At 43.1% G+C, this 1,037,324-nt stretch overlaps 2 protein-coding genes across 12 annotated transcripts; one reads left to right on the top strand and one right to left on the bottom strand.

Moving 5' to 3' along the window:
* The first annotated feature begins 53,673 nt into the window (after positions 1-53,673).
* CBR4 (carbonyl reductase 4) lies at positions 53,674-141,319 on the top strand. 5 transcript variants are annotated; one of them, XM_029573474.1, is made up of 7 exons: positions 53,674-53,692; positions 69,545-69,659; positions 70,724-70,889; positions 75,768-75,888; positions 105,747-105,883; positions 125,285-125,419; positions 140,529-141,319. In XM_029573474.1, exons 3-7 carry the CDS (start codon positions 70,748-70,750, stop codon positions 140,705-140,707), a joined length of 714 nt encoding a protein of 237 aa, XP_029429334.1. In that variant the 5' UTR covers positions 53,674-53,692; positions 69,545-69,659; positions 70,724-70,747; the 3' UTR covers positions 140,708-141,319. The 5 variants fall into 5 exon arrangements, with proteins under 5 accessions (XP_029429334.1, XP_029429417.1, XP_029429086.1 ...); XM_029573226.1 differs by lacking the exon at positions 53,674-53,692 and adding an exon at positions 54,181-54,333; XM_029573397.1 differs by lacking the exon at positions 53,674-53,692 and adding an exon at positions 54,533-54,620.
* A 19,597-nt stretch (positions 141,320-160,916) lies between these two features.
* On the bottom strand, positions 160,917-966,754 carry PALLD (palladin, cytoskeletal associated protein). Of its 7 annotated transcripts, XM_029572641.1 has the most exons (23): positions 966,612-966,753; positions 927,642-927,786; positions 926,436-927,524; positions 584,040-584,218; positions 560,424-560,490; positions 553,421-553,526; positions 530,074-530,151; positions 527,883-528,024; positions 522,677-522,700; positions 498,988-499,107; positions 489,558-489,891; positions 280,809-281,507; positions 247,490-247,625; positions 238,296-238,397; positions 235,992-236,042; positions 233,333-233,554; positions 206,848-206,997; positions 193,886-193,980; positions 181,988-182,120; positions 174,837-175,044; positions 170,698-170,863; positions 168,959-169,092; positions 160,917-163,028 (listed from the first exon to the last, which is right to left on the bottom strand). In XM_029572641.1, exons 3-23 carry the CDS (start codon positions 927,521-927,523, stop codon positions 162,862-162,864), a joined length of 4,401 nt encoding a protein of 1,466 aa, XP_029428501.1. In that variant the 5' UTR covers position 927,524; positions 927,642-927,786; positions 966,612-966,753; the 3' UTR covers positions 160,917-162,861. The 7 variants fall into 7 exon arrangements, 6 of the variants coding, with proteins under 6 accessions (XP_029428501.1, XP_029428572.1, XP_029428662.1 ...); XM_029572712.1 differs by lacking the exon at positions 927,642-927,786 and having other exon boundaries at positions 966,612-966,754; XM_029572802.1 differs by lacking the exon at positions 235,992-236,042.
* Positions 966,755-1,037,324: the final 70,570 nt, after the last annotated feature.

Here is a 1,037,324-nt window from a genome sequence, read left to right as displayed (position 1 = left end):
TTTCCCACCACAGAAGTACAAATTGGACAATAAGATGTGGTTGTTTTACCTTTTCTAGCATAAAAATCCCAACTATGTGGGATAGGCATGCCGGTCTAGATGTACATATATTTATACATATGTACTACTATTACTTGAGAATCAATATTTCTCTGAATCATTTGGGTGATATATGATAGCAGAGTGTAAATGAGAAGATAACTAGTCACATCTGTATCTCTGTGTTCAGCTCTCCCAGGGGTCTAATATATATGATTCAATAGGGTTGAACAGTGGTAATCAAACTGTTCTCAGCTGATGTTCCTCCCTCACACTGGTCAGGATTTCATGATATCCCTAATGAATATGCATGGAAATTCATGCATTGCCTGTATTGTATACAGATATATCTCATGCATATTCATTAGGGATATCCTGAAAACTTGACTAGCTTTGGAGGGTATGTATGGGGGGGTGAATGTTACCCTAGGACCAGTTTGAGCACCATTCGATTATAACTGAATAATATCTCTCTACAACTTTGGTTAATTCTTTAGTATCACCAATTTCAGTTACTGCTACTTAGAACAGGGTCAATTAGACATTTTTACAAATCTGAGAATGACTAAGATTTAAAACAAATGATTTGTATGCCCAGGAGTAATTTAAAAGAAAAGTAGATGAACAAGAGTGATTGGTAGGCAATGCACTTGTGTTTAACTGGAATATAAAAGACACTAAACAGACACTGTGAATACCTTACTAACTTGTTAACCATTGTTATGTTGTTATGTTGTGATTCTTTCATCGTGCATGTGTCCTGATCCCTCAGTCATTGAAACTGTGCCTGGAATGTGTTTTCAGTTCCAATATGCCATTGTGATTACTTTGCACTTAAAATTGGCCACTACAGATGACATGAACTAAATAGTATTCTAGCTTACTCTCAAAGCCAGTGACAAGCACAACTGCAGATACAGTATTGTATTTGGTCTCTTATTTTCATATAAAAATATTTAAATATCTGAAAGATGTAAAAATGTAACCATTGGTATAAATCTTACACTATTAATGTAAACTTTAAATTTGAGAGGTTCCTATTTTTAAAGCAGCAACTATCTTAGCAAATTCTCCCTTGATTATCAGTTAGCACTGTACACTTTGTAACTCTATTATGCATCATACAGTTCTCAATCACTTATTTTAATTGAAAGCTTGCTTTCTTATCCATTCTCTGAGAAATCCAATCAGGAAGCTATTTTGCCTGCAGTTTACTGGCTGGACCCCACAGCAGCTAGGGGCAGTGTCTGGAGGACATCTGGGGAAGAAAGAAAGAGCGGATATGTCTTACCAAGTTCAGCAAAAAGTATATAAAACTTAGGCAAGGCAACATTCTGTTTAAATTTTCAATAAAGCTGCATTCTTAATGAGATAGTATCACAGTATGTGCTCAAATGCAGGGTTAGCAGCAGTGTGGTTGTGCGGTATATATAACATGAAAACATATTTTAGTTTAATTGCAAGACACTTATTTCCTGCAGTTAAGGCAGGACCAAGCTGAATTTGTTTATAATGATCTCATTGTGACACTAGATAGCAGTATGACATCACACTGCTGTTTAAGAAATAACATGCATGCTGGTTCTGCTGTACACAGATTTAAATGGTCATTTAATCTCTGAAGAAAGCAATTTCATTTATGATCCAAAGTATTACAAAAAATCAATGAAATGTAAGCATTAAATAAAATGATCTATTGTGCTATTGAAAAATTAGGGTCATTAAAAATAGTGAGTTATTTGAGTGAAGTCATATTTGCATTACGCATTTGTATGAAACACTGTATGCTATTAAATTCCTGTCTTTAATCTTTTTTAAATGGTGTACTTGAAAATTCATATAAAATATGAAAGCTTTGTTAAATGAACTTGGCTAGAAAGAAGCTGGCTTCAGCTTTCAGCATTGACACTAATGTGTCTATATTTTTATTTTGAGAAAAAGTAGCACATTTTATATAAGACTACTAAAGGTTACACAAGATCAGAAAACACAATTTTGTACTTATTAAACTATGTGAGTAAAGTACCTCTTTTAATAGTCTAATGGTGTTAGTCTGTTAAATATTCAATTGTTACTAGTTCTGCTAGAAGCTACACAATATAATGTATGAATTTTCTATCTTTTTTGAGACACTAGATCAATTTTTTTGTAACAAGGGCTTGTTACATAGAAGTACAATATGTATAAAATTCAGTTTATCATGCCTTTCATGTGATTATTTCATTCAGGTTTAAAATGTAGATGTTAAATATTTGTTGTAAAATTTTATTAATAGAAATAAAATGTCTTTGGGGTAAAGTGCTTGTACTGCAATGTTTTTTTTACAAAGTGAAATGCTTGTCATTAAGAAACAGCTCATATCTGAAGGGTATTCACAATTGGTCTATAGATATAGAAATATAGAATATAGAAATATAAGGTGAGACTGACAGCTAAACAAGCTATTTTGACATGCTGGATGGGACCGAATCCCCCTTCTCACAATGTTTGGGAACGCAAAATGATTAAACTCTTAATTATGGAGTTTGTCTGTGGCACTGGCCACCGCCAAACAAAAAGAGATGACCCTCGAATTTGGCAGCCTTTTAAAAAATTCTTTACCTCTTGTTTCCATGCAGAATCTCCCCCAACTTTAATATCTGAGTCACTGGGGGACATAAATAACAGATACATTTAGTGTATTTTCCCACAGGTTGTACAAACAAGCTACTTAGTGCTTTAATTGATCACAATATCCATGACAGCTACATCAAGGTAAAACACAGAGCTCATCTTGATGAAGTCTTTATACTATACTCTCATCCATCTTGGTCATACAAAGTCCTACCAAGATTAATACCTTATTTGGCCTTAGTCGAAAGCAAAAGAGCCTTACATATAACAAACTAGCACTCCATATACACACTGCACTCTTCCAAAGTATCCAACCATAATAATAATTAAGATCAGTAAGGTCTCATAATCTAACTGTACGGAACTTGGTATAGTAGAGGTTCAAGGTTTATTTATCAATACGATTCAATAGTGAGCTTAATCACAAGCAATATTGGACGGCTAAAGTAAGAAAAGAGGGTTGGGGAGAGGGAAGGGGAGTAGTAGTTAGAGTTTATAGATCTAAAGGCATGTCAAAGACAGTTGTACTAAATGTGGGGCAAGTTTTTCTGTTCAGCTTTCTTTGTTAGACCTCTATTACGTACTATTACATATATGCCTGGCTTCTCATAATGTTTCTGTTTATGTATTTCACTATGAATATCGAATGTATTATGGTTAAAAACATAAAAATTTATCAAGAAAAAAAAGAAAAAAAAAAGAAAAAGAAACAGCTCATGAAGCATACATGGAAGATCCCAGTTACTAATGGTTAGTAACCCCAGTAACTGTTTGATAATCTTTACAGAGGGCTATATTTTTTAAATCAAGGTTTAGTGCTTGATATACACTTTATCCTCTGTGTCTGTCCCACTTACCCTTAATGATGATGTTTTGGGCAAACTGCAATCATTAACTAATTGAAAACTTGGAAGACGGTGTCTTTGGCACCGAATAGTTTGTTCTCTGTTTTCCACCAGTAGTGAACCATCCATGCTATCCACCATATGCTCCCCTGAGGAGTGTGTACACTTTGAATCTTCAAGCCCATTGGCTTTTTATAAGCACTTGATATTCTGCCTTTTCCTAAAAGTAGGCCCAAGGCAGATTACATAAAGTAACAAGGCCTTGACTAGATAATTACCAGATACATATGTAGTAGATAGCAAGTAAATAGGTAAGATGTAGGGTACATTAGGTAGGAATACAGAAGTGGGTGCATTGGGTATACATTGCATATATTGTTAAGTAAGTTAAATACCAGTGGTATAAAAGAGATTAAGAACAGATAGAGGTAGCCCAGAAGTAGGTGAACCTTGTGGAATTCGCAGTCAGGGAAACTTCTGATAGGCAAGTATTGGAAAATGAGTCTTTGCTGTTGAGTCTAGGGGAAGGCCTGGCTAAACAGCCAAACATTGACTTTTTTCCAGAAGGTATGGTAGCAAGTTTCCAAGTGCAGCATTAGAGGTAACATGTTCCATATTTTAGGGGAAAAGTAGCTGAATGCACAAAGTCTTGTACATGTTAACCTAGCTCAGGGGTGGCCAATTCCGGTCCTCAAGCCAAAAACAAGTCTAATTTTCAGCATATATGCAATGATTATGTGTGAGAGAGATAAATTTGCATACCATGGAAGCAGTGCATGCAAATATGTCATGCATATTCATTGTGGATATCCTGAAAACCAGGCCTGTTTGTGGCTCCTGAGGACCAGAGTTGGCTACCCTTGGTCTAGTTGAACCCAGTGGAGGCATGGTTTACAAGAGACTTGAACCCAGTTCTCCTATAAAATAATACTGATCTTTGACATTGGTTAAAAGGAAAGTACTGTATATACAGATTTCTCATACTGTGTTCTAAAAGTACCTCCCTGCAACTCCCTAACTGGAATGGACAGCTCTCCATAGAGCAGTCAAAGGTCTAATCAGTATGGTCTCTCTCTCTCTCTCTCTCAAAGGATCCTCTGGTGTGATGAGCTCAGCTCTTCCAGCTTCAGACAAATGCTAGTAAGGCAGAAATAGACACCAAGGAGTCTTTAAGTGAAAGGAATTTTGCCAGACCATATTACATCATGGCACTGACTATCTCAGAATGGTTCCTTAGGAAAGAGGAAGCCTGGGGAGCCAATTTCTGGATCCAGCCATGTACGAAAAGGGAGGGAAGAGCAGATCCATGCAAGGTTTGTGGTTGTCCTGTGCTGCTTCAAAATTTGGTGGCTCACCCTTCCTGCTCACCTCAACCCCTGGTCAGCACCAGTCCTGATGATACCTCCTTCCCCCTCATCCTTTTGCTGATGGTGTTTATTACACTCATCCTTCAAAAGGCTACTGAGGTCTCCACCACTGCCAATACACCTGCTTGGCTCCTCAAATGTAAAATGGGGGCAGTTGTGCAGGTGCCTGAATCTGGGGACTCTGAGCTGCCATGAATTCATACCTCCTGTGACGACAGTGGCCATGTCTCTTCCACTTGCTTTGGAAGCATGTCCAGGGTGGGTATATAAATTGGGAGCATGCCGCAGCCCCCATGCCCTGATACCTGGCTGTGCCACAGAAGGGGGGTGGGGGAGTCAGAAGTGAGGATAAAGGGGCAGAATGTTACCGCCCCTTGCAGCTTGCCACCTAGGTCATACCAATCCTGAGGGGGGGAAAACCCAAACTCTATAATCCACATTCAGACAGCCCAGGTTGCATTATGATCTTCAGGGAGATGCAGGAGAGACAAGCAAACTATAGTGTGCATGTCAATGCCCCCTCCCCCCCCATACCCCCTAAAAAATGACAAGATAAAGAGCCAACAAGTGTAGAACAGGTGTCAGGTATTTAGCTAGAACTATAAAAACAAATTAAACATTTTACTTTTGTTTAGATTTAGCTCATCTTTTTTCTTAGTGCAAGGAAAGATACAGTTGTGTGCAAAAGTTTAGGCACCCCACTGGTCAGATTAATTTTCAATGAATCTCTAAAGTGAACAGAAGCAGACAGCCTTTCCATGGTAAAAAGTTACTGTAAACATATCTTTCTGCAGTTTTTAATGCAAAATTATTTGCTGATTTTTAACAGACAAAAGTTCGGACGCCCTTTGAGTCAGTATTTTCTAACACCTCCTTTGGCAGAAATAGATTTCCAAACATTTCCTATAGCCAGCTAAGAGTCTTCCTATTCTTGCTTTTGGACGTTTTCCCCACTCTTCCATACAGAACTCTTCTAGCTCAGAAATATCCTTTAGTCTCCTTGCATGTACAACATGTTTGAGATCTCCCCATAGATTTTCGATATTGCTGGGACTCTGAAGGCCATTCCAAAATCTCCATCTTTCTTTCCTGTAAATTCATCATGGCTGATTATGAGGTATGTTATGGATTGTTGTCTTGTTGAAATATCCACCTTCTTTTCAGTTTCAATTTCTTAACTGACTGCGGGACATTAGCTTCCAGGATATGTTGATATATAGTTGAATTCATTCTTCCTTCCATCTGCATAATATTTCCTGTGCCACTGACTGCCACACAACCCCAGAGCATAAGAGATCCATCCTCGTGCTTTACTGTTAGCAATGTGTTCTTCAAACACTTCACTCTTTTTTTTTTCTGCTAATGTATTTTATTTATTGATGCAACGACTTATATCCTGTGTTATACAAAAATATGCATTTTGTGTGATTGTGACCGAACAGTTCAATTTTCATTTCATCAGCCCAAAGTACTTTGTTCCCAAAAGTTTTGTGCTTAAAAGGTTTTGTTTTGCATATTTTAAATGATGACTTTTGTGATGTCATAGAAAAGATTTCCTTCTGGCAATTTTCCTATGCAGATCATTTATGTGTGAACAACACTACTGTGGACAACTGCTCCATAGTAAGTTAAACTTTTCAGCAGGTCGTTTGTAGTGATCTATGGATTCTGTTTTGCAGTTCTGGGCAGGTCTATCAGATTTTTCTTGATCTTCCAGATCTTGCCTTGAGTTCTACAATTACATGTAACTTCCATTTCTTAATGTCTCTGACAATTGAAATTGCTACCCGGGAAGTATTTGGAGAATTTTTTTTAATAGCCTTCCCCCTGCTTTGTAAGAGTGAATTATCTTCATTTTCAAATGCTCAGACAGCTGCTTTGAGGAGCCCATGTTGTTGAAAGTAGACACAACAATCACAACCTGAGAAGTTAGAAACTCAAAATATTTGTTCAATTATGAAATTGTCTTCACCTGACTAATTGAAGACTTAATGAGTTGGCTAACTTAAAAAGGACTAATAAATGAACTGGAAGAGTGTCCAAACGTTTGCCCATGTCATGTTCACTATTTCATTATTTTCAGTCTGTTAAACTCAGCATATAGTAATTATTACAGAAAATTATAGTAAATAATACAGAAAGCTGATATATTTAATTTTGTACTATGTAGAGGATGTGTCAACTTCTATTCACTGAAATGTACAATCTGACCATGGGTGGATAAGCGTTGCACACAACTGTACATTCAGGTACAGTACATATATCCCTGTCCCTAGAGGGTTTACAATCTGAACTTGTACAGAAAGCAATGGAGGGGGAAATGACTTGTCCAGGGTCACAAGAAATAGCATCAGGCTTTGAACCCTGGCTTCCCTGATTCTCAGCGAGCCTCTGCAATCACTGGGCTACTTCTCAACTCTACATAATTAGATATTTAAATTGAAAATAAAGCATTTTTGCCTTTTTCTCCAGCTCATGATGTTCTCTTTCCTCTACTTTTATCTCTTGACTCCTTTACATGTTTTTCTTTTCATTATTCTTCTTTCTCCAGCTCCCCTATGTCACTTCTCCCCATTTCTCCTCGACTTCTTTTATCCATCAGCATTTTATACTTTATTTTGCATATCATCCCTAAGTTATTCTGCCATCATGCCATACCAACTCTCTATTTCAGGTATCTTACTCCTAAACAGCTTTCTTTCTCTTACCCTCAACCAGTTGTTCTCCCTTTTCTTTACCCCCTCCTAGCCTTCTATTTCTTTCCCCTTCCTCATTCACTGTATCCCTCTCCCTTTGTACTCCATTTGTCATCCCCACTCACAGACCTTTTAAATCAGTATTTCCCTCTGCTTCTTCCCTTACTCCATCACATTTGCCTATTCTCTGTCCTTCCCTTGCATCTTCCTTATAACCCCCCCCCCCTCCCCTCTGTCTTTCTCCCTTTCTCTTAAGGTTGCCAAATTTTAGAAAGGTACTGTAATTTAAAAAAAAAAAAAAAAAAAAAAAAGCAGCATCCGGGCACACTAACGTCAAGACGGCTCATGCAAGGCACACTCACCTCCACTCACCCTCCCAACCAGAACCTGCTAAGTCTTAACTAGAAATACGAGGTTCAGGCTTTGTGGTTGAAGAGGCTGCAGCTTTATTGTGGTATTAACAATTCAAAACGGGAACTAATAAAATGAGATGCACGAGTCCCTAATCATATCTGTATCTATCTAATAGTCCCGGGAGCCTCCCGCCGTGTCTCCTAGCAAGGCGGCCCCTTCGTCCGGGCCCCCCTGCCGTGCTCTTACTAGCAAGGGGGCCCCGGTCCAGGCCTACCTACTCGTGCACCCGCCTAAAACTGCGACATGTGGTGTCACAATTGTACACTCCAACAATTAACAAACACAAAAAAATGAGAGAGTGAGCAATTATAAATGCTGAAGCGACATAACAATGCAATTTGATACAACAAGTGGAACAAGTTAACAATTATTGCTATTCTTCATACATGTATATCTTTGGTTGGTGGGGGTGGGGGGTCACTTGCCGTCGCCGCCAAGTGAAAAGGGGGGGATGGTGGCGACGGCGCTCACTTTTATCGGCGCTGTGACAAGGAGCCCGCGCCCGGCCTGCCCCAGAAGACCTGAACGTGAGGGAGCTGGTGAGTGCGCCCGACCGCCCAGCGGTGTGCACGAGGTGCGAGCCCTTGTATTTATATGCACCGGTAATGAGCTTAGCAAAAGAAAAGGTCACAAGAATATTAATATAAGAAGGAGAGACTTAATAGAAGAAACATTACAAAACTGTTTGTTTAAACCCTTCCTTCTGTGACTGGCCGGCAGCACAAACAGAATAGATAGCAGCTATTACTCTTCTTCACTTTCCATTTCCAGGAGAAACTTCGCCTCCTTAAGCTCTTGGTATCGGTACTGAACTGAAAGTTAGGATCTCAAGGTCCTGTCAGAGGCATCAATGCAAGGAGTCAAACGACCTGAGACACAAAAGTAAAGTTATGCTAAATACCAGTACTTGGTGCAGCTATTGATTGTGTACACAGCAGATGTGAAGAAATAGTGATTAAAAGTGCTGATAGCTCTGATTTTTTTACGGTTGTCCGGATCTGCTTTACTGTGATTGCAGCTGCCGCCACTGTTCCTCCTCCCCAACACCACCCCCCACACACCAGTAGCTTTTCTGTGTTGATGCACAGTTTGCATATCCAGTAGCATCAGCCCTGGAGAAGAAAGAAGCATGATAATGAAGGAGGCAGAAGCAGGGATATTGCTATTGGGAGAAAGCTAACCTTTTTTTGCAGACCTGTGGCCTCAAACAACATCAGACTTATGGCGTCGAGCTATGAAATACTGACCACACGAGAGCAAGCTAGTAAACAAATAAAAGGGCAGACTGCAGGTAAGCCAACGAGATACTTAAATTTTTTTAACACATTTTTTATTCTCCTGGTAGCAATATGTTTCAATACCAGTTACATTAGTAAGCATCTTAACATCTACAAAATGTAGCATTTAAATGCGGAAGTAAGATAAAGGACGGTAATATGATTTTTTTTCCATTCTACACTGCAAAGTCATTTAGAGGTAATCTCCTTAAAGTATTCCACTGAGAGTTGCATATAAAATTCCATTAGCAAGTTAGTATGCCACTTTCTCGCTTTTGCCTTGAAAATTTATTTGTATTTAGAAAAAAAAACAAAACTGTCTACACAGCATTGCACAAAAGGACTTAATATTTAATCGTAAAAGCATCTAGGATTCAGATACTGATCACAGCATTAAAGAAAGTGAGGACATTTATTACTAGCAAGGTCTTTTCATATGCTTGTATTTCTTAAATTTTCTCTACCACATAAGAGCTTTCTCTCTTTAATGATGCAGTTTATTATTCTGTAACCAGAACCAAGGGATCTGAGCTGCCACCGTGCCCGGAAATATAGTAGCATGGTCTGGCAACACTCCTTTTCAATTATTAAGAGGACCATGCCAAACCTCCCATATTTCCTTTCAAATTCATCAACTTCTGTTAGTAATAACTGTAAATTTGTATAGGTAGCAACCTAGGTGTGAATGGCTGAGGGATACCCAGGATTGAGGATACCCGAGCTCCACTTCCCCAGCACGTTCTCCTCCCCCACTACTAGTGCTGCTTCTGCCTTTTATTCTCGATTTTCCCCTCCCCCTCAGCTTTCTTTTTGCTCTCCATCTATGCAGCCATCTGCCTACCTCAGAGTATCCTTAGCCTAGAAACAGCCACAGTACATTGGCCAATAGGGGTATGCAGAGGAAAAATCATTCATTTTTGTTTTTGGTTCACTCTGGGAGGTTAATTCCTGCAAATTCAGGTTCGTGCAATGTTTGATTTGTTTCATCATGCGAAAAAAAAACCCAAAAAATTAAACTGGGGCCTCTCACCTTCCTGGAAAAATGCCGGAGCCAAGATCCCCCACCAGCCTCCAGTTACCCAGTCTGGTGGGGGATCCACCATCAGCGAGGCCTAGGCCCAGACTGAGACTAGGTCCAGGCTAAAGTCACTGTAGACCACCATGACCTTGGCCTCAGATGGATCCTGGGCCCAGGCTCAACACCAGGGCCTCTACCAGGGCAAAGGTCTAACGTTGGGACTTGCCTCGGGGAAACTGGGTCCTGATCGGTGAGCCTCAGCCCCATGGTGTGGCCTGCCCTGGAGGCCAGGGCCAGGGCCTCGACCTACACCCAGGCCCAATGCTGGGGCATGACCTGGGCCCAAGCTAGGACCCAGGCCCAAACCTGACACTATGGCCTAGCCTGGAGGCTGGGTCCAGACACTGGGGCCTTGATCTGGACCTAAGCCCAATGCCAGGACCGTGGCATAAACCAGGGCCCGGGCCCGGGCCCAACGCTATAGCTTGGTGGCTGGGGCCTTGACCCCAACCGAGGCCCGACACCAAGGCAGTGTCAGTTTACAAAGAAAGAAGACAGAAGAGGACTGCTTAATGGCATTGGGCCCCGGCGATGGGTCTGGGTTGAGACCACGGTATTGGGACCAGGCCTCCGGGCCAAGGCCCAGGTATCAGGACCTGGCTGGCCATTGGATACCAGATGGATTAGGTAGGTGATTGTTCCCAGATTGGGGGAGGGGGGGGGGGGTCTCGGCCAAGGCCCCAGCTGAGACACCGGCATTGCCCTCAGACCTAGGCCATGGCCCCTGCTTTGGGTCACAGCCATTGCCCTAGGCGAGGCCATGGCCAAGCATTCCTTTCAAACGAATACAATGAATAAGGTGTGTTTCATTCACGGGAGCCCCAAATTGAAAATAATTGCTCTTATTTGTCGCAACTTTCTGGATTTGGAAACTTTCTAGATTTGGCCAGCAGATACTGAAATTCTACAGGAATTGTTTGGTCTCCTGGCCAACATCTGAAAGCAGTGATGTGCTGCAAAAGCAGGGCCCAGAAAAAACAGAAGCAGGAGGAGATCCCTGGACCAGGGCAACTGAAGGAAGAGGAGAAAATACAGCAGGCCTTAAGGAGACTATAGTTGCTGGTGGGTTAAGAACATAAGAAATTGCCATATTGGGTGAGACCAAGGGTCCATCAAGCCCAGTATCCTGTTTCCAATCCAGGCTACAAGTACCTGGCAGGTACCCAAACACAAGTAGATTCCATGCTACTGATGCCAGTAATAGCAGTGGCTATTCTCTAAGACAACTTGATTAATAGCAGGTAATGGACATCTCTATGAACTTATCCAAACTTTTTTTAAACCCAGCTACACTAACTGCACTAACCACAACCTCTGACAACAAATTCCAGAGCTTAATTGTGCGTTGAGTGAAAACAAATTTTCTCCCATTAGTTTTAAATGTGCTACTTGCTAACTTCATGGGGGAAAGAGAGAGAATAAGTGAGCAAGTGTCTGAATAAGAGAGAAAAAGAGATGTAGGAGTGTGAGTGAGCATGGGAGTGAAATGAAGAAAAGTGTGTGTGGGTGAGAAATGTGTATATGTGGCCATGTGTGTGTGTGTGAGAAAGTGTATGTGTGGAAGAATGAGAGGAGTGAGCGTGTGATGACCCCAGTTTCCTCTCTGCCTCTTCCACCAAGCTCAGATCCACGGCGCTTTCTCTCTCTGCTTCTCCCCATGTTTGAATCCCTTCCTTTCAGTTCTTTTTCTCTCCCAATGCCTCCAGCAAGATGTCCAGCTTTATCTCTCTGCCCCTCCCCCCTAGGCTGAAGCTATCCTCCAGTTCTCTCTGCTCCATCTTCCTCATCCCCGAATAAGATCCTCTGCTCACTCACTCTGTCCTGACCCGACCCCCCCCCCCCTCAGCAAGATTTCTCTCTATCTCCACCCCGTCCCCAATTTTCTCTGTCTGCTCCCCCCTGCCCAGCTTTCTCTTTCTCTCTTCACACCCTCCTCCCACTGGCTGGCCGGCCAGTTCTCCATCAGGCTTCACCACCACTGCTCCCTCTCCATCCCAGCGTGCCAGCAGGTCATCATGCAGTCCTCATCCTTCTCATTTCTTATTTATTTATGAAATTTTATACGCCGCTCTCTACATAGTTTGCCTGATGCAGTTTACAAATTAAAAAACATGTGCAGTTAAAATGAATGGACATACAATCACTTAATAAACCATATAATACAATCAGACTTTGCAACTGATCAGAAGGAACTCATGTATGCCAATATTTATTACTAATACCACCGGGCATTGAATAAGAAATCAATAATGAATCACCTTGCTCCACATGAGCTCCAAATTTTCAGACGAGCTAAACGTTCGGCTATTAGATCAAGCAATAGAGCAAGTTACACAGTCACAAGAAGGGAACTGATTCTGTTTGAGATACTTCCTCATTCCAAAACATCAGCGCTTTGCCCCATATTAGATAGAAACATAGAAACATAGAAATGACGGCAGAAGAAGACCGAATGGCCCATCCAGTCTGCCCAGCAAGCCTCACACATTTTTTCTCTCTTTCTTATCTGTTACTCTTAGCTCCTTGTTCTATTCCCCTTCCACCCCCACCATTAATGTAGAGAGCAGTGATGGAGCTGCATGCAAGTGAAATATCTAGCTTGATTAGTTAGGGGTAGTAGGGGCAGTAACTGCCGCGATAAGCAAGCTACACCCATGCTTATTTGTTTTACCTAGACTATGTTGTACAGCTCTTGTTGGTTTTTTTTTTTTTTTTTACTTCTCCCCTGCTGTAGAAGCAGAGAGCCATGCTGGATATGCATTGAAAGTGAAGTATCAGGCACATTTGGTTTGGGGTAGTAACCGCCGTAACAAGCCAGCTACTCCTCGCTTTGTGATTGCGAATCCTTTTTTTCTTCACCCCTGTTGTTGAAGCTATGCAGGATATGCGTGAAGCATCAGTTTTTTGTTTTTGTTTTATTTTTCCCCCTGCCGTTGTTTGTTGTTTGTTTGTTTGTTAATTTTTTTTTTTCCCCTGCCGTTGAAGCAGAGAGCTATGCTGGAAATGCGTGATGTATCAGTCTTTCTCCCATGCCGATGCAGCAGAGAACCATGCTGGATATGCATGGAAAGTGAAGTATCAGGCACATTTGGTTTGGGGTAGTAACCGCCGTAACAAGCCAGCTACTCCCCGCGTTTTGAGTGCGAACCCTTTTCTTCTCCCTTGCCGTTGTAGCAGAGAGCTCTGCTGGATGTGTGAAGTATCAGTTATTCTTCTCCCCTGTCATTGAAGCAGAGAGCTATGCTGTATATGCATTGAAAGTGAAGTATCAGGCATATTTGGTTTGGGGTAGTAACCGCCGTAACAAGCCAGCTACTCCCCTCTTTGTGAGTGCAAATCCTTTTTTCCATTACCTCTTGCTGTTGAAGCTTAGAGCGATGTAGGAGTCACAGTAAGCATGTGTATGTTTATTTAATAAGGGTATTGTGTCAATAGCCATCATTCTGGCGAGTCACCCACTCTTCATTGGCGGCCTCTTGACTTTATGGATCCGCAGTGTTTATCCCACGCCCCTTTGAAGTCTTTCACAGTTCTGGTCTTCACCACTTCCTCCGGAAGGGCATTCCAGGCATCCACCACCCTCTCCGTGAAGAAATACTTCCTGACATTGGTTCTGAATCTTCCTCCCTGGAGCCTCAAATCATGACCCCTGGTTCTGCTGATTATTTTCCTACGGAAGAGGTTTGTCGTTGTTTTTGGATCATTAAAACCTTTCAAGTATCTGAAAGTCTGTATCATATCACCTCTGCTCCTCCTCTCCTCCAGGGTGTACATATTTAGATTCTTCAATCTCTCCTCGTACGTCATCCTATGAAGATCCTCCACCTTCCTGGTCGCCCTTCTCTGTACCGCTTCCATCTTGTCTTTGTCTTTTTGTAGATACGGTCTCCAGAACTGAACACAGTACTCCAGGTGAGGCCTCACCAAGGACCTGTACAAAGGGATAATCACTTCCCTTTTCTTACTCAATATTCCTCTCTCTATGCAGCCCAACATTCTTCTGGCTTTTGCTATCGCCTTGTCGCATTGTTTCGCAGACTTCATGTCATTAGACACTATCACCCCAAGGTCCCTCTCCTGCTCCGTGCACATCAGCCTTTCCCCCCCCATCGAGTACAGTTCATTCGGATTTCCACTCCCCATATGCATGACTTTGCACTTCTTGGCATTGAATCTCAGCTGCCATATCTTCGACCACTCTTCCAGTTTCCTTAGATCCCGTCTCATTCTCTCCACTCCTTCCGGCGTGTCCACTCTGTTGCAGATCTTAGTGTCATCCGCAAAAAGACAAACCTTACCTTCTATCCCGTCCGCAATGTCGCTCACAAAGATATTGAACAGGACCGGTCCCAACACCGATCCTTGCGGCACACCACTTAAAACCGCTCTCTCTTCAGAGAAGGCTCCATTTACCATCACACATTGTTTTCTGTCCGTCAACCAATTTGCAATCCAGGTCACCACCTCGGCACTCACTCCCAAGCTTCTCGTTTTATTCACCAGTCTCCTGTGCGGAACCGTATCAAAAGCTTTGCTGAAATCCAAGTATATGACATCTAGTGCTCTTCCTTGATCCAATTCCTTGGTTACCCAGTCAAAAAAGTCAATCAAATTTGTCTGACAGGATCTTCCCCTGGTGAATCCATGCTGCCTCTGGTCCATCAATTCTCCAGACTGTAGATAGTTCACTATTCTCTCTTTCAGAAACTTAAATTCCTTAATTTCTCTTCTCAGAAACTTAAATTCCTAAAGGAAGAAGAATTCTCTATTTTCTTCCTTTCCTCAAGGTTGACAACTGGCTGACAACTCTGGGACTGAAATGCCAATCATTAAAAAAAAAAAAAAAAAAAAATCAGGTCTAAGGTGTGATCCACGAGGCACAGGACTGTCAACTAAAGTGAAATCCATGGTCTCCGTGCCATCAATGAGAAATTGCATTAATTCACAACTAATTTGATCAGCATGAATATAAGTAAATCAGAACATTTTAAAGCAGCACATTCCAAACTTTTAGCCAATGTAACTCCATTTTAGCACTTGTAGATTCACATGACCCCAGAGGATGATCTAAACAAATTAGCAGGGTGCGGCCCCCTCTAACAATTGCTCTACTCTCACCCTCCCTGCACTCCAGCTGGTCTTCACTCTCTCTCTCTCTCCTCACACTCGTCGATCCTCTCTCAATCTCCAGCACTTCTAGCAGACCATCCCCCCACCTCCGCTCCTCTGACTGATCCCCTTTTACATCCCCCAGCTCCTCTCACCTCCTCCAGCCATTCTCATGTCTCCCCAGCTGATCCACCCCCTCATCCCCCAGCCCTTCTTATTACCCCCACCCGATCATCTATGATTCCCATCTCCCTGCCTCACCTCCTCCTTTCTAGCCCTTCTCTCACACCCCTCCCACCCACACACACATGGCCGATGCCCTCTCATGCCAAGCTCCTCTTATACATTGCCTAGTGGATCTTTTGTCATTCTCCTTCTCTCACCTTCCACAACCAAACCCTCCGCAGCTGATACAGACCTCAAACCCTTCCTGCATCCGATCCCGTCCTCCAAACCTTTCCCTTGCCAAGGTCAGCGGCCCAAATCTAGATGAGAAATGGTGGGAAGAGAAGACAGATTGATGACAGGGGCAACGTTTTTCTTTTACGTAGGTATAGTGGTGGATAAGGGGAGAGGAAGAGTGACAATCTCCACTGCACACTCGGCCTTCCCCCTGCTAGCTAGTTCCGAATCTGGCAGCGATCTGCAAGTGGCGGCAGCATTAGTAATGAAAGCCAGCGCAAGCTCACGGGACCGGCGGAGGCCCTGATCCTTCCTCACTCAGAGCTTCCTGTGACTCCAGAATCTCATGTAATGGCAGGGCTGCAGGTTTACAGGCCCGGTGCCGACTTCCATGGCTAATGCTGGTGCGTGAAGAGTGCTGCCATATGAAGCACTTGTGACCCGAGCTGAAGGCTTTGCGACCCCCATCTGGGGTGCTGACTCACAGTTTGGGCAGCCCTGTTTTAAAGAAATGTCATCAATGAATGCTAATAGTATGTTAATCCAGGGTTTGTACAGATTAAACATGATTTATGCATATTCTGTACATTTTCTAGTTTACGTGCTTGCTTTTTTTTTAACCCCTGATGTATTTGTACACTTAATTTACTGTATTTGGAGTAAACCTTTTTTTTTTAAGTGAGCATATTAAGAAATACAATGCACATTTTTACTCGTCGTATTGCATCGGGTGCAATTTATGCTTAGCAAACATGATTTATGCACAGAAACCAGGATTTAGGGGCAGAAAACACTGTTTCGGGCCACAAGCCTTGCTTTGCATACATAAATCATCATTGACGTGCAGCCTTATCCCGATCTTCCCTGCACAGACTCTGCATAACTCTGAGAAAATTACCCCCACAAAACGTGTGTCCTCCTCCCTATCAACAGGGACCCTGGCTGGGCCAGGCTCTCCCACTGCTCTAACCGCCACCTTGAAGGCTGCACGGCACCGTGTAATCCCGTGTTGGAGTAGCAGGGTAGCTTCCGATGGGCCATTAAAAAAAAATGTTGTAGCTCCTGGGTCTGGATCCACACACGCTAGCTCTCACACGAGTCTTTTCTTCCCCCAGGGCATAGGACCATTGCTGGTAGGAGAAAGGAAATCCTCCTTCCATGTCCAGAGTGACAACTTTGTAACTCTTTTCCCTGGGAAAGGTGTAAATCTTCAGTGCCGTAGACGCTATCCATGTCCGAAAGTAAAACTTTACTGAAGGTGAATCAGATGAAGTAATGGTACAGTTAAAAAAAACAAACAAAAAACAGTTCTTAACCCTATGGCAGGTCTTTTCCCTTTTACAGTCCTTCCTCTATCTGTGCAAGGGTCTCTTTACTACCAGGACCAGGGAAAACACTCACCCTCCAGGGAATGGACAAAATAAGGGTCCTAAGGGGGCAGGGTGTCCTTGTTTGGACTGGTAAAAAAAAATATAATGGCAAAAATAGTCTGCACAGAGAGTCCCAAATTAATCTCTCCCCAGAGGTGAAGACTCCAAGTAGGGGGTCTTCAACAGATCTCAATTTGGCCTTACTCATAGTTCTCCAGATGTCTCAGTCTCTCCCTCTGTTCGTATCCCTGGCTGGGAGGGATCCACACAGGATCACACAGCTCTCAATTTTCCTTCTGTAAGGGCAGGAAGGAGGTAGCAAAATTCTTCCTCCCCAGTTCTTCTAACCAAAACTCTCTTCCCAAAGTAGAGTCCAAAATTCATTAGAAGATCTCTGCAGTGGGTCACCACCCGCTGCAGAGATCTGTCCTCCAGAAGGTTGCAGAGGGGCAGGCCTTCCTTATCCTGGGCCCACCAGGGAGCAGTTTCCCCGTGACGTCTCTCCAGACAACACCCAGGAGTTTTGCAGGCTTCTTAGCTTCTTATAAAAAGTTCAGCAAAAGCTCAAAACATCTCAAAAGCCTACCCAGTAGCCAAAAAGTGGACTGCAAAGGCAACTTCCTCGACCAGGAACTGCAGGCAGGTGGTGCCTGAGTCCAAGGGTAGGCCCAAAATCCAACAAAGGCAAAACTCCACACACCATTTCTAATTTCAAAACCAAAACTGTATTGCACCCAAAGCTCTCAGGAGAAAGTTGCTTTTATTTCATAACAAGGGGATGGCCATCCATGCACCCTCAATGAGAGGAGCTGTAATCTAACTTCTCTGTTACTAGCTAAAGGAGTAACACTAAGGGCACTATTAGTAATGAACCCCAGTGGGTCATTACAGCAGCAAGGCCAGTCCTATAAGAAACTCCCTCCCAGATTCCTCAAAGCCTCATCATCAAGTTACCTCTGCTCCTTGCTCTGGCCAACCTTGCCTTGTTACTGTGTGGCTTCCATGGCTGCCTTGCCTTGCCTTGTTCCCAGTGTAGCCTGTTTAGGCCTTCTTCTCCCTGCTCGTTTGTTCATTTCCCTAGTTGCTATCTGGGCCTCCCAGTGGGCTTTCTTGTCTTGCCTTTGGTTCCTGTTTACCTGTATCTCTGTATACCTTGCCCTGTCCTTGTCTTGTCCTGTCTGGGCCTCCCTGTGGCCCTTCTGCTTCCTTTGGATCTCCCAATGGTCCTTCTTGCCAATGGTCTCCTAGTTGCCTGGCCTGTCTGTCTGTCTATCTCTTGCCTTGCCTTGTCCAATTTCCCCGTAAGGCCTGTTTAGGCCTTCTTGTCTTGTACTGTTCTGCCTGTTTGTCTGGTTCCCTGTGGGCCTCCCAGAGGCTCTCTTGTGTCCTGTCTAGGTCTCCTGGTGTTCTAGCCTTTCCATGCCATGTTCCTGTGCCTTGCTTAGGCCTCTCAGTGGCTTATCTAGCCTATCTGTATCCTGCTTTTGCATCCCTGTTTCAGTTTAGCGCTCGTGTCCCTTTCCTGCTTTACCTTGCCTCCCAGCAAGCCTCCCTTGGACTGATCTCTTGTTGCTGATTCGGACTAACTTCAGCCCTTGTTTTGCTGATCTCTGCCTGCCCTGACCACAGCCTGCCATGCACCCTGCCAGAGAAGTCCTGCCGGCCGCCAAAACCTGCTGGCTTAATCTAAGGGGGAGATGGCCAGCCAGGCAGAAGAGTCTGCCCTGCACTTCTGTAGAGCCCTGAACCGCTCCTGCTGCGGGAGTGCCTGCCTGACTGTGGCAATGAGCTAGGAGCATAATTATGCAGAAAACATGAGTAAAGGAAACAAGCTATGCTCCTAAAAGTGTGCATAAAACATCTGTTTAAAGCATAAAATTAGTTCTCATAGGTTGTGTGCAGAAAAACCCCACATCATACATGAACTCCAGGTTCAGCCCCATAGACTGACACTGGTCCCAGAAAATTACCCCACCTCTGTCCAGAAGTTAAATTTCCAGCATTAAGAAAACAAGAGTTAAGTCTACGCACCTCTCTGCACTGAGGCGTAATAGCTAATGCTTGATTAACATGGGATTTGCATGGAGGAGTGCTAAGCTGTGCACACGTTATTCCCAAAACCCCTTGCTACATCCGAAGCAAAGTTATGTGCACAAAATGGGCCAGATTTTAAAACTTATACGCGGGCAGAGATTTGTTCGTGCAACCCGGCATGAAAAAAAATCTACGCCCGATTTTATAACATGCGCGAGCTGCTGCACGCGTGTTATAAAATCCAGGGTCAGCGCGCGCAAGGGGGTGCACACATGTGCACCTTGCGCGTTCCGAGCCCAAGGGGAGCCCCGATGGCTTTCCCCGTTCCCTCCAAGGCCGCTCTGAAATCGGAGCGGCCTTGGAGGGAACTTTTTCTCCGGTCCCTCTTCCCCTATGTAACCCATCCCCCAGCCCTAACTAAATCCCCCCCCCCCCCCCACCTTTGTTGAAAAAGTTATGCCTGCCGGCTGCCGGCGCACCATGCCCCGGCACAGGCCGCTGTGCCAGGGCACTCGACCCCGCCCCCGGGCCACCCCTTTTTGCAAGCCCCGGGACATAGGTGCGTCCCGGGGCTTGCATGCGCCGCTGAGCCTATGCAAAATGGGTTCAGCGCGCGCAGGGGCAGATTTTTTCAGGTTACACGCATAGCCTTTGAAAATCTGCCCAATATGTGTAGAGTCCCATGCTGAGAGCCTAGCGCACTGTTTTACATTTGGGTCTTGAAGAGCAGTTTGCTCAGTATACTGCTGCTTATGCAACTTCCCATTGCTAGAGACGTGGTGGTGTTTATTATTACGTTTCCATTTTTTTTTTTTTTAAATGTTAGAACCCTCGTTTGAATTTCCAGAAAAAAAAATGGTTGGACAAAAAAAAAATCTGTGAATTGTTTTTGTCAGATCTATAAAATATTCAACAAATGATCACGGGGTGTGAATACAGTAACATTTTCTTTGCTCAACGTGACAGACGAGCAATATTTCTGTTGGCACAAAATGTAGTGATAAACAGAGGTCTTTCAGTTTTCTCCCAAATATGTGAATAAGAATTGTCTGGGTTTAATTAACACATTTTATACATATGCATGCAAACGCTTACTTATCATAAAAGACTGAGCATTATAATTAGATTAACCAGTTTGAGTTTTTCTGGGGAACAAATTTATGATACCTGCTTTCATAAAATATTTGAATTACGATGAGCTATTATTCTGTAAACCAATCAATGAAAACTGAAATAGCTGACAAAATTTGTAAAGATAGAGATTGTTACAGCTTCACACTGTTGGTGGCTCTTGAGGATCGGAGCTGGCACCCCTCCCCCTGATTTAGGTATAATCTATAGAGTTATATCTAAGTATATATCAAAGAATATAATGCCCATACAGAGAAGCCTCCTCGCAAGGCTGATCCCTACCCCGGTTACCCCTTCGTAGCATACGTGCCATGGTTAGCCCTGCCTCTTACCCAAAGTAGTAACACTGCCTTCCTGCTGGGGCACCCCATGCCCACCCAGCGTCCCCCTCCATTACCAAAAGTGAAGCCTGTGGGGGTCAGCTGCTTCCATTTTGAATTACAGTGCCAGAGGTGCAGGGAGCAGCCCAGCTTTGGAGAATTGAGGTGGCAGGGTTAAATCAAGGGGGTGAGGCATAATGACCTCAGTCTTATGTTGGGAAGAGGTTTGCCAGGTAAGGGAGGGAATTTTCCTGTGGGGGAACTTTGAAATCAGGGGACTCTGGAGAAGGAGGTGAGTTTACTGCCCCTTTACAAGCCCAGCGGCAGATGCAGGGGTGCCCCCAGAGAGCACTGATAAGCACGTTAGGTGTATAGGGGGTAGTCAGAAGCATGATGGCAGAAAAAGACCAGATGACTTATCTAGTCTGCCCATCCTCCCAATTAATTTAGCTTTACAATTCCCATCACTCCCTCAGAGCTTTAAATCATAGAAGAGATATAGAAACATAGTTATATCTAGACAACTTCTAGAGATATACAGAGCCAAGATATCCATTTTGGTTTGCTTTTTTTTTTTTTTATTTCAGAGGGTGTTGTTTTTTTTTCAGAATTTGGTTCATTTAGAGGTGAAGTTCAAAAAGTTCTGTACCTAAAATTATAATATATATGTGCATAAGTAGCCTCTACTCCTGTATTCCATATTTAATAAAAGTAAAAAAAATATGTATTCACTTCTGCCTGCACATAAATGTGCATAAAAAAGAGGCCACCGCTAGAGCTGCTTGTGGACATACACACACATATATATGCTGCCGCGTGCATTTCTTTGAAAGTTATCCTCGTAATGTTTTTCAATTTGGTTTGCTTTCTGAACTGAAATAAACTTTAAATGAAAAAAAAAAAAACCCACAACAAAAAATAAGTAACAAACAGCCTTCTGCTGCAAGCTTTACAGCTGTAATACTTAGCAGCCATAAAACAATAGGGCGCTAACCAGCATCTTTCTAAATAAGAGCCGACGGGGCAGGAGCGAGCGAGGATCACTGCTGCCCCGATAGCACCACTACGGAAGGGGTAATGGAGTGGCAGGAGGCACCAGGGTTTGACGTAGACTGTGGTGGGTTTTTTTTGTTTTTTTTTTAATTTCTTGATAAACAGTGCATGTTATTTGCCAAAACAAAAGTGGCTGAACATTTTCAGGGTTTTTCAGACCCGGAAAGGCTGCAGTTCTTTTGAAAGCAAATGAATGGGAAATAGCCATTTTCAGTTTGGATTCCTTATTTGTTTCAAGCTAATGCACATCCCTAACCAAATACATTATAATGAGCGGTGCGCAATGCTTCATCGCCCAGGATCCCTTTTTTATGCCCTGTCTTAGGATGAGGTATCTGACAATTGCATTATTGTGTTCATGTATTAAGGCACGAGACTTCAGTAGCCTAGAAAGCCTTTACCTTTCAATACTCTGAAACCGCCTTGCTTTGGAGTGGATGGCTTGCTGCCACGTCTTCTGTTCAGGCTACATAAAATCTTCCTGGGGTGGGAGAAGGAGAAGGCGAAAGAATAGCCTCGCTAATTTTGGTGGCCGTTTAGATGATTATAGAAGTTGGTGGCAAAACATGGGGGGTGGGAGGCCTGGGTATTGTATTAAGCATGAGAACCTGTATGCTCAACTAACAAGGATGGGGGAAAAGCAGAGAGGAAGACTCCATAAAGGCAGGGCGTGCACATTTCCAAAGGCATCCTTTGTACTGAGCAAACATTTTCAAAGTGCGTTTCTGTGAGTGATTTATGCGTACTCCAATAACGAGTGCATGGGCCTTCCCAGGAGAGGAACTGAAGAAGTAACTGCACAGCTCTCCCAGCCTGTGTTTCACAGAGGCTTCACTCCTGGTCAGCGGTGGCCCACAGCTTCCTTTCAAGATCCTCCAGGGGCTATGGATGGTTGTTTTTTTTTTTGCAGAGACAAACTGTAAGGGGAAGAAAAATGATTTCAGGTTCTTGAGCACAGAGAAAACACCCAGTGAGCCTGGCTAGCAGCTCGAACACCTCCTTCTTCTTCCCTTGCTCACACGGCCTGCTCTGTGCTTTGCTCCGCGAATGCATCCGCAGCACCTCCAGCCTCTGTCCTGCCCCTGCTCGCTTGCCACTGCCACTACACACACAGCCAGGTGCGGGAGCCCAGCAGCTGGTGCCAGCTGGACCGGGAAGATGCCACCTCATATAGGGGAGCCATGGGTCTGGCAGCCATTGTGGCCTTTACCTCCCTAAGCTAAAAACGGGTAACCTCACTCCTCCCCTGATGTGGAACTCTTGTGTGTCGGAAAGTGGTGTCTATGGCAGGTGGCCCTGCTTGTTTAAAAAAAAAGGTGCTTCTTGGAGAGCTACTCGTCTCTACTGACTCTTTGCTGTCCCGTGATGGATGCGATGTTTTCTGAGGCTATGCTGTAGCTTGGAGCAAAAGTGCTTGCCAGGCAAAGCCTGGTTAACAGGAATGAGTTAGGAAGATCTCCTCTTGGAGGAAATATTCAGGGTGTAATAACAGATTCAAACATGAGGTGGCGCTCTTATGTTACAAATAGCTGGGGAAAGGTTCTAGAATTCAGTTTGGGTAGAGGAGATGCATGCATGCATAAGAAGAAATTCTCTTTTATTAGCTATGTTAAAAAAAACAAAACAAAAAACTCCACGTTCCCAAAGCTGACAAAGAAAATGAAAGACGTCACCCAAAAGAATGAGCAGGAAAAACTTGGTGAATTGTTCAGGGAACCAGGAGAAAACAGCAGCTGTAGCAGCAAATAAATTGTATCCTGCCAGCAGGCCAGAGTCGTAATCAACAATACTGCAACTAGAAATAATCCTGACCACCACAGGAACCCTGGACTTGTCTTTGTTAATGTCCTTTCTGTAAGTCTTTCCTTTTTTTTTCCTTTTTTTACCACACATGTACAAATGATCATACCAATAAAGATTCCTGAATCTTAATCTGAAAGGCAGAAAAAGTAGTAGCCGATTGGGAGGGCCGCTGCCAGCTTTTATGCTGCTTTGTGCGAACAATTATTGTGCTCCCCCTCCCCCCCCCCAATTCATTCAGTCTCTGTCCTGGCCCATCAAATAAAGCCCAGTTCCCTCCTGCAATCTATATTTTTTAAAACTGCCCTCCCCCTTCCCAGGAACTCATGGACAGGGAAGGGTATTAGGTACTCTAGGCAAACCTTACAGCCTTGCATACAACCCCCCCCCCCCCACACACACACCCTTTACAGACACACACAATTAACTTGTGAATTTATAACACATTTTACATGAAAATGTAAAATGCTTCTGAGGTAAAATATCACAACATGCATACTATATTTACATGCACTGCCAATCAGAAAACTCTGTAAAAAAAAAAGACACTTGGACTTCCTATTGAATTAGACTTTTGTAATGTGTGTTGTGTGTGGGCTTGGCCCTCAGAATGACACGAATAAACAGAATTACCATTGCAATATAGTAAATCTCCCATACCAAACAACCGGCCAAAGAGAAGAAGGGCCCGAAAAGAAACTTGCGGGGCCAGGATAGAGGCTTGCAAGGCTGCGGCAGAGCCCATCCTGCCACAGCCGGGAGGCAGCCATTCTGGGGCTGGGAGAGATCCCTGCAAGGTTGCGTGACCCTCCCTTCCCCCTCCCTCTCCACCCCCAACTTTGCAGGAGCCGGCCGTCAGATACCCTGTGGGCCAGTTTTAAAAAAAATCCCCCGGGCCAATATTTCCCTTCTATCTGCCCCTGGCTGCTACTACCTTTAACAGAAGGGTTGGGGTAGCCTGCATGAAGCGGCAGGCTTGCTGAGCAGCTAGATGGACCATTTTGGTCTTTATCTGCTGTCATTCACTATCGGGCCGATACAGTAAATCCCGTGGGAGAGCCGGCGCTCCGAGGCGAGCGCCCGCTCTCCCAACGTGCACCCAGGCCACTCTCCTGGGCGCGCGATCAAGTATTTAAATGAGGGCCCGTGGTAAAAAAGAGGCGCTAGGGACACTAGCGCGTCCCTAGCGCCTCCTTTTTTGACAGGAGCAGCGTCTGTCAGCAGATTTGACAGCCGATGCTCAATTTTTCCAGCGTCGGTTCCTCGAGCCTGCCTGACAGCCACGGGTTCTGAAAATGGACACCGGCATAATTGAGCGTCCATCTTCCAAACCGTGGGCACATTTTAAATTTTATATTTTATTTTATTTTTGGGGCTTCCGACTTAATATTGCTATGATATTACGTCGGAGAGTGTACAGAAAAGCAGTTTTTTCTGCTTTTCTGTACACCCTCCCGGTGCCGGCAGAAATTAAAATGTGCGGCTTGGCTGCACATTTTATTTTCTGTATCGCGCGGGAATAACTAATAGGGCCATCAACATGCATTTGCATGTTGCGGGCGCTTTTAGTTTCGGGGGGGGGGGGGGGGGGGGTTGGCCGCACGTTTTCGCGGGCTAACAGTGCAATGTACTGTATCGGCCTGTATGCTGCTATGTTAAAACAATATATTGTCTTATTTTGTTTTTATAGTTTTTATCCTAAGTTCCTACAAGAATACTACCTTATGAGATCATTGTGTCTGTGTGTGAGTGCCTGCCACTCCCAATTATTTATTATTTATTTATTTATTTAAAGTTTTTTTTATACCAGTATTCGTCGAAACATCATATCGGTTTACATGTAACGTGTGACAGAAGGGAAATACATTAAACAGGGTGAATGCTGAACTTGGATGGGTATAAAGATGATAGTTAACAAACTTTGGGCCTCATTTTCTAAAGTATCGCAGGCCTGCGGTACTTTAGAAAAATGCGGTAATGAGGGGCGGGGGGCCGAAAAGGGGGGCGGTCCTGTGCTAGCTGGCAGCGATCGCACCTCCGCGATGCGATCGCTGCCGGTATCGCGCCCAATAACTACACCATAGAAGGTGTAGTTATTGGGCGCGAAATAGGCAACGAAAAGGCCCTTACCTTTTCGCTGTCCGTGACGTCCTCGCAGAGTCGGCCCCCAGTGACGCCCCGACTCCTCCTCTTCCGGGTCCGACTCCGCCCTGATGTAGGTGGTGCAGGCGTGTGCTACCTTCACTAGCTATCGCAGGCTTGCGCTGTTAGCACAAGCCTGCGATAGCCTTGGAAAATAAGGCCCTTTGTTAGAGTCAAACGTTGCAAATCATAAATAAGGAAAAAGCCATAACATTGCAGTTAGTATTTACAATTAGATAGTTAACAAATAATTAACTAAACTTGGTTAGTCAAACATTGCATATCATAAATAAGTTGCATATCATAAATAAGGAAATAAGCCATAACATTGCAGATAGTATTTACCATTAGATTGGGCAGATAAGATTGATGGGAAAGGAGGGGAGGGAGGGGTGAGGGGGTTGAAATGAAAATAGGGGTTAATCCAGGAAGGCTTTTTTAAAAAGCCAAGTTTTAAGCTTTTTTTTTTTTTAATTTTTGTGTGCTTGCTTCCAGTCAAAGGTCTGATGGCATAGAGTTCCAAAGTATGGGACCTGCTATAGAGAAGGCACACATTTTAGTGGAAGTTAGACGATACGTCTTGTGAGGTGGGATGCAGAGGGTGCCTTTGTGGATTGCTCTGGTGGGGCGTTCAGAGGCATATAGGTGAATGTGGTTGCTAGTGCAGTTAATGTTGTTGTTGTGAATAGATTTGTGTATAATGAGTAAGTTCTTGTAGAGGATGCGGGCGGAAACTGGCAGCCAATGCAGATCCTTAAGGATTGGAGTTATGTGGTCAGTTCTACATGTGTTAGTTAGTATTCTGCCTGCAACATTCTGGAGTATTTGTAGGGGTTTAATGTAAGAAGCAGGGAGTCCTAGGAGGATTGCATTGCAGTAGACAATTTTTGTAAGTATGGTAGCTTGTAGGACGGTACGAAAGTCGTTAAAGTGTAGGAGGGGTTTAAGTTTCTTGAGGGTGTGGAGTTTGAAGCATGAGTCTTTTATCGTGGTGTTGATTAATTTTTTGAAATTGAGTTGGCTGTCAATGGTGACTCCAAGGCTATGAGCTTGTGGTTGGAGGGAACTTGCGGGTGCGTGCTGATTCCTGTCTGTTAAGTACTTGGTGGTGTTATGTTGCGAGATGAGGATGAGTTCTGTTTTTGCAGTGTTCAGAGCAAGGTGTAGGCTGGTAAGGAGGTGGTTTATTGCACTGAGGCAGTTCTCCCACGTTTTGATGGCTTTGTCTAGTGATTCCTGGACAGGAATGAGGATTTGGACATCGTCCGCGTAGAGGAAATGTGGGAGCCCTAGGTCAGTAAGGAGTTGGCAGAGGGGGAGGAGGTAGATGTTAAACAGTATTGATGAGAGTGCGGAGCCCTGAGGGACCCCTTGTGTAAGTAAGGTGGGTGTGGATTCAGAGTTTTCAATTTTGACCACGTAGCGCCTATTCTTAAGGTAGGAGGTAAACCAGAGGAGGGCTGAGCTAGTGATACCGATTTCAGAGAGGCATCTGATTAGGGTGTCATGGTTGACGGTATCAAAGGCAGCTGAGATGTCAAGTAGGGTTAGGTTATAGGATTGACCTCGGTCCATTCCTTTTAGCAAGGTGTTGGTAAGAGAAAGCTGTAGGGTTTCAGTGCTCAGGAATTTTCGGAATCTGAATTGACTGGGTGCAAGTATGTTGTGGGTTTCGAGGTAAGTTGAGAGTTTGGCGTTGACCACTTTTTCTATGACTTTAGTGAGGAGGGGAAGGTTGGATATCGGTCGGTAGTTGGCAAGGGCTGAGGTGTCAAGGTTAGTTTTTTTTAGGATGGGTTTGACTACTGCAAGTTTTAGGAAGTCAGGAACTATGCCTGAGGAGAGTGAGCAGTTGATTATTTGCACTAAGGGCTTGGCAATAATGTTGGGGATGTCTAACAGTGCTTTGGAGGGTAATGTGTTACCCAGTTTGATTAGACATTTTTGCTATATAATCAGGAGAGCTCCCTGTGACCCCCAGCTGACAATTATCATGTGCCCTTGATTCCCAAGACACTTAGGATCTCTTTCCTATGCAGAAACAGGCCAGCTCAGTTCAGTTGAAATCTCAGGTACCACAGAACACACCAGAGCCGATGCACTAAACTAGAGGGAACTCGCAGAAATGAGCTGGCACCGCTTGAAGTTTTTTTTCATAGTGCCAGCTCATTATAATAATATGGAAATGAGAATCGTGGCATTTTTCTTGTGATAAACTCCACAAATTCATGCAAATTTATCACAAAGACTAATCAACCTAATAAATGAAGGTTGACCGACGTGCTGCAAATGCGCAGTAGAGAGCAGCTCTACTGCGCATGTGCGGGCGAGCACGTCGGTCTTAGCCAGCGTCAGAAAAAAAAAAAACATGGCGGCGGCGGGTGGCAGCGGCGGCAGTGGGCGGCGGTGGTGGCAGCGAGCGGCGGCAGCGGCGGCCAGTAGCGAGGGAGGGAGGAGAGAGAGAGAGGGAGGGACGGACTGAGTGAGAGGGAGGGAGTGGGAGGGAGTGACTGAGTGAGAGGGAGGGACTGAGTGGGAGGGAGGGATCGAGTGAGGGGGAGGGACTGAGTGGGAGGGAGGGACTGAGGGAGGGGGAGGGTGGGACTGAGTGAGAGTGAGGGAGGGGGAGGGACTGAGTGAGAGGGAGGGAGGAGTGGGTGAGTGTGTGGGAGGGAGGTAGGGGGTGGGGAAGAGTGAGGGGAGAGGGAGAGGTGAGAGACAGGGATGTGAGTAAGTGGAAGGGGGAGAGGGAGAGGGAGAATGAGGGAGAGGTGAGAGACAGGGATGTGAGTAAGTGGAAGGGTAAGAAGTGGAACAGAGAAAAAGGGAGTGGAGGAGGGCTGAGGGGGAGGGGATGGGATTGAGAGAGGGTGGGGAGTGACTGAGGGAAGGGGAGAGAGGTGGGAGTGACTGAGGGAAGGGGAGGGAGGTGAGAGTGAGGGGAAGAAGGCAGTGGGAGACAGAGGGTGAGTAAGACTGAGTGGAGGAAAGGGGAGGAGTGAACGAGGGGAAGAGGGAGAGAGGGAGAAAAAGTGTAGAAGGGTGCTGTGTTAGAAAATGGACTGAAAAAAAAATGTAATGTAGCCCGTTTTAACGGGCTTAACGGCTTGTAAAAAACATAACTAACCCTTCCTGAAGTATCTTTGTAGGAACACTTTGGACTGTTTCAATAAAATATATTAATATACGAATGTTAGTTATGCCTTCCAGCATATGGCATGTTAGAAAGAATTATGTAAAAGGGAGTGATGTCCATCCATCTGTTTGCTTGTAGGCAGAATAACTCTCCAAAAAAGGGATGGAAATTCACCAAATTTGGCATGGACCACGTTGGTCTTTATCTGCCATCATTCACTGTGTTACTATGTTAAAACAGAGCTCTTTTTCACATCCCTGAATGCTTGTCTTTTGCACTGCAGAGCCACTGAAAAATCCTGCCACCATTCCCAATATTTCAGGCAGCCATTTTACAGTTCTACCCTGTAATCCCCTTTTTAAATTAGAAACTTGGTCCTCATGTCTAAGGAAGTTACTAAATGTGCACTGCCTTATATATGGCAGAACAGACGAGCAAGCCAAACAAAGGAAGTAAGAGAGGCACTCTGGACAAGAAGGCCACAAGGGAAGATGAGACCTTGGAGGAGAAATATGGAGGCCTGGAATCAATTATTTCCCTGGACCTGACTGATATCATCTGAGGTGTAATGGATAAGCTTTCTGCCAAAATACATATCTTAGTTGATACACAGTAGGAGATCGATGAGGAAAAGGTGGCCCAACTGGTTTTTTTTCGGCCAGCGAAACATCAGCAAATGTCAACACAGTGGAAGAGTGCATAGAAGACCTGGAGCTATTGCTAAGATACATCGAAAAATTGTCTGGAACAGAATAATAAATTATTACTTGACAAAAGCCACAATTTAGAAAACAGCAGCAACAGAAATAGCCTTTGGGTCAAAGGCCTCCCAGATAAAATAGAGTGTCTGGACCCAATTTTTTTCAAAATGGCTGCCTGATACATTGGGAATGGCAGCAGGGCTATCAGGGATTAAAACTGACTGCACACACAGAGTGCCTGACCCCTGACAAGAAGGAGCTATAAGACCGAGAGCAATTGTCCTACACATTCATAATTTCTCAAAGTAAAAATTTTGGAAGCAGTAAGAGAGGTTGGAGAACTCAAGGCCCAGAATGCTAAAATATTTATCTTCTAGAATTTTTCAGCGGATCTGCAGTGCAAAAGACAAGCATTCATGGTTGTGAAAAAAGCTCTGTGCACTCAAAATACCATATGCCCTCCTTTATCCTGGTGGCCACTGTTGCGCTGGAGGTGGACACTTGGCCTGGTGCAGGATTGCTATGGCTCTCTGGTCGGACCCAGAGAGCACCTGCCACCAGGAGGCGGAGCACATGAGGAGACAGAGGCTAGCTGGAGCTTCGCCAATAAAAGTCCGGGGTTTCCGCAGGTTGAGCCCTTGGGTACCCGGACCGCCTGGACTTTAGGTGGGCCAGAGGGTCTCCCGGAGAGGGTAGCGGAGAGGTGTGCCTACCATGAGCAAGGGTGTGCGGCTGTTGCAGAGAGGATGGACCAGACGAACTGGAGACAGTTCAAAAAGGTTCTCTGGGCAGAACAGGCAGCGCCTGTGGGTCTGGTCAGAGGAAGGCCGCGGTCAGAGTCCAAGCAGGTTGGTCTGGTGGTCACAGAAGGCAAGAAGAGGGTGTCCGAGTGAAGCGCAAGGGTCAAAGCCAGGGTAACTGTCCAGAAGTGGTCATTCAAAGTGAGGGTCAAATCCAAGGTTACAAGGCAAGCGAGGGTCAGTTCCAGGTGGTCAACATGGTCAGGCAGGCAGAGGTCAGGTCCAGGCAGTGGTCAGTCATAGTCAGGCAAGCAGGGCTCAGTACCAAGTGTCAGTCCTAAGGGTACTACCAGAGAACGTGGAGCAGGAACAGGACAGATGCTGAAGACACAGGACCATGGGAGCACTGGGACACGGAGACGCTGGAACAAGGAGACACTGGAACAAGGAGACATTGGAACACAGGATCAAGGAACAGGCAAACTAGAAACACCAAGGTGTGGACCCGATTGCCAAGGCGACGTTCTGGGGACAGAGCCTCGCCTTATATACTGGGTCTGCATGATGTCATCAGGACGCGTCCGAACTGGGTTTCCCACGCTTGGCCTTTAAAGTCAGTGATGTCGGCTGCGCGTATGCCTAGGGGCGGGGCAGAGGAGACTGAGGACGCGGAGCCCCTATGCGAGCTCCGCTGAGAGGCCTGTGGCGTGGAAGGCAGAGGACACCTGGGGAGAGCGTCAGGGATGTCGGGAGCTGGCGGCTGCGGCAAGGTCAGAACTGGTGGAGGGCAGCACGAGGTGAGCAGGCCCGACGCGCAATATTTTCGTTTAGTTTGTTTAATTTATTAAATTGTCTTGATTGCCTTCCTTGACATAAATCAAGCTGATTTACAAATAAATAAGATTAGCTACATATAAAAATATTCATAAAAATAAAACATAAAATAATAAAACAATGAGACTGAGATATAATAAATCAAACCCACTAATCACAGGGTAAACTAATCTGAAAATCCTACGATATAATAAAAAACAAGGTGGAAAATCATAAAAAATTAAAGGAATAAATATGAATTAAGATAAACTTAACTAAAAACACGAAAAATCAGCATATAGGTGCTAAATAAACCTATCACAAAAGATTTTTAAATAAATCTTTGAAAACAACACACTTTCATGTATTTTCTAAATCTAAGATAATCATTCTTAAGTTGTAAATTTAAAGGTAAAGAACTCCAAAGCAAAAGCGTTAGAAATGCAAAACTAATTTCTCAAATTATTTCAAAAACAATTTCCCTTGGAGATGTAAGTCTTAGAAATTTGTGTTGTGAAGAGTGGAACGTGTTTCAAACTGAGCAAGAAGTGCAGAAGTTTGTGACCTTGCTCTGCCCGCCTGGCTGACTGTAAAAGAGCAATATTCAGCACTATTAGTTAGATAAGTATGAATTTATCCGGCTAAGTGTCGGCAGCTGAATATCTGGTCCCGTTCAGTGGCCATCACTCAGATAATAACTTATCCATCTATGTAGTTAGCTGGATAAGTTGTGGGTGGGTGTTTTGGAGTGCCCCTAGTTTCTCCCTTAAACTTAATTCCCCTTGTGAGAGAAAGCTCTCAGAGCAGGGCCCAGCAGGGGAGGAATAAGAACAGGGATCCAACTGCTAATCTGAGAAATGCAACTGCTCCTACTAACAAGATTTTTATTAAGTGTGCAAGGTAAAGAAATAGCAGTGAGAGCAATAAGATTTAATACAGCACTGAGCAGGCCAGCGACTACGAAAAACAACGCTGGCACCCCCAGCATCGAATAATCTTGATGGAGATACTCTGAGTGAGACAGATGTCTGGATTCAGATGCTCCAAGCAAATGAGTAGCAGAGGTACAAAGACACCCCCTCATTCCCTCCAACCCTCTTGTGACCCCCCGGTTAACCTAACCCCCCCTACCCCATCTCACATATCCAACCCCTGCCCTCTCGAACCTCCTTCCCCTCATTTATCAAATATCTTGCTACATAATGATGGATAACTGCGAAGAACTGCCAAAGTCTACCTGACCTTATCCAACTTTTCGAATTCTGGTTTGTTGTTGTATATATTTGAACCTCGTATAAATTTCCTCCACTTAATTAGTATCACCTTACTTTGTGTAAATATCTCCCCTTTCCCCCCCCCCCCCTCAAAACTCTCTGATTACAATGAACATGGACCCTAAAGTTGTACATAGTCTCTTCTGTTCTTAACTTTTATTTAAACCCCCGTACCCAGTTAAGCTGCACCCTCGTTTAATTTTTAACTGTTCTCATGTATTCCTTGTTCTTTGTAAAGGCCATGCCTAAATGATACCCAAGCTATCATAGTTCTAAGTTATATGTAAACCGATACGATGTGCAAACGGTTGTCGGTATATAAAATCTTTAATTAATTAATTAATGAATTAAATAAATTTAAGACACAACACAAATACAAAAAGAAGACATGATTAAGAGATGCATGGATATTCACTGAAAAAAAACCAAACAGTTGGATTAACAATCACTGAGATGAGCACTCTGTGATGAAGAAGGCCTAGCAGGCCTTTGATGGCTCAGTTCTTCCACATCCTCAGCTGCTGAAGATGGAAAAATATCCAACCAGCTCATGACTCACTGCTATTGAGCAGGTCTAACTCAACCGGATGAGTCTGAATATTGCTGTTTAAAGTGGATAAATTGGCCGGTTAAGTACCTGAGCGGCGATCCCTCAGGCCTGCAGGCACAAACTTAGTCTGATTCCAGCCTATTAAAAGCCCCTCTGGTAATTACATCAAACAAACCTTAGTAGACTGTCTTAACTTCAGAACAGTGTACTCTCAGTACTCACAGCTTCATTATAGCTCAGTGTTCGGACAGCATTATTCCACAGAAGCTGCTTTCCTCCTGGAGACCTGGGCCTGGTCAACTATCCCCACCTGGATCCCTGTTCTTATTCCTCCCCTGCTGGGCCCTGCTCTGAGAGCTTTCTCTCTCAAGGGGAATTAAGGTGGACCAGGCATCTAGCCTGGCCCTGCACAAATTTAAGAGAGAAAATAGGGGCACTCCAAAACACCTTAATATCACTGATTTGGGGTTCTCTTCCATTACTCCTTTGGCTAAAAATCCAGATCTCTCCTATTAATTTTATTCCGCCTCTCTACAACAAAACACAAGCCTTGAAGCGTTTGAGCCCACCTCATCCCTTGAGATAGAAATCTTACTCAAGAAGCACAAACTGCATCTCACCCATCTTTCAAAAAAGATCTAAAGACTTTTCTTTTTCATAAAGTCTACGTTAATGATTATTTATTTCAACAATCTAATTTTAACCAAGACTACCAACCATACTCATGCAAAAGAGATAATGAAATATCGTCTGGCAATGACCATCATAATAGCAATATGAACTTATAATTAACAACACTAGAAGACCATCCTGAATATGTTTAAATACCAATACTGTTATCACTTCCTTTTCCCTTCTTTTCCTTATGCTCCCTTTTTCACCACCAACCTCTCCCCGATCCCTTCTTCTTTTCCCCTATTAATTTATGCATCAATGTTTTTAATGGTTTATTCTCTGTTTGATTTTTTGTAAACCATTATGATGGCTGAACCGAATGACGGTATATAAACTAAACAAATAAATAAATAAATGAAATCTGACTTGATTCCCTCAAATCTACTCATCTCCATCCCTAAAACCATTGCCAAGCCTATTGCAGAAATCATTAACTGCTCCTTAACACAAGGCCTAGTTCCAGATGCCCTAAAACTTGCCATTCTCAAACCTCTATTGAAAAAACCTAATCTGTCCCCTGCCGATTCGGCTAACTTCCGCCCTATAGCTAACCTTCCATTCATCTCTAAACTCTTGGAAAAAATCGTCAATAAGCAACTTCGGAATATCTGGACGAAAACAACATCTTAGCCCATGCTCAGTTCGGCTTCCACAAGTCTCTAAACACAGAAGCCCTCTTAATTTCACTCTCAGACACCATACTCCTGAGTCTGGAAAAAAACAACAACCTTGTCTTCTCGTTCTCCTTGACTTATCAGCCGCCTTCGACACGGTGAACCACTCAATTCTCGTGGATCAGCTATCTGACATCGGCATCAAGGGCACCGCACTGGGTTGGTTCAAATATTTCCTTAGCAACAGATTCTATAAGGTCAAAATCAACAACAAAGAATCCCACCCTGTTAGCTCAACCTTGGGAGTCCCTCAAGGTTCCTCTCTATCCCCCACCCTCTTCAACATTTACCTTCTCCCTCTTTGCCAACTCCTTTCTAATCTAAAGCTAACTCACTACATATATGCCGATGATGTGCAAATACTCATCCCGATTACGGAATCACTACCCAAAACCCTCTGCTTCTGGAACAACTGCCTTCAATCTATCAACCACCTTCTCTCAAGCCTCAACTTAATCCTTAACACCAATAAGACAGAACTCCTCCTCATTTCCCAGGACGACAACAACGTAGTATCCAACAATCATCTCTCTGTTCGGCCAACCCTCTCCTCCCATGTGAGAAACCTCGGAGTCATAATGGACAATCAACTGAACCTAAAAAAATTTGTCAATAACACCACAAAGGATTGCTTTTTCAAATTACAAGTCCTAAAATGGTTAAGACCCCTCCTACACTTCCAAGACTACCGCACAGTTCTTCAATCCATCATCTTTTCTAAAATAGACTACTGCAACTTGCTTCTTCTCGGTCTCCCAGCAAACACCATCAAACTCTTGCAGATGTTGCAGAACGCTATGGCCAGGATTTTGACCAAAACCAACAAAAGAGAGCACATTACAACCTATCCTGCGGAACCTTCATTGGCTTCCAATCAAATTTAGAATTCTGTACAAAGTCCTAATGGTCTTACACAATCTCACTCCACTTGATCTAAATATCCCACTTCGTCTCCACAAACCCTCTAGACCGATTAGATCTGCTTATAGAGACACTCTCTACGCCCCCCTCCCCCCTGCCAAATCCTCTTTAAGGAAACAAGCTCTTTCCACAGCTGGCCCTCCGCAATGGAACGCTCTCCCGCCAGATCTCCGGCTAGAACGATGCCCGATAACCTTCAAAACAAAAAGACTCAAAACGGCTGTTCTGTCAAGCCTTTCCTTAATTTCAGATGATACATCCATCCAGCTATCTCTTTAATATCTGGACCAGCTCTCAGTTAAGCATCTTTTTCTCTGAACCAGGCATAGCCTTATAGGCAGGTTATGCTTTAATTTGTCCTCCTCCATTGGTTTATAGTCTCCACTATGGATCCCTTCCCCGTGTAATTTGCGCATTGGTCCATTTCACCCAGTTTCATAAGTTCTGCTCCTTCCCGATATCATTTTCTAACAAAAAGTGACACTGTGTGTTTTTAGTTTCTTGCTCTCAGGAAGAGCTTAGTATTTATTTGTACCTTTGATCCTAGTTTCCTGTATCCCTTGTTTGATGTAATGCATTTGTTTTATGCTGTTCTTGTTTCGCTGTAAACCGATGTGATATGTTATTTTGCACATGAATGTCTGTATATAAAAGTTCCAAATAAATAAATAAATAAATGTGTATTCAGAATGAACTAGTGTTGTCCGATGTTTTTGTCCTACCTCGGCACACAGCTGTGCTTTTGGTAGGCGAGCGCGTGTGTCCATAACGAAAAGCATATGGCAGCTCCAGAAGAAAGTATTTCATGTGATAATCAAGAGATCCAGACGACCCAATGTGCTGGACTTTCCGGTGTTGTAGGCCTTTCACAGCATCCCTTGGCTTGGGCTGTTAGTATTTATATATTATATACCCTATAATCTCTTAAAAATGAAATAAAAACCTCTCTAAACTCATCTTTTGTTCCCTTCTTCTGTATTTCCTTATCAGCACAATAAGCCTGCACTTATGTATCAACTATTTAAAACCGTATGTGACGAGTTAAAAAAAAAATAAAAGAAAGAAATGATCTACCTTTACCTAGTCTTGTTTTCATTCAGATAATAATCATAAGGCATTCACTCAGGTTGCGAAGAAATTTGCAGTCATGTTCACAGATTCACACATTTCTTATTACTGTTTTTTTTTTTTTTACCTTGCATCACTTTAGAGCTTTGTTTTCTGTCCTGCCTCAATACACAGCCACTCTTCTGAAGAAACATTGAGCAACTAAAGCAGGTGTCGGCTACATTTATAGCCCAAAGTCACTTCATGACAAGCCAATTTTTACAAATGGAAAACAATCACATTTTTATCAATACATGAATTCAACCTTGGCAAGGCATGCTATGGCTACTAACACATGGAGAAACAATGGTAGCTCAAAGAAAACCTGTTTTGAATACAAACCAGTAAAATAATAAAATCAAAATGTTGGGAAGCTGGAAATGTGGAACACCTAACTAATAAAACGTGTTTCAAACTCAGGGCTAGTCAGGTCTTAGTTTGTGCTGGAATGCTCCAGAATACTATTCCAGTTCCTTTAGTTTAAATCCTCACAAATTGCTCCACTGCTTTGCAATCTCTCTTCACATCACTCTTGGATCAGAGGATCCCTAATGGCTAAAGGATAGAAATTAAGAAAAGCACTAACCTGGGTTAACTGGGGTAATCTACGCGGAGTGGCGGTTACTACCCTACAAAAAAAAAGCTTGCTGGGCAGACTGGATAGACTGTTGGGTCTTATTCTGCCGTCATTTACTATGCAACCGTTGATGCCTTGAGCTGGGCAGCGCCTGTGCTCTTCCTGTTTGTCTCACAATCATGCAAGATGAGCCCAAGAGTACAGGCAACAGGGGCGGATTAAGGGAAAATAGTGGCCCGGGGGAATTTTCTCCATACTGGCCCATGGGTACCCAATTACATATACAATATAATTTACATATATAATTTACATATATATGTACACACCCCTATATTTCGGCATGGTCCTCCCGTATCAACACAGTACTATTTGTCAAAACTCAAAGAATAACAACCCCACCTATGAAAAAAAATACCACAAATATTACACCAGAATCTAAAATATCAATACACCTCCTATCAGGAAAACAGAACAGGCCAAGCTACTACAGATCCCTACAGAGAAACCACATGCTAAAAGAATGCTTCATCTCAGTCTTTGCATGCAGAACACAAACCCTCACCAAATACAGAATAAAGCCACATAACGTATAAATAGAAATGCGCAGACAAAAACTAAACTGTAAAATGTATCACGCCAGACTCTATACAGTGCAACAATGGAAAAACAAAATGTCACCATTCTTCATGAAACAATCAATAAAATCAAGATATATAAATCATGAATCATAATTATAAAATCATACTAATAAAATAATTTCAAAACAGCTGATGAATAGAATATCCAATAATTAAAGACTCAAGCAAATTTTGAAACCTTTACCAAACACCAATAAAATATTTCAAAGAGCAGACACATCACATACTACCCAATAATTAAAATGGTAGTCAGTCAAGAAAAATGAACTTAAAAAGCCACTTTTACTTACCCTCTCCAGCAGTTCTCCTACTTCTTTCCCTTGCAGGCCACACCAGAAGCAGCAGTAGCTGCTGAAGCTGTCCTCATGGTCCTCTTCCTTAAAGACCACAACCAGTCTCTTCTCTCCCTCTCTCTCTCTCTCTCACACACACACCAGTCACACCCTCAAGACCAGTTTCTGTCTCTCACACACCAATCATCTCCCCAACCAGTATCTCTCTCTCACATACACAAGCACACACATACCACCAGTCATCTCCCTGATCAGTCTCACACATACACACGTCGCCTCTCTGGCCAGTCTCTCTCAATCACACAATGCTCTTGCTCCCCTTACTTACACACAGGATTTCAATCACACACAGGCTCTCTCTATTTCACTTACACCCAAGCTCCCACACACATGTTCTATCTCACTTACATACAGGCTCAATCACACACATGCCCTCTCTCTCACAGCCACAAGCCAGCCAAAAACATGCTCCATCTCTCTCTCGCACACACGCATTGACTCACACAAGCACCCTCCCTGACTCACATATACACCACACACACAGAAGCACCCTCCCTTTCTCACACACATAGAAGCACCATTCCTTTCTCACACACACAAACACACACAGAAGCACCATTCCTTTCTCACACACACAGAAGCACTCTGCCGATCTAAGGCCCCCAGCTGAACAGCTGGTCTCTGGCGGCGGCTAGCAGCACCGGTGTTCACTTCTTTGGTCCCCGCTGGTGCCCATCCTCATTTTTATTTCTTCGGCCTCCGCCACTTGGTCTCCAGCGGGGGCTGCCTGGGCGGCGCCTTCCAGCATATGGCATGTTAGAAAGAATTATATAAAAGGGAGTGATGTCCATCCATCTGACTGTCTGCTTGTAGGCAGAATAACTCTCCAAAAAAGGGATGAAATTCACCAAATTTGGCATGGACCACGTTGGTCTTTATCTGCCATCATTCACTATGTTACTATGTTAAAACAGAGCTCTTTTTCACATCCCTGAATGCTTGTCTTTTGCACTGCAGAGCCACTGAAAAATCCTGCCACCATTCCCAATATTTCAGGCAGCCATTTTACAGTTCTACCCTGTAATCCCCTTTTTAAATTAGAAACTTGGTCCTCGTGTCTAAATGTGCACTGCCTTATATATGGGCAGAACAGACGAGCAAGCCAAACAAAGGAAGTAAGAGAGGCACTCTGGACAAGAAGGCCACAAGGGAAGATGAGACCTTGGAGGAGAAATATGGTGGCCTGGAAGCAATTATTTCCCTGGACCTGACTGATATCATCTGAGGTGTAATGGATAAGCTTTCTGCCAAAATACATATCTTACTTGATACACAGTAGGAGATCGATGAGGAAAAGGTGGCCCAACTGTTTTTTTTTTGGCCAGCGAAACATCAGCAAATGTCAACTCAGTGGAAGAGTGCATAGAAGACCTGGAGCTATTGCTAAGGTACATCGAAAAATTGTCTGGAACAGAATAATAAATTATTACTTGACAAAAGCCACAATTTAGAAAACAGCAGCAACAGAAATAGCCTTTGGGTCAAAGGCCTCCCAGATAAAATAGAGTGTCTGGACCCAATTTTTTTCAAAATGGCTGCCTGATACATTGAGAATGGCAGCAGGGCTCTCAGGGATTAAAACTGACTGCACACACAGAGTGCCTGACCCCTGACAAGAAGGAGCTATAAGACCGAGAGCAATTGTCCTACACATTCATAATTTCTCAAAGTAAAGATTTTGGAAGCAGTAAGAGAGGTTGGAGAACTCAAGGCCCAGAATGCTATAATATTTATCTTCTAGAATTTTTCAGCGGATCTGCAGTGCAAAAGACAAGCATTCATGGTTGTGAAAAAAGCTCTGTGCACTCAAAATACCATATGCCCTCCTTTATCCTGGTGGCCACTGTTGCGCTGGAGGTGGACACTTGGCCTGGTGCAGGATTGCTATGGCCCTCTGGTCGGACCCAGAGAGCACCTGCCACCAGGAGGCGGAGCACATGGGGAGACAGAAGCTAGCTGGAGCTTCGCCAATAAAAGTCCGGGGTTTCCGCAGGTTGATCCCTTGGGTACCCGAACCGCCTGCACTTTAGGTGGGCCAGAGGGTCTCCCGGAGAGGTAGCGGAGAGGTGTGCCTACCATGAGCAAGGATGCGCAGCTGATGCAGAGAGGATGGACCAGACTTGAACTGGAGACAGTTCAAGAAGGTTCTCCGGGCAGAACAGGCAGCGCCTGTGGGTCTGGTCAGAGGAAGGCCGCGGTCATAGTCCAAGCAGGTTGGTCTGGTGGTCACAGAAGGCAAGAAGAGGGTGTCCGAGTGAAGCGCAAGGGTCAAAGCCAGGGTATCTGTCCAGAAGTGGTCATTCAAAGTGAGGGTCAAATCCAATGTCACAAGGCAAGCGAGGGTCAGTTCCAGGCGGTCAACATGGTCAGGCAGGCAGAGGTCAGGTCCAGGCAGTGGTCAGTCATAGTCAGGCAAGCAGGGCTCAGTACCAAGTGTCAGTCCTAAGGGTACTACCAGAGAACGTGGAGCAGGAACAAGACAGATGCTGAAGACACAGGACCATGGGAGCACTGGGACACGGAGACGCTGGAACAAGGAGACACTGGAACAAGGAGACGCTGGAACAAGGAGACATTGGAACAAGGAGACGCTGGAACAAGGAGACGCTGGAACAAGGAGACGCTGGAACAAGGAGACATTGGAACACAGGATCAAGGAACAGGCAAACTAGAAACACCAAGGTGTGGACCCGATTGCCAAGGCGAAGTTCTGGGGACAGGGCCTCGCCTTATATACTGGGTCTGCATGATGTCATCAGGACATGTCCGAACTGGGTTTCCCACGCTTGGCCTTTAAAGTCAGTGATGTCGGCTGCGCGCGTGCCTAGTGGCGGGGCAGAGGAGATTGAGGACGCGGAGCCCCTATGCGAGCTCCACTGAGAGACCTGTGGCGTGGAAGAGGCAGAGGACACCTGGGGAGAGCGTCGGGGATGCCGGGAGCTAGCGGCTGTGGCAAGGCCGGAACTGGTGGAGGGCAGCGCGAGGTGAGCAGGCTCGACCGCGGCACCAATGCGGCCGGGACGCACAATATTTTCGTTTAATTTATTAAATTGTCTTGATTGCCTTCCTTGACATAAATCAAGCTGATTTACAAATAAATAAGATTAGCTACATATAAAAATATTCATAAAAATAAAACAAAATAATAAAACAATGAGACTGAGATATAATAAATCAAACCCACTAATCACAGGGTAAACTAATCTGAAAATCCTACGATATAATAAAAAACAAGGTGGAAAATCATAAAAAATTAAAGGAATAAATATGAATTAAGATAAACTTAACTAAAAACACGAAAAATTAGCATTTTAAATAAATCTTTGAAAACAACACACTTTCATGTATTTTCTAAATCTAAGATAATCCTTCTTAAGTTGTAAATTTAAAGGTAAAGGTAAAGAACTCCAAAGCAAAAGTGCTAGAAATGCAAAACTAATTTCTCAAATTATTTCAAAAACAATTTCCCTTGGAGATGTAAGTCTTAGAAATTTGTGTTGTGAAGAGTGGAACGTGTTTCAAACTGAGCAAGAAGTGTAGAAGTTTGTGACCTTGCTCTGCCCGCCTGGCTGACTGTAAAAGAGCAATATTCAGCACTATTAGTTAGATAAGTATGAATTTATCCGGCTAAGTGTCGGCAGCTGAATATCTGGTCCCGTTCAGTGGCCATCACTCAGATAATAACTTATCCAGCTATGTAGTTAGCTGGATAAGTTGTGGGTGGGTGTTTTGGAGTGCCCCTAGTTTCTCCCTTAAACTTGTGCAGGACCAGGCTAGATGCCTGGTCCACCTTAATTCCCCTTGTGAGAGAAAGCTCTCAGAGCAGGGCCCAGCAGGGGAGGAATAAGAATAGGGATCCAACTGCTAATCTGAGAAATGCAACTGCTCCTACTAACAAGATTTTTATTAAGTGTGCAAGGTAAAGAAATAGCAGTGAGAGCAATAAGATTTAATACAGCACTGAGCAGGCCAGCGACTACGAAAAACAACGCTGGCACCCCCAGCATCGAATAATCTTGATGGAGATACTCTGAGTGAGACAGATGTCTGGATTCAGATGCTCCAAGCAAATGAGTAGCAGAGGTACAAAGACACCCCCTCATTCCCTCCAACCCTCTTGTGACCCCCCGGTTAACCTAACCCCCCCTACCCCATCTCACATATCCAACCCCTGCCCTCTCGAACCTCCTTCCCCTCATTTATCAAATATCTTGCTACATAATGATGGATAACTGCGAAGAACTGCCAAAGTCTACCTGACCTTATCCAACTTTTCGAATTCTGGTTTGTTGTTGTATATATTTGAACCTCGTATAAATTTCCTCCACTTAATTAGTATCACCTTACTTTGTGTAAATATCTCCCCTTTCCCCCCACCCCCTCAAAACTCTCTGATTACAATGAACATGGACCCTAAAGTTGTACATAGTCTCTTCTGTTCTTAACTTTTATTTAAACCCCCGTACCCAGTTAAGCTGCACCCTCGTTTAATTTTTAACTGTTCTCATGTATTCCTTGTTCTTTGTAAAGGCCATGCCTAAATGATACCCAAGCTATCATAGTTCTAAGTTATATGTAAACCGATACGATGTGCAAACGGTTGTCGGTATATAAAATCTTTAATTAATTAATTAATTAAATAAATAAATTTAAGACACAACACAAATACAAAAAGAAGACATGATTAAGAGATGCATGGATATTCACTGAAAAAAAACCAAACAGTTGGATTAACAATCACTGAGATGAGCACTCTGTGATGAAGAAGGCCTAGCAGGCCTTTGATGGCTCAGTTCTTCCACATCCTCAGCTGCTGAAGATGGAAAAATATCCAACCAGCTCATGACTCACTGCTATTGAGCAGGTCTAACTCAACCGGATGAGTCTGAATATTGCTGTTTAAACTGGATAAATTGGCCGGTTAAGTAACTCCTCCCCAGAATGCCCATAATCCCACTGTGGAACCTGAGCGGCGATCCCTCAGGCCTGGAGGCACAAACTTAGTCTGACTCCAGCCTATTAAAAGCCCCTCTGGTAATTACATCAAACAAACCTTAGTAGACTGTCTTAACTTCAGAACAGTGTACTCTCATTACTCACAGTTTTGTACTGCTTCCCTCAGTACTCACAGCTTCATTATAGCTCAGTGTTCGGACAGCATTATTCCACAGAAGCTGCTTTCCTCCTGGAGACCTGGGCCTGGTCAACTATCCCCACCTGGATCCCTGTTCTTATTCCTCCCCTGCTGGGCCCTGCTCTGAGAGCTTTCTCTCTCAAGGGGAATTAAGGTAGACCAGGCATCTAGCCTGGCCCTGCACAAATTTAAGAGATAAAATAGGGGCACTCCAAAACACCTTAATATCACTGATTTGGGGTTCTCTTCCATTACTCCTTTGGCTAAAAATCCAGATCTCTCCTATTAATTTTATTCCGCCTCTCTACAACAAAACACAAGCCTTGAAGCGTTTGAGCCCACCTCATCCCTTGAGATAGAAATCTTACTCAAGAAGCACAAACTGCATCTCACCCATCTTTCAAAAAAGATCTAAAGACTTTTCTTTTTCATAAAGTCTACGTTAATGATTATTTATTTCAACAATCTAATTTTAACCAAGACTACCAACCATACTCATGCAAAAGAGATAATGAAATATCGTCTGGCAATGACCATCATAATAGCAATATGAACTTATAATTAACACTAGAAGACCATCCTGAATATGTTTAAATACCAATACTGTTATCACTTCCTTTTCCCTTCTTTTCCTTATGCTCCCTTTTTCACCACCAACCTCTCCCCGATCCCTTCTTCTTTTCCCCTATTAATTTATGCATCAATGTTTTTAATGGTTTATTCTCTGTTTGATTTTTGTAAACCATTATGATGGCTGAACCGAATGACGGTATATAAAACTAAACAAATAAATAAATAAATGAAATCTGACTTGATTCCCTCAAATCTACTCATCTCCATCCCTAAAACCATTGCCAAGCCTATTGCAGAAATCATTAACTGCTCCTTAACACAAGGCCTAGTTCCAGATGCCCTAAAACTTGCCATTCTCAAACCTCTATTGAAAAAACCTAATCTGTCCCCTGCCGATTCGGCTAACTTCCGCCCTATAGCTAACCTTCCATTCATCTCTAAACTCTTGGAAAAAATCGTCAATAAGCAACTTTCGGAATATCTGGACGAAAACAAAATCTTAGCCCATGCTCAGTTCGGCTTCCACAAGTCTCTAAACACAGAAGCCCTCTTAATTTCACTCTCAGACACCATACTCCTGAGTCTGGAAAAAACAACAACCTTGTCTTCTCGTTCTCCTTGACTTATCAGCCGCCTTCGACACGGTGAACCACTCAATTCTCGTGGATCAGCTATCTGACATCGGCATCAAGGGCACCGCACTGGGTTGGTTCAAATATTTCCTTAGCAACAGATTCTATAAGGTCAAAATCAACAACAAAGAATCCCACCCTGTTAGCTCAACCTTGGGAGTCCCTCAAGGTTCCTCTCTATCCCCCACCCTCTTCAACATTTACCTTCTCCCTCTTTGCCAGCTCCTTTCTAATCTAAAGCTAACTCACTACATATATGCCGATGATGTGCAAATACTCATCCCGATTACGGAATCACTACCCAAAACCCTCTGCTTCTGGAACAACTGCCTTCAATCTATCAACCACCTTCTCTCAAGCCTCAACTTAATCCTTAATACCAATAAGACAGAACTCCTCCTCATTTCCCAGGACGACAACAACGTAGTATCCAACAATCATCTCTCTGTTCGGCCAACCCTCTCCTCCCATGTGAGAAACCTCGGAGTCATAATGGACAATCAACTGAACCTAAAAAAATTTGTCAATAACACCACAAAGGATTGCTTTTTCAAATTACAAGTCCTAAAACGGTTAAGACCCCTCCTACACTTCCAAGACTACCGCACAGTTCTTCAATCCATCATCTTTTCTAAAATAGACTACTGCAACTTGCTTCTTCTCGGTCTCCCAGCAAACACCATCAAACTCTTGCAGATGTTGCAGAACGCTATGGCCAGGATTTTGACCAAAACCAACAAAAGAGAGCACATTACACCTATCCTGCGGAACCTTCATTGGCTTCCAATCAAATTTAGAATTCTGTACAAAGTCCTAATGGTCTTACACAATCTCACTCCACTTGATCTAAATATCCCACTTCGTCTCCACAAACCCTCTAGACCGATTAGATCTGCTTATAGAGACACTCTCTACGCCCCCCTCCCCCCTGCCAAATCCTCTTTAAGGAAACAAGCTCTTTCCACAGCTGGCCCTCCGCAATGGAACGCTCTCCCGCCAGATCTCCGGCTAGAACGATGCCCGATAACCTTCAAAAAAAAAAGACTCAAAACGGCTGTTCTGTCAAGCCTTTCCTTAATTTCAGATGATACATCCATCCAGCTATCTCTTTAATATCTGGACCAGCTCTCAGTTAAGCATCTTTTTCTCTGAACCAGGCATAGCCTTATAGGCAGGTTATGCTTTAATTTGTCCTCCTCCATTGGTTTATAGTCTCCACTATGGATCCCTTCCCCGTGTAATTTGCGCATTGGTCCATTTCACCCAGTTTCATAAGTTCTGCTCCTTCCCGATATCATTTTCTAACAAAAAGTGACACTGTGTGTTTTTAGTTTCTTGCTCTCAGGAAGAGCTTAGTATTTATTTGTACCTTTGATCCTAGTTTCCTGTATCCCTTGTTTGATGTAATGCATTTGTTTTATGCTGTTCTTGTTTCGCTGTAAACCGATGTGATATGTTATTTTGCACATGAATGTCTGTATATAAAAGTTCCAAATAAATAAATAAATAAATGTGTATTCAGAATGAACTAGTGTTGTCCGATGTTTTTGTCCTACCTCGGCACACAGCTGTGCTTTTGGTAGGCGAGCGCGTGTGTCCATAACGAAAAGCATATGGCAGCTCCAGAAGAAAGTATTTCATGTGATAATCAAGAGATCCAGATGACCCAATGTGCTGGACTTTCCGGTGTTGTAGGCCTTTCACAGCATCCCTTGGCTTGGGCTGTTAGTATTTATATATTATATACCCTATAATCTCTTAAAAATGAAATAAAAACCTCTCTAAACTCATCTTTTGTTCCCTTCTTCTGTATTTCCTTATCAGCACAATAAGCCTGCACTTATGTATCAACTATTTAAAACCGTATGTGACGAGTTAAAAAAAAAATAAAAGAAAGAAATGATCTACCTTTACCTAGTCTTGTTTTCATTCAGATAATAATCATAAGGCATTCACTCAGGTTGCGAAGAAATTTGCAGTCATGTTCACAGATTCACACATTTCTTATTACTGTTTTGTTTTTTTTTTACCTTGCATCACTTTAGAGCTTTGTTTTCTGTCCTGCCTCAATACACAGCCACTCTTCTGAAGAAACATTGAGCAACTAAAGCAGGTGTCGGCTACATTTATAGCCCAAAGTCACTTCATGACAAGCCAATTTTTACAAATGGAAAACAATCACATTTTTATCAATACATGAATTCACCCTTGGCAAGGCATGCTATGGCTACTAACACATGGAGAAACAATGGTAGCTCAAAGAAAACCTGTTTTGAATACAAACCAGTAAAATAATAAAATCAAAATGTTGGGAAGCTGGAAATGTGGAACACCTAACTAATAAAACGTGTTTCAAACTCAGGGCTAGTCAGGTCTTAGTTTGTGCTGGAATGCTCCAGAATACTATTCCAGTTCCTTTAGTTTAAATCCTCACAAATTGCTCCACTGCTTTGCAATCTCTCTTCACATCACTCTTGGATCAGAGGATCCCTAATGGCTAAAGGATAGAAATTAAGAAAAGCACTAACCTGGGTTAACTGGGGTAATCTACGCGGAGTGGCGGTTACTACCCTACAAAAAAAAAGCTTGCTGGGCAGACTGGATAGACTGTTGGGTCTTATTCTGCCGTCATTTACTATGCAACCGTTGATGCCTTGAGCTGGGCAGCGCCTGTGCTCTTCCTGTTTGTCTCACAATCATGCAAGATGAGCCCAAGAGTACAGGCAACAGGGGCGGATTAAGGGAAAATAGTGGCCCGGGGGAATTTTCTCCATACTGGCCCATGGGTACCCAATTACATATACAATATAATTTACATATATAATTTACATATATATGTACACACCCCTATATTTCGGCATGGTCCTCCCATATCAACACAGTACTATTTGTCAAAACTCAAAGAATAACAACCCCACCTGTGAAAAAAAATACCACAAATATTACACCAGAATCTAAAATATCAATACACCTCCTATCAGGAAAACAGAACAGGCCAAGCTACTACAGATCCCTACAGAGAAACCACATGCTAAAAGAATGCTTCATCTCAGTCTTTGCATGCAGAACACAAACCCTCACCAAATACAGAATAAAGCCACATAAAGTATAAATAGAAATGCGCAGACAAAAACTAAACTGTAAAATGTATCACGCCAGACTCTATACAGTGCAACAATGGAAAAACAAAATGTCACCATTCTTCATGAAACAATCAATAAAATCAAGATATATAAATCATGAATCATAATTATAAAATCATACTAATAAAATAATTTCAAAACAGCTGATGAATAGAATATCCAATAATTAAAGACTCAAGCAAATTTTGAAACCTTTACCAAACACCAATAAAATATTTCAAAGAGCAGACACATCACATACTACCCAATAATTAAAATGGTAGTCAGTCAAGAAAAATGAACTTAAAAAGCCACTTTTACTTACCCTCTCCAGCAGTTCTCCTACTTCTTTCCCTTGCAGGCCACACCAGAAGCAGCAGTAGCTGCTGAAGCTGTCCTCATGGTCCTCTTCCTTAAAGACCACAACCAGTCTCTTCCCTCTCTCTCTCTCTCACACACACACCAGTCACACCCTCAAGACCAGTTTCTGTCTCTCACACACCAATCATCTCCCCAACCAGTATCTCTCTCACACATACACAAGCACACACATACCACCAGTCATCTCCCTGATCAGTCTCACACATACACACGTCGCCTCTCTCAATCACACAATGCTCTTGCTCCCCTTACTTACACACAGGATTTCAATCACACACAGGCTCTCTCTATTTCACTTACACCCAAGCTCCCACACACATGTTCTATCTCACTTACATACAGGCTCAATCACACACATGCCCTCTCTCTCACAGCCACAAGCCAGCCAAAAACATGCTCCATCTCTCTCTCGCACACACGCATTGACTCACACAAGCACCCTCCCTGACTCACATATACACCACACACACAGAAGCACCATTCCTTTCTCACACACACACACAAACACACACAGAAGCACCATTCCTTTCTCACACACACACACAAACACACACAGAAGCACCATTCCTTTCTCACACACACAGAAGCACCATTCCTTTCTCACACACACACACAAACACACACAGAAGCACCATTCCTTTCTCACACACACAGAAGCACTCTGCCGATCTAAGGCCCCCAGCTGAACAGCTGGTCTCTGGCGGCGGCTAGCAGCACCGGTGTTCACTTCTTTGGTCCCCGCTGGTGCCCATCCTCATTTTTATTTCTTCGGCCCCGCCACTTGGTCTCCAGCGGGGGCTGCCTGGGCGGCGCCCATCTTCATTTTTCGGCCCTCACGGGCTTGGTCTCCCGCAGGGGCTGTCTGGGAGGCGCCGGGCCGGCCCATCTTCTTTTCTTCGGCCTCCGCCGGCCACGATTTTTATTTCTTCGGCCCCCGCCGCTTGGTCTCCAGCGGGGGCTGCCTGGGCGGCACCCATCTTCATTTTTTCGGCCCTCGCAGGCTTGGTCTCCCGCGAGGGCTGTCTGGGAGGTGCCGGCCCATCTTTTCTTCAGCCTCCGCCGGCCACGATTTTTATTTCTTCGGCCCCCGCCGCTTGGTCTCCCGCGGGGGCTGTCTGGGAGGTGCCGGGCCGACCCATCTTCTTTTCTTCAGCCTCCGCCGGCCACGATTTTTATTTCTTCGGCCCCCGCCACTTGGTCTCCCGCGGGGGCTGTCTGGGAGGCGCCGGGCCGACCCATCTTCTTTTCTTCAGCCTCCGCCGGCCACGATTTTTATTTCTTCGGCCCCCGCCGCTTGGTCTCCAGCGAGGGCTGCCTGGGCGGTGCCCATCTTCATTTTTTCAGCCCTCGCGGGCTTGGTCTCCCGCGGGGGCTGTCTGGGAGGCGCCGGCCAATCTTCTTTTCTTCGGCCTCCGCCAGCCTCGATTTTAATTTCTCCGGCGGGGGCTGGCTGGATACAAGAGACGATTAGCCATGTGGTTGAGACCACGTGATCAGTTAGACCGGCTCACCGGGGGTAGCCCGATCCCCCGATAGGTCAATCCGCCCCTGACAGGCAATGCACACAGAGCCATGCACAGAATCAGAAGGCATTGGTTATTCCAGGGGCAGTGTGGAGAAGGACTACAGAGTGGCAAGGCATGGTGGGAGGGAACTGTCTTTCTTGGTGGGGTCGCTGGCTGGTTGGGGAGGAATGGCTGACTGTCTGGAGAGGGGATGCTGGCTAGAAGGCTGAGGCTAACTCACCAATCGGGGAGCACAGTGGGATGATGGTTGGCCAGGTGGTGGAGGACAGCATTGCCGGATACAAGGGGCAGGCTACCAGACATGAGGACAGGCTGGCAAGCTGGGGTGGGAGGTACGCTGGCAGATAGGCTGCCCTCATCTAGCCAGCTTAACTGCAAGGGGCCTGGCTTGCAGACTGAGGGGAGGGATAGCCTGTTTGGGAGTGAGGTAAGGGCCATGGGCTGGCTGGGGAGAGTGTACGGGGAGACAGTGATGGGGTCAGCCCCCCTTCTTTATCATAAGTTTGTTTGTTTCATAGTTCTACTTCAGTTTTATGTACAAATTAAGCCCTGGGAATAGAGGATGTGTGAGGACTTCAACCTGCCTGGTATGCCATTAGAGGAAATGGATGTTGCGATGTCAAGTGTGGTGGTAAGCACAGTAGACGGCAGAGTTTGTGATGTTTTTACTCCTTGATGCCATATAACCTCAGACACAGAATAGAACAGTATATTTCCTATATAGGCAAGCACATCTCAGTTCTCAAACCTCTTCACTTTTCTCACAGGGATTCAGTCTGCGAGTTGGCACAGAGGAAGGTAGATTTTGCGTCTTTACTCCTTGATCTATTAGTCAAAGAAAAAAGATACAATAGGGTGCAAGGTAGAAGGCGGAGATCAGGGGCCTGGTGAACTGCAAGCTACTTGCCTAACTAAACTCTTTGAGGATTGCAGGACTTAAGTTTTCAATACTTTCATTCCAGATGGAAACAGCAGGTCGGACAGAAGACAATGCAGACGAGGACATGACACGGATTCAGACGAAGACTCAGAGGTTGAGGTAAACTTGAAAGGAGTGCTGCGACACCACGCGCCCTACACACCCCAGCCGGGATGGTCGCAGACCACGTTGGAGGCGAAGCAGCAAAGCTGGCATCGACTCAATTACATTAGAGTTCAAGATGGCAATAGGTACTGAAGAGAAGGACTGGAATCCAAGGAGAACATCAGGACAGACAAATGAAGGTAACCGGCCAAAACTCCAGGTGGCCCCGTCCTGAACTGAGCCTCGGGAACCTGGCAATCGAAGTTGGACCATAGGAGGGAAGCTCCGGAACCCTGAAGATGAAGAAGTTCAGACGAGAGTGAAGATCCGAGACGGTACTCGGATGGACAAGGAAGATCTTCGATCCGAGATGAAGGAGACTAACAACCACAGCCGGGGAGGAGGCTGGGGTGGCCAGACTGGCCCTCAGGCTATCCACCAGAGCACTGCCAGCCGGGGATTAGGCAAGCTGGAGTCCAGAGCATGGAAGGAAGAAGACGAGTCTCCAAGGCAAGGATTCAGGGCATCCGGAACAGACTCCCCGGACACTCGATGAGGAGCAGCTGGGACAGATGAACCAGACGTCCAGAAGACTCCAAACCCAGAAGGGACAGACAGGAACATGGGTACCCTCGGCTCCGGAGATGGAGGAATCCCACCAGTGCCCTACACACCCCAGCCAGGGTGGTCACGGACCACCACACGCCCTACCAGCCCAGCCGGACTGGTCGCGGACCACGAGGGATGGGAATACAGAACCTCAGGAACCTCTGGACTGGAACGGAACATCAGGATACTGCAGACATCAAGGCTGGAACGGAGATATCAGGATACTGAAGACATCACGAAGACAAGAGACTAGGAACATAGAACATCAAAGAAGTCAGGAACAGGGAATGGGATCCCAAGACAAGGATGCCAGGTAGGAGCTGGAAACAGAGATCCTCAGGAGACCAGCTCCAGGAAGGAAGTTGCTCCTTGCGAAGGCGAGGAAGGAATGACAATGGAAGCCTTTTGTAGGCTGAAACAGGAAACACCCTGGGAGGAGTCAGGAAGGGCCCACACCTGCACTTTAAGAAGGGCAGAGAGGCGCGGCTTCGCCCCTTAGGAGGACACAGAAAGCAGTGCAGGACCCTGGACAGTGGCCCTGCTACAACATGGATGGCTGCAGAGAATAAACAGGCCTCAGGGCAAGCCCTGGCATCAGGGACGACTCCCTGCCGCTGAAGGAGGATCACAGGCAGCTCCAGCTGCCAGGCGAGTCGGGGATGCAGGCCCTCTCCCCACGGAGGGCCCAAGGTAGGTTGGTGGCCTCCGGGCCACATGGGAATGCTGTAGGCATCTCCAAGCCGCAAGGGAGGTGGAGGTGCGGCTCCTGCCGTGTGAGAATGGCGATGGCGGTCTCCGGACCGCTTGAGAAGTGAAAACATGGCTCCTGCCACTAGAGAAGCATGTTGGCGGTCTCCAGGCCACTTGAGGAGCAGTAGCGCGGCTTCTGCCGCACGGGAGGGCTAATGGCGGTCTCCAGACCGCATTACCAACAGCAGCGCGGCCAAACGTCGGTGGCCTCCTGGCCACAGGGAACAGAGTAGCGCAGCTCCTGCCGCGAGGGAAACTAGTCGGCTGCCTCCGGGCTGCAAGAGAATGGGAGAATCGTAACATGTTTGAATTGGTTTGCAGTTTAAATATTTGTCCCGTTTTTGGCCTTCCAGTGACATTACGCTTTTGGTTTTGAGCAAGTTGCCTAACCATTTTTGGCTTTTTATTATATTTAAAATTATGTATTGTGGTGTCATATTTATACAAAAAAATTGTTTGAATGCCTTTTTTAGATTTACTTTTGTTCTGCTTGATGGTAAGCCTTGCTGGGCGAAACATAAGGCCTTTGTCGGGGTTTCTTTGTCAGAGCTTTCATATTCGAGTGCTTTCAGCTTCTATCAACATGTGAGCCGCTCAAGTCTATTGGATTATAAAGGATATTTCTGCAGCATTTTTATAGCAATATTCCTTACATTGTATGATACCTTTGCATTATCTTATATTTACTTTGCCGTGTGTCACTAATTTGAATTTTCTTTGAATTTTTGTATAATATTTAATGCTTATGTTAAATTTTTGGTTTTTTGATATAAATAAATCTTTTTTTTTTTAATAAATATTCTCATTAGTGTTCTGCATAATATATACATATTTTGGTATAACCAGTTTGGAACACTTTATTTTGTTTTTGGTTACCTGTGTTTTTACACTCATATGTGTAGAATATGAGTGAAAAGGCTGAATTAGTTAGAAGAGTGGCTGTTCTGCTCCTGTCCCCTCCCCAGAAAGCCTACAGAGAAGAAGAGAAGAGGGGGTGAGCCTGGAGTAGAGAATACCCCTCATGCTCTTTCTCTTATGTCTGAAAAGAGGTAATGGAATGTTCTATGCCATCCCCTAAAAATTTAGCTCTGTTGATAACACATAATACAGGATAAGGAACCACAAATTGGAAATGTGCAAACAAAAACTACACTGGAATGTCCATGAAGCCAAACTCTGCAGTGCAACAATGGAAAAATAAAATCAACACCACTCTACAGTACTGCTGTCCTTTGCCCCTCATATTATTTATGTATTTATTTTGACATATTTATATGCTGCCTGTACACAGCTCTAGGCGGCTTACAATTAAAACATTCATAAAATAGCATATCATAACACTCTGTATAAAACAAATAACAGACTAAAAATAATACATAAAATAAATAAAACAAATCATGATTGTTGATATGCTGAGATATGGTGTATGGGTAATTGCTAGGTTCTTGTGGCCTGGTTTGGCCTCTGTTGGAAATAGGATGCTGGGCTTGATGGACCCTTGGTCTGACCCAGCAAGGCAATTTCTTATGTTCTTACTAGGCTTGGGCTAGTGACAAAGGTGACTCCTCACCCTAGATGGCCTCTCACCCTCTGAATACTATCTCGCTGATGTTCCCTCCACTACCTCCCCTGCACACCATTTCACTGACCCTCCTCCCTCTTCTCCATAACTCTGATCTCCCTCTATCCACTAATTCCCTTGTTTTCTGTCTCCTCCCTCCCCACTCTCTGTCCACCTCCCTCTTCCCATTCCCCTGAGCTCACCTCTCCCAGGGGCTTCTTACCCTCTGCCCACCATTCCCCCATCCATCTTCCCAGCAGGACTACGCCCTCTTTCTTCCCATCTTCTGCTTGCCGTTCCCTTTCTCCAGTTCCAACAGCATGAGCATCCCTAGTTCACCTTTCTCCTGGCTTCCAGACAACAATCAGAGGAGGAGGTGATGGCAGCCATTTCAAGTAGGGTTGCCAACTGGCTCCAGATTTTCAGGACAGGTTGATTCAGTCCTGATTTTACCCCAATGCATGCTGGACTTATTCTGATTTCCCAATTGCATTCCCTAAGAAAAGCAAGACTATAAGTATCTGCATGCAGGTAAGTAAATCCAGAACTGGCTCAGCCAGTTGGCAACCTTAATTCCAAGCAAACTAAGCTGCAGCTGCATGCGGGGCTCCCACATTCGCTTTCTGCGTGGGAGCTCTGATGGCAAGTCGGAGGCACCCATGCAGGCTCCGCCTTCGAACCCCTTCTCTGCCGGTTGGACTTCACATTACAGTGTCCAATTACAGTTCTAGCTGAATTGTTCGGTTCAAACGTGGACAGTAGGTCACCTACTTGCAAAAAAAAAAAAAAATCAACTTTTAAATTCTGTTTAATTTCCCATTCAAAATAATGGAGAATTTATAACTGAAGTTCTAATTTGAAAACTAAAGCTCTCTGTTTTATCTAAAAGGAAACGAACCCTTGCACAAGGCTTTAACTCTCTCTTTGCCTGAGTGGAGACCATCTAAAGTTTTAACTTAAATAACTTAAAAGGAGCTACTGATGATTGCCTCCGCATAAACACCAACTATGCCGGGAACGTTTTTCCCTGCAGAACCCTTAGACTCAGTTCCCCTCAGGACCCTTAGCGACGCAACACCAGTTCCCCTCCGTTGTGTCTTCAGACAGCTGTGCAGCTCTGTATTTCACCGCTTTCAATATTTCCGGGTTCATTGGACCTGGTGCTTCCTCAGGTACAGCAATGCATTTGTGTGTGTGTGTAGCTCTCATCAGCTGCTTGAGCGGTGACCAGATTGCTGCTTTTCTCCCTTTTGGCTGCGGTTGCTAACAGCTGCTCTCTTCCCCGGCTTCCACCCCTTTTCCGACGAGTGGCTGATCTCGGAGGCGGTGCCTCCCTGCACAGCAACAAAAATCAAAACAAAATAAACATGGAGCCGGCCAGGAGAGAGACCTCGGAGGTGGATCATGTCTGATAGTCTCAAGTTGGAAAACCGTGAGATAGGAGGGTGCCAGAGCAGGGGTATGCAAGAATGCATAGGGAGAGACAGAGAAAAGGAGACAATATTTCTGTAAAGAAGTCTTTAGTGACATGACATGGCAAGGCAAATCAAATTGGTGGAGGAGTGATGCCTCATGTTAAAGATAGCATAGAATAAAGCGGTATAAAAGTTCTACAGGAAACAAATTGCATTCTGAAATTCTTATGAATAAAAATTCCAGTTGTGACAGGGAACAATAAAGTGATGGGAGTATACTACTGCTTTCTTAACTAGGATGAACAAACAGACTGTAACATGCTAACAGATATTAGACAGGCTAATAAAATTGACAACACAATAATAATGTGAGGTTTTAATTATCCTAATGATTGGGTAATGTCAGATCAGGACATGCTAGGGAGGTAAAGTTCCTAGATATTATAAATGACTGCTTCATGCAGTAGCTGGTAATGTAATCAAGGAAGTGGGGAATTATTTTAGATCTGTTTCTCAGTGGAACAAGGACCTGTTGCCAGGGCTAAAGGTGGTGGATCTGGTTAGCAATAGTGATTGTAATGCAATTAAATTTGACATAATCACTGGAGGTGGATACTAAGTAAAAATAGTGCGGTAGCATTTACCTTTAAAAAGGGAGACTGAGAAAATGAGAAAATTATTTGAAAAAAAATGAAAAGGGTCAATTGCCAAGGTTAAAAGTTGCTTGAGGCATAGACATTGTTCAAAAATAAACATACACGACAAGATTCCACCCGCTCACTTTCTTTATTTTCTTAGAACTAAACATCCAGTGTATTTACTATTCAAAATGTGTGCACCCCATATATGAAAATATTTTGATACATTGCAAAGCTCATTGAGCAACTAAATCATTGCCACACCCACTTTATTCATAATCATAGGTCCTGTCTGACATACAACACTTCATTTTTTTAGCAAAATTTTATTTAAGGCAATTTAAAAATTACCGCTTTCTTGTTAGTGGTTGTTGATGTTGCTTTCAGTGTATAAATGAGGATTACGTTGACTTCATACATATGGCTCAATGAAACACCCAAATCAGAAATATTTCTATTTCTCAGAGTTGGTATGAAAGGGTAATAGCCATATATACTGATCAACATATAAAAAAGCTAAAGTCCCAGAAATATCCACAGAAATATACATCGTGAATCACGATTTTTTTGTTTCATTAGAAAGACCTCATAGATAGGCACACTTGTCAATGCTAGTTAACAATGGTTATGTATACCACTAGTATAATCATAGGTCTTTTTTTAATGAAATTTTGTATGCTCAGTGTCATAGAGAGAGGAGCGATCTTGAAGGATGTGCATGATGGAAAGATTGAGGCTATTCTTAAGCAAGCCTTTGAGGCGGTGGTGATGACTTTACAGACTGCTACCTGTTGTGCCCTAGTGGTGCGATCTTGTCTGCTTCTCTCTCAGGAGGTTGATGAGTCTGGAGGGAATTCCAGAGTGGTTATGGAACCTGCTGCCACTTTTTTAGCAGACACAGACTGTGATTTCGTTTGTACCTTGGCCAGAAGAGTGGCTTTGGTAATAGTGGCCAGGCGTCAACTCTGGTTGCAAAATTGGTTAGCTGACGCGAGAGTGATATGCACTGGAATTTTGCAGTATTCCTCCAGACGTGTTCATGGTGTCCCTTTGCTACTCCCTGCAGAAGAAGCAGGCAGTGAAATTCACACTTCAAAAGCTCCGCAGGCTAAGGGATGGGGTTCCAGTGCCCACGGCTCAAGAAAATATGGGGCGATATTCCATTTATTTTGTTGTGCCCAAGAAGGCGGGCTCCTTTTGTCCCATTCTGGATCTCAAGAGGGTCAACTGTCTTTTAAAGGTGACTCATTTTCAAATGGAAACCTTATGCTCCGTAATAATGGCGGTGCAGTTGGAATTTCTGACCTCCTGGGATCTGTCAGAGGCTTACCTTCATATTCCCATCCGATTGGAACACTAACGCTTTCTACGCTTTGCGGTGTTGGGGCACCATTGTCAGTTTCAGGTGCTGCCCTTTGGCCTAGCCACCATTCCCAGAACATTTTCCAAGGTTTAGATGGTAGTAGCGGTGGCCTTGCGAAAAGAAGGGGTTCTGGTGCACCCATATTTGGACGAATGGCTGATTCAAGGCAAGTTTCAGGAAGAGAGCCGCTTGGTGACACACAAGGTGATCTCATTATTGCAGGAGTTCAGTTGCATGGTGAACTTGACCAAGAACATTCTTCAGCCATCCCAGTCGTTGGAGTATCTGGGGTCCGGTTCGACAAGGGGAAGTACAGAATTTTCCTACCGGAAGTTCGGATCCAGAAATTGATGTCTCAAGTACGTCAATTGGTGAACACCATACGCCTGATGGTGTGGTCCTACCTATAGGTGCTGAGCTTGATGGGGACTACCCTGGAAGTGGTGCCATGGGCAAGGGCACATATGCATCCTCTTCAGTGCTGTCTACTATCTTGTTGGAACCTGCAGTCTCAGGACTATACGGTTTGGCTCTACTTGCTGGTGGAAATCCTCTCTGACCTGGTTGGTAATCATGACAGATGCGAGTCTCCAAGGTTGGGGAGGCTCACTGGCTGGAGTTAACAGCCCAAGGGTGCTGGAATGCCGAAGAGTCCCGCTGGAACTTCAATTACGTGGAAGCTTGGGCAGTATGGCTGGCATGCTTGCAGTTCAGCCTCAGGCTGCGGGATCAAGCAGTTCGCGTGATGTCGGACATTGTGATGACGGTGGCCTATATCAATCGCCAGGGAGGAACCAAGAGCCAGCAAGGGTTGCAGGAAATAGACCAGCTTATGGAATGGGCAGAAGGTCATCTGCAGATGATCTCAGCCTCTCACATTGCAGGAAAAGAGAATGTAAGAGTGGACTTTCTCAACAAGGAGAGTCTGGACCCAGGAGAGTGGGCGTTGTCAGCCGAGGCTTTTCAGCTGATTGTGGATCACTGGAGCCTTCCATTCCTAGACCTTCACAATGTGAAGGTTCCCCGATTCCTGAGTCACAGGAGAGTTCCGTGGTCCCTGGGAATAGACACTTTTGTACAGGTCTGGCCAGAAGACAGGTTGCTGTATGCCTTTCCTCCGTGGTCCTTGCTGGGCTGGATAATTTGCAAGATTGAAGGCCACAGGGGGCTAGTACTCCTGGTGGTGCCAGACTGGCCCAGGCATCCATGGTATGCAGATTTGCAAAGACTCCTGGTGGAAAGCCCCCTTCGCCTTCCACCGCACATGGATCTGTTATAGGAGGGACCAATTCTTTGCGAGAATCCAACTCAGTTCTGTCTTACAGTTTGGCCCTTGAAAGGGCTCGCCTGTTAAAACGTGGTTATTCCTCTGCAATGATTGCCATCTTACCCCGTGCTCACAGTTCTCCACTTCCTTGGCTTATGTGTGGGTTTGGAGAGTTTTTGAGGCCTGATGTGAGGAGTGGGATGTTTTTCCTCGTTTTTTCAGAATGGGTTGAATAAAGGATTGGCCCTTAATTCCTTGAAGGTGCAGGTTGCGGTTCTTGCCTATTTCAGAGGCCCGGTGAATGGTGTTTCCTTGTTGTCTCATCCTGATGTGGCTCGTTTTTTGAAGAGTGTGAAGCATCTTGGGCCTCCCTTGAGGTTACCGGTTCCATTGTGGAGTCTTAACTTGGTGCTGGATTTTTGGTGGGCCCTACGTGCTGACCACTGCTTAGCCTTTCCTTACGGTTGTTGACTTTGAAGACTGTGTTCCTTTTGCCTATATGTTCTGCGCATCGAATATCTGAGCTGCAGACCTTGACTTGCCAGGAATCGTTCTTTCGGGTGACTCCGGGGGCATTACAGCTGCGTACTGTTCCATCCTTCTTGCCCAAGGTAGTCTCAGACTTTCATTTGAATCAGTCCGTCTCCTTGCCATTCCTGGATAAGGTCAGGGATGCAGAGAAGTGTCGCCTCTTGTGCTTCTTGGATGTCAAGCGACTTGTGGCGTATTTGGAAGTTACTGAACCTTTTCGAAAGATGGATCGCTGTTTGTTCTCCTTGGAGGGAGTAAGCAGGGCACTCCAGCTTCGCAGGTTACCATAACTCATTGGATTAAGGAGGTAGTCGCAGCTGCATATGCGGATGCTGAAAAACCGTTGCCTACTTAGGTTAAGGCTCATTCCACTAGGGCACAGGTAATGTCATGGGCAGAGTTTATTTATTTAAAGGTTTTTTTTATACTGACATTCATAGGGGTACATCAAATTGGTTTCCATGAAACATGAAACACAGCAAACATTGCTTTACAGAAAACTGAAAATTAATGGAACTGGTAACGCTAATGGAAATAACAAAATTACCCAACAATAATTCAATAGTGATACAAATGCATATGTGCAAAATGGGAGGGTGGGTTAGCATGAAATGAAGAGGGGCAGAGGTGAGACGAGGGAAGGGCGGAACTATAAATGAAATTCAAAGAAGAAATTCTATAAAACAGGTATTGTAATGAAGAGATAAAGAGGTGTATATGAATATCAGGAACAAAAAATTGCGAGAATATAGAAAGAGCGGCAAAAATAAAGATGGGGCGAGAAAAACAGGAAAATTAGAGTATATTTAATACAGGTACTATTAAAAGATACTAAGTAGAAGCAAGTATGGGAGAGGGTCAGGAGAAGTCTTGTCTGAAAAGCCAAGTTTTAAGTTTTTGTTTGAATTTTTTTGGGCAGGACTCTTGATGAAGGGCAGGGGTATAGCGTTCCAGATTGTAGGCCCTGCAATGGAAAGGGCATGCTCTTTAGTTGTAGTGAGGTGTGTAGACTTAGTGGGTGGTGTACGTAAGGTAGTGGAGTATTGAGATCTAGTTGGTCTGTTGGGATTGTGAAAGTATAGGGAGTCGTTGAGCCAGTGCATGTTGTGTGTATGTAGGGTTTTGTGTATAATAGATTATGTTTTGTAACAAATTTGTGCGGCAATGGGGAGCCAGTGTAATTCTTTGAGAATGGGGGTGTTATGTTCATTTCTTCGCGTGTTAGTGAGAATGCGTGCTGCAGCATTTTGAAGCATTTGGAGAGGGAGGATGGTGTTTTTGGGGAGGCCCAGGAGGAGGGCGTTGCAGTAGTCGATTTTTGTGAGGATTAATGATTGCAGTACAGTGCGAAAGTCACTAAAATGTAGAAGGGGTTTTAATTTTTTTTTAGAGTGTGTAATTTGAAATAGCAATCTTTTATCGTGGTGTTGATGAACTTTTTTAGTTCAGTTGATTATCAATGATGACTCCAAGATCTCTTACATATTGTGACAATGTGATTGTAGGGTGAGGGGTTGGGAGGTGGAGTTATGATTACAGGGGGGGGGGAGGGAAATGATCATGATTTCGGTTTTATCTGTGTTGAGGGCCAAGTTAATGCTAGTGAGAAGGGTGTTGATGGCTGCGAGGGCGGATTCCCAGGTTTTGAGGGCTTTGTGTAGTGAGTCTGTAATGGGGATGACTATTTGAACGTCATCCACATAAATGTAGTGCTTAAGACCCAGTTCGGAGAGGAGGTGGCATAGAGGTAATATGTAAATGTTAAAGAGGGTGGAGGATAGTGCGGAGCCTTGGGGAACACCGTGGGCTAGGTGGTGTGCTTGGGATTCCATGTTGCCAATATTGACTTTGTATTGCCTATTTTTGAGGTAGGATTCGAACCAGCAGAGAGGAGTATCAGAGATGCCAGTTTCCCTAGGCGAGTGAGGAGAATGTTATGGCTTATAGTGTTGAATGCAGAGGAGATATCGAGCATAGCAAGTATGTATGAGTATCCTTTATCCAACCCTGTGAGGAGGGAGTCAGTGAGCGAAATTAGGAGGTTTTCAGTACTGAGGTGCCTATGGAAGCCGAATTGAGATGGTGATAGTATATTATGTTTTTCCAGGTATTAAGTAAATTGAGTGTTTTCTGCTTTTTCCAGGATTTTTGCTAGGAAAGGTAGATTGGAGATTGGGCGATAGTTGGATAGCTCTTTGGGGTTGTTTAGGTTTCTTAAGGATTGGTTTAATAATGGCTTGTTTAAAAAGTGTGGGGACTTCACCAAGTGTAATGGAGAAGTTGAAAATGTTGGCAAGGGGTTGTGCTATTATATTGGGGATGGTTAAGAGGGCTTTGGAGGGAATGGTGTTAGATGGGTGTGAGGCGGGTTTTATTTTCTTGAGGATGGATTCAATTTCTGTGGAAGCGATGGTCTCAAAGGCGTTGAATGTGTCATTAGAGGAATGAGGGAGGGCTATAGTGCAGTGGGGGGTAGTGGGGAAACGTGTCATAATTTTGGAAATTTTGTCATGGAAAAATTGTGCCAAATCATCACATTTAACTTTGGTGTCTTCATCATGAAGGGGCATGGGGGAGGTTTTGGTTAAATCAGAGATGTAAGAAAAAAGGGCATTAGAATTGAATTTGAGGTTGTGGATTTGCTTGGTTTTAGGAATCTTCTCACGGTAATTATTAGTTTGTTGTTTCCTGTCAATATCTGCCAAGCTGCAACGTGTTTCTCCTTACACACTTTTTCCAGGTTTTATCATCTGGATGTGCAGGCCCGGGATGATGCAGCCTTTGCATGTGCGGTGTTGACTGGACCACAGACTGCCTCCCACCCTGTTCAGGAATAGCTTTGGTATATCCCACTGGCCCTAAGTCCATCTGTCTATACGCTAGGAAATGGAGAAATTATTTACCTGATAATTTTGTTTTCTTTAATGTAGACAAATGGACTCAGCTTCCTGCCCTCAGCTGCTGCATGATTGTGTCAATAGTCCTCCTGTGGGACTCTTGGTCCCAAGGGATTACTGGTAAGCGTTCATCCAGTCCCTAGCTTGGGGTATTTAGAATCTTTTGTGAGTTCAGTGTTTATGGTTGGTTGAGTACAGTTCTGGTTACCTGTTTCTAATCAAGTTTTAGTCTATCCACAGTTGCTTTTGAAGAGAATACTGGCAGGCTGGAGTCCCTGCAGGGCTATATATACTTTGACGTCAGCTTGCTCCGTCTCCATCTGCTGGCAGGGTAGCATAAACCCACTGGTCCTGAGTCCATCTGTCTACACTAAGGAAAATGAAAGTGTCAGGTAATTAATTTCTCCATTAATGGGGAGGAAAAAGAAGCAATTAAAGGTAATCTTTCAAAAATTGTGAAGCAAAACTAAATAAGGAAAATAGGGCAGAGCATATGCACTGGCAAGATGGATGTAAAACAATAATGAGGCAGGCCAAGAAAGAATTTGAAACAAAGCTTGCCATAGAGGTAAAAACCAATAATAAAAACCTTTTCAAGTAAATTTGAGGCAAAAAGCGTAAAAGGGAATCAGTTGGACCTCTAGATAACCAAGGGATAAAAGGAATGCTTAAGGAGGACAATGAAATAGCAGAAAGACTAAATTTATTCTTTGCTTCAGTCTTTACTGAGGAAGATTTTGGGGACATACCCACACCAGAAACATTATTTGTTGGAGATGATTCTGAGTAATTAAAGTAAATCAGTCACAATCACAACTGCATGATGTAATAGGTCAAATTGACTAACTCAAGGGTAACAAATCATCAGGACCGGATGGTATTCATCCCAGCATTTTGAAAGAACTCATATATGAAATTGTAGATGTGTTACTTATAATCTGCAACTTATCATTTAAAAAGCCACAGTACCTGAAGACTGGAGAGAAACCAATGTAACGCTGCTTTTTAGAAAAGACCCCAAGAGTTATACGGGAAACTATAGACCAGTGATCTTGATGTTAGTGGCAGGCAAAAGCATAATTACTGGCCACAGTGTTTTTGAAAGGTTTTTGATACCCTTGCATATTTTTCATATTCTGGTTTCTATAAACATTACAAATCAAAATGCATAAAAGTAGGCATTTGTTTCCCTGATCATATGTTAAACTTTCACCAGGGACGGACAAACTAAGGCCTGTGATCCAAAACTGATCCGTTTGGGCTTTTTTTGGGCTTATTTCTAACCTTAGTCGCATGATCTATGGCCTGCTGCCACTCTGCCCAACATCATCATCAAAGACCTCACCTGACAGCGCATCTTCAGGCCTTCTTGATGATGCTGGCAAAATGCTGTAGCGAGGCCATGGCATGTCATCACAACCAAGCTAGAGTCCGTTGATCTGACATCGTGAAGGTCTGCGAGATGGGAGAAGAAGATGATAGTGGCGGCCAGTGTTTCTTCTCAGCTCCAGCAGCCTCCTGTGCAGTTCGACACCTCTGTAACGAAGGGACCTGTCGGGCAGGGATGGCCATTTGAGTAGATTTACTATCTTCTTATTGAGCCACTGCATTGTTGCTTTTGCCTTGTACTTAGGATCATTGTGCTGCTGAAAAGTGAATCTTTTTCTTAGTCCCAGCTCAGTGGCAGACTGGAACAGGTTTTCCTGCAGGATCCGCTTGTACTTTGCACCATCCATGTTTCCCTTGATCTTCACAAGCTTCCCTGTCCCCGTTGCTGCAAAGCATCCCCAACAACATAATGCTGCCACCACCACCATGCTTTACTGTAGGGATGGTATTAAGCAGGAAGATATCTGCGCTTGTTTTATGCCTCACATATCGCTTTACTACTTTGAGCAAAAAGTTCCACTTCGGTCTCAGACCACCAAATCTTTCACCACATGTGTGCAGTGTCCTCTAAAAGGGTAATTTTAAAAGGAGTTACATGTGTAAATGTAAGATACTATCATAGCAATTTAAAAAAACCATTTATGCATGTAAAATGCACTTACATGTGAATAAGCTATGGACAATTCAATGGCATATATTGCAGCAATTTTCAAAAGCCCACGTACATAGGCAAAGTGCATTTACATGTGTATAACCCAATTTTTGGAAACTTTATTTATTGCATTTTTCATCGTTTCAAACATCACAAACATTGAACATTAGACTTCCAAAAACTTTCCTTCCCCCCTCCTTCCCCCCTAAAAAACCCTCCCCTCCCCCCAACCTATAAAAATAGAACCCCAAAAGCCAAAACCCACCCATAAATCCTGATAACTGTTAAATCCCAACAGTATAGCAGTGCTGGTGAAACATCCTAGCAGCTCGCCTGTAACATTCATAGCCTCCCATAGTGAACCTTAGTCATGCGTTTGGGGGTTGACCCTATGCCATGGGTCTCTGTAGATGCCCACACGAGGGGCTAGATAACTTGTAAAAGCCGCCCATATTTGCTTTGTCTGTACAGACCTCTTTGGTGTCTCCGGTGTAAGGATAGCATGCTCCAAAGAGCATAACCGTACCAGTTTTTGAAACCAATGCTCGTAACTAGGGGGTCCATTTGCTAGCTAATTAGCTAGTATAATTTGTTTCCCCACTGTGCCCGCCTTCAATAGAAATAAGCGCTCAGGTGTAGATAGTTCAAGGTGTGGTGAGTCTTCCACCCCAAAAAACCATAAATTTGGGTTCAGTGTTAAAGTCTTTTTCAAAAAGACCGAACTTGCTTGACACACCTGTCTCCAGAATTGGGATATTATTGTGCACTCCCAAAAACAGTGGAAAAAATTACTGTCCTGGCTTGCACATTTCGGGCAGGAAGGTGTTTGCATAATTTGCATTTGATAAGCCCGTTTCGGGGTAATGTAGCTCAACCTGAGAAATCTGTACTGTGTTTCTTGTAATAGCACATGTTCTGATATCCCCGGCACATCACCAAAACATTTTACAAATTCCGCCAATGTTAAGGAAAAAAGGGGCCAAGTTTGCCATTTCGCGTAAAGTGGAGCTAAAGACGTTTCCTCTGAGTACCCCGTTATCTCCTTATAAAAATAAGAAACTGTAACTTTGCTGCCTTTCCCCACTTGGATAACTTCCCTTAATTTCTGTGCGGCTGGAGTATCTGCTAACAGATGTTTCTCGGACCTGATGAAGTGTGTAATTTGACCATAGGCCTAGAGGTCCTCGTCTGGTAGGGCATATTGCTGTTTAAGGGTCTGGAAGGGGAGTACCGCCCCAGTCAGGCTGTCATACAGATCGAAAATATATATCAGCCCTGTTTTGTTCCATCGTTTAAACACCCCCTCACCCCTCCCCGGGGGGAAAAGGTCGTGCCCAGTTATGGTTATAAGTGAATTGAGGTGGTTTGGTATACATCCCAGCCTACACAGCAATTGCCAAGCTTTCCGACAAGTACCCAGAAGAAGATGTGTTTTAATATGCTGGGGAATCCTCGAGTGTGAGATATATAATAAAGGGTTAAGTGACTGCACTCCGTACCACTCTAACAGTAACGCATAGGGGGAAGTTGAAGATAACCCAAAAAGCCAATCCCTGATATGTCTTAAACTACAAGCTAAATTATAGAGTTCTAAATTCGGGCAACCTAGCCCCCCTCGGTCCCTGGAACTCATAAGGACTGGTAATGTTATTCTAGCTCGCTTACCCTTCCATAAAAAAAGACGTAAAGCTTGCTGGATACTATGTTGGTCTCTTTTGGAGATCCAAATCGGAGCTAGTTGTAGGATATACAACCACTTGGGCAGTAGGATCATCTTGAAAAGATGTATGCGACACCGTCAGTGATAGGGGGAGGGGTGTCCACCTTATCAAGGTGGCCTTAGTCAACTCGAGTAGGGGCTGCACATTCACTGAGTAGAAATGTGATATCTTTTGGGGAATACGTAGACCCAGGTATGTCAAGCTATCCGTGGCCCATTGAAGAGGGAAAACCGATTGCCACTCGGGGCAAAGTGCTCCCGTAACATCTATGGCCTCCGATTTTATATAATTTATTTTAAGACCTGCAAAATCACTATATTGATCCATGAGTGTAAGCACCATTGGGAGAGATATTGAGGGCTGCGTGAGAAAGACTAGTAAATCGTCCGCGAAAGCTGCTATTTTAAATATGTGGTTTGGTCCCCCAAAACCCTTCACTCTCCTGCTTTCATCTATTTTCCGCAAAAGAGGGTCAAGTGATAAGATGTATAACAAAGGGGATAGGGGCATCCCTGGCGTACTCCCCGCTGGATGGTTATTTCATCCGATAGACAACCGTTCGCCAGAATACGTGATGTTGGGTTGGCATATAGCAAGGATATATACCGCAGGAAATCGCCCTGAATGCCAAATCTTTGTAATACAGAGAAGAGATAGGGCCATGCTACCCGGTCGAAGGCCTTCTCCGAGTCAAATCCAATCATAAGTGCTGGAATATCCTGATTCTGGCAGATTGTCATGGCTGTAAGGAGTTTAATGATGTTCGTGTTCGGCTTTCGGCCTCTGACAAATCCAGCCTGGTGCGATGATATCAAATTAGGGAGAATCACTTTTAATCTCTCGGCCAGTACTTTGGCTAAGATTTTTAAATCGCAATTAAGTAGCGATATAGGCCTGTACGATGATGGGCACGTTAGATCTTTCCCCGGTTTAGGGAGAACAGTAATGTGGGCTTCATTAAAGGATGGGGGGAAATTTGCTTGTATAAGTCCCTCTGTGAAATAGTTCGTCAGAGGTGTACTGATATATGATGATAGAATTTTGTAGAAGTCGAAGGAAAAGCCATCTGGACCCGGGGATTTTCCTGACTGGGCGGCTGAGATAATCTGTGTAATTTCAAAGGTTTGAAGCGGGCGGTTCAGGAATGTATAACCCAATTTTAAGCATGTGAATGTTTATAAAAATTACCCCATGTGGTTTTTTTTTTTGGAAATGGTATGCGGCACATCAGATGGCTTTTCCTCAGCAATGGCTTTTTTCTTTCCGCCTCCCCATTCAGACTATATTTGTGGAGCAATCTTGAAATTGCTGAACAGTCAACATTTTCCCCAGTCTCAGCCAGAGACCTCTGTAGTTCTTTTGAAGTAATCTTAGGTATCACAGTGATGTTCCGCAGCAGTTTCTTTAACCCACTGTCTTTGGAGGGATGGTCACGGCGGTGGTGCCAAACTGTTTCCACTTTACAATGATAGACCTGACAGTGATCCAAGGAAACTGACATTTTCTTACAACCTTTCCCAGTCTGTACCTTTGAATAATGTTTCCCAGAGTTCTTTTAGCAGCTCCAGGTACAGCATGACCTTGCTTCAAATTCACTTCATACAACAGAAACCTCTTGATTTTCATCCAGAAGCATTGAATCAGCTCAGCAGCTGTGTTTGGACACAGAAGGGTTCTGTTTACTTTTATTATGGGCCTGGTTATGGCAGTTTTTTGAATCGGAGCTAATTTGGGTTTGTGAAGACATGAAATTTTGGGGTTTTATTCTGTATTTGTTCTTTCAAGATGCAGGTGTAGAGTGTTAATAATTTTGTGTCATCTGTAAATTTGATCATTTCACTTGTTGCTCCCTTTTTCAGGTTAGTATTAATGAATATGGTAAACAGCACTGATCCCAGTATGGATCCATGGGGCACTCCATTATTGATCTTGGAAAATTGACAGTTTAGTCCTACTCTCTGTTTCCTGTCTTTTATCCAGTTACCGATCCACAATAGGACACTGCCTGCTATCCCATGCCTTTTGAAAATCCAAACATACTATATCAAATGGCTCACATTTATCCATGTGTTTATTTACAGCTTCATAATAGATTGGTAAAGCAAGACTTCTCTTTAATAAAACCATGTTTATTCTTCTTCATAAAGCTATGTTTAATTATCTACAGTGCCTTCTAAAAGCCTTTACATCCTTATACATTGTTCACATTCTGCTGTCTAAAAAATACAAATCAAAATGTATTAAAGAAGGAGTTGGTTCACTGATCTACAGGACATAATTATTAAAACAGCAGCAGATTGTGAAGAGCAAGCACCTTGCAAGACTCGGAGGCTGGGCATCTAATGGCAGATGAAATTGAATGTGGACGAGTGCAAATTGATGCACAGGGAAAAAAAATCCAAACTACAGATACTCGGTGCTGGGAGTCACCACCTAGGAAAGGATCTTGGAGTCCTTGTGGACAGTACTTTGAAATCCTCAGCACATTGTAAGGCAGCAGTTCAAAAGCAAATAGAATGTTAGGAAATGGACAGGGATGGAGTAGAGAATATAAAATATCATAATATCTTCGTAGTGATCACTGGTGTGACCACATCTTGAGTTCTCTGTGCAATTCTGGTCTCCCAATTTAAAAAAATAGACAGTGGAACTAGAGAAAGGTGACCAAAATGATAAAAAACAATGGAATGGCTCCATTATGAAGAAAGGCTAAATAGGTTAAGTGCTCTTTAACTTGGAAAAGAGAAGACTGAGGGGATATGATGGAAGTTTATAAAATCATGAGTGGGGTGGAATGAGTAAATAAAGAATGGCTATTTACCCTTTCCAATAATACTAAAACAAGGGAACACTCCACGTAGCTAACAACCAGCAGACTTAAATCGTAGAAAGTATTTTTTCACCCAACGCACAATCAAGCTCTGGAATTGGTTTCTAGAGGACTTGTTCAAGGTGACTAGCATAGTGGTGTTTAAAAGAGATTTGGACAAATTCCATAAACAATTGTTATCCAGATAGACTTGGGAAAGCCATTGTTTACCCATGGAAGTGAGCAACAAGAATCAGATCTACTTTCTGGGACCTTCTGGGTACTTTTGACCTGAATGGGCCACTGTAGGAGATAGGATCCTGGGCTTGATGGACCTTGATCTGACCCATCATTGCATATTTTATGTTTTAATGTTACTATGTAGCTCCCGGCTGCCATCTATGTATTTGAAACATACAAATCTATATGCCAAAGTGGATAAGGCAGGTTGAGGGAGAATCTTGTATTTTCAAATCTACATATTCATTCATCTATCTATCAATATAGAGCCCTGCCAATGGAGTCCATCTGCTGGTGACCGCTGCATTGTGGTGCCGTTGTTCTGCAAGCAGTTATGGGGCACAGTAAGCACTCATTTTGATCAAGCGCGCTACGATCCTGTTTAGCAACCAGGACTGTGAGCCACCCATCTGGAAAGCAGTAAAGCCTGTGCAGAGCGGATCACCAGTTCACTGCAGACCCCTCATCCAGCTTGTAAAGAAGACTGCTCAGAGCCACTGTAGTGCTGCATGCACTGAGGAGCACAGGGGGTGTGCAGCAAGTGCCGGACATTTCACCCTCCTTGCAAACATGACTGCTGACAGTTGTTGAAAAACCACAAGTTAAACAATGTGACCCGAAACTAACTAAATATAAATACCAATCTAAGGTGAAGTCTAAAAGGGTATCTAATTTAATTAAATTTCTGATTTATATTCTGTCTTTTAGTGACTGTTCAGCCACTTCAAAGCAGGTTATGTTCAGGTACAGTAGGTATTTCCCTGTTTCCCATGGACTCATAAAGGGATAAAGCCTTAGTAAAAGAGACCATTAGGGCCGGATTTACTAAGCATTTTTCCCATAGACCCAGTATGGGAGAAAAGCCTTAATAAATTTGTACCTTAGGCAATGGAGGATGAAGTGACTTACCCAAGGTCTCAAGGTGTGGTAGCTGGATTTGAACTCTGATTTCCCTGGTTTGCTACTCCTCCACTCAGCGAGTGAATAGGTAATAATGCATGACTTGATGGAGTGTCAGTTTAGTCAGGCCTTTTAGTCACAGGCCTGGGATGGATTGTGAAGTTCAAGGTCAACAGCCAAACTCCTTCAGCACCCAGAATGTATCTTAAAATTCTTTTAATGTACACCCTGTCAGGTTATTCCCTGTTTAGTCACAAAGAGATTTAAACACACAGAGTTCCCTCTAGCTATTTTATTACACGTACCAAATATTTAGGAGTTTGCAAAGAACTTTATAAACTGTGTTTTAAAATAAGCTTGGCGTCCTTTCTATGACACTTAATGATGTTGGTCAATGCAGTAGAATCCCGCTGAAGAACCAGTGGCTACATGCAGGCTGTAAACATATACTGTAGTGCAGGGACAGGCATACCGCACATCCCTACCCACACATACTTTAAATAAATAAATGAATGATGTATTACCTTAATACTCCATTTCTGTCTCTTTCTCATGACCCAGGATTTTCAAGCGCAAATCCACATTTTTGGCACTGCTCGCCAGCAAGAAGGATGTGGCAGAGGTTTGAATTCAGATTTGAACGCCTTGGATAATGGTTATACTGGTTCAATAAAAGGTACGGCAACATGCAAAGAATCCAGTTTTCACTAAGACCAACACAGCTAAAACAATTAAGGGAATATTTTAAAAAGGCCGCGTGCATAAAATCCGGCCTTTATGCGCGTGGCCGGGCCTTGTGCGTGCCGAGCCTATTTTAAAATGGCCTGGCCAAGCGCGGAAAGGCCGGTGTGCGCATAAGGGCAGGCTGGGGGTCGTGTTCTGGGCAGGATGGGACAGCGCCATTGTTCGCTGTCCCGAAGACCTGGCTCCTGGCGTGCGCAACTTACTTCAGCTCGGGAGCTGCTGAAACAAGGTAAAAAAAAAAAATCTTGCAGTTAGGGGGTGGGGAGGAGAGGGGAAGAGTAGGGAAGGTGAGGTAGGGGGGTAGGGAAGGCCGTAATGGGTCGCCGCGCAAGGTTTGCAAAAATCTAGCCCCCCTCTTGTGCGCACCGCGTGCACATGCATGTGCACCAATGATTTTATAACATGCGTGAGCTGGCACGCGAATCTTCTAAAATCAGCATGTCCATGTGTGCGCGCCGGGAAGCGTGCACACATGGATGTGCGTGTGCAGCTTTTAAAATCTACCCCTTATTGAATTAAATGGGAAGAAACAATGGAAAGAGAACAAAATTTGGAAACATGCATTAGTTCGGAAACTGATTTTACTTTTTTTTTTTTTTTGTTGTTTTTAAAGGAAAATGTTTAATCATTGAGTTTCAGTAAACATGACTTTGTTAATACAACTGCATGCAAATGTGCTGCAGAATTGCCACAGAATCTCCAAAATTGTGCCAGGGAATCTTCAAATCTTTGCTGCAGAATCTACCCTTTAGGTTCTGTAGGAAGTCGGGACCTTGATATTGTTAGATTTTATTCTAGTAATAGTATACAGTTGCATATAGTTACAGATGTCCTTTCTCCAAACTCTTTCCTATATATTTTTAGTCATTTGTGTGTGTGCTTGTGTTTGAATAGATGGAAAAAGAATGATCATGAATGAATGAAAATTAGACCACATTGCTTTAATACACAGCACATTTTGATGATACTTATTGTATTTATTTGTTCGTTTTAAAGACATATGCTGTTTGTTCTGTGAAGATGAACAAAGTATGTGCCATTTTCGGAGGATCCAGAGGAATTGGAAAGGCTGTTGCCCAGTTACTTGCACAAAAAGGTTACCATCTGGCTATTATTGCTAGGAACCTGGATGCTGCCAAAGCTACAGCGAGTCAGCTCGGGGGTGAGTACATTAAATTGAATTTACTATAGGGTTTATAGTCTGCCTTTTTACAGCAGGCTACTTCAAAGCAGAGCACAAACATAAGATAAATATGTACAGTCTTACACGCTAAAGTGTCACAATACATCATTGTGAACTCCATAACCCTCTGTTCTTAGCACTACTTCATGCTGTTCACGTTTACATCATGCATAAAATATATACAATTACATCAACTCAAAATACCATATTTCAGTAAATCATTATGAAGTCTCTGACTCTTCCTTAACTCCTTTACATGAACCCTATTGAGGATGCATGGGACATGTCATTGATATTATCTGTTTCTGATACAGAACCATGTATTTGGAAAGAGTATATGTTCCCCAGTTACACAAGGCTTCTGTTTCCATGCCTGGGTGAAGAATATCCCTTTAGATGCATCCCTTTTATCTATCATCCTTGATTGTCTACATCCTCTGCCCTACCTAAATTTGGAGGAGTTGGCAATGATGTTTCCTCCAACCTTTTAGTCATGGCTAAATTGAACTGGTACAACTGACCAACAAAATGTAATGAGCTGAATTCACAAAAATATAAGAAGGGGAGACCCCATAAATTGTGGAATTCTACCTTCACCTTGCAGGTATGGGGGGGGCCACGTTCACCTCTCAGTGGATGTTCTCATTGATCCCCTCCTCCATAATAATATTTTAAATATTTTGATGCTCGTGTCAACCACATGTGGAGAAAATAGATTTTGTGCAATATTCAATTATTATGTTGTAAACTGCCTTCTGCAAACCTTGGTTTGGAATGGCGGTCTAGAAGCTGAACTACCTAACTAAATATTAGTGCATAAAGAAGAAAGTCATTAAGGCAACCAGTTGAAAAAAAAACAGTTCATGTCATACGATTCCCTCTTTGGGAAAACCAGAAGATAATGAAACAGCTTTGGAAGTTCACAAGTGACTGCATCCAAGAGTTGTGAAAGAAGTCAGAAGAAATGTAGATCTGATGTGGCCAGCATTTCGTACCTGAGTCGCATCAGGGATATTCTTCTAAGATTGCAAAAAGAAAAATAACATGGTCTTTTATGTGACGAAGCATCTATAAAACAAAACAAAATTAAATGTCACAGGTTACAACATCAGAGAAAATATGTTCATAGATGGAAACCCTGAAAGAAGGATTGTACAGACAACGTGAGACTATGGTACTGCAATTTGGTTAAATAACTGCCTAACTGCCGTTGCATCATAGCTATTAACAAACTAGCCTTGAATAGTGAAAACAATACATTTTGAACATAGGCTGTTGAGAATCTGTTTGCAGGTATCAGTAAACAAAAAGATAAATATCTAGCCCAAAATGGGTAGATCAAGAATTTGGGAGTGATCTTGGATGCTTCTTTTGGCCTGGAGATCCACATATCTAGAGTGGTGAACAGAGCGTACTTGGTGTTGCACTCTGTTGAACATTTACATCTTCTGTTGACCTCTCAGGCATTAAATTTGTCATGTATTCATTTGTTACATCATAGATTGACTGTTGTAATGCCCTTTATGTGAGTCTTCAGGCCAGGAATATTCATAGTCTCCAGATGCTGCAAAATATCGCAGCCAGGTTGTTGACTGGTACCCTCTGTTATACTAATATAACTCCTCAGTTTACCTAGCTACATTGGCTGCCAGTTAAGGAAAGGACACATTTTTAGCTTCAGATTCTAGCTTTTCATGTTTTAGCAGAAAAATTGGAGTGGCACATGCCTGTCCACAAACTATACTCCAGCCAGAGTACTCGTTTAATATTTCCTCTTCAACGGAAGATGTCTGGTACATTGCAGACCCTGGGCTGTTTTGATAATGGCTCCATATCTATAGAACAACATGCCACTAGATATTCGGACAGAAAAATTATCTTGCCTTCTGAAAGAAGATTAAGATGTGGCTCTTCCCAGACTGAGGGACAGTAGAGGTTCTCCTGAAAGGGAACAGGAGTTAACTGCCCCCAGGGGGAGAGCATTGGAGGAGACAGAGGCAGAGTTAAGTTTCACCACTGGAAGCCCGAGGTCCCCCCGGGAGGAGCCCGTAGGGACCCGGGCTGCTTGGACTTAAGTGGGCCTCGCAGGGTCTCCTGAAAGATGAAAGTCCGGCGTGCCCACGGGGACGGGGGGAGCGCGATAGAGTTCAAAGTTGGAGACTGGTTGGAGCAAGGAGAACCAGAACAGAGTTGGTGATGACAAGGCAAGGAACAGAGCCAGAATCTGGAGACAAGGTCAGGCAGGCAAAGGTCAAGATCCAGAGGTCAGTCCGAGGAATGGTCAACGAAACAGGGGTCAGATACCAGAGGTCAGACGAGGTCGAAGGCAGGCTGAAGTCTTGAGGCAGGTCAGGAACAAGCTGAGGTCACTGAGGCAGGCGGCAGACAGGCAGGTCAGGAGCAAGCTGAGGTCGTTGAGGCAGGCAGGCAGGCAAGTCAGGAGCAAGCTGAGGTCAGTACCAGTAAGACAGTCCGAGGGTACTACCTGGGTGACAGACAGACGAATACAGAAATGGCAGGACACAGGAACTAGGATGCAGGAACGAATCAGGAACAGGACTGGAACAGAAGGATCCTGGAATGAGACTAGGAACAGGCAGAGCAGGAACAAATGCAGAGGAAATCTTGGAACAAACCGACCCGATTGCCAAGGCAAGGAAGCATAGGCAGGAACTTCCTTATATTAAGGGATCAATCAGGGCGTGCCACGGAGCTAAGACCCACCTTTGGTCCTACATGAGTCCAGGTGGTCCACGCACGCGTAGGGGCGTGGCTAACATGGCAGAGGATGCCGAGCCTCGGCGTGAGGCATGGCACGCAGTGGAAGGCCCAGCGACCACCGCCGCGGGACGCCGGGGCCTGGCAGAGCTGGCAACTACCGCGAGGGATGTCGTCCCGGGACCCGTTGTGGTACCATGAAGGTGAGCAGGCCCGTGCGCGGGACGGCCGTGGGCGAGGTGCGTAACAATTTGATGTAATCATTAACTAGTCTTGCCAGGACTCTATACCGTGGTATCATTCCCACCCCCACCGCACATTAAAATTTGGAGAACTTCTCTTTTAACAAAATTAAAATTCGAAACTCTGGGTAATCAAACATTTTCAAAATAATTTCTAATAATATTTAATACAAACATGAGTCCTTATATGGAATAGGTAAATGGTTTTGTTAACAATTAAGCTTCAGATACCTCTGTTAAACAAGCACAGAGTCCTGATAATCAGAATCTAGATGTAATTCAAGATTGTGTATATTTCCTTAAAATAATTCAATTGTTTCTTTAAATGTCACAGCAGGATCTTCCAGAATCAGAAAGAAATTGGTCTTAACTTTTTTCTTTTGTGCCTCTGTTCTGCTGTTTGAAGCCATCATTTATGCTGTCTGTACCAACCACTTCAGGAGATGAATAGGGCTCTCCTGAGGGCGAGTCATAGGTGACAACATGCTTTAGAGTAGTAGAGCCTCACCAGATATAGATCATTTCCATTCTCATTCATGCTTTTGACAGAGCTAAGTGTTACTGTAAGACTTACTTCATATGATAACATGAACCTTCATTGAGGATGACAGGTGAGGTACCCTGAGATTGCCTGATGTTTGACAAAGGATGTGACAAGTACATCTGTGAATAACAAGAAGTCAAGAATTAAAATGGTGGAATTTGGGACATTGTGCATATAACCCTGGAAGAAGTGATAAGAGAATTAATTAAAACTATGAAACAGAGAAATAGCTTGAATAAGAAAGCAGGTGCGGACCTTGTGACTGTCTGTACCATTGCTTTGCCACAGCTGTGCTAATGCCTGGCCAGCTCAGTATACTCTGAATAAACACGGTTATATTCTGAAGAAGCAGAAAGTATTTCTTTACCTTATTGGGAAGTTTCTGGCTAAACAGTGAGCCATGTGTTGTCACTATATTCTTCGCAATGCAGAAGAGTTCCAGAGGTGTTGCAGGGATGTCCTAGTGGTGTTTGATATTATACCCAAAGATATTACTACAGACACCCTGCTGGAATATCACAATAGTGTACAGAGAGCAGACCCTCATGCCAAGAGATTTGCCCTAAAACAAGTAAAAGCTATCAACAGCTGGAATGTAATAATCTGAAAACTGGGATAAGAAGGTTGAATAGCATAAGCCTCAGAGTTCATTAAAAATACAGATATGTTATTTAAAAAGAAAAAACAATTTTCCTTGAGAAAATTGTACCAAGTTGTCACATAATCTGACTAATATTATGAACTGGATATTTATCTAAAAAATGTATAGCCCTCCCTAATTACAGTGTTCCAGGCAGGAAACAAAATTACTTGCATAAAATAGTGGGAGGTTCTGCCAGTAGAGTTTAGCTGTGATAGGAGAATTTGATCCCACATATTGTGAAACTGCTGCTAGAGGCCTCTTCCTTGCTGATTTCTCCAAATTTAGATGATGGTCATCCAAGGAGGTAGATAATCTATGCATGTAAGGAAATAATCTTCACTTAGGCATGGAACCAGAAGACTCAGGTCTCTGGGGTACCCAGGGAAGATGTGTTGTGGTAAGATGACCAGGGCATTACCAGTAGGATCATACAGATTTAGAAATTGGTTAAGGGTAGAGGGATAATTTCACAAGTCTGTTAGAGTTGCCAGCAAATACAGTCCTAAACTGTATCCCCTACCTACATGTTGCAGGATGAGGGAAGGTTTGTGGTTGCTTTTAAGTGATTCAAGAACCTGTTTTGCATTATTTAATGTTGACTTTATAATTGTAATATATTGTTGTAAAGCCAATCTGAGCTTAGACTTAGCAGCTAACATAAACATGATAAATTGAATTTTGGCATTATTTGGCTTTTAATTTTAATACAGCAGGCCACCTAGCCCTTAGCTGCGATGTTGCTAAAGAGCAGGATGTGCAAGATACATTTGAAGAGATTGAGAAGAATTTAGGTCATGTTAACTGCTTGGTAAATGCAGCTGGAATCAACAGGTTAGTTTATTTATTAATTACTTGTATTTATCGTCTACCAATTAAAATGGCTGTGGGCAAAGAAATCATAAATGTACATAACAACCCAAGAACAATACAAATGAAAACCAAACAGATGCTGATGTGCAAACCTGTACTACTGTTTAGAGGCCTGTTTTGTGCAATTTTCCTACAGATACCCAGAGCTCATTAGCATTGCTAGCAACATTGCATATGAAATTTTTCATGGGTTGCCATAAAGAGGTTTACATGTTCCCAACCCAGGATCTACATGGATTTAAAGGGGTTTCATGGCCCATATGAGCCAATCCTGGCCCCCAAGTGTAAATGAAATTGCCTGTTGGTCATAGTGGACCCTCACCCTGGCTCCCATGTTCCTTGCGAGCCATGAATGTAAAATGCAAACCCCTCTGAGAAGCCCCCTTGTCCATCAGATCCCTCATTAGGAGTTGTCCTCCCATCCCACCCCTCTTGTGAAATGGTGATCTTTTAGGGGCAGGAGGGATCTACATTGCCGGTGCCTGTTTTCAAATGGGCGCTGTCTGACCGCATGAGCTTGGTGCCATTTTGAAACCAGGCACGAGTGGGGTAAGAGTGGAGATCACTTTAGAAGCATAACCTAGGGGGTGAGATTATTTAAATAACCAGTCAAGATTGGGATGTGGGGGTGATTGTATTTGTTGATCTTAAGGTGGCCAACCAAGTGGATAAGGAGACAACAAAATTCAGAAAGATGCTTGGGTGCAAATGGAGAGGAATGATCAGTCATAAAAGGAGGTGATATTGCCCCCATAGAAGTCCCTGGTGAGATCTCATTTGGAATAGTGTGTACTGCTCAGGAGTTCACACCTTCAAAAGGATATAAATAGGATGGAGTCAAACCAGAGGGTGGCTACTAAAATGGTCAGTGATCTTTGTTATAAGCATTAGGGGACAGACTTTTAAAGATCTAAACATGTATACTCTAGAGGAAAAGCAAGAGAAGGGAGTTATGATAGAGACAATTAAATACCTCAAGAGGCATCAATGCACAGGAGGTGGGTCTCCTTCAATGGAAAGAAGATTCTGGAATGATTGGTCATGGGATGAGATTGAGAGGGTATAGACTGAGGAGTAATCTAAGGAAATATTTCTTTACAGAGAGGGTGGTGGATGTATGGAACAGTCTCATTGGAAGTGGTGAAGACAGGGACAGTATGTGAATTCAAGAAAGCATGGAACAAACTCAAGGGATCTCTTAGGGAGTGATAGGCATTCTAGAGCTGAGCAAATGAGTGGATAAGCAGACTAGGTAGGCTATATGGTCTTTTTCTGCTGACATGTTTTATGCTTTGCATAATTTTACTAAAGAATTTCAATAAACTTTCACGCGTAGCAAACCATGCATGAAAGTTTACTACTGTGAAGTTGACATTTGTGAAATATTTCTCAAATCTTTTGCGCAAAATGCCCGCACTTTAGTGTTTTAGTATATTTGTGGGCAGGATGTGCTATTTTTTGCAGAAAACCCTTTTTGAAAAATATTTTTTGCTTTACTACATTAGCTTGTTAATATTTATTGAGATTCAGAAGCAAGCAAAAAAAAAAGATGAATATTCACAGTATCTATTTTGTAATCATCATAAAACATGTTATGAAATAAAATAAAAAAGTTAGTTGGATTATTTAGATATGTAATTCTTTACCCTCTAGAAAGGTTCTCAATATAGAGGTACAGTATTTACGCACATAAGTGGACATGCATAGAGTAATGCTAGTATTTTATAAACAGTGTGGTGGGAGCATATTTCTGCTCTAAATGTATATGTGTATATTTCCAATGCAAGAAAACACACCTTCTCTACCCATTTTATAAACATGTATATTTTATATGCAATATAATTGTAACATTGCATGAATAAACATACAGAATTAAACATGAAGACAAGTATTTTATAAAGTATGCATGAGTGCCCGGAATTACCAGTTTGCTGATACCTCTGCCATTTCACCCAGTTCTTCTCGACCGTCCAGTACTTGATGCTGAATCGCTACCAGTTCTTCCAGACCTCCCACTCAAAACAGCAGACAACAGTAATTTAGCAGGTATAAAGTGTAACGGAGGGTGGACGCTTAATGCTGAGGAGTGGTTGACACTACCTAATAGCAAGCCCTCTAGGTCCACTCCAACAGATGGCGACGCCCTGTTTCTGGATGACTGGGGCTTTGCCTATACCAGCAGCCTTCCCCGCAGGTTGAGCCCTTGGGTTCTGGTGGGTCTTAGGTGGATCCCTAGGGTGGTGGCTAGAACAAGAGCCCAAGACCAGGTGGAGGTCAGGACAGGCAGTAGACCAGGAAAACCAGAGATGGGCCAGAGGTTAGGGCAGGCTGCAGGCAAGGCAAGATCAGGTCCAAAGCAAGAATCAGGGTTCAGAGCTAAGGTCATAATCTAGGACAGCGGTTCTCAACCGGTGCGTCGCGACACACTAGTGTGTCGCCAAGCACCGGCAGGTGTGTTGCGTGGCTCCCGGTCCCTCCCGCTGCTCGTTCTTCCCTGCTGCCGTTGCCGCCGGGCTATCAGCACGTTCAAGCCCAGCGGGAACGGCAGCGGTGCAAAAAAAAAAGCTGTGGCATCCGCGGCTGGCCTTTTCTTCTTCCCGCGCCTGCATTCCCCCCCCCCCCGACCCGGAACAGGAAGTGGTGCGCGGGAAGAAGAAAGGCCGTGCCGCAAGAGAACCCACGCCTCGCGCGCCATCACGGCACACATGGGGAAGCGCTGCTGCGGCCGTATGGCCAACCGGTCTTCCTGTTCGGGGGGGGAGCGGAAGCGTCGCGCACAGCTTCCGCTTTCTCCCCCAAAGCAGGAAGATCAGCTGCCTCTCCTGCTGCCACCGGCCTCCTGCTATCTTCGGGCGTCGGGCCGTATGGTCCGCCGATCTTCCTGTTTGGGGGGGGGGGGGGAGGGAGGAAGCGGACGTTGTGCGCTGCGCTTCCGCTCCCCCCCCCCCCCCCGACAGGAAGTTCGGACGCCCGAAGATAGCAGGAGTCCGGTGGCAGCAGGAGAGGCCAGCTGATCTTCCTGCTCTGGGGGAGAAAGCGGAAGGGAAAGGAGAGAGCAGCATGAGCCTCCCGCGATCGATGGAATTCTTCCTTCTTGGCCTGCGGGGGCTGGAGGAGGAGGAGCAGCTACCGTTTGTGCTCGGGGGGGGGGGGGGGGGAGAGGAAGTGAGTGATAGAAAGAGAGAGAAACAGCCAGCCAGCCTGTGTGTAAGTGAGAGAATGTGTGTGATTGAGAGCCTGTGTGTAAGTGAGAGAATGTATTTGATCGAGAGTATGTGTGTGATTGAGAGAAACTGGTCAGAGAGCTGATGTATGTGTATATGTGAGAGACAATGAAAGTGACTGCTCAAGGAGATGACTGATGTGTATGTGAGAGTGTGAGACAGTCAGGGATGTGTGTGTGTGTGTGTGTGTGAGAGAGAGAGAGAGAGAGAGAAAGCATGGAAGTGAGAAATCTGGGTATGTGAGAAAGCATGGGAGTAAGAAGCCTGGTGTTGTGGGGGTGTATGTGAAAGAAAGCATGGGAGTGAGAAGCCTGATTATGTGAGAGAGAGCATGGGAGTGGGAAGCCTGTGTGTGTGCATGTATATATGAGAGACTGGTTGGTAAGGTGACGGTGTGACTGGTGTGTATGTGAATGTGAGAGAGAGAATGTGATTCAGGGAATGAGAAGCCTGTGCACGTGGAGAGCGAGCATGGAAATGAGAGAGAGACTGGGTGTGTGTGTGTGTAAAACAGAGAAAGTGATTATGGGAATGAGAAGCCTGTGCATGTGAAGAGAGTGAGCATGGGAGTGAGAACCTGGGTGTGTGTGAGACACAGCATGGGAGGGAGAAGCCTGTGTATGTAAGACAGAACATGGAAGTGGGAAGCCTGTGTGTGTGTGTATGCATGAGAGAGATCAGGTGACGGGTGTGTGTGAGAGAGAGAGAGAGAAAGTGATTATGGGAATGAGAAGCCTGTGCAGGTGAAGAGTGGGCATGGGAGTGAGAAACCTGTGTGTGTGTGAGACACAGCATGGGAGTGAGAAGCCTGTATATCTGAAAGAGAACATGAGAGTGGGAAGCCTATGTGTGTGTGTATATGCATGAGAGAGATCAGGTGACTGGTGTGTGTTTGTGTGTATGTGAGAGAGAGAAAGAAAGTGATTATGGGAATAAGAAGCCTGTACATGTGAAGAGTGAACATGGGAGTGAGAAAGCTGGGAGTGTGTGAGAAACAGCATGGGAGTGAGAAGCCTGTATATCTGAAAGAGAACATGGGAGTGGGAAGCCTGTGTGTGTGTGTGTATGCATGAGAGAGATCAGGTGACTGGTGTGTGTGTATGTGGGAGAGAAAGAAAGTGATTATGGGAATGAGAAGCCTGTGCATGTGGAGAGAACAAGCATGGGAGTGAGAGACTGGTGAGTGTATGTGAGAAAGAGAAAGTGATTATGAGAGTGAGAAGCCCATATATGTAAGTGGAACACGGGAGTGGGAAGCCTGTGTGTGTGTGTATGGCATGAGAGAAACTGTTCAGGAAGGTGACTGGTGTGTTTGTCAAAGACTGGGAGATGATTGGTGTGTGAGAGACAGAAACTGGTCATGGAGGCATGACTGGTATGGTGTGTGTGTGTGTGAGAGAGACATGGGCCCTAAGGAAGAGGACCATGAGTATAGAGCTTAGCCACTACTGCTGCTTCTGGTGTGTGCTACAGCCTGCATGGAAGAGGAGTAGGAGAGCTGCTGGAGGGGGTAAGTAAAGGTGGCTTTTTAAGTTTATTTTTCTTGATTGACTGCTATTTTAATTATTTAATATTATGTGATGTGTCTGCTTTTTTTGAAATATTTTATTGGTGTTTGGAGAATTTTTAATAGTTTTTATGAGTTTTTAATTGTTGGATGTTATTCTGTTCATAGTTGTTGTGAAACATTTATTCTGCTTATTAGTATAGTTTTACAATTATTTCTGTGTGGGGATCTATAGCTGCTTGCTAGTTCTGTTTTCCTAATAAGAGGTGTATTGGTTTTTAGGGCCTGATTTAATATTTGTAGTGTTGCCTTTTCATAGATAGGGTTGCTCCTGTTTGAGTGTATTCCATAATACAGGTGTAACTGTGTGTGGATTAGTTTATGTGCATTACTACAGATCCTGGGAGTATGTTAGGTCGGTTCTGTGTCTGTTACAGAGATATTTTGCTAGCATGTAAGTGTTTCATCAGTCTTATTTGTTGCGTTTTCTCAAGAGGACATGCATTGGTGGTAAATTGCTGTCTTTTCATAAGTAGGGCTATTGAGCCTGAAAGTAGAAGGAGTTTGAGTTGCTGTTACTGAGATGACACCAGAACCAGAATATCTTTTTTGTAGAGTGAGTTGAATGGGGAATGTCATAATTCTGCTTTACATCCATTATTGTGGATCAGGGGGGTTCCCGTGGATGCAAACTGTACATTTACATCTAGCCCTGTGACGATCATGGGTCAGTGTGTCACGCATGTGAGAACCATCTGTCAGGTGTGTCCCGACAGAAAAAAGGTTGAGAACCACCGATCTAGGAAATCAGGCCAAGGGGGGACAGACAAGACAATAAGGAACAAAGGCAAAGAGAGGACAATGCAGGGACACAGGAACAAGGAGCAAGACAAGGAGAAATATGTACTGATGAAAGCACGACAGGAGACCTGTTGTTGAGGTGAGGAACTGCTCTGGGGCCTAGGCTTAAATAGGGCAGGAAGCTGATGACATCAGGAAGTGCCACTCATAGTCTTCCTGCCCCTGTGTTTATATTATGGGATAGGCCAAGTACAGCGACATGGCAGTGTACATGGTGGATTCGGTGGCGTTCATGCCATGTTTGAGACCCAGCAGTCTTGGGGGTGAGTGTTGCAGCTTGCGGGGCTACCTGCAGGTCGTGGATCTTAACATAAAAGTGTACAAACAAGTTCAGTAATGTAATCATGTTTATCTTTTACAAAAAAGCAACTATTGTGCATCGTCTGAACCCAGCCTTAGAACACCCCGAGACTGCATCTTTTTATCCTCTGGTAAAATGTATGTGCGAAACCGAAAATTCCTGCATACTCTCAACATTTATAAAATAGCTTTTATGTGCTTACATAAATAGCAAATAGGAAAAAGCATAAGCATTGTCAAGTTAAGGGTAAAACATTGATTAGGTAGGCTAAGAGAATTTGAAATGAAGTTGGCCATAGAGGCAAGAACTCATAATAAAAACTTTGTAAAATATATGTGAAGCAAGAAATCTGTGAGAGTCGGTTGGAATGAGGGGTTAAAGGGGCACTTAGGGAAGATAAGGCCATTGCAGAAAGACTAAATGAATTATTTTCTTCTGTGTTTACTAATGAGGATGTTGGGGAGATACTAGTTCCGAAGATGGTTTTCAAGGGTGATGAGTCAGATGAATTGAACCAAATCACTATAAATCTAGAAGATGGTAGTAGACCAGATTGACAAACTAAAGCGTATCAAATCACCTGGACCGGATGGTATGCACCCCATGGTTCTGAAGGAACTAAAAAATGAAATTTCAGATCTATTAGTTAAAATTTATAATCTATCATTAAAATCATCCATTGTACCTGAAGACTGGAGGGTGGCCAATGTAACCCCAATATTTAAAAAGGGCTCCAGGAGCAAACCAGGAAACTATAGATCAGTGAGCCTGACTTCACTGCTGGGAAAAATAATGGAAACTATTCTAAATATCAAAATCAAAGAGCATATAGAAAGACATGTTTTAATGGAACACAGTCAACATGGATTTACCCAAGGGAAGACTTGCCTAACAAATCTGCTTCATTTTTTTGAAGGGGTTAATAAACATGTGGATAAAGGTGAACCAGTAGATGTAGTATATTTGGATTTTCAGAAGTTGTTTGACAAAGTCCCTCATGAGATGCTTCTAAGAAAACTAAAATGTCAGGGGATAGGAAGCGATGTCCTTTTGTGGATTACAAACTGTTTAAAAGACAGGAAACAGAGCGTAGGATTAAGTGGTCAATTTTCTCATTGGAAAACGATGAACAGTGGAGGACCTCAGGGATATGTACCTGGACTGGTGCTTTTCAATATATTTATAAATGATCTGGAAAGGAATACGACGAGTGAGATAATCAAATTTGCAGATACAAAATTTTTCAGAGTAGTTAAATCATAAGAGGATTGTGATAAATTGTAGGAGGATCTTGCAAGACTGGAAGATTGGGCACCAAAATGGCAGATGAAATAATGTAGACAAGTGAAAGGTGATGTATGTAGTGAAAAATAACCCATGCTGTAGTTACACAATGTTAGGTTCCATATTAGGAGCTACCACCCAGGAAAAAGATCTAGGTGTCATAGTGGATAATACATTGAAATCGTCAGCGCAGTGTGCTGCAGCAGTCAAAAAAGCATGTAGAATGTTAGGAATTATTAGGAAGGAAATGGTGAATAAAACATAAAATGTCATAATGCCTCTGTATCGCTCCATGGTGAGACCGCACTTCGAGTACTGTATTTAATTGTGGTTGCTACATCTCAAAAAAGATATAGTTGCACTGGAGGAAGGTACTGAGAAAGGCAACCAAAATGATAAAGGGGATGGAACAACTCCCCTATGAGGAAAGGCTAAAAAGGTTAGGGCTGTTCAGCTTGGAGAAGAGAAGGATGAGGGGGATGTGATAGAGGTCTTTATAATCATGAGAGGTTTAGAACAGGTAAATGTGAATCAGTTATTTACTCTTTCGGATAATGTTATGCATGTATATGCTATTTTTACGTGTAGAACCCCTTTGAAAAATTCATTTTGCATATCTGAGCTCTTGCAAGAAGAAAAACTTATAAACCTTAAAACCAATGTGTATAGTTACATTCACTACATAAATGCTACTTGTGGTTTTGAAAACAAAGATCTCTCAGTTCTTAAGATATAACTGCATTGCAACATGACCATATTCTGAGAAAGATGGCTTTATATTTAGAGGGAAGTTTCTTTTCTGTTGGAAGAACAATTGGCTTAAGTCAGCTGAGTAGAAATATCCTTTCCCTCCCTGTACATATACAGTTCTAAAATGCAGCATTATATAACCACAAATGAAGAAAATAACTTTTAAATAACAAGATATTTTCTTCAAAATGTGTTTCTCATATGGAAGCATTTTACTCTTTTCTAAAAACACAGGGTGAATGAAATTGGTCAAATCTTGTCTGTGGTCGTTTGGTAGGGTCATTTCGGAGGCAACAGTGCAATTACATCCAAGCATCTTGAAACTGTTAAGAAGTTGGATCATTCTTGTAACTCAGGGAAGGGCATGCAGGACCAATATTTGTTGGTATATTTTTTCTCCAAAAATTTAAGTTTAAATCTGAGCAGTTTGGAGAATATAAATTATGGTTGAGTATGTTTCTGCCAGAGTGTCTTATTGTTTCATTCCATTTCTATGTGCGGGTTCTATTCTGATGATCTTAAACAATAAGACAATTAGGCAGCAATACATATGAGCTGCCCATGAATTTTATTTTTGTAGGTGGAATAAATTAATACAATGTTTCCCAGATTAAATAGTGCTGCTGTGATAAATTTTGCAGCAGTCTGCTGTGAAATGATCCAACTGCGTAGATTGACTATGTACCAGCAAAATAGGTATGGTTTGTGTAAGCCAATCAAGCAGTCTGTTTAACTGATGACACGCTGGTGATTTATAATATAGAAATCATTTACAAAACCTCATTAAGGCTTTAACAATGCAGTAAACAATGTTATAACATAGTAAAAGCCTTAATGTGGCGATAACCTGTGATATTTCAAATACAGCACATTTCTTAGTATTCAGACAGGTGAATCCAAAACCAGTGGGTTATATACCTCTACCAGCAGATGGAGACGGCGCAAAGCTGACATCACGGTGTATATATACTCCTGCAGTGACATCAGCCTACCAGGATTCTCCGTCTCCAGCAGATGGTAGTCATGCATCTCCCTAGTGGGGATTGCTTTAAGTTTTATAAGGAGAAAAGAAAAAGGAAATTTAATTTGCCTCGCTCTCCTGAGGTGTTATCCTTGGATCCCTCCCTCAGATGAATGCCTTAGTCCAGTAGCTGGTTTTTAGCTGATGTGGACATAGCTGTTTAAAAACAACCAAAAAAAATAAAACAGCTGAAAGTCAGCAGGTGTAGGAAACCGAGCATGGTGATGAATGTATATGCCCTCTCTCCCCGCAGTCAGAGACTGATTCTATACTCAGGATGGGCTGAGGTCAAGTAAAGAGTAAAAAAAAATATATATATAATCGGAGAGGGAGATGAGTTTTTGTAGGGGTTCCTCTCTCCTTTGGTCTCTGTGCTCGCTGCACCGATCTGATTTTTCCTCCCGCCTCCAGGCGAGTTTGGGGGACATGGGCAGCCTGGCAGGTTGAGCAGCCCTTTGACTAGGCCCCGCTCTCAGGCTTTTCTTGTTCGCTGCGTGGTAGGCCGCAGTGGCGTTTCATGCGCTTTTTCCTGTGCTTTAGGCTGCCCTCTTCAATTCTGTCAGTTTGTGCAAGTTCGTCTGGCTGTAAGTCCGGGTGTGCACCTAGTTGGATGCTTGGTTGGATGTCCAGTTTTTTTTTTTCCCTAAAGCAAACTTTGTGTCCAACAGTGTCCTGAGTCACAAATCACTTTCAAATTCATTTTAAATTGGGTAAGTATGTTGTTCTGCTTTTGTCCCAGTGGTAATAACAACTGAACGTCATCAGCACACATAAATCCTTTGAAACCTAGTGAATGGATTACAAAACCCAGTGAGTGGAGAAAGAAGTTGAATAGGATTGGAGATAGGCATGATCCTTGTGGAACACCACAAACCAAGCCTGTAGGAGCTGAAATGATGTTCCCAGCTTTTATACATGCTCTTTGATCTGTTATCCACTAAAGAAAACATATCTTTAGACCCAAGAGCTTAAATCTCTTCACCAAGATTGCTTGGTCCACCAAGTCAAAAGTAGATGAGAGCTTTGATAGTATCCCAAGCATTTGCTGACCTTTATTTACCAGCATGCAAGGCATCATCTTGCATGAAACCAAAATGCTTTCAATGTTGTGACCCTTATGAATACCAGCTTGCAATTAAGATAAAGCTTCACTCGCCTCTAAGAAGGTTATAATTGAACTGTCACCAGTTTTTCAATGTATTGGCAGCTGGATGATAGTTCAGCAGCTTCAAACTTAGATTTTAGCTTTTAAATAGAAAGGAAATGGAAGAGGGTATAGTAAGTGGACCATGGCAATAGGGTTAGCCTTAAAAAGGGAGCCCTAGGTGCTACCTTTTCGTTTGTTCCAACATGTAAGCTAGATCTGAGCAGAGCAAACCTGTGGGAGAAAAGGTAAAAGACTCAGAGGCATTCCTGCCAAATGCCAGTACAGGATGGGTTCCTCTAAGCTATCATCTTTTTCCTTGGTTCCTGAACTCTCTTCTCCTATGCCCCATCCCCTTTTCCTTCCTGGTTCTCTTGCCTCCCCTGGCAATCCTCTTCCCATCCCAGTTCTCTCAACTCCCTCAAGAAACACCTACTTCTTGGTGCTCTGTCTTTCATATCTTCCCATTGGTCTCTCTCATTCTCTCTTTTCTGCCCAATAGCACCTCTCCCCCAGCTTCCAGGTGCCCCTTGTGCTGTGTCCTAACAGCCACCACTGCTCTGAATGGCTCCTGGAGTCACATAGTGCTGGGGGAGCTTAGCTGGCCCCAAGGGAACAGCACAGACTGCTGGAGAGGGGTGGGAATAAACAAGGAAAGAGAATAGGAACTGGAGCAAAGAGAGGGGAGAGGAGGGGATAGATTGGAAGCAAAAAGCTGGAGAGTGGGAGGGAAAGGAGAAGACAAGCTGAAGAAGGAGAGAAGCAGGTGACAAGAAGGAAGCAGGCCGGGCAGTGAGAGGGAGGGAAAATGAAAGAGATGTCAAAGAGAAGATTGAATGAGTAGAGGGATGATGAAGACCAAGAAAAGAAGGAATAAGCAAAGAGGATAAATCAATTTGGAGAGGAAAAACGTTAATGAGCAAGGAGGATTAGAAGGGGGATGGAGGTGGAGAGATTTAATGACAGTACTGCCAGTTGCACAATTTGCTTTTTGACCCATTAGCCACCACTGAAGAGTTTATAAGGTCAATTTCCGTCTAGGAAAATAGTTAATAAAATCCATTTTAAAATATTGAATACAGTAAGATAAGATTAACTTTCAGCTGAGTTGCTTAGTATGAGCTAGCCTTTTGTTGAAATATGGAACTAATTTCCTTGATTATAGTGATATTGCTGACTTAGTGGTTCTCTGAATATCCACAGGATGGCTCTGTTGATTTAGTTTTAAGTCTAGATGAGTGTTCACAACCTTTCCTGGAGGCATAGCTAACCAGTCAGGTTTTCGGTCAGGCCCAGCGTGACAGGTTGTGCATACCATGCATTTACACGTGGTGGCACACCTGGGGAGGGCAGCAATAGGAGAAGCCACCAGTGGAGCCTGAACGGCTTGCAGCCGAAGGAGAGAGGTCACCGGCTGAAAATGAGAGGCCTGCTGTAACGCTGGCGGTGCCCCCTTTTATTTGTGCACACGCCCATGCACAACTTTTCCAGCCAGTACAGTTTCCAATACTCCTTCCCCCCCCCCAAGCAGGAAGAGCAGTGGACTGTGGTGGAGTTCCTCCCACCACAGCCCGAAGACAACAGGAGGCTCGTGGGGGCTGGATTGGCCTATCAGGGCTTTGGGATTGCCCCAGTGGGCCAATCTGACCAATCATGTGGTTGGTATTGGTTGCAGCAGCCCCATGCCTGCAATCAATGGCAGACCACAGGAACATTTTTTTCATTTCCCCAAGGCTCTCCTTATGTTTTGATTGCACACATTAGCAGTAAGGAGACTCCACAGACCTACTCTCCTTCTCTTCCCCCACCACCATCTCAGCGGGAGCCTCTCCCTACTTTCTAGGCATCACGCGGCAACAGGAGAGGTAATGTGGCTCCTTGGCTCTGCCATTGCTCCTCCTTCCTTCCCTCACCACCACCGTAGTGACGGAAAATATTCCCACTGCTTCCCTCACACGTGCCCTGCCCTGCTTCGCCTGGTCTTCTGCCGGCTTCAAGAACAAGGTCCGAGCACTTCCCGCTGCTCTCAGGCACGACTGCCCTCATGTTGGCCCGCTACAGGAAAAAAAAAAATTATCACCTCCCCCCCAGCACCCGGGCCTTCTAGCCTGTCTCTACTCATGAGGATCATTACATGGTAGAACAGCAACAGGAAGCCTATTAAAACCCTATTATTTTGGAGCCATTCCTGAATACTCCTGGCCACCAATGTGAGTATATTTTGTTTTCTTCTCTGAGACAGAGAGGGGAGAAGCATGGGAGTGAGCCACTGAGTATGTATGAGAGCATGAGCATGAGCCCTTGTGAATCTATGTGAGAGCAGGTATGTATATGTGAGAGTGCATGTTAGTGCGCATGTGAGTCAATGAGCATGTATGAAAGTGCATGCTAGTATGCGTGTGTCAGTGAGCATGTGTGTGAGTGCATGTTAGTATGCGTGTGAGTCAGTGAGCATGTGTGAGAGTGCATGTTAGTGTGTGTCAGTGACCATGTATGTCAGAGCATGTGTAAATGCATGTGAGTGAGCATGTGTGAGAGTGCATGTTAGTATGCGTGAGTCAGCATGTGTGAGTGCATGTTAGTATGATTGTGTCAGTGAGCATGTGTGAGAGTGCATGTTAGCATGTGTGTGTCAGTGACCATGTATGTCAGAGCATGTTTGTGAGGGCGCATATATGAATAAACATGTGTATAGGAGAGAGATAGAGTTTGAGTGCATCTCTACGCCTGACTGATCCATGACAATCTCAGGGTGATAGGAATCAAAAGTTCCCAGGTATAAAGAGCGTGTGATTTTTTATCCTTATTAGTTTAAATTATTAGGTGTTATTAGATGTCTGCTGTTTTAAAATATTTTCTTGGTACATGGGAAATTTTTACAAATTGTTTTTAATTATTGGATGTTTCATTTATCAGCTGTTCTGAAATAACACATTTTATGTTATGTTATGATTGAAGTTATTTTTTTTTTTTAATTTCATGGTGAATGATGGTGATTCTGTTTTTCCATTGTTGCTCTGCATATAGTGTTATGAACGCACTGCCCGCGGGTCCCCCCGCAAGCAGGCTCACTCACCCTTGCTGTTTTCTCCAGCTGACGCGGCAGGACGCCGCCGGCGGCCTGCCTACGCAGCCAGAGCCGCGGACTGTGATCGCCCACGCGGCCCGGATGTCGCCCCAGATGTCCTTCTTCGCCACGTCAGGAGCCGCGGACTTCGCTTCACCATCTTCGCGGCTGAAAGCCGCCGCAGACTTCCACCTTCCCCGTGGCGTAGGCCGCAAGCCCCGGGACTCTTCTGGTGGCTGGAGCCGCCCTCGGGGCGCCCTGCAGTGGCCAGGAAGTTGTGCAGGACCGCTGTCCGCGGTCCTGCACAACTTCCTGCTTGCTTCTTAGGCGCCGGCGCGCGTCTCTCTGCTGGATTTAAAGGGCCAGTCACAGGAAGTGTGGCTGACCCCACCTATGGACTGATTTCCTGCCTAGCCCTATTTAAGGGCTGTCTTCACAGTACATCTTTGCCTTGCATCGGAGTGACTTCTCTCTGGAGGCTCCTGCCTGCCAGAGCCTTGTAAGGTCTCCTGTTCTTCGTGGAGCTCCTCGTCTCGTTTGCCTTCGTACCACATCTTCATGTCTTGATGTCTTGCCTGAGGTCCCTGTCCATGTCCTGATGTTCCATCATGATCTTCCATGTCCTGATGTCCCGTCATGATCTTTCACGTCCTGATGTGCCTGCCTGTCTGGATGTTCTTCCCTGCGTCTTCGTCTGGTGCTCCTGAGCCTTCTGTTCCTGTAGAGCTGTGGTTCTCGGATGATGTTGTGCCCGAGAATGGAGTGGCCTGCAGGAGGGATTTGTCCCTGTGCTCCTGAGCTTCTGTTCCTGCCAGCCATAGGTGGAGCTTCAGATGACATCGGCTCCGTCATTGGAGTTCCTCCTCGCCTGGGTCTTCCCTGCTCTTGTCCCGCTATCCTCGTGGTCCATGACCAGCCTCTTAGGGCTGTGTAGGGCGTATAGTGGGACAGGGTGGTCCGCGACTCAGTCCTGCGGGTGGACTGAGTAGGGTGCCCTGAGAGACAGTGCCAGTGTCCTTCCTCCCAGCTGTTATCAAGTTCCAAGTCTCGTCTGTGATGCTGTTGCATCAAACTAAGTGTCGTCTGTGCATCAACCCAGTCTCGTCCGTGATGCCGTCGCATCAATCATAGTCCTGTCTACGTGTCAAGGCCTCCGTCTGCCCTCAACCTCAGGCCAGGCCTGCTGCTCCATGCTGTTCCAAGCAGCAGGTCCGAAAGGGCTCGGAATGGTCGGAGGACTATTCAACTTCCAACATCCTCGGTTGTTGGCCATGGGAGCTTGCAGGCCTGATGGAGGGTCAGAATGTCAGCCATACTGGAACACGCCGTCAACCCTCGGGTCGGTCCTGGACGCGTCTGGGGCCGGGCTGAGGCCCAAGGGCACACTAAAACACCCCGAGCGCGGCTCGCCGAAGTGCCCCATTCACAACATATAGAGGCTGGCTAGTTGTGGGTTCCAGTTCAAGCATGTTTCTGTTGATACTTTCTGATCTCTTTATTCTGTACTTGGTCAAGGTTTCTCTGTGTTCTGCATATGTGACCGAGGTGAGGTATTTTGCTGGAATGTAATTTCTGTGTAGGGATCTATAGCAGCCTGGTTTCCTAATAAGAGCTTTTATTGGTGTTCTAGGGCCTGGTGTAATATGTGCAGTGTTGCCTTTTCATAGATAAGGTTCTTAGGGCTGTTTTGGTATGGGAGGGTTACTATATTGTAATGTAATTCTGTTTATTCATCTCTTTCTGAGGGCCAAGCCCACACCCAACATAATTACAAAAATTCTAATTCCATAGGAGTTCCAAGTGTCTTTTTTGCAGAGTTTTCTGCTTGGCACCACATCAGTGCATATAAATATAATATGCGTGTTGTAAGTGATATTTTGCCTCAGAAGTCTACTTTTTAATGTTCTTTTTTATGCAAAAAAGAAAATTAGGTCTTACCTTAGTTAATTTTCGTTCCTGTAGTACCACGGATCAGTCCAGACTCCTGGGTTATGCCCCCCCTCTAGCAGATGGAGACAGAAGTTTACAAACAAAACTCCGCCTATATCTAGGCTGGTGCCACCTACAGTCTGGCAGTCTTACTTAATGTCAAAGCAGATAAAGCCCCCAAAATCACTACAAACGAACTATATACAGGAACCTACCAACCAAACTAACGGCTCCACTATCCCCCAAATGGGACCAGAACCAGAGCCATCGATAACGGAGAAAAAGAAAACAGAGATAGAAAGGACAGAAAGAAAGCATCGTCTCCCCCAGACTCTCCGTCAGAACAGCAGACTCGACGGGCGGGACTCTGGACTGATCCGTGGTACTACAGGAACGAAAATTAACTAAGGTAAGACCTAATTTTCTTTTCCCTGTACGTACCCGGATCAGTCCAGACTCCTGGGATGTACCAGAGCTACCTTAACTAGGGTGGGATCCGGAGAGTCCCGCTCTGAGCACCCCTGCCCCGAAACCGCCACTACCTGGTGCATGAACATCCAGGCGATAATGACGCGCAAAGGTATGCAACGACTTCCAGGTCGCTGCCTTACAAATATCCTCCGCAGAAACCTGACTGCACTCCGCCCAGGAAGCCGCTTGAGAACGCGTAGAATGGGCTTTGAGCCCCACCGGGACCGATTTGCCGTGCAACAAATATGCGGAACCAATGGCTTCCTTCAACCAACGGGCAATAGTAGTCTTGGAAGCCGCCTGCCCGCGCCGAGGACCGCCCCACAAGACAAAGAGATGATCCGACTTCCGAAAAGGGTTCGTCACCTCCAGATAACCTAAAAGGGCTCTCCTTACGTCCAGGCGCCGCAAGTCTCGATAATTCGGAAGCGACCTATCAGCCTCAGAAAACGAAGGCAAATCTACCGTCTGGTTGAGATGAAACGCAGAAACCACCTTAGACAAGAAGGAAGGCACTGTACGAAGCGACACTCCCGAATCCGTAATTCTCAAAAAAGGCTCCCGACAAGACAAGGCTTGGAGCTCCGACACCCTCCTCGCTGACGCGACTGCCACCAGGAAAACTACCTTGAGCGTCAAGTCCTTCACCGTAGCTCTGCGGATGGGCTCGAAGGGAACGGAGCATAAGCGAACTGGCAGACAAGCCCTTCGCCAAGCCATCTTGGAGGAAATGCAACACCTCCGGCACAGAAGCCTGCGTGGGCCGAATATCCTGTGCCAGGCACCAAGTCTCAAAGACCGTCCACACCCGCACGTACGCCAGGGAAGTGGAAGGCTTGCGTGACCTTAGCAAAGTCGTAACCACCGCATCAGTGTAACCCCGCTTTTTCAACCTACGCCTCTCAAAAGCCATGCCGCTAGACAAAAGCATTCGACCTGGTCGAAACAAACGGGACCCTGATGTAGCAGGTCCGGCACATAAGGAAACCGAAGGGGAGGCTCCAGCGCCAAGTTCTGAAGATCCGCGAACCAGGGTCGCCGCGGCCATTCGGGAGCGACCAGAATCACGGGCGACGGATGAAGTTCTATGCGCCTCAGCGTCCGACCGATGAGGGGCCACGGAGGGAAAACATAGAGAAGCACCCCTGTCGGCCAAGGCAACGCGAGGGCATCGACCCCTTCCGCCCCCGTTTCCCGGCGGCGAGCAAAAAACCGCGGAGCTTTGGCATTTTTGTACGTCGCCATCAGATCCAGAACAGGTGTTCCCCACCTGGCGCAAATTTTCCGAAACGCTACGTCCGCAAGTTCCCATTCGCCGGGATCTAGCCGATTGCGACTCAGGAAATCCGCCTGAACGTTTTCCACGCCCGCAATGTGCGACGCCGCTATGCATTGCAGGTGTCGTTCGGCCCATGCCATCAACTGTCGTGCCTCGGCGGCCACTGGTAGACTTCTGGTGCCGCCTTGCCGGTTGATGTACGCCACCGTGGTCGCATTGTCCGATAGAATCCTGACCGCCCGGCCTCGAACCAACGACAAGAACTCCCGCAGGGCTAACCTCACTGCCCTGGTCTCCAACCGATTGATGGACCACGTCGCCTCCGTCGGGGACCAGGTGCCCTGCACCGAACTCCGGAGACACACCGCTCCCCAGCCGTACAGACTGGCATCCGTGGTGACCACCGTCCACGAGGGCACATTCAGCGATATGCCCTTGGTCAAGTTTCCGGTACAGAGCCACCAGGCCATGCTGGAACGAGCCGAATGCAGCAGCGGCAACGGAAGACGGAACTGCTCCGACACCGGATTCCAGCGGGAGAGTAAGGCCAAATGCAAAGGCCGCATATGCGCGAACGCCCAAGGAACCAATTCCCGCGTGGACGTCATGGACCCTACCATTTGTAGGTAGTCCCAGACGACCGGCATGGGCTTGGCCAACAACTGCCTGGCTTGGCACTGCAATTTGACTCTGCGCTCCTGCGTCAGATATACCATGCCCCGCCGGGTGTCGAACAACGCTCCCAAAAACTCCAGGGATTGCGACGGTTCCAGCCGACTCTTGGCCCGATTGATTACCCAGCCAAGGTTCTGCAACAAATCGACCACTCGCTGTACCGCCAACCGACAGAGACGCTCGGACTTCGCTCGAATCAGCCAATCGTCCAGATACGGATGCACCAGACACCCTTCCTTGCGAAGATGAGCCGCTACCACCACCATGATCTTTGTAAAGGTTCGCGGGGCTGTCGCCAGACCAAATGGCAGCGCTTGGAATTGAAAATGCTGCCCCAACACTGCGAACCGAAGGTAGCGTTGGTGGTCCGCGCGGATTCCGACGTGCAGATACGCCTCCGTGAGATCCAGAGTCGCGAGAAACTCTCCTTGTCTCACGGACGCGATGACCGATCTTAGCGTCTCCATGCGAAACCTTGGGACCCGCAAGCACCTGTTGACACCCTTGAGGTCGAGGATCGGACGAAACGTGCCCTCTTTCTTTGGCACCAGGAAGTAAATGGAATACCTGCCGCCGCGCAGCTCGCGGAACGGCACCGGCACGATCGCGCCTAGGGCTAACAGATGCCGGATTGTGTCCCGGAACGCCTGACGCTTCTCTGAAAACCCGCATGGCGACACCATGAAACCGGGACGGGGCCGCTGTGCAAAATCTAACGCGTAGCCGCGACTTATCACATCCAGCACCCACTGATCCGACGTGATCTTGGCCCACTCCCTGGCAAACTGCATTAACCTGCCGCCGATCACCGGTACCGGAGAGTGGGCCGGCCGCCCATCATTGTGGCAGCTTTCCGCCCGGGGTTCCGGACCCGGTCCCGGGTCTGCCAAACCGGCGGCCACGAAAGGACTGCGAGTACGACTGCTGCCTAGCCGCATTGTGGCGAAAAGAGGAGACCGCCCCTCGCGCATTACGGGGCCGACGACCCCCACGGAACCTACCTCGCGTGGACGGCGCCCCCCTTGATCGAGGCCTGTCCTCCGGCAGCCGATGTATTTTGTTCTCGCCCAAGGACTCAATCAAATCCTCCAGTTCCTTACCAAAAAGTAACTTCCCCTTAAACGGCAATGAACCTAACCGAGCCTTCGACGAGACGTCCGCCGCCCAATGGCGGAGCCACAACAAACGACGAGCCGACACCGCGGAGACCATTGCCCGTGCCGACGAACGGAGCAAGTCATGAAAGGCATCCGCGCTATAGGCAATCACCGCCTCCAGACGAGTCGCCTGCAGCGCTTCCTCCTGTGACAGACCTTCGTTAGCCGAAAGCTGCTGGGCCCACCTGAGCCCTGCCCGAAGAGAGAAACCGCTACAGATCGCCGCCCTTACACTGAGCGCGGAGACTTCAAAAATTTTCTTAAGCTGCACCTCCAGCTTACGATCCTGCAAATCCTTAAGAGCTGTCCCCCCTGTTACCGGGATGGTGGTCCTTTTGGTGACCGCCGCCACCGCCGAATCTAGTTTTGGAATCTTAAACAGCTCAAGCGCGTCCTCTGTCAGGGGATAAAGCTTATCCATGGCCTTGGAAACCTTCAACCCCAGATCAGGAGTGTCCCACTCCTTAAAAAGTAAGTCGGACACCGAAAAATGCAACGGAAACGCCGTCGGAGGTCCCCTCAGCCCCAACACCACGGGGTCTGTACGCCCTAAGCGAGATTCCGGTCGCGGCAAATCTATCGCCAATTCCTCGAGGATCGCCGGAATCAATGGCGCCAACTCATCGCGCCGAAATAGACGCACCACCTTGGGGTCATCCCCCTCGGTGGCGTGGAGTCCAGTCGCCCCACTGGCTCCCTGATCCCCTTCTCCGTCAATGCCTCGCGGCTGTGACTGCGGATCCGGATCCAGTTCCTCCGGATCCCCGGATTCGGACTCCGTCTCGGCATCCCCCCGCGGAGCCCCCAAACGGAGCGGGCGTGCTCCCCCCGGGGGATCCGAGACCGAGAGGGACCGGGCGCGTCTCTTAGGGTCCGGTCCCCGAACCAAATCCGGCGCTCCCCGCGATCTCTTCCTGGCCTGCCTGCTAGCCTTAAAGGCCTTATGCATTACCAGCACAAAATCCGACGAAAAAGAGTCAGAGGAGCTGCGATCCGGATCCTCCTCCGGATCGCTAAGAGCAGGAGTCTGGTCACCCTCGGGGACCCGCCTCTGTGGGGACAGAGCGGGAGGAACGTCCTCCGGTCTCCCCTGCGACGGGGGCGCCTCGCAAACTGGCTCTGCTGAGCCCAAAATGGCGGGTTTTCCCGCCGCTGAAATTGCCGCTGCCAAAATGGCGTCTGTTCCCGCGCTTCGCGGGAACGGACCTACGGCCCCCGATTTACGTCCCGAAGCCTTCGGCAGTCGCTGCCCCTCTGCGCTAGCGCCCGAAGAACCGCCCTCGCCGCCCGAGACGCAGCCTGAACAAAGGCTGTCCCGGGAGAGGCGACGGGCCGCCCCGCAGGCCTTGCAGACCGGCCGCCGCGGCATGCTCTCCCAACCAGAGCAGAAAAAAAAAACAAAACTGACAATAGCAGCTACCCGCGGCGCCGATCCCGTTCCCTCTCGCGAACCCAACGAGCAGGAGAGAAAGAGAAGAGAAAGCAAGAGAGACAGAAAAAACAAACCAAGTAAATAATTTTTTTTTTTTTTTTTTTTTTTTTGTACCGTTCGCCACCGGCTCCGGGACCACCTGGGGGGAGTGACCCGAGCTCCCCGGTATCACCCCCAGGCTAGGAACGCTGGCAAGGGCCCTCAGCCCACCCTCAGCGAGCTCAACTCCCAGGAGGGAAGGCCCCCCGCGGGACCTCACCCCACCTCGGGAGGAGACGAGTTCGGACCTGCAGGCAATCAACTGCGGTCCGAGCCTCACAATTTTCTACCAGTCAAAAACCAAAACAACTTAAGAAACTAAAGTCAAACCTTTCTCTTTTTTTTTTTTTTTTTTTAAACTAGGCCTCAGCTCAGACTGCAGGTTTTGCACCCTCTCCACCTGCTAGGAGACAGAAGAAGACTGCCAGACTGTAGGTGGCACCAGCCTAGATATAGGCGGAGTTTTGTTTGTAAACTTCTGTCTCCATCTGCTAGAGGGGGGGGCATAACCCAGGAGTCTGGACTGATCCGGGTACGTACAGGGAATGTGTTATAAATTGATAATTTAATTGTGTGTGTCTGTAAAGGGTGTGTGTGTGTGTGTGTGTGGGGGGGGGGGTGTATGCAAGGCTGTAAGGTTTGCCTAAGGTACCTAATACCCTTCCCTATCCGTGAGTTCTGGGGGGGTTGGGGGGGCAGTTTTAAAAAATATAGGGCCAGATTTTCAAAGCGTAAATCCAGTGCATAAATCCATTTGCTGCTGTGCTGGGGGATCGTGCGCTGGCAGTTGGCCGGCGTGTGCAACTTGCAGCTGCCTGAGGCAGGCGCAACAGGGTAGGACAATTTTTTTGGGGGGGTTTAGCTTAGGGCTGGGGAGCGGGGGTGTTAGGGGAAGGGAAGGTGGGGGGCGGGGTGTTAGGGGAAGGGAAGGTGGGGTGTGGGGGGGGGGGGGGTAGGGAAGTTCCATCCGAGGCCGTTCCGATTTCAGAGCGTCCTGGGAGGGAACGGGGGAAGGCAGCGTGGTCTCAGTGTGCGCCCTTGTGTGTGCTGACCCCCGATTTTACAACATCGCGCATGTTATAAGATCACGTCTATGTGTGCGTGCCGGGTAGTGCGTGCAGGTCTTAAAATCTACCCCATAGATTGTAGGAGGGAGCTGGGCTTTATTTAATGGGCCAGGGCAGAGACTGAATGAATTTGGGGGGGGGGGGGGGGGGGGGCAGCACAGTAATTGTTCGCACAGGGCAGCATAAAAGCTGGCACCGGCCCTGTTTTCAGTGTATCCACAATGAATAAGCATGAGATAGGTTTGCATACATTGGAGCCCAGAATATGTAAATCTATCTAATGTATACTTAATTTGACAATCTTGAAAACTCGACTGGATAGGTGGGCCTCCAGGAGAGAGCTGGGAAACACTGGTCTAGAAGCAGTAGCCAACTGCAGAATATAAACCCTTCTTAGAATTGCAGACTACTACTAGTCATCAAGATTTTATAAGCTTAAAACGAATTCAAAGTATTTGTTACATACAATAGAAAATTTCAATGTAGTTTAAACTAATTCTATAACAATTACTGTATCATTCATATACCTTCTATTCTGTGTACAGATGATGTGTCATATAGCTTTTAGCCAGTTTCAATGTTCATTGTGGTGCTGGTTCTGCAAAATTCCTGAACTATAAATCAGGGGTCCCAAACTTTTCAAGAGAAGGGCCACATAGGACATTCCAAATCGTGGAGAGGCAGGGGAGGATATGTCTCCTTTGGAGACTTATTGAGTGATGTGGCCCCCTTGGACTTTGGCCCCAAAATTCTCCTTTGTGGATGGAGTTCACCCAAATGCAAAGCAAAATACAGTTTAGAGACAAAACTCAGTCGCACTCTAGCAGCACCCATTGGACCCTTCAAACAATGTGTGTGGCACTGGTGATGGGCATGCTGTATTCTCTAGTGATTCTATACTGCAGCCTTGAGTGTTTTGGGGAAGGGGAATCCTATACATGCATCCTTTAATACCTCTAGAAGCAAAACTTAGAGGGCCCAGTATTGTTTAGACTTCGCTAGCCAAATGGCAGGATCTAAAGATTCTGCTGCGACCGGTGACTGCTACTTAGCCAGCTAACTTTTTATCTGGCTGCAAATTTTTTAAAGGGGAGGGATTGGGGAGGAGTCAAGGGCGGGATTTCCATAACAGTGGGTTGGCTTCACAACACACAATATCGCACAGTTTTAATGCCGAAAATAACTACACCTTTTTCAGTTGCGTTAAGCTGTGCAATATCATGCGTTATGCCCATATCGCAATTTGCGATTTTTTTTTGCAAATTCCGTTTTGGGCATTTTTAGGCTAGGGAAGGGCCTGAGAGAGGGGAAGGGAGAGAGAGACTGATAGAGAGAGAGACAGCCTCTGGGGGTGGCACCATAGTAAGCAGTTATTTATGCTACTATAGGAGGCCCACAGTAACTCAAGGTGAGGTTTAGGTAGTAGTAAGGGTTAGGGTCTCACTCTCTCTCCCCACAGTGATGAAATGAGCACTTTGCAGGTAGCCAAATGCAATTATGTAGGTATTACCGCAAAGTGGAAGGTGAGGGGAGGGCGAAAGAAAGTTCCCTCCGAGGCCGCTACGATTTCGGAGCGGCCTCGGAGGGAACGGAGGCAGGCTGCGCGGCTCGGCGCACGCAGGCTGCCCAAAATCGACAGCCTTGCGCGCGCCGATCCAGGATTTTATAAGATACGCACGGCTATGCGCGTATCTTATAAAATCCAGTGTACGTTTGTTTGCGCCTGCTGCGCGAACAAAAGTACGTGATCGCGCTCTTTTTTTAAAATCTACCCCAAATAGCATTTTTACTATTATAAGGAGAGAGAGAGAGAGAAAAAAAGAGCGCGCCTAGCTATAAGGCCCTTATAGTAATTAGGTATTAATACCTCTACATGAGCCCACCTAGTTACTCGAGGTGAGGTTTAGGTATTAGTGTAGGGGTTAGGGGCCACTTTGACATTCAGAGTGAGACGTACGAATAGAACAGAACACGCTTGTCAAGATTTGATGTCCTTCGGAGTGAGGAAACTCACCCAAAGATGAGATTTGTACAATGTTCTCTCAACCTAGCTTGATGGACTCTCTACCTGGGTAACATCAAGCTAGGTTGAGAGAACATTGTACAAATCTCATCTTTGGGTGTTTTCTCACTCCGAAGGACATAAAATCTTCACAAGAGTGAACTGTTCTGTTCGTAGTCTCACTCTGAATGTCAAAGTAGCCCCTAAGCATTACACTCCTACCTAAACCTCACCCTCGAGTACCTAGGTGGGGCTCATATAGAGGTATTAATACCTAACTACTATGAGGGCTTTATAGCTAGGCACTCTCTCTCTCTCTCTCTTCCCCCCCCCCCCCCCTCTCTCTCTCTCAGTGGTTGTAGGTAGGAATTGCAATTGTGGTACTTATTGCAAAGTGCGAAAAAGTTATCGCACTCTGCAGTAATACCTATTCGAAGCGCTAAGATAGTGCACTTTGTGATAAATAAGCTATTACCATAAAACACACCCCTTTTCCTATCGCATGCGATATTTAGTGCAGTTTGACAATTGAAATAACAACTTAAGGGAGGGCACCCATGGACATTTATGTGTTAGCATGTATAGGGAATTAATTAGGTGCTCGTAAGTGTAAGTGTCGGGCACAAGCTGCACTAGCAAAACAAGGAGATCATGACCCAGAGACTGTTTTAAGGACAACAATGCTCTGGAATGTTATGGCTGGGATAGCTGACATTCGCACAGATGGCTCGAGGTATGCAGAGTCATTTCAGGATGTGACATCTACTGTGGATGAACGGAGAGAGATTGCAAGTGGTCCTATATTATATCTTGGTCTTCAGGAGCTCCTCGTAGGTAGTCTGCACTATTGGAGCAGGTGAACGATGTTAAATACATAAACTCAAAGTGCAAAAGGGTGAATTCTATGCCTAAGTCTGTGATTTTGCTCTGTCATAGACCCTTCCTAATGAGAGACAGCGAGGTACCATGCAGGGTTCCACTGAGAAACGGGTAGAGCACGAGACTGTGAAGGCTTCCTTGCATGTTTTGTGTGATGCTGTAGAGGATTTGACATATTGGAATAACAAACCTCCCTGCTTGGATTGTAGGGCGGGTGCTTCAAATTCTAAAAGGAGGATGTAATCAAAGGGAAAAAATGAAAGAATCATGTTTCTTGCTGTTAAAAATCTTGCTGCAACACTAAGGGCTGGATTTTAAAAGGGTTACACGCAAAAGGTACGCGCGTAACCCTTCTAAAACGGCCCTGCGCGTGCCGAGCCTATATTGTATAGGCTTCCGGCGCGCGCAAAGCCCCGGGACACGCGTAAGTCCCGGGGCTTTCTTGGGGTGGCGTGTCGGGGGGCGTGACGCGATCGGCGTGTCATCCGGGGGCGTGTCGGGTGTGGCACGGTCGGCGCGTCATCCGGGGGCGGTGCCGCGGGCGTGGTTACGGCCCGGGTGCGTGGCCGCAGCCTCCGGACCAGCCCCCGGACCGGAACATGGCCTGCGGCAGCCGGCCCGGCGTGCGCAAAGTTACGCCTGCTTCGAGCAGGCATAACTTGTGAAACAGAGGTAGGGGGGGTTTAGATAGGGAGGGGAAGGTGGGGGGAGCCTGATGCGCGAACAAAAGTACGCACGCACGGTCTTTTAAAATGTACCCCTAAGTGAGGAATTTGCCTAACTTGATTGTAAATTGACCCCATTATTAAGAAACTGTCCTTATCTGTCTAAGCTTCACACTTAACTGGCCAGAATGCCAGCCTGAAGGAGAAACTCCCTTGTATGATTGAAAAAAAATATTGCAGTCAATATGGGTACAACCTTTACATGCATACTGCTGGTTTGGGTTTTGTTTCTTAAGTTACCTGTGTAAATGGAACATGTGTTGGAATTTGTATAATTCATTCTTGGCTCCTAAGAACATTTGTGCATGTTGCACGGTTTAACTGCTGAATTCCCAGATTACAGATAGCCAGCAAAACTTAAAAGGAATATGTGAATTATTTAGTAGGTCATAGTTTAGAAACCAAAAGAACTGATGAGCACTCTTGCGAGCACTATTCTGACACATGGCCAATTAATTAACTTTTGTTCAGATTAGAGGGAAGAGTTCCCCCTTAAGAGAAGTAAGGAAAAAAGGTTTAATACACTGTCCTCTCTTGCCTTCTACTAACCTGAATGTGAAATGAAGATGACTTCATGCATGAATACGGTGTGTGTTTGGGTGTGTGTGGACATGTCCAAAAGAAGAGTGGGTTTGTGTAGAAAATGTATCTGAATGTGAATATAGTGTGTAACTTGTAATTTTAACTAACCTGTCATGTCAAACTTTCATTTTTTCCTGAAACTAAAAATGAGTCTCTCCTTTCACCCTTCTTCTCCTTACATGGAACTTGGACACGAAATGAATCAGGTCCTTATTTTGGAAAACTGAACAGATCTGTCTTAAAAATTCTTAGGGTTTTTTTTTTAACCTTATTTTTGGATACAAATAATCTTTGTTTCTAATTTTTGTTTTAAGGCTTCCTTTTGAGCGCTAATGTTTGATAAATGTTCACATTTTGTGGTTCTCTGTCATTATATATTGTGTTTGTGTGTCATTATATGTTGTGTATGTTTATGAGCTGTTTAGTTATCTTCTGAAGTTTAAAAAAAGGAATGAGAGTATGGCTACAGCAGGGTTTGAAAAACATTCTGAGTAAGGCATGAAATAGACACTGTGCTGAAGTTTTATGGGCAAAGCACACTAAAGATGATCTCCTGGGCTAAGATTTGCCAAAACATGATTAAGTCAGGTCGGAGAAGTCATTTTATTGGTCATAGGACATAGCAATGTTAATAGTTTATCTAAATTCACTCACAGTCCATGAAGAACTGATGCATTTTATTTGAATCCATTCCTTTTTTGTGCAAATGTAACTTTTCTAGCTAAGTGAAGTACTCACTTTGAAGAGGGTAAAGGACATGAGTAGAATTTGTTTATTTCATTTAATTTGCTTTCCTAGGTCTTTTTAGATTCCTTTGAGTCTGTGACAGAAACATTAACTTCAATATCAGTGAGCTTGCAATAGAGATCTATTTAACTTTGTCCTGATAATTTAACATGTTCTCAATAATGTTTATTTCTTGATTTTAATACCCACTTTATCTCTGAAACATCTGAAGTGTGGAAAATAAAATAAATGTAGCCATAGAATACTGTCTGGTAGGGAATCACATTGCTAAGTCCCTAGACCTTGCTTTATTGAGATTTTCTATATGTTTACATAAGAACATGTTGAAATACCATATTTTGTGGTTTAAGAAATGTTAATTGATTTTCATATCATATTTTTATGATCTGGTTCCTCTAGTATACATCATTCAATGGAAGAATCCAAGCTAGTTTTGATTGTTTTATTTGACATGTCATGAAAAAAGTACCTTTCCTAGTTTGTAGGCAGATGGACTCAGGACCAGTGGGCTTATGCTCCTCTGCCAGCAGATGGAGATGGAGCAAGCTGATGTCACAAGCCCTGCAGTGACCCCAGCGTGCCAGTATTCTCCGTCTCCAGCAGATGGTGGAAGGGCATCTCCCTTTGGGGATTGCTTCGAGCTTTTTGGAAGGGGAAATTTGAAATTCTGAATTTCAAGAAACAAAGCCCCACTCTCCTGCAGTGATACCTAAAGGTCCCACCCCCAGTTGAGAATTCCTGAGGTGATTTCCTTGGTCCCTCAGAGGTGTGCCTTGGTCTAGTGGTTTCCCAGCATGGACTTAGCTGCTAGTTCAGCTGAAAAGCAATGGGCGCAGGAGGTTAAGCACGGCAGTGAAGGCAGATGCCCTCTCCCCCCACAGCCAGAGACCGTCTCTGTACTTAGCTAGTAAGCACTGAGCTCAGGTAAGGTTTAAAAAAAAAACCTCATCCTGATGTGGCCCGGTTTTTTGAAGGCCTCCTTTGAGGTTACCGTTTCCCTTGTGGAGTCTTAACTTGGTGCTGGATTTTTTTGGCGGGCCCTACATACCGACTGCTGCGTAGCCTTTCCTTGTGGTTGTTGACCTTGAAGACTGTGTTTCTGGTGGCTATATGTTCAGTGCGTTGCTTTTCTGAGCTTCTGGCCTTGTCTTGTTGGGAGCCGTTCCTTCGGGTGACTCCGGGGGCATTACAGCTGCTGAGACCAAGGTAGTCTCATATTTTCATTTGAATCATGGGCAGTCTGAGGTGGGGCCAACAGGCTCTGCTCCTGCTGAGGTGCCAGTCTTTATAAACCTCTGTTTAGGCCTAAATTGACTGGGTGAAGGGTCTGGGTCAACTGGGGGGCATGCAGGCTGAAGAACCAGACTGGGCAAACTAGTGGACCAATGGGTAAAACTAGAAATGTCCTTCGAGCGTGTTTTAAAATCCGCTTCCCTACACGGATTAAAGCCAACAATTCCTAAAGAAGATATGAAAACTATGTTTGCTCGAGTAACCGCTTAAAATTAGGTGCACACTTAATTTAAATTAGTATTTAAAATCATATGTGCGTAAATATGTGCATGATTTAAAATTCCAACATATATTTGTTCTCGCCCCCATATGAGTGTGTATGGGTGCCCGCATGCTTGTTTTAAAGTTACAGGTAGATTTTAAAAGTGTTACTTGTGCAAAAATGGCCCCATATGTGCGTATGCGGGCTGTGGGTGAGCAGTGCAAATTTTAAGAAGCTGGGAGGTATGTGAGTACATACGTGTGCGCATGTCAAGAATAAGGAGGTGGAAAGAGGCAGGGAATGGGCATTTCAGGGTGGGGCGTAATCCCGAATTTTGAAAAGGCCGATCATGGCACATGTTGGCATATTACCTGTGTAACTTTATTGCTGGTCCTGATGAGGAGAAAGTCTGGAGATTTTGAGTTTTAAGTTTTTGAGCTCAAGTGTGGGGCTTACAGACATGGGGGAGGGGGAGGAAGGTATTGAGAGAGAAAGCAAGAGAGAGAGAGCCTCTGTAAGAGACACAATATGACACTATCTCTCAACACTATCTCTCAACTCAGGGTGGGTTTTGGGGGGGGGAGGTGTTACGTTGGTCTGCCTAGGGCACAAGGGTCTGTAGACCCTTGTAACACCGCCCCCCCCCCCAAAACCCACCCTGACAACAGATGCGAGTCTCCTTGGTTGGGGAGCTCACTGTCAGGATCTGACATCACAAAGGTGCTAAAGTGCAAAAGAGTCTCTCTGGAACTTCAATTGACTGGAAGCCAGGGCGGTCTGGTTGACATGTTTATAGTTCGGCAACAGGCTGCAGGGTCGATCGGTCCGAATAATGTCGGACAATGCAATGACTGGCTTACATCAATCGGCAGGGAGGTACCAAGAGCCAATAAATGTTGCAGGAAATAGATCAACTTATGGAATAGGTAGAAGTGCACCTAGAAGCCTCATGAGAGGCTTCTAGGAAAAGTAAAAAGTCATGGGATAGGTGGCGATGTCCTTTCATGGATTGCAAACTGGCTAAAAGACAGGAAACAGAGAGTAGGATTAAATGGACAATTTTCTCAGTGGAAGGGAGTGGACAGTGGAGTGCCTCAGGGATCTGTATTGGGACCCTTACTTTTCAATATATTTATAAATGATCTGGAAAGAAATACGACGAGTGAGATACTCAAATTTGCAGATGACACAAAATTGTTCAGAGTAGTTAAATCACAAGCAGATTGTGATAAATTTCAGGAAGACCTTGTGAGACTGGAAAATTGGGCATCCAAATGGCAGATGAAATTTAATGTGGATAAGTACAAGATGATGCGTATAGGGAAAAATAACCCATGCTATAGTTACACAATGTTAGGTTCCATATTAGGTGCTACCACCCAAGAAAGAGATTTAGGCGTCATAGTGGATAACACATTGAAATCGTCGGTTCAGTGTGCTGCGGCAGTCAAAAAAGCAAACAGAATGTTGGGAATTATTAGAAAGTGAATGGTGAATAAAACAGGAAATCCTGAACTCGGGGGCTGAGAGAAACCTATCCCCCCGGAGAGGCCACCCCTCCTCTGCTGGCACCCTCAATGGTGAACTGGCAACCTGGTATGTCAGGGGAAAGAGACACAAAGGAAGATATCAAAGGCTGACATTGCAGTTACACAGATTCAGGGGGGTGAATTTGGACCTTTCCCTTCCTTTTAGGCATCATTGAAAAGGTAATTCAATAGAGGAAACCAGAGTTGTGGCAGCAGCTTCAGCATCTCAGGTTACACAGCCACCTTGCTTCTGGTTATCTGTTTTTAATCAAGGTTTTTGCTACTCTGCCCACAATTGCTTTTGAAGAAAATACTGGCAGACAGATGTCACTGCAGGGGTATATATATACTGTAATGTCAGTTTGCTCTGTCTCCATCTGCTGGTAGAGGTGCATAACCCACTTATTCTGGATTCATCCTAAATAAACGGTAATTTTCAGGTAAGTAGTAATTTCTCATTACAGGTGAGCAACTTTATTTGCCTGCTTTCCTGGTTTGTCTTTGTCTTGTTTCTGGCTTCAAAATAGTTGAATTGACTACTTGAAAAATCTTTTTCCTTGTTAAATTAATGCAAACTTTTAAAGTTGTCCTGTATTTTGTAGATTGGAATGAAGACTAACAGCCTTAATACGTTGTTTTGCTTATTTTGTAGAGATGGACTGTTATTGCGAACCAAAACAGAGGATATGATATCCCAACTTAATATAAACCTCTTGGGGTCAATGTTGACATGTAAAGCTGGTATAAAGAGTATGATTCAGCATCAAGGGGGAGCTATTGTTAACATAGGTACGTTTTCTTGTCAAATGTAAGCACAATTAAGAATAAGTGAACTGTATTTCTAGATGTAGTTTTAATATCTGATCATATGACACAAAAAAAGCTAATTTATAAAAACTGTTGGACCTGTTCATTGGTGGCCCCGTGTCAACAGAAATCTCATGCTGTATAAGCAGGTTAAATTGCACAGACCTGGAACTGAGTACTTCAAATAACTTATTTTAGTTTACATAGTTTGTATGTGGACCAGTGCCCTAGAATATCAAGATTTATGTCTAGATTGTGTTCCCTGGATTTTTATCTTAAATTCAAACTGTCAAAAAAGTCTAAGTGAGGACAGTTTCTGAAATGAAATATGGAGTTCCTTGTAACAGTGATCGGGAAACTTTTGAACTCAAGTTTCATAAAATGATAGATAATTTAAAATTGGCAAAGCAATAACATTGCCATAGTCTGTTCTCAAGCTGTCCTCAAAATATTAAAATTTATCAATACACATATAAAATGTCTTATCCAAAGACCATAATTATCACTGATAGTCATATCCAGTCATAACAGGCATTACTATGGCCACATAGTCTGTAGGAATGGAATTGTTGATATCCTCAATACCGAAGATACCAACATAGCACTCAAATTTCTACCACGTAAAAATGAAAAACGAGGAGAGTCATGAAAAACACAACGTGGAGATAGAACCAACCACAGGTGCCTAATAATAGAACAAACTTTGCCCCATTCTTCCCAAAAAAAGATAAAACACATGTCAATCGATCAGATGGTTCAGGGAAAGAGGAAATAAACAGCAAATCCCAATATGCATTTTCAGTATTGCTTACATTGCTCTCCAATTGCATTTTTAGTTGTTTTGATTTCTACCAATGAAGGCATGGTTTCTATTACTTTTTTCAGGAAACCGACCGATCGTAATACTTTGCTTTTCTATGACAGTCACCATCCTCATGTTTTATTCAGTTCTTCTCTGAATTTATTCTTTTAAATTCTCTAGGCATTTTTTTTCCAAACTTGTTTATTAGTTTTTGAAACAATGAGTCACAATAGTCAGAAGTTGTAACACAATATGACACATTAACCACATCCACTATACAGAATGTAAAACCAAGAAGAAAGAAATTTGTTAAACTCAGAATTCTCTTTTCCTCCCCTCTTCCCTCCTTACACCTTCCTTTTCCCTCCTTATTTGCAATTCCCATTTCGTTTCCCATGAAGTATTTGTTATCTCTCAGAATATACCTCTTTTTTCAAAATGCCTAGTAAAAGACTAAAGGTACTAGAGTGAGAAAGTTACACCTTGGAATTCTCCCAATTTCATACACTTTTATGGTATCCTCCTGTTCTTCTCTGCAGAAGAAAGTAGTGGTTCAGTCTATTCTGGATCATCTTCAAAAGATAATAAAGTGGTTTCATTTCTGTCAATGAAGTGGGGACAAGGAAAGGTATTCCATAAAATTCATGATTCCCAAGAAGAGCATGCACATTTTGCCCTATTTTGGTTCTGAAGCAAGTCAATAAGGCACTCATGTGCCTTGTTTTCATATACCCTGAGGTCTGCCATGATGTCAGTAAGATAGGGGTTTTTCTAAATTATCTGGATCTTATGGAGGCGTACCTGCTTATTCCAGTCAGGGTGGATCATCAGATGTACCTTCGCTTTGTGATACTAGGAGATCATTACCAGTTCCATGCATTACCATTTGGCTTAGCTACAGTTCCGAGAGCTTTCTCAAAGATAATGATTGAGGTAGCAATGGCCAAGAAGGTATTTTGGGGGCATCCTTATCTGAATGAATGGCTCATCAGGGCAGGATGGTAGTGGAGAGTCACAGCTCCATGACTAGACTGTTAGCAGGATTTGGGCTGGGAAGTGAAATTTTCCAAAAGCTAATTAGAACCTACAGTATCTGGGAGCGCAATTCAACACCAAGGTAGGTCGGATAATCATGATAGCAAAATGGATCAAGAAGATGCAAATTCAAATGTGGACTCTGCAGGTATCGCAGTGGGCTATGAACCAAGAGACCAGGGTTCGAGTCCTGCTGTCGCTCCTTATGACCTTGGGCAAGTCACTTTACCCTCCATTGCCTCAGGTACAAACTTAGATTGTAAGCCCTGTGGGGATAGGGAAATACCTACAGTACCTGAATGTAATCCACTTTGAAGCGCTGAAAAAGTGCAAAAAGCGGAATATAAAAAATAAAAATAAAAAAATCTAAATAAGGTGGTGCAGCATCCCACAGCATGGGATTATGGCAGGTTCTAAGTTCCATTGCAGCTGCATTTGATCTGGTACCTTGTGCAGGACCACACATGTGACCCTTACAGAAGTTGCCTCTACCAAAGTAGTCTCAGGCTTCCTTGGTGAAGCTTTCATTTCCACTGGTGGTCAGGTTGAGCCTAAGCTGATAATTGGTTGTGAAGAATCTGGAGTTGGGGGTTCTCCTGGAATCTCCTTCATGGTTGACAGTAATGATCGATTCCAGTCTTCTTGGCTGGGAAACTCACTGTCAGGGTAGAGTTGTTCAGGTAACTTGGTTTTCTGTGGAGGTCTATCAATTGTTTGGAAATCAGAGCAATAAGGTTGGCCTTGTTGGAGTTTGTGCCAATACTGTAAGGGCAGGACATTCATATTCTATCAGTAATGCAACAGAGTGGCAAATGTGAATCACCAAAAGGGTAACGAGTCCTTAAATGGCCGAAGAAGTGAGTCTTTTGTCAAGTTGGGCAGAGAGACACCTTTGGGTGTTTTTGGAGGGATAAATAGGATGCAGAATGTGCAAGATTTTCTGAGCAGGCACACTCTCAATCCAGGAGAGTGGGAACGGTCTAAAGTGGCCATCATGCTTCATCCTGATTGTAAACAGATGGGAAAATGTGATCATGGATCGTATGATCACCAGGAAGAATGCCAAGGCAGAAAGATTTTTCAGTTGCTGTAGCAAAAAGGACTTGGAAGGCATAGATGCCTTAACACAATCATGCTAAGTTGGGGGCTTCTGTATGTTTTTCCTCCATGGCCGTTGATGGGTCAAGTTGTTTAGAAAATAGCCAGTCATAAGAACCTAGTTCTGGTGGCTCCAGAATGGCCTAGGTGCCTGTGGTGCAGATCTCACGAGACTAAAGACAGGGAAATCCCCTGAGCTTCCGTAGTGCAAAGATCTTTTGTCTCAGGGGCCAGTGATACTTAATGATCTGTTTCCATTCTGTAGTACAGTCTTGCTTTTGAGAAGGCTTGTTTGAGTAGAAAGGGCTATTTGGATATGGTGATGTCTATACTGTTGCAAGTCTGAAAGAAGTCCACTTTCTTAGCTTATTTATTTATGCAATTTTTATATACCGTTACCCAGGACACAAGGTTCTATCTTAATGGTTTACATAATATAACTAATATAAAAACAGTTTAGAAACAGAAATAAATACAATAAAATCATCAATAAAATACAGACTAAAAGCATTAATAAAGATAAGATAGGGTTCAGAAAAAAAAGACAGCTATAGTCTTATAAAACCTCTCAAGTATAGTATCTGTATGCTTATAAAAAACATCATGTTTTAAGATCTTTCTTAAATTTCTTCAAATTATCCTGCATTCTCAAATTTAGTGGTAAACTGTTCCATAGTTTCGGTCCTGCAACTGAAATGGCCCTCTCTCTGACTTCACTTAGATGTGCCGATCTAACAGTGGGTACTGATAGCAAGCCTTTATTAGATGATCTCAGGTCTCGTTGGGGCAAATGCAATTTAATAGTTGTATTCAGCCAATCTGTTTTGTCACCGTAAATGATCTTATGAATCATACAAAGAGTCTTGTGTTTTATTCGAAATGCCATGGGTAGCCAGTGCAATGATTTCAATACTGGCGTAATATGATCACTTTTCTTCGTATTTGTTAGTATCCTCGCCGCCACATTCTGGATTATTTGAAGGGGTCGTATAGTGGATTTAGGAAGTCCCAACATTGTTGAATTACAATAATCAAGCCCTGAAAACACTAACATCTGTAAAACATATCAAATTATATGGAGAAAGTATGGGTTATGTTAGATTGTGGAGAGAATTTCAAGTGTGGTATGCAGATAAGAGCATGCCTCCCTACAAGTTTTTGGTTCATTTAATATAATCAATTCAGCAATGTCTAGAGAAATGGTTGCTCTTGGTTCTCTTACAGTGCAGATGGCGGCCTTAGCCTGTTACAGGGACATATTCAGGGTTCCCTTCTTTCAGCCCATCTGGATATATTTTGTTTTCTAAAATTAGTTCAGCATATCTGGCCACTCTTAAGGGTCTAGTGCCCTCTTTGGGCTTGAATGTGGTCTAAAAATCCCTGATCTCTTTGCTTAGGTTAGAGACCTGGATCTTAAGTCAGTTTTCCTGCTAGCTATTTGTTCTGTGAGGCAATTTTCAGAATTGCAGGCTCTCTCTAGCTGGGAAATATTCCTAAAGATTTTGGATGAGGGAGTTTTGATCTGTATGGTAACATCCTTTCTCCCTTTCGCAGTTTCATCGCAATCAGGTGTTGGTTCTTCCCTCCTTCAAGAAGGAATCTTTTTCAAAGAATTAGAGGGAACATCTCTTGGATGTTTGTAGAGTCTTTCTGAGACATTTGAAAGCGATGAATTCCTTTAGGAAGTTGGATTATTTAATTGTCCTTTTCATTGTTGAACGGCATCCATCATTCATTGGATTAAAAAATTATTGGTTCAGCATACATTGCTGAATATATCTTACCCTAGAGGTCTGAGGGCAAATTCAACTAGAGCTGAAGCTTCATCATGGGTAGAGTTCTGCTTGGTGTCTCCTTGGGAGATTTGCAGGCGGCCACATGAGCTTCCTTACATTCCATTACAAAGTACCAATGCCTTGATGTGAGTGACATGGAAGATGTCACATTTGGAACAATTGTTTTAAGAGCAGGATTAGCAGTTTCCCACCCAGTTTAGGGATGGATTAGGTACATCCCATAATCCTGGGGGAATACTGCACTCTGCGGAGCACAGAATTTGTGCAGAATTCCCTGCCTGCTCAGAATTTCAAATTTTCTGTGAACAATTTGGAGCAGGCCCTGGTGTGCCGTGAGCAGACCCTATCACACTGCGGCAAGATGGAGTAGGCTTTGGCATGCCACAAGCGGAGCCCATCCCGCTCAAGGTGAATATGGAGCAGGCCCCGGCATGCCACATTGTGGCAAAGAGGGTTGCAGGTCCTAGCATGCCACAAGCGGAGCCCATCACGCTCACGGTGAAAATGGTGAAAGCCCCGCTCATGGCAAAGGTGGCATAGGCCCCAGTGAGATCAAGTCTGTTTGTAGAGGTTGTATGTGTGAGAAACTGTGAGGCTGTATGTATGGGATGTGTGTAAGACTGCGAGCCTTTGTGTAGGGGTGTGTGTATATGAGAGAGAACATAGGTGAGGTTGGGGTTGTGTGCCAGAGAGAGGGAATCTAGGTGAGGAAATTGAGAAGGATTGTGTTTATGTGTGAGAAATTGGGAGCTGGTGTGCATGAAAAAGAGATTATGTGTATGTGAGGTGCTTTTTTGTTTGTGAGAGAGGGAGCCTGTGTGAAGGGGATGTGTATGTGTGTGAGAAAGAAAGAGAAGGGGGGAGCCTGTGTGTAGGAGTGTGTATGTGTGAGAGAGGGAGCCAGTGTGCTGGGGTGTGTGTGAGAGAGAGATATAGGTAGCCTTTGTGAGGGTAAATGTATGAGAGAGAAAGGGAGCCTGGGTGTGTGTATGTGAAAGAGAGAGAGGGAGCTTGTGTGAGGGGATGTGTGTGTGAGTGAGAAAGAGGGAGCTTGTATGAGGGGATGTATGTGTGTGAGAGAGAGGCAGCCTGTATGAGGCGGTGTATATGTGCATGGAAGAGAAGGAGCCTGTGTGTATTAGAGATGAGCTTAGTTTTCCCGTGTCGGGTCAGATTTCAGTTTGGGCGCTTCGTTGAAAAATTGTTTTCCCGTGGATCGTTTTTTGGCGGCACGGATTGGGATAAACAAGTCGGAAAACAAATCGAAAAAAAAAACCCGAATAGGAAAAAAACCACCCCAACCCTTCAATTTTACTTTAGTACGAGAGGACAATACATCACCTGGAGAGCAGATCCGTGCTACAACCCCCCACCATCCCGATCCCTCCCCAAGACTTACTAAAAGTCCTGGTGGTCCAGTGGAGTCCCGCGAGCGATGTCTCCCCGTCAGGCCTACTACGAATCAAAATGGCGCCGGTGCCCTTTGCCCTTACGATGTGACAGGGGCTACCAGTCTCCCAGGACTACTGCCCAGGAGGGAAGGGTTAGGCTGGCCATCATAGTAGGTGATTCAATTATTAGGGTGGCTGGTAGACATGTGGACCGCTTGGTAACTTGCCTGCCTGGTGTGAAGGTGGCAGACCTCACGCGTCACCTAGATAGAATTATAGACAGTGCTGGGAAGGAGCCGGCTGTCATTGTACATGTGGGCACCAATGACATTGGAAAATACGGGAGAGAGGTTCTGGAAGTCAAATTTAGGATTTTAGGTAGAAAGCTGAAATCCAGAACCTCCAGGGTGGCATTCTCTGAAATGCTTCCTGTTCCACGTGCAGGTCTCCAGAGGCAGGAAGAGCTCCAGAGTGGATGAGACGATGGAGCATAGAAGAGGGATTTCAGTTTTGTAAGGAACTGGGGAAACTTTTGGGGAAGGGGGAGACTTTTCCGAAAGGATGGGCTCCACCTTAACCAGAGTGGAACCAAGCTGCTGGCACCTACTTTTAAAAAGGAAATAGAGCAGCTTTTAAACTAGAACAAGGGGGAAAGCCAACAGTCACTCAGCAGTGCATGGTTTGGAGGAATGTATCCTTGAAAGATACTAATGAAACAGGAGAGTTAGGGCATCCGAACAGAGAGGTTCCAATAAAAGAAAACATAGTCAATGTGCCTATATGTAAAAAATCACCTGAGCTAAAGATTTCCAAATTATCCCTAACAACTGAAAAGCAGGTTGTTAATACAAACAAAAAAATACACTTTGAAATGTCTGAATGCCAATGCTACAAGTCTAAGAAGTAACATGGGAGAGTTCGCGTATATAGCAGTAAATGATGAGATTGACATAATTGGCATCATAGAGACCTGGTGGAAGGAGGATAACCAATGGGACAGTGCTCTATCAGGGTACAATTTATATTGTAATGATAGGGAGCATTAACTTGGTGGGGGTGTGGTACTTTATGTCTGAGAGGGTATAAAGTCAAATAGGAAAAAGATCATACAAGAGACTAAATGCTCAGTAGAATCTATATGGGTAGAAATCCTATGTGTGTTGGATAAGTATATAGTGATATGAGTATACTACCGTCCACCTGGACAAAATGGTCAGACAGATGATGAAATGCTAAGAGAAATCAGGGAAGCTAACCAATTTGGCAGTGCAATAATAATGAGAGATTTCAATTACCCCAGTATTGAATGGGTAAATGTAACATCAGGACTTGCTAGAGACATAAAGTTACTGGATGTAATAAACGACAGTTTCATGGAGCAATTGGATCAGGAACCAACGAGAGAGGGAGTTATTTTAGATTTAATTCTTAGTGAAACACAGGATTTGGTAAATGAGCTATCTGTGGTGGGGCCACTTGGCAATAGTGATCATAACATTATCAAATTTAAAATAATTACTGGAAGGGAGACAATAAGTAAATCTACAGCTCTAACACTAAGGGCCGGATTTTAAAAGCCCTGCGCCGGCGCGCCTATTTTGCATAGGCTGCCGGCACGAGCATAGCCCCAGGACGCGGGTAAGTCCCGGGGCTTCGTAAAAGGGGCGGGGGGCGTGTCAGGGGCGTGTCAGGGGCAGTTTGGGCGGGTCCAGGGGCGTGGCGCCGGCCCGGGGGTATGGCTGAGGCCTCCAGACCAGCCCCCAGGTCGGGTGATGGCGCGCGCAGATTTACGCCTGCCAGAGGCAGGCGTAAATCTGCTGACAAAGGTAGGGGGGGTTTAGATAGGGCCGGGGGGGTGGGTTAGGTAGGGGAAGGTGAGGGGAAGCGGAAGGAAAGTTCCCTCCGAGGCCGCTCCGATTTTGGAGCGGCCTCGGAGGGAACAGGCAGCGTGCGCCGGGCTCAGCGCACGCAGGTTGCACAAATGTGCACCCCCTTGCGCGCGCCAACCCCGGATTTTATAAGATACGCGCGTACTTTTGTTCACGTGCGCACTGTTTTTGAAAATGTACCCCTACATTTTCAAAAGGGAAACTTTGATAAAATGAGGAAAATAAAAAAAAACAAAGATGCAGCGGCAAAGGTTAAAAGTGTTCAACAAGCATGGACATTGTTTAAAAATACAATCCTAGATGCGCAGTCCAGATGTATTCCACGTATTAAAAAAGGTGGAAGCAAGGCAAAATGATTAGCGGAATGGTTAAAAGGTGAGGTGAAAGGCTATTTTAGCCCAAAAAAATCCTTTAAAAATTGGTTGAAGGATCCATCTGAAGAAAATAGGATAAAACATAAGCATTGTCAAGTTAAGTGTAAAACATTGATAAGACAGGCAAAGAGAGAATTTGAAATGAAGATGGCAGTAGAGGAAAAACTCATAAGAAAAACTTTTAAAAATATATCCGAAGGAAAAAACCTGTGAAGGAGTTGGTTGGACCATTAGATGACAGAGGGGGTTAAAGGGTCTCTTAGGGAAGATAAGGCCATTGCAGAAAAACGAAATGATTTCTTTGCCTCTGAGTTTACTAATGAAGATGTTAGGGAAATACCAGTTCCGGAGATGGTTTTCAAGGGTGATGAGTCAGACAAACTAAACCAAATCACTGTGAACCTGGAAGATGTAGTAGGCCAGATTGACAAACTAAAGAGTAATAAATCACCTGGACCAGATGGTATGCATCCCAGGGTACTGAAGGAACTCAAACATGAAATTTCTGATATATTAGTTCAAATTTGTAACCTATCATTAAAATCATTCATTGTACCAGAAGACTGGAACATAAGAAATTGCCATGCTGGGTCCATCAAACCCAGCATGGAGGGTGGCCAATGTAACTCTGATATTTAAAAAGGGCTCCAGGGGTGATCCGGGAAACTATAGACCAGTGAGCCTGACTTCAGTGCTGGGAAAAATAGTGGAAACTATTCTAAAGATCAAAATCATAGCGCATATAGAAAGACATGGTTTAATTGAACACAGTCAACATGGAAGTCTTGTCTAACAAATCTGCCTCATTTTTTTGAAAGGGTTAATAAATATGTGGATAAAGGTGAACCAGTAGATGTAGTGTATTTGGATTTTTAGAAGGCGTTTGACAAAGTCCCTCATTAGAGGCTTCTAAGAAAACTAAAAAGTCATGGGATAGGAGGCGATATACTTTCTTGAATAACAAACTGGTTAAAAGACAGGAAACAGAGAGTAGATTAAATGGTCAATTTTCTCAGTGGAAAATGGTAAATGGTGGAGTGCCTCAGTGATCTGTACTTGGACCGATGCTTTTCAATATATTTATAAATGATCTGGAAAGGAATATGATGAGTGAGGTTATCAAATTTGCAGATTATACAAAATTATTCAGAGTAGTTAAATCACAAGCGGATTGTGATACATTACAGAGGACCTTGCGAGACTGGAAGATTGAGCATCCAAATGGCAGATGAAATTTAATGTGGACAAGTGCAAGGGGTTGCATATAGGGAAAAATAACCCTTGTTGTAGTTACACGATGTTAGGTTCCATATTAGAAGCTACCACCCAGGAAAAAGATCTAGGTATCATAGAAGATAATACTTTGAAATTGTCAGCTCAGTGTGCTGCAACAGTCAAAAAGCAAACAGAATGTTAGAAATTATTAGGAAGGGAATAGTTAATAAAATGGAAAATGTCATAATGCCTCTATATCACTCCATGGTGAGACCACACCTTGAATACTGTGTACAATTCTGGTTGCCGCATCTCAAAAAAGACATAGTTGTGATGGAGAAGGTACAGGGAAGGGCAACCAAGATGATAAAGGGGATGTAACAGCTCCCCTATGAGGAAAGGCTGAAGAGGTTAGGGCTGTTCAGCTTGGAGAAGAGATGGCTGAGGGGGGGATATGATAGAGGTCTTTAAAATCATGAGAGGTCTTGAACGAGTAGATGTAAATCGGTTATTTACACTTTCTGACAATAGAAGACCTAGGGGACACTCCATGAACATAGCAAGTAGCACATCTAAGACTAATCAGAGAAAATTGTTTTCACTTAACACACAATTGAGCTCTGGAATTTGTTGCCAGAGGATGTGGTTAGTGCAGTTAGTATAGCTGGGTTCAAAAAAGGTTTGGATAAGTTCTTGGAAGAGAAGTCCATTAACTGCTATTAATCAAGTTGACTTAGGGAGTGGTCTCTTCTATTACTGACATCAGTAGCATAGGATCTTCTTGGTGTTTGGGTACTTGCCAGGCTCTTGTGGCCTTGTTTGGCCTCTGTTGGAAACAGGATGCTGGGCTTGATGGACCCTGGTCTGACCCTTGGTCTGACCCAGGATGGCATGTTCTTATGCCTCTTTCATGGGCCACTACCCTGGCATCCATAGTGGCAAAGATCTAGAGGAAACAGCAGGCATCAGCGAGGCACATGTTGAGGTTGTTGGGCCACATGGCCTCAACCGTCCATGTCACTCCCTTAGCCCATTTACACATACACAGAGCCCAGTGGACCCTGAGGTTGCAGTGGCACCAGGCCACACAGAGCCTCCAGGCTTTCATCCAAGTCACCCCGTCTCTCCAGGACTCTTCTGGTGGTGGATACTCTCCAATCTGGAATGGGGGATCTCTTTCCAGAGTCCCCCTACACAAATTATCCTAACCACAGATACATCTACCCTGGGCTGGGGAGCTCATGTAGAGGGGCTTCACCCTCTGGACCTCTGGTCTGCTCAGGAAAGCTGTTGCCAGATCAACTTTTTGGAGCTCTGAGCGATGAGGTGTGCGCTATGGGCTTTCAGAGATCAGTTGTCCAACAAAATTGTTCTGATCCAAACAGACAACCAGATAGCGATGTGATATGTCAACAAGCATGGAGGTATGGGATCATACCTCCTGTATCAGGAAGCGGTCCGAATTTGGTCATGAGCCCTATCTCACAGGATGGGGCTCAAGGCAATGTATCTGGCAGGTATGGAGAACAAGGTGGCGGACAGACTGAGTGGTGCCTTCAGACCCCACGATTGGTCCCTAAATCAGGAGGCAGTGAATGTACAGGACAAACGGCAAACCAGCCTCAGACGCCCTTGCCTGTCATTGGGGCAAGGGTCTTCTGTATGTGTATCCTCCGATTCCCTTGTGCTGGCAAAGACTCTCTTGAAGCTTTGCGAGAACAGAGAGACTATGATCTTCATAGCCCCTCATTGGCTGAGACAGGTCTGGTTTCCACTCCTACAGTTGTCTATCCAGAAACCAATCAGTCTGGGGTCTTCCCCAGATCTCATCACGCAGGATTGAGGGAGGTTGCGACATTTCAACCTCCAGGCCCTGTCGCTAACAACCTGGATGTTGAGAGGTTAATTCTGCAACCACATGATCTTTCAGAGCATGTGTCTTGGGTCCTGGTGGCTTCTAGAAAGCTTCCATGAGGAAATCCTATGGCTGACAAAAGGCCCTCGATCCGTTCTCCTGCCCCACACAAAAACTGCTTGATTACCTTCTACTCCTTTCGGAGCGTGGATTAAAAAACAGATGTGTGCCTGAACAGAATACCAACATGGAGAAAGGAAAATATGTCCCAGAGTCCTCGGTTTTCTTAGCCTGCCTGGGCTAAATGAACTCTAAGTGACTTATTGAGAATGACTTGCAGGTTTCTCAGGACATCTGGACAGGCTGGCTCCTAGATGATGCTTATTCATAAGGTCATACAAAGAAGAAACCAACGGCTGGAGCTTCAGGCACTATTCTCAGGAGTATCTCTAAACACAGCCAAAGATGTGTTAATTACCTTGACCAGTAAGATTTTAACAGAAAAAAGGACAATCTCGAGAGTCATGGTAAATGGGCCCCACCTCCTGGGAAAACTAATCAGGGCAGTTCAGAGATAGTCACATCATGCTGTTGACATGACAACCTATGTAAATTATGCTTTGGGCAGTCATGCATCTCTCTGGAATCTTCTACCCTTGTTCAATATTGAATGCTATCTATAAAAGAAGGATCACTTCCTGTATACGATGAGATGCTGGTGGACAGTTTGTAAGAGAAATGGCATCAGCATATCCCAAGAATACTTATACTGAACAATAAAAAATTATGCTTTCAATAAAAATCTAAGTGTTCTTGTATCCCTGGACATAAGCAATCAATAAAAAAATGGCAAGGTGTTTAACACAACTCCATCACAGTTCATCTTAGTGCAGTTGGGCATACACCACGGTGTAGATTTTTATTTATTTTATTTATTTATTTATTTATTTATTTATTTATTTAAGGTTTTTATATACTGGCAATCATGAGGACATATCTTGCTGGTTTACATGAAACGGGGTGCATTAAATACATCAAACTAAAACTGTGGTGATCGAAGGAAACAGTTACAATTAACAAGGGTCACAGAACTTGGAGAAGAAGGAAGAGATAGGAAAGAATAACTGGTTAGACAAAATACAAATTAAATTAATTAAATACTATGTACAAATGGTATTGTTAATGGTTGAATGTTTTGGGGAGTCCTTGGATTGAGTCCTTGGATTGTGTCATTAGATTGTGTCTGGGAAAGCTTGCTTGAATAACCAAGTCTTAAGTCCTTTCCTAAAAGTTAGGAGGCAGGGTTCTAGTCTGAGATCTGTAGGAATGGAATTCCATAGAGAAGGGCCAGCTGTGGAGGTGGCCCGATCTCTGAGGGTAATGTGTCTGGTTCACATCTCTGTTCAGCCTATAGTTGTACATTTCTTGTGGGCCTGCTTCGATTGAAGCCTCCCATAAGCTCGCCCCCCCCCCCCCCCCCACTGTGTCTTGGGACCTCAGCGTGGTGCTAGCTCAGCTGATGAAAGCTCCATATGAGCCGCTGTGCATCTGTGACCTGAAGTACCTGACCTGGAAGGTACTTCAGGTCTGAGACTTTCAGGTTAAAGCACCGTTCTTAAGTTTTAACTTGTACACTCTATGGTAAAAATACTTTTACCGGCCTTTCTTCTTTCCAGCTTGTTGCAAGCCTCCAAGTTCTCTCCCCCTGTTGATTGTAACTTTGACTTATCCCTACTTACTATTATCTTTCGTTTTTTACTTGAATTTGTTACTCTAGTTTTTCCCTTTGTTAAACTGTAAACCGATCCGATATGGTAATTTACTATGAAGGTCGGTATAAAAAACTGTTAAATAAATAAATAAATAAATAAATAAATAAATAAAATATTTTTGGTGGCGGTCACTTCAGCACACAGGGTCATTGAGCTCCAGGCCTTAGTGACTTATCCACCTTATACTAAATTTTATCATGACAGGGTGGTCTTGTGCAAGCACCTTAAATTCCTGCCTAAGGTGGAGACAGACTTCCATCTTAGCAAGTGTGAAACCAGTCACTAATACTGTTCCATGTGGAATAAGGTGACAGTACTTCAAGGGATTTCCCAAGAAACAGCTTTATGAAAGCAGCTTCAATGAAGTATAAAGGTACAGTCCCCCAACACGGCTATGTTTCACCGTAGGGGCTGCATCAGGAGGGACTCATAAGAAACAGTTTCCAAATGGTTATCCAAAAGAGTAAGGACTGAATATCTAAATATTTAGGGGACGATTTTAATTCCTACGCGCGCGTGGTACATTTGTGCGTGCTACCTGGCGCGCACAAATGTACACCCAATTTTATAACATGCACGTGCTGCCGCAAGCATGTTATAAAATCTGGGGTCTGTGCGCGCATCGGGGTGCACACGTGCACCTTGCGTGCGCTGAGCCCGAGGGGAGCCCCGATGGCTTTCCCCATTCCCTCCAAGGCTGCTCTGAAATCGAGTGGCCTTGGAGGGAACTTTTTATTAGCTCTCCCCCACTTTCCCTCCCTTCCCCTATCTAACCCACCCCCCAGCCTTACCTAAATTTCCACCTTATTTCTTCGAGTTATGCCTGCCGGCTGCCAGCGCACCAACCCCCGGCACAGGCCGCTGTGCTGGAGGACTTGGGACCGCTGCCGCCACGCCCTCGGACCACCCCCGAACTGCCGCCCGCCCTCGGACCGCCCATTTTTGAAAGCCCCGGGACATACGCGCGTCCCAGGGCTTGCGCGTGCCGCCAAGCCTATTCAAAATAGGCTTGGCGCGTGCAGGGGTAGGTTTTCCGGGGTTACACACATATCTGACGTTCGTAACCCTTTGAAAATCTACCCCTTAGATTTTTAGATAGGAGGCATCCACATGTAGTTTATGAATTCTCATATCCACATGTTTAATAACATACAGTGATGAGTAAAGAAATTAACAGACGTGGAATTGGCTCACCATCTTAACCAGTCTTTCATCCTGACCACATTCTTTCCCAGGCCCCATTCGCACCAAGGTAAACAAGCACTGCACAGTTTGGATTGCAAGTGAGCCTTCTATCTGGAATGGACAGAAGCCTATAGACCAGGGGTGGCGAACTTCAGTCCTCGAGGGCCACAAACAGGCCAGGTTTTCAGGATAACCTCAATGAATATGCATGAGAGAGTTTTGCATATATTGGAGGCAGAGCATGCAAATCTATCTCATGTATATTCATTGTGGATATGCTGAAAACCTGACCTGTTTGTGGCCCTTGAGGACCAGAGTTTGCCACCTGTGCTATAGACAGTCCACCCAATTTTTTATTTCTTTTGATAGCAATAGGTTGGGAGCTGCTGTTGTCCAACAGGCACTATCCAGTTGGCTAAGATATTGCATCTCCTTCTGTTATACCCAGGAGAGACTGCATCTTGGGGGTCATGTCAAGCTTCATTCTGTCAGAGCCATGACAAATTTGGTGGCCCACGTACAAGCAGTTCCTGTGGAGGAGATCTGCAAGGCTGTGACGTGGCATCGTCTTCACACATTCACATCTCCCTATTGTCTGGATAGGGATGGCCAACGAGACAGTAAGTTCAGCTAGTCTGTCCTTCGGAATCTCTTTGAGGTTTAGAATCCAACTCTCCCAGGCTGTCTCCCCCTCTGTTACCAACAGCACTGTTGTTGTACCCATGGGCACCTGGTTGGTATCTGTTGGTCCTCTTTTGCATTTGGGAGCAGCTTGTAGCTAGGGGTTCACCCATGTGTGAGGTAACATCCTGCTTGCCTCGGAGAAAGCAGAGTTGCTTACCTGTAACAGATGTTCTCCGAGGACAGCAGGATGTTAGTCCTCACAAAACCCACCCGCCACCCCGCGGAGTTGGGTTTTTCCTTTTTGTTATTTTAAATCTAATTCTGTGTTATAGACTGAAGAGGGACCCTACATGAACACAGAGCAGGTTCAGTATGCCAAGTCAAAGTTCTGGAAACTTTGATAGAAGTTCTCTGTGCTGGGCTCCATCTGATGATGTCACCCATGTGTGAGGACTAACATACTACTATCCTTGGAGAACACCTGTTACAGGTAAGCAACTCTGCTTTCTAGCAAAGCTTTTGTTCTTTGTCTCCATATGCTAGTAGGGGAGAAAAACTCATGCATCTGGATTGGTCTGGAAGGAGTTCAGGAAAGAAAATTAGCAGGTAAGAAACCTACTTTTACCTTTTTAAATAAAAACTATAAAGCAAAAGATTTTCATTAAATATGGTCTTTTATGTGCACATCAAGGAATGTACAATTGTATACAAATTTATAGAAATATTTTGCAGAATTTGAAACTGTGCCATAAAATTGATACTTAAGTTCTCACAAAAACCTGGCAGTCGTATATATTTTTAAAGAAATAAATTGCAGTTCAATGTTTATATCAAAATAAGGTTTTCCCCCCTTAAAATAGCAAGATTCTATGATGGATTTCTTCCTCTCTTTGCAGTGGCTGAATCCATGGCAGTGCATAATGTGTTTATTGCCTAGTTTTGAGACTTAACTTTAAATCATGAATTCAGGAGCATGTGAGTATAAGATACTCACAAATGTGTGCTTTCCTAGCAACGCCTAGTTAGCGTGGCTTTTATGTGCAACAGGGTGAGCCTGCTCTCATCTGGCCATCCTGTTCTTAGCACCTTCATTTGCAAGAAAATCCTTCATAAACAGCGTGCACACTGTTTTGTGAACTCTTATATGTAAGTTCTCTCCCCTAATGCTGGAGAATGCATTTAGTTTTCATCTCACCTTTTGTTGATGAGTAAGTGGCTTATTCTTCAATGGAGAGTAACCTGGCACATTTAAAACTAATTGGAAAAAGTTCTTTTTCACTCAACGCACAATTAAACTATGTAATTTGTTGCCAGAGGATGTGGTTAGTGCAGTTAGTTTAGCTCTGTTTAAAAAAGGATTGGATAAGTTCTTGGAGGAGAAGTCCATTACCTGCTATTAATTAAGTTGGCTTAGAAAAGAGCCACTGCTATTACTAGCAACAGTAACATGGGATAGATTTAGTTTTTGGGTACTTGCCAGGTGCTTATGGCCTGGATTGGCCACTGTTGGAAACAGGATGCTGGGCTTGATGGATCCTTGGTCTGACCCAGTATGGCACGTTCTTATGTTCTAGTATGATTCAAGCCTCTCAGTTTGCAGGGAGTGCAGATTCTACTCTCTCTCATTACAATGAATAGAGTGTGTGCTTGAGCATGTCTGAATTGGAGCTTCTGTGATCCAGCCTTACAGCCAGCTGAAAACTGAACCTGCTCATTTATGCAAATGGCACGTTGAATTATTAGCCCAAAGTTCCAGTTCTTTCATAATGCTTTACTAGTTGCTAATATGGGAGCCACTCCTGAATATAACTGTTGTAGATATGTCTCTTTGTTTAGCTTTTATTGTTTTTTTCTTCAAGGAACAGTCTAGAATTGATGATAGGCCGGTACACACGTACTTCAAATATATAAATAAGGAATATGAACTGTGATTTTGTCTTAATCTGTGTTTTAAGAAACTACTGAGGTTGGAAATTTTTGTCTGTTAACTAATTTTCTAGTTACTTTTCAGATAGGTGATGGTCTTGTTTCTGTAGCTAAGTAAGGCCTGGATTTATCAAAATGCACTAAATATCGCATGCAATAGGAAAAAGGGTGTGTTTTATGGCAATAGGTAGTTTATCACAATTTGTGTTAATACCTGTGTGAAGCGCTATCTTACTGCAAATTGTGATCTTTTTTGCACTTTGAGTGAGTGAGAGAGAGAGAGAGACTAGCCATAATGCCCTAACACTAGATAGGTATTTATATCTCTATGGGATGCCCACCTAGTAACTCGAGGTGAGGTTTAGGTATTAGTGTAGGGGTTAGGAGCCACTTTGACATTCAAAGTGAGACGTACGAACAGAACAGTGCTCTCTTGTGAAGATTTGATGACCTTCGGAGTGAGGAAACTCACCCAAAGATGAGATTTGTGCAATGTTCTCTCAACGTAGCTTGATGGACTCTCTACCTCGGTAACATCAAGCTAGGTTGAGAGAACATTGCACAAATCTCATCTTTTGGGAGAGTGTCCTCACTCCAAAGGTTATCAAATCTTCACAAGAGAGCACTGTTCTGTTCGTACTTCTCACTTAGAATGTCAAAGTGGCCCCTAACCCCTACACTAATACCTAAACCTCACCTCGAGTTACTAGGTGGGCCTCCCATAGAGATATAAATTCCTATCTAGTGTCAGGGCATTATGGCTAGTCTCTCTCTCTCTCATATCCCCCCCCCCCCCCCCAAGCTCTGTCATATGGCTTTTCAGCCCACTTGGCCAAAAATCCCACCCCAATATCCTCCCCTTTTTCTCATTTGCATCGCACCATGCTTTCGCACACGTTAATGGCATTTTCGTATACGTTAAAGGCATTTTTGGCATGCGAAAACACCATATAGCATTTTGATAAATGTCCCCCTTAATTTGCATTGTACCTCATTTGCAAACTTCTCGGTACAATGCCAAACTCCCATAAACCCACACAGGTACCTTCCCCATCATCATGCCAGGATCCCTAGAGTCAGATCAGTGTAGACAGTGTGAATCTATAGTTTCTCGCAATTCCATCCTCGTTACAAAAAAAAGGTGGAGGACTCTTTTTGAGCATGTTATTTCTAGGATCTGGTTTGTCGTAGTGAGATCTGTGATGAATTAATTTAGAAACTGACATTTACGTCTTCGGCACTGTTTCCTTAAGGAGAGTGGGCTGTGTTCTCCCCCAAAATGGAAAAATAAGTGCAAATATGCCTGCGGTGGCCCCCCAGTCCCCCCAAAATGTCTAACCCCATGGCCCATCCAAACACCCGCGACCCCCTTTCCTGGAGAGTCTAACCCCCTCCTCGCTCCAGAGCTTCCTCTTACCTTAATCTGGATCCTGCGTCGGGGACGGGTACACCCTCACACCCATCCTGGTCGTCGTAATTTTCCAAAATGGCACAGACCTGACCTTGCCCCAGCCACTTCAGGGGTGGGGGGACAGGAGTTTGGGGGTTGAATGGAGCCTTTGGGGGGGGGCCAGGGGTAGGGGGTGAGAGTTAGATACTTCGGGGGCAGGGTGGGGAGTTTGGATGGAGCCTTCGGGGTGCCGGGGTAGGTGGATTGAGACTTTAGGGGGCTGCTTCCGGCATGCACATATTTGCACATATTTGCACTTATTTTTCATTTTTGGGGAGTCGGGGCTGCCTCGATCGGCATCCCCAGTTGAAAGGGGGCCAGCACTGATCCTCGCTCAACCTCCCAGTTTGGCCACAGTTGTTTTTTTTTTTTTTTTTTTTTAATGGCAGCTTTAAATATGTGGCAGCAACCTCACAACCTGTGTTAGGGTCCCAGGCTTCCTGCCACATATCTAACGCTTCCCTAGAAGGTGTTGTTATTTTAGCACAGCTGACCATCTTCTTGGTTGACTGCAATAAAATATTAGCATCAGATTGCTTATTAATGAACTTCTTTGCATACATTTACATTATCCATGCATGGAGATTCCATGTAAATAAATTCATTCTAATAGGGAAGGGTATCTTGGCAGGGAGATGCAAAATATTGCGAATATTGCCGCCATAGTGCTCGATATACACAATATAATGCACACTAGAGCCTTAAAGCTGCTTGCTGAATGACTCAGTAAGTTTGTACCTGAGGCAACAGGGAGTGGCAAAGGGATTTGAACCCCGGGCTTCTCTGGTTAAATGAGTTCCTACAGAAAACATGCCTGTTTCAGGGTTGATCCTAGACTCTTGGACACTGTGCATCTGCTGTTATAGATGGGTGTAATATGAAAAAGAGCATGATCATGCCGTACATCTGTGTGTATAAAAGACGAGTGCTAGAATCTAACTGGGCTCCCCCCTTTGTTAATTGTGTTGTAGGAAGTATTGTTGGACATAAAGGTAATTCAGGTCAGAGTGTATACAGTGCCAGTAAGGAAGGACTAGTCGGATTCTCACGCTCTCTTGCTAAAGAAGTGGGTCGAAAGAAAATCCGCATCAATGTGATTGCTCCAGGTCAGTAGGTGATAAAGAAATTGAATAGAGGTTTTGAAGCAAAGTACATTTAGTAAAGCTAATTAGAAAATTGGAAGAGAGTCCACTATGACTTGACAATTTGGACAATTGTTAGCCCTTTTCGGTGCAGTGTGCAGAAGTGCTATTCTCTTCTTCACTCTCTCGGGAGGTGCAGTAACTTCTTCTAAACTGCACTATGGAAAATGACCGGAACCTGATAATGTTCTGTAGTTAGAAGATCCATGCACATAATCTGTTCATGGTTTTCACTTTTCCCTTGTTTTTAATTTTCTGAAGGTGTCCCTTCAAAAGAAAACCTAGAGTCACTGTATACTATTCTGTATTTATAAATAATATGTGGCAAATAGTAATATTCCACCTTCATTACTTGAAATATTAACTTTTTAAGTGTGAATTTCTTTGAACTGCTTCCCTGCATTTTCACTGCATCCTTGAGGGCAACCAGACATGGAAAAGTGTCAAACTGCATACAAACACTTAGAATGCGCATGGGAAAAATTGTGTTTGTTTTGTTTTTCTTTTTTTTCATATAGATTTTTAAATTTTGTTTTCTTATGTGTGTAAAATGATTTTTTGCATGCAAATCCATTTGCATACGCACATAAAATTGAATTTATGCTGATAAACTAAATGCCTATAAAGGAACAAAAGAAAACAAATACATATCCCTGAGAAATGTACTGGTATCTGATTCTGTATGAATGCACAAAAGACCTCACACAGTTTATGGGAACTAATAAATTATCATCATTTGACAAGGATGTCATTAGTGGCTCTTATTAACAGAGAAACTTAAAAAAAGGCTCTCTCACAGGACAAGCAGGATGGTTGTCCTCACAAATGGGTGACATTGAGGATGGAGCCCAACCACGGAAAACTTCTGTCAAAGTTTCAGGAACTTTGACTGGCCCCTACTGGGCATGCCCAGCACGGCACTAACCCTGCAGCCAGCAGGGGTCTCCCTTCAGTCTTCTTTTTTCCACGTAGCAGTTGCCACGCGGTTAAGGAGCTCTTACCACATTCCTGACGGGAATTCTTTAAACTAATTCTTGAAGAAAAATTTGCCCCTCAGGGGTCTCCCTTCTTCAAATTTTCCTCCGCGGGACTTCGGTAAGTTTTTGCCATAGTTTTGGTCGGCTACCGTCGAGTTCGGCCCTCGAGGCCTGTTGGCAGTCGACCATCCCGCGGCTAAATTTTTGGCATACGGCCATGGCGTCGGGGTTCCGTCGGTGGCCGGACTGTACACGTACTATGTCCATCACAGACCCACATAGAGTCTGTGTTTTGTATTTAGGGAGTGAGCATGATGTCCTGACTTGCACCAAATGTGCCCTAATGACACCAAAAGGTCGCAAAGCCAGAATGGAGAAGATGGGACTCCTTTTCCATGCTCACACTCCGACGCCATCGATTGCATCGACGTCATCGGAACCGGCACCGTCGAAGTCTCATCATCATCGACAGCCTCTCGGTGACCGTCCGCCATCGACAACTTCACGGCCATCGACTCCTGTCCCTTCCCCCGAAGATCGAGGGGATCGGAAAGAGAAACATCGCCATCGACGTCATAAGTCTCGGACCGTCGAGGAATCAAAGTCATCGACCTCAGTACTGTCTGAGCCTCCTCCGAAGAAGTCTCGACCAGAAGTGGCACCGTCCACTTCTGTCTCGCAGACACTGAGGCAACCCTCACCCCTTCGGGGTTTGGGAGCCGCGATTCCACCGGCGACGGTGGTCCCTCCGGCTCAGCCTCAGCCTCCCTCTCCCGTTGAGCCGGGTCTTGTTACCCCAGGTCTCCGGGTAGAACTGGACCGGCTGGTCCAGGAGGCCATCGACAAAGCGATGCTACGGTTCCAGACTCCTCCGGCACCGAGAGTGGAACCGGTCACCGACCCGATTCCAGCGGCACTGGCACCGCTGCTTGCCCAGATGGAAGCGCTCATGACTGCCCTTCCACCGGCAAGACCCGGGTCACCGACAGCTTTCTCATCAGGTGGAGAAACACCGTACCGAATTCCCCCTTTGGGGGTAGTTCCATCGGTGCCATGTCGTCCCTCGCCACCGATACATTCCTCGGGGGCGATACGCACATCAGCTCCACCGATGACGGCACCGATTCCTTCGATGCCGGCACGGGCACCGATGCCGATTCCATCGAGGACATTCTCGATGCCCCCGGTAATTCCTTCGAGTTTCTCGGAGCCTCAACCGGGGCCTTCAGGTATTCAGCCCCCTCATGGTCCTACAGGTCAGCAACCTGATCCCTATGACACCTGGGGTGATGATACCTCTACGGACACGATGATTTGCCTTCACCACCCTCTCCTGCGGAAAGTAGAAAGCGTTCTCCCCCTGAGGACCTCTCTTTCATAAATTTTGTGAAGGAAATGTCGAGTTGGTCCCTTTTCAGCTTCAATCGGAGCAAGATGACAGGCACCAGATGATGGAGTTGCTCCAATTCTTGGATGCCCCTAAAGTCATCACCTCTATTCCAATTCATCAGGTTTTTCTGGACCTTCTAAAAAAGAATTGGGAATCTCCTGGATCTGTTGCTCCAGTAAACAAAAAAGCTGACTCTACCTATCTTGTACAGTCAGCACCTGGCTTTCAAAAACCACAGCTAGACCACCACTCTGTTGTGGTAGAATCAGCTCAAAAGAAAGCTAAAAGAATAAAGCCACATTCTTCCATACCTCCTACTAAGGAAAATAAATTCCTAGATAGTATAGGTAGGAAAGTATACCAAGGAGCCATGCTGATTTCCAGAATAGCCTCTTATCAGCTATATATGACCCAATACAATAGGGTCATCCTTAAACAGATACAGGAGTACTCAGATGCCTTACCAGAACAGTTCCAGCCACAACTTCAATCCCTACTAAATAAAGGGTTTGAAGCTGGGAAGCATGAGATAAGAACAGCTTATGATGTTTTTGATGCTTCCACTAGACTTTCTGCTACGGCCATCTCCGCCAGACGCTGGGCTTGGCTTAAGTCGTCTGACCTTCGCCCGGAAGTTCAGGACAGGCTCTCTGACTTGCCCTGTCTCGGGGACAATTTGTTTGGGGAGCAAATTCAGCAAATTGTTGCTGAATTGAAGGATCATCATGAGACACTTAAACAGCTCTCATCCATTCCTTCTGACTTACCTTCTAAACAGCCGTTTAAGAAGGACCCAAAAAAGTCATTCTTCCGTCCACGGAAGTATTATCCCCCACTAGCCAAGTCTAGGTCTGCGAGGCCTTATCATAAATCTCAGCCTCGCCAGTCTCGTAAACAAAAGCCCGCAGCAGCTCCACAACCTGGCCCTGCATCCGGTTTTTGACTTTCAATTAGAGAGCAGATGCCACATCCCTCTTCCTACCATACCAGTAGGAGGTCGGTTAAGCCACTTTCTAGAAAAATGGCATCACATCACCACAGATCAATGGGTGATAGCGATAATTGCACAGGGTTACCACCTCAACTTCCTGACTCTCCCTTCGGACTCCCCACCCCTGCGGACGTGGAGACTCACCGATCACTCCGTTCTTCTAGAGCAGGAAGTTTCCCTTCTCCTCCAGTCAAACGCTATTGAACCCGTTCCTCCCTCACAACAAGGACTAGGGTTCTATTCCAGGTACTTTCTGATCCCAAAAAAGTCAGGAGGTCTTCGACCAATCCTGGACCTTCGGGCTCTCAACAAATACCTTTACAGAGAGAAGTTCAAGATGGTAACCCTGGGATCGCTTCTCCCTCTGCTGCAAAGAGGGGACTGGCTATGCTCTCTAGACCTAAAAGACGCCTATACTCACATTGCGATAACTCAATCTCATCGCAAATACCTCCGTTTTTTAGTAGGCCGAAATCACTACCAATACCGAGTGCTCCCTTTTGGCCTGGCATCCGCACCACGAGTTTTTACCAAATGCCTCGTGGTGGTTGCAGCTTTTCTCAGGAAGGAAGGTATCCACGTCTACCCCTACCTGGACGATTGGTTAATCAGGGCCCCAACCCAGCAATTCGCTCGGTCCTCCCTGACCCTGACAATTCGAACTCTGCTTTCTCTAGGGTTTCTTGTCAATTACAAGAAATCCTGCTTGGTCCCATCTCAGACCTTATCCTTCATTGGGGCAGACTTGGACAACTTACAGGCAAAAGCCTTCCTTCCTTATCAACGAGTCCAAATCCTTGTGTCCCTAGCTTGCCAGTTGCAGTCTCAAAGCACAGCAACAGCTCGCCAATTCCTCATTCTGCTGGGACACATGGCCTCCTCAGTTCATGTGCCTCCCATGGCCCGCCTGGTCATGAGAGTCATGCAATGGACTCTGAGATCACAATGGATCCAAGCTGTTCAGCCTCTGTCCTCCATTGTTCGCATCACCGATGCACTCCGTCTATCTCTTGCCTGGTGGACAAATCAATCCAACCTCCTACGGGGCTTGCCTTTTCACCTTCCAGATCCTCAAATAATTCTCACAACCGATGCTTCCAACGTCGATTGGGGAGCCCATGTAAACAATTTACAAACCCAAGGATTCTGGTCTCCAGAGGAAGCCAAACACCAGATAAACTTCCTGGAACTTCGAGCAATACGATATGCTCTCAGGACTTTTCAAGATTGCCTATCGACCCATGTCATCTTGATTCAGACGGACAACCAGGTGGCCATGTGGTACATAAACAAGCAGGGGGGCACAGGTTCCTTTCTTTTGTGTCAGGAAGCTGTGCAGATTTGGGCAGAAGCCCTCTCCCGCTCCATGTACCTCAGGGCCACCTACTTGCCGGGAGCAGACAATGTATTGGCAGACCAGCTAAGCCGTGTCTTCCAACCACACGAGTGGTCACTCAATCCCTTGGTAGCGACCTCTCTTTTCCAGAAATGGGGTTATCCCCACATAGACCTCTTTGTGTCCCCTCAGAACCACAAAGTGGACAATTACTGCTCTCTCATTCGGAGCCAGCACTCTCGACCCAGGGATGCATTCTCCCTCACGTGGACAACCGGTCTGCTTTATGCATTCCCTCCACTTCCTCTTCTGTCGAAGACTCTCGTGAAGCTACGTCAGGACAGGGGAACCATGATCCTGATAGCACCGCACTGGCCACACCAAGTGTGGTTTCCCATACTTCAGGATCTCTCCATCCACAGGCAAATTCCTCTGGGAAAGGACCCGCATCTGATCACTCAAAACGATGGATGCCTCCTCCATCCCAACCTCCAAGCCTTGTCCCTATCGGCATGGATGTTGAAAGGTTAGTCCTTCAGCCATTTAACCTTTCGGATTCAGTTTCTCGTGTCCTGATCGCTTCACGAAAGCCTTCCACAAGAAAATCTTATTCCTACAAATGGAAAAGGTATACATCATGGTGCACTTCTCAGTCCCTTGATCCCCTTTCCTGTCCAATTTCTAAATTCTTGGACTATCTCTGGCATCTATCAGAATCAGGTCTAAAGACCTCTTCCATTAGAATGCATGTCAGTGCAGTAGCCGCCTTCCATAAAGGTATCGGGGGTGTCCCTATTTCAGTACAACCCCTTGTATCACGCTTTCTTAAAGGCTTGCTCCATTTGAAGCCACCTTTACACCCTCCGGCCCCATCTTGGGACCTTAATCTGGTTCTTGGTCGCCTTATGAAACCTCCTTTCGAACCTCTTCACTCCTGTGACCTAAAATATCTCACATGGAAAGTGTTATTCCTTTTGGCTATCACTTCAGCTCGCAGGGTTAGTGAATTACAGGCCCTAGTTACCTATCCGCCTTACACTAAACTCCTGCAGGACCGGGCGGTACTCCACACTCACCCTAAATTCTTACCTAAGGTAGTTTCAGAGTTTCATATAAATCAATCCATCTTACTACCTATCTTCTTTCCCAGGCCCCACTCCAACTCCGGGGAACAGACTCTGCATACCCTTGACTGTAAACGTGCTCTAGCTTTCTATCTAGACCGTACAGTTGCCCACAGGAAGAGCACTCAATTATTCGTCTCTTTCCATCCTAACAAGTTAGGTCAACCTGTGGGTAAGCAGGCTCTTTCCTCCTGGTTGGCGGACTGCATCTCCTTTTGCTATCAGCAAGCTGGCATTCCTTTCCAAGACCGTGTCAAAGCACACTCTGTGAGGGCCATGGCGACTTCAGTAGCACACCTTCGATCGGTGCCACTTCCTGACATCTGCAAGGCTGCCACCTGGAGTTCCCTCCATTCATTTGCAGCTCATTATTGCTTGGACAAAGCTGGAAGACAGGATTCCATCTTCGGCCAGTCTGTCTTGCGTAACCTTTTTCCAGCATGATGTACCAATACCCTTCCACCTCCCGGTAGGGTGCGGATGTCCTCTACCAAATTTCACCCCAGTTGTTGTGCCTGTTGCACGCCGTTGGGTACATTTGGTGCATGTCCGGACATCCTCAGCTTGGTACTCACCCATTTGTGAGGACAACCATCCTGCTTGTCCTGTGAGAAAGCAAATGTTGCTTACCTGATGTAACAGGTGTTCTCACAAGACAGCAGGATGTTAGTCCTCACGAAACCCGCCCGCCACCCCGTGGTGTTGGGTTCGTTTTTATTTTATTTTTCGGCACTGCCTGTAGCTTTGAAACAAGACTGAAGGGAGACCCCTGCTGGCTGCAGGGTTAGTGCCGTGCTGGGCATGCCCAGTAGGGGCCAGTCAAAGTTCCTGAAACTTTGCCAGAAGTTTTCCGTGGTTGGGCTCCATCCTCGATGTCACCCATTTGTGAGGACTAACATCCTGCTGTCCTGTGAGAACACCTGTTACATCAGGTAAGCAACATTTGCTATTTCCAAATTCTCTTCCCATTACATAGTAACATAAGAAATGCTGACAGATAAGAATCATTTAGCCCGCTCACCTGCCCAGTTGTTTCCTTCTATATTGCTCTAAAGATATCTCCTAGTTTTCAATCATAAAAGTTTGATCACTTGGCAGGCTATTGTATATTTTCCAAGTCAGTTTTGTTGTTTGCCCTCTTAGGTCTTCTGCCATTTTGGGTAATGAATATCCAATTTATCATACTTAAACTTACTTCCAGATCCCCCTAATTCTTTTACCCACCCTCTCAATACTATTAGCACTGCCCTCTGTATCTGTTCCAAGCAGGCATACGTTTTTCAGTTTTGCTTTTCACCACCTGTTTACCATTTATTCACTGTGGTGTGGTGATCAGAAAAGCAAGCAGAATGTTAGGAATTATTAGGAAGGGAATGACAAATAAAACAGGATGTCATAATGCCTCTGTATCCTTCCAAGGTGAGACCGTACCTTGAATACTGTGTGCAGTTCTGGTCACCACATTTCAAAAAGGATATAGCTGCACTGGAGAAAGTGCAGAGAAGGGTGACCAAAATGATAAGGAGCATGGAACGGCTGCCCTATGAAGAAAGGCTAAAAAAGTTAGGGTAGTTCAGTTTTTAGAAGAGACAACTGAGGGGGGATATGATAGAAGTCTACAAAATCATGAAAAGACTTGGACAAGTTAATGTAATTCGGTTATTTACTCTCTCAAGTAATAGAAGGATCAGGGGGTCTCCATGAAGTTAGCAAGTAGCTCGTTTAATACAAATTGAAGAAAATTATTTTTCACTCAGCGCATAATTAAGCTCTGGAATTCATTGCCAGAGGATGTGGTTACAGCAGTTAGTGTAACTGGGTTTAAGAAAGGTTTGGATAAATTCCTAGAGGATAAATCCATAAACTGCTATGATGGTAATACATAAGCAATAGTAGCTTATGATCTGTCTAATATTTGGGTACTTGCCAGGTACTTATGACTTGGATTGGCCACTGTTGGAAACAGGATACTGGGCTTGATTGGACCCTTGGTCTAACCCAGTATGGCATATCTTATGTTCTTATGTTATGAAGCATTTCTTTATTTTCCCTCTGAGCTGCCTCCTCTCCAGCGTCAGTATGTTCTTGAATTTCTTATCTATGGAAAATTACACCACCTTGTACTTTGTTAAAGCCTATTAAATATTTGAATGTTTCTATTATATCTCCTTGACCACTTTCTTGGACATTAAAAACACTTTCCTTATTTATAAGAATCAGGTTGAGTATTGCTCCCTCATTTATGGATTCTCTTACCATTTGCCTGAGAGATTCCCTTGAAGGGAGCCCCGGATCTCTCTACTGTTTGTGCAGATGAAATGCTCCAGTCCACATCTGGCACTTTAAAATATCCCATTACCAATACTTCCCCCTTCATTGGACTCTTATATATGTCTTTGACTAAATTTCCATTCAACTTTTCTATCTGTGCTGGAGATCTGCAGGTTTCACCAATGCAAGTAGAAATGCTGCCTTCCCTTTCCAAGATAACCCACTGTTTCATCCCCTTCCCCATACCCACTACATTTCAGTTGCTTCAATATTTTGCTTTACATAAGGTTCTGCTCCTCCCTTCTTCTTTTTGCCTACCCTGTCTTTCCCAAAAATTCTAAAGCCCGGTATGTATGTATCTCATTCATTGGACTTATTTAACAAGAAGTCTTTGAAAACAACAATATGTAAATCTGGCTTTGCCAATAGGGCTTACAATGAGACTGTATTACCTAAGCTACATCGCTTTGATGATCTAGCATGATATTGCAAGCAATCAATTAAATACATTAAGAAGAAGAACAACAACAACACCTGGCCAAGATGGTGAGACAAATGCTAAGAGAAATTAGGGAAGCTAACCAAATTGGTAGTGCAGTAAGAATGGGAGATTTCAATTACCCCAGTATTGACTGGGTAAATGTATCATCGGGACCTGCTAGAGAGATAAAGTTCCTGGATGGAATAAATGATAGCTTTATGGAGCAATTGGTTCAGGAACCGACGAGAGAGGGAGCAATTTTTTTTATGCTCAGGCTTGTGAACCCTTGGGCCGACGGGAGGATGGTATACCTTAGGAGGAAGATCCGTAGGTTCTGCCATCGGGTGGCGAGGGAGAAACAGAAGACATGACCAGCTGACCCTCGGCACTGGAGATAGAGGTGACTGGAGGCAGACGAAGAGTCGTGACGTCGAGGAAGGAAGTGTGTCTTCGCCACTGGAAGTCCGCGGTCCCCCCAGGAGGAGCCCATAGGGACCCGGACCGCTGGGACTTAGGTGGACCTTTGAGAGGTCAAGAAGTTTGGTGCAAGGGCTGACTGGAGCTTCACCCTTGGAAGCCCGCGGTCCCCCCTGGAGGAGCCCGTAGGGACCCGGGCCGCTGGGACATAGGTAGGCCCTTGGAGACGATGGTCAAGAGGAAGTCCAGGGTCAAGTGCCAGAGGGTCGTTGCTTACCAGTCCGAGGTCACACACCGAGGGATCACCACTTGCCAGTCCAAAGTCACACACCAGAGAATCACCGCTTGCCAATCCGAAGTCAAACACCAGGAATCACCGCTAGCCGATCCAAAGTCAGGAACCAGGAACACCAAGATGGAACAGGAACAAGGATTCAAGACACAAGAACTCATCGAAGCAAGTAGACCTGACCAACCACGGAAGTTGCCAAGTCAAGGAATGGTCAGAGGAAGTCTCCTTTTATACTTCCTCTGGTCCAATGGATTGGAATCAGCTGTAGAGAATTAAAGGGGCGAGGTCCCTCTAATTCTGGTGAGGAGGCGCGGCCTCGCGCCTAAGATGGCGGCGGCCATCTTGGATCTCGGGCCGCGGAGGAAAGCTGCTAACTGCCACGAGGGAGGAGCAGGAACGGCTCCTAACCCGGCGGCTAGCCCGGAGGCCTGCGCCGATGCGCGGGGGCACCAGGCACATGAGGTAGGGCAATCTGCCCCGACATTGCTGCAGCGGCTGCCACGGAGCTCAGGTAAGGGGGCGCGCCCTCAGACGGCTGCGGGCGCGGAACACAACAATTTTAGATCTAATTCTCAGTGGAGCACAGGATTTGGTGAGAGAGGTATTGGTGGTGGGGCCCCTTGGCAATAGTGATCATAATATGATCAAATTTGAATTAATAACTGGAAGGGGGACAGTAAGCAAATCCACGGCTCTAGCGCTAAACTTTCAAAAGGGAAACTTTGATAAAATGAGAAAAATAGTTAGAAAAACATTGAAAGGAGCAGCTACAAAAGTAAATGGTGTGCAAGAGGCTTGGACATTGTTAAAAAAATACCATCCTAGAAGCACATTCCACATTAAGAAAGGTGGAAGGAAACGATTACTGGCATGGTTAAAAGGTGAGGTGAAATAGGGTATTTTAGCCAAAAGATCTTCATGCAAAAATTGGAAAAAGGATTCATCAGAAGAAATTAGGATAAAGCATAAGCATTGGCAAGTTAAATGTAAGACACTGATAAGACAGGCTAAGAGAGAATTTGAAAAGAAGTTGCTGTGGAGGCAAAAACTCACAGTAAAAACTTTTAAAAATATATCCGAAGCAGAAAGCCTGTGAGGATGCCAGTTAGATGATTGAAGGGTTAAAGGGGTACTTAGAGAAGGCTATCGCGGAAAGATTAAACAATTTCTTTGCTTCAGTGTTTACTGAAGAGTATGTTGGGGAGATACCTGTTCCGGAGAAGGTTTTAATATGTAATGATTCAGAAGGACTAAACCAAATCACGGTGAACCTAGAAGATGTGGTAAGCCTGATTGACAAACTGAAGAGTAGTAAATCACCTGGACCGGATGGTATACACCCCAGGGTTCTGAAGAAACTCAAAAATGAAATTTCAGATCTATTAGTAAAAATTTGTATCCTATCATTAAAATCATCCATTACCTGAAGACTGGAGGGTGGCTAATGTAACCCCAATATTTAAAAAGGGCTCCAGGGGCGATCGAGGAAACTACAGACCAGTTAGCCTGACTTTAGTGCTAGGAAAAATAGTGGAAAGTGTTCTAAATATCTAAATCACAGAAAGACATGGTTTAATGGAACAAAGTCAGCACGGCTTTACCCAAGGCAAGTCTTGCCTCACAAATCATCACTTTTTTGAAGGGGTTAATAAACATGTAGATAAAGGTGAACCGGTAGATGTAGTATATTTGGATTTTCAGAAGGCATTTGACAAAGTTCCTCATGAGAGGCTTTTAGGAAAAGTAAAAAGTCATGGGATAGGTGGCGATGTCCTTTCGTGGATTACAAACTGGGTAAAAGACAGGAAACAGAGAGTAGGGTTAAATGGACAATTTTCTCGGTGGAGGGGAGTGGGCAGTGGAGTGCCTCAGGGATCTGTACTGGGACCCGTGCTTTTCAATATATTTATAAATGATCTGGAAAGGAATATGACGAGTGAGGTAATCAAATTTGCAGGTGATACAAAATTATTCAGAGTAGTTAAATCTCAAGCGAATTGTGATAAATTGCAGGAAGACCTTGTGAGACTGGAAAATTGGGCATCCAAATGGCAGATGAAATTTAATGTGGATAAGTGCAAGGTGATGCATATAGGGAAAAATAACCCATGCTACTGTTACACAATGTTAGGTTCCATATTAGGAGCTACCACCCAAGAAAGAGATCTAGGCGTTATAGTGGATAACACATTGAAATCCTTGGTTCAGTGTGCTGCGGCAGTCAAAAAAGCAAACAGAATGTTGGGAATGATTAGAAAGAGAATGATGAATAAAACAGAAAATGTCATAATGCCTCTGTATTGCTCCATGCTGAGACTGCACCTTGAATACTGTGTACAATTCTGGTCGCTGCATCTCAAAAAAGATATAGTTGCAGTGGAGAAGGTACAGAGAAGGGCGACCAAAATGATAAATGGGATGGAACAGCTCCCCTATGAGGAAAGACTAAAGAGGTTAGGACTGTTCAGCTTGGAGACGAGATGGCTAAGGGGGGATATGATAGAGGTGTTTAAAATCATGAGAGGTCTAAAACGGGTAAATGTGAATCGGTTATTTACTCTTTCAGATAATAGAAGGACTAGGGGGCATTCCATGAAGTTAGCATGTAGCACATTTAAAACTAATCAGAGAAAGTTCTTTTTCACTCAGTGCACAATTAAACTCTGGAATTTGTTGCCAGGAGATATGGTTAGTGCAGTTAGTATAGCTGGACTTAAAAAAGGTTTGGATAAGTTCTTGGAGGAGAAGACCATTACCTGCAATTAGTCAAGTTGACTTAGAAAATAGCCACTGCTATTGCATACATCAGTAGCATGGGATAGCTTAGTTTTTGGATACTTGCCAGGTACTTATAGCCTGGATTGGCCACTGTTGGAAACAGGATGCCTGGCTTGATGAACCCTTGTTTTGACCCAGCATGTTCTTATGTTCTTAGTACAAAATGCATGAAAATATATGATCCATTCTCACACAAATCTGAGCTGACAGGCAATATAATAAATCTGATATCCAGAAGATTGAGTCCTCTAAATTATATTTCCCCTAAAAGTTTTAATTATCCCTCTCAAGCTTGTTTACATCACCATAGAAAACTAATCAATGATGACTTTAAAGAAGCCAAATCTTTGTTTGGGATCCAACATGGCACCATTTACAAACAGTATAACAATTTAGGAAAAAAAGATAATCTTCTAGAGGGCACATCTGCCAAATAATGTCAAAGGTAAATCCATCCAAGATTGAATTTGAAATTCCAACAATAAAGTTCATATTTTCAACTGGAAGCAGAGGTGTTGCAGTTCCTTGACTCTTTGCAGCAGTAGGTGCAAGAGAGATACTGAAACGGCTCGCCCAAAACAGTGCATGCATGCTTGCTACGCTTTGTATAGCATGAGCAACATCCTAACAGCTACCACTTCCTCCCCCATCCCAATATGCCAGAATCACGTTGCCCACAAAAAACATCTTTCCTGATGCAAGCTACAGCTAAAGCAGCTATCAAAAGAGACCCTCGTCCCTACCCCAGCAGAAGAGACTCCAGTACAAATTTCTGTAACATGCTAACTTGCAAAGCACATTGAGGACATGGACACAGATGTGCTGGCATATTGAACACATAAATCCATAGTCTGACTTGACCTGGCCAAGGCAGCTCAGCAATATCTTTTATACCCACCAATCAGCATGCCCAGTGAATGTGTCGTCTTAATGACAGGGGACATCATGAGCCCTCATCGCTCAAGGATGGCCTTAGCATTGATGGAAAAGCTAGTCTTTATGAAAATCAATTTGACATTACTTGGGTTTCCAGAATTTCCAAGTGAGTGGCAAGATGACTGAAAGCACATTGAAGGCCTTGCTACCTCTCTGCACATCTGCCATACCGCAGGTGTACCACCTTGAGGGTCTTAGTGATACTGCTTTGCCTACCTGCCTTGCCCCGATATACCACCTTGGTGATACTTCTGTTAATATGTCTACCTGTGATGCCTATTATGTACCAACACAGGATTTTTTTGTTGCATCCATGTTGTTTGCTGTTTGGATCTCAGCCTAGTTCTCCCACCCTGTTTGTTTGTTTGCTGTCCCCATAAAAAAAATTTGAGAAAAAAAAAAGTTTCTCCTTCCACCCCAACTCTTTTCTGGAACTTTACTTTATTATTTCATTGTACATGTCTTGGATCCCAGCCTAGTTTTCCCATCCTTCTTCTTTCTTGGTTACACTGAGGAGTGTTGTCCCTGAAAACCTTCAGTAAGAAGAAAGAAATGTAGCTACAAGAGAAAAGAATCACATGAGAGATCTTTACATGTTCTGAATGTGATAAAGGTTTTAGTAGGAAAAGAGAACTAATGCTTTATTAGTAGGGCAAACCTCACAAATGACCAGAAAAGCCACACTAATGAGAAACCATTTACATGTTCTGATTATGACAAAAGTTTAATCCACAAAGCAAATTTCACGAGAAACCCAAATTTCCACCCAGCAGCAAGATCAATTTCAAGTAGAGAATGTAATAAAAGCTTGTGTCACAAAAATGATGCTATTGACAGATCATACTCTTGTACTAAATCTGACAAGTATTGAGTGCTTCAGTAGGAAGACAGATATCTCCTATGCCACTTTGCCTTGCTATTATACCCCTTATCCTTCACCTTGGGGGTCTTTCTTCCATTCCACATTGCTGCCATACCCAGGCTTTGAACCTTGAGGGTCTTGCTGTCACTCTGCCTTGCTGTCGTACTTTAGACTCTACACCTTGGGATATTCTTGCCACTGTAGGGGGATGCTTTTCACCTGTCATCGTGCCTTGGTGTGTGGATGCCACTTTTTGTGCTGCTTTGTTCCTTTATAAGTTCCTTGGGGTTTTTCCCACTACCTTTTCTGCTTCATTCCCTCTTCAGGGTGCCATTTTGCCTCTTGTGCTGCCTTTGATGGTTTATGCCACTGATGTTGGTGCCCTCTTTTGAAGTCTTGGGGTGTTCTTCCCACTCTTACTTCTTCTTTGCTCCTCTCACGGTGCTTTGGAGAACTCCTGCCACTGTAGGTACCCCTTTGCAATGCTTTAGACTATTCCTGCCACTTTTGGTCCCTTGGTGACATAGTCTTGATTTGTTGGCATGCCTTCAGCCTTCGGATAATGTCTATCCACCAGTTTCATTAGAAATTATTAGACAATCCCAGTTTAGAAGCCCAAAATAGACTGTGTTGCTTCCCCCATTGACTTTAATGGAAAACGAAAAACAAATGAAACACATTTTTTTCTAGGTGTCCTATTAAATGAATGAACGAACTGAAGAAAAATGTTTCCTCTGCAGGCTGACGTGGAAGGCCAAACAACAATGGATGCCTTTGCTGATTAATATCTTGGTTACAGCAGTAGATTTTGCTATCCTTCTGTTTTCATCCTATGAAAAATAATAGGCAATTTTTAAAAAATGTTTGAAACTTCAGTCTTGTTAGGACCTATGCTTTCATAAGATGACTGTTGTTAATAAACTATAGCTGGAATTTAAAAATGATGTATGGCAGTGGATAAAGGTAATTAGTACTTTGGTCTTTTGCTATGTAGCAGATCTTTTTTCCCCATTAAAAATACATAAAATTAAAGGACTCTGTCTATATATCTTTTATCGTTTAGTATTGTAACAAATGAAGAAGGAAAACTCTGTTAAATATAAATTGCATTGGTAAGCATATCTTCCAGGCAAGGAGCTATTGATTTCAGTTAGTGTGATGTGTCAAACATGAGTATCACTCACTTATTCTTAATTTTTTTATTTTTTATATTTTTAGGTTTTATTCGGACTGATATGACTTCAGGCTTAAAAGAGGATCAGCTGAAGACAATGATTCCACTTGGCCGGTTTGGAGAGCCTCACGAAGTTGCACAGGCTGTTCTCTTCCTCCTGGAGTCGCCTTATATTACTGGGCATGTTTTAGTGCTGGATGGGGGCGTACAACTTTTAATTTGATTGCCTAACTTACCAGGAAACATAATCAAATTGAACAACATAAAGCACGTTGGTCCCTCTGTCAAACTGCTTCTTCTATCTAGCAGCTCACTGGAAACAAACTACGGTGCCTTCTACGACGTTTCTTCACAGGAAGTGGACTCTGCACTATCTCTCTTCATTGGGAAGGATAAGGTGTCTATGCATGTCTTGATTTGGGAACCTTTTCTCCAGTGGGCCCAGCGGCTCCCTTAATATAGTCCTTTTGCTATCTTTTTTTTTGGGGGGGAGCAGTGCCAATTTTATTTATGTATTCTTAGTTTTTAGTCCACCTTTCATTTTGTGGTGCCTGTTTCTGTCTTGGCCGGAGCACTCGAATGATTTCTATTTTTCTTATTTATTCATATTTGTGCCAGTCTTGCTCGTTTACTTCGGATTGGTTGTTAACCTTGCTTTCTCTAGGGAGGCAGAGTATGGGGGATTTCATTTTATAAACATTGTTTTTGGTACTAGTTTCTTATTGTTTTGTATTTTCATACATCTGTTCCTTGTTTTTGGTGACCATAACCATGTGAAATGTTTGAAGATTTTTGTATATCATTACTGCTAAACTTAATTAAACTTAAATATAAAGAAAACCTGCTTCTTCTAAAATTATCTGAGAACTACAGACAGTACCAAGCTATTGCCACATCTCTACACCCTGTTATATATGACATGCTGAAGTTTTATTGTCAAGTGAATATCTAATTTTTATTCACATCCTAGAGTAATATGTACAAAGGGTTTTTCATAATATATTGCAAATATTTGTGCCCGTTATCCTTGGCTATCTACAGATGGCCAATTACATTTTCAGTTATAGCTGTGATCAGGAAACATGCTGACAGGAAGTAGCATCAATACAGTAAATTATTTCATAGAATCCACCAAAGCCCCCTGGGTTATAATCACTTTTAGTTGTGTCTAATATGGGCTGACTTCACCCATGCAGTCTTGGGGTTCACCCTTGTACCTAACTACAATATTAGGAAATATTTCTTTACAGAGAGGGTGATAGATGCATGGAACAGCCCTCCCAGTAGAAGTGGTGGAGACAAGCACAGTATCTGAATTCAAGAAAGTGTGGGATTACAGGGGATCTCAAAGGAAGTGATGAGAATTATAATACTAATTTAATTGGATGGATGGGCAGACTGGATGAGCCATACATTCTTTTTCTGCCATCATGTTTCATGTTTCTATGTATTAGGCTGTTTTGCTATGCAGTTGGGCTTGGTTTTCACAAAAACTCTCTCATAAATACAGAATTGGAGAAGTCCTTTTGAAAATGCCATTTTTTAAATTTAAAATACTTCTTTATTGCCATTGTGGGTGGTCAGAAGTTCAGGTTTGGTAATTGAGCTTTGTTATCCCAACCTACAGAGTCTGAAATTGATGAGAACAGAGTTTTCCCCACTTTGGAAGAAAGATTCTTTCCTGTCCTTGAGTGGTCAGAATGTCCCATTTCCATGGGACGGATCCTTCCCATTAGTGCTCTGTTCTAGCAGTTCCTCTGGGTAATGTGAACTACTTTCAGCTGATGAGTAAGGAATCTTAGCTGAATTAAGTGAGGTGTAGTACCAGAGTAATAAAAATGACATTCAAATTACTAGAAGTAAAAAAAAAAAAAAAAGGATACCATTAGAACGCTCTCATTTGAAAGTAAAAGAAGTTTCCTCTGTTTTAAGGTAATTAACAGAAGAGTAACATCTAAAATAAAATGTGAACATCGTAATAATTGATTTATAGGACTTGCTTTGGAATATAATTCAATGAATAAAGTAAAGTTAGAAAGTGCATGCTGTGTATCCTTACTCCTTTTCTTTTGCCTTTATCTCATGCAGAAAGTATCCAAATTAGTCACTTGGACAGCATACAACTCTTAAATGTTTTATCAATTTTTGAATGACTACTGCTCTTATATGCTTTGAATTTGAGGATGGTAAAACTTGGAAATCCTTGCCTGCCCAGGTAACTTGTAACAGCGGGGAGCTGTTATTCTTAAGCGTCACTGATTTAGGTATCGTTATGCTAGAACTTTGCTACTAGATCCACAACTGAACAGCACCCAGAAATATGACACAAGATAGAAGCTAACGTAAGCCCTTTATTCAAGCCCATATCCATCCTCTACCTCAGAAAGTTCAAACTGGCCAGGTCAACTGACAGATACAGGTATGTCTGCAGTAAAACTTCAAGTCATGCAAGGGATACCCAAATAAAATGGTTGAATTAGGCTCAAAATGTTCTATAACTAATGATCTAAAATGAATCCATATTCTGTGTTAGACATAGAAACAAACAAACAAAAAATATTTATTAAGGCATAATAGACCCCCTTAAGTGGAGTGCAACTTACATAAGAATTGCCATGCTGGGTCAGACCAAAGTCCATCAAGCTCAATGTCTTGACTTTGACAGTGGCCAATCCAGGATGTACTTGGGAGATCCCATATAGTAATGTAATTCTTCTTATTCACCCCCAGGGATAGCAGTAGTTTTCTTTAGTCTACCTGGTTAATAATGTGTTATGGTCTTTTCTTCCAGGAACTTGTCCAAGCCTCTTAACTCCGCTATGCTAGTCACCTCGATCATGTCTTCTGGCAACAGATTCCAAAGCTTGACTGCACTGAGTGACAGTACTTTCTGTTTTGAATCTGCTGGTTGTTAGTTTCATGTGTGGCCTCTTGTTTTAGTTCTCATTTCACCCCTCTGTCAGGGTCTAAAAGAAAACACAATAACTGTACTTATAATGGATACTTCTTAATGCAGAAGCCAAAATGTAGAAACAAAACATCCGTTTCCTGATTTACAGCTTGCAGGGAAAACAACCACTCAAAAAAGATGCAGTCTCTTACTGGGTAATCTGGGGAAAGAGCCCCAGTAGTTCTCACTATACTTCAGTGCAGCCTTGTTCAGACACAGTGTCATGCTTCAGAGAGGTAAACTCGTGGGCCACTGCATGAACCAGGCTCCAATAGGCAGCAGCTGAGGTTGTGGTTGGGGTAGATGGAGACTAGGCAGAGCCAAGGAACGGGCCGAGGTCAGAACTGGCAGAGACAAAGGAAGGCTATGGTCAGGGGTGGCAGAGTTCAGGAAAGCAATGTTGAAGGTCAGGCAGGTTCAGCAACAACAGGACAAGGTAGGAACCAAGGCAGGCAAGGAGACAGGACAAGGCTAAGGCGAGAAGCAAGCAAGGTACTGGAATGGAAGCAGGAACACAGAAATGGGCAAGAAGAGCAGCAGGGACAGAAGTCAGAATCAGGAACAAAGACAACACCTAGGCAGAGATATCCAGAAAGATTTGTAGCTGAGACACAGGCTCACTGGACTGAAGTCAGCCAGCACCCACAGGAAGTCCTGAATGCAGAGCCTATATAAAGGTTCAGGAGTTGCAGTCTACTTCCTTGTCAGAGCCACTGGACAGCACAGTGCCAGGAGCTATGTAGGAGGGTCCTGCGGTCAACTGCACCACTAGAGAGGTAAGGGGTGTTACAGTACCCCCCCCCCCAAAAAAAAGTAGCTGATTCCAGATGCCCCTCAGAATGCCTCCTGGGTACCAACTACAAGAGAGGTTTAGGGTGTCAGGAGCAAGGCCTGGAACCAAGTTAGAATTCAGCTGAAGCAGAATGCTTGGTTCGGAGATCGCCTACAGTGGAATGCCTGGATCAGAGTCCGCCTAGATCGGAGTTGTAGCAGTAACTGGCTTAGCTTGGCATCGCAAAGATGCAACAGTTTGGGCTTGGCCAGGCTTGGAGCAAAGTCATGGAAGGAACTGTCTCAGTCTGCTGTGAAGCCATAGCAGGAAAAGCTGGCTCCATCAACGGCCTTGCAGGCTTCTTTGTTAGCTGGGCAGAGGCTGTTGGAGTCAAGGTGGATGAAAACTTTGAATCTGCAGGCACCGCAGCCTGTAGCAAGGTTTCTGGTACTGCTGAGAAAAAAGCAGCCTGGAGCAAAGTCTTTGGTGGTGCTCCTACAGGAAAAGGAGCCTGTGACAAGTTTTCTGTTGCTGTTGTGAAAGAAGCAGCCTGGAGCAAAGTCTTTGATGGGTACTGCTATGGGAGACGAGCCTGAAGAAAAGTCCTTGGAGCTGAGACAGGCACAGCCTGGTATGAAGACTTGGATGGTGAAGATGCAGCCTGCAGGAGAGCTCTTGGTGCTGCACTGGACACCTAGGGGAGCAAACTCCTGAGTGCTGTGATAAGCACAGCCTGGAGTAGCGTCATCGTGGGCACTACAACAGGCGAAGATTGAAGCAGGGTCTCTGATATTGTTATGGGAGAAGCAGTCTGGAGCAAGGTCTTGGGTACTACTACTGAAAAAACCTGGAAAAAGGTCTTGGTGGTGCTACTGGAACAGTAGCCTGGAGTAGAACCTGTGAGGTTGTGGATGCAAACTGAGATGAAGTCTTGGATGCTGCGGGTGCATCCTGAGATTCAGGAAGTGCTGTGAGAGCAGCCTGGACTGGATTCTTGGAAGGTACTGCAGAAGCAGCCTGGGCTGGAGTCTTTGAAAGTGATTCAGGAGCAGCCTGGAGTAGAGTCTCTGGAAGGATTGCTGGCACAGCCTGGACTGGAGTCTATAGGCGTGTTGTGGTAGCAGTCTGGACCGGATTCTTTTAGAGTGCTGTGGAAGTAGCCAACCAATCTTTGAAGCTGAGCCTGAGTTAAGATATATGACCAGGAGCAACTTTTGACTTCCTTTCGGGAGACAGCTGCAAGTCTTGGAATTTGGATACCAGGGCCTCCACAGGAGCAGATTCCTCTGTAGCAAAGTGTGAAGCAGGACTTGGCCTGGAATATGGCAGTGGATTCAGTTTGGCTGGTACAGAGACAGGTCTGACATGAAATAAAGTTCAGGTGTTGGAACAGCTTTTGCTGGCCTAAAGATAGGAACCAAAGCAGGACTGGAGCTGACTGGCTGGAACACCAGCAAGGAAGCAGGACTGGAGCTGGCTGAGTGAAACAGGAACAGGCTCTAGGTGGGCAAGTGTTGACATCTTGAAGACTGAGGCAGATATCACTGGAGCTGGAACTGAGGCAGGAGAAGTTGAGGTTGAGATAGGTTTAGTCAAGTTGGAGTGAAACAAAATATGGCTGTGGAAAAGGCACAAGATACCTTTCCTGGTGCTACAGTAGATCTCATTAAAGCATGACTTAAAACAGCTGGCCAGACAAGAGTCTGAATTTATGAGCCAGGAATCAACTGGCTGAATAGGAGTCACAGTAGGTGAAGGTACAGCTCATCTGGCTATTGGCTGGAACTGATTTTCCCAGGGAAGAGAGAGGCTAGGGGCTGCTTTCTTTGATTCTTGGACACTGCACACAAACCTCAGAGAAACTTGAGCCATCACACCCAGCAAAACTAAATTCCAGGGATTATACTAGGCAAACAGTTTTTAAAAGAATGGGAAGCAGGGGCTTACAGGAGTCTAGTATTGTATTACTGTGGTTAGACTGTTGGTGTCAGAAAACTGCAAAACCTCAGGTGACAGCACCTCAGCAGAGCTTATAGCCTCAGCAATCTGTCATGCTTAAGAGAGTTGAAACCTTGGGCTACTATTGGATTAGTGTAGCCTAGTTCATGCAAGTACAAGCCAGGCTCTGTCAGGCAGAGCCAAGGAGTAGGCTGAGGTCCATGCTGGCAGAGTTTGGACAGAGGCAGGCCATGTTTAGGGCTGGCAGAATTCAGGCAGAGAGAAAGGTATGCTATGGTCAGAGATGGCAGAGAGAAAGGCAGGCCATGGTTAGGGCTGGCAGAGTTCAGGCAGAGATGAAGTCAGGCTATGGTTAGGGCTGGCAGAGTTCAGGTAGAGATGAAGGTAGACCATGGGTAGGGCTGGAAGAGTTCAGGCAGAGATGAAGGTAGACCATGGTTAGGGCTAGAAGAGTTCAGGCAGACATGAAGGCAGGCTATGGTTAGGGCTGGCAGAGTTCAGATAGAGATGAAGGTAGACCATGGTTAGGGCTGGAAGAGTTCAGGCAGAGATGAAGGTAGGCCATGGTCAGGGCTGGCAAAGGTCAGGCAGAGATTAAGTCAGGCTATGGGCAGGGCTGGAAGAGGTCAGGCAGAGATGAAGGTAAACCATGGATAGGGCTGGAAGAGTTCAGGCAGAGATGAAGGTAGACCATGGTTAGGGCTGGCAGAGTTCAGGTAGAGATGAAGGTAGACCATGGTTAGAACTGGAAGAGTTCAGGCAGAGATGAAGGTAGACCATGGTTAGGGCTGGAAGAGTTCATGCTGAGATGAAGGTAGACCATGGCTAGGGCTGGAAGAGTTCAGGCTAAGATGAAGGTAGACCATGGTTAGGGCTGGAAGAGTTCAGGCTAAGATGAAGGTAGACCATGGTTAGGGCTGGAAGATTTCATGCTGAGATGAAGGTAGACCATGGTTAGGGCTGGAAGAGTTCAGGCTGAGATGTAGGTAGACCATGGTCAGGGCTGGCAAAGGTCAGGCAGAGATGAAGGTAGACCATGGTTAGGGCTGGAAGAGTTCAGGCTGAGATGAAGGCAGGCTATGGTTAGGGCTGGAAGAGTACATGCTGAGATGAAGGTAGACCATGGTTAGGGCTGGAAAAGTTCAGGCAGAGATGAAGGCAGGCTATGGTTAGGGCTAGAAGAGTTCAAGATGAGATGAAGGTAGACCATGGTTAGGGCTGGAAGAGTTCAGGCTGAGATGAAGGTAGGCTATGGTTAGGGCTGGCAGAGTTCAAGTAGATATGAAGTCAGGCTATGGTCAGGGCTGGAAGAGTTCAGGTAGAGATGAAGGTAGGCCATGGTTAGGGCTGGCAGAGTTCAGGCAGAGATGAAGTCAGGCTAAGGTCAGGGCTGGCAGTGTTCAGGTAGAAATGAAGTCAGGCTATGGTCAGGGCTGGAAGAGTTCAGGCAGAGATGAAGTCAGGCTAAGGTCAGGTCTGGGCTGGCAGAGTTCACGTAGAGATGAAAGTAGACCATGCTTAAGGCTGGCAGAGATGAAGGCAGGCTATGGTCAGGGCTGGAAGAATTCAGGTAGAGCAATGTCAAAGGTCAAGCTGGTTCAACAACAAGAGAACAATCTAAAGGCATGGAGAAGCAGAGATGGCAGGAGCAGAGCAGGATAAGGCAAGAAGCAGGCAAGGTACTGGAATGGAGGCAGGAAAACAGCAACCAGGCAAGAAAACCAGCAGGGAGAGGCATCAGGATCAGGACTAAAAAGAACCACTAGGCAGCGGTATCCAGAAAGACCTGTTGCTATGGCACTAGCTCATTTCATTGAACTCCCTTATATCCAGGGAGACTAGTGATGTCATTAGCTGGCATCCACAGGAAGTCCTGAATGCAGGGCCTATATTAAGGTTCAGTTGCTACAGTCTGCTTCCTAGTCATAGCCACTGGATGCAATACAGTGCCAGGAGCTATGTTGGAGGAGCCTGCGATCAGAGGGCACCACTGGAGAGGTAAGGGCCATTACACCCAGCAATGGAAGTTCAGGAGACATTTGCCAGCAGAGAACTCTCTGCTGGCTAGCACTTAAGAACATTAGGGTAAACAGAGTGGATTTACCTATAGCCAATGTGAGCCTGGATGGGCAACGCCCAGCCCACAGTACCTGGAAAAGTAACAACAGTACAGCTTCCCCAATCCCCCTGCAAAACTCCAGTCCACCACCTTCAGGGCCAGCGGTTCAAAACCCCAACCACCTTAACATCATTCCTCCCCCACCCCAAGGGGGAAATCTAGGCCCCCACAAACCATTCCAAAGCTCCCATAGCACCTCTACTCTTTACCAAGCCAGCCTGTTACTTTTCCCCCCAGTCTTCCCACGCTAATAGGCATGCATTATTTGCAAATTTTGGTGGGAAAGAGGAAAGAAAAAGGAAAATCAAAGTAAAGAGGTTTTTTCCTTTTTTTTTTTTTACAGGACTCTTCATCAGTTATTACTCTACAGGGGTGCGAAGGTGTTCCTGCTGTCCATATAGCACGGTTGACATGTGGTAGAATGTACTCTGGTAATGCTTCTTCTGATCGTGTCTCTCTATACCTAAATTCCTTTTCATTGAAGGAATCTTGTAGCGACTCCATACTTGGGGCCCACTTCTTTGGTGCTGAAATCTTCCCTCCAGCATGGCTTGCCCTTTGCCAGTGAACTTTCTTTTTCATCCTTGTTAAGGCCCCTCCTATGAACACTGGGCTTTGACAATTACCTGTGAGGGCCTTCGCCTCTACGAAGGTCTCTTCTTCCTCTGATAGTAGCCTCCTTTGAAGTCCCTGGGTCATCAGCAACAAGTCTCTTTGATTATATCAGACCTTCTCGTCTAAATTATGTATAGCGGTGTCAAACGTATCCAGTTTATCTAATCATGAGATCAGAGAACATAAGAAATTGCCATGCTGGGTCAGACCAAGGGTCCATCAAGCCCAGCATCCTGTTTCCAACAGAGGCCAAACCAGGCCACAAGAACCCAAACACTAAGAAGATCCCATGCTACTGATGCAGATAATAGCAGTGGCTATTTCCCAAGTAAACTTGATTAATAGCAGTTAATGGACTTCTCCTCCAAGAACTTATCCAAACCTTTTTTGAACCCAGCTACACAAACTGCACTAACCACATCCCCTGGCAACAAATTCCAGAGCTTAGTTGTGCATTGAGTGAAAAAGAATTTTCCCCGATTAATCTTAAATGTGCTACTTGCTAACTTCATGGAATGCCCCCTAGACCTTCTATTATCTGAAAATGTAAATAACCGATTCACATCTACTTAATCAAGACCTCTCATGATCTTAAAAACCTCTATCATATCCCCCCTCAGCCATCTCTTCTCCAAGCTGAACAGCTCTAATCTCTTCAGCCTTTCCTCATAGGGGAGCTGTTCCATCCCCTTTATCATTTTGGTCGCCCTTCTCTGTACCTTCTCCATCGCAATTATATCTTTTTTGAGATGTGGCGACCAGAATTGTACACAGTATTCAAGGTGTGGTCTCACCATGGAGCGATATAGAGGCATTATGACATTTTCTGTTTTATTAACCATTCCCTTCCTAATAATTCCTAACATTCTGTTTGCTTTTTTGACTGCTGCAGCACACTGAGCTGACGATTTCAAAGTATTATCCACTATGATGCCTAGATCTTTTTCCTGGGTGGTAGCTCCTAATATGGAACCTAACATCATGTAACTACAGCAAGGGTTATTTTTTCCAATATGCAACACTATGTACTTATCCACATTAAATTGCATCTGACATTTGGATGCCCAACTTTCCAGTCTTGTAAGGTGCTCTTGTAATGTATCACAATCCGCTTGTGATTTAACTACTCTGAATAATTTTGAATCATTCACAAATTCGATAACCTCACTCGTCGTATTCTTTTCTAGATCATTTATAAATATATTGAAAAGCATCGGTCCAAGTACAGATCCCTGAGGCACTCCACTGTAATCCATGAAAGGACATCGCCTCCTATCCCATGACTTTTTAGTTTTCTTAGAAGCCTCTCATGAGGGACTTTGTCAAATGCCTTTTGAAAATCCAAATACACTACATCCTCCGGTCACCTTTATCCACAAGTTTATTAACCCCTTCAAAAAGCTTTATGCCTTTACATAAATATTATGTCAACAGCCATCTACCCTCTACTTTTAATGAGATATAACACACTACAAGCATACCTTGTTACCAAATGTTTAACCAAACATTGTATATAGTATCCAATAGATATATGCTTAAATCAACAGTTATGTTCACTCCTCATATAATGTTATGCACCTTTCTCTATTTACCATGTAACCAAATTGTTCAATGTATTCTTCTCTATCATTGTTACACGTTCTGTGTAAACCGATACGATGTGCATACAGTTATCAGTATATAAAAACACTTAAATAATAATAAATAATAAAACAATGAAGCAGATTTGTTAGGCAAGACTTCCCTTGGGTAAATCCATGTTGACTGCATTCCATTAAGGACATAAGAACATGCCATACTGGGTCAGACCAAAGGTCAATCAAGCCCAGTATCCTGTTTCCAACAGTGGCCAATCCAGGCCATAAGAACCTGGCAAGTACCCAAAAACTAAGTCTATTCTATGTTACTGTTGCTAGTAATAGCAGTGGCTATTTTCTAAGTCAACTTAATTAATAGCAGGTAATGGACTTCTCCTCCAAGAACTTATCCAATCTTTTTTTAAACACAGCTATACTAACTGCACTAACCACATCCCCTGGCAACAAATTCCAGAGTAATTGTGCATTGAGTGAAAAAGAACTTTCTCCGATTAGTTTTAAATGTGCCACATGCTAACTTCATGGAGTGCCCCCTAGTCTTTCTATTATCTGAAAGAGTAAATAACCGATTCACATCTACCAGACCTCTCATGATTTTAAACACCTCTATCATATCCCCCCTCAGCCGTCTCTTCTCCAAGCTGAAAAGTCCTAACCTCTTTAGTCTTTCCTCATAAGGGAGCTGTTCCATTCTCCTTATCATTTTGGTTGCCCTTCTCTGTACCTTCTCCATCGCAATTATATCTTTATTGAGATGCAGCGACCAGAATTGTACACAGTATTCAAGGTGCGGTCTCACCATGGAGCGATACAGAGGCATTATGACATTTACCGTTTTATTCACCATTCCCTTTCTAATAATACAATACAAACAGTCTAACTTCAGTTAGTCAGCCAGAGTAACTCACTGCTCTCTTGATTAACAAATGTTGGTACCTATTCAAACCAAATCACACTACCTCAACACCTTTCCAAGGTGAGTAACTGAACTGAATCTTTCAACCTTTTTACTTAGGTATACACTGCTCCTAGCTTATTTCTAGCTTCTGGCTACTTTTTTCTTTTTTTTTCTTTTTGTTTTTGTTTTTAATATACAAACACTCTAACTTCTGCTTACTAGCTACCTTACAGACTATTAAAAATAAACACACTAACTACTGCTTACTAGCTGCCTTACTGACTGACTATTTAAATATACAGTCTAACTTTTGTTTATTCACTGTCTTACTGACTATTAAAAGCAGAAACACACTAAATAATATTCCCAAATAGTTAACTTTGCCCCAATACTTTTAAAAAAGACAATGTTCCAAGCAAAAACTTACTGATTCCTTTCAGCCACCAGCGAGGTGATCCTCTCCTCTCAGTACTCCCACTGGATTGTGGGTTACTGAGCTCTTCCTTTGCAATATATAATGTGCTTCTAAGGTAAATTAGTGCAAAACAATCCCTTTGGAGATTTACACTACAGTTAGGTGTCCTGAGTGACTCACTGCTGTTCTGATTAACAAATAATGGTACCTAATCAAATCAAACACACAACCTTAACCCTTCAGTTAGTCAGCCAGAGTGACTCACTGCTCTCTTAATTAACAAATGTTGGTACCTAATCAAACCAAATCACACTACCTCAATACCTTTCCAAGGTGAGTAACTGAACTGAACTTTTCAACCTTTTTACTCAGTGATACACTGCTCCTAGCTTATTTCTAGCTTCTGGCTACTTTTTTTTTGTTTTTGTTTTTAAAATACAAACACTCTGCTTACTTCTGCTTAAACCATGTTGTTCTATATGCTCTATGATTTTGATTTTTAGAATAATTTCCACTATTTTTCCCGGCACTGAAGTCAGGCTCACTGGTCTATAGTTTCCCGGATCAGCCCTGGAGCCCTTTTTAAATATTGGGGTTACATTGACCACGCTCCAGTCCTCAGGTACAATGGATGATTTTTATGACCACTGCAGCACACTATGTCGATGATTTCAAATATCAACTATGACCCCCATATCTTTTTCTTGGGTGGTAACTCCTAAAATGTAACCTACATTGTATAACTACAGCATGGGTTATTTTTCCCTTTATGCATCTCCTTGTACTTGCCCACATTATATTTCATCCCCCATATGGATACCCAATCTTCCAATCTGCAATTTATTACACTCTGCCTATGATTTAACTACTCTGAATAATTTTATGTTGTCTGCAAATTTGATCTCCTCCCTCGTTGTACCCCTTTCCAGATCATTTATAAATATATTAAAAAGCATTTGTCCAAGTACAGATTCCTGAGGCACTATACTGTTTATCTTTTTCCACTGTGAAAACTAACCATTTAATCCTACTCTCTCTTTCCTGCCATTTAACAAGTTTGCAATACACAAAAGGGCATCGCCTCCTATACCATGATTTTTTAATTTTCTTAGAAGCCTCTCATGAGGGACTTTGAAAAATGCCTTCTGAAAATCCAAATACACCACATCTACCAGTTCACCTTTATCCATATGTTTATTCACCCCTTCAAAAAAAAGTAGGAGATTTGTGAGGCAAGACTTCCCTTGGGTAAATCCATACTGGCTGCATCCCATTAAATCATGTCTATCTGTATGTTCTGTGATTTTATTCTTTATAATAGTTTCCATGATTTTTCCCGGCACTGAAATTAGGCTCACTGGTCTATAGTTTCCTGGATAACCTCTGAACCCTTTCTATATATCGGGGATACATTGGCCACCTTCCAGTCATCAAGTTCAATGGATGATTTTAATGATAGGTTACAAATTACTTGTAATAGGTCTGAAATTTCATTTTTTAATTCTTTCAGAACCCTGGGGTGTATATCATCCACTCCAAGTGATTTGCTACTCATCAGTTTGTCAATCTGGCCTACTACTTCTTCCAGGCTCAATGGAATTTTGGTTAGTTCATCTGAATCGTCACCCTTGGAAACTGACTCTGGAATGGGTATCTCCCCAATATCCTCAGTAAACACCAAAACAAAGAATTCATTTGATTTTCCTGCAATGATCTTATCTTCTCTAAGTGCCCCTTTAACCCCTCAATCATCCAGTGGTACAACTGACTCCCTTGCTGTTGCAACCATCCCTTCCCGACGGCTTCACTCCGCCTATCTTTCTTTTTTTGCACCTCCTCTTGCTGTGGATGGACGCCTGGCTGCCGTGGCGTCTGCCTGCCGTCCTCTTTGGCGTCCCCAGACTGGCTTGGGCACTGCCTCCCGCCATGCTTCACTGATACCTTAGGGCGCGCGCGCGCGCCGCGTGGCCCTCACTCTTATTTCCTACTTGACGCGAACCTCAGGGGCATCCCCCTGTGATGATGTCATGCTGCCCAGATATTTAAAGCCTACAATGTTTGCTAGCCTTTGAATTAGCAAGGGATCTCTTACGGATGGGATTTGCTCTCCGAACCCAGCTACTCTGCCTCCAATTCCTTTGGACTCTTAACGCTAATGGGGTACCCACTCCTCGGGGGCATCACTTGCTTTTCAGGTCGCTATCAGGAAACCGGTACTCGCTCCTCGAGGGCCCATGTTCCCTGACTCGCTGCCTGCTCCTACCTTCTCTTCTGCCCGGAAGGATTCGCTATCTTCAACACCAGTGAGGACTACCATCTTCACCTCAGAGCTGTTCCCTGGAACCAGGTACTCGCTCCTCGAGGGCCTGCCTCCGTTACAGCCCTGGTGCCATCTCCTACGTGGAACCGCTGCGTGAGTACATCACTTTCAAGCCTCTCAGCTCTCAGGGATCAGATACTCGCTCCTCGAGGGCCTGCTCTCGCTATCCTGGGGTTCTCCATACTGGGGCTTTGTGCATATTCCACTGTACTCATTATTCTCAGTTCTTTCCACTACAGCACTGCTACCGGAGGAGTCGCTGTTCCAGCGCCTGAGGGATACCAGCCCAGCCGGGCTACTTCTACTGCTCACCACTGCCACCTCTGGTGGCTTCATCACATTGTTTAATAAAAGATCAATCTCTGTTTTTGTGTGTCCTCAGCTGAGCTTGACCTGTGGCTCCTCATGGGACCTCCCCCCGTGGTCATGGTCAGCTGCCACAGAGTCCAAGGGTCCACCCAAACCTCACTAATTATAACACTCGCAGGCTTCCTGCTTTGAATATATTTTAAAAAGTTTTTATTATGAATTTTTGCCTTCATGGCCAACTTCTTTTCAAATTCTCTTTTAGCTTGTCTTATCAATGTTTTACATTTAACTTATCAATGTATATGCATTTTCATGTTTTCTTCAAATGGATCCTTCTTCCAATTTTTGAAGGAAGATCTATTGGCTAAAATAGCCTCTTTCATCTCACCTTTTAACCATACCTGCAATTGTTTGGCCTTTCTTTCACCTTTCTTAATGCTTGGAATGCATCTGGACTGTGTTTCCAAGATGGTATTTTTTAACAATATCCATGCCTGTTGAACACTCTTAATTTTTGTAGCTGCACCTTTCAGTTTTTTTCTAACTATTTTTCTCATTTTATCAAAGTTTTCCTTTTGAAAGTTTAGTGCTAGAGCTGTGGATTTACTTATTGTCCCCCTTCCAGCCATTAATTCAAATTTGATCATATTATGATCACTATTGACAGGCAGCCCCACCACCATTACTTCTCTTACCAAATCCTGTGCTCCTCTAATAATTAGATCTAAAAGAGCTCCCTCTCTCGTCGATTCCTGAACAATTGCTTCATAAAGCTGCCATTTATTTCATCCAGGAACCTTATCTCTCCAGCATGTCCTGATGTTACATTTACCCAGTTAATATTGGGGTAATTAAAATATCTTCTAAAAAATAACGTTGTGTCACAAATAATTTTTTCTTTATGTTGTTGGTGCTATAAGCATTTCAGAATAGTATTTCATCACAATTTATATGTAAATTTGGGAACTTCATAACACCCATGGTTTAACAAGCATAGACTCGTGTTTGCATCGCTACGGGTCCTTTTTAATCATCGGTCCACTAGTTCAGTTTTACAAACTTTTTTAGAGTTTAAACCTTCCTGGAATGCATGCATTAAAAAATAATACCCCATCAGGATACCCTTGGTCTCCCTGACCACTACTGAAAATCTGATGGAAACACACCCATTTACTCCCAATTCATTAGTGGACTGAGTCCAATAAGTATAAAACAAAGCACACGTATAGAGAAAAGGCTCACATTCTTAACAACACACACTGGATCCTCTCGTTCTAACAGAAAAAGACAGGAGATCAGACATTCCAGACTTACTAGAACTGGGAGGAGACTCACTGGAGCAATCCTTCTCATCTCAGTACTGTTCCTGAAGCCCCAGATACAGAAAAGCAGATGAACTGTGACTGGGGTGCACAGTGGAAGTGCTGGCTCTGACTGCCATCCTCTTGTTTTTGGCAGGCAATGAACATGAATACATAATGCCTGCATTTTTATACTGTGTCAAGTACTGCTAGGAGCAATGTTGGTGTTTGCTGCCTACACTTAGCTGAGACACATCCTTTGCTCTTTGGGGATTCTAAATGGCAGGATTTTGAGAAGGGGCAATAAGCGTGAGTGGCAAAAATCTCTCTTTAGCCTCCAGTTGTGTGCATTTTTTTTTGTACTTAATATTTCTATACCACTATGGGGGGTGCATGAAAGAGAAAATAGCAGCTCTGTGGAGATTACAGTCCAGCTGAGACAGATAATTTCTTCTAGTAGCAGCTCAAGTATTACAGTAAAACATGTTTAATGTCACAGGGTGAAGGTCAGGAAGAGTCAGGGTATTTGGATTTAAAAGCAATCTCAAAGCAGGACTTGAAGACAGGCAGAGACAGATCAAGACACAATTCAGGAAGGGTGCTCCAGGCGCATGGTGGCACAAGACAGCAAGCATGGAGTCTGGAATTAGGCATGGAGAAGAAGGGCACAGATTGGAGGTCACGAGGAGATGAGAGCAGAGGCAGTGTGAGACTGCAGAGGGAATACCCTTGTAGTTGGAAATAGTAATTTGAACTGAATGCAGAAGCAGAAAGGGAGGTGTGAAAAGAGGGGTAACATATTTGTAATAATGCTGGGGCAAAATACATTATGAATGCTGGATAGACTGCAGCAGAGGAAGATGATTCAGGAGCAGGCATGTGAAAAGGAGGTTGCAGTAGTCCAAATGTGAGGTGACAAGGATTTATTTAGTGTGATCAGAAAGGAAATGGTACATTTGGCGATGTTCAGAAAGAAGGGGCATGTTTTAGCAATGCTTTTAATGTGAGCAGAGAAGTAAAGAGAGAACCATCAAAGACAACCCCACAGATTTGGGCCAAGTAAACAGGAAGGATCCACCAAGACAGAAAACTGTGGAAGGGGGAACACGAGTTTGGGAGGAAATATAAGCAGTTCGCTCTTGGCCATGCTAAGGATAAGATGGCAGTGGGACATCCAGGCAACAATGTCAGATAAAGGAGCCGAGATGCGAGAGTAGATTCCAGATAAAAGACCCAGCACAGAGAGAGATTTGGGAGTGATTGGCACGGCGATGGTATTGAAAGCCCATGGCATGGGATCAGATCACCAAGGGAATGAGTGGAACAAGAAGATGGCCCAGAACTGAGCCTTGGAACACACGAACCATGCCCGTGAGGAGGGCGGGCAATTTTCAGAATGCTCTTTTACTCAGATGAATGGCTTTTGAACATTTCCCTGATCAAAATTAAGATTATGCTCATGTCATTGCATAAGACATGTTTTCCAGCAGAAATATCATTTATAGGTGCTTGGCCATTCCAAATGCTTGTGGTATTATAGTTGTTACAAGTTTGACGGTTAAGAGTTCATACTAATTTAATGTTATGGATTTTTGATCCAGCTGCTTCCTCCTGTTCCTTTGGGCTTTCAGGTCAGCCAGGGCTGACCCCTACTGGGGTTACTGTACCACGAGCTGTCATATGGAGATTTTACTTCTAGTGCTACCAGTAAGCATTTATATAGCAGTACAAGATGTATACAACACTATACAGACACAGTCTCTGCTCTACAGACCTTACAAACTAGTCAAGTCACACAGAGGTGAAAAAAGGGAGCAGTGATCTTCAAGTGTAGAGGAGTAGCCTAGTGGTTAGAGCAGTGGGTGCTGAACCAGGAGACCAGGGTTTGGGTCCTGCTGTTGCTCCTTGTGACCTTGGGCAAGGCACTTTGCCCTAGGTACAAAATTATAGGGTCATTTATCAAAATACTATAAGGTGTTTTTGCATGTGTTAAGGGCTTATTGCATGCGAAAAGTGCTGTTAATGCATGCAATAGCACCATAATGTATGGAGTGATGCAAATCTGAAAAGGGGTGGGCTTCCCATTTTGTGGGGTCCTATTGCACAGCTTTGATGCTGATTTTAGCTACACCTTTTTCAGTAGCAGTAAGCTGTGTGATAGCTTTATCACATTTTGTGATGTGTTCTCAAATGCTGGTTTTGGGGAGAAAAAAAGAGAGAGAGAGAGAGAGAACCTAGCCATGATGCCCTCACCCTAGATAGGTATTTATATCTCCATGGGAGGCCCACCTAGTAACTTGAGGTGAGGTTTAGTTTTTGTGTAGGAGGTTAGGGGCCACTTTGATATTCAAAGTGAGACGTACAAACAGAACAGTGGTCTCTTGTGAAGATTTGATGACCTTCAGAGTGAGGAAACTCTCTCAAAGATGAGATTTGTGCAATGTTCTCTCAAACTAGCTTAATGTTACCCAGGCTTTTGGTGCAGACTCTGTACCATTTTGGCAACCCTTCCTTCTTTGGACTGCCTTTATTTTGTTTATATCCTATTGCAGATACAGTGTCCAGAATTGGACAAAATACTCTAGATGAGATCTCATCAATAGTTTGCACAGAGATATTATCAGCTCCTTATTTTCTACTGGTAATACATCTCCCTATGTATCTTAAAATTCCTCTGGCTCTTGCCATGACCTTGACCCACTGTTTTGCAGCCTTGAGGTTTCCGGTTTAGTGCACCCTATCACGTACCAATCTATTAAATTTACTGTGTTCCAGATGCACAACTTTATACTTTTTTTTGGATTAAATCCTAGTTGTCATAAGCACTCCTAAAGCTTCCTTTCATCATGCCTCATTTTCTCATCTCCATCTGGCAAGACGATCCTGATGCAGATTTGAGTATCTTTCTAATATCTCTGCATTATAAATGGACCCAGGACTGATCACTGGGGCACTCCACTGATCTCCTCCTACCTTTCTATGGAGTTAACTTTATTACCTTTATCTTCTATTGCCCATCTCTCAATCAGTTTCTAAACCCATTTCCCATCCTTGGACCACCTCCAGGCTTCTTAGTAATTTTATCAGCCTCCTATGTCAGACAGTGTCAAAGGTTTTACTGAAATGTAAGAACATCCACTCACCCCTAATCTGAATCTTTGAGCACCCTGTTAAAGAAATTGATCAGATTTGTTTGACAAGATTTTCCTCTGATTAAAAAAAAAGAAAAACAACCCCCCCCCTTACTTCTTGGTAACTGGCTGGATTTGAGATATTCCACTATTTATTTTGTAAGTAGTGACTCCCTGAAGCCCAAATTTTAAAAGTACGGCGCACACAAAAACTGGGGGATACGCATGTGGCTGGGCCGTGCGTGCACCGAGCGCATTTTAAAAACAGCCCGGTCATGCACGTATCCCCCGGTACGTGCAGAAGAGGTGGGCAGGGCGGGGGCCAACTGGGACAGCGGCCATTAGGCCCTGTTCTGGGGAAGCACGTGCCAGCAGCCGGCCGTCACGCGGAACTTACTTCATCTATTGCAAGTAAGTTCCTTAATTGGAGCGGACTGGGAGGAAACTGGTGTAGGCCCGATTGCGTCACCACACGTATTTTTTTTTAAATCCCCCCTCCCCCTGCACGCGATGATATAAAAATCAGGCACGCATGTGCATGCGGGAATCGTATTTTATAACATGCATTATGCTGACTCACGCGTGGTATAAAATTGCCACGTCCTTGTGCATGCGCCAGGAACCACGATCACATGGACGTGCGTGGCAAGGTTTTAAAATTTGCCCCTTAATATATCTACATCTAAGGTCAGAGTAATTGGTCTCTAACTACCAGTATCCTTCCTACTTTCCTTTTTATGAAGAGGAACCATGTCTAGTTGTATCAGTCCTTTGGAGTCACTCCTGTTTCTAAAGAACAACATCACAGAACCATCAGTGGAGCTACCAGAATCTCTCTGAGCTTCCTTAATACCCAGGATGTATCCTATCTGGCCCCAAAGCGTGCGAGGATCGTATTTTATTGAATATTGAACAAAAATGTTTGTTCACTATTTCTGCTTTTTGTTTCTCATCCTACATGCATTTTCATCTTTAACTAACAGATGTAAAATATGTCATCACCTGGCTTTACTATCTTAGCTATTTCTCCCTCTATTTGTGTCTTTGATATTCTGTTTGTTTCCCTCAGTCTTTCCAAATATTTCTTTCCCATTCACCTGTTTTGCACAGTTGAATGCTGATCTTTGTGCTCTTACCTGTTCAGCCAGTTTCTAACCTCATTTCCCATCCTTGGACCACCTCCAGGCTTCTTAGTATTTTTATGAGCCTGCAGTTTCCAGTTTGGAAAAGCATATCGGTCTCTTTTCTTCTCTTACTTTTCTTTACTTTTTAATACAAACATGAGTTACCCTAAAATGTTTCCTTCAAGATTAGCTCACTAGTCTTCTACTTCACTTCGATCCTCCCACCCTACCAGGGCCTCCCTAAGGTACTCTTCCATCTGTACAGATGCCACCCCTAACCCGTGTGTGGCCTGTCACTGCCTTTGCTCTTATATTAGATCACACTGGTGGTCACTTGAGTTCAGGTGCTCACCTACCATGACTTTAGAACCACGTTTCCCATTTGTAAGTGCCAGTTCTACTGCTTTCTCCTCTTTTATGGGTTCTCATATCATTTGCCTGGGAGGTGTCCCCTTAAGGGAGTCTAGGACCTTCTTCTGTTTCGTCAGCAGAGGTATTGCAGTCAAAATCTGGCAAATTAAGATCTCCCAGCAGCAACACCTCTCTTCATTGTAATCTTGTAGATGTCTTTGACTACATTCCAGCCCATTTCCACTGTTTGTGCTGGAGTTCTTTAGATCACACGAATTTCCATTTTCCGGTTTAAATTCTATTCTCATTAAACCCAGATGTAATTATTTACTGGAAATAAACTTGCCAGAAAAAAAGATTATTTGACAAATGTAGCAAAAGTCCTTTTTACAACACAAAAAGGCAGTTTTATAGTGTTTTCTTTTAAGAATTCTGCTATTTCTTTTGTCCAGCATTGGAAGAGATGTTTTCAGTTGTAGAGCACTGAAACATGCATTTGTGATGAACTAATTTTGAATCCTGTACACATTTTTATCAGTGGTAAACCTTTCTCTAGAAAATGACAGCCACTCATTTATTTTACATTTATTGATCTTAAACTTGCATAGTATCAGCACAACAAACCAAAGAAGTGTATGACCATACTTATTTTTTTTTACTTTTATAAATACAAATGCAGGTGGCAGTAGAATGCAAGCGAAGCTAAGCAAAGAGCAAATTAGTAAGTTTACATTCAAGAAATTACTGGCAAATATGACGTACTTTTCTTTAAACTATAGGTAGACTAGTTCTACATGGCATAGATTGTGTAAAGGATACTAAAGTCATATAAGCAATACTTATAACTGTTATCAAAACCAGCACCAAACTATAAAGAACAGTATTACTTTATTACTGTGCTAAAGTAAAACATTAATTAAAAACCCAGTTCGTGTAAGTACAAAGAGCTATAAAGCAGGTAAGGCCTAGCTGTAGCGCAATATAATATGATGCGGGATATAATTACAAAAACAAAATAGAAAACGTTAAGTACTTGATTGATAACTGAGAAGAGCTAAAACATTTTGACACTTATTATAAATAATGAATAATAAATGTGCTTCATATAAGGAATACAGTGTTTTCCTTTCATAACAAAGGGACTCTCGTACCAGCAAAACCTTATACTTTTTCATGGCAATTCCGATTTGTTAGTCATGGGTTCAGACCTCCTGATGCGGTTGGTCCTTTCCCCTTGCATTCTGAAAGCAGTCTTGTTCACTTGTTTTTAGCTACTGTGGTTCAGCATGGCAGGGGGTGGTGGTGGTGTTGGGGGAACAGGGTAGGAAAGAAATACAGAAACCAAGCTTTCTAGTTACCACACGTACACATGCTGTGGTTAAAACAAAAAAAGATATATCTGCATGACACATCAGGTTTGGTCTACCTTTAATTTCTACATCCATCAAAGCGTCTAGTAAATTGCATCACGTGGCATAAACTCATCGCAGGCCTTTCATACTCAGTCCACGTTCAACTTGCTTTACATCCCTCCCCCCAAGTATTCACACAAAAATATTACACGGATTCTAAGCCATCTCCATGAACAGGCTTCTTTTCTTTTCTTCCCAAACTCTTCCGTCTGTCTTCAGCATTTCACACTTGTGAGTGGCAGTGTTCAGTGTGACTGGATTTTAGAGACTGCTCCCAGAGTAACTTTATAAGGTCCAGCCTTTCCCCACTCTTCTTCATATGGCTTTTGTTTTCTTTCGGTTTTGTTATATTTTCATGTGGGTTCAGAGACTCATTACTATGTTAAACCTCCATTCCTCCTAGTTCAATTGTATTTTAATTAGCCTTGAAATGTCCTTTAAATGACAATGGACCACATCCTAAGTGGCAGGAAGATAAATATTACAAGCTAAGGTGTCAGCCTCGATGCATGAGTGTCAATGCTCTAAGTATTAAGGCATACAATTGCTTTCTTATTGCAGAATGCAAAAGAATTTACAGAGATAAGGCATTTGCACAGATTACGGTTTTCCTTTCTTGTTCTTCCATATTGCACTTGTTCACTGTCACCGTCAGAATGCACTCAAACTCAGGAGAGCGGTGACCATACACCACTTTAACGTCCGTGACATTCCAGCTGTCTCGCATGACACATCTCATTACTTTAGGCGCTGCGGGATTTAAAGGCACCTGGTGGTACATAGCTGCATTTAATCGGCGTGAGCCTCTTTTCAGTAATATTTTGGCATGTATTTAATAAGGCATTTGTAACAGCTCCATCAGTGTAGGTATAGGAAACTGGATGGTGAATGTGACACTTTGTGCAGTGTGTACATGGCTGGTCATACATAGCAGCTGTTCATATTCCTAAACTTGCTATAAATAATAAGAATGAAAAGCTTAAGGTGTTCTGTATCTTTGTAACTGATGGTGCCTGCCTTTGTACATAAAGTGACATAGAAGTGTTGTCGGTCAAGGTGATGGCTTTCAGTGTAATCCGCTTGGATGGATCAATACGGCAGATCTACAGGTCATCGCTTTCCACTAACTCTGCCTGCATGTGGACAGGGTTTGCTTCAGGCTGAAAGGCTGCTTTGATGTCCAGACCTTGGTCAGAAAGTGCTGCATAGCGACTGGCAGAAGGCCGCACTTTTTTTGGCTTGGTGATGTGTGGCTGTTGCTGCCACTGAGCTGTTGAGAAAAAAAAAGTAAAATGTTAATCGTTTGGTCTCTCATTCACAAATCTGGACCTCTATTCTTACGGATCTCAAGTCATTATTTTTCCACCACAGTTGCAAGGTCTGACCTCTCCGTCACAAAAAAAAAAACCCCTCATCTGTGTCAGTTCTTTGCTTTTTTTGGAAACTGGTTTCAGTTAAATTTAAGTTTTGGAATTTAAGAAATGTTATGTTTCTAACAATGGAAGGTTGCTGATGTTCATGAAAATAATAATAAAAAAAAACGATGAAAATTCAATGTTCATAGAATGAACTACTATTAGAAGTCAGTTTCTTTCATCCATACATTTGGCAATTTATATACATAAAAAAATATCAAACTGACTAACTAAAACTGTGATTCCGTTCATCCATCACAAAATCTCCACATATTCTTAGTTCAGCTTGCTCTGATTTTCTGGGGAGTAAAAAGGGAAAAAAGAAAGCCAGAACCGATGTCTCTATTCCTTTTGATTGACAAGCTTTGGGCACCCTGCACCTTCTAATTGGATAATCATCCCTCTATGTACTTGCACAGGTAGAGATCCCATGGGATCTCCGCTAGTAATTCTGGCCTAGAGTTAGCACCAAGCCATGTAGGTTGGAGGAATGTACCACCCTGCCATAGCACTTCCCCCGGAGGTTGCTGCCATGGTACTTTCCTGCCTTCATAGGAGCAGCTGACTCTCAGGTTTAGTAGGGCATTTTTAGTTTGGAATAGGATGATTTGTTTTTTCGAATTCCCCTATGCTTAGCTGATATTGGTTACAACCTATGTTGGGTAGGTTAGGAAGTAAGAAAAACACACCTTCTGACCCTCATGAGAGGCTTCTAAGAAAACTAAAAAGTCATGGGATAGGAGGTGATGTCCTTTCGTGGATTACAAACTGGTTAAAAGACAGGAAATAGAGAGTAGGATTAAATGGAAAAAGGTAAACAGTGGAGTGCCTCAGGGATCTGTACTTGGAAGGGTGCTTTATAATATATTTATAAATAGAGTACAACAAGTGAGGGGATCAGATTTGCGGATGACACAAAATTATGCAGAGTAGTTAAATATCAAGCGGATTGTAATTAATTAAAGGAGGAGCTTGTGAGACTGGAAGATTGGGTGTCCAAATGGCAAATAAAATTTAATGTGGACAAGTGCAAGGTGATGCATATAGGGAAAAATAACCCTTGCTGTTGTTACACAATGTTAGGGTCTATCTTAGGTGTTACCACCCAGGAAAAAGATCTAGACATCATAGTAGATAATATATTGAAATCATTGGCTCAGTGTGATGTGACGATCAAAAAAGCAAACAGAATGTTAGGGATTATTAGGAAGGGAATGGCAAATAAAACAGTGGATGTCATAATGCCTATGTATCGCTCCATGGTGAAACTGCACCTTGAGTACTGTGTGCGTCACTTCTCATAAAAGATATGAGAAAGGGCAGAGAAGGGTGACCAAAATCATAAGAGGCATGGAATGGATCCCTAATGAGGAAAGGCTAAAGAAGGGGCGATATGATAGTCTACAAAATCATGAAAGAACTTGAACAGGTTAATGTAAATTAGTTATTTACTCTCTCAGATAATAGAAGGACCAGGGGGCACTCCATGAAGTTAGCAAGTAGCTCATTTAAAACTAATCAAAGAAAATTATTTTTCACACAGCGCATAGTTAAGCTGTGGAATTCATTGCCAGAGGATGTGGTTACAGCAATTAGTGTAACTGGGTTTGAAAAAGGTTTGGATAAGTTCTTAGAGGATAAATCCATAAACTGCTGTGACGGTAATAAATAAGCAATAGTAGCTTGTGATTTATCTTATGTTTGGATACTTGTGATCTGGCATGTCAACTGTTGGAAACAGGATGCTGGCCTTGATAGACCCTTGGTCTGACCCAGTCTGGCAATTTCTTATGTTCTTACACAGTGATTGGTAGGAAGAAGTTAGGAGAGTGGAAGGATACTATTTGGAGGAGAGAGGAGAAACCTGAAGCTCCCCACAGGAGTGTTTGCCAAGGAGAAACAGGAAAGAAGAGATTTCAGAATCAAACTGTGGAGCACAGGAAGAGGAGCCTTATATTCTATACAGGAAGAAAGGGCACACGTCGCAAGAGACTAAGTGGCCAAAGACATAGATCACATTGGCTTTTATTTATTGAAGAGAGTATGGATGTGACAAGAAGAAAAATGTACCTGGTTCCATTTAATTACTCTTGATCAAGTTGAACAGTAAACTTTTTATTTTGGAACTCTCCACTCATGTGCCTGGCCTGATTATTGAGTGGAGGAGTAGCCTAGTGGTTAGAGCAGTGGGCTATAAACCAGGAAACCAGGGTTTGAGTCCTGCTGTTGCTCCTTGTGACCTTGGGCAAGTCACTTTACCCTCTATTGCCACAGGTAACATCAGGCTAGGTTGAGAGAGCATTGCACAAATCTCATCTTTGTATGAGTTTCCTTACTCCAAGGGTCATAAAATCTTCACAAGACAGCACTGTTCTGTTCATACAACTTACTTTGAATGTCAAAGTGGCATGTGAAAATGCCTTATAGCATTTTGATAAATGACCCTATTAGATTGTAAGCCTTCTGGGGATAGGGAAATATCTACAGTACCTGAATGTAATCCACTTTGAAGCGCTGAAAAAAGTGTGAAAAGCAGAATATAAATAAATTATTGGCAATCTCCAGTACAGAGGCTGAGGATACAGAAAGAGGCATTTACACTATGCCTTGGGTCCTGGAGGGCAGCCGACAGCCCGAGTGCAGGAGATCGCTCCCAGACCCCCGCTGGACCACCAGGGACTTTTGGCAAGTCTTGGGGGACCCTCCTGTCCCCCACAGCCCCTGTCACATGGTAGGAGCAATGGATGGCTGGTGCCATCCCCACGGCGGCATCCCCATGGGGGGATGCCGCCGAGAAACCCTTCCTGGACGCCATCTCCTTAGGTGCGCACGCAGGAGCCGCACTTATTGAAGGCCTTTTCCCGCCACTGAAGGCTCCGCCTTACTCCTGACGTCAGACTCTGTGGCCTATGTAAGGCCGCCACGGAGCCCAGAACTTTGCCTTGCAACGGGGTTCCTTGCGGTTCCCAGTTGCTCCAAGCCCTGGAGTGTGCTATTGCGTTAGCAGCTCCGTTCCTGCCTAAGACTTGCTACGCTTCTGTGTCCAAGTCCTGTCTTTGCTCCAGCTTGGTCCCAGTAACCTGTCTTGCTTCAGTTCCAGCTTGGATCCAGTTCCTGTCCTGCTTCAGTTCCTGCCTGATTCCAGATCCCTGCCCGTCTACTTCAGCTCCAGCCTCCGTGATCTCCTAAGTCCCAGTGGCCGGGCTCCTACGGGGGGATTGGCCACGCATTTTCCTCATGCTATTACCCCTTACTGTATAAGAGGTAAAAACAGCGTGTCGAAAACGCGCGGCCAAACGCATCGGCCTGTAAGGAAGGGGAGTGACTGCAGATGTATACAGAGGGCAAGATCTTAAAATCTACGCGCGGGCATAGATTTGTTTGCACAACCCGGCGCGAACAAATCTACGCCTGATTTTATAACATGTGCGCGCTGCCGCGAGCATGTTATAAAATCCAGGCTTGGCGCGCACTGAGCAGGAGGGGAGCCCCGATGGCTTTCCCCGTTCCCTCCGAGGCCGCTCCGAAATTGGAGCGGCCTCGGAGTGAACTTTATTTCGGCTACCCCCCACCTTCCCCTCCCTTCCCCTATCTTAACTCACCCACCAGCCCTAACTAAATCGTACCCCCTACCTGCCCGAGGCAGGCGTAACTTGCGTGCGCCGGTTTGCCATCCCCCAGCACAGGCTGCTGTGCCGGGGGATTCGGCCCCGCCCCTGGACCGCCCCCGAACTGCCGCCACGCCCCGGGACCCACCCGCAGACCGCCTCCACGCCCCGGGACCCGCCCCCTTCCCGTCCCTTTCATAGGCTTGCACGCACCGCCAAGCCTATGCAAAATAGGCTCGGCGCGCGAGGGGCAGATTCTCTCAGGTTACGCGCGTAGCCTTTGAAAATCTGCCCCAGAGTGTCCCTGAGCTTTTTAGTATTTCCCCTGAGACCCTGCAATTGATGCAAACTACCTGAGTCTCGGAGTGAAATCCTCAGAGTTCCCAGGTATGTTGCTCATTTCTAGGCTTTCTCTCTTTGTTCCACCATATGGAATAGACGTCCCTCAGAGGGCCAAGATATCTCTTCTCTCTCTGCCTTCCTATCTAAATTCTAATCCTATTGTGTAGGGCCATGGCATAGTTCAGAGATCTGCAGAGGGGTCTCTTCTGGGCCTTTGGTCAACAGGTATTCTTGTCATTATTTTCTTGCAGTGGATTTTACTTTGCCACAGTTTCGCCAAGGAAGAATGTTATTAATTTCTTAAGACCTGATGGTATCTGTTTTCGTTATGGCACCACAAAGCTCTCTTTGTGCTTCAGAACAGGCTTCTCAAAACTCCGTATAGGTTGGTCCATCTGTGCTTGCAGAAGGGAGGCTGTTTTACTGGGTTTCAAAACTTAAGGGTTACATTTTCAAAACCATAGGGGATAATTTTCAAAGGAGCTACATGCAGAAATGTAACGTACTGTCGTAGCAATTTTTCAACAGCCATTTACTCGAGTAAAGTGCATTTATATGCATAAATCCCTGTTATATCCATGTAAATAATTTTGAAAATTACCCCTTACTGAGGACTCGGGCATGTTAAATAAGGACTTACATGTGTAGCTCATTTCTATGTGCTCGGTGTAGATTATTGGCCACCTATAAAGAAGCCCGGAATTTCATTATGTGCATAAATATATCTGAGCTAAAAAGAAAAGGGCATTTCGGGGGGCAGGCTGATAAGGCATGCACGTAAACTGAATTTTCAAAACGTTAGGTGGGAAAACAGCAGGCTATTTGGGGTAGATTTTCAAAGGGTTGCATGCGTAAGATACGCGCGCAACCCCCAAAAACCTACCCCTGCCTCCCCCTGCGCACGCCGAGCCTATCTTGCAAGATAGGCTCAGCGAGGCGCGCAAGCCCCGGGACGCGCGTATTTCCTGGGGCTTGCAAAAAGGGGTGGGGCGTGGGCGGTCCGGGGGGGGGGTTAGGGGCGTGGCCTGAGCCTCCAGGCACAGCGGCCATTTGCCGCTGTGCCTGGGATCGCGGGCCGGCTGTTGGCGCGCATAAGTTACGCCTGCCGGGAGTCAGGCGTAACTTCTTCAACAAAGGTAAGGGGGGGTTCTAGGTAGGGCTGGGGGGCAGGTTGGGGAGGGGAAGGTGCGGGGGGGGGGGAGGCGGAGGGAACGGAGGCAGGCTGCGCGGCTCGGCGCACGCAAGTTGCACAATTGTGCACCCCCTTGCGCGCGCCGACCCTGGATTTTATAACATGCGCACAGCTGCATGCGCATGTTATGAAATTGGGCGTAGATTTGTTCGCGCCAGGTTGCACGAACACATCTGCACCCGCGCGCAGGTTTTAAAATCTGCCCCTTTATGTATATAGCTTTACGCATCATTTTACACTGCTTATGGCTAGACACACATATATTTAACGGCATAGCAGTGCGATCTTCAAAGCCAACTTCTGCGTGTACCTGAGGTTTGAAAATCAGGTTGGTTTTGTGCATGTTTGAAATCGTATGTGACTCCCTTGCAATTAGTCTCGCTACTGAATTTACCCCACCACTTAATGTGTAGGGTGATGCACTAAAACCCAAGAGGAAATGGAAAATGGTTGTGATGGCCCCTGCAGGCCACAGAGCGGCAGTGAGGAATAATCTTGGGGGAGACTTTCCTCTAGCGCTCGAGGGCTGACAAGTTGACCTGATTCAACTGGACATGCTAGTGGGATGGCAGGTTGAAAACGGAGGTAAAGATGAGAAGGGAAGAAGCATGCAGCAATTTAGTGTGTAAGAACAGCGACTTACGATAAACATCCAGCCTGGCAGTGCAGGCCACAATCCCAGCTTCGTTCTTAGCTGACACGGTGTACCAACCAGCATCTTCTTTTGTTGTCCCTTGTATCAGCAGGCAAATATAGCCATAGTTATCCTGGTGCATGCTGAGGAAAAATAAAGAAAATGAACAACTCAAAACCTAATGAAACCGAAGCTTTGCACACAAAAGGAATCTGGTTTGAAAGCGGCAGAAAGCTTTCCATCCGCTCTGTTTTGATCAAAAACAGGGTGAGGCATGCGGTGATCGTGTACACAATCCAGTTGTTTCTTTTACACACATATTCCTCAGAATTAGGAAACAAATGCTTTCTAGAATTATTTCGGAGAGCCCAGTATTTTTTTAAGAATAGTTTCGGAGGGCCTAGTTTAAATGTAGCCACCAGTGCACTCTCTCTATGGGTTTCTTCAAATGCCATTAGGAGATATCGGTTCTGCAAAAATGAGGGGAAAGCTCGAGAACAGTTGAATCCCAAAACTGTACTAGGGGAACCCGAGCCAGTTTGGTGTTCAGGATATCATCAATGAACTTGCATAAGATAAATTTACAATATAAAACACTCTATATAAAACACTGTGCTCTGTGCACGGTTGTGTGTTGCCATGTCCACTGAGCCAACGTTGCACGGTGCTTCATGGATAGGGTCTTTCTTTTCACAAGCATTGATGGCTGTACTCAGTGCTTTTCCTACAGACCAAGGGTGTGAATATTCCCATTGGCTTCTCCAAAATAGCTTTTCTTCATTTGTTGTTTTCCAGTGGGGTTTTTTTTTTTTTCTTATCTCCGTCAATGCCACTATGTTCTGGCACTGCCATATATTTTAATTCTTAGATCCAATCCCCTACAATTCCCCCAAATCCCAGGAGAAGCCAGATATTTGATCATCCCCACACTAGCTGCCAGTGATCTGCGATGGCTGTGTTAAAAATGTCATTGCAACCGTGGCATGAACCAGCCCCATGCGTCTACTGACACTTTTCTGAACAGTGCTGTTCGTAATGGCTTGAGAAAATTACCAGACACCTGGTTGAAGAATCTCATTCACGAGATGCTCAATGTTAACATTTCTGGATTCGTTTCAGGCTGTGAAACCTTCTCTTGAATTGGCATAAAAATTACCCATAGATAAATTGCTTCAGCTTTCAGACAGGTTCTTTCTTCAGATGGAACGTTTGTAACGGCCTGGCTGTCTCACCAGGACAAAGTTTGCGGGGACTTTTTATCTGCGGACCTTTTGCCGGTTTTCAAAGCAGAAACTTGCCATAGGTACGTGATCATTTGCCTCTGCTTTTTGTCTGGGTACTTTTTTTTTTTTTTTTTTTAATGGCAAATAATGCACGGAGATTTGAAAATACAGTCTGTGTGTCCCCTTTTCTTCCCCCGACCTAAGCCCGCTCCCGGGAACGACCTCCTCTGAACACAGCTAAACGTGTGTGTGTTGGAGAGCGCCGAATTTAATTACAGCAGCATTGAGGAAAGGCCATTTTCAGGCTGCAGCTTTACCCGTCTATGTATGTGGCTTTGAAAATTGTCCTCCACAGGCCTGATTCACTAAGCTTCTCCCCCACAGACACAGAAAAGGAGAACCAGGCCCTTTCAGTGTATGTGCTCTATGGATCTCCACAACGTTACATGGTATTTAATGGGTCTGGGTTTCTTTCAACACACTGAACCACATTTCTGCTCTTCATAATGTTTTAATTGGTCCAACCTCACTCTGTCTGTGTTGTAAGTGAGCGACTCATTTTCCTTCTTCCAGAATATTTGGGGGGGCGGTGCCCCTGAGACACGGCACTCCAGTCGCACGGGGTACCCCTCAGCCACACCCGTGTTTTGCAGCTTCTCCACGAACACAGGGGGCTTGTGTGCATCTTTAGCTGTAAACAGGGGGGGGAAAAAAGAGTGTAATTAATGATTTTTAAAATACGTTTTGTGCATTTTCTACATATTTAGTTGAGAGATACAGCTGATGGTAATCAGCACTTTTTTTCTGTTTAAATCCTGCCCTCAATTTGTTTTGCTTGATTTGGACAAACCTGCAAAGCTCCAGAAATATTCTACAGGCAGAACTGTTGCTATTGTAGGAAGGATTCTGCTGGAGTGAAAGAGTAACTATCTGAGTCGCTTTTTCCGAAGTGTGAAGTCAGCCGGTCAGCTCTTTGCGGGCAGTGTCATATGGGGCTTGGAACCAATTTGCACTAGAACTGGAGTTCAGAACAAATATTTGAGGGGTCAGCAGGGCGAGGAGCACTAGCGACACACTGGTCATGGAGAAACTGCAGACTGTGGTTTTCAGATGTGTAATGATGCGACACTCAACTATGGGGGCAAACCACAGGGATGGGGTAGGAACCAGCGCATAATGCTACTCACTAGCATCCTAGAGGTTTTTTGGAAAAGAAAAATATATTCTTTTTTTGGTCCTGATTTCATCTCTGCTTTCTTCTGATTTGCAACAGGGTGAATGTTTTTCTATTGAGCTCTACGGTCTGTGCATGTAAAACTGGCCCCGAAACCCTAGACCACCACCAAAACCTCACCATGAGTTACTAGCTGGCCCTCCTGTAGTGGTATAAAGAGTTGACTACAATGTGTTCCACCCCAGAGGCTCTCTCTCTCTCTCTACCCAAAGCAGAATTCACAGTCAATATCACAAATTCAGTTTCAGACATATTGCACAGTTTAACACTAGAAAAAAAAGGTGTAGTTATTTCTGGCAATAATGTGCACTACACTATCACACATTGTATTAATGCCCCTCATTTTCATAGGTCCCACCTAACTCCTCCCCTTTGAATAAAATTTTCAAAATTTGCATTCACGTCGCACGATACCCTATCTTTGATGAATGACCCTGTTGGTTTGCTGCTCTTCCTAGTTTCCATTTCTGCTGTTTTGAGCTGATTCATTTTGTTGTTTTCATCTCCCACCTTTGCTATGCTTGGGGATGGCAATTTCAGTGGCCACCTCCTGCCATTCCCACCCTCTAGTTTAAATGCCTGATAATGTATGCTATGAATTTCTTGCTTAGCATCTTCTTTCTAGTGTCTGGTTTAAGAGTGTCTGCCACTTCTGAGGCCATTATACCCCTAATATAGTCAAGTAATTTGTGTGACCTTAATTTTACCACAGATTTGTTTTTTTCTGTGAATATTTATTTTAAAAAATGTTCTTTACCACTTCATCGGCCCCACTGGGTCATCCAAAGCCTTGTTTAATAAAAATTGCAACATAAAAAAATTACTTCCATAGCACTCTATCCACTCCTCCCAACCTTTTCAACATCCACTCTCTACCCCCTTTCTCATCAGAATGAAACAATATATCGCCGTTTCCAGTTGTGCATCAAGGTTGATGGTTTTATCTGGTGCCAAGCTCAAGCAATTCAACCTATGGCTGACTTTATAGTAAATCTTGCATAGAAATAATTGATGAAATGCTCTTGATCACAGAAACTTCCTATAAAGTCTTTCCTACAGTGGGGTCTAAGATTTGCCATTACCCCTTGATCCCTGGGATGGAGAAGGGCAGTAGGATTAGGAGGCAGATAGGCAGCAAAACAAATATTTCCACTTACACATCTGGGTGGGCCTGGCTGCTATTCACAAGTAAAACCACTTAGCTGTTTTCTGGCAAGTCAATTTTCTTTTAGCGCACCTTCACCTCACGGACAGAATGGTGAAAACGTAATCCTGGAAAAGGACTTTATTCATCCAAGCACCTCTCTGAACACCATAGCTGACAGCGAGAGATCCGACTCCTTTGAACGATATTGCATAGAGGCTTGTCCCAATCAAATACAACTTGTATTCCAGAAACATCCATACAGCACGGTCTAGTCGTCTTTTCTTTCGTTTGGATCTAGCAGAAGTATCACTTTTGTCGCCATGGGCCAACACTGATGTGGGCAATATCCACCAGAACAAAGGTCTCATCAGCGCATTCATCAACTGTTAATTTATATTCTGCCATGTTTTAGAAATGTTTCTACATAATTCTCTACACCTCCTGTGTCAGGAGGCAGCAACAAGAAAGGCAACCATAGATCCGAGGCCCTGACTGGCACAAAGATGGCATGCAGGGGAGATGCTATACAAGAGAGGTGTGTGGGCAAGAGAGGCTGAGGCGAGGTGCAGGATAGTGGTCTCCAAGTTCCCAATAAGATAGCTGTCAGGTCTGAGCGCAAGGTCACCAATCTGGACTTTTTAGGTATTAGCCCACCTTGGCATATCCATTACTGAAATGATTACTTGGGCTTGCTGGTTCCTTGGATAATAGGTGAATGAATGTATAGATACTGCATAGATGCATTAAACATCTTGGCTCCAGACTCTTGTTCCAGTTCAGGGATCCCCAACACTGAAATTTGCCCTGACACATCAAGGGTTGTTCTCATTAAGGCTATGAGAATTGCCGGAAAAGAGAGATTTGCTGAGATCAGCTCAGTTCCTCGTACAGGATGCTGCTCTTCATTACCCAAACCATTACACATATGGAAATCTCAGCAGCAGTAATTTCATTCCAAACAGGCAAAAGAGATGAATGACTGAAATACTTTTTCTACTCCCTCGAGCAGACAGCAGTGGGGAAGAGTGTTTCTTCTGCGTCTTGCAGAGGCCACATGAACAGGAGACGTACATCAGGGACACATCAGTAGTTAGTGTTCTCCAACTAACCCTTACTACTAATAGGTGAGCTGAGTCAACAAGATGATGGGTTTGCTCAGGGGCCAAGCAGTAAATTCACAAATTGTCCACATTCATTCCAAATAGTACCTCCCTTATCTTCCCCTCCTCACTAAACATGTGCACACAGTCACCTCCACATGCTAAAACAGTGTTAAAATGGTATTTGCTGGCTAGTTGATATATTAAATTCAACTGTAGTTTTTTGCAGTAAAATATCAAGCTGTAATTCAGTCAATGAATGGCAGCGTAGTGTAGTGGCTAAGTCTAGAGGAGGGTTACCATGAGGCGGAGTCAATAAATAAGATGAATTTAAACAGTTTTGATGCCATGCATAAATTCACCTTATTTATTGACCCCCATGTCATGCAATAGTTCATAGTCTGCATCATGAGCCTAGGACCAGTAGTTTTCACTTCTGGTTCTTGAAGCCACAGACAGGTCTGGTTGCCACAGTAACCAAACTATGCAAATGAACCCATTCTTGCACCAAGTGGAAAGAAATATGTCTGATTCTTCAGAGCAGATATCCTGACTAGCAGGCCTGATTGTGGCTTTTGAGAACCCAGCCCTAGGTTAGACTTAAAAGCCTAAATATGTAGACCATGAAGGAGAGGAGGAAGGGATCTGGCAAGAGACAGTGAAATGTCTCACAGTTATAAATCAGGAAGTAGAAAATATTTAGAAAACTTGGGCAGCAGTCAAATATTTTTAGGTGACAGGAAAATTATTTTCCTTAAAACACTTTTTTTTCATGTTTTGGCCCTGTGTTATCTATTTTTTGGGGGCAGTGGTTTGCATATTTTGCTCATTTTTTCCTTCAGTCTCTTTTCCTCTTCTTCCCTCAATGCAGCCATTATCTTCCCAAACCTTCCTCCAGTCTCTCTTTGCCTCACCTCCACTCCAGCTACTTTCCTCACTCCCTCTCTCCCTCTCTCCCTCTCTCCCTCTCTCCCTTCATCCACCATCTCTCCCTCTGCACTTCTTTTTCCTATAGCTTCTCCATCCAGCCTTTCTCCTTCACCCCTCCTTTCCTCCCTTCAGCTCTCAACTGGAATTTTAATTGTTTGATTTAAGCTTGCAGCGCTTTACTGTGCAAGGCATGCATACAACATGACGAATATGGAATCTCAGCAGCGGTGAGCGATGACACACAGTCATGTACCTGCAACGATGAGCTCCAGGCTGAAGGAGTTCTGACCAGCACGGTTGGTGGCAACACAGGAGTAGATTCCTGCGTCCCTGGCTGTGACGGGCTCTATGATCAGGGAGTGGACGCCATTCTCACGCACCAGCATTTTGTGAGAGCTGTCTGGGCGAACTGGTCTGCCGTTCAGTTGCCAGCTCAGATCGGGAGTTGGTAGTCCACTGACCTTAAGGGTAAAAGAAAAACACATAGCACCAGTTCTATTAATACAAACCCGAACAAAGAATGATGCTCTGTGTGTTCTTGCAAAGAGGAGATCCAGTTGGTCAAAACTATGTGGGTAGTTGCAAAGTCCTCAGGTACTTTTCCCCGTGGACTCTGCACCAGCTCTCAAAGGGAAAGGTAGGTATGTACTTACTCTATGAAACTGCCTAGAGGAAAACTATCTACAGAGATTTTCACCGGCTTTTTTTGTCGCTGCTTTTTCCCTGAATTCATATCTAGTTTTGAAAATGCAAAACTGTCATTTTTGCCTCTCCCAAGCTAACTCCACCTCTGATCCTACCTACTTTTTCTGTGGGGAAAAGAGTGCATTATTGATCCCTGCGTGTACATTTACCTCACATACAGGGTGGGCAATTTTAAGACATCCCTTTTATCCGGGTAAGCAGCTTTTGAACATTTCCCTCACAATAAATACTTAAAGGTTAATATCCAGAGGGTTGCATGCGTGAAAATAGCATATACATGCATATGTAGCATGTACATATATGCTATTTTATAAATGAGAAAATGCATTTCATGCACACATTTTACTGGGGGGAAAAGGGCAGACTAGAGGGATTCTGAGCTGGGGTTCAGAAGGATGAATGTAGTTGCTATTTTGTAAAAGATATGGGGTGAATTTTAAAAGAGTTGCTCACGTTAAAAGGCCCATATACGCAGGAATCTAGGCCGAGCACGAGCAACTCGATTTTAAAATGGCCCAATTCTGCACGTATATGTGCGAACGCAAGCAACCCGACATGCAGATAAAAGGGGCGGAGAGAGGACATGCCAGGGACATTCCAGGGAGGGGCCAACATTTACGCGTGTAAATCTGGATTTTAAATCCCAAGCCCGCTGCGTGCATCAGGCTATCTGCACTTATTTTACTTCTGCTCTTAATGAGGTCTGAAGAGAACTTCTTTTAGACCAAAAACCACTGGGTGAGAGGTCTGGGAAAACAGGGGGAGGGTGCAGGCTGAAGAACCAGAGGGATCTGGATGATCTAGAGAGGCTAGGCAAACTGGTGTACTAATAGGGCAAACTGGCTATTTCCTTTGGGGCAGAATTTAAAACCTATGCACGCGGCCTACATTTGTGAGCGCTACCCAGAGCGCACAAATGTACGCCGCCGCGCGCATGTTATAAAATCCGGGGTCGGCGCACGCAAGGGGGGTGCACACTAGTGCACACTAGTGCACCCCCTTGCGTGCGCCGAGCCCTAGGGGAGCCCAGATGGCTTTCCCCGTTCTCTCTGAGGCCGCTCCGAAATCAGAGCGGCCTCAGAGGCTCAGAGGGAACTTTCCTTCGGCCCCCACCCCCACTTCCCCTCCCTTCCCCTATCTAACCTGCCCCCCAGCCCTACCTAAATCCCCCGGAGGCCTCGGTCCCGCCCCCGCCCCGCCCATTTTTCAAGCCCTGGGACATACGCGCGTCCCGGGGCTTTATGCGCGCCACCGGGCCTTTTGAAAATAGGCCCGACGCATGTAAATCCTCCTGGATTTACGCATGTAGGGCTTTGAAAATCTGCCCCTTTATGTGTGCATGTTTTAAAATCTGCTTTGCTACATGCGTTAAAGCCGACAAATACCTAAAGAAGATATATGAATAATGTTTGCTCACGTAACCGCTTAAAATTAAGAGCTCACATATGCGCATTAGATGTATTTTAAATAGTACGCGGACACTTGCTCGGATGATTTAAAACTCCAGTATATGTGGGTGCATGCGCACTCGATTTAAAGTTACTGTCTGCATGGAAATACATTATCACACTTATTCATACACTTTCACATCTGCTAATTGACTTGCACAAGTGAAATTGGACATGTCTGTCCGCAGTTTTTGGTGGGAGGTCAGGATGAACTGGTGGGGGTTCAGGGTGACGTGCTAGAGGGTCTAGGTGAACTGGCAAAGAACTGGGTGAACTGTGGAGGTCTTGGCGAACTGGTGATTCTAGACACATGTAGAAGTAAATATTTTCAAAACATGAAGCGCACATAGGGGTAGATTTTCAAATAGCGCGAATTGGCCTACTTTTGCTGGCGCATCAGGCGCCAGCAAAAGTAAGCTGGATTTTAGTAGATACGCGCAGAGCTGCGCGTATCTACTAAACACCTGGATCGGCGCGCGCAAGGCTATTGATTTTGTATAGCCGGCGCGTGCCGAGCCGCGCAGCCTACCCCCGTTCCCTCCGAGGCCGCTCCGAAATCGGAGCGGCCTCGGAGGGAACTTCCTTTTGCCCTCCTCTCACCTTCCCCTCCTTTCCCCTACCTAACCCACCCGCCCGGCCCTGTCTAAGCCCCCCCCCTTACCTTTGTCGGGGGATTTACGCCTCCCTCTGGGAGGCGTAAATCCCCGCGCGCTAGCGGGCCTCTTGCGCGCCGGGACGCGACCTGGGGGCGGGTACAGAGGGTGCGGCCACGCCCCCGTACCCGCCCCCAAAACGCTGCCGACACGCCCCCTAAACGTCGCGACGACCGGGCCCGCCCCCGACACGCCCCCGACACGCCCCCCTCGGAGAACCCCGGGACTTATGCAAGTCCCGGGGCTCTGCGCGCGCCGGTAGGCCTATGTAAAATAGGCTCACCGGCGCGCAGGGCCCTGCTCGCCTAAATCCACCCGGATTTGGGCGGATTTAGGCGAGCAGGGCTCTGAAAATCTGCCCCATAGATAGTAACTTTCAAAGGGGCGCACGAGTGCACGTTGATGCAGGTACATTGGCACATGCCCAGGGACATGGCAATTTTATAGCATATGCGCCCGTTCACGCATATGTTAGAAAGTAGCCTGGATGTGCGTATGTGTGTGCCCTATTTTGCAACTGGGTGCATACAGCCATGGACATCTGGGTATGATGTGTGCAAATTTGAGAATTTTATAACCGGTCCACGCCATGTCTAGTTTCACCAGTTCGTCCACCAGTTTCCCAGTGTAGAGCTAGGTCCTACAAGCTCCTCTGGTTTAATAGCCTGCACTCCCTCCAGTTACCCCACAGGGATGTCTGCTGTTTTTTGTTTTTTAAACTTGCACCTCCTCTATGCGGCCCTGGACCTGGGCACACGCCCAGGTGTGTGTAAGGTTTTACACACTTCATCTCTTGGCTTCGCCCTGCAGTGCCCCACCTCGCCCCTTTTTTGAATCGGGGGTGAAATATCTGCGCATAAGGAGATGCGCACGCATGAGGGTGGCTTTTAAAATCCGCTGGGCGCGCGCATGTCCACATCTGCGCACATCTCCCAGTTTTGGCATGCGCCGAGCTTTTAAAATTTACCTTATACTTTATAAAAAAAATATACCTGTCTCTGTATATAATTCTGGGCGTTTATTCGCACAGTGTCATGGTTATTTTGCAGATAACATTTATGCACATGTAGTCTATACAATAGATAGAAAAGGTATGCACTTTCTTTCATTGGAAATATACGTGCAGACTTTCAGAGCAGAAATATAGGGTATTTTATAAAGTGCAGCACCCATAACTCAGTTTATAAAATGCTAGGATTAATCTCTGCATGTCCACTTACACATGCAAATGCTGAGTGAATTGCTTTCTTCTACAATATGGGCTTGAAATATAATCGGAAATTTTAAAGTGAATTGCTTGTGTGAGAATAATATGAAGATCACATAGAATCAGTCTATTTTACGGCTATTTTTTTTTTTTTTTTCATTTCGTACCTCTCCTCTAACTCCACACCTCTCCTGAAAGATGTACTGAGTAAATCAAATCCATATGAGGGATAAAATATAGGTTGAACCCTTTGTCTTGTCATTAAGCTCTTCCCTTACCATGTGCAGCTGTTCTGCCTCCTCGAAGCCAGCGAGCATCACTTTCATGGCCCGGCTGAATTCCACGGACCCCCCGACAGCCAGGTGACTCATGTTTCTACTGCTAAGTAATACTGCCACGTCTAAACACAACGGTTCCCTTGGGTACTATGTGATTTTAACAAGCTTTTCTCCAACACAAAGGTTATCAGTGGGATTTGGAAAATGTGTTCTCATAAAGCAGAATGTTGGTATGACAGGATTTTGTAGGGATTAAGGGAATCCATCATACAACATCAAGAAAGGCTTGAACTGTGCACTAGCAAGGCGCAAATAACCCTTTAAAGGGAACACAAGTACAATGTTTTGGTCTATGTAGCTTCATGTTGTCCAAGTGTTATTTAATGGTTAAGAATACTAATGCTGGCTGGCAGTGAGTGATGTGGGAATGCTACTACAATAGGGAGGCCTTACAGAACAATTGTGTATGGGAAAGAGAACTGGAAGGAGAGGAGTTGCTGAATTACAAAAGGGTTTTGTTGGGCCTGTCTGGTGGCTTGTGGCAGTGCTGTGTACTGGCATGCAGAAGGACCTGGGTTTGATTCCTCAGTCAGGTCTTGGTTGGCTGAGGGGAGGGAGCTCTAATCATTGTGCTTCAGCAACTCCCAGTGGCTAGCCTTAGGGCTCTTGATTGCACAGTTTAGGAAGAAGCTCTGGTGCATGGCCATCAGCTGCTGCAGTGACTGGGTTAAGTAAATTAGGAGAGCAAACGGGGGAGGGGGGAGTTCCTGAGTCCTTGCAAATGAAGACTCATGGTGCAGGTTCTCAGCTGAGCTGAAAGTGCAAAGGAGCAGAAAGAAACCAATAGTCCCACCAAAAAGAGAGGACTTCGCCTGCTCAGTTTTTACTTAGTGTCCTCATTCTTCATGTGAGCTTTTCTTCTCCAAAACTGATCCTCAAATGAAATGTTGTTGTAGTGGAATGAAAAGTCTGGGATGATTTCTTGTAACAGTGATGTGTCAGCAGAAGTGGGTTGCCAGACAGTTCCAGATCATCAGAGGCAGGCTAAACCAATTGTTTTCATCTCATTTAGGAAGATATTCACATGATCTAGGGGCCACCATTTTAAAATTAAAAAATGTGCTCTGATAACCTAAAGTTTGGACCCTAAAATCACAAGGCTCCTAACTTTGAGTGTCTTAAATGTGGGTGGGGCTAGACAAAGGTTGGGAAAACCAAGTTAACTGCTCGGCAGTGATTTCCAGCTCCTAAAGTTAGGAGAATCCATAGTAAGCCTGACATTAGGGGCCTCAGTTTAGGCTCCTAACATTAAAGTTAGGCACCTATTTTCAGCCTGAAATTTAGAGGCCTAAAATCAGCAGAAAATAGACGCCTAACATTGACATCTAAATTTGAGCACTCAGCGCTCCTTCAATATCGGATTCATTGTATGCATGGTTAGTAAGTCTGATTCACCCAAGTTTTGAGAACCTCTTTGCATCTCCGTTAGTTGGTTCTTAGTCAAACACCTGGGGTAAAGAGTGTAGGAGTGGAGCACCCCTGTGTGGTGGCTGCATTGGTATACTCCTATCTGCCACATGTAGGCTGAGTGATAGATCAGTGTGTGGTATGTTTGGTTGGAAGATGGAGAAGGGTCTATATTTTGTATTGGTTCTCTTATTTCTTGTGGGCCGCAACGGTTATCCCTGTCTGCACAGGATAAGAAGGATACCTGGTTGGTGAGAGTACTTTTTTGGTTTTTTTTATTGTTTACGGAATTTTGGATTTTAGGTTTTGGACTTTTTCTGGGTTCTCTAGTTCTGGATCTGCTTAATGCACCTCACAAACTGTGGTTTGGCAGCGAATCTGAGTATTTTTGTTTTTAGAGTTTTTGCTGCCACCCTTCCTATCCAGATGTGGGTAGAGAGGTTTTCCCTGCTGGTTGAGTATTGGAGCTTTTCCAAATGGAAAGGAGAATTGAAAGAAAGTGGATTTTCATCTGGAGACGCCCTCTTGAGTCTCTCTTCCAGGAAAAGAAAAGAAGATTGGGACACTGAAGAATATCTGAACCCCAGATATTTTGGGGAGGAGAATTCCACCCATATTTTGGAGAACCATGCCTATCTGGGATTCTTACTTTTCCATGCTCTGGAAGCTGAAACATCTTAGGACCCCAAATACTGAGGGACACTTGCACAGTTAGAGAGAAGCTATTGGAAATCTGAGACTGGACATGAATGTATCAATGAGTTTGGTGTGAGTTAATTTCCATTGAAGATCTGCTACAATAAAGTTACATTTGGAACACCCATCCAGGGTGTCCAGCCTATTTAGCTGGTACCTACTCTCATCCTATTTGCCTCTATTGAGATAGCTCCCATTTGCAAGGATTTGCCCTCCTGCTCCTTGGATCCTGGAGGTCCAGCCTCCTCCCTTTTCAGAGAATCCACGCCCTGGGGCTGGTGAGTCTCTTCCAGCACTTATCCCCAGGACCGAGTGTGATCCCTACCTTCTCAGGAGATTCTAGAAGCGGTGCTACCCAAGGAAAGCAGGACTTACATATCTCTTCGTACAATACGGTAAACTATGAAAGAACCATCCTAAATCTTTTTAGTTTGCATTTAAATTTTTCACACCAAGAAGATCTTGGTAAGAAATAAAGAAACATATTGCATTCAATAACAAACATGAGCTAAGAAACCTGAACACATAATCATATACTGTTGGTCCTTGCCTAGAAAACACTGATAGGCAGGTTAAAAAACAATAAATACATAAATAAAATATATTATTCCAAATCCACCAATGATGGATCCAAGAAAGAAAATTCCTGAGGTAGGGATAAATATAGGAAACCAGTAAAAAGAAATAACAAAGTTACGCAGGCAAACCCATTTCAATATAGACCACCATATTTATGCCGCAGTGGAGATGCCAACAGTGCATAATGCAAACTAAAAACAGAATAGAATAAAATAGAACTCTAAAGTGAAAAGATTAGTTTAATAGCCAAAAAATGCAAGTCATTCACCTTGCTTGCTTTTATTTGTCCGGAACTCATCAATTGCTAGCAGTAGTTTCAGGCCAGCCTTTTTCCTTTGAAAACCTGAGCCCAGAAGAAATGGTGTTCTTACCTTGCAGTCCATTCTACAAAGCTTTCCTTCTTGAACAATTAGGTCTCCAGGAGCCTGCAAGAAATGAGGTCGGAAGAACCGTTCTTGGATTGGTTCATTTTCATCTCCACTGTCTCTTGATCGAGACCGAGGTCTAAAAAAAAAAAGTTACATTTACACCTGATCACATTTTCTTCTCCTCACCTTTTCCAGATAATCTTGCTGGGTGATTGGCATTTTCTGTGGTTAAATTATTCAAGGCCACTCCTTATTCAGCACAGTTTACTCTCCCTCCCACTGGGATCTAAGCATGCTATCCTAATCATGTAGGCAGAACCTTCTGGCTAATGAACTAGGACACCCCAATCTGGGACTCCTGTTTCTCAGTTGCAAAGTCACAGGTTTAGTCTAATACTTTTATTAAAATCCATTGTTCATAGGGGTATGCATTTGTTCCCTTCAATTTCAGGGATTTGCATGCATAAATTGGATTTTATGCATTTAAAATGGACTTTATGGGATAGATTTTAAAAGCTTGTGTGCGCACACATGGACATGCAATTTTATAACATGTGTGCGCAGGCGCGCGCATGTTATAAAATAGGGGATCAGTGCACGCAAGGGGGTGCACAATTGTGCACCTTGCATGCACTGAGCCACGCTGCCTTCCTCCGTTCCCTCCTCCCTAACCTAACCTTCCCACCCCTTCCCCTAACCTCTCCCCCCCCAGCCCTACTCTACCCCCCAAAATGTTTATCCCACCTTTTGCGCCTGCCTCTGGGCAGGCACAAGCTGCGAGCGCCGGCCTCCAACAGAGCAATGGCCACTCTGTTGGAGGCTTCTGGCCCGCCCCCGGACTGCCCCTTTAGTAAAGCCCCGGGACTTACATGTGTCCCTGGGCTTTATGCGCGTCACTGGGCCTTTTTAAAAAAGACCCAGCGAGCATAAACCCGGTTACGCGCGTAAATACTCCGGATTTACACACGTAACCCTTTGAAAATCTGGCCCTAGGTGCATAAGCTTCAGAAAATGATCACAATGAATGGGTATTTTGGAATGAAAATGGGAAATTTTTCATTTGATTCAAAAATAAATAAAATGAACATTTCTCCTATATACATTCCTAATTATTCAGAAAAATACTGGACCTGATGGTGTCATAAATTCCATAGACAACAGTAGACAAACCTTTGAGAAAGGTACTATGGTATCATTTTGATTTTGGAAGCTAAGTAAAATTAACCAAGATTCAAGAATTCTGGTCCAAGGTCCCTATGGTCACTTACTAAAACCTATAAAGAAATCCAACTCTAGATCAGTTAAGGTATTGTTTAGCTCTATGTACCCCAAGTAAATGTGCATTACTGGAATATGCAAATTGGGGGGGGGGGGGCGGGAATAGAGACTTCTAGAGGGAATCGAGTTTCTTTGTGGGGGTGAGACAATGAAAAGATTAATCATCTGGTGTCAGAAGTGGTTTTAGGATGAACCAGCTCAAGAAGTGCTGGGAGATCACTGCCATTTTAAGACTTAGGTTCCATCTACTACTACTGCCTGGGGCCTTCAGCTCTCATTAGTCCAATATGAACAGAAACAATTGTATATCTATATATTATGCTTCCTCTATTGTGCATCTAAAAATGTCAGCATGCAAATGCTGGGAAAAGAAAAAGAAAAAAAAAATAGAAGTGTGAAAACATGTTGGCTAAGTTGAGCCTTCATGAAGCATGGACAAGCCCAAATGTCAAACAAATAGGACATATCTAAATGTCACAGGTAAACAAAGTGCTCTTTTATCTCTTACACCCGCACAAACAGACAGAAACAGATCCAGGATTCCATTTGTGTAGGAGGACATTTTACTTTATCACCCTGTCCTCATTGTTTTCCATGCCTTCCCTAAGTAATTGGTTCCGTGGTTAAATCCCCAGGGCGACACTATCTAATGCAATTTTGGGGCTGCAAGCACTTAAAAGTTATTTAAATGACACACAAAACAGAAAGGAATTGCAGAGCAATTGGCATGAGCACTATTTTTTTTTGTTTGGTTTAATGGGAAGCCCTCAGTTTTTTCAAGTTTGGGCTAGATTCATAAGTTTTCTGGAAAAACATTTGTAACTGCTCCTCATCCAGGGGTCATCTTGCCAGCCCTGGAGAGCACTGGTTTTGCTCAGCCAGGGTGAGGGAAAGTTCAGTTTCTTGGGGTACAATGTGTTGAGGAGCAGGGCCGGTGCCAGCTTTTTTGCTGCCCTGTGCGAACAATTACTGTGCTGCCCCCCCCCCCCCCCCCCACACTGTTTATTCATTCTCTGTCCCGGGCCCACAAAAAAAAACACCCAGCTCCCTTCAGTGATACAGACTTTAAAAACGGACACCATCCCCCTCCCCTCCCCCCCTGAACTCATGGCTGGTTCAAGGTGAAGTAAAAATGTCACTTACATTATACAGGGTGGCCCATGGAAAAGTAGCCTGCTTCCAATGTACTGGTATTGGAGGAGGGCTACTTTTCCATGACCACCCTGTATTTACATGCACTGCTGTGATGCCAACTAGAAATCCCTGCAAAAAAGATATTTGGAACGCATATGGTATTAGGCCTATTGTGATGTCTGTTGGGTGTGGGCTTGACTCTCTGAAAGCCCGAATACACTAATACACCTCTTATTAGAAAAATGCCCCATCTCAGTCACACATGCAGAACATAAACAGACCCTCACCAAATACAGAATAGAGCAACCATACAGGAGAAATACAAACATGTAGATAAAAACTGAACTGGAAACTGCAAGAAGCCACTCTATGCAGTGCAACAATGAAAATTCAGAACTATCACCATTCCTCAAACATCAAACAATAAAATCAAGAAATAAAATAAGTTCATAATCATAATACTAAAACATACTAATAATAATATTTAAAAATTGATAAATAAAAGATCAAATAATTAAAGTCAAATACAAGTTTTTTTTTAATGTCTCAAACACCAATAAAATATTTAAAAACCAGACTCGACAAATAACACCTGAAAAATAAAACTAAAAAGGATTTTAAAAATCTGCGCTCTCCATACCTGGGAACTTTTGGTTTCCAGATACCCTGAAATTGTCATGGATTATCAGGCAGAGAGTAACTGGGGTAGTTGGGTACACACATGCTCCTTCTCATACATACACATGCTCTCTCTCACTCCTCCACACTCAAGCACACATGCTCTCTCACTTTCCCAAACACAAGCACATGTTCTCTCACTCTCTCACACACAGGCACACGTTTTCTCACTCTCCCACACACAAGCACACATTCTCTCATTCTCCCACACACAAGCACACATACTCTCTCTCACTCACTTCCCTTCACTTAGCAGACAGCAGCAGAATCTCCTTCTTCAGCCCCTGTGGCCATGGGAATGACTTCCGGCCACAGGGCATCAAATTACTTCCTGAGGGGCGCAGTCCTTTTCCTCCTCAGCAATGCGGCCCCGCCAAAATCAACGGCGTGGTCAGCGTTGCCTTAATTATTGGAAAAGCAATAGGGCCCTGTTGGCAACGCTGCTGATTCTAGCGGAGCTGCGCTGGTTCTCCGCTTACTAAGGCAGTGCTTACCATGCCGTTGATTTCGGTGAGGCCGTGCTGCTTTTTCTTGGCAGCACAGACCTTTCTTCCACCACCGGTGGGATCAGGTCGACCGGCGGCTAAATGGGCTTCTTCTTCCGCTGCCAAGTGGGATCATGTCTACCAACGGCATCACGGACGCTCTTCTTCCACTGCTGGTGGGATTGGGTCCACCAGTAGTACCACGGGCCTCTTCTTCTTCTGCTATCAGTGGGATCGGGTCCACCGGCGGCACTACGGATGCTCTTCTTCCACTGCCGGTGGGATCGGGACCACCAGCATCACCATGGGCCTCCTCGTCTGCCGCAGGAGGGATAGGGTTCATCAGTGGCACCACAGATCTCCTCTCCCTGCTCCCGATGCTGCCCCACTGGGTGTGCCGCCCAGTGCAATTGCATGGTTTGCACACCTGGTGGCGCCAGACCTGTTGTGGAGCAGAATGACCTGCAAGGCCCAAACTGGGCAGAGGACATTTCCCCAGAAAAAAAACCCAATGTCCATACCAAAGTTGTGCTCCAAACAAAAAGTTGTTTACTGAAAAAAATAACCAGTTTAGTAATTAAAAAAAAAAGGTTTCACAGTCCACAGGCTAGTACAGCAAAAAAAAAAAAAAAAATTCCCACAGGAAAAACAATTCAAAAATCACAAAAATCACAGTTCTCAGCCCAGTGCATCAGAAATAAAAATCAGAAAACAGTACAAAACTCAAAAATCACAGTCCTCAATCTCCCAACTCAGATATCCTCTTCTTCATCCTCCCAGATCGTTTGTGGACCCAAGAATAGCTCAAAGTCTGTCTTCAATATTCCCTACAGTCTCTCAAAATCTCAGTTACTCACAAACACCAAGGATAACTCATCCTCTGTCCCATAGGCAGATACAGCTTCCTCAGCCCTGCACTGAAGTTCCAGACCATTCTTCCTTTGGTCCTGTAGGTCTCCAACACAATTCATTTTCTCTCTCATAACTTAAGCTTTTTACTTCTCTCAGACTCCTCAACTCTTTGAGGGCTCATGGAAGCACCTCTGCTTAAGTGGCATCTCAGTGGGTGGTACCTTAGCCTCTTTCCATCTCCAGAACTCCCAGATCCATGAGGAAAGCATATTTAATACTTCCTTTTAGAACATACCTCTTACTGGGCTCACACGCCTCATCCTTTGAGTGAACTTAATTAGCTCGAAAAACTGCATTATAAAATAAATAGCACAACTCCCACTGACCTCCTGCAGCAGTAAGTCTTCAATGGTTAGACATAGGACCCATTATTTTCTATTACTTGAAAGCCATCTAGTGGTCCGTAGAGCCACTTAATATTTTGTTTTCTAGTTTTTATAGACAGGTACCTATTCTGAAAATTTGGTTGCTGTAGAATAAATGGTTCAGGAGATAATTTGTACACAGAGAGATAGCTAAAAAACATAAGCAATATTTTAAAGAAAAAAAAAGCACAAAACAATAAACTGCAACTCTATTAAAAGAACATGAGATGTTGAGATACAAATATTTGTAGCCATTGTGGAACTGCATTGGGTATCCTTTTGCATGCTTTTTGGTTTTGTTCTACAATCCAGTTATTGTGGACTAGAGTAACTAGTTATATTTCGAATATTATAGGCTACTATACCCTCTTTATCTCCTGAAGTAGCTTAATATCCTCCTATGTTTAAATCAAGGGGGGACAAACCTTTTGCTCTGAAGGCCTGTGTTGTTGGCAAAAGAACCATCCTGACGTGTTGGAGAAGTGAACATACGCCAACCTATTGGCAATGAAGAAATCTGCTACATGACGATGCAAATGGAATTAAATGGTTCAAAATATGCTTTTCACAGTTGGACTCGGGTTTTTGTCAGTCTGGGAAAATACATACAAATGCCATCTTCTAAAACAAGAAGTCTAATTCTAAACAAAGGACCACAATATTTCAGGAACAGACTTTATTGATCAAGTACCAAACAGCTGGAAGGACTTGGGGATTGTAAGGCGGGAAGTAAATATGTGTGATGTGGGGTTTGGTTTGGTAATGCGGGGGGAGGGGGGGGGGTGTTGTGCTAATTTGCATTGAAGGCAATACTAAATAGCAGTAGGAAGGGGGATGGGAGGGTGGGGGAAATTTGCATGAAAAATTGTATCTTCATTTTTGCTTTCCTTCTAGGTGCACCAGACACAAGGTACCTGAAGGATGTTTTGTCTTATTGTTGTTTTTTTTAATAAAGATATTGAACATAAAAACATAGGAGTTGCCATGCTGAGGTCCACCAAGGCCCTCTACTCGGCTAATAATGTTACATGGACTTTTCCCTCCAGGAACTGTCTAATCCTCTTTTAAACCCAGCTATGCTAGTCACCCTGGCCACAATCCTCCAGTAAGTGATTTTACAGCTTGATTGTGAAATAAGTTAAATACTTTTTCCAATTTGTTTGAAATCTGCTGGTTGGTACTTTCATGGAGTGTCCCCTTGTTTTAGTATTATATGAAAGGGTAAATAACTGTCCCTTATTTACCTGTTTTATCCCATTCATGATTTTATTTATTTTTAATTTTTATATACCGAAGTTCTTGTATCAGATACAAATCACTCCGGTTTACATAAAACCGTGTGATGCCCAAAACGGAAGGGGCTTTACATATAACTATAAGACAACGGGCTTTACATATAACTATAAAACTAAAACTATAAAAAACATTTTATAAACTTCTATCATGCTCCCTCTGTCATCTTTCTCAAGCTAAAGAGACTTAACCTGCATAGCTTCTCATCATATGAGAGCCGTTCCATCCCCTTTATCATTTTTGTTCCCATTCTCTGTATCTTTTCTAGCTCCACTATATCTTTTTTGAGATGGGGGACTCAGAACTGCACACAGTACTCAAGGTGTGGTCGTGCCATGGTTAGAGCAGTGGACTACGACCCAAGAAATCAGGGTTCAAGTCCTGCTGTTGCTCCTTGTGACCTTGGGCAAGTCACTTTACGCTCCATTGCCTCAGGTACAAACTTAGGCCTGGATTTATCAAAATGTGGTAAGTATCGGAGGCGAAGAGCTAAGGTAGCACAAATTGCAATAACATTTTCAGACTTTGCAATAAATGCCAGACCTGTTGTATTTCCTGCATTCAACCACTGGGGGACCATGTTAAATGAGAGAGAGAGAGAGAGATAGAGAGAGAGAGATATGATATGATATGCTCCATGAATGTCGGTATGAAAAAGAGTTAAATAAATAAAATAAATGTATGTGCTGATGTTTCTCTAGCTCTGTAAGTTATTTTGTTCAGATATCCACAATCCATGTAGCCTTATACACATGTTTGAGTCTGTGTTACACTGTCCTGCTGCTTTGCTTTTATCAATAGCAATCCATTTTTTGCACTTAGAGCAGTGAATCCTGGCACATTTTGGTGGGTTTTGGCACATTCCTACCTAGTACTAAACTGATGTGTTATTACAGATGTGTTATTACAGTATTTAATGAGTGTCTCTACTCCAAGTAATATCCATTTTGGGCACAATGATGGGACAGATAATAAAAAGCACCAGAAACTGAAATGGTTCATCATGCTATTAGCTGTAACATCACTTTAGGACATGATGGTTAATTGGAAAGCGAAACTTCATTTCCCTCTTCTATTTCCAAGAACACCATTGGTATGGGACTCATTCTCCCCAATCAGAAGACAATCTCATCAGTCATTTGATCTCCCTACACCCTTGTACCCTTGACTCTTGCCCATCCAAGTTAGTGAAGCTGTCAAGTGGGGGGTTCATAACTTGGCATCTAAAACTGTAAACTCCTCCCTATATGAGGGACTGTTACCTACAGATGTGAAAAAAAGGTGCTATGGCTCCCACTATAAAAGGCCACTCTGGACCCAGACAAACCTGAAAACTATCACCCAGTCGGCATAATTTTCAAAGGAAAATCTAAATGTAACAGAATTTCATAGCAATTTTGAAAAGCCCGTTTACCTGTTTAATGTGCACGTAATGTGGGTAAAACCTATTGACAATTCAATAGTATATATTGTAGCAATTTTCAAAAGTCTTTTAATTACATTGATTGCAAAGACTCCATCTTCTCATCGAAAAAAAGAATCTAGTCACATTTGTTCATGGCATGGTAACCACATGGTTGGATTACTGCAACACACTGTATAAAGGATTAACAGACAAGACCCTTCACAAACTCCAGCTAATACAAAATTTCACTGCATGACTGATAGAGGGATACAAGCCACATGACCATATCACACCTGTCCTACAAAATTTATACTGGCTAGGGGTGTGCATTCATTTGCAATGTATTGGCAATCCGCAACGTATAGGGCCATATTCATTGTATTCATGGGGAAGCGAAATGTAACGCGATTCCCATGAATACAACAAATCTCCGAATTATTCGGCCGTCTAAAGGAGTGAATTTAAACAAAACCCCCACCCTCCTGACCCCCCCAAGACTTGCCAAAATTCCCTGGTGGTCCAGTGGGGGTCCTGGAGCCATCTCCTGCATTCGGGCCGTCGGCTGCCAGTATTCAAAATGGCGCCGATAGCCTTTGACCTAACTATGTCACAGGGGCTACCGATGCCATTGGTTGGCCCCTGTGACATAGTAAGGGCAAAGGCTATCGGCGCCATTTTGAATACCAGCAGCCGACGGCGGGTTGTAGTTAATTAAATTTTAGCCAGGAAACGAAAAAGAATGGAACACATGAACGGATCGGGGCCCCCCTTGCTGAATGTAAAGTATTTGAGTCTTTGACTGCCACAAGTACTCCTTCTTCACCCGCCAGGAGGTTTCTCCTAAACCCCAGTGGCTCGGGTCCTCACGGGCTCCTCCTGGGGGGACTGCAGGCTTCCAAGCGTGAAGTCTCTCCTGACCTCCTGGGCGCCATCTCATCGTCAGATACCTCGGCAGGTTGCTCTTCTGATCCTTGGTCGCATAGGATCCGCCAAAGACTGAGAGGCCCGGGTCCCTACGGGCTCCTCCTGGGGGGACCTCGGGCTTCCAGTGGTGAAGCCCTCTTCGAAGTCTCTCCTCAGCGCCGCCTCCCAGCTGCGACACTCATTGTGGGGTTCCGCAGCACTATACCTGCCATCTCAGCCGGCCCAAGGGTCCATGATCCTAATCCTACCAGTCCCCTAAAGAACCAAAATCAAAACCCTGACACTGATCTATAAGAGAAAATGAACCTAGTTACTTGAAAGATAAGCTAACTTTCTACAAACCCTCTAGACCAGGGGTCAGGAACCTTTTTGGCTGAGAGAGCCATAAACGCCACATATTTTAAAATGTAATTCCATGAGAGCCATACAATATGTTTAAAACTAAATACAAGTAAATGTGTGCATTTTATGTAAGATCACACTTTTAAAGTACAATAAGTCTCTGAAAATATTACACCAGGCCTTAAGACACCAATACATCTCCTATTAGGAAAACGGACCAAGTCAGGCTGCTATAGAGTCCTACACAGAAACTACACGCCAGCAGAAAACCTCACCTGAATCACGTGCTGTCCCTCACCTAACATAGAATAAAGAGACCAAAACGCATAACAAGAAGCATGCAGACAAAAACTGAATTGGAAACTGCAACAAGCCAGAGTCTCTGTATGCAGTGTAACAAAGGAAAAAAGAAACATCACACATCCTTATAAAACAAATCAAGAAATATAAAATCATCAGCAGTAAAACTGTACTAACAAAAAGAACATATTTCGAAACAGCTGATGAGTGGAATATCCAATAATTAAAAACTCATATAAAACATTTCCAGATACCAACAAAATATTTCAAAATAGCAGACACAAAGATCCAGTAATGAAAAATAATAAGGATACAAAAATTTTTTTGCTCTGCATACCTGGGAACGTTTGATATCCAGGTGTCCTGAGATTGTTCTGAATTAGCAGGAGGTGGGGTGGTTTGCTTGGAACTTTCTCCTCTCTCAGTCACTCACATATACAAATGTTTTTTCTCTCTCACTTATATAGGCTCTTAATTACACATTTACACACATGCTGTCTATCTTTTCACGCTTACACACACACAGGCTTTCAATCACATAAATACATGCTGTCTTTTTCTCTCACACACAGACTCTCATTCACATGCTTACAAACATGTCCTCTCTTTCTCTCATTTACACACAGGCTCTCAATCACATACTCACATGCTCCCTCACCTAAATCAGCTCTCAATCACACACAGACACACATGGTCTCTCTCTCTCATTTAAACACAGGCTCTCAATCACATACTCACATGCTCCCTCACCTAAATCAGCTCTCAATCACACAGACACACATGGTCTCTCTCTCTCATTTAAACACAGGCTCTCAATCACATACTCACATGCTCCATCACCTAAACCAGCTGTCAATCAGACACAGACACACATGATCTCTCTCTTACTTATACACACAGGCTCTTAATCATACATACACATGATCTCTCTCACACACAAAGGATCTCAATCATACACACATACTCTTTCAAACAAACAGGTTTTCAATTACAAACTTACACATACAGGTTCCCAATGGTAAACTTACATTCATGCTCTCTATCACAGGCAGGATCTCAATCACAGACATACTCTCTTTCACATATACAGGCTCTCAATCATTCACATACATGCAATCTCTCACTCACACACACAGGATCTCAAACACACATGCTTGCTCGCTCATTCACTCTCTCTCTCCCCCCCCCCCCCCCCCTGGGAACTCGCGGCAGCAGCAGCCACCTCCCAACGCTAACCTCCTTCATTTTCAGCCCTCGCGGAGGCGAAGGCGGAGTCCCATCGGCCGCGGTTGAAGATTTTCATTTTCCTCCGAGCCGCGCTGCAGTCTTCTTCCCGCGCAGGCACCCGATGCTCTCCACTTCCTCTTCCGGGCCGCGGGAAGAAGAGAGCACCGGCGTGCTCTCTTCTTCCCGCGGCCCGGAAAAGGAAGTGGAGAGCATCGGGTGCCTGCGCGGGAAGACCCGCGCAGGCACCCGATGACTCCAGCGCTGGCACCCGGCTGACACCCGATGACTCCCGCGCAGGCACCCGGATGACTCCAGTCGGCGTGCTCTCTTCTCCTCCCCCCCGCGGCCCGGAAGAGGAAGTGGTGAGCATCGGGTGCCTGCGCGGAAGAAGAGACCACGCTAGTGTGGTCTCTTCTTCCCGCGCAGGCACCCGATGCTCTCCACTTCCTCTTCCGGGCCGCGGGGGGGGGGGGGGGCGGGGAGGAGAAGAGAGCACGCCGGTGCCGCTGACTCCAGCTGTCCTGCCGCGTTCCGCCCGGGCTGACAGCATTTTAAGCCCAGGCGGCGGAGGACCGGGGAGCAGCTGGGTCAGCGGGGAACCGCGAAGTATGGCGACACGTGTCTGCGAGCCAGATGCAGCCCTCAAAAGAGCCATATCTGGCTCGTGAGCCATGGGTTCCCGACCCCTGCTCTAGACTCCTAAGAAACTCACTTGTTGCCTCCATATTACCAGTGACAAAAGAAATCAAAAGAGCAGATACCCATTGACCAACTTTCTTGTCAGCAGCACCTGCCCTATGGAACTGTCTCCAAGAAGAACTCTGCCAAATGCATGACTCCTCCCACTAGTGGAAGCAAGTGAAAGCCTGGCTCTTCCACCAGGCCTTTAATGCCAATCCTATAACTACCTCCACTTTGCAAAGCAGTCTCCTACATGCATTAGAACTATAAATTGCCGAGCACCACATATTAGCGCCTGAATGTTCTGCTGCATCCTATTGTTTTGCTGAAAGGCTGTGCATATTACTGGGATGTTGCATAAGATGTGTATTTTACTGAGATGGTGCAGGAGATACTGTGCATTTTAAAGTTTAGCCCTATTATTTGATATGTTTTCAAGTTTAGTTCTCCACCTCTTCTTCAGATTAAAATTGTTAAACTGTTGCATCTACAGGTTTTTGACTGTATATTACCACTCTAATATGCTGTACCCAGCCCTGTGTGGATTTCTTACTCAAACAGATAGCGAATAAATTTAAATAAATAAAATTATACCAAATGAAGAAAAACATATTCATTAGTTTTCCAAAGAAGACTGTTATGTTAGTGAAAAATTGAGTAAAAAAAAGAGGATAAGAGGTAACAGGAAGCAGATTCTCCCCCACCTTTCAACTAGAGTTTATGCTGCCATTTCACAATATTCTAGCTTTCTATCCCATAGTACATTGAATCAGATTTCTGTGTATGTTAGTACTTAGAAGTGACTCATTCTGAATTTTTCTGCACAGAAATTGTAGTTTATTGGTGACAGCTGCATGCAAGTGAACGTGCAACATACCTTCTGATGTGAGCCTGGCCTGGGGGTGTGCGTGGGCTGCGCCCTCTCTGGTTAACTGCTTGCACCATCAGCCTTCCAGTACAGCTTACTCTGCCCTGTTATCATCAAGCAAAGATGTACAAGAAGTTATTTTTATGGGGAAAAAAAGACGACTAACCACTACGACTGTTAAAAGCAAAGAAGCCAAAATTCAGTAATCAGGGATGAGTGGGACGATTGTCCAGGTAAAGTTATCCAGATAACGTAAACCAGATATTCAATGGAACTTACCCAGATAGGTGGTCTGCTGAAAATACCCAGATAAAGCCATCCTGACAAAGGTATCAGGATAACTTTCTGACAGGTGTTCATCTGACCATCCGTATCTGGCTAACTTCATTCAGCTGGTCCTGGATATCAGCGCTCGCCGGCCCCTGGAACACCTCCATCACCATCTCTTCTACACTGCTACATTTTGTGCAGATAATGAATGACTTGGATGAAATTTAGGAGGTCAGTGGGGCTAAATATTAAAATACTGGGTTTTGTCTCATTATTGATCCCTCTCTATTTCTAATCTTACTCCCCTCCCCCGTTGATATCTCTGCTCCTGTCACTAAATTCTTTCCTGTGACCTTTGCATCGAGCAGGTTGCTTTTTGGTTTTGGACTTCTCTGTCCTTGCATCTCATATATAGAACAAGCTTCCTGCTCACATCCAGGAGTCCTCCGTGCTGGGTTTAAATCCAGATTAAGGACTCTCACTTTTTCGAGGTTTGCTATTGGTCAATTAATTAATTGATTAATTTAAAATGTCTAGACCACACATTCCTATGATCACAGTGGATAACAACGTTTTTTATATACATAGTTATTACAAACAAACAAACACAAAGCTAAAAAATATCAGCAAAATTGCTGACTAACTAATAGAATGGAATAAAATTTACAACATAACAGACCGGCTAACATTGTTAGTAGTTGTAATGCTCCCTGCTTAAGTGCTTGCATGCAAATGTAATATGTATGACCTGTAGACCTCGATGTCTTGTAAGGTGCCCTGTTTAAGGGCATCTGCTAGAAATGCAAATATTCAGGGCCAGTGCTAGCTTTTTTGTTGCCCTGATTAGATTTTTTATAATGCATGTTGGATATGGGCTTGGCCTTTAGAAAACCATGAATAAACGGAATTACCATTACAATATAGTAACCCCCACATACCAAAACAATCTTACTGCCTGCATGCAAACAATAACAACCTTATGTATGAAAAAGTAACACTGCACATATTACACCAGGCCCTAGAACACCAATACACCTCCTGTTAGGAAAAACAGAAAAACCAAGCTGCTATAGATCCTTACACAGAAATTATATGCCAGCAAAATACCTCACCTCAGTCACACATGCAGAACACAGACAGACCCTGACCAAATACAAAATAAAGAGAACAGAAAGTATAAACAGAAAAGTGCAGAGAAGAACTTAACTGGAATCCACAACAAGCCAGCCTCTATATGCAGAGCAACAATGGAAAAACAGAAACAGTATCATTCTTCATAAAAGAATTAAACAGTAAAATCAAAAACTATAAAACAATCATAATAGTAAACCTATATTCATAAAAAGAATAAATATTTCAAACCAATTAATAAAGAGAATATTCAAAATTTCCCAAATACCAATAAAATATTTCAAAATAAGAGACACATCAAACACTAAGCAATAATTAAAACAAATAAGGACAAAAAAAAGTCTTTCTCTCCAAACCTAGGGACTTTTATTTCCAGATGCCTTGAGATTGTCATGGATTAATAGAGGAGAGAGGGGGGAAGGCACACACACACACACACACACACACACACCCACACCCACACACATGCATATACACATCAGCATGTGCACACTCAGCCCTTCTAGGTGGTCCCAAGCCCAATGGTAATCTGTGAACGGCAGTAGCATTAGTAATGAAAATCAGCATGGGGGTCTATGAACCAGTGCAAACTCACAGGCCCTGCAGTACCCAGTCCCTCCTCACACACGGCTTCCTATTTCCACAGAAATTCAAGCGAGAATGGGTCCACCGCAAGGCCTGGAAGTGCGTACTGGCCCACTACTGATGGCACCTGAGGAACGCTCGCTGCCATTTGAGGCATTTGTGATGTCAGCTGAAGGTTTTGTGACCCCCCATTTGGGGTTGTGACCTCAGTTTGGAAAACTCTGTGCTAGAATCTCTCTAATCTCCCCTAATATTGTAGGATGCATCTTGTCCAGCCCAATGGCTTTGTCTGTTTACAGAGTTCCCAGTTCCTGATGAACACTCTTCGGTAAATGGCATGTCATTTCTCTCACTGCCACACATATCCTTGCCAACAATCAGGGATTTTTCTCCCCATCCCTTCTTCAGTGAATTCTGAGCAGAAATATTTGTTTAACATTTCTGCTTTTTCATTGTCTCTTCTCAATCTTACAATCCCATTGCTGATATTCCTCTTTCAATGACATATTTGAAAAAAAGTCATTACTTTATTTATTTATTTATTTATTTATTTATTTATTTATTTATTTATAACTTTTTTTATACCGAAGTTCAGGTAACAGAATTACTTATCACTCCGGTTTACATTATAACAAGTAGAAAACAATGACAACAAATGTCTTACAATGAACAAGGGAGTGAACAACTTGGATAATATAACATAACATAACTAGGAACAGTAGCAGTATGCACTATTAGAGCGAGACTAGCACATGGGGAGGGAGGTTTGCTAATGGGGGGGAGGGGGAAGGAAGGTTGTTCGTGGAGGGGGAGAGGAGGGAGAAATTTCTTATTGATGAGTAAAAACAGGAGCATAGGTTCTGGACGTCAACAGTATGAAAACAGTCTATGGGAGCTGTGGAAGACTAAGTTAAGGGAATGCTTGACCGAATAGCCATGTCTTGAGTCTTTTTTTGAACGTGTTGGGGCAATGTATCAGCCTTAGCTCCGGAGGAAGCAGATTCCACTGTTTGGGGCCTGCTGTGGATAGAGCTCTTTTACTTAAAGATGTTTTCATGGGAGGTGCATGTAGAGTTCCTCTTTGTGCTAATCTTAGCGGTCGGGAAGAGGTGTGAATCTGAAGAGGGATTCTGAGGTCCAGTGGAGTACTTTGCTTTACTTCTTCAGCCATCTTTTCTTCTACTCCTGTCTTTGTTATCTTGATTGCTTTGCCTGCCTCTTTCAGCTTTCTAGTCCTCTCTTGTAGGTTTTGTATTCTAATCTTTAGCCTTCACGTTTTCAGCCACCACTTTTGAAAAACATATTGGTCTCTTTATCCTTACTTGTATTTCTTTTCTTTTCTTTCTATTGTTCCTTTTAGTTTTGCTCACTCCTCTTCCACTTTGCCTACATTCCCCCACTTTGCCAGCACCCCCTTAAGGTAAGTCTCCATTTTAACAGAGCTGGTACTTTTGAAATCCAGGACTTTGTGTGACTTCGCTCTGCCTTGGCTGTTATATCAAACCATACCATCCGATGGTCACTGGTCTTCAGGTGGGCTCCTACCTGATTATTAAAAAGGTTTTTCTCCATTCATATATATCAGTTCCAGTATGACACCTTTCCTCATATTTATTTATGCATTTGGTTTATATTCTGCCTTTAAAGCCCTTAAAATGGATTTTATTCAGGTATGTAGTTATTTCTCTGTCCCCAGAGGACTTGCAATCTGAGGGCCTGATTTTAAAAAGCATTTACATGCTTAAAATTGGGTTTTACACGTGGAAATGCAATTTACTCGAATGAGTTTGAAAATTGCTACGATATTATGTAGTTGCATTTATGTGCTTAACTCCTTTGAAAATCACCTCCTAAGTTTTGTACCTGAGGCAATGTAGGGTGAAGTGACTTGCCCATGGTCACAAGAGCAAGTTCCACTACCATTTGTTTAAGGAGTCTGTTAAAGGAGTCTACTACTAACCAATACTGCTGATGGGATACATCTGTCAGGTTAAAATCTCCCAAAACTTTCCTCTCTATTCCTATTTTGTAGATGTCTTTAACCAGGGCACAGTTCAATTATTATATCTGATTCATAGGTCTATAGACCACATTGGTATAGATGAAAGTGCTGTCTTCCCTGAACAAGATGGCCAACAATATCTCCTCTGCCTTTCCTCATGCTCTCTGCAATTTAATTGCTTTATTTTTGTTTTGTTTTTATTTATATAAAGAGCTCACATACATAAGAACATAAGATAAACCATACTGGGTCAGACCAAGGATCCATCAGGCCCAGTATCCTGTTTCCGACAATGGCCAATCCAAGTCACAAGTACCTGGCAAGTACCAAAACATTAGATAAATCACAAGCTACTAATGCTTATTAATTACTGTAAAAGCAGTTTATGGATTTTTCAGCTAGGAACTTATCCAACCCTTTTTGAAATCCAGTTACACTAACTGCTGTAATCATATCCTCTGGCAATGAATTCCAGAGCTTAACTATGTGCTAAGTGAAAAACAATTTACTTTGATTTGTTTTAATTGAGCTACTTGCTAACTTCATGGAGTGCCCCCTGGTTCTTCTATTATATGAGAGAGTAAATAACTGACTTACATTAACTTGCTCAAGTCCTTTCATGATTTTGTAGACTTCTATCATATCCCCCCTCAGTCGTCTCTTCTCCAAACTGAACAGCCCTAACTTCTTTAGCCTTTCCTCATAGGGCAGGCATTCCATGCCCCATATTATTTTGGTTGTCCTTCTCTGCACTTTCTCCATTGCACTTATATCCTTTTTGAGATGCGGTGACCACAATTGCACATAGTATTCAAGGTGCGATCTCACCATGAAGCGATACAGAGGCATTATGACACCTTCTGTTTTATCTTCCATTCCCTTCCTAATAATTCCTAAAATTCTGCTTGCTTTTCTGATCGCCACAGCATACTGAGCCGACGATTTCAATGCAATATCCACTATGACGCCTAGATCTCTTTCCTGGGTGGTAATTCCTAAGATAGAAGCTAACATTGTGTAACAATAGCAAGGGCTATTTTTCCCTATATGCATCATTTTGTACTTGTCCATGTTACATTTCTTCTGCCATTTGGAAGCCCAATCTTCCAGTCTCGCATGGTCCTCCTGCAATTTATCACAAATCTGCTTGATACTTAACTACTTGGCATAATTTTGAGTCACTCGTCATACCCCTTTCCAGATCATTTATAAATATATTAAAAAGCACTGGTCCAAGTACAGATCCCTGAGGCACTCCACTGTAAACCTTTTTCCACTGTGAAAACTGACCATTAATCCTATTCTGTTTCCTGTCTTTTAACCAACTTGTGTCCAAAAAGGATATCACCTCCTAACCCATGACTTTTTATTCTTAAAAGCCTCTCATGTGAGACTTTGTCGAACTCGTTCTGAAAATCCAAATACACCTCATCCACATGTTTATTCACCCCTTTAAAAAAAATGTAGGAAATTTGTGAGGCAAGACTTCCCTTGGGTAAATCCATGTTGGCAGTGTCCCATCAAACCATGTCTATTTAAATATTTTGTGATTTTATTCTTTATAACAGTTTCCATGATTTTTCCCAGCACTGAAGTCAGTCTCACCAGCCTATAGTTTCCTGGGTCACCTCTGGATCCCTTTTTAAATATAGGGGTTACACTGGCCATCTTCCAGTCTTCAGGTACATCAGTTGATTTTAATTATAGGTTAAAAATTAATTGAAATAGGTCTGAAATTTCATATTTTAGTTCTTTCAGATCCCTGCGGTGTATACCATTTAGTCCAGGTGATTTACTATTCAGTTTGTCAATCAGGCCTACCACATCTTCCAGGTTCACAATGAATTGGTTCAGTTGATCTGAATCATCACCCATGAAAACCTTCTCCGGAACGGGTATCTCTCCAGCATCCTCCGAGACAAAGAAATTATTTAATATCTCTGCGATGGCCTTATCTTATCTAAGTGCCCCTTTAACTTCTTGATCATCCACAGTCCAACCGACTCCCTCGCAGGTTTTCTGCTTTGGATATATTTTAAACATTTTTTTATTGTGAGTTTAATGCTTCTATGGCCAACTTCTTTTCAAATACTATTTTAGCCTGTCTTATCAGTGTCTTACTTTTAACTTGCCAATGCTTATGCTTTATCCTATTTTCTTCTGATGGATCCTTTTTCCAATTTTTGCATGAAGATCTTTTGGTTAAAATAGCCTCTTTCACCTCATCTTTTAACCATGCTGGTAATCGTTTTGCCTTCCTTCCACCTTTCTTAATGCATGGAATACATCTGGCCTGTGCTTCTAGGATGGAATTTTTTAACAATGTCCACACCTGTTGCACATTTTTCCTTTGTAGTTTCCCTTTTGAAAGTTTAGTGCTAGAGCCATGGATTTACTTACTGTCTTTCTTCCAGTCATTAATTCAAATTTGATCATATTATGATCACTATTGCCAAGCGGCTCCACCACCGTTACCTCTCTCACCAAATCCTGCGCTCCACTGAGAATTAGATCTAAAATTGTTCGTTCTTGTGTTTGGTTCCTGAACCAATTGCTCCACAGTCTTGCTTGGTGCTCTCTTACATATGTGCTTATTTGTTCTCTTTGTTCTGCTTATAAAAGACTTGTTTATAAAGCCAGGTTTTTAGACTTACTTTAAAGAGTTTAAAGCTTCTCTGCAGTCTAATTTCGAGTGGCATTGAGTTCCACAGTACGGGTCCTGCCAGTGACAGCGATCACTCTCTTACCTGTGTGAGTCTTGCTGATTTAATGGATGGGACAGTTAACGGATGGGACAGCTAGATGATTTAAGATTTCTGTGAGGCACATGTACACGGAGTGCTGAATTTAGCCACTACACTTTTTCATCAAGGATTAATTTATGTATTATACACAGTGCTTTATATTGTATTCTTTGTTCAATAGGTAGCCAGGGTAGTTCTGCTAGTGTTCCTGTAATGTGGTCTCTTTTCTTTTTTCCTGTCAATATTCTAGCAGCTGAATTTTGCAGTATTTGGAGCGGTCTTATGGTCATTTGAGGTACACCTAGTAACAGGGCATTACAGTAGTCAGTGCTTGCGAATACCATTGACTGTAGAACTGTTCGGAAATTTGCCATGGTTAGTAGAGGTTTCAACTTTCTGAGAACCATTAGTTTCGCGTAACCTTCTTTTATTTTTAGTGATATGTGTTGTTTCAGGTTTAGTTCAGGGTCTATTATTACACCTAGATTGCATACTTTCATCGCTAATTTCACAGTTTGATTATTTTTTATTGCTATTGGTGTTTGAATTGGGTTTATATTTTTTCATTCGAGGTGTAGGAATTCTGTTTTTTCAATGTTTATTACTAACTCCATCTGGTTTAGTAGCTTGGCCAGTTTTATTGTTTCTTCAATTGTGTTGTCAATTGGTAACAATAGTTGAATGTCGTCTGCATAAATATAATGTATGATTCCCAGTCCTGAGAGCAGATGGCAAACCGGCAGGAGGTAAATATTAAAAAGTGTTGCAGACAGGGCTGATCCCTGTGGCACTCCTGTTTTTAACTCTACTTTTTCAGATATTGAGTTATTGATTTGTACTTGGAAAAATCTGTTACTTAAATATGACTTAAACCAGGTTATTGTGTTGTGCTGGAGTTCTATTTCCATTAGTCTATTGATAAGTATTTCGTGGTTCACAGTGTTGAAAGCAGCGGACAGGTCTAATAGAACCAGAATGTAGTGTGTTCCTGTGTCGAAGCCTCTTAAGATATTGTCAGATAGTGATAAGAGGTATGTTTCAGTGCTGTAGTGTTTGTGGAATCCATGTTGTGCCGGATCAGTTGTTTTTGGACTGTTTTTTCTATTAATTTTCCTATTAGAGGCAAGTTTGAGACCGGTCTATAGTTATTCAGGTTTAGGGGGTCAAGGTTCTTTTTCTTAATGATTGGTTTAACAATGGCCCCTTTCAGGATTTCGGGTATTGAGCCTTCTTATAGGGAAAGGTTAATGATTTTTGTTAGTGTTGGTGCTGATATTTTGGCTAACTTTTTAAATTCCATTATGGGTATGGTGTCGATTGGATGAGGAGCAGGATTTAATTTTTTTAACATGTTTTCGACTTTGATCTTTGATATCTCATCAAATGCAGTCCATTGTTTAACGTCCCTTGTATGCATCTTAATCTCTTTTTGGTTCTTTTAGGGATTTTTGTTCCTTTTTTTTTTCTACTCAATGTATTCAAGCACGATGAACTTTCCTTAATCAAAATATATTTATTTGAAAATGCTAAAATAAATTTACAAAGAAAATTGGTTTCATTAGCTTTTGCATTGAAATTATTTGTTTCTGTCAGCTTCCTGCTGCTTCTTTGGGCTTCAAGCACAACTAGAACTGACATCTACTAGGCTTATAGCACCAGGAGCCTTCACTCACGATTTTATCCCTTCTTCCTGCCCAACCTAGCCATTGCAGTGATAGTCCAGAGTCAGGGTCGCAAAGTGTGGCTTTTTTCCAGAACCCAGCACTCGTGCATCCCGAGTCTGGCCAGCAGGTATCGCTGTGCTGCAATGGCTGCGACTCCTCTAAGAGGATGTGTAGGACACTGGTGGTTTAATTGACCTTTATCACAACCATTGATAAACAAAGAGTTTTTGATGAATATCTGCCATTAAGGTCTGCATTCATCAAGGGACCAATTCAATGTTTTTTCTATCTGCTGAGTGGACACATGAATTAAAAAATGCTTTTAATGTACCAATACTATTTGAGTCACTAAACCAGCCCCCCAAAAAAAATTGCAATTCTCTTAGCTCTGTTCTTCCCTCTTTTAGTTTTATTCCTTAATCTCCTTTCATGCTTGTCCAAAGCTTATTTTATTTTCTGTGAAGTCATTTAATTGCCCCCATTGCCCCTTAAGAGTATTACATCTGCCCTCAATCACTGTTTGGTATGACTATGGTGAACGATACGCTATTCTGAGGAATAAACACATTTGTTAAACAAATCAAGATGAAATGAGTCTGAAAATCCCACCTAATGCATAGCTGAAGACAAACATTCTACTTTTAGGGGAGTGATGTCACTTGAATATTGTAAACAAACCCGCTGTGTGCTTACATTGTTTATCCTGCATGAGTTTAGGTGTACAACCTCTTATGCAGGGTTTTCTGCATTCATCAAACTTCTAGCTGGAAATGATGCAATACCCTATGGGGAAGGACTGTGTTATTTACACAGCGTGGAAATAACATTTATATTTTGTCGTCTAATAAATCCAAGTTGCGGTTTGGCCTATCTGTGTGAAAGCTGCCATCAGGAACAAGAGCAAGTATTGACAGCGAAGGGACAATTCCAAAGAGGAAGTGTCATGCAAAGTAGCTTAGCAACGAGCATAACAGTACATAGCTTTCATGTTTGGATGATGCTCTGTGTCTTAATCATAGACTTTGTTATTTTAGAATGGAATCCTATTTGTACTTTTTTTTAGCCCAGCTTGGTCTATTGGGTCATCATCTTGTCTGCCCGGCATTCGCTGCACTGATCCTGCAGAAGGCAGCATTGCCCATTTTGGTTTCTGCTGGCTTTTTCCGTGCACAGACTATTCTGCTAAATTTAAGAACAGTGGCCCAGCAGATATGTTTCTCTTTGTCCTTTCCAGGGATTTTTGATGCCATAAAATTGCAGCACAGAATTCAAATCATGCACGCATCAAAAATGTCCCTTGTTTGCAGAGTTATAAAAAGTATTCCATGTGCTTCGATGCTGGTTCTGAGTGAGCTAGCCCCTTTTTGATTTTTGTTAGTTTTCCCCTCTGGATCTAACTCAATATGAACTGGAAGCTAAAGGTTCTGGGATTTGTGAAATCTGCTACATTTCAGAATTTTTTTAAGGGAGCAGATTTCAAACTGCATTGGGATAAAGCCCATGAGTACTCTTTACTTGTGGACTTTGCACAAATTTTTAAAAAGACAGTGCTCGGGCACTTTCACTCTGAAATTTACCATGGGTCTGCGGACATTTACACCTGCTTTTCCTGGGGGTGGTTTTCCACAGAAAACATATGTAGAGATGAAAATGTATTTGAACATGATGGCAGGTAAAAACCATGCGGGTAATATTCATTAGCCAGATAACTTGTCCTATATATTTGGCAGAATATACCAGCATAAAATTATCTGGCTGCATATACACTGATAACAAAAAACCTAACTGGCTATGTTTGATTATAACCGGTTAGGTTTTTATTTATCTGGCCTTGTGTGGCCGGATAATGTGCTTCTTAACTGGATATTTTATAAGATATCTGGCTAAGTAGGGCTCCCTTCCCAAAGCATGATATTAAGGTTTTGTTAGGTCATATTCTCCTACCCCTCAAACCTTTTTAAAGATTGACAATGTTCCCGGCATTGTATGCCAGGCCTCAGTCCCAGGTCCTGCTTGTCAAACACGCAATCGGGCTGCCTGTCCGCCTTCCCCCACCCACCCACGAAGAAGAATCCTGGTGCCTGTCTCCCCATCCCCTGGACACCCCGATTCCTTTTTTATCTGAGCCGCAGGCGAGGGACCTCCAGTGCTGGAAGTGCAAGCTTACCTTGAAGTTTCTGCTTCCAGCACTGCCTCTGTCAGAGCAGCGCTGGAGGCGCCAGGAGCAGAGCAGAGAGTCCCTTGCTCCTGGCTCAGATGTAAAAGGTATCAGGCAGGATGGGGAGGGTCCGGGAGATGGGGATGTGTGGACTTCCGCTGTGTGTGAGGTAGGGCAATTTTCAGAAAGCCAATTTATGCACATAAATGACTTTGAAAATTGTCCTCTCTGAGAGCTGTTTTGAATTTTAGTATGAGCTGGCTTCGTGTTAGCTGACTTTCCTGGTGAAGGGTAGGCAGGAAGACTTCTTTGGATCTTAGTATCCCTATTACTAAATTATTGGTAGCAATTTTTCTGCAGTTAGATGTGACATGAATACCCTGCACCATTCTTGTCTTGGTTTGTTGAGCTAAGTCAAAAATGGGAATCAGAGAAGAATCGGGGTTGATGTGGAGTTTGATGAGTTAAATTGGATTTGACTTGAAATGCACTGATGTACATTTGGTTCCGGCTCGGGACGCCTTAAGCACACTGACTTATACTCATTTCTGAAGGAGACTCAATTTAAATATTAACCAGGCCACTTATTTTTCATCACAGCTATTCTATCAAAAATATAGGAAGGCAACACTGGGATGTGATGATGATGAAATAATATATTCAAATGCATTTAGTTGGATAACTAAGAAATTATCTAGCTAAATAAAAAGTTTGGCCACTTATTCAGCTAAATTCTAGCTGGATAACTATTTAGCCAGCTAGAATTTAGCCTGATAAGTAAGGGGCATTCCATGGGGTGGTGCAGAGGCATTTTGGGGAGGAGCTGAGCTAGAAAACGTATCCAGCTAATTCTGGTTGTGCTGCAGACCTGTCCTAAAGTTAACTGGATACATTTATCTGACTAACTTTAGGATATCCAGGTATATGCCATAATACATTCAAAAAGAAACTAAAGACTTGGTTTTTCTCACAAGCATTCCCGGAGAACTAAGAGCAGGAAGATCTACTATATCAGTTTAGCCTCTGACAGTTTTTGACCCCCCCCCCCCCTGTTCATAAGTTCCTGAAGAGTTCGTATTTAAACTTAATTAGTCATAATTGTTTTTACTGTAAACTCCTCTAAGTTCATTTATGCTCCATTAAGCTCCTTTATGTTTCTCTGTTAATTGTTTCAATGTAAGCCGCCCCCGAGGCGACAGTTTTACTTCCGTGTACACCGGTGTGATATGTATATTATACATGAACGTCGGTTTATAAAAACAATAAATAAATAAATAAATAAATAAATATATTCAGTGGCATGGCTGTGCCGTTGAGCATACAGCACTAGTTAGCTGGATAAGTTTATCCGGCTAACTAGCAGAACTGCACAGCAGCTGAATATGTACCTCAATATGACCAGGTCTATGTCAATGAAATTATAAGAGCGATCCAACGGAACCCAGACAGATCTATAGATAATCTCAGCAGCAGCAAAATGATGCGAGTGCAAATTGATCAGCCACCATTAACAGGGAAACAGAACACAGTATGCAGAATATACTGTAGTTTATAGGGCAGGTACACTGCTCATTTGCTACAAAAAGCTTAGAGGATTTGCTGGTAAAAAAAAGTACCCACACAAAAAGCAGGTGTCAAAGTATCCTCACAAATTTGCTTTGATTATTGGTGCAAATCCAAAGTACCCATGGAGTTTGCACTAGCGCACCCAATTTTGATTATTTATCCCTTAATGCTGAGATTTACTATAGCTGAAAGCTGGGATACTACTGCTGCATGCTTCTGTATTGTTTCTAGACATTGCATCCCAGAAAGTCAAGCATGGTGATATCACACAGATTTAGCACATGGGAGCAATTAGTTGCACCGATGTGCTAAACACACTAGCAGCTAGTGATGTGCTTTCCACTGATTTGCAACTGATGCTTCCCTAAGTTTTTTATTTAAACATTCTGAGGACTATTCAGCGGGTTAAGTGCTCTTGCTTTTATGAGGTCTCATCTCAGCTTTTATTGTTTGCTAAGCTACTTTGGATGATAATGTTTTTAAAAATTAATTATTAGCTATTTCTACCAGAAAACTCACATAGCTACCCTGCACTTTTTTTTTAGAGCTCTAAAAATACATTTCCAAGAAAGGTTAAGAGAACAAAACTATGAGTGAGCATGGTCTGAAGGTCAAGAAACACAGGTGACAAGCCAAAAAAAAGCGATAGTACAGCAACATTTTGATTTAACAAAAGCCATCTGTAGTTTGGGAGGAACATACCGGTCCCTACCTGTGAAACAATAAGCACTTCTATGTTGTCTGTAAAATATATATGATATGAGGTATTTTAGGATGACTTCATCCTTTAATAAAAGAACAAAGAATATTGGCCAGGTGCATGCATAGCTGGGAGCCACACCTTGATTTACCTGTGGGTTGGCAGCCATAATGGTGTAATTCCCATCATCATCCAGGGCTGAGGCCGTAGTATGCAGGGAGCAAGTCCCGTCAGGCTCTCTCTGAATCTTATAGTGATCACTTCTTACAGAGATTTGCTTCCCATCTTTGAACCAATATATCTGCAGTGAAAAAAAAAAAAAGAAGATGGATCAGCAGTGACAGTGAGATTCGTCAATCTCACCATTGGTGGGCTATGAACATTACAAAAATGTCAACCTCATTCAGACAGTAATTGAGCAGCTGCAGGTCATAGCTGCTGTGGAAAGATTCCCTGCCACAGCAACAGAAAATACTCCAAACAAACAATGGCATACTGGCCTAGACAGCATCAGCTATTTTTGTAAAACAAAGCCTTGCTAATCCTACCTTCTACAGAGCACTAAACTTTGAAAGCACTGCAAGAAAAATGTTAACACAGGAGCTACCTTCACACTAACCTATGAAAGTAGAGCAAAACTGTAAAGAAAATTGACAATTTTATGTTTTTTTTTAATATATTATTGTTTATCTTATTTGGATTTTATTATGTATGTTTTATTGAGCGCTGCTTGTTAGAGCAGGGGAAATGGTTAATAAGAAAATTTAAATAAATAAATGTATTTATTTATTTAAATTCTTTTAATATACCGACGCTCAAGACCAGGTCTTATCGTACCGGTTTACAATAAACTAGGGGGTGAACCAGTTAACAATGAAAGCAAAAAAGTTTAAAAAATTTAAAGCAACATTTTGAATGGAGATTACTATAAAGCTGCATATTTGTTTGGCAGTCTGTTGGCGACTCGTTGGCAGCTATACCTTGCTTGTGTGAGAACTGTACAGTTTTAGAAATTAAGTTTAATATCAATAATTTAGCGAATTAATTTACAAATGAACAAAGGACCAGATTTAAGGATCAGTCAAGAGTGTGAAAAGCACGTTAGTTTGCTTGCACAATCATGAGACAGCACTGCTTTTGTTCAAGGATTTAATTTCCGGAAAGGAGAAACATTCCACCGAAACAATCGAGCAATTAACAACCCGAGCAAAAAATGCTATGGGATTTTTGCCTGAAAGCATTAAATTTAAGAATCAGGCTACCCATTTTAATCTCCGTATTCTCATGGGCTATCTCTTTAATCTGTGGACAAATTCTTTGCTTCAACTCAATTTATGCACAGAGATGCATGAAAATGGCGCAAGACCCCATACACAGCAAATAAGAATCTTTTTAACAAGCCTCACATAGAATATAGAACTTTTTTTTTTTTTTTTTAAGATCCATGTCTTTAAACTTTTTGAGTTGTTTGTGATGATTAACTGAATAGTAGAAGCATCTAATAGAGCACCTAGATAGGATTTTAGATAGTGATGGGGAGGAGCCAGCTGTTGTGGTACATGTAGGCACCAACAACATAGGAAAATGACGGAGGGAGGTTCTGGAAGCCAAATTTAGGCTCTTAGGTAGAAAGCTTAAATCCAGAACCTCCAGGGTAGCATTCTCTGAAATGCTCCCTGTTCCACGCACAGGCCACCAGAGGCAGGGAGAGCTCTGGAGTCTCAATGTGTGGATGAGACGATGGTGCACGGAAGAGGGATTCAGTTTTGTTAGGAACTGGGGAACCTTTTGGGGAAGGGGGAGTCTCTTCCGAAGGGATGGGCTCCACCTTAACCAGGGTGGAACCAGACTGCTGGCACTAACCTTTAAAAAGGAGATAGAGCAGCTTTTAAACTAGAAAAAATGGGAAAGCCGACAGTCGCTCAGCAGAGCATGGTTCGGAGAGAGGTATCTTCAAAGGATACTAATGATGCATTAGAATTAGGGTATCCCGACAGTGAGGTTCCAATAATAAGAAAAGTAGTCCAAGTGCCTGTAACTAAAAACTCACCTGAGCTAAAAAATTCTAACTTATCCCTAACAATTAAAAAGCAGAATGAAAATACAAACAAAAAACAAACTTTGAAATGTATGTATGCGAATGTCAGGAGTCTAAGAAGTAAGATGGGAGAATTAGAATGTATAGCAGTGAATGATGACAAAGAATTAATTGGCATCTCAGAGACATGGTGGAAGGAGGACAACCAATGGGACAGCACTATACCGGGGTACAAATTATATCGAAATGACAGAGAGCAGCACCCGGGAGGTGGTGTGGCACTTTATGTCCGGGATGGCATAGAGTCCAACAGGATAAATATCCTGCATGAGACTAAATACAAATTTGAATCTTTATGGGTAGAAATCCCTTGTGTATCAGGGAAGACTACAGTGATAGGGGTATACTACCATCCACCTGGTCAAGATGGTGAGATGGACAGTGAAATGCTAAGAGAAATTAGGGAAGCTAACCAAATTGGTAGTGCAGTAATAATGGGAGACTTCAATTACCCCAATATAGACTGGGTAAAAGTATCATCGGGTCACGCTAGAGAGATAACGTTCCTGGATGGAATAAATGATAGCTTTATGGAGCAATTGGTTCAGGAACCGACGAGAGAGGGAGTAATTTTAGATCTAATTCTCAGTGGAGCACAGGATTTGGTGAGAGAGGTAACTGTGGTGTGGCCGCTTGGCAAGAATGATCATAATGTGATCAAATTTGAATTAATGACTGGAAGGGGGACAGTAAGCAAATCCACGGCTCTCGTGCTAAACTTTCAAAAGGGAAATTTTGATAAAATGAGAAAAATTGTTTGAAAAAAACTAAAAGGAGCAGCTACAAAGGTAAAAGGTGTGCAAGACGCATGATCATTGTTAAAAAATACCATCCTAGAAGCATAGTCCAGATGTATTCCACACATTAAGAAAGTTGGAAAGAAGGCAAAACGATTACTGGCATGGTTAAAAGGGGAGGTGAAAGAAGCTATTTTAGCCAAAAGATCTTCATTCAAAAATTGGAAGAAGGATCCAACAGAAGAAAATAGGATAATGCATAAGTGTTGGCAAGTTAAATGCAAGATATTGATAAGACAGGCTAAGAGAGAATTTGAAAAGAAGTTGGCTGTAGAGGCAAAAACTCACAGTTAAAAAAAACTCACAATAAAAACTTTTAAAAATATATCCGAAGCAGAAAGTCTGTGAGGGAGTCAGTTGGACCGTTAGATGATCGAGGGGTTAAAGGGGCACTTAGAGAAGATAAGGCCATCGTGGAAAGATTAAATGATTTCTTTGCTTCGCTGTTTATTGAAGAGGATATTGGGGAGGTACCCATACTGGAGAAGGTTTTCATGGGTAATGATTCAGATGGACTGAACTAAATCATGGTGAACCTAGAAGATGTGGTAGGCCTGATTGACAAACTGAAGAGTAGTAAATCACCTGGACCAGATGGTATACACCCCAGAGTTCTGAAGGAACTAAAAAATGAAATTTCAGACCTATTAGTAAAAATTTGTAACCTATCATTAAAATCATCCACTGTACCTGAAGACTGGAAGATAGCTAATGTAACCCCAATATTTAAAAAGTGTTCTAAACATCAAAATCACAGAACATATAGAAAGACATGGTTTAATGGAACAAAGTCAGCATGGCTTTACCCAAGGCAAGTCATGCCTCACAAATCTGCTTCACTTTTTTGAAGGAAATAAACATATGGATAAAGGTGAACCGGTAGATGTAGTATACTTGGATTTTCAGAAGGCGTTTGACAAAGTTCCTCATGAGAGGCTTCTAGGAAAAGTAAAAAGTCATGGGATAGGTGGCGATGTCCTTTTGTGGATTGCAAACTGGCTAAAAGACAGGAAACAGAGAGTAGGATTAAATGGACAATTTTCTCAGTGGAAGGGAGTGGGCAGTGGAGTGCCTCAGGGAGGGGAGGAGTTAGCACTCTGTTATAATCTCCGTGCTGAGTTGCAATCTGTTATGGTTCTGATGTCTGATGGGCGGAGACATTAGATGAGAGCTAACACTCTGTTATGCTCAGCTCCTGAAGTGGGAGGAGTGAGCACACTGTGGTAAATAGGTGAATCCTTGGGCCGATGGCAGATGACAGTGCCCTCAGGAGGATATCCTGAGAGGGACCACTGGCTAGGCTTGAGTAGTGAGCTGGTATGCCCGGCAGGGCTGAAGTTCCTCAGATACTGGAACTGCAATCTCAGGGTTGCTGAGCTGTAGGGAGACTATAGATAGTGAGTAGACAGGGTATGCTGTGTACATAGCCAGTAGTAGATGACAATCTCACATAGAATCTTAAAGAGGATCAGTAGCTGGAAAGAGTTAGGCCCTCAAGGAGCGAGTACCTGGTTTCAGGGACAGCTCTTAGAGAGCGGTGGCAACTCACGATTGTCTGTATCTGTAATAGCTTCTAGGCAATAGAGAATCTTCAGAGTCTTCAGGAACATAGGCCCTCGAGAAGCGAGTACCGGTTCCTATCTGCAATCTGAAATAGAGAAAAGAGAGCGAGGCCCCCAAGGAGCAGGTGCCCCTGGTAAGTCCGAGGAGGCAGAGCAGCGTAGAGAGAAGCAGATCCAGATGAATCCCGCAACCAATCCTTGACCGAGTTCGATTCGTTGTCCTTCGTAGTCCTTGCTAACTTGAATCGTAAGCGCAAGTGAAGACCTTTTATGCTGGAAGCGGATGACGTCAATACAGGGAGATGCCCTGAGGTTCACGCCCTTGCTGGTACATACTTCGGAGCGTGCGCGCGCGCGCACCCTACGTCATTAGGAACATGGCGGATCCGCAGCGTTGAGCCGGTCCGGGGATGCCGGGGAGAAGTGGCATGGAGACACCACGGCAGCAAGTCATCCATCAGTCCCGGAGGGAGTCACCATAGAGGTAGAGAGGGTGGAGCGAGGGTGAAGAGCAGGCCCGAATGCAACAGTTGCTGGGCTTGATGGACCGTTGGTCTGACCCAGCATGGCATGTTCTTATGTTCTTATGTACTATGGCGGTAACTTTCAAACCGACATGCAGGTACACTTTGGAGCATGTGCATCGGTGTGTGCCTAGATACACAGCCATTGTATAACTTGCGCGCACAAATGCGCACATTATAAAGTATCTTGGCTGCATGCACATGTGCGTTCAATTTTAAGTGAGTGCCGGCCTAGGCATGCAAATCCCAATTCTACTGAGTAAGTTGGGGTATTTTATAACAGACGCGCATTCACGCCATTGCCAGTTTCACCAGTTTATCCACCAGTTCGCCCAGTTAAGAGCTATGTCCTCCAATAACCCTGATTTGATAGCTTGCACTCCCCCCAGACCCTTTACATCCAGCAGAAATGGCTAATTTCTTTTAATTTTAAAGTTATTCCTCCTCCATAGCAGAATTAAATATTTATGCGCAAATTCTTGGCCACGCACTGAAATGCCCAAGCCCCACCCAGACCCCGCCCTTTTTTGAAACTGAGTGAGAAGTGTGTGCAGCAGGAGATACGTGTGCATCTGGGCCCTTTTTAAAATTTGGCGGGCTTGCACAAGTCAGTCTTGTGTGCGCAATTCCCGATTTTGGTGTGTGCTGGGTTTATAAAATTCACCTTCATCTGAGCAGGTAGTTGATCCACAGGAATTTGCAGATTGTTGGATTGGCCTAGGCAGCTGGGCAACAGTTGGCTAAATCATCTTGTGTTGATAAAAGGTGTCTATGTGCAATACATCTTCTGGGGTGCTTTGGGAGATGTTTCAGTGTGTCCAAAACAGAAATTGAGTCCATTATATCCACTTTAAAAAATTCCTTTTGCCTGCCTGATCCATGCCCTTTCTCTGTTTTATATGCTTTGAGAGCGTTACTTATGGAATCTTTGTCCAAACTGATGAACACCAATATAACAAAGTATTATTACAAAAACATTGAAGAACATAAGAACATGCCATACTGGGTCAGACCAAGGGTCCATCAAGCCCAGCATCCTGTTTCCAACAGTGGCCAATCCACGCCATAAGAACCTGGCAAGTACCCAAAAACATTCTATTCCATGTTACTGTTTCTAGTAATAGCAGTGGCTGTTTTCTAAGTCAACTTAATTAATAGCAGGTAATGGACTTCTCCAAGAACTTATCCAATCCTATTTTAAACACAGCTACACTAACTGCACTAACCACATCCTCTGGCAAAAATTCCAAAGTTTAATTGTGCGTTGAGTAAAAAAGAACTTTCTCCGATTAGTTTTAAATATGCCACATGCTAACTTCATGGAGTGCCCCCTAGTCTTTCTATTATCCGAAAGAGTAAATAACTGATTCACATCTACCCTTTCTAGACCTCTCATGATTTTAAACACCTCTATCATATCCCCCCTCAGCCGACTCTTCTCCAAGCTGAAAAGTCCTAACCTCTTTAGTCTTTCCTCATAGGGGAGCTGTTCCATTCCCCTTATCATTTTGGCCGCCCTTCTCTGTACCTTCTCCATCACAATTATATCTTTTTTGAGATGCGGCGACCAGAATTGTATACAGTATTCAAGGTGCGGTCTCACCATGGAGCAATACAGAGGCATTATGACATTTTCCGTTTTATTCACCATTCCCTTTCTAATAATTCCCAACATTCCGTTTGCTTTTTTGACTGCCGCAGCACACTGTACCGACGATTTCAATGTGTTATCCACTATGACGACTAGATCTCTTTCTTGGATTGTAGCACCTAATATGGAACCTAACATTGTGTAACTATAGCATGGGTTATTTTTCCCAATATGCATCACCTTGCACTTATCCACATTAAATTTCATCTGCCATTTTGCTCAATTTTCCAGTCTCACAATGTCTCCCTGCAATTTATCACAATCTGCTTGTGATTTAACTACTCTGAACAATTTTGTAGCATCTGCAAATTTGATTATCTCACTTGTCGTATTTCTTTCCAGATCCAGAGCCATAGGGGTAGATTTTCAAAGGGTTACATGTGTAAGATACATGCGTAACCCCCGAAAACCTACCCCTGCGTGTGATGAGCCTATTTTGCATAGGCTCGGCAGCACGTGCAAGCCCCGGGATGGGCGTATGTCCCGGGGCTTTCCAAAATGGGCGGTCTGGGGGCAGGGCTGGGGGCGTGGTGGAGGTCCGGGGGTGGTCCCGAGTGCTCCAGCACAGTGGCCTGTGCCGGGGCATGGTGCGCCGGCATCCGGCTGGTGTATGCCAGTTACGCCTGCCTTGGGCAGGCATAACTTTGACAACAAAAGGTAGGGGGGAATTTAGGTAGGGCTGGGAGGAGGGTTAGATAGGGGAAGGGAGAAGAAGGTGGGGGGGGGGAGCCAAAAAATAGTTCCCTCGGAGGCCACTCCAATTTCGGAGCAGCCTTGGAGGGAACGGGGAAAGCCGTCGGGCCTCCCCTAGGGCTTGGCGCACGCAAGGTGCACAAGTGCGCACCCCCTTGCATGCGCCGATCCTGGATTTTATAACATGCGATCGGCAGCACACGCATGCTATAAAATCGGGTGCACATTTGTGAACGCATAAGAATAAAAATCTGCCCCGTAGTCTGTCCAGTTATGACGAAGATTAATTTAGCAATACAAGTTCCCTCTAATTAAAGACAAATATCAAAATTATCAACTAGAGAGAAGTTGTTAGAAAAAGTGGTTTTTGTGTAATTCACTAGGGCCTGATTTTAAAAAGTATTTATATGTGTAAAAAATGGGTTTTACGCATGTAAATTGTATTTTACTTGAGTAAGTGGGCTTTTGAAAATCGCTACAATATATGCCATTGATCTGTCCCTAGGATTTACTCGTGTAAGTGCACTTTACATAAGTAAAGGCTTTTGAAAATTGCTACGATAGTATGTTACATGCATAAATGTAACTCCTTTGAAAATTTAGTGGTTTGAGTCATATTCATCTGACAGAGAACAGGTGATGGTTGGCGTTCTCAGGGCTCTGTCATCCACTTCATTTAATATTTATTGTCCCCTTTATGCTCTATTATAGAATCATATATTTGTTTTAAAATGTATATGGAGGATATCCAAATATTTTTCCCAGTTCAGAATATTTTGATTTATACTTGGATTTGGCCTTACGCTGTATAACTGATGCTTACAAAAATGGTAAACAAAGGGATAATTAGCAATAATTTGCTGTTAAATCTTGCTAAGTCAGAGGCTGTGTGATTTACCAGGTCTGGCTCACCACCTTCTTTTCATGGCTCTAGTTTGTGAACTGATGGCATTCCAATAACATTTTCTGATTGTATTAGAAACCTGGGAATTCAATTTGACTCGTGTCTCTGTTTTAAATGACAGACTAGTTCAATACCACAATATCGAATTTTTAAAACTGAGAATGTTATGACATGTCAAATATATTTTGAGGCATAATAATGCTTGACTACTGCAACTCCCTTCATGTGGGGCTACCCAAGTCCTGAATAAGGGCATTGCAGGTGTGCCAGACGTATTTTGGGAGGAATCAAAATGGGAATGTGTAATCCCCTTTGCTTCAGCAGTTGCCTTGGTTACCATTAGTACAATGGATATCATTTAAAATGTGGGTTTTGGTGTAGAAATCTAGGGGTGTTAATGCCCCTTTATATTTGGCTAATTTGTTTACGAAATATGTTGCAGTATGAAGCTTGCGTTCTGCAGATATGAGTTCCTTGCTGCACCATTTCACTCACTGCAGAGCCTTCCGAGTAGCAGGATCGATATTATGGAATGCCTTACCGCGGAATCTGTGCTCTATTTCAGGTTTTGTTTTACTTCGTTAATCAGTTAAAGGCTTTTCTATACCAGAAGGCTCTTAGCCTGACGGAAGTGTAGGAGGTCAGGCATAAATACAAAGCAGCAAATATTTATTTATTTTCCTGGATCTGTTTATTTGTGTTTTGTTGTTTTTATTATGTTGTTGTCTTTCTTGATTTTATTACGAAAGTTTCACTGTAATCCGCCCAGCATGGTTGATCTATTATGGGCGGAATGGAAGTGTTTTAAGCAAATAAATAAAAAGATATGGTAGATCCTGTATTAGCTTGCATAAGGCATTCTCAAGTGATTAAGATATGATACGTACATTAAATGCTACACTGGAGTATTTAGGTTATAAAAGCAATTTCTAAAAGAGCTTTTATAAGATCTACAGAAAGCCCTCCATTCCCTCCCTTAACCCCAGGGCAGCAGCAGTAGTGGGGGAGGGGGTTATAGGGATGCTGAGCGAGCGCTGCATTCCCTCTCTTCACAATTGCTCTTCCTCCTTTCTAGGGGTGGCTTGAGGCAATCTGCTGCCTGAGATAAGGATAAGATGGTGCTCACCGCCCCACCCCCCCGCCTCAAAGCAAGGCACAGCTCAGATTATCCAGAGGGCCAAGGATGGAGGGGGGATCTCTTTGGAGTTTGACCCTTTCAGTGATTTGAAATGCTGCAGAAAGGGGAAAGCAGAGGTCAGAGTCCCCAGTGCAGTGGTAGATAGGGTGTCAGTGAGAATATTTCTAGGAAGCTGCCAACCCTGCCACAATCCCAGGAGCCCTGCGGCCTGCCTCCCACATTTCCCCAGCATTTGCACCCTGGAGAAGTAAGAGATGGGTGAATGGTGATGGTAGTGGTAGTGGGGGGGTCTATGTGTGGCGGACTCTCTCCAGGCTGGTGCAAGGGTATTAGGTTCCCTAGTGAACACCTCCTTTCCAGCCCTCATCCCACACAATTAAAAATTGTGCATTTATAACAGATTTTACATGAAAAAGAACATTCATAGTCTTCTAAGGTAAAAATATCACAACAAATATATACTGGGGTAGATTTTAAAAGGTTGTGCGCAGGCGCACATGTACGCCCGATTTTATAACATGCGTGCACAGGTGTGCACAGGCAAGTCACGCGCAGCGATCCCCGGCACAGCGGCAAATATGGCCACTGTGCTGGTAGCCTGACCCCGCCCCACCCCACCCCCAGACCGCCCCGCCCCTTCAGTAAAGCATCGGGACTTACATGCATCCCGGGGCTTTATGCGCGTCGCCGGACCTTTTGAAAATAGGCCCGGCACGCGTAACCTTTTTAAAATCCGGCTCATTATTTTTACATCACTCCTGGGGGAATTCTGCGCAAAAAAAATTGAAAATTCTGCCCCCAAAAATTACAAATTCTGCGCACAGATGTCCTACATTCTGCAAAATTCTGCACATGTATTTGTTAAGATAACAGAATATTTTTTTCAAATTATCATTCTGCATTTCAGTGCGATCCAGTAATTCCATTTAAATAATAGTACAGAAAACAGCCTCACATTTTTCTCAGTTAGGCCTAGATTCATCATTTTGCGATATTTATAGCAAAAAAAGCCCCTACGTTAAAAAAGGGGCATGGCTAAGCTATTTTTTCAGGTACTGCATCACACAGATATTTTACCTCAATGCCAGTTAAATTGATCACACCCACAATTTGGGCGCTTGTGAGGAGAGAGCGAGGGGGAGAGAGAGAGAGAGACTCTGTAGAGGTTCACCTATAAGTTAACTATTTATAGCACTGAAAGAGGGGCTACTAGTAATCTGGGGGGAGGTTTTGCTGGTGGGGTAGGTTTTGGGGGGTAGTTTTACAAACACAGAGGTATGAACTGCACAGTTGCCATCAGTAAAGATTTGATATGATTTGGAGTGATGAAAGATGAAATTTGTACAATGTATTCTCCACCTAGCGGGTGCTAGGGCTCTAATGCATTTTGATGAATGACCCCCTTAGTGATTTCCTTCTGGCAGAAAGTATCAAACTGTACAGAGAATATTTACCTTCTTCATTTGAGAATCTGAATGATTTTTAAAGTTTCAATAGAAATGAGAACACAAGACACTTTCTTTCAGGTAATATGCTTAACTGGGGAGGTGGCTTGGAGTTTAAATCTTTCAACAATCTGCAACAAGTATTTGACCTGCCGTCTGAACCTAAGGAGGATTTTCACCGCTGCCACGGGAGGCCAAGAAGAGGTGCAGCTCAGCTAACAGGGACAACAGTGACCTGCCAGAGAAGAATAGGGCAGTATTTTTTGGAATTAGTTTTGTTCTGTTTTTTTTTTTTTTTAAATTCTTTTGCCACCAGTTCTTGTCCAACTCAGAAAGATGAGAGATTTTTGGATTTTGGACCCTTCTTGGGACTTTTTACCACCAGGAGTGCAAACTTTTGTTTACTATCAGAGAGAAGGAGAGAGATAGGGAGATCCGAGCCCCCTGAGGAGCCTGCCTTCTAACATCTGGAGGGCTGGATCTTGCCAGTGCGTTGCACAGAGCCGGTGCAAGGGTCTGTAGCTCCATAGGCAGACCCAATATAACACCGCCAAATGCTCCACGACGGCCAGACTGGCAGAGCTAGGATGCAAGCGCTGCCTCCTGCGAGCCTGACCTGTGCCGTGCTTCCAGGGATCCTGCCCTTCCTCTTTCGGCAGGCTCGCAGAGCCATTACTAATTATTGCCACGATCCTGCCTGCGATGGCGTTCAGAGCGGCGGTGTGGCACGGATTCTGCAAGGTGAAGGGAGGGAAATCTGCGGGAAGGGGGATATCTGCATTCCGCAGTAGCGCCCGAGTTCCCCCAGGATGATTACATGCATTGCTGTGGTGCCAACCAGAAAACCCTTGAAAACAGGCACTTGTTACCCGTATGCTCCTGTCTTGCCCAGTGACTTTGTGTTCACCATCAAAAGAACTGAAACTGTATTTTACTGATACTATTTTAAAAAAATGGGCAGCTCACCTATCTAAAATTCTAAGCAGATAACAATGCTAACACGCTCTCACGACCATTTTATTGTTCTAACCTCCATCTTTCTCATTGGTCTGTTATGAATCTCTAAGGCTTCCGGAGCTTCACGCAAAGAAAGAATAAGCGTGACTATTTACATGTTAAAAATAGAGTCCTGGAAAAATAAACAGACGGGATACCTCTTGCAGTAATTTTGCGTAAGAACATAAAACATTTACAAAGGAAAAATGCCAGAACATTTTCCAGCAGTAACAGAAGTGGCATATATGGCAACGAATCCAATCAAAATATAATTAAACTTGAAGGAATTTCGGTTGACAAATCCTGCACCATTCATGCCTGAGTTTTACGGTATTTCCCCGATACCTACTTTAGTTTTACTTGTTTCCGTGTTCTGCCTGCCAACGCCTGGGCAGAATAAGAGGGTTTGTTTTTTTTTTTTTACATCATCTGTATCAAGACTTCCCAAATCTGTCTGGGGGACTCCACAGCCTATCTCGTTTTCAGGATATCCTCAGTGAATATGTATGAGATTTATTTCAATACACTGGAGATTCAGTATCTGCAAATTTACCTCATGAATAGTCCTGAAAAGCCAATTAGCTGGGGGAGTGGGGGGTGTCCCAGAACAGGTTTGGGATGCCTTGAACTGTATCCACAAATATGCGTATGGTTAGAGATTTTTTCTATGAGTAGTCAACTGTTGAATTTGCCAGTCTATTCAGTGCAGTGCATCAGCAGTGAGCTGGTTGAGGATGGTTCATGGGATACTCCTCAACCCCGTGATCAGTCATTTGTACTCCTTTACATTCTCAAGCTGTAGAAGTGTAAAAATTCCACTTGCACATACAGGAGTTAAAACATGCAATGTCTGCTCACAAATGATTTAAATGGCACCACTCCTTACATGGTAGTCTGCAACCTGCAGGGGTAAAGGAGACGGACAACAACTGCTGCCATCATACACAGGGTTGTTCTTTCTTCCATTCACTCATGGTTCATGCACTCGTTGCCTAGCAGTCCTCTGACTGAATGAAAGCCTCAGCATACTCTGATGAAGGACTCGCGGCTCTTAAGAGGGTGAACTGGAATATTAGCAGGGGATGAACTGGAATATTAGCAGCATTAAATGCTGCCGCTCTGGTTGCAGCTAGCTATCTTAGGATCCCTGACAAAATGGGCAAATCGTAAACTGGTGCTGGATATAGGCAGCTGCATATAACACAAGGGCAGAATTTAGAGGCGTATCCACCTTTGATGCATGTGCACTCCTGCTCCAGGCAGATATGCAGTACGCAGCTAGAAAGTGCACACATTTCAGGACAGAGGAGCATACAGCAGAAAAGTTCACTTTCCAATTATGACCGCACAGCAATCTGATCCGGGCTACTCATTTTTCAGCCACACCATCAATGTGATTGCATAAGTACGGAAGATAGTTCTGTCTAATTTTATCCTCAAAATGACACTGGAAAATGGCAGGGGAATTCTCTACATTTGATGCTGATTACTTTGTTTGCTTCCTTGTTGGCGTGGAAGACTGGTCTTCTGAATGTTAAGGCAGAGCTGCCTGGAATGGTAAGAGGTATGCACATCCCTACATCTCTCTCTAGAGCATGGGTGGGCAATTCCAGTCCTCGAGGGCCACAAACCTGTCGAGGTTTTAGGATATCCTAATGAATATGCATGGCATAGATTTGCATACAACTGAGGCAGAGTGTATGCAAATCTCTCTCATGCATATTCATTAGGGATATCCTGAAAACCAGACTGGTTTGTGGCCCTCGAGGACCGGAATTGCCCACCCCTGCTCTAGAGACTGTTGCAAATTCTCAAAGGACTGCTTGGCGTGAAGGAGAGCCATGCCATGCCTACAGGTTATAGAAGATCCGCAGTACAATGGTTAAAGAATGCAGAGGCCAGCACCAATGCTTGTAGGACATCTTTATTAAGGCTCTTAATCTGAATGGTTTTGTCATTAACTAAAATAACAGAAGCAACTATTAGTCATGATTTCTCCTCATAAGCCGAGGAAAGATCAATAAATGCAGAGCTGCACTTTAGATTGGATTCCCAAACCGTTTCAAAGTAATCTGTTGCTGTTAGGATCTGATCACCTGTGCTCCTCTGCTTTCAGAGGTCAGCACCTGCTCATGAGAAAGTGTCTGCTCAATCTGTGGCTCTATCCTCTTTAGTATTAGAATTTGAAAGGAAGTGACAGGAAGGGATGGATTTAGGATTTTGCCGCCCTAGGCACTTTTGGTGCTTTCACCCCACCCCAACACCCCACTTCCTATAGGGGGCTGTTACAGGGTAGCAGAAGGTTGTTTTCTGCTGAATGAAATTCAGAAGAGCTGGAAGGCAGCAAATCTTAGCCAGCCTGCCGCCCCCTAAATGTTTGCCACCTCAGGCACAGATAATAATGGGTACCTACTGACAAATCCAGGGCTGGTGACAGGAGGGAAATGGGATGACAGCTCTTTGGATCATTGCTTGGTTTCAGAATGGCAACAATATTATGTCTCTTGCATGGACAAGAGAATCTTGCTGTAGGAAAACAGAATGACATAAAAGTCCTCAGCCAGTCAGTGAGTTCACTGACTTGGCTGAGGACTTTTGGATGAGCTTCACAGAGAATATACTGTTGAGGACTGGTGTCTTACCAGGCTTTAGTGTATCCAATGCAACTTTAAATTCAAAGGAAGATAATTTTGGGGGCAAGCCAGAGTCAGCAGATGATGAATGTCTTGCCTCCTCAAGCTTGGCATTAAGCAAGTGTGAAAAGGCTCTATCTGGATGTATATATAGTTCCCATTTTGGTGAGGATACGAGTGATGTTTTTGGTGAGATAGGATGGAATTCTTGCTTTGTCAACTTCCCAATAAGATGAATAATTTTCAACTTGGGTGGCTTGCCACTTTGCTTTTCATGTCTCTTCCAATCTAGAGGCTTCCTCCTTGTTTGGAACTTTTGTAAAATATTAATACAAATGTTCACATTCTGGGTGCCAGCCTGGGACAAAGATCTTGCATCTACCATGCAGAAAGCATGACATGTATGTAACATTAATTCCACTGAAGAACGTGGAGCAGGTATTATTAATATCTAGAGAATAGAGAGAAGGTAAAGTAGAGAGAACATCATCTGTTAAGTCACTGAAGACATCTCAGTTGGCCTTATAGAAATTCCCTCTTTTGGCTGGAAGCGAGAGGGTTGAAGAAAAAGGTAGAGCACCTTTGAAAAGAACCAGTATGTGATGGGAATGAGGGAAGCAACCAAGGACAGTCCTGGCTGGTGTGTCATATATATTCTGCCGCTCCAACAAGTCACATCTGGATTGGTGGGAATGTTCCAATGGCTAGCTATTGATTGTTGTAAAAGCGAATCAAATCTAATTGTGAGGCGCAGTTGCAGAGTGCTCCCTTGTTTGGTATAGACTAGTTATTACCTCAGTCAGTGTACAGGCAATTGAAATTGCCCTTGTATACAATGATGATAACTTTCAAACAGGCAGAAGGGCACACATTTGCGCGCGTGCATCAGCCCGGGCCCAAGGATGCGGCCATTTTATAACATCCATGTGCGTATGTGTGCATATTATAAAATATTCTGGCTGCGTGTATTTGTGCACTAAATTCTACATGGGTACATGCATGTGTGTGCAAATCCCACTTCTCCTACAAAAGTTGGGGGATTTAAAAGGGGCGTGCACAGATGCCATTGCCATTTAAACCAGTTTATCCTCAGTTCGCCCAGTTAAGGGATAGGTCCTCCAGCCCTCCTTGGTTTGATAGCAGATCTGCTATTTTTCTTTATTTTATAACTTACACCTTCTCCACAGCAGAAGTAAACTTACGTGGCAGGGGATCTGGGTGCATGCTCAGTCATGTAAGTATTTACGTGCACATCTCTGGTTCATATCCTGAAATGGCCATGTCCCACTCAGATCACGCCCCGGCCCCTTTTTTGAAAACTTTGGAGATGTACGTGCTGTGGGAGGTACATGGGTTTCCGGGTGCTTTTAAAATCCACCATGACCTTTTTGGATGTCTCATTATCATGTCAGGAGGACACAATGATAATCACCGTATTTAGAAAACCTACAGACCGGAATAACCTTCTTAGGTTCCACAGTTACCATGCTTACTCATTTAAATGTGGTTTACCCACAAGTCAATTCTTCTGGATCAGAAGGATCTGTTCCACTTTGCCAGAATATGAAGTACAAGCGGTGAAACTTAAGGAATGTTTTTTACAATGTGGTTATCCGAAGAGAGTTATCAAGCAAGCCTACAAATGGGCTAAATATTCTGACAGGCAGGCCCTCCTCACATATAAGCCGAAAAAACAAGAACCTAATTTGGTTTGTGTATTAAAACAAACTACAGCATTTTTTGCTATATCAGCAGTGATCAGAAGACATTGGCATATGTTGGGGATCCACAATATATTTCAGGAACAACCACTGATAGTGACATCCAGGGGCAGTAACATCAGGGATCGTCTCGTATATGCGCAAGCCCAACAACAGATGGTTCAGGACAACAGTGGACATTTTAAATGCGGTCAAAGTACTTATTGCATAAACTGCATTGAGGGGCACATATGGGTCGACCCAGTATCCGGATATAAGATCACTCGCAAGTCACGTACTACTTGCAATTCAGATCATGTGGTATACGCCTTAATCTGTGATTGTCCTAAGGTTTATATTGAGAGAACTACTCGCAATATGAGAACGAGATTAAACCAACACAAGTCTCGCTTACATACCCAGACTCTAACTGCCCCCATAGTGACCCACTGTATACAATGTCAACATTCTTTCACACAAATAAAGTGGACTATTATTGATCATGTACGAGTAACCCCACGTGGAGGTAAATTTGAGGGAAGCCTACTGGATTTTCACGTTGGGCACACAATCCCCGCGGGGATTATTTGAAGAACTTGAATGGAATACTCTCATTAGTGATGTCACTTAAAGAATTTTACAGCTCTCTTGTAACGATGTTATTCAATGTAGACCGCGCGGTAAATAGATTTTGGGTGGAATATATAAATCAGATGAAATACGGTGTGTCGTGTTCTAAACAACTGCATAGTTGTATTTTTAAGCACAGCAGTTATCGTACACCAGTATCATTTCTACAGCTCGCGTGGACTATATCAAGATAGATGAAATATGGAGTGACGCACTTCAGTTTGACAGTCAGAGTGTGAACACGCCATCTGACGTCTATCGGGATTAGTTACATTTCAAGGCAGGCTTAGTAGATATAAGGCAACTTCCACCTGGGTATTTAAATCAACATGGCGACCGTACATACGGCCAGCAGAATTTAGTAAAACGCCGAACAAAACCAACTACTTGGATATAACAGCATGTCCCCTGATGAAGAATAGTTGATTCGAAACAAGGCCCTGTTGGGATATGGACACGGCAGACGGATATAATAACAGATAAGTTCAAGGGAAGTTGAATCATGTTTTAAATTCCCGGCTTATTATTTAAAAAAAGTGTTGGCGTTTTCGGGAAAGGTTCTGCGTTGTTTTAAGAACTTTTTCAAAAATCTCTTGTCAAAAAATCTTTTGTCAAAACAGTGAGTGACTCGTGTCACGAATTTATAAAACAATTTTTTATTTTATATAGTGTCTTACTTTCAAACGCACATTTGTGCACACTAAGCAATCACAGAAATACCCACTATGAGTGGGAGGAGGCTGGTTAGTGATTAAAACCACAATACACTGCTGGATGCAGTGATACGATGAATTTATATGAAACCTTCCTCTTCTCTCCTTAAAAATTATTTTGTGTTAATTCTTTCTTGCTTAACTCACATAAAATTAGTATAAAAAATTGGACAGATATTCTTGTCATATGAAATTATTTAGAAACAATAAATAGTCAAATTTCAATACCTGAGGCAATATCGTGTTGTAGTGATTTAAAATCCACTCGGCATGCGCACACCCGACATATTCGCACAGCCCCTAATTAATGCAAATGCTGGGCTTTTAAAATTCACCTTAATGTTGGGGGAGGAAGGGAGAGGAAGATGGCGCTGAAGGAGCAATTGTATAAGTGGAGGTTTGTATACATTTACTATGTGCACACCTTGTACATTAATGATGAGTCACTGTAGACCATTATCTGGCGGAGATACAGCTATTATAATACAGTCATGTATGGTAGACTTCACATAGGCGGGATTGCTATGTTGAATCTTGTAAAGACATGAAGTTTAAAGCCTGGGATGTTAGCTTTACTCTCATCGCACAAGTGCAGCTCCTGCAACAATGCTTCCGTGTATACTTGCCACTTTTGAGCTTACATTAATGGCATGGTGTTTTTAAACTGCAATCCTGTCATTATGAAAGTTAGAAGAAAGCCAACAAGATTAACTGTACACATTCTAGGTGTAATCCCCTCCTATTGTGAAAAGGGGCACCAGGTCTGGTTTGAGCAAGGGGGGAGCTTTATTTCTAGGCCCTTGATATTAACTTACTTGGACTCAAAAGAAGTCTCCACACTCTCCAATGAGGTGGGCGCATTTGTGGCTGTACATGATGCACCTCAAGCCACACTGACCTGGACCAGCAGGAGAGTGGGATGAGCAATAGGAGCCTGTGCTACTGCTACTGCCTCTCCTCTCCATCTATGCCGGCCCTGCGTGAATGTTGAAAACTTGAGGATGTCACGTCCTGAATGCTGATATTGTGATATATGAGATCAGCATAAAGGAAGATTCGACCCAAGAAGTTTTAAAAATGTATTTACAGTTTCTTTTGGATTGCTTTTCTGACCTGTTAAGTGGTGTACTAAAGAAACATAATATAATATTTTAAAAATGCTTCTTGTTAAATAACATAAAATAAATTAAAAATAGAATAAAATCAATAAAACAAAAATTAGCCAAGGGAAGTTTTATCTTTCTAATCAATTAGATTTTGAAGGTGCAAATAAACATGTGGGTAAGGGCAAGCTAGTGGATATTAGAAATGTGCAGCCCTAAAATTTAATTTAGTTTTTTTTTTTTTTTTTGAGGGGGAGGGTGGAGTTCTGGGTTTTATTTCATTTAATGAACCAAAATAAACATAAAATACATCCAAAACCAAAATTAAAAAACACAACAGGGCTTCCCCAGGCCACACTCAGCCTTTCCATGGGGATCCTGCATCATGAAAGAGGTAGGAGAGGTGTACACTTACTTCCTGCCCCACTGATGCCTCTTGAAAATGGTGCCAGCCAGCCCTGAGACCGGCAACTACTTGACTCTAGTATGTTTTCATGCCATTTGGTAATGCTAATTTGGCAAAATGTTGGAGAGATTGAGGTGATGTGGGACATCTTACACATATTTTGTATTGGTGTCCAGCCACAGCAAATTATTGTAGGGAGGTAAAAAATTCTAGCAAAGTGATGACCAGAACATAAATTCCCGATGACCCAAGAGTTTACCTATTTTTCTTTGTACCTGAAGCTTTACAAGGGGAGAAAGTGAAATGTTTAATCAAGAAATTATGTTTGATGGGAAGAAAAACTATTTTAAGTAATTGGAAATCTAAGTCTCCCCCTACATCGAAGGAGTGATATACAGGTGAGAGTTTGATGATGGAAATGGAGACACTGAAAAGTCAAGGATGAGTCAGATAAGGGGCAGAAATTATAAGAATCTGTTGTCAGGTGTTTAAATGACCAGAAAAATTCCATGGTCTGAATCCTGATGATATAGTCTAGGGGCATAGGGTGGAAGGGAGAGGGATCTTAGGAGGGCAGGGTTCCAGAAAACGCCGGGGAGGGGGAGGATTAGTTGGAGGTTGGTTGGTTGTTGGTGATGGTTGATATCAAGATCTGGTTCATTTGATAGTGTCTGAATTCTTGCTGTATTAATATCAATAAAATTAAAGATGCAAATAAATGGTGCTGGTTTCAATGCCGACTGTTCATTTTGTTGAACTGCTGTACAAACATATGACCATACAAAAATGGTGCTGGCTGGCCCTGAGTGCAGTGCCATTTTGACTTCACTGTGGGGCTTGTTTCTGTGATGACTGAGCCATTTTTAAAAGCACCTGGAGTACTGTGTGTAATTATGGTCATTGCATCTCAAAAAGATCTTCGGTAGTTGCATTGCAAAAGGTACAGAGAAGGGTGATTAAAATGATAAAGGGGATGGAACGGCTCCTCTCTGAGGAAAAGCTAAAGAGGTTGGGGCTGTTCAGCTTGGAGAAGAGATAGCTGAGGGTAGATATGATAAAGGTCTATAAAATCATGAGTGAAATACAAAGACTAGGTTCACTCTATGAAGTTAATGAGTACAAAAGAAATCAGAGAATATTCTTTTCACTCAATGCACAATTAAGCTCTGGATTTCTTTGCTGGAGGATGTGGTTAAGGCAGTTAGCATAGCTGGTCTTAAAACAAATGTTTGGACAAGTTCCTGGAGGAAAAGTCCATAAACTGTTATTAACTAAGTAGTTTTTCTGGTTGATTTTAAATCCCCTATATGCACCAAAGCCAGGAGATATGCGTGTGACTTGACCTGGCGCGCAACACATGGATTTTAAAAGCCATGTGAGTACACATGTATCTCCCAGTACGCACATAGATTTTTTTTTCACAAAAAGGGGCAGGGTGTAGACATTGTCTGGGTGGGGCATGGGTGGGCCGGAACTGCATTATGAAGTCTGCACCATGAAGTATGTATGTGCACAAGCATGCGCTATGGTCCCCTACCGCTAACTTTACTTCTGTTATGGACGCGTGTAAGTCATGTAAGAAAAAAACTAGATTAGTCAGCGGGTTTTAAGGGTCGGGGCTAATAAGGCAAATGGGAGGCAAGTTAGCTAAGGGGTTTAGGAAGTCCTCTCCTTTACTGGGGCGAATTGGGAACAAACTGAGGAAACAGGTAATTTCGTCGGTGCGTTTTCACTAAAATTCCTCCCACTTATATGCTCGAGTCGCCATTTGCGCACAGATGCGCGCGTCAATATAAAATCGTGCTCACGTGTACGTGCGTATAGCCGATTTTATAACATGTGGGTATGTTATAAAATCGCCATATCCCCGTGCAAGCACCGACAAACACATGAACGGATCTTAAAACGTACTTCTTAGGGAATAGCCATTACTTATCACAAAGCAGTTGCCTTGTGAAAGTTACATGCATAGTTTATATTTGCTTGTTTCTTCTCAAGGGTGTTTGTGTCTTGAAACTTTGCAGTTACCTACACTTAAAAAAGCCCCTGTGTCAGGTTTGCAGATTGAAGTTCCAAAATGATCGCCTGAACAACTACAGGGAAAAACTTTGCCTCATGCAATTGAGATTGATATTTTATTTGCAATATAAAATTTAAAAAATATGATATTAGTTGACTGTTGTAGTATTGCACAAGTGTGAATCTATGATTATGCATCATCTGAATGGTGGAAGCTGAGGAGTAAAAATATTTTCTCCGCACTTTCAGGGCAGTATGATGTTTCGCATCACACAAGTTTTATAAGAAATTTGTTTACTTTCTGAGTGCTGTCTTGGCTCCATATTGTACATTCAGTGCACTCTATTTTTTTACTTTTGCTGTTGGCTGCCTATCTATAAAAATTATTAGCCAGATAGACTTGGATGTCTCCACATCGTACATCTAGGAGTGAGCAATAGAGAATGGACTTTCTTATTAGAATCTGATGGGTTCTTCCAAGTGACCTGGACTTACCACTGTCAGGATGCTAGGCTCCATGGACCATTGGTCTATCTCAGTATGGCAATTTTTATGTTCTTAAGAGGGCAGGTGGAGGGAGGAGAAAGTTGGTGTATGAACAAGCCTAAGGGCTCCAGGAGTGTTATTTTCCCCCATGCATGTTATATGTACAGTATTTTGCACTTTTTTTATGATGTGTCTACAAATTATTTCAATACCTTGTGGATCTCTTAATCTTCTTGTTCTCAGGCTGAGCAAAAATGTGTGAAAATTTTAGCCCTAACCTCATAAGAAGATAAGAAATTGCCATGCTGGGTCAGACCAAGGATCCATCAAGCCCAGCATCCTGTTTCCAACAGAGGACAAACCAGGTCACAAGAACCTGGCAATTACCCAAACACCAAGAAGATCCCATGATACTGATGCAATTAATAGCAGTGGCTATTCCCTATATAATCTTGATTAATAGCAGTTAATGGACTTCTCCTCCAAGAACTTATCCAAACCTTTTTTGAACCCAGCTACACTAACTGCACTAACCACATCCTCTGGCAACAAATTCAAGAGCTTAATTGTGTATTGAGTGAAAAATAATTTTCTCCGATTAGTCTTAAATGTGCTACTTGCTAACTTCATGGAATGCTCCCTAGGCCTTCTATTATCCAAAAGTGTAAATAACTGATTCACATCTACTCGCTCAAGACCTCTCATGATCTTAAAGACCTCTATCATATCCCCCCTCAGCTGTCTCTTCTCCAAGCTGAACAGCCCTAACCTCTTCAGCCTTTCCTCATAGGGGAGCTGTTCCATCTGCTTTATCATTTTGGTTGCCCTTCTCTGTACCTTCTCCATAGCAACTATATCTTTTTTGAGATGCTGCGACCAGAATTGTACACAGTATTCAAGCTGTGGCCTCACCATGGAGCGATACAGAGGCATTATGACATTTTCTGTTTTATTAACCATTCCCTTCCTAATAATTCCTAACATTCTGTTTGCTTTTTTGACTGCTGCAGCACACTTAGGGGTAGATTTTCAAATACCGCGAATAGGCGTACTTTTGTTGGCGCTCCAGGCGTCAACAAAAGTACACTGGATTTTAGTAGATACGCGCGGAGCCCCGCGTATCCGCTAAAATCCGGGATCGGCGCGCGCAAGGCTATCGATTTTGTATAGCCGGCGCGCGCCGAGCCGCACAGCCTACCCCCGTTCCCCGTTAGAGGCCGGAATCCTCTAACGCCCTCCCCTCATCTTCCACTCCCTTCCTCTACCTAACCCACCCACCCGGCCCTGTCTACACCCCCCCCTTACCTTTCTCCGGGGATTTACGCCTCCCGGAAGGAGAAGTAAATCCCCGCGCGCCAGCGGGCCTGTTGTGCGCCGGGACGCGACCTGGGGGCGGGTCCGGAGGGCGCGGCCACTCCCCGGACCGCCGTAGCCATGCCCCCGAGCCCGCCCCCGGAACGCTCCCGACACGCCCCGAAAACGCCGCTGCGCTCGGTCCCGCCCCGACACGCCCCCCTCCGAAAACCCCGGGACTTACGCGAGTCCCGGGGCTCTGCGCACGCCAGTAGGCCTATGTAAAATAGGCTCACTGGCGCGCAGGGCCCTGCTCGCCTAAATCCGCCCGGTTTTGGGCGGATTTAGACGAGCAGGGCTCTGAAAATCCGCCCCTTAGCCAACAATTTTAAAGTATTATCCACTATGATGCCTAGATCTTTTTCCTGAGTGGTAGTTCCTAATATGGAACATAACATTGTGTAACTACAGCAAGGGTTATTTTTCCCTATGTGCAACACCTTGCACTTGTCCACATTAAATTTCATCTGCCATTTCGATGCCCAATCTTCCAATCTTGCAAGGTCCTCCTGTAATGTATCACAATCCGCTTGTGATTTAACTACTCTGAATAATTTTGTATCATGCGCAAATTTGTTAACCTCACTCGTCGTATTCCTTTCCAGATCATTTATATATATATTGAAAAGCACCGGTCCCAATACAGATCCCTGAGGCACTCCACTGTTTACCCTTTTCCACTGAGAAAATTGACCATTTAATCCCATTCTCTAATTCCTGTCTTTTAACCAGCCTGTAGTCCACGGAAGGACATCGCCTCCTATCCCATGAATTTTTAGTTTTCTTAGAAGCCTCTCATGAGGGACTTTGTCAAATACCTTCTGAAAATCCAAATACACTACATCTACCGGTTCACCTTTATCCACATGTTTATTAACCCCTTCAAAAAAATGAAGCAGATTTGTTAGGCAAGATTTCCCTTGGGTAAATCCATGTTGACTGTGCTCCATTTAACCCTGTCTTTCTATATGCTGTACGATTTTGATCTTTAGAATAGTTTCCACTATTTTTACTGGCACTGAGGTCAGGCTCACTGGTCTATAGTTACCCGGATCACCCCTGGAGCCTTTTTTAAATATTGGGGTTACATTGGCCACCCTCCAGTCTTCAGGTACAATGGATGATTTTAATGATAGGTTAATAGATCACTGAAGGGGTACACAAATCAGTTTTAGGGCTGTACCTTTAAATGGTCCTATCCAAAAACAGCAGGAAATTCAGTGGATAACTTAACCCAAGAACTGGGAGGTCATTTCCTTCAAAAATTGCAGAAATTATCTAGGGCCCAGGGGTAATGAACAAAATTCATTTTCTAAATAAACTTTGCATTAAAATAATGATTGTCTCTGCACAGATCCAATCTGGCTCAAACTCTCTTGCTGCTTGCCATTTCAGAGACCAGCAAATTATGGCAGAGACTGGACTGGGGCGGGTAAGGGAATTTTACTTGCCTTCAGTTTATGTTTGAATATTGTAATATGCAATACTTGTGTGTGTTGTTGTGGGTTCCCCAGACCCTGTTAGCCGAAGACCAAAGGAAGGAGCTGGCAGCATGATCATTGGGACTGGTGGTGATCCCCAGGCCCCACCAGCCAAAGACTAAATGAAGGTGATGAGTACAGCTGCCTTCTTCCACTATCCTCTGAAGCAGCCACAGGGGTCAAAGATGGTCACTGTCTGGCAGAAGGAAACATTGGTGCCATAAGGAGAGAGATCACGTTATCAGGAGTGGAGGTGAGTAGAGGAGGAGACTGAAAGCGCTAGAGGGGACAGAGGGGAGGAAGGGAGCAAGGGTGATGGGAGAGATGGCTGCACAGAGATAGGGAGATGGTGAAAAGTGAAAGAGAGCTGTATTAGGGCAGGATTGGTGGGTAGCACTTACCAAGGAAGAAATGCATCACCTTGTATTGTTCTCCTGTCACCCTCCCCTCAAGACAAATTATTGTGATGGTGGCAACAGAGGGAGGGACGATGACCGGGGGAAATGCATGGCGACTGCATTTCAGCTTGTGAGTAAGTGTTAAGGTAACAAGCGCATTAGAAAATTTTGTGTTTCAGGGAGTACACTTTTCTAACTTTATTAGTACTTTCTTCACAATGCTTTTTTGACTATTATGCTTAAGGGAAACTGTTCTTCATGTTCGCCATACCCTGCCTCCATTGTATGCAAATCTATCTGATCCATATTCATTGTGGATATCCTGAAATCCTGACTGGCTAGGTGTGTCCCCAGGACTGGGCTGAGAACCTCTGATAAACAATACAAGACAGATAAATTAATGACTTAGTCTGATATTTCAGTATACAGAAAGACCTCAAGAGAACGATGAAATATCATATAGTGCTGACAAAACTTTAGTTGTGGTGGTAACTCAAGGGCCAGCTGAGTAAATGTTCTTAATTTTGTTTTACTTTTTCTGACTTCTTTCACTGACGGCACTACCAGCCTGATATCCTGACATAAGTGAAGGTTCCTAGAGGGCAAGTAATGGGTTATTTTTCTCTTTCATAAACTTTGGCACAGTACCAGCCAGAGCTAAAAAAACCCATAAAAATACAAACTTTGAATTTTATTCGCAGACTAATGGGAGAGAGATCAGCACAGGAGTAATATGATCCCAGTGCCATTTTGTACAATCTGAAGCCTACCTGAGATAGTTTTGGCAATCCAATATAAATAGTATTTCAGTAGTTCAAATGACTGAGTACTGCCATTTGAATTACAGATGTCAAATCATCTAACCACAAAAATGGCTGCAAATGCCTTAGTAGTCAGAGTTGAGAAAAGGCTTTTGAGGTATCAGCTCTAATTTAGCATTCCATTGTCATCGAAAGTTTGGAGTCTAGAATCACTCCTAAGTTCCTAACCTGTGACAAAACAGGTGACAACATACCTTTTAATAGAATCTGTGGACAGATTTCCTTTCAAACCCCCCAAATTTCTGTCTTATTGAACTGAATCTTAACTTATTAGCAGACGTCCAATCTGTTATACTAATCAATAATTGTGACAATTTTCTTTGAGATCCCATGGCATTAAAATCTGAACATCATCCGCATAAATATCCACCTTCCCTCCCAAGTTTCTTCCCACCGCCCCAAGGGAGTTAAGGCGTACATTAAAAAGGACCAAGGATAAAGGCGATCCCTGTGAGCTCCAAAGCCAATTCCTGCTTTGCCTTAAGAACTTAAGAAGATGCCATACTGGGTCAGACCAAGGGTCCATCAAGCCCACCTGTTTCTAACAATGGCCAATCAAGGCCATAAGAACCTGGCAAGTACCCAAAAACGAAGTCTATTCCATGTTACTGTTGCTAGTAATAGCAGAGGCTATTTTCTAAGTCAACTTCATTAATAGTAGGTAATGGACTTCTCCAAGAACTTATCCAATCCTTTTTTAAACACAGCTATACTGACTGCACTAACCACATCCTCTGGCAACAAATTCCAGAGTTTAATTGTGCGTTGAGTAAAAAAGAACTTTCTCTGATTAGTTTTAAATGTGCCACATGCTAACTTCATGGAGTGCCTCCTAGTCCTTCTATTATTCGAAAGAGTAAATAATCGATTCACATCTACCCATTCTAGACCTCTAGAACTGTTTTTTTCCCTTAGATTTAAAAAAACCCCAAAAAACAAAAAAAACAGTTCTATAACTTATAACATTTATTTAAATAAAGAATCTTGAAACTCCGGCCTGAACAGTTATAGTGATATTATTAATGAGGGACTGGAGATTTTACATTTAGCAAAGTATAGCAGTTTGGAAGATGTTTCCTTCTTACCTTTGGCTTTGGATCTCCAGTGACTTTGCATGTAAATGTAACTGGCATCCCTTCAAAGATTTTGTAATGTTTCAGCTTCATCTGAAACTGAGGAGCCACACCGCTGTCAGTTGCTTTGTCCAGATGTTGTACCTCATCATCCGACTCCTCTACGGGGGAGCGTTCCAGCCGGTACTCAATCTCACTGATCAATCTCTGCTCAAAGCTCGATACTTTATATTCCTGTCAAACAAGGAAGACTTCTTTTAGTATCTGTCACATTTCACATCAGACTTTGGGCCTTACTCAATAAAGATTATTTTCATAGATAAAGAATGGGAAGAGGTCCTTCCCATGTTTCCTACTCCTTCTGCCCTGAAAAATTTTTGCAAGAAAGGCTGTGACAGCTTTCATTGGATAAGCATAAGAATAATTTAAAGATAACCCTGAGACATATATCCTAGGCCTTTCAGACTCTGGAGTTAGCCTGCGTTTAGGTAAATTAACTTCCCATTTGTTAACGGCGGCACAGTGATGTATTGCTTGTAAGTGGAAGCAGAGTGTCCAACATTTAATGACTGTCTGATTTGGGTTTGGGAGGGGTATACAATGGAAAAGATGATGAATGAAATTAGGGGTACCTCAATAAATAAGAGTTGAAAACTTTCTTAGAAATATTAGATGGACGAATACCTGGTTCATAACAACTGGGAAATACAAATATATGAATATGGAAGAGAAAGGAACAAATGTACACTTCCATGTTGTTATTAATGGTACAGGAGTATGCAACTGAAGCATTTGTTTGGTTCACACTTTGAAAGGTCAAAATCTATGGACAATACACTGTGGGAGTAATAAACAAACCGCTTGCCTTGGTGCTAGCTACGCAGGCACTATTTATCTGTGAAGTTTGCACCAAACATCGAAGCAAAACTATAAGGGAGATACCAAATGTTCTACTATTTTATGCAATATATACCCTTTTGTATGAATATCGACCTCAGAGGGACACAGACTTTAAAAGATGGAAGCTGACGTGTATGTCTCAGCAGAGAAAAACAAGATAAGGAATTTTGACCAGGACAACAATGCTACCCAGCTTATCTGATCTGCTGGTTTGATTTAGTGATTATAAATTTCTTTCTAAAAAAAAGTAAGCTGCCCCAAGACACAAACAAGTCTATCTGGAAATTCAGAAAAACAACCTATCCAAGGACAGTTCATCAGACAGGAGCAGTGAGCCCCCCCCCCCCCCCCCGATGGGAAAAAGGAGGCAATGAATCACTGACACGGCAAAGCAGCACTGGTTAAAGACATGACCAGACCCTGTTCAGCGTTGCACACATGAGGAACAATGGCTTCCCCCAATGGAGAAAGGGGAACCAGCACTCTGAGGTGAAGAAATTACCCCCATCTATCCTGCTCTTGACTGTGCATAAACGGTTTATGTATCCATGTCTGGGCTGTTAAAAGAGCAAGGGAGAGAGGGCTGAGGAAAGAAGAGCAAACAAAAAAAAGACAAGTAACACCTGACGGCACTGAGACCTCAACCCTTCCCCTTCCTAAGCCAAAGAGGTAGATGATCGGGGGTGTCCGGTGAGATTGGAGAGAGGAAAGCCCTGCCTGATATCTGGCCACCTGTTACAAAGCCAGAGATGCTTCCTCAGCTCAGCCAGTACCAGGACCAAGGAAGCAAGCTCTTTTCCTCGAGATGGTCCCCGCAATCTCCAGCTGGAGACTGCTCCAGAGGTAAATGGAAGGTACTCTCCCAAAGTGGGGCAGGTCTAGCCAGCTAGTTACCTTTATTAATATTCTAAGCAGGCTAAGGTTTCTGGCATGTTTCGATCCATTAATGTTGCAGAGCTTCATTTAGTATAGACCGATGTTAAATAGCAATGACTTTAGAGACATGTACTCTATTTTCTTCTAAATGCTAACCTGAAAAGTCTGACAAATAAAACACATGGTCTTTTCTGAGCTGTTTGGATTGTCTGTAACACTGTCAGGCCCAATAGGTATGGGGAAAGTGGAAGTGAGGTGTGCTGTATCAGACAGGTTATAGAACTCCTAATACCACTTACAAAACTGTGTGAGAAGTTTTGCTTGAATGACTGTCACTAGATAAAGTACCCACAGAAATTAGAACCTGTTTCTCTGCTGCTAATTATCTGGCCAAATCAATGCATTTAGTTCTGAAAATCTGAAGCTATGCATTTGGTAGTTTTCCCCAAAAATGCTTAGGACCACCACTGTGAACAAAAACTAGGAAATCCGAGCAAGAGCCTATGAGTTAATTTTAGAAGCCCACTAAAGGTCTGACTTACTAGGCAGGGCTTTTCTCCCAGGCTTATGGGAAAAAGTGAACCAATGCCTAAAATTATTACGTTTATAGAAACTGAAGTATGAGTACAATGCTAATAACTCCAGCAATACGTTTATCTATTAAGATTCAAATTTAACGCCCTTGCCGATAAGGATACCAAGGAATGGCAGTGTTTTTGTGTTGCACAAGAATGGCAAATAACTGTCTTTGTTGTATTTTTAGTACCACACACAAGTGAAAAGAAGTGTAAGCTGTCTATGTATCAAGTGACAAGGGAAAAGGTTAGCAAGCGGGAGAAAACAAAAAACTCAGACGTGAGGGGCAAGACAGAAAAGGAAAGGAGAAAATTGTAACCTTTTGAGTGTCAATAGGACTCACTACAGGAACATCATGAGACCCAACATCCTGCAAGATCAGAGAGACAGATAAAGGCAAATAGAAGAGATAACATTTTTGGCAATGTTTTCGAAAACACACTGTTGCACTCTATAGGCCTTATTAAAGGCTTCTTTTCTATAAGCAGAGAATTGGAAAAAGCCCTTTCTGAATAAGACCCTAAATCTTAAAAATGCAAAATAATCTCTCTCTCTCTCTCTCTCTCGTGATGTACAGAGAGCAATTTCCAAAGTTCCCAAGGAGTTTGCAGAAAGTTCTCGTGGGCCTACAAGCTCAATTTCAAAGGGAAACTCCCCATGGAACTTCCCTTTCAGAATTCAGGGCTGGTGGGGAACACAGATGCTCTGAACAAGTGCAAAATACGCATGGAAACGCAAATGACATTTCTGTGTATACTTTATAGTCCAAGACTCAACCCCGCCCCTTTTCACCACGGTACAAGTTCAAGCACTGTCACAGAGTGCGCGCATTTTCAGCCACGTGCACGGGGCAATTTTCAAAAGTCTACTTTCATGTGTTTATCTATGTAAAAACCTTTCAAAAAACTGCCTTCGTGATATCTGGATAGATTAGATTAAGGAAACTAAAATAGAACAGAGAGAGAGAGAGAGATACGATATTCATTACAATCTTCAGCGTTTCAATACCAATTAAATGTAGCAACTTTGGCTGCATAATATCAGGCAATTACTTTCCAGCCTTGCTCGCAAACGATATTAATGCAGAAATACCTGTGTTATTTTGTACTGAAAACTCATGGTCGGCAGTAAAGCCCTTTGACTTTAAACTGATTTGATACTTTCTGTAAAAACATTTTGCTTTATGTTGCCCAGTAATGGCATGCAAACAGTAGGGCTCTCTGGCAAAAATGTATAAGCACAATTCTTGAACAGATAGGCAAAAAAAAAAAAAAAAAAAAAAAAAAATTTAAACCGCATATTTTCTTGATACTGTTTCCAGAAAATGATTTCATTCTAAACCAGGAATTATAAATACATCGTAACGCATCCCACTAAAACATCTGTACCTGCTTATCACATTTGCAAATATTTTGACACTATGATGGAAATGCACTGAACACATAGCCTTCATGCACAGAAATATATTATTTCTATAGCTTTAACACATGTTTGCTCTGGAAGCTTCAGTGCTGCAGAAAACAAACAGCTTCAGGTTTGGAAATTAGGGACCGTTTTCAACAGAACATTCTCTCTGCAGGGCAACTCTTTTAGTGCGCTTGCTGTATTGATATTCTGCGATAGAAAAACATTAATTTTTTTAACAGACATTTTGTTACCAGCAGGGCTTGAACGTAGTTCAACCAAGGATAGGAGGAGAAGGAATGCCTGCTTCTTCCCTGTCCTCAGCCCCCTCCGCTCCATTCTTGCTCCTCTCCCCTCCACCCCCTCACCCAGATCCCTTGGCTCAGGGAGCAGAAAGGCAGTAATGCACGGACACAGCGAGAGGGCACTTTAGACCTGCTCCTCGCCCTAGGCATCTCCTGTTTAGAAAGCAGGCATGCGGAGACAAAGCCAGTGGTGCTGGAGAGTTTATTTGTAACTTCCTGCACAAAATTCCTCGTGGGGACGCTGCACTTGCAAACTCTGCAGTTTCCCCACCCGGCAAAGCCTTTTTGAAAGGACCTGCAACTTCCTCTTGGGCCTTGAAAATCCGACCCGTGCTGATTTACTGTGGTGAACGTTTTAAAAAACGATTAATGCAGAAACTTTTGTGTGGGTCCTTCCTATTGATGGCTTCTCTCTCTCTCTCTCTCTATACATATACGCGCGCACACACTGCACTATTAACCATTAAGTACTAAAGAATAGTTTATTTGACTTTTGAAGATATCTCTGTCATCAGTATTTATAATAGAACTCCGCGCTGCCAGCCATCTAGATTTTCTTTCTCTGCATAATACAAATTATATCCATTTACAAGAAAAAAAGAAAGATGGTCTGGAGATAGCAATGGAAATATTTGCAGCTGAAGGCCCTTGATCTGATCAGTGCCACTTGATCTGAAACAGAACTTTTCTGTTTACAGTGCTGTCTCCTTATTCAGCCTAGAATAACTCGGCTGCAAGGAGAGCATTCTCCACCCGATTGCTTTTATAAATGAACCAACATTTCTTTGGGCAAATTCTTTTTTGGCCTTGCAATTATAAACCCCCTTTGTGTAGAATTCTCTTGGGAGAATATTGCCTGGAGGGAACAATCACAGGGCGGCATTAGGGCGAGCAAATCAAGAACAACAAAACACCTGTGTGGAAAGCTCCTCTTCTGGCTCCTGAAGTTGAAACACAGTTGCCGCGCTGTCGGCTCCTAACAATCTACGGGCCATCTTCTCCTCGTAGGTTAATCGCTGGAACAGGGTAGGGGGTAGAGTGAGGAGACAAAAAGAGAAAAGAGAGTTTAACTTCATTTGCGCAATAAAGACGTCCGGGCAATCTAATCTTAGCCTGGTTTACAAGTCTCGGCAATTCTAACTTGCAAAAGTTGAGTGGCAGATCTGCAGAGGCGCACCTTCGGAACCTCCTTGAACGCAACACTATGTTCTTAACGTAAATTAAAGCAAGATTTCAATAATATTCAAGAGTCAAGTGTCTGGGAAATGCAAGTTTACAACCTGTGGAGGAAGAAATAGTTTTTATTGTACACGTCACGGCACGGCCCCTCTAAATTCAGAGTGCAGACCCTCCGGATTTACGCGCGTATCCGTTTGAAAATCCGGCCCTCAGTCCACCATCAAGATAGGGAGAGGGAAGCGTGTTTGGTTTTCCGCTTCCCCATGTGTGCTGCTGGCTTGGTTGCTGCCTTCTGCTATAAAAAGTAGAGCCCCCCTGTAGTAGCTGTGGATTTTAGTTAGAGGAGGCAGGAGAATTTTAGTTCGTGTTTCTTTTTCCTCTTCTTTTTTGTTTTTTTTAATTTTGGAAAGAGCAACTATCTTTCAGGGAGATAGTGTTCCTCTTCCCTTTTGGTGGAGTATCTGTTCTATTTTTGAAGTTCTTTAGAAGGAAGATTTTTGTTTTTTTAATCTACCCTTCCTTGTTTTGGATTTTTTGAGACCTGGGTCTATTTTTGTAGCCATCTGAATTTCCCTTGCCAGAGGAATTCAGTCCCCTCATATACTGAAGTTCTGAGGGGACGTGGAGATCCATTAATGTCCCTGAGCAGGAAGGAAGAAGGGTAGGAGAGGGATAGAGACACCCAGGGGGGTGAATAACCACTTGAAAATGTCACAGATATTCCAGAGGTGCCAGCCAAGTACCAAGAGGGAATGGAAGAGGTTGGAGAAGCTGAAAGAAGTCTAACCAGTACACTTTGATTAAGATATGTCATCTAACCCACCCCAGTATTAGGTCCACATACTGGGAGGAAGCTTTAAAACTGCCCCTGAAGGTGGGAAGGGATCTGGATGGGAAGATCATTTATTACCAGTGAGACAGAATCACAGATTTACCCAAATAAAATAATGTTGTTAAAGACTGGACTTGCAACATTGATTTTATGATTCATTTTCATTGAACTATTAGTAAAGTTGTATAGGAACCTCTTCATGGCCTCCAGCATGATTTTTTTTTTTTTACCAAAGAATATTAATAATCTGTAAACAATCCCCAGGCCTTTGGAAAGAAATCTCACCCCCTTTAGGGAATCCTGGAAGGAGTTATGGTTTATTGAAAATATGGAAGATGGATGAAATGCTAGTATGTAGCGTGTGAGGAGGATACCAGTCCAGGAGTTACACACACAAAGAAATGCTTAGTGCACATAGAACCTGCTTTGTGTATAAATTGGGTTTTATGCACATAAATCCCGAATATCCGACCGCTACACCATGAACTTCAGGTTCAGCCCCATAGCCTTAGAACATTGTCTCCTCCTCTGACATTTCTGGCATTAAGTCTATGTACTGGGGAGCAATAGCTAATGCCTTGATTAACATGGGATTAGCAGGGAAGAGCGCCTCCTTGTGTGCACAGTTTTACTTGTGTTTGTGAGCACACGTTTTGTGCACTAAAGGCCTTGTTAAATAGGGACTCAAACTGTATGCACAAAAATGCCCTCTCAGCCTCGTGTTAACTTGTGCGTGCAGCTGAGAGGACCTTATTACATCTGCCTTTCAAATAGCTGTCCTGGTTCTAAAATCAATAAGGATTTCACTCTGGTGGCTACCACTAAGAATCATTATGCTTATATTATTTTATATTTGGACAGTTTTTCCTTCCTAGAAAGCTGGCTGAAGGATTTTTATTTTTGTGTGAGCTCCCTTGTGGCTCTCACAGTGAACACTCGGCCCAACTCCTTATTATACTGATGGACTACTTTCTCCCCACCCACACCTGTTCATTTCTCCTTCTCTTTCCTACTAAAACCAATCGCTAATATCTTCTTTTTGTGCTACTTCTGCGTCACATCTTGAAGAAATGATGCAGGCCATCACAGACAGTAGAGACTGGGGGAAGGAGTTTAGTGTGAAGGAAAAAAAATCAACAATCAGCCTCCTGGGTTGAATCAATTAATCTTTTAAATGAAACCCAGTCATGGAACAAAAAGTAAGCTTATAGGGCTGAACGTTCAAAGTGATTTACATGCTGAGAACTCTAAAACTATGTTTTATGTGCATACATGACAGCTATCAAATTGGGGCTCAGTGCACGTAAAATTACATCTGTAAACGTACTTTTACACAAACTGGGGAGCGGAATTCTTGCAGGGGATGGGAAAGGGTGCCAGATGGAACTTTTCGATTTTAAAAACGTACATGCGTTACCGAAGAACAGGTGTGCATAACTTTGCGTGAGTTATTCAGCACGTACACCAGGCCAGTTTCCCACAAATGTTCAAAATAAACGTATATGCATAAGTTTGCATTGAACGTTTGGAGAAAATCTGTGCACCAAGGATACATGCAGACTCTATCCAACAGCGCACAGTTCTGAAACTACCTTCATAACGCTAGAGGAAAGAGGACTACACTACAATAGGAAAAAAAAGCAGCTCCCATTTCAAAATGATAAAAGCAGTCACCCAATTTTTCATGCTTTTCTTTAAGTAAAAACTGAAAAGAGCACTGCAGAAGAGGACTTATTTTAACCATTTACACTCATATTCATTAGTGATCAGTTTCATAAAGGGCTAATCCTGTGGATCAGGAGCTAGCTCTGCTTGCCGTGGTACAGTAGACACTTTAAGATTGCTGTCTCCAGGGTCGGCAAGGTCTATGGGTGCTATGGAGGCAACATGTACCGGCCCAGGGAGAGAAGTTGGCTGCTGCCACTGCAGCCCTTGAGCCAGTGAGGGTTCCTGTTTAGGGTGGGCAGTATCGAAATTAAGGAGGAGTAAAAGATGAATAGGTCTGCACGTGGTTGACGTAACTGATCAGCTCAATCAATTCCTTGGTTTTGCTCACTCTTGACCCTACAATCCCGCATGTTTTGAGTTCTTTTCTGTCTGGAACCTTAGTAGGTTGCAATGTCTTTTAAACGACCCACATAAAAGATGTTATAATACATAAACTTTCAAAAACCACATGAATGCCTTCATATTTATTGGTTCTTTAGAAGGCATCACAATCTCCTAAGACTCTTGTTTACTCCAGATTCAATATGGCTGTTGAATTAAATTTCTTTTATTTCTCCATTGGTGGAAAAGAGCTAAGGTAAGTAAAGGAATTAAAAATAGTTAATACAGTATAAGAGGGCGATAAGAAGGTTTTTTTTTTTTTTAAAGGATATGTTAGTGATAGAAGGACATGCAAAAATGGGATTGTAAAACTCAAAGGTGAAGGGTGGGAATGTGTAGAAGCCGACAAAGAGAAGTGGAATTGCTTAACAAATATTCCTATTCAGTATTCACTAAGGAAAGTCTTGAACTAGGACCAAAAAAAACCCCTGCCACAAATAAGAATGAAAGTCCGTGAAGAGCTGGCAAAACTAGATAAAGAAATAGGATCACATAGAACACATCTGAGGGTATTGAGGGAACTTAGAGAGGTTTTGGCAGCTCTGCTGTCTGACCTTACTAATGTTTCTTTAGTGTCAGTAGTGGGATTAGAGATAGGCTGATGTGGTTCCTCTTCACCAAAGTGAAAGTAAGGAAGAGTCCTCCAGGCCGGTTAGTTTGACCTCAGTGATGAGTTAATTAAGGGAAACACTGCTTAAGCAGAGGAAAGTGCACTTTCTGGAATCCAGTGGATTACAGGATCCTTGGCACCATGGGATAAGTCTTGTCAGATGAATCTGACCAGTTTCTTTGATTGAGTGACCAGGAATTGGATCAGGGCAGAGTGGTAGATGCAGTGAACTTGGATTTCAGCAAGGCCCTTGACATAGCGACCATTGATGCATTTAGGGACCTTCATTTTCAGTTTTTATATTATTTTCCCTGGGAATTTCAACGTTAGAGCTCAAAAACATTAGTGGAAATATAAAGTATGTTATATAACAGTCATTTTTTTCACTGACTTTTTTTTTTTTTTTACCAAACATTGAAAATCCTAGGAAAAATAAAATAAAAAAACTGAAAACGAAGGTCTCTGGTGATATTGCAGAAGGATTGTCGGGAAAGATTTGTCTTTTTGTGAATGATACCAAAATCTGCAACAGAGTAGATAGCCAGTAAGGTGTGGAAAGTATGAGGAGGACTCTACTGAAGCTCGAGGAATGGTCTAGGGTCTGGCAGCTAAGATTTAATGCTAAAAAATGTAGGGTCATGCATTTGGGTCGCAAAAACCAAAGGAGGTAATTTTCAAAGGAGTTCCATGTTTAAATGTACAATAGTATCATAGCAATTTTCAAAGGCCCATTTACGTGCATATGGGTAGATTTTCAAAAAGTTGCGCACATTAAAAACGGGGTTACATATGTGGCCGGGCCTTGCACACACTGCGTGCATTTTCAAAGGACCCGGTCACGTGCGAAACCCCTGTTACGCACAGAACTGCCAGGCCTCTTTCAGCAGGCGGGCCTGGGGGCGGGGAGGGGCAGGGAGGGGGGTGGGCTGGCACAGCTCCATTCATCGCTGTCTCGGAGCCTTGCGTGCCGGCCAGCTGCCGGCGCACGCAACTTACTTCAGATCGGGCCCTGACGTAAGATGGAAGACAAAAACAAAAAAGGAAAAAGGTACGATTTAGGGGTTGGAGAGGGGCAGGGGGAGGGGGAGGGGAACGGGAAGGGAGGCTAGGGTAGGGGATAGGGAAGTTCCCTCCACTCCTTAATTGGAGCGGACTGGGAGGGAACTAGGGAAGGCCGGGATGTGGCACATGTTATAAAATCGCCACGTCCATGTGCGCGCGCCGGGAAGCAAGCGAACATGGGCGTGCGTGCGCTTCCTTAAAAATCTACCCCTTAAAGTGCACTTATGCATGTAAAAAGGCACATATTGTAGCAATTTTCAAACGCTCACTTACATAGATAAAGTGCATTTGCGTGTGTGTTAAGCGTGCCAATCCTTTTGAAAATTACCCCCAAAGGAAGCAGTCGGAAGCATTGCTAGGCACTTAAAGACTTGGGGCACAGGCCCGTGGCTCTTAGGCCCATAAAGGTTCCCTCTAAAATTCTGATCATTAAATTCAACAATTAAGATCTGCATCCCCTATCACCCCAAGAACAATCCTGTAAAAACACAGGACCCTGGCCCTTATGGGAACAATTAAAGAAATTAGCATCAACTCCACTGGAACTACAGGGCAGTACTGGCTGAGTTTTACCTGCTGCCAGGAGCTCTCGCCGGTTCTGTTCTACTTGGTAAGGGAGGAGAGGGGTGGAGGAGAAGCCTAGTGGTGAGAGCAGCGGGCCCCAAACCCTTTTTTGCTTCAGGCACAAACTTGCTGCCTGATTCACTGAGGCTTTTCTCCCCTTCTGTGTCTGTGGGAAAACACCTTGATGAGTCAGGCCCTTAGAACGTAAGCCCCTCTGGCAAGAGGGACATCAACACGGTACCGACATGTAATCCACTTTGAAGTGCCAAAAAGCAGATTAAAAGTTAGGCACTCCTTGTTTTCACAAAATTATTTAGCCTACCACCCTCTCTGTCCATACATCAGAACTTATATTTATCGTGGAGCACTGAAAATTAGGTTCCAGTCATGTGATTCTGAGCCGTCCTGAGACGTTTTACTGAATCATCATGCCAATTATCTAAAAACATCAGAGCCATTATTCACACCAGGAGAAGGGACCTATGTGGCCTTGAAAGCTCCTGGATAACATTTCTGGATAATCCTTAGATTGATCCAGGAAAAGCCCCCATCATCACGGCCTGCAGAGATTTCAGTTTGCTCTGTTACATAATCCAGCCACTAGACTGAAAAGAAAATGCCTTTTTCTACCTTTGTTTTCTGGGTCGCATTGCTTGCTCTTTTTTTCCCCGATGTCTAACTCTTTTTCCAAGCTCTCCTTTCCCTTTAACTTCTTTTTTTCTCTCTTCTCTTCATCACTCCCTTCTTCCCCCCATCTCTCTTTCCTTCATTTCTTTCTTCTCTGCTCTGAATATCTCCCTTACATCAGCATCACGTCACGTTCTCCTTCCTCTCGCTCCTACCCTTCGTTTCTCACTTTCCAGTTCTCCCTGCCCCAACCCTTTTTTCTTTCCCACTTTCCCTCACATTGCTCCTCTCGCCCTCCTTCTCCCCCTCCCCTCACTGGGTTGCTCTTCCCCCATCAATCTTCTTTTGCCTCCATTCTCCCCTACCAGCCAACCCCCTCTTGCCACTGCCCCTCGTCCTGCCTTTTCTCACCCATTTCATTTTATTCACCTCCTCTCTCATTCTCCCATCCCCCCACTGGTTTGTCTCCCTCGCCCCCATCACCCCGGATCTGACTCCCTTACCCTTCTCATACGTCTCCCCCTCAACCCCTCTGATTCACTCTCACTCCCGGTCATCCTTTTACATATTCTCTCTCCTCCCCCCCAGTAAGAATAGAGGAGTAGTCCAGTGTTTATGACAACGGGCTACAAACCAGGGAAGCTGAGGCTCATATCCTGCTGCTGTTCCTTGTGACCTGGGGCAAGTCACTTCCAAGGGACTAACTCGGGGGCCTGTTTACTAAAGGGCTTCTCCCATTCTGTGACCCTTAGTAAAGCAGGCCATCTGGGGAGAAGGAGAGACCTACAGTACTGGAATGAAATCTCTTCTGCAGTGTCTGATAGGCAGAATATAAAACTAAATAAAGACATAAATAAAATATATGATCTTTGGCTCTCTATCATGCATGCCCCCCCATAGCTCTAATGTACCAAACCACCCCCATCACTCCTCTTCCTCTCTCCTAAATCCTTCCTCCTCATAATCTCTGAATCTGGTCCTTTCTCACCCTCTCCATGTCCATCACACTTCTGGCTCTCTCTAACCTCCGCCTGCCCCATCAAATCTCTGCTTATCTCACAACCCCCCCCCCCCCCCCCCCCCCCCCCCCCCCCCCCCCCCCCCCCCCACCATTGCCACCTCAGCCTCATCTCTGGCTCTCTTCACCCCCATTGCCACCTCTAGCTTTCATTCACTCTGACACCGCGACACCAGTTCTCCCTTCCACTTTATTACCACCAGCTTGTTTGCACTCTGTCCCCATGTTTTGTATTCTTGCACTCCCCACACACATCCTCTCCTCCCACGAGATTCTCATGCACCCCTATACACCCCTATACACCCCTATACCCTGGTTCTCTTTCATCGCTTCGGACAGCCCAAATTTGCATCCAACCTCATCCTCAACTTCCCCAACATTTATCCACTCCCTGCAGCTCACTCTCACACTTCCCCCTTTTCACCTCATCCCCTTTCAAAATGTACCGCCTCTCGCTCCCCAACAAACATTTACAACTCCCTGAAAGTGCTCTTTCCTCACCCTCCACACTGCCCTCAACTGAAACCCGAGTCCTGGGATCACAGGCTGTGTCTGTGTCTGATTCATTCCCCTCCCCTCTTGTTGAAGCATGAGGACAGCACGAGAGAACGAGAGCACAAAACACAGCAGAACAGAAAACAAATTGCTCTGTTTCTTTATCCAGCCCCTCTGCTTCTGTTTCTCCCCATATACTGCCTGCAATGCCTGCTCACTTTAATTCCCTCCCATTTTGATGGGGACAGGAGAGAGAGGGAGGGAGGGAGGGAGTTTGAAGCAGACACTGCAGAGAAGAAAAACGATTTTACTCTGCTCTTTTCTCCAGCTGCTGCTTTCTTGTTCCCGGCATAGAAGTAAACAGAACAGCTGTTTGAGATTCAAGGTTCTGGCCACCAGATTCGTGCCATGAGTCCCATTTACCCATGGCTAGCAACACCCCTGGGAGCAGTGCAGCGTAGGGGGTAATGCTCCTCTGTGCACAAAACAAGTGCAGGATCTGGGGGTGATCATATCTGATGATCTCAAGGTGGTTGAACAGGCAGATAAGGTAACAGCAAAAGCCAGAAGGATTTTTGGGTGCATAGGAAAAGGAATAGCCAGCAGGAAAAGGGAGGTGATATTGCACCCGTATAACTCCCTGGTGAGACCTCATTTGGAGTAAGGTGTAGAGTTCTGGACACCGCACCTTCAAACGGCTATAAACTGAACAGTGTCAGTCCAGAGGGTGGCTACTAAAATGATCAGAGGATAGGGAGTGAGACTTAAAGATCTGATCATATATTCTCTGGGGGAAAGGGGGAGATATGATAAGAGACATTTAAATGCATCCAAGGAATACATGCGGAGGAATTGGGTCTCTTTCAATGGAAAGGAGGCTCTGGAAAAAGCGTTCATGGGATTGAGGATGAAAGAAGGTAGGCTCTGGTGTAATCAAAGAAAACAAGCTCTTTACAGAAAAGATGGTGGACACATGGAAGAGCCTCCCTGTGGAGGTGGTGGAGACAAGGGCAGTGTCAGAATTCAAGAACATTTGAGACAAGCACGGAGGATCTCTGAGGGATAGGAAGGGAGTATAAAGCTGAGCAGAAGACATGGATGGGCAGACTGGATGGGGCATGCCGGGAAATTAAGCAAATTCTGACTTCTCTTGCTTGCATCCTGGAATGGGATGGTCTTGGGCTTTCTTTCCCAATCGGTTCTGAGGATTACAAATGCTCATTGTTGCTCACCATCCTCCTCTGAAGCACTTTGCTGTCTATAGAAAGCAACTGAACCACATCTGAAAGTAGCACCAATTTCAGCAGAGGAGTCCGTCGTCAGCCCTTCTGGCTCGGCAGCACCCAATCCTCGGCAGTCGTTACAGAAGGCGACCACAGAATGTTTGTGGTGCCACAGAATTGTTTTGCTGCGTGCAGCAGTGAAGTAAAGAAGAGCCAGTGTGGAAAACGGAAATGCCCTGGAGGCCCTGAAGACGCTGCTAAAAATAAGTCAAAATCCCTCCGAAGATGCAGAAACATGATCCTGCCTTACAAACTGAGGGAATATACTCTACCACAAGGAAAGGGAAGTGCTTCTCAAGACACCCATCAAGTGCTTTTAGGCTCCATACCGGCTGTCCATTGTTCAGAAGCTCTTCTTTGAAGCGAAGCTTTCTTTCCAAGTCTTGTATGACGGCATCTTTTGTCCCTTGAATCTCTTCGTCTGAGGCTATCCTAGCAGTTCTACCACTTTTCTTTGGAAATCCCCTAGGGCGAAAAAAAAAACAAAACATCTAATTAGTCCTCCATACAAGAGCCTCAGCTGCACACAAATCTTTTTTGAATAAGGCTTATGATCTTCCTTTTCTAGCTTCAAAATAGGCTCTGCCTGTTTCTGTCCTATTGCTCAGCCTGGGCTGCCGCAATCATTTATGAAAGCAACGGAGACCTTTACGAACCTGAGCAACTCAATCCAGAGCAGCCTGCACCTCTGACCTGTGCTTTCAGCTGGGTCAGAATGTTTCATCCTTGACTGGGAGGGCCATTTTGGAAAACCATTTACCCGGTTATCTGAAACAGGTTATCGGAAAACCGCCCACCCTGTACGTGGGGATCAACAACGTGCACACTTTAAACCCCGGGAAATTAGGCGGGCTCAGGGATGGGTAAGGTCTCATGATGAAACAACACGTGTAGCTTTGCGTGTTCAAAAATGCAGAAGTTGCTTTTTAGGGGAAAAACTATCCACAGAAAAAGGAGGTACAAATCTCTGTGGATACCTTTTCCTTGGCAATTTTCAAAGGGAGCACATGTGCGCATTTTCCCTTTGAGAATTGGTGCAAGGTTTGCTGGTAAAAGTAGCTGCAGACTTTGCAACTATATGCATTGTTTTGAAAATTGCCCCCACTTCAGGATTTGAACTCACCATCAGCTAATTTGTTTTAATTATGTAATTAACCATATTTTAATCTTTTTTTTTTTTTTTTTTTTTAGCAAACCTACCCTTTTTCATTTTATATCCTAGGATGTACACAACATCTGGTTTCAGAACAGGCAATTAATCACCAAGAGCTCAGTATTCAGGTGGTATGTCCAGCTATTTTAGGAACTTAATGGATAAACTGCGGGTTTTAAATCACCCACCACAAGTTATCTTTTGTTTAGCCACATAAAAGTTAGCCAGGTAAGCTGGAGGCATTCCGGGGTCATTCTGGGGTGGAGATAAATTAGTCACATAACTTTGGCGATATCGGACAGCAGCCCTAAAGTTAGCAGGATAAATCTATCCAGCTAGCTAGGACTTTATCTCGTTATATTCAGCAGAGGGCCCAATTGGCTGTGCCCTGCTGAATATCTGTAACAATTTATCCAACTATCTTTAGGTGGATAATTTGTCTGCTCACCATGCTGCTGAATACTGATCTGCTAGTTTTCTAGTTACCTCTACAACAGGGATAGGCAACTCTAGTCCTCGAGTGTCACAAAAATGAGATACATTGGCATGCATTGCTTCCATTGTATGCAAATATATCATACATACTCACTATGGATATCCTGAAAATCAGACTTGTTTGTGGCCTGCTCTACAGGCTTGTTCACAAAAACTGAGTACTATTCACTCAATAAAATCAGGAAAGTTAACAAAACAGTGTGAAGATAAACCATTAACAATGAAGATGGGCTGATACAGCTCTGTCACCTGTGATCTAAGAACCCAGGTGGTCACTAGTGAAAGCAGTTTGTTCGGCTAAATCCCGGACCCTAGCTCGATAAACTGCAGGATTTAAAATTCTGCTGGTCTGACTGCAATGGACTTAGCCAGCTAACTTTTACATAGCTGGGTATATTCAGCGGCATGCTTGCACTCCTGAATATCACAGTTAAGCTGGCCAGTTAAGTTAAAGATATAATTGAATCAAGCCTCATAGACTTGAAAGAACAGATTGATGTTCTTTCAAGTCTATGAAAGAACATTAAAAAAATGGAATCTCAAACACCCTTTAAAGTCCCAAGACAAAAACAAAATAAAACTGAGCAGAAAACCGATGATTTAATAATTTGGCACTGGTGTTTCATAAGCACTGGTGGTTTTTCCCCTCCTCCCCCCTCAGATTGGCTTCCTTCACACAATGGATTTAATTTATTAAGGGTTCTTTTTTTCCATTGAATATTAAAAAAAAAAAAACAACCAGGCCCTTTCCCTAAAAAAGGTCAGTTTGCCTTAAATGACTGGACTGTAAAAGCAGACTAGGAACAAAGAACACAGTTTTTCTCAGCACTGGAGCCTTGACATGATATTGGCCACAACATTACCCTAGGACTGGAAGAATAATAATCATCAAAGTTATTAACTGAGCAATAACAATACCATATCAGGAGCAAAAATGTTAGCAGTATTATCAGCTGTCTTGAAAATCATCAGCATACTATAGTGGTTGGTCATTCACTACAGGGTCCCATGATTAGTGGAAGAATCCTAATTGCCTTTCGGAAGCAAACGGCTCCATAGGGCGGCAAAACTGAGTAGCAGCTCTTTTCCTGGCCTATGACACCTTCCAGAGGGGAGTTTGTGTCATGGTGAGCTGGCAATGCTAAATTCTTCCTGCTTTGATCTGCTGCTTCAGACCCTATCACAGAAGTAGCCTGCAGCTGGATAAGAGTCCTGGGGTAAGGATAGAAAACCTCAGAAGATAGCTTTCTTCTTCTATCTCTCGCTCTCTCTTTTTTTTTAACCTGACATTACTGGTATATTTTCCTTTTGTTCTGTGCCCTCTGTCTCATTACTAGACTGGGTATCCTTTTCACTAAGATTGTCACGGTTTCGCCTGTTTCACAGGCTCTCTGTGCCCTGGTTCAGTCTGCTGTGCAGCCTCCCCTCCACTAGGGTTCCTCAGCGAGCCTCGCCTCCAGCCTTGCCAAGCTTCTCCTCGCTGCTTGCACCACACCAAGCTCCAGCCCCATTTAACCCTGCCTCGCCAGAGTCTCCTTGGCTCCCTGACCTGGCCACTTTGTTCTTTTTGGCCTGTTTTGCCTAGCAGCCTACCCAGGCTTCTTGTCTTGCCTTGCAGCCTACCCAGGCTTTCTGCCTTATCCTATAGCCTCTCTTGGCCTTCTGCTTCACTCTGTGGTCTCCCAGGCCTCCTTGCCTTGCTCTCTGGCTTCTCTGGCCAACTTGCCTTGCTCTCTGACTCTTTGGGCCTCTCTGCCTTATTTTATGGCCTTTAGGCCTCTTAAGTTTGTCACACACAGCCTGCTGCCCAGTGGGGCTTCTCTGTTCATTGTTGCCTGTCCTATCTAGTTCAGTCCTGTCCTTGTCTAGTCTAGTTCGGGCCTGTCCTTGTCTAGCCCAGACCTGTCCAGTCCCTGTTCTATCCTGTGTGCTCTGTCCAGTTCCTTGTCTGTTTTCCTGATCTTTCCCTCGTCGCTGGCCCATCTTGGACCCTTAATCTCCAGTCTGAGTCTTAATCCAGCCCCAAACTCTGTTTGGTATCCTGCACAGCCTGTGTCTACAACCATCCCCAGCCTGTGCCCAGTATCTGGTCTTCAGTCCATCCCTTCCAGTCTGCTCCAGTATCCAGGCCTCAGCCTCCAGGCTATCCTGCCTCTCCAGCCCTTCCAGCATGCTCCAGCATACCAGTCTCCACCTCCAGCTTGTCCTGCCTGTCCAGCTCTTCCAGCCTGCTCCGGTGTCCAGTCCTCAGCTTCCTGCCAGTCCTGTCTCATCCATCCAGCCATACCCATACCATGATGTTCTGCTGGAGAAACCAAGCTCTGCCAGCCCCCAGAACCCAAAGGCTTATTCTGCGGAGGAAGGGGGCTGGCTAAGCAGAAAACACATCCAAGCCTTTCCCTGCAGTCCTGCACCACATCTGAGGGGAGGTCTCCTGATCCTAACCCTCATCAGCATGACACAGAGCAGGATTAAGGCCAGCTGATGCCCTAAGCACAGCCCAACAATGGTGCCCCTTCGGCCCTTCCATTGCTTAACTGACAAGACATTAAGACTCAATGGGTGCTGAAGGTGAAATAAGAGATTAAAAATTTAGTTTTCTTAGAGGCCATTCCCCCCAGGCCAGATCCCACAACGATATTAAATATAAACTTTTTTCTTAAATTTTATTTAACACTACATAGCAGTAAGCAATATAAGCAAATTATTTACTTGTAACCTTTCAACACTCTGTGCTGCCCTCCTTCCCTTGCTGTCTTATGAACGTGCTTATTTTGATTAATGGTTAATCCAGGGCTGCATTATTATTATCATGTGCAACAAAGGAATCATCAATGTCGTGCTCACTGATTTGCTATGTTCCCTTTCTCCTGTTATTTTTCTCCTAATTAATACGACCTCCCAATAACTTGACCTGCTTTGCCTATAATATGATCATGGTTTTCCTGGTTCTCAGCCATGCTCTGACAGCAATTACGTCTCAACACTGTGATAACTAATATTTATGATTAGTGCCCCCTAGACTTTTTGGGAGAAGGTTTAGACAAAGGAGAAGCTATCCTTTCCGAATTAGGTAGTAATGATGCTCTTCAAAACAGAGATGTGCATTCATTTAAAATGAAATAGGCAATGCCAACGACATTGTCTATTTTGCTTCTTTTCGTTGGAACCACAAAATGAAAGAAAAAATGCTGAAATTTCTTTTTTTTAGTTCTGTGTTAGTATGCACTAAGTTCCATTAGTGAGCGCGAACTGGATTTCATGCTCACTAACTGAAAATGTTACAAATAGGTTTAAAAGTATCAAATGGAGGAGCAGCAGTTCATTAGCTAAAGCTATGGTTCTGCATTCTCACTGGTTGTCTCTTTAGTTACTTGTTTGGTAAGACTGAGAGAAACTGGTGTGAGGGGTGACTGGTAAGAATGAGAGAGATTGGTTGGGGGTTTGACTAAGAGAGAGACTGGAGTGAGGAGAGACTGGTGAGGTAGAGGGACTGATATAGGGGTGACTGGTGAGAGAGTGAGAAAATGGTTTGAGGGGTGCTGGTGATAGTGAGTGAGACTGGTTGGGGTGACTGGTGAGAGATAGAGAGAGAGAGACTGGAGTGGGGGTGACTGATGAGAGAAAAGGTTTGGTGTGGGGGGACTGAGAGAGTGAGAGACTGGTGTGTGGGGTGACTGGGGAAAGACAGAGACTGATTTGAGGGGTGACTAAAACAATTTTCTCAATTTAAAAAAAATGCTGAAGGGAGGTATCAATGTATATGATCATAATTAGTGCCACTAAGCTCCGCACTAATGGAACTTAGATGGTAACTTTAAAACGAGCATGTCGGCGCCCATAGATGTGCGTATGGATACACGACTGAACATGCGCTAGAATTTTAAATCATATGCGTGTTTACGCGCATATGTTTTAAAATACTCCTATTTTGTGCGTATGTGTGCCTAATTTTAAGTGATTACTTGAACAAAAGTATTTCGTAAATCTTCCTTAGGATTTTATTGGCTTTAATGCGTACATGATTTAAAAGATGCTTGTGTGAAGAACATTCCCAGTTTTTGCAGTTTGCCCAGTCTGACTCAAAACATCCAGACCCCTCTGGTAATTCAGCCTGCATTCCCCTCAGTTGACTCAGATCCCTCACCCAGTCGATTTAGGCCTAAATAGAGGTTTATGAAGACTTACACTTCATCAGAAGCAGAAGTAAACATATGTGGCTAACAGCCTGCTGTGCACTGTAGCTACCGGTTTTAAAATACGTATTTGCACGCGGAACTCTTGGCTCTGCCCTGGAACTCCCATGCTCCATCCCAACTCTGCCCCTTTTCCAGCCCCCTTTTTTTTGCTCTAGCACACGCATATAAACACTTAGGGCCGGATTTTAAAAGCCCTGCGTGCGTAAATCCGGCATAGGCCGCCGGCGCGCGCATAGCCCCAGGACGCACGTAAGTCCCGGGGCTTCGTAAAAGGGGTGGGAGGGGGCGTGTCTGGGGGGCATGTCCGGGGTCAGGGGGCGGTTCGGGGAGGGTCCGGGGGCGTTGCGCCGGCCCGGGGGCATAGTCGAAGCCTCCGGACCAGCCCCCGGGCCGGGTGATGGCACGCCAGCAGCCCGCTGGTGCGCGCAGATTTACGCCTGCTTTTGGCAGGCGTAAATCTGCCAACAAAGGTAGGGGGGGGGGTTTAGATAGGGCCGGGGGGGGGGTGTGGGTTAGGTAGGGGAAGGGAGGGGAAGGTGGGGGGAGGCGGAAGGAAGGTTCCCTCCGAGGCTGCTCCGATTTCGGAGCGGCCTTGGAGGGAACAGGCAGCGCGCACCGGGCTCGGCGTGCATAGGTTGCACAAATGTGCACCCCCTTGCGCGCGCTGACCCCAGATTTTATAAGATACGAGCGGTTACGCGCGTATCATAAAATCCAGCGTACTTTTGTTCGCGCCTGGTGCACGAACAAAAGTACGCGTGCACGTAAATTTATAAAATCTACCCCTTAATTTGCAGCTTTTATAATACTCAAGCATGGCCCAGATACTCGCATATGTGGGCCTTTTAGCGCGAGCAACACTTTTAAAATTCACCCCTTAGTGAGCAGTAACCACGAAATTAGGGAAAAAGCGGAAAAAATAAACCCTAACAAATCATTAAAAAAATTAAATTGAGCAAAAAATGACATGAAATGAAAACAGCTTGAAAAAAACCCCCACTGAACACCCCTATTACAAAGTATCTGGGAATTCTCTCATTTTCCTTAGGCTGTGGGACTGGACAGTTAGACTTGGATATTGATTATTTTGTAATGGGTGCAGTCAATACTTGTATAATTTCCTTTCTTTCTCTTGTTCATTGGTGTTTTTGGTTTTGGTAGGAAAGACAGGTTTGTTACTCGTACCAAGCTGAGGAGGTTATTTTCAAAAGGATTTATGCGTGTACAACTGGGTTATACGCATGTATATGCACTTTATGCATGTAAATGGACTCTCGAAAGCTGTTACTACTGGGGGTAATTTTCAAAAGGATTTACACACTTAAAACTGGGTTTTACATATGTAAGTGCCCTTTACCCATTTAAGTGGGCTTTTGAAAATTGCTACAATATATGTCATTGAATTGTAAATAGGTTTTACCCGTGTTAAGTATACTTTACGCGGATAAATGGGTTTTGAAAATTGTTGCGATAGTGTGCTACAGTTACATGTGCAACTCTACTGAAAAACACCTCCTTTATGCAGATATCTCCTTTGAAAATTCACTCCATAGGCTGAATTGTCAAAAGGTTTTATGCTTTATGTGCCTAAATGGGCTTCTGAAAATTGCTATGCTATGATATATATAGCGTGGCAGCAGAAAAGGACCAGTCTGCCCAGCAAGCTTCTTATGGTAGTATCTGCTGTGCCATGCAGGATACCCCTATGTTTCTCTGTGCAGTTCTCCCCAAGCCTTAGGATAAAGATAGTAGTATTTATGTACAATCAAAACCAAGCAACTGTCAAACCCACCAAAAAAATGACTGCTAGCAACATTTTTACTGGGTGAGGAGCCTTCTTGAAAATTCAGACAATGCGGCTTGACATGCTTTGCTACTTTAACACACATAACTCCTTTGAAAATTCATTCCTGAGATTCTTATTGATGGTAATGATGACAATTTTAGGGACTGTGATCAGTTGTGATTCTTATTTATTTGCCACTAGAGCTTTTTCCAAAAACAAAATAAAAAAAACAAACAACATTTTTCCTACTTTGTACAATAATCATTTTGATCAAATGAATAAGTATATATCACTACTGCATTGCTGTGCAGGTAACAAATTAAATAATATGGCTATCAGAGCATCAATGTCTGCCTGCTTCAATATCTTAAAACATTCAGGAGTGCTATGATTGTGCCTGAGAGAGGCCCCTCTCACTTAACCCAAAAGACAGGCCAGAGGGAGGAGAAGGAAGAAGGGATGATCCTCATGGCTCTCCATGCCCCTTGTCCTGGCAGTCCTCTATTTTTACTCCCTTCACCTAGGGATCTCGGCATTTTTTCTCTCTACTGCTTCCTCAGGCATTCTTCAATGTTTTGCCCCGCTGCTGGGTGACCTTCCACCCAAATCCTGTCATCCTACACTTTTTACCCCCTACCCCCACCCCCGCCCCTTTCCTGGTGATTCCCCACCCTGTGCAGGAGACAGCTTTAATTTTTTACTACAATCCCAAGGGTGACTTTATTTCACATTTTCATTGATTTGCACCTTCTTGTGCGACATGCCCAAGGCCGGCATCCCATCCTTGTCCCAGCTCTGCCTGAGAGTCCCACTTTTCACTACAGCACCAGGCCCTGCTTCAGCCTAAAGACGGCTCTATTCACCCTCATCAGCTAAAATCATAAAAAAAGAAAACCAAGAAAGATTGCCATGTGCGATTGGGACATTCTTCCTGTGGGAAAGCTGGCAGCATCCGCCCACTAGCACACACTGTATTGGTTGCCGTAGCAGTCTTTATGTCTTGCTGTTGTGATCAGCGCCGTCAGTCTGCTTAAGTTAATTTGAAAAAGAATTACTTTTAATCATTCTGGGAGTCAGATGCACTGCTGGCAGTGGCACCACCTCTCTGGATAACTTAAGCATTCATTCTCTAAGTGGAGTTACACACAGTCAACCCTTAGCACCCCTCTGAACACAAATGAATCCTAACAAAAACTAAACTCACACTAGCTGGCTTGGAGAAGGACAAGCAGCCGCATTAGCAATATAAATTGCTACGAATAACACTATAAGAAGAACGGGGTGTGGTCTTTTACCTTGATGACAGGAAAATAAAACGGGCCACGTGTTGCTAGGATGGAGAGCAGTAACATTACACATACAACTCGCCTCCTGATTTTCCTGTGGCTGCACTGAATGCTTGTGCAAACCTGTGCAATGGCTTTTGTGTATCATTAGCTCACATTGGATATTCAGACTTGGGCTAAACATGCGCAGCTGTGCAATTCTGATATTTTTTATTTATTTTAGATTTAGTTCATGCCTTTTCATTGCTAATGTAGATAGTAGATATCTCCCTGTCCCCAGGGCACTTGCAAACTAAGGGCCTCATTTACTAAGCTTTTTTCTCATAGCCACAGAATGGTTCCAGGGGTGATCCGGGAAACTATAGACTGGTTATCCTGACTTTTGTGCCTGGAAAAATCGTGGAGACTGTTATAAAGAATAAAATCACAAAACATTTAGATAGACATGGTTTAATGGGACACAGCCAACGTGGATTTACCCAAGGGAAGTCTTGCCTCACAAATCTCCTACATTTTTTGAAGGGGTGAATAAACATGGACAAAGGTGAACCGGTAGATGTGGTGTATTTAGATTTTCAGAAGGCGTCCGACAAAGTTCCTCACGAGAGGCTTCTAAGAAAATTAAAACGTCATGGGATAGGAGGCGACATCCTTTTGTGGATTGCAAACTGGTTAAAAGACTGGAAACAGAGAGTAGGATTAAATGGTCTGTTTTCACAGTGGAAAAGGGTAAACAGTGGAGTGCCTCAGGGATCTGTACTTGGACCGATGCATTTTAATATATTTATAAATGATCTGGAAAGGGGTATGACGAGTGAGGTGATCAAATTTGCGGATGACACAAAATTATGCAGAGTAGTTAAAACTCAAGCAGATTATGATAAGCTGCAGGAGGACCTTGTTAAGCTAGAAGATTGAGCAACCAAATGGCAGATGACATTTAATATAGAGAAGTGCAAAGTAATGCATATAGCGCAAATAGCCCTTGTTATAGCAACATGATGTTAGGTTCCATATTAGGGGTTACCACCCAGGAAAAAGATCAAGGCATCAAAGTGGATAATACATTGAAATTGTCGGCTCAGAGTGCTGTGGTGGTTAAAAAAAAAGCAAACAGAATGTTGAGAATTATTAGAAAGGGAATAGTGAATAAAACGGAAAATGTCATAATGCCTCTGTATCGCTCCATGGTGAGACCTCACCTTGATCACACTCTGTGTGATTCTGGTCATCTCATCTCAAAAAATATATACAAAAATATATAGTTGTGCTAGAGAAAGCACAGAGAAGGGCGACCAAAATGATGAAGGCCATGGAACGGCTCCCCTTTGAAGAAAGGCTGAAGAGGTTAGGTCAGCTTGGAGAAGAGACGGCTGAGGGGGGATATGATAGAGGTATACAAAATCATGAATGGACTTGAAAAGATAAATGTAAATCAGTTATTTACTTTCTCAGACAACAGAAGGACTAAGAGGCACTCCATGAAGTTAGTAGCTCATTTAAAAAAAACTGGAGAAGATTCTTTTTCACTCAATGCATAATTATGCTCTGGAATTCATTGCCAGAAGATATGGTTATGGCAGTTAGTGTAACCTGGTTTAAAAAAGATTTGGATAAGTTCCTAAAGAAGAAGCTCATAAACTGCTACTAAGTAATAAGGAATAGTAACTTGGGATCTATTTAATGTTTGGGTACTTGTCAGGTACTTGTGACTTGGATTGGCCACTGTTGGACACAGGATGCTGGGCTTGATAAACCTTTGGTCTGACTTATGGTATGTCTTATGTTCTTATGTTCTAATGTGTACTCAAGTTGAGGCAATGATGGATGATGTGACTTTCCAAAGTCACATGGATAATAGCGGGGTTAGAACAGAGCACGTGCATACTTTAAGCTGTTTTAAATGAAGGCGTAAATTACCTGGGCCTAGAATGACCTGGACTCTACCTGGTAAACTCTGAAGCAACAAGAAATCAGAGAAGACATCCTCCCCCATCCAAATTCCTTAGGTCCTATGGAAAACTAGCAACATTGCTCCCAAAAAGATGTGTTTCTATAGATTCAAAGTTAGCATTGTTTTATTATAAGGGCTTACATTTTCTGCAAGAGTAATAATCAATGAGGTAGCAATTATGCACGATTTTGAATCTTTTCCGTGTGGTATTCAGCATCATTAAGCCTGGCATCAAGGTTAAAAGTTCTTAGATTGTCCTAGCCACTCAAAATATTGACAATCTATGAAGAAGGATGGTCAGTCCTTAATATAGAAGGCAAGTTTTATTGGGCTTGTGCTTTTGCACCAGCGTAGTTGGACTTGAACCTTCAGAGGGAGACTATCTGGGTCGTTTCCCTTTGAAAATTCACTGCAATCCTGTGGGTATGAACTTTAGAGATGTGAATCGGAACCGGAATCGGTTCGGATTCCGGTTCCGATTCACATGTGGGTTTTTTTTCATCGGGCCCGATTGCGGTTTTGTTTATCGGCTGCGCCCGAGCCGATAAACAAAAAACCCACCCGACCCTTTAAAACTAATCCCTTTGCTTCCCCCACCCTCCTGACCCCCCCCAAAATATTTTACAGGTACCTGGTGGTCCAGTGGGGGTCCCGGGAGCGATCTCCCGCTCCCGGGCCATCGGCTGCCACTAATCAAAATGGCGCCGATGACCCTTTGCCCTTACCATGTGACAGGGTATCCGTGCCATTGGCCGGCCCCTATCACATGGAGGGAGCACTGGATGGCCGGCGCCATCTTTAAAAATGGCACGGGCCATCCAGTGCTCCTATGATTTCTGACGATTTTGAAAATATCGACGATATTTTCAATCGTCCGAAGCCCGATTCACATCCCTAATAAACTTAGTTGCGCCCTTTGCCCCCTGCATAATCTGCAAATGGGGTTAGGCTGGTGGGTGTGGGTACTCATTTATTTATTTATTTATTTATTGATCATTTTTGTATACCGACCTTCCTCACAAGATATCAAGTCGATACATGTGCAGTTGTACTCCCCTGGCCCAAGTCCATCTCCTGAAACACCTATTTCTTGGAGCAGCTAAATAATAAATATACCCATGTAGTGACAGTGGACTGGAATATCTGGCAGCTCAGCAGCAGCAGCAGCAGCACCAGCAGCAAATTCTTAAACAGGACAACTAGACGTCTAATGACATGGTTTGGTGCCTAGATTCCTTTGGCGGTTCTCTTCCAATGACTTCCTCCCCATTGTAATCCATTCCAGTTGCAGTTTTTACTTTATTTTATTTGTTTGCTAAGCTTAGAATCCAAAAATTAGTATTCAGGCAAAGATAAATCAGAATGGATACAGAATGTCCTCACAGACATTGTCAATGATTTCTTAACATTAAGATCAAGAATTAAATGATGAATAACCTGCACTAAGCTCTGGGGGCAGATTAAACAGGCATATTCTGATCTTGTGAGTACAACACAGCCCTGGCACACTAAACTGTACCGACAGATAAATTCTATAACGGCTGAGAGAAGCAGCACATTCTTGATCTTTGTCGATAGGGGGAGATACAAGGTTAGTTTGCAAACTCTCCAGTGTGTGTTAGAGAAAGTGAGCTAGACAAATGGATGACTTCCTGACAAACTCTTTTAAACCAGATGAGAGCAAATGAGATGACAGCGATCCAGCATGTAGCTGCAAGTGGGAAAAAAATGTTTGATGAGCAGACTGGAGTCACAGCAGGCTATAGCTGTCTGTCTTCTTCCATACAACTTTGGGTCTTCTAGGTTGAAAAGCTTTGCTAATGGATTTGCCCTCCCTGCAGTAACTGTTCCCCAGCACTACTAATATTGTACATGTGGCTGACAGATCAACGAGACAGACCACACACTCATTGTTGGGGTGAACAGCTGCTCCCCAGAATGTGCTCCAGAGTCAGAAACTGCATCTTTGGGGGATTTATAAGACATTCCTCATAGAAATGATTGCATGCTGCATGGGTGGAGCATGCATCTCTCGTGCTTACAGCATGCATATTGCTGGCTTTATGCAGTATACATTGCATTTCTTTAGGGGAGCTTCCCACATGGTCCTTTTTTTTAATAAATAAAGCAGATGGCAATTTTGCATTTGTTGGTGGACAAAATGCACTGGCACAATTATTAATATCAGAGGGAGAGAGCTGAGCTATTATTATTTCTGCTGCGGCATGCACAGCAGAGAACATCACTCACATGTTACATGAACCTCAGTTTGGAGTCCCCTTCTACAGTGGTTTTTAACAATTGTAACGATTTCACTTCATAACTCCAAGTGGCTGTAAATAAGCAGGAGAAGTTTTCCGCAGTTCTGTTTTCTTTGAGTCACAAACCAGTGCACTCTAGTTCTCCTCTTCTTGACAGATAACAGCAGAAATACAAGGACAGCGAGAGGCGTTAGGAAAACATCGGGCTGGTTATTATCTCCCAACTCTTTCAGAAACGGCTGCAAGCTCTAAGTTTGGCAGTGGTAACATTTCAAGACAGCTAGGCCAACATTTTCTGTCAGCTATCCCAAAAAAGGAAGAAAAAGATGGTAAGAACAATCCTGGAACAATTAGGGGCCTTAAAGAGGAAAAACTGTAGCAGAGATCAGTTAACAAAGACCCAGAAATGACACAGTCTCCTTTTCTTTTTGCAAGCGTTTTTGAAATGACAAATCTGGCCCAGCACTGAGGAGCAGTTAGCCCCCTGGATAGAAAACGACTGTCATCATTACACTTACTGCCACTGTTAATCATTAAGATGTACACAGCACTGTACCGAAACATAGAAATGACAGCAGAAAAGGACCAAATGGTCCATCTGGTCTGCCCAGCAAACGTATGGTAGTGTCTGCCGTGCCGTGGAAGGTCACCTCCATGCTTTTCAGTTTCCCAGACCGTTAAAATGAGGTCCCTCATCGGTTGCTGTCTGAATCCGATTCCCCGTCACCTCTTGCCATTGAAGCAGACAGCAATGATGGAGTTGCATCAACATTATGAATGCTTAATAGTTAAGAGTAGTAACCGCCGCACCATCAGGTTACCCCCACGCGCATGCCTAGGAGACAATCCTTGCTTCATGGAGCTTATAATTGAGTCAAGACACACAGACAACACAAATAAGAAGCGGAGAATGCAGCTGTCTATTGGTCTTATTCAAAAAGGCTCTTCCCCTCTATTTTGTTCCTAAGGAAAAATAAAATCTCTATTTAATAAGGAGCTAACTGGGTCATTCATCAAGCTGTGTTAGGGCTCTAATATGCATTATATTATGTATATCGTATGATATATATGATATTTTGCATTTTCCTGCCCAGGTAGGCTCCCCTATTACACTGATGTTCTTTGAATGCAATCTGCAGACATTAATAATGCAAATAAATGCAAAGGTCATTAATAATCAATGTAATTCAAATATTTTATCGCAGCCCACCAAGAAGGTCATCAGATGTGACAAAATAACACCTCCTAGGGAAGCGTGAGATGTACATTGGGAAGCCTGGGACCCTAGTGCAGGGGCTGAGGCTCCCGCTGCACATATAAAGTGGCCGAATGGGGAGGTTGAGCAGGGGTCAGTGCTGATTCCCGTTTCAACCTGGGGCCACTGATCAAGGCAGGCCTGACTCTCCCAAAAATGAAAAAATAGTGTTACTAATACGAAGGCGGTGGCTGCTCCCCAAAGTCCAAACCCTGGCCCCCGAGGTCACTCCAAGCCCCACCCCCATCCCCGCTCCCTCGATGCTCAAACCCATACACTTCAAGGGGGGGGGCAAGGGTTGGGCGGATTTGAGCATTGGTAGGGTCAGGGGTCGGGGGGTGGGACTTGCAGTGACTTCGGGGGGCACAGGGGGTAGAGGTTTGACACTTTGGGGAGGCTGGGGGTGGGGGTCTTGGACTTTGGGGGAGGGGCATTGCATTCATTATTGACACTTTTTAAAATTTTTGGGGGAGTTGAAGCTGCCTCAATCAGTGGCCCCAGGTTGAAAAGGGGATGGGGGTCAGGATTGACCCCTGCTCAACCTCTCTGTTTGGTCACAGTTTTTTTTTTGGGGGGGGGGGGCAGAGTCCTGTAAGATGATAGTGGCCCTATGAGCTTGGGGACGCCATCGCTTTAAAGGGCCACTCACTGCATTCTTTTGTGTCATGATGTTTGGCCGCAACACGAAAGAACGCCCCATACAGCCATGATGTGTTTTCGGAGGAAGGGTCCCACTATTGCAGCAAAACCCCCTGTGATAGCGGGACTCTTCCTGTGAAAAGACTTCATGGCTTGATAAACCTAGGTGTAAGTCTGCTGTTTTAGGAGAACAGACAGATGGAAATGGGAAGAGGATACACTGTAAACCACATACTGTATTTCAATTAACTTTAATACCTCACAGAGTGCATCAAGAATACTCGTGAAAAAATGCGAGTGTATGTGTGTATAAATCAGTGGCGTAGCCAGAATTGATTTTTTGGGTGGGCACAAGGTTAACATGGGTGGGCTGTAGGCATGCACGTCTACTAGTTGTTTACTGATAAATAATGCCAAATTATGCAGCATAGCATTCACATCTACGCCTAAGTATGAGGTTTACTTAATGATACAAACATAATTCACGGTGATTTGTGGTACTTTAGCCTTCTTATTATTACGATTTTATAATTTATACACGGCTCCTACCTGTCCATAAATTTTGAGAGAGCGGTTGTGTTGCTTATATTTAAATTGCTAACATCTCAAAATATAGATATATATTTTTACCTTTGTTGTCTGATCTTTGTATTTTTCTAATCAGTTGGTCCTGGTCTCTTTTTCCCATTTTTTCCCTTATAGCTCATTTCCTAATTCCTTTTCAGTGTCTTTCTTCTATTATTGTCTTCTTCTTCCCTTCCACACACACACACACACACACACACATACACGCTTTCTCTCACAGACTCCCTCTCACACACTCAAGCTCTCACTCTCATATGCTCTCCCCCCCCCCAAGCTCACATTCTCTGCAGTCACACATACAAGTTCTCACTTTCTCACCCCTCCCCAGGCTTATATTCTTATGCACACACAGACGCACATCCAGGCACCCATTCTCACCCACACACATAAACCCAGACTCCCATTCTCACCCACAAACCCATGCTCCCAGTCTCACCCACACATATTCAAGCTCCCATTCTCATCCATACATACACACATTCAAGCTCCCATTCTCACCCACACACAAACCAAGGCTCCCATTCTCAACCACACATACACACATTCGAGCTCCCATTCACCCACATATTCAAGTTTCCATTCTCACCCACATACACACCCAGGCTCCAGTTTTCACCCACACACACTCCCATTCTCATCCACACATACACATTCAAGCACGTGCACAGCTTCCGCTTCCTCCCCCCAAAGCAGGAAGATCAGCTGCCTCTCCTGCTGCCACCGGACTCCTGCTATCTTCGGGCGTCGGGCGGTATGGCCCGCCGAACTTCCTGTCGGGGGGGGGGGGGGAGCGGAAGCGCAGCGCACAACGTCCGCTTCCTCCCTCCCCCCCCAAGCAGGAAGATCGGCGGGCCATACCGCCCGACGCCCGAAGATAGCAGGAGGCCGGTGGCAGCAGGAGAGGCAGCTGATCTTCCTGCTTTGGGGGAGAAAGCGGAAGCTGTGCGCGGCGCTTCCGCTCCCCCACCCCCAAACAGGAAGTTCGGCGGCCGTTTGGCCCGAAGATAGCAGGAGAACCGCTGGCAGCAGGAGAGGCCAGCTGATCTTCCTGCATTGGAGGGGAGGAAGCGGAAGCTGCGCGCGGCGCTTCCGCTCCCCCCCCCTGACCAGGAAGACCGGTTGGCCATACGGCCGCAGCAGCGCTTCCCCATGTGTGCCGTGATGGCGCGCGAGGCGTGGGTTCTCTTGTTCGCTGTCGCGGGGATGGGATCCCGCGACAGCCTTGCAGTTCCGGTGCCAGTTGGGTGGGCCTGGGTCTAAGTTGGGTGGGCACCTGCCCACCCAGGCCCACCCGTGGCTACGCCACTGGTATAAATATATAAATAAATGCACACACACACACACACACACACACACACACACACACACACACACTCACACACACACATACACGTACACACACTCACACACTCACACACACACTCACACTCACACACAAACACAGAGACAAAGAGAGAGAGGGCATCAGTGAGTAGAGCCCTGCTCAGTTTTGGAATTCATTTTGCTCCATTCTTGCCTCTTAACTGAGTTAAATGCTGGCTCAAATGAAGCATCTGCTGAGCAGTCACTTTTAACTATACATTTATATTTTTATAAGCAGACTGCTTTGAATTTTACACCAACAAGCATTATTCTCTGTCAAATAAATGCAGCTCAGACTCACCACTGGGTCACTGAAATCAAAAATAGGTCTCTGCCACTAAGCAAGTCGGAACAGTAATTTGATTCTCACTTTTGTGCTTTAGAAACTTTAGAAACCAGTTTCTAGTCTGCCCAGACCTATCTGGTGCATTCAGAAAGTCCCATCTATTTCATGGATTTTCAATTACTATAAGTGAAGGCTGACTGTATGTGTACTTCACTTTGAAGTCCAGCTGCTCATTGAGAACAAATGTTTGTGCTCTGATCCTGTCATACAAAAAGTCCTTACAGGCACCAGAGCTCACTGGCAGCTAATTAGGTGCACTCTGTTTAATGAAGGACTGTTAGGGGGCTCAGGTTTAACCATAAGTGTTTATGGAAAAAGAGCAAGGCAAACATGGCAGCAAAATTTCCTTTGCAGTACAAATTAAGAATGATTTTTGTGCACAAAAGTGCATTTGAGTGCAGGTACAGTGTTTGACTAAGATTAGGTCAGAAAGCAAGGCAACCTAAGTATCCTGGAGCGTCTGGGAAACTCCCCGGCTGACCCAGAGTTTCCCGCCTGAAATGCTGGAGCTGCAGGCAAGAGTCGAGCCTGCCACCATCCTCTTCCATTTTGTCCTCTACACTAGCAGGAGGCGGCATCCGCAATGTGTTGGAGGCCAGGAATTGGGGGTGGTAGAATGGAAGATGGAGGACTGGGAAAAGGTGGCAAGGCAGAGACAGGGGAGATGAAGAACTGGGAGCATAAAACGAAGTTGAGAGAAAGACAAAGAAAGGTCATGAACAGAGGTGATATATGGAAGAGAAAGACATAGAAAGAGAAGATGAAGGAGATACAAGCAGTGGCATCCCTGTCTGCAATTCTGGTCACAGCATCTTATAAAAGACAAGGCTGAACTGGAAAGGGTACAGAAAAAGGCCACCAAAATGATAAAGGGGATGGATGAATTACCCCTATGAGGAAAGGCTAAAGAAGAGACAGCGGAGGGGGCTTATGATAGAGGTCTATAAAATCATGAGTGGAATGGAACAGGTAAATGTGAATCAGTTATTTACTCTTTCAAAAAACACCAAAGCTAGGGGACAGTCCATGAAGTTAGTAAGTAGCATATTTAACACAAACTGGAGAAAATTCTTTTTCACTCAATGTGCAATAAAGCTCTGGAATTCATTGCCAGAGGATGTGGAAAAGGCATTTAATATAGCTGGGTATAAAAAAAGTTTGGACAAGTTCCTGGAGGAGAAATCCAAAACTGCTATTAACCAGACAGACTTGGGAAAAGCCACCACTTATCCTTGGGCATTGTACAGAAAGCTTTTTTAAAACTACATAGGTCCCTTCTTCAGATGTCAGATCAGAGACATTCACAGCTAAAGTTGGATCCTGCTATGTCTCACTAGTTCACATACAGTATTTTTAGATAATACTTACACAGTCCATCTATTTATTTATTTATTGATTGATTGATTGATTTATTGATTTATTTATTGATTTTATATACTGTCATTCGGTGATGCCATCACAACAGTTTACAACAGTAAAAAATACAATAAAGTAAAATCGCAATAAAAGAAAATGGTTTACAGCAGTAATAAACATACAATAAAGTAAAATCGCAATCAAACAAATTACATAAAAAATTATCTTAGCATACAAAAACCACACAGAAAGATCGTCATTACATTAAAGTAATATAAAATAAAATAAAACTGCAATGTCATTTTTTGTGCCTAAAAATAAAACAACTTATAAACTACTGCAGCCTGCCAAGAATACAGTTTACCAAAAGACAAATCTGCTGTATCAAAACAACACTAACTCCCAGGACTCAAACTACAGCAACTCTACCCAGGAAAGAGCAGGGCTACAAAGATTAGAACAAGAATTAAAAGACCTTTAAACATCTATCGAAAGCAGAACAAGGCAGACTGCTGCAGACCCCCACAAAGAAACTATACACTAAGGGGTAGATTTTCAAACTATGCGAATAGGCCTACTTTTGCTGGCGCATCAGGCGCAAGCAAAAGTACGCTGGATTTTAGTAGATACGTGCGGAGCCGCGCGTATCCACTAAAATCCTGGATCGGCGCGCGCAAGGCTATCAATTCTGTATAGCCGGCGTGCGCCGAGCTGTGCAGCCTACCCCCATTCCCTCCAAGGCCGCTCCGAAATCGGAGCGGCCTCGGAGGGAACTTCCTTTTGCCCTCCCCTCACCTTCCCCTCCCTTCCCCTACCTAACCCACCCACCCGGCCCTGTCTAAGCCCCCCCCTTACCTTTGTCGGGGGATTTACGCCTCCCTCTGGGAGGCGTAAATCCCCGCGCGTCAGCGGGCCTCCTGCGCGCCGGGACGCGACCTGGGGCGGGTCCGGAGGGCGCGGCCACGCCCCCGGGCCGCCCCGAGCCGTAACCACGCCTCCGGGTCCGCCCCCGAAACGCTCCCGGCACGCCCCCCAAACGCCGCGCGGTTCGGGCCCGCCCCCGACACGCCCCCGACACGCCCCCCTCGGAGAACCCCGGGACTTACGCGAGTCCCGGGGTCTGCGCGCTCCGGTGAGCCTATGTAAAATAGGCTCACCGGCGCGCAGGGCCCTGCTCGCCTAAATCCGCCCAGATTTGGGCGGATTTAGGCGAGCAGGGCTCTTAAAATCCGCCCCTAATAGAATTCTTCACCTTGGTCACAAATACAGAACACAAAAAGACCAACAAACAAGAAAATCAAGAAAAATAAAACATTAATCATAATAGTGTAACTATACTAATACAAATAATAAATATTTCAAAACAACTGATGACTAGAATACCCAATAATTAAAACCTCTTAAAAATGTTTATATATTTCCCAAAACACTAATATTTCAAAACAGCAGACACATCAAAAAGCATCCAGTAATGAAACTAATAAGGATCAAATAACCTCCCACTCTCCATAACTGAGATTATTTTATTTCCAGTCACCTTTTTCCATTTCATTTTTCAGTTTTGTTTGAAATGAAAAACAAAAACACCCCCCAAAATTTAAAGAACCCCCTGAAAAAATTAAAATGGAGAAAGAAAAAACACCTACCTGGCCTCTCCCTGATACCCCTAGCATCTTCTAGACCCTCTTACCCCATGATGTCTTTAAAATCCATTTAAATTGATCCCCAATTGCTCCTGCCCACTGCTGCTGCTATTTCAAATAGTGCCAGCAGATGGACGTTAGCACCATTATTACTTTCTTCCATACAAAATGGCACCTACCAGATTTAATCCTGCGGCAGGAATGCCTCCACTCAGTCTAGGTAAGCTTGTGTGTGAACATGACGTACATGCACACGTTTACCTGCATAGCAGGCAAGCAATTTTGTAAAGGCTTTTTCTGCATATATAATACTTTTACCTGCAGAAGTCCTTTAGAAAATGGGTTCTCAAATTTCCCTCTCTATAACTGTTGAGTCCAATTTACTTTTTTCATTCATATTTAACTGAGATCGTTTCAATGTATTAAGAATATAAGAATTGCCATATTGGATCAGACTGAAGATCCATCCCACCCAATATCCTGTTTCCAACAGTGGCCAGTCCATGTCACAAGTACCTGGCAGTATTCCAAATAGGGTTGCCAACTGGCTTCAGATTTTCAGGAGAGACTGATCCAGTCCCCTGCATGCAGACACTTACGGACGAATTTTAGAACACGCACGTGTGTAAAATCTGGCAGACATGTGTGCGGCAGGGCCGTGTGTATGCCGAGCGCATTTTAGACATGGCCTGGCTACGCGTGTATCTGCCGGTATGTGTAGAAGTGCCGGTAGATCGAAAAGGGGTGGGCCGGATGGCAGGGTCTGGGCAGGGAGAAGCGGGAAGGGGGCCGGCCAAGACAGCGGCCATTATTCAGATGAAGTAAGTTCTGAAAAAAAGAAAAAACATAGACACATAGAAACATAGAAATGATGGCAGAAAAAGACCAATCGGCCCATCTAGTCTGCCCAGCAAGCTCCCACCCTTATTTTCCCATACTTATCTGTTTCATCAACCACCAAGTACAGGGCCCTTGTTGGTAACTGTTTGTTTCAAATTTCCTGCCCTCCCCTGCCATTCATGCAGAGAGTAATGTTGGAGTTGCATTAAAGGTGAGCATAAGGCTTAATGGTTGAGGGTAGTAACCTCCGCATCAAGCAAGTTACCCCGATGCTTGTTTACCCAGACTGCACATATCCATGCCTTGATGGATGTTGTCTGAATGTAAATCCTGTTTTCCACATTTCCCCCTGCCGTTGAAGCAGAGAGCAACGCTGTATATGCATTCAAAGTGAAGTATCAGGCTTAATTGGTTTAGGGTAGTAACTGCCATAATAAGCAAGCTACCCCCACGCTTATTTGTTTACCCAGATTGTGAAGTTCTGTCCTTGTTGGTTGTGGTCTGAATGCAAAATCCTCTTTTCCACATTTCCCCCTGCCGTTGAAGCAGAGAGCAGCGCTATATATGCACTCAAAGTGATGTATCAGGCTTAATTGGTTTAGGGTAGTAACCGCGTAATAAGCAAGCTACACCCACGCTTATTTGTTTACCTAGATTGTGAAGTTCAGTCCTTGTTGGTTATCTAAATGCAAATCCTCTTTTCTACATTTCACCTTGCCGTTGAAGCAGAAAGCAATGTTGGAGTTGTATTAACCGTGCGAAGGCTTATTGAGTAAGGGTAGTAATTACCAGGTAGTAGCCTCCTCTCCAGTAATCCACCCCCATGGCTCTTCTCTTCATTCCCATCCTCTAGCCTTTATGGATCCACGGTGTTTATCCCATGCCCCTTTGAAATCCTTCACAGTTTTAGTCTTCACCACTTCCTCCGGAAGGGCATTCCAGGCATCTACCACCCTCTCCGTGAAGATTGTAAAAAGGTAGGGAAAGGAGTTTTAGGGGTCAGGGAGGAGAGGGGAAAGGGAGGCAGAGTAGGAAAGGGTATAGGGAAGTTCCCTGGGAGGGAACTGGGAACCGGCTGATTGTGTCGCCGTGCATAATTTATAAAGTCCCCTCCCCGCGCAAGTCCCGACCCACCGACACATGCGCGCATGGATTTTAAAATCCAACGCGCATGTGTGCATGGGGGTCATATTTTATAACATGCGTCGACACACGCATGTTATAAAATAGCCGTATCCATGTGCACGCACCAGGAACCGTGCTCACATGGACACCCGCGTGGTTCTTTTAAAATCAACCTCTTATAGTCTTGGTTTTCTTAGGGAATGCAATAGGGAAATCAGAATAAGTCCCAGCATGCAGTGGGGTAAAACCAGGACTGGATCAACCTGTTTTGAAACTCTGTAGCCAGTTGGCAACCCTAATTCTAAACAGTGGATAGATTCCATGTTGCTAACGCTGCTAGCTTTCCTCAAGTCTACCTTGTTATTAACAATTTATGGACTTCTCCTTTAGGAACTTGTCCAAATCTTTTTCTAAATCCAGCTTCGCTAACTGCCTTTATTGCATCCTCCAGTAATGAATTCTAGATCTCAACTGTGTGTTGAGTGAAAAATAATTTTCTCCAATCTGTTTTAAATATGCTACTTAGTAACTTCATGGAGTATCCCCTATGTTTTGAATTTTTTGAAAGAGTAAATAACTGCTTCATATTTACTTGTTCTATTCCACTAATTATTTTATAGACTATCATATCCCACCTCAGTCATCTTTTCTCCAAGCTGAACAACCCTAAACTTGTTAGCCTTTCCTCATAAGTCAGCTATTCCAACTCCTTTATCATTTTGCTCACCCTTCTCTGGACCTTTTCCAGTTCAATTATACATTTTTTTGAGATGAAGTGACCAGAACAGCACACAGTATTCAAGGTGCGGTCTCACCATGGAGTGATACAGAAGTATTTTGACATTCTTCTTTATATTCTCCATTCCCTGAGGCACTCCACTGTTTACCTTTTCCCACTGTGAAAACAGACCATTTAATCCTATTCTCTGTTTCCTGTCTTTTAACCCATTTTGCAATCCACAAAAGGACATTGCCTTCTATCCCATGACTTTTTAGCTTTCTTAAAAGCGTCTCAAGCTGGACTTTGTCGAATGCCTTATGAAAATCCAAATATACCACATCTACCGGTTCACCTTTGTCCACATGTTTATTCACCCCTTCAAAAAAATGTAGGAGATTTGTGAGGCAAAACTTCCCATGGGTAAATTCAAGCTGGCTGTGTCCCTTCTACCACAACAGGGACCTCGCCAAAGCCCCCGGTAGCCTATAGAGCACCAGCATCACTTCTTCAGATAAAATCCAATGATTTTCAATGAAATTCAATGATTTTCGGATGGTTCTACAAGCCATTATACTATCAAAAATCGACTATTGCAATTCGCTCCTTTTTGGCCTCCCAACCTCATCCATCAAACCCCTCCAAATGGTTCAAAACTCTGCAGCCAGAATCCTTACCAATACGAATAAAAGAGATCACATAACCCCCATACTCAAACTCCTCCACTGGCTGCCAATTAAGCAAAGGATTCTCTATAAAGTGCACATAGCAATTCATAAATCCATTCACAATATATCCCCACTCCACCTAAGCACCCAACTGCGTCTTCACTCTTCATCTAGACCTATCAGAGGAGCATATAAAGGCACACTCTATGTACCTTCAACAAAATCCTCTCTTCAGAAACGTGCCATATCTTTAGCAGGCCCTGTTCAATGGAACGCGCTCCCGCCAGACATCCGTTTAGAGCTCTGCCACTCCTCATTCAAAAAGAAACTTAAATCCTTGCTCTTCAGCCAAGCTTTTCCAGAACCATGAGCACATTTTTCACCTCCAGCTAGTAAGAGTTCCTCTCCATCGCAATCCCCATGTTCTATACTACTACTTGACACTGTATCTAATCCATTCTGCAGAACACATGTGACTTATACAGTTATTTTAAGATTTTGATGCTCAAAGAGACTTGTTAGCTAAGTTGTTTTCTTTATGTTCTTAAATTTTACAATGTTAATTTTTGAATCTAGTTTACTCTGTTTCCAAGTTCCGTAACCTTGTTCCATGTACCGCCTCTAGGCGAAATTTATGTTCTGTTTCAATGTAAACCGATGTGATCTGTATTTCATACAGGAACACCGGTATATAAAAATCTAAAAATAAATAAATAAATAAAATCCATTATGTATACATGGACGCAATTTGCCCCTCCCATCTGCATCTGGATATCCCAGGAGTTGCAGCAACAGAAATTGGTACCACCATCAGACATGTTGGGGTAGGAAGAGTTTTGTCATAGGTGCTAAATGAGATATCAAAGTTGACTTCAAGCCAGTACTCTGCTCCCTCAGCGACACCAGCAGTGAAAGCAAGCCGCGAGGAAGAGGACGTAAGGAGATGTTCTTGGATCATCATTTGGCACACAGAGAGACTCTGAGGCTGAGTATGGTATAAACCCTATAGTCTGCCCTGAGTTTACCCATTGAGAACAGCAGGAGCAATCTCAATCAGCATCCTTACTTGCTGCCATATTGGGTCCCTTGTGAGTTTATGTTTTAATTAGTGTGATTTTCTTTATATTATACTAGCATAAAATGTTGGAAATTAATAAACTTTCAATAAAAAAATAGAATAGGTTTCATTTATCATTACACGCTGTCTTCTGTCAGTTAACCAATTTGTAATCCATACCATTATTTTGGTGCCCATTCCCAAGCTTCTCATTTTATTCATAAGCCTCCTTTGCAGGACTATATCAAAAGCTTTGCTGAAATCCAAGTAAATCACATCGAGTGTTCTTCCTTGATCCAACTCTCTAGTCACCCAACCAAAAAAAAGTATCAGATTTGTCTGACAGGACCTTCCCCTGGTGAATTCATGCTGCTTCGGATCCAGCAACCCACTGGATTATAGCTAGTTCACTATTCTTTCCTTCAGCAGAGTCTCCATTAATTTTCCAATTATCGAGGTTAGGTTAACCAGCCTGTACTTTCCAGCCTCCTCTCTGCTACCGGTACCACCCTTGTAAAGTGGGACCACAACAACTCTTCTCCAATCTCCGGCATCTCTCCTGTTTCCAGGGATCTAGTGGACAGCTCTTTCAGTAGACCTGCCAGCATATTTCTGAGCTTCCTTAATATCCTGGGATGTACCACATCTGGCCCCATGGCCTTGTCTACTTTCAGTTTTCCTAGCTCTTCCCATACATTCCATCCATGGTCATGTCAACCACCAACAGTCCATCTTTTGGTCCACCTCACCTCACCTTTAACCAAGCCAGGAGTCGTTTGACTTTTCTTCCATCATTTCTAATACATGGAATACATATAATCTGGGCTTTTAAGATTGCATTATTAAAGATTTTGAGAAACTTTGTCTCCATGTGGAAGCTTCAGCATGAATCTTGGAGGAGAAAAATAAGGATTGCCTGAAGCAGCTGCCCTGTGAAATGATGGCTACTGTTGGCTTTGAAATAAAACCATCTCTGCAATCATAAAAACAAGTGGATATAAAAAGGACACCTATATAAAAGATATTTGATGAGTATTAAATGAAAGTTGGTGAAAGCTGTGCGTTCCAACGATCGCATTATTAAACAATATCCATGACTAATGCATTAATATCTTCAATATAGTTTCTGATTGATACAGATTGGAATAGTACTCTATTAATTATTGGCCAATAATTTTATAAATGAAAAACTTTATAAATGAAATAATCATTTAATGATTATACAGTGAGTTCTCTCCCTATTCTTTTTTTGCTTTTAAATATTGTATTAATTTAAAATCTTATTTTTAATAGGGAGATTCATCCCAGTCACATTAACAGATACCACTTTTGACTTAGATAAAGAAGCCTTCCAACATAAAAAGTTCTTGATTTCTATGTCTCCTTATTTAAATCAGATATTATGTCAGTCAATTGAAATGGAAGTCTATACAACACTGAGGCTAATGTATTAAGCCACATGTATCTATGTGTACTATAATATTTTTATATGCTGTTTTTCTACATACAGTATAAAAATGAACCTGTAGAAAAATAGCATGCAAAACTTTACTAGGAAAAATTTAGCAAAAGATATTAAATACATCTCACTGAGATTGAAATATGTTTTTTTTTTTTTTTTTTTTTAAATAACTGTGTGACAATATTGACTCCTATTCAGTTTGTGGGTTTGGTTTTTTTTAAATATAAACCTGAGATCTTTTCCTAAACATTTGCTTCCTGGGCAGTCATTCCCCAATTTATATTTGTGCTTTGGAATTTCTTTCCTAAGCATAGTACTTTGCATTTGTCTCTATCGCACGCATTTGTCTCTATCGCACGCGAAAAGGCCCTCTGTATCGCTCCATGGTGAGACCGCACCTTGAATACTGTGTACAATTCTGGTCGCCACATCTCAAAAAAGATATAATTGCAATGGAGAAGGTACAGAGAAGGGCAACCAAAATGATAAGGGGAATGGAACAACTCCCCTATGAGGAAAGACTAAAGAGGTTAGGACTTTTCAGCTTGGAGAAGAGACGACTGAGGGGGGATATGATAGAGCTGTTTAAAATCATGAGAGGTCTAGAACGGGTAGATGTGAATCGGTTATTTAATCTTTCGGATAGTAGAAAGACTAGGGGGCACTCCATGAAGTTAGCATGGGGCACATTTAAAACTAATCGGAGAAAGTTCTTTTTTACTCAACGCACAATTAAACTCTGGAATTTATTGCCAGAAGATGTGGTTAGTGCAGTTAGTATAGCTGTGTTAAAAAAGGATTGGATAAGTTCTTGGAGGAGAAGTCCATTACCTGCTATTAAGTTCACTTAGAGAATAGCCACTGCCATTAGCAATGGTTACATGGAATAGACTTAGTTTTTGGGTACTTGCCAGGTTCTTATGGCCTGGATTGGCCACTGTTGGAAACAGGATGCTGGGCTTGATGGACCCTTGGTCTGACCCAGTATGGCATGTCCTTATGTTCTTAGGTATTTTATTATATTTATTTCAGACCATTTCTTCAATATGTTGTGATAATTTGGAATTGTAGTCTTGTCCTCCAAGGTGTTTGGAACTCCTCCCAACTTGATGTATGTGTACTCTCAATCCCTTATCTAATGATGAATGGTACCGGATCCAGGACCTCAGGTTGACATTCAGCCATTAATAATAACCTCTTTCTGCAACATTGCTGTTAGCTGTTGTCTTAACTGTTCACTGTGCTCTATTAGCTCCAGGATTCTAAAGTGCAGCCATCATGATTCTCAAGCAGGGTACCATGTTGATTCTGGATAGCCACCTAAATGGCATAAAAAAGTGGAACCAGGCTCTATATCATTGCCTTTTCAGTGTTAAAACCATCTCTTGCTTATATTTTGAATTTCTAGCTGTGGGATATGGAATTGACCGCCCCCCCCCCCCCAACTCATCCAGAGATAGAATGAGGAGTTAAATCTTACAGGGTTATTTTCTAAAGGCTTATCGCATGCGATATCGCCATATCGCATGCAATAAGCCTCTATCGCATGCGAAAAGGCCCTTTTCGCTTGCGATAGCATGCAAATTCGAGTCAGGGCGGAGTTGGGGCAGCCAGGGGAGGAGTCGAGGCGGTGAGTGGGTGGACTCGGCGGTGTCTTCGCTGCCGGCGATAAGGTTAGTAACGTTATCGTCGGCAGTAGCCCGCCGAATAGCACCACCTTTCACGGTGGCGTTATTCGGTGCAAAAGCTGGCAACCGGCGCACCGCCATGGTGCAAAGGCTGTGGGCTTTCGCAGGCTCTCCCCCCTTCCCCCCCCCCCGCCCCCTGTTTTCGCAGGATTCATCATTCTGCGAAAACATGATGAATCCAGGCCTTAGTTTGGGCCTTGAGGACTGGCAACTTGAAGCACCTACAATATTGATCTGCTGTGAAATATAGATACCCATTTTTTTTTTACAATTTCTGCACTGTCTTGTCTCTTGTGTTGGAGGGGCTGTGGATAGCAGATAGTCACATAATTGTATTAAACAATTCTGGCTTTCTTTGCAGGCTGAGGTTTTATCTATTATAGAGTCTGCTTTTTCTTGGATTCCAGAATTCCTGTCTGCAAACTTGAAGAAACTCACTTCTCAGTTGTCACACATGGCAAGTGTCATGATTGCTTTCTTGTGGACAGAGCATACTAATACTTGATTTCTGGTGATGTCAAGTATTTGAGATTGCTATCATTGATACACTCACCTATTTTCTCAAGGTTAAACTGGATAATTACCACTAGATTTTGGACCCAAATTGGACTTTCTTTGGATTCCTACACTCTTCCTTGTTCTGCTCTGTCTACTCTAACCTCATTCCCCTTCCATCTTATTCTCTGCACACTGCAAGAGAAAGGAGGGCCTGCAGCAGGACTCAGAGGACTGCTGCCTGATATATGGGACACTGGCTAATAGGGTCATCAAGCGGAATGTGTGTCGACCCCAAAATTGCTGTATTCTAGGTGACTGAAATTTAAAAACTTGTGAATTAACAGCTGTTTACTGAGATGTTTGATTATTGTTGGTTTCTGATTCTTGCACAGTGGTTGTTTTATAATGTGATTTTATATGAGAGCTGGCGCTGCCTAGTGCTGTGCTAAATCTCCATCCCTTTCTGTAAGTTTAGTTAGCAAAGGAGCCAATTGTTTCAACAATTAAAAGAGAATTTGTTAACATATATCAGACGATGTCTCAGTCTGTATAATTTAAGAAAACTCAAACAATATGAAGGCCAGCAAGGAGGTGAGACCTGCAAGAGCTGTTTCTAGGACACTGATGCCTCAGCCCTTGAATTTATGGTATGTTTTCCAGCTAATAATGCCTCTCTGCTGTGCAGTGCCTGGGCCTCACCTTCTCCCATCGACATCATCACTGGCTGCCAGGGAAGAAGCCAGCAAGGAAGTGAGACCTGCAGGAATTATTTCTGAGACATTGCTGCCTAGGAGCTTGAATTTGTAGCCTTTCTTCTAGCTGCTGATACCCCTCTACTGTGTCTGGGCCTTGCCATTTCCAATCAACATCATCATTGAACCTGATAAGACCTAGCCCTCTATAGGGGTGGGTCACTTTTGAAGGGCCGTTCCCAAAGAGCCCCTTTGGGAACTCCTTTGGGACCAATCTTTTAACATCACTAAAATCAATCACCTCCTTTATGAAAACACACTAACAGAACACTTATCCGCTCTCTCATTTCCTCCCACTTAGACTACTGCAACCTGCTCCTCACAAGTCTCCCAGTGAACCATCTCTCTTCACTACAATGTATCTAAAATTCAGCTGCGTGACTTATCTTTCACCAAAGACGCTCTACCCATATAACACCTCATCACAAATCAATACACTGGCTTCCTATCTATTTCCGCATTCAGTTTGAGCTCCTCTTACTCATCTACAAGAGCCTTCACTCTGCAACTCCTCACTACCTCTCCTCTCTTATCTCAACCTACATTCCTCCTCATGAACTCCACTCATCAGGCAAGTCATTCCAATCTATGCCTTTCTCCTCTACCGCCAATTCCCGACTTGTGCTTTCCACCTTGTTGTACCGTATGCTTGGAGTAGTCTTTCTGAGTTGGAGCATCATGCTTTCTTTCTGACCTTCTTCAAATCCAGTCCAAAAACTCACCTTTTTGAGGCTGCTTTTAAAACTTAACCTTTGATTATCCCATACACAGCCTTATCAAGTTTAACAATTTTCTTAATAAATGAAATTCCAAAAATTTATTTTGCTTTGTATGTTTGTCTTGATTAGATTGTAAGCTCTATGAGCAGGGACTGCATCATATGCTTTTGGACAGTGCTGCATACATTGAGTAGCTCCCTAGAACTGATGGGTAGTAGTAGTAGTGGTAATAGCAATCTGAGAAGTGGTAGAGGAGGTAGGTTTGCTGTGGAGGCTATTGGACATGATAGGATTGTACTGAGTGGGAAAGTATGAGCCACATGAGACTGATGCTAAAGTGTTGATTTAGATGCTTAGTTGTTGGGTTTTATTTATGGTGCATTTTTTGATGGGACTGTGATGGGAGGGAGAATATTGATATTTTAAATTGTACGGATTACCCCAGGCTCCCCAGGGAGAATGGGGTTGGAACCTTGCTGCTGGCCATGGATTTAATTAATATTGTTTTTTTGAAACTTTTTATTTAACAAGTGGCATAGTGCAAAACAGGTAACAAAACTTCCTCAATAAGAAAAACAGTATAGGCAATCAAGTAATATCAGCAATACATAGCTCATAGGGCAGACAGTTCAGATACATGAATCAGGAGCAGGACTGGTATATATGCCAATGGCCAATGTCAAGAAAGCTAAAAAGATCATCTAATATTATTAATGTTTTTATTATGCATTAACTATTTTACGTACATTTTAGATTGTATTAATTTGTATTTGGTTATATAATTATCATGTATTTAATATGTATGTGATTTTGAAGGAGATATTCAAAGGTGTTTGTCTGGGTAACTCCAGATAAACCCCAAGATTTTAAATTCACTATCCACTGGCCAGCTAAATTTTAAGAATGTAAGTTATTTCTTGGGTAAAATTTACCAGGATAAAAAAGGCAGGGCAGTGGGAGTTCCAGGGATATGCTTAACTTTTATGCGGGTAGTGCTGATCATCATTACTACTTTGGTAAAGATAGCTGTGTAATTCCGGTCATGCAGATCACTCTCCTAAAGTTACCTGGGTAACTTTAGCCAGATATATTCAGCAGGAGACTTATCCAGGTAATTTGCAGCTTTATATTGCTCTCTATACATTCATTTACAAAAGATTAGATACCTCTGGTCAAATTGTATGTTTCAGTGAACCTCTAAGTGAACAGAAACTGCTACAATTTCTACATGATACAAGGTTTAAAAAAATCTGTCTGCAATTTTAATGCAAAATTACTATTTATTTGCTGACTAACAGATTGAAAATAATATAAAGAATGAATAAGGCATGTGCAAAAATTTGGACATCTTTGATTTCTACATTTTTTTTAAGTTGTTAGTAAGGCTCAAAAAGGTTGTGTAATTGTTCTATCTACTTTCAACAACTATGGGTTCTGCAAAGCAGCTCTATGAGCATTTGAAAAAGAAGATATTTCACTCTTATAAAGCAAGGAAAAGCTTTAAAAACATCTCTAAATGCTTCCAGTTAGCAATTTCAACTGTTAGAAACATTATTAAGAAATGGAAATTGAATGGAACTGTTGAGGAAATGGAAAGATCCCGAAGACCAAGAAAAATCTCTGAAAGAACTGCTTGAAAAGTGGTCAGATCTGAAAGAGAGTGCCATGCACTATTCTGAGGAAGGACCACTTTTGATCCCCGAGTTGGATCTTCTGGTTGTCTTGGTCTGGGGATGCTACAGAGGCTTGGGGGAGGGGAGGGGATTCATGGTCATTGTTAAGGGTGACACCTGGTGGCCGGACTTAAAGCCTATGATACAGGGTGCTGGAAGGAGCCTTGGTGCATAGCGCTCAGCCTTGGGACCGTTTCTGCAATGACCAGGCTAGGAATAGCGGGATGGTCTATTAAAATAGGGGCAGAATCCCCAAGTAGTTGTGGATGAAGGCTCATGGCGCCAGAATCCCAGCATTGGTTCCAACTGAGTCGGAAGAAAAAGGAGAAAGGAGGAAACCCCCCCCCCCCCAGCACATTACCAGCACTGTCTCTGTGATGAGAATGCCACTTACATATCCTGTTTTTGATTCTGTTGTAATTGCTTTAAAAAATGAAAGTTACAGTTGGGATCTAGGCTATTTTCCATTTCCATTGTTTTAGCATGCTTTCCCTGTTCTTTAAAGGCGGAATGACAATCCAGTGCCAATAGAAAGACAAAATAACCTATGTTTGGCTTTTGGCACACTCTGGAGTGACATTTCAGTTTTCAGAAGAGAGAGAGAGAGAGAAAATATGGGAACCTCACGTTGTTAATTTGCTTCATTCCTGCACTTTTAACTCCCCCTCCCCATCCTTCTCCTTTCACACATTAATAGTTGCATGTAACTTCTAAGCAGTATCTGCCATATTGATCCTCCAGTGCCCAAAAAAACCCCAGAAGGTCAGTAAGCGAGTACAGTACAGCTACAAATGAAACAGTATCTGCATGTAAATTGGACAACTGGAAGGCAAATAGTACAAAAAATTGGTAATTACATTTTTAAATACTGTAGCACACTTTTTGCCTACTTTCCTGTAACATATTAAAGGATCACAATACGACAAAAATTGTAGAAGCAGAAACGTATACATTGAGCACTGCAGGACTTTGGTTTAATCTTTAAATTTAGCCTTTCTAGGGAAAAGGTCATAGGTCAAACTCTCAAAGGGTATAGCTTCCTAACTTTGGGAATTAAGTGGCTAAATTGGCTCCTTTGAAAATTAACAGGGATTCAATGTCTATATTTAGCTGCCTAGATTCATTAAGGGGCCTGGAGGCAGGGTTCGGTTGTGGGAAAAAGTTAACTAGTTCAGTTAGGCTCCCAAATTTAGATGCAGAGATAGCTGGCCTAAATCTATTCATCTATATCTGCACGGACAGTTGGTGATCAGCTCCCACCCTCTCACCAGCCCATCTGGTCTTCAAAGACAATTGCCTGCCCCCCCCCCCCAACATCCCCTCCTTCCCAAGCTGCAAAAAACTATCCCTCCAACATCTTCTTCCATCCATCCGATATGCAAATACGAAAACTCCCTGATTCCTCCTTCTACCTATCAGATCTTCAAATAGAAATCCCCCGTAAAACCCACTTCCTAGCCCCAAAGAGTCCATCAGATTCCAGAGGGTTCCTAGCTACACCAGTAGGAGGGTTATGAAACCCTCCTGCTAGCATATTGCTCATTGATAAATGATGCCACCTAATAGGTGCTTCGGTATGACACGTGCTGAAGTGCAAGTAGGCGGTGCCATTCAGCATTGAGTCATGATGCCAGCAGGAGGGCTCACGCCTCTCTCTTGCTGGCGATGACAGGGAATCTCTGCAATCATCAGTACTGATCCCAAAGGGTTAGTGGGAGGAGAGGGGGATTATGGATGGCATGGATGGTGTTTGTGTGTGTGTGTGGGGGGGAGGGGGGGAGTGTTCTATTGGAAGACCCCGCAGTCATGAGAGGGATCAGGACAGGCATTCTTAATTGTAGAACAAGTAATGGGAAGGGTCAGCTGTCTCTGAAGATTAAATGAAAGAGGAAACTTTTGCTCAAAGGGTTTAATTGCTTTGGGCAAAAGATTTAGTATTTCAAATCTTAGCAAGCACACCAATTTGTAGGGTTTATTTTGTACATTCTCTTACTTTTGTCCAAACCTTAAATATAATCCTAGGTATGTCAATGGAATAGGTTGGCATATACTAGCATTTACATGGAGATGAGAAAGTTATCCATGAGGCGCAAATTCAAAGTAATATCTAAAAAACAATTGTACTTACATAGGCATAACACCTTTTGGAAGTCCTAGTACATTGAGAGAGGTTGGAGATTGCTGAGATGGTAACATGGAGCTGAGGAAGGCTGCTGGTGATTGACTGGAATTAGAAAACCTACTGGTTGGGGAAGGAGAAGGACTGTAGTTAGGTGAAGGAGCTGCCCCTGGAAGAGGTGGGGGAGGAGGAGGCAGTGGGAAGGAATCAGAGCCTGCATAAGTAGCAGTTGGACTAATGACTGGTGGAGGAGGAGGAGGAGGAGAAGGTGAGGATGGAGACCAGAATGGATCACCTTCATGTGCAAATGGTTGGGAGAATGGGGGAACTGACGCTCTACCAAACTGCTTTTGAGTGGCGGGTGGAGACATAGGAGATGGAAGGCTGGAGGTGGAGGACCCAGAAGAAGGAGTCACATAACCTGAGGCTGGACTCATGCTCTGAGCAGCAATGAACTGTTTTGGCCGGGCATAGTTGAAGGAGCTGGCTGGCTGCATTGTTGGAGAATTATGGGAACTGAGCACATTCATTTGCACCGGGGAAGTGATGAACTGGCTAGATTCGAGCTCCTGAAAGGAGGGTGGAGGAGGAAAAGATGGCGAAGAAGGTGGGTTCTGTTGGGGACTTGTTTGCTGCTGGAGGTTCCACCAATCCACTTCTTGTTCTAGTCGAATTTGGTTTTGTAGCTGCTGTATTTGTAGAGGATCCCTGCATGATAAGACAAAAAAAAAATAATACAAACATAAACCATCAGAAAATGAAAGAAACCAGTCTAAAACTAAACTTCTTGCTAATAACAATTGTAAAGATCAAATTCTAAGCTTGATAAAGAAACTGCAGTTTGTTAGATACTGCACTAATATTTTATTTATAATGCATTATTTATGCCATTGCTTTTAGACTTAAATATAACATTGGATGTGAGATACTTTAAACAAAGAGCCAATATAAACACTTTGAGTTGTGGTCTGACTACTTTTAGCTCTGACACAATATCTAGGTCAAAAGCAGAGAATAATCCAGTTTTGTTTTACTACGCAGCATATAGAGTTTCCACAGGTTGTGTACCCACTAATCAGGCCATCAAACGAAAACTATCTCATCAGTTCAGTGCTGATAACCTGCTGCAACCTGATAGCATGGACTAGGAAATTTCAGTCCAGTCCTGGTTTTCTCTCTATTTATTGTTTTAGAATCAAGAGTTATTGTAACACAGACACTGAGCTCAACTAACAAGCAAAACAACAATCACTAATCCCCGCCTCCCATGCAAGGCAAATAGTGCAGTGCCCCAAGGAGCTATGCCGATGTCGTTTAACTTATTCATTAATAATCTGGAAAAGAGAGCAAATGAGGAAAGTGATCAAATCTGCCAAAAATATTCACAATGGTTAAAACATAAGCAGACTGTGAGGAACCCTGTAGGACCAGGGAACTGTGTATCTGAATGGCAAATGAAATTTAACGTGGACACGTTCAAAGTGATGCACTTAGGGAAAAATAACCATAACTACAGGCACACAATACTGGGTTCTCAATTAGAAGTCACCACCCAGGAAAAGGATCTCGGAGCCAAACAGAATGTTAGGGATTAATCAGAGATGCATGGAGAATAAAACTTTGAATATCATAATTACTCTGTATAGATCCGTATTACAACTGCATCTTGAGTATTGTGCGCAGCTCTGGTTGCCTCCATCTCAAAAAAGATAGCAGAACTAGAGAAGGGCAACCACAATGATGAAGAGAATGGAAAGACTCCCTTATGAAGAAAGGATTAACATTAGGTAAAATGTATTGCATAGCACCTTAATTCCCATTTTAGCATGCATATAAAAAGTTTACCAAGTCACATGCTAAAACCTTTTAGCATGAGTATAATTGCAGAGGACCAATATTGTAGCTTTGTGATTATTATCTTTTTCAAGGGCATAATCTGTCCCTTTTCAAAATACCAGTATGAAATACTATGGCACTATTCTATGTCTAATTAGATGTAATGGATAATACTGTAGCCCAAAAAAGAAAATGTGAGACACTGCTTGGTGAGGATGGAAGGTGGGGGCACAGATCATAATGCTGAATACTAGCTCTATGCTGATGAAATTCAGTATCATCACTGATTCAGTGAAGATCTGCATTTCAGCCATCAAGCAATGGATGGCTGAAACTAGATTGATGTTAAATATAGAAAAGTCAGAGGTGATTATAGTAACATAGTAATGACAGCAGAAAAGGACCAAATGGTCCACCCAGTCAGCCCAGCAAGCTTCTTCTGGTAGTATCAGCCGCTTCGTGCAGGTTACTCCCATGTTTCTCTTAAGGCTAGCAACTGCCGCTCCATGCTGTTATTCCCAAACCTTACAACAACACATAAAAATGTATTGCTATCAACAGTTTTACTGAGCCTTCTTGAAAATTTAGACAGTGCTGATCCGTTTTGCTTATGGACTTGAACCTCAGAAGCAGTCCTGTGCCTTTTCACTTATTTATGCCTGCTTATCAGTACCCCAGGCTGTAAAAGTCAGGGTCCGTGTTGGTTGTCATCTGAATTCAATTCCTCTCCCCCACCTACCACCCCCAGATCTGCTGACACTGATAGGCCAGCTTCATTTTGTGTTGGCCATTGGACTATTCCAATCTGGAAACAGGACAGAAAAATAGGTATTATTTTTGACACCTCTTTGTCTTTCCTGCTTCAAATAAAAGCATTATCCAAAAGCTCCTTTATAAACGACAATTGTTATGAAGTTTAAAACCAATTCTATACCAAGATGATTTTTAGTACAGTTCTTCAAGTTATTATACCAACTGGCCTAGATTACTGTAATGCTGTATATAAAACCAATCATAAAATCATTAACATACAGACACACAAAATAGGTTCATCTACTTGCGATGGTCAGGCCTGATTGGAAAAAGCCTAGATCTTCCTATGAGCTGCAACCTTAAATCTAGTAACAAAACTACTGTCTAGTTCCACGTCCAACAAGATCTTACTAAAGACTCAAATTCAGATGAAACAGATCAACGGATATTTACTGTAGATATTCTTGAAATGCCTGAAAGAACATCCAAGTCTTAAGACATTTTCTAAACTGGTTGGAATCGATTTTATATTCTCAGGTAATATGTTCCATAACTGGGGCTATTGACACAAAATAGTCACTCCCTAGACTCAGCAAGCCTCCCCAATTTCAAAGAAGGCACATCAAATAAATTACGTTGAGAGCAGTGATTCAATAGGAAGATGCATTTTAAGAATCAAATTTAGACAAGGCAGAGCAAGGTTATTGATAGCTTTGCATCTTATAGTGAGAATTTTGAATTTGTCTTTCTATAAAATGGGGAGCCAATGCAGTTTAAACAATATTGGCACAAAGTGATCATGGAAAGGGGAACAATAAATCAGCCAAAGAGTGGCTTTCTGGAAAAGCTGCAAGTCACGGATTGAGGAATAAGGGAGACAGACATATATATTGGGCTTCCAGCATCCACTTTATCAGTATGAGAAAGGGTACAAAATGGTGCAACTAGGTTTTTGACTGGTGCCCGGCATTTTGACCACATTATACCTGTGTTGACATCGTTTCATTGACTTCCTATTTCTTGGCATGTTAAATTAAAAATTTTCACATTGGTTCATAAAACACTAAATAACAAAAGCCCACATTGTATTGCCTCAATGTTAAAAATATATTTTCCCAAGAAAAAAAGTGAAAAAATTGTCCCACAATTTTTGGTACTATACATTGCTGGGATCTTCTTCATTTATTTATTTATTATTTTTATTTGTTTATTTACTTATTTAGATTATATTGTGCTCATCTAGCAATTATTCTAGGTGGGTTACAATGCTGATGGAGTTTTTTTTTTTTACTTGTTTTGAACAAACAATTGCATAACAGGAATTGATACAGCTGCAAGGGCTTTTATTTCCATTCAACAAAAATTATTTAAAAAAAAATTAACTATTTGTACCAAGACTTTCTAGTTTTTGCTCACGAGCATCACAGCATATGTATATTGAAAATTTTGAAATAAGGTGGATGATAGAGAGGACCGGGTGACCAAGAATATTTGGTTACCACCTGGCTTGCTGACACCGTTTTACATTCTTTCTCCTCATAACATCCTGCCTGACTAGTTACAATTTATGTTCCTTAAATTCATACACCTTAAATTCATCAGAGAAGAATGTTTTGGAGATTCCTGCAGTTCGCACATCTGATCTTTGTGAAACTAGAGAAAGAACTATTATGGTTGCAGGTCCAATTCTATGAAATGAGTTACCATTTGCTTTAAGGATTGATCCATGTCTGAAGTTGTTCAGGAAAAATCTTAACACATTGTTATTTTCTCAGGTTTTTGGGAATATGGATCATAGGCCAAATAGCAGAATGTATTATGGATCAGATATTAATATAAGCAGCTTCAACATCAGATGATTTACAAGAACTTGTCAGTTGAAATTCCAAGGAGTTTTATTTTTATTTTATACTAGTTTATATTTATTTACATTCATTTTATTAGTTATACTTATCTCAGTGAGAGTGGTGGTAAGGCAGGCTTTACATTCCAAAAAGGATGGTCCACTGCAGTGCATTTATTGCTGTTTGTTATTTTGTTTGTTTGATGTAATTTAATGATTGTTATGATTGTAACTCCCCTAGAATAGTATCAAGTTTCTAAATTTTATCCAAAAGTAATCTGGTCATTGTAATTCTGTTTTTATAGAAAATCAAACGAATTTGGAATAATGTTAAGGATAACATCCAGGATGAAATCTTATGATGAAAATAGTCAGTACCCTGCCCATCCCTAGATAGGGTAAGATTCATTTTCTATATGATTGATTCAACAGGATGTATAAGATGGTATGTAAGAAACAACAATAACAGCATCAAACAACCAGGAGGAGCAGAACCCCAGGGAAACCCAGGGACAAACAGGCAGAATTAAAATAGGGTTCCTGCTGAATGCTGCTGTGAAACCCTTGACCTCGCATTCAAGGACAAGGAAGAAAAACTTTATAAGAGAGAAGTGATTATTTTTTATTTTCCTGGTGCTTTATGTGCAGAAGAAAAAAATCATACATAAAAAATATGTTCCAAGCTGCTGTGGTCTAAGACCTATGGTTATTAATGACCCTGTAAGCTTTTTGACAAATATTGATCAATGTGCTGTCAGGTGTTATGATGGTCTTTTTAAGCTTATGTTGATGCCTACAGTCTATACTTAAGGTCAAGTGATTGAGTGAATGGCATTTTATTGACTGGATTTATTTTGAGCATTTCACATTGGACTCTTCTTAATGGTTATTAGGAATGATATTGGGTCAGGAGAAAAAAAATAATTCTGATATGAAAAGGAAACAGTGTCCCTGGGCAGAGTTCTAGTGTAGAGAGGCAACTAACTCTACCTTAATAGGCCACATCCGAAAGACAGAGAGTTACAAAGCATGGGAGGTAGCCAATGGTGAAAAATCAAGGTGCCATCTGCAGATGGGAGATGGAAGCAGCCTGGAGAAAAGTACTCCCCAGTGGAGCAGGAAGGAGTAGAGGGAACATAATATGATCACTTGAAACTGTAAGTACTAAAGGGGGAAGCGAGATTAACGTTGCAAGCTGGGGCCAGCTCCAAGACATGAGTCTATGAAGAATGGTGGAGTTTATAGTAAGCTTTGGTGCTGATTATCCACACAGCAGGGGATTCATGGAACACTGCTGGGGGATCCAAGAGTATTGTGAGGGTGTGAGAGCATGATGGTAGCTCTTGATCTAGTGGAACTTTTGAATGAAAACAAATGAAAAGAAAAGATGCACATTTCATGCAACTTCGGTACATGAATGATATTTTAGGGGCTAATTAAAGGTGCATTACTTCCTCACTGCGCTTAAAGATCTTGAAATAGAATGACACTTTATTAGGATAATATATCTTCTTAGATAAAGACTGAAGTTTCAGATATTCAAGACTTACTGACTGGAAGGATAACCTGGCTTTCTAAGGATCTGTTTTCCTAACTGCATTTCCTTCGAATCATGGCACAGAAAGAAGGGTTGTTTTCAAAGGCATTTACCCATGAAAATGTCCCCTTATAAAACTGCCTACCCGATAGGTGAGTAAACTTAATCCCACATGTCCTGAATACTTGTGTTTCCCCAGACTGAGTGGAAGTATTTCCTGGGTCAGAGTTAGGGAGGGATTTCTACTTACGTGCTTACGGAAACATTACTATACATCATTCACCATGGCTTTATTCTACTTCATACAAGTTGATTCTCTTGGATTCTGCAGCTGTGTTTGATGCCATAAATCATGACATCATTCTTACTTGCCTAACCAAAATTGGGATCACTGGTACAGTCAATCATGGTTCAAATCATATCTCAGTAATCGGACATTAAATCCGAATTGCCTCCTCTACCTCTTCTTCTTGACACCCTATTTCAACTGGAGTCCTTTGAAGCTTAGCCATGTCTTCTGCCCTGTTAAATGTTTATCTTACATTGCTATGTTTGCTTTCTACATTAGGTCTTTCATATAGACTATACACTGATGATGTCCAGTTTTACTTCTTGTTAAAATCATCATGGTCAGTTACTTTTCATTTTCTCTCTTTATGTACCTCCACCTTTAGAATCTGGTTATCCAACAACAGATTTTCTTTAAACCTGAACAAAACTGAAATAAACGTTTTAGTCCTTCCCTCTACATTTCATATTCCTTTAACACATTTCACATTGCACAAAAAGTATGCAACTTAGACATCATCTTCGACCTTTTATTGTTGATGAAGCCCCAGATCAAACCAATAGTCTAAGCTTCGTTTGACAAACTAAGGGGGTCAGTTTCAAAAGCGATCGCATGCGAAAAGTCCCTTTTCTCGTGCGATCACTAAATGGGGGCGGATTCGGCCCCGGAAGAGGAGGAGTTGGGGCAGCACTGGGGCCGACTCTGCGGATACATCACTGGCGGCGAAAGGTAAGGACCCTTATCGCCGCCAGTTTCGCGCTGAATAACTACACTTTGGTGCAAAAGCCGGAAGCCGGCACGCTGCGGTGGTGTGATGGCTGCCGGCTTTCGCAGGCCCGCCCTCCGCTTCGCCTCCCGCCCTCGTTACCGCCGGATTTTCTAAGGTCTGCGACCTTAGAAAATCCAGGCCTAAGACTTCTTCGTCACATCAAACCATTTCTAGTTCTAGATCCTGTAAATTTCTGTACAGTTCTCTAGTCATTGGTCAGTTATTGCAATTCTTTATACATTGGCCTCCCACAGATTTCGGACGTTACAGTGCATTCAAAATGCAGCCGCTTGAGCGCTTACAGGTTTAAACATTCATGACCATATCTCAGTGGTTCTTCGGTCACTTCACTGGTTACTAGTACCCTGGTGTATCCAATATAAACTAGCTGTTATAATTATAGCCTCCCTAATAAAAACACCTCCCCATGGACCAGCTCAGTTTTACACATATATACTTGAATCAATTAGATGTTCCAGCCCCCAGAGTTACATGCCTAGCAGTTACACACATAAGGGCTTTTCCCATAGCAGAACCAGTTCTATGGAATTCAATCCCACTGACAAGCTGCACCATCACAGACACTAAAAATTCTAAAGCAGCCCTAAAAAACTATGTATTCCAATATACATTTCAAATAACACCTTTAATGCCTTAACAAGTTTTGAGCTGTCCATTTAATTGAAATGTTCTTGTACAGAATATTGACTTGCTTGCTGACAAACTCATTGTAGCAGTATTTTATGTTTTGTATTTGTCTCCTTGGTGGTCTGTTATTTTAAATTACTTGCTTTTTTATATACACCATTCTGAACATTAGAGGATGTGGGAAGCAAAGTATTTAAAAAAAAAAAAAAAAAAGTAAATAAAATAAGTATGTGCATAAATGTTTCCAAAAATGTTCTGTAAATATAACAGCAGGTGTAAGCAAATTTAGTGGGATCATTTCCAATGCAGATTTATGTGCATAAGTCCACTTTGAAAATTGGATTTTCGGCAGGCTTTTATAAAATTACCCCCTCCCTAAATGAGTGCCATGTCCAATGAAGTACTATTAGCTGCTTAGGCCATTTGCAGAGCTTTTTTAGGACAGAAATAGCAAACAGAAACCCCCAGGGGCATAGAGTGACTACTGAAGTTGGCTGTGCACCAGAAAATTTGCTGTTGCCATGTGACTGAAAAACAAAAATTTTGAGAATGCCAACGGTATTATATCCCACCTTCTCTCAGGCTTGCTGGCAGGGAGGTGTAGGGGAGAGAGGGGGGTCAGACAGAAGGATGCTGGGGAGAGGAGGGGGGAAGAGAGGAGAACTAGGACTGTTGGGAAGGGTGTGGTAGGCAACTGACTGGGGTGCAAAACCTGGGGGGAGGGGGGAGCATCATTGTTCCTCTTCAGGAGGCAGGGTACTTGTGCTCTATGGCACCGCTCTACTAGCACAAGCACTCCTTAGCGCCTACGCAATTGCCGGCTGGGCTGGTCATTTATCCAAGGAGGAGCTGAACCCCCCAGGGTCAGCTTCTTTCCCCCGTAACAGCAAAAAAATTCACAAAATGGGGGTAAATCAACCTAATAACACTACACAACCCACATTAAATGTTTTCTTATTTTCTTTTTCTTTTTTTTTCTTTTAGGCCATTAAAAAATGTCAAAAGCTCGGTCACCACTATTAATTCAAAATGAGACTCACTTTTCACAACAAAAAATTGTTAGAGAGGAAAGTGTTGTTTCATAAAATTTGTTCAAGGAACCATCCAGGATTTCCTCGTTATTTTTTAATCATGAACACCAGCGTCCACCCTATATAGAATTTATTCGAAACTTGGCCTTCTTGGGCAAAAACGCTTTTGTTGAATTGATGTCGCAGCGTCTACGTTAAGGCTAAGTACTGTTTATTAAGATATTGAATTTCTAAGCAACTAGTTGGTGGACTGTTCCCATTTGTGCGGTGGATGAACTTTTCACAATATTTTATATAAAACATAAATATTTACATACAAATTTTTTTTGGTAAAAAACAATAAATTCTATATAGGGTGGACGGTGGTGTTCATGATTAAAAAATAACGAGGAAAACCTGGATGGTTCCTTGAACAAATTTTATGAAACACTTTCCTCTCTAACAATTTTTTGTTATGAAAAGTGTGTCTCCTTTCACCCAGCAACAGGCCTGAGGGGAGCAGGGTGGGGGGGGGGGGGGGGTCAGGAGTTGGAAGGGGGTCGTGGGGCAGAGTGTGGGCCACTTCAGTACATTACCTGTTTGTTTATCACCATCCATTCTTGCCAAAGTAATTTTAAATGTTTTTTTTAATTTCAAAATATTCTTTACCTGCCTCTGGTCTGCCTCTAGCATCCAGTAATTAAAAAAGATGAAATGTCGGGTGCTGAAGGCTCCAGCCTGGGGTCGGGCAGAGTGATGAGGCAGGATTGAGGCCTGAAGGAGGAAGGCATGGCAATAGGGGTGCAATACAGAGCTGCAGGGATGGGAATGAGACAAGAATGTTACTGCCAACGGCCCTTAGTGTCCAGATGGAAAAAGTCAAGTGGGACCGCAGGAGTCACCGCACTGGATGAAGGGAAAGATACAGTAGCAGCTGCAGCCAGCAATGAGGAACGAGCACCCACTGAATTGAAAGGGAGGGAGGCAAGCAGTGGCAGGAAGATGAGCAGAGTTCCTGGGATGCTATTTGTTGCAGCTTGAGCACGATCTCTTTCCTCTCACTTCTGCGGCTGAATTGGCGGCCTAAAGGAAAAAGTAGGAAGCTATGATTGGTGCAGTGCAGTGGGGGAATAATTGTGCTTTGTGGAGGGAGCCAGGAGCAGGAACGAGGCCTGCAGAGGAGTGCTGAGAGAGTGGCAAATTGCCCAGACCCTGGCAATGGCATCTCAGGTTGGTGGTGCATGGCACACCGCTCTTGTAAGTTGGTGGTGCCTCTACACCACTATGCACTATAGCGTGTATCCATATGGACTGGGCTCAGATGAAGTCTTATCTGACCTAAACAAAAGGATTCCCCTGTGGCCTTGAAGGCTCAGTTCAGAATTCTCAATAAGAGACCTTAGTTCTGAGTTGCTGCAAGAGAGGAGATGTCTATTAAGAACATATGAACATAAGAAAGGACACAAACGTTCAGCAAAAACAGAAAAACTATATGGACTGTATGTTTCTTTTTGCTGGAAATATTTGCAGCTGTCCTACCTTAACAAATTGAAACCACTTGAGAACACCAGCCTGGTGGGTGGAGTGGAGTGCCTTTTTATAGCAACTCTGTTCCTTGCCACCGAGGGACCATTTCAACACCTACAAACCCCTTAAACAGGAGTAATGCCCCCTCCGCCTCTAAGAGCATGGCTTCCACCAGAAGGCATGTCAGATGAAACTGATCAATTTCTTCAGTTGGGCGACCAGAGAATCAGATGGAGAGCAGGTATTGGATGTGGTGTTCCTGGATTTCACAGGAGGCTCATAAATAAACTGAGCAGTCTAGGAGTGGGGACTAAGCTGATGGATTAGATTAGAAACTGGTAGAGAGCTAGATGAAAGAGCATGGTGACAAATGGAGTTCCCGCTGAAGAAAGAAAGGCATTAAATGGAGTGCATCAGGGATGGGCCCTGGGGGCCGGCTTTGCTTGATATTTTGTAAGCAGTATTGAAGAGGGATTAGGAGAAAACATTTATCTTTTTGCAGATGACACTAAGATCTGCTAGAGAGCAGATACACCTGAGGAATGTGAAGTGATCTGAGAAAGCTTGAGGAGTGGCAGCTAAGTTTCAATAGTAAAAAAAATGCAGGGTTGTGCATTTGGATTGCAGAAATCTGAGGAAGTGGAACACTATTAGGCGTAAAATATTAATGTCCACGAGATAGGAGAGAGACCTTTGGGTAACTAGATCCGATGGGGTAGATATTGAAAAGAGAGGTGAGCTTAATCAAAACATGAATTCATCTGCAGACAAAAGTGCTGTAGTGAAAAATGTATTTATTATTGTTCATTAGACTAGGCAGGCAGTCATAACCATTCAGAAAAAGGGAGATTACAATCTGTTTATAATAGGAGCAGAGTTGGTCTCCCGACACTGGCCGTGTTTCGCAGAAGAATATACTTGCTTAAAGTTATTTGGCTACATATAGCTGGATAACTTTAATGCTAACCGGCCACTGGTTGAATAAGGCCGGCTAGACCTAAGGTTCTCCATTCTCGTGTGGCGGGATAACTAGCTACTTACCCAGAAAAAACATAAGGCACCAAGTCGTGGGCCTCCGGGTCCGATTCTGCCCGCCCACCCCACCACCTGTCTCAACCTCCCCTTTCCCCCGCTCACCAAAATAAATGGGCCCCATTCTTTAAAAAGCTCACCAAAGTGCAAGAAGATGAGCACTGCAAGCCCAGCCCCCCTCCTCCAATAAAAAATATTAACTTTATCCCTTCTGCCCCCCAAACATCCACTCACCCCCTCTTTTCCAGCTGGGCACCCTCACATTCACCCAGTTACTCTATTGAAAAGGGACTGTCTTTTTGTAGGTTCGTACAGCGCTGCGTATGTCATGTAGCGCTATAGAAATGTTAAGAGGTTGTAGTAGTACTGGTAGTAAATTGCCCCTCTTGATTTGCTGGGATCTCTGTGCTAAGTGATTCCGGGGTACGCTTCCAGCGTTAGTTAGATAATAACACTGGAAGCATGCTTCTACAGTACACACAGTACATTTCCAGCTAGATATAGCCGGATAATTTTAAACACGTATAATCAGCCAGACGTTTATCCCACTGAATATACTGAACACTATATAGCCTACTGAATATTGGCCTTGATGATTTCAGGGTAGTGAAACTGTGCTGTAAGACATTAGCAGGTGCCAGAGAGATGCTAAGGGAGAGGCATAATTAGTAGAACAAAGGGTGTGATTATGTTCTTGTACAGATCACTAGTGAGACTTAGCCTGGAGTATTGTGTCCTTCCATATCTCAGGAAGGATATAGATAGGCTGGAGGGAATCCAGAGATGGATGTGGGGTCTGCATCTAAAGCCCTTTGACTTAAAGATCAAAATATGTATACTTGAGAGGACAGGAGAGACAGGGAAGATATGATAGAGACTACAGATGTGCATTTGTTTAAAACAAACACATTAAATGGGAGAATGAGGCCAATATTTGGTTTGTTCTAAAAAAAAACAAACAAACAAAAATGACCTCTCATGAAAGCACAGAAAATCCTCTAATCCCCATCTCCTGTCCTACAAAATCTAACCTGGGGCTCAGGATCTAGCTGGGCTTAGCCAGGGCCCTTCTAACTCTCCTCCTGGCTGGTAAAATTTAGCCCAGGGCCCTGTCTTCTACAGCTGGCCTGAGATGGACCCAGCCAGCGCTCCCCTGACCTTTCCTGCACCCCCAAAACATATGCTAAGGACCTCCTTACTCTCCCAGCCTTCTCTCCCTTCCTGTTATGTTTCAAATGAAAGCACATCCATAGAAGTAACCTAGCAGCTGGATCTAACTGGCAGGCTACAATAGTAACTAGACATTTTAGTGGAAATGCAGATACTCATGTAGGCGGGTCTGTTTCGCAGGAAATGCAAGGTATCTAGGAGGCAATGGCCACGCTAGTATTGGTAGCTATTAAAGTTATTACACAGCGTGCTAGGTGTGAACTAAGTGGGGGAGTCTGACCAAGATGGTAAAGTATACATGAGGAAGGGCAAAAACTGCCCTGGTTAAGAAGAGATATCTTATAAGCAGTCTCACTCTGCATTTGGTGGCTGCAGTATATCCATGCTGTGTTGGTAGGAATATGTAGGCAGTCTTTGATGGATCAGCTGGTCTTTTCTGCCTTCATCTATCATTTTACTATGCATGTTTCAAAAACATACAACCCCAGTAGACTTTCAGAAAGCCACGAAGAAATCCAGCAGTCCTTTCTTGCATAAATACAACTATTTCAAGATTTTGTTTTTCCACAGGTGGTAGAGTTGATGGGGAAGGCAAGGGAAAGGCCGAAGCTGAAGGAAGGAAGGGCTGAGTGCACTTAGGAGAGCACTAAGACTCTACTCAATGAAGCTCTGAGTGCAAATATGAGTGGTATTCTATCTCTATCTAAATCCCGCCTTCTTACGCACCTGAAATACCGGATGCCTGGTAATGTTGATATCTGTTGCTGCTAAACTGGGTATAAAAACAATTTATCATCTACACCACTTTTTTTTTGCACTTTGGAATGTGGCTGCACACGCTTCCACCTTGAAAGACAGGTGGAAAGCCGACTTGAGCTTTTACCATATGTAGACTTTTCATTCAGCAGCAGCTGCTTTGTAATGGTAGATTTATCATCCTCAACCTCCTCCTGCAGATTGGAATGTACGTGTTTCAGTGGGCTCGGTATGAATCTGTGACCACCTTTCTCCAGTTCCCATACAAGGGCAGAGCTTCTCTTTCTCAGCCTTCTGTATTGTACATTGAAAAATTAGTCTACTTTTTTTTTTTTTTTTTTGGGGGGGGGGGGGGGGGTTATGCCATTTCTAAGTTCAGGGATCCTTTATTTCAATGAGATTGGTAGAATAGGCCATCCAGACATTACTTTAGGCTTTTGATTCTAAAATCTGTAGGCTTTTTACCTTCTGAGAACTGAAACTGCAGAATAGTATCTCATACTTGGACTAATCATCTTCTCTGATACAAAGCCCCACAATACAAAAGAACTAATAAACTGACAGGATTTGCATTCTGAAAAGCAGAGCTGGTGTGCATGAAGGTTGCCTAAATTGGCTGCACAAATAATAGGTGTAAATCCTCATTGCGGAATTATTTATTAGCGGACTCCATGGCAAACCTGTTTGGGCAGTGGACTTTTACACGCTTTTATTGTGCTGGTTAGCTTGGGATTCATTTTCATTGTGAAAGGGTTAATGCCCTATACATCCCTATTACTTCAGCATTCCAAGCTGCTCAGGCTGTTTCAGCTGTGTCTGCTCATAAACCCTTTATGTGGATTTTAAAGAATAGTTTATCAATTTAAAAAAAACCCTAGTTATACATATCAGAGGATCTGGTAATGTGCAGTTGTGTTTTAGATCCTTTTGCCCATTTTCAGCCCCTGAAAAAATGTGATGCCAGCTTTGATTTTGGAAGACACCACGTTTAACAAACAATCAAAAATTAAACATTATGCAACTTAAATATATCAGACTGATTAGGGAGATTTCTGGCTAAATACTCCAGGAATGATATTGGTTCAAGCACAGCACAAACACAGTTTACTTCCCCTCTCTCTGCTTTAAGTCAAATCAAACCTGAATTCGCTGTATAACAGTTCAACCCTTTTAGTCTGCATGCTGCCGTGCATCCGATATATTTCCACATTTCTAAGAGCAAAATCCTCAATAAATACTTTATGATTTCTTCTAGGGCTGACTCTCTCAAAATGGTTCAATTCTATTATAGGACCATAGGGGAAATTTACAGGGATGGAGGAAGGAGAGAGAGAAAAAATGAAACAAAATAATTCTGCAGTAAGTTATTATCCAGCTGTAGAACACCTCTGCCAGCTTACAGAAATTTCAGATGACATGGAACTCGATGAGATGAAATTCTTGTGCTTGGAAAATGCTGAATAATGTTTCGACTATCCCATAGATGACTACATGGAAACAGCTTTTTAGTCTCTAGGTAACATGCTCTCCTCCAAGGGTTTTAATAACTCTGCAGGAAATGTTTCAGGAATGTTGCTGGAGACTTTCAGATAAATAATATTAACTGTTAGGTGCCAAAACATCCTGGAGACTCCAGCAAAATTCAGAATAGATTGACCAGAATTGCAAACTGTAGGACATATAAAAGGTGTAAGCTTGCAGTCTGATTCTTTCCTGCAGTGTAATAGCCATTACATCAGATGGCTTTTCAGGGGCCTTTTCTATATGTAATGCAATAGTTGCTTCAGTCCAATGCCTACTAGACACATGCTTACAACATACCTAGCACGTGAGGCCATAGATGAGGTGCCTCCTTAACCTATCCTGAAGACCAGGAACTGAGATTTTGATGGGTCCTTTCCAATGCCAATGTGATCGGGAGGAAGGAGGGGGATCCTCCTCCAACACCAACAAGATCAAAGAGTGGAGGGAAGAGAGAGCATGCAAAATGTCTCCTCCTCTGACTCAGATTGGAAACGTTCCACCCACCTGCCACCCAGCATCAGAAGATCTCTCCCTTGGAATTAAAGCATACTATTTCCCGCTTTCAGAAAGTACTTGAGAAAAATCATCACTGACTGACCGAAAACAACATTACAGCTAAAAAAAAGGTTGTAAAGCAACTGATGCCACCAACAAAGAGCGCTTCTCATGACCTAGAATAAAAAGATCTTCAGAATTTGGGCATTCCACAAGATATACGCAATGATAAACATAAAGGTACCAGCACGTTAATAAGCGGGAGCACCAAGAAGGGCAGAGTTGCTGCTTCTTGGCAGCCTTTCAGAGCCTGAACCTGGGTCTCATCTACCGCTGTCCTCTAGCAGCAAAGGGAGATAGGAGGGTCTCCTTCCACAACTGCCCCAAAGAAGTGTGATTCCAAGAAAGGTTTATGAGGAGAGATAAGGTGCACCGAGAGAGAGAAGCAGAGAGCCAGGGAGAACCAAGAGCTTTAATGACGGACACACATGGGCTGCCGAGAAAGAGACCGGCGCAGGGGTCACACTCACTGAGGGCCACTGAATGATGCTTGACCAGCAGTGGCTCTTCTCTAACCTGCTCTTCCTTCCACTAGTGCCTCTTCGGCTCGTGCAATTAACAGCTCAGATCGACTGACTGAACCACATGGGCAGGAAGGCACCAACTGCAGGAAGGATGGGTTAGAGAAGTGCTAAGCTCCAATGTGCTCTCTTTCTTTCTGTTAGATGGGATCAGGTAGCAGTACAGAGTAGTTAGGATGGAAATGGGAAGGTGGAAGAGAAGTGCCACAGGTCAGCACTTATATCCCCCATGATAATGCTTTTGAGTGGCAGGGATTATTGGTGGTAAGTGATGACCCCAGGCCTGCACTGCTATGAACCTGCCCCATCAGTATGCCACTGCAATCAGCTATTCTGTACTTGGTCCTGAAACATGCAACAGCAGAAAGTTGAGGACAGAGGAAAGAAATTTCAATGGGAGCCGTAAAGTTTTGGGTCTCTGAGCCCAGGCCACTATGGCTTATGCCTAGAGATGGCCCTATATAGATAGATAGTAATGCTCAGAAAACAATGCTGAAAACTGAAAAATGACCACATGTGCTCTTATTTTGAAATCTTTCATAAAGTATGATAATGTACAAATATTCCAGAATCCTTCATAATATGTCTATATCTATTATATATAGACATTCATACACAAACATGTCCATATACATAATATGGGGCCAGCGCACTAAAAATTAGTTTACACACTAAAGCCATTTAGCTTGTATTAAAATTAGCATGCTATGCACTAAAGATCTACCAGGCATGCTTAGCCAGGGTCAGAAGCAGTTAGCGAGTACGCACTAAAATTAACTACCACCTGCATATAAATGAAGGAACATGATATGCAAATTAAGCTTTAGAGAGCACATGCAAGCTTTCATAATATGCATGCCACCCACTATTTAGCATGCATTTGTTAGGGTCTAATATTTAACAACTTTTAACTTTTCAGCAGGTATCCTGTTGAAAGGGCTTAGCTACCAACAAACATGGTGGGTGAAAGATGACGTACAAGAAACTAAACTGTAAAAGTTTACTCACAGACCCTTGAGACATAACACATCTTCCCACACTTCTCTTTGAAAAAGGTAACACATGACAACTGATATTCAAGCATTGTTGGACACTTCACAATGTATAAAACACAGTTGTTTTACAGTATTTCATAAAGAGCCAATCCCAAAGTTAATGACATGACTGTCCTTACTGGGTTACCTCAGTTAATGACTATTGCCAATGTCCTGAGTCTTGCATTATCTGGGTGTTGAACTATTCTTTGAGGTAAAAAATGTTTTGTTTGACTACAAACCTCTTTTTGGGAGAGCTTAAAGACTCTCCTGGACTTTGTTATCCTGCTATTCTGCCTCCTAGCAGAGTTGGCACAATTTTGGGGGTCTTCACCTGATTTTCTATTGTCATGAGGGCCCACCCATTTTTTCATATTATCCAACCAGGACACCACTGGGGACAAGGCCAGATCTGACCAATACTATGGGGTGCTCATAGAAGGGAATGGATTAATGTTGGTGCCCTCCAGAGTTAGTGCTTTCAAGTTTCCCGTTCTGTGATCAATGGAAAGGATGTAGCAGGGCTGGAAAGCTTTGAGAGATGACAGATGGAGATGTGGTTGCTGCAACAGGGGGAATTATGGGAATTATGGAGTACAAAAGGAAGAGACAGCAGAGAGGAAGAGGGCAACTGAAAGAGAATAAGGTGACAGATGACAGACATCAACACACTTCAGCACAAATGTACACAACACAAATGTACGTCCAAGCAATAAATTAACACTAGCAAAAGAAGAGTAATCTGATTCTCAAAATCTTGAGTTCACTAGTTTCTTTGATTTGAGTACAGAGTACTTTTCTACCATCTTTGAGGCCCTTATAGACTGTGCCATTGTGCCATTCAAATCCCATGGCCCAACACTGCACAGTGTTCACAGAAAAAAGATGGTCAGATTGAAGGTGCACTTCTGAGTCATAGTAGGCAAATTCTTCCTTGGTTCACTCCCTTCCAGGCTCCATTATCTCTCCAATCCTCTCACTCTGGTCTTTTAAAACCCTTATAGACACAGAAGACAGATGGAAGAAACATACACTCACATCTGATTTGTCCTCTTCTGGAATGCCTCTCTCATTTAAGCTCTTATCCTGGGTTCCTATAGCTCTACTGCTTCTACCCACAGCACTGCCAAGCAAACTTTGTTTAACATGTACATGATATGTTGGGTTATTTCATAATCAAGTGGCAAAAGTGTGGAATTGTATTTTTTTGGGTTAAAGTGCATGCTACTTCCATGTATACTATTGAGGCTGCCATTTTGCATAATCATGCTAAAATTTAGTGCACAGCTCATTATGTGGCATTTTAACATACATGCTAAATTTTTTATATGTAATCTCAATTCAAGGTGTTTGCTGAACTTTGGTAGAGCCTCAATCAAACCCAGGGCTGGATAGGTAAGTGTCCCAGGTTGGCTGGGAAATCCTATATGTGGAGGTATTCCTTTTCCCAAAAGTACCTGAGGTCCAGATGAAATCCAGATCTTCAAAGACAGTCAATGTCCCATGTCCTGTGGTGAAGACTCCAGTGGGGCCTCCAGATTGTCTGTCTCTCCTCCCCAAATCTCTTTCATTGGATCTTGTGAGAATAAAGGCCTGTAGCCTGGGAATAATCTGATGTTCCCTTCCCAGCACTAGGGTTGGGAAGAGTATCTAAAACACTTCCTGCCACAAAACAAGGTAGCAACAAACCTTCTGAAAAAAAATGACACATCTCTCTCAAAATTTCAGATCACTGTCCTCCCCTCCTGAACTGGGCGAAAAGGATTCACAGAATCCTCCTGGTCTTCTAAGGCAGGGGAAACAGCCTCCCAGGGCAGGCACAGGTCTTAACAGAAAAATTCACAAAAACCTCAGGGGACAAGAAATAAATAAAAAGGACCACTCTTCTCTCAAAGCTCTTTTTTCCTCTTCCAAACACTGCCCTGTATGTTATATGTTAGTTTCGATCACAGATCTATCCTGTTATAAATGTTGAATTTTTTTTTCCTGTTATATGTAAGTATCTTTCTGTTTTACTTTTTTAAAGTTTAATGTAACAGGTTGTTATAATTGTAAACCGGAGTGAAGGCTGATAGCTATACCTCGGTATAACAAAAAAAATGTTTAAATAAATAAATAAATAAATAGATAAATAAATAAAGACCTATGAGGGAGATGACAAGGGCAGTGTCACTCCTTGGTTCTAGGTTGAAGGCCCAAAAATGGGAAGGACACAATAAACCACTCCTGAATATCCCAACTGTAACTCAAGACCTCCACACTATGCTCTAGACTCCTCCCCACTCCAGCAAGCCTAGGGGAGGTGCTGAATTGAATGGTGCATCCCCTCTGCTAAATCACTAATGCCAGGATTGAGCTGGGGCCAACTAGTGGAGACCTAGATGGTTTCTACAGAAAGATGCACACATTAATATTTTTATAGTACCACTTGTAGTGCACAGACAATTAATACAGATATAGATATATATGGATATGCTGTCTTTGCACAGATAAGAATTATAGAAAAAAACATATTTAGAGTATTTTTTGGCTTAAGTAATGTATTTAGCATTGTCATAGGAAGACTTCTCTGTCCTCTGATGTTAACCCAGTCAATCTGAGTTCACTCATTTCTGGGAAAGAGCATCAGATTGTCTAAAATTAGGTCATATGGATACAGCACGTGAAATATGAATGCCTTTACATTTCTAAAACACTCCAGTGCATGCATAAAATGGCTTAACTGCTTGAAAGCAGACGAAGAGGAGAAATGGAAATTCTGAACTCATAGTGGTAATGTGGTACAACACATTTTGAAACAAAGCTTACACAGCCTTCTGGCTTCAGTAATATAAACAGTCTCTTACTGAAACATCAAACTGTTCCATGCAGGGCGCTAACAGCTCTGTATGTAGCATTCCAAGAAGCAATCAAGGCCTGCCTCCCTGCTCACGGAAACCCTCGTGAGCATGATGTGACAATAATTAAAATAACCATGTTAGAAACCAGGGAATGATAAGCAATAACCCACAGGACTCCAGGCACATGTGAATGTGAGATAGACAAAGACGTATAGTATAAATTAATCTTTTGCTTACACAACACAAACTTCCAAGGAGCTTCACTTAATAGCTCAGTGCAAGGAAAATGAATAGCTATAGATCAAAACCAGACAGTAGCACAATAACAATGTGAATTTAGCTGCAAGCTGTTAGTGTCCCAGGATACATTTACACATTTACATTTTTAATTTAAAGATCTCCTTTAACTTCGCTGGACATTTCAGCAGCAGCATGGCATTATGGGGTACATATATTAAAACGCGTCGCATGCTATTCTTAAACAGGCCTCACTGGGAGCCGAGGTAAAATAAGCATGCGGTTATTAATATACTCCTTTTCTCAAACCTTTACATTGTTTGAGGTTGAGAAACGCGAGCATGCTAATCTCACTGCATACCGCATTCCAAGAAAGAACCAAGGCCTGGTGCCCTCTCTGCAAAATGAGAGATTACTTCATCTGGACGGAGCTGCCAAGGGATAGCACCCAACAAAACTTCAAGCAGGTGAATATGCCTCAGTAAAAATCGTAGCCTTCATCTACTTTCAAATTTGTGCAAGAGAAAGGTCAGCAATTTTACCAGATAGACACTGCTTTTGCCTCAGACTCTGATACATTAAAGACCATAAATTTCCAGGTTCTAATCATACTGGAAAAGGTTCATGGTATAAAAACGCTGGATATTTCAGTGAAATACTTGCGACCCGGAGATTAGTATAAAATGAGACGACTCTAACCTGGGCAATCAATCATAAATGAATAAGGAGATATGTGAAGATTTCATGATACCCTGTTTCCTTCTTTGGTACACAAATTTACATATCGTTATGACTGCTAACCAATGGCAGGGCATTCCTTGATGACATCACAATGAGCTCCAACCTTCCTGAGATTATAACTAAACTGAACTAGTTTGTTTCCCTATAGGAAACTAAGGTAAAAAAATCCCCCAACCAACCAACCAACCAGTGATTGTAAGTGTACATATGGGGATGGGGGAAGGACTGGGTCGGCGGGAGGCACATGAAAAGCACAAACTGGGGATCACTGGGTGCTCTACTGTCTGTGACAGAAAATTGACTGAAGTTGGATGAACCATTTAAAGGTTGTTATGGGGCACATGGGGGAGACAGACAGACATGATGATTTTAGAAGGTCAGATTCCTCAGAGGAAACTAGGCTACAAAGGTTTGATGACGATTTTTATTTAGTATATTAAAGTGAAAAAGTGTAATTTCATAGAGATGAGTAGAAAGTTATCTCTATGACACAATGGTAAACCTTGGAATTACCAGATAGGATGGATTTTTGTGATCATGATCGGAAATTGCAAACATATAATCTGGAAAACTGTTAAAAATGTTGCAACTTTCTAGATCCTTTTGGGGACTTATAAAATTCTTAGTGATTTTCCCCATATTATATTACTGTCATTTTAAATTGCAATCACAAAAATCCTTACTGTCAGTATCAGTGAAAGAAGCAAGATATATGATAGCAGTCTGACAACTTAATTTTTGGACCCATTGCTACAAATTACAAGTCTGCACAATTATCTAGAGCTGAGTTTCTAACACTGTGGGTTGAGACCCCAAATGGGGGGTCACAAAACCTTCAGATGGACTCACAAGTGCCTCAAATGGCAGCACTCTTCAGGCGCTAGCAGCAGGATCAGTATTAGGAGTGGAAGTCAGTTTGGGGAGCCAGTAAACCAGCATGCGTGCATAGGCCCTGTAGTGGCACTGCCCTTGCGTGAGTTTCTGTGGTAATAGAAAGCCCTGGATGAAAAGAGATCAGGGCTGCTGCAGGGTCCGTGAGCTTGCACCAACCCACAGGCCCGTGTTAACTTTCATTAGAAATACTGCTGCCAGTTGCAGATCACGGTCAGAGAGGGGAGAAGAGGGCTAAGTGTGTTTGCTCTTCTCTTCTCACCACTAAACCTACCCAAGGGAATTATGTTGCCCCTAAAATCAGCCTGCCTTGTCTTCCCACCAGGTGTCAACCAGGTGATGGAGCAAACACTGGGTGGCACCATTTTGGAAAATGGCTGCTGTCAGGCCAGGAGGCTATGGGGCGCTCCGAATTGTGGTGGAAGCAAGTGTTAGATGACTTTTCAAATGGAATAGTTTCTAAATAAATCTGTAACCTGGGTAATCTGTAGACACCTGGGACCTGTTAAGTCTTGAATCATTTGGGGCACTGAGATTATCCAAGGAAGGAATGGATTGATTTACTCTGAGAGTGATGACACCATGGCTGTCCAGCAATTGCCTGGGATTGGATGTCATTGCCAATCTGATGGATTCTTTTGTTGGAAAAGCACTAGTGGCGGGAAAGTTCTGTTTCTGCGGGAAAGTGCCAGCAGGTTGTAGTTAAGATACTACTTAGCTTGATTTTGGAGCAACGACATTTCTGAAGAAAAACTCTTCAGAAAACTGTAAATTCAGTTCATGAACTGTATTTAAGAAATATGTGGAACCTTGTGATGTTTTGTAAATAAATTCAGTCAGGTTGGAAAGGGATTTTGTGTGGAATTATTTATCTAAAGAAGTGTAATTATCTTTAAGAACTGTTGAAGTTGAATCATTCTTCCACCTGTGGTCCACTACCCCAGCTGAATCCACACAGCCTTCACCTAAGAACTGGGGAAGAAGGCTGCACAAGGTGAGGCTCAGCCACAGCTTCCTCTAACTTTAGTTTCAATCTATGTGGCTCTCATTCTGTAGAGTCTCACTGCTTCTGTATGGTTTTCATTTTTTTTTTTTTTTGGTTTAGGAGTTTCCTTCTGCTCCATAGGCTTGCAGATTAGTTGGAGCTGGCCTCTGTTGGGTTATGGCTCCATGAGACTTCATTCATAACTGCCCAGAGATTTTGCCCTATTTTATATTTCCTCTCCAAATCCAGCCCCATCAATTGTAGGAAAAATCCTTGCCTAGGCACCCTCTGAACCAAGAACTGGCCTCCAGGTCTATCACCTCCTACCCTGTCCCAGAACAAAGAATGTGCTTCCACTTCTCCACCAAAGAAACAAGTGGTGGTGGTGGCAGGGGTCTCTTTCCCAGGCTCTTCTAGCCTCCAGTTCACACCCCTGTTACAGATCCATGAAGTCCTAGGGGCACATTGCAGGTCATGTTCATAGCCTCTGGAAGAAAGTCCCAGCAAGGGCTCAATGGAGATTCCGACTGGTAGGTCTAAGAGGGCATTCATAGAGGGACGAAGGACTAAAAATAGCAAAATCACCCTGGGTAGCTGTGACTGAAAGCCTGTGGCACCACTGCCTCAGTCAGAACAGGTTGCAATAGGGCTGGAAACTCAAAAGATACCAGGTAAAACCAACCAAAGATTTCTAAACCCTCGGTCTTCCTTTTGGATAGAACATTCAGAATACCTGTGGCTGTAATTGTAATTCAACTGTAATATCACAATTTATTTTCTGACATATTTATTATGAGCTACTGAAAAAAGTTGCTTAGTTCACCTTCCCATGTATGGCCCGGACTCAGGGGTGGGTTCCCGATGACGACCGGCCTGAGGATTTGCCACCCAGGCTGGCCCAGGAGATACCACGTGGTCTGCCAAGCGCGGCTCTGTCACAGACATGCTCGGCAGACCACGTGACTACAGGGACCGGCCCTGCCCAGACTGTATGATTTTACCACAAACATTTGCACAAACCTCAACATCACGGACATGCCCTCCCATATTCGAAAAGTCACGATCAAATCATAGAGTCAAACAAGTCTTAAAATATCACGTGCCAAAACAAATGGGCTGCTTGTAATACTGTTTGATTCTTGTTTCTTAGTGCACAACCAATAGCTTAATAACCTAGAACAATAAGGAAAAAAGACAGACACTAATAATAGCTTGTAATTCTAAATGTGTGCCATGTGGGATCGCTGAGTATAGCATGCATAGATAATACTCTCACTATTCTGTGTGCATGTATGGACAAACAGTATATTCTTATCTTCTATTTATAGCCTAACAGCTCGCTTACGCAGCACATTTAACCAAACCACAACTAACAACCAAAACATTTTTCAAAAGCTCAATTGAAAAATCCAGGAATAATTGGAATGACTAAAAGTACATATTTCGAGAGGATCAAAGGTGCTAGTTAGGCAATGCTAGATGGAATATGTGTTCCAGAGACAGGAGTTTGAATTTAGAGCTGGGTGAAGTAGATTCAATAGGGATAGGACTGTAGCTCTTAGCAGAGCTGTAGCTGGGCAATTTGGCCACCTATGGCTAAGTGAAAATCTGTGCCCTTTACACAAGACATGAACCCACGAGTTGGGGGATTCTGTTAAATGTTTGTACAGCAATGCCCATGATCAGTGCAAGGGTATTAGAGGTCCTAGGAAAACTTTATAGCCTTGCACCCCCCCCCCCAATATACCCGCCTCACACTCAATTAAAAATTATGCATTTATAATACGGATTTTATGTGAAAAAGAATATTCAAAGCACAGTCTTCTGAGGTAAAAATATCACTTACAATATGTAAATTACATTTACATGCACTGCTGAGGTGCCAACCAGAAAATCCTGCAAAAAAGCAAGAGACGCTTGGAATCTCTATGGTATTAGGCCTACTGTAATGTGTCTTGGGCATTGGCATGACCCTCAGAAAGCCATGAAAAAAAATAATTTCTATATATAAAAATAGCACTCAATCAGCAACAATCCTACATATGAAAGTTAATACTACAAATATTATTCCAGGCCTAAAACTGTAATACACCCTTATTATGAAAACAGAACAAGCCAAACTGCTATAGAAACTAAACACTAATGGAATAACTCACTTTAGTCACACATGCAAAACACAGACAGAGCCTCAAATACAGAATAAAGAAATTATACAGTATAAATAGAAATGTACAGACAAAATCTGAACTGCAAGCTGCAACAAGCCAAATTCTGTATGCACTGCAACAATGTACAAAACAGAAACATTACCATTCCTCATAAAACAAAATTAGTAAAACCATACCTATAAAAATATAATTCAAAACAATTAACAGACATATCGAACAACAACCAACAATTAAAATAAGGATTTAAAAACATTCCCTGTTATCCATACCTTGGAACTTTTGATTTCCAGATGCCCTAAAATTGTCAAAGAGTAACTGTTTACACATGCTCCCTCTCATACACACACATGCTCTCTGTCACTCCCCCACATACATACACATCTGCTGCCTCTCTCTCCCACACACAAGCACACATGCTGTCTCTCACTCTCCCGCATACATGCTCTTTCTCTCCCGCACACATGATCTCTCTCATTCTCCCACATACATGCTCTCTCTCATTCTCCCACACATGCACACATGCTCTCTCACTTTCCCACACATACTCTCCCATACAAATGCACACATGTTCTCTCACTCTCCCACACACTTGCACACATGCTCTCTCACTTTCCCACACACACACTCTCCCATACAAATGCACACATGTTCTCTCACTCTCCCACACACATGCACACATGCTCTCACTGTCCTATACACAAGCACACATGCTCTCTCTCACTTTCCGACACACAAACACCCATGCTCACTATCAATCTCCCACACACATGCACACATGTTCTCTCACTCTCCCACACACATGCACACATGCTCTCACTGTCCTATACACAAGCACACATGCTCTCTCTCACTTTCCGACACACAAACACCCATGCTCACTATCAATCTCCCACACACATGCACACATGTTCTCTCACTCTCCCACACACATGCACACATGCTCTCACTGTCCTATACACAAGCACACATGCTCTCTCTCACTTTCCGACACACAAACACACATGCTCACTCTCATATAGTCCCACACACATGCTCTCTCTCTCTCTCACTTCCTCCTTGACATAGCAGGGAGCAGCAATCACCTTCTTCAGCCACCATGGCCAAGGGAACGACTTCCGGCCACGGGGCATTGGACTATTTCTGGCAGGACACGCTCCTCCTCCTTCTTCTCAGCAGCACGGCTCTGTCAAAATAGTTGGCATGGTAAGTGCTGCCTTAGTAAGGGGAAAAGCAGCGCAGCCATGCTGCTTTTCCACTTTCTAAGGCTGCACCGACCATGCTGTCAATTTCATTGGGACCAGCATAACCTTTCTTTTGCTGAGGACCCACCAGCAGCCGGCCGCACTGCTCTTGTTGGCATCTTTTAGTAGCGGTGCCTATGGCAAGCTACGGCTCTGAGCTCTAGTGACAGGGGCAAGAAGAGATAAATAATACAAACAGGAGAGAGCACAGAGAGAGAGAGGAACAGGGAGGAAGAAAGCGATTTTGAACAAAGAATGAGAGAGAACAGAAGATTCCATAGGTAGATAGAGCAAAAAGCTGATAAACCACAAAAGGTAACAGGAAGAGTTTCTATTAAACATTAAACTCAGTAGGAAGTCAATGCAGAAATACAATAAGGAAGGAAGAATAGTGAAGATGGTAGTTTTAAAATGAGCGTGTGTGCACCCATACACATGCATATTGGCGCAAGAGCGAAGATCCGCTGGAATTTTTAGATCATGCATGCACTTGCATACGTATGTTGGAAAGCTTGCTGTTTATGCAAGCTTTCCCGGACTTAATTAATGCATCTCGCCATCAACATATCCAACACAGCAGCTGTACCTCATCTTCTTGTATATAATTTAGTCTCTGCTAAACTATCTTTATTTCCTCTGATCCCTGTTCAATAGTCCTTGTTAATTGTAACTGCTTTCTTCAACAAGTTATTTCTGTTTTGATGTATTTATTGCACCCCTGTTTATTTGTAAACCAGCATGATGTGATCGTTTCATGAATGCTGGTATATAAAAACCTTAAATAAATAAATAAATAAAATGTTTTAAAATACACCAACCGCACATAAGTATGCTCTTAATTTTAAGAGATTACTCGAGCACAGCTAGCGCGTGTCTTCCATAAGACTTTGTCAGCTTTTACGCGCGTATATAAGCGGATTTTAAAACTTGCTCATGTGCGCCACTTTCCCACTTTCCTAATTAGTCCACCACCAGTTTCTCCGGTTCAGACCCCTCTGGTTCTTCATCTTGCACACCATCCAATTGACCTGGACCCTCTCACCCTGTCCTAGAAGCTCTAAAACTAGAGATCAGCAGACTTGTTTCTCATCAGCAGCAACAGTAAAGTTATGTGGTTATCTCGCGCACATGCTCCGGTTTTCGGTTTTAAAATACTGAGCCACGTGAGAAAGCGTTGGCCCCATCCCGGATTGCCTAGGCCCCACCCCTTTCTGCTCCTTTATTCCTCACGCTTTTTAAAATCTGCTTTGCTCATGTGCGGCCCACCTACGAGCATACGTGGGCATTTGTGTGTGAGCAGCGCTTTTAAATTGACCTCAAAGTTAGTAGAAAAGAAAAGGAGAGGGGAGGTGGAGTTAAGACTGATTGGTAAAGAAAGGTGTTAGAGCAGAAGGCTGGTAAGGAGAGTTACAAGAGGCCCAGAGAAGGAAGACGGTGAGAGAAAAGGGTTAATACTCAGAAGCAGCAACGAGACAATGGCACCAGAGATATAAAAAGGGACGAAAAGATAGCGGCCAAAGATATTAAACATTTTGGGCCTGGGGAAAAACAGATTCCAGAAGAGGTAAATAAGGTGGCATGAGAAGGAAGAGCATTAAAAGACAGAGGAGATGGAAATGAAAGAAAGAAGAAGACTTCAATCTTGTTGAGGGTAAATATTTTTTCTTGTCTTGTTCTAAACTATATTACCTTCATTCCTAAGAGGAAAGTAATAAGACAGAAGTCGCATATCTCTTCCAAGTTAAACGAAATGATTATTTCCGCTGCGATAGGAGATCCATTCTGAGCCCTGCTGAAAATGGTTATTTTGGGAAACAGCATCAGTCTTCAGTGTTTTTTTTTTTTGAATAGCAATGTTCATGGAATAAATAGTGCTCACAATTTCAGACTGGAAATCTGAAAATATACAAATGCGCTAAAAAAAGGGTCAAAGTTCTCCGAGCGCCAAGTTCTGCCTCTCGATTTAACACGACGTCTTGTATGAAATGATACCAGCAAAGGTAAATACACTAAGGGACCTTGCTCTTGGAGTTGAGTATTTAAAATTATTTAATTTCCCCTTAGATGTCTGCCACACAGAAAGCTTGTTTACTCTGGCAATAATAATTGCAGTTACAGCCTTTTTCTGATAAGTGACTGTGACTAAATTACACTTCTGTTTACGTTCAAGTTTCCATTATTGCTTTATTGAAGAAAAAGCCCTTAAACTTATAAAGACAGCAGGGTACAAGTTATAAAGTGATATTTTTGTAGTAGACGTAGCTTGACAAAAAGGCTTTTTATGTGTTTGACCTTTTTAAGCACTTGACTGGCTGACCTTTTGGTGTAAAAAATACATTCCTCAGAGGCCATATGATGCAATTCAACAATGAGTGACCTTTCACCTGGGGGATGTGAACTGAATTCTGTGTATTAGTTATATAGAAAATAAATCCAACCTTTGGCAATGCATGCAGACAGCTAAGGGAAAAGATACAAACCTGCAAAACTCTAAGGAAAAGTTGTGCAGCATTTAGGCAGTTGTTATACCATCATTTTTCTAAAATCGTTCCCAAGCTTTATGGTTTTAAAGTAAATTATATATCTAAATTCTTCAGTCCAGTAAGATTGGGATTTGGCTGCATTCATTTCTGAGATGTATTCGTGCTTTACCTCAGACTTTAATAAAGGCAACGGGGCCAGTTCATGTCCCTCTGCGTGCCTCGCTTCTCCCAACCGCCCCCTCCCCTCCGCCGAAACAAGGAGGTCTGTTAAACTTGTGACATAAACCAGGCTGAGGCTTAATTAAGCGTTGCAAACACTTGCACTGCCACCATCACCATACCTCCTTTCAGATGGAGGCCACTGGCCTTTGACAACAAGACCCACTCAGAAACTTGTGAAGGCAGACAACCAGCTATCACCTTCCCCCAATCTGCTACCTAACTGCTGCTCCATGCAGGCAGGCGCTATCACTACACTTCCACCTACACCAAGGCCATGGCCATCATAATTTAGGGGGTAGCCTGTGAAGAGCCACTCCCATATGTCTGAGTTAAAACATCCAGCACACGTTCACTGAACAAGTCTTCAACCTTTTGAGTGGGTGCTTTTGTGCGCTTCTGCTCCCCGGCCATCTCTGAAAGCAAGCACCTGCAGTGGCACCTGGCTCCTGCTTTTATAGCCTTCACCCTTTTGGTTTTTCTTCTGCTCTACAATGAGTTTAACTGAAAACCACAGACCCCCTTTCCCTCCCAGTTTCAACCTCCTTCCCATCAAAATTTTTCCCTCCGAAATGAAACTGCCGTGATGCTCCCAACTAGTCCTGCCTAATTCCACTCACCACCTTAACTTTAAAAATCTGCACGCTACCTTTTGCCCAGCTCCTTCTATTTCCTATCTCCTTCTTCGACAGCCTTATTTTCTAGCTTGACCCAGTTCGTTGGCAGGTGAGCTTGGTTAAGTATAGTAATGACAGCAGAAAAGGACCAGGCCGAGGTTCCATCCAGTCTGCCCAGCAAGCTTCTTAAGGTAGTATCTGCCGCTCCATGTAGGATACACCGATCCAATTATTTTAAGCCGTAATTACTGACATTTTAATACTTGGGAACCCATGAAATAAAATGCTCACAAAACCAATTTAAGCCCTGGTTTGAAAAAAAACAAAAACTTAATGGGCACCTTAAAAAATCCACTTAATGAGTGCTGCAGAAAGACAGCAGGCTTGCAGTAACAAATGTCAGAAATAACATGATCACATTATTCTTATGTACAGAAACCCAAAAATGTTTTTGTTAGACAGCATAAGCATGTTACCTGCTGAGAGTATGCTAAATAGCACAGACACACAGACACACACACACACATCCACAGGCATATGTACAGGCAGACACAGAGGCAGGCACAGGCACACACACACACACACACACACACACATACACGCAGGCAGACACACCCAAACACATACAGGCACATGCCCGCACACCCACAGGCAAAGGCTCCTCCACCCACAGACACCCACAGGCACACACACACACAGGCTGTTATAGATCAGACAACCCAAGCAACACTGGACATTTTCGTTAGTAATGGAATAAAACTTGACATAATCACTGGAGGGTGAATATTAAGGAAAACTACTGCAGTGACATTTAACAATAAAAAGAGAGACTAGGATAAAATGAGAAAACTTGATAGAAAAAACTGAAAGGAGCAATCCACAAGGTTAAAAACTTGCAGGAAGCATGGACACTGCTTAAAATGCCATCCCTGAGGCCCAGACAAAATGTATTCCGTGCATTAAAAAAAGGTTGAAGGAAAACCAAATGACTATCGGCGTAGTTTAATAGTGAGTTGAAAGAGGCAATTAAAGCCAAAAGGGCATCAAGGGCAAACAATAGGGATGACTATACAAACTGGCAAGTTAGATATAAAAAAGTAATAAAGCAGGCTAAGAAAGAAATTGAAAGGAAACTTTCCATAGAGGTAAAAACAAGTCATTAAACCTTTTTCCAAGTACATTTAAAGCAAAAAGCCCATGAGAGAGTCAGTTGGGCTGCTAAATGACCAAAGGGAGGACCAAAGGGAGGACAAGGAAATAGCAGAAAAGCTAAATTAATTCTTTTCCTCTATCTTTATTGAGGACACCCGTACCAGAATCATTTTTTTGATGGTGACTCTGAGCATTTAGATGGAATCACTGTGAAACAGGAGGATGTTATAGCTCAGATTGACAGACTAAAAAATAACAAATCATTTGGCCCGGATGGTATTCACCCCAGAATACTGAAGGAACTTAAAAATGAAATTGCAGACCAGTCTCTGGTGATTTGCAACCCATTATTTAAAACAGCCATGGTACCAGAAGACTGGAGGTGGCTATTGTGACGCCAAGTTCTAGGAAAAAACTATACACTGGTGAGCCTGATGTTGGTGCTAGGCAAAATGGTCAAAACTATGATCAACAAAATTACTGACCATATAAACAAACATGGTTTAATGGGGGAGAGACAACATGCTTTTTGCTAAAGGAAGTCTCACCTTACCAATTTATTAGATTTTTTTGAGAGTGTAAATAAATAAATAGATGGACAAAGGTGAACTGGTTGATGCAATATAATTGGATTTTCAGAAGGCATTCTCTCATGAAAGAATCCTTAGGAAATTGGGAAGTCAAAGGATCAGAGGCAGTATCCTACTGTGGATTGGTATCTAGATAAAAGACAAGAAACAGAGAGTAGGGGTAAATAGTCAGATTTTCGAATGGAGAAAATTTGTTAGTGGAGTGCCCCAAGGGTCTGTATTGGAACCTATTCTATTTACATAGCAAATGATCTGGAGAAAGAAATGATGGGTGTTGGGTGACCAAATTTACAGATGACACAAAATTGTTTTGAGTTGTTAAAATTGCAGTGGATTGTGAAGAATTGCAGAAGGACCTTGTCAAACTAGGAGACTGGGCTTGAAAACGGCAGATGCAATTTAATATGGAGAAGTATAAAGTATTGCACAAGGGGAAAATAATCCCAGCTACATGTTAGGAGTCACTGTCAAGAATAAGGAGCTCAGAATACTGGAAATCTTTGGCTTAGTGTGCGGCGGCAGTCAAAAAGGCAAATAGAATGTTAGGAATTATTTGTAAAGGAAGAGAGGACTAAACTGAAAATTTATAATGTCCTTGTATAGATCATGTGATGGGGCTTTCGCCTGGGCCTGGAGCCTAGGGGGCACTCCAGGCTCCCACTGGACCACCAGAGTACTTTTTTAAGGGTAGGAAGGGTCCAGGGGTGGGGGTCAGTGTCCACTGGATCACCAGGGATCTTTTTCTGTTTAGGGGAGGATCTGGGGGGTGAGGCTGTCCACTGGACCACCAGGGCCATTTCTGTAAAAGAGGGGTCGGGGGTTGGGGTCCTGGCCTCTCGGCATCTGGGGAATGGGTTTTCTGAGTGAAGGTGTGGGGCTGGCTGTGGGTATAAAATGTTATATTTTCTAAAACAACAAGTTGCCTCCAAGGACGGCTGGGGGGAAGGGGAAGGGACCAGGTTCTATGCAGACCTTACTACTCAGGGGGCCGGGGGGGGGGGGGGGGGGGGGATGACATTCGTGGGTCTGAGTGGCCCTTTTAAGGTTAGGCCACGGGGGCATTGGGATGTGCATTAATGACCTGATGCACCCACAGTAAATTTGCTATAATTCCTGAATTGTAGCTAATTTGAATTTGAATTTTTTGGCTAGCGCCTATTTGTTTTGCATTGATTAGGGTAGTCATGTGCGCATTAGCATGCATTTGCTCAGTACCAGGCCTAAAATATTGAGAGATATTTCAAATATTTACTGTGTGAAAATCAGCATTTTTTGTAGTAAATGGCCTAACACGGTGAATGAGGCTCTAATACGTAGTGGAGTTCAAAAGAGGATTGGAGAAGTTTCTGAAAAAAAAAAAGCTCATAAACAGTTACTAGATAGGAAAGCCAGCGCTTATCCCTGGGAGTGAGATATAAGAAATAGAACAACTATTCGGAATCTGATGAGTACTTGTGACCCGGACTGAGAGAGAATGCTGAGTTCTTTGAAACTTGGTCTGACCCAGTCTGGCTCTTTTTTTATTCGCTTGAGACAACTTTGAGTCCTGATGGAGGAGGAGCTCCCTCAGCCCCAGGGAATGCAAGGCCAGTGTACGAGCCAGAATCTTTGCAGGGGCACATAATATTGCAGTCATGGACGTGCACTGATGGAGATGCATCTGTTTCCGGGGTGAGCTTTCTCCTTTCCTTGTCTCCCACTGTGGAACCAGTGCTAGCATTTTCTCTGGGAAATGGAGATAACAACGATGTGGCTGGGCTTGCAGTAATAACAACCAGCATACCCACGAAGAAAGGCCAGGGACTGTTCCAGGAGACAGAAGTTCTGCCACAGGCTGGAAACAAGTAGAGGAATGCTTTGGTGAAGCTGTCTGAGATTACACTGGACTCTATTTGGTCAGATTTAACCATTCTTGAGTGGTCTTTCTTCATTTTGTATCAAGATGTTATTGCCTCTATGAACCCTTGACAAAAGAAATTGGAATAATGGGAGAAGAAATTGGCTTTACATACAGACCAATTAATGGCTTAGAATGTAAAGGGGAGGAATTACAGCAAACTAATATTGCTCTGATACAAGATAAGGAGGCTGGACGTTTTTGAAAATCAAGCTAAGAGCCTTATGAGAGTTCTGAATTTTCCTTTTGTACCTGAAAAAACAAATGTATAAGAAATACCTAAGTATTCCTGCTCAGGGGGTCTCATTGGTGAATAACATACTATTTCCTTAAGGAAGGAACATTTCTCAAGGTACAGCAGAGGGAGAGGTTAGGCCCATGCAGGCCTTCATGGACATACTGGACAACAGGTAGTTTGGAAAGATCGAATATACAGACTGTCAGTTTGGTCTTCCTACAAGATACAAACTTAATATTATGTTTATTTTTTTTTTACCATGAATAAAAGTCTGTTATGGTCTCAATATATATATATATATATATATATTTCGTGATGTGTCTAGAAGTACATAGCAAGTATAGAGTCTATTGCGTTGCACCTGGGGATCTTGGCCCTGGGTAATCAAATGTATCTTAGTTACATTGAAATTTAATTAAACATTCATAAGGATAATATATATATATATATATTTAATGTATACATTTGTCGATGTTTATAGAATCTAATCTGGCCCTTTGGGATAGTAAGGTCAGATGAGCCCAAAATCAATTCTGAGGTATGCTTCTTGTATGGCTAAAGGGGGGAGGGGTCCGTTCACATCACAATTAATTAGTTGATGCCATGTACTAATTGCTGAACATGCCAATGCAGTAGATTTCTGACTTACAGAGATTCTGGGCTAAACTCCAAATACAGAGACAAGGTTCAAACTGACCTTTATTTTTCCAATGCTAATACCAATTCTGTTGTTCTCATTACCTTACAACATAAAATAAACTGTTGTTTTATGCCAACATATTTCAGGATAATATTTATTACTGTGGTGGTTTCAGGGCATAAAGGCACTCATTATCCCAGATGCTGAAGATAATCAAAAGTCTACTTTCTTCTGTTAAGCCTTCCAAGAATAAGAAATGATATCAAGCAGAAGGGAAGAACAAATCCATCAGCCATATAAAACATGCAAACGGAAAGAAAAGCCTATGGGAACAAATATGGGTTGAAAATATGCCAAAACCCATCTACCCACAATTCCAATAGGGTCTGTTTTATGGGTTAATGGTTACCTACACTTTTCAGAAATCATATGCAGTGCGGATATGCATGCTGAAGATTAACCATAATGTGAATACCAGACAAAACCTTTAACTTCATTTTTGGTAGGCACATTAAAAGCAGAATATTGGCACGTAAAATGTAGAATTGTAACATGCCTTTATTTTTTTAAAATACGGATCGCCAGTTAGAGCATTTGCATCAGAGAATGTAAAACATGCCAAACTATAAAGAATGATGCTCTATGATCATGTTTCTCTGTGTTCCTTTCAGTCTGCACTTCCTATTGAAGCAACGTCTGCTGTATTAGAGAAGTAGCAGATTTGGGCATCTGGGGACTAGTACCAGAAATATCGTCCGAGAAACATGGAACTTCTTGTTTTCATTTAGTTTTATGACTTATTTTTTTTGCACTTGAACTCAACAAATTGTCAGGCTAAGGAAAATGAGGACTGATTAACAAACCTCATCATTAAAGGAAATGTTCCTGACCCAACGTTGATCTATAGTTCATATTTTTGTTGTTATGATACAGCAGTTAAATTCCCTAACGAATCACTTGGAGCTGCTCTAACCAAGTAGGAAAACATCTTTAGCAATTCTTGCAAATATCTATAATGAAAAGCAACTTCTCCCGCATGTATGGAACAAGGTTTAAAATGTTTGCCATAGGTTCCAGCTGTGACAAAAATGTAGAATTGAAGACCAATACCCATAGCCAAGCAGATGATGGTGCACTTCGTTATTTCATGAGTTCAGAATTCTAGTGGCCACAATGGTTGTGGAGAAAAGCAGAATCACGGTAGGCTGCAATATATTTCATTGGACCACTGGAAACATTGTAATTCCTGAGTTGTTTGGATCACATGTGCCCTTTTTTCATTTGCCATACCTAAATGGTTTCTAAAACTCATGTGCTCCATCTTTAGATGGTGGTCTAACATAAGGTATTATAACCAACTATGAGTCTTGCATTTCCAGGACTCGAAGATGGTTCAAATAAGTCCTTAAGGCCCTTCTACTAAAACACTTAGACCCGGATTTTAAAAAGGTTACATGCGCCGGGCCTATTTTAAAAGGCCCGGAAACGCGCGTAAATCCACAGGATGCGCGTATGTCCCGGGGCAACGGGGAGTGGGTGGGCAGGGGGTGGGGAGTGGGTGGGGTGGGGCGGTGCTAGAGGCTCTCAGCACAGCGGCAATTTGCTGCTGTGCTGGGGGATTGCGTGCCGGCAGGGTGCCAGTGTGCGCTACTTGCGCCTGCCTCCAGGCAGGCGCAACAGGTAAAATAAAAATTTTGGGGGTGCTAGGTTAAGTTTAGGGGGTGGGAGGGCTAGGGGAATGGGAAGGAAGGTAAGGCTAGGGGGTAGGGAATGGAGGAAGTCTGCGGGCATCGGCGCACTCAAGTTGCACAATTGTGCACCCCCTTGCGCGCACCGACCCCTGATTTTATGACATGTGCGCACCTGTGCGCGTATGTTATAAAATCACGTGTCCATGTGTGCGTGCCGGGTAGCGCGCACATGGATGCGTGTGCACAACTGTATAAAATCTACTCTTAAGGCACGGATTTTAAAAGGCCTTTGCGTGTAAATTCCAAATAAAACATCCAGGACATTATAAATGAAGCCTGCCTTGAGAGAGTTAATTAGATGGAGGGTTACATATTATTAAATAATGAGTTATGCACATTTATCTCCTGCTAACTGGGTTACCAAACAGGGCTATAGCATTTGAGCCTGAAGATAGAGGATCATGAGATCATTAGCTGTTTTTACATTAAAAAGTTACTAAGTCAATCCTAGTGTTTAAGCCATTTCATTGATAACACCCATTCTATAATATGCTACTAACACAGTGTAATGAACATGTTAACATGGTATTTAGGACTTGCTTTTCTTTCCATGGATACTGGTATCTTTGTAAGCTTTAAAAGACTAAATAAAATGTTAAAATGTATATGGCAGGAATTTGTTTCACACAATAATGTAGCAATGCATGTCCCAGTGGGTTAACATGGCAAACACACTTCTTTACCCATAATAATAATGAAAACTCAAGTTGCTAAGATTTTTGTCAAAGTTTTAGACTAGTTGAAACCTGTCTCACTAATTCTACATTTCCAAAATTTCGTTCATAGACATTTCCATTTCGTAAAGTAAAACCTTCTGTTTCTCCGAAGCTGGAGCTGCTAAACATAGCTCGTGCTCAGGTTCTGTGGGGCATGTTCTCTGGTATGCAGTTTATGTAAATAACAGGAGTTGGGAGAAGCTGACAGAGTTCCATTGGCATTGCATCATTCTTCCATATTAGGACAACTTTTTTCAACCTGACATCTTGTTTTAAGCAATCAAAGATGCTCATTTAGTTCTCACAGAAAAACGTTTTAAGGACTTTGCTGCAGTAAGAAAAGGGTTATGCTAAACGGCTAACGAGTTACATTCTGTTCTCTGCCAAAACAATTAATCAATCGAAAAAGAGGTTGGCTGCTAGTCCTATGTGGAAATTTCAAACCACCCACAGCGTATATAGACTAAGGTGTTGCATGAACTTCCCCAAAACACATTTTTTCGACTGCCATGGACTGCATGGAAGGTATCCAGGAGAAAGAGAGGAGGGGGCTTCCTCATTGGAATAATCTGCCTCTGTAAGCTTTATGACTCCTCACTGCTGTTTTACAAGTCTACAGGAATGCTGGGTATGTAGTGCAAACAGGCACAGTGCAGAAACGATTCAGGCAAGTTTTAATCAGCGCAGGACAGAGTGGGGAAAGCTTACAAGAAAAAGAAATGAAAAATTGCTACAACTGATAATTTCACAATTTCTTGCATTTGGAGTCCTTCTTATGTTTAAAAACTGTACAACACGTGTATTTTCTCTTGAGGTTTGATTATGAATTCTCCTCCCCGGAAACAAGATATTTTTCAGCTCCGTCCCTTCCTTTTTTTTTTTTTTTTTACTATTATGTAAATAAATAATGGGATATATTTGTTCTACGACAAGTGTGATGGACCATCCCAGGCACCAAAGATGAAAGCTTCTACAGAGCATAGGGTTTTGTGCATGTCACTTATTTAAAACAATTCACAGTGCAAACATTTTCATATAAACAAAGTTCCATGCTGTCCTTACTGGCATGGCAATTTGAGAGGCTTTTAAGAAAACTAAAAAGTCATGGGTTAGAAGGTGATGTCCTTTCATGGATTACAATCTGGTTAAAAGACAGGAAACAGAGAGTAGGATTAAATGGTCAATTTTCTTAGTAGAAAAGGGTAAACAGTGGAGTGCCTCAGGGATCTGTACTTGGACCAGTGCTAAGTTTTCAATATATATATAAATGATCTGAAAAGGAATACTATGAGTGAGGTCATCAAATTTGCGGATGATACAAAATTATTCAGAGTAGTTAAATCACAAGTGGATTGTGATACATTACAGGAGGACCTTGCAAGACTGGAAGATTGGGCATCCAAATGGCAGATGAAATTTAATGTGGACAAGGTGTTGCACATAGGGAAAAATAACCCTTGCTGTAGTTACATGATGTTAGGTTCCATATTAAGAGCTACCACCCAGGAAAAAGATCTAGGCATCATAGTGGATAATACTTTAAAATCGTCGGCTCAGTGTGCTGTAGCAGTCAAAAAAGCAAACAGAATGTTAGGAATTATTAGGAAGGGAATAGTTAATAAAACAGAAAATGTCATAATGCCTCTATATCGCTCCATGGTGAGACCGCACCTTGAATTCTGTGTACAATTCTGGTCGCCACATCTCAAAAAAGATATAGTTGTGATGGAGAAAGTACAGAGAAGGGCAACCAAAATGATAAAGGGGATGGAACAGCTCCCCTATGAGGAAAGGCTGAAGAGGTTAGGGCTGTTCAGCTTGGAGAAGAGACAGCTGAGGGGGGATATGATAGAGGTCTTTACGATCATGAGAGGTCTTGAATGAGTAGATGTGAATCAGTTATTTACACTTTCGAATAATAGATGGACTAGGGTACATTCCATGAAGTTAGCAAGTAGCACATTTAAGACTAATCGGAGAAAATTCTTTTTCACTCAACGCACAATAAAGCTCTGGAATTTGTTGCCAGAGGATGTGGTTTGTGCAGATAGTGTAGCTGGGTTCAAAAAAGGTTTGGATAAGTTCTTGGAGAAGTCCATTAACTGCTATTAATCAAGTTTACTTAGGGAATAGCCACTGCTATTAATTGTATCAGTAGCATGGGATCTTCTTAGTGTCTGGGTAATTGCCAGGTTCTTGTGGCCTGGTTTGGTCTCTGTTGGAAACAGGATGCTGGGCTTGATGGACCCTTGGTCTGACCCAGCATGGCAATTTCTTATGTTTCTTAAATGACTTTCTAAGCTATCAGCACAGTGCTAATGCACACAATACAAATATTTGAGCAAGACTGCAGGGTCTCAGCATCCTTGGAACCTCCACCAGTGGTTTATCAGCTTCTCAACAGCAGTCCTGAAGCCCTCTTCTTCTCTCTCTGCCGCTTCCAGCCAGTTTCTCCCACTTAGAGCCTCACTCTCTGAGCCCACATCTTCTCTGAATCAAGCTGCCTGCAGTCTATCTTTATAAATTCCTTTAATTAGGTATTCTGGCTCTGATTCTGGCTCTGGATTTGCTCTCTTTCTCTGAACCCAACAATATACACAAACTGGATCTTGCCAGCAAATATTCAGTTGTTAAATGGGGGGAAAATGTGATGCTGTGAATGATCAAAAGTCACTATTTTAACTAATGCATTATTCTATAGAAGGGCTTTCACAGAAGTAAATTTTGTTCCAGATAGTATTAGTGCAAACATAATAACATATGAAATTGCCATACTAAGTCTGACCAAAGGTCCATCAAGTCCAGCATTCTATTTCCAACAGTTGCCAATCCAGGTTCCAACAGTTGCCAAGTCCTTGGCAAGTATCCAAACAGTAAATAAGTACCATGCTACTAATGCCAATAATAAATAGTGGCTATTCCCTAAGTCAACCTGGTTAATAGCAGATTATGAACATCTACTCCAGGAACTTGTCCAAACCTTTTTTAAACCCAGCTACAGGAACTGCCTTAACCACATCTTCCAGCAATGAATTCCAGAGTTTAATTGTGCATTGAGTGAAACAGAATTTTCTCTGATTTGTTTTAAATGTGCCACTTGCTAACTTCATGAAGTGTCCCTAGTCTTTGTATTATCTGAAAGAATAAATAACTGATCCACATTTACCTATTCTAGTCTACTCAAGATTTTATAGTCCTATATCATATTCCCCCTCAGCCATTTTTTTCTCCGCTAAACAGCGCTAACCTCCTCATAATGGAGTCTCTTCATCTCCTTTATCATTTTAGTTGCCATTTTCTGTATCTTTTCTAGTACAACTATATCTTTTTTGAGATGCAGAGACCAGAATTGCATACAATACTCACCATGGAGCAATATAAAGGTATTTTGACATTTTCTATTTTATTCACCATTACTTTCCTAATAATTCCTATTATTGTTTGCTTTTTTGACTGCCACCACACACTGAACTGAGGACTTCAATGTATTTTCCACTAAGATGTCCTAACCTATTTGCGCGTGGTATCTCCTAATATGGTATCTAATATTGTATAACTACGTGCATCATCTTGGACTTGTCTACATTAAATTTAATCTAATTGGATGCCCAATCTTCCAGTCTTGCAAGGTCCTCCTGCAATTTACCATAATCCGCTTGTGATTTAACAACGCTGAATAATTTTGTGTCACCTGCAAATTTGATCACCTCACTTGTTGTTCCCTTTTCTAGTTCATTTATAAATATATTAAAAAGCACCGGTCCTAGTACAGATCCTTGAGACCTCCACTGTATACCCGTCTTTATTGAGAAAAATGACTATTTAGTTCAACTTTCTGTTTCCTATCTTTTAACCAGCTTGAAATCCACCAAAGGAAATTGCCTCCTATTCCATGACTTTTTAATTTTCTTAGGAGTTTCTCATGGGGGACTCTATCAAATGTCTTTGGAAAATTCAAATACACTATATCTACTGGCTCACCTTTATGTAGCAGATTTGTGAGGCAAGACTTCCCTTGTGTATATCCATGCTGACTGTGCTCCATTAAGCCAAGCCTATCTATATGCTTTGTGACTTTGTTCTTTAGAATAGTTTCCACTATTTTTCCAAAACTGAAGTCAGGCTCACTGGTTTATAGTTTCCTGGGTGACCCCTGGAGTCCTTTTTAAATATCGGGGTTACATTGGCCATCCTGCAATCTTCAGATACAATGGCCCATTTTAATGATAGATTACAAATTACTAGTAATAAGATCTGAAATTTCATTTTTGTGTTCTTTCAAAACCCTGAGGTGTATATCATCTGGTCTGAGTGATCTGCTACTCTTCAGTTTGTCAATCCGCTCTACTACATGTTCCAGGTTAACCTATGTGAACCTGGTCAACATTAAATGACTATGCAAGGTCACAACAATTAAGTAACCAATTCTCTCTTTTTAATAGGGAGACTCCCTAATTTTTTGTATAAAAATATTATCTTTCTCCACATTCTCCCTAAAAAGTACCTTTCCCCAATATATTTATATATAAAACATAGGAACTGTATCTCCCTCCTCTCTCCAAAGCTGAAAACCTTCAAATATTGGCAAACATTCAGCAGCAGTTCACACAAATGATCGATAATAAATATGATCTAATGGTATTATACCCCTTCATGCCAACTGCAATATATCAGGACATTTAATAATAATAATAATAATAATAATAATAATTAATATTTGTAAAATTAATATTCATTATTATTATCGTTCATGCAGTGCCTTTCATCTAAATTGGGTCGCAACATATTTTATGATCCTAATTGTTTATAAATATGAATGCAATCATCTTTGGGCGAAAAGTCTGTGTATCATTATTGATAACTAACGTATAATAATGTCAGAAGGGGCAAGGAAAGAAGAAACAATTTTTTTTGAGTATCCAATTACAGTTGGGTAAAGTCATTCACAGGGATATAAAGTGACTTGCCTAAGATCACACAGAGAGTCACTGGGAGAGCAGGATTTGACCTTATGAGTCTCGGGAGCTCTCCTAACAGCTCATGGCTCCAACCTCTAGACCACCTCTTTGTAGACTAAAACAGCAGCACTAACTAGGAATTTTCAAAATGAAACCAGGAAAGGAACAAGATTAAAAGAAACAGCTTGCCTTCTGATTTTGATCACTTTTGCCAAAAAAAAAAAAAATCCACTGGAAATTTCTTGCAAAATCAAGACCAATATTCAAAGGCTTGTTATCCAGCTAAATTCAGAGTTTTCAATATTACCAGTAATTATTAATCTTGTTTCTGGTATCTAGTATTCTTGTCTGTCTATGGCCTAGATTCATCATTCTGCTATATTTATTAGAGATGTGAATCGGAACCGGAATCGGTTCAGATTCCGGTTCCGATTCACATGTGGTTTTTTTTTTCATCGGGCCCGATCGCGGTTTTGTTTATCGGCTGCGCCCGAGCCGATAAACAAAACACCCACCCTGACCCTTTAAAACTAATACCTTAGTTTCCCCCACCCTCCCGACCCCCAAAAAACTTTTTACAGGTACCTGGTGGTCCAGTGGGGGTCCAGGACCGATCTCCTGCACTCGGGCCATTGGCTGCCACTAATCAAAATGGCGCCGATGGCCCTTTGCCCTTACCATATGACAGGGTATCCGTGCCATTGGCCGGACCCTGTCACATGGTAGGAGCACTGGATGGCCCGTGCCATCTTGTGCTCCTACCATGTGACAGGGGCTGACCAATGGCACCGGTAGCCCCTGTGACATAGTAAGGGCAAAGGCTATTGGCGCCATTTTGATTACTGGCAGCCGATGGCCCGAGTGCAGGAGATCGCTCCTGGACCTCCGCTGGACCACCAGGGGCTTTTGGCAAGTCTTGGGGGACCCTCCTGACCCCCGCAAGACTTGCCAAAAGTCCAGCGGGGGTCCGGGAGCTGCAGGGGATAAAACTAAGAGAAGTGGAATTCAAGCCCCGTCCTGGGGGGGGTGGTCTCTGAGACAGAAAGGGACAGGAGCAAGCCCCAGAGGCTCCTCTGCCCCCAGTTTCTGGCTGAAATGGCACAAGCCAGCCCTAAGACCAGAGACATTTTAGCTGTACAGCCGTGCAATCAAGGGGCACTGGCCCTAGGGCCAGCTAGTGGCATTTCCAAACCAGGAATCGGTGGGGTAGGAGAGACTGGGGACGGATACACCAGCCGAAAGGGGTAAGTGAGGCCTGGGGGGGGGGGGGGGGATGTGTGCAACATTTTTTTTTTGTTTTTTCTTTTACTTTTTTAAATTTAATATTTATTTTGGTTCAGTCAATGAAACAAACTTGACATAAATTTAAAATCCCCTCGCCCCTGCAAACACAAAAAACGAAAACCACGTTGTTTTTTTTTCCCATGCGCATCCCTACGCCACAGGAAGTTTCCCTTTGAAAATCATCTTGCAGGTCAGCTGGTGCTATGAAAATCGACCTTTTACTGTGAAATATTAGCTTATAAATGGAATATTTAGTTCTAGCGCCACTGCTTTTATGATTTATTACCTTACTATGCCAGGAGAAAAAGAACATAAAAATGAAAGGAAAGACCGGTTTGCATGTGACGTCTGGCTTGAGTTTTCTTTTTTGCACGTGTTATGGTGGCCTTTGCGGATGCTGTGCGAAGGATGGTGATCGCCATGCTGGCAAACGTTGCACCAGAGAATCCTGTGGATGAGGTGGAAGGCCATGAACTCACATGGAAGGGTGCATGAGATGATGGGAGGCAGAAGAACCCTGGCAGGAAAACCTGCGGCAAGGAAAATGATTTGCTGGTGGCAAATTAGCGAATTTAGTACCAGAGGGAATAAGAGGGCAAAACAGTTAAAGGAAACCAGACAGCGTCTGGGGAGAAAACATTAAAGCAAACATCATGATCTGGAAACATGGGCAAATCAAAGAAAGCTTAGCACAGGGAGGTGGAAACTGACACCTGATGATGATGATGGTTTGCAGGACCTTTCAGAGAGGGGCAGAAAGCAAGAGCAATGGATCTGGACAAGGGACCAGGGAACGAGGGCATCAAATTTGCAGATCACCAAATTCCTCCAAGTAGTTAAAACAAAAGCAGACTGCAAAGAACTCTGGGAGGCCCTGGTGAGACTGGAGTACTCGGCATTTAAATGGCTGACTACATTTAATGTGAACAAGAAGAAAGTGATACACACACAGGGGAAACATAATTCCAGCCTATGTGCGGGACGCTGGGCTTCACCTCAGGAGTTATCACTCAGGGAAAGGACCCTGGAGTCATTGTGGACAATAATCTGAAATCTTCAGCTCAGTTTGCAGCAGCAGCTAACAAAGCAAAAGGAATGTCAGGAGCCTTTTTGGAAAGCAATCGGGAGCCTACATTACATTCTGCTCAGGCAGCCCCCTCCACTGAGGAGGAACCCAAGTAAGAAAGGGGCTCACTTGCATCTGCTTCAAGATCTTCCGAGGGTGGACAACGCGCCCCCCCCCCCCCAACCTCTGGCAGGCCTTTATAAAATTGTCACGTGGAGGGACTTAATTTGAACGTATGCCACTGAAAAGAGAGGAAATCTGAAGATATCGGAATTCATCTGTATAAATCCATGGAGCTACCACAGTAATGTGTGCAATTCCAAACATGCCATCTCAAAAAAGATAGAGCAGAACTGGAAAAAGTGCAGAGAAGGTCAACCGAAATGATCTAGGAGATGGAAGTGCTCTCTTCAGCCTGCAGAAGAACTGAGAAGGGATATGACAGAGATTTATAAAAGCACGAGAGGTATGGAACATGTTAATAGAGAAGAGAATGGTTAATTACCTCTTCAAACAGGACTAGGAAACACTCCATGAAAGTAACTGATAGCAGATTTATGAAAGTATTTTTTTTTAGTCAACACACAATTAAGCTGTGCAATTTCTTTCTTTCTTCTTCGAACCATTTTACAATTGGCAGACCGTGGGCTAGCCCCATTGACCACCGCTGTCACTTCTACCCTGGTCCGGTAGATGAGGCTACCATTCGGCATGGTCGCACTCCGCTACCCGACGCGGCTGAGACGCTGCCGAGACCTCGCGCTCTGGCATGTCCCCTTTAGTTGCGCGCACGCTCCCTTGCTAAATTTAAAGGGACAGCAGTGGAAAAGGCCCTGTGGCCCCTCTTGATGACTTCACAGACTTTGTTCTTAAAAGGCCCCTCCCTGTAATCTGGGCCTCGGCAATAGGTTGACTACCTGCGATATAGCGAATTGCCTCAGTGTGTTCCTGGTCCTTGTCCTGGAAGTCTCTGGTCTTCATCCCTGAGTTCTTCATCTTCATCCTGTGGTCAGTTTTCAGTTCTTCGTATTCGTCCTGTGGTCAAGACTTCAGTTCATCAGTGTCTTCTCCTGGCCGCCTGTGCTGTTCCTTGCCTCCCTGCCTGCCTATCCTTCCTGTCTCCCTCTCATGGATCTCTGGTTCAGACCGGCTTGCCACTTGACTACGACTGAATGCTGCCTTCAACTGACCACTGCCTGATTTTTGTCCACGCTTGAACTATGCCTGCTTTTGACCACTGCCTGACTCCTGACCACGCCTAAATGCCGCCTGCCCCTGACTGCTGCTTGTCTCGGACTATGCCCGTACTCAGCCTGCCCCAGACCCTGGCCTGTGACCCTACCACCCCCATGGGTGGTAGGGTCAACGCAATAGAGGCCTGCGCCTAAGTCCTGCCAGCCCTGGCACCCGAGGGCTCAACCTAAGGGGAAAGAAGGCTGGTATAGGTGAAGCTCCAGTTGGGCCTATGCCACAGCCAGTCCTGCCTGCGAAGGTTCAACCGTAGAGCCATCAACAATAAAACATATTATAATTTAAAAAACTACCCTCAAAAGCTACAATAGTTAACAAAATAAAGTAAAATCATATATGAGAAATAATGGCTCATAAAACAGATTAAAACATTTAACCAGTAAGGATAATTCCACTAATAAATAGCATTAAAGTTACAATAAAAACCTAGAAAGAATAGGAAAATGTGAAGTACAATTGTTCAGCTGGGTTTAAAAAAGATTTGGTCAAGTTTTCAGAGGACAGGTTCATTAACAATTATTAGCCAGGTAAAGCTGAAATTTTCTACCTTTTACTGCTGGGAACAAGCAACATAAAATGGTTCTCCCCACTTGGATGTACCAGGCACTTCCAAGGGACCCAGACTGGCCACTGTCGGAGTCAGGATGCTGGGCTCCAACAAACAGTTTACATGTTCTTAAGTTATATTCTTAAAGCATGGGAAGATATTTTATTTTCCATCCACATTTAGTCTCTGTTGAAACGCTCAACCAGAGCCAACATTAAAAATGATAATTTTTGTTATGTGGACACTTGCCCCACTGAAAAGCAGATGAAGATCACTAGTGCGAACCTTCAAACCAGGGAGCATCCATCAGATGATTATGACTCAATAATTATTGACCTGGAGGCCAATGTACTAGGCAGAGAAGTTCTTTGCTAAAATGGGCCTTATTTAAATAATATTCAAATTACTTTTGCACTATTTTTCTTCTGTTAACGTTTGCACCAAATAATGGACTTTAATGCATAAAGGTGAAAGTGCTTTTACGTACTGTACTGCAGAAAAGTTAACTGCAAAACTCACCAGTGAGCTGATTTGCATGAATCTTCAACTCATTAGTGATTTTGCATAAGCTTGCATTGGCATGCACAAAATAATGCACATAAAGCAAATAGTGTATGTTAGAGTTTGCCAATGCGGATCCGCGAGTTATTTGCTGATTTTTTGAGCACATTATTATTTTTGTCATGGCAAACTTGCTGTAGCAGATCGTCCTTTGGGGATTTTATTTGACCTATTGCAGCAAATAGAGAAGCTCTAGCCTTTGTTGTCAACCGTGTCGTGCAGTCCTATTTCTTTTTTAAAATTATATTGCAAGTTAATAATATTGTGCAATTAAAGCTACTAAAATAGGACTTTGATATCTTCTAAAATTCTTATTGCAGAGTTCTTAGGTTTGATATGTATAGTTTTGCTTTAGAGTTTATGTAGGGTAAGTGCAATTCTTAAATTTGAAATAAAAGCTGCCGCATAATTTACGCCCCAAATGTGCATAAGTTACACCTGTTTTCCAAACAGTTGGGCGCAAATAAATCTGCCTTGAAAATTATCCTGTTAAAATTATCCCCCCACAAGTTATACCTACTATAGGGTACGCACATTTTCCTGATATTTTATGTGTAGAAATCCAATCCCCACCCCCAACTCGGCTCTCAGGAATGCCTCTGCTTAGTCTGCATGAAGTGACGTGCAGATGTCACATACACACTTACGTTTACTTGCACTGTGGGTGGGCAATTGCGTAACAGGCCATTTCTGCACGTAGAAAAACGTTTCATGTGCAGAAGTCTCTCAAAATTACCCTCTAAATGCAGCACTTACTGATGCATTTCCCAGTTTTTCCAGCCTGAGGAATCTGGCCAACTGTTACTCAAGCAGTAAATGTAAATAGTGTTCTTGAAAAGCTGAAATGTGCAGTCAGAGAAAGAAATGGATGGCTTATTTTATGCTTGTTTACTTTTCGAAGATTTTTTCAAGGAGACTTTTGAGACACGTTGCATACATTTGGTGTGCAGGCACAAGGCTGTTGGCTTAGCATAATCTACATCTCTTTGTGCTTGTTTCAAAATAATCCTTGGTAGTAGGTAAATGAACCATTGCAGGCAGGAAAATGGTGAATTTTTAAAATTATTATTGAACCAGCAGTTTTCTATTGCTCCCTTGTACCTCCAGCCCAGCTGGAACCAGGGCTGGAATCTGGCACCATGAGCCCCCATTCACAATCACCTGGGGATTTTTTTCTCTATTTTGTATCCCTTCCCCCATCCCCAGTGAACCTAGTCTGACCATTGCCATGAGAGTCCTGGGTCAGGGACCATGCACCAGGGATCTGTCTGGAATCCTACCATCAAAGGCCATGCATCTGGTCATCGAGCGCTTTTTAAAAGGCAAGTGTCATGATTCCCATCTGAAAAACGCTGTGCTGACTTTTTAAAAGCAACTTTTGCATGGGGTACTTTAGCTCATTTTTAGAAATAGTGTGTGTGTGTGTGGGGGGGGTGTTATAGGAGCGTAAAAGAAGAGCGTTTCTTTGTGCTACATTTCTTCTTATTTCTGTTTGAGCACAATCAAATTTTAAACAAGTTACAATTGATCTGTTGGGAACTGATGGGAGCTGTGCATCTGTTGCTGGGTTCCAGCCTGGATTCATAAATGATCCCTCTTAAATCATAGAAGGTAACCTCTCATCAGTCTCATTGATACATGTCATAGAGAAGCTGATGCAAAAACATCTTTACACTTCCAAAAATTAAAGAATTTTTTGTATTCTCATCTTCTCCCATAGCAGTCTATTTATGGTACCGTTCTAGTTTTAACTGTTGGCAACCGTGAGAACTGTAATGTTTTGCTAAGCAACATGAAATTCACAGTTGCAATATGATGCCGGACTGTGAAATGTAGGGGTTTGAAACTGATAGCGTTGTTGTAGCTAAGACTTTCCTCTTTTACAGTACACTTTATAGTCCTACTGCAGTCTCTGTCCCACTGCACTACATCAACTTTTATTGGAACTTAACCACAAGCTGTGAGGAAACTGAAGATCTGCATTTATTCTACATTTACAAAGTTCAGTATTCGCTAGAAGAATGCCATTTAACATAACATATATATATCTTTCAGAAAAGCCAGTAACTACACAAAAAGTACAAATGTAAATACCAAATCGTATTTAGCAAACACTTTAGACAGCAATAAAACATAGTCCTAAAGGCTGAGGAGCAGGGAACGATGTATCAGTTGTTGTATTTTTAAGGGTGAGCAGTGTCCCATGACAGACTGTCAACATGGAAACCGAGAGTATGCATCCACTAAAATGAGCTTTAATGGAAAAAATTCAGTGGGCCTGCACTCTCATCCATCTTAGCAGTGCTGTGAGGCAAGTATAGGTTCTGTAAATAGCAACTGGAATAGGAACTCTTCTTTGACCTGGCAGTGTCACACAGGGCTCTGTTCAACTAAACTTCCTGGGCAGCACACCTAGAAATATTCTGTGCCTGGCATATTTTTTTTCTCATGCCAAAAAATATCAATCAGGAATAGGCCTTCAAATCACAAGCTGCATAAGCCACTCCCCAGAAAAGATCTTTTGATAATGCCGAATGGTAGATCCAGCCAGGTGGTTGCCATGCAGAAGGTCCCCAGGTCAATCCCTGGTTGGGTCTTCTGCTTCCTGACTTAACTGGAGGTGGGAGTGCAATGGAAACAGTGTTTATAATCCTTGGAGAAGGAATCATGGTCATCCTAGTGGCCGGATTCAGGGCTCAAATTTGCAGGGGGCTGGAAAGAACCCTGATGCTTGCTTGCCTCTCCCGTCCCCGTGCCCCCTGTCCCTAGGCCTTCACAGCAATGACCAGAATAGATTCATTGGGGTAGGGGAAGATCTAAAATGGTGGAAAAATCCCCAGGTAGTTGCACAGGAAGGCTCATGGCCCCAGGTTCCCAGCCCTGATTCCGACTGAGCTGGAGGCCCATAGGAGCAGGAGGAAACTGGTTAAAAAAATTGCCAGTGTCACAATTTTTGGCAACCTGATCCATCTCAACTACCTTTGCCTAACTCCTTTCCCACTAAACCTTAATGCCATTCCCCCCACCCCCCCGTCCTGATCCCTAATTGCTGCACCCCAGAGTAATCACACATATAACTGTACACACAGGGTTAAAGTAGGGAAGTAAAAAGTACTTCAGGTGATAGCATGAATTTTCAAAGCGGACTTACGGAGGTAGGTCTGCTGTGAAAATTAGGGCAGGCTTATGCACATGATATCCATTTTCAGACGTACGTGCATAAGCCTGCTAGAACAGGTGCATGTACATCTACATTACACATGGAAATTATTTCCTTGCCTCCAACTACGCCCCCTTAGAACACCTCTTTTTTTGTGTGCGCAAAAATACACACATGAGTTATGTGCACGTAAAAATACACACATGAGTTATGTGTGTACTTTTATGCAATTTTCAAAAGCCCATTTACTGTATGCTCGTAAAACCAAGTTTGACATGTGTAAATCCTTTTGAAAGTTCAGCCCAATAATTTTTGGAAATTATAACATTTATATGAGAAAATGCATAACCACAGAATAAAACAAAAGAATTCCATAACTATCAGTATGACAGCTTATCAATAGCAAAACTGATCAAACCACATCAAATCATTGTGGTATGCGCAACGATTTGGTAATATGGCCCCCATAATCTAATCCTGCGATGACATCTGCAGGGAAATTAGCCTCACTTGTCCATTGTAGGGGGAGGATATAGAAACCAAACCCTTCTCACGTCTGGATGGGATTGGCCGTTTAAAGTCACTTGCCTTCCCTTGCCATTCTGTTACCCTCATGAATCATTAGGTGGAGGCCCCAATCCATCCACTGAAGAGTAGGATGGCCTGACTTCCCCACAATTCTGCTTTCAGTCTATTGGTAGGGTTGGGGGTGAAGAATTGACCCCTTCCTAGCCATAGAAATTGAAGTTTGATAACAAGAAAGCATCTTTTTTTTTTTGGGGGGGGGGGGGGGGGGCAGGAGGAATGAATGGGTTGGAGTATTTGATACTGAATTTTTCACTTTCAGGTTGCCAGTTCATAATCCAGCTCAGGTTGGTAGAGGCCCCGAATCAACATTATCCAAAAGTCATTCAGAGGTCCACACGGAATAAGCTTGTGGTTTCAGTCCAGTTACCAGTGGTCAGGCCTTGCTTTCACAATTAGTGGAGAGGCTTGCTTGTGCGGTGTCCTGTGCATAGATGATCTTGGTTCCCAAAAATGCTTTACAAATTTGACTTTCTTTCCTAGCAGCTTTCAATAAAAACATGACTCCAAACCCTGAATATCTACGGCTGTAATAAATCACTGATTCTATTATTTCTAGAACGTTCAAATCTCTGAGTATGCAGTAGGCTTGTCTACTGCTTATAGTCAGTATCCAATGAAGTTGGAGGGAGTTTAGAAAATCGCAGGGTGGTGTGGGTGTGTGTGTGTGTGCAGGATTCCCATCTCAGTGTGGATTTTTTTTTTGCCATATCTCCCCATGTTTATAATATTGATTACTATTCTATCTCAACTTCTCAGTTTTGGATGGAAACTTTGAATTTTTGCCGTCTGCAAGTGACATGCTACAGGCCAAATGTAATGAAACAAGATTACAGAAAAGCATCAGACAGTGAGGCACCAGTGGGAATTAGCTGTTCCTGAAGCTTGAGCAATGTCTATACAGCATCTCTGTGTGCTGCGGCCATTTTCTAGCACGCTATGAGACATGTAGCTACGTTTCTACCCCAGAATATCTGCCTGAGGTACAATTTGAAAAGGACAAGGGAACTCACACTAATCCCCAAGGGGCGGCCAAATTAAGTAGCGGGTCCAGTTCCAGAGCAACAGAACCAGCTGATTTGTTTATTATGTGATTTATTGATGTAACAATCATACGTCCCACCCATCATTTCAATTGCTGTAAAATTCCTCGCCCGATACGTGGGTAGGTGAACTTGCACACCTATGTCCTGTGTGCACATAAATTTACCCGGATTTAGCGGAGACATTCCAGGGTGGTGGGTGTGTGTGTGTGTGCCTCGGTGTGTGTGTGTGTGTGTGTGTGTGCAGAGTCAGGGAAGGGGTTTGGACTTGCGTACATACTGTCGTATTTTCAAAAGTCTGCATGTAAATTTCCTGTGCACAGATTAGCAGGTGCAATCACGTGCAGCTAATTTTCACAGTTGACATTCGCTTGAGAATTTGCTTTAAAATCGGGTGTAACTTATGCCTGAATTTGCTAGCTTACTCAATCAGGCAGTTAAAGAAAAATCAGGGACTTAGTTACTTATGCCCCAAGATTTTCAATCTCTTTTTTAAGAAATAGTCTGCTTTCTACATACATAAACAGCTGACGTGAAGAGCTACCGTAAGTACTGTGCATCATTTATTAGCATCCTACCAATGGAGTAACAGAGGAACAGCATTTCCAGCTTTGTGCAAGCCAAAAACAAACTTGGTATTTTTTTTGTTGTTATTCCAAACACTGGCATGTGTCAAAGGCCACTGCAAAAAGCACAGCAATATTCAGTGCTGGATTTAGGGACTAGCTACAGCTTCAGGCCTCAGGTGATGAGGTGCCTAGAAATACAAAAAATGATGAAATTTAAAGTTTTAAATATTTTTGGGTAATGCTATACGGCCTCTTAAACTTGACCTATCTTAGGGCCTCTCGGCATGTCTTCATCCGGCCCTGGCAGGACCCCAAGCATTAAACATTTTCCACATTTTTCAAATCTCTTTCAACTGTTTTTGGACTGTGATATACCAAAGCCCTGCTCTTTGTAAAAAAAGGGAGCTGTTGGGAGGGGATTTTAGTTCAAGATGAGAATTTTTTGTCTAGTCTAGGTTTCTACAGAGCACACATATAATTTACTTGCATATTCAGGCAGCAAAATTCATAGCTCATTCTGCACTGACCGGATGAAAGGAGCATAGCTCTTCAAAGCCAGTCACTTCACCAAGTTCCCCCCTCCCCTCGGTTATTTACTCTTTTGGATAGTAGAAAGACTAGGGGGCACTCCATGAAGTTAGCATGGGGCACATTTAAAACTAATCGGAGAAAGTTCTTTTTTACTAAATGCACAATTAAACTCTGGAATTTGTTACCAGAGGATGTGGTTAGTGCAGTTAGTATAGCTGTGTTTAAAAAAGGATTGGATAAGTTCTTGGAGGAGAAGTCCATCACCTGCTATTAAGTTCACTTGGAGAATAGCCACTGCCATTAGCAATGGTAACATGGAATAGACTTAGTTTTTGGGTACTTGCCAGATTCTTATGGCCTGGATTGGCCACTGTTGGAAACAGGATGCTGGGCTTGATGGACCCTCGGTCTGACCCAGTATGGCATGTTCTTATGTTCTTATGCTCCCGAGAGCTTCCTCTACCAGTGCTCAGGCCATGCAACATTCAGTAATGCCACTGTGCACATTGCATCTCAGTGTCTACGCTACAACTGTACGATGAATGCTGAATTTTCTGAAGTCAAATTTTCCCACATCAGAAAATCTAGGTTTAAATCATCAAAAAAACCTCAGGTATATTTATTATGGATGCACTTTGATTTGTCATTTCGATTAGTGCACACTATATTTTTTAGTGCATGCTCAGTTTTAGTGTGTATTAAATTGAATTAGCATGCACTAAAAATTTTGTGTGCACTTGATGAAATTTTAGTGTTCGCTACAATGCAACGACAGAAAACAAACCTCAAAAAACCAAAAATGAAACAAAATGACAAAAGGAACATTTTTTGGGCTGCCCACCCCTAATAATGATCAGTTTGGTGCATGCTTTAATGGAAAGAGTCTGCATATTATACGGGTACATCTGAAAATACCTTGGCCAGTCAGAGATTGCACAACTACCTGTCCTCCCGGTTCTTTGGTTTCAGATTTGTGTGAGTTGTTTGCAATGTATTTCCAGCCTATTACTTAAGAACATAAGAACATAAGAAAATGCCATACTGGGTCAGACCAAGGGTCCATCAAGCCCAGCATCCTGTTTCCAACAGTGGCCAATCCAGGGCATAAGAACCTGGCAAGTACCCAAAAACTAAGTCTATTCCATGTAACCATGTAACCATGTAACCATTGCTAATGGCAGTGGCTAAAGCAGTAGAGAAAGCACTCATAATTAGACAGGTTAGAGGGAAAAATATTGTGTCAAAATATTAGGCAGGCACTGTCTCAGTTGTTCGAAATTTCAGGTTAAGATCATGTTGACAATTGTCTAATCTGACATGAAAATACTGTGAATTTCTGAACTTTTAGTGTTAGTATTTATATTTTTTTATAAACTACCTGACGTGGCACAAAAGTGAGATCTCTCTGTGTCTCTTCACCCTTGAAAAAAGTTACCAGTCTTTACTTGGTAAAGCTCTGAAAGGTATTGAGGCAATGGTACAGCTCCTACATATCAAGAAACTATGGAACACAGTTTTTACGATGGGCAATGAAGGATCTTGATTTGTGTCGCATCATTACTTTCTGAAAAACTGTTTATTCATGCCTTTCCAGCTTTTTCCTTTAAAGGGGTAAATATTGCTCAGCTGCTTTTATGGCACTCTGCATGGAACGACAACTTCATTAGATGAGTAAATTAAGACTTAAGTCCTCCAGGAAATCTTTTCAGTGACTGGGTCTCCTCCCGCAGTTAGTGAGGCACAGGCTGAGAAATCACTCGCAATCTCGTTATGCCAAAGAACTTTTCACTAATAAGAGTTACTGCTCACAGGAAAACCTTCCATGCATAGGCAACACTTCGGGTTAATGGATTGTGTCACTTCTAAATCCTTGCATTTAAATCTAGTTTGCGTCACATGTGAAATTAGTCAGTGATCTCTCATATTTGCTATTAATTCAGAGTGATTTGCAGACTCAACTAAGGGAAAGAGAGTCCTCGCCCTGAACTAGCTAGGACAAGAACTGAAGGACTTTGTTGTGACAGAGCCATGTGGGTGGGCATTGAGACTGCCCACACTATACCAGGTTTTAGCCAACACCGTCATTCCCTCACACTGAAGCACCATAACATTTACTGAGTTTATGCAAATAAGAAACAAACAAACCACTCTCTTGTGAGTGAAGGACATGCGGAGCTCTGCAGCCAATTAAAGCTCTACATCTTATCTCTTCCTCCAGTGCAATGCACAAAGAAAATCACTATCCCCCCTCCCCCCCCCCCAAAAAAAAGACTTAATGGAAACCAACCAGAGGAGGGCTAACAGATTGGGGTAGGGTCTGCATCTTAACCCTAAACATGCATTCCTTGGATAAGAGAGGAGATTTGACACAGGTATTGTAATACCTTAAAGAGTATAAGTGATGCACAAAAGGCAAGCATTTTTCAATAGAAAATGTTCCAGTTGAACAAAGAGTCATGATATGAGGATGGACGGAAATAGATTCAGGAGTAGCATAAGAAGTATTTTTTCAAAGAAAGGTTGGTGGGTACATGGCAGTAGGGAGGTGCTTTCATTTCAAATGAAACAGGAAATGTGATTTCCTTTTTTTGGTTAGCCGGCACCATTTTGGAATATGGTATCAGCAGGGCAGGAGTGATTGGTAATTGCTCCTGCCTCCTTTGGACTCCAAGGATAGTAGTTAAGCTGGGGAAAGGGTCCAGGGTTGAGGGGAGCAAGACTGGAAGGCTTTAAAACATATTTAGCAGCTCGTTTAGTCAGCATGGGGTGGGGCTGGCAGGCCTGTTTTTTGTATGTGCTGTCGATAGCGTGCATTAAAAATACCCAATGAAATGAAAAAGGTAAGAAACAAAATGAAAACAAAATCTGCCAAGGAAACAAATTAAACAAAATAAAAAAAATCCCAGAACCCTCACCCTACACACTCCTGCACACATATCCTCTCTGTAAGTGTGGCAGGACAAAAATGGAATCAGAATTTATGAAACAAGGATGGAGGATCCTTAGACGTGAGATATTGAAGCAAAAGTTAGAGAATAGGATTGGCTGTGTTACTCCAGTAGGAAAGGAAAATAAAAGACTAGTTGGCCATAGTGGTTATCTGCTTTCAATTTCTACATTTCCATGTGTATTGTTGTTGCAAATATATCTTATAAATTTATTTTGAGATTGGTGGAATGGATTTCAAATTGGCTGACTGACAGGCAGCAGCGAATTGTGGTAAATGGACTGTACCTGAATGTAACTTGCCTTGAGCTATCAATGACAAGGCATGAGCTAAATGCACAATAAACAAATACATGCAATAACCTACTCTGTGGAGAGATGGGTAATAAGTGGAATGCCTTATGCATTGGTTCTGTGGCCAATTCTGTTCAATATCTTTGTTAGCAGTAATGCAGAAGACACTAAGATCTGCAACAGAGTGGTAACACATGAAGGAGTAGAAAGAATGAGAAGCGAACTGAGAAAGCATGAAGAGTGTTCATAGGATTGCCAGCTGGGATTCAATGCAAAAGAAGTACAGAGTCATGCATTTGGGATGCAGCAATACAAATGGGTTGTACATGATGGGGCGAGAAAATAGTGAGGTAGATATTAAAAACATACGCGCGCGTGTACTTCTGTTCGCGCCACTGGCGCGAACAAAATTACACTGGATTTTATAAGATACACGCGTAGCCGCGCGTATCTTATAAAATCCGGGGTCGGCGCACGCAAGGCTGCACAAAATCCAGGGTCAGCGCACGCAAGGCTGCGCAAAATCGGCAGCCTGCCTCTGTTCCCTCCGAGGCCGCTCCAAAATCGGGGCACTCAGCCACGCCCCCTGACCGCCCACACGCCCCCGAACATGCCCCCGATCGAAAACCGCGCCCCCTGGCCACGCCCACGACTGCCCCTTTTTGCAAGCCCCGGGACTTACGCGCGTCCCGGGGCTTGTGCGCGCCGCTGAGCCTATGCAAAATAGGCTCGGCGCACGCAGGGGGGTTTTAAAAGTGTTACACATGTACCTTATGCATGTAACCCTTTAAAAATCCACCCCAGAGACCTTGGGATGATAGTGTCTGACGAGGTAGCAAAAAAATCTGACAAGGTGGTAAATAAGGTTAGAGGGATGCAGGGATGCATAGAGAGAAGGATAATCATCAGGAAAAAAGAGGTGACAGTGCCCCTGTCCAGGTCGTTGGTGAGGCCTCACTTGGAGAACTATATTCAGTTCTAGAGATTGTATCTCAAAAGGATAGAGACAGGATAGAAGCGGTCCAGAATAAGGCACTGAAAGACTTTTGAGCTGAGACTGCAGGAGCTAAGTATATATATACCCTGGAGGAGAGGAGAGATGGGGAAATATGAAATGTATTAATAGTGCACAGGAATCAAACCTCTTCCAATGGAAGAAGCTGTAGAACTAGGGGTCATGATATGAAACTCCAAGGGGATACTCAAGAGCAATATCTTGAGAATTTCTTCAGGGAAAGGTTGGTGGATGCAAAGGAATGCTCATCTGAAAGAGGCGGTGAAGATAAGAATGGAAACGGAGTTCAAAAGGGCACAGGATAAGCACAGAGGATCCCTAACGGCTAAAGAATACAAATGAAAAAAACGGGGTACCCTACATTTCTGCACGGGGGCAACCTGTACAGAGCAGCAGCAACAAGTCTAAACATTTAGTTGAGCAGATCGGTTGGACCGTTTGGATCTTCATCTGCTCTCATTTTCTATGTTACTATGCTTGCATAGCGAAACCCTTGAACTTGGTGTTACCTGGAAGCAAGCTTCAAATCAGAGGAATAACTTTTAGGGTTTGATTCATTAATGCTTTTCTCCCACTCTGTGTCTAGAGGAAAAGATCTTGATTAATCAGCTTCATTGCATACTATACAACGAGGTCCATATTCAAAAGCTATTTAGACAGATAATTTTAAAGTTATCCGTCTTGATGGAAAAAATGGCATATTCAGCAACTTATCCAGCTGGATTTTAGCCAGATAAGTCGGGGATAGGTGGGAAACGTATCGGGGAGGAGCAGAGTTGACATATCGGGGAGGAGCAGAGTTAATTGGATAATATTCTTGTTGTGCCATTGACTGGTCCTAAACTTAGCCGGATAAACTTATCCAGCTAACTTTAAGGTAGCCGGTTATATTCAGTGGTGCAACTGCGCCATTAAATACACTTTACTAGTTATCCAGATAAGTTTATCTGACTAACTAGCCGAGCTGCACAGTGGCTGAAAATGGACCTTAGCATTTTCTCTGTGAGCATATAGCTCTATATTTAGTGTAGGATACCTTTAGGGAGCATTTGAATCTCATGGCCTATGAGTCAGGGAAGGAGAAATGCCTATCTGAGCCAGTATTTCATATCACGCTGAAAAACTGTTTGTCATTAGGTCATGGAAAATTGTACTATCACAGCCCTTAAAATTGGCAGAGCAACATTCCTTCTTTTTCTTAAATAGTGATGCTTGCAGATAATTGCCTGAAATCTGAGTTGAGCATCTTGAGCTGAAGAGCAATTACCTGTCTGTATCGCATGAAACTGACTGCGGCTACTGCTTGGTAAACAGTACACCTACCTCCACTCCCTCCCAACCATTTTGCTTTAAATGAACATAAAAATGTACTGGGTCAGACCGAGGGTCCATTAAGCCCAGTATCCTGTTTCCCACAGTGGTCAATCCAGCTCACAAGTACCTGGCAAGGTCCCAAGCAGTAAACAGATCCCATGCTACTTTCGCACAGTGCTAAATGTATCATAATCTGTTTTTATTCCCCCCATGAGCCTTGTTTGCATGATTTGATGTTGCAGCTTAATGGAGTATATGTACATGAAAATAACCGGAGGTTCGAAGCATCAGTCCTACATCAGTGCAACCTTTCGCAGTTGGCATTGATCGAGGAATGCAGTCGCTGCCCATTGTAACTACATAATCATAACTGGCTGCTTCACCGTGCACAATTTTTAAACTGTGTGTCATGGCATAATAAGCAGTGGTAACATGGAGAGTTTACTCTGCATTTTTATACCAAATCTAATGAAACTATTGGGTGATATTTCCTTTCTACGGGTATAAAAATAGTTACCCATTGAGCCCTAAAATTCCATAATGCAGGTGAACTACCTTTAAGCATGAGGGGAGAGAACGAAAGAATGCAACAGGTTACAGCAGCTGGAGGAAAATGTGGCCAGAATGGCAACGACAGATAAGAGGAGAACAGATCGTATGCTCTACAGAGCAGAGGCTGTTGAGTGTAAATTCCCTGGAGCAGACACAATCTCTCTTAGGTGTTTCTGTACAGTGCTGCATCTATCCTGTAGCACCATATACATAAATAGCTGTAGTTCTTGACAACAGACATAGAGGTTCAAACTAACACATCATACCCTGGTTGTTCTATTAAAAGTTCTTAAAACATTATTAGCCAGGGGGAATAAAGAAAGTTATTGGTATAACAGGGAGTGACAAGAATTAAATCTACTTTTTGTAATCTGCTGGTTACTTGTGACCCAGACTGGCTACATCAGAGACAGGATGCTGGGCTCACTGAATTTTGGTCTGACCCTGCATGGCCTTTCTTATGCTCATTCTGAAATGGTTTTTATATTAGAGCTATAACTTTACTTTTTTTTTTTTAAACTTTCAGGGGGAGATTTATTATAGCATTTATTTATGTCCTGCTGATTACATACAGGTAATCAGCAGAACCTGTACCTGAGGCAAAAGAGAGAGAAGTGACTTGGCCAAGGTCACAAGGAACAGCAGCAGGATTTGAACACTTGCTTCCCTGCCTTCTAACTCACAGCTCTAACCACCAGGCCATGCCTCCACTCCAACCAATGCCTTCCAAGTTTCACCATGAACTGCCAATCATTATTATCAGGCCGATACAGTACAGTGAGCTCCGGTGGAGCGCACTAATAACCGGCATTTGGACGCGCGTTTTCGACGCGCTAGCTTTACCCCTTATTCAGTAACGGGTAATAGCGCGTCGAAAACGCGTGTCCAACCTCCCCGAGACTAATAGCGCCCACAACATGCAAATGCATGTTGATGGCCCTATTAGTCATTCTCGCGCGATACAGTAAGTAAAATGTGCAGCCAAGCCAAAGGACGGCCGGCAAAATTGAGCGTCGGCTGTCAAACTCGCTGACAGTCGCCGCTTCCGTCAAAAAAGAGGCGCTAGGGACGCGCTAGTGTCCCTAGCGCCTCTTTTTACCGCGGGCCCTAATTTAAATAAATTAACTTTCTGAATCGCGCGCACAGGAGAGTGGCCTGTGCGCGCGCAGGGAGACCGGGCGCTCGCCTGCTCTCCCGCGTGGTTTACTGTCTTGGCCCGTATGTTAGGATGACTAGATTCAGGATGAAAAAGATTTCAATGTTTTCTGACACCTAAAGAAGGAGTTTTAAAATAAAATGCCTCTGCTTTTATTGAAGAGATTGACTTAACTGTACCATAAACAGTAAAAAAAATAAAAAGATTAAAAAGTAAACTCAGAAGAAAAAATGTATACATTGCAAAATAACAGTGAGGAATGAACAAACAAATGGGCAGATAATATGGGTCTCTGTAGATAGTAATCATAAGTGGAATGCAAACACGGTACACTAAAAAAAAACTATATAGAGATTACTAGGGATGTGAATCGTGTGCCCAATCGTTTTAACGATCAATTTCGGCTGGGGGGGGGAGGGGGGAAGAAATCTGATCGGCATGGGTTTTTTTGTAAAAAAATCGGTTTTTTGGTTAGTGCGCACTGATACCGGGAGTGTTGTGATCTTCCTGCACACAGTGCCCTATCCCTGATACTGGGAGTGTTGTGATCTTCCTGCACGCAGTGCCCTATTCCTGATACCGGGAGTGTTGTGATCTTCCTGCACGCAGTGCCCTATTCCTGATACCGGGGGTGTTGTGATCTTCCTGCACTCAGTGCCCTATCCCTGATACCGGGAGTGTTGTGATCTTCCTGCACACAGTGCCCTATCCCAGTTACTGGGGGTGTTGTGATCTTACTGCACACATCCCAGTATCATGGATAGGGCACTGTGTGCAGGAAGATCACAACACGCCCGGTATCAGGGATAGGGCACTGCGTGCAGGAGGATAACAACACTCCCGGTATCAGGGATAGGGCACTGCATGCAGGAGGATAACAACACTCCCGGTATCAGGGATAGGGCACTGTGTGCAGGAAGATCACAACACTCCCGGTATCAGGGATAGGGCACTGCATGCAGGAAGATCACAACACCCCTGGTATCAGGGATAGGGCACTGCATGCAGGAAGATCACAACACCCCTGGTATCAGGGATAGGGCACTGCGTGCAGGAAGATCACAACACCCCTGGTATCAGGGATAGGGCACTGCGTGCAGGAAGATCACAACACTCCCGGTATCAGGGATAGGGCACTGCGTGCAGGAAGATCACAACACGCCCGGTATCAGGGATAGGGCACTGCGTGCAGGAGGATAACAACACTCCCGGTATCAGGGATAGGGCACTGCATACAGGAGGATAACAACACTCCCGGTATCAGGGTTAGGGCACTGTGTGCAGGAAGATCACAACACCCCCGGTATCAGGGATAGGGCACTGCGTGCAGGAAGATCACAACACTCCCGGTATCAGGGATAGGGCACTGCGTGCAGGAAGATCACAAAACCACCGGTATCAGGGACAGGGCACTGCGTGCAGGAAGATCACAACACCCCCGGTATCAGGGATAGGGCACTGCGTGCAGGAAGATCACAACACCCCCGGTATCAGGGTTAGGGCACTGTGTGCAGGAGGATAACAACACTCCTGGTATTAGGGATAGGGCACTGCGTGCAGGAAGATCACAACACTCCCGGTATCAGGGATAGGGCACTGCGTGCAGCAAGATCACAACACTCCCGGTATCAGGGATAGGGCACTGCGTGCAGGAAGATCACAAAACCACCGGTATCAGGGACAGGGCACTGCATGCAGGAAGATCACAACACCCCCGGTATCAGGGATAGGGCACTGCGTGCAGGAAGATCACAACACCCCCGGTATCAGGGTTAGGGCACTGTGTGCAGGAGGATAACAACACTCCTGGTATTAGGGATAGGGCACTGGGTGCAGGAAGATCACAACACTCCCGGTATCAGGGATAGGGCACTGCATGCAGGAAGATCACAACACTCCCGGTATCAGGGATAGGGCACTGCATGCAGGAAGATCACAACACCCCCGGTATCAGGGATAGGGCACTGCATGCAGGAAGATCACAACACCCCCGGTATCAGGGATAGGGCACTGCGTGCAGGAAGATCACAACACTCCCGGTATCAGGGATAGGGCACTGCGTGCAGGAAGATCACAACACTCCCGGTATCAGGGATAGGGCACTGAGTGCAGGAAGATCACAACACGCCCGGTATCAGAGATAGGGCACTGCGTGCAGGAAGATCACAAAACCACCGGTATCAGGGACAGGGCACTGCATGCAGGAAGATCACAACACTCCCTGTATCAGGGATAGGGCACTGTGTGCCGAAGATCACAACACTCCTGGTATCAGGGATAGGGCACTGCATGCAGGAAGATCACAACACCCCCTGGTATCAGGGATAGGGCACTGGGTGCAGGAAGATCACAACACTCCCGGTATCAGGGATAGGGCACTGCATGCAGGAAGATCACAACACCCCCGGTAACCAGGATAGGGCACTGTGTGCAGGAAGATCACAACACTCCTGGTATCAGGGATAGGGCACTGCGTGCAGGAAGATCACAACACCCCTGGTACCAGGGATAGGGCACTGGGTGCAGGAAGATCACAACACTCCCGGTATCAGGGATAGGGCACTGCGTGCAGGAAGATCACAACACCCCCGGTAACCAGGATAGGGTACTGTGGGCAGGAAGATCACAACACTCCCTGTATCAGGGATAGGGCACAAGTTCTAGTCACATTGATTGATCAGTGATCACATTACTTTTTTTGTCAAGCTACCAACAGTTTCCACCCATCCCGCATATATTAAACCATCACCTCTGTGGGAACCTTGGTAACATCAATAAATAAGAGGGCAGCCAGCCAATAGGAATACATATTCATTCCTAACTGACTTAACTGACCTTAACTTGACCTGAAAAGTGTCAAATTGTATCATTTTCTGTTAGTGCGCACTAACTTCCTGTTAGTGCGCACTAACAAAAAACCCAATTTTTCACGATAAATCAGTGGAATTCCTATTGTATTGAGTCCCTTACCGATTAATGACGATTTTAAAATTATCGGATGATTATTTTAAATCGTTAAAAAACGATTCACATCCCTAGAGATTACTACTCTTGTTTCTAATGGAACTGGCCAGGAAATGTTTATGTAGAAAGTCAGTTCCTTCCTGCCACTGTGGCGGATGGTGCACCTTTCTAAGCTAAGCATGTTATCAATGGTTGCCCATTCACATGAAATTGGAGGTTTTCAAATTGATTGCTCCAGTGAACCATGTTGGGCCTGCCCCCAAGCCAGCTGAATAACCTTTTCACCGGATAGCACATTATCTGGCCATTATCCGGCTATCCCTTTGTTTGGCTAAGTCCAATATTGGTCTGAATATTGGTCTCTAACGTCTCAGGAGCACTATCAGTTTTAATACAAGCAGGGCTGCATTTAATCATTAGAACTGAGTTCACTAGTTGAAGCCACAATTAATTAACTGCACAGCTGAACTAAAATTGTTTTTTAGCAGTTTACCAGCTCGAACTTCTTCTGGGAAAATAGAAAAAATAATCTATTTAAGCAGAAAAAGATGTGCTCTTCAACATCTTAATAAAGCAAGTCCACAGGGTGTGGTTATCATGAAACAACAGCCCAGAGGGACAGGATGACATCAGCTGAGCCTTGATCCTCATAATGCTAAAAGAATCACATTTGTGATGGGCACCACACCCTATGCTAGGATTTATTCTTCTAATATGTACAAAGAGGTAAACGGACAGGTTCTGTATACATCTATAAAATGCTTCTTTAGACTTTTTTTTAAATTTGTAAAAATGTTTTCATACTTTCAGTCTTCACTTTCTTCTCACCAAATGTAAAGTCTGGGAGATTCGGGGTTTGCCCGAGGATCGGCAACGATGCTCCACTGGAAAGGGATCACCTTTCTCTCTATGCACTTATATGGTACATCCAGCCCAGTTGGCCCGTATGGATGGGGCATTCAAACCATTGCGCAGGACTGTGGCCCCCTTCTTTATATCTTTTTTTTTTTAATTTAGAAGGCGTGACTTTAAGAAAACTCCAGACTTGCTAGTTTAACATCAATGGTGGGCAAGGTAATGGAAGACAGAACAGTACAATACCTTGAAGCCAGTGGGTTACAGGATCACAGGCAACATGGTTTTACCAGGAGAAAATTTTGCCAAACGTGATTGCTTTCTTTGATAAAGTGATCAGAATAGCGTGTGTGCATGTGTGCGTGTGGTGTGTGTGTGTGTGTTGAGGGGGGGTGGGGGCAGAAGCAGCAGATGTGGCCTATCTGGATTTCTAGAAAACTCTTTGACCCTGTTCCATATAGAAGAATAATGAGCTAACTACTCAGGGAAATACTGGAAGCTGTGGGTGTCAGTCAGCTTGTTTGGGCCAACAGTAGAAGGAGGCACGTCATTGGCCCATGTGGAACCGAAGGAGGAAGAGACTCATGGGCATAGTTAATTTGGGCGGGCAAGGGGTACGGAGGGAGCAAAGGGGGCCTGATGCAGTGCTAGCACCTGGAGCATTTTGGGGGCACCATCCCCCATGCCTTAGTATGATCCATCTGGCAGCCTGGCAAGACAGATTCACATTGTCTTAAATTAAAAAATGGCTTGAGTAACTTGTCCCTCTTACAGAAGTGTGACAAGCATACAACAACACAAAGACTGTGTCATTGGTGTGCGTGGGTTGGATGAAGGCAGCAGTGGAGAAGTAATTGAATAGGTAGGAAATTTGGGCCAGGAATGAGGAAGAGGGATAGAACTGGGGTGGAGGGAGAGTATATGAGAGAGAAAGTGTGTGTGTGTGAGAGAGAGAGTTTGTGAGCGAGAGTCTGGGACAGAAAGAGAATGTTCATATGCCAGCCCCACCCCTCTGGCTAATCCATGTCAATGTGAGTTGGGAGGATGGGAAGGAAAGAGAGTTTGCATACACACGCCCCTTCCTCTAACCATTTACAATCTGAGTCGGGGGGAGGGGGGAGGAGATATTACTTGCATCCTCCCTCTGCCCTACCAGCCAACATCAATCAGTCCCTTCCACCGAGTAATACCAAGCTGGGGGAGAAAATGTGTATTCTTCTTTACCCTGCTAATCCACACTGATCACAGGGTGACCAGAATGCAAAAGGTCCCAGGTATGCTGGTCAACATGCAGGAGATGAAAGTTTCAGAGGGATTTGGAAATATGGAATTTGTTTTCTGGCTGTCTGTGAATGCACTGAAAAGTGCAATCGCCTCTGTGTTGCAGGTTGCAGCTGTCATCATTATCCTTATCACAACAATATGCTAGTTCAGGGGTGCTCAAACTGCTTCTTGGAGCCTGCACACCCCCCCCCCCCCCCAGCCAGTTGGGTTTTCACGATATCCCTAATGAACATGCATGAGAAATATTTATATACATAGGAGGTGGTGCATGCAAATAAATCTCATGCATGTTCATTAGAGAGATCGTGAAAACCTGACCGGTTTGAGCACCCCTGTGCTAGTTTACTCACTTCTAAACATCAGAGTCTTGCTAGAATGCTGCTCCTAATATCCAAAATATACCTAATTTAGCATACCTCAGATATAATCATTTAGATTACAGTCAGGAATATTCTCCATCTTACGTTACAAATCAGTTTATTTTCATAGCTAAATATACACATACACACACACACAAACATTTATATATTTAAATGTAACCCATGGGGATCCCACTGGAGTATATTGACAGTATACAGTTGTCCATTATTGTTATGTCATTTTATCTCTATGATGTGAAGATTAAATCAAACTGTGGATACAGGACCACATTTCCAGCAGATGATGGCAGTACACTCTTCTTAAAATGAGAGCATTCCCCCTATCCCACATCCTATGCCTCCTCCAGGTCTATGAAGCCATTAAGGAACAACCTAGTGGTTAGAGCCAGGGGCTAAGAAACAGGTAAACCATGAGTCAAATCCAACGCCCCCACTGACACTCGTTGTGACCTTGGGCAGGTTGTTTTTCTCTCCTTACTCACTTAGAGTGAATGCTGTTTGGGACTGTACCTTAATTCTAAAAAATATATAAGCTACCTTGATATTCATTAGGAAAAGAGGGTTAAAAATCCCCAAACTGATAACCCTCTTGAGAAAAAAATGTGTCTCTGTAAAGATTTAATTTAACCACTAGGACCACAGCAAACAAGACTCTTAGGAGGTCAGTTTTCAAAAGGATTTGTTTGGCTTAGTTCAGGACTTGCCCTTACAAATCTGGGGGTTTAAATATTCCCTGCCACTGACCAGCAAAATTTGAGCCATGAAAGTCATTGCCAGATGAAAGAGAGGTGTGCGGGGGACACTCTGGGGATGGGGCTTAAACTTATCTGGCTAAGTCCAGTCATGGTGGAGAGCGGGCCTCAGTTACCCGGGCACGAGTTTACCTGGATAGCTGAGAACTGAACCAGCTGTAATGAGTGTACGCCAGTCAGGGGAGACACCCACGCAGAAACCTCAGCCAGCACCGCCTCGCCACCCTGAAAAAGAATGAGGCACAGTGCCCGATCCCAGCTTCTCCCCCACACCAAAAGAGCTCAACACTATGGGCCACAGCTCCCTGAAGCCCCCTCCATCCTCACAGGCAATTTAAATTGAAAAAAATGGCTCTGGGGAACCCCCCCCCCCCTTATCCCCATCCTCTCGCTTCATTGTCTACACTGCCAACCGCCCACCCCATTCGTAACACCTCCCCAAGCCCCTGAGGCCATGTCGGGCGATGGTAGCGTCTGCACCGTGCCCCCCCCTGACAGCGTCCTCCATGGGAGCATTGTGGCTCGGGAGGGCGGCAGGGTAGGTAGGTGGGGGGGGGGAGAGGGGAGTGAGGAGCCCGGATCCGCAGGACAAAGAAACAGCTGAAATTTCAAGCAACCTCTTTTATGGGTTTCGACTGGGAAGTTCAGCAGATCTCTTTTTAGGTGTGCACTGCGGTAATAAATCAGTGCTCCCTTCTCGAGCTCTCAGGCACTGAAAACAAAAGCTTTATATTTCAAAGCCAAAATAAGTATGGGGAGCTGTGCTGGAAGGAGCAGAGCTGCACTGGATAACCCGCGCTCCCTCCCTCTCTCTTTGTCAGGAAACACTCCCTTCACTTTGTTTAAAACTTTCTGGGTTGCCTTGGTGACTCTCTCTCTACCCTCTTCACCAAAGATGGAATCATTATAATGTTTTGTATGTAAATAACAGTGAGAGATGGCTAGATACCCCCCCAGCTCCCCAAAGGAAAGGCATTTTCGAGCACACAAAAATGTCGAGTACTTGCAGTTACTGAACTTAGCTTCGTTTCAGCAAATGCAAGCATACAAAAAGCGAGAATGTGAAAGCGAAGCACAGTTTGCACTTACGAATAGTTGTTTGTCTCTGAAAGTTCATATTCATGGCCTAGGTTCTGAAGGGCATTACCTATTTTTATTTATTAACTGAGTTAGTGGTCTTAACCATTTGCCCACATCACAAAACCACCACATCCTTTTTAGTGTTGGGCACGACTCATATTCTGTCTTAATCCTAGGTCTTGAATATCACTGCCTATGTGGCTGTGGACTAAATAACCCTGCAGCTGGGACTGACCTGCGCTTCTCCTACAGTCACCCCCGCCTTACAGCAACCTCAACTGACACATCACGATAAGAAAGATAAATACCTCACTGAGATAACAGGAGCCACAACTTTATGAATATAAACCGACCCATGACAAAAAAAACTGAGCCAGCCAAATAACATATGTGAAACCCTGCATGCCTGATGCCTGGGCCGCCCATCTGCCCACGTCCTAATGCAATGGGCCACTTTTAACCATCATTAGGTAAAGTGCCACCATAATCTTGACTTCTGCCATGTCCTAGATAGCCCCCCTCCCTGCAGGGCCAGCGCGTCCATTAGGCGAACTTCGGCAGTCGCCTAGGGCGCCGAGCCATAGGGGGCGCCAAAGAGCAGCCACGTGGTGCCACAAGCGGGGCCTATCCCGCTCGCGGCCCTGAGAAGCACACAGTCGGGGAGGGGGGCGGCAGCGCAAGGGCGCCCAATCCCCTTGCACCGCCCCTGCCCCCCCCCGGCAGATGAGATGACGCCCATCACACCCACACTGCCGTCATCTGATGCACTGGCTCCCAAATTGCACCAAGAGCTTACCGGGGTCTCTTGGTATGAGACATCTGCCAACTGGGCAAGGCAGATTCGCATTGTCTTAAATTAAGAAATGGCTCGAGTAACCTGCCACTCTTACAAAAGTGTGACAAGCACAACAACAACAACAACAACAACAACAACAACTACACAAAGTGAATCATAACAATCCAAGATGGAGTGGTGGGAGGATTGCCTGTGATTGCAGAGTGCTCCCTCTATTCCCTGCGAGTGACCATTTTCCACCTGAGCGACTGTGCAGTCCCCCTCCTGATTTACTGCTGGGGAGTCTCTAGCAAGAGGACAAGAAAGTGTGTGTTGCACATTGAAAACCCCTTCCCCCCAGATTCTGGGGTAGCAAGGCAGAGAGTGGCCGGGCCAGGTGCCATGTTATTTATTGGCAGCTGCCGACCAGGCCAGCCTGCCCCACTGGTCAGGGCCGGTGTTAACTTTTTTGCTGCCCCCCCCCACCCCCACCCCCTAACACTTCATTCATTCTCTGTCTCGGGCCTGCCAAAAAAAAGCCCAGCTCCTTCCAGCGACCTAAACTTTAAAAACTGTCACCCTCTACCCTCCGGGTCTTCACCTCCTCCCGTGGAACCCATTGCTGTACAAGAGTATTAGGTGCCCTAAGCAAATCGTATACCCTTGCACCTCTACCTCCTGCTCTCTCCACGTATACAGTTATAAATTATGCATTTATAATAGGATTTTACTTGAAAAAGAATATTCAAAGTACTGTCTTCTGAGGTAAAAAAAATATCATAAGTATTTGCATGCAATTCCTTGCTGCCAATCAGAAAATCCTACAAAAGAAAAGACACTTGGAACACTATGGCATTAGGGCTACTGTAATACGTGTTGGGTGTGGGCTTGACCCTCAGAATGCCATGAGTAAATTACAATTAAAATATAATAAACCTCCCGCACCAAAACAGCACTAACTGCCAGCACTTTAAAAAGTAACAGCCCTTCACCAGGCCCTAAAACACCAATACACCTCCTATTAGGAAAATAGAAGAAACCAAACTGCTATAGATTCCTACATGCTAGAATACCCCTCCTCGATTACACATGCAGACAACAGGCAGACCCTCAGCAAATACAGGAAAAAGAAATCATAAAGCATAAATAGAAACATGCAGGCAAAAACTGAATAGGAAAACCACGACAATTCAGACCCTTTGCACTGCAACAATGGAAAAACAGAAATCACCAATCCTCAGATATTAAACAAAATCAAGAAATACGATAAATACATTAATCATAATAGCATAACATACTAATAAAAAGAATATTCCAAAACAGCTGATGAACCAGTAATTAAAAACTGATAAACAATTTGTTTTAAATTTCTCAAACACCAATAAAATATTTCAAAACAGCAGACATCAAAGAGCATCCAAAAATTAAAACTAATAAGGATAAAATAATTCACCCTCTCCATCCCTGGGAACTTTTGATTTCTAGTCACTCTGAGATTGTCATGGATTTGTGAGAGAGGGATGTATAAACTTCGTCCTCTCTTTCTCTCATATACATACATACACATACATACATATGCACTCTCCCTCATACATGTTCCCTCTTACATAAACATACACACACACACGCAAGATTCCTCTCTTTCTCACATATATATGCTCAGACACATACACACACACACACAGACACAAGATCCCTTTCTTTCTCACATATACATGCTCAGACACACACATGCTCACAAACGCACACATGCTCAGACAAACACACAAAGAGAACACCCTATGCTTCAATACCTCAAACTTTCCTGATATAAACTAAATAATTTACTACTATTTAGACCTCTTAGTCCATCATCCCTAGAGCTTGCATCTGTCTCAGTGCTCTCTCTCTCACACACACACATGCCTCTCTTTCATACGCCTCCTCTCACATGCACAAGCTCAGATGCCTACACACACTCTGCTTCTGCTCAAACATATACACACGCACACACACACATATATACACACACTCAGACACCCACACCCACACAAACATGCTCAGACACACACGCACACACACACACACACACACACTCACACACACACACACACATACATGCTCAGACATACACAAGCTTAGACACACACAGGTTTCCTCCTGCTCATACATACACTAAGGGCTTCTCCCAGCAGCCCTGGCCCTCTACTTCTTCCGCGGGGCAGGTTGGGAGCTGCCTGGTGGCTTGTTTTTTTCTTGTGGCCATCCTGCAGCTCCTCATTTTGCCCTCGCATCTCTGCGTCTCATCTTTGCTGCGCGGCAGGCATGGCTCCTCCTTTTCCTCGCTGTGCAGCCCTGCAAATCGATCATCTTTGCCGCCTGGCAGCTTGCGAACCACCACACGGCACTAGGGCTCCTCTCTTCATCGCGTGGCGCTATGGCTCCTCCTCCTCCTCTTCGCTGTGCGGCCCTGCGGCTTCTTTTTTTCTTTGCGGTGCAGCAGCACCAACAACTCTCTTAACTCGGTCGCGGCTCTGAGGCTGCTGTCCCCTCCGGCCGCCGCCCTGTGCAAGTGCACGGCTTGCACAGTGGATTACGCCGGCCCTGCCACTGGTACATTTATGGAAGCAGAATGGATGCTTGCAGCTCATATGGCTTAAGAAAGTCAACACTTTACTCTTTCTTTTGTTATCGCCCCAAGCATTCTCCTCTTTCAGTTTTTCCCTTTAAATATAGCTTGCCTACTATCCTGGTACTGGACGGGAAGATTGCGCTCTATTTTTAGCTAGGGATTAAGAACATAAGAACATAAGAAAATGCCATACTGGGTCAGGGGTCAGAAAATGCCATACTGGGTCAGGGGATCTGTATATTTTATGAGAGATCATATGACTTTACAGACAGATCTTCTCTCTTATCGATATATTTTGGAGCAACTGTGTGAATCCTTGAGGTCACATTTCCACTTAAGAAGCATGAGCTAGAATTCATTATTTTGAATCCACCAGTTCTCTACCGCATGTATCCCAACATTCTGAAGCACCTGGAAGGGAGATCTGGCGTAAAGGAATGGGAGACGCCTTAATTCCCCACCAAATCCATTGCCAGCAAACATGTAGGAGAAAAAAAACAACATAATAATGACATTGCACAGTGGATTACGCCGGCCCTGCCACTGGTACATTTATGGAAGCAGAATGGATGCTTGCAGCTCATATGGCTTAAGAAAGTCAACACTTTACTCTTTCTTTTGTTATCGCCCCAAGCATTCTCCCCTTTCAGTTTTCCCTTTAAATATAGCTTGCCTACTATCCTGGTACTGGACGGGAAGATTGCGCTCTATTTTTAGCTAGGGATTAAGAACATAAGAACATAAGAAAATGCCATACTGGGTCAGGGGTCAGAAAATGCCATACTGGGTCAGGGGATCTGTATATTTTATGAGAGATCATATGACTTTACAGACAGATCTTCTCTCTTATCGATATATTTTGGAGCAACTGTGTGAATCCTTGAGGTCACATTTCCACTTAAGAAGCATGAGCTAGAATTCATTATTTTGAATCCACCAGTTCTCTACCGCATGTATCCCAACATTCTGAAGCACCTGGAAGGGAGATCTGGCGTAAAGGAATGGGAGACGCCTTAATTCCCCACCAAATCCATTGCCAGCAAACATGTAGGAGAAAAAAAACAACATAATAATGACATTGCACAGTGGATTACGCCGGCCCTGCCACTGGTACATTTATGGAAGCAGAATGGATGCTTGCAGCTCATATGGCTTAAGAAAGTCAACACTTTACTCTTTCTTTTGTTATCGCCCCAAGCATTCTCCCCTTTCAGTTTTCCCTTTAAATATAGCTTGCCTACTATCCTGGTACTGGACGGGAAGATTGCGCTCTATTTTTAGCTAGGGATTAAGAACATAAGAACATAAGAAAATGCCATACTGGGTCAGGGGTCAGAAAATGCCATACTGGGTCAGGGGATCTGTATATTTTATGAGAGATCATATGACTTTACAGACAGATCTTCTCTCTTATCGATATATTTTGGAGCAACTGTGTGAATCCTTGAGGTCACATTTCCACTTAAGAAGCATGAGCTAGAATTCATTATTTTGAATCCACCAGTTCTCTACCGCATGTATCCCAACATTCTGAAGCACCTGGAAGGGAGATCTGGCGTAAAGGAATGGGAGACGCCTTAATTCCCCACCAAATCCATTGCCAGCAAACATGTAGGAGAAAAAAAACAACATAATAATGACAGCAGAAAAGGACCAAATGGTCCATGCAGTCCACACAGCAGGAGATCGAGTGCAGGAGGTCGTTCAGCGGCGGTCCGGAACCCCCGCTGAATGACCTTCTGCAGTCGATCTCCTGCCGGCGCCATTTTCCGTACGAAAACGATTCGCGGCAAGAAATCGCTCCCGGAACCCCGCTGGACTCCCAGGAAACTTTTGGCCAGCTTGGGGGGGCCTCCTGACCCCCACAAGACTTGCCAAAAGTCCAGCGGGGGTCCGGAACGACCTCCTCCGTCGAATCGTTTTTGTCTATGGCCGCCGCCATTTTGCGGCAGCCATTTTGAAAAATGGCGCCGGCTGAAGACAACACGATTCTATTGAGGGGACCATTCCGGACCGCTGCCGTTCTGGACCACCGCCGGATCCCCAGGTAATTTAAAGCATTGGGGGGGGGGGTTCGGGAGGGTGGGGGATTTAATTTAAAGGGTCAGGGTGGGTTTTAGGGGGGTTTAGTGTGCCGGCTCACGATTTTAACGATTTTTCACGATAGTTTACACACCCAAACGGCAACAATACGATTCCCTCCCCCTCCCAGCCGAAATCGATCGTTAAGACGATCGAGGACACGATTCACATCTCTATTATCCAATCCTTTTTTAAACACAGCTATATTAACTGCACTAACCATATCCTCCGGCAACAAATTCCAGAGTCTAATTGTGCGTTGAGTAAAAAAGAACTTTCTCCGATTAGTTTTAAATGTGCCCCATGCTAACTTCATGGAGTGCCCCCTAGTCTTTCTACTATCCGAAAGAGTAAATAACCGATTCACATCTACCCGTTCTAGACCTCTCATGATTTTAAACACCTCTATCATATCCCCCCTCAGTCGTCTCTTCTCCAAGCTGAAAAGTCCTAACCTCTTTAGTCTTTCCTCATAGGAGAGTTGTTCCATTCCCCTTATCATTTTGGTAGCCCTTCTCTGTACCTTCTCCATCGCAATTATATCTTTTTTGAGATGCGGTGACCAGAATTGTACACAGTATTCAAGGTGCGGTCTCACCATGGAGCGATACAGAGGCATTATGACATTTTCTGTTTTATTCACCATTCCCTTTCTAATAATTCCCAACATTCTGTTTGCTTTTTTGACTGCCGCAGCACACTGTACTGACGATTTCAATGTGTTATCCACTATGACACCTAGATCTCTTTCTTGGGTTGTAGCACCTAATATGGAATCCAACATTGTGTAATTATAGCATGGGTTATTTTTCCCTATATGCATCACCTTGCACTTATCCACATTAAATTTCATCTGCCATTTGGATGCCCAATTTTCCAGTCTCACAAGGTCTTCCTGCAATTTATCACAATCTGCTTGTGATTTAACTACTCTGAACAATTTTGTGTCATCTGCAAATTTGATTATCTCATTCGTCGTATTTCTTTCCAGATCATTTATAAATATATTGAAAAGTAAGGGTCCCAATACAGATCCCTGAGGCACTCCACTGTCCACTCCCTTCCACTGAGAAAATTGCCCATTTAATACTACTCTCTGTTTCCTGTCTTTTAGCCAGTTTGCAATCCACGAAAGGACATCACCACCTATCCCATGACTTTTTACTTTTCCTAGAAGCCTCTCATGAGGAACTTTGTCAAACGCCTTCTGAAAATCCAAGTATACTATATTTACCGGTTCACCTTTCTCCACATGTTTATTAACTCCTTCAAAAAAGTGAAGCAGATTTGTGAGGCAAGACTTGCCCTGGGTAAAGCCGTTATCAGTCATATCCCCGCGGGATCTGAACCATCACCTCCTCATGCAATTAAATGTCACTTGCCCAAAATATCCAAGATAAAGCAGTTGGTTATGGTGTTAGGCCCCTTGAATGAACAGAAATAAAAATGAATAAACTGAAACAAGAAAAGAATGTGATATCTCTTTATTGGACTAACGATGCATTTCTTGACTAGCTTTTGGAAACTGATACTCCCTTTCTCAAGTCAGAACACAGTGAGCAAAAAATGACATTACCAGAAAATATGAGCCATATAATTATACTTCCCGTCACCTTCTGATCTATCATCAGCCTTTTCAACACCTTTTCTCTTCAGAATATCATTTAAACGCTTTTTATGATTTTTCTGGTAAATGTCATTGTTTGCTCATTGTATTCTGGCCTGAGGAGGGGAATATTTTCTCCTGAAAGCTAGCCTGAAAGCTAGCCAAGAAAGTATTAAGTTATTCAAATAAAAAGATATCACTGTATTTAGTTTTTCTTTTTTTGCTTCTGTTTGTTAAACTTTCTTTCTAAACATCCAGGATTCGCAAACCCAGGTATAAATAAATGCAGGTTTTTTCATTTTTTGAAATGGAACAATTCCCCTAGATTTACAAAGAGCAAAGGGAGTTGTTCATAATTATTGTTGTCTGGACATAACTCAGTATGTAAAAATTAGGTCCTACTGAGGCATTTCAAGCAAAGTACCATGAGGGGGTCTGAGTCTGTACAGATTAGACTTTGCAGTGATAGAAGATTTAATCTTCTCTCATTATTCACCCTTCATATTCACCGTCACCCTACCAATTTACATTTTAAAATAAGCAAACAACTATATTTAATTGTGGCATGCCGAAATATCATTACTCCATGAAACAAAAGTCTTCTTGCATACCATATATACTCGTGTATAAGTCAAGAAATTTATGCCAGAAAAAAAGCCCAAAAAAGCTGGCTCCACTTATACACACGTATTATAGTTGTGCACAGTTTTTTTTGTGGTCAAAATTCGGTTTAAATAAAAAACCACCTCAAAACCCGCCCCAACCCTTCAAGCTTCATTAAATATAAAGCGCCCCCACCCCCAAGACCCCTCCCAAGACTCACCCAGGTGGTCCAGTGGGGGGGCCCTGGAGTGATCTCCTGCTCCTGGGCCGTCGGCTGCCAGTAATCAAAATGGCGCCAGCAGCCCTTACCATGTGACTGGGGCTACCAGTGCCATTGGCAGCTGACAGCCTGGAAGCGGGCCCCTCACTGGACCGCCAGGGACTTTGGGTGAGTCTTCGGGGGGGTCACGAGGGTGGGGGTTTCATATTTAATGAAGTTTGAAGGGTTGGGATGGGTTTTGAGTGTTTTATCTTTTAACAAAATTTTGATGAAAAACAATTCTGATCACTCCTGCCCTCCCCCACCTCCGCTACACCACCAGGGTCAGAAGGGGCAGCCATGGGAGAGGGAGGGAAGTATTCAAACAGGGAAGGCAGCCATGGGGGAGGGAGGGAAGGATTCAAACAGGGAAGGCAGCCATGGGAGAGGTTTTACCCTTGACTTATCCACGGGTGACAGATACATCTTGATTTTGGTGCCCAAAAAATACCCTCAATTTATACATGAGATCAACTTATACACGAGTATATAGGTAATATTTTTTATTAACTTTAATGGAAACCATGAAAACAATTGAGCAAGTTGTCACCCACAGTCAGTCCCTATCGCAGTTAAGAGAAAATGAAGGAACTTCAGGCTCACCTGGCAGTATGCCTTGGCAAGAAACTGGCAATGATCTGGCAGTTTGTCAACAAGATGAGTCTTTGCGTAGAGCCTGCAGCACAGTGGCTATCTAATCCTGGCTTCAGCTATCACTGCCAATTAGGGGAGGCTACTTGCTGGAGATTTTGTTTCGTGATAACCCATTGCATTGCTAATCCTATATTCCTAGAAACTGTTTAATCGCCTGAGAAATCAATCCCTTATTTCCAGACATGAGTCAGAAGCAAATGCATGGCAGCATGGTTGGCAGCCTTGTCATCGGGTATGCACACTACCTGAAAGACAACTGAGAAGCGAGGACTATGCCTGAAATTTAATACAGCCTTGGAACTGTAATATTTTTTCATAGAAAAGGAATATATTCAGTGTGGCATACTTTGAGAATCTCAATTCATTTGTTTTTTTAGGATTCTTTCTATAATGAGTCCTTGCTGTTATATATTAGTGTATGTCATGCAGTGCTAGTTTAGCTTCGTTTTATCCGATGACAAAATAGTTTTGCTAGCTAAGGATTGTGTGTGTATTATCTCCATACAACCTGAAGCTCACAAGTTCATATTATATCCCCATGTGATTATGTATACAGTGATAACCAGTTGCAAGCAGGATTATTATGCCTACTCTCTCTGCCAAGGACTTGGATGTTATAAGATATGAGGTATAAAGATCAATTATTAGTAAAATATTTAATGTATACATTATAGCCTACAGTCTAGTTGACAAATGAATTTCATTTAATATCTAAAATAAAGGAACAGTTTTGAGAATCCCTTTCAATGTCCATTCTTCATTAATGTGAAAATCTATGTTGACACTTTTAGTTTGGATAAAAAATGTGCTAGTTTTGCCAAAAACAACCTTCCCTTGTACAGTATTTCTGCTGGCAGACACGCTATGTCTGAAAATGAATGGCTTTCTCAGTCTAGAAGTCCTTTATTAAAGATTCAGCTGCCTTCTACCACAGATGAAGTCTATGCTGAAGTGTGCAAAACATACGATATGTGTGTCCTTAGGATTGCGGTGGCAGAGCTGCTAGCCTTACATTTTTAGAAAGGACATTTCTTTTCATCTCAAAAACTGTTTTCTACTGTATTCTACTGAATAATTCTGTATAGCGTGGATTCACCAGGTTCAAAGAATAGGATCAAGTAAGAGCGCTCGATGTGATTTACTTGCATTTCAGCAAAGCTTTTGATACAGTCCTGCACAGAAGGCTTGCGAATAAAAAGAAAAGCTTGGGAGTCAGAAGGCGTTTGACAAAGTTTCTCATGAGAGGCTTCTAGGAAAAGTAAAAAGTCATGGGATTGGTGTCCTTTCGTGGATTACAAACTGGCTAAAAGACAGGAAACAGTGGAAGGGAGTGGACAGTGGAGTGCCTCAGGGATCTGTATTGGGACCCTTACTTTTCAATATATTTATAAATGATCTGGAAAGAAATACAACGAGTGAGGTAATCAAATTTGCAGATGATACAAAATTGTTCAGAGTAGTTAAATCACAAGCAGATTGTGATAAATTGCAGGAAGACCTTGTGAGACTGGAAAATTGGGCATCAAACTGGCAGATGAAATTTAATGTGGATAAGTGCAAGGTGATGCATATAGGGAAAAATAACCCATGCCATAGTTACACAATGTTGGGTTCCATATTATTATTATTATTTAGAGTTTTTATATACCGGCAATCATGAAAACATATCTTGCTGGTTTACATAGAATGGGGGTGCAATAAAATACTTAGAACTTAAGAACATAGAACTAGAACTGTGGTGACAGAAGGTACAGTTACATTTAACAAAGGTGGCCAAACTTGGAGTAGGAAAAATAGAAAAGAGGATAGAAATGGTTAAACAATATACAATTTAAATGTAGTATACAAAATAAATGTTATAAACAAACGGCAAGGTGATTTAGGAGCTATTGGATTGTGTCATTGAGTTGTGTCCGGAAAGGCTTGCTTGAATAACCAAGTCTTAAGTTTTTTCCTAAAATTTGGGAGGCAGGGCTCCTGTCTGAGGTCTGTAGGAATGGAATTCCACAGTAGAGGGCCAGCTGTGGAGGTGGCACGATCTCTTACGGTGATGTGTTTGGTCATTTTCGCTGGGGGAACCAGGAGGGAACCTCTATATGCATCTCTGGTAGGTCTAGTGGAATTATGTACTTGGAGAGGGAATTGGAGATCGAGAGTGGTGAGTTGATGTATCGTTTTATAGGTGATAGTTAAGGCTTTATACATGATGCGGAAGTATACGGGTAACCAATGAAGCTCTTTCAGGATGGGTGAAATGTGGTCTCTTTTCCTTGCGCCTGTCAGAATACGGGCAGCTGAATTTTGAACCATCTGTAGTGGTTTGGAGTATGATGAAGGTAGACCTAGCAATAGGGAGTTGCAGTAGTCCAGTTTCGAAAATATGACTGCTTGGATGATCGTTCTGAAGTCTTGAGCGTGGAAAACTACCACGTTAGGTGCTACTACCCAAGAAAGAGATCTAGGCGTCATCGGTTCAGTGTGCTGCGGCAGTCAAAAAAGCAAACAGAATGTTGGGAATTATTAGAAAGGGAATGGTGAATAAAATGGAAAATGTCATAATGCCTCTGTATCGTTCCATGGTGAGACCGCACCTTGAATACTGTGTACAATTCTGGTCGCCGCATCTCAGAAAAGATAGAATTGAGATGGAGAAGGTAGAGAGAAGAGCTACCAAGAGGAATGGAACAGCTCCCCTATGAGGAAAGACTAAAGAGGTTAGGACTTTTCAGCTTGGAGAAGAGACGGCTGAGGGGTGATATGATAGAGATGTTTAAAATCATGAGAGATCTAGAACGGGTAGATGTGAATCGGTTATTTATGCTTTCGGATAATAGAAAGACTAGGGGGCACTCCATGAAGTTAGCATGTGGCACATTTAAAACTAATCGGAGAAAGTTCTTTTTCACTCAACGCACAATTAAACTCTGGAATTTGTTGCGAGAGGATGTGGTTAGTGCAATTAGTATAGCTGTGTTTAAAAAAGGATTGGATAAGTTCTTGTAGGAGAAGTCCATTACCTGCTATAAATTAAGTTGACTTAGAAATTAGCCACTGCTATTACTAGCAACGGTAACATGGAATAGACTTAGTTTTTGGGTACTTGCCAGGTTTTTATGGCCTGGATTGGCCACTGTTGGAAACAGGATGCTGGGCTTGATGGACCCTTGGTCTGACCCAGTATGGCATGTTCTTATGTTCTTAAGGTGGTGGAGGGGATTACAAACTGGTTGAATGACAGGAGACAGCGGGTTATTTTACAAATATTGTTAAGTGGAGTGCAACAAGGACTGGTATTGGGACTGGCTCTGTTAAATATATTTGTGAGTGACATTACAGAAGGGATAGAAGGAAAGATTTCTCTATTTGTGGATGAAACTAAGATCTGCAACAGAGTGGACATGCCAGAAGGAGTAGAGAGAACAAAAAGAGATTTAAGAAAGCTTGAAGAGTGTTTGCAGATTTGACTGCTGGGATTCAATTCATGAATCTGGGATGGGGTAATCCAAAAGAGCTGTATGGGTTGGGGGAAGGGGGGGGGGTTGAAAGACTGATGTGCACGGACTGAGAGAGGGATCTTAGGGTGATTGTGTCTGGAGATCTGAAGGCTGCCAAGCAATGTGACAAGATGATAGCTAAAGCCAGAATCATATTGGCTTGCATAGAGAGAGGAATAACCAGTAAGAAAAAGGAGGTGATAATGCCCTTGTAAAGGCCCTTGGAGAGGCCTCACCTGGAGTACAATGTTCAGTTCTGGAGCCCATATCTCAAAAAGGATAGAGACAGGATAGAGATGGTCCAGAGAAAGGTGACCAAAATGGTGTGGTGTTAGTAGTGGAAAACTTATGAGGAGAGGCTGAAAGATCTACCCTAGCAGAGAGGAGGTGCTGGGAAGATATGATACATACCTTCAGATACATGAAAGGTTTAAATGATGCATGAGCTTCCAATCTTTTCCGCTGGAAAGAAATCAGAAGAATAGAAATCACAAAATGAAACTCCAGTGAGATGACTGAAAACCAACACCAGAAAATATTTCTTCACAGAGAGGGTGGTAAGATGCCTGGAATGCCCTTCCAGAGTAGGTGGTGAAGACAAAAACAGTCAAAGTATTAAAAGGGGCATGGGATAAACACTGTAGATCCCTAAAGGCTAGAGAATGGAAATGAAGAAAAGGATGCATGGGGTAACTTGCTGGTGTGGCAGTTACTACCCTTAACCAATAAGCCTTGATGCTTTCAATGCAACTGCAAGATTGCTCTCCGCTTCAATGGCAGAGGAAAAGTTCCCCTGACTTCTACTGTCTGGGGAACTGATACGCATGGGGGTAACCTGCATGGAGCAGCAATTACTACCCTTAACCAATAAGCCTTGATGCTTTTGACGCAACTACAACATCACTCTCCGCTTTGACCGCGATAGGTGGGGGTAGGGGTGGTGGAAGACAAATTGGATTCAGACAACAACCAACATGTGCCCTGACTTTTATGGTCTGGGGTACTGATGTGCAGACATAAGGGAAAAGCACAGGACTTCTTCTAAAGTCAATTCCATAAGCAAAACACGTCAGCACTGTCTGAATCATCCAGTATAAATGTGGCTAGCAGTAAATCTTTTGTGGGTTATCATAAGGCTTGGGAATAATTGCAAGGGGTGGCAGCTGCCAACCTTAAGAGAAACATGGGGGTAACCTGCATGGAGTGGCAGATACTACCAGAAGAAGCTTGCTGTGTGGACTGCATGGACCATTTGGTCCTTTTCTGCTGTCATTATTATGTTGTTTTTTTTCTCCTACATGTTTGCTGGCAATGGATTTGGTGGGGAATTAAGGCGTCTCCCATTCCTTTACGCCAGATCTCCCTTCCAGGTGCTTCAGAATGTTGGGATACATGCGGTAGAGAACTGGTGGATTCAAAATAATGAATTCTAGCTCATGCTTCTTAAGTGGAAATGTGACCTCAAGGATTCACACAGTTGCTCCAAAATATATCGATAAGAGAGAAGATCTGTCTGTAAAGTCATATGATCTCTCATAAAATATACAGATCCCTTTATGTTTAAAACAAACATGATGTAAACTGAGTGCCTGATGTGTGAAATGACAGTTTTTTGCACTGTTCAGGCCTAATTAAAGATGTACTGTACTTTTCCCCCTTAGTTAGCTACTCCAGTCATCCAGGACTCATTTTGTAGTTTTCTATATCTTGCCATGATTTTGTCATGCTGGAGTAGTTTCATTAACACTAATTCTTAATGCAGGTTGTTCTTAGGATATAAGCACCTGCTGGTGCGATGTTTTGGAGAACAAAGCATCTTTACAGAGAAGAAAATTTAAGCTGAGTAGATACAAATCGGTAAGCCAACACTGATTTCATGTCCTGCATTTCCTTAGATGTAGAAATAAAAAGGAAAGCTTGATGTTTCGGGATGGATCCTTTACATTGTACCTATTCCTGTCATCTTGAGCCCCCTCCTTTCTCTTAGCATCGACACCAACACCAGGAAAAATAGTCTCCTTTCAGCGGTGCTTTTCAGAATGCTTCAGTCATGCACAGGTGCATATTGGAGAAGTAACATACAGATCAATATTCGGTAGCACGGTGAGCAGACAATTTCTCTGGCTACAGTTAGTTGGATAAATTGTCAAGGATATCCAGTGGTGTGCTGCTGATTAGCAGCACCATTGAATATAGCTGGATAAAGTCCTAGCTATTTGGATAAACCTACCTGGCAAACTTTAGGACTACTCTTCAGCATGACTGGACTGAGCCTGATAAGTTATCCAGCCAACTCTGCATATCGGAGTCAGTCGTATGAGTTATCCAGCTAACTTTCCACCCTGGAATGCCACTAGAATACTTCTAGCTTATCCAGTTAAACTTTACCCAGCTAAACAGTAAGCCAAATAAATTGGAGTCATTCAGAGTGGCAGAAAATGTAAAACTCGCAGTTTGTCTGGCTAAGACCCAGACTCAGCTGGACAAACCATCTGAATATCAACTTCATAGTTATTTATTTATTTATATTTATTGATAGCTTTTTCTACAATTATAATAAAATCAATTTAAAAATACAATACGAAACATATAGAAAAACTATAATAAGCACCATGCCAAACACACAGTATTAAATAACACTGGTCTGCAGCCAAAATGTTTCCAATATGAATGTGGTCAAACTTTACTAAATCCGAGAATGGAAAATGATGCTTAAAATTGTTGATTGGCTTTAGTTTTCATGATATGCTATTGGGTCAGTATATACGACCTTTGACTTGGGAATTGCAGAGGATTAGTGAGTTAAAAAGGGAAAGGATCTCAGATGAAACCATAAATGATTGACATACATCTTTGACTAAATCTATGAATTCTATCTGACTGGATTTGTATAGTACTTGCTTTTTGGGCACAAGGCCTTAGACAAAACTACAGCAGCCTTCAAGTACATTCAGTGGTAAATTTCCAAGGTTAAGTGAAGCTAAGATAAAGGAAGGTGTCACTAAAGTAACATTTTTTGCACTCTCATCTCGATTTTTTAGCACCAAACTGCAGAGCAGGGAGTGATGTGCATGGCGAGTGATTTCACCAGGACATTGCAGCAATGGAAAAATGATAGGGCAAAAGGAGCCCATCAATGCTTGCAGCTATTGCTAGAAGTGACAAGAGATGTTCCATTTAATGAATATAAGAGACAAGCCAAGAAGAGCCACTGAATAAGGACTAAACTATGTACATACAGATACATAATAAGTTTTGGCCTTTTGATTTATCACAAATTTTATTTCTATAATCCTTTTCCTGATTTAATTTTTAAAGGCAGGTGAAATATTATGCAACCATAAATACACAAAAATTTATGATTAAAACTCTACTATCTATGCATGATCTACACAAAAACTTGCATATCATGGAAACAGTACTCAATCAGCTGGTTTAATTGTCATATCTGAATGCAGCATATTCACATCAATAATAAATGCCATATTTTATCGCTGAAGCAGATATCTTCTAAAAATGTGTTTACCAGTGTAATCTCATACATGAATTAGTGTTTTGGTTAGAGTGCCCCATGCAAACAATCATGCTATTTATACCTTTAACCTAAATATTAACCCTGCAACTATTCCACATATTGATACAACACCATCCCTAAAATGAGGTCCATTAATCAATCCATAACGCAGTAAAATTTCCCACTTAATATCTTAGGTGGCAATACTTTCATACGGAAAAAGACTCATGGACCACCCAGTCTGACTAGTGCTCTTGCTTACTGTGTCATTACGGACTCTGCTCAGTCTCGGGTCATCTCCCTCTTTTGTCAGTGTACCAAAGCTTTTTGTAACTGCTCTACCCGTGCTTGAATTCTGTCACCATTTTGGTTATCACATCTGCTCATAATAGGATATTCATAGAAAAAGAATAATGCTCATAGGGGGTCATTTTCAAAGGAGTTACGCATGTAAATGTGACATACTATCGTAGCAATTTTCAAAAGCTATTTACTCGAGTAAAGTGCACTTACTTGAGTAAATCCTATGGACAATTCAATGGCATATATTGTAGCAATTTTGAAAAGCCCACTTACTTGAGTAAAGTGTATTTACTCGAGCAAAAACCAGTTTTGCTCGAGTAAATGCTTTTTAAAATCTACCCCATAGCATGTTTCTTCCCTGAAGGGCTTATCATTTGTAGCAAACCTGAGATTTAAATTGCATTTCGGTAGAGCCGACCAAACACTATGGTCTACAGTGCTTCTGTTTGGTGACTGAGGTAGGAGCCGAGCTCCGGGCTCAGCTTATAGGTTTCCCCTCAGGAGAGGAAAAGAACAGCAACCTTTGTTCACTTTTGCCAACAGAGTTTAAAGTTGCCTTTAGTGAGTTGGGTTTTTTTTTTTTTTTACAAATTCACAGGACTTCTTCAAACATTGTGTGCGCCTCAGATCTCAGATTGTGAAGAGTTAATGGCAGCAGATGCGATATGGGAAGCAATGGCAATAGATGATTTTATTAATAACATGATCAGGTGGCTTTAAGCCACTTTGGCATAAAGCTAAGAGTCTGGTTTCCATTGCACTGGAGTCTATTGAAATCGAGTGCTCCTTCCTCTAGTAATGCTTGCCCTGGGACGGGGGTGTATGCCACATGTTTATGTCATCTCTTGTTTTACTTCTTTTAAAACAAATTAATCTCATCTCTAAAATCTTTTTAATAAAGTGCCACATGCTCCTAATTGCATTTTAAGACAAATGAATCTCCTCTCTAAAATCTTTTTAATAAAGTGCCACATGCTCCTAATTGCATTTTAAGACAAATGAATAAAATCTTTCTAATAAAGCATCACATGCTCCTAATTGCATTAATACATTGCTGCATGACAGGTCCTAGCTTACTTTTCAGTTCTGAAAGACAGAGCTACTATTAGTGTAGTGCCAGGCACAGAAGCTGTTACAGAGTGGCAAGTGTTACCCCCAAGGGTTCTGCATCGGATAAACCAAACCCTGCCCAATCTTATACTGAGATTAGTGAGATGTAACCGTCGGTTGCGTGATCTTCCGACTTAAATCCACTTTCCCAGCAGGCAGCAGGAGTCACGTTTAAGCAAGCGTCATTTCCTGATGCCGCTGGGCCAACCCCTCAGAGCAAGCCTATGTTTGGGAACTTTTTAAAAATGTGTATGAGGTTTTAATTATTGAATGTTATTGTATTTGTCAGATGTTTTGAAATATTTATTCTTTTTCTTAGTGTGGCTGATGTTTTATATTCTTGATTTGTTGTTTGATGTTTTATGAGGAATAGTGATGTTTCTGTCTTCCAATTGTTGCACTGCATACGGAATCTGTCTTGTTGCTGTTTTCAGTTCAGTTTTTCTTTGAAAATTCCTATTTATACTTTATTCTCTTTGGCAAGGGTCTATGTTCTGCATGTGTGAGTGAGATGAGGTATTCTGCTAGCATGTAGTTTCTGTGGAGGGATCTCTAACAGCCTGATTTATTCTGTTTCCCTAATAAATGCAATGGTGTTTTAGGGCCTGGTGTAATATTTCCAGTGTTGCCTCTTCATAGGTAGGGTTGTTACTGCTTGAGTCCTTGGAGTTAGTGCTGCTTTGTTATGACAGGTTTGCTATATGGGTCCTAAGTTTCTTTTTGTTAGAGTTTTGTGTTACTTCACAAAGTGTCTGGCAGTGGAAGGTGTTTGTCTTGCTGCTACTGAGGTGACCACAGAATTCGAAAGGGGTTTTTTTGTATGGTGAATTGTAAGGGGTCAATGTCCATTGTTGGGGGACTTTCTGTGGATGCATTATGAATTACTGAACTGGAGCTGCAGGATCTATGCTGAGATTCTTTCTTTCCCTTTTTGTACAGACTTTAAACTCCACCCTCATATCCATATAGAAGAATAGGTTGAATGAGGTTACCAAATAATCTTAATAGTTGGGAGGTTTAAACTGGTGGTTTTTTTTTTTTTTTAAAATGTAATTGTACAGAAGGATCTTAGGACTTTTACTTATTGTAACATTTATAGCCAATTTAATGGCAGGGGGAGCTAAGATGTGTGGAAATGTCAGTTTAGCTTGCCCCCCCCCCCCTCCATACCTGGCTGCCCCCCCCCCCCTGTTGCCACTCAAAATACTTCTTTCTAGTGACGCCACCGGTGTCAGTATAGGAGTCAGCAAAGGCTCAACGAGCACCTTACAGTTTGGCCCAGCGGCAAATCCAATGTGCCCCACAGGTCTGCCAGAAATGGTTGCCTAGGGAGGGGTTTTTTTTTGCCTAACATGTGAGCTCTGCAGTGGCTGGCCAGTGCCTCTGTCTTAGCATTATCCCAGCTGGCTTCCTTTCAACAGCCAAGGCACATCTCTGCTTTCCAAGTTTCTGTAAGCACATCATTATGAGGCAGTCAAACCCTTTTCTCCCCTTGGCCCTGCTGCTGCAGCAGCCATGAAATGCTGCAGTATTTTTTTAGTCTCCGGCACCAAAATTTAAGCAAATGTCTCGTTCAGCCTAGATGTGAGCTGCCCTAGCCCGTAGCTGTAGAGAGAGATTCCAGCGTAATCAGATCCCATTAAAGCCCCGCTCTCTGCCACCCAATTCTAAGCACGTCAGAAAAGACAAGAATTTGCTAGTAAAGCACAAAATCACAGGTCTTTAAACCGAATCCACATAATGTCAAACTGAATACCAAGTACACAGTCACAGTACAGGGTTTGGATTTTAAAATAATCTCCCCCAACCTCCCCTTTTTTTTTTTTTTTTTTTTTTTACTCCTGCCAGCAATTTTTTTATTTGAAATACATGTTCATGAGAGTCAGAGGGGAGCCACAGCCGGGTCCCCCCCCCCCCCCCATTATTTTACGATTAAACAGCACATCGGTTCCTCATTAGCCTATGTTAGGTACAACTGCTTCTCAGCCATCATAGTCAGAGCAGGAAAACAGCAATAGGTAAGTTACTGCATGTATAAAGGTGAAATAGCTGTGACCAGGAGCATAACTGTAGATTACACTGCTCTGGAAGGGGCTCTAATCAATTAACAAATAACTTTTTTTTTTGGGGGGGGTTCCTCAATACGGGGGGGGGGAGTGGGGGGGAAGTAGGGATAACAACCACAGCCAATATGCTCAAGTTTCAGGATTGAATGACAGTCGGTTGTCCAGAACTCTCACTTTCTGTCACCTATGTTGTCAGTGATTCTCTTGCAAGAGGCAAATTAATAATAATTCACCCGGTATTACCAAGGAGGACTGCTCCCCCCCCTTACCTTTGAAAAGTCCTGCTGGCTCGGCTTAGCAGCCACCGAGGAGGCAGGTCCAGGCAGCAGTGCCGGCACGGCGGGACCGGAGCTGGCAGGTACTCGGGGGCAGATTCAGACTGCTTAGGCGGAGAAGAGGAGCGCAGCAGAGAACACCAACTTCATGACTCAGTGATTCTTCAGAAGAGCCTTCCCTGCCCGGCAGCGCCTTCAAAATAAAAGCCCCTTCCTGGAACGTCGCAGGGAGCCGCTCCTGGAGCCCTGCGAGCTGATGCGCTGTCCCCTCCCAGGTTTTAGGGTCCTTTCAGTGGGCGATCTTTTAATCCTCCTTCTCATCTCTACCACTGGAAGCTGGACAAATCCTGTTGCTAATGAGAGCCTGGGCTGCGGCTCACAGAAATTACTGTACAGACTTTTTTTTGTGTGTGTTTGCTGCCTCTTTGGCTGATTCTGCTACCCTTCAGAAAGAAAGCCCTAATTGGGACATGAACGGCGTTATGGGAGGAAGGGATGCAGTTTGGCACCAAAACAGCATCTTTCTGAACGATTCGCAGTAGCCTCTGGCGTGTCTGTGTGCTCACACCAAGGCTTTATTTACATTTCCGTCTGCCACATCCTGTTCATCCTTTGTATAGGGATATCAGGTGGAGTGACAGAACCTCAGTCTACATCTGTGCACCAGCCAATGCTACAAAAGTACAGGTGACAAGCACTTACTGAATCAACATTTATTCCCATATCAGTCAAAAAGGTTCGTTTTAAGTCATTGTTATGCTGCTCTCCTTCAGATCTCCTATTCTCTTGCAGGCAGGCATGCTTACAAGCCAGTCACACATCACACTTTTTCTATTGTGTCCAGTTGGCCCATGTTGACTGCAGGTGGACTGTGTCACTCACTCAGAGGCTATTTTGTCAGACTGAGTTTCAGCAGCTGCATTGGTCTGGGAGAACATGGGATTTTTTGGGTTTTTTTTAACAGATCGTGAAACTTTGTAGTGGACCCAACTTAAGAATTATCAAGAAAGAAAGGTGATGTGCATGAGCCTTCCAGATCAAGCAGGCCCCCTTCTTCAGATGTGTGATCTTGATGGTTTAGGTACATCATCTTTGAGCAATCGTAATGGCAGGTCCAGGAAAAGGAACCGTAGACTGCACTGAAGCCAGCCACTTTATGGGATCCTGTGTGAGACCCTCCTCTAGACTTGAATGCAGCCACTGGCACAGGGAAATTACCACAAAGCTACTTAAAAATGTAAAATCATCATTTTAAAGTAACTTATTTGATGGAAGGTGATCATTACTATAGGCTGAAATATAGCATAGAAGATGTGCTTTCCTTCTAAGTAAAAAAGTGTACCTTCTCTGTAAGGTGCTATATTACATTACAAGTGGAAGGCATCCTGCAGTATCTTTTTTTCTCCTTACTTCTAGTTGTCTTGAGTTAGCTTTCCCTTTGTAGTAAATCAGTGTACAATTAGAGTAATACCAGCAACTCCAACAGATGTTGTCATTTACATGGCTTCGATCTTTCCTGTTTGTTGACTTAGCAGCTTCCACCCACTCCTTCTGGGCTGTCAGATCACTTGGAACTGGCTTCTTTTAGGGTTATAACACCATGAGCCTTCCTTTGCAGGAGCCTGGGTCCCTTCCATCCCCCACATTTTTAATCCTCTTCCATATTTCTCCCATGTAGACTTAGCCATCGGAGTGAGGTGCCTTGGCTAGAAGCCCCAGACCATGGTTCATTTTGCAACTTCCTGCATGCCCATTCTTAGCTTGGCCAGTAGGTGTTGATTTTCATGAAAGCTGGTACTCCCTCCTGCCCCTGTCCCCTGCTGCTGGCAACACCAACCAAATGTCTATCCATGTCAAGTGCAAAGAAACAAACGAGAATCCCAATGGACCTGGGGGTGTTCCAGAAAATCTGCTAAGTTGAAACTATCCTGTAGCGCAAGACTATCCATACCAGTCCCACCTAGCACCACTTGATATTTAGATACTGGAATACAGTCTGCCCTAAAAACTGGAGGCAAAATTCAAGAAAATACTTTAATATATCCAATGGAAAAAATATCTTTATTGCAAGAAAATGTATGAACCATAAATTCCCATATCGGGATTGATTTTCTAAGATCTCAATCTTGTTTCACAAAGAAATATTGTCTTTAATCGATGTAGCTTTAGTGGCATGCAAGGAAGAAATTTGCTTCTCACACTTTAAACTTCAGTTCCTGCTCCGCAAACCTCAAACACTGAGCCCCAGCTTTAGCAGCTGCTTCACCAGTAAAGTTACAAAGTAGCTCAAGGCAGCCTCTGACAGAATGCCCTCCAGACCTGACATCATCTTCCACACCTCCTCCAGTGAGATGCTTTTGACAACTACTGGCAGCTTCACTGAGGCATCCCGAACCTGGCCCAGAGTCAATACTGTCTTCAGGGACCCCAGCCTGAAGGCATCAAGAAGCAGCAACTCTCCCACTTGGGGAGCTCCTGATAGCGAAGCAGCTGATTAAATCCTCAGGCTTCCCTCCTGCTCAGTGCTTTCTGGGTCAGCATCCTTCCACATAGCAGGCTCGGCTGGGCACCCATTGAATTTTTCTCTCATCAGCTGTTCAGCACTTTCCCCTCTGACCATGACACTGGCACAACCACATGGGTCTGGTGCAACCACTGAAGAAATGCTGGGCTGAATGAAAGCATCAGTAGGGGGTCCCTTCGCCGGGCTTGAGAGGGACACCTCATCTCCCTCATTAGTTGGCTTCCAGCAGCTGCACTGATAGAAACCACAGCTGAAGAGGAGCCGGTGAAAATGTCCACAGGGCCCAAAATAGGATTAGAAGCTCCAAGGAATAAAGCTTTACTTCATACTTCTGCTTTATCATACTCAATGGAAATTGTGAACGGGGAGGGGGAGAAGTCTGAGGACTCAGTCTAAAGGCTGATGTCATTTTGGTTCTCCCTGACTAGCACCCTGGGCGCCGTACAGCAAATAACGCAGAAGTACAAGTCCCTGCCCCAGAGAGCTTAGAATTTAGGGGGTACCTGAGGCAAACAGAGATAAAGTGACCTAGCCAAGGTCATAACAGGTGTCAATGGCAGAAAAAAAGAATTGAAACCGACTCTCCTACTTTCTACCCCATTATTCTAATCAATAGGCCATCTATGCAGTCTAAATCAGGGATGGCGAACTCCAGTCCTCGAGTGCCGCAAACAGGCCAGGTTTTCAGGATATCCACAATGAGCACGCATGAGAAAGATTTGCATCCAGTGGAAGTAGTGCATGCAGATCATTCTCATGCATATTCATTGTAGATATCCTGAAAACCTGGCCTGTTTGTGGCCCTCGAGAACTATTCACCATCCCTGCTCTAATTGAATCTTCTTTTTGAAGAATCAGCTAAGCAAGCTTAAATGAACAAACATTAAAGCTAGCAAAATCAATTATCCTTGCAATAAATTTGAGTGTATGCTTATTTAGATTTCTTGCATATATTTTCCATGTTCTATTTTTTCTTATACCACTGCATTTTGTCTCTGTTGTTAAGGACATATATGCACAAAATCTGCTGAATGCTGGTTTCTAACAATTAATTCCTTGTAATCGCTGTTAAATAATAAATATCTTTGCTGTTATTCTCTTGTTCCATTAATTCAAGAACAATTGCACTTCATTTATTGCTCATTAACCCAAAGTCATCTCTAAATCTGCTTTGCTCACGATAAAGTGCTGATGAACTGTGTACACTCTACCACATAGTAAAATACAGCTCTAAATTAACTAAACATACTCAGTATGCATTTTAAAATGCAGTAGATTACTCTTATATAAACACACATGGGATGTTGTAATTATATGCATATACCCAGAGTTTAGTATATACAGTTTCTCGTATTTAGAATTAGGAAAGGAATTAAAGGCAAGAAAGTTTACACAGTAAAGTTGCCAATTCAAAGAGAGTCCCATGGTTTGAATATTAACTGAAAGATAGGTATAAAACAGTAGTTAGACAGGCCAAGACAGACTTTGAGAATAGCTTGCCAGTGAGGCAAAACTACTAATAACAACTTTTTCATGTACATTTGAAGCAAAAAGCTTATAAGGGAGTCAGCTGGGCTGCTAGAGGACTGAGGAACAACAGGAGTGTTTAGGGAGGACAAGGAAACAGTAGACAAACTGAATAAATTCTTTGCCTTGGTCTTTATGGAGGAGGATGTTGGGAACAAACCCACACCTGAAACATTCTTTAATGATGGAGATTCTGATCAACTAAAACAAATATCTGTGATAATGGATGATGCAATAGACCAGATTGACAAATTAAAGAGTAACAAATCACCTGGGCTGGATGGCATCCGTTCCAGAGTTCTAAAAGAACTAAAACATGAAATTGATAACCTGTTACTATTAAATTGTAACCTTTCATTTAAAACAACCATGATTCCTGAAGACTGGAATGTGGCTAATATGACAACGATTGTTAAAAAGAGCTCCAGTGTAAGTCTGATGTCGATGCCAGGTAATATGGTAGATGTCATTCTTCAAAGCAAAATCACTGGCTATAAAGATAAATATGGCTTAATGGGAAAGAGTCAACATGGTTTTAGCATGGGGAAGTCTTGTCTTAACAATCTTTTAGAATTTTTTGAAGGTGTAACTATGCAAGTAGATAAAGGTGAGCCGGTTAATATAATGTATATGGATTTTCAGAAGGTATTTTACAAAGTCCTTCATGAGACTCCTCAGGAAATTACAAAGTCATAGGATAGGAAGCACTGTTCTATTGTGGACTGGTAACTGTGTAAAAGGCTGGAAACAAAGGGTAGGACTAAATGGTCAGATTTCCAAATGGAGAAAGGTCATTAGTGGAGTGCCACAGACACCAGAACAGGAACCTATGTTGTTTAACATATTCATAAATGATTTGGAAAAGGAATAACGAGTGAGGTGATCAAATTTTCAGATAACACAAAAGTATTCAAATTTGTTAAAACAGTAGCAGATTGCAGAAGGACCTTACATAGTAACAAAGTAATGAGGGCAGAAAAGGACCAAATGGTCCAGCCAGTCTGCCCAGCAAGCTTCGTATGGTAGTATCTGCCACACCTTGCAGGTTACCCCCATGTTTCTCTTAAGGGTAGCAACTGCTGCTCTGTACAGTTATTCCCAGGCCATAGGATAAACATTAAAAAATTTACTGCTAGCAACATCTTCAAAATTCAGACAGTGCTGCTGTGTTTTGCTTATGGACTTGGCCTTAGAAACAGTCCTGTACTTTTTTCCTTATGTCTACATATCAGTACCCCAGACCATAAAAGTGAGGGTCCATGTTCGTTGTCTGAATTCAATTCCTCTTCCAAACAGAATGTTAGGAATTATTAGGAAGGGAATGGTTAATAAAACGGAAAATGTCATAATGCCTCTATATCGCTCCATGGTGAGACCACACCTTGAATACTGTGTACAATTCTGGTCGCCGCATCTCAAAAAATATATAGTTGCGATGGAGAAGGTACAAAGAAGGGCAACCAAAATGATAAAGTGGATGGAACAGCTCCCATATGAGGAAAGACTAAAGAGGTTAGGACTTTTCAGCTTGGAGAAGAGACGGCTGAGGGGGGATATGATAGAGGTCTTTAAGATCATGAGAGGTCTTGAACGAGTAGATGTGACTCGGTTATTTTCACTTTCGAATAATAGAAGGACTAGGGGGCATTCCATGAAGTTAGCAAGTAGCACATTTAAGACTAATCAGAGAAAATTCTTTTTCACTCAACGCACAATAAAGCTCTGGAATTTGTTGCCAGAGGATGTGGTTAGTGCAGTTAGTGTAGCTGGGTTCAGAAAAGGTTTGGATAAGTTCTTGGAGGAGAAGTCCATTAATGGCTATTAATCAAGTTTACTTAGGGAATAGCCACTGCTATTAATTGCATCAGTAACATGGGATCTTCTTAGTGTTTGGATAATTGCCAGGTTTTTGTGGCCTGGTTTGGCCTCTGTTGGATACAGGATGCTGGGCTTGATGGACCCTTGGTCTGACCCAGCATGGCAATTTCTTATGTTCTTATGTTCCACCCCTCCCCACCGCCGTCAAAGCGGAATATGATGTTTTAATTGCGTCAAAAGCACCAAGACTTATTGGTTAAGAGTAATAACTGCCACACCAGCAAGTTACCCCCATGTACCCTTTTCTTCATTTCCATTCTCTAGCCTTTAGGGATCCACAGTGTTTATCCCATGCCACTTTGAATTCTTTAACTATTTTCATCTTCACCACTTCCTCCGGAACGGTATTCCAGGCATCCATCATCCTCTCCATGAAGAAATATTTTCTGGTGTTGGTTCAGAGTTATCCACCCTGGAGTTTCATTTCGTGACCTCTAGTTCTACTGATTTCTTTCCAATGGAAAAGGTTTGAAGTTTGCGCATCATTAAAACCTTTCAGGTTTCTGAAGGTCTGTATCATATCTCCCCTGCACCTCCTCTCTTCCAGGGTATACACATTTTGGTCCTTCAGCCTCTCCTCATAAATCTTCTGATACTGAACCTAAATCATTTTGGTGGCCCTTCTCTGGACTGCCTCCATCCTGTCTATTGTTTTTGAGATATGAGATTCAGAACTGAACATAATACTCCAGGTAAGGCCTCACTAAGGACTTGTACGAGGGCATTATCAGCTTCTTTTTCTTAATGTTATTCCTCTCTCAATGCAGTCCAGCATTCTTCTGGCTTTAGCTATCGCCTTGTCACATAGCTTCACCATCTTCAGATCGCCAGACACTATTACTCCAAGATCACTCTCATGGTCCGTGCACATCAGTCTTTCAACCCCATCATATTCAACTCTTTTGGATTACCGCATCCCAGATGCATAACTCTGCACTTCTTGGCACTGAATCCCAGATGCAAATCTTCGACAACTTTTCAAGTTCTCTTAAATCACTTTTCATTCTCTCTATTCCTTCAGGAGTGTCCACTGTTGCAGATCTTAGTATCATCTGCAAATAGACAAACTTTACCTTCTATCCCTTCCATAATGTCACTCACAAAGATATTGAACAGAGCTGGTTCCAATATAGATCCTTGTGGCACTCCACTTAACACCGTTTTCTCTTCAGGGTAAGTTCCATTTACCAGTTTGTCAACCAGTTTGTAATCCATGCTACCTCTTTGGCATTCACTCGCAAGCTTCTCATTTTATTCACAAGCCCCCTATGTGGGACTGTATCAAAAGCTTTGCTGAAATCTAAGTAAATCGCCTTGAGTGCTCTTACTCAATCCAATTCTCTAGTCACCCAATCAAAAAAATCAATTAGATTTGTCTGACAGGACTTTCTCCTGGTGAATCCATGCTGTCTTGGATCCAGCAATTTACTGGATTGTAGATAGTTCACTATTCTTCATTTCAGCAGAATCTCCGACATCTTGTTTTAAGATAGTCCATAATGTTTCCTCCCTACCTCGTGTTCCTTGCATTTTGGTTTGCATTGATATTGTTTTGACATAAATAGCTCTGTCCTTTCTTAACATGTTATAGCTCAGAATGGCCGCATTCCAGTCATGAGACTCTGTGAACCAGGTCTCTGTATTGGCAACAATGCCCAAATCTGCTTCCACCATTAGGGCCTGCAGATTTGGGATTTTGTTGCCCAGGCTAGGAGCATTTGTGGTCATAACTTTCCAGCTTTTCTCCCTTGGTTTGCTTATCTTCATAGTCACCTTTTCTGGTCCTTTGCTTAAGTGTGGAATGTAGAGCTGATTGATTATGTTATTATGTACTCTTACTTCCTGTATTGCTTGGAGGTGGCATTCCAATTTGATTGGCCACCTTCCACCACCGCCTGATTATCTATGAATGGAATTTCTCACTTAGGATCTACTTTCCTGCCACTGACAATGTAATATAGTCTTTTACTGCTCCATACACGACCCCAGCCTCCAATGTATCCACATCTACACCATGTTTTCAGCCTTGTATTGAAATTTTCTATCTGGCTTATCCTTTCCTTTCCCTTTTCGTGAACAGGCAATATTTCATAATCTCCTTCCTCAGACACTGGATATACTTCTACACTGCTTGGATACTGTTTCTAGTCGGGTCATTGGTCACCAGATGGATGATATCATTTATATTAGAGTCTGTACTTTCTTCTATAATTCCACAGATTACCTGGTTTCCATTGCTAACAGCTAAAGATCCCGGAAGGTTTTTAATTTTTGTGCTGTCTTTGAAAAGAGATCCCAAATTAGTTCCTTTAATGTTTGAGTCTCCTATCAGAAGGAGCTTTCTTTTATGAGGCTTGATAATGTTAAAGGGTTTTCGGTTGCATTGGATGGCTTCTTCCATTACAGACATCCACTTATTGTCTGTTGGAGGAGCAGCAGTTTGGGCAACTGAATGACAGATGAAATTTAATGTGGGAAAGTGCAAAGTGATGCACATAAAGAATAATAATCCTAGTTACAAGTACACAATGCTAGTTTCTGTATTGGGAGTCACTACCCAGGAAAAGGATCTTGTTGACAATACTTTGAAATCCTCAGCTCAGTGTGCGGCGATGGTCAAAACAGCAATTAAAATGTCCAAAAAAGAAAGGAGGATAAAATGAAAAATATCATATTGCTTCTAAATCGATCTAGGTTTGGCTACACCTTGAGCACTGTGTGCAGTTCTGGTCACTCCATCACAAGAAAGACACAGTGGAACTGAAAAGGGGCAGAGTAGGATGACAAAAATGACAAAAGAACATAAGAACATAAGAAAATGCCATACTGGGTCAGACCAAGGGTCCATCAAGCCCAGCATCCTGTTTCCAACAGAGGCCAATCCAGGCCATAAGAACCTGGCAAGTACCCAAAAACTAAGTCTATTCCATGTTACCATTGCTAATGGCAGTGGCTATTCTCTAAGTGAACTTAATAGCAGGTAATGGACTTCTCCTCCAAGAACTTATCCAATCCTTTTTTAAACACAGCTATACTAACTGCACTAACCACATCCTCAGGCAACAAATTCCAGAGTTTAATTGTGCATTGAGTAAAAAAGAACTTTCTCCGATTAGTTTTAAATGTGCCACATGCTAACTTCTATTATCCGAAAGAGTAAATAACCGATTCACATCTACAAAATAACCGATTCACATCTAAAGTTTATAAAATCATGAGTCGGGTGGAACAGGTAAATAAAGGATGGTTATTTACCCTTTCAAATAATACTAAAACAAGGGGACACTCCAGGAAACTAATAACCAGCAGATTCAAAATAAATCCTAAAAAAGTACTTTTTCACTCAGTGCACAATCAAGCTGTGGAAACTGTTGCTAGAAGACAATTATGAAGGCTACTAGCATTGCGGGATTTAAAAGAGGTTTGGAAAAGTTCCTGGAGGAAATGTTTATAACACATTATGAGCCAGGTAGTCTAAAGAAAGCTATTGCTATCCCTGGGAGTAACAGGAAGTAGATCTACTCTATGGAACCTGCCAGGTACTTGCAACCTTGACTGGCAACTATCAGAGATAGGAAGCTGGGCTCAATGGACCTTGATCTGACTCAACATAGCACTTCTTATGTTCGTAAATTACACATTCTTGGCATACATATTCCTTTCTGTCCTCCTCCCTACACTGCTGTTCTACCTGATGCCTATTCTCTCCAACATTTTCTGGTAGCTCTCACTCACTGGCCTCGAAGACTTCTCATCAACTTTTCATGTCAGCATCACTTTTTTTTTTTGGTCAAATGTTCAGACTATTGCATTCAATTTAACTGTGTAAGTATCTTCTAATGACAAAAGTGGTGAGCAATTACAGGCTTAAAGACTGTGCTGTACTTACTGAACATTACGCCTTTACCTGATTCATTGAGACTTTTCTCCCATTGTGTGTATATTGGGAAATAAGCTTAGTAAATCAGGCCCCAAGTTGTTCAGTACTTATATTAGCCCTGAATGATTCTACGCCTGCTAATTCCTGGAATTTATAAGGAAATCAGTGATATTTTTTATACTATTGTAACCCCTTCCTGGACGGGGCACATAAAATGTGAGAGTGTCTGACATTTGTGTGAGCCGAGTACCAGTCTCTTGGGATAGGGCTCAACAATATGGACATGGGTCGAGCTGATGGTGTGGTGGATCCAGGCCTAGAGGCAGGAAGGGCAGAGAATTTTCTGAGCTGGAACAGGGAAACCCTTCAGGGGTGGGCAAACTATGGCCTGCGGGCCAAATCAGGCTCATCACTCACTTTAATCTGTCCTGCCAAACATTTTAAAATTATTAATAGGTGAGGCCCGTGATGTTTACCGAATCTCGACATCATCAAAGGCCCCTTTGAATCATATGCTGAATCACATGACGTGGGATCCTGGCCTTTGCTGATGATGTCATCACCCTAAGAAGGGGAGGAGGTAACCACGTGGAGAGAACTGATGCGTCAGTGCTGGAGGGGGTTACCAATCCTTGCCAACTAGGAGAGACCTGATGTATCAGCGTGTGCTTACAAGACATCAATCAAGACTGCCTGTTGATGGTTGTCAGTCGATGGGGAGCAGTAGGCACGGAATGGAATATCCCCGGGAGTTGGCAGGGTTAGATTCAGTGGTCTCATACCTTTATCCTACAGCATGGTGCCGACTTGGAGTAGCGGTAACGGCAGTGATGGCGTTGTCCATTCAGCTCTCTACTAGCACCCTCATGCCCAGCCTTGGCCTGCCTTTTTCCCATGCAAGTGTTGTGATTGGCTTTTACATTTGCTGCATGAGCCAATCACAACATTTATATGGGGGAAAGGAGAAGAGAGACCCAATGTGTCAGCACTGGCGAGGGTTTCCACCCCCACTAGCAAGGAGAGGCACTGGCAGGGTTCTCATCCCCCGCCTCCAGTGAGGAGAGGCTCCGCACTGCTATAAGGAATGATAATAAGGGAGTAAGGGAAGGGACAGAGAGGGAAGGAAAGGAAAGTGGTGAGAATGGTTAGTGAGTGAAATGGAAGGGACACGAATGAGTGGGAAGGAGAAGGTGAGTGCCTGAGAGGGAGGTGGTGAGTGTCAGGGAAGGGAATGTGTGGGTGGGTGGTGGAGAAGGGCTAGTGACTGAGTGGGAAGGGGCTGAGAATGAGAAACAAGAGGGTGAGTAGGAGTGAGGAGGTGAATGACTGAGAGGGAAGAGATTGAGTAGGAGGGTGAATGACAGAGGGGAATGAATGGGAGTGAATGGGAGGGAGTGACTGAGGGGTGAGTGGGAATGAGAGGTCAGTGACTGAGAGGGAAGGGTAATGAAGCAAGAGAAAAGGGTGAGTGGAAGTGAGGGGTGATTGATGGAAGGTAAGGGGATTAAGTAGAAAGGTGAGTGACAGAGGGAAGGAAAGAGGGTGAGGTGGGTGGTTGAGTGTCTGAAAGGAGGGTTAATGACTTAAGGTGAGTAAGAGGGAAGGGAAAAGGAGGGAGGAGGTAGGGTAGAAGGGTGCATGAGTGTGTGTGTGTGTGTGAATGAGCTTGTATGTATATGAGAGAGAAAGGAGGAGGTTTGTGTGTACCCTCCTCTCCGCCCCCCTAAAATCCAAGTCTACAATCTCAGGGTGACTGGAAATAAAGTTTCCAGGTATGGAGAAGGGGTCATTTTTTTTCAAATTCTTATTGGTTTTAATTATTGGGTGTTCGATATGTCTGCTGTTTTGAAATATTTGATTGATTTTGGGAAAATGTTTAAAGTTTAAAGGGGTTTTTTTGTTATCTTTATTCTTCTTAAATATTAGGTGTTCTGTTTATCATCTGTTTTGAAATACGCTTATTATTAGTATGGTTTCCTGAATGTTATGATTGATTTATATTTCTTGATTTTGTTTTAAGAGGAATGTTGATATTTTTGTTTTTGTATTATTGTACTGCATATGAGTCTGGCTTTTAGGGTTTCCATTCCACTTTCTTGTCTGCTTCTTACTATTTATGCTTTATGGCTGCATATGTGCCTGAGGAGAGGTGTTCTGCTAGCTGGGAAAATGCCTTGTACCTGTTGGGTTGAAAGTTTTTCTGATATTGGTAGAGGCTGGGATCCATGACTGAAGGTGCTCCTTGGGTGCTAAAAATGATAGCACTTAAGCCTGCAGGATACTGAAATGCCTGCAGCAAGTGGTGGAGATTTGATTGCTATGTCAAGGACCTGCCACACCCTACTGTGCCCGCCCCACCCTCTGGCCCTCATTGTGATTGATGACTTGTAATATGGCCCCCACATAAAAAATGTTGCCCACCCCTGCTCTAGTTGAATCACCTTCTATGAACCCCTGTTTTTTACTACCTCAAATGGTTTATGCTGGTATCAACCTACACAGAAAATAAAGCCCAAACCAATGAATATTCCAACAACAACACTGCACCATTGCTCTTTTCACTATTTGATATCAACATAACCGACTTATCTGTACTGGGCTGTTGTTCCCACTGGGCTGTTATTCCCTACGAGGCCTCATTTCAAATCCAAAGTCATGTGTGAGCATTTGGAAAGACGTATCGGTATTCGAGATATGGAGAAAAGAAGCAGCGCTAGAAGAAATTTTTGAAGTCGCCGACATTTAAAAGCCGGATGAACATCCCCTGAGGAAAAATCTTCGGATTTGAAATGAGGCCTCGTAGGGAATAACAGCCCAGTGGGCACAACAGCCCAGGACAGATAAGTCGGTTATGTTGATATCAAATAGTGAAAAGAGCAATGGTGCAGTGAATATGGATTTATAAGATATTCAGCGCTGGATATAGTTGTTTGAAGAAGTTGATTTATTATTTGAACAATTTTGAACAATTTTTAAAGAGTGTAGCACGCTGAAAATAGAAAAATATAAAAAATAACACAAAAAAGTGGAGGAGGTTGGTTAATGATTATATTCTGAGATAGCACATTACATGGAAGTAATGGCATAACAATCTTGTATGAAACCTTCCACTCCATCTTTTAAAAATTCTTTAAAAAATGTATTTAAAAGATCTTTTTGGTTCGATATTTAAAGATTGCAAAAGTTCATTGAAAAAGAGTTAGCATTGAATTTATTGTTTAAGGTAACCAGAAAAAATAAAAACGGAGGTGAATAGGGTTTGAGTGTTAGAAATCTTCAAGGCATGGGGAATAGTTGGCATGCAAGATGAACATGTGTGCAAATGAAAAAAAAATCCTTTCTCCTATCTGCACAATCTATTATAGCATTCACAGAAGAACTATCATTTTTCCTTACACACATCGTGCAATCCTCAATCACTGCTTTGCTGTCATGGGCTTGTAATCTTATAACACCCTTACATACAGGCCAGCATAGCTAGAGGCACATGCCTGGAATCTCATCTGTCACACACCATGTATCACCTACCCTGCATCTCCAATAAGCATTCCATAATAGAGGAGATTCTATCTTCTTACATTCCACATCTGCAGCAACCAGCTACCTTCAATAAGGCTATTCATCTATTGGAGGCCAAAACAATCAGGAGTGAATCAACCCCTTAGAGCTCATGGATGTTATCTTTTTTCCCAATCATCCTGCATAGTAGGCCAATGTGGGTCGGACTGTTGTTCTCCCCATTCTGTAGGTTTCAACCCTTCTTCCACCTCAGTCTCACTGTTTTTCTTCCTTGGAGGCTCACTACCTGTTCACACCACTATCTCTTATTTATTGACCCCCTCTGATGTATCCCCCCTCTACCTTTTTCACTGACTTAGATTTCTTTGGCTTTCCATCTTTCTTGACTCATCTTTCCCTTCTTTTATTCTTGGCGACTTTAACCTCCATGTTGATGATCCTTCTGACTCTTATGCTTCAAAACTCCTTTCCTTATCCTCCTCATTTGATCTTGAACTCTGCTCTACCACCCCTACTAATCCTTTCCTCCAACTGCTGTCTTTCAGATTTCTCCACCTCAATTCTACTCCTCTAACCATCATCTGATAATTTTGAGCCTCCCCTACAGCATCATCGAATCATCACTAACACTGTCAGGAATCTCCAAGCTGTCGACTCTTGCCAAAGTCTCCAATGACCTGTTTATGGCTAAAATCTAAGGCCTTTACTCAGTCCTTGTTCTCCTTGACCTATCTGCTGCTTTTGACACTGTTGATCACCACCTACCGCTTTGTCCTCACTTGGATTTTGGGACTGTCCTCTCTTGGTTCTCTTCTTACCTCTCCCATCGCAGTTTTAGTGTTTCCTCTGGCAGATCCTCTTCTACTGCCATCCCATTACCATTTGGTGCACCTCAAGGTTTTGCCCTGTGCCTCTTCTCTTCTCTCTGTATACTATTTCTCTTGGTGCTTTGATTTCCTCTCATGGCTTTCAATATGATCTTTATGCTGATGATTTCCAGATATACCTCTCTACTCCAGAAATTTCAACAGGAATGTAGTCCCAGATCTTAGCCTGCTTGTCTGACATTGCTACCTGGATGTCCCACCACCACCTTAAACTTAACATAGCCAAGACAGAGCTCCTTATCATTCCCCCCCCCCTAAGCCCACTTCCCCTTGTCTTCCTTTCTCTATTTCTGTGGATAACACTGTAATCCTCTCAGTCCCCTCAATTCATGTCTTTGGAGTCATCTACAACTACTCTCGCTCCTCTTTAACACACTACCAGAACCCTTATCCAATTTCTCAAACAGCTTCCATTTGGACTATTGCAACTTGCTCCTCACAGTGAGCCACCTTCATCTCCTCTATAATCTATCCAAAATATAGCTGCATGACTTATCTGTCACTAAGGTCACTGAACTCATATAACCCCTCTTCTCAATTCACTGCATTGTGTTCCTATCCATTGCCACATACAGTTCAAACACCTCTTACTCACCTACAAGAGCCTTCACTCTGCAGCTCCTTGCTGCAACTCCTTTCTTTTCTCTCTCTCTTAACTCTCTCTACACCTCATACACTCTGTTCATCAGGCAAGTCACTCCTATCTATGCCTTTCTCCTCTACTGCAAAATCTCGATTCTGTGTTTTCTACCTGGCAGCACCGTATTCTTGAAATAGACTTCCTGAGCTGGTGTGTCATGCCGCTTTTCTTGCCTTATATAAATACCATTTTATACCCACCTTTTTGAAGCTGCTTTTAAATTTTTACTCCTGATTGTTTTCCCTTACAGCCTCATTTAATTTTTAACCATTGTCTTAATAAATGACATTCACAGTCTCTTTTGCCCTGTATGTTCATCATGATTAGATCGAAAGCTCTATTGAGAAGGGACTGCCTGTGATATGTTTGTTTACAGTACTGCGCAGATCAAGTAGACTAGAGAAGTAAGTAATAGCAGCATTAGTAGTAGAGCTCAGTCCAAGCAAAATGTTACATGTTGCATGTAGAAGGAGATTACAGAGCAGTACATTACTGAAGTTCAGATCCTCTAAAGATTTTGAATGAAATCTATTCATTCCACTATTTCTCACATTACTGGTCTCATAAATGAGTGCTTTAAATAATGGAATAAATTCACATCATCATTAGATATACAACATCTTCTCTTGGTCCAAAACATTTACCCTTCTTCTCAAATCTCTCACTCATAATAGTTATGAATGACATAGCCAGATAAAAATAAAGGTCATATGGGGACTGCCACTGAGGACATTTTGTTTTGCACTTTCTCTCTGAAATTCCTTTCTGAAACAAAATAAAAGGGCTTTCATTCGACTGATTATCATCATCAACTTTATAGCACCAGGTGGCGTGATTTCAGGGAGCCAAGTTTTCTCATCCTAGATCTGCAAATAATGGCACATTTTCTTAACCAAAGGCATGTAAATGCAAGATCAAAAGCCATTCTCAGTTTCCCACCTATAAATCTTGTTTTCAAGAACCACGTTTCATGTACATAAGTTAGGTCTTTTTGACTATTAACAACCACACCCATGTCTCAGGATACTGTTGTGTGTCTATTCTCAGTAAAGTGCTTCCTGGCTACAGGAGTATGAGCAATAGTTTAAATGTCAGCCTGGAACAAAAACGACATGCCTGGTACTGCAGTAGATGGTTCTTTCTTTGTGATGGTACTGAAATATTTATCTATCTATTTATTTATTTATTTATTTGACAGCTTTTTTATACCGACATTAAAATACACATCATATCAGTTTACATATTAACAAAAAGGAGGAAATTACAATAAACGGGTGTGTGTGTGTGTGTGTGTAACAGGATAACTGATAGAATAATAAGTAGAAAATAGGGAGGAAGCGAACTTAACAGAAAGGAACCAGTAACTAGTGAAAAATTAAATATGGGAGGCAAGATTGCAAATCTCCAGAATTGTTACAATAATTAGGTGATTCAGCGGGTTACTGTGGAGAAAAGGAGGGGGAGACAGAAGATTTTATAATAGGTATAAAAAAGGAGCGGGGAAGTTGCAAGGAAGCAACAAGGGATTAATCCGGGAAGGCCTGGTGGAAAAGTCATGTTTTCAGCATTTTTCGGAACTTGTAAGGACATGGCTCAAGGCGTAGATTGAGAGGGAGGGAATTCCAATGAGTGGGACCAGCAATCGACAGAGTACGATCTCTTGTGGCTGTAAGTTGGGTTTTCTTAAGTGGGGGGACTTGTAAGGTACATTTATGGTTCATTCTGGTGGGGTGGGAGGATTGGGTAAATTTCAGAGGTTCACTTAGCCATGAGGAGTTGTCATTATGAATGGCTTTGTGAATGATGTTAAGTATTTTAAAAAGTATACAGAATGAGATGGGGAGCCAATGTAGGTCCTTGAGGATGGGAGTTATATGGTCAGATTTGTGGGCATTGCTAATGATCCTTGCTGTAGCGTTTTGCAATATCTGTAGAGGTTTGATAGTGGAGAAAGGGAGGCCAAGATAAAGGGAATTGCAATAATCAATCTTGGAGGATAAAGTGGTTTGGATGACAGTTTTGAGGTCGTGTGTGTGGAGTAGGGGCTTGAGCTTTTTAATGACCATGAGTTTGTAATAACCTCCTTTAATGACAGAGGAGATATGTTTTTTCAGGTTCAGATGTGCGTCTATTAGGACACCAAGGTTTTGTACCGGGGTTTGAGATGTGAGGGTGGCGATCATGGGGTCTTTGGAGGGAGAGAGCTTGAATGTTTGTTGGTTATGGATGAGGAGGAGCTCAGTTTTTGCTGTGTTGAGGCAAAGCTGAAGGGAAGTCAGGAAGGTATTGATAGAGGAAAGGCATTTTTCCCAGAAATTTAAGGTGGCAGAAAGAGAGTCTTGGATGGGGATGATGATTTGGACATCATCTGCGTATATGTAGAATTTGAGGCCTAGATCTGAGAGATAGTGACAGAGGGGGAGGAGGTAGATGTTGAAAAGGGTAGAGGAAAGGGACGAACCTTGGGGAACATCTTGAGAGAGGATGAAGTGGGAGGATTCAGAAGTGCCTAGTTTTACAGAGAAGCGTCTGTTAGAAAGGTAGGAACTGAACCATAGTAAGGCGATGCCATATGAGTACTATGTTCCTTTTTATTAGAAAAGAATTACTGTACATTTGAGGAGCATTAAAAACAAAGTTCACTTGGATATTTATCCAGTTATATTTAACTATGTCTTGGAAACAAATGGACTAAAATTATATCAGGAAATAAACTAATGGTCTACTCTAAGATTCACAAATTTTAGTTGTCTGCTGCCTAAAACTGGAACATGTATAATCATTCCTGTAAAGAGCCATGGAACAAGTGGTAGCATCATTTTTTAATATCCTCTTTCAAGAATGTGCATATTCAAAAATATATGATGCCAGTTAGCCACAAAAATTAATACCTCCAAGGATTCTTCCTGGGAAATTCACCACTATTTAAATGAGATGCAAACAAGTTACATATGTACCTTCAAAGAAAAGACTGAGAAAAAACGAAGGGGATTTAATGGATAAAGAAAGGATATAAGAACATGGCATGAAACAGATACCAGCAAGAGACTGAATGCATTTCTAAGACAAAGGAATGAAGAGACATAAGGATAGCAGGAAGGGTGCAAAAGGAGAATGGGGAGAACACAACATGGAGACTGAGAGAGAGAAAGAAACTGTGCAGATGGAAAACAGGGATGCAGAAATACCTACAGTACCTGAATGTAAATGTGATATCTCAGATCGAATGTCGGCATATAAATAATAAATAAAATAATAATAAACCAGGGAGAGAGGGAAAATAGGAAGGTATAAGAATAAAATATGTAGAGAGAGGAGGCTCAGCATAAAGAATTTTAGAGATGACAATTCACTAGTTCCTTCAGTAGATTTCCTGTCCTGTCTCACATTTCAAAATGATCTGAGCAAAAGGCTACAAATGCTTTTTGATGTGAAATATCCTACTATGTATAATAGGCAGTGGTTTGTTGACTTCATATCACTGCATTTCTGTGGGTGGGTGGCACATAGCGCACAGCTCTACATGAAGTCCACTGGTGGGACAGAGCATCACTGACTGTGGGGAGCCCAGGTCCTATAAGCATAGAAGATCTTGGCACTGGAGGATAGGAGCTATGCTGCTGCTGGCGGGAAGGTCAGTCCCTACCAGTGAATAGGGAAGTGCAGCACCTGAATCTAAGGTGAGGTCTGAGGAGCAGGAAGAGAGGGGAAAAGGAGGTGGACTACAATGGTGGGAGAGAGAATAGGAGGAAGGAAACATGGAGGAGTGTAGGGTACTCAGGTAAGACTGAGAGCCTTGCCATAGATGTCCACCATACTTACATACACCACTCACCCAAACACATTTCCACATGCACTCACTCACACACATCTTCTCAGGACTTAAACATATCCAACCACTTGTGCACAAACACACACACACCCACACACACCCCACACACTCTTTTTTTTTAATTAAAATCTTTTTATTGAAACAAAGAGGTATAGAACAAGTAAATCCGGAGGCATATTTACAATACACAGCAAAAATAAATCTAATCTAAATATCAAATGTCATAACAATTACAACATTAGAAATTATATTAAATATTAATAAAATGAGACTAAAGCATGAAAGAACTAAGAGCACTGTATACCACTTCTAAATACATATACCTTCCTACCCACCCATCCACATCACACACTCACACCTCCTACCCACTCACACACCTGCCCATCCCACTCTCACATATCACCCCATAATGTGGCCCCCACAAGCTGCTGTGCCTCAGGTAGGGCCACATTAGGAGCTGGGGCTCCCACGGGGTCCCTGTATTCAGGGGATTACTGTGATGGTGGGCGTAGGGGAGAACCTCAGTTTCACTCCCACCATCTAGGTTTCCTGTCATTTTCGATGGGTTTTCTTACTAGTAAAGCCACTGCTAGAACATAAATGTTCTTGAGGAACTGGTAGCTTGGGAGAGAGTTCATTATAAAAGGTATTCTTTATGGAGAAAAATATTGAGACTCTCTATTAATATGATGGCAATAAAAAATGCCTAAGTAACAGGGATGTTTTCATAAGGATTTGACTTCTGGAACGCCATCTTGACCGGTGTTATATGAATTGTTAAGTCTACACTTCTGGAAATGAGTCAGTGTTTCCACCAAAGACAAGGTCTGTTGCAGGGGATGGGAAAAGAAAATGGCAAAAGTATAAACAAAAATATAAAAACCACAGTTAGCAATTTCTTGGGAGCAAACTACAAGTAAGACGCTGGCTGTCACCCAAGCCTTTGAATTCTGGTTGGCTGGAAACTTACCATTGGTCCAATTTTAGAGCCATCTGGTTGGGCATTGTGTACTCTTCAAAAATGGCCATCTTGGAGTGGCAACACTGCTCTTTAGCAAGATTTAAATGCTGCAATTGCAAACCTTGGCAAACCTACATTCTACAGTACTGTATTTGTTTCCAAGAAATCCTTGTTCATACTCCCAAATTAAAGAATAAAACTGACATATCCAGCCTATAATTTTCTGGATAGCACTTTTGAGTGTTTTGTAAGCTTTTCCATGGGGTAGAGCAAATTTTCTTTTATGGCCCCAAAATAAAATAAATCAGTTTGTGAGGAAAGCATGGTAATGCTGAAAATCAATGGATTTCTCTCCACAGACAGCACATTTAGGCAGAAACTAATAAACACAATCGAAAGCAATCATTCTAAATTTTGCTACCAACAATTCCATATCTCCATCGCATTTGCAACATGTTGTATGCACAGTGTTAGAAAATAATGTTATTACAATCATAACCCCTACCTGGGTCCATCCTATGGCAAGGGGGTTAACTCAAACCCGGGGCTAAGTCCTGACTCACAGTCTCAATGGGCATTCTCCAGTGGGGTGAAGGAATAATCCTTCAGGGGCCACAGGAGACAATAAACTTTTCCAAACGAAGGGTCTTCGTACCGTGGAGGTGACCCAACAAAACATAAACTTTACTGAGGCACTTCTTCAATTAAAAATGCATTTCTTTGATGTAGCATCCACATTAAACCATGACCCATTCAATAAGTGAATCTGTCCTTCCCTGGAAATGAATCTGGTTCTTTCCTCTTCTTTCCTGGAATCCCCTCTTCTCCTTCCTGGAATCCCATCAGGAGTCTTCCCTCCCCGGGGAGAGAGAGGATTTACTCTCTGAGCATGGACAGGATTTTGGCCATCTTTGGAAGGGGTTTTCCCCCAGCCATTTAGGTTTACTCTGCCCACTGGGACCACCACGTTACCTAATCCAGGAGGGTGGCTGGATCCCTTGCCTGTTTGAAAGATTCCTGCACAGATAGAGGAAAAAGACTTTAACCAAAGAAAGAAAGTCTGTGGTGCTGGATTCATATTTATTGTGCCATTAGTCACCCAACTTCTGAACAGTAAAGTTTTGTTTTTGTCACTGTCCCAGTGCGACCTGCCTGGTTTTTGGCGCATAGCACACAGTGAAGAGACTACTCCTCTCCCAGGGAAATTCCAGTAAGGAGGAAGTCACCCCGGCTCTGGGCCCTGAACGTTAACCTTTCCCCCCCAACAAAAAGGATCCACACCCTGGGGAAAGGGGCATAAAGAAAGCTAGCCAGGGTGCCTTCCCCTGAAGGGGTGGAGCCATAAATTATTTTATGGCTCCACCCCTACAAAACAGGCACTGTGGCATGGGGTTACATACCTAAAAGAGAAGGAGAGAACCAACACACAGCCCTTAAAAGTAGGATAGTAGCTATTCTCTGACAGAATATTGAGGATCTAAATTCAAAGTATTCTGCCTGCAGAACTAATACAGTGGAGAGGGGGATAAATAGCTCCTCTCAAGCTCTCTACAAAACTTCTGGGGCACTAGAGCAGTGTTTCCCAATCCGCTCCTGGAGGCTCACCTATCCAGTCGGGTTTTCAGGATTGCTGTAATGAGATAGATTTGCATATACCGGGTCTTCAATTTATGTAAATCTATTTCATGCATATTCATTACAGAAATCCCGAAAACCTTATTGGCTAGGTGTTCTTCCAGGAGAGGGCTGCAAAACAGTCAGCCACTAACATAAAATATGGATTGGATCATTGCTGCATTTTACAGTTGGGATGCTATGAATTACTACTACTACTACTATTACTATTACATATAACTTTTATAGCACTACTCAAAAGTCCATGATTAGTAGAGCATACAATCTAATCAAGACAAATATGGAGGGCAAAAGAGACTTTGGGAATTTCTTGTATTAAGAAAATTAAAAAGTAATAAGGCCAGAGCCCTAGCCAGGCAATTTGGAACCTATGGCCCAGCTAAAAATGTGCGCACATACTCTATACACAACATGAGCTTGGAGGCTCTCTTACATTTTTTAACTTAAAATTTAACATTATTATTTATAATCTATAAGTAGATATATGTGTGACTCTGTATGGATGTGACCCTTAACCTTTACACAACTGATTATTTGTTTATTAATCCATTCTTTCAATTTAATATACCACTTGAAAAAAAATAATCTGTAAACTGTGCACAGTAATTATAAAATCCACAACCCATCCCAACATATTCTAAAACAAAAATGATCTCCTTCTTGTATAAGCAGTAGGGATTGAAAAAGCTGTGTGTGCCTTAAACCACAATTCATGTCTTTTTCTCTTCTATTGAATTATGGTATTTTTTATTATATTAACCTAATTAGGTCTAGATTTCACTGACAACAAAACACTCTCTCTATTACAAGGTGCACTATGATGCACTACAAAACCCTGCTAAAAACATACTCAGGAACGTTTTAGCAAACTGCCATACTATAACAACAAAAACTTTACTTATTAGAGGGAAGCTCTACAATCAATACCACAAGCCCTAGAACTCCAACACACCTCCTATCGGAAAAACAGAACAAACTATAGATCTCTACACAGACAGTACATGCTAACATAATCCCTCAATGCAGTCATACAAGCACAACAGGCTGACCCTTACCTAATACAAAATATGGGTCCACAAAATAGATTCAGAAACATGCAGACAAAAACCAAAATGGAAACAACAGTGCAAATTGGAAGAAAGAGAAACAGAAATAGAAATGCAACATATAAAGTTTTAAGAAATGTGCATTCCCAAAGTCTGACAAATTCTTCTCTCGTTAAACTGAAAATAAAATGTTTTATTTCCTACCTTTGTGTGGGTAGTTAATTTGGTCCTGATCTCTTTATCATCTTCTCCTAAGTTCTTTTCCAGGATCTCCTTCCCATTTTCCATGTATTCTCTCTCCTCCTGTCTTTCCTCTTTCCTTTCCTACAACTGTCTCTGACACTGATCTTTCTCTTACATCTTTATTCTTGATTTCTCTCTTCTCTGTCCTCTAATCTCAGACATAAATTTCAATCCTCCTCTTCCCCTTTTAATCCTCCAGTCCTCAGTCTCCCTCTTTTCACCTGTCACCTACCTACCAGCTATCTCCCACCCCTTTCCATTCCCTCTATTTTTCATCCTTACCCAAATTCTTATTCCTTTGCCATTTTTCAGCCATTCTTTAGTTCCCCATTTCTACCTTCTGTACTCATTCTCAACCCAGCCCTCATCTACCTTCCTCTGTTTCTCAGCTCCAGCTCCCTTCCTTGTCATGCTTTTTCTCTTTGTTCTTTCTCTTGCCCACTGAGCCTTCTATTGTTCTTCTTTCACTGCCTTCTGAGCTCCTTTCCCACCTTCTCAGCACCCAACTCCTTTTCCATTGCTTCTCATACTCTCTCCAGTACTCCAGATCATTTACACCTTCACTCATACTTTCCCCATCTCATCTAACACCCCCCTATTCATACTCACCCAATTGCATACTGTCTGCCCCAAATAACTGCTCTGTCTGTGTCCCTGCTCTCAGTGTCTCCAAGTCCTTGTTCTGCCTCCCCCCCCCCCCCACTGAACCCCAGTAACTGAGTTCCTACTCTGACCCTCTGGTTACCAAGTTCCTGCTCTTCCCCTGCTCTTCCTCCAGTCTCCAAGTCCCTGTTCTTTCCCACTCTCCCACCACCAAGTATCTGAGCCCATGTTATTTGCCTACTCTCTCCCTAGTCCCCAAGTGACAACTACCTAACCAATAATGAGTTATGGACTTCTCCTCCAGGAACTTTCCAAGCCTCTTCTAAACTCTGCTATGGTAATAACCTTCATCACATTATCTGACAACAGATTCCACAGCTTGATTGTTCGCTGAGGGAAAGAATACTTTTTAGGAATTGTTTTGAATCTGCTGGGGGTTAGATTCATGGCACATTTCTTTATTTTAGTATTATTTGAAAGGGTAAATGACCATCTATTTGTTTACCGTTCTACCCCAATCATGATTTTATAAACTTCTATCCTGTCCTTTCTCAGCCATCTCTTTTCCAAACTGAAGAGTCGGTCGTCATAGTTGGTGATTCAACTATAAGGAATGTAGATAGCTGGGTGGCTGGTGTGCATGAGGATCGCCTGGTAACATGCCTACCGAGTGTAAAGGTGGCGAACCTCACGCATCATCTAGATAGGATTTTAGACAGTGTTGTGGAGGAGCCAGCTGTCATGGTGAGCACCAACAAAATAGGAAAATGTGGGAGCAAGGTTCTGGAAGCCAAATTTAGGCTCCTAGGTAGAAAGCTGACAACCAGAACCTCCAGGGTGGCATTCTCTGAAATGATTCCTGTTCCATGTGTAGGTCCCCAGACACAGGCAGAGCTCCAGAGTCTCAATGCATGGATGAAGCAATGGTGCAAGGAAGAGGGATTCAGTTTTGTAAGGATCTGGGAAACCTTCTGGGGAAAGGGGAGTCTTTTCCAAAGGGATGAGCTCCACTTTACCCAGGGTGGAACCAGGCTAATGGCGCTAACCTTTTAAAAGGAGATAGAGCTACTTTTTAAACTAGAACAAAGGAGAAAGGACAGTTGCTCAGCAGCGCATGGTTCAGAGGGAGGTATCTTCAAAGGATACTAATGAAGCATTAGAGTTAGGACATCCTGACAGAGAGGTTCCAATAATAAGAAAAGTGGTCCATGTGCCTATAAGAACATAAGAACATAAGAAAACGCCATACTGGGTCAGACCAAGGGTCCATTAAGCCCAGCATCCTGCTTCCAACAGTGGCCAATCCAGGCCACAAGAACCTGGCAAGTACCCAAAAACTAAGTCTATAAGTAAAGAATCACCCAAGCTAAAAGATTCCAAATTATCTCTGGCAAATGAAAAGCAGAATGTTAATACAAACAAGAAAAGAAACACACTTTGAAATGTTGTATGCTAATGCAAGAAGTCTAAGAAAGAAGATGGGAGAGAGAGTGCATAGCAGTGAATAATGACATAGACTTAATTGGCATCTCAGAGACATGGTGGAAGGAGGATAACCAAATGGACAGTGCTATACCAGGATACCAAGTATATCACAATGACAGAGAGGAGCAACTTTGTGGTGGGGTAGTGCTTTATGTCTGGGATGGCACAGAGTCCAACAGGTTAAAGATCCTGCAAGAGAATAAATGCACAATAGAATCATTATGGGTAGAATTGCCTTGTGTGTTGGGGAAGAGTATAGAGATAGGAATATACTACCATCCACCCAGCCAAAATGGCCAGACAGACAGTGAAATGCTAAGAGAAATTAGGGAAGCTAACCAAACTGGTAGTGCAGTAATAATGGGAGATTTCAATTACCAATAGAAAAACGTGTCTATTTATCTGCAGAACAACGATCTGAGTAACATCAAGAAGAAAAATGTTGTATCTCAATTTTTTGGTTTTTTAAGCGCTATTATTTTTTAAACTTAATATTTACACACACATCATTTATGAATTTGGGACCTTCATAACACCCATGGTGCTGCAAGTATGCACTTGTGTTTCACACCTGTGTGGGTCCTTTTTAATCATAGGTCCATTAGTCCAACTCTTGCAAAGTAATTTGTAGCTTTTTTGTATTTTTCTTAAAACTCAAAGAATTGTACTTCCCTTTATTCTTTGAGGCAGTGTCGGAGTCAGAGATCTGACGCGCGGGTTTCACGAGCCGCTGCTTTAGGGACGTCTCCTGCTGACTCACTCTGCCCCGCGCACCTCCGGATGCTTCACAGGGTGCTGCTGCGGGAGAATCTTTAGATACTTTGTTTGTAGTGATTTTATAGAGGTGCCTCCGAATATGGTAGTAGCTGGTAGTTATTAGTAATCTGTAACCTTTCATTTAAAATAGCCATGATTACTGGAAGGTGGCCAATATTACATAGATTTTTAAAAAGGGTGCTGGGGTTATCCAGGAAGCTATAAGCCTGATATTGGTGCCAGGCAAAATCATAGAAGCCATTCTTAAAAACCAAATCACTGGTCATATAGATTGACATGGCTTAAAAGGGAAGAGTCAACATGTTTTTAGGAAGTGGAAGTTTTGTTTTATCAATCTTTTAGAATTTTTTGAAGGTGTAAATAAACGTAAAGAAAGGTGAGCCGGTTGATATATTATATTTGGATTTTCAGAAGTCATTGACAAAGTTCCCCATGAGCCCTTTAAAGTATTTACTACCTGCTATGGACTTCAGGACCATAGTGCAGGTTTTTATTATGACTGCTTTAAATTATTGCAGAAGTCCTATATATAGGATTTCTGAAACAAATGAAGCGGGCTCTACAATTAATCCAGAATGCTGTCGCGTGATTGCTATCATTTTGCCCATTTAGAGCACATATCACATCTTTACTGGTTGCCCATCCTCCAAAGGATTCAGTTCATGCTTTTGGAGGATGACCAGTTTGTATGGCCAATACATTTTCTAGATATATTCCAATGCATGTATTAAGGTCCATCAATAAGAGCTTTTTAATAGTTCCTACCATTAAGACAGCACAATTGCAAGTTACCCATAGTAAGCTTTCTCTATGATAGGTCCTATCCTCTGGAATGAACTACCAGTTGAGCTTTGTGACATCACTGACCTTAAACTTTTCAGGAAAAAGTTAAAGGCTCATTATTTTTAGATGGTCTTTACATGATGAACTTTGCTCATTATAAACTGATCTGTGTTACCTAATTTTATGATTTATGTTATTAAGTCATGTATTATTTCGTGTTTATTTTATTATGTATGTATGTTGTTCACTACTAAGCACTGTATTTTCAAAATAAGCAGTATATAAGCACTATTAAATAAATAAATAAGAGACTCCTTAGGAAATGGCAAAGTCATGGGATAGGAGGCAGTGTTCTGTTGTGGATTGGTAACTGGTTAAAAGGCCGGAAACAAAGGGTAAGAGTAGTCAGTTTTCCAAATGGAGAAAGATCATTAATGGAGTACCACAAGGATTGGTACTGGAACTGGTACTATTTAACATATTCATAACTGATATGGAAAAGGAAAGGACAAGAGAGATGATCAGATTTGCAGATGACACAAAATTATTCAAATTTGTTAAAACAGCAGCGGATTGCAAGAATCTGCAGAAGGACCTTGTGAGGCCAGGAGACTGTACAACTGAATGGCAGATGACATTTAATGTAGAAAAGTGCAGTGATGCACATAGGGAATAATCTGTATTGGGAATCACTACCCAGGAAAAGGACCTTGGAGTCCTTAAGGACAATACATTGAAATCCTCAGCTCAGTGCACAACGGCAGTCAAAAAAAGCAAATAATATGTTAGGAATGATCCAAAAAGGAAAGGAGAATAAAACAGAAATATCATATTGCTTCTGTATCAATCCAGCTGTGACCATACCTTGAATATTGTATGCAATTTGGGTTACCCCCAACTTAAGAAAAACATAGCAGAACTAGAAAAGGTGCAGAGGAGGGTGACAAAGATGATAAAAGGGATGGAATAAGTCTACCATACTGGGTCAGACCAAGTTATACCATAATGGGTCAGACCAAGGGTCCGTCAGACCAAGGGTCCATCAAGCCCAGTATCTTGTGTCCAATGGTGGCCAACCAAGTCACAAGTACCTGGCAAGTACCCAAACATTAAAGAATATATCCCAAGCTACTAATCCTTATTGATTAATAGCAGTTAATGAAGTCTACTCTAGGAACTTATCCAAACCTTTTTTAAACCCAGTTACTCTAACTGTTGTAACCACATACTCTGGCAATGAATTCCAGAGCTTAATTATGTATTGAGTGAAAATGAATTTTCTCCAATTTGTTTTAAATGAGTTACTTGCTAACTTCATGGAGAGCCCCCTAATCCGTGTATTATCCGAAAGAGTAAATAACCGATTCACATTTACCTGTTCAAGTCCTTTCATAATTTTGTAGACCTCTATCATATCCCCCTCAGCCCCTCTTCTCCAAGCTGAACAGCCCTAACCTCTTTAGCCTTTCCTCATAGGGGAGCCGTTCCATCCCCTTTAGCATTTTGGTTGCCCTTCTCTTTACTATATCTTTTTTGAGATGCGGCGACCAGAACTGCAAACAGTATTCAAGCTGTGGTCTCACCATGGAGCAATACAGAGGCATATGACATCCACCATTTTATTTGCAATTCTCTTCCTAATAATTCCTAACATTCTGTTTGCTTTTTTGACTGCCACAGCACACTGAGCCAATGTATTATCCACTATGACGCCTATATCTCTTTCCTGGGTGGTAACTCCTAATGGGGAACCTAACATTGTATAACCACAGCAAGGGTTATTTTTCCCTATATGCATCACTTTGCACTTGTCCACATAAATATAATTTGCCATTTGGATGGCCAATCTTCCAGTCTCATAAGGTCCTCCTGCAAATTATCACAATACACTTGAGATAAAAGCCATCACAAATTTAAGCACCTCACCCATTATGCCCCTTTCCAGATCACTTATAAATATATTAAAAAGCACCAGTCCTGAGACACTCCACTGTTTATCTTTTTTCACTGTGAAAACAGACCATTTAATCCTACTTTCTGTTTCCTATCTTTTAACCGGTTTGCAGACTACAAAAGGATATTGCCTCCTATCCCATGACTTTTTAGTTTTCTTAAAAGCCTCTCATGTGGGACTTTGTTGAATGCCTTCTGAAAATCAAAATATACCACAACTCCCGGTTCACCTTTCTCCACATGTTGATTCACCCCTTCATAAAAATGTAGGAGATTTTTGAGGCAAGACTTCACTTGGGTAAATCCATGCTGGCTGTGCCCCTTAAACCATGTCTATCTAAATGTTCAGTGATTTTATTCTTTATAACAGTTTCCATGATTTTTACCAGTACTGAAGTCAGGCTTGCCGGTCTATAGTTTCCTGGATCTCCCTTGGAGCCTTTTTTAAATATTGGGGTTACATTGGCCACCCTCCAGTCTTCAGATGATACATTCCTCTGACTTACACTGCCAAGTATGACATCTACAGAGACAGTTTCCTTAGAAATGATCCCAATAAGCTTTACACAAATAATTTAGTTTTCTTTTATCTACTAGTTGTCGGAGATTTTATGAACAATTTTTCTTATTACAGATACTTTGTATTTTAATTATGTAGTGGATAGGGAGGTTTTTCTAAATTCATCATCAGAAGGTCGTCATGCTGTGGGTCAAGCTCACCATTTACTACTGCTAGGGTTGGGATCTGATTGGATCATTAACTTATGCTGATCCCTGAAGGTGATAAGACAATGCCACATTCCTTGACTGTAGGGGTTGGTGTTCATTCTGCTGCTTGTGCAGCTCAGGCCAGCTAAAGATCTCTGTGATACTCCTGAGTCTCAGTGACTGTTTGCTTTGTCTTCTGCTTTTTTGAGACACAGCATTTGCAGGAACATGTTGTGCCATTTCACCATGTGATTCTTTCTGTTTTCTGCTTCTGCGGGCCAGCATGTTGCATAAAAATAGTTGAGGCATAAAGTGGTGCGCATATACCTCTCTGTATTAAAAAAAAAGGCAGGGTTCTGTGCACACATAGAAATACTCATCCAGTGCTGGGGCGATGGGATGGTCCATTTCCATAACAGGAGGCCTCAGATCAGGGGCGGTTCTATCATTAGTTAGGGTGAGGCAGCCGCCTCAGGCGGCAACATTAGGCACAAATGTAGAGTGCGGAGTGGAGAGCCCACTGGTGGGTTTGGCAAGCAAAGTGAGCAGGGGTGTAGCCTCTGGTGTGTGCATGTGTACATGTGTATACACTGAAATAACCATGCACACACACACACACATCGTGTCATATAGATTTTTGTTACCCAAACTCATTGAAAATCAAAGCATTTAAAACATTTTTCATAGCTGCACATCCCCACTCAGGGTCTTTTCAATGAGCTGTGGCACACTGAAAAGATTTTCATTGGATACAATGACAGAATTATAGAATGACAAATTAGTACAGATTGTTACTGAATAAAAATCTCAGTTTTTCAAAAAAACCTCATTACGCTTCACAAGGGCTTTCCAATGAGATGTGGCTCGTTGAAATCAGATGGAGTTCACGTGGCAAAAAGGTTAGAATAAGAGAACGAAATGGATTAATGATGAAGGCAGAAATCCTGGAAAATAGAGGAATGGCAGTGTCTCTCTGGAACTCTTCCAGCCTTAGGCAGCATTTTGAGGAACTGGATCAAAATGAATTAAGATAGAAAAAGGATAAAAACCTCCAAACAAATGTGGTTTTCATTTACTGTGCCATGCTCCTGAGCAGCAGGGCTGTGTGCCTTTGGCAGTGTTATTGTGCTAAGCTGCCTGAAGCATTTTATGAAAACTCTGAAGTGTTGAGACTGGGACATTAAAACAATGATCCTTTCCCACTGAAGCTTGTTATCATGCTACCTGATCTGTAATGCCTGCTTTTGTGCCATAATGAGCAGTAATATTTCTTTCATCCCTCTGCATACTGATGTTGCTCACTAGGAGCTGAGATTGAGCCTTAAAATATTGCTGTTGAGGCTACCTGCCTGGGCTTAGCCCAGTGGGTTGGCGGCAGTGTGAAGCGGAATGGACCTAGTCCAGTTCCTTGCTCAGGCCTTCCAGCCCCTGGATCCTCCAGGGCTGCGGAGGCTGCGGCGGTGAGTCATGGGCATTGTGCAATGGTGACACCTAGTGGCCAGATTTAGGAGCTCAAGATCTCAGGGTTCCACCCTCTGGATCATCACTGCCTGGGGGATGCAGCAGGGGCGATGTTCACAGCTATTGGAGGGAGCAGTAAGTCATGAGAGTCGTGCAACGGTGACACCTAGTGGCCAGGTTTAGGAACCCATGATCCAGGGTTCCAGAACGAGCTCTGGCCCATGGCCCCTGGCTGAGGACATTCACTGCGATGACTGGTCTAAACAAAGTTGGGAGGAGATAGAAAATAGGGGGGGGGGGGGGGGGGGGGGAGTCCGGTCCCTGGGGAGTTGCAAATGAAGGCTCAGGGTGTCAGCTCCTAGCTGTGGTTGCAACTGAACTGGAAGGCCCAAGGAATGGGAGGAAACAGCTAAGTCCCCAAATAAAAAAAGATGCACTTGGCTTCAATATGCAGAGTGGCACTGTACACCTTGCACATATAAATTATTTTTAAAAAGGAAAACACATAGCGTTCTTGTACATTCTGTATTTTATTCCCTCGCTCCATGCTGCTTTGTAACCTCCTTTCTTACCCAGAGAGCAGCTTTAGTTCAATTTGGCTTTGCTGAAATTTTAACTTAAAAAAAAAACTGATGAAAAATCTATATGCTTTCAGCAGACTGTCAGTGTCACCTGCTGAGCTACGGCTTCTGAAGTTTCTGTAGTTTCTACTAAGGTTGCTCTCACATAATCATCCTTATATGGTACACAAAGGTCCCTGTATTTATCATTTTCCCAGAGGGGGTCATTTTCCAAAGGACTTTATGCACTTTATGCACATAAGTAGGCTTCTGAAAATTGCTACAATATATGCCATTGTATTGTCCTTAGTTTTAAATGCGAAGATGCACGTTAAGTGCATATGTGGGCTTTTGAAAATTTCTATGAAATATGCTACTTTTACGCACATGAATCCTTTTGAAAATGACCCTCTTACACTTTGGCAATTAACTGTTTCCATACAGAAGGGTTTTCCAAACTTGGTCCTAGTCTAGTTTTCCGTTTAGCCAAAATGTGCAAATGAAGCTGGTTTTTTTCAATTATAACTCGTGAGTATTCATTATGGATCTCTGGAAATTCAGACCTGGTTGGGGTTCATGAGGGCTGAGTTATACAGTGATACAAGGGGTTACCAAACCTGCCTTGGGGACCCCACAACCAGTTGAGATTTCAGGATATCCACACTGACTATGCATGACATAAATTCACATATGCTGGTTGCCTAGACTGATTCAAAAGATTGATACTTCATGTGCACCAGTTGTAAAATTTGCTGCAAAACTTTCAGAGTGAGGTGGGAAGAGCTGCCAAGGTCATGGGAAACCTTCCTGTTATTGCCTGGGCCAAGCGAATTTGATCTGCTTTGCATCAAAAGTCTGAGCTGGCTTTCATGAGTCCAAGTACATTAATACAGACATCCTACAGAACTCTACAAAGAAACACAGAGAGGACTGGATGCTTACTGCCTACCTACACTAGAAGCAAAAGTCAAAGCTAACCATGTCTAAAGTGTGAAAAAATGCTTAGAAATGTATTACAGTATAAATATTCAAAAAGCTGACATTTTGATGCCAATGTAAATCTTCAGCTGGGTGAGCTATGCACCAGATCTTTTCCACATCTTTCCTACATTAACCTTGAGTGCTTCCCTGTGTAGTTCTAGTACAACTTTGGCTTTTACTTGGCATTAATCATAGTTTCCATCAGATTCCGAACCATGTGATCAAACAGGTGATGCTAGAGGAACACAAAAGCCTATGCCAAAAGTATAGAAGGGGAACACTCAGTTGAAATGTGGAATGGATTTGGTACATGTTTCACTCTGATGAAGGCTCACGATGCAACCAAAAATGTCAACTCGTTATGCTTTTCAGCATATTTATTTATTTATTTATTTATGTTTACATTTTGTATGCTGTTGATTCAAATGAAGATCACAACGGTTTACAAAAGTTATATTCTTATTATAGATCAACACAATAGGTATATATCTAAATCTACACTGATGTTCTGGAACATGTTGGCTAAGGTATGGGGCATTAGTTTCTATGTTGTTCTAGTTCAACAATTTTCACATAAGTTGTCTTAAGATACTTGTAATCTCTCGTTACTTATTATTATCTTTGTCCCTGTTATTGTAGTCTCTGCATGCAATTGTTTTTTAGGTTAGGTCAAATGCATTCTTGAATAACCAAGTTTTCAGCTCGTGTTTGAATCTCTTTATTTCCGGTATCATGCAAAGCATCCACAGTTTTGGGCCCGCTATGGAAAACATTTGATCTCTTATTTGCATCAAATGTGTACTCCTTATTGTTGGTACAGTCAATAGTCCTTTATTTTGGATGGAGCTGCATTAAAAGTATCAGGCTTAGTGATTAAGGGTAGTAAAGGTTGCAACAGCAAGTTACCCCCCATGTTTATTTATTCCCCAAACCCTAAAAGTTGGGCCTTCATTGGTTGCTGTATGAATCCAAATCCCCTTTTCCCACTGCTGTTGAAGCAGAGAGCAATGAAGGAATTGCATTAACAGTATCAAGGCTTATTTGTCAAGGGTAGCAACTGCAAATTACCCCCAGTTACCCCCAGGCACTCTTTTATTATTTCAATCCTCTAGCCTTCAGGGATCCACTAGTTTTGTCTTCACCACCTTCTCTGGAAGAGCAATCCAGGCATTCACCACCCTCTGTGTGAAGAACTATTTCTTGACATTGGTTCTGAGTTGTCCTCCCTGGAGTTTCATTTCATGACTCCTGGTTCTATTGATTTCTTTCCAATAGAAAAGGTTTTACGATTGTACATCATTAAAACCTTTCAGGTATCTGAAGGTCTGTATCATATCTCCCCTGCACCTCCTCTCTTCCAGCCTCTCCTCTTCCAGTGCTGACCCCTCACCATTTTGGTTGCGCTTGTTTGGACTGCCTCTATCCTTTCTTTATTCTTTTTGAGATACGGGCACCAATACTGAACGCAGTACTCCAGGTCAGGCCTCACCAATGTCCTGTACAAGGGCATTATCACCTCTTTTTTCTTACTGGTTATTCCTCTATCTATGCAGATCATCATTCTTCTGGCTTTAGCTAACGTCTTGTCACATTGCTTCGCCATCTTCAGATCACCAGACACTATCACCCCAAGATAGTGTCTGGTGATCTTGGGGTGATAGTGTCTGGTGATCTCTCCCTGTGCATTAGTCTTTCACCACCCATCACATAAAACTCTTTTCAATTGCTACTCCCCAGAAGCATGACTCTGCACTTCTTGGCATTGAATCCCAGCTGCCAAATCTTCAACCACTCTTCAAGCTTTCTTAAATCACTTTTCATTCTCTTTACTCCTTCAGGCGTGTCCACTCTGTTGCAGATCTTAGTATCATCCGCAAACAGACAAACTTTACCTTCTATCCCTTCCGCCAGTTCCAACTTCCTGTCCCCTACTTCCCCCCACACACACATCCACTCACAAATCCCACACATTAAGAACATAAGAACATAAGAAAATATCATACTGGGTCAGACCAAGGGTCCATCAAGCCCAGCATCCTGTTTCCAACAGTGGCCAATCCAGGCCATAAGAACCTGGCAAGTACCCAAAAACTAAGTCTATTCCATGTAACCATTGCTAATGGCAGTGGCTATTCTCTAAGTGAACTTAATAGCAGGTAATGGACTTCTCCTCCAAGAACTTATCCAATTCTTTTTTAAACACAGCTATACTAACTGCACGAACCACATTCTCTGGCAACAAATTCCAGAGTTTAATTGTGCGTTGAGTAAAAAAGAACTTTCTCCGATTAGTTTTAAATGTGCCCCATGCTAACTTCATGGAGTGCCCCCTAGTCTTTCTACTATCCGAAAGAGTAAATAACCGATTCACATCTACCCGTTCTAGACCTCTCATGATTTTAAACACCTCTATCATATCCCCCCTCAGTCGTCTCTTCTCCAAGCTGAAAAGTCCTAACCTCTTTAGTCTTTCCTCATAGGGGAGTTGTTCCATTCCCCTTATCATTTTGGTAGCCCTTCTCTGTACCTTCTCCATCGCAATTATATCTTTTTTGAGATGCGGCGACCAGAATTGTACACAGTATTCAAGGTGCGGTCCTACACACCCACCCACCACACACACCTCCACACAAATCAACACATATATTCCAACACCCAGAGCTATACACACCCCCCGCCCACCCAACCATGCACATGCACACATAAACACACACACACATACATGCCTCCCTCCACACACAATATACTCTCCTGTATACCGCATCTGCACTCCCACACCCCCTGAACACACCTCCAACACAATCCCCCCACATTCCACACCTACACCCCCTCTACAAATTTATGTTGGGAAAAATTCCTGATACTATGCCTAATATTTTCCATACCTGTGTATTATTCAGAATTCACTTGTAAGTATTGGTTCATACTCAAGTCATGCCTAACTTTTGTTTTGCTTGGCACAGAAAAATTGAGAGGAGGCAAGAAGTGCAAATCAGACCTGGTTCATAAATAGAGTCATTTTTCAAACTGCGATAACTACCGCATCGCGATGTTAAAATTTAAATGAGGGAAAGGGGAGGAGTTTGGGCAGGGTTCGGTAAATGAGGGGCCAGGAGTAGCGCCGGAAATGCCTACAACCTATTTCATTGGTGCTACGGGGGCGACAGTGTGCAGTGCGGCTGCCCCTTTTTTTTTTATTCGTGGGGTAAATTTGGATTCCACTATAGTGCACTAAATTCTATCTATATTAAAACCCATATTTTTTTTGTTTATGCTTTGCTTGAATATTCAGTGTGATCCTGCTCAGACAATTCATTTCAGGGAGTGAAGCAGCTGTTACCCGGCCTGCTTGCTGACTCAGATCAGACCTGCTTGAATTTGGACAGTTTCTGAAACGCGTTCTCCAGCTGAAAAACTAGAAGCTGGCCGGATGACTGAGTGGGTGCTGTGCGCTGCCATGTAAGGGATCGGGGCTCAGATTGTAATCTCCGCCTCTGTTCCTCGGGCCAGCCAGGGATGGGGTTGCTGCAGAGGCAGCATTTGTAGGACCCAGATGGACGGGAGTCCCAGCCTTTGCACAATGGTGACAGGGGGGCACAAACACTAGATTTCGGAGAGACCTACAGTCTGTGGTCCATAGCCAAGGACAGCTGTTAGATTTAAGATTTTATTACTTGCCTTTCCACATCCAAGCTCAAGGCAAATGATGAATTCAGGACGGGCATTGTAGATATTTCTGCCCCAGAAGGCTTGCAGTCTAAAGGGGTTATTTACTAAAGGTTTTCTCCAATGTTGTGTCTATGGGAAAAATGCTTAGTAACTAAGGCCTGGATTTATCAAAATGCACTAAATATCGCATGCAATAGGAAAAGGGGTGTGTTTTATGGTACTAGGCAGTTTATTGCAATTTGCGCTAATACCTATGCAAAGTGTGATAACATTTTTGCACTTACCCAGGTAGAGAGTCCATCAAGCTAGGTTGAGAGAACATTGCACAAATCTCATCTTTGAGTGAGTTTCCTCACTCCGAAGGTCATCAAATCTTCACAAGAGAGCACTGTTCTGTTCGTACGTCTCACTTTGAATGTCAAAGTGGCCCCTAACCCCCTACACTAATATCTAAACCTCACCTCCCTTTTTGCGTGCGATCGCTTTGGAAAATGACCCCCTCAGTGTCCGCTACTCTTGCCTCCTTACTCTCTCTCCTATATTCTTATCCCTTTCCACCTGGCATCCTCTCCCCTGCTTCTTACCTTCCCAGAAACCTTTCTCCTTTCCCTACTCTCACCTCTAGCATCTACTCCACCTCCTTCCTCTGCCTCAGCTTCCTCTCTCCTACCTCTTACACTCATCCCCAGCATTCTCCCTGCCTCTTAAAGTCCTAGCCACTGCATCCTCTCCCAATCTCTTCCTACAGCTCTTACTTCCCCCATCTCCAGCATCCAGTCCCCTGACTCTGAAAGCCTCCACCCCCAGTACCCTTTCCCCTGTTTTTTTAACACCCTACAGATGGCACCGGGTCCAGGTCTGCATGGCCTGAGGTGCAACCTAAGCGGCTGCTTAAGGAACACTGCTTAGCTGTGCATGAATGCACCACAGGGAACAGTGTTAGTGGTGGCCCCGAGTCATCGGTGTCCCTTGTTGCATGGCACTCTGGGTGTTGACTTGCTTGCCTTACCCAAAAGGCAGCCCTGCTCAACCGCTGCTCTAACCACTAGTAGGCTACTCCTCCATTCCAATGGCTGTAATGGTTGTACTACACTGGAGGAGGGAGAGAATTAACAGGTCCCCCTCCCCCCAGGTAGTTGCAAATGAAGGTTCATAATCGCATAGGAGCTGGGTAAATGGCAAGTCAAAAAAACAAATCGTCTCCTTACTATAGTCAGATCTCATTTAGCTCCCCCATCTTTAAAACATATCTACTGTCTATTTGAAGTGACTGATAACTACGTTTAAAGATTACATAACACTATACTGCAGTTTATAATTTTATGTACACCCAATCTTTGCTTTCTATTATACTCAGCATATAAAGAAACAGCGTTTTTGCTGTACGCTACTAGAGGTGTTTATATTCAGTCCATATTTTTTTGGACATAATGTTCGTTATTTTCCTGTGCTACCCTGGACCTCTGCAACATCAACAGACATTCTAATGCTGAATAGAAGAGTTCCAGAAGCAAAAAGGATAATCTGCTCATCTACCATCAGCATGGGTATAAAATTAATTCTTTATGACAACAGAAAAGTAGATTAGCTGTTTGTCAACATTTTCAAAACTGGATGTTAGCAGTCAATCTATCTGTCATATTGATCTATGTTTTTTGCAGGCCAAAGGCAAGTAAGCAGATTATAGGGATGTACAAGGAATTTTTTGTTAATTTATTTTGTATTATGTTTTTGGACCATATTTTTGTCTTTTTGTTTTGTGGGATTTTTTCATTTTTGGTTTGTATTCATTTCAGAAAATAGTGTGTGCTATTTGCAAGTAGCATGCACTATTTGTGATAGTGTGCACTATTTTCAGAAATGAATGAACCTGAAAATTTTGGGGATTTTTTTTTTTGGTGGTGGGGGGGATTGTGCATTCATTTTGAGATAAAATGAACTGAATTGAAAATGCCCAATTTGGTTGGGCTTAAAACAAACACATATCACTATGAGACACATCTTCTTGCACCAAGGATGTGTCTCCTGGGTCTACTGCTCGGGAGGGAAGGGTTAGGTAGGCCGTAATAGTTGGTGATTTGATTGCTAGGAATAAGGCAGCTGGATGGCTGGTAGATGTGAGGATCACCTGGTAACATGCCTTCCTGGTGCAAAGGTGGTGGACCTCACGTGTCACCTAGATAGGATTATAGGCAGTGCTGGGGAGGAGCCAGCTGTCATGGTACATGTGGGCACCAATGACATAGGAAAATGTGGGAGGGAGGTTCTGGAAGACAAATTTAGGATCTTAGGTAGAAAGCTGAAATCCAGAACCTCCAGGGTAACATTCTCTGAAATGCTCCTTGTTCCATGCGCAGGTCCCCAGAGGCAGGCAGAGCTCCGGAGTCTCAATGCTTGGATGAGACGATGGTGCAAGGAAGAGGGTTTCAGTTTTGTAAGGAATTGGGGAGTCTTTTTCAAAGGGATGGGCTCCACCTTAACCAGAGTGCAACCAGGCTGCTGGTGCTAACCTTTAAAAAGGAGATAGAGCAGCTTTTAAACTAAATCAAAGGGGAAAGCCAACAGTTGCTCAGCAGCGCATGGTTCAGAGGGAGGTATCTTCAAAGGATACTAATGAAGCTTTAGAGTTAGGGCATCTCAACAGAGAGGTTCCAATAAGAAAAGTAGTCCAAGTGCCTATAATTAAAAACTCACTGAGCTAAAAGATTCCAATTTATCCCTGTCAACTGAAAAGCAGAATGTTAATACAAATAGATGTTTGCATGCTAATGTTAGAAGTCTAAGAAGTAAGATGGGAGAATTAGAGTGTATAGCAGTGAATGATGACATAGACTTAATTGGCATCTCAGAGACATGATGGAAAGAGGATAACCAATGGCATAATGCTATACCAAGATACAAATTATATTACAATTATAGAGAGGAGCATCTTGGTGGCGCTTTATGTCCGGGATGGCTTAAGTCCAACAGGATAAAGATCCTGCAAGAGACTAAATGGACAATCAAATTTTATGGATAGAAATCCCTTGTGTGTTGGGGAAGAGAATAGTGATAGGAGTATACTAACATCCACTTGGCCAAAATAGTGAGAAGGATAGTGAAATGCTAAGAGAAATTAGGGAAGCTAACCAAACTGGTAGTGCAGTAATAATGGGAGATTTCAATTACCCCATTAAATAATAAGGGCAAGTATATAATCAATTTCTAGTAAACCTAAACATATTAATTAAAAAGTGTTTTTATTCTTTAAACTATTTACAAATCAATTTATATCAACAATTAAATATACAACAACTTATATTTATATATCAAAACTTTATACAGCAAATCATAAGAAGTGACATGAAAATAAGTAAAAGATAGGTTGGATAAGTTCCTAGAGGAAAAATCCATAAATTGCTATTATAATTAATAAGAAATAGTAGCTTGAGATCTATTTAATGTTTGGGTACTTGCCAGGTACTTATGACTTGGATTGGCCCCTTTTGGAAACAGGACACTGGGCTTGATGGACTCTCGGTCTGACCCAGTATGGCATATCTTATGTTCTGGCATTCTTCTACTCAGCATTAAAACTAGATTAATTATATAGTAACAAAGTAAATAATGTCAGATAAAAATCAATATGACCCATCCAGTCTGCCTAGCAGTAATTTGTCTCCTTTGAGTAAATGTGTCTAGAAATTTCCATATAGAACCTGACAACTACTCCCACTTCCCCCATTTCTCACCCAACCTACTATTTATTATTTATTATTTATTTATTATTTATTTATATTGCACTTTTTTCAAAGTGGATTACATTCAGGTACTGTAGGTATTTCTCTATCCTCAGAGGGCTTACAATCTAAGGGGGTCATTTATCAAAGACTTATCGCACGCGATATGGCCTATCTCATGCGATAGAATGCAAATTAGGGGGAGGGGAGGAGTCAGGGCAGGAAGGGGCAGAGTCGGCAGTATCTTCGCTGCCGGCAATAATGTTACAAACATTATCGTCAGCAGTAGGGTGCCGAATAGCACCCCCTTCATGGTGGTGATATTCGTTGCGAAAGCCGGCAGCTGGTGCACTGTGGCCCCCGAAAACGTACCGCCGTGGTGCGAAGCTTGCGGGCTTTCGCAGGACTGCCCCCCCCTTTTTGCAGGATTCATCATTCTGCGAAGAATGATGAATCCTGGCCTAAGTTTGTACTGCCTTATAGGGTTATAAAAAAATAAGCAACTAAAAAATCAACATAATCTCTCTCTCACACTAAAGATATACAGTCATCTGCCTCTACTATAAGTAATTTGGACTTTCATCTTTGTATTTCAGATGGATGGCTGTAGCTTTGTAAAAAAAATTAAAATTAAAATTAATGTATATAACCAGACAGACAGATATAAACAGTACATATATGTCTCTCTCGCGTTCTCTATTTATAGAGACAGACATATATCTACTGCTTAGGTCTGTTTATCCAGCTATATATAGATATATTTTTCGATTTAATTTTTTACAAAGCTACAGCCATCAATCTGAAAAAGAAGGATGATAATCCAAATTACTGATGGGCTAGTACGTTTAGCAAGCACAGATGACAAAGCTGGTCTTCAATTAGAAATTGCTTCATTTCCTTGCTGCTTATCCTTGTTAAAATAATAAATACATGCTGTATTGCTCAAGCACCTAAACCTTTTCCTGCTTGCTGGAAATCCCTAAAATACTTGTATTCTGAAAAGCTTCTGCTCCGACTTCCTTATTTGGTTGCTAGAACTGTTTCCACCTCCCCCCCCCCCCCTGATCAAATGTTCTGGGAAAGCTGTACTGCCCCTCCCCCCCCCCCCCCCCCCCGTCCCTCCTCCGAAGAGGCAATACCCTTTCCCTCCCCTCCCCTTACTTCCACAGGCAGGCACACAGCAGGTCGCTCTGACTCAGCCACTTTTGTGCTTTCTTAGCCAATCACACTCTAGTTTTGCCCATTTAAGGAGCATCTTTCCTTTGGGAAATCACAACCACACCAGGAGAGATTCTGACTCTGGGAAGTTTGCTTACTTGCACACGCTGTCCTGAGACATCCATTTCGCACCATCACGTTTGGCGCTCAGAAGCTGGGCAGGCGTTATTACAGGACGGCGCTTACTGAGAGGAGCTGCCTGGAGATACGGATCACGTTCCATGCTCTCTGGTGCCCTATTTCAATCAGCTTGATTTGGCTTCAGCCGTGTTATTTTCCATGCTTTTCTCTATTAATCCTACCGCTCGGGGCTGTAGGTTACTGTTAACACTGAGAAAGACACACAAAGTGATGAGCACTGTCTCCAAAAGAGGTTTGTGTGAGCAGCAAGGTGAACTGCAAAATAACAGGGCCAGCTGTTAAATTAGGCAAGAGAGAAGGAGGAAAGAGTGTGGAGCTTGCCACAATGCAGTTTTAAATCACCACCCCCCTCCTTTTCCCACCCCCACTACAACAAACATTGGCACAGAATCAAGGCAGGAGGTATTTCTTCTAATTAGCTTTCTCCAATTTCACAATTCTAAATCCAAGATAATGAAAAATGCTTTCATGCCATTTCGGAGAGGCTTCTTCTCTATATATTCGCATCCCTTCTGGGTGTCAGTAAACAAACCAATGGGAATGAGAGGCAGAGCTGGGGGAATGTGGGGGGCACTTGCACAGAGAGAGTGAAAATTCATTTTGCCTGCCTGGCCCCAATAGGAACGTGGGACTCCTCACTGCTGTGCCGTCATGCCACCACTTTTTCCTTCTTCCGTGCGATAGCTTCATTTTAATTCCAAACTCTCATTTCTCTGCTTTACGAAAATGAAGCGCATTGCTGTAACCTCTATATTGGGATTGACTAAAATCTGAGCCTCTCTTCTAAATTTAGTGCCACACGCAGTCTAGAGATACGACGGGTTTTGTCCAGTCAGTCATAATCCAGAAAACTGAAAAGGTCAGAATCTTAAGACAGCAGTGGTAAGAGCAGGAGTGGTTCTATAATGAGGCAGGGTGAGGCAACCGCTTCAGGCGGCAAGATTTTGAGGTGGCAAAATTGCCCCCTGAAACCTTCATGCGCCCGCCTCACCCTTCATACAGGCAAAGCCTGGTGGCATGGCGTGGTGCAGCTTTATCACATGTGTGCATGAGAGGGTGGGGGTGGTGTGTGTGTGCATGAGAGGGTGGTGGGGTTGGGGTGTGTTTGTGTGGATGAAAGGGTGGTGGGGTTGGGGTGTATGTGTATGAGAGGGTGGTGAGGGTGGGGTATGTTTGTGTATGACAGGGTGGTGTGTGTGTGTGTGTATATGTGCATGAGAGGGTGGTGGTGGTGGGGTGTGTTTGTATATGAGAGGGTGGTAGGGTGGGGTTTTTGTGTGTATGACAGGGTGGTGGGGGTGGTGTGTATGTGTGTGTGCATGAAAGGGTGGTGGGGTTGGGGTGTGTTTGTGTGTATGAAAGGGTGGTAGTGGTGGGGTTCTTGAGTGTATGACAGGGTGGTGTGTGTGTGTGTGTGTGTGTGTGTGTGTGTGCATGAGAGGGAGGTGGGGTTGGGGTGTGTGTGCGTGCATGAGAGGGTGGTGTGGTTGGGGTGTATCTATGAGAGGGTGGTGTGGTTGGGTGTGTGTGTATGAGAGGGTGGTGGGGTTGGTGTGTGTGTGTATGTGTATGAAAGGGTGGTGGGGTGGGGTGTGTGTGTGTGTGTGTATGAGAGGGTGATGGGGTTGGGGTGTGTGTGTGTGTGTGTATGAGAGGGTGGTGAGGGTGGGGTGTGTTTGTGTATGACACACACACTGTGTGTGTGTGTGTGTATGTGTGCATGAGAGGGTGGTGGTGGTGGGGTGTGTTTGTATATGAGAGGGTATTGGGGTGGGGTTTTTGTGTGTATGACAGGGTGGTGGGGGTGGTGTGTATGTGTGTGTGCATGAAAGGGTGGTGGGGTTGGGGTGTGTTTGTGTGTATGACAGGGTGGTGTGTGTGTGTGTGTGTGTGCATGAGAGGGTGGTGGGGTTGGGGTGTGTTTGTGTGTATGAAAGGGTGGTGGGGTTGGGGTGTGTGTCTGTGTATGAGAGGGTGGTGAGGGTGGGGTGTGTTTGTGTATGAGAGGGTGGTGTGTGTGTGTGTGCGTGTGTGGATGAGAGGGCGGTGGGGTTGGGATGTGTTTGTGTGTATGACAGGGTGTGGGGTTGGGGTGTGTGTGTGTGTGTATGACAGGGTGGTGGGGTTGGGGTGTGTGTGTATGTGTATGAGAGGGTGGTGGGGTTGGGTGTGGTGTGTGTATGACAGGGTGGTGTGTGTGTGTGTGTGTGTGTGTGCATGAGAGGGTGGTGGGGTTGGAGTGTCTGTGTGTGTGTGTATGAAAGGGTGGTGGGGTGGGGGTGTGTGTCTGTGTATGAGAGGGTGGTGAGGGTGGGGTGTGTTTGTGTATGAGAGGGTGGTGTGTGTGTGTGTGCGTGTGTGCATGAGAGGGCGGTGGGGTTGGGATGTGTTTGTGTGTATGACAGGGTGTGGGGTTGGGGTGTGTGTGTGTGTATGACAGGGTGGTGGGGTTGGGGTGTGTGTGTGTGTGTATGAGAGGGTGGTGGGGTTGGGGTGTGGTGTGTGTATGACAGGGTGGGGTGTGTGTGTGTGTGTGTGTGTGTGTGTGCATGAGAGGGTGGTGGGGTTGGAGTGTCTGTGTGTGTGTGCATGAGAGGGTGGTGGGGTTGGGGTGTATGTATGAGAGGGTGGTGGGGATGGGGTGTGTGTGTATGAGAAGGTGGTGGGGTTGGTGCGTGTGTGTGTGTGTGTATGAAAGGGTGGGGGGTTGGGGTGTGTGTATGAGAGGGTGGTGGGGTTGGGGTGTGTGTGTGTGTATGAGAGGGTGGTGGGGTTGGGGTATGTGTGTGTGTGTGTATGAGAGGGTAGTGGGGGTGGGGTGTGTTTGTGTATGACAGGGTGGTGTGTGTGTGTGTGCATGAGAGGGTGGTGGTGGGGTGTGTTTGTATATGAGAGAGTGGTGAGGTGAGGTTTTTGTTTGTATGATAGGGTGGTGGGGTGGGTGTGTGTGGGGGTGTGCATGAGAGGGTGGTGGGGTTGGGGTGTGTTTGTGTATGAGAGGGTGGTGGGGTTGAGGTGTGTGTGTGTATGAGAGGGTGGTGGGGTTGGGGGGTGTGTGTGTATGAGAGGGTGGTGGGGGTGGGTGTGTGTGTGTGTGCATGAGAGGGTGGTGGGGTTGGGGTGTGTGTGTGTGTATGAAAGGGTGGGGGTTTGGGGTGTGTATGAGAGGGTAGTGGGGTTGGGGTCTGTTTGTGTATGACAGGGTGGTGTGTCTGTGTGTGTGTATGTATGAGAGGGTGGTGGGGTTGGGGTGTGTGTGTGTGTGTATGTGTGTATGAAAGGGTGGGGGGTTGGGGTGTGTGTATGAGAGGGTGGTGGGGTTGGGGTGTGTGTGTGTATGAGAGGGTAGTGGGGGTGGGGTGTGTTTGTGTATGACAGGGTGGTGTGTGTGTGTGTGTATGAGAGAGTGGTGGGGTTGGGGTGTATGTATGAGAGGGTGGTGGGGTTGGGGTGTGTGTGTGTGTGTGTATGAGACGGTGGGTGAGATGGGGTGTGTGTGTATGTGTGTGTATATGTATGAGTGGGTGTTTGTGTGAGAGTACTGTATATATGTGTGTGAGAGAGGCTAAAGTTTGTTCACCTCTTCTAATCTATAACAATCTTAGGAGGACTGGAAATCTAAAGTTCCCACGTATGGAGAGTGGGAGATTTTTTTATTATCCTTGTTAGATTTAAATATTGGATGTGATGTATATTTGTTTTGAAATATTTTATTAGGGTTTGGTAATATTTTAAACATTTTTATACATGTTTTTAATTGGCTGAATTTATCAGCAGATTTAACATTCTTTTTATTGGTATATATTGTAACTCTCTCGGTGGCTCCCTTTTAGTCACTGGTTCTTTTCCTTCCCTCCCTACGTTTCCATCCTTTCTTCGTCTCTCCTTTTCTAACTGCTCTCTCTTCCCTCCCCCTGGTTTTATGTATTTTCCTCCTTTCTGTTACATTGTAAACCGACATGATGTTCCCACGAATGTCGGTATATTAAAAGCCAATAAATAAAACAAATAAATAAATAAATAAAGTATGTTTAATGTTTTATATTTATTGATTGTGTTTGTATTGCTTTCAGATTTTGGCTTCTTGTGATTTCCAGATCAATTTTTGTCTGCACGTTTCAATTTATATTTTATGATCTCTTTATTCTGTATTTAATGAGAGTCTGTGTTCTACATGTGTGACTGAGGTTAGGTATTCTGCTAGCATGTAGTTTCTGTGTAGGGATTTACAACAACCTGGCTTTCATCTGTTTTCCTAATAGGAGGTGTATAGGTGTTTAGGGTCTGATGTAATATTTGCAGTATGGCTTTTTCATAAGTTGAAAAGTTGGAAGGCTTACTCTATTGGAATTGTAGTTCAGTTTATTCCTGGCTTTCTGAGGGCAAAGTCCACACCCAATGAACTTTACCATAGGCCTAATACCATATGGGATCCAGTAAACTGCCTTGATTACTATGAGCAAGGTAGTTTATTAAGACTATTAAACTATTATTATTATTGAAAGTGTGTATTTTGCAGTGTATGCCTATATAATATATATGTTGTTGTAAGTGATATTTTTACTTCAGAAGATTGTACTTTGAATGTCTATTTTCCATATGCAATCTGCCTTTTTAGGCTGGGGAAGTTACATTTTAAAATGGAAAAGAATGCATACGTTTTAAATTTTGTGGGGAGGGGAGAGAAGGGGGAATGAAAGGCTGTAAGGTTTCCTAGGGCATCTAAGCCCCTTGTATCAGCCCGAAGAGAGATTGTGTCACACACACAGACTCCAACCATTCACCAACCTCTCACACCCCCAGGAGGCAGATCCTGGAGAAGGGTGGGAGGTAGGCAATAAGGAATGGAGGAGTCCTATTTCTAGACCCAGGAGTGGGGCAGCCAAAGGCCACCCTACCCCATTAAACATTTCTCCGGCGCCCCCTAGTGCAGACACTGAAGACTGAGAATAAAAAAAGAACAGGTCCAAAAACTGATTGCTTAGAGCAGTGAGCTGCAAGCAAGGGAAGTCAGGGATTAAATCCTATGCCATTCCTTGTGATCTTGGACAAGTCACTTCACCCTCCATTGCCTTCCCCCTGCCCCTCGGTGATTTTACCTGCATCGGGCCACGGGGGGGGGGGGGCACCATTTCATCCTTCGCCTCAGCAGCAGATTGTAGGGATGTGCAGAGGGACCGCATACATTACATTCAGTATTCATATTCGTCGGGGGGCAGGTACGTTGCATTCGTCAAGGGGGGCCCCCGATCCATTCATGTGTTCCATTCTTATTTGTTTCCCGGCTACAATTTAATTAACTACAACCCCCCACCCTCCTGACCCCCTCCCAAGACTTGCCAAAACTCCCTGGTGGTTCAGCGGGGATCCGGGATCTATCTCCTGCACTTGGGCCGTCGGCTGCCAGTAATCAAAATGGCGCCGATAGCCTTTGCCCTTACTATGTCACAGGGGCTACCGGTGCCATTTGGTCAGCCCCTGTCACATGGTTGGAGCAATGGATGGCTGGCGCACTTCCCTGGAAAGCCAACCAGATCAGGGTAAAATGCATTAAGAAGGGCCTATGCGTGAGCAAGCTAGTTAAAAACAGTTTTGTTATTGTTATCTGTATGTTTGGTTATTGTTGTTTATTATCCCAATGTTGTATGTATATCTGGAAATCCCTCAATAAATATAAATACAAAAAAAAAAAAAAGAAGGGCCTATGTCAGTGAATTCTGGGATAACATTTCCCTTTTAGGAAAAGTTTTCATCTATTAAATCTGCCATCGAGTAATACCAAAAGGTAAACCTATGTAATGTAGCCCCGACCATGAGAAAGATGAGCACTGCTTTCTTTTCTCAATAAAAGCACAAGGAATCACATGAGAAGGGGCTACCATCTTGTGCTCCTACCATGTGACAGGGGCCGACCAATGGCACCGGTAGTCCCTGTGACATAGTAAGGGCAAAGGCTATCGGCGCCATTTTGATTACTGGCAGCCGACGGCCCGAGTGCAGGAGATAGCTCCCGGACCCCCGCTGGACCACCAGGGAGTTTTGGCAAGTCTTTGGGGGGGGGGGGGGGGGTGTGTCAGGAGGGTGGGGATTTTGTTCAAATTCGCTCCTTTAGATGGCCGAATAATTCGGTGAAGATTCGTTGTATTTGTGGGAAATCACGATACATTTCGCAATGCAATGAATACAACGAATATGGCCCTATACGTTGCGGATTGCCAATACGTTGCAAATGAATGCACACCCCTAGCAGATTGCATCAAGCCGCCTCTGGATATGAGCACTTGAAAGTAATGTTAGGAAGAGTCTTGCATTTCAGATGAAGTAACTTATTCTCCTGTCACACGAGATGAACTGGAACTGGAAGTGTTACTGAGTTTGTTACAGAAATGGTAAAGGAAACTTGTCTTCTCATGTGATTCCTTGTGCTTTTATTGAGAAAAGAAAGCAGTGCTCATCTTTCTCATGGTCAGGGCTACATTTCATAGGTTTACCTTTTGGTATTACTCGATGGCAGATTTAATAGATGAAAACTTTTCCTAAAAGTGAAACGTTATCCCAGAATTCACTGACATAGGCCCTTCTTAATGCATTTTACCCTGATCTGGTTGGCTTTCCAGGGAAGTGTGCTTTTGCTCCTCTCACTGCAGGCCAAGAGACTCATTAGAAGGTAAAGGAGTGGCCATGGGCTGGGAACCAAAGAAAACAGCGTTCAGATCCTACTTCTTCCACTGCCACTCCCTGTGGCTGTGGGCAATCGGTTGCTCTGGTTCAGTGTAATAAGGTGTGAGGTAGCAAGGAGATCTGCACGCACAGTAGTGCTCCTCCATGTAAATACTGTGTTACTCAGGGCACAAGCTATTACTCCCCAAAGCAGAGACATGAGTCGGCTTTATGCATGTTTTCTTAACACTGGAAATGTAACTACCGGTTAGAGATAGAGTAACATTTCTGGGGTTAGTGTTAATCTATGGGACTGAACTTGAAGTTTGCACAAAAAACATGATGTGTGATGTGTGCACATTTTTTATGAGTATAATTTATCCTCCTAGCTCAGCCTTTGTTGGCACAACATTTAGGGGCGCAATGTTTATGCACAGAAATCATGTTCTCTGCACAAAATATGGTGAATTTTAAAAGCCCGGCGTGTGCCAAAACCGTGAGATATGCGCACAAGTTGGGCCAGCACCCGCCGCCGAACAGATTTTAAAAACCGCCTGCGTACATGTGTACTTGCCGCTATGTGCACAAATGAAAAGTCCAAAAAATGGCCAGGGCGTTGGGCGTTCTGGGATTTCACTTTGAAATCTCTGCATAAATACTGACATGCACAGGTGCGAGCCGGGGGTCCCCTGCTGGGTAACTTTACTTCTGCTATGGATGGAGTTTAAGTAATAAAAGAAAAAAAAACTAAACAGATGAGGGGGGAAGGAGGACTATTAAACTAGGGGGGGTTTGGAAGTCCTATCCCTTAACTGGGTGAACTGGGAAGAAACAAGGAAAATGGGCAATGACGTTGGCGTGCGTGTCTTTTAATATTCCCTCATTTATATAGTAGAAGCAGGATTTAAGCACACAAGCACACGTTCACTTAACATTGCGCACACATGTGCATGAGGTCAGGCTACTTCATAACATGTGTGCATATACACACACATGCATGTTATAAAATGGCCGCGTCCCTGGACATGGGCTGACGAACACGTGCACAAGTGCACCTACGCACCTGTTTAAAAGTTACTGTCAATGTGGATAAGACACGGTTTATGCTTCAAAATAATTTTTTGTGTGCATTTACTAGGACTTATGCCTGCAAAACATTGTGTTAGGGATATGGGCCCTTGAGCCGAGACGAGGTTGGCGCTACCACTAGGAGGAGACCCCTGATGGTCCTCGTCGGCGGGAGGTGGTACGGGCGGAGAAGACCCACTGGAGCTTCAACGACACCAGCCCTCATTCCCCGCAGGTTGAGCCCTTGGGTACGAGGGCCGACAAGACAGACAGCCCGATCCAGTAAAGTCCGTGGGAGAGCGGACGAACGCCCGCTCTCCCGGCGCGCGCACCGGCCCCTCGCCGGTGCGCGCGATCCAGTATTTAAATGAGGCGACGCGGTGCAAACGAGGAAAAGGAGGCGCTAGGGACACTAGCGCGTCCCTAGCGCCTCCTTTTGGCCAGGAGCGGCGGCTGTCAGCGGGTTTGACAGCCGACGCTCAATTTTGCCGGCGTCGGTTCTCGAGCCCGCTGACAGCCACGGGCTCGGAAACCGGACGCCGGCAAAATTGAGCGTCCGGTTTTCAGCCCGACAGCCGCGGGCCGAATTCAAAATTTTTTTTTTTTTTTTTTTACTTTTTTTACTTTTGGGGACCTCCGACTTAATATCGCTATGATATTAAGTCGGAGGGTGCACAGAAAAGCAGTTTTTACTGCTTTTCTGTGCACTTCCCTGGCGCCGGAAGAAATTAGCGCCGACCTTTGGGCGGCGCTAATTTCTTAGAGTAAAATGTGCGGCTTGGCTGCACATTTTACTTACTGGATCGCTCGGGCATACCTAATAGGGCCCTCAACATGCATTTGCATGTTGAGGGCGCTATTAGGTGCCGCGGGTGGGCCGCGTGTTTTCCTCCCCTTACTGAATAAGGGGTAAGGGAAAACACGCGTCCAGAGCAGGGTGACAGTGCGCTCCGACGGAGCACATTTTACTGTATCGACCTGTTAGGTGGGGGTCTCTCGAGGTGAGGAATCAGAGGAGAAGGCTGAGGCGGCATCGAACAGGCAGAGGTCAAGGCAGGCAGCGGACGAACGGAACCAAGAGCAGGCCAGAGGTCAGAGAGCGGGCAGCGAACAGGCGTAGTCGGAGAAACAGGCTGGAAGTCAGGGCAGGCGGAGGTCAAGCAGATACCAAGTGGAGGTCAGGTGGACAGAGGTCAAGCAGAGTCAGGCAGGCTGGGTGAGAACCAGGAGATCAATCAGAAGGCAGGAACGCAGGATCAGGAACAAGGAGCAGGGCAGGAAGGCTGGATCAGGAACAAGGAACTGGAACACAGAACTCGCACTCAAATACAGAGCAGGACCCGTTGCTGAGGCGATGGAGGTGGCAGGACCGGGTAGAAATACCCGGGGCATCTGACGTCATCTCCATGAGATGAGGAGAATTTTCCTGCTGCTGGCCCTTTAAATTTTGCCGAAGTGGCACACATGTGCGCCTAGGGGGCCAGGCAGAGAGCAGAGCGTCGGCAGCGTGGGACCGCTGTGAGAGCAGCCCGTGGCTGCGGCGTCCGGCAGGAGGAGATGGCGGCAGGGGAGACCGGCACGGGCTTCCTGCCCCGTCCAGGTGAGGGGGCCCGGCAGCGGTCTCCTGTGACCGGGGACCCTAACACATTGCATGTGTGCATAAACCATGTTTTGTACACATAAATCGTTTTATAACATAAAATATGGTTTGTGTGTATTAAACTCGATTTATGTGTGCTAAATTTTGCAGACATTTTTAGGTTTTTAAAATTCCTGATGCATTTGCATATTAGGAGAAGATTTTTTTAGTACATAAGCAAATAAAACGTGTGCTGAAATTCAGTGTACATTTTTTACTCACCCCCTTTTACATTGGGGCCTTGTATGGTAAGCTTTTTGGGGAGCAGGTATTATACTCAAATAATTATCAATCATCCATTGTTTATAGCCCTGCATATGATTGCTAGTGCTATCAAAATATTAGCAATATTATCATTATATGAGAGCAACAAGTTCAGGTATTGTCTGCCATAAGTCTAAAAGGTTCAATATTTATAAATTCATATTTATACAGCACTGACACATTCCTCTATTTAAGCACTTTAATGTACCGGGAATAGGAAATCTTCACTGGCAAACATAATAATCCCTATTCAGATCTGTGTGGTGGATAAGGGTGTTAGTGAATATCCGCTGCATTATCAAGACTAAATTGAAGCAGTCAAACAGATTTTGCAAATTACATGATATATAAATCATAGCTGAAGGGTCAGCTGAACAGCTTGCACAATTAACCACATCATATCTGTGACAAGAAAATGTCTTGTCCAGGAATAGAAAATCATTGCACCATGGACCTGATTCATCAAGCTCTTTATTCTAATTATTTATTTAACCAATTTCTATTCCGCCGATCTGGAAAACTCGGTGGATTACCAGCTTCACATACATAGTTGTTCAACAATAAAACTGCTTTACATAGTGAAATGCGATAAAACACGACAATACAAGCAACACAAAATGAAATAATAGCAGAACATCAGTAGTGAAAGAGGTAAGTTTTCCGGGACTTTCTGAAGCAGGCAAAGTCTCCCTCAGCCCTAATCTCTAAGGGGTAGGAATTCCAGCTATTTGAAATAATCATAAATTGGGCCCTTGAGACAACAGTTTTCAAAGGGTAGCCAGCTAAGGAACCCACTGGTTACAGCAAATGGCTTGAAAATGACCCAATGGAGAGAGAGAGAGAGAGAGAAAGATGCACGTGGGGGAGTGTGTATGTCAGGTGTGTGTGTGTGTATGTGTGTGTGTGTAGGGCAAGGGGCAATTAGCTGCTCTAAATGTAAGCAATAACAAGTTTGGGGAGGAAAATATACACAGATATTGAGTATTCAAATATATGTGCATACTATAGCTTCCTTCACCTAACTTCCTCCACAGAGTGATGACAAAGTAGATGGGCACTTTTATATACACTTAAATACTTTTGAATTTCAGAGAGAAACTACCTGGGTGGTTTCTCTTTGAAAATTCAGAACACTTATGTAGGTACAAGTGTACCTGTGCGCTGTGCTACTGGACCACTTAATAATATTTGCCCCCTAAAAGTACAGGGTCCATATTGATGTACTTTCACTCTCTGTGTCAGATTCCTGTATGTTTTTAAAATCTCCTTTCTGTTAGGTTAGACAGAATGAAAAAAAGACAGGCTAGGAGAGACTCTCGAGATGTTATTTGAAAAAGCATCATTACATGCATTAGTAGTCATTTTTTGTTGCCGTACTATCATAAAAAGTACTAGAAAACTGCAAAAAAAAAGAAAAACCACCAGTATCTTGAATATATGAATGTACCAGTTGTAAACCTTTTTAGGACTATGAAACAAAGATTCATTAACTGGAAAATCTGTGAGACGTAGTTTAGTGTTGGAATGTAGCCCTGGATTGAAGCATTCCTGTCAATTCCCTCTGCCAAGTCCAGAGAAAGTTTCTTCCTGGCCTTAGCAAAAGAGCCCCCCCCCCAGGTATCCTAGTAGAAAACTGCTATATTGCATTTTTTTTTCTTTTTTTTACAGCTTTGGAAAACTTGATCAGCCCAATGGAGAAAGCGTTCTGAACAGGTTCACTCTTTGTCCTCTCTGCACAATCACAGACACAAGATTCTCCCACCCCCTAGCACACACAGGAATGCTACTGGGATTTATAAGTATAGCAAGAAACTCCCTATCAGTTTGACAGCAGTGTCTTTCAAATAAACGACCTGCAATAACACCGGAAGTCGCATGTCGCTGACCTGCTGTAGGGAAATGGGGCAGGAAGCCCCTCCGTGCGATTCACGCGATCAAGGTCGCGCCATCAGATCTTTAGAACCACACACGTAGTGCCCAAATTCTATGAAAGTTCACAAAAGCAAATACAGCAAACAAGGTAGATTAGGCAACAATTCACATTTATTCAGCCAGAGCATGAACAAGAAAAATACTCTCTGCGGCTCTTGCAAAAGCATAGAAAGCACAAACCACTATCAGAGAGCTTTTCCTCTTGTTCCTGCTCTGGCTGAGTGACTGAATAAAATGTGAATTTCTACCTTTATTATCTTCACTTGCTGCGATTGCATTTTTGATCTTTTACACAAGATGGATATTACGCTGTGAATCCTTGGATTTGACTGTTCCACAATTTCACTAAACAGCTAGGCAAGGGCATGTACAGAAAAACTGTATTAACACACTGGAGAGCAAAAGAATTTGTCATAACAGCATGCCTTGGCGGAAACTGCCAAAACATGAAAAACCTCCTGGAAGTATTTTATAGATATATCTCATCCTTAATAAGAAAGGTATTTGCAGAAGGCAGAGAGTGTTTCAACTTTCCTAATATAGGGATCTACTATATGTACAAAGAATGTGCTAAAAATATGTTCTAAAAATTAGAAGTTCAGATTAGTAGTTCAAACATACTGGGAGATGCATCAAGCCGCGGTGGTGCTCTAACGTGCATTAAACAGCATATATCACCCGACAGAACACTATCACGGCGATATTGTGCGATAGACATGATATTTTGCATGGCCCCGCCTGGGCACCCTCCCCTATTACAATGACCATTGCATGCAATTTGCATGCATCAATAATGCAAATACATGCAAAGAAGATCATTAATAGGCAATGTAATGCAAATATTATGTCACAGCCAACCAAGAAGTACACCTATTTGAAAAGCAGTAAATGTGTGGCGGGAGACCTGGGACCTTAATGCGGGTCCCTAGGCTTCCATCTCACATTTAAAGAGCTGACCCCCCCCCCTCCCGCAAAACAAATGTAGCAGCAAAATGGGGAAGTTGAGTGGGGATTAGTGCTCAATCTGGAGCCGCCACTCAAGACAGCCCTGACTCCCTAAATAATTAACCCCAAACCTCCTGGTCCCCTTCCAAATTAAGGAGTTTAAAAATAAGTGAACCCACTGACCTAACCATTATTACAAAAGAAAGGAAATACCCCATCCCTCGATTTCTCTTCCCACTCCCCCTTGACCCCATCTAGCCCCAGAGACCCTCCAAACATATCTATTGCCAAGCTGGCAGAAGGACACATCATTACTTCCTACTGTTGTGTCATCCAGCATGGCTGAGGCATAACCTCCAGGCAGGTCAAACGTCAAAGCACCTGTAAGTGCTGCCAGTCCCCTGGTTGGTGGGAGATAGGTATGTGTCCTTCTGCCCATTCAGCATTAAGAACTTCTGAGGGTAGCCTGAGGGATGGGGAAATTCCTTATTTTTTGCAATGGGGTGGGTAGGAAGGGGGTAAGCATTGGGGATGATTTTTTTTGGGAATCAGGAGATGGAGAGTGCATTTCTTTTGCATCACATGGTGGGAGAGCAATTATTTTGAATCGGGGGATGGGGTGGGGGTTTGCTTATTCCTAGCAGTTGACTACTGCCCCTGAGAGAAGCTAAATTTAAAGCATAAAACGAGCATTTTAAATTTAGCTTTCACTCAGGCGGTCTTCATATATAGCAGTGTTTCTCAACCTTTTAAAGGCAATCAAGTTAACCAATTAGGAAAGGATTTATTTTTGAACAATCCCAATTTGGGGCTGTGTTATCTTGTTCTTTTTGCTATTGGGACTTTAGCAGAAAACCTGTAACAAACGTTTAGGGCCTTAAAAGACTTTAATTGTCTCCCTATTTATGAAAGAACCCAGAAGCATGGGTCAGAACATGGCCCCCAGCACTCCCAAATGAACCTTTAAGCCTTATTAGCCAATGGAACAGGGGGGCTAATTAATTTTAACACACTTTTAGTACATAGATCCCATAGTGTAGCACAGTTCACACTGAGGCAACAGATTTATTTCTTTAAATGGCTAATGATTAGGGATGTGAATCGTTTTTGAACGATTAAAATTATCGTCAGATAATTTTAAAATCGTCCTAAATCGTTAGAGTGCACGATACAATACAAATGCCCCCGATTTATCGTCAGGGGCATTTGTATTGTATCGTTAAATAGGGCACGGGAATTATTTGGGGGAGGGCGGGAAAACCGGCACACCAAAACAACCCCTAAACCCACCCCGACCCTTTAAAACCAATTCCTTACCCTCCCCCATCCTCCCGAACCCCCCCAAAATGTTAAATTACCTGGTGGTCCAGTGGGGGGGGGGGGGGCCCGGCGCGATCTCCCGCTCTCGGGCCATTGGCGCCATTTTGGCTGCCACTAATTAAAATGGTGCCGATGGCCCGATAAAAAAAAAAACCCACCCGACCCTTTAAATCGACCCCCCTTAGCCTCCCCCACCCTCCCGACCCTTTTTTTTAGGGAGGCCCGCGCCGCTAAAAAAAACAACCCACCCGACCCCCCCAAAACCTTTTAAAATTACCTGGTGGTCCAGGGGGGCCTCGGGGAGAGGAGACATCCAGGGGGGCCTCGGGGAGAGATTTCCCGTTCCCAGGCATCAGCTGTTCTAAAAAAAATATGGCGCCGATGCCCCTTTGCCCTTACCATGTGACAGGGTATCCGTGCCATTGGCCGGTCCCTGTCACATGGTAGGAGCACTGGATGGCCGGCGCCATCTTTAAAGATGGCGCCGGCCATCTTTACTCATCAGCCCCTATTATACTATACTCTATAATTATTATACTATACTCTATAATAGGGGCGCCAGCCATCCAGTGCTCCTACCATGTGACAGGGGCTAGCCAATGGCACGGATACCCTGTCACATGGTAAGGGCAAAGGGGCATCGGCGCCATTTTTTTTTTAGAACAGCTGATGCCTGGGAACGGGAAATCTCTCCCCGAGGCCCCCCTGGATCTCTCCCCGAGGCCCCCCCGAGGCCCCCTTGGACCACCAGGTAATTTTAAAAGGTTTTGGGGGGGTCGGGAGGGTGGGGTAGATTTAAAGGGTCGGGTGGGTTTTTTTTTTTTTAGCGGCGCGGGCCTCCCTATAAAAAAAAATTAGCGATGTGAATTGGAATTGGAAACGATTCCAATTCACATATCTTAACGATCAGATTTTTTCCCCCCCCAGCCGAATCTGATTGTTAAGATGATCTGGCACACGATTCACATCTCTACTAATGATGTGGTTACAGAGACTTGGGCTGTCATTTTACATTTTTTTTGTGACCGGGAGTCATTTCCCTATTTCCATTAAGCCCAGGGAAATGCCAGAAAGAAAAGATTAGTACACAGTGGGGAGGATCCATTCCAATTCACCCCTTCCCTTTGTGGGGTCTGGAATGGCCTTCCCCCTGAAAGGCTTTGTCACAGCTCTCTTCCCAGACTCCGCGGGCAGCTCTTCATGGTTTCTCCAGCGTTAGGTGGAGAGGACCTTTTTCATTTGTGGTTTTCTAGGCCCAGTCAGAGGAGTCAGGCATGGGAAGACTGACCAGGGCTGGGAGGGTTTTCATTCACTAGCTGGTAGGGATATCACTCTGGGTTCTTTTTAGGCATTAGAGATGTTTTGTTGTAGGTACCTTACTGGACACTGATTCAGAGGGCAGGGAACCCTGTATCTTGGATACCCAGGGATAGGGAAGACCCATTGCAGGGAGAAACTCCAGTGTTATTCTTACTTAAACAGGAAAAAGAATATTGAGTTAGAAGATCCAGGAAGAAGATTGTTTGACTGCCTCTTCTTTTTTTGCATTGGAGCATACCTGCATGCAGGGATCCCTCCCATCAGAGGTCCCAAGTGAGAGACTGTGACTGTGATAAACCTAAAAGGTCTCTGAAGAGCAGCTAATCATGAATAAAAGAACTGTAAAGATTCTTGAAGATGCCCATTCGGAGTCTTCACCCCCGGGGAGAGAGAACATTTACTCTCTGTACAAGAATGGGATTTTGGCCATCTCTCAGCATAGGGTTGCCCTGCCCCCGGGGACCTCCATTCCAACTAAACCAGGAGGCTGGTTGGACCCCCAGCCTGCAAATAAGACTCCTCCACAGATTCAGGGAAAAGACTGGAAGAGAATCAAGGAAGCCTGTGGTTTTGGAACTATATCTATTGTGTCATTTGCGTCAGTGTTAGCAGTAAAAACTTTAATTTTTGGACACTAACCCAGTGACTCCAGAGTGTTTATTTGAGAACACAACATGCACAGTGACGAACATTGCTCCTCTCCCAGGGAAAACCAGAGGGAAGTCGGCCACCCCAGCACTGGGCTTTGAAAGTTCACTCTTTCCCCCCATAAAAAGGATCCATACCCTGGGGAAAGAGTCGAATAGAAGAGCTAACCAAGCTTCTTACCCCAAAGAGACAGAAAATTCTTTTATGGCCCCACCCGTGTAGGTCAGGCATGCCGGGGTGGGTTCCATGTTCTTTGTGTATTGTGCTAAAATTTTATGAATGTTTTACTTGTAGCTCGCCTCGATTTTTGTAGCATGCGAGCAACAAATTGTTTTAAATAAATACATTAAATAAATCAAAATAAAATTTGCCAGATGGAGACAAGAGGTATATTATAAGGTATATGTCTTCGTCATTTGAAAACCTGTTTGCAATTTTGGTCACCCCAACAGGTAAGGAGCACTTCAACAGTTGAATTTCTAGAAGTAGGCTTCAGACACGGAACTACAGAACTGCATCTATGGCAACAAATAGCATAAATGACATCGATATCGTGTTGAACAAAAAAAACTCTGAAAAGAGACTTGATCCATTTTCTCAAGCAAGAGAATAATAGATGCAATGGACCCGCTAGACGTTAAAAGACACATTTTCAAAAGCGGAGATGGGATTTATATGTTAACATCAAGGCTTTATGAAATTTGGTTGGCTATACATGCTTAAGTGGATTTCCATTTGCCTGAAAACGTGCCTAGGCTCATAATATGCATACATTTGGTCATCTAAAACCAGCGCTTTCTGAGGGGGGGGGGAGGGAGTCATGTTGTTATGAATTTACACATGTAATCAGAATTTTCAAATATTTTACATGTAAACAGCATGCTCTTTTTCTGCCTAATTTTACGCCCCATTTTCCAACAGGTAAAGTTCACGCATATGTTTTAGCTATGAAACAACTAAATGTATGCGCATATCTCCTAGTTGTGTTGAGTGTGTTTAAAATTACACACCTGACTTTCCAGTTATGTGTTACTGAAAATGTATGCCTAAGCTAATATAAAAATTAGGGATGACAGTGTACAACATAAGGTCAGCACTTCTAAACAAGCTTGAGAAGGCCTTCCTTCACACAAAAAGGCAGTTATGGGATGAGCTAACTCAATATGTGGTGTGTGTGTAAATGCAAGTTTCATATGCTGCTTTAAAAAATGTGGGGGTGATGAATAGGAAATAGGATGATAGGATAACAGTACCTCATTATTAGTGACTGGACAATATGCCTCCTTCTATCTAAAATTATCTAGTTTCTACATTAAATTTTAGAAATACCATGAAGTCCATTTTGGTTAAAAATTACAACTTTACTGGGCCATAGCACAGCTGTTTGCTAGCTACTTATTAGTGTTTTCTGAAGGATTCCTCCATTGAGAAACAATACGATGTCTCAATAGAAGTCATCTGACCTGTTATTCAATAGGTTAGAGATGGCAAAGTCTCATCTTAAGATAGGTAGGCCATGTCAATAAATGGCCATAGTTCAGGGAAGCAGGAAAACATATCTCCTTCTTGGATTCTTCAGTGCAGAGGATTCTGCCTTTGTCTTGAAAATCATTAACTATGAGGATTAGAGTTTTGGTATGTCAAAACCTAGTCTCATTCCATAATTAGATAGGTATGAGAGTGTGTTGTGGGGAGACGAGAGGAACATAGAACGAAAAAAGAGATCGTGCTGATTTTGTTTTTTGAATTAGCAAAAATTACTTCGTCAATACATCAGATTTAGCATTTGAACAATTAGGAGCCCCATATTCAAACTCGCCTGGCAGGTAAGTTATCTGCACAACTTTATCCGGATAACTTTAACCTGGTAAGTTTCAGCGGAATATTTCACTAAAGTTATCTGGATAAAGTTATCTTTAGGACATCTATTTGTGCGGGCTAACTTGTGAATATGGTGCTTACTGGCTAAATATGTTATCCCATCCTGACCACATATTCAGCCCCGTCCACTTTTGGTCCTGGTAACTTTATCTGCACAAAAGATTTGTATGGACAAAGTTATCCAAATAAAGGGGAGATATTTTTAAAGGGCCAGATTCCTGCAGGTAAACCCTGATTTTACCCACCTAAAACTTTTCAATATGGTAATATGGACATCCAGGACTTCACTCGCTCTCCGTTCCATCCCCCCCATCCCAATAAACACATTACACCTTTATGGGTAAAATATGGCCGCAGCTTTTATTAACTTGGAGACCCGAGCCCCACATAACATAGCAACCCCCTTTAACATCATGTAACAAATATATAGTAACTATCAACAGTAGCGGTTTCAGCATCCCCTTTTCGACCCTCCGCCGCTCCCCCCGGCAGGAGTGGACCCCACCAGCCTTCGGCTCACCGTACCGGCTTTTCCCCCACCGGGTTCAGGCTCCCGCCGCCATCCTGCAAGGAGTCCCCGCCGGCCAGCTCCCGCCACTTCTAGCAAGGAGCTCCCCCTTTGACAACAGCCCCCCTCAGTTGTCACCGCCGTCTTCCGCTGAAACCACGCTTTTAACAATGAACCAAATATACATTTCAGGCTCGGGCCCTCCGCCAGCACCCCCACCCCGCTGCGACAACACCCCCACAAAACTAGACATGAGGGAGGGAGGGCGGGGATTCGCTCTGCTGCTCTTCTCCTGCTGCCTCCCCGAGCTCTCCCATGCGCGGTCCCCACGCCTTTCCCCAACTCTTCCGACCCCGCTGGCCAGCTGGCCAATCGGAGCCTCGGGCGCCATGGCGACCCTCCGTCCCCCAATCGCAACCTTTCCTATCGCGTCCCCCTCACTTCCTCACCCCCCCCCCCGGCCTTTCCGCGACCTGCCGCCTGCCCTTCTAACCTTCCCCCCCCCCCACGCACCTCCGCCCCCTTTTCTGCTCCCTTCCGCGACGCTCCCGGGCCTGGGTCCACATTACCTGGCCCGACCGGTCACTGGGTCCGGTCGAGCCTTCAACCTCGTGAGAGGGGGTACTTATTAAAGGATGATAATGCCATTTACATGGGAAACGTTGACATTTAATGTGAAAATATTATCATCCTAGGGGCTCAGATAGTTTTGCACATTTATCATGTCTGAGTGGTGCAATAAATGTGATACGCATTTTTGCGGGTTACACATAATGTTTTTACATTTGTATGCAAATGGGTATTTTTGTTTAATGAATTCAAGCATATTGCATAATGTTCTAAACTGTGTTAATGCAAATGGTTTTTTGTTCCTTGTCACATTGAGAGCAGTGAGAAAGGGACTATGTGACCTGTGGAATGCCTTCACCCTCTTGAGCCAAGCCAGCAGAATTACTGGGGGACCCGTAAGCACCCCGCAAGAGTCTTGCTGTAGACTGACCTGCCTATCGGGGGACCCGTGAGCAGGCTGATTCTGCTAGAAGGATTGGGACCTACGGGCCTCACTTATTTCCTCTCCCTTACCTCCCCCCTAGAAGGTGAAGGGAGTGAGGGAATCCCTTTCAAGCCCCTGTCCTTTAGAAGGAGAGAAGTGGGGGGGCCTACCAGATCTCCCCCCCCACCTCTTTTTATAGAAGGAATACAGTGGGAAGTTAGGAAACGCTCTCCCCCCCCATAGGGCTGGCTTTTAGTGCATAAGCCGTCATTATTTGGTGCGGTGGCCACCGACTGACGATGGGCCCTGCTGCAAGAAGCAGGAACTGTGCTGGCTTGGAGTCACTGTTACTGCTGAGCCACCCCCCCCCCCCCCCCGAAAGCAAGAGGATCCTTCACTGAACTGAAGGAACTTCTGCCGCCACCACTGCCCCTGGAGGAAAAGAGCGCCATACTGGAGCCACTGCTGTTAGGAAGAGGGAGGGGAGCTTTAAGAAAGTAAAGATTAGTCTCTTGGGAAATGAGGAAAGATAAAGGGGGATGGGGGGGGGGGGGGAAATGCTGGCCAGGGCTGGGACAGAGAGAGGGAGACACTGGGTGGGGGAGAGATAGGGGTTATTGCTGGTGAGGGGAGATATCGGGAAGGTGAGAAATAGAGAGGGGAGAGGGTGGGGAGAGTGGAGAGAGATTGGGGGAGAGGGGGAAATGCTGGCCACGGCTGGGACAGAGAGAGAGGGAGACACTGGGCAGGGGAGAGATAGGGGATATTGCTGATGAGGGGAGATACCAGGAAGGTGAGAAATAGAGAGGGGAGAGGGTGGGGAGAGAGGAGAGAGGGTGGGGGAGAGGGGGAAATGCTGGGCAAAGGGTTGTGGAGAGCGTGTGAGACAGAGAAGATGCTACTAGGTAGGGAGGAAAGAAGAGGGAAATGTTGGGAAGCGGAAAAAGAGAGAGAAGGAGAATGCTGGGTAGGGGAAAAAGGGGGAAATGGGTAAAGGGTGGGAGGAGGGAGGAGGGAGAGGGGATGCTACTGGGCAGGAAGGAAAGAAAAGGGAGATGCTGATAAGTGAGGAGAAAGAGAGAGAGGGGGAAGTTGGTGCTGAGGGTGGGGAAAAGAACAAAGGGGATGCTGCTAGGTTGAAGGAGGGAGAGAAAGAAAGAGGGGGAGGTTGAGCAGGAGAGAGAGGATTGCTGGGTGGGTAGGGGGGAGAGGAGAGAGGGAGTCTAGGGGGATGTTAGTGGGTAAGCAAAAGATGGAGAAGCTGGGCGGGGTGGGGGGTGGTGGGACTAGAAGAGGAGCTGCCACCGCTGGCGGAGGAAGGGCTGGGCCTTGTATTTCTCGTGGGCTGGGGGAGTGGACGCCGCCGCATTCACGTTTTGCACGGGACGGTGGCTTAGCCGAGCCACGGCCCCGTTCCCCGCTTCCTTCCAGTGAGAAGCCTTCCCTCTTTCCTCTCTCCCTTCTCCATCCTACCCGGAGGAGTGGGGGCGGCCACGGAGGCTTCCAACTTCCCCTTCCCTCCTAGCTGCATGCAAACTCTTTTCCCTGTGGGATTTCCACAAAGGAAAATATCATTCCAGCTGGCAAATTGGGAAAAGCACCGACAGCTGACGGTGGTAACAAGAAAGATACTTCCTTGCGCCACAAATTCACAGCCAAAGTGGTGAAGGGTTCAGAAACTGCTGATGTGCTGAGCTGATGGGGAGTGGGAGGGTTGCAAGAAAGCTTGAGAGGAGAGAGAGAAATTCAGAGGCAGCTGAAGAAGACAAAGTGAGTGGAAGGGGAGAGCGGGAATAAGATAATGAGATTAATGATATACTTGTTCCAACCTGTTCATTAAGAGCAAAGAGCTGTCTGGAAGAAGCTTAACAGCGATGGATTTAGTCATTATCAACATGTTGATCCAAGTGTACACTTAATTGTTATACTTTGCTTCTGAAGCATTTTAAAATAGGCCATTAGAAAGCAGGAAGGAGAGAGCTGTCACAAAACAGCATGACCTGCCTCGTTTTCCCATACAGCTGAGAGAGAACTATCAATGGGATGGCAAGTCAAGTAAGAAAAAGCTAGATCACTGTACACCACGCTTTTTTTTTTTTTTTTAAATAGACCAAAGGATTCATTTTAAGAGAAACTTGTGACATGGATTCACTCCTACAGGTTTCGGCCTCCATTGGGTGGATAGTGACAAATATTCAGGGCTTGAAAAAAAGACATTTGCAGTAGGCAAGATGTGGCGCCACTGTAGACACTGAATTAAGGGCCTCCACTCTGCTTCCCGAGAGTCTGGCAAGGAGTTATTTGCCCACGACTTATTCACCTTCTGGAGGCCTCCACCTGGAAGCTGGCCGGGCCTGCCCCTATGGGAAGAAATCTATAACACTGATTTTCTGTTCTATGGAAATCCCTGCAAGCTGTGACATCCCATGGAAGGTGAAAGCAGTATCATGATGGTCACAGAGCCCAAAGGGTACCAGAAAAGGTCAGAGGGGCTCTTACTCGGCTGCATTAAGCCCTGGGTATTTCTGTATTCAGAAAGCAGTCTAGTGTAAGCTAGAAAAAGGGGAGACTCCATTCAAATGCAGCACCTTCCACCGAGGGTGCTGGGATGGTCCCCCACCTGAGAATTAACAAAAGCAGCTTGTAGGGAGTGAGCTTTGGGGGCAATGCAGAGCTGAGCTGGAGTGAGGAGGAAGAGAGGAGTTTGGGCTTATGTTGTTTTTTCAGGCCCAAGTCAGAGGAGCCAGGCAAGCACTGCTCGGCGGTCCTGACCAGGGTCGTCCCGAGGGAGTTCCTCTTCCAGTCCACTCACTGGCTGGTGGGGATTTTCCCTCTGTGTGGTTTTCGAGATTTTTTGAAGTAGGAGCCTTGTGAGACATCTGGGCCTCCTTGAACTCAGGGGGTGGAGAACCCCGTGTTTGAGAGGCCCAGGGACAGGGAAGACCTGCTGCTGAAGTGGTGGTGCTGCAAGGAACAATCCGGCGTTAATATCCGTTTTTTTTTTTGGGCTAAGAGACGTTTTGTTAGAAGATCTGGAGGGGAGATCTTGCCGCCCCCCTTCTTCCTACCCTGGTTCGGAACAACGAAAGCTGCTTGTTCCAGGATCCCTTCCCAAAACGTGAGTGAGATCAAGACGGACTGAGGAACACTGTGAGTAATACTAAATCTGAGTTACATCTGAGGACCCTCCCCCCCCTTTCAGAGTCTTCGCTCGGGGAAAAAGGGATAACTGGGAAACCTGTGCAGAGGCTAAGTAATATATCCTTGGCCAGTTGGAAGGGTTTTCTTTCCCCAACCAACAAAGAGATCCCTGAGCACCTGGCAACCTCATTAATTCAGGTCCTGGATGGTGAGTGTTTTTTTAAATTAAAGAGACCCTTGTACAGATAGAACAAGGAAGAACAGTAACAGTTGCTTTTATTGTAAAGCCCCTGGCTACATTACATTTTCTGTAAACCGATTAGATGTTCCAAACGATTATCGGTATATAAAAAAAAAAATTCTAAATAAATAAATAAATAACAGTCATCTGTGGAGAATAAAGGGATTACGTTGAATTTTACAATTTTCCATCTGATCATCCATCACTAAAGATTTTGATTTTGGATGCTGAACCCGAGTCTCCTGTCTCTTATTTCTGGTGCTCACAGCATCCACAGTGTTGAGAAAGGAGAATCCCTCCCCAAGGGAACAGAGAGGACAAACAAGAATTTGTGGAAAGGTCACTCTTGTCATATTGGGCCCTGAAAGTATATTCCCCCCCCTGCCCCACCTACAAAGGATCCGGCCCTGGGAGTGAGAGGGAATGTAAAAGAGAGAGTGGTTGAGCGGTTCCAGCCCCGAAGAGAAACAAATTCTTTTATGGCCTCAGCCGTGCAGGATCGGCAGCCCGAGGTGAGGTTAGACTTGAAACCGTTGCTAAGGATAGGCAGAAATGTTTCCTTTCCTAAATTATTTCACATCAACCATAAATTCACTGAAGTGGCAAAGTCTTCAAAATAAACCTGGAAGCTGTGGCAAAATCTTCTGAAGAAAACAAAATGCAGACCTTTTAAAAAGGTTTTATCTGATTGTTCAAAATGTTAACTGTTCATCTTGCAAATAATTCACAGATAACCAAAACTCCACTTTTCACTTTTAGGGGTGAAACATTTGCCCGTCTCTAATGGATCACGTAAGCATCAGGGTCTAATCTTAAATAACAAGCAATGCAAAAGTAAATAAAATAATAGCTCCTAAATCTGGGGGTGGGAGGAGGGGAGAGGCAACTGCAGTCCTTGAGGACCACAAACTGGGGTGGATTTCAGGATAGTCCTAATGAAGTGACTTGAATTTGCAGCCTCGACTGTATGCAGATCTATCCCATGCAAACCCATTAGGGATATCCTGAACACCAGTCTGGTCTGCGGGCCTCGAGGACTGAAATTGGACACCCCCGACTTAAACTATTGGAACTGACTGTGCAAACCATTGCTGTTCGCAGGATCTGAGGTGGAAATTATTAGTCCCCAGCAACAGTGTGAATGACTGCAGACTGATGACCCTGATAACAAATCATGAAACAGAGGACACCAAGGGAAGCGGGATAAGATAAATACAAGTAAAGAAATTTCCATTAGCTGAGAAGAAAAGGAAAATGTTTGAACAGCTTGGTCTATCATGGAAGATAGACATCTTTGACAAGAAAAATAAATTATACTAGACTCTAAATGCCTTGATTATATGCGATTATGCAGTGGGGCAAGAAAATCTCTAGCATACCACATGAATACAATTTGTGTAATCCTCTAATGAACATCAGAACATGCATAACAAGCTGAGCAAGGTATCTGAAATGCAAAAGGGTAATTTGGTAAAATTATGCTTGCGACACTGGGCAAATTTCCAAATACTTGCCCGAAACAATGTTCCAAAATATGAATGAAGGAGGAAATTGAAATGTTACAGAGTGAAATTGAATATTAAGTTTAATAGTATTGTCAAATAGCTAAACATTTCCAAAACTATTTGAAAGGGAAGACGCCAGCTCAGTGCTATATAACACTGGCCATGAGCCCAAAATCCTGCATAACTCCAGAGTCAAATGACAAGACCTAATGAGAATGAGCTAGAATGAGTGAAAATCAGTAAAGTTCCAGACATAGCCCAGACATGATTTACCCAAACATGGTCAGAAAGTACAAGAGAGATGTTCGCTGGAAAAGTCTGCTTGGTATAAAAGGAGGTTACAAAACTGCAAGCTCCATTAGCTTAACATGGTGAGAAACATACAAATTGTGCAACGGTGCACTGCAAAAGAAGGTGAACCACACAGTTTCACCCTGTAACATTTACATATTGGACTGGTCATTTCTTCTGGACGAGAAATAGTGACACATACATCAGTGGGCAATTCCACCACTTCTGTGGGGCTAGAGACACACTTATCTATTCTGTGGACGTCAGAACAAGAGGAGATCATGTACAATAAAAAAAAAGGGCAACCATCATGAATGGGGCTTCAGTTCTGCAAGGAGGGGCCAGGGCGTCATGGATAAAAGAGAGAACAACTGGAGGTGTTCTGATCTCATCCGAACCTCAAGGAGGCACTGTGACCCAGTTTCATATTTGGGTTTGACATATTTTATTGTTGATTATACATGTCGCTTATCAACTTGTAATGCACAATGTGTGGTGACCCTTTGGGATCACCACTAATTGGCCCTAGTTCCTGAACCTTTTGATTTAGGAGTAGAGTTAGGTAGCGGAGGAGGGTGCCCAGATAAAAAGCAGGTTGCAGCAGAGATCAATGGGGCAGTGCAGGTTTGGGTTAGAGTTGAAAGGAAGCAGGAGCTATCTCTTCTTTTTGGTTTGGGTCTGGAATCCAGGAGAGGTGGAAGACCAATCCCTTCCAGTATTCAATCTGTCAGTTTGGGTTGTCTCTAGTATTTTGTTCCTGGGATTTTTGCAGATTTTTTGAGGTTTTCTTTTTTGGTGAGACCCCTGGTTCTTGTCCTGGGAAGGGATTGCAGGGAAGTCCCTTTCTGCAGTAGCCAGGGTAGGGAAGACTCTACCTCAGTGGTTCCCAGTCCTGTCCTGGGGGCCCTCCCCCCCTCCCCAACCAGTCAGGTTCTCAGGATATCCACGCTGAATATGCATGAGAGGAAATTTGCATGGTATGGAGGCAGTTGCACGCACATATTCTCTCATGCATATTCATCGGGGATATCCTGAAAACCCGACTGTCTAGGGGGGGGAGGGGCCCCCAAGACAGGACTGGGAACCACTGCTCTCCCTGCTTCGGTCCACAATCTGAGGTTGGTAGCTGGTGGTGGTTTGCCACAAAAGACTTTGAGAGTTTTTCCACTTTTGAATAAAGACTTTGCTTTGCGGATCTGGGGGGAGGAAGATTTTTGCTGCCACCCTTCCTGCCCTGGAGTGGGGGAAATTAAAAGAGCCGATTGTTCCCTGGCGCCTGGACCTTTTATCCGACGGGTCCTGTGTGCCACCTGGAGAAAGAGAACTCAGGCAAGAGCTTTTTTTGGTTACACCTGGCGAACCCCCAGGGGAGAAGAGGCTCAGGTGGGAATTGGGCAGAACCCGAGTCCTGTTTTTGTCTGCCGGATTTTCTTCTTGGGGAGGAGGGGATTTGCCACTCATACAGTAAACAACAGACCCCCCCCCCTTCCTTTACCATGCATTGGATGGGGACGTCGTTCCCTGGCCCATTTAGCGAGTGACGCTTGCACGGACAAAGGGAGTTGAAGAGCTGTGGTGACCAGCTGTTTGTTCCAAGAACTGGTACGTACCGTGCCATAAACTTGTTTTTGAAGAAACGAAAGTTTTGTCTGGACACCTAACCCGAGCGTCCAGACCTTTCTGCTGGCACTCGCATCCCTCCCATAGGCTCTGAGGAAAAGAGCTTCCCGGGAGAGGAAAAAGAGGATCCCCCCCCTACACCAAGGGCCTTGGAGGACTATTTCTTTCCTCACCCTCCCCATCGGAAAGAACCCAACACCCCGGAGCTGTGGGACAGAGAGAGAGAAAGGGGGTGGCCCCGGGAATCCTTGTATCCTGCCTTCCAGGGCACCAGCAGAGCAGGGGGGGCCCACGTCGCCTACAATACAACAAAAACAAAACACTGAACAGTTCTTCTTCTGTGCCTTTCTTCTCTCTCCCCCAGTACTTGAGTCTCTCCGCCTGCTTTGCTCCAAGGGCTTCTCCCTCTCCTAGCTCAGTAATTTTCTGACCTGGTGCTCAGGTGACGCTTTTGAGAAAACCCCTTACTTTTTCTCTCGTTGGCACTTATGTAATAAGCGTGTGCTACAGGTACCAAAGTCAGGGACTTTCCAACACAGACTTTACCATTTCCCCCCCCCCCCCCCCCCCTGCCTTTAAAGCTTCACATTGTCAAGATCTAGGATCACAATTCAGAACTATCCCCTTCCATGGAAAAATCGCCATAGGTAGGATGATTGCATTTTTTTTAGGTGCATCTTAAAATTTCTAACACAAGCAAAGCATTAGAAAGCTGGAAGAGTGAGCCTGGTCTGGAACAGACGCACTGTAACATTTTGTTACATGCTCTCAGTTTGAGCTACCTTATTGCACTTTTTGTGGTTGGTGATTGCTGGCATACAAAGTGACAGGCTTTTGCAGATTATGTGTAACTGAGTTAATCCACAGTACACAATGTTCAGACTAAGAACTGCCAGGATACTAAACACTGCTAGCTAATAGGCTGGACAAAAAGCATCCAAGAGTAGGAGCGAGCTGAGGCACTTAAGTATATAAAATGAGTCAAGCAAACTGGTGTCCTAAACCATGACAAAAAAAAAAAAAAATCCAATTACAAAACAGACTAAATCAGGGATAACCAGTTAGAGCAGAAAACCATGCAGAATGTATGAGTCTAAGGCCAGAAATGTTAATGGTTTTTTTTTTCCTATTTTTGTAGCTGTGGGAAAAATGTTAGTACATCTTGCTCTAAGTGAGCAATATATGTTTCTAATTAACATATATATATATTTTTTTTTCCAGTTTAACAGTTCTGCTGACCAAGGCCTAGATTCATCAAATTGCTCTGTGTCTTCGCAGGAGGCATCCCGACAGCATGGGGGTGTTGCCACGATAGTGAGGCCCCACCCCCGAAAACACATTGTGGCTCCACGGTGTGTTCTTTTGTGTTGTGTCCAAACATCGTGGCACAAAAGAAGGTGGCAAGCGGCCCTTTAATGCCATGGCGGCCCCAATCTCACGGGAAGGTCCAAAAAAACAAACCGACAACTGATCCAATATTGCAGTAGTGACCAAGACAAGAGGATCGGTGAACACCAGGAGTTCTTTATTCTGCTCAAAACATCATAAAAAGCTTTTTTGTGTGCAGAATAAAGAACTCCTGGTGTTCACCGATCCTCTTGTCTTGGTCGCTACTCCAATCTTACGGGGCCACCATGGCCTTAAAGTGCCGCTGGCTGCTCAAAAATTGCCTGCGGCCAAACGGGTAGGTTGAGCGGGGGTATTGCTAGCCCCATTTTCAACCTGCAGCCACCGGTCGAGGGGGCCCCAACTCCCCCAAAATACAAATAAATCTAAAAGCTTGCGGATGGAAGCAATGACCCCACCCCCGGTACACAATCCCATCCCCTTGGCTCCCCCAATTGCCATCACCCAAAGATACCCCCTTCTCCCTGACCCCCCTATTTCCATCAGCCAAAGATTCCTCTCCCCCTCCCCTGACCCCACCGATTGCTTCACCTAAAGATACCCCCTCCCCCTGCCATCAGCCAAAGATCCCCTCCCCTCCCCTCCCCCTGATCCCCTGTTTGCCATCCTCAAAGATCCCCACTCTCCCTGATCTCCTGATTGCCTCAGCCAAAGATCCTTCTCCCCCTCCCCCTGTCCCCCCAATTGCCATCACCCAAAGATACCCCCTTCTCCCTGACCCCCCTATTTCCATCAGCCAAAGATTCCTTTCCCCCTCCCCCTGACCCACTGATTGCTTCACCTAAAGATACCCCCTCCCCCTGCCATCAGCTAAAGATCCCCTCCCCCTCCCTCTGATCCCCTGCTTGCCATCCTCAAAGATCCCCACCCTCCCTGATCTCCTGATTGCCTCAGCCAAAGATCCCTCTCCCTCTCCCCCTCCCCCTGTCCCCCCCAATTGCCATCACCCATGGCTGGAGTAAGGTGAGGTCAGCACCATTTTGGAAAATGGTGGCCGATAGAGAAGGGGGTCAGGGGAGGGGGAATCCTGGCTGAGGCAATCCTGGAGGTCAGGGTGAGGGGATATTTCATTGATGCCAATCAGGGCTTCAGGGAGGAGGGGGGATCTTTGCTGAGGCAATTGGGGGTCAGGAGGGAGGGGGAGGGGAATCTGTGACTGATGGCAATCGGGGGCTGAGGGAAGGGGGATTGTGTATCAGGGCGCCACTGCTGCGTGCATTCCTTTTACCTTTATTTGTAATTTCAGGAGTTGAAGCCGTCTCGACCAGTGGCTCCGGGTTGAAACAGGAGTGAGAAAGGACTCTCCCTCAACCTCCTTTTTTGGCTGCAAATTCTTTCACTGCCACTTTAACTGTGCAGTAGGAGTCTCGGGACCCATGTTAAGGTCCCGGGCCTCCCACCACACATCTAACACATGGCAGGGAGGTACAGTTATTTTACTGTGGCAGACCACCTTCTCGATCAGCTACAATAAAATATTAGCATATGATTTCCTAGTAATGACCTTCTTTGAATGCATTTGCATGATTCATGCATGCAGATTGCATGCAAAGATGGTCATTGTAATAGGGGAGGGTATCTGGGTGGGAACATGCAAAAATCACATATATCATGTGATATTGTGATATAACACGCATTAGAGCCTTTTATCATGTGTTAGGGCTCTAACACATTTTAATAAATGACCCTGCTAGAGTCTATATAACAATCAAAAGTATTATAAGTTAGAAAGGAGAACATCACCTACAATCTGTTCACTTATTGATATTTGAATTTCCCAAAGCAACCCTTTAAGACAGGAGGAGTCCCCAGACTACAGCCCCTCTGGCCATTGCCTGCATTAGGTCTGTTATCTGACACCAGGAACTTAATCTGGCCCACAGCAGCAGCAGCAACAAAAGGATCTTGATGTAACCTGCGGTGGCAGTGGCAGGAGAGCATTCTGCCAGGGCTGTCATTTCAGATATTTGACGTTATAAGTAAGTGCAAGTGGCAGCATGGCAGAGTGGCAAGGGTAGGGCATGCCAGTGAAAGGCCACTGCTGATTGGCTGCAGGATGCATTAGTGCTGCTTGGGCAGAATGCAGAGAGATAGAGAGAGGCTGTAGCACAGTCATAAGGAGTTTTCGTCTGCTGTGGAGGGTGGTGCAGGCCACGGGGAGGAAAGTAGTGGAGGTACTGAGAGAAGGGTTTTGCAGGGCTGCCAGGGAAAGCTAGGTAATGATTGCAGTTCCATGCCTTCTCTTTGGAGCTGTGGAGGAGTGGGGTATTAAGGGGTGAAGGGATTTTCCACAAGGTGTGTTTCTGCCGGTGAATATACCCCTTTTAATCTGTGGAAGGACCTTCTGAGAATGACTTCTCTCCCTCCCTCCTTCCCACACACATGCCTATTCCAGTTTGCTGAATATTAAAGCTCTCTGTTTTTGGAGAAAGGATATCGCGGTGTAGATGGAGACTTCGTATTTGCGCTCCCCTCCTGAGCTGGCTTGTGCATGCTAGGGGTAGCTGGAATCACGGGAGGTCCAAGCACAGACTTTCCTGCTCTCGCTTCAGTCTGCTGAGTCACCAAGGAAACCTGCCCTGTCTTGTCAAGCTTTGCAAGGCCCTGGCACAACAACAGGCTTAAAGGACTCCAGCAAAGCTCAGAATTTAGTTAGGATTCTGCACTAAATATTAGGGAGGTTTCTTCAAGGAGCAAAGTAAAATAAAAGCAAGAGGAGAACAGAAACGCATCAGTACATACAGGCAAGATGATGCAGAGATGTTTACTTTTGCTTTGGAGTTTTATTTAGCAATGACATTATAATATCTATTTTCATGATTTCTTTTTTTTTTTTTTTAATCACCATATGATTTTGCAGCCTGCAACTGAAAAGTTTTAAAAACATTTATTCATTAGGCTTTCTATATTTTTTGCTAGATAGCTATTTTTGTTTTGAGCAGCAATTCAAGCACACATTTTTAGATAACTCAGTTGGCAGCTAAAGCCATTAACATTTCATTGTGATGTTTCAGTTTACGATTATGGAAATACTAGTGTTTTAAATCTTTGAAACTTCCTACTTTGTCACTCTAACTATGAAAAGTCCATAACAATCAATGTTCTGCTGTGTTGCTTTCCCCATGCAGAATCCACACCAATGCACACGAAGAAGGAGTGCAGAGCACAGAAAAAAAGCTGAAATGGGTGTGGCTTGGTGATTTTTACAAGACATGAATAAAGAAAAACCACCTCTGCTGTTTATCCAATCTAATCAAGATCTGTTTATAAACCATCAATCCAAAATGCCCCAAGCAGAATACAGAGTAACCATAAAACTTACAAAAGCAAACATAACATAATAAACAGAATTACAAACATAACTGATACCACTAATATAAATGAAGAATATTTACTTAATAATCATAAAACATAAAAATACAATTTAACAGAATTAACAACTAATTAAAATTAACCCTACGATAGGAGTTACCCCCTAAAATACGCTTGCAGTCAGATATTGTTTAATGATGTACTTATTACACAGAAATTCACCTGATGAATGTGGTCATAGTCATGTGCAAATTTCTGTACAAAAGAAGGAAACTAGAAATAATGAAAAATTCCCAACCTCCTTGTACAGTCTTAGTATTCTCATATGATACATAGCCTGTGTAATATAACTGTAGAAAAAAAAAAAAAGAATCATAATCCCCCATGCTGCGCAGGAAGGAGTATACTGGTGCACCATCCTTGTAACACAGGGCTTCACAGATATTTAGAAAGAATCAAATGCCTGCTGTATACAAGCCTTGGTAGTAGTGTTTACAAGACTTCTAGAGAAGAATATGCATCCCATTCAGAAAGGCATATACAGAGAGAATTAACTAGATCCCCAAGTAAAGTCACAAGATGCGTGAATGGATCAGTGTAGTTGGAATAATACAACCAAAGCAAAGTTTATTATCCAAAGTTTTGATTTAATTTAATATTCCTATTCCGCCCTTTGTGGCCAGTCAGTCACTTCAAAGCAGATTATGGTATGTCCAACTTTGACTAAGAGGGATAGTCCAACTTTAAAGGTGAAACAGATACAGTAGTAGTATGAGATGGAGCTCCCCCATGTGAGAGACTCAGATGGTGAGATCTCAGTCTATATAAACCATTGTCAACATTGTATGTTGTGGAATCTTTAGCTGGTCCTCCCAGAAGCAGCACATTCATGTTGCTGCTCCCCTTTTGGTTTATTTTCTAGGGAAGGACACTGGGGTCTCGGAGATGAAAACCTGGGAAAACAATGGAAATTAGGTACCTTCACCAATTTTGGGTTTGGAAGCCTTTTGTTTTGAGGACGTTTTTCCACCCTTCCATCCTAAGGGTTTGGTTTTCCCTTTTATTTAGAGAACTTTCTTTTGTTCTTTACCTGAGTACCGTAGGGTGCAGGGGCTCAGACTTCCACCATCCGGAGGAAGTGGTGCCTCTCGCAGAGAAAGAACCTCAGAACCATTTGGAGAAATGAATCTACATGTATTCCCAGGGAGAAGGAGTAAGTGAAGTGAGAAGAAGACCAGTGGCACCACTCAGGTTTTCTGTGTCAGGCAAAAAGGGACAGCTTTGTGGAAGTCACTTCTATGTCATGCAAAGTGTTAATTTAGTCCCTTATGAGAGAGAAAAACCAGTTATTATTTATTCACAGTTAGAGCATGAAGCTTTGTGCTTAAATTCACTGTGAAACTTGCAGATCTCGATTTGCAGCCCACAGTCCTACCTTCTCCTCATAGTCTGATAAGAAGTAAGCTTGAACACTTCAAGGACACAAGCAGAAACATACAAAATACAAGATGAAGACAAGACTTAATTACAAGGATAATAATATCACTTATAGCTAGCTAGCAGATAGGGAATTAAATTTTTTTCCTTGAGCAGCTCTGCTTGCAATAGTTAAGAGCAGCTCAAGTAGTTTTACTAGTACTGAGAACTGGAAAACACCTGCCAACTGCCCAGATTTTGTTTACGGTAAAACGTCTATACATAGTAATGGATCATAGATACAGTATAATCTGCATAAAAGATTTACAGATTCATAGACATTATAGATACACGTATACTTTTAGCTTTTGGGGCATACACATTCTTATTACACTAGTGTTAAGAACATGCCATACTGGATCAGACCAAGGGTCCATCAAGCCCAGCATCCTGTTTCCAACAGTGGCCAATCCAGGCCATAAGAACCTGGCAAGTACCCAATCACTAAGAAGATCCCATGCTACTGTTGCTAGTAATAGCAGTGGCTATTTTCTAAGTCAACTTCATTAATAGTAGGTAATGGACTTCTCCAAGAACTTATTCAATCCTTTTTTAAACACAGCTGCACTAACTGCACTAACCACATCCTCTGGCAACAAATTCCAGAGTTTAGTTGTGCGTTGAGTGAAAAAGAACTTTCTCTGATTAGTTTTAAATGTGCCAATTGCTAACTTCATGGCATGCCCTCTAGTCTTTCTATTATCCGAAAGAGTAAATAACCGATTCTCATTTACTTGTTCTAGACCTCTCATGATTTTAAACACCTCTATCATATTCCCCCTCAGCCGTCTCTTCTTCAAGCTGAAAAGCCCTAATCTCTTTAGTCTTTCCTCATAGGGGAGCTGTTCCATTCCCTTTATCATTTTGGTTGCCCTTCTCTATACCTTCTCCATCACAACTATATCTTTTTTGAGATGTGGCAACCAGAATTGTACACAGTATTCAAGGTGCAGTCTCACCATAGAGCGATACAGAGGCATTATGACATTTTCTGTCTTATTCACCATTCCCTTTCTAAAAATTCCCAACATTCTGTTTTCTTTTTTGACTGCCACAGCACACTGAACCGACAATTTCAATGTGTTATCCACTATGACGCCTAGATCTCTTTCTTTGGTGCTAGCTCCTAATATGGAACCTGTGTAACTATAACATAGGTTATTTTTCCCTATATGCATCACCTTGCACTTATCCACATTAAATTTCATCTGCCATTTCGATGCCCAATTTTCCAGTCTCACAAGGTCTTCCTGCAATTTATCACAATCTGCTTGTGATTTAACTACTCTGAACAATTTTGAATCATCTGCAAATTTGAATACCTCACTCATCGTATTTCTTTCCAGATCATTTATAAATATATTGAAAAGTAAGGGTCCCAATACAGATCCCTGAGGAACTCCACTGCCCACTCCCTTCCACTGAGTAAATTGTCCGTTTAATCCTACTCTCTGTTTCCTGTCTTTTAGCCAGTTTGCAATCCACGAAAGGACATTGCCACCTATCCCATAACTTTTTACTTTTCCTAGAAGCCTGCCATGAGGAACTTTGTCAAACGCCTTCTGAAAATCCAAATACACTACATCTACTGGTTCACCTTTATCTACATGTTTATTAACTCCTTCAAAAATGTGAAGCAGGTTTGTGAGGCTTGCTATATGATTACTTTTATTTTATATTGACACCAATGACACTTCTGATGATTTTTGGTTATTATCCTGGGTGTTCAACAGAATGTGTTTTACTTAGAAGTACAGAACAAGTGGTCTCATACATGAGAGAGAGAAGGTCTGTACAAAATGGCGATTAGAGTTAGTAAATAAACCACAAGACAGCCATCATTTCAGAGTACACACACAGTAGTTTTCCTTATCAGTTAGCTTGGCAATATTTCAGGACACAAAGAAAACTGCACAGCACATGTTCAGACATAGGGATAAGAACCTAGCACCTAGTAGGCTAGGCAGCTTCTCTGCCAAGAGCTGAAAAGATAATTCCAGTAAGACCTATCTTGACAATGGAAAAAGAATCTCTGGTACTGTGTCGACCCTCCCCTAGATAATGCTTGTGACCATAAATCGAAGAGATAAGATGGCACTCATCCAGAAAAGTGGTAGCTTTTGCTAGGCATTTGTATATATATATTTCCCTGTTAGCTGAAGAAGATAATTTACCCTTGCTTATTGTGATATAAAACCTATTCTCTGATCTATATGTTCTTACAAGCATATGTTTGTGCATATATTATACAGAAAATATAGCTTTTCATATTTTCACATAAGCCATAGTAAGGTGACATTATTTTCTTAGTGTGCTTGTGTGATCCAGACTAGAAGGCAAAACCCCCAATCTTTCCACCCACTACACTATCTCAATGGGATCATCAAAGTGTTATGCATGCTGCCAGCGGTTATGCGTGCCGCCAGTGTTGCCAGCCAAGATGTCCTTGTTCGTTGGGCCTCTCTGCGTGGCCTGCGGAGAGAAGCTGCCATAGGTGCCGCTCCCCTCCCTAGGCGCGCGCATTGCTACTTCTTTTAAAGGGCCCGCCGTGGGAACCTGGCCGCGGCCCCAGATGCCGACGTCAAATTCTTCAGTGTACATAAGCTCAGGCCTCGCTCCATAGCGTTGCCTTTGCAACAGGTCTCCTCGTACTCCTCGTACTCTTTGCTGATAGAGAATCCTCTCTACATCGTGTTCCTGATTCCCGTGGTTCCCGGTTCCTGTCTTCCTCGTTTCTGTCTCATCTGTATGAGGGACTGACTCTTTGTTCAACTCTGCTTTGTTTGACTACTCTTCTGCTCATCTCCAGCCATGGACCTCTGCTGCGCCTGACTACTCAAGAGCTGTAAGGAATCATTTCATCAATTTCAATCATTGATTAATAAGTTTTAAACTGGAAACCAAAATAACTTGCAGTGTGTTCATTAGTGCTGTTTACAATGGACTTTAATGCTTGACTAGTGAACAATGCACAGGGAATCCTGGACACTCAGGGTATACTAACAGCAGAAGAGGACTGGTTCCTTGGGCCTTATTAAGGAATTTTAGTCGTGGTTACAGGTAGATTAGGCCAAAAATTAAGGGTTATATCGTGGGGTTCATGTTACACTGAGATAGGTGATATGAGGTAGATTAGGTCATAATTAAAGGAATTAAATCAAGGTGTTTACATAGATCAGATTTCTTCAGTCCCTTTGCTTCCTAGCTTTTGAGAGTTAGTTTCCTTGTGATTAGTTAATGCCAATCTGGGAGATGAGTTACAGATTTGGGTGAACAGCCATTTTTTTTTTATTGACGACAGAAGTCTAAGTAGGATTATATAAATTTCAGAAAGCCTTAAAGACATTTTTAGTTTTAAAATCTTATTCTGATAATTAGATTATTAGATTGTTGATGCACTGTTGAATTAATTTTATTATGCTCTGATCCTTGCTCCCTTTTGTTATTTTTACATGTTGATTAAAGTTATTTATTATTTTATGACATATTATGTTATTGCCTACATATACAACTCAGAGGTACTCGGCAAGTTTTAGATATAAGTAGGCATTGTGGTCTATTAAGTACTGTTATAATAAAAAGTATGTTTAAAGTTTGTATAATAAAATAAGTATGGGCATAATAACTTGCTGAGTACCTCTGAGTTATGGATGTAGGTAATTTAAATATCAGAGGGATTGCACGTATGTTTTGACCTGTTCATATTATGTTATTGGTCATTTTGTTTTGTTTTAATCTAATATTGGAATTATGAATTATTTTATGTATTTATTTTTTTAAATCACTTTGAATTACAATTGTAAGTAGTCTATCTTTATAAAAATTTGTTGATCGCTAGCATCTTGAGGCACTAAGCAATGTACATGTTGCTACATATATAAAAATAATAAAATAAAAAAAATAAAAAAAAATATATAATACAATTAACAGAACAGAACACCCACACACTAGAAAAATTGTTAGGAATATTTCTGATATTCCCTGTCTGTGTATGCAGGACGGGGATGGCCAGAAGTTGGAACCAGGAGCTAAACATTGAGAGCTAATCATTGAGAGGGAGAGACAGAATTCTGCACTCTGAGGAAATAGAGACAGACAGCTGTTCTTATTTCATTGCCGAGCTACATGTAAAATACCAACAAGATACAGAGGAGCCACGAGCTGAGAGATTGAGAGACTTCCAATCTGTGATATCCAGGCCCAGGAGCACATGGCTGGATTACCCTCCTAAGAGACTGAGATAAGTAATCTAAACTTTGCACAGAAAGTATCTTAGCAGAGCAAAGAGAAGGTTTATTTCCTTGCCTTTTGTCATCTAGCCAGCTCCACCATAAAGAGGGACTTCTTCATTGACTTGATTGTTTTTTCCACACAATTTTCTGTCTGGGACAGCGTGTACCCTGTACTAACTGGTGACAGTAGGGTAGATCGATCCCTTCCCCTTTTTTTGAATACCCATGTATAAAGACAATTTTTGAAAGTTGTTTACTTCACTGCCTTCTCCCCACCTTTCTCTTTTTTTTCTTACTATCCATATGAGTATGTTGCTTGCCCCAGCTAACAGACCATACCCAGTGTTATTTTTGCATTAGTTGATATAAAATAAGAAAATTGCAACTTTATATTGTACTTCACTACTGTACTTTTCCCATTTAATGTTCTGGTTGGATTTACTGTCTACTTACACAATATTAGTAAAAGGGTTAATAACTGTTTTATTCTGGTGTGATGATTTTATCTGGTCTGTGGTGCCACAAGTGAGAGGTTGTGTGGTAAGGGCACAGACCTGTGGTATCAGGATGACCAGGACCCTGTTTCATCTCCCTACTCAGGCTATGAACTTAAAGATAAATCATATTAGTAAATATAATTTCTCATGTGGTACTTCCCACTCCAAGCATAGAGGTGGGGAGTACCATGTCCAGACCATGGAGGGAGCCACACATCAAAGAGCAGGGACTCTCTCTTATATGTATCTGTACAGTGCTAAGTATGTCTAGTATCACTTAGAAATGGTAAAAGGTAGTGGTAGGACCAAGAGTTAGAACTAAAATGCTACAATCTAAGAAAAGAAAATATAAGTTAGCCAATTGCAACAGAAGTTGGAAAATTGTTCATTTCCCTGTTTTATTGTATTACTGTTTCTTTGGGCTTTAGTTTACTTGGCACAGACATTATTGGGCAATGGCACCATCAATATTCATTCACAACTACCTGGAGCATTATCCCAATGGGTAAAAGTGCCCATAAGAACATATGCCAAACTGGGTCAGACTAAGGGTCCATCAAGCCCAGTATCCTGTTTCCAACAGTGGCCAATCCAAGTCACCAGTACCTGGCAAGTACCCAAGTACCCAAGTTAGTATTGCTTATTGATTACCGTAATAGCAGTTTATTAATTTTTTCTCGAGGAACTTATCCAAACCTTTTTTAAACCCATTTACACTAACTACTGTAGCCACATCCTCTGACAATGAATTCCAGAGCTTAACTATGCACTGAGTGCAAAAAGAATTTGCTTTTATTTGTTTTAAATGAGCTACTTACTAACTTCATGGAGTGTCCCCTGGTCCTTCTGAGAGAGTAAATAACCAATTTACTAGGGATGTGCAGAGCAAAATTTTATGTTCATATTTTTTATGTCCGAAAGGGGGTCCCACTTGCGGCCAATATGGACATAAAAAAAATCCAATGAGTTGGGTATATGTACATATGTGCAAAAAAAAATTTTAAACCCCCTCACCCTCCTTAATCCCCCCCCCCAGACTTACCACAACTCCCTGGTGATCGAGCGAGGAGTGAGGACGTCATTTCTGCAATCCTTGGCGAGAAGCATGTGACGTCGGTGGCACGTCGAGTGACGCGGCGTCACGTGATTCCCGGCTCGTTCGCGCCGGACGGCTCGTTCGGCCCAAAAAGAACTTTTGGCCAGCTTGGGGGGGTCAGGAGGCCCCCCCAAGCTGGCCAAAAGTTCTTTTTGGGCCGAACGAGCCGTCCGGCGCGAACGAGCCGGGAATCACGTGACGCCGGCGTCACTCGACGTGCCGCCGACGTCACATGCTTCTCGCCAAGGATTGCAGAAATGGCGTCCTCACTCCTCGCTCCATCACCAGGGAGTTGTGGTAAGTCGGGGGGGGGATTAAGGAGGGTGAGGGGGTTTATATTTTTATTTTGGCTCAACAATCGCGATTTCCCACATATCGAACATATCTATGTTCGATATGTGGGAAATCCGATCGTTTATGTCGAATCAATTTTTTAAGTAAAAAAAAAATATGAGTTGCGTTTTACTAATGCGGTCAATCCGAATGCACACCCCTACAATTTACATTAACTTGTTCAAGTTCTTTCATGATTTTGTATACTTATATCATATCCCCCCTCAGTCATCTCTTCTCCAAACTGAACAGCCCTAACTTTTTTAGCCTTTCCTCAAAGGGCAGCTGTTTCATGTCCCTTATCATTTTGGTTGCCCTTCTCTGCACTTTCTCCAGTGCAGCTATATCCTTTTTGAGATGCAGTGACCAGAATTGCATACAGTATTCAAGGTGCAGTCTCACCATGGAGCGATACAGAGGCATTATGACATTTTCCATTGCCTTCCTAATGATTCCTAACATTCTGTTTGGTTTTTTGAGTGCCTCAGCACACTGGGCTGATGATTTAAATGTGGTAACTCCTAAGATAGAACCTAATATTGTGTAACTACAGCAAGGGTTATTTATCCCTATATACATCACTTTGCACTTGTCCATGTTAAATTTCAGCTGCCATTTGGAAGCCCAGTCTTCCAGTCTCACAGGGTTCTCCTGCAATTTATCATAATCTGCATGAGATTTAACTACTCTGCATAATGTTGTGTCATCCATAGATTTGATCACCTTATTCGTCATACCCCTTTCCAGATCATTTATAAATATCTTAAAAAGCACCAGTCCAAGTATAGATCCCTGAGGCACTCCACTGTTTACCTTTTTCCACTGTGAAAACTGACCATTTAATCCTACTCTCTGCTTTCTGTCTTTTAACCAACTTGCAGTCCACAAAAGGAATTTGCATTTTGATTATTGCTCCCATAATCCACAGCATTACCAAAGACGACTTCAGTCTTCCTGGCAAAGTGTTTCCTCTATTCGACTAAGGAATTTTTTCCTGCTTTTTCTGTTTCACTGTAAACCGGCATGATTTGCATTTAATGCAAGAATGTCGGTATATAAAAGTTAAAAATAAATAAATAAATTTATATTATAACCGCAGAATCCATTCGATATATTTTTACCCACAGTATTTGTGTTAGTACTATGCTTTGACTTCACAATATTTGCTAAAATATGGGACAGGAAGCATTTTAATTCAGAAAAGAAAGAAAGACAGACAGAACGCATTTTTTTCAAGGGCACCACATCTTAAAGAAATTAGAGACATGATTGTCAAGAAAACAGCTGTTCTGCAGGTTTAAGTTACTGGAAGATTTTAGACGATTATTCCAAGAAAGTTATGATTTATGGAAGAAATCAGATGGTACACGGGCAATAGTAAAACAATAATAAAAAAAAGCTTGTTGAAAATTATTTTAAAAAAGACCGGTGGATTTTGACATTATGCCTTGTAAGTAAAGCCAGCTGGGAAGAAAGAAACAGCAAAGCATGGTTACAGGTTTCCATCATATGGAAGCAGCAATAGATAGCAAATGTGTGATAGTTATATATGCTGCTGTTACAGCATTAAATTATTTTATCTAACTACTCTAAGCCTTCCTTTAGATTCTAGTAACATAAAGCCTGAGGGGGTGTATGCTGCTTTTCAACAGTCTGAAATTAAAACTTAGTCATCCATAATAAGCCTTCCGCACTCTCACTAGGTTGTGGCTTGTCCTATATGTTTTACGGGTGTGCGCGAGAACCTAGTGGTTTGTCAGGATGATTATCAGAGGCCTTCCGCCAACATCCTTCTGCAGTGGGCTTATTTTTGAGTGTTCTCTGCTTAGGTCATTTCAGGTCCGCATTTTCCTTTTAATTTGTCTGTGAGCTGTTGAATGCTGGAGTGTTGCTGCTGGTGTGCCATACTGTTTAATACTATCACTGAGATTGAGGACCCTGAGTCAAGTAGTACGATGTGCTGGCAAGAATGCCAATTGGCTTACAAAGCAGCTACAAATATTATCCTTGCAGGTGCTTTTAACAGCTTGTTAAATGTTGTTTAAAATGTTGGCATGGGTAAAAGCGTCCCCTTGGTATGCAGTGGAATGATCCAACTGCTGTTCTACAGTATGCACTGACTCTCTTCTAGGAATACAGGTGTAACCTCATCTCCAGGTGATAACCACACATTAGTAGGGTCATAAAAGAATTTATATCTATTGGGGGTGTTAACTCCAACTCTCTCACTCATAAGTTTCTTGATGCAGGGCTGGGTTCTTTTACTAATGGGAGGAAGGCCTTTCTTCTTCAAGGCCCTGGGTGGCAGAGGTGACCATGTATTGTGTCTAGGAGAGGTATTCTTTCTCTTTCCCTTGGGTGGATGTGAGAGCCAGCAAACAATGCCAGAAACTCTGATGGAGTATCTAAATTAAACTTATACTGACAGATTTTGTTGAAAAATCAGTGGCACGCTTCAAAGCAGTTCTTAGATCCTAGATGGTATTAACAGTTCTCAGTCTTTATCTGTGTAAGCATCTTTCTCTCTCTTCCAGAGCAAGGGAAACACTTACCGTATCTTTCAGGGCTTGGACAAGTAAGGTTCCTAAGTGGGCAGGGGTATTCTTGTGTGGGCCAAACAAACGCCTTTGAAACAAGCAAGAAAAATTATAAAACAGTCTTTGCATAGAGTCCCAAATTTACATATCTGTGAACTCTCTGGATTTGACCCGGGAACTCCAGCATTCTAATATGTCTCCAGGCCAACACCTATAATTGCCAAGGACCTCTTGCTGCTTTGCTAGTGAAACAGCCAAACTAGAAGGTGTCTGATTGGCCCACATGGGCCAATTTAATGCCTCCTTCCTTGTCCCTGTCCTGTGACCAATCGGATGCCTCCTTTTTTGTTCCTGTGCCTGTGGACCAATGGTATGCCTCCTCCCATTTTCCTTACTGTGCTGGGAGGAAGAAGGGAAGAGTCCTCTGATTGGCCTGTGGAGAAAGGAGAAGGGAGGGGGCTGATGGCAGCAGCACCAGCAGCAGTAGAAGCAGAGGAGGCTGTTGCTACTATTGACTGGAGTCAGGAGTCCTCCCATCAATCCCTGGAGGAGGTTGCTGCTACTGGTGAGTTTGGGGTGGGGAGAGGTAGTGAGTGAGGGGGAGTATGTGTGCATGTGTATGTATATGTGAAAGGGCAGGTATGTGTGTATGTGCGGGAAGGCATGTGTGTATGTATAAATGTGAGGGGGTTGTGTGTGTTTGCATATAAATGTGAATAGGTATGTGCATGGAGGAGGGAGTAAACGGGAGGAGAAAGAGCATGTGTGTGAGAGTGAATGTGTGTGTGTGTGTGTTTGTATAGGAAGAAGAGAAGTAAAAATGTGAATGAGCATGGGTGTGAGGGTGAGTGGGCATGTGTGTATGTGTGTGTGTATGTGTGTGTGATTGTAAGAGGGAGAGAAGTGAGTGAGTGAGCAGGTGTGTGAGAATGTGTTTATGTGGGAAAATGAGTGGAATAAAGGAATAAGTGAGCATGTGAAAATGTGTCAGAGAATGAGGAATGAGAGTTAGCATGCACGAATGAGCATGTGTGGGTGTGCGAAAGTGATCGTGAACATGCTAGTGCGTTAATGCGTGTGTGTGTATGAGACCCTTTCTCCCTCTCCCCCCTACATTCACAATAATCTCAGGGTGACTGGAAATCAAAAGTTCCCAGGTATTCAAATTTACCTCTTCCTCGAGGTGAAGACTCTAAGGGGGAATCCTCAAAAGCTCTCAATTTTGGTCTTACTCACAACATTCTGGCAAGTCTCTCTCTCTCTTTCTCTTTCTGGATCCCTCAATGGAAGAGAATCCAAACAGGAACTCACAGCAGGAAGAGGGGCAGCAAAACTCTTCTCAGTTCTTCCAATCAAAAAGATTTTTCCCAAAAACTAAGTCCAAAAGCCACCAGTAGGTCCTTGCAGCAGGTCACCACCATACTTCTGTCCATGAGGAGGGTGCAAAGCGGGCAAGTCTTCCCTATCATGGGCCCCTCATGGAGAGGTTTTCCTGTGACCTCTCTCTAGGCCACACCTAGAGGTTTCACAAGGCTTCTTACAAAGAGAAAAAAAATGTAAAAATTCCCAAATCAATCTGGAATGTAGACCCTACAAGCCAATGAGCAGTCTTCAAGGACAGCCTCCTGACCTTTCTCAGACACCAGGCTAGAGTGCCTGAGCCCCTAAGATTGGCCTCAAAATTCAGAATAGGAAAAAAGTTCCTACACCTCCTCTAACTCCAAAATGTAGACTGCACTGCCCCAAGCTCTCTGGGAGAGAGTTGCTTAAATAACCACAAGGCGAATGGCCATCCCAGCACCCTCAAAAGGAGGGGCTGTGTATGAATGTTGCCTTCCCTTATTTTCTAGCCTGTCTTCCCTAGCTAAAGAAGTTATTAGATCAAATACTAGTAATGAACTGTAGGGGGTCATTATACAGATGTGTGGTGGGAAGGGCACCAAGGGAGTCAGTTGAACCATCTGGTAATGTGCACTGTCCAATAATCTATTACTATTAGAACAGAAGAATAAGAAAAAACATATAGCTTCGATGTTTTCTTTCAGGATATTTAAAGTCTGCATCTCAAGCAAAATTTCGATGGGATTCTGCAGTTTTCTGGCCACTGGAGTGCCAGGACTAAGATCCTTTGCTTTATCTATTATTTTTTGCTACCATATGGTTTTCCTATCACTGTTTATGGTTAGAAGAGTATTTCTTAACATTCAGACAGGTTAATTCACACCAATGGGTTATGCACCTCTAACAGCAGATGGAGACGTAGCAAAGCTGTCATCACAGTATATAAAACCCTATACTGGCATCAGCTCGCCAGTATGCTCTGTCTCCAGATGGTGGACATGCATCTCCCTACCAGGGATAACTTAAAAAAAAAAAGCATATATAGAAAATGAAAGAGAAAAGAAGAAGGAAATTGATTTGCCCCGTTCTCCTGTGGTGATACCGTACGGGCCTTCCCTCAGTTGAGTTTTCCTGAGGTGATATCTGCAGATCCTTCCCTCAAATGAATGCCTCAGTCCAGTAGCTGGTTCTGTGGTGTGGATTTAGCTGTAAAAAAACAGCTGAGGGGCTAGCAGGTGCAGGAAGCTGAGTGCGGCAGTGAAGACTTTTGTCCTCTCCCCCTGCAGCTGGAGACTGATTCTATACTTGGCTAGGATTGGCTGAATTCAGTACGGAGTAAAAAAAAAGGAAGAAGGGGTGAGGGTTTCCATTCCCCTTCTGGTCTCCGAGCCTTGTCGCGCCGATCCAAAGTCCATTCCCACCTCCGAGGGAGCTGGAGGAGTTGTGCCATCTTGGTGTGTCAAGCAGCCTTTTTGGCTAGGCCCTGCTCTCAGGTTTTGCTTAGATGCCATTTGATAGGCTGCGGTGGTGTTTGTGTGCTTTTCTGTGTACAAGTCTACCGCGAAAAACTGTCTGGCGTCAGCTCGCGCTTGAAATCCTGGGTGTGCGCCAATTTGTGGACGCTCAGGTTGGTGCTCAGGTGGGAACTCAGGTGGACGCTTGGGGAACTCAGGTGGGCAATCAGGTAGGCACCTACCTGATTTGCGTGTTGTGTGCCTATAATTTTTGGATGCTTTATTGGACAGGTCTTGTTTTTGGTTGCATTGTCCACGCTGGCTTGTGCGGCTCCACAGCTGGGCACTAAATGGTCAGATGCCTTGGAAGCGTGCTGCTAGTAGGTGTTTACTTTTGTACTGTTTGCCATATTCAGGCATCTCAGCTTGGCATCCCCCCCACACTAACTTGTATAAGCGCCTACTTGGACCCCCAGGGAGAGTTTTTTCCGGCTGTTTTTGCTGAGCCTGTCCTTCCCAGCATGATGCGGGAATGGGTCTGGAGGGGGACCTATCAGAGGTGTTGCCTGTTTTGGCGCTCCCCTAAATGCGTCAGTGGGGAAAGGCTTTTCAGTGGGCACAGGACCGGCGCACCTGATTTTGTTATGGACCGAGGTGGCTTTCGCGCGCTTTTCTAGGTGCACTTTTGCCACAAAACAGCTTGGTGGGTTGAGTGGCCATTTGGCTAGGCTCCGCTCACAGGTTTTGCTCAGTCACCGATGTGGTAGGCCTAAGAGTTCAGGCTTGCAGTCTGTGAATGGATGGTGAAAGCGGGCCTTACTCTCTGGAGGAAGGGAAATTGCTGTGGGGTTGGAACTGTATAGCACAGTGTTGTGTTTCTTCATAGAGATGGGTTGCCAGCTCGGATTGCCCAGGCACTGAAGATACTGGGGATGCTGGGTGCTGAAGCCAAACAAGAATTCCATTTAGATTCCTTACATGAAGCATTATGGATGATATTCAAGTGATTGATTTTGATTGGGGTGCCTCAGATGCTATTTTTACAGGGGGATGAGCCTTGGTAGCACAGTACCCACTGGATCTGGCAGAGAGAGCAATTGCGCTTTCTGAAAGTGGATGTGCTGGTGTGTGCCGTCAACAAGAGGGTGACTATCCCCGTGGAAGGGGGAGTGGCTTGAAGGAGGCACAGGATAGGAGAATTGAGGCTATTCTTAAGCAGGCCTCGATGCGGTGGCAATGAATTGCAGATGGCCTTTTGCTGCTCCCTGGTGGATTGCTGCTCCCTGGTGGATCGCTCTTCCTTGCTCTCTTTCAGGATGTCGATGAGTCTGGTTTGAGTTCAGGGCAGTGCCCTACAACTTCTCCACCTTGGATAAGCCTGATCTCATCTGATCTCAGAAGCGAAGCAGGGTTGAGCATCATCTATGGCTAACAAATAGGTGCCAAGACAATCCAAAGGTTACTCTTAAAAAATAGCCTTTTAAGGATCACTCTGGTTTGGGAATGAAAGAAAAAAAATGAAATGGTCATTTTAAGTGTTTGTCAGTAAATTTGTATTATGCAACTAATGCAACTGTAACCTCTGGGCCGAGTGTCCATGATTCTCTGAGTCGGAGAATAATAATCTTATAGGCCCTGTGCATTGCATTTAGTTATTCCTGTAAACAGCACTAATGATCACAGTAGCAATAATCACCCTGGAAGCACTGGATGTGCTCCAATATAACTTTTATCGATAAATGGTGAAACTGATGAATGTTCTTTACAGCTTTAGTTGTGTCAAATATGATGGTAAAATAGGGAGGATAACTTTAAAACATTTGTGAGCATGCCCATATATGCAGCTACATGGAAGCACGTGCGCATACACAAGTATTTTATATTGTGTGCACAAACACATGCACACTATATATAATACATATAGATCTACCCAACAACATATTCGCATATCAAAAAATACACAGCACGTATTTTAAACATAGCTGCACTTCTCTGGCAGTAAATATCCAGCTAAGTAGCACCGTGACGACTTATCCAGCTAAGTAAGATAACTGGATAAGTAAAAGAAAAGGGCTACGTAGGCAGATAAGTAAGATAGATGGATAAACAGCATTTGAAGACTTATTCGGCTATGTAGCACTTTTAAGACTTATCCGGATAAGTGGCGACTTTGCATGAGAGAAATATGCATATGTCATGGAAAGCCTTCAGGCAATAGGGCCAGCAGCACTCCTACTCATACAAACAGCAGGCTAGTCATCCGTAACAGGCAGCAGGATTTTATTAGCTGCAGTCTGGTCAGACATTTGAGGGAATTTACTTAACTTCTGACCCAGGCAGCATGAAGAGGGAGAGAGAAAGAGGAGGGAAGGGCAATAGAGGAAGGAAATTCCCTTCGCAAAATACTCATTCTCAAAACTGATTTAATACAGCAAAATATATTCTGCACCATTATAGTAATATTACAAAGTACATTTTATGAAACAGAAATGTGCAAAAAGTGGAAGGACTTCTGGTTGTTCGGGGAAATAAACAGCCATGATAGCCTATCTCCCTTGCGGTTTACAGTACATAAGAACATAAGAACATGCCATACTGGGTCAGACCAAGGGTCCATCAAGCCCAGCATCCTGTTTCCAACAGTGGCCAATCCAGGCCATAAGAACCTGGCAAGTACCCAAAAACTAAGTCTATTCCATGTTACCGTTGTTAGTAATAGCAGTGGCTATTTTCTAAGTCAACTTGATTAATAGCAGTTAATGGACTTCTCCTCCAAGAACTTATCCAATCCTTTTTTAAACCCAGCTACACTAAATGCACTAACCACATCCTCTGGCAACAAATTCCAGAGTTTATTTGTGCGTTGAGTAAAAAAGAACTTTCTCCGATTAGTTTTAAATGTGCCACATGCTAACTTCATGGAGGATTCAGCAATCCTCATAGACTATGCAAAGAATGAAAGCCAGAACAGAAAGAGCACCCAAATGAAAATTCACTCGAAATTAGAAACGAAGAAAAATTCCAACAGAATACAGTCAGAAGGAGAACTGGTTCTCATTGTATTATTATTATTATTATTATTATTATATCTGTTACACATACATTGGAAACCTATATATGCCGATGTATCTCACGCATATTCACTGTGGACACCTGAAAACCTGACTGACTCTAGGGTCCCCAGGACAGGTTTGGGAAACTTTGCTACCCACTCAGTACTGTGTAAAGCACATCACTGTGCTCAGTTTTTATCATTTAAAGAAGGAGGAGGTGTCTAAAGTGGTGTTCCCAAATGCTATCCAGAAGATGTGTCTATCACTTGGCAAGGTGCGATATTTATGCAGCACAGATAATTTTTTTTAGATTTGTAAATATTTTTACAATGAGTGGCACAAGTATGTCAGCTTTCTGCTGTGGAGCAGTTAACAAAGATGCCTTGATTCCATCCTTCTGGGGTCTCATGTATTCAGTAATGTTATGGATTACTGCAATTACATTAGATTATGTCCGTATGCATAGCCACAGGGCAGAGAGGAAGTCAAGAAGAGAAAATGGACAAGAAAAAAAACAAAAAAAAAACAAACCCCTAGGATAAAGCCCTCAAAAGCTTTTGATGTGGCTGGCTGTCTGCATTAAATTTACTCTACCCCTGCATAGCATGTGAGAGCAGGCACGGCCCATCCTTTCAGTGAACAGGCCTGGCTGGTTTCTGCTAGCAAGCCAGTCAAACTTAATAAGTAAAATGTTAATCTATGCTTTCAAAAACACAGGCAACACTGGACTCATAAGGATCTGAATCTAACCATTCTCTGAACAAATGTTAGATTAAGAATGCTTCCTGATTTATGTCATAGAGAGAAGGGCAAAACTATTGCAGATTCGAGACTGAAATCTACAGCCTGCACACTAATCTGTTTATAACTATCAGGAGCAGAGAGGAGAGAAGGTTTTTTAATCAGAATCATGGATTCAAACTAAAGATCCAGGGATTAGGAAATCACACGAGGTCAAAGACTGCCAATATCCCTCTGATCTATCTTTAATTCTCTCTTACCAAATGAGATTCCCTTAACTCAGGATTTGTTTAATAATGTTTGGTCCTTGCTAGCCATACTTCAGTATAAAAACCTGCTATAATCTCTCAGGAAAGAATGCAACCAGTGTATTCAACCTTTCATGAAAGTTGGTTACGGTGCACAATACGTATTCCCTTTTCAAAGGGGAATCCATGACACATCCTTAGTAGGCATCAGATTAATAAAGTAAGGAGTATAGCATGCGCAAGCTTAGGAAGGAAGATTAAAAAAAAAGATAATAAAAAAAAGAGATATCCATCATAAAAGATGCACATGAAAAGTGCAAAACTGGAGATATCAGATCTCTTAGGATAAAAAAGAAGGGAGGTTTAGGAATTAATCCAATAGAGGAATCAACAGAGCCACGAAACAGGTAAGCTTATATTTTGAAGAATTTCGCTAGTACTGTGGCATGAATGTACGGCACATTTACTGGAAGTTCCTTTATCTCTTTTCTCTTTGGAGATCCCTCTGTCAGTTGCTGTATAAATGCACAAGATATAGGAACTAGCTGAGCAGCATGCTCTTTAAATCCCCTATTTTGGAACACATTAAAAAGAAAACAATATATTTCTGTACGTCTGCAGTATGGAATTCTGTGAAATCCAATGGAAACCGCAGACGTCAAACTCACACTCAGCTCATCAGTTCGGAGCAACTGAGGCTGACCTTCCTTCAGCACTTTTTTTTTTAAACCTTTAAAGCAGAAGTACAACCAAGAAGAGCTCTTCGGTAGTTCAGTCTGCAGTTACAAGTGGAATATTAAGATCCCCCACCGGCTTCCTTTTCCTCTAGGATTCCAGAAGTGAACGAGATTAGGAATTTGAAGTTTTTGATGGCTCCTAGCCACTTCCACCATTAGAAAAACAGGTATGTCTGGAGTATTGCAGTACTGCTCATAGTCAGAATACTTCTGCTAGTTTCATTCTATGAATACTGCATGCACAGCTGAACAGTCCTCCAGGGTAAGCAATGCATTAAAAACAGAAGGCATGGCCACAATGAATAACACATACCTTTCATTTCTTGCCTTTCATTTGAGTGTTTGTGTGTGTGTGTGTGTGAGTGTGTGTGTTGTGGGGAGAGAGGGGTGGTTGACACAGCAATTTTCTCCTGCACCTTTGGGCTTCCAGGTCAGCAGTAACCAGGACTAGGATTTGGTGCTATCACCCTTTATTTGCATTTACCCAGGGATTTTCCCCCCTATTTTCTATCTCTTGCAGCAACAGTCCATAGCCTGGGGCCATGCAACAGAGTTCCTGATGAAACCCTGCAATTATGGGCTCTCAATCTGACCATTACTTGTTGCCACTTTGTTATGACCGAGTCCCTCTTCCTGTCCAGGAGCTGTGAATGCCGTCTCCACAGCATCCCCAACTCCAGCTGATTGGGGGAGCAGAAGAACTGAGCCAGGATGCTGGCCTTATACCTTTAATTTCAAACAAAAATATAGGAAGTAAACTATATTGAAACTGGAAAAGACAGAAGACCTATGAATAAGTGAGGAGCAATGTGTGGAGGGAGATGAGGGAAAAAACAGAAATGCTAAGCTAATCCTTCAGTTTTCACTGAAGAAGGGATTGGAGAAGGACCACTGTTAGTTGCCAAGGCTATATATGGGAATGGGGTAGATATGCCCCATTTACAGAGGAGAGTGATGGAGTGCAGCTAGCAAATCTGAAAGCAGACAAAGCCATGGGGCAGGATTGGATGCATCCCAGGATACTAAGGGAGCTCAGAGAGATTCTAGTGGATCCGCTGAAGGACCTGTTTAATTGATCTCCTTACTTCCCTAACAGACTTCCTTATCCTGGGTCTCGACAAAGGTCAATCATTTCTGCTGGTCCTTCTGGACCTTTCGGCAGCCTTCGATACCGTCAACCACTCCTTCCTCATCAACCAGTTAGCTGCCATAGGAGTTTCCAGCTCTGCTCTATCTTGGTTCAAATCGTTTCTCAGCAACAGAGGTTACAAGGTCAAAATCCAGAATAAAGAATCTTCACGCCATGACTCATCCGTAGGAGTCCCACAAGGCTCCTCTCTATCCCCGACACTCTTTAACCTCTTTGCCAACTCCTCACCAACCTCAACCTAAAACACTTTCTCTATGCAGACGATATCCAGATCCTGATCCCCATCAAAGGTTCATACTCGAAAACCCTCGACTACTGGGAATCCTGCCACCAAGAAATCAAATGTCTCCTCAATAGCCTAAATCTAGTACTAAACTCCTCCAAGACCGAAATACTTCTCATATCCCCAGAAAACAGCAATCTCACCGCTTCTCATCCAACCAACCCACCAACCACACAAGTGAGAGATTTAGGAGTGATAATTGACAACAGGCTGAACTTCAAAGCCTCCATCAACAGAACGACCAAAGACTGCTTCCACAAACTCCAAGTTTTAAAAAGGATAAGACCTCTCTTCCACGCCCAAGATTTCAGAACGATCCTCCAAGCAATAATTTTCTCAAAGTTAGATTACTGTAACGCTATCCTACTTAGTCTTCCTTCCTCCTACACCAAATGGTACAAAACACAGCAGCCCGTTTACTAACAAACACCAGGAAAAGAGACCATATTTCCCCAATTCTAAAAGACCTTCATTGGTTACCAATTCACTTCAGAATCATCTACAAATCCATATCCTTGATTTACAAAATCATCCATCAACACACCACAATTGACCTACAATTCCCTCTCCACTTACACAACTCCACAAGACCTACCAGAGACGCATACAGAGGATCCCTCCATGTACCCCCTACTAAAACCACCAGTCACATTACCTTAAGAGATCGAGCCCTCTCCACAGCTGGCCCACTGTTATGGAACTCCATCCCTCCCGATCTCAGACAGGAGCCTTGCCTCCTAACCTTTAGAAAAAGACTCAAGGCTTGACTGTTTATGCAAGCTTTCCCGGACTTAAATTAATGCACCTCGCCATCAACATATCCAACACAGCAGCTGTACCTCTTCTCCTTGTATATAATTTAGTCTCTGCTAAACTAACTTTATTTCCTCTGATCCCAGTTCAATAGTCCTTGTTAATTGTAACTGCTTTCTTCGACACGTTATTTCTGTTTTTGATGTATTTATTGCACCCCTGTTTATTTGTAAACCAGCATGATGTGATCATTTCATGAATGCCGGTATATAAAAACCTTAAATAAAATAAATAAATAAAATATCTTAGGAGGTGGGCATGGTTCATCGCAGGTTTGATCTGTAAAATTAGTGGCAATTGGGAGTTCAACTGGGCTTGTTTGTTTTTATTACCTGTTTTATTCTATTATTCATTAAAGTTGCACTCATGGTGATCTAGACTAATGGACCCAACTCATGTGCTTCTATGGCAGGGGCAGTTCTGTGCACTGCTGTGAACAAGACACCAACAGTTTCTAGTTAAGGCTGAGGTGGGAACTTGTCAGTGTATCTGCGGTGGGACTTCCATACCTAGTAACGAAATAGCCAGTGTATAAATGTTGGTCCAATCACAGCATTGCCTGTAAGGTAGCAGAGGCTGGGCCCATTCCTTGCCCCTCGGTGGGCCAGGAGGGTAATTCCTACCCTACAAGTGGTAACTTGGAGAACAAAATCTTATGCATATCTGGACGAAACCTCAGTAGAGTATATAATGAATGCAATGGTTTAATAAACAAAATTGTGGCAATGTATTCATCCAAAAACCTGACTCCTGAAAAGGAGGATGGAAGAGGGGAGGGGAGGGAGTTGAAGCAGGGAACTTGTTGACTCGCGGATCCAGCTAGACAGAGTTGTATCAGACCAATTGGATTTCTTTAATTTGGTGAATAGAGAATTAGATCAAGGATGTGAGTGAGATGTGGTTTACTTGGACTTCAGAAAATGTTTGATACTGTCCCACATAGGATGATCCTTATTAAAGTGAGCAGCGTGGGGGTTCATCCCAAGGTGGTGGACTGGATTAGAAGCTGGCTGAGTGATAGACAACAGAGAGTAGTGGTAAATGGAATTCACTCTTAGAAGAGAAAGGTGATTAGTGAAGTGCCTGAGGGATCAGTCCTGGGGCTGGTTCTGTTCAATATCTTTGTAAGTGATATTGTGGAGGAGTTAGAGGGAAAAAACTGCCTTTTAACAGGCGATACAAAAATCTGCAACAGAGTAGTAGACACTCCTGTGCTAGCAGACAGAATTAGAAATGATCTAAGAAAGTTTTTGGCATTGAGTCATTAGGACTCAATGCCAAAAACTGCCCAGTCATGGACTTAGGAGTCCAATAATCTGAGGGAATGGTATGCAATAGGTGGTGAAGAGCTGATGTGTACCAACCAGGAGGGTTGGTACACATCAGGGTTATAGGGTTATAGTATCTGATGATCTCAGGGAAGCAAAACAGGGTGAAAGGTGGTGGCCAAAGCCAAAGGGATGATGATGGGGTGCATGGGGAGAGGCATAACAAAAAGAAAAAAGGAGGTGAAAATGCCTTTTTACATGTCACTGCTGATGCCACACCTGGAGTACATTATTCAGTTCTGGAAGCCCTACCTCACAAAGGACATGGAGCAGGAATAGATGGTCCAAACAAAATGGTGGTTGGGGGAGGGGCGGATATGCACAAAAAAGCCCTATGAGATGAGACTGAAGGACCTTAATATTTATGAAAGTGGAGAAACAGGAAGGATATGATATGCCCTTCCGGAGGAGATGATGGAGAAAAAACAGTAATGGAATTCAAGAAACAGTGGTTTAATCGGAAGATCCTCGGTGATGGAGGATGATGGTAATGGAGCAACTGTTCAGCCCATAAAAGCAGTGCTTTGTGCTTCCAAGAATGCATTGGGGTAACTCTCACAGAGTGGCGGGTACACTGGGCAGACTGGCTGGACCATTTTGGTCTTTATCTGCCATCATTTGTTATATTACAATGAGTATGACCATGACCAATAGGGACTAGAGGAGGTTCAAGGAATCAGCAAATTGTAATTCTGAGGCCTTTAAAAGGCCTGACTACTGAGTATGAGAAATTTCTGAGTGAGAAGAAATGAACTTACTCTCCCCAGACTATTCCACTTTTCACTGCTTTTTTAAATTAGCACAGTTCACACAATGGTGCATGTGAATTTAAGCAGCAAAGCCCATATCAAGTTAAAAATACAGAATTGTAATGTTAGCGGGAGGCTCCCCCCTATATCAGCAATCATCCTCCTTCACGCCTTCTCATAAGGCCCAAGTGATGCACATATTGTAGGTGGCATGATGTTTTTGTAGGCTTCTCTAAGGTGAGGTGAGGTAAGCTTGGTCAGGCTATTAATTCCAATGGATATCTATGGACTGAATGAGGAATGGAGCAAAATTTCAGTGCTGCGCAAGGCAGAAGTAGAGAGTCACCACAGCAGAATCAGGATTGTTTATTGCCTAGTACTCTGCAAATTCCCCTGCAGTTTATGATATGCCTTTTATTTAGAAAAGTAAATATAAAAATGACATTTTTATAATGAATGAGATAGTGTATGACTGGCGGATCAATGGAGAAAATATGGCCCTTTGGCCAGTACAACCTTTTAAGGCATTTACAAATAGCCAATTGGAAGGCGAATATGAGCATAAAGCAAGCATAGACTATTGCATCTGTAAAGGTTGCTGTGACACAGAAGATATTATTCAACCTAATGGATAGTATTATGCCAAGATGAACTACTAAAAATGCCTTTTCTTGGGAAACAGAAGACACGTACCTACCCTGTACAAGGGCAAGATAGGACTATAGAGCTTAAATCATAGGGAAAGAGAGTCCCTTAGGCAAAGTAACCTGAAACATGAGAGGGGAAGCATAATGACTATGTCACGCTCTTGAGTTTTAATAATTGTATTCTTAATAAAGACAAAAGAGCTATTTTTGTTTTAGTAAGCAGAATTAGAAATCCTGTAGAATAATTGGACTTGTTCAGTACTTGACTGCAAGCCAGAGAGCCTTTGCTCTGCACAGTGAAGAGAAACAAGGGTACTCTCTCGCACTGCCGCTAAACTAGATTGTTGAGTTGGGATTTCTTCCATTTTTGGTCTTTAAGAAACATATCAATAGCCACATTGGGACTGGAACAATCCAACATCTGGAGCTTAATTTATCTTTGTTAAAAAGGATTGTCTATGGGAATAAAGTACACTAAGCTGACATCAAATCAAACAGAGAATAAACTTAATCAAGGCCATGTTACATTCATTCTTTACTATTTTTTTTTTAATAAAGGCCACTTCCTTCGTATTATTTTCTTCAAACTGATTTGTGCGATTCTGTAAGATTGATGTTAATTAAGCATTATGGCAAGATGGAAAACAGATGTCGCTGAAAATGTTAAACAGATTTAGTGGCATTTGGCCTGTTTTCTTAAGCTTATTTTCAGTTGCTGCTATCCTTCTTTGTGATTAAATTCACGAGTTGTTAGATGGTTGATTTACATCAGCTGCATATTGCTAGAAAACTGCTTAGTGATGCATAACACAAGATACTGTATATATATATATATATATATATATATATTTTTTTTTTTTAAATCATTTGCTGTGAAATCAACTATTAAAACCTCCAAGCAGATCTTAAAAGAAAAGCAGTAATACCTTTCTCTTCGAATTTGGGACTATGAATCAACTGTGAGGCTGCTCAGATTCCCACCTGCTTGACTGTGTCCCAGTTTGGATTCCAGCACAGATGACAGAGCTCGAGCTGGCTCATTTCATGTTTCTTCTTTGATCTTTTACAAAAAGGTCTGTGATTAATCAACTTTCCAAAGAAATTGCTGCCTGTAAGAGCTTGTTGAATCAGACTGACACCGGTTACACTCTCAACCTCCCACAGACAAATTCATGGATGTGCTTTATAGGTGCCACACAAGTGCATTTTCCTTCCCAAAGCAGGAGGACCAACTTGGACAGTCCTTTGACTGTCTGACAGAAACTTCTTACCCATGATGATCATTCAGTTTGGACTAACACAGTGATCAGAGGGTAACCTCACTGATGTGAACTTGGCTAGACTGATCCACGGAAGCCCGCACTGTACCAGACAGTATGCTGCAGGCTGAGTTCATACAGTCAAAATATGTGAAGAGATGAATGCCAAGAAAGTATGGGGGAAGAGGTCTAGATGCGAAGCAAACCAATGTGTACATCTACATGGAAAGTATTATCTTTGATGTACATCAACAGATCACTCTTGCTTTAAAATATAAATGTAATTAAAATTGTGTAATAAGAAACCAGAATTTCTTTATCATATAGCATAAACATGACCAAGCCAGCCCTGATTGGCTCCAGGGCCCCTGCATCTGCAGCAACTACCACAGAATATGTATTCTGCTACAGAATTAGCCATTTCCTGTGCAATCACAGGAAACTAGTACCCCTGTTGCTGCCATCTCCTGCTGGTGCATTTCACTTTTCCTGATAGACTAGTGCATTATTATCTCCTTCCTTGTTCCCCATTTTGGCCACCTTACTCTACTACTCATGCCCCCTACTGGCCTCATTTGCTCTGTCTAGGCTTGCCAACTGGCTCCAGATTTTCAGGACAGGTTAATTCAGTCCTGGTTTTACTGCCCTGCATGCAGGTATTTATACTCTTGCTTTTGTTAAGGAATACAATAGGGAAATCAGAAGTCCCAACATGTAATGTGGTAAAACCAGGACTGGATCAACTTGTCTTGAAAATCTGGAGCCAGTTGGCAACCCAAGCTCTGTCCCTTGTCTTCAGATTGTATCACTTACTTCTACTCACTTCTCCTTCTCCACTGCCTCTCTCTTTTTCTCAATAGAGAAAGGTGAATAGTGGAATGCCCCAGGGATCTGTACTGAGACCACTGCTTTTTCACATATTAATGACTTACAGATGGGAACAATGAGTGAGGCAATCAAATTTGTTGATGTTATAAAATTATTTAAAGTTGTTAAATTACAAGAGGATTGTGAGAAATTGCAAGAAGACCTTGTGAGACTGGGCATTGAAATGGAAGATAACATTTAATGTAGACAAATGTTAAGTGATGCACATTGGGAAGAGCAATGCAAATTATAGCTACACACTGCAAGATTCACATTGGGGGCCATCACCCAGGAAAAGAATCTAGACATCATCGTGGATAATATGTTGGAATTTTCAGTGTGAGGCAATGCACAAGAAAGCAAATAGAATACTGGGGATTATTAGGAAAGGAATGGAGAATAAAACAGTAAATATCACAGAATTAGAAAAGGTACAGAGAAGGGCGACCAAAATGATAAAGGGGATGGAACAATTCGCCTATGAAGAAAGGCTAAAGAGGTTAGGACTCTTCAGCTTGGAGAAGAGATGGCTGAAGGGAGATATGACAGAGGTCTATAAAATAAAATGTGGAGGGGAATGGGTAAAGGTGAATAGGCTGTTAACTCTTTCAAAAAGTACAAAAACTAGGGAACATGTAATGAAGTTACTAGGAAATACATTTAAGATAAATAGGAGAACATATTTTTTTACTCAGTGCATAATTAAACTGTGGAATTCGTTGTCGGAGAATGTGGTAAAAGCTGTTAGTGCAGCTGGGTTTAAAAAAGGTTTGGACAAGTTCCTCGTGAAAAAGATCATAAACCATTATTAAGGTGACTTGAGGATATCCACTTCTTATCCCTTATTCCAGTATGGAATCTATCAACATTTTGGGATCCTGCCAGGTACTTGTGACCTGGATTGACCACTGTTAGAAACAGGATACTGGGCTTGATGGACGTTTGTAAGGCAAATCTTATATTCTCATGTTCTCTGCCCCTACCTGCTTAACCAGACCACTTTCCTTTTTCTTCCATCCTTTCCCTTTAGTGTTTAGAAAAGCTGCGGTCCAGGATCCTGAACAGTGAGATCTTTTTTGCCAGGACATCCAGAGTGATCCATCCTGGTTTTTTTTTTAATTTTTTTATGAAGGCCAAAACTAGGGAGCAGATTGTTAGATGTTTTTCTGTAACTAAACAAGCAAAGGGAACAATTTATGGATTATTATTTATTTCAATTTTTCTCTCGCCTAATGCACCTGGCACTAAAAACAAGTCCACAAAAGATCACACAAAACAGAACAAAAAAGACATAACCAAAATAAAAAACTACTAGACATAACTCAACAGAACGACAATAAATAATCAAACAAATTCAACATACTACAACCATCAATTCTGTTGTTATAAAAACATAAGAACATATAAGAACATAAGAACATAAGATATGCCATACTGGGTCAGAACAAGGGTCCATCAAGACCAGTATCCTGTTTCTAAGTCACAAGTACCTGGCAAGTACCCAAACATTAGATAGATCATAAGCTACTATTGCTTATTGACTACCATCATAGCAGTTTATGGATTTTTCCTCTAGGAACTTATCCAGACTTTTTAAAATCCCAGTTACACTAACTGCTGTAACCATATCCTCTGGCAATGAATTCCAGAGCTTAACTATGCACTGAGTGAAAAAGAATTTTCTTCAATTTGTTTTAAATGAGTTGCTTGCTAACTTCATGGAGTGCTCCTTGGTCCTTATGTTATCTGAGAGAGTAAATAACCGATTTATATTAACTTGTTCAAATCCTTTCATGATTTTGTGGACTTCTATCATATCCCCCCTCAGTCGTCTCTTCTCCAAACTGAACAGCCCTAACCTCTTTAGCCTTTCCACATAGGGCAACCATTTCATGCCCATTATCATTTTGGTCACCCTTCTCTGCACTTTCTCCAGTACAGCTATATCCTTTTTGAGATGTGGTGACCAGAATTGTACACAGTATTCAAGGTGTGGTCTCACCATGGAGCGATACAGAGGCATTATTGACATCATCTGTTTTATTTTCCATTCCCTTCTTAATAATTCCTAACATTCTGTTTGCTTTTTTGATTGCCACAGCACAAATTTCATAAAACTAGATAGACATAATATAAACAAAGCCTATTAGAATGACATCACCCAATTCACAATATCCCAGAATATCAGGTCAATTGTCACTCTCCTAAAGCCATTGTAATAGGACAGAAACAGGAGCCCCACTAATCCTCCTTCCCCATCTTCCCCTTATATCTAACATCAAATTTCCCCAAATAATTACCTCTTGACTCCAGCTCCACCCACATGTGCCATCCTTAAACCTATAGCAGATTGTGTCCTTAGTGAACTGCATTATTCCTATCCAAGCCTATCACCAGCCCAATTAACCACTGCTCCTATAAAAGTTCTGTGCTTAGAAGCAAACGAGCCCCCCGAGTGTTTATATGAAGTCTGCATAATGCTTCTTTGAACCAGGGACAGAACACGCCCCACTGGACCACCTTCCTCTTTCTACTGCACCTCCCACTGGGCCACCTTGCCACCTTATCTCATTTCGCCAGTGGATGGAGCTGCTGTTGAGCAAAGCCAGCAGTATCTGTTGCTATCAGCAGCATGAGATTTAGGCTTACAGTAAAGTAAGCCCCAGAGTAGCTGAAGGCTGCAGGAGAAGAGAGGTGAGGGGGTAGTACAGGGCTGAAGGAAGTGAATGAGGGAGCAGTGTTGAAGTTAGTGAGAAGTGAGGTAGAGTGATGGAAGTGCGGTTTGATGCTGAAGGCAGTGCAGGGAAGATGCCATACTACATTTAGCATGGGAGACAAATGGGGGTGGAGGGAATGGAATGGGGATGAATAGGACAGAAGGCAAGAGAAGTGTTTTATTCGTTTATGGAAATATTTTGTACTCCGCCTGAAACTGTGGGTAATGTAAGCTAGAAATGTTTAAAGTAAATATCTAAACAAAAGGGGATGGATAAGGAAGGGCTTCGGGGAGAGATAAGTGAAGAGGGGTTAGGAAATGAGAGGGAGGGGATAAAACATTGGAGGTGAGGCGAAAAGGAGAAACTGTAAGAACAGAAGCTGTGGAGAGAAAAACCTGCACTCTTGACTTAGTGAGAAACTGGCTGTGGTGAGAGAGCAGGGCAAGAGAGAACAGGGAAAGAAGAGCGAGAAAAGGAAGGGGGAGAAAGAAAAACGTGAAAAGGTAAAATAATGAACTGGAAAAAGAAAAAATGATTCAGACACAATGGGGTAGAGAAACATTTTACTTTAGAGGTAACTTTTTAAAATGATAGAGTCTCAAAATAAAATTTTCTCTTTATATATATATTTATATATACTATGCATATTTATGTAAATGTGCTACTTAATTGCTGTAGAATCTTAAGGGCTGTATAGCAGAATTTCCTAACCCTTGATGCATAATCTACCTCTGAGCTGCTGCAAGAAACTAGGGGCCTTTCTCCTTTCCAGCAAGAATAGTTACTTCAGCTTTAGCTTTTGGCTAAAAATATGAACATAGAAACATAGAAATGACGGCAGAAGAAGACCAAACGGCCCATCCAGTCTGCCCAGCAAGCTTTCACACCTTTTTTTTCCTCATACTTATCTGTTACTCTTGGCCCTTATTAGTAACTTTTTGGTTCTAGTTACCTTCCACCCGTCGTAACAAGCAAGCTACACCCATAATTATTTGTTTACCCAGACTATGTAATTCAGTCCTTGTTGGTTGTTGCCTGAATATAAATCCTCTTTTCCTCTTTCCCCCCTGCCATTGAAGCAGAGAGCTCTGCTGGATATGCAATGAAAGTGAAATATCAGTCTTTCCCCCCTGCATAAGCATACAAAACATTTTTCAAGCAATTTGAAATCTTTAGACACAATACTATATGGTATGGTCACCCTAACTCTTATCAATGCGAGATTTGATGAATTCCTTGCTTTGTTAGCTTCTTTCCAAGTACGTTGTGCAGGACAACAAACGATTAACTGCTTTTGGATGGTATTATAATCATTAAAGGTTGCATTTTCAAAAGGTTCCCCCTCCCCCTCATTTCGTATTCATGGAACACGCTTTTGAAAAGAGGGCATTTCAAATAATGTAGCTGAGATGTTGAGATGTTTTCCTGGGATGTCCAGTCCTAAATATGGCTCGATATACCATTACCATGAGAAACTGCTCTTAAATTAAAAGAAAGAAGAATGTTATTTGAGACGTGCTACACAGCAGGCAAACATTTGTTTGCTCCCTAGCAATGCTCTAACCCATGCAGGGCTGTTTGGGGAATGGCAGCAGCTACTTGATAAACCCAGTGAAAGGTTATAGGTCTCCTGCAGAAAACTGGAAAGAAAGTCCCAAGATTGTGGAGAAAATAACTTATAATTTAAGTCATGCTCTTCTTCTAAGGATTTACTGCACTACATTTTAGCAGTGTTTACCCTTGGGTAGCATTTGAACCTAGTTAACCTTTTGGGTTGGCTAGGTTTAAGTACTTCCTTAAAATGTTTTTCAGAATGAATCACACTGCTTCCTCTATGTTCTGCATATGCTTCTCCGTGAACACCCACCAAAATGTTTCTGAGAATTTCTTACAGTCTGTTATATTGAAATGTAGGCATCCAACCTTACTCTGACATTTAACAGAAGTTTCTATTTAATTGCAAATAATTTAAGTTTGTCAGGAAAACTGAATTGGGATACTCTGAACAGGAGCTGCAAACATCTGAATTAGCTCAGAAAAATTAGATGAAATCCACTTTGGATTGTCTGAAGAGCCAAAGAGGTTAACTTTCAAACAACTCCGCGTGGCTGCATATATACGCATGTTAATGACCGCAAGGAGATCTATGATTGTATTTTATAACCCGTGCGTATCACTTATGTGTGCATTATAAAATACGCATATGTCTACCCCACAGCATTCATGCATATGCCTACTTATGCACAAATGCATGCAATATGTTGGACGCCCGTACGCCTGGATGAATGCACGCCCGCCGGCAAAGGTGAATGAATGAATGCACGCCCGTACGCGCCGCGGGCGTGCATTCATCCAGGCGGGAGTGCATTCATTCCCTCACCTTCACCGGCGGGCGTGCATTCATCCGGGCGGGAGCCGGCGGGCATGCATTCATCCAGGACACGTTATGAAATTTCTGTAACCCATGGGCTGAGATCCTCACTGAGAAGAGCATGGGCCACCCTCAGTCCCAAGGGCTTAAGATATCTGAAGTTTCCATACTTTCTTAAACCCCTCCATTTTCCAGGATTCCCTGTTGGGGTTGGGAGAAAGACTGATCTCTAAGGTCTTGAGCATTGATTAAAAGTCTTTGGCATTTACAGTAATAATCATGCTGGATGATGAATGCAATTCCAACATAACTTTACTGATAATTAATGCAGAATTGAAGTGACTGGAAATGTACAAGTCTTTCTTCCATGAAATCCATTATATAATTCAAATCCAGTAAATCTGTGACTGTTTTCTGATGTTTAATTGAGAGCCACTGAGTGTGAGGGATTGGTAGCATATATGTGTGAGATAGAGAGAGTCATTGCATGTAAGAGAGGACCTGTGTGTGTGTGAGTATATTTGTGAGGAAGGGAGAGTCACTGAATGTGAGAGAATACCTGTGTGTATGTGAAGGAGAGAGACCCATTGAGTGTGAGTGGGCATGTGTGTGAGCAAGAGAGAGCCACTGAGTATGAGTGCATGTGTGTGTGAAGGAGAGAGAGCCAGTGAATGTGAGTATACATGAGTGTGAGGGAGAGAGAGCTATTGAGTGTGAATATGCATGTATGTGTGAAGGACAGAGAGCCACTGAATGTGAGTGGGCATGTGTATAAGGGAGAGAGTGCCGTTTTTGTGAGAGAGTCCCTGTGAGTGTGAGAGTCACTTACTGTAAGAGTGCATATTTTTGTGTGAGAAAGTGTCTATGTGTGTGAAAGCCATTGAGTGTGAGAGAGTGCCTTTACGTGTGTGAAGGAGAGAGAGCTACTGAGTGTGAGAGAGTGCCTGTGCATGTATGTGTGTGTGTGTGTATGTGTGAGAGAGAGCCACAGATTTTGAGTGCCTGTGTGTGGGTGTGTAAGAGGGAGAGCCACTCAGTGTGAAAGCATGCTTTTGTATATGTGTGTGTGTGAAGAAGAGAGAGCCACTGAGTATGAGAGAGTGTGTGTGTGTGTGTATGAAAGAGAATGAACACAGGTGCTAGAGTATGTGAATGGGGCTAGAGAAAGAGGATAAAGTTTGTGCACCCTCTCCCCTGCCAACTAATCCAGGACAATCTCAGGGTGACTGGTCATCAAAAGATGTATTTATTTATTTATAACTTTTTATATACCGAGGTTCAATTAACAAGATTAATTATCACTTCGGTTTACATTACAACCAGCAAAAAATAACAGAGACAAAGTCTTGTTTTACAATGAACAGGGTAGAAGTAACCTGGATTTAAACAATGAACAGGGTAGAAATAACCTGGATAAACATAAAATGGGTGAAGCAAGTATAGAGAATTGGGTCTGTATAACTTGGGCGAAAAGCAGGGAAATTAAATAGGGGAGGACTATGAAGGCCTCAAGATGGATAGTGTACTCATGATGCGGATAAGAACCAAGGCTGAAGTGAGTAGTTATGGGAAGGCTTGTTCGAATAACAAAGTCTTAAGTCTCTTCTTAAAGGTGATTGGACATTGTTCCAGCCTCAGTTCAGGAGGGAGCAGGTTCCATTGCTTGGGGCCCGAGGCGGATATAGCTCTCATACTGAGGGAGGTCTTGATGAAGGGTGCTTGAAGAGTGCCTCTCTGGGCCAGTCTAATTGGATGGACCGAGGTGTGGAGTTGCAAAGGTATTGTAAGATCCAGAGGAGTAATGTTGTGTATGGCTTTGTGAGTGACTGTTAATAGTTTATGAAGGATTCTAAACATAATTGGTAGCCAATGTAGATTCTTTAAAATTGGAGTTATATGGTCCCTCTTGTTGGATTTTGTGAGGATCCTGGCCGTAGCGTTCTGTAGTAGCTGGAGAGGTTTAAGTGAAATATCAGGCAGGCCGTGAAGGAGTGAATTACAATAGTCAATTTTGGAGAATATGATGGCTTGTAAGACTGACCTAAAATCATGGAAATGGAGAAGGGTTTTTTGCAGTGAGTCGGCGATCGGTATCAGGATTTGGACATCGTCTGCATAAAGGTAATATGTAAGTTTCAGATCGAAGAGTAGATTGCAAAGGGGGAGAAGATAGATATTGAATACTGTCGGGGATAAAGATGAACCTTGAGGAACTCCTAGGGAAGAGATGAAAGGGGGGGGGGATTCTTTGCTGTTAATCTTGACTTTGTATTGCCTATTTTGAAGGAAGGACTTGAACCAGTTTAGTGCGGTATTTTTTATTCCGATCTCCGCTAGCCTGTCCATGAGACACTGATGGTTCACTGTATTGAATGCAGCCGATAAATCTAGGAGGATGAGAAGACAGGGCCGTTTCTTTTCCAGGTTCATGAGGATGATATCTGACAGAGAAATAAGGAGAGATTCTGTATTTCTAGCTTTACGAAATCCTAGTTGGGCTGGGGAGAGGATATTGTTATTGTCCAGAAACTCGGAGAGTTGTTTGTTGACAATTCTTTCTAGGATCCCAGGTATGGAGAGCAGAGGATTTTTTAGAATCCCTATTAGTTTTAATTGTTGTATGTTTGCTATGGTGGCTGCTTTTAAATGTTTTATTCATGTAATATTTGTAGCGCTGCTCTTTCCTGGGTAGGGAGCTTGATATTTAAGTCCTGGGAATTAGTTTTGTTCTAATATGGCAGACTTGTCTCTTGGGGTAACTGTATTCTTGACAGACTGTAATAGCTTTTACTGGATCTATGTAAGTATTATCTGAAATTCTGTACATGAGCTATTGAGACAATATGGAACCTGTCTTTAGATGTAAATGTCTGTTCTGACATCTGAAGAAGGGACCCATGTAGTTTTAAAAGCTTTGTACAATATTTTTAGGGACAAGTATTTTTTTATTTTATTTTGCAGGTATTTTTAGACAGCATGACTTGTTCTCTTTACCTGATGAAGTGTTGGTGTTTTAGAGCCTAATGTACTATTTGTAGTGTTGCCTTTTTATAGGTAGGGTTGTTGCTGTCTGAATGTCAGCAGTTAGTGTTGTTTTGGTATGGGAGGTTTACTATATTGTAATTTGTTTATTCATGGCTTTCTGAGGGCCAAGTCTACAACCAGTGGATGTCACAAAAGGCCTAATACCATATGAGTTCCAACTGGCTTTTCTATGTTGGGGGGAGGGGACAGAGGAAGTGGCACTGCTGAAGACTTGAGGGGTGGGGAGTGTAGGAGGGGAGAGGGGATAGAGGGAGTGAGACTGCTGGTGATTCGGGAGGGGGGGGGGAGGTGGTGGAGATGGGAGAGGGTGGCTGAAGGAGTGGCGCTGAATCCCTTATTATGAACATCATCACATGCCATTGTTTGTTCTTTAGCTCCTGATGGAAGCCAGGAAGCCATATAAAGCCTTTAAACACCCTGAAAGTGAAACTGTCTCCTTCTGCAGTTGACGAAGTGGACACTGTCCTTGACAGCTCATGCCTCAATAAATTGACGAGTCTATAAAGTGCCACCCGCCTCTTGTCATTTTTGCTACTCCAGACTAACATGGCTATCCCTCTGAAGATCTTTCTCCCTCTGTGCAGGAATAATTCAGGAGCATGTGCCAGATGCTGGTCCTGCATACCAGAAGAAGCTGGGGCAGGGGCTACAGAGACAAGTGCAATCCAATTTTAAGCATATCAAAATTGCTCCTATGACAAATAATGGGAGCTGGGGAGCTGAGCAGCTGCAGCGACGCTCTAGCCCAGAGTTATGCCAGCCTTGAGCAAATGTAAATATATTCAAGTCTAAAGGTTGCTTTAAGTGAGTCTGCGACGCACACGTATTTGTTTGAATAGAGTGTTTTGGCAATTTATGAAAGGAGTGGAGGGTATTAATGGAGCTTCTATGGGAGTTCCTCTTCCTATTGAATCTAAATTTCTTTTTTCAACCTGTGATGAATAGTTTGCTTGTTTTTTTTTTTTTAAGCCAATTATCTCCTGATTCATTGCCTAGTCCACAAGAAGTTAAAATTACAATGAACCAGTAAATGATTTTATCTGGCTGGTAGAATGTATGATTACTAGTGATAAGGATTGTAGTGATAATATTCAAAAGAACTTCTGGACTTACAGGAAATTTCAAGCATACTGTAAGCTTGTGTACCTGTTGATGTTGGAAGCTTCCTATTTTGTGTTGAGCCTGGAGCAAGCTGCGATTATTATTTTGTCTCCCATTTCCCTTAGTGGAGTGGGAAACTGTCATGGCTGCGGTGCTGCTGCATTCCAGATGGCATGAACAGCTTTCTATAACTCGCAAACCTGTGTCACGTGGAGCCTTGGCAGCTGTAGGAGCCACACACACAGCAGATGGATTGTTTCCTGAGCAGATAAGTTCTAGCTATAGAGATACGCCTTTGCAATAGCAATGTTAGCAACTGCAGGTTTTGAGCTCCATAGTTTAACTTATTCAAGGTCAACAGTGATATAATGTTCGGCTTCTTAAGAAATTTTTTAGAGTCCCTTGGGGTGATCCAACACTAAACTGATCTTATTAAAAGTGCTGGAAAACATAACAGATCAATACAAGAATTTGAGAAAACTTGATTTCTCTTTAGCAACTTATCTCCAAGATTGATTCAGTGGGGACATGTACGAACTAAGAAGTGACTACATAATGAAGGTTCAGACATTGGATACATGATATAAAATGATCAGTGTAGCTTAACTGCTACCACAGAGCAGAACAAGCCTACATCCAGCACTTCCTGTGACAAGCCTACATCCAGCACTCCCTGTGACAAGCCTACATCCAGCACTCCTTGTGACACTATGACCATACCTGTGCTCACAGGTTTATGAGAGCTCTTGATTATGGTTTTTGTAGAAGTGCAATTTATTACGTATATACTATTGTTTCTCTCTAGTTATATTACTATCATTATTTAAATAATATTTCTTTGTGTAGATAAGAGTATATGCTTTGAAAATCTCAAGGACTGGTGTGGATCTTTCAGTACATGAAATACTGTTAAAATCCAAACTGGTATTCTTAAGGATTTTTTACACTAAGTGAAATATCAAAGTATGGAGGCATCCCCTGTATAATAAAATACAGTGCCTAGCAAAATGAATGAATCTTTGCATGTGAACAGACGTGTATTACACAGTACCACAAATTACTTTTTTATCAGTGACATGTTAACACGACTTTGCAGTGACCTTATGTCCAGCATTACTCTGGAAGATGAATTGCTGCAGGGTAACTATGATACTCTGCATCCCACAAAAATGTAAGTCAATTACACTTCCTGACACTCAGCTCTCCTGAAACATAATTTTAGTTCTAGAAACACTTTAAAACAACCTCATGAGAAAAATAAATCTTTCTCTCCCTTCTTAGTACAACAGAAAACTTTCTGCCATTAATATATCTTGTAATTCAGAAGTGGTATGCCACTTAGTAGAAATGTGCAAACTTTCTAAAAAAGGCATCTGTGAATTAATTTTGTAAACTCGCATAATAGTGTGCAAGTTTGTGGAATTAGTGCAAGAGCCTGTTTTGTGCTGAAATTGTGAAGTCTGCAGTAAATGTCTGCAGATTCTCAGTGAAAGGCAGCGCTATATTATAATTGCATTTTAATTATTCTAATGTGTTTTTATTTGTTTGATTGTTTCACTTTATATGTTGGGAACTGCCTTGGTCAGTTTGCAGTTTTGTGAGGTATATAAAAAGTAACAAAACAAATAAATACATTTTAAAGTGATTTCAAAGCCTATAGATTTTTCACAGGGGTTCTCCTAGAAATTCACAGTTTTCTAACTCAGACCAGATTGAGATCTGCCTGGTTTGAGTTGAAAGCGCACTATAAAAATTCAGGAATCAATATGCTGCTGTTTACTGCCAGACTGACACTGATGAGAGTAACATTGCTTGACTCCAGGATCTCAGCAATGTGACGTTTTAGGTGCTTCTCCTTACTCCGGCACAATACAATATTTTTGGCGTAAAATAAAGCTTTGTGCAAAGTTTGATGTGTACTGGAAGGTTTAATGTGAAGAGTAATAGGGAATTTTTACTCTTTTCTTATCTTTGCTATGCTGTCAGCTAAAATGAGCTTCTTTTTTGTGTCTTTCCGACTGACCAGGAACCGCTGACAACTTTGTTCCTGCTCTGGGTATTAAAGTGCAATACCCTCCCTCCCAGATAACAGAAGGGTTTGGAGAAGAGCCCCAAGAAGTGAACTATGTTGCATGATTTTTGCAATAATCATTGGTCTTTGTATTTCTCTCATTTTCTTGCATGGCATATTGTGTGGCAAGTTTGCTTCCACATGCTGTCCGTGGCTATCATGCTGATGTAGCAGGTGCTCTTTTGCTGTTTTTGTACCTGTGCAACACACTCCGGCCTCATATACCGCACATGCATTCTCTGTTCTTTGTGTTTTTGTGTGTGTGTGTGTGTGTGTGTATGTGCGTGTGCATTGTTGTTCTTTTGGCTCTGTCTTTTGGGTGTGATTTGTTGTTGCATGTTCCATGCAAAGGAAATACAATTACTGAGCGCGTGCAAAGTGAACACCATTTGTAAAATCATTACAGATTGTACTTTGTTACATTGCTAATCTGTTCTCTCTTCTGCACTGTACATTTGCCTATTCAGTGTGTGTTTGTGTCACTATTTCCAGCTTTTGATAGTTAGCAATAATGAAAGCCCTTTCCACAGGTAGAATGCTGTTTTACCTGACTATAATAAATGGGGTTTTGATTATTGCCCACCCTCCATGGAGGTAAATATATGTCAGCCACGTGGACACTTTCATCTGCACATCTTTGGAGGTGTACCTGGCCCAGGATTAGATAAGGGGAGGCATTTACATGGGTGATTTTGAATCATCAAAATTACCCATAAAGCTTTGCCTTGAAAGAGTATGCACACAAAAAGCAAGCACAAATAAATCCATGAGGGCACTCATGGATTTATTTGTGTAAAAAATTAGCAAAGCAAAATGACCCGCCCGGCATACCCTGCAGATAAAGCCTACCCGTGGGGTTTGCAGACATGCAGGCAGTTTTGATATTGCCCCGAAGGAGGGGACATTTTCAAATTCCATTTACCCGGGTAAACAGACTGTCTGAAAACCACCCACCCTGTTTATGAGCATTTTCATGGAGACGTCCCCAGGGTGGCATTAGGGCAGGACAGGTACCAGAGCACACAGATTTGCATTTCGAAAAACCACGTGTCTCGAAAAAGCATCTGCAAGAAAAAAGAAGGTGCCCATCGCTGTGGGGACTTTTCCCTTGGGCAGTTTTCAAAGGGAACATATGTGTGCACTTTTCCTTTGAAAACTGCTACAAATCCCTTGGGTGAAGGCAGCTGTGGACTTTGCATCAAAACTACTGTTGCACTTGGTCTTTGCATAGTTTTGAAAATTGCCTCCATAATGTGCTTTGCTCAGCATTCAGACCGACCGTGCAGCTCGTTCTACAAGAGCCTGACTCTTTCAGGCTAGGGTTTCCATCAGTACATGCATGCATGGGGCAGTGGTTTTCAAACTTGGGGTTATGATTGAGTTCTGGGTTGTGGCGTGCCAGTGACTGCACCTGTTCCCACTGCATAACTGTTCTGTTTACATGTAGGCTCTTCGAAAGAAACAAAAAGGTGTGTCTGTGTACTTGTGGGCTGGTGTGTGGGCAGAGAATGTTAATATTAATATCTGTGGTAGCCTTTCTGCATGCCTCAAATATCTTTCTGGAATCACAATGAATATCTATTTTAACATTAAAACTCTCTCTCAAACATCCCCTTCAATAACAGTTGCTATTTAGACAAACCTAAATATCCTAAAATATTTGACCTCCAGAATCCAAATTGGCAGGGGTGATCTGAGGGCCAATGCAACTGTGATTGAGTTCTGTCTGATGTTTCATGCATCCAGCTTTAAGAAAAGCAAGACTTCATGGCATAACAGATGGTGTAGCTAAACAGAGTTTTCCTAGATAAATCTTATTACTACTGTCAAAAGTCCTAGTTAAAGATGTTACAATAAAAATGTTTCTTGTAATAATTCTTGCAAGAGGTTGTGACCAGAATTCCAAGACTTAGACAAGTAGGAATTTCCACCAGGGAAATGGGCAGTAGTGTGAACAAACAGGAGCTGCCATGACATTACTATTATGAAACCTGTATATCTTTCAGAATTCAGACATTGTCTAATAGCAGTAAGGACCTGCAGGTCATACATTTCCGGTACAGCATATTAATGGCCTTTCAGACTAATGATCAGAGGCAAACTCAACCCATCATCTATATGGGACTGCCAGGAAATGTCATTCATTATTGCATAACCGAAATATATATATATAACTTGAGACAGACTGTATTAGAAGGATGAGAATTAAGATCAGTTTGCTAGGAATAAAAAAGATAGAATATGTTTTGCCTCACCTACCAAAATCATCTAGTGTTGTCAATTAAAAAAGCAGGTCTACTTGTTGCTAGATCTCTAAGAATAATGGCTATTGATCAAAGCACTAAAATTTTAGTCTGTGCTCACTAAAAATTGTAACATGAATTCTAAAACATCACTTAACAAGCAGTGCACAAAATGTTTTCGTGCATGTGCTAAAAATAATTTTAAAAGTGCATGCTAACTTAAAAAAATATAGGGTCTCAGCACTATAGCCACCTAATTGCTAAACAGCATGTAGATGCTACACAAGTTAGCACTGACTAACATTAAGCATTTACTTCCTGGCTCCGCCTTTTTGTTGAAAATCTGTATAAAGGTAAAGGCACATGGGTCTGGTTTTTAGTGCTGAGGCAGAGCATCTGGACTGTAGAACTGGAGGTGTGGAAAGAGACTTCCAAGAAAGGAAAAACAAGACCAAAAACACATGCCTCAAAAGATGTAGATAGAGAAGGTGAAGGAAGAGAAAAGTGTAGAGAAATTGGAGCAGACAGTTAATGGTGCCTCACATACCCAGCATGACTAATCCATGCCCTCACATGACATCCACTCTGGAGAGTTAGCAAGGGAGATAATAATATCGACCTCATTGATGTCAGGGAGGGACGTCTGCCAGCCTTGACTCCGTAGGGCACCAGTATCTTACCATCCATTCCTTTAACTCCAGTGTTGCCCTGTATGGGCAACCTGAAGATATATGGGAGGAATTGAAGTCCCTCTTGGAGAGCTGAGTAGTGAATGGCGGTGGCTCCCAAAATCAGTGCCAGCTCTGATTGTAACTACAACAGCAATATGACACAATCTGGAAAGGCCTCAAAGTTCTCTGAAGAGCACTCTGCAGTTGAACAAAATTAATTTTTAATCTCAAAAAAGCCCTCATCACCCATACTGCTATTCTGGATCAAGCTTAGAATGCCTGCTAGAGTCTTTGGACTGATAAACCACATTAGGACAGCAATGACTATTCTATAGAGACTTTTGGCATTGCACTTTCTTAGAGACAGTAAAATCATTGCACCATATACATTAGGAAGGATACCACAATATTTAAAAACACTTTTCATCAGAGGTGTGGCTAGGTATTTAACAGAATGATGGACACATACTCACTCACACACACATACACACATGCAGACCCATATGTTTTTTTTCTCTTTTTTCCTCCCAAAAATGTACATACAATAAAATATCTAACAATTTAAGTTAAAGAGGTATCATCAGTAAATAAGAAATTTATAGTAGACCAGAGAAAATATCTGTAAGAAATCCTCTATCAAAATAGACAATTTCCTGATATTTACAAACACAAAATATAAGGACATTTAAGTTGCATGCACAATTCTCATCTAGAAGAAATGCTGGTTGAGCACTGGCAGCAAAAACAAGATAATGTGAAACATCTCCATTTTTTGATCTTAGAAACAGTATTACATAATGGAGGAGACATTTCTTGAATATTAATATAAAGGACCAATGTATTTTTCTGTGGGAGAAAGTGCATCTTTTGGCTTTATTCATGAAGTGGAATGGCCGGCATGGATACCTAGTTCAACTTATTTAATATATTTCATACGTGTTATCTTTGATGGCAAGTTTTTCCATCCTACTGGCTATAAAATATCACATTATGTACATTTTTGTAGACTTGGATTGGCTATTATAGTTAGCCCCTTCCTTCTTTAGATTTTTTTGATTGGTTAATCAATGTTACATCATCAACATTGGATTGGCTGCTGATTCATTTACTATGTGTCTATAAAAAACAGCTTTGGCCAGCGTTTTCCTGCTTATGCACAATGTGGGTTTTAACGGGCTGATTTAAATGGCTGGCATGCGTCAAAAATGGGGGTTACGTTTGCGGATGGGCCTTGTGTGCGCCGCGTGCATTTTAGAAGGGACCCGGCCGCGCGCATAACCCCTGTTACATGCAGAAGTGCCGGGCCAAAGAAAAGGGGCCGTCCGGAGGGGTGGGGGAGGGGCAGGGCTGGTACAGCGGCCATTTGCCGCTGTTCCGGGAAAAGGGGTGAGGGCGTGCACAAGCTGCTACTGCTCTGTTGGAGCAGTAAGCAACGAAATAAGATAAAAAAAGATAAAGGAAAGGGTTTAGGGGGTGGGGAGGAGAGGAGAGGGTAAGGGTAAGGGAGATTAGGGTAGGGAGTAAGGAAGTTCCCTCCCAGTCCGCTCCCTTAATTGGAGCGGACTGGGATGGAACTGGGGAAGGCCGGGATGCGTCGCTGCATGGGAATTGCGAAAGTGTTCCCCCCCTTGTGCGCTGCATGCACATGTGCGCGTGGATTATACAATGCGGCCCCCCTAACTTTATAACATGCACGTGTTGGGAAGCGTGCGCACCTGGACGCACGCATGCAGCTTTTAAAATCTACCCCTACGAGTCTGCCAACCCAGCATGAGTGTGAGTTGCCACTAGAAATGAGATTCTAAGAGAAATGTATTTATTATATTTGTATACTGTCATTCTGTTATCGATCATAATGGTTTACAGCAATTACATAAAACAGGTCAAAATAATAAAATCAGCTTGGGAACAATAATCAGGTAAGCAAATAACTAATGTGCTCTCATGGGTTTTATCTTTTCTTCCCAGAGATTTTTGCAGCCTCCTGTTTTTGAGTTCAATGATTAACTCTCATCTCATGCTTTTCTTGTCTCATGAGCTTCCTTAAGAAAGCTGATTAGTGAAACATGGCACATGTTGGAAGAAGAATCATTACGGTGATACTTGGTTAAGCAGAGGGAAGTATTTTTTGCTTTGCTTATATTTTTATGAGGAGTGACACTGATTTTAAAATAAATTCTATATATGCGAGAAAAGGTTTTTACAAGCACTGCAAATTAAGTAGTTTTTGGCTAAATATTTACAAGTGTTTTTGTGGAGCTTGATGATTATAAACTATTGATTCCCCTGCACGTATCCATGGTTGTAAAGAAAAGATGGTGGATGGTTGTATGAAGGTAGCTTTTCATTTGTTTTAATTTGTCTTACATGCCAATGTCTTCAAGGACCAGTTTAATGTGCTTGCCAGAAGCTTAAAGGTGAATTTTAAAAGCCCAATGTGCAATAATTAGGGGATGTACAAATATGTTGGGCTCGAGCGCGCCGAGTGGATTTTAAAAGCTGCCGAGATATGCACCTTTCTCCCGAAGCGCACACACCTCGGAAGTGTTCAAAAAGGAGCGGGAATGGGAGTTTTGGGGCATAAACCTGAGATTTGCGTGTAAATGCTTACGCAATCCTGCACGCGCCGAGGCCCCCTGACGCATAACTTTAGTTCTGCTATGGATGACGTGTAAGCTAAAAAATAAAGAAAATAGGCCGATCTATGGGGGTTTTAAGGGTTGGGAAAAACTGGTGGGAGTGAAGGCTATTAAACTGAGGGGTTTGATGGAACCCTATCTTAACTGGGCAAACTGGGGACAAACTGGGAAAAGCATTGGCCCGCACCCCTTTTAAAGACCCCATGATTTATATGGTAGAAGTGGCATTTACATACACAGGTGCGCGCCCACTTAAAATTTTGCGCACATGTGCCTGCGGCCAGGCTATTTTATAACATGCGCGCATATATGCATGCAAGTTATAAAATAGCCGCATCCCTGGGCATGGGCCAATGCACGCGCGCTTATGCGCGCAGGTTTGAAAGTTATTGTCCGCAAACTTTAGCACGTTGGCCCCTATGTCTCCAACTTTAGACTTATTCCAAGGGCTTCTTTTTTTCTTTTTTATCTTTATATTTTCTCTCTTATGTTTTCATGCTTGGAATAAAAGGTGCACATCTCTGTTGCTCAATTTTCTAAAGCGCCATTTCTGTGAGTAAAGCACTACCTTACCTGCAGAAATCCCTTTGCAAATTACCCTCCTTAATATCCCCAACAGGGATGTAGAAAAAAAATTCAATCTGGAAGTGTTGGCTTTTTATAATGAAAAATGGCACTATAATCTACTCTGGAGCTGCAGAAATCTGACATTAATTTTGTTGGATCAGCGGATCTGTTCTTGGATTCATGTCAAACTTTGACACAATGGTGCCGTTTTAATTTATAAAAATGCTGACCTAAAATCCTATGGACCAAATTTGTTTTTTTTGGAAGATTCATGCATCTACCTGATAGAATTTCTATCAGTGTAAAATTGGTCTGTCTCTACACACGGCGGGAATTCACTGTGAAGCAGGTACAGTCCTTAGTGCCGGAGTTCTTTCAAACTAACCTAAGAAAAGATGTACTGAAGTGGTGACAAAGCATGATGGACACAAAGAATGCAGTGCAGTGCATGGGTAAAACAATACATGGCACAGCTCAATGAGTTCCCCGCTAGAAAACCGCTGAAGCTGAGAGTCATTAAATAGCAAAAACTCAGCATAAACCAAGAATCGTCAGAGCTAAAAAAAAAAAAAAGCATTGCCGATGAGGTTAGAATATGCTTTACATCTGTGCATGACATATAGCTATTGAGTGAACAAATTACTGCACCCTTCATGCTGTAACCAGAATGGCTCTGTTTGTCACCAGGAAATAAAAGCACAAATCCCAATCATATGGAAAGTGTTACTTTCTAAACCAGAATGAAATGAATGACTCTCACCCTCCAGAAAAATACTCTCTCTAATCTTAAACACAACAACATTTAAATAAAAGAACAACAGACCATAAACAGTTATAGGCAAGAACAACTCAGAGAGGCAACTAAGGCATTTCGAGAATGCATGCACTCCAAGAATGCCGACTTAAACGTGTACAAGGACAAGAGATATAACTGCAGCTGCAGAAATCAACCCTTCTCATCCCAAATAATTCCTTGGAAGCTAATTAGCACCCCCCCAAAAAACATCGGAATCCGTACAGAGCTGAGGTGGTTCGAGATCACAGAAATTTCACATCCACACGAGCCTATCGAGAGGGCAGGCAAGAACAAACTTTAAGGAAAGGAGATTCCCCAAATAAAAGCCTTTCCTCCATTCTACCCCCCTGCCCTTCTGCTAACAGCCATGGAAAGACTGCAAAGAATAAGCTGCTGAAACACGGTGAAGGACAAGAAAATGGCAAAATAAAAGTATCACCTGTTCTCAAGTTTCCAGGGCCAGCTTTTGGGGTGTGCCAGCTGTGCAGCTGCACAGGGCAGCAATCTGGATCGGGCACTGCCAGGCCAGCTTCTCCTCCCCAGCCTTGCACCCTTCCACATCATGTAGGGGAAAATGGTGTTGGGCAGAGGGCAGGGGGAAAGGGAGATGCTGGGCTGGAGCCAATACCATTACCAAAGGCGGCAGCGCTGTGCTGGAGAATATATATATATATATTCATTTTTCTTTTTTCTTTTTGGATTTGGTACCCTCTTTTTAAATCCACGATTCACTGAAAGCAGTTTACGATATATTAGAATAGTAGCATACGAGCAAAGGTCATTTGCATCTTTAGAATACAACATGTGTACCAGCAGCGATCACAATTTACTTCTCAATTCAAAGGGACACCTCAGGACTGAGTTTCATATAAGAAACACAAACTAAACTCTACAGACTGGAAGCGAGAGAGTAATGATTTACTTGAAAATAAGTACTGTAGCAAGAAAGTTGGGTCAGCAACGCATGTGAGCCCTAATTTTGAAAAGCCAGCGGGCGCAAAAACTGGGGGATGCGCCCGTGACCTGGCCGTGCGTGCGCGGAGTGCATTTTAGAAACGGCCCGGCCACGAGCAGATCTCCCGGTACATGCAGAAGTGCCGGGCCATGCAAAAGGGGTGGACCTGGGGACGCAGGGTCTGGGCAGGGAGGGGTGGGGGCCTATATCCTACCATTTAAGTGCAGCTGAGCTCAGCTGCGAAAGCAAAACTGATTTCAAGTAACATGGAAAGAGAGCGCTGAAACAGCTGAGGCAAGGGAAAGACTAAATAAATGTGGAGACCAGGGTGAGCAGACGGCGTCCGGTTCGCTTCTCATTTCTCTTTCCTTCCAATGACGTGAAAAGCATTCGGGTTTCAGTTGTATTTTCTCAATGTGTAGCCCTCATTTAACTTTCCCTTAAACATTACCTCATTTAAGGGATCATTACATGAGGGCTGCACGTGAGGGGAAAATAGATTTTTTTTTTCTTCCTATCTCTTGTGGAAGTCCATGACAGCATGCATGAGCAGCGTTCCAAGATAAACAGTGCAGGAAGGGAGTAACACATTGACCAGAAGCTCTCAGCCCCTCAGCAGGAAGTTCTGGCAGAGCACAAGGGTGTTAACTTGCTAAGTACATGCACCTTGGGTTGCTTGTCAAGACTGCAGTGGAGCCAACTAACATGGCGAAGGTTGGTGAGACAGTAACAAGGTCTGCTTAAAAGACTCAGCACCTTAGCGACAGCGAGGAGATACGAACTCCAAGGAGGGCAGCAGGAATGAAAAAAAAGAAAAGAAGAGCTAGGTTATCCAGTGCATTATACCCTTTGAAGCTCTGGGTCTGTTTTCTGTGCAAGAATTTTAGTAAGAGAGAGGGTATTTTCTCCTTTAACGCTGAAAACAAAACATTTTATTTCCAGGTTGATTAGCTTTTTCAATTACTCCATCATAGGCTCAAGGGGTTTGGTGCACATCAAGTCATCATGAATGAAGGGCTCAGGGCATCCTGGGAGCTACCATTTAATGGCAATTTGCAAACCTTATTGAAAGGAAAATTTACTGTAAAAATAAGTTCCAAAATTATGGAACACCTCCAGCAAGAAAAGCGGATCATAATGTCATGAGAGGGAGGAGGAAAACTTATTGACCATTTAAATTTTTTATTAACCAATATCAACATAAGTAACAAATACACAGCTTCACCTTATAGAGAAAGTCTCAAGCCGAAACCACAAAACATACATGCAATAAAACTAGAAGCTAACAAGACATGGCTGAACAAAGTCATTGTTACATTTAAACCAAGATATATCATCTTCTTCCCCCCTCACTCCCCTCACCCCCTCCTCTCCCCTTACCCCCCACCCACCCACAGACTGATTAACAAAGGCATCATATCTTACATAAAATCCCTCAAAGGCCTTTAGCTTTATATCATACAAGAGAGACCTGCTGATACATTTCAAAAAGATGTATGTAGGGAATACAAGATACAACCACCACATAACTTCCACTAAGATGTAAAGTGAATATTAAGGAGGTAAAGATAGGAGAACTGGTAGGGAGAAAAAATTAAAAGAAAAGAAAACATAAAAGAATAAAAATGAACTAAGGCACTTTCTCCTTAATAGCAAACTCGTGAAAGCAAACTATGATGTCTCTGGGAAAATTACCGTGTGAAGAGTCCAGTGATCTGTGCGCTCTCTCCAGCTGCATTCTCTGAATGCCCACATCTTGTTTATCTAGGGCCAATATCACGGAGCAAATGCTATCAACCACGAGGAAGCAATCTCCATAGTCTAGCCCCTCTGGGACTGCCCTAAACCTCAGATTAACCCTCCACAGTCTATTTCTAAGTCTTCCAATCGGTCACCCAGATCCTCTTGCGAGTGAGACAATTTGTCGCACTTTGTTTTGTACTGAGTCATTTCGGCTGTGAAGTCTTCCAACCTAGCTTCGGCCTCCTCTACCTGTCTTCCCCAGGTCCGTAACATCATTCTTCATCTATGCCACAGTACTCACTATTTCCACCTTAATTGCCTTCATATCGCTTCCTTGAACAACTGTTGAAATTCCTTCCTGGAAGGAGCCTCTCCTGCAACCACCGGCAATGCACCACATGCATCATCTGACTCCTCACAATCAACAGATATGTCGTAATTTAGGCCCTCAGTCCTGTGCGCTAATTCACCTGCATTGGAGAACTGCTATAAATCGTTTTTCTATCTTTTGTGATGCCATTTATGCTGCTACTGGGCTCGCCTCACTCCCTGGCCAGAGTCAGAAAGCCCAGCAAAATTCTTATTTATGGGGATGTTAGTGGATCAGATTGGGAGCTATGAATCAAGCAGCCATTACCCTTGATGACATCACTTCCTCCTCAACTTAATTGACTTTTTGATTTATTTCAAAAGTAAATTCAATACATAGGGACCAGCAGAGGCAGATATACATTTCCCTGAGCCAAATGGCAAATTTTAGAACTGGACCCCAAAGTCTGCAGTCTAGTCTCCCCCACTAACATTAACAGAGTTGAGCTCTTGAAGTACAGCAGTCCTAGTATTCAATTATTGAAAACTTTTAAAAGAAACCACATCCTATGGATCCCAAATCACACAAAATGCCATCCAAAGGACACTTAGCCGGAATGCAGGTTAAAACATTCAACATTTTCCATAATTCTTCAAACAATGACAAATCTCTGGGTTTCCCCCACCCAAAATATCTTGTACTACTAAATGAGAATGGGGCACAACTGGGGGGAGGACCGGTCACTGCACACCTATACACTATAATAATTTCAACTTTCCAAAAGCCCAATCTGATATCTAAATAAACACTATTGACATTACTAACACTAATAGCTATTTAGTATTAGACAATTCTAATAGATATTGAGCATCAGATATTTAGATAAATAGTGGAGCTAAATATATGTTTCTGCCTTTGTCTATGAAGTGATTTCCACTTTACAGTGTTCTCCATCTCTTGTCTATCACCTCCTGATTCCCTCTCGATTTACCTTTCTTACCATCAGGTCAGTTTTTCAAAGGATCCTAGCCAGGTACTACCTATTTTTCCCACAAGTTGACAACTGCACCCCTCAGAGCAGCTAAATATGCCCACATTCTTTTACCCATCTTAAAATAGAGACATTACTGGTGGTGTTTGAAACTGTGTGAAATTGCATTTTCCAATGTACACAAGTAGTTTTGTCCCTCTTCTTCAGTCTGCACAATAGCTGGGCACAGAGGTGGATTGGCCTATAGGGGGATTGGGCATCCCCCCGGTGGGGCGGTCATACTAGTCACGTGATCTGTTGAGAGGGGCCGCGAGAGAGCACAACTCACCTCGGCTGGAAGAAGGGCTTGCTGGGGCACGACACAGCTCAAACCGCCACAGCTCAATGGGACCACAATGCAGCTCAAACTGCTGTGGCTGGAAAAAGGGCTCAGCAGGGCCTCGACGCAGCTCAAACCATTGCGGCTCGATGAAGGACTTGGTGAGCCGCGACGGAGCTCTACCTACTACCTGCTGTGGCCTGAAGAGAAAGGTATACCCGACTGGAAGAATGATGCATCTGGTGGTTTCAGGTTCACCAGGAGCACTGATCTCCTCCTACCTGCCCTCCGGCAGTAAACAAGGAGCAGCGTGACCAAGGCCCAGCAGAAAGGAGGAGTATGTGTGTATGAGAGAGATCATCTGTATGTCTGTGTGTATGAAAGAAAGAGCCTGTGTGTGTATGAGAGAGCCTGCATGTGTAAATGCATGATGGAGAGTGCCTGTGTGTACATGAGAGAGAGGGAAGAACCTGCATGTGTGTATGAAAGAAAGAGCCTACAGAGAGACAGAGGGCCTGTATGAGTGCTTGAGAGAGAGCACCTGCATGAGTGTTATGAGAGAGAGAGAGCCTGTATGTGAGTCTGAATGTGTGTATCAAAGAGAGAGTCTACATATGTGAGAGAGAGCACCTGCAAGTTTGTATGAGATGGAGATTGCATGAGTGTTTGAGAGGGAGAGAGCCTGTATGTGAGCCTGAATGTGTGTATGAGAGACAGAGAGAGCTTACATATGTGTGTGAGAGAGAACACTTGCATGTTTGTATGGGAGAGTGCCTGCATGTTTGTATGAGAGAGCACCTGCATTAGTGAATGAGAGAGAGGGTGAGCACCTGCATGTGTATATGAGAGAGAAAGCCTACGTCTGTGAAGGGGAGAGACAGAGGATAAAGATTGTGTGGCTCCCCCTTCCCCCAAATCCACAACAATCTCTGGGTGAGTGGAAATCAAAAGATCCTGGTATTTATTTATTTTATGGAATGGAGAGCTGGAGATTTTTTAATCCTATGTTAAATTTAGGGGTGTTATTTCATATGTCTGCTGTTTTGAAATATTTTAGTGGTATTTGGAAAATATTAGTACAAATTTAAGTGACATTTTAAAATTATTAGATGTTTGTGGCCTGTTTTGACATGAGGAAGTCAGATACCCCATGGGCCGGTTTTGAAAAAAAATCTCCCGGGCTGATATTTTCCTGCAATCCGCCCCTGGCTGGGCAATTCTGTGCCTGCAGAACTGTTACACAAATTTTCAAAGAGGAAATTCCCCCCTGGTCTCTCTTTTTGGAAATTCCCTGCAAATTCTATGACTCCTCCCTTTGGACCTGGCCAGTTTAGAGGAGCCTATGCGCTAAGGGGTCCATATGCAGTTGACCATTTAGTGGACATTCCTCCCATTGAATATCCCCAATTAAAGTTATCCCACTAACCATAGCTGGACAACTTTAAATGTAACCGGATATTATTTGAATATCGTTGCTTATGTATAAAATTATTTGGCTGTGGTAAGTCGGATAACTTTAGACTTAACCGGCTATATTCTTTTGAAAATAGCCGTTATGTTCCTGTTTACAAAAAACAAAAGAACCTCACATTGCGGGCCTAGAGGCCCTAACCTGTTCCCTGCCTCCCTCTCAGCTGAGCTGTCAAGGCCCTACGGGCTCCTCCCCAAAACAGCCCATTTCACAGTTTAAAACATTTTGTTTTAGGCGGAAGTTCCCCCCCCCCCGCCCCCCACCGCCTGCTTCTACTTCACCTTTCATTTTTTAAAGTACATCTCGCGGGCTACAGATCCCCCCCCACCCCCGCCCCATACCTTTATTTGTAGTTGTTCTCCCGGATCGCAGAAGCCTCCTCCCGTGATTTGGGACCGGCGCTTCTGCTGGCGCTTCTACCGTCGCTAGGCTACTATGATGGAAACGTATCTGGAAGGGGACCCCCCCTCCCCATAATCTCTCATCAGTATAGTTGCTCCTTGTTAGTGGTCTCAAAAGTTCCTGACCCTGTGAGTGGAGTCAGAGTTAGAGCAGGTGGTTTAGGAAGGTATGACATGCCCTACTTGGGTGGGGTCTCTAAGGTTTAACTAAACTCCTGTATCCAGTGAGTGGAGTCCTGCAGCTCTTAGTCTGAGGGTGCACCTCTTCAAACGGTGCTGCTGGTGTGGGTCATGCCCGCCACAGAGAGAGGACCCAGGAATAGGCCCTTTCCCCACCGAGGGGTGCCTGCAGAGAAGTATTCCTGTCCAGGGAAGGTGGCCAGGGCCCAAAATCAGGGGTCATAATGTCTCCCAGGAAGAAGGAAGTCTCGCAGTTCAGGAGAGCAAATTCCTGAGAGTTTGCAGACATTATCTCATGTCCATATTCCTCTTCTGTCCAGAGAGACTACTTGGAGAATTTTTGGATAACAGGAGGATTGTGTGTTTGATGGGCGCTCAGAGAGGAAACTGCCCAGCTGAGAAAGGTCCTAGAAAGTAGCTGCCTGAGAAAGGGAATCAGCCGGAGGCTCATCTAAGAAGTGAGTGAAGATATGGAGAGAAAGAAGAAAACTGCATCCAGAACAGGTACCTGGGTAGAGGTAAAAGTAGAGTCCCTTCCCCAGAGAGCATCCTAATTAAGGATGTGAGCATTGTGATATTGTGAAAGGCCGAGATATTTTATCTAGATGATAGAAAAAAAACCCTCTCTTCCCCTTTAATAAACAGATTTTAATTAGTAATTTCACAGGATAATTAGTAATGCACTGTCTGGGTTTTCTCACCTTTGCTCCAGGGTAGATTATGCTTATGTAGTTGTTCACACATGTTAATTTGCTATGGCTTGTTTCCTCTTCAGACTTCAAAAGAAAGCAGCTTAAAATGTATTTACAGTTTTACTTTAAAATGCTATGATACTGATTTCCTCCCAATAGTATAGTGGCTTCTCTTGTCTAAAAGGTTGCTGCTATTACTCCAGCTGTCTATGCTCTTAGTCTCTATTGTTACCTTGTATGACCCTCTCTGCAGTTTCCCTGATCTGTTTAGAAACTACAGCAGGAAGTCCAGAAAATGTAAAGGCAAACCCTTGCATCTGAGCAGCTTGTCTTAGAAATAAGTTATGATATCATTGCAGAAGCCTGCATTTGAACTACTTATGATCTTCCCAATGCCTAACCACAAGACTGTTTTGTCTACTTTCCAAAGATGTATAATGCAGTCAGGAAGAAAAAAAAAGCATGGTACATTATCAGCGCCGAAGCTAGACAAAACCCTGAAAGATTTTTGGAGTTTTGTTAAGACAAGTGTGGCAGTTCCTGCTCGTTACCAGTGATTTATAGTGAGCCAGTCTGATGCCAAATTACAAATCATTATCACAAGTAAATATAGGATTTATCTAGTACAGCTAGTATGATACAGGCAGAATAAAAGAATTTTAAATAAACACTGCACTTCAATGTCAAGGCTTCAGAGGTTTATGAGGAATAATCATAAGAAAAACCTAAAACCACTGATGATCTCAGAAATCACCATCTCTCTACAAATTTACCCATAGTTCACTGGGGAAAGAAGGACACTGACAGCTAGAATAGTTGTCTTTCTGCTCTCATTATAAGTTACCCTGATTACTCCAAGACTTCTAAATGAATGGATGCACTATACTGATCAATAACAAACTGGTGTCAGTCAGACAGAGTATCTGTTCTCATTAATTGTACAGACCAAGGTAGCACAGAACTATACACAGGTCCTTCAGGACATTTTGGTTTTGTTTCCGTTGGCCATAATGACTGCCAAGGACTTATTACATTGATGGAATAAAGACTTGCTGATTTTACGTGCTTCGCCATGACAGTAGTCCCTGTCATGTGAAATGATTGATTTTATAAATAGTGTTTGGATTGGGTAACTAAAATCAAACTTTGCAAATAGAAAGAGATTTGCCTTATTGTGAAATCTTCTGCTCTACTTTTTTTTTCTTTTGCTATCATGCACTTCTGTAAATGCAATAGGATGCTCCTAGATATGCTGGAGAGGAATCATTTTTCTTCTCAACTTTCATAACATGCACCATAATATGCATCAATTTTCATCTGTATTCATTTATTGCATGAATACTAGGAGGTCCATATTCAGACATAGTCCAGATAGCGCAGGTAGTCGGATGAACTTATCCAGCTCATTTTGGAGGTATATTCAATAGTGTTACTTTGAAACCTATCATCACCTTAAGACTAAAACCAAATTAATGTGAAAATTGTTCAAGAAGCATTTACAACAACTCCCTACACCTTCTCCACTCCCACAAAATGATTCCAGAGCAGAAGCCGTCAAATGTTAGAATAGAGAGTAAGATAAAATGTGGAAGTACTCACAGTTTTGGTTTGGCCAGTATGGGAGGTGGCTGCTTGGTGGGCGAGAGCAGAACGTGTGGAGATGGAGCAGCTGTATTACTGTTACTCATGCCATTTATTCCGTGACTGGGGTGGACACCGTTGGCGCTTTTTCCTGCAGCACTGAGCTGTAGCTGGAGGGCGCCTAAGCTGGGCTCGAACTCTGTGTGGTTGAACTGAAGGCTCTCATGAGGCTTCTTTGGAGGAAGCTCAAGACAACTAAGCTCAGTCACTGGCGGGGGAGGTGGAAACTGCTGGAAATCCTCATTATTTTCTTCTCTTGCTGACATGTCATTTCCACAGCCATCGCTGCTGGCTAACAACAAAAAAAAGATGCAGAATTCTTATTCACCAGGACACACCAAAACTATACCCTATGCAAACTCACACATACTCACGAATAGCAACAAAGGTGTTACACAAAGGGGCCTAAGCTGTCTTAAAACAGCATGGTAACACTCCATTTTCATTCAAATTAGGCTTCGTAGGATTTACTAAATTGTGGCAGCTGAGTACAGAAGTTTAGTAAATCCTGCATTCCCTCCAGTTGAAGACATTATGCTAGTGGCAGTAATGACCACATGTTCCAGGCTGCAGGAATGTGAATTGGTGGGCACCCAGCCTGCAATCTCAAGAGGGCATTTCGCTCCAGTTCCCCCCACTAGCACTTATCCACTCCTCAGAGAATCTCCTGTGCTTCCCAAGCATGACCTCCTCCTAGCCCTTGCATTTAACCTCATCCCTCTATCTGTCTTCCAAAAATGAACCCTCCTCGGGTCTCTAGGACCTCCCTGCTCGCCTTTCAGACTACTCCTTACCCTATAGCCTTTTCTGGGTCCACCCTTGCAGAAGCCATGCCCAATTGCTCCTGCCCTGCTGGCAGCAAAGTTCAAAATGTTGCTGGCTGACCTGAAGATCCTGTTTGCTCCTCAGATGTAGGGCAAAGGGAGTCTCGGGTTAGCAGGTATCATTTTTAATTTCAGCATGGGCGGAGCATGAATGATTAGGCATTGTTCTTGCCAGGGATGACCCAGAAGAGACTATAGAATAAAGAGAAGGGGTAGCTCTGGAGGTCAGGATGGGGAGTTCCTGTGGTGCAGGGGGGAAGATCTTTTATGGTGGTTGGGTAAGTGTAAAGGCTGATCAGCGCTATTTTGAAAATTGGTGTTGACCATCCCAGGGCCTTGTTGGCACCTTGGGCCACCACCTGACCACCAGGGACTTCAAGTTAAGGTATGGGGTGGGTTCCACCCTAGACCACCAAGGATTTCTTTAATGGAAGGGGGGATCAGGGGTGGTGGACCACTAGACCCCAAGAAGTAATTGTCATTTATGGAGAGGTGGGGGTCTTGTTGGTCAGGGGAGTTTGGATGACTTGAGGGTTTCAACCCCAGAGGGTGTTTTTTTCTTTCAAATGGGAGGAATTTGGGTAGGGGGACGGGATGTTGCTGAATGCATTTTCTGGCTATATTTTTTTCTATTTTTTTTTATACAGGTCTGCCTTGAGAGTTATCCCAGGACCCCAGGAGATTTCTTCACTTTGAGGTGTGTGTGTGTGTGTGTGTGTGGGGGGGGGGGGGGGGTGTCATTTTTGGGTCATGTGGCCCTTTAAATAGCAGACCTGGAGCATTGGTCCGTGCATTTATGTCTAGATAAACAGTTAACTCCAGCTGTTCATTTGTAGCTGTTTTGAAAATAACGCAACTTGGGCCTGCCGTGTTATTTTATTTGCATAAGATTACCTATACATTAGCTGCTTTGCATATATTTGCAAAATGCATGCATGCAAAGCAGCTCATTATAATACGGGCATCTTTTGGCCCAAAATAATGCACAATATCATGTGCAATGGCCCTAACACCTGTAGTATTTATTCAAAGGGGTAGAATCAATGAGAGAGAGAGAGAGAATCTAAGGTAGCACATATTGTAATCAACTATACCCTAGCTTGATGGACTCTCTACCAGGGTAGTATCAAGCTAAGCCAAGAAAACATTGTAAAAATCTCATCTCTGGTGACTTTCCTCACTCCAAATCACGTCAAATCTTCACTAGTGTGTACTGTGCTGTTCGTACGTCTCACTGTGCATGCAAAACCAGCCCCAAAACCCTAGACCCCCCCCCCCCCCCCTAAACCTCACCACAAGTTACTAGCTGGCCCTCCTATAGTGATATAAAAGGTTGACTACAATGCCCTCCTTAGCTGGATAATCTTATCCACCTAAGTTATCTGGTTATATTCAGTAATGCAGCCATGCCATTGAATATCCTGGCTATATTAGCCGGATATATTTAGCTAGCTAATGTCTTAATAATATGGATTTAGTAAATAGTCCCCTAAATTCAGTGGCCTCATGTTAAATAGGACATGATGTGTTCAATATTATGGGGCGGATTTTCAGAGCCCTGCTCGCGTAAATCCACCCAAAACCGGGCGGATTTACGCGAGCAAGGCCCTGCGCGCCGGGAAGCCTATTTTACATAGGCCTACCGGCGCGCGCAGAGCCCCGGGACTCGCGTAAGTCCCGGGGTTTTCGGAGGGGGCGTGTCGGGGGGCGTGTCGGGGGGCGGGCCCGAACCGCGCAGCGTTTTCGGGGCGTGTCGGGAGCGTTCCGGGGGCGGGCCCGGGGGCGTGGCTACGGCCCGGGGGCGGCCCGGGGGCGTAGCCACGCCCTCCGGACCCGCCCCCAGGTCGCGTCCCGGCACGCAGGAGGCCCGCTGACGCGCGGGGATTTACGCCTCCCTCTGGGAGGCGTAAATCCCCCGACAAAGGTAAGGGGGGGGGTTTAGACAGGGCCGGGAGGGTGGGTTAGGTAGGGGAAGGGAGGGGAAGGTGAGGGGAGGGCAAAGGAAAGTTCCCTCCGAGGCCGCTCCGATTTCGGAGCGGCCTTGGAGAGAACGGGGGTAGGCTGCGCGGCTCGGCGCGCGCCGGCTATACGAAATCGATAGCCTTGCGCGCGCCGATCCAGGATTTTAGCGGATATGCGCGGCTCCGCGCGTATCTACTAAAATCCAGCGTACTTTTGTTTGCGCCTGGAGCGCAAACAAAAGTAGGCTATTCGCGCTCGTTTTAAAATCCGCCCCTATATGTATAAATATATATAACTCTTTTTTTCTGTAAAACCCTAAGGGATTTTACGTTTAGCGTGTTATAAATTAACGGATAAACCAATAAGATATAACAAATTATATACCCTGGATTCCCCAGCCAGTGCCTTTTTGGTTTTTTTTTTTTGATTTTTGTCCTGTTGAGCAGAGTGACTACACATATTAACATAAGATGGGACAGACATTTCTAAGTAATGAATGTTTGTCATTACAAATCTTTGTTAGACTGCAGTGCCCCATCATTTTCAAGGAGGTTTAGAAGGAACAATAATTGCAGTTCTGTCAGTCCTGCTTCAGCAACAAGACGACCTGTTCCAACTTGTCCCATTTTGTTTTAAAACTGGAATTCGCATAGCTGTGCAACAAAAATTGCATTGTAATCAAAGAATGTTTTGGGTTGATATAATGAGCTCAATTTATTTCCATAATGCCAATAATGCATATGTTAAACTGTAATGCTAAATGCGGCATGTTTCTTCTGACGAATGCATGAAGGAGAAAATTCTAAACTCATCTTGCGTAAACATCATTAGCAATATTACATTTTCAGGGTCCTTTCATATTTTTATGCGGCAATTTTATGTTTTGTTGAACTATGCGGATATGTCACTGACAGTGGCTCAGCCAGGCATGCACCTTGCAGTGAAAGAACATTTTCCACTTTTTGTATTATTACAGAAATGCACACCTTGCACATACATAGGGACCTTCATTTTCAGTTTTTATTTTATTTTTCCCAGGAATTTATCAGCGTTTATTACAGGGATAGATAACTCTGGTCCTGGAGTGCCATAATTAAGTTGGGTTTTCAGGAGATCCTCAATGAATATGCAAATGTAGGGGGTTATTTTTCAAGCTGCAATGTCCTTTATCGCATGCGTTTGGGCATTATCGCATGCAATAATGGCCTAATGCATGCGATAATGGGCTATCGCAGTAGTAAAATTAAAATTAGGGGAAGGGGTGGAGTTTGGGAGGAGTTAGGGAGGGGTTTAGGGAAATGGGGTGGTGGCACTGCTGCTTGTGATAATGTTTTGGACATTATTGATGGCAGTAGCGCGGGAAATAGCACCTTTTAGCGTGGCGCTTTGGGGGCGATAGTGTGTGGCAAGGCCGTACCACCACAGGCGAATCCACAGCTCCGTGATGTAGCTGGCTGCACACTAATGCCCTCCCACCCCTGTTTTTGCCCCCCTGCCCCCTTTATCGTGCTAGATCATCTGTATGGCATAGCTTCTCATTTCCCTTTCCATGAACAGGTAATACTTCTGAAAAGGCAATAGTCTTTGCAGTGTGTCTTATCATCTTTCCTAGGTTTTGGAAATCTTTTTGTACTTCATGGATCCATTTCTATTGAGGTCATTGATCTCCAGATGTATGATAATATTGATATCAAAGTTCCTACTTTCTTCTTCAATGACTTGGACTATCTGGTTTGCATTTCTACTAGCTAAGGATCCTGGAAGGAATTTAACTATTGTGTCACCATCAAAATGTGTTCCCAAATAGGTTCCTCTGATGATTTTTTCTCCAGCAGAAGCAGCTTTCAGTTATTGCATTTTATTCCATTGAAGGGCTTCTGGATGCATTGGATGACTTCACTCTTAGAAATTACTTCAAAATCTATTACTGAGGTTTCTTCATTCTCCAATGTAGAAAACCTTTTTTGTAGGGGGAAACAGTAGAGAGAGTAGGTGTCTCTTCATCACTGGCCTTATTATGCCAGTGATGTTATCCAATTGCTTCTGGGTTTTTGAATCCTGGATATCCAACATCTCTATGGGAGTTGATGCACAGGCTGCTGTAAAGTTGGAGAAGGTGGGTATCTGTCACATGTTTGTTCTACCAGAGCCCACTGTAAACCATTTTTTCCTGGGTAGCCTCTGTGGAAGATGGGCGAGAGATACTGGATGGTTCAAGGAAGGGGAGGTTAATCGAAACCTGGACAGTTCCTCCCTTAGATGAATCAGCTCCATTTTCATATATTGCGTGCATGTCCTCCATTGTATGTAAACATATCTCTTGCATATTCATTGAGGATATCCTGAAAACCAGAACTGTTCATAGTACTCCAGGACTGGAGTACTCCTGGTTTATTATAAGAAACAAAAATGGGAAGAAAATCATTAGAAATAAAATGACTACCATATATACTTGTGTATAAGTTGAGAAATTTATGCCAGAAAATAAGTTCAAAAAATGTGGATCAACTTATACGTGTAGTATAGTTGCACAGTTTTTTTTCCATCAAAATTTCATTTAAAACCCCCCACCCCAAAAACAGCCTCAACCCTTCAAACTTCATTATTTATAAAGCCCCCCACCCTCCTGACCCCCCAAGACTCAACCAAAGTCCCTGGTGGTACAGTGGGGGGCCAGGAGAGGCAGTCATGGGGGAGGTTTTACCCTCAACTTATCCATGGTTGACAGATAAATCTTGATTATGTGGCCCCAAAAATACCCTTGACTTATACATGCGATCAACGTATACACAACTATATATGGTAATTGTTTCCACTGATTTTCTCTTATTTCTGTTGGTTCTGATAAACATTGATAAATTCCCTAGAAAAATAAAATAAAAACTGAAAACAAAGGTCTCTATTTATATAGCACATGTATAGCAACAGTACCATGAGATTGGTATGCATAAAATGAAGCATATCAGGCTAATGCATGTGTTCCGTAATGAGAGAGAGACTATCTACAAGCTATGCATAATAGTTAAGAATTTATATCTCTAAAGGAGGACTATCTAATAGGTCGAGGTGAGGTGTTAGGGGTGGTTTAGGGTCTAGGGGCCAGTTTCGCATGTAGAGTGAGACATATGAACAGCACAGTACACCTTGGTGAAGATTTGACATCATTTGGAGTCAGGAAAGTCTCAAAAAGATGAGATTTCTATTATGTTCTCTCACTCTAGCTTGATGGACTCTATAACAGGGCACCATCAAGCTAGGGTGAGATAACATGCTACAAAATTTCATCTTTTTGAGATTTTCCTCACTCCAAATGACATCAAATCTTCGCCAAGGTGTACTGTGCTGTTCGTACATCTCACTCTACATGCGAAACTGGCCCCTAAACCCTAAACCACCACTAACACATCACCTCGACCTAGTAGATGGAACTCCTATAGAGATATAAATAGGTGCACACAGTGAGGCCCTTCTCATGGCTCTCTCTATTCCACTCCATTCCTCTACTGCCCCTCCCCTCCTCTCCAAAATGCAATTCCAAACATTTCTCACAAATTGCATTATGACCATTTCAGGCATATCGCACAGCCGAACACCAGAAAGAAAGGTGCAGTTATTTCTGGTGTTAAAAAGCATGCATTATGCTATCACACAGTTCAATAACACCCCTCATTTAACTAAATCCCACCCAAACACCTCCCCAATCCCATCCCTCTCAAAATTTGCATTCATGCTGTGCGCTACAGTTTTTTTCGCATGAATTATGGCATTAACGCACGCGTTAACGCATTATCACGTGTGTTAACGCTATAACACATTTTGTCTAATGCAGCCATGTTAAAAAGAATATTTTTGAGTTAACTTTTAATGAAGCCTTCAGTTTAACATATTAACATAGTAATTGATGGCAGATAAAGACCCATATGGTCTATTCAGTCTGCCCAGCATGCAATTTATGTTGGTAACTGCCACTCTGCACAGGTTACTTCATGCCTTCAATTAAGGGTGATAATTGCCATCCCATGTAGGTTATCCCCATGCCTTTTATTAAGGGTAGTAACAGGACTCAAATTACCACAGTATCCCCTAAAGTGTGTTACTTTTATTTTGGCCATGCTACCGAGCTAAATTTAAATACACTTTTGGAGATGTAGTTAATTGCTAGTGCATCAACTGGTTCGATGAATTAGCAGGTAGCTTGCACAGAAAGGAAGTGCCCTAAGTGTCCTTCCTTTCCTGTTGCAGCCCTGGAAGACCTCCTCCTCCCCCAATGGTCAGGTTCTCCTTCCCCCCACCCATAGAAGTCCTGTCCCATCAGTCCCCATCCATCCCTTTAAAGCACTGGAGGCCTACCACACATCTGCACCCTTTCCCTCTCAGGATCAGTGAAATGACAAGAGGAAGAGGAAACAGGCATATCTCACTCCTGTTGCTTTGCTGGGCCTCTCCAGAATAGGTAGCTTTCCTGTATCATAGTTTGATCCATTCATTGCATGCATATCTCTAGGCCAATTAACATAGGCAGCCGGGGAACACTCAGATCATGACGACATAAATATGGCCAGGTTCAGTTTAACATGCCCGTTTTCATATGGCCATAATCTGTGGCTTTAAGAAAGGCATTGCAATGAGCAAGTAATGCACATTAGCTGCTGATTGTAATGTGCTTTAGTAGATAGACTACATAGAGTACTAAGCTCTGCGGGACAGAGTCATAAATCTCTCCAACCCTGGCCTGAGAAGAAACATTGCAAGTTATCTTCTAAGAGTCAGTCATTTACGTAAGCAGGGAATTTTGCATCATGATTATGGATGAACTCAAATTCACCTATTACACAACATACTTTTTTCTTGTTTCTATGGGTGCTGTCCGTTTTATGAAGTCTTAAAAAGCAAACATTCAAAAAGAAATGATCACTTTTCCACCTCTACTGATAGAAGTACAAATCTAATTCAGTTACAGCTGCATGCAACAAAAGCCAGAAATGTGTTGTGAGGTTCACATTTTTTACCTTAAATTAGCATCTGGACCGTAAGAGAAGATTTATGAGGTCCATATGGCTGCTTTTCTCTTTACTGTCTTGTGAGGGTAATATACTTTGAAAAAAATTGTAAATGTTGTTTTTCTCCCCACACAGGACATTATCCATCATCTTGGGATGCAAGTTGAAGGACTGGACTATATAGCAAGGGTGCTCAAAGTAACACCCATTCCTTCTTGCATCAGCTGTTCTCTGGGATATAGTATATCGGCTTGTTAATCATTAGAGGTATGCGTGCAGGGATAAAAAAATGTTATTGTTTTTCAGTTTGTTTTGAGGAGTATTTTTCCACATGAAGTTTGGTTTGTGGAATGTTTGATTTGTTTGATTTGTGTAAATCAAACATAAAAAAAAAACCCTGGAAGAAAAAAATGAAAACGGGGCCCCCCAGTCCCCACAACCCATCACTCCTACCCACCTGGAAAAATGCCAGGGCCAGGATTCCCCCAGCCCCCACTTAACCGGTCCAGTGGGGATCCACCGATGAGGCCTAGGCCCAGGCTGGATCCCAGACCCAGGTCCGACACCACAGCCCAGCCCAGAGGCTGGGTCCTGACGCTGGGGACTTGGCTGAGAGGTTGTGTCCCGATGTCTGGGCCAGGACCTGGACCCAGGGTCGACACTGCAGCTTGGTCTGGAGACCAGGTCCCAACACCAGGGCCTTGTCACAGACCCAGGCCTGATGCTGGGGCATAGTCCAGACCCAGGACCAATTTTGGGGCCTAGACTGGAAGCTGGGTCCTGATGCCTGGTCTTCTGCCTAGGCCGGACTCTGGGCTCAAGCTTGATGTTGTGGCCCAGCCAGGAAGTTGGATCCCGATGCCAGGGCATCGGCCCTGGACGCAGTCCCAACACTGAGGCCCAGTACAGAGGCCAGGTCCTGATGCCTAGGTCTCAGTCTAGGGTCAGGCCCAAGCCCGGAGCCCAGGCCTCGAAGCTCTTCTTCTATGTCTTTTTTTCTTCGGCTATTATATCTCTAACAGATGCCATCTGCTGTGGTCATGCCAGAGTTAATTAACTCCAGCGCATTCACCGCAGCAGACAGTGCCATTTTGATGTATGGCACTCAAGACCTGGCCTTCATTGGATACCCAATGGATCAGGTAAGTTTGTTTTAATTTTTCTGAGGTCTTAGCCGAGGCCCTGGCGTCGGCCTGGGCCTAGGCCGAGACCATGGTATCGAGCTCGGGCCTAAGCCATGCCTTGCTTTCGGCCTTCGCCTATGCCCTAGACAAGGCCCTTGCTTAGGGCTTATGCCTAGGCCTAGGCTAAGGTGCCGCACTGTGCTTGGGTATAGGCCGCATCCCCTGCTTTGGGTCACTGTCTGTGCCCTAGGTGAGGCCCTGGCCTTAGCCCTAGGCCTAGGCCCGATGCATTCATTTAAAACAAATGCAACAAATAAGATTTGTTTCTTTCGGGGGGCCCCCAATTTGTTTCGGGACCCCAAGATTGAAATGAAATGGCCTTATTCATCACATTTTGTGCACATCTCTCTTAATCATATATTTGCTATTGATATCTAACCCCAGCAGCAAAATCTGCTCGGCTTTGTTTGTCACATACCTGAGTAGACGGTCAGTAGGGAGCTGCATGTCACTGAGCCATATTCATTTCTTGCGGTGCATGTGAAGGTTCCAGCATCTTCTGGAAATGCTTCTGCAATCACTAAGGTGCAGATCTCCTCTACAAATAATGAGATAAACCAACGTCATGAATAACTCTGTTATGCACCATATGAGCTCTGATGGATTGTCTGGAAGTTGCGATACAGCATATATTCTACCTTTGTACTTATCTACTGAACTATAAATATATATCATTTGCTGGATATCCTCGGAATGTTTTCACATTTTAAAGTATGGAATTGAGGAGTACCCTAGTGGCTAAAGCAGCAGGCTACAAGTCAGAAAAAAATCAGCGTTCAAACCCCACTGCTGCTCTTTGTGACCTTAGGCAGGTCACTTTACCTTCTAGTGCCTCAGGTACAAACTTAAAAGGAAATTTATCAAGCCGGAATAGAGCTCTGTCATGTGTTAAAAAGAGTTTATTGCATGTTAAAATGACAATATCACGCGATGATAGACATTACCACGCTCTAAATAGAATATTGCGTTTAGTCTTCATATATCACTAATGAGCAAGCAAATTCAGAAATAACATGCAAATTAAGGGCCACTATCGCCTAAAACATTAAAAGAATGCGCATTTAAGTAGGTAATAATGCGAAAAATAACCACTAGCTTGTGCAGTTGCATTAAATAAATAATAATGGAAATATTACATGATAAAAGGGAAATAACACACATTAGTTATTTGCTCTCCCAAGACACTCCTACAAAGGCCTGCACCTATAAAAACACACATTACTACTAGGCCTGCCTTCCGTGAGACACAGTGTTAGGTGGCTGTTTACTGGTATTGGGACACTGGATGCTTCAGGAAGATTTATTGCAGGGCCAAGAGGTAAGGGAAGCACAGGTGCCATCTACGGAGGCAGCGCAGCCATCAGAACAGGTGGGACAGTAGGGCCCACTTCATTGTTTGCCAGCCAGGAGGTGACACCGGGTCCTCAAGCAGCTCATATTTCATTCCCAAATCACATTACTGGGTATATCAGAGGAACATATGATCAAGAGATATCGCTTGAACTCACAGGCCATTTTGGATTGCTATGAAGTGCTAAAAGCAGACCTCGATTCCATTACAGACAGATCACATTCTATACAAGGGTTGAAGCCACCCGTATTGTATGGTACTACATACTTTGAACAGCCCTGCATTTCTTAGCTTCCGGCTCATTTCAAACAACAGTTGGTGTTGTTGGGGGAATGTCATAAGGATCATTTCCCAAGTGTTTGCACCAGGTACTAGGAGCCATACGTAGCCGCATTCGTATGTACATTAAATTCCCAACAGAAAGGATGGAATCGTAGGCCTTGAAGAGACATTTCTATGCCATGGCACAATTCCCCCATGTTCTGAGAGCTATAGACAACACCCATGTAGCCCTCATACCTCCCCGTAAAAAGGAGGAGATGTACTGCAACCGTAAGCTCTTTCACTTCATAAATGTGCAAATGGTGTGTAATCCACAAAGTTGCATCCTGAATGTCGTGCCGAGGTGCCCAGGAGCTACATATGATGTTTATATCCTTCGAGAGTCAGCTATTTGCGAGCAGTTTGCAAAGGGCAAGTATGGCCAGAGCTGGCTACTGGGTAAGAGCTCTGTTTCGTTTCCTGTTCTCATGTTAGATATTAATAGCTTATGTGTGGAAGATGGTTGTATATTTTGATAGTTAGCATTTCATTAATGTGTTATGCAGAACATGTATGAATAAATTGCAGCCTGTGGCAGATCTTTTCAATCTGGCTACATGGCGTTGAGCTTGGCTAATAGAGGTAGCCCATACAATAAGGGTAGCAATACAGACAACATTTGACACCACAAACTCTCTGAGAATCTCTTAGAACCTCACATAACCTAGTGCTTGAAAAGCACACGTCTACTGTCTTGGGGGGTCACAGTCACTTCTTAACAACAATATATTTACCCAACAATGTAGGACATAGAAGTTCTATGTGCACAGTCAGAGCCGCATCTGCTGAGGGCCTCATTAGGAATACATGCTATCGCTTTCACAAAATGTTGCTGTGTGAAGGGGATACATGTACCCTGTCTCTGCATACTTAGAGCTTGGCCAGCCAGGATATCACATGTTAGTTTGTGATACTTAACACTATATTTAATACCATTAACATTCAAGCCTTATAAATGTTGAACTAATGGATGTACACGCTCACCAGATATGTGTTAGTGCTTGCCTCTTCTATTTTTCATGTCATGCATAGCCTGTATGTAGACGGAACCCAAGGTAAAACAAATAGAGTACTAACAGTGTGGAAGGCACATACTGTAGAACTGCTGAAAGGGGGATAAAGAGACATCTAGGAGGCAAAGTCTAGGGCTACAAGCATGTGCTGTCTTTTATATATGTGCATTTATATACCATTGCCCGCTGCCAGGTGTCACAGGAAGACTGAATAACGGCAGGCATATGCTTAGTATCAATGTTCGCAGAAATATGTATGCACTTACTCAAACCTATCCTAGTATAGAGATGTTTGTCACTGTGAAGGGTTATACTCCCACCAAAACACTCCACAGACAGAGCACCTATGGATCTCTAATTTGGTCCTATCAGAAATATATATATAAATATATACTGTTTGATGAGAGCTGAAGAATGGGACACTCGAAAGGAATTACAAGCTGATGCACAACATAACATACAGTTCCTCTTCACTTAGTACACTGTAAAGGTGTGTAATCTTAGTCCTGAGGATAAGATAAAGGTGACTAGCATTGTGATTTATCAATGCTAACATGAGCCTGTCCTCCAGAAAATATACATAACACATTATTAGCCTAGAGGAGTAAATACAGTCTGAGGTGGCCCTGGCTGTGAATAACAGGAGTGATATTAACCGTATGGGTTTGTCTAGTTACAAGGCACATGGTCAGATAAGAATGCTGGTGTTGCAGGACTGTGATAGGAAACTGAACGCCACATCTCATTGTCAACTTCTCCCTATTCTAACCTTTAGGTCAGCGGTTCTCAACCTATGGGTCGCGACCCCGGCGGGGGTCGAACGCCCAAAACGCAGGGGTCGCGCGCTCCCGGTCTCTCCCGTTGCCGTTGCCGCCGGGCTGTCAGCACGTTCAAGCCCAGCGGGAACGGCAGCGGCGCTAGAAGAAGCCCTGCACCCGCGGCTGGGCCTTTTCTTCTTCCTGCGCCTGCCCCTCCCGTGACCCGGAACAGGAAGTGAATCGTGGTGCGCGGGAAGGAGAGAGAGCTGCGCCGCGCGAAAAAGTAGCAGCAGCGGCTGCAGCATCGGCCCCCGAGCAGTTGAAGCAGCCGGTAATGGAGAAAGGAGAGAGCAGCACGAGCCTCCCGCGGCCGATGGGATTCTTCTTTCTTGGCCAGTGGAGGCTGCTGCAGCTCCCATTTGTGCTCGGGGGAGAAGAGGAAGTGAGTGAGAGAAAGAGAGAGAAGCAGCCAGCCAGCCTGTGTGTGATTGACTGGTCAGAGAGCTGATGTGTGTGTGTATGTGAGAGACAATGAAAGTGATTGCTCAGGGAGATGACTGATGTGTATGTGAGAGTGTGAGACATCAGTCAGGGAGGTGACTGATGTGTGTGTGTGAGAGAGAGAAAAAGCATGGAAGGGAGAAGTCTGGGTATGTGAGAAAGCATGGGCGTAAGAAGCCTGGTGTTGTGGGGGTGAAAGAAAGCATGGGAGTGAGAAACCAGGGTGAGTGTGCATGCATGAGAGAGAGAGACTGCTTGGTAAGGTGATGGTGTGTGTGAGAGAAAAAGACTGGTGTGTGTGTGTGAATGAGAGAAAATGTGATTCAGGGAATGAGAAGCCTGTGCACGTGGAGAGTGAGCATGGAAATGAGAGAGACTGGTGTGTGTGTAACAGAGAGAAAGTGATTATGGGAATGAGAAGCCTGTGCATGTGGAGAGAACAAGCATGGGAGTGAGAGACTGGTGAGTGAGTGTGTGTGTGTGTGAGAGAGAGAGAGACAGAGAAAGTGATTATGAGAGTGAGAAGCCCATATATGTAAGTAGAACACGGGAGTGGGAAGCCTGTGTGTGTGTGTGTGTGTGTGTATGGCATGAGAGAAACTGTTCAGGAAGGTGACTGGTGTGTGTGTGTGTGAGAAAGTGATTATGAGAGTGAGAAGCCCGTATATGTAAGTAGAACACGGGAGTGGGAAGCCTATGTGTGTGTGTGTGTGTGTGTGTATGGCATGAGAGAAACTGTTCAGGAAGGTGACTGGTGTGTGTGTGCCAAAGACTGTTTGGGAGATGATTGGTGTGTGAGAGACAGAAACTGGTCATGGGGGCATGACTGGTATGGTGTGTGTGTGTGAGAGACATGGGCACTAAGGAAGAGGACCATAAGTATAGAGCTTAGCTTCTACTGCTGCTTCTGGTGAGTGCCACGGCCTGCAGGGAAGGGGAGTGGGAGAGCTGTTGGAGGGGGTAAGTAAAGGTGGCTTTTTAAGTTTATTTTTCTTGACTGCCATTTTAATTGTGTGATGTCTGCTTTTTTGAAATATTTTATTGGTGTTTGGAGAATGTTTAATAGTTTTTATGCGTTTTTAATTGTTGGATGTTCATAGCTGTTTTGAAACATTTATTCTGCTTATTAGTATAGTTTTACAATTATTTCTGTGTGGGGATCTATAGCTGCTTGCTAGTTCTGTTTTCCTAATAAGAGGTGTATTGGTTTTTAGGACCTGATTTAATATTTGTAGTGTTGCCTTTTCATAGATAGGGTTGCTCCTGTTTGAGTGTATTCCATAATACAGGTGTAACAGTGTGCGGATTAGTTTATGTGCATTACTACAGATCCTGGGAGTATGTTAGGTCGGTTCTGTGTCTGTTACCGAGATGAGATATTTTGCTAGCATGTAAGCGTTTGTATCGGTCTTATTTGTTGTGTTTTCTCAGAGGACATGCATTGGTGGTAAACTGCTGTCTTTTCATAAGTAGGGCTATTGAGCCTGGAAATAGAAGGAGTTTGAGTTGCTGTTACTGAGATGTCACTAGAACCAGAATATCTTTTTTGTAGGGTGAGTTGTATGGGGAATGTCATAATTCTGCTTTACATCCATTATTGTGGGTCAGGGGGGTTCCTGTGGATACAAACTGTACTTTTACATCTAGCCCCGTGACGATCATGGGTCAGTGTGCCATGCATGTGAGAACCTATGGTGAGTTGAGTTACATTCACATTATAAATGTCATAATTAAATGATAAGTGTGCACTAAAATCCAACCCCATCCATAACCCCGCCCCCATATGACCAAAGCCCCGCCCTCACCCCACCCTCACGGGGCGAGGGCAGGGCGAGGGGTCACCGCAACATGAGGAACTGTATTGCGGGGTCACGGCATTAGAAAGGTTGAGAACCACTGCTTTAGGTGATGTGCATGGACTTTCTCGGGAAACATATCCTCATTATGCTCAAGTAAAAGCACTGGCTTGCTGTGGACACAGTTCATATTGGTGTGTGCAGTTTGCTGAACAACAAAATCCAAGCTCTCTGAGTCGCCCTTTTGGCTGCAGGAAGCCAGTCTATATAAAAACAAAAACAATGCGCAGCTCAATAAAGTAGAGCACAAAATGATAACATTAAGCGCAGAGTGATAAAATGAAGCGTGACACAATAGACCTTATTTGCCTAACCACGCCCCCTTTTTTTTTATCACGCGGACATTATCCTCTTTAATGCGTGATATCTCTCTGTTTTTACCATGGTTAAGTAAATTTCCCTATCAGATTGTAAGCCATTTGCTTGAATGGACACTGTTTTAAAGTAGAATATAAATAAGCATTTTAAAATGATGAACTGATGTTTACTCATGGCAAATGAAATATTCATTCAAACTTCTTTATATCCAAAGTAGAAACAATATGAGCAAAAATAGCCATGGATGGAATATTTGTTATTTTTCTTATTAACTGGGTAATAACATTGGAATTCATAGGATAATGAAGTGATATTTTTGTGTGATTTCTTTTGGCAAAATGACCAGCAGCAAATATCTTTACTGTATGTTTGATGTACAGCAATTGTGAATGACCTTAATAATATTTTGGTCTCATGCAATAATATGCATTCACAAGAACATAAGATATGCCATACTGGGTCAGATCAAGCATTCATCAAGTCCACTACAGCAGTGACCAATCCAAGTCATAAGTACCCAAATATTACGTAGATCCCATGCTACTAATGCTGGCAGCAAACAGTGGTTATTCCCTATTGATTAATAGCAGTTTAAGGACTTCTCCTCCAAGAACTTATCCAAACCTTTTTTAATCCCATCTACAATAACTGCCTTAACCACATCCTCTGGCAACAAATTCCAGAGCTTAATTGTGCGTTGAGTGAAAAAAAAAGTTCTCTGATTTGTTTTAAATGTGTTACTTACTAACTTCATGGAGTGCCCCCTAGTCCTTGTATTATCCGAAAGTGTAAATAACCATTTCACATTTACCCATTCAAGTCCTTTCATGATTTTTAAGAACAATCAAATTGGTTTCAATTCCTGGTTCCCTGATGAATTAGCTATCTTCAAGATGACATATCATCAAGTCCTTCCTAAAATTGCTGCAGATACATTTGAGCAGCTTCCTTGATGACATACATCCAAATTGTTTCTGTCTTCCTCTTTTCTTGTTTCCTTCTGCTTTTCCAAGCATGGTTGTCTTTTCTATTTCATTGCTTGCTCAAATCAGTATCAAAAGAATGACAATTTCCTCCATACTACCATGTTCTCAAAAAAATAAGTAAGTTTTATAGAGCAATACAAAACCGCATTCATTTAAAAAATTCCCCAAATTGTTAGAAACCCCCAACAAAACATCTGAATTCTCATCATTTATGTATTTTGACTCAAACTGCAGAGTCTGTGTTAATAATATTAATCTATAGTCATTCAGCATGTCTTACATAGATATCAACTAATCTACTTTTTTCTTTCTTCAAGGATTTCTTTAAGTAGGCATAAATATCAGGTTACTGATTGCACTTTCAAACATCAATCAGTTGAAGCCTCCAGGCAGCAGACTCCATGTACTTGCAACGGTTTTTGGTGTAAGCTCCTTGGGGTTTAACAAAATTGTCTGACTTGTCTCACAGGCAACATTTGAGCTGACTGATAGATGAAATTGAAATTGGTGAGAGGATTAGTTAACATCCTTTCAAAATTCATTCTGGGCATTTGAAAAATGCATGCAATATACAAGCGCTGAGAGAAGCTTTTAAGGTCCTCTTGACTCAGACTGATGTTGGAATGAAATCATATGCCTGTCAAAGTTTAGATGAAATTCTGTAGGTCCTGATAAGATTCTTTTGGGGGGTTTATTTGGGATTTAATGTCGATGTATAGTTATGTTTATTGTTTTGTGATGTGTCTATCATTGTATAATGGAGCCCACCAATAAGCCACAGGTGAACCCTTAGTAATTAAGAGCTGGTTAGGTTAGAGAGTAGGGAGAGGTGAACCCTTAGTAATTAAGAGCTGGTTAGGTTAGAGAGTAGGGAGAGGTGAACCCTTAGTAATTAAGAGCTGGTTAGGTTAGAGAGTAGGGAGGCTGCCATCCAAATGCATCCCCTCCCTTTGCGGGTACTGGAATGACCCCCCCGGAAAGGTGCTTTTCAGGCCCAGTCAGAGGAGTCAGGCAAACCCTGCCTGAGGATCTTGATCAGGGTCGGGAGGGTATTCCTTCCAGTCCAGTCACTGGCTGGTTTGGCTTTCTGGGTTGTTCTTTCAGGTTGTATACTTTTTCATGGTAAGGGTCCTGTAAGACCCTGGGGGATCATCTGCACCTGGGGCATGGGAAACCCTGGGTTTGGACTGCCCTTGCTAGGGAAACCTGCTCCTCCATACCCTCAACGAGGAAGGAAGTATGGTGGTGACCTGCTGTGGAGAAGAACTCTGGTGTTAAATTCTGTTGAAGGGGAAAAAGTCTGTTGAAGGTGAAAGGACTTCAGTTTTTGAGATCCAGGAGGAAGATTTTTGGCTGTACCTTTCTTCCTGCATTGGAGCAGGGTAAGCTGCCTGTTTCCAGGGGATTCCTCCCATTTGGGATCCAGAAAGAGAGAAAGAGAAACAAAAGAATAAACAAAGATCAACTGACCATGAGTAAAAGAAAATATTGAGATCATAGAGAACACCCATCACGAGTCTTCACCCCTGGGGAGAAAGAAGAAATTAACTTTCTCTGCAAAGGACTGTGTTAACCATTTTTACCTGTTTGGAAGGGGTTTTCTTGCCCAGTTAAAGGATACCCTGCCCACCCGGAAACTCCATTTAGCCAGGCCTTGGAGGATGGATGTTTCCTTGGCTAGAGACCAGGTCCTGTCACCAAGGCTCAGATCTAGGCCTGAGGCCTAGGACTGGGTCCAGTGCCAGGGCTCTGCTGAGGCCTGTCTTCGGCCAAATGCCATGGACTGACCCAAGACCAGATTCCATTGCTGAGGTCTAGGCCCTGGACTGACAATGGGGCTTGGCCAAGCCTGGGTCTGTATCTAGGTCTAGGCCCCACCCTGGACCCAACCCAAGGCTGGATCCAGTTGCCAAGACCTAGGTCCAGTCCTGGGCCCAATCTGGGGTCTATAAGCAGCTGAGTCCCATCACCATGGCCCAGGCCTAGGCCTAGGCCCAAGGTTAAGGCCTAGACTAAGATCTGATTCCAGGCCTTAACTGAAGCCAGGTTCAGTTACTGAGGCCTAGGCTCAGGACCATGCCTTCCACAGGTCTTCCTTCTTCTGTTGACAAAAAATGATGCTTTCCGGTGGAAGGATTTTACTCAATGATGTCAATGGAGTGCCTTCCTTACAACCAGACAGTGACATATTGATGTATAGCTATACATTTCAACAGCTGAACACAAATATGGAACCATCTGGTTGGGAGGAAGAAATCCTAGTGATATCACTTAAGCACTTCCTCACACCAGATGGCATTATATTTTGTCAACAGAAGAAAGACTTGTGGAAGGCCTAATTCTGGGCCTCTGCACCTAGGCATTGGATCTGGGCCTAGGCCTTAGGCCTATGCCTGCCTTCAGTGAGGTACCAGGTCACTGCCAAGCCCTGGCATTTGGGCCGAATTTAATTTGAGGACTCTCATTCATGAGCTCCACTCTACTTCCTAGGTGGGCAAGACCAGTGACAGCACCTTATGAGTGATGTTTTGATAGTTGAAGATGTTTCCAGCTTTTTGCATTAAGAAAGTATTTTTGGACATTGTTTGTAGGGAGGATTTTTTTACTCAGCTGTCCCTAAGGGGTTCCAGTAGGATAGCCTGATTCCCACATTCTAAAGACTTTTTCTACAAGAGAAGTCATAAGTACTAAGACCGAGAAGTAAGGACCAAGATCTTTGGAGTTTCCCCACTATATTGCCAACCCATGGGACTAGGACAGATTGGATGTCCGTTGCAAACTGGACTCAGGTAGGATTTTTTTCGTGTTTGAGTAGAGCCCTCCAACAGGATTCCCATTTAGCCACTGGGAAAGCTTTGTGCCCTTTAAAATCCCCATGGGAAGCTTTACTCAGAAATTTGAGATTAAGGACACCTACGCAGAAGAAAATCACATCTGTACCAGTCAGCTGTTCTTTCACGTTTATAGAACAAATGGACTTTAATTTAATGGTTAATGAATCAGTAACCATAAACATTTAATTTAAACACTCAAAGCCGGGTCCTGTCTGGTTTTTCTAGCATCTCAATGCTTGGTATGCAGCTACTAACAACACACATAAAGGTAGATTTTAAGAGTTGCGCACATGGCCGAGCCAATTTTACATCATGTGCTTGCATATGTGCACATGTTATAAAATCCACTACTCGCGTGCACATGCACACGATTTTATATCGACACACGCATGTGCATGCGAATACCATCTTGCGCGCGTAAGTGAGGGGATTTTAGTAGATGCACATGGTGATGCATTTGGGCCTTTTTCCCTGTTCGCCCCTGTAAAGGAGCAGACTTCCTAAACCACCTACCTAAACTGCCTCCCTTTTACCCTACTAGCCCTGACCCCTAAAACCCTGCTGACTACCCTACATTTTTTAATTTTACTTCTTACCCACAATCCATAGCAGCAGCAACTTACGAAGTCGATCCTGGCATGTGCTTGTGTGCGACTAGAACTTACATAAGAATTTAAGAAATAAGAAATGCCATACTGGGTCAGACCAAGGGGTCCATCAAGTCCAGTATCTTGTTTTCAATCAGAGGCCAATCCAAGTCACAAGTACCTGGCAAGTACCCAAACATTAGATAGATCACAAGCTACTATTGTTTATTAATTACCGTCATAGCAGTTTATGGATTTAACCTCTAGGAACTTATCCAAACCTTTTTTAAACCCAGTAACACTAACTACTGAAACCACATCCTCTGGCCATGAATTCTAGAGTTTAACTATGCACTGAGTGAAAAATAATTTTCTTTGATTAGTTTTAAATTAGCTACTTGCTAACTTCATGGAGTGCCCCCTGGTCCTTCTATTATCTGAGAGAGTAAACAACCGATTTACATTAACTTGTTCAACTCCTTTCATGATTTTGAGGACTTCTATCATATCCCCCCTCAGTTGTCTCTTCTCCAAACTGAACAGCCCTAACTTCTTTAGCCTTTCCTCATAGGGCAGCCATTCCATGCCCCATAACATTTTGGTCGCCCTTCTCTGCACTTCTCCAGTGCAGCTATATACTTTTTGAGATGCGGTGACCACAATTGCACACAGTATTCAAGGTGCGGTCTCACCATGGAGTGATACACAGGCATTATGACAGCCTCCATTTTATTTTCCATTCCCTTCCTAATAATTCCTAACATTGTTTGCTTTTTTGATCGCCACAGCACACTGGACCGATGATCTCTTTCCTGGGTGGTAACTCCTAAGGCAGATTGTGTAACTACAGCAAGGGTTATTTTCCCTATATGTATAACTTTGCACTTGTCCACATTAAATTTTCTGCCATTTGGTAGGGGTGTGCATTCATCTGCAATGTAGCGTGAATCTGCAACGTATATGGCCGGATTTGTTGTATTCGTTGCATTGCGAAACGTATCGTGATTTCCCACGAATACAACGAATCGAGGCCGAATCATTTGGCCGTCGAAATGGCAATTTTAAACACCCCCCCCCCCCAAGACTTGCCTAAATTCCCGGGTGGTCCAGCGGGGGTCCCAGGGTGTCTCCTGCCCTCCCTCCGTCGGCTGCTGGCACCATCTTGTGCTCCTACCATGTGACAGGGGCCAACCAATGGCAGCGGTAGCCCCTGTGACATAGTAAGGGCAAAGGCTATCGGCGCCATTTTGATTACTGGCAGCCGACGGCCCGAGTGCAGGAGAATGCTCCCGGACCCCCGCTGGACCACCATGGACTTTTGGCAAGTCGGTGGACCCTCCTGATCCCCACAAGACTTGCCAAAAGTCCAGCGGGGGTCCGGGAGCGCCCTCCTATACTCGGGCCGTCGGCTGCCAGTATTCAAAATGGCACCAATAGCCTTTGCTCTCACTATGTCACAGGGGCTACCGCTGCCATTATTTTCTTCCCCAACACACAAGGGATTTCTACCCATAAAGATTTGATTGTTAAGTTAGTCTCATGCAGGATCTTTATCCTGTTGGACTCAATGCCATCCCAGACATAAAGCGCCATCCTGCCACCAAGATGCTCCTCTGGTATGTACCCTGGTATAGCACTATCCCATTGGGTATCCTCTTTCCACCATGTCTCTGAGATGTCAATTAAGTCAGTGTCATCATTCACTGCTATACACTCTAATTCTCCCATCTTCCTTCTTAGACTTCTGGAATTAGCATACAAACATTTCAAAGTGTGTTTTTTGTTTGTATTAACATTCTGCTTTTCAGCTGCCAGGGATAAATTGGAATCTTTTAACTCAGGTGAGTTTTTAATTACAGGCACTTGGACTACTTTTATTATTAATGGAACCTCTCTGTTGGGATGTCCTAACTCTAATGCTTCATTTGTATCCTTTGAAGATACTTCCCTCCGAACCATGCACTGCTGAGTGACTGTTGGCTTTCCCCTTTGTTCTAGTTTAAAAGCTGCTCTATCTCCTTTTTAAAGGTTAGTGCCAGCAGCCTGGTTCCACCCCGGATAATGTGAAGCCAATCCCTTCAGAAAAGCCTCCCCCTTTCCCAAAAGGTTCCCCAGTTCCTTCCAAAACTGAATCCCTCTTCCTTGCACCACTGTCTCATCCTAGCATTGAGACTCCTGATTTGTGCCTGCCTCTGGGGACCTGCACTACCCTGGAGGTTCTGGGTTTCAGCTTTCTACCTAAGAGCCTAAATTTGGCTTCCAGAACCTCCCTCACATTTTCATATGTCGTTGGTGCCCACATATACCATGATAGCCGGCTCCTCCCCAGCACTGTCTAAAATCCTATCTAATTGATGCGTGAGGTCTGCCACCTTAGCACCAGGTAGGTATGTTATCAGGCGATTCTCACGCCCACCAGCCACCCGGCTATCTACATTCCTAATAGGGATGTGAATCGTTTTTTGACGATTTAAAATATCGTCCGATATATTTTAAATCGTCAAAAATCGTTAGGGTCACGATACAATACCAATTCCCCCGATTTATCGTCAAAAAATCGTAAATCGGGGGAAGGGGGAGGGCAGGAAAACCGGCACACTAAAACCCCCTAAAACCCACCCCGACCCTTTAAATTAAATCCCCCACCCTCCCGAACCCCCCCCCCCAAATGCATTAAATTACCTGGGAGTCCTCCGTAGCGGCGGTCCGTGGCTAAATCGGGGGAAGGGGGAGAGCACGAAAACCGGCACACTAGATCGTGAGGTCTTCAGCCGGCGCCATTTTTCAAAATGGCCGCCGCAAAATGGCGGCGGCCATAGACGAAAACGATTCGATGCAAGAGGTCGTTCCGGACCCCCGCTGGACTTTTGGCAAGTCTTGTGGGGGTCAGGAGGCCCCCCCAAGCTGGCCAAAAGTTCCTGGGGGTCCAGCGGGGGTCAAGGAGCGATTTCCTGCCGCGCCATTGTCCGTACAGAAAATGGCGCCGGCAGGAGATCGACTGCAGGAGGTCGTTCAGCGAGGTCCGGAAATCTCGCGAGGGTTCCGGACCTCGCTGAACGACCTCCTGCAGTCGATCTCCTGCCGGCGCCATTTTCCGTACGGAAAACGATTCGCGGCAGGAAATCGCTCCTTGACCCCCGCTGGACCCCCTGGAACTTTTGGCCAGCTTGGGGGGGGCCTCCTGACCCCCACGAGACTTGCCAAAAGTCCAGCGGGGGTCCGGAACGACCTCTTGCGTCGAATCGTTTTCGTCTATGGCCGCCGCCATTTTGCGGCGGCCATTTTGAAAAATGGCGCCGGCTGAAGACCTCACGATCTAGTGTGCCGGTTTTCGTGCTCTCCCCCTTCCCCCGATTTAGCCACGGACTGCCGCTACGGAGGACTCCCAGGTAATTTAATGCATTTGGGGGGGGTTCGGGAGGGTGGGGGATTTAATTTAAAGGGTCGGGGGTGGGTTTTAGGGGGTTTCAGTGTGCCGCTGGACCACCAGGTAATTTAAGGCATTTGGGGGGGGGGGATTTAATTTAAAGGGTCGGGGGTGGGTTTTAGGGGGTTTTAGTGTGCCGGCTCACAATTTTAACGATTATGACGATACTTTACACACACAAACGGCAACAATACGATTCCCTCCCCCTCCCAGCCGAAATCGATCGTTAAGACGATCGAGGACACGATTCAGATCTCTAATTCCTAATAATCGAATCACCAATTATGATGGCCGAGCTGACCTTTCCCTCCTTAGCAGAAGCCCTGGGAGACACATCCTTGGTGTGAGAGGACAATGCACCACCTGGAGAGCAGGTTCTTGCTACAGGATCCTTTCCTGCTGCACCAGATTGATGCTCTCTGATCATGAGACCTTCCTCCTCCAAGGCAGCACCAGGGATGCTGGACTGGAGTTGGGACTTGGCTACCATGTCCCTGAAGGTCTCAAGCATATACCTCTATGTCTGCATCAGCTACTCCAGGTGTTCCACTCTAGCTTTCAGAGATTGGATTCATTCTCTGAGAGACAGGAGCTCTTTGCATCGCAAGCACGCGTATAACTTCTCAATGCAAAAGACTGGGAGGCCCCCCTCTTGCTGCTGAACTGCTGCCTTCATCTTAAATTTGTTCAATTCCTAGTTAAGTTTTAGGTTGCTATGGGTGTAGGATTGCGTACAATTAGGGTGCTTTAAATGTATTAGTGGATTTACTATATGTCTGGTAGTGGCCTACAGGGGAATGATCAAACTTTAGATAAGTTATGGGGAATTTCCGAGTTTAAGTTAAAAGGCAGATTTAAAAAAAAAAAAAAAATTTAAGTGTGAAAATGACACCTGCCTATAAATTAAAGGATGAGCTAGGGATGGGAGGGTTGGGAAATACCTGTTTTGTGCCTGACTTTCTGACTATCTATTTAAAATAAAACACACAAACTTCTGTTTGTTGCCTGACTTTCTGACTACCTATTTGAAATAAAACATACCCCCTCAAGAGGGCTGGGGGGGGGGGGGGGGGGGGGGGGGGAAGGGGGGAACACTTAATGCCTGAAAAATGTTAGAGTGTTCATTCATGTTTCCAGCCTGGTTTGTTGTTTGCTTGTTCTGCTTTGGGGCTTTCTGTGTGGATACCATGCTGTCTTTTTGAATGTCTCATTGAATTTCTTACACTCAATAAATATATTGAACATAGATATCCTGAAAAAAAAACCAAACAAAACATACCCCCACCCTTTTTTGAAATTCTTTCCAATGCGCATACCAGGAGATATGCGCGTGGCTGTGGGCCTCTTAAAATCCATGCGGCCTGCGCTCGTCCCAGTTGGGCACGTACCTCCTGGATTTGCCGCACATAGGGCTTTTAAAATTTTCCGTATAGGTAATTATACTAATTGTCTGGGCCATAAGTGAGAGCTTTCCCCCAGAGTAAGAATCCACCCTGGGATAGAGAGTTAAGCATGGGAGAAGTGCTAGCCGGATGCATGACCTGAAGAGAACAAATAAGTTGGTGTATGTTTGGGTCCCAAACTTCCCCAATAACTTCCCCAATAACATTAACACAACTTGCATCTTAAAATCTCTGCAGATTCCTTTTTCTTCTTGTTTTTGGCAGCCAACAACATGCTGCTGGTAATGTCTCACTCATGACTACCTCTCTGCCCCGTACTTCATCTGTAACAAAAAAAACCCATCTCTTTTTACCCTAGACTTCAGAGAGACAGCTGCGATTGGTTAATAAATCTCATTGGTACTCGATCCCTTGCCTGTTATTGCTACAAAGATGAATAGGTAATATATTGCTTAACTAAGTGATGCCAGACATATTTCATTAGTTCTTGGTTCCAAGTCAAAAGGTTACCATTCACCAGTTTGAATTTCAACATCGTGTTTTATGTTCCTAGAGATGACTTCATTATAATATTCCATCTACTGATGACATAATGTCTTCAGGGTGGCACTGATTGTCAGCCAATGGCACACACAGCACTGGCTTCCAGCCAATAGGATCAGTTCACCATAGAATTATTTAAATATACCAAAGCTGAAATCCTCTTTCTCTTCCCCTTGGAATTTCATACGGAGAGGAGAAGAGGATATGTTAGTCAGTGAGGGTGAAAAGCCTTTGTGTCTTTCACAAGTACATTCAGTCCCCTCTACCAAGAAACATGTTCTCTTTCAAACTGAAAAATAGGTGCAAGGCAAAGACCCTTTTAAGGCTCAACTGTAGCTAAAAACTAAACCTTATATAATAGCCCCTCCAGACCCATTATTTATTTATTTATCTATTTATTTATTTGTTTGTTTGTTTGGTTTTTATTTTGTTTTTCAGCACTTCGATACCATTATGGCCTTGGTGAACTCCTTTTAGCTAAGGCTAGGCAGTTAGAAAAATTGGGAAGCCACATTCGATTCAGCCCCTCCCTTTGGGATGGTCATTCCCTGGAAGGGAGGGCAGTGAGAAATGGAAGGCAGTGCTTTTGGCTTTCAGTATAGGTAGTAGTGAAGGAGAATTATTCCTGCTTTTGGTTTTCCAGGCCTACTTCGAGGACCCAGGCAAACCCTGTCTGGGGAGACTAAGCAAGGATGGAGGTTGCACTTCCAGACCACTAACTGGTTGGTTGGGAGCACCTCTGGGTTGTTTTTTCAGGATTAGCATTTTTTTTTTTTTGTAAGAGGCCATGTGAAATCCCTGGGTGTCTCCTGGGTTCAGTTAATGGGGAGCCCTGTTCCTGGGGTGCCCAGGTTAAGGAAGACCTGCCCCTCTGTACACTCTGTGAGGAAGGAGATATGGTGGTGTCCTGATACAAGGGCACTCCGGTGTTTACTTCCATTTTAGGGAAAGGATTTTGGGTTAAGCAGGAGAACAGGGAGGTCAATTTCACTGCCGCTCTTCCTGCCCTAGAATGGAACATGAAGAGCTGCATTGGTCCTGAGGTGGTCCTCCTATCAGGGATCATAGAGAAAGAGCAAGTGAGAGAAAGAGAATAGGAAACATTAACTAACTGTGAATAAGAACCATTTGAGAATTTTGAGGACCCCCCCCCCCCCCCCGACTGGAATCTTCAGCTTCTGGGGAGAGAGGCCTTGGACTCTCTGTGACCTTTTCGGAGGGGTTTTTCCTGTCTCAACAAAGGATACCCTGCCCACCTGGGAGCCTCATTACTTCCACACTCTTGAAAGTGAAGCCCTCTCAGCTCCTGGTAATAGAGACCCCTGCACAGATTGAAGGGGAAAAAAAGACTGCAATTACAAGAGGTCCTGTGGTACTGAGGGTCGATTTAATTGTGCCATATTCTACCTGCTTCATCAATATTTTCTTTTTGGACTCACATTTCTTGTCTCCAGAGTATTTACTGGTGCTCACCGCACACACAGTGAAGGAAAAGTGCCTCTCTCCCAGGGAAAATAAAGCGCAAGAAGGCACCCCTGTCACTCCAGGCCCTGAAAGATAAATCTTTCCTCCCACTAACAAAGAATCCAGCCCCTGGGGAAAGAGAGACTGTGAAAGAATTAGTTAGGAGTGGGTCTGTCCTCGAAGAGACAATAAATTCTTTCAGAGCCCCACTGGTGTTAGGTCTGCACCCGGAGATGAGCTTACACTTATTTAGCAGAGGAGGAGAGTTAAATTAATACAATTCTCCTATGTCAATGACTTACAAAGAGCGCGATCTTGATAGATTTATTCTTTTGATTTTTTTGTTTCTTGTGAGATGAAATGGTGAACAGAAAAAGTCGAAGACAACAAAAAAAAAAAAAAGAAAGCTTACTTTGGAAATACTTGTAAAAGCCAGAACTATTTTGTGGTTCAGAGTCTGACTCACAGTAGCAGAACATAAAAACCTAACATGCAGGCTCCAAGGTAAGCAATGAATATATTCTAAGGTTTGGGTTAGGTAGATAAAGTACATTTTTCAGTACAGTATACAGCGTTTCCCTTGTCAGCTAAGGAAAAATGACGAGCATAATTTTGTTCTTTTCTGCCACTGAACAGACAATAGATTTTAAGTAATCTAATATGCTAAGTGGCTGCATCCAGACAGTTGAGTAATAGCCATTTTATCAACAGCTGGCCAATGAATCACTTTTTTGTTCGGTCAGACTTCTTTGAAGGGTTCAATCAGTGTAAAGTTAAAATATCCAAAAGAAAGAGCAAGAGCACTGTAAGTAATTTGACAATGCATGATGCAAGCCTTAAATAATCACTGACTATTAATTTATAAAACAGATGAGACTTGTGATGTGGGCTGACTTCGGTCTAGACTGAGACAGGAGTGTGAAACACATTAGGGAGATGGAAGATAGCAGTGACAAGAAAGCTCTGTTGCATGCTACACAGGCCATATGGGGTCAAACTTTATGTCATTTGGCATACAGATGTGCTGTACGAGTACATAGGCAAATATAGCACCGTGGCAGGCAGGCCAGTGGCGGGGAAGCAAACATTTTGCTTCCCTACAGCTTGCTCCAACATGATCTCAGCTCATTAATACTATGATGAGATAAGACAGACAGTCTGTGGAAACACTTTCTTTGAAATTGAGCTTGCTGCTTTCTGGAAGGTCACCACAACCGCTAATATACGGAAACCGGATTTTGTTTTTAGAGATGGCAATTCATTTATTTCTTTATTTTCATTTGATTGATATAGCTGATGCATACCTCTCTGGAATGCATTCTTTTCCTCTCTTACACTGCATATTGGGACTACCGTTTTTTAAGCTTTTGAAAAATTTCTAGCATACTGGTCCAACTTCATCAAGGAGTTCTGTTTTCCAGTTTTGCTAATTTCTGATTGGGTGGCTAATAAATGAGTTTGTTTCTTTAGTTTCATGCATGAGCTGCTCTGATCTCTTGAATTTTAGCCAGTTTTAGACCAGTTTTGCCCTCTGAGTTTCCATAAAGAAAGAAACAGAAAATAGTACTTGAGGCACTTGATTTTTTTTTTTCATTTTAGAAAATCCACAGAAAGCCCAATCCTGGAAATTACAGACCAGTGAGCTGATATCAGTTCAGGTAAGCTGGTGGAAATGTTGTTAAGAACTGAATCTTGGATAGATATGGCTTAATGGAGATGTCATTGCTACTGAGTGATACTTCTGCAGGTGATGTTGCACACCAGCATTTGTCAGACACTCCACTTGCTTCCCTTTACTAACATCCTTGCTGCAGTGAACACACCGAGCAAAATGCAGGTCCTTCCTCACTCTAAAGTGCCTCCAGAGCAGGGACTTCTTTCACAATCTCTTCTCTACATCCTTGGGGGGGTTGATGCTGGCATTGGTATTGAGGTCGAGGGTGGACCCTGAGGAAAAATTCCAGGAGCATTAGTCATGTTCACTGCAGCAAGGATGTTAGCCAAGGGAAGCAAGTGGAGTGTCTGACAAATGCAGAAGCATCACCTGCAGAAGCTTCACTCAGTAGCATTGACATCTGGGAAGGATGGCAATCTATTTATTTATTTATTTATTTATTTATTTATTTATTTATTTAAAGAGTCTTCTATACCGACATTAGTCGAAACATCACATCGGTTTACATCGAGCTATAGGAAGGAAATTACAAATAACAGGGGAGAGGGTAGGGGGATACAATGAACCAATAGAAAAGCAAGAGAGGCATAGGAACAAATCAACAGGTGAACTAGAGGGCCTTGAGGACAAATCAGGGTCAAATTCAGAACAATGTAACATCACAATTCCAGGGTCATCAAGGGTTTTGGGGAAAGGCAATAGTAGCTTGGGAACACTTTCTGCAACTCAAAGTAAAAGTAGAGGAATGAGGTTGAAAAGGGGGCTACTTTTCCCCAAGCTGATCCCGTGGCCAGTTCTAACAGTCAGGTGGCAGGTCAGCAGTCCCCAACCATGTGTCCAAAATGGTGTTCCATAGCACAGCCCTGGGACAACAGGCAGGCAAAATCTAAAGTAGCAACAAAAAGCATCGGGGAAATAATTGCCCTTGATGACCAGTCCCTGCAGGTAGTGGAGAAAGCGGGCTTTAAGCATCTGCTACATATGCTAGCTCCCAATTACAAAATCTTCATCAGGACTACATTTAACAGGAAGGTTATCCCCACACCAGTACCATAGTCGCATGCAGGTGCAGCAGATGGGAGCAGTGTGCATTTCACCAGCAATAACTGGACCAGCAGGAACGCCGTGCCCGCTTACCTCTCCCTGACAGCACACTGGTGGGACCTGGCTGAGGCAGGGGCTGGCAGCAGCTCTAGCAGGGGGAAAAAGCATCAGGGTGTAGGTGGGCTTTGCTGAATTCTCAGATGATACTTAGTCCCCATACCTTGTTCATTATTCTATCAGCCATAAGAAAGATGCTAGAGGCAGCTACATCGGAAAGGCAGGAGTCTACAGGCAGGTTTCTTTGTGACGATGATACAAATATGATAAAGGCAATAGAAGATGATGACTTTCAGGACCTGAAGGACCTGATAGAGAGGTGAAGAAAAATAACAGGGCATTTCCATCAAAGCATGAACGTGGGGCAGCTTCTTCATGAGAAGCAGGAAGAGTTTGGGATGCCTTACAAGCATCTGATTCAAGATGCTGGCACCTACTGTTCCACCTATATGATGCTGCAGAGGTAGTGGAGCAGCAGACACCTCTTCATGATCTGTTTCTGGAAACAGATAGTTGTACTTTGCCCCCCCTGAGGCATCATGGTTGGATAGTGATGAGACAGCTGGTACAAATCCTGAAGCGCTTCAAGGATGCCATGGAGAATCTGAGTTCCAAATGTGCCACCCTGGGTAGGGTCTTCCCTATAGTAAATATTGTGGAGGAAAAGTTAGAAGGTTTCCAATAGCAAGAGGGAATGGAAGCAGAGATGTTGCAGTTTCTGGACTCCTTGCAGCAGCAGGTACAAGAGAGACTGAAACCTCTCACAGAAAACAAAACATAAATGCTTGCTACACTTTGTGATCCATGGATAAAAGGGAGTCATAAACTCCAGTCCCAGCATCTCAAATTCAAGAAGGAGATGCTGGTCACTAGGGTGTGTGAAAAGGAGCACCAGAGGCAGAGGCACAGTGGTGATGCAGCACAGGAAAGAGTGGCCACTTCAGAGAGTAGTGCAAGCAGGAGCAGTACCCTGTCAGCTTTCACTTCCTCCCCCACCTCAATATGCCAAAGCCTTGCTGCCTGCAAAGAACTATCATTCCTGACACGGGCCATATCTAAATAATATGGCAAAAGAGAACCTTGGCCTACCCCAGAAAAGGAGACTGCAGCAGAAATGTCTGTGAAATGCTATCTCACAGATCCTATTGAGGACATAGACACAGATGCGTTGTCCTTTTGCACACAAGTCCACAATCTGGCCAGATCTAGCAAAGGTGGCTCAATAATATCATTTCTGCCCACCAACTAGCATGTCCAGTTAACTTATCTTCTCAATGGCAAGTGACATTGTGAGCCCTCAATGCTCAAAGCTGGTTCTAGAGTTGATGGAAATGCTAGTCTTTTTGAAAATCAGTCTGCCTTTGCTTTGGTTTCAAGAATTTCCATGCGAGTGGCAAGATGACTAAAAGTATCTCAAACATCTTGCTGCAGTTCTGTCTACCTCTATGCCTCAGATATACCATCACCTTGATGGGTCTTGCTACTTGGTGCTTCTTTATTGTTCTCCCACCCTGTTTGATTGTTGATTATACATGAGTGTAATAGATAAAAAATGTGAAAAAAGAAAACAATACAAGTTTTTCCTACCACTCTACCTCCTTTATGGTTCTTAGTTGTGTTCTACCCCTCTCTAATCCCAGCCTAGTTCTCCCATACTATTTGTTTGTGGGTTATACTGGTGTTTTGTCTCCAGAATAAAAAATATCAAAAAAGGAAAAAATTACAAATTTCCTCTCCCCCCACCTCTTGTACGGTATTCCATCTTGCTTTCAATGCTTGTCTAGGTGGTTTTGGCACCTCTATGCTGTTTGTGATTCCCTGCACGTATGCCTTGGGGAAATAGACACCTCTATGATGTTTGCGATTCCTCACACTCTTCACCTTGGGGGTAGACATCTCAGTACTGTTTGGGATTGCCCACACTATATACCTTGGGGGTTTTGATGCCTTTTTGCTGTTTGCAGTTTCCTGAACTGTACACCTTGGGGGTCTTGCTGCCACTGTGCCTACCTGCCATGCCACAGATATACTGCCTTGGGGGTCTTGTTAGTCCTACATCTAACTGTCATGGTCCTGATGTTCCACTTGTGGGTTTTGCTGCCACTTTGCCTAGCTGCCATGCCACTGATGTTACACCTTGGGGATCGTGCTGCAACTCTGCCTATGCCCCTAAGGCTAAACCTTGGGAGGTCTTGCTCCTTAGCTTCCATTCTCCTGATGAACCAACTTGGGGGTCTTGTTGTCAATCGGCTTGGCTGCCATACCTCAGATTTTACACATTTGGGGTCTTTCTGCAACTCAGCCTTGATGCTATACCTCTCTTGCTATACCTTGAGGTTTTTTCTGACACTCAGCCCTGATGCCTTACCCAGACTATATATCTTGGGGGTCATGTTGCCTCTCTGTCATGCTGCCATACCCCAGACTATTCTCCTTTTGTTCTTACCACTGTGGGTGGCTGCTTTGTACCTCTCTTGGTGTCTTGAAGTCTTCATGCCATTCTTAGTGCTGCTTTTGTGTCTATTTCTGCCATTTTTGATGCTTTGTTCTCCCTTCATGGTGCCTTAGGATGTTCATGCTAATTTGCCCCTATTGTGCTGCCTTAGGGAGTTCATACCACTGTTATCATTGACTTCTTTGAAGCCTTGATGTGTTCTTGACACTTTTGCTGCTGCTTTGCTTCTCTGACAGTGCCTTGAAGAAATCCTACCACTGCGGGTATGCTTTTGCCTCTTTATAGTGCCTTAGGTTTTTCATGCCACTTTTGATGCCACTGCTGCAATCTTGGTGCCTTGGAGTTCTTTTCCTCCTTCTGATGTTGTCTACCCACAAGTTTAATTAGAACTGATCAGAAAATACCAATTTTGAAGCTCAAAATAGGCTGCATTGCTTCCCTCATTTACTTAAATGAGAACCAAAAAAATGAATGAAACGAAATTATTTTTTTCATTTGAAACTAATAAAATGAATGGAGGTGACCTATGAAACAAATAAATGAATGATAATTTTGCCTCTATTCATCCATACTATTTAGTATGCGCATAAAGCATGCATAAAATCATGTTCTGTGCATACTTTTATGTCTATATCCTCCTGGTCTAATTTCAAAGAGCCGCTTATGTGCAGAAAATTGAGTGTTATGGATGTAAGGGCCTTTGAAAGTTAACCCATGACATTCCTACAGTACTTACTACAAAGAAAGCCTAAAAATGAAACATAATTCAGGCATTAAATCATTTCAAAATATAAGTCCTATCAAAAGAAGTTTTAAGTCTTGTATCTCAATTGGAAAATGATGTTTACAAGCTCCCTTTACAGGAAAAAGGGATTTGTTATCTGAAATAACTACAATACCTGAATTTTAACTCACCCTGAGCTTGGATTTGGAAAAGGCTGGTAATTAAATCCAAATGGTTCTAGGATGCTGGGAAACAAGCACTAAGTCTGTACTGCTTGTTTTAGTACATTAGTAAATTAGTACCAAATATTTCTGATCCTGTTGCAATCTACACCTGATAATTTCTGTCATACATTCCTACAGGCAACATCATTGGAAAGTTAGACATTTTCACTTTCCAGGGACTGAGATTATTTATGTGACAAACAGCTCTCAAAGCATCACAACTGAAAAGCAGCTTAGTGCATTGGCCATTTTGATTAACAGATATTTATGCTAACAGTATTGTCCTATTCTTTGATGTAATGATGTGAGAGATTATGATAAGTCAAAACTAGACATTAACTATGAAGTCTTAAAGATATATACACTTGTATAAATGGCTAAAGGGTAGCCCCAGCTATTCAGAATACAGAATCAGGATACGTCAATACTGTATGCAGTGGCAAACAAAGAATAATCTTTAAAAAAAACTTCTTACAAATGTCAAAATAACAAGGTTTATTTTTTAAACCAATGTCGAAAATTAGTTTAATATCTCTTCTATAAATTAAAGATCTGAAAATTCTTACCAGGTTCAGCTGCAGATCGGGGCTCTGTTAATCATACGAAAAAGAAAAACAAGAGAAAAGAATCATTAGGTATAGGTTATATTTACTCTCTTATTATCTATCAAATACACCATTCAATGTCTGTCTAAAAGAATTGAATCAGCAGGATAATACACTCTGAGAAACCAAAGAGATGGTGATCAGTATTTTGGAAATGATCAATTCTGCAGACAGTGCCAATCATAAGAAAAACATGACATTCATCTCTGGACAAGGTAAACTGCAGCAAGTAGATTCCAATATGATTTCCTAATTTATTAAAAATTAGTCAAAATAGATTCATTCTGACTTTTGTAAGGGTGTCTAGCCCTCACTAACAGAGAAACTTCCAGCGATGGGAGATGCAGGGAGGTGCAAGGTAAAGAGTGATTGATAGGAGGACTCCTTCCCCAAAGGAGATGGGTTTTAGAGGTGGTATAAATAGGGATGTGAATCGTTTTTTAACGATTTAAATTATCGTCTGATAATTTTAAAATCGTCATTAATCGGTAAGGGACTCGATACATTAGGAATTCCCTCGATTTATCGTGAAAAATCGTTAAATCGAGTACGGGAATTATTTGGGGGGAGGGCGGGAAAACCGGCACACCAAAACAACCCCTAAACCCACCCCGACCCTTTAAAACCAATCCTTTACCCTCCCCCACCCTCCCGACTGCCAGTATGGCGCCGATCGCCTTTGCCCTCACTATGTCACAGAGAGCGATCGTCGCTCCCTGTGACATAGTGAGGGTAAAGGCGATCGGCGCCATTTTGAAACCAGTCCAGCAGCACTGGCACCAAGGGTATGATTGAAGGGATGGCTCCCGGACCCCCTGCTAGACCACCAGGTACATGTAAAAGGTTTTTGGGGGGGTCGGGAGGGTGGGAGAAGCAAAGGGGTAATTTGTAAAGGGTCGGGTGGTTTTTTTTTTATCGGGCCATCAGCGCCATTTTTATCAGTGGTAGCCAAAATGGCGCCGTTGGCCCGAGAGCGGGAGATCGCGCCGGGCCCCCCCCCCCACTGGACCACCAGGTAATTTAACATTTTGGGGGTGGTTCAGGAGGGTGGGAGAGCAAAGGGGTCATTTGTAAAGGGTCGGGATGGGGTTTTTTTTTATCTGCTCAGGCCTCACTAACAAATTAACGATGTGAATTGGAATCGGAACAGATTCCAATTCACATCTCTAACAATCCGATTTTTTTCTCCCTCCATCCGAACCTGATCGTTAAAACGATTGGGCACACGATTCACATCTCTAGGTATAAAAGATGGCTCCATGTGTATTAGGGAGGAGTCCAGTCTTGGAGTTTGCTAAAAGGAATTCTAAATCAGGTCTGGAGGTGGTCAGGACTGGTTCTGCAGATAAATTTTATATCCTTTGATTTACTAGAGTGAGAAAAGTGACCTCCCTCTGGTAAGGGCTAAGAGCTAGCTGGGAAGATGAGGACTTCTGATCCAGTGGGGACACTATCAGACTAGGGAAGCGTGCAGCCAGAGTTGTGATTGAAAGTGAAGAGGTTTTTCCATTTTCCTTTGAGACTCAAAAAGAAATGAGTAAATATGTGTGAAAGGTAGTTATTCAGCCATCTCTCTGTGCCTTTTCAGGCAAAGTGGCTTTGTCCATTCTCTTTCTTCCTCACTTCAGTCTCCAGGGCCTAGGCCATCTCTTCATCCTTGCCTTACATTCCTTGCTACTCAGGGTCTGTTCCTTCTGCCTTCCTCTCACAATACTTCTCCATTTTTCTTCCCCCTGAGTTCCTCTTGCATCTTCTAGGGTGTAACCACAGGTGATGGAAGGAGTGAAGCTTGGCCCTTCCTTCTCCTGATGCTCAGGACAGGGCTCTTCCTTTATTGTTCCTTTCTTTTTATTCCTACCCAACTTTATCAACATGATCTTGTCTGCATCTCTGTACGCTTGCTAGTCTTCCTCTCACTTAGTCAATTGCCCTACTACAACATGGTTTTAACACAAATTTGTAAATTATTTTACTCACTATTTATTTATTTATTTATTTATTTATTTATTTATTTATAGTTTTTTATATACTGTTGTTTGGGGGTACCATCACAACAGTTTACATAATTAATAGAAATATAATAAGATAACAATAATAAAAGTATAATATCTAAAATAGAATTCAATCAGATAGTACAAAATTAAACAAACGCTTATGTAATAAATAAATATACAATTAAAATAAAGTTAAATCAAATTGATATCACATAAAAATTTCTTTAAAAATAGGAAATAAAAGAAGAAAAAACAGTAAAGGAAATTAATTGCTGGATCTTATATCAATCATGGTCTTGATAAGCTTTGCCAAGTAGCCAGGTCTTTAAGTCTTTTTAAATGTTTTTACATTTGGTTGCAGTTTTAGGGGGTCATTTTCAAAGGCTTATCACTGCTGGCTTTCACAGGCCAGTCCCCCTTTGCCCCCCCACCCTTGTTTTCGCTGGATTCACCATTCTGAGATAGAATGGTGAATCCAGGCCTTAATTTGTTATTTTAAATCCATATTCACATCATTGACATCACTGACAATCCCTCATTGTCAAAGATGATTGTCGTCCATGATTGTCCTATCAAGGGGTCCAAAAAGGGAAAATGAAGTCAATCTGAGATTGATACACTGTCACCACTTGGCTATATGTTTCCAAGTAGAAAAGGTATCCCTGGGTTGTTGATTCAGTCCATGGCACATTCTCTTCTACTCCTGCTTTTCTACCTTTGGTTTCTGTCATAAGGCTTCAGAACCATGTAACAAACATTTTCTCCATTATGGATGGTCCTATACAATAGTATCCCATGGATGATGTCAATGTTATACATCTTCATTTTGGCCTTGAGGACATCTTTGAGGATCTTTCTCTGCCCTCCTCTTGAATATATTAAGTTAGGCAAATAAAACTTGTTTCTGGATTCTGGTGTCAGACATTCAACCAATATGGCCACTCCAGCAAAACTGATATTGGATCATCTTCGCCTCCATGCTTGTGGTGTTTGTTTGTGAAAGGACACTGATGTTGATGCACCTTTTCTGACTGGATTTGGAAGATCTTTATCAGGCAATGCTGATGATACTTCTCTAATATCATGCAGTACCTCTTGTACATTATCCATGTCTCAGCTCCATACAGTAGGCTGAGGATCATGGCTGCTAGATAAACCATTAACTTGGCTTCAGATCTGTTGTCACTGTCATCAAACATCTGTTTCCTCAGATGACTGACTGAAGGTTGCACTTGTACATTGAAAGTAATGTAGGTATAACCCCTGATCTGAAGTCCTCTCTGAGGAATCCATGAGCCACCTTCAATTCCAAGGGCACAAGATATTCAACCATCCTGTACAGTTCTTGTCACTCTCTGAGTTTCAAGATTCCCTGTCAGGTAGAGAGATTATTCTCCAAGGTCCTCAGTGTTGTTAAAACAGTCTTTGAATACAGCAGTAATCATCATGCTGGAAGCTGAAGGTGGTTTCTAATTTAACTTTACTGATGGTGCTATCCAATCCATTTATATGTTTGGTTCCTCAATAAATCTGACTTTTGATATTCTTAATGCATCTTTTCTTTTCCTTCCACATCTTTTTCCAATTGCAGGAGTAATTTTGGAGCTTCCTCCTAGAATTGGTGAATTAGGATTATTTTACTTCATTATGCATCTTTTAGTTTATTTCTGATCCTTGCCAATTGTAGTTTAGAAGCTCTCTCCCAAATTTAAGGATTCAGATTTCTCTAATCCAATTCAGTTGCTTTACTGTAAAGTCCTATAAGCATACCTTTCTCCAGATGAATATAATATACTTCTTACTTCCCAGCTCAGTCTTCTCACTATCCTCCTGATAGCATAATACTTAATATCAGTTGGGTGTCACTGATCTTCTCTGAAGAATGAATGAAGGTTCATTTCCTCAGTGACCTGCATAGGTCAATCAGTCTCTCAGGGTGAGAGGCTCCAACTTACCTTGCAGAGGGTACCACTGAGTTCCGGGATCCTTGGGAACTCAAGCAAAGGGTAAATATAACCAAGTTTCCAAATGGTAATCCAAAATGAGGAAAAGAAGGGTAGATAGAACTTCTTCCTCAAAACAAAAGGGTTAAAAGCAGGAATCAGCAATATAGGAGAAAGGCTCTTTTTCTTCTCATCCATACCCCGAGTTTCTTTAAGTAAATTCAAAAGTCCTTTTCCCAAAACAAAACAAAAAAAAAGCTAGAGGCAAGCATGTTTGCATGCTGTCTCTGGATAGGGCAACTCAAAATCCACACATACAAAATGGTGTCTTAGATTTGTTATAGGTAAGGACTCCACCATTAAATTCTTCCACATGGGGGAGCTACAACTCAATCAAATCTAACGTCTCTACTCAGTTAATTGGTATGCTCCTTTACTGGAGACTGCTTTTCTACAGAGAATTTCTTTGTCGATGTCAGTCTTCTGTGAGGGAAGGCTTCTGAGGTATGGGAAATGCTCAATATTTTTCAGACTCATTTACTGGACCTGTAGCAGCTCACATATACACACATGCACACACAAAGATGAATTCCATTATGTGTAAATAGAGAAGACTTAGATACTTGTTGCTGCAGTGTTTTTTTGTATTCCTTGATGCCTTGCTTGTGTTTGTGACCTAGCTGCCGGCTGTTAATTACCTTTGTTTATTTTTGAACCCTGATGACAGAATCATAGCAAAAGAGACAAACATCTGAAGCATCTATATTCTCACAGTTGGTTGGCCACTAACTACTGACTCTTTCAACATTGCTACACTGTTTGTCATTCAAAATAAATACCTGAATAATTGGATTAGGATTTGTTCATGCAAAGTTACACTAACAAATATTTTCCCTAACTACCAAAAACAATTCATGAGCACGAAAGAAGCAAAATCAGATTTTATTTCTTAGTGGTGATCACATAAATTGCATTAGACCTGGGCACAAAGCTCATATCTGTGTCCATAAACCTCTAACCTGAGGACTTGTCCATAGGTGCAATTTATTGAATTTTGATACATAAACTCAGTAAATAAGGGCAAAAATGGCAAAGTCCCAAAATGATTGAGAGTCTGTAGTAGTGTCATTATGATCCTCAGAACTCTACTCACAGGTTACAAGTTGGGTTTATGACAGTAATTAATTTTGTTCATCTCTGATATTATTTTTAGCTTTTGTCTTTGCTTACTTTTCTGAAGAACTCTGAAATCTGGTGAGTCATGAATTTCAGTTCCTTGTTGAAACCACTTTACTTGTAAGGGAGGTGTCGCTTTCACTCTGCATTCCAGGACCACAACCTGACCTTCTGATGCTGTGATATTTTGAAGCTCCTGAATTTAAACGAAAGGAATCCTCACGTCAAAAACCACAAGTCTATAAAGTAAGGCTTGCCATCTTTGCTTTTACTACCTTAGTAGATATCTCTCAGAAAAATGCAGCCTAGGGAATATAGCTGTCTATTAGGCACTATTAAGATCTAGATACTCAAGGATCAATATATCTATGAAAGGAGAAAAGAAATCTAAAAAATAATTATAAGCATGTGGCTTATGTCCTGAAGGACATTAGAGAAAAGTATTTATTATTTTAGTTTTGCATTTCACAGAGTTTTATTAATGGATTTTAATTTTGTTGTTAGTTTTTAATGCATTTTTACGGTTTATGATTATTACACTATAACCCACATTGACCATTTATTTGGAATTTGCGGGCTATAAAAATCCTACCCCCTAAATCATGGCTTCACTTGAAAGTCAGGTGAGTCACGCCCCTCCCAAGAAATTGCACAGGCCCTCCTCCAACATTCCAGACCCCACTTTGAGCAGGCACCCCTGGAATCTTTGGCAGAAGAAGGTGGAAAGTTTTCCTCTTGCTGGCCAAGTAACAAATTCAAAATAGCATCATGGAGCCTCTAATCTGAATGCCAAAACACTGGACTTTCCTGAAGAAAATAAATGCCTTACAAGTGCGTTGGAATATAAGTGTTATGTTCAGCCCAAGAAGACTCATAATGGATATAGGGCAATGTGTTCAAAGTACAACAGAGACAGGAAGGATATTTTAGAGACAATCCTTTAATGGGCTTTTCCTAATCAGTGGTGAGATCATGAATGATTAGGAATGTACTTTGTTTTAAACAAAATAGGAAATATCAATGACCTTTCCGATTTCATTCAGTTTTATTTTCTAAGTAAAATGAAAAATAAAAAAAAATGTTTTGCTTTTTTATTTCTTTTAGTCTACAAAGTAGATTCCCCATCCTCTGCTGCCTAAACTAAAAATAAAAGCCTTCCAAGGCTTGCCCGAAGTTCTCCCCCCAGATCTCTCTGTATCTTAGCTCATCCATGAGTCCAAAGGGGGAAGAGCCATTTTGAGGTAAGGCACAGGCAGGGCAGGAGTGACTGGAGCTCACTCCTTTCTCCTGTGGACCCACGGTTGAGGTAAGATGCAGTTGGGGTAGGGAAAAGGAGATTTGGGCAAGCTTGGGGAGGAGGTTTTTATGTAGTGTTTAGTGCACACAAATGTTTTAGCGCATGCTCTTGTAAAGTAGCATAGAATAAATAAAAACAAAAGAAACGGAAAAGAAACAAAACAAAAAAAAAAAGGCCTAAAACATGTAACACAATGATCCCCTCCCACCAATGAAACAAAAATTCCTGTACACCCCTATGGATGCCTCTGATTTAAAATAGTTTTTCTATTATTTGAACCAGTTAGTTATGTTTTGAATTTGTAACCATGTATATCTATTCTTTTCTATAGATATTTTCTGATATTGGTAAGAATATGTTTGTGTAATTTTGCATGAAAGGTACATTCAGCTGAGGTTGCTGTAGCAATTAATATTTATTAGTTCAGTATTAGGTTTTCTCTTTGACTGAACTCACCCACTATGTACTCATGTTCACTCAGAGCGTGCCCTGCACTTTGACATATCTGCTTACATAGTAGCATAAATGTCAGCAGATAAAGATGAAAATGGGCCTTCCAGTCTGCTCAGCAAGGTGTTTAGGGTTGTAGCTGCTGCTCTATGCAGGTTATCCTAAGGGTAAGGAGGTGCCATCTAAGCTGTAGGAGCAGGTGATGGCCAGACCTCTCCCTCCCAACTTTATTCATTCTTTCTTGCAGATTTCAGGTGTAAAGAATAAGTCTTTATTTAACTTGAAGTTCCAAAGCGCTCTCATTCAGGTCTTTCAACCTACATTTTCACCCTAAGCATACAAATATTTAGATGTCAGTCTAGATTTTGACTTCTTGTCAGGCTACTAGCAAAATGAGGTCTAAAAGCTGCCCCTGTCTTTATAGTTTATATTTTCAAAGTGTAAATTAAACTCTAGCATGAATATATAACAGAGAAATATAAAAAAGAGAAGTCAAACCTTGGTAAAAATAGGCGGAGAAAAGGCAGGATTACTGGATCCATCTTGTCGGTACAGATAAGAAGTCGGACTTTGAACCTGGAAATCAAACTGACTGTTAAAGTCTTGAATATGATATATTGTGTTTTCCTCTCAGCCTCAGCCTGTAAACCTTCAGTACTTGTCAGGGATTACTCTGTTCTTATGGTTCCTACAGTTCTAACGTTAGTTCTATTTTCAGTATGGCAGAGAATGGCTAGGAAGAGAGAATTGTGTAGCGAAGCTGGAGAAAAAGGTATGATGGTGAGAGAAAGAGGCATAGGAGGGTGAGAGGTATGCAGAGAGGAGGGTGAGAGGTATGCAGAGAGGGAGAGAAAAAGAAACCATGGCGGGAGAGAGAGGCATGGGGCCTGAAAGCTTTTATATCTGTACTGCGTGCGCGTGACTCTTTGCACATTGTATACTTTTACAAGCTATATATAATGGAGGCATTTTTCAAACATCCACATTGGGACAAAGACTGTGTATACTGTTTACCCACAGGCTTTGCACCAATATTCAAAACAAAAGTACACATGTACATGAAGATTTGAAAATGCAATCGATGTGTGCCCTTTTCCTCCCCCAACCTAAACATGCCTTCTGGAAGGCTATGGAACAGTGCATGGACAGTCAGCTGCATTATGGGAGGGCAATTTTCCGACATCTGATTTACATACAAAAAAAAAAAATCACTATTTATACGCACAAATCACTTTGAAAGTTGCCCTCCCCGCAGGATATTATTTCTAGCAGTTGCATTCAATGTTTTCTTGACATAGATATAGTGCATATTTCTTTCCTATTTCTTGCATAGTGCAATGTTTTCTTGACATAGATATAGTGCATATTTCTTTCCTAAAGACGTAAAGATTATTTTATGTATGTATTTATTTATTTATTTATTTTAATTACATCTTTTACCCGCCCCTCCAGAGGAGTCTGGGGCAGGGTACATAAAAAGATACATAAAAGAATAAAAAAATAAAAGACAAACAAAATACAATGTGCATGTAAGCATTAAATTCAATTCATTGGTTCAAAAGGAAGGATTACTGGAATGCCTCTGCGAACAATTGCTTTCTGAACAATTTAGTGTCCTGCTTATAATGCAGGGGCAGGGGTTGAGTGATTCAAAGGGTTGAATCGAAAATGGAAAATGAGGGTTCATGCATTACAGAAAGATGGTCTAAATTTGGAGAGGGATAATACAGGAGAAATTGGCTGGAGGACTGAAGGTTGCAAACAGGAGTGAGTAGCCATAAGGTGAATGTGAGCCATAGAGAATTAACATTATACAGTAAGTTATGAATAATAATGGCAGCCTTGCATTTAATGTGTGCAGAGATTGATAGCTAATGTAAATCTTTCCGAATAGGAGTGATATGATTTTGAATAGGAGTCCCAGTGAGCAGATGAATAGCAGAGTTTGGATAATTTGTAAAGATCTTAAAATTTGTTGAGGGAGGCTAAAGTATAAAGAATTGCAGTAGTAGATGAAACTAATCCCTCACAATCTACCTTCACAATATGAAGTAGCCCTCTTCGACTCACCGAACCTTCAGATCTGCCTAGTGTACTGCCCCCCTGGCTTACTGGAAAACAATATATCTCCATTAATTGAATTCTTCTTATCAAACTTCAATCATAAGAAACCCACTATAATTCTCGGAGACTTCAACCTTCCCACTGATGAACCACATCTATCACACTCATGCCAAACACTGATCGACACCCTATCAGCTATTAACTTCTCACTTGCGGTCAAAGAACCAACCCACAGAGCTAGCCACACACTACACCTTGTCTTCACCAACGATATATACCTACACAACACACTAATATCATGCTCGCCAGTTCCCTGGTCTGATCATTACCTCCTAAAATGCCAATCTGGAATACACTCGAAAAACATGACAAACAAACTCAATACCATCAGATTCAAATACAGACCTCCTTTTAACATTGATACATTACAAAATGAACTTGAAAAACAGCTCCCCGACATGGACTTTTCTAATACCGACGCCACTCATTCATGGACTCAAATAACATCTGATGTCGCCAACAACATCAACCCAGAAAAAAACAAACGTCTCAATAACAACCGAATTAAACCCAACCCATAGTTTAATAAACAACTAAAAGATACCAAGACCACCCTAAGAAAAAAAGAAAAAGAATGGCAAAAAATGAAATGCCAGACTTCCTTTGCCAACTACCGCATATACCTAGCCTACTATAAAAACTTACTAAACAATACAAAGTGAGAATACTGCAGCAAAAAAATTCAAAAATTCTCTCACAACCCAAAAACCCTTTTTGACATTGTGAACAAACTCATCTCTGACAATAACCCTACAGCTACCTTTACAAACACTAACTTGAGCCTAGCTATATTCTTCAAACAATAAATCAACAAAATAACTACAAACTTAAACAACCTGCCACAACAAAACATCACATATATCAGTAACAGCACCACACTTTGGTCTTCCTTTCGGCATATCTCCTGCACAGAAGTAGAGAATCCAATTAAAGCCTGCCAACCATGACCTTGACAAAATTCCAACCAATTCCCTTACAGAAATATCACAAATCATTTCCCCTACAATAGCTAACATCATCAACAAATCACTGGAAGAAGGATCTCTCTCTCTGACACCTTAAAACTAGCCATAATCAAACCCATCCTAAAAAAAAAGAATCTAGATCCCACTGAACTCAACAACTACCGACCTATATCAAACTTATCCTTCCTCGCCAGACTAACAGAAAAAGCTGTACTCAAACAACTGAACCAACACCTAGAAATAAACAACATTCTATACCCAACTCAACTTGGATTCTGTCAACACTTCAGCACAGAGACTCTACTCACTGCCCTTTCAGATACAATTATAAGCGGTTTTGACAAAGGTCAACGCTTCATCCTCATCCTCCTCGACTTATCAACAGCCTTCGACACAGTTGATCATAATAGCTTAATAAATAGATTATCTGAAATTGGTCTCACTGAAACGCCCTTGAATTGGTTCAAATCCTTCCTAAGCAATAGATCCTTTCAGGTAAACATCAACAACACCAAATCTGATCCAACCATCTTTGAGACCGGAGTCCCTCAAGGATCTGCCTTGTCAGCCATACAGTTCAACATTTATCTTCTGCCTCTATGTCAACTACTTTCTAGTCTTAGCATCACCTGACATACTACTAATTCCTATCTCCGACACATTTGAAAATACCCTCAAAAAATCAAGCAACTACCTAAACTCCATTAAACAACTACTAAACAATATGAAACTCTGCCTAAACATGGATAAGACAGATAATATACTACTAGAATGAAAATCCTCAACAAACAAAACCACCATCTCAACCCCCAAACTCGGTAATACAGTAAGAGACATCGGAATCTGGATCGACCCTAAACTAAACTTTAAAAAACACATTTCCATGAAAACAAAAGAAGGTTTCCACAAACTACAAACTCTAAAACACCTTAAACCCCTCCTAAACCCACAAGACTTCAGAACCATCCTTCAAACACTGATTTTCACATGTTTTGACTACTGCAACTCCCTTCTCCTGGGACTGCCCAAATCAACCATACATCCACTCCAAATACTGCAGAATGCAGTGGCAAGAATTCTAACTGGACAGAAAAAAACTAAGCACATCACACCAGCACTAAAAGCCCTCCACTGGCTACCCATCGAAAAATGAATTGAGTTCAAAGTGCTTACTCTACTACAAAATATGAGTCAGTTTACGAAAAAGAAATTGAGTGGCTAAATGATGTAATACACCTATACACCCCACAACACAATACAAGATCAAACAACAAAGCACTACTATCAATACCCACAATCATCTCCGCCAAACTTACATCAGTTTGGGAAAGAACATTTTCACTATCAGGACCCCGCCTGTGGAACACCATGCCGGAAAACTTACGAAAACAAAACAACATAAAACTCTTCAGAAAACAACTAAAGACCTGGCTCTTTGAACAAACATATAGAGAAGGTATAGATTAATATACCCTCCCCCTACGTAATATAAAGACCACCGCACTCCCCAATTTTCTTGATACTATGTACACAGTTATTCCCTGCCTGACACAAGCAGTATTAATCCCATGACCAGTTGTTTTCCCACCACATCTCCCCACCTTAATTTATTACCATAATGATATCACTTAATATTCTGTGTTTAATACTCTGTTTATTGCTCTGTTTATTTCCTTGTTATTACCCGTTATAATGTAATCAGTTAATTTGATCTGTTATTCTCGTTATAATTTAATCAGTTAATTTTCTCAGTTCAATGCATCCTGTTGTTGTCACTGTAAACCTTGGTGAAGGGTTGCTCCAAACTACGGTCAAATAAATAAATAAATTAATTTGGGACATTTCCAACTGAGAGAGCATATGAGATAATAGAGATAGATTCTGAAATGGGAAAAGAGGCATGCAAGTTCTGAATTTTGGAGTGGAAGAATGAAGCAAAGGAATCAGCCATGGATTGATCTGGGGCTGAACATATCCATAGTAAAAGGGATGAGGTCAATGATTTAGAATATAAAATAATTCACAAGAGTTGTTTAAGAAAGCCATGATGCTATTGTTACAATAGAGATGCTTGGCAGTATTGACAGCAGTGTTATATTCTAAAAGAAGTTGTTTATAGGTGGCATGGATTTCTTGAGACTTATTTATTTGTGCCAGAGGGTCTCAACTTGATAGAGTAAGCACTTCTGTTCTTTCAAAGGCTGGGAAAACCAGGGGGCGATTTTAGCTCACTTTGGATGCCAGGATTTCAATGGGGCCAATGTGTCAGCTATATCTAAAATAGAGTTATGTGAGCAATTCACTAAGGAATCCAAATTATTGGAGAAATTGTTCAGTCTAGGTATCAGTTTTTTCTTAAATAATATAGAGTCAGTATTTCCACACTTGGAAACCAGTTGTGGATTAGGTTTATCTGAATTTTGAAAAGTGAGAAAAGAAAGAGAGATCTTTATAAGATAATGATCAGACTAGGGAACTGGCTGTATGTGAATATTGTGCAGATGAGCTGAAAAGAAGGCTTAATTAATTAATATTAAATCAAGCCTGTGTTTGCTACCAGAGAGAATCTGTTCCCACTCACAGACCTCCATAGTTGTCTATAATACCTCAGCAGTATTAAAAAGGGGAATTCAACCAATGTGAATATTGAAATCACACAAGTCAATAGTTTTGGAGCGATCAATGTTCCGTGAGAGAATAAATTCAAATATTAATAAGATATATACATCAGTTTTATTTCATCTGATGACTATATGGATTTATGTACCTGATATGTACTCTCAATGGTATAAACAGGAAATTACGTGTATATATACTGGACATATGGCAACAGACACAATAGCCAGGGTTGGAGCCATGACGATTGGCGCTACTACTCACAAGTTTCAAACTTGTGCTAATTCAACCCGTTTTTGTGTTTGGAATACATAGAAAAAAACAGAGGTCACACACAGGCCGATACAGTATAGTGCACTTCTGTGCACCCTCCGACTTAATATCATAGCGATATTAAGTCGGAGGTCCCAAAAGTTAAAAAAAGTTAAAAATAAAAAAAAAAATTTTAAATCAGACTGCGGATCGTGGGTTGAAAACCAGACGCTCAATTTTGCCGCCGTCCGGTTTCTGAACCCGTGGCTGTCAGTGGGCTCAAGAACCGACGCCGGCAAAATTGAGCGTCGGCTGTCAAACCCGCTGACAGCCGCCGCTCCTGTCCAAAAAGAGGCACTAGGGACACGCTAGTGACCCTAGCGCCTCTTTTTACCGCAGGCCCTAATTTAAATATTTTGTTTTACTGTATCGCGCGCATAGGACACTGGCCTGTGCGCTCGCCCGTTCTCCCGCGAACTTTACTGTATCGGCCTGACTATGACTGAATGAATTAAAAATGGCAACGGAATTCAAGAAAACCTGAGATAAGCAAAGCAAATCCCTAGTTGCAAAGAGGAGAAGGGAAAGCCAAAAATGGCTGCCTTTTTCTTGGAGGAGTAAGTTCCAGGTTCTTTGCAAAGTCTTTAAGGGGTGGATTTTCAAAGCCTTTAGTGAGCCAAAAACATGGGTTTATGCAAGTACATGTCTTATTAGAAAACTGCCCAGGGTTTGTGTGCCTACAAGTATGCGCTAAACCTGATTTCATACCTACTGTTATGCGCAGATAAAAGTGTTCTGGGAGGCAGAGATGGAGGTGGAGCTTGGATTTACATGCAGGCTTTTGATTGTTAAAAGCCTGCATGTAAATTCACACACACACACACACACACGTTATACATTGCAAAGAGTGGGTGAAACTGTGTGGGTGAGTTTCTGCACATGCTTTCATATAATTTTCAAAATGAAATTACATGCACATGTTTGCTTGGAAAATTGGTGTAACTCATGTGTGTAACTGTTGCATAAGTTACCCGCAATATTAATATGTTAAAAATTATGTCTTAACCATTTGCGTAAAGATTATCTGGCTGATTTGTTGGCAAACATATTTTGCCAAAAAGACCACGTCAGTCTTCCCAAAGAGGGTTACTGCAGGTTCCTCCACCAGCTGTAGTATTTGTTTACTCTGCCACTAAACTAAGAAATTTGGTTCCAACTGACATTAGTTTAGAAGATCATTATTTGACTTTTAGAAAGAAATTAATGATATGGATACTTGAGCAGACATTCCCGGGTTGAGATTGTGATGTCAGTTAGGTTTACAATATTGTTGCTTAGTTAGGTTTTAAGTTTATGTATTGTATCTATTTGTTTTACATCTTTTTACTGCATATTATATTGTGTACACTTATACTGTAATATACTTTTGGATGTCTAAAAGTGGAATATCAAGTTTGATATTAAATGAAATTAAACTAAATCAGAAATGAAATTGGCCAGCCTACGAGGCCCTTAGAGTCCTTATTTGCCATCATATGCTATGATTCTGTTGAAAATCCCGGCTGCGGGCAGCCACGGCCAGGTCCCCACTCACCTTCCTGCACTCTCCGACGCTCACCACTGGCTTCCCCATCCCGGTTCAGGCCACATCGGGGCCTTTCCGCAGCGTCCTCCCCACGAGGGAGATGCCGCCAACTTCCTCGGGCAGCTCCGCCCCTTAGGCACGTGCTCACCACCCCGGGATTTAAAGGGGCCACAGCAGGAAACCTCGGCCCAGCCCCGAATCCCACGTCATCATCTGGGGACTATAAAAGGGTCCTGAAGATCTCCGTGCTTTGCCTTGCACAGTCTTTGAATAGCTAGTTGCTAGAGATGTGAATCGGAACCGGTATCGGTCCGGATTCCGGTTCCGATTCACATCGTGAAATTTTTATCTTGCAGTCCGATCGGGTTTTTTTTTTATTGGCTGCGCCCGAGCCGATAACCAAAAAATACAGTCATCTCTTTAAAATGAGTTTGTTAGTATCCCCCCACCCTCTGGACCCCCCCCAAATTTTTAAATACCTGGTGGTCCAGCGGGGGTCCCGGGAGCATTCTCCCGCGCTTGGGCCGTCGGCTGCCAGTAAACAAAATGGCGCCGATGGCCCTTTGCCCTTAGCATGTGACAGGGTATCCGTGCCATTGGCCGGTCCCTGTCACATGGTAGGAGCAATGGATGGCCAGCGCCATCTTTAAAAATGGCACGGGCCATCCAGTGCACCTACCATGTGGGTTTACCTGTGGAGGTGCAGGTTTCTACAGGTTTTTGGTAATGTCTACTGTCATAAAAGAGGATATTCAGATGCAAAGAGTTATTCAATTAGGCCTGAAAAATATATGTAGAGTTCACAAGTGGTGAATCCACTCTTTTCTGTTTATTACAGGACTCTGTCCTTCCTCCAGTTCTGCCATCAAATAGTTACCCATCTAGTTTTGCAGGTTTTGCCTCTCCAAGGTTTCTACCCTGAATATATTTACTTCTGCTGAAAGCAGGCATCAGTCCAAGGAGCCTCCCTTGTGGCTACCTACATTATATTATTTCCATGGAAATCCATAGGAGCAGGGCCACCCATCCTTTTATTTCTTCTATTGTATGCTATTACATTAGGATACAATAGAAAAAAAAAGATCAAGAATGAATTTAGGAATAAACTGGTTTGAAGATATTATCCACCATTTTTAAATAATTCTTTTTTGAGTTTTAACTCACATCTCCAAAGGATACGTAAGGCTGCTTGCAGCATTAGAATAAGTCCCTAACTCGAAAAGCTTACAATCTAGATGGGTATCTGAAGTAATGGGAGATGAAGTGACTTGTGCAATGTCACAAAGAGTGTTTCTGGGGGAAGAGGGTTTTCTGATTCTCAGCCCATTGGCAAAAGAATTCCCAAAACGTTTTGCGGCCAGATGATGGAGACTGGCCTCACATTTTGCAGGTGGAGACAAAGTCTAGGTTGCAATTTGCAATGTAGAAAGCAGAAGACAGAAGACCAGCTGCCAAACTGGACCAAAAGAATATGGGACCATCCAATAGCAGTTAACCCAATAACATTCAAGGTTCAACTCCCTGTTAATTTGTATATCCATCTGGGGTTTCACATTGCCCTCCTGAAACTTTACAAGCAAAACTCTGTTGCAGGATGTTGATGCCATCCTCTGAAACCAGTTACAGTTCCAGGCTATGAAGAATCTGTTGTCAGTCAAATCCTGGGCACAAGGTATATTCAGGAATGTTTATATTACTTAACAGATTAGAAAGACTATAACCTAGATGACTACAACCAGGAAACAGAGGAACAAGTCCATGTGGACAATCTCCTGGCCTGTTTCACTATGTATAAATAGATGTCACAAAACACAATTCCTCAAACATTACACCTCAACAGCTGAAAACGCTGTGGGGAAACATTATCATCACTGGAATTATGTCATTAAAGTTCAATCATTTATTTGTTATTTTTGTTGCAAATAAAACATTTTAACTTCTTTTTTATCAAAACATTTTCTGTTTTTGTATTGTTGAAATTACTTAGCTTATATAAGCGAAGAACACAGTTGACACCCGTCGCTGACAGCATTTCGAGAGCCTACGCAACTGTTCTCTGCTTCAGGGGAACTCGCCATCTTGCCCAATCATTTCCTTGATGGCGAGTTCCCCTGAAGCAAAGAGCAGTTGAGTAGGCTCTCGAAATGCTGTCAGCGTTGGGTGTCGACTGTGTTGTTCGGTTATATAAGCTAAGTAATTTCAGTAATACAAGAACAGAAGATGTTTTGATAAAAAAGAAGCTAAAATTTTTTATTTGCAACAAAAATAACAAAAAAAATGATTGAACTTTAATGACACAATTCCAGTGATGATAGTGTTTCCCCGCAGCATTTTCAGCTGTTGAGGTGTAATGTTTGAGGAATTGTGTTTTGTGACATCTATTTATACATAAGGCTGGATGCTGGTTGTGGTGTGATTTTGTTGATACACAGCATGCCTAGAGTGTTCGTTCACAATTACTGTTTCAATAAGTGACATCCAGAAAAACACAGATCCCAAGTCCCAGAAGAGGCCAGAATTGGAGGGTGGGGGTGGGGGTGGGGGGGCGCTGTTCTATCAGGAATGGTGAGCCACAGACTCTCAAGGTTAGCTACAAGATTGGCTGACTCCCAGAACACTACACTACAACTATCTATTTGAGTTGGTGGGGCTTGCCTTTCCCCAAGCCCTTGGAAGCTCCCAATTGGATTAACACTGGGTTGTCTGAGATCTTCTCCTGTGAGAGCGCTGCTCAACTAGCTCGGATTCCTGATCCATGCTGGATTCTAATTCCACACCAGATGTGAGCCACGCCAAGGTCTTCAGAAATTTTGACCTGTCTAGGCCCTTTAGGTGTTCCCTTGTGTCATCAAGTCCCAACTATATCTTACACTCTTGGGCTCAACCCATAGGGAATGACTGCAGCATTAGGTGAAGACCCCGTCTGGGTGCTTCACATGATAGATCGCCTTCCTTGATGCAGCTGTTACTCCTCTGGACTCTTTCCTTGCTCTTGCTGGAGTGGGAGCCCTGTGACAGAGACTTCCAAATTAGTTTTAAAAAGACAAATACTGTGGTGATTGTGATGTGGTCACATTAAAGATAAGGAATGGTTTGCTGGATCATATGGATGCCTTGGATATGAGGCTTACCATGAACTCTACCTTGATAGCATCAGAGTAATAAGTGCAAGGATGTAAATGGAACCAGTGTTTTCACTGGTGAATAAATCTCTGCAGTTGATCCCAAATCCCATCAAACATTTCAGACAAGGGTGTCTGGGGCATCACAGTCAAGCCAGGAGGCAAGAAGCATGGTTCCTCTGTCCCGGGGTGGCCCTGTTGCTGAAAGGTCTAGAGCTGAACATGGATGTCCTGGACAGCATCCATAAGTCTTTTCAAGATCAATATGCAAGCTGAGACCTCCATCTGGTGCTGGGCCCCTGAGTTGGTCTGATCAAAGTTTTCAAGGGGATCCCTCCCACTCCAGCGGGAGCAAGGAAGGAGTCTTAAGGGGCAACAGCTGCCTCAAGAGAGGAGGTCCATCGTGTGAGGTGCCCAGATGGGCTGTTCACCCGATGTTGCTGTCATTCCCCTTGGGTTGGGCCTGAGGGTGCAGACCATGGTCAAGGCTTGATGCCTCAAGTGAATATCTAAAGCGTCTGGCAGGCTGAGGATTTGGAAGACCTTGGTGCAGCTAGAAGGTCCTCATGGATCACACATCATCCTCCTATTCACTCTCATACACCTATACTAACAGGACCTACACTATACATATGCACTCACACTCCAGCAGTCAGACTCATTATTCAGAATCTCAAAGCTAATAAATAATATAAAAAATACAGAAAACTGAACTTAACATGAATAAATATAGACTGATTTATTTTACAAAAAAAAAAAAGTACACAGCCTTCCATTTTTTTTGCTCTCTTCTTGGGGGATGGAAGGCAGTGAAGGATTGAAGGTGCTTTGTCTAGCTCCATCTGCTGCTCCTAGAAACAGAGCAGCAACATTCTGAGTGAGCCTAAGACAGATAAAAATAGTCAGGATGCCTCATAGAACAGAGGGGCTTATAGCTGCTAAATCATGATAATGGGCAGTAGCGACAAAGAGTGCATGTTATTTGACAACTAACGTGCATTATTTGCTGATATCACATATTATCTGCCAGTTTCACAGCTCGGCATGAAACAAATGCAATGCAATGTGAGTATTACTATGGAACCAGAATAACATGTCTTGTGTAAACTTTGCAAGCCACATTATTTTAGAAAATGTAACTATTCCTCAACTTTCTTCCCAGGAGCACTGACAGGCTAAGGTACCTGATTATGTTCCCAGGCAGCTGGCTTAAAAGGGGCCACAAGACCCTGTAAGAAATCCCCTGACCTCACCATCCAAATTCCCCTGATGGCCCCCATGTTGATAAAGTAAATGTTCCCTGACTGCCCCCATCCATCCCGCAAAAATATATTTTTAAAATTTAAGTTCTGCACCCTTGTCAAATGATCTGACCATGGGTTGTGTCTGAACCCCCTCCTGCCCCACCCCCAACGTATCCCTGTAATCAGGGGAGAAGAAAAAGGGCAGCAGTGATCCTCACTTGCTCCCGCTCCACATTTCCCATAATTCATAATAGCGGCATCTGAGCAGCAGGGTCAACAGGGAGTCGCAGGTCATTCAATTCCATTTTGTATTAGAGCAACCCTGGGGCAGGAGTGAGTGGGGATTAATCCTGCCCACCCTTTCTTCATCATTGATTAATGGGGTAAGCTGAGGGCAAGTTTGGGGAGGGGAGGGGGTAGCCTCTGGGGGATGATTTGAAAAGGAGGCAAGGCTAGATTCTAGGTAATTTTTAAAATATATTTATGTGGGGTGGGGGGGAGGGGTGGCAGTAGTCTGGGGACATTTACTTTACCCCCACAGGCCATTAGGAAATTTGTGGGAGAGGTTTTTTGTTTTTTTTTTGTTACAGGGCCTTGCTGCCCCTTTTAACTTGGTGGCTCCTGGAAGGTGGGGGTCACCATTGTGGGTTGCTGCAGCCAGGAATGCACGATTTTCCTGGCTCTGGTAACACGAATAAAATTCCCAACGGCTTTAATAAACTGCAGTATTTTAGCTACTGCAAATGAGTAAATTGGGTTGGAAATAGCTTGTGGTAAAAAAAAGCACAAAAATGCGCTATTTTATTGTGGGTTTGTAAAGAGGGCTGATAGAAAACAGAAGATGTGAAGCAGGAAAGAAGGACGCACAGTACAGTTAAACCTCCAGGGAACTCAGGCATAAATATATCCATTGGCGTAACTCCTGGACTGGAAAGCACTGGCCCTTGGGAGAAGCTGCATGCTTTTAGTAGTCAAGGGAAAAGAGAGGAAGTGGGAAGAGACTCGGAAACAAGGAGGCAACAGTTACACTTATAAACATGAACAAAGAATGGAAAAGCAGAATGCCGAAGAGAGCAGACACTCAATGCAATCAAGAAAGACAAAGACAAGCAACACTGGTGGATATTTCTCAGGAATAAAAAGAAAGCATAGAAAGGACATAGAAAGGAACACGGGCACATCACGCATACTTACAAGCAGAGCAGAGAGACAAAAGAAGGGAGCATGCATTGTCTTAATGTGAATCAAGCATTACAAATGCACAAGATGGAAATGCAGTAGACTGGAGAACAAGACAGCAGATCTCACTAATAGAAGTGTCAGTCCTAAGTGACTATTCTGTGAAATGTATCGCGAGAGAAGATCTTCAAGTACTTAGGGATGCAAACAAAGATCAAGAAAATGGGGCAGAAATATAAGGCGATAGTCCCACTGGACTAAATAAAAACATGGTGGTAGAAAACGGCCATATAGTCTATCTAGGCTGCCCATCCACAGAACTGCTCCGCTCTTCAATCCTTACTACTCCCTCAAAGATCCCTTCTGTTTGTTCCATGCTTTCTTGAATTCAGCTACTGACCTTGTCTCTCTACCACCTTCACTGGGAGGCTGCTCCATACATCTACCATCCTTTCTGTAAAGAATTCCTTAGATTATTCTTCAGTCTACCCCCCTTTCACCCTCATCTCAACCTCTCATTCCAGCATCCCCTTTCTGTTGAAAGGGGCTCACCTTCTGTGCATTGATGCAATGCATCTGAGGTATTTAAATGCTTCTGTCATATCTCCTCTATCTAGTCTTTCCAAAACTTCCAGGGACACCTTGGACATGTTACCTATATATATCTTACATCCTATGAATTCCAGAAGGATGCTTTTTGGCACAATTAAAGTATTAAGAAGAGCTTTCACTTCTCATTCAGAAAGATGGGAGTGAAGACATGCCATACTTACCTCTCCAGAAATAGTCCTCCTCATCTCGGTATCGGTCCTGGAGGAAGGCCAGGTGGCCACGGCAAGAGAGTATGGTGGAGACTGTTGCCACCATTGTGACTCTCAGTCAGACAAGGAGCACAAACATGTAATGCCAGCACATTTATACTGTGTCCAAATGCTACTGCTAGGGCGGCATGTTGTCAGCCCTCAAAGAGAATATGTCTGTTTGTGCTGCCTTGCCATAGCAAAAAAAGAAGTCCTGTACGCTTCTGCGATCATAAATAGCGGCCTGTTGCGATCCCGGTCGCCAGGCTAGCGACCGGGCCCTTACCTCCATGCCGGGGGTCCCGGGTCCGCCGCGCTCCGCTGCAGTTTTGGGCCTGGTTGGCCGCGTGGCAGCGGCGTCTCCCTCGTGGAGACGCCGTCGAGCCCGATTCTGACTCCTCCCCTCTGCCGGGTACGCGCGCGCGCGCGAAGGGGTGGCTCTTGAAGGTCCAGCACCCGGAAGTGCTGAACCGCCCCCTTTCTGACGTCGGAGCTCAGCTGGCTATTTAAGGCAGCCTCAGTTTCTGGTTCCCTGCCTTGCAACGAGGTCGCTCTTTTGAGTGCTTAGTTGCGTTCCTGGATTCAGCTTGCTTGTTCCACTGCTTGTTCCTGCTTGTTCTTGTGATTGTTCCTGTGATCCTTGCCTTGTTCCGTTCCTGCTTGTTCCAGTTCCCGCTCCGTTGAATCCACTCCTGCTTGACTCTTCTCGTCTGCCGCCAGCCTTGACCCTCGGATTCCTGCTTGACTCTTCTCGTCTGCCGCCAGCCTCGACCCTCGGATTTCTGCTTGACTCTTCTCGTCTGCCACCAGCCTTGACCCTCAGACTTCTGCTCGACTCTTCTCGTCCTCGGCCAGCCTTGTACACCGGTTCTCCTAAGTCCCAGCGACCCGGACCCCTACGGGCTCCTCCTGGGGGGGTCTCGGGTTTCCAGGGCGAAGACTCTCTACTCCACGCCTGATCCATACCGCCTCCCGGCTCTTTTGCCACCGTCTGGACCCCATCGTTCAGACAGCCGGGCCAAGGGTTCACTAAACAGACTCTCCCATAACAGTTTGCAAGGCCATGGACCGGGCGGAGACTCCCGGTCTACAGGCCATCCCGGGAATGGCCCAAAGAATCCAGCAGCAGCAGCAATGTATAGAAGTTTTGGCTGCCACTGTGGATCGACTGGCGAGTCGCTTGGATGCTCAACCTGTGGACGTAGTGGTACCACCACCACCTCCAGCCGCTGTACCTCACCCGTCCGTACAGACCCAACTTCCGGCTCCCACGCGTTACTCGGGGGATGCCAAGACTTGTAGGGCCTTCTTGAATCAGTGCTTCATTCGCTTTACTTTGCTTCCGGGACAATTTCCTTCCGATGCGGTCAAAGTGGCCTACATTTTGTCCCTGCTGGACGGAAAGGCCATGATATGGGCCTCGCCGCTATGGGAACACCAAGATGCCATACTCCAGAATCTGCAACGGTTCGTGGACCATTTCAAACAAACCTTCGATGAACCAGCACGACAGACTACCGCTACTACGGAAATTCTACAATTAAGACAAGGGTCTCGCTCGTTAGCAGACTACGCTATTGAATTTCGCACTCTGGCCATGGAGCTGGGGTGGCAAGATGACTGTTTGCGAGGCATATTCTTGGAGGGCCTCGCAAGTCGTATCAAGGACGAACTGATGACACGGGATATTCCCACTACACTGAATGAGGTGATAGATTTGGCCGGGAGAATCGATCGGCGGCTGCAGCAGCATGCTAAGGAGGGCCGTCCGCCTCGACGACCGGTTTCCTTGGCGCCAACCTTTTCAAGGTCTCTCTCCTCACCTCACAAGCCACAGTCTACTCCCACTCACAATTCTTCTGAGGAACCCATGCAAATTGGGCGAACGCCGTTAACCGAGGAAGAAAGAAGACGACGGCGCACTCTAGGATTATGCTTGTACTGTGGTACCAGGGGTCACTTGCTGGCTCAGTGCCCTGCAAGGCCGGAAAACGCTTGAACCTAGGGAAGAGGGAGGAGGTCTCTCTAGGTTGCCTTAATCCTGCTCCTCAATGTACGGTACCTGTTACCCTGCAGTACTCAGGGGGTTCCTTTCAGACTCTAGCCTTTATCGATTCTGGAGCTGGGGGAAACTTTATTTTAAAAGACTTGGTTTGTCAACTGGGGCTTCCTACAATACCCCGGAAGCCTCCACTCCGAGTCACCTCTATCCAGGGGACTCCATTGTCGGGAGACATCTCGGAGGTCACGGAACCTATCACACTTCAGACTGGGATACTCCATACCGAAAGACTCTCCTTTATGCTGCTAGAGAAATCTGTGCACCCAATAGTACTTGGGCTTCCTTGGTTGCAACTGCATGCTCCACTTATTCACTGGGACTCTCTTCAAATCGCTCAGTGGAGCTCCTATTGCTTCCAAAACTGTTTGGAGTCGCCTCTTAAATCGACTCTTCCGCTCTGTCAAACTCTTTTGGAACTACCAGCTCAGTATCAAAGCTTTGCGGACGTATTCTCTAAACAGAAGGCGGAACTTCTTCCAGCTCATCGTCCCTTCGATTGTGCCATTGATCTACTTCCAGATTCAATCCCTCCGCGAGGCAGGGTTTACCCCCTGTCTATACCTGAGACGCAAGCGATGTCGGAATATGTGTCTGAAAATCTAGCCAAGGGCTTTATTCGGCCATCTCACTCCCCAGCGGGGGCGGGGTTTTTCTTTGTGGCCAAAAAAGACGGTACCCTCAGGCCATGTATTGATTACCGAGGGTTGAATACTATCACTAAAAAGGATCGCTATCCGCTTCCTCTCATTCCTGAACTTTTAGACAGACTTCAGGGTGCTAAAATTTTCACAAAACTGGACTTACGTGGAGCCTACAACCTCGTCCGGATTCGTCCCGGGGACGAGTGGAAGACAGCTTTCAACACCCGGGACGGTCATTATGAATATCTAGTAATGCCGTTCGGATTATGTAACGCTCCAGCTGTCTTCCAGAACTTAATGAATGAGGTACTGCGAGAGATGCTCCACTCCTTTGTCATCGTTTATCTCGACGATGTTTTGATCTACTCTCCAGACCTCGTCTCTCATCGCCGTCACGTTAAACGTGTCTTGCACGCATTAAGAGACAATCATTTATATGCCAAACTCGAAAAATGTCTGTTTGAGTGCGAAACACTTCCTTTCTTGGGATACATCATTTCTTCCTCTGGCTTTCAAATGGATCCGGAGAAGGTTGCAGCTATCACCAATTGGCCTCAACCAGTGGGTTTAAAGGCCCTGCAGCGATTTCTCGGTTTCGCCAACTTTTACAGACACTTTATTCCACACTATTCCCAAAAGGTGGCTCCCCTCACGGCACTCACCCGCAAGGGCGCCAACACTCACGCTTGGTCTGTCTCAGCTTGCCTCGCCTTTGAAGAGTTAAAAAAAGCCTTCCTACAGGACTCTTGTTTACGCCATGCAGATCCACAGCATCCTTTCATTGTTGAGGTTGACGCCTCCACTTTGGCAGTAGGGGCCGTTCTCAGTCAACACGATGCTTCTGGCAAATTGATGCCTTGCTCTTACTTTTCAAGGAAATTCTCTCCAGCGGAGTGCAATTACGGCATCGGCGACAAAGAACTCCTTGCTATTAAGCTCGCTTTCGAAGAATGGAGACATTGGCTTGAGGGAGCCAACCATCCAGTGACGGTGTATACTGATCATAAAAATTTACAATACTTGGCTCAGGCTCAACGATTGAACCCTCGCCAAGCAAGGTGGTCATTGTTCTTCAGTCGCTTCAATTTCATTCTTAAGTATCGCCCCGCTGACAAGAATGTTCGGGCAGACGCTCTATCTCGCAATTCCCAGCCTGAGGAGGAGGAGCCTCTGCAACATATTGTGGATCCCGCAAGTATTCAATTAAATTTCACTCCGCTAGACCCTTCCTTTAAGACTCCTGTGCCTTTAAGACTTCGTAGGAAAGTTCTATGTTGGGGTCATGATTCGTTAACTGGTGGGCATGCAGGAGTACAAAGAACACTTGACCTGATAGCCCGCTTTTATTGGTGGCCTGGACTACGAAGAGATGTCTCTCTCTATGTTAGCTCCTGTCCTATCTGCGCACTACAGAAACCATTAACCGGTCCCCGAAGAGGCTTGTTACAACCATTACCAGTTCCTATGGAACCGTGGACGCACATTGCTACAGACTTTCTGGTAGAGCTTCCACCTTCTCAAGGCAAGACTGTGGTCTGGGTCACTGTGGACCGGTTTTCTAAAATGGCCCACTTTGTGCCCTTACCTAAACTTCCCTCCGCCACGGAATTGGCTTTGTTGTTTGTTCATCATATATTCCGCATTCATGGTCTACCTATGGATATAGTTTCCGATCGGGGACCCCAGTTCACCGCTAGATATTGGAGAGCCTTGTGCAAAAAATTCAAGGTACAATTAAGTTTCTCTACTGCATTTCACCCACAAAGTAACGGCCAAACAGAACGCATGAACCGTTCCTTGAAGTCGTTCCTGAGAACGTTTATCAACCAAAAGCAAGACAATTGGGTGGATCTTCTACCTTGGGCGGAATTCGCTTACAACAATCAAGTACACACCGCAACTGGAAGATCCCCCTTCCAAATTGTATACGGCAAGCAGCTCAAACCACCCTTGCCGCTACCGGTTCCAGTCTCATCGCCCGCCGCTCAGGCAGTTGCGGATCAACTGGGTGCGCTTTGGGATTCTACACAGCACCGGCTCCGAAGGGTGGCACTCTCATCTAAGCGGTTTGCCGACCGCCATCGAACAGCAGCACCACAGTTCCTCCCAGGGGACAAAGTCTGGCTTAGCACTAAACACCTTCATCTCTGACAACCCTCGAAGAAGTTGGCACCCAAGTTCTGCGGACCCTTCCGCGTCGCAGAAAGAGTGGGCATGGTATCTTACCGATTACGATTACCCTCTTCGCTGCGTATCCACAACGTCTTTCACGTTTCTCTACTGAAGCCAGTTATACTTTCTAAATTTCACCCTAGGCCACAGGACTCTTCTCCAGCACCTACTGCAGAAGATCCCACCTTCCAAGTACGTGAGGTATTGGACACTCGTTTTGTGAACAGACGTTGGGAATATTTGCTAGCGTGGGAGGGGTGTGGCGACGAGGACAATACTTGGGAGCCAGCTCGTAACATCTTAGATAAGTCTCTTCTGCGTCAGTTCCACCTGGATCATCCTGACAAGCCTGGACCTTTAAAGAGGGGGCCTAAACGGGGGGGTACTGTTGCGATCCCGGTCGCCAGGCTAGCGACCGGGCCCTTACCTCCATGCCGGGGGTCCCGGGTCCGCCGCGCTCCGCTGCAGTTTCGGGCCTGGTTGGCCGCGTGGCAGCGGCGTCTCCCTCGTGGAGACGCCGTCGAGCCCGATTCTGACTCCTCCCCTCTGCCAGGTACGCGCGCGCGCGAAGGGGTGGCTCTTGAAGGTCCAGCACCCGGAAGTGCTGAACCGCCCCCTTTCTGACGTCGGAGCTCAGCTGGCTATTTAAGGCAGCCTCAGTTTCTGGTTCCCTGCCTTGCAACGAGGTCGCTCTTTTGAGTGCTTAGTTGCGTTCCTGGATTCAGCTTGCTTGTTCCACTGCTTGTTCCTGCTTGTTCTTGTGATTGTTCCTGTGATCCTTGCCTTGTTCCGTTCCTGCTTGTTCCAGTTCCCGCTCCGTTGAATCCACTCCTGCTTGACTCTTCTCGTCTGCCGCCAGCCTTGACCCTCGGATTCCTGCTTGACTCTTCTCGTCTGCCGCCAGCCTCGACCCTCGGATTTCTGCTTGACTCTTCTCGTCTGCCACCAGCCTTGACCCTCAGACTTCTGCTCGACTCTTCTCGTCCTCGGCCAGCCTTGTACACCGGTTCTCCTAAGTCCCAGCGACCCGGACCCCTACGGGCTCCTCCTGGGGGGGTCTCGGGTTTCCAGGGCGAAGACTCTCTACTCCACGCCTGATCCATACCGCCTCCCGGCTCTTTTGCCACCGTCTGGACCCCATCGTTCAGACAGCCGGGCCAAGGGTTCACTAAACAGACTCTCCCATAACACGGCCTCCAGAGAAAGGGAATATAGAATGAGTGGCAACACTTCACTCTCAAACCTCCAGATATAGCCATTTGTGTATACATGGCATGGCCATCTACATGCCTCCCCATTCAGAGGAGCGACAGCAGGAAGTATGCAGAGCACTGTGTCAGAGAAGGCACTAATAGAGATGATGGATATTCTGTAGAAGGTGGCAGAGAACTGACAGGCGTGGGATTGTATGAGGACAGAACCTTTTTTTATTATGACCTGACTCTGTGACTCGGTGATAGAGCCCCTGTGTAAATTCCTCTAGCATTGTTGCTCTGTGTTGATGTGTGGAAGGGGATTATTAGGTTGTGAAGCCATGACAGCAATGCAGGGGGTTAAGGATGGCATGATGTATGTAAGGGAAAGGAAGTGTCGCCGCTAGTGTCCTTGTGAATACTTTTCAGTTGTGGACAGAACAGCTGTGAGTTAAGGATAGAGGATAGAAAATGTATGGATGCTAACAGATGGTTGACATTGTAACATATGCTGTCCTCGCATGCCAGCATCTTCTCCTGTAACGCAGCTTGCTAAGGCATTGGTGGCATTTTTATTTTTCAGATTGTACTAAGCAGTTTGGTTGTGTGTGTAGGTGGTGGGGTTTTCTTAATTGATTTCTCTGTTTCAGAGTTTATAAAACACCAGTATAAATGGACGCATGCCCAACTGCAGGTGCATATGGTATACTGCAGGTAGTTTCAGCTGTATAGACTTATTATCACTCTAGTAACTATTTAAAAATTGCATATTTATTAACCTTTCACAGTACATCAGCCATTCATGGAGGAGGTCCATATCCAAAAGCCATTTAGACGGATAACACGATAGTTATCCGTCTAAATGGCTCACCAGGCTATATTTAGCCCTTTCTGCGCACATTTATTGCATCGGCCCTTATGTGTTAGCCCCTCTTCCGAACCCTCATCCCATCCCATCCTCCCCCCCCCCCCCCCCCAGCCAGCAGCGAAGGTCTCACTCCCCCGCTGCCAGCGGCTCCAGCGCGCACCTGATAGGCAGCGCTCAGTTCACGCTTCCAGAACTTCCACGGGTTACACCTGCGGCTGGGGAGGGGTTCCAAAGTCCGGCTGGCGCAAGAGAAATGCTTTAAGTGAAGACGGGAAAAAGGTGCGGAGGTGGGGTGGCAGGGAGGACAGGCGGCCCAGTAATTAGTATTTGAAGAGCGCTGGGCTAGATATTGCAATTTATAAGCAGACGGGAGGCACGGCCCTTTGATTTTTTTTTTCCTTTTTTTTTTTTAACTGGAACCTGGATAAGTAGCAAGTTATCTGATCACACAAGGCCGGCTACATGTAGCCAGATAACTTTAAACAAGTATATTCAGTGGGACGTTTATCCCGCTGAATATACAGGAAAAGTTGTCTGGCCATCATTAGCCGGATAACTTGTTCACTAAACGGCCTACTGAATATTGGCCTCCCGCTGCATAAGAAACACTTGTTGCATACGGAAATGGTATTAGGAGGCTTTTCTCATCAGCTTCTATTATAATGTGTACTGCTCTTGTTTCTTTCATTTGTACCTCCCTCCTTCAGTCAACAATATCATATCTGTGATCCCCCTGGACCCTGAAATCTTTGTAGGCCTCTTAGCAAGCTTGACAGATTGTCCATAATTCTGCTTTTCTTGTCTTTCTGTTTTTTGGAGCATCTATTTGAAGCAAATATTTCAGGCAGATACACTACTCGCCTTGCCTTTCTAGTAAGGCATTCATTCACCCTATAGAATCACCAGAATACATTGAGATGGTAGTTAAAAAGAAACATTTAATTCTTATTTAGAAATAGTTTTCTTTCAGGTTGTGCTTATGGGAAATGCTTTAATAAATTGCTTTGAAGTGCTGAAAAAAAAATACAGAATATAAAAATATAAATAAATTATTGAAACTGTGACAGGAGATGCGGACTCTGCAGAGGAGGATTTGTAAGTGCAATCGCACGTGACAGCCCTAGATAAATGTTCTAATGTTAAGTGTGCTGCCAGTTTCCAATTTATTTTATTTATTATTTATTTAACACTTTTCTATACCGACCTTCATAGTAAGAAACCATATCGGATCGGTTTATATCGAACAGGGTAAAACTAGAGAGACAACTAGAATAAATAAATAGAATAAGCAATGAAGTGGAAGAGGCAAAGTTACATTCAAACAGGGGGTATGAACTTGGAAGCTTAAATAGCTGGAAAGGTTAACTGGCGATAATTATAAATATAATACAATCGAGAACAGGTTGAATTATCATGTGCTTAGTAATACCATGGTCCATCGTTCAGGTAGAGGAGAAATCAATCGTTCTAGCAGGGAAGACGTACAGACTAGTGTGTATCTGGGGGGTCTGAGAAGGCTTGGCGGAAAAGCCAAGTTTTTTTCTAAATGTTAAGAGGCAGGGTTCCAATCTGAGGTCTAATTTGTGTTTTGTAGGGTCCCTGGGGGATGGCTCTGGGAAGAAAGGCTGGTCTGAAGCCCCCCCCCCCCCCCCGGCAGTAGACAGGTACCAAACATGTCTAATTAAAGAGATTTAAAAGACCGCATGCAGACTGCCTGAGAGGAGAGAGGCTTGCAGCTACAAGTATGGAAAGCTGGCTGGAAGAAGCCAAAACAGATTAGAGGCTTGCAGGTCTGCTATTGGGAATCTGGGAAGTAAATGAATGTAAAGAACTGAATACAAAATGTAACCCCCCCACTCCTGGGGCACATAAAACAAGAGTGCTGATGCCTATTTGGGAGCTAAGCACCAGTCTCTGAGAGTTCAAAATGCAAAAAATAGGGGGTCAGGCAGATGGTGCAGGAACCTGGCACAGAGGCGAGGACTGCATTTCTCAGGCCGGACAGGGAAAGCACCACCGAACATGTCTTTCCTCTCCGTGAATTCTCTGATTGCTTCCCAGCTTCTTCCAAGAACCGACCGTCACCTCTTTTGAGCCTACATCTTGGGATAAAGGACGCCACTCAAACAGTATCTTCAAAGAACAAAACCTTTCCTTTCAAAATCTGGAGTTTTTAGCAGTTAGAGATACTATTGATTCACTGATTAAATCAGGGTTCGCAGGATCTTACAGCGCTGATTTAGCAGCAACATCGACGACAGCAACAACAGAACGCTTTTTTCCTCCAAGTCTTTAGATGGATCACACGGCATAAAAAATACTTCCTCTTCCTCTTTCAGACAGAAAATATTCACCACTTCCTATACATCCCCACACAGATTTCTTCTCAGGCCTAGTCCCTTTCCAGAGGATTTCCACTAGGCTGATGCAGTCCATAAATCTCCTAGGCTGCCACCAGACTCCGCCCAGTAATAGTTTACTGGCCTCCCATGCTTTGTCTGGCTGGACTGGGTAGACCAGCTTCCCTCCAAGGAGCCGTGAGAACTCCCCTCGCCAAAGAAAAAGCATATCTTCCCACCTTGAACACCATCTTACCTTGACCCTAAGGAAACTCCCGCTTGTGATTTTCCCTCAAAAAAAAAAAAAAGTGGCATTCCTTCACATTAATCCCAAGACAGATTTCTAGTGACCAGGACCTGATTGCAGGTCCCTGTCACAAAAATATGCTAAGGACGGCACCTGAAGGTGTTTTTGCCACGCGCACACACCATGACGTGCTTTAATAAAGGTGCTCAACAGCATATATAAACTCTTTTCCTTGGGTGCATCTCTATTTTCTTTGGTGGCCTGGGAGAGCCATCACACAGATATATAACTTTACAAGTAGCTATTAATAATGAAGAGTCGTATCACATGTCATGACTTCTTCCACATTACTCTGATGGTTAATTTTCCTATAAGAAATTCAGGAAGGGGCCCATGCATTCACTCCTGTTAGACAGCACACTGCAGTCAGATATACCTGTTGAACGGGAACAGAGAGAGGCTGGATTACAGTGGTAGTCACTCCTGCCTTTGGAGAAGAGCATCCTATTGTCAAGGACACTGAGGTTGTTTTCTTCTGAGCCCTGGAAAGAAATGTTTTAATGAGATTCTCCATGTGTGTGAGTTGCAGGGGAACATTTACAATGTACAAAATTCAGATGGTACTTGAAGGAAACCAGTAGGGAACACATAAATCAATTATCCATCTTTCTTACATAGTTTAGCTCTGTTAATAATAACCCAGCTGCAAACTAGCAAAGGTTCTACATTTCAGATTCATGTATTCTAGCCTTCAGCTCTGTCATCGATATATCGGGGATATACTATAAATCAAGAGCATCTAAAATGAGGAAATAAAGATAAAGGAATGAATGTGCAGCTGTTCATCTGTCCACAGGCTCCTGATGCCAGGAAATTAATTCCCAAGTGCTGAATAGCAAGAAAAATATTTGCTTTTCGACTCCTGTTACTTAAAGAGGACCAGTATGTAAAGATATCTGTAGACTGTGGAAGATAATACATTTCTGATGGAAAATATATGTCAGAGTGCTCTGAGAATCAGACGGTACAGAAGTATCTTGAACAACAAATTGAACACATTTAGAATCGATATAATTGATATAGATGAGTGGTATAAATATGCTGTAAAGTTGAGGAGAAGGGTTATAATGTAGCTTACTTATGAAAATGTTATATTTAGATTGTGCTGTGCCATGAATGCAACCAGACCAAACTTTTAGATGGGAAGAGTGGACACTGGACGAGGCTTAACTCGGTACGAATATTCAGGTTCACAAAGTAATCTTGGGAGTGCTGGTACTCATAACACCGTCACCCATAAAGTTCCAGTGATGGGGGTGAACAAACCCCACACATTTCAAAAGCTTAAAAGGGTTAGAAACGTATCCTCCATTATTACAGCACCTGGCTGCAGCAAGGCTTGCAGTCAGGTGAGCCAGGGGGTCCTAATGAGCTGCTTGAGCTAATTTATATTCTGTGAGACTGTTTCATTTGAAGAAGTTAAGTTTGAGTACAGAGTTTTCCATGGAACACCAGTTTTATGTGGAGTATTTTCAATGCACATTGACTACCTTGGTTCGTTGGGTACGCACTACTGAGACCCTGAATTATATCTTCCCTCTGATGGGAACCCTCCACCTTGTAAATCCCCCTTATTACAGAGGGTAGAGTAAGGGGACTGTACTTGAGGCCATATTAGTGTTTAAAGCAGGGAGCCCCAAACTATGACCCCGTGGGCTAGAGCTGGCCCATGGAGCTTGAATTTCTGGTCTGCCATTCTGAATCTGGCCCGCAGAGGACATTTTCTTTTCATGCGCATCATTCATTATCATTAGCAGCAGAAAGGCTGGTGGGGTTTCCCAGGCCCTGCCAATGGGAGAGGAGCCAGCTGACCTGCACCACTAAATACAACCTCTGATGGGGAGGTCAGGCCTTATCAGCGAAAGATTGAGAAGACGTGCACCATGAGTTGAGAGTGAGGGAAGTGAGACAGAAGAGGGGGGGGGGGAGAGGTGAAAAGCAGGGAAGGAAAGGGGAGTGAAGGGATGAAAAGAGTGTGCCGCACACACACACACACACACACACACACACTCTCCTGCATCTAAAGAAATAGATGCAGGGTTCCCAGGGGTGGGTGGCAGAGTTGTCAACTTCTGAGAAATCTAGAGAGAATTACTATTAACACTCTTACTATCTGCCCCACCCCTGGGAACCTTGTCCTCTTCCTCCCCTCTTTCTCAGCATTTCAATATATTGAAAAGGGTGGATACGTCCCTCTTCCTGAGGGGGACAAACTCCCTTTCCTCCCCCAGATTCCTCTCGGTAGCTTGAAATTTCTCATGTGGCCCTTCCCTTGAAAGGTTTGGGGAGCCTTAGTTTATGCTACTGAAAAGCTGCTCTTGCTTAAGCACTCCCTCCTATATCTATCTCAGTCAATAGATCTTGGGGGCCCCAAACAGTTCTGCTTCTCAGAATATTCATATGCATGAGATATACAGTATTTGCATACATTTGATCGAAGAGCCAAGCTAATCTGCATATTTTGATTACCCCCAAAAAGACCAGACCTGTTCGGGGGCCACCAGGATTAAAGCTGAGAACCGCTGCTCTAAGTGTAGAGACACTGTTAGACCTCTACTAGATACTAACAGGAATATTCCAATTTTATGGGGAGCGAATAGAGAAGTAGTTATTTGTGGGTGTGCAGCTCCCCCATATGGAGCCTAGGATGCTGTGCTCTTAGAATATATAAACCCCCACCACCATCTTAGGGTGTGGAATCTTAAGTTGACCCTTCCAGGGGCAGCATGCACAAGGCTGTTTCCTGAGTTTTCTTATTTTTTAAGGAGGAAGGCGTCTGGGGTCTCTAGGAGTGAGACTTGGGTTTAGAGAGGAGACAGAGTGCCTTTACTCATTTAAGGTCCAATTTTTGGAACCCTGTTCCTTGAGAGGGGAGTTCTTTCCACCCTCCTCACCTCATGTTTTAATTTCTCTGTTTTGGGTCTGTCCTTTTAGCATGCATGAGTAACACGCATGTAAATCAAAAAGAGTGTAGTTTCTCATCCAGAGAACATGGCGGGGCTGTAGGGAGTTCTGGAGAGGAGTGGGTTTTCATCTATCCTAGATGAAGGACAGAAAGGAGTGAGAAGGAGACCATTTGGACCTATTAGTAGGTTCCTTATCATCTCAAGGATATTCATGGAGAAGAGGAGAAAGAGAGGTGCTTATCAAGTAAGGAAAAGGTGAAAGAACTTCAGTAAAGATAGGATTTTTCTGGTCTGTGGCTAGGCAGGCACGGTGCTACTGGGTGTGCAAACCGTGCAACTGCATGAGGCAGCACATCCGGGAGCAGTGGTGGCTGCGATGGGCTCAGGACAGGGGGCAGCGAGAGGCCTATACCACCGGCAGTGGAAGAATGCAGAGGCTCGTGTGGCCACCTGTGGATCCCATCTTGCCGGCAGCGGAAAAATGCAGAAGGCCGTGTGGTTACCAGTAGCATCAGAAGATAACAGGAGCCCATTCTGTGATTCCTTCTTTTGTGCTTCCGGCCTTGGGGTATTCAATACTTGCGGTACTAACACTTCCTATATGGTCATCTCACGATGCATGAGTTAAGCATAAAGGAAGTCCTAGCAGTGCAAGTGTTGAGTACTGTGGGCTGGCCTGCACACAAGGAGGAGCCGCAGGAAGGATGCCTACAGCTCTGCGATGAACCCTGCCCTCTTCCAAGGATCAAGGTACCAGGTGGCAGCAGTAGTAAGAAAGGCCCATGGACCCTGCCTGCATAGAAGTTGTGTGTGTATGTATGTGAACGAAGCCTGCTTTTGGGGGGATGGATTTGCATGTTTGTGAATGAAGTCTGCCTGGGGGGAATAGCTGTGTATGTGTGTGAATAAAATCTGCCTGGTAGGGATAGGTGTGCATGTGTTTGAATGAAGCTTGCCCTGGGGGGGGGGGGGGGGGTGTGTATATGTGTGAATGAAACTTGCCTGGGGGATGGGTGTGTATATGTGTGAATGAAGCCTGCCTGGGGGGAATGGATGTGCATGTGCATATGTGTGTGAGAATAGGAACTTGCCTGGTGGGGGACTGGGTGTGTGCGTGAATGTGTGTATATGTGTGTGTGAGAGAGTGGGAACCAGCCTGGGATGAGTATTTGTGAATGGGAGCCTGCCTGGAATGGATGAGTGAATGGAAACCTGCCTGGGTGAAAGTGTGGCTGGGTGTGAATGGTAGCCTGCCTGGGGGGATGGATGTGTTTGTGGGTCAAAGGAAACCTGGTCTAGAGGAGATGGGTATGTGTGTGTGAGAGAATGGGAACCTGTTTGGGATGGATGAGTGAATGGGAGTCTGCCTGAGATAAGAGGATGGTTGGGTGTGAATGGGAGCTTGTCTTGGATGGGTGGATATGAATGTCTCCCTTGGGGGGGGGGGGGGAATGGGAGTGTTTGTGTGTGAATAGGAGTCTGCCACCCCCACTAATCCATGACAAGCACAGGGTGAATGGAAATCAAAAGATTTCAGGTATAGGAAGTGAGGTATTTTTCCCCTTCTTGTTTTAATTATTAGGTGTTTGATGTGTCTGCTTTTTTGAAATATTTTATTGCAGTATGGAAATGTTTAAAACTTTATATATTTGTTCTTAATTATTGGATGTTATTCTATTTATCATCTTTTTGGCAACATTCATTTTATTAGTATGGCTTATTATGATTGATTTATATTTCTTGATGTTATTGTTTGATTTATGAGGATTGTGATGTTTCTGTTTTTCCATTCCTTCATTTTCTCTCTACCCATTTTTATTAATATTTTATGGTCTCTTTATTCTGTATTTGGTGAAGGTCTGTCGATGTTCTGCATGTGTAAGCGAGGTGAGGTATTCTGCTAGCATGTATAGTTTCTGTGTAGGAATTTAGAGCAGACTGGTTTGTTCTGCTTTCCTAACAGGAGATGTTTTAGGGCCTTCTGTAATATTTGCCTTTTCATAGATAAAGTTCCTGTTTGAGTGCTTGCAGTTAGCACTGATTTGGTATGGGATTTTTACTAAATTGTTGGCAGTCCAAAGGCCAAACCCAAATCCAAACTTAAGATGCATTACAACAGTACTATATGGATTCTAAGGGGTAGATTTTCAAAAAACGCGAATAGGCGTACTTTTGCTGGCGCATCAGGCGCAAGCAAAAGTACGCTGGATTTTAGTAGATATGCGCGGAGCCGCGCGTATCCACTAAAATCCTGGATCGGCGCGCGCAAGGCTATGAATTCTGTATAGCTGGTGCGCGCCGAGCCGCGCAGCCTACCCCGTTCCCTCCAAGGCCGCTCCGAAATCGGAGCGGCCTTGGAGGGAATCCTCTAACGCCCTCCCCTCACCTTCCCCTCCCTTCCTCTACCTAACCCACCCGCCCGGCCCTGTCTACACCCCCTCTTACCTTTCTCCGGGGATTTACACCTCCCGGAGGGAGAAGTAAATCCCCGCACGCCAGCAGGCCTCCTGCGCGCCGGGCCGCGACCTGGGGGCGGGTACGGAGGGCGTGGCCACGCCCCCGGACCGCCCCGGGCTGTAGCCACGCCCCCGTACCTGCCCCCAAAATGCTGCCGACACGCCCCCGAAACGCCGCGGCGACCGGGCCCGCCCCCGACACGCCCCGACACGCCCCCCTCGGAGAACCCCGGGACTTACGCGAGTCCCGGGGCTCTGCGCGTGCCGGTAGGCCTATGTAAAATAGGCTCACCGGCGCGCAGGGCCCTGCTCGCCTAAATCCACCCGGTTTTGGGCGGATTTAGGCGAGCAGGGCTCTGAAAATCCGCCCCAGTGTGTCTTTTTTTGCAGGGTTTTCTGGGGTGGCGCCACAGCAGTGCATGTTTTTCGGCACAACAAACTGGTTCCGGCTACAGGGCCCAGCCGGCATCAATTTTATGTACCTGTAGGTGGGGAAGGAGCACCTGGGGATCATTCCTGCACAATTTAGAAATTCTGGACCTGTGGATGGGGTAAAATAGGTTCATGGAAATGGGTTAATTTTCATAGATTTGATTGCCGGAGAGAACAGGGCTTGTTTTTTGGTGGCGGAAGGGAGATTGGGTCAGAGCGTGAGATTGACAGTCTCTATTGTGTGCCTAAATGCCAGGCATCGGGATGGCACCTTATAGACTTAACCAATTTATTAGTCCACTTCCTCAATTACATTGTGTGTTGGTTATTGGGGAAAACAACAAACAAATTTGTGTTAAAAAAACAGCAGAACCGAGGGGGTGGGGGAGGGAAGCAGCACAGCAATTTTTCGCACAGGGCAGCAGAAATGCTAGCACTGGCCCCTGTGGCTAGAATACCATCAAACTGGCTAAAGAGACTATCCCTGTCAATTGGGAGGGAGCTGACAAACTGCCCTAGAATTGATTGGAGAGATAAAGAGAATCTGGAATTTAATTGAACCAGTAATATAAATTTATTAAAAAGAAGAAAGGTCACAAATCTACTTAAAGGATAACATATGTAACAACATCTACTGAAACTAAAGTTTTAAAGAACTTTCATCAATTTCAGCATTCATCTGTAAAGTTCTGTTGGAAGCCATATCAGCTTCCAGCGTGATTATTGCTGCTGTGATCATTAGTGCTATTTACAAGGAACTTTAATTTGGGATTTACCAAATGCAATGCACAGGGCCTAGAGGAGAATTCTTCTCCCCTACTTCAGAGAAACTTGGGCACTCAGATGGAATAACAGCATGAGAAGGTTTAACTCTAAAATATAATGTTTGAGGTGTGGCCTTTACCTGGGACTGTCAGCCCAGTGGGTTACATATTAAGCAAACGGAGGTGCTGCTGTCCGGATCCTTGTGAGGAACCCTTGCAGGCATCGTGCTGACACGTCTAAGGTACAAAGGCAGCTTAAACTGGGAAAGAGATGACTCAGATATGAGCCATTTAAAAACAGAAGATGGGGGTCAAAAAAGTGTCAAGATAAAATGAAATAAAATAGGCAAGGACAAAATTACAGGAGATCTGGAAACAAGATACAAAGAGGAAGCATAAGAGCCAAGAAGTTGATGTGCTACGCAGTGGAAATAGTTGTGCTGGCTCAAATTTCCCTTGCTGCAATGTTAAAAGATTTACATTGTAGCGGTGATCTGAAAGTTGAAATCAGATAACTCAATCAGTATTTGAAATTACACTGACCAGCATGAGATTGTGTATTTGTCCTATGGACATTCAAGTGCTGACTTTCCATTGCAGGATTGGGATTTTTTTTTTTTTTAATGTTCATAAGTTCCTCAAAATATTGTATGGAGCCCTGTATCAGCTCCATTTCAGGCCCAGTCTTACCTGCATTCATGCCAGCACAACCCAGATCAGAAAACAGTTAGGAAAATTCTAAAATTCCTTTCTAACTGAGTGACAGGCGTCAACGACATCCATAGTCATTCACGTGACAAGGGAAGATCATGGTCACTTACTGTGGCATAGCTCCCAAATTTGATTTGAAAACCGAACCTTCGCTCTCAGAATCTGTTGAACTGGCACCTACAAAATAAAAAATTAAAATAATAAGTGTATCAAACACCATTAGAATTTATTATTCTGCCGTTGTATTTTGTATCCTTAAAGGCAAAAATCTGCATCCCTGGCTTCCATGTGATCTACAGGGTGGCAATTTTCAAACAGCTCAGGTAAGTTGCAAACTTCACAGGTGGTTTTCATGTGAGTACTTCAGTGCAATTTCACAGAGAAATCACCTGCGCTGTTTCTCTTTGGAATATTCAGCACGCACAAAGTCTGCAAGTTAAATGTGTCTGCATGCTATATGCCTGCTGTTTGTGTGGCTGGCAGAGTGGAAGGGGAGAGGAAATGGCACACATATATTTGTAATTCAAAAGTACCCCCAGACCTAAACATCTCCCAGGAAGGCCTCTATTGTCCCCCGTGACTAAAAATACGTGGGCCATGAAAGGCATGTATCCTGTTCAGCTGCTTTTGAGGAGGGTGATACTGATTTTCATCAGGTCAATTTTCCCAGGTAAATGCCTTTTGAAAATTGCCCTCACCATTAGGCCAAAGTACTACGAATGCAATCGGCCTCGCAATTGCATTTGTAATATTTTAGGTGCATTTATGAAACCATTTGCTAAACTTATGCTATTTTCTGTTTTAGCAAAACTATGCATAAAATATTGTACAAAGGTACAATTTTCCACAAAACCTAACTACAACATAGGGAAGTGTAGTTATGTTTGTTTTTTTTGGCAATAAATTCCGTGATGTTGCATTGACTTCATTGCAAAATACATGCTGTGTTTCGCATTTAAATAATATTTCTATGAGCTGAGACTGCGAGAAAATCTTGCAGTAGCAGCTCATTTCTGTGGAGCCAACTGCATAATAGTACAGAACAGTTCTCGAGAGCCACAAACAGGCCTAATTTTCAGGATATCCACAAGGAATATGCATGAGATAGATTTGCATACAGTGGAGGCAGTGCATACAAATCTCTCATGCATATTCCTTGTGGATATCATGAAAACCAGACCTGTTTGTGGTCCTTGAGCGGTGTTGCCCACCCCTGCATTAGAACATTGGCTTCAGTTTATTACTTCAGCTTGCATGCTGCATGCAACTTCACTTAAGAAATTTAGAAATTTGCAGGATGCAACAGTGCCAAAAAAGTTTCATCCCTGTGAATTTTAAGGCTTATGTAGTTATCTGTATCTGCAGAAAACACATACTTTGCATACTAGTCTTTGATATTTAATAAATAGGTACACCACTGATTATTGAAAAGAAATTCCCCATGGAAGTTTTGTGAACTAGACATACCTAATTTTAATGTCATAATATGATAATATGAACCTCAATTCCCTATTTTTATACCACAATATAGTAATATGAACATCATTAACCAATATTTTATACCAGTGATTCCCAAACTTATCCTGGAGGACCCCAGCCAGTCAAGTTTTCAGGAAATCCACAATAAATATGCATGAGATAAATGTGCATGCACTGCTTCCACTACATTGTGGATATCCTGAAAACTCGTTTGGCTGGGGTCCTCCAAGATAAATTTGGGAACCATTGATTTACGTCAAAACAATTGAGCCTCCCAGATAAGTTTAAAGTTTCCCCGCAAAAAGAACACCTTCTCTCCAGGAAAGGTAAGGAACATCTTAGCATGCAAAGCGAAAAATAAACAGTGATCATTCCCAACTTTTATTATTTATTTTAAGCCTTGCTTATTTTTTTTTTTTTACATACTGCAATCCATCCTCCTTGTGCCAAGAAGCCTGTTTACATTTTGCTGTCAGAAGTCTCACATAACACAGTTGGACACATGATATTACAGGGAAGTTTTTTTTTTTTTGAGCTAGTACTAAGTAAAATTTAAAGAGCCCAGCTCATGGAAGGAGGGAATCATTCAAAGTTCAAAAAACATAGGAAGACAAACAATAAAACTAAAATAAAATAATTGAAGCATGATAATGCATGCCTGGTTTTCTCTTTCCTTTTCCTATAATCAATGAGCACTCCCAGGACACCATATTACAAGAAGATAGAACACAAGGTAGGCAACTGAGAAAACAAGTGGGACACTTAAACCATTAGCTCTGAACATTTCTTGATTGACCTCAGTTTATTAACTAAAGCTTTATTTTGCAGGAATGAAATTTTGATTGTCGGTTGCATCCGATTTCTCACAGCACATTGCTTCACTGCACTGTTTTTAACTTTCTGTTTCCTTTCTGCTTTTAAAACGAAGAGGCGGGATTCTCTGCAAGCTTTTAGTTAAACTTGAAACTAGCAGCTGTTGAAGAGAGGCAGGCAGATCTGCCTACTCCCTGCAGTTCAAGAGCAGATCTGTATATACTCACTCTGCTGATAATGCTCCTGCGGCCCTCTTGCAGGTGCTCACAAAATCCTCTTGCCTAGGGAATTTTGTTCGTGTGCAAAAAAGTGATGCATGGTTGTAATGCTCTGTGAGACAGGCTGACTATCTCCTGAACTGGCTTGAATATCTTTTTTGAAAGCTTAAAACAAAATTTGAGCCAACTTTCTCCAGTAGCTGGCCATTTACTCAGCTCAGTAATTTTACAGAATTGAGCACTTTGGATTTGATTTGCCACCTGACTATTCTGGCTCCTGAAGATGAATATCTCTGGAAATTCAGGTTTTGTCTAATAGAGGGGGACATTCTGAGTGATGAACAAGACATTTGTCCTCAGAGGAGGAAGTGCCATCATAGACACACCATTACATCTTTTCACTCCTCCCATGGACATATCCATAAAGATATTTATATATTTCCATTTTTAATCAACTGTACGTTGCTCCAGACCATGTGAATTATTTAATTTTCATGTTTATTATGCTGTGCCTATATGCGAATGCTTACTAAAAAGCAGGTGGGAGCCTTCAGGTTATTGGCAGCACATACAAAATAAGTCCAAAGACCTCATCAAATAGCAAAGACAACAACATGAAGTATGGAATTGACTGCAACTTTTATTGTGCTACTTGACTTATTGTATGATATGTGCACATTATAAAAATGATGCAGGGTATTTGTTTGAAGTTTATTATAACCATTAGATTTGATTTCTCATTCAAAAGAGCTTGACATTCAAGAAGCGGCCAAAAACTACCCCATCTCCCTAGAAGTACGAGATCTAGGGATTCTTATAGATTGCGAATTCTCCATGAAATCTTGCGTTAAAAAAATCATAAGCGATGGTTACTTCAAATTAAACATACTCAAAAGATTAAAACCTCTCCTATTCCCAAAAGACTTTAGAACTGTTGTACAGGCACTTGTCTTATCAAGATTAGACTATTGTAACTCAATATTCTTAGGCCTTCCCGCAAATATGTAGCAGTTGTCAAGGCACGGAGAAGGCAGGCATAGTCAGACATAGCAGTGGTCGAGGCACGGAGAAGGCAGCCATGGTCAGATGTAGCAGTGGTCGAGGCATGGAGAAGGCAGACATGGTCAGACGTAGCAGTGGTCAGGCATGGAAAAGGCAGGCAAGGTCAGACATACAGGAAAGGTCGGACGTAGCAGAGGTCTGGCTTGGAGAAGGCAGGCGAGGTCGGACATAGCAGAGGTCAGCACCAGGAGGTCAATCAAAGTACAGACGAGACGAACAAGGAATCAGGAACTTGGAGACAATCAGGAATATGGAACAAGGAAGCACGGAGGCAACGAGTACTCAGAACCAAACAGGGAACCGAGGAGACCTGTTGCAAAGGCAACGCTATGGTGCGAGGCTTGAGCATTTATACGCTGAAGGATCTGACGTCAGCATCCGGGTCTGCGGCCAGGTTCCTGCTGTGGGCCCTTTTAAAAGGTTTACTGATGCGTGCGCATGCGCCTAGGGAGGGGCGCGATGCTGCTGGCGGCATCTCTCCATGAACCCCGTGGAGAGGCCCGATGGATGGAGGCACCTGGCTGGACGTCCCGGGAAGTGGAGCAATGCCGGAGATGCTGGCGGGAGCCCGAGGTCGGAGCCGGCTGCCCACTGCTGCAAGTGATGGGGAGCTGGAGCCTGGAAGTTGCTTAGAAAGGTGAGAGGGCCGCATCGTGGGGCTACTGCGGGCAGCGAGTGTAACACTCCTGTCATTGTCAACATCTGGAGTATACCAGTGGAAGTATATGTAGCATACTCACTGTCAGGCTGATACAGTACAGTGCCTTTTCCATGCCTGACCACTGCTATGTCTGACCATGTCTGCCTTCTCCATGCCTCGACCACTGCTACATCTGACCATGGCTGCCTTCTCCGTGCCCCGACCACTGCTATGTCTGACTATGCCTGCCTTCTCCGTGCCTTGACCACTGCTACATTTGACTATGGCTGCCGTCTCCATGCCTCGACCATTGCTATGCCTGACCACGCCTGCCTTCTCCATGCCTCGACCATTGCTATGTCTGACCACGCCTGCCTTCTCCGTGCCTCGACCACTGCTACTCTTGACCATGCCTGCCTTCTCCATGCCTGACCATCGCTACAAATGACCATGCCTGCCTTCTCCATGCCTGACCATCACTACAGATGACCATGCTATAGACTCCTTTGTGTCAAGAATTCTACGTTGCTTGCTACACCTTCAAATTATCGCCAGCTCTCATTCAAGTTTGACAGTGACGCCTCTGTCCCTATCCTCTGGACATGGACTCCTAAGGCTCTGGCCTTTCTTTGCTCAAGCACCTTCAGTCAATCCTCGTTCCTTGGTGCTTGGGTTCCTGTACTGGGATCAGTCTAGGATAGAACTATGCCACCTGCTGGCTGCTGTCTCTGGGGTGAACTACCTGCCTGTGACGTCCAATCTCGAGGCCCGCCTGCTGGCCCCGGCACCCAAAGGCTTAACCCGAGGGGAATGTGGGCTGGTATAGGTGAAGATCCAGTGGCCTCTAGCTTCAGCCCACTCCACCTGCTGACGGTGGAGACCTGTAGGCCCTTGTCTGCGGGTTGCGTCAACCCCACCTCAGTCCAAGAATCCACCTCCAGTGCCACAAGTAGTAGGGGTGTGAATCGTGTGATCGATCGTCTTATCGATCGATTTTGGCTGGGGGGGGAGGAAAATCTGATCGTCGTGTTTTTTTTTTTTTTTTTTAAATCGTTAAAAATCATAAATCGGGGGAGGGCAAAGGTAGCGCCGGCGCCATTTTGAATATTGGCAATACGGCCCGCGTGCAGGAGGTCGCTCCCGGACCCCCGCTGGACTTTTGGCAAGTCTTGTGGGGGTCAGGAGGCCCCCCCAAGCTGGCCAAAAGTCCCTGGGGGTCCATCAGGGGTCCGGGAGCGATCTCCTGCACGCGTGACATCGGGAGCCAGGAACCAAAATGGCGCCGGCGCTAACTTTGCCCTGTCACATGATAAGGGCAAAGGGCCACCGGCACCATTTCTCCTAACGCAGCCGTGGCCAGAGAGCGGGAGATCGCGCCGGGACCCCCCCCCCCTGGACCCCAGGTAATTTAAAACATTTTGGGGGGGGTTCGGGAGGGTGGGGGATTTGTTTTAAAGGGTCGGGTGGGTTTTAGGGGTGTTTTGGTGTGCCGGTTTTCCCGCCCTCCCCCAGATAATTCCCGTGCCCTATTTAACGATACAATACAAATGCCCCTGACGATAAATCGGGGGCATTAGTATTGTATCGTGCACTCTAACGATTTTGGACGATTTTAAAATTATCTGACAATAATTTTAATCGTTCAAAAACGATTCACATCCCTAACAAGTAGTGTGACATCACATGTCTGAAAAGGGATAATGAGGCTCATGCATATTGTAATGATACTGACAATGCATTATTGTATGAGGAAGAGAGTGGGACTAGCCTAAAAGCCTGTATAAAGCATGCGCTGCTGAGATACTGTTGACTTTCCCCTTTCTTCTAGTTTAAATGCTGCTCTATCTCCTTTTTAAAGGTTAGTGCCACCAGCCTGGTTCCACCCTGGTTAAAGTGGAGCCCATCCACCACCTTTCCGACAAATGTTCTCATACTCAGCAGAAAGAGTAGGAAGGAGTGTTAATATAAAACATTTATTGTAACGTAAAAGAATTTGATCAAAAATAAAATTCACAAAATATAAAATTAAAATCCCTTGATTCAGATAAAGTCCAAGTGCCTCAGTCTCTTTCTCTTTCTTCAGTTCTGAGTCAATATCCCTTCCTGGTGACAGGCAAGAAGGAAAATCTCCTCTCCAAAAGTGGGTAGGAAGATTGGGGTTAAAAGGCATCTTCCCATCAAAGAATAAAGTAAAGCTTCTCTAAAAATAGTTCTTACTTCTTGGCAACTATAGGCTCCACTTTAACTGGATGCAGGGCAAAGTAGCACCTTATCCCAATCCCTTCAGGCAGGGGGGAATTTGCCTTCTTGACCTACAAGCAGGCCAAAAAAAAAAATTCTCTCAAAAAACACATCTCTTTCTTCTCTTCTCTACTCACCCAAGTCAGTACTCTTCAGGTCCGTGAGGGCTCTAGCAAGGTTACTGTCCTTGTTTTCCTAATTCTGCAGGCTGTGAGGCCAACTGGGATCCACCAGAAAAAACACTCCTTTTGCTCAAACTAAACCACAACCAACCTTACATTGCACATGCTCAGCCCAAGTTATATCAGTGGAGCTTGACCAATCTCAGCACCCAGGGCAGGGAAATAAATCTTAGGGATGGTCCAAAAAGTACCAAAAACTAAAAGGGAAAAATGAATGGCAAGAGAATGCAGTATGACTTACATTACATTTTTATATCGCTGAAATCTATTCCTCCCTTTCTGGGCATGCTAGCAAAATGCTCACCCACTCCCGCTTAAACTACTGCATCTTGCTCTTTGCAGATCTCCCACTCTGAACCATCTTTCTCCACTGCAATCTATTCAAAATTCAGCTGCACAATTTATCTTCCTTCAATATCACTTAAACATGTAACATCTCTTTTTAAATCACTATATTGGCACCCCATCTGCTTCCACATACAGTTCAAACTTCTTTTACTCACTTACAAATGCATTCTATCTACAGCTCTTCATTATCTTTGCTCCCCTATACTGTTCCTCATGATCTATGTTCATTAGGCATATATATCACTATAATCTGTGACTTTCTCCTCCACTGCCAACGTTTGACTCTGTGCTTTCCACTTTGCTACACCGGATGCCTGGAATAAACTTCTTGTCAGTGTGTCATGCTCCCTCTATGGCCATATACAAATCTAGTTTAAATTTTAACCAGTTCTCTATATTAAATATATTTCCCTTAGACTCTTATCATGCATGATTGTCTTGACTAGACTATAAGCTCCATAGAGTAGGGACTGCCTCTAGTGCAGTGATTCTCAACTGGTGTATCGCCAAGCACTGGCAGGTGTGTTGTGGCTTCCCAGTGTCCCGCTGCCCTCCCTCGCCTTTATCGCAGCAAGATGCACAAATTCTTCCACTAACACTGCTGACATTCCATTGGGTCAGGAACGGCAGCAGTGTTAGTGGAAGCTGGTAACAACTAACATTAGCGGCATAGCCCTTTCTTCTTTCCGCCCCCACGGCCTCGATCAGGAAGTAATGCACAGAGGGGTGCATGGGAAGAAGAGAAGTCCATGTTCCATAAAGTAGCAGCAGAAGCGCAGGACCAACCAAAATGAAGCACAGCCAGTGATCAGAGTTAGTCCCAGCAGCAATGTGATTCCTTTGTTCTCAGGGCATAAAGGAAGAGGCTACTGCTGCTGCCATTTGTGCTGGGTGGGGGCTTTGCGAAGGACAGTGAGCCAGAGGGAAATAGATCATGTGTGTGATTGACAGCATATGTGTGAGTGAGAGAGAGAGAGAGAAAGAGAGAGAGAGACTCTCTATAAGACCTTCATAGTATTCAAGTATTTATAATCACTATAGGAGGGCCAGCCAGTAACCTGAGGTGAGGTTTAGGGTTTTGGGACCAGTTTGACATTCAGAGTGAGATATATGAACTGCACTGTATACCTCAGTGAAGGCTTGACATCATTTGGAGTGAGGAAAGTCTCACAAAGATGAGATTTCTACAATATTCTCTCGCCCTAGCTAGATGGACTCTATAACAGGGTACTCTCTCTTTCTCTCTCTCTCTCTCTCTCATTATTTCCAGTGTTAAAAGTATGCAGCATTTGTGCAATGTGATACCATTGTTAACTCCATAATGTGTTTTGATGAATGACCCTATAGGTGAGAGAGCATGTGTGTGATTGAAAGAGAGACAGGGCAAGGAGGTGATGTGTTTGTGTTTGTGAGAGAGATAGACTTCTCAGGGAGATGACCGGTGTGTGTATGTGAGACAGAGATAGAGTGGTCAAGGAGGTGACTGGTGTGTGTGAGGGAGACAGAGACTGGGTAGGGAGGAAACTGGTGTGTGTGTGTGAGAGAGAAAGAAACTGGTCAGTGATGTGACTGGTGAGAGAGAGACCAGTCGGAGAGATCACTGGTGAGTGAGAGACGTAGACTGGTCGTGGAGTGTAATTGGTCTGTGTGTGTGAGAAACTGGTTGTGGGCCCTAAGGAAGAGGATCCACTGCTGCTTCTGGTGAGTGCCATTGGCCTGCAAGGAAAAGGAGTAGGAGAGTTGCTGGAGAGGAATGTAAAGGTGGCTTTTTAAGTTTATTTTTCTTGATTGACTGCCATTTTAATTATTGGGCATTATGTGATGTGTCTGTTGTTTTGAAATATTTTATTGATATTTGGACAATTTTAAATACTTTTTACGAGTATTGTTGGATGTTATTCTGTTCATCAGGAATGACACAGAAGTATTTACTTCTTAATTCTTATATATTACTTAGAAGTCTATCCATGTTCAATAATAATGATGTTATATCCAAATCCTTGTTAAACAAAACACCCAAATATTTAATACTTTCTGAAGCTCACTGAAAAGAATATGGGGCAAGAGCTTCTATTAACTAATAACACCTAAGTGGCAGTGCTTCAGATTTGGACCAATTTGTTTTATAGCCTGATATCTTAGAAAGGGAAGCTATTTTTTGCAGCAGTTTAATATAGATGAGATTGCGATCATCTGTCATTTTCATACTTAAATAATTTACATTCTAAAGAGAAAGAAAACCTGTATATCATTATTTTGCTTAATTGCGGGATTGACGTTCTTTTATACAGCTGAAATGCTGCACATAATTTATTATTCACAAAATGCCAAGCCTTTGGAGCTATATAAAGTGATAACTCTCCATTGGACACCTTTACAGCATCTAATGAGATTGCATCAGTTGACGCATCAGTTGCTTTTCTTTAAAAAAGAATATTGCAAACGTAACCTGCATTATCTGAAGATATCCTACCTTTTCATAAATCAGTTTGACCCTATGTATAATTCCCCCCTGACCCCTGACCCCTGCCAAACCTCACCTAATCATTGTGCCTATATCTTTGCATAATTTTTACAACCCACATTGATTGGGGAGATTGGTTTACAATTCAGTGCAAAATATGTGTCCCTTTCTGGCTTCTCTAGAATATGATCATAGCCTCTGTAAAGAAACCTTCAATCTTACCCTCTGAAATAAACTCTAGATTCAGCTTTTTGAATTTGGAAATTAAACTACAGGAAATTATCTGATAACATTCAACAGTAAATCCATGTAACGCAGGTGATTTACAGAGTGAGAAGAAGCCAATTGCTCAGCTTATCTGCGTCTTTTACATCAGCCTCTAAATTGCGTTCTTCTGCTGAAAGTGTTGCAATGTACTAAAAAGAAATCATGAACCTAACTGTCCAAGCATTGTCTGTGACATTTAAAAGGTATAATGAGGACAGTTTTAAAGCCATTTCTGCAGTCTGGTAATTATTTGCTTGTGGAAATTCCTTTCCCTCGATGCGCCTATAAGTGCATGTGGTGTTGCACAGCGTGCATACTTATAGCAGCAGTGACGTTCTTGGGGGGGGGGGGGGGGCGTGTTTAGGTTGAGGGAGGAACACACGTATAATGCATTTTTAAATCTGCGTCTTCTATTCCATGAAGATGCAAAATTCCTAGGGGTACTTTGTACCCAGGGCAAGATTCAAAGTGCAGGTACACGCATACTTTCAATTTGAAAACGACTAGTGCCAAGTTCGCAGGTAAAATGTACCTGCAGACTTTGTTCCAAAGTCTTATAATTATCCTCTTAAATTGCTCTACAATTTCTGCATCTTTATATGCTTTCACTTCTTCCCTTCTACTTTCTGTATATTCTGTAGCTTTTAGGTGCTACAACTTTTAAAGTTGTCGGCTTGGTACTACTTGGCCTTCTGAAGAAAAACTGAACAACCTGTTTGCTAAGAAACAGTATTGTGTTTATATTTTAGCTGTTGAAGCTGAATTAATCGAATTATCCTTTATTTTATTATGCTAGCTCTGAGCTGTTTAATTTCTTGTTCCAGATGTAACAATTTTTTTCTTGAGTACTTTCTTTCATGCTGAGTAATTTATTATTCCTCCCTTCTATGTCCCTAGAAGCCTCCCATTTGCCATAGAAACATCACCGATTCCATTAAATTCCAAATATCCCTCATTTGCCTGATGCTAAATCTTTCACAGTGGATCGGGGGCAATGTTAGCTCTGGGCACAGAGGGCTCGGGTCCCCAGTCTGCTCAAGTGCTGGAGGGTCCGCCACTCCTATTTGTATTTCTTCTGCTTTAGGTTTGTAAGGGGTAAAAAAAAAAAAAACCCTCAGCCAGACCTGGCCTCAAAGTGGGGGTCTGCCCTGGTGGAAGACTTGTGCTCTATCCATCAGCCACAGGGTGGGTCTGTTATTTGCACCCAAATAAGTTGATTAGGCTTGCATCCCTGCCTCCAGCCAGATAGACCTGAAACCTCACTCCGGAGAACTCTGATCAGTCCTTAGGTTCTATTTAATGCAGTCTCTCCCTTTGAGGGTGCTGGAAGGATGAACCCCTTTGTGAGGACTTATAAGCAGCTCTCTCCAAGAGCTCTGGGACGGTGTAGTTATTTTTTGAAGTGTTAGGGGGGGGGGGGGGGGACGGGACTGTTGGAGTCTTTCCTAAGTTTTATTTTTGGGACTCAGGCAAACCCTGCCTGGGGCCGGTGAGTAAGGTCAAGGATCTGCCTTGCCTATCCACTCTCTGGTGGATAGAGGCCGCATCCCTGGTTGTTTTGTGAGCTTTTGAGAGACTTTACTTTGTAAGAAGCCTGGTGAGATGACCCCCTTAGATGCTGCCCGAAGGGAGGGCACAGGAAACCCTCTTTTGGGGAGCCCCGGGCTAGGGAAGATCTGCCCCTCTGCCACCTCATTGAGGTCCCCGTGCAAGGACATTCTGGTATTTAATTCACTTCAGGAAGAAGAAGTTTTCTTAAGAAGACGAGGGAGGACGTTTTGGATGCCCTTCTTCTGTCCCTAACAAGGAGCCACTGGAGCTGCTTGTTCCTGTGAGAATCCCTCCCATCTGGAATCCAGTGGGAAAGAAAGCGATACATAGAAGAATTCCTACTAATTGTGAGTGAGAACAAGTTTAAGATCCTTGAGGATACCCATCGGGAGTCTTCACTCCCTTGGGGAGAGAGAGAATTTGACTCTCTGTGCAACACTTCCTCACTTTTGCCAGCTTTTGAAAGGATCTTTTCTTGCCCAACACAAAGATACCCTGCCCACCTGGGAACGCCACTTATCGAAGCCCTGGAGGGTGGATGTTTCCCTTGCCCTGATACTGAACCTCATGCAGAGACAGAGGGAAAAGACTGTAAGGAAGTAAAAGACCAGCTGTGGTGCTGAGGACTATTTTTCAACCCAATTGCCCATCAGTAAAGACTATTTTGGACACTAACCCAATGGTATCAGTGTATACTTTTGGGCACAGAGCACACACATAGTGAATGAAGGGCACCTTTTCCCCAAGAGACACAGAGATAATAGGCAGAAAAGTCACCCCTGCCACTACGGGCCTTGAAATAAATCTTTCCCTGCCATGAACAAGGCATATCGATAGAGATGTGAATCGTTTTCCATATCGTCTTAACGATAGAAATCGTGTGGCAGGGCAAGAAAATCGTGTTAGGCACGATTTTTTAGTTAAAAAATCGTTAAAAATCGTTTTTTCCGATTAGTGCGCACTAACTGAAAATGATACAATTTGACACTTTTCAGGTCAGTTAAGGTCAGTTTAGGAATGAATATGTATTCCTATTGGCTGCCCTCTTATTTATTCATGTTACCAAGCTTCCCACTGACAGTATATGGGGGATGGGAAATGGAAACAGTTGGTAGCTTGACAAAACAAGTAATGTGATCAGTCAATGTGACTAGAACTTGTGCCCTAACCCTGATACCAGGGGTATTGTGATCTTCCTGCACACAGTGCCCTATCCCTATTAATACCAGGAGTGTTGTGATCTTCCTGCACACAGTGCCCTAACCCTGGCACCAGGGCTGTTGTGATCTTCCTGCACACAGTGCCCTATCCCTATTAATACCAGGAGTGTTGTGATCTTCCTGCACACAGTGCCCTAACCCTGGCACCAGGGGTGTTGTGATCTTCCTGCACACAGTGCCCTATCCCTATTAATACCAGGAGTGTTGTGATCTTCCTGCACACAGTGCCCTAACCCTGGCACCAGGGGTGTTGTGATCTTCCTGCACACAGTGCCCTATCCCTATTAATACCAGGAGTGTTGTGATCTTCCTGCACACAGTGCCCTAACCCTGACACCAGGGGTGTTTTGATCTTCCTGCACACAGTGCCCTATCCCTGGCACCAGGGGTGTTGTGATCTTCATGTACACAGTGCCCTATCCCTATTAATACCAGGAGTGTTGTGATCTTCCTGCACACAGTGCCCTATCCCTAATACCAGGGGTGTTGTGATCTTCCTGCACACAGTGCCCTATTCCTGATACCGGGGGTGTTGGGATCTTCTTGCACACATCCCGGTATCAGGGATAGGGCACTGCATGCAGGAAGATCACAACACTCCTGGTATTAGGGATAGGGCACTGCGTGCAGGAAGATCACAACACTCCTGGTATTAATAGGGATAGGGCACTGCATGCAGGAAGATCACAACACCCCTGGTATCAGGGATAGGGCACTGTGTGCAGGAAGATCACAATACCCCGGAGGAGTGAGGGTCAGGCAGCTCCCCCCTGTCTGTGAAGCCAGCCTCTCACTAGTAATGCAGGGAGGGAGCTGTCTCAGACTTCACCATCCTCCCCCCCCCTCACCCACACACCATTCACTAGCTGGGACATGGGGGAAGTCAGGAGTGAGGGTCAGGCAGCTCCCCCCTGTCTGTGAAGCCAGCCTCTCACTAGTAATGCAGGGAGGGAGCTGTCTCAGACTTCACCATCCTCCCCCCCCCCCTCACCCACACACCATTCACTAGCTGGGACATGGGGGAAGTCAGGAGTGAGGGTCAGGCAGCTCCCCCCTGTCTGTGAAGCCAGCCTCTCACTAGTAATGCAGGGAGGGAGCTGTCTCAGACTTCACCATCCTCCCCCCCCCCCACCCACACACCATTCACTAGCTGGGACATGGGGGAAGTCAGGAGTGAGTGTCAGGCAGCTCCCCCCTGTCTGTGAAGCCAGCCTCTCACTAGTAATGCAGGGAGGGAGCTGTCTCAGACTTCACCATCCTCCCCCCCCCCTCACCCACACACCATTCACTAGCTGGGACATGGGGGAAGTCAGGAGTAAGGGTCAGGCAGCTCCCCCCGTCTGTGAAGCCAGCCTCTCACTAGTAATGCAGGGAGGGAGCTGTCTCAGACTTCACCATCCTCCCCCCCCTCACCCACACACCATTCACTAGCTGGGACATGGGGGAAGTCAGGAGTGAGGGTCAGGCAGCTCCCCCCTGTCTGTGAAGCCAGCCTCTCACTAGTAATGCAGGGAGGGAGCTGTCTCAGACTTCACCATCCTCCCCCCCCCTCATCCACACACCATTCACTAGCTGGGACATGGGGGAAGTCAGGAGTGAGGGTCAGGCAGCTCCCCCCTGTCTGTGAAGCCAGCCTCTCACTAGTAATGCAGGGAGGGAGCTGTCTCAGACTTCACCATCCTCCCCCCCCCCCCTCACCCACACACCATTCACTAGCTGGGACATGGGGGAAGTCAGGAGTGAGGGTCAGGCAGCTCCCCCCTGTCTGTGATGCCAGCCTCTCACTAGTAATGCAGGGAGGGAGCTGTCTCAGACTTCACCATCCTCCCCCCCCCTCACCCACACACCATTCACTAGCTGGGACATGGGGGAAGTCAGGAGTGAGGGTCAGGCAGCTCCCCCCTGTCTGTGATGCCAGCCTCTCACTAGTAATGCAGGGAGGGAGCTGTCTCAGACTTCACCATCCTCCCCCCCCCCCTCACCCACACACCATTCACTAGCTGGGACATGGGGGAAGTCAGGAGTGAGGGTCAGGCAGCTCCCCCCTGTCTGTGAAGCCAGCCTCTCACTAGTAATGCAGGGAGGGAGCTGTCTCAGACTTCACCATCCTCCCCCCCCCTCACCCACACACCATTCACTAGCTGGGACGGGGGAAGTCAGGAGTGAGGGTCAGGCAGCTCCCCCCTGTCTGTGAAGCCAGCCTCTCACTAGTAATGCAGGGAGGGAGCTGTCTCAGACTGGTATCAGGGATAGGGCACTGAGTGCAGGAAGATCACAACACCCCTGGTATCAGGAATAGGGCACAGGTTCTAGTCATATTGACTGATCACATTACTTTTTTTGTCAACTACCAACAGTTTTCATTTCCCATCCCCCCAACCATCACCTCAGTTGGAACCTTGGTAACATCAATAGATAAGAGGGCAGCCAGCCAATAGGAATACATATTCATTCCTAACTGACCTTTACTGACCTGGATAGTGTCAATAATTTGTATCATTTTCTGTTAGTGTTCCTGAGTTTCCATTTCCATTTCCCATCCCCCCAACCATCACCTCAGTGGGAACCTGGTTAACATCAATAGATAAGAGGGCAGCCAGCCAATAGGAACACATATTCATTCCTAACTGACCTTTACTGACCTGGAAAGTGTCAATTTGTATCATTTTCAGTTAGTGCGCACTAACTCGAGTTAGTGCGCACTAACTCGGAGTTAGTGTGCACTAACGGGAGTTAGTGCGCACTAACACGATTTAACGATTTTTAACGATAAATCGTTAGAATTTCTATTGTATCGTGTTCTATAACGATTTAAGATGATATTAAAATTATCGGACGATAATTTTAATCGTTAAAAAACGATTCACATCCCTACATATCGACCCTGGGGGAAAGAGAGACTATGTAAAAGCTAGTCGGCATGATCAAGCCCCAAAGAGATTATCCAATTCTTTTATGGTCCCATCGGAGTGCAGTAATCTCACCGGAGTTAGGTTACAATTATATTCAAATTAACGAAGGTGAAGAGAACCTATATTACCTTGTATGTTATGAAGGAGCCCTACACCGAATGAGATGATATCTGTGCTTCATATCCTGTGGCCAGCAACCTGACAAGGCTGCAGGAAAGGAACCGCCCGCATTAATAGGCTCAGCACCAGACAGCAGGGGGGAAAGCGAGGTGCTAGCTGCTGAAACCGCTAGGATACTGCTGAAGCAGCTGTTGAGCTACTCCTCCCACACCCTTCCTTGCACAATCATCCTCCTACCAGCAGGAGGAAAGCAGCCAGAGTGTTTCTTATCTTCGACTGCCCTGCTCCCCCTTCCACTGGCTTTACTATGACATTGCTGTAATATGGAGGCTACGTAATCTCACGAGACCAGGCCTGTGCAGTCAAACTTCACTGTACAGCTGGCAGAGGAGGAAGTGGGTAAAAAGCACTGAGGCTCCTTTCATCCTGCTAGAGGCAGGGCGGATCCTGTAATCTGGTGTGAGACAGGGAGGATCACACAGGAGAAGAGGAACAAAGGAAGAGTGAGAAGGGGAGAAGCATGTATGGGGGAAAGAGAATGGGGTGAGTGTGTATATTGAGACTGTTGGGGGAAAGTGGCCAAAAGGGCAAGGGGATGAGAGCAAGGGGAGTTGGAGGGGTGAGTTGGCAAACAAAAGGTGTAAGAGTGAGGGGGGTCTTCAGGGGCTGAGAGAGTGAGCAAGGGGAGGTGCTAGGTGATAAAAGCAGGAGGGGTGAGATAGTGATCAAGGGGGCAGGAGTGAGAGCAAAAGGAGTTTGAGGGGGTGAGAGTGAGAAAGAGGGGTAGGGGGTGTGAGAGAACAAACGAAGGGGACTGAACCGGTGAGAGTGAGCCTGGGGGGCATAGGATAGAGAATGAGCATCGAAGAACTGGCAGGGCCATCCATCCTTCACATTAAATCTAAGTGAATCAACCTGATCTTTTAAAAATCATATTTAATTTAATTTTGGGATTGTTAGCCAGCTTTTCTAATGTTTAGGGAAGTTTACAGCTTTATTTTGGTTTTAGAACTCAGGTACACTGCCTCAGAGAGCTTACTATATAAGTGGGTACCTGAGGCAATGGGACATAAAGTGATTTGGCCGAACTCACAAGAAGTGTAAGTGGAGGGCAATGGGAATCAAACCCTTCTTTCCTTGGTTTTCAGCCCATTGCTCTATCCACTGTTTAAAATAGGTATACCCATACCATGAACGCTGAGTTTTAGGAGAGGGATTGTGATTCTTCAGTTTAATTATCAGTATGTTGGGGAGGGGGGAGGTAGGCCTTATGGACCCATGCTCCTGGTCTTTCATGTACCCAGCAAGGCCTCTGGAGCGGATTAAGAGGCATTGCATTGGATTCCAAGATGGCGTCAGGCTGCTGGTAAAATGCTGTGACCGCCAGCAAAGAAATATATTCACAAGATAAACTGCGGTGCTATCACGCAGGAGAGGCCCTCTGAAGCAGAATGTGAAACATGATCATGTCGGGCGGTATTTGATTATAAGCAAAGTAACACAATAAGTTTTATTTGCCATGATTCAAACATTTAAAAATTGCAAATTTGGACCAATGATTATATATAACCTCGGACAAGAAGGCTACTTGTGAATAAGAGCCTCATATAGGGGTGTTATGAAGGTGCAATTCATATATTGAAAGGAAACTAACCTGTGGTTAAGATCATTTTGATGAAAAAAGTAAGAATGGTTACTGAATGTCTTGCAAGAGGATTTCGCGATTGTGCATTCAGTGGTATAGACTCTGACATAGGAGTGATTTATAGATTTTTAAATACATATGACAAAGAACAATATACATTAAAAGAGGATTGAAATGTTCCACCCATGACATGCATAACACCCAATCAACACACTATTTAGTGAACTCCAGATTTAGACAATCATTTTTTGAAATATAATCCATTCATTATTACAATTAGAACACCTTAACGGATACAATACTGCAGCACTGTCAGTTAGCAGCTTTCTCTCATTCAGTCTCCCACACACTCCATGCTTCAGTCACATTTCACTGTCCATAGCAATGGATAAGTTCTGTCTCACCAATCTCATTACTAACTGGCAGTTTGCACCTCCATATCAGCACGGACTTCCATCGCAGCAGCAGTACCAGGAGACGAGATATGAGCAACAGACTAACATATTTCACATGTGCTGTCAACTCTCATGAGCCTTCCCTTCTCCATGCCAGGTCCCTGAAATCCGCATGGCTATTGCTCACGTAAAACTGCTATGTGCTAAGATCAAAATAAAAGGCGATGAAGATTGCCCACAATACACCATTGTTTGCAGCACATGCTGCAAAATATGTTAGCCTTTCTAATCATATCGTGGCATTTTGTAAACTGTCCGCACCGGGACACGGTCTGCCTACATTTTTTTCTGCAGGCTTTGCACCAGTTTTCAAAGCAAAAGCACAGTCTATACGTTCACTTTGAAAGGGTACAAAGTGTGCGCAGTCACTTGCACCTGCTTTTTCGAGGGGGGGGGGAGATATTTGTTGGAAATGTACGTTGAAGATCTGAAAATGCATCTGCACGCATGCTTTCCCTCCTCCTGACCGGAACACGCCCCTGGGAATGCCTCCATCCCTTCACCTCCCTCCATGCCCAGCTGATGTATACATCCTTCTGCCATCTTTATTCTCTACCGTCCCATTTCTTTAATTATGGAATCTTTTTAGCCTCCGTTCCTTAAGGAAACAAGAACTTATTAAATGGTTGAGTGTGTTGACACATTTCAATTTCTAAATGGCTAGATCGGACTGAACCAAACACAGGAGATAATTTTCAAATGGGTTACGTGTGTAAAAGTAGCATATATCGTAGCAATTTTCAAAAGCCCATTTACATGCATAAAGTGCATTTACGTGCGTAAAACCCAGTTTTATGAATGTAAATACTTTTGAAATGTATCTCCTTTGTGTGCAGGTAGACGCTTGGGGGGAAATACCCGACTTTTGTACTTTCCACAGTTAGTGAGTGATTTGGGAGAGTACAGGAGCAGGGCTCATAGGAAATGCTTAGGAGACATCAAGTCCGATTCTCATAGAATTATATATCCGTGTATTGGGTACAATAATCTTGAACTGGGATAACTGGAATATTGCTACTTAGTTACAGATTGTTTACATGACAACATGGTGGTTTCAATTGCTATAGTTTTTATTGTGTGCCATTTCTTATTAATTTGATCTGTTTACTTTTCCTTTCACTTCAGTTTGTAATTATCAGTAGGCTAAGCTTGATTAGTATTGACCATGCACAGTGGAAATCTGGTGTAATTTGAGTATTTGAAAATCAATAGAAATATGAAGGAAAATGTCATTTTTCTGAATGATAAACTATGCTGTTTGCATTCTATATTTCCAAGTTGGTTACATATGGGAATGTTTGAATACATGTTGCCAGATATATCAATTTTCACATTTGTTGGTAACATTGAATACGGCTGGAACCGAGGCAGTCTAGAATGTCATCCTTTCTACTGGTCTCTGGTTTCTCAGTCATGTCTCTTTACTTTGATGTGATACTTATGTGACGGGCCCTTTGGTTATGTCATCATTAAGTCCTGGGTGAAACTTTAGTTCAGGTGGTGAGAGAGTGCAGGTTAGTGTGAGGGGGAGGTTACCACTGAAATGCAGCCCCTCCCTCTGAGGGGTCTGGAATGGCCATCCCGTGGACAGCCTGTATAGCAGCTCTCTACAGAGAGACTGAGAGAGAGCGAGCCGGTGAGTGGCTCCAGCCCCGAAGAGAAACAAATTCTTTTACGGCCCCCCACCTGTGCATGACAGGCGCCCCGGGGTGGGGGTTACACTTAGGGCTTCTGAATTTCCGTCAGTAGAGGAGGAAGAAGGAGTTGATTTTGTGAGGGGCAGGGCTGGATGGAAGCTCTGAGTTGCTGATAGCTGTGGCTGCAGTACAGCAGTCTCCGCAGTTAAGTAATCTAAAGGCCGTGCCAATCACTGTGCTGCTGCTGCAACTACCTGCAGGCGACAGCAATTAGCACTGCCAACAGCTCAGAGCCCCTGTTGAACTCCAAGCCTTGTAAAACTGATAGCTCTAAATCTTGTAACCCTTTGTTATACTCAGGTTTGCTTTTTTTTTTTTTTCAGAAGCTCATTTTTTTTTTAAAAACTGTTTATTTAACACAACATCAGACAATATTCAAAAAAACATACATCTCACACAGCAAGAGCATAAAAGTATAACGGAATTAAAGGCATTTTTGATATTAACTGCCACACACTAGGAATTATAGTAAGGCCAATAATCCCCCCAAATGTTTTTGTATACCTGCAGCTTAATTTGTAACTTATAGGTCAGCTTTACAATATCATCTATCTCATGTAATTGCTTACATCAGTGTGCTAGCAGAGCCGGTGACTTCCACGAAGAGGCAGGAGTAAATCTGGCAGTGTGCATCAATTGATCACATAACATATGTTTCTCTCTACTTAGTTTTGAAACTTCCAGAGGCAGAACCTTGCCATGAAACGCACCTCTTATACCAGATTCCTTTGAACCTTCCCTCCAAAAAGATTTCACAAAGGTGCATGACCACAAAGGATGTAGATATGTGCCATCTCGTCCACAGCCCCTCTAGCACAGCCTTGCGCAGGAGGAGGAGAGCTCCATGTAATAAGTAGGATTATATGCTCTATGTAACAGCCTATATAATAATTTGACCTTTCAACTACACATAAGTATCTTAAACATCTGTTTAAGATGCCTATGTGTTCCACTCTGACTGCTCTAATTCCAAACCCAAGCCTCTGTTTCACTTTTCAGCTTATGGAGGGGGTGTCTCTTTAGCCTTGTAGAGAGCAAATATAAGTTTCTCCTGGTCATATCATCATTCATAAATACCCTCTCAAAGTTCAGAGGCATTCTCCTCTCCCACCCCGCCCATTCACGCTTGATGATAGCTTCTCTAATCTTGGTAGTGAATCATCTTGGATGAAGACCGCATAATAAAATCTGTCTGCCGGGTTTCCAAAGGAATCCAGCTATCAGCATCCCACAGCTGGCCTACGTATCTTAATTCACATCCCACCAATCTTTCATTGCTGCATTGAAGGTATGCATGGACAGACCAGAATTATTACTTACAAGCTCAGGCTTAACAGAAATATTTTTATTACTTTGGGGGCAATTTTCAAAACTATTCAGATTGTTGCAAAGTCAACAGGAACTTTCTCCTGCTGACTTTACACCCATGTTCAATGAGAATGTATGCATGCAATTCCTTTAAAAACTACTTAGGGAAAAAAGTACCTGGAGAGATTTGCTCCTGTTTTTTCTGCAGATACCTTTTCCTTGAAAAGCAATGCACGGAATTTTGAAAATCCAAAAATATGCACATTATTATCTCCCCAACATACCCAACATAAACCTTCCTCTTCTCCCACCTACTTTTCCTACAGTTTAAGTATGTGCATTGTAGATCCCTATGCATACTTTCACCTGTGTACAGAGTGGAGATAGGTAAATAGCTTTTGAAAATTGCACTCCTTTTGTTTTTCAGAGCTTTTTACAATATCACTAAGGATTCGGTCTCTTCCATATCTACCGAGCAGAACTCTGTCCTCGTGATTCTGACCACATTATTCATACAGAAGGTTCTTTTTCTTACAACATATGAACATCATCAAAGTCTGAGGACATTTCGCCACCAGGGTTGTTATCAAGCAATATATATTTGCTGTGAAATAGGGTATGAGTTATGCATGTGTCTAGATTGCTTGTTGATTGATAAATATATGCATTAGTGCTAACTATTGCTATATGTAATAAGTATGCATGAGTCCTTCTTGCCTATATAGTAGTATTATTGTATGTGTCTTCATATTCCTATGGTCCTAGAGATCCATAGTCCTATAGGTGTACATTATGTTTGAGTAGATGAAGAATATATATGTGTAAAATGGTTTGCATATGTATATAAAATATAAGGTATGAGTGACTGAAGAGTGCAGAATGAGAATTATATAAAGGGAGTAAACCTGTAAATACAAGTAAATCTAGGCTTAGAATTCATAAGAGAGATTATATACGTAGATCATACACAGGATAATACAAGTATTATGGTAGCCCAAAGCTGTTTTAAAAAGCAAGCTCCATGATCTCCAGCAGATAAAATGCCACTAGCATGTTAAATACCTTTTGCAGGTAATGCATAGTCAATGTTAAAAATAGAAAATGACTTTTACAATTTTTGTACTGTTATCCAATATGCTAAGAGAGTTTGTTTAAATTAATATTCTACTTTTTGCACAAGTGTAATCAAATTTTAAAGGTGTCAAAATTACTCCTATAGGAAGATATGGGAGCTGCACAAAGTTGTACCCCAGCCTAGATTTATGCCAGCTTTCCACAGAAATAAATATATTCAAATCTGAGGGTGGTCAGTGATAAATAAAAGCTGTGTATGTACCTGAATGGATGGTGCATGAAGACAAAACGGAGGGTGTGGCTCCTCCTACTACCAGGCCTGGATTTGTCAATAGGCACAGTAGGGGGGCTGGGGGGTGGGGGCAACAGACTGGCTGATGATTTACTGCCTTCCAACTGTGCTGAGTCTTACTCAGCCCGGGCCCTCTGCTTCCTGGCAAGCATGCAGGGAACATGATGGGAGGGGAGTAAGCCTAAAGCACACAAAGGGGGGATCATTTTGGACAGGTTAGGATGTCCCACATAGGATCATTGGCAGTTAAGAAGAGAGACTGGGGGATGAGAGTGGATCATCTGGGGAGGAAGGGTCCAGTATCTGTGTGTATGAACGTGAATGGATTAGTGCTGGTGTGTGTGTGCATGTGCGTACCAAGTAGAGAGGTTAGAAAGGAGGTGCAAGGGGGAACAGGACCAGAGCACAGTAGGGATTCCTCCCCTTCCCTACCATTGCAATTCAGGTTCTCTTTCCCTTCAGCTGAGATTCTATAATCCCGATCCTGAACCTCCCTTCCTTCCTCGCCCTTCTCCCCATATTCTGGAACCCAGCTCCCAATATATCCATCTCCCTCCTCCCCTTTCTCAATCCCAGAACCTCCCTCCCCCTCCCCCTTTTTCTCCAATCCCATATTCCTGATTTTCTCCCTTTCCTCAATCTTCTCCCCCATCTCCCACCCTCCTCAACCCAGACCTTTCTATCTCTCCTCTCCCCATCTCCAGTCTTCTTTCCTCCTCTTACTCCTCCCTCCTATCCCATCCTTTCACCTTCTCCTCACCCCTTTCCTAGTCTTCCTCCCTTCCTCTCCACATGCGTGGTCCTCTCACCCTTTTCTTCTCCTCTGTCCACCCCTAAGATCTCATACCTATAATGATACTTTCCTCTCCCAAAAATAAATCCAATTGTACAGACACAAGCATGGTTGAAAAATTAATTTTTATAACATAACATAAAAGATGGAAATGTTTGCCAATGTACTTCAGACTTTTCCCATTTTTGCCATAGAATCTACCTATGAGTGGCTGCAACAGACTCTGGGGCTGTAACTTAGACCCTTTTGCTTCCTGTTGTCTGACCTTACTGGAGGGGGGGAGGGCAGCAACAACTATGCCTAAGAGTAGGAAACCCTAAATCCATCTCTGTCTACTGTGCATACCAAATATTTTTCCAGGTCATGAAGAATAATTGTTTTTAGCAGAATATCTTGTCAATATTATCCTTTGATATTATCCTATTTGGAAAAACCTAATATTGGGCTAAATTCATATAGAAAAACTAAATGAATATTTCTGACTACTTGTACTTAGGTGAAACCAAACCCCTTGGCTTTTGAACATTTTCAGAAACAGTAATATTTCTGTCATGCTGAACAATTTTTGCTGCAAAAAATACAAAAATAACTCATTTTTGAAGACGGAGTACTATATCTGTATCCTTGCCCTTTATCCTTAAGTCCACCAAACTCTAAGAAAGACTGTTTCAACATAGCTTTATTTCCTTCCAGTATCTTTTTTGCTTCTCTCTGACTTCCCCAGCTTAATTTCTTATTTTCCTTAACCATTAGAAATCTCCCCTTAGTCACTCAACCTTGTAGTGATTAATTACAAGAGGAAAGGAAGATCTGGCTGAAATGTTCAATTCTCATAGGAAGTCTTATCTAGTTTTAATCCATAGGTTAATGCCCTGCTGACTGGTGTGCCCCTAACATCTTAGACTTCTCTTTGCCTCTGTAAGTTTTCTATTTTGTCTTTTTTACCTTCAACAAACACTTCTGCTGATGTGGTGTCCAATCCAAGGGAATTTGAGGCTGTACAGGTGTAACGTCCCGTATCGTCCTCAAAGGCTTCTGTGATGACTAGCGAATGGAGATTTCCACGCTCAGAACAGATTTGAATGTCAGGTGAATTATGCAGCTCCTTCCCTTCACAGAACCACCTATAATCCAACAGATCACACATGAGCAAGGGCAGGAGAACAGGAAGGGAGGCAACAGAGAAAGGTGAAGAAAAAGAGAGTGATACAATATATACAGTGCAAGTATAAGCTGGATTGAAAGGTAGACAAGCCATGAGTCATGCTTGTCTACGATGACTAAAATGCAAATCAAAAGCAGTAAATGAAAACAGATGTTCTAATTACCTGGGGCATTAAGCATTACCTTGTATAGAACTGACAACTTTCTTTGTGCTGAAAGTCAAGAGTGCAACAGGCAGTATAATCAACAGAGAACTAACGCATTGGTGATGGTGATTTACAATTGGCTCTCTTCTAGACATTCCATGTGGTAGCATAAGCATGCATAATGGTTAATCTATTCTTTCATCTTAAACATTTTTGTGCCCATTATACTTTGATAATGACGGGAAAAATAAACATTTCCATTTTTGCTTGATTTAAGAATATAAAGCAAAGCACAATCAATATAACATCCACACACACTGCTGTATTCACTAAGTGTGTAGTCTTTAAAGGACCAGTCACAATCTTAAAGTTATTCCTGTAATAAAAACCGAGATAGAGTCATGGACATGATTAATTACATTTAACATTATTGATCACTAACTATGTTACCGAACCTTATGGCACCCTTGTAAATGTTCAATTCACAGTATCATTAATTTTATGTGCCTTGATGTAAACCGTTGTGACGGTATCCTCCAAACGACGGTATAGAAAAGATTGAAAATAAATAAATAAAATAAATAAAACAAAAAAGTTTGTTTCATAGATGCCACATTCAGTGACTTACATCGGTTTGGCTCCTGCAATTGTCCAGCAACAAAAATGTTATAACTATATATTTAGATTGCCAGTATGGTATAACATGAATTCTAGGCTGAGATGTACATTTTTTCCATTCTTATTGGCTGTCATATCATCATTATATGCCTGAAAAAAATGTTCCCAATAGAAAAATGTGTGTGGAATAACCTTTAAATTGAGATAAAATGGAAATTACTTTTATGCTTTTATGCTTAACAATTATGTTTTTATGTTTAACAATATCAATACTGCCGCCTGGACTGAACATTCACTCAAGTTCTAAGATCAGTGTGCATGTGTATGGGGGGAAAGGTGAGGGTATCTATCTATCTATTTATATATACAATATATGTATAGATGTGGAAGTTAACCCACACAAGTTATGCCCCTGATGAAGCAGGCGTAACTTTATGTGGTGAGTTTGTGCGTGCAGCACGGCCCTTCGCAAGAATTTTCAAAGTGAACTTATGCATTACTTTTACATGTAGTTATCACCCCTACCTGCTCAGATATAAAATTACCCTCTTTGTGGGCATTTTTGTGCCACATTCATAGATAATGAGCTGCTGGGCATGTTTTTGCATTGCTGCAACTTGTTATCTTTATGTTGGATAAACGGTTGCACGTAGCAAACTATACACAACATTTTATTATTGGTGAGTAAGCAAACCTTTTACAAATGATGATTTGTGCACTTAGGGCCAGATTTTCAAAGCCCTACATGCGTAAATCTATATGATTTACGCGCATGGGGGGGGGGGTTACGCGCGCCGGGCCTATTTTATAAAAGCCCGGTGACGCGCGTAAAGCCTCGGGATATGTCTAACTCCCGGGGCTTCAAAAAAGGGAAGGGGAGGAGCGGGGAGGGGGCGGGGCGGGGCCAGAGGCCTCCGGCACAGCGGCCATTTGCCACTGTGTTGGAGGATCACGCGCCGGCAGGCGCAAGAGGTAAGATAAAGGTCGGGGGAAAGGGGGTTTAGAACAGTGGTAGGGGGTGAGAAGGCTAGGGGAAAGGGTAGGAAGGAAAGAGTAGGGGGAAGGGGAAGGGAACGGGTGAAGGTGTGGGCGTCGGCACGCGCAAGATGCACCAGTGTGCAACCCCTTGCGCGCGCTGACCCCCGATTTTATAACATGCGCGCACCTGCACGCGCATGTTATAAAACTGGGCACCTATGTGTGCGCGCCGGGAAGCGCGCGCAAATGGACGCCCGCACGTAGCTTTTAAAATTTACCCCTAAATACTCAAATAGTGCATATTATCACAAATAATGTACACTGTTTTGGGATTTTGCACATAAAACTCAGTTTGCAGAGATTTCCATACGCTAATATATTGCCCCCCCCCCCCAATAGACTATTACATTTATTTAATAATTCATACATATTGGCCCATAGGGAATGAATAATGAATTACAAAGATTAATTCTGATAAATCCTGTTTTGGTCATTATTTCCTCTATTTTTCACTGTTGGAATCTTTGGAAGGGCATATTTTTATATGATGTTTCTTGTATATATTAAATTTATTATAACATATTCTGACACCGCACCAACAGTCAATGTAATGGTGAGTAATGTGAAAGGCAGAAAAAGGGAGACCGAGGGCTGAATCACCCATGTTCTCAGTTAATTTATTTTTATTAATTTGTAAGTATAATAGTACCATTTTAGAAAAAACCTTTTTAAATTGACCTATGATCCATTTACTAAGTTTATGCTCTTCTCAGTAGAAGACATGAACCTTAGTGAACTATTTACATGGCAGTCTCTTCAAGGAACGGCCACAATGGTGCAGTCCAGGGGGGTTGGTCAGAGAAGTGCAAGAATATCCTGGTCAGAGGGCTTGAGAGAGGGAAGTGCAGTCTCTCATCTTTCTGCAGGAGTTCTGTCCCCAGTGTTTCCAGTCCCACAGTGAGTACAGGGAACCTGATGGGACAGAAAAACCTGTGCATTTGGACGATGAGAAATAATTATATAGTATTGCTTGATTGTGAGACTCAGATTGTCAATCAGTTTGCTCAGTTGAGAGTGTAATGAGAGAAAGGCAAACTCTCTTCTCTCAGGAGAGGACAGCAGGGTGAGAGTCTGAGCCATTTTTGATGTCTTGTGATCTCATCCTGCTGCAGGGAATTTGTCAGGCGATCATAGGCTCTGTCTAGAAAGTTCAATCAGTAACATGTTTTGATATTGCTTTAGATATGGTTATTTTAAGTGCAAGGGAGCTATTTTTTCAAAGACATTTCATTCAGTACATCTTGCAGTGTTTTTTTTTGTTTGAAAGGGAATTATGAGTCAAAAGATCTTAGGTTCTTTTCAGTTTTCCAGAACTATTCTGATGTAATTTTTGTATAGAATGATTTGTAAAATCCATGCTGTATTCAGTCTGGCCTGTAATTTTAACTGTGAGAACTTTTCATCTGATCATTATTTCATTTAGCAATTCATGTAAAACATTTTTTTTTATTAAATATTAGTATTTAACACACCAAAGGTCCTTCCTGTTGGAAAGCTAAAGTTTTAGCCCAGTTTGGAAGACTACTCTTGCTGTGGTAGCAAAGCAAATGAGCTTCTGGGATTATGTAGCCCCCTGCTAGGTACAGTTTTGAACTAGGGGACACACTCAGTATCAGGGCTTAGTCCCAACCCAGTCCTGTAAAACTCTGGTATGGCACCTCCAAAAGAGTGAAGTATTCCCTTCAGGGCCCAAGGCGTTTCCAGGTTATCTTTCTCTCTGTTTTGCTTCTGAAGAGGAAATAAATTGATCTTAAGGCTTGACATAGTCTAATCTTTCTCAGCTGAGAAGGATCACATTTCTCATTTCTCTTTTCAGAAGACAGCACAATCCTATCTGAAGCAGGTTCCTTCAAGGTAGCAACCTTCTCACCCAAATGGTTATATATTTAAGTCATAATCATATCACATCAAATTATGACAATTATCTTAATAACATAAAAAAAAGATAAAATAGACATTTGATAAATAGAAAGTAAAAAAAACAACTTTGTCCTTTCCTGCCAAAGTATTATGTTCTGGGAAAGCAGGAATCAAGTGAGATTTAGGAAAAGCAAGACTGCTTGAGGAAGAGACTGCCCCAGAGGCATGCACTTTTGAAGCTGCTGAAGACTAGGGATGTGCAGAGCAAAATTTTATGTTCATATTTTTTATGTCCGAAAGGGGGTCCCACTTGCGGCCAATATGGACATAAAAAAAATCCAATGAGTTGGGTATATGTACATATGTGCAAAAAAAAAATTTAAACCCCCTCACCCTCCTTAATCCCCCCCCCAGACTTACCACAACTCCCTGGTGATCGAGCGAGGAGTGAGGACGTCATTTCTGCAATCCTTGGCGAGAAGCATGTGACGTCGGCGGCACGTCGAGTGACGCGGCGTCACGTGATTCCCGGCTCGTTCGCGCCGGACGGCTCGTTCGGCCCAAAAAGAACTTTTGGCCAGCTTGGGGGGGCCTCCTGACCCCCCCAAGCTGGCCAAAAGTTCTTTTTGGGGCCGAACGAGCCGTCCGGCGCGAACTCGCCGGGAATCACGTGGCGCCGCGTCACTCAGACGCGACGTCACGTGATTCCCGGCAAGTTCGCGCGGGACGGCTCGTTCGGCCCAAAAAGAACTTTGGCCAGCTTGGGGGGGTCAGGAGGCCCCCCCAAGCTGGCCAAAAGTTCTTTTTGGGCCGAACGAGCCGTCCGGCGCGAACGAGCCGGGAATCACGTGACGCCGGCGTCACTCGACGTGCCGCCGACGTCACATGCTTCTCGCCAAGGATTGCAGAAATGGCGTCCTCACTCCTCGCTCCATCACCAGGGAGTTGTGGTAAGTCGGGGGGGGGGATTAAGGAGGGTGAGGGGGTTTATATTTTTATTTTGGCTCAATAATCGCGATTTCCCACATATCGAACATATCTATGTTCGATATGTGGGAAATCCGATCGTTTATGTCGAATCAATTTTTTAAGTAAAAAAAAAATATGAGTTGCGTTTTACTAATGCGGTCAATCCGAATGCACACCCCTACTGAAGACAAAACTAATGAATTCTACTTTGTGACTGCAGTGCCCCCCATAACCCGTGTATATTATTGAAGTTCAATCTTTGGACTTTGCAATTTGCTACACTTCCCAAATTACAAAACAATTATTTGCTAGGTTAGAAATTTTGCAATTTCTTGCACATTGCAAGAGTGTGGCAGTCTCATTTTAAACATAATTTGTCAGCTACCAGATAAACACTTGTTTTTCATTTAATCTTTTCCTAATATCAATGTTGCTCCCAAAGGTCAGTATCTACAGGCTTTTGATGTATTTGCTTTCTGCACAAGTAGATTTTATACAAAGACAGATGTTGAGTAACTTCTTACAGTGCTTGAAGCTGTGAAACTTGATTGTATGCCTCAGGAAAACATTACCTAAATTTACATTACCTTACACGAAAAGCATTTAAGAAAGGGCTTCCCAAATCATAGGTTGGGACCCCAAATGGGGTTATAAAGCCTTCAGCTGGGGTTGTAAGTGCCTCAAATGGCAGCACTCTTCAGGTATCAGAACCATCATCATTAGTAGTAAAAGGCAGCATATGGCCTGTGAACCAGCACTTGCTCACAGGCCCTGCAGTAGCTCCACCCTTGCATGAGTTTCTGTGGTAGCAGGAAGTCCTGCTTGAGGAAGGATTGGGGCCACAGCAGGGCCTGTGAGCTTGCACTGGCTCACAAGCCCGGCCCTGACTTTCATTACTTATGCTGCTTGCAGATCTCCATTATGCTTGGGAGCAGCCATGAGGGGTAGGAGGAATGAGTGTGTATGGGCCACTGAAGATTGCCATGGCTCCTCTCTCTTCATCCACCACTACATCTACATAAGAGAAAAATGCTGCCTATCATCAGTTTACACTCTATTTTCACCATCTGTCATCCATCTTTGACCTGGGGCCCAAAGGAAAATGTTGCTGTTAGCCTTGGCCCAAGGGGATATTTAGAGAAGGGTTTGCTTAAAGGGATGATCAGATGCAGGAGGGGGTTTGAGGGTTGGATTAGCTGGAGAGGGACTGGCTTTGTAAGGTGAGAGAAGGGTATGAAAGAAAGAGCGAAGGATGCAAAACAAGAGCTGGGGATGAGAGGAGATCAGCTGGGGGATGTGAGAGAAGGATTGGAGAGGAGGAGGCAAGGCTGGGAGGTGATAGGGAATGGGGATGAAAGTGAGGAGGGGATGGGATGAGAGGGAGGGGATGGCAGAGGATCAGTTGGGGATTATAAGAAGGGCTTTGGGTGAGAGAGGATTAGTTGGGGGGATGCAAAAAGGGCAAGAGTGGAGTGAGTTGAGGAGATGAGAGGAGCTGGGGAATGTAAGAAGAGATCTTATATAAATCCATTACTACCATCTACAAAGCATTCCATCAACTCTCTCCGCTTAACCTCCAAATCCCATTTAAAAAACATACCTCCATCAGACCTATCAGAGAGTCCTACAGAGACTCATTACAGGTGCCTCCTGCAAAAACCTTTAAACATAGGACTCTCAGAGACAGGGCTTTCTCTACAGCAGGACCTACCTTGTGGAATTCCATCCCACCAGAACTGAGACAGGAACCTTGCCTCCCCACTTTCAGAAAAAGACTTAAAACCTGGCTATTCTTGAAAGCCTTTCCAGATACCAACTGAACCCACTCTCAACTCAAGCAACTAAGAACTCCCGTCAGGGTAATCAACAACCTTTGACAACTCAATAATGTTCTTTCTTTTTAATTTGGCAGGTTTTATTTACCTTGGTTATTCTTTTGTTATCTCATTGTTAATCTCTCTTTTGCCTTCTCTTCATTCCAAGTTGCATTTTATCCCTGTTTTATTGTAACTGCTACCTTATTCTTCTATCACATGTTAATGTTTTAAGTTATTAAGTATTTATTCTTTTGTCACACCTTGTTATTTGTAAACCGGCATGATGCGACTCCCATCGCGAATGCCGGTATATAAGAAATTTAAATAAATAAATAAATAAATAAATCATCTGGTGGGCCAGAGGTGGAGGGAGGGAATCTGCTGGAGGGTAGGAAGTTAAAAGAGAACCTCTGGAAAGGGTATTGGTTGAGTGACTATAGAGAGTGGAGGTTGAGAAAAGGAGGATCACTGCAGTGTGGGCAGGGTGAGAGGGGCTGATGGTTAGAGGTAGTCTGCACCCCTTCTAATGTGCTTTGGGTGTATTCTGGGGATCATGTGAATTTTCAAATGATAAATAGGTTCACAGTGGCTAAAAGTTTGAGAAGCCCTGTTTTAAGACTTCTAGAATCTTGTAAGCCTTGAAAATTCAGTGATGAATGCTTCCTTCTTTGTTACTGGCTATCCTATCCTATCCTATCCTATCTCTTATCTTGATTTTATGAAACATTTTTCACAAGTGAAGATACTGCCTGCCCCCATGAAACACATTGATATCCAATTGAACAGGGCTTAATTTTAGCATTTTTCGTTTTTAGGGGGAAATTTTGTAAAAGAATTTCCATGGGTAAATAAGCATTTACAAAAAAAATTCTCTTTGAAAATTGTCCCTCTCTCGATAGGGAAAACAGTGCACGTACTCTTCCTTGTGGGGAAAAGGGGCAGGAGCAGAGTTTCAGTGGGCCCAATAAAATACATGCAGAAATTTAATTTTAAAATCTCTTCATGCTCTTTACCCTGCATGCTTTGAACCTGCGAAGCACACAGAAGCCCTGCAGAAGGAGTATCCTGCAGGTTTTCAAAGAGAAATTCTGATGGGAGTTTTCCTTTGAAAATTAGCATCAGAATTTATGGGGCTTGAATCGACTATCCTAGAAGACAGAGGCTGGGAAGCTTCAGAGGAGCCACAGAGGCAGGGAAAAGTCAGTGGATATTTACCCTCTGGTTACCAAGTAGTTAGACATGTCCTTGGAAGTTCCCATTGGTTTAGCACAGGGTGGGCCCCTGATTGGTGCTGGTATAGAAGGATGGCAATAGAGACATACCTTTGCTAGTACAACTGACTCCTGGGATACATCCACCAGAGCTCCTGCTCATCTTGCCTTATTCCTGCACTATTCAACCCTGTAGTCATGCACCCTTGTCCTTGCTCCACATCCAACTCTACAGTCTTATTCCAATGTTCCTGCTCTGCATGCAGTTCGTCAGTCCTGCTCCATTGCTGCAAGATTAGACACCTCCCAATCTAGGTATGGTTTTACCAGCTTTGGGTCAACATTCATCTAGCCATCCACCTTCTTCTGATATGCCTCTTCCTAGTTCCTAACATGTCATTCTATTGTGACTGGATGTACCCTGACAGCTTGTAGCAGCCCACAACTAGAGGCTAGGCTGGGATAGAACATGGGTTCAGAATGCCAGACACTTTGAAGGACTTAATAAATACTATTCAGGAAAGCAGACCAACTCTACACTCTCAAGCAGGTTAGTACACTAATGTAATTCAAAATGGACAGTTGTCCCTGACTGCCCACCAGACTTTGGAGCCTTGAACGTCACTCTCAGAAAAAATTTGATCGAAATTGAAATGAATTCCATGAATTCTTCAATCTGGGTAGACTCTGGTTCTGACTACATCCACATACTTATAATACAGTCTCACTTAAAGTGGCCTTCATGATCAGCCTCCTTTCAAAGGGGCCTTGGCCTAGGCAACTCCATTGCTACAGCAAGGTAGTCCAGTCTTTGGCCATGTGGAATAATTCATAGCCACCATTTCTCAGGCCTTCTGGGAACAAGATAGGGTCCAGTTAACATAGAATATTATTGTACATCTCTGTCAAGGTCAACAGACAGTGGTAGAGTACACTGCAGAGTTTTGTCACTGGGCTAATAGAACTTACCAGAGCTCACTATAGAAGGGGTCTTGCAAGTCAAATAAATTATGAGCTGCTACAGCTGAACCCTCCAAGGAGCTCAGAAGTGTGAATACCCTGTATGTTCAAACTGATAAAGAATTAAACGAATGGAACCAGGAAAAGAAAGAAGAAGACCTGGTCCTAAGAGTAGACAATGATCTCTGGACAAGTCCATGATTACCAACAGCACAAGGCATTGCTGTTAGTAGCGGAAAGAGAGATGACATCAAGAAGACCTCTGCTTCTATTGTGGGCTTGTGCGACATTGGTGAGTCAGCTGTCCCAACAGGCCAGAAACTCATCAGAACACCCAAGATGGAAAATGGACAGTCCCAAATCCAGTAGAGAGAGGAATTCAGGACAAACATTGATAAGCCCTCTCAGATCAAACATGTTACTGGGAACTCAAACCTCCCATATGAAAATTCCAATCCTGTTGTTTTGAAAGGGGGTTGAATTACAAGCTCTCATCATGATCAATTTAGGACCCTCTGTGTGTTTCATGGATTTCATGTTTGCTCAGCAACGAAAAGGCTCCATTGCAAGAGAAGGGGATAAGTATATTAGTGGAGTATATTGAGGGCTCCCCCTTTTCAACAGGTCTAGTGTCTCAAGAAACTGGGCTATTGATAATAACAATTCATGACCACCAGGAGGTAATAATTTTGATCTCACCCATGCTCCACACTTTGCAATCATACTGGGATTATCATGGCTTGGACATCATGATCTGTACTTTCAGTAGAAGATGCCCTAGATGACCTTCACCTTTACCTTCTGCCAACAGAATTGTCTTCTCAATTTAAAGCAGAGGAACAATGGGCCAGGGGACAACATGCAGGTATTCAGGAAACATAAGAACATGCCATACTGAGTCAGACCAAGGGTCCATCAAGTCCAGCATCCTGTTTCCAACAGTGGCCAATCCAGGCCATAAGAACATGGCAAGTACCCAAAAACTATTCCATGCTACTGCTGCTAGTAATAGCAGTGGCTATTTTCTAATTCAACTTAATTAATAGCAGGAAATGGACTTCTCCTCCAAGAACTTATCCAATCCTTTTTAAACACAGTTATACAAATTGCACTAACCACATCCTCTAGCAACCACATCCAGAGTTTAATTGTGCGTTAAGTGAAAAAGAACTTTCTCCGATTAGTTTTAAATGTGCTACATGGTAACTTTATGGAGTGCCCCCTAGTTTTTCTATTTTCCGAAAGAGTAAATAACTGATTCACATTAACCCGTTCTAGACCTCTCATGATTTTAATCACCTCTATCATATCCCCCCCTTAGCCGTCTCTTTTCCAAGCTGAAAAGTCCTAACCTCTTTAGTCTTTCCTCATAGGGGAGCTGTTCCATCCCCTTTATCATTTTGGTAGCCCTTCTCTGTACCTTCTCCATTGCAACTGTATCTTTTTTTAGATGTGGCGACCAGAATTGTTCACAGTATTCAAGGTGCGGTCTCACCATGGAGCGATATAGAGACATTATGACATTTTCCGTTTTATTCACCATTCCCTTTTTAATAATTCCCAACATTCTGTTTGCTTTTTTGACTGCCTCAGCACACTGAACTGATGATTTCAATGTGTTATCCACTATGACACCTAGATCTCTTTCTTGGGTGGTAGCTCCTAATATGGAACCTAACATTGTGTAATTATAGCATGGGTTATTTTTCCCTATATGCATCACCTTGCACTTATCCACATTAAATTTCATCTGCCATTTGGATGCCCAATTTTCCAGTCTCAGAAGGTCTTCCTTGTTATGGTTTTGTTTGTGTAGATTCTTGGGTACTGTGGCAGATGACCACGCCCACAGGGAGGAGCTCCGTGGGGAGCCACAGTACTGGGCTAGACTCAGGACGCACAAACACAGAATTTAGCTCTTTTATTATACAGCTTGATGTGTTCCACCAGAGGTGGCAGTAGTGAGGTGATGCAGAGGGGACCCTCGGCAGAGGGAACCTGTCTCACCACATTGGTATAGGGGATTCCGGTGTAGATTTCCCAGGCAAGGCAATGCTGTAGATAAGACAGACAGAGTTAGATTACTTACTAGATGGTAGCTATAGATTGGTGATTCCACCAGGCTGAAGTTGATGGTACTGGCACCGAGGCTGGGAGAACAGGCCCTCGAGGAGTGAGTACCTGATCCCAATAAGGTACCTGAAATAAAGCAGAGGGCCCCTGAGGAGCGGGTACCCAGATTAGTCAATACCCCGAAGGGCAGAGAGAGAGCTTCCAGCAGCAGCACGGAAGTGGCAGAGTAGCTTAGACCGGCTGAGACCAATCCGTTGCTAACTCAATGAGCTATCAAACGAGTAAAGGCTATATACCCAGATGGTGTGACGTCACTTGAGGGGGACGCCCCCGAGGTTCGCGCCATGCGCACGCACCCTAGTAGGCCCTTAGGAGGAACATGGCAGGAGGCCATGCCATAGCTGTTCCAGGGATGCCGGAGAGGGTGGCTTGCAGATGCGGTGATAGCCATTTTCCCAAGGAAAGCAGGAGGAGCCGAGAACAAGGTGAGGCATATGGGGCAAAGCCGACAGACTGACAGATGCAACATTCCTGCAATTTATCACAATCTGCTTGTGATTTAACTACTCTGAACAATTTTGTATCATCTGCAAATTTGATTACCTCACTTGTCGTATTTCTTTCCAGATCATTTATAAATATATTGAAAAGTACGGGTCCCAATACAGATCCCTGAGGCACTCCACTGCCCACTGCCTTCCACTGAGAAAATTGTCCATTTAATCTTACTCTCTGTTTCCTGTCTTTTAGCCAGTTTGTAATCCACGAAAGGACATCACCACCTATCCCATGACTTTTTACTTTTCCTAGAAGCCTCTCATGAGGAACTTTGTCAAACGCCTTCTGAAAATCCAAATATACTACATCTACCGGTTCACCTTTATCCACATGTTTATTAACTTCTTCAAAAAAAGTGAAGCAGATTTGTGAGGCAAAACTTGCCTTGGGTACAGCCATGCTGACTTTGTTCCATTAAACCATGTCTTTCTATATGTTCTATGATTTTGATATTTAGAAATCATAGTAATATAGTAACATAGTAATGATACCAGAAAAGGACCAAAATAATCTATCCAATCTGCCCAGGAAGCTTCTTATGATAGTATCTGCCGCACCATACAGGTTACCCCCCTGTTTCTGTTTTACTGGGTGATGATCCTTTTTGAAAATTCAGACAGTGCTGCTTGACATGCTTTGCTTACGGACTTGGCCATAGGAGCAGTCCTGTGCTTTTTTTTCCTTATGTCTAATATCAGTACTCCAGACAATAAAAGTCAGGGCCCATGTGGTTGTTGTCAGAATCCAATACCTCTTTCCACCCCCACCTGCCAGCTGTCAAATCAGAGCAATGTTGCAGTTGTGTCAAAGGAATCAAGCCTTATTTGGTTAAGGGTAGTAATCCCATGCCTTAAGGGTAGTAACTGCTGCTCTATGCGGGTTATTCCCATGCTTATCAGTCCCCAGACTGAAACATTCAGGGCTCTCATTGATTGCAGTCTGAATCCAATTCCCTTTTGCCCCTGCTGTTGAAGCAGAGAGCAATGTTGCAGTTGCATCAAAGCATCAAGGCTTATTGTTAAAGGTAGTAATCCCCATACTTTCTGATAAGGGTAACATCTGTGCATCAGCAAGTTTACCTCCATGTACTCTTTTCTTCATTATCATCCTCTAGCCTTGTCAAGTACATTCGTCGACAACTGTATTATTTAGTTGACCCAAACACTTCCATTGCTCTGTCTTCACAATGTATATATATGTTTCTTATTACCCTGTGATTGACTTAGAATTCTGCAGAGTGTGAGGTCTTTATCCTGAGTGATTTTTGTTAGTTGCTGTTTGAATGTTTTAAACTTCCTAATTGGACTTGTTTCTGCCTTGCCGTGTCTCTCTCTCTCTCTCTCTGTGTTCTTCCTCCTTTCCTATCGTTCCTTTGTCCCAAACCAACCTGGAACTGTTTACTGCCTGAAGGGAATTTCATGTGAAGGAAAAAGCTCACAGCAAGCTACAGCTCATGTTGAGTGCTCCTTCAAATTCTTGAGAAGGCATCCTGTTTTCAAAACTCATCAACCTGCAGTTTCTGTGACAGCAGCTGTTTGGCTCCTTCAGACTCACTGGGCTTCCAGAGAGACACTGCTATGTCAAGCTCTGCAATCTGTGTGACTACTATTGGTACCTTGTCATTCACTTTGAGTGTTGAATTATTCATCATTCTGTAATCCCCTTGGGCAGAAGCAGAATGGAGAGCGTTAGTACACGTCGTGGGGCCAAAGCTGGAAAAACCTCTCTCTCACTTTTCCTCCAAAGCTATCACACGTGAAAGAGTACTTCTTCTCTGTATTGTAATTATAAACAATACAAATGTTTCACCGTAAGTAGAGGAGTGAAGTAAGTGCCTTAAGATTTGGTTGAAAGAAAACCACAATCAGTAACAAAACCTGAAATGCAATGATTGTTAGTTCACAGCAATAACTACCGTGACTCAAATGTTCAAATTCAATACAATTTATTTCTAAAGAACTGAAACTGAAGAAAAACTTATTTTGTTAACAAGTAAAAATGTCTTTATTTGCTTTCAGGAACCATACTTTAACAGCTTTCAGTGAAATATTCAGCAGGTAGTGATTCTAACCATTAAACCAATACATTTCAGTTCAAATGGTTAACCCCAAACTTGAAGTGTACATTTCTTAAACTCTTTTCTGAAAAATGAATTTACCTTTTGTTTCTTGCAGAGTTCAGTTCATATTTAAAAAAAACAGCCAGGTAATTATTATTGACAATCCTTCCTTTTGCCCCACTCTTTGCTTCACTTTCTGTGTGTCCCTGTGGTTATTATGTTTTTTTTTTGTGTGTGTGTACTGCCCTATGTTTCTAGCCAGAAAGGTGCTGACTTTAAAACAGATGTGCAAGAAATAACTCACTGCTCTGGTCCTGCCTGGTTTCAGACATGTTTTCTTCTTGAAATCCTCAATCATCTGGCCATTCCACCTACTAAGCTGAGCTATACCCAATCAAAAAGAGATTCTCTCTTCTGGACGTGAGGTATGTGCATGCCTCATTTGCTGGAACCTCCTTACTGGATTGTGAACTAGCTAAATAAAAAATAAACCATAAAGCATGTGCATATAATTGCTGTCTGCTATTCCAATCTACTTTTCTCTCAGCTTTGGTGTCTGTCAGCCTTACTGGCATACAGCTCTAATAGAAAGGGATTTTCTTTATATTGTTGTGTAGCAAAGGTGTTTTCCCTTAAATTTTCTTTCCAGCTTTTAGCTGGGAGATTTAGTTCAATCATACACTGTGAGGTCTCAGAGAAAACGTGCCTTATAGGGTGACTCTGCCAAAGTACTCCTGCTTCAGTTACTCCTGCTTCAGTTACGGACTGAACAAATCCTTCACAAGTTCAAATTGAGCCATTCTTCACTCATAATTATAGCAGATCACTAATGCCGCATGTCTCTGCTGATGAACTTTAATTTTAAACTAGATTTCCTTTCACACCAGTTTCTCGTTCTGTTCCAGGCATGTAGTGGCCGCCTTAATAGTCCGTTGCAGTGGAATACTCATGTAAAGAGCTTCAACATCTAAAGTGACCATAAATAGCCCAGTAGAATCATACTATAGCTGTCCCAATTGTACAGTTATAACCTGGGAATCATGGATATGCGATGGTAAATTAGATACAAAAGGAGCAAGAAAAAAAATCAAAGAATTGTGATAATGGTTCTAGTAAAGAATCTGTCCCCAACACAACAGGTTAACCCTGGGGGTTTATCAAGCTCATATGAATCATTGGGTGAACATTGAAAATGAGGACTTTGGATGGGAATTTTTAAGAAAGGCTGCCTCCTTAACCATGAAGTACCCTCCAGCTTCTGTAGAATCCACATCAGCATAAATGACACTCTATAAAGAACTAGTGAGGATCTTGTGGTAAAGTGGCATAGAACCTGTTATCCCCTAGTTTTTGGAATACTTCTGTTTCATAGGCAAGGCGATCCATGATAACAATTTCGCCTCCTTTGTCTGCCTGCATAATAATAAGATCAGAAGATCGGTGTAATTCTTTTAATGCTCAGAATTCAAATTTGCTAAGATTACAAAAATTTTCTCTGAGGAGAGACTGCAATGTGCTTACGGGCGGATTTTCAAAGCCCTGCTCGCGTAAAACCGCCCGGATTTACGCGAGCCTTGCGCGCCGTTCCCTCCGAGGCCGCTCCGATTTCAGAGCGGCCTCGGAGGGAACGGAGGCAGGCTGCGTGGCTCGGCGCGCGCCGGCTGCCCAAAATCGGCAGCCTTGCGCGCGCTGATCCAGGATTTTATAGGCTACGCGCGTATCTTATAAAATCCAGCGTACTTTTGTTTGCGCCTGGTGCGCGAACAAAAGTACGCGATCGCGCATTTTTTAAAAATCTACCCCTCTATGCCCTGGGAGACTAAAAGCTAGAAGGTTTTAATGGCTGGATAATCCACTCCTGGGGGACATCGTTTTGAAGGATTGCTCAACACAGACCTATGAGTAGAAGCCATATGAGCAAACTATTGTCTAAAAACCAGGTGAAATGGAACAAACGGACCTCAGCAATGCCAAAAACACACAATTTCATTCATTTTATTCCTGTTGTTTTGTTTCAAGATGTTGTTGACTTTTCCTATGTTATTTGCACAATCTCAGTAGTAGGTACGCTAGATCTTCTTAATATAGAGAGCTTTATATAATATATCTTTAAGTGTACTACTGAAATAGCGACCCATCCTGGTTAACACATTTTACAAAAGCAGGATCTTGTGGATACTGACTGTTGCTAAGCAACCCTCTCACAAGCAGAGGTCCTCACAGAGCCATGCTTTTACTCACTGTAGCCACCTCCTTGATTCCCACATAAGTCAGCAAGCCTGGCCCGCTAAGCAGTAAGCACCTCCCTCACAGATGTCCCAGCGCCTCATCTTTGAGGCACCTTGGCTCTTTGCTTTGGTTCTCCTGCCATGTTTCTGTTTGGCCTTAGTGGCCTTCTTGCCTTGCCTTGTCCCGTGGCCTCTTTGACCCTCAAGGCCATGTCCCTCTTGCCTTGCCCTATGGAATCCTTGTCATCTTGCCTAGTTTTATGGCCTCCTTGGCCTTACTGCCCTGCCTTGTGGCCTCCAGGCCTTCTAATCTTGCATTGCCTTGCCTTGTGGCCTGCTTAGGCCTCCTTTTCTGTTGCTTCATTGTTTTTTCCTGTCCAATCCTAGTCTTGTCCTGTTTAATCAAAGTCTTATCCTATCCAATCCTTGTTTGCCAGCCCTTGTCTTGTCTTACCTGGTCCTTCCTGTGGCCCCTTGTTTCCAGTGGGCTTTCATTTCCAGCCCTTGTCTCCCACACCTGTATTGCCTCCAGCTCCAGTCCCTGTTTCCAGTTCCAAGTCATGCCCCTTTTTCCAGCCCTTGTTCCCAGCTTCTTCCTGTATCCAGTTCCAATCCTTGTCTCCAGTTCTAGCCCTCGCCCCCAGCTTCTGCCTGTCACCAGCTCCTGCCTGTCTCCAGTCCTAGCCCTTGTCTCCAGTTCCAGCCCTTGTTCCCAACTCCTGCCCATCGCCAACTCCTGCTTGCCTCCAGTCTCAGTCCTTGTCTCCAGTTCCAGCCCTGCCTTTATTTCACACTTGTTTTCAATTCCTGTCCTGCCTGACTGCCACTATGTGTTATGCCAGGAAAGTCCTGAGTCCTGTGGCTTCAACCCATGGTGGAGGGGGCTAGCCAGGCAGAAGACCTTGTCCTGCTCTGTCCTGAAATCTTGTACTGCTCCTGCTGGGGAAACACCTGAATCCAGCCTGCCTGACTGTGACACTGACTGTTAGAAATAAGTCTAGGAAGAAAGAATGAGAGAGAGAGACAGATTTTAAAAACCCTACGCGCGTAAATCCAGCTGGATTTATGCGCGCTGGGGGTTCCACGCGCCGAGCCTATTTTGCATAGGCTCGGTGACTCGCTCAAGCCCCGGGACGAGCATATGTCTCGGGGCTTGAAAAAAGGGGTGGGGCGTGGGTGGTCCGGGGCTGGGGCATGGCCAGAGGCCTCCGTAGGGCCGCTAGGCCAGGGGATCACGTACTGGAACTCGGCCGACGTGCACAACCTACGCCTGCCTGGAGACAGGAGAAACTTCCAAAATAAAGGTTGGGGGGGTTTAAGTAGGGCTGGAAGGCGGGTTAGGTAGGGGAAGGGAGGGGAAGGTGGGGGTGGCAGAGGGAACAGGGAAAGCCATTGGGGCTCCCCTAGGGCTCAGCGCGCACAAGGTGCACAAGTGTGCACCCCTTGCGCGCCGACCCCAGATTTTATAACATGCGCATGGCTGCATTTTATGGACATCTCCTCCAGGAACTTATCCAAACCTTTTTTAAACCCAACTACACTAACTGCCCTAACCATATCTACTGGCAACGAATTCTAGAGCTTAATTGTTTTTTGTTTTTTTTTTTGCCATTTTATATACCATGTTGAGTGAAAAAGAATTTTCTCCAATTTGTTTTAAATGGGTTAATTGCTAACTTCATGGAGAGCCCTCTGAGCCATCTATTATCTGAAAGAGTAAATAACCAATTCACATTTACCTGTTCTAGTCCTCTCATGATTCTATAGACCTCAGCTGTCTCTTCTCCAAGCAGAACAACCTTAACTTCTTTAGCCTTTTCTCATAAGGGAGCCGTTCCATTCCCTTTATCATTTTGGTCGGCCTTCTCTGTATCTTTTCCAGTGCAACTATATCTTTTTTTGAGATACACCGACTACAACTGCACACAGTATTTAAGGTGCAGTCTCACCATGGAGCTATACAGAGGCATTAAGATATTCTATGTTTTATTCACTATTTGCTTCTTATTAATTCCTAACATTTTGTTTGCTTTTTTGACCACTGTAGCCACTGAGCTGACAATTTTAGTGATTTATCCACTATGATGCCTAGATCTTTTTCCTGGGTGGTATCTCCTAATATAGAACCAAACTACAGCATGGATTATTTTTCCCTATATGCATCACCTTGCACTTGTCCACATTAAATTTCATCTGCCATTTGGACACCCAATCTTCCAGTCTTGCAAGGTCCTCCTGTAATTTATTACAATCTGCAAGTAATTTAATTATTCAAAATAATTTTGTGTCATCTGAAAATTTGATCATTGTATCCCTTTCCAGATCATTTATAAATATATTGAAAAACACTAGTTCAAGTATAGATCCCTGAGGCACTCCACTGTTTACCTTTTTTTTTTTTTTAAATTTGTAATATATATACTGTGGTAAACATAGCAAAAACACCAAGAAGTAAATGGAACCAAGACAAGTGTGGTTATACATAGCTTAAAGTACCTTCAGATATAACAATCAAGTGAAATATGTAGTTAATACAATACTTTTTCCACTGAGAAAACTGACCATTTCCTGTCTTTTAACCCGTTTACAATCCATGAAAGGACATTGCTTCCCATCCCATGCCTTTTTAGTTTTCTTACAAGCCTCCCATAAGGGACTTTGTCAAATACCTTCTGAAAATCCAAATCACTACATCTACTGATTCACCATTATCCCCTTCAAAAAACTGTAGCAAATTTGTGGGTAAATCTATGCTGATTGTGTCCCATTAAACCAAGTCTGTCTACTGTATATGTTCTGTGATTTTGTTCTTTAGAATAGTTTCCATTATTTTTCCTGACACTGAAGTCAGGCTCACCAGTCTGTAGTTTCTTGGATCACCCCTGGAACCCTTTTTAAGTATTGGGGTTACATTGCCCATCCTCTATACTTCAGATACAATGGATCATTTTAATGATAAGTTACACATTTTTACTAATAGGTCTGAAATTTCCATTTTTTAGTTCTTTCATAACCCTGGAGGTATACCATCTGGTCCAGGTGATTTACAACTCTTCAGTTTGTTAATCTGGCCTACTACATCTTCCAGGTTCACCGTGATTTGGTTTAGTTCATCTGAATCATCACCTTTAAAAATCATATCCGGAACCAGTATCTCCCCAACATCCTCCTTAGTAAACACCAAAGCAAATAATTAATTTAGTGTATCTTTAACCCTCAATCATCTAATGGTACAGCCAACTTCTTCACAGGTTTCCTGCTTCAGATATATTTTAAAAAGTTTTTATTATGAGTCTTTGCCTCTATGGCCAACTTCATTTCAAATTCTCTTTTAGCCTGTCTTATCGATGTTTATGCTTTTTCCTATTTTCTTCAGATGGATCCTTCTTCCAATTATTGAAGGAAGCTTTTTTGGCTAAAATAGCCTCTTTCACCTTGCCTTTTAACCATACTGATAATCGTTTGGCCTTCTCTTCCACCTTTTATTATGCTTGGCATACATCTAGACTGTGCTTCTAAGATGATTTTTGTAAACAATATCCATGCCTGTTGTGCTCTCCTAACTTTTATAGCTGCACCTTTCAGTTTTTTTCTAACTATTTTCCTCATTTTATCAAAGTTTCCCTTTTGAAAGTGTTAGAGCTGTAGATTCACATATTATCCCCATTCCAGTCAGTTCAAATTTGATCATGTTATGATCACTATTGCCAAGTGGCCCCACCATCATTCCCACGCTCACCAAATTCTGCATTCCATTAAGAATTACATCTAAAATGGCTCCCTCTCTCATCGGTTCCTGAACCAATTGCTCCATGAAGCAGTCATTTATTCCATCTGGGAACTTTACCTCTCTGGCATGTTGTGATGTTACATTTACCCTGTCAATATTGGGGTAATTGAAATCTCCTATTATTACTACACTGTCAAATTGGTTAGTTTCCCTGATTGCATTTCATCATCTGTCTCATCATTTTGGCCAGTTGGACAAGGTTATACTCCTAGTGTTATGCTCTTACCCAACACACATGGGATATCTATCCATAAAGGTTCTACTGTGCATTTAGTCTCTTGTATGATTAACCTGTTGGACTCTATGCCATCCTGACATAAAGCACCACCCCGCAACCAAGTTGATCCTCTCTATCATTGCGTTATAATTTGTACTCTAATATAGCACTGTCCCATTGGTTATCCTCCTTCCACCAGGTCTCTGAGATGCCAATTATATCTCTCTCATTGTTCACTGCTATACACTCCCATCTTACTTCTTAGACCTCTCGCATTGGCATACAGAGAATTCAAAGTGTGTTTTTTGTTTGTATTAACAACCTGCATTTCAGAGACTGGCATCAAAGGAACCAGGGAATCTAAAATAATGCAAACCCTACAAGACCCTGTTATACTGGGGATTACATCATTATTCTTCTAGTTGTCTTGGTTCTAATAAACTTTGTCACTGGATAATCATTTTGATAGGTTTTTGACTCACCCTTGTCACACCCCATCATGTTAGAACCCGGAGGCCATAGCTCTTAACTCCCCTGTTTAGCTCTACTTTACATCTATCTACACCCATGTTTAATAAGTCGGTTGTATTTTCCGACTCTGTTTTGATTGTTAATTTTATTTATTTGATTTTTGATTCTGTTATTGACTCTGTTTATTGACTCTTATTTGATTTTGTAATAACAATTTTAATTTGAAGTTTAACCTTTAAGTTGTCCCCAGCTCCATCCAAAAGTTCCCAGCATAATCTATAAGTTCTCTGTGACTTGTTACCTCTTGATATTGTTCGATGTAATTTCCTACTTTGGTTTTATGTAAACCGACGTGATATGTACCAGTACATGAACATCGGTATATAAAAGCTCCTAAATAAATAAATAAATAAATAATGTTTGATGATTGCAATCTTCGTTGTGGATCAAAAGTGTTTTGCCTACCTATATTTTTTTTGTAGCATTTCAGATAAGATATTTGTGCCTATAATGCCCATTTTCACTTTGGGCACTGATGAAATGTTTATATGTGATTGAAATATTCCTATGATTCTTATGTCTGATGCATATGCTAAATTTAGGAATTATTTTACCTTATTTTCAGGAAACATTATACTTTAGTAAAGTATACTTTAGTAAATCAAGAAAAAGACACCATATTTTCCCCATTTTGGCATCAATTTGTAGGAACAACTACCATTGTTTTGTATAATTTGTTCTTGGTGTTGGCAGTTTGTTTAAGTGTCTGGCCAGTCTTGTTTCTGTCTGTTTTTTGATTGATGATTCAAGGCTATTTAGCTGAAATTCCTTAAGGAAGGGCAAAGGTTAACTCTGTAGTTTGAATGCTTTGCTGGCTAATTAAAGTATTTATTTTGATATTTACTTTTCTAGCACTGGATTTTTCCAGATGCCAATGATGTCGACTCAGGAACTAACCCTAAGAAAATGAATTTTTTTTTTTTACCACGGAAGTATAAAAACATAGTTCATCATATGCAAAAGATGTGTAGCATTTACCTATGCTCATAAACCAGTTCAAAAGTAAGATAACATCTAGTTTAATTGTTTCATATCTTTACAGCCAGACTTCTTTTCACATTTATGAATAATTATATCACTTTATAACTATCGCCATTTAAGGATGATAGGTTGCCTGGTAGCTGTTCTGAATTTATGATTGAAACATGTAAATAGTTAAGCAAACTACTATACCATTGAAGGTTATCTGCAGTATCAGTTATATGTTTTGAAGCCATTTATCCCTTTTTTTTAAATCAGGAGTTCACATCCTGTAATTACAAAATTGTAATGTCATTACTATAAAAAAAAAGTCATAGTTTTTGTATCAGTAATCTATAATGCAATAAATGGGTGTAGTCCCCAGAGTAAATGACAATAAAATAGTGTGCTTGCCTTGTTACTCCACTTGAATGCATAGATATATAGGTTAACAAATAAAAACAAACAAACAAAAAAATGGATACCTTTTTATTGGACTAACATTTCTTGACTTTCAAGTGCTAATACTTTCTCCCTGAGGTCAGAACAGAATGAACAAAATATGGCATTTTAGCAGGAAATATAAGTGGATGATAAAAGGCATTCCAATGATAGGGTGAAGGGGAAGGGGGTGGGAAAAGGTGAGGGGAGGGTTGATGGGTGATCAGAAGGTGAAAGGCAGTAAACTTTTATGGCTCATAATGTGAGCCATCAACCTCATCACCCACCCCCCACCCCACCCCACCACACACACATACACACTCACCCTTTTATTTGTTAACTTTTATTCCTAAAAAAACCAAAAGCTCACACAAATTAGTGGAAAACTATTACTTCATCATTTTGTGTGGGAAAACTAAAATTACTATTTCTAGACTTCAGATATTTACTTAAAAAACACAAGAACCGTTCTTTGCAGTGGATTGTTCCTTGATGTGGAGCTGTATAATTTGCAGTGAAAATGTATTTGGCCTTGAAAAGAGTCATTTATGTTGCTATTACTTTTGTGGCCCTGAGTTTTAAATTTGCCCTCCAGGATGAAGACGTTTGTTGTGCTTTCACATTTAGCAGGGAAAACCATGGGGAGGTTATCATTTTCCCCATAAAAACAGTTAGAAAGGGTGTGACCAAAGGCTTATTTAGCCTAGCATCCTTTTTCTAATGAGATGTTACAGGGAAAGTACTAGAAATGTTAACATTTTTTACTGTTAGCACAGAGGCCATTCTACAAAGCAAAAGGAAGACTCATGTCTGTGTGAATAAAAGAAAAGAAGAAATTCCTCTCTTACCCTTATTACACACTATGTCTTGACCTTGCTCATTGATGACCAGCACTGAGTAGCTAGGTGTAGCACTACTCCCTTCTCAAGCACCACTTTAGACCTTTGTACATTCTCCACTGTACCACTTCTAGCCTGACATCTGTGAACTGATTTAAAATCTATATAAAGGATGAGGAACCATAGCCACCCTCAGGACTAAAGTACATTGAAAAAGAGAGAAGCCTACTGGCACATATTGTCTATCAAGTATAATAAAAGCATTATGGAAGGCCTGGGGAATATACTTTTGCATTGAAAAGAAACTGGATACATCTGGACAAATAGCACTTTGCTAATTGAGTTGCCTCTTATCCTCTTGAAGGAGCTGCTAACCATTAAATCTATCAAAGTAAAATTGATCTAATGAAGGGAGAATAACACTCAAATAAGTGACTGGGGTAAAAACTGATTGAATGGGAGGAGACAAAGGTAGTGACAAAGGGAGTTCACTCTAGGGAAAGGGCTATTACTAGCGATGTGTCACAGGTATTGGTCCTTGGACTGATTCTTTTCAATGTTTTTCTGAACAACATTGAGGAATGATTATCGGTGAAAGGGTTGACTTTTTGCCAATGATACCAAAATATGCAACAGGGTAGATAGCCAGGATGGTGTGGAAACATTGGAAGGAATTTAGCGAAGCTCGAAGGATGGTCAAAGATCTGGAAGCTAAGATTCAATGCTAAAAAACGCAGAGTCATGCATTAAGGATGCAAAAACCCAAGGGAGAGGTACAATATAGGAGGTAAAATTCTTCTAAGCATGAAAGAAGAGCAGGATTGGGGTGGGGGAAATCGTATCTGATGATCTTAAGGTGGCCAAACAGGTGGATAAGATGATGGAAAAAGCCAGAAAGATGAATATTCAGTAGATAAAAGGTGATATTTCCCTTTTTTAAGTCCCTGGTACGACCTCGTTTGGAATACTGTTTACAGTTCTGGTAACTGCATCTTCAAAAGGATATAAACTGGTTGGAGTCAGGCCAGGTGACTACTAAAATAGTAAGTGGTAGAGATGTGAATCGTGTCCTCGATCGTCTTAACGATCGATTTCGGCTGGGAGGGGGAGGGAATCGTATTGTTGCCGTTTGGGTGTGTAAACTATCGTGAAAATCGTTAAAATCGTGAGCCGACACACTAAAACCCCCTAAAACCCCCGCTGAACGACCTCCTGCAGTCGATCTCCTGCTGGCGCCATTTTCCGTACGGAAAACGATTCGCGGCAAGAAATCGCTTCCTGAACCCCGCTGGACTCCCAGAAACTTTTGGCCAGCTTGGGGGGGCCTCCTGACCCCCACAAGACTTGCCAAAAGTTCCGTTTGTGTCCAACGAGGGGTCCGGGAACGGAATGGCGGTGGACCATGTGACGGCCGCGTCACGTCGGAGTGACGCGGCCGTCATGTGGTCCTCGCAAAGGAATAGAGGAATGGCTTCCTGACTCCCCGCTGGACCACCAGGGAATTTTGGTAAGTCTTGGGGGGGATTAAGAAGGGTGAGGGGTTTAAATTTTTATTTAGGATCAACGATCGCGATTTCCAACGTATTCAACATAGCTATGTTGAATAAGTTGGAAATCCTTTCGTTTTCGCCTCATCACTTTTTTAAGTTAAAAAAAAAAAAAAGTAGCGTTTTACATATAAGTTCAAAACGAATGCACACCCCTACGAATTAGCAAGGAGTTCTCTCGCTTGTTAAATCCACTCTAACTTGGATCTTCTGTTCCAGACTCTCCTCCTGGCATTCGGATGCTCTGGGTACCCGCTCCTCAGGGGCTCTTCCGTGTCTTGGCTATCCACTCCTCGGAGGGCCCTCCTGCCTGGGACTTCCTGACCCGCACCTTGGGTATCTCTGCTGGGACTTCCTTGTGTGAGTACATTCTCCAACTTCTGACAACTTACTGAAGATTCCATGGCATACTCTGTTCCTTGGGCCACTACTGTTCTTCAGTCTGTCTATGCTACTGTGCATTAGGACTGCATCATCTATACAAGGTCTACGGCCTGGTTCCTATATCACTGACCTCCTTGGCATCTATAGTACAGCTTCCTCGGCATACCCCGCGCTGCGGGCCACTACCAGATCTGCACTCAGAGGTATTTACATCAGTGTGCAGGAATCCCCGGGTGTACCCCACGCTGCGGCCCACTACCAGGACCTTCATATCTACATCATCATCCTGACTACTGTATTTACTCTGTGTTTCCTGTTCCTCGGGTTATGTACTATCTTTTCTCCTTAATAAAGTCTCTCTCACAGCTGTGTCTTATATCTCTGAGAACATGCCCACCAATGGTGGGGTCCATGGTGCTCCTCCCTGTGGGTGGAGACACCTCTCACCTCGACCCAGGGTTCACAAATTCATCAAAACCATAACAAAGGTATGGAATAGAAGGGTGATGAGATGAACTGAATTAAACAGTAAAGGAACATGGGCTCAAGACTTCAAACCAAGTGCAAAGTGCTAGCATTTATTGAAGGACAATGGAGTTCCTGGGATGCATATTTTTTTAAATGACTGACAACATCAAATGGAAAGAGTTTTCTCAAAGCAGTATATAAAGTTAAAACCAATAATATACAAAACCATAAAATAAAATCACATCCTATAACAAGTGCTAACCTAAATAAGGGCAAACCTTTCACCAGTTATAAATAATGCAGCTAGATGTAGTGACAGCCTTATTTCCAAACAATGAGGTAGATATTAAAAAATGAAAACCTATGTATGATAGCTGGATAAGATTTATCCAGCTAACTTACAAGGAATATTCAGCAGCATGGTGTTATTTGATGTCTGCTGTTTTGAAATTTTATCAATGTTTAGAAAATTTTGAAAAAATGTGTACAGGTGCATCTAATTATTGAATATTATTCTATTCATCAGCTGTTTTGAAATGTATATTTTTTAATATGGTTTTACTATTCTGAATGATTTATATTTCTTGATTGTTTTGTTTTGAGTAATAGTGATTTTCTGCTTTTCCATTGTTGCACTGCATACAGAATCTGGCTTGTAGTTAACAGTTCAGTTTTTGTCTGCATGTGTGAGTGAGAGAGAAATAGAGGAAGCATGCGTGTGTGTGTGTGTGTGTTAGCATGTGAGAGTCACAGAGGAAACATGTATGTGGGTGAGAGAGAGATGGAAGAATCATGTCTGTGGGTGAGAGAGACACAGAGGAAGTGTGTGTGTGAAAGAGGTACATAGTGTGTGCGTGTGTGTCTCTCTCACACACACACATGCATCCTCTGTCTCTCACTAAGCATGATAGAGAAAGCATATTGTGTGTGTGTGTGTGTGTATGCGTGCCCCCAGTCTAAACCATCTTAGGATAACAGCTATGGAGAGTGGGAGATTTTTAAAATCCTTATTAGTTTTAATTATTGGGTTTATTTGATGTGTCTGCTTTTTAAAAATATTTTATCGATGTTTAGGAAATTTTAATATTATATATTGGGTGGGGTGCCAAAGAAGTATCCGAACCCAGATGCCAAATACTCTAGGTATACAGAGTTATGTTGCTTGACTAGACCGCAAATGACAGGTCACAACATACCATTCCAGCTTCTGTTTAATAATCTATAAAGGGCCACCTGTGTTCAATTCATGGTACACCGAATATAAAAGCCTGAACTGAGCTCCCAGGTCTAGTGGGAGCCAAAGCAACATCCTGAGTAAAGAAGAGGCAGAAGTCCCTCCTGGGCAACCAAGAATAGTTCTTGCAAAGATATTTTGGAACTTCGGTAACCTGTGAGTGAACCTCTGCAGAAGGCCTACATCCAAACAACTGAAGTAATCCAGTGCGAGACAACTGTGGTCTGGATCATCATTCTAAATAATTGTCAAGAAATGACCAATTTAACAAAAATAGTCTGAACATGTGCTGCTCGAGATGTCATGCTAAAGTCTGCAATCAAGAGTATACCTAAAGATACTTAGCTATCATGCAAGAATCTACTGTGAAGTCATAAGAACATAAGAACATGCCATACTGGGTCAGACCAAGGGTCCATCAAGCCCAGCATCCTGTTTCCAACAGTGGCCAATCCAGGCCATAAGAACCTGGCAAGTACCCAAAAATTTAAAACTAATTCCTTTGCATACTTGAATGTTTAATATTCTGAACTAGTCTTTCTTGGTCACTAGCTATATACAACATCATAATTTTATTGTGATATGGGAGGTAGGAAGAAAGGATTGAGAGATGCCAGCTGGCAAGTAGTGTCATATCCTAACACGAGTTAAGTCATGTACACCAGCTGTCTCTCCCTGTCTAACTTAGGAAGTAGCTGCTCAGTCATGGAAAAAAAACACATACTTATGTATAGTTTACATTTACATGAGAATGTATGTCTGTAATTTTGTTGGTTTAGATGAAAATATAATCATTCATCAAAAGGATCGAGCGCTGCAAGCAAAAACAAATCCAAAAATAGCAAAGCTTCACAACAAAGAGCTTAAATAATTGAAAATGACATACTTAGCCCATGAAACAAACCAAAAAAAAAAAAAAATATATCAAATGGGTCATCAGCAAGAGTAAGTTCAAAGGAATACTAAAAATTGCTTGCTACCAGCTACATAAAGTTTGACCCTTTCATTAGAATTTTTATCAACACTGAAAATTGCGATAAAAAAAGTCAGAAGCAGTCACATATGTAAGAAACAGAGAAAACAATGAGAGAGAAGAACAAGACCCAGTCTAGTCTGCCCCTTCCTGATGAAATACTGGAGGATGTAAAATATTTAAAAATGTAACTGTTTAAATTATTGAAATTTAAACCGTTAACAAATTGAAATGATATATACCAGTATGAGCTCCCTTGGACTGGCTTTTGCCAGCCCCTATTCCGTGATGTGTTCATATGCTCCCTGGGCTGGCCAGTAATCACCCAGCCTGTCCCAATGTGGTAAGCCGCCAGCATACCAGAAAAAAAGGAACCTGGAAGTCAGCCGCAGGCCGACTTGAGATGGTTGTTTGCTCACACTGGTAAATATTAGACATTTAAGAGGGTAATTTTATAACAGCTTGCATAAATTACAATAAGTTTTCCCAAAGTGAACTTGCATGTATAAATCTGCTTTGATAATTACCCCTTGCAAAACTACCCATACACAATTTCATCTGCAATTTGATGCAGGTAGTTTTCTGTGAAAATTTACATACATATTTTTTAAACTAAAAAACTATGGGCCAGAATTTTAAAAGATTTACGCGCGTAGGGTGGATTACGCGCACCAGGCCTATTTTATAAAGGCCTGGTGCAGTGCATAAAGCCCCGGGACGCATCTAAGTCCCAGGACTTTACAAAAGTGTCGGTCTGGGGGCGGGGCTGTCTGGGGGTGGGGCGGGGCGGGGCCAGAGGCCTCCGGCACAGCAGCCATTTGCCGCTGTGTAGGAGGATCGCATGCCGGCAGGCTGCTGTCGCGTGCAAAAGGTGAAACAGCAATTTGGTGGGGTTAGGTTAGGGTTAGGGGTGGAAAGGCTAGGGGAAGGGGTGGGAAGGTCAGGCTAGGAGGGAGGGAATGGGGAAAGCCCACAGGCATCGGTGCACATCTTCGCCCGCGTGTATGTTTGAAAATCTACCCCATGTGTGTAAATTAAAAACCCACCTACACCCCACCTCCTGCATTGCCTCTCCTAGATATAGATCTTATGCATACATTTTTTTCCTGGGTGTTGGTCAGACAATTAAAAGCACCTTTTCATGAAGAAATGCCTTTTAAAATGATCATCTAAGGAGGTAATTTTATTATAGCCCACCTAAATTATGCAGTAAAAATGCACACACGTTTTACCAATATCAAAATGGACTTGCACACATAAATTCACTGTGAAAATTATTCCCCCAAATTTACCCACACTCAATTACACCTGGTATTCTATGCTTTTGAAAATTCAAACACGTCCCCAAACTGTCCCTGGGAGTGCTTCCGCTCAGTCCAGGTAAACTTGTGCATGAAAAGGCAAGAAGAGTATAAGTTTACCTGCATTTTGGGTGGGCAATTTTGTTAAGTCCATTTTCAGGGCATCCACAATGGATATGCATGAGGTATATGTGCATGTACTGCCTCCATTTATGCAAATCTATCTCATGCATTTTCATTGTGGATATCCTGAATACCAGACTGGCTGGGTGTGTCCCAAGGACAATCCAATGGCATATTTTGCAGCAATATTAAAAAACCCACTTACACTGGTAAAGTGCATTTTCACATGTAAAACCCATTTGTCCAGTATTTCTGCTTTTTCCTTCCATCCACATATTCTTTCTCCCCCTCTCATGTTTTCACAGTCCGACCTCTGCACTTCTTTCTTTCACTAACATATCTAAGAAAAGTCTTGATATACTGCTTTATTGCCTGCTTCCCCAACCTTCTTAGATATCATTCCCTGTCTTTCCTTTGTACCTTCTGAATGCTAATCTTTTGGCGTTTACCTACTTATTCACTTCTTTTGAAAACCATACCACTCTTTTTCCTCTTTCTTTTAATTACTTTCCTAATATAAAGATTTGTTGCGTGCCCCTTTCAGTTCATCCCACTGTTCTTCTAGTTTCCCTAGACCTTCTACGCTGCCAGTGCTGTCTTAATGTAAATCCCCATCCTAACAAAGTAAATTCTCTTGATGTCCAGGACCCTGACCTTGGTGACCTCTCCCAGCCTTTACTCTTGTACTGAACGACACTGTCTGGTGATTAGTGACCACTGATTCTCTGTGATTAGTAACCACTAACTCTGGTTACTACCTTCTGTGACATTGTGGCTTTCCCCAGTTTTAAATATGTAGTCCAGTATCACCTCCTTCCTTCTGGGTTATGTTAACGGCTGCCTGAAGAGCACCCTTTGCAGGAACCTCAGCATCTTCCAGGAATGCTGCAGTCATTCTCTGGCAGACTGAAGTCCAACACCAGTAACACATTTCTCTTCATTGCAATCTTATGAATGTCTTGGACCAAATTTGTACCCAACTCCTCTGCCTGTGTTGGAAGCCTATAAATTATACCTGTGCAATGGAAATACCATATCCCCTTTCTAACATGATACCCAGTGACTGCTTCAATGGTAGGGGGGAATGAAGAAAAGAGGATTTATATTCAGACAACAACCAACAATGTCTGAATTACACAGGCTGGGTAAACAAATAAGTGTGGGAGTAGCTTGCTTCTTGTGGTGGTTACTACCCCTAACCAATTAAGGCCTGGATTTATAAAATGCGATAAATATCGCATGTGATAGCAAAAGGGGCGTGTTTTATGCTAATGGACAGTTTATTACAATTTGCAGTAATACCTATGCGAAGAGCTAAGTTAGTGAAAATTGCAATAACTTTTTCACACTTTGCGATAAGTGCCAGACCTGTTGTATTTCCTGCATACAACCACTGGGGGACCATTTTTAATGGGCCCAGGGAGCTGAGCTCAGGAGAAGGAGGGAGAAGGAAGGAGAAAGAGAGAGAGAGAGAGAGCCATAATGCCCTCTCCCTAGATAGGTATTTGGTACATGGGAGGCACAGGTATATGGGAGGCCCACCTAGTAACTCGAGGTGAGGTTTAGGTATTAGTGTAGGGGGTTAGGGGCCACTTTGACATTCAAAGTGAGATGTACGAACAGAACAGTGGTCTCTTCTGAAGATTTGATAACCTTCGGAGTGAGGAAACTCAAAGATGAGATTTGTGCAATGTTCTCTCAACCTAGCTTGATGCTCTCCCCCGAGATGGCTAGGCTGGTGCGCCGGGAGCTTCAAACCTACTAAAACAGGCCTTTGAGGAGACATCTCGAAATGCGCTAACACCTTACCACCCCGTATCGCAAGTTATCGCACGGCTTAATGCTACTGAAAACGTTGTAGCTAAAATCGGCGTTAAAGCCATGCGATAGGACTTTGCAAAATTGTAAACCCAGCCCACTCCCGCCCCTAACTCCTCCTCTTTTTTGGATTTGCATTGCACCATACAATATGATGCTATCGTATGCGTTAAAGGCATTTTCATATGCGGTACGGGCTTATCGCATGCGTTAACGGGGCTTTTCGTATGCGATAAGCTTTTAATGCATGCAAAAATGCCTGAATTGATAAATGAGGGGGTAAGCTTGATACTTCACTTAGATGCAGCTCCAGCACTGCTCTCTACATCAATGGCGGAGGTGGAAGATAACTAGAACCAAAAAGTTACTAATAAGGCCCAAGAGGAACAGATAAGTTTGAGAAAAAAATAAGTGTGGAAGCTTGCTGGGCAGACTGGATGGGCCGTTTGGTCTTCTTCTGCAGTCATTTCTATGTTTCTATGTTTCAGTGTCTCTTCACTTCCTCATCCCCCCGATTTCAGTTGCTTTAATAGTTTTTTTTTTAATTTACATAAAGTGCTATTACTTCCTCTTTCTGCATAATCTGTTGTTACTGAACAGATTATAACTTGGTATGTCTGTATCTCAGTTGTGGAATTCATCACACCAAGTCTCTGCATCAATGTCCACCACTGTCCTTGGCATTAAGGCTTCCAAGTATGGAATTTGATTATCCAGCCAATGAGCATTTTGTACATATAGCATAAGAACATAAGAAGTTGGCATACTGGATCAGACCAAGGGTCCATCAAACCCAGCATCCTGTTTCTAACATTAGCCAATCCAGGTTACAAGTACCTGGCAAGTACCTAAAACAATAAGTAGAGCCCATGCTACTAATGTCAGTAATAGCAGTGGCTAGGCAATCTGATTAATAGCAGTTAATGGACTTCTTTTCCAAGAACTTATCCAAACCTTTTTTAAACCCAGCAACACTAACTACCCTAATCACATCCTCTTCCAATAAATTCCAGAGCTTAATTGTGCATTGAGTGAAAAAGAATTTATTCCAGTTAGTTTTAAATGTGCTACTTGCTAATTTCAAGGAGTTATTTACTCAAAAGAGTAAATAACCAATTCACATTTACCCATTCTAGACCTCTTATCATTTTATAGAGCTCTATCATATCCCCCCTCAGCCATCTCTTCTCCAATCTGAACAGTCCTAACCTCTTCAGCCTTTCCTCATAGGGAAGCCATTTCATCCCCTTTATCAGTTTGGCAGCCCTTCTCTGTACCTTCTATAGTGCAACTTTATCTTTTTTGAGATGCGGTGACCAGAATTGTACACAGTACAATAGCTTTTCAGATATTGTTCCTTCCTTAGTAAATCCTTTTACTTGCCCACCTTATCCGCACTGTTTTTTTTGGTTTTTTTTTAGAAATTAATGTATTTCTAAAAAGGAATTGAAAGAAAAAGAAAAATGTTTAAGAGGATGAAAACCCATCTGAAAAAAACTGTGCAAGATGAAAATGTAAACATAGCTGAACACTGGGATATTGAAGAAGAGAGTTAAAATTGCTCCCTGGTGCCAAATCTATTTGAAAGCTCTCATCAACTGATAGCCACTGAGGGATCAAAACGTTTCCACTCTTACTTTAACATTAATTTGTAACACCAGCAAACGCTGAACTTTTGAGTAATGGCCCAAGAAATGAGGGCAGACTTATCTAACGATTAGAAACAGGAAGAGCAGATGTATAATTTAAGTAATTCTATCCTGCTTGGAGACAAGTAACTGACCATGAAGTAAAGAGATGAGTATTACTCAAAGGCAAGCAACCGCAGAAGTAATGAGCCATATCCTTACTCTAAAAGCTAAGTCAGTCAGTCAGTCTGTCAATGGTTCATAATGCTGGGCCTGTGCACATACGTGGCCAACGCTACCATACAGTGCATACGTGCACAGCCCAGCATTACAGGACAACCGGGCTGAAGAAGGGATCGAGTCACTGGGCTGCTGGCAGAGGCCATCCCATCAGCGTCCAACCAGAGATGGAGGAGGAGACTGGTGCAGGAGCAAGAAGAACCAAGGGGGGCAAGAATGAGTGAAAGGGGAGGGAAGGGAGTGAGAGGAGGGGAAGAAGGAAAGAACATGGCAGAGCGCAAGGAGGAAAGTGTGGGGCATCCACCCGCACATACCATCCAATATCTTCCAGGCATGTACACACACTGCTCACACCTCCGACACATACACACACACACACACACACACACACACATACACACACACACACACACATACACACACACACACACACACACACACTTTCCATCCCATCCACAGATGTATGTGCACACACCCTCAGTACACTCTCCTCCAGCATACACACATGCTTACACATACACACACACACTCTCACACACATTCACACTATCCATCTTATACACACACACACACACACACACACACACACACACACACACACACCATTCACTCTCTCCACCTCCACTCAGAAAGACAATCGCATGCTGACAATCTCATCCCACCCTGCACACAGAGACTCATTCTTTCATATCCCTCCACTTAGAGACACACACATTCTCCACTCACTCACACATACATGCATGCACACACCGTGCCCTTCCACCCACTCGGAGACATATCCATATTCCTCATTCACACAGGCATACAGGAGGGCACAATACCCCCCATGCCCTCCACTGACTGAAACACAGACATCCAAATCACCCACTCACTGAGCCCCACAGCACACTAAACACAGGTTTGGATTGGAAGTCCTCTAGTGTACTGTTATTTAGGGGTGGCGGGTTTTAGTGTATAGGGAAGAAGAGGGGATGCGAGCTTACTCTGTGGTGAAGCTCGATTGATTTGTGTGTTGGGAGTGAAAGACTTGAGGTGGGAGCCTGATTTGGGGGGGCCTTAGTGGCTGACAGGATTGAGTGTGCATATAGGCAAGGGAGGAAGACTTGACAGTACTGAGGGTGCATGCTTTCAACCCATTTTACACCTTTTCTACTGGTACCTGATCTTTAGTGTGTGTTTCAAAGTCCATGGGTATTCAAAATGCAGAGTGGAAAGTTTTTGCCGTTACCAGGCAGTGACTTATGCTCTTAAAGGCTAATTCAGTTAAAAGCAATATGCAAACTTTTAAAGGGTGACTTTCAAACTGCCCGCATTGCTGCACAGAGTGCATGCATGTACTTTTTACCTGCACACTTTGCGCCAGTTTTTAAAAGAAAACTATGTGCATGCTTTTCTATTTGAAAATTGCCTAAGGAAAATAATTGCCACAGAGATGTGCACCTCTTTTTTCTGCAGATACTTTTTCCAACCAGAACTACATGCATAGTTTTCCAAAACCCCAAACTATGCACGTAATTGTCTTCCCCCACCTAGCTCCACTCCAGGAATGCCTCCATTAAAATGTGGGTAAATGTACAGTATGTGCCTTATGGAACTATATATGTACTAGGGATGTGAATCGTTTTTCAACGATTAAAATTATCGTCCGATAATGTTTATATCGTCTTAAATCGTTATAGAACACGATACAATAAAAATTCTAACGATTTATCGTTAAAAATCGTTAAATCGTGTTAGTGCGCACTAACTCGAGTTAGTGCGCACTAACTCCCCGTTAGTGCGCACTAACTCGATTTAGTGCGCACTAACTGAAAATGATACAAATAAACACTTTCCAGGTCACTGAAGGTCAGTTAGGAATGAATATGTGTTCCTATTGGCTGGCTGCCCTCTTATCTATTGATGTTACCAAGGTTACCACTGAGGTGATGGTTGGGGGGATGGGAAATGGAACTGGAAACTAACGAACACCAACAGAAAATGAAACAAAGTGTTCACACTTCCCAGGTCAGTAAAGGTCACTTAGGAATGAATATGTATGTATGTATTCCTATTGGCTGGCTGTGCTCTTATCTATTGATGTTACCAAGGCTAATACTGAGGTAATGGTTGGGGGGATGTGAAATGGAAACAGTTGGAAGCTTGACAAAAAAAGTAATGTAATGATCAGCACTCACGTGACTAGAACTTGTTTGTTTATTATTTTTGTTAGCAGGCACCTGAAATGCTAGTGCATGTTGAATTTGCCAATCACTGTGCATTTTAGAAAGGTGGTCCTGGCTGGAACTGTACACAGTTCACATATATGTAATTGATTGTTGGTAAGTGTATTTTTTAAGTAGCCACACTGGCACAAGTATGTTTACTTTTCCTCCTACTTAACTCACTAGCTCAGCTTTGTAAGAAGGGCTTCTCTGCTTGTGTGTTGTTTTTGTTTGGTGTGAGGAGAGCAGAAACATCAGATCTTTATTCAATCTACTACAGTCATCTCTTACAGTGCCCTATCCCTATTAATACCAGGAGTGTTGTGATCTTCCTGCACACAGTGCCCTAACCCTGATACCAGTCTGAGACAGCTCCCTCCCTGCATTACTAGTGAGAGGCTGGCTTCACAGACAGGGGGGAGCTGCCTGACCCTCACTCCTGACTTCCACCATGTCCCTGCTAGTGAATGGTGTGTGTGTGAGGGGGGGGGGGGGGAGGATGGTGAAGTCTGAGACAGCTCCCTCCCTGCATTACTAGTGAGAGGCTGGCTTCACAGACAGGGGGGAGCTGCCTGACCCTCACTCCTGATTTCCCCCATGTCCCAGCTAGTGAATGGTGTGTGGGTGAGGGGGGGGGGGGGGGTGGAGGATGGTGAAGTCTGAGACAGCTCCCTCCCTGCATTACTAGTGAGAGGCTGGCTTCACAGACAGGGGGGAGCTGCCTGACCCTCACTCCTGACTTCCCCCATGTCCCAGCTAGTGAATGGTGTGTGGGTGAGGGGGGGGGGGGGAGGATGGTGAAGTCTGAGACAGCTCCCTCCCTGCATTACTAGTGAGAGGCTGGCTTCACAGACAGGGGGGAGCTGCCTGACCCTCACTCCTGACTTCCCCCATGTCCCAGCTAGTGAATGGTATGTAGGTGAGGGGGGGGGGAGGATGGTGAAGTCTGAGACAGCTCCCTCCCTGCATTACTAGTGAGAGGCTGGCTTCACAGACAGGGGGGGGCTGCCTGACCCTCACTCCTGACTTCCCCCATGTCCCAGCTAGTGAATGGTGTGTGGGTGAGGGGGGGGGGGAGGATGGTGAAGTCTGAGACAGCTCCCTCCCTGCATTACTAGTGAGAGGCTGGCTTCACAGACAGGGGGGAGCTGCCTGACCCTCACTCCTGACTTCCCCCATGTCCCAGCTAGTGAATGGTGTGTGGGTGAGGGGGGGTGGAGGATGGTGAAGTCTGAGACAGCTCCCTCCCTGCATTACTAGTGAGAGGCTGGCTTCACAGACAGGGGGGAGCTGCCTGACCCTCACTCCTGACTTCCCCCATGTCCCAGCTAGTGAATGGTGTGTGGGGGGGGGGGGGGGGGGGGAGGATGGTGAAGTCTGAGACAGCTCCCTCCCTGCATTACTAGTGAGAGGCTGGCTTCACAGACAGGGGGGAGCTGCCTGACCCTCACTCCTGACTTCCCCCATGTCCTAGCTAGTGAATGGTGTGTGGGTGAGGGGGGGGGGGGGAGGATGGTGAAGTCTGAGACAGCTCCCTCCCTGCATTACTAGTGAGAGGCTGGCTTCACAGACAGGGGGGAGCTGCCTGACCCTCACTCCTGACTTCCCCCATGTCCCAGCTAGTGAATGGTGTGTGGGTGAGGGGGGGGGGAGGATGGTGAAGTCTGAGACAGCTCCCTCCCTGCATTACTAGTGAGAGGCTGGCTTCACAGACAGGGGGGAGCTGCCTGACCCTCACTCCTGACTTCTCCCATGTACCAGCTAGTGAATGGTGTGTGGGTGAGGGGGGGGGGGAGGATGGTGAAGTCTGAGACAGCTCCCTCCCTGCATTACTAGTGAGAGACTGGCTTCACAGACAGGGGGGAGCTGCCTGACCCTCACTCCTGACTTCCCCCATGTCCCAGCTAGTGAATGGTGTGTGGGTGAGGGGGGGGGGGGGAGGATGGTGAAGTCTGAGACAGCTCCCTCCCTGCATTACTAGTGAGAGGCTGGCTTCACAGACAGGGGGGAGCTGCCTGACCCTCACTCCTGACTTCCCCCCATGTCCCTGCTAGTGAATGGTGTGTGGGTGAGGGGGGGGGGAGGATGGTGAAGTCTGAGACAGCTCCCTCCCTGCATTACTAGTGAGAGGCTGGCTTCACAGACAGGGGGGAGCTGCCTGACCCTCACTCCTGACTTCCCCCATGTCCCAGCTAGTGAATGGTGTGTGGGTGAGGGGGGGGGGGGGGGAGGAGGATGGTGAAGTCTGAGACAGCTCCCTCCCTGCATTACTAGTGAGAGGCTGGCTTCACAGACAGGGGGGGAGCTGCCTGACCCTCACTCCTGACTTCCCCCATGTCCCAGCTAGTGAATGGTGTGTGGGTGAGGGGGGGGGGAGGATGGTGAAGTCTGAGACAGCTCCCTCCCTGCATACTAGTGAGAGGCTGGCTTCACAGACAGGGGGGAGCTGCCTGACCCTCACTCCTGACTTCCCCCATGTCCCAGCTAGTGAATGGTATGTAGGTGAGGGGGGGGGGGGGGGGGGGGGGGGAGGATGGTGAAGTCTGAGACAGCTCCCTCCCTGCATTACTAGTGAGAGGCTGGCTTCACAGACAGGGGGGAGCTGCCTGACCCTCACTCCTGACTTCCCCCATGTCCCAGCTAGTGAATGGTGTGTGGGTGAGGGGTGGGGGGGGGGGGGGGGAGGATGGTGAAGTCTGAGACAGCTCCCTCCCTGCATTACTAGTGAGAGGCTGGCTTCACAGACAGGGGGGAGCTGCCTGACCCTCACTCCTGACTTCCCCCATGTCCCAGCTAGTGAATGGTGTGTGGGTGAGGGGGGGTGGAGGATGGTGAAGTCTGAGACAGCTCCCTCCCTGCATTACTAGTGAGAGGCTGGCTTCACAGACAGGGGGGAGCTGCCTGACCCTCACTCCTGACTTCCCCCATGTCCCAGCTAGTGAATGGTGTGTGGGGGAGGGGGGGGGGGGAGGATGGTGAAGTCTGAGACAGCTCCCTCCGTGCATTACTAGTGAGAGGCTGGCTTCACAGACAGGGGGGAGCTGCCTGACCCTCACTCCTGACTTCCCCCATGTCCCAGCTAGTGAATGGTGTGTGGGTGAGGGGGGGGGGGAGGATGGTGAAGTCTGAGACAGCTCCCTCCCTGCATTACTAGTGAGAGGCTGGCTTCACAGACAGGGGGGAGCTGCCTGACCCTCACTCCTGACTTCCCCCATGTCCTAGCTAGTGAATGGTGTGTGGGTGAGGGGGGGGGGGGGGGAGGATGGTGAAGTCTGAGACAGCTCCCTCCCTGCATTACTAGTGAGAGGCTGGCTTCACAGACAGGGGGGAGCTGCCTGACCCTCACTCCTGACTTCCCCCATGTCCCAGCTAGTGAATGGTGTGTGGGTGAGGGGGGGGGGGGAGGATGGTGAAGTCTGAGACAGCTCCCTCCCTGCATTACTAGTGAGAGGCTGGCTTCACAGACAGGGGGGAGCTGCCTGACCCTCACTCCTGACTTCTCCCATGTACCAGCTAGTGAATGGTGTGTGGGTGAGGGGGGGGGGGGAGGATGGTGAAGTCTGAGACAGCTCCCTCCCTGCATTACTAGTGAGAGACTGGCTTCACAGACAGGGGGGAGCTGCCTGACCCTCACTCCTGACTTCCCCCATGTCCCAGCTAGTGAATGGTGTGTGGGTGAGGGGGGGGGGGGGAGGATGGTGAAGTCTGAGACAGCTCCCTCCCTGCATTACTAGTGAGAGGCTGGCTTCACAGACAGGGGGGAGCTGCCTGACCCTCACTCCTGACTTCCCCCATGTCCCTGCTAGTGAATGGTGTGTGGGTGAGGGGGGGGGGGAGGATGGTGAAGTCTGAGACAGCTCCCTCCCTGCATTACTAGTGAGAGGCTGGCTTCACAGACAGGGGGGAGCTGCCTGACCCTCACTCCTGACTTCCCCCATGTCCCAGCTAGTGAATGGTGTGTGGGTGAGGGGGGGGCGGGAGGAGGATGGTGAAGTCTGAGACAGCTCCCTCCCTGCATTACTAGTGAGAGGCTGGCTTCACAGACAGGGGGGAGCTGCCTGACCCTCACTCCTGACTTCCCCCATGTCCCAGCTAGTGAATGGTGTGTGGGTGAGGGGGGGGGGAGGATGGTGAAGTCTGAGACAGCTCCCTCCCTGCATTACTAGTGAGAGGCTGGCTTCACAGACAGGGGGGAGCTGCCTGACCCTCACTCCTGACTTCCCCCATGTCCCAGCTAGTGAATGGTATGTAGGTGAGGGGGGGGGGGGGGGGGGGAGGATGGTGAAGTCTGAGACAGCTCCCTCCCTGCATTACTAGTGAGAGGCTGGCTTCACAGACAGGGGGGAGCTGCCTGACCCTCACTCCTGACTTCCCCCATGTCCCAGCTAGTGAATGGTGTGTGGGTGAGGGGTGGGGGGGGGGGGGAGGATGGTGAAGTCTGAGACAGCTCCCTCCCTGCATTACTAGTGAGAGGCTGGCTTCACAGACAGGGGGGAGCTGCCTGACCCTCACTCCTGACTTCCCCATGTCCCAGCTAGTGAATGGTGTGTGGGTGAGGGGGGGTGGAGGATGGTGAAGTCTGAGACAGCTCCCTCCCTGCATTACTAGTGAGAGGCTGGCTTCACAGACAGGGGGGAGCTGCCTGACCCTCACTCCTGACTTCCCCCATGTCCCAGCTAGTGAATGGTGTGTGGGTGAGGGGGGGGGGGAGGATGGTGAAGTCTGAGACAGCTCCCTCCGTGCATTACTAGTGAGAGGCTGGCTTCACAGACAGGGGGGAGCTGCCTGACCCTCACTCCTGACTTCCCCCATGTCCCAGCTAGTGAATGGTGTGTGGGTGAGGGGGGGGGGGGAGGATGGTGAAGTCTGAGACAGCTCCCTCCCTGCATTACTAGTGAGAGGCTGGCTTCACAGACAGGGGGGAGCTGCCTGACCCTCACTCCTGACTTCCCCCATGTCCTAGCTAGTGAATGGTGTGTGGGCGAGGGGGGGGGGGGGAGGATGGTGAAGTCTGAGACAGCTCCCTCCCTGCATTACTAGTGAGAGGCTGGCTTCACAGACAGGGGGGAGCTGCCTGACCCTCACTCCTGACTTCCCCCATGTCCCAGCTAGTGAATGGTGTGTGGGTGAGGGGGGGGGGAGGATTGTGAAGTCTGAGACAGCTCCCTCCCTGCATTACTAGTGAGAGGCTGGCTTCACAGAAAGGGGGGAGCTGCCTGACCCTCACTCCTGACTTCCCCCATGTCCCAGCTAGTGAATGGTGTGTGGGTGAGGGGGGGGGAGGATGGTGAAGTCTGAGACAGCTCCCTCCCTGCATTACTAGTGAGAGGCTGGCTTCACAGACAGGGGGGAGCTGCCTGACCCTCACTCCTGACTTCCCCCATGTCCCAGCTAGTGAATGGTGTGTGGGTGAGGGGGGGGGGGAGGATGGTGAAGTCTGAGACAGCTCCCTCCCTGCATTACTAGTGAGAGGCTGGCTTCACAGACAGGGGGGAGCTGCCTGACCCTCACTCCTGACTTCCCCCATGTCCCAGCTAGTGAATGGTGTGTGGGTGAGGGGGGGGGAGGATGGTGAAGTCTGAGACAGCTTCCTCCCTGCATTACTAGTGAGAGGCTGGCTTCACAGACAGGGGGGAGCTGCCTGACCCTCACTCCTCCGGGGTATTGTGATCTTCCTGCACACAGTGCCCTATCCCTGATACCAGGGGTGTTGTGATCTTCCTGCATGCAGTGCCCTATCCCTATTAATACCAGGAGTGTTGTGATCTTCCTGCATGCAGTGCCCTATCCCTATTAATACCAGGAGTGTTGTGATCTTCCTGCATGCAGTGCCCTATCCCTGATACCGGGATGTGTGCAAGAAGATCACAACACCCCCGGTATCAGGAATAGGGCACTGTGTGCAGGAAGATCACAACACCCCCAGTATCAGGAATAGGGCACTGTGTGCAGGAAGATCACAACACCCCTGGTATTAGGGATAGGGCACTGTGTGCAGGAAGATCACAACACTCCTGGTATTAATAGGGATAGGGCACTGTGTGCAGGAAGATCACAATACCCCTGGTATCAGGGTTAGGGCACAAGTTCTAGTCACATTGACTGATCACATTACTTGTTTTGTCAAGCTACCAACTGTTTCCATTTCCCATCCCCCATATACTGTCAGTAGGAAACTTGGTAACATGAATAAATAAGAGGGCAGCCAATAGGAATACATATTCATTCCTAAACTGACCTTAACTGACCTGAAAAGTGTCAAATTGTATCATTTTCAGTTAGTGCGCACTAACTCCCAGTTAGTGTGCACTAACTCGAGTTAGTGCGCACTAACTCGAGTTAGTGCGCACTAATCGGAAAAAACGATTTTTAACGATTTTTTAACTAAAAAATCGTGCCTAAGACGATTTTCTTGCCCTGCCACACGATTTCTATTGTTAAGACGATATGGAAAACGATTCACATCCCTAATATGTACTGCTAACTGCATACAGGCTGGGCGATTTCCAGGCAGGTGATTCACGTGCATAAAATGCTTTTTAACCAGGAAATCCCCTTTGAAAATTGGCCTCTCGGCATGCCTGCTAAATAGTGACCCACAGGTCAATTTTCAAATGGTTTAGGTAGTTTAACTTGGCTTTAAACAGCATCAGTCTGCATGGCTAAAAATCCCCTTTCCCTGGTGCAGCTCAAATCTGTCCAAACAAAAACTCTAGATGCCAAAGAGATTTAGCCTGTCAAAAAAGAGGCTGTTTCCTGGTATGCCCTTGATGGGGATTTCAGTTCAGCTGGTTAGCACGATATTTGACACTGATAGGGTAAATTTGTCCCCCAAGTGCGGCTATGTAAATGGCTGTTTTAAGGATATTCAGCCACAAGAACAGCTGGACAGCTGCAGCTGAATATCCGGACAAAGTTACTAGTCAACTTCATCGCTGAGTGGTTCTTTGAGAATGATTTTGAATGGGTGAAGGCTTGTGATAAACCAAGCAGGCACAAAATATGCAAACTGGGCAACAATAAAACTTATTAGCTATCATCACCCAATTCATTAACCCTTGATGAATTTATCAGGGCCATTAAGGATCTGGCAACTTTATCACCACCTCAGGGGCAGGTGTTATATGTTAGCATGCCAGTAATATTAAACATAGGACTCTGGGCTCTGTTATCTTTTCATCCATCCTCTGATTGAGTCAGACTTCTCCTGACTCCAGTTCCCTCTCTTACTCCTCCAACATATAAGCAGAGGTTCCCCAGGCTCTGATCCCCCTCCCACCCCCTCCCACCCCCTCAACACATAAATACAGATCCTCCATGCCCCAATGCCCCCTCCCACTTCTGTCACATTAGCAGAGGCCCCATTTGTGCCTCAGTTCCTCCACCCACCCCTGATTGGAGAGAGAGAGACAGAGAATGAGAAAAGTCTAACAAAGATTCATTTTCCACAATGTTCTCTCACCATCAAGCTAGGGTGAGATAGAAATCTCATCTTTGTGAGACTTTCCTCACTCCAAATGATGTCAAATCTTCACCTCGGTGAACTATGCTGTTCATATGTCTCACTCTGCATCTAAAACTGGCCCCTAGACCCTAAACCACCACCAACACCTCACCTCGAGCTATTAGCTGGCCTTTCTAAATAGTTGAATACTAAAGGCCTCCCCAGAGTCTCTCTCTCTCTCTCTCTCTCACAGAAGGTCTGGGTGTCTGGGTGCATCCTGATGCTAGTGGTACATTGAAGAAAGCATATACCAGAAAAATCTGAATGGCCAGATAAAGGTTGAACCAAGGCCAGTAATACCAGGCCTAGCTTGGGAGATGACTTGGCATGCAGCAGTAACAGTGCAGCTAGCTCACTGAAGCAGATGAGCAGAGATTCTGGAGGACATATCCCAGCAAAGATATGTCTTTGTTACTCTCCTTACATACTATCATCAATCAGAGCTTGCCCTGTGTTGAACCAATGAGACCTTCTGAGGATGTATCTAACTACCTGGCAACTAGAAGGTAAATATCCCCTGGCCTTTCCCTGTGGTTCTTCCACAGCTTCTATATTTTAAGGCTGTCAATTCAAGCCCCATCAATCCTGACAGTATACTGGTCTCTCCTGGGGCTTCAGAGTCTGGTTTTTGGTGGAAGCAATTGATTAGGTTATTGGCATGTATGTCCAAGTTGCCTCCCAAATGTAGTCTTCTGGATTATATCCTCTCCAATCTACTAGATAACACAGTTGTTCTTGGATGTAGAGTTCAGAATCTGCTTGAACATAAGAAATTGCCATGCTGGATCAGACCAAGGGTCCATCAAGCCCAGAATCCTGTTTCCAACAGAGGCCAAACTAGGCCACAAGAACCTGGCAAGTACCCAAATGAATGAAAATGAATTCTCGTTTTTCTCTCAATATTATTACTGACTGCAGAGGAATTGCCTAACAACCTGAGACAAGGTAGTCTTTTCTGAATGGACGGGCTCCACTTTAACAAGGGTGGAACCAAGCTGGTGGCACTAACCTTTAAAAAGGAGATAGAGCAGCATTTAAACTAGAACAAGGGGAAAAGTCAACAGAATCTAAGCAGCGCATGGTTTGGCGGGAGGTATATTTGAAAGATACTAATGAAACAGGAGAGTTAGGGCATCCCAACGTAGAAGTTTCAATAAAAGCAAAAGACCATATGCCTATAAGTAAAGAACCATTTAAATTATAAGATTCCAAATTATTCCTGTCAACTGATGGAATATGATAGAGGTCTATAAAATTATCAGAGGACTAGAATGGATAAACATGAAGTGGTTTACTCTTTCAGATAATACAATGACTAGGAGGCACTCCATGAAGTTTGCAAGTAGCACAATTAAAACAAATCTTTTTTACTCAATGCCCAATTAAGCTCTAGAATTCATTGCCAGAGGATGTGTTTAAGGCTGTTAGCATATCTGGGTTTAAAAAGATTTGGACAATTTCCTGGAGGAGAAATCTATAAACTGCTATTAATCACTTAGGGGCAGATCTTCAAACCTGCGTGCGGGCGTAGATTTGTTCGCGCAACCCGGGACGAACAAATCTACACCCGATTTTATAACATGTGTGCTCTACCGTGCGCATGTTAGAAAATCCAGGGTCGGCGCGTGCAAGGGGTGCACAATTGTGCAACTTGCTTGCGCCGAGCCACGCAGGCTTCCTCCATTTCCTCTAAGGCTGCTCTGAAATCGGAGCGGCCTCGGAGGGAACTTTCCTTCCGCCCCCCCCCCCACCTTTCCCTCCCTTCCCCTATCTAACCTGCCTCCCAGCCCTATCTAAAACCCCCCCTACCGTTATAGTTGAAGTTACGCCCGCCTCTGGGCAGGCGTAACTTGCGCGCGACGGCTGGCTGCCGGTGCGCCATTCCCCAGCACAGCAGCTGTTCCAGAGGCCTCGGTCCTGCCCCCGGAATGCCCCCGGGCCCGCTCCCTGCCCCTGGAATGCCCCTTTTTTGAAGCCCCGGGACATATGCGCATCTCGGGGCTTGATTTTATCAGGTTACGCGCGTTACCTTTGAAAATCTGCCCCTAAAAGAATAGCCACTACTTATTACTGGCATTAGAATTATGGGATTTATTTACTGTTTGCGTACTTGCCAGGTATTTATAACCTGGATTGGCCACTGTTGAAAACAGGATGTTGGGCCTGATGGACCTTCAGTCTAAACCAGTATGGCAATTTCTTATGTTCTAATGTTGTTTTGAATGGGTTCTTCCTATATGGTTTTGACAAGTCCACATGAAAAAGTGGGTAAATCCAGAAGCTGCTGCCAATTGTACTATATCTTGAAGGTCACTGGATTTATCAGCTTTTGGATGATGAAAGAACCCATGAATCTCTGTTTAAGCTTGGAAGTGGGTCTTCTTATGTTTTGTGACTTGTTGAGACCCACACTTTATCTCCTACAATGAATTGGAGGGAGGAGGTCATGAATCATGCTCTATTTAAATGTTTCCTAGCCCTCTCCTGGAGGCACACCTAACCATTCTGATTTTCAGGATATCCATAATGAATATAGATGAGATAGATTTGCATACTTTGGAGACCCAGTGTATGCAAATCTATCTCATGCTTATTCATTGTGGCAATCCTGAAAACCCAACTGGCTAGGCAATACCTCTAGGAGAGAGTCAGGAAAAAACTTTTCTATTTCCATGTCTCTTTTGACATTCTTTGGCCTTTTCCAGAGCTTATTGGACTTAAGCATGCATCTCTTGCAATTCTTGGTTTTTTTCCGCCACAACAGGGACCCTAGACTATCATGCTTCTCCGAGTGAAACCAAGGATGAAATCAAACATTGGCGAAGAAGGGAAAAGTCTGCATTGAGGAAGATTTGGCATTGTTATATGCAAATTTTGCAATTGGATGCAACTAGATCCAGTCATTCTGGTGATAGTTATAAAAGAATGGCAGTATACTCATTTTGTGTGTCCATTAGATTGTGGCTAATACACTGATAAGTGGACCTCGATGTCCAATAATCAGGTTATCACTCTTCAAAATTGCGCTGTAAATTGGGCACCTTGATCAGAGACTACATGTGATGGTAACCATGGAATCATACTACTTCTCTCATCAATGTTTCTGCAGTTTCCCATGCTGAAAGGAGGCTCTCTGCTGCGTTAAAGTGGACCATCTTTGAGAATGAGTCCATTACCACCAGAATCATGGATTTCCCTTGAGATAGGGGTACTTCCATGATGAAATCCAGGGATATCCATTCTCATGGTCTGAATGGTAATGTTAGTGGCATCAAGAGTCATTGTGGGCCTTTTGTGCCATTTTGATTCTTGAATATATTTCACAAGACATTACGTATGCCTTTATGCCCTGACCCCCCACCCAACCACCAGAAATCATGGCTTAACACCTTTCTTGTTCTGCCTACGCCAAGGTGCCTTGCTGGTTGGGAGATGTGGCATGTCCATAACATTTCCAGACACATACATCCTGAAGACTTCTCTGTTGGCACATACAGCTCATCTTCTCTTCTCCAGACTCTGCCATTCTCTATTTCCAGCCTTGAGGAAATTGTTCCCTGGTCAGTTCTTCCTTAATTTATTCCATGATATGCTGCTTTCTAAGGCCCATGATAAAATTCTCTGCTTGAAGTAAAGTTGTTTGAGACTCACTGTCAGATATCTCTTCCTCCTCTCTCTCTGGGACAGAGTGTCTCCCTTGCTGTTCTGAGACTCTGGTTGATTGGTCAATATAAAGTTAAATTGAGAGAGGATAAATAACCAACATACTTGTCTAGAATTCATATTTCCTGTGGGCTTTAGACATTTTTGTCATTTGTAAATATTTGGATATGGTGCTGTGCCCCATCCAGAAGATGGGGTCCTGCTTCAAATGCTGTCTTTATCACTAATAGCTCTTTACTATAAATATGGTAGTTCTCCTCTGTTGCTGTCAACTTGCAAGAATAGAAGGCACATGTGTGGAAGATGTTCCTTAGTGACTTTCTCTGAGACAGAATGGCCCCTATGGCTGACCTTGATGCATCTGTTTCTACTACAAATAGTTGCTCTGAACTGATGTTCCAAAATCAGGGCAGAAGTGAATGATACTTTTAAACATCCAATGCCTGTTTCTCTTCAGAGGTGCATTTGAATGAATTTTTCTTCTTCAGAATTCCTGCAAGTGGGGCTGTCAATTTGGAGAATCCTTTGATGAATCCTCAATAGAAATTTGCAAACCCTAAGAAGCATTGCACCACTTCTCATCCCTTGGGACTGGCCATTTCATCTCTGCTGAAATCTTGCATGAGTCCATGTGTAATCTTTCAGGTGATATTATATTGCCTAGGAATTCTGTGGTCTTTCTGTAGAACTTGCATTTCTCTAGTTTTGAGAGTAGCTTGTGTCTTATTAGGCAATCTAGAACCTGACAAATCCATTGCTCATGTTCTGCTGGATTCTATTTTGAATAGATAATAACATACAAGTCTAATATATCTTGGAATAGTTCATTTACAAGGTTTTGGGATGAAGCTGGAGCATTCCTTAATCCAAACAGCATTACTAGGAACTATCATATTAGGTACAGAATGTTGTTTTCCATTCATCTCCCTTCCAGATACAGACTAGTTTGTAGGATCTCTTAAAACCTAATTTGGTGAAGATCTGTTCATTAATGATAGTCATGGATAGTGACTACTTTAAGGACCCAATAAGAACATAAGAACATAAGAAATTGCCATGCTGGGTCAGGCCAAGGGCTCATCAAGCCCAGCATCCTGTTTCAACAGAAGCCAAACTAGGCCACAAGAACCTGGCAAGTACCCAAACACTAAGAAGATCCCATGCTACTGATGCAGTAATAGCAGAGGCCATTCCCTAAGTCAACTTGATTAATAGCAGTTAATGGACGTCTCCTCCAAGAACGTATCCAAACCTCTTTTAAACCCAATACACTAACTGCACTAACCACATCCTCTGGCAACAAACTCCAGAGCTTAATTGTGCATTGAGTGAAAAAGAATTTTCTCCAATTAGTCTTAAATGTGCTACTTGATGACTTCATGGAGTGCCCCCTAGTCCTTCTATTATTCAAAAGTGTAAATAACTGATTCACATCTATTCGTTCAAAACCTCATATTATTTTAAAGACCTCAATCATATCCACCCTCAGCCTTCTTTTCTACAAGCTGAACAGCCCTAACCTCTTCAGCCTTTCCTCATAAGGGAGCTGTTCCATCCCCTTTATCATTTTGGCCTTCTCAGTACCTTCACAACAATATTTGTTTTGAGATGCGGTGACTAGAATTGAACACAGTAATCAAGGTGCGGTCTCACCACAGAGTGATACAAAGGCATTCATTATGACATTTTCCATTTTGCTAACAATTCCCTTCGTATTAATTCCTAACATTCTGTTTGCTTTTTTGACTGCTGCAGCACACTGAGCCGACGATTTCAAAGTATTATCCGCTATGATGCCTAGATCTTTTTCCTGAGTGGTAGATCCTAATATGGAACCTAACATTGTATAATTACAGCAAGGTTTATTTTTTAATATATACAATACCTTGCACTTGTCCACATTAAATTTCATCTGCCATTTGGATGCCTAATCTTCCAGTCTCACAATGTCCTCCTGCAATGTATCACAATCCGCTTGTGATTTAACTACTCTGATTAATTTGTATCATCCGCAAATTTGATAACCTCACTCGTCGTATTCCTTTCCAGATGATTTATACATATTTTGAAAAGCACTGGTCCAAGTACAGATCCCTGAAGTACTCCACTGTTTACCCTTTTCCACTGCGAAAATTGACCATTTAATCCTACTCTCTGTTTCCTGTCTTTTAACAAGTTTGTAATCCATGAAAGGACATTGCCTCCTATCCCATGACATTTTAGTTTTCTTAGAAGCCTCTCATGAGGGACTGTCAAACGTCTTCTGAAAATCCAAATACACTATATCTTCCGGTTCACCTTATCCACATGTTTATTAACCCCTTCAAAAAAATGAAGCAGATTCTTTCCTTGGGTAAATCCATATTGACTGTGTTCCATTAAACCATGTCTTTCTATATGCTCTGTGATTTTGATCTATAGAATAGTTTCCACTATTTTTCCTGGCACTGAAGTCAGGCTCACTGGTCTATAGTTTCCCGGATTGCCACTGAAGCCCTTTTTAAATATTGGTGTTACATTGGCCATCCTCCAGTCTTCAGTTACAATGGATGTTTTTAATGATAGGTTACAAATTTTAACTAATAGATCTGAAATTTCTTTCAGAACCTTAGTATGCATACCATCCGGTCCAGGTGATTTGCTACTCTTTAGTTTGTCAATCTGGCTACTACATCTTCCAGGTTCACAGTACTTTGGTTCAGTTCATCTGACTCATTACCCTTGAAAACCATCTTCAGAACTGGTAATTCCCCAACATCCTCATTAGTAAACACAGAAGCAAAGAATTAATTTAGTCTTTCTGCAATGGCCCAATCTTCCCTAAGAGCCCCTTTAACCCCTCAGTTATCTAACGATCAAACCGACTCCCTCACAGGTTTCTTGCTTTGGATATATTATTTAAAGTTTTTATTATGAGTTTTTGTCTCTACGGCCAACTTCATTTCAAATTCTCTCTTTGCCTGTCTTATCAGTGTTTTACACTTAACTTGACAATGTTTTTGCTTTTTCCTATTCAGATGGATCTTTCTTCCAATTTTTGAAGGATTTTTTTTTGGCTAAAATATACTCTTTACCGGCCTCTAGCGCACAACGTAACGCAAATGAAAGAGGTGTAGTTATTGGCCGCGCTAACACTGCGGCTGTTTCGCGGCACACGATTAATCCTCCCTACTTTACATTTGCTCCACCCCCTGAATACAAAATTAAAAATTTGCATTTGCAAATCGCGTTAACGGCTGTTAGCGCGATTTGCGGAATTATCTCCCGTGGTATTTCCTTGGAAAATGACCCCCATAGTGCTCAGTGAAAAAGCACTAGATTGGCTTCATTGAAACATGCAGATGCTCAATAAGGGCAAGGCAGAACAAGCTGCCCTATACTGATTTGCTAAAATTCTTCAATCCAGTCTTAGAGGGACCACATCTAAGGATGAAAGCTATTACAGTTTCTAACTCTATTCAGTATTTCGTTTGTATATGAAAGGTGCAGCTAAAGTGCCAGTGACTGCCATGGAGTTTTAGTGTTGTAATTACTAATGGAAAATTGACAATACCAGTTTCTTTCAAATAACACAAAGTTTAAGAAGGATACTGACCTTTGGCCATTTTCTCCCTGTACCAGACTTGATCTTGTGATCTAAAAGTGGAAATCTTTCCTTTGCTAGTTAGCTAAGGTATACAGCCCTCATGAAAATATATAATTCCAAACTCCCACAAGATTTGTTTTTGTGTTTGAATGGATAACAATCTAGTACTAATTTTCCATGTTAGTAGATGTTGGTCTTAAGAATTCTTACCATTAAAGTTGTATTATATCAGAATCATCTTTGATTTAAAAACAATACAGGAGTAGCAACAGCTGGGAAGTCCCTGTTGATTCTTGCCTCAACTATGAACTATGGTTTGTCATTTGATCCCACAAGGCAGTTTATCTTCCCTTGCTCAGACCTAGGGAAATGTAATGACTAGAAACCGTATCATTTGCCTTTCAAGTATTATAAATGAATGTAGAGAAGCTGAAGAGATGCTTTTGGCCTTTGTGGTTGTCTGGAGTGTCTACAGACAGCGTCTGATTCATCGTGACTGGAGAAAGTACACTGGAGAGGAGTCCTGACATTCACACACTATTTCCCTTGGAAGGACAATTAGCTCTGCTGCAGAACTGATTTGCTGTTTTATTACTACATGTACTGACAAGTCACACTTCAGAGCTACCTATAACATTATTCATTCTGCTGACTAGGACCAGGCTGTGGAAATGCAGTAAAAATGCTTTATGGACATGGGAATAAAATAAGCCATCATAAAACAGCCAGAAGTGCACATTAAGCTATTTGGAAGTTATAGCAATTGCCATTACATTGTTTCGTTTGAACCTGGATTGTGTAGAAGAGAGAAACAATACTGGCTATTATTCTTATTCTCCCAGGCTCCCAGATCTTTTCTTGTTCCAGTGTAATGATTATCGCAGGGCTGTGCAATGGTCTCTGCATTATTGAATTCCAGAACACAAAAATGTAGTAGCTGCCACATGCAATATGTACACCTACAGTTTGTAGCTTTCTATATATATGAGCCCGTAGCCAGCACTATGCTCTGTTTTTGGCATGCAATTAAAATGAGTGCTTTTCTACAATTTCCTTAAAGAACAAACTGATCTTACCCTTAGCTCAAAGTATGGTCGACATTATTTAGATGTTGAACTGTTTTACTAACTCATTTGTCAATCTGTCAGGAACATGCAGATTGACATTGTTCTGCCAGAAGAATGCACATTTTTTGCTTTTTTTTAAATTTAAGATTTGCTATTTACCTTTAAAGTTTTATATTCTAGAAATTTAAATTGGTGATTTTACTTTATTTCAATTCTGTCATTGTAATCTCCTATCCTATGTTCTGGTGGCACCTGACAGAAGAATGATCACAGTGTCACAAGGAAGCTACGAGGAGAAATGCAGAGAGACATTTATATATGACTCATAACCCAGACTTTTCTTATTATTACTACTACTACTACTTAACATTTCTATTGTGCTACTCAAGGTACGCAATGCAGTACAAACAACACATATGAGACAGCCCCTCTCAATAGAACTTACAATCTAATCAAGAAAAACATACAGGGCAGTTTTATATAGTAAGACAATGGTTAAAATTAGTTAGTTAATGAGGCTGAAGGCAGACAATTAGGCTTAAGATTTAAAAGCAGCCTCAAAAAGTTGGGTTTTTAGATGGGATTTTAACAAGGTAAGAGAGGGAGTATGACACACCAGCTCAGGAAGTCTATTCCAAGCACATGGTGCAGCCAGGTGAAAAACATAGAGTTGGGAATTAGTGGTAGAGGAGAAGGGCATAGAGATGAGTGACTTATCTGATGAGCGGAGTGCCCAAGGAAGGCTGTAGAAAGAGATGAGAGGAGAGATAGTGAAGAACTGCATAGTGAAAGCTCTTGTAGGTAAGAGGAGCTTGAACTGTTTGTGGGAACAGATAAAGAGCCAATGCAGTGACTTCAGAAGATGGTTTATATGAGTGTAGCGATTTTGGTGAAAGATAATTGACACAACTAAATTTAGGATAGAGTGTAGTGGAGAGAGATGGCTTGCTGGAAATCTGTGAGGAGCAGGTTGTAATAGTCTAAGCAGGAGGAGATGGGGGAATGGATAATGGTTCTGATAGTGTGTTGAGAAAGGAAGGAATGGATTTTGGAAAAGCTACAGAGAAAGAAATGGCATGTTTTAGCAAAGTATTGGATATTAGGGATGTGCATTCGTCCTGCATCAGGGAGCCCAAAACCCAAAGGAATTTTTCCTGAAATTTCGGGAAAAATTTGTTTCGGGTTTAGTGCGTGCTAACAAAAAAATGTTATGCACACTAAACCGAAATTCAGGTCTCCCCAAATTTTAAAGGCCCGAACCGTGGAAAATACGAGATTTCCTGCAGTAGGCCGAAAATGAAGCCTGAACCAATAGGTTCGGGCTTCGCACATCCCTATTGGATATATGTAGAAAAGGAAAGAGAGAAGTCACAGTAGAGGAAACTGCTTGTTTTCTCTCTTCCTCCAACCTGACTACTTGCTCTTCTTCCCACCAAGTCCCTCATCTCTATCTCCACTGCAGTCATCCCTTCCATATGTCTCATCCTCAGTCTATCACTCTCCACTTCTATTGTTCCTGCTGCCTCCAAACATGTTGTGATCATACCACTCCTTTAAAAAATCCTTCTCTAGACCCTATCTGTCCTGCCAACTATCATCCCATTTTCTTCCTCCCTTATGCCTCAAAACTACTTGAACATGCTGTTCATTGATGCTATTTTGACTTTCTTGTAATTCAAGTCATTCTTGATCCACTCCAGTCTGGTTTTCACCCTCTACATTCAACAGAAACAGCTCTTGTCAAAGTCTCCAATCACCTGTTTATGGCTAAAGCCAAAGGCCTTTACTTGGTCTTTATCCTCCTTGACTTATCTGCTGCTTTTGACACAGTTGATCACCACCTATGCTTTGATAGTCTGTCCTCACTTGGATTTCAGGACTTAGTTATCTTCTTAGCTCTCTCATCACACTTTAAGTGTTTCCTCTGGCAGATCCTCCTCTACTGCCATCCCACTATCAACTGGTGTGCCTCAGGGTTCTGCCTGGGCCCTCTTCTCTTCTCTGTATACGAATTCCCTTGGTACTCTGATTTCCTCTCATGTCTTTCAATACTATTTTTATGCCTCTCTACATTTTTATGTACCTCTCTACACCAGGAATTTAATCAGAAATCTAGTCCCAGATCTCAGCCTGTTTGTCTAACATTGCTCCTTGGATGTCCCACTGCCACCTTAAACTCAACATGGCCAAGACAGAGCTCTTTATCTTTCCCCCAATCCTACTTCCCTTCTACCCCTCCATTCTCACTGTGGATAACGCGGTCATGCTCACAGTCCCCTCAGCATGTCCTAGGTTACACGCTGAGGGGACTGTGAGCAAGGGCTCAACCTGTGGAGGAGGCAGCTGATAAAAGTGAATCTCCAGACTGTCTTACTATAGAGAACGTTCACCAGCTGCCAGCGTAAACACTGGGGGGCTCACCCTTGAGGCTGTGTCAACTATACTGCAACACTAAGAGCTCACACACTCCCTATCCCTTACAGAAGGGAGAAAAAGACAGTATTAAAGTATCTACTTTGAAGAAAGAGACAAAATGACAGAGAGATCTAAAACAGAAAAAAGACACCCAAGAGAAGAAACAAAAAAAGAACAGAGACCAGAACAGATATTGAGAAAAAAAGACACATTTAGCCAGAAAGCAAGCCAGAGACACCAAATATTGGAAACTATTAATTATTTGTTAGAGAATATTAATAACTCTTCAGTGTAAAATATCCTGGAACCCAGTTCAAAGTCTCTGACCAGGACATGTCTCTCATACAAAATTGTTTTTCCACTTATTTTTTTAATTGTTCTAAAGAATTTACATGTAGATAACAGCTGGATTTTGTTGGTTGATTTGAATTTTTCTGTTTCATTTCTAATTCCTTAGAATTCTGTAGAATGTAGAAGAGGCAGTAGAAGAGGACTGGTTAGGTGTGCGAATCTCAAACTCTTCAATTCTTTGAATGAGGATCAATTTAATGGCGATTAAAGAGGATTGGTAAGTATAGCTTTGGGAAATTTGTGGACTTATAAAAGTTTGGAGAAAGGTGAAATAGTGGGATATATTCTTTAGAATAAGTGCGTATCTGAGGTAATAAGCAAGCCAGAGATAGTTAATTCTAATGTCTGTCTTTCCCACCCACTCAACCTTTGTTTTTTAGGCAAGAGACACTTTTTCATTAAAAATCAATCAGGCTCTTGTCTAAATCATAATATGATCAAATTTAAACTAATAACTGGAAGGGGGACAATAAGTAAATCTGCAGCTCTAACACTAAACTTTCAAAAGGAAAACTTTGATAAAATGAGGAAAATAGTTAGATAAAAACTGAAAGGTGCACCTGCAAAGGTTAAAAGTGTTCAACAGGCATGGACATTTTTTAAAAATACAATCCTAGAGGCGCAGTCCATATGTCTTCCACACATTAAGAAAGGTGGAAAGAAGGCAAAACGATTACTGTCATGGTTAAAAGGTGAGGTGAAAGGGGCTATTTTAGCCAAAAAAACATTCTTCAAAAATTGGAAGAAGGATCCATCTGAAGAAAATAGGATAAAACATAAGCATTGTCAAGTTAAGTATAAAACATTGATAAGACAGGCGAAGAGAGAATTTGAAATGAAGTAGGCCATTGAGGCAAAAAACTCATAATAAAAACCTTTTTAAAAATAACCGAAGCAAAAAACCTGGGAGGGAGTCGGTTGGACCATTAGATGATCGAGGGGTTAAAGGGGCTCTTAGGGAAGATAAGGCCATTGCAGAAAGACTAAATGAATTCTTTGCTTCTGTGTTTACTAATGAGAATGTGGGGGGAGATACCAGTTCCGGAGATGGTTTTCAGCAGTGATGAGTCAGACAAACTGAACGAAATCACTGTGAACCTGGAAGATGTAGTAGGCCAGATTGACAAACTAAAGAGTAGCAAATCACCTGGACCGGATGGTTTGCATCCTAGAGTATCCAAGGAACTAAGAAATGAAATTTCTGATCTATTAGTTAAAATTTGTAACCTATCATTAAAATCATCCATTGCACCTGAAGATTGGTGGGAGACCAATGTAACCCCAATATTTAAAAAAGGCTCCAGGGGCGATCCGGGTAACTATAGACCAGTGAGCCTGACTTCAGTGCCGGGAAAAATAGTAGAAACTATTTTCAAGATCAAAATCGTAGAGCATATAGAAAGACATGGTTTAATGGAACACAGTCAAGTTAGCAAGTAGCACATTTAAGACTAATTGGAGAAAATTCTTTTTCACTCAGTGCACAATAAAGCTCTGGAATTTGTTGCCAGAGGATGTGGTTAGTGCAGTTAGTGTAGTTGGGTTCAAAAAAGTATGGATAAGTTCTTGGAGAAGAAGTCCATTAACTGCTATTAATCAAGTTTACTTAGGGAATAGCCACTGCTATTAATGGCATCAGTAGCATGGGATCTTCTTAGTGTTTGGGTAATTGCCAGGTTCTTGTGGCCTGGTTTAGCCTCTGTTGGAAACAGGATACTGGGCTTGATGGACCCTTGGTCTGACCCAGCATGTCAATTTCTTATGTTCTTATGTCTTATTGTAGGACATACCCGCCAGCCCTGAGGCTTTGTATTGGGGTTGAAATATTTAGTTGTTTCAAAATTCAATGAATGTGCTTTTAGGTATATTTTGATAATAGATTAATACAATTTTCCATAGGGATGATGCACCAGAAAATCAGTGGAGTCACAAACACTTATCTGCCCTTTTTGGGGTAATATCAGCCCAAGGAGTCAATCAAAAGTGGGATCTGCTGCTTCAGAGGTGTACTGGAGTTACAACAAAAATGTCTGCTTGTCCTGTGAATGTAATACAAACACATATGTACCTCTTGTTCAGTCAATCACCCAGTGAACAAGTGCCCCCAAAAAGGTGCAGGAAGTGAACTGGGAATGGATGAGTTTGTTCATGTCCATGTTCCACTCTAATACTTTGGAAGCAGATAGTGGCTATTCTGGTGAACTATCCTAACAAGGAAGCAGCAGTTATTATGCTGCAAGATTTCAGTGAGGGCTTTGCGATACCAATCACATATCTGTTAACAGATGCCATGATCTCAATTGAGTGTTCAACCTCATGTTTCACCCAGGCCATCAGGAGTAAGCTATCTGCTGAGCTGGAACTGGGGCATATGGCAGATCATTTCCAGGAAATGCCATTCTCTTGGATGATCATCTCCACTGATGGTGGTCCCCAAAAAAGAGCTGGGCTAGTACTGGTTAATTCATAACTTCTCTTATCCAGCAGGTGAGTCAGCAAATGATCATACTTCCCTGAGGTATGTTCGGTCTCATATGTCTCCTTTGACAGAGCAGTGAACATGCTTAGGGATTTCAGCACTCATTCACTGATGACCAAAGTGAACATAGAGTAGGCATTCTGACTAATTTATGTGCATCCTGCTAGCGTCCCTTTATGGGTTTCTATCTTCAAGGTGCATATTACTTCAATAAGTGTATGCTGATGGCAGATCTATTTCATACACTTATTTTAAAATGTTTAGAAACTTTCTGCATGGAGAGTTGGTTTTGCAAATGAGAATCTTCATTGCCTAGTAAAGATGTGTAGGGGTAAAAAATGTGTTTCGTTTTTTGGGTTATTTTTGGGAGATTTTTTTCCCCATGATCCGCTGGTGAGGCCTAGGAGAAGCTGAAGCTTTGACCTTCCATAGGCTGAGACCACGGTAGGTTGCCACAAAATCAGCCTAAGTTCTATGCAAGGCCAAAGCTTGGAGGCCTGATCCCGATGCCTAGGTCAAGGCCCAATGTCAGGGCCTAAGCCAGATATGGGAGCCTCAGTCTCAGCCCTAGCCAATGCCAGGGAATGGTCTGGAGGCCAGGTTTCAATGCTGGGGCCTTGAACCAGACTCAGGCCTGACAAAGAGGCCTAACCCAAATGCCGGGTCCTCATGCCTAAGCCATGGCTTATGCCAGAGCCGGTGCCAGGGCCCAGTCTGGAGGCCAGGACCTAGGACTGATGCCAGGGCCCATCCTGAAGGCCAGATCCTGATGGCTGGGCCTGGAGTCCAGGCCTCAGATGTCCTCTTCTTAGGTATTCAATCATCTTTCTTCTTCTTCTAATGACATCATCTGCTGGGGTCGAGCTGAAGTTAATTCAGGCGCATCTTCCCCAGTGGAGGGTACCATACAGCAAAATGGTGCCCTCTACTCAGGAAGATGCACTGGAGTTAATTAACTTTGGTGCGACCACAGTGGATGGAGTCATAAGAAGAAGAGGAAAGAAGATTGAAGACCTGAAAAAGAGGACCTCCAAGGCCTGGGCCTGACCATAGGCTGAGGCCCAGGTATTGGGCCTCAGCCTCCAGGCCAAGCCCTGGCGTCAGGCCTAGGCTCATGTCTTGGCCTAAGCCGAGTTCCAGGCAATGGGCCCTGGCCTAGTCCAATGCACAGGCTTTGGTCCCTAATTTCTGGGCCAGCTCCCAGTGTCAGGCCTAGGTCCGGGCTCCAGCCTAGGCTGAGACCAAGGTGTTGGCATAGGGCCCGGGTCTAGGTTGAGGCCCAGGTGTCGTGACCAGGCCTCTGGACTGGGTCCCGGTGCCGGGACTTTGCCTGGGTCCTGGCCTAGGCCAAGATCTAGGTTTTGGGACCCAGTCTTTGGGCCAGGCCCTGGCATCAGGCCTGGGTTTTGAATGAGGCCCCAGCATCAAGATCCAGCCTCTGAGTCAAGCCATGGCATCAGCCCTGGGCCTGAGCCCTAGCCTAGGCCTCAGAAGGCTTGGGGAGACCCCAGGGAGCTGGTAGGACCTCTTGATACACCCAGATGGTTACCTGTTAGTTGTGCCTGATGCAAGGTGAGCTACTATTTTGATTTTTGTATCTTTGAAGCCCTGTAAATAAATATCTGCACCATAACTAAGTTGGTTCAGTCTTATATTTCTGAACTATTCCCGTGGCTGCAGCACGCCTGAATATACTACACTCAAGAACAGACTTACTTAGTGTCACAAACCCCTTCTAGCTTCAATGCTGTATGAATAGCTTCTTTATTCCACAACCTTTGTTTACCTCTTACCCTCTAGCAGATTATATCAGTAGTTACCTGTGGACATTTTAAAGCTCCCCACCCCAATTTTTAAATCCTTATTAGGTTTAATTATTGGGTGTAATTTGATGATTCTGCTTTTTTGAAATATTTATTATTTTTTAATTGTATTTTTGAAATATATTTTTGGTGTTTGGGAAATTTTTGATAATCTATTCATTAACTTGTTTGAAATATTCTTTTTATAAATATGACTTTACTATTATTATTAATGTTTTATATTTCTTGATTTTATTATTTAATGTTTTATGAAGAATGGTAATGCTTCTATTTTTCCATTGTTGCTCTGCATATAGAGGCTGGCAAGTTGTGGGCTACAGTTCAGTTCTTCTCTGCACATTTCTGTTTATACTTTTTGATCTTTATTCTGTATTTGGCAAGGTCTCTCTGTGTTCTTCATATGTGACCAAGGTGAGGTATTTTGCTAGCATGTAATTTCTGTGTAGGGATCTATAGCAGCCTGGTTTCCTAATAAGAGCTTTATTGGTGTTCTAAGGCCTGGAATAATATGTGCAGTGTTGCCTTTTCATAGATAAGGTTCTTAGGGCTGTTTTGGTATGGGAGGTTTATTATATTGTAATGTAATTCTATTAATTCATGGCTTTCTGAGGGCCATGCTCACATCCAAATCGCATTACAAAAAATCTAATTCCATAGGAGCTCCAAGTGTCTTTTTTGCAGAGTTTTCTGGTTGTGCCACAGGACTGCATGTAAATATAATATGCATGATGTAAGTGAGATTTTTGCCTCAGAAGATTGTACTCTTGAATGTTCTTTTTCATGTAAAATGTATTATAAATGCATAATTTAATTGTGTGTGTCTGTAAAGGGAGTGGGAGTGTGTGTTTGTGGGGGGGGGGGGGGGGGAACCTCCCTTCACTCTTCACCCAGAATCCCTTGCAGCATTCTGCCTTAAGGAGAAATGGGTTAAAACCTTGAACCGGGCTCCTGAAGGTAGAATGAGGGAGTTGTTGGCACTCTCCATCACATACCCTCCCCCTCAGCTTGGCCCTATCTGGTCAAGTGTCCAGATGTGCCTGGGACACACTCTGTCTCTGTCTCTGTCTCAAGTGCCTTCCCCCTCTGGCTGCATTGTCCTCAGCACCCATGAGTTGTCTCCATAAGGTTACAAAATGGGGATAATCTCAACCCAGGACTACTGGGTACGGAAGCTAGGAGAGGACATGCACTTCCAACACGGTTTGTCCTGCAGCAGTTGTCAAGAGGATGTGGTAAGTTGAACACTTTTGTTTGTCCCCATGTATACATGTTACTGTCTCTATTTTCTTATTATTAATATGACCTTGAAATAGTAAGTCCTGGCAAACGAGTGTTTTACTACAGCCGAAATCTACCAAGGCCTGGGTAGAGGCTCCCTCCAGTTCCACCTGGATTATAAAGTCTTGCATGCGGGTCACTCACAAATTGCAGCTTTGCTCCTTCTCACATTGTTCCGCTAACTTACACTCGCACTCCAGGTCATCAAGCCAAGGACATTCTTCCTTTGCATGACCCTCAGTTTTACAGAAAGAACACTCCTGTAGAGCTGGTCGGGTTTCTGCCCTACCAGGTTCACTTAAAGACTCTTCGGTTTCTAGCTGCCTATATGGGCAACAGTCTTCTTCATGCCCGTTCTCTGCACAAACAGAGAGGGTCTTCAAGGCCCTGTTTCTGGGTTGTTCATGCCTCTCCCAATTTCTCCCCCCCCCTTTTTTTTTGGGTTGTGGTTTATCGCTGCTTCAGAGTGTTATTTTTAAGTATAATGCATTTCCTCTTGTAGCGTTAGCTGGGTCACCAAGCAAACATCCATAGGTTTGCAATGGCCATACTGACAGTCCCTTGCCAATTGTCCTTTCTATTCATAGTTGAAACATGTGGACGAGATGGGCATCTGGAAACTGAGTATGGAGGCCGGGCCCCCTATCTTGGAGGTTCTGCCCTCTGTACCATGCCAGGGAATTGTTATGGACTATCTCTCTAAGCCTCTTGTGCCAGTGGGCATTGACTGTGCCCGGTAGAAGGCTTCTGCCACTCCCAGAGCTCTCTGCAGGTGAGCCTGGTGTATCAATAGACCCAATACCATATAGGCCAGTCTAGACCATCTAGGAACTGCTTCAGGTGTATTTCATGAGCCACTTCCAGTCTCAACCTTGCCTCCAGCTGGAGACACTTCCACCCTGCATCTTTCAAATGAAGAAAGAGGTTTCAGGGTCTCTCACCAGGCTGTAGGGCCGCCCGTCAGAGCTGCTGCCAATAGTATATTGGCCCGATCTCTGTAGTATAGTGCCCCGATCTCTGTAGTATAGTGGCCTTGTGGTCCTCATAAGAAGCCCTCCCATCTGGATTAGCAGCCTGGAATGCTGCTTGACTTTTGCCGGTGAGCAAAAAAGCCAAGTAAGTTGTCCAGCTGGTCTTCCTTCATCTTAAACAGGATCTGAGGATGTGAAGGTATCTGCGGTATTCTGGACATAGTTCCTTGCAGGGCTTCAGCTAGCTGAGTTAAGACTGCATCTTGTTGCATTAATTGGTCTTGTAGCTACTGCTGTTTATCTATTTTTGTTTGTTCAGCATTTTGCAGCTGTTGCTGTCCTGTGGCCAGGACCTGTATTACCTGCTCCATTTTATCTCCCTTTGGGGCAGCTCCAAACAGATAACTCACACGAGGCAGAGAAAACAAAAACACCTGCTGGCCTGCTGGCCCTAACTTACTACTTTGGAAACTATTCTAAAGATCAAAATCCCTCATGAGGTGCTTCTAAGAAAACTAAAAAGCCATGGGAAAGGAAGCAGTGTTCTTTTGTGAATTACAAACTGATTAAAAGATAGGAAACAGAGAGTAGGAATGGTCAGTTTCTCAGTAGAAAAAGATAAACAATGGAGTGCCTCCGGGATCTGTACTTGGACCGTTGCTTTTCAATATTTATTTATTTATTTATTTATTTATATAATATCATTTATTTATATAATATATTTATAAATGATCTGGCAAAGGATATGACTAGTGAGGTGATCAAATTTGCAGATGATACAAAATTATTCAGAGTAGTTAAATCACAAGCGGATTGTGATAAATTGCAGGAGGACCTTGCAAGACTGGAAGATTGGACATCCAAATGGCAGATGAAAGTGCAAAGTGATACATATAAGGAAGAAAAATCCATGCTGTAGTTACACAATGTTAGGAGCTACCACCCAGGAAAAAGATCTAGTCGTCATAGTGGATAATATTTTGAAATTGTCATTTCAGTGTGCTGTGGCAGTTAAAGGAAACAGAAAGTTGGGAATTATTAGGAAGGGAATGGTGAATAAAACAGAAAATGTCATAATGCCTCTGTATCGCTCCATGGTTAGACTGCATCTTGAGTACTGTGTACGGTTCTGATTGCCACATCTCAAAAAGACATAGTTGTATTTGAGAAGGTACAGAGAAGGGCAACCAAAATGATAAAGGGGATGAAACAGTTCCCCTATGAGGAAAGACTAAAGAGGTTAGGGCTATTCAGCTTGGAGAAGAGACGGCTGAGGGGGGATATGATAGAGGTGTTTAAAATCATGAGAGGTCTAGAACGGGTAAATGTGAATCGGTTATTTAGTCTTTCAGATAATAGAAAGACAAGGGGGCACTCCATGAAGGTAGCATGTGGCACATTTAAAACTAATCATAGAAAGTTCTTTTTCACTCAACGCAAAATTAAACTCTGGAATTTGTTGCCAGAGGATGTGGTTAGTGCAGTTAGTGTATCTGGGTTTTAAAAAGGTTTGGATAAGTTCTTGCAGGAGAAGTCTATTAATCAAGTTGACTTAGGGAATAGCCACTGCTATTACTGGCATCAGTAGCATGAGATCTACTTAATGTTTGGGTACTTGCCAGGTACTTGTAACCTGGATTGGCCTCTGTTGGAAACAGAATGCTGGGCTTGATGGACCCTCGGTTTGACCCAGTATGGCAACTTCTTATGTTCTTATGCTCTCCATACCTGGTATCTGATTTCCACTCACCCTGAGATTGTTGTGGATTGGGGGAGGTAGGGACGCACAAATTTTATCTTCTCGCTTACATACATGCACAATAACACATTTATCCTCTCACACACACCCTCTCTAATTTATACAGGCTGCCTCTCCCTCACCCTCACAGATACATTATATGTGTTAGTGTGTGTGTGTGTGTGAATGCATGCCTGTGAAAATCTATAGGCTCTCAAAGGCACACAAACATACATAAACACACAAGCTCTCGTACAGACATATTCACAGGCACATAGGTTCTCACACAGACACACAAGGAAGCTCGCCCACAGAACACATAGGCTCTTACACAGTCACACACACACACATACACACAGGTTCTCGCACAGACACACACACTCACACACACATAGGATCTCACACAGATACAAACACATGCAGACACAAACAGGCTCTCAGACACACACAGGCTCTCGCTCATTCAGCCATACATACAAGTTCACACACACACATGGTCTCCTGTTATCATTGGGCCATGATGAGATGAGCTCCACCACGGCGTCACGGGTCTCCTGCTATTTTCGGGTCGTATGGCTTACTGATCATCCTGCTTGGGGAGGGAGGAGCAGAAGCTGCCCACGGGTGTGTGTACATGCATGCGCATACCCGGAAATCAGGCCTCTCCTTCCATTGCCGGCACTCTCTTTGGCTGCTGGCTGGTTAGGCTCTGCCGGTGGCTTGCAGCCTCTCCTGCTGCCATCGGCCGGCCACCTCCCTGGGTGTGCTGCTCTGTGCAAATGCACGGTATGCATACCCGGTCATGCTGGGCCTGACAGACTGTCATGAGCTCTAGGGATGTGCATTTGTTTTGAACGAATGTGCAATCCGCAACATATAGGTCCCTATTCGTTGCATTCGTGGGTCCATGAAACGTATGGCGAACCACCACGAATGCAACATATCATTAACGAATAAAACTCCCACCCTCCTGACCCCCTCAAGACTTGCCAAAAGTCCCTGGTGGTCCAGCGGGGGTCCTGGAGCAATCTCCTGCACTCGGGCCGACGGCTGCCAGTATTCAAAATGGCGCCGATAGCCTTTACCCTTACTATGTCACAGGGGCTATCGGTGCCATTGGTCGGCCCCTGTCACATGGTAGGAGCAATGGACAGCCAACGCCATATTGTGCTCCTACCATGTGACAGGGGCCGACCAATGGCACCGGTATCCCCTGTGACATATTAAGGGCAAAGGCTATCAGTGCCATTTTGAATACTGGCAGCCGACGGCCCGAGTGCAGGAGATCGCTTCAGGACCCCCCGCTGGACCACCAGGGACTTTTGGCAAGTCTTGTGGGGGGGGGCCAGGAGGGTGGGGGTTGTAGTTAATTAAATTTAAAGGTTTGGGATGGGATTTTTTTTTTTTGTTTTTTCAACTTTAATGGAAAACGAATACCGAATGCAACTAATGGATGAATCGGGTTTCCCTGAAAATGGATGCAATGGATTTGGGTCCCGGCACAACGAATTCCGAATAGCAACAAATTTTTTTTCCTTCTGCACATCCCTAATGAGCTCCAGGCTTTGGTCCGCCACTTGGGTGTGCTACTGGTGACTGAAAAGTGGAAGACCCCATCAGAACAATAACATTTCTTGGCATTGAGTTGGACTCAATGCAGATGCTGTCTAGGCTCCCACATGAGACTCTTCTGCACACTGATTTTTACATTAAATGACATAGCAGCAGATTCCTCTTCAACCAGTAAAGAAGTGCTTATATTATCCATAATAGTTAAGTAAAATATTAATTAAGACTGGTACAGTTAGTAGCAGTTGCCTGTTTTCTGGGTGAGCTACATAATGAGAGCTTTTAACCACATGAGACAAGCAATAATATGCAGATAAGCCATATAAAGTATTCAATTCAATATATATATACAATATAGCCCTCTTTATTTCTTGATGCAGATTTTCCTTTGGTAGCATTACTGTGTCACCGCTAAACTCTACAATTATTACCCAGTTGCAGGTGACCAATATGCAAGCCTTTACAAAATGTGAAAATGCAATCCCTTTAAGGACTATCTAGACTAATAGTTCCTGCTATTGTATTTGTCATTCCTTTGTTTGCAGGACAAGTGAGGCAGTGGTTGCACACATTATTGAGTCTTCTGTATGGGAGCTCTAAAGGGGTGGACATAGCCTGGATAAATACCAGTAACTAATTTAGAGGATAACATACTGTGAAACAATTCTTATACACCTGTTAGAGGATGTTAACACTACATATCTTCTTGCACAAAACTTCTAATTGCTTGGTACTGAAAGATTTAAGAAGCATTGCCGGTTATTCCGGCCTGTAGAGTGCTGGCACTTAAGGATTTAACTAACTATTGCCTGTGATTAACTGTTCTAATTGAAGCAATCTCGATGACTGACAGACAGACTAGCAAATAGAATAGCTGCCCTGTCTACTGAATCTGGCTGAAAGACAGAGCAAACAAGAGGGAGAGTGAGAGGGTGAGCGAGAGCAAGATAGATAAAAAAACCTTTTTTTTTTGTTAGAAGGGCAGCGGACAGGTTGACACAGGCAGTGTTCTTGAAGTAACCGTCTACCTCACTTGATGTTTTGAGTCTCCTGCGTATCTCGGTGTCCTGCCTGACCAGATCAAAGCTCAAAGTATCAGTAATTCAGCTACTTATTAATTCCGAGTGGCTGACATTTACCACCTTTAGTTAAAAGTAATATGCTGCATGTTGTATGTCAAGTTGTTGCACACGCTATTGAGTGCTGAATACATTCCTCTCAGTCATCGAGAGGAATGTATTCAGCACTCAGTTACCGTATATTATGTTGCTGAGGTTCACGACCATCTCCAGTGAATACAATTTCATCATATCTAAACTAACTGACATGGCAGAGTTTCCAACTCAAATGCTGCTGGTCCACATGGCTCAGTCTCTGATTTTCTTCTTGGGTCCTGGCTGGATCAGAGACAGTCTCAAACTTCAAGAGAGCAACATATAGTGGTAACTGGGCACTGTTTGCATGCCTCTCACTTTCTGAGAGAGGTAGAAGTATACAAACAGCTCCAACATACGACATTTAACATGTAAGTGTTTATCTGTCATCATACTTTGTTTCTCTGGTTTCATGGTTACAAAGTCAAGTACCAAACAGAAATGCACAGCTATGGTAAATTCTACATAGAAAGGACAATTTTCAAAGGCATTCCCATGGGTAAAACAGTACTTTACTAACATAAATGGTCTGTAATAAAATTGCCGCATATCACATATGCACCTAAGTTTTCCAGGACTGAGCAGATGCTTTCTCAAGTACGGGGCTGCGGAGTATATGGGTGTGTGTGTGTGGGTGGGAGGGTGTGTGTGTGGGGGGGGGGGGGGGGGCAGGTCTGCACTTACTCAAATGCTTTTGAATTTTCAAATGTCAGTGCATAAAGTTTCTTGACAATTTTTCATGCTGCTTAACTCTATCAGTAGCTCTCTAGCTATGATTATTGTTAAGTTAAACTCCCATGTTTGATGTGAACCGATGTGATATGACATGTGTCATGAATGTCGGTATAGAAAAGAATTAAATAAATTAAATAAATATAATAGTAGGTATAATTGTATGGGGGTACATTTGATGGGATAATTTTCAAAGTGGATTTATGTGCGCTTTGAAACGTATGCCTGTATTTGATGGCTGGCTTATGCAGGCTGTTATAAAATTACACTCTCCAATAATGATGGGCAGTGGATCCCTTTGAAGCTTTGTTTAAAAACAAAGTTATCAATCCAAGAGTGGTGATCCAATGACATGAGAAGCTATGACAGTATCAAAGGGGAAAATGTAAGACAACACAGCAACATCAATCAGGAGTCTTCCTCAATTTGACCCAAAGAGGTAAAAATGTTAAGACATATTTAAACTCACATATCTTTTCTATGGGATATCTGCAATTTACTGTATAATCTGTTATTCAGCTCTTTCAATTCTAGTACAAATATGTATTTAAGGTAATATGATGGAGTTACTTCAGTTCTAAGCATATAAAAGAATGTCAACAATAACTTGGCACAGGTGACGGTTGACCTCATCTCATTTGCGGACATCTATGATGCCAATATCCTGGAATGCAGGGGCTTCAAAGAATTCAAAGGGAAGCACTGTGCTAAATAGGGTTACTTTAATTCCGTGTTAGAGTAGAAAGAAATACAATTTATCACAATTTTAAAATGGAGTTGTTTCCCCTAAGCTCCATGAGTTACACTGGCTTCCAATCTAATATCACATTCAATTTAAGTTGTTAGTGTTCCTTGTTAAGGTACTGCACAATCAAGCTCTGCAATAACTTATGAAAACAGCTCACAAATATCTTCCAGGCCATGCATGTCATTCTTCTTAACAGGAGTTTTTTGTGGTTCCAACAGTCAAGGAAATTAGGCTGGAGAAACATTCTCAAATGTTTTCAGCGGCAGCTACTAAGAACTGGAATTGTTTCCCTTTTGCATTGAGAAATATGCAGGACTTACTATGTTTTTGAAGGTCAATAAAGGCATGGTTATTTGCTTAAGTGCTTGGTTAACCTCACAGCTGATTGGGTGGACCTGGCCGAAGAGGTAAATGATGGGTTATTCTAGTCTGGGGTTAATAAGGAGTCTAATATTTTTTTAATGCTGTATTTTGTTTTTGCTGTTTCAATTGTGTGTGTTATTAGATGTATTGTAAACCACCTTGAGATTCATTGAAGGCGATAAATAAATGTAATAATAATAATAATAATAATAATAATACATATGCCTCCAAGAATCTAGCAGAACTAGGCTCAGAAGCTTTTCTTTTTCCAAAAACAATATTGTTATATTTATGTATTGTATTTTTCCATATATTATTTCTGTAAATCACTTTGAGCTGACTTTGATAAATCAAAATATCAAATCAAATTAAACAAAGAAATAAATTAAGCTACAAACTTTGCAAAGCTCTGAGTCATCCTTGCCAGCAGGAATCTCTAAACATGCAATTTCCAGACACCTGCAGCACACTGGATGTTTCTTTTAACTGAAGATTGTGGAAGAACTAAAGAATCTCTGATCAGAAGTCTAGAAGCTTCAGGCTGACACTAGTTGACAGCTGATGGGATTCCCTGCCTTGTCAGACAGCCAGCGAGCAGCTGGCAGGGATTTCTTTTCAGTGGTGCAATACACATGAATCAGAGAAGGCTGACATATCGCAGGACTTTTTTTTAGCAATGTTGACCTGCTGCTTGAAAGAAATGACTTAGTCATGACTTAGGCAATGCAGTATTTGTTTTGCTCTCCATTTGCAACTACTCTGTCATAAGAATAAAATTAATTTTCTAGAAACATAGGGCCTCATTTTCTAAAGTATCGCAGGCCTGCGATACTTTAGAAAATTGTGCTACTCTGGGGCGGGGGAGCGGTCCTGCGCTAGCTGGCAGTGATCGCACCGCCGCGGTGCGATCGCTGCCGGCATCGCGCCCAATAACCACACCATAGAAGGTGTAGTTATTGGGCGTGAAATAGAGAGCGAAAAGGGCCTTACCTTTCCGCTCTGCGCGCCGTCCTCGCTGAGTCGGCCCCGGTGATGCCCCTGACTCCTCCTCTTCCAGGGCCAACTCCTTCCCAATTTTAGTAGCGCAGGCCTGCACTACTTTCGCTAGCTATCGCAGGCTTGCGCTAACAGCGCAAGCCTGCGATAGCTTTGGAAAATGAGGCCCATAGACACATGATGGCAGAAAAAGACCTTAGGACACATCCACCCAATTAATTTAGCATTATAATTCCTATCACTTTCTTGGAGGTCCGCTGTATTTATCCCATGCCTTCAGATACTGTTTTTGTTTCTACCATTTCCTCTGGAAGGCTATTCCAAGTATCCACCACCTCTGTAAAGAAATAATTGCTCTCCTGAGTCTATCCTTTTTCAACCTTATTCCATTACCCCTTGTTATAGAACCTCCTTTGGTTGAAAGAGGCATGACTCCTGTGCATAGTAACATTTGAGATATTTAAATCTCTATATTGCTTTTCCTCTAGGGTTTACATGCTTAGATCTTTATGTTTTATATCGAAGACCACTGACCATTTTAGTAGCCACCTTCTGGACTGACTCCATCTTGTCTAGATCCTTTTGAAGGTGCAGTCTCCAGAATTGTACACAGAATTCCAAGTGAGGTCTTACCAGGGACCTATACAGGAGCAATATCACCTCCCTTTTTCTGCTGACCATTCCTCTCCCTAATTAGCCAAGCATCTTTCTGGCTTTGCCTTGCTTTATCCAATTGTTTGGCCACCTTTATGATCATTAGATATGATCCCATCCCGTTCTTCTTTTGTGCTTATAATTTTACCTTCAATACTGGGCCTCTCTCTTGGAATTTTGCATCCTAAATGCTTTACTCAGCATTTTTTAGCATTAAATCTTAGCTGCTAGACCCTAGATCCCTCCTCATGTTTTTAACACTTTCTGGACAGTCTTCTTTGTTATAGATTTTAGTATCATCTGCAAAAAGACAAACCTTTCCTGACAATCTTTCCATTATGGACACTTATGAAAATGTTGAAGAGAACCTGTCCAAGGACTGATTCTTAAGGCACATCACTAGCAAAGCCCCCCTCCTCAGAGAAAAGTCCATTTACCTCTACCCTTTGTCACCTCCCATTCAGCCAGTTTTTAACCCAGTCAGTCACTCTAGGTTCCATACCAAGGGCATTCAATGTGTTTATGTCTATGCAGAACTGTGTCAAAGGCCTTACTGAAATCCAAGTATACTACACCTAGTGCTCTCCCTTGATCCAGCTCTGGTCACCCAATCAAAGAAATTGATCAGGTTTGTCTGATAAGGTTTACCTCTGGGAAAACCATTTTGCCTCAGATATTGCAATTCACTGGATTCCAAAAACTGCACTATCCTCTGTTTTAGCGGTGATTCCATTAATTTTCTCACCACAGAAGTCAGACAAACTGGTCTGTAGTTTCCAGCCTCCTCCCTATTTTCATTTTTATGAATAGGAAACACATTGAAAAGGCCAACCAGGGAGCTGCCTTCCAGGACATCTTTAAGTTCCTTTAGTATCCTCAGATGTATCCCATCCGGCCCCATCGCCTTATCTACTTTAAGATTAGTGAGCTCCTCACGAACACACTGTTCTGAACATTGATTGAGGTTTACCTCACTTCCTCTCTTATTTGTGCTTGTTTTATGTGCTCCTGCTCCAGGCTCTTCCACAGTGAACAATGAACAAAAACATTTATAAAGCAAAGTTGCTTTTTCCTCATCAGACTCTACATATTCCTCTCCTTCCGCTCTGAGTCTTACATGCCTCTTTTGCACTTCCTTCTATCACTAACATATCTAAAAAATGTTGACTACCTTTGTATCATTTATGCCATTTTTTCTTCCATTTGAATTTTTGTATTCCTGACTACTTTCCCAGCTTCTCTTAATTTTTCCAGATATTGTTGCCTGTCTTCCTCTTTCTGCACTAACTTTTTCTCCCTTACCTTTCCAGCTACTTATTTAGAAAACTACAACTGTCTCTTTTTCCTCTTCCCTTTATTTAATTTCTTGACGAAAAGATTAACTGCCCTTATGATAGCTCCTTTTAGTTTTTGCCCACTGCTATTCTACTTCCCCTAGATTTTCCCATCCACCCAATGACTCCTTGACGTACTCCCCCATTTCCTCAAGTCTAGGACCCTCCCCTTAGAATGAACCTTCATCTCTTGCACCCTAATACTAAATCACACCATTCAGTGATCACTGGATCCCAGATGATCATCCACTCCAACATCAGAAATACTGTCTTGGCAGGCATCAAGAGGGAATCATGGGGCAATTCTTCCGGAGGCTCATGACTGAGTAGAATCAACATGAGGTGGTAAACCTGGTTTAACACACAAGAAGAACTAAAGTGCGGCGAGGTTGGAACCCCAAAAGGTTGGTTATATATTGCCATCACATTCCCCTGAGGAAAGACTAACGTCTGAAACACGAACGTTCGTGTCGGGATCATCATTAAAGGTTTGACACTACAGACCAACGAATCCGGGAAGTCGGTCATGGACCCGCTTTAAAATTTAACTCAAGCCTCACAGCTTGAAGTGTATTTATTCCATACATAAATTCAATGTCGACAGTGCCACGGAAGAATCTGATATTCTGTTTGGATTCTCATAAAAAAATCTTTCAGCCTTAAAAAAAAGCACTCACGGAGGAGGAGGCAGGTTGATGATTATAACCAATCACGCATTGGTGCGAGGGCACCTACACTGTATATGAAACCTCCCTCCCACTCCATAAATATATTTTCGAGTTAGCAAGATTTTTTTCAGAAAATTTACAGTCCCACGGAGTGTAGGTGCATGAACGTTTTCAATAATCTTTACAAAGTTGGTATAAATGCTTTTTAAAAAAATGTTAATCAGTCAGCGATAGAGTTTCTCTTGATTTCTGTCTAAGTTCAGGACTTAGCCAGACAATCCAGGAATTTAAATATCCTGTCCCATCAAACAGTTATTTTTTAGCTGGGTGAAAAAGAGGCAGGGCATGGGCGATTCAAGGGTATGGCCAAACTTTATCTGGTTGGTGCTAACCAGGGAAACTTACAGGGCTAGCTCTGGTCAGAAAAAATGCAGACCTAAAGTTAGCTGGATAAGTAAAAAAAAAAAAAATCCCACACAGGTCAGCAGCAGCCTTATCCTTCCCATGCCCCCCCCCCCCCCCAAAAAAAAAATACAAAATACTATTAGGAAGTACAGGTCTCCTCCACTTCCCATAATATTTTAAACAATGTTATGGATGGAGTGACTTGATTAACCCATTCTCCCAGATTTTAAAAACAATGTTACAGCCCAGTAACATGTTCCTCCCTTTCCCTTCTTAAAAAGTGGGGTACTAACCCCACCTCAAACCCATAAATCTCTCTCTGAACCACAGTGGGAGGAAGAAATGGTCTCACCTCCTCCGGCGGGATGAATATCTAAATGCTGGTAGCTGTCAGAGGTGTCAGCAATTACATATTCATTCATTCATTCATTCATTCATTCATTCATTCACTTTATTTGAGCTAGGATTGGTTCCTTCACTTACAACTGACCAATTACCTTTCAGAATTGAGTTGGTCAGTTGTCAACGAAGGAATTAATCCTGGCTCAAGTGAAGTAAATCAATCAATATCTGAGAGCTAGAAAGAAAGGTGATCGGGCCACTCATCCTGCAACTTTAAAAAATATTTTTTTAGGGGGAGCCACTGTGGCCTACAACATTTTTTTAAACTTGTGGGAAGATGCAGGTTCAGGCCGCTCAGCCTGGGACATTTCTTTTTCAAATATTAAGTTAGTTGGTGAGCAGCAAAGTTACCCACATAACTTTATCTGGCTAACTTTAGCAGAGTATATTTAGCAGAAGTCAGCTTCAGCTGACTATTCAGTGGGATTTATCTGGTTCACTTAACCCAGATAACTTTGCCACTCCATCAGCTTACTGAAGACTGATGATCCCTCCTCCTCTTCCCCACCAATCTACATGCATTTTCTGTTCCTTCCTAAAACACACGCCCAGGAATGCTTCCCCTAAATGCAGCTTTTATTTATATTGAGGGAGGGAAAGTTTCAAACAGGCAATTTATGTGTTTATATGACTTTCAAAATTGCCCTCTCTATCCCAGAAAACTAATGTTGAAACACATTATGAACTAAAATACTCTAACTTTTTTCCCATATATATTATAAGCTGTATAAATACATTATAAATGCATAATTAAAGAAGAAAGTCTTACTTAAATTCAGGCTGGTTTTTGTCTAGTCAGGAGGAAATAGGGATCTGGCTGAAAAATATATCTTAAACATAAGCACACTGTGAGCTGGCTTACCTGGAAGAGAGCTCACCATTGCTCCTGGAAGTATCCATTTTGTGTTAACAGTGATGTGAGAAAACCCAGCCGCCATTATGGGAAATAACAGGATCCGTGTCATCACTGACTGCTCTCTGTTACTAGCAACACAAAATGGCAGACCCAGAGATAAGAAAAACTGCTGTTCAACAAAAGCAATCTCAGTCTCTTTGAGACTGCTGTTTTTCTCAAATTCCTTGGTGGCATACTGTGATTTTAGCTTCCTTACTGAGATACACTGTGCCATAAAGATGTCCAACTCCTAAATTAACAAATTTGAGACTGCATTTGCCACTGCTACAGTAGTTTAAAGAGCTAAACCTTACCCACGGTCCCCTATAAAGGAGGGAACTAAACCTATAGATCAGTTATAGTGGAGAAGGTTGCTCTAAAAGATTCACCGCATATCAATTGTGAAGTTACCCAGGTTAATAGTAAGGTGATATCAGCATTTACTGCACAATTTTTCCTGGTGCAACAACAGCTGGATGTGGCGGAACCCCATTTCCATATTCTAGATTCCACTTCTCAGCACAGAAAATTGCAGTTACAACAGAGTTTTAAAGATGCAAATAATAGAAACTGACGGCACTACGTCAGGTTGTTTGGCTTACCAGAAGGATCCTAAAGGAATGACCCAATTTCATTTTTGGAAAAATGTACCCTGAAAGTCCTCTATATCAGTTTCCCTCAGGCCTTTGAGATTGAGTGTGCCCACTGGATTCTGTCACATCAGTCTGGATCCCAAAAGTTCCCTTGATCTATCATTTTCAAAGTACTCTGATATCATCAAGCTATAGAAACACTCTCCCAAAAAAAGCTGCATCATTTGTGTTTGCTGTAGGAGAAGACATTTCTCCTTGTACTGGATATTGCCACTGAAACAGTCAAACACCGGAAGCGATTCCTTGTGCAACGCCAGCAACTCAGGAACTTGGGGACAAGATTTGAACTGTTACTTCCTGCATGGATGAGGGTAATGTGTTTATCACCACTACCAAAGATTTCTTGCGTCCTGAGTAACTACAGCGGTTTATTGAAAATCAGCATGAAAACAGGATGATCACTTGATTTCTCTTTCTGTTCATTCCTGTTGCTTAGTTTATCTTCATATGTCTCTACATGTCAACTGATATGTTATATAGTATGGTCCACATGTGTTAATTAACTAGTCACTTATCCTTGCAGGTTTCACTTTTCCTTTTATATGATCCTTGACACCGTTTACTGACCTTTTTATGGTCTAATTATTGCCAAGGAATCATTCTTATTATGTGGTTTGGGCAATCTCTTGAGAAAGCTTATATATTTTTGCTCTTGTTGTTTGGGAGTCATTTACTTATGATGTTCTTCTTTATTTTCTCTGCTGAATGTTTTACTTCTTTATTTTTTACTATATTTCTTCTTGTTTGTTCCCTGTTTTTAGTGCAGTACAGTTCTTATTCACTGGCCTTATAGTGAAATGGGTAATGCATTTTAAGTTGTTGAACATATTTGTTAAATTGGTAATAACTGATAAAATCTTAAAATTCTTTTCACTCAATGTTAATGGTTTAAACTATTCTATTAAAAGAAAGAAGGTGCTTTCTTTTCTTCAGAAAATAGAAACAAATATCAAATTGTTTCAGAGCACTCATCTATCCTTTAAATAACTGATTAACTGAAAAGGGAGTGGGTCAGGGAATGTCAAGCCCAGGAGTTGCAATTCTTTTGCACAGATCTTTAGATTTTCAGATTATTTCTCAACATTCAGATGTGAAAGGTCAAAGGGTGCAAGTGACTTTGGAAATTGGTGGTGAACAGTTAGTAGTATTTAATATGTATGCACCAATACTGATTTTCTTGAATGTTTTAATGATCTGGCTACTCAAGTAACCCTGGTAGACTTGTTAGACATTTCTGAGAAAGATAAAAAGAAGTTGGAGTCTCCTTTAACTAATGCTGAAATGGTCAGAGTTATCCATCAAACTGAATGCATGTGAAATTCAGGGACCAGATGACTAACCTGCAGAGATTTTTCAACCTTTCTCAAGGCAATTATCTTCTCTCTTTCAATGTTTGTTAAACAGGATTCAGCCCAAGGTACATATGCTAAGGTTTTACTTATTGTAATGCATAAACCAGGTAAGGATTATTTACTCAGAACTACAAACCGATATCTTTAATTAATATTGATTGTACAATTTTTGCCAAAGTATTGGTGGTGAAACTTAATACTGTACTTCCAAACCGGTTTTATGCTCAATAGATATTCTTCAGATAATACCTGTTTATTTTGCAACATGCTGCATATTTCTAAACATATGAATATATCTGCTTTTGACTTTACCTTAGATGCCAAGAAGGTTTGTGATCATATGGCATGAGGGTACATATTTAACACTTTAAAATGATTAGGACTTTGGAAATATTTTATTCAGATTATTAAGATTCTCTGTTCAGCACCATTTGCTAAGGTATTTGTTAATTATCTTCTTTCTTGGACTTTTTTGTTAGTGGGGATACCAGAGAAGGTTGCCCTCTCTCTCCTTTATTGAATAATTTAGCATTAGCCCCTTTGGCTATCTGTTTTAAAAGTTTATGCTGTAAATCATATATTTACAAAGATGACATTTTATTATATTTGACTGTTACATCCTCATCTATTCCAAAATTATTAGACATAATTCTCAGATTTTCCCTTTTTTCTGGGTATAAGATAAATTGATCCAAATCTGAGATTCTCCATTGAATGCTGTTTGAATGTTATTTACAATGTTTTACTTTCAATGGAAGCCTGTGAGCATAAAATACTTGGGGTTCATTTTTCATCTAGTCTACAAAATTCAGCCACTCTGAATGTACATAATATTGTTGAAAAAGCTCAATTGATAATTTCTAAGTAGTCCTCACTACATATTTCTTGGAGGGATAGATTAGAAACAATCAAGATATCTATTGTTCCCCAGGTGCTCTATACCCTAATTGGAGATAATTTTAAAATGAGTGTGCATGTGCCCATACATGGGTGAATTGCTGCGCGAGCAAAGATAATGCCAGAAATTTTAATTGTGTGCGCAATATGTTGTAAAATATACCAACTGTGTATAAGTATGTCCCTAATTTTGGGATGTTACTCAAGCACAGCTAGTGTATGTCTGTCTTCCATAGGTCTTTGTCAGCTTGTACCCGTATATGTCAGCGGATTTTAAAACATGCTTGCACGAGGCACAGTCTCAGTTTTCCAGTTCATCCACCACATTATCCAGTTAATACTGAGGCCTTTCAGACCCTCTGGATCTTCATCTGCATACTGCCCAGTTGACTTGGACCCCTTCTATGAGCCCTAAAACGCAAGATCTACAGACCTCATCAAGAGCAGCAGTAAAGTTATGTGGATATCTAGCGCATGCACGCTGTGGTTTTCAATTTTAAAATACAGAGGTACGCACATAAGTCTTAGCCTCACTCTAGAACACCCAAGCCCCACCCCTTTTCCACCCCCTTAAACGTCACACACATATGGGTACATATCCGTGTATTTTGTGGCTTTTTAAAATCTGTGTTGTTCGCATGTGGTCCACATACACACATATGTGAGCATTTTTGCATGAGCAAAGCTTTTAAAATTGACCTGAATATGTTTCTAGTGCTGTTTTCTCCTTATTCCTGTAGCGGCTTCTTATGGCAGAATAAAGATTCTTGAATCTTTTTTAAAAAGCTCAAACGTCCACTGGATCTTGGGGGAGTTAACTTTCCTGATTTATCGTATTGTTATTATGGTTTTCTCCTTTGACAGTGCAGCGTATGGCTGACTTATGTTTAAGATAATAATGCTCTTCTTGGGTTTCATCTGGAATCCGGGTTTATTTTAGAATTGCCTTTATCTCTTTTGCCTGGAATTACCTCCTTTAAATCCTTAAATCTGAGTACTATTATGGCAAATACTATTCAGGCTTTTATATTTTTTGAGGCTTTAATGAAAGTTAAATGGTGTAACTGACAACAAATTCCTTTATTTATCAGCATTTAGGAATAATTTTATAGACTGAGGCAGTCGCCCAAAGTGATGAACAAAATGAGCAAACAACAAAAAATACAAGTAATGACACCATTAAGTGCTATGACTAGTACAAAAATTAAAAACTATTAATCGTCACCCATGACTAAATTACCCTCACCCGCAAGCCAAAAATAATTATCAATCATTAATAGGGTATTCTGCAATTGGCATGAATTCCAGACATGAAATCCCACAAAACAAAAAGATCTAATTATTAACAGACATAAGCCATGTTTTCAACTTTTTACTGAATTTTACTAAATTTACTTCTTCTCTTAATTCTAATGGAAGACTGTTCCATAGGCATTTATACAACCCTTTGTTTCAGATTAATAACAATAGATTGAATTTGGAAGGAACATGGTGTATGAATGGTTGGTCATGTAATTGAGAATAAATATTTATTATTTGTGGATTTGCATAAAAAAAAGAAAGAATCTTCTTTATAGCCAGCATTTCAGGTGGTTGCAGCTAAAACACTATCTTTCTGCTTGGTGGAGAAATAAGAAGTGGACCCTGATAAACTTCATTTAATTTGTGGTCAGGAAGAGATTCAGTTTTCGGAAGAAGAGTTTGATTTTGAAGGTTTACTTGAAAGATGGAATGAGGTATTGACTAGGTGAGAATGAATGAAAGAACAGCACTCTGGTTCTTAAGTATTTAATTAAAAGGAAACATAAGTTATATAGGATAGAAATAGTTTTGTGTAGGGATGAGGGATTGAATGCACGGCAAAAGTATATGTGTTAAAATTGTTTAAAGTTGGAGTAAGAGAGGTATGAAAGATTTACTGCAGGGCTTCCGAAACCTGTCCTGGGGACCCCAGAGACAGTCGGGTTTTCAGAATATCCACAATGAATATGCATGAGATAAATTTGCATATACTGAGTCTTCATGGTATGCAAATGTATCTCATGCATATTCATTATGGATATCCTGAAAACCCGACTGGCTATGGGGTCCCCAGGATAGGTTTGGGAAGCCCTGATGTACTGTGTAAAACAGATTAGATCTTCCTTGAATCAACCAACACAATAGTTTGTTTCTGTTGATAAAGATTTTTCTAAGATCCCAGAAATGAGAGGGACAGAAATGCCAGATTGTGAAAGTATTGCAGATAAAACTGAGAAGTTACAAGCAAGTCTACCTTTCATACAGTTAAATAGTAACGCCTTAAATGAGGAGGAAAAATCCATATGACGGTTAGATTTCAGCCCTATTTCATTATCTAGAATTACTGAATTGTATCCAAAATTAAATTCCATCCATTGTTCGCAGACCTATACCCATTTTGGATGGCACCTACAAAGCAAGCTCTGCTCTATGAGAATTTGATAAATATGGTTAATGCCACTTTAAGGCAAAGATGTATGCCTGAGTCACGGAAAAGGGCAATAATTCATCCCATTCAAAAAAAAAACTTATGTTACCAGACTCTGATGTCACTAACTATTGACTGATATAATTTACCAACAGTAACATAGATTATTGAAAAACGGGTTCTTGTTCAATTAAATGGCTACATAGAAGAGAATGCTATTCTTGATACACAACAGTTTTGCTGCATCCATGGACCCTTGGCCCATGGTGGTGTTGGTGTCACCTGTGGGGGAAAACCCCACATGTCCCCACCATTGGGTGGTGAGGGTGAAAGGGAAGCAGAGGCCAGCTGGAGCTTCGCCACTACCAGCCCATGTTCCCCGAAGGTTGAGCCCTTGGGTACTGGGGAAGGCTGGTCTTAGGTGGGCCTCTGCATGGAAGATCCCAGTGAGTAGCTGAGAGAGTATGGTGGCAACCAGGAGAGAGAGAGGCTGGAGGCCTGACACGAAGGACAGCACCGATCCAGTCCAACAAACCTTTTCCATTGGAAAAAAAATCGATAAAACTAGGGGTCACGATTTGAAACTCCAGGGAGGAAGAACCAATATCAGGAAGTATTACTTCATGGAGAGGGTGGTGGATACCTGGAATACCCTTCCGTGGAAATGGTGAAGACTAAAACTGTGAAGGAGTTCAACGGGGCATGGGATAAACACTGTGGATCCGTAAAGGCTAGAGGATGGGAATGAAGAGAAGAGCCATGAGGGTGGCTTGCTGGAATGGTGGCTACTACCTGGTGGTTACTACCCTTATTCAATAAGCCTGCACACGGTTAATGCAATGCCAACATTGCTCTCTGCTTCAACGGCAAGGAGAAATGTGGAAAAGAGGATTTGCATTCAGACAACAACCAACTACACAGTCTGGATAAACAAATAAGCTTGGGGGTAGCTTGCTTATTGCAGTGGTTACTACCCTAAACCAATTAAGCTTGATACTTCACTTTGAATGCATATACAGTGTTGCTCTCTGCTTCAATGGCAGGGGAAAATGTGGAAAAGAGGATTTATATTCAGACAATATCCAACAAGACATTGATCTGTGCAGTCTGGGTAAACAAGCATTAGGGTAACTTGCTTGATGCGGCATTTACTACCCTTAACCATTAAGCCTTACAATTCACCTTTGATGCAACTCCAACACTATTCTCTGCAACAACGGCAGGGGGTGGCAGGAAATTCGAATCACACAATTACCAACAAGGGCCCTGACTTGATGGTCGGTGAAACAGATAAGTATGGGAAAATAAGTGTGGGAGCTTCTTTTTCTGCGTCATTTCTATGTATCTATGTAAGTAGCCCAGGCTGGGTGGAGAGCATGGCCAGGCCTAGCCCAGGAAAGCGGAGGAATGAGGCAAGGCCGCGTCCAGGGAAGAGGCCTGAGGCGAGCAGCGGAGAGTGTGGTCAGGCCTGGTCTGGAGATCAGAGGTAGTCTGCGGCAAGCGAGGTCAGGTCTAGTCCAAGGGTCAGAGGCAGGCAGGGGAAAGTCAAGTCAAGTCCGGTCCAAGGTCAGAAACAGGTAGCAAGAACAGAAGAACTGAAACAGCAACTACAGGAACTTGAGCAAGCGAGAGCGAGGAGACCCGATGCCAAGGCAAGCTCTGAGTGTCTGGGCTTGCCTTATATACCCTGGACATGCGACGTCATCATTGGGGGCTGCGGGAAGGTTTCTCGCCTTGGCCCCTTTAAATCTGGGTCAGCGGCGCAAGTGCGTGTCTAGGGACAGGGACTGGATGAGGCGGCGTGGTGTCGCTCCCTTGCCACGGCTGGGAGGTGGCCCACGTGGAGGTTGAGGTGGTGGCATCCCTCCACCACGGAGGAGCTGAGGGGAGCCCAGGGCCGAACCAGGGAGCCGGGAAGTGGCAGGACTGCGACGGGATCCAGCGGGTGCTGTCGGGGTGCGAAAGGCCGCGGCCCAGGCCTGGCACCGAGAGATGAGGACGGGCCTCTTGGGACCGGTAATTGTAACAAATTTGGCTCTAGGAAGGCACAAGGGACTGACTTATGCTTTTCGTTATTGGACTGTTTATACTGTATGACTGATGGACACAGCAGTGTTTTGTTGATCCTATTAGATATCATCACCACCTTTGATATGGCTAGCCATGAGATTTTGATGAAGAGGCTGTAAGAAATAGGTATTAGTTCAACTATTTTGAACTGGTTTAGATCTTTTCTGACTGGTAAACAGCAACAACTAAAGATATAGGGCAATTTTTCCACTTGGAGGAAAATGAGATTCTGCTCCTTCCACAGTATTTTTAAATTAATATTTATTAGCATTGAGGCATTTATTGGCATCATCATTAGAAGTCAGTTATTATATTTATGTTGATGACTTGCAGTATTTGGTAACATGCAACATTAATAATATTATCCCTTTAGAGTTTGTGCAGCATTGTTTTGGACAGATAAATAACTGGATGATTTTATATAGGTTGATATTGAATTGGAAGAAGATCGTGGTATTCTGGATTGGTGGAGACAGTCTCCCAGCAAGTGTAACAAAATTAATCTATGACAAAATAAGGATTCCAATTTTAAGTGGAAGACTGTTGAGCGAAGTCTCAACCTTCTATCATTAACATTGTAGTGGGTTGGCCTCACCCTATTAGCCTGCACCCTTTCTCAGTTTTTTACCTTTCCCTCACATGTTTCTTGTGGGAGCCCTTATTTTGAGAGAGGGGATTGGAGGATTTGTTTGATGTTTAAACTTCCTCCCTTCCCACCCCCCTTTTTCTAGTACCCTCCTTTCACAAATCCTCCTTTCTATAATTTTGTTTTCTCCCTTGATCCCCTGGGTTTCCTCATGGGAATTTTGAAACATGCAGGGGCCTGATTGCCCCCTAGTTGGTGAGTTCCTATGGGAATAATTTATGATGTGGGTTGAACTTCCCCTTTTTAAGTGGACTATCATTCTTCTCTCTTTCACTTGCATACTTTTTCTTCTTCTGCTCTGTTTTTAACTCCTGCTTGTTTTTAACTCAGCCTGCGCAATGAAGAAATCCCACAATGGAGGGGCTAAGAAGTGACTCATAGGGGCAGATGATGCTCCAGTGCAGTGCAGAATGGGGAAGGAGAGGTCGCCCAGCACCATTGCAAGGAGCATGGTTTCAGCTGGCATGGAACGCATTGATGATACAGTCCCCCAAGCCTTCCCATACCTCGGGGAAGGGGCATCAGAGGAGCAGCTGAGTGGGGGTCAATGGGATGGATAGGAAGCCAATTGTAAGTTGAGCCAATAGGATAGAGGCCTTGGCCATAGTGTGGTTGGGAGGTGTGGTGCGGTAAAATAGCTGGCTCTGGCTCCAGCATTTCCAGGGGATCAGAAGAGGGAACAGTGGGCTCAAGTCACATTATCACAGAGGTGACAGCACTCAACATGACAGTAGGGCTTTTTCCATGGTACCATGCAGGCATGGGAGGTTGACTGCAAGTGGGGGTTAATGGGACATCACTGGGGAAATGGGGGTGAGAAGCAATGGGTAGTAGGATTCGGCAGTGGCTAGTAGAGAGCAAGGCCCCCAAGTGTGGGTGGGAGGTAAGGGTCACAGTGGTCCAAAAGGGAAGGAGAGTAGGAGGGCTTCTGTTGGGGTGTTCAGGAGTCGAGGGACAATGACAAGGGAGGATATAGAGGGGTGGAGGTTGCGAGGGTGGGGGTTTCTACTGTGGCAGAGGAGCAGAGGTTGGGAGTGGACCAGTTATTGTGATGCCTTTAAAGATTATGAAGGGTGGGCATGATTAAATTATGATGAGAGATTTCAGGAAGAAAATCATTTTATGTCTTGAGGGCCACAAAATAAGGGTCATGCATTGGGGAGCAGATCTTTTTTACACCATGCCTGGCACATGGTTTGGTTGGTCCAGCATAATTTTAAACTAAAAATTGGATGATCAGCCCCTTTGGAGGAGTAGTGTAAAAAAGAGCATTATGCAGCCTTGGATAGCTCAACCAAAAGGCTCTCAATGTCATTTTGTTTCATGTTAGATAGGTTGCAGTTTGCTTTTTTGGAGGAATGAGGGCAAATTGTTGATTGATCTTGTCTATGACAGGTGACCTGAGCCTTGGTTAAATCTGATGTATAAATTATTAGCATAAGTTGAGCAATTGGTTAGTTTTTGCATTGCAGTGGATTGCGTATGTGTGTGTGTGTGTGTGGGGGGGGGGGGGGGGAGCAGCAATGGCTAACCCTAGGCAGAGATGGCTCAGTGTTGACTCTGGCCATGATGTGGGTTCCCCCTGTTGGGATGTTGCAGTGGATGACTTGGTGCGGCGGAGGTTCACGGTACTGCTTTGGAAGCTGGGGTGGGCTGTTAGCAGTTTCCAGCTGGGAAGTGGTGAGGCTCCCCAAAGTTGGAGGGAGGGAGAAGGGGAGACATGGAATATTGGATTGGGATTTGATGTGTTGCATATTGAATATTGGCGTTGTGTTTAGGCTATGGTTCTGCTTGACTTTGTTAATAAACTGAGGCCTTGTTTATACCCAGATTTCAGTGTGCTTTGTAATTTTGTTCAGGGTAAGGAGCCTGGAAGGGAGGCTGTAAGGTACTGAATGCCCATTTTATGGAAACAAGGAATTGATTCTCAACTGACAATGAAGTCTCAGATCCAGCCAGTTACAAGACCTGCCTTCTTTAAATTAAAAATGATGTGATTTTGAAATATTATTTTTCACCTGTGGATCTTTCAGTCAGTGTGCAGACCCTAGTAATTTCCAAGGTGGATTATAAAATATCCCTTTACATCATCTTGCCTAAATATCTTTTAAAAGTTCTGCCGCTGGCTCAGAATTCTGCTGCTAGAGTGATTTTAGGTATAGGTTACCGGCAGAGAATAAGGCCTATGTTGGAAAAACTCCACTGGCCATCTGTTAATGAGAGGATTCAGTTTAAGGTGCTTTGCTTGATGTACAAGGCTTTATACAATAATATACCGACTTGCCTTTCATCTATAATATCTCCCTATATAGCCAGTAGACAAATGAGATCAGCATCATCTAATTTGGTTACAGTACCCGCCTTTATAATTTTGAAATGATAGGATACATGTAATTTTGCCTTTTCTATAATAGCTCCAAATTTGTGAAGTTTTTTGGATAAGGATTTGCATGGCACAACTCATTATATGTCTTTTAGGAAAATGGTTATGAGAAAGTTGTTTCAGCAGGCAAGTAAATAACTATTTATATTTCAAAGATGTGTAGTGTCATGTTTAAGTGTAATAGATTTATGTATATTATGTTGTAATCAGCTTTGATGAGCAATGCTTGATAATGCCAAAAATAAATGTTAAATAAATAAAATAATAAATAAATAATGCTTCTGGGTTGGTGCCTGTTCTAGATGAATTGATTTTGAATGAAGAGATTATGGATCGTAATCATTGCGCAGTAGGTTTTTATAAAGCCCTGTGCACAATACAGTTAATTTGGTGTATAGTACTGAGAAAGATTGGTCATATTTTTGGGACAAAATGTAAGATGTTCCTTATCAGCCTCATTAACACAATATTTATATTTTATTACTCACAGAGTGTTATTGACTCTGGGTAAATTTCATAAATTGAATGCTTCTGTTTCTAATTAATATTGGTTTTGTGCTATGATATTGGGATGTTTAGAACATAAGAATTGTCATGCTGGGTCAGACCAAGGCCCATCAAGCCCAGCATCCTGTCTCCATCAGTGGTCAATCCAGGTTACAAGTATCTGGCAGATCTCATAAAATAGATCTAATTCCTGTTATTCACTCCCAGGGACAGCAATAGTTATGTTTAGTCTACCTGGCTAATAATGTGTTATAGACTTTTCTTCCAGGAACTTGTCCAAACCTTTTTAAAATCCTGTTATGCTAGTTGCCTTGATTACGTTCTCTGGCAACAGATTCCACAGCTTTCACGGTGTGCTGAGTGATAAAGTACTTTCTACAGTTTGTTTTGAATCTGCTGGCTGTTAGTTTCATGGAGTTTACCCTTGTTTTAATATTATTTGAAAGGGTAAATAACTGTTTTTTATTTACCCTTTCCACCCCACTTGTGATTTTATAAACTTCTGTCATGTCCCTCTCAGTCTTTTTTTTTTAAGCTGAAAGGCCCTAGCCTGTTCAGCCTTTCATCATAGAAGACAATTTCCATCCCCTTTATCATTTTTGTCACGATTCTCTGCACATTTTCTAGTTCTGCTATGTTGTTCTTTAGATGTGGCAGCCAGAACTGCACACAGTACTCAAGGCGCAGTCGCACCATGGCTCGATACAGAAGCAATATGATATTTTCCATTTTATTCTCCATTCTTTTTCAGATCATTCCTAACATTCTCTTTGCTGCACACTGAGCAGAGGTTTTCAACATATTGTCCACAAGAGGTTAATAAACATGTGATTAATGGTGATCTGACTGATTTAGTGTATTTGGGTTTTCAAGCATTTGACAAAGTCCCCCATGAGAGACTCCTGAGGAAAATAAAAAGTCATGGGATGGGGGTAATGTCCTGTTGTGGATTTCACCTGGTTAAAAGATAGGAAACAAGGAGTAGGAATAAATCATCAGTTTTATCACTGGAGAAAGTTATACAGTGGAGTGCATCAGGGATCTGTATTGGAACCAGTGCTTTCTAATATATTCATAAGTGATCTGGAAAGGGATTAATGACTGAGATGATAAAATTTGAAAATCATGAGTGGAATAGAATGGGTAATTGTGAATCAGTTATTTACTCTTTCAAAAAATACAAAGACTAGGGGACATCCCTAGTTAGTAAGTTAGTAAGTTAGTAAGTAGTACATTTAAAACAAATCAGAGAAAATTCTTTTTCATTCAATGCATAAACTCTGAAATTATTTGTTGGAGGATGTGGTAATAGTAGCCAGAGTAGATGGGTATTAAAAAAACATTTGGACAAGTTCTTGGAACTGATGGAAAATTGGTCTTCTTGAAAATTTCCTTGCAAATGGCTAAATGACTGAAATCACCTGATGTTCTTGCTGCCACTCTGATTTGCTGCTCTACCCCTTTGCTACAACTTGGGGTCATGCTGCCACTCTACGTTTCTGCTATACCAGATCAACTACACCTTGCGGTTTTGCTGCCAATCAACCTTGCTGACATACTCCAGACTCTACACCTTAGGGGTCTTGTTGACACTTAGCCTTGCTGCTATATCCTTTATATTACACCTTGGGGAGGGGGGGTTGCTGCCATTCAGTCTTGCTGCCATACCCCAGGCTGTATACCTTAAGGATCTTGCTGCTGCTCTGCCTTGCTGCTATACCCCTTATGGTCAGGGTTTAATATCTGAGGGAATGCAGTTTCAGCACATTTTTTCAGACTTATAAGGCAGAGTCACAGGGGTGTTCTGTTCCAGCCCCTACCCTTCAAGCAACATGCAGGGAATAGCAGGATGAGTCTGGAGCAGAAAGTGAGGAGTTCTGTAATACAGCTCTCCTGTTCTAAAGAGGTTAGTGTTGCCTCAAACTTGTCAGAACTACTTTTAAATACATTTCATGCCATGTGTATTTGTCACTCAATGAGTTAAACAGTGACTTTGTTTTAAAGAGTATGGGAAATCTCACCTGCCTGGGCAATAGATTTATTGCAAATGAAGTTTAAAATAGAATGGAGTAGATTTTAAAATAGTATGGACTACATTTGTGCGCGCTGGGTAGCACGCACAAATGTAGGCCGCGTGGGTACCTTTTAAAATCTGCCCCAATATGTTTACCTCACAGTCTGAAGCCTGAATGTAGCCTAATTGCAGCTAGTAAAATCCACTAATCAGTTCTCTTCTGACAACATCTGATTTAGCTTCTTTAAATGTGATTTACAGTTTTCTGTTTACTTCGTCACTCAGAAGTAGTGTAATAACATATTTGTACATATTTGTACATTAGCCTGCTCTCGATGACTATCGGGAAAAAATGTCACTCAGAGATCTATAGTTCAGACAAGAGGATCAAGATTGGAGGAATATGTCAAAAATTCAACTCACCAGGGGCCCCTTTCAGTATTAATCCCAAGGGTACACAAAGCCAAAAAAGACAGAACAGGATTTAATAATGTAAGTGTGCTTTGAAAACCACAATAGTGGAACAACTTTCATAAATATGTTCCTGATTACACTATAAATATTGGGGTAACTAAAAATAATCTTATTGTATCTCTGCCTGCCTTACCTACTAATCTATGATTCCATGTTATGGGAGTTCTCATAGGAAGAACATAAGAAAATAAGAAATACCATGATGGGTCAGACCAAGGTCCACCGAGCCCAGTTTCCTATCCCTGAGCGCAATCAGGCTGGGTCACAAGTAAGATAATATTTATTCTTATCTACCATCTTTCAATGATATCAAAATGGTGTATTTAATAAAAATCACAAATAACAAAAACAAGTCAAAGGACAAAAACTTTACCGACAGGAACATAAAGCATGATAAAAATCATACATTAAGCTTAAGCACTTTCAAGTTAAATAGTCAATCTAAAAAATACTATCTCTGTGACTAATAAACATTAAAAATGTGAGAAAAAGCCATGTTTTACAAGCTTCCTAAATTTCAAATAGACTGAGGTAACATATTCAAATGCATTTATCTGGATAAATGAATATTTGACCATTTATCTGGCTAAATTATAGCCAGATAACTATTTATCCATCTAGAATTTGGCTGGATAAGTCAGGGGCATTCCAGGAGCAATCCAGAGGCATTCTGAGGAGGAGCTAAGTTAGCTGGACAAGTTATCTGGCTGACTACAATATTCATAGTTAGCTGGATAACTTATGTGGTTAACTCTGTCATGCCAGATCTGTCTGGGTATATAAAGCAGCACAGCTGTGCGCTGAATATACAGCACTTGTTAGCTGAATACGTATATCCAGCCAGCTAGCAGAGCTGATCAGCAGCTGAATATGGACCTCTTTGTGTCTAGTCAGGCTCCAAGTGGAAAGGAATTCCACAACAGTGCTTGACACTGGTACAGTCAAGCCTTATCTCATGAGAAGAAAGAAGTCTCTGCGGTTCTTGTTGACAAGATTGTAAGGGCCTAACAAGTCTATAAGCAAACACAAGCTTGGCCAAATATAATGGTACACCCTTATACAATGCTGTATATGTAAGACACAAAATCTTAAAAGCAATACTACAACTTACTGGTTACCAATGTAATTCCTGCACCTAAAGCAACCCTAACTGCTGTGTATTGGAGCAGCTGATATATCTTCAATGTAGTCCCAGAATATACCACATGTTCTGGGACTATGTTAAGACTGTTTTACATTTAACTTGACAATGCTTATACACTTGCCCTTTTTCATCATTTGTGTTTGCATTCCATTTTTTGAATGGTGCCCTTTCACTTTAATTGCCTCATTTTCCTCACCATTAAACTATGCTGGCAGTTGTTTTTTCTCTTTGACCTTTTTTAATGCCCAGGAATTCATTTTTTCTGAACTTCCAAAATGTCCATACCTGTTAACCTTGGCAACCACTCCTTTTAACTTTTTTTCTAATTAATATCCTCATTCTATCATAGTTTATCTTTTTGAAGTTATATGCTGCATCAGTAGGTTTACTTAATGTCCTCCCTCCAGTGATGTCAAATTTGATTGCATTATGATCACTATTGCACAGTGTCCCCACCACAGTAATTCCTTGCACCAGGTTGTGCATTCACCCAGGACTAGAAATAAAGAAGCTGCCCCTCATGTCTGTTCTAGGACCAGATGCTTCATAAAGCAGTCATTTATAGCATCTAGAAACTTAATTTCTCTAGCATATCCCAATGAGACAATGACTCAATCAGTAGTGGGATAATTGAAATCTCCATTATTATTGTGTTGCCACACTTTTTTGCTTTTTAAATTTCAATTAGTATTTCATAGTCTGTTTCTTCATCTTGGCCAAGTGGCCGATAGTATACATCCACTGCTATATTCTTACCCATTACAAATGGAATTTCTGTCCATAAGGATTCCATAGTGTATTTTGTTTATTGCAGGATTTTATCATGCTTGATTCTATGCCATCTTGTTCATATAGTGCCACCCTTCCCACTAATTCGATCTACCCTATCATGTCAAAACAATTTATATCCTGGTACCATTGGTTATCCTCCTTTCACCATAAAAAGGTCTTTATCCTCATATAAAGTCATACATTCTAACATATCAATCATACTACTCAGACTTTTGTCATTCACTTAGAGACATATTAAGTTATCTTTTTTATTTGTACTTTCAGTTTTTACATATTAGTGAATAATGAAGGCGGTGTAGAGTCATTCACATCTGGGTACTCTTTTTTTGCAACTGTCTCAGTGATTTCAGCCTGTTTTGCAAGTATCTTTGGAAGATATTTCCCTCAGAACCATGCACTTCTGAGAAACTGTCAGCTTGCCCAATGGTCTAGTTTAAAAGCTGCTCTATCTGTTTATAAATTAGCACCAGTAGCCTGGTTCCATTCTGGTTAAGGTGGAGGACATCCCATCAGAAAAGGCTCCCCTTTTCTCATAATATTCTCCAGCTTCTAATAAATCTAAAGCCCTCTTTCCTGTATCATTGATTCATCCACTCATTGAGGGGCGGATTTTCAGAGCCCTGCTCGCGTAAATCCGCCCAAAACCGGGCGGATTTACGCGAGCAGGGCCCTGCGCGCCGGGAAGCCTATTTTACATAGGCCTCCCGGCGCGCGCAGAGCCCAGGGACTCGCGTAAGTCCCGGGGTTCTCGGAGGGGGGTGTGTCGGGGGGCGGGCCCGGTCGTTGCGGCGTTCCGGGGGCGTGTCGGCAGCGTTTTGGGGGCGGGTACGGGGGCGTGGCTACGGCCCGGGGGCGTGGCCGCGCCCTCCGTACCCGCCCCCAGGTCGCGGCCCGGCGCACAGCAGGCCCGCTGGCGCGCGGGGATTTACGTCTCCCTCCGGGAGGCGTAAATCCCCCGACAAAGGTAAGGGGGGGGTGTAGACAGGGCCGGGTGGGTGGGTTAGGTAGGGGAAGGGAGGGTAAGGTGAGGGGAGGGCAAAGGAAAGTTCCCTCCGAGGCCGCTCCGATTTCGGAGCGGCCTTGGAGGGAACGGGGGGAGGCAGCGCGGCTCGGCGCGCACAGGCTATACAAAATCGATAGCCTTGCGCGCGCCGATCCAGGATTTTAGTGGATACGCGCGGCTCCGCGCGTATCTACTAAAATCCAGCGTACTTTTGCTTGAGTCTGATGCGCAAGCAAAAGTAGGCTGATTGCGCTTCTTTTAAAATCTACCCCTGAGACTCTGGAGCTCTGCTTACCTCTGGGGTCCTGCATGCTGAATGGGGAGCATTTCTGAGAATGCAACCCTAGAGATTCTGGATTTCAATTTTCTACCTAAGACCCTCAGAACATCCCTCCTGCACCTCTAAAATTCTATCTAAGTGGCACATGAGATCTGTTCCCTTTACACCAGGCAATCAAGGTAGCAAGTGATCCTCATGCCTACCAGCCACCAGCTAGCTACAGTCCTAATTGCTGAATCACCAAATGCAATAGACATCCTAACCCTTCCCTCCTGAGCACATGCTCCTGGAGACACATCCTCAGTATGAGAGGATAAAGCATTACCTGGAAGGCAGGCTAAGGGATCATGGTCTCCTGCCAGGTCCCCTTGCTTCTCCAAAGCAGTACAGGGGCTAGCTGACGAAAGTTGGGATGGCTCTACTAGGGCCCTGAAGGTCTCCTCTGTATAACACTCTCTTTTGCTCTACTAGGTCCCTGAAGGTCTCCACTATATAATACTCTTTCTGCCTCAGCTCCTCCAGGTCTGCCATTTTGTCTCCACTAGATCAGACTTGTTCTCTGAGACCAAGGAGCTTTTTGCACCAGGTGCACACAGAAAACCTTTCTAAAATAGGTAGATAATCATATATGAGGCATTTGGCACAAGAGACTGGATAGCCTCCACCTTGCTTCTGAACTTCTGTGTGGGTATGTGTCTCAATATAAGGATTTTAAATTTGACAAGGGTTTTTTAATGTATTTATTAGATGTCTTTCAAACCTAAGTGTTTTAGATTTGACTAATGTTGGTTTATGAGTGACCAGCAACAGCTCTAAAATTAGTCAATCATGAAAATCAGAGTTAATTGTATGTTCTTCTAAATCATTAATTGACTCTTATTTTGAAGAGTTTCCCCCTAATGAGGTTAATAATCTAAAGAAAAAAAATGCCATAGGGTGGTTGGAGATGGAGGTATAATAAAATTAGTAACTAGATGCCCAAGGAACCAGCACTCTCACCTTGTCACAATTTTATTCTTACACTTGCAAACAATTTCCTAGCTCACAGAATTACTCCAGTCTTTTTTCACAGATCACATGCAATTATTAACATTTACAAACAAATACTGACCCTAAAACCAAGCACTCAATGACTGTAACTTTTAAACTGGCACATGGTTGATCATTCCGTACCCAGGGATGCGGCCATTTTATAACTTTCACACGTGTATGGTGCATACATTATAAAATTGATTGTGTGCACATGTGCATACAATTTTAAATAGATGCACACCTATGTGCATAATTGCCACTTCTATTGCATAAGTGGGGGGATTTTAAAAAACATGCATGCCATTACTGATTTTCCCAGTTCATGAGAGAGAGAGAGAGAGAGAGAGAGAGAGACTAGCCATAATGTCCTCACCCTAGATAAGTATTTATATCTCTATGGGAGGTCCACTTAGTAGCTTGAGGTGAGGTTTAGGTATTAGTGTAGGGGTTAGGGGCCACTTTGACATTCAATGTGAGACGTACGAACAGAATAGTGCTCTCTTGTGAACATTTGATGACCCTCGAGGCTATTCCTCCTCCCTTAATATTCCTCCTCACCTTAATATTCACAGCCAGTAATAGTTTAACCTTCTATAACATTTTTTTTTCTCTAGATCTAAGCACTTTTTCCCAGCGTCCAATTTACCATCAGCAGATGAAGGTTATGCAGTCAGCACTTTATCTGGACTGAGGTTTACTCATTTCTTTCTTTTCTATACATCTATGCTTCAAAGCAATTACAGCAAACATAAATACTTCAAAAACAATCTTCTTTCAGAGATTCACACTGCAAGTAGATTAACAATTGGCTTTCCCAGTTAATCTCCCTTTTTGTTTCTAACAATACTTGCTTTTAACAACTTTCCAGATGAAACACTAGTGACTAGTTGCCCAGGAACTATAATTTTCTCACCTTCTTAGATCAGGTAAGTGACTTTAGCAAACTCACAATTCAAACTCTTGCAAACAATGCAAACTTTTCCTAGTTCATAGGATTACTCCAAAAACTCATTTACTAGAACACGCACAATTATTAACACTTGCAAACAAATATTACCCTTAAAAAATTAGCATACAGTGTACACAGCCAATAATGGTTTAACACTCTATGAAATATTTTTTCTCAAGATGTTAAGTGTTCTTTCCTAGCAAGTCCAATTTAGCAGCAGCAGATGAAGGTTCTGCAGTCACCACTTCCTATTAAGTTCTCTGCAATTGGAGGGCTACTGCAAGGTCTTAAAGGAGACCTAGAAAACTAGATGTCCTGCACCTGAATATTTGATCTCAGCATTTGGAAGCAGGCTTTATGAACTCCTGAGGCAGAATATTTTCCAAACATGATGGTTGTGTCAGGTGTTTACATGTAAATAGGAAGCCATTTGGATTTCTAAACATACCACCTGTAATTTCCTCAGCCTAGCATGCTGGGCATTCCAATTGTCCTGAAAGATGTGGTTTCTTCACTTGGAGTCTTGATTGAGTCAGAGCTATCTATGGTAACTTTTGTTTCCAACACCATTCAGAAATCATTTTCCTTACCTCAGTATAGTCATTATCTGCGTCCTGTTTTAGATATTAGTGATTACAAACTGCTAGTGCATGCTTTTGTCATCTTGAGATTTGATTATTGTAGTTCTCTTCTCATGGAGTTTCCTCATTAAAATGTTTGCAGATTCTCCAAATACAGCTGCAAAGATCATTTATGGCCTAAAGAAATCAGATTATGTAACTCCAACACTTTTGGCCCCTTCATTGGCTTCCTGTTTCATGTCAGATTAAGTTGAAAGTTTTTTGTCTGGCGTTCTGCTCTTTACATTCTGGATATCTGCTTTATCTGTCAGAATGTTTGGTCCCATACTGTCCTTCCAGGACTTTGTGGACTTCTCAAAAGGGTCTCGTTCATCTTCCCCCTTCCTCTGTCATTAGACTGGAATCCACAAGGGAAAACACTTTTTCGTATCAAGGACCTCTACTTTGGAATGCTTTGCCAATGGGCATAGGAACAGAATCTAATTATTTGAAAATTTTGAAAGTGATAAAGACCTTGCTCTTCTCACAGGTTTTTTGACTGTTAACACCTGCAGATGGACCTTTAAGAATATAGTCTTAGCTCTGACACCACCTCTGTCTAGTCAGTAATGTACTGTCTGTATTTTAGTATTTTATATTATGCAGATTGTTATTAATGATTTGATGTTTTAATTTTATGCTTATCATTTTATGTCTGCCGATATTTTTTGACTATTATGTATGTTTAATTTGTAAACCACTGAGGTAACTTGCTTGACAAGCAGTATATAAAGTTCAATAAATGATTGAATGTGGAACAACTCTGGTACAATTTAAATTTAAAAGACTCAGAAGATAATGGTTTTGCATAAGTATTATATTTACATTTTAGTTAGGGTGTCAGATATTGTTTAAAATTTCAAAGATGATTTTTATTGCATTAAAAAAATCAAACAAAAAGCAGGCACAAACTCTTATAGGCTGATGATTATAATAGTGCTACCAATATTTTAAAAGCAAGCATATGCTAACCACCAGTATCTGTGTATGAAGGTCTGCTTACAGGTACTTGTCTTATTAAGTAGGTGAATTTTTGGAGTACTATTTTGTATAATAGTACCCCATATTTTTTTGGTTTATTATATGGCATAAAATGTGCCAGCATTAAGGGTAAAGGTAACCTATACATGCCATTATGCAATAAAAATCTTTCTTACATATGCTCCTGCAGGAAAATAATTATCTTCTTTCATGGCTTCTCAGTTCATAAATGGGTTCAGTGACAACATTTGGAAAAAGACCTCTATCTATTTAGATTCTACCACTCAATGAAAGGAGCTCTTGAATCAAAATTTCAATCATTCTGTATTTTTTCATATCATTCTGTATCTTTGGGAAAATGCCTTGATGAATCAGGCCCTAATTTTGTCCAATCCTAAGAAAAACAGTAACAAGCTGTCATACAGTCAGCATAGCATATTGCTATCTGTTTCAAATAAATTGTTAATCAAAGATAAAGACTAAATATTTCTCATCTTTAGTTTTAATAACATCTATAAATAATTGCCATTCATTTCATAGTTGAAAACATTGATAATTGCTTTATCTGTCTTCTATTATCATTCATGCAACAATAAACTCATGTTGTTCAAGACAAAACTGGATGCTCCTTTCTAATATGTCCACTTGAAAACATCTGATTGTAAACCAGTATCTCTCTCAAGCATATATGCTGTGGTGGGTCCCAATCAATCCATCAAAAGAAACTCTTATCATAGTTCAAATAATCCAGCCATTACATTTTATATACGTCATGTGGCTAACAATAGCCAATCACAATGTCGCATCACACAGCTGGTCCAAAACCTTGTCCATGGAATTCATTCATAATATGATCTTATGTTTGGGGCTAACCAATAATAAATTCCAAAAATTACATAAGAAATATGAAACGCAATTCAAATTCTATTCAGATGCAAGAATACAAGAAAGTCTTAGTTGGGTTGACTTAAATTCTAATATTCATTAAAGAAGAAAACATTTCATAAAATATTTAAATTATCAAAATTCAAGCATGTCCATTTACTGCAGTATCACAAATGTAACAATGGACACTCACAATATTGTAATCTGACTGTAGGCTCTGACTGAATGAGCATTCTCTTACTTTTTGAGTTTATAATTTGCCAGCCATGAGAATAAGATCACAGAATTAACTTCATTGATAGGGATTTTGTTTAGCTGTGTATTGCAACATTGTGATTGGCTATTGTGAACAATGTGAAATATAAACATTTTTTTCATTATGAGTTTATGTAGGAGTTTTCTTTATGATGGAATCTTTGCGATGCATACCACTATATATCTTGGTTCTTTGATAAGGAAATTTGATGTGCATTTTAAATAGTTGCTTGAGGTAAAGAACATAAGAACATAAGACTTGATATACTGGGTCAGGCCAAGGGTCCATCAAGCTCAATATCCTGTTTCCATCCGTGACCAAGCCAGGTCACAAGTACCTGGCAGGATCCCAAGAGGTAGATAGAATCTAAGCTGCTTAGTGCTTACCCCAAGATAATCTATTTGAGAGTTGAAAGTTGTTTGGCTTTGCTGGCAGAATACTGGACTATATTCAGCCATTATATTCTAATCCTTCTGCAAGAATCAGCATAAATGGTAGTCCTTCTGTCCAGTTTCATCTATAGAGAGGAACAAGATAGGGCTGTCTTCTTTCCCCATTATTGTTCATACTCTCTGTGAAACCTCTCTCATGTAAACTTAAGAATTTTCCTTTAATCTCAGGTACAGTAGTGGGTGAGAGGTATCTGTTACATAATTTTTGTTTGCTAACTATTATTTTATTGCTTTCAAATGCAACATCATGTGTGCAGGTTATAAAATACTTGCATATATCTGCTCGCAGCCATATACAAACCTATAAGCCGCCATGCACATTTGTTTGAAAGTTATCCTCTAAATTGGTACCTGAAGCAATAGAGAGTGAATTGGCTTGCCCAGGGTCATAAAGAGCATTAGAGGGAAAAGCAGGATTTGAATGCTGGCTTCCCTGCATCAGTCTGCTGTTCTAACCACTAGGTCATCCTCATTATTATATATGCCTGTTTAAATGTAAAAAAAAACTCCACCTAAAAAATAAGAAGAGAAAATAGGAATAAGAGCTAATTGCTCAAATGTTTGCTTTGTTCACTTTTGAAAATAGAGTCCAGAGCTGGAACATGTTCTGGCTGGGCAGTTGCACAACTCCATGCCATTAATATTGTGTTATACTTACTGGCGAGTGCTATTTGTGGCTGAGGGCTCGGTGCCATTTCACAGTGGTAAGGTGATGGATTACCATAGCTGATGGTGTTCATCCTACAGCACTCCATAAATTCAAATAGTGACATTTGTATAATATCATTTTAAAACCGTCACAGTCAAAACCCCCTAGGTTTATTGGGCCCATGCTGTCTGGCCTAAGATCAGCAAAGGATACAATTCTACAGGGTGCTATATTCTGTTCTCCACTAAGAAAGAAAGTGATATGGCCTTCAGAATGTAGGGGAAATGAAACTCTAGAAAAATAATAGCAATCATGCCTAAAGATTCTTCAGTGAAAGAAGAATAGGCAAAAAAAGAGCCCTAAAGGGGAGGATAAACATTAAAATAGTGACTTAAATTGTGTATTTGATTTGCCGAATTTAAGTTAGAAACCTTTGTGAACATGAAGTAAAATGGAGAAAATAACACTGAGAAAAGGATAAACCACTAAAAAGATCAAATTTACTAAACTGCGTTAAATACCCAAGTTAACTTGTCACTGTAACACATGTACTAGCAGCACAGCTAACGTATGTGTAAGGAGGTCACAAAAGTCTCCCTGTCTATTGACCTTAGTGTCTCCAAGTGTTGCGTAAGGGGTGGTTTAGTGTGCCCTTGGGCCTCAGCCCGGACCCAGACCTTCAGGGCCGAGCCGAGGGTTGACGGTGGCTCCGCATGGTGGACGGGCTGACCCTCTGCCAGGCCTGCAAGCTCCCCGAGCTAACAATATATGGTGTTAGTAGGGGAACAGTCCTCCGACTGTTCCGAGCCCTTTTGGACCTGCCGCTTGATCGGCATTGGAGCAGCAGGCCTGACCTGAGGTTGAGGGCAGACGGAGGCCTTGACACGTAGACAGGACTATGGTCGATGCGGCGGCATCGCAGACAAGACACTTGACAACAGCAGGGTTGATGCATCGGCATCACGGACAAGGAACTTGACATCCAAACAGGCACAACACAAGGCATGGACATTGGCACTGTCTCTCAGGGCGTCCTACTCAGCCCACCCGCGGGACTGAGTCGCAGACCACCCTGTCCCACTGTGCGCCCTACACAGCGCTTGCAGGCTGGTCACGGACCACAAGGAGAACGGGACAGCGCAGGGAAGACCCAGGCAAGGAGGAACTCCAATGACGAAGCTGGTGTCATCCGAAGCTTCCCCCAAGGCTAGCAGGAACGGAGGCTCTGGAGCACAAGGACACTTCCCACCTGCAAGCCACCTCATTCTCGGGCATACACCATCCGAGAGCACCGGCTTACAGGAACAGAAGGTTCGAGAGCACCAGACGAAGATGCAGGGAAGGACATCTTGGCAGGCAGACACAATAGGATGAGGAAGATCATGGCGGAACATCAGGACATGGTCAGGGACCTCAGGCAGACATCAAGACACGAAGACATAGTATAAAAGCAGACGAGACAAGACGAGGAGCTCCACGAAGAACAGACGACTTTACAAGGCTCTGGCAGGCAAGATCCTCCAGAGGGAAGTCACATCAATGCAAGGCCCCGACAGACTGAAGTTGAAGTCCTTTTATAGGGCTGCAGACCGGCGACTCCCTGGGAGGAGTTTGGCAGGCCCACACCTAGCTGGCCCTATAACTACGGAGAAGTGCTGCGGGCCAGCCCCTAGGGAAGGGCGTGGCTCAAAGTCTATGCAAGCACAAGCAGCCTCAGGCAGGCCCCAAGGACATCGAGGCCTCCCAGGGCCTGGAGCAAATCCTGGACAGTTCACAGGCGAGACCCTGGCTTGGAGCGGCCTCCAGGAAGAGGTAAGGAGCCTCCCGTAACCCAGCTACAGGAGGGTTCATAACACCAAGGACACTGGTTGATGAGATCATAGAAAGTAAGTATGTATTGGTGTGTCTGATCCTCCCCTGTGGGGTGTGTATTTTCAGAACTGAGTAGTTTAACAAAACTCATGAGGCCACTGGGTCTTTGTTCGTTCTGGTAGAGTTTTCCTCAAGAAAAAAGAGTTTGTTCCTTCATTCTTCTGCCCTAAGAAGGTAACTGGTGAACCCAATGGTAGGGTTCCCAGGCCTTTAGGATCAGAGAGATTTGTTTTGGGGTCCAAGAATGGACCTCTCAGATATCCCAAGGTACCTGATAACAGGTCTCAGAGAAGAAGGGAGTTAGACCCCTGTTCCTCATCTGTCTGAGATTTCTTCAGTGTTTTGGATTAAATGGATTATCTTTAGAGGGAGTGAAAGGGTGAAGGTCTCACTGAGCTTCAGCTTGAAGGAAAGCATCAACCTAGGAAATTCTGAAATGTATCAGGAGGACTCTCCAGTTTCCTACTGGGAAGGAGTCTCCATCCAGTTTGCAGTTAACACTGGGAAAGTGACTGGGGAGGGTCCGTTTTGAAGAGCACATACTACTAGGGAGTGCGTATTTGACAGTGACCGTACCTTTGATTTTCTTCTGGAACATTATTCCTGTAGTGATATGCAGTGCACTGTTCCAAAGTGTACCCCCTTTATGTCTTTACAGGTCATACAAGTATTCAGTAAAATTAATTATCTTTGAACAACTAATGAGTACAATGTTTTTCTTTTAATGTAAGAAGCAGAAGCCTCCATAGGAAGTCTAAAGGCTTTGAAAGGCTTTCTCTTTTCCCCCTATTGGGATAAGAACCCAGGAAGCAAAGGTCGGAATGAGGTCCCAGCAGGTTCCCAGTGAGCCCCTGATTCTATTAGCTGGTGGGATAGGAGCTACACCCAAGTCTTTAAAAGGTATAAAGCCAATGGTGAATCGCAAATAGGAAAGGTAAATTTATAACAGTTATGGATACAGTCTACAAGAAACTTTTATGTGCAGACTTTACCCCATATTTTCAAAGGGAACTTTATGCTCATAAGTTCACTTTGAGACTTCCTGGTAAGTGTCCTTGTAGGGGCGCAAACTCACCACACAATATTACAACTGCTCTTTTTTTTTTTTTTTTTTACTCTTTATTTATTCATTGCAACAAACGAAAGACAAGCACAGAAAGCATACTTTACAGAAAATTAGGCTATTATCACATAGCGTAATAATAAAGAGGAATTAACATGAAGAAATTACACAAATAGCTCAAAATTATAGAACAGAATGGGAAGAGGGAAGAAAGAGACAAATAAAAAGAAGAATAAGTATTGCAGAATCACATGCTATATAATAAGTTAACATTTTAAACAGCGCATCCCCTTCAATTACGGGGGTTGAAGTAGTAATCTGAGAAGATCTATTCTCTACAAAAGCCTTTAGCTGATCTGGTTCAAAATAAACATGAGTATTACCTGAATACTGAATAACACCCTTGGCTGGGTACCTTAAAGAAAAGGCACCTCCAAGCCCGGTCACTTCTTCTCTAAAGTGAAGGAAAGCCTTCTTTTGTAATTGGGTTTGCTTACAGATATCTGGAAAGACCCAGATCTTATTTCCCATAAATGAAATCCTCCTATTTGAAAAGAACAGATCAGTAACATGTTTTTGTTTTAATTTTCAGTAGAAAAGGTAACCAATAATGCAGCTCGATCATTAATAATTTTAATAGTCTGTTCCACAAAATTTGTCAAATTCACACTTTCAGATGTTTCTGTATTATCAGGCTCCCCACTCAGACCACTTTTTTTTTAAAGAAAGGTAACACAATTTAATTATAGAGAGAAAGGAATCATGTTCAGTTCCTAAATCTTCTCTCATATATTTTTTAAGTAACTCCAAGGGGGACAAGAGTGGAGACCTGGGAAAATTAAGAAAATGCAAATTAAGCATTCTTGATCTATTTTCAAAAGCCTCTAATCTCCTACGAATAGTCAATTTATCCTTGATAGTTGTTTCCTTAAATTCTAGAAAAGAGGTACTTTGACTTTCCAAAATTTCAATTCTTTGATCCTGATTAACTGAAATTGAACCACAGATAGTTGATCCCTTGTAACATCCAAAGAAGACGAAAAGTTCGATAATTGTTTACTCACTGTCTTTTCAAGGCCTAAGATAGCTTTCCAGACATCCTCCACAGTAATAGAGGCAGGTTTAGACAAACCCGACTTCCAAACATCTCCTGAAGCTGGAACCAGTGATAGGTTTGCATGAACATCAGAAACAACAGAGCTAGAAGGCCCAGTACAACTAACCGCAGATCCTTGGGGAGGTAGAGAGCATTAATCAGGGATCAAAGAGGTCTCTAGCTCAGGTAGACTATCAACTGTCTCTTTGGCTGTGTCTACAATGAGCATGGCTCCTGGGACAGATTGCTCCATGCTAGCTCCAAACAAAGAAGGAATAGTTTGTTGTGAAGATGAAGAGGCCAGAGAGGAACGCAGATGGTCCTTCCTCTCAACCATCACAATTAACTAAGGCAATAGCCAAGATGAGGAATAAAACTTACTAGCAAGCAAAAGACCTGCACAGCGGGAAATTCACACCAAGGGAGGAGTCTCTTTGGTGCGTGGCTTTGGCGTGCTGGAGGCAGCGTGCCATAGGGCGCCTCTTTTAACCGATGACTTGCCCCTCCTTGCGTCGGCGCAGCGGCTGGGGAAACCTCGGTCTGAGATGTTCTGGGAGCGCTAAGCAGGGACACAGGTATTCTCCCCACGCTCACACTCAGGGTGCCTCCTTTTACCCACGACTTGCCCCTCCTCCTTGCGTCGGTACAGTGTCTGGGGAAACTTTGGTCTGAGATGTTCTGGGAGCGCTAAGCAGGGACACAGGTATTCTCCCCATATCCACGCTCACACTCAGGGTGGCTCCTTATACCCACGACTTGTCCCTCCTCCTTGCGTCGGTACAGTGTCTGGGGAAACTTCAGTCTGAGATGTTCCGGGAGTGCTAAGCAGGGACACAGGTATTCTCCCCGCACAACTGCTCTTTTGATGGTATAACTTGTGTGGGGTAACACAGGCACCTACTTTTTAAAATAAAAATATATGTGGAAGTCCCAGTTCTGCCCCATGGAACACCTCTCCCTAGTGAATGTAAATATCTGCTTGAAATTTTGTAACGTGCATATTTTTATGTGCACTGAATCCTGAGCTGTCTTACAGCAGCATCTTACATGCCTAAAGCTGTGTTTAGGTGTATAAATGATTTTGAAAATTCACCTCTAAAAGTGCTGCTAATATATGCATGGAAACTGTACATCATGCTCATATTTAACACAAACACTTAATTACCCTTCTATAGGTGTTGTTAAAGTTTTGCCTTAATAGCCGCATTACTGTACACAAATGCATTGACCTGAAAGGCTTAATTTAAATGAGCTGGATAGCATAATTTTACATATTAATTATTTAATTTATATTTAAACATAAAAATCTGTGTTAATTGAAAGAGTCACATGTTCCCTCTACTGCGAATGTGTTAATGCTGCTTAATACACATTCAGTGCTAACACAGGCCATGCAGTAATGTAAATAGCGTCATTAGAGGGCAAATACCTGAAAATGAACTCAGAATAACAACTATCCTGATAGCAGATATGTGATGGGGTGGTTCTCTGACATCATTTGGGAGTGCTTTTTGATTCACTTGCTCCAGGCCTGTCTCTGTGATTGAGTAGCAAGTCTCTATTTAGTACATTTCTTTCTGGATGATTAGCTTCCAAGCTTTAATTCATCTGGTGTGAGCTACAAGACCCAGCCCACACTTCATCCTGTACAAATGCCCCCTTCTCAGAGCCTCCCCCCAGTCTGACAGAAGGCTCATGGTTCCCCAGCAATTTAGTCATGCTCTCTCAGTGAAGCCTTCCAATTCTCTCCTTCTCCTGGTGCCCCTTCTCTCCTACCATCTCTGGTTATCCAGGCCTGCAGGTGTGGCTGCTGGAAGTGGAGCTCAATAGCTCTCTCACTCCCTGAAAGTTTGCCCAAGAAATGCCTACTGTATTCCTGGTTCTTTTTTTTTAAATCTTTCTTGTCAAGGTTGATTGAGTATAGTGATCGATCTTGGCATTTAATAGGTTAAACTGCCAATGGCAACAAGAAAATGGTTGAGCACAAGTCTGTTTTCGGTCTTTGGTCTGTAAGCTATAAACCTTGAGCTGGTCATTTTTCCAGTTGTAAAATTATCTCACCCTGCCAATTTCATGCATCCCCTTATGAGCTGAGATTTTTTTTTTTTAAAGCTAATGTTAAACATCAAATACCCCCAAAAGACCGTCATTCTACAAACTATTGATGTGGCTGGCATTCATGTGAGGTTGTCGAGATGGTGGGTGAAATGGTTTTGGATCACACAAAAAATCCTTGTCCATAGAGGGTTCATGATACATCATACTTTTGGCGATTTCATTGGTGGCATTTATAATAAAAAAAAAATACTACATACTTTCAAAGATGATTTATTTTTTTCTATTGTGGTTTTTGTGATCATGTGTGCACAGGCATGTGTACTGCATACATATTGATGTGTAGGTTCTTTGTTACTACAGGGCACCTGAACAAGTGAAAGAGACCAGGGAACTCTGAAGATCAACCCGTATAACAACAGTGCCACATTCTTTGATTTTTAATTAAAAGTAGATCCTGTTCACATATTTGATATATAAATGTTTACTTTAGCGCTAGCTTTTACTTGATTGGTGCTCCATGGAGGAGCTTAGAATAGAGCAAAAAATCTTCTCTTTCTAATTGGAATCTATGAAGCAACCTTACAAACATAAGAACATAAAAACATAAGAAAATGCCATACTGGGTCAGACCAAAGGTCCATCAAGCCCAGCATCCTGTATCCAACAGTGGCCAATCCAGGCCATAAGAACCTGGCAAGTAGGGATGTGAATCGTGTCCTCGATCGTCTTAACGATCGATTTCGGCTGGGAGGGGGAGGGAATCGTATTGTTGCCGTTTGGGGGGGTAAAATATCGTGAAAAATCGTTAAAAATCGTTAAAAATCGAAAAATCGAAAAACCGGCACATTAAAACCCCCTAAAACCCACCCCCGACCCTTTAAATTAAATCCCCCACCAAATAACTTAAATAACCTGCGGATCCAGCGGCGGTCCGGAACGGCAGCGGTCCGGAACGGGCTCCTGCTCTGAATCTTGTCGTCTTCAGCCGGCGCCATTTTCCAAAATGGCGCCGAAAATGGCGGCGGCCATAGACGAAAAAGATTGGACGGCAGGAGGTCCTTCCGGACCCCCGCTGGACTTTTGGCAAGTCTCGTGGGGGTCAGGAGGCCCCCCACAAGCTGGCCAAAAGTTCCTGGAGGTCCAGCGGGGGTCAGGGAGCGATTTCCCGCCGCGAATCGTTTTCGTACGGAAAATGGCGCCGGCAGGAGATCGACTGCAGGAGGTCGTTCAGCGAGGCGCCGGAACCCTCGCTGAACGACCTCCTGCAGTCGATCTCCTGCCGGCGCCATTTTCCGTATGGAAAATGGCGCCGGCCATACGCGTATGGCCGGCGCCATTTTCTGTACGAAAACGATTCACGGCGGGAAATCGCTCCCTGACCCCCGCTGGACCTCCAGGAACTTTTGGCCAGCTTGTGGGGGGCCTCCTGACCCCCACGAGACTTGCCAAAAGTCCAGCGGGGGTCCGGAAGGACCTCCTGCCGTCCAATCTTTTTCGTCTATGGCCGCCGCCATTTTCGGCGCCATTTTGGAAAATGGCGCCGGCTGAAGACGACAAGATTCAGAGCAGGAGCCCGTTCCGGACCGCTGCCGTTCCGGACCGCCGCTGGACCCGCAGGTTATTTAAGTTATTTGGGGGGGGGTTCGGGAGGGTGGGGGATTTAATTTAAAGGGTCGGGGGTGGGTTTTAGGGGGTTTTAGTGTGCCGGCTCACGATTCTAACGATTTATCGTTATAAATCGTTAGAATCTGTATTGTATTGTGTTCCATAACGGTTTAAGACGATATTAAAATTATCGGACGATAATTTTAATCGTCCTAAAACGATTCACATCCCTACTGGCAAGTACCCAAAAACTAAGTCTATTCCATGTTACCATTGCTAATGGCAGTGACTATTCTCTAAGTGAATTTAATAGCAGGTAATGGACTTCTCCTCCAAGAACTTATCCAATCCTTTTTTAAACACAGCTATACTAACTGCACTAACCACATCCTCTGGCAACAAATTCCAGAGTTTAATTGTGCGTTGAGTAAAAAAGAACTTTTTCCGATTAGTTTTAAATGTGCCCCATGCTAACTTCATGGAGTGCCCCCTAGTCTTTCTACTATCCGAAAGAGTAAATAACTGATTCACATCTACCCATTCTAGACCTCTCATGATTTTAAACATCTCTATCATATCCCCCCTCAGTCATCTCTTCTCCAAGCTGAAAAGTCCTAACCTCTTTAATCTTTCCTTATAGGGGAGCTGTTCCATTCCCCTTGATAGCCCTTCTCTGTACCTTCTCCATCGCAATTATATCTTTTTTGAGATGCGGCGACCAGAATTGTACATAGTATTCAAGGTGCGGTCTCACCATGGAGCGATACATGTGGTCTCACCATGGAGCGATACAGAGGCAACCTAAAACTTAACTAGGAACTGATCAAAATTGAGATGAAGGCAGCAGTCCAGCAGCAAGAGGGGGGCTTCCCAATCTATTGCATAGAGTGTCACATGTATGATTTTTTACCCACCGGTGAGAAGTTGTACATGTGCATGCGATGCAAAGAGCTCCTGGCTCTCATAGAACGAGTCCGATCTCTGGAGGCTAGAGTGGCAGACCTGGAGGAGCTGAGGCAGACAGAGAGGTATATAGATGAGACCTTCAGGGACATAGTAGTCAAGTCCCAACTTCAGACTGGCAGCCCTGGTGCTGCTTTGGAGGAAGAAGGTCTCATGATGGGAGAGTACCAACCAGGTGCAGCAGGAAAGGATCCTGTAGCAAGGACCTGCTCTCCAGGTGATGCATTGTCCTTTCACACTGAGGATATCTCCCCAAGGCCCACTGCCCAGGAGGGAAGGGTTAGGTTGGCCGTCATAGTTGGTGATTCAATTATTAGGAATATAGATAGCTGGGTGGCTGGTGGGCATGAGGATCGCCTGGTAACATGCCTACCTGGTGCGAAGGTTGCGGACCTCACGCGTCACCTAGATAGGATTTTAGACAGTGCTGGGGAGGAGCCGGCTGTCGTGGTACATGTGGGCACCAACGACATAGGAAAATGTGGGAGGGAGGTTCTGGAAGCCAAATTTAGGCTCTTAGGTAGAAAGCTTAAATCCAGAACCTCCAGGGTAGCATTCTCTGAAATGCTCCCTGTTCCACGCGCAGGTCACCAGAGGCAGGCAGAGCTCCGGAGTCTCAATGCATGGATGAGATGATGGTGCAAGGAAGAGGGATTCAGTTTTCTTAGGAACTGGGGAACCTTTTGGGGAAGGGGGAGTCTCTTCCGAAGGGATGGGCTCCACCTTAACCAGGGTGAAACCAGACTGCTGGCACTAACCTTTAAAAAGGAGATTGTTCTAGTTTAAAAGCTGCTCTAAGGGGAAAGCCGACAGTCGCTCAGCAGAGCATGAGTGACTGTCGGCTAGTTCAAAGGATACTAATGATGCATTAGAATTAGGGCATCCCGACAGTGAGGTTCCAATAATTAGAAAAATAGTCCAAGTGCCTGTAACTAAAATCTCACCTGAGCTAAAAAATTCTAACTTATCCCTATCAATTAAAAAGCAGAATGAAAATACAAACAAAAAACAAACTTTGAAATGTTTGTATGCTAATGCCAGAAGTCTAAGAAGTAAGATGGGAGAATTAGAATGTATAGCAGGGGAGACCGGTACCTGCAGCCCCCCTGTTTCAGCCCAGAACACCAGCTGAGAGGCCCACGTGAGGGGAGGAGCCGGAGCGCACTTAAAATCGGCGCGGCAGAGCTGACACACTCGGGAGACCGGTACCTGCAGCCCCCCTGTTTCAGCCCGGAACAACAGCTGAGAGGCCCACGTGAGGGGAGGAGCCGGAGCGCATTTAAAATCGGCGCGGCAGAGCTGACACACTCGGGAGACCGGTACCTGCAGCTCCCCTGTTTCAGCCCGGAACAACAGCTGAGAGGCCCACGTGAGGGGAGGAGCCGGAGAGCATTTAAAATCGGCGCGGCAGAGCTGACACACTCGGGAGACCGGTACCTGCAGCCCCCCTGTTTCAGCCCAGAACAACAGCTGAGAGGCCCACGTGAGGGGAGGAGCCGGAGTGCATTTAAAATCGGCACGGCAGCGGCGCTCCACCGCCGCCGGCACGTCACCAAAGCCGTGCGCACCTAAGGGGTGTGCACGGCTTGGTCCGGCTTAGTCCGGAGCAGGCCGAGCAGGAGGAGAGTGACCGTCTTCAATTATTGAGCCATTGGACTTGGACAGCACCGGTAAACTTCTATTTCTAATTTTCCTTCCTGGTTTTGTTTCCTTGTTACAATGCCTGCCAAAAGAAAAGGGAAGGTGAGGGTGTTTCCCTCCGAGCCCCTACCTCCCTTATTGCAATTAGAAATAGATAGATTTATGCAACAATTAGATTTGAAGGGCCCCAGTGAATCCGTTGGTAGCCTTTTGGTAGAAGAACAGGAGGCTCCCCAGGATGAGGCTTCCCTTGGCCCTGTTGTACGGCCTCCACCTGGCCAACGCCTCGCCGACGAAGCAGCAGCAGCAGAACCTACCGAAGTGGTTGGACAACCGCTTGCTTTAGAGGGAGCTACTGGTGAAGTGGACTTGGCATATGAGAGGTTAGAAAAAATAGCAGCAGTGACTGCTAGGAACCATTATGACGCCTCTCACCCGGAACATCATGTGGATATAAGGCCCAAAACATCTAAACCTGAAATGGTAACTTTGGGTTCAATATGGGACTTGGTTAGTGGGTTAAATGAGACTGTCAACAGACTGGAGAGTAAAATAGATACAGTGTCCTCAAATTTAACACAGCAGTTTGTAGAAATAAAACAACAAGTAAATGAAATTGATTCTAGAATGGATTCGATGGAAGGGAATATTAAATCTATACAGGCTGTAAATATAGCTTTAATAAAAGATCAGGCTTTGTCTTCTAGGAGATTGGAAATTATTGAAAATAATGCTAGACAACTAAATGTAAGAGTTATGAATTTTCCTCGAATAGCTGGGGAAATTCCATATGTTTCTTTTAAGAGATTCTTAACAGAAGTTCTGGGTTTCACTGAGAATAATATGATATCGGTAAATTCTTGTAACTTTATAAAAAAAAAGAACTTCTGATTTAGCAGTTTCAGTTCCAGCTAATTTAACTAGCTTTTTGGAAAATTCAGAGGTCCAAGTATTAGAGAGAGAAACATTAATTGTTTCATTAATATCCACAACTGATATTAGTACCTTAATGAAAACTTATTTCCAGAAATTCCCCTTATTATATTTGGGACAAAACGTAAAAATATTCCCTGACTTATCCTTAGTTACACGTCAAAAAAGGAAAAAATTTCTTGAAGTGAGGCAAAGAATATTGTCATTAGGTTTTTCATTTACCTTAAAATATCCTTGTCGCTGTGTATTAAAAAGAGGAACAGAATCTTTTGTTTTTACTCAGGTGGAACATTTAAATCAGTTTGTTGAGTCACGTGTTCCAGTAACTTCGTCACCGGTTGAACCCTGACATACAGGGATCTAGAAATGAACTAATTGTACGGTAGCTGATTATTCAAAATGTTTTTTTTTGTGTTTCTGTTCAAGAATTCTTCTTTAAATGCCTATAGTGCTCAGATTTATTTTTGTTCTCAGAAATAATAATTGATATATAATAAGTTTTTCCAACTATTGAGGATTATTCATTTGTTAATTAATGGAATACAGATTTATTGTGTTGGAATCTATTATTATTGCTATACATTACAATAATGTATTAAAATGATTTATATGATATGTAATATCATATATAGCAGTGAATGATGACATAGACTTAATTGGCATCTCAGAGACATGGTGGAAAGAGGATAACCAATGGGACAGTGCTATACCGGGGTACAAATTATATTGCAATGACAGAGAGGAGCACTTGGGAGGAGGTGTGGCGCTTTATGTCCAGGATGGCATAGAGTCCAACAGGATAAACACCCTGCATGAGACTAAATAAAAAATTGAATCTTTATGGGTAGAAATCCCTTGTGTGTTGGGGAAGACTATAGTGATAGGGGTATACTACCATCCACCTGGTCAAGATGGTGAGATGGACAGTGAAATGCTAAGAGAAATTAGGGAAGCTAACTAAATTGGTAGTGCGGTAATAATGGGAGACTTCAATTACCCCAATATTGACTGGGTAAATGTATCATCGGGACACGCTAGAGAGATAACATTCCTGGATGGAATAAATGATAGCTTTATGGAGCAATTGGTTCAGGAACTGACGAGAGAGGGAACAATTTTAGATCTAATTCTCAGTGGAGCACAGGACTTGGTGAGAGAGGTAACGGTGGTGGGGCCCCTTGGCAATAGTGATCATAATATGATGCCGGTTTACAAAATTAGATGTCCACAACTAATGCCGGTATATAAAAATGTTTAAATAAAATAAATAAATAAATAATATGATCAAATTTGATTTAATGACTGGAAGAGGAACAGTGTGCAAATCCAAGGCTCTCGTGCTAAACTTTCAAAAGGGAAACTTTGATAAAATAGAAAAATTGTTAGAAAAAAACTGAAAGGAGCAGCTACAAAAGTAAAAAATGTCCAAGAGGCATGGTCATTGTTAAAAAATACCATTCTAGAAGCACAGTCCAGATGTATTCCACACATTAAGAAAGGTGGAAAGAAGGCAAAACGATTACCGGCATGGTTAAAAGGGGAGGTGAAAGAAGCTGTTTTAGCCAAAAGATCTTCATTCAAAAATTGGAAGAAGGATCCAACAGAAGAAAATAGGATAAAGCATAAAAGTTGGCAAGTGAAATGTAAGACATTGATAAGACAGGCTAAGAGAGAATTTGAAAAGAAGTTGGCTGTAGAGGCAAAAACTCACAGTAAAAACTTTTAAAAATATATCCGAAGCAGAAAGCGTGTGAGGGAGTCAGTTGGACTGTTAGATGATCGAGGGGTTAAAGGGGCACTTAGAGAAGATAAGGCCATCGCGGAAAGATTAAATGATTTCTTTGCTTCGGTGTTTACTGAAGAGGATGTTGGGGAGGTACCCGTAATGGAGAAGGTTTTCATGGGTAATGATTCAGATGGACTGAATCAAATCACGGTGAACCTACAAGATGTGGTAGGCCTGATTGACAAACTGAAGTGTAGTAAATCACCTGGTCCGGATGGTATACACCCCAGAGTTCTGAAGGAAATAAAAAATGAAATTTCAGACCTATTAGTAAAAATATGTAACCTATCATTAAAATCATCCATTGTACCTGAAGACTGGAGGATAGCTAATGTAACCCCCATATTTAAAAAGGGCTCCAGGGGAGATCTGGGAAATTACAGACTGGTTAGCCTGACTTCAGTGCCAGAAAAAATAGTGGAAAGTGTTCTAAACATCAAAATCACAGAACATATAGAAAGACATGGTTTAATGGAACAAAGTCAGCATGGCTTTACCCAAGGCAAGTCTTGCCTCACAAATCTGCTTCACTTTTTTGAAGGAGTTAATAAACATGTGGATAAAGGTGAACCGGTAGATGTAGTGTACTTGGATTTTCAGAAGGCATTTGACAAAGTTCCTCATGAGAGGCTTCTAGGAAAAGTAAAAAGTTATGGGATAGGTGGCGATGTCCTTTCATGGATTGCAAACTGGCTAAAAGACAGGAAACAGAAAGTAGGATTAAATGGACAATTTTCTCAGTGGAAGGGAGTGGGCAGTGGAGTGCCTCAGGGATCTGTACTGGGACCCTTACTTTTCAAGATATTTATAAATGATCTGGAAAGAAATACGACAAGTGAGGTAATCAAATTTGCAGATGATACAAAATTGTTCAGAGTGGTTAAATCACAAACAGATTGTGATAAATTGCAGGAAGACCTTGTGAGGCTGGAAAATTGGGCATCTAAATGGCAGATGAAATTTAATGTGGACAAGTGCAAGGTGATGCACATAGGGAAAAATAACCCATGCTATAGTTACAGAATGTTAGGTTCCATATTAGGAGCTACTACCCAAGAAAGAGATCTAGGCGTCATAGTAGATAACACATTGAAATCGTCGGTTCAGTGTGCTGCGGCAGTCCAAAAAGCAAACAAAATGTTGGGAATTATTAGAAAGGGAATGGTGAATAAAACAGAAAATGTCATAATGCCTCTGTATCGCTCCATGTATGTAGAAAAAATTGTTTACAGAGGTCAGGAAGCAAGATTAGGATTCAATAAAGGTTGATATTATGATTAAGTACACACATCCACACTTGGAATCCCTGTACAATATACATGAAAATTGCTGTTTTCTTGCATTATTTTCAATGTATTTGTGAACGCTGCAGTGCAGCCCAGTAGGAGTGATGTGGGAACTACAATAGGCTATCAGGAAATCTGCTTGTTGAGAAGACTTTCCCTTTTAGTTGTGAATTCTTCCAGGGTGGTCTTTCCTGAGTCATGTGACATACTGTCCTGGCTGGCTACGTCTGCTGTAGGGTGGCATCTCTCTTACTTTGAGTATGTGTGATCTATTCCATCACTCCCAGCAAGGGTCATGGAAACTTTCTGTTTGTTTTAAGTCTGCCCTGGCCAACGCATATCCTAATTTCAACTCATAACCTCTAGTCTAGGCAATAAAAAAGGAAAAGGAAAGCCATGCTTGTTACACCAGCCAATGATTTTCCTCTAGAAAAGGAGAGTCAAACAGAGTCATGTAGTCTCACAGAAGTAGTAAACTCTATTTGCTTAAACTTTTTGCTGCAGTGTGCCCATAATCCTTCTATGAAATCATGTTTGATCTGACCTGAATAACTCTGAACACCAATCATTCAGTGACTGCGGTCTTTAAATCAGAGAATGCCCTAGCCCAGACAAGGTCCCCTGAAGAAGCCTTTCGGACTGCAGTGAAACCCTCTAACCAGCAAAGATAGCAAATGACATCATAACTTGGCCATTCAGAAAAAAAAAAGTGCAACTGCTGCAGAATAAATCAATGCAATGTCCCACAAACCACACTTGCCTTAGATGCAGCCAAAAAGCAACTTTTATTATTGAACCATAGGCAAATACCACAAGCAGCTGGCAGCCTCACTTTTAATTGCCTTCACAGAAAACCTATTGTGTCTATCCACATAACCATGTGCATCAGCTAGGAGCCATCTCATAGAAACCAAACTTGGAACTACCAATGTAGTCTTTATTTTGATATTTCCACAATGGCATTCCAGGCTCTGGTTAAGGATCTGATGGAAGCACAATGTTTTTTGATAATATTGCTACAGCATGTAAACTGAGAATTCAACAGACATTTCTAAAATAAAGACTAAAGTCAAGACAATGGGATAACATTCTAAGAACAGCATTAAAATAGTGTGTGTGCATGTACACCCCCCCCCCCCACACATATATATAATCATACAAATATTTTCTTTCTCCAATAAATACATATGGAGATACATTTTTAAATATTACAATTTTTGCTCAAAATACATGTGGGTGAAAAAGGGTCCATTAATGCCCTCAAAAATCCAGTTGTCATTTGGAATCATGGTGACAGTGAAACTGACAGAGTCGTCTGATCGGAGAATGGATATATGTCTCCAGAAAGTACCATTCTAAATTTAGATCTGACAAGGAAGCTGTGTTGGTCTCAGCTTCAGAGTCCGACCTATACTGCTATAAACAGATGCAACAATAGTGTACCATAAATGAGCCAGTCCAAACAGAATTAGCACAGAGCCCCTAATGCAGATGGATGTTCCCAGAGTAGACAGAGTGCAGGATGTCCAGAACCTTATATCAGGGTCATACTTCATATACCTTGCAAAATGAGTACAAAGACTAGTGATTTAGTAGTTCCACTCTGGCTATCCGATGGAGTAACCACAGGTCATATATCTTGATTAACTTGGAAACAATAAACTCTGTTTCCCCTTATGAATTGGCACATAATAAACAGGATACTTAATCGGAAAAGTCATTTGATCCAGGTTTGGGGAAAACGTTTCAAAATTACTAATTAGTATTTTAAAAAAAGGTTTTCTAGTATTCTATTGCTTTTGGAACATAAAGAAACAATCGCTGTAAATACTGCCTACTGTTTCACAGTGGTCCAAAAGAGTTGGATTGTTCCTCTAGATATTTCAGACCTCAAATTAATAATCTGGCTAGCTAAAATACAATTAATTGCAAGTGTTCTATCTATATTGTACTACCGACAAAGCTGAAGCTAAGAAAGTTGAGAGGGTAAAGAAAAAAAAGACTAAAGTAATAAATAAATACATAAATAAATAAATGAGATTGAAAGTTTAGATCAAAATGTTTTCCAAGCGCGGAGAGAAGTTATATTTTTGTTAGGGATAAACAAATGCTATTTCTACATTTTTCTGTCATTTTCTATTGCGGACATGACCATCAAGAATGCATTCCTTTCCACTGTATCAGGTTCCATATTTGCTCACTGAATACTTGGCATCTACAACCTCTACTAGACTTCGCACTGTAAATAAAAGGTTTGTTTACTTTGCAATAAAAAAAAATCAAGTTGAAAAGAAATAAAAACTCGCAGAAAAAAAAAAAAAAACAACCCAAGCCTCTTCTGACTTCGGCTTTGTAAATGCGGCAACAGGTGTAAAAATATTCATGGCCTGAGTTAAGGATTGACAGAAACAAACCTCCACACGATTCCCTGCTCCTCTTTGACAGCGCTGATAATCGCACTGCACCGATTTGGTCAGCAACCGAATCAGTGCTGGGTCTGCCACCAGAAGAAAACAGCTTAGCTTGCGTAAGAAAAGGCACCTTCTCTTGGAAAACACTAAGAACAATCACGTTTTTTTTTTAAGCGAAAGATTTGCACGAACAATTATGTCCCTCGTACACTAAGCACAGGGAAATGCACCGCAGACTTTCAGAAAACAAAGCTCCGCTTTCACTATTGACCAGCAGCCGGCCAAACGTCTTGAAATTCCTTGTATTGCAGCACAGGGCAAACACTAACACACACACACATAGGCACTGCATTACAGGCATGCATGCTTTTACTACTCTCCCGCAATAAACTGTTTATGGAGCCTTTCTTCTTTAACATATTTTATAGTCATTCCGTTTTATAACTTACCAGTGAGGTAAAGATGCCAGGAAAAAAGAAGAATGCATGTATCTGGATGGTAAAGTCCGTGGCTGCCTGCAGCGCTCAGCGGTGCTCTTTAAAGGGAATTCAGCATGCTTTTTGCAGGATAACGTAAACGTAACGGGGGCAATTTAAGAGACGGAACAGGCTTCCAAAATTCCACCCACTTACGCGCAGCAGCGAAGACGTTCTCCCAAGTTTTTGACCGGCTCCAAAGAACAAAGCCTCCTGGCAAGGAGGAAGCCAAGTTTAAAGTCTCCTGGCTTCAGTCCAACTGTTCCTGTGCTTTGGTTTCAGTGTGTGTGTGTGAGAGAGAGAGAGAGAGAGAGAAGAGGCTATGCCTGAGGTGGGGGCTGGCGAGGCAGGGTGTGGATGCTGAAAGGGGGGGGGGGGAGGGGAGTGGGGAATGCCAGTGTCCAAAAATAACACCAATGAAATAACCCGCGTGATCCATCTTCCTTACCTCACTCCTTCCCCTTATCACGTGTGCTAAGGTTTTTATCATTGTCTTGTGGGTTTCTCTCCCACGGAGAAGGTAGAACAGATTCCATTAACACTACCTTAAACCCCCCTCTCCCCTCTTCCGCTCCCAGGCTGAAGCGTTGCCGGTGGAGTTCTAAGCTGAACCCTCAATGTACTAGCAACCGGCTATTTGTTAGCTATCGAACATAATCATTCTCTCAGTTTGTAAGTACACTCGTCTAATTATTGCACATGAAGGTTGTAATTGGGGGCAGCCTTGAATTCAATTCCAAATGAATTAATTTTCTTGTATGACTAAAACTGGCCTTTTTTTTTTTTTTTGTGCGTATGCTGCACTGTTGCAAACTAATAACTACTGTAACAGCGGAATGCTCAGGAACATCAATGCCAAGAATAAATCTGTTATTTAGGGTTTCTTTAGGTTATTGCATACCTCCATCAACTGCAAATCAAAATACATAATGAAAAACATATGGTAGCCACTATTTACATTTTACTAGAAAGTTAAACCTATGGGTTTAAAATGATTGTTTCTTGGAGTCTTTTAATAAGCAGGCAAGAGTGCAAGATATTACACAGTGATAAACAATTATCTACAAGACCCCCAGGCCCTGAGTCTTTTGTTAATGGGTGTAGAAATAAACTATGGGCTAAATAAGAAATCTCTCCTTCAACAAGTCTTTATCTTCGCAGGGGGTGGGGAAGGAGGATGGTTGTTTTACAGGAATGATCCATGGCACTCTGACTGACCTAGGGAAAATATGTGGATGTTCTGCACATTAATTAACAGTGATGCCAATCTATTAAAGCAAAACTGAACAAAGGCCAGCCACTCTGCATGTCAAAATTGCAAATATGCGTTATTTGCGATAGCTCACATTCAGGGTCATTCATCAAAATGCGTTATGGCGTTAATGCACGCGATAATGTGTTAATGCCATAACTCAGGCAATAATTATGTTATTCCATGGTGCGAATGCAAATTTTATGAAGAGGCAGAATTAATTACAATAAGGGGCAATATTGCATGGTTTTAATGCCGGAAATAACTATGCAATATGCCTAAAACAGCCATACTGCAATTTGTACTAAAGATTGCAAATGACACTTTTCCTATTTCTGGCCTGGGGGAGGGGGGGGAGGGGAGAGAGCGAGCCTCTGGGGAGGCCTTCACAGTATTCAACTATTTATATCACTCTGGGAGGGTTAGCTAATTGCTTGAGGTGAGGTGTTGTGGTGGTTTAGAGTTCAGGCGCAAGTTTTACATGCACAAAGAGACGTACAAACACAGCACAGCACACCTCGGTGAAGATTTGACATCATTTGGAGTGAGGAAAGGATCACAAAGTTGAGATTTCTATTATGTTCTCTCACCCTAGCATGATAGTATCCTGTTATAGAGTACATCAAGCTAGGGCGAGAGTACATAGTAGAAATTTCATCTTTGAGAGACTTTCCTCACTGCATGAAAAACTGGCCCCTGAACCCTAAACCACTACCAATACCTCACCTCAAGCTATTAGCTGGCCCTCCTGTAGAGATATAAATTATTGACTACTATGACAACCTCATAAATAGGGTCTTTCTCTCTCTGTCATTCACTTTCTCACACTTATATAGTAATAGCTAGATATCTGGGCAATTGTAAAATTAAGAACATAAGAAATTACCATGCTGGGTCAGACCAAGGGTCCATCAAGCCCAGCATCCTGTTTCCAACAGAGGCCAAACCTGGAAAGCACCCAAACACCCCTAAGATCCCATGTTACTGATGCAATTAAAAGCAGTGGTATTCCCTAATTCAACTTGATTAATAGAAGTTAATGGACTTCTCCAAGAACTTATCCAAACCTTTTTTGAACCCAGCTACACTAACTGCACCAACCACATCCTCTGGCAACAAATTCCAGAGCTTAACTGTGCACTGAGTGAAAAAGAATTTTCACCGATTAGTCTTAAATGTGCTACTTGCTAACTTCATGGAATGCTCCCTAGTCCTAATATTATCCAAAAGTGTAAATAACCGCTTCACATCTACTTGTTCAAGATCTCTCATGAGCTTAAAGACCTCTATCAAATCCCACCTCAGCCGTCTCTTTCCAAGCTGAACAGCCCTAACCGCTTCAGCCTTTCCTCATAGGGGAGCTGTTCCATCCCCTTTATCATTTTGGTTGCCCTTCTCTGCAGCTTCTCCATCGCAACTATATTTTTTTGAGATGCAGCAACCAGAATTGTACACAGTATTCAAGGTGCGGTCTCACCATGGAGCAAAACAGAGGCATTATGGCATTTTCCGTTTTATTAACCATTCCTTTCCTAATAATTCCTGTTTGCTTTTTTGACTGCTGCAGCACACTGAGCTGACGATTTCAAACTATTATCCACTATGATGCCTAGATCTTTTTCCTGGGTGGGAGCTCCTAATATGGAACCTAACATTGTGTAACTACAGCAAGGGTTATTTTTCCCTATATGCAACACCTTGTCCACATTAAATTTCATCTGCCATTTGGATGCTCATTCTTCCAGTCTTTCAGTCCTCCTGTAATGTATCACAATCCGCTTGTGATTTAACTACTCTGAATAATTTTGTATCATCCACAAATTTGATAACCTCACTAATTGTACTCCTTTCCAGATCATTTATAAATATATTGAAAAGCACTGGTACACGTACAGACCCCTGAGGCCCTCCACTGTTTACCCTTTTCCACTGAGAAAATTGACCATTTAATCCTACTCTGTTTCCTGTCTTTTAACCAGTTTGTAATCCACGAAAGGACATCTCCTCCTATCCCATGACTTTTAAATTTTCTTAGAAGCCTCTCATGAGGGACTTTGTCGAACGCCTTCTGAAAATCCAAATACACTACATCTACAGGTTCATCTTTATCCACATGTTTATTAATCCCTTCAAAAAAAATGAAGCAGATTTGTTAGGCAAGACTTCCCTTGGGTAAATCCATGTTGACTGTGTTCCATTAAACCGTTTCTTTCTATATGCATTACGATTTTGATCTTTAGAATAATTTCCACTATTTTTCCTGGAACTGAAGTCAGGCTCACTAGTCTATAGTTTCCCGGATCACCCCTGGATCCCTTTTTAAATATTGGGGTACATTGGCCACCCTCCAGTTTTCAGGTACAATGGATGATTTTAATGATAGGTTATACATTTTAACTAATAGATCAGAAATTTAAATTTTGAGTTCCTACAGTACCCTAGGATGCATACCATCCAGTCCAGGTGATTTGCTACTATTTAGTTTGTCAATCTGGCCTACTACATCTTCCAGGTTCACAGTGATTTGGTTCATTTTGTCTGACTCATCACCCTTGAAAACCATCTCCGGAACTGGTATCTGCCCAACATCCTCATTAGTAAACACGGAAGCAAAGAATTAATTTAGTCTTTCTGCAATGGCCTTATCTTCCCTAAGAGCCCCTTTAACCCCTTGGTCATCTAACGGTCCAACCAACTCCCTCACAGGTTTCGTGCTTCGGATATATTTTAAAAAGTTTTTATTATGAGTTTTTGTCTCTATGGCCAACTTCATTTCAAATTCTCTCTTCGCCTGTCTTATCAATGTTTACACTTAACTTGACAATGCTTATGTTTTATCCTATTTTCTTCAGATGGATCCTTCTTTCAATTTTTGAAGGATGTATTTTTGTCTAAAATAGCCTGTTTCACCTCACCTTTTAACCATGCTGGTAAATGTTTTGCCTTCCTTCCTCCTTTCTTAATGCATGGAATACATCTGGACTGCACATCTAGGATTGTATTTTTAAACAATGTCCATGCCTGTTGAACACTTTCAATCTTTGCAGATGCACCTTTCAGTTTTTTTTCTAACTATTTTCCTCATTTTATCAAAATTTCCCTTTTGAAAATTTAGTTTTAGAGCTGTAGATTTACTTATTGTCCCCTTTCAGTTATTAGTTTACATTTCATCATGTTATGATCACCTTTGCCAAGTGGCCCCACCACCGTTACCTCTCTCAACAAATTCTGCATTTCACTAAGAATTAAATCTAAAATAGTTTCCTCTTTTGTTGGTTCCTGAACCAATTGCTCCATGAAGCAGTCATTTATTACATCCAGGAACTTTATGTCTCTAGCAAGTCCTGATGTTACATTTACCCACTCAATATTGGGGTAATTGAAATCTCAGTTCAATTGGTGCAAGAAAGTATATAATCCCATTGAAAATTCAAAAGAGTTATTTATTCGACTTCAGAAGATCACAGTTCATTTATGAAAATCAGGCAACTCCATGTAAATACAATCGGGAAAGATTTAAAGTCCCCCGACGCGGTCCGTGTTTCGCGGGAGCTGCATCGGGAGGGACCACAGTAGTTTATAATCTACAATAAAATGACATTTATAAACAATAGGACATACAAGGCTGCAAATACAAAGTGAAAAAAGAGTATAGAAATTTCACAACATACCTTTAAATGTTATTTTAAGATTCACCATAGGAGCGCAAGCGTCCTTTGACAGTGACAGCCATTTAAAGACAGAAAAGGCGCGAAGGAGCAAATCTCTCTCACGAGATGCTATGACGGGCCCACTGACACACATGTAGATTAATTAATAAAACAAGTGCCATTTGCATAGGTTCTTTCGAAGACTGAAATTAAAATTGTTTTTTGCAGACTCTCCGTCAACACTCGATCTATCGGTGGTACATCCAAAGTGAAAATGGACCCCGCCAGGATCTGGTGATGTAACCTTAGGCACCTTTGAACGCCTTGTATGTAGAGACGTGAATTTAATCTGCTCACAGAAACAGTATATTAGGTATAATTTGTCAAAAGAAGAGACCCGTGCTATTGGGGACTTATCCAGTGATCCCTCTATTGTAATTAAGCCAGCGGACAAGGGGGGCGGAATAGTTATTCTTAATAGATCTGATTATGAGGCCGAGGCTCTGAGGCAATTGGGGGATACTTCTTTTTACACACTACTGTCTATAGATCCCACGGAATCTCTATTGCTCGAAATTAAGTCTTTGGTACAAATGGCTTTAGATGCACATATTATCACAAATAAGGAAGCCAAATTTTTGGTGACCACTCACCCAGTCAAGCCCTCTTTTTACACCTTGCTGAAGGTTCATAAGTCCCTGACATGTCCACCTGGCCGCCCCATTGTATCCGGTATCGGATCCTTACTGGAGCCATTGTCTCAGTTTGTGGATGTTTTTTTAAGACCCATGGTACCTCATATTAAATCTTATGTGAGGGATTCCTCTCATTTAATTTCCATCTTGGCTCAGGTGGAGTTCTCTCAGCCTACGATGTTCCTCATAACTCTGGATGTAGTATCACTTTACTCCAACATTCCACAACATGAGGCTCTTTTAGTGATTGAGAAATCCTTGAATTCCCGCCCTATGCCACATCGGGTTACCACCTCCTTTCTAATTCAACTCACAGAGATTGCCCTAACAAAAAACTTTTTCCAGTTTCGGGATAAAACTTACCAACAAATTAAGGGGACCGCAATGGGGGCGACGATGGCACCTAGTTTAGCGTGCCTATATATGGATGATTTTGAGACATCTCATATCTATACTTCGGAATGGTCCCAATTCATCCATACATGGCTCCGCTATATAGACGACGGGTTTATCATCTGGACGGGTACAGATATGCAGTTTTTTATTTTCTTGGACTGGGTTAACTCTATCAATCCGCATATCCAGTTTGATTTCAATATTCATCCTACACAAATATCTTTTCTGGACGTCCTCATCACTTGGACAGTTGACCATTTTGAAACCTCCCTATTCCGCAAAAACACGGACCGTAATACTTTACTTGCTTACAGTAGTTGTCACCCCAGGGCTCTGCGTGACAACATTCCTACGGGACAATTTTTAAGACTTCGTCGACTTTGCTCTGACCGTGCTGATTTTCTTGTACAAGCCCAGCATTTGACTGCCCGCTTCTTAGAGAGGGGCCATCCATCAAGGGTTATAAAACGAGCATTCAAGAGAGCTCTCTATACGCATCGTGAATGGTTGTTCACATCCCCCACTGACGATGTTGAAACAAGCCTTAACTGTATTCTCCCCTTTTCTGTGGTTGGAAGAACGATTGCTACAATGATTAAAAGACATTGGTCAGCCCTTTCTCTCAATGATTTAATGCAGGGGTCATTACGCTTTACTTTTAAAAGAGGTACGAACCTGCGGGACCGTCTAGTGCACACAGTGGACCAGTCTACCATTTCACGACTTACCAGAAGTGGGCAGCACTCCCCTTGTGGTCACTGTACGATGTGTCAACACACAGAAGTATGTACAGAATTTATACATCCTCAGACCGGTCGGGTATTTAAATTACTCTCTAAGACAGATTGTACCACCAGGGGGGTTGTGTATGTAGTGAAATGCCCCTGCCCGCTATTATATGTGGGTAAAACTTCCCGCATGATTAAGACGAATTATAGAACATTGTAGTAACATTAGGTCCTCCAGAATCGATGAGCCTCTAGTTTCTCATTGGCTCCAGGCCAGTCATCCTATTGGTGCCCTTTCCTTTCTAGTACTGGAGGTGGTCTCTAGCCCTCAACGAGGGGGAGACTACGCTGGGATCCTCGGTCGAAAAGAGCAACGTTGGATTTTCACTTTGAATACAGTATCTCCTAATGGCCTCAATAAAGAGATAGAATGGCACTTGTTTTATTAATTAATCTACATGTGTGTCAGTGGGCCCGTCATAGCATCTCGCGAGAGAGATTTGCTCCTTCGCGCCTTTTCTGTCTTTAAATGGCTGTCACTGTCAAAGGGCGCTCCTATGGTGAATCTTAAAATAACATTTAAAGGTATGTTGTGAAATTTCTATACTCTTTTTTCACTTTGTATTTGCAGCCTTGTATGTCCTATTGTTTATAAATGTCATTTTATTGTAGATTATAAACTACTGTGGTCCCTCCCGATGCAGCTCCCGCGAAACACGGACCGCGTCGGGGGACTTTAAATCTTTCCCGATTGTATTTACATGGAGTTGCCTGATTTTCATAAATGAACTGTGATCTTCTGAAGTCGAATAAATAACTCTTTTGAATTTTCAATGGGATTATATACTTTCTTGCACCGATTGAACTGAGTACTTGCTTATGTGCAAGGTTAGCTTCTATGTAATACTGGTAATTGAAATCTCCCATTATTATTGCACTGCCAAATTGGTTAGCTTCCCTGATTTCTCTTAGCATTTCATCATCTGTCTGACCATATTGTCCAGGTGGCTGGTCGTATACTCCTATCACTATACTCTGACCCAACACAATTGGGATTTCTACCCATATAGATTCTACTGAGCATTAGTCTCTTGTATGATCTTTATCCTGTTGAACTCTATACTCTCCCGGACATAAAGTGCCTCACTCCCACCAAGTTGATCCTAACTTTCATTGCGATATAATTTGTACCCTGATATAGCACTGTCCCATTGGTTATCCCATTGGTTATCCTCCTTGCACCAGGTCTATGTGATGCCAGTTATGTCAATCTCATCATTTACTGCTATACACTCTAACTCTCCCATCTTATTTCTTAGACTTCTGACATTGGCATACAGACATTTCAAAGTGTGTTTTTTGTTTGTATTAACAACCTGCTTTTCAGTTGTTGGGGATAATTTGGAAATCTTTAGCTCAGGTGATTTTTTACATATAGGCACATGGACTACATTTTCTATTATTGGAACCTCTCTGTTGGGGTGTCCTAACTCTCCTGTTTCTTCAAGGATACATTTCTCTGAACCATGCACTGGTGAGTGACTGTCGGCTTTCCCCCTGGTTCTAGTTTAAAAGCTGCTCTATCTCCTTTTTGACAGTTAGTGCCAGCTGCTTGGTTCCACTCTGGTTAAGGTAGAGCCCATCCTTTCAGAAAAGTCTCCCACTTCCCTAAATGTTTCCCCAGTTCCTTACAAAACTGAATCCCACTTCCCTGTACCAACTTCTCATCCACGCATTGAAACTGGAGATCTGCCTGGCTCTGGGGACCTGCACGTGGAACACATCCCTTTTTTTTACCCCCATGATATTATTACAGCATTTTGATGAATCTAGGGGACTATCTGCCCTTGTAGTGAACAAACATTTACTATTTACCTTGCATGTAGCTATGCTGTGTATTGTTTTACACATGCTAAATTCTATTTAAATTGCAAACTATGCAAAACAATTCATTAACTATAAGTGCATAGTAAAACTATATGCAATATCACAAACATTTAGACTATACCTTAATGAGATGAGTTTATAGCAAAACTATGCATGCTATTTTGCTACTGAGCTTAATTGCATATAAGTTCCAGTAGCAAAAAAGCACAAACAAAAAAAATAGTGTGCATAATTATGGCCATATAGTACATTGGCCTTAATGTCAGCCTGGATCTACATCCAAATGCGGCAGCAAGATCCCTCACAAACAGCAAGCGCTCCACACACATCACCCCTATACTAAAAGACCTCCACTGGCTCCCCATAACCCACAGAATTCAATACAAAGCCCTTACCCTAATGCACAAATCCCTTGACAATGAAAAGACATACTGGCTAAAGGACATCCTTCATCCATACACCTCCCAAAAAAACCTACGATCCAATAACTCCGGATTACTCTCCATCCCCTCCAACAAACAGGCCCACCGCACCGCAACACGGGAACGAGCAATTTCAATAGCAGGAGCTGCACTATGGAACAAACTACCAGCAAATCTCAGAACGTAACCCTCATCACAGATTTCACTAAAAACATGGCTATTCCAAAAAGCCTATCCAGCCAACAGCTAACTCCACATCATCCCCAACAACCACTACCTAACAGATCTCCAACCCCGCACATAACCTACAATGAGAACACGTAATAGTCAAATCAAATGTTAGCTGTTATATTGTCACGAAAATAAGCCGTTTATGTTTTTACAATGTTATAAATCTATCCTTTACAAACTATACTTCGCTGTAGTTTTACAAGGTCTCAATGTAAAGATAGCGTGACCTGTTATCGCACTAACTCATTAGACATTATGTAAACTGATGCGATACTCTTGGGTGAATATCGGTAAATAAAAACAAATAAATAAATAAAAATAAATCTTGATCTTTATGTGAAAATAAAATGTGGACACTGTACTACTGTATTTGTTTATGAAAAACGGAGATCTAATAGTAAGAAATGGACACACCCCCCCCCCCCCCAGTTTCGCATTAAGTTCAATGTCTAACATACAGGCCAATGCAATACTGTGCAGTGGCCGCAGTGCACGGCTAAACATGGATTGGACATACATTTTGGCATCCAATAGAGGATGTAGCTAACAGCGCTCATCACAAGTAAGTTCATGTTGATACGGCTGTTAGCTATTTCCTCCGATGTAAAAAAGAAATGTGCACCTGTTGCCCTGAGCAGGCGTTAATTTTTGAGGAGCCCAAAAAGTTGACAGAAAACCAGAAAATACTGCTTTTCTGTACTTCCTCCGACTTAATATTGCCACAAGAGGAGAACGTTTAAAAAAAAAAAAAGTGTGTCAACGGTCAGGTTAGGAAAAGGCATCCTCAATTAATGAGCATCCATTTTCCTAACCCGTGGCTGAGCACAGGTTAGGAAAAGGGCCGCTTGTAAAATTAAGCATGCGTTTTCCTAATCCGCTGACAGCCACCTCTCCTGGGCACCCGCTGCTGAGGAGGCACTAGGGGTGCACAATTTCCTCGAGCACCTTCTTTTAACTGCAGCAGCCCATTTGCATCTTGCATCGGGCACCCTGGAGAGGTCGATTAGCGTACGTTAGGAGGGCAGGAGTGCAATCATGAGCACCCGTTTTCCATGTGCCGATATTGCATCGGTCTGAAAAAGAATGCAGAAAATCTATTCTTAAATGTATCAAAGGAAAATGAACTGAAAATAAAATTAATCATCAGGAAAAGCACGTTAAAAATGTGCTTTCCATTTTGATCTGAAAACATTGAAGGGTATCATTTTGAACATGAGGCAAGAACTTATTCCATGTAGCAGAAGCTAGAAGAAAAATGGTAGATTTTCAAAGGGTTACACGCGTAATATTTGTGCATAACCATTTAAACCCCCTCCTGCACGCGCCGAGCATATTTTGCATAGGCTCGGCGGTGTGCGCAAGCCCCAGGACGCACATATGTCCCGGGGCTTTAAAAAAGAGACAGGAAGGGGTGGGACTGGGGCGGCAGTACGGGTGCGGTCTGGGGGCGGTCCCGAGTCCTCCGGCACAGTGGCTGTGCTGGGGGATGGCACGCCAGCAGCCGGCTGGTGTGCGCAAGTTACGCCTGCCTTGGGCAGGCATAACTTAGACAAAGATAGGGGGGATTTGGTAGGGCTGGGGGGTGGGTTAGATAGGGGAAGGGAGGGGAAGGTGGGGGGAGTGAAAGGAAAGTTTCCTCCGAGGTCGCTCTGATTTCGGAGCGGCCTTGGAGGGAATGGGGAAAGTCATCGGGCCTCCCCTAGGGCTCGGCGCGTACAAGGTGCACAAGTGTGCACCCCCTTATGCGTGCCAATCCCGGATTTTATAACATGCTCGAGGTAGCGTGCGCATGTTATAAAACCAGGTGTACATTTGTGCGCGCCGGGTAGCGCGCACAAATGTACCCTGCATGCGCCAAACCGGAAATTTGCCCCGGAATGTTTTAAAGAACAACAGAATTAAAAATAGGATACAAGGGAGAAGAAGTAGGTTATGAGCTAAGAAACAGTTGAAAAAAATATCCAAGTTTTTGTATTATTTTACGTTGGATTTTTATTTAACACAAAATAATCTTTTTTGCTTTTTCTTTTCTTTTTCTTTTCCATCTCAAGTATGTACCTGATGTATTGTTTGAAAAGCAATACACATAAAATACAATTAAAAAATCCAAGAAAGAAAGTGGTATAAAGGAAATAAAGAGCAGATGGATACGTGAAATAGATTAAATCCAAAGTTTAGGTGAAGCAAAAGATAAAAAAGAAGAACAAATCATAAGAAATTTCTCTATTAAATTGTCTGAAAACTTTGAAGAAGTACAGCATGTGAAATGGAAGATAGCATTCACACTCTCCTCAAAATCTTCCATTTTCTTTTCTAATCCCTTTTCAAGAAAATGGAAAATCTCGAAGAGATTGTGATTTTTTCAATGTAAATCTCAGCCTGGTGAAACTGACTGAGGAGGTTGAGAGAGGCTGAGCTTTAGGCCTTGTTCAATAAAGGAAATCCAAGAGCAGAGTTAAAAATACAAGTACAGAATTAGCATCATGAGGATGAAAAATAGAGCTGGGGAAGAAGAAAAAGCAGTAGAAAAGGGGGAATTTAAACTGTGAAGTATATGACTAGTATGAATATAGGAAGGATAATTTTAAAAGAATTGTGTGCAAACCCATATTCATGGATGTTGCATGGGCATCCCTAGGCTAAACGTTGCTGTTGGGGAAGTGCAAGTGCAGCATGGTAATGATGAGATTGGTGGAAGGGGTGTACCTAGATGAAGGACTGCTTATAAGCAAAGTAAAGATACCAAGAGGAAAGAAGCTGATTTGTTCTCACTGACAGAGACTGAACAGTCACATGCAGTTCCTTAATTTGGGCAATGGTTTCTCTGGCATTGCCCTAAAGAGATTGTCCCCAAAATATGGGACATCAGACAACTTGTCATGAACATCTTTCCGCAGACTGCTGGCTCTCAACCAGCTCATTCAGCACGCCCAAGTGGCTGCTGCAGATGATATTACTGTCATGTCGATGGAGTCATATACTGACCAGATGAGATGCCTCTTGCATTCCTCTGCACCCAGAAAAGCTTGCAAAAACTCTCCTGTTCCATGTCTAGAGACTCAAAAAAAGGCTTCAACTTCTTGATCCAGTATTGTACCATATAAAGTATTTTAATTAATTTCTATACTTCACATCTTTTTTCTAGTCTTTAGTTAGTATGTAGTGGATCACTTCATTCGATAGATGTTAATGCCTGTTGATGAATAGATGTTAATGCATGTTGGTGAATACGAACTATGTAACCCGTCATTGCTTGCTGATTTATAGCTATGAATGCAATTTTTGTAAAGCATTGTGATCTTTACATGGAATGACGGTATATAAAATGTCTAAATAAATAAAGTAGGTGAGCAAAAATGTAGGTATTTAGCATCAAGCTCTGGAAGACTTTCTTCCTGAAGGTGTCCAGTAACCTGTGAGTCCTTACCCGAGGGTGTGTTTAAAAAATCCTGATCTTTTGGCCCACTTCAATATCAACTCTACCATCACAGACTGATGTGGCAGTTGGACTATGTCAAAACCAGGAGACTGATGTACTCTGCATGTAAGGTCCATCTTCCTGGCTACAGGGAAGGGGTGGGGGGGGGGGGGGGAGGGTGGATTGACCCAGTGACCTTACCCAATTTGTTCAGGACCTGGAGAATGAGAGGTCTTCTGGTTGGGATGAATTGTCTGGCAGTTCAGGTAGATAATCTGAAGGGATCTCCACAGACCCCCTCCTTCGAACCAAATGGTGTAGGTATGCTAAACCATTACATCAATGAGGATGATGGTGATTGGAGTGGAAACCTCAGTCATCTTGAGAGGAAAACATCTGGGGCAGGTCCCAGTTGGCCATGTTCCCCACTTCATCTTCTGAATGCTGGCTGGACTCCTCCACAGAAAGTGATGGCCTACCCAACAGATGTGGTCTAGCTTCCACTGCTGGGATTTATGAAGGGAGCTCTGATGGTGTTGGAGTAGGAGGGACTTACCCTTTAAGAAACAAATCTAACATCCTGGACAAAAGAGTCTGAAGGGTGCCCTCCTTGTCACTGGCTGCCAAAGAGATAAAGAAAGTTTTCACAAATTCCATAGACTGATATCCTCAGGGCCAGAGTTGGATAAGAAACATATTCTTTTGAGACCAATATAGGATCATTGTCTTGAGAAGCATGCACCAAACTACAGGTGGAGGCCTTGTCCTGTGCTACTACATTAGGGGATGCATGGAGACCAATGGCACAATGAAGCAGATAGGATCTGGAGTTTCTACATGTAGTGGGAGGTACCAGGGCTGAGTGCTACAGACTGATGACCTGATGCTCTGGAAGGTCTTGGATCTGAAAAAGAGGTGAGACTGAGATAAGGGTGCCAAAAAAGAAGATGACAGCTGTGAAGAATTCCCACTGGGGCCCACCAGTGCCTGGGTTACAACCAGCATTGATAGTATTGATAGCTTCTGCACCACTGGCACTGAGTACATTGATAGTGCCAAGGGTTTCATTGCCGATGGCACTGGGCTACGGTGTGTGCCGATGGTGCTGCTGACTGGTGCGACAATAGTGTCAAATACTGGTGCATTGATGACACCAAGCACTGGTGCAACAATTGTGCCAGGTACTGTTGTTGTGGTGGCTCTGATGGTTCCTGAACCACTGGCATTGAGTGAGTTGAATAGTGCTTCTTCTTTGGTGCAACAAGCCCAAGATAGAGATGAGATTAAGAGTTCACCACAGAGCATGCCAGCTCTTACGTTCAATGCATCCACACCTTGCTTAACCTCTGGACTACGGTGGATCTAGAGTCTGGCACCAAAAGCGAGTGAGCTGTACCAGAGGATCTTTTGCTCAGTTCATCATGGAGGGAATCCAAAGAATCTTTACTCCAAAATGAAGGATGTCTTTGCCTCTTTACTGACTTGCAGAGCTCTTCCATCTTCTATGCCTAGTGATGCTGGGATCTAGATGATATCTGACCACAGTGATAGCAATTAACAGAATCATGGTTGGGTCCCAGGCACTTGCAGCAGATGTGATGGCCATTGGTAATGGACATCGTGCAGCTATAGATGCAGTGCTTGGAGCCAATGGGTGTGGCCTTCTTGGAATCACATCACTTGATACTTTCTTCTGGTTCCTCTTTTTCTTGTTTTTTTATAGCACTGAATAGTGCTGTTGAGGGCTGCCAAGGCAGGAGACAAAATGTAAAAGAGCAAGAAAATACTGAAAGAGCAGGTATTTGAAAAAGATAAGTAGAGAGAGAGAGGGTACACATTTGTGCGGAAAGCTTGGACAAAAAAAACCCCGAGGGGCTCATGAGGCAGTGCATGCATAGGTCACCCACATATGCTCATTTTTAAAACTTTACTGAGTTAGAGAGATGGGTCCATTTGGTGTTGTCAGATGACATCACATCCCACATGTTATGGCTAATTCAGCCCTGCTAGTTGATGGAGAAATGAAATGAATATAAATGACAATATGCCTTGTCAGTATAGAGCACTTATCAGTGAGTAGTACTTAATATACACTTAATGCTATGAAGAAAATTCCAGTTTTGTCATTTAAGGACCTGTATCAAGCCTGCATACATATGCTGCATTGGGCAATATTTAGAAATAATTTAAGGGAACCAATTTGAAGAATGGTAAGACACAGAAATATTAAAAGAATTGTGACCATATTTGTCTGTTTACAAACATGTTCAGGCACAGGAAATGAAATTAAGCTGTGGAATTTCTGTTGTATGACAGTCTCTCAAAATATACTTTCTTTCTTCCTGCTTATGGTCACATCTGAAGGAGGAACCAATGTTGTTTTGAAAGCTCATGCACTACCATCTTTTATTATTTTATGTTGAGTCAATAAAATGCATCACAACATATAAAGGGACAAATTTTCTCATGTACTAATGACTACTCAAATTCTGCATTACAGATTTATAGATTGGGAAATTAGCAGTAAATACAGATTAAATACATACCCACACTTCTCGTAAAAATAGCTCAAGAAGTTCACAAAACAGTGCAGTGATAATGGGAAAACCACGAGCAATTGATCTCCATGTTCTTAGAAATATAATCAGTGAAAATAAGGCTTTTTCCAAATGCCCTCCCAGGGTTCAAATAAGAGGAAAACTCAAATCAGTGAAAATAAAAAAATGTCAGAAGTAATTATTCCAGAGCACATCCAAAAAAATATTGAACAGACACATTAAAAGGCACAATCCTGGGGGTGGTAACCAGTTGCATGGACTTAACTTTAAATATTTCCGTGGCTTAACGATGCTTGTACTATGTAAGATCTGCCTGATATTTATGTGCATTTTGAAATTAATTTACCACTGTTCTTTGTTTTCAGTTTTAACTAATGTGGGGTGGTTATTGCTTTCATTTGGATCTTAATGCTCTTCATTTTTTCCCCTAGTATTGCTTGGTTTGCTTGATCATAAGAAGATAAGGATCTGTGCTTGGTCTGTCCCTCTATATTTTTCATTTTAAGTTGGCAAGCTCTGTGGGGGCCAAGGATTTTAGTATGCTAAAAAGCAAATTTGAAAGGAACATGAAAAAACAACAACCAAAATCATTTTCATTGAGAGGGTGGTGGACACCTGAGACAGACTTTCATTGGAGGTGGAGGAGCTGGAACAGTGGCAGAATTTCAAGAATGCATGAGAAGACACAAATGGACTTTAGTGGAAGGGGGAGAGAGGCAGGGGAGAGACCATATATGAGTAAGATGTGACAGGGACAAATGGCAGACTAGACAAAGGAGATACTCATCCTAAAGTAATTTTTCTTGTCATGGTGTGTGGAATGCTAGGAGAGCTTCGGAAGACCAGCAACGCAATGATGGTCTTATGAACAGTCCTCTGACTGTTCCAAGCCCTTTTGGACCTGCCGCAGGGTACGGACAAGAAGCAAGCAGGCCGGATGGAGGCCAGGGCAGCGAAGACCGGAACATGAAGGTTCAGACGAGACTCAGGGATGAGGTACTTGGATGCACAGACATAGACTTCAGGAACGAGGTACTAGGATGCAGAGACGTACACTCAGGCATAGATGAAGACTCAGGAATGAGGTTCTGGGATGCACAGACGTAGACTCAGGCACAGACGAAGACCTCAGGAAACGATGTACTTGGCTTACGGGAGACTCAGGAACAAGGTACTTAGCTTTCAGAAGACTCAGGACAGGGTACAAGGCTTGCATCATGAAGCGCCCTACTCAGCTCGCCCGTGGGGCTGGTCGCAGGACCATGACATGGCTTGCCGCGAGGTACCAAGCGTGCAGAAGACTCAGGAACAAGGTACTTGCTTACAGCAGACTCAGGAACAAGGACTTGGCTTTCAAAAGACTCAGGAGCAAGGGTACAAGGCTTGCATCATGAAGCACCCTACTCAGCCCGGGCCTGGTGGGGCAGGGTCGCGGCAACGACATGGCTTGCCGTGGGGTACCAAGCGTGCAGAAGACTCAGGAACGAGGAACCAGGGGGTTCAGGAGAGCAAGACAGGATCATGGATTTCAGGATCAGGAGAAGCAACATCAGAGCTGGGTCACGGACATCAGGAACAAACACTCTGGACTGACCCTATAGATACTGGATCAGGAGACAGACCTTAGGGCTGGAACACGGACATCTGGAACAGCAGGTGAACATCAGGACTGGAACGTAGACAAAAAGACAAGATGAGGAGCTCCAACAAAGAACAGGAAAACACAGGACCTGAAGAAGTGCTGGAACAAGGAACGACTCCTGGATGCGAAGGACATCAGGATCCAGGAGTGACCAACTCCTTGCGAAGGCAAAAGCTGGAATGGACGCTGAGCCCTTTTTGCAGAGCTGAAGAGGACAATGCCCAGGGAGGGGTCAGCAGAGGGTCACACCTGGCTGGCCCTTGAAGAACAGGCGAGAGGCGCACGCCCGCACCTAGGAAGCTGGAGAGAAGAGAGAGGCTGGAAGCTGGTGGCATCCTCAGCCACGTGGAAGGCCGAGGAAGCAAGCAGGAGCGGGGCAGCCCTGCCCTGAAGCTGGACGAAGGGCAGGCTGCTGGAGCGGCTTCCAGCCATGAAGAAGACAGAAGCAGGAAGCAGAAGGGCTGGCTGCAGGATGAGCAGGGAGCTGTAGAAGGCTGCAGGCACCGGCAGGGACGGCTTCCCTGCCGGGGAGAGGACCTGGACTGCAGGCAGGCACCGGCAGGGGCAGCCTCCCTGCCGGTTGAAGACCCCGAGGGAAGCAGGATATCGGGGAGAGCCGGAGCGGTGACGAAGGTCCCAGCCGCGAAGGAGAGCTCGCGGCGGGGTCGGCCCTGCCAAGCAGGTCAAGTAAGAAATGCGGCCTCTGTGCCGCGGAGGACGGCGATAGCGGCGGCTTGCCGCACCGAACAGCTGGGGCTCCGTGGGGCGAGTCGGCGGCCCAAACTGGCCGCAAGATAAGAGCCTGCCCGTGCTCCTCGCGGGGCAGGATCACAACACATGGTGAATAATATAGGGGCCTTTAGTGCTGTCCCACAGAAATTTACAATTTTTCACTCTTTAATTTTTTTTCCAGAATAAAGGCATAGGTGACTTAAGAGTCATCTTCATACTTAGGTTTGGTTGCATACTTTTATGCTATATACACAGTATGTTATCTACTATAAACTTGTACTTTTAAAGCCTAACTTCAAGCCTATTTGTAGTACTGGAGTTGTGCATGTAAAGTAGACATGTAGAGATTTATCCTAGTATTTTATAAAACTATACAGTGGATTGCTGTACAATTTATAAAATACAGCATAGTTTTGCTCAGAAGGTACACACACATATTTTTCAGTATGTGCAAATATTTGCAGATACTTTCTTTACCTATTTTACAACAAAATATGCATGCAAAAAATGCATAAATGTAAAACTCCGAGTTGTATGTGGAAGCAGGTATATTTTAAAAGGGTGCGCATACCATTTTGAAAATATTTGCATGCATTCTTGAATGAAATCAGTTTGCCAATCACTCTGCCAATTCACCCAGTCCATCACCACCTAGCCCCCCTGGTACTCTCATCCTGAACTTCCCCCAGTTCACCCAGACCTCTCACCCAAAAATTGCAGACAAAGGTAAGACTGATTTCACTTGTGCTAGTCATTTAGCAGATGTAAAATTTTGTAAATAAGTTTGATAGTTTAAATAAGTACATTTCTTATAAAACAGCGACTTCTATACATACCTCTTCACCCCAGCCCCAGAACATCCCGTAAACTCCCCTTTTTTTGCACAATAAATGCTTGCATGAAACAAAAAATACGCACGACATTTGATGTTTATAAATAGCATGAATGCAAATACATGCTACTTGCGCTGGTATATGCTATTGTTGCACATGTAGCCCTTTTGAAAACACATTCATATTAAATGATAATAATAATAACACAGGAGAAAATTCATATTATCAACTTGATTTATAACCAAATTCAAGCTTGTTAAAAAAGATCTTACTTAAACTAAACTATTGAAAAAGAACATCTGAGAAGAATCCAGTCTAGCATGATGAATGGGCATCTGTTCTGTTGCATAAGAAATAAAACCACATTCTGCATTGCCTGCAGAAAGAAGAGGTAAAGAATGGGCAGCTGTTGAGAAATGCAATTAACAAAGGCCCAAACCCCAGGGCTGATGAGTGCATCTCACACACACAGTCCTACTGTAGAATAAATAGCTTGCTAATGCTAACACATCAGAAGCAATTATGTGCTCCGCAATGGATAAGCTCTGAGAAAAATCTTTCACCTAAAGCCGGATGCCATGAAACTAGTGCCGCTGATTGTGTATTCCCCCTCCATTTTCATTTCTATATAGCAATTGTTTAAGTCAAATGGTAATGGGGGATAAATGAGGCGAGAAGTAAACCAACAAAAAAGTTCTTGTCTGGATTTGCTATAAAGTAGGATTCAATTTTATGAACATTATGAGAGTTCTAATGTTTATTCTTAAGGAATTTGGCCATATTCATCTGTTTAAAATTTTATGTGCCCAGAAAATATGGTGGCAGTAATAACCATTCAAAAAAAAAAAAAGGATATAAACAGGTACCATTCTATACTGGGCTGTCAAAACACTTTTTGGATGAATCTTGCCTTTACAAAGATGAATTTTTACTCAGTTATATTCCAGAAAATATGTATCGTGCATGCATGGGTGTAGTGTCCATAGAGCACAGTGGTGCGCACAGGCACCACCAACTTTAAAATGGGGTGTGCCGTGCACCATCAACTGCCTAGTGGCTTAAGAAGAGAGACCTCTCACAGGGCTGAAGTGTGCACATCTAGGGGAGTGTCAACAGAGACAAGGAAGAGACCTGCGAGGCCACCAGCAGACGCCCATCTGGCTGGTGGCTGAGAAGAAGAGCAGGATCAAAAGGCTGCTAGCAGACCCCATCCTGCCAGTGACCGAGAGAGGAAGCAGGCCCAGGAGGATGCCAGTGGCTGAGAAGAGGAAGGTGCCTGTTCTCCCGCTATAAGTGTGCCTGCCCTCTGGCATTCAAACCATGTGTAGCCAGTAGATACTCTATGCTGATCCTGTGCATCGCGAGATCAGCATAGGAGGAAGTGCTATCCCAATTGAGTTTTGATACTGTGGGGCATCAGGCTCCCTCTTCTGCTCCCAATGGGAAGCCTGCATGTGTTGGGTCTTTTAGGTTTGTGTGTGAATGGTAGCCTGTCTTTGTTTGTGTATGTGTGAATGTTTATCCTATTCTGTGTGTGTGTGAGAATGGGAGTGCTGATTGTGTTTCCTGTTGTTTGTGTGGTAACCTATCTGGGGAGGAAGTAGGTGGGTATGAGAATCTGGTTGTATATGTGAGAGACAGTATGTGGGAGTGACGAGCCTATTGTGTGTGAGTGTGTGTGAAGGAGTGTATGGGTGTGTGGGAGTGGGAGCCAGCATGTGAAAGAATGTGAGAGTGGAAGCCTTGTATGTGTATATGTGTGCGTGTGTGTGTGTGTTGTGTGTGTGAGTGTGTGAGAGAGATAGTGTCAGCCTGCATGTGAAAATAAGAGCCTCTATGAGTGTGCATAGGTATGGAGTGGGAGTCTACATGTGAAAGACAGAATGTGAGAGCCTGTGTGTTGTAGGGAATATGAGCTGTATGAGAGAGCTTGTAAAGTAAGATCCTGTGTGTGTCTGTCAGGGGAGAGGGGAATGGGAGCCTGCATGTGAGAGACATGTGAGGCGTGAGAGCCTATAGCCTGGATTTTCTAAATTTGCCAGCCTTAGTGAATCTCCCGGTACCAGTGGCACGGGGGGGGGGGGGGGGAGGCGGGGGGGGCGCCTGAGAAAGCCAGCTTTCGCAAACCAATAGCACCACTATGAAAAGTGGTGCTATTGGCGCTTACTGGCGGCGATAAAGGTGGTCTTACCTTTTCGCCATCAGCGATGTCTTCGCCGCGTTACCCGGCGCCACCCTGACCTCCTCCCATTCCGGTGATGACTCCGCCCCAATCTAGCTATCGCACATGACAAGGGACTTTTTGCGTGCAAAAGCTATAGAAAATGACCCCCTATGTGTGTGTGAGAAAGTGGCAGCCAGTATGTGAGAGCATGTAAGAGTGAGAGTCTGTGTGTGTGTGTGTGTACGTATGCATGGGAGTGGGAACCTGCATGTGAGAGAGAACATGTGAATGCTTGTGTGTTTGTGTGTGAGAGAGCATGTACTGTCAGGGCAAGAACTGTGTGTATGTGTTTGTTAGAATGAAAGTCTGAGTGTAAGAGCATGTGAGAGAGAGCATATGAGAGTGGGAACTTGTATGTGGGAGTGGGAGCCTGTGTGTATGTGAGAGAGAGCATGCGAGAGAGGGATCCTTTGTAAGAGAAAGCTTATATGTAGGATCACGCATGTGAGAGACAGCCTACGTGTCTATATGAAGGAGGAAGAAAAGAAGAGCAGGAGGAGAGAGAAGAAACAGAAAGAATAAAAGAGACTGAAAAAGGAATAAGGAAAAGACAAAGGGAAAGTAGAGACTGAGACCAAACGATTAGAAAAATAGACAACAACGGTAAAAAAAAAATATTTTGCCTTTAAGCGATTGGAATATGCTATCTTTGGGAATGTATATTTCTTATATATTAGTGTTTTGCTTTTTCTTCCGTATTCCAGAGTTCACAGAATTCTGGATTACGGAACTCTGGTTTCCCTGGCTTTCCATTTCAGTTTTGCCAGCATGTTTCTGTTTCTAATTTGTAGTACCTTATTCTGTATTAGGTAAGGGTCTGTCTGTGATGTGCATGTGTGCAGTGGTGCAGTATTTTGACAAGCATGTAGTTTCTCTGTAGGGATTTGTAGCATTCCAGCTTGTTCTGTTTGCCCAGTAGGTGGTGTATTAGTGTTCTAGGGCCTGGTGGGTCACAAATAGGCACTCTCTCCTTACATACACATTACATGTTGTGTGTATGTGCATGCACGTGCCTGTGTGAGAGAGAGGGAATGTGTGTGTGAGCATTTGTATGTAATGAGAGAGAGGGGGTGTGTGAAAAAATGAATGTGTTAATAAGTATGTGTGAATGAGAGATGGAAGAGTTTGTTTATGTTGACCTACTTCCCCCCAATCTACAATAATCTCAGGGTAAGTGGAAATCAAAAGATCCCAGGTATGGAGAGCAGGAGATTTTTTAATCCTTATTAGTTTTAATTATTGGGTGTAATCTGATGTTTCTATTGTTTTGAAATATTTTATTGGGGTTTTTTTGGAAAATATTAGAACATTTTTTAATTATTGGATTGTTTTATTCATCAGATGTTTTGAAATATTTTATTGGTGTTTGGTAAATATTGGAACAAATTTATGCAGGTTTTAAAATTATTTGATGTTCATCAGCTGTTTTGACATTTATTCTTTTTATGATGTTTTATAATCAGTCGATTTTATTGCTTCAAGTTTTTTGAGGAATGATGATGTTTCTGTTTTTCCATTGTTGCACTGCATAACACAGTTGGGCTTGTGGTTTCCTGAACAGTTTTGTTGGCATATTTCTATTTTGTATTTGGTGAGGGTTTGTCTGTACTTTAAAGGTGCAGTTCTTGTGTAACTTGAATTCTTGCTGTGAAAATGATGGTTCTTATCACTGGCTTTTAAGGTACTATGGTCCTTTCTTCCTCATTTCTATTTTAAAACAAAGTTGCTCTTTATTAATTTCATTTGCATGCAGAAAGTGATTTTGAATGTTCTTGCAGAAAATATTTTTTCATTCACATATTTTATTGTAACTGCTTTTAATAGATTAGGTGATTATTTTTTAGGGAAGAACTTAGCTAATTTTCCCTCTAAGGATGGGTTGCTGTGAGCATAAAAGCATGATAGGCTTTTTGCATAATAGGCTTTTTGCATCAAAGAAAGTAGTGCTCACAAGGGGGCCGATGTAATAAGGTGTGCTGCTGAAGCTGCCATGGGTTTGTGTGTGGATGCACGCATGTTTGTATGCGAGGTTTTCTGCGCAAAGCCCTCTACGGGGATGTAATAATGGTTTTGTGCGTGGGAAAAAAAGCGCGTACAAACGCGCTTACAGGCTTGTAGTTTTTCCTGCGTGAATGCATGGTAATGGCATGCAAAGGAGGCGATTATCACTCATAGACAATGCAGGGAACAACACTAATGCTAGTGTAGGTTTTTTACTGCCATTGTCAGGGCACAAGTTAAGTGTCAGCGCCGACTCGGGGGCCTATGTCAGCGTCCAAGCATCCTGAAAACCACCTTGCTGAGTGCCAATCTCGGTGTCTGAGTGGCCAGCTTAGCTAGGTACTTTTCTAGCTGTCAGAACAGCCAGTTTAGGTAGGTGCTTCCCTAGGTGCGTTTCTTGACATCTGTGTGGCCAGATTTGTGACCAGCTGAGCACCTAGTTCAGTGCCCGAGTGACCAGATACATGGCCAGAAGAGTGCTTGAGCAGCAAGATTAGCTGCTCTACAATCTTGGTGCCTGATTGTGTAGACTTTTCTGCCACAAACAGAGCACGAGCAGCCTGATAAGCACCTAGCTTAGCGCCCAAATGGCAAAATTAGACCCAATTGTGCAGACTTGAAGCAACTAAGCACCTAGCTCAGTGCCCAAATAGCAAGGTAAGCTAGGCGCCTTTCTGGGCACCCGATTGTATAGATTTTTCTGCCACAAATATATATATACATAGTAATATAGTAATGACGGCAGAAAAAGACCAAAATGGTCCATCTAGTCTGCCCAGCAAGCTTCCCAAGGAAGTAACTGCCGCTCCATGCAGGTTACCCCCCACATTTCTGTTAAGGGTAGTAACTGCTGCTCTGTGCAGGTTACCCTCAAGCTTTTTTATTTATTCCCATCCTCTAGCCTTTAGGGATCCACAGTGTTTATCTCATGCCCCTTTGAAATACTTCACAGTTTTAGTCTTTACCACTTCCTTTTGGAAGGGCATTCCAGGCATCCACCTCCATCTCCGTGAAGAAATATTTCCTGACTTTGGTTCTAAGTCTTCTTCTCTGAAGCACAAGCGGCCTGGTAAGAGATGTCCAATGTAGGCGCTTCCCTGGGCAGACACACAGCCAGAAGAGCAGCAAGACTTTTTTGAATTAGCATCCATGAAAATATTTTCCATTTTTTTCTGTAGCACAGTTATTTGAAATATTAAAAATACTTTCCAAGGTCATATTTTCACTTAATAGGAAGATCCATTAGCTCGCTCACTAACTTTTATGTGTGGATTATCAGTGTGGGTTTTGAGCATGGATGCGGCAGCTTATTACAGAGTCCCTGTACCACGCTTCGGTCTGTGCATTTTTCCATATGTGCGTGGATTTCCAAGTGCAAATCATTTGCATAATTTTTTTTTTTTTTACATCTTACAGAAGCGGCAGCTTCAGCTGCGCGTGGTGATCAAAACCCGCACTCATAACGAGTGACTGTTTTGCCGTGGGTCTTATTACATCGTCCCCAAAGTAATGTAGGAAGATGTACTGTGTTCTAAGGCATCTGGCAGCAGAAGAATTGCTGGTGCATCACCAACTTCAGCGGTCACCCTACACCTCTGAGTGCATATATGATTGCTTTTAAACTTTACATACATAAATTATATCAATTTACAAAGCACACACGCAATTACACTTGCTAATTTGTACACAGGACATTTGTACACAGGAAAATCCAAAACTGTGCATGTAAGTCCAAATCACTCCATAACTCCGGGAACACCTCCATTCAGTCCAGATAAATGTATGTGCATACAGGACACATGCACATCGGTTTTGCCGAATATCAGGCAAGCAATTCTATAACAAGCCATATATGCAGGTAAAGCACCATTTTAATTATGGAAATGCCTTTGAAAATTACCCGCTCTATGACTTATTGTATGGATGTGAGGACAGATGGGAACTTCTCCTGGGCAAGTATTAGCACCAATGACTTTTTCTTACTTTACTTACTCTTTGGTGAGTCCTGTAAGGTAAGAGTAACTTATTCAGTGGGCTAATTAAACCACTCCTTCCTGCTTCAGACCCCAGTTCAGGAACGATAATGTGTAGTTCATCAAACTACTCATTCTGTTAGTTAATTTTGGGAATTCTGAAAATGAAGTTCTGGTGCCTAGCAGGTCTTTGTCATTGGAACCATGAGAGGTCTGCAAGGTCTTTATAGTATGGACTATGTTGTGCAATGAGGCTCTGAGACATTGATTGCTTCTGCCTGAACATGTCCAACAGACAGTGTCCAAAGAGTGAGCCAGTTTCAGTTGCTGAGGACTGGAGGGCCACCTGGTGAACCAGTACTTAAGTAAGTGATCTGAGGAGCTGCCATATCTTGACGTAGTGCATGGCTAGATAGTAAAGCTTTCCTTTAGTGATTCTTATCCTAATCCTGTTTTTCCTTCATTTTGTCTAAGAACCAAGAACAGTTGATCCTAAAATGAATAATTTCTTAGTCTTGAAGAAAGCTGTCCTCCCTATTTAGCAATCAGTCTACCCTGTAGCTATTTGAAAGAATCTTCTGTTGTTTTACATGTCAGCCTGCCAAGACTGCAGATCATCATCCTTTGAAACTTCTTAAGCCATAGGAGTTATTCTTCTTACTGGAGCTAAAATAATTTCTCTTTGTGTAACCCCCCTTTCATTATCTGTCCTGGATGGTTCATAACCGAGCATGGGAAAGCTTCCCTAAAAGCACTCTTCACATGCAGAGTATGTGATCCAATAAAGTCTTTATTGTAACAAAACATCTTCAGTGGTGATATTTTGACAATGTGCATTTTCTAAGGTGAGAAATAAGTACGCCATTCACACATCCAATATAATCAATCAGTCTCACATCTCCTTAATCCCTCAATGGCAAGCTCTCCAGCTGACCATGTTAAAGGAACTCCTGCCCTTTTTAGGATACCATTGTACTTGTCATGCTACACCTTTGCAGGCAGGACTCCTCTCCTGTTTAGTACCTACGTAGCTGGCACAGCTCCTCACCTTTCACTGTGCAGCACTGTGATGGCATCTGGTGATACTGACTAGATGAGTCAGTTACTCCTCTTCATTCGCTGAATCACAATAGAGTGTTAAATAGGTCCAACATCCTTTCTGGACAATCTAACTGGAACATGTACTTCTTCCAAAGGCAGGACCATTTCCTTTCCCTGAGTACTCCTCCTCCTTAGGCAAGAGCTTTCTTCCACCCTTCTAGGAAAGCACCCACAATATTTTAGTGAGAACAGTTATTTATTTATTTTCTACCTTTCCTTCTTCCTGAGTCCTCTAGAATTCTTTGAGTCAGAATCCTCTCTTCTCTGTGGAAGAAATCCTGCTCCTTCCTCTACCCCAAAGGTCCAGGAAAAACTGATAGATACAGCTAAGTTATCACATTGTGATACCACTTCATATTCTATGATAAGTGCCAACGAGAGAGAGAGAGAGAGAGAGAGAGAGAGAGAGAGAGAGAGAGAGAGAGAGAGAGAGAGAGAGAGAGAGAGAGAGAGAGAGAGAGAGAGAGAGAGAGAGAGAGAGAGAGAGAGAGAGAGAGAGAGAGAGAGAGAGAGAGAGCACCCAGCCATGATAGCATGTCCCATGCATAAGTATTTATATCCCTAGGATAGGCCCACCTAGTAACTCGAGGTGGGGATTAGATAAGGGTGTAGGGGGTTAGGGGCCACTGTCACATTCTACATGAGACGTACGAACAGAACAGTGGTCTCTTGTGACGATTAGCTGGCCTTCGGAGTGAGGAAACTCCCTCCAAGATGGGATTTGGGCAAGGGTCTCTCAACCTACCTTGATGGACTCTCTACCTGGGTAACATCAAGCTAGGCTGAGAGACCCTTGGCCAAATCCCATCTTGGAGGGAGTTTCCTCACTCCGAAGGCCAGCTAATCGTCACAAGAGACCACTGTTCTGTTCGTCCGTCTCATGTAGAATGTGACAGTGGCCCCTAAACCCCTACACCCTTATCTAATCCCCACCTCGAGTTACTAGGTGGGCCTATCCTAGGGCTATAAATACTTATGCATGGGACATGCTATCATGGCTGGTCTCTCTCTCTCTCTCTCTCTCTCTCTCTCTCTCTCTCTCTCTCTCTCTCTCTCTCTCTCTCTCTCTCTCTCTCTCTCTCTCCCCAACTCAGCCTTACAGAATGCATCATGAAGGTACATCCTGACTGCTATCACACAGCCTAATGCATCTGAAAGAGGTGTTGTTACAATTGGTGTTATGGCTGTGCAATACCACTAGGCAGGCTAGCCCAGGATTTGCATCCATCAATTATTTCTTATATTGCAGGGGCATGTAGGTGTTTCAAAGCATACATAAATGAGACCAGCTGATGACTGAAGCATATTTTTAGCATCTTGCCCTTAATTCATTCTGATGTGTGAATTAAGTGTCTAAAAGGCAGAATATAAATTAGGGATATACATTCATTTGAAATGAATGGGTAAAATGCAATGAATGAGAACATTTTAATTTCATTTTTGGACCCCTGAAATGGATGGAGAGTGCCCATGAATTTAAACAAAAAGTTGTGTTTCATTCATTTATGTTTCCCTTTCAAGCCTTTCTCATATTTAAAATTGCTGCAGTGAGATTGGTAACAATAGCAACTATTGCTTGTAAAAGACAGCAGCTGGACTGGCACCAAGGTGGGAGAAATAGGTAAATAGACAGGATGAAAGACCAATCAAAGTGAAACATTCTCTTTAACTAGTCTATAGCTGGCATCTGGATCAAGTGATGTTGATGTCTTCTTACCGAAGCAAGTAAAAAGAAATTCCATTTTCTCTGTTGGAATTCACTGGGAAATTTGTCTTTTCAGAAGCTCTTTTAGCATCAAAGAAAAGGTTTTAAAAAGTGCTTTTTCTTATCTTCAGTGCTGCAGTCACAATGCTCTCACTGTGATAAAGAGACAGGGGCACTGCTTTCAGTCTAACGGGACAGGGTAGTAGACGAGATACAGAAATAGTGAGCTCTGAGTTTTTGTATGTCTCTTACTTTGCACAATGTACTGCATTGGTTGCAGACAGATTGCAGTGAAGCCTTTTCAGTAGATTCTCTTTCTGACAGTTTTTTTTATGTCTGTGAAAAAAAGAAGTCAGTCAATACTGCAAATTCATAACTGTGTGTGCCTGTATGAGTATGTGTGTATATGTGTGTGTGTGTGTGTGTCTGAAAGAGAGAGAGAGAGAGAGAGAGAAAGAGAATACAATTTGCACACACTGGAGGCATAGCCCTAGAAAGACAGAGATGGAGTTTGTGCCACTAGCAAGCTGCTAGCTCTGCTTGGCAAGTTAGCAGTGCTTGCTAAGCACTGAAATTAACATAGTCTGTCAACCTGAGTATGTGTAACAGATAGTCAGTATTAGAGTGGTATGGGTGAGTGGTACAATATGAATAAAGAATATTGGTACATCAAAACTGGATTCTGTATTAGGAGTCCCTATCCAGGAAAAGGACCTTGGACTCTTTGTGGACAATATGTTGAAGTCCTCTGTTCAGTGTGCAGTAGTAGTGAAAAATGCAAATAGAATGTTAGGAATGATCTGAAAAGGAATGGAGACTAAAATGAAAAATATCATATTGCCTTTGTATCGAGTCATGGTGCTACCCCTCCTTGAGCATTGTATGCAGTTTTGGTTGCTCCATCTCAAGAAAGACAGAGTAGAACAAGAAAAGGGGCAGAGCAGGGAGACAAAAATGATAAACATGTTGGAATATCTTTCCTCTGATGAGAGGCTATGCAGGCTAGGGCTCTTCAGCTTGGAAAAGAGATGGCTAAGAGGAGACACAATAAAAGTTTATAAAATCATTAGTAGGGTGGAACAGGTAAATAAAAGACGGTTATTTACCTTTTCAAAAAATACTAAGAGGGACACTTTATGAACCAATAACTAGCAGATTCAAAACAGATTGTAGAAGGTACTTTTTCACTCAATACACTGTCAAGCTGTGGAATCTTTTGCCAGAGGAATTGGTCAAGGCAATTAGCATAGCAGGATTTATAAGGGGTTTGGATAAGTTTCTGGAGGAAAGGTCCATAACACATTATTAGCCAGGTAAACTAAAGATAGCTATTACTCTTACACACTCCCAGGGATAGCAATTAGACTACTTTATGGGATCTGCCAGATACTTGTGATCTAAGCCTTTATTGACCACTGTTGGAGACAGGATGTTGGGCTTTGTGGACCTTGGTATGACCCAGAATGGCAATTATGTTCTTATGTAGACCAATCTATAACACATTGCAATTGTTGAGAAATATATCATCAACAATGTATGCATAACAGTTAAAAAATGCTACTCCATGTTATTTGCCAAGGAAATCTGATAATTTACAAAGACCTTAACAGTTTAATGCACTTTTGCATTTTTTCTTCAAACTCCTTTTCCTTATGGTTTTTATTGACTATTGGTCTGTACAGTATTTATCATTTGATGGATTGTACCACAGCAAAAGGCAGGGACAGCAGAAGTGTAGTACCCCAAACCAGGACCAGTTTCTCAATTTTTACTGCTTCTCAGGTAATGGAAGCAGTATTTGCAAACATTGATTTAAAAGAAGAATTGTGTCCTAGATTTTCTGAATCAGAGGACATTGAACAGCTAATGGCTGAAGAGAATTTGGATCCTCTAGTCTGTAGTATCTTAGCCTCCCATGAGGGGGTTATGGAGGCAGATGATATTGACAAGAATGAGATTATATACAGCAAAGTCAAAGACCAACTCCAAGTCTGTAAAGCCAACCTCTTCCTCTAATGTTGCCATATGGAAAATAAATGAGGCCTCCTCCAGGGATTTCCTCTGGCTTCTCCCTGCCTAGGGGTTTGTACCAATTTGGTTGGTGCACTTTGCCCTTCATGTAGAGCTTTGGGGTGTTCTTGCCACTCTGGGTGACTGTTTTGCACCTCTCATGATGCTTTGGGGTTTTCATGCCACTCTTTCTGCTGCTTTGGCTTTCTGTTGCTGCCTTGGGGTTTTTTCTGAGATTTTTGGTGCTTTCTTCCCCCATCATGGTGCCTTGAGCTGTTCATATGTTGCGTTTGGGCCTGCTCTTCACCCTCGCTCCATCCTCTCTACCTCTGAGGCAACTCCTTCCGGGCCTGACGGACAGCTTACTGCCGCGGCGTCTCCATGCCGCTTCTCCCCGGTGTCCCCGGACCGGCTCGATGCTGTGGATCTGCCATGTTCCTGATGACATAGGGCGCGCGTGCTCCGAAGTATGTACCAGCAAGGGCACAAACCTCAGGGGCATCCCCCTGTATTGACGTCATCCGCTTCCAAGGACTACGAACTCTGACAGACTACGAAGAACTAAGAATCATACTCGGTCCTGGTATATGGTTTCGTCCAAGCTACTCTGCCTCCTTGGACTTACCAGGGGTACCTGCTCCTCGGCGGCCTTGCTCTCTTTTCTCTATTTCAGATTGCAGATAGGAACTGGTACTCGCTCCTCGAGGGCCCATGTTCCTGAAGACTCTGAAGATTCTCTACTACCTAGAAGCTATTACAAATACAGACAATTGTGAGTTGCCACCTCTCTCTCAGAGCTTTCCCTGGAACCAGGTACTCGCTCCTCGAGGGCCTAACTCTTTCCAGCTACTGTGCCTTCTTAAGATTCTATGTGAGATTGTCATCTACTACTGGCTATATATATACAGCATACCCTCTCTATTCACTATCTATAGTCTCTCTACAGCTCAGCAACCCTGGGTTCGTAGTTCCAGTATCTGAGGGACTTCAGCCCTGCCGGGCATACCAGCTCACTACTACCACCTCTGGTGGTTCTACTAACCTATCTAATAAAATAACTATCTGTTATTTTATTATTTCTCCATACTCAAGCCTAGCCGGTGGTCCCTCTCAGGACATCCTCTTGGGGGCATTGTCACCTGCCATCGGCCCAAGGATTCACCTATTTACTACAGTGTGCTCACTCCTCCCACTTCAGGAGCTGAGCATAACAGAGTGCTAGCCCTCATCTACATCTCCGCCCATCAGACATCAGAACCATAACAGATTGCAACTCAGCACGAAGATTATAATAGAGTGTCAACTCCTCCCCTAGGAGGAGCAAACCTCTAACAGATCGCTAACTCCTCCCTCCTGGGGAGCTCACTCATAACAGATTGCTAACTCCCTAGCAGGTTCCTAACAGATTGCTAACTCCTCCCCTCTGGAGGAGCAGATCATCACAGATTGCTAACTCCTCCCCTCTGGAGGAGCAGATCATCACAGATTGCTAACTCCTCCTCTCTGGAGGAGCAGATCATAACATCATACTGTCACTTAGAGGAGCTTTTCCCCTCTTCTGCTGCCTTGGAGGATTCATGCTACTATGGTTGGTGCCCTGTGGCCCTCTTTTGGAGTCTTAGGGTAATATGGTCACTCTTGCTGCTGCTTTGCTCCTTTCATTGTGCCTAGGAGAACTGCCACTGCTGGTAGCATTTTGCCTTATAACGGGTCCTTTAGCTATTATTATATCCTTTGCCCTTTGGTGCCACATTTTCATGGTCTTGATGTGCTGGAGTGCCCATCATCCTTCTGATGATGTCTACCCACAAGTTCATTAAAATTGATTAGAAAACCTCAATCTGGGAGTCCAAAATAGGCTGCATTGTTCCTGCCATTGAATTTAACAGGAATGAAATGAACAAATAAAATGAATACAAGAAAAATATTTTCATCAGAAACAAACCAAACAGATGATTGTGGCTTACAAAATGAATAAATGAATGAAAATGAAATGTTTGCATTGCACATCTCTATTATAATAAATATGTGTTGTGTTTTTCCTTTGCCCTATTCCAGATGTTGGTAACGTGATAAGAATGACTTTGAATTTCTGAAAAGGTATAATGAGGTTCACATACATTGTAATGAAGCTGATAACATATTGTACACATTGAAGAGTGAAGGCTGGCTTTAAATTCTGTGTAATGGGGTTTATTTGGCTTCTCTCAGTTCTGAAGCAAAAGCTGAAGATCACATAGAACAAAGCTGAAATTGTCAGATTCAGTAACAGAGGTAAAGAAAACATTTCAGTAATATGCATTTTGCAGGTTACATTTTCTCATCTGCTCCTGAGCAGAAGAGTTCCAGCATTTGAAAATCTTTTTAATCACGTCACATAAAATACACACATGAGTAATTAATGTTCTTCTTGTCTGCCCCTTTTCAACATATGAGCAAGTGCCAAGTAGGAAAAAGCAGCAGTACAGAAGCTACTCTGTTTAGCAACTAAGCTGGTGATGTTAGCACTGGGTTGAAACATGAAGTGTATAAATGTTCATTTCCAGTCCTGCGGAGCACATATCATTTTTCATACATGGTTGAATTTTTACTGAATCTACAGCAGTCAGTTATCTACATAAATAAGTTACCAGATTTTCCTAATATGTGTGTTATTATGTGGACAATTTTCTGCGCAGGCTACAACTGAAGACTCAGCATCCAAGACAAGGACTCTGTTAAAAGCTAATAAAATATGACATCTGGCTCAGTTCAGCATTTCCTTTCAGCCTAACATGGATTTCATTATACATTAACTCTCATGGCGGCCAAGAATTAGTAAAAGTAAAGGATGACAAATCAAATCTCACAGATTGCATATAAAATTAATGAGAAATGAGTGTGAGAATGTCCTCCATAATACCAGTCCAAGTCCAAAGCAACTCTTTTATATTCAAAAGATCTCTAATATCAGCTGGAATTACTCCAAAGTTTCACATTCAAAATGGCAGTATGAAGTCCCCTGACATGGACTATATTTTAACACTATAATGGACAAAAACTGGAAAAACTGTGACACGATTAATCTCAAAAATCACAATGAAGTCACATATGCACTATGGTACTTTTCAATTAGGTATACCCTCATTTATGGGCTAGTGCACACTTCTGCCTACCGGCATTTTTTGCTTTTAGGTACAATTGCCAATTTGGCTGCCCTAAAAGCAGCCAAATTGTACCTAAAAGCAAAAAACGCCGGTAGGCAGAAGTGTGCACTAGCCCATAAATGAGGGTATACCTAATTGAAAAGTACCATAGTACATATGTGACTTCATTGTGATTTTTATGGACTATATTTTGCCACAAAACTGTGTTGGGAGGGACAAATTACCCTAACAGAGGCTCAATCTTATTTTAAAAACCTTGAAATGACAGCAACAAGAGAAAAGAATGGTTTCTAAGGATTCTAAGGTTTCTAACGAAACACGGGCTGTATTGGGGGACTTCATGCTGCATTTTGATTGTGAAATTTTGGAGTAATTCCAGCTGACATTAAAGATACTATAAATATATGAGAGCAGTTTGGATCTGTACTAAACTTATGTGACCAATCCAGTCTTCCCAGTTCTCTTCCTCCTTGTTACTTATCTGGATATCTTTTAGAGATGTCTGAGTAAGCGGTGCTATTTTGAGTCTTACAAAAAAACAAGGGCCTGCAATTCCTAACTTTTTCCTTAAATTTTCCTGTCTTGCCAATGCTCCAGAAACCAGAAATGATACTGGGCTGTTTTGCTCCTTTGCCTTCTGCATTTTAAAATGTGGAATCATGACAGCCCCCGGACCTTGCTCACCCTTCTGCAGTCTCAATCAAAATTAGCCCCCCCAACATCCCATCCCATCCCAGACACCCCCTCCCCCACTCCAGTGGCAAAATCCATCCTTGCTGGGAGCAAGAGTGTCACTCACCCGCTCCTGGTGGCTCCAACACTGCATATGATAGGCAGTGCTGGAAGCGTAAACTACACTCAGTTTACGATTCTAGTGCTCCCAAGCGTAAATTACATTTATGTAGCTGGATAACTTTAAGCAAGTATATTCAGTTGGATGTTTATCCCACTAAATATATGGGACAAGTTATCTGGATAACTTTAGCTGGATAACTTCTCCACTAAATGGCCTACTGAATATTGGCCTCGTTAAGGTCATGCTTCGGCTTCCCTTTGCTATACGGAAATATACTATAGCTGGGATTAAAAATAACCTCTGCTTCTAAAGAAAGGAACAATGTCATTTGAACTAATGGAGAATCTTCATTAGTTCTCTGTGAATTTTTTCTATTACCATTTGTTTTTCAGACATTTTCATTATATATTCCTTACTTTCCAAGTGTTTCAAATGTTGAATTAACCATGTCTATTCAAAGGCACAACTGAAAATGGAATACCAAGAAACTCGGCCTGCCTGTACACTGAACAGGCAAAAACCAAGAATAATTAATTCAGTATTACGTGCTGCTACTTACAAATTAATATCAGATAGGAAGAACAAAGTAGAGCATATGTGGTCTGCAAAAATTAAAAACTATATCAGGGCTATAACATACTTGAGGCCTATAGAGGAAGCATCAGCAAAATATACATCTGGAGAAAGGTAGGAGGTCTTTTAAAGAGATCTAAAGCCCCAATTCCACCAATATTAACCTTCCATCCCACTGGTCTTGATAAGCCACACCTAGGATATATATATTGCACTACAGAAAAACGTAGGGGAGCATTTAATGAAAGAAATGAAATGTATGTAATATAAGCTGAGGCAAACTTCTCATTTTAAGCACCATTTGCTTAGAATCATTATCTGATTCATCTTCATTTTCAGCTATATGTAACCCTTAGTTGGGGTTTTGTTGGTTCCCCTAGGGCCATAAAAGTATTTATAAGTCGGGGCTGCTCTTGCCATCCTTCACCTCCTTCCCAAGCTTCCCAGGGAGTGAGCTCTTTCTGTGGGGGGAGAGGAAAACCTCTGTGACCCAGGTGATGGAGAGTCCCTCCTGATGTGTGTGTCTTTCTGGTGTAGTGATCTCTTCAAGGACAAACAGGCTGGACTCTAGGGATGTGCAGCAGGGACGGATTCATCCCATTCGGTATTCGTATTCGTCGGGACCCAAATCTGTTGCATCCATTCTCGGGGGACCCTGATCCATTCATTAGTTACATATGTATTCGTTTCCCAAAAAAAACCCCATCCCAACCCTTTAAATTTAATTAACTACAACCCCCCACCCTCCTGACCCCCCCCCCCCCCCAAGACTTGCCAAAAGTCCCTGGTGGTCCAGCGGGGGTCCGGGAGCGATCTCCTGCACTCGGGCCGTCGGCTGCCGGTAGCCCCTGTGACATAGTGAGGGCAAAGGCTATCGGCGCCATTTTGAATACTGGCAGCCAACGGCCCGAGTGCAGGAGATCACTCCAGGACCCCCGCTGGAACACCAGGGACTTTTGGCAAGTCTTGCGGGGGTCAGTAGGGTGGGGGTTTATTCGTTAGTAATACGTTGTATTTGTGGGCGTTCGCCATATGTTTCACGACCCCCACGAATACAATGAATATGGCATACATGTTGCGGATTACCAATACGTTGCAAACAAATGCACACCCCTACTGGACTCAGCTTAGGTGTTCAAATCATATGTACTGATCATTTCCAAAAGGTCAATCACTGTCCCACAAATATTCAACAAATGAAAATGTATAGCTGAACTATTTACACGGCGTTTCTGCTGGGGTGCTGGTGTCCATCTCTCCAGCTCCTGGGAGGGAGCTTGCCATTGCCTAGTTATTTGTGCAACAGCCCTGTAGAAGGAGAATCATAGTGGGGGCCCCATGCCACAAAAAGATCCTACTTGAGTCCAAAGTTCAGTTTGAAGCCCACAGCCTGTGTCCCGATCCCTTTGGGGTGGAGATCCGATTGGGAGATTCCCAAGGCTTGATGACACAACCTTGATCGACCTCTCAGAGAGAGAGGCCAGATGTTCAAGTTCAGCTCACAGCAAGCTATCTCCTTCACCAGGTTGTGCAGAGGGGTGGGACAAAAACCTCTATATGAACAAAAAGGGGGGAAAATCCAAAAGTCTCTATCCAAAATATCCCACGCTGGGTAGTGCTGTCACTGGTCTTACTTCCTTTAGGGAGTAGAGGGGTTGCTTACAAATCTCCAGCCCCTGATCTCAGGATTAGAGGGGGTTGCTCCTTTCTCAAGGCACAAGGTATTCCCCAGAATAAGATAACTTACCAAAAACTGTATCAAAATCTACATAAACCTTAACTCTATAAAAGGGAGGCAGACCCTCTCAGACAGAGAGTGTACCGAGAAGGGATCTCTTCTAAAGTCAAGAAAAACACCAAGCTGGGTTAGTAGGCCTAGCTCAGCAAGGATCAAACAAAACAGCTCCTTACTCCTCAACTTCTAACTCAAAATGATTATACTTCTCTAACTCCACCTTATGCTCCTGGGATAGCCAATCCAGTCAGCTCAGAGGAGAGACCGAAAGAGAACAGAAAATCCCGTGCTGTTACTAGTCCAGATGGTAAGTGACCTAGGGCCATCCAGTGACAAATCGAAGGGATGGTCACATTAGCAATTTTCAAAAGCTGATTTATATGATAAAGTATATTTATGTGCGTAAAATTCAGTTTTAAGTGCATAAATTGCCTCAATATATGCTACTTTTTCACACGCAACTCCTTTGAAAATTCATGGCAATGTGTTTTAAAGTCAGCATTTTATTTTGTGTCAGTACCTTGAATTTTGAGATTTCTTGTGCCTGAGTAACAGAAAATTCACCGTTTACTTTAATCATCTTAGGCTAAGCAAGCTGAAGAACGTTTTATAGCAAAGCTTAATTGGAGTGAATCTTACATAGCATTGGTTGCAGCATTCAGGCTCTGCTATGATAACCTATATAACAAATTTGTTGCATCTCTACCAATGTTTGGTGTACACATTGGGGCAGATTTTTAAAAAGTACGCTGGATTTTATAAGATACGCGCGTAGCCGCGCGTATCTTATAAAATCCGGGGTCAGCGCGTGCAAGGGGGTGCACATTTGTGCAACCTGTGCGCGCCGAGCCCAGCGCGAGCTGCATGTGCCCTCCGAGGCCGCTCTGATTTTGGAGCGGCCTCGGAGGGAACTTTTCTTCGCCCTCCCCCCACCTTCCCCTCCCTTCCCCTACCTAACCCACCCCCCCGGCCCTATCTAAACCCCCCCTTACCTTTGCGCGCGTCGCCGGCAGCCCCGCTCCGTCCTCCGGTCTCGGGGGCTGGTCCGGAGGCCTCGACCACACCCCCGGGCCGGCGCCACACCCCCGGGCCCGCCCCCGAAATGCCGGGGCACGCCCCCGAAACGCCGCATCATTTCGGGAACGCCCCCAGACACACCCCCTCCCTCCCCTTTTCGAAAGCCCTGGGACTTACGCGCGTCCTGGGGCTTTACGCGTGCCGGGGGCCTATGCACGCGTAAAGGCCCGTAAAGGCCCGCGCGCGAAAATCCTTCCGGATTTACGCGCGCGGGCCTTTTAAAATCCGCCCCATTGTGTAGGGATAAAATATATCTGGCAAAAAAAGGAATGTTAATATGAGCTATCTATGGAGCACATGTTCTTAAGTACAGTAATAGTGGTGAAATATTGTGTAAGGTGGACTGTATGCTCATCATACCTTAAAATGATTGTTATAGGATGCTCCCATATATGTGTATATGTGTGTGAACACACATATGCTGGAATTTTAAATCGTGCGTACAGTTGCACGCATATTAGTTAAAATATGCCTCGTGTATATACGTGTGCTCCTAATTTTAAGCCATTATTTGAGCAAACATACTTTGTGTATCTTCTTAGGACTTTGTTGGCTTAACGTGCGCAAGTAAGCAGATTTTAAAACAAGCTTGTACAAAGGACATTCCAGTTTTACCAAGTAGTCCACCAGTTTGCCCACTCTATCTCGAGGTCATCCAGACCCCTTTGGTTTTTCATCCTGCACCCCCCCCAGTTGACCTGGACCCATCACCCTGTCATGTTAAACCTAGAAAGCGATTTCTACGGACTTCTACCTCATCAGGAGCAACAGTAAATATATTTATTTTATTTGTTTTTATTTAATAGGTTTTATATACCGTCGTTCGAGGGTACATCACAACGGTTTAACAGCCTGCCACGTGCTGCAGCCGCTGGTTTTAAAATACAGATTTATATGTGTAACTGTTGGCCTCGCCCTGGAATGCCCATGGCCTGCCCATGCTCTGCTCCCTTCTATGTTTTTGCTCACATGTGTGCATATATGTGCATATGTGATATCTTTTTAAAATAGGCATTGCGCGTGTTCGTCCCACATACACTACCTTTTTGTGTGAGTAACCTTTTGAAAATTGAGCTGTATGTACTAAGTTAATGTATGAAAAAATAATGCAAGATACATTTGCAGAATTGATTGTGCATAGCAGAATGGTAAAAGAAATATAGGAACATGCTGGGTTAGACCAAGGGTCACCAATCCCATCATCTTGTCTCTGACAGTGGCCAATCCCGGTCACAAGTACCTGGCAGGAGCCCCAAGGAATAGATCCAAACCTTCTTGCTCATAACTAGGGATAAGCAGTGACTTTCTTAAATCTACATGGCTAATATTGGTTTATGGACTTTTCCTCCAGGAACTTGTCCAAACCCTTTTTGAACCCAGCTATGCTAACTGCTTTCACCACATCCTCTGGCAACAAATTCTGTAGTTTAACTGTGCAGTAAGTGAAAAAAATACTTTTTCTGATTTGTTTTAAAATTGCTATCTAATAGCTTCATGAAGTAATGTCTTGTCCTAGTGCAATTTGAAAGGGTAAATAACTGTTTCCCTGTTCCACCCCACTAATAATTTTATAAACCTTTATCAAATCTCCTCTAATCCATGTTGAAGAGCCCTAACCTGTTTAGCCTTACCTCATAGGGGAGCTGTTCCATCTCTTTTATCAATTTGGCCACCCTTCTCTGTACCTTTTCTATCTCTGCCATATCTTTTTTGAGATGAAGGCAACCAGAACTGTACACAATAGTCGAGATACAGTTGCACCATGGATCGATACAGAGGCATTATGATATCTTCTATATTAAAGGGACCACATTACTCCGATTTTAAAGAACCTCCATTGGCTCCCCATAAAATATAGAATCTTATACAAAACCCTCTCAATTATCCACAAATCTATCTACAAAACCTCACACCTCGATCTCAGGATCCCTTTGCAACTTCATTCTGCCTCCCGTCCATTGAGAGCTGCTCAAAAAGGATCGTTAAAAACCCCTCCAATCAAAATATCTTCAAACAAAAGAGCCTTCTCCACAGCCGGCCCTAACCAATGGAACTCTCTCCCATCAGACCTTTGGCTCGAACAATGCCCTCTTACCTTTAAAAAAAGACTTAAGACCTGGCTCTTCATCCAAGCCTACGCCTGAGCTGGACTCTACCAATCATTCTCCCTCCATGGCCAACTCAAATGTTTCGCCCAACTGCTTAATAATCATAGAAACTCTTTCGATCGACCGCTTGTTACATGATTGATCCCAATCGCTATTATGTTATATTTCATTTTATAATGATGTTTTTCTTAATGTCATAGGTTATTTAATCTAAGTTAATACTTTATCCCAGTTCCTCGCTCCTCCTTGTTCTCTGTAAGACAAACATGTTAAGTCTGTTCTATGTTATATGTAAACCGAAGTGATTAGTAACATTGTTACCAGAACCTCGGTATATAAAAACGTTAAATAAATAAATAAATAAATTATTTCCCATTCTTTATTTAATAATACTTAGCATTCTATTTGCTTTTTTGCTGCCATGCAGAGGGCCAAGGATGTCAAACTATTGTTCACAATGATTCCAGGATTCTTTTCCTGGGTGGTGATGTCTGTTATGGAATGCAGCATCACATATCTATAGTTTGGATTATCTTCCCTATATGTATCACTTTCCACTTGCCCCAAGTGACTTGGAATGCAGCAGATTATTGTTGAAAGTGACTAAGTGTTATTTTTTGGTATGTTTGGACTTGGTTTTACAGTCCGGTGAATTAACTAATAGAGTAGCACTATTTCTGGACTTTATTTTTCCCTGTCATCAGTGCCAGTAATGAACTTTATTTTTGAACAACAGTTTTGTGTTAGTGTGGTATTTTGTGACTTTGTCTTGGCTGATGAGCAGAAAAGCCCCAGAGAGGAGAAACCTTAAGGGGGTAATTTTCAAAAGGATTTACACATGTAAATGTAACTTCTATTGTAGCAATTTTCAAAAGCCTGTAAATTTTCAAAAGCCTGTAAAGTGTACTTATACAGGCAAATCCTAGGGACAATTCGATGGCATATGTTGTAGCAATTTTCAAAACTCCACTGACATGGGTAAAGTGCATTTACATATGTGAAACCCAATTTTAAGCGTGTAAATGATTTTTAAAATCAGACCCTAAGGACTTAGAGAGATTTCTTCCTCCCCGACCCCCATGCAGGAAACCCAGAACATCATGGGGGCTTGCCCTTGACCGTGATAATCCCTATGAGCCCCTGTGCCCAAAACCAGATCAGGATAGTGTCTATAAATATATGTGAAATGCAGAAACACATTCATACTAGCATTTACACCATATGAACAGAATTAGTAGACTGCAGTGCTTTATATCCCGGGTCTGATGAAAAAAGCCCCAATAAGGCCCTTGTTTTGCCGGTGAAGGCGAAACAAGGTGTGAATGCTAGTATGAGTTTGTTTCTGCATTTCACAGGTATAGCATCTTATATATTTATATGCAGATAACATGTGTCTTCAGTTATTTTACATGTGTTTAGCGCTGTTTACAAAGTGAGAATATATACAGTGGGAAAAACAACAATAGCACATTACCTCAGACTTGGGAAGTTCCTGGTGTAGAAAGAGTAAGACTAGCCATAGTGAGTTTAAAGCACAACCAAATGCCTAGGCATTAACAACATATATCGGTTCTATACATAGTGGTAATTTATGTATCTGATCATACAAGAGGAGTACAATATATAATATACAATACTGTATTAAATGAATAATATATTAGATATGATTATATCAGGAACTGCTCATTTATTTTAATATTTGTATTCAAGAATAAAGTATTTTCATTTTAAATGTTAACATTCAACATTAGTGCTTTTCTTCTTTTCAATATTGTTTTGCTATCCATCTATATATATGTATACAATTTAGTAAACATATGTAGTATTCTAGCTATATGATATACTGTATATTTGATACTAAAGTTTCTTTAAACAAGGAGCATCTGCCAAAACAGGATGAGAAGGAAACATGAGCCGACTGAAGACATTATCTACTTTCATTCGTTTTTAATTACCTTTCATAACTTGGGTATGCTTCTCTATGCCAAGTAAAGCATCCGTACTATATGTCCTAACTTGTGAATAAGTAATGTATTTTTAGTAATCAAATGTGATATCCTCTCTCTAAATATACCATTATTTGTATATGACTAGAGGTAGATAAGTCCTGTGCTAATCTATTAACATGCTACCAATAAAGCATTTCTGTAGAAAGCAACACTGGAACTATTTATTTATATACTTTTCACTCGGGACCAATGTACTAAAGGTTTTCTCCTATTTTGTGTCTATGGGGAAACATCCTTACAGGTATATTTTAAAAGCGTTGCTTGCGCAAAAACAGCCCCATACACGTGCAAATTGACTCAAGGCAGGACATGGCAACGTGTGCCATGTTGCTTAAATAATATTTGGGCCAGAGGGGATCCTGAACACTGGGGGGGGGGAGAGAGAGAGACAATCTGACATGCTATATATCTCCCATTGTAAGAGGGCACTTTCAATTCAGGGTGGGGTTTGGTGGGGGGGCAGTGTTACATTGGTCTGCCTAGGGCGCAAGGGTTGTAGACCCTTGTAACAGTGCCCCCCCCCAAAAAAAAAACCCCACCCTGAGTTGAAAGTGTCCCCTTACAGTGGGAGATATATAGAGTGTCAGAATACCTCTCTAAAAGAGGTTTTAAAGGCTCCACACATATGCACAGTAGAGATATTTTAAATGACATGCATGTACTTGCAAGCACGATATAAAATTGAACATATTTTTGCTTGCATGCCCTATATGTGCGTTTATGGGTGCATGCACATGCCTTTTAAAATTTACTTGTGAGTAAAAGGCCCTAAATGTGTGCACATAACAGATGAGCTTATAGAAATACTGTACTTTTGAAAGTGAGTATATTTCTAGCATTTTTCACTTGCACATGGATGCAATAGACATAGTGACATAATGGCACAATAAACTTTGTTGACAAACACTAAGAAAAAAGTAAAAAAGTAAATGTCTCTGCCTAATTACATTACCTAATGAATGCTGAAAGTAATTCAGTTATTAGCCTTTGTTGTAATATTTTTTATATTTGTAAGTTGCATACAAAATTGTAACTGTGTTAAGAATGATATGAACTTCCCTTCCCCCAGCTCAGCAACAGAACTGGTTGCTGTAGGTCAGTAGACCTATATTGAGGCTGGAGAGAGATGGTCTATTCCATGGTGTAAGAATGAGGACAATTACAGCTAGGAATGTGCATTCATTTTTCACAAAGTAGACAATGTCATAGATATTGCCTAATTTGTCATGGTTCGGTAGCACCGATATATGAAGCGATTTTTGCCGAAATTTCAGCAAAATTTGTATTTCGTGTTACTGCGCACTGCATATCTCTTAGTGTGCAGTAATACCAATTAATGAACACTGTTTCTCTAGCTAACAAACTCCTCATTAATTGATAATTTTAAATTTTTAAGTAGCATTTTTTAGTGCACACTAACATTAGTTACAGCGCACTTCTACATACTTAGTGTGCCGTTAGTTCTATTAGGGCGCACTAACTAACCTGTTAGTGCGCATTAACGGTCCTTAATGCACATTAGTGCGCAGTAAGGCCCATTAGTGTGCACTAACGCACTTTGTTGAAAATTGCCGGAAAAAAAACAACGAACCGTGGGAAACCAAAATTTTTCACGGAGCACCTGATCCGAAGCCTGAACCAAAATGTTTAAACAAAGCACATCTCTAATTACAGCTGCTGTATCCAACCCTGCTGGAGTACAAAGGACTCTGAAGGTTCAGCATTAGACACTTCGTTCAGCCCTCATCCAGCAATTGTGCTTGACAGGTGTTGGTGAGGAGAAAACAGGAGAAAACTGCTTTTAAAAAACTTTAAAATATTACTACCCTTCGGAAAAGATTCACTTCCAGAAATAAATATTCAAATATAAATAATGGTACCTAAAGCGATGAGTACTGGACTGATCAAATATACATTATTTGTTTTTGAATATTGATAACTTTTCTAAAGTTCTTCCTCTTGATCAACAATATATCTTTTACTCATGAATTTATCATATTACAAGGAATACACGGTATTGCACAAAATGAACAATATCACCTAACTATATCCTATTCTCCTAGACCAATCTGCTTCTGCCCTTACTGGCTCTGATATTTAGAGATTCTCTCTTTCCCTTCCTAACACTTCTATAAAACTTGACAGGTTTTATTTTTCCTTCAGATTTAAACTTTTGCATTCAGGTTTCTTCTTTGAGATTCCCCTGCTCAAAAATGCTTTAGGGTAGTATTCAAGTTCAAAAGTCTTCTTTCTCTCTGATGATGTTAGCCAGATGTTTTTGACTGCTGAGATGGTCAATACATATAAATAATTGATAGCTTTTTGCTTTTCCATTTTCTACAGGAAAAGGTCTATTAGGATCACATAAGGCTTTTATTTCATCCTATATTTGTTTAAAGAAGTGAGTGACATGATGCAGATGAAGGGACTTATTTTCAAAAGGCCTTTACTGTAGACATGGAATAGGAGATGTGGCTTTGAAAAGAAAGATCCATATGTTTAAGTTATTACCTTTGAATCAGGATCTGAACACATATGGGAGACTCAAAATGGAAAGTTTGCATATTGAATCAGATCATGGGATATACCTGAAAATGTTTTCTTTTTCCTGTTTAGCCCATTTATAAATGGTGTATGTGATCCTTGACTGTGGTGATTGTGGTATCCGATTCACATATCCCATGGTAGTAGTCAATATGAATTAGTTGTTAGGGCTTAGAATGCTTAAAACTAGGAACTCAGAATCAAACCTTATCATTACATGTTGCCAAAAAAAAATAAAATAAGGAGGCATTCCTGAGGGCGGGTTTAGGTAGTGATGAGGAGGTGTGCGGCTGGTGGTCAGTAAATAAATTGCATTATTTTCCATGAAAAAAAGCATCTGGATGAAAAGCAGGTACAAATGTCTGCAGCTGCATTGTACCAGTGGCAAGCTTCTGTTATGCGTGCCGGCCACAGCAAACCCGTGGCTCGGCCCCCTCACCTCTCTCAAAGTGATCCAACACCTGTTCCCTCGTCTCTGGTGGCTGAGGGCCGCCGGCTTCGTCCTTGGGCCACCCCTGGGACCTCCGGCTCTGCCACAGCTCCTGATGCTCCGCAGAGAGATGCTGTCCCGACCAACGCCGCGCCCCTCCCTAGGCGCACGCGCGAGCCCCAGCTGATCCTTTAATAGGGCCCGCGGCGGGAACCTGGCCGCGGCCCCGGATGACGATGTCGGCTAAGTTCTGGTATATAAGGCCGGGCTCCGCTCTCTCAAATTGCCTTTGCAACAGGTCCCCTTGCTAGTCAAGTACTCATTGCTTCTTCTGTTCCTGGTTCCCGTTCCTGATTGCCTTCGTTCCTGTTTCCTTGTTCCGGTGTTCCTGTTCCTTCATCTCTCCTTCGGATTGCTACCTGGTTTGACCCTGCATTACCTGAAGACACCGTTGCCTCTCTCCAGCCCCGGACCTCTGCATTGCCTGACTTCTCCGTTGCCTCTCTCCAGCCCCGGACCTCTGCATCGCCTGACTACTCCGTTGCCTCTCTCCAGCCCCGGACCTCTGCATTGCCTGACTTCTCCGTTGCCTCTCTCCAGCCCCGGACCTCTGCATCGCCTGACTTCTCCGTTGCCTCTCTCCAGCCCTGGACCTCTGCATCGCCTGACTACTCCGTTGCCTCTTTCCAGCCCCAGACCTCTGCATTTCCTGACCACGCTGTTGCTTCTCTCCAGTCCTGCTTTGTCTGACCATCCTTCGACTCTCTCCTCATCTAGCCCTCAACCTTGCTTGCCACTGCTTCCAGACTGCCGCCAGCCCAGAACCCAGCTTGCTTAAAGACGCCTCTTCAGCCTTTGTCCTGGACGTGGTTCATTCAGGCTTCGGCCTGCTCTTGCTCAGGCGCCCTCTGTCAGACTGTGTTCCTATTGGCGCCCGGGTCTCCGGGACTCTGCCTTGTCCAGTACAGACTGATACCTATACCAGTTGCTGCCTCTGGGCTGACCTCGATCCACCCATCGACGACCACTGACGGAGGACACCTAAGTCCAGCCAGCCCCGGCACCCAAAGGCTCAACCCGTGGGGAATGAGGGCTGGTATTGGTGAAGTGCCAGCCGGCCTCCGTCCGTCAGCCCTCTCTGCCTGCCGATGGTGGGAACCCGTAGGATTCCTCCTACAGGTAGCATCAACCCCACCTCGGCCCAAGGGTCCATCTCCAGCGCAACAGCTTCAAAGCAAGAGTATTCACACACATTCTCCTTGAAATTGGCGCAAAGCGGACAGTTCGAAAATTGCTCCCCAAAATCTTTAAAAAGCTATTGGCTAATGAATGCTTAAAGATGCAATTTTTTGAGACTACTAATATTCCTTCTGCACTAGGAATGGATTCTAGCAGTCTCGAAACTGAAAATCTTTTACCATGCAATAGCCTTGTGAAGGAAATCATCTTTACATTACTGCTCGCTTGTTTTTTCTTTTAAAATGCTTAAATGTTGATGAGTTGACACAGGACCCTCTTCATTCAGTCACTGAGTATTGATACTGACACTGGATTTGATTATACTGATTTGAAGACTCATAAAAATTTGTGGGCAAGTTATTCACAAAATAAAGATATAAATAAGCTTATTATTGTATGTTAAAAATGTCAGTTGAGAAGTAATGTGTGTCTCAAGCCCTGTTTACACGAATTAGGGGATCAGTCCCTAATCTCCATTATCTGTTGCACTGCACCATTACACATCATGGATTGTTTTAGTAATATTCTCATTTTTCTCATAAGAGGAAAACCTGTCAAGATTGCCATCATTCACTCTAACGAGAGCAGTGTGATTGAAGTCAGGGAACTTCTGGATTTTCACCAGCCTGAAGCAAGAATAAATCTATTTGCAGGGCTGGTGCTTCCATTAGGAAAACTAGGCAGTCACCTAGAACACCAAAATTTGGGGGCAGCATAATCCCACCAAGGCAAATGGAGGAAAGCCTATACTGAAGCTGCCACTAATAGGTAAGTTAGGGATTGGGGGGTGTGGGACCAAAAGTTTTTCTAGGGCACCAAATACTCTTGCACAGGACCTGTCTATTTGGATGTTGAGCTTGGGAGTTGAATTAATGGCACATGTATTTGGGGGTGAACATGTATTTGTGGGCAGACTCATGGAAGGAGAAGAGGAAGACAATGGAATATCTATGCTGGCTTTGCCTCCTGCAGGCCCCAAATACCTTTATTCCCTGTACTGATGGATATCTCTCTCAACATGCCAAATATCTGCTATATATTCCCATTAACAACAGTTGCTATGCAGGACAATGTGATTATTTCAAGATATTCGCCCTCCAGAGGCCAAACTTTTAGTGAGTGATTCAAGCCCATTGTTCCATCTCCCTTCATCCCTTTGAAAGTTTTCATGCAGCCCTGGCACTAGAAACCCACACCGCTAAATTATATAGTATATCGGGATCCTACTTACAGGAAAGGGACTCGAGAAATGCAAATTTTATTGCTATGGTACAGATTCCCACAGTTGCCATAATTCACTTCTTTAGGGTGGCAGCTTTATGTACAACTCCCCAGGCATTGCATAACAAGAAATACGAGATTGCTTGGATCTTGTTACTTCAGTTTAGTACCAAAATAAATTCCACAAAGCTTCAGTTGGATCTTTTGTTACCCGGTTGTCATATGAAATTCAATCTTTTGTTCACTTGTGATAATTGAAGGTTTCTGAACTCAGAATTACCATGAAAAGAATGCATAGCACTGCAATTCGGAGAGCCAAGCTGTAGACCTTCAAATGTTTTCTCTTATGAAACACATTATGGAGAAATATATTTATGAAATTAACAAACAGTTTATACTTACTTTTTCATAAGTCTCAAATAAGAATACTCGAGTCTCAAAGGGCCCTATTAAGCATCATTTTCATGCAGCTAGTTTAACAAATTTCTCAGAAATTAATGGAAAATAGCCACAAAACAGACTTGTACAATGTAGGCAAAACAGCTTTTATTTCATATTATAACTTTTCTTCTATCACTTGTTCCGTCAAACCACCATACACTTGATGGCTCTCTCACAGCAGCTTCCCTCCGGCTTAACAGCATTTCTTTTTTTTAATGCATAATATCTTGTCACAGCAAAAGCAGTACTGGCAGTTATGGAGACTTTATTTTGGGAGATGAATAAAATGTAAAAAGAAATGTGTCACTCTCGCCAAAAGCACGGCGGTATTCAATATCACAACTAAATGAATATGTTTGCTCTGCCCACAAGGGAAACTGCTGACTTAGCTGTGAACTTAACGTTTTACATCTGCCTTGTTCTGCTATGGACCACAATTCCATCTGAAAACAGGATCCAGAAAGAAAAATGCACTCTGTAAGTACAGTAAATCTGCTCTGCCATTAGAAAGTTTAGAGGCTTTTTATTGCAAATGCTAGTCACAAAGACAGGCAGGTGCCCTCATGCTTTACAATTATCTGAAGAATAATGCCTTAGTGGTTTTTGTTTTTAAACTCTAACCCCATGTTTTCATTACGGTTAAATGTGAAAGGTATTTGCTAATTCATAGTAATGCCATATGCTGAAACTCTGAGAGACAATGTAAACAGTGTATTTAGTACTGCTTCTTGTTAAACTAGTAAACCACAATTTTTTGTTTTTCCAATGTCTGTGAGTCAGTAAAAGGAATTACTACTTGCATTATGACATGGTAGGATGAATTGCTGCAGGATTAAAGGAGCTTTGCCATTTGTTTATGGTACAGAGTGTATTATATTTATAAAATAATATTTTTGCCATCTAATATCACGAGTCTTCCCTTTGACATCTATTCTGTAAAATGTGTCAGTGTGCAAAACTAGCAGAGACAAAAAGAAATCTACACGACACAGAACTAAATATTACACTGAAGCATGCTCATGTACAGTATTACAGTATCTTTTTTGCAGCACGAGAAAAACCATCAATAGTCCAAATAATTCCTGATATTTGGCCAATGTAATGGCTTGGAAGTTCTGCAGATCTAAAGCCTTACTTTTATTATACAATCCTGAAAGAGATTGGGGTAGGTGGGTGAGTACATAGGACAGCACAGTGAATTGTTCAAGAGCAGGTTTATTTTTAACAGTCCATAACAGGGGAAAACAAAGCAACTTGCTTTCAGCAACAAATGTATTTATCTATTGCAAAAATGAATGTCAAACTTTACTACCAAGGTGCACAAAACAATTTACAGCAGTGAATAAACATAACAAATGGAGTTTAAAATATCATGACTAGGAGAATAGACATCATAGTAAAAGATTGTGTGCTGAAAGAATTGTGACAAGATAATTTTGCAGGGCTTAAGAGTCATCTCACAGTCAGACCGATGCCACAAAGTGTGCGAAAAAAACGTACATCCAAACTGGACACCTTTTATTTACTGCATTCACACTCACCTCTCTTGGGCGCTCGATGTAATAGCCAAATGAGCTGCTACGCTAAAAAGGATGTGCTAGGGATAAATTGTATGTCCCTAGTGCGTCCATGGCATCAGGTGCCCAGGAGACATGGATGTGCGCGGGTTAGGAAAATGGATGCTCAATTTTACGAGCGTCCATTTTCCTAACCCGTGCACTACCATTGGTTAGGAAAATGGATGCTCGTAAATTGAACATCCATTTTCCTAACCTGACTGCTGTGAAGACATTTTTTTTTATGTTGCTGTAGTATTTTCTGCTTTTCTGTTCAGGCTTTGGGGCGCCTCAAGACTTAACGCCAGTTCTGGGCTGGTGTTAATTTTTGAGTGTGCACATCAGGTGCATGGTTATTTTTTACATCAGGGGTACTAGCTATTAGCCTCATCAACATGGTATTTTCATGTGATGAGCACTGTTAGCTACATACTGGTTTGGATGAGCGTTTTGGACACGCTGATCCCCTTATTGCATATTGGGTTATAGATGTGCATCCAAAACACTTGTTCAATCGCGGGTTAACCATTGTGCTAGCCTGAGCACATAATATACTGCATTGGCCTGAGTTTGAGAAAGGGAAGAAAAAACGCTATTGGCTGCAGAGGGAGAGGAATGGTCAGCAGAAAATGTAGGTGATATTGCCCCTGTAAAGGTCCCTGGTGAGACCTCACTTGGAATTCTGTGTACAATTCTGGAGACCGCACCTTCAAAAAGAGATAGACAAGATGGAGTTGGTCCAGAAGGTGGCTATTAAAATGGTCAGTGGTCTTTGTTCTAAAGCATATGAGGATAGACTTATAAATCTAAACATGTATACCCTAGACTGAGGAAAGGTAAGATAGGGGAAACATGATAGGGACATTCAAATAGCTCAAAGGTTTCCATGCACAGGAGGTGGGCCTTTTTTTAATGGAAAGAAGGCTCTAGAATAGGGTGTAATGAGATGAGGGTGAAAGGTAGCAGATTCAATAGTAATCTTAGGATGTATTTCTTTATAGATAGATAAGGTGGATGCAAGGAATGGCCTCCCAGTGGAGACAAAAACAGTATCTGAATTCAAGAAAGCATGGGATAATTATAGGGGATCTCTAAGTAAGTGATAAGAATTATAATGCTAAATTAATTGGATGGATGGACAGGCTATATGGACTTTTTAAGCCTCATGTTTCTATGATACTGTATACTGGTCTCTGGGATCTCTGTACTTGGGGCTGAACAGGCAACAAGCAATTTCCTGGAATAGAGCTCTCACAGAGTTGGCTATCGGTTTGCAATCCATTGCTCTGCCTAGGTACAGGGTCCCTGTATTAAGCCCTAATCCTCTAACAATTTTCTAACCCCAGTGTCTACCTGACAACCCAGGAAAGAAGACATGGGGGGCTGTGCCTTTTTCCTGCAGCCTACTCTTCTTCAGTAGATGCTCTCTAGAGACTTTTGAAGGGAATATTGAAACATAACAGGCCCTTAGCCTCTCCTGGAGCATTAAAATATCCCAGAGTCTTAGGCACCTTCACAAGGGTTGTGAAATAATCTCCCCTGTGCTTCTCTAATCCTTCTGGGCATCAAGCAGACAAGCAAAGCTTTCCAAACTGATCAGGCTGCTCGTAATTAGGGAAGTGATTTTACCTATAGCCAATTACTGGGTGAAGGTAGAGGCTTGAGAGAAGTATTGTCCAGAAGAACACTTTTACTATAATTTCTGGGTGGCTTTGGCTGCTGAAAAAAAAACAAAACCACAAGGAGGCAAAGTCTTTTAAGTGGGCCCGAATACTGGAGCTGAGCAGATGCTGTATGGCCTAATGACCAATGGAGATCAAGGTGGTGGAGCTGCTAATCCGAATACGAGGCCTAAATACAGACATAGGCATTAGCCCAAGAAGATTGTGCACAGATAGAGACAGAAGCATCAGCAAGTGGTCTGTGGTGGTAGCACCTTCAGCCTTTCCCTACTGGATTACAGAGAAGGCTATTATCCAGAATTTCAGGCTTGCACCCTATTACAAATCTCTATCATTGTGTCACTGGTTTTCCATACAAACTAGTATTATAATATTTGTCATGAGATTGTTCCTTAAATTCCTACAGATATTCTCATATATTCATAACTATATTTTTTAATTCTAGTAGGCACTCATGCTTAAAATTTAAATAAAAGACAATAAAAGAGCAAATAAGCAAAGGGTTTTTTTTTGCTTACAGGTTTGTTCAAGCTGATGTGCTGCTAATCATTACTATTTTTACAGTGTGGCATAAGGAACAGACTCGGGAACTCGTTTAACTTTTGAGAAAATTGATTTACAGTGGCACAAAAGTCATGCAATGCATTTTTTTTTTTTGCCATTTATGCAGTGAAACAAAATCTAGAGCTAAGGAGAGTTCCAAGCTGAACTCATTTTTGTGATTTGGCTTTCAAGACACAATTTGAAACTACACAATTCTCAGATGGGATTGTACATACTTATTAAGTTCTTTTTAAATATTAAGTAAAGTAGATGATTACAGCAATTGAGGGATGGAGCTATTAAAGGGATATACAAGCTGTGCACATCATACTTTTCATTTTAGTTTGTGCTCTGTTTATTGCATATTTTTAAAGTAGATAAAAACTAGCAAACTGTTTAGTGATGAATTTGAATTATTAAAGTACAAAAGTGTGCCATGAGTAAAAAATGTCTAATGAACAGTGAACTCCACAAATCAACAAATTACTAGTGAGGAATAGAGGTCATCTTACAATATGAAAAAAACTTTAGACCAACTAACCTCAAATTTGATCAAAATGAATTAAAGACAATGAAAAATGTTGTTAAATGACCATCATACTAGGCTTCATTGAGAGTGAATAACCACTTTGCGGCTCAGCGGCTCAGCCTTATAAATAATCATAGGTCATTATAAAGTGTTCACATAGTCCATTGACGAAAAAGAATTTTAATATGTTTTTAATGCATATAAAATTAGCAATAGATCCTCAATCTTCTCTTTATTGAGGGGATCTCCACAATCTTGTCTATAGCAATTTACTTAAAGTAGACGATATCAAAATGTTACTTATCTTGCAATGATGAAGAAGCCCAATTAATATTGAGCAAATGAACAGTGCTGTCAATCACAGTGCCACGTCGTTGGACAATCAAACAGGGCTTCTTCTTCATAAGTAAAATTCTGATATCGTCTACTTCAACTACATTGTCATAGCAAGATTGTGGAGATCCCCCTCTTTATAGAGAAGATTGTTGATCTATTATTGATTTTATTTGCATTAAAAAATATAAAAATTCTTTTTCAAGTCAAAGGACTATGTGAACACTTTATCATGACAGAAAGCTGTCATAGAAAATGTCTAATAACAGAAACAGTCCTAATATACAGTATAATAATAATGATGCTAATAATATTAAGTAATGACATAACATATGTAACTCTATCCCTGGGTGCGGATTGCTACCTGATGAGGCCATAAAATTATTTGTATAACTCTTTGGGCCTGGTACCTTCCCAGGCTAGCTTTGCACTGGTTGTTTTTTTTTTCAAGGCTTGGATTATTTTTCGAGGGAAGGGGGGGGGGGAGGTTGCTCCTATGGCCCCGAGTTCTAAGGGTGACCCTGGGTGTCCTTTGTTCTTGTCTCTGGGAGAGGGATACTCGTATGTCCCAGGGTGTGCTGGAAGTGCCGAATATGTCGATGGAGCACCTGTGCTAGTGACCAAAGAAATCTTTGCTGCTGCAAATGAGTGATGAATTCACGGCACCACAGAATATATTATTTGACAGTCTCCTCCTCAATCTGTGCAGCAATATCGGCTGCCAGCGCCAGGGGAACTTCTACCTTCCAGGGCTTTGTACAAATAGAGTCCCCAGGCGGGTAGGGTGTCCTTTAGGTAGGCAGAACACCCCTCCAACTATGTAACGCTCTCTGCACAGAGAGAGAAACTCTGTCTCTCTCCCTAGGGGGCTGAAAGCTCCAGATGGGGGTCAGAGATGTTAGGCTTTGCCTTTACTCACAGTTAGCTGATTTCTCTTTATTTAGGATGCAGTCCTTTATCTTTTCTGTTGTTGATCCCCTGAAGCAGGAACCTCTGGGCTCAGTCAGGAAGGAAGGGCAGTTAGAACTTCCTCCTGGATCTTGAAAACCAAACTTTCCGAAAACTGAAGAAAACTCCAGAGTGCTGTAAGGGTTCCTTACAGCATCTCACTGGGGCACCCCCTTCCTCATGGAGGGTATGGAGGGCAGGTCTTCCCTTAACCTGCACATCCTCAGACCCGGGGTTCCCTATTCCCTGGGCCCAGGAGGTTCCAGTAAAGCTCCTACCACTTAAAAGGTTAAATTAAAAAAAAAAGTACCCAGGGGGAAAAATCCAGACCGGCCAGAGAGAGGATTGGAAAGGAAAACTCCCTCCTGATCCTGGACAGGACCACCAAGCAGGGTTTGCTTGGCTCCCCTGACTGGGCCTGCAACAACAACAAAAGCTAAGCTCCTATCTACCTCTGAACTCTAAACAAACCAAAAGGGACTGCCTCCCAAGCAGTAAACAGGGAGCTGCTACAAAGACTCAGCAGGAGGACGGCGGCCATTCCAGACCCCAGCGAATGAGGGGCTGCATTTGACTGGAACCTCCCCACCAAACCATCCTGCGCTATCTAGCTGAGATTAACACCCAGGGCTTACTGGGAGCGTGACTATAGGGGTCCGCTATACACATATAGCACAGTAATATAGCAGATGATGGCAGGAAAAAAGCACAGTTGCCCCAGCCAGTCTGTCCAGTTATTCCTGTCCACATTTCAAGGATACATGAGCTGCCAGCAATATAATGTGACCATTTGTTTGATATTTCTCCTTATCCAGCACAGTTTTTTGTCACTTTCCTCATCTTGGGCAAGATCCCTCACTTAGTTCACACCAGCACTCTTCCTTTCCCATGTCTAACCATAAAGAGTTGTAATAATTTAAACTGCTACCAATACTAGCATGGCTGTGGCCTGAACATCAGGCCTCCTAGGTCACCAGTCATGACTGGGCTATGTGAGTGCCTATCATTGTCTTAGAAAAAATACAAGACTGAAACTTTTAGAAGAAAGTTCTTAAATAATATTTTAACACAAAGTATATATCATGCTACAATTACTTTTTTTTACTGTTTACAGGTACAATATTTGCATACATCACTCTTACATCGACTATTTGGGGCTGCACTCCAAGATGGCATGACCAGCACCATTTTGGAGTGCAGTGCTGGTGAGCTGGGGACCACTGGGGAAGGATCACTCCTGCCAAATTTGGACCCTGGAGATGGGATGGAATTAAGGGGAGGACTGGGGAGGTGGAAGCAATGGATGGGAAAAAAAACTATTTGAGGCTGCTTTCAAATCATAACCACTTCTCTTCAATAAACACACTTTCCATAGTCCTATGTTTGTCTTGACTAGATTGTAAGCTCCATGTGTATCTGCACAATGCTATGTATGTTTAGTAACACATTAGAAATGATCATACCTGGGAACTTTTGAGTTCTGCTCTCCCTGAGATTTCTGAAGATTAGCAGGGTGGGGGAGAGTGGGGGGAGCAGGAGGAAGGGGAGAGCAGGGAGGAGGACGAGAGCAGGTATTGATTATTATTCTGTTATTTAAAATTAATTCCTGAGTAGACTGATCCCTACCTCTTCTCTCTGACTGTCACTGAGGCTATGTGGTATGCAAAGCATGAGAGTAATATAATGGGTGAGAACTAGGCTGTCTGAGTGTGCAGGGATGCAGGCACTTCTCTGTCTCTGGCCTTGAAAACCTTTACCACTGGCCTCTGCAATCCTCATGCATAGGACTGGTGCAAGGGTCTGTAGTGCCCTTGTAACCCCCACCCCCACCCAACACATCCTGAGTTGAAAGTGCCCCTTTTACAATGGTAGAAATATAGTCATGGTTTCCCTCGTACAGCGCTCTCTCTCTTTCTTTCTGTGTGTGTGTGTGTATGTGTGTATATATATATATATATATATATATATGTGCTGCATGAACCAGGAGTCAATCTATTCACAGAGTGAACTCAATGGTCTGTCTCCACCTAGATCATCCAATACAAAGGTTCTGGTTCACTTCTTTTCTAACTGAATGTACCCAAATGGTAGCCCTAGGAACAGCTCTCCCAGATCCACATTCTCTCTCTGTGGTGTATGAGAACATTCAACTATTAGTATCACTCAACATGAACCCAGGCCCAATCATTACCATCCTCAACAAATGCCTAGCATCAATTGCCAACTGGCTATGTCAAAACAAACTTATCCTATCCCAAAAAAAGGCAAATATGTTATGTATCTGGAAGAAAGACTCCAACCATACCATCCCAAACAAGACTCGATGGAACAGCTCTCACCCTCAGTTCTCGAGTGCAGATGCTAGGCTTTATCCTAGATTCTCAGCTTACTTCCAAAGCCCAAATTCAAGCATTATCCAAGACTGCTTTTTTCCACATTTGCCAACTTCACTACCTGTGACCCTTCTAGGATGACAATGCCTTTGCAACCGTTATCCAAGCCTTGACTATTGTTAATGCCTGCTATATTGAACTCTCTAGCACCCTGAATCACTGCCTACAGCTCATTAAAATACTGCAGTTTGCATGATAACAGTGAAAAAGTTTTTTTGATCACATTATCCCCTGAATCCCAATTCATTACCATACAAAATTCAAACATCTAGTCCTAGGCTACAAACACTTAAAGGCATGGAACCAATCTATCTCATGAGATCTCTTATTTCCTATACACCCACCCACCCTTTATGCTCACTAGCTCAAGCATATCTACAGATGCCATCACTCAAAATTATGAGACTCTCCGGAACATTATGGAACTCCCTGTCACTCAATATCAGACTTGCTCCAGATCTCTTATCTCACGGAAAACTGATTAAAACATGGCTATTTGAAGCAGTGTTTGCTTCATTCATTTAAAACAAATGTGTAAAATGCAACAAATGAGGCCATTTTCAGTTTGTTCAGCAGATTACTGACATCCTCTTCCTCATGGAAAGTATGGGGGGGGGGGGGCAGGTCTTCTCTAATCTGCCCAGGCCCAGACCGAGGGTTCCCCCTTCCCTGGGCCCCGGAGCTAATCAGGCTCAAGTAAGGCTCCTATCACTTCAAAGGTTAAATTCCAAAAAATGTACCCAGAGGGAAAACTCCAGCCTAGCCAGTGAGTGGACTGGAAAGGAAAACCCCTCCCGACCCTGGTCAGGACCACCAAACAGGGCTTATTTGGCTTCTCTGACTGGGCCTGTAAAACAACAAAAGCTAAGCTCCTATCTACCTCTTACACTTGTGAAACCCAAAAGGGAGTGCCTCCCAAGCTGTGGCAAGGGAGCGGTTATATATCCTACCCAGGGGGACTGCCATTCCAGACCATGCAGAAGGAGGGGCAGCATTTGAATGGGTCCTCCCCCTACAATCATCCTGCAATAATTTAACTGTCAGCTGACAGCCCAGGGCTTACTGAAACACGACCGTAGGGTCCGCTACAGATAGGATAATTTCACTAGACATGGTGAATAACTTTTGGACATACATTGTTCTAAGTTTTGAGTGGGGATTGTATTTATCCTGGTCATTTCAAGTGTCATAGTGATATAATAACAGTAAATGTTGGCAGAAAAAGACCAAATCGGCCCATTCAGTCTGCTCTTGAGATTTTTCAACTTTGAACTAACGAGCCTATAAATTCCCATATTCCATTCAAACAGTAGTTCCCCTCCCACCCATGTCTTTGACATGAACTTTCAACCTTTTTCCTACCAGACCTAAAGACCTGGGGAATGGGGAGCTGGTATTGGGTTGAGTATGCCCAAAGTTGAAGAACCTCAAGCAGGCAGACTGGATGGGCCAATTTGGTCTTTTTCAGCCATCATTTACTATATTACTCTACCTGAAATGGACAGGGTAACTGAAATGACCAGGGTAAGCACAATACCCACTTGAAACTTAGAAAAATGTATGGCCAAAAATGATTCACCTTGTCTGACAAAAATATGTTTTGAAAAGGCTTCCAAGAGGCCTATGCATTTCCAAGAAGTTATTCACTGTGTCTGGCAAATATTCCTATCTTATGTTTTAGAAAGACTGCCAAAAGGCCCTTTGCATCTCTTAGAAGCTGAATAAACCCAGTTATTTCAACTTAGTTATTTCATATTTGAATGTCTCAGTACGCTGTTGGTAAGGTAAATATACAGTCAGTAATCCCACTTAAGGCTTCATCTATTAGCTTTGGATGCTTCTCATTGGCTTTTCAGATGCAAAGCTTGTTGTCTTAGGGTAACAGGGAAAGCAAAATCAATAGCTATCAGTTCTTCCCATGCCTGTACTTGCTTTTCTGACATAAACCACTCTAAGGAATATGGTTTAGGCACAATCATCTTGGGGAGCTAATTCAGTTCTATCTGCATCTTCCTTTTCAGTCTGAAATTTTCAGTCTCCCCCAGGTGGGCACATTCTAACTCACAGGCCCATACAGTAAACTGTGCGGGAGAGCCGGTGCTCTGAGGCGAGCGCCTGCTCTCCCAATGCATGCCCAGGCACCTCTCCTGGGCGCATGATTCAGTATTTAAATTAGGGCCCGCATTAATAAGGAGGCACTAGGGACACTAGCTCGTCCCTAGCGCCTCCTTATTGGCGGAAGCAGCGGCTGTCAGCGGGTCTGACAGCCGACGCTTAATTTTACTGGCGTCGGTTGTCGAACCCGCTGACAGCCAAGGATTCAGAACACAGACACCGACAAAATTGAGCATCAGTTTTCCAACCCGTGGGCCGCGGGCAGATTTTTTCTTTTTTTTAAGAAGAATTTTATTTTTTTTATTTTTGGGACCTCCGACTTAATATCGCTATGATATTAAGTCAGAGGGTGTACAGAAAAGCAGTTTTTTCTGTTTTTCTGTACACTTGCCCGGTTAATTTCTGAGAGTAAAATGTGCGGCTTGGCCGCACATTTTACTTTCTGTATTGTGGGTGAATACCTAATAGGCTCATCAACATGCAATTGCATGTGATGAGCGCTATTAGTTTCGGGAGGGTTGGCCGCGCATTTTCCATGCGCTATTACTACCCCTTACTGTATAAGGGGTAATAATAGCACATCAAAAACACGCGTCCAAACGGAGGCTAACAGTGCACTCCGCTGAGCACACCATTCTGTATTGGCCTGTCAGAGAGGCCAATATTCAATGACAGGGCGAGCAGCAAATTTAACTGGGGAACGTTACATGTGTAACTTGTCCCGGATATTCAGCAGGTCTTATGCGAACAAGCTTCCTGCCGAATATCCAGGGATAATGAATCAAGAGTAATTTTGTCTAGATAAGTCTAGACCTGTAATTTCTCTGACCAGACCTGTGTGCATTACTTTACAATATTAAAACACGAGCACTTATCCTGAAAAGTTAAGCCCCATTGCCAGAATGTGTCAATTGATGCCACTTTTAGTGCACATAAGGGTTGCACACACAATAATTGTACATGCAAAATGTATGCGTTTGGCAGGGGAAATATTCAAAGCTCAGTTTTATGTGCATAACTCACAATGACCCTGAATATTGATTCCAGAACTACTAATTTCCCAGAATTAAAAGTTAGGACAAGCAGGTATCAAAGTGGCAGCTGTAGGGTCAGCAGGTTGGGACTCTATCAGGGAGAGTCACAATAGCTGTGGAGACCTAGGAAAATGTTGCTATTTCTACCCTTTGCGTATGAAAGCTTGAGCACACAGAGAGAACCCTCACTGGTCCAAACAGAGAATTGTTCCTTACAGTCCACCCTGTTTAAACCTTGAGCAATCTCTGCTGGCACAATTAGATGAGATTAAGCTTCAGCTTCTGTGACCTTGAATCCTTCCTGAGTTCAGACTTTGCTCACCTGGACTCTCGTGTCTCCTAATCTGGACTATAAGTACTATCTTGAACCTGAATTGTTCTACAAGTAAAACCTTGTTTTCCTCCCTAGAAAGTTATCCTGTATCTTTTGTTTTTCCAGCATAATGTAAGTAATGACCTTATTATTATTGTTATATGTTTGCTTGATTAAAGCACTGTTTGGATTGTTGTGCCTGATCCCTGTCCTCTCTATTATTGTGCTGATCCTGGGTTTGTAATTTAAGGGGACTGATGCAAAAAAAAAATGCACTGAAAGCGGATGCTGAGTGTTCAGCGCCCACTTTCCTAATGCGCCCCCCAGGCATCTCTCCTGGGGTGCCATGCAATATTAAAATTAGGGGTTGCACTGTCAATCTCACACCCCTAACGCCACCTTGACAGCGGGCACTGAATTTATCGGCGTCCATTTTCCTAATCAGTGCACAGCCATGGGTTCAGAAAACAGACTTTCGTTAACTGAGCATCTGTTTCCTGAACCTGACTGCCGGCACTTAAACATTTTTTTTTTTTAAATCTTTTGTTCCTCCAATTTAATATTGCCACAATATTAAGTCGGAGGATGTACAGAAAAGCAGTATTTTCTGTTTTTCTGTACAACCTTTTGAGGTGCTCAGAAATTAACGCCTGCTCCAGGCAGGCGTTAATTTCTGAACGCAAAAATGTGCGTATTGGACACACATTTTTTTTACTGCATGAGGAGTGAATAACTAATAGCTTCATTGACATGCATTTGCATGTGATGAGCGCTATTAGTTTCCTGGTGCATTGGATGCACGTTGTGGAGGTGTAATCTCCTTATAGCATAAGGGGCTTTTGACGTACCTACACGACTCGCAACCAATGGCGTGTTAAACAGTGTGCTTATCTGAGCACACTATTGCATCGGCCCCTTGGTATGTGGTATTGTCCTATGACTACCTATATTCTGGTCAGTTCCTGACAAATAACTTTTTTAGATGCTGAACTGGAGAAGTTGTGAGTAACATGGAAGATCGGGTGTGAGTAAACAGAGGAATAATTGGGATTTGAGCCCCATGTCCCACAATAAGAGAGAGAGCGAGGAAGAAATGTGGATTATGCAAAGATGAGTCTGTGATAAGGATGGGGATTGATGGATCTTTATTCTGATCAAGTGTGAACTGAGAGTATGGTACTTTTGGTTTTTATAGTGCATATTTACTCTGACTGTGTATCCCATGAGCTCTGAATATTTAATATCAAGTGTGTACCCTATACTAAAATGTATATAATGGCTGTTTGTAAAATCCAGAAATAAAAAGGTTTGGTTATATCTTGGAGTGGTGTGACTCTGTTTTGTGAGACTTTATCTATGCCAGCACTAGGTGTGTGCAGGGGAGTCGTATGTCGCCATGACCTTGGCCTAAAGCCCAAAGCCTTGGCCAGACCCAGGACCAAAGACAGGTCCTTGGCCTAGGCCGTTGCCTGGACCTAGGCAATGCACCACAACCCAACCCGGAGGCCAGGTCCAGATGCCAAGGCCTTGGACCCACCCAGGCCCGATGCCAGGGCCTGGCCTGGATGCCATGCCCTGATGCCTGAGCCTTGGCTTCGGCCCATGCCCAGGCCCTAAATCTAGGCCTCGCAGCTGCTCCTGCATCATGTTCTTCTTCTCTTCTTGATGCCATCTGATGGGGTTGCACCAGAGCAGCTGCGAGGCCCAGGCCGAGTTGAGTTGAGGTCACAGTGTCGGGCCTAGGTCCAGGCTGAGGCCCTGATGTCGGGACCCTGCATCCGGGCCAGGTCATGGCATCAGACATGAGTCTGTGCTCCAGCCTAGGCCAAGGCCCAGGTGTTGGGACCTGGTTTCTGAGCCGGGTTGTAGTGTTGGGCCTGGGTCTGGGCTGAGGCCCCAGAATCGGGACCCAGCTTCTGGGCCGGGTTATGGCACTGAGCCTGTGTCCGGGCACCAACCTAGGCCGAGGCCCCAGCATCAGGATGTGGCCTCTAGGTCAGGTCGCAGCATCGAACCTGGGTCAGACCAAAGCCTGACCTTCCTATCAGATACCCAAAGGATCAGATAAGATCTTTATCAGGTCTTAGCCGAGGCCCCAGTATCGGGCTGGGCCTCAGCTAAGACCCCAGTGTCACACTTGGGCCTAGGCCACGCCCTCTATTTTGGGCCTCAGCCTATGCCCAGATGAGTCCTCGGCTTCTTGCCTCAGCTCAGGCTGAGGCGCCGGTGTCACGCTAGGGCATAGACCATGGCCCTGCATTGAACCTCAGCTTATGCCTTATGCAAGGGCCTATGCTTAGGCCTGATACATTCTTTTGAAACAAATGCAATGAATAAGGTTTGTTTCATTCAGGTGGCTCCCAATTCGGTTTGAGGCCCCCAAATGAAACAAATTGACCTTATTCATCTCATTTTTTAAATTCGTTTGAAACAAATGCACATCCCTAGCCAGCACTATTAGAGAAAAGTAAGGTCCAGGTTCAAGGAGGGGAGGAAAGGCAATGCATTTCCTCACCAGGCAGGGAAAAGTATTCTATCCAACTGTTTCCAATAGGGTCCTCTTCACCATCTACATGATCCAAATTGTTTTAACCCACAAAAATAAATATGAGAGCCTGACCCTTACCATATTGGGACAGATACTGCTTCTCTTTGTGCTGCTGCTCTGCAAGCCAGGATCCAGGGCTTGGATTGAGCTTTCTCCTGTACCCTGCCCTCCATTGGACCCTCTCCTCCTCCTCCACCTCGTGGCAGTTAACCCCTCCCCCAGCTGGAAGCCGGCCCTGCAACTAACGAATGTACTTTTAAATCTCCATGCAGGTAACTCCATTTCTTCTACTGCTTCTCTTTGTGCTGCTGCTCTGCAAGCCAGGATCCAGGGCTTGGATTGAGCTTTCTCCTGTACCCTGCCCTCCATTGGACCCTCTCCTCCTCCTCCACCTCGTGGCTGTTAACCCCTCCCCCAGCTGGAAGCCGGCCCTGCAACTAACGAATGTACTTTTAAATCTCCGTGCAGGTAACTCCATTTCTTCTACTGCTTCTCTTTGTGCTGCTGCTCTGCAAGCCAGGATCCAGGGCTTGGATTGAGCTTTCTCCTATACCCTGCCCTCCATTGGACCCTCTCCTCCTCCTCCACCTCGTGGCTGTTAACCCCTCCCCCAGCTGGAAGCCGGCCCTGCAACTAACGAATGTACTTTTAAATCTCCGTGCAGGTAACTCCATTTCTTCTACTGCTTCTCTTTGTGCTGCTGCTCTGCAAGCCAGGATCCAGGGCTTGGATTGAGCTTTCTCCTGTACCCTGCCCTCCATTGGACCCCCTCCTCCTCCTCCACCTCGTGGCTGTTAACCCCTCCCCCAGCTGGAAGCCGGCCCTGCAACTAACGAATGTACTTTTAAATCTCCGTGCAGGTAACTCCATTTCTTCTACTGCTTCTCTTTGTGCTACTGCTCTGCAAGCCAGGATCCAGGGCTTGGATTGAGCTTTCTCCTGTACCCTGCCCTCCATTGGACCCTCTCCTCCTCCTCCACGTCGTGGCTGTTAACCCCTCCCCCAGCTGGAAGCCGGCCCTGCAACTAACGAATCCACCTTTAAATCTCTGTGCTGGATGTTAAGACTCATATTGATGACATCACTGATGGGCGACAAAGAAAAGAGTCAACTATAAAAGTCAAACTAGGCTAGGCGTCACACGCCGAAGGAGCACGACAAAGGGGCCTGCCCCTTTGTGTGCCCCTTCGTGTACACCCTTCGTGTACTCCCGTATACTCTACTGTCTTCACTGTCCTCCCCACCAATCCCTCCACAGCTCTCAGCAACCTTCCAACCCCTATATATGCCACCCAGCACGCAACCTATGAATCCCCTGAAAGCAATCATACAACTCTCAACAACCAAACAACCTCTGTCATCACTCACTCCCCACGCAGCAACCAAGCAGCCTCCCTCACACAAAAAACACACACAATGGCCTCAGCCCAATACATCCCCAAACTACCTCATCGCCACAACCACCACCCCACTCCTAAAGCCACACCCACCACCAGACGCCTCACCAAAATCCACACAAACCTTAACATAACCTATACCACAATCACGTTCATCACTCTACTCCTCATCAATGCACAGTCGATCACCAAAAAAATTCCAATCATTCATGACATACTCACAGACGACCAACCAGACATATTCTGTATAACAGAATCCTGGCTGAAACACACTGACACAGTCCTACTCAATCAATTGCCCAGAAACACATACAACATATTCTCCATACCAGGAAGCAAAAGAAAGGGAGGTGGCCTACTATTCCTAGCTCACAAAAAACTTAAATTTTCCTCCCACTCCCTAAACTTACCACCTCCTCTCGAGACCAACCTATTCAAATCAAAACACCTCCAAATACTTCTCCTCTACGCCCCACCTGGTTGCCTATAGCACAACCTTTCCCCCCTGATTGAATCCATCACAACCCACATCAACTTACAAGAGCCCGCCATCATACTAGGAGACTTCAATCTTCATATCGACACTCACCCTCCTTCTCCCACCAGCGAACTACTCCTATCCACCATGTCTGCCATTGGTTTCACCCAAATCATCAACACTCCCATGCAAAAATCGGGCCACACCCTGGACTTAATCTTCCTAAACAACAAAATATCCACAACTGGACCACCCTCTACAACCCCCACCCCATGGTCCGACCACAGCCTCATCCAAGCCAAGCTTCAACTCCAATCAAACCCACTAAAAACAGACAACCGAATCATCGAATTCACCAAACCATGCTCCAGTGAAGACATTGCCGAACTGTTACCTGAGGCACTAAAAACAATTAACCTAAATGATGCCAACACCGCCACAAACTCCTGGATATCCATCAATGCAGACATAGCCAATACATTATGTCCCACGATAAGAAAGGAAATCAAACAATCTACAAAGCAAAAAGCTCCATGGTACACCCCAGAACTGAAAACCTCAAAGCGAACACTGAGACAAACTGAAAAACAGTGGAGACGAACCCCTACCCCAAACCTGAAAGACAAATACAGAACGCTACTACACAACTATACAATAGACCTCAACACAGCAAAGCGCAATTTCTACACATCAAGAATTCATGATTACCAATTTAACCCAAGGACCCTCTTCGCCTATGTCAAAGACCTAACCAACCCTATCCAAAATGACTCAACACCAAACTCCAGCAACATCTCCAGTGAAAAACTAGCACAATTCTTCAAGGACAAAGTTGACAACATCATTGCCAAGATTCCCCAAACCCACAATGACCCAACCGACATCCCCTCTCCCATCCACACATGGTCACAATTCGCACCTATTGCCTCTACAGAAATCGAACCCATCATCAAAAAAACCAACCCCGCATCCCACCCCTTAGACCCCATCCCCATCAAAACCCTAAAACTCATCAGAGAGATTATTGTCAAACCAATAACCCACATCATCAACTTATCCCTCGAACAAGGAATCTTCCCAGAAAAACTCAAAAACGCCATCATCAAACCAATCATCAAAAAACCTCAACTCGACAAATCAGACCCAGCAAACTACAGACCAGTCTCTAACCTCCCATTCTTAGCAAAAATCATCGAAAAAACAGTCAACAATCAACTTACAGACCACCTTGAAACCTATAATGTTTACCAGCCAGCACAGCACGGTTTCAGAAAATTCTTCAGCACTGAAACCCTCCTCCTCTCACTCACTGATACCATCCTCAGAGGCCGCGACAAAGGCAAATCGTTCCTCCTGATACTTCTTGATATATCAGCCGCCTTTGACACCATCAACCACAGAACACTTCTCACCAGACTTAAAGAAATTGGTCTTCAAGACACCACAATCAAATGGTTCAAATCGTACCTCTCAAACAGATCCTACATCGTCAAGACAAACTCATCTGAATCCTCTCAAGTGCCCCTCACACATGGTGTCCCACAAGGTTCTTCCCTATCCTCAACCCTCTTTAACATTTACCTCCTCCCACTATGCAAATACCTTTCAGATGCAAACCTCACCTACTTCGTCTATGCAGACGACATACAAATATTACTCCCCATAAACAAATCCATTCAACTCACCATGGAAAAATGGAACAAACTCAGCTCAAATTTATCCCACTTGCTATCTCAATTATCACTCTGCCTCAACCAAGCCAAAACAGAAATCCTTCACATCCACGATGACCGTCCCTCTTCTCCCCTCAAGTGCACCCCCTCTAACTACCCAGGAAGCTCAAACAACCCGGGAGTGTCACAAATCTCACTCACGCCGTCCACAAGAAACCTAGGCGTAACAATCGACAGCCAACTCAACTTTAAGCGACACATCTCCAACACAATTAAGGATGGATTCTTCAAACTTCAAACACTGAAAAAACTCAAACCCCTTCTCCAAGCGCACGATTTCCGAACAGTCCTTCAATCAATTATCTTCTCAAAACTCGACTACTGCAACTCCCTTCTCCTCGGCCTACCAGAAGTCCACATCAAACCCCTCCAAGTTCTACAAAATGCCGCTGCCAGGATCATCACTAACAACAAAAAATCCTCCCACATCACACCCACTCTCAAAGAACTCCACTGGCTACCCATCACACAAAGAATCCAATATAAAACCCTCACCCTCATGCACAAAAAAATAAACAACAACAAAATGAACTGGCTAAACAACGCAATACAGCCATACCCCACACAAAGAATTCTCAGATCCACCAATACTGGCCTCCTAGCCGTCCCCAATCTCAAATCTGCACACCTCAACACAACCCGCAAACGAGCCACAACAATAGCGGGCCCTACCCTTTGGAACTCCCTCCCCACCTGCCTCAGAAATGAACCTTCATTGCAAGTCTTCAAAAAACACATCAAAACATGGCTGTTCTTAAAAGCCTTCCCACCCGACCCTTAACCTGCCTGAACGCAACACACCTCACCCTCTACACAGACATCTCTCCCCCTTTTCATCCCTCCCCGACACTCCCTTCCCCCACCCACCCCTCTCTTCCCTCCCTTCCTCCCTCCTCCCAACCCTCCCTCTACCCTTAATCCTAAATTATTTTTATCAACAAGTCATTATGTACATATGTTATATACTATAATCTATTGTTCCATGTAATTCTGTTATTATTCTGTTATAATTTGTTATAATTGTTACCATGTTATAATGTAAAATAGAGCCGATCTAGCCCTATTCCTTTAGTTATCTGGAAACCGATTTGATATCTCGATCGAATGTCGGTATATAAAAGAAATTAAATAAATAAATACATAAATCTTTTTATGTGCCCCATGGTAGTAGAGTTACACTAAATAAACTTCACTGTGACTCAAACACCTCACTCTGCAACCCTCTGAGAAACTGGAAGCAAAATATCCTTTTATATCAATTTTGCATGATTCATGCAGTCTACTAAATCAGAATTGAATACTGAAAGGTATTCATTAAAAGGAAAGTTTTTGTTTTGTTTACTGCATAACATGCATAATGATAGATTGTTGAATGTGTGCCATACACAAATTACCCTCTATTACTTACATTTTTTTCTCTGACATTAGAAAGGAACCTGTTTTTTATTATTTTCTTACAAATACATATTTCTTTGGAATATTTATGTCATGCATTCCTATGCTTTATGGAATAATGGAAAGGATTATATGCTGACAACCTGCTCCTAAGCCTGTAGGGGAGTGCTTGGCCCCTGGCTTGTCAATGCCACAGTTGTTTGGTGGTTCCTGTGATGTCATCGGGGGGGGGGGGATACTCTTTAGCCGACCCTGCTGCAGGGGTGGGTTGCTGCAGAAGGGGATTGCCCTTCTGGGGTCTCCTTCAGGAGCGACTCTGGGCTAGCACCATTTAGGAGTGTCAGGTAGGCTAAGGATATTGGGGAGAGGTTGGATGGTCTATTCTAGTATTAAATACATATTTTGTTAGCTGGTATATGGCTTAGCCTTTCCAGCGAGCGTAAGTTTGGTTTAAGTTGTTTCCAGTTTGATATATTTTGATATATTAACAGTTTTATTTTTATATATTTAGAGCTATATTAGTTTCTTGATGTTTTAGAGTAATAATATAATGATGTCCACCCAGACAGGGTACATAAAATGTGAGCGGATATGGCATCTGAGTGAGCTGAGTATCAGTCTCTCTGGAAGGGTTCAATAGGAAGCCGAATCAAGCAGATGATAAGTGAACCTGGGCCCAGAGGCTAGGAGGGTATACAACAAGCCTGAGCTGGATTGGGATCTCAAGCGCCAGAGAATCCCCTCTATGACCTCCTCTGACTGCTTTTTCCTTGCTCAAATCACATCACACCAGAAACATTAAGCTCATTCACATATATATTCAAATAACATACATTTTCTGGTGGTATCAGCCATCAACTGTATAACAGTAGAGTTAAAGTTTATGTATGTTTTTATACCGTAAACCACATAGATCAACAATGTTGGATATTGTGGATTAGAAATGTAATAAATAAATAAAAAGCATTGATTAGATCAGGTTACATAGCTTGCCCAGCTAAGCTGAGGTGGTTTCAGAACATTCTACTCCTAGGGTAGTAGAAGGTAGTTATACCATATTTGTCACCATTCTTTAAACTTCTTTGCTTGATCAATGCTCTTAGTAAATACCACTTCTACTCCTCCCAGAGAATCCATAATTCAAAGTATTGACACCAAAAGTTCCAATTAAAAATAATTTCTTCATTACTCACTATTGAACTTTTTATAGCTCAAGGTAGTCTAGTGGACTCTGCTCCATGTCTGAAACCATGTCTCCATAAATCAAAAAGGTAGCCAGGCACAGTCCTTGGTGTCTGCAATTCCTACCTTTCCGAGGCTCTACATCTGCAGGTCTTCCCCACTGTCCTTCATTTTTGGGAATCCCGACCCAATCCCCTCAAATCCTTGGCTGCTTCACCTTGACGAGAAACACTTCATGCCTTGGGCCTTTTCCCTTCAAGAGGAAAGCCCCTTCAGGACCCTCTCAAGTGAGATGTCACCCCAGCCAAACCAACTCCCCAGATGGGTTCTCTCAAACCTCTAATCCATCTTGAACCCTTCTCCAAAATTCTCAAACACCCCTTTCATATAGTGTGAAGTACTCCCTCTAATTGACCTTGATCCCCATTCCTCCCAAAGAAGAATACTCTTATAGAGAACATCAACCACTCCCCCATTAACACAGTGCAAATGCATCATATAGTTTTACCAGAATGAAGCCATTTAGTGATCATTCATAGTACCACATTCTCCAGATACAATTAGAAAGACAACAACTTTAGATATTCAACCACATTTCAGAAATCAATAGCAGCATCCAAATAGAAATTAGGTAGTCTCTCCCATCCAGAATTCCTCCAGAGTTCTTATGTGATGTAAAAAGGCTCTCTGGTGGGAGATCCATTACATATGTTTATTATTGTCTATTTTTAAATTTGTAAACTGCTTTGGATTGCACTTTGGTACAAGGAAGGCAATCTACAAATGTAAGCTAACATAACACATAAAATACTTCAATATTTGTTTGTTCATCTGTAGGCACAACAACACTCCAAAAAAGGAATGGAAACTTACCAAATCTGGCATGCAGAAAGAAAATGTGAATATCTTAGATGAGTTTGTAAACCAGAAACATCAGAGCAGTATTGTCAGAGAATCAAGACTCCAAAAAACTTCCATTGGTTTCTATGGGAACTTGCTAGAAGCTGTTTGAATGTTGACATATAGCTGGATAGTTATTTATCCTGCTATAATTTAACCAGATAAGTGACTGACTATGCTGGATTTGCCAGAATTTTGAGTTATCCAGCTAAGTGGCTTTTGTATATGTATTTTTGAAAGAGAACATAACTGATTCCTTATACCCTTTCTAGACCTCTTAGGATTTTAAAGACCTCTATCATATCTGCCCTCAGCTGTCTCTTCTCCAAGATGAACAGCCCTAACTTCTTTAGCCTTTCCTCATAGGGGAGCCATTCTATCCCCTTTATCATTTTAGTTGCCCTTCTCTATACCTTTTCCAAGGCAACTATATCTTTTTTTGTAATGCAGTGACCAGAACTGCAGGCAGTACTCCAAGAGCAGCCTCACTATGGAGCGATACAGAGGCATAATGTCATTCTCTGTTTTTTTGGGGTTTGTTTAATTCTTTATTTATAACTTTTCAAGATTTTACAAACCAAAACTAGTTCATAACAGAAACAGCGGTTATCTCATATAGTCTAATTTTTAAATTTACAAAAAAAAAAGATTTATCAGAAAATAATATTATGTGTGACATCCTAATATTAACATCAATGATTCCAGTCTCAGGCTAGAATATGGGAGTTTACAAAGTATAATCAATTGAAAGAGATAAACCTAAGATAAGGCGGACACAAAAAAACTACTTCTCTTTAAATTTATGTCTCTGGGGATGATGTAGGGTGTCTTTGGGATTCAGTAAACCCTGCTAATTGCTCTGGGGTAAAGAAAATGTTACATTCATCCCTTTTTTTAACTAAACATTTACAGGGAAAAATGTAACAAAAAAGTGTAACCTAACACAATTACATCCTAACGAAGAGCTAAAAATGTTTTCGTCTCTGCTGAGTCACTAAAACTAGGTCAGGAAATATTTTCACGTTCGAATATTATACTTAATGGGATATTTCCTGAAATATACTTTCATTATCTTGTTTACTTCAAAATTTGTAATTAGAGAAATCAACAATGTTCCTTTATCAATTACTACTAATTCTGAATCCTCTAGAAAATTTGTCAAGTCATCTTGGAACGGTATGTTGGAGTCTCTATTTACTCTTCTAGAGATAGGTAAAAAATAACAAGTATTCACAACCGGCATATCCACATCTGTAAATCCTAAAACCTCAGGGGTAGATTTTAAAAAGCATTTACTCGAGCAAAACTGGTTTTTGCTCGAGTAAATACACTTTACTCAAGTAAGTGGGCTTTTCAAAATTGCTACAATATATGCCATTGAATTGTCCATAGGATTTACTCAAGTGCACTTTACTCGAGTCAATAGCTTTTGAAAATTGCTACGTTAGTATGTCACATTTACATGCGTAACTCCTTTGAAAATGACCCCCTCAGTGAAAAATTTTTTAAGTGTAATATATGGAGCTTCTCCTACTATACGTAGAAAATTTAATAAACACAAATTTAGACTCTTAGTATTATTTTCAAGTCTCTATTCGTCTTGCCAGCATTTCTCGGTCCTTGGCTACTGCGGTTTTGAATTCTTGAGTCTTTTCATCTTTCTTTTCCAACAGAGAGACCCTACTGTTTGTCTCAGTTAGTTTTTCTTTCATTTCAGACAAATCTTGAAAATGTTTAAAATTAGCTTGGTCTAACTTTTGGCAGGCAATTTTCATTTCTGATTTAAACCCTACCACCAAATCCCAGAGTCCATCTAGGGTCACCACAGTGGGACGGGAAGGGTCACCACCAGATCCGCCGACTGCACCATTCTCTCCCATACCTACTACACTGCACAGTCCGGGTTCGACAGTGTTCCCTCTGTTTTGCTGTTCCAGCCTCAATAATCCTCCTGCGCTTCCTCCTCTCTCTCCGCAGGCTCCAAATTGAGGTTTTCGTCTGGTAGGGTTGGAAATTGTGACGTCTCTGGCTCAGCGATCCCCTCAGCCTTGGGGGCAACCCCGGATGTAGAAACACTTCCCAGGTCATCTTCGACATCCTCTCCATCCCCTCTCTGTGCCGGTGGCCTTCTCAGCTCAGTGATGCTTCCTCCAAGGGCATGAGAGGCTCTCCCCTGCTGCTCTGCTCAGCGGGCACCTCGGCTCCTGGTTCTCTAGTAGGTGTAGATAGAAAGCGTATGATTTCCTGTTGAATAGGTGAGGGTAGAGGCTCCATAGGGTATACCCTCACCTTACCCTTACGTTTGGGTGGCATATTTTAAGTTTGTTGAGGGAAAATTTGAAATTATACGCTGATCTTAACAGCATCTCACTCGTGCTGCCCATCATTCCCTGTTTTATTCTCTCTTCCCTTTGTAATAATTCCTAACATTCTGTTTGCTTTTTTGACTGCTGCTGCACACTGTCGGGCTAACATTAAAATTTAGCTGGACAAACTCCAAAATCTGAATATTTCTCCCTTGCTCTCTGCTAAATTCTGTGCAGGAACTTGTGCAGCCTGAACAAAATTTACCCATTTTAAAAAGAGGCAGCATGGTGTTGAGATCATGGACCCTTGAACCGGCTAGAAGATGGAGATGCAGTACCGAGGGAAGGTCCTCAGCGGAGGGCGTAGCCAGGAGGTGGATCAAACCCAGGAAAGCAACAGAATCTTCACCACTGGAAGCCCGAGATCCCCCTGGGAGGAGCCCTTGAGGATCCGAGCCGCTTGGACTCAGGAGCGGTTACCTGGGGACGAATGTCTGAAGAGAGTTCCAGAGGAAGTGAGTCAAGCAAGAAGTTGGAGCCGGGAGACCCACAGAATCTTCACCACTGGAGACCCGAGATACCCCCAGGAGGAGCCCTTGAGGATCCGAGCCGCTTGGGCTTAGGTGGGGTCTGAGGAGAGCGGAAGTCCGAAGAGAAGTCCGAGACAAGGCAGGCAGCAGAGAGGCAAAGCGTGGAAATGGACCAGGAGTCTGGGCAGGCAGAAAGCAACAGAGACTGAAGACAAGCCAGGAGTCAAGGCAGGCAGCGAAGCAGGATACCAGAGGACAAGCCGAAGTCATGCCAGGAAGACGAGCCGAGATCAGGAGCCAGGAAGATGAGCAGGCGAGGACAGAGCTGGGACAGGAACAAGGCACAAGGTGGGAAGCAACAACTAGAAACTCAGATGAGAAGACCCATTGCAAGGCAAGGAAGAAGGCTGATTGTCTAGTTTAAATACCAGCGGGCATCTGACATCATCTTTGGGGCGGAGCCGTCTTTCCCGCGCTGGTTCCTTTAAATCTTCTGCCCTTGCACGCATCTAAAGGGGTGGGCCCAAGTGCCCGGTGTCGGCGGTATCTTCCTCGCCCAGGGAGCACTGCGAGATGGCCCCGACCAGGCCCGACGCGCGCGGGAGATGCTGGAAGGCAACGCGGCAGGTAGGGGGACCAGCCACAGAGCCCTGCGGGCCGGGTTTTCAACACAGGGGACCGGGGAGGGGTGGACATTCCCAGGATGCGGTTTCACATTATATACCTGGGGAACACTGATATTCAGCACTGCCTGGATAAAGTTATCTGGTTACGTCTGGCTGGACAAATTTCTCTCCTAAATTTATCTGGATATGTTCAGCAGGACACTTATCAGGATAAGGCACACTGAATAACCAGGTAAAGTGATCAGGACAACGTTCCCATTTGCCGGATTACTCAGGATGGACCTCTTTATTTTTTGAAATACGGAGGCTATGAGAAGTTTGAGATGTATAGCCCAGGCTATGGATATATCCAGGACAAGATTCATAAAATTCATTCTTAACCAGGTCACCTCTACCTCCTTCTTTCCCACTTCATTCCTCTACCCTTTCCCTGACCCCTGCCATTCTCTCCTCTTTTTCTGAAGTAACAATGGAGGAAACTGCCTACCTTCTCTCCTCCACCTCCAAAATCACTAATTGTTCCTCTGATTTCCACCCAGTTCTTCAGCTCTATTTCCAGTGCAGTTACCCCTTCCATCTGTAACATCCTCAGTCTATCACTTTCCTCTGCTACTGTCCCTGTTGCCTTCAAACATGCTTTGATTATACCACTCCTCAAGAAACTCTGTCTTGCCTACTATCGTCCCATCGCCCTCATCCCCTTTACTTCCAAATTACTTGAACATGCTGTTTTCTGCCACTGTTTTGACTTTCTTTTATCTCAAGCCATTCTTGATCCTCTCCAGTCTGGTTTTCACCGTATACATTCCACAGAAACAGTACTTGCCAAAGTCTCCAATGACCTATTTATGGCTAAAACGAAAGGCCTTTACTCAGTCTTTATCCTGCTTGACCTATCTGCTGCAGTTGATACTGTTAATCACCACCTTCTCCTTGATACTGACCTCACTTGGATTTCAGGACTTTGTCCTATCTTGGTTCTCTTCATACCTCTCCCATCACACATTTAGTGTTTCCATGGATTTTTTTCTACTTCCATCCCACTATCAATTATTGCGCCTCAGGGTTCAATCCTAGGCCTTCATCTCTTCTCTCTCTCTGTTAGGAATTATTAGGAAGGGAATGGTTAATAAAACAGAAAATGTCATAATGCCTCTGTATCGCTCCATGGTGAGACCACACCTTGAATACTATGTACAATTCTGGTCGCCGCATCTCAAAAAAGATATAGTTGCAATGGAAAAGGTACAGAGAAGGGCAACCAAAATGATAAAGGGGATGGAAGAGCTCCCCTATGAGGAAAGGCTGAAGAGGTTAGGGCTGTTCAGCTTGGAGAAGAGACGGCTGAGGGGGGATATGATAGAGGTCTTTAAGATCATGAGAGGTCTTGAACAAGTAGAAGTGAATCAGTTATTTACACTTTTGAATAATAGAAGGACTAGGGGGCATTCCATGAAGTTAGCAAGTAACACATTTAAGACTAATCAGAGAAAATTCTTTTTCACTCAACGCACAATAAAGCTCTGGAATTTGTTGCCAGAGGATGTGGTTAGTGCAGTTAGTGTAGTTGGGTTCAAAAAAGGTTTGGATAAGTTCTTGGAGGAGAAGTCCATTAACGACTATTAATCAAGTTTACTTAGGGAATAGCCACTGCTATTGATTGCATCAGTAGCATGGGATCTTCTTAGTGTTTGGGTAATTGCCAGGTTCTTGTGGCCTGGTTTGGCCTCTGTTGGAAACAGGATGCTGGGCTTGATGGACCCTTGGTCTGACCCAGCATGGCAATTTCTTATGTTCTTATGTTCTTATGTACTTCCCTTGATGCTCTGATTTTCTCTTGGCTTTCAATATACCATCTTTATGCTTATGATTTCCAGATTTATCTCTGTACATCAGAAATGTCATCAGGAATCCAATCTCGGATTTCAGCCTGTTTGTCTGACATTGCTTCCCGAATGTCCCACTACCACTTTAAACTCAATATGGCATGTAAGTGCATAGATGCAAGTATAAATGTCAAGTATGTGCATATTTTCTGTTTCACAATACATTTTACCAGGGATATGTTCCAAAGTATTAGAGATATATATACATATGTATATATTACCAAACATTCATACACTTTTATACTTACTAATTGACTCATGCAATGAAATTACTCTTGTAGGTTTTCTCCAGTTTTTAGATGGGAGGTTTAGGTGAACTGATGGGTGAAGTGCTACAGGATCTAGGTGAAGTGCTACAGGATCTAGGTGAACTGGTAAAGGACTGGGTGAACTGGTAGAAAAAGTATTTCAAAATGGTAGACATGCCTCTGTGTGCAATTCTGGAAGTTTATTTTTGCAGTCCCATGATAATTTTGCATGTAAAATATACATGCATATGTTTCTGAAATGGTTAAAGAAAGTGTTTGATTTCATGCATTGGAAAATTATGGAAATATACATATGTACTGAAACATACATGTGTACTTTCAGAGCAGAAATAAACAGTAGTTTAAAAACTAAGCAGCTCCTGCTGCATTGTTTATAAAATATTAGTATTAATCTCTGCGCATCAATCCACATATATAAATGCTGTACCGCAGATAGGCTTCAAAGTTAGGCCACCTGTATGTAAGGGAAAGTGGATTGTAATCTGTTCCTTCATGGAGAGGACATCTGTAAACGAAGGATTTTGAATAAAGATTGTGAAGGTGGAAAAAGTGTTTTTATAGCATTTAAAATATGATAGCTTTACAGGCTACTCATTCATCTTGCTTTGCAGCATGATAAGCTATTTGTGGTCTTTTTTCTGACTAATAAGTAATTTTTGCATCTGTATGAATGCTAATAGTTTCCCCCATTGATTCCAGTGGAACTGAGGGCAATTTAAGAAAGTATGCAAATGGGGCAGTGTGGATATTGAAGTGTGGACAAGACGTTTTAGCTACATACTATTAAAATTATGTTGATAACATGGTCTGCGCATGTACTCTGTTGGGCGGATTTTAAAACCCCCGCGTGCGTAAATCCTTCCGGATTTACGTGCGCAGGGCCCTCGCACGCCGGCGCGCCTATTTTGCATAGGCCGCCGGCGCGCGTACGTCCCGGGGCTTTCGAAAAGGGGTGGGAGGGGGCGTGTCCGGGGGGCGTGATGCGGCATTTCGGGGGCGTGCCCAGGGGCATGGTGCCGGCCCGGGGGCGTGGTCGAGGCCTCCGGACCAGCCCCCGGGACCGGAAGACGGAGCGGGGCTGCCGGCAACGCGCGCAAAGTTATGTGCGTAACTTTGCCGACAAAGGTAAGGGGGGGGGTTTAGATAGGGCCGGGGGGGGGGGGGGGGTTAGGTAGGGGAAGGGAGGGGAAGGTGGGGGGAGGGCAAAGGAAAGTTCCCTCTGAGGCCGCTCCGAAATCGGAGCGGCCTCGGAGGGATAAGGCAGCGTGCGCTGGGCTCGGGGCGCAGGTTGCACAAATGTGCACCCCCTTGCGCGCACCGACCCCAGATTTTATAAGATACGCGCGGCTATGCGTACTTTTGTTCGCGCCTGGTGCGCGAACAAAAGTGCGCGATCGCGCAAGTATTTAAAATCTGCCCCTGTGGTTTTACCACCTTTGTATACCTGAAAAGGGATAATAAGTATGCTATTCATCCCAGGTTCCTTTCTGGCATGAAGATTGGTAAGTTGAATTTGAATCAGAATCTGTCTCTAGGTGAGATGATATTAGAAAGGGATTCTATAGCATACTTCTAATACTATAATGTGGTTGCTTTAAATTGTTGATTTTAAACATTGGGATCTGCTCAGCTAAGGTTGTTAAATGACTACTCAATATCTTTAGCATTTTCGAAGTGAAGCCCCTACCATATATCCCTGAGGAAATGTGGTAGACTTCATTTCATTACTATGGCCCTACAAAGGTTTTATTTTCTTTGTTGTTAGAATCATAAATTTGGACTCTTAACCTTTTTTCAACCCTTTCTGGTGTGCTGATTCCTGTCATTTGATCCACTGAGGAGCTCACTAGGCAGGAACTGTACCCCTTAACCTTTCTGGTAATGTTACTCCTTTTGGCTTTTTTTTTTGCTTTTTTTACCATTTAATGAATTTTTCTCTTCCCTATGCAAAGCTAAAGGTCATGGGGCAGCATGACGAAGTTCTGCAGCAGGAATAAAAAATGCTGCTAATTCTGTAACTTTGGAAATTCATCCCTGTTCTTGCACTTAAAAATCAAGAATCAATGAATTGGGCTTGCCTGACAACTCAGTGGCAGAGCTGCGCATTACTATGCAGAAAGTCCCTGGTTCAGTCGCGGTATTGGGTCTTCCACTCCCTGAGTTAGCTGAGACTAGACCTGGGGACACTGTGAAGGCAGCACTCACAGACTATGGGGAGAGGGGGTTCTGGTCATTGCATAAGGGTGATTCCTACTGTCCAGATTCAGTGCCCAATGATTGTAGGGTTCTGCTAGAAGCTCTAATGTGTGGCCCTTGGTCTAGGGCTGTTGCTGCAATAATCAGACTAGGTATGTGAGTGGGGTTGGGTAGGCTATATGAAAAAGGGGAAGGAAATAACATTCCCAGGAAAATGTGAATTGATCTCAGTCCTAATTCTGATGGACCTGGAGGTACAAACGAGTAGGAGCAAACTGCAAGATTAAAAAATTGAATCAATGGGATGGGAAGGTGTTTTCAGTTCTCCCGGCTCTGGCAGATTGTTTCTATTAATCAAACTGAGGGCAATACTTATGATGTTAGAGCTCTAGATTTTAGAAGTGTACAGGCTTTGATGTCCATAGAACCTGGGATTCAGGAGGAAAACAGGATCATTCCAATAAAGAAAAACCCTGTTATTATGACTGACTTTTATCTGTCAGCTCTCTACACACATTCAAGTGACGATTCTCATCTTTCTAGTGATCTAAAACACATAAGCCCTGAGAGATTGTTATATCAGGATTGACCAATATGGTAGACATTAGAATTCTTTTGCCTTTCACAAAAAATTATATGAAAAATGTTCACTTCAGTAAATGTATTTGCTAGCAAATTTATGACCTGATTCTTCAAGGCATTTTCCCATAAACACAGAATGAGAGAAAAACCTTAGTGAATCAGGCCCTTGACGTGCAATTCTTTGACTGAAAGATGAATACAGCTAAAGTCACGATTTTCACTACATAGTGAATTTGCAACACTCTTCTGTTAGACCTTGGGATGGCAGTTTTCAAAGACATTTATCTGGGTAAGGGCAATTTGTTCCATTCAAGGGGCCTTGAAACAAATTGGGGCCCCTGAATGATACAAACCTTATTCCTTGCATTTGTTGCATTTGTTTGAAAGGAATGATTTGTGCCTAGATCTAGGCCTGTGGCCGAGGCTTCACATAGGGCATAGGCCTAGGCTTTGGCTTGAAGCCGGGGCCATGCCTAGGGCATAGGCCGAGGCCCAAAGCAGGGGCCACGGCCTAGGCCAGAGCACGATGCCAGAGTCTTGGCCGAGGCCCAAGCTGAATTGGAGGCCTCAGCTGAGACCTGAGGCCCATCTCACAGGAACAATCACTTACCTGATCTGTCGGGTATCTGATGGATAGATAGTCCCAAAGCCTAGAACTACGTCTGAGGCCAGAGCCTAGACTCAGGCCCAATGCTGCAACCTGGCTCAGATACTGGGTCCTAATGCTGGAACCTCTCCCCGGATCCAGGCCTAATTTCAGGACCCAGTCCTCAGGCCAGATCTTAACATCTGGGCCTCAGCCTAGGCTGAAGTCTAGACCTAGGCCCAATGCCGCAGCCCGACCTTAAGGCTATGTCCCAACATTGTGGCCTTGGTCTAAACCCAGGCCCGATGCCATGGCCTGGCCTGGATGCCTGGTCCTGACGGGCCTGGACCTAGGGTCAGGTCCAGACCTGGAGCCCAGGCCTTGCAGCTCCATGGGCAATGTCCTCTTCCTCTTCTTTCTTCTAATTCTGTGCACTAGGGACAGGGAAGAGTTAATTAACTTTGGCACATTCACCCCAGCAGATAGTTTCATTTTGATGTACGGCAATTGTACGACAATGCCACAAATCAAAATGGCAACATCTGCTGGGGTGAAGAAGAAAGAAGAGGGCTGGATCAGGCAATGGTCCTGGGTCCATTCTCCATCCTAGGCTGAGGTGTCAGCTCTGAGTAGGCTGAGGCTAAGATCATGACAATCTACCAAGGCTTCAGCCTTTGCAAGGCCAAGGCTTCGGCCTGGGCCTAGATCTTGCCAGCGAATCCCCACCAGTCCGGGTAAGTAGGGGCCAGGAGGATCTTGGTCCCGGCATCTTTCCGAGTGGGAGGCCCTGTTTTTATTTTTTTTTTTTAATGTTTGATTTTTTTTTTTTCACATGAATGACATGAATCAAAAATTCCATGAACCAAAATTCATGTTAAACACCCCCCCCCCACCCCGAAAAGGAAAACACATTTTTTTCCCCTGCACATTCCTAAAATTCATTAGTGTGAAGTAAATATCAACAATCAAAAATACCAATATCAAATTAAATTTGACCATCAGGTAGCTGGGTTAGTACAAACAGGCTACAACTCCCCAAACACAAACTGGATCAGTGCCAGATGGACAGGTACAGGTCAGCTAGGAAAGGAGAAAACAATATAGTGGCACTGTAGGCCATGGATATCTGAATTGATAGCAGCAGGCTACAACTCTCTAGAAAGAAACTGGGCTGGTGCCAGCAGGTTGGTGGTGGCTGAACACTAGCCAATCAGGCCACGAGGACCAAGGAAAGCAGATGTTGGGGTAACAGCCTCACTGTTTTAGTAGCTGTTTAGATTATTACATAACTTTGGGGTAAGTCATAATGGGAAAGAGATTAAGTATGAGATCTTTTATGCTAATTTCTCCAATAGGAAACAAAAACACTGACTTGGATAAGGAGAGATATTCTACTAGAATCAAGCTTCTATGGCTGGCAACTGGAATACAATATATCCTTGCAGTGTAAATGGGAATAAATGAGCTGAATGGATGGGCCAATTATCTTTATTTGTCATCATCCACTATGCCGCAGAAGGAAAATGATATACATATTTGGGAAGGAAAGAAAAAGAACTTTATTTATATCAGTCTAGGTTAACAATTAAAATAACTGGTAAAAGAAGGAGATCTGCCTTTCTGCATAGCAGATGCAGTACTAAATTGATATTACAGTGAGGGTGCATAGCAAATGAGAATAATTTTAAAGTGAAACACAGGAATGTCCATGCCCACACCCTGCCCCTTTTTGGAAAAATGCTTTGTGTGTACAGGGGGAGGAATGCAAGAACACGGACACCTTTTAAAATCTGCTTGGTGTGCGCCAGTCCAGTATATATGAGTATCTCTTGGGCTTGGCATGTGCCGGGCTTTTAAAATTCACCTTTACGATGGTAACTTTCAAACTGGTGCACAGGCGTACATTGGTGCATGTGCACTGGCATGTGCCCAGCAATGCAGCGATTTTGTAACTTGTGAGCACATATGCGTGCATGTTATAAAATAATACAGTAGGTGCCCGCCCAATTTTAAATGGGTGCACGCCTAAGCATGTAAATGCCACATCTACCGTGTAAGTCAGGGGATTTTAAAAGGGGCGCATGTCCACGCCATTGCCAGTTTCACCAGTTCATCCACCAGCTCACCCAGTTAATAGCTAAGTCCTCCAAACCCCCCTGGTTTAGTAGCCTGCACTCCTCTCAGTCACCACAGCTAGTTTTTTTTTTTTTTTCTGACTTACACCGTCTTCCATAGCAGAAATAAATGTAATTAGCAGGGGAGCTGGCAGGCACATAGGTACATGTGCGCAAATCTTTGGCTCCACCCTAGAAAGCCCATGCTCCGCCCCTTTTTTGAAACTCAGTGGGGTAGATTTTTTTAAAAAAGCGCGATCGCGTACTTTTGTTGGCGCACCAGGCGCAAACAAAAGTACGCTGGATTTTATAAGATACGCGTGTAGCCGCATGTATCTTATAAAATCCTGGATCGGCGCGCGCAAGGCTGCCGATTTTGGGCAGCCGGCGCGCAGCCTGCCTCTGTTCCCTCCGAGGCCGCTCTGAAATCGGAGCGGCCTCGGAGGGAACTTTCTTTCGCCCTCCCCTCCCCTCACCTTCCCCTCCCTTCCCCTACCTAACCCAACCCCCCAGCCCTATCTAACCCCCCCCCCCACCTTTATCCATGGATTTACGCCTCCTGGAGGGAGACGTAAATCCACGCCGAGACCCGACCCGGGGGCGGTTCCGGAGGGCGCGGCCACGCCCCCAGAATGCCCCGGGCCAAAACCACGCCCCTGGGCCCGCCCCCGAAATGCCGTGTCCCGCCCCCAAAACGCCGCATCGTTTGGCCCCACCCCCGACACACCCCCTAAAAAAACCCTGGGACTTACGCGCGTCCCGGGGCTCTGTGCGCGCCGGCGGCCTTTGCAAAATAGGCGCGCCGGCACGCGAGGGCCCTGCTCACGTAAATCCGGGCGGATTTACGCGAGCAGGGCTTTTAAAATCCGCCCGAGTGAGGTGCGCCGATCTCCGAGTTTTGAAAATAGAATGGACCATGTGTAAGCCTGATTTGGGCACACGTCCCCTAAATGATGCACGTGCCGGCCTTTTAAAATTCACCATAAAGTTTGTACCTGAGGTAAATAAGGGTAAAGTGTTTTGCTCAAGATCACAAGTAGAGATAATGGGATTGGTAGGCAGGTTTCCCTGGATCATAGTCTGCTGCTCTAACCAGAAGGCTCTCACTCCCTCGTTTTCGCTCTTCGGCTCCTCTCTAGCTTTTCCCTACATCTTTGCACTTGGCCCTCAGTTTCACAGGCTTTCCATTTATCCTTCTTCCTCAGCTTCATTCTTAGTTTCGCTCCTTCGCTCCTTTTTTTCCCTCTTCTCTCTCTTTTGAGTTTTCTTTCATCTCCTATTCCAGTTCCCACTCAATTCTTTCTGTTCTCAGGCTTTTCTCAGTTATCTGGCTACATGCTTCTGAATAAGAATTTCACAGTGCCTAAATGTGGCTGATTACCAGCACTTAAACTGGATCCTAAACTTAAGCTCTGAGCATCCTCTGAATATAGGCCTTTTGGTATTTAGAATTTTTTTTCATGCTTTTAAACTGTTAGCACTGGAAATGTTTCAGAAGACCTCGTAACCAGACAACTAATTCATGTTGTTTGTAATCATTTTAAAAATACTCATCAAATTCTAACTCCGATAGTGAGGCTTTCAAACTTAATTTTTGCAATGGTTCATTTTATAAAATGTTTTGAATGGAAATTCATTTCAGCCAGGGCTATAAGCTGCTGGATCTCATGGAGATTCCGCAAACAAGCAAAGAGCAGTCTTCCCACTGGCCAAGTTCAAATAGCTTTTCTTAACTGAAATTTTGTTTCCCACTACTAAACATGTTTTCATTACCGTGAAACAAGCAGAATTTCAGACTGTGCAGAAGTCAATAATGTTTTTAAAATATACATGCAAGGGCACTAACACTGTGGAATGTGGAGCTCTGAGATCCTGTGACCACGTTTCAAGTCTAAGTTTTCAAATCCAAATAAAACTCTCTTTTGTAATTTGCAGTGGCGACAGGCTGTTGACGCTATGAATGTCTTCCTATTTTTGAAGGTGTATTGGGTTCCTCTGCACTACTTATAAATAAATGTTATTAAACATGGACTTTGTCATCTCCCTGAGTGGCTCCATGCCTACGACTCAAAATAAATGATAAGCAAGCCTATGTCTCCCATGGGTTTAGAAAGAAAGGAGGAATCCCAATTACACTGGTTTCTTCTGTCATATCAAAGGGAGAACCAACCCTGCATATCTATTAGTTTGGAGTCTTCAAACTGACTCTGTTTGAGGGCATTTTGCCAGATGACCTTTACTCCTAAACTGATCGCTACAATTTATAGTCAGTTGTCATGTCTCAGGATATACAGACAATTGAACAGAAGGATTAAATCATCCCCAAAGTACTTTTCTGTCACATGTAGAAAAGCACCAAGAAAAATATGACTACAAAAAGTGTGTACTAATGGGGGCAGGTTTTCTGTAGATGGTGAGATTCTTGTGTAACAATGCAGGGACACTTAAGAACAAATGAAATTGTCTTTAGTGCAGATCTGGCAAATCTATTTCGTTCCCTCTAATGAATGAATCCTAAAAAAAAAAAAAAGTTCCTGCAACCTTCAGATATATTATAAAAGTGCTCTAGACCTTTAACTGTTTGGTCACTTAAAGTAGCAGCTAAACATATTGTAGCTGAATAAATATTGGTTAGAATGAACTACTGGAGTGTGTGTGTGTGTGTGTGTGTGAGAGTGTGTGTATGTGTGTATGTGTGTGTGTGTGTGTGTGTGTATGTGTGTGAGTGAGAGTGTGTGTGTGTGTGTGTGTGTGTGAGTGTGTGTGTGTGTATGTGTGTGTGTGTGTGTGAGTGAGAGTGTGTGTGTGTGTGTGTGTGTGTGTGCATGTGTGATTTTCTGCCGCATGCCAGATGTACAGTTCTCCCTCACTGACTTTAGAGCCCCTCCTTTTTAACACTACCTCTGTACCAATCCCAGACACTACCTTCTGAGAGTTGACATCTGATGGGATCCAGCACTGGTCAGAAAGCAGAGACTGTGAAGCCCACTGAAAAAGCTGACAGCCCAAGGGCATTTTATCAGTTTCAAAAGCTATTTTAGTTCATAATTACTTGGTGCTACTTCACACCTTTGTCAACACAGATCAATACAGCTAAAACATTTTTAGGTTCTCCCAACTGCTGCTGTGAATGAGCATCTTCCATGGCTGCTTCAGCTGCTGTGCAAAATTATTTCTGAATGCTTCAATATGGCCCTTATACTCGGTCCAGTTCATCATCAATTTCTCCCTCTGAGAGTTTAAAATTACAAGTTCATTTTTCATCTGCACATAAAAGGCAAAAGAGCTTGGGTACTAAATTAAAGGCATTTTTCTCTTTCACTCACGTAATTGTATGCAGTGATTAGAACAATGTTTCTCTACTCTGCTCCACATGGTCTCTAAACAGGTCTGGGTCTCAAGATATCGACAATAAAAATGGATGAGATATCGTTGCATTTAATTTTTGGGTTGAACTAATATTCTGGAGATCTTAGAGATCAAGTAAAAGCCTAGGGCCTGATTTACTAAGGCTTTTCTCCCATTCTGTGTCTTTGGGAAAACTTCTTTAGTAAATAAGGCCCTTGGATTATAAGTCCTCTGGGCCAGGCAAATACCTACAGTACCTGAACGTAACTCACCTTGAGATATCAATGAAAAAGCATGAACTAAATCCAAATAGATAAATTAATGAATCAATAAACCCAGTAAGTTAGAAGAAGGGTTCCTCACCTGCTGTCAAACTTGCAGAAATGTCTGATTTCAAAATTTGATTTACAGCAGGGGCATGAACCTGCCATGTTTTGTTTCTTCGTGCTGTGCTTGGGAGGGCACAACTACAATTTAAATGTAAATATAGCATGTCCTACAGACTAGAAAACATATCAGGAACCTTTATAATAATCACTACTTTTTGCTCTTAAGTAAAACTTAATTCAAAACTAAAATATAATACGCTTGTGTCAGATCTGCCTTATATGTCCCTCTGGTTTTATTTTTTTAGCTAGTGTATTTTGACATCGATTTTGCTGCAAGCTAGAAAGCACATTGGGAAGCCTTCCCTATTCACAGCATATAACTACAGTATGTCACATGTTATGTGCATAGTGCCATTGGGCAAGGTCGTTTTATAGGCAAGCCATGGACCCAGATATATTTGGGCAACCAAGCAAAAGTGGTAATCAGATCCTCAAGTTCTATCTTGAATTTTTTTTTTATCTTAACAGGGATAGGATTCCGAGGTCTTCTTCCCTTTTTTTCCTGGCTTCTCTATCTCTGTTCTCTCTGCCTCGTGGGTATCTCTGTTCCTCTTTCTTTCATTTGCATTCTCTTTGCCTCTTTCCTGCCCTCCTTTGCTTTCCGTTTTCCTTTCACCTCTCACGCCCTCATTTTTCACGTCTCCTCTCACTCCCTCGTTTTCGCTCTTCGGCTCCTCTCTAGCTTTTCCCTACATCTTTGCACTTGGCCCTCAGTTTCACAGGCTTTCCCTTTATCCTTCTTCCTCAGCTTCATTCTTAGTTTCGCTCCTTCGCTCCTCTTTTTCCCTTCTCCGTTTTGCTCTCTTCTCTCCCTTCTTTCATCTCCTATCCCAGTTCCCACTCGATTCTTTCTATTCTCAGGCTTTTCTTTTCTTCTTCCTTTCCCCCCAAAACACGAGCAGCTCTGTCCACCCACCCACTGCAGCGGGTGGGATGAGATTTGTTGCCTGTCCTTCTCCCACGCCATTAACCTGCAGTCAGCAGGGCTAACATCACACAGTGCCATGATCCAACCTTTCTTCTTCCTGCCTTCTCTTCATCAGTGCCGGCAGGGAATATACACAAACAGGAAGCAAAAAGAGATTGAAATTCTGCAGGCATTGTTGAGGAATTTCCATCATATGTCTATCTCTATATCTATCTTTATATCTATATCTATCTATCTCTCTATGTAAAACTACATATATATATGTGTGTGTGTGTTTTACAAAGTTTTACCAATTTAGCCTGCATATTTGTTTACTAAATGAAAGTTCAGATTGTGAACTGGAAAATATATCATTCAAAAGTTGAGGGGATGTCCTTTTACTCAAGTTACCTGCAATTGTTATCAAATTTACCACTGAGCACAGAGGGATGCCTGTTATTTCATCCAGCTGTAACAGGATATTATGTAAATGTTTTGTTGACCCTGCTCCTGGTGAGTATCAATAACATATATGCCTATGGGGAAAAGTCTTCAGACTGCAATATAATTCCTCAAACTGAAGGCTGAGGGCAATATGCCACTATAGAAGTAACTATTTATACCAAGGGCAAGCACTGAACAGATGAAGTTTCATGTGGACAAGTGCAATGTGATGCACATGGGGAAAATTAACAATGTTAAGTTCCCCAGTAGGCGTTACTGCCCAGGAAAGATAGAGATGTGCAGCGATTTTTTTCGTGTCATTTTCGTTTCGGGTCATTATCTGTTAAATTTCATTTTTATAATGGTTCGGGAGGTATTTATTTCAGGTTTGCCTAATTTCGGAGTTAGGACACACTAACTCTGAAATTAGAAAACTAGGTAGTGCTCACTAATGGACGTAATGTGCACTAATATCTAGTTAGTGCACACCAAAGTCCCGTTAGTGCGCTCTAAAGGTAGATTTAAATGCCCAGCATGCTACGCGCGTATCTACTAAAATCCAGCGTACTTTTGTTTGCGACTGGTGCGCCAACAAAAGTACGCGAACGCGCATTTTTTAAAAATCTACCCCCTAGTGAACAGTACTTTGAATTCCTCAGTTCAGTGTGTGGCAGCGATCAAACAGATTGTTAGGAATTATTAGGAAAGGAATGGAGAATAAAATGTTGAATGTTATAATGTCTCTGTATTGCTCCATGGAGAGGCTTCTCCTATTGTACTGTGTTCGGTTCTGGTCGCCGCATCTCAAAATGTATATAATTGCATTGGAAAAGGTAAAGATAAAGGTGATCAAAATGATAAAAGGGATGGAATGGTTCCCCTATGAGGAAAGGCTAAAGAGATTGGAGCTGTTCAGCTTGGAGAAGAGGTGAATGAGCTGAGATATGATAGAGGTCAATAAAATCATGATTGGAATAGAACATGTAAATATGAATTGGTTATTTATTCTTTCAAAAAACATGAAGTCAAGTGAGCACTCCATGAAGTCAGTAAGTAGCACATTCAAAACAAATTAGAGAAAATTCTTTTTTACTCAAACACAATTAATTACCACTGTGGTTAAGGCAGTTAGTACAGCTGGGTTTAAAAAAGGTTTTGACCTGGAGGAGAAGTCAATAAACTGTTATTAACCATATTTTAAAAATAGCCACTATTTATCACTGCATGATAGCAGCATGGGATCTATTTACTATATGGGAATTTGCTAGGTTCTTGTGACCTAGATTGGCCACTATTGGAAACAGGATACTGGGCTTTATGCAATCTTCTGTCTGAGCTAGTATGGCAAGATTTTCCTTGGCTCCAATCAAGAGTTTGTAAAGATCTTTATCTTATTATTTACCAAAGCCATTATAAATATACTTATACCTTGACAATTTTTAGAAACTTGTAACCTCATCAGCTTGAACACTCAATATAAATACAGCATAAGCAATTTAAATGGCTTTAGAATTAACTTAGGATCTTAAAACCTGCCAACTAGGCCTTTGCAAAGGCTCTATAACAGTCTGAAATCCCTGGCGAATGCGCCACCAACCAGCACATCAGAGTGTTTTTTGCCAGCATACTGGCTGATCCCTCCCTCTTCAGTGCTGCTTTGCAGCAGCAGTTTTTCCAAGAATGGCAGCCCATGTTTTCAGAATCAGCGAGCAAGGTTTAGCTCCTCATCACTTCCTGTTTGTCATACTTCTGCTGTCACTGCTATGTCAATATAAGAGGGCTGGAAAGTGTGACATCCTCTGGAACAGGTCTGATCTTTCAGAGGAGCCCTCAGCTGGAGGAGGTCTTATCTTGACAAGCAGAAGTTGGCATATCAACATCTTGTTTGGAAATATTGCATTTGTAAGGGTATTTTGCAAAAAAAAAAAAAAATTGCTAACTCCTTGTCTACAGTTTTGAATTATTAAAGCTTTTGAATCAGGGTAATGACTTATGTATGTGGCAAGAGTATTGCAGAAGTAATACGGAAGTATTATTTATTTATTTATTTAACAGTTTTTCTATACCGACATTAAAATACACACACATGATAACAAAAAGGTGGAAATTACAAATAACATGGAACACAAAGATTTTTTTTTTCCTCTAGCAGATTTTGTATTGCGTTCTTACCTATGTTTTTTTTTAGATTTTAGATTCATGTTTTAATATTGTTCTCTATTACAAGTTTTTAATTTTATTTTTTAATTTATGAATGTCTTCCTTTCTGTGAACCACTGTGATTGCATTTTTTAGAATGACGGCTTACAAATATATAAATAAATAAAATAAAATGAAATATGTCTAGGAAAAGGAGCCTTGACAATAATATCAAAACAAGACAAGTAATCAAGATAAATGCAATAAAAAATAGACAAGTTTGTCTAAGAATCATAGACTTCTTTTATATAAATCAATTTGTAAAAAGTAACTGAAAAATGGAGACCATTTTTTTAAATTTCATGTACTTAAATTTCCAGGGCATTTATGCTTAGATAACAGCAAATACTGATTTTACTGATTTATAATTATAATATAATGTGAATTATTAACCTGTGAAGATGTGGCAGTTTTCTTTTGCTCTACTCTCTCCGCACCTCCAGTCAGGGGTCCTACTTAGACAAATGAACACCCCAAGGACTAGATTCACTAATTCATGCTTTTTTATCATGGGAGGGGACCAATATTGTGGGGGGGGGGGGGTGCTCTTGCAATATTTTGCCCTTCCCAGACAAAATATATTGCCACATTCTTTTTGTCTTGCGTAAAAAGTCTGCAAAATAAAAGAACGTGGCTGAGGCCTTGGAAACAATCATGCCATGTTGGCCCACAGTGCATGGGGCTGCCATTGCTTTAAAGGGCCATGTAGCCCAAAATGAACCCATGCAAAATTTAGAAAAAGCAACCGGCGGCTTTACAGAGACCTGCCACCCACCCCAGGGCCACCATTCGAGGCAGCCCTCCCTCCAAAAAGTGTAAAATAGATAGAAAGTTCTGCGTGGTGATGCCCCACCCCCATTCTTAAACCACTCCATATTAAGTTGACACCAGTCCAATACCAGACCCCCCCTTAAATTAAACCCTCCTACCCCTGAGCTTACCCCCCCCCCCCCATCCCAACCCTCCATTTCTGTTAAATAGAAAGCCCGGTAGTGTCCCCATTCCTCAACCCACAATAAATACCCTCCTGGGCTAATGCCCACACACTGGACACTTCTCATCCCCTCTACCTTTAAAAAAAGTAATTGGTGGACAGTGGAGGGTCCAGGGCACACCTTAGCCATGGACTCAGTTGATGCCATTTTCCAAATTGGCAAGGACCAGCCTTTGCGCCTTTCACTAAATTGGGGCAAAGGCCAGTCTACAATATTTTGGAAATTGGTACTGACTAGACCTGGGGCCCTAGAATGTCCACCAAAGACTTTTTTTTAAAGATGGGGAGTCGGGGGGGGGGGGGGGTTCCAGGTTGGGGCACTAGCCTACCAGGGTATATTTTGGGGGTTGGTTGGTGGGAGGGTCACTACCTAGCTTTCTATTTAATGGAAATGAAGGATAGCTCTTTGAGGTGGGATTTTGATTTAAGGGGGTCTGGCATTGGACTAGGAGATTTGGATTTAATGTGTGTGTGTGGGTGTTGGACGGGGAATGGGGCATCACCATGAGGTGCTTTCTATTTATTTTTTACACTTTTTTTTGGGAGGAGCCACCTCAAATTGCAGACCCGGGGGGGGGGGGGGGGGCAGGCGGGAGTTTAGTATGACCTGGTGGTTTTTTATTTTACTTTTGGAGGGGAAGATTCATGTTGGATTGTATGGCCCTTTAATTCTAGCATGGGAGCATCAGGTCCTGTGTTAGTATCCTGGTGCTTCTATGCTAGAATAAAGTTTTCACAAAAGCTGTAGATAAAATAATGTGGCTAAAAATTTATGTCAGCCGTGTGTTTCTATATACATAAAATTTACTATGCATTAAATGCTTTACATATATTATGTGATTATATGCATGGAAAGCAGCTAAATGTAATAAGAGCAGATTTCATGCTAATAGAATGCACAATATTATGAATATTTATTTTATTTATTTATTTAGGACTTTTTTATACCGACATTAGTATACAACATCATACCGGTTTACATTGTAACTTAAATGTAGGAAATACAAAAAACAAATAGGGGGAGGGGGAAAACGGGAGGAGCAGAACAGGCAAGGAGAAAAAAGTTGAACAACCAACGTAATAACAGGTGAAGGCAAATAAATTGGGTTGAGAATAGTGGGGATAAAATTAATTACAAAAGGATACATTAATTACATAAGGAGCAGTGTAGTTGAACGGGCTCAGAGGGGCGTTAACAGGGACGCAGGGGTCTCAGGGTAGGCCTGTCCAAAGAGCCAAGTCTTTAGTTTCTTCCTGAATTTGTTGGAGCAGGGTTCAAGCCGGAGGGTTGAGGGGAGGGAGTTCCACTGCATGGGGCCGGCAATGGAAATGGCGCGCTCCCGCGTGCAAGATAGATGGGCCTTTTTGAGAGAAGGTACTTGAAGGGTTCCTGCTTTATCAGTCCTAGTGGGCCGGTTTGAGAGTGTGAAGCTGGACGGTTCATCTAGCCAGCAGGAGTTATGACTGTAGATGGCTTTATGAATAATAGTGAGGGTTTTAAACAGAATGCGTGAGGGAATGGGGAGCCAGTGGAGGTCTTTGAGTATGGGTGTGATATGGGCACTTTTTCTAGTGTTGGTGATGACCCTGGCTACTGCATTTTGGAACATCTGTAGAGGTTTTATGGTGGAGAAGGGGAGCCCAAGCAGGAGGGAGTTGCAGTAGTCGAATTTGGAAGAGAGGGTGGCCTGGATGACAGTCTGGAAATCATGATGGTGGAGTAAAGGGCGGAGTTTTTTTTAATACGTTGTAACATCGTAAGGGAAATCATGTAACAAAAGATAAAAATCTATTCCTAGCAGACTTCAGACAAGAAGGGTGATATTATAAAGACAACATAGTATCGTTCCTTTTTCAAGCCGTCCATCATAGATAAAATACGCAAATGAATTGCATAAATTAACACAGTAATGTTCTTGCCATCAGTGTAGACCATTGAGTGTTTACCTTCTTACTACTATTGCTATTTATAATTTCTAAAGCGCAGCTAGATATACGCAGAGTTTCGTATGTCTCTCTACCTCAGATTCAGATATTCTCATTGATTGTATGACAAATTTGCCAAAGTAACTGATAAAAGGAAATAATTCCTAAATACAGAAAAGACATAACAAGGGCTCTGATAATGTTCAGCATTGTGTCTGGATGTATCGCACTGGGTTTCTCCGCCCATTCTTTCATGGCAAGTCTTTTAATTTCTCAGTCATCTTTGGGAAATTTGCAACTCTCATATCTTTGCACTTTACACACTACAGGAAATACATGCTTTTCTGTTTCTGTTCCTCCATTGTTACCCTGCAGGCAGAATCTGACTTTCATTTTAATTTTGTCTGCCCATTTCTATTTCTAATTTGTGATTAGTATCGGATAAGAGGCTGCCTATGTTTTGCATGTGTGCCTGAGTTTAGAGTTTCCCTGTGGGGATCTCTAGCAGTCCATCTTGTTTTGTTTTCCAGTCTGTACCTCCTAAAAGGATTTTGCTCCTTCCCCTCCCACATTCCTCTCATGAACTCTATTAGAAACTTACCACTGGCTGAGCTCTACAATGTAATAAGTTTTGATGGGTAATATGCATCAGAAACCTGTTCTTATAATAGTTAGATTCTTGAAACGTTTCACATTCTGTTCTTGTTAAAGTGAAAATTATTCAGTAAACAACATGCAGAGTATTATTTGCACAGAAAGATTAGGTGCATAGCTTAGCATCCCAAGGCTTACAATGAAACTAAAATGAGAGATTAATCTTATCCAAGCATCACCACCAATAAATCTTCCAAAACCCTTTTTGATGGAAGGCCCTTGAACCCTATCTCCACTGAACCGCACACAATGTTTACACTCCAAACTACCTCCATTCCAATAACTTTATGTTAGTGCAACATAAGAATTGGTTTAAACAATTTTGTATCCAATATCAAAACAGTGGACATGATTTAACTAAATTCAGGAGTTGGAACTATTTCTACTATAAAGGTATTGGAGAATAATAATAATCAGATGATGCTATGTTTAAAAAAATACACATCCAAGGCAATGGATATAACTAGGAAAACCATATAAATGCCATTTACGTGGACTTTAAGATTGACCCCCCCCCCCTGTCATGCATCACATAGTATAATATCAGCATCACATTCACATGACCCTCATTATCCCTTTCCACATATGCAGAGGCTCGCTCCTGACATCGTCAGCATTTGGAATTTGGCAGATAAGTTGTTCAGAATATATTCCAGTCATGGTGTCAACTCAAAACTTGGGGCAAAAATTGAAAAATGCATGCCCCTACTTCAATTGCTGAACTGCCTTATTTAAATGGTCTAAAAAGCTCTTACAATAAGGCTTCCAACACTTGTTCTGGTATCCCCACAGCCAGTCGAGTTTTTAGGTTATCTACAATGAATATGCATGAATAATATTTGCATATACTGAGCCTCCATTGTATGAAAGTATATCTCATGCATATTCATAGTAGATATTCTGAAAACTTGACTGGCTGTGGGGGTTATCAGTACAGGTTTGCAAGATTCACTTTCTCCAGCAAACAAAGATAAATAAGATAAAATTAGAAATTTATTGTACAAAAAGCACATCTATATTTAAATGGCAATTGATGTTACACAAGAAATAGAAAGTGTCTCATGTTTATTGAAATCTGAAAAAATATAGAAAAAGGGCATTGAGCAATTTATATACTGTGACTGGAGTCATCAGCAGGAAGCCTGCAGTGTAGTTCACACAGCAAAGGATGATTTTCAAAAGGCTAAATATGTATTCAATAACTGCCCTGATGGATGAATAAATATTATTGTAGCAGTCTGCAGAGCCAGCAGATGGTTAGATGAATGAGGTTAACAGCCAGATCCATAGGGGATATCCATTATCACCTACAAACATTAACCATAGAGAACACAGCATCACTCATAACATTTTGCTTCACACTTCCCATCACAACATTACACACAAGGACTCATTCTCTTTCACACCCACTCAGCAGAACATCCTAAGAATCTTAACCACATATGTACTCATGCAGGAGTCTCCATAGTCATCTGTGCAGAACCCAAGAAACATGGCCACTACATCCATTACCAGATTTTGAGAGTGTGGTATGAATGAGTGAAGAGGAATATAAGTTACATATGTATACATTAGTTTGTATGCTGGAGAAATTATTATATGCAGTAGCTGTAGTTAGCTTTATGAGTAGTTAACATGAATGAGACCTGCTTGCCAATGTAGTAGGGCATAATGCTAGTACTGTATGTGTCCTTTAATATCCCATGGCTTGCATGAATGTAGTAAGCATGTGGCATGAGTGTGTGAAGTATGGCTGAGGGAGTGACATACCAAAAAGAAGGAGTAAAGCAAATGATGGGAACACAAGTAAAATTAGGCTCAGAATAGATTAAGAGAAATGGTTTCCATGTTAGATTGGCTAACATACACATTGGGTCGAGGTGTTTTTTAAAACAGCACTTCCCAAACCACTCCAGTTGGTTTTCAGGATATCCATAATGAATATACATAATTTGCATACATTGGAGATCCAGTGTTCATGTTCAGATTTTATTGTATTTTTCTTGGGAATTTCAATATTATCATAGAAAATAATCAACAAAAATAATGACTTTCTTATAACAAATAGTGAAAAAGTAATTTTACCACCTTTTTTTTTTGTCATATCATTGAAATTCATAGAAAAAAATAAAATAAAAACTGAAAATGAAGTCCCTTGCTTATTGCATATCCATTGTAGCAATCCAGAAAATCCAAATGGCTAGGCATGCCTCCACTAGAGGTTTGAGAAATGCTGTTTTAAAAGTCAAATGCCACGATCCTTGGTTGTTAAAAGCAGCATTCTCTTAGGGAAGGTAATTTTCAGTAGCCCGCGTAGAGTTAAAGTTTGCATGTACCTGCAGACTCTGGTCTGAGTTTTCAGAGTGGATTGGTGCGCATAAATCCGCTTTGTATCTTAGTGGGCTTGTGGAAGCTAGCCTGGCTTATGTTGTGCACACATTTACTACTGTCATTAGCAGATGTAAATGCGCGCAAATAGATTTATGTGCATATATTTGAAAATCAATGGTAGGCTCAGAAAGGGTTTCCCTGCCCCCAACTCAGCCCCCCCCAAATCTCTTTCTAGTGCACATAAAAGAAGTGAAATTACTTCCGAGAGCACTTTTACATGTGCCTCCCCCCACCCCTCCGCCCTAAGGGCAATTATTCAAAAACCCATTTATGAACAGAAAATTGTGTATTATGCACATAAATCCTTTTGACAAGCAGAGGTGAATAAAGGATACATATGCACTTGGGTGACAAGCTGTTTGTAGACAAGTCTGAGGGTGGCATTAATGGACCTCCTTCCTGTGCAGAATATCTGGTGCACATTTATGACCGTTGCTAATTGGCATATCCTGATTAGTTACTCTCACTGGGTGAATTGTTTAAAAAATGCCATTTAGTATCTCGAAATATTAAAGAAAAAGGAATGGTATATGCATGTTAGACTTTTATTTGGCATTAACCTTCATTCTATTCTGTGTTTATTGGAAACATCTGTACTGCATAGAGCCCGTAAATGGTCACAAACAGCTATCAAAACTCCAACTTGAAAATCTGAAGTCCCACGTATCCAGGAAGTGTTCCATTATTTTCAAAAAAACTACTGAATAACATCTACAAAGCTGTTAAAAAAAAACCTCTTCCTCAAGATAAATCAGGCGTTTATGGTACCTCACCAATTAATAATGATCATTGTTACCTTCATTTTTCAGTTTTGTTTTTCCTATGAATGTCAATAATACAACACTGTTTGTTATAATACAGTCATTTTTCCACAAATTTGTTTTTGTTATAACATTGAAATTCCTAGGGAAAATAAAATAAAAACTGAAAACGAAGGTCCTTAAGTATTATTTTGTTTATTTTTTTTTTTATTCTATCAATATTTCAAGCATGGCTCAAACATGAAACATTTATATACTGCTAAAAGTAATTTAACAAAAACGGTACTTCTTACCCCAAATCTTCTTGAAGCAAGTGCTAGCATTTTGTAATACTTTCCCTTCGTAAAAGCCCCAAGTGTTTACAGTCTGCAGATGAGATCATACTCTCTTGACACAGTTAAAAGCAAGAGAGAGAGACAGAGAGAGAGAGAGAGAGCGCAGGGAGAGTGAAGGGTTGTTCACATTAACAGTACACTACTTGCATTTAAAGAGATCTAACTTACTGTATCTAAATTCTTATTGGCCCCTCCATAAACCTAGGACAATATTTGCCTAGTTGCTATGTGGACAGGGGAGGGCTACCAGCTCAGTTCATTAAGAAGACTCAACCTGGCTCTTGTCGATAAGAAAGGTTATTGTTTGATGAAAGTGCTCTGATAAAATATTTTCTGTTGCGGGTGAAAACACACACTTCCTTTGAACACTACATGGGCTGAAGTGCCGTAGTTCTGCTCCTGCTCCACTCATCTAGTCAAGGGTTATTAGAACTGACTAACGCAGGCATATGTTGTCTGATATTTGATTAGATTGCACACCTGCTGCTGACAGAGTTTAATATTTTATGACTAACCAGAGTATTGAAGACTGATAGTTAAAGTATATGCGGCATTGTTTTTTTGGCTGTCTTAAAGTGCTGCACATTTGTTAATGCATAAAGAAACAAATGTAATTAAAACAGTCCTGCGCAAGTGTTGAGACACTTATACATTATGAAACTGAACATGAAACTGGAACAGCATATCCTACAAAATGCACTAATTATATATGCTCAACATATAACAATGTATACTAGACATTACCCAGGATAGTGGAAAGGGAATGAGATGGGTGACTGCTCAGGGTGCTGATGCGCTGTGCCAGAGGGCAAGGTACTAGTGCTTCATGCTGCCACTGCCACTACAGCAGCAACAGGAGGTCCAGTAGGGCAGTGTTTTCCAACCCTCTCCTGGAGGCAACCCTAACCAGTAGGATTTTTAGGATTACCACAATGAATATGCATGAGATAGATTTGCATAACCCGGGTCTCCAATGTAATCACATTCGCATCTGTCTCATGCATATTCATTATGACTATCCTGAAAATCCAATAGGTTAGGTGTGCCTCCAGGAGAGGGTTGGGAAACACTGTACTGGTGGACGTTTATTGAAGGGGAACTCCTGCCAGCTGGCCGCCTCATCTGTTATCAACTTAAATTAGGAAAACATGTTGGAAGGAAACAACCTAATGCAAATCCAGCCACCTTATTCAACTATGCTTTTCCCAGAGAGTTTGCTGGACCCTGGTCAGGCCTTCAGAGATCTTTATCAGGGCTTCCTGCTTATATAAATTATACCTTGCATACTCTTTCACTGAATCTGAATAGACATATTAGAAATAATTACATTCTATGGCAGTCTATGAATTTTTCATTTTAAATTAGGGAACTGTAGCAGCTTAAGGTTATGAAGTATAGTAAATACAGTACTGCAGTAATTGAAAGTGGTCATAGTAATGTTAATCTAAAAAGATTAAGTTAATATAAGAACTAAGCCTAGAGGGTAATACTGCCATATTTCTATTAAGCTGGTTGAGTTAATATATGATATTACACTTTCTTACACTATATCATACTGCATAGGGATGTGCAGAGGCAAGCATTTTGCTTCGGTTCATTTCTACATTTGGTAGGTCACCTCCATTCATTTAGTCTTTTCAAATAAAAAAAACCTTTTCTTTTATTTGCTCCATTTTTTTTTGTTGTTGTTTCCTATTAAAGTCAATGGAGAGAGCAATATAGCCTTTGGGCTTCAAAACTGGAATTTTCTAAACAATTGTAAAGAAAGTTGTGCATAGACATCATCAGAAAGGGAAAGAGAACTCCAAGACACCGAGACTGTGGCAAAGTGCAAATAAAAGTGGCATGAATAGCCTAAGGCTCCATAAAGGAGCAAGAGGGTACCAGAAGTGGCAGAAGTTCTCCAAAGCACAGAAATGTTTTAAAGAAAGAAAGAAAGAAAGAAAGAAAGAAAGAAAGAAAGAAAAAAGGCACTATAAGAGGAGCAAAGCAGTAGGAAAAGGGGCAGGAAGCACCAATGACAACAGCATGAACCCACGAGAGGGGCAAAGTGGCACCAAGAGTTGCATCAATATCCTAAGCTACCATGAAGAGGGAATGAAGTAATGAAGTAGCAAAGGTAGCATAACCCCCCACCCCTCCACCCCCAGGCATTTACAGAGGGACAAAGTAGCACAAAGAGAGGCATAAAGACCCCAAGATACCATGAAAGGTGCAAAGCAGCCACCCACTGTGGCATGAACACTCCAGCAAGACAGAGTGTAGTGGTTCAACTCGACCAAAATCTCACAATGGAACCCAAAATGTCAAAAGTAGTAAGGTCCTCCTTCATGTATTTGTGTCAGATCTAACAACTACATAATTTCCTTGATAGATGTACTCTTGCTACCGTAATCCATATGTTAATCACTAGCTGAATTGATTACTGCAATGTGTTGTGGATGGGGGCAGGGGATAGGAAGGGGCACTGGTGCTTGCTGGCCACTTCATCTGTCCTTGGGTAGTGCAGGTAGAAAGAAATCCTCCTTGATAACTGCCCTTTTATTTCAGCTTAGTTTACACTAATCTGGAAAAAAAATTAACACCTGGCTCAATGCAGCTGTTACATTTTGTCTTTAATTTAATTAAATTACAGAATTTATATTACACCTTCCATGGAAAATTTAATTGCAATCATTAAAAATAATACCAAAAATTTTACAATACAATTTACATCATGTTAAACCGAAGAATATTCAAAAGCAAAAACTCACAAAGCCAATTCTGCTATACACCAACTTTATAACACTGAACATTTAAAATTACAACTAGAATATAAAAAAAAAAATCACCAACTTCATCTCTCAACAAGGATTCCACATAATCCCCAACCCAACCCAACCCAACCAAAAGATATAAAACAAAACACAACAAAGGATTACCATAATAAAAATTAGGTATGTGCATTCATTTAAAATGAATGCCCAATCTGTGACAAATGATTCTGTTTCATTTATGGGCCCATGAATCAGAATGAGCATGTCCCATGAATGAAACATATATCATTTGTTTCATTCACTTACGTTACTCATAGAAAAGCATTGGCTGAATTCAAGTGTACTGTAAAGAATAGACCCTATCTAAGGCTGGTCATGTGGGAGTTTCTATAGCAACCAGCCTTTGTGCCTATGACTCATGTGAGAGATCAGAGAGTAAGTGGGATCTGTTGGGAAGGAAACCAGACTGACAATGTAAGGGAACATATCAGAGTGAAGCATTTTTCTAAATCAGCGAATCACTGCTCTATCTATTCTTCTTATAATATGTGCAGACTGTTTGAAAGTGCATTTGAATCTTTCTCTTGAGGAAGAAACTTTGCTAGCTGTCGTATGAGCTGTGTTCTTCCATACTCGTGTTTATTCAACAGTGCACTCTTATTCAACATCAGAAACATTCCATTCTATCTGCACAGCTTTTTCATTTTTATCTACCTTAACATCTCATTGTCACTGCCACTGAAGAGGAAGGTTTGTGTGTCAAGTCTTTTCTCCCTTGTGAGGAAGTGGCTGAAGGCTGCGGCTTCTGAGTGCAGTGCAGTGATTAATTTAAGTTGTTGCAGTGAACTGGCAGGCAGCTAGTGCTAAACAGTACTACACTAGATGTTCCACAGTGCCCAAGACAGAGAGGCTTTTTCTAAGCTGTCTGTCTGGGTCTATGCACCAGAGTTAATTCATCTACAAAGAAAGCAGGTAGTCACTGTCACAGGTACAACCAGCCACTTTATAGATTAATTTTGTTACTGCAGTACTAGTGCATGCACAGCTTCACTCACGCACATTTTATAGCATTATTCATCATTCTTTGCTTTGTGCACTAGCCTGAAGAGGAAACTATAGTATATTAAAATAGTACTGTAGTGCATTCTCTCTATATCTTGTTCAACTTTACTGACAGAGTGATCACTCATTTTAGTCAGTGTCACACGCATTCATCTGATTGAAAATAATAAAGATTAAAACATCTATTATCCAATCCATCATTTAAATCCCAGTAAGTACAGTACATGATAAATCATATCATGTCAGACAAAGCTAGAGGCTGTAGCAAGCCTGCATTTGGAAAAACATTCTTTTATAAGACAACAGTAAGCCCCCCAACCAAAATAAAGAGGGATTTTTTAAAAACTAAAACATCAGCAGGAGAGGCAGGCATGAAAAGCTGCAAAAAATTGAAATTTGGAGAGGAGGATTTGCCATTACCAGCTGTACCTCAGCCAGACCCAGTTGTGTCAGAGGAGAGGCAGCAGCTGTAGGATACAACCACCACCAGTGCTTGATGGAAGTTGAAGTGCAAGTGCAACAACCGTTGGTGCAGGACAAGCAGCAAAAGCAGAATTTGAAGAATCTCCCTTTAAAGGATTTCCTGAATCAGAGATGGGAGAGCTGTTAGCTACAGACCCTGAATTAGGAAGATTAATGAGTACTGTTTTAGCCTCTACTTCAGTGACGGAGGAGCGAGGCAGGAACTGATGTTGGTAAGGGAGAGCAGACCACACTGACAGTGCAGGAACAGAGGACTAGTGAATCCTCTGCCCCAGTTTTGCAGGCTTCATCTGTCTACACGTCTGTGCCGGCATCATCCACCACCAAGGATGCAGAGAGGCAAGGGATCACAAAAAAAAATCTGTGATCTGGAGCCATTTTCAAATCAGGGAGGACTCACGCTTTGCACGTTGTAACTAATGTGCAAAGGAGATCAGCTGAGGGAGGCAGGTGGGCCACTTAAGTAATTCTGGGATGCAGCATCAGCTAAAGAAGCAGCATCCCCTTTAATATGCACCTGGGGATACTGGTAGGAGCAGTAGTCGTGGGGCCCCTTCTGCAAGGTAGAGGACACTATTTAAAAAGAGGACGCGTGTTCCTCAAGCTGCTTCCAAACCTTCAGCTCCTTCTACCAGTCAGGAAGCGACAGCCCACAATGGAGCAAATGGGGTTGTGTTCATTGGTACTGTCATGGGGTAGGAGGCAGGTAGCATCTAAAGTGGTGACTAGGACCATTGGTGAGATGATCGCTTTAGCCCATGCAGATAGTGGAGAATGTGGGTCTCAGCCGGTTGCTGCAACTGTTAACACCAAACTATAAAGTGTCCTCTAGGACCCTTTCAGCAGAATGATCATCACCAGTTTGTACAAGGATTGCTGGCAAAATCCCAGGGGAGCAGAGTGTATTTCATTAGTGACATGTGGCCATGCACAAAAGCCTCACATTCCTTCTTCTCTCTGACAGCACACTGGGGGGGACCTGGCTGAAGTATAGGCAGGCAGCAGCTCCACAGGGGACAGAGAAAGAGGGCACAGGTGGATTTGCTGCACACTCATCTGGCAGATGGGGCCCATACCTCAGCCAATGAGGAACCTGAAGGGCTGGTAACTGGATCAGAGACAGAAATATAAATGCAGGATTCTTTGTCACCAACAATGGCTCCAACATGGTAAAGGCAGTATCCGATGGGGGATATCATGGTGTATGATGCTTTGCTCATACCCTGCACAGCAGTGATAGAAGCCCTGGGGCAGGGGGTCCAAGAAACAACAAAATGTCTACCTGCATGGTTTAATACAGAAGTGTAGGAAAATAGTTAGTCACTTCTATCAAAGTGTGAATGTAGGGGACCTTCTCCATGAAAGGCAGGAAGAATTAGAGATGCCTCACAAGCGTCTCCATTCAAGATGTGGGCACCACAGGAATTCTACCTACATGATGCTGCAGAGGCTGGTGGAGCAGCAGACACCCCTGCATGGAAATGGAGATAGGTATGCAAGCTCCCCTAGGGCATCATGACTGATCAGTCACGAGACAGTTTGTGAAAACCCTGAAGCCCTTTAAAGATGCCACAGAGGAGCTGAGTGCCACAAGCACCACCTTGGGAGCTGTCATCCCCATAGTAAATTTCTTGTTAGAAAAGAAGGAGGGCTTTCAACAGGAAGAGGGAATGAAAGCTGAGGTGGTGCACTGTCTGGCATCTTTGGAAAAGCAGGTGACAGAAATAGTAGGACCTCTGACCAGAAACCCCACATACATGCTCACTACATTATGTGATCCATGTGTAAAAAGGAGATTCATACTGGAGGCCAACAGTCTGACACATATGAAGAGAATGCTGACAGAGGATGTCTGTAAGCTAGAGCGCCACGAGGCAGAGGAGGGATGTAGCACAGGAGAAACACCTTCATTGGCCAGGTCACAGCAACATCCCATCACCGCCACCTAGCACTCCCTCCTCCATAGTAAAATGGAAACAATTCTCAATTTTTTCCCAGGCGATCGCAACAGCAGCTTGGAAGAAAGTCACACATCCTATACCAGCAAAGGAGACGGCAGCTCAAATCTCAGTGACACGCTATCTCGCAGAGCCCATCGAAGATATGGACATAGATATGCCGGCATATTCGTCCAAGTCCAGCATCTGCCTACAATACATCCAGCATCCAGCAACATCCACATTCAGTGAAGGACTGCATCTACCTGCTGTGTCTCCAACACCGTCAGTTGGGCCACACATCCTTAATCATACTGCTGCTGCTGCTGAACCCGAGATGCCAGATCAAGGCCTGCACCACCCTCAAAGCTGAGTCTTGCTGTGTCCTCAACACTGTCCGTTGGGTCACATATCTGCAATTACACTGCTCATGACTTCCAGGCCTGAGGTGCCCATCCGAGAGCTGAAACACATGCAGTGCTGAGTCCTGCTATGTCTCTAACACTGTCAGTTGGGCCATAAATCCGCAATCACACTACTGCTGCCGCCCAGGCCAGAGGTGCCAGATCGAGGGCTGAATCACCCTGAAAGCTCAGTCCTGGTGTGTCCCCAACACCATCAGTTGGGTTGCACATATCCTGCTTCCTCCAGCCATGTCTCCAAAAACATCTTTGGGGTTAACATGCACTGACACTTTCTGCCTGTCTAGTCCTTAGCAACATCACTGGGATCAACATGCATTGATACAATCTGCCTGCCTAGCCCTTAGCAACATCACTGAGGCCAATATGCACTGACACTCTGGCACCATGCACTGACACAATCTGCCTGCCTAGCCCTTAGCAGCATCAATGTGGCCAGCATACACTGATACTGGATTGAATGCATCCTAGGGTCCTGAAGGAACTAAAAAATGAAATTTCAGATCTATTAGTTAAAATTTGTAAACTGTCATGAAAATCATCCATTGTATCTAAAGACTGGAGGGTGGCCAATGTAACCCCAATATTTAAAAAGGGCTCCAGGGCGATCCTGGAAACTATAGACCAGTGAGCCTGACTTCAGTGCCGGGAAAAATAGTTGAAACTATTTTAAAGATCAAAATCACAGAGCACATAGAAAGACATGGTTTAATGGAACACAGTCAACATGGATTTACCCAAGGGAAGTTTTGTCTTACAAATCTGCTTCAATTTTTTGAAGGGGATAATAAACATGTGGGTAAAGGTGAACCAGTAGATGTAGTATATTTGGGTTTTCAGAAGGTGTTTGACAAAGTCCCTCATGAGGGGCTTCTAAGAAAACAAAAAAGTCATGGGATAGGAGGCGATGTCCTTTCGTGGATTACAAACTGGTTAAAAGAGGAAAATCAGAGAGTAGGATTAAATGGTCAATTTTCTCAGTGGTAAAGGGTAAACAGTAGAGTGCCTCGGGGATCTGTACTTGGACCGGTGCTTTTCAATATATTTATAAATGATCTGGAAAGGAATACGATGCATAAGATTATCAAATTTGCAGATGATACAAACTTATTCAGAGTAGTTAAATCACAAGCGGATTGTGATACATTGCAGGAGGACCTTGTGAGACTAGAAGATTGGGCATCCAAATGGCAGATGAAATTTAATGTGGACAAGTGCAAGGTGTTGCATATAGGAAAAAATAACCCTTGCTATAGTTACACGATGTTAGGTTCCATATTAGGAGCTACCACCCAGGAAAGAGATCTAGATATCATAGTGGATAATACTTTGAAATCATCAGCTCAGTGTGCTGCAGCAGTCAAAAAAGCAAACAGAATGCTAGGAATTATTAAAAAGGTAATGGTTAACAAAACAGAAAATGTCATAATGCCTCTATATCGTTCCATGGTGAGACCGCATCTTGAATACTGTGTACAATTCTGGTCGCCACATCTCATAAAAGATATAGTTGCGATGGAGACGGTACAGAGAAGGGTGACCAAAATGATAAAGGGGATGGATCAGCTCCTCTATGAGGAAAGGCTGAAGAGATTAGGGCTGTTCAGCTTGGAGAAGAGACGGCTGAGGGGGGATATGATAGAGGTCTTTAAGTTCATGAGAGGTCTCGAATGAGAAGATGTGAATCGAATATTTACACTTTCGGATAATAAAAGGACTAGGGGCACTCCATGAAGTTAGCAAGTAGCACATTTAAGCCTAATTGGAGAAAATTCTTTTTCACTCATCGCACAATTAAGCTCTGGAATTTGTTGCCAGAGGATGTGGTTAGTGAAGTTAGTAAAGCTGGGTTTAAAAAAGATTTGGATAAGTTCTTAAAGGAGAAGTCCATTAACTGCTATTAATCAAGTTGACTTAGGGAATGGCTTCTGCTATTACTGGCATCAGTGGCATGGGATCTTCTTAGTGTTTGGATACTTGCCAGGTTCTTGTGGATTGGTTTGGCCTCTGTTGGAAACAGGATGCTGGGCTTGATGGACCCTTGGTCTGACCCAGCATGGCAATTTCTTATGTTCTTATGTTTTTATACCTTCTGCCTGCCTAGCCCTTAGAAACATCACTAGAGGCCAACATGCACTGACATCATCTGCCTGCCTAGCTCTTAGCAACATCACTGGGGCCAACATGCACAGACACCTTCTGGCTTTACATCTCTTGCTTCCTCCTTACATGCCACCAACAACATCAGTGGGACCTGACTCAGCCTACTTCCTCCTTACACATTCTCAACAACACTAGGTCTTCACTCCTCCTGCTTCTGTTGCATCCGTCGGTCTCAGACGGCTTCGACCTCTGTGACTCACGTCATGGCGGGAACCTCGGGGGCGGCCCCCTCGAGTGATGTCATGCCATCCGGGTATTTAGTCTGCCCTTCGTTTGCTAACAAATTGAGTTAGCAAGGATTGGACTTGTTTGGTCTAAGCTACTCTGACGCTTCTTTGCTGCCTCTGGAAGCTTTCTCTGCCCTTCGGGGTAATTCTCTAACCTGGGTACCTGCTCCTCGGGAGCCCTTTGCTTTCTTTCAGGTGCCTATCAGGGATCAGGTACTCGCTCCTCGAGGGTCTGCTCTCCCTGCCTCGGTGCCTGTATGCAACTACTTGTGCCTGCTGGGATCTCCATCTATACAGCTACCAACTTAGTAAGTAATCTAACATTGTCAGTCTGTCTCATCTACAGATCAGCATTGGGAACATGCATTCTGCACTCCCTATACTATCATTGCAAGACAGGTCTCCTCTGCAAAGGGCCCCTGGACTGCTACCTCTGGATCATCTCACTACTGCCACTTCTGGTGGTATCATTCTGCTGTGTAATAAAATACAAATCTCTGTGTTTGCGTGTCTAGAGTCTAGCCTAGTACTGTGGTTCCTCATGGGGCTCCTCCCCATGGGAGTAGCCATCTCCACAGTACCCAAGAATCCACTCCAACACCTCAAAACCATAACAGCTTCCTCCTTACATATCCCCAACAACAGTAGGACCTGACTCAGCCTGCTTTCTCCTTACATGTCGCCAACAACAGTGGGACCTGACTCAGCCTGCTTTCTCCTTACATGTCCCCAATGACAACACTTGGTCCTGACATTACAGGGCTCTGGCAGCACATCCAGCATCAGCCTTCCTCTGCCATATCCTTACACCAGTGCAGGGGGGTTTTCACATGCTGATTTTGCCTACCATCTTCCAAACACCACCACTGGGGCATAACACCACTGATTTTCTCTATCTGCTTATGCCCATGCACCACAATTGGGATCCACTGAGTTCCTCTGCTTGCATACTCCAAGCATTATAGTTAGTCCATGACTCCACTGAGTTCCTCTGCCTGCTAAGCCCCAAACACCACAGCTGGGTCATGACTCCACTGAGTTCTTCTGCCTGCTGAGTCCCATGCACCAAAGCCAGGTCATGACTCCACAGAGTTCACCTGCCTCCTTTTCCCCAAATGCCACCACTGAGACATGATCCACAGAGTTCCTCTGCCTCTTTTTCCCCAAATGCCACATCTGACGCATGACTTCACTGAGTTTCTCTGTCTCGTTTTCCACCAAAAAGCACCACTGAGGCATGACACCCCCAACTTCCTCTGCCTGCTTCTTCCCAAACAGTTGTTGAGGCAAAGAAGGCAAGGGGAGTTTGTGGAGTCATGCCTCAGTGATGGTGTTTCCTAAACACCATCACTGGAGCATATCCCCACTGAATTCCTCTGCCTTCTTTGCCATAATCACCATCACTGGGATCCTCTAGATCCTTTGTTTCAAACACCACTATTGAGGCTTAACATATCCTGCATAAATCTGTCTTCCTGCATCTATGACCACTGTGGCCTGACACTTCCAGCTGCAGCATCCCATGCTCCATCATATTCACAATGCCTGATGTATCTGAATAAGCCTGCCTTATTCAAACCATAACCATGGTGGCCTGACACTTCCACCTGCAGCATGCCATGCTTCAACCATGACCACTGTAGCCTGATACTTCCAGCTGCAGCACACCATGCTTCACTGTATCCACTCAAGTATATTGTATCCTGCATAAGCCTGTCTTGCTCCAACTATGACATGACACTTCCAGTTGCAGCATGCCTTGCTCCAATCATAATCACTGAGGCCTGATGTATCCTGCATAATTCTGTCTTACTCCAACGATGAGCACTGTGGCCTGACACTTCAAGCTGCAGCATCCCATGCTCCACTATATGCACTCAGGCTTCATGAATCCTGAATAAGCCTGCCCTGCCTCAACCATAACCACCGTGGCCTGACACTTCCAGACTGCTCCAGTTGCTGCATCCCATGCTCTAAGCATGAGCACTATGTATCCTGTATAAACCTGCCTTGCTCCAACCAACCACTGTGGTCTGACACTTCCAGCTGCAGCATCCCATGCTGCTTCATATCCACTTATGCCTGAAGTAAGCCCGCCTTCCCTCAACCATAACCAAGTGGCCTAATACTTCCAGATGCAGCACACCATGCTCCACCATATTCACTCAGATCCTGAATAAGCCTGTCTTGCTCCAGCGATAATCACCATGGCATGACACTTCCAGCTGCAGAATCCCATTCTCCACATATCCACTCAGGCCTGATGTATCCTGCATAAGCCTGTTTTGCTCCAATCACAGCCCAAGGGACCTGACATTTCCAGCTTTAGCATGACATACGTCAACCATATCAAAACAGTCTTATTAAGGCTCAGGATCCTTTATAATTTCCAATGAACTTTGCCATCCCAAAGAATCTATATTTGCTGCCTGCAAAGTCATTATTCAAATGCTACATGGACCTGACACTGACAACACCACAGCTTTGGGGATATTAAAGCTACATTTCTCACTACATTGCTTTGGTTCTACCATTCCCATTTTTAAAAATTATTAACCAACACCACTTCTGCTGCTGCTGCTCCAAGCCATTCTTGCCACATTATTTTGCCTGCTTTCTCCGCTGCTCTGTGCATGTGCAAGAATTGGTAAACACCTTTGGTGATGTTTGGGATCCCCTTCTTTCTGCTTTGCACTGCTCCTTAAGATATACCAGCACCACTGCTGCCACCGCTGCCATTCTAAGCCAGTCTTGGAATCTTCCTCCTACTCCAGCTGTGTTCTTGCCAAATCCCCTTCTCCTACAGTACCTGCCCACTTTTCATTTGCTTGGCAAACTTACTGAAACACTCCTCAAGACTTTAATACCATTCTTCATCTATGGTACTCACCTTCTTGCCTCCTCTTGCTCTTCCCATGGCTATCCATTCTTTTGCACATTTGCTGCACTGCTGTATGAACCATAACTGATTTCATGGCTAGGGATGTGAATCGTGTCCTCGATCGTCTTAACGATCGATTTCGGCTGGGAGGGGGAGGGAATCGTATTGTTGCCGTTTGGGGGGGTAAAATATCGTGAAAAATCGTGAAAAATCGTGAAAAATCTAAAAATCTAAAAATCGCAAAACCGGCACATTAAAACCCCCTAAAACCCACCCCCGACCCTTTAAATTAAATCCCCCACCCTCCCGAACCCCCCCCAAATGACTTAAATAACCTGCGGGTCCAGCGGCGGTCCGGAACGGCAGCGGTCCGGAACGGGCTCCTGCTCCTGAATCTTGTTGTCTTCAGCCGGCGCCATTTTCCAAAATGGCGCCGAAAAATGGCGGCGGCCATAGACGAACACGATTGGATGGCAGGAGGTCCTTCCGGACCCCCGCTGGACTTTTGGCAAGTCTCGTGGGGGTCAGGAGGCCCCCCACAAGCTGGCCAAAAGTTCCTGGAGGTCCAGCGGGGGTCAGGGAGCGATTTCCCGCCGCGAATCATTTTCGTACGGAAAATGGCGCCGGCAGGAGATCGACTGCAGGAGGTCGTTCAGCGAGGGTTCCGGCGCCTCGCTGAACAACCTCCTGCAGTCGATCTCCTGCCGGCGCCATTTTCCGTACGAAAACGATTCGCGGCGGGAAATCGCTCCCTGACCCCCGCTGGACCTCCAGGAACTTTTGGCCAGCTTGTGGGGGGCCTCCTGACCCCCACGAGACTTGCCAAAAGTCCAGCGGGGGGCCGGAAGGACCTCCTGCCGTCCAATCGTGTTCGTCTATGGCCGCCGCCATTTTTCGGCGCCATTTTGGAAAATGGCGCCGGCTGAAGACAACAAGATTCAGGAGCAGGAGCCCGTTCCGGACCGCTGCCGTTCAGGACCGCCGCTGGACCCGCAGGTTATTTAAGTCATTTGGGGGGGGTTCGGGAGGGTGGGGGATTTAATTTAAAGGGTCGGGGGTGGGTTTTAGGGGGTTTTAGTGTGCCGGCTCACGATTCTAATGATTTATAACGATAAATCGTTAGAATCTCTATTGTATTGTGTTCCATAACGGTTTAAGACGATATTAAAATTATCGGACGATAATTTTAATCGTCCTAAAACGATTCACATCCCTATTCATGGCCCACTTGCATTTCCACTGTACTGTGTACTTGGATACCTACCTACCTATGGCGTGCATGGCTTGCTCTGTGACACAAACATATCCTACTGAGCTGGTGGATCAGCCACATACAGCCATACTTTGACAGGGAGAGGCATCCCTCACTACGGTTGTTTGTATGCTCCAACGGAATGACTGGTATCTCCATGCCACTCTGCCTTAGTGCTATGCCCCTCATCCTACACCTTTGGATCCTTGTGTCACTCAGCTTTGCTGCCATGCACAGATTTTACACCTTGGAGTTCTTAACTTCTTTTTGCCAGTGTACCTTCCTGGCATACACTTCCTGGCATCACTGTACCTTCCTCTTACACTTTGAGGTCTTCTTGCTAATCTGGGTGATGCTGTGTACCTCTCCTATGTTTTTGAAATCTCGATACCACACTTTATGATTTTTGGTCCCTATATCTGTATCTTGGGATATTTTCTGCCATGTTTTCTGCTTCATTCCTCCTTCATGGTGCCTTAGGGTGCTGATGCCACTTTTGGTGCCACTTTGCTTCTCATTATGCCATCAAGTGTTCATGACACTATTGCTGGACTGGCATTCATCCTCCTTTTTCACCTTGGGATGTTTTTCATCCTCTACCTCCTTCTTTGCTCCACTCATGTTGCTTTAGAAAACTCCTGACAATCCTCTAATGGGCGGATTTTAAATGCCCTGCTCTCGTAAATCCGCTCGGATTTACGCGAGCAGGGCCCTCGCATGCCAGCGCGCCTATTTTGCATAGGCTGCCGGCACGCGCAGAGCCCTGGGATGCGCGAAAGTGCTGGGGTTTTTTTAAGGGGGCATGTCGGGGGCATGTCGGGGGCGGGGCCGAATGACGTGGCGTTTTGTGGGCGGGACGCGGCATTTCAAGGGCGGGACCAGGGGGCGTGGTGCCAACCCGGGGGCGTGGTCGAGGCCTCCGGACCAGCCCCCGGGTTGGATGACGGCGCGCCAGCAATCCGCTGGCGCGCGTAGATTTACGTCTGCTTCTAGCGGGCGTAAATCGAGGGACAAAGGTAAAGGTGGGGGGTTTAGATAGGGCCGGGGGGGTGGGTTAGGTAGGGGAAGGGAGGGGAACGTGAGGGGAAGGCGAAAGAAAGTTCCCTCCGAGGCCGCTCCGATTTCAGAGCGGCCTCGGAGGAAACGGAGGCAGGCTGTGCGGCTCGGCGCGCGCAGGCTTCCCAAAATCGGCAGCCTTGCGCACGCCGATCCAGGATTTTATAAGATACGCACGGCTATGCGCGAATCTTATAAAATCCAGCGTACTTTTGTTTGCGCCTGCTGCGCGAACAAAAGTACATGATCACACTCTTTTTTAAAATCTACCCCTAAGCCTGCTACCCCTTTGTCCCTTTGGAGAGCCTTGGGCTACTATTTATGCCACTTTGATGCCACTTTACCACACTCTAAATACCTTGCAGTTTTTTCCCCCTTCTGATGATTTATTCTCACAAGTTTCATTAAAATTGATTTAAAAAATTACTATTCTAGAACCCAGAATAGACTTTAATGCTTTCCCATAGATTTTAATGGAAAACAAATATAATTAATGAAATGAAAAAACATTATTTTTCGTATTGAAATTAATAAAACAAATATGGCTCCCAATCAATGAACAGAAACAATTTTTTTTCTTCACATCCCTAGTCAAAACATAAGAAGTGTATGCTAGGTCAGACCAAAGTCCATTGAGCCCAGCATCTTGTGTCTGACAGTGGCCAGTCCAAGTCACAAGTACTTGGCAGATTCCCAACAGTTGATATATTTCTTGTATCTCACGCCAAAATATAAGTGCTGGCTTTCCCAAGTTTAGATGGCTAATAACTGTTATTAACAATTTTTTCAGGAAATTGTCCAACCATCTTTTGAACCCTACTATGTTAGCTGCCTTGACCACATTCCCTGGCATCAGATTCCATAGATTTATTGTTTAGTGAGTAAAATAATACATCCTACGATTGGTTTTAAATCTGCCAGTTGTTACTTTCATTAAGTGTTCCCTAGTCCTAGTATTATTTGAAAAGGTAAATAAAAAGTTCCTATTTCCCTATTCCACTTTTTACCGCCGGCCCTAATTAAAATAAATTAAAATACTGAATCGCGCGCACAGGAGAGTGGCCTCTTGCTCCTCACTATTAAACTAAGCTGGCAGTCATTTGGTTTTGCTTTAACCTTTAACCTTTAACCTTTTTTTATTGTATGGAATATATTTTGTCTGGGATTCAAGTAATGTTAAACAATGTCCATGCATCATGAAACACTTTATCAAATGGGGTCCAATCCTGCATCCACCCTTCCAAACAGCCATGTTTTCAAATGAGCTTAAAAGGACATATAAATTCAATATTGCTAATAGAAGGATTAAAAAGATCCACAACATGGGTACCAGCTCTACAAAGGCACACCCCCTGGTCCTAACTTTGCAGATTGCATTAATAAAAGGCATCTCTAAATGTATTTGTGACAAGACCACAGTGCTCTTCTAGGCACATATGTTACCTTTTTTGTGTGAATATTTTTATTGGAATACAGTAAGTAAAAGAGCATCTGAGAACACACAAAGTTCTAAGAGTGCGACAACAACATCAAGAAGAGCCATAGTGCAATGAAACACAAACAAAGATTCTGATCTGGAAGTCAGCTATGAAACACAGGACCCCAGTTAGGTAATCGCACAAAGAAACCAAACTGTAAACCGGTTTTTTTTTTTTTTTTTTTAACAATAATAAACTACAAAGATACCCTCCCCGCCTCCCCCCCCCCTTTTTCCCCCGGGCAGAGCACTGGTGTATAAGCTAAGAAACAGAACATTGTCAGCAGAGGCTACGAAGAGCCATATACTTAACTAATATAGTTAGTGTGACGTGTAGAAGGCAAAAACAGGGGACAGAATACAAAGGTAATAATACACATCATGATATTACTCCAGATTCCTCCACCGGCAGAAGTTTCACATAGTCCTTCCATAATAATTGGATTTTTTGGTATTTCTCACTAGAACTGTGTTTGGCAGTTAAGAGTTCCATATGCATGAGGTTGTGAAATTTAGTTTTCCAGACTGGAATGTAAACAGGCGTGTGCTGAGTCCATTGCGCCAAAACCGCAGCCCGCGCAATAAGAATAATCTTTTGGAATAAGCCCTGTTGGAGGCCAGTAAGTTCGGAGTCCGCCATCTCCGTCATGCCAAGGAGCCAAAGTCGAGGATCTAGAGGAAGAGCAAGTTGCCACATCGAATGAACTAAAGACTGCAAATACCCCCAGAAAACCTGTAAAGTTGGGCATGACCAAAAACAATGATAGAAATCAGGGTGTGAGGCGGCACATCGAGTACAGTGTATATCTGACGTAAGTCCCATATAATAAGCATGACATTGAGAGTAGAAAGCTTGGTGTAGAAACTTGTACGTCTGGTCCCGTAGCGTGACATTCACCACAGTTCGAGAAATATGTGTAAAGCATGCCTGAAGGTCCCGCGATGAGACGGCCTGTGGCAAAACCTTATTCCATTTTGCAGTAACGCTCTCCAAGGTTGGTGCTAAAGTCAGTATCGCCAGTGCCGAGTAATATTGTGAGGCAGACATTCTTTTCCCGTCATCACCAATCAAAAAATCACGGACCTTGTGTCCCTGAAAAAAGGTCGGATTTGCCTTTTGCTCCTCCAACATAAAATGCCGAAGTTGTAAGTATCCATACAGATCAGAATGAGGGACAGAAAAACGGTCCATAAGGTCTTGAAAACTGCACAGCCGATAACGATCTGCTTCCGACTCCAGGAGTTGGTACATACACTGTAAACCTTTAATTGACCACAACTTGAAGATCATTTGCGACATTCCGGGCTGGAATGTTTGACAGCCACGAATGGGTAAGCAAGTGGTCACTCCCGGAGTAAGTTTAAATTGCCGACACAGCCGCTTCCATACTTGACGCAGGGGCCGTACCACCACACTGGTAGTTATTAATTTTGGAAGGGAGGAGTCCGATAGATGTAGAGTAGCCCCAGGAGCATGTGGAGAGAGCCAAGCTGTGTAGTGGTCCATTGGAGAATAAAAAGCCGTGCCACAGACCCAGTCCCTTACATGACGTAATAAACATGCTTGATTATATCGCTCCAAATCCGGGCAATTGAGACCTCCCTGTCCTTTGGGTTGCATTAGAGTCGTTAAGGAAATGCGGGCCTTTTTACCATTCCATAGATATTGCTGTAGTCCTTTGTTAACATCTCGTACATCCTGTTTCCTAAGCCATAGCGGCAACATATGAAAAAGATACAGCCATTTTGAGATTTCCATCATCTTCAATAGCAAAATTTTTCCAGATAGTGACAAGGGTAGGTCCCTCCACGCCGTGAGATGGGTAAGCAATTTCTGCTTCAGAGGGGTGACATTTAACCCATAAAGCTTACTAGGTAAGGCAGGGATGTGGATACCCAGATACTTTAGAGAGGTGCCCACCCACTTCAAGGGGAAGGTACCTGGCCATGCCGAGTGCAAAGTACCCAGTATATCCAAAGCCTCTGATTTTTCCACGTTGATTTTTAACCCGGAAAAAGTCCCAAACACAGCCTGTAAATGTAGGACATGTGGTAAGGAGGCAGCAGGGTTACAAAGAAAAACCAACATATCGTCAGCAAAGGCCGCTACTTTGAAATTCCCATTCTTGTAATGGAGACCCTGAATAATAGAGGATTCAGCCAATTTCCTTAACAGGGGGTCAAGGGTAAGAATATATAGAATCGGGGATAGCGGGCATCCCTGCCGTACCCCACGTGCAATACCGAAGGCTTCCGATATAGTGTCATTAGCTACAATATGAGACATTGGTTGATGATATAGAATAGAAATGGCCTGTATAATCTTATTGGGAAACCCAAAACGCCGCAGGACAGAAAACATATAATCCCAGGAAACTCTATCAAAGGCTTTTTCTGAGTCAAACCCTACCGCCAGGGATTCAAGACCAAGGGAATGCGATGTTTCTATGGCAGAGAGTAGGCGAATAACATGGGCCCCTGCATTTCGGCCCCCCACAAAACCTGCCTGGTACTGTGAAATAATAGAGGGCAAGACAGAATTCATTCTTTGTGCCAAAATCCTTGCATATAATTTTAAGTCGCAATTTAACAAAGATATGGGGCGGTAAGAGGAGGCTAAAGTGGAATCCTTCCCTGGTTTGGGCAAAACAGTAATAAATGCTTTGTTAAACGAAGGGGGAAATTGGTTAATATCACAAGCATGGTTGAAAAAGGCTGCTAAAGGCCCCGCCAACGAAGCACTCAGAATTTTATAATATTCTAAGGTAAACCCATCCGGGCCCGGGGACTTATGGTTTTTACCTGTTTTAATAACACCCCGTATCTCCCCTTCAGTAATGGGTCTGCAAAGAAAATCCCTCTTGTCCTCTGGGACCTGAGGCAATCTTATATCTTGAAAGAATGCCTCTTCTTCTGCCGAACCCCCTGTTCTGTCCTCACTGTAAAGTCTTTCATAAAAATCACGCAAAACTGTACAGATCTCTTTAGTAGAGGTAACATGATGGCCAAGGTGGGTTTTTAGGCCCCCAATAAAGGTTTTACGGCGTTTTATGGCTACCATCCGTGCTAGTAATTTACTAGATTTATTCCCATACTGAAAGAAAAAATTATCAGAGGCTTTAAGTGACTTTTGCGCCCGAAGATGAAGGTGGGAATTTAAGGCAGTGAGGCAAGCGTTATAGGCATCTTTATGCACCTGGGACGGAGAGTTAGCTAACACTCTCTGGGCTGTGTGGAGCTGGGAATCAAGCTGCAAAATGAGTGTGTTTAATTTTTTCCTCTGTGCAATGGAATAGGCTATCACCTCCCCTCTTAACACTACCTTGCTCGTTTCCCAGTATAGAGTGGGGTCTACTACATGCTGCTCATTATTCTGAGCATACTCATCCCACTTTTTCCGGAGATACAATTGAAAATCCTTATCTGCATGTAAAGATCCAGGGAAGCGCCACGTCCTCTGTCCTGTCCTGGGAGCAGCTAGCCAGAGGTCCACCCACACTGGGGCATGGTCAGCTATCACAATAGATTCAATATCTGCTGTGTCCACCTTGTCCAACAAGGGTTTGGACAGTAAAATGTAGCCTATTCTTGACAAGGTATAGTGCGCCCTAGAGATATGTGTATAAACTTTATTATCTGGATTTAAGAGGCGCCAAACATCTAACAGCCCCAGACGTTTACAGAATTGGCGAACCCCAGAGTCCGCGGAGTCCTTGAAGCTTTTTGGGATGTAAGATTTATCCACGCTAGCCTGGAAAACACTATTAAAGTCTCCCACCAAAAGGAGTTCGCCCTGAGAGCTAGTTAGTAAGATATTAGTTACCTTAGTAACAAAGGCTGGGTCCGGAGTATTGGGAGCATATATAGTGCCAATAGTTACCGTTTTCCCTGCTAGAGTTCCTATAACTATTAAAAACCGTCCCTCCGGGTCCTTAATTTCCTGGATAAGTGTAAAGGGGATATTCTTATTGATAAGTACTGCGACGCCTCCCTTCTTCCCCTTAGCTTCCGAGAAATAGCAAGCAGCAACCCAGTCCCTGCAAAGTTTCTTACTTTCAAGGGCAGTTAAGTGTGTTTCTTGTAAGCAGGCGATGCCAACCTTTAAACGCTTTAAATGTTGGAAAACTTTCTTTCTTTTAATAGGGGTACCCAACCCATTAACATTCCATGAAATTATCCTGCATTTACTACCCATAACGGCCAAGGTATGGTGTGAGCCATAACACAGGATGAAAAAAAAAAAACGGAAGAGCAAGCTCCCAGCCTAACTCACCCTCCCTAGTAAAGAGCTGTGTCCAGCCAACAAAGGTGTTCATCACACAGAGAAATACCAGTAAGAAAGGAAAATGAAAATTCAAAAGCATACATAATCCCAATAACACCAGTGCCCTCCCCCCCACCCCCATCCCCGGTCCCATAACCCCAACAACTAGTAACCCGTCCAGACACATAAGCCTGGTAGTGGAGTCAATCATGAGTGCTCGGACCTTCCAGAGCTCCCCTTCCCCCTCCATTTTAACTATATAGCCTTCCATGCGGTATTAATACTTAAGGGCTGGAATTCAGGGAGTCCAAGAACTTCGTAGCCTCTGCCACTGTTTCATACGATTGCCATTTGCCTTCATAATTAACGCGAAGCTTAGCTGGAAACTGCATGATAAACCGTAAATTCTTGTCAATTAACTTTCCGCAAACAGGGGCAAAGGCTCTCCTCATTGCAGCCACTCTCGCCGAGTAGTCCGGTGCAAGCCGAACGTTTGCTCCCTGGAATTGCACAGTACCACATTTCCTAGCTGCTTGCATCAGTAGTTGCTTGTGATGGAAATTGAGTATTTTCATAATGACCACTCGCGGCCGTGACTGGTCTTGACCCTTGGCTCCCATCCGATGGGCCCTCTCGATTTCTAGACAGCCCTCCAATTCCGGCAGGCCCAAAGCCTCTGGCAGCCATTTTATAAGAGAAGGCCTAAGCAGGTGTTCCTCTACGCTTTCCGGTATTCCTAGGCATCGAATATTGGACCTGCGGGCCCTATTCTCAAGGTCATCAGTCTTAGCAATCTGCTCTTGTAGCATTTTATCAAGAGTAGCCACCTGCCCACGCAGGCCCGTGACTTCGTCTTCCAAGGAGGACGTGCGGTCCTCGATTTGATTGAGCCGTGGCGCATAATCCGTGATCACCTCCCTCAGGGCCCCAATCTGGTCTGAAATGCCCGTCAATTTGCAGTCCAAAGCCGCTAAGACTGCTTCTTTAATTTCAGTCACCGTAAGCGAAAGCGGCACGGTTACCTGTGCTTCGCTCTCCTGCATCGGCACAGCCGTTCCGGGCGCCATCTTGGGATCCGGCCCCTTGCCTTTTTCTTTATCGCGTTTTGCCAGCTTAGGAGGCATGGGGGACGGCGTTTTGGACATAAACGAGGTAATCGACATAGGCTAAGTCCGTTTTGAGCAGAAAAGGGGTACCGCAGAAGATTGTTGCCGGTGGATGGAGGCGGAGGGGAGCCTGGCGTCCGGAGCGAGATCAGATGCGTCCGATCCCGTTCACCACATCACGTGACTCCATATGTTACCTTTTTTACCAAGTAGGGCAAGTCATTTTACCCTCCATTGCCTCAGGTACAAACTTAGATTGTAAGCCCTCTGGGGATAGGGAAATACCTACAGTACCTGAATGTAAACTGATGTGATATCTCAGATCAAATGTCGGTATATAAAAATAAATAAATAATACATAAATAAATAACTTAGGTCAAGCCCAGCAAGAGCATGAAACACCAACGAAAGAATTTTAAACTATATATGTCATGCCAGTAGATGCTCATTAACAATGGGAAAGCTAACTTCCAGTGGCTACTGACTCTTATTATCCTTTTAGCAGCATTTTGCTATATCCACAACCTACCGCCTATCATCTTGGGGATTCCTGCATAGATAGAATTGCAATGATCCATGTGAGACAATAAAACTACATCACTGTTCTCAAATCCTGGGGCTGAAAAAGCCAAAGTTGATTAATCAATCTTAAATGACTGTAACTGCCTTTACTTGATCCTCCATAGAAAGTCTAGAGTCTAGAATTATCCCTACATTTTTAACTTTGGCTTATAGACAAATCTTTATTTCATCAATTTGAAAGGTGGCAATCTCTTTGGGCCAGGGAACAGATCCAACTCATAAAACCCCTGTTTCATCTGGATTCAGCCTTAAATAATTCTGCTGCATCTAGACAGCAGCCATGTTGAACAAACTCTAACCCTAATTTTCATTTTTAAAATGAATAGAAAGAAAAACCAACCAAAGTTTAGTTTGTATTTATTCATTTTGATTATTAACAATAAGGCCACCACTGTCAAAAAACTTTTTAATACTCACTCCTGTTTCTTCCCTTATCCCCTCAAACTCTCTTACCAACTTTGTGAATTGAAATTTTCTTCATGTGGCAGGAGCAATGCTCGGTCTGGCACAATTGTTCATTTTTTAATTACATGAAAATGATGCCAACTTGGGCCAGGGTCGGTGCCATTTTGTAGATCAGAAATGGACAATATCACTAGTCTTCCTCTTCCGCCACCATTTGCAATTAACTCAGCAGCAACGCAAGCGTGACCAGGAATCACACCTGCCCTGTGAAGAAAATTTCAAACAACAAAGAAGGTAAGAAGAATTTAGGTGGGCTAGGAGTGATTTTTTTTTTTTTTAATTTTCAAGCAGTGGTGGGACCCAACATTTTTGTAAATTTTATTTTGTTTTTGTGTTTCTTTTTTAATATGTTTGCTTTTTGCATTGTAAATAAAAAAAAAAAGGAAAGAGCATATAACACAAACAAAGAAAAATCAAAACACAAAATGAAAAAAATATTTGTGCACACTCCTAGCCCACACATGTCCATTCAAAAACTTAAAACGCACATATACAAATGCACACACATATTCAAATATTCAAGATACATACACACAGAAACATACACATGCAAAACAATTCAAATGCAAACAAAATACAACACACAGAAATATACGTATGGATACTTACACTAAGAACCATGCTGAAAAAATAATACACGCAGACACACGTACCGCAAACAAGCCCTACAATTCCCAGGAAAACTTTCATTTTCTGAGACTATCAATAAAGCACAGAGACAATCTTTAAACATTGCAGGCATACATTTATGATTTCACTGTTTTTCGTAGCAACAACTTTAAGTGGCCTCTTCCAGAGTTGGAAGTCCACATTTTTTAAACATATTCTCAACAAGTGGAAAAACAGCTAATAGTGTATAAGGGGAAGCTTTATTGTATCATTTTAAACAATTCCTTTTCTAAAGAAAAACTTTCACTGGTATGGAAGACAGGTAATGCTGCTAGTAATATAAATTACTTTTCCATGTTACTTGATACTGCAGCTCTCCCAGGGAAAATTTCCTATACTGGATGGCAGCCAAAACAGATTAATTAAACACTAAGAGGCCATATCCTTTCCCATGCATTATCTATGATATGTTTTCCACCATTCTAATGTAACCAGAATACTTGTTAAAGTGATATGGGCTGGATGGCTCAGTGAATTGCATAGATTACTGATCATTTTACCTCCATCATTTCAAATCAAGTTCAAGTAGCGATCAAAAGTCAATATCATTTGAAAGTTGTTTGGTGGCATATATGAAAATGAGTTAGTAATCTTAGTTCACTTCTCAATAGAAGAAACCCCCAAAAATATATTAGTTAAATATCACAAGTATGTTACTTACTACGGAGAAGCTAACTAGCATGATCATGCTAAACTGAGCATGCTCAGTTCTATTTTCCAGTTGGCTTCTCCTTCTTACTTTTAAAGGGTATGCAGGTAAACTTGGTACATGTGGGTTGTTTGTGAGTGTAGATGGAAAAAGTGGGAGAACTACCACACTCCTGGAAAGAAGATGAAAGGAGAGCAAAGTTGCTGGAGAAAAGAAAACTGATAAGAGCATATGTTTAGAATCACCTGTCCCATGTGTCAATAAGGATCTTCAAAGAGTAGTGTGAAAGGATGTGGCTAGGGTCAGAATGGAGGCAGTGATCCAGAGAGGAATCTAGCCACTCTGACTCAAATGGGTACCTGTATTTGACCATTCCCCCCATGACTACCCGGCAGAGTAGCCACCACTTTGACTGTACCACTCAGTCTGCTTCTGCCTCTGCTCAAAGAAATGAGCATTGCACTGAAATCAAAACAAATGGTAAACTCATAGGCTCTGATTGCAGTTCAACCTTAAGCTTCTGAATGTCCACAGTGATTTTGGGCCATACCAACAAAGACAGTAACAGCGAAGAACTTTGTCTTCTAGTAAACTATTGTTTGGAAATGTCATTTGTCTTACATAAAGGCATATACATTTTTAAAGTGCTTAAGTGAGTGAGTGTGTGTATATGTGTGTGTGTGTGTGTGTGTGTGTGTTTCTTATGTCTCTGCCTTATCTTTCTTTCTCATTCTACCCCTCCATAATGTCACCCTTGTCCTGCTGATGCACTGTGAAATATTTATTTGTATATTTCTGGGGGGGGGGCCCATTGGCTAGCCACTTGCCCCAGAGAAAGGCTGTTCCTGAAAGGAGGCCCCCTGATTTTGTCACTAGCTAAGGGGTGATGTTAAGTCCCCCACAAAAACTGATGTTCATAGTTGAGCCTCAAAAAACCCACAGTGCTCCTTGGACTGACCAACCACAACAAATAGAAGGGCCAGTGTACCTAAACGCGCCTGGCGCGCCGCCAGGACGGCAGACTCACTGCAGCGTGGCGTCAGTCTTCCTGGGCACATCGGGGCGGGCCACTCGGGAGCATGCGCCCCCCCCCCCCCCGACGTGCCCATGACGCCATCGGGCTGCGACGCGCTCCAGCGGCGCGACGCAGCACCGATATAAGCCTGCCTCGCTGCCACCATCGCCCTTTTTCCTGCAGCGGCGAGGCCAGGCGAAACCCCACCCACCCACCCCATCTCAATTGTTTATATGCATATAATACGAATAACAAATGACAGTTAAAGAGTTTCTAGAGTGATTATTTATATTGTAATATTGATAATAGCTGTTAATTTTACTGTTTCAATGTTATTTAGTTCTCTGTTAATTATTACAGTGTACAAATGTACGAATATATGTCACAGCTTTAGGCGGGTGCACAAGTCATGGCCTAATTTAGAGGGCTGGAGAGAGGGTCCCCTTGCTAGGAGGAGCACGGCGGGGGGCCGGTGGAAGGGGCCGCCTTGCTCGGAGACATGGCGGGTGGCACCCTGGATTTCTGGTTTGCTACTGACATGACGCCATCTAAAACTTTTCCTATCCACCAATGACTTCAGAACAGTCCTCCAACTACTCATCTTCTCCAGCCTGGACTACTGCAACTCCCTGCTAATTCAAATTACCTCTCACCACCATCCGACCACTACAAATACTCCAAAATACAGCCACCAGAATACTCACTGGAACTAAAAAACGATCACATTACTCCCACACTTATGTCACTACAATTGCTCCCAATAAAATTCAGGATAGAATACAAAATACTATCCATTTTACACAAAATAATATATGAAAAACAAACAAAATGATTAAATACATATATAAAACTACACGCCCCAAACAGAAACCTCCGATCAGTTAATAAAGGTCTATTAAAAATTCCATCTACTCGTTCCAAACAACTTACCTCAACACAGAAGAGAACCATATATACCCTAGGAAATCCCAAACTATGGAATTATGGAAGACCCAACTGAACTTAGAACTCAGCATAATTTAAAAACCTTCAAAAAAGATCTAAAAACCTGGATGTTTACCAAAGCCTATCAAAGCACCCAATGACTCTCAGATATGACTTCACTCCGACTGGACCTATGCAAACATGTGGAACCAAAGCAAGCAGGTAATACAAACATAACTGAAATCACATATTGAAATATGATTTACGTTTAGAATGCCTACAATATGTTATGTTGACAATCACATGAATCTTTGGAAACTCTGTTAAACATCAAAACTTTGTAAACCATTGTGATGGTGAAACCGAACAATGGTATATAAAACTCAATAAATAAATAAATATATAAAATAAATATGATGGGAGACTCGTGCATCTCAAGGTTATTAACTATATAATAAAGCTGCGGCCTTTATTACCACACAAGAAGTGTTTGTCTCGTATTGTTCTGTATTGTATCTCTGATTACTGATTGCGATAGTGAACGGAGCACCGCCCCGAGCATCGGCGGTCACAACGTTAAGACAGCAACGATCCTGACAATCATTCCAGTACTTATTATTGCTACTAAATACTTACATAGTTCTACAAGGTGTATGATGAGCTGTGCAGATATACATAAAAGACAGAGCCTACTCTGTGTAGCTTCTAATCTAGTCAACAAATGGACATGGTGAACAGGTAATTGAAGTACTAATAATAAAACTACTTTAGTGGAACAGGAATATTTGCCCTCTAAGATCTGACAGGGAGAACAGTCTACAGGTGCAGATCCAGGGAGTAGGGGATCATTTGTTTCTGCTAGTTGAGATAAGTTATATGCAAACATGGCTCCTGTAGAGCGTAGTCAAGATGTCTGGGCAGCATATTTTATTTTTCTTCTTCTTCCCATCATCCTTTGACAGATGGCTAGGCTATAGTGGAATCTGTAACAGAATCTGTAGTAAAATATATAACAGTAAAATCTGTAACAAGAAATTTTATTAGATTATATCAGAGCAAAAATAACTGTGAGAGAGAGTCAAAGAACTGACAAGATCAAGAGACATAGGTGTAAGAGGGTGCTGGTGCAAGAAGCAAGGACAAACCTCAGGGAAACATAGTCAATCAGGGCTGCCAGCCTTTTAAAAAACATGCTTTCTGGTTATTAACTTACATCTTTTAGCCTTAGGATATATGCCTTACAGACTGCTATCCAGAATAAGTATTGAGCATTTAACCTTAATGGAAGCCCTTGGCTCCTAAACACAGGGAGGCCGATGCAATACAGTGCGCTCAGCCAAGCGCACTGTATAACCTGCACTCAGACGCAGGTTAATTTGGCACTAATCCACCCCCTAATGCAATAGGGGGATTAGCGCCTATTTAACGCGTGTCCAACGCAGAATGAATGCAATTGCACTAATCACATGCAAATGCATGTGAATGAGGCTATTACTCATTCACTCCATATTAAAAAAAAAAGTGTGCATCTCAGGCACACATTTAGCTCTCAGATATTAATGCCTGCCTGTACTTTTTTTTTTTTACTTAAAAAAAAAAACAAAAACTCGGCAGACCGCCGAGTTATGAAGACCGATGCTGGTAAACTCGGCATCGGTTTTCATAAATGGCCGTCTGCCAGTAATGAAAATGGACGCCGAGACTGCCGGTTATGAAAACCAATGCTGAGTTTACAAGCAGCGGTTTTCGTAACCGGCAGCCACGGCGGGGTCACGTTAGCAAGGAGGCGCTAAGGTCACTTGCACGACCTTAGCGCCTCTTTGCTAGTGCAACCTGCTAATTTGGGAATAGCATGGCGCCCCCTTGCGGGCGCCATGCAAACATTAAGAAAGTGGGCACTGACTTTTCAGTACCCGCTTTCCACGCTTTTTATTGCATCGGTCCCAGGGAGAGCAATTGGCTTTAAACAAAAGGAAAACACTAAGCCTTAAATATAGGAGAACCACTGGACTTTCAAACATTGTGAAAGCATTGAGCTTTCAACGTATGGATAGCAATAGACTTTTAAATGTAGAAAAACATTTCAACAAAGTATATGACTCTTGAAGAGTTTCCTGCTACCAAAATACCAGGGTCATTTTTTAAATCGCATTAAGGCGCATGTTACGGCGTTATCACAAGCAATAAAGCTGTAAAGCATGCGATAAATAGCACATCGCACATTGTGTAGGCAAAATAGAAATTAATATTCAAGTGGGAGAAGTTTGGGTGGGGTTTACGGAAATGGGGGTTTCTTATCGTGGAATGTGATACAATACCGCAAATTATCGCGGGATCTTTCGTGGGTTGCAGGGCCGGAGGAACCACTAGGCGAGCTAGGCCTGTGCCTAGGGCGCCGCGATTTAGGGGGCGCCATGGCAGGCGGCAGAATTTTGAAAGGGCAAAAGTGACCTTTCAAAATTCTGCCAGCCCCCGCCTCACAGTGCCACCTTCCCGACGTCCCCTTTGTGGTCCAGCGGAGGGCCCGGGAGCGATCTGCCGCTCCTGGGGCCTAGGCTTCCACTAAGCAAAATGTCGCCGTGGAAGCCCCTGTCACATGTGACAGGGGCCAACCAATGGCATCGGTAGCCCCTGTCACATGATAGGGGCTAAAGGCCTCCAGCGCCATTTTGATTAGTGGCAGCCGAGGCCCCGGGAGCGGCAGATTGCTCCTGGGCCCCCACCTGGACCACCAGATATTTTGTAAGTTTTCGTTGGGGGGGGGGGGGGAGTCAGGGCTGCGGCTGCGGGCGGCACAAGGCTGAAGGTGCCTAGGGCGCCCAATCCCCTTGCACCGGCCCTGGTGGGTTGCATTACAGTTGGCAAAAGAATGATCAGTGCGATATCACGCATCGCGCTATTATCATGGTGATTATTGCACACAAAAAAAGAAAACAATGGTCATTGACACATCTACCAGGTCCTCCAGGTCCAATAAAAACACCTATTATCTGTTCCAACTTCCTAACCCCATATTGTTGTTTGCAAGTGTTATTGTCATGGCATACTGGATGCCTCGACACTTTCGCCGCAGATGACAACACGTGGAACTCCAACAACCTCTACAACAGGCAAGGCCTCTTAGAGTAATACCACCGGCACCCGCAGAGCCACGGGCATGCCAGAGGACTTTTTGGTTAGCAGATATTGGCTCAGCTCTCGGGCAATCCTGGAATTATATGAAGAGATCTGATCACCGAAAGGTCCCATGCTGAGCCTGGTCTCATCAAACTGTTGGTCGCCCTGCATTTCGTGGCAAGTGGCTCCTTTCAAACAACAGTAAGGGTGGTGGGGAGAATGTCCCAAAGCACTTTCTCACACTGTCTTGACCAGGTCATTGAAGCAGTTACTGACCGCATTCCTTACTACATTAAATTTCCTTGTGACAGGCAGGACTTGATGGACTTGAAGAGAGGTTTTTCTGCCCATGCACACTTTCCCAATTTTGTTGGAGCTATCGACTGTACTCACGTGGCCATCATTCCACCCCATCTGAGGGAGGAGATGTGCTGCCTGATTTTTGTTTGTGATGTATTTGTACAATTTATGTTTAAAATTTTATGTATGTTTATTTTCTACCTGTATATCACTGTGGGGTAGATTTTCAGACGAGCGCGAACAGCCTACTTTTGTTTGCGCTCCAGGCGCAAACAAAAGTACGCTGGATTTTAGTAGATACGCGCGTAGTCGCGCGTATCGGCTAAAATCCTGGATCGGCGCGCGCAAGGCTATCGATTTCGTATAGCCTGCGCGCGCCGAGCCGCGCAGCCTACCCCCGTTCCCTCCTAGGCCGCTCCGAAATCGGAGCGGCCTAGAAGGGAACTTTCCTTTGCCCTCCCCTCACCTTCCCCTCCCTTCCCCTACCTAACCCACCCGCCCGGCCCTGTCTAAACCCCCATCCTACCTTTGTCGGGGGATTTACGCCTCCCAGAGGGAGGCGTAAATCCCCGCGCGCCAGCGGGCCTCCTGCGCGCCGGGCCGCGACCTGGGGGCGGGTACGGAGGGCGCGGCCACGCCCCCGGGCAGTAGCCACGCCCCCGTACCCGCCCCCAAAACGCTGCCGACACGCCCCCGCAACGCCGCGTGCTCCGGCCCCGCCCCCCGACATGCCTCCCGACACTCCCACTCCGAAAACTCCGGGACTTACGCGAGTCCCGGGGTTCTGCACGCGCCGGTGAGCCTATGTAAAATAGGCTCACCGGCGCGCAGGGCCCTGCTCGCGTAAATCCGCCCGGTTTTGGGCGGATTTACGCGAGCAGGGCTCTGAAAATCCGCCCCCTAGTGTTTAGGAGATTAACAAATTTGAATAAAGATGAAGTTAAGAGTTTGATTTTGTGGTTCGCAGAAACCATTCATCAGTCAGTCAAATGGGAGGGAGCGTTTGCTCTGTCACAGTGGGGTAGATTTTCAGATGAGCGCGAACAGCCTACTTTTGTTTGCGCTCCAGGCGCAAACAAAAGTACGCTGGATTTTAGTAGATACGCGCGTAGTCGCGCGTATCGGCTAAAATCCTGGATCGGCGCACGCAAGGCTATCGATTTCGTATAGCCTGCGCGCGCCGAGCCGCGCAGCCTACCCCCGTTCCCTCCTAGGCCGCTCCGAAATCGGAGCGGCCTAGAAGGGAACTTTCCTTTGCCCTCCCCTCACCTTCCCCTCCCTTCCCCTACCTAACCCACCCGCCCGGCCCTGTCTAAACCCCCATCCTACCTTTGTCGGGGGATTTACGCCTCCCGGAGGGAGGCGTAAATCCCCGCACGCCAGCGGGCCTCCAGCGCGCCGGGCCGCGACCTGGGGGCGGGTACGGAGAGCGCGGCCATGCCCCCGGGCCGTAGCCACGCCCCCGTACCCGCCCCCAAAACGCTGCCGACACGCCCCCGCAACGCCGCGCGCTCCGGCCCCGCCCCCGACACGCCTCCCGACACGCCCACTCCGAAAACCCCGGGACTTACGCGAGTCCCGGGGTTCTGTGCGCGCCGGTGAGCCTATGTAAATAGGCTCACCGGCGCGCAGGGCCCTGCTCGCGTAAATCCGCCCGGTTTTGGGTGGATTTACGCGAGCAGGGCTCTGAAAATCCGCCCCAGTGTGTTTTAGTATCCTGCATATAATTTGTTTGAGATGTTTCTTAATATTTGTTTTAACGATTTATTTTGAGTTTATGTATTTGCTTGTTAATTGGATTATATGTTTTTAATTTCATTTTATTTATATGTTTATTTATGCTGCATGCTGCTACTGTACATTGTTTATATTGCTGCAATTCACCTGGAGCACATATTTGATTAGGAAAAACAAATTTAACTAAATAAAATATGCAAATAAATAAATTGCAGTTATGGATGACTGCTACCACTATTATCAGTACTATAGACATGGATCACCATAGCACATGTGCACACTTTAACCAAACAGAATTCGCCAGCCACCAAAAGCTGTTATAAAACCTGGTCTGGTGTGTGGTTGGTGTGTGGGTGGTAGGGATGTGCAGACCAAAAGTTTATGTTCATAAGTCCATAAGTCGAAAGGGGGGGTCATTTGCGGTCAATATGGACATATGGAGAATTCCATAAGTTGAGTCTATGTCCATATGTGCAAATAAAATTTAAACCCCTCACCCTCCTTAATCCCCCCCCCCAAGACTTACCAAAACTCCTTGGTGGTCCAGCGGGGTCAGGACGCCATTTCTGAACTCCTTTGCAAGGAGCACGTGACGTCGGCGTCACGTCGGAGTGACGCGGCGTCACGTGATTCCCCGCGCGTTCGCTCCGGGACCCTCGTTCGACCCAAAAGGAACTTTTGGCCAGCTTGGGGGGGCCTCCTGACACCCCCAAGCTGGCCAAAAGTTCCTTTTGGGTCGAACGAGGATCCCGGAGCGAACCCGCGGATCCCCGCGGGTCCCGGAGCAAACCCGTGGGGAATCACGTGACGCCGTGTCACGTGCTCCTCGCAAAGGAGTTCAGAAATGGCGTCCTGACTCCTCGCTGGATCACCAGGGAGTTGTGGTAAGTCTTTGGGGGGGGGGATTAAGGAAGGTGAGGGGTTTAAATTTTTATTTTGGATCAACAATCGCGATTTCCAACGTATTCAACATAGCTATGTTGAATACGTTGGAAATCCGATCTTTTTCGCCTCATCACTTTTTTAAGTTAAAAAAAAAAAATAAGTAGCGTTTTACATTTAAGTTCAAAACGAATGCACACCCCTAGTGGGTGGGACCCAGACATTAAGCACTGGGCACAGCAGTATAACAGGTTACATCCTTATCTGAAGCCAAAATAAAAAAAAAAAGAGCTACTAAACAGCAATGACAAAAAGTTAAAAAATTCAAGATTCTTAACTGCAGATGTCCCGTTGAAGTGCCTGTCTGGAGGGAGAGTCCATGAGATATTTACCTTGGAGGCTGTCCATTTACACACCATTATGAAGCCTCTGTGAATTGCACTTTGTGAGGTGTAGTGTAGTGCTTGGTGAGCCTCTGTGATGTGGATCTGTTTTGTTTGAGAAGACATATTTATGGTGTGACTATGTGTATGGGCATAAGAATTCCTTCAAAAAGGAAAAGTGGTGTGGTCAAATGTTTTCATCCCCAATGGCCTAGGAGTGCAGTTATTCAGTGTCTTCATCTGTTATTGGCCTTCACTTTTCAGGCCTTCAGTTTACAGTTAGTTGAACAGTCTGAATAGTGTACATGTTAGCAAACTGTCACCTGGTCCAAGGTAGGTACAAAATAATGTGTCATTAGCGATCACTTACTAAATAGCATGTGTTATTTATCTTGCTCGTGCTAAGCCCTCATTTGCATATGATGTTCCATTATTTAGATGCACATGCCTGCTAATTTTAACATGTTCATGCTAACTTCTTTCTGAATCATCTTAACATGCACATTAAAAGGTGACATTTAAAAGCCCAGCATGTGCATCGATTAGGGGATATGCGAATATATGTCAGGCTGGCGCATGCCGAGTGGATTTTAAAAGCTGCCCGGATATGCACGTAAATGACGTCATGCAACCATATAGAAATTTCTCAAAAAGGGGCGTGGTCTGAGCATGGTGTGTGCGGGGCATGGGTGGTACATGGGCATTTCGGGAGTTTAACCAGAACTTTGCATGTAAATACTTATGCGATCCAGGACGCGCTACGGATTCCTGCTGAGTAACTTTACTTCTGCTATTTATGGTGTGTAAGTCCAAAAAATAAATAAATAATGAGACTTTTTGGAGGGGTTTAAAGATCTGGGGTAATTGGGAGATGTACAGGCTATCAAACCAGGGGGCTGATGCAATAAAAAGCACGGAAAGCTGGCATCGGTCTGAATAGTCTGAATAGTGTGCATGTTAGCGAACTGTCACCTGGTCCAAGGTAGGTACAAAATAATGTGTCATTAGCGATCACTTACTAAATAGCATGTGTTATTTATCTTGCTCGTGCTAAGCCCTCATTTGCATATGATGTTCCATTATTTAGATGCACATGCCTGCTAATTTTAACATGTTCATGCTAACTTCTTTCTGAATCATCTTAACATGCACATTAAAAGGTGACATTTAAAAGCCCAGCATGTGCATCGATTAGGGGATATGCGAATATATGTCAGGCTGGCGCATGCCGAGTGGATTTTAAAAGCTGCCCGGATATGCACGTAAATGACGTCATGCAACCATATAGAAATTTCTCAAAAAGGGGCGTGGTCTGAGCATGGTGTGTGCGGGGCATGGGTGGTACATGGGCATTTCGGGAGTTTAAACCAGAACTTTGCATGTAAATACTTATGCGATCCAGGACGCGCTACGGATTCCTGCTGAGTAACTTTACTTCTGCTATTTATGGTGTGTAAGTCCAAAAAATAAATAAATAATGAGACTTTTTGGAGGGGTTTAAAGATCTGGGGTAATTGGGAGATGTACAGGCTATCAAACCAGGGGGCTGATGCAATAAAAAGCACGGAAAGCTGGCATCGGTCTGAATAGTCTGAATAGTGTGCATGTTAGCGAACTGTCACCTGGTCCAAGGTAGGTACAAAATAATGTGTCATTAGCGATCACTTACTAAATAGCATGTGTTATTTATCTTGCTCGTGCTAAGCCCTCATTTGCATATGATGTTCCATTATTTAGATGCACATGCCTGCTAATTTTAACATGTTCATGCTAACTTCTTTCTGAATCATCTTAACATGCACATTAAAAGGTGACATTAAAAGCCCAGCATGTGCATCGATTAGGGGATATGCGAATATATGTCAGGCTGGCGCATGCCGAGTGGATTTTAAAAGCTGCCCGGATATGCACGTAAATGACGTCATGCAACCATATAGAAATTTCTCAAAAAGGGGCGTGGTCTGAGCATGGTGTGTGCGGGGCATGGGTGGTACATGGGCATTTCGGGAGTTTAACCAGAACTTTGCATGTAAATACTTATGCGATCCAGGACGCGCTAAGGATTCCTGCTGAGTAACTTTACTTCTGCTATTTATGGTGTGTAAGTCCAAAAAATAAATAAATAATGAGACTTTTTGGAGGGGTTTAAAGATCTGGGGTAATTGGGAGATGTACAGGCTATCAAACCAGGGGGCTGATGCAATAAAAAGCACGGAAAGCTGGCGTCGGTCTTCATAACTCGGCGGTCTTGCCAAGGTCTGCCAAGGTATTTTTTTTTTAAGTAAAAAAAAAAAAGTGCAGAAAAGCAGTTTTTTCTGCATTCCATACTTCTTTTATATGTGCTCAACTATTAACGCCTGCTCTAGGCAGGCGTTAATATCTGAGAGCTAAATGTGTGTCTGAGACCCACACATTTTTTTTTAATGTGGAGTGAATGAGTAATAGCCTCATTCACATGCATTTTCATGTGATGAGCACTATTGCATTCACTCCGCGTAGGACGCGCTAATCCCCTATTGCATTAAGGGGTGGATTAGCACCTATTTAACCCGTGTCCGAGTGCGGGTTATACAGTGCGCTTGGCTGAGCGCACTGTATTGCATTGGCCCCCAGGGAGGGTTGGAGAACCTGTCTAACTGGGGGAACCGGGAATGAACTAGTAAAGCAGGCAATGTCGTCAGCGCGCATCCTTTTTAAAATTTTCCCACTTATGCGGTCAAAGTGGCTTTTGTGCCCAGGTGTGTATCCACTTAAAATGAGGTGCACTTATGCACACGGCCAAACTATTTTATAACATGCGTGCATATACTCGCGGATGTTATAAAACAGCTGCATCTTTGGGCGTGAGCCGACGAATGCGTACACATGTGTATCTGTGTGCCGGCTTGAAAGTTATCTTGATATTATATAGCTTGCTATTTTTAGCCTGTGCTCAAGGGCCTTAAAGCACATGCTAAAGTTTAATGTGTAGGCCCCCTTAATTGCCTGTTATAAGGATAAAAATACAGTTAGCTCGCATAAGTCAGCTGTATGCAGGTAAATAGATTTTCAGCATCTAGAAAGTGCATGCATATATTCATAATGTGCACAAACTTTGATCTTATAAAAAACAAAAGAGGTGTTCCAGGATCTGCATGTATTTATATATGTGTATACCTTGCCTTTTCAAAAAGGCACATGCGTAGATTCCATGCCACTAATGTGTCTAACCTTATTCTCCTCTTTTGCTTACCTAACTGTACATGTGTACACTTTGCCACATTCCTGATATGTAATTTCAGTGTATACAGGTACTTTGTGTTAGATATCACTTCCATCTGTGTGGACTTACATGCAAACCTTTGTATATAGACGCTTTACTGAAAAATGCCCCCTGCATGCTCTGTGGGTAAATGGCGGACTTTGACTGTTCATGCTGGCAATTTAGCAACTTCCACTAGAACTAAGTTCATTCCTATGAGTTTGTTGATTGTGTGGAAAAAAAAATAGACTTCCTTCTATCTAAGATATAGAAAAACTTCACAAAACCCCGGTTCTTACATGTAGCAACTACAGTCCCCACTGTTGATTGGATGCAGGGCAAACCAGTTCACTGCCTCAGTCCCCTCAGGAAGGGATGTTACTCTTTGAGCTGGGAGCTGGTCAGAAAAACACCCAAGTCTCTTAAAAGATAAGTTTCTCTCAGTTTTTCTCTTACCACAAAGGCAGCTCTCTCTCCAGGACTGTGAAGGCTCTAGCCTCATCTTCCCAATTATGCAGGCTATATGATCTACTGGGATCCACCAGCAAGAGTCCTGCTACTCCTAAAAAGAAATCTACATCCAACCACAACTCTTCTTGCTCAGCCAAGGGTTTCCTAGCCTGAGCTGGACCAATCTCAGCACCCTAGGTGGGAGAAAACCTTAGAGATGATCTCCAAGGACATTATAGATTCCCCTAGTGTTAACCAGAGGAAACAAAGTACCCTTATAAAGTTCTGTTGTTCAGTTTCTGATATTGATTTTAGACCCATCCAGTTTCTTGTTGAGTCTAGACAGGAGTCTGTAGCTATTACATCAAGAGGTAGTCCTACCATTTCTACATAGAGTGTTCTAATGCTCACAACTTCTTTTAGTTTCCTGCAGATTTCTTCATTTTATCCTAGTTTCCATTTTTAAAGTTAAATCTTACTGCTATAATTTTATTTCTTATCCTCCCTGCAGTGACAATGTTAAATGTGATTCCTTCATGATCACTATTTCCAAGCGGTTCCCCTGCCATGCATTCGGTCCTGCATTCCATTGAACTAGATCTAAAGTGGCTGTTCTCTCTTTGGTTCCAGGCCAATTGCTCCATGAAGAAGTCATTCAGGGCACTTAGAAACTTAACTCCATAGCATGTCCTTCGGGAGCCATTCACCCAGTGGATTTTGGAGTAATTGAAATCTCCCATTATTTTTGTGTTCCCATGTGTACTAACCTGTCTAATATCCAATAACATTTCACTGTCTGTTTCTCCATTTTGGTAAGCTACCCACACTCCTAAACTCTTCTGTGTCATGCATGGAATTTCCATGCATAGAGATTCCAGAGTACAGTATATCTTCTGCAAAACCTTTCTCCTATTTAACTCTATGCCATCCTTAACATATAGTGCCAAACTTCCAACTGTTTAAACTCTTCTAGCATTTCAATATATTTTGTATCCTGGTATCACACTTCCCACTGGTTTTCTTCTTTCTACCAAATCTCTGAAATTCCTATTATGTTTATATCTTATTTCAATGCCAAACACTCTAACTTTCTGATCTCACAGTACTGGCATTTGCATATAGACACCTAATTGCATTCCTTTTTTTCCTGTTCATAACCTGTTTATTAGTAGTTGTTGTTTTAGGTAATGTGAAATTATTTATTTTTGTCAGTTCTTTATTGCAATTTGGTGGCGCTACCATGTCTTTCTCCTCTTGCCTTTTGTCACAACACTCTAATTTCCCTGACTTCTAATTTCCATGCTCTTCTGGTGACTATCAGCTTTCCTATATGATCTGGTTTAAAGATTGCTCTATCTACTTTTTAATTGTTAAAGCCAACAGCCACATTCCAAGGTGGAGCCTGCATTGTCAGAATCGGATCCTCTATGTGTTAAATAAAGAAATATTTTATTTATTCATTCATTTATTTATTCTTATAGATCTGACCGCCAGGAGGCGGAGTTAACAATCTGTTGTGGATCTGCGTTCCCAGAGTGGAGGAGCTAACAATTTGTAATACTCCGTAGATGGAGTTAATGATCTGTTGTGGGTTGGCTCCCACAGAGTGGCAGTCTGTAATGATACTGCTCTAGTAGTGTAAGTAATAAACACTTAATGGAAATTGGTGAATCCTTGGGCCGATGGAAGATGACAGTGCCCCCAGGAGGATATCCTGAGAGGGACCACTGGCTAGGCTGGAGTATGGAGACAAACACAGATAGTTCTTTATTAGACAGGAAGTAGAACCACCAGAGGTGGCAGTAGTGAGCTGATGTGCCTGGCAGGGCTGAAGTCCCTCAGATACTGGAATTGCGATCTCTGAATTGCTGAGCTGTAGAGAGAAACTATAGATAGTGAGTAGACAGGGTATGCTGGATACATAACCAGTAGTAGATGATACACTCACAATTGTAGATATCTGTAATGGCTTCTATGCAACAGAGAGCCTTCAGTATATTCAGGAACAGGAGCCGTGGGCGGGTACTGGTTCCTGTATGCAGTCTGGAATAAGAACTCACAGTATCTGTGTATGAGATGGCTTCTGGAATAGAAGAGAGTCTTTGGAGGGCTTTAGGAACATAGGCCCTCGTGGAGCGAGTACCGGTTCCTATCTGCAATCTGCAATAATAACTCACGATCTCTGTACCTGCGATAACGTCTTATACAGAAGAGAGTCTTCAGAGATTAGGAAGATAGGCCCTCGGGGAGCGAGTACCGGTTCCTATCTGTAATAGAACTCACAGTGTTCACGTCTGTGATCGCTTCCAGGCAGTAAGGAGTCTTCTGAGCATTCAGGCACGTAGGCCTTCGAGGAGCAAGTACCGGATCCCGTCTTAGCAATCTGAAATCAAGAAGAGAGAGTGGGGCCCCCGAGGAGCGGGTACCCCTTGATAAGTTTGTGGAGGTAGAGCAGCAGAGAAAGAATTCCCCTTGCTAATTCGATTCGTAGTTGCAAAGACGTTTTAAGTTGGAAGCGGATGACGTCACTACGGGGGGGATGCCCCCGAGGTTCGCGTCCTTGCCGGTACAAACTCTGGAGCGCGCGCACCCTTACGTCATCAGGAACATGGCGGATCCGCAGTGTCACGCCAGCACAGGGATTCCAGGGAGAAGCGGCGAGGAGAAGCCACGGCAGCATCTGTCTGTCAGACCAGAAGGGAGTCGCCACAAAGGTAGAGAGGGTGGAGCGAGGGCGAGAACAGGCATGAACGCAACATTTATTTAGCAATCACTTTCATACCGCACTATCACAAAAAGGTCAATGCAGTTTCAAACCTAAAAACACATACATAAAAACTTAAAACAGTACTGACAAAACAACATCAGGAGTTACTATGCTGAACATCATCTGCAAATTACTCATTAGATGACCTATGAGCTATGTTTGTATTCCTAAAAGGACATCTACAACATTGTGCTCCCAAAATGCCCATGGAGCTGCCTAGTTTATAATAATTTTTTAAACATGGAGGTACCTGCTTCAGTTTTCAACTTTTCTGGCATGCTGTTCCACAATTTTAGACTGCCCACAGACAGGGTACAGTCTCTAATCTCCCCCAGATGTATCAGCTTGACAGATGGAATTTCAAGCAACCCTTTTATTCTGTGACCGAAGTGAGCATGATGGAATATACTCTCTTAAAGCTGCGCCAAGCCTTGGAGTACTAATATGCTTGATCAGTCTCCAAATAAGCATAAGTACTTTATATTCAATTCTTGAATGAATGGGGATCCAATGTAACCTTGCTAAAATTGGACTGATGTGATCATACCTCCTACAATCTGTAAATAGGCGGGCCGCCGAGCTTTGAAACAACTGCAGTTGATACAGAACTGAGTCTGGAAGACTCAGCAAAAGAGAATTACAACAGACAAGGCTCAGCAAAAGCATTGCTTGTAAACCAAATCTAAAATGCAAAGGCTCCAAGAAAAGCGAGCCATTTCAACTGTCGTATTTTATAAAACCCAAAGGAACAAGATGGTTCAAATGGGTGTGGACTGATAAGCGAGAATCCAAAGGAACTCCTAAATCTCTAACAAATGCTGAAATGTTTAATGTGTGACTGGTTAAACAGACTTCAACATAAAAGGTTCCTTAGGTTCTTAATGCATCTAAAGTCCTCCTCCCTGCACCAAGGTCTTATCCATGTATTTGGACACTGGAGCTCAACCTGCATCTGGGGTTCTGCATTGACCTGAGAGCAATTCTGAGAATGCTACCTTGAGGTCTCTGAATTTCAGTTTCCTACCTAGAAGTCTAAATTTGGCCTCCCGAACCTCTCTCCTGCACCTTCCTATGTCATTGATACCCACAAGTACCTCAACTGTCAGCTCCTGCCTAGCACTTTCTAAAATCCTTCCTAAATGATGTGTGAGCTCTGCTACCTTTGCATGGGCAGGAAGAACAGAAGTGAAGTTGAGCCCAATATAGTTAATATCGGCAGGGTACACCTCCAGCATGCTGCAAATATATTTTCAAGCCCTTCCAGAAGTTTCAAAACTGCCTGAATAGTGTCTCAATGCTCCCCTTCATGAAAGTTTATATTTGGCAAAAACTGCCATTCAGTCACTATTTGCAAAATGGAAGCCTGAACCTCCAGGGGTAACTTGATCTCTATATATCAATCATGAGAGGTCTAGAACGGGTAGATGTGAATCGGTTTTTTTACTCTTTCGGATAATAGAAAGACTAGGGGGCACTCCATGAAGTTAGCATATGGCACATTTAAAACTAATCGGAGAAAGTTCTTTTTCACCCAATGCACAATTAAACTCTGGAATTTGTTGCCAGAGGATGTGGTTAGTGCAGTTAGTATAGCTGTGTATAAAAAAGGATTGGAAAAGTTCTTGATGAGAAGTCCATTATCTGCTATTAATTAAGTTGACATATAATAACCACCGCTATTATTAGCAACGGTAACATGGAATAGACTTAGTTTTTGGGTACTTGCCAGGTTCTTATGGCCTGGATTGGCCACTGTTGGAAACAGGATGCTGGGCTTGATGGACCCTTGGTCTGACCCAGTATGGCATATTCTTATGTTCTTATGTTCTTATGTACCTCATTTAGGATTTTAATCTTGGGTGATATGCAGCATCTCCTTTCTCATTTCCTTTCTCAAGTACTTCACATTTATTTATACATTTGCATTTTTGAAACCACATTCTAGCTGGACACTGGCACCTTTATGGGGCTTGGTAGGCTGTAGTGCTTTTATTTATTACTGATTATCTGAAATCTGTGTTTGAAATACTCTGAAATATTCAATATCTGAATACAAAATAAATAATTTATTTAATGGGATGAAACCTTTTAGAAATGAGGCACGGTTATAAGGAAAGCCCCATTGTCTTTCAAAACCCCAAACATAAAACAGAAATATAAAACATAAAATGAAGTTAATGCCTCATTTTACTGGTAATGCTGTTGTCAGCATTCTACTATACAGGAGACCAAAATATGATTTTTTATTCAAGTACCTGTGTTGTTTTGGGCCACTTAGGAGGGGAAAACTAACAGGCACAACTGATTATAGTAACTGGTTAGCGATTGAGTGATGTCGTTTGAGCTCTGAAGCTTGCCCTCTGGAACTAAGAAAATAATTACAGTACAAGTATAAGAAGGACTGGTGAAAGGGAAATGGAGTAAATGAGAGAATTCACCATAGGTCATGCCCAACTTTCAGAGAAGATTGCCATCATACCAAAAAATTCCAGATTAAAAATATTAACACATCTGTCATGTTTACAAATGAAGGACTAGTAAAAATTGCCATTGTGCACCAAATAAATAATGCTCCCTCTAATTTGTAGGAGAGACCACTGCTACGCATCTGAGCATGCTCCAGCTGTCTTGAAGACAGAACTTTTATTTTAGCATGATTTATGGAGATGCAGATTAGGTAATACAGTGATGGAGTCCTTGTGTTTGAGAGATTAGGCTCCAGTGTTATGTGCCCTTAGCCTTGCTGGTCTGCGTGGAATGAGGTTGTGTTATTGTAAGACTATGCAACAATTCAGGGTTAAGGATTGCGTAATGTATTTAAGGGAAAGTTGTGTGGTTAATATGCTGTGATTGCAATCCCTTCATGGAGAAGAATTCTATGAGTGAAGGCTGCAGGATTCATATTTTGTAGATGAGGAAAAGGTTTTTGTTTTTTTTTTAATGTAGACACACACTAGTCTTGTACATGCATTTCAGCTCACTAAGGCTTTGTTGATTTTATTTCTGATTGAATAAGCAATTTTTCCATCTCTGTGAGTGCTACGGATTTCCCCATTGCATCCTAAGGAGCTGGGGTGAATTAGAGGATCAAATGAGGTGGTGCAGAGATAGATATGCAGGCAGACATTCTTTATTTCTTGGCCCTAGTTAACGCTGAAATGATGGCTCAAGCATGCTCTGAGGAAGCATAATGAGGCTTATGTATAGGGAAATGAGTCAGCTAATGCATTACATAACCCAGAGCAGGATTGGTCCACAGAACTTTATTATTCACTCAATATCAATCAATTCACAGGTATTCTGCCTTCCTGAAAAGTTTCTGCTGCAGTTAGTTCTTTTTTCTTATTCACCAGCCTTCCTGAATAGCTATTTACCACAGCCTCCTTTCTGGCCTCAGATTTGTTGAATCATCCCTTAGCTGCTACAGTCACTTTTCATAATTTATTGAGTGTAGAAACTTTGAAATATCACTATATATTGTGAAAGCTGTTCTACTTCCACTGATTAGTAATAAAAAAAAGTTATGTGCATGAATTTTTTATGGCATTGTGACACTGTGAGCTGTCTGTGGCTGGCCAGAGAATAGATTCAGGTTAGACTCTGGCTCTTTGCTCATAAACATTTTATTACAACTTGTAGAAAAACAAACCGAAACAATGTTGCTTACCTTATCAGTTTTCAAAAGCAAAACCACAGCAATATAATTTACAGCTAGTCCTTACTGACCTGTCCTCAGCTTCTATCGGTTCCTCTGAGGCCCTCTTGTTCTTTCTGGGCCTAGCTTCTTATCCCCTTCTAAGGAAAACATCCACAGAACAGAACTCCCTTCCTGTCTGTGGCTTAAGGTGGACCAGACTAAATGCCTGGGGACCTGGGCTTTTAAGCAGGGTCTACTATACATTCCTTTACATACCCTTCCCCTCAGCTCAACCCTGTCAGGTCGAGCATCTAATTTTATCCAGGCTAACCCCCAGAGAAGTCTACCACCCTGCACTGTTCAGACCGCAAAGTCCCTGACAGGCCTCTTTTCCATCGAGTATGCTTCCTCTTCTCTTATTCCTGGGAACTTCTGCCTGGAGCAGCCTCAAACCACTTGGATCTCGTGAATTTTGCACTCTGGTGCTACCTCTGTGGCTTGTGTACTTTACCCTGTGGACAAGCACCCACAGAGGATATTTTGAAGCTATCTGGGCTGGCCAACTATCCGTCTGCTAGCCCCACAGGTTTTCAAACTGGGGACAATTACACCCCAGAACCAAAGGATATGGGAGCTTGAGAAGAATTCCCACTTCCATAATGACTTGCCCCGTCAGAGTTGTCAGCAAACTCTGACTAGTTGGGTACTGCTACTGGTCACGTTATATACAGGCATGTGTCGACTTCTTCTTGAAATTGATCTGCCCTCTCTAGACTAGGTCTTTACATACCCTGAATGTACCAGAGCTTGGGTGAGAACTTCATTTAGCTCAACTGAGATCATGAAATCTGAAAGTCCTCGACGTGGGCCAACCACCAAATTATAGCTTTGCATCTTTGTAAAAGTATACTCCCACTCATGTTCCCATTCTTCATTTTCACGTTGGGGGTGGTCCTTCACAATGGGAGCATGCCTGTGGGACTTGATCCGCTTTAATTCCAACAGTTCCCACAAAGGGTTCGTTGTTCCCTTTCTTCATTCAAATTTGCTTCCCCCTTGTAGAGCTTTACTAGCTTGCTCTCCCATAATAGATCATCAAGCCATGGCAATCCTAGGCAGCGTGGTCTTTTGCTGCACAGTAGGAGCATGCCTGCGGGGTTTGCTGTACTTTAATTTTACTGCTTCCTACAAAGGATTATTTGGTCTTCTCCTTATCATAGGTGCAATACTCATCCTCATGCCCATTGCCAACACAATTTGTGTAAAAGAAAAAAATATCTGGACCCTTTCTAGCCAGGTATGCAGGTACCTCAGAGACTTATTTCCTCAGACTCAGTGGTCATCCCTTCTTTGATGGTTCTCCCTTGTCAGGGTACACTTAGCCTCTAGGGCTGGCTGTGTTACTAAATTGACATCCGTGGCTTCACTTCCTTGGTAATGACAATATCTGGCCAAATGACCTCTCTCTCCTTCCACAATTGAAACAAGTTAGGGAGCTTGGAGACTGTGATCTGAATATGGAACCAGTGCTGTTTTGGTTTGAGGACCATTGCTGGGGTCCTGCACTCTCATTGCCACACCAGGGGGCTTGTGTGGGTTGTCTTTCTAGCTTCCACAGCAATTCTTGCATCAACTGAGCCTGATGGAAAGCATCTGCCACTTCTGATGCTTTCTCCAGGGTGAGCCCTGGGTGCCGACACATCAGTTCTGCATGGGCAGGTCCAGTCCATTCAGAGACTGCTCTAGGAAACCTGATTGGGTACCTCAAGGTCTATATTTGCCTGTGGCTGTAGCCACTTCTATATGGCATCTTTTAGCTGATAAAAAATATTTTGTGAAGTTTATAGGATGCTTCTCCAGAACTGCTGCTGGAATTTTTCTGTCGTGTAGCTCATTCTTTCCAGGATGGCAGTTTTGACATCAAAATAGCTGGCTCTCCCATCTGGATTGGCAGCTTGGTTCTTGCCAGTAAGTAGATTTGATCAGTGGGTGGTCCAGCTAGCTTCTGGCCATTCAGTCATATGGTCAGTTCTTTCCAAATTCTTTAAGAAAACATTGGGGCCGTCCCCTGACTTCATTTTAAACGACTCTGGAGGTACAGGGGTTGTCCATGTTGTGGCAGCTTGCATTGCTTGGGCCATCTGTGTCAATGCCTCCTGCTGCTGGATTGAACCCATTTCTAGAGCTGCTGCTGCCCTTCTGTGAAGGCCTGTAGTAATAGCTTCATGTTAGTTAACTGGCTCTGGTAGCACAAACGTTTTCTTGAAGGGCTCTGCTCTATTTAGAAGTACATACACAAAAAAACTTTCATTTAAGGAGGAACCAACACACAAAACAAGTCTGCCTGTTCAGCTCTGCTTCACTGTAGAAATCCCTCTCTCCAGATGGAGCTACCCTCCTTAGCTTGCTGAAACTAATTTCTGGCCACAGCTGCAACTAGGCCCCAGGAAAGGAAAAAATAGTTTCCCTTCTTTTCTTCCTCTTTTTGGCATGTTTTTCTGCCTGTGCAAAAATCCCCAAACTGACACCATATGTGGCACCGTAGTCAGTCTGTGGCAGTGTAGAGAATAGATTCAGGCTAGACTCTGACTCTTTGCTCAGAAAAATAAACAGTACTGCTTGTCATAGTAGATTTCAAAAGCAAAACTACTGCATGCAATTTACAACTAGCCAGTACTGGCCTTTCCCCACATTTGCCTCTTCCCTTGAGGGCCCCCTTGTTCTCCCTGGGCCTAGCTTCTTATCCCCTTCTAAGGAAAATGCCCTCAGAACAGAACTCTCTTCCTGTCTGTGGTTTAGGTGAACCAATATAAATGCCTGGTCTTGGGCTTTTAAGGAGGGTCCATCATATATTCCTTTACAAGCATTTTCCTCTTTAGTATTTTTACTTTGTGATGTAGCCATAGAATAAACAGCTAATTTTAGGTTGGGTTTATGAAACATGAAAATAACTTATTAGTCAGACAAATGCATTGTTATATTTGCTGACTCCATCCAATTTGTAATACACTAATATATGACAAAAAAGCATACTATTTTAACAAACCTGCTAGCAGGACAGAGTCTAGTAAATTTGCTAAATAGGATCTCAGTCATGGAATTATGAAGTGCAGAGACTTTTAACCTGATGTGCTGAATCCTTGTGTTGTACAGCCATGGCACCAAAAGAAAACCAGTATGGATTTGGAATACCATGGAAGATGAGTATGTGTGTTAAATCATTAAGACCTTTATGATAACAGACTAACTTTGAAAACTTTATTTGGCAGAGAAAAACAAGGAATAAAGAGAGGGGAAAATATAATAAAAAAAACATATAAAAGTGAAAGAGAAATGTTTAGAATTCCAGTCAAACCTAAAGGAAGCCAGTTGGAAACCGATTCTAAAAGTGGCCTTTTTAATTGGAATCATTTTGTAAGGAAGTCTTTTCCTTGTTTATAAAATCTGAATTACTTGTCCCAGATAGAAGAAGGAAGGTCTTAAGAAATAGTTAATTGAAAAGCTGCTTTTCATATAATGCACTGCACAATCCTTACACAATGGGGAAGCTAAAAGCTTCCACAAAGTTAGGATTTTCAGAACATTCAAATTTTTGCAGGAGGCAATCAAAACTTAATGAACATGTGCCTAATAATCTTTTAATCAACTTCAGTTTAAAAAATTATAGCAGAAAGAAAGAAAACCACATATTAGAAGGAAACATTCACTTTTTTCCATTCAATATACATTTCTGTCTACTTATTCCCACATATATATTTAAAATTTTAACCTTGCACAACAAATAATAAAACTGCAACAAAAAAATCCCAGACAACTTATCATTTAAAATGGAGAAATTATTGAACTTAACTAAACATTTGCAGGGAAATTTCAGAAAACATAGATCCTCTGTCTGAAGAACCATGGGCCTCATTAATAAAAAACTGTTCTATTCCTCTGAGTAAGTTTAGTGACAGCAGAAAATACCTTAATTTTAAACTAAAGAAATGGTTCATTTTAAAGAAAAGTTCCAAGAGCCAGGCTCTATGTGGCTCTAATTGATCTTGAATGGCTGTGGCAGAATCCTCTGGAGGGGTTCTGGCTTCAGGGCTGAGTGAAACACTTGGACCAGGAGGGTATGAAGGTTCATCTTCTCCCTTCCCCAAACTCCTCAATGGCCCACTTCCTGAAGCAAATGTCGGGCACTCTACAAAAGAATCCATCAAGCCTAAACCAATGGATTCAATAAACTTTCAGGATGACTCTCTGATTTGCCTTTCCTCTTCTGGACCATACTGGAGGAAAAAACAGTTCAGGAAATAGAAATGATAAATTGTAAGGTCACGAGCTCTGAGGTGTGTGACTACTATATAAACACCATCTTGGAATTCAACCTTAAATTAGCCATTTATAGGTCAGAGAAAGCATGTATGCATTTAAAGAACACATTCTTTAGTTTAGTATCTTATCTGCATAGTTAACTGTATGTAGGAGCTCTGCAGTGCTAAACAGAAAAGTTGTTAAGCAGATTTTCTTTTGAAGGCAGAGTATCTTTCAAAAAAAGCCCTTTTAGCTGTGTTCTTCATAAACAGCAAAATTGATGTTTTTGGAAAATTCAACCCGACCAAATAATGAGCTAGTAAAGTGAAACTTCCAAAGGGGTAGTCAAGTTAGTCTGTGGTAGCAAAAATGACACAAGGGCTGGTGGCACCTTATAAACTAACATATTTATTAAGGCATTAACTTTCAAGAACAAGAATCCACTTCATCAGATGTAGTTTTGAAATGGTGAAGAGATCCCAAAGATAGGAAAGAAAGAGTAAAAGATATGAAGACTGAAATTTCAGTCTGTGATACAGTGACAGCTGTCAACTAAAGAGAAATTCAGCATATGGAGTAAGGAAACTAATTGGGGCTTTGTGGACAGGGGTGGGCTATTCAGTAAAGTTGAAGGAACATGGCGTTAGATATTCTGTGTGTGAGGCTTGCCCAGTGTGTAAATGAGGTATCTCATTTCCAGGCTGCCTCTGAAGGAAGAACAAGTACGTTGGTTTCGGTAGAAGAGTAAAGAAGAATAGATATGTCAGACAAAAGTGAGAACAATGAATAAATTGCTTGACATCCTTTATTGGAATGACAACTGAAAATTGCATCCTATGTTTGGACAAAAGATTTGGAGAAGATGATTGCAACTATATGGCTAAGACCAGGGTTGGAGGGTCCCAATAGGCAAACTAGGTGGTCGCCTAGGGTGCCAGCCATTAGGGGGCAGTAAAGAGCAGCCATATAGGGTCGCTAGTGGAGCCCATTCCACTTACAGTGGAGAGGAGTAGAGACTCAGTGGCCATGAGTAGTAGGGATGTGCAATCGTTTAGGATGAATTAGGAAATTTCAATGAAAGTGCCTAATTCGTCCGGGTTCAGGGAACCCGAAAACCGAACCAAATTTTTCCGAAAATTTGGTTTTCGGGTTAGTGTGCACTAACTCCCGTTAGAGAGCACTAATGTTAAAATGTTACTGTGTGCTAATGGGCGTTAGTGTGCAATAATGGGGAGTTAGCACTCACTAACTCCTGTTTGTGTGCACTAACCCAAAATTCAGGTCCCCTGAATTTCAAAGGCCTGAACCGTGGGAAATACGAAATTTCCTGCGGCTGGCCAAAAACGAAGCCTGAACCAAAAGGTTCGGGCTTTGCACATCTCTAATGAGTAGAATGCCTCTGTTTGTCTATGTGGGTGAGTGAGAGAAATTGTGTGTGTACAAGAGAGCGATGGTGTGAGAGAGAGTGAGGGAGCGTGTGTGAATGAGACAAGGAACCTAAGTGTGTGTAAGAGAGGGGCCTGTCTGAGTGAATGAGGTTAGGGCTGGAGCTAGGTCCTGGACTTAGGGGGGGGGGGGGGTGGAGGATGAAAGGCAGAAGGTTCGCCTAATACCCTTGCACCGGCCCTGTATAAGACTAAATAAACTCTCAGAATAGCTACTGCATACTGCATGTCAAATACTATCACAGTATCCCTTACAGTTGGCTGAACAGAACAGAACTCCCAAGAACCCTAACATAGGGTATTTGTTACTTCTATGAACACACAACTTGGTACTGCTTCCCACACAGTTCATTGTATGCTGATAAAAGGTAAAACTACTCACACCCTGACTTTACACAGTCAGCCAAACCACAACTGAACAAACCCAATAACTTGTTAAAATATGAATATAATTATCCGGCCCTACTGATAACTAGCAAAATATTCCAGAGAACCACAATGGTAGCAATTATAGAACTGGTACATGCAAGAGGATTTGTGTTTACTGGGAATGACAAAGAGGCCCCTGGCAGACTTTTTGTTTTTAATGTTCAGGCTCCTGCAGCCACGTCCTTGGTCTACATCAAAGGGACCAAATGGAATTTTCCATTCTCTGCTTGTATAAACTTTCTGAACCACTTCTCAAGGCTCCCTCAGCCCTTGGAGGAAATGTGACAGGCAATAGACCAAAAGGAAGGCAAAGGCAAAGGTGACTGGTAAATGTTAAGAAATGACTGGTTTACAAAGCATAGAATGCACTGTGTTGCATAGGACACAGCTATTAATGTGGGTAGTTTTGATACAAAATTATAAAATAATTGTCTATCCTCAGAGAAGAAGCACATAAAATGTCAGTCATGCCACAAACTGGAATGTGAACTAAACAAAAACATTACATTTTTATTAGTATATTTAAATGCAGTTGCAGTAAAGAGAATTTGGAAGCCCTTACTCTATTTTCACTATTTTTACAGCTATTTCATAAGGTATACTCCTACTGTTAATAATTTTGATTTAAATAATATCTTTCATCCAAACAGGACCCCCATCATCTTTCATAGTTCTAATTATAAATATAATCATATATGTATATATATAGGGCCTGGTTTATCAATGTCTTACCCCATAGACACAGAATGAGAGAATAGCCTTAAACAATCAGGCCCATAGTCACTTCTGGCACCTCCTTTTGATGGCTGACTTTTATGGCATTGTGTGAGATAAGGAAAAGAGAAGAACAATATCATTGTTATTATTCAAACAAACAGAAACACAGGGAGACAGAATGACTTTGCTAAGGTCATCCTCATCATCAAGTGCCATCTTTGATATGAACGTTGGCAATTATAATGCTTCAGTTCTCTCTGTGCTTAGTTAAGGTCACATAGAAGCAAAACGGGAAAGCAGGATCTGAACTCACTGGGACTGGTTTACTAAGTATTTTTTTTCCCCCTAGACATACAATAGGAATAAAGATGAATAAATCAGACCTTTTGTTTACAAGAGCTTTCCTAACTTTACGTTATCTTTTCTAAGTTCTAGTGCATGGTCCCTCCCAAGAATTAATAATACTTTTTCAATACCAATAGAAATGCTACATATGAGAACAATAAGTTGTTCAAAAAAACAACTGAAAACCTCTTTATTTGAGCAAGCATTTGAGCTGACTGCCTAACACTCCGACCGATGTCAGGATGGAGTGACCCCCCTGTTGTACCAGCAGTGTTCAGTGATTGGGATATGGAAGTATAGCAGCTAAGTAGTGGGGATATCTGCATTTCATGTTATTGTGTAAATATAATTGTGGATGTGTTATTATGTAACCTGCTGCAAACAGTAGAGTGCACGGGAAATCAATTTTTAAAATAGAAATAATTAAAATGAGTACTGTTATTAAAATAATAAAACAAACCACTAAGAGTTTGAATCTCCCAGTTGAGGCTGGAAAGGAGGACATGGTGATGAATAGATATTTGGGAAGGCCAGGAAAGATAAAAATGCTATGCAGAGATTGTGCAGGAGGTGAAATAGAGAACAAATTGGGCAACAATAAGCATATAATGAAGCATCTGGGGCTCATCTGGCTCTACTATCGATTTCCAAACATGGAAAATCACTTAGATGATATTGATCCCTTGGAGAAAAAGGAAGGAAATGGCACTGAGCATGCATGGACTGTGATGTCAGAGCAAACTAAGGACAAGAAGTAAAAACTATCTGCCTACATCTCAATCTCCATATCCTATCTGAACCATTTATTTGCCCCAGCTCCAGAGAAATCAACAGGTAAAACTCCAGCATCCACAAACACAGAAAATAAAAGAAACAGTTATTATTATCCTTCAGCCCAAACCATCACATCCATTTATCCCCTCCATGCCCACCCTACTCTAGCATATTCCATTGCCCTTACATCACCGCAATTGGAGCCTCCTTCATTCCCTCCCTTGTTCATGCCTGTGATATTGCCCTTTGCAATCTCACAACCTGTTTTACCCCCACTATGTTACCACATAGCCAGTTTTCTTACATAGATATGTTACTGCACTTTCTCATAGACTTATCATATGACTGTTTCGCTTCTCCTGAATGTCCCCCAAGTTTCCTAACTCCTGTTCTAACCCTGAACCAGTTCCATGTAACTCCTCTCTTCAGTTAACAATGTTCTATGTAAACCAGCATGATGTGCAAACGAATGTCTGTATATAAAAACTTTAAATAAATAAATAAATAGATAAATATATAAATAAATAAAATTAAATAAATTATGAGGAACTCTCCACTTCACACCCCACCAATGGTTTATCAAGCTGCAGTGCCTGAGAGGTACTATTGGCATGCTAGGCCATTGAATATGTGCAAACATCTACTCATTATTTATTCTCTGTTCTTCACTCACATCTGTCCTAACCCTAGATAGGAGAAGGCTTCAATGGAGGGGGCAAGAGTGCCCCTATGCTTAATGAAGGACCCTCAGAGGTACAAGGATCCAGAAAGGCAGGTGGAAGAGATCTACCCAATGAGTATTTCCTTGTACATGTCTGTTATTGTGCAGTATGGTGCTTTGTCTGAATTTGCAAGAATGTGTTTATATGGTGTCATTTCTGTGTGTTCTTATGCCTGGTTTTTATGTTCATTTGGTTCAACCTTTCCATAGTACATGCTCTCTCTTCTTTCCCACTCTGTTGTGTCTGTATGTGTGTTGTGATCTTTCTTGGTTAAATTGTATATCTTCTCTCATATTCACATCCTGCAGTTCCATTCTTTGTACATATCATAAGTACTAGGGATGTGAATCGGGCTTCGGACGATTGAAAATATCGTCAATATTTTCAAAATCGTCAGAAATTGGGGGCTCCCCTGAAATGATAGGAAAACCCCACGATATTGATCGTGGGGGTTCTCTTATCATTTTGGGGGAGGGCGGGAAAAATGGCACACAAAAATAACCCCTAAACCCACCCCGACCCTTTAAAACTAATCCCTTTGCTTCCCCCACCCTCCCGACCCCCCAAAAAACATTTTACAGGTACCTGGCCATGGCGCCGGCCATCCAGTGCTCCTACCATGTGACAGGGGCCGGCCAATGGCACGGACACCCTGTCACATGGTAAGGGCAAAGGTCATCGGCACCATTTTTATTAGTGGCAGCCGACGGCTCGAGAGCGGGAGATCGCTCCCGGGACCCCCACTGGACCACCAGGTACCTATAAAAAGTTTTTTGGGGGGTCGGGAGGGTGGGGGAAGCTAAGGGATTAGTTTTAAAGGGTCGGGGTGGGTTTTTTGGTTATCGGCTCGGGTGCAGCCAATAAAAAAAAACCCGATCGGGCCGGACAAAAAAAAAACCCCACGATGTGAATCGGAACCGGAATCTGAGCCGATTCAGGTTCCGATTCACATCTGTATTCTTTTCTACTTTTTACATGCTGCTTTCCAAATTATCTATGAGGAATTTTCCTTTTCCCTTTCAACCATACCATGAAAAAAATAAATGTAGCTTATTTTGCTTAACTTCAGTGTCTCATGTTTTCATGAATAGGTTTAGTAATGTGTGAGTATGATTGATGAGTCTGAGTGCTTGAGTGTGAGCGCATGTGTATAATGTAGATCCTGATAGTGTAGGTGTAAGAATGAATGTGAGAATGATATATGAATGCTGGGGGGAGTGAAGGGTACATGTATGGTTAGTGAGTATGTTGGGATGATTGCCTGGTAGGTCTAGACTGTCAGAGCTGTTTTTCAAAAGTCAAGTGATGGAATGTGCTGCAGAAAGTTTTGCAATACTGTGTCTTGTAAAGCAGTAAAAAATGGCGTTGACACAAAACTGTTTCACAACTATTTCCTGACATGTTGCTTTTTACAATTCAATTCCAGACTTGCAAAGAGTTAAATGAAAGAGGGTAGAATAGGCCGACTTATGATTTTTCTTGGGCAAAAAATAAATATATAATATCCCAAAAAGCAACAAAATGTATGATATAAAATATATATTCAATAGAAAATTCAAATATTTTTATTATAAATAATAAACCAAATCACACTAGTAAATTCTCAAAAAAAATATATATATTTTGTTCTTTTTTTTTTGTATTTATATTTTATTAAATTTTCAACAGTTTTTACACTTCATGAAAAAATAAATTAGTAACTTAATGTGACATCATAATTAGATATCATTCTCATAATATCCACTTAACGATAAATTAAAAATAATCATACAATTCACATTTCACTAAACCCCATAACTGGAGGAGACGAATAACTTCATAATATATTTGTCATATAATTATAACAATAATACCGGGCGTGAGGAGTAACACTATTCTAATTAGCTCATGTCTCTGATACAGAAACTTGACTTTTATCTGATATAAAAGTTTCCAAATGAGTTGGATCTAAAAATCCATATCTCTTTCCTTTATAATTCACTAAACACAAAGAAGGGAATTTCAAAAATAATGTAGCGCCTATTGCTAAAACTCTGGGCTTTAAAGTAAAAAATGTCCTTCTCCTTGCCTGAGTGGCACGAGCCACATCAGGAAAGATTTGGACACGATGTCCACAAAATAATATATCTTTTACTGCAAATAATTTTTTAAACAGTTTTTCTTTTTCCTGTTCCACTACAAATGAAACTATCAAGGTAGCTCTGCTATTAATCAGGTCTACCGACTCTTCAAGAAAGGTCGATAGGCCTGGTGAGGAAGATTCTTCCCTTTCAACTTGTCCTCTAGAATTCCCAGAGGGTTTTTTCTGCAGATAATAAATTTTGGAAAGTTTAGGGATTTCCTCCTCCTCATATAGCAGGTTTTCCCTGAGAAATTTCTTAAACAACACCCAAGATGAAAGGAGTCGCGTTAAGGGAAAATTTATAATCCTTAAATTCTTTGCTTTGAATAAATTTTCCATATACTCCAAATCTTTATGGATAATCAGACTATCTCTGACAAAAGCATCTCCAGAATTTTGTATTAATTATAACTTATTAGTAACCACCAACATATCTTTCTCACATTTCTCTAATTTCTTCCCCTGGGATTCAATAGACATCTTATTTTCTTTAATAACTGATAACAAGGAATCATTCATCTTAATTATGTTTCCATCAAGTTTCATTATCATTTTCCCCAAATCCTCTAAGGTTAGGTTCCCCTGAACACTTCCAGGAGAAAAACTAGCCTTAATACCCGGAGATTCTTTCTCTAACACTACCGAAGTAATATTATTCTCAGTCCAAGTAGCCTCAGCCTTATTCCTCAGGCTATCTTCTTGGACTAATCCTACTGGGTTTCCAGCTGAGTTTATTGTTGTTATTCCAGCTGGCTGTAGGGGTGACTTTGGGCCTTCGCCAGGACTTAAGGAAGCAAAGGATACTGCTCCCAAACTGTCCTCATTTGGCGGTTCTGCCATCCTCACCACGTGATAGTCCATTGGTCCTGTGCTGGGGTGATGGCTTGGAGAAGAGGTTAAGATCTGAGCCTTCCTCTTTCTCCCCATTAAGGGGGGAAAGTGTCCACCTTGGAAAACAAAAATATAAGACCAAAATTTTACCGGCCTATGGCCTTCTCCGGCCTAAGCCGGCCCAAGCCGCGCGCCCCTTCAGCATGCGCGGCTTAGGCGGGGCACCGCACCTCTACTGATTTTAAACTGAGGGCTGGGGGACGTCGGACTGACGTCACAAGTCGGTGACCACCTCGCCGCAGCTGTTCCACCCACCGGCACAATGTCCCTGAGAAGGAGCAGACCTTCTCCTCACAGCTCCTTCGCGTCTCCTCTCAGTTTGTGCTGGCCCTCTTCCGATTTTAAACTGAGGGCTGGGGGACGTTGGACTGACATCACAAGTCGGCGACCACCTCGCCTCAGCTGTTCCACCCACCGGCACAATGTCCCTGAGAAGGACCTTCTCCTCACAGCTCCTTCGCGTCTCCTCTCAGTTTGTGCTGCCCCTCTTCCGATCTTAAACTGAGGGCTGGGGGACATCGGACTGACGTCACAAGTCTGCGACCACCTCGCCGCAGCTGTTCCACCCTCCGGCACAATGTCCCTGAGAAGGAGCGGACCTTCTCCTCACAGCTCCTTCGCCTCTCCTTTCCTATATTTTGTTCTTAACAAGAAAATATTTTTTGGCTATCTAAATTTCCACACTAATTGTTATGAACCCTCCTGTAGCGGTGCTATGGGAGGCTCCTTACCTCTTCCTGGAGGCCGCTCCAAAGCCGGGGTCTCGCCTACGAACTATCCAGGAATTGCTCCAGGGCCTGGGAGGCCTCAATGTTCTTGGAGCCTGCCTGAGACTTGCTTGTGTCTGCATGGACTTCCTGGTTTGGGCCACGCCCTTCTCCTATGTACCGGCCCACAGCACTCCTCCTTAGTTATAGGGCCAGCTAGGTGTGGGCCTTCCAAACTCCTCCCAGGGAGTCGCCTGACTGCAGCCCTATAAAAGGACTAACTTTCAGTCAGCCTGGCCTTGCATCGGAGTTACTTCACTCTGGAGGCTCTTGCCTGCCAGAGCTCCGTCAGGTCTTCTTCATGGAGCTCCTCTTCGTTTCGTCTCTTCATGTCACGTCAAGTCATGTCTCATGCCTGAGGTCCCTGTCCAGGTGACCTGGTGTTTCAGCTCCTGATGTCTCACTTTCTGATGTCCTAGCCCTCCTTGGTGTTCGTGCTTGCTCCTGAGCCTTCTGTTCTGCTGGCCATGGATCTCCGGGCGATGCAGCTTCATTATGGGAGATGCCAGCAGTGGACTGGTGTCGTGCTCCTGAGTCGTCTTGTCCTGCCAGCCCTTGTGGAGCTCCGGATGACTTCTGGCTCCGTCGTCGAAGATCTGCCTAGGCTGGATTCTTCCCTGTGCTCGTCCCGCTCTCCGCGTGGTCCGTGACCAGTCTCCTTAGGCTATGTAGGGCACGCAGTGGGACAGGGTGGTCCATGACCAGCCCATTGAATCTGCCCGTGAAGGTGGGCTGTGTAGGGTGCCCTGAGAGACAGTGCCAATGTCTTCCTTCCCAGTTTCTCGTCTCATCTGGACTTCGTCAAGTTCCTCATCTCTGATGCCGTTGCATCCACCCTGGTGTCATGTCTTTGCTTTAACCCTCATCTGTGATGCCGTCGCATCAACCTTGGTGTCATGTCTTTGTGTCAATGCCTCCATCTGCCCTCATCCTCAGGCCAGCCTGCTGCTCCATGCCGATTCAAGAGGCAGGTCCGAAAGGGCTCGGAACAGTCAGAGGACCGTTCCCCTACCAACATCATCTGTTGTTGGCTCTGGTAGCTTGCAGGCCTGGCAGAGGGTAAGACCGTGTTCTGCCATGCTGGGACACGCCGTCAACTCTCGGTTCGGCCCTGGATCCGGGGTCGGGCTGAGGCCCAAGGGCACACTAAACACCCCCCATTTCTAACAAAATGCAAGGCCTTTCAAGGCCGCTTCGTAACACTAATATATAACTCACAGCCTAAAAAGATCACACTGCAAGGGCCCATGAAACCATCCACTAATCATACATCACAAACTTTCATACATTCATCCATACAATAAAAATATAATAATCCCACCCGAACAAAATATTTACCATAAATTATAGATTGTATAATATCCAATTAGACAACTGGACAAAAATTGTTTTTTTACAAAATCCAATTCAGAAGACTAGTTGTTGAGCAACAAATATCTTTATAGCAAATTCATGTGAACCGAACATCTTTGATGATATATTAAGGGTCTTATAGCAACGTTTGTCAATGTTTAAGAACATAAGAACATAAGAACATAACAAAATGCCATACTGGGTCAGACCAAGGGTCCATCAAGCCCAGCATCCTGTTTCCAACAGTGGCCAATCCAGGCCATAAGAACCTGGCAAGTACCCAAAAACTAAGTCTATTCCATGTAACCATTGCTAATGGCAGTGGCTATTCTCTAAGTGAACTTAATAGCAGGTAATGGACTTCTCCTCCAAGAACTTATCCAATCCTTTTTTAAACACAGCTATATTAACTGTACTAACCACATCCTCCGGCAACAAATTCCAGAGTCTAATTGTGCGTTGAGTTAAAAAGAACTTTCTCCGATTAGTTTTAAATGTGCCCCATGCTAACTTCATGGAGTGCCCCCTAGTCTTTCTACTATCCGAAAGAGTAAATAACCGATTCACATCTACCCATTCTAGACCTCTCATGATTTTAAACACCTCTATCATATCCCCCCTCAGTCGTCTCTTCTCCAAGCTGAAAAGTCCTAACTTCTTTAGTCTTTCCTCATAGGGGGGTTGTTCCATTCCCCTTATCATTTTGGTAGCCCTTCTCTGTACCTTCTCCATCGCAATTATATCTTTTTTGAGATGCGGCGACCAGAATTGTACACAGTACTTCTTCATGTAGTGATCATTGCCACAATATCCATGCTTACAAAATCGAGATGAAATCCTGTTACTATAGCAGAGTTCTAATCACTTTTATACAATGGAGAAGAGGATAGTAATCATCAAAGAATTGGGTGCAGATCAATTGTAAACATCACTAGCCCGACATGTTTCGTTGATTCAGCTTCTTCAGGACCAACAATACATTACCCAAAACCTCCTGTAGAGTTCTCATGAAGTATAGAACTGCAGATGACTTATTGGTGGCATACATCATCATCATCATCATGCTGTTTAGCAAAATGGCTCCCTCAACTGAGGAAGATGCACCAGAGTTAATTTATTTGGGCACGTTCCAGCGTGCGGTGTCATTTTAAGAAGAAGACAGAAGAAAGAAAACTGAAGACTGAAGATTCCATGGCCTGGGCTAAGATCTCCAGGTCTGGGCCTGACCCTGGGCTTGGGTATATGCCTAGGCTGAGACCCAGGAGCTGGGTCCCGGCCTCTAGGCCAAGCCCTGGCATCAGACCTGGGTCAGGGCCTCGGCCTCCAACTGGGGCCCAGCATTGGGTCTGGGCCCAGGCTTTGGCCTAGGCCAAGGCTCATGTATCAGGACCTGGATTCAGGCTAGACCCTGGCCCAGGCATCATGACATGGCTTGTGGACCAGCCATGGCATTTGACCTGGCCCTGAGCTCTGGCCTAGGCCAAGGCCCAGGCATTGGATTCCAGCCTCTGGGCTGGCAGCAAGCCTGGGCCTGCCCTTGGCATTGGATCACTGATGGATCATGGAAGTGGGGTTTGGGAAATTTCCTGACACTGGCAAAATTTTTCAGGTGGGAGCATAATAAGAGACCCCAGCTTCGTGCTCAGGCCACAGCCTATGAGTAGGTGAGGCCCTGGCCTCCAGACTATGCCTAGGCCGAGGCACCGATGTTGCACTCATTTGTAGTGTAAAAAACAAAAGAATCAAATCCAGCTTGTCACCGTATACCAAGCAAACAAAAAACAAAGACTCCAAGTCTATTTTCAAACTGTGCACACCCAATGTAATACAAAGTACTTCAGAAATTTTGATGAAACCGCATCAGCAAGCCTGACAACGGCCGTGTAATCACTTGCCGTTCGGACCACTCGTCATTTGCGGTGTTTAAACGTCCATGCAAAATGCTTATTTTAAATTGTTTCAGAACCACTTAAACGATATCTGTTCCTCCATGGAAAAATGATAATAAGCCCGACAACGGCTGGTGTTTCGCGATCAATATCGCTTCTTCAGGAGTGAATTACACAAGATCATGGAACAGATGCTGTTTAAAAACAGAGAAAAATGCATGAAACTAATGTGATATCGTAATGTACTTAGCTTAAGGTGTCACAGCACGCAAACCTTTATCCCGGATGATACCGTCTCCAAAAGTTGATAAACTCCAGCGGGACAGAGTAACCCTGAAAAGCCTACCCTTTAAAAAGCCCGCGATTTTGAGCACGTTGTGACGTCAGAACGTCATCCGAGAACCATTGCTATGGCAACCCATCAGCTGTGAGGTAAATCAAAACAAGATTCAGACGTGATGACGTATAGCGTTTCATTGAGTTAACGGAACAGTAACCAAGGATGCCCTGTAAAGAACAGGTAAATATACTTGAAATTAACTTAAAAATAAACTCCATATTGCTTTTTATAGAAATACTTGATATTCTATTGCTGAATTGAGTTCATTAGGCTCTACTGTATCTAAACGGTGTATCCAACGTTGTTCAGCGCGCAATAACTGAGTGTTGAAATCTCCACCGCGCCAACTAGGGGTCAATTGCTCCAGTACACAAGATTTTAAATCATCAAATTTATGATGATGTTGAAGACAATGAGACTTCTGCGGGGCGGTCAACCTGCCCGTAGTGATGCAAGACCGATGTTCTATAAGCCGAGTTTTAAATGCTTGCTGAGTCTTCCCCACATACCAAAGATTACATGGGCATTGTATCAAATATATTAGTCCTGTGGAACGACAATTTGTGAACTGTCTTAGGACCCAAGTAAAATCTATTTTCGAAAAGTACAGAGAGGAAGTGTCAATCATCACATGACACACTGTGCAAGATCCACATGAGGTATGTGCGCCTATCTGAGCCATGGGTTGTGAAACAATTGTGTCAGAATGAACCAATAAATCTTTAAAATTAGAATTTCTAGTGAATGCAAAACGTGGGGTATCTTGAAATTCATTATAAATCTGAAGTAAATGACAGTTTTGAAAAATAATGCGTTTCATGACCGATGTCATTGATGAAAAAGGCAAAACACAGGTAAGCACATCTGTCGACTCTGTCTGTTGTGGTATGAATAACCAATCCCAGTTAGTGTACTTTGCACGTGTGTATGCGCGTTTGATGCAACGTGGAGGATAACCTCTTTTCAAAAACCGATCTGTCAGAACTGCAGCCTGACAGCGGAATTCTTCTGAAGTGGTACATATGAAGTGGTACATATGATGATGTTGAAGACAATGGCGTCTCTTTGTCTTCAACATCATCATAAATTTGATGATTTAAAATCTTGTGTACTGGAGCAATTGACCCCTAGTTGGCGCGGTGGAGATTTCAACACTCAGTTATTGCGCGCTGAACAACGTTGGATACACCGTTTAGATACAGTAGAGCCTAATGGACTCAATTCAGCAATAGAATATCAAGTATTTCTATAAAAAGCAATATGGAGTTTATTTTTAAGTTAATTTCAAGTATATTTACCTGTTCTTTACAGGGCATCCTTGGTTACTGTTCCGTTAACTCAATGAAACGCTATACGTCATCACGTCTGAATCTTGTTTTGATTTACCTCACAGCTGATGGGTTGCCTTAGCAATGGTTCTGGATGACGTTCTGACGTCACAACGTGCTCAAAATCGCGGGCTTTTTAAAGGGTAGGCTTTTCAGGGTTACTCTGTCCCGCTGGAGTTTATCAACTTTTGGAGACGGTATTGTCCGGAATAAAGGTTTGCGTGCTGTGACACCTTAAGCTAAGTACATTACGATATCACATTAGTTTCATGCATTTTTCTCTGTTTTTAAACAGCATCTGTTCCATGATCTTGTGTAATTCACTCCTGAAGAAGCGATATTGATCGCGAAACACCGGCCGTTGTCAGGCTTATTATCATTTTTCCATGGAGGAACAGATATCGTTTAAGTGGTTCTGAAACAATTTAAAATAAGCATTTTGCATGGACGTTTAAACACCGCAAATGACGAGTGGTCCGAACGGCAAGTGATTACACGGCCGTTGTCAGGCTTGCTGATGCGGTTTCATCAAAATTTCTGAAGTACTTTGTATTACATTGGGTGTGCACAGTTTGAAAATAGACTTGCACTCATTTGTAGGCCATGGCCCCTGCATTGGGTCTCAGCCTATTCCCTAGGTGAGGTCCCGGTCTCGAGCCTAAATCCGATGGGTAATTTTTTTATTTTATTTTTTTTAGTTTTAGATGAATTAAACAAACAAATTGGGGGGTGGGGGGGGGGGGGTCAATTCATTTCAGGGTCTCCTGAAAGAAACAAATTAGCCCTAATCATTTTGTTTTCCTAATTCATTTGAAACAAATGCACATCCATAGGAAACATTGTTTCAAATGAAAGCGCAACCCTATTTATTTTTCTTCAATGGCACTTGACCATGTAACTCCTCTTCTTAAGTTACTAGATTGGCTCCCTATATGCTTCCGCATACAGTTCAAGCTTCTCTTACTCACCTATAAATGATTTCACCCTGCAGATCCTGATTATATATATATATATATATATATATATATATATATATATCTTATCTTTTCTATCCCTACAGCCTTCTTCTTGAAATCTGTTCAGCACGCAAGCCACTCATATCTGCACCCCCATCTCCTGACTCTGTGCTTTCCAACTTGCTGTGCCGCACCCTCCGTGGAGGAGGGACTATTTCTTATGTGTGTCTGTACAGTGCTGTATATGTCTAGCGGTGCCTTAAAAATGATAAATAATAGCAGTAGTATATCTATATAATATCATAACTATATCTCATGTTTTATTTTAAATCTCCTTTTTTCAGTTATTCATGTCTTAATATTTATACTTTATGGGGCGGATTTTCAGAGCCCTGCTCGCGTAAATCCGCCCAAAACCGGGCGGATTTACGCGAGCAGGGCCCTGCGCGCCGGGAAGCCTATTTTACATAGGCCTCCCGGCGCGCGCAGAGCCCCAGGACTCGCGTAAGTCCCGGGGTTCTCTGAGGGGGGCGTGTCGGGGGGCGGGCCCGGTCGTCGCGGCATTTCGGGGGTGTGTCGGCAGCGTTTTGGGGGCGGGTACGGGGCGTGGCCACGGCCCGGGGCGGTCCGGGGGCGTGGCCACGCCCTCCGTACCCGCCCCCGGGTCGCGGCCCGGCGCAGGAGGCCCGCTGGCGCGCGGGGATTTACGCCTCCCTCCGGGAGGCGTAAATCCCCCGACAAAGGTAAGGGGGGGTTTAGACAGGGCCGATTTCGGAGCGGCCTTGGAGGGAACGGGGGTAGGCTGCGTGGCTCGGCGCGCGCCGGCTATACAAAATCCATAGCCTTGCGCGCGCCGATCCAGGTTTTTAGCAGATACGCGCGGCTCCGCGCGTATCTACTAAAATCCAGCGTACTTTTGTTTGCGCCTGGAGCGCAAACAAAAGTAGGCTATTCGCGCGCCTTTTAAAATCCGCCCCTATATGTATCAATACGTTGCCACCTTGAGATTCTGCTAAGACAGCCTGGCAGTACCCCATTAAATAAGAATCTATTCTTATTAATGGGAGTTTCTGTGTTATATTTTCAATAACTTTAAACACTTTTATCACCTCAGGAATGATACAAAAAAGGAGATTCTCAATGAATGTGTTTATTTGAATAGTTTGAGTATCTTTAAATTGTTTTGCCAGTACTTCTGCTCAAGCAATTCATGATAACTACTCTCATCTTCTGTAACAAGATCATATAGCGCACACAGACACTAAGATAGAGATAGGAAAAAATAACACTAAAGGGAAAAAGCTAAATCAGGATTGAAAATGATTGTTGCTTAGTGATAAATTAGATCCATATTTACTGTCTCTTTTGTTAAAAGTTCAGTTATATTGAGTGAGAGCTTCTACCCAGCAGGGACATTTAAAAGTTTTGTATAAAGGCAAAACCTTCATTATGGCTTGAAAAAAATACAGGGTAACTGAGAAGTAAAGCAGATTGTTATGAAAAATATTGCAGATTCAATTGGTCATTTATAAACATGTTTTTATGAGTTTAGAGCAAAGAATTAAAGTTAAAAGGAGAGTTTAGTGCCACCATTTATAAAAGGGCAGACTTTCCAACTCTAGTGGATTTCTCTGAAAATTCAAGTAATATATATATATGCACATTAAAATGGCCTGCGTGGTCTGCAACTGTGGAGGCTGGATGAAAGTTGCTCTCAGAGAAGGCAGTAGTAAGAATGGAGTTAGGAGGTTAAGTTAAAGATGGGGGGAGGGGAGGAGAAGGGGAGATGATAATGTTGATCTAACTATGGGAATTTATATGCTTACATACCCAAACTGGTAGAGATCGAGATAGGAAGGCAACTAACTGGGTAGGCCAAAGGGTCCTCATTTGCTGTCATCTACTATGCAACTATAGTATCTGAATGGAATCCACTTTGAAGTGTCATGAAAGGCGAGATATAAATAATAATTAAAAATTGTTACTATGTTTTCTTCCAAAAGATATAAACCTGGGTTGGCAACCTCTAGCAAGTATACCAGGCTGTGGCACATGAAAATATTTGACTGGGCATCCAGTCTCCTGCTTTTCATAGACAGACTGTACAGTCTGAAGGAGGTACCAGCCTGGCCCTGGCCTGCTTTAGCAGCTCACGGTGCCCCATTCCCACCACTGGGATATGAAAGGGTGGCAGATGCACTCTTGGCAGGAGATGCATTTCCAGAATCTGTAGTCCAGCCCCAAGAAGATTTACCAAAATGATGCAGCATCTGTCCAAAATGTGACTTAAGGACCAGAATGTATATATGTTAAGAGAAGAGAAGCAGAGAGAAAAGATGAATATGATAGAGACATGCAAATACTTTAAAAGCATAAATAATTCACAAGAAACAAACTTTTTTTTTTTTTCAATGGAAACGGATTCTAAAACAAGAGGCCATGAATTGAGGCTCAAAGGAGTAACATTAGAAACATATTACTATACAGAATGCAGGATGGATGCCTGGATTGGAATGACCTTCCAGTAGAGGTGGTGGAGACAAAAATGGTAACAGAATTCAAGAAAGTAGGGGATAAGCCCAGGGAATCCTTAGAAACAAATAAGAGGGGAAAGTCAGAGATCACCTGGTGTCCACAGCATTTTAACAGGGAATACACAAGACAGACTAGAGATCAAAAGCAGGAGTCTATTTAAAGGAAAAAACATTTTGTGTAGCTCTCATTTTGGTCAACTCTGGGGCACGGAGGCACATGGTGACAGTCACAGACCGTGCAAGGCCCCATGGCATCCTGGGCTTCCTGCACGGGAGGAGGGAAGTAACATTTTTCAAGGCCTTTGCGGTTTTGTTCACAGGCTGCTCTGCATGCCAGACCTTATGATCAGGATAATTAAAGGAAAATGTAAAACAATCCAGGAACTCAAGACTTTGAAATTAAAATGATTAGATATTTTGGTACTTGATCAGAAAGAACTCAACAAAGAGCTAGGCTTCCGATTACTTTATGAGCCATAAAATTATACTGTCTATCACCTTCTGATCACCCATCAACCCCCCCCCCCCCCACACACACACTCCTACCCCTCGTATCCCCTTCTCCTTCACGCTAACACCGGAATGTCTTTTATGGTTCACTTATAGTGGTCCACTTTATATTTTCTGGTAATACCATCATTTGCTCATTCAAAGTCTGACCTGGTGACAAGAGTTTTAGCTCTTGAAAGCTAGTCAAGATATATATTATGTTAGTCCAATAAAAAGGTACCACCTGGAATATATTTTTTGTTTTTATTTGTTAATCTTTTATTTCTGTGCATTCGCGTGGATGAATACAGCAGCCACACTTCTATAATAAAAAAATGATAATTGTGGATCTTGTTCCCCGGCTTCAGTGTATGTCAATAATAATGTATAATTGCAGTATTAATGTCTCCTTGTAACATTAAAACATAGGGCTGATGATTTTGGAGTTATTAATTGGCAATGCTCAGAGTCTGAGCTGGCGGAGGGGCCTCCAAGGGTTAGCAGCACCATCTTTCTTTGACGGCTTAAATCTGCAGTACCGCATCAGTTTAAAGTTGAAATGGTTGCATTGCCGCACATACTGGTGACCAAAGAAAGATGGTACTGCTGGCTAGGGATGTACATTCATGTGAACATGAATGGTTTTTTTTTTAAACAAAGGTCTATTTTTGATTTGTTCTGAATGGAATGAACCGAAAATAGACTAGCTCGAAAATATCCAAATATTTTTGGATATTTTTGTCTCATTCGAAAATAACATTCAGAGGCTAATATTAAAAAAAATGTAGAAAGGATAATTTATCCAGTTTCCCTTTAAAATGATAAAGGGAATGGAACAGCTCCCCTATGAGGAAAGGCTGAAGAGGTTAGGGCTGTTCAGCTTGGAAAAGAGACGGCTGAGGGGGGATATGATAGAGGTGTTTAAAATCATGAGAGGTCTAGAATGGGTAGATGTGAATCGGTTTTTTACTCTTTCGGATAATAGAAAGACTAGGGGGCACTCCATGAAGTTAGCATGTGGCACATTTAAAACTAATCAAAGAAAGTTCTTTTTCACTCAGGGGCGGATTTTAAAAGGCGCGCGAATAGCCTACTTTTGTTTGCGCTCCAGGCGCAAACAAAAGTACGCTGGATTTTAGTAGATACGCGCGGAGCCGCGCGTATCTGCTAAAAACCTGGATCGGCGCGCGCAAGGCTATCGATTTTGTATAGCCGGCGCGCGCCGAGCCGCGCAGCCTACCCCCGTTCCCTCCAAGGCCGCTCCGAAATCAGAGCGGCCTCGGAGGGAACTTTCCTTTGCCCTCCCCTCACCTTCCCCTCCCTTCCCCTACCTAACCCACCCACCCGGCCCTGTCTAAAACCCCCCCTTACCTTTGTCGGGGGATTTACGCCTCCCGGAGGGAAGCGTAAATCCCCGCGCGCGAGCGGGCCTCCTGCGCGCCGGGCCGTGACCTGGGGGCGGGTATGGAGGGCGCGGCCACGCCCCCGGACCGCCCCGGGCCGTAGCCACGCCCCGTACCCGCCCCCAAAACGCTGCCGACACGCCCCCGAAACGCCGCAACGACCGGGCCCGCCCCCGACACGCCCCCCTCGGAGAACCCCGGGACTTACGCGAGTCCTGGGGCTCTGCGCGCGCCGGGAGGCCTATGTAAAATAGGCTTCCTGGCGCGCAGGGCCCTGCTCGCGTAAATCCGCCCGGTTTTGGGCGGATTTACGCGAGCAGGGCTCTGAAAATCCGCCCCTCAATGCACAATTAAACTCTGGAATTTGTTGCCAGAAGATGTGGTTAGTGCAGTTAGTATAGCTGTGTTTAAAAAAGGATTGGATAAGTTCTTGGAAGTGAAGTCCATTATCTACTATTAATTAAGTTGAATTAGATAATAACCACCGCTGTTATTAGCAACGGTAACATGGAATAGACTTAGTTTTGTGTACTTGCCTGGTTCTTATGGCCTGGATTGGCCACTGTTGGAAACAGGATGCTGGGCTTGATGGACCCTTGGTCTGACCCAGTATGGCATGTTCTTATGTTCTTCTTATGTTCTTATGGCGCCTTGGATTTGACACAATCCCTAACTTGGAAACACAATCCTGAACATTTTCAATATTTAATAACACCTGGATGTATTTGGGGGGGGGGGGGGGGAGCATGTTGGGCAGATAGGCAGGACACTTTTTTATAATATTCAATGGGGACATGGATTTGGGCTGCTAAGCCAGCGCACCACTTTTATAACAGGCCATTTCTATTTAATTGGACATATTCTTTTGCAGTCAGCCACTTCTTGTGATATCTCAATAACTTCAGCTAGCTCCAAATATCGGAGTTAGCAAAATAACAGGGTCATTTATCAAATTGCGTTATGGCATTTTCGCATGCGTTAAGCACTTTTAACACTTGCGAAAATGCCTTTACGCATGCGATAGCACCATAACGCATGGTGCGATGCAAATCATAAAAAAAGAGGAGTGGGTTCACAGATTTTGTGAAGCCCTATCGCATGGCTTTTAACTATTAGGGCCATCCTACAAGAAGAGAGAGAGAGAGAGAGGTGAGAGAGAGAGAGAGAGAGAGAGACTGGCCACAATGCCCTCAGACCGGGTAGGTATTTATATCTCTATAGAAGGCCCACCTAGCTACTCGAGGTGAGGTTTAGGTATTAGTGTAGGGTTTAGGGGCCACTTTGACATTCAAATTGTTACCCAGGTAGAGACTCCATCAAGCTAGGTTGAGAGAACATTGCACAAATCTCATCTTTGAGTGAGTTTCCTCACTCCGAAGATCATCAAATCTTCACAGGAGAGCATGGTTCAGTTCGTACGTCTCACTTTGAATGTCAAAGTGGCTCCTAACCCCTACACTAATACCTACTTGGCTAAATTTTAGTTAGATAATAGCTTATCCAGCTAAAACTTAACTGAAAAAGTACTGTGGCTATTTAAAACTTTTAATTTAGCCAGATGACTTGTGATTTATCCAACTAAGTGGATTTGAATATTGCCCTCTATAACATTAAAAAATTACCTCCCTGGAGCCCCCAGCCCTCCCACTTCTGCTTTATTTCCCCTGGGTCCCTCCAAATCCCCTCAATCCCACCAATAAGCCAGGGACGGAGCCTAGGATGAGTCTAGCACATCCAGGATCTCCCCAAGCCCCCACAAATCATAAATAAGCCAGAGTCAAGGAATTCTCCAACTTCCACTTACCTGTTCTGTTAGATCTTCAACGAAGAAAGGGACAGGAGCAATCTCCAGTCACTCTTGTTCACTGATGTCCCTTTAAAAATGATGCCAGCTGGCCCTGAGAACTGGCATCAAGTTGACATCAACAAAATGGTGCCAGTCGCAGGGCTGGCTGGTGATATTTTATTATAAGGTCAACTGGGGATGATCTCTTTGCTTGGCTTTCCTCTTCCTTGTTAACTAGCACTTTGTTATTTCCTGGTGTTAGGAATTTTGCATTTCTTGACTATGATTTAAATTAAAAAATACAAAACTTCAGGCCTATTTGATGGTTAGATCATGAAGCTATTAAACTGTGAAATGCAAAATCAATTTGAGCTTCTTACACTGTGTGTGACATTGCAAGAATTATGACATGCTCTCTGAGTTTTTCTTAAGGCTGATTATTGTATCCCTTTTCTTAGCCTGGTAGCTTGCGACTAATGACTGTTGCAACTTGTCATTCTAGTAAAGTGATCTGGGGTGTACTCGTTATAAAAGATGTTTTGCAAAATAAAACTCCTTTTCAAGTATGTAAGCAGGTGTGCTGATTTTCTACATGCTACGACCCAACCCGTTGAAAGAAAATCCTTTTCTAATATCATAAATAAGGGTGTGTTTGTGAATATACATTTTTGTCAAACATTCTCACCAAAAACAGATACATATATTAATGACATTAGAGTGTTTTTTCAGGGTGTTTGGAGTTGTACTAGGTAGGTAGTTCTTTTGAATGAAAAAACAAAACAGCATCAATGTGGTGTCCTTGCACGAAATGTAAGTAAAAGGAAGAAAATGTTTAATAGATGAAATACAAGATTAGCTGCATAATTAGGACCAGATATAATAAAGGGTTATTTTCCATTTTGAGACTGACTCACTTATTTGTACTATGCACTTTCAATTTAGCACATCCATTGATTACAAAATTAAATCAAGGGTTACTTCAGCAGATATTTTTTGTACCTCAGCTGACTGTGAATTTAATCAATCTTCTACGATTCAATATGAAGTAATAAGTCATCTCATTCACAAAAACCTCTGCAAGTCTGGTATGCAAATGCTAATAGTAGCTGTTTGAAATTTTTAAATCAGGACAACTCTGGATCTACATGCTATAATTTTGTAGCAGTTAAGTTTTCTTTTGCATTAATTTATTGCTTGCAAGTTTTACCCAACGCAGGCTTTTATGTTGAAATGTAGCGGCAATGGGCAGTGAACTTATTTTGCATATTTTCAATGTATTTTCTATAGGATCAATTCATCCATTTCAAGCTACCACTACCAACCTAAGAGATGTTCAGGTTGGTAGTGAATACAAATATTTGATAGTGAAACCTGGAGCAGAGGTTGCGAAGGAGACTGAACAGGCCCAACGAAGACAAAAATTAATAGAAAATGAAGCATTTAAGATCCAGCCATCTCCAAGAGGCAGAATGACTTTGCAGGCTTAACTCCCTATGCATGATCCTGATTATTCCATGTTGGACATGTAAAATTATTTGAGTGATGTCGGTCTCCTATAGAAAAAGGTAGGTTAACTGCATTGTGTAAATTTGGATCATAAAGCAGAGAGACCTAAGGACAGTGGCAGAATTCAAGAACGCATGGGATAAGAACAGGAGATCCCTGGTGGCAAGAAAATGATAATGAAGGGTTAGTTAACCTACCTTTTTCTATAGGAGACCGACATCACTCAAATAATTTTACATGTCCAACATGGAATAATCAGGATCATGCATAGGGAGTTAAGCCTGCAAAGTCATTCTGCCTCTTGGAGATGGCTGGATCGTTACGGAGTGATGATTGCAAGCCAGGGCAGCAGTGATATGGCTGCACTGTGCTTCCTAGATGGCATGGGGAACCTACATGGAGTGGCACTTGCAACTCAAAAGGGGACACAGTGGGATTGGGGGTTGGGTTCCATGTGGGAATTTGATCTACTTTAGGGAAATGCACATAGAATTGCTCCTGAGCAGACTGGATAGGCCTTTTGTTTTTTTAGCTGCCATCATTTACTATGTTACTACGGTATAGGTTACTAAGAAAAGAAAAGTAAAACATGACAGTCCATACTACAATCTCCATACCACCTCATTTGCATACTCTTTGAAACACTTGTCAATAGAAACCCTCCCAGCATTCACATATCCATAAAAAGACAAGTTATTACTGTCCAACAACAAATCACCAGAGCCTTAGCAAGTGGCAGGACATGAGGAATTGATGGCATTCAAGGCCAGCATGTGTCAAAAATGAAAAAACAAAAACATTTTTTGCCATCTATATGGTATTTCATCTACATATGTTCACTTATAGCTGTCCTTTCCATGAAAGAACAGTGCTTACGGACCACACCACATGCAATCTCCAATCCCTGCATTGCTGTCATGGCCTCATAATCTCACATTCTCCTTCCATACAAGCCTAGAGATACATGACACAGGAGCCTCATCCGTCATCCACACAAAGTATTCCATCACTGCATCATCCACCCTGCATCCCCAGCAGTCAGGCCATAATAGCTAGGGCTCTGTACCATTATTAAAGCGGAATTGCTGAAATCCACTCCTTATCCTTGGGATAAGTAGCTTGAAATCCCTTGGGATCCTGCCAGGTACTTGTGATCTGGAATCACCGAAATTTGAAACAGGATACTGGGCTTGATGGACCCTTGGTTTGACCCAGTATGGCAAGTTCTTATATTCTTATATTCTGTATTCATACATCCCATTCCTGCAACCATCTTGCCACCTTATAGAATGTAAAGATCATAATATTGGTTGTTATAGTGCCTTCTAGGTTACGATGTCCTGCTACCTCCTACTCTTAGTGCTCTGAACAGAGAGCATGTCAGTACTTACAATGCAAGTACATTCAAATGGACTCATCTGGAGACTAAAATGTGACTGTTGCAGCTCACATTATTGTTTCTTTTCTAAAGCCAAATCACCAAAGAGTTGAAAATGCCTGTCAGCTGTGCCTAGGCAGCACAAACAAACATGGGGCCTTTAAATGCTGGCACTGTGATACTCAAACAGTGACACTATGCACAGTATAAACATGCAGGAATTACATGTTCATGCTTACAGACTCATCCTCAGCTTACAATGGCCATCTTCCCTAGTAGTCACGCTCAATTCTGTAATTGGTCCATCAGGACTAACATTGGGATGAGGAGGATGACTAACCTTGGTGCATTCTCCTGCCAATGTTGGCAAATCTGCAATGTCTTACCTCCTATATTTCTGTGGGAGAAAGATATGGGCCACACACATTTTTTTTTTATTTATAAGTTTTTATATCATTATGTGGCATCCCTATCGGGTATGACTACTAGATACCACTATCTCTGTATCCCTGTCCTTAGAAAGCATTTAGAAAGGGAGCCATTCAGACCCTCCCACCTGGGGATTCTGATTGGATAAGTGCCCACTCAGGGGGATCAGTTAGAGAGAGCAGCTGCAGAGGCCACACTCTTGTAGGGCCTCCCAGCCTTGCCCAAAGGAGTTTTCTTGTAGAAGAGATACCTCACTGTGCACTCCCTGTCAGAGGGTCCTTCTTATAATTTACAGTGAGATGGCCTTTTAAGCCTGATACCCCTTTGGGGCAAGGGTCTCTTTTCAGGGGACTAAAGACCTGAGATCCTACTCTATTCACTGAGTAGGCAAGCACCAGTGATAGATCAAGCTGCGAGAGACAGTGAGGGCAGAGATGTTATCTAGATTAGGAGTTAAAGTGGTTTTTGGACTAAAGAGTAGTGGGGAGGTTTTTGGATCCCCCTTCCCCACTGGGATTGCAGTGCTGTGAATAGCCTGGTTTCCAGATTCTTCCACCAGAGAAATCACCTAAGGAGAATAAACAAGGAAGAGCAAGAGAAAGAGATCCCATTCGGATTTTCCCCCCAAGGAAACAGGACAGGCTGGGTGTCCCCGGGACAGATTTCTACAGGTAGGAGTTTGCAAAGCATAGGGGACCCCTTCACTAAGATTCCCACAGCAGAACTGTGGGGAGAGTAAGCGCCTTTAAAATCACCATGGGCTGTACTCAGAGGTCTGTAATAAGGATATCTACTTACACAGAAAGAGCCCTGTAACTACAGTTAGATGTACTCTTATCATTTTGGACAATGGACTTTATTTAACTTAAAGAATCAGTAAACTTTATTTTAATATCCAGTCCTGGTCTTGTCTGAGTTTTTACATCCTCTCACCTCATGGGAAGTACCTAAAGTACAGCACATATACTGGTGACCTTTTTTCATCGTCGGGACCATAAGCGAGAGCTTCCCCCCATAAAAAGAGTCCTCCCATTGATTAAGAGTCAGCATGAGAATGAATAGCTAGCTGGAGCAGCCCCTGAAGATATAAATAAGATTGTGTGCCTTTGGGACTTAACACACCCTGCTAAGGGTTACAAAATTTGGCGCCCAATGTGGTACTTTGAGGATGGTGAAAAAATATGTACAGTGTGTTTGGAAGTGAAATGTGAAGCTCAACTTTCATAAAATGTACAAAGAAGTAGAAAAATTAACTGCTATGTTTGTAATAAATGGTGCTCATTCCCATGTTCATGGATTGTTGGGAAGGGGTGCTTTGAAGAGAATGTACATTCGAAGTGTGTATTTGATGTCACCACAGTGTATGTGACATACATTTAATAAACTGGTATAAAAGAGGCAGCCCATTCATCAACATCATCCTCAGCATGAGGAATTGTGTGGAACAGGTGTGGGACTTCTCGAGTGTGAGCAAGGCCGTGATGCCTAACCTCAATATGATAGCTAGGCGAGCATTCAGAGCTAAAGCTTTTGTCAATTTGGCTATTTGTTTAACATTCTACAAATCATCCGATTTCAAACTAAATCGAAGTTACTTCAGCTTTCAACACATTACGCTTTGTGTGGTGACACCAACAAAGTTATCAAGCATTATAACTGAGAAACCAACTTGTAAGAACTCCAGTTCAAGTGGTGGCAGTCCACCTAAATCACCACCAGTGGAGGCGTATGCCATGCAGACATGTGGTTAAGCCAGTGGGATTGTCCCCATTGGAGGGCCTGGCTAATACTTTGGTTTGACGCAGGCAGTGAGACCCGTTCAATACCTTGCGGGTCTACGCATGTTATTCACCAGTACTGGAGCTATCCTCATAGTGCATTGATTGTAATGCGATGCAGAGACCAGAGCATGCACTGTTGTTATTGCAAAGGACCTCTCTTTCAAGCTGGACCATTGGCATCGAATGCTTTTCACTCTCTAGCGATGCCCCAGCAGGAGGGCCACATTTCCCCTGTAGAGTCCAAGATGAGTGGGAGTAGTACGGTGAGGCCGAAGATGTCTTCGTCACCAGCAGCAGCAGCATCGAGCATAGAGCCTGCTCTAGTAGCAAAGGCCAAGCTTCTGTGGACCCAGTCGATAGCAAGCAGAGACGCCCCAGATGTGGTGGTGGAGGCCATCATAGACAACCCCCCAGTGGAAGGGATGAGCGGCAATGCAAGTATGTTCTCTTGGGCCAAGTCGATGATGGTCTAGAAACAGCAGGAATTGGAAGAAGCCATGGTGCCATCAGTGATTGGGAGAGGTAGGCAGGTTCCAAAGTCAGTGGAGTCTGAACTTGTGTAACCATCGACCCCATCAAAAATTTACCTATGGCACCTCAAGTCAGCATAGCCACCCTGGTTTGCTTGAACTCCAATAGCTACTGCAGAGACTGGGTCAAGCAGTTCAGGAGCTTTGCATGGACAGTACTGGACAGTATCACAGCAAACGAGATGGAATGCAGAGACTAGGTTATGGCAATTACCACAGAACAGATGGAAGAAATTTATGGAGTGGTATCGCCAAAATACAATCTTATGGCTCAAGGTCCGAACACCTTTAGAGAATTCTGCTGGATAGCTATGGAGGTGCCATCCAGACTTTCCAGCTTAGGTGTATCCTGCAGAGGGGACTCAGTGCTTAGCAGAGATTCACAATCCCCTGCAGGGAAAAGACAAACAGTTCCAGAGAACCTGTACCCATGGGTACCTTCGGAGGTTTCACCTGAAGGGGATCTCCTGGATCAATCACTGCCATTAGCTGTGCGGGACCAGCCATGGATAGTACCCAGAGTGTTGGGGAAACATCCCAATTTTTACCACTTCTTGCAGGCTCAGCACATTATTGATCACTAGGTGCAAGGCATTTTTGGGCTTCAAAATCTATATGTATGAGTATATGTTACGAACTTTGTGGAAGAAAACTGGGATGCATGGACTACAGAACATGCCGACAAAGTGATAGTCAAGGACTCTAAAAATCCTCACTATAATCAGAGATAATCCTCATACAAAAGGACCCTTGACAAGGAAATAGCAGACCTACATTTGGGAATGAATATATTTAAGCATGCCGTGATCTTCTATTTAAAGGGCGGGGCCCCTTACCTTAAATAGCCCGGGGTCGAGAGGGAGGTGCCGATGTGAGCCCTTTAAATAGGGTCACATGATGCGCACGTGCGTGCGTAGGGCTCCTGGGAGGAACAGGAAGGCCCGAGCGGGGCCCAGCAGCATCCTGGCCTGGAGGAAATGTCATGTAGAGAGCGCAGAGGAAGGGCAGAACGGCTGCTTCCTGCAGCTGCAATGCTCCCGGTGGCGGTGAGGAGGGAAAGGCCGCACTGGTAGGTGGAGGGAGCTGGCCGCGGGCCTCCATGGCCAGTTTCCGCAATACCCTGTACCTACTAGGTACATTTTGACATTTTAACGTTAGCACGCACTAACGGGAGTTAGTGCGCACTAATTCCCATTAGTGCGCCCTAACCCGAAAATGAATTTTTCCCAAAATTTCAGGAAAAATTCGTTCCGGTTTCGGGGTCCCTGAACCAGGATGAATGCACATCCCTAGTACCTACAGTTAGATGTACACTCATCATTTTGGACAATGGACTTTATTTAACTTAATCAATCAGTAAACTTTAGCACCAAGTCCTGGTCCTATCTTACAGCCTCTCACTTCATGGGAAGTACCTAAAGTACAGCACATACACTGGTGACCACTTTTCATCATCTGGGCCATAAGCAAGAGCTTCCCCTCATAAAAAGAGGCCCCCTAGGGATTAAGAGTCTGCGTGGGAATGAATAGTTAGCTGGAGCATCCCCTTAAGATACAAATAAGATTGTGTGCCTTTGGGACTTATCACACCCTGCTAAGGGTTAAAATTACATAAGATATAATAAAGAATAAATGCATAATAAACAACAAATAGAAATAATATTAAAAAAGGAAATACATCACATGTCTTCATAAAAAGAGGGAATAAATGAAAAATATAAAGAAAAATTAACCGCATGGCAAAAAACTGCCCAAGCAGCCCACCAAAGCTCATTTCAATTTGCCTGAGATTTATCTAACAAAAAGGTCTCCAGATGTAAAGGATCAAGGTAAAAGAACTTTTCCTTCTGAAACAATACTTCACATCTACAGAGAAATCTCAGGAAGAGGGAAGCACCTAAGGCAAGAACACGTTCTTTTAAAGAAAGAAATTGCTTCCTTCTCTCCTGAGTTTCCCTGCAGATATCAGGAAAAACCATTACCTTCTGACTGCAAAATAATTTTATACTTAAAGTTTATACTTAAAATACTGATGCAATATGAAATCATGGTCAGAAACAAGAACAAAGGATACTACAAATGTAGCACAGGAAGTGATATTATCCTGAGATGTCTGAAGAAATTGAGAACAATCACGTCAAAAATAAGCCACCAAGATTACTCATATAATGTACTACAAAAAAGGGGGAAATCCAAACAAATCAATTGAAAAACGAAGGCTACTAATGTGAGCAATAATTAAAGTCCTGTTCCATTAAAATTGTTTACATTTTTCAAATCTTATTTTAAATGTTTTCTAAGGTGTCAGCAAGCCAGACAGTGTGTTCACCTTACAATGAACTGCCCAGTCTATTCAATTATCCACCTTATTTTTTTTGTAACATGCCAAATTGTGTACTGATATGTGCCAAATAAAGTTTAACAAAATTCTTATAAAAGTTCCCAATTCCTGATGGTTATTTATCTCAAACAACCATCAGGAATTGGGAACTTTTATAAGAATTTTGTTAAACTTTATTTGGCACATATCAGTACACAAGAATTAATAGTTGCAAACAGAATGTTGGGAATTATTAGAAAGAGAATGGTGAATAAAACGGAAAATGTCATAATGCCTCTGTATCGCTCCATGGTGAGACCGCACCTTGAATACTGTGTACAATTCTGGTCACCTCATCTCAAAAAAGATATATTTGCGATGGAGAAGGTACAGAGAAGGGCAACCAAAATGATAAGGGGAATGGAACAGCTCCCCTATGAGGAAAGACTAAAGAGGTTAGGACTTTTCAGCTTGGAGAAGAGACAGCTGAGGGGAGATATGATAGAGGTGTTTAAAATCATGAGAGGTCTAGAACAGGTAAGTTAGCATGTGGCACATTTAAAACTAATCGGAGAAAGTTCTTTTTCACTCAACACATAATTAAACTCTGGAATTTGTTGCCAGAGGATGTGGTTAGTGCAGTTAGTGTAACTGTGTTTAAAAATGGATTGGATAAGTTCTTGGAGGAGAAGCCCATTATCTGCTATTAATTAAGTTGACTTAGAAAATAGCCACTGCTATTACTAGCAACAGTAACATGGAATAGAATTAGTTTTTGGGTACTTGCCAGGTTCTTATGGCCTGGATTGGCCACTGTTGGAAACAGGATGCTGGGCTTGATGGACCCTTGGTCTGACCCAGTATGGCATGTTCTTATGTTCTTATGTTCTTATGTTGAGTGAGACGAAAGTAAAACTTCTACATCATTAACTCTCAAATTCAAATTAGATAATTTGGAAGAGGCTTCTGGTGTATAAATATATAGTTGATCTATAGGTTGGGACAGAGTAGATTCAAGATGAGTTATTGTTCTCCATATTTCTCATAAAGAGATTTCTGATGGTTCAGAAGAACCTTCTACATGAACTTAATAGAAGCAACTGGAGCAGATATGGTGAACTGTTTAGCAGCCTGAGCTCCTAAAACAGATGGAGCCAGCAGGGAAAATTGTGCGACATTGGTAGAAGTGCCAGGAAAATGTACGCCAGAATTTAAGGAATTTTACCTAACGAACTCAGGCCATTTTCAGAGCCTATTTTCCCAGCCTCTAACAAATGCTATTGAGTTAATCCAGGTGCGGAACAAAAGTCCGGGCCTAAAGAGGTCTCAGATAACTCTGGTAAATCAGGAATAGAAGAATAATTTAAAGGCATAACATGTGAGTCCATGGGACACCTTACCAGGACTGATGCCATTGGGGAAGATATAATTTTCCCCTTCCTTTTTTTCCATATCCAGTAGGAAGAAAAACAGTCCTAAGGGGCACTGCCCTGGCGGCACACCACTCTGCCACCGCTCTTATAGGGAGTTCCCAATAGTAGCGACTCCTTAGCACCTCCTGTAATTTGGGAAACATGGGCAGTCAGCAAGAAGATATCCCTGGCACTAACCACTCTGCCTCCACTCCTACAGGGGATTCCCCAAGAGATGATATGATTCATACACGCCCAGTGATAATGTTTCCTCAGTTCCTCCTGCAGTTCAGAAAATGTGGGCAGGCAGCAAGAAGATGTCCCCAAAACACACACATTTTTGATAGGTCCTATCTGTACTGCTACAATGAAAATAAGACTTTTCTCTAAACTAATACTTTTCTTGGCACTTGTTGGATATAGTCCACTAATCAGTGTTTTGCTGCTTTTTTACTTTTCAGATGAACCCAGTGTGGAGGTCATAGCAGGAATCCAAAGTAGATAAGGCTAGGGTGCTCCAGTGTCTTGTAGCAGACTCTCAGGGTAACATGGTCAGGAGATACTTGTTGTTGTTGCCAGTGTTTGTCATTGTTCATGGGGTCTAGTGCTCATATATCTGTAAATGTATTTTCATGTAGTGTTTGTCTGGCATGCTGGTGTGGCACTGGCTGTGTTCTATGGTCTTGTTTGTGATATTTGCTCCAACTTTAATACAGTGCCTTCTACCTCTTTCTAGTCCTCTCTGCTATACCGCTTCATGTATTTACTGTTTCCTTTCTGTGTTTTAGGTATGACTCTCTGTTGCAGGCAATAGACAGGTATGGGCAAACTTGGCAAGGCATGAGTAGATACATGTATATATTACTTAGAACTTTGTAGCTAGGATCTGGGAGGTATGCTTGGAGTATGAGTGATAAGAGGTCCTTCTCCAAAAAAGGATACATTTGCAAGAAAAGGTACTTAAGATGCTTCCACAAGCACTGAGGAGGAGTTGTTTTCAGTGTTAGAGTAGTGAAAAGTGTAGTGAAAAGTGAGTGAGCTGAAACTCTCACAAGTCAGAAATCTGCAAACTAAGAGGGTCATTTATCAAAGTGCTTTATGGCGTTTTTGCATGCATTAAGGCGTTTTCGCCATAACGCACGCAAAAAGCACCATAATGCATGGTGCGATGCAAATTAGGAAAATGGGAGGAGATTGGGACAGGATTTCTGGCCAAGTGGGCTGGCTTCACAAATTGCAAAGCCATATCGCACAGTTTTAACGTGGGAATTAACTACACCTTTTTCATTTGCGTTAAGCTGTGCGATATGGCTTTATCGCACTTTGCGATGTTTTTGCAAACAGCATTTTCACTATTTTAAGCTGGAGAGAGAGAGAGAGAGCACACCTAGCTATATGGCCCTTTAGTTCGTAGGTATTTTTTCCTCTATATGAGGCCCACCTAGTAACTTTAGGTGAGGTTTAGGTAGTAGTGTAGGAGTTAGGGGCCACTTTGACATTCAGAGTGAGACGTACAAACAGAACAGTACACTCCTGTGAAGATTTGATATCCTTTGTAGTGAGGAAACTTACCCAAAGATGAGATTTGTACAATGTTCTCTCAACATAGCTTGATGTCCATCAAAGTGGCCCCTAACTCCTACACTACTATCTAAACCTCACCTCGAGGTACTAGATGGGCCTCATATAGAGATATAAATACCTACGAACTAAAGGGCCATATAGCTAGGTGCTCTCTCTCTCTCTCTCTCTCTCTCTCTCTCTCTCTCTCTCTCTCTCTCTCTCTCTCCCTCCCTCCCCCCCCCAGTGGTTGTAGGTAGGAATTGAAACAATTGTGGTACTTACTGCAAAGTGCAGAAACATTATTGCACTCTGTGGTAATACCTATCACAAAGTGCACTAGACTATAAAACACATCCCTTTTCCTATCGCATGCAATTATTTATTGCATTTTGATAAATCCAGGCCTAAGGCTGAAAATTATAGCCCTGGTGGGTTGCCTATGGTGTTTTTGTGTTTGCCTATGGGGTTTTTGGGGTTGCCTATGGTGTTTTTGGGTTGCCTATGGTGGTTTTGGGTTTGAGAACATCTGAGAGTTGGAAGTGTTGAAGAAGCCTAGGAAGCATTTCAAGGAGATAAAGAATCCTACAGTCAACGGGGATATTTTTGCTCTATCTTGGGAAGCCTACAGCTGGGGACAGATTTTGTAGAGGAGAGGAGTTTCCAGTGCTCCATTTGGGGTCTTACAGGATTAAAGGCCTTGGTGGAATTGGACTCAAAAAGCCCCTGAAATGAGTTCAACTTTAAAGTGAAAAGAACTTTGAGTAACCATGTGAAGTTCATGGTGATTGGAAGTAAAAAGTTATATTTTGAAACTAAATTCTGATCTTGGACTACTGAAGGTTTTTATTCCCTTCTTTATTCTGCTTCAACTGCACTGGGATTTTTGACTTCTGAAATAAATTCTGTCTCTCTTTTTGGAACAATACTTTGGTGTGGACCTCTGGTTTCTTTTTCCTGGTTGAGTGCAAATCTCTCCTTGGGCCTGACAGCTTTTTGCTCCCCACTGGACTGTTCCCTGGTATTTCAGTACTGCAGATAAGATTTTTCCCACTCCCTGCAGCCGCCGAAGGTGAGCCCCGCTGAAGGGTGGGTTACACTTGAAGGGGAAGAGATGCCTTTCCTGCTTTGCACTTGCTGTTTTATCTGGAGGCATTTGTCTTGGAAGCATCCTAAGTGACTTTCCTTTTTTCTCTTTTCCCATCTTAGCAAATAGTGGCATGCCTCAGGGATTGGTTCTTTCTGAGTGATAGGGTGGATGGATGAGGAGGAAAACATTGACTTTTTATGGATGATGCTAAGATCTGCAACACAGATATAGATGGAATGAGAAGTGATTTAAGAAAACTTAAAAGAGTGATCAACAGCTTTGCTAAGTTTTAAAATAACCAAATGCAGCATTTTGCATTCTGAGTACAGAAATACAAGAGTGCAGAATTCATTAACCCATTATGTCCCAGTGTCCTATTTAGAGGATAGCTTCTTTAAAAATTTAGGACATAATGGGTTAAGGAGTGAGATTCTGAAGTCAAAGAAGCAGGAATTGGGGTGATTATATTCAATGATTTCAAAGTAAGGAAATAATGTAACAAGGCAGTGGCCAGAGCTGATGCATGCCAGGATGCATAAGGAGAGGTATAACTAGAAGAAAAGAGGAGGTGATTATGCCATTTTACAGGTCACTGGTGAGACTTCACCTAGAATATTATGTCTAATTCTGGACACTATACCTTCAGAAGAATATAGATAGAATTGAGATGGTCCAGAGAAGAGCTACCAAGAGAAGCCCTATCAGGTGACACTTAGAAATCTAAACATGTATACAATAGAGGAAAGATGAGACAGGATCATTCAAAAACTTGAACAGTATTAATAATGCACAAAAAGCAAACTTGTTGGAACATAAAATAAGTGCTAGAACAAGAGGATCTTGATATCATGTTCTGAGGGGGTAGGCTGAGGAGAATGTCAGGAAACATTTTTTCACGGAAAGGGTGGTAGAAGCCTAGAATGCCCTCCTGGGCAATTGCTAAAACAGTTTAAGCATTCATAGCACTACGCTCTCCTGATTCAGCAATGAGCATTGGGGCTGCCAGGATGTACGGCAAAACGGTTAATATTAGATGCTAGGTGTTCTAGCAATAATAAATGCCTCTACATGGCCAGATTTGTCTGACAGGTTACAATGGTAAAACTGACTAGCAGTAGGTCTGTCTGGCAAGCTGCAAATTCTGCATTAAATAAAAGTCCTAGTGGAAATGCAGGTGCTAATGTAGATGAGTCTATCTGGCAGGCTATGTAGGAAACTCAGGAAACCAGATTTTTTGGACAATGATAACACTAACAATGATGGCTATTTAGGATATTGCAGAACTTTGTGGTTAGGTAAGGCAATGGTAGGGAATAGAGGAAACAAAGTGGAGATCTTGTATGCTCTTATACCCAAGATGGTGGTGTACAAAGGAGTAAGACAAAAACAGACTAGAGAAAGAAAAACTTGCAGGTGGTCATACTCTATGGCTGTCAGCTAGGATGTATCCTTAGCAGCATGGTAAGAATAACTGGGCAGACTGGATGGGCCAGATGGTCTAGTTCTGCAGTAATTTACTAGACAGCTAATGCTTTTCCTCCTATAGCAGCAGGAAGAGGAGAAGGTCCCCCAGTGGCAGCCCCCTCACTGCACCCAGTGTCTCCAGCCTGCCTTTTGGGAAGGGAGAAAAATTAACCATCTTTTTTGGGTTTGAATATAATAATATTCTTTTTGGGGAAATGTATCCAAATGGAATTATTTTATGCATACCATGACAAGACTGAAACTCACTCAAAAGCCAGGGTATGTTGAATATGATCTCAGTCTCACAAATCGCTAGTGATCACTTATGTACTTGCACTGTGCTCAAAAGAGCTTCTTTTCCGAAAAGAGCTTCCTTCTCTGAATGTGTTGACAAAACATACAGCAAAATGACACGGCCTCTGGTTGCCAGCGCCATTTTGAAAAATAGTAGTGGTAGAGCAGTAGCGACTGGGGATCATTCCTCTCTCATTTGGAACTGATGGATAGTGTAAGATCTAGGGAGCAGTCTGAGTGTCTCAATATTTTTTATTTTAATGAAATGAAAATGAGCAAATTTTGTTGATTTTTCTCTCTTTTTGTTTTCAAAAAGAAATTAAAAAAAACAAAAAAGGGAAATTTTAGTAAAATTTCCTATTGTGGCACCTGTGTTTCTAGAAAGTATACAGAGTCAATATTCTGAGAATATGTTGTGTTAAGGTGGTAGTTTTCTTCTAAGGTAAATTCTATAAGGTTGTGTTACTGTGTATGGGGAAGGTTCCAGTTAATCTAAGGTCATCTTTTGATCAGAGGATGTTACAAACAACTCTTTGACAGGTAAGAGTATTTTGATTGTGGTGGGAACTTGCATGGGCCAGGAGGCAAACTGTGCCTATCAGGAACTTACCATGGGGCTTGGTCGATTTCCTGTCTTCAGAAACAGAGGAGTTTTCTTCCTCGAGCTGATCAGGACACTGTGAGTAACTAAATCTGCATGTATGGAAAGTAAGAGGGCCTGGGTGGGCCGAAAAATGGAATAGGAGTTCTGTGGCTTTATGCAGCAAGTATTACAGATTTGTGGAATTATTTATTGTTTGCTCTACTGTTTGTCTTCTTTTTAATTGAAGAGTTCTTTTGGAATAAACTATTTTTTAGTTTGGAGTACAACGTTTTAGTGTGGGCACTGGGTTTATTTGCTGGTACAGGTGTATGTGTGTGTGTGTCCTTGGCCCAGTTTGGCCCTGCAAGTTTGCTTGCCCCGGTCCATGACCCAGGAGAGACTTTGTGTTTTCCTCACCTTTGATGGGTTTTACCCCATACCTCCAAGCCTGAGAAGGTGACCCTTTGGAAATAGGGGGGTTACACTATTTTGTTTCCAACAAAAGCACATCCCCATAGAGCAGGGCTTCCCAATCCTGTCTTAGTGACCTCACAGCCAATCAGGTTTGCAGGAAGATAACACTTATCTGGCTAGTTACAAGGATATTCAGTGGCATGGCTAGGCTGCTGAATATCCATGTATATATTACATCTTAAATACCATCAACGGTATATCAATTTTTTAGATATACTCATTATAAAGGAAGAAAATACACTGACTACCAATCTTTTCAGCAAACCCACAGATAGAAACGTACTATTGGATTTTTCCAGTTACCATCCATACCATTTGAAGAAAAGATTACCTATTGGGCAATTCCTCTGCTTACAATGCCTATGTAAAGAGAAAGTGGATTTTGAAACACAAGCAGATTTGTTATCCCGCAGGTTACTACAACATTGTTACCCAATCAAGATTATCAAACGGGCAAGAAAAAGGGCAACATATGCAAAAAGACAGGGGTTACTTCTAGACAGCACGGAAAAATCTAAGTCTACCCCACTAGTCTGCATGCTACAGTATTCCACCAAATCTGGACAAATTTCTGCAATACTCCACCAGTATTGGACAATATTAAAAATACATCCTGTTTTCATATGTCCACCATTAATAACATATAGCAGAGGGAAAAATCTACGTGATATCCTGGTACACTCATACCTTTCGACCAATGATACTGTAGATAATGATCATCCATTTGGGACACTGGCCATGCCAAAAATGTAACATGTGTCAACAAATATTAACTGGACCAACCTGGCAAGACCATTTTGGCACAACACACACTGCTAATTGTACAACCACTCATGTAATTTACCTCATCGTATGTCCTTGCGACAAGTACTATATTGGGCGCACAAAAAGATCAATTCGAACAAGACTTATTGAACATCGTAGCTGTTTGAAAACAGCAAAATTGCAGGCACCAATCATAGCTCACTGTTTGGAACACGCACATTCATTCACGGATCTCAAGTGGCGGATAATTGACAGAATTCAGACTAATAGTAGGGGGGGGAGAGATCCATAAGTCATTTTAACACTGAGAGAACAACAATGGATTTTCAGATTACAATCAGTACATCCAGCTGGATTGAATTTGGCGATAGAATAGTATTCTATCATTTAAGTACCTGGGCTGATTGACTGACAGGTAGGCTTTTAAATATCTTCACGTAGCATGACTTCCGGTAGACGTTAATCAGACAAGAGCTGACCAGTTGAAGTAACGCCGGTACAACAGTAAGTTTTAAAAAATAGAGCATTAATAATGTGTAGAATTGGAGCAAAAGTATGTTGAATAGTTGTTTGAAGACATTTTGGTATCATAACAGATTTGAATGCCCCATGAGGAAGTATAAGGATTCTGAAACAGCAAGACCCGAGTTTTACAGTTCAAAAACACAGACTTTGAGGAAATGGGGAACTACCTGGAGGAAGAACTTAAAGGATGGGAGAACGAGAGAGATGTGGATCAGCAGTGGACCAATCTAAAAGGAGCAATCACCAAGGCAACTGCTCTATATGTTAGAAATGTAAAGAAAAGCAAAAGAAAACTGAAACCTATCTGGTTCTCAAAGGAGGTGGCTGACAAAATTAAAGCTAAAAGAACAGCATTCAAGAAATATAAAGGATCCCAAAGGGAGGAGCACAAAGAAGAATATTTGTATCAACTGAGGGAGACAAAGAAATTAATCAAGTTGGCAAAGAGTCAAGCAGAAGAGAGGATTGCCAAGGAGATAAAAAATGGTGACAAAACATTTTTCAGATACATCAGCGAAAAGAGAAAGGTCCAAAGTGGTATAGTGAAATTGAAAGGTGGTAATGATCAATGTGTGGAGAGAGACGAAGAAATGGCAGAAATATTAAACGAATACTTCAGCTCTGTCTTCACTAAAGAAGACCCTGGAGAAGGACCATCTCTACACAACAAGAAACTGGAGGGAAGTGGAATAGATGAAAATCCTTTTACAGTAGAAAATGTGTGGGAAGAACTAAATAACCTGAAAGTGGACAAAGCCATGGGACCTGATGGGATTCATCCAAAGATATTGAGGGAGCTCAGAGATGTTCTGGCAGGTCCGCTGTGTGACCTGTTGAATAGATCCCTAGAAACGGGAGTGGTGCCGAGTGATTGGAGAAGAGCGGTGGTGGTCCTGCTTCACAAGAGTGGGAACAGGGAGGAGGCTGGCAACTATAGACCGGTTAGCCTCACTTCGGTGGTGGGAAAAGTAATGGAGTCACTGCTGAAAGAGAGAATAGTGAACTATCTACAGTCTGGAGAATTGATGGACCAGAGGCAGCATGGATTCACCAGGGGAAGATCCTGTCAGACAAATCTGATTGACTTTTTTGACTGGGTAAACAAGGAATTGGATCGAGGAAGAGCGCTCGATATCATATAATTGGATTTCAGCACAGCTTTTGATACGGTTCCGCACAGGAGACTGGTGAATAAAACGAGAAGCTTGGGAGTGAGTGCCGAGGTGGTGACCTGGATTGCAAATTGGTTGACGGACAGAAGACAATGTGTGATGGTAAATGGAACCTTCTCTGAAGAGAGAGCGGTTTTAAGTGGTGTACCGCAAGGATCGGTGTTGGGACCGGTCCTGTTCAATATCTTTGTGAGCGACATTGCGGACGGGATAGAAGGTAAGGTTTGTCTTTTTGCGGATGACACTAAGATCTGCAACAGAGTGGACACGCCGGAAGGAGTGGAGAGAATGAGACGGGATCTAAGGAAACTGGAAGAGTGGTCAAAGATATGGCAGCTGAGATTCAATGCCAAGAAGTGCAAAGTCATGCATATGGGGAGTGGAAATCCGAATGAACTGTATTCGATGGGGGGGGGGGAAAGGCTGATGTGCACGGAGCAGGAGAGGGACCTTGGGGTGATAGTGTCTAATGATGTGAAGACAGCGAAACAATGCGACAAGGCAATAGCAAAAGCCAGAAGAATGCTGGGCTGCATAGAGAGAGGAATATCGAGTAAGAAAAGGGAAGTGATTATTCCCTTGTACAGGTCCTTGGTGAGGCCTCACCTGGAGTACTGTGTTCAGTTCTGGAGACCGTATCTACAAAAAGACAAAGACAAGATGGAAGCGGTACAGAGAAGGGCGACCAGGAAAGTGGAGGATCTTCATCGGATGACGTACGAGGAGAGATTGAAGAATCTAAATATGTACACCCTGGAGGAAAGGAGGAGCAGAGGTTATATGATACAGACTTTCAGATACTTGAAAGGTTTTAATGATCCAAAAACAACGACAAACCTTTTCCATAGGAAAAAAATCAGCAGAACCAGGGGTCACGATTTGAGGCTCCAGGGAGGAAGATTCAGAACCAATGTCAGGAAGTATTTCTTCACGGAGAGGGTGGTGGATGCCTGGAATGCCCTTCCGGAGGAAGTGGTGAAGACCAGAACTGTGAAAGACTTCAAAGGGGCATGGGATAAACACTGTGGATCCATAAAGTCAAGAGGCCGCCAATGAAGTGGGTGACTCGCCAGAATGATGGCTACTGCCTGGACACAATACCCTTAGTCAATAAACATACACATGCTTACTGTGACTCCAACATCGCTCTAAGCTTCAACAGCAAGAGGAAATGGAAAAAAGGATTTGCACTCACAAAGAGGGGAGTAGCTGGCTTGTTACGGCGGTTACTACCCCAAACCAAATATGCCTGATACTTCACTTTCAATGCATATACAGCATAGCTCTCTGCTTCAACGACAGGGGAGAAGAATAACTGATACTTCACACATCCAGCAGAGCTCTCTGCTTCAACGGCAAGGGAGAAGAAAAAAAGGGTTCGCACTCACAAAGCGGGGAGTAGCTGGCTTGTTACGGCGGTTACTACCCCAAACCAAATGTGCCTGATACTTCACTTTCCATGCATATCCAGCATGGCTCTCTGCTTCAACGGCATGGGAGAAAGACTGATACATCACGCATTTCCAGCATAGCTCTCTGCTTCATCAGCAGGGAAAAAAAACCCAAAAAACTGATGCTTCACGCATATCCTGCATAGCTTCAACGACAGGGGTGAAGAAAAAAAAGGATTCGCAATCACAAAGCGAGGAGTAGCTGGCTTGTTACGGTGGTTACTACCCCAAACCAAATGTGCCTGATACTTCACTTTCAATGCATATCCAGCATGGCTCTCTGCTTCAACGGCAGGGGAGAAAAAAAAAACTGATACTTCACGCATATCCAGCATAGCTCCCTGCTTCAACGGCAGGGGAGAAGAAAAAACAACCAACAAGGGCTGTACAACATAGTCTAGGTAAAACAAATAAGCATGGGTGTAGCTTGCTTATTGCGGCGGTTACTACCCCTACTACCCCTAACTAATCAAGCTAGATATTTCACTTGGATGCAGCTCTATCACTGCTCTCTACATTAATGGTGGGGGTGGAAGGGGAATAGAACAAAGAGCTAAGAGAAACAGATAAGTATGAGAGAAAAAATGTATGAAGCTTGCTGGGCAGACTGGATGGGCCATTCGGTCTTCTTCTGCCGTCATTTCTATGTTTCTATGTTTCTATGAAACACGGACCGTGTCAGGCGCAGTAATAGCACAACGTCGGCTTGGGCATGAGTGAACTTCATGGACTTTCAGATGTATATCATGAATCACTATTGAAAAATGACGATTTATTCAGCTAAGTAATCTTATTACTTTATTCAACAAAAGTTTTCAGGACAATGTTGGCAATATATTCGTTTGGAATGCACAAAAAAAATAGAGACTATGACATAGCATCACGTTTGAAAAGAAAAATCTTTAAAAACATTTGTTGACCAATGATTATAAATTTTGGCATATTTTTTGAATGCGTGTCCACACAAAATGACATATGCCCTTTTAAGATGGTCATATCTTTATAATATTAAGATATAATAGTTTGGTGAGTAAGCTGTTTATACTGTCTATATTACAACTTAGCCACACAAGTTATATTCATGTAAGTTCAGGCCTGCTATTGAACAGGTCTAGCTTGGATAGACAACTTATCTGGCTAAGTATCAATATTGCTACTTAGCCGGATAAGCTATCCAGCTAAGTAGCACCACCTCTATCCACCCACTGCCCTCCCACAAAGTTCTCCTGCTAATAGAGAGCCAGATAAGTGATTTATCCAGCTATCTAGTGGCCACTGAACTTAAGTGGATATTCAGCGGCTGTTAGCTGGATAAGGACTGTTAGCTGGATAAGGAGTTATCTGGCTGTCTGCCGCTGAATATCAGGCCCTCTACATCTTGGATTGTTGATGCTACTATGCTTGCTGCCTTATTCTGCATTCTATATCTAGGGATGTTAATGCCCATATGCTTCCTGCCTGACCCCTCACGATTTATCTTGGGAAATCCACTAGGTTTACTGCCTCACTCTGCACTCTATGTCTTGTGTTGCTGATGCCTTTGTGCATCCTGCCTTATCCTTTACTTTATGCCTGAGTGCCACTTTCCTTGCTGCCTAACACTACACTCTGTGTCTTGGTGTGTTGACATTTATGTGCTTCATAAGTGCATAAGATATGCTATACTGAGTCAGACCAGTATCTTGTCTCCAACAGTGGCCAATCCAAGTCACAACTGGCTTTGTCCCTCTCATAGTACCTTGAGTGTTCATGACTCTTTTTGGGCTGCTTTGCCCCTTTATGGGGCCCTGAGATATTCATGCCATTTCTGGTGCTGATTTGCCTCCTCATGGTATCTTGATGCCATTAACACCTCTGTTTGGGCCCCTTTGTCCCTCTCATGGTACTTTCAGGTATGCCACTGTGCTGGTGTCCTGTGCCACTCTTTTGGGATCTTGGGGTGCTGATGCCACTGCTGATGCCAATTTTCTTCACTCCTGGTGTCTTGGAGTGCTATTCCCTTTGCTGCTGATGCCTGCCTGCAAATTTCATTAAATTTGGATGGAAAAACCCAGAGGGAAGAGTCCAAAATAGGATGCATTGCTTCCCCCATTGACTTTATGGAAACAAATTAAAAGACATTACAAAATAAATGAACTAACTTGGGAACCAAAATGAACAAAACAATTTAAAATAGTAAATAAACCGAATCAATATTAATGTCCATGCACATCCCTAGTGCATACCTGGATTTTATATGGTTGCTTTAATCTGATTTAAAATTATGATCTTACTTAAATCCTGTCAATGGGAAATACCCATATCTGGGCTAATTTTCAAAGGCACTTATGCACATAAAAACTGGTTTTATGCACATTAGTGGCTCTTTGAAAATAGCCCCGTGGTAAACGTACAAATGGAACACGAGTTTGTGCATAATTTTATGTGCCTATTGAATAGGCATTCCAGGGGACAGAGTTGGGGTGGGTCTGGATTGTATGCGCATACTTTCAATTTTGGAAAATATGCATGTAAATCCGTACGTGCAAAGTTGCACCTGCTCTTAAGCAGGTATAACTTTGCGTGTGCCATGCTGCCGGGGCTTCCACACACATCCACAAATTTCCAAAGCTGATTGATGCACATACATCCACCTTCAATATTCCAGTTAATGTCTGCGTACCCACAGACTTCAGCCTATGTGGGCTGTTTGAAAATGACCCTCCCTATGACCAGGACTGGTGATTACATGTTTTAAGTTAATTTAATCTCTGAAGCACCATGTAGGTACAGCACATTACAACATTTGCAACATAATCCAGAATCTCTAAAGGAAGTTCTTCATAAAAGAGTTCTTGTAGAACAGCACCATTTAAAGTAAAATAGTGGGTTCATGAGCTCTTTCTTCAGCTCTGTTTACATAATCCGCTGATTGCTATTCTGAGACACTGGAAGCACTTTCAAACCTTTAATTTGATGGCCTTTTCAGACCTGGTAATCAGGGACTGCAGTGAAGTTTTAAGCACCACAACTGTATTGCTTAAGAGGTGTTGTGATGAAATAGGGGTTTTATGTGCACTGAGATTTCTTGTTTTGTGTTTTCCCCAGAGAGAGCTCGTTTCCTTTGAGCTGGCCTGCAGGTGGTGTTTAACTTTTACAATAGTGTAGTTCAAAATGAGACCTGGGATGTTGACTTTACACAGAGTGAGACTTGAACAGAATTATCTCCCAGTATTCTTTGGAAGTTGTAAGACTAACATCCTGCAGTGCTATTGGTCAGAAAGCAATTACTAATCAGAAAGCCATTGTTCAGGGAACTATTAACTAATGCTAATACTCTGTGCTAGAATTCCCTAGTCTTGGCTGGGAGTTCCAGCTTGGCTGGACAGCTTTCCTTGAAGATTCTCAGGCACTGGTTAGTATAGTGAAAAGCATGTAGTTAATGATTACAATATGAATCCCTGTTTGTTTACCTGTTATTGTTTGAAAATTGAAACTTTTTCTCCATTCAGTTTCTGCTTTTTAACATAAATAAATAAACCATGTAGTTTGTTAGCTTTGTCCTGAGACTGATTCATGATTCCTAGTATGGTGTGGTCTGAAATGTGCCAGGGTCTCACTCAATCCTAGGATAAGACCCAATTCACACTCACTAGTCCTTTCACCCTGGGGCATGGATTCTCTTGACAGAGGGGATGCTGAACCTCCAAGACTCGTCATAAAAGTGGAAACTTCTTCACCATGTGCACTTGATGATGATTCTTTAGTGTAGGTGCAATTAATTGACAGACCAGACATTCTGGTTGGATATTCCAAATTAAAACTTTACTATAAGTTGTTCAATTTAATCAATATGAACAAAGTTGTTCCCAGTTACATCCATGTTACAGACTGGTGTATTTCATCACAGTTCACGTCTCTCTGAAAAAGTATCCCTCAGCATTGGGTCCTGAGACAATTTTAGCCTCCAGGATTTGGAAAGATGTGTTCCAGGTGGTTGAGGTGTAGTGGGATCCTTTCTCCAACTATACCTAAGGTCCAGTGCACTCCAGATCTTCAAAACAGTCTTTGCCCTGTGTCCCAGGGTGAAGACTCCAGTGGAGGTCTCCAGATGCCCCCAAAACTGTATAGTTGGAGCTATCTGTGGCTAGGAAAAGTCAGATCTTGTCTTTTCCCCACTCACTGAGCAGGAAGGATGTCAGCAAAATGTCATCCCAACTCGGACAAAACATTCTCACAGTTCCAGCTGTCTCTCCGTAGGTTGTGTCTCTCCACAGTTTATGAGATGGGCACAGCAGGTCTATTCTATCCCTATCCTCCCAAAGCAGAGTCCTTTCCCTCCTCATACTAAGACCAAGGATTCACAAAAAAAGAAAAGAAAACTCCAAAAAATCACTTCATTAAAATAATTCACTTCCTCAAAATAACCTGAGGCAAACCTTCTTAGGCAGGTTGGGCCTGGACAGGGGAAAGCCTCTCTTTCTTCAAATGTCACTGACCATGAAGCCTAGAAATGGGAACAGAAAAAAACCCTCCTATTCCCTTAAATGCTAAACAAAAATGCCACATCAACCACTATATCCCCCCCCCCCCCCCTTTGTGAAATCAGGAGTGCACCATTGCAGAAAGCCTCAGAGGTGGTGCTGTTAAGAATGGTATGCCTGTCTCCTATCTTAGGCTAGGCCCATCTAATGGAGACCTAGGGGTCTCTATATTTTTCCCTCCCCACAAAGAAAAAAATATGGAGATGGGCCATGTGCACAGATTTTTTTTCAGAGACATAAATACTGTATGTACATACAATAACAATAGAATAAGATGATGTTAAATCCTGGTCTGGCCACATGGGGGAACTCTAACCCTAGTGGAGCCCTCAGCCTGCAAAGATATTAGATTTAGTTCTTACACATTAGATTACATAACAATACAAATAACATACCCACATACATTAACCACACAACAATATACCAACTCTCCTGGGTGGATACTATTGCTCATCATTGTTTTTCACTTACAAGGCACATTGAGACAAGCTGTAAGCATTTCCTATACCAATACTATCCTAGAATCTCTGGGCTAGAGATCACAGGTCCCTTTTACTCATCACTGCCTCACACAAAGCCTGTGGAAGTAAATGTTAACTCTTCAAAAGGAACACAGTGATAGGAGAACAGGTGCACTCCCAGAACTGCAAAAAATATACATTTATTTATTTATCTATCGAGTTTTATATACCATCATTCAGTTTTGCCATCACAATGGTTTACAAAGTTTCTATGTTTAACAGAGTTTCCAAAAGGTTCCTGTGATTGTTAACATATATATTGTAGGCTTTGTAAACGTAGTTCGGATGTCAAACTATACAGTTTAGGTAATGTGTTATAGTACGTGCTTGCATTTGCTCCACATGTTTGTATAGGGTCAGTAGGAGGGAAGTGATGTTTGAGAGTCATTGGGTGAGTTGGTAGGCTTTGATAAACATCCAGGTTTTTAGTTCTTTTTTGAAGGTTTTAAGTTTTGCTGTGTTCTAAGTTCGATTGGGAGGGTGTTCCAGAGTTTGGGGCTTCCGAGGGATATGGCTCTCTTCCGAGTTGAGGTGAGTTGTTTGGAACGGACAGTGGAATCTTTAATAGACCTTTATTAGCTGAGCGGAGGTTTCTGTTTGGAGAGTGCAGTTTTATGGATGTACTTAGCCAGTTTGTTTGTTTTTTGTATATTATTTTGTGTAATATGGATAGTATTTTGTATTCTATCCTATATTTTATTGGGAGCCAGTGTAGTGATATAAGTGTAGGAGTAATGCGATCATGTTTTTTTGTTCCAGTGAGTATTCTTGTGGCTGTGTTTTGGAGAGAAAGAAAATTTTTTAAGAAATTAATTAGTAAAATAAAATTAGGGAACACCATTTTTTATCCATTTTCCAAATTTTTATGATTTTTATAGAAATGTTTTTCTTTTTCTTCAAAATAAAACCATTTGTTATCAACAAAATATATTTCCATCACCCACCTTGTACAGAGACCAAATTCTAGTTCATTTTCAACTCAAACATATTAATACAAAGTCCTCAGTACCCTTATGGTCTTTGAGGCCCCTTGATTGGCCAGGTCATCTGGTTAATAGCAAATCAGTAAAAAAGTTCTTAAGTTCCCCTCTGAGTCTCAGGAACAACTGGAATAATTTGGAACACAACAACAGAACACATAGTCCAAATCCTGAATCTCAGGAACTACTCTACAACTCTGAACAGTCACTCTGGGTCTGGCCCTCTCCTTCCTCAACAGTTAACTACTCTCCCAAATCCTCCTGTCTGAGAATCACTCCATGATTGGAGATGTTACTGGCTGCAGAGGAGCAACCATCTTCCGGTAAAGCTGGTAGTGGTGATGGAGAGTCACTGAGGAAAAATGATTCCTCTCCCATCTTGCAGAACTCCCAATAGGTCTTAGGCCCTCTCACAGATTTACCTTTGGGGTCTCCATAGAAAATCATTCTCAGACATACTGGGAACTCATTGCCATATTCCACTTTCACTGGTCTTTATTCCAAGTCACAACAAACTTCTTCTTCTCCCAGAAGATTGGGAGCTGCTGGACCAGTCATGATGAACAGCCCCTGCCTAGAGCCTTTTGCCCTTCCATTGTGGAAATTAACTCCTAAAGCAAACACCAATATCTTGTATGGAGTCAAACCATCTCCAAAGATCTACCCTTAACAGATAAGCATTGATGTTTTTGATGCAAATACAATATTGCTCTCCTCTGCAACAGTGTGAGGGGGGGGGAGGGGGACAAAAGGGAATTGGATTCAGATTATAACCATCACAGGTCCAGACTTTTAAGGTCTGGGGTACTGATATATAGATGAAAGGGAAAAAGCACAGGAATGCTCCTATGGCTAAATCCATAAGCAAAGCATGTCAAGCAGCACTGTCTGACTTTTCAAGAAGGCTCATCACCTAGTAAAAATGTTGCTAGCAGTCATTTTTTATGGATTATCAAAAGACTTAGGGATAATTGCATAGTGCGGTAGTTACTGCCCTTAAGAGAAACATAGGGGTAACCAGCATGGAGTGGAAGTTACTACCCTTAACAGAAAATGGGGGCTGACAGGATGGACCATTTGGTCCTTTTCTGCCATCATTACTATACTACTATATAACTTGGGCCTTCCCCTTTCAAATCTTCTTGCCACTTCAACTTTGCCATCTACTGTGGCCTCTACTTGTACCTCTGCTTGATCTGCCCTGGACAGATACTCACCAGCCCTTCTGCTGGAACAGGAATTGGTTTTTCCAATGCTGCCTCAATTATGAAATCAGGGATCTCCTCAAACTTAAACAGAGGCTTCTTCAGGGGGCCAGATGTCTTCTCCTCGATGGGCAGAGGGTTAAACTAGGGCTTAGGGGACATTCCCTGCACCCGTTTTTTCTTCCTCTCTTGAATGATGCCACTACTACTGCTCCCTTCCAACTCAGTAGGATACAATGGTTCCACCCTGGAATTGAGCATCGCTCGCTCTAATGCACTGACCAACTGGGAATCTGCTGTTGAAGCCAAAAGCCGTCCTGCATTTGTTTTCAGAAATAGATTCAAGCTTAAGCTGAAACACTGCAAATTCACTGGCTATGCCTGCTGAAAAGCACAGCATGCCGCACATTCCACCAATCCTGTCATGGCACACCCTACCAGGTGGATTCAACCCTGATAGTGAAAGTACTGCAGACGGTCTGGGGGTCCAGATGATTGGAAAGGGTTGGTATATAGCAATAGAAGTACTGGCCAGGTTGACCATGGATGCTTTGGTGATGGAAGGCTGACCTTCCTAGGGACGCAATGGCAGGCTGCCATCTCCCATTCTGGAATGGAAGGGGTTGTGCATCTTGGCCAACAAATCATAAGTCCTCCCCGCATACCAGATGGATCTTCACTGAGCTGTCTTTGGTAGATCCTGAAGATGAGGCCTAGCAATGACATGCCTGCAACACCACATGATAGGCATGTCTTCCCTCACTCTCCTTGTGCTTGGTCTTATGTGCACATGGTGTTTCCACTGGCTGTGCACCGCCAATGCACTGTTGACATCACATACCTGTGCAGAACCTCTTTTTCTCACTTTTGATGTGCTTTATCTGTCAATGCTTTCCCAAGGCATTTTCCAGATTTTCACAATTTACCTACAAAGTTCTCTAAACCACACTACAACAGCAAAACATCATTTTTCTCCTCTAAAACATGGGATTCCACCCTACCAATGGCATGGGATTCCACCCTACCCATGCTGGGTGCCATTTTATGTAGCCTTATATAATGGAGTGGTCTGATGTTACACTCAGTCCCAAAGCCTAAGGCATAAAGGTATAAACCTATTCATTGTGTGTGCTTGATGATATTTAAGTGTAGCTGTAATTAATTGACAGGCTGGACACTCTGGTTGAGTGTTCCAAATAAAACCTTACAGTTCAATTTAATCAATTTACCCCAAAAAAATTGTTCCCAGTTACATCCATTTCTCAGACTGGTGTATTTTGTAACTCCTTTTTAGTGGATAGGATGGATCCCGAAGGGCTATAAAAATATTGGTATCTCGGGGCTAAATGCAATGTCACTTTCCCCATCTTCTTGTCCCTAGGGGTGGGTTCTTTCTGTTTGGGGAAAGGATGACCTTCAAGGCTCAGGGCTTAGGTGAAATCACTTCTAGGTGTATTACTACTGGTCTTCGGGACAGGTACACTGACAAACCAGGCTGGACTCACTAGATGGGTGTTCAAAATAAAGTTTACTGTGGTTGCAAAAGATTAGGATGAACAAAAAAGGAAGTGTATAGTTATATCTAGGTTCATCACTCACATAAGAGTACTGCTTTAATGTGCATCTACCTCTGTGGATGTGTCCCTCAGGGCAGGAACTTGGAACTTGATTATCATCCATGGGGTGGAAATAAGCATCCCAGTGGTGTCAGGATTTCCCTAAGTATGGATATGCCTCTTTCCCATAGTACCTGAGGTCCACAAGCACTCCCGATCACCAATCTATCAGTGTCCTGTGTCCCAGGGGTAGAAACTCCATTGGGGGTCTTCAGATATCCTGTTCCTCTTTTCTCTCTTGAATTCCTCTTCAATTTGAATAGATGCAGACCCTCCAGGATGAAAGGTCTCTACTGGAAACAGCTCTTAATTTCTATAACTGGGTAAGGAGGGGTGGCAGAAAAATAACTTCCTTCCCTCTTCCATTGGCAAACCTGGAAAACATATCTCTACTCCATGAGTGGGCACTGTAACCTCCTCTGTGACTGAACACAGAGGTACGCTCCCTCCTGACCACCTGGGCAGGGAATACAGTCTTCCAGGAAGGTTCAGAACAAACAAACTGCTAAATTCAAGAAACATTGGCAACAATCCTCCTATCACTCCCTAATCTCACCAGTCTATAAACAGGAAAATGGCAGGGTAAGGCCTCTCCTTTTCTTTGCTAGGCAGGGACCTAACTTTGGAAAGCACATTGAAACAGCTCCTGCTCCTTCCAAAACAAACTCTACACTGCCACACACTAATCTAGGCTACACCTCCATTCCAGCAGTCCTTTGTGGGAGGAGCTGTAAAGAATGGTAAGCCCCTTTGCCATTGTCTAAACCAAGGGCTGGGAACTAGAGATATCTAGTGTAGACCCCGGGGAGTCTCTCTAGTTGCATCATATTTCTCTCTGCATTGCTTTGCACCTGTGATTTGAAGTTTTAACACCAGTGCTCCTCCTGCAGCTCTGCACCTCTTTTGGTACATTTGGATATTTTTGTCTCTGCTCCTGCTGTCTTCAAGCTTCTTTTAAACTCCCTTACAGTATTTACTGACTATTGGTCTTGTGCGGTTTATAGCCTTCGATGAATTATAGCACCCATTTTAGAAATGCCTGCTAAGAGAAGTTCTGATCCCTCTGAGTCCTGGGCTACTACTAATACCATCCAATGTCTGAACTTCAGTCTGAAGGACTTGGGGCACCTGAGTTACTTTGAGAAGGCAGTCTTTTGTATGCCACATTTCCTCCAACCACCAGATGGGAGGGAATTGGCACTGAGCTGTCTTGTTGCTTTGGGCTGTTTTTCTCTCAGCATAGGCAAAGCAAAAGGGAAGTAATCTCCAAACCTGATCTCCCCAGCCTCTTCCCCCATTGATGCCATAGGGAAACTGCAGCAGGATTGCTTTTGGCTTCCTACAGAGATTTCCTCTCACTATGCCCTGCCTAAGGATAGTAAGTTCACCATCTTCCAGCTTTTAGATGGTTTGATTAGTCTTTTTACCTGTATCCAGATATGAAGTCCAATTTGTATATCACGATAGTTGTGGACATCCACATGAGATGAATGAGGTGATCAAATTTGCCAAAGACACAAAATTATGCAGAGTAGTTAAATCTTAAGTGGACTGTGATAAATTGCAGGAGGACCTTGCGAGACTGGAAGATTGGGCTTCCAAATGGCAGATGAAATTTAACATGGACAAGTTCAGAGTGATGCAAATAGGGAAAAATAACCCTTGCTGTAGTTACACAATGTTAGGTTCTATCTTAGGAGTTATCACCCAGGAAAGAGATCTAGGCGTCATAGCGGAAAATACATCGAAATCGTCGGCTCTACTAGGAAGGGAATGGCAAATAAAATGATGGCGGTCATAATGCCTCTGTATCGCTCCATGGTGAGCAAGTGCAGAGAAGAGCAACCAAAATAATAAGTGGCATGGAATGACTACCATATGAGGTAAGGCTATGAAAGTTAGAGCTGTTCAATTTGGAGAATAGACGACTGAAGGGGGGGGGGGGATATGATAGAGGTCTACAAAATCATGAAAGGACTTGAAAACGTTAATATAAATCAGTAATGTATTTACTCTCTGAGTTAATATAAGGAACTAGGAGGCATTCCATGGAGTTAACAAGTAGCTCATTTTAAAAAAATCGAAGAAAATTCTTTTTTTGTTCAAACAATTTTTATTGAGCAAAAACCAAATACACTCCACCCAGGCGGCGTGGACACTTCCACAGCCCAGGAACATATTACAACTAACTGCAAAACTTTAACTCATTTATAGACATATATGGTCCCCCCCTCCCTGAATTCCCCCCCCCCCCCCCGATACAACCTCCTACCCTACCCCCCCACCCCAGCCTCCTGAATTCCTTCTCCTTGTGGTGAAGGTTGAATATTATGAAGGACAATACCTGGCCTCTCGTAAAGTCCCACAGAACCTCAGTCCAACTGGATCAGCGCAGTAAGTTCACAATCAAACTCCGCGCTTTAGGGGATAGCGACTGTAGATAGACATCCCACGTCTTCAAAAATTTACGGCGATGTAGTGGTGACGATCTGGATGCCAAACACTCCATTTCCAGCAGTTTATGGAAGGCATTCCTCCACATCCAATAGGAAGGAGGGTCAGAAGAGCGCCATTGAAGCAAAATCAATGTTTTCCCCACCTGACATGCTTTAGAAAATTCTTTTTCACTTAGCACATAGTTAAGCTATGGAATTCATTGCCAGAGGATGTGGTTACAGCAGTTAGTGTAACTGGGTTTAAAAAAGGTTTGGATAAGCTCCTAGAGGAAAAATACATAAACTGCTATTAATTAACAAGCAATAGTAGCTTGGGATCTATTTAATGTTTGGGTACTTGCCAGGTACTTGTGACTTGGATTGGTCACTGTTAGAAACAGGATACTGACCTTGATGGGCTGATCAGTATGGCAATTCTTATGTTCTTATGAAGTTATGAATATACACGACATATGGCATATCATGCAGGCAGTCTTATAACAAGCCATGTCTCCAGGTGAAATACCATTTAACCCACAGAAATGCCTTTGAAAATTACTCTCTAATGTATGCATCCCTGATCTTTATAAGCAAAAAGGCTACATGTGACATTTCAAAACATTGAGAGGGCCAGGAAGGGAGAGGTGACCCTCTTGGAGTTTTGATGGCAGGATGGGGTAGGATTGGGTGTCCCCATTGGAGTCTTGCCATTTTGGTGTTTTTAAATGCTGGTGAAGGGAGTAGATAAGAGTGTCTACAATATTTCTAGGAATTGGCAATCCTGCCACTATGCTGGGAACCCTACCACCTGCCTCCCCTGTCCATGGCATCTACCTCATGGGGAGTGGGGGGATGAGTGAACAGCAGGGGTATATAGTGGTATGTGTGGCAAACAGTTACCCATGCTTACTCCCTTCTCATACACTCTTGCTTTCTTTCTCCTTACCTCCCCTTTCGTACTTCTTTCTTCCAGTCCATCTCCCTTTTCCCCATTTTTTCCTCTTACTTCTCTCACCCTCTCCCCTCTCTTCTACCCCTCATTCACCCCTCCCCCTCCTTTCACTCATCATCGACCTCTCCTCCTGTCCCTTCCTCTTACCCTCTCCCCTCACTCACACTCTTCCATTCCTTTCAACCATATGGCTTTCTCCTCTCTTCTCCTCTCCTCTCACTCACTTTCCCATTTTCTCTTCCTTTCACTTCCCTCCCCTCATCTCATTCACACTCCCTTCTCTTCCTCTCACCCCGCCACCCTGCCCCTGACCTCTGATTCATACTCTTTCCTCCCCCTTCCATTCCCTTCCTTCCCTTCCCCTCCTGTACTCTCACTTTCACACCCCTTCCTTCTTTTGCTGGTTTCTTCTTCTTTTGATGGTGGAGGTTGGGGACCCCATTAGCACTGAAGCATTTGCATTGATGCATGAGTCACCTTGTGTCATCAGGGTTTGTGAACCCTACCAGTACTGCAGCATTCACCACACGGTCATTCCACCGCATGTTGGACAAAAACTAAGTAAACTCTGATCTGGGTCAATATGGCTGCAAGCAGAGAAAGTTTGATAGGCTGATCAGATCTGACTTGCAGGAGTTTGGGGACTTCTGCTCTAAAGGTATACATGAGCATCCCTTACAAAATTGTTCATAAATGAATTCATAGAGTGTGTATATGATTAAAAATAATAAGTTGCTGCACATTGGTCACATCTGTTTTTTTAAACCACAAGTAGATCACCTCTAAATTAATTATTTATCATTAATTCTGTGTCATTATTGGAAAAGAACATAAGATTTGCCATGCTGTGTCAGAGCAAAGGTCCATCAAACCCAGTATCCTGTCTCTAGGACACAAGTACTTGGTAGGATTTCAAAAGGTAAATAGATTCCATGCTATATGTCCTATGAATTAGCAGTAGATAGATATCCCTAAGTCCACCTTAACAAAGGTTTATGAACTTTTCCTCCAGGAACTTATCCAAACCTTTTTTAAATCCAGCTACAATAACAGCTTTCAACATGTCCTCTGGCAACAAATTCCAGAGCTTAATTATTCATTGAGTAAAAAATGTTTTTTTTCCTATTTGTTTTAAATGTACTACTTAGTAACTTAATTGCATTTCCCCTATTCTTTGCACTTTTTGAAAGAGTAAACAATTGATTTGTGTTCACCTGTTCCATTCCACTCATTATTTTATAGACCTATATCATATCTCTCCTCAGCTGTCTTGTCTCTAAGCTGAAGAACCTTAATGTCTTTAGCCTTTCTTCATACAGGAGTTGTTACATCCATTTTCTCATTTTGGTTGCCCTTCTCTGTACCTTTCCTAATTCTGCTATATCATTTTTGATATACATTGACCAAAATTGCACACAATTCTCAAGATATGGTCAGGCTTTCTGATGGTCTGTAGTTTCCTGGATCACTCCAGAATCCTTTATAAAATTTGCTATATGTTGGCAACTCTCCAATCTTCAGGTACTATAGATGATATTAAAAATAATTTACAGATTGCTAATAGTATGTCTGCAATTTCATTTTTCAGTTCTTTTAACACTCTGAGATATATACCACCTGGTCTAGGTGATTTGCTACTCTTCTGCTTGTCAATTTGCCTTATTATATCTTCCAGATTTACTGAGATTTGTTTCAGTTCCTCTGAATAGTCACTTTTAAATATCATTTCTGGCATAAGTATCTCCTCTATATCTTCCTCAGGAAAGACTGAATAAAAAAATAATTTTGTCTCTCTGCTATTGCCTTGCCTTTCCTAAGTACCCCTTGTACTTTTACCTTTTTACCTTTTACCTTTTACTCCCGTCCTCACAATGTGCTTTCTTCATTGTAAGTTGTTTTGGTGCAGCTACTACATGATACTGGGAAAACAGAATACCTAGTTTTTCTCGGCCATTAAAGACCTACTAAATGTTGATAACAAGAAGCTGTTCTTTTATTATTGTGATGTTTGATTGTGTTATATTTACAGTTTTATATTTTGCTTTGCTGCTTAACTTTGTAACTGCTGTGGGCAAACTGGAACAGTGAGCTACACAAACCTGAACTTGCAGCAATGTCATTGGTCCATGAGGCTTCTTTAGTAGATGCTAATCATATTCTAAGGATGGTGTATAATTTTAAGACAAAGAAAATGTCCATGAATGCATCCTATTATTATTACATTATGACATTCCTAACTATGCCTTTCTGGCCGTTACAAATTTTCGTGGGTGCTTCATTCACTCCACTTTTGACCTTTTGCCTTACAACACATTCAAAGCATGTTGTGATGATCAGGCAAAAACATTTTCTGTCATGTTTAGTGGTACACTAAACAAATACCAGAGATGTTTTGGAAGATGATTAGTGTTGTACAACACAAGAGCATACTAATTGTTTTAGAATGTGGATGTATGTCAGAAAAAACAAATCTCTGATATAGGGCAAAAAAAAATTTGGGGTTGCTTGCAGTCTAAAGCAAGGCAAGCCAGCCCAAGCACAGAAAATGCCACATCTCCAACTGAGCACAGAAACAATCCAAATGGGCATAAAAAAGGAATCCTAACTCGGAATAAATGAGAACTATAAAATTTGGCCAGAACAACAGGAGAGAGAGAGTGACCACCAGAGAATATGAAAGAGAATATGGTTTTATTCTGACATGGATTTCTTTGTATGTCAATGGGGCATTCACCTCAAATGCTTTAGCAAGCTGCTACAATCCAAATTTTTGCTATGGCACTATTTATTTATTTTTTGAATTAATCACTAGTATTTGTTACTGTTAGAGATTAGTTCATGATTGCTGATCTATGATTCCATCTAGAACAGGACCTGGTAATAGGTGGAATATAGATTATTGTAAATAAATTAATATTTATAGTTTGGACCTTGAGACATGCCTTGTTTTTGCCAAGTTGCCTTCTTATTTTGCTGCTATTCAAATTTGTTTAACTTTGAAATGTGAAGCTACAAATGACCTGTTTGTTTCTAATATGCTGTGACCCACTTTGCGTGAATCCCATATTCAAAAAAGGTGGGCATTAAATCTAAATAATAAATAATAAACAAATAAATCAGGGGTGGCCAACTCTGGTCCTTGAAAGTCACAGACAGGCTGGGTTTTCAGGATATTCACAATGGGGCAGATTTTCAAAGAGGTACACTCGTAAGATACAAGGGTACCCCCCTAAAACCTGCCCCAACCTCCCCCTGCGCGTGCCAAGCCTATGTCGAATAGGCTCGGCGCGCACGCCCAAGCCCCGGGACACACGTAAGTCCCAGGACTTTGCTAGGGGGGCGTGTTGGGGGTATGTTGCGGTGGTGTATCATCTGGGGGCAGGGCTGCAGGTGTGGTTCCAGCCTGAGGCATTTCGGGGGCGTGGCCGACGCCTCCAAAACTGCTCCCAGGCCGGGGAATCGCGTGTCGGCAGCCGGCCCAGCAGGCGTAACTTTGCCAACAAAGGTAGGGGGGTTTAGATAGGGCTGGGGGGGTTAGGGATGGGAAGGGAGGGGAAGGTGCGGGGGGTAGAAGGAAAGTTCCCTCTGAGGCCGCTCCGATTTTGGAGCGGCTTCGGAGGAAACAGAGGCAGGCTGCGCGGCTCGGCACGCGCAGGCTGCTGATTTTGCGCAACCTTGCGCGCACCGACCCTGGATTTTAAAAGATACATGCAGCTATGCGCGCATCTATTAAAATCTGGCGTACTCTTGTTCGCGCCTGGTACGCAAACAAATGTACGTGCAGGCATACTTTATTAAAATCTACCCCAATAATTACACATGAACACATGAGATAGGGTTACATCCATAGAGGCATTGCATGCAAATCTACCTCATACATATTCATTGTGGATATAGGGAAAACCTGGCCTGTTTGTGGCTCTTGAGGAACAGAGTTAGTCACCTCTGAAATCAATAAAATGAGTGAGTTACAGCATCTTGTTTCTTCTAGGTTGATGTTTGGATCAATGTTTCCATTACAGTAATCATAGTTGTTTGAAATTGTGACAATGGCAGATGTAATTATTTCCTTTGTAGAAGCTGTGTTAAGGTCAGTCACATCTGATGAGGGGACCTACATGGTCTCACTAACTCATGGACCAACATCTTTGTATAATTTTCATGTTGGGCCAACAGGAGGCACCAAGAAGAGGCACCACAGCTTGCAAACAATCCAATTGTTTTTCTATGGTAAAATATTACCGCTTAAATTCTAAACTACAGTTACCAAATCAATGTGTCACTCCTGTATGAAACAGCAAAGTATTTTTGACATCCTTAGATTCCTGCCCTGGAATATGTTTGATAACACTCAGATGTTTTCAAAATAAGCTTTATTGTCACGTTTAGAATTATGATGCACCACAGTGAAGATGATATTCCTTCTGTGGTTTTTTTTTTAATCATCATCCATGAACAGGAAATTCTTTAGTTACTAACCGCCTATTTCATTCTTTGGAAAAAATGCACTGGTGCTCATAATTCTCTATCCATAATTGTTTACAGTGATAGTCATGAAACTATTGTGCCTATAATGTGATTGTCTATAACAATAGAAGATATTTTTCAGCTTACCACGGTAAATCATGATTATAGCTGCATTCTTCTTGTGTTATATATTAAGCATTGAAACACAGGAGACTAAAGTCTGATGCTTTTTGTGTTTTGAATACAGCTTACCATTTAGACCATGGAGCAGGCACATTCTTTCCTCTTTGTTTTTCATAAGAATGCATTCCAAACTCATAATAAGCAGGTCAGAGCTGTAAAGGAACCAGTTGGTTTTAGGAAAAATTGCACAGAATTCTTTCTAAAAAAGATGTGAGGGGCAAGTGAGTATGTGTTAAATAATAATAATATGCAGGCATTTCTAGAGGGCATAATCTGCTTTACATATACATGTAAGAAGATAACATAAGAAAATAAGATTTGCCATACTGGGTCAGTCCAAAAGTCCATCAAGCCCATCCTGTTTCCAATAGAGGCCAATCCAGGTCATAGGTACTTGGCAGGATTCTAAAAGATAAATATATTCCATGCTGCTTATCCCAGGGATAAGTCTGGGATTTTCCCAAGTCAACCTTAATAATGGTTTAGGAACTTTTCTTCCAAGAACTTGTCCGAACCTTTTTTAAACCCAGCTATACCAACAGAGTTCACCACATCCTTTGGCAACAAATTCCAGGGTTTAATTATGCACTGAGTAGAATTTTTCTTATTTGTCTTAAATGTATTACCTAGTAACTTCATTGCAGGTTCCCTAACGACTGACTTGCGTTTACCTGTTCTACTCCGCTCACTATTTTATAGACCTCTATCATATTTCCCTTCAGCCAGCCCTTCTCCAAGCTGAAGAGACTTAATTTCTTTAGCCTTTCCTCACCAGAGAATCATTCCATCCCCTGTCACACACTGAGCCAATTATCAGCGATAACGTCTAGATCCTTTTCCTGGGGAGTGACTCCTAATATGGAACCTTGCATCGAGTATCTGTACTTTGTGTTGCTTTTCCCTATGTGCATCAAGTTGCACTTGTCCACATTAAATGTCTTCTACCATTTTGATGCCTATTCTCCCAGTCTTGCAAGGTCCTCTTGCAATTTCTCACAATCTTTTTGAGGTTTAACAACTTTGAATAATGTTCTATCATCAGCAAATTTGATCACCTCTCTCGTTGTTCCCACCTTTAGGTCAATTATAATTATGTTAAAAAGAAGTGGTTCCAGTACAGATCCCTGGGGCACTCCACTTTTTACCTTTCTCCACTGAAAACACTGACCAATTAGTCATACTCTTTGTTTTATGTCTTAACCAGTTCTCAATCCACATTAGAACATTGCCTCCTATCCCATGAGTTTTTAATTTCCTCAAGTGTCTCAAGTCTCTCATGAGGTACTTTGTCAAACAATTTCTGAAAATCCAGATACAATGTATCAATTAGCTCACCTTTAGCCACTTGTTTGTTTATTCGTGCCTTCAAAGAAATGTAGCAGATTGACGAAGGCAAACATTTCCATGTTAGTTTTGTCCCATTAAAACTATGACAATCTGTATGTTCAGTAAGTTTGTATTTTATAATAGATAGACTTCAGCAATGGAAGAACCTGTTTTACCATCAGGTAGTAAAGAAATATGGTTATATTTTATTCAATTTAATGAATAACATGAAGGAGGATATAGGAGAAAACCCCAAAACACCTTAAAGGACTGAATCCAAAGATCTGGCCCGGTCCTTATGCCTAAGACAGCAGGGAATCCAGTCCAAGCAGAGATCCTTGAGAAGATAGAGAAGGAAGGCTAGAGAAAGAAAATGCTGCTGAACCATAAGTTGTAATACCACATTTGTGTTGTTGGACTGCGAAGAATAGTAGAACTGCTTCTGTTTATTTTCCTGTCACTAATAAAGAAGTTTATGCAAGATCTCTGCCAGAATCCTGAATCTGTCCTCTACCCTTAGACTGCTCACAGTGCCACAATTAATTATCTGCAAAGTTCTTGTAACAGTATTCCTTGCAGCTGACTAGACCTATTGTGTTTTTAATTATCTGGAAATCATACTTTATTTCTGTATGCCAGATATGTAGAGCTCTTTTATGATGAAATTAATGATCAATATAAGGATATGTCCAAGGTTCCAGTCTTCCACCATTTTTCAGTAAACTTAAAATTGAACAAGCGTCAAAGTCATGTTCCTTCTGTAAGACAGACAGCCATGATGATGAGAACTGCCTATGGCTGGAGGATGTAGAATGGGAGCACACATTATTAGAACAGCACAAGACAGAATGCAGCCTCCCGAAGGAAGGGGGTGCAGAACCTATTGTGGGTACTGTTGAAATCAATGCAGAACAAATCCCACAGGCATGCTCCCATTGTGGAGCAAAAGAGCACGTTAGGAAGAAATGTCCTCAATGGAAGAATGAAGAGTGAGAGCAAGAATGAGCAAATACTTTTGTAAAAATGCAAAGCTGTAACTTTGTAGATAGACCATGAGGGAAATTTCTGGACTTTGTAATTTCAGTGGAATTGAATAAGGTGCCCACCCATGCCCTAGTGGATTCAAGATGCAGAAAGACCCTCATATGTAAAGATTTGGCTCAGAGAAGATGGATTATTTACAAGAGGAAGACACTCATCTGTGCTAGTTGGGTTCTGTTGACAACTCTGGTGGGGCAAGTCATTATGGACATGGGATTAGTGTCTGAGATCCCATATCTGTTTATTTAGGGCACAAATTCCCCAGTTTAAAAACCTGTTTTAAATTATCTAGAGATCATACTTTATTTCTGTATTCCAGATATGTAGAGCTCTTTCATGAAGAAATTAATGATCAGTGTAAGGATATGTCCAAGGTTTCCAGTCTTCCATGATTTTTTGGCCATTGTAATGACCACAAAATGCAGTCTGTGCCATGGAATTAATTATTCCCCATGGAATCAAAGGAAACCATGAGGGTAGTGTCAAAATGGTAATGGTGGTGGCAGCCATGCTACTCTCCCCATCCTCACTCTACTTCCAATCCAGGCCATGTTCTCCTTCTTTGTTGCTTGGGGTCAAATTATCACAAAATGCAGCAGCACTATGGAATCAGTGTGGTGGTGAATAAGGTTGTAGGGAGAGTGGACCAGCAGGTGAGTGGGACTTAAATAAGGGGATTGGAGAGACAGTGAAGAAGGGAGTGAACTATAAGGGATTGGCATTAGGAGAAGGGATATGAGAGAGTGGATCCAACCTCCCTCCCTCCTTTTTTTAAATCCTAGATTTACTCCTTAATGCAGTCCAGGTTTCATCATTTTTTCCCACTCCCCATCCCACTTCTCTTTCCTGTCCTTATCCCTCTTCCCTCTCCTCATGATCCTCCCTCCATCTGTTCCTTCTCTGACTACTTATCACTTCTACAGGTCTAGTGGTCGTATGCAGCTCGGTACATTATGGCGCAGCAAGGTGGAAGGTGCAGAGCTGGAAGTTGGTGATGAAGGAGAAGAGCACAAATAAGAACAACTTGCTCGATGAATGTTCATGAGGAAAAATGTAGAGAGAGAGAGAATCTGCAGCACGATCCATCCTCTCTTCTTCCTCTTCTCCACAATACCCCATCTCCTCCCTCCCTTTTCAAGCTCCTTCATCCCTTATGCCTTTGGCCTTCCCCCCAGCCCCAGAGATCCTCTCCCTCTTCTCTCTGTCCACCTTTTTTTGCCTTGGTGAATATCTTTAGAATTCAAAATGAATAAGACTTTACAAGAAATTCTAGAAAACCACAAAGGTGATATTATCTAAAACAAAATTATTTTAGTATGCAGTAATTTTACAGTCCATATTTGGTGCAATTAATTTTCAGGTAGCCATTATGATACTTAGGTGTGCACCTTATGGGGTAGATTTTACAAAATTACGCACGTGTTCTTTTGTTCGCTCACCAGGTGCAAACAAGAGTACACGGGATTTTAATAGATACGCACGTATCTGTTAAAATCCAGGATCGGCGCACACAAGACTGAGCAAAATTGGCAGCCTGCGCGAGCCGAGCTGCTCAGCCGCCTCCCCCCACCTTCCCCTCCCTTCCCCTCCCTTCCCCTCCCTTCCCCTACCTAACCCACCCCCACAGCCCTATCTAAACCCCCCCTACCTTTATTCCAGAAGTTACGCCTGCTCAAGGCAGGTGTAACTCGTGTGCGCGGGCCGGCTGCCGGCGCACCATGTTCTGGTCCAGGGGCTGGTCCGGAGGCCGCGGCCATGCCCCCATAACGCACCTGGGCCAGAACCACGCCTGCGGCCCCGCCCCGGAAAACCCCCGGATGACGTGCCACCACGACACGCCCCCCGACATGTCCCCGACATGCCCCCCAGGAAAGCCCCGGGACGTACGAGCGTCCCGGAGCTTGCACGTGCCGCCAAGCCTATGCAAGATAGGCTCGGTGCACGCAGGGAGGATTTGGGGTAGGTTTTCGGGGGTTACGCGCATAATCTACACGCGTAACCCTTTGAAAATCTACCCCTATATGAACAGAGATAATTTTTGTATGCTAAACAACACACTGCACTTAAAATTGTAGGTTTCACACTGCTATTCGCAATTTACAAAATATAAGGTGACTTTTTAAATTTGTGTAAAAATTTGTGTAAAAATGAGCACATGTGCACACAAGTAGGGCATAATCGCATAAGTGCTATTTTATAAATAGATGCGCAAATAATAGTGCCTGAATACATTTGCTCATATAAAAAAGGGATGGGCCAGTGCCAGGGCCAACATTCATGCATATACGGTACTATTTTATAGTTTGCAAAAGCAGCGTGTGTAAGGCTGTCACCTCTTCTGATTTACATCTGCTTATTATCTGGTGTAAGTCTGAATAAAATCCTTTATAACCAAATGCTGACTGGGTGAGGGCTCTGGGTAAACTGGGGGAGTTCAGGCTGAAGAACCAGGGCTTGCACCATCAAGCTAGGGTAAGATAACAAAATACAAAATCTCATCTTTGTGAGACTTTCCTCATGCCAAATGCTGTCAAATCTTTACCAAGATCTACTGTGCTGTTCGTATGTCTCATTCTACATGTGAAACTGGTCCCTAAACCCTAAACTACCACCAACACCTCACCTTGACCTATTATATGGCCCTCCTATAGAGATACAAATACTTAACTGCTAAGAGGACCTTGTAGATAGCTCCTCTCTCTCTCTCTCTTTCTCTCACCAAAATGCAATTCCAAAAATTTATCACAAATTGTGTTATGGCCATATCACACAGCCTAACACCAGGAAAAAAGGGTGTAGCTAAAACCATGCATTATTGCCCTTAATCTAACGAAATCCTCCCCAAACTCCTCCCCAATCCCCCCCCCCAAAAAAAATGTGCATTATCGCGTGCGTTAACGCCGTAACACATTTTGATGAATGATGGGGTTAGTTAGCTGTCTTAAATAGTGCTACTTAACTGGATAAGTAGTGTTTTTTGAAACTTTTCTGTCTTTTGCTGCCATTTATCTGAATAAGCCAAAACTACATGCTGTTGCCCACAATATAAAATACATGTACATGCGTGCACGTATGTCCATATATATCTGCGCATATGGACACACTTGTGCATACTTTACAGTTATCCTCTATGTGTTTATGAAGCAACAAAATAACATTTTCAGAGGCACTCTTTATTAATAGGGTTATTAAGCTCTTGTAATGGTGCCCAACTAGATTCGACAACCCTTCAGTCAATATTTGCCTCAAGTCAAGCAAGCAAATAGATTTAAAAGATAATTATTTAGTAAGGATTTGGATCAGCACTCAGTTTTCAAGTTAAACATTAAAAAGCCTTTAAAAACTCTATTTTTATCATATAAGGAAGAACACCAGCAAGGACAAGTCCCTCTTTTATGTTTTATGCAATGCTCAGCACAAAAGCAAAGGCTCACAGAAAGGGGAGGATAGAAAAATACCTGGAAAAGTTAAGGGAAGCAGCAGTCAAGATAAAGGCTTAAACAGAGGAACAAACAGGTCATGTAATAAATTGAGAGGTCAATATTCAAAGGTTTTTTCCATCTGAATTTTAGAGTTGGCTGGACAAAACCCTATGTTTGAATATTTTCTGCCTCTCATTATTTATTTTTGTTTTTGTAAGAGACTACACATACAAAATTTAGCCAGATTGAACAAAGCAGTGTAGACGTGTTTCCATGGGCTTGTCTAAAATGTGTCTGGCTAACTCTTGCTGGGAAAATGGTTGCCCTAAAGTTAGCTGGATATCTTGAAAAATAAACAACCTAGATGGGCAATCACCCCCTTTCTACCTTCTAATAGCTTTAAAAATTGTAGTGCAGTCTGAGCGCCCCACCCCCTCCCCTTTTTTTCCCTCCGCCCCAGTATCTTTATAATTTTCAAAGTCACATGGCACTGATCCTCTCTCATCCACTACCTTCAAAAATGGTGGGCAAAAATCCTCACCCCTGCCCTTATCAAACCTCTAAAACAGTGGTTCCCAACCCTGTCCTGGGGACCCCCCAGCCAGTCTTGTTTCAGGATATCCACAATGAATATGCATGAGAGAAAATCTGCATGTTATGGGAGGCAGTGCATGCACATTTTCTCTCACACGTATTCATTGTGGATATCCTGAAACCCGACTGGCTGGGGGGTCCCCAGGACAGGATTGGGAACCACTGCTCTAAAAGAATCCCCTAAGCAGAGTAGAAGGATGAGAGGTTATTACCACTCCTCTGAAAATTAAATGTCAATACATCTGATAAGTATTTAGTATTAATTTATTCACTTCTCTCCCGGGTGAAGCAGTCAGTAGAGATATGCAAAGTAATTTTTTTCAGTTTGTTAATTTGTTTTGTATGCTTCCATAATTTGTTTTAGTCATTTCAAATGAAAACAAAATTTTCATGTATTAATGTCATTCGTTTACCATTAAAATAAGTGAAGGAAGAAATGCATCCAATGTTGACTCCAAAATTAGGGTTTTCTATGCAATTTTAGTGAAATTTGTAGGCAGACATCTGCAATGGAAGGAAGGGTACTCCAAAACACCAAGTGAAGGGGAAAGTAGCCCAAATAGAGTCATTAATAGCCCAAGGCATTGTGAGAGGAGCAAAGCAGTTTCAAGAACGGCAAGAGCATCTCAAGGCTGTAAAACAGGGGCAATGAACACCAACAAAAGTGGCTTGGAGACTTCAAGGGACCATGAGAGGTACAACAAGTGAGCAAAGCCTCAATTGGTCTTCAAGACTAATAGACAGTAAATATTGTAAGTGAATTTGAAAATAATTTTGAAGACCGTAGGAACAGAGACAGAAACAGCCAAGGCACCAAGAGAGGCTAAGAGCAACAGGAGAACTGATATCTGAAACCGCAAAGCATAGGTGCAAGAAGCGTGTCATTAGTGCCATAAGGCTCTGTGAGGAAGACAGCATAGTCCAAATAGAGGCATGAACACCCAAAGGCACAGTGAGAGGGGCAAGGCAGCAGTAGCAGCAGTGGCATGAACACCACAAGGCACCTAAAGAGGAGCAAAGGGGACTAACAATAGTGGCATTAACGTCACAAGGCACCTAAAGAGCAACAAAATAGCAGCAATATGGGGATAACCTCACCCAGGGTAGCTTTTGAAGAACTAAGATCTTCCATAAAATCCTTGAAAGGCTTCAAGACTCTTATCAGCTCTGTTATGTATAGTCAGTCATGATGCCCCAGAGGATTAAACCCATAACTATCTCATCTTCCAGAGCCACCTCATGAATAAGCGAGTGCCTGTTGCTCCATTTACCTCTTCAGCATTAGATCGGTGGAATTCTACCTAGTGCCTACATCCTCAATCAGCCAGTACACAAGCATCTCTGCTGCCCACCCTTCACGTTCCAGAGTGAAGGCCTCACTATCGTCTGTACCTTTCAATCACTTCTTTCAGGACTAAGCTGCCATATTGCTCCTTGGCCCAATGGCATCCTTTACTTCCAGGTGCAGCAAGTGTACAAATCAACCTTCCCTCATAGCCCCCATCTTCCACTGCCTTTTCATATTTGTGCCAACTGTCTGTCATGCACAAATCAGGAACAGTCCTGTCTCCACTCTAGTTGCCAGCCATCCATCATCTTCCTTATTGCTCTTAAGATATTCACTGCACTATGGTTCTTGTCCATCTCCTGGTATGCAGCATAGCCCACCTGTATCCTTCTGCGTCACCGCGCTAAAGCTGCTGCCTGCTCTTGCCTTGGACAGCTGCCACCAGCAAGCCATTCGGGAAAGATAGGTATATGTAGCATTCTGGCTGGTCCAGATGTTGTTAGTGAATTTGTTATGCTCCTTATCCCTCTGGCACTTCAGCGGCGCCCTCAGACCACAGGTTCCTGAGATTGCTGCTATGTTGTGTAAAAAGCAGGCCAAGACACTGACTCTGCATCACCCATATGACTTTGCTATTGATCTACTACCCAGGAAGATGCTGCCATGAGGGAGAGTCTACTCCTTGTCCATCCCAGAGACACAGGCCATGACAGAATACATCCAGAAAAACATCAAATGGGGTTTCATTAGGCCTGCATTGTCCCCTGCTGGCACTAGCTTCTTTTTCATAGGAAAGAAGGATGGCTCCCTACGTCCCTGCATAGATTATTGAGGGCTGAACACTATAACCATCAAAAACAAGTGCCCGCTGCTCTTGATACCCAAGCTTTCTGACAGACTCCAAGGAGCCTCCCTATTCACTAAATTGGATCTTAGGTGGAGCATATAACTTGATTCTAATCAAAGAAGATGACAAGTGGAAAACATCATTCAACACTATAAGTAAATCATTATGCCCTTCAGCTTATGTAATGCTCCAGCAGTATTCCAAGTCTTTATGAATGATATATTTCTAGACCTACTGTATCACCAAAAAGGGAGCCAACACCAAAGAATAGTCCCATGAAATGGTACAGCCTTTGACCACTTAAAATCCATCTTCCTGTCTGCACCCTTGTTACATCGACTGGACACTTCTTAGCCTTTTTGTTTGGAAGTAGATGCCTCCTCAGTGGGGACAGGGGCAGTACTATCCCAGACTGTACCTAATAGCAAGTTACTCCTCTGAGCTTTATTCTCCAGAAAATTTTCACCCATGGAGAAGAACTATAGTATCAGAGATAACACATTGCTCAGCACAAATTAGTTCTTGAGGAATGGCATCATCTATAAAAGAGGTCGGATCATCTTTTCACCATTTTTACAGTTTATAAAAACCTTATGTATTTATAGGCCACCTAATGCCTAAACTCTGTCAAGCCAGGTGGTCCCTTTTCTTCACTCGATTTGGCTTCTGGCTCACTTGCTGCCCAGCACAGAAGAACACCAAAGCTGATGCCCTATCTAGATTCCTTTTAACCCCCCCCCCCCCCCACCCCCTCATTTGATTCATCCATGGATCCTCAGCATAGTATTGATCCAGCTAGAGTGGCTGCCATCACCACCATCATTGTTCTGCCCAGAAAGTTTGTAGTTTCCAAATGGCTCCATGAGCGAGTCATTAAGTGAGCTCATGATTCCAAAATGGCAGGGCACCCAGGGGTAAAGAACTTCAGTGCCCGCAATAAGACCCCTTGTCAGCATCCTTGGGGCCTCCTTCATCCATTACCTATACTCAAGAAACCTTGAACACACATTGCAATGGACTTTATCACCAACCTGCCATACTCTGCAAATTACACAGTGATTGTGTCATGGTGGATAGATTTTCTAAGATGAACCACTTTATACTACTCAAAGCATTACCTATGGCCTTTTTGATGTATTTTTTGATAATTTCATGCATATTTTTTGTAAACCGCTTTGGCTGTATTAGTGGTATATAAGTATTTTCAAATTAATTAAATAAATAAATAAATGGTGTCTGGCTCACCGCTTCTTTCAGGAGATGTTCTGTCTGCATGTACTTCCTGAATCCATAGTAAGCAACTGGGGGGGGGGGGGGGGAAGGGGGTGTTAAATTTATCTCCAGGTTTTGACAGATACTTTGCAATAAATTAGGAGTCACCTTCAATGTCTGCATACCACTTGCAGACAACAGCCAGATGGAGAATTCTAATCAGACTCTCAAGAGCTTCTTAAGGGCCTACGTTTCTTCCTAATAGAATGATTGGGCCCGACTGCTCGCTTGGGCTGAATTCAGTTATAAAACTTCACCAATGAATCTGTGGGTATTCCCCATTTTTCATTGTATTTGGCCAACATTCTAAAGTGCCATTGCCCTCTGGCTATCTACACAAACCCCAGCAGCCGAACAGCCTTTTATATCACTACAGGACATCTAGAGGAAGACCCATGAGCTTCTAAAAAGGTCCACCAATTGATACAAGCGTAATGCTGACTGAAGATATCAGCCAACCCCACTGTTTGCTCCCAGTGACAAAGTGTGGCTGAGTACCAAACATATCTAGTTAAACGTACTGTTCGTTAAGCTCACACCCAGGTACATTGGACCCTATCCTGTCCTGAAGCAACTCAACCCAGTGACTTTGCAACTCAAATTTACCAGCATTCCTTCGGATCCATAATTCCTTTCACGTATCCCTCTTGAAACCTTTGATTCTGGGTAAAAGAATGAAAATGGTCTGGAAGCCCATCCTCATGGATAATGAACTTGATACCGAATTTGAGATCCAGGACATTGATTTCAAGTTGATCAGGGGTAAATTACATTATCTCATAGATTGGAAGGGCTTCGGGCCTGAAGAAAGATCATGGGAACCTGTCTCTACTTCTCTATGCTTCTCGCTTGCTCCGAAAATTCTATTCTCTATTCACTTAAAATCCAGGAGGCACAGCACTGAGGAGGGCACTTAGGAGAAGGGGTACTGTTATGATCCTACCTCTCCAGCACTCCAACAGCATCCTCAGACCACAGGCTCCGCTGACAAAACTCCCAGCACTGTGCTGCTTCCAGGGGAGCAACACTACAATTCCTTTTATATAGGCCTTGGATCCAGGACTTCCTGTGTCGCTGGCTGACGATGTTATCAATGCCTGGATATATAAGGATGCACCTAGCTAGTGTCTCAGCAATAGGTCTCATTGTGTCTTGTTGTCAATTATTTTCTGTTTGCCTGCATGCTGCCTGTTCTGACTTCTGCTCACTTGTGGATTTTGCCTGAACGCTGCCTGCCTTGTCCTGTTCCTGTTACCTGGATGTTGCCTGTATACTGCCTGCCCTGACCTCTGCTGGCCCTCTGGATCTTGCTCTGTTTGTGCTTCAGAACAGCTTCTGGACTTACCTGTCTTCTGTCATCTTCTTGGGGCTGGCTTGTGCTTGCATGGCTCAGACTGTGCCAACTGAGAGGTGGCACAAGAGTTTACTTTCTCCCCAGGACCATGAAGGAAATAGATGCTTCTCCACCTTGGCCAGCTGCATGGGCATGCAGCATGGCACTGAATGTATAAGTCAGATATAACATGCTTGCTGAATGTTGTAAGGGAGATTGCTTTGCAGTTGGGGCTAACATTCACTTAAATCCCATGGCAGATAGGGTCTACAGGCTAATACTGGCACACTCCCCTGAACACCATGCTAATAGTTGTTCTCTTTTTGCATAATGCAACATGCCACTGTTTTTAAGATGCCTCAGTACTTTTCCTCTACTGATGAACTTTTAATGGGGAATGAACTCTGTAAAACATTGGTCCTCTTTCACTCTGATGTGCCTCCATATCTCAAATTTCTACTGGGACTTGCTCTCGCTCTCTGTAGGCTTGGGTGCTGCCTACAGGATATGTTGTGTTCTGAGAAGCATCATCACTATGTCCTTGTCCTGGGGGATGCTCTTTCCCCCGGCAGTATTAATTTCTGCCTCCTCTGCCTGCTCAATTTATTTATTTATTTATTTATTTTTAACTTTTATATACCGGAATTCCTGTATGCAATACAAATCAATCCGGTTTACAAGTAACGAAAAGGTTGCCCTGGTCTTGGGGTTAGACCGGGGTTTTTTTTACATGGAACACAATAGATAATAGCATGCTAGTAGCTAGTAGCTAGACCCCCAAATGTTCTCCACAGCTACTAGCTGTTCAATCTCCTCTGATTCTGAGAAGCCCTTACATGGTTCCTCTGAATAAAGTTTCTTGCAGAAGCTGCTGCAGACATTGCTCAAGATGCATCAGGGAAAAGTATTGTGCTGCTTTTGGTTGCTCCACTCCTAGTTTTGCTCTTGCACTGCTGGTGCCATTGCCACCGGCCTCCACTGATTCTACTGCCTCTTGCTCCTTGTCCAGTGAAAGGCTACTAAAATGGTGTAGAATCTGAATCAAAAGCCTTATGAAATGAAAATTAAGGACCTAATATGTGTACCCTAGAGGGGAAGAGAGAGAGAGAGAGGGTGGATATAATAGCTGACATTCAAATACCTCAAAGGTGTAAATTATGCAGAGGATGCAAGTTATTTTCAGTGGAAAGGATGATCCAGGATAAAAGATTATGATAAGAGACTGAAAGGGTGAACTCAAGAGTAATATTTTCTATTATTTCTTCATAGAAAAGGTGGTGGATGCATGGAATCACATCTCAGTGGAAGTGGTGGTGGTGGCCAAGACAGTGAGAAAACTAGCAATGAAAAAGGAAGTAAATTGGGCTGACTATGTTGGTCTTACAGTTCTTATCCGCCATCGTGTTTTATGTTTCTAGTGTAAGGGCGCAGGCCACTAGGACAATAAAGTAATATTGTGCCCCACTTCTAATGGTGCAGCATGGCTGGCATGGACCCTGGCACAAGAACTGAGCTAGAGTTGCTCCAGGGCTTCATCCCCTCTCTTAAACACTTGCCATCCTCCACTTTTCTTCCTTCCCCAAGTCAGCAGACATCTGATCATTTATCTCAATACATTTGAGCAGGGCAGAGCTGACGACAGCATCTGTGCCCCAGATTAGATGATATATTTTAAGAGCGTCACTATCCTACCGCCTAGGGCATAGAAACTGTCTAGAGGGGCCTAGGGCACAGAGGCTGGCGAGAGGGAATAGGGCTGGACAGATGGTGCTTTTTGGACAAAATTGCTGGGAAGTGCTGGCACTTAATGCCCCAAAGATAAGGTTCCTTTATTAATCTGGCCCCACTTTCCTCTTCTTTGTATTTCGATATATGGATGGACGTTTCAGTTCAATGTGCCTATACGCAGTGGCACCTTTTATGCTCTTAATAATTATATCACAGTCTACCAGCAGAAATGATCTGCAGAATCACAGACTGTGAACCTCATCTTAGAATGATATGTGGTGCCATCCCAAAATCTAGTATCCATATCCTAGTAAAACAGGGATTCCAGGTAAAATAATATAGTAGTATATATAATCGGGGCTAATTTCTCCTTTATGATTAGAATTGAACAGAATATAATGCTGAGAGATGTCAAATTTATTGATGCATAGAGCTCAGAGCATCTGTCTTGGCTATAAAAAAAGGTAGAAGTTTCCACTTAATAAAGTGGAAAACATTTTCCACCCAGTAATAAAGTGGAGAACATATGAGCCCAGTACTACCCTCTGGTGTCTGTCACCACTAAAAATAAAATACACTGTGAAAAGAAAAGAACCTACTGCACATAGCCACTTTGCCTGTCTATGTTTTGTGTTAGAGTGACCTCTTCAGCATAATGTGAAAAACTGAAATAAAAGATGAACATTCTTTAAATGAATTTGATATAATTTTAGAATATACATAGATAACTGAAGCAGTATTTTAAATAAGTAAAATGGCTGTAATATTGCTAAGCAGCATTTTAATTAAGTAAAATTGATTTGATTTGCACTTTTTGTTTGAGGAGATTGTGGGATAATGCATTTATTATTGAATTCATAAGAATTTTTATATACAGAGAGATCAATATTCAGTAAGCCAGAAAATGGACAAGTTATCCAGCTACAGTTAGCTGGATAACTTACCCGGGATATTCAGCGGGATGAATTTCCCACCGAATATACCTAAAGATAACCTAACCTAACCTGTTTTGTTTGAATATAACTGGTTAGGTTTTTAAGTTATCTGTTAGAGATGTGAATTGGAACTGGAATTGGTTCGGATTCCGGTTCGGATTCACATCGTGTTTTTTTTTTTCGTCTGGCCCGATCGCAGTTTTGTTTATCGGCTGCGCCCGAGCCGATAACCAAAAAACCCACCCTGACCCTTTAACACTAATCCCTTAGCTTCCCCCACCCTCCCGACCCTCCCAAAAACATTTTACAGGTACCTGGTGGTCCAGTAGGAGGGATCTCCCGCTCTCGGGCCGTCGGCTGCCACTAATAAAAATGGCGCCGATGGCCTTTGCCCTTAACATATGACAGGGTATCCGTGCCATTGGCCGGCCCCTGTCACATGGAGGGAGCACTGGATGACTGGCGCCATCTTTAAAAATCGAGTGAAAGGCATGCTAATCCCGTCTGCCTTAGCTAGTTATGACTGCATTGCAACTATGGTACTGGTTGTACAGGACAGGGATGATATTCTTACTAAATGTAGTCCTGCAGGGCACATTGTATTTTGCGACTAAAACAAGCAGCAGACACTTAAAACCCACGTTTTCCACTACTTGCAGGAGCTGATCATCAAGGGCAATCATTTCTTTGATGCTCATTATTATTTCCTGCCTCTTACCCTAGGACAGTGCTATGGAACACCAATCCTTGGCAGGCTACCTGTTCAGACACATAGCTGGGGACTGCTGGCCTGCCATCTGACTGCTGGCAAGGGCCTTGGGTTCAGCTTGGTGAGAAGTCTTCTCCTTATGAACCCCTTTCCTTTGGCTTTTATTTGAAGTGGCAGAAGGAGTCCCCAAGCTAGTTCTGCCACCGTCTTCTGATACCTATGCTAGTGGTGCTTCTCCTCCAGGTGGTGCTCCGTATCAGCATTTGTGAGATGCTCCAATTGCTTCCCTCAGCTGATATCCTTGCTTCAGTGAGTACACTGACCAAAACACTACTCCTGCACTGTTAATGCCAGTCTTGGATGACTTTCCCACCTTTTCCCTCTGGTCCAAAAACAAGAAGGAGAGGATCAGTGGCACATGCTCTCCAAATTTCATTTCCTTCTGCATTGAGCTGCCTTCTGTCATTCTGGACCTAAAAAAGTCCAATTTAGGTGCAGGACTGCCTTTTTTTATTGCTGCCCCTCCCAACATTCCATTCTCTTCCTTTTCCTGACAATTTGGCTTTTTTTTTTTTTTTAATCTGATTTTTATATTCCACTTGTCAGCACTTCGGAGCAGATTACATTCAGGTACTGTAGTTATTTCTCTGTCCTCTCTGTCTAAGACCTAGATTCATCATCTTGCTATAAATATGGCAAAAATAGCACCCACGATAAAAAAGGGGCATGGTTAGGATCATTAGCAGCCTGCTGCATCACATAGCTAATTACCACATGCGGTGTTGTGGTATTGGATGCATTGTTGTGGCATCGCATGCACTTACGGCATTGCACACTGCATTGCGCGCCTCGTTAATTTTTCCCTGCATATATACAGGCTTCTTGCACATGCCTCTTTGAGGGTATGTCAGGCGTTGGTGAGAGAGGAGGTTTGTGTTAGTTGGAGTTGGAGTTTAGAGGCATTTATTCTGATTACTTCAGTGAGTTGTCCTGTTTTCTGTTTCCTTTTACCTTTGTCTTTTGTCTTCTTTGTTGGAGAGAAAGTTTTTGTTAGTGCAGTTTGTCTGTCTATCTTTGTGTCGAGGAGTGGTGGTGGTGGAGGAGGAGTGGTGGTGTGTGGAAGAGTGCTATATGGAGGAGTGGTGTGTGTGTGTATGGAGGATAGATGTGTGTAGAGGAGTGTGAAGGTGTGTGGAGGAGTGAGGAGGTATGGAGAGGAATGGAGGTTGTGCAGAGGATCGAGCATGACAGGCATGGGGTGAGAGGAGAGAAGAGGCTTCAGGAGAGGAGGGGGAGAAAGCTGGAGAGAATGTGGGAGAAAGAGGGCAGGAAGAGAGCAGGAGTGCCAGGGGAAGGAAGAGTAGGAGTAGGGACAGGGACAGGTGTACAGATAGGCAGGAGGGAAGGGATAGGAGGAGTCGGGAGGGGGAAGCGGATAGGCAGGCGAGTATAGAGGGAGGAGGCTGGCAGCCTAGTGAAAGAGAGAGAGGGCAGAGGGGAAGGGAGTTGGCAGGGCAGGGGCAGGAGGGGGGGGGGGGGGGGGGGGGAGGAAGGGAGGCGAGAGGGGAGTAGGATGGAGAGTGAGGAAAGGAAGATCACTTCTCCAGAAGAGGAAGTGGCACCCCTTCAGGCAGCCGGTAGGCCCCACGCCAGCATCTCAGGGCCATAAAGTTCAGCATGCAGGAGAACAATATGGTTATCGCAGGGGTCCTGCAAAATTATCCAATGCTGTTTGGTATCCAGGCAGCCAAGACCTCCAAGGCAGTCAAGAGCCAGATCTGGTGGAATATAGCACAGGCCATTAGCAGGCTCAGTGAAGTGGCAAGAAGTGCGGAGCAGATCGCACACAGGTACCGCGACATAAAAGCCCAGCTGAAAGCAAAGGTGGCAGCCTGAAACAAGTACCAATGGTGGACCGGAGGAGGAGTCCCTTGTTCCATCATCCTGACCAAGAGAGAGGAATGACTCGTTGAAAGGCTGGGACCAAATGTTTTCAAGGGCATGGCTGAGCAGCTGGACAGCACGTGAGCCACATCTGGTAAGTTGATCTCACCCCTAAATGGGCAGGCTGCAACGGGTATACACATCATTTGGCATAAGATGCTCACAGTGCAAAGAAGCAAAGTGCACCTCTGATGCCAAATGAAAAAAGGATACTTGCTGCCATTGGTACTTATGTCTTCTGTTTTGTTTCCACAGCTATCACCCACAAAGCTGCCAGTCCCAGGCAGGAGGCCCAAGGGACCAGTCGGGCTGCCCCAGCAACTAGTTGGGATGCCCCAGAGACCAGCTGCACACCACCATCTTTCCACACGCCCTTCCTCATGGATGCACAGACCCAGGTCAGTGAGAAGGCGGAGCAGCAGCAGCCACAGGCTTCAGACCCATTGGTCATGCTGCAACCCCTGGTTTCACCAAGCCCACTTGCTGATGTCTCCCTTAACCTCTCAGGATTCATGAAGAAAGGGAGCCTGGAGTGGGAGTCTCCACAATCAGCAGAACTGTGATCCAGCACACAACATCACCAGCTGGAACAACCAAGCCCTCGGCAGGAGGAGGCCACAAGCCCGCAGATGCCCATATTGCAACCACAAATCCCGGCACCGACACTAACACCAGCACCGGCAGCACCACAAACAGAGGAGGCAATGCCGGACCATCAGCATCAGCTGCAAACAATGCATGGCGGAGAGTTCAGACACATACAGGCAGAGCTACAGGTCCTCAGGAAGTCTGTAAACAGGCAGAACCACATCCTCCAACAGCAAACTGCTGCGAACACGTAGAACATTACCACACTGGTTGCTGCTATGAGCAACATGACAATGTTCTGAACCAGATCCTGCAAAGGATGCCAGAGCAGCCATTGGAGTCCTCCGCCACATCAGTGGACTCAATACCCTGCAGCAATCCCATGAGGTCAAAAGCCAGAGGGGTAGCCCCCCCCCCCCCCCAAGACATGCCCCTCCCCCAAGTGGCAAACCACGATGTGGAAAGGGGCCATGAAAAGCTGAGCCACCTGGCCTCTAAGGCTGAAGAAGAACATTTGCAGAACAAGCCTCACTTGGCCTGACTACAGAGTTGCTGTGCCGTCTAGAGGGAAAAAGCCTGCTGGGCTTGGCCTCACTACAGAGTTGCTGTGCTGTCTAGATGGAAGAAGCCTGCTGGTCCCGGCCTCACTACAGAGTTGCTGTGCCATCTAGAGGGAAGAAGCCTGCTGGGCCCGGCCTCAATACAGAGTTGCTATACCAGCTTGCAGAATGGTGTACTGTCAATCATTGTCATCCAGCAGCCTAACTAAGAAGGCTTCCTCGATGCTCTGCCCATATTCCATCCTCCTTGAATTTGCCTCCAGTCACTGTCCACCTGCTGCCTCTTCTCATCACATCTCAAATCCTGCTCCAGATGCTGGTGTCACATCTCATCTCAGCTCCTGTAATGGCTGCCTCCATGCTGCTGGGTCTCGTCCTGGGCCTCCTGCCTCCATGTTGCAGAGTCTTCATCTCCTCCTGCTGTGTCGATGCTGCACTGTTCAGTCCTGGTCCTGCTGCCTCCATGCTGAACTATTTGTTCTTGGTTCTGCTGTATCCATGCTGAACTTTGCTGCTGTGGCTCTTAGGCTCTCCCCTTCTGAGCATTCTTTCAACATGGACTGTCTGGGGCCTTCACTTGAACTTTGCTGATGTGGCCCTTTGGCTGTCCTCTTTAGTGCACTCTTTCAACATGGACTGTCTGGGGTCTTAAGTTTACAGCACATAGTAGTGCTGTTTTACCTGTAACATTACAGCAGTACTGTAGATAATAAATATTGGGGTATCACTTCCACTTTCTACGTTCTTAGTTGTAAACACGATTGTGCATAAAGGATAAATAAGATGCTAAGCCTGTATATGTAATGATGCCATGCCTATTTATGTATGGGTGTACACAGAATGCGCAGTTCATGAAGGAGTCTTTTCTCCATAATGTCCACAGGCAAATAGCTGAGGGCATAGGGGCCGATGCAAAAATCTTCGTGGAAAGCAGGCACTGACTTTTCAGCACCTGCTTTCTTAATGCATGCATGGCACCCGCAAGGGGGGCACCATGCAATATGTAAATTAGGGGGTCACGCTAGAAAGGAGGTGTTAGGGTCGCTTGTGCGACCTTAGTGCCTCCTTCCTAGCGCGACCCGCCGCTGCTGCCGGTTATGAAGATCGACGCCGGTAAACTCAGCCTCAGTTTTCATAACCGACCATCTGGCAGTAATGAAAATGGCCGCTGATAAAATATTTGCATCAGATTGCCTAGTAATGACTTTTTTTTACATGGAATTGCATTATTCTTGCATGCAAATCATTTGCAAAGAATATCATTATAATAGGTGAGGGGACCTGGGTACTGAGATGCAAAATATCATGTTTATTACATGATATACAGTATACAAAATGTGTTAGAGCACTATTGAGACTTGAAGCATCTCCCAGTAAGTTTATACCTGTGGCAATGGAGAATAAAGTGACTTGTCCACAGTCACAAGGAAAGCAGTGGAATTTGAACTGTGGTTTTGGTGTTTTACAGCCCACTGCTCTAACCACTAAGCTACTCCTTCACTCCCTAATGGTGGGAGTCTGTGTGTGGCACATTCTTTTAGGGCCAGTGCAAGGATATTAGATAGCCTAGACAAACCTTACTGCCTTTCATTCCTCCTTCCCTCTCCTCTCCACACAATTAAAAATTATGCTTTTTTTTTTCCATGTTTAAATTTATTAACTACTCCCCCAACCTAAAAAGGATTTTTTTATATGGAAAAGGAACATTCAAAGTACAATCTTCTGAAGTAAAAATACCATTTATAACATCATGTATATTTTATTTACATGCAGTGCAAAAAAGATACTTTCAATAAAAGCAGTTTAATAGGCTTAATAAACTGCTTTTTTTTCATAGTAATCAAGATGGCTTACTGGATCCCATATGATATTAGGTCTATGGTAAAGTGCACTGGTTAAGGACTTGGCCCACAGAAAGATATGAATAAACTGAACTACAATTCCAATATAGGAAGCCTTCTATATCATAACTGCCAGCACTTAAAGAGTAACAATCCTAGCTATGAAAAGACAATGCCACAAATATTACACCGGGCCCTATACACCAATACACCTCCTAGTAGAAAAACAGAACAAGCTAGGCTGTTATAAATTCCCACACAGAAACTGCACGCTAGCAGAATATTTCACTTCAGTCATGTGTGCAGAACACAGACAGACCTGCACCCAATACAGATTAAAGAGATGAGAAAATATAGAAAGTTAGAGACAAAAACTGAACTGAACTAATTGAAGTTTATGGTTCTGGGATATGATAGAGGTCTATAAAGTCATGACCTCTATTCTGCCCAATTCTATATATTACGTACCCTCCTATAAATGTACATATTGTATATAATTGCAATTCTTGGTTACAATTCTTAATGCTATTTTCCCCACTATATCTCCCCCCCACTAAATATCTCTTTTGTTAACCTGTTATATTTGTTCGATGTAAAGCGCTATCCCAGGCGTCTGTTTGCGTTACACTGTGAATCGATGTGATATCATTGATGAATGTCGGTATATAAATTTTTTTTTTTTAAATAAAATAAATAAATAAATAATGGGCACTCCATGAAGGAAGCAAGTAGAAAATTTAAAACAAACTGGAGTCAGTGGCTAACTGCCTTAACCAAATCTTCTGACAATGGATTCTAGAGCTTAATTGTGCTCTAGTGAAAAAGAATTTTCTCCAGTTTGTTTTAAATATGCTACTTGCTTCCTTCATGGAGTGCCCTCTTGTATTTTGTGAAAGAGTAAATAACTGATTCACATTTACCCATTCTAGTCCTTTCATGATTTTATAGACCTCTATCATATCCCCTGTCAAATATCTTTTTTCTAAGCTGAACAGCCCTAACCTCTGTAGACTTTTCTTATAAGGGAGCCACTCCATCCCCTTTATCATTTTGGTCACCCTTTTTTGAACCTTTTTGAGATGCAGTGACCAGAATTATACACAGTACTCACGGTGTGGTCTCACCATGTAGCGATACCGAGATATTATGACATTCTCCATTTTCTTCACCATTCCTTTCTGTTATTATTCGTGATAATTGTGGGTGGATCCTTGGGACCACCGGTCAGGCTCAGAGTTGGGAGACAGACACACACAAGTTCTTTTATTAAACAGTTTTTGAGAACCACCAGAGGTGGCAGTAGTGAGCTGGAAGAGCCCGGCTGGGCTGTAGTCCCTCAGGCACTGGAACAGCGATCCCTGGAGGCTGAGCTATAGAGAAACTGAGATAGTGAGTAGGCAGAGTATGCAGAGTTCAGGAACAGAACCTTGATGGTAACACTCACAAGATATCCTCTTAGAATAGCCCAGAAGCTGGAATGAAGTAGGCCCTCGAGGAGTGAGTACCTGGTTCCAGGGAAAGCTCTGAGAGAGAGATGGTAACTCACTGGTGTTGTAGGCAGTGGTGACTTCCTGGCAGAAGTTATATTCAGTAGCAGGTCCGGGAACGTGGGCCCTCGAGGAGCGAGTACCAGTTCCAGACTGTGACCTGAAAAGTAAAAGAGAGAGTGAGGCCCCCGAGGAGCGGGTACCCCTGGTAAAGTCCAAGGAGGCAGAGTAGCAAGGTATGCAGAGAGCGAATCCCATCCGCAGTGATACCTGGAGCAGCTAGGTAGGAAACCCTAACTTGATTAGTTAGCGAAATGAAAGACCTTAAATATCCGAAGATGATGACATCATCTTAGGGGGATGCCCTGAGGTTCGCGCCACTGCTGATACTTGAGTTGGGGCCGCGCGCCCTTAGGCCTCAGGAGAACATGGCGGAAGGCAGCATCTAGCTGGTCCGGGAACGCCGGAGGAGATCGGCAAGATGATGCCATGGCAGCCAAACTTCCATCAACCCAGGAGGGAGTCGCCAAAGAGGTAAGGAGGGTGGAGTGGAGACATCGGGCAGCGACGGTCGCAACACTTTCCTAATAATTCCTAACTTTCTATTTGCTTTCTTGACCACTGCAGCACACTGAGATGATAATTTCAATGTATTGCCCATTATGACACCCAGATCTTTTTCCTACGTGGTAACTCCTAATATGGAACCTAATATCATGTAACTACAATGTAGGTTACTTTTCCCTATGTGCACACTTTGCACTTGTCTTCATTAAATTTAATCTGTCTTTTAGATGCCCAGTCTTCCAGTCTCGTAAGGTCCTCCTGCAATTTATCACAATCCACTTGTGATTTAACAACTCAAAATTTTGTTTTATCAGCAAATTTGATCATCTCACTCATTGTTCCCCTTTCCAGATCATTTATAAATATATTAAAAGCACCAGTAAGTACAAATCCCTGAGGCACTCCACTGTTTACCTTTCTCCACTGAGAAAACTGATCATTTATCCCTATTCTCTTTTTTCTGATCTTTTAGCCGGTTTGCAATCCGCAAAAGGACATTACCTATTTTCTCATGACATTTTAATTTTCATAGGAGTCTCACTGGGGGACTTTGTCAAACCTTTCTATGTTTAACTTTGTGAGATCTTCTAGCTCAAACATCTCTGCCAAGACCTAGAGAGAAAATACTGAGCTTTTGCACAAGCTCAGACTTTACAGTCAGTGTCACTTGATCCAGATAACAGCTAAAGGTTTTTTAGAAAGATTCTTCACTGTGATTAGTCTTCTGTGTGGTTTCCTTGCTAACCTGTTCTGCCTTGGCTGTGACATAGTTCAGACAAGGCTGTGAGGTCATACAGGCAAGAGATGGTTGATAAGTTCCCTGCACCTGCTTATTTACTTAGAGCAGAATCATAAACTTCAATTGGCTATGGTATACAATCTGGTCTGGGCTTTCAAGATGGTGTTTTTAAACAGCATCCATGCCATATGCAAATGTTTAACCTTTCCAACTGCTCCTTTGAGTTTTGCTTTACCCAATATCCTCATTTTATAATAGTCCCCTTGCTTGAACGTAAATGCTATCACATTAGTTTTTCCTTAATGTCCTCCCTTCAGTGATTATGTTTGATTAAAATTACTATTGACAAGTGGCATAATCACTGTTACTTCTTACTTTAGATCCAGCATTGTAGTGAAGATTAGATCTGGAATACAGCCCCTTCTCATTAGCACCAGGACCATCTCCATTGTGCAGCCATTTATAGAATCTAGAAATTTTACCTCCAGAACATGTCCCAATTAGGCATTTAGTGAATCAAGTTTAGGGTAATTGAAATCTCCCATTATTATTGTGTTGCCTAATTTGCCCTGTGGGATCATTGGAGAGAGTGACAGGCACTGCTGCATGGACTGCCCTACTGAACCTAGACATTCCTCTCTCTCTCTCAGGGAGCAAGAGACTTCTGTGGAGCCAGCTGCAACATCATCAGTCTGCACTTTTGTCTACCCCAGCATCACACAGAATATTATGCCATTTGGGCTGGCTGCCATGGAAAGGTCCAGCAGAGGTGCAAGAAAGGAGAAGAAACAGCAAGTAATGGTTATGGGAGGGGTGAAGATAGCCTCTCTCTCAAGCAGTTCCAATGATCGGGGCCAGCTGTGCCGAGAGAAGTGGTGAAACTGGCTACAGACAAAGAATCGGGTAGTACATTCTAGCACTAGATCGAAATGCAGAGTACCTTTGGTTAGTCTTAATATAACTGAACCTAATGCACATTGACTTGCCATCAATTTGGAAGAATTGTCTTTGTATGGAAAAATCCCACTACTTCCAAACTGGGAGTTTATCAGAGAATCCATCACCAAATCTCAGCTCCAAAACATGTAAATGAAAGACCTTGAAAATAAGATTGTTGTCTTAGAAGAAAAAAAATGGAAAGTTACACAAAACAATCTTTTCTTTGATGCAGAGTAGCCTGCGGAGCACAGCCTGCGGAGTAGCCTGCGGAGCACAGAATTTGCGCAGAATTCCCCCCCACCCCGCCACCCCAGCAGAATTGCCATTTTCTGCCCAGAATTGCCAAATTCTGGGCTGAAAATGGCAGAGAAGACCTCAGCATGCAGCAAATGGAGCACGCGAAAATGAAGGCCCGCTTGTGCTGCGGGACATGCTCCACTCGTGGCAAAGATTAAGGCCCCAGCACGCCATTTGTGGCGAAGATGGAAAGCCCTCGTGTGCCGTGAATGGAGTGTGCTCTGCTCGCGGCGAAGGTGAAGGCCCTGGTGAGAGTGAATGTATGTGTGTGAGAGGAGGGGGAGAGGGGTGTGAGAAAGGGGAGGGGGTGTGAGAGAGGGAAGGGGTGTGTGGGGGAGGGGAGGGTAAGAGAGAGCAGGGGGGTGAGAGAGCAGAGGGGTAAGCAGGAGGGTTTGAGATAGTAAGAGAGAGCATGGGAGGTGAGAGAGAGGGGAGGGGGGATGCTTGAGTGTGGGTGCCAGAGAGAGGGAGCCTATATGAGGAGATTGTGAAGGAGTGTGTATGTGTGAGAGATTGGGAGCTCGTGTGTATGAAAAAGGGATTCTGTGTATGTGAGGGTGCTAGCCTGTGTGAAGGGATTGTGTATGTGTGAGACACAGCTTGTGTGAAGGGTACATGAAAGAGAGACTTAGGTAGCCTGTATGAGGATGTATATGTAAGAGAGAAGGAGAGTTTGTGTGACTGTGTATGCAAGAGATAGGGACCCTGTAGGAGGGGATGTGTGTGTGCGAGAGAGTGAGAGAGCCAGTATAAAGGTGTGTGTATGTGTACTAGAGAGAGGGAGCATGTATGTGAGAGATGGAGGGACAGAAGGAGCCTGTGTGAGGGGCATTACTGAGCCTAGAGGTGAAGGGGAGAGATACTGGCAGTTGGAGGAGTTGGGGCCTGAGAGGGCAAAGTGGCTAGGGAAGTAGGGAGAGCGCGTGGAAGGGACACTCTTACAGTAAATTCCTAGAGAAATTCTGCTCAAAATATTTAAAATTCTGCATCTCTAAGTAATAACTTGTTTCTATATTAATTTAAAATGTAATTACTTTAAGACTGTCATGTAAATTGTGTTATTTTGACCAATATAAAGTTTGCAGAATTTTGCAGAATTTTAAGTTTTTGTGCACAGAATTTAAAATTTTTTTGAGCAGAATTCCCCCAGGAGTAGGCCCAGGGCCAAGAGCCTTAGCTACTAATTGATAGCTTAGATGTATGTGTCTGCTATTCTAGAAAAAAAAAAACCAGAAGAGTTTGCCTCAAGCTCTAATCTGATAGTTAATATTTTTTTGGAGCCTGATAGGGATTTAAACCACTCCTTCGACATACTAACATTTTATTGTGAAACATATAATCTGAGTTTTCCCTGATGTGGACAGAGCCACTGAGAAAAAAAAATTGGATTTAAAATCTAAAGTGCTTTAGTTGGGGTGCAATTATTTTTATATCAGTTCATGGGGCTCAGTATGGTTTCTTCAACCTGATCAATTATCAAGGTTCTTGAGGGATACAATTTTCTAGAATTTATTCTATAATTCTCTCCTCTACTCCAGCAATTTTCAACCAGTGTGTCACAATACATCAGTGTATCACCAAGCACCGGCAGGTGTTTCACGCACTCTTGCTGACCCGACTACTCTTCCCTTACAGAAAGAGACTTAGTGCAGACATCCTTGCAATGGCACTGTTGTCATCTGGGCTGTTAGCATGCTCAGGCCCAGAAGGGACTGGCACCAGTATTAGTGGGAGTTGGCAACTGCTGACCTTTTCTTCTTTCCACACCCCCTCCTGAGGCCCAGAAGAAGAAGTGATACTGAGCAGGGTGCGTGGAAAGAAGAAAGGGCCATACTGCATTCAAAAATAGTGGCAGTACTGGCCGGAGGAGCAGTGCAGGCCTGGAGAAAAGCATCAGACCAGTCACAGCGTTAGTCCCCGTGGCCATTGTGATAATTTCTTGGGCCACGGGGCTAGAGGAGGAGGAGGCTACTGCAGCTTCCACTTGTGCTGGGGGGGGGGGGGGGGGGGGGAGGGGAAGTCAGTGAAATTGAGAGCAAGCCAGCATGTGTGTAAGTGAGAGAGAGAGAATGTATATGATTGAAGGCCTGTGTTTAAGTGAGAGAGATCATATATATATAGGTAAGAGAGAGAGAGAACATGTGTGTGATTGAGAGAGAAATTGATCAGGGAGGTGACTGGTGTGCATTTAAGAGAGAGAGAGAGAGATAGACTGGTCAGGGAGGTGGCTGATGTGCATGTGTGAGAGTGAGAGAGAGACTGGTCAGGGAGAAAATTGGCATGCATGTGAAAGAAAGAGAGATGTCAGGGTGGTGACTAGTATGCATGTAAGAGAGAGAGAGACACTGATCAGGAAAGTGACTGGTGTGCTTGTAAGATAGAGAGAGAAATACTGTCAGGGAAGTGACTGGTATGCATGTGTGTGAGTGAGACTGATCAGGGAGGTAACTGGTGTGCATATGTGTGTGTGAGAGAGAGATTGGTGAGGGAGGTGACTGGTGTGTATGTGAGTGAGAGACCTTTTAGGAAGGTGACAGAGAGAAAGAGAGAGACTGGTCAAGGAGGTGACTCTGTGAGAGACAGAGAGACTGGTTAAGGTGGTGACTATGAGAGAGAGAGAGAGTGGTCAGGGAGCTGACTGCTTTGTGTGTATGTGTGGGTATGTAATTGAAAGACTTGCCAGGAAGCTGTTTTGTGTGGTGTGTGTGTGTGTGTGTGTGTGTGTGAGAGAGAGAGATTGAAAGTTTGGTCGGGGGAAGGGTGACTAGTGAGTGACAGACAGAAACTGCTCGTGGGGATATGACTGGTGCATGTGTATGTGTGTAAAGGAGACAAAGAGACTGGTATTGAGCCCTATGGAAGAGGACCATGAGGACTGAGCTTCAGCAGCCCCTGCTGCTTCTCGTGTATGCTACTGGCCTGCAAGGGAAAGGAGTAGGAAAGTTGCTGGAGAGGATAAGTTAAGGTGACTTTTTAATTTGATTTTTCTTGATTGACTGACATTTTAATTATTTAGTGTTATGTGATGTGTCTGCTGTTTTGAAATATTTTATTAGTGTTTGGATAATTTTTAATAATGTTTATGAGTTTGTAATTATTGGATATTATTCTGTTCAGCTGTTTTGAAACATGTATTCTCTTTAATAGTATAGTTTTACAATTATTTTATATTTCTTGAGGAATGTATAAATAGAAATGTGCAGACAAAAACTAAACTGGAAACAACAAGAAGCCAAAATCTGTATGCAAGGCAACAATGGAAAAACAAAAACATTAGCATTATGGTCTCTTTATTCTGTATTTGGTGAGGGTCTGTCTGTGTGACCAAGAAGAGGGTATTCTGCAAGCTTGAGGTTTCTTGTGGAGATCTATAGCAGCTGGGCTTGTTCTGTTTTCCTAATGAGGTGCACTGGTGTTTAGGGCCTGGTTTAATATGTGTAGTGTTGCCATTTCATAGGTTGAGCTGTTACTATTTGAGTATGCTCTATAATTCAGGTGTAACTTTGTATAGGTTAATTTGTGTGCATTATTGCAAATCCTGGTACTATGTTAGGTTCTATAGTTCTGTTTCCATTTCTCCAGGATTCCACTGCAGGCAGAGTAACCTTTTGGCTTTCCTTTCCAGTATCTGTCTCCATATTTTTGATTTGTGATCTTTCTGTACTTGGTGAAGGTCAATTCTGTGTGTATGACCAAAGTGAGGCATTTTACTAATATGTAGACATTTCTTTCAGTCTTATTTGTTGTGTTTTCTCAATAGGACATGGTGGTGAACTGCTGTCTTTTCATAAGAAGGGCTATAGTGCCTGGTAGTAGGAGAGTTTGTGTTGCTGTTAGTGACATGATACCAGAATATAGGGATGTGAATCGTATTTCTGACGATTGAAAATATCGTACGATATTTTCAAAGTTGTCAGAAATCAGAGCGGCTTCGGAGGGAACTTTCTTTCCGGCACCCCCCACTTCCCTTTCCTTCCCCTAACTAACCCATCCCCCGGCCCTAATTCCCCCCTACCTTTATTTCAAAAGTTACGCCTACCTTTGTAACTTGCGTGCGCCGGCACGCCATGTTCTGGTCCGGGGGGCTGGTCCGGAGGCCGCATCCATGCCCCCGGAATGCCCCTGGGCTGGAACTATGCCCACGGCCCTGCCCTCGGAACGCCCCTGATGATGCATCGGTCGCCCCTGATGATGCCCCCACCCCCGACACGTCCCCTCAGGAAAGCACCAGAACTTACGCGCGTCCCGGGGCTTGCGTGCACCGCTGAGCCTATGCAACATAGGCTCGCACGCGCAGGGGGTGGAAAAGGCAGCCTTTCGGGGGTTACGCACGTATCTTACGCGCGTACCCCTTTGAAAATCTGCCCCTTAACTTTGTGTGTTTCTGCTTGCACTACCATATATTTTTGGCTACTTTCAGTCTTTGTTCCCTTCCTTTGTTTTGGACAGGTTTATTTATTTTATTTCCTTTCATATTCAGACTTTGTTCCTCTCTTGTTTATGGATTAGATAGAACACTTGAGTACTGGTATTTTATTTCCTATGTTGTTCTTTTTCTTTTACTGATTTTTATTACTGTGCATTTGTGTCATTTCAATTCAAAAGATTTTTCTTGGATTATATTATGTTAAAATCTGGAATAAGAATTACATTTTTAAAAATACATATAGCTACAATAAAGTTGACTACATCTGCAGATTTCAAGTATTAATCAATGATAAATTTAAGCAATTAAGGTCTAGATTAAGTCCAACACAAGACGTTTAGCCCAGCAACACTAGCCTGGGAAACCATGATCTAGTCAGATCTTCAAAGTACGATCAGACCTGCACTGTGGACTGCAGAAAGCAATATCAAACCTCTACAGCAATGGTTCCTAATCTGTACTGAAGGCCCACAGCCAGTTTGATTTTAAAGATATCCACAATGAATATGCATGAGATTGATTTACATACACTACCTCCATTTTATGCAGGGCCAGTGCAAGAATATTTGCAGCTCTAGGTGAACGTTCGGTCATGCAACCTCCCTCCCCAACTTATCTATTGGAGTCAGTTCCAACATAGCACTTCCTTCTATCAGCTCTGGCACAACACCCCTCTGGGTCTTCTGTTGGCAGTACTTTGCTTCCTCCAAAATTTAGTGTTCTAGGCTTTTATACATACTTTTAGGTGCACAACTTCCCCTGAATACATTTTAAAAGGCCATTTATGCACATAAAAATGGAGTTTATATCAGACTCAAATTGGAGTAGATAAGATGCACTGAAACTATTTTGGGAATTGAAACTTTTCTTGTACCATCATTTAGCTGAGGAAGTCCTGTGCATTCCCAGAAGTGATGGACTGCATTATCACATTCTCCACATTCCATACAGTATCACTTGCTGCTGGGTGAGGCCTATTTTAATCTTGCGACCTGCCACAGATTTTGTCAATATAAACCATATCAGTGTAGACCATAAGTTGCTGGGGGAACAGCTCTTGGAATGGATCTTTCTGTCTTGTGCAGGCTATTTCCAAGAATACTATTCCTGTTAGCTGCTTGTGTCCTGTGGCTGCCTGTCAGTATACCACATTAGCTTACGCTGTTAGGAAGAATTAAGAATACAGTAGCTCTAGGCTAGTTTCTTTGCTTCAATTGAATGGGGCAATTTATGTAAAATGTTTACATGAAGGTGTGGAAAATGACCAAGTGTAGTTCACATTGTGGCTGATTTGAGGTTGCTTCTTGGAACAGGTGTACTTCACTTTTGATGCATATCCAGCATAGCTCCCTGCTTCAACGGCAGGGGAGAAGATAAACAACCAATAAGGGCTGTATAACATAATCTGGGTAAAAACAAATAAGCATGGGTGTAGCTTTCTTATTGCGGCGGTTACTACCCCTACTACCTCTAACTAATCAAGCTAGATATTTCACTTGGATGCAGCTCCGTCACCGCTCTCTACATTAATGGTGGGGGTACAAGGGAAATAGAACCAAGAGCTAAGAGAAACAGATAAGTATGAGAGAAATAATGAGTGAAGCTTGCTGGGCAGACTGGATGGGCCATTTGGTCTTCTTCTGCCGTCATTTCTATGTTTCTATGTTTCTATGTTTCTACTGGTTAGAACAATGGGCTAAGAACAAGGGAACCAGGGTTCAAATTCCTATTCTCCATGACACTGCTTGTGGCATTCGGCAACTCGCTTCATCTCCCATTGTCTCAAGTACCCATTTCGATTACAAGTGCTTTGTGCCAGGGATTTTTGCACCTGAATTGTAAGTAATTCTGTAATACTGCATATGGAAAGGTGGGGTAAACATCCAAATTATTATTATTGTATTATTATCTAGAAATGGATCTGACAATTTAAAGTCAAAGTCCTGGCTCATGTGTCGCGATAAAGAATAAAGTCCACGCTGTAGGAGGAGAAGCCTAGATGTTAAAGCAGCAGGCGATGAACCAGGGAGGCCAAGGTTCAAATCCCACTGCTCTTCCTTGTGACCTTGGACAAGTCACTTCACCCTCCCTTGCTTCAGGTATAAAACTTAGATTGTGAGCTCTCTGGAGACAGGGAAATACCTACAGTCCCTGAATATAATCCGCTTTAATGTGGCTGAAAGATGGAATATAAATCTAAAATATACTTTCTGGTGGCAGGAGAGGGTCTCAACAGGGTAGAATGGAGAGGTTAAAGCAACGCTGGAAGTGATGCGCCTGAATGGATGCCAAATTAGACCTATCAGACATTACTAGTGCATTTATGATATTGTTATGATTTGGACTGAGAGAAGAGACTGTCAAACAGTTTTAGAATTGTTTTAATAGCATTCCATCCTTTAGGTTAAAACTAATCTTCCTGGCTCCAGTTTTCACTCATCACATACAAAGAAGTACATTATACACAGCCAAGCTAAGCTGTATATGCTCTGACCTAAATCCTTCAAAGAAAAAAGCTATGACCATAAAATCATCTCAAAGAAAACTCCTTCTGTACTTAAAAAACCCAGGGAACATTTACTGCAATACAAAGAGGAAAACCAGAGAGTGGGTACTGATTTTAGGTGTTTATTTTCCCTGCTAATTAATTGTTCTTTGTGGATTGGTGTTTATCGTTATTTCTGTGGTCTAGGTACTATTGCTGAGGACCGTTTCCAGCGGAATCACTGAATCAAATGCACGCACTTGTGTAGCTGAGGCATTGTTAGCATGGAAAAGGCACAAAAACAAAGTGAAGGATCTAGGGTAGGCAAAATAGGGGTGAGAGAGTACTAGGGGAAGTGGTGTTTTTTAAATCTAATAAACACCTACTATATTTATTTATTTATTTATTTAGCGCCGGGGTGTTTCAGTGGGATTTAGCAGTTGAAACCTAAAATCTGAAGCCCTACATCTATTTCACAGCAAGAAACCTATCATAGGGGCCGATGCAATACAGTGCACTCACAGGAGCACACTGTTTAACCTGCTGTTGATCGCGGGTTAAATAGGCGCTAATCCACCCCCTAATGCAATAGGGGGATTATAGTCTATTTAACGCTCATCCAACGCGGAGTGAATGAATTAGCGCTCATCACATGCAAATGCATGTGAATGAGGCTATTACTCATTCACTCTGCATTCAAAAAAATAAATGTGCGTCTAGACGCACATTTATCGCTCAGATATTAACGCCTGCCTGGAGCAGGCGTTAATAGCTGAGTGCACGTAGAAGTACAGAACAGCAGAAAAAAATTGTTTTTGGTACTTCTTCAATAAAAAAAAAAAAAAAAAAAAACCTCGGCAGACCGCCGAGTTATGAAGACCGACGCCGGTAAACTCAGCGTCAGTTTTCATAACCGGCTGTCTTCCAGTAATGAAAACGGATGCTGATAAACCTGGCGTCTGTTTTCATTACTGGCAGACGGCCGGTTATGAAAAGCGATGCTGAGTTTACAGGCGTCGGTCTTCATAACTGGCAGCCGCCGCGTGACCCCCTAATTTGCATATTGCATAGCGTCCCGTCCCCCTTGTGGGCACCATGCATGTGCTAAGAAAGCGGGCGCTGACTTTTCAGCACCCGCTTTCCGCAAAATTTATTGCATCGGCCCCATAGGCATTACTCCTGGAGGAATATATTTTCTACTTGTCCAGTTCTAGCTTTCTGAATACTACCTAATCTAAAACAAAAGTAAAACTCAAGCTTCAAATAGAAATCAAGAAGAAGAAATTGGAAGAAAACTTTGCAAGATACATTTCAAGCTGTGCCAGTGCATAAGTCAGTAAATCTTAGGATTGTACAGTTATTCCCATAGAAGACATTTAATATAAGAAAGTCTCATTTATGATCCTCCTCTAGTATACATTTTTCAGTACAAACATGTGAAAAGGGATGCTGCAATGATGAAATAGAAGTTAAAGACAACTAAACCTACACAGACCCAATGAAGATGCATCACATAGTAGAGCAAGATAACACCTTGCTGAGGGAATATTTTTCTGTCCAGATCACTGTAGCCTGACTCTACTGAGTCTGGGGCTGTTCCAGATTGCAAGGAAAGAGAGTTGAATGGGAACTGTGATCCTCACCCAGGATCTGAGAAAGGAGCAGCAGGAGTGCAGGGATTGTCCCTTAAAAATCCCCAGAGGCTTGAGAGCAGAGGATAAGAAGAAGAGAGAGTGCAATACAGCCTGGAAGTTGGAATTTCACTTAACCAAGGCAGCAACACTTCAGGACCAGGAAGCCAAACTATGCCAGAGGGAACTTGTTTTGGGGCTCGGAGGATCTTAATGCTGCACAAGAAGGATTTTTTTTCCTGAGCCGAGCAGCACATTCTTGTGAGTAACTATTTTGCTATCTGAGGAAACTAAAGAGAGGACCAGGCTAGGAGGTGCCAAAGCTGAGGAAAGAGGAGAAACAAAGTAACCAGAACTACTGTGATGCTGTAAGAAACTTTTACTTAAGGAGAAGAGATAGAAATTTCTAGAACTGTGATTTTGTTTGATTTCTGCATCTACCTGAGCTGTCACTGTCACTATGTTTGATCCTGAAGATTCTACAGTCTGAAGAGTGGTTTGCTTATGTGGAGTGTTCTCAGCCTGGAACTGGCCATGCAGGTTCTCCTGGAGATTTATTTCCCCACCTCGGGACAGTAACTAGAATGCTCCCAAGACTGGGAAGGTGACTCCTGGCATACAGGGGGTTTCTGCACCCATAACCAGACATAGCCCTGTTGTCTTTCTTTCAGCCTTCTCACCATTCTAACATATAACCCACAGCCTCCACACTTCCCTCCTATCCCTTTATCTCATTTTACCATTGTAAGATGTAGAGAACCTAAAGGATTCTGTACTAGAAAGACTAATCAAATTCTTTAAGAAGGGGAAACAGAGTAATTATTGTAAATTGCAATAGTTATGGGTTTTGATTCCTCCATGTGGGAGATTCAGATAGTGCGCTCTAAGGGCCGGATTTTCAAAAGGTTGCGTGCGTAAATCCTCTGGATTTATATGCTTAACCGGTCTTAAGCGCTCCGGGCCTATTTTCAACAGGCCCGGCACCGCACGTAAAGCCCCAGGACGCGTGTAAGTCCTGGGGCTTTACTAAAAGGGCAGTCCGGGGGCGGGGCCAGAGACCTTCAACTCAGCGGCCATTTGCCGCTGTGTCGGCAGGCTGTTGGCGCAAAAGATACAATAAGAATTTGGGGGGGTTTAATGTAGGTCTGGGGGGAAAGGTTAGGGGAAGGGGTGGGAAGCTTAGGTTAGGGGGAATAGAAGTTCCCTCACAGGCCGCTCTGATTTCAGAGGGGCTTGGGAGGGAACGGGGGAAGGCAGGTGGCTTGTCGCATGCAAGCTACACAATTGTGCACTCCCTTGCGCGCACCTGCACTCGCATTTTATAAAATCGGGCATACATGTATGCGCGCCGGGTAACGTGCACACATGTACGCCTGCACATAACTTTTAAAATCTACCCCTATGAGTTTATAAACCCCTACCACCATCCTATGGAATGGATTCTTAGTTTGATTTTCCTAGTTTACCTGCTTAGAGGCAGTGGGGCGGATTTTCAGAGCCCTGCTCGCGTAAATCCGCCCAAAACCGGGCGGATTTACGCGAGCAGGGCCCTGCGCGCCGGGAAGCCTATTTTACATAGGCCTCCCGGCGCGCGCAGAGCCCCGGGACTCGCGTAAGTCCCGGGGTTCTCGGAGGGGGGCATGTCGGGGGCGTGTCGGCAGCGTTTTAGGGGCGGGTACGGGGGTGTGGCTACGGCCCGGGGGCGTGGCCGCGCCCTCCGTACCCGCCCCCAGGTTGCGGCCCGGCGCGCAGGAGGCCTGCTGGCGCGCGGGGATTTACGCCTCCCTCCGGGAGGCGTAAATCCCCCGACAAGGGTAAGGGGGGGGTTTAGACAGGGCCGGGCGGGTGGGTTAGGTAGGGGAAGGGAGGGGAAGGTGAGGGGAGGGCAAAGGAAAGTTCCCTCCGAGGCCGCTCCGATTTCGGAGCGGCCTTGGAGGGAACGGGGTAGGCTGCGCGGCTCGGCGCGTGCCGGCTATACAAAATTCATAGCCTTGCGCGCGCCGATCCAGGATTTTAGTGGATACGCGCGGCTCCGCGTGTATCTACTAAAATCCAGCGTACTTTTGTTTGCGCCTGGAGCGCAAACAAAAGTAGGCTATTCGCGCTCGTTTTAAAATCCGCCCCAGTATGTCTTTTGCTGTTCCCAGTATTAATTAGTTTTGCTGGAAAAAGGACTTGGAGAACTGAGATCTGGGTAAAGAAATGGAGTAAGGATGCCTTATCCCCTATTTGTGTCCATGGTTTTGCAAAACCTTTTTGTTATTTCAGGACAAAGTTTTTCTACCCTTCCTGTCTCTTGTTTGGCTTCCCTTTTGCACAAGATTTTTCCTTCATGTTTTTATTTCATTGACTGTGTACCCTAGAACCAAGGGACTTAGATTCTTTATCACCTGAGGAAGTGGTGACTTTCATCTAGAAAGAATCTGAAGAGTGTCTGTGTCATCAGGGAAGAATGGATTCACATCCATTACCATGAAGAAGGAGTATTGGGTGTCACTTGAAAGAAGACGAGTACTACTATACCAACCTGGTACCTCCAGGAAAAGACAAGAAAATAGGGAAGACTGCAGGAGAGGTATGAGAACTGGCACTAGAGATTCATTTAAATAACCTGGACTAAATTTATGGCCATTTCTCAATGGATAGAAGACATAAGTATCATTATTGATTGGAAAGGAGAAGCAGCTAAATTACTAAAGCAATTGGTTTTGTCATTGGAATAGATTTGCTGAAAATTAAAGTCACAAATTTATTGAGAACTTAGAGAAACATCAAGAGCTGTAAAGAGCCATTCATTAAATTCTACAAATTATCAATAAAATTGAGTTGGAAACCAGACTTGTTTCAAGACTAATTATTGCTGCTGTTTATTCTTGCCTGATCATCAGTGCAGGGAATTAAAGGGCATCTTAAGAGCTAAGAAAAGCATAGGGCCTAGAAGTTAATCTCCCCCCTGTAGGGAATTCTGCACACTCAAGAGAAATTTGACACCTTTTTTCAAAACTATGCAGTGAATATCTGAACTGAGATGTATGTCATGTGCCCCTGAGATTATACAGCCCTGGGATTATAAATACAATCAGAGATTTGCTTGTACATTCCATTAACAACATCCTTTGCTTTCAGGTGCTCATTTAGTTTACCTTGATGAGGAGTATAGCTCTGAAATGTATTATGTTTATCCAATAAACAGTATCACTACAACCATCAAGTTGTTAATCTTGGGTTTGCTCTGTGTGGAAATACACAAATTAGAAGAAAGCAAGAAGAAAAACAACAAAATGGGCTGAAGTCTGAAATTAGGAGCACAGGAAATCTATAGTAGGACACAAATGATGATGCCTGCACAACTGCATCAAAGCAAATCCTTGAGTACCAAATTATGTGGCTGGCTATCCTAAATTTGAGAAATATCATGTACAAATGAGCTACTGTATTGGTATACATCAGCATGCAACTCAACTAGGACATATTATCTAAACAAAAATTTGTAAGAACAGCAGTACGAGTTGGTAAATTCTGAGTTCCGATGCTATTTCTTCTTTCAGAATTTATGTTTTGTACAGGATCCATGCACATGATTCCTTTAACCCTTTGCTGAACTTATCAGAGAACTGGTCTGTGGTCATTGATTACCATCAATAAGCTTTGGAATATGGCTCTGTCATAATATAGGGCACCTATATACATTATTTAGGCACTCAAAAAAACTGTCTTCTCAAATCAATCCAAAACATAAAGAAACTCCTTTAGTTTGTTTGCAGCACATTTTCACATGGTTTATTTTCCTTAATGTGTGTTTATTCTGTCCAAACCTTGGTAGAGGTTACGTTCAGGCTCTAAAATGCCAAAATGAAGTAAGAACTCTGGAAAAGTGAAATTAATGTACACAAAATAACAACAAAACCTTCTTCGTCCTTTGGCAAGTACGAATGAAACTTAGACTATATCGAGGGTATGCTAGCCGTATCATTGTCACAATTACAAATATCTAAAATGAAGAAAAAGTGAAGTAAAAATAACAGCCATTGCCTGGGACTAGATAAAGACCTTTGCACTTACCTAACTTGTGGTGTTGGGTTTCCAGCGACTCTACATTCCAGCCGAACACTGCTTCCTTCAGCAACTTCTTGACTTCGAAGCTTTTGAGTAAACCGAGGAACAGAGGGTGGACCACCAGGTAAACTGGCAACCTGATGGCCAGAGATATTTTCTTGATGCTGAATAACAGGTTCAGATTTCTTGCTTACAGGGGAGGATTCTGTAGGATTAACAGTGGGCATCTTTGCCTCAGACATAGCATCTTTTTGTGGTTCTGCAAAGCTCTTTGAATTATCATTGAGGGTTGTATCGTTGAGGGTTGATTGTTTTTTCTTGGGAGATAGATATCCACTATCAGGTGAAGATGAGTCTCCATCTGGACTCCTGCTTCTTGATTTTGCTGATTCTCTAAAAATGGATGAAAGTTCTTCAATGAAAGTAGCTGCTTTGTTGCGCAGATCATTCTGGGAGGCAGGCTCACCCTGGTTCAATGACTTTGATTTTAAGACTTGCCTTTGTGGACTTGAACTGTGCCTTCCAGAATTTTTGAAAGATGATTTTGTCTGAAGACTCCGGATTAAGCTTGGACTTGTTGTTAGAAGAGGTGAGATGGTAGCTTTTCTTTCATTAGCAACTGTAGAACTTTTACTTGTCTGTGAATTTGAGGTTGTGGTTTGTTTTCTAATAAATCTGTCAGTTGTCTTTGACCTTTGGTTATTCATTAGAGGGCTTCCTATTTCCCTCTGTTTATATACTTTGGTGTCCATGAAAGAAACATTGTCTGATGGATTTCGTGGGGAATGTTTCAATAATTTAGTAGATTCTTGCTTTGTGTTTAATTTCTCAGTTTCAGGGCCAGGAAAAGCTTCTCGGGCAAGGTCAAGACTCTTGTTGATCTCATCTTGACTGAGAAAAGCAGAAAGTTCTGAAGTTAAATCACTATTCATTTGTCCCTCCTTCAGATCAGATAGAGAATCATAATAAGAGTCATGGGAGGAGGCCTCAGACATGCTTTCAGTGTGGTCTTCCTTGGAGTTTTTCTCTGCAGAACAAATCTCCTTGAACATTAAAGACAGTGGCACAGTCTGTTCACTGTTTCTTTCTTGCATACTGTAATTAAAATCCATAGAAAAGTCACTGATCAGATCAACAGCATAAAACAGTAGCAAAAATGTAGACTTCAAATATGTGATCTAAATTATGCAGTGAGATGTACAAAATATTTACCAATTTTTCTCCTCAAACAATATGTTCCTATCTTATACAATCCATTCTTCTGCTTATTTTCCAATTCTGCCGTTTCATGGTCAACAAAATTGGTTCTCACCTTCAACCAAATTTCCCAGAGTCATGGGAATCATTTATGTGTTTTCTGTAATGACATATGATCAATGGAAAAATAATTGCCATCTCTTTTTTATAGATAATAAAGTACAAGACAGACGTTTTCCTTCATCAGTTTTCTTTAATTTATTTATTTTTTAATTTATAATATTTATATGCTGTATAATCAGTATAAGAACAGTAAAGCAATTTACAATCAAACACTCATAACCTTTATAAAAAAAAATAGTAAAACAGTTAATATTAAGACAATATAACTGCTAAATTTCTTACTCAAACCAGCCCAAGCAATGAAATAAAAACTGTACCTCTTAGAATAAAAGAATTTGCCTTCCCTAATTTACATTCCTCAAATATATTATTGCTACTATATTGAAAGAGCACATAACCCCTTTTCCTTAAGACTTGTTCTCTTTTATCCCACCATAAAGAAAAAATGGGCCTTAACTTGCATATAACATTTTAAATAATTTAATTCTGCTCTAGTTGATACTAGAAGTTATTCCATAACTGAGGGACTATGATGGAAAAGGTTTAAAGGAACCATCTAAAATGAAATTTCCGGTTTTTAGCTGCAGTCAACAAATAACCCAGCGATGATCTAAGAGGTCAACCAGATTTATGCCAATTCAACTTGACAAAAACATATTTGCTTTCTCTACTATTGGAAGCCAATGCAGAGAATTAAACAAGGGAGTTACTCTCTTACTTCTTAACCTGCCAAAAATCTATCTTGCAGCACTATAATGTAATAATTGAAACTTGTTGGTATATCTACCCAGTAAATCCATCAACAACACATTACAATGGACTGTAAGTGAGATAACTAAAGCAGATACCATTGATTTTAAACCATGGAAGTCTAGGAAAGGGCATAATTGATTAATCATTTTAAGCTGTAGACACATTCACTGTGCAATTTGTTCCACACAGGCATCCATAGAAAAACTGGAGTCGTATACAACATTAATAAAAAAAGGCAATCAAATTATTGTCCAGTATTGGCTGAACTGTTAAAGATGACAATTTTTCTGAAGCTGGGCCAATTCAGTGAATTTCAGTTTTTGATTCATTCATCACAAGCTTACTCTTCTGAAACTAAATTGAAATCCTTCTTAAAAAAATAATTCAAATACTTCACAGTCTCCTCCATATCAGTTCCAGTCATTGGCATATGTATATCTGGTGACACCCAGATCCTGAAAAATTCCTGCCAAAGGTCTCATAAAAATATTAATAATGGAGAGAGACAGGATCCCTGAGTCACTTCTGTTCTTATCATTATTGGTTGAGAGAAAATTCCCAGTTGGATTACCTGATCCCAATCTTTCAGAAAAGACACAAATCAATCACTAATCCGACAGCAAGGCCCAATTGACAACATCTATCAATTAGAAACAGATGATCTACCAGATCAAATTCACTTGAAGGGTCAAGCAAGACAAAAAACATAGACTGTCCAGTCCAAAGAATGTATAAACTCATCGCCAAGGAAAGAGAAGAGATTCCGTATTATATCTAGGCCAAACACATGATTAGATGTCTGCTAACTTGCCTGACCTCTCCATAAAATTTGACAATTGAGTATTAACTATCTTCTTCAAAATTTTTATCAGACAAGGCAAGATAGAGTTAGGCCTATAGTTCTCATATAACATGGAGTCTAACTGTGGCTTTTTCAGATTAAGGCACACTGGTAGGGATCCTTGGTCAAGAAAGGTGTTAACAATACCACACAACCACTTCAACTATCCCCAGAAAGATATCTAATCAATTTAGGAGGACAAGGATCCAGGGGGCTGCCAGAAGATCAATCTCATCCATGACATTCTTTAGACCCACACAATTAATCTGTTCAAACTCAGTTATAAGAGGATCATTGCTTTCCAAGTCAAAATGTACAATAAACCATGTACTCCAGAAACACTCGCTTGTCCTAAATTAGGGGATCCCCTTCATCTGTACCAATAAGGCAGAAATCTTCCCTTTAAATTACCATACAAAATTTAAACATTCAGGAGTTGGTAAAAAGAACTTTTCATTGTGTTAGCATGGACTAGTAACATTCGGACTACTCTAAAATACTAAATTAATCCAGAACTTGTAGATGCAGTTCCTATTTTACCTAGTATATAAATTAGGTTTAGGGGAGGTATACACCCTCATTTGCCTCCCTAAAAAACACACACATACAAGCATATCGTGCAAAACTGGGCAAGTTCTGCAATGAAGAAATCCCTTTCCCATGTAATCATGCAATAATAAAAGTGGAAAGCTGAAATTTTTTAAATATGGGATCTATTTACTAAAGCATGCTAATGCCTCAATGTATGTTAAACATGCAAAACACAGCAAACAACAGGAAATGTGCAGAATAAATTCAATGTCCACACAAACGTCTTTGTGGTATAATTTTTTCATTTCAGACGGCAAATCCACAGGGGTAGATTTTCAGACGAGCGCGAATAGCCTACTTTTGTTTGCGCTCCAGGCGCAAACAAAAGTACGCTGGATTTTAGTAGATACGCGCGTAGTCGCGCGTATCGGCTAAAATCCTGGATCGGCGCGCGCAAGGCTATCGATTTCGTATAGCCTGCGCGCGCCGAGCCGCGCTGCCTCCCCCCGTTCCCTCCAAGGCCGCTCCGAAATCGGAGCGGCCTTGGAGGGAACTTTCCTTTGCCCTCCCCTCACCTTCCCCTCCCTTCCCCTACCTAACCCACCCGCCCGGCCCTGTCTACACCCCCCCCTTACCTTTGTCGGGGGATTTACGCCTCCCGGAGGGAGACGTAAATCCCCGCGCGCCAGCGGGCCTGCTGCGCGCCGGGCCGCGACCTGGGGGCGGGTACGAAGGGCGCGGCCACGCCCCCGGGCCGTAGCCACGCCCCGTACCCGCCCCCAAAACGCTGCCGACACGCCCCCGGAACGCCGCGACGACCGGGCCCGCCCCCCGACACGCCCCCGACACGCCCCCCTCCGAGAACCCCGGGACTTACGCGAGTCCCGGGGCTCTGCGCGCGCCGGGAGGCCTATGTAAAATAGGCTTCCCGGCGCGCAGGGCCCTGCTCGCCTACATCCGCCCGGTTTTGGGCGGATTTAGGCGAGCAGGGCTCTGAAAATCTACCCCACAGTGTGTAAATTACATCATTTCAAGATGCAAAGGGGGTCCCCCGACACGGACCCGTGTTTCGCTGCGAGGCTGCGTCAGGAGGGACAGGGAGTGCCTCCCAGTGACGTTATCCTCTGAACTGTACAAAGAAAAACTAAAACTTTCCCGCCTGTCCCTCCCGACGCAGCCTCACGGCGAAACACAGGTCCATGTCGGGGGACCCTCTTTGCATCTTCAAATGCTGTAATTTACACACTATGGAGATGCCGTCTGAAATGAAAAGAGTATACCACAAAGACGTTTGTGTGGATATTGAATTTATTCTGCAAATTTCCTGTTGTTTGCTGTGATTACACGCGTGCAGAAGTGCTCCTGTTTGCAATTTAAACATGCAAAACATGCATTTAGTGGGCATTAAAGCATTTGCATTAATGTTAAAGCAATATTCCATGAGGAATATTTTAATAACATACATCATTTGCAAATGCATGCACAGAAGTTTAATAATATTCTTATGGAGCCTGACATTCAGAAGCCATTCAGATGGATAACTGAAAAATTATCTGTCTAAATGTCAAGATGGCAATATGTAAAGCCATATGCGGCTAAAATTCAGCTGTATAATTCAGATGTGGTTCGGGGGGGGGAGGGGGGCAGGAGGCATTTTGGGTTGGGCCAGAGATAGCCACATAAGTTATGCAGCTCACTCCAATATTTGCAGTTAGCCGCTTAACATATGTGGCTAACTCTGGTCGCGCCATAGGGATGCCCTATAGTTAGATAGATATATTTATCCAGCTAGCCAAGAATATTTAACTGTGTATTCGTGCCACTGAATATCCTGGTTGAGTTAGCCAGGTAGGTATAGCTGGCTAACTTAACTAGCCGCTCTGCGGCTGAATATGGACCATATGGGTTATTGCAATTCACTTTAAGTAACACAATTTGCTGTAATTCACAAGCAAGAACAGTTACTTTCAAAAAGATGCACAGGCACACATTTGTGCACATGCATTGGCCTGCACCCAGGGACATGGTTATTTTATAACTTGCGTGTGTATATGCATGCATGTTATAAAATAGCCTGGCTGCACACACATGTACATGAAATTTGAAGTGGGCGCACAAATCCCACTTCTAATGCATAAAGAGGTGTATGCCCATACCATTCCCAGTTTACCAGTTCATCCACAAGTCCACCCAGTTAACACAGGTCCTCCAACACCCCCCCCCCCCAGTTTGATATCCTACACTACCTCCGGTTTTCCCAGATCCTTTAAACCCCTCAGAAATGGCTCGATTCTTTTATTTTATGACTTACACATCATCCATAGCAAAAGTAAGGTTACATGGCAGGAGATCTCAGCACATGTGTAGGTATTTATGCAGGCATCTGTTGCCCAGGCCCCGAAACACCCTCACTCCACCTAGACCATGCTCACGCTCCACTCTTTTCAAAAACCATTTAGATACCGTGTAATGAGTGGAATGGAATGTTCTTAAATATGGAACTGGCTTGTTGCCTTCTCAAAAAATCAACATGGCAAGTCTAAAGTGCTGTTACTTGAGATACATCTTAAATGGTCTCCACAGCTGAGAGCTGGCTTGCTACCTTTTTCTCAAAGAATCATCAAGTCAGTAAGCCAGTTCCCAATTTAAGAACATTCCATTTCTCTGATGCAGGCATTTGATGCCGAAACACAGCAGTGTTGTATAGAAAACTGAGAGGAATACAGCGGGTGGATTATTTGAGAAGCAAAGTGGAATTTTGAACAGGTCTACTCCATTTCTGTGGGTAAAGGTCAGCGGGGTAAAATTGGTAAAAGAAAGACTTGCAGAGAAGGGAAAAAGCCTTTATGCAAAGAACTGAGAGTGTTATAAAGGATAAAAGAATTCTAAAGATGGTGGCCTATTGGAGACTGTGATTTACCTAAGAATATTTACACAGGTTTTGCTGTTTTCCTATCTTATTTATTTATTATTTTATTTATGAACTTTTATTTACTGACGTTCGTAAAACACAACATGCCGGTTTACAATGAACTGAAAAGAGTGGAAGATTACAATGAACGAGGAAAGGGGAAAGGGGGACAGGCTAGAAAGGAAGAGGCGGGGAAGGGAAAGAGAGAGACTAAAGGGAGAAACACTAGGAACGCAGAAAGGAAAAACAGTTAAAACTAATATAAGCGATTATAAGAAACTATGATTGTCATATACCAATATAGAGGAAAGATAATTAAAACTTTGAGAACAATTGAAGGCTATATACAATTGGATCGTGATACCTCATAATAAGTAAGGCCTCTCGATTTTTTTCAGAGAGTGCTCTTAAAGAAACATGTCATATTTCAAGCGTTTCCCTTTAAATGGTTTTTACGCTGAACAGACTTGTTTTTATCATTATAATCACAGGTATCAACAATCGGAGATCTTAGGAATATTTTTTCTGAAACTTTTTGTTTATATATTCTTATATTTCAATAGAATTAGATGAGAACAGAGTACTTATCATTTTATGCGCTTGGCTCGCTGTGATGACTGCTTTTCTGAAAACACCGGTAAGAACCCGACACATCCGTGTTTCGTTTACTTCTTCAGGGGTTTTAACTTTTACCACGGTGTCTAAATAAAATACGTGAGAAGTAGGTTGTTAGAACCCTATATTCTCTAAAACATTATTTTTCTAATAATACGTCACCCGATTTCAGCCGCATACATTGTTGAAAGCTTGTCCCATCATTTGAGCGCCATTGCGTGATCACAGCTTAACAGAGCAGGATCCGCCATTGCTTTACCGCACTTAATTTAAAGAGAACGAAGAGGCTTGCACAGACCAATGAAAAACGAGCCCGGAAGTGACGTGACGCTGGGTGGATTAAAACATTGATGACCACTCAATGGTGTCATTTAACCCTGCTGGGGATTCTGTTGCTAAGGTAAAAATCCACCATTGCTCACGATTGTTTAAATGATTCATCATGTTTCCTCCCCTGGGATTCAATTGCACTTGTTCCAAAACAGTCCACTGCAAATGATCAAATGTGTGCGAAAATTGTGAACAATGTTTCACTATGGGAGCCTCAATGTTTGAGGCTCCCATAGTGAAACATTGTTCACAATTTTCGCACACATTTGATCATTTGCAGTGGACTGTTTTGGAACAAGTGCAATTGAATCCCAGGGGAGGAAACATGATGAATCATTTAAACAATCGTGAGCAATGGTGGATTTTTACCTTAGCAACAGAATCCCCAGCAGGGTTAAATGACACCATTGAGTGGTCATCAATGTTTTAATCCACCCAGCGTCACGTCACTTCCGGGCTCGTTTTTCATTGGTCTGTGCAAGCCTCTTCGTTCTCTTTAAATTAAGTGCGGTAAAGCAATGGCGGATCCTGCTCTGTTAAGCTGTGATCACGCAATGGCGCTCAAATGATGGGACAAGCTTTCAACAATGTATGCGGCTGAAATCGGGTGACGTATTATTAGAAAAATAATGTTTTAGAGAATATAGGGTTCTAACAACCTACTTCTCACGTATTTTATTTAGACACCGTGGTAAAAGTTAAAACCCCTGAAGAAGTAAACGAAACACGGATGTGTCGGGTTCTTACCGGTGTTTTCAGAAAAGCAGTCATCACAGCGAGCCAAGCGCATAAAATGATAAGTACTCTGTTCTCATCTAATTCTATTGAAATATAAGAATATATAAACAAAAAGTTTCAGAAAAAATATTCCTAAGATCTCCGATTGTTGATACCTGTGATTATAATGATAAAAACAAGTCTGTTCAGCGTAAAAACCATTTAAAGGGAAACGCTTGAAATATGACATGTTTCTTTAAGAGCACTCTCTGAAAAAAATCGAGAGGCCTTACTTATTATGAGGTATCACGATCCAAAAAACAGCGATGTTATGATGTTTCTTTTGTATTGATTAGCAACACTACATCATACTTTATACAGTTACTAGTGATTTCTTATATACAATTGGAGGCTATATACAATGAAGGCTTTAAATAAAACTTCAAATAAATAAATAAATAAGTAAATAAGTAAATAAAAACTTTAAAAAAATAAATACAACTTTAAATAAATAAATAAATAAATAAATAAATAAACATATAACAAATAAAACTTTGTTATATGTGTGCTTTTGTATAACATGTATAGGATCTTTTTACTAAGATGTATGTGACTTTAGTATGTTTTGTACGTCTATAAATTTTAAATTGATTTTTGTGAAACTTTGGGAGCTCATTTAAGATTTAGGTATACTTGCCATAATTAACATTGGTTATAGAATTGTAAAAGAAACTGAAAAAGTATGTTCTACTGTTCTTGTTATGTATTGGTATATTATATTTTTGGAATAGTATAGTGATTATTTGGGTTTTGATATAGTTTACCTTATTAAATAAATCAATCAGATCTTAACTCTATAAAGCCGTTGTCTAGTGTCCTGAACTCTGTTTATTTCAAGGTGCTGCACAATATTTTTCCTTACAAGTATTTCTATATTTTTGCCCACGACTGATGTTAGACTAATTGGTCCCTTTGCCCACTTCCTGCCTATTTTCACCTTTGTATAGGGGTTGTATCTCAACTGATCTCTTCCAGTCCTTCCACCTGTCTTCAAGAACAAGTACAATAGAACCATGGCATACAGTGAGTGTAATTGTAAACAGCTTAAAGATGTCTATACCCCCAAGGCACACAGAATGGAGAATCACAAATAGCATAAACACATCAAAACCCTCATGACATATAGTATAGGGAATTTCATACAGTAGAGAGATGGCTATAACTTCAAGGCATATACTGCAGAGAATCAGACATAGCACAGAGGTGTCTATATCCCAAGCCATATAATGCAGGGAATTACAAATAGAACATATATGTCTAATCCCCCAGGCATTCAGTGTGGGGAAATCACAAACAACATAGAAGTGTTAAAACCCCAGTTGCATACAATGTGCAGAATCATATATAGCATAGAGGTATCAAAAACCCTATGTCTTCTGTGAGGAGAATCCCAAGCAGCACAAGCAGTGAGTACTGCCAAGGTGTACAATGTGGAGAATTACAAACAGCACAAAGGTGTCCAAACCCCCAAGCTATACAGTACAGGGACATTTTCTTGTCAATTCTGAAGTTATCTGATCCATTTAACCTTTATTTCTTCTGCATTCAAGAGGACTAACACACTGCAACCATACTATTTTATCAAATTATTATAGAATTCATAATCTTATTTTTACATTTTATTAATGCATAATAGCATGCCATATGTCACATCATTCCAAATATTATATTCTTAATAATATAATATATCATGTTAATATGATAGTATTATAATAATATATTAGCATTAATAATATTAAGCTATAGAGTTCCTTTGTTATTTTACTAAACCTTTAAAATGAATTTTCTTTTAATGTCTGCTTAGGCAGTCTTTGCAGTAGTAAAGAAAACAGTGATATTCTAGCTGTAAATATAATCTAACCCCAAAAGTGAACTTGGCAGCAGTAAATAATTTCCATCATGTTGTTTGCTATATATAGAGATGCCAATGTTCTAAACTCTCACTGTCTATCCAGACAGACATTTAAGCTGGTACTGGACATTTAGTTTACATGTATATATCAACTAATGTGAGTCGGCCATTCAAGTATGTGTAAAGGATTCTGCTGCTGCTGAATTTGATTCAGCTTGGAATTTGGAGAAATACAAAACTTAAATACAAACCTAGGGGATCATTCATCAAAAAGCATTAGGGAGTTATAGCGGGTGTTAGGGCCCTAACACCCACAATAATGTCATAACACATTCAATAAATACTAGGGATGTGAATCGTTTTTCAACGATTAAAATTATCATCCGATAATTTTAATATCGTCTTAAATCGTTATAGAACACAATACAATAGAAATTCTAACGATTTATCGTTAAAAATCGTTAAATCGTGTTAGTGTGCACTAATCGGAAAAAACGATTTTTAACGATTTTTCAATGAAATAATCGTGCCAAACACGATTTTCTTCTCCTGCCACACAATTTCAATCATTAAGATGATATGGCACACGATTCACATCCCTAATAAATACTGCATCATGAGATATGCATGCAAATTTGACATTTTTATTCAAATGGGAGCAGTTTGGGAGGAATAAATGGAAATGTGGATGGGTTAACGTTGCATGTGATAACATAACCCACACTATTGTGGGATTTAACGCTGGAAATAACTATACCTTTTTCCTCAGTGTTATGCAGTCAGAGGTACGAATGGCATAGTAGACATCAATGAAGATTTTATGTGATTTAGAGTGATGAAAGGTACTAAAACATTAGATTTGTACTATGTACTCTTGACCTACTTTGATTGAATCTCTACCTAGCTGCTCTAAAATGCATGCAAAACTGCCATGCAATTCCTAGCCCACCACCAAAACCTCACCCCAAGTTACTAATGGCTCCTCTTACAGTAGTATAAAAAGTTGACTTATATGTGAGCCTCCAATTAGGCTCTCTCTTTCTCTCCCTCTCCCTTTCCCCTTTCCCTCTCCCCTTTTGCCCCAAACAGGATTTGCGATAAATCCCATTTCAGCCATAACGCACAGCTACTGCAGGCATAACGCTGAGGAAAAAGGTGTAGTTATTTCCGGCACTAAATCTCACAATAGTGTGCATTATGTTATAGCATGCAATGTTAACCAGCCCATATTTTCATTTATTCTTCCCAAATGCCTCCCTCTTATAGTGGTATAAATAGTTAACTTATACATGAGCCTCTGTGGAGTCGCTCTCTCTCTATCTCTCCCCCACCCCATGCAAGTGTGATAAATTTAACTTGCATTGCAGTAAAACACCTATGCGAAGCGGTTCCAGGGAAATTACCTTAACCATGCCCCCTTTTTTTTTTTTATTGCAGGCGCTATTTTCACAAAATTTATAGCAAAATGATGAATATAGGCCTTGGGGCACTATTCACTAAGGATTTTTTCCATAGAAACAAAAAGGGAGAAAACCTTTAGAGGTCAATTTTAAAAGGAGCGCACACGCGGTTCCTGTCACGCTCACATGGACCCGCCGATTTTATAACATGCACGCATCGGTGCACGCATGTTTATAAAATATGGGTCCCGTGTGCACATGCATGCCGGATTTTCATGTCCATGTGTGCATGTACGGGCGGGTAGCCTACTCTGCGTGCAAGGGGGGATATTAGAAAATTACGTGCGGCGACACAATCAGGCTTTGCCCAATTCCCTCCCAGTCCACTCCAATTAAGGAGCGGACTGGGAGGGGGGCATTTTCCTATCCTTAACCCTAGACTTCCTACCTCTTCCCCTGTCCTCCGAGCCCTAATCTACCTATCCCTAATTTATTTTTATTTTTATACTTATTTCTCCCCAGGAGAAGTAATCTCCGTGCGCTGCTGGCGTGCACTTCCCTGGGACAGCGGCTAATAAAATGTGTTCTAAAATGTGTGAGCTCGCACAAGGCCCGGCCAGGCACTTAACATCTGATTTAAAATTGTCCCATTAGTAAATAACCCCGTTAGATTGTAAGCCCTCTGGGAATAAGAAATACCTACAGTACCTGAATTTAATCCGCTTGAAATGTCACAAAAAGTGGAATATAAATTTAAAAAAAAAGTACAGAGAAGTTTGCAGTCCTTGTAGGAATAAGAAGAAAACTTCATTTCTACTACTATGAGTTTGGCACCTTTCAGGAGCTCTAAATCTGGAGAAAAACACTGAAACATAAAAATATCTGCATTCCAGGAAGAGGTCAGCCATTATGTCATTGCTATTTTTATTGCTTAAAATTTTTCAGTGTTAGGGTTTAGATTTTCACTCAGATCCTCATTAAAGATCTTCAAAGTAGTAAGGGTCATTCAGAGGGATTTTGCTTGGGCAGAAGGGCTCTGATTACATGTAATTACTTTCCAGGGCTTAACAGCATGTCATCATTAACTGACTGAATTCTTGGTAGATGTGCACATCTCTTGGTTCCTTGCCATTGTGCTAAAACTAGCTTGCACAGGGAGGATAATTTTCAAAGGCTTTTCTACAGGTTAAACACTATTTTATCCATGGAAATAGTCTGTTAAAAATTGCCTGCCCGCTATATGGGTAAACTTTTCTGTGTATGTCAAGTTCAGATATAAATGTACCTGAATTGAGTGGAGGCATTCCCGACAACAGGATTGGGGAAGGGTGTACGCTTATTTTTACATTTTCAAAAAGTATGTGCGTACAATTTCCTCAATGGTGTTTACCATGGGCTGTTACAAAATTATCCCCACAAGGGATAACTGATACATTTTAAAAACTCACTATGGTCTTCTGACTGTAATGACAGTTAACACAGATATTTTATTGTTTGAAAAATCTTCAAAATATTGTTTTAAAAAGCATCTGTAACCTCCAGCCTCTTAGCAGAAAAAGAAGGGGGCTCAGAAGGTGACATGCAAGGAAAGGGGTTACAAGAGAAAGTGACATGGATGAGGGGTCCTACCTCTCCCTATAGACACATGGCATGGCCTCCTGCCTTAAACCCTGGGTCTTGGAGCTTGGCATCCATAAACATAAGCATGGGACCAAGATGGAAGATGTAGTCCCTGAGGAAGTGAGGGGGCAGATAAGGAACTTCCAGACACTCCTGGTATCCATTAGTCACAAATTCAGTGAATGGTCTGAAAAGCTACATCCTCCTCACCTGCTATCCTACATTTCTTCAGAAGGGAGAAGTTAACAGCCCACCACACAAGTCTATTGAACTTATTTCATGCAAAGTCTTGCCACAAAGTGTGCAGAAATGTTGCATCATGCTGTTCCCGAAACGTGAAAAGTCCCTCTCATATTTATTTATTTAACTCTTTTCTATACCGACATTCATGATACAAATCATATCATATCGGTTCACAAAGAACAGGGGGGTTGTAATAATAATATTGAAGAGGAAGAAAAGTTACAATAAAACAGTTATGTGAACTTGGAAACAGAAATGTGCCGGAGACAGAGGAATAACGTTGTAAACTTAACAAGGCTATACTGGAAGTGCACTGGGTCGGAATTAAGGCACTCTAAATATATATATAGAACTTATATACAATCATGAAACTGGCTATTTATTTATTTATTTATTTATTTATTTAACTTCTTTTACTATACCGATACTCAAGACCAGGTCTTATTGTACCGGTTTACAATAGAACAGGGGGAAACCAATTAACATCTAGGTAGAAATGAAAAGTTAAATTAAAACAGGGAGCGTAAAACATGGAAGATGGAAGATAGGGCAGAATTAAACTATAACAATAAGGAGTGATAAATATAATCAACAAAAAACAATAAATTAGTAATACATACAATGCGGGGCTGTGACAGTACTGAAGGGAGGATTATCAGGGGGTGAAGAGGGACTTTCTAGGATCAAGGAGGGGGAAGGGGAAGGGGAAGGGGAAGGCGTGGGGAGAAGAAGGGAAAGGACTATGGGAAGGCTTGTTGGAACAGCTAGGTCTTGAGTTTTTTCCTAAAGGTCACCAGGCAGGGTTCCTGTCTGAGGTCTGGAGGCATGGTATTCCAGATGGATGGCCCCGCTGTTGAGAAGGCTCATTCTCTGGTGGATGTACGAGTGGTGGATTTGGTGGTGGTGGCGTGCAGGGTTCCTTTATAAGCCTCTCTTATAGGTCTTGTAGAAGTGTGCAGTCTTAGCAGGATATGAAGTTCTAGTGAGTGCTGATTGGATATGGTCTTGTGAATAATGGTGATGGACTTATGTAGGATTCTGAAGCTTATGGAGAGCCAGTGTAGATTCCTGAGGATGGGTGTGATGTGATCTCCTCGATTGGTGTTTGTCAGAATTCTGGCGGCAGCATTCTGGAGCATCTGAAGGGGTTTGGTGGTAGAGGTGGGGAGACCCAATTGGAGGGCGTTGCAGTAGTCTATCTTGGAAAATAGAGTGGTCTGTAGAACAATCCTGAAGTCATGGAAATGGAGGAGTGGTTTGAGTCTTTTTAGAATTTGTAATTTGTAGAAACAGTCCTTGGTTGTATTGTTGATGAATTTCTTTAAGTTCAGGCAGTTATCTAGTATTACTCCAAGGTCTCTTACTTGGGTGATCATGGTGGTGGAAGGGGTCGGCAGTGAAAATTCAATGTGATCAGGGGAGATGAGGAGGAGTTCGGACTTGGTTGAGTTGAGATTTAGGCTGGTGAGGAGGAGGTTAATAGAGTGGAAGCAGCTTTCCCAGAACTTGAGTGTTTTGGGTAGGGATTCTGTTATAGGGATAAGAATCTGCACATCATCAGCATATAGGAAATGCTTTAGTTTTAGGTTAGATAGCAGCTGGCAGAGAGGCAGCAGGTAGATATTAAAGAGAGTAGGAGAAAGTGAAGAGCCTTGAGGTTCTCCTAGAGATGATTTGATGCTGGAGGATTCTTTGTTGTTTATTTTGACTTTATAGTGTCTAATGCTAAGGAATGACTCAAACCATCTGAGGATGGTTCTAGAAATACCAATGTCTGATAGACGATTTAGTAGGATAGAGTGATTCACTGTATCTAACGTGGCAGAGATGTCAGGAAGTATTAGTAGGAAGGAGTGTCCTTTGTCTAGGCCCATAATAAGGTAATCTGTGAGTGAGATAAGGAGGGATTTGGTATTTAGAGATTTGTTGAAACCGTATTGAGTTGGATAGAGAATTTTATGATTGTCTAGGTAGTCAGAGAGTTGGGTATTGACCAGTCTCTCCATGAGTTTGACAATAAAAGGCAGATTGGAGATTGGACGGAAGTTGGTAGGATCTCTGGGGTCTAGGTTCGGTTTCTTCAGTAGAGGTTTCACGGTAGCGAGTTTTAGTGCGTCTGGGATGATTCCTTGCGATAAGGAACAGTTTATAATATCTTCCAAAGGCTTGGAGATAGTGTCCGGAATAGATATAAGTTGTTTTGTTGGGATGTGGTTGGAAGAGTGGGTGGAGGGTTTCAATTTCTTTAGGATAGACTAGATCTCCAGGGAGGATGTAAGTTCGAAGGAGTCGAGGTTGGCTCCAGCGTAAGATGAGGTGGTGAATGGAAGGGGAGATAACGTGGTGTTGGGGGAGAGAAGTGTTGGAGATTTTTTTCTGAAAGAAGGATGCGAGTTCATTGGCCTTAGTTTGGTCTTGATTGTCAGGTATGGCAGGGGGTGATAGTTTCATGAGTTCTGAAACGTATGAAAAAAGAGCCTTGGCATCGAATTGGAGGTCATGGATTCTGCGGGCATAGAAGTCTCTTTTTGTCATAAGATGGAATTCCTGTAGCAGAGGAGGGAGGATTTGTAAGTGGTCAGAGTATTGGGGCATGGGGTCTTGCGCCATTTGCATTCCTTGTGTCTAAGATCGTGTTTTAGTTTCTGTAGTTCATGGGTGAACCAAGGTTGTTTTTTCTTATGGGCTGGGATGACTTCTTTCACCAACGGGGGGCATAATTTGTTGGCTATTGCTTCAGTGATATTATACCAGGAGGATAGGGCTGGGTTGGGGGTAGTGATATCTAGCTTATGAAGTTCTTTGGCGAGATGATCGCTGAAGTCATCTAAGGAGCAAGGTTTCCTGAAGTGAATAGTGGTTTGGGGGAGGGGGGGTCAGACTTTCTTTCACCGTGGATATCAGCGAGTGGTCTGACCAGGGAACTGGGGTGCAGTCAGGAGAAATAGTGTGAGTGAGGCCAGAGTTTATGAAGATAAGATCTAGTGTATGGCCAGCTTTATGGCTAGGCTTGTTAATGATTTGTTTAAAACCCATGGCCCTGAGGAAGGTGAGAAAGGCTTCGCAGTTGGAGGAGGGCGGTGTTGAATCAACGTGGAGGTAAAATCCCCCATGATCGTTGCTGGGGAGTCCGTATTTATGTATTTGGCAATGGCTTCTATGAGGGGGGAGGCATCTGTGTCTAGTAGGCCAGGGGAGCGTAGATAAACATGATTTGAAGCTGATTGGATTTGAAGAAGCCTATTTCTAGTTTTGAGGTGGTCTTAACAGACTGGAGAGTTTATCTAAGCTCTTTTCTGGCGGCTAGAAGGCCACCATCTCTTTTTTTTTTGTCTAGGCAGTGAAAAAATATCGTATAGATGTATTGGTAACTGGTTTAGCAGGGCTATGTCCGTGTGTTTGAGCCAGATTTCCATGATAGCGCAGATGTCTGGCTTTGAGTCTAGTAAGTAATCATTGAGGATGTGGTTTTCTTTATGAGAGCCTGTGCATTGAAGAGTGTTAGAGTGAGTCCCAGTAGTTGAGTAAAGGGAGACGTCATGATGGGGATGAGAGTTCTTGTTGAGGGAGTCTGGGAATGTGTGGGTGATTTTTTGGGGTTAAGATAAAGGTGTTTTAAGATGGGGATCAGGTAGGATTGCATCTTGCTGCTCGTGTTATGGAATCTGTGTGGGGAGAGTGGGGTGGTTTTGTACCTCCAACGTCGAGGGCAGCGGATGTGGGCAGCTTAAGAGGCTGTGGAGGGAGAGAGGACAGGGGAGGCTAGTCACAGGAGCAGAGCCTAGGGAGGTGTACAGATGTGTACTTCTCTTGCAGTGCTGTTTTTGTTGCGACCGTATTTGGGGTCGGGGGTTTAAGAGGTAGCTAGGGAAAAGACAGCAGAATACGGTGAAAGACACAGGCAGGGAGCTTCAAGGTGAGGTCCAAGGAGAGGTGGCAGCAGAGAGGGGCGAGGGAGGTAAATTGCCACAATCTCAGGCTCGCACAAAGGGGCAAGCTCCTTCGTCGCGCTCCTTAGGCGCGCGAATCCTGTGTGAGAGGGAGAGATTTAAATGCAGATCCTGTAGCTTGTCTGACGTGTTCCAGCGGGGGAGGGGTTAGCATCCTCGTGGTGGAGGGGAGGAGCGGTCCCGATCGGAGGGCTGAGCGCAGGGGAGCTCAATCCATATGTGGTGGATCCTTGCTAAATGCTATATAACTACAACATTAGTCTCATGCACGGCGCATAACTCAGTTACTTGTTAAGCCTGTTAATTTTCATGAGTTGTACTCGTCACTATAGTTTGTGAGCAGTTACTACAGCGCAGCAGTTCATATTGCAAATATAAGCATACAAATGTGTACTATATCCTATTTCTAGATCCATCAGCCACTGCAGATTCTGTTCTACAGTTGAACAGCCTAACAGGAATCTTCTTAGGATGCTGCTTACCTCCTCAGATTCTGATGAAGCAGTAGTAAAGGATGAAGATCTGGGCAAAAAAGGCAGCCTGAGGCTCGCCAGAGGAAGGTGGAAGCTCCACTTTAGCCTTTTTGGTGGCTATGTTGGGTGGGTTTGCTCACTAGGACCCATATCTGTAAACCCCTAATTTCTTATGTGCAAAGTAAAGGGAACCGAGAGCTGTACAGGAGAGAAGGCTTGTATGGCAGATGAAAGGTGGCTTAGGTAGTGAGGGAGGTGACAAGAAAATATTAACCTTGGTTTTCAGTGCCCTTCATGGAAATGGCACCTCCATGGATTTCCTCAACAATCCAGGATTACTTCCCTACTCGTACTCTTCACTCTGCTTCCCAAAATATGGTGAACATTCCTTCTGTCAAGAATGTTCGATTAATTGAATTTAGAGAACATTTTTCAGTGTGGCTAGGCCTGTACTATGGGATAACCTTCCTGAAGATATTAGAGCAGATCACAACCTACTCCGTTTTTGAAAGCTGCTTAAGACTGTTTTTGCCGCATGACTTTGCTTTCTCAGATAACCACTAACTTTTGAACAGATGTAAGAATAGCCACCTCGTCATGTTTTTGCTCACTTTTAGCTTGAGTTGTACATGCTTTTTCTTTTCTTTCTTTCTGTACTATTTCTGCCTCTAAAATTAGATGATATAAGTGGTACTAGATTTCAATATTGCTCTTTTTTCTTGAGCTTATGTTACTGCTGTGCTCTCCATTGTTTCCTATGCAGCCAAAGATAATAAAGATTCAGCAAAGTAGGCAAGCAAGGCTGTTTGGAGATTGCCATGTGATTTTGACTTCTTGAACTTAGATTGTGCTGGTATCATGGCCCAGGCATGTTCAGTGTGATTCCATATCTTTTTCTAGAGAAGTCGAACATCCACAAGGAACTTTGCTAATGGAAAAAGGGATGAGGCGGCATATGCAATGCATAATATGCATAGGGAAATGAGGAAGTTAATAAGTTCCACAGCTTGGAAACTGAGCAGCTATGAAAAACTTCATTATGCACTCGTCTACATCTGAATTGTCTCTGGTCTCCTGAACAGTTCCTGCTCTAGCTCTGAATACAAATTTTTAAATCCCTTTATTGAAGGAAAACAAAAGAGCCCCATATGGGCAGATCATATCTATCTGTCTGTTTGTTTGTGACCAAGTACCAGCAGAGAAAATGGTGAATAGATTTCAATAAAATTTGAGATTTGAACCTTAGACTGTAAGAAGAGTTGAAGTTGAACTGGGCAGGCAGGAGTTCCTGGGTCCCATCAGCCCAAGACAAAGAGGACTGATATTATGAGTAGCATGGCTGGCAGGGGTTCCAGCCTAAGAAGTGGAGCCATAGCCACAGGATCAGCGAGACTAGTGAGAGTTCTCAGGCCCTGCCAGCCCTAGAAGAAGTTGCTGCTGTATGAGCAGTGGGGCTAATGGTATGGCATTCCCAGACCACATCAGCTCAAGAAAATGTGGAGCCACAGTGGCATAAGCTATAGGGTTGATGGGGGTTCCCAGGCCCCACAGTTCAAGGAGAAGCAGAGCTATGTCCACAGGAGAAGTGAGACTGGTGGAGGTTCCCAGACCCTGCTAGTCTTAGAAAAAGTGGAAAGTCAGTGGCTTGAGCAAAGAGTCTGGTGCTGTTTTCAGACCCCACCAGCCTGAGAAGAAGTGCAGCTACAGCAGTAGGAGCAGCATGGCTGGTCACATTCCCAGGCCCTGCCTACCCAAGGGAAAAAAACATACCACGCATAGCAGCTAAGCTGATGGAGATCCTCAAGACGTGCCAACTGAAGACAGCATTCCATTTAGTAGAAACTGCTGTGGGCTTGCCTATTTGTTTTCTATGTGATAGCTTTCCCAAACAGCTATTTATAATAAACTTCTTTCAAGTTTCAAAATGGGTGAATCAACCTCTTTATTCCAAATTTTAGTTGTAACTGTTTCTGACATTTTTTGGACTCTGTTTATTTTATTCATGTGGTAGACCCTTGTGGTCTGGCCATCAGATGTCAATGTCCCTGTAATTTAATACTCTAGTAAGGAGCCATCCATACCCCTCAGTCCCTCCCACCTGGAGAGTTTGGATTGGAAAACTGAAGTCTATTTAGCCCAGCCATTTTAAGACACATTGGATTCAGTTTGAGGAAGCAGTCAAAGAGTTAGGATGTTTTAGTTTCACACTCTGGTTAGGCCTCCCAGTTTCACACAAAAGGAGTTTCTTTTAGAAGGGATACCTCACCATGCACTCCCTGCCAGAAGGTCCTTCTTCTATTAATTTGCAGAGAGATAGAGTTTTAAACCTGATACCCGTTAGGGGCAATGGGGTTCTCACCAGGGGATCAAAGACCTGTGAGTCTACTCTAAACCCTAGGTGGGCAGGCACCAGTGATGGATCCTGCTGTGAGAGATAGTGAGAGCTGGGCTTTAGGAGAGTGGAGGGTTTTTGGATCTCCCTTCCCCACTGAGCTTTCAGAGTGGAGAACTTGCCTGATCTCACTGACTTTTCCACAAGAAAAGACTCAGAAATATCAGCAAATACAGGATGAAAGAACTACCGAGGAAGGAAGAACAAGAGCAGGAGACCCTAATCAGATCTCCATACACCAAGGGACCAGGATGGACTGGGTGTTTGAGGAGAAAATGACCAAAGATAGAATTTTTGCAGTAAAGTTGGGGACCCCTCCACTAGGATTCCCTCACAGCCACTGGGTATGCTACACACATTAAAAATCACCATAGGGCTACTCAGATGCCTGAAAAAAGGACACCTACTACCTACATGTACCAACATTCAGATGTTACTTCAGTATTATGGGTGAATGGACTTTAATTTATGAGTATCAATCAGTAAACTTTTATTTAACACCCAGACCTGTTCCTATCTGAATTATTTCAGCCTCTTACCCAGGAGAACCTCCTACATTTCATACACGCACTGGCAACCTTTTAATATCATCTGGGCCATAAGTGAGAGCTTCCTCCTATAAAAAGAATTTCCCCAGGGACAGAGAGTCAAACATGGGTTGCAATATGCTAGCTGGAGCAGCTCCTAATGATATATATATATATATATATATATATATATATATATATATATATATATTAGGGATGTGAATCGTTTTCCATATCGTCTTAACGATAGAAATCGTGTGGCAGGGCAAGAAAATCGTGTTAGGCACGATTTTTTAGTTAAAAAATCGTTAAAAATCGTTTTTTCCGATTAGTGCGCACTAACGGGAGTTAGTGCGCACTAACTGAAAATGATACAATTTGACACTTTTCAGGTCAGTTAAGGTCAGTTTAGGAATGAATATGTATTCCTATTGGCTGCCCTCTTATTTATTCATGTTACCAAGCTTCCCACTGACAGTATATGGGGGATGGGAAATGGAAACAGTTGGTAGCTTGACAAAACAAGTAATGTGATCAGTCAATGTGACTAGAACTTGTGCCCTAACCCTGATACCAGGGGTATTGTGATCTTCCTGCACACAGTGCCCTATTCCTGATACCGGGGGTGTTGGGATCTTCTTGCACACATCCCGGTATCAGGGATAGGGCACTGCATGCAGGAAGATCACAACACCCCTGGTATTAGGGATAGGGCACTGCGTGCAGGAAGATCACAACACTCCTGGTATTAATAGGGATAGGGCACTGCATGCAGGAAGATCACAACACCCCTGGTATCAGGGATAGGGCACTGTGTGCAGGAAGATCACCCCGGAGGAGTGAGGGTCAGGCAGCTCCCCCCTGTCTGTGAAGCCAGCCTCTCACTAGTAATGCAGGGAGGGAGCTGTCTCAGACTTCACCATCCTCCTCCCCCCCCCCCCCTCACCCACACACCATTCACTAGCTGGGACATGGGGGAAGTCAGGAGTGAGGGTCAGGCAGCTCCCCCCTGTCTGTGAAGCCAGCCTCTCACTAGTAATGCAGGGAGGGAGCTGTCTCAGACTTCACCATCCTCCCCCCCCCCTCACCCACACACCATTCACTAGCTGGGACATGGGGGAAGTCAGGAGTGAGGGTCAGGCAGCTCCCCCCTGTCTGTGAAGCCAGCCTCTCACTAGTAATGCAGGGAGGGAGCTGCCTCAGACTTCACCATCCTCCCCCCCCCCCCTCACCATTCACTAGCTGGGACATGGGGGAAGTCAGGAGTGAGGGTCAGGCAGCTCCCCCCTGTCTGTGAAGCCAGCCTCTCACTAGTAATGCAGGGAGGGAGCTGTCTCAGACTTCACCATCCCCCCCCCCCTCACCCACACACCATTCACTAGCTGGGACATGGGGGAAGTCAGGAGTGAGGGTCAGGCAGCTCCCCCCTGTCTGTGAAGCCAGCCTCTCACTAGTAATGCAGGGAGGGAGCTGTCTCAGACTGGTATCAGGGTTAGGGCACTGTGTGCAGGAAGATCACAACACCCCTGGTGCCAGGGTTAGGGCACTGTGTGCAGGAAAATCACTTAAAATCTACACTTACCAACAATCAATTACATATATTTGAACTGTGTACAGTTCCAGCCAGGACCACCTTTCTAAAATGCACAGTGATTGGCAAATTCAACATGCACTAGCATTTCAGGTGCCTGCTAACAAAAAATATTAAACAAACAAGTTCTAGTCACGTGAGTGCTGATCATTACATTACTTTTTTTGTCAAGCTTCCAACTGTTTCCATTTCACATCCCCTCAACCATTACCTCAGTGTTAGCCTTGGTAACATCAATAGATAAGAGCACAGCCAGCCAATAGGAATACATATTCATTCCTAAGTGACCTTTACTGACCTGGGAAGTGTGAACACTTTGTTTCATTTTCTGTTGGTGTTCGTTAGTTTCCAGTTCCATTTCCCATCCCCCCAACCATCATCTCAGTGGTAACCTTGGTAACATCAATAGATAAGAGGGCAGCCAGCCAATAGGAACACATATTCATTCCTAACTGACCTTCAGTGACCTGGAAAGTGTTTATTTGTATCATTTTCAGTTAGTGCGCACTAAATCGAGTTAGTGCGCACTAACTGGGAGTTAGTGCGCACTAACACGATTTAACGATTTTTAACGATAAATCGTTAGAATTTCTATTGTATCGTGTTCTATAACGATTTAAGACGATATTAACATTATCGGACGATAATTTTAATCGTTGAAAAACGATTCACATCCCTAATATATATATATTAGTTATGTGGCCTAGGAGCAGCAAACCTCCAAAAAAGGGGTTATATTCATATGCAAGGAACCCTAGGATTCTTTACCAGAAGGACTGAATCTAAATATCTGGGTTAAGTACAGAGTGCTTAGTGAGTAAGGGTTGGGTTCTGAGCTTCCTCATGTGGGAGAAGCAGATGGTGTGTTCGCAGTCTTTACAAACCCCTGCCACCATATTACAGCATGGATTCCTAATTCAGTTTTCTTTGAATTTACTCTTTTATGGGAAAGCCCTTTATGTGCAGTCCCCATTTTTTATTACTTTTCTGGGAAAAGCTCTCTGAGGTTCTCGCTGATGGAGGCCTGGGTAAAGAATTGGAGACAGAGTGCCAGAGTTTTGGAGAAGTTTTTGTTACTGGAGAAAGACGTTTTCCCACCCTTTCTTTCTCTCATTTGGTTCCCCTTTTTAGTAAGATTTTTTTTGTCTGTGTCTTCATTGACTGAGAACCCTGGGGCCCAGGGACTCAGATTTTTTCTATCCAGAGGAAGAGGTGTCTTTCATCGAAAAAGAACCTGAGGAGGAGCTGTAATAGAAAAGAAAAGAACTTACATCCATTTCCAGTAAGAAGTTGGGAACTTTGGTCTAAGAGTTGTGACTCCTAAATCAGATGAGGAATATCTGAGCTGAGGGTGTATTTTACTGTCAACCTAGTACTATCAAGAGAGGAGTGGAGAATAGAGAAGACTTCAGGAGAGGTATGAGAACTGGGACTTTCCAATAATCAGTTGGGTTATATTTTATACCCATTACCTACTGGATCAATTTTAAATCCCCGGCACGCACAAATACTGGGAGATACGAGTATGGCCAGGCTGTGCGCATGCCGCACGCATTTTCCAAGCAGACCAGCCATGCACGTATCTTCCAGTACACACGGAAGTGCCAGGTTCCTAAAAAGGGGTGGACCAGGGAAGGGCTGGGGCGGGGCCTGTGCGGGGCAGGGGTGAGGTGAGGGCTAGCCAGGATAAAAAACGCCGACGGAACTTACTTCTGCTTAAGAGAGCAGGTAATTTTTAAAACAAAAAAATGTAGGTGAGTTGGTGGGGGTTAGGAGTTGGGATGGAGAGGAGAAAAGGGAGGAAGGATAGTTAGGGGGTTAGGGAAGTTCCCTTCCAGTCCGCTCCTTTATTGGAGCGGACTGGGAGGAAACTGAAGAAGGCCCGATCATGTCACCGCATGCTTTTAAATAAAATCTGCCCCCTTACGCGTGCATGCACATGCGCCAATATAAAATTGGGCACGCATGTGCATGTGGGTATTGGATTTTATAACATGTGCATGGCAATGGTCGCATGTTATAAAATCAGGGCATCCATGAGTGTGCGCCGGGAACTGTGCACATATGGACGCCCATGTGTCCTTTCAAAATTTACCTTTCTGGCAGTGCTTCTCAACCTAGTCCTCAGGGCACACATAACCAGTCAGGTTTTCAGAATATCCACAATTATGCATGAGACAGATTTGCATGCACTGCTTCCAATGTTTTCAAATCTATCTTATGATTATTCATGATGGATATTCTGAAAACCTGAATAGTGAAGTGAACCCCGAGGACTAGGTTGAGAAACACTGACCTATAGGAAGAAGTGGAAAATTAAATTATAATTGAGGAGAAGTAAGATGTTAATTATTAAGGACCTGGATTTCATAAAGTCTAAAGGCTTTTGCTGGAAGGGTAAGATCACAATTGTATTATTTTTTTCAACCTAATTGGATTTAACATGAAAGAGCTGTAAAGAATGTCAGGAAGGCTGGGGTCAGGAAATTTCCTCTCAGAAGCAGGGAAGGGCCACAGGGGCAGAAGTTGGATTTGTCTTCTGCCAAGCTAGCCCCTCTACAGGTTGAGCCCTTGGATATTGGGGGCCAGAAAGGTTTAACTGGACAGGCTGGATAGGCTGGTCAAGGCATGGCAGATTCAGGCAGAGAAGGACTAGAAGCAGAGGTTCTGGGTGTAAGTACAGACAAGGAGCCAAGGGTTAGAGACTATAACAGACAAGGACTGAGGACTGAAATAGGCAAGGACTGGTGACTGGAGCAGGTGCTGGATGCTGGAACAGGCTGAGGACTGGATACTGGAACAGGTAAGAAACTGGATACTTGATATTGGGATAGGCTGATGACTGGATACTGGGGTAGGCTGAGAGTGGATACTGAGAAGGGACTGGGCTGTACACAAATTAAGGATTGGGCAAGGCAAAGCAGGGGAAGGATACTGGGGGCTAGACTGGGCAGGACATGGCAATACCAGAGAAGGACAGGACTAAACAAGGCAGACTAGGGCAGGACTGAGACAAGGCAGAGAAGATTAGGAACAGACAAGGACAACCTAGAACAGAGAACACAGAAATCTGAAGGCAGCATGGCTGGAGTCCCAAAGGCCACTATGCAAGGTAAGGTCTGAGTAGGTCACACAGCTAGCGCTAAAGTGACAGAAGGCCGACAGGCTGCAGAATAAGGCAAGGTCTAGATAGGCTACAAGGCAAGGAGCAAGAAGGCTTGGAGGCCACAAGGCAAGGCAAGTCCCAGGTAGACAGCAAGGCAAGGAGCAAGACAAAGGAAGGCCCGGAGGACACAAGGGATAAAGCAAGGTGAGAAAGGCCAGATCAGAGCGCCAAGGGTGACTCCATGAAGTGGCATCTAGCTTCTGGCAAGGCAGGGTTAAATGGGGCTGTCCCACCCACATAAGAACATAAAAACATAAAAAGTGCCATGTTCGGTCAGATCAAGGTTCATTGAGCATTCATTCAGCATCCTGTCTACAACAGTGGGTCATAAGAACCCATCAGATCGCCAATAGTTGATCTATTTCTTATATTTCACTTCTAGGGCTAAGCACCAGCTTTCCCACATCTATCTGGCTTGTAATTGTTTATGGCCTTTTCTTTCAGGAACTTGTCCAATCCTCTTCTGAAACCCATGATTTGTTCGACCATTATTTTCCATTAATGTAGCAATGGATCCTAATTCTTTCTATGCCGTCTGCTTTGGCCGAAAAAACAACAAGGGAAGTTTCCTATTTTTATTTGCTTTTTGTTTTGCCAGATCACTGCGATAGCAAGCCATTACATCACTCATAACAAGAGCTTCATGATACACCATAATTAGTGGCCTACTGCTTGCAAACAAGAAAAAAATATCAACATCTCTACAAAAATCAATGAAAAATAAATCAATAAAACCAACCCTAAGGACAACAGAAAAAGAAAAATCAGACCCAACAGAAACAAAATAAAATTAAAAATCCTAAAGACATCAGCCAAAAAAAGAAAATAAAAACCTACAGTCAACAGCAAAAATAAGAAGTTAAAAAATGTAGCCTGCACTTATCTTAATAAAAATACTTTATTAATCCATAATGAAAACCTTTCTATAGCAATGTTTTAATTATGAATTATTTAAGTATGTTTTTCATGGCTAAGTGCAGGCTAACAATGTTTTTGACATTTGGTATTTGCTGCTGATAAATTTGCACTTCCTCTGCCATTTTCCCTTTTTACTGCTGTTTCCTGTTTGTAAAACTAATATGAAAATTGCTACAGACAGCAGCCAAAAATAAATAACTAAAATCAAGCCTAAAGAGGACAGCAAGGAAAGTAAAAAAATGTATTGACACAGGCAAACTTATTGAGTGGTGGCTCCAGCTGTGATGCTTCAGTCCGGATGGCCATCTCTGGCAGTGCCGCTTGAGGACAGAGGACTGGTATCAGTGTGCTCTCCCACTTGTTTTTCCTCCTTCTTTTTCTCACATGTTCTGTCAGCCCTCTTCCCCACTTTGCTCTCATCCCTCCTAAACTTTCTTTTCTCCTCCTCCTCTAACACTGTCCCACTATTCATCTCCGTTCTTCTCTCACTCCTTTATGAGGCACCATCACTCATCTTTTCTTCTCATGCAATCTCTTCTCACCACTCCATCAACTCTCAGCACCCCTGTCCAGCCTCAGATTAGTCTAGGTTCCCCTTATGTCTGTGCCTAGGGCAGCAAACATTAAAGAGCAGCAGGCTGGTGAAGATTTGCTGCCTTCCAGCTCTACTGAATCTCATTCAGCAGAGAACAGCCTTCTGCTATCCTGTAATATCCTGTAAGAAACCCTTATAGAAGTTGGTTTGTTTTTTTTTTGGGGGGGGGGGAGCACCAAAAGTGCCTAGGGGCAGCAAAATCCTAAATCTGTCCCTGTCCCATCCCATTCCCTCAAACCTTTTAGCTCATTTTCAGCTCAAAGTAATAAGGCATACTAATGTAAGCACAGGATATTACTACTTTTTTAGAGTGCATTTTTCTGCAGTACGTTAACTCTGGTATGTAATAGGGGTTTTAACTCCTAAAAACTGCATGTTAAACCATGAGAAGAAACCTGTGTTAAAATTAGGGTGGGCACATGCAAATCCCTTGCTAAAGAAGGCATTAGCTATTCCCCAGCAAGGCAGGAAGGCACATTAAAGGGCAGACAGCTTAAAGCATATTTTCTTAGTTCTGAGAATTTAACTACTAGGTCAGAGCAAGAGTAAAACTTAACTCGCATTTCTGGTTGCCATGTTATACTATTTCTGTGTCTAGTGTGATAGTGTCTAGCTGCTTCTATTAGACTGGACACAGCAATAGAATAACTGGCCATCAGAAATGTGAATTTACTTCACCTTCGACCCAGGAATTTAATTTCCAGGTTAAGCACTAGGCGTGGACACCTACTGGCACTATGCATCCAACTTTGCCATACTGCTTAACTGTAGATGAACAGCCCAGGAAGTTTACATATTGCTTGTCTAGCTATAAGTTCTCACCTCAGAGAGCAAATTCTTGCATCCAAGGACATTTTGGCAAGGAATAGCAAATACAATCAAAGCATAAGCTCTCTGGGGTGGGCACCTACTGCTAGCTTAACAAAGCATAAACTTTCGGGGGAGCAATGAGCAGCTGAAAAGGACACCAAAGTTGGGATGCACATCGCCAAAGTGCATACTGTTCAGTGGAAGGTGCCAACCCCAGAGAGTTTATACCTTGATTTTTCCTGCCATGTTTTGCAAAATGGCATTGCATGTGAAATAGGTGCTGTGCATCCTAATTTGTGGGTACATTCTCTCTTTCAAGGTCATTTTGACAAGGAATGACAAGTAAAATAAGCTCTCTGGGGAAGGCATTTACAGCTAGATGAACAAAGCATAAGCTGAATCAGTGGACACCAACAGTATGGGGTAGATTTTAAAAGAAGTGTGCGCGATTTCCGGCACGTGCCCATGGAAGCGCCAATTTTATAACATCGGCACACGCGTGTTATAAAATCCTTTGGCTGTGCACACATGTGCGCCGGATTTTATAATCCACATGTGTGGGCAGCACATGCAAGGGGGATGACATTTTTGCAAAGTCCATGCAACGGTGCAATCGGGCCTTCCCCAGTGCCCTAACCCCCTGCCTAACCCTTCTTCCCCTTCCCCTTCCCCCCATATGTGGCATCATACGATGTAGACGAATCAGATAGTAATGCCATCTAAACAACATCTTCAATGAATTTTCAATTAACGAAGTGGCAATTAGCCCCTTACCCAGGTCTATGAAGATCCCCTCCCACTCCTGTGACGAGAAAGTAACATGTAAATCATGTTCCCAAACCAGCATAGCTGTAGATTTCACAAAAGATTCCATTCCCAACATGGTATATAGCAATGACAACAGTTTAACGGTAAAATCTGCTTTTTGACATATTTTCTCGAACTCAGACTTCCCTAGTTGGAAATGCCCACCAAGCAAAGAAGACTGTGCAAAGTGACGGAGCTGTAAATATAAAAAGATATCAGACCCCTCAAGACCATATTTCAATTGCAGATCATTGAAAGAAAGAGGGCCTTTAGGCCTCAGAATATGCTCCCATAAGCTAATACCCCGCCTCTTCCACCTCTGGAAAGCCAGATTATCGTAGCCAGGAGTAAAATCCTTATTAGCATATAGGTAAGTGGAATGGTGGTATTCTCGATTCCCAAGAAGTAGGTATTTTCTGGCAGACCAGAGCCGAAGGGATAGTAACATAGTCGGGGGTAGAACCTCCTCAAGGTGCTCAGTCCAGGTTCGCTTGGGCTGCCAAAATAAACTATATAGAGGTATATTACCGAAAAGTTGCTGGCTGAAGAGAAACCAAGGTTTTGGAGTAGCCTTCTTATGCCAGTCCGCAATCGTTTTAAAATGGGCCACCATAAAATATCGTTCTAAATTTGGGACTTCCAGGCCTCCCTGCCTTCGAGACTTATAAAGAATATGCCAAGCGATCCGTGGTTGCTTACCTCCCCATATATAAAGCATCAATCTCTTCTGCCACTGAGCTAGTCTTTGTCATGGGATATCAATTGGCAATGTCTGAAACAGATAAGGCAATTTGGGGATGATTGTCATTTTAACAGCGGCAATTCTGCCTAGCCAAGATATGCTATATCTGTTCCACTCCTCCAATTCTTTGAGAATCGTGGACCACAATTTATCACAGTTCAATTGAAACAGATCTTGTGAAGCACTGATGAACACCCCCAAGTATTTTAATTTATTTTGGGCCCACTTAAAGTGGAACCGTGCCTTAAGCAGTAGTTCAGAAGAATGAGAAACGTTAATATTTAGAATCTCCGATTTCTCCCAATTGAGCCTAAAACCAGATACCCTACTAAACTCTTCCATGGCTTCTGTCAAATGGGATAAGGACGTGTCAGGGTCAGTAACTAGTATCAGAATGTTATCCGCAAATAAAGACAATTTTGAGGAGAATTGCCCCACCTCCACACCTCGAATACCAGGATGACTCCGCACAAAATTTGCAAATGGTTCTAAGAAAATTGCAAAAAGAAGGGGTGACAAAGGACAGCCCTGTCTAGTACCATGTCTTACCTGGAAGGTAGGCGAATATCCCCCGTTTATTTTTATACATGCTAAGGGATTAGTATATAATTGCTGAATCCATTGTATGAAATGGTTCCCAAATTGCAATTTCCGCAGTAGTGCAAAAAGATAGAGCCAGTGCACCATATCAAAAGCCTTCTCGGAGTCTTCTGAGAGAGCCACTGCAGGAATATTACGCTTCTTTACCCACCAAAACATATCAATGATTTTGTGAACATTGTCACTAGCTTGACAGCCTGGTATAAACCCTGCTTGATCGGGATGGATAATTTGGGCAATAAAGATGTTTAGCCGGGTTGCTAAAATTTTAGGATTTTCAAATCAATATTTATGAGGGAGATCGGTCTGTATGAGCCGCATATGGTAGGGTCCCTCCCCAGTTTTGCAAGAATCGTGATACCAGCAGTGTTAGCAAATGCAGAGAGTGGCGTCCTTCTTTTAGGGCTAGAAAGAATTTGGCTAAAACAGGGGCTAAATATGGGGTGAATGTTTGATAAAACCGACCCGTATAGCCATCAATTCCCGGCAATTTCCCGGGTTTGAGGGATCATATAGCAAGTATAATTTCTTATTATAATGAGTAGTTGTGATTCCTCTAGTACTGAGACTGTGGAGGCCTCCAAGTATTTGTCAATGTCCCCAGGGCAGATATTCTCAACCATCGAGTATAGTTCAGAGTAGAATTGGTGAAAGCGCTGCCTGATAGATTTGTCTGTCAGCATAAAGCCCTCCTTGCTTTTTATCTTAACAATTGTAGTGTGTGCTTGCCGTCGCTTCAAAACATTAGCCAGCACTTTCCCGGCTTTGTTCCCCCCTTTGAAATATTTTTGCTGGGTCATTTGCATTTAATGGGCTATAAATGCCGCATCTAGGGATGCAATGCGATTTCTGATGTCATCCAATTGGGTGAAAGTCTACGAAGAGGAGACGGAATGCTTATGGATACGCTCCAAATCCTTGAGCTTAAGAAGGAGCTGAGTCCGTTCATGCTCACGCTGTTTCTTTAACAGTGCCGCCCGGGCAATAAATTTGCCCCTAAGGACTGCCTTTAAACATTCCCATAATACCACCAGATTAACTTCCCCAGTGTCATTTATTTTCAAATATTCCTGGATGTCCGATTCTACCTGTGGGACATAGTCAGGATCATCAAAAAGAGAGTCATTTAGCCTCCAGAATCTGGTACCTCTATCATAGTCCCATAACTGTAACGTAAACCAAATAGGAGCATGGTCGGACCATAAAATAGGCTCAATGTCAACCTTGGCAATCCTGGGGAGTAGTCCCGCACTACCTAAAATCATATCTATCCATGAGTAACTAGTGTGTGGGGCAGAAAAAAAGATGTAATTTCGCGAAGTCGGATACCGAGACCTCCATATGTCCCATAGACCTTGACAACGCAACAAAGTTTTCAGAGCTCCCCTAGCTTTTTTTGAGTCTGAGCTAGAGCCATGTGAGGTGTCGAGGTGGGGATTAAGAGTCAAATTAAAGTCCCCTCCCAGAATCAGAGAACATTCAGCCCTAGAGGTCAATAACTGATTTAAAGAGTGATAAAAATCCGCCTTGTGGGAGATGGGACCATAAAATGATACCAAAGTGTACAATTCCCCCCCTATGGGCAATTTCACTAGCAGAAAGTGACCGTTAGGGTCCTTATAAGTCTCCTTCAAATCAAAAAGAAAATCCTTATGGATCATAATCCCCACCCCAGAATATTTAGAAGCAACCATGGCTGCAGCCCAGTATTGGTGTGGATATTTAGAATTACTCATCAATCTTTGCTATCTCTTCCATAAATGAGTCTCTTGTACCAGTACGACATCAACATTCATTCGATCTAGCTCCTTGAACAGCAGTTTTCTCTTTCTTGGAGTATTTAGACCTTTCACATTTAAGGAGAGAAATTTAAAGGTAGCCGTCATATAAAACTCGTACATTCTCCTCCCAGCTTATGAGAAAACATATCCCCATGCGACCCCCAGCTCAGAAATGTAAGTGCACCCACCTTCCATGCCACATCTATGTTCCCCCACCCCTAACCCCTCCCCCCACCACCCTCAATCCTTCCCTGTACAACCTGGAGCACAACCTTGGTGTTCCAGAATCTCATGGAGGAAGACAAATAACACTCCTCATGACACCCGGCCTCTGGGTGTGCTCTTCAATACAACAAAATAGCCTATCCAGCAATGGTATATTCCAATACATATTGACCCTAGCAACTTGTGGTACAATAGTAATTCAGGTATAACTCTTTGTAACGTTCTGACCGTGTCCATTCTGCTGCGGTGTCGCAGCATGGTGGGAATCAAAATAGAAAGGATGGTTGCCAACCAATCAATCAGGCAGGGGCCTCCCCTGTGCCACCGTCGGCCGAATTCCATTGTAATCTCCACCGGCCCTTAGGAACTCTTTGCCAGTGGGGTTCTGGTGCCCTCCGGGGTGGAAGCCCGCCTTGTTCCCCGGACTCGACCAGGGGAGGTTCAACCGGCATTCCCTCAGCTTTTAAAATCTCAGTGGCCTCCTGCACCGATTTGGCACGGTGGGTAGTGCCCTCAATCGTAAAGGCGAGTCCTCCGGGGTACAGCCATTTGTATCTGATGTTGGCTTCATTTAGCTCCTTAGTTACACAACGGAAATCCTGCCTCTTCTTCAGTGTGGTGGAAGAGAGATCCGCAAATACAATTTCATGGCCTTCCCATTGTCAAGTTCTCTGCCGTCATTCAGCATTAAAGATTTTTTTCTTTCTGGGTTAAGGAGTGGTAGCAGACCATGATGTCTCCAGGTTTGTTTGCAAATTTGGGACCCAGGGTCCTGTGGGCCCTATCCACTAATAACATCAGCAGGTAGGGCAGCATTAGTGTCATTCTTAGCAAAAAAAAAAAAGAAGACATTTTTTCTACAACCTCGATGCAGTCATTAAAGTCCTCAGTCTCTGGGATCCCCCGGATCCTAATGTTGCACCTCTGACTTCGATTTTCGATGTCGTCAAGTTTCTCTGATAAGGAGCAGTAGGACTGTTGTAGCTGTGAGTGATCCCTCCACATGGTGTCCCAGCCTTCTCCCTACGCATTGAGTCGAAGCTCCGCCTCCTCCACGCAGTGACCCAGCTCTGCAGTTTCTTCTTTATCTCTGCTAGCAGTGCTGCAATCTCCGATTTGTAGGATTTGAGGTCTTGCCGTAGCTCCCCAAACCACCTTCGCATCTCGTTTCGAGTAGGTGTTGCGTTCAAGCGGAGTCGTGGACCCTTGGGCCAGCCTGGAGGTTGGTAAGAGTGAGGCCGGGAGGCAGAGAGGGTGATGGATGGCTAAAGACTTCACCCACGTGGTGCGGTGCCCCCCAGGAGGCGCCTGTAGGGACCGACCGCGAGGACATAGGCGTGAGACGTAGGAAGTAGCTGCCACGCAGTGGAACAAGACCTAGGTAACCAGGGACTGGAGCCCAGAGTCTGTAATAGTCCGTGGGCAGAAGCAGAGGCTGCAAGGAGAACCGGGCCTAGGCCGGCCAGAGTACTTAAGTCCTGAGGTCAGGGGCCCAGCAGGGCCACGGCCGAGGCCGAGGTCAGCCGGGAAGTCAGGAGCCCACTGGGAGCAGGCCTCCGGAATCAGCAGCAAGACTGGAGTCCAAGGTCGAGGAACAGACCGGAGTCGAGGCCACGAATCAGCAGGAAAACTGTAGTCCGGAGTCAGCAGGCAGACCGGGGTCGAGGCAGGCAGCAAGCGGGAACGTCAGGAACAAGCCGAAGTCAAGGCCAAGAATCAGCAGCAGAAGAGTAGTCCGGAGTCAGCAGGCAGACCGGGGTTGAGGCAGGCGGCAAGCGGGAGTCATCAGGAACAAGCAGAAGTCAAACCAAAGATCAGCAGCGAGACGAAGGATAAGCAGGAACTCAAGGCACAGAGGAACTGTGTGAACCTCGTTGCAAGGCAAAGTGAGGAAGTCCGGAGTCTGCTTATATACTCTAGCCACAGTATGACATCACCTCGGGGGCGGAGCAGCACTTACGGGTACCGGGACTGAAGTACCCAGCCCTCGCGCGCGCGCGCGCGAGGCCGTCGAGGTGGGCGGAGTCCAGAGAGGCTTCGGCGGTGTTTTCGTGAGGCAAGGCCGGAGCCATGCGATTGGGCCCGGGTGGAGCCCTGCGTCCCTCTTCGTGGAGCGGAGGAAGGCAAGAGAGCCCCAGCTTGAGTGGAGCGTGGTCATGTCCGAGCGAGGAGTCCTCAGAGGGAAGCACGGGGACCACACGGTCTGGCAGTCCAGGAGCAGGGGATCCTCCTCTCCGGTCCGCGGGAAGGTAAGAGGCCCCGAGCCCGACGGGAGAGGAAGTGATGGGGACCGCAACAGTAGGTCATCCGTGGCTGATGGGTCATCGCTCTCCTCCTCCATTTTAGCGATTAGGGCCGCCACCGCCATCTTGGATTTCCCCGGGTCCGAGTCATCTTCACCGCGGGCAAAAGAATTCTTGCGTAAATCGGGTGTTTTCTTTTTTAAGGTCATCTCCCAGACAGCTAATAAACACACAGAAGTCGTCGGGTTAGCTTTTGGGCTCATTTGTGGCGATTAATCACGCTATAAGCCCAAGAGGCTCAGGGAGCAATTCAGGGAGACTGCTTACATGAGGAGTGACATCACTTCCTTCTCAAGCCCTATGCGCACCTTTGATGCAACTTCAACACTACTCTCTGCATCAATGACAGGGGATGGCAGGAAATTTGAATCAAACAGTTACCAACAAGGACCCTGAACTTGGTGGCAGATGAAACAGATAAGTATGGAAAAATAATGAAACAGATAAGTATGGGAAGAAAAAGTGTGGGAGCTTGCTGGGCAGACTGGATGGGCCGATTGGTCTTTTTCTGCCGTCATTTCTATGTTTCTATGTTACTAATCGGAGAAAATTCTTTTTCACTCAATGCACAATTAAGCTCTGGAATTTGTTGCCAGAGGATGTGGTTAGTGCAGTTAGTGTAGCTGGGTTCAAAAAGGTTTGGATAAGTTCTTGGAGGAGAAGTCCTTTAATGCTATTAATCAAGTTTACTTAGGGAATAGCCACTGCTATTAATTGCATCAGTAGCATGGGATCTTCTTGGTGTTTGGGTACTTGCCAGGTTCTTGTGACCTGGTTTGGCCTCTGTTGGAAACAGGAAGCTAGGCTTGATGGACCCTTGGTCTGATCCAGCATGGCAATTTCTTATGTTCTTATGACAAAGTCATTCTATTGCCTTGCCCATTGTGGTAGAAACAGATAGACATTATCACATGGGCATGGCAATAGAATATCATTGCCACCAGAAATGCGAGTTAGCTTTCACTCCACCTCAAACACAGGAGTAAGGAGGTAAGCACTTGAAGTTGGAAAGAGTGTGACAAAATTGGTGTGGCATGCAAGATTGTGCCAAAGCTGGGATGCCCACTGCCAATCTCACATACAAGGCCATTTTGGCAAAGAATGGCAAGTGAAATCACATGGTAGGCTCTCTAGTGAGGACACCTACAGCTGAACAGTATGTGCTTTGATGTTGTGCATCCCCAAGATTTCCCCATTGAAGAGAGCTTAGTCTTTGCTTTCACATGGTATGCTTTTCCCAAATGGCCATGCATTGGAGATTGTACCCAAATTGGGATGCCCAATGCTAGTCTTGCATGCAAGGTCATTTTGGTTAGACTCCTTCCAACTTCATGCATTTAACTTCCTATTCCTTTTTTAAAGCACTTTCTGCATTAGTGCAGAATTTCAGTTTAACTCACTTTATAGCATGTTTATTCATTTAGCACATTTTCTTTACTCCAGTTCGATTTGCATCCCATTCGCTTATTGTGTTCCGCGAGAACCTCCGTTTTTAATGCACACACTAAGTAAAACCCATGTTACAATTTAACTCCAGTTTTATTACATCGGCCCCCATTGTCCACCTTCTCTCTAACTCCCATCTCCTATTCTCCTTGCTATCCTTGTGGCAGTAACTCAAAAACAGTGGAATCAATGAGTTTCCTTTCCTTATGGTTGCTTCTCCATCCAGGTTCTGTGGCATTTGCTTCCCATTTAATGGAAGAGAGTTAGCAGCAGGTTGCAATTTTACTGTCCCATGCTTCCACTGCTGAAGCCACTTCTCTTAATTTTTGAACTACAATGCAGCACAATACCTCTGAGTATCTGCTGCTACTTTATGCCTCTAAGAGTACTCCAGGGTAGAGAGCCTGGGAGGGAGGAAAGAACTGGCTGAGAGTTACTAGACCAGACCAACCTCAGCGCCATCTAGCCCTAAACTAACAAGCCTGCAGTCTGCACATGTGTGCTGATAAGGCCAGCTTCCCTACTTCAGTTGTTTTGATGACTGCAGTGAGCTACCATGACTGCAGAGCCCTACAGGACTGAAGCAAAGTCCAACACATATACTGTATGTAAATAAAAAAACATCAAGCAACCTTTATCAGTGGGCCTCCTTACTGACAAAAAAAAGGGTGAAAGGATTTACTTTAGCTTTGAATAATCCACTGGCTACCATGGATTGTCATAAGCAATTGTTTCTGGTACTATGAAGGTGATAGCACTATTTAGCCGGATAAATTAGGATTTATCTGGCTAAGCAGTGGTGACTGAATATCTGGCCCTGCTGAATGGCCACTACTTAGCTGGGAAACTAGTTATCCAGCTAAATTGTTAGCCAGCAAAGTGACGGGCGAAGTGAAGGCACATCAGGGAGGAGCCAACCCATGGGGGCCCTATTTATTAAGTATTTTTCCCATAGACACAAAATAGGAGAAATCCTTTAGTAAATAATTCCTTTAGCCGGTTAACTTATCCGGTTAATACTGGTCAGCCCATAGATTGACCTAAAGCTAGCTGGATAAACTTATTCAGCTGACTTTAAGATAGATGTATATATTTAGCAGCGCAGCTGTGCTGCTGAATATATATGGGCTAAGTTATCCGGATAAATTTATCTGACTATCTAGCCGATCTGCCCAGCGACTCAATATCTACCTCTATATTTATTTTTGGTCCATTTATAATTTCCTAAATATTTTGCCTACTAGTGTGTGTGTCTTTTCTTTCTCTCTCTCCTCTGTATACAGTGTACTTTATGATCATTTGTACAGCATAGTTCTATGCATATATGTCATTTGTTCTTTTAATCACTTGCATATACCATTGTTTCCCAACCTTCTCCTGGAGGCACATCTAACCAGTTGGATTTTCAGGATATCCTTAATGAATATGCATGAGATACATTTACGGACATTGGAGACCCAGTGTATGTAAATCTGTCTCATGCATATTCATTGTGGCAATCCTGAAAACCCAACTAGATAGGTGTATCTCCAGGAGAGGATTAGAAAATACTGGTTTATATATATCTATATCTGTATCTACAATCTCTATCTAACTATCTATTTATTTATTTATTTATTTATTTAACATTTTTTTATATACCGGGATTCATGTAAAAGTTTACATATCATCTCGGTTTACATTGTAACTGAGGAACAGGCATGTGAGAATGCCATTACATATAACAGGGCATAAAACTTGGAACAGAGTACAAGGGGAAAAAACTTGGAACATAAAAGTACAAGGGGAAGAAAACTTGGAACGTAATAAATGGGGAAAAACGCATTCTTGTATTATTAGTCGCATATATTATATTATAAGAGACAAGGAAAAGGACATGTTAGTGAACCATGTTGATGATCTATGTACGTGCTGAACTTAGGAAATCTTTGGAGTAAGCTGCTGTAGAGAAGGGTTACTAATTTGTACGGGTGGTATGATTGGAAAGTCTTAATTTAGCCTGTTGGCTAGTGTGGTGGTGAGGTAAATTCTTATCATAATTGGAACGCTTGCTCAAATAGCCAGGTTTTTAGTCTCTTTTTAAAGGTGATTGGGCATTGTTCTGACCGGAGTTCTGGCGGAAGAGAGTTCCATTGTGTTGGGCCTACTGCAGACATGGCTCGTTGCTTAGAGAGGTTTTGATGTATGGTGTTAGGAGAGTGTTTTTATATGCTGTTCTCGTCGGTCTGGTTGGTAGATGTGGTTGAAGAGGAATGTTGAGTTCCAGTGGCATGAGCTTGTGGATGGTTTTGTGAATGATCATTAGAGTTTTGTATGAGATTCTGTACTTGATTGGGAGCCAATGTAGGTTCCTTAAGATGGGGGTAATGTGGTCTGTCTTGTTGGTCTTGGTCAGTATCCTGGCTGAGGCGTTTTGCAGCATTTGAAGGGGTTTAAGGGTGTTAGCTGGAAGGCTGATTAGCAGAGAATTGCAATAATCGATTTTAGAGAAAATGATTGCTTGGAGTACTGAACGGAAATCATGGAAGTGTAGGAGTGGTCTGAGTCATTTAAGAACTTGCAATTTAAAGAAACCCTCCTTAGTGGTGTTATTGATGAATCTCTTTAGGTGTAATTGATCATCATCTATCTATCTATCTATCTATCTATCTATCTATCTATCTATCTATATCTATATATATAATCTACTTTTGTTTTGTTGCACCTCCTTTGGCATCTGATTTGCATATTAATAATTTAAAAGAAAAGAAAAGGTCTGTTACTTAAAGGAAAAAAATAATTTGGGAAATGTTGTGTTGTCAAAATATACCACAAATGCATTGTCTACCAAAGCAGGTTTGCCAAATGTCCTGACCAAATTATGTACCTTATACTGTGCTGAATGCTAAAATATGGTGACAGCCCATTGTGGAGCTGTGGTAACTAAGTGCTGAAGGAGGTCTTTTTGTGGTCGACATCGTATATTTCAATGGAACTTAGCGCATACATATTACAAATCATTTGCTATAAATTCTCCTTTTGGTCTGAAACATCTGCATATGCCTTCACTCTTCAAGCTTTATTGTATATGAGGATTGTCTGAGAAATGGAAGTTAGTAGTAGTGCCAAAAGCTATACTTTCCAACAATTATTATGCAGCTGTTTGTGCTTTTCATTAGTTACATTTTTTTATGACAGACTCCCACTCTGCATTGTGAAATATGAAGGCTCTCCGACACTTTTTTTATGACAGGTCAAGAACTTGGGTTTTTTATAAAAAGACTTTTTGTTGCTCCAATCTTTTTATGCATCCAACCATAGCACTTTATACATTTCAAAAATTCATATATTATGAACACTGGGGTGAATTTTAAAAGAGCTGCTTGCGTTAAAAGTCCCATTTATGTGAGCATCTCTATGTGGGCTTGCACCCATATACGTGCATCTATGGGCACCCAGGCGCTCATTTGAAAGTTACTGTCATTGTTTGGAAATCCTAATAATAAAGATACTGGTTGTTAGTGCAACAATTCTTTTTTCTATACTATTTTATTGAAATGCATAACAGAAATATAAACCATTCTTTAAATTTCATTGATTTGCCTTTTCCTTATTTTAGGCAGCAGACAACTTCAAGTAACCTTGTTTCACAAATGTACAACATAATAAGCTAATGTCAGTATTATTCCCACAACCCTGACACGATAGCTTCTCAGAGGGATATACATAGACTTTATACATGCCAATTAAAACCCATTCAGAATATGAAAAAGCCCTGCAAATTTTAACAAGTATACTACAATATTTGAAGAAAAATATCACTGTTGATCCCTTTTCCACAAAGCAGCCATCTTGGCAAACCCCATAAGTGAAGCACTTTTGTAAACCATCTATTAGACTAAGCAATATTTATTTTGTCTAAACTAACTCAGAATTTTACATCATTCATTTTAGCTTCAGTGTAATAAAAAGGATATCATATTTACAGTGCTCTGTTTAAATCACAGGGTCAATTCAAAATAAAACACTGGCCCTTTGATGTAGTACAAACAAGCATAATCACAACGGTCTCAGCTCTATTTATAGCATTAATTGGTGTAAGTTAAGTATGAAAGTGTGTGCTATAAGTTCTCTTCACATTTAACTCACCTATGAAATCTTGCTAAAATAATATATTATTATACACACATAATACATTATAGTTTCCCTTTGTGATGGTTCCTATGTTTTACTTATGCATTGGAAATCATTTTGATAAAGCCTGTTGTTTTGTTTAATGCTGTGCTGTATTCAAATCATTGTCTCTCAGCATAAAGAAATGCTAACAACAATTCAGATAATGTGCACAAATGTATTATAAAACTGACTTGGACAGTCATAGCCACTATTAAAATATGGTGCGAGCTGTGAAACAAACATGGAATTCAGCTAACTTTTGTATTAAAAAGACAAACAATACTAACTGAGAAAAGCAGGCGTATAAAATGTATCTAGTATAGGAAAACGGGCAAGTGCAAAATTTTAATGCATTAAAAATATCAAATCTTACTGGGTCCACACGCACTAGTGAGAAAGCATCAACCCCCCCCCCCCAAACAATAAACATTTTTTCCCTATGGCTCTTGACATTCTGTACCAATGTCTTGTAAATATAATGAATGAAGGTGGAAAATAAATTACAAACCTTAGAAATGTTTAGCCAGTTTGAAGAATCCAAAAGTAGAACTGTCCAGGTATAGCTGTTTTTCTTCTTTTTTACACTAAAGACGGACGTTGGGCAGAACATTAAATATTGCTTGGTCCACAGTAAGCATCAGAATGCTTGTGGCCTGCGAGACACATCTGTTCCCTGAGGACTAATGCAATTCTTAGCCCACTCTGCTATATTTGGCAACTGAACTCATGTTTCAACAGGCTGCTATGGCACTATCTGGAATTCCAGCTGAAGAACTGTTGGGCCTGGAAGCAGTAACACTTGTACTGTATGAGAAGACGTTTGAATAAACCTTCTTAATAGTTAAGAAGATTTTGTTGACTGCTTTTTAAATTGAACAGTCTAACCATTTGTCACACACTCCTTGCTTATATAACAATAACTCACTGACATTTGGTGCTTAGACATTCAAAGCAATTAGCATAGAACGGATGTAGTTCAAATTCAGTGCAGAAGGTCCAATACTGCCAAATTCAGAGGTGTTTGAAAAATTAATGTATAGGCATATTCGGTGGGGTGGGTGGTGGGGAGAGAGGTTGTATTTAAAAATATTCCCATTCTGAGCTGAAAAATATGGTGTTCCCCATCTCAGTCTTTTCATAAAACATTCATCTGCATACCTTGTAAGCCCTACTCTTGCCTATATCCATAGAATACATTATTTGACTTATTTCACTGTCTTCTTCCCTCATTGCTTATTTTTGGACATGTATCCTCCCTCCCCTGCAAATACTATATATTATGCATAGAACTATAATTACAGATAATAATAGCAAATAAGGACTGCAAGACCCATCAGTCTGCCCATTCCCACTGCAATACTGCGGAATATACCTGTTCTCATATCCTCAAATCTAAGTATCTTCTGTGCTTATCCTGTGCTTTCTTGAATTCTGTTATTGTTTTACCCTTAGTCTCTTGTAGGCAACTTTATACAAATCTGAAAAAATCTGACTTTCCTTATCAACTTCTATATTCTGCTCTAGTTCCATCACTCAATTTTCAGTTGCACACACCATACTATCATTACTTTCTGTGTATATAACCCTGTCCTTGCATGAATACAAAGATACAAAAGAGACAGCTTTCCACTTCCTCTTGGATCATGTTCTCCTGCATGACATTAGAACTTTATGAAATTTATCAAAAGGCAACAAATAACAAAAACTCACTGCTAAGGAATAGAACCATATTGGATTTATTTTTCACAGCAGTCATGAAATCAACTGGCCTTTAAACTTTCAAGACATCAAGGCAGATGTGGACATAGCATGCAGATGCAGCTCTACCTCCAGAAGAGTGGAGGAGTAGTCTAGTGGGTAGAGCAGTGGGCTAAAATTGGGCAAATCCAGGGTTCAAGTCCCACTATCACTCCCTGTGACTGTGGGTAAATCACTTTACCCTCTGGTACAAACTTAGGCCTAGATTTTACAAGATGTAATAAACTTTGTATGAACAACATCCATGATAAGGAAAACTCCTCGAGAGAGAGGATCTCATAGTAGTCAACTGTTTGTATCACTATAGGAGGGCCAGACAGTGAGATGTACAAATAGTACACATCAGTGAAGATTTGCCAAGATTTTGAGTGAGGAAAGTCACACAAAGATGAGATTTCTACAGTGTTTTCTCACCCTAGCTTGATAGTACCCTGGTGGAGAGTTCATTCAGCACATAAAACATATTATGTATCTTCTTCAGAGTCTTTCATTTCTATTACCCAACACAGGCCAATGGTTTCTGATCTGCCTCAGGGATATACTTATGATAGCAGTTTTTCATCTGCGGATTAAAAGTCATAAAAATTTACAAGAATATTATTTATGGAGACTTATGATTAAAAAGAAGAGCCATAAATTAAAAGTTGGTGTCTTCTAATATTATTTGTGGATGATGGTCTCCTTTTAAATTTTACTTATCCATTCAATTATAGTGGTTATTCTTCTGTTTTGTTAGACTTAAGTGACTGCCTAGAGCATAGCAATTTGTGGGACAGACTAGGAGCTTTGCTATACATAAGCATACAGGGTTCTGCCCTGATAACTCTATTGACTAGTATTCCAAATCTCTGCTTTCCGTTCCAGCCCCTCCCCTTCTGGGTAGTGTGCAGAGAACAGGAAACATAGAAACATAGAAATGACGGCAGAAGAAGAGCAAACGGCCCATCCAGTCTGCCCAGCAAGCTTTGCGCTTTTTTTTTTCTCATACTTATCTGTTACTCTTGGGTCTTAGTAACCTTTTGGTTCTATTTCCCTTCCACTCCCACCATTAATGTAGAGAGCAGTGTTGGAACTGCATCTAAGTGAAATATCTAGCTTCATTAGTTAGGGGTAGTAACTGCTGCAATATGCAAGCTACACCCATGCTTATTTTTTTCCCCAGACTATGTAATTCAATCCTTATTGGTTGTTGTCTGTATATTTATCCACTTTTCTTCATTCCCCCTGCAGAGAGATATGCTGGATATGCATTGAAAGTGAAGTATCAGACTTTCTCCCCTGCTGTTGAAACAGAGAGCTATGCTGGATATGCGTGAAGTATCAGTCTTTCTCCCCTGCCGTTGCAGCAGAGAGCTTTGCTGGAAATGCGTGAAGTATCAGTCTTTCTCTCCTGCCATTGAAGCAGAGAGCTATGCTGAATATGCATTGAAAGTGAAGTATCAGGCTTATTTGGTTTGGGGTAGTAACCACCGTAACAAGCAAGCTACTCCCTGCTTTTTTGTGAATGCAAATCCTTTTTTCCACATTTCCTCTTGACGTTGAAGTTTAGAACAATGTTGGAGTCTTAGAGCAATGATGGAGTCACATTAACCGAGTGTATGTTTATTGAATAAGGGTATTATCTCCAGGCAGTTTCCGTCACTCCCGCAAGCCACCCACTCTTCATTCACGTCCTCTAGACTTTATGGATCCACAGTGTTTATCCCACGCCCCTTTGAAGTCCTTCACAGTTCTGGTCTTCACCACTTTCTCTGGAAGGGCATTCCAGGCATCCACCACCCTCTCTGTGAAGAAATACTTCCTGACATTGGTTCTGAGTCTTCCTCCCTGGGGCTTCAACTTGTGACCCCTGGTTCTGCTGATTTTTTTCTGACAGAAAAGGTTTGTCGTTGTCTTTGGATCATTAAAACCTTTCAAGTATCTGAAAGTCTGTACCATATCACCTCTGCTCCTCCTTTCCTCCAGGGTGTACATATTTAAATTCTTCAATCTCTCCTCATAAGTCATTTGATGAAGACCATCCACCTTTCTGGTCGTCCTTCTCTGGACCGCCTCCATCTTGTCTCTGTCTCTTTGGAGATACGGTCTCCAGAACTGTACTCCAGGTGAGGCCTCACCAAGGACCTGTACAAGGGGATAATTACTTCCCTTTTCTTACTCGATATTCCTCTCTCTATTCAGCCCAGCATTCTTCTGGCTTTAGCTATCGCCTTGTCACATTGTTTCGCCGACTTCAGATCATTAGACACTATCATCCCAAGGTCTCTCTCCTGCTCCGTGCACATCAGCCTTCCCCCCCCCCCCACACACACACACACACACACATTGAATACAGTTCATTCGGATTTCCACTCCCCATATGCATGACTCTTCACTTCTTGGCATTGAATCTCAGCTGCCATATCTTCAACCACTCTTCCAGCTTCCTTAAATCCTGTCTCATTCTCTCCACTCCTGCCGGCGTGTGCATTCTGTTGCAGATCTTTGTGTCATCCACAAAAAGACAAATCTTACCTTCTATCCCGTCCACAATGTCGCTCACAAAGATATTGAACAGGACCGGTCCCAACACCGATCCTTGCGGTACACCGCTTAAAACTGCTCTCTCTTCAGAGAGAGTTCCATTTACCATCACACATTGTCTTCTGTCCGTCAACCAGTTTGCAATCCAGGCCACCACCTCGGCACTCACTCCTAAGCTTCTCGTTTTATTCACCAGTCTCCTGTGTGGGACTATATCAAAAGCTTTGCTGAAATCCAAGTAGATGACATCGAGTGCTCTTCCTTGATCCTTGGTTACCCAGTCAAAAAAGTCAATCAGATTTGTCTGACAGGATCTTCCTCTGGTGAATCCATGCTGCCTCTGGTCCAGCAATTCTCCCAACTGTAGATATTTCACTATTCTCTCTTTCAACAGTGACTCCATTACATTTCCCACCACTGAGGTGAGGCTAACCAGTCTGTAGTTACCAGCCTCTTCTCTGTTCCCACTCTTGTGAAGCGGGACCACCACCGCTCTTCTCCAATCACTCAGCACCACTCCAGTTTCTAGGGATCTATTGAACAGGTCACACAGCAGACCTGCCAGTACATCTCTGAGTTCCCTCAGTATCCTGGGATGAACCTCAGCAGGCCCCATGGCTTTGTCCACTTTCAGTTTCTCCAGCTTTTCCCATACATTTTCTACTGTAAATGGAGTTACATCTCCAGTTTCTTGTTAACTAGTGATGGTCCTTCTCCAGGGTCCTCTTTAGTGAACACAGAACTGAAGTATTCGTTTAATATTTCTGCCATTTCTTCGTCTCTCTCCACACATTGATCCTTTCCACCTTTCAATTTCACTATACCACTGAACTTTTCTCTTTTCACTGATGTAAGAGAAAAATGTTTTGTCACCTCTCTTTACCTCCTTGGCAATCCTCTCTTCCGCTTGACCTTTTGCCATCTTGATTAATTTCTTCGTCTCCCTCAGTTCTACCAGATATTCTTCTTTGTGCTCCTCCCTTTGGGATCTTTTATATTTCTTGAATGCTGTTCTTTTAGCCTTTATTTTGTCAGCCATCTCCTTTGAGAACCAGATAGGTTTCATTTTTCTTTTGCTTTTCTTTACTTTTCTAACATATAGATTAGTTGCCTTGGTAATTGCTCCTTTTAGATTGGTCCACTGTTGATCCACATCTCTCTCGTTCTCCCAGCCTTTTAGTTCTTCCTCCAGGCACTTCCTCATTTCATCAAAGTCCTTGTTTTTGAACTGCAAAACGTGGGTCTTTGTGCTTCTTTTCCATATCCTTTTTGTGATATGAAACCATACCGTTTCATGATCACTGGTGCTGAGGTGGGCACCCACCTGGACATCAGAGACATTATCTCCATTAGTGAGCACTAAGTCGAGTATAGCCTCTTCTCTTGTGGGTTCCATTACCATTTGTTTGAACAAAGCTACTTGCAGGGCATCCACTATTTCTCTACTATTATTAGATTCTGCAGATGGGATTCTCCAGTCTACATCTGGCATATTAAAGTCTCCAACGATCACCACTTCTCCCTTCTTTCCTATCTTCTGGATGTCTTCAACCAGATCTCTATCCAGCTCTTCCTTTTGGTTTGGAGGCCTGTAAACCACTCCAATAAAAATGGATGCCCCATCTTTTTTTAGGTCAGCCCATAGTGCTTCTTCATTGCCCCATCTTCCTTGCAGCTCAGATGCTTGGATATTGTTTCTACAATAAAGAGTCACTCCTCCCCCTTTCCTATCTTCTCTGTCCTTCCTTAACAAGTTATAGCCTGGTATTGCCGTATCCCAGTCATGAGATTCCATAAACCACGTTTCTTTGAGAGCAACAACATCCAATTCTGCCTCCACCATTAGGGCTTGCAGATCTTGGATTTTATTGCCCAAATGTACGAGCATTTGTGCTCATAGCTTTCCAGTTTTCTTTGTTCAGGTTACTGCTGTTCCTGGACTCCTTTTGTGACCTCTTTAGTTGAGTTTTGTTATCCAATTTTCCCTTTGCATTTATGCAAGGGAAAACATTAGTGCCTCTGATAACAGAATCATCCATCACAGGGAGCTTTTTTCTTTGGTTTCTGATCTGGAATTTCTGTATGCATTGGGTTTCTTCTCTCTTTTCAGATAAAACTTCAATCTTTTTCTCAAGAACTTCTTCAGTATTTAATACAGAGAAGGCAGTTTGTACTTTTTGCACTTGATACAGTGGTGTCTCCGGATCACAGGTCTAATTCTACCATTGTAATTCTGTTTTTTTGAGTTCCTTAATGCCCTGTGTGAGTGGGGTAGAGTTGTGGGCTGCACAGCTGTCAATAACAGGTGTCTATGGGTCATGTGTCTTATCCTACCTGAGCCCATAGTAAATCTCTTTTTCCTTGACATTTGGTTATTCTGTGGTAATGGGAAATTAATTCCTCAATAATGTAAAGTGGCTGAGACTTCCTTTATTGAAGCTAATTCAGCTTTATCTTCAGCCAGCTCCTTTTCCAAGGTAGAGAGTTCTGAACAAATGGGGCAAGCCTTAAGTTTCCATATGATTACCCTCAATATAAAGGCTCCACAGCAGTTGCAATGGATAGACCTCATTTTGGTAAATATGATGGATAACACTTAAGGAATTACCAAATTACCAGCCTATATAGTTGACAAATATGTATTCAGGCAGATTATATCAGAAACCCAACCCCAGGGGTGGATAGGTAGTGGGGCAGGGTGGGAGGGAGTTAAACAGTTACCCTTGGTCAAGGTTGCTCTCAGGACCCTGTATCTGCTATTGCGTTTGACAATAGCCTCCCCCAGATTGGCTTACTATATTAAATTTTTTACGTAGCTGGACACAAGAAGCTTTAGTATTTCCTTAAAAGATCTAATTGCCCCCTGCTGGTTCTGTGAGTCTGCTGCCCAAACTGGTTAGAGCAAGGCTGTTTCAGCAATACTTTCAGTTTTGCTTTAAAATTAACTCAACATCAATCTTTGCCCCAATGTTTATATCCAGACAAACAGTGATTTTTTATAAGAGCTATATGTAGTTAAAGATAGAAATTAAAGTGTAGTGTGATTATAGTGACAGGAGTATCTCAAGAGGAGTGAAGGATGTGAGGTTAGAGTGGACAGAACCAAAGAGAGTCTCTCTACTGCCTTTCCTTCCGGCTGTATCGGAAACCAGAGAGGAGGGGTTGAGGCTAGAGTGGACAGTGCAGAGCAGATTCAGATTTCTTTACTGGCATGACAATATGCATGTGTTGCCAATGTAATACAAGAACATAAGAGCATGCCATACTGGGTCAGACTAAGGATCCATCAAGCCCAGCATCCTGTTTCCAACAGTGGCCAAACCAGGCTATAAAAACTTGGCAAGTACCCAAAAACCAAGTCTATCCCATACCACTGATGCGAGTAATAGCAGTGGCCATTTTCTAAGTCAACGTGATTAATAGCAAGTAATGGACTTCTCCTCCAAGAACTTATCCAAACCTTTCTTAAACCCAGCTACACTAACTGCATTAACCACATCCCCTGGCAACAAATTCCAGAGTTTAATTGTGTGTTGAGTGAAAAATAACTTTCTCCAATTAGTTTTAAATGTGCTACATACTAACTTCATAGAGTGCCCCCTATTCCTTCTATTATCCAAAAGAGTAAATAACCAATTCACGTTTACCCGTTCTAGACCTCTCATGATTTTTAAAACATCTATCACATCCCCCTCAGCCATCTCTTCTCCAAGATGAACAGTCCTAACCTCTTCAGCCTTTCCTCATAGGGAAGCTGTTCCATCCCCTTTATCATTTTGGTCACCCTTCTCTGTACTTCTCCATCATAACTATATGTTGGCAAGGCAGACCCTTGGCCCGAGGTGGTGTTGGCGCTACCCTTGGGGAAACCCCACGGGGTCACAACGTCGAGAGGTGGGGCCAAACGGGAAGCGGAGGCCGACTGGAGTTTCGCCAATACCAGTTCCCCACAGGTTGAGCCCTAAGACCATTAGGGCCGGATGATCTTAGGCGGGCCTCCGTGTGGTTGATCCTGGAGAGAGTGTCCAAAGCAGGGTGCCAGGAAGCAGCGGAGACGCAGGGTCCAAAAGAGCAAAGTCGAAGACCCTTTAAAGTCAGCGAAGGTGTGCACGCATGTGCGCCTAAGGCAGGCAGACCAGAACTAGGAGATAACGGCATCTCTCCCTGACTTGGGGAGACCAGACCGGGACCAGAGGAGACCGTGGAGCTGCCAGGGGAGCCTGGAAGTGTGGCAGGAGTGTGAGCACATAGGCGACTGCCTACCGCTGCCAAGGAGGAAGGCCCTCAGCCGGGAAACACAACAATACCCCCCCTTTATGCCCTTCTCTTGGAGGTCTGGATTTGCCCAGATGGGCTTAGAGGAACTGCTGAAGGAGCCCTTTATCCAGGATGTTACAAGCTGGTTCCCAGGAATTTTCTTTGGGACCATACCCCTCCCAAGAGAGGAGGTACTCCCATCAGCAGCCTCTCCTCCGGATCCAAGACGTGGAAAGAGGTGTGTTCTCCCAGCATAGATGGCAGACAGAGCTCATAGGTTACTGGGCCAATGCATTGAGCAACCGGGAAAGGGAGCAAACTGCTGGGAGGGGAGCTTGAAATGGATATGGCGGGTGCTCAGCCATACTTTGTTGCAGATTGGAATTCAGGAACAGGTCTGCGAAGGGCGTCCGAGGATTTCTTGGCACATGCGGCTGCTTGGTGCAGTCTTTGGTTAATGGGTGTCCATAGGGCCTAAGGGCATCTGCAGTGGCCTGGGCTGCTGGAGAAGGCACTGTAAGGGGAATCAGCAAAGGAGGCTGTGGCTGTCTACCGTACAGCAGAGAAAAAGGGGAGGCTCCCATGGCTGCAGCGATGTGAGAATTATGTGAAAATTCAGCCCACGGGAGCAGTTGGGCCCAGTTGTCTTGCTGGTCGTTCGAGTAAACACGGAGAAAGCAATTGAAGGAGCAATTCATCTGCTTGGCTTGGCTATTGGCCTGGGGATGGTAAGCAGTGGTTAGGCTGATGGATATTCCGAATTTTTTAGATAGAGAGCACCAGTAGCAGGTGACAAACTGAGGCCCCCTGACAGAGGCAATGTCTTCAGGCAATCCATCGAGACAGAAAAAGTGGAGAAAGAACAGACGTGCAAGTTCAGGCACAGAAGGCAAGGTGGGAAGTGGAACAAAATGAGCCATCTTGAAGAACCTGTCCATGACCACCCAGATGACAGTGTTCCCTGTCAACAGTGGAAGGTCCACCATGAAATTGGTAGACAGATGAATCCAAGTTTCTTCAGGGGCAGGCAGAAGCTGCAGCAGGCCCCAAGATCGGCACACGTAGGACAGGAGTCTATGTAGGCACGCGTGTCGGAGGACATGATGAGCTACCAGTAGTAGCGCTGTAGAAGGGACATAGTCCAGGTGCGTCCAGGATGGCCAGCTACTCTAGAATCGTGTGCCCATTGTAGCTAATCTTAGCTAGGTAGTCAACTAACCAGGGAGGTAAGGGGATTTTTAGCATGGCTAATTCATCCTGCGATCTATGGAAAACACCATTTATGGTAAGCAAACATACTTTTTCCATCAATAAGCAGGCTGAATTAGCCATTACATGTAGGGAGTCCCATTTTGAGAGTTGCAACAGAGAATTTACTGGGTAAGCAACCTGGACCCCACCATAGAGAGTAGACTATTGGGATAACAGATTATGCAAAACTGCTTGTCTAAATTTACTGTCAGTCTTTGAGAGATTGTCCAAACAGAATGGGGATATAAAGGTGTGAACTGACAACTAGGTTGCAGCTTTCTAGATGTCATTGAGATGTACCATTTTCAAATGAGCAATGGAAGAAATCATAGCTCTAACTTGATGAGCTATGACAAAGTTTGTAATTTGTAGGCCTGTGACTGTGTAGCAGTGCTGAAGGCAGACCATTATTCAGTTAGACAATGTATATTTGGTGACTGCTATGCTAAACCTGTTAGGATCATAAGATATGGAAAGCTGTGAAGTTTGGCTATGTGGCTGAGTTCTTTTCTTATAATAGGCTAACAGATTTTAAAAGCATTGCTCACGCAAAAATGGACCCATTCACGTGTATGTGGGCTGCATGCAAGCAACTCAAGTTTTAAGAAGCTGGGAAGTACGTGTGGACATACTTGTGCAATGTGCATGCATCAAGAATAAAGAGGCAGAAAAGGGGCATAGGCATTCCCAAAACTTACACACATAACCCCAAATTTTGCAGAGGTGAATCATGGCGCAATTTGCCATGTTACCTGCATAACCTTACTGCTGGTCCTGATGAGGCGCAAGTCTAGAAATTTTGAGCCAGAGGGGTCCTGGACACCGGGAGGGGGGGGGGGGGGAGGAGCGGGAGAGAGAGAAAGAGAGACAATAGGACAATCTCCCACTGTAAGAGGGGCACTTTCAACTCAGGGTGGGTTTTGGGGGGACAGTGTTACATTGGTCTGCTTAGAGTGCAAGGGTCTGAATCCCCCTGTAACACTGCCCTCCACCCCAAAACCCACCCTGAGTTGAGTGTCCCTCTTACAGTGGGAGATTTATAGTCATATTGTCTCTTTCTCTCGCTCTCTCTCGTTATTAAAATATCTGCATAAAGGCTGCACACGTGTGTGGCAGGGATATTTTAAATGATACATGTGTACTTGCATGCACAATATAAAATGTAATGTATCTTTGCTTGTATGTCTAATATGGGCACATATACATTCCTTTTAAAATTTACCTGTAAGACTCTTGCAATCCAAAGTATGAAGGGTCTTCTCCCTTTATACGCATGTGGCCTGAGAAAGAAGGTAGGCAATGCAATTGATTGATATGTAATTTCAATATTACTTTTGGGAGAAACTTCAGGTGAATGTGGAGTATCATCCTATCATGAAAGAATTGCATATATGATGGATAGTGAACCAGTGCTTGGAATTCCATGACTCTTTTGGCAAAACTACTTTCCATGTCAAGCATTTAAGAGAAGCCGATTCTAATGGTTCAAAGGATGGCTACATCAACTGAGAGAGGAAAACATTCCGGTCCCAGGGTACTGGAGGTTTCTCTACCAGTAGTTTAACATACCATAATCTTTTTATAAATCTCAATACCAACAGATAAATAGAGATGACTTATTGCCAACTGAAACATGGTAAGGCTCTATGGCACTGAAATATACCCTCACAGAAGATGTAGTGAGGCCTGATTAGGAAAGGAATGGCAAGTAGCTAGCAATTGTTTGGGCTCACAAGAAGAAGGGTCGAAGGCATTTTGTTGATACCATAAGGAAAATCTTCTCCATTTAAAGCCATAGGCTTTCCTAGTTGATGGTTTCCTGGGTAAAACTATTATGTCTCAATCTCTTTAGGCAAAGAGAGATCATTGATTACTGAGTGTTCAATATCCAAGCTATCATAATATGGTCTGGAAGGTTTAGATGGAAGAGAGTTCCTTCTCGCGTTAACAAGGTAGGGTCTGTCTCCAGATGGATTAGAGGACTGCTGGAGAACTGTATGAGATATGCAAACCACATCTGTCTGAGTCATGCTGGGCTATGAGGATCAGCCAAGCTTGATCCTGTAATACTTTCTGTACTATTCAGGTAATCAGCGGTATCAAGTGTACATGAGGCCTGAGTTCCAATTGAGCAGAAAAGTGTACTGAGCTAATGTGAGTTTGTTGGGCAGAAATGAGCAACATTTTTTCAGCTTTCTGCTCTGTTTGATGTGAAGGATTTGACCATTGGTAGACCTCATAAGTCAAATTTAGTGTCCAGCCGCTACTCGAGCCCGGGGATATGGCCTTTGCGCCACGAAGAAGGAGTGACATCGGCGGTGGCTTCCGGCCGCGATGGTGGACAGGAATATCCGCGGCTCCGGCCGCAGTGAAGACTGCTGCCAGGGACGGCCTCCGGGCCGCGGGAGGAACTTCAATCCGTGGCTCCAGCCACATAGGCAGGCCCGACGTCAGCGTCCATGCCGCGTTGGGTGAAGAGGCAGCAGCACGGGGTGAGTGCCTGCTCATGGGAAGACCCGCGGGCAGCGTTCATAACACCCCCGATATTGAGCTCCTAAGACGCATAACCTGACTGCCACTGCTGAATATCCATGGGGCATATCCAGGGGCGTGTACAAATGTGAAATTAACTTGTAAATACTTTTCTACTAATCTCCAGTGTCTGTGTTATCTGTTTCTCCACATGTCTTACTAACAGTGACCTGCTCATTACATCCAGCCACTGCGCCCATTATATTTGGTGCTGTAGCAGGATTTAGTGGTTGTGTTGGGAACAGATGCTATGGTTTGCTTTGCAGAAGACACAGACTCTAAAGTCTAAGAGATTTTCCTTTCTAGTGGGTCAGATTAGTTAACAGTAATGTCCCTGCTGCAAACTGTATTTATTTTTTTGTTTATAAGTATTTATATTCCATTTATAACAAAATGTGCTAAATGGATTATAATATGAAACTTTTAAATAAAATATTACACACATATTATGCACACAAAATACATAAAACAATTACATATAACATTTAAACAAAATAATAAAACAAAAAATATATAAAATATACTAAAAACTAAAAGAAAAATGAACTCATATTAAGAAAACACCTGAGCAAATAAATATGCCTTGAGGAGCTTTTGAAATGACTTTATGTCATCAGTATCTCGCAAAGCCCCAGGTAGGGCATTCCATAAAGTATGCCCATCAACCAATAGTGTCCTACTATGTATTTCTTGCAATTGAGCTAAATTAATGAAAGGACCCATCAAAAGAGTTAGAACATAAGAACATGAGAAATGACATACTGGGTCAGACCAAGGGTCCATCAAGCCCAGTATCCTGTTTCCAACAGTAGCCAATTCAAGTTACATGTACCTGGCAAGTACCCAAACATTAAGATAGATCACAATCTACTATTGTTTATTAATTACCATAATAGCAATTTATGGATTTAACCTCTAGGAACTTATTCAAACCTTTTTAAAACCCAGTAACACTAACTGCTGAAACAACATCCACTGGCAATTAATTCCAGAGTTTAACTATAAGCTGAGAGAAAAATAATTTTCTTCAATTTATTTTAAATGAGCTACTTGCTAACTTCATGGAGTGCCCCTGGTCCTACTATTATCTTGAACATTAACTTGTTCAAGTCCTTTCATGATTTTGTAGACTTCTATCATATCCCCCTCAGTCGTCTCGTCCCCAAACTGAACAGCCCTAACTTTTTTAAACTTTCCTCATAGGGCAGCTGTTCCATGCTCCATATCATTTTGGTCGCCCTTCTCTGCACTTTCTCTAGTGCAGCAATATCCTTTTTGAGATGCGGTGACCAGCAGAATGTAAATTATGGCTTGGAGTGTAAGATTGTAAAAGATCAGCTTAATAAGCAGGGCCTTTATGTTTCAATGTCTTATAAACAAGTAATATTAGCTTAAACCTAGATCTAAACTTCACAAGAAGCCAATGAAGTTCCTTAAACCAGGGTGTAACATGATCATATCCCCCAAATATTAGCTGAGTAGCAGAATTTTGCAAAACCTATACAGCTCCCAAAGAGACATTTGGCAGGCCAACAAAAAAGGAGTTGCAGTAATCTACCGAAGACAGTACTAAAGCCTGAAGAGGCCCTTTTAGGTAAAGTTGTTACCATATCTACCATTCCTAGTTACAACCAATATCACTATTAAAGATTGGGATAGTACCAGGGCCGATGGAAGGATATTAGGCACCCTAGGCAAACCTTACAGTCTGGCGCCCCCTCCCCATACACAATTTTAAATTATGCATTTATAACATATTTTACATGAAAAATAACATTCTGAGGTAAAATTAATATACGTTGTTGGGATAATTTCATGCACTGTTGTGATGCCAACAAGAAAACTTTGCATCTTGGAATTCATATGGCATCATACCTATTGTGATATATTTCAGCATCGTCCTCCCATATCAACACAGAACTATTTGCCAACACTCAAAGAATAGCAACCCCACCTATGAAAAAGAATACCACAAATATTACACCAGAATCTAAAATATCAATACACCTCCTATCAGGAAAACAGAACAAGCCAAGCTACTACAGATCCCTACAGAGAAACCACATGCTAAAAGAATGCTTCATCTCAGTCTTTGCATGCAGAACACAAACCCTCACCAAATACAGAATAAAGCCACATAAAGTATAAATAGAAATGTGCAGACAAAAACTGAACTGTAAAATGCATCACGCCAGACTCTATACGGTATAACAATGGAAAAACAAAAATGTCACCATTCCTCGTGAAACAAATCAATAAAATCAAGATATATAAATCATTAATCATAATTATAAAATCATACAACTAAAATAATTTCAAAACAGCTGATGAATAGAATATCCAATAATTAAAGACTCATGGAAATTTTGAAAGCTTTACTAAACACCAATAAAATACTTCAAAAAACAGACACATAACATACTACCCAATAATTAAAATGGTAGTCAATCAAGAAAAATGAACTTAAAAAGCCACCTTTACTTACCTTCTCCAGCAGTTCTCCTATTCCTTTCCCTTGCAGGCCACACCAGAAGCAGCAGTAGCTGCTGAAGCTGTCCTCACAGTCCTCTTCCTTAGGGACCACAACCAGTCTCTTCTCTCTCTCTCACACACACACACACCAGTCACACCCTCAGGACCAGTTTCTGTCTCTCACACACCAATCATCTCCTCAACCAGTCTCTCTCTCTCTCTCTCTCTCTCTTGCTCACACACATACCAGTCATCTCCCTGATCAGTTTTTCTCACACATACACATGTCACCTCTCTGGCCAGTCTCTCTGAATCACACAATGCTCTCGCTCTCTCTTATTTATTTATTTAAAAACTTTTCTATACCGTCGTTTAGTGATATACCATCACAACGGTCTTAATTACACACAGGCTTTCAATCACACACATGCTCTCTCTATTTCACTTACACACAAGCTATCAATCACACACATGTTCTATCTCACTTACAAACAGGCTCAATCATACACATGCCCTCTCTCACAGCCACAAGCCAACCAAAAACATGCTCCATCTCTCTCTCACACACACATTGACACACATAAACACCTTCCCTGACTCACATATATACCACACACATACAGAAGCACCCTCCCTGTCTCACATATACAACACACACATACAGAAGCACCCTCCCTGTCTCACATAAACATTACACTCTCACAAAAGCACCTTGCTTTCAGACTTGCAGCATTATTTTTCACTTTTACTAAAAGTGAAAGTGATGCTCCCAACCATTAAATAAGAAAACCACATTCCTATCAGAAGGCGAAATGACACCCTTCCTTCAGGTTCTGTCCTCCCAAGGGACAGCCACCCACACCGTACAGCTTCTCTTGTTTTACGCTTTCAGGCAATAAAGCAAGTGTCTTTTTAGAAACTATCAGTCATATGATTATTCATGTGGGAGATATGGAAGAGAAAGACATCCTTAGTCAGCTTCCCTTTTAAATGGGAAGATTCCATAAGAACATAAGAAATTGCCATGCTGGGTCAGACCAAGGGTCCATCAAGCCCAGCATCCTGTTTCCAACAGAGGCCAATCCAGGCCACAAGAACCTGGCAATTATCCAAACACTAAGAAGATCCCATGCTACTGATGCAATAAATAGCAGTGGCTATTCCCTAAGGGGTGGATTTTAAAAGGCCTGCGCGCTGGCGCGCCTATTTTGCATAGGCCGCCGGCGCGCGTAAAGCCCCGGGATGCGCGTAAGTCCCGGGGCTTTCGAAAAGGGGCGGGAGGGGGCGTATCCGGGGGCGTTCCCGAAACGACACGGCGTTTCGGGGGCATGCCGCGGCATTTCGGGGGCAGGCCTGGGGGCATGGTGCTGGCCCGGGGGCATGGTCGAGGCCTCCGGACCAGCCCCCGAGACCGGAGGACGGAGCGGGGTTGCCGGCCGGCGCGCGCAAAGTTACGCCTGCTTTCAGCAGGCGTAACTTTGCCAACAAAGGTGGGGGGGGGGGTTAGATAGGGCCAGGGGGGTGGGTTAGGTAGGGGAAGGGAGGGGAAGGTGGGGGGAAGGTGGGGGGAGGGAACAGGCAGCGCGCGCTGGGCTCGGCGCGCGCAGGTTGCACAAATGTGCACCCCCTTGCGCGCGCCGACCCCGGATTTTATAAGATACGCGTGGCTACGCGCATATCTTATAAAATCCAGTGTACTTTTGTTAGTGCCTGGTGCGCGAACAAAAGTACGCGATCGCGTATTTTTTAAAGATCTACCCCTAAGTAAACTTGATTAATAGCCGTTAATGGACTTCTCCTCCTAGAACTTATCCAAACCTTTTTTGAATCCAGCTACACTAACTGCACTAACCACATCCTCTGGCAACAAATTCCAGAGCTTTATTGTGCGTTGAGTGAAAAAGAATTTTCTCCGATTAGTCTTAAATGTGCTACTTGCTAACTTCATGGAATGCCCCCTAGTCCTTCTATTATTCGAAAGTGTAAATAACCGAGTCACATCTACTTGTTCAAGACCTCTCATGATCTTAAAGACCTCTATCATATCTCCCCTCAGCTGTCCCTTCTCCAAGCTGAACAGCCCTAAGCTCTTCAGCCTTTCCTCATAGGGGAGCTGTTCCATCCCCTTTATCATTTTGGTTGCCCTTCTCTGTACCTTCTTCATCGCAACTATATCTTTTTTGAGATGTGGCAACCAGAATTGTACACAGTATTCAAGGTGTGGTCTCACCATGGAGCAATATGGAGACATTATTACATTTTCCGTTTTATTAACCATTCCCTTCCTAATAATTCCTAACATTCTGTTTGCTTTTTTGACTGCTGCAGCACACTGAGCCCACAATTTTAAAGTACTATCCTCTATGATGCCTAGATATTTTTCCTGGGTGGTAGCTCCTAATATGGAACCTAACATCGTGTAACTACAGCATGGGTTATTTTTCTTTATATGCAACACCTTGCACTTGTCCACATTAAATTTCATCTGCCATTTGGATGCCCAATCTTCCAGTCTTGCAAGGTCCTCCTGTAATGTATCACAGTCTGCTTGTGATTTAACTACTCTGAATAATTTTGTATCATCCACAAATTTGATAACGTCACTCGTCGTATTCCTTTCCAGATCATTTATATATATATTGAAAAGCACTGGTCCAAGTACAGATCCCTGAGGCACTCCACTGTTTACCCTTTTCCACTGAGAAAATTGACCATTTAATCCTACTCTCTTTTTCCTGTCTTTTAACCAGTTTATAATCCATGAAAGGACATCGCCTCCTATCCTATAACTTTTTAGTTTTCTTAGAAGCCTCTCATGAGGGACTTTGTCAAACACTTTCTGAAAATCCAAATACACTACATCTACCAGTTCACCTTTATCCACATGTTTATTAACTCCTTCAAAAAAATGAAGCAGATTTGTTAGGCAAGACTTCCCTTGGGTAAATCCGTGTTGACTGTGTTCCATTAAATCATGTCTTTCTATATGCTCTACGATTTTGATCTTGAGAATAGTTTCCACTATTTTTCCCGGCTCTGAAGTTAGGCTCACTGGTCTATAGTTACCTGGATCACCCCTGTCTTAGTCATTTAAAAATATGCATTTTCTAAAGGCTTAAAAAAAAAAAAAAAAAAAGCAAAACCGTTTCAGATTGGAACTATTCTAGTCTTCATGCTTAAATTATGCTAAAAAAAACCCCCAAACAAACCCCACCTGACATCAGTATCTTAAATTTTGGATTTTGCTCAGATGAACATTTTAAATACTTAATTTTTTTTTTGCTTTAGTATTTGTCTCTACCCACTTTAAGTTAAATTTTATTTTCCAGAAGAGGGATGCTTAAAATTCAGTAATTTCATCTTTCATCCAACTTTTCAAAAGTTGCGCTACCAGCACAAAAGTTGAGATATATGTATTATCACATTTCATTTTTTTAAATTGGCAGAATCCCAACATAAAAGTTGTTAATATCTATAATACACACCTAGATACTAAAAGAAAAAGTTTGATCAAATAGGCCGCATGACCAAGTTTCTTAAAAAGTATGTCTTCCTACTAGAAGGGATATGTACCTAGTTTCTCTCATTATAGTACCCTTTTTTTTAAAATTTAGATCCCATCTAGGATAAAATTTCATATTTTTTATTCCCATAGTGATCAGTCAAAACACCCTGCTGCATAAGGATGGTGTGCGCTTAAATAGCTACTGCCATAGGTCATGGACACGCAGTGTTGGGTCTCTGTTTCTATGGCAGCCTGCATGGCGACAGGCCTCTGGATAGGAAGACTCCGTGCCACAGGCACCATTCCTTTCCTTTCTCACATACACACATACAAAAGCTCCATTCCTTTCTCACACACACACACACACACACACACACACACAGAAGCACCATTCCTTTCTCACATACACACCACATACACACACACACACACACACACAGAAGCACCATTCCTTTCTCACATACACACCACATACACACACACAGAAGCGCCATTCCATTCTCACATACACACCACATACACACACACAGAAGCGCCATTCCATTCTCACATACACATCACATACACACACACACACACAGAAGCACCATTCCTTTCTCACATACACACCACATACACACACACAGAAGCGCCATTCCATTCTCACATACACATCACATACACACACACACACACAGAAGCACCATTCCTTTCTCACACACACACCACATACACACACACAGAAGCACCATTCCTTTCTCACATACACACCACATACACACACACAGAAGCGCCATTCCATTCTCACATACACACCACATACACACACACAGAAGCGCCATTCCTTTCTCACATACACACCACATACACACACACAGAAGCACCATTCCTTTCTCACATACACACCACATACACAAACACAGAAGCACCATTCCTTTCTCACATACACACCACATACACACACACAGAAGCGCCATTCCATTCTCACATACACATCACACACACACACACAGAAGCACCATTCCTTTCTCACATACACACCACATACACACACACAGAAGCGCCATTCCATTCTCACATACACATCACATACACACACACACACACAGAAGCACCATTCCTTTCTCACATACACACCACATACACACACACAGAAGCACCATTCCTTTCTTACATACATATCACATACACATCACACACACACACACACACACAGAAGCACCATTCCTTTCTCACACACACACCACATACACACACACAGAAGCACCATTCCTTTCTCACACACACACCACATACACACACACAGAAGCGCCATTCCTTTCTCACATACACACCACATACACACACACAGAAGCGCCATTCCATTCTCACATACACATCACATACACACACACACACACAGAAGCACCATTCCTTTCTCACACACACACCACATACACACACACAGAAGCACCATTCCTTTCTCACACACACACCACATACACACACACAGAAGCGCCATTCCATTCTCACACACACACCACATACACACACACAGAAGCGCCATTCCATTCTCACATACACACCACATACACACACACAGAAGCACCATTCCTTTCTCACACACACACCACATACACACACACAGAAGCGCCATTCCATTCTCACATACACACCACATACACACACACAGAAGCGCCATTCCTTTCTCACACACACACCACATACACACACACAGAAGCACCATTCCTTTCTCACACACACACCACAAACACACACACAGAAGCGCCATTCCATTCTCACATACACACCACATACACACACACAGAAGCACCATTCCTTTCTTACATACATATCACATACACATCACACACACACACACACACACAGAAGCACCATTCCTTTCTCACACACACACCACATACACACACACAGAAGCACCATTCCTTTCTCACACACACACCACATACACACACACAGAAGCGCCATTCCTTTCTCACATACACACCACATACACACACACAGAAGCACCATTCCTTTCTTACATACATATCACATACACATCACACACACACACACACACACAGAAGCACCATTCCTTTCTCACACACACACCACATACACACACACAGAAGCACCATTCCTTTCTCACACACACACCACATACACACACACAGAAGCGCCATTCCTTTCTCACATACACACCACATACACACACACAGAAGCGCCATTCCATTCTCACATACACATCACATACACACACACACACACAGAAGCACCATTCCTTTCTCACACACACACCACATACACACACACAGAAGCGCCATTCCATTCTCACATACACACCACATACACACACACAGAAGCGCCATTCCTTTCTCACACACACACCACATACACACACACAGAAGCACCATTCCTTTCTCACATACACACCACATACACACACACAGAAGCGCCATTCCTTTCTCACACACACACCACATACACACACACAGAAGCACCATTCCTTTCTCACACACACACCACATACACACACACACACAGAAGCACCATTCCTTTCTCACACACACACCACATACACACACACAGAAGCACCATTCCTTTCTCACACACACACCACATACACACACACAGAAGCGCCATTCCTTTCTCACACACACACCACATACACACACACAGAAGCACCATTCCTTTCTCACATACACACCACATACACACACACAGAAGCACCATTCCTTTCTCACACACACACCACATACACACACACAGAAGCGCCATTCCTTTCTCACACACACACCACATACACACACACAGAAGCACCATTCCTTTCTCACACACACACCACATACACACACACACACAGAAGCACCATTCCTTTCTCACATACACACCACACACACACACACACACACAGAAGCACCATTCCTTTCCTTTCTCACATACACACCACATACACACACACACACACACACAGAAGCACCATTCCTTTCTCACATACACACCACATACACACACACAGAAGCACCATTCCATTCTCACATACACACCACATACACACACACAGAAGCACCATTCCTTTCTCACATACACACCACATACACACACACAGAAGCACCATTCCTTTCTCACATACACACACACACACACACACACAGAAGCACCATTCCTTTCTCACATACACACACACACACACACACAGAAGCACCATTCCTTTCTCACATACACACCACATACACAAACACAGAAGCACCATTCCTTTCTCACATACACACCACATACACACACACAGAAGCGCCATTCCATTCTCACATACACACCACATACACAAACACAGAAGCACCATTCCTTTCTCACATACACACCACATACACAAACACAGAAGCACCATTCCTTTCTCACATACACACCACATACACACACACACACACACACAGAAGCGCCATTCCATTCTCACATACACATCACACACACACACACAGAAGCACCATTCCTTTCTCACATACACACCACATACACACACACAGAAGCGCCATTCCATTCTCACATACACACCACATACACACACACACACACAGAAGCACCATTCCATTCTCACATACACATCACATACACACACACACACACACACAGAAGCACCATTCCTTTCTCACATACACACACACACACACACAGAAGCACCATTCCTTTCTCACATACACACACACACACACACACACAGAAGCACCATTCCTTTCTCACATACACACACACACACACACACACAGAAGCGCCATTCCATTCTCACATACACACCACATACACAAACACAGAAGCACCATTCCTTTCTCACATACACACCACATACACACACACAGAAGCGCCATTCCATTCTCACATACACACCACATACACAAACACAGAAGCACCATTCCTTTCTCACATACACACCACATACACAAACACAGAAGCACCATTCCTTTCTCACATACACACCACATACACACACACACACACACACAGAAGCGCCATTCCATTCTCACATACACATCACACACACACACACAGAAGCGCCATTCCATTCTCACATACACACCACATACACACACACAGAAGCGCCATTCCTTTCTCACATACACATCACACACACACACACAGAAGCACCATTCCTTTCTCACATACACACCACATACACACACACAGAAGCACCATTCCTTTCTCACATACACACACACACACACAGAAAGAAGATTGGCGCAGCCGGAGACTTCGGCCACGTGATCAGCTAGACCGGCCCACTGGGGGAAGCCCGATCCCCTGATAGGCCAATCCGCCCCTGGCGCCGGTGGCCTTCAGCCCCTACCATGTGACACATTGACACAATGGCACATTGGTTGGCCCCTGTCACATGGTAGGGGCTAAAGATCACCAGCGCCATTTTAGTTAGTAGCAGCCGAGGTCCCTGGAGCGACATATCATTCCCGGGCCCTCCACTGGACCACCAGGGGGGCATCAGGGGGGAGGCAGGGCGAGTTGGGACTGGCAGAATTTTGAAAGGGCACGTTTTGCCCTTTCAAAATTCTGCCACCTGCCGCGGCGCCCCCTAAGTCTCGGCGCCCTAGGCACAGGCCTAGCTCACCTAGTGGTTCCTTCGGCCCTGGATAGTAAAAACTATTTTCAGGCTGTAAATCAGCCTAAACAATCTGGCAGTACCCAATCCTCTTTTAGTACTTTTAAAGTGCTGCCCATAATGACCCATGCCAAAAAGAACTGGAATATCACCATTCATAATAAAAGCATCTGAAATACCATTAAATATATGAAATAGGACCAAAAGAATAAAAAAGGCAGGCCAAACAAAACAACTAGAAGAAAACTTAGGGCAGAAACTCCATATTTCGTTAAGCTAATTTAAGCAAAATGAAACAGAACCCCCCCCCCCAAAAAAAAACTAAAGAGTAAAACAATTCAAATAATATGAAACAATGCACAATGTTACTGTACAAAGGAGCATTCTCCTTAGTCGCGCTCCTTTATGCACACAACTGACACATGTGCCCCCCAACATTGCCGCGGGGTTTAAATCAAGGACCCTTGCTGATGTCACAGAACATCGAGCTTGAATCGACCCATTCCTCCGTCCCTGCAGCTGTGGAATGTTTTCTGGGGTCTCTCCCGGCAATGTCTACAGACAATGCTTGTTTATTTTTATGGCTTGTTTTTTGGATGGATTTTGTCCAAAACTTGCAAGCTCATCTGGGAGATAGCCAAAAAAAAAAGGCTGAAGAAATATTATCCTCCAAATATAATCTTTCTGTTACTACCATAAAACCATGTCAGAATGCTGTACCGGTTTCTGATCCAGGGAATGTTGAAAATAACAGTCACAGAACTGAACACAGTCTGGCACCATGTGGAAGTATTTATAACTGGAGACCAGCCTGCCACTGAATTATATACATGGGTTTCTACTAGGGGAGAGGAGGAGGAGGAGGGTCTATCTTACGCTGAGCTAAAACCCCCTTCCTCAGGCCAGCAAAATTAATGGAATGTGATAGGGCCTTTCTCTCAGGAAACAACTTCTTGTCTTATAGTACAGTATAATTTGTTCCAGATGTGCACAGCACTATCTCAAGACCAGGGAGACACAGTTTCAGATACTGCTGAAGATACCTACATGCAGATTTTGTCTGAGAACCATAGATTAGATTCCTAGATAAAAATTGAAACTGCTAGAGGAGATACAACCAATGCTATGCCCTTATTTTCCCATATCTTAGGTACTGCTTGTGATTCTGTATATGGAAGTGATTTAGCCACAGCGCTTGCCAGCCTGACTACCACACCTTAGTATGCCACCTTACTCGAGTGGCCTCTGAGTCACTGTGCTCCCTAAGCATGACTACACAAGTCATTGGTACTGCTGCTCCAGCTGATATGTATAATGACATGATTGATGTTTTGATGGGCTGGCAGGAGGTGAAAATCCCTCTTCCACCAGATCCCCCTTATGGACATTATACACTTTTACAGGTGAAAGACATCATACCTATGCAACATCAGGTCAATACTGCCTGCAAAAAGAGATTATATTAGGGATTGACTTTTTTACATGTTTCATTATGTCTTTCAATCAGGGGCACCTGGCATTAGCCCCAGGAGACTATATATGTAATGCTATCAAAGATGGGTGTGTCTTCAGGCTCCTTGTAAATGTGACCTGCCTACACAAATTGTTCATATTCACCATCACCTGAATTCAGGTGATGGTGATTGACTTGCTGACTTAGGGGGTGATACGGCCCAATTCCTTCCCTTTCAACAGCCTAGTTTGGCTGGTTAAGAAGTCAGATGGAAGTTGGCGAATGACCCTTGATTACAGACACTGAACAAAGCCACACTTCCATTTTCCTTTGTGTTCTCTGATGTGGTGATCTTCATCAACAAGATCCAGGGACATTTTGGTATAGAATATGCCACATTGAAGCTAGAGGTCTCTTGAACTTTAGACTGCAAAGTATAGTCTGTGGCAATGCAAGAGTGGAAATACACTTCCCATCAAGTTTTGGTGCTGCAAAAGGACCCCCATGGCTACCTTCTTTACATTATTTGAAAGACAGTTTCTGACATCTTGAGACTACTCAAGTGACCAGTCCATACAGCTTTGAATCCAACTATCTGCCATGTCATGGGTTGACGGCGAGGCCACCATGACCCAGAGTGACTGGAATGGAATGGTACATTGACTGGAATGGAAATAGTACGTTGCCTCCTGTGTCCTGTTGACCCAAGGTGTGCCTTCTTGCTTGCATGAGTTGATGATGGATAGCCTTATTGACAGCATCTCGGCCCCCAAACTCTTTGAAGCTGGACCATTTGATACCTTATGTTCTTACATACATCCCAAGGTTCTGAAAGAACTAAAAAATGAAATTTCAGACCTATTACAAGTAATTGGAAATCTATCATTACATTCATCTGTTGTACCTGAAGACTGGAAGGTGGCCAATGTAACCCCAATATATAAAAAGGGCTCCAGAGGTCATCTGGGAAACTATAGAGGGTGAACCTGACTTCAGAGCCAGCAAAAATTGTGGAAACTATTATAAAGGATAAAATCACATAACATATGGATAGACATGATTTAATGGGACACAGCCAGCATAGATTTACCCAAAGGAAGTCTTTCCTCACAAATCTGCTACATTTTTTTTAAGGGGTGAATAAGCATGAGGATAAAGGCGAACCAGTAGATGTGATGCATTTGGATTTTCAGAAGGCATTTGACAAAGTCCCTCATGAGAGGCTTCTAAAAAGTCATAGGATAGGATGCAATGTCCTTTGGTGGATTGCAAATTAGTTAAAGACAGGAAACAGAGAGTAGGATTAAGTGGCCTGTTTCACAGTGAAAAAAAGGTAAACAGTAGAGAGCCTCAGGAATTGGTACTAGGACTGGTGCTTCTTAATATATTTATAGATGTTCTAGAAAGAGGTATGATGATCAAATTTGCAGATGTTATGTTTATGGAAGAATGTGAACCTTGGGCTGAAATGAGAGGTGTCTCCGCCCACAGGGAGGAGCCCTGTGAGCCTCATCATCAGCAGGCGCAGTCTCAGTGGTGTGGGACACAGCTGGAAGTAGAGACTTTATTATAAATGGAGAAAACAATAATGACCACAGAATAGCAGATGTAGTAGTACAGTGCTGAGCAATGGGGAATGCCCAAAGTAAGATCACAGATGAGAAGATACGGTAGTGGCCTGTGGAGCAGGTTATGCCGGGAATCCCCTCTGATGAGAGATGGCCCCTCAGTAACACAGATCAGGTAGTGACCCGTGGAGCGGGGTACACAAAAGCTGTCTGTGAAATAGATGTTGAAAAACTGATAGACATGCTGGAACCCTGAAGTGGTTCCCGTAGTTGGTGCAATGATATTCTGTTGTGCAGGAAAGCTGAAATGACTTCCACCAAAGGAAGGCAGTAGTGGCCCGGGGTACAGGTTACACCATGTGGAATCCTCAGTACAGTTCGTATAGTAGAAGTCAGTAGAGGTACTCACAGAAGATGGTTCCTGGAGAGAGAGAGAGAGAGACCTGAGAAGCAGGTCTGTAGCAGTCAGGCAGATAGACCCTCCGAGGAGCGGATAGCCAGGAATGCAAGGAAGCCCCTGAGGAGCGGGTACTCAGAGCATCCAGTTGCCAAGACCAAGTCAGGAACAGGAAGTCCTTGAAGGAGGAGAATTCAGCAAGACGGAACTCCTTGCTAACTCAAGGAAGAAAAGGGCTGGTTGGATTAAATACGCTAGCGGATTGACGTCATCTTGAGGGAATGCCCCTGAGGTTCCTGCCATGACGTCTTCAAAAGAGGCCTTTGCGTGCATGCGCGTGCCTAGATGATTCCGGGTCCAAGATGGCGGTCATCAGCGCCCACGCTATCCCGGGAATGCCAGAGAAGTTGACGGGGATTGGCAGAGGCGGCCATTCTTCCCAGACTTGATGGAGCAGGGAAAAAAGAGGTGAGCATGAAAAGTCACAGCTATCTGTGACAGACAGGCATAACAATGACATAAAAATATTCAGAGTAGTTAAAACACAAGTGGATTATGATAAATTGATAAGGAGGACCTTACGAGGTTGGAAGATTGGGCATCCATATGGCAGATGAAATTTAATGTGGAGAAGTGCAAGGTGATGCATATAGGGAAAAAAAACCTCATGCTGTAGACAATATTAGGTTCCATTTTAGGAGTTACCATCCAGGAAAAAGATATGGGCGTCATAGTTAATATTAAATTGAAATCGTCAGTTTGCTATGGCTGTCAAAATGTTAGGAATTATTAGGAAGGGAATGGCAAATAGAATGTGAGCTGAGAAATATGAGAGAAAATGGAGGAAAGACCCCTCACAAATAAAACTCTATATAATGATAAATTGACATCATATCAAGAAGCAATCAATGCTGCAAAGAAATCCTACATCTACAAGAAACTATCAGCCATGTGAAACAATCCCAAAGAAATATATACCTCTGTAAAGAATATAATCAAACGAAACTCAACGTCCTCTACTCTTCCTCCCACCATCCCGGGGATGAGACATTTGTCACTCACTTTACCAACAAAAAAGCAATTGTCATTAGCACGTTCAATAAATCTGCTTCTGTTGAAGCAGACAGTTTTCCGAAATTCAAGGCCCAACCTGGAAACACTTTGATGACATCACAACATCGGATACCACTAAGATCATCGACAACCTGAAACCTTCGTCCAACCCCTTTAACCCGTGCCATACATCCCTACTCAAATTGATTAAACTGGATATTGCTCCATTTGTCACAAAATTCATAAACACATCACTACAACATGACGTTGTCCCTGAAATCCTAAAACAAGCCTCAGTCTGACCCATAAACAAAATCTGATAATGGATCCAACCATCACCTCCAACTACCACCCGATATCCACTCTATCTTTCATGGCCAAAGAACTAGAAATAACAGTTCTCCACCAATTCCGCAATTTCATAGAATCAAATAATATTCTCAACCAATACCAGTTTGTGTTCAGGAAGCACCATAGTACCAAATTGCTACTGCTATCTATCTTTGATACAGTGAGATGTGGATTCGACCATGGCTCCTCATTCCTCCTATGTCTACTTGACATCTCCGCTGTATTCGACATGGTCAATCACTCCATTCTGCTCTCAAGGCTGCGCTCCTTTGGGATAACTGGTTCGGTGCTGGCCTGGTTTTCGTCATACCGTAGCAACAGGAAACAACAAGTCCAAATTGTCTCTTTTACCTCCTCATTGATGCCTCCGAGATCTGGAGTACCCCAAGAGTCTGTTCTTTCTGCTGCACTGTTTAACCTTTTCCTAACTCCATTATACTGCACCCACAATGACCTTGGAGTGCACTATAAAATCTATGCTGATGATATTCAGTTCATTTTTCCTCTCAAGGAAACATGGGCCCTGACTGAATCTTTCCTCAACAACTGCCTTACAATGATCCAAAATGGCTGCACAGTAATAAATTAGTTCTCAACACATCTAAAACAGAAATCTCGTAATCACGCCATGCATTTGTCAACACTTCCAACCATATCACATTTGATTCCCATTCTATCTCCATCTCTCAAAGTGTATGGAACTTGGGAGACACCATCGACCCCTCTCTCTCCATGTGTAACCATATAAGAAATATCACCAACTCCTCCTACAAACTGTGCCTGCTATGTCACCTCAAGCCCCTTCCTGAATATTTGGATTTCAGGTCAGTCCTCCAATCTCTGCTAATCTCAGGGATAGATTACTGCAACTCCCTCCTGACAGGCCTACCTCTATATGCCACCCGCCCACTACAGATCTACAAAACTCAGCTGCAGTACTCCTTACCAGGACTCCCATGTGCAATCACATCTCTCCTGTACTCAAATATCTCCACTGGCTCCTTTTCTCCTACCAAATATAATATGTTTGCTATGATCATCCACTTCTCGATCCATAACTTAAACAGCCCATGGCTCTCCTCAACAATAAAAATCCATGCCCCCCCCCCCCCCCCCACACACACACATCAACTACTCAAATCGTCTAACTAGATGCTACTTGATGTTATGCCTACAAAACTCACCCATCTCGAGGAAACCAGAGAACATGCATTCTTCTCTGCCGGACCACTCCTATGGAACAGACTACCTAAGGCAATAAGATGTCTCCAAGAAAGAACTTTCTTCAAAAAAGCCCTAAAACCTTTCCTCTTCAAGATAGCATACCCCAATCTATGTGACAATGGATCACCCTCAACTTGCCCCCTTCAGAGGATGCTACCTAGTCTTCTATTCCCCTCTCCTCTGACCCCTAGCAAAACTAAACTTACCTCAGTGCTTGTCTGTTTTCTCGCCCCCTAAGATTTTGCATTGCCCTTTCCCTCCTTCTCTATTGTCTGTATATGTTTTATATTGTACCCCACTCTGAACGTAGGATGGGCGGGTAATAAGTGCTTCTAAATAAATAAATAAATAGATAGATAGGATATCATAATGCCTTGGTATTCTCAATGATTAGACTGCATCTTGAATATGTGTGCAATTCTGGTCGCCCCATTTCAAAAAAGATATAGTTCCACTTTAGGAAGTACAGAGAAGGGCAACCAAGATGATAAAGAGCATGAAATGACTCCCCTGTTCATCTTAGAGAAGAGACAACTGAGGGGGGATATGATAGAGGTCTACAAAGTCATGAAATGACTTGAATTATAAATGTGAAATGGTTATTTATCCTTTTGGATAATACAAGGACATGGGGCACTCCATGAAGTTAGCAAGTAGCATATTTAAAACAAATCAGAAAAAATATTTTTCACTCATTACTCAATTAAGCTCTGGAATTTGTTACCGGAGGATGTGGTTAAGACAGCTAGTGTAGCTGGGTTTAAAAAAGGTTTGGATACATTCCTGGAGAAGTCCATAAACTGCTATTGATCAATAGGCAATAGCCATGGATTGTTGTTGGCATTAGTAGTATGGGATTTATTTAATATTGGGGTGCTTGCCAGATATATGTAACTTGAATTGACCACTGTTAGAAAAAGGATACTGGGCTTGATGAATCCTTTGTCTGACCCAGGATGGCATATCTTATGTTCTTATGTACCTACAACAGTTTGCCTGGTTCACTGATGGTTCCTGCCATTATGTACAAGGCCAGCATAGATGGAAAGCAGTTGCCTATGACCCCCCAGGAATTTGTCCACCTCGTGGATGAGGGGGTTGGTATGAGTGATCAATCTGTTGAACACCGTGGTGCATTTGGTCCTCCCTCAAGCCAAAGAGCATCAGCTTCCTTATTGCATCACCTACACAGACTCCTGCATGATGTATATGGACCTGGTGAATTAGCTGTTCCAATGGCAGAAGGATGCCTGGCAGATAAATGGGAAGCCTCTCTTAGGAGGGGATCTGAGGCAAGATATTTGGACTCTCATACAGGAAATTCAAGAAGTGTGTCATAATACCATTATGGACGAAGCAGCACTGATGACATCACATCCTGCCTAGAATAAAAGGAAGCTCAGAACTACCCCGCATTGCCTTGGCAACAGGTCTCCTGCCTGTTTTGCAGTACTGCTTGCTTCAGAATGTTCCTGTGTGTTCTAGCCCTACTGCCCCTGACTGTTCCTTTTTCTCTGATGGGCCTGACTTCTCATTACCTTGATCTCAGCCTAGACCTTGACTCTGCTTTGATTTCTACCTGCTCCAAGTTCAACCTGGCCACTGACTTTGCTTACTTCTACCTTACTTGTGCCCAGCCTGGAACATCCTGCTGGCCTCCAGAACCTGCAGGCTCAACCTAAAGAGAAGGTGGCTGGTCATGCAGAAGATCTAGTCTCATGGGGTTTCAGCTGCTGCCTGCTAAGGCCTATCTTGTAAGACTTTATGGTATTCAGTTCAGTAAATGGTTTCTCTTGAGCATTTTTTGTCTTCTACCAGCAGTTCTTCCTCTGAATGAGGAAGAATTGTTGGTACAAGATAAAAGTTTAATCAAACATAAATCAGGATGAAAGAACCAGGCTGAGAGTGTTGGAGGAAAGGAAGATCTATTTAATGAACAGATGCTGCCATGTCCAGTAGTGAAACCTGTGTCTGTATTTATTTACTTTTTTTCAAATGTTTGTGCTGGGGACAAAACACCATAGTATAACAAATTGTGAGATCAAGTGTAGGAGGAACACCCCAATGCTCTAAAATAGGTTACCACTTACCAGTAATAGTGCCATGGACCCTTGATGGCATCTGAAGTGGTAAACTGGCACCGAAAGTGGCATTAGTATCCTAAGTCAACACGAAGCAAGAACCTCCAAGTCAGGAACTGATAAAGGGGCCAAGCAGCACAGAGAGTGGCTTCAAGGTTCCAGGGTAACATGAGAGGTGCAAAGTAGCTCCTCCAGACTGGCGAGGTGTTAGTTCTGGACTACAAAGGCAAGGCACAGTGCACAGGTAACTCCAAGGTATAAGTGGCACAAAGACCACCAAGGTGCAAGGTGGAATTTAGATTTTCTTGTAGAATGGGTTTGCCAAATGAAAAGGTTCTTATCATAATTAGTACATCAGAATGGTTTCTCTAATGATTGTGGGGTAGTTTTACAGGAAAGTAGTGAGGTTTGCTTTTTTTTAGAGACCATTTCCCACAATATTGAGCTGCCCTCAGCCTGTTCCATTTCCTGATTTTCTGGTTTTGCATGAAATCTCTGGCACTACTCTAAGAGGCAGATTTTAAAAACATTGCTTTAGCAAAAATGGCCACATACACGCATATGCAAGCTGCATGTGAGCAACGCAAATTTTAAAGATCCGCGAAGTACACGGGTACATACCAAATGCATGCGTCGAGTATAAGGGGTGGGAAATGGGCAGAGCATGGGCGTTCCAGGGTGGGGGTAAGACTTCCACGAGCAACTCTGAATTTTAAAACTGACCATGTTATCTGCATAACTTTACTGCAGGTCCTGATGAGGAGCAATTCTAGAGAACTCGGGTTTTAGAGCTTTCAGCATAGCTTGAAAGTTCGGGGTTAATTGGGGGCTTACAGGATGAAGAATCAGAAGGATCTTGAAGACCGCAATATCAACTAGACAAACTGGTAGACAAATTGAAAAAATGGTTTTCCCCTCGTGCGAGCATTTTTAAAATCCTCCTGCAAACGCATATAAAAGTCGCTAAAGCCGTAGTGGAAAAACGCGTGGGACTTTTACTCAAGCAACTTCTTAAGATTACATGCACACAAATGTGTAGCAGGGAGATTTTAAATTATACGCACTTACTTGCGTGCACAATATAAAATTGCTGCAAGCAGGCGTAACTTTGCATGCGTCGGCCGGCTGCCCCGCTCCATGGTCCGGTCCCGGGGGCTGTTCCGGAGGCCGCGGCCACGCCCCTGGAATGCCCCCGGGCCGAAACCACGCCCACGTTTCCGCCCCCGAAATGTCATGCCCCGCCCCCTAAATGCTGCATCATCCCTCCACGCCCCTTGCCACGCCCCCGACAGGAAGCCCCGGGATTTACACACATCCCGGGGCTCTGCGCGCGCCAGCGGCCTATGCAAAATAGGCGCGCCGGCGCGCGAGGGCCCTGTGCGCGTAAATCTGGAAGGATTTACGCGCGCGAGGGCCCTGCGCGTGTAAATCTGGAAGGATTTACGCGCGCAGGGGTTTTAAAATCCGCCCCTAAGTGTTACACTGTGCACTATTTCTCTGACACAGGCTTCACAATGCAGCCTGTTATGCTGCACTCTCTGCCCTGCCCTCACTGCCTAGTATTGCCTAGTGCTCACCACCCACATTGTGCCTACTGCCAGGCAAGTAGAGAATAAATGATTAATTTCAAGTGTACCTAAGGCTTCCATCATGAGAAAGGAAAAACAGAACAGCAACATTGCAGAACACAAATCTGCAATGAGACACAGATATTGTGATGCGGTGCTGCCTCACTGCTTTCCTTTCATCTCTTGTGTAATGGGTTGTTGATGGGCTAGCATAGTGAGACTATATAATATGCCACAGCAAAAATCTTTACCAAGAACTCAGAGAGAGCTCAGAGCTTTGCTTTCTAGAGATGTGAATCATTTTTTGTGTTCGTGTCGTTCTTCATTTTTCGGCCGCCACTGAAAATGTTATTTTTTTGCAGTTCGGGGTTTTTTTCGCGAAAAATCGTTTTTTGAGTTAGTGCGCACTAACTCCCCGTTAGTGCGCACTAACAAAAAAATGTTAGATTTTGTTATTTTTTGTTACTTTTTTTTTGCCCACCACCCATACTGGTGGTGGGCAAAAAACGGGCTAATGGGAGTTAGCGTGCACTAATCCAAAAAATGAATTTTCATTAAAAAAATGGGAAAATCCCAATCATTTTCGGGGTCCATGAAACATGCCGAATTGGACAATTTCATTGAAATTTTCCAATTCAGAAAAAACGAAAGCACATCTCTATTGCTTTCACACAGACAATGCCTTGAGAAGCAGCTTAGAGCAAATTTCTGACACCCTCAGTCATCAAGATCAGTGTCACTACACTCAGTCTATAGCGATAGGTCAAACTAGCAAAATGCTTCGCTGTGATACATCATTCTCTCTCATCTACTTGACAACATGCCCATCCTCCCCTTCTCTGCTGACTGCCTACTCTGCACTGCATCAATTTCTAACTGTACATGTGCACCTGTTTCTCTCTCTATGATTTCTATGAGCCCATTGAATATAATGGCTTATAGAAATCATTGTATTTCAAATGAATAAAACAAATATAATTCGTTTAATTCATATATCCCCTTCAATTTGTTTCGGGGCCCCACAGAAGAAACAAATTAGCCCCTATTCATTTCATTTTCCTACTTAGTTTCAAAGAAATACACATCCCTAGAAAATAACCTGTTTATATTGCTTTTCATGTCTATTCACCTTTCTTTGACTTGAAAGTTTGCCTTAACCATACCTGACATTCCCCCTATTACCTGCTGATATTTTTGCGTTGGGAAAAAGTCCTATCGAATTGGTGACCTTCCCATCACTCCTGTTGGCCACACATTTGCCTCTCTAGATATACATCCATATCCAGTGATGACCACACAGACTACTGAATGAAATTCAATGGACATTGTTGTTTATGTGCTTTCTGTATTGTCCTTGCTTTCTCTTGCTCATTCTTGCTATATTTTTGTTGTTTATTGATTTCGCTCCTCAAGCTTTTGCTTCTGCTTGCCTTGTGCAATTAGATAGTATTCCACTTTCCATAGCAGATGGAAATGGAGTTTATTGTCACCAGGAACAGTGGATTGGAAAATACATAGATGTACGCCTAGGAATAGTCCCACGGGAATGTGAAACACTGAGTTCTGATTGATAGGCTAACATTGCTTGGAGTGAAGAAATTTAAACCACATATGTCTGTAGTTTAGGACTGCTTGAACAAAGAAATCCTTACTATGCATGCCTGTGTTCTGCACATTATATATTCTCATGCCCTGCCTTAAATCCCTCTGTACAGAGGGAAGCAAATGCTCAACAATGTATCTGACCTGAACGTCAAGCTCCCAAGCAGCATAACCAGACTGCTGCTGCTGAATACCCATGGAGCATATTCAGGGACGTGTGCAGATATGGAATTAACTTGTAAATACTAGTTCTTTATTTACCTTTAATATGATCTCTCTCTCTCTGCTGTTCTGTGTATAAGCGTGTTGCTAGCAATAGTGTTGTTTTCTTTATTATATTTTTACCAGAATCCTTTTGTATTATATTACTGTTTTATAAAGTAAGATTTTTCTACTGTTCTCTTGTATCTATGCTGTTTCTCCATTCTACTTACTACCTGTGACCTACCCATTACATCCAACCACCCCGCCCATTACAGTGGCCAAAACCAAACAGTTGCTTGTGGGTAGCAATGCAGGGATTTCTGAAATGTTTCTAAAGGTTACAGACATCACTACAGCTGGGAGCAGTAAGGTTAGAGATCTGGGGGTGATGGGCGATGATTCATTCAGCTTGATTCTCACATCTCTTCCATTACACAAAGCCTTTTTTAGACTTCGACAGATAAGGAGATTAAAGGTTGGTACTTGATTTTTCAGTTTTTAGGGTGATTGTGTAAGCTTTAGTATGACTTTGATTACTGCAATGCCTGTTAGTATGGCTCCCAAAAAAGATATTCAATGGCTCAAGTGGCTGATTTATAGGCATCCTAGAACAATGAGCAATTGTTATTACATCAATTACTTTGGCATTCCATTGAAATGCATGCTCAGTTTAAAATTTTGACATTGATGTTTAAGCCAGTACATGGGGATGGAGCAAAATATCTACAGGAAAGCATTAGAAGTTATGTCCGCATTTATAATTTGTGGTCTCAGAATAAGGCTCTTTGTCTGGTTCCTTCTAGGCAGGAGGTATGCAAGATGGTTCATTGAAGAAGTATTTTTTCAATTTGGGGGCCAGATTTCTGGAATTCAGCTCCCCAGGAAGTAATATTGGAAGTATTTATTTATTTTTTTTAATTTATACTTTATTGAGTTTCAATCACAAATTAAGTGATTACAATTTTCCATTCTTAAATAAGGTAAATAAATTTTCCAAATCATAATAATTACAATATAACTTACAAAAAAAAAGATAAATTTGCTCTATTTATCCTATAAGGGGAGCCATTAAACAGTAAACATTAAAGAAAATTACAATATCCTAAGAGATAGGAGGACACAAATCAATTTATTCAACCCACTTCTGTTATTGGAGCTTGATTCAACTTTTCCAATTCCTTATCCCTTAAAAAATTCTCCATATGTTCAGGTAATAAAAAGATAAACTTATTCCCTTGATAATTGACAAAACATCGGCAGGGGAACTTTAAATAAAAAGTTGCCCCTAATTCCAATGTTTTAGCCTTCAACATAAGAAACTGTTTTCTACGACCTTGCGTAGCCTTAGATACATCTGGGAACGTGTATACCTTTAGACCACAAAATAACACCTCACGATTTTTTAGGGATTTCTCAAATATTAACTCTTTATCCCTTTCCTGCACAAAAGAGACAGTTGTCCTTTTATTTATTATGTCTAAAGAATATTGGAAGTATTTAACCTTCAGGAAGAAAATAAAAGCGTGGCTATTTTAATTAAAAGCTTATGAATATTAGTAGTTCCTACTGGGGGTTACTATTTTTTATTTTTATTAGTAAACTATTGAGTCATTATTTTACTGTATGATTTTATGTTGTTTTATTGTTTCATTGGTGTTTCAATGCTGTATTTAGCTTTGGTCAGATTTTATTTCTGATTTAGCAGTCTAAAAGAATTGATAAATGCATAAATAAATATTCAGAATATATATTTTTTTGTTTTCCAGTCTTCACCAGACCTGTAAGGATGGAAAAAATGTACTTTGAAATTAAAGGACCATTGATATGAACTAGTTTGTACAGCTATATAATGATGCTAATATCATTCAGAATCATTTTTAGGCTGATGCAGTCCTGCAACTGAATATGCCGCAAAATGGTCACCATGTACAGGCCTAAAGACAGCCTTGCAGCATAGGCCAGCAGCAGATGAAAGGCTGCTTATGTTCCAGTCAGCTGGTTGAGTAGCGGCACTGAAGAACTGGCTTCCAAATGGGCCAGTAGAGGGGCAGTGGCACTGAAGACTCTTCTTCCAGAGAGGCTAGGAGGAAGAGCAGAAGAGGGGAGAGGATCGGGGACAAATAGTGAAGAAAGAGAAAGGAGAAGATAGAAGAGGAGAAAGGTGAAGGAGAGGAAGAGAGAAAAAGAGGGATAAGGAAGGGGAGAGGAAGAAGGCAGAAAATAAGGAGGAAGAGAGTAAAGGGGAAGAAGAGAAGGGAGGGAGGGAAGAGAAAAGAGGAGAGGAGAAATGTGATGGGAAAGGAAAGGAAAGATGAATGGGTAAGGAGGTGAATGGTGAGAAAAGGGATGGAGTACAGAGGTGGGGTACAGAGAAAGATGAAAGGAGAATGAGGCTACCAAGGATTGTGATTTAAGAAAAAGGGAAATAGAAACATAACAAAGGGGTAATAGAGAATGGAAAATGTCTGGCCAATCACCCCGAAACTAATAGCATTCATCACATGCAAATGCATGTTGATGAGCCTATGATGCCATGTTGATGAGCCTATGATGCCACCCTGGAATACAGAAAGTAAAATGTGTGGCCAAGCCACGCATTATACTCTCAGAAATTAATGCCTGCCCAAGGGCAGGCATTAACCATAGAAAGTGTACAGAAAAGCAGAAAAAACTACTTTTCTGTACCCCGTCCGACTTAATATCATAGCGATATTAAGTCGGAGGCACCAACAATTAAAAAAAAAAAAAATCTGCCCACTGGTTGGCAGGTTCGAAAATGAATGCTCAATTATGCCGGCGTCCATTTTCCGAACCCGTGGCTGTCAGCGGGTTCGAAAACCGATGCCGGTAAAATTAAGCGTCGGTTGTTGGACCCACTGACAGCTGCCTCTTCCGCTACTAAGGAGGTACCAGGAGAGGTGCCTGGGCACACATCGGGAGAGTGGACGCTCACTTCGGAGTGCCAGCTCTCCTACAAGTTTTATTGCATCGGCCTGTTTGTTACGATAAACATTTAATATGTGAAAACAGCATTTATCACATGAATTATATTGTTTATCACATGATATATGCTTATCGTGGTAATATCACATGATATTTTACACTAAAAACCACTCGGTATTTAAATGAGCTGCTTTGCATACACAAATTTTTCAAAGGCATGCAAAGCAGCTCATTCATACCTAAATCTATGCAAGTAAAATAACGTGTCTTGCCAGAAACATCACAAGCTGTGTTATTTTCCAGAAAATGAGCTACAGCTCAGGAGTTGTAGCTTTCTCCAGAAGCATCGGGATAAATATATCCTCATGCTCCCAGCCTGAAAATTATAGGGCCAGCGGTGATCCTAAACACCATCTTCCAAAGTGTAGTATCCTCCTTGGGTCTGAATAGACCTCTTCCCACACATATGCTGCCTCTAGAGGTAGACTAGCAGGGAGAAAAGTTAAAAAACAGAAATAAAATCTTGTGTGGTGATGCCCCGCTCTCCTTCCCAAATCCCTGCACTTTCACAAAAAATTATCTGTCCCTGATCCAAGCCCTTCCCGGCCAATCATCTGGGACCCTCCTATACTTGGTAGTCTAGTAGATTTCTGATAGGCTAGTGGGGCCCACAGTGCCACCTAGGCTCTGGGCTGGTTGCCACCATTTTCCAAAATGGCTCTGGCTGGCCTTTTCTCCATCACATAATAGAGTCAAAGGTTGGCTAACACCATTTTGGATGATGGCGGCGACGAGCCCAGAGCCTAAGAGGCTGGGTTGGTCACCCACTAGATTACAAAGGACATATTCTAAGGTATGGAAAGGGTCCAGAAAGTGGGCTAGGGTGAGGGGTAAGGAGGATTGGAACCATGGTGAGGATTTGATCATGGAGGGAAGGTGAGTTTTTTGTGAAAGAGAAGGGGTTTGGGAAGGGGTGGAGCTTCACCATATGAGTATTTTATTTTACTTTTTACTCTGCCAGACAGCTCTAGAGGTGGTGGGAATCTATCCAGATCTCTGGGGGGGGGGGGGGGGGGATTACACATTGGGGAGGAAAGCATTTTTTTGGGTCAGCTTGACCTTTTTAGAAGATGGCAGCCTGTTCAAAGGGGACACCATTGTGCATTTTCCCCCTTTCCCCACAATAATTTTTCTTGGGGAATTGTTTTCACGAGAAAAAATGCTGTTTGAAAGCTGCTGCACAACTGTGACATTTTCTTCCCTTTCACAGAACATAAATAAAAGAGAGTTGGAATACTTAAAGAAGAAATCAGCTGTTCAGATAAAATAGGAACTGAAAATTCAATATGTCATTATCTAAAGAGTAGAACACATTTGGTCTGCTAGCGTGAAAGTTAAACAGTGTCAATCAAAGTGCATTGGCTAGGCAGTGAGATAGGAGCTAATTTTAGAGAGTAAGTTTGAATTCTCTCTCAGACTGTTTTGTGACTGGGTGACAAGCAGGTGCAGGAGATGGCACTGGCAGAAAAGTTATAGATCTAGTCTATTTATTTGCTTTGGTTTAACCGTATCTATTACGTTCCTGTGATTCACTGCATGTAAATCTTTCCTTGTCTTATCCCTTTTTGAAGGAGAGGAAAAAGGAGGAAGTGATAAGAGGCAGACAGATTGAGGCTGATGACCTCAGATTCTTGAAAGAAAACTTTTATCCTTTGTATACTGTGTAATATTAAAATAACTTGCCACCGGGAGTCATGTGGGTCGGGGAATGAAGATGCCATTTTATCTCTCCATGTGGCACTCACTGAGCTATTATCAGTAACAAGGAGGAATCCAGCATAGTGAGAATGTAGATCAGATTGTGGAATGTCTCTGGCTATTTAGTCCAAAAGAAGGATACATTTATTTACTAACTTAAAACTACTGTAGATTTTAATTTAATTTAATTTGAGTCTATAGCCTTTCTGAGGGCAGAAACATGTTCAAGGCAGATAATTTAGGAGTTGCCCTGAGGTACATATACAGTCAAATGTTACATTATAGTCAAATTGCAATCAACTTACAATCAACAATTAATGCACAAATCACAGTCAACGCAGTGATTAATATATAGACAGCTTACAGCTGAAGATTAAATCAACAATGAGTCTAATAAGCAGGTGGGGAATACTCTTGAGCCTACAATCAGCAGAGAGACTTATGCTAATCCTGCAAAGTCAGAACATTTGACAGTGAAAGGAGATTTGTGGGGTCGATTCATTACAAACTGGTGCAAAGGTGGAGTATATTGTCCTTTGCAAATAGTGGTGGGCTGGTGGAGTGTAGAGATGATCTTAGCGGCAGATTACAGGGTTACACAGAAATGTGACAGCAGAAGAAAACCACAGCTATTGTAGAAGGATTTGTGACTAGTTTTTTCCTGATAAACCGTGACAGTGAATCAAAGTATTGCTGAACTCATGGACCCTTGAACCAAAATGGGATTGGCACAACCTGCAGGTCACCACTGTCAGCAGGTGGAATCAGATGAGGCAGAGGCCCAACTGGAGCTTCACCTTTACTAGTCCATGTTCCCCTTGGTTTGAGTGTTTAGGTGCCAGGGCCATCAGGTCTTAGTTGGGGGCGTCTGCTGATGGTCAGAAGATCTTGCCTGGAATAGATGTAGTACAGGTGAATCCAGTGGCAGGCTGCATTCAGGAATGTTCAAGAGGCAGGCAGTAGTCAGTGGCAGGCAGCATTCAGAAATGTATAGGACACAAGTTGAGATCAATACAGGGTATCTGACTGAAGGAAAAGGTGGGACAGATAGGTAGGGCAGGAAGGCAAGGAGCAGAATAGGTGGGCAGATGAGGAGACATAGAGAACTGAAGACTGAGGAACTAAAGAACTGAAGAGAGAAGCTGAAGACAAAGACAAGGACCACCGAAGACGAAAGCAAGGACTACTGCTACTAAAGATGAAGACAAGGAACTGGAAATGAAGATGAAGACCAGGCTCTAGAATTGAAACAAAGACGCTGAAGCAACTTGTACTACTAAACAGTAGGGAGACCTGTTGCCGAGGCACTGGTGGAGGGTCTGCAGGGGCCTTTTATAGGCCAGAGGGAATGATCTCATTATGAGGCACCTCTGGGTCTTTCCTATCGCAGGCCCTTTAAAACTGATGACATCGGGCACATGCATGTCCAAGGAGGAACAGCATCGGTGGCAGCCTGCCAAGGGACTCATAGGCATTGACCTGCCATGTCAAGGTGTGGCGTCCAGCCATGCTGGAGAGCCAGTCGCCCAGCAGCGTTAGGGAGCAAAGGAGGAGGCCAAGCTTGAGGGGTAAGTGTGATGGTTCGTGGGGAGAGCCCATGGACCACCAAATGTAACATTACCTCCCTCTTATGCCCCCTCCCTAAGGCGCGGGGTTTCTTGGAGTAACTTTGAAGGAACTTCTTCAGTAGGTTATGGTCCAATATGTTGGAGACTGGCTCTCAGGATTTCTCTTCCAGGCCATAGTTCTTCCATGACAGAAGGCATTCAGTCTTTTTGCCCCTATAGCGTGAGTCCAAGACTTCTTCAACCTCATATATTGCACCTCCATTAGTTGCTACATCCAGTGGTATGGGTGGCACCCTAGAGGACCATTAGAGAACTAGTGGTTTGAGTAGCGAATCATGGAATATGTTATGTATCCTTACGTAGCTGGCAACTGTATTTGGTATGTGACGGGCCACAGTACTTAGAGTACAGAGAAAGGCCCAACGTAGCGCAAGGCCAGGCATATAGACGGAACCTTGAATTGTGGGGTTAGTCTTCTGTGAGCATCTGCAATCTTCTTGGCCCTATAAGCAGGTTTCTGGATTAAAGATTGGTCCATGCCCATACTTCTTGCAATTCCTGGGCAGACAGCTGGGCTGCTTGCGAGGGCATTGTCACAGGTGGTGGCAGAGGGGAAAATGGTTGTTTCCCATAGACCAGTTAAAAAGAGGAAGACCCAGTGGCTGCATTAATATGGGTATTGTGAGCAAATTCAACCCAGGTTAAGAGGTGGCCCAATTGTCCTGGCGCTCATTGACGTATGAGCGAAGGAAGAGAGTCCAGTTGGTATGCTCTGTTGTCCATTTCCTTGGAGATGGTTTGCAGTAGTGAAGTCTAGACTAATGCCTAATTTCTTACAGAGAGAGCATCAGTATTTTGCGGTGAATTGTACTCCTGTCCAACAATAGATGTTTTGGCAAGACAGGCAGATGAAAGACATGAAGGGTGTGCCAGTTCTGGCATGGACAGAAGACCTGGTAAGAGAATAAAATATAACACAGGAAAAGGAGAATAGAATTGCACTCCAAAAAATTATCCACACAACATCAGGGAGATGCAAAATAAGTAATGGTCCAAAATAGATTAAAGTTAATTTTTTCTCAAGTTGTCATTTATTATATTTTCAAAATAAAGCGGCTGCTCCAGAACTCAACATCATAAATTGCAGTAGTCAAACAGGTCACAACACTCGATACCGGGGCAAGTCTCAACCTACTTCAATGCCTCGCAACACTCACAACACTCGGCCACAGCAACCTCTCAACCTCTGGCAATAACCTCTTTGAACTCTGGCTCCGTTTTTCGAACGCAACGAGTAGAAAACAGCTTTCATCACTCGGGAACGCCATTTCGAATATTTGGTGATGCTCTTTGGCCTGTGCAAAATCCCCGCCGTGTTTCAGAACATGATGAACGACATTCTGCGGGATCTTCTGTACAAATGGTTCGCTGGCGCCCTTTCTTCACGCGCCAGCGAACCCGATGGCCTTCCTCCACATCGTCCTTCATTTTCTTCCGTAGGAGCTGGGAGAAAGGGCCGCGCAGCCGGCGCCGGACCCATCGGGGTAAGGCCCCTCAAATTCTCGCCCTACCACCGACGGCCCACCGATGGCCCGAGGCCGGGCTCACTTACCATCTGACTGCCCTAAGTCGGCATTCCTCCTCCACGAGACAGCCTCCGGGATCCGAGTCACCCCACCTGACGTCAGACCGAACGCGACAAAGGGGGGATTTAAATCCCAGTTCGCTCTCCAGGCGCCCTTTCTTCATGCGCCAGCGAACCCGATGGCCGTCCTCCGCATGGTCCTTCATTTTCTTCCATAGGAGTTGGGAGAAAGGGCCGCGCAGCCGGCGCTGGACCCATCGGGGTAAGGCTCCTCAAATTCTCACCCTACCACCCATGGCCTACTGCCGGCCACGAGGCCGGGCTCACTTACCATCCGACTGCCCTAAGCTGGCATTCCTCCTCCACGAGACAGCCTCTGGAGATCCGAGTCGCCCCGCCTGGCGTCAGACCGAACGCGACAAAGGGGGGATTTAAATCCCAGTTCGCTCTCCGGGCACCCTTTCTTTGTGCGCCAGTGAACCCGATGGCCGTCCTCCACATCGTCCTTCATTTTCTTCCGTAGGAGCTGGGAGAAAGGGCTGCGCAGCTGGCGCCGGACCCATCAGGGTAAGGCCCCTCATATTCTCGCCCTACCACCGTCGGCCCACCGCCGGCCATGAGGACGGGCTCACCATCCGACTGCCCTAAGCCAGCATTTCTCCTCCACAAGACAGCCTCCCGGGATCTGAGTCGCCCCACCTGACGTCAGACCGAACACGACAAAGGGGGGATTTAAATCCCAGTTCGCTCTCCGGGCGCCGCACGCTGAAGGAGCGCGACAAAGGAGCCTGCCCCTTTGTGCGCCCCTTCGTGCAGCCCCGAAGCGCAGCTCTGAAGATCAATCTAGATCAACTCGCTTCTCCCTGAGGTTGGTCACCCTAGTACATCTGGGCTCTACAACATATTAGACCGGAGCGGTCGATGTCCGAGAACTGCCGGGGTAAGGCCTTAATTTATTTTATCCTCCTTACCCATTCCACTCTTAACGCCAACCACGAGGCTCCTCTCCCCCTTCTCCAGTGACCGATGCCTTCGAATCCGGCCCCCCACTGGGCCGGCAGCCAGCTAACCAACCGAACCACGGAACAGCACAGCAGTGCTACCTCAACCCATTGAAAACTGCAACCACAAGCCCCCACGTAGGCTCTCACTTCAGACGCCTTCAAATCTGCTACTACTCCCACCCCTCAGACCATCAGACTTCCAACGCACCCCAACTGAAGCTCAGCCCAAATGGTCTCACCTCCTCCTAGCTCTCATACCCACCATCTATATTCAAGCTGACCCAAACACTCATCCAACAGTCAAACAGACCCAGCTCTCTTCCTTCCTTCATACAATTCGTTCCAACACTCAAGAACTTCCAATCAATTACCCTTGCCGCAATCCTCAGTTGATAGCCTACTCCAACAGACCTTCTACCCCTATCCACCACAGATACTCTAAAACCTAAAGATAACCACACGTGGCAATTCCTGACCACGTCAACACTCTAAACTTCTAAGGATGCAAGGATACGCAATACCCTGCTTATTCCATAGCCCCTCCATTAAGATGAAATCACCAATGCAGCACCAATTCAAACCCTATAGAAATCTCATTCCGGTCATGACCTCCCCTCTTACCCAATTCCTTGGGCTTGCCTTATTCACTCTAACTCTATTCAATGCTCAATCGATCACCAAAAAAACCCACATCCTACACGACTACCTGCTTGACTCCAAACCAGACATCTGTGCGATCACAGAGACTTGGCTGAAGCCGACAGACACAGTCTTAATAAATCAACTTCCCACCCAGATATATGACATTTTTTCAATTCCTCGACAAAAGAAAAGAGGGGGAGGACTTCTCTTGGCTGCCAAAAAAGATCTCAATCTCACTCTACAACCTATCAACTCAATTTCTAAACTAGAGGTAGGCCTGTTCAAATCCAAATCACTCCAAATCCTCCTCATATACGCCCCCCCCCCCCCCCCCCCCCCCCGGGTTGCTAGATTCGGATGCCTCACCTTTAGTGGAAATCATAGCTAAATACCTGACCCTGGATTCACCAGCCAACATCCTTGGGGACTTTAATCTACACATTGACGCCAATCCTCTATCATCTAACTGCGAAGCACTCCTATCCTCCCTCACGGACATGGGCTTCATTCAACTCATCAACCAACCCACACATAAACCAGCCTCATACAACTCTCACCCACTTTATGCCTCCCAGTACCATGGTCAGACCACTTTATGATTACCTCCACTCTCAAAACGACGACAAGACCTCCTGCCCCCCCCCTCCGCTTACCACACTGCACTATAGGAAATCCTGCCCATCAGAAGCCCTCAACAATTCCCTGATCAAAGAACTTCCCAACCTGGATCTTTCAAACCCCAACACAGCCATACTCTCTTGGCAAAATATCACAGAAACCATAGCTAACAACTTATGCCCACTTTCGTCAAAGAATATCAACCCTACTCAAAATAACAAACAACCGTGGTTCTCAAAGGAGCTCCACTCATTAAAACAAAGCCTGAGACAGAAAGAAAAGAAATGGCGGAACTCCCCCAACCCCCATTCTCTAGCCATATACAAAGCCACACTCCACTACTACAGAACTGTGACACTACGAACTAAAAGAGACTTTTACGCCCACCGTATCCATGATATGATTTTTGATGCGAAGGCTCTCTTCTCTTTCATCTCGGATCTCACTAAAACTACCCTGATGACCTAGCCCAATTGAAAGCCAATGATCTGGCCATTTTCTTCCAGAATAAAATCTCTAACACTCTGGCTAGATTACCCTCTAGCCCTAACACTCCATCTTCAGATCCTCTCTACCGCCCTAACTCGGATGCGGTGTTGGATTCTTTTGAGCCCACTTACACTACAGAGGTTGAAACCCTACTAAAAAGAATGAAACCCTCCACTCACCCACTAGACCAAATTCCATCCAAATTACTGCTTCTAGTACCGGACTCCATCTCCAAATATCTAGCAGATATCATCAACTGTTCTCTTTCACAAGGAATCTTCCCGGACACTCTCAAATTGGCCACCCTCAAACCTATACTTAAAAAACCGAACCTGGACCCAGACGACCCCAACAATTATCGACCTATATCTAACATGCCGTTCGTAGCCAAGATCATGGAGAAAGTGGTAAATAATCAACTATCAAATTACTTGGAAGAACATAAAATTCTCCATCCATCACAATACGGATTCCAGAAAGAACACAGTACTGAATCCCTCCTCATCTCACTCTTAGATCAGACATTCTTGGGCCTTGACAAAGTACACTCCTTCCTGCTGGCATTCCTCGTTATCTCTGCAGCGTTTGACACAGTAAACCACTTCACTCTATTAAACCAACTATCAGATATAGGAATCACAGTATCTACCCTCAGATGGTTTGACTCATTCCTCAGCAATAGAGGCTATAAGGTTAAAATCAATAACAAGGAATCGCCTCACACCAATTCTCCACTCGGAGTCCCCCAGGGCTCATCTTTATCTCCCACCCTGTTTAATATCTACCTCCTCCCTCTCTGCCAACTACTCACGACATTAAAACTGAAGTTCTGTATATACGCAAACGACGTTCAAATTTTGATCACCATAACTGGCTCCTTGGTTTCAGCAGTCAAGCTATGGGATTCTCACTTGCAAATGATCAACCATCACCTTACAGGTCTTAACTTGGTGCTTAATACTGCCAAGACAGAACTCCTGCTTATCACTGCAGAAGACAGTCAACACCAACAACAGCCGCGCGCTAACATCCAAATCTCCCATACTAGAGACCTCGGAGTCATTATTGACAGTCATCTGAGCCTAAAGAAGTTTATAAACCATACTACCAAGGAGTGCTTCTATAAATTACAGGTGCTCAAAAAACTCAAAGCTCTACTATACCACCATGACTTCAGAACTGTTCTCCAAGCCATCCTGTTCTCCAAGGTCGACTATTGCAATTCCATCCTGCAAGGTTTGCCTGCAGCTACAATAAAACCCCTCCAATTGCTTCAAAACGCAGCGCCGAGAATCCTGACAAACACTAATCGGAGAGAGCACATCACGCCTATACTAAAAGATCTGCACTGGCTCCCAGTCATCTTTAGAATTCTCCACAAATCACTTACTATTATTCACAAATGCATCTACCATCAGACCCCCCTTCACCTGCTACATCCGCTCAAACTACACGCTACGGCCAGACCTATAAGGGACGCTTATAAGGGATCCCTACACTTTCCCCCAAACAAAGTGGTACACAGATTAAACATCAGAGACCGGGCATTTTCAATAGCAGGTCCCTCTGGAACGCCTTGCCCCTGGACCTCCGGCAGGAAACCTGCCTCCTGACCTTTAAAAAGAAACTCAAGACGTGGCTGTTCAGTCGAGCCTTTCCCTGCTCCTAGACCAATATTTTAGTCACAGAACTTAATCCACTGTTTCTTTCCGCTTTACATAAACAAGCATTAAGTCACATAAACATGTTATAATTTTAGAGGTTGGCTCTCCAAGCCTTCCCCACACTCTCTGTATATAGTATTCTATTATCGTATCTCCCCCTTCTTCTTTTCCTATCCCCAGTTGCTCACCCTTGTTATAATGTAACTTTATGCTTCTTTTAATTTCTGTCTCATATCAATTTGTTTGGCTCTGTTATTGTTAAAAAGCTTTGTTCTATGTAAACCGATTTGATTTGATTTGTATCAAGAAAGTCGGTATAAAAAGCCTTAAATAAATAAATAGTCTACCTAGATGACATCTTGATCTTTCCACAAGATATGTCTACTCATCTAGCAGATGTCAAACAAGTATTACTGAAACTTCGAGAACACCAGCTCTACGCCAAATTGTCAAAATGCGAGTTTCACAAAGAATCTGTGCCTTTTCTTGGCTTTATTGTATTGAAACAAGGCTTCCAGATGGATTCCCAAAAATTAGATAGTATCAAGAATTGGTCTCAACCTACCAGTCTGAAGGCCCTGAGACGATTTTTGGGGTTTACAAACTACTATAGAAGCTTCATAAAGAGGTATTCTTCTTTGACAGTGCCCTTAACTGCTAAGACACAGAAAGGGGCTAATGCTTCAAAGTGGTCTGCAGAGGCCATTTCCGCGTTTGAGAAATTAAAGACTGTCTTTTCCACTGAGCCATGTCTACATCACCCGGACCTCAACAGACCCTTCATTGTGGTGGTTTACACTTCAAATGTTGGAGTAGGGGCCGTGTTGAGCCAAACTGGAGATTCTAAAGTCTTACATCCCTGCTCCTTTTTCTCGTGGCGCTTTTCTCCTGCAGAGAAAAACTATAGGATCGTAGATAAAGAGCTCCTGGCTATTAAGATGGCATTCAAGGAATGGTGGCCTTGGCTCAAAGGCACCCAATATTAAATTACCGTATTCTTGGACCACAAGAATCTAGAGTATCTCCATCATGCACAACGTCTTAACCACAGACAAGCCAGATGGTCCTTGTTTTTTAAATTGCTTTGACTTCGTGCTCAAATATCTTCCCGGAGACAAGAATACCAGAGCTGATGCCCTGTCTCGCTCTTTCCTCTTTGAGGATGTTCCTGAAAAACCTCAGCATATCATCGACCCAAAGAAAGTCATCTTGGTGGCTACCCATTCTGTGCCTGCCGGTAAAATGATTGTACCCAAGAACCTCAGAAAGAAACTACTACAATGGGCTCATGATTCCAAGCTGGCTGGCCATCCTGGTTAACGCCGTACCCTGCTGAAATTACAGAAGTACTATTGGTGGCCTACTATCAAGGAAGACACGTACTCCTATGTAGCATCATGCTCCAACTGTGCTAAACATAAGCTTACTTCTGGTCAGCCTTGGGGATTGCTGCAACCGCTGCCAGTTCCGGAAGAGCCATGAACTCACATCGCTACAGACTTTGTAGTTCATCTGCTTCTTTCTGGAGGAATGAATACTATCTGGGTGACGGTTGACCGTTTCAGTAAGATAGCCCATTTCATGGCACTGCCTGGCTTGCCCTCAGCCTTGGAGGTTGCTAAGCTCTTCATCGTACACATCTTTCGCCTACATGGACTACCGAAGCACATTGTCTCTGATAGAGGATCTCAATTCATGGCAAAATTCTGGAAAGCTTTGTGCAAGCTATTTGACATCTCTCTGGATTACATCTGCCTATCATTCTCAATCTAATGGCCAAACTGAGAGGATGAATAAGACCCTAAAACAGTTCATTCATGCCTATGTGAGTTGCCGTCAGAATAACTGGGCTGAACTGTTGCCATGGGCAGATTTTGCCATTAACTCACATCAGCGTCATCCACTGGATCAACACCATTCGAAGTTGTTTATGGACAACTACCTTCACCGCCACTTCCATTGACTCTCTCAGTGTCGTCCCCGGCAGCTCAATCCACTGCTGACTATATCCATCAATTATGGACTCAGACTAAAGACATGCTAATCAAAGCGGGTGAACGAGCAAAGAAATCATACTATGCTCATCACTCTAAAGCCCTGTATTTCTACCTGGTGACAAAGTCTGGCTGTCAACTAAGCATTTGAGACTAAAGTTACCTTCTACTCGATGTGCTCCACACTACGTTACACCATTTCCAATTCTCCGACTTCTTGGCAACATTACATACAGTCTGAAGCTACCACCTGGATTGAAAATCCACAACGCATTCCACGTTTCACTTTGAAACCACTCATTCTTAGTGAGTTCTCTTCCAAGTCTCCAGAACCAACTTCTGTTACCACAGAAGAAGACCTTGAATATAAGGTTGAAGCTATTCTGGATGTAAGAAGACATGGCAAAACTTGGGAATACCTTCTGTCTTGGGAAGGTTATGGCCCTGAGGAAAATTCTTGGGTGCTGATGGCAAATATCCTGGATAAGGAGATGCTTCTTCAATTTCATCAGATGCATCCACAAAAATCTAAACCTGGTAAAAGGGCTAGAGGCCACCTTTTAAAGGTGGGTACTGTTGCATCCATCAGTCTTCGACGGCTTCTTTCCGCCTACCTCTCTCTACTTTCGGCTCCTCCCGCTCACCTTGGATTGATGGCCACTGTGGCGTCTGCTTGCCGTTCTCTCCGGCGTCCCCGGAGCAGCTTTGGTGCTGCCTCCCACCATTCTCCTTCAAGTACCTCTAGGGCACACGCGCGCGCATGCCACCCTCATCTTTAACTCTACGTTGGCGCGAACCTCAGGGGCGTCCCCCTGTTCTGACGTCATGACTTCCGGGTATATCTGCCTACAATATTTGCTAGCTCATTGAGTTAGCAACAGGAATTCTTACGGATGGGATTCTCTCTCTGTTCCTAAGCTACTCTGCCACTCCAGCGCTATCTGGAACTCTTACTACCCTTCGGGGTCTCTAACGGGGTACCCGCTCCTTGGGGGCCTCTTTGCTTCTTTCAGGTGCTATTAGGAAACTGGTACTCGCTCCTCAAGGGCCCATGTTCCCTGTGTTGCTGCCTGCAACCTCTGCCCTTCTACTTGGAAGAACTAACTTACAGTTACCATCAGTGAGTACAGAAACCACCTCTTTCCACAGTACTGCTTCACTGGAACTAGGTATTCGCTCCTTGAGGGCTTGCTCTCTGCTCCAGTGCCAGACCTCTCGTCTAGTGGAATCTCTATTATTGCTAAGTGAGTACAATGCTACCGAGTCTCTCTGCTCTAAGGGATCAGGTACTCGCTCCTCGAGAGCCTGCTCTCCCTGTCTCGGCGCTTCTACATTGGGACTCTGAATGTTATTCTTATTGTGTGCTCATAACTCTCAGTCTCTTTCCACTACAGCACTGCCTTGCAGAGGATCCGCTGTTCCAGCGTTCTGTGTGAGAGGCGCCCAGCCGGATTCTACACCACTACTCACTACTCACTACTTGGTGGTAATTCAAACTGTTTAATAAAAGATTCAAATCTGTGTTTGTGCATCCAGAGTCTAGCCTGACACTGTGGTCCCTCATGGGCCTGCCCCCCGTGGGCGTGGTCAGCTGCCACAGTATCCAAGGATCCACCCAAACACCATTAACTATAACATCTTTATAATGAAGATAGGAACCTGAATCCACAAATGCCTGTGTGAAGAAGCTGATGGAATTCAACTCTATGGTTACAGGAAGTAGTAATTGGGACCTGAAAAAGTAATTGGGACCTGGAAAAGTAAGGTCTAGGCACTGGAGGTTCCTACTTTCAGCGGGCATTGGGCCATGAGATTTCCCCAGTAAGCACAATATAAACACAGGTCCTGCTGCATTCGGTGGAGCCTATCTTGGGGGCCAGACAGCAGCAGCCCATCTGAATGGGCTCTTTGGAAGAGGCCTGGGAAGCAGAAGCCAGAGGTGAAAGTGGCCATTGGAACCGGGATGCCAGAGTAATGTTTCTACGTGGAGGGCAAACCTTTCATGCCTTCTGATGGAGTTGGTGGTCAAGTTTTCTGGTGAGCATGATAATTCCCTCTAAGTTGGCTGGGAAGTCTCAAGCAGAGAGTTCATACTTGGACCAAGGTGGAGTTGTGCAACCTGCAGGGAGGAAACCTGCAGGTCCCTACTGCCGACAGGCGAAGCCAGAGGCCCAACTGGAGCTTTGTCTTTACCAGTTCATGTTCCCCTTGGAATGAGCCTTTGGGTGCGAGGCCAGAATATCTTAGGTGGGGACCTCTACTGATAGTTGGAAGATCCATTGAGGTAGCTGGGCCAGAGAAGATGTAGTACAGGTGAATCTGGAAGCAAGCTGGGGTCAGTGGCAGGTGGCATTCAGGAATGTTCAGGAGGCAGGCAGTGGTCAGTGGCAGGCAGCATTCAGAAATATCCAGGAGGCAAGCTGAGGTATTTGCCCAAAGGGAAAGATGAGATGGATAGGCAGGGCAGAAGGCAAGGAGCAGAACAGGCAAGCAGAAGGGGAGACATAGAGAACTGAAGATTGAGGGACTGAAGGACTGAAGAACTGAACACAGAAACTGGAGGCAAAGACAAGGACCACTGAAGATGAAGGCAAGAATTCCTGGAACTGAAGATAAAGACAAGGAGCTGGAACTGAAGGCAAAGACGCTGAAGCAACTTACACTACTAAACAGTAAAAAGACCTGATGCTGAGGCACTTGTGGAGGGTCTGCAGGGGCCTTTCATAGGCCAGGGGGAATGATGTCATCACGAGGCATCTCCGGGTCTTTACCACTGCAAGCCTTTTAAAGCTGATGATATTAGGCGCACATGCGTCCTAAGCGGAGTGGGACCAGGCTGCATCAATGGCGTCCTGTTGAAGAAATCATCAGTGGCATCCTGCTGCCTTGAGATGTGGCATCCTGCCGAGCTGGTAAGACAGTTTGCCCTGTGGCATCAGAGAAAGGACACCCGGCCCAAGGGGTAAGTGCGGTGGTTTGCAGGGAAAACCTGCGGACCGCCAAACACAACATGTATAGAGTTTTTAGGCCATTTCAGAATGCCTATTTCACTTCCTATTTCAGTTCCTTGGACTGAGTTCCAGAATAGGGAGATTGTACCTGGAAATGATCAAATGTATGCAAAATGGTAAATTTAGGTCCAAGTATTGAGTACCTCAAATTATTTCACAGAGGAACATGAAGCCAGCTAAATATCCCTCTGAGTATCTACGATTAAAGTTATACGATGAACTTTGGCTGGATAACTTTAAACATATCACCATGGTTTAAAGTTATCTGGCTATATTTATCCATATAACTTTATACATAACTGGCTGTATTCCACAAAATATAGCCAGTTAAGTGGTGAAACAATATTAAAAAAAAAAAAAAAAAAGATGGCCAGCCTACTGTGCCAAAAACATCACCCTCTGCTCCCTCCCACCAGAGAATTAAATGCTTGGCTCTGATTGGCTAAGTCTGCAGCCATCCCTCCTCCAATCCCCTTCCATTTAATAAAGGTAAAAACTACAGCACCAGGCCCAATCTCTCCCCCTTCCCTCGCCTGCCCTCCTGCTCCTGGGTCTGGTAAAAAATGTCAAAATGTGGTAAGTTTCAGGACCACACATGCCCCCCATACCAATCTTTAAAGGTTCCTTCCAATCTATTTGGTCTTCAGCCCAGATCACAGAACTGTCGTACAATGATCTGGGCCTGACGTGTTTGCTGGTACTAAGCATTGACAGCAAAAGCGTATGTTTCCGTTGTAGCTGCTTAATGATGGTAGAAGTAGCGTAATCTGGGCTGAAGACTAAACAGATTGGAAGGTACAGGAAAGCTTTGGAGGGAGGAATTTGGGGGCCCTGAAACTTACAAATGTTAACATTTTTCACCAAATCTGGGAACAGGGAGAGAGGAGGGAAGTGGGAATGTTCAGGTCTGGAGCTTAAATTTTTACCTTTCTTCAATGGAGGGGGATCGGGTTGGGTGAGCTGAAGCTGGGAGGGAGGGAGGAGACAGGATGTACTTGGCCCAGCAGACTTGCCAGTTATTTTTGTTTTTAAGTCTGTTTTCACCACTTAACTGGCTATATTCCTTCGAACACTTTTGCAGATCACTTTAGACCTGCGCTCTGGCACGTTTAGATTTAGGAAAAATCCTTATCCGGCTAACTCCTAATATTGGAGTTAGCCAAAATCAAGCTATTCACCTAAATCTACTACCCCCGAATGCCGCCAACACATCCCTTTCTTATTTGGCTAATCCTTAGATGGGTAAAGACTTATCCGTCTAATCTTTAGCTGGATAAGAAAGGGGAAAATTAAAAAATGTGGAGCTTTTTAACTTTTAGATGATATGTTGGATAAAATATTGATAAAGTATATAGTTTTTAATGAGATATATAGATGTGTGTGTGTGTGTGTGATATAGGTTAAGAACATAAGAAATTGCCATATTTGGTCAGTCCGAGGGTATATCAAGCCAAGCTTCCTGTTTCCAACAGTAGCCAATCCAGAATACAAGTACCTGGCAAGTACCCAAACATTAAATAGATCTCATGCTATTAATGCCAGAAATAAGCAGCAGCTATTTCTAGTCAATTTGACTAATACCTGTTTATGGAATTCGCCTCCAGGAACTTGTCCAAACCAGATACGCTAACTGCCATAACTACATTCTCTAGCAATGGATTCCAGACCTTAATTATGCATCAAGTGAAAAAACATTTTCTTCAATGTGTTTTAAATGTGCTTCTTGCTAACTTTATGGTGTGCCCCCTAGTCCTTGTATTATCTGAAAGAAGCAACCAATTTACATTAACACAATCTAGTCCTCTTGTGATTTTGTAGACCTCCATCATATCCCCCCCCCACCCCCGACATCTCTTCTACAAGATGAACAGCCCTAACCTTTTCAGTCTTTCCTCATAGAGAAGCCTTTCCAGTCCATTCTCCAGTACATCTATCTTTTTTGAGATGTGGCAATCAGAACTGGACACTGTACTCAAGTTATGGTCCCACCATGGAGTGATAGAGGTATTATGACATTTTTCATTTTATTTATCATAATTTCTAACATTCTGTTTATTTTTTTTAACTGTTGCAGCACACTGAGTCAACGACTTCAAATTATTGTCCACTTTGACACCAAGAAATATTTCCTTGGTAGTAACTCTCCTACTACTACTACTGTTTAACATTCTATAGCACTACATGACATATGCAGCGCTATACAAACACACAAAAAGACAGTCCCTGTTCAATAAAGCTTACAATCTAATACGACAAATATACAGGACAAGAGACTTGGAGTATAAAGCAAGACAATGTTTAAAAAGAAAAGAAAGTTAGTTAACAAGATTAACAGCAGACAATAGGGCATAAGATTTAAAAGTGGTTTCAAAAAGGTGAGAGGGAGCATGATGCACCAGTTCAGGAAGACTATTCCAAGCACACGGTGCAGCCAGGTGGAAAGCACGGAGCAACATGTAACCTAATACCATGTAACTACAGCATGGGTTATTTTTTCCTATACGCATCACCTTGCACTTGTCCACATTAAATGTCATCTGCCATTTGGATGCCCAATCTTCCAGTCTCAGAAGGTTCTCCTGAAATGAATCACTATCCGCCTGTGATTTCACTATTCTGAATAATTTTATGTCATCTGTAAATTTGATCACCTCATTCATCTTTCCCCTTTCCAGATCATTTATAAATATACAAGCCGTTAAGCCCGTTAAAACGGGCGAGATGTTTGCTCCAAATGCCAGCCAAGTGTTGTGTGTGGAGGTGTCAGGATGTGTACTCTTCCCCCTCCACCCTCTTTGCCCTCCCCTTGCACCCAATGCTCCCTCCTCCAGCTCCCCTCTCCTCTTCTGCTGTCCCATCTCCCCAATCCCCTCCCCCTCTCACTTTCCCACTGCTCCTCCTCACCTCCCAATGTTCCTCCTTTCTTCCACAGGTCCTCTCCTGCAGCCCCTTCCCATTCTATCACCAGCTGGTCTGCCCCTGCAGTCCCCCTCTCCCCTCATTCTTCCATTACACTCCCCTTTCCCTCACTGCTCCTCACTCTTCCTTATTCTCCCACTCCTCCTCCTCTGGCCCTCCCCTTTCCTCTTACTATCCTCTTCCCCCTCCATCCTCTCTCCCTTTGCACCCAATGCTCCCTCCTCCAGCTCCCCTCCCCTCTTACTGTCCTGCTGCCCCATCTCCCCAACCCCCTCCCACCTTCCCTTCTCCTCATCTCTCATTCTCCCAATGTTCCTCCTTTCTTCCACAGGTCCTCTCCTGCAGCCCCTTCCCATTCTATCACCAGCTGGTCTGCCCCTGCAGTCCCCCTCTCCCCTCATTCTTCCATTACACTCCACTTTCCCTCACTGCTCCTCACCTGTCCAGCACCCTTTTCTTCCTTATTCTCCCACTTCTCCTCCTCTGGCCCTCCCCTTTCTTCTTACTATCCTCTTCCCCCTCCACCCTCTGTCCCTTTGCACTCCCCTTGCATGCACGTTCATCAGAGCCGCGGGTCTCTCTCTCTTGTGCACGCGCGCGTCACCGAAGCCCTCACATGGCTCCATTTCCTCCCGGCGCCGCAGACCGACGTGCTCTCTCGCCGTCCGTCAGAGCCGCGGGTCTCTCTCTCTCTCTCGTGTGCGCGCCTCACCGCAGCCCTCACACGGCTCCATTTCCTCCTGGCGCTGCTCCTCTCTGACCAACGCACCGCCGCCGCCGATACTTCGCCTCGCCGCCATGTTTTTTAAGAGCAGACGCTCCTCTCTGACCGACGTGCTCGCCCGCACATGCGCGGTAGAGCTGCTCTCTACTGCGCATTTGCGGGCCGTCGGTCAGAGCCCATTTATAAGGTAGATTAAAAAGCACCAGTCCAAGTGCAGATCCCTGATGCACTCCACTGTTTACCTCTCTCCACTGAGAAAACTGACCATTTAATCCTACTCTCTGTTTCCTGCTTTTAACCAGTTTGCAAACCATAAAAGTACATTGCCTCCTTTCCCATGACTTTTTAATTTTCTTAAAAGCCTCTCATGGGAGACTTTGTCAAACACCTTCTGAAAATTCAAATGTACCACATTTTCTGGCTCACCTTTATCCACATATTTATTAAACTCTTCAAAAAAAATGTAGCAGATTTGTAAGGCAAGTCATCCCTTGGTTAAATCCATGCTGGTTATGTCCCATTAAATCATGTCTATCTATATGATGTGTGATTTTGTTTTTTAGAATAGTGTCCAGAATTTTTCCCTGCACTGAAGTCTATAGTTTTCCAGATCATCCCTTGAGCCTTTTTTAAATATTGGGGATACATTGGCCACCTTCCAGTCTTCAGATACAATGGACGATTTTAAAGAAAGGTTACAAATTACTAGTAATAGATCTGAATTTTCATTTTTTAATTTTTTCAGAACTCTAGGGTATATACCATCTAATCCAGGTGATTTGCTACTCTTCAGTTTGTCAATCTGGCCTACTACATCTTCCAGGCTTTGAATAATGACCCCTTAAAGTGTAAATGATAATATTAATTACTGTATACAATAGTACTGCATTGGCCCAAATATATGACAAGTGTAATTCTAAGGGATCACTGGATGGTGTAGTAGCTCTGTTTAACTGGGATATGATTTGGTGTATTGGTTAATGGGTGTTACGATTGGCCAGGTGTGGAGCACTCACCCCCCTGCGAGCCACCGCCATCTTGAGCCTCTTTATGGCAGCTAGATGACCCCATTAATCCCCTAGATGTATGCCTTTCCTTAATGACCCCATGGTGGGAAGGCTCCTGAGGTTCCAGCTGATCATATCAGAGCCAGCTGGTGATTTAAACCTCAGCCATGACCAAAGTCGGCACCTCAGCAATGGGTCTCCTGTCTTGACAGAGTGCATTGCAGCATTCCTGTGCCTTGACTCATCTCTCTAGCCTGCCCTGCCTTAACTCATCCAGCCCAGCCTTGCCTCATCTCTTCTGCCTGTCCAACCTCATCTCTCCAGCCTGTTCTGCCCTGTCTCGTGCAACCCAGTCTTGCCTCACTTCTCCAGCCAACCCATCCCTATCTTGTCAAGCCTTGTCTCGTCTCATCTAGTCCATCCTGCCTCTTCAGTCCTCCATACCTGGTTCCTGCTTTCTCCTTAGACTGATATCTGGAGCTGACCCTTGCCTGGACATTGACTACTCTTGCTTGCTACCTGCCACTGACCCTTGCTTGGACATTGTCTACCCTTGCTTGCCGCCTGCCACTGATGCTTGCTTAGACACTATCCACTTATTTGCTACCTGCCACTGACCCTCGCCAGGCCCCAGATCTTCTGCTTCACTCTACCCTGAATGACCCTCACCTAAGTTCTGCTGGCCTCTGGAACCCAATGGCTCAACCTGCGGAAAAAGGGACTGGTAAAAGTGAAGCTCCTGACCAGTCTCACTCCAGGGTACATCCGACAGCTGTCAGTGTTTGCCCACGGGGTTCCCTACCTAGGCTGTGTCAACCACATCATAGCAACAAAAGCCCACTTCTGTTACACATTACAATGGGGAGTTCACAAGGTTATCCTATACTTTGGAATGTTCTGGTTCAAATACTCATTCTAAGGTTATCAGAAAAGGATGGCTAGTGGGAGGCAATAAGGGGAATGTATTGTGTGTTTTTTCTAAAAGATTAAAAGCTTATTTTATTTTCATAATGGGGAAACTTCTGGTTCAAGGATAACCCTGGTAGGAGTATGTTTGTGGTGAGTGACAAATTGGACTGCTAACCAGTGGTGGTTAAGGATGATGCACAATATAAAAGTAGTACTTGCAAACACCAACTGACTTCAGAGTGAGATGGATGGATAGAAGCACAGCACTACCCCCAGTGTAACACAGCAATACCAGGAAGTTCAGACCGCCCCCTGAGCTCGGAGGAGGAGCCGGATGAGTTAATTCAAACATTCATTCACCCCAGGCGCCACGCGCAGTGCGTCGCGCGCCAAAGGAGCGCGTCCAAAGGAGCAGACCCCTTTGTGCACCCCTTCGCACAGCCCATTCAGCGCTCCCTTTTACCCCCTCAACTGGACATTATTAAGATAATATTAGTCAATGCTGACTAATCACTTCCCAACTATATACCACATAATTCCCTTCTTGCAACTACTCTCCTCTTATCATTCTCACAAGAGACTGTTTAACAATTAGAATTTCAATCAATAATTATGGACGCAACAAGAAAAGTCCCATTTCAAAATAAAATAACCACGCTCCCAATAAAACAACCAATACAATGGAAACACACACCTTCTAATCCTATATACTCAAAAAAATAGCAACTTAAAAACATCTCAAACAACACATACATCCAATACTCAAATTATATTCTACTTTCATTCATACTAGTCAACGCACGCTCTATAGTAAAGAAAATACCTTTAATCAATGACATGCTCATTGATTCTAAACCAGACTTCATTGCAATAACAGAAACCTGGCTTAAAAACACCGATACTGTACTCATAAACCAACTAAACAATCTAGAATACATTTTCTCAATTCCCAGAAAGAGAAAAAAAGGTGGTGGTTTAATGTTAATCTCCAAAAAAAACCTACAGCTGACACAACGTCCAACAAACATAACTGCACCCTTTGAAATCGCATTATTTGATTCTGCTAAACTCCAAATATGCCTTGTCTATTGTCCACCAGGATCACTTGACAAAAACTGTTCACTCCTAATCAAATACATCATGAATAATATCTCGCTTATCAAACCCATCATCATCCTGGGAGATTTCAACATACACTTTGATACAATCAACTACTCAAAAACTTGACAAACCATCATCGATGCTCTATCATCACTACAAGTAAAACAAGTGGTTGATACTCCAACCCACAAAGTAGGTCATTCTATTGACCTAATATTCGTCAATACTAATGATTAGAATACTATCGCAACTCACATCACAGAAATACCCTGGTCTGATCATCACCTAATTCGGGCATCCTTGACTATTAACTCCATCCTTACTCCTTCTCAAAACCCACAGAATAAAATAACATATCGCCCCCATTCAACACTGAACTACTACAAAAAACTCTTCAAACTGAACTAACTAACATAAACTTATCAAACTCTGTTGAAGCCACAACATCTTGGCTAATGATCACTAAAAACTTTGCTGATAACATCAATCCCATCATAACCAAAACAATAAAACAATCAAAACACAATAATCCATGGTATAATGATAGTATCAGAGCTTCTAAACGTTTACTCCAAAAAAGAGAAAAAGAATGGAGACGGAACAAAACTTCAGTCACACTAAACAAATACCAAATCCACCTAGCACAATATACATTCACCATCAATAATGCAAAGAAAGAATACTTCTCAAAAAAAATCAACAAATTCCATCACAATCCCAGAATGCTCTTCTCAATAGTACAATACCTCACAAAACTACCTGCTCCTCTCACAAAAGCGATGATTTTGCTGAATTCTTTAACAATAAAATATTAAACTTAATAAAGTCCAATTTTGTCGACAACACCCAACCTATGTTTCAGCACAAATGTAAAGTCAAAATGGACAAACTTTGACACTACCTCCACCATCCAGATCCAATCAATCATCAAGAAAATGAATCCCGCCAGCCACCCTCTGGCAGCATCCACATAACAAGCCTCAAGGCAATCAAACCTACTATAACAAAAACAATCACCAAGATTGTCTACCTATCTCTTACTGAAGGAATTTACCCCAATTGCCTCAAATTAGCAATAATCAAACCTATACTAAAAAAGAATAACCTCAACCCAAAAAACCTAACTAACTACCACCCAATTTTTTAACCTACCCTTCATAGCCAAGATAATCGTAAAAGTAGTTCACTTCCAACTTGATGAATACCTTGAAACAAATAACATCCTATCCCCAACCCAATATGGATTCAGAAAGAACCTCAATACTGAGACTTTCCTTCTTTCATTAAACGACACTATACTTAGAGGATTCGACAATGGAAAACAATACTTACTCATACTCCTCGACCTCTCCACAGCATTTGATACAGTAAACCATCAAATACTCCTAGAATGTTTGACAGAAATTGGTTTAGCTTACACTACTCTACAATGGTTCACATCCTATCTTTCCAACAGAAGCTACCAAGTATCTTTCAACAATAACATCTCTAAGAAAATTAACCTCAATACTGGAGTTCCACAAGGCTCAGCATTATCTGCCACTCTGTTCAACATATACCTTTTACCCATTTGCCAGCTACTAAATGATCTGCAAATCACCCACTTCCTCTACGCAGATGACATACAACTTCTAATTCCCATCAAAAACTCCATTGAAGAAACATATAAATACACATCTATTCTACTTGACTCAATCAGACAACTCCTTACAAAATTAAAACATAATCAACATTGACAAAACCGAAATAATCATCATGGACAAAAAACCCAATCTAACACCACCACCTCAACTCACAACTAACAATCAAACTAACCCAATATCCCTTGTCACTCATACCAGAAACCTTGGAGTAATCATTGACAGAAACCTATCCTACAATAACCACATCACAACCAAAATCAAAGAAGGCATCACAAACTCCTAATCCTAAGATGTATAAAACCTTTCCTAAACTCGTTAGACTTCAGAACTGTTCTGCAACTAATACTTTTCTCAACCATAGACTACTGCAATTCCCTACTGATTGGCCTTCCGTTCAACAACATCAAACCTCTGCAGATTCTACAGAACTCAGCAGCTAGAATTCTAACTGGAAAAAAAAAGAATGATCACATCACCCCCATATTCACTACACTGGCTTCCTATTAAATCCCAAATTGAATATAAGATTTTGACCATTATACACAAATTAGTACACTCTGATCATCAAAAACAAACAGGTTTAAAAATCACTTCACAAAATACCCACAGGAACCTTCGATCAAATAACACATTTTGTCTAACAATTCCTCCCATCAGAGATGCTCACCTATCAACCACAAGAAATAGAGCATTCTCTATCGCCTGCCCAAAAAGATGGAACACCATACCACCTGATTTGAGAACACAAACTAACATCAAAACATTCAAGAAAGATGTAAAAACTTTGCTTTTCCACAAAGTCTACATTAACGATCAGTTAAATCAACAATCCAACTACAATCAATACCACCGACCAAACCCACGCAAGAAAGGAACAGAAACAATAACCGGCATCAACCATAGCAATACCAATTTGAACTTATAAGAAACAACACTAAGGGCCAGATTTTAAAAGGGTTACATGCATAAGGTACATGCGTAACCCTTCTAAAATGGCCCTGTGCGCACTGAGGCTATATTGCATAGGCTTCTGGCACGCGCAAAGCCCCGGGACGCGCGTAAGTCCGGGGGCTTTCTTAGGGTGGGCGTGTCAGGGGGGGCGTGACGTGATTGGCGCGTCATCTGGGGGTGGTGCCGTGGGCGTGGTTTCAGCACGGGGGTGTTCCGGGGGCGTGGCCGTGGCCTCCAGACCAACCCCCCGGACTGGAACATGGTGCCAGGCAGCCGGCCCGGCACGCACAAAGTTACGCCTGCTTCGAGCAGGCGTAACGTCTGCGACAAAGGTGGGTGGGGGGGTTTAGATAGGGCCGGTGGGGTGGGTTAGGGAGGGGAAGGTGGGGGGAGGCAGAAGGAAAGTTCCCTCCGAGGCCGATTTCGGAGCAGCCTCGGAGGGAATGGGCAGCGCGCGCAGGGCTCAGCGTGTGCAAGTTGCACAAATGTGCACCCCCTTGCGCTGGCCGACCCCGGATTTTAAAAGATACGTGCAGCTACGCACGTATCTTATAAAATCCAGCGTACTCTTGTTCATGCCTGGTGCGCGAACAAAAGTACGCTTGCGCGCTATGTTTTAAAATGTACCCTTAAGAGTCTACCGCTAAGATGAATAAATCCCAATACCATTACCATCCTCCTTTCCCTGTCTCTCCATCTCTTCCTTTCCCCCCTGACTTCTCCCCTTCCCTCCATCCCTCCCACTGTTATTTTTGAGATGATCAACTATGTATAATTTATCGGTATTCTGTTTGAATCTTGTAAACCGTTATGATGGCTAAACCGAATGATGGTATATAAAACTGTACAAACAAACAAACAAACAAACAAATAAATAAATAAATGTGCCAGGAGCTAGTTGTTTGAGGAAGAAGTCAGGACAATAGGAAGCTCTGGAGGATACATACTATTGTGCTCCGTGGCCGTGGGAGCCACAGCCACTGACGCCCTACCTCACCCATGATGGCGACCCGCCTTGGGAATCCCGAGGGAGGACCCCGACGCTAGACCCTCGCTCTGGCATGGGTTTCCCATGCCGACCACCGCAGGAGGAGCCGCCCCTGCTTCTCCCTTGCGGCGTCCTGCAGCGTTTCCCCGGCGAAGAAAATCCAAGATGGCCGCCACCATCTTTAGGCACGAGGCCATGCCCCCTTCCTAGACTTAAAGGGACCTGATCCCTTTAACCAGCTGCACCTGTGTCTAATCAACCTGAGCAGGGGAAGTATAAAGGAATGCTTCCTTTGCTCATTCCTCGACTTGGCAACGTCTTCCAACGCTGTCTAGTCTGCTTGCTTCGGTGAGTTCCTTGTGCTCGGACTCTGGTTCCTGTTTTGTCTTGGTGTTCCTGGTTCCTGACTTCGGATTGGCTTACAGTGATTCTCTGGTTCCTGACTTCGGATTGGCAAGTGGTGATTCTCTGGTACACGCCTTCGGACTGGTGAGCGTCGACCCTCTGGCACTTGACCTAGGACTCCTTCAAGACCACCGTCTGCAAGGGCTCACCTAAGTCCCAGCGGTCTGGGTCCCTACGGGCTCCTCCTGGGGGGACCACAGACTTCCAAGGGTGAAGACACAACTCCTCTTCTCGTCCCTTCATCAGTCTCCGCTGCCATCTCAGTCTCCAGTGCCAAGGGTCAGCTCGTCCCGTCTTCTGCTCTGCCTCGCCTCTCAACGAGAGAACCTACGGATCCTCCGAAAGGTGTACCTTCCTCCCGTCGGCCAAGGGTCCACAAGCCTTAGCCTTAGCGTTACAGATTGCCATGGACCCGGCAGAGGCATCTGCCCACCAGGCCATTCCCAGAATGGCCCAGCGCCTGAAGGAGCAACAACAGACCCTCGATGCCCTGGTCTCTGCGGTACAGGACCTGACCCAGCGCCTCGAGGCATTAGGGCCCATGAACCCTACACTGCCGTCTCTGCCTGGGGCTCAAGGAGGCCTCCCTACTCAGTTGCACACCGTCCAAGCCTCCGGGGGCGACCTGGGACAAGTCTTGGCATGGGCCCACGACTCCCACTGTTCTGGTCACCCAGGGCAATCCAGGACACTACAAACCCTGCGCCGCTATTACTGGTGGCCAAAGGTTAACAAGGATATCCGAGCGTATGTAGAATCCTGTCAGTCCTGCGCCCGCCATAAGAGAATCTTCGGCTCGACCCCAGGCCTACTTCAGCCGCTACCTACGCCTTCTGAGCCATGGACTCATGTGGCTACCGACTTCGTGGTAGACTTGCCACCATCCAGCGGCAACACAGCAATTTGGGTGGTCATCGACCATTTTAGTAAAATGGCGCCCTTCGTGCCGTTCCCAGGATTGCCGTCTGCTCCGCAACTGGCTCAGCTGTTTGTCCAACACGTCTTCAGGCTACACGGCCTCCCTAAAAGTATCCTCTCAGATCGTGGACCACAATTCACTGCCAAGTTTTGGAGGGCAGTTTGAAGTTCGACCTCACGTAAGACTATACGTCCGGTTACCATCCTCAGACCAATGGCATCGCTGAGAGAACTAACCAGACGTTGAAACAATTCCTCTGGCTATACATCAATGAAAAACAAGATGACTGGGCCAGCCTGCTACCCTGGGCCAAATTCGCACTAAATTCCTACGTCTCTGCGGCAACGGGATCCTCCCCGTTTCAGGTAGTTTATGGGAAACAGCCACGACCGCCACTGCCGTCTGCTCCGCAACTGGCTCAGCTGTTTGTCCAACACGTCTTCAGGCTACACGGCCTCCCTAAAAGTATCCTCTCAGATCGTGGACCACAATTCACTGCCAAGTTTTGGAGGGCCGTTTGAAGTTCGACCTCACGTAAGACTATACGTCCGGTTACCATCCTCAGACCAATGGCATCGCTGAGAGAACTAACCAGACGTTGAAACAATTCCTCTGGCTATACATCAATGAAAAACAAGATGACTGGGCCAGCCTGCTACCCTGGGCCAAATTCGCACTAAATTCCTACGTCTCTGCGGCAACGGGATCCTCCCCGTTTCAGGTAGTTTATGGGAAACAGCCACGACCGCCACTGCCTGCCCCCATCACTGTGACGTCTCCAGTAGCCCAGCTCTCAGCTGAAGAGCTGCATCACCTTTGGTTATCCACAAAGCGCGCCCTGATCAAGGCTGATCAGGCAGCTAAGAAGTATGCGGACCAGCACAGGAGATCATACCCACCTCTCCGACCGGGCCAAAAGGTTTGGTTAAGTACGCAATTTATCCGTCTGAAGCTGCCATTGTCACGACTGGCTCCGCGATTCATCGGGGCGTTCCCCATCATCCAGCAGGTGGGTGCAGTCTCATATCAACTGCGCCTCCCTCCGTCTCTTAAGATACACAATACCTTTCATGTCTCTCTCCTGAAACCTCTGGTATTGTCATGGCCCTCCAGCACGCCTCCTACTCCCCAACCTGTCGCCTCCGAAGATGACCTCACCTATCAGGTCCAGGAGGTTCTAGATGTGAGGAAGCATCAAAAGAAGTGGGAGTATCTGTTAGCGTGGGGAGGCTTCGGCCCCGAGGAGAACTCCTGGGAGCCTTTGGCTAACATCCTGGACCGGAATCTGCTGGAGCAGTTCCACAAAGACCATCCGGCTCAACTCAGGCCTCCGGGGAGGCACGCTAAAGAGGGGGATACTGTTGTGCTCCGCGGCCGTGAGAGCCACAGCCGCTGACCCCCTATCTCACCCATGATGGCGACCCGCCACGGGAATCCCGGGGAGGACCCCGACGCTAGGCCCTCGCTCCGGCACGGGTTCCCCATGCCGACCGCCGCAGGAGGAGCTGCCCCTGCTCCTCCCTCGCGGCGTCCTGCAGCGTTTCCCCGGCGAAGAAAATCCAATATGGCCACCACCATCTTTAGGAGCGAGGCCACGCCCCCTTCCTAGACTTAAAGGGACCTGATCCCTTTAATTAGCTGCACCTGTGTCTAATCATCCTGAGCAGGGGAAGTATAAAGGAAGGCTTCCTCTGCTCATTCCTCCACTTTGCAATGTCCTCCAACGCTGTCTAGTCTGCTTGCTTCGGTGAGTTTCTTGTGCTCAGACTCTGGTTCCTGTTTCGTCTTGGTGTTCCTGGTTCCTGACTTCGGATTGGCTTACGGTGATTCTCTGGTTCCTGACTTCGGATTGGCTTATGGTGATTCTCTGGTTCCTGACTTCGGGTTTGCAAGTGGTGATTCTCTGGTACACGACTTCGGACTGGTGAGCGTCGACCCTCTGGCACTTGACCTAGGACTCCTTCAAGACCACTGTCTCCAAGGGCCCACCTAAGTCCCAGCGGCCCGGGTTCCTACGGGCTCCTCCTGGGGGGACCACGGGCTTCCAGGGCAAAGCTTCAGTCAGCCCTTGCACCGACACCTGACCTCTCAAAGGTCCGCCTAAGTCCCAGTGGTCTGGGTCCCTACGGGCTCCTCCTGGGGGGACCACAGACTTCCAAGGGTGAAGACACAACTCCTCTTCTCGTCCCTTCATCGGTCTCCGCTGCCGTCTAAATCTCCAGTGCCAAGGGTCAGCTCGTCCCATCTTCTGCTCTGCCTTGCCTCTCGACGAGAGAACCTACAGATCCTCCAAAAGGTATACCATCCTCCCTTCAGCCAAGGGTCCACAAGCCTGAGTGTAACACATACCAAGGGGAATAGAGAAGTATCAGTGCTTCATCCTGAAGTGCTATTAAGGACCTAATTGTGGACTGCAGATTGAGGGGCCAATGCAATAAACCATGCATAAAAGCATGCATCCAAACTGGGCACCCATTTTATTAATACACACACAGCCACATCTCTCAGGTGCCCAATGCAGTATGGTAATCAGGTGACATGCTGAAAAGGATGGCTAGTGATCAATTGTGCATCCCTAGCACATGCACATCCTTGGCATCAGGCACCTCGGAGACATGGCTGTGCACACAGTCATGGGTTAGGAAAATGGTTGCTGGTAAATTGAATATCTGCTTTCCTAAACTGGCTGCTGTCAAGACTTTTTTTTTTGTGTCGCTGCTTTCTGCAGTTCCTCCTACTTAGTATCGTGATGATACTAAAAGTAGGAGGAACCCGAGGAAAGACAATTTTTTTTTTTTTTTAGTGAGCCCTTGACACCCAGCAAAACTTAATGCCAGCTCCAGGGCTGGCATTGAATTTGCCATGTTAAAAAGTGCACGATGGGTGCATGGCAAATTTTTACATCAGGTGTAATAGGTAATAACCTCATCTACATGGTATTTACATGTGATGAGCACTGTTAGCTACACATGAGTTGGGATGTGCATTTTGGACGCGCTAATTCCCTTATTGATTCGGGAGTTAGTCTAGCGCATCGAAAATGCATGTCCAATTGTTGTGTGCTAGCCTGAGCGCACTATATTGCATCGGCCCTTGAGAGAGGAGACCAGTTGTAGATTACAAGTTTGGTATATGAGCAGAGGAGTGCCTGGTGTTCCCAACAGCACAAAGGTGAACAGAAGTGTAAATATGTAGAATACAGATCCTTGCTGATTAAGACAAAGTTTGGAATTTGGATGCAAAGACTGTGCTGGGGGTTCTGGATGGATCTAAGGGGAAGGTCACAGCTGGTTATTTCACAGTAGGGCTCAGGACTGATACTGTAACCAATAGACCAAGGGTATACTGTCCCAGGAGCTGCTTCTGGGTGTAGAAACTGGATTGTGACCTGCCTCTGAAAAGTGAGTGCTGAATGTTTGAGAAAAAAGAGAACAATTTTGGATTTGGACTTAGTCTAAAGAAATGTGTTCAGGAGGTGGGCTGGCTTGACCAAGGAGGTTTGCAGCTAGTTATTTTAGCACAGGGCTGGGGACTGACACTATGCCCAAGGACCAGGGGTGTACAGACCCTGAGCTGCTCCTGAAGTGGGATGCCTGGATGTGAGCCTCTTCTGAATTGTGAGTAAATTGGTGACTTCTATAACAGAACATTAGAACATAAGATATGACATACTGGGTCAGACCAAGGGTCCATCAAGCCCAATATCCTGTCTCTAAGTCTTAAGTATCTGGCAAGTACCCAGACATTAACAGGTCCCGTGCTACTAATGCCGGCAAAGTGGCTATTCCCTATTGATTAACTGCAGTTTATGAACTTCTCCTACAGGAACTTATCCAAATATTTTTTTAAATCCTGCTATAATAGCTTCATTAACCACATCCACTGGTAAAGAATTCCAGAGCTTAATTGTTTGTTGAGTGAAAAATAATTTTCTCCAATTCATTTTAAATATACTATTTGCTAACTTCATGGAGTGCCCCCTAGTCATTCTTTTATCTGAAAATGTATGGGTTAGAAACCTTATCCTCCTTGAAGCTTTAACATCTTTACCGTTTTTGACAGAGACTAATGATTTAAGGGTGATGCTAGATTCTCATTGCTCAGATTAGAACAGTTTTGAAAGCTATTTGAGTGGTGGGGCCATTAAGACTTACTTGAGCAGAGAGAATTTTAGATCAATAGTTCACGCCTTAATATTGCCTACTCTTAGTTCTTGTATTGTTGTCTATATTGGGATGCCCAAAAAACAACTGAGGGCTCTTCAAGTCATTCAGAACTCATCTGCTTTTTTAATTACAGGTTGTAGCAAATGTGAACATAATGCAGCAAAATTGATTTATTTACATTGGCTCCCTGTGACTTTATGTCTCAAATATAGGGGTAGATTTTAATAGGTGTGCATGCACGTCCATGTGCCGGTGTGTGCATTTTATAAAATCGGCAGGCCGCGTGCACATGCGCGCTGGATTTTGTAATCCGCACGCGTATGTGAGCGTGGCACGCACAAGGGGGGTACATTTTTGCTAGTTTTGCACAGCTCCACATCGTGGCCTTCCCCAATTAAGGAGCTGACTAGGAGGGAACTTTCCTACCCCCTACCCTAGCCTCCCTTCCCCTTCCCCTCTCTTCCCCAACCCCTAAGTCCTACCTTTTTTGTTGTTTTTCTTTTTTTCCCCAACTTACTTCAATGCCGCTGTCCTGGCACCCCACTCCCCACACGCCCCAGGCCCGCTCCTTGCAGGAAGGCCAGCGCATACCGACCTTTACGCGCATGGCTGGGCCTTTTTGAAAATAGCAGAGGTGGGGGGGGATTTAAAATCCACCCATTAATGTTTTGAGATTAATTTTTAATATACTATAAGAAGATGAGCAGGTTTACTTAAAAAATAAAGCTTGCTTATTATATACCACATCATGCACTGCAATCTGCGGATACCCGAATATTGTTGGTTCTGTCATTTTAAAAATTTAGATTTACTGAGCATTCATAAGCATGTGTTTCCTTCTGCTGGCTCACAATTATGGAGCTTGTTTATTTATTTATTTATTTAGCATTTTTATATACCGATGTTCATGTAGCAAAGATACAAATCAGATCGGTTTACATTGTAACATTAACAGGCATGTAAGAATGCAATTACATTGAACGAGGAAGAATAACTTGGATCAACTGAACTGGGGATGTGGTATCACTGTAAGCAATAAATAATATGATACTTTTTTGTGTAGCAATGGCTAAAAACATGGTTCAACCTGGAAATAACTTTAGATTGAAAGCTGCACTGTAGGAGTGCTATCTGAATGAACATCATGGGTATAATCTGAGAGAGCAATTGAAAGCTTGTTGCCACTGGCACTGAGGCAAGATAAAGATACTATTAATTCCAGCTATCTGGTAAAGGCTGGAGGAATCACTATTTTCTTGACAGTAAATAGGCAGGTTTAAAGACAGTAATGCCAAACAGCTAATGAACAATGCAAAAACAAATAATTAAATAATTGTTGCACGCCCTCCCCTAGTTCCTGAATAACTTCAATTTCATTTCATTTAATCTTGCTTACATATACAAACAAGTGCCCCAGGAGAGTTACAAAATAAAAAATAAATCACTACAACAAAACAATCTGCTTACAATACACACAAATATGTAAAATCAAAGATTTGGTGTGTTATTCATGTTTCTTCTATTTTCATTTTTGGTACTTACTACTTTTTAATATATAAGAACATAAGAACATAAGAAAATGCCATACTGGGTCAGACCAAGGGTCCATCAAAGCCCAGCATCCTGTTTCCAACAGTGGCCAATCCAGGCCATAAGAACCTGGCAAGTACCCAAAAACTAAGTCTATTCCATGTAACCATTGCTAATGGCAGTGGCTATTCTCTAAGTGAACTTAATAGCAGGTAATGGACTTCTCCTCCAAGAACTTATCCAATCCTTTTTTAAACCAGCTATACTAACTGCACTAACCACATTCTCTGGCAACAAATTCCAGAGTTTAATTGTGCGTTGAGTAAAAAAGAACTTTCTCCGATTAGTTTTAAATGTGCCCCATGCTAAATTCATGGAGTGCCCCCTAGTCTTTCTACTATCCGAAAGAGTAAATAACCGATTCACATCTACCCGTTCTAGACCTCTCATGATTTTAAACACCTCTATCATATCCCCCCTCAGTCTTCTCTTCTCCAAGCTGAAAAGTCCTAACTTCTTTAGTCTTTCCTCATAGGGGAGCTGTTCCATTCCCCTTATCATTTTGGTAGCCCTTCTCTGTCCCTTCTCCATCGCAATTATATCTTTTTTGAGATGCGGCGACCAGAATTGTACACAGTATTCAAGGTGCGGTCTCACCATGGAGCGATACAGAGGCATTATGACATTTTCCGTTTTATTCATCATTCCTTTTCTAATAATTCCCAACAGTCTGTTTGCTTTTTTGACTGCCGCAGCACACTGCACCGACAATTTCAATGTGTTATCCACTATGACACCTAGATCTCTTTCTTGGATTGTAGCACCTAATATGGAACCCAACATTGTGTAATTATAGCATGGGTTATTTTTCCCTATATGCATCACCTTGCACTTATCCACATTAAATTTCATCTGCCATTTGGATGCCCAATTTTCCAGTCTCACAAGGTCTTCCTGCAATTTATCACAATCTGCTTGTGATTTAACTACTCTGAACAATTTTGTGTCATCTGCAAATTTGATTATCTCACTCGTCGTATTTCTTTCCAGATCATTTATAAATATATTGAACAGTAAGGGTCCCAATACAGATCCCTGAGGCACTCCACTGTCCACTACCTTCCACTGAGAAAATTGCCCATTTAGTCCTACTCTCTGTTTCCTGTCTTTTAGCCAGTTTGCAATCCACGAAAGGACATCCCCACCTATCCCATGACTTTTTACTTTTCCTAGAAGCCTCTCATAAGGAACTTTGTCAAACGCCTTCTGAAAATCCAAGTATACTATATCTACCGGTTCACCTATATCTATACGTTTACTAACTCCTTCAAAAAAGTGAAGCAGATTTGTGAGGCAAGACTCGCCCTGGGTAAAGCCATGCTGACTTTGTTCCATTAAACCATGTCTTTCTATATGTTCTGTCATGTGCTCTAATTATCTAGCATTTAATGAAAAAATATGCATATGCATCTATTACCACCAATACTAATTTATGATCATCATATATGTACCAAATACTTTATGACTTAATCTATTACTTATGTCATTGTGCAACATTTGACATGTAATTGAATTGATTATAAGCCATTAGCATTTTAATCAGCAGAGGGTTTAATAGTGTCAGCTAGTACTTTGACCAAACCTCTTCCAAGCGTCCAGCCTCTTCCTCCCCTCCCTGGCCAAAGTACACATGGACAAAGTGCTATTCTAGTCACCAAGAAAGATTTTTTTTTTCCTTTGACTAAGTAATGATGTTTTATAAACTTCAGGACCAGTATAAATGATTTTGTATTTTTAATACTTTTTAAATTAATTGGCACCTTTGGTTTAAAATGGGCTGCTTTATAAGTCATATCAAATAGGCCTTGTTCTCTTACGGGCCAATACAGTAAAGTCCATGGGATAGCGGGCGAATGCCTGCTCTCCAGGTGCACGCCCAGGCTACTCTCCTGTGCGTGCGATTCACTATGCAAATTAGGCCCGGCGGTAAAAACAGGCAAAAGGACTGGAGCGGCGGCTGTCAGCGGCTGTCAGAGGGTTTGACAGCCGATGCTCAATTTTGCCGGCGTCAGTTCTCGAACCCGCTGACAGCCACAGGTTCGGAAACCAGACGCCGGCAAAATTGAGCGTCCGGTTTTCGACCCGTGAACTGCAGGCCGACTTCAAATTTATTTATTTTTTTTTTACTTTTGGTAACTTTTGGGACCTCCGACTTAATATCGCCATGAAATTTTTTTTTTCCTTCACCATGATATTAAGTTGGAGGGTGCACAGAAAAGCAGTTTTTACTGCTTTTCTGTGCACTTTCCTGGTGCCC

The sequence above is a fragment of the Rhinatrema bivittatum genome, chromosome 1 (assembly GCF_901001135.1).
Source record: "Rhinatrema bivittatum chromosome 1, aRhiBiv1.1, whole genome shotgun sequence".
Taxonomy (NCBI): Eukaryota; Metazoa; Chordata; class Amphibia; order Gymnophiona; family Rhinatrematidae; genus Rhinatrema; species Rhinatrema bivittatum.
Note: the sequence above shows the minus strand (reverse complement) of the source record. Positions and strands in the feature narration are given on the sequence as shown.

Coding starts and splice junctions, on each gene's coding strand:
- CBR4 (XM_029573474.1), top strand. CDS start 70,748: ATGAACAAAGTATGTGCCATTTTCGGAGGATCCAGAGGAATTGGAAAG. Junction 70,890..75,767: donor TACAGCGAGTCAGCTCGGGG/GTGAGTACATTA, acceptor ATTTTAATACAG/CAGGCCACCTAGCCCTTAGC. Junction 75,889..105,746: donor AATGCAGCTGGAATCAACAG/GTTAGTTTATTT, acceptor CTTATTTTGTAG/AGATGGACTGTTATTGCGAA.
- PALLD (XM_029572712.1), bottom strand. CDS start 927,523: ATGCAAGAAAGAAACAGTGAACAGACTGTGCCACTGTCTTTAATGTTC. Junction 584,219..926,435: donor AACCCAACACCACAAGTTAG/GTAAGTGCAAAG, acceptor GTTGGATTATAG/GTGGTTCTGTGAAGGGAAGG. Junction 560,491..584,039: donor AGCAGAAGTGTTTGTTGAAG/GTAAAAAAGACA, acceptor TTTATTTTGTAG/GTGCCAGTTCAACAGATTCT.